The 1,153,433-nt window shown below is 46.8% G+C and overlaps 2 protein-coding genes and 1 long non-coding RNA gene across 8 annotated transcripts; 2 read left to right on the top strand and 1 right to left on the bottom strand.

The window, feature by feature from the left end:
• Positions 1 to 248,103: 248,103 nt before the first annotated feature.
• RAB37 (RAB37, member RAS oncogene family) lies at positions 248,104 to 793,975 on the top strand. Of its 6 annotated transcripts, none has more exons than XM_069654865.1 (10): positions 248,110 to 248,828; positions 415,228 to 415,338; positions 639,293 to 639,403; positions 713,646 to 713,687; positions 718,337 to 718,403; positions 718,484 to 718,536; positions 729,438 to 729,503; positions 757,549 to 757,605; positions 761,227 to 761,303; positions 782,353 to 783,103. In XM_069654865.1, exons 1-10 carry the CDS (start codon positions 248,745 to 248,747, stop codon positions 782,546 to 782,548), a joined length of 864 nt encoding a protein of 287 aa, XP_069510966.1. In that variant the 5' UTR covers positions 248,110 to 248,744; the 3' UTR covers positions 782,549 to 783,103. The 6 variants fall into 6 exon arrangements, with proteins under 6 accessions (XP_069510970.1, XP_069510966.1, XP_069510972.1 ...); XM_069654868.1 differs by lacking the exon at positions 782,353 to 783,103 and adding an exon at positions 792,101 to 793,975 and having other exon boundaries at positions 248,122 to 248,828; XM_069654869.1 differs by lacking the exon at positions 639,293 to 639,403 and having other exon boundaries at positions 248,104 to 248,828.
• A 127,828-nt stretch (positions 793,976 to 921,803) lies between these two features.
• Positions 921,804 to 1,113,098, top strand: NHERF1 (NHERF family PDZ scaffold protein 1). The gene is made up of 6 exons (XM_069654864.1): positions 921,804 to 922,783; positions 1,034,180 to 1,034,341; positions 1,070,413 to 1,070,566; positions 1,104,062 to 1,104,105; positions 1,104,961 to 1,105,113; positions 1,110,807 to 1,113,098. The coding sequence occupies exons 1-6, from the start codon at positions 922,370 to 922,372 to the stop codon at positions 1,110,951 to 1,110,953; spliced, it is 1,074 nt and encodes a 357-aa protein (XP_069510965.1). The 5' UTR covers positions 921,804 to 922,369; the 3' UTR covers positions 1,110,954 to 1,113,098.
• Positions 1,113,099 to 1,116,559: 3,461 nt separating this feature from the next.
• Positions 1,116,560 to 1,117,384, bottom strand: LOC138583007 (uncharacterized). Its single transcript, XR_011305134.1, has 3 exons — positions 1,117,268 to 1,117,384; positions 1,117,080 to 1,117,171; positions 1,116,560 to 1,116,695 (listed from the first exon to the last, which is right to left on the bottom strand). It is a non-coding gene; the product is annotated as an uncharacterized lncRNA (long non-coding RNA).
• Between the last annotated feature and the right edge of the window lie 36,049 nt (positions 1,117,385 to 1,153,433).

Genomic DNA, 1,153,433 nt, shown 5'->3' with positions numbered 1-1,153,433 from the left:
TCACCGTGGTTTCCATCAGGCCTCATAGACTTCCTATATATATCTTTCATAAATAAAGCTGAATGTATGTATGTGTGTATGTTTGTCCGGCTATACAAATCCACATCGTTGAACCCACTGCTACCAGATTTTGCATGGATTACTCATTTGTCTGGGGCAAGATTGTAGTCTATGTTTGGATGCAAAAATTCACTCCGTAGACACCCTCATTTACTGATGCTCACCCCGATTCACCACAGTAGTTACTAGAAGGAGGCAACATTTGGAAAAGTGTCTGAAGCAAAATGTTCGATGTGTTGGTTATTCCTTTGAAATGTATTACTACTGTATGCATTTTGAAACTGTTTATTAAAGCATTTTTAAAAGGAATTTAAAAAAAATAACATTTTTTTATCACACCACTCAAAATATGGGAAATGGCAAGGTTACAGTTTACTTAAGTTCATTCACGAGAAGAGAGCACAATCAATTAATCTGGGACATTTTCTCCAATGTGTTGAAGCCATTGAGTGACTGTAACATGCTGCACAAAAAACAGACATCACTTGGAAAAGCTCCATCTGATGCAATGTGAAAATCAATATCAAGAGCTTCTTAAACACAACAACAAACAGCAGCAGGCTTGCTGACCAGAGGACAAGAGCAATTTCCTCCATGGCAAATGAGATACCAGAGCAAACTGTAGCAAGACTTGCCAGCAAGAGGACAAGAGCACCATCCTCCAGGGCACATGAGACACCACTCGATCAGGACATGTGCAACGCCGGGAACCCCAGCTAGCTGGTTTATACAGGACAGTCCCATTCCCTGCTTATGAGGATTGAAGAGTGTAGCACCCACGGTTTCGTAGAAAGGGCACGGATCATCGAATGAGTGCCACCATTGTAGGTATCAGATATGGCAGAACGGGGTACATATATTGGTCTTTATAGATTTAGGGGCTCATGTTCAATAGAGCCTTAACATGAATTCAAGGCATAAAAGCCTTGAGTAAGGCCTTATTGCATGGCAATCATGCCACGTCTCCTTTCCATCATTTGTATGGCGGAGAGGAGGGGTGGAACGCAACTTCCGTTTCCACTGCTCCCTTCCTCTCCACCATACAAACTCTATTTGCTTTCCTGCCGATGCAAGTGCTGGAAATCCCTTTGGGGTCCGGCCTGCTTTAGGTACACGCATAAAGCAGATGGACCGCATAGTGATCCATTGTACATGCTACCTGTCATGCAAGCATATCTGGGAGCATGTACAATTACAATTAAACCCTGACCGACGTTCCCGCATGGCGTGCAGGGTTTAATTGTATTTTTGAGAGCTGCTTATCATGCACGCATGTTAAGCAGTGTTCACAAATGAAATTTGAACACTCTCCAACAGTTCTTGGTGGGTTGACGAAGTCAGACTTGGCGTCATACGTAAGAAGCAAGCAGATCAAGCTCAGTTCGAGCAGGTTGGATCTTGTACGACCAAGCAGGAAGGGGGGCATCGAGTAGAGGTGAATGCGTTCGCTCAGTGTGGTAGAAGGGTGCCTCTCAAGGATGCAGGTTAGGGCAGTTTCAGAAACGCTTCTCAATTAGCCAGGCAGAGTCAGCCCTGAGCCACTGGGGGAGGGGCGATGAGTGACGCTTCAGCAGTTCGAGTTGGCAAGCAATAGTCAGTGGTGATCCTAGGTGCGTCGATGTGTGATCAATGAAGCAACAGTTCAAGAGTTAGCTGAGCCGAGCCATGGTTGTAGCCCTTGGTTAGAGTCGGGGTGTGATTCTACATTGATTCAGTTTGGGTCCCTGCATTGGACAGTCGCTTCGGATCTAGCAGGTGACTTGTTTTAGCTAGTACATGATGCAGTGTCGAGTTGGTTCAAAGTGCAAACAAGTTTGAAGTAGTGGAGGAGTGCAGCAACCAACTTCCCTCTTGTTCAGGTGCGGTGAACACAGAGTGACCAGTTCGGGGTGTTAGAACAGGGAGTTTCATCTGGTCTGGCCCTCTGATTGCTGTGAGGTCCAATCAGGGGGACTAGAGGATAGGATGGTTCTGTGCAGGGTGTGTGTTGGCTTCTATATTCTTTGAATGTGTTGGATTCTTGATTGCAGCATTTATTTTGAATTGTGGAACTGTTGACTGCTGCTTACTTGGTAGCAACCGCTGTGCCCTGCAGGTCTAATAAATCCTTTACCTGCTTTACGTGGCCCTGTTCCTCTTTTCATCGACAATGAGCTGGAGGTCTGTGTGAGGGTGCGTGCGCAGGACCTGCAGGGGTTCCCCTTCATTATTTTCACAGATGAGTGGTGCTTCAAGAAACTGTGTCACGCTGCTGGGCGACATCTGTGTATTTGCAGACTAGAGTGCCCATGGAGCGGTGTCGGCAAGAGGACCGGCAGAGGATCCAGTTAGCACTGCCAACTGCAGTGCATCTGGAGCGGGGTCGGTAAGGGGGCTGACAGAGGATCGAGTTAATAGGCGGCCGACCGCATTGGTAAGAGGGAGCCTGGGGGTGGCAACGGTGGCATCTGTGCCATAGCTCCTTCAGCTGTGATGCTGCCTGAACACTGTGTTCGTTTCCCCTCTGGGAAGTCTTCCCTGCCACGCTCAGGCATTTTGGTGATTTGCAGAAAGGACCCTGCCCGTAAACGTCATGTCTCTGTGTGTTGCTTAGCAATGGAACGCTGCAGCCTGTGGCTGTTTAGAGTACAGTTTGCTGATGGGTGGAGCTTTTACAGCCTGATCAGCAAGCATTGCCCAAGCCAAGAGGGCTGTCAGGGTTTGAACAATCCCTCCCTATTGTCAAGTAAGCTATTTTGTTTGTTCCTTTGTCTCCATGCCTGGTGACAAGCATTGCCCAAGCCGAAGGGCTGTTGGGGTTCTGAACCTTCTTCCTTGGTGGTCAAGTGGTATTGATGCGTGAAGACATGGCAGCTGCTGGCATCCACCCGCCACTCCTATTTTTGGCAGAGCCTGGTACTCCTCTCATCAGATGGGAGAGATGGAAGAAGATGTTTGTTACAGACCTAATTGTGATGGGCTGACAAATTTTCACTAGCCAGGAAGCAGGCCATGTTACTTCGTAATCTTGGTGCTCAGGGACACAGTGTTTATAATGGCTTGACAGAATTGCTGGGTGTTTGTTTGGGGGAGCCGGATGATTCTGGGATGGATGTCAGGAAGTGTCAAGAAAATTTCAAACCCAGGAAAAATGTCACGCTCGAGGGTCATACATTTTTCCAAAGGCATCAGGAACCCATGGAGCCTGTGGAAAGCTACATAGCTGTGCTTTGGACTTTAATTCATATATGTGACATTGGGCCACTGACAAATTCATTGATTAGGGATCAGCTAGTGAGATGCAACAAAAATGTGAAAGTCCAAGAGAAGCTCTCGGTCAAGGATCTGTCCTTGTAGCAAGCTGTGGAGTTAAGAAAAGCATGGCAACAAGGTTTGTGCAATCAGACACAAGAAGGGGAATGGTGGGAGCAAAGACATCAGATGTTTTAAATGCAGCAGCCCTTGTCGCCTAGTCTGTCTCACCCGGCCCGGAATGCCAATCGAACCAAATGCAAGCATAGAGGACATTTTGCCCGGGTCTGCAAGGAAGATGCAATCAGTGCTCTAGAACAGACGGTACCTCGGTTGGAGCAGGAGGTAGCCCAAATGTCTCAATCTCCGGCTGCTGAGGTATGTGCAGGGCATGTGTTTGAAATATCTATACTCAATGGAGGAAAAAAAGGTTAGTTGGATGATTTCACCATAAATCGGAGAGTTCTGTCCTTGAAGGTGGATAGTGCATCCCCATGGACGAGTGTCTGGAGAGGCATTCACGGAAGTGTTGGGAGGTAGGTTTCAGGATCTTGTGGAGCATGAAATTCATCCGAATGGGTATGGAGATGTCAGAAATGAATTTATGGGCAAATTTCAGGCTTCTATTGAATACACATGCAGGAAATGTTCAGCTGAGTTCTTTGTGGTGAAAAGGATCATACCCCCTGAGCAGGCCAGTTTGGGAATTTGCTTTCAAGCAAATCTAAAAAAATGTGTAATGATAGCTGAACTCAAAGACAAGTGGGCTATAGACTTTCCTGAAGTATTCTCGGAGGAGCGGGGCAGACTGAAAGATTTTGAACCCCACATCACATTTAAAGGAAATGCAACCCGTGTTGTTCATAAGCTGCATCCAGTATCTAATCATCTGAGGGAACCACTCAAAAATGACCTTGATAGTTTGGAGAAGGGAATCAGAGAGCAGAAGGAACTGAGTGGTTATCCTCTGCAGTTTTGGTTGCCAAGAGCAATGGAAATCTGAGGTTATGTATGGACCTCAGGGATATTAACAGAAACATCTTGGTGGACTGCCACCCCTTGTCTGTTATTTCAGAGGTATTGGCAATGCTGAGAGAAGCAAAACTGTTCACAGTAATAGATCTCTCTGCAGGTGCCTTTAGCACAGAATTGTCAAGAACTCACAGCATTTATCACTCCTGAGGGTGCATTCAAGAACTGCAGGGTTGGCCTCGGCAGCTGCAGTTTTTCAATGAGAGATGGAGAAAGTCTTAGAGGATGTGGAAAACATTTTCAATTTTCAGGATGATGTGTTGATTCATGCAAAATCATGTGAGGTGCATGAGAGGGTTGTCATAAAAGTGTTCAACGGGTTAAAAGAAACGGGGCTCACTGTCCAACGGAGTAAGTCCAGGATTGGAGTTGAGTGTGTTGAACACCTGAGGCATTGCATTTCATCTCAGGGATTTTTCCCCAAACACAGCTTAGTGGAGGCAATAAGCCTGGCTCCAGAACCCAGGAATAAGGACTGATTAAGATTGTTTATGGGGTTGGCAGAATACTGCCACAATTTTGTGTGTAATTTTGCTATGATTTCTACTCCACTTAGGTCATTGATTAAGAAAGGGGTGAAGTATGTGTGTTCTGAAGAGTGTAATGCAGCTTTTGTGAGTATCAAGGAGGGCATAGCGAAAGCTCCTTCTCTTGGGAAATGTTTTTTCAAGGACAGAACGTACCTGACAGTGGATGCAAGTATTTTAGGTTTGGAGGCTTCCTTGATGAATAAAGTTTTGGGGGCAAGGAAGAATGTGTGGTGGCATTCGCTTCCTGTCCCCTTAGGGTTGTGGAAAATAATTACTTAGTGATAGAGAGAGAGGCCCTTGCCGTATTCTGTTTATGGTTAGAATGGACCACAAGCCTCTGGTTCAGATACTATCAGGTGTAGAGTGGAGTAATGCTTCTCCCAGAATATTGAAATGACTTTTGGGGTTGCAAGGCTGTGATTTTCATTTGTGTTATCTGCCTGGGAAAAGGAATTCGGTAGCAGATTGCCTCTCATTGATGCCTCTTAAGTCTGCTTTTGGGGGAAAGGAATTGTGTGGTGAGACCAATGTTGAGCACTACACCTTTAGCTCAATGGCGAGGGAGCATGCAGGCATTGAGGATGAGGTGCTAAAGCCAGTTGTGGAATGGACAGTTGTTGGTTGGCCGGGCAGGAATGTTTTTGATACAAGATTTGAACCATTTTTTGAAGTTATGGATGAATTGTCCTTGTCAGGGGCTAGACTTAGGAGAGGGATACAATGTGTGCCTCCTGAGAGTGTTAGAGAAAAGTTGGTGGATTTGATACATCAGAGTAATTTGGGTGTGAATGGCACCAACAGGAGATTGGATCAGAATTACTGGTGACCAACAATGGATAGTTACATTGAAAGGAAGGTAAGAGATTGTGTGAAGTGTGTGGTGAGTGATAAGAATAAGGTGGTTCGGGAAATTCCCCTGATTCCGGTTAAAATTCCAGTCCATCCCTGGTAGAAGTTGGCCGTCGATGTGATGGGCCCAATTCAGAGTTTGTGGGATGGTTTTAAGTACTTTTCTGTGATGGTAGATTACCATTCCAAATGGATTGAGTGGGAAGCAGTGAGGGAATCTACCACAGTGGAACTGATTAAGATCTTTGAGAGTGTGTTATTCCCTGGGGATTTTTCCCATGGTGTTGGTAATTGACAATAGAGTTCAGTTCTGTTCAGAAGTGATGAAGACGTTTCTATAGGAGTTTTCTATTATGCATGTGCATATTGCACTGTATCACCCTAGAATGAATGGCCTAGTTGAGCGTGTGAACAGGTTTTTGAAAGGAGGTATTCAACTGGCTTTGAGGTCTGGGTTGCCATTGCAAGTGGTGTTGAGACAACTGGTGTGGGGCTTTTTCAGCCACTCCCCATTCTATCGTGAAGGTATCACCATTTGTGCCCTTGAAGGGGCGTGAGCCGGGAACTAAAATGTGTCCTAGGTGGATGTGCTCAGTGATTGCTGTTTGGTGGATCGCAAGGAGGTTGTGAGAGTGGTGGAGGAAGGGCAAGAGTATTACAAAAAAGAGTTTGACGAAGGACACAGGGTGAAATTCTGCGATTAGGCAGTGTGTGATTTGGTTTTGATAGAGAATCCCAGATTAGGGCTTAAATGCTTAGAGAGTACATTTTTGGGTCCAAAAAGGGTCACGGCAGTGAGGAATAGAGTGGTGGTAGTAGATGGGGTGGTGAAGATTGGTCGATGGGCAGATTAACGCCATACGGAGGTGGTGCTACTGTGAGTGGTGACAGATTGACCCCAGATGTGAGTGCGTTGGTGTGAGTGGAGGTGACAGACTGACCCCAGATGTGTGTGGTGCTAGTGGAGGTGGTTTTAATGTCAGGGTGAGTGAGAGAGTAAGAAGAATGGCACATCGCTCCAAATATTTTGTGTGATGCAGTCTCGCTTCAAAGACTCTGACCGCTCTCGCAGTTCACTGTTATTACTCTGGCATTGATTTCTTTTAAGTTTTCTTTTGTTTTATCCTTTTTATCTTTTTTGTTGCTAGTGTTCATAGGGAGAAAGATTTGTTGGGTTCCACATTCTTTGTTTGTGTTGGATTCTTAATTGGAATGTTTATTTTGAATTGTGGAGCTGTTGGTTGCTGCTTACTTGGTAGCAACTGCAGTACCCTGCAGGTCTACTAAATCCTTTACCTGCTTTACATAGTCCTACTCCTCTTTTCAGCGTGGTCTCCCAGCTCAGGAGATTCTGGTGCAGAGTGGCAGGTCCTGAACTACAGCAGAGGTCCCTCCTGATATGCTGTAGCAGTGGGTAGGGAACATATCTTCCTCATGTCTTAGATGATTCCTTCTTCACCTCAAGCTGAGGGGTTTGGAAAGTACAACTTTCCCAAAGGAAGTCCATTGAGTTTTTCAGAGTGAATCCGAGAGGATCTGGGAGAATCTGAAGAAGGGGTGGAAGGCCCCTTCTTTTAAAGGCCAAAGTCCTCAGGTGATTGGGCTAAAGCTAGCCTGCTTTAGTGGTCCAATCTCTGCTCTTGAACAGAGTGGACCTTGCTCCTCTGATGTCACACCCAAAGTGCTTTGCTCCAGACAAAGTGGCGGGGACAGGAAAGAGAGAGGGGAATAGTGAGAATCAAGATGGTGGAAGTATTTGACCATTGACCAGAGTCCTCCTGCCTAGCACAAAACCACCCCTTCACTTCTAAATGAGACTAAAGGCCTCTAGATATGCAGCACCCTGGTGCGAGGCTGCTCCTTTTGAATGGGTGTGCTCCTTTGCCTAAACTCCGGCATAGCTTTATTTTAGAGATTATTCTACCACCATCATGGGTTATTTATGATCATCGTAGTTGTGGTGCAGGTGTTTATGGCTTAAGTGCAGCCCCTGCGCTGTAGAGACTTTTCTGTCGCTACTGCTGTCAATTGGGCATTTGCAATATCTGACCCTGCTCTGTGCCACAGGAAGAGCAGGTGCTGCAGATCAAGGTACTGATGCAGCCGGGCATATACATACTATGCTTTTGGCATGGAGCTTGAGAAAGGGGAATATGATCAGCAGATTCACCTTTCAGAGATGGAACTACCCATGTCATGCTATTATTCAATACAAAATTAAAAATCTAGTGCTTTGCACCCTTGCCAGATGGCAATCCATCACAGCCGCAGGTTGCAGACCCTTTGTCTACAGTGTGCCAGACTTTTGACATTTGACCTGACTCTGAACACAGAGTCTCTAGAGCATGGATCTTCGAAGTGTGGTGCTGCAGGTGCTTCGGACTGCAACTTTCAAGATACTTCATCATTGAGTTTACTGGTAAGGCAGACGAGAGTTGCTAGTTGAAAACACCTGGAGTGCCGAAGATTTCAGACCCCTGCTCTAGAGTGTTGCAAGCTTTTGACTTTTGAATTGTTAAAGTCTGTTGCTGTTGATGGTTTCCTGCTGTGGTTAAAGTCTGTACCCTTATCAATATGAGGTGATTGTGGTGTTTTTATATGTAGAGGTGGAGTTTTCCCCAAGAGGGTTGCACAATAAATCATCTTTAAGTATACTCATTGTTCAGTGGGAAGCCAGCTCAGGGATCTCTGGTGCACATAGCCAGGCCCCGCTCTTGTCACACATTGTCATAATTTTGGCTGCACAGTTTTACACTGTCTGGAGTTGTTACAAACGAAAACCTAACACAACTTTGCAAGGGAATACAAATAAAACACCCCTTTCCACCAGCACACACAATCAAATTAAACCTAATTACCTTGTGCCAATGTGCAGACATCAGACCGTTGGCCCTGCACGTGCACAGTCAGCTTGGTCAGCAAAGGTGACGTGGGACACCGCAAGATGAATAGTCATGCTGAAATGACCAGCGGCTATTCTAAGGCAATATCGTCCATTCAGATGAAGAATGTCACAATATGAAAGCCCGCAACATCATTTCCAATCGGTCCATTCCCCTGCTCGGTAAGAGAAGTTCAAAGTCATTTATGGAAACAGTTCCTTGGTAACAGAGCAAAATGAATGTTACATTAAAGTGCATGTGTCACCCACATCTTCTTCAGAATAATTCCGGAGACATCAAGAATCCATTACGACCTAATGACGTCCATTCCAGACAAACAAAAAGGCCATGCGTGCTGTGGGGAGGGCGAGGGCCACTCCACACTTATTTTGTAAAAGCATTTTGAAAAGACATTAAGACAAATTTGCGTAACATCTCTCCACGGTGCTTAAATACTTCGTACCTGCACACAATGGGGCAAAATAATATATATTAGTACCCGGCGAGGGGGAGTGGCAGCCTCCATGCCAATGAGGAAGCTCAGAACGGGGTCTATACCACATGGTAAAGACCCCACTCTGAGCCGCCTCAAAGCAGGAGCCTGCTATCTTCCCTTGCCATGAATCAGGTAAGTGCGCCCCCCGCGTTCTCTGCCTCATCCCCCCATGGCCACCCCCATTTTCCACATCTCCAACGCCACCCACTTACCTTGTTCTGCCACGTCCCTCGTAGGTGCCGGGAACACTAAAGCTCCCGGCACATCCCCGATTCGGCAATGACCGCCATTGAAAGGGAGAATGGACCACATGTAGCTCCCTTCTCTTCGATCCATGGTGGCCATCTTGATTTGTAATTATTACCTGATGCTGAGAGATGGCAAACATGTTGTTTCTCAACTTGAGCTAAAAACACTATTAGTACCCTGGTACAATGTGCTGGGTTACTAGTAGCATTATAACCCTTGTAGGGGGGCATTACTAGTCAGGTAATTCCCTGGGGCTTATGTTAAAGCCCTCACTTCACACAGGTTTGTAACTGACTCCCCAGAACATTACCTGACTGGTAATGCCCCCCTGCTCGGGTTATATTGGTTAGAAGTAACAAACAGTGACTAGTGTAGCCCGTGGTTCCAAGGGCCCGACTAGTAAAATGCTTGTCCCCGAAGGGACCATAGAAATAAAGACACAGACATGAGGGTAATAAATATAATTTATTAAATGTAGTGTGTGTGTTTATTTGTATGTGTGTGTGTGTTTGATATGGACTAGACCATCCAGCCCACCATGGAACTGGATCAAATGTTAAAGAAAGAATAAAAAAGGAAAGAAGAAATACAGAACTCCCCTGCCCAAGAATGGACTCGGATGGACTCGGCAGGGGAGAAAAGAATCCTGAGAGGATTGAAAAGAAAAGGGACAGTTAGAAAAAGAAAGTTAGAAAAGGACAGAAAGAGGGAGAGAGAGCGGAAGCAGAGGCCAATGAGGGAGAGAGAAAGCAAAAATAACACCCTGGGGGGTCGCTGCCTTGAGCGGCTCTCCAAGGCACAGAGCTCACCCAGCCTGGGGCCGTGGCAGGTGTCTGACCGCCCATCAGTTAGACTGGACAGGTCTGTTAGGCAGAATCATATGCAGCACCCTTTGGGAACATTACACGTAATTAAGACTACAAGTGTCAATACAATTTCACCTTTGGTACAAGCCTGTACTACACAGTAATGTGGTAGCAGTGGCTGAGCAGCCAGACTTATCTCAAGCGTAAAGTGAGCAGTACAAGGGGTTAGACAAAGAGCTAGCAAACACAGTGATTCAAATACAAACTTAGTCAAGGTTTCTTGGTAAAAGAATATACATTTATTTACACAGTCATTAGGAAAACATTCCACTAGCAGAAGCAGCTCAATCTCACAATCTAATAAACTACAATACACAACCAGTTTCCGAACAAGTTCAGCTCCCCTGAAGTGGGACCAAAATGGCGCTTCAGTTACTTTAAAAAGGGGTAAAAAGATAAGGTTATAAAAATCAACAGCACAAATAATTTCATAGGCAGAGCAAAGCGTTTCAGTTCACTACAACCAGCAATTCAATTCAATAGGCCGGCGCCAAAGTCAATGGTTCAGAGTCTTGTATAGGATAGCACAGTTCTGGTAGTAAACGGTTAAGTCTTTGCCACGGATGATAGACGAATTTGGTCAGACGAAAAGGTAAGATGTTGGTTTAGGGAAGGACAAGCCTTCAAAGTTTCACCGCAGAGTTCTGCACCGCACTTGCACAGTACCCTGTAAATGAAGAAAAGTTGTAGCTGGGGCAGTTGTTCCTTGCAGTTCCTGCAGATCTCACTGTTCCTGAGCTTCAGTCGTGGGGACAAGAAGGAGGATGTCAGGAGGTTCCTGCACTGCCCAGGGAAGAGGCCACAAGCTTGGAAAAACGTTTGTTTAAGGTGTGAGTGCCTTAAAGACCTTGTATCCTTCCCACTGGCTATCCGGTTTTCAAGAGCACTCTGGAGAAAATTCGAGCAGTATGGGGACAGTGTCCAGGCGGCTTACGAGTTGGTTGTTCACACCAAACTCAAAGAAAGAAGTTAACCTTGAAGGGCTTCTCTGTCGATGGAGTTTCAGGCTGATTCGGACCTGCAGCAGGGCTTCACCGTTGGACTAGAAGTGGCAGCAGTCGTCTTCCTTCAGCTCGTCTTCGGTTCTTTCGTTCCAGTGGTCGACTCTGCTTTCCAAGCCCCAGAGACCTGCTTTTAAACAGTTTTCCCCCCATTCATTCCAGCCTGGCTGTCACTCACACAACAGGGTGGCTGTCCTTGCCGGACAGCTAGCCGGCCAATCACGCCAGAGTGCATTCAGGTCTCCTAGGAGACTAAGCACAGGGAGTTCTGGGCACCTCCCTCACATCCTGTCCACCCCAGACACTCAGGTGCCAGAGGAGGGCTTCAGCACTGAAGCCGCCAAAGGCCAACGAACAAAGCGACCAAGCCTGGTTTGGCATGCAGAGACTAACACAAGAAAGACCTTTCCAAAAAGAAATGGCGAAAAAAGATGACCGTAGTCTGTTTTTACAGATAGGTTTGGGGCGCCATATTGGAAAACATGGCTGACCCGATTTTTAGCTACCAGTGTTTGCGGTCGGGAAAACTCATGGTAGTTTGTTTAAAACCCCTCCACCAGCCACTTTAAGTGGGAAAGGGTAACATTTGACTGTTACATGAGTGTTTAGACTCAGGGGAAGCTAGGCAACCCCTCCAGCACTCTATAGGAGGATAGTGTGTGCTGGGTCTGTAAATTTAAAAAAACTAGTAAAGTCCATTTAACTTTACATGCTGTGGGAGACAGTAGTCAGTCCCAGAGAAGGTATTCAAACCTTGGGGAGTCTGAAAGACTCAGACTCTGAGGGTGTGTGTGACACACAGAAAAAGATGATGCCTATGGAGTTGTTTTAAAACTCCATAACCAAAGAACACAAAAGTAAAACACATTGAAAATGAAAGGTCAACGTCCCAAAATATAGCAAAAGAGCTAGAGGGCTCTAAGGTAGAGGGAATTTAGCACTTGTGTGAGAATTCTCCCTAACAAGGTCCATGCATCATAAAGGGCCCAGGTGGCATGCGTGGGGCAGCCCGGGTGAAAAAGAACATCCCTGTCTGGGTCGCGCGAGGGGCGGGGGTCTGAACCAGGCTGGCCACAAGTGCCAGCCAGTTGGCACACCTCATAGCTAGCGAGGTTGCCCCTTTATGAAAGTCCTCCCGGGCTGTGTATATCAGTTGCAGTCCGGGAGGTGAAGAGCGGGGAAGTCCGCTCTTCTTCAGAGGGTGGAGCTCTGAAGGAAAGCCCTGGGAAAGCTCGTTGGCAAGCCCAGGTGAAGAGTAGGATGAGGTGAAGTCCAGGCTGTTCCGTCAGGCAGCCTGGGTGAAGAAAAGCGGATTTCCATGATGCAGCAGCCCGGGTAAGGTCCAGCGGCCCCTCTGCAATGTGTCGTGATACGCATGGGGCAGGCCAAGAAACCCAACAGGCTCCGGGAGCGCAACAATGATGGTGGGGCATTCCTGTTGCCATGGGGACACCGTCTGAAGCCAACATGGAGTCCAGGAATGGAAGTGATTGCAGCAGCGTTCCCACAGTGCAGGGGAAGCTGCCTGAACTTAGGATGGCATCACGGGCTGCAGTGGTGAAATGGGGCAGACCCCACACCAATAGGGACACCCAAAGATTTTAAATATGCTGCAGGTGTGGCAGTGAACGTGGGCAGACCCCCAAGCATGCAGGAGCCACCTGAGGACATCCATCAGCGGGGGCAGTGCAGTGATCGTAGGTGGCCCCATCCATGTGCTGGATGGGACCACCTGGAAGAATTAACAGTGGGTCCAGGCCCCCACCGCACCAGGGGACAGGTCCCCAGCCAGTCCAACAGCAGCAGTCATCCCTTTTGAGACATAGGGCCTCATTACACGGTAGGCGGTAAGGGTTTACCGGTACCGGTATTTTACCGGTACCGGTAAACCCTTACCGCCTTACTCCGAAGTCCCTTTGTGGGTTGGGGAATTTAACGCCTGCTTTTTGCAGGCGTTAAAAACCAACCCGCAAAGGGACCAGGGAGCTAATTACGGTACCGCAATTTGCGGTGCCGTAATTAGCACCTTCCCCATTCCCATTATGCCCTATGGGGCAAAAATTGGAATGGGGAAGGGCAATGGGGGAAAGGGGAATTACCGCCCCACCAACCTTGGAATAGGGCGGTAATTCCCCTTTCCACCAAGGCGGTGCAGGTATTTTACCGGCATGGACCAAGGTGCTAATAGCACCTTGGTCCACCGCCATCCGTGTAATGAGGCCCATAGTGTTTTATGTTGTTTATAGCTTGTATGTAAACATATACATGTATTGTCATTTATATGTATATATTTAATTACTGTTAAGTAGAATGTTAAGTAGGGTAAAGTACAGAGTTTGGGGAAGGTATTAGGTGGAATGTTATATAGGTTTAAAGTTAAGTAGGGGTAGTATGTTAAGTATATGTAAGGATATTAAATAGAATAAAAGGGGGTAGAGGGGAGGTAGCCTGGCACGGGCTAGTCAGATAGTGGGCCTCATTACACGGAAGGCGGTGAACCAGGGGGCTATTAGGGCCATGGTTCATGCCGGTAAAATACCGGCACCACCTTGATGGAAAGGGGAATTACCGCCCCATTCCAAGGTTGGCGGGGCGGTAATTCTCCCTTCCACCATTGCCCTTCCCCATTCCCATTTTTGCCCCATAGGGCTCTATGGAAATGGGGAAGGCGCTAATTACGGTACCGCAAATTGCGGTACCGCAATTAGCTCCACTGGTCCCTTTGCGGGTTGGTTTTTAATGGCTGCAAAAAGCAGGCGTTAAATTCCCCAACCCGCAAAGGGACCTCGTAGTAAGGCGGTAAGGATTTACCGGTACCAGTAAAATACCGGTACTGGTAAACCCTTACCGCCTACCGTGTAATGAGACCGTTGACCTGCCTGAGGCTGCCTAGGGAGATGGGACCACCCAAAGAGGACATCCTCAGGCCTCACACTACAGGTAAGTGGTACCTGAGATTAGGTAATGGGTCTGTTGCGTCAGACTCACCCTAAGGGTCCCTGAGACCACTCCAAGGAAGGGTGAGCTGACGTAGCAGGTCTCCGTTTAGTTGGTGCTCATGACAGCGGATTCCAAGGGAATACAAAATGGAAAGGTATTATAAGTGTTTTTATAAATAAAGACGGATCTCTGTTGGGAACTCTATAAATTCACTCTGGTGTCTGTTCCAGTAAGTCATCTAAGAACTCAAGGTGTAGCCTATCTCCTGTAACAGCAATTCTATTTGGCCGGTGCTGCGCCCCTCCCTACCCAGCAAACCTGCGGGGTGGGAGTGGTGGTATCCATGGGGACTGCCCAAGCTCTGAGGAAGGGAGGAGTACATGCTTGCATGCAACAGGGCCAGAAAACAGGGACTACACTAGCATACACCTTTTGGTGTGACCTTTAGTGCCTGGAACCTGCTGCGTGCAGCACCAGTTTATTGAGTGGGGGTTGGAAATGGGCTGCAGTGTCTCCCACAAATTATTACATCATCCTTCTCTTCACATCGCTTGCTAATAGAGGAGAGTCCATTTTCAGAGTGAGTAGGGATGTACCAAATAGCATATTTAGTATTCAGCCAATTAGCCAATTAGTTTGTCAAGTATTCGGCTAATGCCGATGTTTTATTTAATAAATCATGTTGTAAACATGAAAAGAACTTTCTTTAAATATGTGTTTTAAATTTCATTTAATTATCTTCATTTTAATTAACATCTCAACTTTTTTAATGCAGTCAAGCCAGAAAAGGACCCACTAACAAAAAAACAATGGCTACATGTTCGGAAGGATGTTGCATATTCCAAACCATTTTTACTCAAAGTGGCATACTTCACGAAAGCAAATGGATAGGCTGCAATTAAAAATAGATACTGCAAATAGATACTGCAATTCCTTCTGCCATTTGAATTTTCTTTGAACTTGGCCTTGCAAAGTATCACTGCTCCTGAGAATAGAAGTGTCTTTCCATCGCACCTTAACCAAAGCTTGCCTAACTTCTCACGTTCTTTGTATCTCCTTGAATAGATAACCAGTTCTTGGCTGACCCAACCCTTGACACTGGGCCAGACAGCCTTCTCGATCCTTCCTCGATTCTCAGCTGTTTTCTCTGCTGCGTCATGTTTTCAGCCCTTCTCTTTCATGGGTCCTGGCTTACTAAAGTTGCGACATTGAATATCCAGATTCATTACATGTATATATATGTTAGCAGCACTGCCTGAAGTCTATTCACTACGTATAGCATGCATTCATGATTACTTAGTCTACTTGCGTTGCAGCATCTATACAGTTATAAAACGACATATGTTCTTCAGTGCTCTTTGCCCGTGCAATCTTCATTCCGCACATGAAAGGTTACTCTAGTCTTTATTTCGTCATCAGATTCCATAAGGACTATACATTCTCTTCTTTGACCATTCTTCTTAGTGCATCATCTTCACCTCATGTGACGCCACCCATCTTCTCTTTATTCATTTTACACATCTTCTGGGATCTCTCTTGAGAGACCGTCATCTCTCCACAGGTACAGTTTACAGGGCTTTCTCAATGGATACCTTTTTTTCGAAGATCTTTCTTGGTATAGGTATCATTACCATCGTTGTGTATGTCGCAATTTCTGGTTTCCAACATATAGGCAGAATAGGGGCGGGACTTCTTGTGGAGGCATTTGGCTCCTCCTCTACACTTCTTTGGATTGATATTTATTATTATTCTGAGTTTTTGTGTGTCCATTTCATGACCATTTTCACATGTAGGAACAGTCCCCCAAATGTATTATATTGTTCTAACTGTAGGCCATTATAAGCCATAACAGTTTACATGTTTAAAAAAAGGCATTGATTGCGATGTTCAAACCTAAACCCCATGACTGCTGCCTTCCAAAATTTGAGTTTTGAAACCTGTACACTACCAATGCTGTGATTGTAAAGTGTATCCAATCACATATAAGCTTAAAGCTCAGCATTACACACAACTATGCACCTAGAACCATTTTGGAGATGGAATTAAGTGGCTATTTGTCAGGGCATTGGATAATGCGACTTATCGTGTATGACTTAAATCTGCATAGTCAGTGCAGTTTGCATCTGGTGGCCTGCAGTGGAAAGATTAGAGAGGTGCACTTAGTTTGCGTTCGGACCTATCAGCAATGGCATAAAGAATTAAATGAATATATTGGGGATTCCTCACCGGGACAAAAGATTTTGTATCATGGCAAAGAGTGCAGCGTTTGTCGGCCAACAATACAAATATGAATGATAAATGGTGTGATCTTTACAAATAATATTTTTACTCTGCCTCGTTACCTGCTGTGTGAGTCCTAAGTCCTAAAGGTTGGTGTGACCTGAAGGGCATGTCTGCTCTTTGAATATTTTCTGATCTGCCCACCTGTGTGAGCCTTAAGATCTATCGACGAAGAGGTGCAACTCTGCTTTTAAATCCTGAGAGCATGAGATTAATGCCAATCTCCATTTGCCTACAGTCTCCCTATCCAATTTCAATTGGAACTGTTTGGAAGGGACAGGGTGGGAAATGTATGGAAGGGGAAGATAGGAAGTGAAGGAACCTGCTCTATACATTTTTAAAATTCTAGCAAATTTCAAATGCCATACCCACCTTATGTCAGCCTCTTGCTTTTTAGTAAATGTCTTGGGGAAATCGTGTTGTAAAATTGTGCCGCAAATTTGTTTGCTCCCAAAATACTCTTCATTGAGAAGAGGAGAAACTCCTTCTTCCTCCAAATATTCTTTTCAGGATGGCCTGTCCTGTTCAGCAGGCCTTGAAGTACTGAAATATATTCAGAACAGCCTAAGCAATTGGATTTTTAGCCTATTTCTTTATAAAAAATGATGCTCTAAAATACAGAAATACAGCCCTTAATTCCAGTCCTGGAGTGCTTAGGCTCACTTGATCTGTGAAATGTGACATCAGTATTTAAGACGGTTAATCCCCGAAGGTCACCCATCTCTTTGAACATATATGATGCTGTGCTAGGAAAAGGCCAAGCGGTTCTGTGTCAGAATCTAAAAACCTCTTTCTGACATGACCTGCTGTGTTACGTTTCCATGACGAAAGGTTGCATGTTCCTATCATGTCTCATGTCCAGGTGGAACATCAGGTGCTAACCTGCCCGTTCCTTAGTATGTTGTCTCAGGTAGCCCAAGTGTTTCTAGGCGCATGGAGCGGACATATCAGTGAAGGGCTCTGGGAGAACCCTGTTGCTCCTGAGTAATCCTGAGGTGGGAATCCTAATGTGTCTTACCTAGTTGGGCCCTGGAGTGAGGGGAGAGATGCTGGTACCCCTTTATTCAGCCGAGGCCAGATGGAGGCTGGTGGAAACCCTCGAGCCACTTGACTCCAGGATCAACAGAGGGAAGGTCGAGGAGGCAACAAGACAGGAGGGTGCATTGAGCGCTCAGGAGCGGGGAGTGCTGGAAAACCATCCTATCTGTGATAATATGAGATCAAAAGCAGAAGGGTTATGCTGGGGAGGGAGATGGGTTAGATAGGTGCCAATATCTACCTACTAAGATTGTGGATAGAACCAAAGAGGCGGAAATACGCATCTCCACTCTGGATGACAAAGTATTCTCACTGAAGAGGCAGGCCTCAGCACTGGAAGAAATAATATACGGAAAGTGGACTTGCCAGTGGTAAAATGGTTGGGAGACTCCTTCGGATGGGGCAGTCTCTCCACATTCTTTTCCATTGAAAGGGGCCATAGAGTACCAACAAGACCAGCCCCCCAGGCTCCTACCCGAAGAGCACGATTGCCTGACTATGTGTTACAGGGATGGGGAACTTTGCTGCAGGAGGCCAGACAAAACAGTCCCAGTGTCAATGGGCAAAAGTAGGGACTACACTAGGGATGTACAGAGACAGTCCTTCAAGGGAATCAGGAGGGAGCTTCGTAAAAGAGACATTATATGCTCCTGTTCCCGGCCAAGCTGAAGGTTCTGCACAGAGGGGGGTTATTTTATTTTCTGACCCACTGAACTGTCCCTTAAACAGCAGGTGCAAGTGTTTGCGGGGGTGTATTGTGTGTAGGAGGGGTTGTGGCAATGGGGTTTGTGGGGAGAAGGGGCAGGCCAGCAGGGAACCTAGTTCCACTACTTCTTTTCGTACACTTCGACCACTGCTGTTATGAGGCAGTGTCCATGATAAAGTCTTGGAACCTCTGCGGCGGCTAGCGCCCCGCCTGGCTGCGGTACCTTCGGGTCTCCGCTGGGGGCGTCTCTGGGGTCCCCTTAGCCTCTGGCGCTCCCTCGTTCCTTGGTGGAGATTCTGCCCCGGCCCCTGGTTCAGGCACGTTGCTCCCTTCGGGGTGGGCACCGCCTCGATCCGCTTGAAGAACGATGCATTCCTCGTGACCGTGCCTCGAGCATTGGCCGCTGTGACCATGGACCCCTTGACGTGGGTCACCCCCAACGGCTGCGCTTTGGCCTTCGGTTCCGGACCAGCACAGTGTCCCCCACTGCAATCGCCTTCTCCAGCAGGTTCCGCCTGGCGCTTTCCCGCTCATTCCGGATGGCCCTTTCCTCTCGCACTCGGCTGTTATCAATCACCCCGGGCAGCGACCTTCGACTTCGGGCAGCAGTCCCCTGGGAGCTCGTTTGAAAAGGGCCTCCGCTGGCACGACCCCGGTAGACTGATGCGGGGTCGTGCGGTATTCACGCAGAAATTCAAACAGGTTGCTTCGGAGTTCCTCCCCTCCATTCAGCGATATTCAAAAGAATTTATTCAGCATCCGCATGAAGCGTTCCACTTCCCCATTTGCTCTGAGCCAGAGTGAGGTGACCTTCCGATGCTTGATCCCCCTTTCCCCACAATACTGAGCGAACTGCTGTCCCTGGAACAGCGCACCGTTGTTCGAACAGATCTCGATGGGGAACCCATGGATGGCAAACCTCTTTTCCAGGGCCAGAATGGTGTGGTTGCTGGCTGTAGACTCCACCAGCTCCACCTCGGGATAACGCGACCACTGGCCTATCACTGCCAGAAAGTATATTCCTCGGCCCATGGACCCAAAGTCGGCATACACAGTCCCCCACGGGTGTTCACTTCTTTCCATGGCCTGGATGGGCGACCCTCTCTCCACTGGACTCGCCGCCTGGCATGGTATGCCTGCCCGCATGAATTCGTCCACCCTGCTCTCCAGGTCCGGAAACCACACCTTCAGCCTGAGGCGTGCCTTAGTCTTCGCTGTCCCCTGGTGCCCTTTGTGGGCGAGCTGCAGCACCTTACCCACCAGTGCTCGTGGGACAATGATTTGGTGCTCCCTTAATAGGAGACCGTCATCAGCCACTGATAGCTCGTGGCGTGCCCTCCAAAGAGCCTGAAGATCCTTCCGTGCACTGTAGTCCCATCTGGCATTGTTCATGAGCACTTCACGCCACTCTCCACTGGCCACGGCCTCCTTGCTTATCAGGAAAACCTCGTCCACATTCAACGCATCTGCAATCTCTTGGCGTGCCAGGGCTACAGGCAACACCGACTCCACCACGAGGTGTACCACCTCCACACAGTCTGCCACCTAAGCCGAGTCACGGGGGTGCCCCGCCCCCGGGTGGCGGGACAGATAGTCCGCTGGATTGTGCGTTCCGGGGCGATACAGCAGCTTGACTCTGTATTCCATGAGCGAGAGCATCCACCTCTCGATGCGTGGTGGGGGCTTGGACGATGCTCCGGACATGATCGGAATCAGGGGCTTGTGGTCCGTTACAACGACTTCTGGCTTGCCCAGGATGTAAATCCGAAAATGCTTGCAGCCCCATAGGATGGCCAAGGCTTCGCGCTCAATTTGCGAATATCGCCTCTCAGTGTCGGTGAGCGCATTGCTGGCATAGGCAATGGGTCGCATGGTCCCGTACGGGTCTGCCTGCATGAGGACCGCCCCCAGTCCCAACGGGCTGGCGTCCACTACGATCTCCGACTCCCGGTCCGGATTGAAATACGCCATAGTCTCTTACCCCGAGTGGGCGTTCTTGATGTCAGCGAACGCTCTTTGCTCCTTCTCCGTCCAGGTCCAGGCCACATCAGACCTGGTCAGCGCCCGCAAGGGTTCCGACAGCGAGGCCAAGTCGCGAATAAATCGTCCACAATAATTGACCATACCCAAGAAGCTCCTTATTTCTGTGGGAGACTCCGGCGGGGCCGCCTCTTGAATGTCCCGTACCTTCTCCGGGTCAGGTGAGATGCCCCCGGCATGGAACACAAACCCGAAAAATTCTATCCGGTCCTTCAGAAATTCACACTTTTGCCAGTGTGGGGTCAGTCCCAGGCCTCTGAGTCTCTCCAGTGTACGCTCCAGGCGCTTCAGGTGCTCTGCTTCCGACTGTGCGAACACTAGGATGTCGTCTGACATGTTGATCACCCCTTTTAGCCCCGACAAGGCTCCCCGGATGGCACCTGGAAGACTTCCGCTGCCGACGAGACCCCGAAGCTGAGCCTCTTAAACTGGTACAGCCCTTCGTAAGTTGTAAAGGTGGTAATGTATCTAGACTCGGGGTGGAATTCCAGTTGATGGTAGCCGGACCTCAGATCCAGTTTGGAAAAGACTCTCGCTCCCTGTAGCTCGCCGACAATGTCATCCAGGGTGGCCGTGAGATGACGTTCCCTTTTGATCGCCATGTTCTGCAACCTCATGTCCACACAGATGCGGACCGCTCCCGGCTGTTTGGGCTTTGGGGCGACCACAATCGGCGAAACCCACAGAGTCGGACCTTCCACCCTCTCAATAATGTCTAGGTCAATGAGCGATTGTAGCTCCTTCTCCACCTGTGCCCTCAGGTGGAACGGGATTTGGCGATGTTTGAGGGCTGCTGGTCTCACCGAACCGTCGATGTGAAGCCTGCTGGGGTCCCCTTTCAGCTTTCTGTTCCCTTGGAAGATGGTGTCGAAACTCTGCAGTAGGCGCCCTATGTCAGTGTGATAAACGGCCAGCACTATATTGAGGGCTTCGGAGGCAGCACGGCTTAGGAGAGAGTGCGGGCTTACACTTGTCACGAAGAAAGTTGCTTTGATCTTGCTCTGCCCATGGGACACTGGCGCCACAAACACTCCCTGGATTGGAGGCGGCGTGTCTCCCCCAAAAGCATATATCAGCGCCTTGGATTCCTACAACTCGGGAGGGCCTGGGAGGGCTTCATAATGTTCAGTCGCCAACACGCAAACTGACGCGACCGTATCTATAAGGACCGGCGTGGGGACCTGCCCGATGTTCACTGTGCACGTCGGTTTTCGGCTTCCTCTGGGACCAGTGGCAATGCTCGAGATGAAGAAGATCTCCTCTTCCTCCTCTTCCTCTTCTGCTATGTCCAGGTACTGCATGCCTTGTTCGACCGACGACACACCCCTCACTATCGGGCATTGCTCCCTCCAATTCTCGCTGGCCCCCTCGATGCCGCTACCGGGGTGGATGCCCTGCACACCCTTGCGTAATGTCCCGGTGTGTCACACCGGCCACAGACTCGTGTCTTTGCCGGGCATTCCCCACATGTGGCAAGTCATAACCACAATAGGGGCACGACTGTGCATTGCTAGCTACAGGAGGGCCATCCCCCCGCCTTGGTGTCTATCGCGCCCTCCCTGGGGCAGAGCGCCCTATAGCAAAAGCTTCTTCACCCTTGCCAGGGTGCATGGCTGCATCCATCTTCACCCCCCTGGACCCCGCCAGTTCGTAAGCTCTCCCTGTATCAAAGATCTGCTGTAGGGTCAGACCAGGCTCTCTCAGCACTTGCCTCCTTAGTTTCCCCGAACTGCACCCTTGCAGCAGCTGATTCCAGACCATCTCCTCCTCATTCACCCACCTGCAGGTGCTCGCTAGGTGCCTCAGCCGCGCACAGAACTGGTCCAGTGACTCCCATTCCTGCTGCCTCTCCGCACACATAACGAATCTGTCAAAGTCGACATTTGCCATGGGAAGAAAATGATCTCGGAGAGCCTGTTTCACAGCATCATACGTGACCACCGGGATGTTGAGAGAGTCATAAATTCTGTGGACCTCCGTGCCTGCAGAGTACACCATGGTGGCGATCTTTGTTTTCGTCATCCTCTTCCCCAGAGGCCCTGAAAAACATTTCCAGTTTCTCGACCCACAGAAGCCATTTTGGCCCTAGTTTGGATGGCGGGCAAGTGGTGTCAAATTCGGGCATGGGGGCTAATGTGCTGTGCATCCTGCGTGGGACAGGCGCAGGGGCACCCTCTTCTTCTCCTCCCTCACCCATGATGACAGCAGGGCAGAGTACTCACAGACTGGCGCTCTTTGAAGGTGGAAAAACAGCCCAGTCACTAGATGGGAGTGTGGGTGTCCAGCACTAATGGATGGTAGCAGAAGGCCCTGTGGGCTTAGGTTCAGAAAGTTCTAGGCACCTCTTACCACAGCCAGGAACAACCTCTTGTTTGTCTTCTTTCCTTCTTATTTGTTTTGTTTTTTAATGCCACAGCCCTAATGCCAGCTAGGGCTGTGGAAAGTTCCAAAAATTAGCTTCTCAGCCACTGGGATCGCAGCCGGCGCACGAGCACCCTTCCTGGGCTGCAACCGCTGCGATCCGCGTATGACAAAATGGTCGCCGGCCGTGCACGTGAGTCCGTGCCGACACGGAGTGGAGCCTTTGTCCCCGATACCTTCGGAGCGGGGATGCAGGGCTCCGGTGTCGTCCTCGTCGCCAGTGTTATATGGTGTGGGCTGCCCAGGGCCCACACCTGCACTCACACGCAGACATACACACCCGCGCCGCAGGGACCACATGGGATGCGTGTGTAGTGCTCAGGTCCCCGGCTCCAACTGCCGGGTAGACCGTCTTTATTAGAAACGCGCATGCGCGAGCCTCGTTCCCAGCCGTGCATGCGTAACACTGCATAGTCACTACACAACAGACAAGATATTTTGACTTCTGTTTCCAGAGAGGAGTCGCACACCATTGGACTGTGTTTTAGTCAGTGGTGAGAGGACTGGGAAGGAGTGTGTCCCAGTAATGCTGAAATATGGAGCAGTGGAAATGGTACACAGTGGAAGCGTGAATGTCCGTCCAGAGCATGTGATGAGGAAGTTGCTAAGGACAACGTGTTCTATCGGTGAGGCAAACTTGTGTTTCTGCCAGATCTTTTGCAGGTGCTGCAGTGTTGCATTCGGTACCCAAGAAGGGTTGGACTTGGACTTCTGGCAGCTCTACGTGAGGAGGATGTTTCCATCGTAGCAGAACATTATGCAGTAGGTGTGTTAGGCCGGTGTGAATAGTGTCTCGTGTGCGTGTTGTGGCCTTTGTGTGTTAGGTCAGGTGTTAGTGTCCTGGGCTGGCATGGTGCGTGTGTTTATGTCGTGGCCCTCGTGTCATTGAAATTGTTCTACAGTTTTGTTAATCTGAATTTTCTTGCAGGTGGGGTTTGGACTGGCGGGTGCAGGGACCAGTTTCCCTAATTGTTTTCCAGTGTACGTATTGTATATGGAACTGGAACTGTGGGCAGTTGCAGACCCGGGACTCGTGGGTGGCATGTCATCACATGGTAAGGTATGGTACTGTGATTTATGATGTTTCAGTACTGCTTGATTATGCGTTGTGCAACTATGCAGCACTGCGATTAGCGTTGTAATGTTCTAATGCAATTATTTGTTGCGTCTTCTGTGTTTGGGAGTTATGTGGTGTGCGTGGGGTTGCGAGTTACTGGGTTGTTAGTATTTGTGATATTCCTGGGGTCGGGTTCTTTGAACGCCGGCCCGGTTCAATGTGGGTGTATGGCTAGTTATAGGGCCTGGGTGTTGAGGCGCTGAACGCTGGGCGAGTTCATGGTGCTCCTCTGGGCTGAGGTAATGGCCAGTTGTGGACATAGGGGTGTTCATTGAGGTTTTGTGAGCATCCTGTCTGTTCTGTTGAGTTGGGATTGGTATGAGTTTTGTGTTGTGGTTACCATGGTTGTGTTCTGTTTACCCTGCTTCGGGATGCCTGCCGGGTCCTGGGGTGGCGTTGTTGTTTCCTAATTTGTTGTAGGTGTTGTTTGCTGCGGTGGCAGTTGGCTGAGACTTGGGGTCTTGTGGTGTTGGTGGTGAGTATTGCGGTGTGTGGCGGTACTCGTTGGGACTTGTGGTCTCATGGTGTGGTAGTGTGTGCTGTAACGGCAGCTGGCTTGGACTACGGGTCTCGTGATGTTGGGCGGTGTGTACTGCAGTGGCAGTAGTGGCTGGGACTAGGGGTCTTGTGTACGTGGAGGTGTACTGCGATGCAGTTGGCTGGGACTAGGGGTCCTGTGCGTGTGTGTGAGGTTCACTCAGGGTGAGTGCTTTGGATGCCGTAGAGTGCTTCATTGGTTTTGGGTGTGTTTTGTTGTGTTCCTTCCACTAGTTGGAAGTAGTGCACTGGCGTCAGGGTTTTGTGCTTGTTGTTGCTCTTGGAGCTGGGAAGTGCCCAGGCGTGGCAGGCCTGGTGCCCTGAGGTGCAGATCAGGGCTGGAGGATGTTGGTCCACGGAGGGATTTGTTGGTTAGTATATTGTGACGTTTGTGGAAAACTGGGGCGTGGCAGGCTCTAGGTTGCGAGGGGCAGCTTGAAACAGGTGGAGTGCGTATTTTGTTTTTTTCAGTCCTCGAGTGTTAGCTAGTCCTGTTTAAGAGGAGGTTGTCAGCCCTTATTCTAATTAGGTGGGTTTCCTCTTTTGGTTGTTCTGTAAGGGTACGGAGTGGTGTTGAGTGTGTGTTAACTCTAAGCACAGTTGTGGTGCAGGTTCATGGGGTGCTGTGTAAGGTTTATTAGAGCACAGTCATTCGGTTTATATTGGTGTGAATTCTGTGTTAGGTGGGAGTATATGTTTTGGGGTTGTATGCGAGGTACATGTTTGGAGTTGTGTGCGAAGGCTCCAGGTGGACAGTTGCTCTGGGTACTTAAGTGTGTGAAGGCTCCAGGTGGACAGTTGCTCTGGGTACTCAAGTGTGTGTCCATTTGGATGTTGGGTCGTTGGTGCATTTACAGGCTGGCCACACGTACTTGTAGGTGTTGTGTGTGGGTTTTGGAAGACTGTAAGGAGGGAGAGGGAGAGGGGAGTGTTTTAAGGTCGGTCCCTCTAGGTCGGTCCTTCTTGGTTTTGAGGAATGTAAGGAGGCAGACGTGTTGTAATGTAATGTCTTTCTTACGGGGTGATGTCACTGCCTCTGGAACTTGTGATGTCAGTGTGGAGTGCTGGGTGTTGTTATCTGAAGCCTATGGTTCTAAGGGTGACAGTTGGAGTATGAAAGCTGGCTCTAAGGGAGGTGCCAGTGTCTACTAATTATATTATTGACTATGATTCTCTGTCATATACTAGAGACTGAATAAACCTTACAGTAAACTTACCTGCAGGCTCAGGTTGGTCTTTACTACGGAACCACATCTTTTCACTGCAGCCACCCGAGACAGGTGAGAGGAACCCCATTGGCCAGAAAAACCTGGAAACTTGGGGGAGGATGCTAAAGAGGATAATGGATGATGGGTGATATGAAGTGTAAATGCATGGACTGGAATGTAAACAGCTTTGGGGATCAAATAAAAAGGGGAGCTGTGTTACAATTCTTGAAGGGACATGGTGCGGAAGTGGTTATCTTGCGATAAACTGATCCCCCTCCTCCTTCCCCTTTCCCCCAGGAGCAACTTCCAAGCAGTCCCTGGTCCATTCCTTTCATGGACTGGTTGCCATAGTTCATTGCAGTTCCAGTAGCTTTAGGCGCTGGGGCACCATACAGCGCGGCGGTAATCATCCTTGAGGAAGGCCAAAGTTCTCCCCAGTCTTTTGCAAAATTATGCACATTGTTCTCCATGGCATACGTTGCCCATTCTAAGGCTTGATTTCCCATATTTTCTGCAGCCAGTCCTGCAACTTGGGTACCTCTGTGCGTTTCCATCTCTGTGCTATTAAGGAAAGGACTGTTTTATTTGGCATTTTCATCGTGCTGCCATTTTTTAAGCTTTTTAATACCTGGAGCTGCCTTGCTATTTTGAAAGCACAAGTTCTTTCCCACTATTGCCTGCTTATTTTATTTATTTTCAAGTTTGTTTATTGGCATTTATCATAACATAGTGTCATATGGCGAGTTGACAGTGCCATTTTATGCAATACCTTTGACATTATACATTGAGCTGTAAAAGCTGAGCCAAAAAGAAAGAAAGAAGAGAGAAAGAAGAAAATAGGTTAGAAATAAGAAAATGAAAAAGGGAGAACTTTCCCAACAATAACATAACAACATAACTGTCTCCTTGTTTAGGCTCTGTTGCCCGTTTAAGGGACCTCCAACAGGGCGTGGTGCAGGGAAAGGGATGGGGGGTCTAGAGTGCGGCAGCCTCCTTGGGTGTTGAGGGGCCTCCCTTGTGGGTTTCCGAAATCCTGCTGTATTACATAGTCAAGGTTATGTTTGCTCATGGGGGTTTATCGTCTGAGGGGTAGATTATAATTCTGGTTATCTCCTTCCATGCTTCTAGGGTGGCGCTTGCCTCGTCAGTGGATCTGGCAACACTGTCTTCCCATGCCCTCGTTTCAGCATTAATCCATTGCACAAGTTCCCTGAGCCAGGCGGTGTGTCTGGGTCCCGCTGGCTTTTTCCAGGACATGGCAATATGTCTCTTTGCCATCATGCACATTAAGTCCATTAGTTTCACCCGATGCTTGGGTTTAGCCGGTCTAGGGTAGGTTCCCAAGAGGCATTCTCCAGGGGTCCAACTGTAGTTGGAGGTGCTCGCCTTCTCATAGGTCTGTTTAACTTTTGCCCATAAGGATTGCACTGTAGTGCATTCCCAGAACATGTGTATGAGATCTGCTCTGTCAGCTGTGCACCATGGGCGGTTAGGGCTTGCGTTCTTATTGAATGATCTTAGTTTATGTGGGGTGAGGTAAGTCCGATGTAGAACGTTTAGTTGTATGAAGCGAAATCTATGATTTCTGGATACAGCTTTAGGAAATACTAATGCTCTGCTCCATTCTCCTTCCGACATTTCCCATTTGCTCTTCAGGGTCTCCCCTTTTGGATTAGGGTTGTCATTGAGATGTCCGTATAGCTGGGATACCAGTTTTTGTCCCTCGTCTAGGTTATATCGTAGGGTTGTGAGAGGGTCTGGTTCGGGTTCTTCTGGCCAAGTGTCACACTTATGTCTTGCTATTTCACGTATTTTACGGTACCACAGATATTGGCTGGTGGGCAGCCCATCTACGTTCTGCAGTGAGCTGAACTCTCTGAAGGTGCCTCCATCATATAGGTCTCCCCATGTGTAGACTCCCCTCCCCTGCCCTCCCAAGCTCTGAGGTGTAGCAGGTCTGAATCTGATTTGCACAGGTCCCAGATCATAGGTATTTCTGGGGAATAGAGGTGTGTTTGGTGTCTTAATGCTATTGTTCTTTGCCAGATTTGTTTCCCCAGGGTAGCTATGTAGGGTGTGTTTGCCAGCATGCAACGTGGCGCCCAAAGTAATTCTTTCAATTTCAGTGGGTGGATCAGAGACTGCAGCAGGGGGGTCTCAGATGTGGTCTCGTCCGCTAGCCATTTGGACACAAAGCTGAGTTGGGCGGATAGATAATATTTTTCAAAGTGCGGGAGTTGGATTCCTCCTTGAGTATGCTGTAGGAATAGTGTAGAGTGCGCTATTCTATGTCTGCCCTGCCCCCATACAAAATCTCGAATTATTGATTCCAGTAAGCGGAAGAACGGGTTCCTTATGTAGTACTGTACATTTTGGAACTTGTACAGAAGCCTAGGGAAGACAATCATTTTGTTTATCGATATTCTCCCCATTGCTGACAGTGGGAGTTTTGCCCAGAAGGACATCGATTTGCGCAGTGCGGGTATTACTGCACTTGTATTGTGTTCGTGCATCAGTTGGGGAGTGTGCATGATCTGGATGCCTAAGTAGCGGAATTTAGTGGTTTCCCACCTTATCCCCAGTTGTGGGAGCTCTGCCGGATCACTATCTTTAAGGCCTGCTAGCGGAAATAAGCAGGACTTTGCCCTGTCGAATTGTATGCCAGAGACTTTGGAGAAATTATCAAGGACGTCCAACATGGTTGGGACGTTAAGGTGCGGATCTTTGACGTATAAGAGTACATCATCCGCATAGAGCGAGATGATGTGGTCTACCTTTCCCAGCCGTATTCCAGCATCAAAAAACTGCTTCCGGAAATAAATAGCTATGGGCTCTAATCCCAGTATATAGAGCATGGGGGAGAGCGGGCAGCCTTACCGAGTACCACTGCATATCTCCCAGACTTTCCGAGACATGTCTCCCGGGTTTTTACCCGCGCTCTCGGGTCAGTGTAGAGTATTCGGATCCACCTAATAAACCGTGGACCGAATCCAAACTCCTTTAGGACTGCTAATAGCCATTCCCAGAATATGGAATCAAATGCCTTGATGGCATCGAGCGATAGTAGGGCATAGGATTCTGTGGCCGTATCTGTTTGATTAATGATGTGTTGTAGTCTGCGCAAGTTCATGGACGTGTTCCGGGTTGGGACAAACCCGCTTTGATCTGGGTGCACAATGTCCCCTATCAGCTTGGACAGTCTCTGAGCTAGGATTGTGGTTAGCAATTTAATGTCATAATTGAGCATGGCTAGCGGACGATATGAGTCGCAGTGTTCCCCGGCTTGTTTGGTTTAGGGACTGGGATCACTAGGGTCTCCCTCACGGTGTCTGGTAAGGTGCCTCGTTCAAATATTTCCTGAAAGACCTCATGTAAGAGTGGTACAGGGAGGAGCCATAAGCTTTGTAGAATTCTGAGGGTAACCCGTCACTCTCGGGGGCCTTACAGGTGGCTTGTGTCTTAATCGCTTCAGCGATGTCTTCAGGTGTGATGTCAGCTTCTAGGGTCTCGGCCTGCGCCGAAGAGAGCCTGGGCAGCTCTATCTCTTCCAAGGTATCCGCTATCTGGTCCCCAGGTAGTTCTATCTCGTGAGCGTATAAGCGTTTGTAGTAGTTCTTGTAGGTGTCATTAATATCCTGTTGGGTCTGGTGCGTGTTACCCTGCTCATCATGTATCAGGGTGATGGTGTGTCTGGGGTGTTCCTTCCTGCAGAGCCAAGCCAGGAGCCTACCGGGTCTATCTGCCTCCGTGTGGGCCCTATTTGTCCTCGTGACAAAATCGAACTTGGCAAGTCTGCTCCAAGCGTTCGAGCATTCCTCGCGGAGTGACCTGAGCCTGTCTTCGTGTCGCTGTGGGTCTGTGGGGTCAGTGCTGAGTCTTTCAATCTCTGCTTCACCCTGCGTTAGTTCATCACGCAGCGCTCTTCTAATGTCACCTGCTTTTGCCATGATCTCTCCTCTAATCACCACATTTAGGGCCTCTCATACCGTGCTCACATAGTCTACACTGCCCTTGTTTAGTTCAATGTAGTCGTCAATCTTGTCGTGCAGCTCCTCTCTAAATGTTTGGTCTTTCAGGGCCTCTGTTGGCATTCGCCACATAGGAATAGGGGGTTTGGGCCCAGTGTGGTTCCAATTTACTAACAACGGGGAGTGGTCTGAGATTGTTCTGCCCAGGTACTCTGCTGTTTCCATCTAGGATAGGTGTTCCCTTTCTACAAAAATATAGTCAAGTCACGTGTGGAGGCCGTGTGGGGATGAGAAGTACGAGTAATTCAGAGTATGGGGCTGGAATTCTCTCCATGTGTCGGCCAAGTCCAATCTGTCCATCAGCGTGTTCAGTGCTGTGGTGGCAACCATTATGGTGGTGGGTGGTAGCGACCTGTCCAGCGTGAGATCGCACACACAATTGAAATCCCCACCCCAGATGAAAAGGCTGTCCCTGTGTGGAGCAATTATGTCTTACATCGAGGTCAAGTGGGCTGGGATGTTATTGTTGGGTAAATAAGAGTTCACTATGCATACTTCTTGTTGTTCAATGTGCCCCAATAAAATCACATACCTGCCCTCCGGGTCACTGGAAAATTTGGTTAAATGAAAAGGGAGTTGTGGGTGGATCCATGTGTACACCCCTCTAGCATACTTCGAGTAGGCGGATCCAAAACCCTGGCCCCCCCAGTGTTCCTGCAATTTGGCCATGGATGTCACCGTGCAATGTGTTTCTTGCAAAAGCGCTATTCTCACTTTTTTCCTCTGTAGGTATGACTTGATTCTATTCCTTCGGGGATAAGTGCCGAGGCCTCGCACATTCCACGTCATGATTTTTATGTTCCCCGCCATGTTATTTTGGGGTGGGTACTTCTGGTATCGCTGTCCTGTAGGGAGGCTGCCCACAATGAATCACCTCCCCTCGCCCGCACTCCCTCTGCGATGTCGTTATATTCTGGAGACTTACCAACTGGTGAAACTTTCATTCGAGTGAATGAATAAACAAAAACGTTAAATTGTGAACTGCCCCCAGCAGTTGCTTCCAACTTGCAGCGCTCGGGGGCTCCCAAGCCTTCTGGGCCTCTCCAGGCCTTTCTGTACGGGTTGTGTGTGGGCATTTGGCCTGCACTGTCCATGAGGGGGTGGGTCAGCGGTGTATTTGCTCGTGGTTCTTTGTGTTCCTGCCCGGCATCGCTGTATTCTCAGTGCGGTCCCTTTCAGTGTCTAGATAAGCAACTTGTCTTCAGTGCGGGACCTTCCATTTGTGTTCGTGTTTCTGTCGTTCACTTCACTTTTATCAGCTCTTCCGTGGGTCGTCTCCGTTTTCCGCCAAGTTATTGTGCTCAAGCCACATGTTTGCCGCAGCAGGGGTCTCCAGGAAGATCGCTCTTCCTTTATGCAAGATTTTAAGGCGAGACGGGTAAAGCAGCATGTATCTGATGTTGAGTGCTCGTAGCCTGGCTTTCACTGGTATGAAGGAGTTCCTGGCTCGCTGGACCATGGGAGTGTAGTCGGGGTATATGACTATTCTGGAGTCCTGTCTTTTAATCTCTTTGCCTTCTCTGGAGTGTCGTAATATCGTCTCTCTGTCGCGGAAAATTCAGAATTTTGGCTATTATTGGGCGTGGGTGCGAGCCCGGCAGAGGGCGCTTCTGGAGTGAACGATGGGCGTGTTCCACTGAGAACCCCTGGGAGAGTTTCGCCGCCCCTATTTCTTGTAAGAGCAATGTCTCTATGAAGTCCGCTGGGTCCGAACCTTCCATGTCTTCTGGGACCCCCAGAATCCTAACGTTATTGCGTTGTGCGTGCCCTTCCGCGTCCTCAGATCTCGCCTCCAATCTCGCTACCTTCAGCTCCAAGTCCATCACCTTTGCCTTCAAGTCTGTGGTGTCTGCAACGTTGTCTTGCAGGGTGGCTTCGTTCGCGTTGACTCTCTCGGTCAGATTGCGGGCATCCTGGCGCATAAGCTGTATATCCTCCCTCATTTCTCCTATCTTGGTCTCAATAGAAGTGCGTAACGCTGCAATAGCTTGGAGGACCAATGTGTTGTCAGGTTCTGCTTCCCGTTGCGGTGGCGTTGCATCGGCCATGGGCTCCTGCTGCGGCAACTGCTTAGGCTTGACCGTGGTGTAGGAGTCCATGGTCGCAGTTGGTCTTGTCTTTGATTTGGGTGGGGACATCTCTGTCCTTGTCTCACTTTCCCCCCCACCCCCACAGCAGGTGGTAACTCAGTGGTCCTTGTGCTGTGTATGCCGCTGGGTGAACGGGGTGCTGTCTTAGTCTGTTGGCATTCCTCTCTGACAGTTCAGGCAGCCCCCTGTTTGCAGTGGTTGGGGGGTCTTTGTGAGGTTCTCAGGGCCGCGTCCCCGTATGGTGCAGTGCCAGGTTCGCTGTTGCTGGTCAGTTCACCCTCCGAGCCGTGATAGAGTGGTCTGATCAGGTTTTGTAGCCCCAGAGTTTATTATCAGAGTAGTAGCGAAGGGCTATGCTCAGGGACTCTCCATCCGCCGCGGTAGGTCTGTGTGTAAGTTCCGGGCCACACCCCCTTATCTCGTGTGGATGTATTGGCACCCGGGGCCCCGTTTAAGGTATATGTTCATATAATGTTCCTGGTTCGGGCAGGTGTAGCAGGGCCTCCCGAGCACGCGCTCGTACTCCTGGTCGGTTCAAGGGCCAGACTCGTTTCAGGTGCGTCAGACTGACCGCCGTGAGGTTTTCGGGGGCCGTGTCCCCGTATGGTGCCGTGCCCGGTCCGTTATTGCTGGGCGGTTCCCCCAAAGCAGAGTGGGTCTTGATGGGGTGGACCCGTCATGTGTTGTAAAGTGGCTACACGCAGGAGAAGGGCCTTGCCTAGGGACTCACCCTCTGCCGTGGCTGGCCTCTGTAGAAATGTTCCGGGCCGCGCCTTCTTTGTTCCGCAGTCGGGCGTTTCTGCTTCTCCCCCTCGGACCGTTATCTCCGCTGCTTCTCTTTCCCGGCCGGGGTCTTCCCCAGGCGGTGCAATAGGAAAGGGAAGATGGTGGGGGAGCGGTCTCCTGTGCTCTCGTTTCGTGGGCCCGCCTTCTCTTCTGTCTGAGGCCGTCTCCCGGCTCCGTTCTTCAGCAGACCGTGGGGTTCCGCCGGTTGGTTGCGTGAGGCTGGGAGCAAGCCAGCGACCCACCCAAGAGCGTGTGGGTAAGTGACTATCATGGGTGATTCCCAGCTCGCCCGCTAGAATCTCGGTGTCCGGATCTCTTCTCCCGCAAGCCCGATGGGCGCCGCCATCTTGCGAGACCAGGGGGGCACCACTTCTTCGGTCCCGATCAGGGCTTAGCAGCTCCGGTTCCCCATGGGAGTATCATCCAGTTGCGGGGAAGAGGTTTCACTTTCTGCTGTCTTCATCAGCGGTGAAAATTAATTTGTTTTTGCGGCTCGATTCCACCAGTTGCAGGATCGCGGGCAGGAGCTCCTCGAGCTCACGTCTTCACGGCATGCGTGTTGGCCACGCCCCCACTCTGTGCTATTAAAGCCATAGCTGCGAGCATTAGGACTACCCTCGCCTTCTCTCGAGATCTGGGATCTCTCACTGCTGCTCCCTCTTTGATTCCTAACAGAATCTGTTCCGGTGGTCTGCTACCCCCTGGTCCGTAAGACTGATCCTGCGCTCTCTGCACCTCCCTCCAGAATGGCTCTATTTTTGGACATCTCCACCAGACATGCTCCATTGTGCCCTCCATCCCACACCCCCTCCAGCAACTCCCTGATGCACCCGGGTATATCTTTTAAAGGCGGGCTGGCGTATAGTGCCAGCCGAGTAGGATCTTGTACCATGCTTCTTGCAACTGGGATGCTCTTGCTATTTTAGGGATCCTCCTCCACAACCTCTCCCATTCCTCCCTTCCAACGTCCCTCCCCAGAATCACTTCCCACCTTTGCATGTACGGCCATTGTTGCCACAGGTTTTCGTTGTCTAAAACCTTATACAAGTTGGATATCAGCCCCTTGGAGCCGTCGTTTGTCAGGAGGAACTTTTCTAATTGCGTTGTTTTCCTGACCGCTGCTTCTTTAATTCTGGGATGCAAAACCCAATGTTGTAATTGCACATACCTAAGTCTCTCTCCTTCCTTCACCGCAAATTCCCTTTTGCATTCCTCGAACGGGTGTATTTCCTCCTCCTAAAACATGTCCCGCATTTTCTCGCACCCTCTTTCTTGCCATTGTTTAAATGCCCCCTTCTCCAGCCTGGGTGTGAATTCCCCATTGTTGAAAATAGGTGTGAAGGGTGAGGGAAAGGTTGTGATTCCCCTGGACCCAACATATTTTTCCCAGTTGTCCGCTACTAATTTGGTGATGGAGCTCTCATATAAATGCCTTGGCCTGTGCTGTTTCGGTAGGCCTTGGCACTTCTGTCAGTTTGTGATGCGCTACCACCTTGTTCATTTTCACCCATTTTTTGTCGTGCCTGTCCTCCCCCTCCTGGAGCCACTCTCGGATCACCCATGGTTGCGTAGCTTTGTAATACTGTTGGAAATTTGGCAGCGCTAGCCCTCCCTCCCTTCCAGGTGACATCAACAGTTGTCTGCTTACTCTTGTCCTCTTACCCTGCCAAATGAATTTGTTAGTTAAGGCCTTAATCTCCCTAAAGAAACTTGTCGGTACTGCCTGGGGGATCGCTTGGAATAAATACAGCATTCGCGGAAGCGTTACCATTTTTACCAAGGCCATTCTTTTCACCCACAATATCTGAAGGGTCCTCCACTTATGGAAGTCCTGTTTAATGTCCTTCAACAGTGGAGGGTAGTCTGCTGCAAACCAGCCCGCCAGGGTCGCTGTAATCTTCACTCCTAAGTACCTTGTTAAGTGACTTCAATTCAGCACTCCAACTAAGTCAATGCCTAGTCTGGATGCCCAAGGGAAGCCATTATTTATATATTTTAATGACAAGTTCATAGATCTGGATGATAAAACCTTGTATAACGCCCCTCTCTTTGAATCCCCCTGACCTCACTGAGCCTAGAAGTAGGTTTGTTTTGCAACTTAAAAGATTTATTGAAAAATTAAACAAGATATATATCACACTTTTATAAATAAATTAATATTTGATAGCATACTTAGGAATATAATGTTGATCAACAATGGGTAATGTTACAATTGCACACTCTTTTCAATCAGTGAGGAGTTAGTATAGAAAGGATAAGGTAGCAGAGAATACTTTTATGGTTTCAAGGAAAAGCAATGATGGAAAGAATGCAGCACAGAAATAAATTGATATGGTTTCAACAAGAGATAATATGATCACTTTTCCTTGTGACAATTCACTCACTGCAATATAAGAGATGGAAAAGAGAGCACACAGTTTTCAGGGATGCAAACAAAATGCAATACAAATTCCAGTTCCCCCCTAGCAAGCTTAGAGCAACCGGTATGCTTTAAAACAGGCAGAAATACTTTTAAATGTGATTTGCAATGAAGTGAAAAATATTCTAAAAATGATTTTAATTCCCTATAGGAGATTCAGGGTAGGTGATAGCTACTTAAGATTGCTTCAGGTCAACACTATCAGTGATTCATGAATAATTATCAGGTTGAAAACGGAGTTCAGCAGTTGCCAGCAAAAGGACAGCTATTTTTGACAGGTGGAGAAATTGAGTCAAATTGCAATTCGCTGCACTTTTTCCGAGTGTGTTGATCGCGATTACGGAAAAACTATAAGGAATAGTCGGATTTGGGCTTGATGGAAAGCTTAGGTTCTTAGCTTTAAAATGAAAGTTAAATCTCGCTCCTAGGAAATGCGGTTCAAAAGATATGGACGATTTAGTGGAGGTAGATTCTCAGAAATAAAGTAAGATTCAAATGACAAATGACACTTTCACAGGTTTGAAATAACAGAATGGACACACAATTTCTATGCAGTTCTAAATAGGTTGAAATAGATGGGATGAGATTATTTTAGACTAAGAGATTGGTTCTGCACAGTTCTGGCTGGATACTCACACTATAAATTTGAAATAGGCCGTCAAGATCTGGTCAACAGGTTTAGACTGGACTTCTAGCGGGTGGTTCTGAAGTCACAGCTATCTGGGTCAGCTCTGCTCTGCTGGTCTGGATCTCTGGTTCTGGCAAAAGTTCTTGGCACTGCACAGCGGTCTGGTCTGTTCTGCAGTTCTGGATACAGCTCTGCTTTCTGGGTCTGGTTCTGGTTCTAGCCAGAATCAAGCAGCTCGCCCGGCTGTTGAATAGTTTGATTAGGTGGCTGGATTCTGAGGCCTGCTGAGAAGGATTCAGCTTTTGGTTCAGGCCTCTCTGCTTCAAGTTCTGGAGTCTATTTGGTGTCTAGGGTCCTTCTGGATATTGTCTGGTCTGGCAAAGTGCTGCGCAAGAAAGTGGAAAGAGCAGTCTCTACCTGGGTCTCAGTGGCTCTTTTTACGTCTTTTGAAAGTGGGTGGGAAGGCTACTTTCTATGCCCAACCCTCTAAGGATCCTGATAGGCTAGAGGATTCTCTGTCCTCTGACTGGAGAACGGAGTTGTGAGTCATCCGGTGTCATGAGGCATCATTTTTATGGCATACAGAAAGAACACTCCCCTTTGGTTTCACTTAGAAAATGAACTTTTCATAACAAACAGGTTTCCCAGATACACACGTGGTTCATAATGCATATACACATCACAGATGAATTAAGACATGGCTTGGTTACAGAAACGACAACATTTTGCGCTTTTAGTGGGTTTTGCCCTGGTCGGTTCGGCATCAAATCTTCCCCGGAGGTACACCCCCTCTCTGGGCACATTACAATAAGTTTTCAATTTTCTGAGATTACCACAGTGTCTGTAATATTAATAATCGCGGGGTTCGGTCTCAGAACATCACACAGAGTTGAGCTTAGTCTCAAATTGTGGGTACATTTTTCATATTAACAATCTCCAAATCGTACATTTCTGTCAGCTTGATACAATATTTTATAAGCAATTTAATAAAACATATATTTGCTGGGCTCTCTGAATCCACAATGGTTTGTCTCCGTCCCTAGCTGGCTGAGTCAGATGACACATGGCCTGTCTCTACCAGAGCAGTTGTTGGTCACAGTTCACACCCAAAATCAGCATACCCCATTCTGCTGAAGGCATCCTTTGTCTGTTTTTTCCTGCTAGCAGGGCATCAGTCCAGGGTGCCACTCTCCATTTGATTAACATAATCTTGTGATTTCCTGCCTTCTGGTGTGGAGTTCTGAGGTGTGACAGCTTCCCATGGACAGAGGCCTCTTGAACTTTTAATTAAATCAGACTACCTTCTGGTATAGGGCCTGGGAACAGTAGGTGTGAAGAATTCTCATTGAGCAGCAAGGCTTTGAAGTCCCAGCTGACTCAGGTTCCTTTTCAGCTCCTGAAATTCAGGTCTCCTGTCAGAGTTTAGATCGTTAGCGCCGGTCAGTCTCAAACACTGGTACTGCACCCATTTTTTTGGCAGCTGTCTTGAATTAATGCATTTCAAAAAGGGGATTTTACTTGATGGCATATGATCCTTGCTAACATTGTATTGATGTAGATTCTGCAGTAGAGTACTGTAGAACACCCAACCAGAAGTTGGATTTTTGTTTGGTGGTTTTGTGCCCATGATTTTAGCAATTTTTGACATCAATTAAAACGGATTTTGACAGCACCATATTCCTTTGCACTGATTTCGCTCTGTGTGCAGCCAAAGGATAGGGTCTGACAATGGTCTCCTGTATTAACTATCTTGCAATGTTTGAAATATGCATTTCGAGCTTGCATTCAGAGAAACAAAGGTGATTTCAAAGGGCTTTTTGAGCTAACAGGCACTGCTGTTTTTCCTTTGGCACCACGTTTCACTCATGGAGCTTCTGGCCCATCATGCTCGCACTGGTGGGTGGCAGGTCAGGCGACCATTTTGGGGTGCGCAAAACTGCGCGGTTTTCCTGGATTCTGCCGCAAATGTGGGCTTTTCGGCCATCTTGGATTTTCTAAGCCCACAGCACCAAATGTTGCAGCATAATAAATCGAACATGGGTCAATACACCTGACAAACTGATTCCCCCCGGGATCCATACAAAGGCGGTAGCTGCCCTCAACACGTCAGACTCCCCTTTCCCCAGGGTTAGGTTCAGTAGTTCTGATTTGCCCGCATTGACCTTCAGGCCTGAGACCACCCCAAACTCCTCTAGCAAGGCTCTGCTCGTCCTGATTGACTCAATTGGTGTTGTCAACGTGAGCAGCATATCGTCCACTAACGCCGCCACCTTATGTTGTTCCCCCCCAAATGGGAGGCCTCCTATCTCTTCTGATTCCCTTATTGCCTGTAAGAGAGGCTCTAAATAGATTGGATATAGCATAGGGGACAGAGGGCACCCCTGCTTTGAGCCCCTGCTCAGCCGAAAGGGCCTGGACATATCCCCATTCACTGCCACTCTCGTTGACGCCACCTGATAGTTAGCCCGCACCATTTTCAGGAAGTCCCCATCAAAGCCCATTTTTTGCATGACCCGAAATAAGAAGGACCAATCCACGTGGTCAAACGCTTTTTCTGCGTCTAGCTCTAGGAGGTCCGCCTTATTTGTTTTAGCGTAATATTTTTGACAGATGGTGAGCAATGCCCCTTCTGCTCTTTTTGTTCGGGGGACCTCCAGTTGCCCTAGCGCCTGCCTATATTCCCTCATTGACGACCTGTTCGAGGTTGTTCCCTCCCGTTGTCTCGCCGCCTCCACTTCCGTCTCCAGCTGTGCCTCCAGCGCCGGCAGCTGCTTTTCCCTCTGTGCATTTGCCGCTATCAGTTCCCCCCAAGCGTTGCCTTGAAGGCGACCCATCTTGTGTCTTCCCCCGTGCCCCCCCTACTATTGGACTCAAAAAAGCCTTTAATTTTCCCTTCTATCTCATCCCTTATTACTGGGTCCCGAAGTAGGTACTTTGTGTATTTCCATCCCCAGACCCCCCTTTCCCTGGTCCCTAGGTTCATTTGAACGGAGACGATCTTGTGGTCCGCTATTCCAGTAGGGCCCGTCTGCACTTCCCGGATCCGTCCCATCAAACCCATTGACACCCATTGACACCCAGATATAATCTATTCTAGATTGTGATCCATGGACTCCCGATAGGAAAGTGTAGCCCTCCTCGTCCCCCCCAGCCCCCTCCAGGCGTCCCGCAGCCCCACCCTCTCGATCCTCCCCCTAAGTCCACCGACATCACTGCCCCCCTCCCAGAACCCCCCATCCTGTCACGCCCCCTGTCCCACACTATGTTAAGATCTCCCATCAGGATTATCGGGCCCCTTGCATTGTCCTCCAACACCCCCAAAAAGCATTTCAGAAATTGCTCCTGGCCTAGGTTTGGTGCATACACTACTGTTATGGTGTAGGGGAGGTCCTGGTAGGTCCTCCTAACTACAATATATCTGCCCTCTTTGTCTCTTAGAGTTTCGAGGACTCTGAAGTCCACCATATTTTTGATGGCTCGAGCCACTCCTCCCGTTTTGTTCTTCGCTGAGGCATGCAGAATCTGGTCAAACCCTTGGAGCCTTAATCGCCCCTGATCTGTATGCATGAGGTGTGTTTCTTGCAACACCAGAACATCCGGCCCTCTTTCCTCATGAATTGTTCCAATTTTTTCCTCCTTAGGGAGGAATGAAGACCCCTTACATTATGGGTCAACCACTTGAATGCTTATTGATTTGAGTGTGTCCTTCGTCTGCTGATGGACCCCACCTCCCCACTCTCTGATGGGTTCCTCCCGCACCCCCTTTGCTCGATACTTTCTCTTTGCCCCTCCCCTTTGATGCTCCCTTCCGTTGCTCCCCCCAGTTCGCCCTATCCCCCCTATCCTCCCTCCCCTTCTGGAAGTATGTGCCCTTCCTGCTTCTCCTCCACACCAGCTTCGGGCAACCCCACCCTTTCTAATTCCAAGGTGTCTGTCCCCTCTCCTCTGCCCTGTTACCTCCTTCTGAGGCCCACCACCCCTGTGATATTGCTTGGTTAAGGGATCTCTTGTTCCCCTGTTCTATCTGCCTCTCCTGCATCCTGTTATTTTTCCTTCCGGGGAGGTCTGTCCGCTCTCTCACCTCTTCTCCTTTTTCCCCCCACTATGGTCTACTCCCAGGGTTTCGGTCTTGGCCTGGAGTATGTGGCCATTGCTCCTAATGTTGTGTGCTCTTCATCTAGGTCCAGATGCATGATATCGGCTCCCTCTTGTACTGACGTGATTCGCTTCTGACTTCCTTCCGAGTCAAACACTAAGCCAAACGGGAAGGTCCATTTGTATCACACACCTCGCTCATTAAGTGCTTTTATTACTGGGACCATCTGTCTTCTCTTTACGAGCGTAATATTAGCCAGGTCTTAGTAAAGTGCTATTTGCTGCTCTTGGAACATAATAGGTTCCCGCTTCCTCGCTTCCCGGAGGAATTTCTCCTTTTGTGCATATCTAGTGAAGGGTGCAAGTACGTCCCTCGGTCTTGCCCCCCCTTTTACCATCCTACCTACTCTGTGAATGCGGTCTAATTTTATAGCATCCGGGGCCTCTTCACCAATGATCTCGGCGAAAATGTTCGGAATTTCTCCCTTGAGTTCTCTGTCCGTGACCGACTCCGGAAGCATCTTCACTCTTATGTTGACCCTGCGGGATCTGTTTTCCATGGCCTCCATTTGGATTTCCAAATTCCGTGTGGCATTATCTAGGCGTTCTCTGGCCTCACTGTTTGTCTCCTTGTCCACTTCCTGCAGGCCTCTTTCCAAAATATCCGTTCTTTCGCCCAGCTATCTCATGTCCTGCCGAATTTCCCCCAGCGCTGAGGTCACATCCGACCTTAATAGTTGAAATTGCTCTTGAAAGGTCTTAGCCAGGTTGTCCTGTAATGCTAACATGTCTCATCTGAGGTCCTCTCTTGACATGGGAGCGGGGAGGTCTGCGTGCTCCGGGGTACTGCTACCATTCGTTCCTTCCTGACTCTGTGTGGGCAGGGCCCTCACATCCTGCGCTGGCCAAATGCTTGGTAGGGTGCCAGGCGCGTCTTCCTGGGCCTGTGTCACGCTACCCCCTGTCCCCTTATTTATTTTGAGACATGATCCTCCGGCTACAGCTGGTGTGCCCCTATCAGTAGACTCCTGAGCTGCTCCCCGTAATGTCCCCCCTTGTTTAATCTCAGGACTTGTGGTGGTTTCCCCTGCTTTCTGCCACCAGCAGCGGCGTGACTGAGCTCTTTTTACTGTTGGGGACAGCCCTCCTGAGCTGCCGAAATGTGCCTTAAGGCAAGTTCTGTTGTGGTCTTTATGTGGGCCAGGTGATGAGTGGTAGTCCGTTTTCAATCGGGGTTCTATGGCGATGGAGCCTCAGAGCACTCTCCCTCCACCCGCCCTGCTCCTCCTCCCCGCCGAGAGCCTCCGGATCCCTCCTCCAATTATATGGGAGCAGCCTCGGTCCTCTTCGCACTCTTCGGGTCCCGGCTGAGCCCGTGCTCTACTTACTTCAGGTCCGGGGGGGGGACCGACCCCCGGGCATTCATCACCCCCACGGTGACACTTCTCCACCTCCTCGGGCTCCCCCATTCTCCAAGCCTCCAGCCCCCATGCTAACCTTCGCCTCGGTGCATTGTCCTTGGGGCCTCCGCAACTCACCGCCTCTCCGTCGCTGTGTCCTCTGGGCCCCCACATCGCTGGCAGTCCCCGCTGGTGCCCATGTGGGGAGGGGGAAAACAAAGGGCCAGCCGGCGCCTGCTGTCACTCCAGCCTGGTTGCCGGCCCACACTGATGCCCGTGTGGGGAGAGGAAGACCTGGGGACCAGCCGGCGCTCACTGTTCACTCTGCTCCGGTTCGAATCAGCAGAGGTCCGCCTCCCTCAGCTCCTTCGTTCTTCCGATCCCTGCAGCAACTTCTCCCCGTTGCTCGACGAGCCCACCAGTCGTTTGGCCGTGGTCTCCACAGCTCCTCAGCAGTCCACCAGGGTCCACCGCTCATGGGATTGCCGGGATGCTCCGCTCTCCTCAGCCAAAGCCTGCAGCGCTGTGTTTCCCTGACACGCAGGGCCTGCCGCGGTCTTGCAGGGCTCCCTCTCCCGGGTGGTCTCCATCCCACTACTCTGTGCTGTGGGAAGTGGGTCACGGATGCTCCCCTCCCTCTCTGAGAACTACCGGCACCTGCTGCCATCAGATGCTTGCGCTTCTGATTCTTTCTTCGGGACCACCGCTGTTCACCGGCACGCCCCAGCTCCCTATGCAGAGACCTTTTACTGCTTTCAAGGGGTTCCTGCTCACACTGTGGGTGCCCCCACACCATGGGGGTCCCTCCGATGCTTCCGAAAACGGATGATAGCCCACTGTCGGGGTGGTGGGCCCTTAGTTGCCACTGGGTCTGGAGAGCGCCGTCAGCACGTCTACTATCTCATGGGTAGCTATAATGGTCAAGTAGATGATTCTGTGGAAAGCTAAGTCCCTTAAGGTGGATGTGGGGGGTCGATACATCTGCCTTGCAGGCAGGCTAGACAGATAGAACATTACGCTGTTAAACGTCGATGCCAGTCCACCAGGAATGGCTATCATGATGGTAGAGTTAAGAGACCTAATTATAGAAGCTGGGTTGTATGACCTGATAGTGGGGGGACTTTAATGACGTCATGGATGTTGAGCAGGATAGAACAGGCTCAGCGTGACAAAGCGCATCCATGGGGAACTAAGTGGAAGGAATGGGCACCCTCCCTGGACCTTATAGACGTGTGGAGGGACCGTAACCTAGACGACAGGGGTTTTTGTTCCATTCCGGGGCACATGAGTAATTATCCTGCATCGACTACATTCTTGAGCCCAGCAGCAATATTCACAGAGTTAGAGGAGCATTTTACTTGGCGAGGGGCATCCATGTCCACTTTTTGTGGAATAGAACATTAGTAAAAAGAGAGCACTAGGGAGTTGGAGACTGAACACCTGTCATGTATATGTCCCAGAGGTGGCGGAACATCTTGTTCAACCTACAGTTGAGTATTTCAGGGAAAACATTGACTCAGTTGAGGATGCAGAGACTCAATGGAGACTTACAAAATGGTTGTGAGGATGGTTGTGAGGGGGAAGGCAATGGGAATTATAGGCAAAAGGGAAACAGAAAGGGTTAAGGAATTGGACGAGGCCGATGTTCAGGAGGAGAGGAAGTTACTGACCGGCCCATAGGTCAGTGCTCACCCTCCAGAACTTGTAAGACAAGATAGCTGCACCTTATGAGGACGGGGGGTGCAGGATTCACATACTCCAGCACAACTCAATAATGAGGACTCAGTAAGTTGGCAAAGGGAAGTCTGTTTAATGACAAGTACATCAAACAGAGAAACAAATGGAAATCAGCAGCATTGCGATCACCTGTCTCGCTCTGACTTCCCCGAACTTCAGTTGAACAGCCACTTTTATGCAAAAAACTTGTCATCATTGGCGTCTAACTTTACAAACATCATCATGCAATATATTTGGTTAGGAAAGGTAACTTAAGTATAGGTGCTATATCTGTATATGGTAACAGAGCATGCAGATTGGATAACTCTTATCGGGTGGGTGCCTACGTCCAACCCTCTAAATTACTCGTGATAGACGTCACTACAAGTACGACGTTTCATTGGTTCTGCTGGCTATCGGACCCTCAATTACTTGGTCCATTGTGATTGGGCGGGTTACACCCCTAGACATAAATCCCCATGTTAATTAGCAGCATGCAGAATGGAAACCCACGTGCCTGGTGTCCCAAGTTTCACGCTGCCTCCCTTCCATCAATCAGTATCTTAGGGCTATGTGTCAATTAGTTGGCTGGGTATGGCCTTGGAACTGTAATCTCTTATCAGGAGAAGTTATGGCATCCTCGGGTTCTGGATGACATCAGGCGGTGGTACTTCTTCACGCCTGGCTGGTCACGTGTCTGTTCACCATGAATCTGCTTCAGTTTCCAGCTTTTATTGTATTTAATTCTGCTTCGGCTCTGCCACCTGCCTGGGCCTCTCTTATCTTGACCTTCACAGGCAAGCTGGTATGCTCCGGAGTTTGATTCTGGCGAGTTAATGCTCTCCTCCCCTCCTCTGGGTGACCTCGATTTCCCGAGCATGTGCCGCTCTCTGTTGAGTTTCGATTCCGCTCTTCCTCTCTGTTCTGGCTGTGTTGTGAAACTGGGCCTGTTAGGCCTGGGGCAGCCTGCGCACATTTCTGCTTCACAAAATGGCGTTGCACTTGTATAATGTTCTTCTTGAGGTAGATATATAGTTGGCGCATGCCGCTTCTATTATTCTACCAAGCATAGCAAGCAGTTTGTTTTCTTTGCTTCTTGCGTTCCAAGCCTATTTACACACTTTTGACTAGTCGGTTACTTTCATTCATTAGCTGTCTTGTTCATTTTGCGAGTCTGTTCAGGCCCTTGTCATTTCTACTGGCCTTCCATTAAGGCTCTTGGGGTCTCTTCATGGACCGCATGAAGGTACTCTTCATTCCGTGTCAGCGGCTGGTATGGTTGTCTGAAAGGGTACCGTGCTGCCCAGGGTTGTCTGGTTATGGGCACTTCGACAGGAACGGATCTTCTAATGTACACTGGGCAGAGTCCCATGGCGGCTCTTTGTTGGTTCATTTGCTCTTCATACGTCACGTACCTTGGCAAGTACCTTCCTGGTAGCTCGAAGTCGGGGGCAGGGATGCAGGTCATGTCTGGGACCTTCTCTACACTCCCCCCTCTGGTTGGTTCATCAACCACTTCTGCTTCATGTTTCATCTCTATTTCTTTTGATTCTTCAGTGTTTTGTTCATCGTCTTCCGGGTAGGTACATGATGGTGTGAACATGTGTGTCTTTGGAGTCCATATTTTTATCATGCCTTTCAAACTCCCTGCTTTTTTGACATGTTCATCTTTGTTCCAGGTCATTAGCTGCCATTGTCCATTTGGACTGCAGTAAACCCATTTTCCTTCATACTTTCTTTGTTTCTTAGGATATGTGAACTTGGTTCCTTCTGGCGCAAATTTGCTGGCCTTCACAAAGTCTCTTATCTCTTCATCTGTCAGGTCTTTGGGCTTCCATCGGGTTCAACATTGACCATTATGTTCATCCCTATGGCTTTCTTCGCAGTTTTCTGGCACTGTGTAATGATTATCTTGATTACACAGAATCCTAGCAATACCATTGCGAGTAGAGCTCCCAGAAACTTAAATATATCTGCCATCCATTGTGGGCCCCACGAGAATAGGTCTCCAAACCAGCTGTCATCGTCCACTTCATCGCTTTCATCGATCATCTGGTTTTTCAGGCTTGTCAACATGCTTATGGCCTCTCTGAGGGTTCCATTTTCTTCATCATGTGATGGTATAAATGTGAAACATGATTCTCCGATTTTTGCACAAACACCTCCATCCGTTGATGTGATCATGTCAAGCACATTTCTGTTTTGGAGGGTCATCAGTCTGATTGCACTCAGTTCTTCTTTCATCGCGTTGAATCCTTTTAAAGTGGTATTGATGGTCTGCAATAACTCCCATCTGGTTATCTGCAACCATTTATTATTCACTCCAACTTGGATATGGGGCAGGAGCAATGTTGTGAACACTGTTGAGGTGAGTCTGAATAGCCTGTGTCCATAAGGGATTGCATGAAATGCCTCTTCTGATTTGGCAGAAAAGTAATTTTCTCTTTTCATCCTGGATACTAGTTCCACAGATCTCCTTCTACTTAGATCAGCATCTGCTTTCGGGAAACTGTCCAAATTTAGGTCATTCTTGGGGATCACTAGTGCAGGAACATGGACGTTCACTATTGTGCATATACCTCCCCAATTCTTTGGTAGTCTTATATATGCTTTGGATCCACACGCCCAGTAATGGTCCATAATCACAGCGGTTCCATGTACCATTCCTGGGGCGTCAAAGACTCGTCCACAATTCTGATTCTCTCCCATCTTCCTCGTACCATTGTTTCTGAAGCAGAATTTTGGAATCTCCAGTGGTACTATCTGCAGGGGTCCCCCTCTGTCTTCGACCCATGTGCGTAATTTTGCAAGTTTTGGCCATAATGGCTTGCATCCGTTTCGCACTATGTTGATGGTAGGTTTGTATTGTCCAATGACCATCCAGGCTCTGCAGATCACCACTCCTTTCTCCCATCCGTCTGGCGAAAGCACTGTCTGCCAGATCTGCATTTGGCCTCTGTTCTTCCAACTTCGAGCCTCCTCTGGAGTTTTTCCTTGAACGTTTAACTTCTGATTCACTTCCCATCTAATTCCAGTCCCTTTTACTCCAGGGTTCTCGTATCTGATTACATGATTCTTAGTATGGGCTCTGTTTCTTGTCTTTATGTCTTGGACATAATCATCCTTGTCTGGGTCAGTTGCTTCTGTTGCCCATTTCGACGAAGCATCACTACCCATGAACTGGCCTTTGGTCTTGCACATTGCTACGTGTGACATACAGTGTGCTGTCTGGACATCAATTTCTACAGCCACGAAGATCTTGGATTTTCCCATACTGTAGGGCAGGAGTGCACAGACGAAGCATTCTCCTTCTGACTATCTTCGTCCTACTTCTTTCATGTGCTGGTACCATATGTTGTTTCCAAGATGGGCTGTGCTATCCAGGTAGTCGTTAAGTTCATTGGTATCTTCGTGAAGGCTTCTCTTGATTCTCAGTGTTCTTCTGTAGTTTGCTATGACTACGTCTCTAAATGCATCTGTGCTGCTTTTCCACTTCGGGTATCTTGGAGGAGCAGGCTGCCGCGACTGCATCGCTGTGGTAGGGGTGTTAGACGCTCCTCTGCACACCAGAACACTGCTAACATCTCCACAACACCTTCCCCGGGTTCCACAACACCTTCCCCGGGTTCCCACACTACTCCCTCCAGGTTTCGAGACTCACGTGATGTGGTTACCCCAACAGACCGAAAGCTCCGTACCGGGTACCATGTACGTGCCCAATTGCAGCCCTTCCTGCATTGGCAGTTGCCATGGAGATCATTTAGCAGAAGGGGCGGCGGAACGCTTCCGCATCGAGCATTCATCCGCTCACGTGATTCAGAGTGGCGTTTCCCACGTGACGATGGAGGGCGTCACATGACTCGGAAGCGCACAGTATATAACGCTTGATGCACGGAGCACTCACCGCTTCTCAGCTGTCTTTCGACTCTCTTTGGCACTACGTTTTGGATTTACTCTGTTGGTTTACCTTGACTTTGGATCATTCACCTGGAATCTCTGGGATTATCCTTTTGTACCTTTGCTTGGAACTGTTTACTCATTGCTGAACCTCGACCCGTCCCTCACCTGCCTTCGTATCATCCCTTGGTACTTTGTTGGACTCACGCTACGCCTCCAGCTTTAATCTCAGGTGGGCTCTCCTGTGTCCATGTGTGACTCCGGTCCCTGTTGTTCTGGGGACTGCCTCTCATCTGAGTCTCGAACCTCCCTCACTAGGTCTCCTGGGTTTTCCAACCACCGGATAGGTAAGATTATTTAGATCCTCTGATTCTTGTATTATATTGTATTTGCCTGCTACTTAACCCCGTTCTTTCTGCAGCAGCATCGGTGTTCCAGAGGTTCCGTGGATCCGGGAAGTAAGATCTCCCACCTTTGGCTCCAAAGGTCACACAGCTGGGTTCTTTTGGTTCCCCTGTGCGTCACTTGGGGACGGAGGTCTCAACGGTCTACACGACACTCAAGTCAGAACAGACTGAGAAGCCGTATAGTCGTGTTGAATAATGCAGGGGTCCACAGAAGAACCCATAGCTGCTTTAGTACAGGCAATTACAGTATTAAGGGCAGAAATACTGCCGCCGCAAACACTGTGATTCACCAAAGGCTAGATTCCATACAGAGTGTCCAGCATTCCCTCCCTGCAGACTCTGAATTTGGGGATGCTGCCACTCCAGCCACACCTCCTCCATTGGCAAGTACCCCAGCTCCAACCCCGGTGGTCCTTCCAGCCCCTTCTCCCCTGGCTGCTCCTGAACGTTATCAAGGCGACCCCAAGAAGTTCAGGACCTTCATCAATCAGTGCAAGTTACACTTCCTGTGCAGACCTCTGGCCTTCCCTAATTCCACTGCTAAAGCAGCGTTTACCCTTTCCCACCTGGCCGGAACGGCTGCCGCTTGGGCTAATCCTTTACTGGAGAACAATAGCCCGGTTCTCTATGATTTTGATTTGCTAGTTACTGAGATGTCCCGAGTCTTCGACACCCGACACAAGGCACAATCCAGGGATCTGGAGTTATTAGAATTAACCCAGGGTAGAGGGACCTTGATAGACTACATCACCCGCTTCAATCAATTGGTCGCCGAGACATCATGGCCAGAAAGCAAGCGGGCGGTCGTATTCTATAGAGGGTTGAATAATCCAATGAAAGATGCTTTAGCCGTGGTCCCTTCTGTGCCCACTCAGTATCAAGAACTAGTGGATCTTGCCCTGTAGGTAGATGCACGTCGCTCAGAGCGCAGGGCTGAATTGGGCTTTTCCCATCCTACAGAAGTCAGTACTCCTGCCTCCAGCACTGAGGAACCCATGCAAGTGGGAGGTTTACGTAGTCCCATCACGACATCCGAGAGAGAACGTAGGAGGGTGGATAATGCATGCTTTTATTGTGGCACCACGGGACATTATGTTAAGAAATGCCCTCGACGTCCCAAGAAATCCTAGGTTTTTCGGACAGCTCGACCCTAGATCCGGAGACCAGGTCGAGCTTCCAGTCCTCATCTCCGGGTGCCTCTCCTGCTTTCGCTCGTGTCCAGCCCATCTTTGTACAGGCCACTCTTTGTCCCTCTGCGGGTATCTCTCACGCAGTCACGATCATCATTGACTCTGGTGCCACGGGGAACTACATAGACATTGCTTTAGCCCATTCTCTCAATCTGCCTTTAGTAGTGAAAACCCGACCCGAACCAGTTCAGGCCGTAGATGGCACTGCCCTAGTCTCTGGTCCTGTTAGGCACCAAACTGCCCCCCTCTTAGTGACTATACAAGACATTCACACAGAGACGCTAAGTTTTGACCTGATCACCACACCCCAGTTCGGTATCATATTAGGAATACCCTGGTTGCGTGAACACAATCCTCTCATTAATTGGCAAACAGGCACGGTTCTATTTGAGTCAGATATCTGCCAGAACTTTTGTCTCCCAACCCATCAGGAAACAGATACTCCGTCACGGGCCTTGGGAGCTCTCGCTCAGCTCACATTGAATGACGGTGGATCAGCGGTTGTGAATTCCCATACTGTTGGAGGGGTAGTTACCGGGATACCCCCTGAGTACAAAGCATTCGAGTCAGTGTTCGATCGCGGTTCTTCCGAGGTGCTTCCTCCACACAGACCATATGACTGCCCGATTGAACTAATCCCGGGTTCTACCGTTCCTTCGGGCAGGATCTATTCTCTGTCCCCCTCGGAAGAACAAGCTCTGAAGCAGTATGTCCAGAGCGCCCTACGACTAGGCCACATCCGCCCCTCTACTTCACCAGCTGCAAGCCCTATTTTTTTTGTTCCCAAGAAAGAGGGGGATTTACGTCCTTGTGTGGATTACCGACGCCTTAACGCCATCACGAAAAAGGACAGGTATCCAATCCCTTTGATCACCCCCCTCCTGGACCGCTTAACCCATGCCTCCGTTTTTACCAAGCTGGACCTTCGGGCGCTTACAATCTAGTGCGCATCCGCGAGGGCGATGAGTGGAAAACTGCCTTTTGCACCCGTTATGTGTTGTATGAATACCTAGTCATGCCCTTCGGCCTATGCCACGCCCCGGCCACATTCCAGCGTTTTATGAATGACATATTCAGGGACATTCTGGATGTTTACATGGTTGTTTATCTGGACGACATCCTGATCTTTTCACGGGATCTTGATGACCATGTACAGCATGTTCGGGAGGTTTGAGGAAACCTTCGCTGTTTGCCAAACCCGAAAAATGTCAGTTCCATAAAACGTCTGTTCAGTTTCTGGGCTTCCACATCACCCCCGGGGCCCTATCCATGAACGAATCCAAGGTGAGGGCGGTCCTAGATTGGCCGATTCCTCAGACACTCAAGGCCTTGCAGGCCTTTTTGGGCTTCGCCAACTTCTACAGGTGCTTTATTTCGTCCTTTTCTACAATTGTGGCCCCACTCACAGCTCTGACTAGCCCTCAAGTACCCTATCAGTGGCGAAACGAACATCAGGAATCCTTCGAGGCTCTGAAGACCGCTTTCCCCACCGCACCGATCCTTTAGCACCCCAATCCTGAACTTCCATTCATAGTCGAGGCAGACACCTCTTCTTTCGCCCTCGGTGCTGTGTTGTCTCAGACGTGTCCAACGACGGGCAAGTTGCACCCGGTGGCATACCAAGCCCGCAAGTTTTCCGGTACTGAGGCCCATTATACTGTAACGGAAAAGGAACTTCTGGCTGTCATGGACGCCTTTCGTGTCTGGCGCCATCATCTCCTGGGGGCTAAGCATCCAATCACTGTCTACTCCGATCATCAGAACCTGCAGGATTTGGCCTCCCTAAAGTGCATCAACAGCAGACAGGTCCGGTGGCATCTCTTCTTTTCCGCCTTTGATTTTCACATCACTCATCGTCCTGGGGTCACTCATGGAAAAGCGGACGCCTTGTCACGCTCTCCGGGTGGGGTCTCGTTGTCAACCTTCCCTGATACTGTTTTAGGTAAGAGTCACGTGATTTGTCTCTGCACTCCCTCTCTCTCATTGATGGATTCTGTGCGAGCATGGACGAGCAGTCACTCTGACCAACTGCGAGATTGGGATCCGGTGTATTGTGACGGTTTGCCTTTCGTGCATGATCGCTTGTTTCTCCCCACGCCTGACACCCGTAACCTGGCCCTTGAATGGTCTCATGATGCCCCCTTTAATGCCAATCCCGGCCAGGAGCGTACCATGGATCTCCTAAAGCGCTGGTGGCCCTCTATGAAGCGCGACGTGGAATGCTATGTCAACTCTTGCTCTGTTTGCGCTCAGGCCAAACATCGAAGAGGTCGTCCAATCGGCCTGCTGCTTCCGCTACCTGTACCCCCAAGGCCCTGGCACACACTGACTATGGATTTCGTGACCGATCTCCCCAGGGTGCGGGGTTTTGATACCATCTGGGTGGTGGTGGATACATTCACCAAAATGGCTCGTTTTGTCCCCTGTAAGGGGATCCCTTCGGCCCCGGTCCTGGCTGAGTTGTTTTTTTAATCTGTTTTCACGTTGTTTGGGCTTCCTTCTGTCATTATCTCCGACCGAGGGTCGCAGTTCACCTCTCGTTTTTGGAGAGCTTTGACTAAGCTTCTTGGCATCGATACCAGATATTCCTCGGCCTATCACCCCGAGACTGATGGGCAGACTGAAAGGACGAATCAATCTATGGAGCAGTATCTCCGGTGTCTTATCTTGCAGCAGCAGTCCTCCTGGTTGAGTGTTTTACGGCTTGCCGAATTCGCATACAATAACGCGACTCACTCTGCTACGGGTTTCTCTCCTTTCTACGCCCTCTATGGTCAACACCCCAAGGTCTTGCCTGTCCCTGACGCTTCTGTCTCTTCGAATCCTGCGGCCACGGCTTGTTTTAGGGATCTGTCTGCTGTTCATGCTCGTACTCTGGTCCACCTTACTGAAGCAAAGACCTCCATGAAGTCCCGTGCTGATGGCAAGCGCTTGGCTGCTCCTCCCCTTGCGGTGGGTTCCCGGGTGTGGTTGTCTTCCCGTCACCTTCGCCTGGTTGGTTGTCGGAAACTTCTGCCTCGCTTTGTTGGCCCGTATGTGATCTCTCAGGTTGTGAATCCAGTGGCTTTTCGTCTGGTTCTCCCGAGCTCTTGGCGAATCCATCCTGTTTTTCATGTCTCTCTTCTCAAGCTTTGCCCTGATTCCTCCCGTCTCCGGGCCCCGGTAGCCCCGGTGTCCCTGGCCTCCCCTGATGTCTTTGAAGTGTCAGCTATTTTGGGTTCCCATTGGTTTAGGGGTGGGCTCCAGTATTTGGTGGATTGGAAGGGTTATGGCCCGGAGGAGCGCTCTTGGGTTTCCACCCTGGACGTTAACGCTCCTCGGTTGGTGGCCCGGTTCCATAGGGATCACCCGTCCTGCCCACGGGGTCGTGGGCCGTTGGGGGGGCTATGTTAGACGCTCCTCTGCACACCAGAACACTGCTAACATCTCCACAACACCTTCCCCGGGTTCCACAACACCTTCCCCGGGTTCCCGCACTACTCCCTCCAGGTTTTGAGACTCACGTGATGTGGTTACCTCAACAGACCGAAAGCTCCGTACCGGGTACAATGTACGTGCCCGGTTGCAGCCCTTTGTGCATTGGCAGTTGCCATGGAGATCATTTAGCAGAAGGGGCGGCGGAACGCTTCCGCATCGAGCATTCATCCGCTCACGTGATTCAGAGTGGCGTTTCCCACGTGACGATGGAGGGCGTCACATGACTCGGAAGCGCACAGTATATAACGCTTGATGCACGGAGCACTCACCGCTTCTCAGCTGTCTTTCGACTCTCTTTGGCACTACGTTTTGGATTTACTCTGTTGGTTTACCTTGACTTTGGATCATTCACCTGGAATCTCTGGGATTATCCTTTTGTACCTTTGCTTGGAACTGTTTACTCATTGCTGAACCTCGACCCGTCCCTCACCTGCCTTCGTATCATCCCTTGGTACTTTGTTGGACTCACGCTACGCCTCCAGCTTTAATCTCAGGTGGGCTCTCCTGTGTCCATGTGTGACTCCGGTCCCTGTTGTTCTGGGGACTGCCTCTCATCTGAGTCTCGAACCTCCCTCACTAGGTCTCCTGGGTTTTCCAACCACCGGATAGGTAAGATTATTTAGATCCTCTGATTCTTGTATTATATTGTATTTGCCTGCTACTTAACCCCGTTCTTTCTGCAGCAGCATCGGTGTTCCAGAGGTTCCGTGGATCCGGGAAGTAAGATCTCCCACCTTTGGCTCCAAAGGTCACACAGCTGGGTTCTTTTGGTTCCCCTGTGCGTCACTTGGGGACGGAGGTCTCAACGGTCTACACGACACTCAAGTCAGAACAGACTGAGAAGCCGTATAGTCGTGTTGAATAATGCAGGGGTCCACAGAAGAACCCATAGCTGCTTTAGTACAGGCAATTACAGTATTAAGGGCAGAAATACTGCCGCCGCAAACACTGTGATTCACCAAAGGCTAGATTCCATACAGAGTGTCCAGCATTCCCTCCCTGCAGACTCTGAATTTGGGGATGCTGCCACTCCAGCCACACCTCCTCCATTGGCAAGTACCCCAGCTCCAACCCCGGTGGTCCTTCCAGCCCCTTCTCCCCTGGCTGCTCCTGAACGTTATCAAGGCGACCCCAAGAAGTTCAGGACCTTCATCAATCAGTGCAAGTTACACTTCCTGTGCAGACCTCTGGCCTTCCCTAATTCCACTGCTAAAGCAGCGTTTACCCTTTCCCACCTGGCCGGAACGGCTGCCGCTTGGGCTAATCCTTTACTGGAGAACAATAGCCCGGTTCTCTATGATTTTGATTTGCTAGTTACTGAGATGTCCCGAGTCTTCGACACCCGACACAAGGCACAATCCAGGGATCTGGAGTTATTAGAATTAACCCAGGGTAGAGGGACCTTGATAGACTACATCACCCGCTTCAATCAATTGGTCGCCGAGACATCATGGCCAGAAAGCAAGCGGGCGGTCGTATTCTATAGAGGGTTGAATAATCCAATGAAAGATGCTTTAGCCGTGGTCCCTTCTGTGCCCACTCAGTATCAAGAACTAGTGGATCTTGCCCTGTAGGTAGATGCACGTCGCTCAGAGCGCAGGGCTGAATTGGGCTTTTCCCATCCTACAGAAGTCAGTACTCCTGCCTCCAGCACTGAGGAACCCATGCAAGTGGGAGGTTTACGTAGTCCCATCACGATATCCGAGAGAGAACGTAGGAGGGTGGATAATGCATGCTTTTATTGTGGCACCACGGGACATTATGTTAAGAAATGCCCTCGACGTCCCAAGAAGTCCTAGGTTTTTCGGACAGCTCGACCCTAGATCCGGAGACCAGGTCGAGCTTCCAGTCCTCATCTCCGGGTGCCTCTCCTGCTTTCGCTCGTGTCCAGCCCATCTTTGTACAGGCCACTCTTTGTCCCTCTGCGGGTATCTCTCACGCAGTCACGATCATCATTGACTCTGGTGCCACGGGGAACTACATAGACATTGCTTTAGCCCATTCTCTCAATCTGCCTTTAGTAGTGAAAACCCGACCCGAACCAGTTCAGGCCGTAGATGGCACTGCCCTAGTCTCTGGTCCTGTTAGGCACCAAACTGCCCCCCTCTTAGTGACTATACAAGACATTCACACAGAGACGCTAAGTTTTGACCTGATCACCACACCCCAGTTCGGTATCATATTAGGAATACCCTGGTTGCGTGAACACAATCCTCTCATTAATTGGCAAACAGGCACGGTTCTATTTGAGTCAGATATCTGCCAGAACTTTTGTCTCCCAACCCATCAGGAAACAGATACTCCGTCACGGGCCTTGGGAGCTCTCGCTCAGCTCACATTGAATGACGGTGGATCAGCGGTTGTGAATTCCCATACTGTTGGAGGGGTAGTTACCGGGATACCCCCTGAGTACAAAGCATTCGAGTCAGTGTTCGATCGCGGTTCTTCCGAGGTGCTTCCTCCACACAGACCATATGACTGCCCGATTGAACTAATCCCGGGTTCTACCGTTCCTTCGGGCAGGATCTATTCTCTGTCCCCCTCGGAAGAACAAGCTCTGAAGCAGTATGTCCAGAGCGCCCTACGACTAGGCCACATCCGCCCCTCTACTTCACCAGCTGCAAGCCCTATTTTTTTTGTTCCCAAGAAAGAGGGGGATTTACGTCCTTGTGTGGATTACCGACGCCTTAACGCCATCACGAAAAAGGACAGGTATCCAATCCCTTTGATCACCCCCCTCCTGGACCGCTTAACCCATGCCTCCGTTTTTACCAAGCTGGACCTTCGGGCGCTTACAATCTAGTGCGCATCCGCGAGGGCGATGAGTGGAAAACTGCCTTTTGCACCCGTTATGTGTTGTATGAATACCTAGTCATGCCCTTCGGCCTATGCCACGCCCCGGCCACATTCCAGCGTTTTATGAATGACATATTCAGGGACATTCTGGATGTTTACATGGTTGTTTATCTGGACGACATCCTGATCTTTTCACGGGATCTTGATGACCATGTACAGCATGTTCGGGAGGTTTGAGGAAACCTTCGCTGTTTGCCAAACCCGAAAAATGTCAGTTCCATAAAACGTCTGTTCAGTTTCTGGGCTTCCACATCACCCCCGGGGCCCTATCCATGAACGAATCCAAGGTGAGGGCGGTCCTAGATTGGCCGATTCCTCAGACACTCAAGGCCTTGCAGGCCTTTTTGGGCTTCGCCAACTTCTACAGGCGCTTTATTTCGTCCTTTTCTACAATTGTGGCCCCACTCACAGCTCTGACTAGCCCTCAAGTACCCTATCAGTGGCGAAACGAACATCAGGAATCCTTCGAGGCTCTGAAGACCGCTTTCCCCACCGCACCGATCCTTTAGCACCCCAATCCTGAACTTCCATTCATAGTCGAGGCAGACACCTCTTCTTTCGCCCTCGGTGCTGTGTTGTCTCAGACGTGTCCAACGACGGGCAAGTTGCACCCGGTGGCATACCAAGCCCGCAAGTTTTCCGGTACTGAGGCCCATTATACTGTAACGGAAAAGGAACTTCTGGCTGTCATGGACGCCTTTCGTGTCTGGCGCCATCATCTCCTGGGGGCTAAGCATCCAATCACTGTCTACTCCGATCATCAGAACCTGCAGGATTTGGCCTCCCTAAAGTGCATCAACAGCAGACAGGTCCGGTGGCATCTCTTCTTTTCCGCCTTTGATTTTCACATCACTCATCGTCCTGGGGTCACTCATGGAAAAGCGGACGCCTTGTCACGCTCTCCGGGTGGGGTCTCGTTGTCAACCTTCCCTGATACTGTTTTAGGTAAGAGTCACGTGATTTGTCTCTGCACTCCCTCTCTCTCATTGATGGATTCTGTGCGAGCATGGACGAGCAGTCACTCTGACCAACTGCGAGATTGGGATCCGGTGTATTGTGACGGTTTGCCTTTCGTGCATGATCGCTTGTTTCTCCCCACGCCTGACACCCGTAATCTGGCCCTTGAATGGTCTCATGATGCCCCCTTTAATGCCAATCCCGGCCAGGAGCGTACCATGGATCTCCTAAAGCGCTGGTGGCCCTCTATGAAGCGCGACGTGGAATGCTATGTCAACTCTTGCTCTGTTTGCGCTCAGGCCAAACATCGAAGAGGTCGTCCAATCGGCCTGCTGCTTCCGCTACCTGTACCCCCAAGGCCCTGGCACACACTGACTATGGATTTCGTGACCGATCTCCCCAGGGTGCGGGGTTTTGATACCATCTGGGTGGTGGTGGATACATTCACCAAAATGGCTCGTTTTGTCCCCTGTAAGGGGATCCCTTCGGCCCCGGTCCTGGCTGAGTTGTTTTTTTAATCTGTTTTCACGTTGTTTGGGCTTCCTTCTGTCATTATCTCCGACCGAGGGTCGCAGTTCACCTCTCGTTTTTGGAGAGCTTTGACTAAGCTTCTTGGCATCGATACCAGATATTCCTCGGCCTATCACCCCGAGACTGATGGGCAGACTGAAAGGACGAATCAATCTATGGAGCAGTATCTCCGGTGTCTTATCTTGCAGCAGCAGTCCTCCTGGTTGAGTGTTTTACGGCTTGCCGAATTCGCATACAATAACGCGACTCACTCTGCTACGGGTTTCTCTCCTTTCTACGCCCTCTATGGTCAACACCCCAAGGTCTTGCCTGTCCCTGACGCTTCTGTCTCTTCGAATCCTGCGGCCACGGCTTGTTTTAGGGATCTGTCTGCTGTTCATGCTCGTACTCTGGTCCACCTTACTGAAGCAAAGACCTCCATGAAGTCCCGTGCTGATGGCAAGCGCTTGGCTGCTCCTCCCCTTGCGGTGGGTTCCCGGGTGTGGTTGTCTTCCCGTCACCTTCGCCTGGTTGGTTGTCGGAAACTTCTGCCTCGCTTTGTTGGCCCGTATGTGATCTCTCAGGTTGTGAATCCAGTGGCTTTTCGTCTGGTTCTCCCGAGCTCTTGGCGAATCCATCCTGTTTTTCATGTCTCTCTTCTCAAGCTTTGCCCTGATTCCTCCCGTCTCCGGGCCCCGGTAGCCCCGGTGTCCCTGGCCTCCCCTGATGTCTTTGAAGTGTCAGCTATTTTGGGTTCCCATTGGTTTAGGGGTGGGCTCCAGTATTTGGTGGATTGGAAGGGTTATGGCCCGGAGGAGCGCTCTTGGGTTTCCACCCTGGACGTTAACGCTCCTCGGTTGGTGGCCCGGTTCCATAGGGATCACCCGTCCTGCCCACGGGGTCGTGGGCCGTTGGGGGGGCTATGTTAGACGCTCCTCTGCACACCAGAACACTGCTAACATCTCCACAACACCTTCCCCGGGTTCCACAACACCTTCCCCGGGTTCCCGCACTACTCCCTCCAGGTTTTGAGACTCACGTGATGTGGTTACCTCAACAGACCGAAAGCTCCGTACCGGGTACAATGTACGTGCCCGGTTGCAGCCCTTTGTGCATTGGCAGTTGCCATGGAGATCATTTAGCAGAAGGGGCGGCGGAACGCTTCCGCATCGAGCATTCATCCGCTCACGTGATTCAGAGTGGCGTTTCCAACGTGACGATGGAGGGCGTCACATGACTCGGAAGCGCACAGTATATAACGCTTGATGCACGGAGCACTCACCACTTCTCAGCTGTCTTTCGACTCTGTTTGGCGCTACGTTTTGGATTTACTCTGTTGGTTTACCTTGACTTTGGATCATTCACCTGGACTCCCTCGGATTATCCTTTTGTACCTTTGCTTGGAACTGTTTACTCATTGCTGAACCTCGACCCGTCCCTCACCTGCCTTCGTATCATCCCTTGGTACTTTGTTGGACTTCTACGCCATTTCCCTTTGGGAACTCACGCTACGCCTCCAGCTTTAATCTCAGGTGGGCTCTCCTGTGTCCACGTGTGACTCCGGTCCCTGTTGTTCTGGGGACTGCCTCTCATCTGAGTCTCGAACCTCCCTCACTAGGTCTCCCGGGTTTTCCAACCACCGGATAGGTAAGATTATTCAGATCCTCTGATTCTTGTATTATATTGTATATGCCTGGTACTTAACCCCGTTCTTTCTGCAGCAGCATCAGTGTTCCAGAGGTTTCGTGGATCCGGGTAGTAACATCTCCCATCTGTGGCTCCAAAGGTCACACAGCGGGGTTCTTTTGGTTCCCCTGTGCGTCACTTGGGGACGGAGGTCTCAACGGTCTACACGACACTCAAGTCAGAACAAGGGGAAGGATTTGTGCTTCCTTTCCTTCCCATTTGTAGTCTATCATAAACCTCCCTTAACCACCATTGGTTCATCAACTTCTCAACTTGTGGCTGTGTTGTAGGCCTGCAGCTTGTTCTTTGCGTTGGAGCAGGTGTGCCTGCTGTCATAGTTTGTATAGTCCTGTTCCTCAGCTCCTCATGCAGTTTCTTTGCTTGGGCTATGAATGGGAACAAATAATTTATTAGCATTTTTGTCTCTGTGAATTCCTTCGTGGCCATTTCTGTTCTCTTGAGGGATTTTGCTATTCCCTCCTTCTTTGGTATTTCACTTGGCTTTTCCTGGTCATTTCCACTGTTTTCTGGAACCGATTGTTCGGCAGGCATCTCTTCTTCTCTGCTGCCTTCGTCGGAGGCCTTGTAGCCATTGACACTTGCCCTTGTTTGTGCGCATTCTGTGTGTGTGTGCGTTCCATGGTCAGTGCTACATTATTATTCATTTTAGTGCTGACCCTGTCTCATGCTTTTCTCCCCATTCATTACCTCATGTGTATACGTATCACTGCTAATTACATTCAATTTCAAATCATTTGCTTCATCATTAGCTTTTCTTGGAACTGGAATCACTATATAGGATCTGGGTGCTTTTGTGGGACCCTGACGTTCATTATCCTGTGGTCGTACTGATAGTGGGACACTTCGTTCACCAATAAAGAAAGCAGTTCTGATTGTTAATAATAGAAAAACAACAATAATCACTATACATATGCACATTATCGTTCGGAACGACAGTTTGCAGCATTTTCTTCCAGGGATGTGGAGGCGCCCTTCTGCTGGGGGTAGAACTATGTTACTGTTCGGGGCCCCCATTTCGATCGAGTCCATAGTTAATTACTTATTCTCTTCTTGCTCTGAGCTCATAGTTCATAAGTTTATTATTTACTAAAGTGTTGAGTGCCTTTAAGTGTCCCCCCTTTTGCTGGTGATGATGATAGTCTCTGGGTATGCAGCACAGTTTTGTTCGCTAGACTATGGAAAAAGGTCAGGCTATCATTTCTGGTACATCACTTTTATTCATGCATATCTATAGTAGGTGAGGTTCCAGTGGATGCCTCGAATTTGCCTTGGTCCTGAGGACATGCTGGTGACAGTTCAATGCAGAAGAATAAAATGATGGGACTGCTAAAAATCACACAATATAGAATGCTGAATAATAATAATAAAAATAATAATAATAAAAGTGAACGTGTGACATAAATAGGAAAAATGAGCTAAACTCACAAAAATAAAGTTGTAAAAATAGGACAAAAATAAAAACAAAAGTGAACGTATGAAAAAATAGAAAAACAAGCTAAAAAATCACAAAATAAGGTTGTAAAATTAAAAACAAAGGTGAACATATGACAAAAAAGAAAAATGAGAGGGATGAAAAAAAAGTATAATAAGATGGTGAAGTTCTTGTGTCCTCTCATTTCGTTCGGTCTCTTGGTGACAAGTTGAAGAACAGTGTCTCTTTCCTCTAACTGCTTCACGGCAGAAGGATGACGAAAAGGATAATAAAAAATAGAATAAAAATAAAAAAAACTTGGATCAATGATGTCGTAATCCTCATTTCTGCTCTTCTCGATCTGTCCTCGGTGGGAAGTCTATTGGAATCTCCTTAGGAATTCTCGCTGGAAGTTGGACAGCTCCACTTGGAGCATTATACCATGGAGAAGTGTGCCCATGTGTGGGGCATTGGCCGTATCTCTAAGGAAGTTGATGACGTCAACATCTGCTGGCCTTCCTACCATTTCTGGATAGTCTGTGACTAACCGAAACAGAACGTTCTGCGCCAGCCGGGTGTCCTCGGGTGATAGGGACATTTGTCTGTGTCCTGATCACAAGCTTTTCTTTTGACTCGCACAGTCTTTGCGCCTTCCCGTCGTGTGGATTACCACCAAATGATTTAATTTAGTCCACAGCTGACTCAGTTGAGCTAGGTTTCTTGCTGCCGCTTGGGCTAATCCATCTCTGATATAAGTGCGTGTGTCAGTTGTTCTCCCGACGAGCCCTGGGCACTTCTCGACTATTTGGAGGAACAACTTAAACGTGAGTTCATCTATGTCTATTGGTGGTGGACACATTTGTGTCCTTCTCACTGTACTCGGGCAGCACAATGAAGGCTTCCGTGATGACAGTCAGTAGTTGCCAGATTATCTTCCTGTTGGCTGGATTTTGGATAAAATCTGGGATACTGGTGTCTCTCCCCACGAGTGATGGATATGTCTCTAATACTAATTGAAAACAGGAAAGCACATCTTTTGTAATATTTCTACTGGGGGAGACCAGGAGTTTTGTGACAAAGTCTTGGTACTGGTTGCTTCAGGATATCGCTTTTTGGTTCTCAGGAATGTCTTATTTTCCACTTCTCAGAGTCTTAGGGCCTTTTCATTGCTTATTGTGGCTTTAAATGTTCATACGAGTAGCATTACTGCAGCTTTGGGTATGCAATTCTCTTCTTTACCCTGCACCTTTGGCTGCACAAAGTGTTCGCTTTATTGCTTTTGTCCTTTCAGTGCTTAGAGGAGAAGACCAGTGCACGCCAAGATTTTCACAAGGAGCTCTTTCGTCTTGTCTTTTCTGCTTATGCGTCCTTCTTCCTCGTCATGGAGCTTGTCTGCACGTGCTGAGGTTCTTCCCCATTGTCTGTAGATTATTTGCAGCTGGATGCAGCTGGAGGGCTCTCCCCTATGTAGGGTTTAATGTCATTTAGGAAGATCCAGGCTCTTCTGCCCTTGAGCTTGACAGCTGACGGGGTGCAGTCCTCTACGATGAAGGGGCCATTGAATTTTTTTCTTGTGTGGTTTCTCACCAATACTGCATCACCAGGGAAGATGAGGGGCGCACAAAGGATTTGAGCTGCGCCTGCATCAGCACTACCTGTTGTGTTTTGTGCTGCGCTGTCCCCCTTTCGGCATCGCTGCAGCTGGTCTGTAATGACAGAGACACTGGATTTCATACAGTTAAGATAGTCTTTCATCTCTGCTCCCAGAACCTCCCTAATCTAGCTCTATCTCGGTGGTAAGAGGGGTCCTCATCCTTCTGCCTGTAACTATCTTGTGCGGTGTGAGATGATGGTCGGAGCCGGGTTGGTTCCAAAGTGCATACAATGCCAATGGTAGACAGTGCAGCCATCCCTTATTTAATGTGAGCTTCAACTTGGCTATCCTCTCCTTACGCAAGCCGTTGATCCGTTCACATATCCCATTCCCCTCAGGGTGATACGCCGATGAGAACATGTGCTTTATACCAAGCAACAAGCTAATCTGTTCGAAAACTGAATTTACAAAGTGAGCCCCGTTATCTGATCTCATTACTTCGCACACCCGCTATCTAGGGAACACCTCCCTCACTAGGAACTTGGCAGCACAGGTAGCGTTGGGGTGTGTACAGGGACCTGCTTCTATCCATCTAGAGAATGGACACACCACCACAATTAAATACCTGTACCCGTTGCACACTTGAATCATGTCGACGTAGTCAATATGCAAGTGCTGAAACGGTCCATTTGGTCTGGGAATGATTCCTCTCACTACTTTTAATATGTGCCCAGCGGTGAACTGCTGGCAGATAATGCAGTTCACCATGAAAAATGCAACATGCTCTGCTAAATTCGGTGTGAACCAGTCTTCTGCGAGCGTTGCAGGAAGATTTTCTTTTGTCATGTAGATGGGGTAGTGTAGTTGTTCTAAAGCTACCTTTAGGAGGGCGACAGGCATTACCGGTTTACCAGTGCTGTCTTGCCTCCACAACCCGTCAGAGGGGTTTAAAGAACGCCCCCGACGCTTCCACAGATTTTTTTCCTCCTGAGGTGCCTCCCCCTGGAGCTCCATTAGCTGAGTCTGTCCCATATTGGTATAGGCTTCTGGTGTGGCTCGCGCTACCATCATCCGCTCATGGGTACGTGCCACCTCCACGTCCATGATTGTTTCAGTTTTGGATGCCATGCGCTTGGCTTCCGTGTCTGCTTCATGATTTCCACGTGACACGAAATCCGTCCCCTTGGTATGAGCGGCGCATTTAACGACCGCTATGCCCACTGGGAGCTGTAGTGCTTTTATCAGCCTGTCCAATAAGGCTGCATGTTGCACTGGTGTGCTGTCTGCTCGGAGGTAGCCCCTCCTTTTCCAGCGCGCTAGTCCTGCATGTACTGTGGACGTCACATAGGCTGAGTCACTGTACACAGTTACTTCCTGGTATGCATGTTTCTCAATGACGAGTATCAGTGCCAGCAGTTCTGCAGCTTGCGCAGAATAGTGGGATGGTATTCGTGCACTAACGAGTACTTGAAACTCCCCCTTCCCCAGGTGTTTCACCACAGCCACGCCTGTATACCTTTGTCCATCTTCTTGGTCTATTCTTGAAGACCCGTCAATGAAGACGATCTCTCCACTCGCCAGGGCATTTTCCTTTACCCTGGGGATCTCATCATAGAATTCCTCATAGTTTGCACAGTCATGTATAGGTTCTCCCTCTGTGACTGGCTCAGCTAGGAACGTAGCAGGGTTTACAGTTTTACATTGCACTACCTTGATCGATGGATTAGAGATAATCACCTCATAGGCGGATGCTCTTTGAGATGTCAGTGTGCCCTTTGGCTTCTCTAGTATGGCAAACAGTGAGTGCTCAACATACAATGTCATGGAGCACCCCATCACAATGGATGACGCCTTTTCGATAGTGAATGCGGCAGCAGCTAGGTTTTGTTCGCATGGGAAGTGGCCCTTCATGACCGGGTCCAGACTCCCGCTGTAATATGCTAGGGGCTTGTACCCCAGAGCGGTTCGCTGCGCGAGTACTGCCGTCATGAAATTACCATCGGTATCTGAGAACAGGTAGAACTCCTCTGCATAATTAGGAATCCCGAGAACTGGGGCCTAACAAATTGCCCCCTTGAGTTCTGTAAACCCCTTTTCCATTGCCTCAGTCCACTCAATATCTTCCCTTGTCGCATGAGCCTTTTTTAGGGCCTGAAGCAAGGGTTTGGTGTATGAGCTGTACTCGAAGACCCATGCTTTGACATAATTGCACAGGCCTAAGAAGCTTTGCATTTGTTTTAACATGCGCGGCTTGGCCGTGTTCATGATAGCTTCAGCCCTCTCTGGGGTTACCTTCTCCCCCTCATGTGAAATCAGTTGCCCTATGTACAATACTTCTGGCTGACAGTACTGCAGCCTCTCCTTATCAACTTTGTATCCCTTCTCAGTCAGTATAGTTAGTAGCTGGACAGAGTCTTGCCTGCATTGCTCTTCAGTGGTGCTGCAGATCAGAATGTCATCTATGTACTGCAAACCAACAATGTCCACCGCAATATTGTTTAGGTCCATCTGCAGGACTCTGTTGAAAATAGACGGGGACTCGCTGTACCCCTGTGGCAACCTTGTGCTTTTCAGGCGCATTTGTCTGAAAGTGAATGACATCAGGTCTTGTGATTCACGGTGCAACGGAATCGAGAAAAATGCATTTTTCAAATCGATCACCGTGAAATATTTTGCCTCAGTGGGTATATTGCATAAAATTGTAGAAGGGTTCGGGACTAGAGGGAACTCGGCTTCAACAATATCATTTAATGCCCTTAAATCTTGGATTAGACGCCAAGACCCTCCCTTTGATTTCTTGACAGGGTAAATCACTGTGTTGCAGGGTGATTCTGACGTCACTAGGATGCCCTGCTCCATCATGGCGGAGATTGTCTTCGCGATCCCTTCATCTGCCTCTCTGGACATGGGATATTGTCGTGCCCGTGGTAGAATTGCTCCTGGTTTCAGTTTAATCTTCACTTCACCTGCCCCCTTCAGGAGGCCTACGTCATAGGGCCCTATAGTCCATACTGCGGCAGGCACTTTGGCCATGTCGTTATCAAAGTATTCTGGACGTATCAGTGCCAACATCATTCTCAGTAGCACCTCCCGTCTGATCATTTTGACCCAAAATATGAGACTCACTTCCACTCTTGTCTCTTCTAGGCCAGGGTGTTCTTCAAACAGATCGTCATCGGTAACGTCAGTCACTCGATACCCCTCTTCAATGGCGATGATCGCACACCATTGTCTGCCCTCATCGTCATATCCTTCGACCAGCACCACTTTCTCTCGCACTGCGTCAGATTGCATCATTAAGGGAAATACTTGTCCCTCCTCTTCGTGCATGGGTATTCTTGGTCTGAATAGAAACTCATCAGGGGTTCTCATAGTTTTTTCCGTGAGGACTGGCAATCCCGCCATAAGCACCCGCACGACATATGCAAAAACTTCTGGTTCTAACAGTATAGCTCTCATGGCTATACGTCTTGAGTATGCTCTGATCATTTCGCACACGTTTGAATAATGCATTCCTGGAGTCGAGCACACTATACCATTCTCGGTAAACGAGATGGTCATGTTCAATTTAGTCATCAGGTCCTGACCCAGAATATTTACTGGGGTCTGACGCGAATATAACAGAGGTACATTAATTTCGCGTTCTCCCACTGAGACTGGGATTGCGTCTGTAAAGGGAAATCTACTGTGAGCTCCAGTGAAACTCTGAGTACCTATAGCCTCGCCGGACAAGGAAAACTTGCCTTCTCAAATGCATGAGTGCGTTGCACCCGTATCAACTAAGAAGGAATATTCTTTCCCCCTATGGTGACATTCACCCTTGGTTCTCTGTTAGGGTGGTCTGGTGTTACTGATAGGATAGAGCACATGAGAGTCCCCCGTGAGCTGTCTTATTTTATATATACGTTTGGCCCACTGTATACTTGTTGATTTCCCCCAGTCCCAGGGTTAACTCCCCCTCCGGAGCTAGTGCCCTGTGACATTTGTGGTGGTGCCTGCTGGGGTTGTCCCTGCGGCAAGTTCCCCATGTTCGTTGGTTGAACCACTTGCTGTGCACCTTGCTGCACGCCTGACGCCTGCGGCTGCACTGTGTAATTTTGTGCACCGCCCGGTTGCGGGACAGCAGGCTGATTCACCATGCCTGCCCCCATCCCTTGGCTTTTTTGCCACATGCCTTGGCTTCTGCACATGCGCGCCATGTGTCCTGTCATTCCACACAGCCAACACGCTGGCGGTGGTCGTGCCATCTGTCCATCTGGCATAGCTTGACTGCCCATCTGCGCGTTCTGAAAGCCATTTTGATTATTCTGAAAGCCTCCCTGGTTACCTCGAAACCCTCCTTGATTACTCTGCCATCCTCTTCCTCCAAAACCCCTTCCTCTTGGGTAAAATCCTGCATTACCCTGATTATTCTGCGATGGGTTGGTCGCTTGTTGTGCACTTGGTTCGGCTGGGCTGGTGAGCATGGCTCCCTCGAGAGCATACTTCAAGAGCTTCTTTTGCACTAGCTTCGCGTCCTCGCCCTTACGAGTTGCCTCCTTTTTCCGATTCTTTTCTTGCAATAATCTACAGTAGTGTGCAATTGTCAACTGTATTTTTGCCCATGGTTTTGCTTCTACTCCTACCAATTTTTTAAGCTGATTCTGCACATGTTCAGGCAACCCTTGGCATAATATGTGGTAGAATATAGGGATAGATTTCGTCCAAGACTCATGCGTTTGGAGCACCCATGCGTCCTGAAAATTCTGGATATAAAGCAACAGGTTCTCTGACTCTTTCATTTTTTGAGTCATTATAGCCCCCATATCAGATATGTCTGGATATAGCATTCGGAGCGCTTTCCACACTGCTGCCCTACAGTTATTAAACGGCGCTCCGTCATGGGAGGTGTTAGTTAGGGTTACCCTAGGATAGTCTGCCCGTTTCCATACATCATCTGCTCTTTCACCAAGTATGGCAATTAGGAGGCGCTTAATGTCCCCTATAGCTAAGGTGACACCCCCCTCCGTCATTTTCTCTAACTCGTGTATCCACTTTCCGGCTCCCGATGTCAGCATTGGAAGCTTATTTTTAAGATTCTCTCAGTCCATGTGTGGCCATGGAATATATTGTGGTCTTGCTCCCCCTTTTTCTAGCAACGGGAATTGAAATGCACAGTCCTCCTTCTCTTTCCCCGTAGGTCTCTGGTCTATTGCCTGGGTGTCATTCCCACCTTGCCATCTACCTGGCAATGCCCTTAGTCTGTCTGCATAGGCAGGTGCTGATGCCCCCCTCTGACCGTGGGGTGTCCCTTCATGGTGGCCGGACTGCGCGGCAGACTTCAGTGCCCTACTTGTGGACCTGCTAGCATCTGACCATCGTACCCCTCGGTCCCCTGGGAGCCGTTTTTTGCACCGACTCCCTTCTTCATGTGCCACATCCTCCGTTTCCCCACCAGAGTCAGATTCTGAGTACTCCCAGTTTACACAACTCCTAGCATCTTCTTCGTTTTGCCCAATCTCCAGCCTGTCTAGGGACAGTTCCCTGCTCGCACTACTTTGGGTGACATCCTCAGTGTCATATAGCTGAGTGCTCTCTAAGCAGTCATCTTCCCTTCCCCCATCGGATATCTACTCTAGCCCCATCTCGTTGTATATTTTATCGATCGTTACCCCGATGCTTCTGGTGTCGAAGTTATCTTCAATATTTGTCCCGCTTATACCTGGTACCGTATCGCTTGCAGGAAAGAATTCTTCTATGTCTTCCCATTCTACTGTAGGATTGGGTTTAACCACTTCCCGCTCCAAATATTCAAGATCTCGTGCCCTCTGTCTGTGCTTACGTTCTATTTCCTCGTCTATTTACTTCCGCTTCTTTGCTTCTTTCCTAGCCTTATCTACTTCTCTCATCCGATCACTTCTACGTTCTTTTGCCCTTCTAATTTCCTCATCTTCCCGCTTTTTTACTTTCCTTTCGTGGACTCTCCTTTCTTCCTCTAACTTTAGCATTTTATGCCTGTACTTTTCATAGGCTGCGTATTGCGCGTGACTGAGCGGTATTCCTTTCTCTTTGTGAAATAATTATTCTCTCCTTAGCCTATCTTTCCTTCTTGTCCTTTCATCCCTTACTTCCTTCTCCTTTTCCTTCTCCCTTAGTTGCGCTTCATCAGTCCTTTCTCTCGGCCATACCTCATTGCTTCCCTTTCCATCTAATTTCAATAGCATCTGACCTCCCATCCATTCGTCTTTCGCGATTACTATCTCATCACCTCTACCTTCATTTCCTTTAGGTTTATTTCCCTCTTTCTCCTTATCTGGAGGTGCACAACTCTGTGCCCAATCTTTCCTTTCATCTTCGCATCTCTCTTTGTCCCTTGAGACTGCGGAGGCGATATTGTTTTCCTGTTCTTTTCCCTTATTATCGTCACAACTGTACGTAAGCGACTCATATGCGGGGTTGCTATACCCCGTGGCTGCTTTAAGTTCTCTTAGTGTGTAAAGACCCTCTGACTTGCTTCCTTCAATGACTGGCTGAGGCGGGGCAGGTGGCGTGGTAGGCGTCTCACCTCCCTCTGTACATACATTTAGTATCCAGTCTGTGGGTGGATCTTTCACCTTCGTTTCTTCAAACATTTTCCACAGCTCAAGAACAGCAAGATGTTTCTCTAGCTTCTTGCCTGTATATGTGGCGTGTAGGAAGGTGGTCATGTGCTGTAAAACAGCCTTAGAAAGTGACCCGTTCTGGGGCCAAGGCATAAACATCTTATTGGCGGTACCCTTAAGCCACTCCTGGCTGTATTTCTTCAATTTTATTGCATGTTTGGGCAGTTGTTTGCATAAATGCGCAAGTGGGGTAACCTCCTCCATTCTTAATTTCATCACCAACAGTATTAATACAGTTCTTTAATCTTCCACTAGTATGTGCGAGCACCACATACGCAAGCTCCAATCCAATTTTTCCCACCAAATTTTGTACCAACAATTTACTCAAAACCCATCAATTCAAAGGCGATTCCCTCTTTGTTACGAAATCGCGTAAAGCCAAATGCATTTCAATCAATCATCAATACAGTTATTTCACATTTGACATAAACAGGACATACATGACAGACATTTGACAGACTAGACTGACACCAGCTGGTCGTACATATACCTGCCTTCTAATCAATACCCTGTCATGGGATGTGAACAAACCCCTTTTGTGCCGTCTTTAATCGTCACCGTAGCCTAAATTGTCCCCCCACTGTGGTCTCTGGGTTCACGTTCCTTCTCACCACTCTTTAAAGCGCAGGAACAAGGTGAATCCTTAGGTTTTTTTCTCAGGTGCCCCACTGGTAATCCTTATGTTTTTTCTCAGGTGCCCCCCTGGTAATCCTCATGTTTTATCTCGGGTGTCCCCCCGGTATCCACTCTTTATTTCTTATGTTCGAGTCATTACCCCCTATATATATACAGTTTCCTCTACTTCTGACTACTTATTTTTTCTCTGCCACCCGTTACCTTTCCCTTACTTACTCTAAGCCTACGAGACATTTGCCAAAGTAACAAGTTTGTTGTTTCACTCATCGATCACATCCTTTCCTCTCTGGAACTTTGGGATCACCACCCCTTCCTTTTCCTGATTTTAAGGTTTTCGTCCGATCAGCTGCCCGGGGGAATGAGAAGGGTTATGCTTGGAAAGGCGGGTTCCTTCAGACCCACTGCAGATTTTTGGATTATTACTCTATCATTGTCAACGGGGAGCTTCTCAGTCTACTCAGCTGGAATGGCGAAAGGACTCGTGATGTTACCGAAAGCCCAGAGTTACTTCGTGCCGTCGGTCTAAAAGTGTCTTATAACTATCAATCGATAATCAATAATCGATGGCCGAAACTATCCTCACACTAACAAGTGTTCAGGAGGAGAGGAAGTTACTGACGGGCCCATAGGTCAGTGCTCACCCTCCAGAACTTGTAAAACAAGATAGCTACACCTTGTGAGGACAGGGGGTGCAGGATTCACATACTCCAGCAAAACTCAATAATGAGGACTTAGTAAGTTGGCAAAGGGAAGTCTGTTTAATGACAAGTACATCAAACAGAGAAACAAATGGAAATCAGCAGCATTGCGATCACCTGTCTCGCTCTGACTTCCTCTAACTTCAGTTGAACAGCCACTTTGATGCATAAAACTCGTCATCATTGATGTCTAACTTTACAAAAATCATCATGCAATATAATTGGTTAGGAAAGGTAACTTAAGTATAGGTGCTATATCTGTATATGGTAACAGAGCATGCGGATTGGATAACTCTTATAGGGTGGGTGTCTACGTCCAACCCTCTAAATTACTTGTGACAGACGTCACTACAAGTACAACGTTTCATTGGTTCTACTGGCTATAGGAGCATCGATTACTTGGTCTATAAGATACTCTCTTATCTTGACCTTCACGGGCGAGCTGGCATGCTCCGGTGTTTGATTCTTGCAAGTTGACGCTCTCCTCCCCTCCTCTGGGTGACCTCGATTTCCCAAGCATGAGCTGCTCTCTGTTGAGTTTCGATTCCGCTCTTCCTCTCTGTTCTGGCTGGGTTGTGAAACTGGGCATGTTAGGCCTGGGGCAGCCTGGGCACATTTCTGCTTCACAAAATGGAGTTGCACTTGTATAATGTGCTTCTTGAGGTAGATATATAGTTGGCGCATGCCGCTTCTATTATTCTACTAAGCATAGCAAGCAGTATCGTTTTCTTTGCTTCTTGCGTTCCAAGTCTATTTAGACACGTTTCACTAGTCGGTTACTTCCATTCTGTCTTGTAACACGTTTCCCTACGTTTTAGCATCATCTCTCTCCTGTATCCATTACATCTGTTTTCATAACTGCTCGTGCTGGCGCGTTATCTTCATTAGCCATCTTGTTCATTTTGCGAGTCTGTTCAGGCCCTTGTCATTTCTACTGGCCTTCCATTAAGGCTCTTGGGGTCTCTGCATGGACCGCATGAAGGTACTCTTCATTCCATGTCAGCGGTTGGTATGGTTGTCTGATAGGGTACCGTGCTGCCCAGGGTTGTCTGGTTATGGGCTCTTCAACAGGCACGGATCTTCTAATGTACACTGGACAGAGTCCCAGAGCGGCTCTCTGTTGGTTCATTTGCTCTTCATACGTCACGTACCTTGGCGAGTACCTTCCTGGTAGCTCGAAGTGGGGGGCAGGGCTGCAGGTCATGTCTGGGACCTTCTCTACACCGAGGTCCTGGTTGTGGAACTAGAGGCCATATGTTGGATGGAAGCTATGTACCAGGCATCGCAAAATCTGCAGAGGGCCCAGGAAAAGGTGAGGAACTTGTCACTGGAAGAAGCCAGGCACTTGGCCTGGATAACTAAGGGTGAGTAAGGGGAGGGTATATGAGACAGGGGACAAGAGTGGCAAAAGAAGGGGACAGGTGGGTGGCAGTAATCAGAAACGAGGAGGTGGTTCTCCAAATGACGGAAGGCAGCATAGTGGGAACCTTTGAGGCAGGGGGGTAAGTGACCTTGTAGGGGAGGCAATTCTTAGGAGACTTCCATTGAGGCGACTGACAGAGGTGTAGACGGAATGCCTGGAATCTGAAATCTCCCTGGCGGAGGTGGAATGGGGCATCTAACAATTACACTTGGGCAAGTCACCAGGGCAGAGCGGATTCCCGGTAGAACTGTGAAAACTCCTGGGAAATAAAGTGAGTGGACACCCGTTAAATATGCTTTTGGAATGTTGGGGAAAAGGGATACTTCCACGGGATCTAAGGGAATCCTTAATTATGATAATCCACAAGAAGGGCAAACCTAAGGACAGTTGCAAGGCCCACAGGCCAATCTCTCTGCTATATTGCAAGGTAAAGGTCCCGGTGAAAACCTTAGCCTATAGATTGTAGTGCTTCCTCTTCTGATTCACCCGGAACAGAACGGGTTAATGCGTTGACAGTCCACAAGGCAAAATCAGCAGAGACTATTCGCAGCCATGACAATGGCAAAGGAGCTGATGCTTAGGTTCAATGTAATCCGATCACTCGACTCTTACATGGCCTTTGGTACAGTTGACTGGGCATATATGTGGAGAGTGATAGAGTTGATGGGCTTTGTGCTGCAGTTTTCTAGCTGAGTGTGATTACAACATGCATTACCTACAGCAAGAGTGAATGGAAGAATTTCTCAGCCATTCTAACTGGAAAGTGGGACGAGGCAGAGGGGCCACCTATCACCCTTTCTCTGTGCACGCATCATAGAGTCGTTAGCAGGGTGGATAAGGGTCGAGTGGGGGTCCTCACAGATTTTAGGAGGTCAAAAGGATTTGAGGACAAGATATCCCTTTACGGGGATGACATTCCTTTATACTTTAGAGATCCAGAGGAGACTGTACCTAGCGTCATTGATATTCTAAATAGGTTTGGTGATATCAGTGGGATGAGTAAGCAGGGAGAACTCAACATGCTACATTTTAATGAGAGGATGTGGGGTCTGAGGGTCAAGAATCTCCCATTTAGATATCTGGGCTTGCAGGTAACATGACCAAGGGAAGAATACTTTAGACAGACCTGGGATCCCACCCTGGTTCGATGTTTGGCAGATTTTAAAAGGTGGCTTGTCCACCCTTTGTCCCTGATGGGGCAAGTGACCCTATGTAAAATGAGAGCTTTTCCAAAATCCCTTTATGTACTTCAGGCCACCCCTTTTGAAATTGTGCTAGAGAAGTTTGACAAGCTGGAGAAGGGGCTGCACAGGCTACTATGGGGTTCGCCAGTCCCTAGAATCACATTGGACACTCTGACTAATCCAGTATGGGAGGAGCGCGTTCATCTCCCTGACCGTAAAACAGTATTTCTGGGCAGTACAATTGGTTGTGGACAATGGATGGCTTTTCATGGATGAGACGGATACCGCGATCAGAATGGATAGGTGGAGCAAGGGCCCATATGAACCACGTGAAATCGTCTATGGAAAAGGGAACTCTAGGGAGCTCTAGGGAGCTGCCTGAGCAAGTAAGTTTGTTGTGAAAACTTGACACATAGTACTGGGAAATAATGGGCTGGGGATCTTGCCTGGCAGGGGATTTACCAGTATGGGACAACAGGCTGATGCCAAAGATGCAATCGATCGAGGATGGGGCTTCCGAACGCGAAACTTTACCAATACCTGCAAACAAAACATGCATTCTGGAGGCAGTTGGGGGAGGGGGTATGATATCCCAAAAGAATCTCCATGGGCGTAATTTTATTGGGGGGAGACAAGGGTGTTGCCTTCCTCAACTTTCGAGACACACCATTTGGTACCATTCAACTTTAGATGTCATGTCCCCCCTAACTATTTTCATCAAAGTTTCTCCACTGAGAATCTCCCCTCCTGAGGTTGGTGGGGATAGTGCGGTTCGAAGAGAAACCAATCTCCAAGGCAAATGGGCGAATTGTATTTTTATCAACCAAGCCTATATCAGGCCTGAGAGCCAGGTGTGAAAAGGGCATTCGAGGCTGGGTACTAGACAAGTGCATTGGGGTCGGAAAGGGACATAGCAATTAGCTTCAGTTATGGGCTGGTGAAATTCAGGGTCCTTCATAAAGTATATTAGAACCCAGCGAGAGACAATCAGATTGTTACACCCAATCTGATTGGCTCTCGCCGGGGCTTTACCCGATGTAGAATTCCTCAAAGCTTAAGCTTCCTTCACATCCCCGGCTGGGTGGGGGGCGTGTGGCAGCCCCTCAGACAATGAGGAGGCTCGGAACAGGGTAATCCCCGCTCCGAGCCACCACACAGCTCGAGGCTGCCATCCTCCCCTGCCGGGGATTCAGGTGTTTTTACCCCGCCCTCCTCCAAAACAATCACCCCCACCCCGCCCTACCAACCGCACTTACCATCTGTTTGGTCCGTTTTCGAGAGCGATCATGCTGGGAACATTTCTGTCCCCCGATTTGTTTTTTCCTGTTCCGAAACGCTATAGCGTTTCGAAACAGAAAAACAATGCTATTAGTACCCCGGTCTTGCAGGCGGTGGTACTAATAGCAGTAAGCCCCTCGCCGCCGTGGCATTACTGAGTCAAGTAATGCCCAAGGGCCTTCGTTAAGGCCGTTGCTTCGCTCAGGCCTGTAACTACGGGCCCTTGGGCATTAGCTGACTCGGTTATGCCCCCGCGGCTCGGGGTTTATTGCTTAATTACGTCCCGCAAAAAGTCCATAGAACGGGAAAGAGGGATAATGGAGACTGTACTAAAAGTAATATCGAGGTGGGGACTTTTATAAACATGCTCTTGAATTGCACCAAGATCTGCGCTTTCTGAGGAGGCTAATTGACAACCTGAATGAAGTCCTGGGAGAGGATCTTGAGGGAGTAACACTTCGTCAATGTATGAGCTGAGCGCCACATGGCCAGCCGCCTTGCATAGCTTTTACATGTGCAAGGTAAATACATCTAGTCCATGTTAGCCTTGTGGGGTGAGCTCCTGGCTATTCCATCAGTGTCTTGGTTGGCATAACATTCTTGTATGCACTGTACTAGCTAAAGTACAATGTATAGCAGCCTCCCCAGAACTCTGCTGATAGAGGGATGGACATTAACTATCAGTCCACCCAATGCCTTTAGTCTTATACAGTTAATTTCAGAGCCTTTATGTTGTGAGTTTATTATTGGGCTCTTTTGGGCCCCTCCTCCCGCTGAGCAGGCTTCTATTGCCCCAGACCGATCTCTGTCAAAGAGGACATTGATTTTGATCTTGAAGAAATACTGACCTTGATTCATAAACTAAAGTCTTCGAGGGCTCTGAGGCCCGATGATCTGGCAAATGTAGTCTATAAGAAAAATCCGGAACTATGGGCCGAGCTTCTTTATGCATTACATAACAGGATTATGAACACGGACAAGATACCTGACTGTTGGCGTGTCTCCATTTTGACACCTTGTCGTAAAATGGGCTGCAGAACCGTCAGATTTCCGTTTCCTGGCCATGTTAGATACAAGCAGTAAGATCGTTGCTTTGATATTGTTGCAATGCTTATCTACATGGGCAGAGTCCAAGGACCCAATCAAGCGGCAACAGAGTGGATTTTGCAAAGGGTGCAATACGACATATGGCATGTGGGCACTCCATTTACTAACTGCCAACGTGAGAGCGCTTCATGATTCATGTTTCTACCCTTGCTTCATAGACTATACTGCTGCTTTTGATTGGGTTAAATGATCTAGGGTATGGAGGAAATTGGAACAGTGGGGGATTGATCCGACACTCTTATATTCGGACACTACAGTTCACGTAAGAACATCACAATCTGGCATCCTCACAAAGCCCATAGACACAAATATTGGCATAAAACATTGTTGTGTGCTTGTCACACTTCTCTACAATCTCTACAGTCTTCACGTGGCAGACATAGACATGTATTTACGGAAATGTAACAACTTTCCACCAAATCTTGCTGGTGTCTCTATCGCGTGGATCTGCTATGCAGATGACACAATATTAATCGACCAGACACCTACAGGACTGCAGCGGCCCTTCTTAACGGCCTAAAATTGAACCGAACAAAAAACAAAGGTATGATCATTGGTAATAATAAATTGAGTAGACGGACATTGTCTTGGTGAATAGAAGAAACAAAGCTTGGCCTCACCAATTCATAACCTGTCTGGGACTACCATTTAAAACTCGCCCTACCTTAAACTCCTATAATACTTTTGAAATGGTAACTGATAAATAATTTTATGAACCATAGATGCAAGGGATCAATTGAAGGCAACTAGGAAGCCTACAAAAAGAGAGTAGTCCCTATTAGTATGTACGGATTAGAAACATTACCAGCAAGACATGCAACCTGGTTGAGTAAAATAGAGGTCAAGTTATTGCGTTCCTTATTAGGACTTCCAAAATCGGTACCTGTCCAGGCTTTACACCTAGAGCTTGGTCTTTCACCACTTCAGTCTCTTTGGAAGATCGCACGATGAAAGTTTCTTATTAAGATAAAACTGGTGGTAGATTCTTCATTGGCTCTATTTGCGAAACACACAGTTTTTAGACATAGCAACCCGGAGCACAGAGAACTAGTTAGCCTGGTGGAAGTACTCTTAATAATTCCCACTGAACAAGAGCCAGGGAGATTCCTTAAAGAGCTAAAACCAAAAACCATGGACAGGGACCGTATGCTTATCTATTGAGGCACTTGCGGATAAGAAAAGGTGTGCACTTTATCCGTCACTGGACCGGCACGTCAAAGCCGGTTTGTTCCAGTTAGTGTTCGGTTGGTTTTGGGTGGTGTTAGACTTGGGCGTGCTTTTTTTAGCTATGCTGTGTTGAGTGCCCGGCTGCCTGAATGTAAACAGAATGTCCACACGCTGCAACCTCCTGTCAGCAATACAAGGGAATCGGAGGGTCAGACTTGCTGCATTATCGGAGGACTTTCTTCCTCTTCATGTCTCACCTGTCCCCCTTGCGTCGGACGGTGTTCCCAAACCGAAAGATATGCCGTTTGCAGTCCTCTATCCTCCGAATACCGTTGGCTTGTATAAGTCAGCTGTAATTTTGACTCAATCGGAGGTCAAAACACGCATAGTTGATAATATGATTGTTAGTCAAAAATCCTCCTCCTCGCCCATAAAAACACGTTTAAAGTGTGTTCTACTTAGCACACGCTCCTTAGTTGGCCATGCAGTAGAAGTGGCTGACTTTATATCTGACTCAAAACCTGGTGTTATGGCCATAACTGAGACTTGGCTTCACAAGGCTGCTTTACACACTACACTATTGGCAGAGGGTTAGGATATCTTGCATCATGACTGGGATACAGGAAGGGGTGGTGGAGTTCTTGATTTGTATATTTCGGATACGCATCATCTTAATCATTGTGAGTGCATGTTAGTTAAGTTAAAAATGTATCCTGTTACTACACTTTGCCTTTTAATATTATATAGGCCACCCGAAGTGACGCCCTTGTTTGAGGAACAATTTGTGGCCCTTCTTGGCTGTGTTTCCAAACCACATTCACCTTTACTGGTTTTGGGTGATTTTAATGCCTGGGCAAATTACACTTTGGATTGAGATGCAGTGTCCTTGTTATATACGTTAGCCTCTCTTGGCTTTAAACAACATTCTACAGCAGCAACACATACTGGTGGAAATATTCTAGACTGGATCGTGACTACAAATATGGATATTGCATCTGTTACACCCCAGACCTGTCCTTGGTCAGATCACTGCTTCTTGGCTTTGGGATTCCTCTCTCCTCTACTATTATAAAATCCCTGTTGCCCACTAAGCAAATTTTCCTTATTAGGAAATCAAGAGGGAATACTCAAGAGGACTTTGCCACCGCTCTTTTCCCGTTTTTACCTTCCGTGGACACTGATGTGTCGCTTAACAACTTTACGTTATCCCTTAGGAAGGCCCTCAATCAGACATATGAGTCGTTAGCACCCTTTACACAATCAATTAACAACAAGCTAACCTTGTTTAATCTGTGGTTCTCTCCAGAGTTGCTCTCTGCCAGGGCAGCTAAAAGGAAAGCTGAGCGCCTTTATCGCAAAAACCCAACCGATGCATCTCTTTATGCCTAAAAGGCTTCTGTGAACACCTTCAAAAATATCTTGTTGAAGGCTAAGGAAGCTAAGCTTAATGCTAGGATTGAGGCAGCTAAATCCAAGACCAGGGAACTGTTTCTAGTTCTACAAGAGCTTAAGGATAACCCGGTGGATCATCTTCCAGAGGTAGATAACGAATGGTGTCAGAAGATTCATGACAGTTTCATTCAGAAAATGAAAATGCATCAGCATAGTATTGCAGACCAACTTACACTACTACAATCATGTGGTAAACTAACGTCTCTGATCCCTTTGCCTAACGTCTCTCCATCTTTTTGCTTCTCCTTTCAAGAGATATCTGAAGAAAAGGTCTGGGACACTGTGCTTAAGATGAAAACAACATTGTGCAAAGGGGATAGATTCCCGGCCCCACGTTCAAAGAGTTTTTGAGCTCCCTTGTGCCTTGGATGACTGCTTGTGTCAATCGTTTCTTCTCCAAAGCCTCTGTTCACAACACTATCAAGGATGCCTGGATCTCGCCGTTGCTGAAGAAGGAGAACTTAGACACTAGTGATCCTGGAAACTTTCGGCCCATTACCAATGTTCCATTCTTGTTGAAAATAGTGGACAAGTTGGCTTTCAATCAATATCAAGGTTTTCGTTGAACAAAATGACATCTTTGCCTCTGGTCAGTCTGGGTTCCGTGCAAGGCACAGGACCGAGACCGCCTTGTTGGATCTGAAATCTAGCATTGCAGACATAATTGACAAGGGCGGCCAGGCATTGCTACTTCTTCTTGATTTGTCGGCCGCCTTTGATCTGGTGGATCATGCTTTCTTGTCTGATAGACTAGTCAAGGTTGGTGGATGCAACAGTCTCACAGCAGACTGGTTTAGATCGTTTCTTGGTCCTAGTATTACTTATGTGACTAAGGACAATGCACAATCACAAATGGCCTCCTTGATATGTGGCATGCCCCAGGGCTCCTGCCTTTCGCCTCTTTTGTTCAACGTCTATATTAAACCACTCTATGATTTACTATCATCCCTAGGGGTACTCTTTGCATATTATGCAGCTGATACCCAGATTGTGATTGATCTGTAGGATATGTATAGGAAAGACCTAGAAAGGGTGAATTAAGTCTTTGGTGCCATACAGTATTGGATGGCTACTAACTTTCTGGCCCTAAACAACAGGAAAACAGAATTGCTGATTCTAGGCACTCATCCTATAACAGTTTCCCCATTGCAGGTAACATCATTACAGTCTCTGATTCAGTAAAAACATTGGGGGTCTATTTTGACTCCCACTTATCCTTCAAAAAACATGTCTTACATCTCAAATGTTCCTGCTCATATTACATCCACTTATTGTGGCAGATACCTCCATACCTCCCTGAGTCTAATAGGACTATGATCGCGGCAGCCATTATCAATACCCAACTGGATTACTGCAATAGCCTGTTGGTTGGTTCCTCTCAGCCAAATATTAAGAGTCTTCAGGTGATCCAGAATGGAGCTGCCTGTGCCGTTTTTGGTATGGGTTGCCGGCTCCATGTCACAGAGGTCCGTAGGAAACAGCACTGGCTACCTGTCAGTCAAAGGATCAGGTTTAAAGGCACTACTCTAGTCAACAAGTGCTTGGCAGGTGAAGCCCTTGACTATCTTTCAGCCAGAGTCTCCAGGGTCCCTTTTAGGCGTACTCTTCGTTCCAATAAGGACATCAACTTACATCAACATCAAGTCCTTTTGAAAAAAATCAGAGGATCAGACTTTCATGCCTGGGCCCGACTCTTTGGAATCAACTCCCTTCTACTTTGAAGGGCTGTGTGTCGAGTGCCCAGTTCAAGATACAATAAAAACGTATCTTTTTGATCTGGGTACAGGCTAAGCCCTTTTTTCTATTCTGCTTGACCACACCTCCTAACATGAATTCCAGTCCTCTGCATCTGACATTTTGTGTTTTTTTGTTGTTATTGTCATGTGAGCGCCTTGGGCCTATGGGCGTATGGCGTTATGTAAAAACTGAATAGATAAAGAGATAGATAGGTTTCATAAAGGTTTGGCTATTAAGAACATTTTAGACTGGGATGTATTTTATACTACAACTGGATTATTGTATTTTATTTTATTTGTTATTGTATGATTGAGTGAGTTGTTTGTAAATGGATTTTTCGTATACACGTGTTGACAACTTTTATGTGCAGTGCAAAAGGCTTGACATAGCGACATGAACTTAATTCAAAAACATTACTTTAATTTACACCATAAATACTTTCCCAAGTCACTTTGTTTTGTGAGTTGAAAAATGCCACCAATGTTCTTAGTTGTACCTTAATAGCATTATATGGTTAACTACGGTCTGGTAAGTGAATCAAATAGATACAACTACTCTTCTGTGACATTGTAGTGGATTTATATTGTACGTTTTAGACAAAAATAACATCTCTTTCTCTTGCTAAATTAACAAAAACAGGTATTGGTGTGTCTTGCTTGTTTATGAACGTAGTCTCGGGAGGATAGCTCAGGGGCAACCAGTTGCCTTAGAAACACGTCACAGAGAACAACAGGTTCCATCCCCGGTCTGCGCTGAGAAACCTCTGGGCAATAAATTACCTATCATAACAAACATACATTTTTGAGGCGATGCTAAATGGCTAATTTCGATCATTTAATGATCCATGATTGTAAATTCAATGCCTCTGGATTTGGATTTGTAATCCCCCCTGACTCGGGATAGATCATATCTATGTGTCTTGCCTATTCCCCTATATTTAATGTACAGCTTAGGTACTGATTTCCCCTTGAACCTTCCTGAATTATGTGTGGGTGAGTTGTTTACCTAGTAATGGTACTGAGCGTGATAATTCTGTTCATGGCTTGATGATTGATATGCATTTTGTGATATTAAGAAACGAATAAAAGGTGTTTATCAAAGTGGAGAAAATCACAACCCAGACCACATATTAAGGATGGTGGACCTCTGGAGAGCCAGACGCCTGTGACCTGCCTGGCACCCATATAAAAGGGCAATGCCCTAGTACTCAATACAGTGTCACCTGTCCTCCTTGGGCCCTTCTCTGTACCTGCTTTAAATAGGTTGCTACCTGGAAGGGAGCTGTAGGCGGCGTAACCCCAGCGGGTCTTTCAGACGTCCTGGTCAGAAACGTTGTCAGGTAATGACTGGTAATATACCACCTCAGCCAATCATTCACTAGGAAAGGGGAATTTTACAAGCAAGGCTTTGCAGCACAATGTGTGCCATATTAGGAAGCAACAAGGAGAATCACTGGGATGGTTTTCTAGCATGAGGAGGGTTCAGGGAGAACCATGGCACAAGAGGACAATACTGGAAGTGCACCTCTGCCGAGCCGCCAAATTCTGGGAGGGGAAACCACTGGATACAAGACACAGTAAGGTACAAAGTGTTTAAGCTAGTTAGAAAGCATCGGGAAAGCAAAGCAATTCCTCCACGCTACGCAGACAGTAAGTGTGCAAATGCTGAAAGCCCGGGGGCAATCACAACCGACAGGTCGGTCCAGGCACGGCATGCAAGAACAGGCAAGCAGAAGGAAGGCAGGGCCATGGGCTGAGTGGGAGCGGGGAAATATAGGAGTGGAATAAGGCCTCCACAAGGGAGGGCACAGTAAACTATGCACATAGAGGCACAATATGTGAACCGGATCTAGCCAAACGAGGAGCACGGCGACTATGCTGAGCAACATAGTCTGCCTCCAGCTGGATTACGTAACTCACTATGGCGCTGACCCAGAGGCAAATTCCTATTTTGCTGCTGCCTAGGGAGTCGTCCATCCTGAATGTGAAGTCTTCTTCCTTTCCTCAGACTCCATCTAGGATTTATCCTCCACTCCTTTCTTCTTCTGACACTCCAGTTGCTAAACCCTTGCCTTACTCCACCCTGCTGCCTCACCAAACCTCGCCCAAATGGTGCGCTGCCTTTGTTTGATGCTTGGGTGGAGAGACATAGGTTGCAGACCCCTGGAACAGAGCATTGAGAAAAAGCATGCATAGAAAAAGAAGGAGAAAAGGGTGTGTGAGAGAGGTAAAAAAAAAGGAAGGTGTAGGAGAGTGGAAAGGTTGGGGTGGACAAACAAAGAGCATGAAAGAGGAGAGATGAAGAAGGAAAGTGCATGCAGAAATTGAAACAAGGAGAAAGGACGAGAGGAATAGACGTGTGAGAAAGGAGGGGCAAAGTGAGGAGAGCAAAGAGGGATTGAAGATGTGATAAGAAGAGAAAGGGGGGATTAGGAAGTGAAGACATCTAACGCAAGAGAGAAAGGTTGTGAAGGGCAAAGAGGATCGGAAAATGTCAACAATCCAAAACATTACCTCAGAGAATGTATTTTTAAACAGGTCAATTCCAAACCACCCACGTCCACGGAAAAGAGAGACAGGGGCCTGCATGCAGTTTTCTTCATCGATCCCACAAAACATTCTAATGGGGGTAAATAATAGGGAAGCCGAACCCCTGAACCATAGAGTACAATCAATCTCTAAGCTGATAACTCAGTGAGGCCCATGTCATGCTCATGAAGTGAGTAATTCATCTCTTTTGCGAGACCAATCAATTTCTAGAGGCAGAGAAAGGTCTTTCATTGTGGTAATCACTTACCGCCTCATGGACTGGTTCATAGAATGCAGTAAAAACACACTCCCCGAATTACCACAAAATGTACAGCATTCCACCCTATCCATAGCGAAATGTAAAGGAACATTCCGGTAGATTTCCATGTACACATTTTTTACTCCAGCGGAAGATTGCTAAATGCGTCCTGGTTGGGAGGAGCACTTGCAGTGCCAGAGAGTAATCTGCGTTATGTGGATGGATTAAAATATGCAATCTTTTTGACTTATCCTGTGTACCCCCGTCTAAATTACATATGACAGCTCTAATGTGCCTGGTTAAGTAGGACAAGCACAACCTGAATGTTTGAAGAGTGGGTAGCCACGGTGTGGAACTGTGTTCTTTGGTTTTGGAATACCTGACCTATTAGCAAACGGGTTGGCGTTTTAGAGGGACATTAATGTACAAAAAAAATATTCGAAGAGATTGGAAATCGACCAAACATTCTACGAGAGCGATATGGTCTCAGGATATGCATAGGCAGAGGAAGAACAAAGTTCTGGAGGACCTCTGGAGTGGATTTCTGGAATTGGAATAGGAGTAAAATGTTCTGTGTGGGGGGCAGAAGTAGAAGAAGGAGATGTACTTTTTTCCCTTTCCTAACTGATTATATTCATGGTTATGGTAATGGTTGTATGTCATGTATTTAAAAGCTATACATTGTCAATATATACAATGATTGGCTTCCTCACGTGATCTGTGGTACATTTTCACGGATTTATTGATTCTTGGTCTGCACGCTGGGCACAAGTGACAGGTCCTGATGTGAGCTAGTCTCTTCCATGCATCTCCAAAACAAGAATGGATAGTCTTAGAAGTACACCATAACCAAAAGAATGCCCAGTAAATCATCTAGAAAGCAAGAGTAGGCAGTCATCATGAACGCTGAACAGCGTGGGCCAATTCTGGAACATTCACAGACATATACGCATCATTAGCTTGGTTTTCAGCTCTTCAGCTGCAAATTGACAATATTTGCATGTGGTAGAGTTTCAAATCAAACTGGGGCGAGGGGATGGCATAAGTGTAAGCGGCGGATCCGAAGCAACTGTGAATTTAGGAAATCCTTACCCAAAACAGGGCAATTACCTGCACCTTGTTCTTCACATACTTTATCTTCTGCAAGATGAGATAGACAGAAAGAGACAATACATGGAAAGTAATGAGGAGAACCTTTAGCCACAGAGTTGAGAGACCATCTACTACATCTACCATCCACATGGAGGATATTTGGGTGAAGGGAACCCAACAACAAGGTCAAAGAGATTTAGGTTCTGTTAAAAACAAGTCCAGCCAAGGAAGGCCACATCGATCCATCAGATGGCTACATTTCAGGGACAAAAGTTAATGCAACAACAAGGATAGAAACACAGCACATGGAATGGTGTCCAGATCCAGTTGGATTTCAGTGTGTCTAGCTGAAGAGACTTAAGCCACTTACCTTTTCAGAAAGGTGTGTCACTCATAGCAGGACACAATGTTTAACATTGTTTGGGTGACAGACTAGACTACTTTTTAGACTGCCGTCATCTCCCTCCAGTTAGAGGAATGTCTGCGTCACTGGGTAATTATAGGCCGTGCACAACTTTGTTGTTAGTATGATCAGCATTCATGGCAGCTACTCTTTCTTTCTATGTGTGTCACCTGCAATAGTGGGCTTCTAAAGGAAGGCAATCGAAACAGAACTGTGGGTGCTCCATCGTAGCCACGCGCTGCAAGGGTGTAGCCAGTATTTCATGAGAGCATGGACTTCCTCCATATGCGCGTGGGCCTACGGCAGGGATTGAAGTGAAACGCTGCTTTTTTAAAATGTTTTCACTGCGCTGTCCGCGGAACCCAAAAAAGTCCACGAATCCAAGATGGCGGGCGTTTCAGGAAAACCGACGCAATTCACATTTTCCCACCAGCCAATCAGTGAGCGCGTCCCAATGTCCACTGACCACGCAAAAGTCTGTGAATTTTCTGGCCAAACATAGGCCAGTCCACGGACAGGACAGCCAATCAGAGGCCAGTCCGCGGACTGAAAAGGGAACTGAGTCCGCGGAGCGGACACAGATATCACTATTCGTTGTGCCTTACGTTTTGGTTGTTTTACAAAAGAACTACTGGACGGATTTACACCAAATTAACAAAAGCACGCTTTCGGGACCAAGCTGCCGCTAATGGCGCGAATTTGGTGGAAATCCGTCCAGCGGTTTGGACTGTAGGCGTGAGCCAAGTTTTTTCCCATTATGTCTAAAAAAATATTTTGGGACCCCCCTATAACTTTACCCACCCCTTGACCAAACCTCACCAAACTTTTCAGAAAAATTCAGAGTGGGTCATATACATTTTTTTTGCAAGGTTTGGTGAGGATTCATCCAGGGGGAGCAAAGATATAAGCCACCCAAAAAGTGCTCTTCCTATGGGTTTAGCAACTTAACCATAACTACATGGCTGCTACTGCAGGCCATGTAATGTAGGTGTGTGCATATTTATATGTGTATGTGTGTACATATATAATATGTGTGCATGGGTAGGTATGTGAATATATATTGGTATAAAAAGTGAGACAGATTGATTTATTCAAAACTAAGAACAGATGCAAAATCTGCATCCTATCACCTCTAGCAAGAGAAATAGAACTTAACATTGCAATTGTCCCAGCTATAAAAAAGACATAAAGAGGGCAGATACTTTGCGTGGGTCTTCGTATGGTACAAGGAAAAATATAGCAGAGTGTCTCACCCTACAAAAGAAGGGCACCCTACACGTTTGGATCAAAATATATGAAGATTTATTAAAAATGCAACCAGACATCTACCTCTGTACAGTTTACGTGCCCCCTGCAGAATAGACTACTTTGACTCAGATATGAATGCAATCTGAAATTGTTATGGTTCAAAGACATGGGAAAATCATCTTGTACGGGGATATGAATGCACATACAAGTTCATAACTGGACTTTATCTCAAACCAAGATGACAAACAAATATTCTCAGGGCATACACCCTACCAAGAGAGACCATTACTATGTATACATCGCTATGTCACACCACTAACTCAGATGACAAGAAGTTAAACCTGTGCAATGTTTGCACATTCTAAATAGGGGTCGGGGAATTTGCTTTCAATCAAACTCATGGCGGCAGCGTTATCAATTATGCTATCACCGATCTAGCCCACTCTGAAATCAATGGCTAAATTATCAAAGAGCAATCCCCACTCTTGAGACCACTCTGAGACCATTGTCAATTGGTATTGTACATTGAATCATCCCTGTACAACCAAGCGAGAACAAACCATTCAACAAAACATTATACCCCCCACACATTTTCCTAGATAGAACAGAGAAAAGACAAATTCATCTCTGCTTTCCATTAGAACAAAAACAAATATGTATTTGCTCTACTGAAACTAGTCAATATCATTCCACAAACTGGGCATTTGCCAGACACTTATCCTGAAAAGCTCATCACTGCCACCTATAAAGATGGTGGCACCCTGGATCCAAACATCTACAGGAGAAACTGTGTGATTGTGTTCTACAGAACATGTCTCAGGAGGATAGCTCAGGGGCCAACCGCTCGCCTTGGAAGCAAGACGACGTGCAGCAACGCAGGTTCGACAGTAACGTGTCCTTACCAGCATCATCTTAACAAAAGGTCTCAGATAGACTGTCTTCAGCTTACACTGCTTTGCAAGATAACACCCTTGATCCCTCCACAGGACGTCGAGACCACAATGATAGCCCTTGTCATTGTGCACATTGTTGGGCTCCTTGTCATATCCCTGGCCACTCTCAAGGTGGTTCATCATGAAACTCGAGCCACACCATTTTGTGTGACCTACACTGGCTAACTATCCCCTACTGGAATCTTTGGCCCTCATTACGACCCCGGCGGTAAGTAATGGACATTACCGGCATGGCGCAACTAACATGTCCGTGCTGGTCTGGAACCGTTAAAAGCGGAAAATTACAACCTCTCGGGCACGAGCATTTCGCCATGCCGGTAATGTAATCTGCACCCTGAGGGTAATGTCCCAAAAACGTCACCTACCGGCATTGTATGCCGTGCAAGCTGCACCACCGCCACCCTACCCACCGATATTAGCGAGCACCGCAAATAGCGGTGACCGCTGTTAGCGGTGACCGTAAAGAAGCGGATCCGGAACTTTCGCCATCGCACCGGAACGGGAAAGAGCACGGCGGCCATCTTTAAAAACACAATCCATTGCAATCCTCCACAACCAGTGCACATCTGACCCCGAGACCTGGCACAAAACGTCACCCACATCCACGCATCCCCACAATGCCGAAAGTTGTAAAAAAATCTTGCGATCAGCAGCGGCAGGAGCGCTTCAGTAGGGAAGAGCTTACAATGTTGGCGGAAACGCTCCAGGAAAACGTGGACATCGTATTCTCCACTGAAATGACCAGACTGGCAATAGGACGGAAAAAGTCCATATGGGAACTAGTCGCACAATGGGTCAGTGCAGTAGGAACAACACCCCGCACCACCAAACAGTGCCGTAAAAGGTGGGACGACCTCTGGCTCCATGTAAGGAGCATACTGTCGGCCAACCGAAACATGGGCATGGCAACTGGCGGAGGAGCACACTCACCAATTAAAATGGAGCCGTGGGAGGAGATATGTGCCACAACGATTGGCATCGAGAGCATCGAGGGGGTCGGTGGAATGGAGAGAGGAGCCCCGACATCAGGTGACACAGGTAGGTGCCTCAAATTAAGCCATGCTAAACTCCCTGAAGTCCACTTACACAGGAATCACAATGTTGCCCAATAGGGTTAACGCAACACATCAGCGGAAGACTGCCAACAGGCATCATTGACCTACACCCTGTACACATGCAGTATGCACACTCCACTGTAGGCACCCACATTCCTGCATGCTTAACGCACCCAAAAGGGAGACAACCTGTATGTCACTGCCTCCAAAGTGCACCATCTATTCATCAAATTCATGGCAGTCATCACAATGCCAGCTCAATGTCCGCAGACCCATCAATAACACTTTCCCTCCTTTGCTCCACCACAGGCTCCCATTCGGACCCCGGCGAGGACGAGACTGGCACCACACCTGCCAAGAAGGCCAGGCCAGAGGCAACACCACACCAACCCTCCACCTCTGCTGGACCCAAAAAAACCCCACAGCAGCCAAAATTGACTGGCACAACACAGCCCAGTGCAGCGATGATCCCCAAGTGTTGGGGAGTTGAGGGGGGAGGGGTGAGTGGGTATGTTGGGTAGTGGGTGTGTTGGGGAGTTGAGGGGGGAGGGAGGAGTGGGTGTGTTGGGGAGTTGAGGGGGGAGGGGGGAGTGTGTGTGTTGGGGAGTTGAGGGGGGAGAGGGGAGTGGGTGTGTTAATTGAATTCACATTTACAATACAATGTTTTCTTGATCACAAATCACATGTGTGGACATTGCTCATTGTGTATGTGTGATTTATTGGTGAACAGTCCACAGTTTCCATATCCCAGACACACACAGTGCCCCAATTGCCATCTCCATGTGACACCCCCCATCCGTGTGTGCTAGAAACATTGGTTGATCAGAGTCCGATGCATTTCACGCCCCTCCTGTGCATCGCTGCCTCCCTGAGGTGCTGCCCCTTCCCCACCCTCCTCATCCTCATCGTCAGGTGGTTGCAGTTCTGTGTCAGGGGGCAGGGGCACATTTCGTCTGATGCACATATTGTGTAGCATGACACATGCCATGACGATCTTTGCCACCTTCTCATGGCGGTACAGGAGTGCCCCACCAGACCTGCTGAGGCAGCGAAACCGTGCCTTCAGTAGGCCGAATGCCTGCTCAATCACCACACGGGTACGCGTATGTGAACAGTGAAGTCCTCCTCGTGCTGGTTCTGTGGGTTCCGGACTGGTGTAAGGAGCCACCTCTTCAGGGGATATCCTGCATCACCTGTATGTGGGCAACAATGTATGTGTCAGTCATGACATCAAATTCCAAACATGAGGTGCCACCATGGCATGCATTCAACTGTTACTTTGTACCACTTTTCCATGCACAAATGGATTCACACTATGTGACCGGTATATGTGTATTCCTCTCATGGACTGTTTTGCATGCCATCAACCAATGTATGCAGGGGGGTCAAGTGCCTTGTGAGTGCCCATCCACTGTGTTTGTTCATGGCAATTGTTTTGGTGACCTGGCAGGTGTCCTGTGATATCAACGCTCTCATCATGGCAACATTGCTGTCAGCCTCATGATGACCCCACTGAGCACTAATAATGTTGATAGTGAAATTTTTGGGGCCTCGGTGTCTGTGTAGTGGTGTATTGATGTTTTTGTCCGTCATGTGCCTCCTTTGTGCGCAGTTATGGGGGACTGGCCTTTCAGTCGATGGTGTTTGGTGCCGTGTATTGGCTAAAGTCATTGCATGTAGGTGCATTTCGTGGAAGTCAATGTGGTCCGAATCGGTACAATGCACTTGCAGATGGTTGTGTCATGGTTGGGACACAGCTTCATTCACATGGTAGGGCTGCTTACATCGGGCATTATGTGTACAGGTGTCAGTTGACATTTGTGCTGCTTTAGGGTATGAGCTGGCTCGATTGCCTCTGCTACTCGCAGCCAGGTAAAGTATGCATAATTCCCCCGCCCCCTTTCAGCCAGGTAAAGTATGCATCATTCCCCCCCCTTTCAGCCAGGTAAAGTATGCATCACCCCCCCCTTTCAGCCAGGTAAAGTATGCATCATTCCCCCACCCCCTTTCAGCCAGGTAAAGTATGCATCATTCCCCCACCCCCTTTCAGCCAGGTAAAGTATGCATTGGTACGGTACGTCATTCACCTACCCACTTCACATTTCCATGGCCATAACATGAGACTCACTGAGTAGCCAGGATCTTGGCCCTGCATGTCGCTCCATGTAGCGTGGTATTGTGGAGTTCCGCAGGACCATTTAATCATGGGTTGATATGGTGAATCGGGCACAACAATGTGTGATGATCCTGTTGGAGTCACAGACCATTTGCACGTTGATTGAGTGAAATAATTTACGGTTGCGGTACGGTACCTCCATGGCATGTGGGACCACCAATTCCACATGGGCGCAGTCGATAGCACCAATGCAACCAGGTATGCCGGCTAGTGCATGGAAACCCACTTTGATGTTTGCAATCTCCTGGGCAGACCGTGGTAAGGAAATGTGGTTGTCTGTGTGCTTGAGGAGGGCATTGAGCACTTGGATCAGTGTACGTGAGAATCATGGTTGTGAAATGCCATGCAAGTGCCCCACTGTGTGTTGGTAGGTGCCTGTGGCCAGGAAGTGGAGCACGGACACTACCTTCAGTAGGGGGGGGGATGGCGGTGGGTGTTTCTATCATGCTGACGATGTCGTTGTGTATCATGTGAACGATGGTGGTGATGGTGTCCCGGTCCAAACGGTACAAGGTATGGATCTGCTCAGCGGTGAGGTTGAATGGACTGGCTCGGATGTGTGGGATTGGGGGCTGCCTGCATGGTGGCACTGGCTGTGCTGGTGGGGCTTGCTGGCCCTGCCTTGCCCTCCTTCTCCTCCTGCGTCTCCTCTGTGCTGCCTGTTGTTGTTGTTGTAGTTGTAGCACTTGGATTGCAATCAGGTCCTCCAGCCCCAACATTGCTAGTCGTATTGGAATCATTGTGGAATGTGAATGGGTGTGGGAAGGGGTGGGGTGTGCTCTTTTTGTACTTGGTGAGTCTGTATTGCCTCCACCTGTGCTGATTCTGTGCACCTGTGGCAGCTGGGAACACTGCACATGGCCATTTACGGTTGGTTCGCGATGGCGGAATTAGCACCATGGCGGTAAGGTACTTAACGGCCTATGCGATGGTGTTAAGAGCATGTCCGCTTGGTTCGTGATTTGCCTACCTTTGATCGATGCCGGTACTTACGGCGTGGAATGTCGCGTGCACGCGAACTTGGTGCTGTTAGCGGCACTGTTAACTACGATGCCGCTAATAACACTTTCACGGGTCATGATCGGACCTAGCGGTAAACGATGCCGGTAATCATTTACCGGCATCGTTTTTCGCTTACCGCCGGGGTCGTAATGAGGGCCTTTGTCAAATCGTCACTATCGCACACATGGCAACGACCACCAAAATGCCTCCTTATCTTGCTGCCATACTTGCCACCTATGGAGGAACATGCATCTTCAGGAGCCAGAGCATCGCATGGCTTGAACAAAAACCGGACACATACGGATAAGAACAGGAAACAGTCCTTCTCCTGCTGTGCCGCAGCATTCTGGAATACCATCCCGGTTGACATCAGGAATGCTTCAATACTCCTGCAGTTCAGAAAAGAACTTAGCATCTTGCTTTTTGTGTGACCCCTCGGTGTGGGTTAACATCCACTGCCTCCACCCTACCATCACTCCAGTATTGTCTTAAGAATGTGCCCATCTTGTTCTCTCTAACGCATGTAGAGCACCCCATTGCTCTGAGTGGGTACCTGCCATATGAAACATAAACACAGGTTCGTCTTTGGTGAAGAGATTTGTCTTGCCCACAGGCCACACTGTGCCTTTGTGGCGTAAACTGAGATGCCCAATAGCGATACAGCCTCACCTGTTTTAGCCCCAGAACGTTTATCAGTCTGATCCCAGATCTTTCCCTCACTCACCTTGGCCTTCTCCACAGAGTGGCTCTCAATCCCTGTCTCTGCTCTCCACATGAGAGCTAAGTCCGGGTGAGGTCTGGTGTAGGCTTGCCAGGTTCTACTGAGCAGGAATCATTACAATCACACACACAATAAATAAACATACCTGACCACACACAGGAAATACTACAAAACCCCAGCTGTAAATATGGCCGCAGCCCACTTAAAAATATAACAAAATTGTATTGATTTCAAGTTGGAAAAGGCCTTTGAAGGGCCTGTTACAATCAGAATAATGCAAGCCTCCCACACTGCTTCTAAGACCATCTCTTCACCTCTGCACCCCCATTCTTCCACCCTCTTCTTCTCCCGTGACACTAACTTAGACCAATATTGTTATGCAAATGCCAGTTTATATATTTGTTAGTGTTAGGTGCCAGCTGCGAGCACAGTGGCATTTTAGCACCCATTGTTCCTAACTGTCCATGTTCATCAGCTTCAGTGATTTTCACACCTTTAATAATCTCCCTCGCACGTGCAAAATCTACCCCCACCTCACCCACCGTGGATTCAAGATGCCGAAACTGGTCAATCTGCTGGACTGGACATCGGCGACAGACCTCTTATTAGCATCCCACTACATTCTGACCAAAAGGTCCAGAAATTCATCATCTTTAAATACCCACTCTCGCCTCCCGCACTCCCTAAGAGATTCAGGTGCAGCGGTCTTCGCTCCAACACAGGCCCAAGTTACCGGTCTTCGTCTTTACATCCGCCCATGACCTCACAGCCCATATAGTGCAATTGTTATTCTGTTATGCTCCAACCTACCTCCCTGTTCAACTCTGCCATTCCAAATGTCCCTTCCCAACCTTCACATTCCACTCATTTTCCTTGTGTGCTTCTTTTCAGTGGCATGCCCAGCTGTGGTCAATCATGGCTGAACCCTCCAGCCACCTTCAGGTGATTGGCATGGATACAGGGTGCCTAGCTAGCTGAGCAGCAATGGAGGGCAGTAGCCATGTGGGGTAGAGAAAGATACATTACCATGATTGGCCCGGGAAGTCTCATTCAGTACTGCATGCAAGTGGTTGGAGGCAAATCAATCAAGACCAGACAGAGGGGGCCAGAGGGGTTACAGAATATAGCACTAGATAGGGCCTCAGTTAGGCTTTTCTAATTTTCCATATCAATGTTCCTTGACGAGATCAATTTTGAATTATTTTCTCAACTGTAGGTGAGATGGGATGGGCCTGGTGCAGGAATGGAAGGGATGTTGGTCAGCCCTTGGTTGCGTACCTTGAGAAGGCCTGTCCTCTGCACTTGCACTTCATGATCTCGAGCAGGAGTGTTGCTAGGTCTGGAAAACATCCAGGGCTATGCTAATGTTAGGACTGTTGGGGCTAGCTAGATTTCTGGTTGTAGACCCTGAGCTCTCTGGGGCTACAACCAAAAGACCTGGAACTATATCTCCCGCAGCTTCCCACTAGCGGCACCTCTGATCTTGAGCCTGCCCATGCCAAGCCTTCTTGTGTGTGTTGCCGCTAAAAAGGTGAGTTTTCCTGCTGGGCAGGGAACAGCCTTTCAGGGGCTACTGCAGGACTTGAAGCTAATACAGGCATTAAGGAGTAGCCTGTGTAAGTCTATAAGGGAGAGGCTGATGCATTTTACTTTCTTTAATCCTTTGATGAAAATGGTAGAGGGATGCCGAAGCCTTTTCCTGGCTTGGGGAATGGATGGTGGGAGAGGACTAGAAGTTGCACAGCAATTCTGAAGGTTGCGACGGCCGGGGCGTGGGCGTGTCAGCCAGTCTCAGCGTTTTGAGTGATGTGGGTTTTGAAGGGGAGAGTTGATGATGATGAGGGGTCTGAGTGAATTGGGCAAGGACCTGTCCAGTTTCATGAGGCTTAGCCATTCCCAGACCTTAGCTTGTCCGGAGTCATTGGTGATGGAGACATATTTGTTTTTTCTTAGGTTTAAACAGTGGTAGGTGCTGGACATCGAGACTTGGGCGAGAGTGGGGGAGTCTCTGAGCCTTCAGATCCCCCTTACTTGATCATAGGTTGCATATAAGCGTCCGTCCCCAGCCCTGCCTTGGACTTTAAGGATTTAAGAACCCCAGGCCCGCGTTACCCCTCCGCGGCCACGCTTTTGGGCACCATGGGTAGACTTGTACTTATTGATGATGAGACAGGAAGAGCTGGTAAAGGCTTCATAAAGCAATGAATACAAATAATAATAATAATACATATAATGTTAAGAGTTGGCCGTTGCTAAGCAACCAAAGTGTCCATCTGTGTCGGAACAGAAATATAATATAATAAAACAAATAATCTGGCATTTTCGTTAGTGGCTGGTGAATATAAAGCAGCAGAGTTTCAGAATATAAACAAAAGAAAAACAATTCCCATTGGGACCTGCGTGCAGATTTCACGCGGTGCCGGAAGTTAGGCATTTAATGAGAGACTTTGTTTTAATGCGACCAGTGCAAAGAAGCCTCTCAGCCGCTGGGTCTGCGGACTATGGAAAAAGGCTCACAAAATGTAACTCTTTCATATGGTTGTGCATAACCGCAAAAAAGGAACAACTTTTTTTCAGGAAAGAAATTATAGAAATCCTGATGGTTGGCATAGCCAGCAATGTCAGCTATTGAAGCGAACCTCCTTCTGTTCACCAACATGTATGCAAGACGTCAATCATTCAGAACTTCGGATGTGGTGTGTCATGGCATTGTGGGAAGGGTTGGGCAGCCAAACTCCCTGCCTCTGACCAGATCTGCTTTTCTGTGGGCCACATGGCCTCTGACCCTTTAAAACCTGGGCCTGATCTCACTTCAATGCTATATTTGTATAAAAACAGTACAATAGTGTGGAGAATTACATAAAAAGCCAAGATCAACCCTGCTGGATAAGATGCGTTTTCAACAATTTACGAAAGAAAGAGTAGGCAGAGTTAGACCACAGTGAAAGAGGAAGAGAGAATGTATGGAAACGAGACTGGGCACAAGGAGGGGCTGGCACTATAAGACGAAATTGAGAGCCAGAATGAAGAGATGGAAGTATCCCTGTATTCTCTTTAGGATATGTTATATTAGTGCCCGCTAGAGGTAGGTTGGCAATAAGATCGGCGTCATCTTACTGCGTCATTCTTTTCTCAGTGTACTCCCGAGCCTACTAATCCCTCTGTCTACTTCCTGTCCTTCTCTTCACTTCGGAGACTCTTATCACCCTCGATTTATATTTTTTTTAAAGCTGTGGTAAGGTTGATCAAGAAGAGAATGCCCTGGTAAACTGTCACAGTACCTTGGCATTACAGACGCCACTGAGGGTCGCCTGGCACCGATGTCTGTTGACTAGAGGGTCAGACCTCCATGGCTGCCGATCTGCATCGGGAGGCACTCGCAAAGCCCGGCAGAATCCGAAACTGAAAAAGAACAGGAACGGATGAATGCAAGAGAACTTCGGCATAGAGATTTGAGAAGTGAGCTTAGTGCCACCACCCCAATCCCTCTGCTTCCTGCCCAATGGTGAGGCCCGCCCTGCTGATTCCTGTCCCCACCCATGATATCTATTGTTCAATCCTCCCTTTCCTGCTTGTTTTGTGCTCGAACTTGCTTTAGGTTCTGCTTAAAAGCTGCTGGATTTATTTGCATCATGAAATCCGACTGATACCATTTTGAAAACGCCTTATTATCCAAACACAGTCCAAGTGGCAACATCTATGGACTCCAAAGTGAATTGATATCCAATGCACAAACAAAATAAAACATTTAAGTAGCCATGGGGGGAAGCAGTGAGCTAAGCTGAGAGAGCAGGGTGGGACGCACAGTTATGTACTAGATTGGACAGGCAAAGGTTCAGCCCATTGACCTATGTGCCGTCTGGGATGCGCAAAACGACTCTTATTTGGCTCTTTCAGTTACCATGGTTACTGTAGTCCAGAGGGCATATGGTCTTGATTAGTTAACAAGGCAAGCTGAGACTGTTGAGTCTCGTGGCGTTTCCAGCCATGCACATCTGCGCCAGCTCATGATCTACTCTGAAGCATGCGTGATATCCGGACCGATCTCCTCTGAGACGGGGAAAGACCACAAGGAAGTAGAACCGCACACTGTGCACCAGTAGGGATGGGGCAGCCGGCTGAAGATTTTAATGCACGTTCTCCTCATCAATTCACTGATAGGGAGATTATACCCCCTTTGTTTTATTAACCACCACCCATTCTTCCCTACCCTTCCTTTGCCAAACCTAGGGCTATTTCCAAACTCAGAGAGCGGTGGAATGCTGGCAAATCCGGTAAGGACGAGCTGCAAGAAAAGGAGGCACAATCTAGAGCCCCAACTTTAGATGTGCCCCAGAGTGCTGGCAACTCTCGTAAATGCCCCACAGAGAAAGTGGCTACCAGCCAACCTCCTGCCGCGAAGGCCTCATCCTTGGTTCATTTGAAATGCCTTGAGAAAGCTCACAGTGGCGTGAAACACACGCTGGCTGATCATTGTTAAACTATTGATTTAGGACTGTTTTTTCTTGATCTGTGAGTTTAAAAAGCAGATAGTTATACAAGGCTTCTGCAAAGGTGATTTACCAGTAAATTAGTATTTGTTATTGGGGCTCAGTTCATTGTTACTCAGCGAGAGCATCCTGGTGCGTTGTCACGCCACTTTTGGGGAGACCGGGGTCCGTTGCACCCGCTCCCTCTCCCACCTCCTGGCGGATCTACCCACGCTTTCGCGCTTGGGCATTCGCCGGGGGGAGAGGTGCTGGGGCCAGTGCTAGAGGGCTGCGGCGCATGCGCGGGAAACCACTGTCTCGGTTCCGCGCATGCGCCGTAGATTGGGCCTCCGCGCTGGGAAGGGCTTGCCTTCCAAGCCTCGTTCTGGGTCTGCCGGTGCTCGGAGACGAAACGGCTTGCGTTTCAGGCCTCGCGAGTGCCGGCGGCCCATAAGAGGAACCGCGAGCAGTAGCAATTCGCGTCTCAACGCGGTTGCTACGATCGTGTTGCTCGCTCCTGCTTCTTGTGGTTCCTGTTCCCTGTGCCTGGTCTTGCTTCAGCTCCAGCCTTCTCTTTGGTCTCCCTGCCTTGCTGGTCCCCAGCCTGCCTGGTTCCCAGTCTCCTGTTACCTGCTTGGGTTCTCCTTGGCTCCTATCTGCTCCACGAGCCTTCCTGGGGTCCAGTTCCCTGTCCCCTTCTTTTCCCTGGGGACCCCTGCTCCTTGTCCTGGGTTCTCCCAGGGTCTTTCTGGGCTTAGCCTCTCCTCCAGCTTTCTTGGGGCCCTCGTTCACTGTCCTTGGATTTACCTTAGGGATCCCAACTCTTGGTGGTCTCCCCTCCCAATCTGGTTCCCTCTTCCTGTCTGGACCTGCCTGGTGCCTCATCCTTTGGACCTACTGTACCTCGAGCAGATCAGTCATCCCAGACCAGTTACGTGAAGCTGCTTGAACTTGTCTACCTGTGGACTGGCGTTCCCAACTAGATCCACTGTCAAGAAAACAGGTACACAGTTCTCACGCACTTCTCTGCTTGACAGATTGAGACGCCTGCCTTCAGACCCAGAGATGGAGGATTCGCAAGAGATGCGGAACGAATTACAAGCACTCAGGGCGGAGATGACCGCCTTACGCCAGGAAAATCAGACTCTACGCCAAATGATAACCCAAGGGGCTATGAGTACCTCGCAGGTTGAAGGATCCTTGGCACATACAACACCAATCAAGTTCGATGGAGTTCCACGTTGAGTGGCTGAATTTTGTAACCACTGTTGAATCCATTTTCTTTTCAGGTCGACACATTTCAACAACGATAAAGCCAAGATTGGTTACATCTTGGGGAATTTAACCGGGAATGCTCTGGCCTGGGCGACTCCGTTTGTAGTAACAAACAGTCCGATTCTGAATGACTTTGCAGCCTTTGAAAAAGCATTCCTCGAGGTTTTCCAGACGCCAAACCTGGCCTCCGCTGCACAGAATCAACTGATGGATTTAAAACAGGGGAGTGCCGACATGATAACATACATCAGTCGCTTCCGCCTATTGGCAACCGATTCCCAATGGCCTGAAATCACACAAAAAACTCTGTTTCGTCGTGGGCTGAGAGAGGAGTACAAGGATGAGCTACTCCACATTCCTGAACCAGAGTCTCTTCAACATCTAATCAATCAGGTGCTCCGAATTGATCAGAGACTGGCAGAACGAAAGGCCGAGAGACGTCGGCTTGAGAGAAGTTCTCCCAGAACGACCAGTTTACCTGCCGTATCGTTTGGTTCTACCGAATCTGGGCCAGAGGAAATGCAATTGGGTGCCATGAGGGGTCCGTTATCTGAGGAAGAGAGAAGACGGAGAAGAACGTTTCGGTTATGTCTCTATTGTGGAGCTGCCGGGCATTATCTGGGTACGTGCCCCTTACGACCCCAGAAGAAGAAAGCGGGAAACTAGAGGACCTGTCGCGTATTGGGAAGGCAGCGACAGGTCCCATTTCCTCCTCAGACCTTTCCCCGTTTTGCTCAGAACTTTATCCCATGAAACCCGCAGTGTTACAGACTTTGAAGATTCAGATCAAGTTGCCTGACAGAACCTTGGAAGTGTTTGGCCTGTTGGATAGCGGGGCTTCCGGCAATTACATTGATGAGACCTTTGCTTCTGTAAACCGGATTCCACTCCTGCCCAGACCCACTGCTCTGCCCGTGGAAGTCATCGACGGAACCCCTTTGTCTTCCGGACCCGTCGGTCAATGTACAGTGGGCCTACTTCTTCAGATTGCCGACCATTTTGAAAACCTTGCTTTGGATGTTATCAAGTCCCCTACCTACAAGGTGGTTTTGGGGTTACCCTGGCTGCAACATCATAATCCGGCAATTGATTGGAGAACGCACACTTTGACCTTCTCCTCCACAGTTTGTGCCCAGAAGTGCTGTTTGTCCGCTCCGATCCGAGCTTCTTCGACCCCCTTGGAATCTATTGGCAAAGGGGTCAGTGTGTGTTCCACCTCTCAAGTTCCACTGGCATATGCTGATTTTGGACAAGTGTTTTCTGAACCAGGCGATATACCTCTACCACCACATCGCTCGTTTGATTGTTCAATCGAGTTGTTACCGGACTGCGTGATTCCTCATGGGAAACTGTACGCTTTGACACGGGACGAGAGACAAGTGCTTCAAGACTACTTGTCGGATTGTTTACAGAAAGGATACATAGTTCCGTCCAAGTCGCCCGCAGGGTTTCCCCTGTTTTTTGTGAAGAAGAAAGAGGGCACTTTGAGACCTTGTGTGGACTATCGACAACTAAACGACATAACTATCAAAGACCGGTACCCACTTCCATTGATTCGCAGTATCCTTGAAACTCTACACACAGCCCGGATCTTTACCAAACTAGACTTACGTGGAGCCTATCACCTTGTGCGCATCAAGAGTGGAGATGAATGGAAAACAGCATTTAAGACACCTTTTGGGCATTTCGAGTATAGAGTCATGCCATTCGGTCTGTGTAACGCCCCAGCTATCTTTCAACGGTTCATGGACAACATCTTTGGTGATCTTATTGGCTTGTCAGTCTGGGTATATCTGGACGATATCCTGTTTTTTTCCAGAACCATCGAAGAACATGTGGGACATGTACGTGAGGTCCTTCACCGTCTGTCTCTCAATCATTTATTCGCAAAGGAGGAGAAATGCTGCTTTCACCAGCCCAGTATAGAATTCTTGGGGTTTGTGATCAATCAGGACGGGGTAGAGACGGATCCCAAGAAAGTTCGAGCTATTCAGGAGTGGAAACAACCCCATGACATAAAATCTTTACAACGCTTCTTGGGATTCGCTAATTTCTATAGGCACTTTATTCCACGGTTTTCTCAAATCTCAGCGCCCCTCACCAGGCTGACCAGCAGTAAGATCATTTTTAAGCAGGATTCCCTTGCTTCTCAGGCATTCGACACCTTGAAGTCGGCCTTCATGGCCGCCCCGATTTTGCGTCACCCACAGGATGACTTACCTTATATTGTGGAAGCAGATGCTTCGAATTTCGCAGTTGGGGCGGTTCTCCTGCAAAGAGATCCGGTTACGTCTGTTGAACATCCAGTGGCCTACTTCTCATGCAAGTTGAATCCCAGCGAAAGAAATTATGCGGTCATCGAGAAGGAGCTGTTGGCCATCAAAACCGCATTTGAGGAATGGAGGCATCACCTACTTGGAGCCCGTTTTTCGGTAGAGGTTCATACCGATCATCGTAACCTGCAGTACCTGCGCTCCCTGCAATGTCGAACGCCCCGTCAGGCTAGGTGGGGCTTCTTTTTCTCCCCTTTCGTGTTTCATGTCACATACGTTCCAGGAGCCTCCAACTTGAAGGCGGATGCCCTCTCCCGATCACTGGAAAAAGTGGAAGAAACGTCCAGTTCGGATCAGCCGCTGATTTCCCCTCACCATTTCCTGTTGACGTTGTCTCCTCATCTACAGTCAATTGCTGATGCCACCCGGACGGATCCTGAAAGATCGGCCCTTCTTCGGCGAATGTTGGTATCTGAGCATGACGGGCTCCTGTTTTGCTGGAAGAGGCTTTACATCCCCAAGGGTACGATTCGCGATGGCATATTGCATGGGTTTCATGATTCACCTATTGGGGGTCATCGAGGGGTGAGAGCTACATGTGAGCTGATATCCCAACAGTTTTGGTGGCCTAGGTGGGCTACCGACGTCCAGAAATACATCGAGAGTTGTCCCGTCTGTGCCCAATGTAAGGTTTCTAGAAGACGACCTTTGGGACTGCTAGTACCCACAGAATTAGCACCATACCCATAACATACCATCGCTACGGATTTTGTGGTTGATCTACCTCCTTCCAACGGGTTTACTTATATAATGGTTGTGGTGGATAGCTTCACTAAATATGCTCATTTCATCCCGTTTAACAGGATCCCTACAGCTACTCAGATGGCTTCAGCTTTTTTCCATGAGATCTATCGACTACATGGTCTTCCTGAAAAGATTATCTCGGATCGTGGTTCTCAATTTCTCTCTGCTTTCTGGAACAAGGTGTGTGGTCATCTGGGAATTCGTAAAGCTTTGAGCTCTGGCTATCACCCGCAGACCAACGGGCTCACCGAAAGGACAAATCAGACTCTGGAGGAGTATCTCCGTTGTTTTGCTAACGCAACTCAGTCCAACTGGAAGGCGTACCTAGATCTTGCAGAAGTATCCTACAACAATACTGTCCACGCTTCTATTGGAGTTAGTCCGTTCTTCTGCTCAGCGGGTCAACATCCCAAGTTGGTGCCATTTCATCCTGTGCCCACCAGTACAGTTCCATCTGCTGATGCCCTGGTCTCTACCATTCAACGACAACTGGAATTGGCTTGCAGGATCCTGAAGGAAGCCAAGGAGCGGATGAAGGCCCAGGCTGACAGGAAAAGGAGTGTGGAACCAGACTTTCGGGTTGGGGATAGGGTTTGGTTGTCGTCCAAGAACCTGCCACTTCGCAATTTACCGGTCAAATTAGCTCCCCGGTATTTTGGTACGTTCAAAATCACCAAACGGTTGTCTTCTGTGGCCTTTCGCCTTCAGCTACCTCCTTCTTAGCATGTACACCCTGTTTTCCATGTCTCCCTATTGAAGCCATATGTGGTCGATCCCTATGGCCGATCCTGTCCTCGGCCAGCCTCTGTCCTTGTGCAAGGGGTCCCAGAATTCGAGGTTCAGGAGATTTGCGATGCCCGCTATCGCAGGGGGGTGCTTCATTTTTTGGTTGATTGGAAGGGGTACCCGGCTTGTGATCGTACTTGGGAACCACGTCGGCATGTGCATGCTCCCCGCTTGGTTCACGAGTTCTATGATCGATTTCCTTGGAAGCCTGGGGCCCCGGGCCTTTCTGGGAGTGGCATAGTGTCACGCCACTTTTGGGGAGACGGGGGTCCGTTGCACCCGCTCCCTCTCCCACCTCCTGGCGGATCTACCCGCGCTTTCGCGCTTGGGCGTTCGCCGGGGGGAGAGGTGCTGGGGCCGGTGCTAGAGGGCTGCGGCGCATGCGCGGGAAACCACTGTCTCGGTTCCGCGCATGTGCCGTAGATTGGGCCTCCGCGCTGGGAAGGGCTTGCCTTCCAAGCCTCGTTCTGGGTCCGCCGGCGCTCGGAGACGAAACGGCTTGCGTTTCAGGCCTCGCGAGTGCCGGCGGCCCATAAGAGGAACCGCGAGCAGTAGCAATTCGCGTCTCAACGCCTGTTACGGTCGTGTTGCTCGCTCCTGCTTCTTGTGGTTCCTGTTCCCTGTGCCTGGTCTTGCTTCAGCTCCAGCCTTCTCTTTGGTCTCCCTGCCTTGCTGGTCCCCAGCCTGCCTGGTTCCCAGTCTCCTGTTACCTGCTTGGGTTCTCCTTGGCTCCTGTCTGCTCCACGAGCCTTCCTGGGATCCAGTTCCCTGTCCCCTTCTTTTCCCTGGGGACCCCTGCTCCTTGTCCTGGGTTCTCCCTGGGTCTTTCTGGGCTTAGCCTCTCCTCCAGCTTTCCTGGGGCCCTCGTTCACTGTCCTTGGATTTACCTTAGGGATCCCAACTCTTGGTGGTCTCCCCTCCCAATCTGGTTCCCTCTTCCTGTTTGGACCTGCCTGGTGCCTCATCCTTTGGACCTACTGTACCTCGAGCAGATCAGTCATCCCAGACCAGTTACGTGAAGCTGCTTGAACTTGTCTCCCTGTGGACTGGGGGCCTTATCTTGTATTCATCTGAGAGGTTCCTGGACTATCTTGCTTCATCACCGGATCACGTACCTTTGGAATAGACTCTTTTGGACTTCACCCGTATCCAGTAACTTTCCATCAGACTGTGGCCTCTCCTGCCTGTGCTTGCACAGTCCCTTTGTCACGTTAATCAGGAGAGTGCTTTCCGTGACGCTGGGAGTTGGTCCATTCACCACCCTGTGTCATTAGGGTGGTGGAGAGGCTGGTTCCCCGAGTCACATGCTCGTCATTTCACTGGATGCAGCCTGGCGGTCCCAACTAGATCCACTGTCAAGAAAACAGGTACACAGTTCTCACGCACTTCTCTGCTTGACATGCGTTCCATCATAGCTCGCTTAGAGAATGCCAGCTGGGACAGGAATGCCTCCTACCTTTACAAGGTGGAAACAGAAGTAATGTCTTACAGAACTAGTCTAGGCCTCTATTAATAGCGCAGCGCCAAAATACCCAGGGAGGGAATGGGGGTACAGGTGGTACAATTATTCCTCAATAGTTCCTGCCCCACATTGTCGGGCACCAAGATCTCAGACTTGCTACTGTAGAATTGAGCATCTGACCGCTGATAGACATGAAGGCTCTGACTGCAGAGAGGCGCTGTTTAATGACCTCAGAGTCACCCCTCCTGCCACTCAGATGGGTCTGTGCGTCATCCGCATATATAAAGAAAAGAAGCGTGCACCAAAGGATTGTAAGAGGGCAGCCTGGGGTTGACGATCGAGGGAATTATTACTGAAGGTTTCACAGCCAGCGGAATGATACCAGAGCACAGGGTCTGGCCTCAGCAGTGTTCACAGCAGAGGCGTTGCTGGGGTGGAGGGGGGGCTGAGGTGGCTATAGCCCGGGTCTTTTGCTTGTAGCCCCGGATAGAAGCTCAGGGTCTACAACCAAAAGGCTATACCTAGCCCCAAATCCCACCAGTCCCGGCATTAGCTGAGTCCCTGATGTTTTCCAGACCTAGCAACACCCCTGGTTCATAGCGCAAGCAAGCAAGCAAGGGTGGTTGTAGAGTAGGTAGTGGTAGAAAGAGTGGAGGTAGAGTGGGCGGGGTTAGAGAGAGCGGGTGGTCAGTGGGTGGATGTAGAGAGAGTGGGGGTAGGGTGTGTGGAGTGATCTAAGTTCAAGGGTGTTTATTGAACAATGAATGCAGGGTGGAAAAATGCCTAATCTAATCCTAAATCTAAAATGGGAGAAAAAGTCGACCATCAAATGAAAAATAAGGCAGTCTCAGTGGCGTTGAGCCAAATAAAAGGGCCTATACTAAGAAAAACCTATTGCCAATTCCTTACAACTAATTATAGAAAGGGTGTGGGATAGGGTATCAATAAAGAAAGAAGTGTTCCAAATACTACGTCAGGATGTGATTGCCAAGGATCTCCCTTCCACATGTTTTCAGAACGGGACAAGGTGAGAGGTGAGACCTTGGAGCAGAATACATGCTCGAGCTTTCTCAGCACGAGTTGACAGTTCCGTTCCAGCTAGCACAATACACATTCGAGCTTTCTCAGCAGGAGCTGGTCAGTTCCATTCCAGCTATCAGGTTCTTCGATGGTAAGGTCTCTTTGCATTTAAAAGTCTCTTGCCTTCGAGGCCTGATGTATCCAACAAACAAACACAAACAAAAAGTTATTTTCCACAGTTCATGGTGGGTGATGGTTTCACCGCTGGGTCCCCCTCTTCTGGACGCTGGCCCCTAATGTATCATATTTAACCAATCAATTGAACAGCTCCTTTCTCAATTAACTTTGAGTGATGACTTTTCACCTCTGGGTCTCCCTCGACCGGGCTCGGACCTACTTGACAAGGGGGACACTTCACTTGGTCTTCTAATATCTCTTACTTTCACAAGTCTTAATGTCTTTTTAAACAGTACTTCAGACTTTGCCTCTGATTGTCGGCTTCCCTCTTCCGGGTTCAATTTCGGCAACTTCCACAACCAGTTCACTGTGGACAACCCTCTACCGGGTTCACTCCTGTCAACACAATGTTTATATGGACTTTAGACTTTGTCCCTACTCGTTAGCATCCCTCTAAGGGGTTCACTCTTGCCAACCTTTACAATACACAGTTCATGTGTTCACTTCACCAAGCAGGATTCATTTCCCTTTCGCTTCAGAATCATCCATCAGTCAAAGACTTTCGACGGTACAGCAGATTTTGCAAGACCTGTATGACCACTTTGACCCCGTTTTCGCTTATTCCAAGGCCTTCTGGTTCTCGTAGTCTCAACAACCGGTTAATCGCCAGTGCTTCCTAAGTGAGCACCCACGTGGTGCCAGGCTTTTCTAAAGCTGGTTTTCCCCCCTCGAAATACTAACAGTTCTTTGTTTGTTCAAAGTTCAATTAGCCACTTGCTACTTTTAGTTCAACACAGTTCCATTTCTTATCCATACTCGTCTCGACTCACCACCTATGATGAACCGCATTGCTTTCTTTATCCTTCAATTCAAGGTTGGTACCCTGGAGACCAGCATCTCTCCCCGGGCTTGGTTGTCAGCAGAGGAGGGTCTTGTGTACCGCTGACATCTGCTGCAACACACGCTGGCTATTGTTCGCTGACTTATTATTCCTTCTGCTGAGGTTCCATGGGCCTTAGTCGGAAAGAGCAACGTTGATTCTCTCCTTGTCACCCTCTCAGTCTGCACCAGCTTTCTCCTCCTCTTGAACTGCTGTGCTGAGTTAGGTCTTACGTTGGCCGGTCTGCCTTGCTTCCCTTGTGCTCTTGTGCTCCACCTTTTATCCCTGTGGGCAAAGGAAAGGGCCGTCAGGTGTGTGTGATTCAGGTCAACTGCCTGCCTTTACCTGACCCTTGGCTTGGGACATGTCAAGTAAACAATTTTAGGGTTAGTCCATTGTTTTCTACATCAGGAGAAAGTGTTGGTGTCGGAAAAGGGGGGGCAGTGTTTCGGAATATCCTACATGGTAGGAGGGGGAAGAGGTGTTATAGGGAATTGTAACCTGCATACTGGCAGGGTTGGCAGTGATCTCAAAAGGGTGGTTTTTGTGGGGTTTGTGGCGTGAACGGGAAAAGCTCGGATCGTGAAATGAACAAAGGAGTTTGTGGGAATGGTAGTTGTCTGTCATAATAGATTGGGTGTTCGGAAAAGAATAACCAGAGTGCCGGGGAGAAGAATGACTGGGAGTATTCAGGTAGGAAACAAGGATACAGGGATTATGGGGAATGGGATTTTTAAGTGCAACAGGGTGTCTAATGGATTCACCAGATGCAGAGGGGATGATGGTTTCAGGAAAAGGATATTTATTGAGGGGAAGGGAGTTCGAGTTGATACAGCCCACAAAAGCCTTGAGGACCCCATCTTCCTTCTCCCTTTCTCTGGTATAGTACTGCGTCCACCACCAGGGTTGGGATCTGAGAGAGATAGCCCTCCTCTGGCCACCTGAATAAGGGATTGCAGAGGTCTACTTGGGAGAATACCCTCAGGTTTCTCACAGTGGGGGTAGAGAGAGTGGGGGAAGGGTTGGGTGGGTGTGGAGAGAGTGGGGTATTGTGGGCAGGTGGGGTATAGAGAGTGGGGGTAGGGTGGGTTGATGGGGTAGAGACTGGGGTAGAGTGGGTGGGGTGGAGGGAATGGGGGTAGGGTGGGCAGGTGGGGGTAGGATGAGTATTTGCAGAAAGAGGGAGTCGGGTTAGGGTGGAAGAGTGGGTGTAGGGTTGGTGGGTGGGATAGAGAGAGTGGGAGCTGGGTGGATGGGTGCGGTTAGAGAGAGTGTGAGAAGGGTTGGGTGGGTGTGGAGAGAGTGGGGGTATCGTGGGCGGGTGGGGTATAGAGAGTGGGGGTAGGGTGGGTGGGAGTAGGGTGGGTTGGTTGGGGTGGAGACTGGGGTAGGGTGTGGGTAGAGAGAGTGGGGCTAGATTCAGTGGGTGGGGATAGAGAGTGGAGTTAGAGTGGGTGGGGTAGAGGGAGTGGGGGTAGAGTGGGCAGTTGGAGGAAGGGTGAGTATTTGCAGAAAGAGAGAGTGGGGGTAGGGTGTGTGGGGGTGGAGAATGGAGGTACAGTGGGTGGACAGGATAGAGAGTTGAGGTAGGGTGGCTGGGTGTGGATAGAGATTGGAGGTAGTGTAGGTGGGGTAGAAAGAATGGAGGTAGGGCGGGTGGGTGCAGAAAGAGTCGAGGTAGAGTGGGTGGAGTTAGCGAGAGTGGAGGTAGGGTGAGTGGGGTTTGAGAGTGGGTGGTCGGCGGGTGGGAGCAGTGAGAGTTGCAGCAGGGTGCGTGGGGGTAGAGAGAGTCAGTGGTTGGTGGGTGAGAGTAGAGAGAGTAGGAGTAGGGTGGGTTGGGAAAGAGAGAGTGGGAGAATATGTACAGAGTGGGGGAACAGTGGGTGGGTGTATAGAGAATGTGGTAGGGTGGGTTAGAGAGAGTGGTGGTAGAGTGGTAGAGTGGGGTAGAGAGTCTGCAAGTAGAGTGGGTGGGGTATTGAGAGTGGGGTAAAATGGACTTGTCAAAAGCAGCCCAAAATAGCCCATTCAAAACCCAACCAGCATATGCAATGGGGTGGGGGAGGGTGAATGGGGTACAGAGAGTGGGTTTAGGGTGGCGGTATGAGGGGTGGGGTAGGGTGAGTGGGTTGTGGTGGATAGGGTGGGTGTAGGGTGTGTGGGTGTAGAGAGAGTGGAGGCATGATGGGTGGGGGTAGAGAGAGTGGGTGGTCGGTGGGTGGGAGCAGAGAGATTGGGGTAGGATGGGAGGGGGTAGAGATAATTGGGTAAGGGTGTGTTGGTGGGGGTAGAGAGAGTGGGTGGTAGGTGGGTGGGAGTAGAAAGAGTGGGGGTCAGGTGGGTGAGTGGGTTAGAGAGAGCGGAGCTAGGGTGGGTGGGGTTAGAGCGACGGAGTAGAGTGGGTGGGATAGAGAGTCGGGGAAGGGTGGGTGTGTGGTGGTTGAGTGGGGGAAAGGAGGGTGGGGGTAGAAAGAGTGTGGGGTGGGTGGATATAGCGAGGGTGGGGATTGTTGATCATCCTATGGTGTGATGATTCTTACTTGTCTGTTTGTTCTTTGTTGTTGCACCCTTAAGCCTACGGGTTCATGGTTTGCACGATATACATTTTTCAAGTAAAGTAAAGTGTGGGTGAGAGTAGAGAGGCAGGGGTTTGGGTGTGTAGAGGTAGTGTGAGTGGGTCAGAGAGAGTGGGGGTAGGATGGGTGGTTGGGGTAGAGAGTGGGGGTAGTATGGCTGGGTGGGGTAGGTAGAGAGTGAGGGTTGGGTGGGTGGGGTTAGAGGGGCAGGAGTAGGATAAGTGGGTGGGGCAGAGAGGGGTGGTGGTAGGGTGGGTGGAGCCAGAGAAGGTGGAGGTTTGGTGGGTGGGTGGTGGTAGACAGGCTAAGGTTTGGGGTTGGTGGGAATAGAGAGAGTGGGCCATGGGTGGGTGAGGATAGAGAGGGTGGGGCCTGGGTGTGTAGGGGTAAAGAGGGGGGGTGTTGGGTGAGTGAGAGGGGGGGTGTAGGAAGGTAGGGGTGTGTGAGGGGTGGGGTTAGAGACAGGGGTGGGTGGGTGATGGTAGTTGGTTGTGGGAAAACATGAAGAACAAAGCAACCTCGGGAGGACATGTCAAAAGTAACTAAAAATAGCTCTAACAAAACCCAACCAGCACATGTAATGGGAGGGGGGTGGGTGGAATGGGGGTAGAGAGCGTGGGAGCGGGTGAGTGGGTGGGTAGACCGGAAGCCTCAGGAGGACAAAAATAGATTGCTGTCAAAAGTACCCCAAAATAGCCCAATTGTCTGCTTACAACAAGAAAGAGGTCCTGACCAGGGGTCGGGTTCCGGCTTTCATGAGGGCAGGGGAACAGGATGATCTGGTTTGGGGAATTTGCCTATTCAGAGTAGGCAGCCAAAGCCAAAGCAGTTCAAAACATGGCTATCCATGAAGAACTCTTTTTAATTAATCAAAAGCCTCTGATCCTCTGGTGATGACGGGAAAGCATTTTGGAATCCTGGCAGAAGTGACACCACTGCCTTTCCAGTTGGGGAATGATTGGTTCAAAGCAGGGCTGGACTGGGAACTAAAAGAGGCCCTGGAAATAATTACTGGGGACCAAAAGAGGCCCTGGAAATAAAGTTCAAAGTGGCCCTATATGACACATTTTCAGCAAGCCCAATGCTTTTCCTATGAGAAAATTTGGAACTACCACAGAAAAGAGGCCCAGGGTGCAGAGGCCCACCGGGAAATCTCCAGAGTTCCCTAAAGGCCAGTCCACCCCTGGTTCAAAGTTGGCAATTTTGGCTGTGTAGCGTGTTTTAGTACTTTTGGTGGGCGTGTGCGGGATGGATTTCAAGCGTGTGACAGAGCCAAAGACTGCAAGAGATTTTATATGATGAGACTGAAGATTATTAGGCAATGAGATCAGTGGGTATGTTTCAATAGCACCCGGGTAAATGCACCCAATCGGGTTGGACTAAACGTGGGCCTTAACTGACAGTATAAGCCTGCATTCCCAGCAAGCGGACGGCTGCTTGCAACCAGCCGCCCACCCGCTTATGCCCTCAACTGCTCCGGTCCCACTTTGGAATAAAAGCAAATAATAAAATATGGGAGTGCAGAACCTAACAGTCCTCCAGACCTGACAGTAAAAAAATAAAAATGATATAAAATGCCTAATTTGGTAGTGTCATGTATAACGATTAATTTAGATTGCTCCTTCCAATCAGCGTATACAAGTAGAGGTAGTCAGATCGTGACACAACAACGTTGTATATTGCATTTGAGCGCCAAACCACGCAGGTGGCAATAGTGCGCAGTATAAAAACCTTTAACATAACAGGTGCTATTCACCCAGCTTTCATTCAATCAAGCATTCCCTGCGATACATAAGCATTGTATTGCAGAACAGCTAGCAAAACGTGCTTGTGCTGCAGATCGTGTGTGCTTGTGCGGGCTGTGTACAGCAGAAACCTACAGTAGCTGTGAAGCCAAGTAGTGTGTAATTAAGAGGCAAACGGTTGGAAAAATAGACTACTAAGGGGCCGAGGTTATATTTCTGTGAGTTGTGCACAATCCGTCTTTCCTACATGCACCGTTGAGCCCCTGGCTCTGTAGCAATGATTCTCTTCCTCTGCCTCTGCTCTGCTCTCCGACAAAACGAATTCTCTAGCTCTCAATTACCAATCACAGTAGAGTACGCCTGTCAGGCGAGGTACATTGAATTCCCAGAATGCATCCCTGAAATGAAAGCTCAGGACTGGGAAAATTGCCCTATCACTAACAGTAATCTTTAGTACTCCTAGTGCAGGTCTTCCTCCTTATGATCCTTGACATAGTGCAAGGACTGTGACGAGGAAGATGGCTAAGGAGCTAATGGCCTGGCTACTTACAGGTAATCTTCTTTACTCCAAGTTCAGGTCTTCCTCGTCCAAGACAGTCCTTACTGGTGTCGAGGACTGTGACTGTGAGGCAGACTGATGAAATAGTAATGCGCTACTGGGTCTGATTGCATACTCTGGGTTTTAGGACGCCATTGCTGGTACTGAATTACCTTTGCTTGTGTTCCCGTATACCGGGCGATCAGGGATGTCATATCACTAAAATGTCAAGGTTAGCGGAAGTGACATCACACGACCCTTTGGCACCTGATGACATCACAGGAAGTGATTCCATTTGATCCCGCCCCAAGTGACATCACGGGAATTGATGGCAAACCACCTTCAGATGCTTCTGGCAGCTGTGTTTCCAGGAACACTCATTTCAGCCAGATATAAGAACCGAGGCACAGACGGAGGCAGGATTTGTCCACAATCACACATTTGGGGAATGTAATTTTCCAGATTCGATGTGGGGTCTATATGTAAAACATATATAATGCAGTATTTGTAACATGGTAACTGAAATCTTGAGCTCAGGCTACATCTAGTGTATGAAACATCTATAGATCAATGGACACACAAGTGCTTGTTATCTGTGGCGTTGTTGCATTAAACAAGCCAAAAAAGCACTGACCTGGGGAGGCGTGCGCTGCTGTTTTACCAGGAGAAAAATGCTGCATGAGCTAGTCCTGAAAATTAAATCATTGACCAGGATTTAGTTTCAACAACATTCTCTGGTTATAAATGTATCTATGGGGGCTTATCGCCATCCTGGTATGATACTCAAAAGGAATATGTTTAAAACATTATTTATTGAAATGGCAACAGTCCAACCAAAATGAATGCAAAATAAGTACCATTGCATAAAAAATAGAAAAACAATTAATAAGAAAATAGTATCAAACCAAGGGACAGAACCTTGGATGATTACAACTTAAGCGTAAAGAAGAAGTTCGAAAGAACAGAAGGCCTGAAAGTTGTGATATGCCATTTTATTGGCATATGTTCATAGAGACCCAAGCCCTGTCCTACTGTGTCTAGTGATTCAGGTGACATAAGCTTGCTGGTAAGGGCCGTGTGTCTTGAAATAAACAGGTGAATCTGTGACCATGCTGTTATTCCCCACCTCCTGATGCAGTGTTGCAACTCTGTGTGAAGTGATAGATGGGTCATGCAAAAAATACCTAGAGGTTGCCTTCAGTGTGTGTGGGAGATATGAATGCAGTCAGAGGATTACAATTAACCTATGTATCTTGCTGGGCGCACTGACACTAGTTAATCAAGGCTGTCCAGAACATTAAAAAAAACACACATGCCATCACTTCTCATTAACGCACCAGTCACTCACACCTTCTCTCACATCCACCCATTGAATTCTCTACACAGGCACACATCCACCCAGAACATTCAAAAACACACATCAAATCACATCACTTCTCATTCAATCACCAATCACTCACACCTTCTCTTACATCCACCCATTGCATTCTCTACATGGGCACCCACCCAGAACATTCAAAAACACACATCAAATCACATCACTTCTCATTCACCCAGCAGTCACTCACACCTTCTCTTACATCCACACATTGCATTCTCTACACAGGCACCCACCCACCCCAAACATTCAAAAACATCATCACATCACTTCTCATTTGCCCACCAGTCACTCACACCTTCTCTTACATCCACTCATTGCATTCTCGACACAGGCACACACCCACCCACCCAGAACACTACAAAACACACATCACATCATTACTGATTCACCCACCAGTCACTCACACCTTCTATTACATCCACTCATTGCATTCTCTACACAGGCACACACCCACACAGAACACTACAAAACACACATCACATCATTACTGATTCACCCACCAGTCACTCACACCTTCTATTAAATCGACTCATTGCATTCTCTACACAGGCACACACCCACCCACACAGAACACTACAAAACACACATCACATCATTACTGATTCACCCACCAGTCACTCACACCTTCTATTAAATCCACTCATTGCATTCTCTACACAGGCACACACCCACCCAGAACACTACAAAACACACATCACATCATTACTGATTCACCCATCAGTCACTCATACCTTCTCTCACATCCACCCATTGAATTCTCTACACAGGCACACATCCACCCAGAACATTCAAAAACACACATCAAATCACATCACTTCTCATTCAATCACCAATCACTCACACCTTCTCTTACATCCACCCATTGCATTCTCTACATGGGCACCCACCCAGAACATTCAAAAACACACATCAAATCACGTCACTTCTCATTCACCCAGCAGTCACTCACACCTTCTCTTACATCCACACATTGCATTCTATACACAGGCACCCACCCACCCCAAACATTCAAAAACATCATCACATCACTTCTCATTTGCCCACCAGTCACTCACACCTTCTCTTACATCCACTCATTGCATTCTCGACACAGGCACACACCCACCCACCCAGAACACTACAAAACACACATCACATCATTACTGATTCACCCACCAGTCACTCACACCTTCTATTACATCCACTCATTGCATTCTCTACACAGGCACCCACCCACTCACCCAGAACACTACAAAACACACATCACATCATTACTGATTCACCCACCAGTCACTCACACCTTATATTACATCCACTCATTGCATTCTCTACACAGGCACCCACCCACCCAGAACACTACAAAACACACATCACATCATTACTGATTCACCCACCAGTCACTCACACCTTCTATTACATCCACTCATTGCATTCTCTACACAGGCACCCACCCACCCACCCAGAACACTACAAAACACACCTCACATCATTACTGATTCACCCATCAGTCACTCACACCTTCTATTAAATCGACTCATTGCATTCTCTACACATGCACACACCCACCCACCCAGAACACTACAAAACACACATCACATCATTACTGATTCACCCACCAGTCACTCACACCTTCTATTAAATCCACTCATTGCATTCTCTACACAGGCACACACCCACCCAGAACACTACAAAACACACATCACATCATTACTGATTCACCCATCAGTCACTCACACCTTCTATTAAATCCACTCATTGCATTCTCTACACAGGCACACATCCACCTATACCCAACATTCAAAAACACACATCACATCACTTCTCATTCACCCACCATTCACATACATACATCTGACACACAATTCACACATGCAAAATACACATAATATTTTATTTTTAAAGCCTTCTTGCCTTTTTCTTGCAGCTTTGGTGGTCTGTCCTTCCAGGCCACCTTCGGCTCCTCCATGCTGCTCACAAACAGAACCAGGAAGCTGGGAGATCTTCCTGGTTCCTGTATGTGAGCTGCGAGGATGCCGAGGGAGATGGGGTTGAAGCTGAATGTGGCATGTGACATGTCACGGTTAGCTCCAACCCCTACTGAATGCCTTTCTGGCCCAGCCTTCACCCTGATGGGTGAGGACTGGGCCAGGGTGCCACCAGACCTAGTGTGGCTGGGCCCCACGCATCGCCGGGCCTCGTTACAACAGGAAATTCCGTTTTCTTTTTTTGAAGAAAAGAAAAAAACGTTTCTTTTTGAAAAAAAGTTGGGTCGCAAGGGAGTCCACAGGGGTTGCAACTGCAGACCCCAGGGGTCGCAGTTGCAACACCTGGCAGCCCCCAAATGACATCCCTAGGCCAGATGATCACCCTTCTGCCCCTCGTTCTTCATTCACCCAAAGTTCAGTACTGAGACAGCAGTCTTCCTTTCCAGGCTGCAGGACATTGGCAGCTGCGTAGGATGGCCTTCCTCTAGATACCCAGGTACTGGGAAGTGCAGGGGACGAGTAAGAGAGAGCCTTCAGCCTCCAAGAATTGCACATGGATCAGTGAAATCACAACTTCCCTCCTCCCACAGGTGCTGTCAGTGCCCTATTGTATAGTAAGGCAGCTGCTTTCCTTCTCTGGGGTCCGGCAGTGCTGGCTGGCACTCGGCCTCAGATGAGAAGGAAGGCAGCTGTCCTAGTATGGAAGAGATACAATAGTGCACTGCACCTGTAGCACGGGGTATGGGTTTGCGTGCTGCCTGCTGTGAACATAACATGTTTGTTGTCTGTTCATTGTGAACATTTTGCAAATATGGGCACTAGTGTGTAAAAATGCACACTGAGCAAATATGGGTATAACTTTGGAATGCGACAATGCAGCACAATCTATGCACTGCTGGCACTATGCATTGTTGGCACTGGGGAAAAAATGCTGCGTCTTTGTGGATGACTGGCAACAGGTGTCTTGCTGTGGAACTGTGAACCTTAAACAAAATATGTTCATTATTGCACTACTGTGTAAATTGCTTATATACACTGTATACAAGAGCCTTAGGCGAGGGAGTTGTCATTTACTGCAAATTGCACTGTTGGGTTTTGGCAGCCGCGTTAGCTTGTTCTAAGGTTATGTGGTGCCTGTGGTTGGATATGCACGAATGCGGGAAATATGCACCGACATTTGCATCTTTCCACATCCTCCGTAGTGTATTCCTGCGGCTTGCCTCCAGTCCTCTAGCATTTATCCTAAGCTCCCCTACAAAGCAAGAGAAACGTCCTGGTCTTCCCTCTGTTTGCCCCTCCTGGCCTCGCCGCGCCTTGAAACACTTGTGTATAGGCGCGTTATAAATGCCATATCATATCACTCAAAAAAAAACTGGAGAGTGAGAGATGTGTCTCCTAATTATGTCCAAGCACCCCTGCTACAACATGTTTATTTTTTTAAAGTGCAAGCAGTCCTTGACTCTTGGATCTGCCATGTTGTGCTCTTTTGGGGCAATGTATGTGCTAACATAGGGGGTGTTACGTCCATGGGAATAATAATAATGTGGAAACTGCATACAAAATGGGATTTGCACTAAACCAGGGGAAATTGAGGGCTATCAATGACTGGCAACTGCATGATTCTGTCTATTCTGCTAATGGCACTGCGATTGAATCGGATGCCCACTGTGGCGAGATGGCGCTGATGTGTGCCAACTGCAAACATCAACCTCAACCCCACTTTAGAACTCCCGCCAGTGGCAATTGATGCTTTAGGTCAGGGGTCTGCAACCGATGGATCCCTAGATGTTTTGAACTACGACTCCCATGATCTCTCACCATTACGATTCCCATCATCCCTCCCCGTTGACTATGAGAAGTAATGTTGATGGGAGTTGTAGTCCAACATCCCTGGAGAGGCAAAGGTTGCAGAACTCCCACTTTATGTCAACTGTGCTTCAAAAGGCTCTTTTTTTCTACGAAACTATCTGTGAAGAACACTCCTCTGCATAGTTCTGTTTTGACTGTGACTTGTCCAATGTGTGCTTTAAAATGCACCACATTCCCAAATAAAGGCGAACAACCACCAACCCATCTATACAATTATCTTGAAATGCTATCCAGCTGTTACACATATTGCTCATTAAATGCATAATTTGTCACGACCTTGCCTAAAAATGTATTCAGAACAATCCCAAATTCACTTGGAATGCTATCTAATTGTGAGTAATAGTTCTGACCTGATGTATTCACAATGCATCATTTGACACAGGTTTACCCAGAAATATGCTCATAGCATTGCACAAATAGTGTGTCCCAAAAAGTGTGTTTAGTTTTAGCGCTGGGGACACATTTCCGTCCTAGGTTTGACCCTGCTGACGTCAATGTGTCACGGAAGACCTCACACGCTGGCCACTCTAAGCAAAGAGACCCTTTTCACCCACCACACTGATGAACAATCTGGGACTAAAACTGCCTTCTCGCTTCCTCTCTCCTGCTAATTTCCTGTCTGATCCTGCGCTGGTCACCTGGCAACCCTCTGACTCGGGCCCAGGTCCCTGGCCGCCCATTTGCACACCCGCACTGACTCCCGGCAACCCTTTCACTTGGGTCTGTATCTGTAACCCTACCGTCCCCCTACCTGCACTTTTGGACACCTGCTATCTGCACTTACCCTTGCACCTGCCACCTGCTGGCTGCACTTCTTGTTATTGTTTTGATCCCATGTACAGTACTGCTCCCTCCAATTCCCCCCCGCACTTCCCCTTTGCCCTGCCCTGCACTTGCGTGATCTCAATGTCTCTCGGTCTAGTAAGATCGTTGTCTCTGTCCTTCCTCTTTCCCCGCCCCCTTGCCTCATCGCACCTTGAAACACTGGTGTATAGGTGCGTTACAAATGCCATATCATATAATGCCCAGCTGGTGAGGCAGGGCTCAAAGCCTCACCGCCCTCAGCTACCAAGCCTTACCAACATTCACTGTTGAGCATCAGGGAATCTCAAAGCCGAAGCCTCCGCTCTGTTGGTGTAACCCCCATAAGGGTATCTTACTCTGGAAGAAAATCTTCTCCTCCTTCGGTACAGCCATGAACCCCAAAAGGCCATGAAAATGGCAAGCATTGCTCTTCGCGAATACTGCCTATCATACCTTCAAAGGATCCTCATTGGATGACACTAAACCAATGTACAGCTCTGGTTCCTTAGACTGGTTATGTTAGTCATACTGGCAGTCAACCGTAGAATTCACATCAATTTTTCATGCACTCCCATTAAGCTTCAATCCTAACACCCACTCCTCATCGATGTCACACTAAACCTTCCTTGCCATCAAGCTTTACCAAATAAGTGACACGTCGTCATTCCCCATGAATAAGATGTTATCAGCTTAATGGTACACACGCTACAGCAGTAAGATGGCTGAAAAGTAATGGATGCTCGCGTGGCACTTACTGGGAAGCAAAGATGACCAGTGGTTGTACAGGGAAGTTGGACATGATGTGCGCAGATCAGGGGCTTCATTGGGGAAGCGGGAGAACCTATCAGGGGAAAGGATCTATGACAGAGTGGGCTTTGCTCGCCCCGGGATCTTTTGGGAGACTGGGTCGCAAGAGGCGGTCTTGCGGAGTGAGGGACACTACTAGAAGAAAGAAGATATGTACAGCAAGGCATAAGAAGAGCTGGATTCTATCTTGGATACACATAAGCGTTCAGGGGACAGGCTCTGAAGGGTGCTCCAGAGAGGACTGTGGCAGGAGGAGGACATGTGGAGGGAGTAGGGAGTAAGAAAGCCGGGGAGGGATGAAGATCTGTGTGGGAGAAAATGTCTATAGGGAGGACCTACTTGTCAGGCACACACTCACCGTAGCCGCACAGGATCCAATGGATTTACCAAACTGAACTTCTCACCGCCCCTGACACCCTGGATGGAAACATCTGGTGCATCGGAAAGGTGAGTGGGTCGGAAGCGTCCGGGCAAGGGACAGAAGCCGACCTCTACATAGGGTGCAGGGCAGGTGGGGTGTCGATAAGGAATGATGCAGGGAAGATGATGACGACACACACTGGTGCAGCTGAGGGTGGATACATATTTTCTTTAAGCATTTATTTTATTATATTGTGTATGGTTCTAAAAAAGAACTTTACAAAACATTTGGACGAAATATACAGAAAAGCATCTTAATAAAGTCTAGATTAAACCTCTTTCTTGTGCACACGATTAAAAACATTTCCATACACACAATACACCATGATACACGATAAAATCCCCCTGTGTCATAAAAACGAATATCACACATCATTAGCATTTCAAACTCTTCAAACCACATTTCAGGAAAAAAAAGTAATAATAGAAGATTCCATAGGACTAGGAGTCGCTAATAAAGGGCAGACTTCTGATTATTAGATTATAAAGTGCAATTGATTAAAAAAGGCAACAGCTAATCCGTCGGTTGTAGTTTGGCTGGGTAGACACCTTTTCCACAAGTTGCCATTAACGGGAAGATGTAAGAAAGCTAATGAGTAACAAGACTTCCTAGAGGGCGACACCAGCCGGTGCCAGGCTTACCAAGCTGGACACTCTAGTTTTGGGGACGTTGTCGCAGGTTCTTAAGGCCAAACGTATGGTAGGGTTGCTAACTGGAACAGGCTGAGGCTCCAGGGGTGCTGCTAGGTCTGGAAAAGATCCGGGGCTAAGCTAATGTCCAGGCTGTCAGGACTCGGGGCTAGCTAGTCTTTTGGCTGTAGCTCCTGAGCTTCTATCCGGGGCTACAGCCAAAAGATCCGGGGCTATAGCCCCCTCAGCCCCCCCTAGCAACGCCCCTGGGCTGAGCTCTGGAGACATCGGGAAGTGAGACGAGTTGCAAGGCAAAGGGGCACGTCCTGTAGCACAGCTGTTGTTCATTCAGATAAGGACGTGGCTTGTGCTGCAGATTTAGTGTTTAAGTCATGGGGTCTCTTGGCCATAACACCGCAGGTTCGTGTGAGAATCCTGACTCCTGATTTATGAGGAAACACTCTACTCTGCTGTGGCGCTTCCTGTGTGCATTGAGGAGACACTCCACACTGCTGTGGCGCTTCCTGTGTGCATATCCTTCCCTCACCTCTTTTCTTTCCCAGTGTCTCCCCCTGCTCCAGCTTTTTGTGTCCATGTCCCTCAACGCCTTGCTTCCTGTATCCTTGTCCCTCCCCTGCTTATTCCCTATCCCCGTAACCGCTACATTCCCGTTTGAAGTCTCTCTTCTTCTATGCCCCTCACCCCCGCCCCCACTTATTCTATCCTCATTTATGTCTTACCATCCTTACTGTCCATGTCCCGGCTGGTCCCGCTCCTTGTCTCCTTGTTCCGGGTCTGCTTCCTGTGTCTTTCACAGCACCATCTTTGTCTCCTTGTCTGGCATTTTCCTTGCCATCCCCTCAGCTTGGCTGTCTTTTCTTGTTCCTTTTCCCGCCCCGCTATTGATGCCACTCTGTTCGCGCTTCTTGTTTCTTCCTGCATCTTTGCCCACAAAATGTACCTTCCGTTTTCTGAGGTGCGCAAAAGGACCCACAGAGCACTGAGGAAATACTATTAATGTAGTAGTGTTGTTGAAATCACACACTCCCTGTCCTAACAGTGCCTGTAGATATAAAACGACCATTGAGCAAGCAAAACTGCAAAGAAGTGGGTCATTGAGAGGAAGAGGTTGGGAGAATAGCTCTGGGGCAACGCGTTTGTCTTGGAAGCAAAACACTGCAGAGCAACACAGGTTTGAATCCCTGTCCCGAGCTTATTAAGCACATTACAAAAGATGAATCAATGAAGAGAAAGAGGGCCCTAATTCAGTAGGTGAAAGATTGGCTATGACCTATGGGCAGGAAAGGGCTCTGCAGATGGGGAAGAGTATCTGTGCTGGTGGTTGAGAAGCAATGAGCAAGGTCCTCGATAGGCCTGTGTGGACCTGTGGCATGTCACACCCAAACACCAGGGAACCTTCTCCACTGACAGCTAACAACATGGTAAGTGTCAACCTTCCAGGGGCCAGGTTGTGACATTTCCAGCTTTGGGTTAATGTTACTTGGTTATTTATAACATGCTTAATACCCAGAGATTTCTAACTGCGGACCGGGGGATCGAACCTGTGTTACTCCAGCATCGTCATGCTTCCAAGCTGATCATGTTGCCCCTGAGCTATCCTGACGAGGGTTAACAGGGCTGATATGCCATTCTAAGAAAATTGGAGTCAAGCTAGTGTTCAATGGTGAAGGCAACAGTGGAGGGAAGACAAGGGGATCCGACAAATAAATCTCCCTTGAGGATATCCAATGGATGAGTGCATTGTAAGACTTGCAAACACTTGTGGATGAATGATACCAAAGGAAGAAGAGGGAACGAGAGTCCCGTCTGGTAGACAGTACAAGGACGGGCGGTGGGGCACTGGGAAGTGCTTCTGGACTGGAGCAGGAAGCCGTCATTACTTACCGGTAATATTCATTACTCCATCCTCTACTCTTCCTTCAGACACTTCAGAGATACCCAACTCTATTGCGTCAACACTTGTTCAAATTTATTTATTTATTTGTTAAGCCCCGTTCATCATTGGAGCTATAAATAACTTCCATAGCCCCAATTTCCTTAGTTAACTTTTTCTGAAGAAGATTTTGGGCCTGTCCATCGGTGAGATGGATTGTAAGTACTGTACGACGGGGAGTAATGACGATTACTATTAAGTAATCACTGCATTACCTCCACATCGGTCATCGCCTCCCAGTCTTACTTCTGTGGAATATCAAAGATTGGAGATGGAAGGAAGTGGCCTAGGAATTATTAACACAGACTATGAAGGCAGACAGATGTACACCTTATCGCCCTTCGTTAGGTATCGGACCACGCACACCCCATTTCCTTTAGCGGGTGCCTGTGCCCAGGACACTGTGCTACACGTACATGAAGCACGTCTCCCACCTTAAGCCAGTAAACTTTCACAAAACAACTAGGATCTATCCCAGAGGCTATCAATGTCCACTCAAGGAATACCCTGAGCGAATGCCCGGAAGATGCCATGCCTCTTGTGGAATGATTCTGTATTCTGGCTGGAAGCGGAACACCAGTCCCACTGTTTGGCGTTGTTTTAGCAAAGTAAATTGCTCTATGGTAATTTACTTTGACAGAATTACTCTGTCGGGAAGTAAATATATAAATATGTTTGTAATGGTTAGGGGCTATGGGGAGTTAGGGTGGTAATGGTGGGGAACTGGGGACATGGGGAGACCCCCATTAAAAAAACCCATAGAAAAACAAAGTAATTCTATCAAAATAAATTGCCGTTGGAATAATTTGGTTAATTAAAACAACGTAGATCCCTAGCCACCCCCATATGCTATGAAGATAGTTAGTCTTTCCTCAGTTGCAGTCTCTCTGAAAGACACTAAGAGCCTGCCTGACTTACTCAGAAACGTTGCTTTCTCAATACAAGTGAATGTGGTCCTTCACCCAAATGATTGCCATAGCGCCTCCTCTGGCACAACCTGTTCTGTAGAGGGGCTGGCAGAACCACATCCTGTGGCCGAGGACATTTTGAGAGGATCTTTTTGGAAAAAGAGGGACAAATACCAATTAATATGGAAGCCTCTGGAAATACTGCCAGGAAGGAGTGGTAAATAGCACAGTCCCAACCTCGCCTAAGCTCCTGCCAGATGAAAACAGCCATAAAAAGTACCATTCTGGAGGACAGGAGCATTCCTAATGAAGGGATTGTAGAGTACTGGAAGTATGCATTCCTCTAATGCTGGAAAGGGCGGGACAAATCAAGTTGGGAAAAGGTTTCTGTGATGGAGGTGGATACCTCATGGAGGCCATGAAGTGTTGCAATAGCGGCCTTCAAGGGAAGAAGCGCCGTTCTTAAATGTTACTGTCCGGAAAAACCTATCTGTGCAAGACGCATGTGTTGGGGAAAAGCGCTGGAAGCGTGATGGCGGAAGGGGCGCAACAGGGACAGACCGTTAAACCTCTCACCTGGGAGAGCAGGGAGCCTTTGTATGTTGACCATCATTGAAAGGCAGAAGAAACAGGCTGACGGCGGCAGGGGGCAGAAGCCTGCCCCGCCCATATCAATACCCACTCACGAGGCAGCCAAAGGCCTAATACTCTCCAGAAAGTTTTCTTAAGAAGGCTCCACCTCCCAAAAATTAGCATCTCAGTGTGAAAGTAAACATCCTCAAACTGCCCCACAACCTTGGGCAGCCAGGTACATGTTACACAGGGAGACTGGCAGGACCGAAGGAAGAGCTGGGGCCTGTGGAGGACTAAACAAGCCCTTTGGCTAAATATAAAAGGCTGCAAGAATCCCAGCTGGCGTAGGGGGCTGAGGGGGAAGGATGGGCTGATGAAGTAAGTGGCCAAATGAGGGTTTAATATATGAGGAAAGGAGGCACTAGCATTAAATGGTTGTTTTGTAGCTGGTGACTGGGCTCATTTTCTTACCGTTGTTACCGGACCGGCAAACTTGTAATGAGGGCCTATATGTCCCAGGTCATATTGATCTGTTACATGAAAGCCCACGACAGGTGAACAGGTGTTGCGGTGACACTGAGGTACCTTGCCCAACAGTGCTATTTACTGGGACTCAAAACAATGACTACCCATGGAAAACAGCAATATTTGTATCCTCATGTCTGTTGCTGCCCTTTAAGTTCTGGGCACAGGGACAGGAGTTGGGGGAAATGGGAGGATAATGGTTTACAGCAAAGGAAAGCTTGAAGGCTGATGGGTTTGTGCTTAAGGTGCGGGTTGGCGAATGGACTAGGGCGTGGGCGACTCGGCTGAGCATTGGGGAGCGGTAAAGAGGAGCCGGTGCTTGTGAACCAAAAACAAATATCGGCGCCTGGGGAGGGGGTGCAGTTGGCTATGAGAACAATGACGTGCACTGGCTGTTGTGCCACACGTTTCCAGCCCCTTGATTGGCTGAGCAGCCTTTCGTTAGTGCGCTTCAGTTTTATTACCCACTGATGGTTCTTGATTCATCTCCCGCAGGAGGATGAAGGTCCTAGTTAGTCTGACTAGAGTTTCAAAATTGTCACATGGCATTGTCCCATTCCCAAAACCTACCAATGAGCTAACCATCTGGCTTGCAACTATTTGTCAGAAGTTCACAATATGTGGGCCTCATCACGAGTTGGGCTGTAGCCCTTAAATGCGGTGGTAACGGTATTACCGCCGCATTTAAGGGCTGGCCCTATCACGAGTTGGGTGCTAAATCGGCTGTTTTACCGCCAGCTTTTTTCTGGAGGTGAAAATCCCTGTTTTCGGCTGTATTACAGCCGGCTGTATTAGCCCGCAGTATTAGCACCGAAAATTCCCCACTGGATCCAATGGACCCATTCAGGAATGGGGATTTACCATTAAGGCCCAACCCGTGATCCGGTGGTAATACCGCCGGACCAGTCAGCGCTAGGGCTATTACAGTCGGTGGTATTACAGCCGGGAATATAGCCCGACTCGTGATGAGGCCCTATGTGTCTACGTACACACAGCATTAGACAGCTATTGCCATTACATTCCTAAGTACTCATGCCATTTTCTAGATACTGGCATCCCATACTCCTGTACTCTCACCGTACTGCAGATTTTGCCATGAAGTGCTCAGACCATTTGGCAGGTATTGCTTTAATTTGAGTGTAGGAACTCACATCACATGGCAACATGACTGCTTCAGTCTATAGCCTACCTACTTTTCTTGTCTTCCCCAATAGCGCTTAGAAGCTGCTTTAAGGCGTGCTTCATGATCTAACCTTAATTAATACAGCTGGGAACTGCTCACCGTTTCCCCACTGGTTAAATCTCTTTCCCTTTATTTCACACCACGAATTCCTCTTTGTAATATTGTTGGATATGTTGTCTCCTTACTACTTTTAAGTTCAAGTCAATAAAACATGATTTAAATTGCAATGATTTAATGATATTGGAGAGGGAGTGCGGTGTGGGGTATCCATAAAGGAGCAGTTTGGCGGGCGGCATAGTCTAGTGTTTTGCCCTATGCATGAGTCTCAGCCCTGGAGGGTACATCAAACGCTGTGCCTGACCAGTGTGCCATACACCTGGGTCCTGGCTACTCAGAATACAGATATTGAGGAAGTTGAAGGTCGAAGACAGCACTCTGCCCTGTGATACAAACTGGACGCTACCACTACAGCCTGTCAAAAAACCACACTCAGAGCGAAGCATTTCAATTCAAAAATCATTAACAGTCAACAGAAACAAATGCAGCAGAGGACAGAAGACTGCCCTGCCCATATCAAAATACCCACCTGCCAAGTCAGAGATTTAACTGCTCTGCTTAGCTGTTAGATGGCTCACTCCGATGATTAGCATCTCTTTTCAAAACTAAATGTCCTCTGAATTGGGATGAAAGATAGATATAATGGGCTAACTGAAGGCTTAATAGATATTCAGTCTCTTGGTCTCTGGGGAAAGGGGAGGACATCACAATGGGTTAATGTGCGTACTGCAGCTATGTACAGTTCCTGGTGAGATGCTGATACAGGTTTACTTGCTATGCTGAGACCTGTAGTCACTTCAACATCTCGAAAAGGTGCCCTGTTTGTTTCCCAGCACAAGAAACCTATCAACAAGGACCTGTATGTGAGGAAGTGCCATCTGGTGAGGGTGTAGAAGCCCTGCTTTTGTAATCAATTAATAAATTATACAGGAATTTCCATCTCAGAAACGATGATCTGCCAATCAGATTCCCTGTCATAAACTCCATGCCAAAACATAATGTGCACATGTGCCCTGCTACATCAATAGTCTGATCTGCAGCACCTGCGCTCTAGTTGTAAAGAGCAGGTTCAGGGGTGACAGGTACCCTGCAGTAACAGCCAAGTCTCTTCAGCACAGGGGTTGCATTTAATATATATATCCTTGTTCCAAAAACTACATAACTCTGAAGATGTTGTCTTGGTGGCAAATAAAACTGCAAATTAAATCCACACCTGAGTTAGGGTATGATGGCCAGCATCTCTCATAGTTATCTCAGCCACATTATATTGATATCACACATGTCAGCCCTGTCCAATGGCTGGGCTGTAGCTTCACAGTTTGTCTCTGTCTTTGTAATGACAGGTAACACCCTTTCCCAGGAATAGCCACTCTGCAAGAAGCTGTCCTGGGAACAGGAATCAAAGGGCTCATCCATTCACAAAATGCCTGGCCTCACATCATGGTGCTGCATATCTAAAGACCTTTGATTCTATCGAGAAGGGAAGGGGCAGAGTTAGTGTAAACAGGGGAGCTCTGTGCAGCTGGAGGAAAGTTCCACCACCATCTTGTTTCTCTCTGTTCCTATCTGTTTCTATCTCTTCTTCCTGTCCCCTCCACTTCCTTTAACACAAAGCATTTTGGGTGTGATGTCAGTAGGCAAAGTCTATTTATTTCAAGGATAGAGGGTGAACCCTAAAGCAGACTAGCTTCAGTCCAATCACCCGAGGGCTTTTGACTTTTAAAGAAGGGATTTCCACTACTTCTTTGTATTTTTATTTGTATTTTTTATTTGTATCACGCATACCTGCCGGGAGTACCACAAAGGAAGCCTGTATATGGGTGTAGATGATACTACAAATGTCTCCAGGAGAAAGATTCACAAAAAAAATAAAGTTAATTGTTTTCTAAACTTTATAAGGGAAATGGTGTTGTACAGGTCCAATGGACGCAAGTTCCACAACTTCAGCCATGTGACTGCAAATTATCTATCAGCATGACAGTGAAATCGTGAACGTGGCACCATCAAAACATTCTTGTCCTCAGAACAAAGCAAACAGATTGGATAATATCGGAAAACATTCTCACAAAGAAAAGGAGGATCCGACCATGCAAGCACGTAAACATAAGGCAGAGGAATTTAAACTTGACCCTCTCTTGAAAAGTTAGCCAGTGGAGTTGTCTGCAATAGGTGGAAACCTTAACCACGGATTGAATCATCTTTGAACTCCAACCCTAGAAGAAGATGTTGCACCCTGCTGGGAGAGCAGTTCTTTCTAAAGTCCTGCAGATGTGAGATGAAGGCAGGTGTTCCGAGGCAGAGGAAAGCTCTATCCCATAACCATCCCCAGGAACCATTTGGGGTGAACTCTGCTGTTGGACCAAGACCTGCACCTATGCCAGCCGCACTGTTGCTGTGGACCTCACTGTGCTACAGGACCCCTGAAGGTTTATACCAGCCTCTCCCATGTTTGGGAGCCCAGGAAAAGGACTCATCTTGGCCATCAGGACCCTGGAGTGGGAGCTGTAATTCGAGCATGGGCGACACACACTGTGTGAACCACCAAGACCCTCATGAGCTGCCTTTGCCATTGATCGTTCCTCGAACTGTTGTTTGTCCATACAAATCCGTGCACTGCCGCATCCCGCCAGCTGAAGCATGTCATTACACGGTTCGACCAAAGAAGTACAGCTGCCAGGGATGTCATGGGGGGGTCGCTAGGGTCACAATTGCAATCCCTGGCATCTCCCAAGCGACTCCTGCCCCTGCATTTGCGACCCCTGGGTTGAGGGGCTCGGAATCTGATTTAAAAAATAAATGATTTCCATTTTGGTTTTGTGAAACAGAAATAGTTTCTTTTTCAAGTCAGTACAGACAGTGACTTCAAAAAGAAAGTATTTCATTTTGAAATCCAAACCAACCCTCTGCCCCCCCCCCCACCACACAGGACATGGATGGCTCTGAAGCCTGTGATCTGCTGAGCAGGACTGGAACCAGAGCTGGTTCCTTTCGTGTGTGCTGAAGCATGGGGGCCAGAGTCTTGCCTGCAGAGGAGGAGCTGCAGCAACGGATTCTGAAAGGTAAGGATATTTTTTAAGTGTAAAACTGTGTGTGTGTGACAGAGAGAGAGTGTTATGTAATGTGTGTGTGTGTGTATACCATGCAGTGTGTGTGTGTGTGTGTGTGTGTGTATAGAGTGAGTAGAACTGTGCGTAAATGCGTGTGCAGAGTGAGGATCAGTGTGACTGTGTGGATTTAGGAAGGTACTGTACAAATGTGGGGGTGGGGATGAGTAGCATGTATGATTAAGAGAACACAGCCTCAAGTGAGCTATGAGTGTTCATCAAGGTTTCTGGGGCGTAATGCAGTAACTCTTGTTCCTACTGCACAATGAAATGGGTGCTATACGGATAAATGGTGTAACCTTCAATTGGGCTTATTTGAATGTCTAAATGTTGCCCCTTCCCTTTTCCCTAGCCCTTCTTCCCTAACAATTTAGGTTGTAGCACTAATTCCCACCTGGACAGCTGCTGCCCATCCCTCTCACTATCCCTTATCCATGACCTCTGTGTGTTTTTTTCAACTTTTGAGTCAGTTTTGATAATTTTTGTAAAGGGTTTCCCAGCAGCTAAGTGGTTGTAAAAGAAATAAAGTGATCCTCAGAAGACTCACACATAGGTTTTGCTACATATTCCATCTCAAACTAGACTCATCTATGTACAGTGAGATAACTGTGCAGGTGACATGGCCTTTAGTAGTTCCTTCCATGCAAATTCGTCCATGGTGTATTGCTTTTCAGGGGCACACCATGACGATGTCTATCTCCTTGTTTGAAATTCCTCCTCTGTATGTCTTGCACACAGCATTATGTACATTTATCTAGTCATGCGTTGTGTATAGTGTACAGTATGCAGTGTTCTGTACAATGTACAGGTGGACTGCACAGTAGGCTGAGGGTAGTAGAGAAGGGAAGAGGGTGAGACCTACTGTAGGGTGAAAGGTGTAGAGGAAGAAACATGTAAAAGCCCAAATTATCAAAAGTACTAGCAAATGTATATGTAATATTCAGGCTTAAAAATACTAACATTCTTTCCCAGGAACTTTTCTTCCAGTGCAAGGTGCAAGAAAATATTCTCTTTGTACTGCAAAATACACATGAATATACATGTAAAGATCAGTGCACCATTAAAAAGGAAAACAATGTGTGCACATGTGTGCACATGAAACTGCCCTGACCTGCCTGCTTAATTCTCTTCTCACAGCTCATTATTCTAAACACTCCTCTGTTCTTATTCTTCTTGGCTTATCTGCTGCCTTCGACACCATGGATCACCCTTTGCTTCTGGATTCTCTCTCCTCATTTGGCTTTCGTGGCTCTGTGCCATTGTGGTTTTCTTCTTACTTATCCAACCACATTTTCGCTGTCTCCTGAGGTGGTAACACCTCCTTGCTTTTTCCCCTGGATTATGGTGTTCCTCAAGGGTCAGTTCTTGGTCCTTCTTTCCGTGCCCCTATAATCTCTTCTTTCGGTATCTCTCACCACTTCTATGCTGATGACACTCAGCTCTTTCTACCTTTTTCCTCTTTTACGCCTGACATTCATTCTACTCTCTCAACTTGCCTGTCTGCTATTAAACCCTGGATAACCTCCCATTTTCTCTATTTGAATGCCGGAAAGACTGAAATCTTATTCTTTCCCGCTAATACTCTCTTACCACAGTCTCCTCCCCCATCTATCGCTTTCCCTCCCTCCAGTCTATCCATCTCTTCTACTGCCTGTAATCTTGGTCTCAACTTCGATTCCAACCTTTCCTTTGCTTATCATATCCCTCTCACATCCCGTGCCTGCCGATTTCATCACAACAACATTTGCAGAGTCTGCCCTTTTCTCACTTTCCACACCTCAAAACTTCTTATCTCGTCGTTAATCTTCTCTGGTCTTTTCTACTGTCCTGTCACCTTCTTTGGTCTTCCTCACTCATGTCTTGCTCCTCTTAAATCTATCTACCACTCGTCTATTCGCTCACTCCGTCTTCTCTCTTATCGTGACTCAATCTCTTCTTCTCTGACCTCACTTGGTTAGTTGTCTTTCTACTCTCAGCTTAAATACAATTTTCTTTGCCTAGTCTTTAAATCTCTCTATGGACTTGCCCCTGACAATCTTGCATCTCTTCTTCCATTTTACTCTCCTTCTCGTTCTCTCCATTCCTCAGATCTTTTTAGACTGACTGTTCCCTGTCCTCCTTGCGCTCCATCCCGCTTTCGTTCTTTTCAGCTCCTCGCCCTTCTTCACTGGAACATGCTCCCTCTGTCTCTTCGCTCTGTTACTTCTTACTCCTTGTTCCGTTCCTCCCTAAAAACTCACCTGCTTCAGTACCCTGATTAATTGTTACCGACTGATGCTGAACCATGATTTGTACCACTTTTTTATGTACCGTTGATCTCCTATGTAAAGCGCTTTGGATAAAGACGCTATATAAAGAACAATAAAAATACAAAAATACCAAAAATGTAATGACTATCAAAAGTTTGTGTGTACTTATTTTCCATCCTAGGAAATATCACCAAATGTGCATCGACAATCTTCGATGTCAGACACACTATTACACTTTTGAGATACATGCTGACCTCAATTTCTGCCATTTCATTAACAGTAAAGAAAATCACTCTTACACACTCAAAACTGTACACACACTCTCTCTCTCTCTCTCTCTCTCTCTCTCTCTCTCTCTCTCTCTCTCTCTCTCTCTCTCTCTCTCTTCTCTCTCTCTCTCTCTCTCTCCTCTCTCTCTCTCTCTCTCTTAGATTTATTTAGATTCCATTTCAGTGGAGGTAGCCATGTCCTGCTGAGAGGTCTGTGTGGAAGCATACTAGAAGTTTAGAAGCATCTTTGCAAAAGTACTTGTAGGTCCAGTGTAAGAAATACCCTGCTATGATAGGAGAGTAAGAAGGCAATTGCAGAAGTGGGAGGGTGAGGCTACTACTGAAACAGCAAAGGTTGTGGATTGATTGGCTTCTCTGATAGTGTTGAAAAAGCCCCAAAAAAGGTGTGCTTAGGCATCAACATAAGAGTACTTGATAATTATGTAATACCAAAAACGACCCCCCCCCCCATATAACATCAGCGAGAGCTTGGCCATGTTGGAATGCGAAAGTGTTCTTCCATCTTTGACAGTGGTGTATCATCAGGTCTTTTTACCATCTGGCCTCCCAAATGGGCCTTTCTTTATTACATCAGAAGTCCCATACCGGTTTGTTAAGATGGCTGGTGTCTGCATCAGGGATAGTCCAGAATGGGATTTACAATATGTTTAATGAGATGCACCAGGTGTTGACATTTTCATTGATGACATGCTGGTCTATGTGTGTAATACTCGGGAACATGAATGGAGGCTGAAATTCAAGAGTGGTCTTCAATCATAGTGGGGAGCAATGTTGTTTAGGAGGGACTCCATATATCACTTTGGCCATGAGATCAGTGGAAAGGGGATTCGACGAAAGAAGTACCTCATGGATACCATCGTGGGCACCCCTGTACCCAAGAACATGGAATAATTAGTCACATTCCCCATGTTGGCAGAGTACTAAGGGAAGCGGGGGCAACATGTTGCCTGTTCTACCAGAAGTATGAGACAACCTGTAAACAAAGAAGAACGTTGGTATGAAATCAGCCTCTCGCACAAAAATGTGAATGAGTGAAGCAGATAATATGGAAAGAATCCATACTCATCTGTTTTTTATTCATTTGGAAGACCATCATTTTAATAGATTTAAGTAATGAAAAAGGCCCAGAAATAGGCCATTACCCTGGTGCCCAGGGTTCTAAAAAGGGCAGAACATCTGTACTCTGTATTTGAGATGGACATACTTGCTATAAAATGGGTCATTGATAAGTTTGGTGTGCACCCTGGTATCGTAATCATATTTTTCCTTAGTGTACTGATGAACAATGCATTGTGTGATGCCACTTCCTGTTTTGTCAAGGGGTGAAAGGTTGTGTGCCATCACTTCCCAAGATGACAATTCCTGTGATGTCATCAGAGATCAAGGGTCATGCAATGTCACTTCCGATACCCCTGGCATTTTGGTGAAATGACGTCCCTAACTGCTGCCTTGTGTTGCTCAAATCACCATTCGAACTACCAGTTTCTTCATCACTGGTCCTCTAAGTGGATTGAACCGACCTTGGTGTTCCCCCGAAGAGTGACCTTCGAGTCTCTGCACCGAACCGACATGCCTGTGCATCCTCGTACCAGCCCGCCGCTGACGGTTTTCGACCTCCAAAACGCACCTGGAGACTGCCCAACCAGCAGAGCTCGAGAAGACGCTTTGAAACTGCAGCTACCCCACCACCCCCTTCGACCTCGACTCAACACTGTCTTGCCTCTGGACCACAGTGACCTCTGCATCCTCAAACTGAAGCGACCTATTGAATGATGCCAAGAAGCCAGGTTTGATGCCGACCACCAAGACATTTGCAAAGGTATTGTTGACTGATATATGCTCTCTTGGTCCATTTCTGGGCCATACATAATGGCTAGATCATTGTAATCCCTTTTGAAACCTCAAGAACATATCCTTTGAACAGTGTGGTGTTTTCATTGCCTGCTGTCCCTGTCTGATTTCTTATTAGTGCTGCTTCTGATATATGTGCTTATTCGGTGTCCTATCTACAGGGTGGGTATTTGAAGTGTTTTCTATGTTAGTTAAAATTGTACATGGTGTGTTTGATTAAAGTATATATATTTATAGAACCTTGATTGGACATTCCTTTATTTCGGACTGTTATCCTTTACTGTTTGGGTTGCTACTGAAGCACATCCACACCCCTGTTAAAAGTATAGCCTTCTCTCTGCCCACATTACTACAAAGGAACTATATCTCGTAACTGTACCTGTTTTAACGTTATGATTGTGTTGGCTTTTGCTTTGTAGATGAGGGCTGAGTGGGTATTTTGGTTGTATACGAATTGTTCAAACTACAATTGTTCGAATTACAATTGACCTTTGCACAATTGACAGAACTTTGAAGGTCAATTGTAACATATATGCGGGGGACACCCCCTGCAACCCCATCATATATATACCCCCTGCAGCCCCATCATATATATATATATATATGAAACCAAACCAATAACCAATATATATATGCGGTCAATTGTGCAAAGGTCAATTCGGACCCTTGACATTCGGTCAATTCGGGCATTCGAACAATTTGGGTAATACCAGCATTTTAGCCTCTACTCATCCTTGCACGCCTGCAGGGCAGAGGTCAATTCGTCACACGGCATGCTTCCCTTTTTTCCTCATTCAATTCAGGATATTTGGAAGTAGAGAGAATGCTTATGAATGAGGGTTACCCAGGCCAGAGTGCACAAAGCAAGACACAATTAATAGTGGGCATGCAGCCATATAGAGGGGGACAGGGTGAACATTCATGGCGCCCACTCACGATCCGGTTTTTAAAACTGTCCCCCGGGCCCCTCAGCCCCAAATTCTGAGGCTGGCTTGTCCCAGTGAGCTAGAGGATGCGTTGGATGCCCGCACAGTCCATTTGCGTGAAAGGATAGCGCAGTGGGCAAAGGGTTAACTCAGTCTCACTTCTTTCAGACATCGCTAAAATAAGTGCTCTTATGTTTGGTAATCACTATTTCTACTATTGCAGAGCTTAGAAGCTTTTGATTGTGTTCTGACCTACATAAATAGTGATTACCATGTAATTAGCCTCATTCTATCCAGCCAATGATGAGAGAGGACACGGAAGCAGATCCTTCGCGTTGCGCGCCGGCTCTTCAGCCAGTAAATGTGACAGGCACAAGTGTCGTTAAAGGGGAGCATGAATGGCGCACTCGCATAGAGCAGCATTCAGAATTACAGACTCTGCTCGCGCTTGCGACCCACGGGAAGGAGAGAGCCTGCTTCTGTGCAGTAAGCAGTTCCCCGAACTCGACATTTCTTGGAATTAATCAATGGTGCAGAAGCCGATGCTGCAGTGGCCAGCTCGAGCAGGAAGCTGCTGGAGAGGCAGTTTAGCATGCGCGCCACTGCGCTGTCACTCGCCAAGTCTTTCCCCTCACCCAATGCTTCTTTCGCAGGTGAGGTGGAAATGGGCGGGAATTTATAGGTGGGACTGACATCCGCCATTGTTCGCTTACTTTATGGCACCCAGAGCACCGAAGGGAATGGGGCCTTTGTTTTTTTTGTTTCACCCCTGGGGGGGGGGGCTCAAACCTGGGGTCTGCTGGTAACACTCCAGTGTCACATCTTGCTGAGCTATCTCTCACGCTGGATTGCTTTTGTTTATTTGAATAAAATGCTTGGCACATAACGACCATCCCAGAGTGCCCACAAATCCCAATTGGGAGGGATCTGTGTTAATAGGGAGGGATCTGCGTTTGCCTTCTGAAATGAAGCATGAGTTACTGCAGACCCAGCAGTTTCTACAGGTAATGGGGGGGGTTATAGTCCTGGGCATCAGGACTGGCATTAGAAGCCTTAGTGCCCCAGGCAGCAAAACAAAAATATGATGCTCCACCCCGCCCTCCGCCCCCCAGCCACTGGCCATGCGAGAGGGGGTGGAAGGGAGTGACACATTTTTTCCGATAGGCATGGCAAGCGCCCTTTTGTTATTAAACGCGCGCTGCTCCCATGAGCGGAGCGCATTTAATTTCAATAGGGCTTCTGCCGTGCCTTCTCCCACCACGGCAGCTCAGGGGAGCCCTTGAAAGACTGCCCTGAGCTGGTGTGGCAGGTGGGCTAATGGCAGGGCAGCCAGGGCGGTCGCCCAGGCGGTCCTGCCTTAAGGCCAGCCCTCCTGGACATATATCCCTTTAGAGATGTGAATGGTGGGTGATTGGCAAGGGGAGGGTGCATAAAGCTACACACTGTGAGGAACAATGAATGAAAGTAAAGGTCGCCATGTCAATGCATTCCCTTTCATTTTGTTTTCTTCAACCTTCATAAGACTGTTGGAGAACACAGTGGTTGGGAGGAGGAAAGGCAAGGCACAGGTATGGGGTTTGAATTGTGGGGGGTTTAGGGTGAGTATGAAGTCTCTAAGAAGTGGGTGGGGCAGAGGGAACATAGTTCCACTACTTTATTTTTACACTTCCACCCGTGGTCATCTAAATGTTCTGCCACCCACAGTTCAATTCAAGACTACATAACTTTAATTACACTCTGAGTAAGGAAGCTTTTCCCAAAGACGTTTCTGCAATTTCTTCCAGTGCTATAATCGTAGGCATTGAATATGCAATATGAAACCAGGATTGGCCCCAAGATTTTCAGGCTTGAGTGCCAAAAGATTTGAGGGGGCCCCTAGTTTGTATTTGCAGTGACGCCACAGAAGGAGTCTTTAATACATGAGGGACTCTTGGGAAGTTACATTAAAAGAAGTTTCCAGGAGTAAGCCAATAGGAAAACAAACTTCGTGGTGTTCAATATATGAATGGTCACTGTCATTATCATGAGCAAGGCTTTCCTGGAGTAGCGGTCAGTGTGAGCTGAATCACTGGTATTTGTTTTTTTGTATTTGTATTTATTTGAAGACCAGGGATGTCAATTTCGATCAGAAATGAGTTACAAAATCACATTCACAGATGGAGATGGCATTCCCTGGAATGGTGCCTGTGGGATAACACAAAGATGAGAACAAGTGGTGAGCAAGTGTATGCAGGTGTGAACAAAGTGGGACATAGACCAGGAACAAAACAAAAAACAGGTGAATAGCAAAGGTAACATTGTACTAATGGTTCAAGTGCAGCAAACTAAAGAGTCATGTTATACAAATATAAAAAATGAAAGTATTACGCAGCAGTAGATGGAACACTGGGGTCCAGTAAGGAGGATGGGGAGGATGCAATGGGAGCTACCTCTTTGGCCACTAGATGAAGTTTAAGCCAAGGTTTAAGAATATCCACAGTTGGGCTGGCTTTGATTGTGATGGTCCGTAGGTTCCAGTGGAGCTAGGTGTGTAGGGAGGAGTGAAAGAGAAGGCATAGGAACAGTAAGATTAAGTGCAGAGGAGGAGCGATGGGAACAAGATGGTGAGTAGACAGAAATAAAGTGAGCAAGGTACTGAGGTGCAAGACAGTTGATAGCAATGTAGACTAGGAAAAGGAATTTGAAAGGAGAGTGGTGGTGCATGGAGAGCCGTCCAGCATGGTATCAGTAGGTGAAAGAGGGGGAGGGTCTAGGTAGATTGTAGAAAGTGCAGGTAGCAAAGTTGAGGACTTTGTCTAGAGGGATGAAGGAGTAGAAAGAATGTCCAAGGAGTAGGCCCAAGCAATGGACAAGTGTGCTGAGCATGATGGTGAAGAGTAGAGTTTTAGCAGAGTAGTAAGTAAGAAGTGGAGGAATGCAAGCAGAGTTGGTGGTAGTGATGGATTGTTTCAGGCAGATGTTGCTAGCCCAAGGTTGCAAGCCTTGGCGAGGACAAACAAGTTTAGATGGGAAGGTGATAGGAAAGAGGAAGGTAAGGATTGGTGTTGAAAGCCGGGAGAAAATTACTTCCATTTTTTAAGAGCTCAGCATGAGGTATTAGAGAGGCATCCATTAGATGCCCTTCAGTGAGACAGCTGGAGCTGTTCCAATCTGTTCCAAGATGGCTGAAGGAGGGAAGGGAGACAAAGATTTGATCGTTTTATTTATTTATAATAAAGTACATTTTAGCCCGCTAAGGCTTTTTTTACATCACATAAAGACCAAACAATATTCAAAGTTAATTCAGTATTCATCCACAATTCTACACAGTAATATATTAAAACCACAGTTTCCCTTAGAAATATTTTCCCACAACCATAAAACATCCTTTTTGAAATCATATTGAACCCATAGACCTAGCGACCTTTAAGACGCGGTAGCAATACTTAGAGATAGATGGGGATGCAGATTTTACTCATACATCAATAATCAAACCGACTCAGGAAGTTGGCAAAACAATGTACTGTTTTGTTTAGAATTATCTAAAACAGGGAGATACACCGGACATCAACTGACGTTTGCTCGGTTTCTCTCAACACATTTTATAAAAAACACAACTTTTGTAGTCAAAAATCGTCATCAATGACGTCACACGACATGGCAAACTACAAAAACCTACTTGGGGATGTGATAGATTTACAGGGAACATCTAAGTATGTGTTCCATACTAACAGGGGTAGTGATTGGGTCACTAACATCAGGTGGACAGCTAAGCCCTCCTCTAGTGCAAGTCATCTTCATCGTCATAATATACATGACGATCCACTCGTTATACAAATCGTAGGGCTCTCTGTTACGTAATTGGTTGGCACCCTTGTACCCTTCTGGAAAATTCCACACGCTAGCAGCACGCAGGCTGGTACCCCAGGTGCCTATGGGCTGGTCTTAATTAGTCTGACATCCACCATCACTCTTGCGGTCTGCCATTCAATTAATGCTTTGAACTTGGCCTTGCAGAAGCTCTCTGTGCCTGAGAATAAAAGGGAGTATGACATTGTTTATCTTCTGGTTTCGGTGACCCAAAGTATATTTCAATCTGAACATGTGACTCGAGACCATGTTTTTGAGCTTTTTGCTGCATTTAATACTATTAAATGATGAACTCTTGACGCCTTCAGTGTTTTTCCATTCCAACTCAAACAGAAGTTTGTTTCTTTCTCACGTTCAAGTAGCTTCTTGACAGACAACCAGGCTCACTGTGGCCTTGACTCTTGGTGCTGGGCCAGCCAGCCTTTTTTGAACTCTCCTTTGCCATTAGCTGTTTTCCAACTGCGCCCCACTGAAATCCTTCCATTCACGGGGTTCACGCTTTGCTAAAGTGCATTGTGGAACATCCAGATTCTATACATTCCTATGTATATACGTTGACGCATCGCCGCAATCTATTCACTACGTAGCCAACCTCAAGATTACCTTGCCTACTTGCGTTACTGCATCTGTACAAGTGTAAACTGATTTTGCATTTTCTTCAGCATTTCTTTAGCATGAGTATCTTCATCTCGAGCCAAAATGTTTCTCATCTTTTACACCTCCTCTTCAGATCTTATAGTATGTCTATGTTCTTTTGCCTCATGTATCATTTCTGGGTGCGTCATTTCTATTTCGCATGACATCACCAGTCTACTTTCTCACTCATTTTCATACTTCTTCCGGGACTTTGTCCAAAAGTCCATCATACCTTTGCGAATGCCTATAGGGTTTTCTCAATGGATTCCAGGATTCTTTGCGGTACAGGCATCTTCACTGGTACTGCACGTGTCGCAATTGCCAGTTGCCAACATACAGGCAACATGGGGGTGGAGCTATTGGTGGGGGTACTTGACTGCTCCTCTACACTATCTATAGGATAAGAGGGCGGACCTGCATAGACCATCAAGACTTTCACATTCCAGCAACAAGCGTTTAGCGGTTTCAACCACCAGCTTTCCACATAATCTACAAACCCAGTTCTCTGTAGGGACTTCAATCTGACCTCCAATAACCTCATAGAATTCAACATTATTACATTTTATACTCAGGTATTTACAAACGATTCAATTGTGCAGGTACTCTTTTAAATAGTTCTGTTGTCCAAAGCGATTGCAGTATTGTTCCCGTTTTAGACGTTTCTCCCTCTTGCCAGGTATCCCAAACCTAGGTGTGTCTGCATTTACTGTTGTGTCCCCATTTTAGGCGTTTCTCTTTTCAGTTTTATTTCCCGTAATACCCTGCCACTCTTGCGACCATACTTAATAGTCTAGCTGTTTATACTCACTGCTGTTGTCTCAGAATCTGAGCACTCTCTCCCAATTGCCAGCAGTCCCGGTTTTGGCTGCTTTGTTGCCTGCGGCTGTTGTCTCAATTCTGGGCACTTTCTTTGCAACAATCGAGTACCTCAAATCAAGCTATCTCACACTTGCCTCTGTTGACTCAGATCTGAGCATCCTCTCTTGATAGCCAGGTATCCCAGATCTATCTATTTACACTTGCTGCTGCTGTCTCAAATGTGGGCATTTCCCAATTGACAGATATCTCAAATCTAGCAATCTGGACTCACTGCCATTGTGTCTAGGTTAACTGTTTATACTAGCTGCTGTTGGTCCAATCTAGCTGCTCACACTTGCTGCTGTTGTCTCAGATTTGGGCATTCTCTCCCGGTAGCCAGACCTTTCTTACTCATCTGGAAATCTTTGAGCAAAACTACATACTGTGGGCCTACTAGCACTTTCTTTCCTAATCCTACATATCTGGGAATGTATTTAGCAGAACTACCAACGAGGGCCTCTCTAGCACCTAAATTGAAAGAATATGATTTGGGCCTGATCTGGATGTCATAACCCAACAGACAATGCCAGAAAGCAATGGCAGACCCAATAAGACACATGGAGGACCTTAGCTAATAGCCCCAAACCCCAAAGGCAGATACCATCCGCTCGACAGGCACTGGAAGCGCATCAGGAACAGGATCCCCCTCAAATCCACAAAGACACTCAAACACATCAATATTCTAACTCTCTCCTCTGCACCAACAAACAATAGAATGCAGAAATACCTCTTGATCAATTCAGTCTAAGTGCACTCATACCTATACACCTCCATGATCACCCAAACAGTCTTCAGAACGCAGCTATACCCCACGAAAATCATCCTAGCTGCTCACATAAACCAATTCACAAACTCCAATGCCGCCAGAATACAGCTACCCAAGTCCAATTTGCCTTGCTGCACACATTCTATGGATCTCACAGAACAACTGCACCATGCCTAGCACTACAATGGAGCTACAAACGACTTAATCCGCCCTGGCTGCATACATGCCGAGTGCACCCAAGCACAATTTACTACACTACTCTCTCCACTGACCAGGACTTCTTCCCTGAGGGCATTCAACCCATAGCACTTTGGAATCATACGAATACTAAAAGGTGCTATACAAATGCCCAATAACATACCATAACATATTAAAGACTAAGGGATTTAGTAGCCAAGTCTGTTACTTTTTGCTCATGGTCCACCTCCCAAATAGCTTTTTTCATCAAGGTTTTAGAACCATTTGAGGTGGTACTCAAGGGATTCAGACCGGTTCGCCTCACCCAAGTGTCTAATATAATGTGTAATTCCCGCAAATAAGATTCAGACAGTAATCATTGCTAGATCAAATTCATACTTAGCAGAGTATCAGGAGCAGCATTAGACAACTTCCACATAATATTAAGAGAGTTTAAAATCAAAGCACTTCCAAGATTAATCATATTCAATTCCAACAATACATATTCAATGGGAGCATTTTACTTAATATTTAAAATAGTTTTTTAAGACACAGGTTTTCCAGGCGTTATAAGTTCCGAATGTGCTTATGTCCCCAGATTCCGGCGCCATATAAAATCATGGTTCTAATTATTGTTTTATAGAATGTTATTATGGCGGTTAGAGAATAACATGAATTGTTTCTAGCAAAATTCATAATACCACTCAAACATTGATTCACTCTAGTCTCCAAACAGCTATCATGTGCATCCCAATTAGGTTTGTCATCAAAAGTTACTTCAAGTAGACATATGAAGTCACATTTTCAATTATATTATCTCCAATTCTAAGGTTTGAGGTTGTTCTTATTTTATTCATCTTTCAACAAAAGGTCATGGCTTTAGTTCTGGATGCGTTGATATTAATTCCATTTCTTAGGGCATATTTATTGAGTTTATCTAAGGAGCTCTAAAGGACCTCCAACGTACCATTCAAAAGAACTAAATCATCGGCATAACCGAGCCACTGAATTCATTCCATAACTAATCTTACCAACATTGTCAAGTCAGAGGTAAGTTATCAGCCATGTATAAATTCAATAAAATAGGGGACATGATGCAACCCTGTTTTAATCCAACGTTGGTGGGGATGTAATCTGTAATATCACCCTCTTGGTTAATTCTAACTTTAGTTTTCGTATTAGAGTATAAAGGTATCATAATTTTCAACAAACCAGGAGATATTCCCCATGTGACTAATTTATCCCACAATTTTTTCTGCATAACCGTGTCAAAGGCAGCACTAAAATCAATGAAAACAACTAACACCTTATGATCTCTAACAAGTCAAGTGTACTAAATGGGATTGACTAAAGTTAAAATGTTAGTTATCGTACCAGCCCCCTTCTGAAAACCCATTTGATACATAAGGATTATGTCACATTCCATATCCCATTCTCCAGTTCAACTAACAGAACGCTGCAAAGTATTTTTGCTGGAGCATCTAACTATCTGTAGCATTCAGTAATTCTTAGCCTCTCTTCTAATGTCCTTTTCTGAATATGGGAATAACAGTGCTTTCCTTTCAAGTGTCCAGAATAATTCCAGAGTAACTATTTCCATTAAATAAGACAAATAGCACGTTGGTCCACCAATCTGGATTCAATTTAATCAAGGCATTACAGGTACCACAAGGGCTGGGGGCCCTTGAATATTTGTAATGGATTTGATGATTTTTTCAAGATCCTTTGAAGAAAGAGTAAACCTGCAACTTTCTTCAATGACATCTATATCCCAATCGATATGCATAGCTTTGCTAATAGTGGCCCTAATATGTTCTTCTCAATCTTCTTTAGTCCCACCAGTCAAAGGTATCTTTAATCCCACCAGGGGTCTAACCAACTGCATATAGAGCTGGGTTTTATTTTCCCTAATTGCTGATTGCAACCTTTGCTACTGCCTAATCTGTTGATACCCCCAAGATGAGCAGGAGCTCCTTTTCCACTGCAGGAGCAGTGTCCGTGTCAGAAGCGCCATCGGAGGGCACTGGGCTGATGCCTAGACCCCGCACAAGGAATTCGAGACCATGATCCAGCCAGTATAAATTGGGTAAATCGTCATTTTAAATTACCCCGTTTTTACCTGCTACATGAATCTATTACCATGGATGGCCCCTCCATTCCCCTGAATTTGCCCATGCAGCCACTTTCTTGTTTAACTGCATTAACAGCAGTAATTGCCACGAGGCAAACCCTCTCAAAATGGCCGCCGCCATTTCTGCCTAGCCATCTTTGTTTGGAGTTCAACATTCTGCAGCAGCGACGGTCCGCATTGGTCTCGAGCCCCTTACCTTTGACCAATCACGAGCCGGAAGGCTCGAGCCGGCACACCCACTAAGGCTACTGCCTGTAGGGAGCCTCTCTGGAGCTGGATGGGCTCTGGGTCACCATATACCTGCCACCATTAGTAAGGACTGCCTCTGACCCTCTACTCTAACTATACATCTTTATAAATCGGAGACACCACTGTCTGATGTTCTATATTGCTACCATCTCTACTTGTACTACGGCTTTCTCAGCAGCTTCCATGCTTTTGCCCAAACGCTGCCTCCTATTTCTGATCAGCGCCCTGCTAATGAATGTTGCATTGAGCCCTGTGTGCCTTGTCAGGGTCTGTTGCACCTGCCCATTTGGCTTGAAAAACTGCATTTAGCCCTTTATGCCTCTGAATAACTGCATTTAGCCCTTTATGCCTCTGAATAACTGCATTTAGCCCTTTTGTGCCTGTTACAGAAATACTGCATTTAGCCCTTTTGTGCCTGTTACTGAAATACTGCATTTAGCCCTTGTGGCTTGTCACGGTCTGTTGCTCCTAGCCCTTTATGCCTCTGAATAACTGCATTTAGCCCTTTTGTGCCTGTTACTGAAATACCGCATTTAGCCTTTTGTGGCTTGTCAGGGTCTGTTACTCCTAGCCCTTTATGCCTCTGAATAACTGCATTTAACCCATTTGTGCCGGTTACTGAAATACTGCATTTAGCCCTTTGTGGCTTTTCAGGGTCTGTTGCATCTAGCTGCACACTGCATAGCTGTGACTACTTGCTTGCACATTGCATCTCAGCCTCGACTGTGTATTTTGAATCTAGATGAACCCTAATGCCACAATTGTACCCACCTGCCTGCAAACTGCATTTTGAGCCTCACTATGAATCTTGGATCTAGGTGAACCTCTACTGTTATAACTGTTCCTACCAGCTGCCTATAACATCTTTAGCCTTTACTGTGACCCCTGTATCTAGGCGAACCCCTACTGTTACAACTGTACCTACCTTCAGCGCATGACATCTCTAGCCTATTGTTTTCCTATTGCAACCCCATTGCTACAATTAGCTTGCAGCGCTAGTGTGTCCCTGCGCTCCTTACCTACCTCTGAATTGATGCATAGGACCCTCCTCACCTGCTATACGTCAGGCACTTCAGCGTGCTCTCGCTTTGAAATTCCAGCCGCTTTAACAACACCATCATGCTCTTTAGGACCATCTATGCCATTTATTATTACATGGCCTTACCCTTAGCCATCATCGCCCAGCTACTCATTGTGGTAACACCTACACATCTCCAACGAGTGCTCCCTCTTAACTTCCACACCCTACACTCTGATAGTGCTTTTGCACTCAGCCCTCACCACCAACTACTGTCCAGATTCGACCTTGCTATGGGTTGCCCAGGGACTACCCCCATTGAACACTACCACAGTAACAACTATAGTACCGTAATGACCCTGCTCTATGGCTGGAACACTTTGCTAGGAAACCTACACCGAATCAACCTTGCTCCCGCTCGCTCAGAAACAAGAGAATAGGCTCAAGATTCCGTCCATTACACCCACATAGCAACAACCCTAAACACACTATACCCAAACTACCTTGCCATCTTATCCTAGCATTAATCCGAAAACCACTATCCCAGCAGCTAAATCCCAACAGATCAAAGGCGCCATTATCAACGCCAGATCTCTTCCAGCCCACGCACTAGACATTGCAGACCTTATCACGTGCCAAGAACTTGACTTCATTGCAATATCCGAAACATGGCTACATGCCGCATCGGGACCTTCATTGTCCCTGGCCTTACCCCCAGACTACAGCATCATTCGATGTGATCGCAATACTGCCCAAACTAGGGGGGGGGCGCAGTTGCCTTCATTCATAAAAACTGTCTTGGTCTAAGAGAGGCTACCAATTCCAAACTTGAGTTGGCTGCAATACTCTCAGTCAAATTACCACTATCGCCCAACCAAACTGCCACCCTCCATCTTATCTAGAGACCTCCAGGTCCTGCTCCTTCCTTTGTTTGTGAAACGTCCACCTTACTTCTCGACAAAACTAAAACTAACTTGCAAATTATCATCCTAGGTGACCTTAATCTGGGACTCGTTGACCCTAAAGACTCTACTGCCTTTGACTTGGAGAATGTACTAACTGACTTCAGCTTCTCCATTCACATTCAAGAGCCTACCCATACCAGGGAAGGACCCTTGACAGGTTAGCCAGCTCCAACTGCAATATTAATGTTCTCTCCAATACCCCCTGCTTATGGTCTGACCACCACATCATTACCTTTAATATTGATGCAGCACCGCGCTCTCCTCCTTTGATAGCCCCAGCCCTCCCCACTAGAAATAAAAGGGACATAACCAAAGAGAAACTTCTCCCACTGCTACTCCCATCTCTCAATGCAGTCACTTACTCCTGCACCGACCCTACAACCTTAGCTGACACTTACAATCGCACTATGCTCACAGCCATAAACTGAATCGCCCCTATCAAACTTAGGAAGTCTAAACCACGTGCACATCTCAACTCTTGTTTTACACCTCGGCTAAGAGTGCTCTGCAAAGCTAAACACTGCGCTGAAAATCGCTGGAAAAGCCACCCTTCTGATGTGCATAAAGATGGCTTCATCCTTGCCTCCCTCACTTATAAAGATGCTACTATCACTGCAAAAAAGGAGTCTCTCAATAACCGCATTATGCAAGCAGACTCGAACACGAAAGAACTTTTCAAGATCTTAAAAGAACTTGAATCTCCAGCCACTCCCCCTGACACTTGTACCAAAGATAGTAAATGGTGTGCCAACATTTAGTCCGCTCTATTGAACAAAATCTCCACTCTACAATCCAAAATCAAAGACAATCAAGACAGCCTAAAACTGGACAATCGTCCACCAACCCCATCAAGGATCGCTCCCCTAGCTTCTCTTAATATCAAACCTTGTGCCTTCTCTCCACTCACCACTGTTGAGGTGGAAAACATTATAAAAAGAATCAAACCATCTAATTTGCAAGGCGATCCCTGCCCTGCTCCTATCATTAAGGATTCTGCCCATGACCTGGCCCCATTCATCACGGCCCTCATTAACTCCTCCTTTAAAACAGGTACTGTCCCTGACAACCTCAAGGACGCATGGGTGATCCCCCTGCTTAGAAAACCATCCTTAGATGCATGCCTACCAATTTCAGACCCATAACCATTGTCCCGTTCCTGCTTAAGATTTTAGACCGTGCGGCATACCTGCAGATCCAAGACTACTTGGAATCCAATAACCTCCTGTGTTTGCGGCAATCAGGATTCCGTCCCAGACATGGTACCGAAACAGCCTTGATTGACTTAAAAACTCAAATTGAGGTCTTGAAAGACAATGGGAAATTCGCCTTGCTTCTACTCCTAGACCTCTCTGCGGCCTTTGATCTGGCCAATCTCCAAATTCTATGCCGAAACCTTCATTCTGCTGCCCACTTCTCTGACTCAGCCACGACTTGGATCAAATCCTTTCTGAGTAAAAGATCCATGAGGGTCTTCTCACCCTATGCAGCCGCCGACCCCGCTCCGATTCACTGCAGCGTCCCTCAAGGTTCCTGTGCGTCACCCACACTCTATAACGTCTTCACGAAACCTCTCTTTGATGTACTTGACTATCTGGGTGTCTCCTACACTAACTATGCTGATGACACCCAGATGCTCATTCCCGTCACTGGCGATTATATGGCAGATACCAAGGCCTTGAACGATGTCTATCTGGTCATCCAGGCTTGGATGGCCCAACACAAATTATGTCTTAACAAACTAGATCCATCTTACCAGTCATTCATCATAGATGGTAATATCATTAAGGTCTCTAAAGACACAAACACATTAGGTTTCTATCTGGACGCCACTCTGTCACTGTCACGACAAACCAATGCAGTTAGATCAGCCGCTGCTTACACCTGTAAACTTATCGCAGCTTGTAGACCTTTTCTAACTACTCCTAACAGCATCACCCTAGCCAGAACGCTCATCATGTCAAAAATTGACTATTGTAGTGCTCTCTACCTGGGGACTAGTCAAGGGAACTTGAATAAATTACAACTCACCCAGAACAACGCCATTAGGGCAGCGCTAAACATTCCCAGAAACCACCACATTTCTGAAGACAGAACTAATCTACATTGGCTACCTGTCAAGCAGAGAATCTCACTGAAAACACTTGCCCTCACACATAAATGCCTGGCGAACAAGGCCCCCCCCTACCTCTGCAATCGACTCTCCCTCCACACCTTGACCCGACCTCAAAACACCGCCCTGACCCACTGCCTATCAATCCCAAGGTTCAAACTTCAAAAAGCTGGGGGCGTGAGCTTCCCTGTCCTAGCATCCAAGCTTTGGAACACTCTCCCTGCTTCCGTCAGATCCGAGGACTCATTTAACTCCTTCAAGTTGAAAACGATATCATGGCTCCTTGCTCAGAACTGAGACAGTCCGCTATTGCTCCATGCACCACAGTACCGAGTCACTTGCCTCGGCCTCTAACTCCTTGTTAAATTTATGGAATATTCTACTAGCCGAACTCTGTTAAGACTATGTCCTTGTTTATTCCCCTTTTTGTTCTGTTCACAATGCAATGATCCCTGCTCGTTTGACTTGTTTGCCCTTTATATCTTTTCACTACAACTACTGCTGTAAATTCTTGTATGTAACTATGTTTGTAAATAATTTCAAGCTTGGCACCCTGATGCCCCTGGGCCTGATGGTGCGCGTTACAAATAAACAAATACAAATACAAATACAAATAATCCTTTGTTTTTTTTTTTAAGGACTTCATCCATTTAGAGTAGGCGCTTTTTGCTTCTTTAATTAATTTAGAATATAGAGAGACTTTTTCAATGTGGCTTGTGATGTGCATAATTTCTCTCTTCAGCTGTCTTTTGGCCTCCCTTATTTCTCGCTTAAATATATTGTTATGAAAGCCAGGATAAAACACTTTATTTGGATGGGCATACTTGTTGATAACCATACAACCTATGTTACCTATAGCCTTGCTGTAGATCTCAATAATATTGGCAATATTGGTGTTCAGAACCCCACATAATTTCATCCAATTCACTCCGGGAGAACAACTGGTCAAACGTAACCCAGGTATCCTGACCCAAAGTAGTGTTCTTGATCTGTGGTATTTTACAGTTAGCTAGAGAAAGAATCCTAGGGGCATCTGATTATTAGGTTTAATCAGAGTGTCCTCAATTCTAGTCTGAATGGGGAACAATCACTCTCATCTCTAGGATTAACAGTCAAATTTAATTCATACGTGAAAAGTGATTCAGAACAGAACAGAAAACCGAATGTAGTAGCACTCTTACCAAAAACCTTAGTATAACCTTAGTATAATTTCCAGGAAAGTCACTTGGACTTCTACGATTCAGCATACACATACTGGAAGGCCCCAGTAGCTTAGCCCACTCCAGACCTCGTTTGTCCCACCTAGTTTGTTTCAACTATCCGTCCTGGATGGCCTCATGCTTAAATAAATTGATTGGAATCTTGGAGTTAAATCTTCACTGGTACTGCACGTGTCGCAATTGCCAGTTCCCAACATACAGGCAACATGGGGGTGGAGCTATTGGTGGGGGTACTTGACTGCTCCTCTACACTATCTATAGGATAAGAGGGCGGACCTGCATAGACCATCAAGACTTTCACATTCCAGCAACAAGCGTTTAGCGGTTTCAACCACCAGCTTTCCACATAATCTACAAACCCAGTTCTCTGTAGGGACTTCCATCTGACCTCCAATAACCTCATAGAATTCAACATTATTACATTTTATACTCAGGTATTTACAAACGATTCAATTGTGCAGGTACTCTTTTAAATAGTTCTGTTGTCCAAAGCGATTGCAGTATTGTTCCCGTTTTAGACGTTTCTCCCTCTTGCCTGGTATCCCAAACCTAGGTGTGTCTGCATTTACTGTTGTGTCCCCATTTTAGGCGTGTCTCTTTTCAGTCTTATTTCCCGTAATACCCTGCCACTCTTGCGACCCTACTTAATAGTCTAGCTGTTTATACTCACTGCTGTTGTCTCAGAATCTGAGCACTCTTTCCCAATTGCCAGCAGTCCCAGTTTTGGCTGCTTTGTTGCCTGCGGCTGTTGTCTCAATTCTGGGCACTTTCTTTGCAACAATTGAGTACCTCAAATCAAGCTATCTCACACTTGCCTCTGTTGACTCAGATCTGAGCATCCTCTCTTGATAGCCAGGTATCCCAGATCTATCTATTTACCCTTGCTGCTGCTGTCTCAAATTTGGGCATTTCCCAATTGACAGATATCTCAAATCTAGCAATCTGTACTCACTGCCATTGTGTCCAGGTTAACTGTTTATAATAGCTGCTGTTGGTCCAATCTAGCTGCTCACACGTGCTGCTGTTGTCTCAGATTTGGGCATTCTCTCCCGGTAGCCAGACCTTTCTTACTCATCTGGAAATCTTTGAGCAAAACTACATACTGTGGGCCTACTAGAACTTTCTTTCCTAATCCTACATATCTGGTAATGTATTTAGCAGAACTACCCACGAGGGCCTCTCTAGCACCTAAATTGAAAGAATATGATTTGGGCCTGATCTGGATGTCATAACCCAACAGACAATGCCAGAAAGCAATGGCAGACCCAATAAGACACAGGGAGGACCTTAGCTAATAGCCCCAAATCCCAAAGGCAGATACCATCCGCTCGACAGGCACTGGAAGCGCATCAGGAACAGGATCCCCCTCAAATCCACACAGACACTCAAACACATCAATATTCTAACTCTCTCCTCTGCACCAACAAACAATAGAATGCAGAAATACCTCTTGATCAATTCAGTCTAAGTGCACTCATACCTATACACCTCCATGATCACCCAAACAGTCTTCAGAACGCAGCTATACCCCACGAGAACCATCCTAGCTGCTCACATAAACCAATTCACAAACTCCAATGCTGCCAGAATACAGCTACCCAAGTCCAATTTGCCTTGCTGCACACATTCTATGGATCTCACAGAACAACTGCACCATGCCTAGCACTACAATGGAGCTACAAACGACTTAATCCGCCCTGGCTGCATACATGCCGAGTGCACCAAAGCACAATTTACTACACTACTCTCTCCACTGACCAGGACTTCTTCCCTGAGGGCATTCAACCCATAGCACTTTGGAATCATACGAATACTAAAAGGTGCTATACAAATGCCCAATAACATACCATAACATATTAAAGACTAAGGGATTTAGTAGCCAAGTCTGTTTCTTTTTGCTCATGGTCCACCTCCCAAATAGCTTTTTTCATCAAGGTTTTAGAACCATTTGAGGTGGTACTCAAGGGATTCAGACCGGTTCGCCTCACCCAAGTGTCTAATATAATGTGTAATTCCCGCAAATAAGATTCAGACAGTAATCATTGCTAGATCAAATTCATACTTAGCAGAGTATCAGGAGCAGCATTAGACAACTTCCACATAATATTTAGAGAGTTTAAAATCAAAGCACTTCCAAGATTAATCATATTCAATTCCAACAATACATATTCAATGGGAGCATTTTACTTAATATTTAAAATAGTTTTTTAAGACACAGGTTTTCCAGGCGTTATAAGTTCCGAATGTGCTTATGTCCCCAGATTCCGGCGCCATATAAAATCATGGTTCTAATTATTGTTTTATAGAATGTTATTATGGCGGTTAGAGAATAACATGAATTGTTTCTAGCAAAATTCATAATACCACTCAAACATTGATTCACTCTAGTCTCCAAACAGCTATCATGTGCATCCCAATTAGGTTTGTCATCAAAAGTTACTTCAAGTAGACATATGAAGTCACATTTTCAATTATGTTATCTCCAATTCTAAGGTTTGAGGTTGTTCTTATTTTATTCATCTTTCAACAAAAGGTCATGGCTTTAGTTCTGGATGCGTTGATATTAATTCCATTTCTTAGGGCATATTTATTGAGTTTATCTAAGGAGCTCTAAAGGACCTCCAACGTACCATTCAAAAGAACTAAATCATCGGCATAACCGAACCACTGAATTCATTCCATAGCTAATCTTACCGACATTGTCAAGTCAGAGGTAAGTTATCAGCCATGTATAAATTCAATAAAATAGGGGACATGATGCAACCCTGTTTTAATCCAACGTTGGTGGGGATGTAATCTGTAATATCACCCTCTTGGTTAATTCTAACTTTAGTTTTCGTATTAGAATATAAAGGTATCATAATTTTCAACAAACCAGGAGGTATTCCCCATGTGACTAATTTATCCCACAATTTTTTCTGCATAACCGTGTCAAAGGCAGCACTAAAATCAATGACAACAAAAAACACCTTATGATCTCTAACAAGTCAAGTGTAGTAAATGGGATTGACTAAAGTTAAAATGTTAGTTATCGTACCAGCCCCCTTCTGAAAACCCATTTGATACATAAGGATTATGTCACATTCCATAACCCATTCTCCAGTTCAACTAACAGAACTCTGCAAAGTATTTTTGCTGGAGCATCTAACTATCTGTAGCATTTAGTAATTCTTAGCCTCTCTTCTAATGTCCTTTTCTGAATATGGGAATAACAGTGCTTTCCTTTCAAGTGTCCAGAATAATTCCAGAGTAACTATTTGCATTAAATAAGACAAATAGCACGTTGGTCCACCAATCTGGATTCAATTTAATCAAGGCATTACAGGTACCACAAGGGCTGGGGGCCCTTGAATATTTGTAATGGATTTGATGATTTTTTCAAGATCCTTTGAAGAAAGAGTAAACCTGCAACTTTCTTCAATGACATCTATATCCCAATCGATATACATAGCTTTGCTAATAGTGGCCCTAATATGTTCTTCTCAATCTTCTTTAGTCCCACCAGTCAAAGGTATCTTTAATCCCACCAGGGGCCTAACCAACTGCATATAGAGCTGGGTTTTATTTTCCCTAATTGCTGATTGCAACCTTTGCTACTGGCTAATCTGTTGATACCCCCAAGATGAGCAGGAGCTCCTTTTCCACTGCAGGAGCAGTGTCCGTGTCAGAAGCGCCATCGGAGGGCACTGGGCTGATGCCTAGACCCCGCACAAGGAATTCGAGACCATGATCCAGCCAGTATAAATTGGGTAAATCGTCATTTTAAATTACCCCGTTTTTACCTGCTACATGAATCTATTACCATGGATGGCCCCTCCATTCCCCTGAATTTGCCCATGCAGCCACTTTCTTGTTTAACTGCATTAACAGCAGTAATTGCCACGAGGCAAACCCTCTCAAAATGGCCGCCGCCATTTCTGCCTAGCCATCTTTGTTTGGAGTTCAACATTCTGCAGCAGCGACGGTCCGCATTGGTCTCGAGCCCCTTACCTTTGACCAATCACGAGCCGGCAGGCTCGAGCCGGCACACCCACTAAGGCTACTGCCTGTAGGGAGCCTGTCTGGAGCTGGATGGGCTCTGGGTCACCATATACCTGCCACCATTAGTAAGGACTGCCTCTGACCCTCTACTCTAACTATACATCTTTATAAATCGGAGACACCACTGTCTGATGTTCTATATTGCTACCATCTCTACTTGTACTACGGCTTTCTCAGCAGCTTCCATGCTTTTGCCCAAACGCTGCCTCCTATTTCTGATCAGCACCCTGCTAATGAATGTTGCATTGAGCCCTGTGTGGCTTGTCAGGGTCTGTTGCACCTGCCCATTTGGCTTGAAAAACTGTATTTAGCCCTTTATGCCTCTGAATAACTGCATTTAGCCCTTTATGCCGCTGAATAACTGCATTTAGCCCTTTATGCCTCTGAATAACTGCATTTAGCCCTTTTGTGCCTGTTACAGAAATACTGCATTTAGCCCTTTTGTGCCTGTTACTGAAATACTGCATTTAGCCCTTGTGGCTTGTCACGGTCTGTTGCTCCTAGCCCTTTATGCCTCTGAATAACTGCATTTAGCCCTTTTGTGCCTGTTACTAAAATACCGCATTTAGCCTTTTGTGGCTTGTCAGGGTCTGTTACTCCTAGCCCTTTATGCCTCTGAATAACTGCATTTAACCCATTTGTGCCGGTTACTGAAATACTGCATTTAGCCCTTTGTGGCTTTTCAGGGTCTGTTGCATCTAGCTGCACACTGCATAGCTGTGACTACTTGCTTGCACATTGCATCTCAGCCTCGACTCTGTATTTTGAATCTAGATGAACCCTAATGCCACAATTGTACCCACCTGCCTGCAAACTGCATTTTGAGCCTCACTATGAATCTTGGATCTAGGTGAACCTCTACTGTTATAACTGTTCCTACCAGCTGCCTATAACATCTTTAGCCTTTACTGTGTCCCCTGTATCTAGGCGAACCCCTACTGTTACAACTGTACCTACCTTCAGCGCATGACATCTCTAGCCTATTGTTTTCCTATTGCAACCCCATTGCTACAATTAGCTTGCAGCGCTAGTGTGTCCCTGCGCTCCTTACCTACCTCTGAATTGATGCATAGGACCCTCCTCACCTGCTATACGTCAGGCACTTCAGCGTGCTCTCGCTTTGAAATTCCAGCCGCTTTAACAACACCATCATGCTCTTTAGGACCATCTATGCCATTTATTATTACATGGCCTTACCCTTAGCCATCATCGCCCAGCTACTCATTGTGGTAACACCTACACATCTCCAACGTGTGCTCCCTCTTAACTTCCACACCCTACACTCTGATAGTGCTTTTGCACTCAGCCCTCACCACCAACTACTGTCCAGATTCGACCTTGCTATGGGTTGCCCAGGGACTACCCCCATTGAACACTACCACAGTAACAACTATAGTACCGTAATGACCCTGCTCTATGGCTGGAACACTTTGCTAGGAAACCTACACCGAATCAACCTTGCTCCCTATCGCTCAGAAACAAGAGAATAGGCTCAAGATTCCGTCCATTACACCCACATAGCAACAACCCTAAACACACTATACCCAAACTACCTTGCCCATCTTATCCTAGCATTAATCCGAAAACCACTATCCCAGCAGCTAAATCCCAACAGATCAAAGGCGCCATTATCAACGCCAGATCTCTTCCAGCCGACGCACTAGACATTGCAGACCTTATCACGTGCCAAGAACTTGACTTCATTGCAATATCCGAAACATGGCTACATGCCGCATCGGGACCTTCATTGTCCCTGGCCTTACCCCCAGACTACAGCATCATTCGATGTGATCGCAATACTGCCCAAACTAGGGGGGGGCGCAGTTGCCTTCATTCATAAAAACTCTCTTGGTCTAAGAGAGGCTACCAATTCCAAACTTGAGTTGGCTGCAATACTCTCAGTCAAATTACCACTATCGCCCAACCAAACTGCCACCCTCCATCTTATCTAGAGACCTCCTGGTCCTGCTCCTTCCTTTGTTTGTGAAACGTCCACCTTACTTCTCAACAAAACTAAAACTAACTTGCAAATTATCATCCTAGGTGACCTTAATCTGGGACTCGTTGACCCTAAAGACTCTACTGCCTTTGACTTGGAGAATGTACTAACTGACTTCAGCTTCTCCATGCACATTCAAGAGCCTACCCATACCAAAGGAAGGACCCTTGACTGGTTAGCCAGCTCCAACTGCAATATTAATGTTCTCTCCAATACCCCCTGCTTATGGTCTGACCACCACATCATTACCTTTAATATTGAAGCAGCACCGCGCTCTCCTCCTTTGATAGCCCCAGCCCTCCCCACTAGAAATAAAAGGGACATAACCAAAGAGAAACTTCTCCCACTGCTACTCCCATCTCTCAATGCAGTCACTTACTCCTGCACATACCCTACAACCTTAGCTGACACTTACAATCGCACTATGCTCACAGCCATAAACTGAATCACCCCTATCAAACTTAGGAAGTCTAAACCACGTGCACATCTCAACTCTTGTTTTACACCTCAGCTAAGAGTGCTCTGCAAAGCTAAACACTGCGCTGAAAATCGCTGGAAAAGCCACCCTTCTGATGTGCATAAAGATGGCTTCATCCTTGCCTCCCTCACTTATAAAGATGCTATTATCACTGCAAAAAAGGAGTCTCTCAATAACCGCATTATGCAAGCAGACTCGAACACGAAAGAACTTTTCAAGATCTTAAAAGAACTTGAATCTCCAGCCACTCCCCCTGACACTTGTACCAAAGATAGTAAATGGTGTGCCAACATTCAGTCCGCTCTATTGAACAAAATCTCCACTCTACAATCCAAAATCAAAGACAATCAAGACAGCCTAAAACTGGACAATTGTCCACCAACCCCATCAAGGATCGCTCCCCTAGCTTCTCTTAATATCAAACCTTGTGCCTTCTCTCCACTCACCACTGTTGAGGTGGAAAACATTATAAAAAGAATGAAACCATCTAATTTGCAAGGCGATCCCTGCCCTGCTCCTATCATTAAGGATTCTGCCCATGACCTGGCCCCATTCATCATGGCCCTCATTAACTCCTCCTTTAAAACAGGTACTGTCCCTGACAACCCAAGGACGCCTGGGTGATCCCCCTGCTTAAAAAACCATCCTTAGATGCATGCCCACCAATTTCACACCCATAACCACTGTCCCGTTCCTGCTTAAGATTTTAGACCGTGCGGCATACCTGCAGATCCAAGACTACTTGGAATCCAATAACCTCCTGTGTTTGCGGCAATCAGGATTCCGTCCCAGACATGGTACCGAAACAGCCTTGATAGACTTAAAAATTCAAATTGAGGTCTTGAAAAACAATGGGAAATTAGCCTTGCTTCTACTCCTAGACCTCTCTGCGGCCTTTGATCTGGCCAATCACCAAATTCTATGCCGAAACCTTCATTCTGCTGCCCACTTCTCTGACTCAGCCACGACTTGGATCAAATCCTTTCTGAGTAAAAGATCCATGAGGGTCTTCTCACCCTATGCAGCCGCCGACCCCGCTCCGATTCACTGCAGCGTCCCTCAAGGTTCCTGCACGTCACCCACACTCTATAACGTCTTCACGAAACCTCTCTTTGATGTACTTGACTATCTGGGTGTCTCCTACACTAACTATGCTGATGACACCCAGATGCTCATTCCCGTCACTGGCGATTATATGGCAGATACCAAGGCCTTGAACGACGTCTATCTGGTCATCCAGGCTTGGATGGCCGAACACGAATTATGTCTTACCAAACTAGATCCATCTTACCAGTCATTCATCATAGATGGTAATATCATTAAGGTCTCTAAAGACACAAACACATTAGGTTTCTATCTGGACGCCACTCTGTCATGTCACGACAAACCAATGCAGTTAGATCAGCCGCTGCTTACACCTGTAAACTTATCGCAGCTTGTAGACCTTTTCTAACTACTCCTAACAGCATCACCCTAGCCAGAACGCTCATCATGTCAAAAATTGACTATTGTAGTGCTCTCTACCTGGGGACTAGTCAAGGGAACTTGAATAAATTACAACTCACCCAGAACAACGCCATTAGGGCAGCGCTAAACATTCCCAGAAACCACCACATTTCTGAAGACAGAACTAATCTACATTGGCTACCTGTCAAGCAGAGAATCTCACTGAAAACACTTGCCCTCACACATAAATGCCTGGCGAACAAGGCCCCCCCCCTACCTCTGCAATCAACTCTCCCTCCACACCTTGACCCGACCTCAAAGAACCGCCCTGACCCACTTCCTATCAATCCCAAGGTTCAAACTTCAAAAAGCTGGGGGCGTGAGCTTCCCTGTCCTAGCATCCAAGCTTTGGAACGCTCTCCCTGCTTCCGTCAGATCCGAGGACTCATTTAACTCCTTCAAGTTGAAAACGATATCATGGCTCCTTGCTCAGAACTGAGACAGTCCGCTATTGCTCCATGCACCACAGTACCGAGTCACTTGCCTCGGCCTCTAACTCCTTGTTAAATTTATGGAATATTCTACTAGCCGAACTCTGTTAAGACTATGTCCTTGTTTATTCCCCTTTTTGTTCTGTTCACAATGCAATGATCCCTGCTCGTTTGACTTGTTTGCCCTTTATATCTTTTCACTACAACTACTGCTGTAAATTCTTGTATGTAACTATGTTTGTAAATAATTTCAAGCTTGGCACCCTGATGCCCCTGGGCCTGATGGTGCGCGTTACAAATAAACAAATACAAATACAAATACAAATAATCCTTTGGTTTTTTTTTAAGGACTTCATCCATTTAGAGTAGGCGCTTTTTGCTTCTTTAATTAATTTAGAATATATAGAGACTTTTTCAATGTGGCTTGTGATGTCATAATTTCTCTCTTCAGCTGTCTTTTGGCCTCCCTTATTTCTCGCTTAAATATATTGTTATGAAAGCCAGGATAAAACACTTTATTTGGATGGGCATACTTGTTGATAACCATACAACCTATATTACCTATAGCCTTGCTGTAGATCTCAATAATATTGGCAATATTGGTGTTCAGAACCCCACATAATTTCATCCAATTCACTCCGGGAGAACAACTGGTCAAACGTAACCCAGGTATCCTGACCCAAAGTAGTGTTCTTGATCTGTGGTATTTTACAGTTAGCTAGAGAAAGAATCCTAGGGGCATCTGATTATTAGGTTTAATCAGAGTGTCCTCAATTCTAGTCTGAATGGGGAACAATCACTCTCATCTCTAGGATTAACAGTCAAATTTAATTCATACGTGAAAAGTGATTCAGAACAGAACATAAAACCGAATGTAGTAGCACTCTTACCAAAAACCTTAGTATAACCTTAGTATAATTTCCAGGAAAGTCACTTGGACTTCTACGATTCAGCATACACATACTGGAAGGCCCCAGTAGCTTAGCCCACTCCAGACCTCGTTTGTCCCACCTAGTTTGTTTCAACTCCCCGTCCTGGATGGCCTCATGCTTAAATAAATTGATTGGAATCTTGGAGTTAAATCTTCACTGGTACTGCACGTGTCGCAATTGCCAGTTCCCAACATACAGGCACCATGGGGGTGGAGCTATTGGTGGGGGTACTTGACTGCTCCTCTACACTATCTATAGGATAAGAGGGCGGACCTGCATAGACCATCAAGACTTTCACATTCCAGCAACAAGCGTTTAGCGGTTTCAACCACCAGCTTTCCATATAATCTACAAACCCAGTTCTCTGTAGGGACTTCAATCTGACCTCCAATAACCTCATAGAATTCAACATTATTACATTTTATACTCAGGTATTTACAAACGATTCAATTGTGCAGGTACTCTTTTAAATAGTTCTGTTGTCCAAAGCGATTGCAGTATTGTTCCCGTTTTAGACGTTTCTCCCTCTTGCCAGGTATCCCAAACCTAGGTGTGTCTGCATTTACTGTTGTGTCCCCATTTTAGGCGTTTCTCTTTTCAGTCTTATTTCCCGTAATACCCTGCCACTCTTGCGACCCTACTTAATAGTCTAGCTGTTTATACTCACTGCTGTTGTCTCAGAATCTGAGCACTCTCTCCCAATTGCCAGCAGTCCCAGTTTTGGCTGCTTTGTTGCCTGCGGCTGTTGTCTCAATTCTGGGCACTTTCTTTGCAACAATCGAGTACCTCAAATCAAGCTATCTCACACTTGCCTCTGTTGACTCAGATCTGAGCATCCTCTCTTGATAGCCAGGTATCCCAGATCTATCTATTTACACTTGCTGCTGCTGTCTCAAATTTGGGCATTTCCCAATTGACAGATATCTCAAATCTAGCAATCTGTACTCACTGCCATTGTGTCTAGGTTAACTGTTTATAATAGCTGCTGTTGGTCCAATCTAGCTTCTCACACGTGCTGCTGTTGTCTCAGATTTGGGCATTCTCTCCCGGTAGCCAGACCTTTCTTACTCATCTGGAAATCTTTGAGCAAAACTACATACTGTGGGCCTACTAGCACTTTCTTTCCTAATCCTACATATCTGGGAATGTATTTAGCAGAACTACCAACGAGGGCCACTCTAGCACCTAAATTGAAAGAATATGATTTGGGCCTGATCTGGATGTCATAACCCAACAGACAATGCCAGAAAGCAATGGCAGACCCAATAAGACACAGGGAGGACCTTAGCTAATAGCCCCAAACCCCAAAGGCAGATACCATCCGCTCGACAGGCACTGGAAGCGCATCAGGAACAGGATCCCCCTCAAATCCACACAGACACTCAAACACATCAATATTCTAACTCTCTCCTCTGCACCAACAAACAATAGAATGCAGAAATACCTCTTGATCAATTCAGTCTAAGTGCACTCATACCTATACACCTCCATGATCACCCAAACAGTCTTCAGAACGCAGCTATACCCCACGAGAACCATCCTAGCTGCTCACATAAACCAATTCACAAACTCCAATGCCGCCAGAATACAGCTACCCAAGTCCAATTTGCCTTGCTGCACACATTCTATGGATCTCACAGAACAACTGCACCATGCCTAGCACTACAATGGAGCTACAAACGACTTAATCCGCCCTGGCTGCATACATGCCGAGTGCACCCAAGCACAATTTACTACACTACTCTCTCCACTGACCAGGACTTCTTCCCTGAGGGCATTCAACCCATAGCACTTTGGAATCATACGAATACTAAAAGGTGCTATACAAATGCCCAATAACATACCATAACATATTAAAGACTAAGGGATTTAGTAGCCAAGTCTGTTACTTTTTGCTCATGGTCCACCTCCCAAATAGCTTTTTTCATCAAGGTTTTAGAACCATTTGAGGTGGTACTCAAGGGATTCAGACCGGTTCGCCTCACCCAAGTGTCTAATATAATGTGTAATTCCCGCAAATAAGATTCAGACAGTAATTATTGCTAGATCAAAATTCATACTTAGCAGAGTATCAGGAGCAGCATTAGACAACTTCCACATAATATTAAGAGAGTTTAAAATCAAAGCACTTCCAAGATTAATCATATTCAATTCCAACAATACATATTCAATGGGAGCATTTTACTATTTAAAATAGTTTTTTAAGACACAGGTTTTCCAGGCGTTATAAGTTCCGAATGTGCTTATGTCCCCAGATTCCGGCGCCATATAAAATCATGGTTCTAATTATTGTTTTATAGAATGTTATTATGGCGGTTAGAGAATAACATGAATTGTTATTAGCAAAATTCATAATACCACTCAAACATTGATTCACTCTAGTCTCCAAACAGCTATCATGTGCATCCCAATTAGGTTTGTCATCAAAAGTTACTTCAAGTAGACATATGAAGTCACATTTTCAATTATATTATCTCCAATTCTAAGGTTTGAGGTTGTTCTTATTTTATTCATATTTCAACAAAAGGTCATGGCTTTAGTTCTGGATGCGTTGATATTAATTCCATTTCTTAGGGCATATTTATTGAGTTTATCTAAGGAGCTCTAAAGGACCTCCAACGTACCATTCAAAAGAACTAAATCATCGGCATAACCGAGCCACTGAATTCATTCCATAACTAATCTTACCGACATTGTCAAGTCAGAGGTAAGTTATCAGCCATGTATAAATTCAATAAAATAGGGGGACATGATGCAACCCTGTTTTAATCCAACGTTGGTGGGGATGTAATCTGTAATATCACCCTCTTGGTTAATTCTAACTTTAGTTTTCGTATTAGAATATAAAGGTATCATAATTTTCAACAAACCAGGAGGTATTCCCCATGTGACTAATTTATCCCACAATTTTTTCTGCATAACCGTGTCAAAGGCAGCACTAAAATCAATGAAAACAACAAACACCTTATGATCTCTAACAAGTCAAGTGTAGTAAATGGGATTGACTAAAGTTAAAATGTTAGTTATCGTACCAGCCCCCTTCTGAAAACCCATTTGATACATAAGGATTATGTCACATTCCATAACCCATTCTCCAGTTCAACTAACAGAACTCTGCAAAGTATTTTTGCTGGAGCATCTAACTATCTGTAGCATTCAGTAATTCTTAGCCTCTCTTCTAATGTCCTTTTCTGAATATGGGAATAACAGTGCTTTCCTTTCAAGTGTCCAGAATAATTCCAGAGTAACTATTTGCATTAAATAAGACAAATAGCACGTTGGTCCACCAATCTGGATTCAATTTAATCAAGGCATTACAGGTACCACAAGGGCTGGGGGCCCTTGAATATTTGTAATGGATTTGATGATTTTTTCAAGATCCTTTGAAGAAAGAGTAAACCTGCAACTTTCTTCAATGACATCTATATCCCAATCGATATACATAGCTTTGCTAATAGTGGCCCTAATATGTTCTTCTCAATCTTCTTTAGTCCCACCAGTCAAAGGTATCTTTAGTCCCACCAGGGGTCTAACCAACTGCATATAGAGCTGGGTTTTATTTTCCCTAATTGCTGATTGCAACCTTTGCTACTGCCTAATCTGTTGATACCCCCAAGATGAGCAGGAGCTCCTTTTCCACTGCAGGAGCAGTGTCCGTGTCAGAAGCGCCATCGGAGGGCACTCGGCTGATGCCTAGACCCCGCACAAGGAATTCGAGACCATGATCCAGCCAGTATAAATTGGGTAAATCGTCATTTTAAATTACCCCGTTTTTACCTGCTACATGAATCTATTAGCATGGATGGCCCCTCCATTCCCCTGAATTTGCCCATGCAGCCACTTTCTTGTTTAACTGCATTAACAGCAGTAATTGCCACGAGGCAAACCCTCTCAAAATGGCCGCCGCCATTTCTGCCTAGCCATCTTTGTTTGGAGTTCAACATTCTGCAGCAGCGACGGTCCGCATTGGTCTCGAGCCCCTTACCTTTGACCAATCACGAGCCGGCAGGCTCGAGCCGGCACACCCACTAAGGCTACTGCCTGTAGGGAGCCTGTCTGGAGCTGGATGGGCTCTGGGTCACCAGATACCTGCCACCATTAGTAAGGACTGCCTCTGACCCTCTACTCTAACTATACATCTTTATAAATCGGAGACACCACTGTCTGATGTTCTATATTGCTACCATCTCTACTTGTACTACGGCTTTCTCAGCAGCTTCCATGCTTTTGCCCAAACGCTGCCTCCTATTTCTGATCAGCGCCCTGCTAATGAATGTTGCATTGAGCCCTGTGTGGCTTGTCAGGGTCTGTTGCACCTGCCCATTTGGCTTGAAAAACTGTATTTAGCCCTTTATGCCTCTGAATAACTGCATTTAGCCCTTTATGCCGCTGAATAACTGCATTTAGCCCTTTATGCCTCTGAATAACTGCATTTAGCCCTTTTGTGCCTGTTACAGAAATACTGCATTTAGCCCTTTTGTGCCTGTTACTGAAATACTGCATTTAGCCCTTGTGGCTTGTCACGGTCTGTTGCTCCTAGCCCTTTATGCCTCTGAATAACTGCATTTAGCCCTTTTGTGCCTGTTACTAAAATACCGCATTTAGCCTTTTGTGGCTTGTCAGGGTCTGTTACTCCTAGCCCTTTATGCCTCTGAATAACTGCATTTAACCCATTTGTGCCGGTTACTGAAATACTGCATTTAGCCCTTTGTGGCTTTTAAGGGTCTGTTGCATCTAGCTGCACACTGCATAGCTGTGACTACTTGCTTGCACATTGCATCTCAGCCTCGACTCTGTATTTTGAATCTAGATGAACCCTAATGCCACAATTGTACCCACCTGCCTGCAAACTGCATTTTGAGCCTCACTATGAATCTTGGATCTAGGTGAACCTCTACTGTTCTAACTGTTCCTACCAGCTGCCTATAACATCTTTAGCCTTTACTGTGTCCCCTGTATCTAGGCGAACCCCTACTGTTACAACTGTACCTACCTTCAGCGCATGACATCTCTAGCCTATTGTTTTCCTATTGCAACCCCATTGCTACAATTAGCTTGCAGCGCTAGTGTGTCCCTGCGCTCCTTACCTACCTCTGAATTGATGCATAGGACCCTCCTCACCTGCTATACGTCAGGCACTTCAGCGTGCTCTCGCTTTGAAATTCCAGCCGCTTTAACAACACCATCATGCTCTTTAGGACCATCTATGCCATTTATTATTACATGGCCTTACCCTTAGCCATCATCGCCCAGCTACTCGTTGTGGTAACACCTACACATCTCCAACGTGTGCTCCCTCTTAACTTCCACACCCTACACTCTGATAGTGCTTTTGCACTCAGCCCTCACCACCAACTACTGTCCAGATTCGACCTTGCTATGGGTTGCCCAGGGACTACCCCCATTGAACACTACCACAGTAACAACTATAGTACCGTAATGACCCTGCTCTATGGCTGGAACACTTTGCTAGGAAACCTACACCGAATCAACCTTGCTCCCTATCGCTCAGAAACAAGAGAATAGGCTCAAGATTCCGTCCATTACACCCACATAGCAACAACCCTAAACACACTATACCCAAACTACCTTGCCCATCTTATCCTAGCATTAATCCGAAAACCACTATCCCAGCAGCTAAATCCCAACAGATCAAAGGCGCCATTATCAACGCCAGATCTCTTCCAGCCGACGCACTAGACATTGCAGACCTTATCACATGCCAAGAACTTGACTTCATTGCAATATCCGAAACATGGCTACATGCCGCATCGGGACCTTCATTGTCCCTGGCCTTACCCCCAGACTACAGCATCATTCGATGTGATCGCAATACTGCCCAAACTAGGGGGGGGCGCAGTTGCCTTCATTCATAAAAACTCTCTTGGTCTAAGAGAGGCTACCAATTCCAAACTTGAGTTGGCTGCAATACTCTCAGTCAAATTACCACTATCGCCCAACCAAACTGCCACCCTCCATCTTATCTAGAGACCTCCTGGTCCTGCTCCTTCCTTTGTTTGTGAAACGTCCACCTTACTTCTCAACAAAACTAAAACTAACTTGCAAATTATCATCCTAGGTGACCTTAATCTGGGACTCGTTGACCCTAAAGACTCTACTGCCTTTGACTTGGAGAATGTACTAACTGACTTCAGCTTCTCCATGCACATTCAAGAGCCTACCCATACCAAAGGAAGGACCCTTGACTGGTTAGCCAGCTCCAACTGCAATATTAATGTTCTCTCCAATACCCCCTGCTTATGGTCTGACCACCACATCATTACCTTTAATATTGAAGCAGCACCGCGCTCTCCTCCTTTGATAGCCCCAGCCCTCCCCACTAGAAATAAAAGGGACATAACCAAAGAGAAACTTCTCCCACTGCTACTCCCATCTCTCAATGCAGTCACTTACTCCTGCACATACCCTACAACCTTAGCTGACACTTACAATCGCACTATGCTCACAGCCATAAACTGAATCACCCCTATCAAACTTAGGAAGTCTAAACCACGTGCACATCTCAACTCTTGTTTTACACCTCAGCTAAGAGTGCTCTGCAAAGCTAAACACTGCGCTGAAAATCGCTGGAAAAGCCACCCTTCTGATGTGCATAAAGATGGCTTCATCCTTGCCTCCCTCACTTATAAAGATGCTATTATCACTGCAAAAAAGGAGTCTCTCAATAACCGCATTATGCAAGCAGACTCGAACACGAAAGAACTTTTCAAGATCTTAAAAGAACTTGAATCTCCAGCCACTCCCCCTGACACTTGTACCAAAGATAGTAAATGGTGTGCCAACATTCAGTCCGCTCTATTGAACAAAATCTCCACTCTACAATCCAAAATCAAAGACAATCAAGACAGCCTAAAACTGGACAATTGTCCACCAACCCCATCAAGGATCGCTCCCCTAGCTTCTCTTAATATCAAACCTTGTGCCTTCTCTCCACTCACCACTGTTGAGGTGGAAAACATTATAAAAAGAATGAAACCATCTAATTTGCAAGGCGATCCCTGCCCTGCTCCTATCATTAAGGATTCTGCCCATGACCTGGCCCCATTCATCACGGCCCTCATTAACTCCTCCTTTAAAACAGGTACTGTCCCTGACAACCCAAGGACGCATGGGTGATCCCCCTGCTTAAAAAACCATCCTTAGATGCATGCCCACCAATTTCAGACCCATAACCACTGTCCCGTTCCTGCTTAAGATTTTAGACCGTGCGGCATACCTGCAGATCCAAGACTACTTGGAATCCAATAACCTCCTGTGTTTGCGGCAATCAGGATTCCGTCCCAGACATGGTACCGAAACAGCCTTGATAGACTTAAAAACTCAAATTGAGGTCTTGAAAAACAATGGGAAATTAGCCTTGCTTCTACTCCTAGACCTCTCTGCGGCCTTTGATCTGGCCAATCACCAAATTCTATGCCGAAACCTTCATTCTGCTGCCCACTTCTCTGACTCAGCCACGACTTGGATCAAATCCTTTCTGAGTAAAAGATCCATGAGGGTCTTCTCACCCTATGCAGCCGCCGACCCCGCTCTGATTCACTGCAGCGTCCCTCAAGGTTCCTGCACGTCACCCACACTCTATAACGTCTTCACGAAACCTCTCTTTGATGTACTTGACTATCTGGGTGTCTCCTACACTAACTATGCTGATGACACCCAGATGCTCATTCCCGTCACTGGCGATTATATGGCAGATACCAAGGCCTTGAACGACGTCTATCTGGTCATCCAGGCTTGGATGGCCGAACACGAATTATGTCTTACCAAACTAGATCCATCTTACCAGTCATTCATCATAGATGGTAATATCATTAAGGTCTCTAAAGACACCAACACATTAGGTTTCTATCTGGACGCCACTCTGTCATGTCACGACAAACCAATGCAGTTAGATCAGCCGCTGCTTACACCTGTAAACTTATCGCAGCTTGTAGACCTTTTCTAACTACTCCTAACAGCATCACCCTAGCCAGAACGCTCATCATGTCAAAAATTGACTATTGTAGTGCTCTCTACCTGGGGACTAGTCAAGGGAACTTGAATAAATTACAACTCACCCAGAACAACGCCATTAGGGCAGCGCTAAACATTCCCAGAAACCACCACATTTCTGAAGACAGAACTAATCTACATTGGCTACCTGTCAAGCAGAGAATCTCACTGAAAACACTTGCCCTCACACATAAATGCCTGGCGAACAAGGCCCCCCCCCTACCTCTGCAATCGACTCTCCCTCCACACCTTGACCCGACCTCAAAGAACCGCCCTGACCCACTTCCTATCAATCCCAAGGTTCAAACTTCAAAAAGCTGGGGGCGTGAGCTTCCCTGTCCTAGCATCCAAGCTTTGGAACACTCTCCCTGCTTCCGTCAGATCCGAGGACTCATTTAACTCCTTCAAGTTGAAAACGATATCATGGCTCCTTGCTCAGAACTGAGACAGTCCGCTATTGCTCCATGCACCACAGTACCGAGTCACTTGCCTCGGCCTCTAACTCCTTGTTAAATTTATGGAATATTCTACTAGCCGAACTCTGTTAAGACTATGTCCTTGTTTATTCCCCTTTTTGTTCTGTTCACAATGCAATGATCCCTGCTCGTTTGACTTGTTTGCCCTTTATATCTTTTCACTACAACTACTGCTGTAAATTCTTGTATGTAACTATGTTTGTAAATAATTTCAAGCTTGGCACCCTGATGCCCCTGGGCCTGATGGTGCGCGTTACAAATAAACAAATACAAATACAAATACAAATAATCCTTTGGTTTTTTTTTAAGGACTTCATCCATTTAGAGTAGGCGCTTTTTGCTTCTTTAATTAATTTAGAATATATAGAGACTTTTTCAATGTGGCTTGTGATGTCATAATTTCTCTCTTCAGCTGTCTTTTGGCCTCCCTTATTTCTCGCTTAAATATATTGTTATGAAAGCCAGGATAAAACACTTTATTTGGATGGGCATACTTGTTGATAACCATACAACCTATATTACCTATAGCCTTGCTGTAGATCTCAATAATATTGGCAATATTGGTGTTCAGAACCCCACATAATTTCATCCAATTCACTCCGGGAGAACAACTGGTCAAACGTAACCCAGGTATCCTGACCCAAAGTAGTGTGCTTGATCTGTGGTATTTTACAGTTAGCTAGAGAAAGAATCCTAGGGGCATCTGATTATTAGGTTTAATCAGAGTGTCCTCAATTCTAGTCTGAATGGGGAACAATCACTCTCATCTCTAGGATTAACAGTCAAATTTAATTCATACGTGAAAAGTGATTCAGAACAGAACATAAAACCGAATGTAGTAGCACTCTTACCAAAAACCTTAGTATAACCTTAGTATAATTTCCAGGAAAGTCACTTGGACTTCTACGATTCAGCATACACATACTGGAAGGCCCCAGTAGCTAAGCCCACTCCAGACCTCGTTTGTCCCACCTAGTTTGTTTCAACTCCCCGTCCTGGATGGCCTCATGCTTAAATAAATTGATTGGAATCTTGGAGTTAAATCTTCACTGGTACTGCACGTGTCGCAATTGCCAGTTCCCAACATACAGGCACCATGGGGGTGGAGCTATTGGTGGGGGTACTTGACTGCTCCTCTACACTATCTATAGGATAAGAGGGCGGACCTGCATAGACCATCAAGACTTTCACATTCCAGCAACAAGCGTTTAGCGGTTTCAACCACCAGCTTTCGACATAATCTACAAACCCAGTTCTCTGTAGGGACTTCAATCTGACCTCCAATAACCTCATAGAATTCAACATTATTACATTTTATACTCAGGTATTTACAAACGATTCAATTGTGCAGGTACTCTTTTAAATAGTTCTGTTGTCCAAAGCGATTGCAGTATTGTTCCCGTTTTAGACCTTTCTCCCTCTTGCCAGGTATCCCAAACCTAGGTGTGTCTGCATTTACTGCTGTGTCCCCATTTTAGGCGTTTCTCTTTTCAGTCTTATTTCCCGTAATACCCTGCCACTCTTGCGACCCTACTTAATAGTCTAGCTGTTTATACTCACTGCTGTTGTCTCAGAATCTGAGCACTCTCTCCCAATTGCCAGCAGTCCCAGTTTTGGCTGCTTTGTTGCCTGCGGCTGTTGTCTCAATTCTGGGCACTTTCTTTGCAACAATCGAGTACCTCAAATCAAGCTATCTCACACTTGCCTCTGTTGACTCAGATCTGAGCATCCTCTCTTGATAGCCAGGTATCCCAGATCTATCTATTTACACTTGCTGCTGCTGTCTCAAATTTGGGCATTTCCCAATTGACAGATATCTCAAATCTAGCAATCTGTACTCACTGCCATTGTGTCTAGGTTAACTGTTTATAATAGCTGCTGTTGGTCCAATCTAGCTTCTCACACGTGCTGCTGTTGTCTCAGATTTGGGCATTCTCTCCCGGTAGCCAGACCTTTCTTACTCATCTGGAAATCTTTGAGCAAAACTACATACTGTGGGCCTACTAGCACTTTCTTTCCTAATCCTACATATCTGGGAATGTATTTAGCAGAACTACCAACGAGGGCCACTCTAGCAGCTAAATTGAAAGAATATGATTTGGGCCTGATCTGGATGTCATAACCCAACAGACAATGCCAGAAAGCAATGGCAGACCCAATAAGACACAGGGAGGACCTCAGCTAATAGCCCCAAACCCCAAAGGCAGATACCATCCGCTCGACAGGCACTGGAAGCGCATCAGGAACAGGATCCCCCTCAAATCCACACAGACACTCAAACACATCAATATTCTAACTCTCTCCTCTGCACCAACAAACAATAGAATGCAGAAATACCTCTTGATCAATTCAGTCTAAGTGCACTCATACCTATACACCTCCATGATCACCCAAACAGTCTTCAGAACGCAGCTATACCCCACGAGAACCATCCTAGCTGCTCACATAAACCAATTCACAAACTCCAATGCCGCCAGAATACAGCTACCCAAGTCCAATTTGCCTTGCTGCACACATTCTATGGATCTCACAGAACAACTGCACCATGCCTAGCACTACAATGGAGCTACAAACGACTTAATCCGCCCTGGCTGCATACATGCCGAGTGCACCCAAGCACAATTTACTACACTACTCTCTCCACTGACCAGGACTTCTTCCCTGAGGGCATTCAACCCATAGCACTTTGGAATCATACGAATACTAAAAGGTGCTATACAAATGCCCAATAACATACCATAACATATTAAAGACTAAGGGATTTAGTAGCCAAGTCTGTTACTTTTTGCTCATGGTCCACCTCCCAAATAGCTTTTTTCATCAAGGTTTTAGAACCATTTGAGGTGGTACTCAAGGGATTCAGACCGGTTCGCCTCACCCAAGTGTCTAATATAATGTGTAATTCCCGCAAATAAGATTCAGACAGTAATCATTGCTAGATCAAATTCATACTTAGCAGAGTATCAGGAGCAGCATTAGACAACTTCCACATAATATTAAGAGAGTTTAAAATCAAAGCACTTCCAAGATTAATCATATTCAATTCCAACAATACATATTCAATGGGAGCATTTTACTATTTAAAATAGTTTTTTAAGACACAGGTTTTCCAGGCGTTATAAGTTCCGAATGTGCTTATGTCCCCAGATTCCGGCGCCATATAAAATCATGGTTCTAATTATTGTTTTATAGAATGTTATTATGGCGGTTAGAGAATAACATGAATTGTTATTAGCAAAATTCATAATACCACTCAAACATTGATTCACTCTAGTCTCCAAACAGCTATCATGTGCATCCCAATTAGGTTTGTCATCAAAAGTTACTTCAAGTAGACATATGAAGTCACATTTTCAATTATATTATCTCCAATTCTAAGGTTTGAGGTTGTTCTTATTTTATTCATCTTTCAACAAAAGGTCATGGCTTTAGTTCTGGATGCGTTGATATTAATTCCATTTCTTAGGGCATATTTATTGAGTTTATCTAAGGAGCTCTAAAGGACCTCCAACGTACCATTCAAAAGAACTAAATCATCGGCATAACCGAGCCACTGAATTCATTCCATAACTAATCTTACCGACATTGTCAAGTCAGAGGTAAGTTATCAGCCATGTATAAATTCAATAAAATAGGGGGACATGATGCAACCCTGTTTTAATCCAACGTTGGTGGGGATGTAATCTGTAATATCACCCTCTTGGTTAATTCTAACTTTAGTTTTCGTATTAGAATATAAAGGTATCATAATTTTCAACAAACCAGGAGGTATTCCCCATGTGACTAATTTATCCCACAATTATTTCTGCATAACCGTGTCAAAGGCAGCACTAAAATCAATGAAAACAACAAACACCTTATGATCTCTAACAAGTCAAGTGTACTAAATGGGATTGACTAAAGTTAAAATGTTAGTTATCGTACCAGCCCCCTTCTGAAAACCCATTTGATACATAAGGATTATGTCACATTCCATAACCCATTCTCCAGTTCAACTAACAGAACTCTGCAAAGTATTTTTGCTGGAGCATCTAACTATCTGTAGCATTCAGTAATTCTTAGCCTCTCTTCTAATGTCCTTTTCTGAATCTGGGAATAACAGTGCTTTCCTTTCAAGTGTCCAGAATAATTCCAGAGTAACTATTTGCATTAAATAAGACAAATAGCACGTTGGTCCACCAATCTGGATTCAATTTAATCAAGGCATTACAGGTACCACAAGGGCTGGGGGCCCTTGAATATTTGTAATGGATTTGATGATTTTTTCAAGATCCTTTGAAGAAAGAGTAAACCTGCAACTTTCTTCAATGACATCTATATCCCAATCGATATACATAGCTTTGCTAATAGTGGCCCTAATATGTTCTTCTCAATCTTCTTTAGTCCCACCAGTCAAAGGTATCTTTAGTCCCACCAGGGGTCTAACCAACTGCATATAGAGCTGGGTTTTATTTTCCCTAATTGCTGATTGCAACCTTTGCTACTGCCTAATCTGTTGATACCCCCAAGATGAGCAGGAGCTCCTTTTCCACTGCAGGAGCAGTGTCCGTGTCAGAAGCGCCATCGGAGGGCACTGGGCTGATGCCTAGACCCCGCACAAGGAATTCGAGACCATGATCCAGCCAGTATAAATTGGGTAAATCGTCATTTTAAATTACCCCGTTTTTACCTGCTACATGAATCTATTAGCATGGATGGCCCCTCAATTCCCCTGAATTTGCCCATGCAGCCACTTTCTTGTTTAACTGCATTAACAGCAGTAATTGCCACGAGGCAAACCCTCTCAAAATGGCCGCCGCCATTTCTGCCTAGCCATCTTTGTTTGGAGTTCAACATTCTGCAGCAGCGACGGTCCGCATTGGTCTCGAGCCCCTTACCTTTGACCAATCACGAGCCGGCAGGCTCGAGCCGGCACACCCACTAAGGCTACTGCCTGTAGGGAGCCTGTCTGGAGCTGGATGGGCTCTGGGTCACCAGATACCTGCCACCATTAGTAAGGACTGCCTCTGACCCTCTACTCTAACTATACATCTTTATAAATCGGAGACACCACTGTCTGATGTTCTATATTGCTACCATCTCTACTTGTACTACGGCTTTCTCAGCAGCTTCCATGCTTTTGCCCAAACGCTGCCTCCTATTTCTGATCAGCGCCCTGCTAATGAATGTTGCATTGAGCCCTGTGTGGCTTGTCAGGGTCTGTTGCACCTGCCCATTTGGCTTGAAAAACTGCATTTAGCCCTTTATGCCTCTGAATAACTGCATTTAGCCCTTTATGCCTCTGAATAACTGCATTTAGCCCTTTTGTGCCTGTTACAGAAATACTGCATTTAGCCCTTTTGTGCCTGTTACTGAAATACTGCATTTAGCCCCTGTGGCTTGTCACGGTCTGTTGCTCCTAGCCCTTTATGCCTCTGAATAACTGCATTTAGCCCTTTTGTGCCTGTTACTGAAATACCGCATTTAGCCTTTTGTGGCTTGTCAGGGTCTGTTACTCCTAGCCCTTTATGCCTCTGAATAACTGCCTTTAACCTATTTGTGCCGGTTACTGAAATACTGCATTTAGCCCTTTGTGGCTTTTCAGGGTCTGTTGCATCTAGCTGCACACTGCATAGCTGTGACTACTTGCTTGCACATTGCATCTCAGCCTCGACTGTGTATTTTGAATCTAGATGAGCCCTAATGCCACAATTGTACCCACCTGCCTGCAAACTGCATTTTGAGCCTCACTATGAATCTTGGATCTAGGTGAACCTCTACTGTTATAACTGTTCCTACCAGCTGCCTATAACATCTTTAGCCTTTACTGTGACCCCTGTATCTAGGCGAACCCCTACTGTTACAACTGTACCTACCTTCAGCGCATGACATCTCTAGCCTATTGTTTTCCTATTGCAACCCCATTGCTACAATTAGCTTGCAGCGCTAGTGTGTCCCTGCGCTCCTTACCTACCTCTGAATTGATGCATAGGACCCTCCTCACCTGCTATACGTCAGGCACTTCAGCGTGCTCTCGCTTTGAAATTCCAGCCGCTTTAACAACACCATCATGCTCTTTAGGACCATCTATGCCATTTATTATTACATGGCCTTACCCTTAGCCATCATCGCTCAGCTACTCATTGTGGTAACACCTACACATCTCCAACGAGTGCTCCCTCTTAACTTCCACACCCTACACTCTGATAGTGCTTTTGCACTCAGCCCTCACCACCAACTACTGTCCAGATTCGACCTTGCTATGGGTTGCCCAGGGACTACCCCCATTGAACACTACCACAGTAACAACTATAGTACCGTAATGACCCTGCTCTATGGCTGGAACACTTTGCTAGGAAACCTACACCGAATCAACCTTGCTCCCTCTCGCTCAGAAACAAGAGAATAGGCTCAAGATTCCGTCCATTACACCCACATAGCAACAACCCTAAACACACTATACCCAAACTACCTTGCCCATCTTATCCTAGCATTAATCCGAAAACCACTATCCCAGCAGCTAAATCCCAACAGATCAAAGGCGCCATTATCAACGCCAGATCTCTTCCAGCCCACGCACTAGACATTGCAGACCTTATCACGTGCCAAGAACTTGACTTCATTGCAATATCCGAAACATGGCTACATGCCGCATCGGGACCTTCATTGTCCCTGGCCTTACCCCCAGACTACAGCATCATTCGATGTGATCGCAATACTGCCCAAACTAGGGGGGGGGCGCAGTTGCCTTCATTCATAAAAACTCTCTTGGTCTAAGAGAGGCTACCAATTCCAAACTTAAGTTGGCTGCAATACTCTCAGTCAAATTACCACTATCGCCCAACCAAACTGCCACCCTCCATCTTATCTAGAGACCTCCTGGTCCTGCTCCTTCCTTTGTTTGTGAAACGTCCACCTTACTTCTCGACAAAACTAAAACTAACTTGCAAATTATCATCCTAGGTGACCTTAATCTGGGACTCGTTGACCCTAAAGACTCTACTGCCTTTGACTTGGAGAATGTACTAACTGACTTCAGCTTCTCCATTCACATTCAAGAGCCTACCCATACCAAAGGAAGGACCCTTGACTGGTTAGCCAGCTCCAACTGCAATATTAATGTTCTCTCCAATACCCCCGGCTTATGGTCCGACCACCACATCATTACCTTTAATATTGAAGCAGCACCGCGCTCTCCTCCTTTGATAGCCCCAGCCCTCCCCACTAGAAATAAAAGGGACATAACCAAAGAGAAACTTCTCCAACTGCTACTCCCATCTCTCAATGCAGTCACTTACTCCTGCACCGACCCTACAACCTTAGCTGACACTTACAATCGCACTATGCTCACAGCCATAAACTGAATCGCCCCTATCAAACTTAGGAAGTCTAAACCACGTGCACATCTTAACTCTTGTTTTACACCTCAGCTAAGAGTGCTCTGCAAAGCTAAACACTGCGCTGAAAATCGCTGGAAAAGCCACCCTTCTGATGTGCATAAAGATGGCTTCATCCTTGCCTCCCTCACTTATAAAGATGCTACTATCACTGCAAAAAAGGAGTCTCTCAATAACCGCATTATGCAAGCAGACTCGAACACGAAAGAACTTTTCAAGATCTTAAAAGAACTTGAATCTCCAGCCACTCCCCCTGACACTTGTACCAAAGATAGTAAATGGTGTGCCAACATTCAGTCCGCTCTATTGAACAAAATCTCAACTCTACAATCCAAAATCAAAGACAATCAAGACAGCCTAAAACTGGACAATCGTCCACCAACCCCATCAAGGATCGCTCCCCTAGCTTCTCTTAATATCAAACCTTGTGCCTTCTCTCCACTCACCACTGTTGAGGTGGAAAACATTATAAAAAGAATCAAACCATCTAATTTGCAAGGCGATCCCTGCCCTGCTCCTATCATTAAGGATTCTGCCCATGACCTGGCCCCATTCATCACGGCCCTCATTAACTCCTCCTTTAAAACAGGTACTGTCCCTGACAACCTCAAGGACGCATGGGTGATCCCCCTGCTTAAAAAACCATCCTTAGATGCATGCCCACCAATTTCAGACCCATAACCACTGTCCCGTTCCTGCTTAAGATTTTAGACCGTGCGGCATACCTGCAGATCCAAGACTACTTGGAATCCAATAACCTCCTGTGTTTGCGGCAATCAGGATTCCGTCCCAGACATGGTACCGAAACAGCCTTGATAGACTTAAAAACTCAAATTGAGGTCTTGAAAGACAATGGGAAATTAGCCTTGCTTCTACTCCTAGACCTCTCTGCAGCCTTTGATCTGGCCAATCACCAAATTCTATGCCGAAACCTTCATTCTGCTGCCCACTTCTCTGACTCAGCCACGACTTGGATCAAATCCTTTCTGAGTAAAAGATCCATGAGGGTCTTCTCACCCTATGCAGACGCCGACCCCGCTCCGATTCACTGCAGCGTCCCTCAAGGTTCCTGCGCGTCACCCACACTCTATAACGTCTTCACGAAACCTCTCTTTGATGTACTTGACTATCTGGGTGTCTCCTACACTAACTATGCTGATGACACCCAGATGCTCATTCCCGTCACTGGCGACTATATGGCAGATACCAAGGCCTTGAACGACGTCTATCTGGTCATCCAGGCTTGGATGGCCCAACACGAATTATGTCTTAACAAACTAGATCCATCTTACCAGTCATTCATCATAGATGGTAATATCATTAAGGTCTCTAAAGACACAAACACATTAGGTTTCTATCTGGACGCCACTCTGTCACTGTCACGACAAACCAATGCAGTTAGATCAGCCGCTGCTTACACCTGTAAACTTATCGCAGCTTGTAGACCTTTTCTAACTACTCCTAACAGCATCACCCTAGCCAGAACGCTCATCATGTCAAAAATTGACTATTGTAGTGCTCTCTACCTGGGGACTAGTGAAGGGAACTTGAATAAATTACAACTCACCCAGAACAACGCCATTAGGGCAGCGCTAAACATTCCCAGAAACCACCACATTTCTGAAGACAGAACTAATCTACATTGGCTACCTGTCAAGCAGAGAATCTCACTGAAAACACTTGCCCTCACACATAAATGCCTGGCGAACAAGGCCCCCCCCCTACCTCTGCAATCGACTCTCCCTCCACACCTTGACCCGACCTCAAAGAACCGCCCCGACCCACTGCCTATCAATCCCAAGGTTCAAACTTCAAAAAGCTGGGGGCGTGAGCTTCCCTGTCCTAGCATCCAAGCTTTGGAACACTCTCCCTGCTTCCGTCAGATCCGAGGACTCATTTAACTCCTTCAAGTTGAAAACGAAATCATGGCTCCTTGCTCAGAACTGAGACAGTCCGCTATTGCTCCATGCACCACAGTACCGAGTCACTTGCCTCGGCCTCTAACTCCTTGTTAAATTTATGGAATATTCTACTAGCCGAACTCTGTTAAGACTATGTCCTTGTTTATTCCCCTTTTTGTTCTGTTCACAATGCAATGATCCCTGCTCGTTTGACTTGTTGCCCTTTATATCTTTTCACTACAACTACTGCTGTAAATTCTTGTATGTAACTATGTTTGTAAATAATTTCAAGCTTGGCACCCTGATGCCCCTGGGCCTGATGGTGCGCGTTACAAATAAACAAATACAAATACAAAAAATCCTTTGTTTTTTTTTTAAGGACTTCATCCATTTAGAGTAGGCGCTTTTTGCTTCTTTAATTAATTTAGAATATAGAGAGACTTTTTCAATGTGGCTTGTGATGTGCATAATTTCTCTCTTCAGCTGTCTTTTGGCCTCCCTTATTTCTCGCTTAAATATATTGTTATGAAAGCCAGGATAAAACGCTTTATTTGGATGGGCATACTTGTTGATAACCATACAACCTATATTACCTATAGCCTTGCTGTAGATCTCAATAATATTGGCAATATTGGTGTTCAGAACCCCACATAATTTCATCCAATTCACTCCGGGAGAACAACTGGTCAAACGTAACCCAGGTATCCTGACCCAAAGTAGTGTTCTTGATCTGTGGTATTTTACAGTTAGCTAGAGAAAGAATCCTAGGGGCATCTGATTATTAGGTTTAATCAGAGTGTCCTCAATTCTAGTCTGAATGGGGAACAATCACTCTCATCTCTAGGATTAACAGTCAAATTTAATTCATACGTGAAAAGTGATTCAGAACAGAACATAAAACCGAATGTAGTAGCACTCTTACCAAAAACATTAGTATAACCTTCGTATAATTTCCAGGAAAGTCACTTGGACTTCTACGATTCAGCATACACATACTGGAAGGCCCCAGTAGCTTAGCCCACTCCAGACCTCGTTTGTCCCACCTAGTTTGTTTCAACTCTCCGTCCTGGATGGCCTCATGCTTAAATAAATTGATTGGAATCTTGGAGTTAAATCTTCACTGGTACTGCACGTGTCGCAATTGCCAGTTCCCAACATACAGGCAACATGGGGGTGGAGCTATTGGTGGGGGTACTTGACTGCTCCTCTACACTATCTATAGGATAAGAGGGCGGACCTGCATAGACCATCAAGACTTTCACATTCCAGCAACAAGCGTTTAGCGGTTTCAATCACCAGCTTTCCACATAATCTACAAACCCAGTTCTCTGTAGGGACTTCAATCTGACCTCCAATAACCTCATAGAATTCAACATTATTACATTTTATACTCAGGTATTTACAAACGATTCAATTGTGCAGGTACTCTTTTAAATAGTTCTGTTCTCCAAAGCGATTGCAGTATTGTTCCCGTTTTAGACGTTTCTCCCTCTTGCCAGGTATCCCAAACCTAGGTGTGTCTGCATTTACTGTTGTGTCCCCGTTTTAGGCGTTTCTCTTTTCAGTCTTATTTCCCGTAATACCCTGCCACTCTTGCGACCCTACTTAATAGTCTAGCTGTTTATACTCACTGCTGTTGTCTCAGAATCTGAGCACTCTCTCCCAATTGCCAGCAGTCCCAGTTTTGGCTGCTTTGTTGCCTGCGGCTGTTGTCTCAATTCTGGGCACTTTCTTTGCAACAATCGAGTACCTCAAATCAAGCTATCTCACACTTGCCTCTGTTGACTCAGATCTGAGCATCCTCTCTTGATAGCCAGGTATCCCAGATCTATCTATTTACACTTGCTGCTGCTGTCTCAAATTTGGGCATTTCCCAATTGACAGATATCTCAAATCTAGCAATCTGTACTCACTGCCATTGTGTCTAGGTTAACTGTTTATAATAGCTGCTGTTGGTCCAATCTATCTGCTCACACGTGCTGCTGTTGTCTCAGATTTGGGCATTCTCTCCCGGTAGCCAGACCTTTCTTACTCATCTGGAAATCTTTGAGCAAAACTACATACTGTGGGCCTACTAGCACTTTCTTTCCTAATCCTACATATCTGGGAATGTATTTAGCAGAACTACCAACGAGGGCCTCTCTAGCACCTAAATTGAAAGAATATGATTTGGGCCTGATCTGGATGTCATAACCCAACAGACAATGCCAGAAAGCAATGGCAGACCCAATAAGACACAGGGAGGACCTTAGCTAATAGCCCCAAACCCCAAAGGCAGATACCATCCGCTCGACAGGCACTGGAAGCGCATCAGGAACAGGATCCCCCTCAAATCCACACAGACACTCAAACACATCAATATTCTAACTCTCTCCTCTGCACCAACAAACAATAGAATGCAGAAATACCTCTTGATCAATTCAGTCTAAGTGCACTCATACCTATACACCTCCATGATCACCCAAACAGTCTTCAGAACGCAGCTATACCCCACGAGAACCATCCTAGCTGCTCACATAAACCAATTCACAAACTCCAATGCCGCCAGAATACAGCTACCCAAGTCCAATTTGCCTTGCTGCACACATTCTATGGATCTCACAGAACAACTGCACCATGCCTAGCACTACAATGGAGCTACAAATGACTTAATCCGCCCTGGCTGCATACATGCCGAGTGCACCCAAGCACAATTTACTACACTACTCTCTCCACTGACCAGGACTTCTTCCCTGAGGGCATTCAACCCATAGCACTTTGGAATCATACGAATACTAAAAGGTGCTATACAAATGCCCAATAACATACCATAACATATTAAAGACTAAGGGATTTAGTAGCCAAGTCTGTTACTTTTTGCTCATGGTCCACCTCCCAAATAGCTTTTTTCATCAAGGTTTTAGAACCATTTGAGGTGGTACTCAAGGGATTCAGACCGGTTCGCCTCACCCAAGTGTCTAATATAATGTGTAATTCCCGCAAATAAGATTCAGACAGTAATCATTGCTAGATCAAAATTCATACTTAGCAGAGTATCAGGAGCAGCATTAGACAACTTCCACATAATATTAAGAGAGTTTAAAATCAAAGCACTTCCAAGATTAATCATATTCAATTCCAACAATACATATTCAATGGGAGCATTTTACTATTTAAAATAGTTTTTTAAGACACAGTTTTTCCAGGCGTTATAAGTTCCGAATGTGCTTATGTCCCCAGATTCCGGCGCCATATAAAATCATGGTTCTAATTATTGTTTTATAGAATGTTATTATGGCGGTTAGAGAATAACATGAATTGTTATTAGCAAAATTCATAATACCACTCAAACATTGATTCACTCTAGTCTCCAAACAGCTATCATGTGCATCCCAATTAGGTTTGTCATCAAAAGTTACTTCAAGTAGACATATGAAGTCACATTTTCAATTATATTATCTCCAATTCTAAGGTTTGAGGTTGTTCTTATTTTATTCATCTTTCAACAAAAGGTCATGGCTTTAGTTCTGGATGCGTTGATATTAATTCCATTTCTTAGGGCATATTTATTGAGTTTATCTAAGGAGCTCTAAAGGACCTCCAACGTACCATTCAAAAGAACTAAATCATCGGCATAACCGAGCCACTGAATTCATTCCATAACTAATCTTACCGACATTGTCAAGTCAGAGGTAAGTTATCAGCCATGTATAAATTCAATAAAATAGGGGGACATGATGCAACCCTGTTTTAATCCAACGTTGGTGGGGATGTAATCTGTAATATCACCCTCTTGGTTAATTCTAACTTTAGTTTTCGTATTAGAATATAAAGGTATCATAATTTTCAACAAACCAGGAGGTATTCCCCATGTGACTAATTTATCCCACAATTTTTTCTGCATAACCGTGTCAAAGGCAGCACTAAAATCAATGAAAACAACAAACACCTTATGATCTCTAACAAGTCAAGTGTACTAAATGGGATTGACTAAAGTTAAAATGTTAGTTATCGTACCAGCCCCCTTCTGAAAACCCATTTGATACATAAGGATTATGTCACATTCCATAACCCATTCTCCAGTTCAACTAACAGAACTCTGCAAAGTATTTTTGCTGGAGCATCTAACTATCTGTAGCATTCAGTAATTCTTAGCCTCTCTTCTAATGTCCTTTTCTGAATATGGGAATCACAGTGCTTTCCTTTCAAGTGTCCAGAATAATTCCAGAGTAACTATTTGCATTAAATAAGACAAATAGCACGTTGGTCCACCAATCTGGATTCAATTTAATCAAGGCATTACAGGTACCACAAGGGCTGGGGGCCCTTGAATATTTGTAATGGATTTGATGATTTTTTCAAGATCCTTTGAAGAAAGAGTAAACCTGCAACTTTCTTCAATGACATCTATATCCCAATCGATATACATAGCTTTGCTAATAGTGGCCCTAATATGTTCTTCTCAATCTTCTTTAGTCCCACCAGTCAAAGGTATCTTTAATCCCACCAGGGGTCTAACCAACTGCATATAGAGCTGGGTTTTATTTTCCCTAATTGCTGATTGCAACCTTTGCTACTGCCTAATCTGTTGATACCCCCAAGATGAGCAGGAGCTCCTTTTCCACTGCAGGAGCAGTGTCCGTGTCAGAAGCGCCATCGGAGGGCACTGGGCTGATGCCTAGACCCCGCACAAGGAATTCGAGACCATGATCCAGCCAGTATAAATTGGGTAAATCGTCATTTTAAATTACCCCGTTTTTACCTGCTACATGAATCTATTACCATGGATGGCCCCTCCATTCCCCTGAATTTGCCCATGCAGCCACTTTCTTGTTTAACTGCATTAACAGCAGTAATTGCCACGAGGCAAACCCTCTCAAAATGGCCGCCGCCATTTCTGCCTAGCCATCTTTGTTTGGAGTTCAACATTCTGCAGCAGCGACGGTCCGCATTGGTCTCGAGCCCCTTACCTTTGACCAATCACGAGCCGGCAGGCTCGAGCCGGCACACCCACTAAGGCTACTGCCTGTAGGGAGCCTGTCTGGAGCTGGATGGGCTCTGGGTCACCATATACCTGCCACCATTAGTAAGGACTGCCTCTGACCCTCTACTCTAACTATACATCTTTATAAATCGGAGACACCACTGTCTGATGTTCTATATTGCTACCATCTCTACTTGTACTACGGCTTTCTCAGCAGCTTCCATGCTTTTGCCCAAACGCTGCCTCCTATTTCTGATCAGCGCCCTGCTAATGAATGTTGCATTGAGCCCTGTGTGGCTTGTCAGGGTCTGTTGCACCTGCCCATTTGGCTTGAAAAACTGCATTTAGCCCTTTATGCCTCTGAATAACTGCATTTAGCCCTTTATGCCTCTGAATAACTGCATTTAGCCCTTTTGTGCCTGTTACAGAAATACTGCATTTAGCCCTTTTGTGCCTGTTACTGAAATACTGCATTTAGCCCTTGTGGCTTGTCACGGTCTGTTGCTCCTAGCCCTTTATGCCTCTGAATAACTGCATTTAGCCCTTTTGTGCCTGTTACTGAAATACCGCATTTAGCCTTTTGTGGCTTGTCAGGGTCTGTTACTCCTAGCCCTTTATGCCTCTGAATAACTGCATTTAACCCATTTGTGCTGGTTACTGAAATACTGCATTTAGCCCTTTGTGGCTTTTCAGGGTCTGTTGCATCTAGCTGCACACTGCATAGCTGTGACTACTTGCTTGCACATTGCATCTCAGCCTCGACTGTGTATTTTGAATCTAGATGAACCCATATGCCACAATTGTACTGTTATAACTGTTCCTACCAGCTGCCTATAACATCTTTAGCCTTTACTGTGACCCCGGTATCTAGGCGAACCCCTACTGTTACAACTGTACCTACCTTCAGCGCATGACATCTCTAGCCTATTGTTTTCCTATTGCAACCCCATTGCTACAATTAGCTTGCAGCACTAGTGTGTCCCTGCGCTCCTTACCTACCTCTGAATTGATGCATAGGACCCTCCTCACCTGCTATACGTCAGGCACTTCAGCGTGCTCTCGCTTTGAAATTCCAGCCGCTTTAACAACACCATCATGCTCTTTAGGACCATCTATGCCATTTATTATTACATGGCCTTACCCTTAGCCATCATCGCCCAGCTACTCATTGTGGTAACACCTACACATCTCCAACGAGTGCTCCCTCTTAACTTCCACACCCTACACTCTGATAGTGCTTTTGCACTCAGCCCTCACCACCAACTACTGTCCAGATTCGACCTTGCTATGGGTTGCCCAGGGACTACCCCCATTGAACACTACCACAGCAACAACTATACTAACCAGTACCGTAATGACCCTGCTCTATGGCTGGAACACTTTGCTAGGAAACCTACACCGAATCAACCTTGCTCCCTCTCGCTCAGAAACAAGAGACTAGGCTCAAGATTCCGTCCATTACACCCACATAGCAACAACCCTAAACACACTATACCCAAACTACCTTGCCCATCTTATCCTAGCATTAATCCGAAAACCACTATCCCAGCAGCTAAATCCCAACAGATCAAAGGCGCCATTATCAACGCCAGATCTCTTCCAGCCCACGCACTAGACATTGCAGACCTTATCACGTGCCAAGAACTTGACTTCATTGCAATATCCGAAACATGGCTACATGCCGCATCGGGACCTTCATTGTCCCTGGCCTTACCCCCAGACTACAGCATCATTCGATGTGATCGCAATACTGCCCAAACTAGGGGGGGGCGCAGTTTCCTTCATTCATAAAAACTCTCTTGGTCTAAGAGAGGCTACCAATTCCAAACTTGAGTTGGCTGCAATACTCTCAGTCAAATTACCACTATCGCCCAACCAAACTGCCACCCTCCATCTTATCTAGAGACCTCCTGGTCCTGCTCCTTCCTTTGTTTGTGAAACGTCCACCTTACTTCTCGACAAAACTAAAACTAACTTGCAAATTATCATCCTAGGTGACCTTAATCTGGGACTCGTTGACCCTAAAGACTCTACTGCCTTTGACTTGGAGAATGTACTAACTGACTTCAGCTTCTCCATTCACATTCAAGAGCCTACCCATACCAAAGGAAGGACCCTTGACTGGTTAGCCAGCTCCAACTGCAATATTAAAGTTCTCTCCAATACCCCCTGCTTATGGTCTGACCACCACATCATTACCTTTAATATTGAAGCAGCACCGCGCTCTCCTCCTTTGATAGCCCCAGCCCTCCCCACTAGAAATAAAAGGGACATAACCAAAGAGAAACTTCTCCCACTGCTACTCCCATCTCTCAATGCAGTCACTTACTCCTGCACCGACCCTACAACCTTAGCTGACACTTACAATCGCACTATGCTCACAGCCATAAACTGAATCGCCCCTATCAAACTTAGGAAGTCTAAACCACGTGCACATCTCAACTCTTGTTTTACACCTCAGCTAAGAGTGCTCTGCAAAGCTAAACACTGCGCTGAAAATCGCTGGAAAAGCCACCCTTCTGATGTGCATAAAGATGGCTTCATCCTTGCCTCCCTCACTTATAAAGATGCTACTATCACTGCAAAAAAGGAGTCTCTCAATAACCGCATTATGCAAGCAGACTCGAACACGAAAGAACTTTTCAAGATCTTAAAAGAACTTGAATCTCCAGCCACTCCCCCTGACACTTGTACCAAAGATAGTAAATGGTGTGCCAACATTCAGTCCGCTCTATTGAACAAAATCTCCACTCTACAATCCAAAATCAAATACAATCAAGACAGCCTAAAACTGGACAATCGTCCACCAACCCCATCAAGGATCGCTCCCCTAGCTTCTCTTAATATCAAACCTTGTGCCTTCTCTCCACTCACCACTGTTGAGGTGGAAAACATTATAAAAAGAATCAAACCATCTAATTTGCAAGGCGATCCCTGCCCTGCTCCTATCATTAAGGATTCTGCCCATGACCTGGCCCCATTCATCACGGCCCTCATTAACTCCTCCTTTAAAACAGGTACTGTCCCTGACAACCTCAAGGACGCATGGGTGATCCCCCTGCTTAAAAAACCATCCTTAGATGCATGCCCACCAATTTCAGACCCATAACCACTGTCCCGTTCCTGCTTAAGATTTTAGACCGTGCGGCATACCTGCAGATCCAAGACTACTTGGAATCCAATAACCTCCTGTGTTTGCGGCAATCAGGATTCCGTCCCAGACATGGTACCGAAACAGCCTTGATAGACTTAAAAACTCAAATTGAGGTCTTGAAAGACAATGGGAAATTAGCCTTGCTTCTACTCCTAGACCTCTCTGCGGCCTTTGATCTGGCCAATCACCAAATTCTATGCCGAAACCTTCATTCTGCTGCCCACTTCTCTGACTCAGCCACGACTTGGATGAAATCCTTTCTGAGTAAAAGATCCATGAGGGTCTTCTCACCCTATGCAGCCGCCGACCCCGCTCCGATTCACTGCAGCGTCCCTCAAGGTTCCTGCGCGTCACCCACACTCTATAACGTCTTCACGAAACCTCTCTTTGATGTACTTGACTATCTGGGTGTCTCCTACACTAACTATGCTGATGACACCCAGATGCTCATTCCCGTCACTGGCGATTATATGGCAGATACCAAGGCCTTGAACGACGTCTATCTGGTCATCCAGGCTTGGATGGCCCAACACGAATTATGTCTTAACAAACTAGATCCATCTTACCAGTCATTCATCATAGATGGTAATATCATTAAGGTCTCTAAAGACACAAAAACATTAGGTTTCTATCTGGACGCCACTCTGTCACTGTCACGACAAACCAATGCAGTTAGATCAGCGGCTGCTTACACCTGTAAACTTATCGCAGCTTGTAGACCTTTTCTAACTACTCCTAATAGCATCACCCTAGCCAGAACGCTCATCATGTCAAAAATTGACTATTGTAGTGCTCTCTACCTGGGGACTAGTCAAGGGAACTTGAATAAATTACAACTCACCCAGATACGCCATTAGGGCAGCGCTAAACATTCCCAGAAACCACCACATTTCTGAAGACAGAACTAATCTACATGGCTACCTGTCAAGCAGAGAATATCACTGAAAACACTTGCCCTCACACATAAATGCCTGGCGAACAAGGCCCCCCCCTACCTCTGCAATCGACTCTCCCTCCACACCTTGACCCGACCTCAAAGAACCGCCCTGACCCACTGCCTATCAATCCCAAGGTTCAAACTTCAAAAAGCTGGGGGCGTGAGCTTCCCTGTCCTAGCATCCAAGCTTTGGAACACTCTCCCTGCTTCCGTCAGATCCGAGGACTCATTTAACTCCTTCAAGTTGAAAACGATATCATGGCTCCTTGCTCAGAACTGAGACAGTCCACTATTGCTCCATGCACCACAGTACCGAGTCACTTGCCTCGGCCTCTAACTCCTTGTTAATTTTATGGAATATTCTACTAGCCGAACTCTGTTAAGACTATGTCCTTGTTTATTCCCCTTTTTGTTCTGTTCACAATGCAATGATCCCTGCTCGTTTGACTTGTTTGCCCTTTATATCTTTTCACTACAACTACTGCTGTAAATTCTTGTATGTAACTATGTTTGTAAATAATTTCAAGCTTGGCACCCTGATGCCCCTGGGCCTGATGGTGCGCGTTACAAATAAACAAATACAAATACAAATACAAATAATCCTTTGTTTTTTTTTTAAGGACTTCATCCATTTAGAGTAGGCACTTTTTGCTTCTTTAATTAATTTAGAATATAGAGAGTCTTTTTCAATGTGGCTTGTGATGTGCTTAATTTCTCTCTTCAGCTGTCTTTTGGCCTCCCTTATTTCTCGCTTAAATATATTGTTATGTAAGCCAGGATAAAACACTTTATTTGGATGGACATACTTGTTGATAACCATACAACCTATATTACCTATAGCCTTGCTGTAGATCTCAATAATATTGGCAATATTGGTGTTCAGAACCCCACATAATTTCATCCAATTCACTCCGGGAGAATAACTGGTCAAACGTAACCCAGGTATCCTGACCCAAAGTAGTGTTCTTGATCTGTGGTATTTTACAGTTAGCTAGAGAAAGAATCCTAAGGGCATCTGATTATTAGGTTTAATCAGAGTGTCCTCAATTCTAGTCTGAATGGGGAACAATCACTCTCATCTCTAGGATTAACAGTCAAATTTAATTCATACGTGAAAAGTGATTCAGAACAGAACATAAAACCGAATGTAGTAGCACTCTTACCAAAAACCTTAGTATAACCTTAGTATAATTTCCAGGAAAGTCACTTGGACTTCTACGATTCAGCATACACATACTGGAAGGCCCCAGTAGCTTAGCCCACTCCAGACCTCGTTTGTCCCACCTAGTTTGTTTCAACTCTCCGTCCTGGATGGCCTCATGCTTAAATAAATTGATTGGAATCTTGGAGTTAAAGTCTCCTAACCACATAATGTGCTGCTTCAACATATATGAATCAATCAAGTCTAAAACACAGCTCCTCATTCCCCAACTGGGGTTAAGACCGGACGGGGCTATATATTTATCCAATTTCCCACTAACAATACCAGTTCAAACACATTCTGAGTCTATATCTAAATTGGTTAAATTAAAAGAGTTTTTACAACTAATAAGTAATTCACCTTTAGGTTGACCTACTGTACCTTGTGTAGCCAGTTTTTGTATAGTGACAAAGCCTTCTGTAGAGGAGGTGCCAAGCACAATTTGCACTCCAAACGCCCATTTTAAAGTACCAGGAACATTCACGCCGAAATATGTGACACATGAGGAGCAAATAAACCAGCAGAGAGCGGCAGTGGGGCTCTGTCCAGTACCTATCAGACTGACAGCACCTATTGAAGTACCTACACCTAAGACAACCTGGACAGTGAGGTACCCATTGAGAAAACCATATCGACAAATGAGACAGAATAATGATTGTCAAAATTCAATACCTGAAGAAGCCAAGAAGATACTAAAAGAAGACGAATGATGACGTCATAAGAACCCGGACTGACTCACATATAGAAGATATGATGACCTGTGAATGATGAAAAGAGACGAAACACCATGGATAAGTGACATCCTGAGTTTAAAGTGAAATAATTGATGTCAAATGTCAGAAATGTATGCCATGAACATTATGAGGATATTCAGCCAGTTAAAACGTGTACATATGCAAGGAACCGCAAGAAGCGAGAATTCATGAGGCTTGCTTAAGCTTAGTAGTAAGACAGATTGCGGCAAGCACCACCTATACATATCTACCTCAATAGGAGCACTTTATACAAGTATACTTCCACTATGCACAAGAGCAGAATCAACTAAAGGTTATTAAAGGTCTCAAGAGGAGAGCTTGCAGCAAGCAAATCACAAATTAAAGACAGAAAGAAACACAGATGAAGGCAAGTCATGCCAAGAAGCCAAAGTCGTATCAGCTGAAATAGCCCAACAGTGGATGCAATTAATGAAGGGAAGAACAGAGTATCCTATTCTGAAAGGTCAAGATAAGCCACAGAAGGCAGATGGCTGGCAAAATTAAATCAAATACACAGATTGCATGGAGAATAAGACAATTTCACAGTGTCGAAATCACGTGACCGAGCAAGCGGAAGGGATGAAACTTTCACACCTATGCGTGGATTTGTGCCATGCCCAGATGCTTTAACTTATCTAGACCAAGAAGCAGTCTCAAGGCCAAAATACAAAGAAATAATTGACACATGACCACTGAGGTAATGATTGATTGTTGCAATAATTGGAGGGAGGCTGGGGGAGCAGACAAACTCCCTGCACCTGGCCGGCTAATCTGCATGCTGCTAAACTACTGGAAAAGTATGAGTGGGGTTGATGCCAACCCAATCATAGTGGACCAAGTAATCTAGGGTCCTATAGTTAGAACCAATGAGACGTTGTACTTTTAGTGATGTCTACAGTAGCTATTTTGAAGGAAGGGCTTAGATGCCCCACCTGACACTGTTTATCCAATCCCCTCACTTTGTTACCATATACAGATATAGCACCTATATTAAAGTTACTTTCCTAGAACCAATAGAATTGCATGCCAACTTTTAAGCGTTACACATCAGTGATGAAGAGTTTTTAGTATAAATGATGTGTTTTTTATGAAATTAATTGGAGTTGAAGCGAGAATGAAGATCGAGCGATTGCTGATATTCATTAACTCCCTGTTTTTTTGTACTTGTCATTAAACAGACTCCCTTTGCCAAACTATTGAGTTGTCATTATTGATTTGATGCAAGAGTATTAATCTGCATCCCCATCCATCTCACAGGTGCTGCTGCCTCATCTTAAAGTGCTATTGGGTAACCCCCAGCTCTATGGGCCGGTTGTGGTCCTAGTGCACACTTGGTGGCAGAGATAGGATGGTTTATCGACTATTTATTAGATAAGACACCGATTGGCCCTCGACATAAGTAACTCTAGGTCCTCGGCAATATTACGAGTCCTTTGCCATCCGGCTAAGCAAACCAAGAGTCTTCCCGTAGATAGTGGCTGGACTAAAGTGTAAAACCTGCAGGTTGCGGTCTGAAGGAACCTGTGCTTTCTCCCACAAACCCCTTCCCACTTCTACAAGCAGCTAATCGAGCGAAAAGCAAGGAGAGGCGGTAACGAAGGCGGTGATCTCGAGCATCCAGAGAGGAAAAAATGCGAACAGTAAGTGAAAAAGACTGAATGTTTTGGCAAACAGTTGCATTCCTTAGAACAAGTAAGGAAAGGTAACGGACGGAGGTGGGACAAAAATAACGTTATAGTAAGAGTAGAATGTATATATATATATATATATATATATATAAGGGGAAAGAAAACATTGACTCGAGGGTGACCGAGCAATAGATAAAGGTACTGGGAGGATACCCGAGCATAGAGGATACTGGGAGGTTACCTGAGCTAGAGAGAGGCTACCAGGAGGATACCTGAGCAGAGAGAGGATACACCAAAATACCTACCCTTTAATATAGCGCTAGAAGAAGCCTGCATTCAAAGTCCTGAAAAGATAGGGCGCAAAAGGAAACCAGAATTGATGAAAGAGCCGATCTGAAAGGGATGGGCTTAAATTCCATGTTGGAATAATGTTAGGGGCATGAGATTTGTGTAGCCGACCAGAGTTTGTCTAGTCTGTCACGTCTGTTTTATGTTTTTTTTCTCTCTGATGTCATAAAGTAAGAATTGCTTTCGGGGGAAACAGCATGAAAATTACACGATTGTATAGCTAGGATGTTATATGACATAAATTGATGGTTGTTGTTTGAAACAGTGAAAAGACATTTTCTATGAAAAACGGGATTGGAGCTTGTGACGATTGGTGCTCGCTCATATTGTTGATTTTGTTTAAGAAACATAAAATGTAACAAAGTGTTGTATGAGGAGAAGATAAATAAAGTTAAGTATGGAAGACATTACACTGTTAGTACATTTGTGCAAACAGTTGCCAAAACATGCACCTAAACTGAAGAAGTACAGTGCAGAATGCGTTAAAGGAACTGCCCACAAAATGTTTATGCCATGGCCCCAGGGCGGCTTGCTATCTAAAACAGTCCTGCAACACATGACGACATATTTACACGCCGCGTACACTGGCAAAATGTTAGACAAACGACTAGCTAGTTTAGAACTTTAGAAAATGTACCAAGAGTGTAAGGAGGAGGAGCCACCGGTAGATTGGATACTTACATATGCACAGAGGGGGGGTGAAACACCTTCTGCGCTACCCACCCCATCTGAAACAAAGAGCAAAGCCAGTAAAGACGAAGGATTGTACCAGCTGAGGGAACTTAAAGCAGCCACGGGATACAGCAACCCGGCGTATGAATCACCTATGCAAAGTAGTGACGAAAACCCAGACAAAGACAGAGATAGAGATATCACCTCCAAAGTCCCAAGGGACAAGGAGAGACATGAGAAAGAAAAAGGAGACCAGACACAAGCAAGTACATATCTAGATACAGATAGAGAGGGAAAGAGATGGAAAGGAGATGAGGACAGAACTGATGAGATGGCATTCATACAGAACAAATGGATGGGAGGTCAGATTCTATTGAACCTCGATGGTAAAGGTATTAAGGATGTGAGACAGAAGGGAGAGTCAGACGATTCAAAGCAAAAAGAGAAGGAAAAGGAAAAAGGATTGAGAGACGAAAGAATTAGGAAAAAAGACAGAGATGAGAACAGTTGTATCATGAGGAGCAAGAAAGGAAACGCGATCATAAGCCAAGACTAGCGAACGATCAGAACAGGCAGGAACAACGAAGAATAGAGGAAGAAGATACGGGAGAAGAGAATAAAAAGACAAAGGAACAAGGAAATAAGAAGGGCAAATGAAGGTAGAGATGCAAAGAAACAGGAAGAAGATAGGGTCAGAGAGTTCGATGATGACATAGAACGCAAGCGAAGACAGCGAGCACGGGATCTTGAATATCTAGAAAAAGAGGTTAAAAAACCTGATCCAGTAGTAGGCTAGGAAGACATAGAAGAATTATTTCCTGAGTGCGATGCAGTACCAGGCAAGGCTACGGCATATATCGAAGATGACTTTGACACCAGAAGTATCGGAGAGACGATCGATAGAATATATGATGAAATGGGGCTAGAACAAGTACCCCAAGGGAGAGGAGAGGACGAACGTCTTGAGAGCACTCAGTTGTATGACACTGAGGATGCCTCCCAAAGCGGCAGAAGTAGAGAGCTGTCCCTAGATAGGTTGACACTAAATAGGAACCAGGAAGATGAGAAGAGTTACACGAGTTGGGCACAGACAATGTCAAATGCAGAAAGAGAGGACTATGAAGAAAATGAAGACGAGAGGAGATGCGAAAAATGCTTCTCTGGAGGAAAAGGAATAAGATGGTCAGATTCTAACAAGTCTGCACCTAAGGCATCAGAGTCAGCCACACAGTTAGATCGACACAAAGGAGTATCTTACGGTCAGAGGGAGCTGTCTCCACCACCCTATGTGAGACGACTAAGGACATTGCTGCAAGACCATTACCCCTGCGGTAGACAGAAAAATGATGAGGGAGGAAAAGGAGTGTCATGTGTTACAATTCCTGTTGCTTGAAAAAGGAGGAACAAGGCCACAGTATATTCCATGGCCACACATGGATCACGAAAATCTGAAAAATAAGCTTCCAATGTTAACATCGGGAGCCAGAAAATGGATACATGAGCTAGAAAAAATGACAGGAGGAAACATGTTAGCTATTGGGGATAATAAGGGTCTTTTAATCGCCGTACTTAGAGTGGATGATGTGTGGACACGGGCAGGTTATCTGGGCGTGACTACAGTTAATACTGCGCATGATGGAGCTCCATTTAACAATTTCAGAATCGCGGTATAGAAAGCATTACGATTGCTATACCCGGATACTTCTGACATGGGAGCTATAATGACACGCAAAATGAAGGAATCAGAAGATCCTTTGCTTTACATTCAAAATTTCCAAGACGCATGGGTACTGGAAACGCGGAAATCTTGGGGGAAATCTATACCGTGTTTTACCATATATTATGCCAAGGGCTGACAGATCAGATACAGAAGCAGCTCAAGAAATTGGTAGGAATTGAGGCCAAACCGTGGTCCGAAATACAGTTGACCATAGCTCACTATTGCAGGCTACTGAAAAAAAAGAATCGCAAAAAAGAGACTGCACGAAAAGCTGAAGAGGCAAAATTAGTGCCGAAGAAATTGTCTAAATATGCCATTTAAGGGGCAATGATAACTAGCACAGATGGATCGAACATACAGCAGGTCAATAATCAACAGCAGGTTAATCAGGGCAGTAATGGGTTTTACCACAGAGGCAGGGGCTTTCGAGGAAGAGGATGGCAGCCTAATTAGGGAGATTTGCAAAGTAATCAAGGAGGTTTTCAAAACATGCAAAATGGCAATCAGGGCAGATAATCAGAACACCGCCAATATGTTGGACATGTGGGATGACAGGGCATCTAGCACGCACATGCATAAGTCAAGGCATGGTGCAAACTGACCAAGGAACAAGAGTAGGAATGGTGAATCCACCTATGTTTTCACAGCAGCATGGAAATGGAATTGCACAGAATCACACGGTGCAACAGCAAGCGCCAGGAGCACAGCAAAGCTTGCAACCTCAGAACTTGATACATTTTCCATAAGGAAAGTCTCAACAGTCGCTAATGCAACTGTCACAGACAACAAGTGCAGGGCAGGCATTGAACTCTGGAATGAGAAGAGAACCAACACTGGTGATGGAGGAAGTCCATTCACGCAGCATGGGACAAAGTTATATATGGATTAGGACAGCTCACTGGGAAACCTGATGTGTTCTATCCTATCAGTGACACCAGACCCTCATGAGGAACCAAAGGGTAGATGTCTTTATAGGGGATAAAGAATATTCCTTCTTAGTTAACACGGGTGCAACACGCTCATGTAAACATGAAGGCAAGTTTTCCTTGTCCGGCGATGCCATAACCACTCAGGGCTTCACAGGAGCAACCAGTCGTGTTCCTTTTACAAAAGAACTTCCAGTCTCTATAGGAGAACGTGACATGAAAGTGTCACTTCTATATTCAAGGCAAACCCCAGTAAATATATTGGGACGAGACCTAATGACAAAGTTAAACATGACAATCTCATTCACGGAGAAGGGCATAGTATGTTCGACTCCAGGAAAGCATTATTTGAACGTATGCAAAATGATTAGAGCGTACGCAGGACAATCAGCTATGAGAGCTGTTTCATTGGAACCAGAAATATTCGCATATGGAATATGCATACTAATGGCAGGTCAACCTGGCCTTGCAGACAAAACCATGAGAACCCCAGATGAGTTTTTATTTAGGCCAAGAATACCTATGCACGAGAAAAAGGGAAAAGTATTTCCCTTGGCAATACACACAGCTATAGTGCGAGGGAAAATGGCTTTTATCGATGGTTGTGATGATGAAGGCAGACAATGGTGCACAGTAATCGCCATTGAGGAAGGGTACAGATTGACTGACATCACTGATGACGATCTGTTTGATGGACAAATAAGTGTAGATGAAATATCAGTTGAGGTACATCTCGTTTTCTGGGTCAGAATGATCACATTAGAGGTGCCCCAGAGAATGATGCTGGCACAAAACCGTCCTGAATTTTTTGATGACGACATAGCCCAGTTGCCTGTCTCAGTGTGGACCACAGGCCCCTATGACGTAGGCTTGTTAAAAGGAGTAGGAGAAGTGAAGATTAAATTGAAACCAGGAGCAATTTTGCCAAGAGCACGACAATATCCAATGTCTAGGGAAGCAGATGAAAGGATTTTCAAGACAATTTCTGCCATGATGGAGCAGGGCATCCTAGTGACGTCAGAGTCGTCATGCAATACCGCTGTATACCCTATCAAAAAAACAAAGGGAGTGTCTTGGTGTTTAATCCAGGATCTTAGGCCAAAAAATGATATTGTGGAGGCTGGGTTCCCTCTAGTCCCTAACCTGTCCACAATCCTATGCAATATACCTGTTGAGGCACAATATTTCACGGTGATTGACCTGAAAAATGCATTTTTCTCAATCCCATTGCACAAAGACTCACAAGATTTGACGTCATTCACGTTCATACAGATGAGCCTGAAAAGCACAAGGTTACCCCAGGGGTACTGTGAGTCTCCTTTGATTTTTAACAGAGTCCTGCAAACGGACTTAAGCAATATTGCATTAGAGGGTGTTGTCTTGCAATATGTGGACAACATCTTAATTTGCAGCACAACAGAAGAATGATACAGACACGAGTCTATCCAGCTATTGACTATATTGGCTGAAAAAGGATATAAAGTTGACAAAGAAAAGTTACAATATTGCCAGCAAGAAGTGCTGTACATAGGCCAGCTAATCTCACATGAGGGGAAAAGGGTAACCCCTGAAAGGGCTGAAGCCATATTGAACACAGCCAAGCCACACACGATAAAACAGATGCAGAGTTTCCTAGGATTATGCAATTACGTCAGGGCATGGGTCTTTGACTACAGCTCTTATACCAAGCCCTTGTTACAAGCCCTAAAGAAGGCACAGTGGACAAAAGAAAAAATGTAATGGACTGACACCATGGAAGAAAGATTTGTCGAACTAAAAAGAGCCATTTGCACGGCACCAGTTTTAGGGGTTCCCAATTATGCAGAGGAATTCTACCTGTTTTCACACACGAATGGCATTGTTATGACAGCAGTATTCACACAGAGAATCACGTTGGAGTACAAGCCCCTGGCATACTACAGTGGAGGAGATGCCACTTCCCTTGCGAACAAAGTTTAGCTGCTGCAGTGTTCGCCATAGAGAAGGCTACAACCATTGTGATGGGATGCTCAATGACGCTGTTCGTCTACCATGCACTATTTGCCATTATAGAGAAACTGAAAGGCACGTTGACATCTCAGAGAGCTTCTGCATATGAAGTAATCATATTGAATCCATCGATTAAGATAATTCGATGTAAAATAGTGAACCCAGCTATGTTCATAGCAGAACCAGTCACTGAAGGATAGCCGATCCATGACTGTGCGAATTATGAAAAATTCTATGATGAGATTCCCAGAGTGAAAGAAAATGCATTGGCAGAAGGAGAAATTGTCTTCTTTGACGGTTCTTCGAGAATCGATCAAAATGATAGGCAAAGATATACAGGCAGCACTGTGACGAAGCACACTGCAAATGGAGAGTTTCGAGTACTTTTTAGTGCGCTATTACCATCTCATTACTCAGCCCAAGCTGAAGAATTATTGGCGTTGATACTTGCAGTCGAGAATCATGCTGACCAGGAAGTAACAGTGTACAGCGACTCCGCCTATGTGACGTCGACAGTGTACGCAGGCTTAGCACGCTGGTAAAGGAGTGGCTACCTCTGAGCGGATGGCACGCCAGTGCGCACACAGCCCTGTTGCACAGACTGATTAAGGCACGACAGCTCCCAGTGGGCATAGCGGTCGGGAAATGCACTGCCCACATGAAAGGGACAGATTTTATCTCACGCGGAAATCAAGCAGCAGACACAGAAGCCAAGCGTGTGTCGACCAAAGACAAAGTCAGAATGGATGCGGAAATAACTGATGTGCATGAGAGAATGATTGTTGCACGAAGTGAACCTGACAGTCATAGTAACATGGGGCAAACCCAGTTAATGGAACTCCAAGGGGAAGCACCACAGGAGGAAAAGAATCTCTGGAAGCAGCGAGGGTGTTCTTTAAACCTCTCCGAGAGCTTGTGGCGACAAGACAGCACTGGTAAACGAGTGATGCCTATAGCCCTATTAAAAATAGCATTGGAACAGTTGCATTATCCAGCGCACATTTCCAAAGGAAATCTAGAAGCAATGATCGCTGAAGACTGGTTTATTCCAAACTTAGCGGAGCACATTGCATTTTTTATGGTGAACTGTATAATATGCCAACAGGTCACGGCTGGGCATACACTAAGAGTAATTAGAGGAGTCATCCCAAGGCCCAATGGACCTTTTCAGCACTTGCATGTCGATTATGTCGATATGATTCAAGTATGTAACGGGTACAGCTATCTAATGGTTGTGGTGTGTCCATTCTCTATATGGATAGAAGCAGGTCCATGCACACACCCAGACTCTACCTGTGCGGCCACATTTCTGGTAAGAGAGGTTTTTCCCAGATGGGGAGTGTGTGAGGTCATGAGATCAGATAATGGGCCTCACTTTGTTAATGCAGTCTTTGAACAGATTAGCTTGCTGCTTGGTATAAAGCACAAGTTCTCGTCGGTGTATCATCCGCAAGGTAATGGGATATGTGAGAAGCTCAACAGCTTTATACAAGAAAAGATAGCCAAGTTGAAGCTTACTGTAAAGAAGGGATGGCTACACTGCCTTCCACTGGCACTGTATGCAATCAGAAACCAGCCTGGTTCTGACCATCATTTTACGCCGCACGAAATAGCAACAGGCAGAAGGATGCGCATGCCACTGACACCCCGAGATAGAGCTAGATGTGATGCTCAGCCAACAGGAAAAATGTTAGGATCTGAAATGCACAATTATTTGAATTGCATGACATCTTGTCTTACTGTAATTTCAGGACAACTGCAGCAACGACAACAAGGGTGCGGGGAAGCACAGAACACAGAAGGAGATACTACAACAGACCTGATTCACGTTTTATGTCAACCACCAGTTTTTCCTGGGGACACGGTCCTGGTGAGAAACTACACGAGAAAGAAGTGGGACGAGCCAAGGTTCAACAATCCATTCCGAGTGAAGCATGTTACTCCCTCTGCAGTCAAGCTAGAAGGAAGAAGAGCTTAGATATTTCTGGGTGATATCAAGCCATACATCGGAGAAGGCCCCCTGCCCATACCCCAATGTGTAGAGACTACAGACAACGGGGAATAACCACAGCACGTGCAGACGAGATCCATGACGAGAAAGAAGGACGCATCACCAGCAAAACAAAGCTAAAGGATTTTTTGTGCAAGTTGTGGCTTCAATTTGGACATTTCCTCTGAGCAGAAAAGGGGATAGGGACATAAAACACGGACACTCTGTGCATTCTAGTTGCAGGGTGAAGAAGAAAATTGCACGTATAAGCCACAACATATTCTATTGACTTTGAACTTTGGACTGAGGCATACTGAAGTCTTGATGAGAAAAGGATATACCAAATGTTGATCGAGGACACACAAACTGGAAGAAAATACAGTACCCAGACTCGTTCCAGACAGGAGCATTATTTGGACCCCCTTGTGGTGTCCCACAGCAGCGACATCACGAAAGACATTCTAATTTACTTTGAACTAGTTTTGATATTGTATCCGTCGTTAGTGGGAAGGCTCACTTACATCACTGAATTTCTTCAAGACCCTGAAAACAAAAAGACAATAAGGAGGCTGCTCACTGTGATCGCTGAGCAGTTCCTCCTGCTTCCGGAATATAGGGAACACAAGACAAATGTCCCAAGCAGAAGAAGCAGAGAATAGGTTTGTCAGTGTGCTATTCTTTCCCTTAAATTGAAGACTGTCCAGATCTTGTTAGGAGACGCACTGACATCTTGACATTTCTTCAAGATCTAGCAAACACAGAACGTTTGAGCATGATCCTGAACGGAATCATAATTCAGGTTGCTCTTCAAGCTCATCGAAATCACAGAAGCTGCTCCCAGTGAGTACCGAGCAGTTCCAGAATTCAACAAGGACTAGACAAATGTCCCTGTCGCTAGAAGATAGCAGATTGGCAAGCAATGTCTTCTTTCGCTAAATTGAGGACTTTCCAGAACGTGTGGGAGGCCTGCCAGTGTTGACGTCCTTACTTTCATCAGAGACGCAGCAAACTCTACACAGATGAGCATGCTCCTGCATGGTATTGTGATGCAGGTTGAACTTTCTAATCATCATCAGAATTTCCAGAGGAGACTGTAAACTTTCCGCCGAGGGACAGATCGAGGAAGTGTTGACAAAGAATACACTTTTGCTGACAGAGAAGCAACATGTCTTCTGGAGTGAAACAGATAATGGGCATGGATTGGGAGCTTGTTTATTTTGAACATGCACACTAAGAGACTTGCTGAACTTATTACCTTATTTTGACATTCTCGTGGACAGACAAAAAGAGAACTGTTTCCAGAAACAAGAGACAATCTAGTTGTCAGGCAAAGAAGGACAATCGTTCCGGTACCTGCAACGTACGAGCAGAAACAGCAGAATCCAGAGATAATATTGCCTAGAATGTATTAAACTGTTAGTTTCTTTCCTTAAATGACAGAGATGGGCAACCTAAGGAGTAACATTGTCATCCCTCAAGAGGAGAGGTTCTCGTGCTGTTCCAGAACTAAGTGCTGTAGACTGACCTACAGAGGAATAATGTACCTATGCATTATATTCATTGTTGTTTTACTGTCACTGACGATTCAAACTGCCTTTTTCTATTGGTGCACAAAGTTTTCTGATTCCAGTGCACCCACCTAATGATGTACACATGACATACACGAAGGCACCCAGACCTCTGATAGTCATTCCAGTCCCTAGAAAGTCTGACAAAGGAGTGAATGAACTTGAAATGGATGTCATTAGCAATGACACACTCACACATGTGGTAACAAGGAAGTTGAAAAGCCGGAGACAAAGTCGGCAGAGTAAGAACGAGAAAAGGTTACTGAAAGACACACACATGCAAATGATAAGTGCACATGCACCAGGTCTAGTGTCAATAACTGTAGAAATACAGGCCAAAGAATGGGAAAAGGATAGACACCAACGATGAGAAGTTCTACTACAAGTGAAGTGAAAAGACAAATGGAGAAGGCTGAACCTTTAAAGAGACAAAAGGAGTTGGAGAATAAACCAACAGAGACAGCATTGATAAGCACCCCTGATCCAGCACTGAAAGGGGCAAGTGCAAGCCCAGCAAAAATCTCACAAGCACAGAGGATAGCAGAATCAATATGGTTGTTCATAACCAGAGCCAGGAAAATACAAGAGGACAAGGAAAAGCTTGCCAGACTTTCTTCTACTAGATTGGCACAGATGAATATGCCTGCGCCATGGATTGGGATACCTGAGAATCCTCCAGCAAGAAGAAGCCATACGGATGTGTTCAAGGACATGGTTATAGCAAACTACAGGAAGATCTTAAGAATCAGAAGAAGCATACAAGGAGATAGGAGATGATAATGAACTAAATGGCTACCTGAACAGCACAGCACACTTGGGAAACAACATCTGGTACCAACATATGAAAGAAGTTGGAAGACGAAATTCAAAGGAGGAATGCTTTGTTTGTGCATTCCTACCTTACAGCATGGGAAAGTCAAAGATCTTTGTAGCTGTTGAAATTGATGTCCAGACGGCGCACTGTCTATCACACGTAGCAATGTGCAAGACTAGAGGCCAGTTCATGGGAAGTGATGATTCACTCAAATGGGAAACTGAAGCAAGGGATCCAAATGAAGATGATTATGTCCAAGACATAAAGACAAGAAACAATGGAAAAACAAAACACATTATGATCAGATATGAAAAGCCTGGAGTTAATGGACCAGAGATCAGAAGAGAAGCAAATCAAAAACTGAACGTTCAAGGAAACATGCCAGAAGAAGCTTGAAAGTGGAAGAACAGAGCCCAAATGCAAATTTGGGGAACAGTGCTTTCACCAGATAGATGGAAGAAAGGAGTAGTGATCTGCAGAGCATGGATGGTGTTCAGTCACTACGAGCCCACCATCAACATAGTGCGAAATGGATGCAAGCCATTATGGCCAAAAGTTGCTAAACTATTGACATGGGTCGAGGACAGTGGAGGACCCTTACAGATAGTGCCATTGGAGAGCCCGAAATTCTGCTTGTGGAATGATGGTACAAGAAAAATGGAAGAGAATCAGAATTGTAGCTGATTCTTTGATGCTCCAGGAATGGTACATGGTACTGCAGTGATCATGGATCATTATTGGGCATGTGGATCCAAAGCATATATCAGGCTGCCAAAGAATTGGGGAGGTATATGCACAATAGTGAATGTCCATGTTCCAGCACTGGTGATTCCAAAATGTGATCTGAATATTGACAGTTTACCAAAAGCAGTTGCTCCCCTGAGGAAGAAGAGATCCGTGGAACTAATGAGCCGAATGAAAAGAGAGAATAACGTTTAATTTAAATCCATAGAAGCTTTTTATGCAATCTCGTATGAACACACTCTGTTCAGCCTAACCTCATCAGTGTTCACGACAGTTTTTATGCCAATAGTTGAGGTTGGAGCAAATACTAAATGGTTGCAGATAACCAGATGGGAGTTACTGCAGACCATCAACACGGCCATAAAGGGATTCAACACAATCAAAGAAGAGTTAAGGTCAGTCTGCCTGATGACTCTACAGAACAGATATGTCCTTGACATGATCACAGCTATGGATGGAGGTGTTTGTGCGAAAATCGGAGAATCATGTTGCACATTTATACCATCTCACGTGAAGAAAATTGAACTTTACCAGAGGCCATAGGTATGCTGACGAAACTACACAATCAGATGATCAATGAAGCTGACGAAGTTGATGAATACAGCTGGTTTGGATCACTATTTTCATGGGTTCCACAATGGATGGCAGATGCATTCAAATTCCTAGGAGCCCTGCTAGTGATGATATTGCTCGGATTCTGTGTTATCAAGATAATAATCTCTCAGTGCCAGAAAACTGTGAAAAAGGCCAAAGGGATGAAGATCATGATTCATGTCGAACCAGGATGGAAACCCAAGGGCCTGACTGATGAAGAAATAAGAGACTACTTTGTGAAGGCCAGCATTTATAATATATAATGAACAAAGTTTCGATATCCAAGAAAACATAGAAACTATGTGGGAAAATTGATCTATTGCAGTCCAAGTGGACAATGCCAACTAATGACCTGGAACAAAGATGAGCACATGAGAACAGCAGAAAGCTTGAAGGGAGTCATAAAGATATGGACCCCAAAGATGTATTTCTTCAAACCTATATGTGTGGATCCAGAAGAAGAAGTAAAAGTGGACCCAGAGGATGAAGCAAAGGTAGATACAAAATAAGAAGTGAAAGTGGTCAATGAATTGGCCAGAGGGGGGAATGTAGAGGAGGTCCAACGCTCGATTCACACTCCATACGACCATTTTGAAGTACCAGGAACATTCACGCCGAAACATGTGATATATGAGGAGCAAATAAACCAGCAGAGAGCTGCAGTGGGGCTCTGTCCAGTACCTATCAGACTGACAGCACCTATTGAAGTACCTAGACCTAAGAAAACCAGGACAGAGAGGTACCCATTGAGAAAACCATATCGACATATGAGACAGAATGATGATTGTCAAAATGCAATACCTGAAGAAGCCAAGAAGATACTAAAAGAAGATGAATGATGATGTCATAAGAACCCGGACTGACTCACATATAGAAGATATGATGACCTGTGAATGATGAAAAGAGACGAAACACCATGGATAAGTGACATCCTGAGTTTAAAGTGAAATAATTGATGTCAAATGGCAGAAACCTATGCCATGAATGTGATGAGGATATTCAGCCAGTTAAAATGTGTACATATGCAAGGAACCGCAAGAAGCGAGAATTCATGAGGCTTGCTTAAGCTTAGTAGTAAGATAGATTGCGACAAGCGCAACCTATACATATTTACCTCAATAAGAGCACTTTATACAAGTATACTTCCACTATGCACAAGGACAGAATCAACCAAAGGTTATTAAAGGTCTCAAGAGGAGAGCCTCGCAGCAAGCAAATCACGAATTAAAGACGGAAAGAAACTCAGATTAAATAATTGACACATGACCACTGAGGTAATGATTGATTGTTGCAATAATTGGAGGGAGGCTGGGGGAGCAGACAAACTCCCTGCACCTGGCCGGCTAATCTGCATGCTGCTAAGCTACTGGAAAAGCATGAGTGGGGTTGATGCCAACCCAATCATAGTGGACCAAGTAATCTAGGGTCCTATAGTTAGAACCAATGAGACGTCGTACTTTTAGTGATGTCTACAGTAGCTATTTTGAAGGAAGGGCTTAGATGCCCCACCTGACACTGTTTATCCAATCCCCTCACTTCGTTACCATATACAGATATAGCACCTATATTAAAGTTACCTTCCTAGAACCAATAGAATTGCATGCCAACTTTTAAGCATTACACATCAGTGATGATCGGTTTTTAGTATAAATGATGTGTTTTTTATGAAATTAATTGGAGTTGAAGCGAGAAGGAAGATCGAGCGATTGCTGATATTCATTAACTACCCGTATTTTGTACTTGTCATTAAACGGACTCCCTTTACCAAACTATTGAGTTGTCATTATTGATTTGATGCGAGAGTATTATTCTGCATCCCCATCCATCTCACAGGTGCTGCTGCCTCATCTTAAAGTGCTATTGGGTAACCCCCAGCTCTATGAGCTGGTTGGGGTCCTAGTGCACACTTCTAGCTCAATTTCCTCTAACATCCAAGTTAGAGGAGAAGCTATGTTAACAAAGCAGTTAGAATAAGTAAAGAAACCCTCCTCCTCAAACAGGTGACTAAAACCTCTGGTATACCAAAAACAAATAGATGAGTAATTGTCAGGGACATTTAGTATAATTATTGGCCAAGAAAATCACCAACCAAGATCAATCTGAGGTACCAGCATCCATATGCATTCTAGGGGTCTCTCTGATTTGCGCTATTCTTCTACCTGTATGACTGGTGATCATCTTTAGACATGAACGACTTAATTCTTTCCAGATGGGCTGTCAGCAGTGATGTGTGAATGAAGTGGTCTTGTATTTTTCTCACAACCCTGGGGCAAGCAAGTTCTCAATCTACTATCACATTTGCTTATTGTCTCTAGTGCAGAATTATGTTGAATGGAGCAATCGTAGCCTTACCTATAAATGTGCATTTCACAACGCTTAGCAAAATCCAGCGTAAAACCATGATAGAAGTGGACCAGAATTGTAGCAAATTAGCAGTTTTCCGATATTTTGACCAAATCAATATTGTCGTTCATGATAACATGTAATTGGGGAATGGAATGTCAGAAGTTCAGGAAGGCTGATCTTTTTAATGGAAAATTATGACTGTGCAATTCTAAGGCTTTGTATTCTAAGAGGTGTTTTTGTAACACCCTCCTTGTATTCAACATTGCTTACCCTATTAAGGGCAGGAGAAGTTCTAATTTCAGCAGAGTCTAACTTTCTCCCATGTTTTCAATCTTTCTGCGCAGGTTGATTATCTTAATTAGTCTGTGTGCCGTAGTCAAATTAACAGGCTCATTCTCCATATCCTTAGTCCGCCTAGCAGAACTATTATAGTTCTTTGCGGAACCTGAAAAGTTGTCAAGATCCCTCGTAGGAGGGTCATCAGAAAACTGCCACTGTATGTCTTCCAAACCATTATTTTCTAAATCCCATTATCCCATTGTGCAGATTCTGTAAGACTCGTGCAGATTCTGTAAGAGCGAGACTTAATCGCTTAAACATTTGGTATTGTTTTGTCCAAAATTGGAAGATGAGCGCTCTATTCACTTGGCACGTTGGAATGAGGACCATCCCACGTTACGCGCGGAAGAATGGTGGGGGTGTATGTGGAATGGCAGTGACATGAAACTAATAATGCCTCTGACATCCTTCCTAGCAGTGATTGACGCAAGGCTAAAGGCTGGCGAAGAACTGCAGGGTAAGAGATTGATGCAATAGCCAAATGAACAGGACATATTGATTAAAATGAGACAAGGAAGGGATGGATGTTGGGAGGGAGCTGTGCTGGGGATTGTTGTTATTTGTAATATTTTAAAGGTTTGAATTTAAACCAATAAAATAAAAAAAAATAAAAAAGAAATAAATCCCATTAGAATAACTTAGCACATTTTTAAGTAGATTTTAAGCAGGTGGTATATAGTAATAATTATACATGAAAAGGTTAGTCCATCATCAAATTTTCCACTAACAATAACAATGCAAACAAATTCTGAGTCTATATCTAAATTGGTTAAATTAAAAGAGTTCTTACAAACATCAGTAATTCACCTTTAGGACGACCTACTGGGCCTTGCGTAGCCAGATTTTGTATAGTGACAAAGCATTCTAGCTCAATTTCCTCTAACAGCCAAGTTTCCTGTAAAGCTATATTATCGAAGCTGTTAGAATTGTAAAGGAGGTCCAAAATACAGCCCGCACTCCAACCGTCCATTTCGAAGTACCAGGAATGTTCACGCCGAAGTGCGTGATGTATGATGAGCAAATAAACCAGCAGAGAGCCGCAGTAGGGCTCTGTCCAGTAACTATCAGAAGAACAGCACCTATTGAAGTACCGATACCAAGGAACCCATGGACAGTAAGGTATCCATTGAGGAAACCATATCAACAAATGAAACGAAATGAAGATCATCTAAGTACAGGCCCTGAAGAAAGCAAAAAGGTCTTAATAGAAGACGAATGGTGACGTCACGAGAACCCGGACTGACTCACATATATAAGAAATGATGACCAGAGAATGAAGTAAAGAGACAAAACGCCATTGGTCAAGGATATCGTGAACCTAAAGTGAAAGGACGATGTCAAATGTAAGAAGCTTAAGCCATGAGCGTGATGAAGATATTCGACCAGTTTATGCATGTACATATGCTTGAAACTGCAAGAAGGCTAAGAAAATCGTGCGGCTCGCTATACTTAGTAGAAAGATAGTGCGGCAAGCGCCACATATGCATATCAACCCAAGGTTACTAACACACAAGCAGGGCTTTATGTTAAGCAAAATCAAGAGTAAGCGGCAGAAGCGAAACTCAGCAGAGGCAAACCGTGCCAGGAAAACCAAGGTCGTATCAGTAGATTAGACGAACAGTAGCTACAATTAATTGAAGCTAAGAACAGAATATCCTGCCTCTGAAAGGTCAAGATAAGAAGACGAAGGTAGGTGGTGGGCGAAACGAAAATCTAATACACAAATTATGTGGAGAAGAGGCAAATTCATGGTGTATGAATCACGTGACCAGCCAAGCAAGAAGAAGCGAGAGTTTCACACCTACGCATGGCAGCAGGCTAGGTGAAGATATCAGAACTTTTCCAGACAGGAGATGCAGTCTCGAGGCCAACCACAGTGAAATAATTGACACATGGCCATTAAAGTGATTATTGATTGTAACAATAATTGGAGGACGGCCGGGGGAACTAAGGGGCACCCCGCACCTGGCGACCATTCTGCGTGCTGACAAGCAAAGTTGAAAAGTATGCATGGGGTTGGTGCCAACCCAATCACAATAGACCAAGTAATCTAGGGTCCTATAGTTAGTAGAACCAATAGGACGTCGTACTTTTAGTGACGTCTGCAGTAGCTATTTTGAAGAAAGGGCTTAGATGCTCCACCTGACAGTGTTCACCCAATCCCCTCACTCTGTTACCATATACAAATATAGTACCTATATTAAAGTTACCTTTCCTGAATCAATAGAATTGCATGCCAACTTTTAAGCGTTAGACGTCAATGATGACGAGTTTTCAGTATAAATGTTATGATTTTTATGAAGTTCGTTGGAGTTGTGAAGCAAGAAGGAAGATCACGCATCCTCTGATTTTCATGAGACTCCCCGTTTTTTTGTACTTGTCATTAAACAGACTCCCTTTGCCAAACCGTTGAGTTGTCATTATTGATTTGGTGTTGGAGTATCAATCTGCACCCCCATCCATCTCACAGGTACTGCTTTCTTGTCTTAAAGTGCTTCTGGGCAAACCCCGACTCTATGGGCCGGTTGGGCGACTCAGAGCACACTTGGTAGCAGAGATTGATGGTTATCGATTATCGATTAGATAAGACACCCATTGACCATCAACATAAAGTAACTCTAGGTCCACGGTAATATCACGAGTCCTTTGCCATCCGGCTGAGTAGACCGCAAGGCTCCCCGTAGACAGTGCTTAGAGTAAAAATAGAATCTGCAGACACTGGTCTGAAGGGACCTGTGTTCCCCACATAACCCCTTCCGACTCCTACAGGTAGCTGAGTGGGTGAACGGCAGGAGAGGTGGTGACAAAGGCGGTGATCCCGAGCATCCAGAGAGGAAACATGCAAACGGTGAGTGAAAAAGACTAAATGCTTTGGCAAAAAGTGCATGCCTTAGAACAAGTAAGGGAAAAGGTAACGGAGGGAGGCGGGAAAACAAAATATAGTCAGAAGTACAGTAGGATGTGTATATATGTATACGGGGAAGAAGCTGTCCGTCATTTGGTCGACAGAAAATTGGTCGACAGACAAATGGTCGACACAATTTGGTCGAAAGACAAATGGTCGAATTTTTTATTTTATTTTTATATATATTTTTCAGGTTTTCGTTTAGGGAAAAAAAGGGTTTTTAAGCAAAAAAAAGGGGTTTGGGGGGACCCCCCCAAAAAAAAAAAAAAAAGTGAAAATACAAAAAAAAAATTCTACCATTTGTCTTTCGACCAAATTGCATCGACCATTTGTCTTGTCGACCTTTTTTTTTCGACCAAATGACCGGTAACCGGGGAAGGAAATAGTGACTTAAAAGGTGAATAAAAATAGCAAAAGAGGATATCAGGGAGGACACCCGAGAAGAAAGAGGATACCGAGGAGAACACCCGAGAAGAGAGAGGATACACCTACATTCCTACGCTTTAATATAGCGGCTAGAAGAAACTTGCATCCAGAGTCCTTAATGAAGGGGAACAAATAGGTCACCACAGCGTTTAAAGACGCTCTGTGAAAGGGATGAGTTTAAACTCCATGTCGGGGTAATATTAGAGGCCGAGGTCTATGTAACCAGCTGGAGTTCGTCTAGTCTGTTAACGTCTGTCTTATGTGTTGTTTGTTGTGAAGTCATAGGTTAAGAAAATTTCCTTCGAGGAACTAGCATAAAAATTATGCAATTGGATACTTGAAATGGTGTAGACTACAACCTGATGTTTATTGAGTAAAATACAAGATATAACATTTTGTGGAAAAAACGGATTGGAGCTTGCGATGATTGGTGCTCGCTCATATTGTTGGAATTGTTTAAGTAACGAAAGACATTAACAAGTGTTGTATAAAGAGGAAGTAAACAGATTTAAATATGGAAGACATGACTCCATTAGTACACATGTGCAAACAGTTGCCAAAACATACACCTAAGCTGAAAAAGTATAGTGCAGAATGGGTTAAGGGAACCGCAAAACATTTTTTTATGCCTTGGCCCCAGGGTGGATCGTTATCTAAAACGGTCGTGCAACACATGACGACATACTTGCACGCCACATGCACGGGCAAAAAGTTAGACAAACGCCTAGCTAGTCTAGAGTTGTGGAAAATGCACCAACAAGATAAAGAGGAGGAGCCGCATTAGATTGGATACTTAATGTATGCACAGAAGGGGGTGAAACACCCTCAGCGCCACCCGCCCTATCTGAAACAAAAATTGAAGACAGTAAGGACGAAGGATTATACCCGCTAAGAGAACTTAAAGCAGCCACAGGGTATAGCAACCCCGGCATATGAGTCACCTACGCAAAGCGGTGATGAAAATCTAGACAAAGATAGAGATAGAGATATCACCTCCAAATTCCTGAGGGACAAGGAGAGACGCGAGAATGAGAGAAAAGACCAGACACAAGCAAGTACATCTCTCGATACAGGGAGAGAAGGCAAAAGATGGAAAGGGAATGAGGATAGAACTGATGAGATAGCACTCACACAAAACTAATGGATAGGAGGTCAGATTTTATTGAAACTCAATAGCAAAGGCATTGATGACGCAAAACAAAAAGAGAAGCTAGATGATGTACAGAGAAAGGAGAAGGAAAAAGAAAAAGGATTGAGATACAAAAGGATAAGGAAAAAGGGTAGACAGAGACAAGAACAGTTATATCGTAAAGAGCAAGAAAGGCAACATGATCGTAAACAGAGAGTAGCCAATGATCAAGACAGACAGGAGCAGCAAAGAATAGAGGGAGAATAAAGGATACGAGAGAAAAGAATAAAGAGACAAAGGGATGAGGAAATCCGAAGGGCAAATGAATGTAGAAACGCAAAGAAAGAGGAAGAAGATAGGGTCAGAGAAGAAGCGAGGAAGCGCAGAGAATTCGATGACGATGTAGAACATAAGCAAAGACAGAGAGCATGTGATCTCAAATATCTGGAAAGAGAGGTTAAAAAACCTGAGCCAGTAGTAGACTGGGAAGATATAGAAGAATACTTTCTTGAGTACGATTCAGTACCAGGCACGTCTAGGGCTAATATCGAGGATGACTTATATGCCAGAAGCATCAGAGAGATGGTCGATAGAATATATGATGAAATGGGGCTGGAACAAGTACCCCAAGGGGAGGGGAAAAACAAGCACCTGGAGAGCACTCTGCTTTACGATACTTTGGAAGTATCCCGAAGTAGTGGGAATAGAGAATTGTCCCTAGATAGGTTGGAAATAAGTAGGAACAAAGAGGACTCAAGAAGTTGCACGAGTTGGTGGCAGACGATGTCTGACACAGAAAGAGAGGAGCATGAGGAAAAGGAGGAATAAAGGAGACGCGAAAAGCGATTCCCAGGAAGGAAAGGGATAAGATGGTTAGATACTAGTGGGGCTGCACTGAGGTCCTCAGGATCAGCCACACAGTCAGACCGACATGAAGAAGTATCTCACGGTCAGAGGGGGGTGTCTCCACCACCCTATGTGAGCCGGCTAAGGACATTGCCAGGTAGGCGGCGATGCAGGAATATTACTCCTGCAATAGACAGAAGTACAATGAGAGAAGAGAGAGAGGGCTATGCGTCCCAATTTCCATTGCTCGAGAAAGGAGGAGCAAGACCACAGTATATTCCATGGCCACACATGGATCAGGAAAGCCTGAAAAATAAGCTTCCAATGCTGACATCGGGAGCCGGAAAATGGATACACGAGCTAGAAAAAATGACAGGAGGGAGCACGTTAGCTATAGGGGATATCAAAGGTCTCTTAATTGCCATACTTGGTGATAGAGCAGACGATGTGTGGACACAGGCAGGTTACCCTGGTGTGACCACAGTTAATAACACGCATGACAGAGCTCCATTTAACAATTGCAGAGCCATGGTATGGAAAGCATTACGATTGCTATATCCAGCTGTTAGAATAAGTAAAGAAACCCTTCTGATATGGGAGCTATCATGACTCGGAAAAGGAAGGAGTCGGAAGACCCATTGATTTACATTCAGAATGTCCACGACGCGTGGGTCCTCGAGACTCAGGAATCTTGGGGGAAACCTATACCCGTGTTCTACCATATATTGTGCCAAGGGCTACCAGAGCCGGCACAGAAACAGCTCAAGAAATTGGTAGGAATCAAGGCCAAACCATGGGCGGAAATACAGCTGACCATTGCACATTATTGCAGGCTACTGCAAGAAACTAATCGCAAAAAAGAAGCTGCAGGAAAGGGTGAAGAGGCAAAATGAGTACAGAAGAAATTGTCAAAATATGCCCTTGAAGTAGCAAAGATAACTAGCACAGACGGATCGAAAATGCAACAAGCCAATAATCCACAGCAGAATAATCAGGGCAATACTGGGTTTTACCCCAGGGGAAGAGGATTTAGAGGAAGAGGATGGCACAGAGTAATAAGGGAGGTTTTCAAAGTAATCAAGGAGGTTTCCAAAATATGCAAAATGGCAACCAAGATATGTCAAACGGGCAAATGATCAGACCACCGCCAGTATGTTGGTTGTGTGGAATGACAGGGCATCTAGCACGCACATGCAGAAGTCAAGGCATGATGCAAAATGGCCAAGGAATAGGAGCAGGTATGGTGAATCCACCTGTGTTTTTACAGCAGGGGGGAAATGGAGTTGCACAGAATCACATGGTGCAACAGCAAATACCAGGAGCACTGCAGAACTTACAGCCTCAGAACTCAATGAGTTTTCCACAAGGACAGTCTCAACAGTCGCCAATGCAACAGACACAGACAGTAAGTGCAGGATAGGCTGCGAACCCTGGAATGAGGAGAAACACTGGTGATGGGGGAAGTCCATTCGCACAAGGTGGGACAAAATTATATATGGACTAGGACAGCTCACTGGGAACCCTGATGTGTTCTATCCTATCAGTGACACCAGACCCTCACCAGGAACCAAGGGTGGATGTCGTTGTAGGGGATAAAGAATGTTCCTTCCTAGTTGACACGGGTGCAACATGTTCGTGTATATGTGAAGGCAAATTTTCCTTGTCCACAGATGCTATAAATACTCAGAGTTTCACAGGAGCTACAAGTCGTGTTCCTTTTACAAACACACTTCCAGTCTCTATAGGAGAATGTGATATGAATGTACCTTTGTATATTCGCGACAAACCCCAGTAAACATTTTGGGTCGAGATCTAACGACAAAGTTAAACATGACAATCTAGTTCACGGAGGAGGGCATAGTATGTTCCACTCCAGGAATGCACTATTTGAACGTATGAGAAATGATTAGAGCATACACAGGACACACAGCTATGAGGGCTATACCATTAGAGCTTGAAATATTCGCTTATGGAATATGTGTGTTAATGGCAGGGCTGCCAGGCTTTACTGAGAAAACCATGAGGACCCCAGATGAATTTCTTTTTAGACCAAGAATACCTATGCACAAGGAAAAGGGACAAGTATTTCCCTTGGTGATACACACAGCCATAATACGAGGGAAAATGGCTTTGATCGATGGTTGTGATGATGAAGGCCGACAATAGTGCAGAGTAATCGCTATTGAAGACGGGTACAGATTGACTGACGTCACTGATGACGATCTGTTTGACAATCAAGCAGATGGAGAAACAGCAGTTGAGGTAAACCTCACTTTTTGAGTGAAAATGATCAAAAGAGAAGTGCCTCAGAGAATGATGCTGGCACAGAACTGTCCTGAATATTTCAAGGAAGACATGGCCCAGGTGCCTGTCTCAGTGTGGACCACAGGCCGCTATGACGTAGGCTTATTGAAAGGAGTCGGAGAAGTAAAAACTAAACTAAAGCCAGGAGCAATTCTACCAAAAGCATGACAATATCCCATGTCCAGAGAGGCCGATGAAGGAATTTTTAAGACAATTTCTGCCATGATGGATCAGGGCCTCTTAGTGACGTCAGAGTCACCATGTAATACGTCAGTGTACCCTGTGAAAAAAAGTAAAGGGGGGGTCGGGAGGCTAGTACAAGATCTGAGGCCGATAAATGATATTGTTGAGGCCGAGTTCCCTTTAGTCGCTTTGTAATATACCTGTTGAGGCAAAATATTTTACGGTGATTGACTTGAAAAATGCCTTTTTCTCAATCGCTTTGCACCGTGACTCACAAGATCTGATGTTATTTACGTTCAGACAGATGCGTCTGAAAAGCATGAGGCTACCCCAGGGGTACTGTGAGTCTCCTATCTTCAACAGAGTCCTGCAGATGGACCTAAGCAATATTGCATTAGAAAGTGTTGTCTTGCAATATGTGGATGACATCTTAATTTGCAGCACGACAGAGGAGCAATGCAGACACGATTCTGTTCAGCTATTGACTATATTGGTTGAGAAAGGATATAAGGTTGACAAAGAGAAGTTACAATATTGTTAACAAGAAGTGCTGTACATAGGTCAGCTGATTGCACATGAGGGTAAAAGAGTTACCCCAGAAAGAGCTGAAGCCATACTGAACACAGCCAAGCTACACACGGTAAAGCAGATGCAGAGTTTCTTAGGCCTTTGCAATTATGTCAGAGCATGGGTCTTCCCAATTATGCCGAAGAATTCTACCTGTTCTCACACATGAATGGCAGCGTCATGATGGCAGTACTCACACAGAGAACAACATTGGGGTACAGGCTCCTGGCATACTATAGTGGAAATTTGGACCCATTGATGAGGGGCCATTTCCTGTGCGAACAAAGTTTAGCTGCCGCAGCGTTTGCCATCAAGAAGGCTACTACCATTGTAATGGGATGCTCAATGACGTTGTACGTCGAGCACTCGCTATTTGCTATTCTAGAGAAACCGAAGGGCACACTAACATCTCAGTGAGCTTCTGCTTATGAAGTTATCATATCAAATCCATTGATTAAAATAGTCCGATGCAAAATAGTGAACCCAGCTATGTTCATAGCCGAGCCAGTCACTGAAGGAGAGCCAATAGAAGACTGTGCGAATTATGAAGAATTCTATGATGAAATCCCCAGAGTGAAAGAAAATGCATTGGCAGAAGGAGAAATTGTCTTCATTGACAGTTCTTTGAGAATCAATCAAAACGACGGGCAAAGATATACAGGAGTTGCTGTGATGGAGCACACAGCAAATGGAGAAATTCGAGTGCTTCTTAGTGCACGAATACCATCTCATTATCCAGCACAGGCTGCAGAATTATTAGCGTTGATACTCGTGATTGAGAATCACGCAGACCAGGAAGTAACCGTGCCTATGTGACATCCACAGTGCACGCAGGCTTAGCATGTTGGAAAAGGAGGAGCTACCTCCGAGCGGATGGAACACCAGTGCAGCCCTATTGGACAGGTTGATTAAGGCACTATAGCTCCCAGTGGGCATGGCGGTCTTAAAATGCACCACCCACACTAAGGGGACAGATTTTATCTCACGAGGAAATCAAGCAGCAGACACGGAAGCCAAGCGTATGGCATCCAAGAGCGAGACGATCATGGATGTGGAAGTCACTATCATAAATGAGAAAATGATTGTTGCACGGAGTGAACCTGAAAGCTACAATAATATGGGACAAACACAGTTAATGGAACTCCAAGGGGAGGCACCACAGGAGGAGAAGAACTTATGGAAGCGGCGAGGGTGTTCTTTAAACCCCTCCGAAAGCTTGTGGTGACAAAACAGAACTGGTAAACCAGTAATGCCTATAGCCCTGGAGCAGTTACACTATCCAGCACACATGACAAAAGAGAATCTAGCAGCATCGCTCGTGGAAGACTGGTTCATACCGAACTTAACCGAGCACGTTGCATTTTTTATGGTGAACTGTATAATTTACCAACAGTTCACAGCTGGGCACACACTATAGGTAATTAGAGGAGTTATCCCAAGGCCCAATGGACCTTTTCAGCACTTGCATGTCGATTACATCGATATGATTCAAGTATGTAATGGGTACAGATATCTAATTGTTGTGGTGTGTCCATTCTCTAGATAGATAGAAGCAGGTCCATGTACACACCCAGATGCTACCTGTGCGGCCAAATGTCTAGTGAGAGAGGTATTTCCCAGGTGGGGGGTATGTGAAGTCATGAGATCAGATAACTGGACTCATTTTGTAAATTAAGTTTTTGAGCAGATTAGCTTGTTGCTTGGTATAAAGCACAAGTTCTCGTTGGTGTATCATCCGCAAGGTAATGGGATATGAGAGAGGTTCAATGGCTTGTTAAAGGAAAGGATAGCCAGGATGAAACTTACTCTAAGAAAGGGATGGTTACACTGCCTTCCTTTGGCACTGTATGCACTCAGGAACCAACCCGGTTCTGACCATCATCTTACGCCGCATGAAATAGCTACAGGAAGAAGAATGCGCACTCCACTGACACCCTGAGACAGAGCTAGATGTGATGCCCAGTCAGCAGGAGAAATCTTAGGGTCTGAAATGCAAAATTACTTCAATTGCATGACATCTTGCCTTACTGTAATTTCAGGCCAGCTGCAGTGATGACGAAAAGGGTGCAGGGCAGCACGGAACACAGAAGGAGATACTACTGCAGACACAGCTCAAGGACTACGTCTTCCATCCATCTTTTCTGAAAATACCATCCTGGTAAAGAATCATACGAGGAAAAGGTGGGACGAGCCAAGGTTTCACGGTACCTTTACAGTGGAAGACTGCACTCCCTCTGCAGTGAAGCTACAAGGAAGAAGAGCTTGGATATTTTTGGATGCCATCAAGCCATACATCGGAGAAGGCCCCCTGCCTGCACCCCACCGCAAAGAGACTACAGACGATGGGGAAGAACCACAGCACATGCAGACGAGATCCATGACGAGGAAGAAGGACGCATGCCCAGCAGTAAAGCAAAGACAAAGAACTTTGTGCAATAGTTGTGGCTTCATTTTAGACATTCCTCTGAGCAAAGGAGGGGGATAAGGACATACAAACAGACACTCTGTGCATCCTAGTTGCAGGGTGAAGATGAAAATTGCATTTATAAGCCACAACATAGTCTGTCGACTTTGAACTTTGGACTGAGGTGTATTGAAGCCTTGATGAGAAAAGAATATGCCAAATTTTGATCGAGGACACATAAATTGGAAGAAAATACAGTATCCAGATTCCTTCCACACAGAGATCTTGTTTGGAATCACTTATGGTGTCCCACAGTAGCGACATCACCAACGATGTGGTGACATATTTCGATCTGGTGCTAAGATCGTACCCGTCACTGGTGGGGAGGCTCACCAGTATTACTGACTTTCTTCAAGAGCCCAAAAATGAAAAGACTATAAGGAGGCTGCTTACTGTAATTGCCGAACAGTTCCTTCTACTTTCGGAATACAGCGAGGCAAAACCAAATGTCCCAAGCGGAGGAAGAAGCGAATAGGCTTATCAATGTACTGTTCTTTCGCCTAATTGAAGACTGTCCAGATCTTGGGGGAAGAACGACAGACGTATTGACATTTCTTCGAGATCCAGCAAATACAGAACGTCTAAGCATAATCCTAAACGATATTGTAATCTAAGTTGCTCTTCATCCCCCCCCCCGAAATTGCGGAAACTGTTCACAGTGAGTGAGAGCCAACAGTCCCAAACTCCAGCAAAGACAGGACAAATGTCCCTGTCACCAGAAGACAGCAGGTTGGCGAGTAATGTCTTCTTTCACCTAATCGAGGATTTTCCAGAGCTTGTAGGGAGACCTGTCGATGTTGACGTTCTCACATTCATCAAAAACACTGCTAATTCTACACAGATGGGTATGCTCTTGCATGGTATCGTGATGCAAGTGGAACTTTCTAACCATCAACAGAACTATTAGAGATTATTTTAAAAAATCTCTGCCGTGGGACAGATCGAGAGAGCAGTGCCAGAGATTTCATTTCTTATTTTTATATTGACAAGGACGCAGCATGTCTTCGGGAATGAAGCAGATCAGAGGTGTAGATTGGGAACTAACATATTTTGAACATGCACAGTAAAGAGACTTACTGAATTATTTCCTGATTTGGACAATTCCCATAGCCCGACAAGAGAACTGTGTCCAGAAATAATAGACAATCCAATGTTCAGACAAAGGGGGACAATTGTGTAGTAGCTACAGCCCACAAACAGAACTAACAGAATCCAGAGATAATATTGTTTAGAAGTTGTATTAAAAGTTAGCATATTTCAACGGATGATCAAGATGGGAATACAGAGGTGCAATCTTGTCCTCCCTCAGGAGGAGAGACGTCCGTACTTTTCTGGAAGTAAATGCTGCCGATTGACCTACAGGGGCATACTGTATTTATGTATTATATTCATCATTGTTTTACTGTCACTTACGATCAGAACTGCATTTTTTATTGGTGCACAAAGTGTTCCAATTCCAGTCCATCCACCTAATATTGCATACATGAAACCTACAAAGGCACCCAGACCTTACATAGTAATTCCAGTCCCTAGAAGATCTGATAATGGAATGAGTGAACTTGAGATAGATGTGATTAACAATGACACACACACACTTGTGGTAACAAACAAATTGAAAAGCCGGAGACAGGGTCGGCAGAGTGTGAATGTAAAAAAGGTTACTGACAACCACACCCATGCAAACATTGAATGCACACACATCAGGCCTAGTGTCAACAACTGCAGAACCACAATCCAAAGCATGGGAGAAGAAAAGACTGCCTACTATGAGAAGTTCCACTACAAGTGAAGTGAAAAGATAAATGAACTCCTGAAGAGACAAGAGGAGTCAGAGATTAAACCACCAGAGACAACATTAGCAAGCACATATGTTCCAGTGAAGGGGACAAGTACAAGTTCTACAATACTGCCATATACTGGACCAATGCCAGAGTGGATATGGGCATTTATAACCAGAAAATAAAGATACAAGAGGACACGGAAAGAACTGCCAGACTTTTGTCTACTCAAATGGCACAGATGAAAAGACATGGACCAGGATACATACAAGGAGACGACAGTGAACTAAACGACTATTTGGACAGCACAGCTCATTTGGGAAACAACATCTGGTACCAATATATGAAGTAAGTTGGAAGACGGATTTCAGAAGGGGAATGCTTTGTTTGTGCACTCCTACCGTACAGCATGGGGAAGTCCAAGATCTTTGTAGCGGTAGAAATTGATGTCCAGACAGCACACTGTATTTCACACATAGCATTGTGCAAAACCAGAGGCCAGTTCATGGGTAGTGATGCCTCACTGAAGTGGGCAAATGAAGCAGCCTATCCAAATGAAGACGATTATGTCCAGGATATAAAGACAAGAAACAATGGAAAGACGAAACACATCGTGATCAGATATGAGAAGCCTGAAGTTAAAGGAGCAGAAATCAGAAGAGAAGCAAATCAGAAGCTAAATGTCTAAGGAAAAACTCCAGAAGAGGCTCGAAGTTGGAAAAACAGAGGCCAAATGCAGATTTGGGGAACAGTGCTTTCACGAGATGGATGGAGGAAAGGAGTGATAAAATGTAGAGCCTGGATGGCAACTGGTTTTTACTAAGGCACCATTGACATAGTACAGAACGGATGCAAGCCATTATGGCCAAAGCTTGCAAAGCTGCTAACATGGGTCGAAGACTGAGGAGGACCCTTGCAGATAGTGCCACTAGAATGCCCAAAATTCTTCTTCCGGAATAATGGCACTGAAAGATGGGAGTGAATCAGAACTGTGGACGAGTTTTTGACACCCCAGGAATGGTGCATGGAACTGTAATAATTATGGATCATTATTGGGCATGTGGATCCAAAGCATATATCAGACTGCTGAGAAACTGGGGAGGTATACGCACAATAGTGAATGTCCATGTTCCAGCGTTGGTGATCCCGAAAAGGAACCTGAACATTGACAGTTTCCCGAAAGCAGATGCTCACCTAACGAAGAAAGGGTCTGTGGAACTACTGACCTGAACGAAGAGAGAGAATTACTTCTCTGCCAAATCAGAAGAATCTTTTCATGCGATCCCAGATGAACACAGGCTGTTCAGCCTTACCTCATCAGTGTTCACAACAATTTTCATGCCAAGATTTCAAGTTGGAGCAAATACTAAATGGTTGCAGATAACCAGATGGGAGTTACTGCAGACCATCAACACGGCCATAAAAGGATTCAACACAATCAAAGAAGAGTTAAGGACAGTCTGCCTGATGACTCTCCAGAACAGATATGTCCTTGACATGATCACAGCTATGGATGGAGGAGTTTGTGCAAAAATTGGAAAATCCTGTTGCGCATTTATACTATCTCACAATGAAGAAAATGGAACTCTAACAGAGGCCATAGGTATACTGACAAAGCTACAGAATCAGATGATTGATGAAACTGACGAAGTTGATGATGATAGTTGGTTTGGATCCCTATTCTCATGGGTTCAACAATGGATGGCAGATGCATTTAAGTTCTTAGGAGCCCTGCTAGTGATGATATTGCTAGGATTCTGTGTTATCAAGATAATAATATCTCAGTGCCTGAAAACTGCAAAAAAAGCCATAGGGATGAAGATCATGATTGATGTCGAGCCAGGATGGAAGCTTAAAGACCTGACTGACAAAGAAATAAGAGACTTTGTGAAGGCGAGCATTCTTGTACCAGAAGGAACAAAGTTTTGATACCCCAGGAAGCATAGGAATTATGTGGGGAGATGGGTTTACTGTAACTCAAATGGACAGTGTCAACTAATGACGTGGAACAAGGACGAAGACGTGAGAACAGAAGGAAGTCTAAAAGGAGTCATAAAGATATGGACCCCAAAGAGACATTTCTTCAGACCATCATGTATAGACCCAGAAGATGAAGAAAGAACAGACCCAAGGTGAATACAGAAGAACCAAAGAAGACGGTCCCAAAGAAGGAGGTGAAAGTGGTTGATGAATCGCCCAGAGGGGGGGTGTAGAAAAGGTCCCAAATACAGCCCGCACTCCAACCGTCCATTTTGAAGTACTAGGAATGTTCACGCCGAAGTATGTGACGTATGATGAGCAAATAAACCAGCAGAGAGCCGCGGTAGGGCTCTATCCAGTGCCTATCAGAAGAACAGCACCTATTGAAGTACTGATACCAAGGAAACCATGGACAGTAAGGTATCCATTGAGGAAACCATATAAACAAATGAAACGAAATGAAGATCGTCTAAGTACAGTCTCTGAAGAAACCATAAAGGTCTTAATAGAAGACAAATGGTGATGTCACGAGAACCCGGACTGACTCACATAAGTATGTAACACAAAGATACTCCACATTTATGTAACCGTCTTCTTAGGCACCCTTCTACCTCTGGGTTTTGAGCGCTATACAAATAAAATAAACAAACAAACAAACATATATAAGAAATGACCACCAGGGAATGAAGTAAAGAGACGAAATGCCAAGGGTCAAGGATATCGTGAACCTAAAGTGAAAGGACAATGTCAAATATAAGAAGCTTAAGCCATGAGCGTGATGAAGATATTCGACCAGTTTACGCATGTACATATGATTACTTAGTCTACATGCGTTACAGTATCTGTACAGTTATAAAACGGCTTGCATTTTCTCTAGTGCCCTTCGCACATGCAATCTTCATTTTGTGTACCACAGTCTTCTCAATTCTTTACTTCGTTATCAGACTCTACAAGGATCATACATTCTTTTGTTTGGCCATTCTTCTTAGTGCATCATCTTCACTTTGTGTGATGCCACCAATCTTTTCTCATCTTCATATCCCCTCAGGGATTTCCTCCAGGAGACCGTCAGATTGCTTTCAGCGGGTGCGCCAGGCTTACAATCAGAACCATCAGCTTCGCCTACGGTTATCCGAAGTGCGCACATCTCTCATTCGTATGTAGCCAGCGAGTTCTTATCAATTTCTGCATTATTTATGTTAGTTTCAGTTCCCTGGCCTCTAAGTACTTTTTTCCCCTTATTAATACTTTTATGCAATATTAGGACTGTACATACATATTCCTTTCCAATCTGGCACAGCATTCGACCACTATAGTTAACAGATTCTCAAGTACAATATACATTGATGTCGAATTATAGCTAGCATTGCTTCTCATACTAATATCTGCTTCATATCCAGTGGGCGAGTCACATGCCAAAGCAGCCCCCTCATCTTTAGTGTCTTCAATATTAGATTCAATCAAAGCTTCTTCTTTCACTTTTGGCTCAACTTAGACATCCAATGTAGTTGGCAAGCGGGATATCACTCAGTATTGTGGTTCATGGTTCACTAGTATTAAATCTCTTGTAGATCTCTTTGGACGTACGTTATTTAGATTACATATTGGACTAATGTTGGTAGTTGGGAGCGGAAAACACTCGTCAATCTCCAGCATACTTTTGGGAATCATCACATTGTGTGTGACTAGATCATTAGCACTAGGCTGAACAATGAAGGGCTCACCACCTGAGTTCATATCCGTGAGACGGAGTCTTTCTGGTAACTCCATGTTCATAGATTGATGGACTACTTGGGGGTCTATAGCGGTGGACTACTTGGGGGTCTATAGCGGTCTCAATGATGCTGCAGCCCACGGGGCTAAAGACCATTTTCAGTAGTTTAGTACCAACACATTGTAGCGATTCATGTAGTGCCGCTACTAACTCCTGGACAGCCATTTTTTCTTCTTCTGATACTAAATGTTGTGCCGCTAGTGGAGGAGTATTTATACATCCACATTTAGAATAGAATTTGCTTATTAATGTAGTTTTAGGGTAATTTTGAGTTCGGTTTTTTGTAGAGACAATAGTCTTAGGGATGCATGTCCGGCGGTGTCGCAACGGATATGCGCATGGTGGGCAATCTGTATAAACAATAACCATAGCAAATCATTTTGCAGCCTCATGAACCAAAAAAATACTTATGTGAGAGTAACATTTTACATAAGCGTTTTATAGGATTCCTACCCAAACACTGAACCTCAGAACATAGCTTCACCTTGCAATATCTGATCAGCAAATATAGAAAGAACTAAAATCGAGAATATGTTTGGAAGCCTTGTAGATTTCCCCAAAAAGTATTTGATTTCATCTGACAAAGAGCACTAAACCTTAAGCTACTGCAGGCTGGCATAGGTGTGGGGAAGACTTATGACATTACAAAAACCATGCACAACTCATTCAGCTGCAAGGTGAAGATTAACAACATGCACACTGGCTCCTTCAAACAGGAGCACTGAGTGAAACAAGGGTGTAACGTCAACCCAACCCTGTTCAATCTCTATATCAATGACCTCCCTGTGTTGCTAGCAGAATCCCTGCCACCAGGCCTGAGGCTGAATGGCTCTGAAATAAAATGCCTGCTATGTGCAGATGACCTGGTCACACCAGGCACCCACCAAGGAAGGACTCCAGGGCAATCTTAAACTCCTGGAGGAATGCTGCAAGATGTGGGCCCTCGAGGTGAACCTAAAAAGACAATAGCAGCACATGCAAACGATTTCTTAATGGCACAGATGTTCAGTATGTTACAGACACCACTTGGTAGGTCCCACAATGAGTGCATCTGTATGTTTTAAACTGGCAATAAAAGTACTTCCAGAAAAAGCAACTAGCATACATCAGTCAAGAATTTCAAAACCTTTTAATGCCACCATCGCCCCTACCCTAGTTTACAGGAGGGAAATGTGGGATCAAACACTAAAACAATAAAATGCAGAATGGGACACATCTCCCACAGGCATTTTGAACCTACAGCTCTGCAACCTGGTACGTTTTGTCTGTGGAAACTGCCCAAATCATGGGTGCAGAGCAGAACTTGGGACATCCCCCCGGTGATCAACATCCAAAAGTACGTTTTTAAATGTTGGTGCCATATCAAGAGCAGTAATCCAAGCTCACTCCACTGCCAGACCTTGCAGCAAAACGTTTCAAACAGTCCACTGAAAAACGTATTACGGTTTTCCAACATCGGTGCCCCATAGTTCAACAGCATAGGAAACCATTGAGAGGAGCAGACATTGACTAGTGACTAAGAACATGCCTTAAAGAAGTAACACACAGTTTACTGGATAGCACAGCAAGGACAGCACAACAAGCTAGAATTCTACAGATCACTGCGGCACAACTTTAACCCCTTCAGTGCCAAGGACGAGTATGCTCGTCCTTTTTGCATAGACTTGCATAATAGCCTGGCACTGCAGGTTACCTAATTTTGGTTAAAACATTTTTTTTAAAAGCACAGGCAAACACTTGTGAAATATAGACTGAGTGACTCAAAGCTGAAACTGCGGGCTGGCCAACACAGCTCAAACAAGACGCTAAGGGAGAACAGAATCTGTCAACAATGTGACTTAGGAGAAGAACGGACTGAGAGACGCTTTCCCCTGCACTGTCCTGCAAAAGACCACCTGGGACACTTCTTTCTCTACATTTTGTGGGGAAAGAAAGTCTTTCCATGCAAAACTGGAAAAGAACAGCTCCGATCCTGCAGACAGCCACCGCCAGAATTGATAGGGAGACAGCACAATATGGCTGTGCAGGTCACTGAAAAAGATAAAATGCAGAAAGCAATACTAGCTTCAAAGAAAAGCTGAAAACCAAAATGATCTCTATAGAAGAGAATATAGCATGGATGTTTCCCGTGTATTTTCTTTGGCAATATTTGTCTCCATTATAATGTGCAACGGTGACCATTTTCTTTATATCAAATAGGGTCTTAATGTAATTTGCAAGGGTGAAGACATTCTCTATAATAAGGAGATAATGGCCCAGTCCGCACAATGATTTTCAGAATCTGTGGGACAATGATGAGCATAGTCCATTGTACAGATGATCTGTAGAAGAGTAATAATCATGTTCAGTAGTCGCTATATGATCCCCCACAATTATGACTGCTTTCTAAAAGGCAATCATGGCCGTATTCCATGGCACAGATTATGCAGTGCAACTAGTGTCATACTCCATAGTAACAATAGGACCATCTGCTATAATACCATATTATACCATGTGCTATAATACCATGGCTAGTAGCAGACAACCTTATCCTGTACTTCAATGTTGGACATAATATGCCCTGTACTGCCATGTCTATTGATGGCTGTAGCTTGTAGTACATTGAAGGCTATACCCTGACCAGTAGTGCAACGACGGTCATGTACTGGAGTACAATTATAGTAAATCCATGGAGAACAGTGATTGCTATGCCCTGTAGTATGATTATAATTATAATTATGGTTATATGCTGCAGTACAAGTATGGTTAATGTGATCTAGTACTCTGATTGTTATGTCCTCTAATACAATGACGGCATATGGCGAAAAGTGAGGAAAAAGTGTGATCCTTGGTGATCCTCGTGAGCTGAGGCTGCTGAGGTTTGCTACCCGGGTGTTTAAAACCGATTTCTGAGAAGGCGGCACTCTGGTACTATGAATGCAGCAAGTGGCAGCTGTAAATATATAAATCAACTTGCATTCTTTTGCTATTGCGGCCTGTGACTATCCGGCAGTAGTGAGCAGTGCGAGACTGTTGGGCAGGACCCTTTGATCCCATCCGCATTCCTACTATATGTGACTGATTGTGTCCTGTCGTTGCTTGAATCACTGCTGGATGCTCCATATGCGAGCTGCAATTTGTGTGGTCATTGATTAAAGCTGTATGAAACTGCAGGGCTTGACCCTTCGATCCTGGTCGCTTTTGACCCACATGTGGGAAGTTCCAGCTTAATTGTGTAGTCTGGTCACCCATTGTTTTAAATGCCTTTTGCTGCCATGGTCGCACGCAGCTTGTTGAAAAACCTAAACATACATGAAAACTCCTCCTGGCCTAATTCGGAAACAGCCGTTTGTCATTTGAAGCCTTATTGCACACACGTGAGTGCCAGTGAAACATCCCTTGTTGTCCCTGCCGAATTACTATAGCGACTTCATGCATCTTGTACGAACCCTACTTGTAATTATTTTACTGGCTCTGGCATCAGCGCAACAGTAATTACAATAATTTATGGAACGGAGACAACACTGGGAGTTGTGCCATTAATGTCCGTGCGTTTTTACTCTGCTCGAACACAGTTACTGAGAGCTATAAAGGTGCTGTTAGTAGAACGTTTAGATTGTATTACTGCTGCACATTCTTGATGCTTGTCTGAACACAGGAAGAGTCTCCAAGACGGCTGGGGTTTGCCTGTCTTCTCCCCCCTTGGAAGTGTTTTCACACAAACCATTGACGGCAAACTTTGTAGTTTGTGATTTCTACCAGGGGTGCTGCTAAAGCTTTCTCTCCCCACAAAGGATTGCTGGTGTTAATGGACACGTGTGTATAGCTATACAAATCCTGCTTTTCCAGCAAATTCAGAATTTGATTGTTATTGTTGGTGAAAAGAACTTGAATTTGCATTAATGTGATTGGACAGAGTTTTTGTATTTTTTATTTGTTGTAGAGCACTTTGTAAGCAGCGCTTTTAGGTATTAGGCATATGTCTTACTTACAACTGGTATGCCGGAAGGTACTGAAATGTATGCAAAAGATGCTGCTGTGCTGACTACTCCGAAATCCTCAAGCCGTACTATACAGCTTTCCTGCATCAAAAAAATGGCTGTTCGCTCTTGTTCGCCAATGCTAGACATCTGGAATTTCTGTGCCCCGGGTATTCGCCCATTTGCTTCTGTTCAATTATTGACTGCTGATGTATGCAGCCATCAGATGACTGCTTTACCAGCCACACCTGGAAATGTTAGTGTGAACGGTGAAATGGCTACTCTTAAAAATACCCCGCCTGACTCTTTCGTGGATGCGGGTTTATTAGCACTCGCAATGTTACACACTGAGAGAGTGGACACTGTGAATACTGCTACCCAACAGATTGTTCATGATATGTTGGCGGTTGGTAATGATGGGACTTTATTAATAGAGAAATTGGCTGTTGTGCAGGCCATAGGGAGTCCCAGTGATGCGAGTACGATCACTGATATTTTAAGAAGTGAAAAACCACTGAAAGTAAATACTCCACCTGGGGTGATTTCTCCAGTGAGTAATGAGTTGCACATACAGGAATCTGTACTAGAGGTGGTAAAACCATTGCCCATGCCAACCAAAGGGGATCTCTCACAATCACCTATGATGTTTTCGTCGACGGCAGCTAATTCCTCTGCATTGTCTTTATCATTTTTGCAGCCCACTCCAAGGCGAAAATCTAATTCACCCTCAAATTCCATAATGCCAAAAATGCGGGAACACTCTGTCGGAGCTTTGGAATCTATGAACACAGCCCTTTATTCCCTGACCAAACTTTATGAATCTTTAGATAAGAAAATAAATATGCAGTATGCTCTATTGGTAAAAATAGAGAGTCAGGAAGAAAGGGCATGTACCCATTGCTCATCTTGTGAAAGGGCTCCTACTTCATCTGGTCCGCTCTTGCCAAATTCTATCAGTCCCCCAGTTATTACCCCAAGTGATGACAACATTTTGCTAATTGACTGTTCTCTGAGTCAACAGGTCAATTACATTCAGTTGCAGGCTCCGGAACAGTCAATAAAATCTGCACCTCCCTCAATTGTAAGTTTACCGTTAATGAAGAAGGGAAACGCCGAGGTCTCAGTTGGGTTAAATGTAGGTAATCCTATGATTGAGGCATGTTCAGAGTCCCACTCGTGTATAAAAAAGAAAAAAACTAAATCTAAGAACATTGAGGTTCCAGCTATCAGTTGTGCTTTGCTGGACCCAGGGAGGGCTCTTCTAAGGAAAAGGCGGGGGAAGATGCGAGTGCACCAAATTATTCCATCTTTGCTACTAAGGCAAAAAAGCGCCTGTTAGGCAACAGGAAAAGAAACCTAAAAATGCTACATCTTTTGCGAATAATAAATCTAAGGGTGCGCAAAGATTTATTGAAAATCTATCCTTGCCTAAATCAGCAATTTCCATAGCATGCACTGCCATTGCTAATAAATACCGTAATAAGTCCTTTCAGAGAACAGTATCTTTATTGATACTGTAGCCCCTCCCACCTATACATGAACCACTGGATGATTTGGTACAACTTGTTGCACAACAAAATGTTTCAGAACCAAGTAACATTTGCCCTGCAACTAAATCTGACAATTTACCTTTGTCTGCTAATATGCGGGCGACTTAGATAATTGCTGATAGAGCTACAATTGGGATCCATGTGATTCTGCTAATTTGGTTTCTGATGAGCAATTGACACTAGAAGGTTGGAGAGAGGAGCTTGATAATTCTTTAAAACGTTTTCTCTCATTACCAAATTCCCAGGAAGTGCATGGCATTAAGAACAATTCTGTCATGCTGGTATGACGCTGGTCTCACTGGCAGCGCCACCGGGTATGCGGTGTGATACGATTCAACGCATCCAAGATGGCCGCTGATTTCCGTGCCATTACTACAGACAGCGGTATAGACTCTACACGCTTCCTAGGGATGCGGATGGCTGCTCACGTGATCGTATATAGTGAAGGAAGTACTACCATTCGCTGCGTCGCTCCTGCTGATTTCGGTGCTCCGTAAGTTCGCTGCTAGGCTATCTAACCTCGCTGATTTATGTGAATTCTCACTCTCTCTGACCTCTCTCTGTTTATTTGTCTTCCTATAAGACTCTCTTCTCCTCTCTCGACTCGGCTTCAATACTGGACCTCGTCTTTCCCGGCAAGTTTACCGCCTCCAACATCCATTCTGAACTCCTCACACTCTCTACCTCCCCCTCCAAAGTAAGTTGGCGTTTTCTAAACACCAGCCCTCGGCCTTACTTTCCCTTGTTACTGATGCAGGAAGATAATTATCTCTTTCTCTAAGCGTGGGCTCGCTTTCTCTGTTTCGGAACCTCAGTGTTGGAAATCCAGTGTTCCAGATCCCATTATAATTTTTTAGTAGATTCTGCAAAATCCTCCAGTAAGTGCCAGCCTACAATTTATCTTGTTTCTTCCATTGGCTCTCTCCTGACTATTGAAATCTTACCTGTCTTGTCTATACCTATAGAGAATCCATCTCCACCACGAGCCTTCCATTATACTGAAGACCTCTACTGATCTTAAGACCTCTTCCAGACCTCCTGTGAGCGGCATCGTCCAGGGTTTTCTTCCCCTGAGGGTTTCCCTGCGGGGTGTGCACCTTCCCTCATTGGTATATTATTATTTCCGGTGAGGGGAGGGTAGAACTTTCCAAGGGGGCTTTCATTTCAGCATTTGTATTCTCCGTGGGAAGTTGCTGTCTGATCAGGTCAGTGATACCTTTGATATCGGATTCTAACCAAATAGTTAACAATTATAACAGATAGCGACGCCATAAAGGAAAAGGCAAAGCAACTATTACTTGAGCATACAGCATTCCCATGGAGCAACAAATGCAGCATTTTATGGCTGCAATGCAAGCTATGTCTCTCCAGATGCAATCTATTAAACAAGATAACGCCCAACTTAAACAACAGGTTGCTAGAGCATTTTCCGAGACTCCTCCTGCAACCTTAAATATGGGCAAGTTTGATGGGGATCCTCACAAATTAAAGGAATTCCTGGATAGCTGTACCGTCCAATTTACCTTCAAGTCTCATTTTTTCCCTACTGATAAGGGCAAGCTGGGGTTCTTAATATCTCATTTATCCGGACCCGGATTAGCCTGGGCAACCCCGCTGGTCACCTCTGGTAATGCCATCCTTGATTCTTATCCGGCCTTTACTAACAGTCTAAAGTCAATGTTTAGCTGACAAGAAATATCGGTTACCACTCAGGAAAGACTACTTGATCTGAGACAGGGTTCTAAAGATCTTATGTCCTACATCACCCAATTCAAACAATTATCCGCCGAAACGGGATGGCCTGATGATGGACTTCTCACTCTCTTCTGACGAGGACTGTCTGAGGATCTCAAAGATGAGGTTTCTAAGGTTCCTCGCCCAGCAAACCTGGCAGATATGATTACTCTCACAATGCAGATAGATTACCATCTGCACGAACGCTCTCATGAGAAGAAGAAGGGAAAGAGTGTTCGGTCAATGCCGGAATTGCATCCTCTCGCTAACAAGCCCCCATCAGGGGATGAACCAATGCAAATCGGATCGGTTCGTGGCCCTCTTTCTGGTATTGAGAGAGAAAGGCAAAAGACCCTTGGTTTATGTATGTATTGTGGGTCTTCTTCACACATATTACGCGATAGCCCCATAGTCCCACCTCGCCGTGCTCTGATCCCGGTACCGGGAAACGCCAAGGTCCTGCCGTAGAGGGGAAAGCGGCAGGATTGCAGACACAGGGTTCCCCACAGAGATTCGGATTATCATTAGAACCACCATCTGATAACCAAACCATGGTAGTTCTCTCCCTGACTATATTGTTACCAGATTTAATATTACGGGGTATACCTGCATTAATTGATTGCGGGGCAGCAGGGAACTTTTTGGATGATCAATGGGCTGCACAAAAAGGGATAGATCGAGTGACTAAATCTTCAACCACATCTATTCAAGGGGTAGATGGTAATCCCTTAAGCTCTGGACCCATCCGAGAATAGACCAAACCAGTCACCTGCATGATCGCTTCCAGCAAAGAGTCTTTGGTTTTCGATCTGATCAAAACCGCCCACTTCCCAGTAATATTAGGTCTTCCTTGGCTGCGGGTTCACAACCCATATATTAATTGGACAGCAGGTACATTATTTTTAGGCTCTGAACATTGTGTCAATCATTGCCTTTCTCACAATACTGTTGGGGTTCAGATCCCTTCGGAGGTGGTTAGTCCTCTTATGGTACCTCTGATCAGTCAGCTTGGACTTATTCCAGAATGCCACCAATCCTATCAAACGGTGTTTGCAACACCTGAATTTCCCACTGTGCCCCCTCATCGGAGAGACAACTGCCATATAGACCTACTCCCGGACACTCCTCTACCCTTTGGACGCATGTATGTGCTATCCCAACGTGAAAAGAAGGCCCTCAAAGAATATCTACATACCAATATCCAAAATGGACTCATAACGGAATCCAAATCCCCGGTGGAGCCTCTCTATTTTTTATTCCAAAGAAAGATTCTGAAGAACTTAGACCCTGCATCGATTATCGTGGCCTTAACAAGATCACTGTGCCTGATAAATATCCGATGCCATTAATAACGGATATATTAGCAGCAGTTCAGGGGGCGTCTGTCTATACGAAGTTGGATCTCCGAGGTGCTTACCATTTGATAAGGATAGCTCCGGGTGATGAGTGGAAGACTGCCTTCCGGACCCCGTTTGGGCATTACGAATATCGAGTTATGCCATTCGGCCTTGTTAACGCTCCCGCAGCATTCCAGCGCTTCATGGACATTTGTTCGCTGACATCCCCCTTCACTTCGTCGTCATGTATCTGGATGACATTCTGATCTTTTCTTCAAACAAGGTAACACATTCGACATGTCAAAATAGTCCTAGATCGCCTACAGTCCAACCTTTTGTACTGCAAAGCTGAGAAGTGCGCATTCCATCAAGAACGTGTTACCTATTTAGGGTTTGTACTGTCTGCCCAAGGAATCTCAATGGAGCCCAAGAAAAATGGATTGGCCATCCCCGGTTAGCATCAAAGACATACAACGTTTTCTCGGTTTCGCAAACTTCTATCGGAAGTTTATACCCAATTTCTCAGAAACCATCCTTCCCATCACCAGGTTATTTAAAAAAGGGGTTATGTTTACGTGGGATAAACAAGCTCAAGACGCCTTTGAGAACCTGAAGACTTTATTCACATCAGAGTCCATATTATCGACTCCAGACCAGTCTCGACAATTCATCGTAGAAACTGACGCCTCTCACCATGCTCTAGGGGCAGTACTACTACAAAGCTCAGATGAAGGGGAGGAAAGACCAGTGGCGTATTTATCTAAAACCTTTAATCCTTCTGAAATAAACTATTCTGTTCTTGAGAAGGAACTCTTGGCCATAAAAAAGGCATTTGAAGAATGGAGACACCTTCTACTAGGCTCTCCATGCCCGGTGAAGGTACGCACAGATCATCATAACCTCAAAGTTCTGCAGCAAGCCCAGACAACCAATAGCCGACAAGCACGATGGGCCCATTTCTTCCTACCATTCCGGATTGAATTCACGTTTCTACCAGGAAATCAAAATCTCTGGGCGGACGCCCTTTCTCGTAAGGATACTCCTACACACAAATTCCATTCGGAGAATCTTTTCCCAAAGGCTAAATTCATTGCAGTGCTTACCGACTTTCTTCAAAGGCTACAACAAGACACAACTCAACACTGGCAATTATGTGAGAATCTGGGAACATCACACCCTCTCACAAAAGACCAAGGTTATTACTTCTATGGGGAACAAGTCCTTGTCCCTACGCCTTCCCTTCAAAAGGAAGTTCTGAAAATGTGCCATGACTCCCGGGCAGCTGGCCATCGTGGCTATCAAACCACCCTCGATTTGATCAAGCGACACTTCTGGTGGCCCACCTTATGCTCTGATGTACGTGATTATATAGCAGCATGTATGGTATGTATACAATTCAAGACTTCTCGAGCCCCACCATTCGGGCTGTTGGCTCGCATGCCTATCCCGGATAAACCCTGGCAAGTAATCTCCACCGATTTTATAGTGGACCTTCCACCTTCCTCTAGATACACTACCATTATGGTCACTATTGACTATTTCACCAAACTGGCACATTTCACTCCGTTTTTCAAGATACCAGGAGCTTCTCATATTGCCAAACTGTTTATTTCAGAGGTGTTTTCCCGAAATGGCCTACCAGAAACCATACTATCAGATCGAGGTCCTCAATATACCTCTCATTATTGGAAAGAAGTATGTCACTCACTGGGAATCAAGACAGCTCTTAGCTCGAGATACCACCCCCAGACCAACGGGCAGACAGAACGCCTCAACCAAACCTTAGAGTGTTACTTGCGATGTTTTGTCTCAGCTGCTCAGGACGATTGGGTGGATCTACTTCCGTTAGTGGAATTTGCATACAACAACGCCACCCATTCTGCGTTGAAGACTAGCCCCTACCACTGTTCATATGGATACCACTCTGCTTTTGTTCCTACAGTCTCTTCTTCCTCCACCGGTTATCCAGGAGTGGACGATCTTCTTTCAAACATACAGAATGGGCATCGGATTGCTCGTTTGTCTCTCCAAGCGGAACAAGAACGAGCCACACGGTTTGCTGATCGTCATCGCCATGAGATACCAGAAATAAAAGGTGGGAGATTCGGTTTGGCTGGCCTCACGGTTCCTCCCTAAGCATTTGACTCCATCTAAACTATCTCCAAAATTCTTTGGCCCTTTTAAGGTGAAAGCCTTAGTAGGAGCTACCGCTGTTCGTTTGGCATTACCCATCTCATGGTCTCGTATACATCCAGTCTTTCATGTCTCTCAGATCAAGATGACAGTGAATGACAGTTTTCTACGAGCTAACGAGGCACATCCTCACCCAATTATGACCAATACCGGTCCAGAATATGAGGTGGCCAGTATCTGTGATTCCCGTTATTATAGGTGCCGCCTTCAATTTCTGGTGGATTGGAAAGGTTATTCCCCTGCTGAAAGAACGTGGGAACCTGCTTCTGGGGTTCATGCCCCTAGACTTATACATTGATTTTTTCGGTTTCACCCGGGAAAGCCGGGTTCACCCCCTTTGAGGAGGGGGCATACTGTCACGCCGCTACGACGCTGGTCTCTCTGGCAGCGCCACCGGGTATGCAGTGTGATACGATTCAACACATCCAAGATGGCCGCTGATTTCCGTGCCGTTACTACAGACAGCGGTATAGACTCTACACGCTTCCTAGAGACCTGGATGACTGCTCACGTGATCGTATATAGTGAAGGAAGTACTACCATTCGCTGCGTCGCTACTGCTGATTTTGGCGCTCCGTAAGTTCGCTGCTAGGCTATCTAACCTCGCTGATTTATGTGAATTCTCTCTCTGACCTCTCTCTTTTTATTCATCTTCCTATCAGACTCTCTTCTCCTCTCTCGACTTGGCTTCAATACTGGACCTTGTCTTTTCTCGGCAAGTTTACCGCCTCCAACATCCATTCTGAACTCCTCACACTCTCTACCTCCCCCTCCAAAGTAAGTTGGCATTTTCTAAACATCAGCCCTCGGCCTTACTTTCCCTTGTTACTGCTGCATGAAGATAATTATCTCTTTCTCTAAGGGTGGGCTCGCTTTCTCTGTTTCGGAACCTCAGTGTTGGAAATCCAGTGTTCCAGATCCCATTATAGTTTTTTAGTAGATTCTGCAAAATCCTCCAGTAAGTGCCAGCCTACCATTTATCTTGTTTCTTCCATTGGCTCTCTCCTGACTATTGAAATCTTACCTGTCTTGTATATACCTATATAGAATCCATATCCACCACGAGCCTTCCATTATACCAAAGACCTCTATGATCTCAAGACCTCTTCCAGACCGCCTGTGAGCGGCATCATCCAGGGTTTTCTTCCCCTGAGGGTTTCCCGGGGGGGTGTGCACCTTCCCTCATTGGTATATTATTATTTCCGGTGAGGGGAGGGCAGAACCTTCCGGTGGGGCTTTCATTTCAGCCTTTGTATTCTCCGTGGGAAGTTGCTGTCTGATCAGGTCAGTGATACCTTTGATATGGGATTCTAACCAAATAGTTAACAATTATAACAAATTCTAGTGCTGGGGGGTTATCGGTTCCATCCGTTATTCATAATGATTCGTTGTCTGCTATTCCAACTACTGTTGGTGGGAGTAAACATCTAGCTCACCCTCAACCACAGGACTCTAAAATCTGGCACCCATAAAGCAGAAACTGGCTCATTAAATCCTCCAATGCTGGTCACCTCCGTATCCTAAATACGACCTTAATAGGCAGTCAGTAATGAACATTCTCTCGAAAGATCCGGAATTGGAGGAGATTGCTTCTTGTGATATTGAGCAAGAATGTGTGCATGACTACGACCTTTCAGTGATGATATTGTGGTTTAAATCTGGTTTGGTGAGGAATGCCTTGTGGCAGGCTCGCTTGGAATTATATAATAAGGGTTTCTTACTAATTAATTCTTCCTCCTTTGATCATCAGTACATATCTTTTTGGGGGAAACAGTTACCACTTTTGCCACAGGTCGACGGTCGTCACCCTCAAGGACAGACTTGGGTGCAGAGCCAACATTAGCTAGGAGACAGTTTAACATCTTGTTCGTTGGCCTCATGACACACCCGTGGGTTTAAGCACCTAATTGATCCCGAAAATAATCTCTTACGACATTATGATACTGTAGCTTTGCAGGAGGTATGGCTATATAGTCCCCCAGCCTGGAATCAACACGCAGTTGCCCTCATTCTGGCCATTGCACCCATTAGGGGTTGCCCCATGGCTGGTCTTATGGTGGCTGTCAAATCTTCTTCGAATGTAATCCTTGAACCTTGGGTGTCTCCTAATAGCTATTTGCAACTGGTCAAGATTAAGTCATCAACATGTGTACTTGCACTTATTAACGTCTATTGGAATCATGTTGGCATTACTGACATAGACTTTATGACTGCGCTTGAAGATCTGCTGGACCTTATTATATTGGATTGTAACATACCATTTTGGTAGGAGATTTTAATATCTCCTGTATTGTACAGCCACCTACAATTTTGGCCAGCATTGCTGCTAGATGGAACTCCCTTGTGGAAAGGCGGCATCTATATATGCTTAATGGAAGTATAGCTGGTGACATGCCTCCGGCTTATACCTGGCACAGAGGCAGCCAGACTGCCCGGCTTGACTATGTTTATGTCGATGGTGGTCTGTTTAATTCTATAACAAAATTCCAAGTTATTACTCAAAACTTCAGCGACCATGATATATTGGTCGCAACATGGTCATGGTCCAACCCACCAAAAGTCTTAAACTCATCCTTAGCTACGGGGATGACGTTAAGTAATGCCAACAATCGATTCCATTGGACGCCTATGGCCCTTGAGTCATTCAATAGGCAATTAATGCAAGCTTACGAAGCTTCTACGCAGAGGAACAGTGTTTCTGAAGATTCCTATGCAGATATCATGTTAATTTTTAAGTCCGGTAAGAAACGCTATAATCAGGTTAAAAGTAACCTTCATGTTTATGATGCCAAGCTGGTAGCGAGAAAGGCAGCTTTCCGGTATGACAAAAAACTGACTTGTGTGATTGGTGGCCCTGACATGGCTTTATGACTAAGATCTCTAAAATGCCAGTATAAAAATTGGATAAGATCAAGAAAAGCATTTATGTACCAACATGATGCAGAAAATATGCTCCTAGCCTTACCCTCCAAAAGCTCAGCCAGAATATGGACCTTCCTCAATACGGCCTATGGCGCATCCCAATTGGCAGCCCAGATTAATGTAGTGTCAGAAGAGGTCTGGACCTGCTATTATAGGACCCTTTATGCGATTACCCCTTTAAGGACTTCTTCTGAAGTGGTGGCTAGACCTAAGATAGATCTTCTTAAATTTGACTTAGATGATATTTTATACTTAATCTTTAAGCTCTCGACATCAAGAGCCCCTGGTCCCGATGGGCTATCGAATCTTATGATTAAAAAGCATCCTATGGTCTGGGCTGAGATTTTATTGAACATCTTTCTCCAGACAGTTAGAACCGGAGTGTTGCCCCCTTCTTGGAGAAAATTGATTGTTATCGTGATCTACAAGAAGTGGGAACAGTCTAAACCTTCAAATTATAGACCCATAACACTCCTGGATATTCCAGGCAAGTTTTTTGCAAAATTTCTCTTGAGGGATTTAAACCAGTGGTTGGACCTGGATGGATTTAGGGATCCAACCAAACTGGTTTCATGCCCAGCCTGGGGACTACTATAAATCTGCATGTCTTGAAGGCAATTAAATCCAAGGAAATGTATAAAAAGCAGGCTGTTTTCCTGGCCTATATAGATTTTCAGGCCGCGTTTGATTCGGTCTGTAGGGGTCTCTTGATGAATAAATTACATTCTGCTGCCTGTCCCCAATAATATTTGCTATCTTGCATTAACAAACTCCATAGCCAGACCTCCATTCAGATTAGATTATCATTGGAACTGCATGTTCTTATGCATGTTCTCGCTAGGGTGCTCTAAAAAGAAGCCCTGAGCCATCTAAAGAAAGCCACCAGCCCAGAGATTTCGCGTGCTGAACAGCTACAAGTTGCTGGTAATTATCTGATACAAAGTGAGAGTGCGGTGTGTGAATGAAGTCTATTTCAGACAGGCAGCGTAGCGATAGCTTCCATTGAAGAAGCACTGTATTTAAATGCAACACTCTAAAGTTGCCATCTAAATGCAAGTCCACTGGTGCATTGTTTTCTTTATTGTTGCAAAGAACCTAATGAAATGCCATGTATGTTGCAATTGTTTCTCTTATGTTTATTTTAGAAAAGACTGTCTTGCAAAGCTGGTAATGTATGATTTTTTCAATGAAACTGATGTAAATCACAACCTGTGTGAAGGCTTCTTTTTGCTTCTGTTTTCTCTGGTGCAGTTAGCCCATATCAGATGATAAAAGGGGAGGTTATTAGGTAATATATGCCAAGCATCCTATGTGGAAAAAGTTATGTTATGAGTAATTACAAATAGCTGTGTGCGTGGTTCCAGTCAGTGTATATATGTGTGCGGCTTCTGAGTGGAACACAATCCGATAGTCTGCTGGGCGTACATGAATCAGCAGAGAGAGAGGCCTCTGGAAATACTTTCACTAATGTAAATAAATTAGTGATAATACCACATGTTATTGTGAATACTTTATGGAAGCATAGCTTGCTGGTGTAGATAAATCAGTGACAACAGCCATAAGTGGCACTCCATATGAAAATGTGGTGTTATTGAATAATGTAGAAGCCTGAGGCCTCTAGAGATCACAAGAACAGTCTAAACAAAAGAAAGGGGTTTTGTATGTTGGGGCCACAAATAAAACAAAGAAATTATGCCCATCACTATACCACAACAAAATGTATACCAACTGAATGTATCTGTGTACTGAAATAATGCATAGCTACTATACCACTATAATACCAAACCTAATCTAAATACAAGGAGTGGTTATTACTAAACTATTTTTGTTTTTGGTGGTAAGAAAATACCGCTAGGCTCCAAATCTACACAAAATACCCAACATATTTATGGTGCATTGCAGGCCGGGAACGTGATCATAGAGCACCTACTGGGCGTGGCAAGTGTGTCTCACACCGCCATCTGTACATTAAAAGGAACCCATTTGATAATAGCAGTGTGTCACTAAAAACGAATTTCAGAATGTCTCAAAGGGAAACCACATTCTCAGACCTAGTACAATATTTAGAGGCAAAGTTATTTGCACATGGGATGTGGTCATCGAATAGTACCTCAAAATGGCATGACCACATTCATAGTGGGGTGCAGAAAGAAAAACTAGACAATATTTTGCAGAAGGCAGCATAATTCAGGTCTGCCTTCTAAGGTTATTAAATGCAGCCGATAAAAATGCAGAGAAAGACTGTTTGATACGGCTATGGCCAAAATCTGGTTTATTTTGAATAGGTCCCTGCGAATGCAAGAAAATGTCACCCAGCTAATTAACAGGTTAAAGACTGACTTAGATGGGGCAAGTAAGAAAGAGGAAATGTTAAGAGCAGAATTGGATGTATGCCAAAAAGACATGCAGTTAAAATGCAGAGATTTTGATTTTCAATTGTCCAAAAGCAAGAAACAGTTTGAGTACAGTGAACAAGAATTGGTACACTTAAAAGCATTGGTGGACCACATTAGACAAGATAAAGATGAGATTGTGTCAGAAATGCAGATTTTACAAAAAAAACATTATGAGAAAGAAAGTGACCTCCAAAATGCGGAACAAGAAATGGTTAAAATGCTTCAAGAAAGAGACAAGAGAAATGAAGAATTTAATGAATGCCAAATGCATATGTGTGACATGCAGGAGGTAATTAATAAAATGAGTGATGAAAACAACTATTTGCAAAACGAAGCAGACAAGCTCCTTAAAAAGTGTAAGGACTTAGAACAGCAAATGTGCATACCCAGGTCCCAGGAGAGGCGGCAACATACCACATTCAATGGAGTTGAGGTGAATTCTATGTCTATCCAAAGGACTAGTGCCCCAGTGACTGGGCCAGTGACTGAACTTGGTTGCAGCGCCCTTGGGGGATTTGATACTCCCATTGGGGGCCGCCACCAATCCCATACACCTGGAACCAGGGTTGAGTCACCAAGTAGCGCAATTCCATGCATTGCAACAAGTCTATTAAAGCCCTGATCAAACCATTTAAAAAAGGAGGGGAATGCTGCATAGAGGATCACTTAGAAGCGGTTCATGACATTTTTAAAGCCCTCCAGATACCTAAGGAACAGTACAGGCAGTATTTTCATTTAACTTTAGATGCCCCGGCGGCCAGTATTATAAGAGGATTGAATGAGCAGCAGAATATGACAGGGGCGGAGTTCGAAAAAGATATTAGGTGTCATTTTTCTCCTTTCCAGTCCTTGCAGGAGGCAAAGAAAGTCACTTACACAATCACTGCTGGGCCTAATACATCCCCTCGCCAGTTTTTACAAGACTTAAAAAGAACATTTTCTCGCTTTGATGTATCTTTTGACCCCAATTCCAATGAGTTTAAAACTGCCTACTTCTATGGGCTACAGAAAGACATCATATCCCAATTAGTCTGTGAATTTGACCGTGACAGGTCCCTGGAATGGATTGTGCACCAAAGCACAAAACTATATGAAGTACTCTATTGTCTGGGTAGAGAAAGTGATAAAATGAAAGATACTAGACCTAAATCTAAAGAACCCTCAGCAACAGTGATGGAAATCAGGTCAGCCAGAATGTACCTTGAGTCTGCTCAAAGTCCAAGTAAAAATAATTTGGCACCTGAACAGAGGGGTAATCAACAAAGGTCATCACACCCTGCACCAATGTTCCAATCACATGATCCTAGTAATAGGGAGAGCTACATCAGCCCCAGGTACTTAGGAGATAGACCCCGGGCAGGCTATCGACCTGATATGTCAGGTATGAACAATAACCAGAGACAAAATCAGGATCAAAGAAATGATGGTCCTTATCAGACATTGGGGACACAAAGCAGATTTGATCCCAATACCATGATATATGGTAATCAGGATAGACCCCGATATGTGGATCAATTTGCTGATAATGGGAATCAACATAGGGGCCAGTACCCACAACCTGAGAGACAGGACATGAGGCAGAACATGAACTACACTTCACGTCAGTACAATGATTCCCCACCAGGGGACTACAACCAAAGGATGGGTGCACCACACTCCCCTCCGCAAATGAATCAAGAGTTCAGGGACCACCCTAATAGAAATCATTCTCCTGAGAGGTATCAGAATAGATCCAATCAGGGAGAAAATAACCAATATCGATCTAGGCCACAGAGAGAGGATTCTAGAGAGATGGAAAGATTCCAGTGCCTCGAGGCCCAAGTGAAAATGTTAGCTGAGCAAATAGGAAAGCTATGTACAGCACAGAAACAGTAATCAAAGGAGGGGGCAGAAGGCCATAGCAATGACCGGGGGGCTTCTGAAAAGTGACTAAGTACTTATCATACCTGCAGCGCTAAAAAGACAGTTTGCTCTGATGTAATTTTGCATAATGACTCTGAGATGCCTAATGATTTAAAAGTGAAAATACCAGTACATGAACATGTAACAGAAAATGCAAATACTTCTAAAAGAGAGGTACGGTTTAACCTAGAACTAAATCAAACATTGCCGATCTGTACAAATGAAATAGGAAAACCTGAAAATCCAAAAGAACAAAGAGACAGGTTTAAGAAAAATGACTCATGCATGGGGAATACCAGTGAACCAGGAGTAAGTGGCGATGCTATAACTCCTTCCCTGGGCAATCAAAACAATGACCAAACACAGGCAGGAAAAAGAAATGCTCAAAAGGAGGGTACCGGTCAATCACCTGAAGAATTCTTTGAACCACATATTTTTGAAGAGGTTAAAAGGGCTGGTACCATACTGAATAATCACAAATGCACAGAATTAGACAATGACAAATTGCCAAGTGATGTTGTTACACATGTTCAGTTGGAGGGTTGTAGTATGACCTCTGATGATACCTGGATGGATGGGTGAACGGTGGCCACACTCCAAAAAACCTCTCAACATGGGGAAATGAATAAAGTCTCTCACACAGGAATGAGCAAAAAGGAGGGAAAAATGTCTTTCCATTTACCAATGTGCTTAGCCAAAAGTGAAAAAGGACTGAGAAAGGTGAGCCCTGAAATCAGTAAGAATTCTGTATTTCTTATGTGTGTTAGAGGAAGTTGAAGACAGGTATTATGCTCCCATCGTTGTGGAAGAAAAATGCCATACATTTGCAATGATTGACACTGGCGCACAGGCCACAATTATGTCTAAAGAATTAGTAAAGAGTATCAATGAAGAGAGATCCCCGCAGAATCAGATCACAGTGAAGGAAAATCAAGGTCCAGTGCTTAATTTTAATGGGGAGGAGGTGCCTATTATAGGCGTCACTGAGGTTGACATAAAGATAGGTAAACACAGAATGAAACAGGAGGTATTGGTCACATCCATTTGTGAAATACCATTTCTGATGGGAACAGATTGCCTAAAAAGATTGTCTCCTCTAATAGATAGGGTGAATGAAGTACTGTGGTCCTTAACTAAAAAACCATTGAGACCTAAGAAACTAAAATCACAAAACAGCAATATAAATGAATGTCACACCGTTGCAAAAACAAATGATGCAGTGGAGGTGTATCTCCAGAATAGTTGCATACCTAGCGTCACTGTTATATTAATGTGTCAAGACAAAATGCAGAGTGAAAATGAAAAATTACCTGTACAAATATACTTAGACCCAAGGAAAGAATGGCAAACTGCCATAGATGAGCACACCTTACGTTTTTATTTAAAAGAGAAGACATGCAAGCAGAATACTGCTCCTAGAGCAGGTTCAGAAAAACACATTACCACTCTTGCTGAAATACACATGGAAGATGAACAACCTTGGGTTCATGTTGGGATAAATGACTATTCTAAAACAATAAAAGCCACTTTAGCGCTTGAACAGGAAAGGAGCTTCATTAATGAGAAATTGTTGCAAAAAATAATGGAAAAGGAGGAGATCCCGAAATTTAGGATTAAAAACCAGCATGTCTCTGGTTTGGACAGTCCAGACTTTGAAAACCGAATTGCAGGTAGATGCATGCTGAAAATTAACGTTGGACAAAAAACAATTTACCATAATGTTTGGATAGTGAGTGGAACCCAAAATGACTTTTACATGGGCAATGACACCATGCACAGAATGTGTATGGTGTTAGATTTCCTTAATCAAAAGATATGGTCACGCATAGGTGTGCCGGCACCTGAATTTGAAGACAAAAGAAGGGCTAATCATGCGCACAGCTGGTCCCTCATGCAATTGAATTACAAATGAGAAAAGATACTATTATCCCTGCATTCACAAAGCAGTTTGCAATAACACTGAAATGCAAAAATGAACAGCAGATGAAAGATTCTGATGCATTTGTGTATCTGAATGAATCCATGAAACAGCAAGGCCTGGATTATGAATACATTCCATTGGTAGATGTGGGTGAAGGGTCTGTAAAAATTATGGTGAATAATAAAGGTTGTCAGGATATTCATTTAGAGGAAAACTCCCCAATAGGAATGGCCATACAAAAATCACATTACACAGCAGATCTAAATAACATGGTGATTGGAAATATCCCTGAAAAGTATGTAGATGCTAAGGGTGAATTGCCAGAATACCTGGACTCTCAGCCCAAAGGGATATTTAAAATTCATTCTGATTATGATTCAAGCGAGACAGTGTGCTGTCATCAAGAGGATTGCATAACATTTAACTTAAATGAAAATGAAATAGAAAATAAGCCCATTGAAGTGGAAGCTGATATGCCAAAACATTTAAAAGTGACAGCTTTACAAAGAGACACAGCCACACAAATAGAGGAAAGCGCCGAGATTCCCATGCCAGAACATTTTCCAGAATTCTCCAAAATGGTAAAGGAGCAGATTTTATCAGCGGATGCATGTGACAACGATGAGGATAGAAATGAACTGAGGAGGATATTTATGGAGTTTAAAGATGTATTTGCAAAAGATGCTTATGATTGCGATCTAACTGATTTACATGTGGCCACGCTACCGGAAGGTTGTAACAGAAGTCCAATATGTGCGCGCCAGTATAGATTACCATTGGCGTGTTTAGAGTCATTGGCAGAGATTATTAAAAATTTGGAGTCGCGGGGAATCATCAGGCCCATTTATAGCACATCTAATACACCTATTTTAGTTGTGTTAAAGCCAAACGGTCAATGGCGTCTGTGTGCAGATTTGAGGGAGTTAAATAAAAGAGTGCCAGTATCCAGATGGCCACTGCCATTCATTGATCAGGGATTAGCTCAGATACATGGTTCAAAAGTATTTACCACATTAGATTTCACCTCTGGGTATTGGTGCGTGCCATTGGCAGAGGAGATACAGAATTTATTTTCCTTTTCATTTGATAAGACTCAATACGCATGGGTTAGAACTCCATTCGGGTACGTCAATAGTGGATTGAATTTGGCATATTTTTGAGAAAAGCTATGCCTGATGCAGCAGAAAGAGGAACCATAGTTTATGTGGATGATGTGCTGATAAAAAATGAAAGCTTGAAAAGCCATTTTGATGAAATAAGACATGTGCTTGGCCAATTGCAGAAGGCAGGCGCCAAAGTATCTTTACAAAAAGTACAATGGTGCAAGTAAAAAGTGAACTTTCTAGGCCATGAAGTGACTGAATATGGACTAAATCCACAAAAGAAAAAAATAGAGGCTATACAAAAACTAAAAGACCCTAAAAATGTGAAAGGGGTAAAAAGTTTATTAGGAATGACAGGATATAACAGAACGTTCATTGAAAATTATGCTGAAATCACTCAACCATTGACTAAACTGCTTAAACTGAATACACCCTGGAAATGGGAAAAAGAGCAGTCTGAGGCAGTGGCTAAATTAAAGGAATGTCTTGTAAAGGCACCATGTTTAGCATATCCCATAAAGGACAGGGATTTCTTTATAGAAATAGGTTTCTTTGAACATTGTATGTCAGCAGTGTTATCACAAAAACATGATTTGAATCACAAAACCATTGCCTATGCAAGTAAGGCGTTTTCCCAAGTTGAAATGAAATTCAATGAATGTGAAAAGGCCCTATTAACCACTGTGTGGGCGCTACAACATTTCCGCCCCATTGTTCAGGGAGAAAAGGTGATTATTGAGACAAATCATCAACCTTTGCAGTTTTTAGAGAGTAAAAGAATTAGGTCAGGTAATCTAGCACAATCCAGAATCACTTCATGGACGCTGGCATTGCAAGGCTTACCTGTACAAGTGAAATATGGCCAAAATAAGAGAAGCCCAATTGCTCAAGGTTTAGCAGATTTACATGACTGTGCAGCTGAACAAGTGTCAAACGAAATGGAAGTAGAACCTAATTTGCAGGAATTTGAACAATCACCACACAAAGCTTTTGATGAAAAAACATGCAAGGACTTGCCAACTGTATATGTTGATGGTTGTGCTTTTCACATTGAAAATGACAGTAATAAACAATTAGTGTCAGGAATAGGAAATGTCTGGTTGAAATGTGAATGCGTCCCTATTATAGGGATGAGAATTGGAGCTAGGAGCAGTCAAGTAGCGGACTGGCAGCCATTTATAAGGCAATTGCTACTGCAGTTGATAATAAATTCAGTGGAATTGTCCTGGTGACTGATTCTGACTATGCACAAAATAGCTTTGTGGAATATTTACCTGGCTGGAAAGCGAGAAGCATGACTACATACAACAAGAAACCACTTAATCATGGAAAAATGATACAAGCCATAGACAAATTGGTGTCAGAAAATGATTTAACAATATACTGGAGAAAAATGTGTGGGCATTTAAAAACCCCAGGAGAGGATAAGGAGGGGAATGATAAGGCAGATCACCTGGCTAAAATTGGGGCCGTGATGGGAGAATTGCTACTTATTGAACATTTACTTGGTGAAATACAAATTGATGCAGTAACACGTTCTAAAGCACCAAAGGAGGTAGATCAACCAGTAGCCCAATGGGGTTATGATGCACCAGACCAAGATCTGATTGAGGCACAAAAGGATGATCTAATTTTGGGAATATATTATAATCATTTGATAAACCCTGAACAAAACCCTTTAACAGAAAATGATTGTATAGGAAAAGAAGAGTTGAGGGTGCTATTAAAGAATAAAAAATGAATTAGACTACATGATGGACTCATGATTAGAGAGTCCATAACAGGACAGATACAGTGGGTGGTACCCCTTTCATTCAGAGGGCTAATGCTACACCATGCACATGATGCAATAACTGCAGGCCACAGAGGTTCACAAAAAACATTGGAAATACTAAAGGATTATGCTTACTGGCCACATATGTCCCAAGATGTGGAATTATATACTAGAGGATGTCTAGTATGCGCCCAATTTAAACCTGCTTCACCAATGCATAGAGCTCCATTAATGAAAAGAGGCCTAACTCTTCCATGGTCAGATTTGCAAATAGACTATGTAGGGCCTGTAAAGAGGTCGAGCAGGGGGAACCGTTATATTTTAAGTGTGGTGTGTTTGATGTCGAAATGGATTGAGTGTATTCCTGCACCAGGTTGTAGTGCGCAAACGGCAGCCACATTACTGGTGAATCATGTGTTTTCAAGGTTTGGGTTGCCACAAAGAATAGAATCAGACAGAGGAAGTCATTTCACAAGTGCTCTAATGAGTAAGGTATGGCAAATACTGGGTGTGAAAAGAAAACTACATATTGCATATCGGGCGGCTTCTTCGGGTGGAGTTGAATGCAGTAATAGGTCTGTTGTGGACATATTAAAGAAATTCATGGCAGAAGCAGGTTCCAGCTGGGATTTACGTTTACCTTTTGGTTTTGATGTCAATCAGATCAACTCCTGCCAAAGCAACAGGTATTAGTCCCCATGAGGTTTTAACAAGTAGGAAAATGGTGTTACCACAACACCTGCTAGACAGAACACATGAGCAGATACTTGTGAGTGCATCCACAGTTCATGAATACATTGATGAACTGAGGAAGCATTTACAACATGCATTTGCTTTTGTACAGAGAGCTGCTGACAGTGCAAAGTCATATTATGATAAAAAGACATCAGTAAAGGAATATTGTGTGGGCGATCAGGTGTATAAATTTCATTTTGGAAAAGATAAACAGAAACATTCTAAATTTCTAGCAGCCTGGCAGGGGCCATTTCGAATTATAGATAAGGTATCTCCTGTGGTTTATAAAATTTTGAAGACTGAAGGTGAAACAGCAATAGAACAGTTTGTTCGCGTGAATCATGCCACCCCAGAGATGAGATTAAACAACTTGAGCGTGTAGAAACAGATAAAGTCCCTTGAACATAAAAAGGTAAGGTAAATGGCTCTAGTCAGAAAGCAGCAGCAGAGAAGTTAAATAAAGATGGTTGATTATAATGGAACATAAACTCTGTGATATATGTAAATATATTTTTTAAAAAATGGAAGCTGAAATTAATGGAATTGGTTTGCAAAATGGAAATGTATTAAATATTGAATGTTGTTTTATGTATGTTTGTTTTCTCTTTAACCTGTGCTTAATTTCAGAAGGCGAGAGAAAAAGGGCGAAATGTTTTACAAAGCATGTTTTATTTTTGGCAAAAGGGTGAAGTTAGTATTGTGCTATGTACTTAATTTGTTTATTTTCTATTTGATTTAGAATATTAACATACATTTAGTCGGAGGTTCCGGGACCGGAGGCCACGGGAGACGATGGAGTCCTGGAGTCCCCTGGATGAAGATCAAATGATGCCTGCCTCCGGGTGGAGGTGAAGAAAAAATAACCGGAATGCCAAAGAAGAGATGACTTCTATGGAAAAAGGATCCAAGAGTGCCAAGATGAAAGAGCACCCAAATGAACCAAATGATGTGACATCGCCGGTCGGGACATATCAGAGGCAGACAAGTGTCCTGGAGTATGGAGTTCACGTATTTATTATTTTAATTAATTATTTTAATCTGTTATGTTAATTATTTATTTTAACTATTTGTTTTATTTTATTGTTTTGTGATTAAGTTCAAGTATAAAATTAAAACACTGGACTATGGACATTTCCATTGGGAAGAAATATGTAAAATATTTGATAAGAACTGATGGACTCAGAGATGAATTTTGATATTATGATGATTGAACAGTGATTTTTCAATTTTCATTTTTCACATGTGAATATTCATTTTGTTGGATTACCACATTTTAAAAGAAGAAAGGGGGCAAGTTGGATTTCTTCCAATTGTGGCTTGGACCATGGCCAAAACTCAGAAAAAGGAAGGCATATGTAGGATTATTTAGTGTGTTTTTGGAGTGCAGCGCCACTGCATGGGATCAATGTATTGCTATAATGTGGTACAGCAAGCCATGTGTTGCCAGTGTAACATATGGACATGCAAATGAAGACAGGTTACACATTGTAAAAGCACATCATTTTTAATGGTGTAACATGTGGACATGCAAATGAAGACAGGCTACACAGGTCAAAAACAAACCATTTTCTCGGGAGGATAGCTCAACGGCAACGTGCTTGCCTTGGAAGCAAGATGACACGGAGCAACATGGGTTCGATCCCCGGGTCCGCGCTTAGAAACCTCTGGGTATTAAGCACGTTATAAATAACCTATCATATCATATCATTTAAAAAGCACACCATTTTTTTTTCTTTTCTCACCTGAAATGCCTCTATTGCAGGAGACACGTTAGATAATCAATGAACTAATATAATTAATAAGTACTAACACGATTTTAACTTCTTAATATTGTAATGTGTTCTCCAAGTGCAAAATGTGGCAGGCTGAGGCTCACTTTAAACGTGCATTCAGATTTTTTGTTTCTCTCTTTTTCTCTGTGCTTTTCACGGTCTTTGCTCAGGAAACAAAACTCGAATAAGCAGGAAATCAATTTTGTTACAGTTGCTTACTGTAAAAGTGAGCTATTGTTTGAAGAAGGAGGGTATGACATGATGGATTTTTATTGGACAGGCGTCACGTTAGGGGCTGTAACAGAGGTTTCTTGGTGCACCTCGGGGAGGAAGAAAGGCAGTGTCCATTTTGCATAGCTTCGGTGAGGACTTGGCTGAAGTGGCTGTGGGGTTGCCTGGCTGAGAGGCATTGTTCCAGTGCACTGTTGACCTTCACAGGCTGGGGATTCTAGTCGATGAGCACCGGCTTGAGAATAGAAGATTGCAGATTGGAACTGCATGTTCTTCTGCATGTTCTCGCTGGGGTGCTCTAAAAGGAAGCCCTGAGCCATCTAAAGAAAGTGACCAGCCCAGAGATTTCGCATGCTGAACAGCTACAAGTTGCTGGTAATTATCTGACACAAAGTGAGAGTGCGGTGTGTGAATGAATTCTATTTCAGGAAGGCAGCGTAGCGATAGCTTCCATTGAAGAAGCACTGTATTTAAATGCTACACTCTAAAGTTGCCATCTAAATGCAAGTCCACTGATGTATTGTTTTCTTTATTGTTGCAAAGAATCTAATGAAATGCCATGTATGTTGCAATTGTTTCTCTTATGTTTATTTTAGAAAAGACTGCCTCGCAAAGCTGGTAATGTATGATTTTTTAAATGAAACTGATGTAAATCACAACCTGTGTAAAGGCTTCTTTTTGCTTCTGTTTTCTCTGCTGCAGTTAGCCCATATCACATGATAAAAGGGGAGGTTATTAGGTAATATATGGCAAGCATCCTATGTGGAAAAAGTTATGTTATGAGTAATTACAAATAGCTGTGTGCGTGGTACCACTCTGTGTATATATGTGTGTGGCTTCTGAGTGGAACACAATCTGATAGTCTGCGGGGCGTACATGAATCATCAGAGAGAGAGGCCTCTGGAAATAGTTTCACTAATGTAAATAAATTAGTGATAATACCACATGTTATTGTGAATACTTTATGGAAGCATAGCTCGATGGTGTAGATAAATCAGTGACAACAGCCATAAGTGGCACTCCATATGAAAATGTGGTGTTATTGAATAATGTAGACGCCTGAGGCCTCTAGAGATCGCAAGAACAGTCTAAACAAAAAAAGGGGTTTTGTATGTTGGGGCCACAAATAAAACAAAGAAATTATGCTCATCACTATACCACAACAAAATGTATACCAACTGAATGTATCTGTGTACTGAAATAATGCATAGCTACTATACCACTATAATACCAAACCTAATCTAAATACAAGGAGTGGTTATTAGTAAACTATTTTTGTTTTTGGTGGTAAGAAAATACCACTAGGCTCCAAATCTACACAAAATACCCAACAGTTCAAAAAGGTTTGAAAAAAAACCTTTCACCTGAAATGTGAAAATAGGAAAGTCCATGCCCTCTTAGACAAAGACAGTTTCCTGAAGAAAAAGGTTTGCTAGTGGGCTCATTTGCATACCCACATGTGCATACCTACATTTGCTTTTACAGAGAAATAGTTGGGCGATAGTTAGCGTGGCCTAAAACAAGCTACACCTGAACGTAGCTGTTAATTTCTTCTTCTCAGCAGTTAAATAAGTATCTCTTATGTTCCCCTGGCGTATGTTTTGCAGGATTGCCCAGTTCCATCTCAATGAAAGTTAAAAGGTTAGGCATCACCTTTGGCTCAGGACTATCAGGCGTACCTCAGGCCACTGCTGTTTCAGGCTCCTTTAACTACTACCTGATGATATTGCTTCTTCAACAACTACGTCAATTGTTATCGTTAACACACTGCGCCCTGATTGCGTGTGCAATTATTGGTTCTAAGAGTGATTATTGTAATTCCCTGTTTATGGGGGGAAATCTGTCTATTGTGTGCCAGCTGCAATTAATTATAATTCTGCAGCACATATGATTCCTTTGATAGATAAATGTGATCACATTTCTCTGGTGCTTTGGGTCTTTCATTGGCTGCCAGTTAAATCCCAGATCCAATTAAGGCCTCGATCTTGGTGCCTAAGTCTTATTATGGACACACACCTGCATACCTAAAGTCACTTCTCCAATTGCATTCAAGCAATAGATTATTACAGTCTTCTGGATAAAAGACTAGATTTCACACTGTAAGCACTCCAGAGTTATGGGCTGTTCATTTACGATTAAGTGGCCAGACACTGGAATAATTTGCGCTCTGCAATACAGACAATTGCACTGTCTTCCGCAAGACTGTCAAGACTTTTCTCTTTGTTCAAGTTCTTCAATGGGTTTCTGTGTACCCTGAGATCATCAGCAGATTATCAAAACCTCCACATCAAAGTGATCAAATTAATAAATGGTTAGATATCCTATAATACAATGATGGTCGTGAGATGTAACACAATGGTTAGCATGTCTTGCAGTCTCAAAGTCTCAAGCAATATGGGGTGAATCCTATTCTCAGCAAGTCATGGGTTCTAAACCCATACATATACAAAAGAAAACTGACTCATTGTTGGTCTGTAAGAAACAGCACCCTCATCAATACATGGCATCAGTTTAATGCACATGTGGATTCATATACATCAATGAATCTGTTCACACTTCATGTCATGTATGTTGGTACACTTAATAATATGAAAAAAGCATTATTCAGTCAGTTCCATGTACAAATGTTCAACAAGTCATGGTGACCCAATACTCCACATTTCACAAACCCAAAGCAATTCCAACAAATATTATGTTTACCAAATGCCGTCAATGTGTTTCGATGTGTATGGAGTTGTGTGAATCTTATAATTTTGCGTGAGACCTTTGCAGACTTGTATACTAACAACTATAGCTCTAAAGATCTCCACCCTCTCGTGCCTTCATCAGGGCTTAAATCAGACTGACAAGCAACAGTCTAATCCAAATAGTTGGTAGATGGTCTGTAAAATAAACAAAATACAATATATAGCTAAGCAGTACCAAACTACTAAGACATGTCTTCTAATTCATTCACCCATTTTATAAATAATTGCAATGTCATCATATTTAGCAAACAATTGAGTTTTTTCAATGTGGCACCACTGCCTCTTTTGCAGAAGTGTGATTTGCTCATTGAATCAATGTCCAAATTGTTAGTCAACAAATTTAAAAACATGATTCTGCCTATTTCATCTGGTTCCATAGGATCAATACTTTCCGTTCTCATCATTCAATCAATATACCATGCGATAGTCAGTAAACTTGCACATGTGATTTTCGTTATTTCAACTGGTTCCATAAGATCAATATTTCCAGGATAACATTGAGTTAAAAATTGCAGATTCTCCAATGCATATGTATAAATAATGCTCTTGTCAATACCTCTATCGGAGGGATATGTATTAGTTTCCCCTGTTTTAAGTCTTGTCTCTAGGTCAATTTTTATGTGATCTTACTTGGCCATTTCCAACTGTCCAACTAAGTCAATGAAATGGCACACAATTACAATGTTGTAAAATAAAACAATCATTATTGGCTGTACAGACTCTGTGACATCTTCCAGTGACAATAATACTCACCTTTGTTAGTAGTCGTGCTCCTAATTGATTCGAGTTCAAGCTATCCTTTTCAATTCACATCTTTATCACAGTCCGCCCAGTAAGCGTTCGCCGTCCATGTCCAAGCGGCAGGTGTATTAAGTGAAACTGCCCTGTTGTGTCGATTACTTTTTCAAGTCTTACGTCATGATGTGAAATTTCCCGCCATCTGTCTCACGTACATGCTGTGGCACTTTTTGAATTTCTTTCAGGATCAGCTTGAATGCAGCCATTAATGAGATGTAAAACCAATTACTAGATACCTAATCGTTTTCTGAGTTGAACAGTTCATCTGTTCCATTTAGCCCTTCTCGGATAGAGTTGGTTATTGCCAGCCAATGTTTTTCCCTCATTTTTAATTTATGGACTATGTCTGCTTTCCTACATGATTGTATTCATTTCTCAATGATGGCCTTTTGAAATCACTTTACACAGGGATGTCATTTAGGGGTCGCTAGAGGTCGCAACTCTGGGGTCTCCCTTGCGACCTCTAATAAAAAACAGGAAAAAAAGATTTTTATTTTTATTTTTTTAAAGGCTACCTCCTGGGCTGTGGCCAGCACCATGTGACTCTTTACTTCTGGAGTGGCTGGCTTTCTTGTTCAGGCCCCTTACAAAAAGAATAACAATAAGAACAGGAGTGCCACAAGTCGAACACTTTCAGCACTGACCCTAAATATGAAAGAACAGAAATATCAAATAATAATGTTTCTTTCTGGAATTCTATACAATAATTGCTAGAATCATTAAAGGTTTATTTCAGGCACACTTCATGGGGTGAGTCACTGATTTAGTCTGTTCTTTAATGCCTCAACACAACCTTTCATTCTTCTGAGGTCGATAAATGAGTACCAACACAGGTTGGTTGATATTGGGTGTATATTTTTTCTATATGAAGCACTTAAGCGTAAGTGCTATATAATAACACATAATTATCATTTGGTCATGGACGTCTTCTTGCATTCACAGTCATTTGGTAATATGGGCCTATACACACTGATACAAACATATGGCGATCCATTCTTGTATGAAATGTACATCACATTATAGTGATATCGTAACCATATTTTTCGTAGTGTACAATGCTATGTGATGCCACTTCCTATTTTGTCTACGGGTGAAATGTTGTGTTCCATCACTTCACGTGATATCACTTGGGGGTGAGGTCAAATGACATCACTTCCTGTGATGTCATCAAGGGTCAAGGGTCGTGTGATGTCACTTCTGCTATCCCTGGCATTTTGGTGAAATGACATCCCTGACTTTACATATGTGATTTCTCCAAAAAAGTGAAGAACAATTTTGTTTGATGCCAAACCTGTTGTTCTTAGTCGCGATCTATGATCATTCATTCTGACTGAAATGTTTCTAGTCTTATAGCCAATGTATAGTAAATAACATGGGCAAGATATGCAATAGATGACATTTTTACAGTTACAATTCAAATGAAACTGGCTTATGTTCCTTGTATTCGGTTACATGAGGTATAATCTTCAGAGGCGTAGCCAGGGTCGTCCAACAAGTGGGGCCAGAAGCTGATGTAGTTGGTCCCACCACACTGATACTAACATCTGTAAATGCCCACACAGTGCTGCTGAGTGCCCACACAGTGCTGCTGAGTGGGCATTTACAGGAGATTTTAGGTAGGCTTTGCCCACTCAGCCCCTACCCTGTCTACGCCTCTGATAATCTTAGGAACAGGACAGAGCGCCAAGGGAAACCCACTGGCTCCCACCACCCAGGCATACATCTCCAACTGCCAGGGCTGAAAACTCCTTCACACATAAACATTCCAGACACTCGTACAGCTTTCTACCAGTGACCTCATACACTCCATGCACCCAGGAGATCAGCATACAACAGGAACCTCTGTTCCCATTTTAAATTCTTGTATTTGAAAATGTTTGATATTGAAGTTGTATGATGTAACACACAACTACCACTTTGGTAATGGTTCCAAACCTCCAGGAAGCCCCAATGTTCCCTCAGGGATGTTGCTTGCAGTTCTATGTAGGTTTTCACTAACAATTGTTTTAAAGCTCACATTAAAGCCCACGTCTCTGCAACATCTAACAACTCGGCTGAACTCTTTAAAATCTGCAAGGAACTGGCCAATCCTGCCACAGTCTCTACCTCTCCTGTCTCTTACCAGGCCCTCTGCATGGCACTGGCTTCTCACTTCAACTCTAAAACTCAGGACATCCTGTCCTCTCTTTCCTCCTCTACCCTTCCCCCCTGTACTCCGTGTTCTTCCTTCTGCCCTTCTTTGGCCACCTCCCCACCCTCCTTCTCTGCCTTTCCCATGTTTTCCCCAGATGATGTTTCTAGACAAGTCCGAACTATGAAAGTCTCATCAAAACAGGTTCATCCCTGTTCCTCCAAAAGCATCAAGGACCACATTGACTCCCTGGCTCCTGCTCTAGCTGACTTCTGCAACCATTCCTTCACCACGGGAGTCTTCCCTCCCCCCCAAGGCACTCCCTTGTGTACCCTCTTCTTAAGAAACCCTATGCCGACCCATCCTGCCGGAATAACTATTGCTCAATCTCCATGACTCCCTTCCTGTGCAAACTCTTGGAAAAGCTGGCCATCTCTCAGCTCAATCTTCACACTGAATCTCTTGGTTGTCTCCATGACCATCAGTCTGGCTTCAGAGCTGCCAGAAGCACGGAAACTGCTCTCCTGAACATGCGTGAAGACCTGCTCTCCAACCTTGATTCCAACACCCCTTGTGTCCTCTTCCTACTTGATCTCTCTTCTGCCTTTGACAGGGTCAACCATGCCATCCTGCTCAACCGTCTCTGTGATAACCTGGGTATCACCGGTCAGGCCCTGGCATGGCTGACTTCTTTTCTCTCCAATCGACCCTCCCAGGTTCAGCTTGGGTCCTTCCTCTCCTCCATCTCTATCTCTACATGTGGTGTTCCCCAGGGGTCTAACCTCTCTCCATGGCTATTCAACCTATACCTGGCACTTCTTGCCCACCGCATTGCTGCGCTCTACCCCAACTTCCAGTGCTATGCGAATGACACTGTGCTCATTTTCAGGCTACCATCTGCCACCTCTTCTCCCTCTCTCATCTCTGACTGCCTGTCGGCCATCCAGGAGTGGTGTGCCGCCAATGATCTCTGCCTTGATGCCAGTAAGGCTGAGATTCTCCTCATTGGAACACTTGCTCCCTCCTTTCCTGTCACTCTCTGGCCGGCCTCCTTGGCCCTCCTCCTGCTCCAACCTGTGAGGCTAAAAACCTTGGGGTCATCTTCGACTACACTCTCCCCTTCTCTCCTCACATCTCTGACATCTCTAAGTGGCCGCACTACCAGCTGCACATTCTCTGAGGTATTCTTCCTTTTCCCTCCTTCCCCCAGAAGCTCACTGTCCCCAGAGCTCTCATTCTCTCTAGGCTGGACTATTGCAACAGCCTCTTTCTAAATCTGTTTGATTCTACTCTCTGCCCTCTGAAATTTATCCAGAGCAGAACTGCGAGACTTGTCCTAAGCCTCAAGCCCAGTTTTGATCCTTTCTCTCCAGGTCTGAAATCTCTGCACTGGCTCCCAGAGGCTGCGAGGATTAAGTTCAAACCCTCTGACTTGTCCACAAGGCTTTCTGGGGCCTGGGGCCTCAATACCTTCCGTTTTCTCTTCCAAAATATCTTCCTTCTCAAGCTCTTTGCTCATCCGCCTCCAACTCCCTCAGGGTCAGTCACTTCTCCAAGCAACAAGTTGGTAGTAGATCTCTTTCCTCGGCTGGGGCCTCCCTCTGGAACAGACTCCCTGCCTCCCTGAAACTTGAGGAGAATCATCTCTGGTTCTGGAAGCACCTCAAAATGTTGAATCTTTGCTTCTGCTTTTTCTCCTTCTCTCCCCTGCTGACTTCCTGGCCGATACTGAAACTGCACTGGTTACCTGGTCACCCCCTGACCTTGTGCCCAGGTCCCCCCCCCCTGCCAGTCACACACCTGCACTGCCTTCCTGGCAACCCCTGCACTTAGGGACTGTTTCTGTATCCCTGCACTTCCACCACCAGCACTTGACACCTGATGTCTGCACTTACCCTTGCACTTGCCACCAGCTGGCCGTACGTTACTTATTGTTTATTATTCTTTATTCCATGTACTGCACTTTCCCCCTCCCACTTCCCATGCACTTGTGTGATCTTAATGACACCTGGCCTAGTAGGATCGCTGTCTGTCTTCCCTCTGTTCCCCCTCCCTTTCCATGTCGCGCCTTGAAACACTTGTGTATAGGCGCGTTATAAATGCCATATCATATCATATCAAACTATACCCATTTCTGAAAGCGAACAGAGGTAATTTGACAATGTGGGCCCTGTCCGTCAGTATACTCAAATATCGTCTTATGATTCAGCCAACCTGATCACTGTTTGGATTAAATGTGGTTACAAGTGTGATCTGGTTGGTATTCTGTTATTTTTCTCTTATGCACCCTAAATCCTCCCTGAGTGTGTTTTTTGCAGGTTTTAATGCACCTAAGACCAGCCCTTTGGGGTATCCCCTGTCTCTAAGTTTATTTGGAAACTTTGATGCTTCTACAATAAATCTGACTGGTCGGTGCAATTACATTTGTGTCTAAACCCATGGTATTGCCCATAAGGTTGAGCTAATTTTCAGCTCCCAGGATGAAAACGACTCCAATGTGGTAGCGTATTGTATGTCTATCAGTACTCTTTGTATAGGATTTTGTCTTTAGCAGCAATCCCTCTTGCCAAATAGAAAGGTCCAGGAATGCTATTCCCACCTGACTGAAATGCATGGTGAATTTGATGTGAAAGGTGCAGTTGTTTAACCAATCTTGGAAAGGAATTAGCTCCTAAAATGTGCTCTCCTGGATCATCAGGAAATCATCATCAATTAACCCTATGCCTTAATGTAATATGTGTTGTAAATGGATTATGGTCACCATCACAAAGGATCTGTCGTATGCATCCATATACAGTTTGCTATACTTGGGGAAATATGGCCCCCACACCTGTTCCCTTATTTTGGTGGAACAACTGTGCCTGATGGATAAAAACATATTTTTTCATAGCAATCTCCATCAAATCCACCAAACATTCAGCTTGAGTTTGTTGTGGTTCATCTCTTTGATTCAGAATGTATTCCACTATACTGACTGCCTCGCCCTGGGGGATGTTTGTATACAGGCTCTCAACCTCTAGTGTGACCAAAAATGGTTTTGAAGGGTCAACTCCAAGAGACGAGGAAGATGCAAAGCAGTAGGACAGGGGAGGGGGAGATGATGATGGTGAGTGAGTGGGGGTACAAGGCGAAAACTCCAGGGGTGGTAGGAGGAGGAGGAGGAGGGGGAAGGGAATGTGGCCTGAATGGGGAAAAGGATAATGGGAAGGAGTACACTGGAGGACTGTAAGATCAGCTCTGCTTCTCCGTGGGGTGCCGCAAAGCGAGCCTGCTCTCATTAGGCGCTTTATAAAGTAACAATAGATATATGTGATGTGATGGGCAAGCAGTGCGAGGGGAGGGAGTGAAGGAGTGGCCAGGTGAGGCAGAGGAATAAGGGGATGAGGGATGATTCTCGGTAAAAGAGTGTGGAGGAGACGGGTAATTCAGAAGAGAGGGGGATGGAAAGCTGAGAGGTGGACAGGGAGTGTGGGAAGAGGTGTGGGGGTTTAATGGGCAGGCAGAGTGAAGCCGGGAATTAGCTAAGAGGGTATGAAGACTGAGGAGAGAGGGTGTGGAGACTGGTGGAGTTTAAAGGTGAGTCTCGACTGAGGTGAAAGGGAGGAGAGGGAAGAAGGGAGGGTGGGCGATTTGTGAATGAGGGGAGTGCGTAGAAGAAATCGGACGTGGGGGGCGAGAATTCGAGAGAGAAGGCGAGCTGAGAGATTGGCGTGTGGGGGAGAGAGATGTAGAGTAGGAAGGGGAGGTCCGGAGGAGGGAACGGGAGTGACGAAGGAGGACTGAAGTGGCGGATAGAGAAAGGGAGGAGTACAGTGAAGAGAGGGAGGGCGGGGTATAAACACACTGCAGAGCCGCTCTCCCGTGACTGCTGCTGCTGCTGCTACGCGCCGCGCAAGGATTTTGGACGGGGTTTCTGCTCTGGGACGTCTGAGGGGCTCTCCGTTTACGGGACCTTTGCGAAGAGGCGCGGACTGAGGGGCTTTTCCCGAACTTGACACTGGGGTTGGTGGCAGGGGGGTTGAGGTTCCCACCTGTCAGCGCGTCTGCTGGCTGGGGGGCTGGGTTGTCAGAGGAGCTGGAGACAGGGGGCTGCATGTTGAGGTGTCGGGGCCGCTCTTGCCTCTACCACTAGAGCTGCTACGAGGAGGTTAGTTAGTGACTGCCTGAGACGCCCGTGCGGCTGCTACTGTGTGTCCTGTCGGTGGCAGGGAGCTGTCCAGGGTGCTGAAGGGACGGTCTGTTCTGCTCACTATCCCTCGAAGTCGGTGGCCCATTTGAGCCTTCTCCCCTCTGCAGAGTTCAGCACCCGTGCCCGCTCCACACCTCCCATCTCTGATAGACACTGTTCGGATACCGCGGGGAGTTTGGTGCTCGCACCACACAGGACAAGCTTCCTGCGGAGGCTGCGCTCACCTGTACCCAGGAAGCGCCTGCAGTCCCGGAGCTGCAGCCATGGACTATAGCGGAGGAGAGGATCAGATACAAGCCAGCGACGGCCAGGTCCCGCCCAGCTACAACGAGGACCTGCTGCAGAAGGTAAGGAGCGCTGCATGCAGAGCACGGGCAGCCATCAACCATTGCAGGCACTGCGCCACCCGCGCCGCGAAGCCTGCCTGCCCCCCCCCCCCCCCCCGCAAGGCTGGCGGGGCAGAGTCAGGCTTCGGTTTCATAACGATCTTGGGGTTTGAGCAAGCTGCGTCAGTCACTTGGAAGACAGGAGCCCCTGGGGGAAGAGTCAATCACTTCTCAGAGTGGTGGGTGCCTCGGAAAGTCTGGTACCACTAGGGAGTGTCAGTCACATGTAAAGCGGATGCCCTTTGAAAGGCCGGCAAAGTTCGCACAGAGGTGGTCAAACGTTAGCCTGGTGCTCAGTGCTGGAAATGGAAAAAATGTATTGGGGAAACTGTCACCTCTTTGGAGGGGCGGGGCTGTGTGAAGGCGTGGGTGGGGCCAAGGAGCATGGCCCCAGGCTCAGTTGTGCAACACAGTATCTCATATCTCTTCAAATAACCCACTCCTATCGATTTGCATAAAAGCAAAGAGCATTATGGGAACAATAATAATGTCCACAATTTTAAATGTTAATCATGTCTTATGAAGCCCTTTTAAGTGAATAATAGACCCCTCTGTTTTGATTGCTTACAATATTCACCCCAATAAAGAGATGTCTGTAAGTTTTAGGACATATATACAGGTCTGGACAGCTGTACCATGGTATGTGAGGTTTGGCAGTTTCTGCTTGCAGTGCCGATTCCCGGAAAGGGTGGTGAAAAGTAATCCAGATGTCTGACTTGTGAATGTGCAAAAGCAGTAGAGTTGAAGATGAGACAGTTACATTTCAGGTTTGTGGCACTCACAAGTCCATAAGGTGGGGTGAGATCGCCATGTGTCAAGCTTGCTCTGAGAGTGGGGCTGGAGCTGGTAGGGGTTGGGGGGAATGCTGCTAGCTGGAGGGGCAGAGGAGCAATGCCCAGGCTATTTAATGGTATGCCTCTTTTTTGCCTTTAGTTAGTTGCTGTCCACGACCACAGAGCAAGTCACAGATTATGGACAGTGATGCACTTTGCAGATCAGGGTGTGATAAATCAACTTCCGGGGCATCAGTGGTCCAGGGATGAATATCAGTTTCTAAACCATCAATCAGCCCCACACCTCTAGTACACCAGAAGTGATTCCAGCAGTTTGGAAACACAAGCAAATTATAAACCTCCTTGTCCAATTTTGATAACGTGGACGGAACGGCAGGCTTATCTCCGCAAGGTTGTGGATGGTTGGTTAGTTGCAAAACAGCAAAAATACAATTAAAAGTGCGTAGACAACCGGTCCGATGTCTCAGTCACTCCTAAGTGACCCGCTAAAGGAATTTGGTGAGCCAATTCTAAAAGGAACTTTCTGTGGCACTGGGGAATCACCAACTGCCTGGTGCCCACCCCCTCAGAATACCTTGGCTCACAGTACAGGAGTCCATCCTCCCAGTACACTTTGAACAGTCCAGGGGCCTCACCCTTAGCCTGCTTCTCCACCTGCTTCAGCAGATACGCCAGAGTGGGACACGCTTTCTGGGCTGTGAAGAAGTCAGTCTAATCTGGGCCCCCAGCTGATACAAACTCATCCAGCTTGGGCACGCCCTTCTGAACTGCACCCACCTGGTCCTCCACCTCAGGTTCCTGTGCTGCGCCAGGCATCTCTGAGGTCACTGAGTCCCCTGCTACCCAAGTAGGGTCCTCAGTGGCTACTGGCCCCTCTCCCGCAGGAGTAGGTGACTCAGCAGTCTGTGAACTGGACTAGGGGCTACCGGCCATGACGGTCCTTCCAACAAGCCTCCTGGCAGCACTCCAGGCCCTAAGGCTCTGAGAGTGTTCAATCTGGCAATCCCTTTGGCCCTCAATCGTGTAGCCGCTTCAACTATCTAGGGATCAGGAAGATCATTTCCCAACAGACATGGAACAGGTATGGAATCTTTCACCGCCTTACAGCGCTGGGTCATTTCACCTCTCCAGCTGAACTTTACTATCGCCAAGGGGTACTTACTCTTCCAGTCAAACACATTGATGCTACAACCAGGCCCATCAATGTATTGGCCTGGGTGTAGTCACTGCCGGGTGGCAGCAGCGACGCTAGCTGCGGTGTCTCAGACCACAGGAGTTTTGTGTCCATTGATATACACATGCTATAAATAGAGTTGAGTATTATTGGGAACTGGGCTCTCTTCTGGAGTCCTGGTACAATTCCCACAAAGTGTAACCAATCATTCCCACAAAGTGTAACCAATCCACATTCGGCCACTCCTTGGCCTAGTGGGAAGTCCTCCCCTAAGAGGCCCACACTATTGATGGCCTCTTCCATGAGTCCAACATTCACTATGGCTTGCTTGGGTAAGCCCTTGCAAGCAGGATCCCCCTTCCTATAGCCCAGCTCCTTACACACAAAACAACCATTGGGTGGTGAGAACACAGGTGTCCCAGTGTTAGGAGTGTTTGCGCTCTTCTTTTCAGTGTGTACAACTGGTCCTGGTTGTAGGTACTCCAACTCCTCAACTGTTTTGGACGGCTGACTTCTGGCCTACTTCCTTGGGCCCCCTTCCCACACTGGTTCTGTCAGTCAGGAACCTTGGGGTGAGGATTTCTGCCACTCTGGCCATGGATGAACGGTCAATGCGCTCTGTAAAACCGATCACTTTAAACTCTGTGTTCTTCGGAAGGTCCTCCCTTTCATTCTGACTGCCAGTCAAGCTCAGGTGGTTCCTGCCTTGGTCCTCAGTGTATTGGACTACTGCAATTCACTCTATTTGGCTGAACCCGGTTACCTGACTGGGCGCCTGCAGTTGCTTCCGAATGCTGCAGCAAGATCTAACATGCACCACCCTTTCGGAGACCATATGACTCCTTTGCTGAGGCAACTGCAATGGCTCCCTGTCGCCACCGGATTATGTTTAAGTCTATGTGCATAGTACACTGAGCTTTTTATGGTGTGGGGGCAGAATTCCTGCAAGCCAAGTTCGTCAGCTACATGCCCACTCGCTCTCTTCGATCATAAGCCACTCTGCGGGTGGCAGTGCCCCGTTTTAAGTTAGCCCGGAAAGTAGGAGGTGCCTTTTCGGTTGCAGCCACCAAAGCGTGGAACGACCTGCCCCTTTCCCTGTGGGAGATTACTGACCACTTTGCTTTCTGTCGGAAACTGAAGATCTTGCTTTTTTAGTAACAGTAACTCAAAAATAGTCCTCATCTCTCCAGCGCCATGATGCTTTCGGGCAAACGTGCACTAAATAAATACAGCTAACATGACATAACATAACTAAAGTTTTGGGATATCTGTTCATTCTTTTGGGGACCTGACTTTTTAGAGGAGTGGGTTGGACCTGTGTCCTTCTCATCCGTGTTTACTTTTTTGTCTGAAGATTTCTCTTCCAGTTTGGGTGTGCTCGTCTGAGCCTTTTTCTGGACTTGATGTATTGTATTTATTTATTTAATTGTACATTTATAGAAGAGTGCAAAGCCCTTAGGCATCTAGGCGCTGGTTACAGGACTACAGGACGGAACAGTCCTCATATAGAACCAGTGAGGCAGTAGAGATAGGAGGTCAGTTGAACAACTACGTTTTGATATGCTTTGTGAGTACTCACACACCTGTCAGAAGTTGTTGCAAGCTCCCTTGGGTCTGTGATAGTCTTGTCCACAACATGCTGGTGTAGGTCAACCTCACAATTCTTCAATGCGTGCTCACACACAATCAAATTGTATATCCCTTTAAATGTGTCTACCTTATTACCAGCCACCCACCCTCTCAGATATTTCAATGACAAGTGTCTGAACGCTTCAAATGTCTGCCCAGTTTTCTATCCAAGCTCTCTGAAGCTCTTGAGATACTGTTCTTGGGTTTTACAGAACTTCCTGAGGAGGACCATCTTCATGCTTTCATGAACGGGCCTTTCCTCAGGAGTTAACTGAAGAATTGCACCAGTCCCTGGTGTCGGTAAGCGACTCTTCAGGGCTTCTCCCCAAAGTACCTCGTCCACCTCCTTTAGCTGGAATGCCAGCTAGCACGCTTCAAACCAGTCAAAAATATCCTTCCCCACTTCGGAAGCCTGCACTAAGTCTTTGGGGATGTGCCGCTGGGGCTTATCCCGGGCACTCTGGTTTAAGACATTACTGCTGCTTTTGCTAGAGGTGAATATGTTGGCATCCTTCTTCTCTCTTAAAGTGCCAGCTTGCACATCTCTATGGCGGCCCTGTCCCTCTCTATGGTGATCTTGTCCCACTGTTTCTGTTCCTCTAGAGCTAGTCTCCTCTCCTTCAGCAGGAGATTTCTAGCCACTACCTCATTAACAACCCAAACAATTACTGGGCCACTTAGAGACTGTGCTGAGGCCTGGGACCTGCGGCATGCCGCACTAGTCCCCGACCTCACTGATACTCTAGAGTGTTGAGAAACCACACTTGAGGTCCATCGATAAATATCGGTTTCTAAATCGTCAATCAGCCCCACACCTCTAGTACATCAGAAGGGATCCGAAAAGATTGTAACACAAGTCAATTATAAACCTCCTTGTCCAATTTTGGTAACATGGATAGAACGGCACGCTTATCTCTGCAAAGTTATGGATCGTTGGTTAGTTGCAACACAGTGAAAATACAATAATTACCCAATGTTAAAATGAACTGTCCAGTCAAGGTTGCATAAAAATATCACTTTATTATTATTCAACAGAAAGTTCTAGCACACTACAAAATACAATCCACCCTGTAAAGGAATGCAGAGGATAGACAGTTTCAAAGAAGGAAAAGGGATGCACTCTGAATACTGACAGGTGGGTAGTCGGGAAAGCAATTAATCGCAATAGGTCATCCATATTTGTTTCAACACAAAGGGAACAATGGGTCTTAAAATATCACTAGGGGCTTTCATAGAATGACCATTGTGGACAGAACCACAATGTACCTTGTGCTTGTAGAATTACTTGGTGCTTGGCAGTGTAGAGTGGGTTTCAGGATGCTTTGCAGCTCCTGTGACAGAGTTAGAGATGAGAGACAGTTGCTGGTATCAGACAGCAGGCAGTTCAGTGAGCGAGGCTGGACGGACGGCTGCAGGCTGGTCTACATGGTGGCTCAGGGTCAAGAATCATTGTCTCAGTGCTGGTTGGTGGGTCTGAAGCCGTGGTCGAGGCATCTCGGATGACGTTAGCAACTGCAGTGTGACAACAGTCAGCAGTGCAGTCGGTTGCAGCTTGAGGGGCTCGACCAGCTTGAAAATGTCCTTTAAGGCAGACGCTGGTTGATGATTGTCGATGCACTCCTCCTAGCTTCTTCACCGGGCTTGTGTTTTTCTTTTCAGGCGGATGGGCCAAAGCTGAGGAGAGAGTTGCAAGCAACAGCCTTGTCCTTGGTTTGGTTCAGAGACTCTCTGGCACTTCCCACTTAGGAAGCTTGCTGCAGAGCCTAGCAGAGCATGCAGTGTGCTGGCTCGGTACCAGTTATGGAGCTGCTGGAGGGTCCTCTGGATTCAGAATCTCCCTCTTTTTTCTGGGGAATGTTTAGGGGAGGGATCTTGCTTCCCTCTTTGGAAATCCTGGCGTTCCTTCACTGGCAGAAGCTGTAATGCAGACTATACCTTTAGCCAGGGTCCAAATGAGCTCTTCTTGTTACTCCTTGCACAGTCTTCAGATGTTCTGCCAAAAAGAGGGGCTTGACCCTCTTTTAAAGCCAAATGGGCCCCAGTGATTGGTGTAAGCTAAGCCTACCTTAATGAAACCGGCCAGGGTACCCACCAACAATCTCCTGTATGCATGAGGTCATAACCGAGTGCTTTGCAACAGAAAAGGTAAAGGGCTGAAAATATGTAATACTAAGTCCCACCCATCTTCCTGTCTGTTGTTGATCAAAGAGTCTCTCTGGTTAATCGAAATTTCTGTGGTTCCTAATTAAAGTGGCAGGTCTCCCTTGAAGCTGTGGTGAGAACTTTATGTCCCCATCAATCCACAAATTCGTACCTTCAGAATGGAGTCCCCCTCCAGGGATGACTACTGGAAACATGTAGTCCCAGACATGACATTTTACTGCCCTTGATACTGAGGGGCGGGAGCTGGCTTCAAGTTGATGCAGTGCACACCAAAGGTTGTTAGTGTTTTTCTGTCTTTTGTTAACCCCTCTTCAGCCAGGCCCCACGTGGGCCTGTTTGAAGTATACTCTGTTAGTATGTTAATTATGTCAATTGCTGCCACCATCTGCAGAGGGTAAACACACGGACAGGGCGGATCCATGGAGCCTTTGATAGTTTATTAGGCTGGCCATGGCAGGAGGAAGGTTTGGAACCTCACCCTTCTGAGAAGCATCATGTACTACGCCTGTCAGATACTAACTAAATATCACAGGGAGGACTGCGCATGTAGGTTGTGTGCACCCAGAGTAGACAGGTCTATGTGTATGTCATACGGCAAGCATAGGAAAATGTGTGTGGATTTGTCAGGTTTCCTTGCCGTCCTGGTAATGTAGCAGGGAAGGTGCGGGCAGTAGCGAAATACAAGTGCAGGCACGCCCGTAATCGCACAACTTTCTGCTTACCCGGAACGCAACCTGGCGCCTGGAAGGTCGCTTGGCAACGCTGGCGTCCTCTACACCGCAGGATGGCCCGCCCTGCGCTGACGACAGCACGCAATGCAGTCACATGATTCATCTTTCTTAAGCCCTTCCCCTGAAGTTGCCGCCGCTTCTGAACAACCTTCGGTGGCGTTACGAACTTTGCTGTTTGATTTTTCGTAATCTTTTCTTCTTGGCTTCCTCGAATTGACCACGGACCGCTAATAGTTTTGCTTATCTGGATTCTGATTCTGCCTTTTGTCGCCTGCACCCTGCCTGACCACGGACCGCTGCTGTTTCGCCTTTTGGATTTCTTCATTGCCTGCCTCCTGCCTGATCACGGACCGATTTTGGGTTTATCTTCGGACACGTTTAAGTACCTTGCCGCCTGCACGTTACCTGACCTGGAAAACTCATAGGATTGTCTTCTGATTTCGTCTACCTTACCTTGCTCTCCTTGCTTCACGGAACTTTGCACAGTACCTGGAAAATAGATTGTATTTGGGGACTAAGTACACGGACTAGAGACTTCTGGGTGTACGTTTGCCATCAAGGAACTTGCCACGCATGTCAGTTGCTCTTGAACTTCGTTTTGGCCGTCGGACAGGAGTCCAATACGGTAAGACTGTTATTCTGCTAATTTGACTCTTTCATGTTTCTGCCTTAGCCAATTCCTAATTCCTGGTTCCCCTCTCTGTGAATTCACTTGGCTGCTTATTATTTTTATTGGGTACTTTGTGTTTCCTGGTTATACGATATTGACTATTGCCTTGTCTTCAGCTGGGGGTGTGTACTTCAGCCTACCTTGTGTCCAGTTCCACGACGCCAGTGGTGTGTACTTCTGCCTACCTTGTATCCAGTTCCACGACGCCAGTGTCATCAGTCTCCTGTCTTTCCATTAATAGACCATTCTGGTTGTGAATTCTAACAATCAGACAGGTACATTATTTGGAAGACTTCTTCGTCTACACTACGAGGCAACTCGCTCCATATCAAGTATTCAGTGGTTTTGACAGATTCAGAAGCCTTATACTTTATGGAAGCAAACGAGACCTTAGCTGCTATATTTCAATTAGTGGCCGATCTACGTAATGACATGACGGCTGCTCATTCCGCCACACAACAACGGATTGATGAGCTACAAGTGGGTCTTCAACCTCCTGGCGTACAGGTACCACCCCCTGACATGGCATCTGGGTCGGGCTTAGGACCAGCAGTATCCGGTACAGGACCGGTGTACATGACTGCCCAGTTTCCCTTGGCCCCCCCAGAACGATTCAATGGGGATCCTAAGACATATCGGACCTTTTTCAATCAATGTAGGCTACATTTTCTTTGTAGGCCTGCTTCCTTCCCGGACTCTACAACAAAGGCTGCCTTTTTACTGTCCCATTTAGGAGGTACTGCGGCCGCTTGGGCCAACCCTTTGTTAGAGGATGGCAGCCATTTGCTCTATAATTGCGACGCCTTAATAGAGGCGATGAGCCGGGTGTTTGATACACGTTATGCGACCCAGGCAACTGATTTGGAGTTGCTCGGACTCAAACAAGGGGACCTATCCCTTCTTGCATACTTGGCCAAATTCAACCAGCTTGTGGCAGAGACTGGATGGCCTGAGGACAAAAAGGCTTCATTATTTTACAAAGGTCTATCTGAATCTTTGAAAGACACCTTGGCTACTGTTCCGATACTTCCGAATACCTTTCCTGAACTCCTTGATATAGTCTTACAGATTGATTCCAGACGTGCGGAAAGGAAAGGGGAAAGACGAACAATTCCTCCTACTGCCGTCACTTCTCCCATACAAGCCTCAGGATCTTCTGAACCTATGCAGATAGGTGTTGTACGAGGTCCCCTGTCCGCTGAAATAAGAGAACACAGAAGAAAGAATGGGTTGTGTTTCTATTGCGGGGCCTCAGACCATCTTTTGCGTGCTTGTACTAAGAAACCGGCTAAGAAACAGGGAAACGCCAAAGCTCGGCAGTAGAAGGGGTCCAGCTGCTGGGCATTTCCACTATGGGATCCAAGATGTCAGTTCCATATCGTTTGTCTCTTACCCTAGCCTCGGAAAAGATTGGTTTAAGAGAAGTGTCGGTCATCCTAGACTCAGGAGCCACTGGGAACTACGTGGATGGAACCTATGCTCGAGAGTTAGGATTACCTATTGTACCCAAGTCTTGTCCAGAAACTGTTAATGCGGTCGATGGGTCCTCGCTGGTTTCAGGTCCTGTAACAGAGTGCACTGCCACTTTGGTTATGACCACAGGTTGTGGACATAAGGAGGAGATTACCTTTGATCTCATTGCCGCTCCGCAGTTCAGGCGCATCCTGGGACTTCCCTGGTTGCAGTTACACAATCCTCTCGTTGATTGGCATACAGGGGAGGTGATGTTCCTTTCTGATCATTGTGAAACTAATTGCTTGGAGACCAGCCTGGATTCATCGAATCCCAGTTATGCCTTGCTTGACTCAGCTCCCATTGTGGGGGTGGTTCTCAACATGGTTTTGCCACATGAATATCAAGGGTACAAGGATGTGTTTGATGTAGGGGGAGCCGATATACTGCCACCTCATAGAAGCTACGATTGCCCTACAGAATTAGTACCTGGGGCAAAAATACCATCGGGGCGTATCTACTCTTTAACCCCTAAAGAAGATTTAATACTAAAAAAGTACATTGATAAGTCAATAAAAACTGGCTTCATCCGCCCATCAAAATCCCCCGCAGCATCTCCATTGTTCTTTGTTCCCAAGAGAGAGGGGGACCTACGCCCTTGCATTGACTATCGGGCATTGAACGCTGTTACCATCAGGAATCAATATCCACTACCTCTGATCTCAGTCCTGTTGGACCAACTTGGCACCTCTGTCGTATTCACCAAATTAGATTTGCGGGGGGCGTACAATCTGGTAAGAATACGCAAGGGAGACGAATGGAAGACCGCATTTAAAACAAAATATGGTCTCTTCGAATACTGCGTGATGCCTTTTGGGCTGTGCAATGCACCCGCAACCTTCCAGTACTTTATCAATGAGGTTTTCCCTGACATGTTGGACCGGTTCCTAGTGGTCTATCTAGATGACATTCTTATCTACTCTCCTGATCTTGCAACCCATGTTACCCATGTAACGAGTGTATTACAACGCTTGAGGGAAAATCATTTGTTTTCCAAGTTGGAAAAATGTACGTTTCACGTTCATGAGGTTGAATTCCTGGGCTACAGGATCACTGATCATGGGGTGCAAATGAGTCCTTCCAAAGTATCTGCAGTTTTGCAATGGCCGATCCCTCTGAATTTGAAAGAACTACAATCCTTTTTAGGGTTCTCTAATTTCTACCGGCTTTTTATCAAGGACTTCTCAGCCATCGCCTCCCCCCTTACTGCTTTGACCAGTTCTAAGAGGGCATTTCGGTGGAATGAGGACGCTCAGAATGCTTTTGAGACCCTTAAAATCGCTTTCACTTCGGCCCCGATACTCCTACACCCTGATCCGACGCGGCCATACATTGTGGAGGCGAATGCATCTAATATGGCCCTTGGGGCTATATTATCCCAACAATGCCTGGAGACTAGCAACCTCCACCCTGTTGCTTATCATTCCAGAAAGCTCACATCATACGAAAGAAATTATACGATCACAGAACGTGAGTTATTGGCAGTGAGAGATGCCTTCATGGTATGGAGACATCACCTGCTGGGTACCCCGGAGCCTGTCCAAGTATTCACTGACCACAGGAACTTGCTTGCACTTCAATCCGTCAAATGTACCACAGCACGTCATGCCCGATGGCATGAGTTCTTCTCTATGTTCAACTTTGTGATCACCTATCGCCCCGGGCTCTCCATTCTAAAGCTGATGCACTCTCTCGTACCCATGGAAATCCCGGACCCAATAGCATGGATGGGGTTCTGCTTTTGCCTAATCAAGTGGTTTGTGGGTGTACTCTCCAACCTTCTCTCAAGGAGACGATACGTGATTGGGTCAGAACGTCTCCCACTGAGATCACCACTCTTGGTTTAGAGGTAGTGCAATCTCTACCCTATAAACAAGGGAAAATCTACCTACCGATAATTCTACGAGACTTCAAGCAATGCAATGGTGCCACGACTCTTCTGTTGCCGCCCACCCAGGAATCCAGAAGTCTCTGGATCTCTTGAAACGTTGGTGTTGGTGGCCCTGTATGGAGAAGGATGTCAAAGACCATTTGGCAACCTGCGCGGTTTGCGCCCAGTGTAAGAATCCGCATGGCAGGCCCGTGGGATTGCTAAGACTCATGCCTGTACCCGACTTACCCTGGGCAATGATTTCCATGGACTTTGTTGTGGAATTACCCCTGGTGGAAGGATATGACACTATCTGGGTTGTCATAGATTATTTTACGAAAATGGCATTGTTCATTCCTTGTCGGGGTATTCCCACTGCTCCTGTCTTGGCTGCCTTGTTTTTGGAAAAGGTGTTCAGATGTTTTGGTCTTCCTCAGATCATTATTACGGACCGTGGTTCGCAGTTTACCTCCCTTTTCTGGCAAGCACTCACTTCTGCCCTGGGTATAGACGCCAGATATTCCAGCGCCTATCACCCACAGACGGATGGGCAGACCGAACGTCTGAACGCCACTATGGAACAATATCTACGTTGTCTCATCAATCAGCGGCAGAGCACTTGGGTTTCTCTTTTGGCCTTCGCAGAGTATGCGTACAACGATTCATTGCATACTGTAACGGGTGTTTCCCCGTTCTATGCCATATATGGCATGAATCCACGTTCCCTTCCAATTCACTTCGACCCACCGCTGGATACTCCTGCGGCGCTTGCTTGTGTGAGAGACTTATTTGGAACATGCAGGATGGTCAAGCAACACCTGCTTCAAGTCCAAGCGAAGGTGAAGGAGTCTGCGGACGTACATAGATCTCCGGCACCTCTATATGAGAAGGGAATGAAGGTTTGGCTGTCCACACGCAATCTGCGAATACCAGGTCGCAGAGCGTTGCTGCCACGATTTGTGGGGCCATATCGAATTATGGAGGTGATAAATCCAGTGGCCGTACGACTGGAACTTCCGTCAGCCTGGAGGATCCATCCAGTCTTTCATGTTTCGCTAGTGAAACCGTGCCATCCTTCTGCTAGACTGCCATCTTGCCCGCCCCCGATTAGAGTTCACGGTTCTGATGAATATGAAGTGAGCGCTATTCTCGGGACAAGGATACGTAAGGGCAGACGGTTTTATTTGGTGGACTGGAGGGGTTATGGTCCGGAAGATCGTACTTGGGAACCTGCAAGTAACATACATGCCCCTGATCTCATGTCCCGGTTCTGGTCTGCCCGCAGGGTGAAGGCCTCTTTGAGGGAGGATACTGTCAGGTTTCCCTGCCGTCCTGGTAATGTAGCAGGGAAGGTGCGGGCAGTAGCGAAATACAAGTGCAGGCACGCCCGTAATCGCACAACTTTCTGCTTACCCGGAACGCAACCTGGCGCCTGGAAGGTTGCTTGGCAACGCTGGCGTCCTCTACACCGCAGGTTGGCCCGCCCTGCGCTGACGACAGCACGCAATGCAGTCACAGGATTCATCTTTCTTAAGCCCTTCCCCTGAAGTTGCCGGCGCTTCTGAACAACCTTCGGTGGCGTTACGAACTTTGCCGTTTGATTTTTTGTAATCTTTTCTTCTTGGCTTCCTCGAATTGACCACGGACCGCTAATAGTTTTGCTTATCTGGATTCTGATTCTGCCTTTTGTCGCCTGCACCCTGCCTGACCATGGACCGCTGCTGTTTCGCCTTTTGGATTTCGACTCAACTCTTCATTGCCTGCCTCCTGCCTGATCACGGACCGATTTTGGGTTTATCTTTGGACACGTTTAAGTACCTTGCCGCCTGCACGTTGCCTGACCTGGAAAACTCATAGGATTGTCTTCTGATTTCGTCTACCTTAGCTTGCTCTCCTTGCTTCACGGAACTTTGCACAGTGCCTGGAAAATAGATTGTATTTGGGGACTAAGTACACGGACTAGAGACTTCTGGGTGTACGTTTGCCATCAAGGAACTTGCCAAGCATGTCAGTTGTTCTTGAACTTCGTTTTGGCCGTCGGACAGGAGTCCAATACGGTAAGACTGTTATTCTGCTAATTTGACTCTTTCATGTTTCTGCCTTAGCCAATTCCTAATTCCTGGTTCCCCTCTCTGTGAATTCACTTGGCTGCTTATTATTTTTATTGGGTACTTTGTGTTTCCTGGTTATACGATATTGACTATTGCCTTGTCTTCAGCTGGGGGTGTGTACTTCAGCCTACCTTGTGTCCAGTTCCACGACGCCAGTGTTGTGTACTCCTGCCTACCTTGTATCCAGTTCCACAACGCCAGTGTCATCGGTCTCCTGTCTTTCCATTAATAGACCATTCTGATTGTGAATTCTAACAATCAGACAGGTACATTATTTGGAAGACTTCTTCGTCTACACTAAGAGGCAACTCGCTCCATATCAAGTATTCAGTGGTTTTGACAGGATTAGACCCACACATTTTCCAGAGGCTGATCTACTATCATTCAATTTCATATAAAATTTCAAAAAGGCCCAAGTGAATGCACACCCACCGTGCGTAAGGAGCACAAGCGTGCCAACGCGTGTTAGCTTCTAATGGAAGTGATGTGTTTGTCAAGGTCCAGGTGCCTACTGATCCCAGGGTGGAAATTGAGTGCTTTTTCCTGTCCTGTATGTTGCATTGAACACCCAGGTTCTGAATGCATGTAGTTCGCTGTGTTCTTAACAACTTCTGCAGATATTCACTATCTTTTGCACTCTCACCTCTCTTCATACTTTACTGGCTCAGACGACACGTTCCTATAAAGATTTCTTATATAATGTCTAGTTGATTTCTCATAAGACTTTTGAGCACTTTGCAAATCAGATTCATTGCACACAGAGAACTAGTTTAGCCCCCGAAAGACAACTCTGCACCAAGCATAGCACATTGGTGTCGATTGTAGTACAATCAGACCCGGGTTCATTTTTCAGCTTCACCTCTTAACCAGTTTGTGTGATCCTGGACACATACTTTTACCCCATTATGCCTTATTTTCCTTCTGCTGCTCTTGAGAGCAACATTTGGGGATATCACTCTTTTTGTTCTGTTTCATCAACATGGATTGTCACTATTTTATCCGCAAAACATCCGGAGATTCGCGCAAGACACGTGTCTTTTGATTCACAACTATGTGTCACCTTGGCATTCAAGTTGGTTCTTCGTGTCTGTGCATGAATGCTCAGCACACAGTGCGTGGGGGTCTCTTGGGATACACGTGGGCGCCTATTCACTCAGGCATGCGCCATTGACAAAGCTTTGATGGACCAGATGTTACGACAGCTGCAGAGTTGTGGGTTCATCCTCCCTACCAATGATCAAATATTATTATTGTTTCTCCCCAATTATTCATTAATATTGGTCTTTCTGCAAGATAAACAGTTGTTTGCTTTTTTCAGTATGCCCAATTATTTTTCAGGAGTTGATTGCTCGGGATTTGTCTATGCATTCTGGGACTTGTAGTCCTGCATTTATAATGGAGAATCAGAGTTACTACAACATTAGAGGCTGGACAAACCCTTCCAGAACGCAAGGGAGCATTTGGAATACACGTGACTGTAATTTCCAAGGGGATGGGGGTAATTTGTACTTTACAGTAACTCTGCCAAAACGTTTGATTTTATCTTTTTTGTTATCTTTCCCACTGCCACCACCTCAACAGTGCCACCTGGCACTAGTGTATGATGGGTCTACTCTTTTGCGCCCTACCCTACAGCAACCACTTGGTACTTGCGTTGTATCCCAAACAGATGGGAGTGGCTGCCCCGGAAAGTGTTAATCCACACATTCACGGTAACATCCCGTAGCATGTTATTGCTGCAAAAAGAAAATAATTGTAATGACAAAGCTTTATTTGAAGTTCAGCCATTTAACACTATATAAAATAAGGTCTACAGTGCAGTGAAGCACTATAGGCCAAAAGCTCTTGTTACAAGTATAAGTACTACAAGGTACAAGTGGGGCATTAGACCTATGAATCAAAGGCGCTTGTTAACTACCAGTCCAATTCAAGAGTAGGTTTTCTAGATAGTCTCCTTGCAGCGTGTGTTAGGGTGGGTAGAGGCGGTGCCCAACCAACCTCCCTAAACACGCAAGGTCTAAAATGCCAAGAACAATTATAGGGAAGCACAATCAAAGCCAAATGGTTATTCAGGCTTCCAACAGTTGAAAGCCAAGTTTACTCGAACGTGCAGTGATTTCAAGGTTTAAAGCATCCAATTCGTCACGTCTAAAAATAAATACCAGTCAACATGTGTTTCGACTCTGCCTGGGCCCTTTTCAAGGCTGTTCGGTTGGGTAGGAAATAAAAACAATGCATAATGCATTGTATCAGATCACCCTAATTGTGAATCCCAAACGGTCACAGAAAACCCAAGTGTAAAATAACATAGTGTATCATCAAGAATAGAGTCATTCAATAATCCATCGGTCACCAGCAAACAAGTCAATTCCACGTTGCATCTAAAATTAATAGAGATGTAAGGTGGGTGAGTGAAACAAGGCCATCTCAGAGAGTATCCCCGCCATGGGGTCAAGCCGTGCCATCAAGATATATACCTGAGATTAAGAACGCATCATGAGAATCCACAATGGGTAGAGTAGAGGTCCACTCAGTCTGAAAAACATTGGTATGGACACTAATTAGCAAAATGACCTAGATATAAGTGGAGACAGTGTAGAGGAGCAGGTGGATGCCTCTCCTCTGGTCCCCGTCCTCTCACCACCATCCTACTGCAGTGGACCAAATTTGAGGCACAGCAGTAAATGAAGAAACACCTAAATTTGAAACAGCAGTAGAGGGAAAACTCCTACACTTGAGACACAGCAGTAAAGGGAAAATACCTAAATTTGAGACATAGCAGTAATGGGCAAAACACCAAAACTCGAGAGATAGCAGTAAAGGGAAAAACCCCTAAACTTGAAACACAACAGTAAAGGGAGAAACACCTGACTTTGAGACACAGCAGTGAAGGGAGAAATACCAACATTTGAGACCTAGCAGTAATGATCTTTCTTCTGTCTTTGACATAGTCAACCACTCCATCCTCATTAATCGTCTCCATGATACCCTAGGCATCACGGACAGGGCACTGTCATGGCTGACCTCCTGCCTTTCAAACAGACCCTCCCAAGTAAAAATTGGTTCTTTTCTCTCCTCAACCTCACTCTCTACCTGTGGCGTCCCTCAGGGCTCTATTTTATCACTATGGCTCTTCAACATCTATCTGGCTCCTTTGGCCCACCTTATCTCTTCCATCCCCCCTCATTTCCAGTGTTATGCAGATGCCACATGGCTCTACTTTAAGCTGCCTTCCTCTTCCTCCTCCCACTCCTCCCTCTTACCCGACTGCCTGACTGCTATCCAGGCATGGTGATCTGCCAACAATCTCTGCCTCAATGCCAGTAAGGCAGAGATCCTTCTTTTGGGATGTGTGTTCCTTGTTTCCACCTACTCTCTGCCCACCCTCCTCGGGCCCCCTCCCCTCACCCTCCTGTGAGGCAAAAAACCTTGGGATCACCTTTGACTCCTCTCTCTGTTTCACTCCACACATCACAGACCTTGTCAAAAAGTCTAACTTTCAGCTCCACCTCCTCAGAGGCATTCTACCTTTTCTCAACGTCCCCCAGAAGCTCCACGTCTCCAGAGCCCTGGTTCTCTCTAGGCCGGACTACTGCAACATCCTCTTCCTCAATCTACCTCTTTCCTCCCTTTGCCCCCTTCAACTAATTCAGAATAGGACTGCAAGACTTATCCTTGGCCTCAAGGCAGGGACTGCATCTCTCCAGCTCTAATGTCTCTCCAATTGCTCTTGGTGAACACAAGGATCCAAATTAAGACCCTTTGCATCATCCACAATGCTGTCTGGGGCCTGGGACTCTCTACATCCAGTTTTCCCTCTCTAAATACCTCCCTGCTAGAGATCTTCGGTCTTCTGGCTCAAAATCTATGCTGTTCAAATGTTTCTCCAAGCAGAGAGTGGGAGGTAGATCCCTTTCCTCAGCAGGTTCCTCCCTCTGAAACAGCCTCCCTGCCCCCCTCAGGCTTGAGCCGGATCTTCTTAAGTTTCAGAAACTTCTCAAGACCTTCCTTTTCTCCTCTTCCTCACCTCTCCCCGTGCTAACGTCCCTCTGCTGCTGTGACTGGGGCCTGGTCCCTTTTGAATAATACAGGGACCAGACCACCCCCAACGCAACCAGTTCTCCCAGCTTCCCTTGCCAGTGCTTGCCCCCAGGCACCCTTCCCCAGACTAGCCCAACCTGGTCCACCTTGTCCATCTTACTTATCCTCCCTTGCCCCTCTGTTTTCCCTTGCACTTGTCATCTTGGCCTCCCCAGCACTTGCACCCCCTCTCTTTTTGGGCACACCCTCCTGCACTTCTCCCTCTCTCCTCCTCCCCCACACTTACCACCCTTGTCTTGCACTTGCACGGTAGGATTGTCACAAGGCCAATATAACCGTTATTGTTTTTTGTGTAGTTTTCTTTCCTATGTCCCCTCCAAATTTGTCTTGTGATGCCTGGAAACACTTTTGTGTAGGCGCCATACAAATTTCAAATAGATAAATAAAATGGGCGGAACACCTAGACTTCAAACACAGCAGTAAAGGGAGAAACACCTCAATTTGAGACATTGCAGAAATGGGTGAGACACCTAAATTTGAGACACAGCAGTAAATGGAGACACTCCTACATTTGAGACACATCAGTGATGGGCAAAATAGCTAAACTTGAAACACTGCAGTAAAGGGAGAAACACCAAAATATGAGACACAGCAGTAATGGGAAAACTAATTACTAACAGACTAACATAGGTGGGCTATGTTATAGTAGGAAGTAAGAGTGATGGGGCTTTACTGGAGTACAGTAATGGCTGTACTTTCCATCCAGACCACATTTACTTTATCCGTTGCTGCTGGTTGACGGCTGCAGGCTTCCCAGGCAAACACGGTCAAACACAGAGTGAAGCTGCTTCTTGGGCAGCTGCCCTTTGCCTTGGAGTCCTTAGCCGGTGGCTGACCGGGCAGGAGCTGCCCTGAGTGGGGGGGGGGGGTCTTAAAATGGGTCCTCTGGCAGGGTCAGAGGCGGGAGGGGGGAGAAAACTAGGAAGTGGGCGGGAATGACGAGGGGGTGTGGATGAGAGCACCGAGGTGCGCAGAAATGTGAAACAAAACAAAATAACCACCAAAAGTAGAAACAAACATGGGCCCGCAGTGATGGACTTACCACATCAGGAAGAGCTGCAGCTAAGTGGCTGCCCTGCTCTGCCAAGCAGGCTAGGCGCTTGGTTGAAAAGCAATGGGTCCTACCGCAGTCCCGTGTGCAGGGTTGGAGCAGGGAGAAGGGAGAACATCAGAAACCAGGCGGAACATATGAGGGGAGGGGGATGAGAGTTCTGAGGAGTGCAGAAATGTAAAATGAAACAAAATGACCCCCAAAAGTAGAATCAAACATGGGTCAGCATGGATGGACTTACCATGACAGCAAGAGCTGCAGCCAAGTGGCTGCCTGACTCTGCCGAGCGGGCTAGACCCTTGGTCGAAAAGCAACCTTTTGACAGTGGTGGTTTTGATGGCAAAGAGCTTGTGAGCTCATGTGGATGACTGGCTTGATAGTGGGATTCCCAGATTCCCATTCAAAAGAGGATATTTTACATAGTGTTGTGAGCAATGGCCATCTGGGAAGGGTGTATATGCTCTTTTTTCAATTTGTATTAATTAATAAGTATGTAATTCCATCTTAGAAAGGATGATTTGCTAACTAAATCCCCCCTTCATAAGCTCCATGCCAAAAGCATAGTGGCATGTTCCCTGCTGCATCAGTCTCCTGATCTGCAGTGCCTACTCTCCAATGGCACAGATCCGGTTAAGAGGACTCCGGTGCCCTATTGATAGCTGATGTGACAGTCAAGTCACTTCAGAGCAGAGGCTGTATTTAAGTTCTGCACCTCTCCTCCAGAACCACCTAGTCACGAGCAATTACTATTATGGTGGCATTGTATTCTTTAAATATAAAACTATACCTGAGTTTAGGTTATGGTGGATAGTAATTCTCATAATTATTAGAAAGTCATATCAGATTGATATCATACCTGTGTCGGACACTGTAATACCAGGCCAGGTAGGATTGTGTGTATTCTGGTCAGACAGCCTGGCTCTGCCAGCCTGCAAGGTATGGTATGATATGATATGATGAGTTATTTATAACGTGCCTGTACACATGTGTTTCTAGGAGACCGAATGACTGTGCCTCGACTTTGGTCCTTTGTGAGCTCTAGTAACACCTCCCACCAGCTGGACAGCCTCCCAGAAGGAGCTCTCCTGGGAAACAGGAATCAAAGGGCACACCCATTCCAAAAGGACTAAACTCACACCCGGCTGCTGTATACCCAAAAGGTCCTTGATGCTATGGACAAGAAAGAAAATGGGGCCAGGCTAGTCTAGACAGAGGGAGTTCAGCATAGTTGGAGGAAGATTCCACCATCGTTTTTCTCTCTATAACCCTCTTTCCTTCCTGTCTCCTCTACTTCTTTTAGCACAACGCACTTTGGGTATTACCAGAAGGCAAAGAGCAGTTGTCTCAGAACAATGTTTGGGCCCCTTAAAGCAGGCTTGCTTTGTTCCACTTACTCGTGGGCTTTTGCCTATGAAAGATGGGTCTCTCACTCATTCTTTGATCCACTTATGGACAAACACATATGGAAGACTTTTTTGGACCTATATCTTTTGGGAAAGTTGATCTTGATCTCTCTCTACCTGCACCCCTTTACTTCCCTTCTGGCTTCTCTCCCTTCCCCTCTCCTTCTATCTGCTCTCCTAGTCTCCTCCTCTCCCCTAACTTAAGCGACCCTCACACTGCCAGCACCTCTCTCCTCTCCTCTCTCCTTCTACCTGCACCCCTCCCCTCTCACCTCTCTCCCTCAATAAACCCCCTCTACTCTTGTCTCCTGATCTTACACATTCTAACCACCTGTCCCTCCCAAGTACCTTCCTCTTTCTTTCTCTGTCCCCCACTACTATTCCTACAACCACCTTTCACTCTCTCCCCCCACACACTTTTCAGACACCCTCCACCACTTACTCTCAAACCCTTTTTATATCCCCATACAGGTATTCCGCCTCTCTCTATCTCTCACCTTTTACACCCTGCCCTAACCACACTACCCTCAACTCGTGGCTCTCTCTTCTACTGAAAATACCTTACCTGTACTCTCTCAGAACACTGCCAAAGTCTTCCCAACAGTCCACAACACTGTCTTCTGCCTGGTCTCTCGATCCACCGCAGCTCTACCTGATCTCTCCCGAACACCTTTTTCTTTCCTCCATGCTGGCTGAGCTTTTATAACCCAGCCTTCCCCCTTCCAACACCCCTCATTGCTCCCATTGGTCCTCTAGGTCACATGCTCTCTCTGGCTAAGCTATCCCTCAAAGGCTTCGAAAAAGCTTTTAGCCCCGCCCCCTTTTGAATCTCCATTGGCAGGGCAGCAGCCATGTGCTCAGGCTGCTCGTTTTCCTTTTGGAAATCATGCACTGGTGAGTTTTGCTTCCAATTTGGTTTGCAGAGGATTTCTGTGTCTCTCCTGCTCCCCTCTCAGTTAATTTTCTGTTACTCCACTATTCACCTGGGGTCTGTCTGGAATTGGTAGGTCGGGTGATGGGTGTCTGATCTCTGTTTGGAAATAACAATCCCAGTCCATTCTCTTTAATTTCTCAATTCCATTTCCCTGGTTCAGGTCTGGGTTTTGTTGATTGCGCACAGGTGAATTCTGGAAGTTGCTGTCCTGAAAAAGACAAAGAGCACCGTAGCACAGAAAAGATGCTGAGAGGCACTGTGGAAGGAACAGAGGACATATATAATGCATTGTCAAAGCAGGGACTGGGGCCCTCCCAACTGCCACACCCCACGTCTGGTGTAGGTTCGGCTCTGGCATATAGCTTGAAACAATGCCCACCCCAGGTTGGGAGGGGTCACTGTTCTCCCCTAACATGGCTACAATTTTGATTTACTCCATCATTATATTTCAAAATCTACTACACATTTCAATAAAATTATATATTTTAATTGTAGGCATTTCGGTTTGTTACAGTTTCCATTTTTAAAAAGAAGTAGCCCACTGATACCCTGTGAAAAATTCTACACTGTCAATGCTTTTTTTCCCTTTTCTTTTTTAAATTAATTTATTGGGCATTTATAATGCACCTATACAGCAATTGGTTTTTCAAGATGCAGCAAGTCAAAGGAGGGGCGGGGGACAGGGAAGAGAAAAACAAAAACACCCCTACTAGGCCTTGTGACATTCGGATCGTGAAAGTGCGGAAACAAGAAGTGCAGGGGAGTGGGAGTAGAGGGAGTGCAAGGGGAGGCCAGGTGGGCAAGTGTCAGGGGAAAGCAGAGAGTGCAGGGGAGAGAATGTCCACGTGCGAAGGAAAGGGCTGGATGGGCTCAATAGGGGTGCAGGCCCAACCAGGTTAGTGCGGTGGGGAGGGAGCCTGCAAGGGCAAGTGCAGTAAGGGGGGGGCGGGGTCCGGGGAGACCAAGTGCTGGGATAAACAGGCCAAAATGAGGCAGGGGGGTGGAAGGAGAAAGAGAAAAGCTTCCGGAACGTAAGGAGATCTGGCTCAAGTCTGAGAGGGGCAGGGGGGCCATTCCAGAGGGAGGCACCTGCAGAAGAGAGAGATCTACCCCCCTACTCTCTGCTTGGAAAAGCATCTGATCTGCAGAGAGTTGAAGCTAGAAGACTGAAGGGCTCTAGCAGGAAGGAATTTAGGGAGAGAAAGCTGGGTGATATGGGGTCCCAGGCCCCAGAATGCCTTGTGGATGATGCAGAGGGTCTTGAACTTGATCCTCACAGCAACTGGGAGCCAATGGAGAGATGTTAGGGCTGGAAAGATGCCGTTCCTGGGCTTGAGGCCAAGGATAAGCCTTGCAGTCCTATTCTGGATTAGCTGAAGGGGGCGAAGGGAGGATTTAGGCAGATTGAGGAAGATGCTGTTGCAGTAGTCCAGCCTAGAGAGGACCAGAGCTCTGGAGACATTGGGCCTCATTACAACGAGTGCAGCTGCGAATGAGCGGTGCCGGTGAGGGACCAGCACAGTTCATTCCGTGCCGCCACATTACGAGGTCTCCTCGCGGGTGTTGCTAAGGACGTCTGGTCAGACCCGGACCCAGTACCCGGTTTGGGGGTAGCGATGCTGCTAAAAACGGCATGGCTACCTCCAAACTCGTAATGAGGCCCATTGAGTTTCTGGGGGAAGGTGGGGAAAGGGAGAATGCCTCTGAGGAGGTGCAGCTGGAAGTGGGCCTTCTTGGCAAGGTCCGCGATGTGAAGAGAGAAGGCGGGGGAGGAGTTAAAGATGACCCCAAGGTTTTTTTCCTCACAAGAGGGTGAAAGGAGGGGGCCATGGAGGGCAGTCAGAGAGTAGGAGGGAAGGAGGGTGCTGGGTCCCAGTGAGAAGGATCTCAGTCTTACTGGCATTAAGGCAGAGATCGTTAGCAACACACCATGCCTGAATCAGGCAGTCGGGAATGAGAGAGGAAGAAGAGGAGGTGGTGGAGAAAAGCTTGAAAGAGAGCTGTGTGTCATCTGCATAACACTGGAAGTGAGGAGAGAAGCCGGAGATGGGCAAGAGAGGCAAGGTAGATGTTGAAGAGCCACGATGAGAGAATAGAGCTATGAGGGACGCCCCAGTTGGAGAATGTGATGGAGGAGAGAAAAGAGCCCAGTTGAACCTGGGATGGTCGGTCAGAGAGAAAGAAGGTCAAACAGTCCAGTGCCAGGTCTGTGATGCCAAGGGTATCACAGAGCCGGTTTATAGAGGGTGGCATGATCGATCGTATCAAAGGCAGAGGAAAGATCAAGAAGGATGAGAATGGAAGGAGAGATGGAATCGAGATTTGAGAGCAAGTCTTCACAGGGGTTCAGGAGTGTAGTGTCCGTGCCTCTGGCTGCTCTTAAGCCACACTCGTGGTCGTCAAGACAACCAACTTTTCAGTTTGGTGGATCAGCTGGGAGATGTCCAGCTTCTCCAAGAGTTTGCCCAGGAAGGGAGTAATGGAGATAGGGTGGTAGAATGCCTTTTGAGGAGAGGATGCACAAGTGAGTGCTTGAGGATTGGATGCAAGGAGCCAGTGGCAAAGGAGTGATTACAGAAATCAGCCAAGGCTGGAGCAAGGGAGGCAATGTTGTCCTTGATAGTTATGTAGTAGCAGGGAACAACCTGTTTGGAAGAGAATTTCATAGATAGGACTTGTCTAGAGACCTCATCCGGTGATATGGGCGAGAAAGAGGAGAGCCTGACGGGAAAAGGAGAGGGGGCGCTAATGGAACCCTGAGAGAGAGTGAGAGAGAAGGGAGGGGTGTAGAAGAGAGTGAGGACAGTAGGTCCTGAGCTTTGGGTATTAAGTGAAAGGCCAGTGCAGTGTAGAGGGTCAGGGATAGAAGAGGAGAAGTGGAGAGTGCAGAAGGATTGGCAAGTTCCTTGCACATTTTGAACAGTTCAGCAGTGTTGTTAGGGGCCCCAGAGATGCAGGCTTGGATATATGCCTTTTTTGAGTGGATGGAGAGTCTGTATTGCCTTTGGAGCAGGCGGCAGGCCAGTTTGTCAGAGGATGTGCTTGAAGCCTGCCACGTTCGTTCAGCAGCTCAGCACTTGCGTTTCAGAGAGGCTAGGTTGGAATCATACCAGGTGTTTTTCGCTTGGAGGCAGGCTTCATGTGGATACCTATGACAGGGGCAAGGATGTCCAGAGTGTTGGAGATGGAGATGTGAAGGTTAGCAAGGGCTTTGTCAGTGTGAGAGCCAATGGCCCGAGTGAGAGGGGAAATGAAAGTGGCGGCAAAAGCAGCAGCTGACACTGGCATCATCGGTCGAATGATGGAGAAGGAGACTGGCAGTGCATGTGGAGGCTTAGCCGGGGGACCCAAGAGATCCAGATGAGAGCACAGGAGAGCATGATCAGACCAGGAGAAAGGAGTAGTGAGAGGGTTGGAGATGGGGATGTCTGCTGAGATGAGAGCATCCAAGGTGTGTCCGGCTGAGTGTGTCGAACCTGAGGGAAGAATGGTGAGGGAAATAGAGTCACAGAGGCTGCAGAAGAGTCCAGAGGCCGAATCAGGGGAATCAAGGGGAATATTGAAGTCTCAGAGGAAGAGAAGCTTGGAGGTGGAGCCCAGGAGAGAAGAGGTGAGGTAGGTCAGACCACTCCAAGAGAAAGAGGGAGACTGGACTGGGGGTCCTGTAGATGGTGGCAAGAGTCTGCGAGAGGATAGGAGAGACCCCCAGCCTGCAGACAAGGCATTCAAAGGAATAGTAGGACTGAGTGGGTATGATAGTAGCAGGGACCAATTCAGGGAAGATCAGGACCACTCCACCCCCAGACTGGTTAGGCCTGGGCTTAGAGAGGATCTTGTAGCCCTCCGTGAGGAGTGTGTCAAAGGTTGTGACAGAGCTGGCTGTGAACCACGTCTCAGTGATATGATATGATATTTTATTTATATCGCACCCATACGCAAGTGTTTCAGGGCACAAGAGAGCGAGGACGTTGAGGTCAAAATCTTTAAGGAGGTGGCCGATGTCAGAGGAGTGTCTGATGGCAGAGCGAGAGTTGGGGGTAGCTAAGTGGAGCTGGTTGCCATCTTTGAAGGTCTTCCGAGGATGGGTACAGAAGGGGCCAGAGTAGTGGCAGAAGGAGGAGATGCAGGAGAAGGGAGGAAGTTGATAATAGACAGAAGACGCCTATCAAGAAGGCAGAGGTTGGGCTGAGGGCCCTGAACCATGACAGTGCCAGTCTGGTAGACATTAATGATGCCCCTAGAGGATGGGAAATATGCCAAGAGTACTTCCCATCAGATTCCACCATTAATGGGCAAAGGAGAGACAGGGGAGAGGACTGAGACCATATGGGGAGTCCAAAGGTCCAGAGAGGGACCGACAAAGAGGATGTCAGTGATAGTCTGCCTGGAAGAAGCGTTGACATAGGTGTCAGTGATGGGTAGGCCTGGGTTGGAGACCAGGAGATCTTTCTTGAACTTTATCCTTCCAGACTGCGAACGAGAGATAGGATCGGTGATAGAGTAGCAGTTAGACAAGATAGGTGAGATGGAAAGCACCATGGAGGGAGAGAGCAGAGAGATGGAAGGGGGAGAAAGAGAGGGAGGGAGAGACTGGAACATGCAAGAAGTGCCCACAATCTGTGGGACACTTGCAACTCCAGCGCACCTTTTGTAACTGTCACAACCTCAGTCTCAGACCAACGAACTCGGGCTCTCTGGCCCTCGCCACAGTATTTTAACAAGGCCCAAAGGGCTCAATTCTGCCCCTCTCGGGTCCCTTGGAGTCAGTTTTGGTGCCGTTGGCATCAGGCTCACATGGCAGGTGTGGGTTTCAATGGGCAATGGACTAACATGGCTGCCTCCACAAGGACCAATGGGGAACTGCAACACGCAGTCTAGCATCCAGGGCCTGAAGGCACCTGGGATACCTGCTGGGTATTTAAACCATGCCGGACCCGAGGCACGCACTTTGCATTATTCTGCTCTAGCAGCTTGACGTTCACCGGGTCCTGCTCAGCATCTTGGCCTGCACGGGCGAGAGGAGAAGAAGAACCACAGCAATCTTTACCTGCCCAGCTTCAGCTCCTACATCCACCCGGAGTCTTCTTGGACATCACTATTTTCCTCCAGCAACCTCCCTGGGAAGAAGGACGAGAATAAGACATTAAGTAAGCTTACTTACCAAGCTCTCCTGGGAGTCCATCGCCACTCGAACATCGTCCATTCGGCGACTGGTCCCTTCGATCACCTTCTTCCAGGATTCCTTCCGCGACCTGCAAGGAACAACAGCACAGGTTAGCCAACTTTCGAGGACGCTCACAGCGCCGCGCCTTGTGCATCTTTTACCTTCTCGAGCTCTGCCTCCAGTATCAGCTCGTTTTCCATCATCATTCCTTCAGCATCTGCAAGAGAGAAAGAGAAGGTTACTTGGAACATCTACAATTACATACATTCATTCTTAATACGAAAGACTTATCTGAAAAGTGGAGTCACAGCTGGTGTGGACCTCAGGCCCACGCCAGTGAAGTAACTCGGCGGAACGGTGCCAAGCGACGACGTGCCCCTGCCCAGAACGGCAGGACGGAGAGCGCACCTTAACAAAAACCAAGGTGAGAGAAGTCCCAAGGGGAACCGCAAGGGAAGCATGGGGAGGTGGGCCTCGAGGGAAAGAGTAGTAGCTAAAATCCACCTCCTGTCTTCTAGAACTGACCCCTGGCAGCACGAATCCCGGAGAAGGTGCAGTGTTTCCAGAAGCATCCCAGACCGGTCGAGTGGCGTCCCTGTGGATACAAGGTGAGTGTTGCAGTACCTGGGTACCAGTGAAGTCTTTAACAATAGATAGTACATTTGGATGCAAGATCACCGCCTAGGGAATCTTAATCTTATCATAACAATCTGAGTCCGATTTAAATATAATCACTTCAACTCTATTTCAACATAGAAAAATGTGTATATTTTCTTTTTTGTTGCAAATGAATGAACCAAAACATATAATGAAATAATAATTTTGCATTTCTCAAAATGAAAGTAATCTGATTTTAGTTAGCTCTACGTGTTTCTGGGAAAACACCCTTCCTCAGGAACAATCAGTCTTCGTTTTATCCTTTGTGCTGTTCCTTTTTTGGTAGGATCTACAATCTAAACATTTATTTCCTATTAGCTTTAAGTATCACAATCTTTACTGTATACATTTTTTAATTTGTAGCAACTATAATCTTGAACTTCTGTCATGATTCTATAAGTGCTCATTCACCTGGTGAGGGTCTTGTGCTATTGCTTCAAGCTCTGTACATATAAATACTTCACCATCGAAACCACAAGGATGGATCCTTAGTGAAGGTAATGGCACCCTGTCAACAAATATATAAAAAGGGCTATAATAAAAAAACACACATACTGTGTAGACTGAACAGTGACTCAATCCCTAATATTAATATATACTGAAAACATGTAAAGAAACCCTACCTTACTGAACTCTGCAAAACAGGAATTCAGTAACACGTTCCATTTTGTGCGAAATCTTGGTCTGGTGTGATGTAGAACCTGTAGCCTATCTCTACTTTGAGATTGTGGCGTGAGTCTGCAAAGATAAAAACTAAAAAGTAAAACTCAATCTCTTGATGCTTTTTAGAGCTATGTTCCAGGACGGTCATTAATGTATTTTCAGGAAGATTTTTCCACTGCTTAACATTGGAGAAGCCAGACCGCAAAGGATCTCTAGACTCGGGCAGTCATGTGGTAAAAAACAAGATGGCCACTATTTATATTGATGTCATCCAGGCATAAGCGCTCCTTGATGACGTCAAATGTAAAGAAAGCACGCTCCGAGCATTCTGTTATGCAGAATGCAGCAATCCACATCCGCTTGTGCTTGTATGCTAGTTCATTACTCTATGACTCGCTTCAGGGCTTATGGAAGAGCCCTCATGAATATAAACAATTCTCCACAAGATGTTACTGTTCAAGGGAATCAATTAGCCATATGCCTTTATTCAGGACGCTGCACCGTGATTGGATTCCAAGATATGCTAAAATGAGCAAGCCCGCCTGGATTCCAAGAAAATGGAAGTTCCAAAACTATGACCTCACTGTACGACATACGGGCAATATGTTGCCTGGTAAAAAAGGTTCACCAGTAAGTTACCTCAGAGGGTATCGCAGACAACCCCCAATGCGTCAATCTGGGCTGCTCTATTCTATGTCTAGTAGATAGCAGACTGCTATAAAAAAAGATGAGACACATCCCTACTACACAGATCCTGTGCTGATCGTTACTGTACTATAAAGACCCACATCTGTGGTGCCTGTTGGGTCTCAGAGGGGAACCTGCAGCGCTCCTATTAAAGGGGACAGACCCTCTCCAGTTGAGTCTTAGATGTAACAACGCTCACAATCTATAATTTTAACCCATTTTAGAAAAGAACCAAACATTCCAGCATATCCTGTTAGTCAACAGTACATTTGATTATATACAGAAGATGGTATAGCAAACAGTCAAGAATTCCAGCATATCCTGGTAGTCAACAGTGCCTTTGCTTATGTAAAGTAGATGGTAATCACAAGCAAACTCCCAAGTGGAAATGCTCATTCATTCCATTTGTAGTTAGACTGTCTAACTTCTCAATCCAGTAAAGTTCCTCTTGGTTCAGTTGCCTTCCTAGTTTGCCCACTCTTGTTGGTATATGCACTACCTACAGTACAATATACCTCAGATATGCAATGGTGTGCCTAAGTGAAATGAAGTGTCTGGCCACTGGTGACTTTGTTCCTTTTGCGGATATTGCTTTCATGTTCATCCCAACGTTGTTTGACTCTACGAGAGGTTTGCCCCACGTAGTAAATCCCACAGGGGCAGCTGAGTCCATAAATGGGTGAACTTGAGTGGCATGTGGCAAAATCCCTTAGTTTTATCTTTGCCCCCGAACACGAGTGTCTGACATAGCTTCGCTTTATGATGTTGTTGCATTTATTTCATTGAAGGCACGGGAAAGTGCCACTCTTTTTCTTCCCTAGTGTGCGTTGTTAGCTCATGGGTGTCTATTTTGCCTTTACTAATTGGTCCTGCGGGTTTCTACCCCTCTTGCGGGCAACGAGGGGTGGTTGTAGAAAATGTTTACGTAGTTGAGGGTCTAATTCGATCCAATTCTTTCTAATTAGTCTCGTCATATAATGGAGTGTCTGAGAAATGTACCTATACAGGAGGTGCCCACAATTTGTTATTATGTCCACATTTAGTTAACATTTGGTGGATCAAAGAAATTGTAAAAACTGGTATGCGTCAGTAGTGGGGCCCAGAAGGGTAATTTCTCAAAAACCCTTTCAGATAAGTGAAAACTAGAAAGACGTGAAGACCACAACCTCTGCGCTTCCGCCAAAAAGTAATCCTCTGGTAATTATAGGTAGTGCTTCTCATTTAGACCAATTTGGAGTTCACAATATACTAGGACAATGATACTGCCATTTGATAACTTTTGACACCAGGTTTATGAAGCAATAAATATATTTTTAATTTGTCATATATTTCATCACCAAAAAGCCTACAAAATGCCTTTGTCATATATTTCATCAACAAAAAGTCTACAAAAAAACGCCAACACGTGTTTCAACCCTAACATATGGTGACTTTGGCTAGAGAATTTCAATGTATACAGGAAAGGTAGTTCTCCCACTCTACTCTTTATGATTAGTGGCTCTTCTCTTCTGAGATTGGTGGTTCTGTTTTGTGCGGTATCTAGGATCCTTGCAGGCTATCAACTTTTCTTATACATCATGGCCATCTTCTCGCTCCCCACTCTCAGTATTTGACACTATATGTTTCAATCATAAAAACTGACTGTGAGGGAGGTCATCTTTAAGGTGTCTAGGGTGCTGACCAAGGTAATGAAGGGAATTGCTAACATCAGTAGGTTTGTGAAATATATTGGTTATCATCTCCACTTCCCTCAATTCCAACTCCACATCCAAAAGGTCTAGTTTTGGGGTTCCTACATCCATTGTAAATTTGATACAATTGTGTATGGAGTTGAGGGAGGTCAGGAACTCACATAGCAAGTGTTTGCCCCCCTCCAGGTTGCATAAATGTCATCTATGTATGGATGTTTTCAATGTTTTCAGTTTCAAATTGAAACATGAAAAGATTTGCGTAGGCCAGTGCCACGGAGGACCCCATGGAGGTACCCGAAGCCTGTAGATAAAATTGAGATGCATATCTAAAATAGTTGCTGTGTAATGTGATTTTTGTAAGTTCAAGTATGAACTTTTTTGAAGCCATGCAGTTTTTCTCTCTTAACAGTGCCATTCCAGTGCCTCCACACCCCGATCATGGGGAATAGAGGTGTAGCTGCTCTGCACATCAAAGGACACTAAGGTGGCATTGCCCGTCAGGGGCCGATCTCTCTAAGGATGCTCAAGAAATGGGAAGTGGCCCTTAGATAAGTAGTAGTTTTCTGCACAATGGGTTGTAATACCTTGTCTAAATAAACGGGTAGCGAGTCAAAAATGCTGTCAGTCCCTGCCACAATGGGTCTAAGTGGGGGATGGCTGCCATTATTATGGATTTTCAGGAGATCATAGAACACTGGTGTAATTGGAAAATCTTTTGTAAGGCACTGTGTGTTTTGCCTGTTATCCACCCATTCACATGTGCCTTTTCCAAGGTTAATACTGTGATCATATTTGTCGGATCCTGATCTATCCTTATGTAAGTGTCAGTGTCACTCAACAAGGCCATGCACTAGTAATTATAGAAGCTGGTGTCCATTATGACGATTGCTGCTCCTTTATCCACAGGCTTTATTGTCACTGCAATGTCTCTGATGATGTCTACTCTGGGGCATCCTGATATTATAGCGGGTGATCTTTGAAACTTAACTTTCTTCAGGTCCCTCATAATTTGTTTTTCAAAAGATTCAGAGCCATATTGCTGATTTGTGGGTGTAAGGTGCTGTTTGGTTTTAGCTCTAGATAATCAAACGTGACTGACGATTCTTCTTGTCGTGGTAGACGGTGTACCTTCAACAGCATTTTTCTTATGAGTATTTATAGATTAGTTATCTCCTATAATAGTGTCAAACTCTGGGTGGGTACAAAGAATAACCCTAACTTCAATATATCTATCTGGTTCTGCGTCAGGTGTATAGAAGAAATGTTTACCACTAACTGTTGGGTGCTTTGTTTTTTGACCGTAGGTTTCTTGATCCCTCTTCTTGGTGTCTTTCTTGTTTCTGAAAAAGAGACTGTAGACACAGCGGAGGAGGTAGTTGCTGTTGGCGAGCAGTGCAGGCCTGTTGTTGGCACACTGCTTGATCCTGTGTTCTGTGCTAATGTGGTTCATGTCATCTCACTCAAGGTTTCAAGCTTTCTCAGTGTTTCTTCTCCACTTGGTGGTGTATCGCTACCAAGGTCACTACCTTCTTACCTTGCTGCCCTAGGTTGTGGTTTGTTAACACATCTAGGTCTGATATTCTGGTAGTATTCTTGCCATGTGTAAACAATATCCTGAGAATAATCTAATGTATGTCTCCTGAATTGCTGTACCTTCCGCTGCTCAATATCTTTTGTATATCCTTCTAAAGAGAAGTTAATGTCCTTTAGTATGTCCTGTAGTTCATCATGGCTTGTGAAGGTAGATAACTGCTCGGTCAACTCTTCCATCTCTGTGTCTAGATGTGACACTGATTTGGAGAGTTCCTCTTTTATTAACACAATGGGCCTCATTACAAGTGCTCCGGCCCGGAATTAACGCTGCCGGTATAACCATACCAGCACCGTTTCCGCGTCTGCCTAATCATGACCTGCGAACCCGGAAATAGCACCACCTCCAACCGCCACCGCGGAGTTAAAGCTCCCGTAAACTCCGCCTGCACAGAAACCCCTCCGTTGCCGGCAATACGAAACACCGCGAGCATCACAGCTAGCGCGGACATGGAAACACCGACAACAAAATGGCGGTAAAATCGTGATCATGGTGGCGGTACCGCTGCCACAGTGAACATGACATTAAACTGTGCCTGGTGTCCTGAATCAGGCCACAGGTGCACCAAATCAGCCCAGCTGGACCCAGCAGGCCACTGGGAGCATACAATAGGGCCACACCTAGCCCAACTCAAAACAGAACCATGCAGGCAGCAGCTCTAGTAGCATTGGGACTGGGCCTACTCAACCAACAGGCAGCACTGCACATGATGGCAGTAATGTTGCAGAGGAAGAGGAGGAGGCGGAGGCGTAGAAGGCGCAGGCGGCAACCAGCTAACCCTGTACCCATGGCAAACCCCATTGTCCAGCCGGCAGCACCCCGCAGGCAGCCTGCAATACCACGCATCAGGGCCTCTCCCTGGAACCTCACCCCAGGACAGATCCACACATTATACCGGCTGGACCGTCCAACAATCCTGTACATCACTGGCCTGATAGAGGACGACATCAGCAGCCACATAGACACCCCCACCGCCACCCCCCCTCCTGAAGGTCGTGTCTGTACTGCACTTTCTTAGCACCGGTACCTATCAACACACAGTCGGTGAGCTGCACGGCCTATCACAACCGTGTTTCTCAATAATCCTGGTTCAGGTACTGGATGCCCTGTTGCGCCATGTGTCTGAACAGATTGCCCTACCCCGTACCCTCCCCCAGGTGATTGCCACCAAGTTGGCCTTCCATGCCATAGCAGGCATGCCAAATTGCATAGGTGCAGTCGACTGCACCCACATTGAGCTGACAGTACCACGAGCAATTGAAATGGTGTTCCGCAATAGGAAACTGTACCACTCACTGAATGTACAGATGGTATGTGATGCGACGCAAGTGATTACACATTGCTGCGCACGTTTCCCGGGCTCAACCCATGACTCAATGGTACTGCGGAATCCAACATTGCCACGGTACATGGAACGCTATGCTGGACAAAGCACATGGCTATTGGGTGAGTACAGCTGCCAATGCTCCGGACCTGTGTAAGTGGGGTGTGTGTGTGTGACCAGGGCAATGACCTATGTGAGTGGGCTGCTGCGACTGCACATGCATCACCCCCACCCATCCACTGAATAGACAGCAGAACCCAAACTTCACAAAGCAACACATGACAGGTAGCCACAGTGTGGCCGTACACACCCTGCCATCTGACGCACACAGCCTGAACTCCCGCTGGCACACCTGGAGCCACAGCAAACCCCCCCATAATATGCAACACAGCACTCACAATGCACATGATGGCTGTACATGAGACGTCCTGCATCTACTATATCATCACTGTGGAGTGACCCTGCCATGTGTGCACATCACTGCACAATGCCATACTCACAAGCCACATGCACACAAATGCATTGGTCAATTTCCAGCTGCCAACCCCCACTATGATGGCCATAGAAGATTAACAGCAAATGAAGAAACAAGGCAACTCTGCCTTATTAAAACTGGCGCATCTCAATTGGCCCTTCTATAGGGCTGCAAATTTTCGAAAAATTCGATTCCTTCTTCAATATCTTATTGCAATCAAAATATGGATAGTCAAAAATTTCTATGTTCTTTTAGACAGGGATGTTTATTCACATTCTCATATATTGATTCATATTGCACTGTGTTGGGCGATCAAAATTTTTTGCCTTCAATATACATTTTGCCAATGCATTTCGGTATAAACCTTCGTCAGGGCTGTATAAGGGCACTTGATTACATCATCAAGCTAGTAATAATAATGTATTCATGAATTTAAATACACTTAACAGTTTAAACACAGTATATTAACAAAATCACACATACCATTTGGATTGTCCCACATATATGCAATAGTTCCGCCAAATGAAAAATAAACAATCAACAAAAAACCATTTAGTTTCAGCATCATGGGTTTTATATGCATTGATTTTTAGGACAGAAATCAGTCCTACCTGATCGCTTTAAAGGCGTTTCCTCTCTAGTTTCACAGCTGTGTGTGTTTAAATGCGTTGCGAGGCGCATATATCCATCGTCTCTCTGTTAAAGAGATAGATGGTTTAGACAACCATTCTACTGTTGTTATATCTACTGTAGAGCACGGCGAGTGTTCGCCGATGTTTACCTGGAGTTCCAGCGTTGTCCTGCGGTCTGTAGAGAGACGTGTACGCGCAGGCGCCTGTGTGTTTCATTTAAACGTTGTCATGGAGACGGTACGAGGCGCCGTGGTCCAGCCGGGTTGCCGGAGCACGTACGCCTCGCGCCCCACCCCCGGGTAAATACCCTGGGGCGGGGATGTCTCCATGGAAACCTCTGTTCCACTATATGCAATAGGTCAAGCTGTCAATGTCTATGTTAAACTCCATTACGGATAGCTAGACATGCTATTTGTACGATGCATTATATGTGTGCTATGTTATTATTCATTTTCCAGGGTGATTCCTAAACAATTAAAGCATGCAATTATTTATACAAAAAAGGGTATACATGTTTATCCAAGCGTCTAGATAAATCGGTCTCATGCACCAATGCCTGAAGTTCATCTGAGGTTATCTTGCGTCCGTAAGTATATATGCAAAATCGGAAATTTACAAAAAACACATATAGTTAATCTCTTCATTCATTCCTTTAGGCATTAGAGAACTCAAACGGTCAATCCAGAAGGTTTCTCGTTGATCCATTGTTTTTTGGAAGTTTTCATGTGGATCTCTCTTTTCCACTATCTCTAGGATAGCAAAACGTATTTGTGCCAAGTTATGTTTCTTGTCTTGCCAGTGCCTGGCCACAGCCGAGGTTTTGTTACTATTACGTATACAAGATCTGTGCTCATTCCATCTTGTTTTAGCTGTTCTCACAGTTTGGCCAACGTAATGTAAACCACAGGGACATTTTATAGTGTATATCACATTTTCAGAGTCACATGTCCCGAAACTTCTTAATTTTATGGTTTCTCCTGTATACGGATGTCTCAAGGTATCCCCTTTTATTATGTAGCCACAGTTGTTACAATTCAGGCAGGGAAAGGTACCACATCTTTTCGTAGTTTTCTTTTTTTGTGCTGGTTTGGTTTTTACCAATTTATCCTTGAGATTATGGCTTCGTTGATATGCAAATACCGGGATGTCTTTAAATAAGTGTTCTACTCGATGGTCACAGGTCATTGTGTTCCAATGTTTTTTAATGATTGACTTGATGCGGTTACTCTGTCTTGAGTATTTTGATACAAACACTAAGGGAGATTCATCATCCTTTTTACTTTTTGTTTTCAATAGGTCTCCCCTTGTCTGTGTCGCCATGCGTATTTCCGCTGCCGATACTTCTTCTTGCTTATATCCACGGTCAAGGAATTTCTTTCCCATTTCTTTGATTTCCTTTTCGTACTCTATTGGATCGCTCACCAATCTTTTCACACGAAGCATCTGACTGTATGGTAGATTTTTAATGAGGCTTGGTTGGTGGAAACTTAGTCGATGAAGTAAATTATTACGATCTGTGGATTTACGAAAAATGGTAGTCTGATATCCTGTATTTGTTATTCTGATTTCTACATCCAAGAAATGTATGTTTTCACGAGAGTATTCATATGTAAACTGTATTCTTCTGTCTATGCCATTGAGGTAATCAAAGAATTCAAGTAGTTCCGATTCGCTACCTTTCCATATTCCGAATATGTCGTCAATGTATCTTATCCAAATCCCTAGCTGTTGTTGCCACCGTTGGTTAAGTAAAACATTTTCAGTTTCAAATTTGTGCATGAATGAATTAGCGTAAGAAGGAGCCATGGTGGCTCCCATGGCTGTGCCAGCTACCTGTAGGTAGTAATTATCTTCGTATCTAAAGTACGAGTTGTTGCCAATGAACTCTAAGAGTGCCATAATAAATTCTTTTTGTGCTCCTATTTCATCCGCTTTCAGAAGAATCCACTCAACTGCTTCATTTCCTAGATCGTGTGGGATGGACGTGTATAAGCTTTTAACATCAATTGTGAAGCAAATATTTCCAAAGTCAAATGGTGTTGAATTTAGATGTTGCAAGAAATGGGTGGAGTCTCTGATATATGTACTCGTTTTTTGTATAAGAGGTTGTAGGAAGTAGTCCACATATTTACCAAGGGGTTCTAGGATGCTGTTTATCCCTGCAACGATAGGTCTGCCTGGTGGTTTTACTAAATCCTTGTGCACCTTTGGGAGAGTGTAGAAATGTGGTATCCGAGGATATGAGTTTGTCAAGAATTTCTTTGTATGATGGTTTATCCATGCCAGTTCCTCTGCTTTATCCAAAAGAATTCCTAGGTTCTGTCTAATTTCTGCTGTTGGGTCATTAGCTAGTTGTGCATAGGTGTTGCTGTCTCTGAGTTGTCTCTCACATTCTTCATTATAGTCCTTCGTATTCAGCAGTACTAGACCGCCACCTTTGTCAGCAGCTCTTATTGTAATGTTTGGATCTCCAAAAAGGTCTTGTATGAGTTTTAATTCATGTGGTTTCATATTGCATCTAGTTTTAGGTTTGAAATGTATTTTTTCAAAATCTCTCGTTACTTGTTTTTGAAAAATATCTATTGATGGAACACTAATTGGAGTTAAAAGAATACTTTTAACTTCATTTTCCTGATAAGTTTATATAGTTCAATTTTGGATTCAAATAGAGTACTGTCATATGTTGGCACAAAGTTTAGGCCTTTTTGTAGAGAGTTTGCCAACAACCTCAGGGAATACAAGACCCTCAGAAGCCTCAACAAGAGGAAGAACATCTTTTTTAGAGATAGGCAGAGGCGAACAAGAAGGGGGAAGAGAAAGACAAAGAGGAAAACCGAACACAAGGTTACAACAAAAGAAAACATCGTGATAAACTTGTCAACAAGGATACTGACAACCCAAGAATTTCAGACACTACAAAAAGGCCTAAACTTTGTGCCAACATATGACAGTACTCTATTTGAATCCAAAATTGAACTATATAAACTTATCAGGAAAATGAAGTTAAAAGTATTCTTTGAGGAATTAGAAATTGAAGATATAAGGGAAAAAGAAGATCTGAAAGAGTTCAGAAGTAAAAGCACCTTTATCCCTCCAATTAGTGTTCCATCAATAGATATTTTTCAAAAACAAGTAACGAGAGATTTTGAAAAAATACATTTCAAACCTAAAACTAGACGCAATATGAAACCACATGAATTAAAACTCATACAAGACCTTTTTGGAGATCCAAACATTACAATAAGAGCTGCTGACAAAGGTGGCGGTCTAGTACTGCTGAATACGAAGGACTATAATGAAGAATGTGAGAGACAACTCAGAGACAGCAACACCTATGCACAACTAGCTAATGACCCAACAGCAGAAATTAGACAGAACCTAGGAATTCTTTTGGATAAAGCAGAGGAACTGGCATGGATAAACCATCATACAAAGAAATTCTTGACAAACTCATATCCTCGGATACCACATTTCTACACTCTCCCAAAGGTGCACAAGGATTTAGTAAAACCACCAGGCAGACCTATCGTTGCAGGGATAAACAGCATCCTAGAACCCCTTGGTAAATATGTGGACTACTTCCTACAACCTCTTATACAAAAAACGAGTACATATATCAGAGACTCCACCCATTTCTTGCAACATCTAAATTCAACACCATTTGACTTTGGAAATATTTGCTTCACAATTGATGTTAAAAGCTTATACACGTCCATCCCACACGATCTAGGAAATGAAGCAGTTGAGTGGATTCTTCTGAAAGCGGATGAAATAGGAGCACAAAAAGAATTTATTATGGCACTCTTAGAGTTCATTGGCAACAACTCGTACTTTAGATACGAAGATAATTACTACCTACAGGTAGCTGGCACAGCCATGGGAGCCACCATGGCTCCTTCTTACGCTAATTCATTCATGCACAAATTTGAAACTGAAAATATTTTACTTAACCAACGGTGGCAACAACAGCTAGGGATTTGGATAAGATACATTGACGACATATTCGGAATATGGAAAGGTAGCGAATCGGAACTACTTGAATTCTTTGATTACCTCAATGGCATAGACAGAAGAATACAGTTTACATATGAATACTCTCGTGAAAACATACATTTCTTGGATGTAGAAATCAGAATAACAAATACAGGATATCAGACTACCATTTTTCGTAAATCCACAGATCGTAATAATTTACTTCATCGACTAAGTTTCCACCAACCAAGCCTCATTAAAAATCTACCATACAGTCAGATGCTTCGTGTGAAAAGATTGGTGAGCGATCCAATAGAGTACGAAAAGGAAATCAAAGAAATGGGAAAGAAATTCCTTGACCGTGGATATAAGCAAGAAGAAGTATCGGCAGCGGAAATACGCATGGCGACACAGACAAGGGGAGACCTATTGAAAACAAAAAGTAAAAAGGATGATGAATCTCCCTTAGTGTTTGTATCAAAATACTCAAGACAGAGTAACCGCATCAAGTCAATCATTAAAAAACATTGGAACACAATGACCTGTGACCATCGAGTAGAACACTTATTTAAAGACATCCCGGTATTTGCATATCAACGAAGCCATAATCTCAAGGATAAATTGGTAAAAACCAAACCAGCACACAAAAAGAAAACTACGAAAAGATGTGGTACCTTTCCCTGCCTGAATTGTAACAACTGTGGCTACATAATAAAAGGGGATACCTTGAGACATCCGTATACAGGAGAAACCATAAAATTAAGAAGTTTCGGGACATGTGACTCTGAAAATGTGATATACACTATAAAATGTCCCTGTGGTTTACATTACGTTGGCCAAACTGTGAGAACAGCTAAAACAAGATGGAATGAGCACAGATCTTGTATACGTAATAGTAACAAAACCTCGGCTGTGGCCAGGCACTGGCAAGACAAGAAACATAACTTGGCACAAATACGTTTTGCTATCCTAGAGATAGTGGAAAAGAGAGATCCACATGAAAACTTCCAAAAAACAATGGATCAACGAGAAACCTTCTGGATTGACCGTTTGAGTTCTCTAATGCCTAAAGGAATGAATGAAGAGATTAACTATATGTGTTTTTTGTAAATTTCCGATTTTGCATATATACTTACGGACGCAGGATAACCTCAGATGAACTTCAGGCATTGGTGCATGAGACCGATTTATCTAGACGCTTGGATAAACATGTATACCCTTTTTTGTATAAATAATTGCATGCTTTAATTGTTTAGGAATCACCCTGGAAAATGAATAATAACATAGCACACATATAATGCATCGTACAAATAGCATGTCTAGCTATCCGTAATGGAGTTTAACATAGACATTGACAGCTTGACCTATTGCATATAGTGGAACAGAGGTTTCCATGGAGACATCCCCGCCCCAGGGTATTTACCCGGGGGTGGGGCGCGAGGCGTACGTGCTCCGGCAACCCGGCTGGACCACGGCGCCTCGTACCGTCTCCATGACAACGTTTAAATGAAACACACAGGCGCCTGCGCGTACACGTCTCTCTACAGACCGCAGGACAACGCTGGAACTCCAGGTAAACATCGGCGAACACTCGCCGTGCTCTACAGTAGATATAACAACAGTAGAATGGTTGTCTAAACCATCTATCTCTTTAACAGAGAGACGATGGATATATGCGCCTCGCAACGCATTTAAACACACACAGCTGTGAAACTAGAGAGGAAACGCCTTTAAAGCGATCAGGTAGGACTGATTTCTGTCCTAAAAATCAATGCATATAAAACCCATGATGCTGAAACTAAATGGTTTTTTGTTGATTGTTTATTTTTCATTTGGCGGAACTATTGCATATACGTGGGACAATCCAAATGGTATGTGTGATTTGGTTAATATACTGTGTTTAAACTGTTAAGTGTATTTAAATTCATGAATACATTATTATTACTAGCTTGATGATGTAATCAAGTGCCCTTATACAGCCCTGACGAAGGTTTATACCGAAATGCATTGGCAAAATGTATATTGAAGGCAAAAAATTTTGATCGCCCAACACAGTGCAATATGAATCAATATATGAGAATGTGAATAAACATCCCTGTCTAAAAGAACATAGAAATTTTTGACTATCCATATTTTGATTGCAATAAGATATTGAAGAAGGAATCGAATTTTTCGAAAATTTGCAGCCCTATAGAAGGGCCAATTGAGATGCGCCAGTTTTAATAAGGCAGAGTTGCCTTGTTTCTTCATTTGCAGTTTATTAAGGTCCGGGTGCTATAGGACCAGATTTAAACTGGCAGCTCCAATTTTACCTGACATTAAAGGTGAATTATATGTATAATTTAAACAAGAAAAGAAAGAGAAGAAAATAACTTGTGGTGCCCGCCTCTCCGATACTTCCATAGAAGATTAACACCCATCAGTGAAAACACTGCATGACACATACGCATGAATGAACAATGACACAAGATTGCACTGCATCGGATGAAGACATGATACTACCAACACTGACATGTCTCCCACATCTACATCCCATGTAGGAGATTCCGGATATGCACTCACGCCATGGCTGATTACGCCTGTACGGAGGCAAGGAACAGGCATGAGGATGCGTACAACAGGGCACATGTCCGCACACGTGGCATGATTGAGAGGACATTTGGACTACTGAAGGCCCGGTTCCGCTGTTTAAGCAGATCTGGCGGATCACTGCTGTACAGCCCAGTGAAGACGGGTAAAATTACGCTTGTTTGTGCCATGCTGCACAATCTGTGCCTGTGCAGGAACATTCCAATGCCCCCAGACGGAGATGATGAAGATGGGGATGGTGACAGAGATGGGGATGGGGATGGGGATGGGATGGCACAACCTCCTCCTCGGGGTCCACTAGATGGACAACGAGCACGGGATGCACTGATTCGCATTTACTTTTGAGAGACAGCACATCCACAGCATTTCAGGGATATGGTGATGCCACTAAATGAATAAAGGGTATTTCCGTGACCAAATTGTAATTGTCCCTATGGGTCGGCCATGTGTTTTCAGGCATGGATCTGTCGATCGTAGAAAAAATTCCTATGGACCTTACCCGACTTTTTGTCCACTAAACAAACGATAAATCAGGCTGTTGTGCGCCGACATTATGTGATAATCCTATCACTTGCCCCATCGCCCTGGCTGACCTGCTTTTGCAGCACTAAATCATATCCCCCGCCCCTGAGCCTGACATCAACAAAGCATTCATATTCCCCGCCTCTCTCCGTGACGTTACTGGGCTGCGTAGCCAAACGTGCCCAGTCAACTTCTACGCGACTTCACACAGAACCCGTAAAACAACACAGATCATCTCACAACACAGCGCGCCACAATTCGGAATATGAAACTGTGGTTTAAAAGCAACCAGCAAGATTGTACAATTGGTAAAGTACATTTATTTGACGTCAAATGTTTAGAGAATATTCAGCGATTCGCATTTGTCTTTGCTCTCGATCCGCAAAAGTTCATCTTGAGTCACGTGCTGTTCCTTTGCGGTACACATGGTGTTGGTTTACGATAAAAGAAGCACTATAGTCACACTGATAATCGCAAGGCTGTTCCAACAACGAGGCACTACACCACCGTAACGGTTGGTAAGTTGCTTCTAGCGGCTAGTACCGCGTAAGGGCATATTGGTCCTTGCCGATCGTCCCATAAAATGGTCAGGGTAGTGAAGTTGTTGACATGGAGCTGCACCTGGCAGCTGAAGAACCTGTCGGCCGGGGTCTGGAAATGATGGCATTGGCAGTAGGGAAGGATGTATCTGTATTAAAAACATAAATTAGTCTCTCCAGCCGATCTTCATTAAAATTATTCATTTTATTTATTGGGCCTGAAACTATTTGCTAGCAAGGATAGTGCAATGGAGTATGTTACGTTATTCCCACTAACCCACCCCGTCTCCTCCGCCTTTTTCAGAGCCGCCTGAGCGCCAGGGGACCACTTCGGCGTTGATAGTGCATGGTACAAAATGCCACATTGAACAAACAAGTACAACTTAACCGGGCTTTAACGCTACGCTATTGTTAATATATTCCGGTATAAAATCATCTAAAGGGTTTATTACATTAGATTTGCATTTTCCATTGTCTAGGAGTAATGCAGTCCCTAAATACCACTCCGTCTGTGCCAACGATCTTTCTTATAGTGAACAAACATGAAAATCGGTCTTGTTCATGAAATTTCATCCTTATCATCTCTTACGTTATTGCACCCCTCCTTCAAAAGAAGTCTTTAGGCACGGTGCCTGTCTGTCAAGGTCAAAAAACAATAGAACCTTATACTGCGAGTCGTGGGCCACTCCGGTCCGCGAGCAATAATCGAAGCAGCTGACCTTCACTGTGAACGTGCATACATTCCTACTTTGCAACATTCTGTGTAAAGCCATCCCTGAGAACTTGAATTTTACACTGCATCTTTGTATATTGTCCGCATGCTTTGCAGCCCTAGAGAACTATAAATATGGAGATAATTGTCTAATTATGTAAAAGTGGGAATTATCGTTTGTTTAGTGGACGAAAGGTCGGGTAAGGTCCATAGCAAATTTTATTACGATCGACCGATTAATGTTTAAAAACACATGGCCGACCCATAGGGACAATAAAAATGTAGGACCGGAAATACCCTTTAATTGTACTGCATATGAAATGACAGATGTCCACTCATTATGGTACTTTTCAAAGGTGTTGTATTTTCAATAAACCAGGTAAGAAAGTGCATTGGGTAGGTAAGATGTACACCCGTGCCCACCCACCACCCAAATGTACACACCCCCAACCAGGCCCCAAACAACCAACCCCCTAATGGACCTCCCCCACCACCCAAACCTACCCACCCCCTACACCCATGGTGTCCCCAAATGTCATGTTGACTGGCATCCCCACATGCCACTATTTGCGGGGGTGCTTATGCGGTGCCGTGTCCTTGCTGGCGGCTCCAGTCACCCGATTAGAATGCCTCCGTGTCCTGGCAGTGTCAGAGCTGGATGGGGTGGTGCTGGCTGAGGTGACTGTCGGTGTGACTGTGGGCAAGCGCCCTTGAAACGCCTGCTGCGCTACCAACATTGACTGGGCAATGCTGGATTGCACATTGTTCCCTTCCCTGACATGTCGTGCCAGGGTGACAATGGTGGCCGCAAATTGTCCAATCGACCTGGAGAGCCACCGCACAGACGTAGCGTTGCTCTCACGCTGCAAACTGGCCTCCTCATGCTGCAACCTGGCCTCCTCCCGCTGATGCACGGCCTCCTCACACTGCAGCCTGGCCTCCTCCAGCTGACTTTCCACCAGCTGCGTCAGGGTGGCCTGTTGTTGCTCAAAGTGCTGAAAGCGTGTACTGAGCTCAGCCATGGAGGGAGTTGGGGAGTGCATGGGGCTGTGCAGTTCTTGGGGGCTGAACTGTAGGCCATGGATGGGTGACACCTCATCCATGTTGTCCCCCTCACCCTGTTGTACTGCTTCGGCCTGCATGGCCGGGGCACTTCCATCACTTGATGCAGCCTCCTCAGCTGTGCAGATGGGCTGCAAATCATCATCCGGGGCTAGGGTGGGCGCCTGCATGGGGATGGTGGCGTATGCTGTGTGCCTGATGTAGCCGGTGTGCTTGATGTAGCCGGTGTGCCTGATATAGCTGGTGTGCCTGATGTAGCCGGTGTGCCTGATGTAGCCGGTGCTTGTGTGCTGGAGCAGCTAGCATTGTCCTCCTGGGCAGAAGTGCTGAGTTGGGCGCGTGCAGGTGGCCGCTGCATTGCCTCTTGGCCGTCGCTGTCACTTGTCTCGACTGTGGGGATACAGAGGGCATGCTGTTAGTTGTGTGATGTTACTAGATGTGTCCATCACATGTGTTAGGAAAGATTTCGTAATTGTAGGGAATTTTCCTTCCATGTGGCAACCCCTAAACTTTTTGCTATTGTTTTTAACCTTGTTCTTGACTTTGCCAGAGAAGTACAGCCTTCTGCCGCACTTCTCTGGGCTTTCGCTCCTTTCTTACGGGGAAACTGACATGCCCTTAAGACAGTCAGTACCGGGGAACGTGGTTTCCCGTAGTTTCTTTTATCGTGTCGCAGCTTTAGTGCAACACGACACAAGAGGGCACTGTAAGCTAAGTTACAGCTCTCTTGGGTCTCTAGCCTTCTACAGGCCCTAGATACTCTTTTAGGATGGTATTTGATCGGTGCAAGTCATTCAGGGACTGGAATGGTGGCAGCGATCGTTTTGTTTATTTTGAGCTCCTTTTGGCGTTCTGAGCACGTTTTTGCACTGAACCCAAAATGGTGGCCTGGCTCCCAAAATGGCCAGGCCGCGAGGCTCCTTTGTCTTGTCCACTGACCGTCTTGCTCCCTTCACCTTCCCCAGGTCGGGCGACCCGGGGCCTTCCTTATTTGGGCATGTACTTTCCCGCGAAACGTGGTTGCTTTCGCGGGCTTCTACATGTCGTTTGTGTGCCTCCAGGGTGTGGGCTGGGATGTCTGGTCCCAATACACATCCTGGGTGCCAGAGAGTCTGGGGTGGTGTGAATGCCTGGGACCACTGTGGTCCGTGATTGGTCCACGTATGGTATGTGTGTTGATGTGCGGATCTCCCATTGGCTCCCCTCCGTTTTGGCGCGAAGGGAACCGTGGATAAGAGGGAGCTGGAAACACCACTGCCATGTCGATCTCCGGAGTTCTCACGAACGAAGGAATACAGGAGCCAAGTATCCTGCAACCAAGAGGCTGGACCGAGGAATCGCTGGTGACCCGCTGAAGGAATCCTCCTTTGCACTGCTGTCGTCCGGAGAGCCCCTGTCCTCCTTTGATCGAACCAGAAGGCCTGTACTGGTGCTTCGACCTTTGGAATAGCAGGAACAGCTATTCCCGGCATCTTCAACCATCTCCTGCCAAGTAAGCCTTCGGAAGCGTCTCTGGGCCATCCAGTTGACTGACCAGCTTACCAAGGAGTTTGGCTCTGCAACCGCCGCCAGGTTGTGTTGTATTGCGAGTCCTTGTCCCTCTCCCACGCTTCGTACGCTTGGCGTCCCCAGGTCTGAAGGGAGGAGGGTTCATTTGGCTCGAATACACACGGCCGCTCCGTTGTCCTGTGCGGCAACAAAACTGTGCCGGTTTCGTCGATTGGGACGTCTTTTTGCTCTACACGACTACGAGGCGTTCCCTGCTCTTCTGAACCTGCCAGCTGCTGAAACAAACGTGGAGAAGCCTGGGTCTGCTTGCTTCGGGGACCGGTGAGTAGTTTAGCTAGGATCTGGTCGCCCTCCTGCAGTATCCCATTGCTTTTCCCTGCTGTGTAAAAACAGCACCCTTTTGGCCGTACTCGCGCTCTGCTTCTGCCCGCTGTGGAGGCTGCGCTTGAGTTGCGGAACCTGTTCTCCTTCTGCTGTGCACTAACCCGAACTGCCTGACTTCCTCCGAAGAGCTTCCCCTTTTGCCCGTTGGCACCGGCGTGGCAGGTACTTTGAGCACAAGGCTCCACTCTTCGCAGGGCTCGGACTTCCATCTAGTTAGGTGCCTCTAAAGGCGAACTGAGTCAAAAGCGTTATCGCACTGCCTGTTTTCCTTTCCTTTCAGGTGGACTACATATTTCGTGCTTTAAACGCTTGCGACTGTGTATTTGTATATATATTGTGTTGATATGGTATGTGTTGGTTTAATATTGTGATATTGTGATTTTCTCGCTACGGTCGTTGTTTTAAAGGCCTTGAAATAAATGTGTTTATATTTTTGATATAACAACTGTTTGGAGTAGTTTGTAAGCGCTCTTGCTTTGTGTGCTCATTGCGGGCTTTCAGTCACCCTCACCCCTCTTGAGACCTAGTCTTGACCGTCGCGATCGCTACCTTGATTGGTCTGGCTTGTCCAGAGGTTACCCTGTTACAAGTAATTAGGTTGGCCTTCTGAACTTCTGCGCCACCAGGACAGAGTTCAGAAATCCGTCTTAACAAATTGGTGTACAGCGGTGGGATACGACTGAAGGTATCCAGTGTTGCGCTCGAACTAAGGCATTTCAGGTTATTCCAAACAGTACACGTAGTGAATTGTTGTAATATAACTTTAAAAAGGCCATAGTCCTATCAAACAGTATGGAAACAAGTACGTTGTTAACTTTAAATGCTTCCAAATCAGAAACGCTGAAAAAGATGTGTGCGGAGAGAGGTGTTTCCTCTCAAGGCACGAAATTGGAAATGATCCAAAGAATCGTGGCGTGGCAAGAAGCGCAGCTTGACGCTATAACTTCTGAGGACAGTGCGGAAGGTGGTGGGGCTGCTCTCACTGGTAGAACCGATGGTTCTGCCGCCGCACTGTTCCACCGCGACCACGAGGACAGGGAGGACGAGCTGTCTAATGTTTCCTCTGCCAGTGCTGATGGGGAGGCTATGCTTGAATTCAAGAAGCAAGAGCTGCGGTTTAGGCAGCAGGAGCTTGAATTCAGCATAGCCAAACTAAAAATCGAACAGGCAGAAAAACAAAAAGACAGGGATCACCAGTTGGAACTGGCCAAGCTTCAGGTTGCAAATGGATCCAAGGGTCCTGGACATGGTTCTGGGGCTTCCTCTCATCCACGGTTTCCAAAAGATCTGCTCAGTGTGTATGAAGAGAGGAATGACATTATGGACTGGCTGAATGCGTTTGAGTATGCATGCGAGGTCCAGGAAGTTGACAATGCTGATAAGATTGCGTGGTTGCTCAGTAGACTGCCCCATTCTGGCTGTAGTGCCATTATGGAAATGTCGAAGGCTGAGCGGGCTGATTTCGCAATGTTAAAGCAGACTCTCATTTTAAAGTTTGGGAAGACTCCGGCCCAATATTTAAAGCGTTTTCGAGAGTATAAGAAAAAGGAAGGTGGTACTTGGGTATCTTATGTCGCTGAATCTTTGAAAAACTTAACTGGCTGGGTCGAAGGCTATAAGGTTTCTACCTTCGACGGCATGATAAATCTTGTCATGCTGGAACACATTTTTGCTTCTTCTTCCCCGGAGCTTAAGCAGCATTTGGCCGATTCGAAGGAGATAGATCCTAAGAAGCTGGCCATTGCAGCAGACTTATGGGTGTCACATCGAGTGTCCCATAAGGACAAAACTCATCCTGGTAAGCAGGAGGAGGGGAAAAAGTCCAAAGATATGGAGGGTGGGGAATCTGCTAAATCTTCTTCCCAAAAGGGCCACAAAAAGAAAAACAAGGGTAAGACACAAGAGAACTCACAGGGTAGTGGAGGTGCGCCTCCGAAACAGAACTCTGGTTACAATAAGCCTCCCTACGTAAACAGACCCACTGGGGCTTGTTTTTCTTGTGGAGCAACTGACCATGTGAAGGGGGATCCCCGTTGTAAGGTTAGACCTTTGGGGGTCCACTCCGCTAATCTGGCCTTCTCCTCCTACGAGGAAGAAGAGATTACAGGAGCATCCTTCTCCTCGGACTCATTTCCCAGCGGAATAGGGGCCGAGGTAGTTTTAGTGTCCCTGGGTTCCTGGGAGCCTAAAGTCGCAGAGGCTTATGCTAGGATTCCGGATAATACCAAGCATTACTTTAAAGACAGTGTGCTGATCAATGGAGTGGATACTCCAGCTCTTAGGGATAGTGGGTGCAGTCGAACTGTAGTGGATTCTACCTTGGTAGACTCAGAGGAAGTTGCCAGAGCTACTCTGATGCCCACTAAGTTGGCTGACGGCCCCCTCCGTATGTTTCCCGTGATCCCTGTAAATCTTACTTTAAATGGTACAGCAGTCAGGATTCCAGTGAGCATTCAGAGAAACGGCCCGGGAAAGGTCTTGTTGGGCAATGATCTCAGAGCTTTAGGGCTCGTAGGAGACACTGCCGAAAGACCCTACACACGGTCTCAAGCACGGGCAGCATTGGCCAAGTCCAATACGCCGCCCCAGCCGAAGGGGAAACCCAAGGCGAAAGGAGTCTACAAGTCAAGACGAGGGAAAGAGAATATTCCCCCGAGCTCGCCTACCACTGCGGTGGAGGAAGTTGGTCAATCGCCCGGGCCTGACGAGGAGGTGGCGATGCCTGAAGTATTCGACCCCAACGATCATCCTGAACTAAAGGACTTGTTAGTTGAAGGAGGTCCTGATAGGGACGAATTCAGTAAAGGCCAACGTGAGTGCCCATCTCTGGAAGGCCTAAGGAGACAGGCCTGCTCCCAGCTTGAGGGTGAACCTCCTGGGAAGCATAGGATTTATTGGGAAGGTGGACTCCTGTATAGTGAGCCCACAGAGTCTACAGAAGGAGACCATAGGAGGTTGGTGGTTCCCCTTGCTGTTAGGCCCTTCCTCCTGCAGTTGGCGCATGAAGTTCCCCTTGCTGGTCACCTTGGTATGAAGAGGACCAAGCAAAGGTTATCCATGCACTTCTACTGGCCCAAGATGGGGGTGCAAGTAGAAAGTCACTGCAGGAGTTGTGCCTCCTGCCAGTTGTCTGGTAAGGTTGGCGCGACAATCCAAGCTCCGTTGGTACCGCTCCCAGTTGTGGGGGTACCATTTGAAAGGGTAGGGATCGACATCGTTGGTCCCCTTGACCCGCAAACATCCTCGGGCAATAGGTTTATCCTGGTGCTGGTCGACCATGCAACCAGGTATCCTGAGGCCATCCCATTGAAAACTGTAACTGCCAAGTCAGTTGCAAAAGCTTTACTCGGCATATTTACTAGGGTTGGCTTCCCTAAAGAAGTTGTGTCAGATCGTGGCAGCAACTTTATGTCGAAGTATATGCAGGCTATGTGGAAAGAATGTGGGGTCACCTACAAGTTCTCTTCTGCATACCACCCCCAGACCAATGGTCTGGTGGAACGTTTCAACAGAACGTTAAAGAGCATGATTGGGGCTCTGGAGGAGCCCCAGAGAAGAAAATGGGATCTTCTTTTACCATGCCTACTGTTTGCCTACCGAGAGGTATCACAGGAGGGTGTTGGCTTCAGCCCCTTCGAACTTCTGTTCGGTCATCCCGTACGGGGACCCTTAGCCATCGTCAAAGAGGGATGGGAGATGCCCACTCCCCCTGTTACTACCAATGTAGTTGACTATGTGCTAGGGCTCAGAAAACGGATGGTACTTCTGATGGGCTTGGCTAGTGATAAATTGAAGGCAGGGCAAGTGCTGGTGAAACATTGGTACGACCAGAAAGCTTCCCTCATCAACTTTACACCTGGTCAGCAAGTCCTGATCATGAATCCAATAAGGCCTCGAGCTTTACAGGACAAATGGTCAGGCCCTTACACAGTGGTGGAGCCCCTGGGTGAGGTGAACTATTTAGTGGACCTTGGAAGGCCTGGACAGGCCCCAAAAGTGTTCCACGTGAATAGGCTGAAGGCTTTCGTCCCAAGAGTCGAAATCGCAGCACTGCTACTGGCTTCAGATGTTGAGGAAGAGGAGTCAGAACCTCTCCCCGACCTGTTCCAGAGCGGTCCTTCAGATAGCTCCGTTGAGGGTGTCCGAGTGGCCCCTCACCTGACTTCTGATCAGCAGGCGGAGGTGAAAAGTTTGCTTAGGCAGTTTTCCCCCCTGTTTTCACAGTCCCCTGGTTTGACACCTTGGTGCAAACATAACATTGACACAGGAGACAGTGTACCTACCAAAAGTAGGGGATACAGGATGTCAGATAAAGTACGGTCTTATATTAAGACCGAGGTCAACAAGATGTTAGACCTTGGGGTGATTGAACCCTCTAGTAGTCCTTGGTCCAGTCCTGTGGTCTTGGTTCCAAAGGCAGGCACTTCTGAATTGAGGTTCTGCGTGGATTACAGGGCTCTGAATGCTGTCACCAAGACAGATGCACACCCCTTGCCTCGAACAGATGAGCTGGTGGATACTTTGGGTGCCTCCAAGTACCTCAGCACGTTTGACCTCACTGCTGGCTATTGGCAAATAGCTTTAGCAGAACATGCCAAGGAGAAGACAGCATTTTCTACTCCAGACGGCCTTTACCAATTCCGGGTAATGCCGTTCGGATTGAAGAATGCACCTGCCACTTTCCAGAGGCTTGTGAATCATGTGTTGAATGGGTTGGACGAATTCTGCCTTGCATATCTGGACGATATAGCAGTTTTCAGTGCCACCTGGGAAGACCATGTGAAACACCTCAGGATTGTGCTCCAGGCTCTTCAGAAAGCCCACTTGACCATAAAGGCTAGTAAATGCCAGATTGGACAAGGCTCAGTGGTTTACCTTGGACATGAAGTAGGTGGAGGGAGGATACAGCCTCTACCCAGTAAAGTACAAGCAGTACAAGACTGGCCTACCCCCACTACGCAAACCCAAGTGAGAGCCTTCTTAGGACTCACGGGGTATTATCGCAATTTTGTGGCAGACTATGGCACCATAGCTGCTCCTCTGACTGCCCTCACAACTCCGAAGAAGCCCAAGAAGGTAACTTGGACCGACGAGTGTGAGAAGGCCTTCAATGGCTTAAAAGACTCCTTGTGCCAGGCCCCTGTGCTCAGGGCCCCTGATTATCAAAGACCTTTTATCGTGCAGACGGATGCCTCTGACACTGGGATAGGAGCTGTACTATCACAAGTAGATGAGAAGGGTAAGGAACACCCTATCGGTTTTATTAGTCGCCAGCTTAAGGACAGAGAGCTCAGATGGTCCACGGTAGAGAAAGAATGTTTCTCTGTTGTGTGGGCCCTAAGGAAGCTGAGGCCCTACCTCTATGGGACCCACTTCACTGTGCAGACTGACCATAAGCCGTTAAAGTGGCTAATGAACATGAAGGGGGAGAATCCAAAGTTGCTTAGGTGGTCCATAAGTCTTCAAGGCTTCGACTTCACTATTGAGCATAGACCAGGTGTCCAACATAGCAATGCTGATGGGTTGTCCAGAATGTTTAACCGACCTGAACAAGAGACTCATCCAGGGGTGGATTAGTTCCCCCTGTCCATAGTCTGGGAGGGGCGAGTGTTAGGAAAGATTTCGTAATTGTAGGGAATTTTCCTTCCATGTGGCAACCCCTAAACTTTTTGCTATTGTTTTTAACCTTGTTCTTGACTTTGCCAGAGAAGTACAGCCTTCTGCCGCACTTCTCTGGGCTTTCGCTCCTTTCTTACGGGGAAACTGACATGCCCTTAAGACAGTCAGTACCGGGGAACGTGGTTTCCCGTAGTTTCTTTTATCGTGTCGCAGCTTTAGTGCAACACAACACAAGAGGGCACTGTAAGCTAAGTTACAGCTCTCTTGGGTCTCTAGCCTTCTACAGGCCCTAGATACTCTTTTAGGATGGTATTTGATCGGTGCAAGTCATTCAGGGACTGGAATGGTGGCAGCGATCGTTTTGTTTATTTTGAGCTCCTTTTGGCGTTCTGAGCACGTTTTTGCACTGAACCCAAAATGGTGGCCTGGCTCCCAAAATGGCCAGGCCGCGAGGCTCCTTTGTCTTGTCCACTGACCGTCTTGCTCCCTTCACCTTCCCCAGGTCGGGCGACCCGGGGCCTTCCTTATTTGGGCATGTACTTTCCCGCGAAACGTGGTTGCTTTCGCGGGCTTCTACATGTCGTTTGTGTGCCTCCAGGGTGTGGGCTGGGATGTCTGGTCCCAATACACATCCTGGGTGCCAGAGAGTCTGGGGTGGTGTGAATGCCTGGGACCACTGTGGTCCGTGATTGGTCCACGTATGGTATGTGTGTTGATGTGCGGATCTCCCATTGGCTCCCCTCCGTTTTGGCGCGAAGGGAACCGTGGATAAGAGGGAGCTGGAAACACCACTGCCATGTCGATCTCCGGAGTTCTCACGAACTAAGGAATACAGGAGCCAAGTATCCTGCAACCAAGAGGCTGGACCGAGGAATCGCTGGTGACCCGCTGAAGGAATCCTCCTTTGCACTGCTGTCGTCCGGAGAGCCCCTGTCCTCCTTTGATCGAACCAGAAGGCCTGTACTGGTGCTTCGACCTTTGGAATAGCAGGAACAGCTATTCCCGGCATCTTCAACCATCTCCTGCCAAGTAAGCCTTCGGAAGCGTCTCTGGGCCATCCAGTTGACTGACCAGCTTACCAAGGAGTTTGGCTCTGCAACCGCCGCCAGGTTGTGTTGTATTGCGAGTCCTTGTCCCTCTCCCACGCTTCGTACGCTTGGCGTCCCCAGGTCTGAAGGGAGGAGGGTTCATTTGGCTCGAATACACACGGCCGCTCCGTTGTCCTGTGCGGCAACAAAACTGTGCCGGTTTCGTCGATTGGGACGTCTTTTTGCTCTACACGACTACGAGGCGTTCCCTGCTCTTCTGAACCTGCCAGCTGCTGAAACAAACGTGGAGAAGCCTGGGTCTGCTTGCTTCGGGGACCGGTGAGTAGTTTAGCTAGGATCTGGTCGCCCTCCTGCAGTATCCCATTGCTTTTCCCTGCTGTGTAAAAACAGCACCCTTTTGGCCGTACTCGCGCTCTGCTTCTGCCCGCTGTGGAGGCTGCGCTTGAGTTGCGGAACCTGTTCTCCTTCTGCTGTGCACTAACCCGAACTGCCTGACTTCCTCCGAAGAGCTTCCCCTTTTGCCCGTTGGCACCGGCGTGGCAGGTACTTTGAGCACAAGGCTCCACTCTTCGCAGGGCTCGGACTTCCATCTAGTTAGGTGCCTCTAAAGGCGAACTGAGTCAAAAGCGTTATCGCACTGCCTGTTTTCCTTTCCTTTCAGGTGGACTACATATTTCGTGCTTTAAACGCTTGCGACTGTGTATTTGTATATATATTGTGTTGATATGGTATGTGTTGGTTTAATATTGTGATATTGTGATTTTCTCGCTACGGTCGTTGTTTTAAAGGCCTTGAAATAAATGTGTTTATATTTTTGATATAACAACTGTTTGGAGTAGTTTGTAAGCGCTCTTGCTTTGTGTGCTCATTGCGGGCTTTCAGTCACCCTCACCCCTCTTGAGACCTAGTCTTGACCGCCGCGATCGCTACCTTGATTGGTCTGGCTTGTCCAGAGGTTACCCTGTTACAAGTAATTAGGTTGGCCTTCTGAACTTCTGCGCCACCAGGACAGAGTTCAGAAATCCGTCTTAACAACATGCATCCAACATGATAATCCATGACCACTAGCATGTACATACTTGTGACTATTGATGCACTCAGGTGTGTGTGTGTCTGCTTCCAGTCAGGCATGCACTGTGTGCATTTCCAGGGTTCATGCTTTGGGGATGTGTTACTTGTCATCTGGCCAGTCAGTGGGTCCATTGGGTCACTCCTGCCCTTTTGGGGGGGGCATTGTGAGTGGGTCCATCGGGTCACTCCTGCCCTGTTGGGGGGGGGGCATTGTGAGTGGATCCATTGGGTCACTCCTGCCCTGTTGGGGGGGGCATTGTGAGTGGGTCCATTGGGTCACTCCTGCCCTGTTGGGGGGGGCATTATGAGTGGGTCCATTGGGTCACTCCTGCCCTGTTGGGGGGGGCATTGTGAGTGGGTCCATTGGGTCACTCCCATTCACACTTATGGCTTTGTACTATGTGCACTTACCAGCATGTGCAGGTGGGCTCACTCCTGCTTCTGCCTCTCCTATGCCGTGGATGCCTTCGAGGTGCATGACACTGCTGCAGCGCTCCTCCCACGGTTGCAACTTGAGAGGGGATGCAGGGCCTCCACCAGTGCCAGTGCTGTGTTGGCAGTGTGCAGTCATGAGGTTGCGCACCCGGAGCCTGAGGTCATCCCACCTCTTATGGCAGTCCTTCACAGAGCGTGTGGTCACACCGACCGCTGTGCAGTGCTGCCTCCGTCCACACCTCCTTGCGCCGTTGCTGAGCAGCGCGCCGCTGGTCTGCACTAAAGAGCATTTCTGCATGCTCAACAATGTGGTCCACCAGAACTGTGAGCTCAGCCTCACTAAAGCGCGGCTTTCGCTGTCTGCGTGCTGGTATCTTGGATGCCATTCGATGAGTTGTCAGTCTCAGGGAGGTAATCTGACCTGTGGTGTCTGAGGATGGCTGTGGATTGTGCTTTATATAATGGCCGCCTCTCTGTTTCCGTTTTTTTCCCGCGGTCATGCTGTTTCCGCTTCCGGTGTTGGTGTTTCCGCTTCCGGGGTTTCCGTGTCGGCGGGGGCGGACACAGGTTTAGCACCGTTTTCTGTGGCGTAAAGTCCATGTGCGTGGCTGTTTACATGACGGCGGTGACTCCGTTTCCGCCTCGGTGTGTTGCGCGCGACCCAAGTGCCATAATCGGTCCTTCTTTCCGCAACCTTGCGGTCGAAGAAGTGGAGTAACCATCGTCACGGAATCACCGGATTCCGGCACGGCCGACTCGTAATGAGGCCCAATGAGTTCTAACGAGCACTTGTTTAAGATGAGTTCCCACCGTTTAACAAAGTCAGGGTTGATCTGACACAGCGTGGGTCTAAGATAGACTATCAGACCCTTTGGGATTCGTTTAGCCCGGCAATACTGGGCTAATGTTGTCGCGTGTAACTTTCAAGAGATTTCTCTTCGTATCAGTCTATCTAGTTGGGTTATGATCCGATCAGGGTCAGTCGAGGTGGTTACTGTTGATTCAATGTCTTTAATAAGCCCCAGAAAGCGGCTAGCTTCCTAGAGGGAGAGACTGCACAGTATGGAGCTAGTACAAGCATATATAAGTTTAAGCACAGCATGGTACATCCCTATGTGCTGGAGGCTATCTTGGGGATGGCATTCAATGCCTGCGTTGCAGTATAAATTGTGATCTACCTCCAACCACCACCAGCAGCCACCCATGTGTCTGACCTCTCTTGGGCTGCTTAGTCAAGCCTTGCCAGCCACCCAAGTCTTAGAACGGCAACATGCACACATACATCTCCTAAGCTAAATCCCCTAGAATTTCAAACCACACCGACTACGGTCACCAAGGGCGTTCCAATCGAGGAAAAAAGCTCATTGAGGCTACTCAAGTGGGGAGGAAGAGCTCTATATAAATAACCAAATACAATACATGCTTAACATCCCTTTTGGGCAATGGTCTTCGTCTAGCACCACACAGAGGAGACTGAAATGTTGCAGTTAGTTTTATTTTGGTTTCATTGACGATGGGGAATTAAAATAAATGTGTGGGAGGTCGCTCGCCGAGAATCATGGTATCACACTGCAGCAAAGGGCACATAGCATGTCGGGCAATTTTACACATTTCCATGACAAGTATACACATTGGGATGACCTAGAAGGGAATGGTAACAATATTTACTTTATAGTAAAGAATGCATTCATAACTCGTTGATTACAATATATAATCACCATGCGGATCGGGTGTGCTTTTCCTCTCCGTACATTTCTCGTGCAACAGTGTTGGGGGACCCATCAGATTCAGGGATGATCGGGTGGGGGGGCATGTAAAACATTGTACAACTCCGAACTAGAAACCTGCCCCTCTGAGTGACACAGCTGAGGACATTTACAAAAGAAAAGGTTAATGGCATGCAGGTGACGGCAAACATTGGCAATTATGCGCTATTGGGTCGCCTGCATGACGTTTGCAATATTTACATGGCGGAGTGCAAAGGTGAAGGTTAAAAGCGCCATTACTCTTTACTTGTATTCGCTGCTTTATAAAACAGTTCTATTATTTTTCTCTTTCCGTCTTTTCTTCTTTTTCTTTTCTTCCTCTAGTTGTAGAACATTGCTTACAGTTGATAATGTTTTGTTCTTGATGTTATATTACTTATTTGTTCAGATTTTTATTGTTGATTGCTTCATACTGAAAAAGAAATAAACAAAACAAAAATAAATAAATAAAAGTTCTCCTCACCGCCTGCTATACGCTTTGCCGATGGCATTTACTAACGGACTCTGAGGGGGGTGGAGGGGCGTCTGCTTTGAGCAGGTGCTGATATTAGGCAGGTTGCCTGGGAATCCATCGGTTTTACGCCCGCATGAACATCTAATGATGGCGGGAAAAAGAGTTTACAGGCGGAGTAGAAAGTAGGAGGCGGAAACCAGCGCCCCTTCCATTCTACTCTATCTAGAACAACTTCCCAAAGTCTCCCAGAGTGGTAAAGCAAGGCATCCACGGCTTTGCCCTTTCTTACCTCTTGCTCTGCCGCACCTCAAGGTTTAAAATGATTCCCAATGAATTTTAGGGCAGACTTAGATAGTACACAACAAGAGTGCATTTGTTTGTTGACATGTGTTAAACATACAGAATGCATGTACCCTTAGCACAATGTACACACTATTCTGTATCAACCATTATTGATCCGTGCGCACCCCTCGGTGTAGTTAGGCCATCTGAGGGGCTCACTTTTCTTTCATTTCTTGTGGCGCCCCTACTCGGAGCAGCTGTGTGAGGTGGAAGTGTGTTTGCAGCACCACCGCTGACTTGCTCCTTTCTTCGGTGTTCCCAGCTGCTGCTGTCCCTACCTATAACATGCAGATAAATGAGCTGGGTGAGGTAGTGGGGCACACGCGGAAGACAGGCTGGGCCTCGCGGCATTAGAGGGTTGTGTGGGTATCCACCTGAAACCCTAAGAACGTCAGGGTGCTGTGACACTGCTTAGAGCATGAGCAGAGATGTTTCGGGGGTCTTCCTAGTACGCCCCCCTCTTTGGAGAGGCCGGGCTAGAATATTGGGTCTAGACCTGTGGGCTTCGTCCGCTCAGGGAAGAAGGTGGCATAGAAACAAGCAACAAAACATTCAGTGATATGAGCTGTGAAAAGTGCTCTTTCTTGGGTGGGCGGAGTGGGTGGCTGCATGCAGGGTCGGACTGGGACATAAAATTGTCCTGGGCACCAATTAAAAAGTGGCCCACAGTTGCAAATGGCTAGTCTTTCCTTTTGTGACACTGTTTGAATGCTACCCAAGAGGGAGTTTTTTGATAAAATGTGATGCAAATTGTGTATTTAAAAAAATATTTATTCAGCAACATGGTCAAAACTACTGGACGCAAAGTGAAGTAACTCATTAAACTGGCATTCATGGGCCCAAAAAGTGTGCTAGTTTGACCCAAAAAGCCGGCCCACACCATAGGCCAGTCCGAGGCTGGCTGCAGGGCCCGAGATCCTTGGGAGACGCATGATCTGTTCACAACTTACAAACTCTGTTCCTGTTTGCCTGTTTGTTTTCACTCTGCATTACAAATACGAAGAAAGGTACAGCAGCACAGGGTCCGTTAAATATGTTTCAGCATGTCCCTCTGATAGATAACTGCAGACATTGCAGTGAGTGGGTCAATGGGAGTGACTATTGTTAACAGGATGTCCTTGTTGTTTCCAAATGTTGGAGTCACCGTGAGGATCTTGGTTGCAGATGGTGTTGCTGAGAGAAACTTCAACTATTTAAAACTGATAAAAACATTGTTACAGTCTTTAATGACTGAAGAGGTGCTATTTGCTCATATCGTGATTTCCATTGAGATGACATTAATCAGAACATCGATGAAACAGCCGCAATAAGCACTTTTCTGGCAACAAGATGCAGGAAAGGGTGCTTCAGATAGTGTTAGTGTGTATTTGGCCGAGTCTGCGCATTTCTTTTAAGTACTGTGATTACCAGTTAATAAAGGCCACTGTTGCTTATACTGCAGTGATTTAATGGTCATGGGGAGGGGTGACAGTGCTATATGGGGGCACATTCTATAATCTGCTCTGGATGTGAGTACCCTCGTGACATGTGAGGAATGGTGCTGTGCTTGAAGGAGAGGCAGAAGAGGCATGTTTAGGACCCATGCATGGAGCGTATCCAGGCCAGGAGATTAAATGATCAAGTTTAAGAGCAATTGCAGAACTAGGGCTTACAATCATGTTTACAAAAAGAAAGTCAAAGCTAGGCTTGGGACCACCCAGCTGCCACACATCTAAGACTGCGCACACTCCCTCCCCAGAGGTGGCGCGCTGCACCTCTGCACATGGACCTGTGCGCTACTTCAGCCTCCTCGCCGGCTGCCAGGACCTTCTGACATGAATGGGTGCCATATGCCACACTCTCCGGCCCCCTCCATAACAAGCCTTCCGGGTTCCTCCATCTGTGTCTGCCACCTGGCAGGCTCCGCCCAGCCACTCACCCGAGTCCTTCACTGTTGCCAGGTGACCACTCAGAGAGCCTCATCAGAACAGTGATGTAACTGCGGACTGTTATGCGCTGTGATATTGTGTGAACTCGGGAGGCACAGCGCTGATTGACGCCATGACACTTACGTTAACGTTTGACACGCGGCTGCCTTATTTCAAGGCATGTCTTATCCTATAAATCACAGCCTTAGAATGTCCAGGCCGTTTCTAACACAGCTCTTCAATGATGACCCGCGCTCCTCCCATCCTCCTCATCCATTGCCTTCCCCTGTTTCCCTTCAGGCCCGTTTCTAGGGGTGGGCAAAGCGGGCAACGGCCCTGGGCACAGTTGGAGGCTGGGGGCGCTTCTGGCAGCTTGTTCATCTCCCATCTGGGACAGCAAGGAGCCATCACGTGTGACATCGCTGAGCACCTCTTGGACAGAGAGAGGGGACAACATCCTGCCCTGCTCACATCCCTCTACCTCCCTGGATGCACTCAGAGGCTTTTTAAGAAGGCCCCCTAACCCCCTAAATTAGCATCACCTTGTGAAATGTATCATGCTTATACAGTGTGATAATTTCCGCAGGGCACTGGAAAGGTCTATTTTTGTTTTTTGCTGGTTTAATCAAAAGGGCAAGAGATAGTGTGCAGGGCTCGGCGCTCGAGGGGGCAGGAGTGGAAGACCAAGTAAATGGCGTAATTTGAGGAGGGGAAGAATTGGAATTCATTTATGGTTTTTTAGCAGGAGGCTAGGCTCATTTTCCTGTGTTTGTGGGATGTTTGAACCACTGGGAGTTTCTCTTGAAAACCATTGTTTTCTGGTATATCAGTTGCAACAAAAGACTAAAACTCCCAGAATTCATTGATCAGTTACAAGAAAATCCAAGACTGAAAGCACTTGCTCGGGTGACATGAGTGCCCTTCAAAACGATGCTCTTTACTGGGAGGCAAAAACAGTTTGAGTAAGTGTGAGAAAAAACATGGAGCTCATGTTCCAGTGAGCCGTAACGTCAATAGAAGGCGTAAAAACCTTGTGTACGGCTTTTATGGCTTCCATTCATGCCACGCTCATTGTTATTCGTTTGCATGGCGGAGAGAAGGAGCGGAACGCAACTTGCGTTTCCGCCCTTTTCTTCCACTCCACCATACAAATATTCCAGCATTTGCACCGGCATGCATTTTCTAGGGATCCCTGTGGAGTCTGTGCTATAGGAATCCATTGTGAAGGCTGTGCCGGCAGTGCATACATGGCAGGCAGCGTGTACTTCATTTGCATGGCACAGTGTAAAAGGGGAGGGCAAAATGTGGCGTAAGAGGATTACTTCCTCTGTGTGGCCGTGGTGGTGGTGGGTGTGTCTATGTTTTATTTATTGTGAAAAAAAGTATGCGAATATGCAGAAAACTATTATTGTACAAACAATTAATGACAAATCCAGCAGTTTTGACGTGCCTAGTAAAAAGGTTTTCTTTCTTGCTACTTTTGGCATTGAGATCACATGCCCATGTGTTAGGCAGAATCATATGCAGTACCCTTTGGGAACACCACACACAATTAGGACTACAAGTGACAGTACAAATTCACCTTTGGTACAAGTCTGTACTACACAGTAAAGTGATAGCAGTAGCGGAGCAGCCAAACTGATCTCAAGAGTAAGTGAGCAGTATCAGATAGTTACACAAAGGACAGCAATTACTATGGTTCAAACAAACACTGACTCAAGGTTTCTCAGTAAAAGAATATACATTTATTTACACATCAGTTGTAAAACAGTTCACTAAGTAAAGCAGCAGAAAAATCACATTCTTAATATACTACACAACACCCAATCAATTCTAGACAAGTTAGGCTCAAAATGAAGTGTGAGCAAAATGGCACTCCAGCAATTTGGAAAGGGAGGGAAAGACAAGGTTATACAAAATTAAGCAGCACCAACAAGTAAGTAGGCAGGGCCATCTAGAAAAGGCTTGCTACAATGAGGATTCAAATCAAGAGGCCTGGGCCAATGTTAGTGGTTCAGAGTCTTTGCAGAGGATCACACAGTTCAGAGTAGTTCACAGTTAAGTCTTTGCCAAGTGTTTGAAACAAAGTTGGTTGAAGGAAAGTTATTTAAAAGAGTAGAGAAGGACAAGCCCTCGCATTGACGAATGATTTCAAACACTTTCACCGCGGTCGGACGGAACGAACAACCGGATTAGAACAGTACCTTAAATGAAGAAGAAAGCTGTAGCTGAGGCAGAAGTTCCTGGCAGGTCCTGCAGGCTCACGGTTCCTGAAGTGACTGTCGAACTGACACGAAGTAGGAAGACTGGAGGGTCCTGCACTGCCCAGGGAAGAAACCAGCAGCAGAGCACAGCAACGAATAAAAGGTGCGCTCCTTAAATCCGAAACAGGGTCCGGTTCTCTTGGCTGTCCGGTTCACTATAGCAAATTCGACCAGAGGAGGGAGGCCTTGCTTGGTGTTTTGGTGAACTGGTTGGTCCCACCAGCTCATGGGAAGAAGATTCCTTGCAGTTCTTCTCTGTCGTCGAAGTTTGGAGATTCGGACCCGCAGCAGGGCTTCACCGGGAGATTCAGTCGTGGTAGTGGTACTCTTCTTTCAGCTTCTCTTCGGTTCTCTTGATCCAGTGGCGACTCTGACTTCCAAGCCCCAGAGACCTGCTTTTTATGCAGTTTTCCCCCATTCACAGAGCCTGGCTGTCAATCACACAGCAGGCTGTCTGTCCTGGCGGGACAGTCACCACAGCTGTAAGCGATATTCAATCAACACTACAGCCAAGTCAATGCCTAGTCTGGGATGCTGAGGAAAACCCTTATTAATGTATTTTTATGTCTAGTTCAGTACTCTGGATGACCACCCTTGTATAACACCCCCCTATTAGAATCCCCCTGACCCCACTGAGCCAAGAAGTAGGTTTGTTTTGCAAATTAAAAGGTTTATTTGAGAATTTAAACAATATATATATATATATATATACCACACTTTATAATAAATTAATATCTGATAGTACACTTAGACATATGATGTTGATCATCAATGGGTAATCTGGCACTAGCACACTTCGTTACAATCAATGAGGAGTTAATATAGGATGGATAAAGTAGCAAAAATACTTTTATGATTTCAAGGGAAAAGCAATGAGGAATAAAATGCAGTACAGAAATACTTGATATGATTTTAGCAAAAGATAAGATAATCACTTTTTCTCTGGCAATTCACCCCCATCCCCTATGCAATGTAAGAAATGGAAGGAGATGGAAAGAGGAGCACACAGTTCTCAGGAATGCAATCAAATACAATACGAAATTCAGTTCCCCCCCCAGCAAGCTTAGAGGAAACAGGTAGGAGTTTGAAACACAGGCCCAAAATGCTTTTTAAATGTGATGGCAATGGATGGGAAAATGTGCCAACTGATTTTAATTCCCTCTAGAGATTCAGGGTGACTGCGAGATGCGTGTTGGTATTAGTTCAGGCTCACTTTAGCAATGCTCTATGAGTTATTACCAAGTTGCAAACGGATTTTAACAAAAGAAAGAATGGAGCAGCTATTTTGACAAGTGGAGAAATTGAGCCAAAATCGCAAATCGCGGTAAATTTTGCGAGTGCGTAAATTGTGATTGCGGAAAAAGGATACGGAGTAGGAAGTCGGTTCTAGGTGCGTTGGTAAGCCTAGATTCTAAGCTTTCAGATGAAAGTTGAATTCCGTTCCTAGCCCAAACGGTTCCAGAGATACGGACGATTAAATAAAGGTCGTTTTTCAGATTTAAAGTAAACTCAAAATGACAGGTGACAGCTTGCAGCTGCAGAATTGACAGGTGACAGTTGTGCAGCTTTAAAAATGACAGATGATACGATTTCTAGGAGGCAGTTCTACTTAGGTTAAAATAGTTTGGATTAGATTATTTTAACTAAGAGATTGGTTCTGCACAGTTCTGCTAGGTACTCACAATATAAATTTGAAATAGGCCTCGCCACGGATCTGGTCAGGTTTTGGACTGGACTCCAGTTCTGGTCTCGGCACTTCACAGTGACCTGGGTCAGCTCTCTGGTTCTGCTCACAGTGGTCTGGGTCACTCTGGATCTCTGGTCTGGTCTCTGGCAATTGTTCTTGGCAAAAGAATTCAAACAGCTCGCCCAGCTGTGGAATAGTTTGCAAATGATTTTAAGGATGCTGAGGCCTGCTGAGAAGAGTTCTCAGTTTGTGGGTTTAGGCCCTTGCTTTAAGTTCTGAAGTAAAGTTCTGGTCTTTGGAGATTGATGGATTTGAAGTCTGGATCTCTGGATGTGAAGTCGTAGGTCAGCATGCTCCGCAGCAAATGGAATTGAATCCCTCTACCTGTCCCAGCAGTCTCTTTTTATGTGTTTTGGAAATGGGTGTGTGCCTGGGCCAAGCTAAGCCTGCCCCTCTCTACTTGTCATTGGCCCAATTCTCCCCTCTCGCATGATTGGGGGAAGGAAATGGATTGTCATCATGATGAGGTCTGTTTATGGGTCAGTGGATCCTCCCCTGGTCAGTTGGCCCACAAATCTATATTTGATTCAAATACATCTTTCCCAGATATACAATTTGTTGAAATTACATGTGCACATTATATATTCCTTATGGTCCATGCTTGTCCGCCTCTGATCTTCCTGGGGGCTTGCATTCAAAAATGACAACATTTTGCACTTTTTAACTGGTTTTGCAATATCGGACATTTACCCAAAATTACACACATGTGCGCAAGGAGTATGGACATTAATTGATGAAGTGTCAGATTTTTAACATGCAGACATTTGGAGTGAGACCCTATTTTCCGCTAGCAACCCCCCAGAATACACCACAGGGTCCTAACGCCTCTCAAAATGTTCACAGAAAAATCACAAAAATAATGATATTACTTATATAATTCTGACAAGTCCGCACTATGAGTTATCTATCTTTTTAAAATTATGCCCTGGTCAAAAAGGGGTGTGGCTTCCCACATCACAGGGTGCAATAACTGGTTTATCCACTTCCCCCAAGCCAGCTTGTTCACAGAGGCACAGCTGCCCCCCAGATTCTCCCAAGAGGAAGCTATTTTTACGACGCCCCCAATATAACATTTGCCTGAGTCAAGGAAGTTGCATTGTTCTGTTCTTTCCAGTTCCCAGGTGCTCCACCCCTAATCTAATCAGAGAGGTGACAACTCCTTTTGGCAAGGGGAAGCAGGATGCAGCTAGGCCTGGGAAGAGTGGCTGAACAGGTTTCTCCTGTCGGGGGTAGTTGTCAGGCAGAATCCAGTTTCACTAAGCCAGGTTTCAGCTAAATGTCACTTTTTGTTCCCAGTTTTCTACATTCAAATCAAACTGACAATTTGTACCTATACATTAAATAATTACTTCCTTCAAGTTATTTCAGAATATGGTTTTACATTCTTCCACCTCTTAGCAAGTCTTTCCTTGGTCTGGTTTTGTTTCATTTGTGCAGTTTTACACAAAAGTCTGGTGGTTTTAAAACGCCAGCTTTCTGATAGTGGTGCGTACTGGTAATGCAACCATTTTTGGGATTAAGAAAATGAATTCCCCACAGTTCTGAGTTGCTTTTTTTTGGCAATCAGCATTGCCATTCCCAATGGTTTCAGGCTACTGTGTGTGTAGCCCACTGGTGGTTTTAGGCAGTGCCCTCCTGTGCTCACAACATAGGCAAAAATGGGTGGCAGCCTATTCTTTATGTTTTCCCTGTGCACTCTCTGGGGAGTTCTGGCCATCATGATGTTTTCCATGCCAGTACTGCACAGTTTTATTGTAGGGCTTGGATGCATGGGTAAAAACATCCCACAAGCCCCCCCTCTTGCGATGGCCATTCTGTCCTTTCTCAGATGGAACTCGCAAGATCTGGGATGTTCTCCTCATCTTCTTCCAGTAGATGGCACAGTTCAGCATCTTTTCCCCCATCCAGTTGGATCGATGGGTTCTCCTCGCCGGTCCTGATGGGAATATTGGGCGGTACCCCGGGCCCCTCGGGTCTCTGCTCCCGGTCCCCGGTCGTCCTCCTTGGTCAGTCTCCATGGTTTCATCTCTCCTAGGATGATAAAGCAAAGCGGCAATACCTATTCGTAGACATTGCTTCACCACTTTTAATGGTGTGGCAGACATATACATTTTATACTTTAACATACCTAACATTTTACTTTTGAGATACAAGTTATCATTCAAAGACAGTGGCTTACAAGAGTATAATATTTTAGAGACTATATGTGGGATATTTTAGGGTTGGAACTGAATTAATCTGGAGCGGTCCCCTCTGGTATTGCAGAGGACTCCTCCAGTTGCTGCAAAGTGTGCCTGGGATGGCAACACTTTAGCTGGTTAATATGGACCCACTTGTCTTCCCCTTCCGCCAGACTACCTTTGGGGATGCAGATCTTATAGGCAACAGGGGAGATCTTGTCTATAATTTCAAACGGTCCCTTCCATGTAGGCAAGAATTTTCTCTGTTTGGCCTGGTTCCTTTGGAAATTGTATAGATAGACCCGATCACCCACCTTATATTCCTTTCGGGTAGTTTTTAAATCATAGTGGGTCTTCATGCTCTCCGCTGATCTTTCTAGATTCCGCTGAGCATAGGCAAAAGCATGCTGAAGGTGTTTCCTTAAATTCTCCACATACTCATGAGTTGTGGAGGCATTTATCAACGTTTGCTCTTGGGTTCTGTAGAGCAAATGCTGGGGAAGCACCATCTTGCGTCCAGTCATCAACTCAAATTGTGACATTTTGTTTGCAGATGAAGGGGTAGATCTGATGGCCATTAGGACCAGAGGTAATCGGATATCCCAACTTGGCCCAAAATCTGCCACAAACTTTTTTAAGATGCTCACAATGGTTCGGTTATATCTCACCACTGCTCCAGAAGAAGCTGGCCTGTAAGCAATGTGTAGCTTCCTTTTAACCCCCAGTATCTCCCACATCTTTGTCATTACTTCACTGGTGAAGTGGCTACCTCTGTCTGACTCAATCCTTTGAGGTAGACCAAAACGGGAAACAATGTGGTTAATCATCAGGGCAGCTGCTGTTTCTGCTTTGCAATTTGGGGCCGGGAGACATTCCACCCACTTGGTAAACAAGCATGTAACGGTCAACATGTACTTGTTTCCTCTAGACGAGCGAATCACAGGGCCTACAAAGTCGATTTGCAAATCTGACCATGGCAGTGTCATCCCCCTCTTTTGGAGAGGCGCACGGTGTGTGAGGGATGATGGCTGAAATTGTGCACACACAAGACACCCCTTCAAGTATTGGTCGAGGTCCTGCCCCATGTGTGGCCAGTATGCAACCTCTCTTAAGATTTCCAGTGTTGTGTGAAACCCCCTATGACCGGCGGCGGCCGCATCATGGGCGTGACTTAACATCAGGCTTCGGAATGAGGTAGGAAACACCCACTGATCATGGCCAGCTTGGGATTTCCTTACCAACAAACCATCTTGGATTCGGAACATTTTTGGACATTTCATCAACACCCTTAGGTCCTCTTTCCCAATGTAATCTGTGTCCGTCAGGGGAAAGTTCTCAGGGTCCTCAAGGTGTTGGTAAAACTTACCAATGATTGGATCCCCCTTCTGAGCTGTAATCAAATCAGCATCAGGGGTCTCCTTGCTCTATTGGGCAGTTGAAAGATCATTGTGAGCATTTGTCTGGGACCTAGTGATAGCAGTGACCTGGATTTCCCCCAACAGGGACTCTATTTCTATTAGATCCCCTGGGATGGCCCCGGTTTTGGCCAGCTGATCAGCTAAGTCATTTCCAGTTTTGTCTGGTCCCTCTACTTTGGAATGACCCTTGATCTTTTTCCAGTAGATGGTCATCCCATTCGATGTGACCAGATCATCAATGTTTTGGATTAACTTCCCATGTTTCAAGGGTTTGTTATTAGCACATAACATGCCTCTGGTTTTCCAGTTGACCAGGTGCTCCACGAACCCATTCCGTACATAATCCAAATCTGTGATTATGACCAGTTTGTGGAGTTGATGCTGGACAGCAGTGAGGATGGCCTGATGCACAGCCATCAATTCTGCCACCTGACTACTTCGGGGACCAATTTTGTATCCAGCGGAGGGTTCTGGTGACTCATTCACCCATGCATTCCCTACGCCGGCCACCAGTTCTTTCTCCCCGTTGTCGTCAACATGGTACGAGCATCCATCCACATAGACAGTGGGCATTCCCTCACACTTGTCTTCTTCAAAGACTTTGTGTGGGGAATTAAGGTATGCCTCCATGTTGTCCTTGATTTTTAGACTTTCGTCCTCGAGACAGTTTTCTCTGGCACAATCATGCAAGTCAGCCAAACCTTGCGCGAGGGGACTCTTCTTGTTTTGGCCATATCTGACCTCCACAGGAAAGCCTTGCATTGACAGAATCCAGGAAGTAATTCGGGAATTACTCACATTTCCGGCCCGGATTCTGTCACTTTGGAGCTATTGCAGAGGCTGGTGTGGAGTCTCCACTATGATGTGTTCCCCCTGGATAAATGGGCGGTAATTCTTCAAAGCCCACACCGTTGCCAGGAGTGCCTTCTCACAATCGTTGAATTTTTCCTCCACAGAGGATAAAGTTTTGCTCGCATAGGAGATTACTTTATTGACCTTGTCATGCTTTTGGTATAATACTGCCGTCAAGCACGTATTAGAGAACCCCGTCTCCAGGAAGAACTCTTTGTTTCTGACAGGGTAAGCTAGGCAAGGCGCTTGTGAGAGGTTTCTTTTGAGTTGTCTTACCACCTCGGATTGTTCTGGACCCCATTCCCACTTGACCCCCCCCTTCAAGAGATGAATCAGGGGTCTAGTGATCTCTGCGTAGCCTTCAATGAACTTTCTGCTGTAATTAGTCAGTCCAAGGAGGCTCCTTAGTTCCCGCAGAGTTGTGGGGTCTTTCAGTTTCTGGAGTGCTTCCACTTTCTTTTCTTGGGGACAGAGACCCTGAGGAGTAATCTCATGCCCCAAGAAATTAACACGGGTTCTACACCACTGTGCTTTCTGAAAGGAAAGTTTTGCTCCGTCGGCCCTCAACTGTGCCAGAACATAACGGATCTCCGCTATGTGTTCCTCCACAGATGAACTTTTGATGAGGACATCATCTACATAAGCCAGGTTACCCCTCGCACCCAGGTCGGGCATGGCCTTATGTAGGAAAATGTTGAATTCATTGCCGGAGTTGAGGTATCCGAAGGGAGTCCGGGTCCATGTGTACTGCTGGCCCCCGAAGGTAAAAGCCAGTTTGTATTGGTCTTCCCTACTGACAGGCACGGTCCAGTATCCGTTGGTCAGGTCTATTGCCGTGAATACCTGTGACCCTTGAATCTGGGCCAGCCCTTGGTCAATGTAGGGCAGAGGCCATCGGGAAGTATGGACCCGTTTGTTGAGCTCCCTAAGGTCGGCACAGAGTCTCCACTGGCCGTTTGGCTTCAATATTCCCAACACCGGATTATTGAAAGTGCTGTAGACTGGACGGATTATTCCCCGGGACTCAAGGTTCTTAATTATTTCAGTAAGGGACTCCAGGGATGCGAGAGGCAAACGATATTGCTTCACAAACACTGGAGTCATCCCAGGGTCCGTGGGAATTGTTGTGGTGTGGATGTCGGTGCGACCACAGTCATATGAGTCTACTGCAAAGAGATCTTGGAAATCCAAGAAAACTTGTTTCAACTTTTGCTTCTGTTCCAGAGTCACGCAGGCATCAGCTAGGTTGACCCTTTCTTCCACCATCTGCCTGAAGCCTGGAAAGACTTCTGGTTTGGCTATCTCAGCCTCCTCCTCCAGCTGGGTGGAGAAGTCCCTGGTCAGAGTGCTGATTTGGACTGGAGGCTTGAGGTGGGAAAGGCAGCCCTCATAGACCTGGAAAATCACCTCATCCCTCCTGAAGTCACAAGTCACATCTTCCTTACCATAAGGGCAAGAAGTGTACACCAGGAAGTTCCCCCCATGCCGGGTGAAAATCCTGTCTGGTGTTGTATTGTCCTCACTGTCACTGTCAAAACAGTCTTTGGGGACTGGTCCTAACAGTTAATTTCCTAAATCAATGGAGAAGTGTTGGTTATCAATCGCCATTCCAATAATGGTGCCTGCGGCTAGAGTAATACTCTTTAAGTCGCTGTTATCCACCTCTATTGGAATGGTGTCATATTCTATGTTGACTAATGGTGTTGGGTTTACCCCTAACAATTGCTGTTGGAGAGAAGCATTTAGATGGATATAAGTATCAGGGTTTTTCAATTTTTGTCCTCTTTTAACTCTCACTTCCAGGGAGAATTGTCGGGTCCTTTCTGGGATGGTGACTTCCTCTTTGATCTGAATTTCAACTGCATAAGGTAGCAATTGAGCTGACCTAAATGCTTTTTCTGGATCATCAAAGCCCATGGGATTATCCGCTAATCGGGACCAAGCTTTGAAGTTTATTAGGTCCAAACTAATGGCAAAGCGATTGAGAATGTCACTGCCTAAGTAAAAGGCGGCCGTGACGTCTCGCACGACCCAACAATTATGGACTATGCTCTTGTTGTCAATGGAGATTTTGAGCATACACCTGCTTGGCAGGAGATGTTTGGAGTTAGGTGCTTCCAGGTCCATTTCCCATTCGTCTATCAGTTTGAATGTGGGAATGGCTGGATCTTTTGGGAGTTGGCGGAACATGGCTTCGCGGATGAAGCTCATACCGTTGTTCACACACACTTGAGCGAGAGCAGAGTCCTTCCCATCATTTAACTGAACAGGGATGAACAAGTGCTCTCCAATTTGGTGAATATCAGCCAGGCTCTGAGCTGATTTCACATCTTTCTGGACTATAGGAGTGGGAGTTTCTGATTGTGGATTAGTAAAGAATTTCAGGGTGTTTCCTACCAGTGTGGAATACCACCTTAAACTGGAAGGAAGGCTGATTTTCAGAAATAGAGAGGACCCCCCATCACCAGTCTGTTGTCCTACTGCTATTACTGTCACGTCTGGAGTTTGGTTGTTCTGGAAGTGAAATTCTACTTGGTCAGATTTTTGTTCAACCATGTGGCAGGTGCCGTTTAAACTAACATGGTTGACACTCTGTTTTAATTTTATTGGTCGGCTAGTCTGGGTCCAGAGGACCTTGTTTACGCAATCTATTAGGGGTTAGAAACCTTCTCAGGAGGTCATTCCCTAGTAAACAAGGGGTGCCCTCTGGAGTCACTACTATGACCGGGTGTTTCACCTTGTGTCGCCCAATTCTGATGTCCAAATCTGCAGTCCCCTCGACAGGAATTTCCTTCCCGTCAAAGTTCTGCAGTTGTCCAGGAAGAGAGATGAGAGGAATACGGTAATTCTCCCCCCTTCCTGCATTTAGTTCCTCAAAGGCCCTTTTGGACAGAAGGGTAGCTTGGGATCCAGTGTCCACCAGTGCCGAAATATTACCCTGCCCCTGTACTTGTACCGGGGCATAATATCTTCCCTCCTTCTCCTCAAGGGGGCACAGATAATGCACATTTTTGGACAACTGGTGGGCTGACTTTCTGGTTTTGGACATGGCGAGAGAAGAGATTTGGGCAGAATTCTGTGGAGAGTCTTGGGAATCTGAAAGAAAAAGTTGGCAACTGGAGATCAGAGCCATTGTGGGGTCCCCTGGTTCCGGTTCTGGGCCACCCCCCCCTTTTTGGAGGCAGTCACCAGGATGGGTTTGAACCAGGGGATTTCGGTATTGTGGGTTCTGGGATGAGATGATGGGCGGCGGTAGCTCAGTCTCCACATCTCCCCAGTCTGAATTGGCGTCCCTTGGGACCCATTTTTCCTTGGGAGGAGTTCCCCCATCTCTAAAGGAGAAGATCCTTTCCCCAGGATCCTCTGAGGATCCCTCTCCCTCAAATTGGAAGATCTGTACCTCCTCCACAAAGTGGGTCTGTTTGGGTCCTTTGTTTCTCCTACCTCCTCTATGCTCCTTGGGTGGCAGACTTTCAGGGGCAGGAGATTTTGTTTCCGGTTCCTGGTTTTCCAGGGGCTGTTTACAAGTTGGGAAGGAAGCTTCCTCCAAGGCTTTACATCCCCCTTCCTCTTGTGCCTCCTCCCTGGGAACCGGTGGGTTATCGGGGTGCTGCCCCCGTCATTGTTCTGGAGCACCAGGTCCAGAGTTTGGGGCATTCTGCAGTGGCATGCTCATCTGAGGGTGCTGTTGAGCCCTCAGTATGTGACCCAGATCCCGTGCCATATTTTGGACCTGGCGCTCAAGTTGTGAAACCCGCTCAGGCTGATACGGGGCTCTATTTTCTTCCCTGGGCTGATCCCGGGAAGGGTAGCTATCCCTTCTATGGTAGTATCCCTGGTTGGGAAGATTTTGGTACCCCTCCACCCTTGGCCTCCCCTCTCCCGGATTAGGCTGTCTGGGCTCAGGGAATTGGGGAAAGAAGGATGGATGATTTTGGGGCTGGAAATTGGGCGGATACCTGGGGAAAAAGTTCTGCCCAGGATTTGGAGAATTTCTGCCCTCCTGGGGGAAGTTAGGAGGGAAGTTCCCTGGGTTAGGTGCTTGGCTGGATCCCCCCCTTGGGCTTGAGGAGTCCACACATAACCCAGGATTGGTCGGTTTCCCTTGTAGCGGGGACTTACATAGTCAGGGGAGCGGGGGACCCCATTTGTGGGACTACCTCCTCGACTCCCTGTCTGTGACTGGCCCGAGGGCCTTCTGGGCTGTGAATTATTTGGTGCAGGCAGGTTTTTAGGCCCCCCCATCTCCAAATCTAAAACGGGGGCAACCTTTACCTCTGCCACCTTGGCAGCAGCAGGGGTGCTGTTGGTTTTGGGGTTTTTCGGCGCATTATTTTTATTTTCGATGGGCTTCTGCACCTCATAGATCCGGGTAGCCTGTTCAATGACCCAGTCTAAAGATCTTTTCTCATGAAAATCTCTCACGAGCTGGGTCATTATGTATTTGGGTAAGGCATGGAAAAACGTATTGATAAATTCTCTGCTATCCGTGCGCACCCTTCTGGTGGTCTGCGCAAAAGCACGTTTTAATTCTTGCACAAACTCTTGTGGGAACAAACAGAGAAGAGAGTGGGCACCACCATGTATTCAAAAATGTTCAGAATATTCAAGTAAAAATCAAATGTTTCAAAAAAGAATATACATCCAATTGAAAAGGAGCTGGCTGTGACAAGTCTGGAGACACCCGGACTTATAATTGCAACACACGCTGGAGACCAAGTAATAATACTGGGTCACACAACCGCTCTCATATGGGGCCCAAGATGGGCACGTATTTATATCTGATTCACGACAATATGTTCAAGTATCCATAATATACCATACTTCTTAGAGAAAGGAAGATGGGTCTTTCTGATTCATATCAAAAATGATTTATCCATAGTAGTTCAAACAAAAAGCTATCACTAATAATCCTTAGTGAGGAAGCAGTTGCCACAATCCACATGTATTAGACTAAAAAAGCCAATGCATTTCGGAAATTATTTCCTTCATCAGGGCGAGTCTCATTGGTGTGGTCAGTGGTGAAAAACAGAACGTCCTGCGTTCATGCCCACTCAGCAGTCGGTTGTAAATGACATTATGCACAAAGGCATGGAGAGAATCCACTCGTGCTTACAAGGAAACCAATCTTGTAATACACAGAGAGAAACGATCCTCCACTGTGCAGCTGCAGGGCTCACTGCAGCTGCACAGTGGAGGATCGTTTCTCTCTGTGTATTACAAGATTGGTTTCCTTGAAACGATCCTCCACTGTGCAGCTGCACGGCTCACTGCAGCTGCACAGTGGAGGATCGTTTCTCTCTGTGTATTACAAGATTGGTTTCCTTGTAAGCACGAGTGGATTCTCTCCATGCCTTTGTGCATAATGTCATTTACAACCCACTGCTGAGTGGGCATGAACGCAGGACGTTCTGTTTTTCACCACTGACCACACCAATGAGACTCGCCCTGATGAAGGAAATAATTTCCGAAATGCATTGGCTTTTTTAGTCTAATACATGTGGATTGTGGCAACTGCTTCCTCACTAAGGATTATTAGTGATAGCTCTTTGTTTGAACTACTATGGATAAATCATTTTTGATATGAATCAGAAAGGAACCATCTTCCTTTCTCTAAGAAGTATGGTATATTATGGATACGTGAACATATTGTCGTGAATCAGATATAAATACGTGCCCATCTTAGGCCCCATATGAGAGCGGTTGTGTGACCCAGTATTATTACTTGGTCTCCAGCGTGTGTTACAAACTCTTGTGGGGCCTGATCCTCCCCACATTGCAAATTGTAGGCTGCCTTGCGTGCCTCTTGAGGATTTCTGTGAACAGAAAAATGTTTCAAGATGGCCGCCTTATAGATGGACCATCTTAAATGATTTTGGTCATCCAGCCCCGCAAAGAAACTGGAGTATTCTGGGGAGAATGTCCATTTGACGTACTGGATGCAGCTACTGCTGTCCTTCAAATGGAAAGTCTCCATCATTTGCTCATAGAGCTCCAAGTGTTCCCAAACGGAATACTTGGCGTTCTTATGATAAGGAGTGATGACACTCCTGATTGCCTTTATTTGTTTCAATGGGTCCTTAAGCAATGCCCTTTTTGCCTTATTGGCCTTTTTGGTTCGGGTAACCCTGGTCCATTCATCCTCTGCCTCAGAAGCTCTGCTCCCAGAGGTGCCCGTCTGATCTTCCAGGTTTACCCGGATTCTGCAAGCCTGGGAATGGCTGGCAGAATGTGGGGATCTGGTCTCCTGTGTCCTGTGACACTCAGAGGAGTCTTCAGATCCCTCCTTGCTACCAGGATTTGCTGGGTATCCCCCCCACTGACCTAACGGGCAGAGGTTTTCAGGATGCCCTTAATGGGCCTACTCTCCTAGGGTTCCCCACTAAATTGCACTGAACTTGGGTGCCCATACCCGGATACCCGCCCATCCATTCCTGGGAAGTACTGGCCTATGAGCCCCATACTTCTAGCTGGATAGTAATCTGCCATCCCCGTGGCCCTGGGCTCATGTGCGCGAGGGGACATGGGGGTGGCAGAGTCCAGGGACTGGGAGAGATGAAAGCCTCTGGTACTAGGGCTCCTGAGGTTATGCTCAGGAGTTTCTCTTTCCCAGCGACCCTCATCTCTATCCGCCCCTGCTTCCTGTTCCAATGCAGGAGCCTGCGCTTTCAGTTCCTCAGTTAAGGCCTTACTAGACTCTATCAGTCTCTCCTGCATCGCTACCTGTTGCTGGAGCCTATCATTGTGCTGTCAGAGAGCCTCATTTTCTCTCTGTGCCTCCTGATTGGTCCTGGAGTACTGGGCCAGTCTCTGCTGCAGGAGGGTTACCTCCTGAGCTGTGTCCCTATTGGCCTGCTCCTTTCTTGCCAGAGCATCCTCCACCCTCCTGGTGTGCTCTAACAAGTTCTGGTGTTCTTTTTGGAGGTCACCCAGTCCTTGGAGGGCCAGGTGATTTTCTTCCATTTTCCTTTTTAAGTGGCAGACTTCCTGGCCTAAGGTATCCCTTTCCTGACTAAGAGCCTGCATCTGTGCCGCCAGGTCGTCCCTTTGCCTTTGGAAGGCACCAGCTTTCTGGCGCTCCTGATCAAACTCTGCCTGGGTATCCAGGTCTTTCAGAATCAATTTATTGCTTTCCTCTTTCTCTCCGTCTAATCGAATTTGCAGGGTGGCTACCTGCTCTGTGCATGCCCTGTTGAAGTCCAGTTGTTGCTCCAGCTTTTTCTGGCTCTGCATAAGGGAGTCCAAACCTTCTTGGTACTCCTTCTGCAAGGCCAGCAATCTGGTATTCTGGTCAGCCTTCTCCTGTTGCAGTCTATCCATGTCCTCTTTTATTTTAATGATATACTGCCTACTATCATTTTCTGACTCCTGGCTCCTCTGCAGCCTCTGCTCAGAAGAGACCAGGTCAGATTGGGCCTTTTCTAACGCCAGCTGTTGCCTACTTGCCAGATCTTGGCCTTCAGCACATTTGTCCTGCATGGCTCCCATCTATAGATACAAATATGCCGCTATCCTAACCATCTTGTCGTGTTAATCTTTAACTTTAGGAGCCATGTATAATTCACTCAGGGCCACATGTAATGGACCCTGATCTCTGCATATATCTGACCCTGTTTCAGTGACCTGTTGCACGATTGCCTGCAGCCAGACGGTTTGGTCCTGATGAGTCCACTCACCTCTCACAAATAGCTTATGTACGAAGTACTCTCTGGCTATTTTCATATCTACCAAGGTCGTCATTCTGGAATTTGAGTTCCTTCCTGACTTACAGAAGTTTGTATTTTATTTTGCAAAACAGACCGTTTCCTTAGAGCGTTCCTTTGAGGGATGCTTTCACAGTGTAAAACAGCGTGGTGATCTAACCGGATATGTGTATCTGGTCAGTTGGCACACTGTATTAATCTGCACAAGTGGTAAATCTAACCCAGAATTTCCGGGATGAGCCCCCACTTTTGTAAGCGATATTCAATCAACACTACAGCCAAGCCAATGCCTAGTCTGGGATGCTGAGGAAAACCCTTATTAATGTATTTTTATGTCTAGTTCAGTACTCTGGATGACCACCCTTGTATAACACCCCCCTCTTAGAATCCCCCTGACCCCACTGAGCCAAGAAGTAGGTTTGTTTTGCAAATTAAAAGGTTTATTTGAGAATTTAAACAATATATATACATATATATATATATATATATATATACCACACTTTATAATAAATTAATATCTGATAGTACACTTAGACATATGATGTTGATCAACAATGGGTAATCTGGCACTAGCACACTTCTTTACAATCAATGAGGAGTTAGTATAGGATGGATAAAGTAGCAAAAATAATTTTATGATTTCAAGGGAAAAGCAATGAGGAATAAAATGCAGTACAGAAATACTTAATATGATTTTAGCAAAAGATAAGATAATCACTTTTTCTCTGGCAATTCACCCCCCTCCCCTATGCAATGTAAGAAATGGAAGGAGATGGAAAGAGGACCACACAGTTCTCAGGAATGCAATCAAATACAATACGAAATTCAGTTCCCCCCCAGCAAGCTTAGAGGAAACAGGTAGGAGTTTGAAACACAGGCCCAAAATGCTTTTTAAATGTGATGGCAATGGATGGGAAAATGTGCCAACTGATTTTAATTCCCTCTAGAGATTCAGGGTGAGTGGGAGATGCGTGTTGGTATTAGTTCAGGCTCACTTTAGCAATGCTCTATGAGTTATTACCAAGTTGCAAACGGATTTTAACAAAAGAAAGAATGGAGCTGCTATTTTGACAAGTGGAGAAATTGAGCCAAAATCGCAAATCGCGGTAAATTTTGCGAGTGCGTAAATTGTGATTGCGGAAAAAGGATACGGAGTAGGAAGTCGGTTCTAGGTTCGTTGGAAAGCCTAGATTCTAAGCTTTCAGATGAAAGTTGAATTCCGTTCCTAGCCCAAACGGTCGCAGGGATACGGACGATTAAATAAAGGTAGTTTTTCGGATTTAAAGTAAACTCAAAATGACAGGTGACAGCTTGCAGCTGCAGAATTGACAGGCAACAGTTGTGCAGCTTTAAAAATGACAGATGATACGATTTCTAGGAGGCAGTTCTACTTAGGTTAAAATAGTTTGGATTAGATTATTTTAACTAAGAGATTGGTTCTGCACAGTTCTGCTAGGTACTCACAATATAAATTTGAAATAGGCCTCGCCACGGATCTGGTCAGGTTTTGGACTGGACTCCATTTCTGGTCTCGGCACTTCACAGTGATCTGGGTCAGCTCTCTGGTTCTGCTCACAGTGGTCTGGGTCACTCTGGATCTCTGGTCCGGTCTCTGGCAATTGTTCCTGGCAAAAGAATTCAAACAGCTCGCCCGGCTGTGGAATAGTTTGCAAATGATTTTAAGGATGCTGAGGCCTGCTGAGAAGAGTTCTCAGTTTGTGGGTTTAGGCCCTTGCTTTAAGTTCTGAAGTAAAGTTCTGGTCTTTGGAGATTGATGGATTTGAAGTCTGGATCTCTGGATGTGAAGTCGTCGGTCAGCATGCTCCGCAGCAAAAGGAATTGAATCCCTCTACCTGTCCCAGCAGTCTCTTTTTATGTGTTTTGGAAATGGGTGTGTACCTGGGCCTAGCTAAGCCTGCCCCTCTCTATTTGTCATTGGCCCAATTCTCCCCTCTCCCATGATTGGGGGAAGGAAATGGATTGTCATCATGATGAGGTCTGTTTATGGGTCAGAGGATCCTCCCCTGGTCAGTTGGCCCACAAATCTATATTTGATTCAAATACATCTTTCCCAGATATGCAATTTGTTGAAATTACATGTGCACATTATATATTCCTTATGGTCCATGCGTGTCCGCCTCTGATCTTCCTGGGGGCTTGCATTAAAAAATGACAACATTTTGCGCTTTTTAACTGGTTTTGCAATATCGGACATTTATCCAAAATTACACACATGTGCGCAAGGAGTATGGAAATGAATTGATGAAGTGTCAGATTTTTAACATGCAGACATTTGGAGTGAGATCCTATTTTCCGCTAGCAACCCCCCAGAATACACCACAGGGTCCTAACGCCTCTCAAAATGTTCACAGAAAAATCACAAAAATAATGATATTATTTATATAATTCTGACAAGTCCGCACTATGAGTTATCTAACTTTTTAAAATTATGCCCTGGTCAAAAAGGGGTGTGGCTTCCCACATCACAGTGTGGAATAACTGGTTTATCCACTTCCCCCAAGCCAGCTTGTTCACAGAGGCACAGCTGCCCCCCAGTTTCTCCCAAGAGGAAGCTATTTTTACAACGCCCCCAATATAACATTTGCCTGAGTCAAGGAAGTTGCATTGTTTTGTTCTTTCCAGTTCCCAGGTGCTCCACCCCTAATCTAATCAGAGAGGTGACAACTCCTTTTGGCAAGGGGCAGGAGGATGTAGCTAGGCCTGGGAAGAGTGGCTGAACAGGTTTCTCCTGTCGGGGGTAGTTGTCAGGCAGAATCCAGTTTCACTAAGCCAGGTTTCAGCTAAATGTCACTTTTTGTTCCCAGTTTTCTACATTCAAATCAAACTGACAATTTGTACCTATACATTAAATAATTACTTCCTTCAAGTCATTTCAGAATATGGTTTTACATTCTTCCACCTCTTAGCAAGTCTTTCCTTGGTCTGGTTTTGTTTCATTTGTGCAGTTTTACACAAAAGTCTGGTGGTTTTAAAACGCCGGCTTTCTGATAGTGGTGAGTACTGGTAATGCAACCATTTTTGGGATTAAGAAAATGAATTCCCCACAGTTCTGAGTTGCTTTTTTTTGGCAATCAGCATTGCCATTCCCAATGGTTTCAGGCTACTGTGTGTGTAGCCCACTGGTGGTTTTAGGCAGTGCCCTCCTGTGCTCATAACATAGGCAAAAATGGGTGGCAGCCTATTCTTCATGTTTTCCCTGTGCACTCTCTGGGGAGTTCTGGCCATCATGATGTTGTCCATGCCAGTACTGCACAGTTTTATTGTAGGGCTTGGATGCATGGGTAAAAACATCCCACACAGCCAATCATACAGAGTGAGACATGTGCAGGGAGTCTCAAACCCCTTCCTCATATCCTGTCCCCTCAGACATTCAGGCGCCTAAGGAGGGCTTCTCTGCAGAAGCATGCCAAAGGACGGCGAATAAAGGAACCAAACCAGGTTTGGCACACATAGTAAAACACGAAAAAGACCTTTACAAAAAGAAATGGTGAATAAACCCAGCCGGAACTAAATAAAAGTAAATAGGGTCCAGCGGATTTAAGTTCGAGGCTACTAAGATAGCCTAAAACAGTACCAAGGCTATTAACATAGACTGCAGTAGGAAACATATGGTAGATACCACTGCCACAGCCAAATCATAAAGAAAGGGGAACGAAATAATGCTCCATGAGAGACAGACAAAAAGGGATCACTATTAACCCTTTCCAGTACTCTATGTAAGATAGTTTTTACTGGGTCTGTGAATTTAAAAAGACTAATACTGTCAATGGCAACTTTACATGTTATGAGAGACCGTAGCCAGTCCCAGAATATGGAGTTTAAAGTGGGAAGTCTGAAAAAGACAACCCTGTGTCACTGCACTAAGGGTGCTGTGTAACACACAGTAAAAAGATGATGCCTATGGAGTAGGTGAAGCTCCACATCCAATGAAAACAAAAATGTTAAACACACACAGCAAAACACATGTAAGAGTGGGAAAAAGGGCTTACACTCTTACCAGGTGAAAAAAATAAACCCTAGAAATCCAGCAAAGTTGCTGAGGGACTCAGAAGGTAAGGGAAATTAGCCATTCTGGAGAATTCTCCCTAACACCCATGTACAGTGAAGATTTGCCCAATGCTGCAATTGCATGTCTAGGTTACCATCATTTCATTGGTTTTGCCAGGATATATTGATATATAACCTATAACATGTATTATCATGTAGTAAGAAACTTGCATCATTGCCAGTTATTCACACGAATAGCCGGTTTTTGCCATCGGACAGCATCAACTAGCACAAATTACTAGGCATTGCAGTATGTTGCATTGTAGTTGCATCTTATAATTTTAGTTTGGTGATTTGTATAGAGCTTCATGTAGATGGGCGTCTTCTAAGATCTGTATTAATCATTGTGACCACCCACTGATGCTACTCGATTCATCACTTTCATAATGGAGAAGGGCCTAGTTGGTGCCACCAGAGTTTCAAACGTTTTGCTTGGCATTTTGCAATTCCCAAAACCTGCTATCCATCCGGCAAGCAAATATTTGCCAGAAATTAACATTGTATGCCTAAGAACACACCCCATTAGGCACACCCCAGTTGCCATCACATCCCTTGGCACTCATGCCATTTACTAGATATTGCCATCCTATACTCCGGTACTCTCACCATATTTCAGGTATTCTCGTTCAATGCCATTTGGCAAGTATTGTTATACTTTGTCTACGTGTGCAGATCATATGGCAACATGGCTGCTTCACCTCATGGCCTTTCTACTTCTCTGGTCTTCCTATAGTGCTCTGAACTAGTTTCAAGGCATTCTTTGTAACCTAGAATATCTTAATTACCAGTATTTATTTCAAACCGATTACTGCTCTATTTCAATCTTCGAACAAATATAATTTTGATTTGTACCCAATGTAAAACTTTGCAGCATATTCAATTAGCAAGGTCTACTACTGCCCCTGCCTTCAAGCATAGACTTTAGCATAAAGGTCATTTAGAAATGATGCGTGAAAATTAACAATGTATATTTATTTTTATATTTATTATTGTAACAGCAACAAAAGTAAAATCATAGAAATGGAATTTACACATAGCTTCTCCTACGGATGGTAGCAACTTACTTGGTTCCACTACTTAAATCATTTGTTGTAAATTAAAAGCGCATTAGTATTCATAGCAATCTGTTACTTAATGATACCACAAATTAATCTCATCCTACATGTGTTTCATCACATAGGACATGAAAGTCAACTATCCTATGGTGAGCTTCTTCAGGGACATTTTCTTATTTGGAGTATAAGTCTGTACTAGATGATAATCCGAATGTTCGTCAGCCTAACAACCTTTCCATCTCCCAAATAAAGAGCTGAGTGGCCCTACATTGCCACTACTGGTGCCAGGGATAGAAGTTGAGTCTGCTCCTGCAAAATGTTCTCATAGGGAGGCACTTCCCTTCGGCCTTTCAGGTTGGGTCGTGTTCTTGTGACATCGGTCTCTACCAGCGTCCACTCCCAATGGCCCTGCGGCCGGAAGCAGAGGCCTCTCCCCTCACTGGGCCCTGGTGGTAAAACAGTGGCCTTAATGCTCTGTTTATCATTCAGGCCTTGGAGCAGCACCGCTTGGGTCTGCTCTGCAAAGAACAACAGCCAAAATAATGTAATCAATAATCACATGCCTCCTAGAAGTAGAAAGGCGTAACGTGTTCACAGAGGCGCAGCGAGCGCCTGGACAGAAATGGGGTAAGCAGAGACAAGCAAAGACGCAGCTGGTGAGCTGCTGGCATCTGGGGAGGTGATTACGCCAAGCCTCGCTGCACCTGAGGGTCCTTATCAGCAGCCACATGCCTGCGTACAGCGTTGGTATTATCCATGCATACAGTACACAGGTACTCATAGGCAGGGATGTCGATTCACCAAAAATGCCTGGGTTAGTGAAAGTGACATCACACACCTGATGACATCACAGGAAGTGGCCTTTGACCCAGATGGCATCAGTTCCTCTTTAACCCTGATGACATCACCGGAAGTAGCTTGCGGGTGTTAAATAAAGTACATAAATGCACAATTTTGAAAATACCAAATAGGTACTAAACCACACTAGAATATTTTTGATACTAACCACAGTTTAACGAGGGTGCTGCCTTAAAATGCCATGGATGGGGTACTGATATGATATGGATAGACCCAATAGAATCAAAGTAGACCAAGGCACTATCATAGATATGCCACTTCAGCATTGTATCTCCAGTTACTTCCATTTTATGCCAATTATATCTGCATGTCAGGTATTGCCATTATATCATAAGTAGAGTCCCTACATTGCCAGTTGTTGCGATATTACCGAATCCAAAAATACAATAGATGCAAGTCACCAACAGTGCACATGAGTGTTAATGCTTTAATTCATACTATTGATTTGTTATTTATATAGCGCCTTCACCAAAGCACTATACATAGCACATATTTGCATAAAATTATCATCCCAACCCAAGTTTGTACTCAATTTTCAGCCTCAGAGGAATGAAAGGCTGAGTTGACCTTGCCGGAATTCGAACCTGCAAATCACACATAGACTGCAGCAGTGAGTACTCAATCCGCTGAGCTATCTTGCCGCTTTGCTATAGAAAATGCAATGCCACAATTAGAAAACACGCAAAAACTGGCTGCACAATCTATCACGTTTGCTGTAGCCTTGATGATGCACAGTAAAAAATGCCATCCACAGTAAGACATATGTAGATGGGCTGCACCAAAAGGCCAATCTAACCATGTACTATCACTTATCATGCTTACTTTATCATAGATGCCCAGAGAAATATACCAGAGAAATATACCATGCCACAGTAAGGAAGAGCACGTCTAGCCAAGTAATTACACTTATCATGATTGCTTTATCAGAGATGCACAGTACAAAATGTCAAGCCACAGTAAGAAATGGCTAGACTAGCTGAACCAAAATGCTAGTCTAGCCATGTAATAACACTTATGATGCTTACTTCATTATATATGCCCAGAAAATATGCCATGACACAGTAAGAAATTGCTACACATGCTGCACCCAAATGCCAGTGTAAAAAGATAATAACAATTATCATGCTTACTTGATTATAAATGCCCGGTACAAATGCCATGCCACAGTAAGAAATGACTAGACTAGCTGTACTAGAATACCTGTCTAGCCACTAATACATATCATGTCTGCTTTATCATTGATTGCCATTACGTATGAGCGCATCTCACTCCTGCCCCACCCTTCCCACACACCCCCTCTCCAACCCATTCTTCTCCTCCATACCCCCCAAAATCAGCTCCTTGGCCCAGCATTACCTCCACGTCCCTGTTCCTTGTCCCAGTTCTTATGTATGAGGCAAGGTGATTCATAGGCAAGTACTGGGATGAGCGAGAGTGGGCCTAGGAGTAATAAAGATTACCAGTAAGTAATCCAAGCTTTTAGCACACACTTTCACTTGCTCATTTACATATGCACCAATTCACCATTCACTCACACACTCACACCCAACCATAAATCATTAACACAAATTACATGATATATATACACACACATATGTACATTACATAATTATAGGCACACATACACCTATACGCTTACAAAAATACATTACCTTACCTTCCTCCAATTTGTTGCTCCTCCTCAGCAGGCATGCCTCTGGCTCCTATACTCCAGCACACACACAATGAACCAGCTCTTTTTCTTGTCATGCACAGCAGAGCATATGAGCCAGAGGGTTCCATGTACTGAGGTTGGGGTGGGGGGTGCTCGGATTTCATTTCTTTTTGAAGTAAGACATCAAAAAGAAATGATTTATTTTTAAAATATGAGCCCTCCCTCATAGCCAGGGGTCGCACAGGAGTTGCCACGGGTTGCAGTTACACCCCCTAGAAACACCCAAATTATGTCCCTGCTCATAGGCTTCAAGTGTAGGGGGTTATGGTGGACTTCTGATGCTACAGGGGCAGGAACCACACTTTTCCCCCAAAGAGATGTTTACACTTCTCAGCTGCCGACCGTGTTTTCCAAATTAGACTGTACGCATTGTCAATGCTGCAGGAGATTAAATATGATTAACTTTTAAGCCATTCACATAAACTGCACTGTTGTTAATGCAGTGACTTTGAGCAGTATCAGGGATCCACGTGCAATGTTGAATTTTTTAAAGCTGAGTAACAGTCCCGAAACCAGAAAGTTTAAAGATAGCACGAAAGTTAGGTGATGGTTCCTCAGATATTATATGTTTAACAACAACTTATAAATCCTTTAGGTTTTTTTTTTATTTCTTCTGTAAAATGTGCTCTAAAATGCACCATTTCCACCATGGAACGGATCATGTTCGATGGCTGCTGGCTCAAATTCACTGAGGGGTGGGGGTTTTGTTTGCCCCATAGTCAAAATAAATAGTAGGCACCATTGCAGGTACTGGTAGTCTCCGGTTAACTGTACGTCGATATTTGAAAGGACCAGTACCACACTTGTCTGCAGGGGTGCAGTAACATCTCGGAATGGGTGCAACACTGCCAGTGGGAAAATGCTAGCACTTACAAGCAGGGTGAGAGAGTACTGGCAATCTTGTTAAGGTTTGCTGCACCTTCTGTGGGACAGAGCCGTCACTTTACAGAAAGGGTTCACTGCCGGCAAGGAGGAGTGAAATAGCTTGAATAGGAGAGTACTGGCACTGCCCACCAGGGTGCAATACCGTCACTGGGAGAATACTGATACTCAGGAGCAGTAAAATACCTCCACTGTGCACGTACTAGCACTGAGCAGTAAGCCATATATGTAATAGGAGAGTACTGGCACTGCTCACCAGGGTTGCAATATCTTCACTGCAGGTGTGCTAACACTTCTCAGGAAGGGTAAACTACATTCATTTCAAATGTTTTCGCGCATCTCTGCAAGAGTGCAATACCACCCATGGGAGAGTACTGGCACTTTTCAGCATCAGTGTAGTGCCATCGATGAGAATGTACCTCCACTTCTCAGCAAGGGGGCGACACCTCCATTGGGAGAATACTGGCATGACACAGCAGCTGTTCAGTACCTTCGAAGGAAGGCAGAGAACATGCACGTCTCATCGAGAGTGTTACACCTTCTGTGGTGGAGTACTGGCATCTGTAAGTAAGTGCTAAATGCATTTGAAGATGGGCTTCTCGCACATCTCGGTCCGAGTGGAATTGCTCCCATGGCACTGCCACTTTTCAATAAGAGTTTAATACTCTCATTATAATGTTGGTAACAGACTGTGCTACGGGTGGGCACATTACTTACAGCAGGGCTCTGCAGATGTTTTGAACTACAACTCCCATCCGCTCTAGCCAGCAGGGTTCATGGAGAGGGATCATGGGAATCATAAACCAAAACAACTGTAGAGCTCTAGTTGCAGAAGAGTGACTTGCGGTAACACCAGGAGCCACACTTTAATTGAGAGTAATCAGTGTCCTGGGGGGAAGGTGAAGAAATATGGAAGGAGAGCCTAGGGACAGTGGATTGGGGGAGAGAGCAAGAAGAAGGGGGGCAAGGGGGCAAGCAGGCACTGAGCACGGCTGAAGGGAAGTATCAATTATGCGATTAACGAGAGTCTCGGTCACTCCCTGCAGCTGAGCTGTTTTCCTCGGTTGTTCCTAGAGGAAAAGGGCGCCATTAATGTACTGAGCAAAGGGCAGGTGCAGCTGGGTAATGTGATAAAGTGCCCATTATTATCCTGCACGCAAACACGCACTGCAGCCAAGGCACTGAGCTGAGATAAAGGCGCACCGGCCTCCTCTGTGCAGCCCATTGCGCCGCAGTGAAACTCTGGAGAGGGTCAGGGATGAGGGGGCTTGAGAGTCATAAAGAAGGTTGAGCGCAGCTGTGGCACGGTGAGGCTGTGGCTCCATCTCCCAGTGCCTAACCTGTGACATTACATACAGGGGAGTGGCAGTGACCTGTTCAACCTCATGAGTTAGCTTCAGTGATGGAAGTGTACCACTCAGGTGGGGGGCAGAGTCGGAAGGAAAGGAGCAACACAACTCATTTTTCCAGGATTGCATTGACCGACCGAAAACTAATGAAAATAAACATATGACGCCATCACGCGACGCGTGATGACGTAGGACAACAAAAAGCGGCCATGTTGAACACGCGCATCTTGCGGCTCCAAATCTGAGAACGCAGCGCACAGAAACGACGCGTTGAGGTAAGTTAAGTCCTGAGATAATTATAAAAGTACTCTGAAGACCGTAATCTGAATATCTAATTAGGGTCATGCTGGTTGACAGCCAATTGAGTTGAAATATATTTCAGTTTAGCTGTAACTGATATCCGGTGGTGCAGTGGAGAAGTGCTTTAACTTCACAAAGAACAGTTCCAGTATGGTGAAAATGGTGAAAGTGGCTGCATAAAGTAGTGGAGCTCTTAACAGTAACAAATAAAAGTACTGGAACACCGCTCTTGACCGTTCCTGCTCACTTCCACCAGTGGTTATCTTGAATGCTGATTGTGGTTTGCTGATAAGTGAATACACTTAAAATCCTGGGAGCCCCCACACCTCGTTGACTGATACATACAAGTCAGTGCAGATATTTATAATAATAACAAAACCCGTTTTGCCATTGTACAGTAATCTGCTGAGGCGCCAAGAGTGCGATCGCGATGTCTTGGATAAACAGGACCTTAACAAAACAAAAGAGGTGATGGCTGGAAGGTTTAGGAAGGTTTAGGATGAATCGTTACCTATGGCATTGCTCTGGGCAACCCTCCAGACCTTCGTTCTTTGCCTGTCAATCCATTACAAAAGGGGAAAGACCATATGCAAATCAGGCTTGGTCCCACCCCCAAAGGTGCAGTCCAGCCTGAACTGCTAGGTCACATCTTTTCTGCCTGTGACCATAAACACCCACAGACATGTTTCGGCCTTGTTGGGCCTCATCAGTGAGGAGTAGCTTGGGTCTCTAGGCCCAGCAGCCACAGGACCCATGGCTCGGCATACCCATCCCATTTGGGGTGACTACACAAAACAAAAGAGGTGATGGCTGGAAACAAGACCTGAATTGAGCAATTAATCATCTAATGCATTCGGTATTCGCTTTAGTAAATATAGATTGTGCGTCCACCATAGCACAAACTATAGCACATGTTCACCTTTCTTTTGGGAATATATTAATCGCCCCCAATAACCATATGTCAAATGCAGGTTGACCAGTTGAGTGCCATGATGGTTCAGAAGATAGCTCAGTGTGCCAAGCATGTGTTAAAGACATCTGTGTTTATATGCCAGCTCACATTTCCACATCCTATCAAGGCAGATTTAGCCATTTCTCTTTCTGAGGTGGTTGATAATCTGTGACATATGTGTTAGTAACAACTACTGCACCAGAAAAAACGAGTTAAAAACATGAACATATCACTTGCACGGCACAGGTCTAGTGCTTGGTTCTCCAAATGAGGTTTGTAAAAACTGGGTTGCTGACCCCGTTAGGCAGAATCACATGCAGTACCCTTTGGGAACACTGCACATAATTAGGACTACAAGTGTAAGTACAATTTAACCTTTGGTACAAGCCTGTACTACATAGTAAAGTGGTAGCGATGGCTGAGCAGCCAAACTTAGCTCAAGAGTAAAGTGAGCAGTACAAGAGGTTGCACAAAGGACCATCAATCACAGTGATTCAAACAATCCCTTACTCAAGGTTTTTTGGGTAAAAGAATGTACATTTATTTACACAATTAGTTGGAAAACATTCCACTAGTAAGAGCAGCTCAATATTACAATCTAATACACTACAATACACAACCAATTAGTTTCTGAACAAGTTCAGCTCCCCTGGAGTGGGAGCACAATGGCACTTCAGTTTCTTCAAAAAGGGGTGAAAAGACAAGGTTAAAAGAATCCAAAGCACCAATACATTCAGAGGTAGGGCAAATAGTTTCAGTTCACTACAACCAGTAATTCAATTAAATAGACCTGGGCCAAAGTCAATGGTTCAGAGTGTTGGATAGGATAGCACAGTTCTGGTAGTAAACTGTTAAGTCTTTGCCACAGTTTTTAAAAGTAGTTGGTCAGACGAAAAGTTAGATGTCAGTTTAGGGAAGGACACGCCTTCAAAGTTGGGAAAGTTTCACAAACTTCCATCACGGCCGGAAGGATTTCCCCGCTGCGTTTGCACAGTACCTTAATGATGAAGAAAAGCTGTAGCTTAGGCAGTTGTTCCTGGCAGTTCCGCAGATTTCGCTGTTCCTGCACTTGAGTCATGGGGACAAGAAGGAGGATGTCGGGAGGTTCCTGTACTGCCCAGGGAAGAGGCCACAAGCTTGGCAAAATGTTGGTTTAAGGTGTCAGCGCCTTAAAGAACACAAACTGGTATCCTTCTCACTGGCTATCCAGTTTTCAACAGCACTCTGAAGAAAATTCAACCAGTATGGAGATGGTGTCCAGGTGTCTTGCAAGTTGGTTGTACCCACCAAACTCAAGGAAAGAAGTTAACCTTGAAGGGCTTCTCTGTCGATGAAGTTTCAGGCAATTCGGACCTGCAGTAGGGATTCACCGGTGGACCAGGAGTTGCAGCAGTCGTCTTCCTTCAGATCGTCTTCGGTTCTTTCGTTCCAGTGGTCGACTCTGCTTTCCAAGTCCCAGAGGCCTGCTTTTAAGCAGTTTTCCTCCATTCATTCCAGCCTGGCTGGCACAGTCCCAGCAGGGTGGCTGTCCTTGCTGGACAGCCAGCCGGCCAATCACACCAGAGTGTATTCAGGTCTCCTAGGAGACTAAGCACAGGGAGTTTCGGGCCCCTCCCTCACATCCTGTCCACCCAGACACTCAGGCGCCAGAGGAGGGCTTCAGCACTGAAGCCCGCCAAAGGACGACGAACAAAGGGACCAAACCTGGTTTGGTGCGCAGAGTTAAACACAAGAAGGACCTTTTCTAAAAGAAACAGCAAAAAAAGATGACCAGAGTCTGTTTTCACAGATAGGTCTGGGGCGCCATATTGAAAAAACATGGCTGACTCGATTTTTAGCTACCAGTGTTCGTGGTCGGAAAAAATCATAGTAGTTTGTTTTAAACCACTGTCACCAGCCATTTCCAGAGGGAAAAGGTAACGTTTGACTGTTACATGAGGGTTTAGACTCAGGGGATGCTAGGCAACCCCTCCAGCACTCTATATGAAGATAGTGTGTGCTGGGCCTGTAAATCTAAAAAGACTAGTAAAGTCAATTTAACTTTACATGCTCTGGGAGACAGTAGTCAGTCCCAGAGAAGGCATTTAAACCTTGGGAAGTCTGAAAGACATCCCTGTGCCACTGCACTGAAGGTGCTGTGTGACACACACGAAAAAGATGATGCCTATGGAGTTGTTTTAAAACTCCATAACCAAAGAACACAAAAGTAGAACACACATCGAAATACATGGAAGAGTGGGAAAAAAGTCTCACACTCTTTCCAGGTGAAAATTCAAACCTTAGAAATCCAGCAAAGTTGCTGTGGGTCTCAAAAGGTAAGGGAAATTAGAACATTCTTGAGAATTCTCCCTAACAGACTCCCACTGAAGAGTATAATGCATTAGTTGTGCGAGATGATTAGGTATTGAGCTACGTTGTCAAGGCCATATCATTGGACGGTACTGTGGTCCTTGGCAGATCATCTTATCACATTGTATGCGACTGTGGGGTCTTCAGTGAAAGGATTCGCCATCTCATTTTCGGATGGCACTGTTTAACCCGTTGCCTTCTATTTCTTTTTCATGTAAGCCATTTCAGTGGAAAGACAGGAGAGACCAGATGAAATGTCACAGGCCTCTATCAAGCTTATTTTATGGTGTCTGTGTATTAGACAAAAACGGTTTGCTTATATCTACAATTTCAAAATGTTCTTCACAACATAACTAAGTATCTGCAAGCCTGTGTCAATGTCTAGAAGAAGGGAGGCTCGGACTGGTCTGTAGGGCAATAGGCCAATGGCTGAACCAGAAACACAAAATGCTAGTGTGGGCCAGTTATTTTGGTCAAAGTGGGACACTTTTTTAGGACAGTTTGATGAGTTAATTCACTTTGCGGCTAGTAGTTTTGACCAGGGTTGCTAATCAAATATTCTTTAAAATACATAATTTGCATCACACTTTATCAAAAAACTCCACCTTGGTTACTATTCAAACAGTGTCACATAAGGAATGAATAGCCATTTGCAACTGTGGGCCACTTTTTCACTGGTGCTCGATACAATTTTATGGCCCAGTCTGACCCTGCATGCAGTTGAACCTATAACAACGCTTCTTTTGCTGGCTTTATTTACATATTGTCCGGATAGCCAACCCAGATTAGATCTTTTAGGTTTACATCAGTTAGTATTCCAATACTTGTCCCCTTCCATGTATGATGGAGAAAATAAAGCTACAGTCATTTTCCTTTCGTATAGCATGTTTCTAACCAGATTGCGTAGAACATTTTGTCATTTTGGTTTATCATGTGATTTGTGTACTTTCCAAGTGAGATATATGAAAGAGAGTATTATTTTCAGTTAATGAAAGTCAAACACTCACAAACATTCACAAATGATTGCACCTCGCTCAATGACAAAAATTGCCAAATAATGCGGTGAAGAGCCAACATTGGTGACTGTAAGGCCAATGATGCAATCCCATTGAAAAATGCTCTGTGAATTAGGCCCTAAGTGGTTTTGTATAGCTCCCACATGCCACTTTTTGTGGCCTCACTGCACAGGGCTTTGTAATAATGAAACATGCCCATTAGTGGGACAGTCGGCGAGGCAGATGCAAAAGGTGTGGTATTGATGGGTACAGGTGAGAGAAGTACCCAGTACCTGTGTGGCAATCTGCTTTCTATGTGCTATACATTTGGCAGAGAAAGTTGGGAGTACGTTATCCATAGAGAGGAGCCCACAATCTTATAGCGTGAGCCAAAGTGGGTTCTCCGGGGCAACTCATTTAATCTCATGGTGCTGATCTGTCAAAATTGCCTGTCTGTAGTATTTCAAAATTGTAACCCCCTATAAATAATTTAGCTTCCAATCTGTGTTCTTCCATAAACTGGCCATATTATGAATCATATGCAATCATAGTGACCATTGGTACATTGCAAACCACAATTTGTTTCTTGGCACCATTATGACAAAACATGACCTCAGGTAACCTCAGTCTATGTTAGGTACAGGCACCTTCCTGGTAACTTTCTATCTGTAGCCTCTATCTATGCTGTGGCATGTGCACATTGTTGCTTGCCATCTGTCTCCTTCATCCATGCTTCACACATGCAGAAGTGTGTGCACCTTTGACATGCAGCTATTAATCTGTGATTTGCATCTGTAATACAGCCTGTACACCTTGTTTGTGAATACTAAGTACTTATGCAGGAAAGCAAGTACCCTCATCATGGCATTTAGTGTTGCCCTTGAATTACCTTGTGTTTAGTATTTTCAGCCCAGCATGGAAGAAAGGGGGAAGGGGATCTACGAGGGAGTTCCTATTCTTATTTAATCATTATATCAAGATATGAGCTGTGACTACAAGGAAGGGGTGGGTGGGGCAGAGAGTCTTGTGGTCCCTTCAGTTCTTTTGGTTCAGGGAGTGTCCCAAAGTTGTCTGTGCCCTGGGTGCTAAGACATGTACAGATGGGCTTGCCTTAAAAGGGCCAGTCCCAATCTCAGGGGACAGAAGACAGCACAAGAGTGGAATTAACCGCCAGATCACCATCAGCACCAGGGCTCTGTCGGCCGTTTCGGTAATTCCTTTTATATATATATATTATATATATATTTTTTTTTCATTTCTCCACCTTCCATGGATGCAAACTGAGCCTGGTCATCAAGAGTATGTACACATCTTGTGGGAAATACGCCACTTCTCTTACTGCAGGGTGTTGGCTATCATGGCTACAATGTATAAAGGAAGGCCCAGGGTGGCTGTAAGAAAGACCCTGCTGCTAAAGCAAACACAAATCAAGCCCAGCAATATCTGTGATAATCTCTGCTTTGTCCCAAACAGGAGACTTTGACTAGCCCTCTCTTGCTAGGGATTAACAAGTGTTATGCATATTAGAATAGCACACAGATAGTTGCATGTGTCAATTAATGACTATAAGCAGATGACTATCGCACATGCCCTAGACCTAGAGGGTTGTGTGTAGCTCTGGAAGAAGGCAGTTTGCAGAGATCTCAGGTTCTATGTCAGGTGTGAAACAATAAACCAGTTCTGGCATTTAGGTTTACTCATAGTGCATTCTATGCCATGTACTCTACCATTTATAATATGTACGCGTATGCATAAATGTCATGCAATTCAACTCCCTGACTTTTAAAAACATGTTTTGAGAGCTCTGCTTTGGCATATTGGTAATACTCAGGAGTGAGAGTGAAGCAATGATGCCAGGTGAGAAAAGTGGATTGTGTTTTTTCTGCACTTCTACCTTATGAATTGTCATCAGCAGGCGCATAGCATGCATTTTATTGTTAGGCCAGGAACAAGTATTTATTTTCTCTTTATGCAGCCGGTAGCAAGCATTCTGTTTAGTTGGGCAATAGTAATATGTATTATTTCAAATGTTGTGAAGCTATCGTTACTCAGTGTGATGCAGCGAATTTTAAACCATTGCCCGTGAGAAGTCTTTCTGGTAAGTGTGAATGTTTAAGTCATTCATTTGCAGTTGGTGCATTTGATCTTAAAGCCCCCACAGACCCCCATTTGAAAATCTAATATTCAACAACTACAACATAAATCACAAAGTAAATCCCACGTTTTGTAGCATTTCAAATGTTTGTTTTTTGTCATCACATCGTGAACAGCAAATCATGTAAAATAATGACTACCACCAGGTATCCTTATCACACTTTTATTTGGATGTATGTCTTCAAAGTAGAGAAGGGTAGGTGCTCGGAGAGAACAGAGCATTGTATGCGGTGCTTGAAGACAGCTGAGTGCAGGGCAGGTGCTTACATAGATCTGAAAGCTGGCCTTATGCTTGCAGAGGCATGGGGTCAGAGCCTGTGCTTAGAAAACACTGGAAGCAGGGCCTCTGCTTGGAGACGACTATGAGTAGGACCTGTCCTTGGAGAGGACTGAGATCCGGGCTGTGCTTGGAGAGGACTGAGAGCATTGGATGTGCTTAAAGAGGATGGGGAAAAGGGCCTGTGCTTAAAGAGGGATGAGAGCAGTGCCTGTGTGCAAAGAAGACTGAGAGCTGGTTGTGTGCTTAAAGAGGACTGAGATAGGGAATGTGCTTGAAGAGAACTGAGATTAGACAATCTGCTCAAATAGGACTGAGAGTAGGACGTGCGTTTAAAGCTAAATTAGATAATGGCATGTGTTCAACCAGGACTTAGAGCAGGGCCTGTTCTTAAAGGTGATGGCGAGCAGGGTCTGTGCTTAAAGTTGGCTGAGAGCAGGAGCTGTGGGGATGAGGAACAGGGCCTGTGAAGGTTGAGAGAACTTGAATTGGGAACTGTGCTTACAAAGAGGTGGGAGTGTGACCTGTGGTTAAAGAGGCCTGAGAGCAGGATCTGTGCTTAGAGAGGCCTGAGAGCAGGACCTGTGCTTAAAGAGGCCTGAGAGGAGGTTGGGTGCTTAAAGAGGATGGGGAGAAGGGCCTGTGCTTAAAGGGGACCGAGAGTGAGGCCTGTGCTTGGAGAGAACGGATTGAGATCTGGGCTGTACTTGGAGAGGACTGAGAGCATTGCATGTGCTTACAGAGGCCTGCGAGGAGGTTTCATGCTTAAAGAGGAGGGCAGAACTATACTTGAAGTTAATGACTACCTCTGGTAACCAGTTGTTGATATCTATGCGACAGGAACTCAGTAAGGAGTCAAAGAAGTCCCTTTTCAAGGAAAATATTGAGAAGTATTTAGATGAGATAAATTGAACTATAAGAGCGGGGGAATATTGTCCTGCAGTAAAATCTGCTTTATCAAGGAAAGTCGATCTGGGGGACTGGATAGAAAATTACGCCCGATTGGAAGGTCTAAAAGAATACCAGTTTGTACAGTATATCTCATATATATACTTACAAAAAACCACAGCTATATTTGAACTTATGCCCAGCGCCAAGACGATTTATACTTTTAGTTAGGATTAATCAGCTCCCAGTCTTAGCTAAGATCCCCTTTGCGGATCGCTACTGTCAGCTGCGTAAGGATAATAACATTGTCGAGACTGGGAAACATCTACTGACTAGTTGCCCTAAGATGTTGATCATGTACAAAAGATATTACAATAAATATGTGTATGACATTGAACATAAAGGGGAAGATATTTTCTGGTGGCAAAGTGTCAATGCTTCCAACTTGAAGATTTTTATTACGATGTATAACGTTTGGCTTGTGATTGAGAATCTGCTTGGGATTTCGATTTAAGTGGCTTTGGTGTGATGGGTATTTGCTGTTGTCCATATGACGTATCCCCTGAGTAAGCAAGAAATTAAGCAGGTGAAACATAAAATATCGAGCCTACAATTATACGTTTCAGATGTATATGTTTTAATCTTTGTTTTTAATTATGCTAAGTGCATGATTTTAGTAGATAGGATGAATTAAGTTAGAAAATATTTAAAATATCTGTATTTGACTTTGTATATGGATTATACATGTATTTATTCATTATGATTATGATTTATATTCTATGTGAAAAGTTTATTTATAAACTAAAACACATTAATAAAATAAAATAAAAAATTAAATTAAATTAAAGAGGATGGGGAGAAGGGCCTGCGCTTAAAGGGGGCCGAGAGTGGGGCCTGTGCTTGGAGAGAACTGATTGAGAACAGGTATTGTGCTTAAAGAGGACCAAGAGCAGGCTCTGTAATGGGAGAGAATGGAGAGCAAGTCAGGTGCATTAAGTGAACTGAGAGCAGATCTTGTGCCTAGAGAGAACTAACCGTAGGGTGTGTGTTTAAAGAAGACTGGGAGCAAGAGCGCTGAGTGCTGGTCCTGTGATAAAAAAGATTGAGCGTAGGCCCCTGTGCTTGGAGAGCTGAAAGCAGGGCAGCATATGCCATTAAGAGGGCCGCAATCAGGGCCATTTCTTGCAGAGAACGGAGAGCAGGTGCTTTGTTTAAAGGGCAATGGGAGCAGGGTATGTGCTTAAAGAAGATGGATAGCCGGGCCTGGCCTTGGAGAGAACTGAGAGCAGCCTGTGTGCTTATAGAGAATTGAGAGCAGGGTATGTGCTTAAAGATGACTGAGAGCATGGCTGTGCTTGGAGAGAACTGAGAGCAGGGCCTGCACTTAGAGAGTTTCGAGAGCAGGGCGTGTACTTAAAAAGGACTGGATCAAGGCATGTGCTTAAAGAGTACTGAGAGCAAGGCATGTGCTTAAAGAGGACTTAGAGCAAGGCATGTGCTTAAAGAGGACTGAGAGCAAGGCATGTGCTTAAAGAGGACTGAGAGCAAGGCATGTGCTTAAAGAGGACTGAAAGCAAGGCATGTGCTTAAAGAGGACTGGGAGCAAGGCATGTGCTTAAAGAGGACTGGGAGCAAGGCATGTGCTTAAAGAGGACTGGGGGCAAGGCATGCGCTTAAAGAGGACTGGAGCAAGGCATGCGCTTAAAGAGGACTGGGAGCAAGGCATGCGCTTAAAGAGGACTGGGAGCAAGGCATGCGCTTAAAGAGGACTGGGAGCAAGGCATGCGCTTAAAGAGGACTGGGAGCAAGGCATGCGCTTAAAGAGGACTGGGAGCAAGGCATGCGCTTAAAGAGGACTAAGAGCAAGGCATGTGCTTAAAGAGTACTGAGAGCAAGGCATGTGCTTAAAGAGTAGTGAGAGCAAGGCAGGTGCTTAAAGAGGACTGAGAGCAAGGCATGTGCTTAAAGAGGACTGAGAGCAAGGCATGTGCTTAAAGAGGACTGAGAGCAAGGTATGTGCTTAAAGAGGACTGAGAGCAAGGCATGCGCTTAAACAGGACTGGGAGCAAGGAATGTGCATAAAGAGGACTGGGAGCAAGGCATGTGCTTAAAGTGGACTGGGAGCAGGATAAGTGCTTAAATAGGACTGGGAGCAAGGCATGTGCTTAAAGAGGACTGGGAGCAATGCATGTGCTTAAAGAGGACTGGGAGCAGGATAAGTGCTTAAAGAGGACTGGGAGCAGGATAAGTGCTTAAAGAGGACTGGGAGCAAGGCATGCGCTTAAAGAGGACTGGGAGCAAGGCATGCGCTTAAAGAGGACTGGGAGCAGGATAAATCCTTAAAGAGGACAGGGAGCAAGGCATGTGCTTAAAGAGGACTGGGAGCAAAGCATGTGCTTAAAGAGGACTGGGAGCAGGATAAGTGCTTAAAGAGGACTGGGAGCAAGGCATGTGCTTAAAGAGGACTGGGAGGAAGGCATGTGCTTAAAGAGGACTGGGAGCAAGGCATGTGCTTAAAGAGGACTGGGAGCAGGATAAGTGCTTAAAGAGGACTGGGAGCAGGATAAGTGCTTAAAGAGGACTGGGAGCAAGGCATGCGCTTAAAGAGGACTGGGAGCAAGGCATGCGCTTAAAGAGGACTGGGAGCCAGGCATTTTCTTAAAGGGGACTGGGGACAGGATATTTGCTCGAAGAGGGCAAAGAACTGGCCCTTTGTTGAAAGAGGATTGAAAGCAGGGCCTGTGCTTTAAGAACTGAGAGCAAGTCATTTGTTTAAAGGGGACTGGGAGCAGTGTATGTGTTCAACGAAGATGTATAGCAGGGTCTGTGCTTGGAGAGAACTGAGGGATGGGATGATTGAGATTAGGGCATGTGTTGGTGACCACTGAGAGCAGGCCATGTGCTTAAACATTAGGGCATGCGCTCAAAACCAAATGAGATCATTGCATGTGCTTAACCAGGACTGTGAGCAGGGCCTGTTCTTAAAGGGGAAGGAGGGCAGGTTCTGTGCTGAAAGTGGACTGAGAGCAGGAACTGTGCTTAAAGAGGATGGATAACAGGGCCTGTATATGAAGGTTGAGAGGACTTGAAGTGGGAACTGTGTTTAAAAAGAGATGGGAGTGTGGCCTGTGGTTAAGGAGGACCTAGAGCAGGGCATTTGTTTAAGGAGGACCGGGAGAAGTGCATGTGCTCAAAGAAGATCAATGGCAGTGCCTGTACTTGGAGAGAAGTGAGGGCAGGGCATGTGCTTAAAGTGGACTGAGTAGGGCCTGTACTTGGAGTGAACTGAGGGCAGTACCTGCGCTTGGAGAGAAGCATAAGCAGGGTGTGCGTTTAATAAGGGCTGGGAGCAGGGCCTGTGTGTTTGGGGAGAACTAAGAGCAGGCCATGTGCTTCAAGAGGACAGAGAGCACAGTATTTGCTTGAAGAAGGCGAATATTGGGGCCTTTCCTTGGAGAGAGCTAAGAGTAGAGCATTTGCTTAAAAAGGACTTCAATGGTAGCATGTGGCAAAAGAGGACTGGAGCACAGTATGTGTTGAAGAAGGCGGGCAGTAGGGCCTTTGCTTGGAGAGAACTGGGAGCAGGGCATTTGCTAAAGGAGGAGTGAGAGCAGGGTCTGTGCTTAGAGGTCTGTGCCTAACAACTTCCACCAGTGAAAAAAGTGTTATGTATACTAAAAACATGAATTAACTTTGATTCCAATAAAACTTGACCAGGCTTCGTATTTGCAGCTTTTAAATGTAGCGTAATCTGCTATGTTTATGTGAATGGTATTGCAATAACCACCAAGCTCATTTCATGACTCGTGTTACATGGGGCAAGTGACTCAAAGAAGTGTCCTGTTCGTTTTGCTGGTTCCCTGATATGATATGATAGGTTAGTTATAACGTGCGTAATACCCAGAGGTTTCTAAGCAGGCACCGGGATCGAACCTGTCGTGCTCTGTGTTGTCTTGCTTACAAGGCAAGCGCACTGCCCCTGAGCTATCCTCCCGAGACGAGGTAATCTTCCCTAAGTTAATCACAGACTATGCGACAGATTTGTGGGGATGACTGGGCTAAAGACTGGGTTTTACCTGGGAATAGTCACTCCCTGCAGGACTGGAATGGCCCATAAGTAAGTAACTTTGCTGAAAATGTTGTGGGGTACATCATGACAACTGAAAGGGGTGAGTGGAGAGAGCGAACGTTGGAACTGAGGGATAAGACTAAACTACTACTTTGACCTGTCTATCATGCAACACCTTGCCTTGCCCTGTGCATGACTCGCCACCAGCTCACTCAGCTGTGCCACCTCACATTTCCCGTGCAATTCCCCTGCTCATCCAACCCCTGCCCCACTACCTCACTAGACCATAGGCAGGCCTCCTCTGCTAACTCTAGACCTGCCTTATCATCCCCCACCCCTTCAGAATGACCCCTGAGGCATCGCTAGACCCTCACCCACTAGTTTTCTCTGAGATTTCCTGTTCTGCTTATCAATGCACTTCTCGTATCCCCTTACATGCCCCATAGAATGTCCCTAATCTTCAAGTACCTGTCTGCCCCATCCCAGATTCTCCTATGTATGTGCCCACTCCACATCGCAGCTCAACCCCCTTCATTCCAAATTTGAATTTACACTTCACCCAGCACCTCGCCCTCGCAGTAATCCACACTTCCCTAGCCATGACTCGCTTCCTCCCCCCAAAACCCCTCTTCCATCACCTCACCTACCTATCTACCCCTGGTCTCCCCTCCCATGTGGCATCTCACATCCCCCTGGACAAGTCTCCCATCGCCTCATATTCACCTGTTCACCCCTTCCACACAGCACCTCACCCGCCCCCACTTGTTGCCTTCTCACTGTGCTGCTGCCTGTCTCCCATCACCTCACCTATGCCTGGTAGCCCCTCCCACGTGGCACCTCACATCCCTTGTACGCTTCTAACTACGCTGCTGGAGGCCTTGTGTTTCCAATCCGTTCGGATCACTTCTGGTGTACTAGAGGTGTGGGGCTGATTGTTGGTTTAAAAACCGATATTCACCCCTGGACCACTGGTGCCCCGAAAGTTGATCCATCACATTGGTGGCAGGCGGTCGGATCTATTTGTAGCCTTGCCAACAGCTTAGTCACCCAACAATAAAAGTACTGTTGCAGGCAATATTTAGAACTCTTTCAGGTATTTGTAATAATCATGCCTCTTCACATAGAGACTTTGAAAGACATGACAAAGGATGTCCTGCACATCCTATGTCAAGAGAGGGGACTTCACAGCACTAAGGTTAATAAACCAGAGTTGCTGGCCAGTCTCCACGCTTGGGTAGAATCGAGGGTGGTTGGGGAGAAGACCGCAGGGGACGGATTAGACCCTGGGTATCCAAATAAAGAAGACCTTGCAGAAGGGGTAGTGGAAGGTGACGAGGTAGACTGCATGAGCAGTGTTTCTTGCCAACCATCCCGCCAGGGGGCAAGTATGGTTTATAAACACTCTAGAGTGTCAGTGAGGTCAGGGGCTAGTGTGGCATCCGTCGGGTCCCAGGTCCCGGCAAGGTCTCTAAGTGGCCCTGCAATTGTTCCGACTGCTGACGAGGTAGCGGATAGAAGGCTCCTGCTAGAGGACAGGAGACTAGCGCTTGAGGTACAGAAACAGCAGGACAAGGTCACCATAGAGTTGCGTAACTGGTGCCCAAAGAGAAGGAGGCCAACAGATCCACCTATAGCGAAAGCTGCGGAAGTGGCACAAAATAGGGTGCCCGGGATAAGCTCTGGCGGCACATCCCCAAAGATTGAGTGCAGGCTTACGAGGTTGGGAAGGATATTCCGAACTGGTTTGAAGTGCTCAAGCTTGTTTTTCAGCTTTCCAGCTTTTCAGCTACAGGAGGTGGACGAGGTACTGTGGGGTGCAGCCATGATGAGTCGCTTACTGAAAGCAGGAACTAATGCAGGGACTAATGCAATTCTTCAGTTAACTCCCCAGGAAAGGCCCATTTATGAGAGCATAGAAGTTCTGAAAAAATCCCAGAACAGTATCTCAAGAGCTTCAGAAAGCTCAGAAAGAAAAGTGGGCAGTCATTTGAAGCATTCACACACTTGTCATTGAAATATCTGAGCAGGTGGGTGTCTGGTAACAAAGTTGTCACATTTAAAGGGAGGTACAATTTGATTGTGTGTGAGCATGTATTGAAGATGTGTGAGGTTGACCTACACAGTCATCTTATGGACAAGACTATTCCAGACCCTAGGGAGCTTGAAAAGGCTGCCGTAAGGTTTGTAAGTACTCGGGTCCAGAAAAAAGGCTCCGGCAAGCACACCTAAACCAGAAGAGAAATCATTGGACATAAACGTTAACAATAATGGGAAGGGCAAAGCTCCAACCATTCCTCTTCAAAGTCAAGTCCCCAAAAGACTGAAGGGGAAATCCCCAAACTTTAGTTCAGCCATGCACACTGAAGAGAAGAGCGCTGGCACCCCTAGCACTGGGACAACTACGTTCTCACTACCAAAAGGTTGTTTTGTGTGTAAGGAGCTTGGCCATAGGAAAGGGGATCCTGCTTGTAAGGGCTTACCCAAACAAGCCATAGTAAATGTTGGTCATTAGTGTGGGCCTCCAAAACGAGGACTTTCCACTTGGCCAAGGAGTGGCAGAATGTGGATTGGTTACACTGGGAACGGTACCGGGTCTCCAGAAGAGATGCCAGTTCCCAACAATACTCAACTCTATCTAGAATATGTGTGTAGAGTGAAGGCATCATGAAGGAGGACACAGACAACAGATTCAAAATTCAAAATAAACAACTATTATTAACATAAATGTCAGGATGGTTAAAAGCCTAACCTGCCCTACGCTAAGGTGGGATTTCCCTACCTGAATGAAACTAAGGAAAGTATGAGTCAAAAAGTTCAATTTAATAGTCTATCTTTGTCCAAAACCTATTCTTACCCTCACAACTAGAACAAACAAATGTGTAGGGATATCACAGTCAAAAGAAACAGGATTTAACTTAAAGTTCTGAGCTTCTTAAAGCTCACAGCTTTCTTTCTGCTCACCTTCACCAAGCATGAGAAAGTTCCATTAAAAAGAGTCTTAAAGTTTACCTTTTTGCAGTTCATGGCAATATAGTTTAGAACCAATCCTGGGTTCCCGTCCCCAAGTTTAAAGTAACACAAATCCAAAACAAAGAGGTCTTGAGACAACACTTGTAGTCCTTCAAGTCTCAGGGATCCCTTCCTTGAGACTTCAATGTCTCATACAGGTTCTTTGGTACTTGCTCCTGTGCACCAGGTCGCTTTTACTTGATTCCTCTTATGGGCCTCTGGGTTTAGGGTGTACTCTTGGGTTTCTCTGGCTTCTCCTTGGCCTCCTCGTGGCTCTGCCACCATGTGTCATACACCCCTTTTCAAACTGTAGCCTTTCGGCACTGCATTCACTCATTAAAGTTTGCTGGTTGGCTTCCTTCAGCTTTTAATGTATTCGATTTCAAGGTTTGAGGTAATTTGTACAACATATATTTATGTCACGATTCGAAGTCCGTGGACATTGTGGTCTACCTGGCGATTATTGCTACGTCTCCAGCATTCTTTCTGTGTGATGGTCTAGTGTTCCAGATGCCAGTTGACATGTCAGTTCTACTTCCGGTGATCGCGCTTTACTGCCCGCTATGGGAACAGCTTCCTTGCGTTTCAACACTAGGATTTTTCCTTAGCTCAACGCATGCCCCGCCTTGTGTTCCCTCTGTGTTTTTCTGCTTAGCAGTGGCTCGGCTCCAAGCCTCTGCCTGTCATCAAGCTCTGAGCTGCTGCTCTGCGAACCTTACCCTTTTTTCTGTTTGGTTCTGTCCATGTTCCTCATTCCCTTTTCTTCTTCCCACGTGTCCTTCTTGTTTGGTTCCCTTATTGCTACTTACCTCCTCAGCTAATTCCTCGCCTGGTCTTACGTCTTGGAATTATCTTGCATGCACGCTTCCTGGAAAGACTGCAAGTACTCAGGAACCATCTTGGGACTGCTCAGCGTCAAAAAGAACCTAATGTTTTTTTCTCTCAGTCGGAGGGTTTTTCCTGAAGGCATTTGATGGGTTTCTCCAAGGGTTATCCTGTCAGTGCTCTATTTACACAGGCAGGGTGGCTTCAGGAGAGTCTCGTCCATATCTACAAGACTCTAAATCTAAGAGAAGACCCCGAAAGACTCCTCCTTCACCTCCATCCCTACGACAGAAATTGAAGGTGAGCACTTCAGTTACAAAATCTTAGTTTGAAACTCCAAACGGACACACCCAGGATGGAGCAGATGCAGGAGGTAATAAGGGGCATGCAGGAATTGAATTCTAAAATATGGAATCTAAAGGCACAGAATGCAGCACTCCGTCAAATGGTCCTAACCAGAGATGCCTTGGCCCAGGAGGTACCCTCATTGGGTACAGTTATTGAGAAATATATGGCGCACAAAGCAAACGACATTCTTTTTTGGATACCTGCATGATACAGTTCACTTTGAAGCCTTATTTCTATGCTTCGGACCAAGCAAAGGTGGGATTTTTGATAACCCATTTGGTTAGCAACGCATTAACCTGGCCACTTCCCTTGTTTCTACTGCCGATCCATTGTTCAGTAACTATGTTGGATTTGTCACAGCCTTCAAGGCCATGTTTGACCGCCCGGATATTGTGTTCTCTGCACAAAAGAAGCTTTTGGACTTTCAGCAGGGCACTCAAGACATGCTTACCTATGTGACTACATTTAAACAGTTGGCCAAGGAAGCTGACTGGTCTCAAGAAGCGTGTTTTACTCTGTTCCAAACGGGCTTACATGAAGACGTCAATGACCATCTGGCCAGGGTACTACGACCACCCAGTTTCCAAGCCCACGTTCATATGGCACTCCAAATAGACTTTCGCTTTCAGGAGAGGAAGTCAGAGAGAAGAAAGACAAGGGGTTTGATGCCCAGACTTCCTCCACCTCCTCCAGTGATTCCTCCCATAGCAGCTCCCACGGCCTCTGTCTTTGCTGATTTCGAACCTACCCAACTGGGTAATCTCTGAGGACCACTGTCTAAGGAAGATTGGAAAAGGGACTATATAGGGCCTCATTACGAGTTTGGTGGTGCAAGAGAAAAGTGGAGGTAATTCAGTTACCTCCATTTTTTCTGCAATGCCAAGTTACAAGTTTTTGCAGAGTATGCACCTGCAGCTGTGAATCCTACAATTTTCCTCCAGAAATTGTCAGAATTACCAATAGGTCATTCCACCAGTTGTAATTGTTCCAAAAATCCCCAATGGAGTACAATGCACTCCAGAAAATGGGGATTTACACCGCCTACCACCACTTTTAAACCAGTGGTAATTCCACAGGACCAAGTGGTGGTAACTGTAAATCTGTTTGGTGTTATCTCAGAGGATTTTCTTCTGAAATACCACCAAACTCGTAATGAGGCCCATTCTTTATTGTGCCTCACCAAACCATTTAGTCTGAAATGGTCCAATTGCTTTGCCCCGTAGGTCAGGAAACCTGAGCTCCCATTCCTGAATGGAGCCACGAACTGGGAGGAGGCTCTTGGCTCCAGCATTTGAACCATCCAGGTCCTGATCAGAACCTCACTTGTGGTTCTTAAGGTTTATATCCATCTGCCAGAAACAGAGCCCATATAAGCCCTAAATGTGAAGGACAAATACCCCTTACCCCTCATAACAGACATCCTGGATGGAAGTCCTGCAGGCAGTGGTCATTTTTTCTAATCTCAACCTCAGGGGAGTCTAACATCTTGTCCGTATTTGAGCCGGGGACGAGTGGAAGACAGCATTCAGAACCCTGTTTGGGCACTTTGAATACCTAATGATGCCCTTTGGGTTAATGAATGCCCCTGCGGTCTTCCAAAGATTTATGGATCAAGTGTTTTCATCTCTTTCAGTCTGTTATAGTCTACCTAGATGATATTTTAGTGTATTTCGCTCACGAGGATGACCACCCAGAACATGTCAAAGCAGTGTTGTCAAGACTTCGGCATTACAAATGTTTGGCCAAACCTGAACAATGACAATTAAACCAGTCAAAGATACAGTATCTTGGGTATGTCTGTAGCTCTTCTGGTATCTCCATGGACCCCCAAAAGATGCTGGCCATTGTGGAATGGCCATGACCCACCACTGTGAAGCAAGTCCAGGCATTCCTGGGTATGGCTAACTTCTATAGGAAGTTCATTCCTAGTTTTTCTAGACTAATGTTACCCATCATTCATCTCCTAAAAAAGTGAATTCCGTTTGTTTGGTCTAAGGAATAAGACGACACCTTCCATCAACTCAAGAATCTGTTCACATCAGCTCCTATATTGTCACAACCAGACACCACTAAGCCATTTATAGTTGAAACAGACGCTTCAGATGCAGCCTTAGGAGTGGTTTTGAAACAACAACATGAGGACGGCCATTGGCATATTTGTCTAAAACCCTCAATCACAGTGAAAGGAATTTCACCGTTCTTGAAAATGAACTGCTAGCCATCCGTCAGGCATTTGTGGAATGGTGTCATCTTCTTCTGCAAGCTTTGTTTCCAATAACAATCCAAACTGATCACAGGAATTTACGTGAACTCACAGTCAGGCAAGGTGGGAATACTTTTTTGCACAGTATCAGTTCACTGTCACATACATCCCAAGATCTCAAAATTGTGTGGCAGATGCTCTTTCTAGACGACCGGATCTTTTCACACATTGGGATCCTACGCCTCCTCGCCTGTTCCAATACAAGGTTGTTCTTTGTTACACAGACCAGTTCCTCCATCTAGTCAAGCAAGGCACCAGTGAACTACTCGATAGTCATCCAATACCTCAGTCCCAACTCTGGCAGTTAATAAGGAAGGACGGTTTCCTCTTTCGAGGTAAATCATTATATCTGCCCACAAAAAAGACCCAAGAGATGGCTATACAAATCTGCCATGATACTCCCCCGGGGAGGACATATAGGAACAAAAACTACGCTTACTACTCTTCATCAGCACTTCTGGTGACCCACAATGATAGATGACATTAGGAACTACGTAACCACTTGGCACATCTGTGCCTAGAATAAAAGCTCTCATGTGAGACCTCAGCGTCAACAAGAATATCAGGGTTTTTCCCTCAGTCGGAGGGTTTTTCCTGAAGGCATTTGGTGGGTTTCTCCCTGGGTTATCCTGTCGGTGTTCTATTTACACGGGCAGGGTGGTTTCAGGAGAGCCTTGTCCGTATCTACAAGACTCTAAATTTAAGACAAGACTGAAAGACTCCTCTTTCACCTCCATCCCTACGACAGAAATCGGTGAGCACTTCAGTTAAAATATCTGACAATCTAATAGTGCTCAATTGTAGTTTAAGGTTCAATGCACACTTATGTTGCTCAGTATTCAGTATTCAATGCATATATGTATTGGCTTTCTTTAATGTTAGGTTTCCATGTATTTCGGGATATAATATGCATTAGTTTTCAATAATTTCATAATTCACAAACTTTAATTGTTTTACTTTCATTCAGTTCAACTTTCAACAATTTGTAACTTTCATACACTCAGATTTAAATTTTAGCCTCATTCATCTTTCTTAGCCTTTCATTATAGTCCCATGCAGTAAATATTTAACTTTCCTTAGTTGAAGACTTTCGATAATGTTCCTTCTTTTCTCCAAGGTACGCAACCACTTCAACAATACTTGAATTGCTTAAGAACGAAGAGTTCATAGCGTTCAGAGACGTTCAAAAACATGCTTGTTGCTTTATAACACCACATGACCACTCCGATACAATGTACAAGTCTCGTGTTTCATTTAACAATAGCGAGTCACTTTTTAAGGCTTGTGGTTGAAGTAACACTGAATTTCTTGGAAACACACTGGCTCACTTTGAAGTCCTTTTCCATAGTGCTCTGGCGACAGACTTTGCGGTTTCCTTCCAGGGGGTGTTTCGCTGCCCCAAAGATACTCTCTCGCAGCACCACGGGAGAATGAACATCCCTTTCAATGGGATGAAGGACAGCCCCTCATCTGGCCTCAGTTCTTTGACTCGCCTCTGCCCCACGGAGCTCCTGCTTCCACATCACTCTCGCCTGGGCCCTCAGCGTACTCAGTCCCTGGTGTGCTTCTCAGGCTGCAGAACAGCTCAGCGCGGCTCCAATCCGCATCTCTCCTCCCACATCTGGCCTAACCTCTTTTATTCACCTGTGTTGCGTAAAGGGATTGCAGGTGGAAGGCCTTTCTTTTAATTGCCTGACCATAGTTGGGCTTATTACTAAGACATGCCTGGTTGTTGTGATGGTACTCCTCTGAGGCCCTCTTCCTTGTCTCAGTACCAAAGTGCTGTATCTGCATGTTGGTGTGTATAATTCCTAGTTGTCTCTTCCTTTTCCCAGTACTGTGAAGTGTCCCATGTGGGAAAATGAGGGGAGCTGGTTTATAATAGCCTATAAAGGTTGGGGGAGGGTTAAGTTTGTTGTCCATAGGAAAAGGGGGATACCATGTCTCACCCAAGGGTTCCCCACTCCCAATCCTCAAGGACCCTCCACCCAGGTGATCTTCCCTTATTTGTCCACCCTCAGGGTGAGGATCCAAGAGTGATGGCCTTTCCCTGGTCATCTGCACAGAGGGTTCAAGGGGAGTGGAAATGAGAATACCCTCAGGTTTCTATGAATATCAATGGACACAGAACTCTTGCAGTCGGAGACATTGCAGCTAGCCTCACTGCTGTCACCTGGTAGTGGGGTTACAGCCAGGGCAGTGTATTGATGGGAACATGTATGTGCCCCAGACCAGATGCGTGTATACCAACAATTACTCCTTCAGATTGTTAAAACCTTTGAAAATCAACATTGCAGCAACACGTCTAAAAGTTGTTAGTTAGTCATTGTTTAATGATGGTATGCCGACACGTGTTTCGACCTCTCCATGAGGTCTGCTTCAGGGCTACAATATCAATACATATTCATTAACATCAAATATTCAAAAACAATGTGAAAACAATTTCATATATTACCAAAGAATAATATTTCCATCAATTTTTCAAAGATTCCACCAGATGGGTTCCCTCATTAGGTACAGTTATCGATAAATATTCCTTACTCTCACATCGGGCCCCTTGCATCACTATTCATAACCTTCATTAGGCATGTGAAGCCCACACCATGCAGCCAAATGATCCTTTGACTTGGCAGGAAACAAATAACCCCTGGAGGACGTGGCATGATAGAAACATCATGACGGCCACGAGCCGTCTCATCATGCCAACAAGATATATTTAGAGGTGAGTTGGCTATTGAAGTAGGTGTGTTGTAAATATAGCGGGAATGCAAATTTAGTAAATGAGTTTTAAGAAAGATATAAGGTACGGTTTTAGGTTGGTAAAGTAAGAGCATTGTATAGATCCGTGTTTACAAACATATCACATATTGCATGGAGGACATGGCACGTTAGAAATGTCATGATCGCCACGCTCCGTGTCGTCATGGCAACAGGATATATAAACACAGTTATCCATGAGCGGGCTTCCGCTATCATTGGTAACCTTTGTGACATTCGTGCGGATATGCTGCAGGTCGTGCCAATGGGCTTTTTTCTTGAGCGCGTTCGCTCAGAAGAATGAGTAAGTCATATGAGACTATGTCCTGCATAACATGAAATTATTAGTCATATGGACTAGACTTGTTGGCAACAAGCAAGTGGGGGGAGTCAGGGTGTCTGTTCGTGTTAGGTCAACATTTTTTGCAGTGCTTAAGTATTAGTAACAAGGCGCGGGTAGGCTTTATGTTTTGTGCTTGCAAAAATGATTAATTCCTCATTAGGAGTTGTTCTGGGGAAATACTGGTATGTGTTACAAACATCAGTTGCAAGGATGGCGTCTTTGGATTGTGTTGCAGCTATTGGAGAGCAGTTTGAATGTTGAAGCAATGAGCTTACGGGTGTATGGAAACTACAAGGGAGATTTATGGACAGTTTGACACAGTAAGGTAAAGGGGCAACTATTAATTTATGGTGCCTAATAGTGTGCTTTCTTCTCATTCTTTTTGGGGGGATGCCCGACTGAATGACAATGTAATTAGAAGTTGGATTGTGTTATTTTTCCCTTGTAGGGAGGTTGAACAACTTTACAGGTCAAGAATACGGTTGGGATTAAGACACGGAAATGAATAATGAGCTTGTAACTTGTGAAGTAGTTGGATTGGGGCACCTGATAGGTTATGTTATGAGGTCTGGGACTTAATTAAGACATGCATGCAGTGATACTTAGTTGTGGGGAAAACACTGGAAAGGTGAAAGGTGAAGGGTCCAAGAACATTATAGTGCGTACATATGTATAACAGTCTATTCTGTGTCTCCTCTTGTTTTCTTCTGCAACCCATGCTGGGATGTGATATTTTACCCCTCTGGTGGAATCTTTTTGAAAAATGGATCGAAATCATATTCTTTGGTAATGTGTGAACTTGATTTGAAATGGTTTTTGAATCTTTGATGTTAATGAATATGTATTGGTATAGTAGCCCTGAAGAAGCTCTCATGGAGAGGTCAAAACATGTGTTGGCATAACATCATTAAAAAATTACTTACTAACAACTTTTAGACGTGTTGCTGTAATGTTGATTTTCAAAGGTTTTAACAATCTGAAGGAGTAATTGTGGGTGTAAGCGCATCTGGTCCAGGGCACATACATGTTCTCTGTATTGTTGTTCAGTGACTGGGGCCTCTAGTCACCTCTCGGTGACCAATACAGCTATACACCACCTAATTTAATATTACATTGTAAATATAGGTACCAGCTTGGTGGGGTAGAGCCTAAAACTCATTGTTGTACAGTATATTGATGGGCCTGATTGTAGCATCAGTGGGTTTGACGGAAAGAGTAAGTGCCCTTTGGTGATAGTAGACTTCCGCTGGCGAGGAGAAACAACCCAGCACGGTTTAGCGGCAGCTATGAGAATGAGGGTCCAAGAGGTCGCCAGATTGAAGACTTTCAGAGCCTTAGGGCCTGAGTGCGTCCAGAGGGCTTGTTGGAGGACCGGCATGGCTTGTAGCCCCTAGTCCAGTTCCAAAGACTGCTGAGTTGCCTACTCCTGCGGGAGAGGGGCCAGTAGCCACTGAGAACCCTACTTTAGTAGCAGGGGACTGAGTGACTTCAGAGTTGCCTGGCTCAGCACAGGAACCTAAGGTGGAGGACCAGGAAAGATCAGATCGGAAGGGTTTGCCCAAGCTGGATGAGTTTGCATCAGCTGGGGGCCCAGATCAGACTGACTTCTTTAAAGCCCAGAAAGTGTGTCCCACTCTGGCAGGCCTGCGGAAACAGTTGGAGAAGCAGGCTAAGGGTGAGACTGCTGGCCTATTCAAAGTGTACTGGGAGGATGGACGCTTGTACAGTGAACCAAAAGGCTCTGAGGGTGAGGGCACCATAAGGTTGGTGATTCCCCAGTGCCACAGAAAGTACCTTTTGGATTTGGCTCACCAAATTCCTTTATCCGTTCACTTGTGTGTGACTAAGACATCGGACCGGTTGTCTGTGCACTTTTACTGGCCACAGTTCGGCTTAAAGGTTAAAGAATGTGTCTGGTCCTGCCCAACTTGTCAAACTTCTGGAAAGTCAGGTCGTGCCACAAAGTCCCTCTTAATTTTACTACTCGTGGTTGGGCGGCCACTTGAGAGAATAGCCATGGACATTGTTGGTCCTTTGGATCCTCAAACCAGCTCAGGGAACAGATGCATCTTGGTGGTGGTAGACCACACCACAGGGGAACATGAGGCTGTTCTTCTGAGGAGCATCAAAGCCCCAGTGATGGCGAAGGCTCTGTAAGGAAGGTATGGTACCAAACACTGAAGACAGACACAAGTGATCACAGTTCAAGGGTGTTTATTGAACTTCAGTGGGTTGGCTGAATGCCGACCTAACCCTAAATCTAATCTAAAACCATCAAAGTAAAAATAACACAGTGCTAGTGGTGTCTTGTCGAAATAAAAAGTGCCTATACTAATAAACCTATTACCAATCCTTACTTCTAAATAAAAATGGTATGGGAAAATGATGTATGCAAAACAAAGAGTGTTAAAGAAACAATATGTCAGGACAGATGAGTGATAGGCTCCCCATGCCCACGTTTCAGCATGGGACAAGGCGTCACACTTGAGCTTGGAACACATTCTAGCTTCTTAGAGCACCAGGATGCAGTTAAAAAATCAAATAGGACCTTCTGCGATAATGTTTCTCGTTCTCCACAAGTCTCTCGCTCACAGATGTCACGGGTTTCCAAAATAACACTTAAAGCGTTCTCTCCTCTAAAGTTCACTGTCTTTCGTTTTCAGGTAAAACATTCACTTTGGGTCTCCCTCAGTTGGGCTCGGACCCACTTCTTACACAATGGGCCTCATTACGAGTTTGCCGGTCCGGTAGGAACGGTACCGGTAAGCTACGAGTTCTGCGAGTACCTGGCAGACTGAAGGGTACCCGCTCGCAGATCTAGACGGATGCACTGGCACCATTCATTAATGGTGCAGGTTCAGCCATCCACCGAATTCCCATTGAGTCCTACGGGACCCATATGGGAATGGGGGTTCATATTTACGGGTGCCTGAGAATGGGGGAAGTAAAGGATCTGGCAGGGTTGTAATGCCCCTGTATTTCCCCATTTCCAGGCGCCGGGAATATTCACAAGTTCAGCGACAGAACTTGTAATGAGGCCCAATGTCTCAACGGGTCTCACTCGATCACGCTCAGACCCCTTTTAACAACTCAAAGGCAGAATAGGTTCCCCCTCAGCCTGGCTGGGACCCAATTGTGACTTGCAACCCCAATAGTCCTCCCTAAGCCGGGCTGGGGCATTGGTAGGGTTCACCTTAATGAGTAGTACACTTATATCGAAGACTTTCGATTGTGCAAAGGATTTTTCTCAGACCCTCGCATGACCACTTCGATTTTCTCGTATCAGATTTTCATTTGCAATGACGCTATTCAAATATCAAAGTTTCGCTGCTTTGTTTCTTTGTGAGACACCTTTTGACAGAGACCTTCAATTGAGCACCCACACGGTGCTGGACCAATCTTGTGTTTCTCTCATAAAATGTTCAACACACTTATCAGCTTCCTGTATTTTACTTGCGTCTTTCATCAAACGCTTCAACATTCGCTCTCTGAGGATACATTGTTGCTGCTCGTATAACCATCATCTAAACACAGACAAGTCTTGTACAGTTCCTCCCGACTCACTGGCTGTTTTGAAGGTTCTGCTTTCGGCTCTCATCCCGGAACCGAGGACGATACTATGGTAGCTGCTGTTCCTCCCTGACATGACCAGTCATGAAGGAGGGCCCCGGGTATCTCGGATACACAGAATAGGATTCTCTTGCTTCACTTCCTGGCTTTACAAGTGCTGCTTTCAAATCCTCAAGAGTATAATGATCACTCATCGAAAATCTCAAGGGCATCTCCCTCATTTCTCTCTCTTCTCGAACTGTCGTCTTTCTCCATTGATTCAGCTGTGGCCTGGAAGAAACTGCTCCTTCGTGTGCTCTGCCTCGCTCAAAGTGTGCTCTTGTGCTCTGCCTTTTATCTGTGTAGGGAGTTCAATGGAGATCAGGTCCGAGTCATTAACAGGGATTGCCTAACTGTGCCTGACCATGGTAATGGGACATGTCTGGTACATTGTTCGGGTACTTGTCTGTTTTCTCCCAGCGCGGGCTGTCTATGTAGCAGTGTTCGTGAAGCGAAGGGGGGGTTACAGTCCCCAGATATCCTACCCGGTAGGGTGGGTCAAAGAGATTATAGGGAGGGGATACCGCATCTCACCACAAGTTCTCCCACTCCCTGAGGACCCCTCACCCAGGTGAACCTCCTGTATTGGACCCCCCCAGAGTCTTCATATAAAGGCGATGGCCATGCTCTGGCCACCTGAGAGTCCCCCGTGGACTAGCAGGTGAGACACCACCTGGTTTCTCACAGCTCTGATTGGGATATTCTCTCATGTTGGATTCCCTAATGAAGTCATTTCTGACAGGGGATCAATCTTCATATCAGCATATATGAAGGCTATGTAGGAAGAGTGTGGTGTCGCCTACCGGTTCTCTACATCCTTCCACCCACAAACAAATGGGTATGTTGAGCAGTTCAACAAGACCCTGAAAGGCATGATAGGTGGCTTGGAAGAGCACCTGAGGAGAAAATGGGATATTCTCCTGCCATGCCTTCTGTTCTCCTACAGGGCGTGCCACAGATCAGAGTAGGGTTTAGCCCCTTTAAGCTTCTGTTTGGGCACCATGTAAGAGGTCCCCTCAGTCTAGTGAAAGAGGGATGGGAAGGCAACCCCTCGTCCCCTACATGAGATATGGTGAACTATATACTTGGCCTTCGGTCTAGAATGGCAAAGTACATGGAACAGTCGATGAAAAACCTAAAGGCCAGTCAGGAGCTGATGAAGCACTGGCACAACCAGAAGGCCACAGTGACACTTTATTCTCCAGGCCAGTGGGTGTGGATTATAAAGCCTGTCAAACCCAGTGCCCTTGGGGATCAGCAGACTGGGCCTAACTGTGTGCTGGAAAACATCAGTGGGGTGAATGATCTCATTGAGGTGAAAGGGCCTAAACAGATGTGCAGGGTCTTTCACGCCAACCGGCTAAAACCCCATTATAGCTGGGAAGACTTGGCCATGGCATTAGTGACCGATGGAGAGGCTGAGGAGTAGAACGATCACCTCCAAGACCTCCTGCACACTGAAGCCACAGATGGGTCAGTTGAAGGTGTCAGCCTTGCAACGGACCTGTCAGAACAGCAACTGACAGACTGTCGCCAGTTACTGGGACAGTTTGCCGTTCTGTTTTCACAGACTCTTGGTCACACAGATTGGTGTAACCATAATGTGGACACTGGAGACAGTAATCCGTTGAAGAGTAGTATTCACTGGATGTCCAATAAAATCAGGGACACCATCAAGGAGGACATTTCTAAGATGCTGTCCCTAGGAGTGATAGAGCCATCCCACAGCCCCTGGGCTATCCCAGTGGTACTGGTCCCCAATAAGACCAGCAGTGGGAAGGCTGAAGTTTGCTTTTGTGTGGACTACAGGTGGCTCAATTGTGTCACAAATACAGATGTTCACCCCATTCTCCGGCAGATGAGCTCATTGACAAGCTTAGTGCATGAGTACCTTTGCCCTCACAGCAGGGTACTGGCAGGTCGGCTTGACAGATGGAGCAAGAGAGAGGTCATCATTCTCAACCCCAGAAGTACATTATCAGTTCACTGTGATGCCCTTTAGATTGAAGAATACCCCTGCCACTTTTCAGCGAATGGTTAAGCAGGTTTTGTCTGGTCTGGAAAACTTCAGTGTTGCCTATTTAGACGACATTGCTTTGTTCAGCCACACCTGTGAAGATCACTTATCCCACCTGAAACATGGGTCTTGAGGCACTGCAGAATGCAGGTCTGACTTTCAAGGCCACAAAGTGCCAGATAGCGCAGGGCACAGTGACTTACCTAGGCCACCTGGTCGGTGGAGGTAAGAAACAACCACTCAAAACTAAGGTACATGCTGTGAAGGATTGGGACATCCCCACCACACAGACGCAGATGAGAGCCATTCTAGGTCTCACCGGGTACTACCAGTCATCCATCAAAGGGTATGGGACCATTGACATGCCCCTGAATGATGTAACTTCCAAGAAAATGCCAAAGAAGGTACTTGGATACCTTCCTGTCAAACCTGCTTTCAGGATTTAAAGGATGGATTGTGCATGGCTCCAGTTCTGAAAATGACATACTATGGTCAGGAGTTCATTATCCAGATAGATGCCTGTGAATTTGGGTTTGGAGCAGTGTTAGCTCAGCTGAACTCTCAAGGGGTGTTCGCAACCTGTCACCTATAACAGCATGCGATTGAAAAAAGGGAAGCGAACTGGGCCATCGTTGAAAAAGAGGCTTACACAGTTGTGTGGGCCGTAAAGAAGCTGAAACCCTACATCTATGGGTTGCACTTTACCATCCAGACAGACCACTAGTCTCTTCAATGGTTAATGGCCATGAAAGGGGAGAACCCTAAGCTTTTTTGTTGGGCCATATCCCTACTGGGATTAGATTTGGACATCCAGCACAAGCCAGACTCCCAGCATGGAAATGCAGATGGCCTCAACTGGTACTTCCGCCTTGATGATGAACCAGACCCTCAGTAGGGTGGTGGTTCACATGTTGAGGCTGGGGGCATCTGAGGAATTCAACCATCCGCATGGTGGGCTTTTTTGAAATTTTAAATGAAATTGAATGATGGTAGAACAACCTCCGGAAAATGTGTGGGGCTAATCCGCACACATGTTCCTATGCTCACCACACAACATACACATGGACCTGTGTACTCTGGCTGGACACATCCTACAGGCATAGTCGCCTGTGTCATATTTAGTTGGGATATGACAGCCAGAAGTACACCATGTCATCTCAGAAGGGGGAGGACCAAATCTTCACCCTGACAAGGCCAGCCTAATTAACTAACAAAGGCTCCATTGATCTGCCCTGTCCTTTTGTTTAGCTCCCTAGCTGGTGGGAGCGATTAACATAATTAACATACTAATAGAGTCTACTTCAAACAGGCCCACATAGGCTCTGGCTGCCGAGGCTAACAAAAGAGACAGGAAACCCCCAACACCCTTTCATATGCACTGTGTCAACTTGAAGCCACATCCCGCTCTTAGTATCGATTGACAGTGAAATGTCATGTCTTGGACTGCAAGTATTACAGTAGTCATTCCCACAGTAGTGACCCCATTCAGAAGTTACAAGTATGTGGATTGACAGCACCAGAAAGTCTGGTCTGGCCGCAGCATCAGTGGAGACCTGCCACTTTAATCAGGAACCACACAGAGCTCCATTGACCAGAGCGCCACTGTGTAGGCCAGCCGGCTGCTGTTCGTCCAGCTTCGCTCACCGAACTGCCTGCCACCTGATACCCGCAGCTATCTCCTGTCTTGATCTCTGTTGCAGAAGCTGCAAAGCACCCTGAAACCGACTCGACCCTGTTGAGCATCAAGAACTCCTACAGCACAAGGTACATTGTACTTCTGTCCCCCTGGTCTTTCTCTGAAGGGCCCTAGTTACATTTTATGACCCATTGCTCCCTTTGTGTTGAAACCAAGTATCGTTGAACTATTGCGATTATTTACTATATGGACTGCCCTCCTGTCAGTATCCAGTGTGCATCCATTTTCATTCTTTAAAACTGTCTGTCCTCTGCCTTCCTTCACAGGGTGTGTTATATTTCGTAATGTGTTTTCTGGATTTGTCTGTTGTGATAATAATAAAGTAGTAATTTTAACCTTGACTGAACAGTCCCTTTTATCATTGGGTAATAATTGTATTTACGCTGTGTTGAAACTAACCAACGATCCACGACCTTTCGGAGATAAGCCTGCCGTTCCGTTCACGTTACCAAAATTGGACATGGAGGTTTATAATATGTTTCCAATCTGTTCGGATCTCTTCTGTTGTACTAGAGGTGTGGGGATGATGGATGGATTTGTTATGGTTGCCATCAGTGGTTTTGATGATTCTAGTCGTTTATCTAAGTTAGTTTTGAAGGAAATTCCAGTTTATTGTCCAGATCGGGGGGTGGAGGGGTACGTTTGGGGCTGTTTGTGTGTTTTTGCTGGTAGTTGGATCACGAATTGTAGAATGAGGTGATCACTCCATGGTATTTGTATTGGTGGAGCTGTTGAGATTTGTTTTTTGTTGGCGAAGATTGTGTCAAGAGTGTGATCTGCCGTCTGTGTTGCTCCTTTCACCATCTGTCGTAGTCCCATTGTCTGAAGCTGCTTAGTTAGTGATTTCTGTGAATTTTCGTTCTCTTCCTCTCACCATATGTTGAAATCCCTGAGGATGATCTGGCTTGATGGCCAGGTTCATGGCAGCTTCTGTGAAGGTGTCTGTGAAGGTTGTGTCATAGGAAGGTGGTCTATAGATGAGTATGAATGTGAGGTTTTTTTGTGGGTCTGATGTCAGGTGAAGGACGAGGGATTCGCAGTTTGGGATGTTTAATGGGTCAGCTGTTTTTTTATTTTTTTATTCAGCATTTGGTTAACAAAAACCTTCAGCACCATTAAGAAAGAAGACATTAGAATACCTATTGCAAGTACATTACTTACATAAATATAATAAGACATTGTTAAAATACATGTTATCAGCAATAATCAGTCTTCAGAAAATGAAAACAATCACATAACATCATAATCAATTTCAGGCATCACTATATACATATAAGATAAACATTATATTCTACCAATTTCCATGCTTCCTTCCAAATATAGTATGCAGCACTTGTGATCACCAATGAGTAGGCCCCTATCAATGTACTCCAACATTGGTCTTCACTCACATCAGATATGCATGTAACAAAGGATTGATATCCATTTTGATATTCTGTTTTAAGATTAGGGCATTGTGTCAATATATGGTGTGATGTCTCGGTCACATTATGTCATAATCAGCATTAACTTTCAATATTGGGGATTTCAGACCACCCACCTACACACTCACTAGTTGGTAAAATACCTAAACGTAAGTAACTGACACATCTTGTAAGACCTTTTTTGCAGTGACTGTGAGATACAAGCAGGGTGTTGTAATGGTTTATGTATGGTGGCACCTGTGGAATGTTGTTCCGTGTTCAGGAATCAACATTCCACACAGACCAGTTGGTTTCTAGTGCTCTCTGGCAGCGGCGGCCTGCTCTGGGGGTCCAGAAAATAAAGCTGTTTTTGCACTCACTGTGTCACCTTATTTCACTGGCGACGAGTCTGGACCCCCATCCCCACGCGTGCGGGGGGTCGGTGTCCTGCTGTGAAGCTTGGTGAGCAGGAGGGAGAAGAAATGGACGGGTGGAGAAGTGCCTGAGCCCCTGAAACAAGGCAGCGGAGCAGTTTGCGGCGGCGACCATCCGCGGCGATCATGTGAGGCTGCCCAGACGGACCGCGGCAGTCCGCCAGGTCTGGGGGTGGTGCGCCGATCCCATGAGGGAGGTGGCAGGTCGAAGCAGGAACCTGTCCCCTACGCCGTTCGGGCAGACCGCGGCAACCCACCAGGTCCAAGTAAGGTGTGCAGCTCTCAGGAGGGGGCGGCTGCACATTGGCCTGCGGCTCATATTTCAACGTGTTGAGACGTGACTGTTGCTGGCTGCGCGCATCTGGCCCCATTGACTATTGTCCTTAGGTGAGGGCGACGGTGGTGAGGCGGCCAGCTGTATCTGGGAGCGCTGTTGGTTCCTCTTCTCCCGTGTGTGAGGAACCGGAGACACTTCAGCGCTGGCTCACCAGACTACGTCCGGGAAGTGAATCTGGGGCGGAGCTGACAGAAACCCGGAAGAGGAGCGTGTGGCTGATAGTGATTTACTTCTCCATTGTAAGGAGGGCGGGGCCAGCATAGGTCTCGGCACAGACTCTGCCAGGTCTTCTCTCGGTATGCTGAAGGAGGGGCGGCAAGGGGAATCCTGATTACTCCACCCACCGCCGTCTTCTCAAGCTTTTCTGCATACTGCTGCTTTTGGTGACTGGAATTTGACGCAAGTTTGGCTGCAAGACTGGTGCATATAATATATAAGGTGAGAGGGTGTTCCCTGCACGGCAACTGCAGCAGTGGGTGAGCTGAGTCAAAGTACATTGCACAATTGGCCACTTGTATTCCGGTTTATAAAGCATGCTGCACACGGCGGCGAGACCCCCACCAGCATTTCTACCGACACCTGGTGAACCAGCTGCTCTTTGGGACCAATGGGTTGACTCATTTAAAGTATACTTGAGGGCAGCTGGCGGTGCTAAATTTAATGATAATGAGAAGGAGGCAGCGCTATTGAACTGCATCGGCACAGAGGGGTTACGGATCTTCCGCCATTTGCCGGGTGAGGATGGTAGCGGTGAAGGGGAGAGAGTGGTCAGTGCATATGAAACTGTGTTGAGGAAACTGGAGGTTCGCTTCGGCAGGAGGATTAACGTGGTGTTGGAGCGGTACAAGTTCTTTTCCAGGGCGGGTCTGGGGAGTCTATTGACGCTTATGTGACGGCATTGCGCGCTTTGATGGCTACTTGTAGATTTTCTGGGAACCTAGATGAGTACATCAGAGACCAAATAATGATGAAGATGAGCAGCCAGAAGATTACGGAAAGACTTTGGATCGAAAGTGATCCACCTCTGAAGAAAGTGGTAGAGATTGCTAGAGCTATCGAAGCCTTCAGAGCAAGTGTGCAAATCGTCACCGAAAAAGAGAGTTCCAGAGATGGGATTCAAGCTGTTTTGCCTCGAAATAGGGGTGGTGGCATGGACAATAAAAAGAAGGGTGAAAAGAATGACAATCAAGGGGGGAGAGGGTCTAAGACGAAGGAGTCTTGTAGAAAATGTGGTTGGGGGAGCCATTCCACTGACTCCAAAGAATGCCATGCAGTTAATATGGAATGTAGAAAGTGCAGGCGCAGTGGTCATTATGCCCATATGTGCAAGTTCAATGTTGTGGCCAGTGTGGTATCAGAGGTGTCTGCTTCAATACAAGAGGCTGGATCTGTCACTAAGCCTGAACAAGGTCGTAATATTGAATGTTGAAGGAAAGAAAAAGGCCCATGGGTTTCATTGCTGGTGAATGATCATCCTCTGGCCATGTTAGTTGATTCGGGGTCGCCATATACCTTAGTGGCTCCAGAGGTTTATGTGGGAAAATTGGGAAAGGAGATTTCGGCTTTGTATGCGGCCGTTATCAGCCCCAGTGCTTATGGGCAGAATCCCATTGAGGTGTTGGGTTATTTCAAATTCAAGGGCCGGCAGGCCACTAGCAAACTGTATGTGGCGCACAAGGGTACAAGTATCCTGGGTTGGGATGAACAAGCGGCTTTGGGCATGGAGATACGTCCGGAGAAAGAGGTTCCTGTACTTAGCATTTTGGAGGTAGGGGAAGGGTCTGGTCAGTTGACATCAGATTCACTCAAGGCAGAGTTTCCTGAAGTGTTTTCTGATACCTTGGGTAAACTCAAGGGATTTGCTCATCGCATTATCCTAAAGAAGGGTGTTGTACCTAAGGTGCATAAAGTGAGAGGAGTCCCAGTGTTGGCAAGGGATGGCTTAAAAGAGGAGTTAAACAAATTGAAGGAGGCAGGGATCATTGAGCCTATTGAGGCTTTGGAATGGTTATTTCCGGTGGTTTTTGTTAAAAAAGGGGATGGAAACATCAGGATGTGTGTGGACCTCAGAGGATTGAATTCAAGTATTTGGGTTGATCGCCATCCGTGAACTACTGTTGACCCTGGGCAGGGCAACGTGTTTTTTCCACATTTGACTTGTCTGCTGCATACCACCTGAGTCATTTACACATTGATTCAAGATCCCTTACTTCTTTTGTGACTCCGTTTGGGGCGTATTGCTTTTGTTGTATGCTTTTCGGGCTTGCTTCGGCATCAGCTGTGTTCCAATGTTTGATGCAAGAGTTGATTGGTGGGTTGCCTGGGGTGTGTTATTTTCAGGATGACATCTTGGTGTTGGGTGGTTGCGAGGAGGAGCATGATACGGGATGTAATGAAAGTGTTAAAAGAAAAAGGTCTTACTGTGAAATTGTCAAAGTGTCAGGTAGGGGTGGACAAGGTGACATATTTGGGCCATAGCCTTAGTGCTGAAGGAGTTAGTCCAAAGGTAGGGGTGGTTCAGGTGTTGAAAGATACCCCAGTCCCCACCAACAAGGATCAGTTGAGGGCCTTTCTGGGTTTAGCAGAATATTATGTAAAATTCATACCTAATTATGCTGAGAAGAACGTGGCCATGAGGGCTTTGATGAAGAAATCTGCTAGGTTTGTGTGGCCCGATAAGTGTGATGAGGAGTTTGAGGCACTGAAGAAGGATGTGGAGAATGCCCCATGTCTAAGGTCCTTTGACCCCAAATACAAAACCATTCTTACCGTTGATGCTAGAGAGGGGTTGGGTGCGGTTTTGGAGCAATGGAGCGAAGGGGAGCGCAAACCAGTGGCATTCCCGACCAGGACATTGAGAGAAGCTGAAAAAAGATATTCTGTGATAGAGAGGGAGGCTTTGGCTGTGGCATGGGCATCAAAAACCTTTAGGACGTTCCTTTGGGGCATTCCATATGTGGTTAGGACAGATCATAAACCTTTGGTGCAGGTGTTTTCCACCCGGGGTGTTGTGGCCGTATCTCCAAGCATAGCCAGGTGGTCTGTGGAACTTCAGGAACACAACCTCACCGTGCAGTATGTTCCCGGGAAACAGAATGTGGTAGCTGACTGTTTGTCACGGCTTCCTGCATTAGAGCAGGCAAGTTGTCATGGTGCTGAGGCTGGGGAAGAGGAGGTGTTGCTGGAATGTCAGATTGCCTGTGTCATTCCCACTGTGGATAAGTCTGTGTGGGATGCAGAGAGCGACACTGATATAGAATTGAGCTGGATTAGAGAGGGTCTCAGCAAGGGTTGGGAGGCAGTCCAGGATAGACCAGAAGGCAAAGGCTATACCCAAGTGCTGGATGAGTTGGCTGAAGGCCCATGGGGTGTGTCTAGAAGTGTTAAGGTGGTGCTGTTGGTCAGTTTAAGAGGTAGGATTGTGGAATTGGCCCATGTGGGACACCTAGGTCATTCATTGACTAAGAGGAGGTTGCGGGAGGAGTACTAGTGGCCCTCCATGGATCAGGATGTTGAGGCAGTGGTGAAGGACTGCCATGCTTGTGTCATTAGCGATAAAAGCAAGGTGGTGTATCCCCAGCCTGTACATCTTGTCGATGTTCCCATGGAGGTCTGGTCCAAGGTAGCTTTAGATGGGTCCTTTCAAATGTTTGCAGCCAGAGTGCAGGTTTTTGTTGGTTCTTGTAGATTACACTTCCAGGTGGATTGAGGTGGCAGCATTTGGAAGAGTTACTACTGATTGTGTCATTGCCTTCCTGAAAAATGTTTTTGATAGGGAAGGTATACCTGCTAATTTGGTTATGGATAACGGGGTACAGTGTGGTGTGGAACACCATCGCACGGCCTTGTATAATCCCAGTGCCAATGGCCTGGTGGAAAGGGCAAATGGTACCATTATGTCTAGTATACAATTTTCTTTGGCGAATGGACTGGATTGGCAATAGGTTGTTTCGGAGTATTTAGCGGCATACCGTAGAACTCCGTCAGTAAGCACAGGAAGGTCACCCTTTGAACTCGTGAGGGGAAGAAAACCTGGTACCAGCCTTAGGTCCTTGGCATTGGGAGGCGGTGGTCTGTGTGAATTGGATTTGGAGAATGTACATCGCAAAGTTTTGGCATGGCAGGAGGCTATGAAATCTGCTCAGAGGAATAGGAAGGAGTTGCAAGTTGTGGTGGGTGATACAGTTTGTATAAAAAATCCCAGATTTGTTCAGAAAGGGGGTAGTGCATTTTTACCTGCCAGGAGAGTGGTCAAAAGTGGTAAAGGTTATGTACGGTTGGAGGATGGTTCGACTTGGAGCAAGAGACGGGTGGTGGTCCTTGGTGGGAGTAAGAGTGAGGCCAATGAAGGAGTTATTGACGAGGCTGGTGATGTGTTGGATTTTTCCCCTGAGAGAATGGATAATGAATTGGGCAGGGAGGTTGGTGGAGGTTTGAGTGATGTGGCTGTGGAACGTGCCATTGCAAGGGAAGGTAGGAGGATATCAGAAGAAGGGTGTGTTGAGGTGGGGCGTCGGTTAGACGTTGTGGACCTCCTGTCAAACTCAGAGACTATGGGCCTCATTACACGGATGGCAGTAGGGATTTACCGGTACCGGTAAAATACCAGTACCGGTAAATCCCTACCGCCTTACTACGAGGTCCCTTTGCGGGTTGGGGGATTTAACGCCTGCTTTTTGCAGGCGTGAAATCCAACCAGCTAAGGGACCTCGGAGCTAATTACGGCACCGCAAAATTGCAGTGCCGTAATTAGCGCCTTCCCCATTCCCATAGAGCCCTAGCAATAGCGGAAGGGGGATTTACCGCCCCTCCAACCTTGGAATGGGGCGGTAAATCCCCTTTCCGCCAAGGCGGTGCCAGTATTTTACCGGCATGAGCCATTGCGCTAATAGCGCCATGGCTCACCGCCTACCGTGTAATGAGGCCCTATGTGTGTTAGGGTTTATAGTGATAATTTCGAAAAAAAACATTTCGACTTACAAAAATGTTGAAAAAAAATGTCGAAAACAATAATGTCGAAAACCTATACTTATAATGACAAGAGTCAATTTTTTGAAAAAAAAATGTCGAAAAAAATGTCATTTAGCACTATCAAAAACATAAACAAGAAGAGTCCCCCCCAGCCCCCCTCACCCAACACCCCCCTGCCGCCCCCAATCCCCCCACCACCCTCTCACCCCTCATACTCAACACATTTTAATTATATATTTATTTATTTATTTATTCAACAAATAAATAAACAAGAAGAGTATCATTTACTAGGGGTGGGGGGTTCCCCCCCAACCCCCCTCACCAAACACCCCCCTGCAACCCCCCCACCACCCTCTCACCCCTCATATTCAACACATTTTAATTATTTATTTATTTATTCAATAAATAAATAAACAAGGAAAATATAATTTAATAGGGGGGGTCCCCACCAACCCTCCTCACCAAACATCCCCCTTCCACCCCCCCACCACCCTCTCACCCCTCATATTCAACACATTTTAATTATATATATATATATATTTATTTTTTTCTAAAAATTCGAAAAAATGTAGAAAGAAATTCGACATTATTGCTTTTCTACATTATTTTTTCGACATTTTTTTTTCGGCATTTTGACTGTCGACATTATTGCATTCGACATTATCACTGACCACTGTGTGTTAGTACATTACCATTCTTGCATCATCAAGTGTGAGCCACAACAATTATCCTAGTTCATCGATATCTCCAGGTTCTCCTGGGTTATGTAACACTTGTTTTATGATTTTATGTTCATTGCATCTTAATTCTTGTTCTTTTACAGCTGTTATTTATTTTGTGTGTTGTTCATCAAGTTGTTGTTTACTGTATTGTTGTATAAGGGAAGAGGATGTGTTGTAATGGCTTATGTATGGTGACGCGTGTGGAATGTTTTTCCGTGTTCAGGAATCAACATTCCACACGGGCCAGTTGGTTTCTAATGTTCTCCGGCAGCGGCGACCTGCTCCGGGGGTCCAGAAAATACTCACCATGTCAGCTTATTTCACAGGGTTTATTAATACTAAATCCCTGTCGACGGTGCTCAAATGATTTTTTTTCACCATGTAGATAGGAGATGTTAGATGCCGTTTCCTGGACTGCTTCAATTTGTTCCAAATGTCATAGACAAAGTTATCAGCATTTGGTAAAGAGCCATTTTTAGATATCAGGTCTATGGGGGTCATTACGAGGTTGGAGGTAAGGGGTTAACGGCGCCGTTAAAGATGCCGGTGCCGTTAAGCCCTTAGCGCCGCATTACGAGGTCCTTTAGCGGGTCACACTAAGGGTGGCTGGTTTTACCAGGCGCCCTTAGTGGGAGCCGCTAAAGGACTTACTAACGGGCCCATTGTTAGCATGGTCCCGATTCCCATTGAGCCCTATGGGGGCTCGAATGGGAATGGGGATGGTTTCCCTGAATGGGGAAATACCGGGTCCTCCAAGGTTGGAATGGCCCGGTAATTCCCCATTCAGGGAACCCGGATCCGGTATGCGGTAAGGGGGTAGCCATGGTGCTAATAGCCCCATGGCTACCTCCAACCTCGTAATGACCCCCTATATTACTAAAATGTCTGCATGTAGTATTTTTTTGTGCGGACATGAATGGATTTACTCGTGTAGCTTGATATCACGATTAGAGAGTAGGCCTATTAGAGCAGAGCTGCTGAAGGGGGGGGGGCAGTTAATGAGAGATATCATTTGCACCAGTTAGACTGTAACTAATGTGTTTTTATGTTTCAGTGTTCTTTGTAGGTTACTGCAAGTCCTCCTCTTTTTCCTTTTCTGTTTGCCTGTATGCATTTGAAGTGGTATGGCAGACAGCCGTGTAGTGTGACTTTGTAGTTGTCATCTAGCCAGGTTTCTGTGGCGAATAAGATGTCAATTCCACTGTCACAGAGGAGGTCGTAGATCTCTGTTGCGTGTTTGCACATTGATCTTCCGTTGATTAGATTGCAGTGTATCTTTTTTTTCTCTATAGAGTCCTGTTTTTTTTTTGCTTTCGTCCTTGTGTGGCCTTGTTGGTGATTTTCCTCATTATCCTCAGGATGTAGGTTGTGTTAGGTCTGTTTCCTCATTGAGTATGTCGGCCATGTTTCGTGTTGGGTCCAACACTTCTTCTGTGTCCTCTTCTGTATCCAGTTGCTGTTGCTGTGGGTCCCCTTGGGTTTTGGTGATGTATGGAGTGGAGGTGTTTCCCCTCAGTCTCCTTCCGCATGTTTCTGCCCTTTATTGTGGGGTGTCGTTATCCTGCTGGTGTTTCCAATGTTTTTGAGTTTGTTCTTTTTTCTGTCATGTTAATGGGTGTGTGCTCTGTTGCTGTGTTAGTATTTCATGGCGTGGTGGCCTGGAGTGGTTCCATTTCCTTTCTCCTTTCTCCTATTCTTCTGTCATGTCGTCCAGCTCTCTCTACCATGGCATTTTCTGTTCTCTTAAGTCTAGTCGTTTTTTCTGATTTTTGTGTTGTTTCGATTGGGTCGCAGGGGCTGTAGTCTACGTCCAATGCTTTTTTCAGAATTGTTTCATGGGCTTGTAGTTGTCTTTTTTTTGTTTAGTTTTATTTTAGTCCCTTTTGGTAGAGGTATTATCAGTGGCTTCTGTTGTCTGTAGTTATTTTCGGGTGGTGGCGTGAGTGTGGCACATTCGGGGGGGCATTGGCTTGCAGGGGGTGGGGTCTCAGGTTCTAGTGGGTGCTATGGATGATACTACCTGTGGGGAGAGGGAAAGGTCTGGATAGGGCAGGGAAGGATGGTGGCTCGTGAATGCATGCTTTTGGTGGCCAGCAGAGTCTGCCCTCCTTGGAATATAAGTCTGTTGGCATTTTTCAGATAACTTTCCATCTTACTGCTAGATTCCCCTAGGAGCCCTTAGGTTTGCAACCCAGTAGTGCTGGTGGGGAAACTAACTTGTGACCCTGTGCTAGTGTGAAACCTAGTTCTGAAGCACTTTGACTTGGAGCAAGTAAAAACAGTCAGATTTGGGGTACCTGGCCATTGGGAAACAACACCTAAATTCGAGATACCCCGGCGGCTAGATTTGTGATACCTGGCAAGTAGGAGAAAACCGCCTAAATTTGAGACACATCAGTGATTGGAAAACAGTCAGATCTGGGATACCTGGCCAGTGGGAGAAAAACATCTAGATTCGAGATACACCAGTGATAAGAAAACAGTCAGATTTGGGTCATCTGGCAAGTGGGAAAAAACACATAAATTCGAAACACACCAGCAAATAGAAAATCAGTCAGATATATAATACCTGGCAAGTGGGAGAAACACTTACATTCGAGACACACACAAGTGATTAGAAACAGTCATATTTGGGACATCTGGCAAATGGATTTTACAGTGCTGATTTTAAAACCAATTATTAGCTGGTTAACATGGGTGTTCAAATTTTTGTATGATAATAAAAGTGGTAGGGTTCTTAATGGAGTACAGTAACTGCTGTACTCCCCACTCAGACCATGCTTACCTTATCAGTCGCTGCTGGTTGAGATTTCAGGCTTCTCAGGCTAGCACAGGCAAACACAAACTGGAGCTGCTTCTTCAGGAGCTGCCCTTTGCCTTGGGGACCTTAACCAGCAGGGCTGCAAGGCCAGGGGGCTGCCCTGGAGGTTTGTCTAAAAGGAGCACTGGGGGCGTGGCTCGGAGCTGCCACGAGTGGCATGGCTTCCTAGGAGCTCCTGCAGGGCCCATTGCGCTGCTACCACCACCACCGTCGCTTACAGACCCCATAATTAAGTGCAACCGAAATGTATCATGTATGAATCCGCGCGGCAGCTGTCGCCCGAGCGGGTCCCCGTTCCGCTGCCGATTTGTCATGATTCAGCGTGTTTTTCCAGCCGGGACCCGCTCGTTATCAAGATGGCGGCCACGAGACGATCCGGCGAAGTTCCTCCATGAGGGGGAGGGGCAAGCGCGTTAAAGCAGCCGAAGCCGCCTAACGCTCCCAGCTCGCCATGCCGCACTGGCACAGCTTACCCAGCAAGTCGCCCTGATGCCTGTGCCTGCAGCCTCTCTCTGACAACTCACATGGCATTCGTGGACAAGCGTAGGCAGGGCGGCGTCGGTGGACTGCGCTGCCTCCAACTGAGACTGCTTCAGAGCCGACAAATATCTTCAGCTCCAGGGGCCCCTCTGGCACGGCCTCTCCACTTGAGCCCCGCGCTCCTCCTTTCCCCCGGCCTACGCGGGGGTCTGATCATCTGCTGCTCCCCCTGGAGGCGGGCTGGCTGGGTCCATTCCACTGGGCGGGGCCGCAAGCAGAGGGAGGCACGCTTCGCAGGCTCCCGCCTGGGGCTTCACGGCCTCGCTTCTCCTGCTGCAGTTATGGCTGCTCAGACCCGCCGGTCCGCCCAAGCGGCAACTACGAGTGGATTGCCCCGCCGGAATTCAGCCGGGTTTTGCGTCCCGGCGGGGCGGCCGGGACGGGGGACCGCCACCGGACTGCCTACTCATTATCTTCAGCATCTTTGGCTCTCAACACATCGGGCCTAATTATCCGCGGCCTCTTGGGGCGGCTTGATGCCCCTACGCCCCCTGGAAAGCACACCAGACCAGGCCCCTTGAGGTGAGGAGTGGAGGGTCAGAGGAGGCCCACTTGAGTCCAACAGGTTTTGAGGCCTTGGCCCATACGGGCTTCTGAATGTCACCATCATCGGGTGCTACCGGGCCACCTCGCCGGTCTCAGTTGCATCACCAAGCCTTACCCACTGGGCACTCCGCCTCACCTCCCCCTCCCACCGGGGTCCACCAAACAATCCGCCGAGGCCCACCAGAATCAGCTAACCTATAACCACAGTCCCCTTCCTACGGCTGAGCTCCCTGGGCTGAACCGGGCGGGGCAGGAACTCAATGAGGGCTCCTGAGCTCTCCCCTTGCGGAGTGAAACCAGAGACTCCACGCAGAAAGCTCTGCCACAGAGACCCAGTAGTGTCAAAATGTCAAAAAGCAACAAGGCATCCAAACAAGCGGATATCATCTCCTTAATGCCTAACTCATCTTCCGAAAGATCCAGAAAGGGGGACCCGCTGGAAGACTCTTCCAATAACCCCATGCCCACAGCGCTCGCATCAGCCCAATGCCCCTCCCAAATGGTCACCAAAGCTGATTTACAAGATCTACTGTCAGCTTTGACCAAAGAAATCCAAAAAAGCACAGAAGAGGTCACGAAGAAAATCAACTTCCTGGATAAGCGGGTGGGAGAAGTAGAACACCGAACTGCCGAACTTGAATCCGAGGTCTGTGACCAAACATTTGAAGGCGAACAGGACAGGGACAGGTTCACAGCCTTAGAGGTGAGATGCAATCTCCTAGAAGCAAAACAGGAGGATGCAGAGAATCGCTCTCGGAGGAATAACATCCGCCTACGAGGGATCCCATCATCCATCACAGACGCAGAGTGTTAGGAAAGATTTCTTAATTGTAGGTAATTTTCCATCCATGTGGCAACCCCTAAACTTTTTGCTGTTGTTTTACACCCTGATCTAGACTTTGCCAGAGAAGCGCAGCCTTCTGCCGCACTCCTCTGGGATTTTCACTCACTTCTGCCGGGAAACGTTGTTTTCCGTAGTTCTTTTTCTCATGTTGCGGCTTTCGCGCAACATGACACAAGAGGGCAATTTAAGCTAAGTTACTGCTCTCTTCGGTCTGTAGTCACTCTAGCCATCCAGTGGACTGACCACCCTACCCAGGAGTCTTGCTCTGTCATCGCCGTCAGGTTGCTGCTGTATTCCGAGTCCTTGGCACTCTCACACGATTCGTACTCTTTGCATTCCCAGGTCTGAAGTCAGAAGTGTGCATTGGGCTGAAATACACACGGCCGCTGCGTTGCCCTGCTGTGGTAACAATCTGTGCGGGTTCCCTGTGTTTGGGACATCCTCAACTCTAACTTCTGCTGCCGCGGAATCTACATGACGCCGAGGAGATCGACATGGTAGTGGTGTTTCCAGCCTCCTCTTATCCAGAGTTCCCTTCGCGCCAAAACGAGAGGACCTAATGGGAGATCTGCTCACAAAACACTCACACCATATGTGGACCTATAACGGACCACTGTGGTCCCAGGCATTCAGGACACACTAGACTCTCTGGCACCCAGGATGTGTATTGGGACCAGACATCCCAGCCCACATCCTGGAGGCTCACACCAGGCCTGTAGAAGCCCGCAAAAGCATCTGTGTTTCACGGGAAAGTAAATGCCCAAATAAGGAAGGCCCCGGGTCGGCTCGACCTGGGGAAGGTGAAGGGGGCAAGAACCTGCCAGCACTTAAACTGACGCAGAGAAGCCTGGGTCTGCCTGCATCGGGGACCGGTGAGTAGCAACGCTAGAAACCAGTCGCCCTCCTGCAGTAGCCTGTAGCTTTTCCTCGCTGTGTTAAACAGCACGCCTTTTTCACACTCGCGCTCTGCTTCTGCCCCCAAGTGGAGGCCGCGCTTGAGTAGCGGAGATCTGTTCACCCTCATTTGTTCACTGCTCTGAACTGCCTGATTTCCTTGAAGAGACTCCCCTTGGCACCAGCGTGTGCAGGTACTTTTGAGCACAAGGCTCCACTCTTAGTAAGGCTCGGACTTCCTTCTAGTTAGGTGGCCTCTGAAGGCGAACTGGGTCTAACGATTACTTGCACTGCCTGTTTTCCTCCCCATCTAGGTGGTCTGTATATTTCGTGCTTCTAACTCTTTAGACCCTTCGGTAATTGTGTATTTAATTGTGATGTGTTGGTCTACTTGAGTTTTACCATGATTCTTTACTATGGTCAATGTTACAGAGGCCTAAATGTGTCTATATCTTTAATATACCACCTGCTTGGAGTGATTTGTAAGTGTCCTTGCTTTGTGTGCTCATTGCGGGCTTTCAGTCACCCTCACCCCTCTTGAGACCTAGTCTTGACCGCCGCCATCTCTACCCTGATTGGTCTGGCTTGTCCAGAGGTTACACTGTTCCAAGAAACTAGGCTAGCCTTCTGAACCTCTGCCCCTCCAGGACAGAGTTCAGAAATTCATCTTAACAAATTGGTGTACAGCGGTGGGATACGACTGAAGGTATCCAGTGTTGCGCACAAGCGAAGGCATTTCAAGTTATTCCTACCAGGGCACTTAGTGAATTGTCGTAGTATAACTTTTAAAAGGCCATAGTCCTATCTAACAGTATGGAAACAAATACCTTGTTAACTTTAAATGCTTCTAAATCCGAAACATTGAAAAAGATGTGTGCGGAGAGAGGTATCTCCTCTCAAGGCACCAAGTTGGATATGATCCAAAGAATCATGGCGTGGCAAGAAGCTCAGCTTGACGCTATAGCTTCCGAGGACAGTACAGAAGGAGGTGGGGCTGCTCTCACTGGTAGAACCGACAGTTCTGCCGCTGCACTGGTCCACCGCGACCATGAGGACAGGGAGGATGAAATGACTAATGTTTCCTCTGCCAGTGTTGATGGGGAGGCCATGCTTGAATTCACGAAGCAAAAACTGCTGTTTAGGCAGAAGGAGCTTGATTTCAATATGGCCAAACTAAAAATCGAACAGGCAGAAAAACAGAAAGACAGGGATCACCAGTTGGAACTGGCCAAGCTTCAGGTTGCATATGGATCCAAGGGTCCTGGACATGGGTCTGGGGCCTCCTCTCATCCAAGGTTTCCAAAAGATCTGCTCGGTGCGTATGAGGAAAAGAATGACATTATGGACTGGCTGAATACGTTTGAGTATGCATGTGAAGTTCAACAAGTTGACAATGCTGATAAGATTGCCTGGTTACTTAGCAGACTGCCCCATTCTGGCTGCAGTGCCATTATGGAAATTTCGAATGTTGAGCGAGCAGATTTTGCAATGTTGAAGCAAACTGTCATTTTAAAGTTTGGAAAGACTCCTGCCCAATATTTAAAACGATTCCAGGAGTATAAGAAAAAAGAAGGTGGTACTTGGGTATCTTATGTAACCGAATCCTTAAAAAACTTGACTGGCTGGGTCGAAGGTTATAAGGTTTCTACCTTTGAAGGCATGATAAATCTTGTCATGTTGGAACATATTTTTGCATCTTCTTCCCCTGATCTTAAGCAGCATTTGGCAAATTCAAATGAGATAGATCTTAAGAAGCTTGCCATTGCAGCAGATTTATGGGTGTCACATCGAGTGTCCCATAAGGACAAAACTCATCCTGGTAAGTAGGAGGAAGGGAAAAAGTCCAAAGATAAGGAGGGTGGAGAATCTGATAAATCTTCTTCTCAAAAGGGCCACAAAAAGAAAAATAATGGTAAGACACAAGAGAACTCACAGGGTAGTGAAGGTCAGCCTCCGAAACAGAACTCTGGTTATAATAAGCCTCCCTATGTAAACAGACCTAGTGGATCTTGTTTTGCTTGTGGAGCAACTGACCACTTGAAGGGGGATCCCTGGTGTAAGGTTAAACCTTTGGGGGTCCACTCTGCTAATCTGGCCTTCTCCTCCTACGAGGAAGAAGAGATTACAGGAGCATCCTTCTCCTCAGACTCCTTCCCCAGTGGGATAGAAGCTGAGGTAGTTTTAGTTTCCCTGGGTTCCTGGGAGCCTAAAGTCACAGAGGCTTATGCTAGGATTCCAGATAACACCAGGCACTACTTTAAAGACAGTGTGCTGATCAATGGAGTCGATAATCCAGCTCTTAGGGATGGTGGGTGCAGTCGAACTGTAGTGGATTCTACCCCTGGTAGACTCAGAGGAAGTTGCCAGAGCTACTCTGATACCCACTAAATTGGCTGACGGCCCACCTCGCATGTTTCCAGTAATAGCTGTAAATCTTACTCGAAATGGTACAGCAGTCCGGATTCCAGTGAGCATTCAGAGGAACGTCCCAGGAAAGGTCTTGTTGGGCAACGATCTCAGAGCTTTAGGGCTCATAGGAGACACTGCTGACAGACCCTGCACACAGTCTCAAACACGGGCAGCATTGGCCAAGACCAATGTGCTGCCCCAGCCAAAGGGGAAACCCAAGGCTAAAGGAGTAAGAAAATCAAAACGAGGGAAAGAAAATATTCCCCCGAACTCACCTACCACTGCAGTGGAGGAAGTTGGTCAATCGCCCGGACCTGACGAGGAGGCGGCGATACCTGAAGCATTTGACCTCAATGACCATCCTGAACTAAAAGACTTGTTAGTAGAAGGTTGTCCTGACAGGGAAGAATTCAGTAAAGGCCAACGTGAGTGCCCATCTCTGGAAGGCCTAAGGAGACGGGCCTGCTCCCAGCTTGAGGGTGAACCTCCTGGGAAGTATCGGATTTATTGGGAAGGTGGACTCCTGTATAGTGAGCCCACAGAGTCTACAGAAGAAGACCATAGGAGGTTGGTGGTTCCCCTTGCTGTAAGACCCTTCCTCCTGCAGCTGGCGCATGAAGGGCCCCTTGCTGGTCACCTTGGTATTAAGAGGACCAAGCAAAGGTTATCCATGCACTTCTACTGGCCCAAGATGGGGGTGCAAGTAGAAAGTCACTGCAGGTGTTGTGCCTCCTGCCAGTTATCTGGTAAGAGTGGCTCAACAATCCAAGCTCCATTGGTACCACTCCCAGTTGTGGGAATAACATTCGAAAGGGTAGGGATCGACATCGTTGGTCCCCTTGACCCACAAACATCCTCAGGCAATAGGTTTATCCTGGTGCTGGTCGACTATGCCACCAGATATCCTGAGGCCATCCCATTGAAAACTGTAACTGCCAAGTCAGTTGCAAAAGCGTTACTTGGCATCTTTACTAGGGTTGGCTTCCCTAAAGAAGTTGTGTCTGACAGAGGCAGCAACTTTATGTCAAAGTATATGCAGGCTATGTGGAAGGAATGTGGGGTCACCTACAAGTTCTCTTCTGCATACCACCCCCAGACCAATGGTCTGGTGGAACGGTTCAACAGAACGTTCAAGAGTATGATTGGGGCTCTGGAAGAACCTCAAAGAAGAAAATGGGATCTTCTTTTACCATGCTTACTGTTTGCCTACCGAGAGGTACCACAGGAGGGTGTTGGCTTCAGCCCCTTCGAACTTCTGTTTGGTCACCCTGTGCGGGGACCCTTAGCCATAGTCAAGGAGGGATGGGAGATGCCCACTCCCCCTATTACTACCAACGTAGTCGACTATGTGTTAGGGCTCAGAAAACGGATGGTACTTCTGATGGGTCTGGCTAGTGACAAGTTGAAGGCAGGACAAGCACTGGTGAAACATTGATATGACCAGAAAGCTTCCCTCATCAACTTAACACCTGCTCAGCAAGTCCTCACCATGAATCCCATAAGGCCTAGAGCTTTACAGGACAAATGGTAAGGCCCTTACACAGTGGTGGAGCCCCTGGTTAGGTCAACTATTTAGTGGACCTTGGAAGGCCTGGACAGGCTCCAAAGGTGTTCCACGTAAATAGGCTGAAGGCTTTCGTCCCAATAGTCGAAATCGCAGCACTGCTACTGGCTTCAGATGTTGAGGAAGAGGAGTCTGAACCTCTCCCCGACCTGTTCCAAAGCGGTCCTTCAGATAGCTCCTGTGAGGGTGTCCGAGTGGCCCCTCGCCTGACTTCTGATCAGCAGGCTGAGGTGAAAAGTTTGCTTAGGCAATTTTCCCCCCTGTTTTCGCAGTCCCCTGGTTTGACACCTTGGTGCAAACATAACAAAGACCCAGCAGACAGCGTTCCTACCAAACGTAGAGGATACAGGATGTCAGACAAAGTACGGTCTTACATTAAGACAGAGGTCAAGAAAATGTTAGATCTTGGGGTGATTGAACCCTCTAGTAGTCCTTGGTCCAGCCCTGTGGTTTTGGTTCCAAAAGCAGGCACTTCTGAATTGAGGTTCTGCGTGGATTACAGGGCTCTGAATGCTGTCACCAAGACAGATGCACACCCCTTGCCTCAAACAGATGAGCTGGTGGATACCTTGGGTGCCTCCAAGTACCTCAGCACGTTTGACCTCACTGCAGGCTATTGGCAAATCGCCTTAGCAGAACATGCCAAGGAGAAGATGGCGTTTTCCACTCGAGACGGCCTTTACCAATTCAGGGTAATGCTGTTCGGGTTGAAGAATGCACCTGCCACTTTCCAGAGGCTTGTGAATCATGTGTTGAATGGGTTGGATGAATTCTGTCTTGCATATCTGGATGATATAGCAGTTTTCAGCGCCACCTGGGAAGACCATGTGAAACACCTCGGGATTGTGCTACAGGCTCTTCAGAAAGCACACTTGACCATAAAGGCAAGTAAATGCCAGATTGGACAAGGCTCAGTGGTTTACCTTGGACATGACGCAGGTGGAGGGAGGATACAGCCTCTACCCAGTAAAGTACAAGCAGTACAAGACTGGCCTACCCCCACTACACAGACCCAAGTGAGAGCCTTCTTAGGACTCACGGGGTATTACTGCAACTTCATGGCAGACTATGGCACCGTAGCTGCCCCTCTGACTGCCCTCACCACTCCGAAGAAACCCAAGAAGGTAACTTGGACTGGCGAAAGTGAGAAGGCCTTCAACGGCTTAAAAGACTCCTTGTGCCAGGCCCCTGCCCTCAGGGCCCCTGATTACCGAAGACCTTTTATTGTGCAGACAGACGCCTCTGACACTGGGATAGGAGCTGGACTATCGCAAGTAGATGAGAAGGGTAAGGAACACCCTATTGGTTTCATTAGTCGCTAGCTAAAGGACAGAGAGCTCAGATGGTCCACAGTGGAGAATGAATGTTTCTCTGTTGTGTGGGCCCTACGGAAGCTGAGGCCCTACCCCTATGGGACCCACTTCACTGTGCAAACTGACCATAAGCCCTTAAAGTAGCTAATGAACATGAAGGGAGAGAATCCAAAGTTGCTTAGGTGGTCCATAAGTCTACAAGGCTTTGACTTCACTATTGAGCATAGGCCAGGTGTCTAACATAGCAATGCTGATGGGTTGTCCAGAATGTTTAACCGACCTGAACAAGAGACTCATTCAGGGGTGGATTAGTTCCCCCTGTCCATAGTCTGGGAGGGGCAGTGTTAGGAAAGATGTCTTAATTGTAGGTACTTTTCCTTCCATGTGGCAACCCCTAAACTTTTTGCTTTTGTTTTACACCCTGATCTAGACTTTGCCAGAGAAGCGCAGCCTTCTGCCGCACTCCTCTGGGCTTTTCGCTCACTTCTGCCGGGAAACGTCGTTTTCCGTAGTTCTTTTTCTCATGTTGCGGCTTTCGCGCAACATGACACAAGAGGGCACTGTAAGCTAAGTTACTCCTCTCTTGGGTCTGGAGTCACTCTACAGGCCCTAGAAACTCTCATTGGATTGTTAACGAACAGTGCAAGTGAATCACGGACGGGACTGGTGGCAGTAATCGTTTCTTTGTGTTTTGAGCTCCTTTTGGCTGTTTAAGCGCATTTCTCGTGCTTAGCCCAAAATGGTGGCCTGGCTTCCAATATGGCCAGACCACGAGGTTCTTTGTCCTGCCCGCTGACCGTCTTGCCCCCTTCACCTTCCCCAGGTCGAGCCGACCCGGGGCCTTCCTTATTTGGGCATGTACTTTCCCGCGAAACACAGATGCTTTCGCGGGCTTCTACAGGCCTGGTGTGAGCCTCCAGGATGTGGGCTGGGATGTCTGGTCCCAATACACATCCTGGGTGCCAGAGAGTCTAGTGTGTCCTGAATGCCTGGGACCACAGTGGTCCGTTATAGGTCCACATATGGTGTGAGTGTTTTGTGAGCAGATCTCCCATTAGGTCCTCTCGTTTTGGCACGAAGGGAACTCTGGATAAGAGGAGGCTGGAAACACCACTACCATGTCGATCTCCTGAGTTCTCACAAACGACGGATAAAGGAGCAAAGTATCCTGCAACTAAGAGGCTGAACTGAGGAATCGCTGGTGACCCGCTGAAGGACTGCTCGTCTCCACTGCTGTCGCCCTGTGAGACCATTCTGCCTCTGATTGAACGAGAAGTCCTGTACTGGCACTTCGACCCTTTGGAATAGTGGGAACAACTATTCTCGGCATCTTCATCATCTCCTGGACATAAGGTAAGCCTTCGGAAGCGTCTCTGGGGCATCCAGTGGACTGACCAGCCTACCCAGGAGTCTTGCTCTGACACCGCCGTCAGGGTGCTGCTGTATTCCGAGTGCTTGGCACTCTCACACAATTCGTACACTTGGCATTCCCAGGTCTGAAGTGAGAAGTGTGCATTGGGCTGAAATACACACGGCCGCTGCGTTGCCCTGCTGTGGTAACAATCTGTGTGGGTTCGCTGCGTTTGGAACATCCTCAACTCTAACTTCTGCTGCCGCGGAATCTACATGACGCCGAGACGTCCCCTGCTCGTATCTGAACCTGCCAGCACTGAAACTGACGCGGTGAAGCCTGGGTCTGCCTGCATCGTGGACCGATGAGTAGCAACGCTAGGAACCGGTCGCCCTCCTGCAGTAGCCTGTAGCTTTTTCTTGCTGTGTTAAACAGCACGCCTTTTTCGCACTCACGCTCTGCTTCTGCCCCCAAGTGGAGGCCGCGCTTGAGTAGCGGAGATCTGTTCGCCCTCATTTGTTCACCGCTCTGAACTGCCTGATTTCCTTGAAGAGAATCCCCTTGGCACGTTGGCACCAGCGTGTGCAGGTACCTTTGAGCACAAGGCTCCACTCTTCGTAGGGCTCGGACTTCTTTCTAGTTAGGTGGCCTCTGAAGGCGAACTGGGTCTAACGATTACTTGCACTGCCTGTTTTCCTCCCCATTTAGGTGGTCCGCATATTTCGTGCTTCTAACTCTTTAGACCCTTCGGTAATTGTATATATATTGTATTTGATTGTGATGTTTTGGTTTACTTGAGTTTTACCGTGATTCTTTACTATGGTCAATGTTACAGAGGCCTTGTAATAAATTTGTCTATATTTTTAATATAACACCTGCTTGGAGTGATTTGTAAGTGTCCTTGCTTTGTGTGCTCATTGCGGGCTTTCAGTCACCCTCACCCCTCTTAAGACCTAGTCTTGACCGCCGCCATCGCTACCCTGATTGGTCTGGCTTGTCCAGAGGTTACCCTGTTCCAAGAAACTAGGCTGGCCTTCTGAACCTCTGCCCCTCCAGGACAGAGTTCAGAAACCCATCTTAACCCAGAACTAAAATGCTATGTCTCGGATCTATTCAGATTCATAATCACACTCCCGGATGACTCCCCCTGGAGCTGGACCGGGTACATAGAACCTCCCCGAGACGGGAATCCGCGTTCCCCCGGATGTCCTGGTTATAATCCACTTTTTCCAAATGAAAGAGGAAATAATGCGCAAGGCGAGGCAAATGCGCCAGATCACCTTCCAGGGGTCCACAATTTCGCTCTATCAATACTTAGCTATGCAACAATTAACAGAGTGGTTACGCGAAAGGAAGATCCCATATCAAAGGGGATTCCCGGCCTCGGTCAGATTCAAGTGGGAAGGGGCTCAGAAGCAAATTAACTCACCAAAAGAGGCAGTGAATTTCATGGGCCTCGGAGGATCGGACAGAGAGTCCAAATCAGAAGAACCAAACTCCCCCCCCCCCCGGGGTAAGCCTTCAATAGGAGAGTGGTCAAAAGTTGCAGGCGGCGCAGACTCCAGGGTCCCCCTAAGAAAGTCAACAATCCGGGATGACCAATCAGCAACAACTTTGGAGAGTCCTGACCCTCGGGTCCCTGGCTAACATTCTTCTCAGGTGGACAATCTAAAGGTTATGCACACCACTCAGCTCACAATGGTTCAAGTTCCTCACAAGGATGAAGTCCTCAGAGAATCTTACTTGTAAACATTTCAACAGTGCAGGAGCAATGTTCGAGCTCCAACATACTCCATCTCAGCGGCCCAGTTGGCCAACATCAAGCGCTTTGGTGCCACCAGTTCCCCAGTGGCAGTAGGACGACGGTTCTCCTACCAGTTCAAGTTGGGGGGGGGAGGGTAACAGTGGGATCAGCCCATGGATGGGAGCACCGGTTCCACCAGATCCCGGCCTCACATTCAATACCGCAGCATGATGCAACAGCAACTATGTTTTTACGAGACCAATGCAGCAAGCTCTCTTTTCTAGCAGACTCTCGCCCCTGTGGGGGCACACGGATCGATGCACACCTAACGCAAAAGCAAAAAGACAATGTCAGACTCAAGTGAGATAGTAATCCTCACATGGAATGTCCAAGGCCTGAATTCGCCACGAAAGCGCAATCAGTGGAAAACAGATTGGGACAATTATCGGGAGACATAATACTTCTTCAAGAAACTCACCTGCTGCAAGAAGATGAATACCGGGTGAGATTCAGCAGGTATTAAAGAGCATACTTTGCCTCCTCCGGAAAGAAGAAAAGAGGAGTGGCAATTCTACTAAGTGATAGAGTCCCACTGTCAAAGATCACCATAAGGAGAGACCTGGAAGGGCGCTTCCTCCTTCTAAATGGCTTTTTCGAAGAACTCCCTATCACCATCGTTTCAATTTATGGCCCCAACACGTCTCAAGCCAACTTCATCTCAAACCTAATACCAACCATCCTAGCTTTCCGCGAAGGCCACCTGAACATGAGTGGGGATTTTAATTGCATGCCAAACCCACAATTGGATAAAACTCTGCCCCCCATAAACACAGACTTTGCACAAGCACTATCAATAGCCAAACTGCTCAGAGAAACTGAATCTGTCGACGCATGGAGGTTATTCAGTGGCACCTCAATAGACTACACTCACTACTCCTGTGTGCATAAAGGATTCTCAAGAATAGACCTCATACTAATATCTGGAGTTTTGTTCCCCTGTCTTAATAACGCAGAAATCCACACCTGCATGATATCTGATCACGCCCCAGTATCGGTTACTCTAGCCATTTCAGGCCAAAAGCATCCCGTCCAAAGACACTGGAAAATTAATGACTCATTGTTATTAGATGAATGCATCAGATCGGAAACCGAAGAAACAATCTCCAACTATTTCAAGGAAAACACGACAGAGAATTCCCCCATCACCATCATCTGGGATGCCATGAAACCAGTCATCAGAGGCACACTAATTAGTGCCGGACAGAGAAGAGTCTTGAATATCATGTTAGCTAAGTTGGAGAAAAAGGTAAAGCAATTAGGGGACGAACGGAAATTACACAGCTCCAGAAAAACGGAGAGAGCCCTGAGGAAAGTTAAAACAGCGCTCCAAATGCATTGTGCCAATCGCACGGCCAAATCCTTAGCGTTCACAAGGCAGTTCTATTACAGTAAAGGGAATAAGGCAAACAAAGTGCTAGCGCAAAAACTGAAAATGGTCCGCAGCCGAAACAATATTCTCAAACTAAGGGGGGAAGACGGAAAATTGCACTACTCCGAGGCAGAGAAAATAGAAGAACTGATGAAACACCATAAATCTATAATGTCCGGAAAACCCACTGCACTAGACAATTTGCCAGACTATCTGCACACCGTACCCTCCTGTGGCACATCCCAGCTGGAAGCCCTAGAATCTCCCATCTCTATCGAAGAAATCATGGAAGCTATAAAAACTCTCAAACCTGCCGCCCCGGGCCCTGACGGTCTATCTGTAAACTTTTTATAAAAAATATGCCACAATCCTAGCTCCACAAATGGCAGCCCTGTTTAACTCCTTCCTATCTTCGAGGTCAGTCACCGGATCAATGGCAGAATCGCTCACAATACTGCTGCATAAACCCGGGAAAGACCCCGAACTAGCCGCCTCCTACTGCCCAATCTCACTCCTGAACAATGATGGTAAGATTTTTGCCAGGCCAGAAGGCTGGGTCCGATCCTACCAACCCTGATTGACCAAGATCAGATGGGATTCATCCCAGGGAGAGGGACCCACGATAATATCAGGAGGATGATAAACATTATCGAAATCGCTCACAAACTGAAGGTAGGAATGGCTGTTATATCTCTAGACGCACACAAAGCCTTTGATCTGGTCGACTGGGGGTATATCCGGGCAGTCCTTGAGCACTTTGGCTTCAGCCCAAATTTTATCACATGGGTAATGGCTAACTATCAATCACCCACCACACAGCTGCGAGTCAATGGCACCAGGTCCGGGACAATCCACGTATCCAGGGGCACTAGACAGGGATGTCCACTCTCACCCCTAATCTTTGCTCTATCCATGGAGCCTTTCGCAGCAAAAATCAGGCAAAACATTAGAATAAGTGGGTTATCCGTGGGAGGCTATGAATATAAAATAGTGCTATATGTGGACGATGTCCTAATAAAAGCATCAAACCTGGCAATGTCCTTGGGCGCCCTGTGGGAGGAGATCCCAGAATTCGGGGCACTATCAGGCTTCAAGGTAAATCTAACCAAATCCGCTGCCTTAGCAGTTAATCTCTCTAAACAAGAAAAAGACTCCCTCAGCCCCCTAATGCCGATCCCATGGTCGATAGGTGCAATTGATTATCTCAGGGTACATATCCCCAACGACCCATTACGCTTGTATTCAAGCAACTTCCCACAATTGATTAGAGAGCTCCAAAATGATCTTAAAAGGTGGAAGCCCCAGGAAATATCCTGGTTTGGTCAGATTACCGCCATCAAGATGAATCTAACCCCCAGATGGCTGTACCAATGCATAGCATTACCAATTCATATCCCGGGTCCGGCCCTGACAACCCTACAAAAGAAAATTCAAGAATTTGTATGGGGTGGGGGAAAACCAATCATTGGCAAACGAATAATGATGAGGGGGATAGCACAGGGAGGTTTGGGAGTTCCCGATCTGGCCAGATACACCCTAGCAGCGCAACTGTCCCACACATTCTCATGGGTTCAAGAGACAGACACACCGAAATGGACACATCTCGAAGAAGCTTGGTGTCCGATAGCGCCCTCTGCACTCCCACACCTACCAACCATAAAACCACAAGCAAACAGCGGCCCCCAAACTGGCAACGATAAAAACAGTCCGCTGCTGGAAGGCAGCATCCCGGAAATGGGGCATCCGCGGATCTCTGGGCCCCCTAACTCCCATCTGGAACAACCCTGATTTTCTCCAGGCATGTCTCCGCACAGCTTCCATCCCTGGATAGAGGGAGGCTTACAAAAGACCAGCGATTTCCTAGAAGCAGGAGCACCCATTTAATTTGAGAGGTGCAAAGCAGAATTCGGGGTTGATGAACGAGAAAGATTCCACTATGCCCAAATCCGACATTGGCTGTCCCACAGGGTAACCAGAGATAAATGCTTCAGAGAATTAACAGCTTTGGAACTATCTCTAACGACCCCTACCAGCAAAGGTAGAACTTCGGCCCTTTACCGACTCCTAGATAGGGCACACCTGTCTAAAAAAGAAAGATACATGCTCGAATGGGAAAAGGACTTGGGAAAGGAAATTGAAGTCGAAGACTGGGGGAAAATTTGGGCGGCCAGGCTGAATAAAAGCTCACAATGCATCACAAACAGGGAAGGGGGCTATAAACTCTGCTACAGGTACTATGCAACTCTGGCTCAAATCAACAGGGCCAATCCGAATATTCCCGGAACCCGCTGGCACGGGTGCTCGGCACCCGGCTCATAATAATGTTCCACATGGTATGGACATGCCCAAAGGCAGAAATGTACTGGAGAAGAGGTAATTAAACACATCAAGGACATTTCTGGCCTCTCCATCCCCTGGGATCCCGGAATCATCCTTTTGAGTGACACAGGTGACGGTGCTTTCCCACTCTCAGGCCAAATCTCCCGGCATTGCACGCACCTACTCCTACCAGCGAAAATTGCAATGGCCCGGGTGTAGAAAGACGAAGAAGGACCTTCAGTGGCACTTTGGTGGGCTAAATGTTGGGACATAACGGTTGCCGAAAAGATTACCGCAATCCGAACAGGCTCTCTGAATAGAGCCCTAAACATATGGGACCCATTTATGGACTACGCCGCCAAATTTCCAGCTCTCACCAGAAGGCCTCCATTAACCAGGTGGCTCCAAAGCAGCCCGCTTTATTGAACTACAGTCTCATGCCATAGCAATCCAGCACACCGAAAACCGCTTCGCTACTGCGGACAGAGTGGGCCACGGACAATAATGCTCAATCCACCAACTTGGTCCCACTCCCACCGATTTTACCGAGAGACATTATCACTTTAACATACCTAGCGATTGCTGATTTGTTATTGCCGCTATGCTCAATGTAATGCTCATCTGTAAAACCCAATAAAATGTTGTTATGAAAAGAAAAAAAGGAGCACTGGGTTCATTCAGGAGTTGCAGGTGGGTTGGGAGGCGGCTGGGCAAAAGGTGGACGGAAAGGGGCTAAGGGAGGTGATAGAAATCTTCCACCCCCACCATGAGGTGGCTATATTAAAATTATATATAAATATGTAAAGTCAGAAAGCTATTCCGCTGCGGCCAATATGAGCAGAGGATCAGGCCCTTACACTGGCAGCGGAAGCTGTATGAGAAGCCGGCACACAGGACAGGTAGGGTGATCACACCCTCCTCGGTGGTGCTGGAAGGCCGTAGGCCCAATCAGGAGTCGGGGGCAGGTTGGGAGGTGGGCAGGTAAAAGGTGGAAGGAAAGGGGCTATGGGAGGTGATGGAAACCTCCCAAACACACCGCAAGGCGGCTGTATTAAGATTATATATAAATATATCAAGTCAGAAAGCTATTCTGATGCTGCCAATATGCGCAGGTGCTGAGGCCTTTACCAGGGCTGCGGTGGCTGTATGGGAAGCCATGGCGGAGAACAGGTAGGGTGATCGCACCCTCCTCGGTGTTGCTGGAAGGCCCTAAGCGCAATCAGGAGTCGGGAGTGGGTTGGGAGGCAGACAGGTAAAACGTGGAAGGGAAGGGGCTATGGGAGGTGATGGAAAACTCCCACGCACACCGCAAGGGACCTGTAGTAAGATTATATATAAATATATCAAGTCAGAAAGCTATTCTGATGCTGCCAATATGAGCAGGTGCTGAGGCATTTAGCAGGGCTGCGGCTTCTGGGTGTGCCGGAAGGCCCTGGCCCCAATCAGAAGTTGGGGGTGGGTTGGGAGGCGGACGGGCGGGTAATAGGTGCAAGGAAAGGGGCTATGGGAGGTGCTGGAACACTCCTATCTTGGGTAATTTTCCAATAATTAATTAGTCTCCTGAAATGTAAATGTTTGTTTATTTATGGGAGGGGCTTTGAAAAATCTCCTAAGGTTGCAACACCCTGCCTCCCTCCCCTGCCAGCTCCACTCACACCGCCCTCCTTTGCAGGTGCGACCCCACAGCTAATCATTTCCATTTCCACCACTGGGTGTGTGCACCTGTTATTTAGCGGTAAAAATGATCTCCTTCCTTGAGGCAGCTGATGGCCGCTCCACCGCAGCCGTACCTGCCTTTCAGTGGCCGGGTGTGTCAGAGCCCCCCACAAAGTGATGTCACACAAGCTGAATGGGGCCCACTGCAAATGTGGCGAGTGGGCCTTTGCGTTTACCCATTCCCACCACCCATGGGTCCCCTGTACAGCGGGTGGATGTGAAGAGTCGCGTAAAATAAAGCTCAAGCTCACGTGAGATTCCACTCCACGTGGTAGACGCATACACCCCCCCACCCCCCACTAACTTCCGGTATGGGCGAGCCTGCCTATGTCGAGTGTCTGATGTGTGCACACACCAGCCCTGAATCGCAGAAGCTGCTTTTCCTTTCATTTATTTATGGACAGTCTTTTTTCTGGCTCTTCGTATGTGTTCTGCTTCATTTCATTTCAACTCTTTGCCTCGCAATGCCTTGTTTCATTGACTCGCTCACCTGCAGGGGTGGGCACTTAAACAACCGGAATTGTGGGTGGTTCGAGTCCCAGGTTCCTTTCATGCTTCCCTCAAGGTTCGCCCGCGAGAGTTAGAAGTCACTCTGAGGTATACAAGGGTGGCATTGTGAAGGAGAGGAGGCCACTGCCACCCCCACAGGCTTCAAGTGCGCCCTTTCTGGAGTCTCTCTCTCCCACACCCCTTTTCCCCCCAAAGCATTTCTAATATCCAAGAGTGGGTGGTTTATGGTGGCCCCTAGCTGGATAATTCAGAAATATAAGTGTTAATCATTGTAACGTCCAGACGAAACAGCCTGCTTTTCTCATGGCCAGACACGTTGCCCCTTTCCCTGCATCTCCAGCATGCAAATCTAATCCCCAGGTGCACATTTTACTCAAATCTCCAAAGTCCACAAGCAGATCTGAGAACAAACTTCTGCTCAAGGATTCACATGGGCACATTTCTTTTCAACCTCTTGGGAGTATTTTCTGTTTTCAAGGTTGTGGGGGAGTTTGTTTCATAAATCTGGACCTAATACTGCAAGGCATCCCCTTTGTTCCAGTCTTTTGAACTTGAGTGTAGTTAGGTTGGTGACCTGAGATGATCCTGGCAGTCTTGGAGGTATGTATTTGTTTACATCAGAGGTCAGATATTTAGGAGCAATGTTATGGAGGATTTGGAAAGTAATACAGTTGATTTTGTGTGCTATTCTCTTTGAAACAGGGATCTAGTTGAGGTTTTTCAGTCCTCGTGAGATATGGTGCCAATTAGTCCCAGGTGAGAAAGTGATGATCGCTGCAAAGGGATGCCTGGCAGGGGTCAGCGCCACAATTAAGGGAGCGAGGCCTTTAGAAGACAAGTCTTTTTTTGAAAGCCTGAAGCTCTCGCTTATGTGCGCAAGCTTCAGGATTTAGAAAAAAAGGTTTTGGCTTTTAGCAGACTCGCCTTGCCTTCATTCATTGTGGCGATGAACCCTGTCAGGCTTCAATTTAACTAAATGATGCAGAAATCATCGCCCTCCCATCCCGGGTGAGAGAGTGATGATCGCTGCAAAGGGATGCCTGGCAGGGGTCAAGACCCACAATTAAGGAAGGCGAGGCCTTTAGAAGACAAGTCTTTTTTCGAAAGCCTGAAGCTCTTGCTTATGTGCGCAAGCTTCAGGATTTAGAAAAAAAGGTTTTGGCTTTTAGCAGACTCGCCTTGCCTTCATTCATTGAGGCGATGAACCCTGTCAGGCTTCCATTTAACTAAATGATGCAGGAATCATCGCCCTCCCATCCCGGGTGAGAGAGTGATGATCGCTGCAAAGGGATGCCTGGCAGGGGTTAGTTCCACAATTTTGGAAGAAAAGACGAGGCCGCTAGAAGCCGAGCCTTTTTTCTGAAGACTGAAGCACTCAGTTATGCATGAGTGCTTCAGGCTTTAGAAAAAATGGCTTTGGCTTCTAGCGACCTTGCCTTTTGTTCCCTAATTTTGGCACCGATCCCCGCCTGGCATCCCTCTAAGAGATGCAGTGATCATAACACTTGCGCCACGGGTCACCCTCACATGGCGGGTGATAGTCACCACTGGTAGTTAGCCCTCTGCCAGGGGGGCTAAGGTCTGTGCCTTACCCTATGCATTATCACCCATTATTTACTAAATGTTGTAGGGTCAGTGCTTTAGAGCCAGCCCTAACATCTGCATGTTACCCGATGCCCTATATGCCTACAATCGGGGCCCTCACCTGCTGGCCGATCGGTCCTTTCCCCGGGGTACTGTGTCAGTCCTTTACCCACAGCGTCAGACTGGGGCATACATTGGCTCGGGCACCTATTAAGAAGTGCTCCACTGTCACAAATGACAATTCGGTCCTTTCATGTCAGACTATTTAGTGCCCAAGCGGGAGTTGTTTGGGTACAATGTCTTGCAAATAGTACATTTTGAAGAATATTTGTTCAATAACACTGGTCAAACCTACCAGCTGCCCAGCGAGGTAACTGGGCCACTATGGCCAAAATCTGGCTACTTTGACCAAACAAATTGGCTCTCACCATAATGGTGGGCCTGCACTTCGGCCATTTTCCTATTGCTCATAGGGCCATCCGGGCTTGTTTACCCAGCTCTTTGCAATCTGCGCTTCCACGAGAGTCCTGCGTTCTCTACTGTGGCCTGTTCTCGCCAAGGCTGCACAGTTAGTGCTTTCTAACGTGTGCCGGCCGCAGTCGGTGTTTTATCCCGTGTTCTTCTGTCATTGTGCACCGGATGCCATACCCTGATTGATTCATCTGATGTCCAATCAGGTGGACCCACGGTCACCCCTTTCTGCAGTGAGCAGACACGGATTGAATAAAGAGATGAGACAGATAGGGCCTCATGACAGGCTTCCCGATATTCCGCTGGTAAATCTCACGAACCGATTTACTGTTACCGCTATTTTGTCCGGTGGGTCACAAATGGTGGTATGGCAGTGTTAGTCCCCATTTATGGAGTCTCTAGGACTCTACAGGGATTTTGGTGAAATTCCTGCTGGCAGTAATTCCGACGATTTTGAAAAATGTTCGCAGTAAGGTGGCAAATTCACCTCCAGCATTTTGCCGGAGGTTTTTCCTCCACCTCAATGCCAAACCTATAATACGGCGGTGCTGGAATGCGGCGGTAACAGTTACCTCCGTTTTACTGACATTTTGTACTGCACCGCTGCACTTACAGTGAGGCCCATAGCTTTTAGTAAGAGGGAATAGAGCTGGGTGTACTTGGCCGTTTGGAGCGTGTGGGTTCGTTGGAGCCATGGCTCTGTATGAGCAGATGTCAGAGACAGGTAGTACATTTTTTGGCTTTTCTCGCCGCTTTCCTGGCTTATCATACCATCAACTGATACAGGCCCACACTATCCTCCTTTCACTCCTCAGAGAAGGGCATACCTGTGGGTTCCCATCCTCTAGTGTGCCTTTTACTCAAGGGCTTTCGTGTTTCCATGCCTCCTCAGCCGAGATACTGCTGCCTTGGGGATGTTCACACGGTACTTTCTCTCTTTGGTGGCTGGCCTGGTAATGATTCTCTCTCTTGCTGGAACTATCAGCTAAATGAGTCATGTTGAAGTGCAGGACCGTCATTTAGGGGTCGCCAGAGGTCGCAACTGCGACCTCTGAGGTCTCCCTTGCGACCTCTAAAAGAAAATGTTTCAATAAAATATATATATATATATATATATATATATATATATATATACATATATATATATATATATATATATTTTTTTTTTTAAAAACCATTGTTTTTTGTAATGCAAGCTCCTGGGCTGTGGCCAGCACCATGTGGCTCTTTATTTCTGGAGTGGCTGGCTTTCTTGTTCAGGACCCTTAAAAAAAAAAGAAGAAAAATAAGAACAGGAGTGCCACAAGTCTAACACTTTCAGCACTGACCCTAAATAAGAAAGAATAGGAATAGCATATAATGTGTCTTTCTGGAATTCTATACAATAATTGCTAGACTCATTAAAGGTTTATTTCAGGCAAACTTCAGGGGGTGAGTCACTGATTTAGTCTGTTCTTAAACGCCTCAACTCAGCCTTTCGTCCTTCTGAGGTCGATAAATGAGTACCAACACAGGTTGGGTGATATTGGGTGTATATTTTTTCTCTATAAAGCGCTTAAGTGTAAGTGCTATATAATAACACATCATCATCATTTGACCATGGATGTCTGCTTGCATTCACAGTAATTTGGTAATATGGGCCTATACACACTGATCTTAACGATACATATGGCGATCCATTTTTGTATGAAATGTACATCACATTATAGTGATATCGTAACCATATTTTTCGTAGTGTACAATGCTATGTGATGCCACTTCCTGTTTTGTCAACGGGTGAAAGGTTGTGTTCCATCACTTCCCGCGATATCATTTCAGGGTGGGGTCAAATGACATCACTTCCTGTGATGTCATCAGGGGGTCAAGGGTCGTGTGATGTCACTTCAGCTACCCCTGGCATTTTTGTGAAATGACGTCCCTGTTGAAGTGTTTGGTATCCTTACGGAGGGCGGAGGACCTAGGGCTTAGACATGTCGGGTCAATATTTCACAGGTGAAAGTGTGTGCTTTCATATCTCTAGACGCACTCTGGCAAGATCCAGGCTTATAGGGTTTTCTGCATGGTCCTTCTCTGGGTTATGTTTACAAGCTTCTGGGCATAGGGCTTGAGAATGTCCACTGATAAGTAGTTTCTTTCTTTCCGTAAACCACTTTCTCCTTCTCTGGTTAGATGGTTTCAGTGGATTAGGACTTGGTGGGATGGACATGTAATGCTTCCAGGGCCATTGTGTTGAGGGCAGAGGTGGACTGGGAACCAAAAGAGGCCCTGGAAATAATTTTCTAAGTGGCCCATGTTGCATATTTTCAGAAAGCCCAACCCCTTTCCTATGGGAACATTTGAAAATAACATAGGTAACACAAAAGAGCCCTGGGGCGAGGAGGCCTACTGGGAAATCTCCAGAGTTCCCTATAGACCAGTCCAGCCCTGGTTAAAGGTGTGGGGGGGAGGGGGGAGGATGGCTCGCAAGACCTTCTGTGCTGGGACCAGATTATAGGACATTCTTAGGGCAGCCGATTGGATTGGTCCAGAGAAGAGGTGTCTTATACTTTCTCTTGCTGACCTATTTTCCACGTGTCTTATGTTGTCTTAGCAGGGATTTGAACCTGCACAATATGAAGCCTCTGTGCCATGCCATACAATGTGGATTGCTCCTAGTTTAATGAGGGGGAGTTGGGATTCTACTAATGGCATGTGGACAAGTAACAACCCCCCACCCCTATTGTGTTTCTTGGGAGTCCCGGCAGATGGTTATCTGGGACAGCAGTCCTTTTAAAGGTACAGTGCTTGGAACACCGGCTGGGAGACTTCTTTCTGGAATTCCGGCACTGCTGTTCCTCTTACCCGACTTGGTGCCCTGGTCAATGCAGTGGCAAAGAGATGATAGAGGCTTTTCCTCTGGCTCTTCTCTGCAACCCCAAGTTTCTGTCCCGGAGCTCGAATTGCTTTTACATTTTCCTATACCAGGATCAAGTAATTATACTTGAAACAGATCGACATCCAACCCCCCTGGAAACATTAACATGACCCCAATTTATGATCCCTTCCTTTTGTAGCTGCTGTTCTGCGAGTGGCTTAATGTCATTGGGTTCAACCAAGTCCTTTATATTTCTTTGCATTCTGGGACTTGTAGTTTTGCTTTTCATTATAAATTCATGACTACAAGTCCCAGAATGCAAATTGAAACTAGGGCTGGCTACCCATCTCTTGGAAGACATGGGGCACGTTCCTCTGTTACCTTCTTTACTGCACAATGCTTACTTGATATGTGGCTGGGACTGGGTCTGCCCGCCAGGCCCAGTGCCTTTCAGAGGCACCTGTAGGTGAGTCCAACTCTCTGCTTACCCTGATCCGCTGCACCCCCTCCAACCTCATGTTTATGTCCCTGTCAGGATTCACACCCACAGGCTGTGATATTGCACCTAAGTTGGTGTGACAACTGAATCCAAATCTGTACCAAGTGTGGAAGATGCATTGTGACGTGCAATGGAATAGGTTGCCATGTGAACCAAGGTGAAGAAAAACCGGGAAAATATAGTGTACAGCCTTTAATATGTCAAGGGCGCACTGAGGCTAAACGACGAGGAGAGGGGCGCTGCAAATACTGCGTCAGAACAGCTCTCCTCAACCAGTGCGCGCGCAGCCCCCTCAGACCCATCGCCAGAATCCCTTCCCACTGGCCGTCAGGGGGCCGCTCTCAGGCTCCCCACTTCTGCCCGAGCGCAGCTCATATTGGGGAAGTTGGGAGTGAGACCCAGAGCCCCGCGCACTGAGTGCACGCGCTTTGCAGTTCTATAAAGAAGCACCAGGAGTTGCCCTTTGGACAGTTTCTAGGCAATATGGCGCCCAGGGTGAAACACTAGAATGTTCTCTTCAGCCCAATACTGCAAACCCAGGACTGCGACCCATTCCCGATATTATAAAAAATCATTGCCTCGAAAACAAAAGCTGCCGTTATTAACTTTCATTTGTACCTACAAGTAATAAGTAGACATAGCTAAGTAGAGAACAATTTTACAAAAAAAAATCACTTTCAGGATGTCATGAATATGTTTATTGCATAAAAAGCCCCCTCTCGGTGATTTTGTCTTCCGCTAAAGCGTTTATCGCTGCTATAGTCTCTATTTTTTCAATCAGCTTGCTCTCAATTGAAAGTAAGTATATCAAGAGCCAATAGTCGCTCTTGAGCCTTGAAAGACTGTAGACATGTTTTTTTTATCAGTTTTTGTTCACTGAAGCTACTGTTCTGTATCCACATGACTTAATTGCGGGCTTTTTCAATGCTATACTCAACCCCGATTGTGGATTCTTTTGACTAGTGTACACTACACACCGAATCTCTTCTAAGGACTTACAATTTTGGCAGGCAAGGCACAGTAAGATTAAATAACATGCCCAGGATCACACACTGGTGAAGTGGTTAAGTGTGGAATTATGGCCAGTCTGCAATTTAGTCACCTCCTAACTCTTGTTGGTGGCAGATAGATTAATGTGTGGGTTTCAAAAACTAAAATAACAGTTTTATAGCTGTGACTTGAAAAGTACACAAATCACATGATAAAGCATTATAATTACATTGTGATCAAAAAGGGTCGAAATTGTGCTTTGTTTTCCCCATCCTGAATGGAAAACAAGTACCAGCATGCCAAGTAATGTGAGCCTCATCAAATCTCCTCTGGGTTTCACAATTATAATTTCAAGACACACATTGAAGCACAATGTATGATAATGGCACCTGATTGTAGTAATACTTCAAACAGAATTCAGCTTTTTATGAACGTCTCTCCTTTTCAATCACCGAACAGTCACACTTCTTAGATGGCATGCTACAGACGTTAGCCACACCCAATTTTAAACTCACTGCCGGGCCAGACAACTTTTACCACTGACTGCTTTCTATTTTAAAGGCTCGGCTGGTAACAGCACAATGTTTTTAAAAGATATTTGACAGACCACAGTGTGAGAGTCTGTGTCGCCCTGTTGAAATGTCAAATGAAAAAAAAAACAGTGCTGACCTCTACCAGTCTCAGCTCTCAAGTTAGTCTCTGAGCACCAGGAACAGCTGAACATGAGCCTTCAAATCACCAGCCCCCAGGGCTGCCCCCCTTTTCATCCCTTCAAAGAAAAGGACATGCACTCAAAACTAACTGCACAGTGAGTCAAACATTCTATAACTCGACTTCTGGCTTGGGCATTCGTGCAAAGGCCCAAAGGGGCTCCAGTCCCGCGTTCTGTTTACACCTGTTCCAGTTATTGACATGAACTTGAAGTCCATGAAAACGGCTCTTGCCTCAGTGAGAGCAGCTATGGTGAGGGAGGGACCCTTTGTTTAGATTTTGAGATTATTGTTGAGTAGATTATGGTATGAGGAGATTTTCGTGAACTGATTCTGACTGGTTGCTGGTTCTCACCCCCTACACCTTCCGTCTCATTCTTTCATCCTCCTATTCTGTATGCGTTTTTCCTAGCTAATGGGTTAAATATAAAGCGTGCAAACTGTCACTGAAGTCACCGGCGCGCCTGTTCATTTGTCGCCTTTTGATGATCGCCTGGTCTTGCTGCAAAGTGCGATGTACGCAGCAACTCATAAAACAATCTATTTCTGTGGCGATGCGCGAATTCTCTGCCTTTTGCTTGTACGTGTTTTTGTTCCATCACAGAAAAGACTGCTGTGAATTCTTGGTAACAGTCAGGGCCTCCAGAAGCCATATCTGCTTATATTTTCTATTAAAAGCAGTCACTTTAATCACGTTTCCAAGAGCCTCAGGCCCTCTCTGGACATCCTGTGTGCCCCCTAGGGGGGGCCAGCCCCACAGTTTAACGTCCTCTGCCTTACACATACTTAACATTGCCCCAACACTTTTCCCAAACTCTTCTCTCCCCCCCATTTAACATTTTCTCTCTCTCTCTCCCTATATATATATATATAAAAACCGATACAGAAAAAAAAATATATATTTACACTACACTATGTAACATATATAATTAAATATGCACACTAGTGGTGGTCTTCAACTGAGCTGCTGCGTCATGGCAGCCTGAGGTTTTTCTTCACCTGGGCTGCCCGACAGAGCAGCCCGGGACTTTCGATCTCCCGCATCTTCACCCATGCTGGCTGGCGAAACAGCCTTGGACTTTACTTCACGCTAGTGGCAGATTTAAGGCAAAGGGCCCTGTGTGCAGCACCTGAGACAGGGCCCTAGGTGGGCGTGTCAAGGAGGTGGAGCTTAGGGTGGGCGTAGTTAATTGTGGTCACAGGTGCACAATGGCGAACTTTAGGGACAAAATCTATTTTTTATAAAGTTGTCTTTATTACAGTTACCTGTGTCTGGGGGTCTGACTAACTGGAAACAGCTGGGCCTAATATTGGAGGGTGAAGCCTGAAACCAATGTTGGAAATCAACATGTTTCAAGGCTAAGGGCGAAAGAGAATTATAGCTTATGAAGACCACACAATTTCCTAGAAAAATTGCTCTAAGAAAACTAGTTGGATCCAATGTTTGTTATTACAACTGTGGAAATGTTTCACAAAAGGAGAACACCTTGTCGAAATATGTCTTTAATAAGTATACATGTCGCAGTACAATAAATTCAGTATTGTGCAAAAAATAAAAACAGTTCCTTTATAGACATTCTTGTGCAATAAGTGAAGTAAAAACACAATTGCCAGCTAAGCTTCATAAAATAATGCAATGAGAAGACATCAATAATAAAGTGTCCATTCATATATTGCACACCACAAAATTGTCTTGGTTTACACAGGAAAACCTGGCATCCAGGATGGGGAAAACAAATGTAGAATCACATTCTTTTGCTTGACCCGTTTCTATAATGTATATATATTGTCAGGTCAATTTATTATGTGATCTGCGCAGTTTTCAAGGCATCTCTAGACAATTAATTACCCTTTTGATTACCAAGCCTTAAAAATACTGATATGAAGTATACCTGGGAAGAAATGTGGCCAAGTTCTTACATCTCCACCTGGAACAGAATCCTGGGCAAATCATGCAATCTCATTGTGCCTGATCTACCAAAATTGGGAGCCCATAAAAGCAGTTATGGTTTCTACTTTTGTTATGCACTCTTAAGAGTCACTAAACTCGAGTTAGTGCTAATCATTGGTTATGTAAATAGTGCTTCACCAAACCACTATACATAGAACATATTCACATACAATAATCAGTCAACTAAAGTTGGCACTGATTTATCTACCTTGGAAGGATGAAAGACAGAGTTAGCCTTGCCAGTATTATCATCTTCGACCTGCAGATCTCTCTCTCTCTCTCTCTCTCTCTCTCTCTCTCTCTCTCTCAACATTTCACATTCTTTTTGCTTGACCCATTTCCATAATGTATATACATTGGGAGCCCATAAAATCAATTCAGTTTGCAACTTTTCTGATTGCCCACCACAGGTGCCACCCCATTATCCTAAACTATGATCATTATGTGTGTGTGTGCGCTCGTACTTCATGCCTCCCCTGCATAAGTCAGTGCCCCACTTTTGGACACCCCAGCCACAAGAGCCTGGACACGCCACTGCAAAGCACACTTTAAGCATTTGTGCGGCGCATTTGTTTTTTGGGGGACCAAACTGGGAGGAAAGTAAGCTGTCAAGACTGCCAACAAGTGGTCTGTGGACCAAGTGAAGCGCCACTTCTGTTTTTGCCCCTCGAGGTGCCTCAATGATCCTACGGACCCCCACTCTTTTACCATTCTATCACCGCCTGTGGCCTTATAGCCACTGCTATGGGTTTTAAGTAACTGATGTAGCGCCATCCAGTGGCAACTTGTTACTATTCTCCCCAAATCAAGCTAGAATGTTTCGCAAAGCAAGAGCAAAAGCCCCAATGTAAAATGTGTTAAGATTATCTCAAACAAAACTGTTAGAAGCTGTTGCATGCTATTTAAATACCAAAGGCAGGGAGCGGGGGAGGATTTCCATACCATCCCATTGCAGGTATGTGTCATAGGCAGGATCCGAACATGGGCCACGGGCCTACCATGACCTAATGATTGCACTTAACCACTACACCAATTCAGTTCTTTTAACATGGCGAATGCTGCGGCAGAATGTGCCCTTTTGTGTTCCTTCCTCACTGACATTTATTTTATGGGAATGGATGCCACTGGCTGGAGTCACAGCAGAAAGGGCCTTGTGGCCTGTGCCTCAGAGAGAGACTGGGAAGGAAAGGGGCGGTGCAAGGCACAGGCCTGGCGACCTTTAAAACCGCCTCTGTTCACTGCACTTCTCCTCCCGGGCCGCGCTTCACATAAGCAGCTCGGGAGGACTTTTAGAAGGGGTCCTTCTCACCAGCCACAAAGTGGGCCGACTGCGCCATGACAAGGCAGCCTGGTTTGGGCTGCCCCCCTCACGAGGCCCAGCCTGGGCTGTTCTTCTTCAGCCGAGGCAGCCCCATGCATGCCACTTGGCCCCTTTTTGATGCCTTGCTCCGTCCGGTCTGGCCCACGGCCAGGTCCACACCTGCCACGCGTCCACGGCTGCCGAGCTGCCCATGCCAAGCAGTTCAACCCACTGGCTCATTCCCTGGGCGGCTTCCCCACGCACCACCCAGTGTTTCACTGTCTCTGCGCCCTGGCGGGGAGGAGGGTGCTCGAGGCTGCGGCCACTCCAGGGAGTTATTTTCTTTTTCTTCTCCCCTTCTGCTCTCTGCTTCTTCTCTCGCTTTTTGCTCTTTTCCTGACTGTCACTTTTTACTGTTTTTCTTTTCAGATCCGCTTGAGATTCCTTTTCTCCCCTGCCCAGGTCATTCTTGAGCAGGGGAGTTCTGTTTCATTGTTCTTTTGTTTCTTTTTAAGATTCCATCCAGTCCTATGATGGGCTGGATAGTTTAACCAAAAACAGAAACACATACATACCCACACAAAGAAAATAAACACACTACATCTATTAAAGTATTGTATTTACCCTGGTGTTTGTGTCTTTATTTGTAGGGTCCCTTATGGGATAAGCATGTAGCATGTTGCCCCTAATAGCCAGGCGCCTTGTGGCCAGGGCTACACATGGCTGACACAATAGCATCAGTGAATGTGAAAGAGCGGTGGCAAGAGAAGTGATTAATCGCGTAGGGGCCAAGACTGTCTTTCTGACATGTTAATTGAAGATACTGATGCTGTGAAATTAAAGCCCCTCCAACTCATACAAGCATTTGCAAAGCCAACAGTTTTGGTTATTGTGTAGCATGGGATATGCCTTTGCTAGGACTGCCATATTTGTAATACCTCACTATAAACCAGCAACAGCCTGCACATTGTGTGATTACCTGGGCATATGATAGCAGTGCCTGGTTCTTGCATATCTAATACCTGTACACAAGTGCAAAGCTGTTGGCCTTGTCATTGCTTATTTTCAACAGGACCTCCTAGCAAGGAACAGATATCAGTCAAATGGCTGAAGACATTTTAATCACACAGGTAGTACATTTACAGAGAAAAGTAAAACCATTAACTCTCAGCAGACTGCTTAGAAATAACACTGGCAGGTCAAAGTTAAATGTTACTACTGGATAGAGCTGGCTCAATGAGAGCCAAGGAGGATGTCTTTTGGGGACGGGGGGCAGGTGGTGGGTGGCTATGGCCATAGGTATTAGCATAGCCATGGGCAGTCAATAGGTGGGTAAATAACCAAACACCCACAAGCTGTGTCACTCTCCTCACATGTAATTTCCCTCCTGGCTGTACTCTAATGCAATAGTTTCGGCTAATTGGTGGCACGTATGCGCCACCTAATAGCCAAAAGTAAAAAGAAACAGAATGGCGCAACACAACATTGATGGCATCAGGATCATCCTCATTCCTCCCTGAACCACCCAGGGCTGAATCAATGCGCTCCTGCCCCACCAGGCAACGAGCCAGTTACCAACAAATGTTCTGTCTCTATGCCACCCTACACATTGGATTTTAAACGTCCCAGTCCTATCATTGCCCTATCACCACCTCCATCCTGCTGCAACTCAGCCAGACCGAAATCCTCACACTCACGGGAGATCTCCTCCAAGCCTTTGCCCACCAACCAAGAGCTGCCAATGAATTACCAGTCCAAAGACTCACACGTTACCATCAATGCTATTGCTTGCACGGGTCCCACAAGACTTAGGTGTCTTCGCAACTGCACCTAAGCCTTGAACTACTCTCCCTGGACTGGCAGCTAGAGAGAAATACCTGTCTTTTCTCATGCACAGCTTTAATCACTATGCTATATAGTCACTGCCCCTCAAGGAGGCCTTAACCCAAACAGGTACACCAACCCACTCCTTTTCCTCCTTCCCCTCCCATGCAACAATCCAACCACCTTGTTTGCACCCTCATCAATGCTCGCTCCCTATGTGCCCATGCCACGTACACACACAACCTCATACTGGACAAGGATAGGAGAGGAAGGTTAGCTCAGGGGCAACGCGTTTATCTTGGAATCAAGACAATTCGGGCCAACTAAGGTTTGAATCCCGACCCCGCACTTAAAAATCACTCGCTAGTACTAAGTGTGTTTATAAATTAACAAAAACATTAGGGATGTTGACATGTGAGCCATCACCGGAACCTGGTTTCATGATGCTGCAGGCCCTGCATTATCCTTCGCCATCCCTTCTGGTTATGCCATCCTTCGATCAGATAGGCACGCCCAACAGGGCAGAGTAGTCAACATCACATCCAAAACTACACTACCCATCAGAGACATCGCCTTGCCCACATTACCAGGTCACCAAAATTGAGACATGCCTCGAAACCACTATCAACCTTCTGATCTCTATCGCCAGTCTAATCATCTCAACTCCCTTGACCCTGACATCCCCCTACTCCTGACTCCACTCATTAAACCCAACACCAAATTCACCATGTTAGGTGATTTTAATCTAGGTTTCAATGACCTCACTGACCACAAAGTCATTGCACTCAGTGCTACCTTATCGGAGAGGAACCTTACTCAGGTCATCACCACCCACTCTAAAGGTTGCATCCTTTGACAGGATCTTTAACCTCAACACACCTAACACGGTCATCTCTATCGACCCCGTACCCTGGACTGACCACAAACTCCCCCATGCCACACAAAGCAACTAGCCGCATCCCCATCATGCCTAGGAATCCCCGAAAGCTCACCAAGGAGATGCTTGAACCCCCATTAGCGCTTCGCTTGCATCCCTGCCAGAAAACAATGATCCCGAAACTATCCTCATGCCCTGCAACGCCACGCTTCTGCATATGCTTAATCACCATGCATCTTTGAAAATCATGTCTCAGAAAAAACATTAAATCACAAATGGTTCAAAGAAGGGCTACTCACCCTCCTCAAACAGAAAAGGGCTCAGGCACACCTTTGGCGAAAGAGCCCTTCCGTAACACACAAAGAGGCATACATAGATAGACGAGACCCACAAAGCAGCTATCATCACCATTAAATCTGGCATCTACAATACTAGAATTAGGGACGCCCGCTCCAACACCAGGGAACTCTTCAAAATCTTTAAGAAGCTTGAATCCCCAAGACCCTGCTTCGCCAGCTTCCCGAAAGACAAAGCCTGGTGCTTGCTTGTACAATCAGCGTTGGCCAACAAAACCCACAATCTCAGAGACAAAACTATCCTCTGAAAAATCTTTCTTCCAGCTCAAGTTACGCATCCACCCTGCCAAGCTGATTCCTCCATGACCTCCGCTCCACCCTTCCACTTCTCCCCATCTCACCTTCCGATATCCAAAGTACCATCCAATGACTAAAACCCTTGAATTACAAAGGAGATATATGCCCAGCCCACCTCATCAAGATGTGCGCTGCCCCCCTTGCTCCTATCATTGCCAAATTCACCAATGCATCCTTTATATCCTGCTCTGTCCCCAAAGCTATCAAAGAAGCCTGGGTCACCCCCCCCCTCAGAAAACCCTCTCTTGACCCCACCCTCCCCACTAACTACTGACCTATCTCTACAGTACCTGACCTCCTAAAAAATCCTTGACACCAAGCCCATATTCAACCACTTTGACAGCCTCAAAATTCCCTACACAAACTTTGCAGATGCTACACACGTCCTGCTGAAGCTCACTGGGAACCACGCAACCGACACTGCCCATAACAATCAGGTCTACTGTATCATCCAAACTTGGATGGCAGAACACCAACTCCTCATTGTAATGCTCTTGGCCGTATCCATGGGCAGAGTAGTCATGATCCCGGATAACTTATGAGGAGGGGGCACAAAGTCCATCAGATAACCTTCCAGAACCATCTGTAGAGTCCATGCATCAGAGGACGATCCTTCCCATACTGGCAAAAACTGCTGGGGACCACCTCCCACCGGACCACTGTAATTGTAGGGCTTCAAATGACCACCCAAAAGCTGCTGACCCCCGGGATGAGAACGGAAGCCTCCGGAACGGCAAAAGGGGCCAGACCTAGCACCCGAACCCCAACTCTTAGGAAAGGTCCCTGAGGGGCGCTGACTCAGAGGCACCAGTTGCCGCCGTAAACGGTCGGAATGTTTATCTGCCTGGGAAACCTGATGCACTTTATCCTCAAGAGAATCTCCCAAAAACTTGGGACCCAAAAAGGGAAACTTAAGAGCTTTCTGGGAGGTGTCTGACTTCCAATCCCGTAGGTGAAGATGCTGTCGCGCAGAAATGCAGGCTTCCATGGCCATGGCGGTGCCCCTGACTCCATCAAAGGAGAGATCAGACAGAAGTGGCGCCTGCCTCTGCGTATCAGCCAATATCAGAGCACAATCCGAACTATCCTCCATCGCCTTGCCCAGAAGGCGAAATCCACCAAGTACAGTCTCTGCCGCATAGGAACCATAGATATTAGCGTGTAGCGCCAGGTGTGCACTTTCTTCAAGGCAGAATTGGGGCTCCGGTCCTTGGGTCGCTAAGAGCAGCCTCTTCAGCCACCCTGGAAGAGCGACCAACCAGCCTATGCCAATGGAGTCTGGGAGAAAATCTTCCACCCACTTCAACGGATAGAGACGGACCATAAATCAGGGCCTAGTCACATGTTCAGGGTCCTTCCATTCTCTTAAGATTTTTGCCTTGGTATCTGAAATCAGGGGAAGGCCCAGTTTTGGAGTATGTTTGCATTGTCTCAACTTGGGATCCGAGAACCCTTCCCCAGAGACAGGGTCCGAAAATCCCATGACCTCCCAAACTTGCAAAACAACCACGTCCACCTCCTCCATGGACAAATATTTCCCCTCAGCCCCCTCGTCAGCTCCGGATCCCCAAGAGGGATCCCCAACAGGAATCCACTGGAGCAGGAGAAGGAGAACACGATGGAGAGGAGGATGAAGAAGAGGCAGAGATCCTGTTTGCGCTTGCCCCTAGCTTCCTCATATTCTGCAATGGCCCGTTTCATCAGTGACTTGATCTCCCTTTGGGACAGGGAGAAATTTCAGCTCCATAGGTTTCCTGTGCTTCTTCCATGCTTCTTCCCTTTGGCCTGACACTGCAATGGACTCAGGGAAGAAGCAGGAGAGCCCACATGTCAACTCTTTGCAGAAGGCTTGCCCATCTGTGAACCACAGCATCAGAGCAAAGAAATAACGCAGTAAGTGGCAAGCGTGTTTAAAATGGGAGAATTCCCGCCAAGAGATTAGGGCCCGCCCCCTCACGGCCCGGCAGGCCATCGCCTCAGCTGACAGACCTCTCACCAAGCACAGCCCTCCAAAGGGCTCAGAGGCTGGCCCCGACACCGGAGAGAAAGGCGAGCAGAGAAGCCCCATCCAGCAGAGGTACAGCGGATGGAGAAACGGGAGGCCTTCCATGTTGCAGAACCTGCGCTGCCCTGTCACCCGTGGCGGCCAAAGACCGGAACCAGGACCCAAGCCCTGCTGGAGATCCTGGCCACTCCACCAACCAGCTCAGCCAAGCCTCAAGCCCCACAGAAGGTCTGAGAGCCCCACATCCTACCGTGACACAGCCAGTGCCCTGCAGGAGACAGTAGCACGGAGGATCCCGCAACGTCGCCCTCCAGAGCCCCGTTCTGGAAGCCAGTTCCTGTCAGAGGACAGGAGAAAAACGGGTGTGTGCTGGGTAAGCAGGAGGTTATACCTCTGCGAAAAGAAAGTTAGTTCCTGAGGGGGAGTACTGGGACGAGGAAGAGGGACGTGGAGGTAATGTAATTACTTTGCATGGAAAGAGAGAGAAAGAGAATTATAGTACATATACACATGGACGTTAACCCCATCCTCCATTCCACGTGCAATGAATTTCTTCTCTGTGGCCTGCTATGCTGTATTGTATTATTGCACACAAGGTTTCTATGAAATTTAGCAAATCGCTTATGATCCTTGCAACGTGCTGTTAACTGTGTGACTTTTTAAAATGTATTTGTAACTTTATTCTGTGACTATCAAATAACTTTCATTCTTATGATCTAACCAACACGGGCCTTTACACATATCTGGGAGTCAGTTTTGGGGCAAACTCATGTGTTTGTAGGTACTTCATTGCAAAAAGAGGCCCACCTGTCAGGTGGCAATGGCAATAACTTTGTGGGTACCCAGGCAGAGGCGCTGCTAGGGGGGCTGAGGGGGCAATAGCCCCAGATCTTTTGGTTGTAGTCCCGGATAGAAGCTCAGGGGCTACAACCAAAATGCTAGCTAGCCCCGAGTCCCGCCAGTCCCGACATTAGCTTAGCCCCTGATCTTTTTCCAGACCTGGCAACACCCCAGCAATCACCCTTGCCCTATATTGGAAAGGTCTGTGAAGCTCAGGTGGCTGTTAACGGATCTATGTCTTTAAATCACTCATTATAATGCCACCTGTGTGAAAAATCATTTGGAAATGTACACCGGCCTAAATCTGAACGTCATTTACTTGCACCGAACTTCAACATCAAGTCGACCGCCCCATATCGGGACAATAGTATTTAAACATAAATAAAACCCCGGCCAAGACATGAAAGTGAAGCATTAAAAGGGTGCAAACCATCCCTCTCCCCACCCGCACCCCCATGCCCTTCACTTACCAAATCCCAATTAATGCTCCACCCCATCAACGGCTTCAATTAAACTCTTTAGCCAAATACGAACTGCTTGCTTTACTTAGCACATAACATAATCAAGTTGGTTACTGTTCAAATGTATTTGTATGTACTTGCTAGTGACCCTTAGAGGGCAGTGAAGCTACATGAATCGCATATTTGGGGTTGAGGTTGCCATCAGAAGAGGCGAGATTGGGAATAAACGAGATCCTGCGCTGATAAAGTGTGGACATATCGGCAAAGAAATAACAGCAAAGACATTGTCCATAGAGTTAACGAAGAGAGACAAGTCATACAAACGGGTTCGCTGTGGAACCCTCAAGTGTCCTGTGCATATTAGAGGTCAGCAGTGGCTAGCCGGAGACGATGGGGCCCTATCCGCCACTTTCAATGGCCTCATCGAATCTGATACAGACATCAGGAGAGAAATAAGAACTTTGCTAGAAGCCTGACCCTGCCCCCAGAGTCACCACTGGAGGCAAGCAGCCACCACATCAAGGCGTAGGAAGTGGGGCCTATTGAAGCGCCCACCATTGTCCTAAAGAAGGCTGCAGCCATCTGAGAGCCACATCTCGGGAGGACAGCTCAGGGGCAACGTGTTCGTCTTGAAAGCAAGACGACACGTAGCAACACAGGTTCGATCCCCTGATAGGTTATAAATAACCTATCATATCATGAAAAGCTTTCACAGTCCGGCCGTCGACTGAAAGGTTGTTGAACAAGAGCTACTCCATTAGATCAGCAGGGTGCCTAAGCAGTAGCACACATATGTCTTGTCTGAAGCCTGCATTATTATAAAAGGCTAGTTGTGAATAGGTACAGTTGTGAGAGTGTGAAGGTGGATGAATAGAGATACGCCTGATCAAATAGGTTGAATGGAGTTGGGAGCTACGAACATACATATATGGTTGCGAAATGAAATATAAGTATTATAGGTCGGATATTACCAATTGTTATTAATGAAATGTGTAGAACAATACATTCCTATTTTTGTATGACACATGGTTGCAAGTCAATGTCATTTTATTTCTGTCCACCTCTTATGGTCTTGATTAATTGAGTTATTTTATATACTATAGGGCAATGCCCGAACCAAAAACCCCAAATGCTTTTGTGGGACAGTTTTTTGGATTAACGTGGACCACATTTGATAAGTTGCTTCCCCGTGCGTTAGTAGTTTTGACCAGTGTAACTGAATATTCTTTAAAATGCACAATTTGCATCACATTTTATTACAAAAAAAACTCCCGCTTGGGTACTACTCAGTCTGTCGCAAAAGTATGAATTGTCATTTGCACGGTGGGTCACTTTTTCATTGGTGCCCGAGACATTTTTATGCCCCAGTTCGGCCCTGGTCTTCTTTTTTGCATGTTACAACCACCCATCTGGCCCAGTCAAGCTCCTATGTACCATGTTATGAAGCATACCATCTGGGAACCTTTTTATGGTCATGGCCAGTTGCTGTGCCAAATGGCCATGACCTCGGCATGGCTTATAGGCTCAGCATGGAGCGCGTGCCCGGCGCGCAGCAGCTCAGCATTCCCGATTCACCCAATTGATAGTCACATGGTCTATCTTCTTGCTTCACAAAATCTGGCTATGGCATAGGGTGGCTGGCAAAAGCTACCACCGTGCAGCATTTTCACTGAGACCACACTCCACTCCCTGAAGGCTCCCTCCCTCCAGCCAAGATGGAGTCCTGAAGCATCACCACGGGCTATTCTCACCACTAAGCGTTGCATGAACCCTAATGCACTTTGATCACTAGTGGTGTATTTAACATGTTTTGCACCAGTACTTTGGTCAATGATGGCCTATTTAGCCTGTTTGTTTTATACCTATATTTTTGGTCCCAATCGGCCTACATAACATGTATTGTACCTGCTGTGTGGTTGCTTCTAGACTTTTTAGCAATTGGTCACTACTGGCCATTTTAACCACCAACTTTGTGCTTGTATTTTTGGTTGTTATCGGCCTATCTAAACTGTTTTGTACCTGTATTTTTGTCAGCACTTTGCAGCTATTTCAAAGAAAATGAATTACTTGTAAATACTGCCAAAACACAGATTGTTACGTTTATCCCTAAAGGTTCACGCAAGCATTTGTTAAAGTGGCAAATTGAGACAATCCCCATAAAGATAGTTTTAAATTATGTTTATCTGGGAGTTATTTTTGATGGTTGTCCTACACTACACTCACAGCTGAATAAAATTAAACAGAAGCTAACTATGGCAATTTGTCAGACCCGAATAATTGTATCCAAGTATGGCAAATTTACACTTAAAGCAGCCATTTTGTTTTGGAATCAAAATGTTGTTCCAACTATTCTTTATGGTATGGAAACGCAAATCTTACCAATTGGATTTCTTAATCACTTAGAATCCAAATTTTGGCGAGCCATTTTGCATTTACCGCAATGCATTCCTGGAGCGATGATGCGTTATGAATTAGGCTTAATCTCATTAAGTGCCCAACATAATTGGCGCTTATGCGCTCTATTTCGTAAATGCTTGCTTTCCACTCAGGATAATTCTGCCTTGTCGGCTATCTCTAGTTACATATTAACCTCAGCAGAAATGTTTCCGAAACAGTGGTCCTCAAATGTTCTCTCTATTATGGTAAAGGCCGATATTTCATTGACCCTTTTATTAGATCAGCCAGAGAGAGCAAAGAAGAAAGTCCATATGATGGACTGAATCGAGACTCGAGTAAAGTGTTTAACCTATAGAGATTTTGATCCTACAATATTTGGACCCAAAGCTTATAAAGTCATCCCTTCGTATTTGTGCCTGTCTCCTTCTTCTGCTATTAGATATGACATCCTAAGGCTGCGATTTAATATCTGGCCCACTAGGGAAATTAAAGTAAGAAGGAAACAAATTTCATCAGATTTAAAATGGTGTAGGTTTTGTCAAAACACAACAATTGTTGAAACCTTGCAACATTTATTATTAGAGTGGACAGCCCCTAAACTTTTGAGTTTACGAAATATACACTTTTCTAGATATTTTGGGTATTTTGCACAAATAGATCCAAGCAATAGATGGATCGCTCTGGCTGCATCTGAATGTATGGGTATAAGGATTGCTACTATCAATTTTTTAAAAGCTCTAAACCTGGAATGATTGATATACATTATGTAAGCCAACACTTTTAAATTGTGAAATTTGACTTGGAAGATGGTTGTAATTGTAATTGTAAATGCTTGTTTTATTGATTCATTGCTTTTACTCTTGAAAGAATGGATTTTTTGTAATATATATAAAATTGAAAAAGTTGTTGTAATACAACTCTAATCAATAAAAAAAAAAAAAAAAAAAATATAAGTATTATAGGTCGGATATTACCAATTGTTATTAATGAAATGTGTAGAACAATACATTCCTATTTTTGTATGACACATGGTTGCAAGTCAATGTCATTTTATTTCTGTCCACCTCTTATGGTCTTGATTAATTGAGTTCTTTTATATACTATAGGGCAATGCCCGAACCAAAAACCCCAAATGCTTTTGTGGGACAGTTTTTTGGATTAACGTGGACCACATTTGATAAGTTGCTTCCCTGTGCGTTAGTAGTTTTGACCAGTGTAACTGAATATTCTTTAAAATGCACAATTTGCATCACATTTTATTACAAAAAAAACTCCCGCTTGGGTACTACTCAGTCTGTCGCAAAAGTATGAATTGTCATTTGCACGGTGGGTCACTTTTTCATTGGTGCCCGAGACATTTTTATGCCCCAGTTCGGCCCTGGTCTTCTTTTTTGCATGTTACAACCACCCATCTGGCCCGGTCAAGCTCCTATGTACCATGTCATGAAGCATACCATCTGGGAACCTTTTTATGGTCATGGCCAGTTGCTGTGCCAAATGGCCATGACCTCGGCATGGCTTATAGGCTCAGCATGGAGCGCGTGCCCGGCGCGCAGCAGCTCAGCATTCCCGATTCACCCAATTGATAGTCACATGGTCTATCTTCTTGCTTCACAAAATCTGGCTATGGCATAGGGTGGCTGGCAAAAGCTACCACCGTGCAGCATTTTCACTGAGACCACACTCCACTCCCTGAAGGCTCCCTCCCTCCAGCCAAGATGGAGTCCTGAAGCATCACCACGGGCTATTCTCACCACTAAGCGTTGCATGAACCCTAATGCACTTTGATCACTAGTGGTGTATTTAACATGTTTTGCACCAGTACTTTGGTCAATGATGGCCTATTTAGCCTGTTTGTTTTATACCTATATTTTTGGTCCCAATCGGCCTACATAACCTGTATTGTACCTGCTGTGTGGTTGCTTCTAGACTTTTTAGCAATTGGTCACTACTGGCCATTTTAACCACCAACTTTGTGCTTGTATTTTTGGTTGTTATCGGCCTATCTAAACTGTTTTGTACCTGTATTTTTTTGTCACAACTATCCGTTTGTTTGAACCTGCATTGTGGCTGCTACTAGCTGGTTCAATTCACACTTTGGCCACTTCCGGCCCAGAAACCTGACCCCCCACCCCCTGTTCTGCCACTGACCCAGGCTCAAGTTGCCATACCTGCCACACTCCCAGTCGGAGCCACCACAACCAGCTACTTCCTACCCTCTTTCGCTTCCTCATTTTCCTCTCTCTGTGTCTGCACCTACCGCCCCCCATGGTCTGTCCTACCGCTCCCCCAGCCTCCGAAACTTGCTCTTCCCATCATCCCCTCTGCTGCTAAAGGATACCTTGAACACCCTGTCCCCCATACAATGCCCACCCTAACCTCATCTTTCCTGTCCGCCTTCCTCGTCCACTCCACCACCTATGCCCACCCTCCCAGTAATCACCCTTGCGGACCACTCATTTTGAGCTCTGGAACACACAATCCCTTCGTAATCAAGCTTCTTTCATCACTGACTACTTCGTCCCCATCACCCCAACCTCTCTCTAATGGGCGCCACTGAAACCTGGATCACCCCCATGACACTAAAGCTCCGGCCGCACCCCATTTAGACTTTGCTGCCTTTTCTTACTCCCTTCCGCTCTCTTACATGTTGGTGGTGTTGGCCTAATGAGCAGTTGGGATGCACCATCAGCCCCTCTTTGTTCCTCTGACCTTCTTGCCCCCACCCATCTAATTAGTCTTCCCTTTTGTTACCCACCTGCCACCCCCAATATTTTCTCCTTCGATTTAAATCTACTACTTAAGTCCTATCAAGCCGATATCCCCAACCGTTTTTCTTCTGCACTTATTCAGACATACTCTGACTGCTAAAGCCAGTACTGGGCACTTGCTGGCTGCACTACCACTGTTTGTCTTTATTTATTTATTTATTTATTTATTTAATTAATTAATTGGTTATTATGCATCGGTTTTCTCCTCTGTTCCGCACTTTCCACTTCTACCCCTTCCTTGCATTTTTCCCCCTTTTTCCCTTTCCCATGCACTTGTGCGTTCTTAATGTCAGTGGGCCTAGTAAGACAGTTGTTTTTGTTCTCCCCTGTTCCCCTCCCTTTGCTTGGTTGAGCTCTGAAACACTTGTGTATGAGCGCAATATAAATAAAATATCAATTCAATTCAGTTGCATGGACGACCACATCCTCCCCATCATTACTAAGAAGCATCCGGGTACAGCTTGACTCCACTCTCTCTGACCACTCGCTGATCAGACTGCACAACCCTCTTTATCGTACTCATGGAAACTCACTCAATCTCATCCCCCTCTCCTCCACCTTCCATTCCTCTGCCTTCTTTTTCACCTCCTCTCCCTTTGATCAACCACATATTCACTTCACCATCTCTGTTCCCCCTCCACTCGCCTTCACCCTTACTTCATCAATCACGAAAAGGAAGTAGGACTCAGAGCAAGTCAAGTACTACCTCCGACGCCCCCCCATCGGCTTGCCCACTGCATTGAACTTGCCTTCACTTAGTTCAGCAATTCACATGACAACTCATTTGACTAGCACTATCTTGCTTAATTCACTTCCTGTTGCCCCCGCTCTCAAGCATGAAGCTGCCCAGCCATCCAGCAGCTGAAGGCGTCCATGCACTTCCGTCTATGCCGCTGGTGATGAGACTACTCCACCATTCTCCTGGATTCCCACAAAGACGCTCCCCTTTCCAGCAGTACTGTTCTGGACTCGGCCAAAGCCTCTTACTTTACTGACCTCATGATTTCTCCCACACCCTCTAAAATGCACTGAGACACTCCCTGCTGTGCCCCCCCTATAGGAATTCTCCTTCTGATCCTCTCATATGGCTGATGATTCTGCCTCCTACCTATCCAACAAAATGACAAAAATATGAGACACCCGGCCATCCTTCTCAATTCTCCCACCTCCCTCCTCCTTCACGCCACCAGCTATCAGACTCACCCTCTCCTCGCTTTTCCACCCCACGTCCCCCAGAAACCCACACGGAGCTCCTACCCATCCTCTATTCCGTTAAGCCATCTTGTGATTCTGTTGATCACTTTGCACCACAAACAATTAAAAACTACACATTTCAAACATGAAAAGGTTAAAAAGCACAATAAGAGTAAAAATGACCCTAGTAAAAGAGAGAAGGAAAAACGAATTAACAAAGGGAGTGCACGTTGTTGATAAACTCAGGAAATTGGCGTCATTGTGTGCCAGTGTTCCTCCAGTCTCAATGAATTGGAGACTGGGAAACATCAACTTTGGGACTTTCTGTGCACCGCAAAGATGTGATAAGTTGCCAAAGAACTTGCACAAGTCACCCCCTCTGCCTTCTCTCTCTTCAGCTTTCAGCTCCACGCAGGCATCCTCCATAAACTAGCCAATGTCACCAAGAAACCCACTGCTGACCCAAACCAGACCACTTTAAATGGAAAGATCTCCCCCTGTGCCACCATTCCCAAATCCTCAGGCTAGTTGCCCTCAGTCAGGTCGAGGCTCAATCACTCTGCAATCCCATTCCATCAGGCTTCTGTAGCAAACACACGACAGAAATGGCTCTCACCCGTGTCTCCAACCTTCTATCCACTGCTCACCACTCCCACCTCACCTCTATTCTCATTGTACTTGATCTCTACCTAGCCTTTGACACGTTGGATCATCCCTCTCTCCTCCAAGGGCTCTCCACCCTTGACTCCTCCAACCTCTCTGACCACTCTTTCTCCATCTCTTGGAACTCGAACGCCTCTTCTCTTATTTCCCCTTCCAGTGAGGGTTCCTCCTCAAGGGTCAGTCCTCTGCCCGCTGTCCTTCCCTCTTTACACCTCCTCTCTTGGCAGAGTAATCTCACCCTCTTGGCTTTATTCACACCCAAACATCCAGATCTTCGTCTCCTTAACCGCCACCCAGCCCCTAACATTTTTGAACACATCACAAAGTGCTTCACATCAACCTGTCACTGGATGCAAACACGCTGTCCATTGCTAAATCCACTCTCTCGCCGCCTCTGATGCTGACGGCACTCTCCCACATCCGGTCGCCTTCCCGCCTGATAGTCCCTTACCTTCTACCTAAGGATACAACCTTGGGGTCCTCTCTCACAGGCACCTTAGGATCCAGCAGGTAACTATGGTTACTTCCACAGCTGAGAGAGTTAACCTACTCAATGCTAAGAAAATCCACCGCCCGCCCTCACTTCACTCGACATGCTGCCAAATCTCTCATTTCGACACCTGTCATAAACCAGCTTAATAAATGTGTGAGTGTATTTCTCGGTCTTCCCCTCTACTCTCTCTCCTCTGGACAGAATCCTCACCTTCGGTATGCACCCCTTTTAAAACCTACCCCGATCCGCCACACTCTCCAGGCAGAATCACTCTCTTCAAATCCCCCATCTAGTCAACTACCCTGTCCATGGCCTTGCCCCGCTACCTTGATGACTGCATGTTAATTGTACTCTCCTTTTTCATTTCTATGGTCCTCTTCTCTCCTCGACCTCTCTGTCCCCTGCAACCCTTAAATCACGTCCTCTTTCTGCTCCTTTTCTTTACTTGCCTCCGTCCACTGGAACGCCCTCGCACTGCACATGAAAGCCGTCCCACCAATGGAAGGCTTTAAGACCAGACGTAAGCTCCTCTCATTGGCCCACGGTGTTGACCGAACCTCAACCTATCCATTGCCACTAGGTCTCACACGTATGTACCATATGTAAACATGTATATTGCCATATGCCATGGCACTAGGCCATCATTGCCTGTCATATTTACGCCTGTTTCTCTGTCCTTGCCTCTGGTCTATGACCTATTTCATTTTCCCCTACCAAATGCCGAATGCGCACTCAGATATCCACAGTCTTCGGTACTACCTCAACTATCTTCTGTATTGCTTCCCGTCTTTCTCATCATTTTTGTTATGATATGATATGATCATTTATTTATATCGCGCTCGTACACAAGTGTTTCGAAATAACACCTGATTTTACATACAATAGAAATAGCAATAAATACTAATTCTAACAGAGTGCTTCTTTGTTTGGTGGATATTTTCTTCTGGTTATATCCCCCCACCCCAAAACACTGGAAAGTGACTATAACCAGAAGTGTGTCATCCTGCGGAGAAAGACTGGAGCACTACATCTAGAGATGCTTTCTAAAGGCAGTGAACAATGGCACAGGGAAAGGTCTCAAAACTCTGTGGAGTTGCTTCATGACTTGCCACCTTTGGGTCCACCTTTGGGGTCCACCTTTGGGGGGGGAACCCACTCTGCTTCGTCTCTCACAGCAGAAGAAGGCGAGGAAGGGACCCGTTGACATAGACCCACCCAGTGGATCAACTGAGCAGATAGAAAAGTCAGATTGGGTGAAACTCACAGAAATGTAGCTTCATCTGGAGCACAGCTGGGGACCCAGCAACATATTCATAAAAACTGGGTCCACCTTTCCCTCCCCAATCTAAAACCCTCTGAGTCCTTGCAAGTGTACCCTTAACATTCGCTCTGTGGCTTCAGAGCGAGGCCTGACCTGTGTAAAACGCATCACATGCTTGCACATATTAAGACATTAAGCCCCCGTTCCAAGGGCTGGAACAGGGGTTAACGGCCCGGCATCCCAACTTAATGGCCCAAGAAAAGGGGTGGGAAGGGTTTAAAAAAGAAAAAGAGGGAAGAGGGTGAGGGGAAGATGGTGGTGGGGGGAGCCAATAGTCAGGCTGGCTGGAACGCGGGCTCGCATCAGTGGTTCAAGCCTGAATTCCTAGCCACCTGATTGGCTGGCTTCCTCCTCCCGGTTGCTAATGATAATATTCCTGTTACTGCCATATGCATTGCAGGACACTTACTGAGCTGATATGAAATATGAACAATTCCATCTTATTTGCTTATGTTGGGGTTATTACAGTCCCAGTGGAATAGCCGTGATTCTTTACACTGGCCATGCACAGTTCAATGACCAAAAACCCACACACCACAACTGGATTCAGTGGAACGCACCGGTGAGTGGTCGTATGGAATCTCCATTACGGATGGTCGTGTATTTGTCTTAGACAGTCCGCGCAGCCCTTCTTCACCGCCGTGCCATCTCTTTGTCGCCCTTTATTTGTCGCTTCTGTCTCCCTTTGTCTTGTACTGATCACCCTCTGATTCTCTTTCTGTGTTTCTCTCATAGACCATCCTGGTGGGAGACAGCGGTGTTGGCAAGACGTCGCTGCTGGTGCAGTTTGACCAGGGAAAGTTCATTCCAGGCTCCTTTTCAGCAACCGTTGGCATTGGATTTACGGTAAGTATCGGATGGATGTGTGGGAGGCATAGAGCACAAACCTAGCCGTGGATCGACGGCAAGCTGTACGTAGGGGACGCACCCAGGGAATTACAAGTAAGGATGCAAGAGCAGCAGAGAAGCCAAGATGGTTAGGGGAGCAGGGGAAGGGTGAGCTCCAGAGAGGGAGACTAAGGGTTGAGTGGAGTGATCAACAATTGGCTGTATGTTCTCTGAAGAGTGGGGTCTTCAGAATGGGCGGGGCCTGTCTTATCTGCATTGGTAACTTGTTCCAGTAGAAGGGAGCTAAGCAGGAAAAGGTTGGTTTCCTTTTTTCCCACTTGCAGTTCTTTCTAGCTTGCGGATGGTGTGGTTTCTGGTAGTTTGCCGGCCTCTGTAGATGGTGAGTTTCTCGGGCCGGTAGAGCGAATGGACTCAAGTGGTTGATTTTGGTGAGCCTCCAACTTCAGGGAAATTCTTCTAGGGCTGGAGCAAAGCATGGGTGGCTGTGCTCATGGTTGCCTTGCAGAACTCTCCCATCTCCTTTGCCACCATGAACAAAATGCAGTGGTAACCAGTGTCCCAGGCACACTCCTCCGGCTCCGTAGGCAGGCCTTGTACAATGATATGATATGGCATTTATAACACGACTATGCACAGGTGCTTCATTACAATAGCCTAGCAAATACATGTTTTCACGTTTCTATGTTATCATCAGCACATCTAGATTGGGAAACGCTTTCTTTTTGGTGGATGGGAATAAACCCAGCAAAAAGCAGGGAGTAGAGTAATGGACTGACCTACTGAATGTGACAAGTCTCCATTGCATTTGTGAATGTTTGGGTGATTAGTAATGGAGTATCTGAAAGCCGTTCCAGTTAACTATCAGTGATGAGGTTCCCTGCTTTGCTCAGAGAGTGTGTGGGGACGAATCAGGGGCCAGGCCCACCCACCCACCAGAACCCTAGGGCAGGGGACTGTTCTACTCCTGGTACTTTAAATCATTCCACATGCCGGGCACAGTACCACTGTAGCCGTCGCCCATGCCGACCCGCCAACGTTAGGCAGTGATCGTGAGAGAGTAAGAATTACCAACTTCAGTTCTCAATGTGATTTTATTTCCCTTTGCACTGCAGCATGCGCGCAACCCACCGAGCATTCACTGGCCCTGCTACCACTTTTCTGCGGATTCCGTGTTTGCACTTCTCTGCGCGCGTGCACTATGGCAACCTCCAAGAAGGTGGACTGGCCTATGAAAGCTCTGTCTGTGGTGCACAAGATGCGGCAGGGAAATGCTGATTTGCACTTGTGTCTTTACCTCAACAGTCCCAAGTGCAGAACAAATACCAGTCACAGGTGCAGCCCACAGAGAAAAGCCTGGCCCCAGGGGGTGTATCAAGGAAAGCCTGGGAAAGTGGAGCTGGGTGTTGGTGCAGTAGTTCAGTGATGAGGTCTGGAGAGAAGGCAGTGCAGAGAGAGGTGACGGTGCAGGAGAGGGGGAAGGTGCAGAGAGGTCTGAAGCTGCAGGAAGAGGGGGAGCTGTGGAAAGAGCTGAAGGTTCATTAGGAGGTGGGATGTGGATGGAACTATCTTGGGAGGATAGCTCAGCGGCAACGTGCTCGCCTTGGAAGCAAGATGACATGAGCAACACAGGTTCGATCCCCGGGTCCACGCTTAGAAACCTCTGGGTATTAAGCGCGTTATAAATAACCCATCATATCATAACATAACTGAGAGAGGAGGAGGTGCAGAGAGAGACGAGCAAGCAGGAGATAGAGTACTTGCAGAGAGATTCGCGGCTGCAGAAATGATTGAAGAAGGAGACAATCCAGGAGCAAACACAGTCGCAAGGTTGGAGGAGGAGAAGACAAAGAGAGAATGCAGAGGTTGAAGGAAGAGAATCTCATAAAGCAGAATAGGAGGGGAATAATGAGGCAGAGGATATATAGTTCTGCATAGGTCAGAGGAGGAAAACCTCAAGAAGTGCAGGAAAATGCAGAGAAAGGTAAGAACAGGAGATCGGATTTAGAATGTGCTTCACTTAGTGCATAAAAGGAAGCTGCATATCTGTATCAAATAATTAATGCCAGCAGTGACGTTATCACATCTAGGACTTGTTGTTGTAAAAACCCAGAGGAATATGTTCAGGACTCCATGACTTTGCATTGTGGTACCTGTAGTCTTCCATTCTGAATGGGAGAAATCAAGCTCCGATCATGCTATATGTGTGCTTACCAAGTTTCCATTCGCTTTCCTTATATATTGGCAGGTTAGTTTGTCATGTCATTGGAGTGTGCTTCAAGGAATCTCCATGACAAAGAAATGTTGCCTCTTGAACGCCATACTAACAAATAGCTGTACTATTTAGAGCTGGGAAGATATGTGGTCCAACCTTTAAATTGCATTCTGGGCACAATCCCGGATTCTCCACTCATCCAAAGGGTGTGATCCTGGGCAAATCATTTAATCGCCCTGTGCCCGTTCTGCCAGAAATGTCCCCTGTAGAGATTTGTTGCACAACTAAGTGACCATTCACATATTGCTCACCAAAAATGTATGTGTCTCTTGGCTTACCTATGATAAGACCACTTGAAAACCAGGGCCCTTTTGCAACTGCAATGAGAAATACGCCGTGCATTCCACTGTTAAGTGTCACCTTTGAGTTAGATGAAGGTATACTTTTGGATAAACGCATATATGTGACTCTTTGGCGTCCCCCTTTAATGTTTAGTAGCCCCTAGTTTGTGCCCCCCCTAATAAAGATGATGGATAGATGGGAAACAGGGGGCCATTCTCTATTGATGGAGCAGAATGTGACTCTCTGTTTGGATGGAAACCACGTGACCTACTGTCTATGGAGGTTGGGCAGGAGGAGCGCCAAGGAAAGTGGGCCCGTCCCCAGAGGGGGTGTGCAAAGAGTGATCATGGGGCCCTTTTACACTGCAAACCACACCCAGAATGCTCTCAAAGTGCCTGAATGACATGTGCTACTTCCTTACACACTGTGATGTGACAAGTGCACACTTGCACTGCTCTGAACGCATGAATGTAGCCAAATGGCCCCGCATTGACTAGCAATGACTGCAATTAAGGAATCAAAGGGCAAATAAGAGCTGGCCTAGCCTATCATTTTCATTACAATTATATTTCAGGATAGGAATGAGGGCCGGCACTGATTGACAGTACATTTGAATAAGCATTGGTCTTTATAAACAATGAAGAAACTGAATATTCAAGCTTGAAATGGTTAGCATAGACATAATTAAAATGCATGCTAAATGTAACCTTTGCAAAACGAGGGTAACATTTTGTAAGGTTATCTATAACTGGATGCCTCCATCCTTGGCTTTAATATGCTTGGTGTAAGAAAGCGCACATACGCGCCTTCATCCAGGATTTACCGTCCATTCAAATGCCACCTATCTATAGGTCAACAACTGCAGTAATTACACATCAAGTGGTCTCCATTTAGGATTCATTAATGATTGTATATGCCCCATGGCTCATGAATCGAGCGGTCGGTTGATTTTGTCTTGCAAGCTAACCTCGCAAAGGCCAATATGGCGGCCATTTAAGCATCAAAGCCACTCACATACAGGTGACCTAAATCCACACAGCATTACACGGTGAGTATTGACATATACAGCTAGGTGGTGCTTTTTGGCCCTTACACGCCTTTCATGCAAAACATGGTCCGCGCAACATAGTAATAAAGCAAAGTTGTAGCCTTTCTAAGATGGCTATTAATACAGGGAGAGAGGCCAAAAACAGGGAGGTTTGTATAGGAAACTATGGCCGCCGCATAAGAATTGCCATCATGAGGCACACGTTCCGTTACCTAGTAATGTAACACCTTATTTTGTCGGGATCACGTGGAAGGGTGCTTAAGTAAGATAGACAGTCATTATACCCCAGGCGAGTTACAGCTCGTATAAGACAAATTACAGGGTGCACGTGCACCTACTTATTAAATACCATGGCCTCAATATGAAGTTGGTGGTAATAGTAAAACCAGACAGTCTTTGCAAACGCCAGGTGTTTTTGTCGCTGGCATGATTATGGGCCAGTGCGTATTTAGCGAATGCAGTATTCCCAGAAACTTAACAGTGCACCGCTTCTACTCCTGGACATAAAAGTCTGGAGGGGACGGGGCTTCCAAAGGAGGAGAAGAAGAGGGTTTCTCTCCCACATTGCAGTGTAATGAGGAGAAGTGACGCCCAGGAGATTCTGCACTGAATGACATTTTACGGTCGCTGTATTATAAGCAGAACTGCGGTGGAAATTGATTTTTTCAAATAGTACAAAATGTATGTATTTAATATACTCATAGCCCAACGGTTTTGTACATACAGACAAATAGTACAACATACAACATGCAGACTTTCCGGAATGCCACGGGCAGTATTTCAAAGAATCTGCAGCTGTCTAGAATCAGGGTCTTTTCCAGAACACCACATATCTTGATTACTGTATGTGGTAGAAATCCACTCAACCTATAATTAGGATCTGGGAGGTTCCTTCAGGATATTTAGGAATCTTTGCTAGTTTATATACTGGAACCGCTTCTGTATCTTAGAAATGAAAGGATACATTTTTAAGGTATGCAGAAAGTGTACTTACCTCTCAAGAAACAACATGGTTACCTAACATCTGAAGGTCAAAACCTTGTAATTTTAAAAAGGTCTTGAAAAAAGCCAAAGACCTGAATAACCCCGCAGCTCATCTTCCAAGACAAAAAAGTTGGTAACCAATAGGCATTAGAACATGCATGTCATGGAGATTACCAAAAGCTACAGGAAGTATTATTTCAATCTTTTTGTCCAACAAAAGCCTGAAAAGCATGAGTGTCATTTTGTTGGGGAAGGGTATTCCCGGTGGACTCCTGTCCCCCCCGGGGCAACATCTCAGGTCCTGACAGATCTCTGCTTAAGGTCCAGCAAGGAGGCCCTACAACCCAAGCTGGTGATCATCTCTTCTCACTCACATTATAAGTGCCACGCACCACAACTACTAAACTTTGCTTCAAGTGTCTCCAGGCATTTGATTGGTCGCACTCTTCAATGCCAAATTCCAGAGGGTCACCCTTTGCCTGGTTGCCAGACTGAGTGGGAAACGGGCAGAGCTGTCCTTGTACACAATTAATACATATTTTGTTAAGGGTATTGTACCCCATATGCATAAATGAAGTTCCATACAATTTGCCGTTGTGTGGCGTGACGAGGCGACCGCAAGTTCCGTGAACGGTCACACTTGCAGAGAGTCCAGATGAGTGACTGCAAGATGCCAACAACGCTCTTGGGCAAATGAGAGATTTGCTTTATTAGAGAAGCTACATATCGATAAACCATGTATGCGAGTAATAGAAACCAGCAGGTGCTACAGCAAATGTGTGACCTTATTAGACAGAGAGGAAGAACAGGACACCATAGACCAACAGGTAAATAATAAATACAACAAATAAGCAGCTGGTGAAAATATGTCAAATGATTCATATATCATGATCAGATGAGAACAATCTTAAATGAATTATAAATCCACCCCTTTCGACTCTATATTTCAAGAATATTTTTTTCTGCTTTCTGCTTTTTGGTTTTCCCTTGTGAGTCCCCACAACATCGTATCGAAATGTAATTATCACTTGATTGTATTAGAATGTGTGATTGCATTGGTATTATTGTTCCACTAGACTCTTCATCATGAAGCAATATTTACACATCAGGAAAATGGGATTAGGGCCCGAAGGTATCCAATATGTTTCTTTGTGTACAATCCATTTCCTCTGCCATCTCCTTTGGAATGCTGTAGATCAACATCAAAGATCAGAAATTTCAATTGAGAAACTTAATGTTGTAGTTCATTATAATGTCTCACCACTATTTCATGTTTTCATTTCAAATATCTACTTTAGGTTCTACAATTCTTTCACAAGGGCACTTATAAATACAGCACATTTAGTTAAAAAGAGGCAATATTATCTAATCGGGGATGGTAACGTTTATCTCCACAAATAATATGATTACAATTTAACCAACACAAAGTTGTATGCATCGTCTTTGCAGGTATGATTGTGTGATGTGTCATGGTGCATAAAGACTTTTGCTTGCACTATTAATTTTACCATCCTTTGAGAAATCATTTCATGAGTTCTAGGAAGGTATGCAATATCGACCAGTCTTCTTGTATTATGTTCAGCACCTGATTTACACTGCGTCCCAATTTGATTACCAAGAACAACTGTGAGTATGGTGAACTTCAGAAGTAACAGAGACATCACTGATTGTTAATATGGTACTTAACCTTTGACATAAATAATAAATAATTAACTGATTCAGAAGTAGTAGTGTTGAACAAAGGGATGTCATTTCCCCAGACTGCCAATGGTAATTGGATTGACACTAATTGATCTATTGAAATACACAAGGAAATTGCAGGAGCCGTGATGCTGTGAGAAACCTAAAGAACAATCCCAATAGAGTAACCAACTGCCAAGATAAGGAATTGGTCACCAAAGGCGGGAGATCAGGACTGGTAACTGATGAGGAAACAGTGTTTTGACACTAAAACATCCTAGGCTACTAACTATATGTCCTACCCAAGGTGCATAATCAGTTTGAGCAAATACCAGAAGCGAGACCTATTGTTAGTGTGATGGGATGGATCACTGATAAATGCTCTAGATATATTGAGGGCATTTTACGTACTGTAGTTTTCAAAGTTTCATCCTACTTCTGAGACACAATGCATTTGTTGCAATTACTAGAGCATTTTGAGTGGTCAAGTGATGTACGATTTCTGATCTTAGACGTGAAGGCCCTGTGCGCATCCACCAGGCATGAGTTGGCCTTAGAGACAATTGAGTATATGTATGCAAAAAGATCTGCATCATATTTGATGTACTTGGTTATGCTGAAAGAGATACTTTATTTCACGTTAACAAATAATAAATTCTTATTTAACAGCAGTACATACAGACAAACCAGGGGAGTGGCCATGGGGGCAAATTATGCACCATTGCTAGCCAATCTGTTCAAACCTTCAGGAAAACAACTGAAGTTAATTCAATTTTAGCAGCTACCAGTTGTCACAGGGCCAGTACCATTAAGAACATTCTGACAGGGGAGTTTATATGGGCAAGCAGGAATTGTACTGTAATGTCAGACTATCAAAAAGAATGTGATGTTCTAATAACGAGGTTCTTGCAGCGGGGCTACAAAGAACATTTGGTACGAGCTAGAGAGAGGGGGGTGTCAAACTTCAGGAGTGGGCTACTTAAACCTAAAGCGAAAGATGTGACCACAGACTACAATGTAGTGAGGATGATCACCCAGTATTCCACAGAAAGCCACACATTGTTTAAGATATTTAAGAAAGATTGGCCAATTTGACATTAGATTGAGTTTTATGGCAATATATTCAAGAGGGACCAACCTTTGTGTACACCAGGGCACCCACCCTAAAACCGGTACTTAGTCCATCATTTCTCAGTCCACTGGGAACCCAGAAAACATGGTGTCATCAAACTGTATCAGGCTTCTAAAAGTGTGGTACATGCAGCATGTGCCAGTATGTTAAGGGAACACAAAGCATTGTGAGTCATGTCAATGAATCATTTGATTTCAGGGACTTCATCAACTGCAGGTCAAAGTATGTAGTGTATGGAATCATCTGTCCCTGTGGATTTACATACATTGGTAGCACTATTCTGGAGCTATGTGTGCGCATTCTAGAGCACCTAAGTTCCCTGGGAATTGATGAGCCCAGATTACCGTTGTCAACGCGTTGGCAAGAGCACCACCAACTTGGGAACAAAAGAGGTGTTCGATTTGTTGGACTGAAACAAGTATGATGTGAACACAGGGGATGAGATAGAGAGAAGCCTCTGCAACAATGTGAAGCCAGGATGATTTCTAAATATCAAACCATCCAGATCGGTGTGAATTCCGATCATGAGATGGGAGTGTTTCTATGTAGAGTCTACCTTGGACTGTGCTAAATGGAAATCATTTAGGGTTATATAGCAATGAGGCTGGCTGCACCCTATAGGATGTCTTTGGAGATAATAGGAATGTATACACTTTGAGGGGTTAATTTGGAATTATGTAAAAATAACCCTTTAGATCACATAAATATGTGTGTTAGACATGGTGCAATGGTGCCAACTCATGGGTTTACGAATCCTAATAAAGAAATGCAAAGTTTAATGACAATTTATGGCACATGTGGACACATGTTGTCGTCAACAGCTGAAGTGATTCAGTGGGCTGCCGGAACTAGTAATAAGAGGGTAATTGTGTTTGGCTCTCTTGGGGTACTGTGTGACTGTGTTTGGAAATGAAGTACCAGATTATGGATAAGAACCCAAGAGGGTCTCATATTATTTTGTGCTGCTACTTTTGAACTTGTTGTTACACTCTGGCAGCCGTGGATAGAAGTGTGGGCATCGGCCATTTTAAGTACAGGATGGAGCAACTAAGGACAATGCAAGTTGATTGTCACACAAGAATTAGTAGTAGTTTCACTGGTGAGTGTATCTTGAATAGGTACTGGAAACAGGTAAGTAAAACAAAAGTTGAAAATAAAAGTCTTTTTGGCGCCGTTATGTTTGAAGTTCTCATCAGACGCATGTTAAGGATCTCGTGACCTATTTTTTCTCTAATTAGTCATTGGAAAGCAGATACACGTTTCTTTTAATCCATTTTACGTCTGACTATTAATGAGTAATGAGCATCTGCTTTGTATTTCACTCTGTTACAAATTTGGAACTAAGCATTTTGTTCGGCGCACAGTCGTGACCTTTTGGAAAACCGGTTTGGATCAGTGCTGGAAATGGAAACCATTTTTGGGGGGGAACTGTCACCTCTTTGGAGGGGAGGGGCTGTGGGAAGGTGTGGGAAGAGGCCAGGGGCGTGGCCCCGGCTAGGTTGCGCAACACAGGATCTCTTCATCGAACCCAATCCTAGCGATTTGCATAAAAGCAAATAGCATTATGGGAACATAATAATGCCCTCAATTTTAAATGTTAAATATGTCTTATATTGATTCAGTTAGAAGCCCTTTTAAGTGAATAATGGCCTCTTCTGTTTTGATTGGTCACAATATTCACCCTAATAAAGAGATGCCTGTAGATTGCAGGAGATGTCTATATCCGCCTGGACAGCAGCATTATGAGGCTTTGGCATCCGTCTGGACAGCAGCATTATGAGGCTTTGGCAGTTTCCAGTGCCGAGCCTTCTGAAAGCTTGTTGGGTTACTCTGGCGTGCGATAATGCAGCTAGAGATTTGCTTGCTAGATTTCCGTGCGAGCCTCAATGCCCGAAGAAAGAGCAGCAGATGGTGGAGCGATTGCAAGCATAATCTGAGCTTTCACGAGCAGACTGCTTTCAGAAGACTAGGTAGCGCTCTGTGGCGAGTCTTCTAGGCGCTGGACCTGCGAGAGACATGTGCTGGCCCCTGGGTCTGGGGGACGGAGCAGCGCTCAGGGAAGACTTTGTTAGCCGGAGCGTCACTCCGTCTTTTTCCGGACCATTCCCTGCACTGGTTGGAATGCGCAGGAGATGAGATTTGTCCATTTTCTGTCTAAGCATGTGCAAGTAACGAGCATCCGTTTATTATCTCACTTTAATGCCAACTTAGAATTCTGCATTTTTAAAAGCGCCTAGTGGTTATTATTAAAAAATACCAGTTGAGCTGTAGGGTAGAGCCAATACAGGGGCAAATTGTCAGTATTCTATCTAATTATGAATCGGCAATGAGCATCTACACATCACTATACTTCAATGCAGATTTGGTATTTTAGAAATGTTTAAGCTATCAATTCAGATTCCAAGGATACAAGGAGCGTTTGTTTCAGCGCTCGGTCGTGTTCACTGATAATAAGACCGTTTGAGATGTGCAGGGGATATTACTTACTTATGCTAATGATAGCGTGACGTCAGCCGTGCCACGTTCGTCGACATGCTATCTATAATTAGACAGAAAAAAATGCATCCCAGTTTATGCAAGTGTTTAACATGACGGGCGTATTATGGACAGTTAAGGCGAGCGTATGTCTCAGTGGGCAGTCACTCTTGATGTGTGTCTCTTTTTGTAGCCAGAACGTTATATATCAACCATCTGGCAACAAAGGGTATTTTACCCATTAGACTGCGGTCAAGTGAGGTTGTGAAGTCTGGATAAAACCAACAGTCAGATTTCACGGTATGATTGTTATACGGCGGTGAAAAATTTAGGAAGAGAAAAGTTTAATCTAAACCAATAGATAAACTAATGACAATGCCCGTTCGCTATAGGACACAGGGAGTGAGTAACCTTTAAACACCATTGCAAAGGCGAATTGTCTACTGGATACATGAATAGGATTTGGTGATTATGACCTCTGATTATTCGGACCCGAAGCACCAAGTGTCACTTTTGATTATGGGGTACACTTGTTTGGTTTGGGGAATGGGCATTCAGTTAGCATCTGGAAAATACAACCACATGTTCCAAAGAACACTATATTGAGTGTGACATTGGGGCTATGAACACTATATTGAGTGTGGCATTGGGCTACGAACACTATATGGAGTGTGGCATTGGGGCTATGAACACTTTATTGAGTGCAGCATTGTGGCTATGAACACTATATCGAGTGTTGCATTTGGACTATGAACACTCTATCAAGTGTGGCATCAGGGCTATGAACACTATATTGAGTGTGGCATTGGGGCTATGAACTGTAAGTGACTCAATGCGGTACTCCAACTAAGTCAATGCCTATTTTGGGATGCCCAATGGAAGCCCTTATTTATATATTTTTATGTCAAAGTTCTTAAATCTGGATGATGAACCCTTATATAACGCCCCTCTCTTTGAATCCCCCCTGACCTCACTGAGTCAAGAAGTAGGTTTGTTTTGCAAATTAAAAGGTTTATTTGAATAATTAAACAATATATATATATCACACTTTTATGAATAAAATAAAATTTGATAGCACACTTATGAATATAACAGGGATCAACAATGGGTAATATTACAATAGCACAATCTCTTTAATCTGAAAGGAGTCGGAAGAGGAAGGATAAGGTGGAAGAGCATACTTTTATGGTTCAAGGAAATGCAAGATGGGAAAGAATGCAACACAGGAATAAACTTGATATGATTTCAATCAAAAGATAATATAATCACTTTTTTCCCCGTGACTACTCACTCCCCCCTATGCAATATGAAGAGATGGAAATGAGGGCACACAGGTTTCAGGGATACAATCAAGAAGCAGTTCAACTCCAGTTCCCCCCCAGCAAGCTTAGAGAAAACAGGTATGATTTTAAACAGGCAAAAATACTTTTGAAGGTGGTGGCAATAATTGTGAAAAATATGCTAAAATGATTTTAATTCACTAAGGGATATTCAGGATAAGTGAGAGTTACTTTGGATTAGTTCAGGTCAACACTAGCAATGATTCATGAGTGATTATCAGCTTGAAAATGAAATTCAGCAATTGAGAACAAGGAGTAGCTATTTTGACAGAAAATGAAATTGAGCTAAATTGCCATTCGCAGCACTTTTTCCGCATGCGTACATCGTGATTACGGGAAAACTATAACAAATTGGAATGTCCTTTTATGTTTGTCGGAAAGCTGAGGATCTTAGCTTTAAAACGACAGTTAAGTTTCGCTTCTAAAACGTGTGGTTCAAAAGATACGGACATTTCTGTGGAGGTAGATTTTCAGAAATAAAGTCAAGATTTCAGAACGACAGATGGCGCTTTACAGATTTGAAATCACAGGATGGACCCAAAATTCTAAATGCAGTTCTGGACAGGTTGCAATGGATGGGATAAGATTACTTTAGACTAAGAGATGACTATGCACAGTTCTAGACTAAATACTCACTCCTAGTTTTGGAATGGAATGGAAATGGGTCTTGTCACCAATCTGGTCAGGTTTGGACTTCACTCACCACTGGATGGTCTCAGGCACTGGTTCTGTTCACAGCACGGCATGGCGGTCTGGTCTGGCCTCTTAGACTGGATCTGTCATGATGCCTACCCCCGGAGCACCAGGCCAGGCCCAGCACCCCCGGAAGCAGGCATCATGCCCTCGGGTAAAAGCCCAGCGGCCCCTTATAGGGGCTCTTTGGACTCAGTCCTGGCGCCTTTGGCACCAGGCTCATGTTGGACATCAGTCCTGGCGCCATAGGCGCAAGGCTCATAAAGGGAGGTGTTTTGTGCACTTACCTGATGCAGACCATGCTGCACGCTTCAGGCCTCCCTGAGACCTGAAAGGGACTATTTTTTCATAGGGACTATTTTTTCACTTGGGCGTGGCCAGGGAAGGATACATACCTAGTTGGGGAAGGATACATACCTGGGACTTCTTTGGAGGCTATTTAAGCCACGCCCAGACAGCAGCTCATGCTTCGCGTTGTTCTGCTTCCTGCAGCTTAACGCTCACCGTGTCTGCTCCTGCTCCTGGACTCCAGCCACGCCCGCCTCGAACCTGGAAGACCTGCAAGGAAGGAAGGAAGAGAAAGGTGAAAACCAAGGACTATTTCAAACTTCTTACCTGCATCCGGAATCTTCTTGCCAGCATCCCTGAAGAAAGACTTCCATTTAAAAGCATTGCGTTGCTCGCTGCAGCGCCACGCTTCACTCACCTGTCCTCGAGACATCTCCCGGCTCCATCGCGGCTGTCAGCATCGGACGCCACATTTCTGCACCTAGGGGAGAGAGGAAGAAACAAAAGGTGAGCAGAAGGAACACAGAAGGAAAGCCTGATTAACAGCCATAATACTTACCGGCTTTTCCTCCACATTTCGGGTCGGCGCCGCCCCGTTGGCAGGTACCGTACCCCGGCCCCTATGGGGAAAGGACAAGAGACATTTCTGGGGAATGATAAGGAAATTTAGAGGGATCGCCCTCATCACTACTCACCTCGGCAGTTTAACCCCTCGACGCATCGCTCAGGAAAGTCAAGTGGATTTTGCCAGCGCCATTCTGAAAACCAGTGAAGTAACTGGACGAACGCGCGCCCCTGCACCAGAAGCAGGATGGAGAGTTCATCCTTCCAAACCATAAGGTGAGCTTAAACCAGGGTTTGGAGGAAGTTAGAGAGGAACAAAGGGGGAAAGGGGGGAGCTAGCACACTATTCTGCAGACTGTAAATCCCCTTTCTCATCTGCAGAAGGATATTCCTACGGGCCAGGCAAGCACGATTTGGAGGTCCTGTCCAATCGGTGTTCCGGTTCCTGCGCATCACGCTAGAAGAGGCCACAGCAATCCAGACTTGACCAGCGCCCCCGTGGGAACCAGGTGAGCGTTACAGGATCAAGCAGGTTCTGGATACAGCGCTGCTTTCTGGGTCTGGATCTGGCACAGGGTCTTAGCTAGAAGAAAACAGCATGGCAAGGCTGTTGAATAGTTTGGGTAGGTTGCTAGATTCTGAAGCCTGCTGAGAAGGGTTCAGCTGGTAGATTAGGCTTCTGCTTCTCCAAGGTTCTAGAGTTTGGTTCTGGAGTCTGTCTGGAGTCTGGAGTCTGGAGTTTTCTGGCAGAGATCGGTGAGTAGTGTAAAGAAGTGTGTCCCTGCCTGTCCAAAGCAGTCTCTTTTTATGTGTTTTCAAAGTGGGTGTGGAGGCTGACTCTTCATGCCCAACCCATTAAGGATTTGATAGGTTAGAGGATTCCCTGTGACCTGACTGGAGAAAGGATTAGTGTGTCAGAGTGATGCTGTGTTTATGGCTTAGCTGTAATCCCTCCCCTCTGTTTTCTCATAGAAAATCAATTTTTCATAACACATTTCCCAGATACACAAGTTGTTGAGAATACATGTACACATCATAGATTACTTAAGGTACATTCTGTTCCAACTCTATTTTCCTAAGAGCTTTAGTTGAGAAATGACAACTTATTTGCGATTTCGGTGGGTTTCGCAATATTGGTTCTGCACCGAATCTTACACAGACATACACACCCTCTCTGAGCATATTACTGTAAGTTGTTATGTTTCTAGCATAAACACTGCAGCTACATTATTAATAATTACGGGGTTTGGTCTCAGAACATCCCCCGGCGTCCAGCTTAGTCTTGAACTGTGAGTGAATGTGTCATTTTAAGAATCTCAAAATTGTACATGTTTGTCCGCTTGGTAGAATTAGTTATCAGTATTCTTATAAAACATATATTTGCCTTCAATTCAGTTCAGCCAATGGTTTGTGTCCGCCCCTAGAATCTGGCTTGACTCAGAGGTCACATGTCTTGTTTCTCCCAGAGCAGTTGTGACCAGGCACACCCAAAATCAGCATATTCTATTCAGTTGAAAGAATCTATTGTCTCTTTCCTCCAGCCAGCAGAGGGATCTCCTCCCTATTGATTAACATGACCAAGCGTTATCCTGCCTTCTGGTGTGGAGTTCTGAGGTGTGAAGGATTCCCAGGGACAGCAAGCCTTTTGAAGTTTTGACTGCATCAAGTTACTTCCTGATCAATTGTACATACTTCATTGTGAACAAAAATATAACCTTATAAAATGAAAATAAGCAACATATCTTTAAATCAAGTCTTCTGTTTCAGAATATAGCTTTAAATTGTATCCACCGCTTAGCAAGTCTTTCTTTGGCATAGTTTGAGTTCACTTGTTTAATCTTACAAAGAATCTGGTTTAAAACGCCGGCTTCTGGTAGTGGTTCGTACCGGTATTTCACCCATTTTTGACAGCTGTCTTTCCATTAAATGTCTTTAACATGGGATTTTGTCCTAATAACCTATGATTCTTGCTGACATTGTATTGAGGTGGATTCTTGCAGTAGAGTAATGTGGAACATCCAACAAGAAGGTTGAATCTTTATGATGGTTTTGTGATCCATGATTCTAGCAATTGTGACACCAAATAAAACGGATTCCTGAACAGCTCCATATTCCTTTGCACTGATTTTGCTCTGTGTGCAGCCAAAGGATGGGGTCTGGCAATGGTCTCCTGTATTAACACTGACAGAGGCAAAAGTGTATGGTGGCCTATCTATCAGGTTTTCACTGTGCTTTTTCTGGTGATTTCTGGTGAGCAGCATGCTTTCCAGTGGCCATTCTGATGTTTCTGCTACCAGCAATTCACAGTACTGTTGTAGGGCTTGGATGCGTGGGTGAAAACATCCCACAGAACACTATATTGAGTGTGCCATTGGGGCGATGAACACTATATCGAGTTTGGCATCGGGGCTATGAACACTATAATGAGTGTGGCTTTAGGGCTAGTGGGTGCATGTGTTGGGACACACTCTAGGGTGGTGATATTACAGAGGCAAGTTGTGGCTATGAAAGGCGGGCAAGTTTTGTGTAATTCACAGAATATTGGTAGTACCAAGGTGCCTTTGGGTGGAGGTGGTTGCCCAAATTGGGACAGTGTTGAGCATGAGCGGCACCATGGCACCTATGAAGTGTTCGCTTTTTGAACAACCCAATTCAATTCCATGTCTGATTATAATGTGCAGTTCTCTCTTTCTACCTTTCCTTCCCCTTGCCCCCTTGTTTTTCCATATTAGGTTTTGCTTTTTTGTGTTGGAATTTACTTCGTCATACAGCCCTGAGGAAGACTGTGAAAGGGTTGAAAAACGGGTTGGCCGTTTACGAACATTAAATATGAATAGCAATCTTAAGAATTAACTGGACAATCAGAGTGTTTTTGATAATAATTCATTCATGTTATATTCAAAGGGAATATCTAGAGCACAGGTGGCCGAGCAGTGTGGAGATTTAAACCTATGCCTTGAATCTGTTGGGGTCTCTGGGCTTTTGCAACCTGGGGTTCCTTCCTGGCTGATATCGAGGGATGAGGCTCTTTCAGTAGCTCTGGTTTGTGCAAAGTGTTTTGAATGGTCTCATTCTTTCCACCCGGGGTGGCTGCAGAGAGTCCATGTCTAGCGTTAGATACTGGCAGTTGTTGAGGTCCAAGATGGTTTGGTCACATTGGCTTACATCAGTTGGATTTGTCTAGTCAGCTTCCTTTGGAGTCACAGTCTCAGTCCATTGCAATTGTCCAGCCTGCTCAGCACCTGGGCCTGGGCTAACTCTTCTTGGTGATCCATTTCCAAGAATGGGAACATTATTTTTCAAAAAGTGGCAATTGAATTGGTTGCTCCTTGTGAGAGCGTGGGATAGCTGGTGTGCGGAGGTTAGCCTGGATGGTGGGCCATTTGAATGGCTTATGAGCAACCAGACTTAAACCAGTGTTGATTAGTTCTGTTTTGATCAGAATAAAACCGAGACTATTTGTTACTAGGTTAGGTTGCCATTCACTCTGAAAAGAAGCTGCAAATCAACAGCACAGAGACGCAAGTAGGCACCTGTAAGCCTGAAAAAGCCCATTTGGTCGTGGCAAACTATTAGAGGCAGTCCATCCATAATAGGGGATGGGTTGACGTCCTGCTGCCACCCAATAGGATTACCTAGCCCAGCACAATAAAAACACTGGTCGCTCCCGCAGCTGCAGCAAGCAGTGGATTGAGCACTCATGGTCTGATTTTAATAGTCAAGGGGAAATCTGGTTTCGCTTTGACAGTTCCCTAATACACCAGCATGCAGGTATGCCCAGTGCGTCATGTCAGGCCAGGGGTGTTTTGATTCCCCATCTTTTCATGACCTATATGGGATGCAGGATGGGGTACTGCCGGTCTAAATGGATGCAGGGATGCTTCTGAGCCTCCCTGTAAATGTAGTTCTGCTTGGCACAATGATAGAGGTTCTCTGGCTCCTCCACACATGTGCAGGTACCAGGAATCTCTCCCTGCTTCCGGGTCCCTGCTGCGTGCTGCACAGGAGCTGGAGAGCCTTGCAGCAGGTGCATCTGAAGTCCATACTGGGGCTAACAGTAGGAAAATAGTGTATGCATGTGTGCATATTGGTGTTTATTGGTGGTTGCCGGCCAAGTGGCACAGCGAGTAGAGCACTCGCTTTGACATCGGTGCAGAGCTTGCTAACACAGGTTCGAATCCCGGTAGGGCCAAACTCATCCTTTCATCCTTCCGAGGTCGATAAATGAGCACCACACACCGTGGGTAATAATAAGCAGCGCTCAGATACCTGAGGGTTCGTAATGCTATATAAATGCCTAATTATTAATTATTGTTATTCCTGTATGTGTGCATGTGAGGGTTTGTGTATACAAGTGTGAGTGCATGCCACTGCTAACTACGAGGCACTTGTGTATGAGTTCCATGTAGAGAGAAGTTGGCCTAGCCTCACTTGTGCGATTTTCACTTCACAAAGGGTCTTACCCATTTAAGTACACAATCCCCTATGTAGGGATAATGGTATATATTGGCAGAGCCTGCATGGACATATTTTCTTATAGTATCATTACTGGCATGTGCAAATTAAACATATTATGTAGGAATGTAAGTGATTTCAATCCAACACTCCAACTATGTCAATGCCTAGGATGGGATGCCCAATGGAAACCCTTATTTATATATTTTTATGTCAAAAGTTCATTTAATTCTGTATGATGTACCCTTATAGAACGTCCCTCTCTCTGAATTCCCCCGGTCTCACTGAACCAAGAAATAGGTTTGTTTTGCAGATTAAAAGATTTATTTGAGGAATTGAACAATATATAGATTACACTTTTATGAATATGAATAATATCTGAATATCACACTTATGAATATGAACAATGATCAGCAATGGGTAATATTACAATATCAACAATCTCTTTAATCAATTAGGAATAGGAAGATTAAAGTAGCAGAGAATACTTTGTATGCTTCAAGAAATTGCAATGATAGGAAGAAATGCAACACAGAAATAAAACTTGATATGACTTCAATCGAAAGACATTATGATCACTCTTTCCCCTGTTACTACTCACTCCCCTCAGCATGCACTATGGAGCTATGGAATGAGGGCACACAGGTATCAGGAATAACAATCAACAATTCAGTTCAATCCCAATTCCCCCAGCAAGCCTAGAGAGAACAGGTATGATTTTAAACATGTCAATCGCTTTTAAATGTGGTTTGAATTGAATGGGAAAAATGCTAAAAGTGATTTTAATTCACTAAATGAGATTCAGAACTAGTGAGAGTTGCTTTGGATTGGTTCAGGTCAACACTAGCAATGATTATAGAATGATTAGCAGATGTAAAACGAAATTCAGAAGTTGAAAGCAAGAAATAGCTGTATTACATGGGGTGAAATTTAGCCAAATGCGAAATCGCGGCAACTTTTCCGCGTGCGGGAAACGCGATTGTGGAATCACTATGAGGACGTTTTAAATTTAGTTTCTAGGACGTACGATTCAAAAGTTACAGAGGTTTATGTGAAGGTAGATTTTTCAGAAACAGAGTCAAGAATCAAACTGAAAGATGCGCTTTAAAGATTAGCAACCAAGATGGACTTATACTAAGGAGTTATGAAAGTACAAGATACCCAACGGGACAACCACCAGAACAGGGCGCCTTCTGCTCTGATTGCTGTGCGCCAGGACACTTGACTTTCTTCAGAAAATATCAGCGCACAGATGATTATCGCTACAATTATCACAGACTATATAATGAGAAGAATTCAGGATGGACACAAGATTCTATAATGCAGTTCTGGATAGGTTGAAATGGATTGAATAGGATTACTTTAAACTAAGAGATGACTATGGACAGTTCTAGACTAAATACTCACTCCTATGGCTTTGGAATGGAATGGGCCCGTCAAAGATCTGGTCAAGGGTTTGGACTTCACTCGCCACCGGACAGGTCTCAGGCACTGGGTTCTGCTCTGAACAAAGCCCTCTGGTCTGCGCGGCCTCTTGGACTGGATCTGACGGGTTTTGGGTTACAGTTCTGCTGGAATGGTCGGGATCTTGGGTTCTAGCACAGGCTCTTGGCCAGAAGCAAAACAGCTCAGCCAGGCTGTTGGATTTTGTGGTGCCCCTTGGAAGTTTAGGGGTTAAATCAGGTTTGCAAGGTTTTCAAAGGCCTGCTGAAAAGAGTTCAGCTTTTTGGATTAGGACTCTGATTAGGACTCTGCTTCAGGGTTCTAGAGTCTGGTTCTAGAGTCTGGTTCTGGAGTCTGGTTCCTCCTGCAGGGTGCTTCGCCAGGGGGTCAGTTGATGAGTGAGAAAGTGTGTGTGGGTCCCAAACAGTCCCTATTTATCCATTTTCCAAAGTGGGTGGGGAGGCTGATTGTCTGTGCCCAACCCTCTAAGGATCTGATAGGTCAGAGAATTCCCTGTCCCTTGATTTGGGAAAGGAACAGTGTGTCATCATGTGTCAGAGTGATGCTGCCATTTACAACCTAGGGAAGAACCTCCCCTTTGCTTTTACTTAGAAAATCTATTTTTCCCAAGAAACATATTTACACTATGCACAACTTGTTCATAATACATATACACATCACAGATTAATTAAGGTATGTCTCTGTTCAAGTCCCATGTTCCTACGAGTTTCGGTTCACAAATGACAGTTTTTTCGCGCTTTTGGTTGGTTACACATTTTCGGATCTGTACAATTTTGTACAATTTTGTACATATACATGCACATACTATCTGGTCATACTTCTGTAATTCTTCATGTTCCTAGCACAACCACACGAGCTACAATATTAAAAAATTTGTGGTTCAGTCTCAGAACATTGCACAGATTCCAGATTAGTTTTAAACTGTGATCAAATTTTTCCTTTTAATAATCTCTAAATTTCATATTTTTGTCAGTTTGGTACAATATTTTAGAAGTATTTTCCTGAAACATATATTTAATCCAATTTCAAATCCACATTTTCAGTATGACCCTCCTCCAAGGCTTGGCTGAGTCAGAGAGTCACATGGCTTGTCTTCCTGCCAGGGCAGTTTCTATTGAAGCCCCAAATTAGCATTTCCATTCAGCTCAAGGGAGCCCGTTGTCTGCACTCAGAGCAACAGGCCAGGGTGCCCCTCCCAGTTCCTTTTCACACCAGCCTGCTAGTTTCTTAGCAAAGCACAGGAGAACAGGTTCCTTTGTTTAGGGAGGAGGTGTGGAATGTGTTTGAAGCCCAGTGTGGGAAACTTTTAAACACAATATCTGAAAGTGTCTTGTCTTAAAATATAACTTACATTTTTAACAAATACATCAATCAATTTCTTACTTCAAGCCTTTTTAGAATATAGTTTTGAATTGTATCCACCTCTTAGGCTTCTGATAGCAAGTCTTTCTTTGGCATAGTTTGAGTTCAATGTACAACTTTACACCCGACAGGTTTTAAATCGCCGGCTTCTGACAGAGGTGAGTAACAGTACTACACCCATTTTTGACAGATTTCTTAGAGCTCAACCATCCTCAAAAGTGGACTTTGTTCAGATAATATATACTTCTGTGGACATTGTATTTATGCAGATTCTCGAAGTAGAATGATGTTCACCACCCAACAAGGAGGTTGGATCTTTTTGTGTGGTTTGTGAGCCATGATTTTTGCAATTTTGACAGCCAGGGAAAAAACTGATTTTTAAAACAGCTCTGTGTTTTCTTTTGCAATGATTTTGCTCTGTGGGCAGCCAAATGATGGGTTTTGGCAGTGGTCTCTGGTGTTACCACTGACATAGGCAAAAGTGGATGGCGGCCTATTTTTCAGATTTTTACTGCACACTTTCTGGTGATTTTTAGTGAGCAGTATGCTTTCCGTCGGCCATTCTGATGTTTCTGCTGCAAGCAAAGCACAGTAATGTTGCAGGGCTTGGACTAGTGGGTTGAAACATCCCACAAGAATATTGGCATATTTTGGTGCAGGGAGCATCAACTTGTATGGGCACAGCCAGCATGAAAATGGTTTTTATGCTGGCATATATTGTGGACAAAGGCATCATGAAAATGTGTTAGTAAATGCTCTGTGCACTGTTGGTGACTTACATCATACAAAACCAATTGCAAACTGTGTGGCCTTTTACACAATTGTTCACAGAAAGTGTGCTACACAATGTACCATTTGAACTCATCATTTAAAACATGCTCTCTGCGGGATAATCCCCCTATTCTCCCCTTGGTTGGATTGGGCTGTCTCACCATGCTCTGTCCCGTCACTCCTGCATATTTGCGGGAACAATATACGCCTCTCCATTAAAGGAAATTCACAATCCGCCACTGCCAAACATGGGGAACTTGTGTATGAGTTCTATGTGGAGAGAAGGTGGCCGATCCTCACCTGTCCGATGGGCACTCCAGAAAGGGTCTTAACCATTTAAGGGCACAATCCCCCAGTCACATGATTAACTGGGTGGATAGAGCGCTCTATTCCTCTAGTAAGCGTATGATTCTCAAAATGTCTTAGAACCCAAGAGCTCTTCAGAGGAGGCTTGCAACTATATACAAGCCTATAGGTCAGCAAGCAGGAGCTGTAGTTAAATCATCTACCTACTACCTGATTTTGCTCCACCAAATCAGACCCTTCTTATCTCCGGGCAATTGTGCCACCATTGCTCACATTATGCAAATTGACCACGCTAATGTTTTTTCAGCGCCGTTTAAAGGTTCTTCGGAGGCTCCAGGCAGTTCTGAATGCGGCATCTACAGGTGGCACTATCACCCACCTACATGCTCACACAACCCCTGTGGTGAGCGAATTGCCCTGCTGGCTTCTGATACAGCTCAGGGTAAAATGTAAGGTTCTGATGTTAGTGCATGATGCCCTTTACTGACCAGCCCCAGGTCCTGCGAGGAACACATTTAAGTGGTACTCTTCCACTAGTCCTACACCCAAAGAACGAACCTTTCAAAGGCATCCAAGCAAGAGAAACAAGGATCTTTTGAGGTCAATGTTGCTAGGTTACGGAGGAATGCTTTGCCTGTGCAGGTCAATGAAACTGAAATATACATCCTCTCTAGCTACCAACTCTGGATCGCACTTAGCTGCCTGGTGGGTTGAAGCATCACGAATATAAAGAAAAAGTGACTTATCGCATGCAAAATCCCACTGTAAGCAGAAGCTCAATCCCTCGCCCTTGAAAATCCAGGAGAACAGAGAACACTGTCCTCCGACCAAACAGCTCCAGTGAGAAATGGCAATTAAATCCAAAATGGCTGCCTTGTATTTGATCATACCCCTCTCCCTAGACCACGTGACCAGATGTCAGCAGCACAGAATTCTGGTTAATGAGTAGGCTCCAGAGACTAATATACCAATGAGATAAGTTAGAACAGGTTGTGGGAATCCCGACCAATGAGGTGAAGTCATCAGGCATCTGAAAATGGCAAGAGACACAATTGGATAAGCAGTGGTGACCAGGTTTCGGACTGGCCTATATAGGGCAAACGGGCAAGGCCCAAACCAAAAAAACTTAATGCTAGAGTGTGCCAGTTTTTTGGTCAAAGTGGGGCAGTTTGATAAATTACTTCACCATGCGGCTGATAGTTTTAACGAGTGTTACTGGATAAATATTCTTTCAAACGCTCAGTTTGTAAATAATTGTCATTATATTGTGTACGTTCTTCACTTTTTGATATGTCTGTCTTGTTTTATATTTTGTGTACCTTCTTCACCTTTTACTAGGCCTGTATTGTCATGCCTGTTTTAACATGTAAGACTAGCGCCCAGTTGCTTCAGGGCTCGGGTGCGCTTTACAAATAAATAAAATACAAATACACCACATTTTATCAAAAACCTCCCGCTTGGGCACTACTCAAGCAGTCTGCCACTAAAGGAATGAATTGCCATTTGCAACTTTGGGCTACTTTTTAATTGGTGCCCGAGACAATTGTATGACCCAATATGACCCTGGTGGTGACCTGGAATAGCTGTCACAGAGAGGTGGTAGCTGATGAAGCTTGGAGAAGAGAAGGCCCAAAAGGTGCTGTGAGCAGTACACGCTCCGATTATCGTCCAGTTTGCTTTCTGGGCTCAGGCCAGCCAAAGACCCCAATTTGTTGGAATGTTGCTGAGGCCTGGAAACAGCATGAGGAAGTCGCAGAGAATCCAGCAAACAGCATTGTCTGAGAAGCAAGAAATGTTGGAGATTCGCCCTTGAGATCTGTGCAGTTAAGTGAGAGCTTGAGATACTCGACTAATATCAGAAGAGGAAAATGATGTGCCGGAAAAAGCCAGAGAAGCCACTGACGTTCTAAGTCCGCAAGCAAACCCCGGAGGGAACAAGAACGAGGACGAGGAGAAGGCCAAGTTGAAGAGAGGCGCTGGAGGTAGGAATATGTCAATTGGGCATGCTGGGAAATATAGTCAACCAAAGCATACCATGAAGACTTTGAGAAAAGGAAAGTGAAAGGACTCTCGGAGGTGGTAAGTGAGTTCAAAGGCTTCTTTATTAGTGGGCCTGCAGAGGTAACCGAAGCAGGTCTGCCATTCCATCAACTGTCACTCTGCGATCTCCCGAGTCTTCCAAGTTCCATGATGGAAGATTCGGGAGACAGAATTCAACAGAAAGCTTGGACACTGACTTCTGAAATTGTAATCCAAGTACCAAAGTGACCAATGAAGACTGTAGTAGAAGGAAAGCTCTGATGCTGAATGTTGGGAAATAGAGACAAATCACCAAATCTCCCATAAGGCAATGAACATCTGAGACACTGGATTCTGGGAATTGTAGTGCAACTACCTGAGTGTCCAATAAAGACTGTGGGCACCCCTACAGAAAAACCATGTAACAGTCACTTTAACTCCCCCAAACTGGCAAATACTCATAACACAAAACTAAGGAGTAAAAATTCTTGCAACGAGAAGTTGAAAACCATCTACACCAAGGACTCTGCCCCCAGTTTCCACCCACGCAGATCCATGCACTTGTTTGGATCAGTTGCACCAGTAGAGTAGTACCTGCCTGCATGTTCTTAATAGGTGCATTAAGGTAGCAATGCATGATTTTATTTGCAAAAAATAATAGTTTGCACAGAAATATGAATAAGCAGATACCGGCTTTAGAGTTTAAATATATTTTTATTCACTTAAAAAAACTGTCACAGTGATGTCTTTTTCTACTCCCTAAAATCTTATTTTGCTCTCCACTTCAAAAATATGTGTATGCGTGTGAGTGTGAAAGAAGAAATGCTGTGATGCTGCCAGGCATGTACACGTGCTCACATTCTTTCCAATGATTACTTAGCAACACCAATCCACGTTTAGGCAGGTAGGGTAAGCTCTGTGCTGTGTAGAGAGACCCCTCAACGCTCACACCAGAAAAAATACAACCCACTAGGGAAAAAAGCCCAGCACTCCTCTTGCAAGGAAAACAACGTTTTATTTCCACAACAATAGAAGTGCACCAGCAAAGAACTCTGCTGCCACAGAACGTTCTGCCAAAATCAGCACAAACAACACTTTTTGAAGGAAGGGTGTCATCAGTGATGTAAATAACATACAGTGCAAACCCACGTGGCTGGTTGGTCGAGACACTATACATAGGCTACCTGCTCCACAAGGGACACCAGGCCATTGGTCCCAGCCCCTTCTGTCCATCTTCTTCCACGTGGGTTCTTCCTTTCGCGTCATTGGGCGTGAAGCTACCACTCATTGGCAATTATGTGAAAAAAACAATACAAGCTCTAACTCTAACCTGATGTGCACCTGGTACTGCAGACATGGGCTCAGAGGATACTTCAAGGCTATCGCATCTAACAAACTACAGCTTGATTCCAGACACATTGGCGCCTGACCAAAGTTCCCCACCCTCGTTTTAACTATGTTGTTTTATCCCTCCCGGCACCTCGCAGCACAAATCACGCAACCTATGGTTAAGGCAACTGATTCTTAGTTTCAGATCTTTTCTGAACGATTGGAGCCTGACAGGTTTATGGTTGGTGGTTTGGGGCTGACTGGTACTTTGGAATGCCGGGGGTCATGGGGCTGGGCTTTCAGATACTATTACTTCGAGCTGGGACAGGAAGGGTCGGAGGCTTATGTCCTCCTTCTCGTGGGATCGCTTTTCACCATGAGCACTCAACCCCTTCGTGGCCTTACAGAGTGCATTCCTTCTGGCATACGAAAATTTGGCAACATGAGACAATGAAGGGTCTATGAATCTCTGCAACTCTGGCCTTGCTCACCAGTGCCCGGTCTATTACCGCCTGCATACATTTTATTTCTATGTGTGTGACTTGATCCTGCTGCCCAGGCTTCGGCGCAAAACTAGGCCTCAATTCCAATATGGCTGCTACATCCTAAGATGGCCATGCACCCCTCTACCCCCTGTAACCTCCATTAGCCCCTATCACACCTTCCCGGGCCTCTGTTCCATACAGAAGCGCTGGGGGGTCTGGGCTGGGGTCTGGGATAATCGTTCCTCCTTCCCAACAGATGTATTTGCAGGAGAGTGTCCAGGACACCCATCGCCCAGTTGTCTGGTACCCCAAATATCTTTGAACGCGGGTCTATAGTCCACTGAGTGCTGAGCACGGTCTCATAGTCCAGGGATACTTGCCTTCGTCTGTCCTCAAGTTCCAGCAGGGGAATCCAGGACATTGTTTCTGAGCCTTCGAGTTACACCTTCAAAGCTGCATCCTTCCTTCAATGCACCAATCACACCTCCTCAACAACCAAAGAACACTTTCAAAAGTCTGTAATATAGATGCATCAATGTTTACATTTATAATAGTGCAGTGCTGCGAAATACATCATACCTAGTCCCTTTCCTAGATGCTCAGCCCAGTGACGACAATCTGGGGAAGAGTGGTGTGGATAAGGGTGGTGGAACATGGAGAAAAGATTGGTCTTCCTGCATTTTCTGAACTGTCAGTAGTTGCCTGATCTTAGCGTTGGTGGTATTGTGTGGGACCACAGTGGTGCGACAACTGAAACTCTACATGTGCCTATGGAGGCAAAACAGGCTTTTTGGTGGTGAGCGAGGCGGGTAGAGGACAGCCAGGGCTTTCTGTCTGAGGCGCGACTCCTAGCCTGGGACCTGCCCATTTAGGCCTTTATGTTTCGGGTCCATCAGCTTGTGCTTTATCCAGACTCGAACAGAGGGCCAGTGCAGATGGACTGATGCAGGCAGCCCTACTGATAAGGAGTGTATCGGCCACCTTTACTCCCTACAAATAGGCAAATACTACCCAAAATAAAAATGGGGTGTATACATACCCTCAACAATAAAATAATAAACAGACACGTAGACCCTTGTACACCCTGCTTTTACTCACACAGCTCCATGGATATGTGTGTACCAACAGCGTACGTAGTGCCACAGGAAGACACTACTATTATTGCTGCCTGATCGGAAGAAGTAAACCTGTATCTTTTCATGTACATGAATAACTAGGGGGCAAAGAAATAATTATTAAAAAAGTATTTCCTTTTTCCAGTTAAACATATTTTTACCTGCTTATAAAATACTCCCATTGGAAATTGGATTTACATTTTTACTCCTTAAAAATCATTTTACTCCCAACTTTAAAAATTAGGGAGTAAAATACTCCCCCCTCCAAGTCTTTTCTGGAGCACTGGATGCAACTGTTCACCCTGCGGTGTTACCATTTTATTTATTTATTGAACTGGAGCAAGGGGCCGGTGGTGATCCTTTAGGGGAGAGGTTGAACAGAAGTTTCTGAGGGCTCCCACTTAGTTGCTAGATGTGTGGCAGGGGTTTGTGCTGCTATACCTGGCTTTGGCATTTAGCCAATGGGTTATGTCTTTTGAGAGGTAACAAACAAGCTGGATATTGATTAAGGTTCCTATTGCAGGGGCTATATCTTTGTTTTTATACGGCTATTAAGGTGTTAATCCTGTGGAAGGTTTGTTGAATTTTTGGCCATATATGTAGAGTGATCGATACAGTACAACCATGTGGCTCTTGGAGCGCTGGAGCCATGGGAATGGAGTTGTGCCGTGTTACCTAGGAAACAGTAATGCCTTGGTTAAATTCATGAACGGGATATCATTGTATTGCCTGGCAATGGCAATTCCATGGTTATCTATATTAACAGATGGACATAGTCTAAGTGAAGGGGTCAGGGTCTTCTGCGTGGAAGCTCGCAGCAGCTGAGCTTTCGGCCAATCAAGGGCATCCATGCTGCCTGCACCCAAGGCTGAAGGTGGCTATAGGTCTTCAGCATGTGTTCTACATCATAGGTGTTCCTCAGAACACCAAGACGTGGAAGAAGCTCACGCGATCTGACTGCTCGCTTTCTTGCCAGAGTGCTAGTGGAGACAGGCCCAGTAGCACGGGGTGACAGGGGAGAACGGACACCATCTTTGGTTGCGATTTCGGTCCCAATATTAGGATTTTGGTTTCATCGTCTCTCTCCTTCATTAGGATGTCACTTTTCCAAGATCCTAAGTTATGTAACACATCGTTGCATGGAATTGCAGCAAGATTCCATGCTGGGAGATGACGTTGATGAGCAGCGTGACGTGTCTGTTGGACAGAATGAGTGAGAAGAACGACTCCTGTGTCACGCCGAAATGGGCATGCACATTTAAAGTGGAATTGGCCAAGTTTAACATCTTAGTTTAGTTTTGGTTGCTTATATCGCACTCGTGCTTCAAAGTGCGTAGATGTCGGGAGGCTGGAGTCGCATGCCGGTTGGGTGTGGTGGAGCATAACAGGCGGTTCTTTAATGCTGATGAGAACATCAGGTGGTGTGGTTCCAGGCGGAAGCGCATTGGAAGGGAAGGCCAGAGTGAGTTTGCCCTTTTTGATAGTTGGGTCAACTGGTCTGAACCGTTGGAGCATCGGGGACCAGATTACATAAATTGCTTCGGAGCCAGACGTTTTGCACTGGTGCTGGGCAGTTTCACGCAGACATTTGCACTGACTACTTGGTGCAAACTGTCATCTTTGCATTGGGCAGTTGATGAAACTGTCATATTTGACCAGGCAATTCAGAGGAAAAGGGATTGCCAAACTGTGTGCTGGTGCAAAGTGGCCCGACACTGGTAAAAAATGTTGCAGTGTGGTCCCTGTGAAACACAGGAAGACCTTTAGACCAAAAGTGTGAGTGTGATTTAAAGTTAGTCGGGAGGGTGCAATTACACCTTTCACAATGGATACAGACATCTCATATAAGAGTTCATCAAATCTAAGACAAGTGAAAAAGCGCTCATAGCACTGAGTGGAACTATTACATAATTATTGAAATTATAGAACACCAAGAACCGACACTAATACAGTACAATATTTAAACATATTACAAACCCATATCCAACATGATGTGATTATATGAACCTGAAAAAAACTCAAATATATACGAAAATTGTTGAGATAAATAACAGAGTTTTTCAGGTAACTAAAACATCTGACTTCTGCTGACTCTAAAGTACATTACAAAACACTGGGAAAAGGCCCAACATGTTTCAATCCCCTTTATAGTTATGGGATTTTCACAAAGGGCAATCCCAATTGTAACTGGTGCAAACTTCTATGGCGGTAATCCTTTTTTTACTTTAAGGGGAAAGGAGCATCTGGAAGTAAATAGGTCAGGCATGTCAAATGGACAACTAAGGGCCTTTTCTACTCTCCTTCACCCAGCCTGCAGCCAGCCTCAGGGAGCATTTCATTTAAATATACAGTACCTCCACTATCTTAATAATGGACCTGAAAGAAATGAGAAGAATCGGTATTTAAGCAATGAATTTCACTTTTAAGTACTAAGCTAGTGCTGCACGCAGAGCCCTGTCCCACCATTTTAGCAGCAGGAGCCGTTCTTCAAGTTTCCATGTCTCTGCTATCAGGGACTGTGGCACTTATCACCTCCGGAGTGGTTGCACTATCTCATATCGTGATACATATCTCCCAAAGGGATCCCATCTGCTCTCCCAAAAGCTTCACCACAGCCACCATACATTCATCCAGACTGTCTGGCATCGCTGGGCCCCTCAGGCGTTACTCCTGGTCAATCTGTGCACATGCCCAGGTCTTCCTACCTTGCCTCCCAGCCATGCCACACGGTGTTCAAGGAAATATGCTTGAGCACTGTATCACTCCCATCAGATTGACACCCTTCTTTGGGCCCTCTCTTCACTTATTCTCAAATTGGGTGGACGCCATCTTGGATAAAACATCTGTCCTGTGTCAGGGAGTGAGGCCATCATTGTGGCTTTATGCTGAGTGCTCAAGATTCAAAGATGGGACTCCCTACATGCTTCTGTGGTAACCCGCCATCACCTGCCCCAGGAGGTAGATCTTTACCACACTGCACTGCTGTGGTCAAGCTGGTGTAGCTGGCACCAGAGTTCATCTCCAGAGAGCGGCTAGCGCCACACCCCAACATCATATTCTGAACTCTAGTTTTGTTGGGGGGAGAAAATAAAAGGAATCAGCACTTGGAGGTAAAAGGGAGTCAATTCAGTGCAGCCTTTCAATCTTTACCACACAATATATGCTCTCTGCATCTCTGAACCACAGTGAGGCTGATTTGGGCAACTTCAGTTGTTTTGCTTTACACCGAAGGTCTGCAGTCTCCACATCCGAGACCCATTGAGTCTTCTCGCACCCCCAACTCAACATCGCCACCTGGTCATCAGCTTCTTTAAGCTCCACGCTGATGCCACTTCAGTAGCCTTACGCTGTGTTGAGCCTGCCTAGCCCGCTCGCTACCAAAGGCCAGTGTCCACTTCTCCACACCCAAGGCAGGTGAGTCTTCCAGAGCCGCTGACTCGGCATTGCCTACCGTAGGGGGCATCTTTTCTCAGCAAGCCATAGCCTCTGCTGAACAGTACTGCATTGTAGGACCCAGAAATGCTGCTGCCAGATTAGACACTGGCCTGGTGCCGAAAGCACCCAGACTGCCGGTTCGATGCTGAAATGCCTGGTACAACACTGTTGAGCCCCAAAGACAAGAGCATAAGGCACTGTGAAGCGATCCTGTCCCCTCAGTGCACTTTGAGACCATAATGATTTTTAAGCCCACTTCTTTACCTTGTTCTTAAAGGCATATCCTTTGACCAGTGACATTCTGCCAATCTTGTGCCTGAACGCCCCAGCTCAACTACCCAGAGTACCCTTTCACAAACGTCTGCATTTTATGTGTTTTTACTTTTACAGGGGTGTGGGTTCCCTTTTCTATTCGTATTAGTTGCTTGCATTTCATCGTTTAATTAAAAGTGTATATCTTTATAAATCCTGGAGTTGACATTCTTTTATTTTGGAGATTGTACTTACATTTTTTGGGTTGCTACTGCTATCCCCACACACACCTCCCGATGAGTAGAGCCTGCCCTCTCCCTGAGTTACCACAAAAGGCGAAGGAGGGATACCTGTCGGGATGTGACTGTTTCACCTTTATGATTGGGATCACTGGCTGTTTTGTAGTAGTGTAGGGCGGAATAACCAGTTTCCCATCAGCCATCCCTGTACACCTAGGGAGCAGTAGTTATTTTGTGGCAGCAACGCACTGTGTTCTCCTTTAATACCTGGCCTCTTGCTTAACATGATGCAAGAGATCCTCCAGTTGTTGATACATATGACCAATGTAGAACATGTTAAGATCGAAAAAAAAACAATATGCCGCTTGTACCGAGCTGCAGCAAAATAATGTTAGCAGCTTAAAAAAATGCATCTAAAAACTGTTTTGTGGTTTGAAATGAATGATCATCTACAGACAGATGACTGCTTTCCTGTGTTAATCTGCAGCCAGGCACAAAAGAAACACAGTACCGTAAAAAGTCCCTTATTAATTAATGGCTGTAAAGTGTGACATAAAGATACTGTAGATGAAAGGAATTGAAATGCATTCATTGCTGCAGTCCCAGCTGGGATTCGGCCCTGTGCTGGCGCAACCAGCAGCCATTGGGCAGTCAAATGAACTAAGCTATTACAGTACCGTGATGGGGGCATTATCTCATTACAGGTGGGTGTTGATGTAACAACTGTTTGTTAATAAGATGATTCTTTATAGGCCTTTATATAGATATTGCTGACTACCATATATTGTGCCAGAATAGAAGAAATATGGGGAACCACTTACAAAAGAAAGCAACAGTCACCAGGGCACTCTTGGAAAAGGCGACGCACATCACCGGGAAAGGTAGGAAGCACGTGACCGGTGGATGTGGGGAACAGGTTGTACGGCAACAGGGGACATGATAGGACAAATGAAGGGTAGTAGTCAGAAAGGACTAAACATATACACATTTAAGGGTGATTAATGACACCAGGGACGAGCAAGATTATATCAGAGGGAGTATGTGGAAACCTGTGATGATAACTCGATAAATGGCAATAACATCTTTTTAGAATTTGTCCCGCAATATTTGACATAATGATAAGGAAATATGCAGAACCTTCGCCCTGCAGTAACGTATCACCATGTGTTACTTCGATAATGGCAGAAAGCAGAAATGCCAATTGAAAAATCGGAGCAGGATGTATTGGCGCGGCCAGTTCAGCGTGGGCCAATTTGGCGCGACCGCCTTGCCGCAGCAGACATTTTGGTTTGCCCATTTTTGGCGTGGGAACATTTTGCCACCGGTGTGTTTTGGCGCCAAAGATGGCGAAAATGGGCCGGGATGAACGATGCCAAAAATGAGCTGGAATGGACAGGACAATCCTGCAGATGCATTCCCGGCAGTGCCGAAATAAATGATTTCATATCTAATTATTGATTTAGCAGCTTAGCACACCATCGTATACACAGATTACCTCCACTGTCAGATAAATGCAAAAGAAGGAACCATCCAGGCATGGCAGCGGGGCTCCACTCCTAGCCTCTGGGGAAATATGTAAACTAAGTTACATATTTAAGTATGTTTTGGCGCAACACTGACATTATTTTTCTTTTAATGACAGTGTCACGCCAAAACATACTGAAATATATAACTATTTTTTTTAAATTACAATAATAAATGATGGTGTTCGAATATGTCACTTGTGCATAGTCCAACTACAGGATGGGTTTGGCCTTGTGGTTAAGACCTCCGCCAAACAGGCTTGCGCCCCATGGTTCACGGCTCAACTGAACCTTTTTTTATTTTTACATCAAAATAAAAATAATGGTATGATTTGAACATTTAAAAAAGAAAAAATGTTTAACTCAGCCACACACCATGGCACTTCAGCCTGTGGGGCGGAGAACCTAAACGCAAGGCCAAACTCCTCCCATAATGTCAATGTGCACAAGTTACATATTTCGCCACCGTCGCTCAGGGAGGCACACTACTTTCACATGTATTTAATGATTACTTCCCCTCGGCCTTCAGTCCTGCCTCTATAACTACTTTCTTTCCCCTCCTCACTCCCACCTTCCATGCTCTACCGCTCTGCCCCTTTCCCTGCCTCTCTGCTTCCATCCCTCTGAGCTTTTCCCTCTTCCATCCAGTTACAGCCTTTCATTCGTGTATTCAGCCTTCAGCCCCCCTCCTCCCTTCTTTCTTTGCCCCATCTCTTTTTTCACTCTTTGCCCACCCTGACTTTCTGTCTCCATGTTCCTCCCTGCGGTCATTGCACGCTAAGCGCAGGAAACTCTGAAGCTAATCCACAGCAATGGCACCCGGCTTATAACAAGCATGCTCGGAGTGTAATGCACAGCACCAAAAAAGCATTACAAATGCACAACATTAGATACCCACGGCGTACAGCGCAGGATACGTTGAACAGCGCGCGCATACCACCACACACATTGCCACCCTCGGGCCCCATCAATGCCATCTATTGTTTATGCCCCGTCGGGTTTTATTAGCTGCGCGCTATAGTTTTGCTTCGGATCCAAGCTATGCAGGGGTATCCTCCCGTCTGCTGGGGGTTGTCGCTGACAGCAATGAGTGTCGCCAGAAACATGGAAAATTAGATTGACAATAAGCTGAACGTTATTTGTCTCTGGAAATATTAGGCTGCTAAATAAATAATTACACATGGAATGGAAATCTGAGGACCATTAAATGCAGTATGACAGACGGAATGCGCTCATCATTATAAAGGCGGGAGAACCAGACATTCCTTACTGGTGTTAAATGATTGCTTGTCACAAATGAAACACGTTAACAGGTATTGTACCTGTCAATGATCGTCATTTGTGCCAAGTAATCCATTTGTATTTGGCGTGAGGACATTTTCACGTGGCTGCAATGTCAGCCACGTCCAAACGTTCCTCTCCGCCAAATCGACGGTGCCAGAAAGGCTTCTGTGCAAAAACGGGCGTGCCGAACTTGCCACCGCGCAGAAGAGGTCACGCCAAACCCGGCCGCACCAAAAAGGCGGCGCCCAAAAGGTGTGTACCGTGAAAAATCGGATCAGGACATTTCGGTGCGGCCTGTTCGGCGCGGTCCGATTTGGCGCGGCCGGTTCGGCGCGGCAGCCAACACCGAACTGGCCGCAAGGGAGAGCGGCTATCGCCTTCATTTTTATCTTCAAAGTGTAAACGCAGAATGTCATGGAAGGCCTGGTACCACCGCAGGAATCTGCCGATCAGTTAAGCAGTAAGCGCACTGGCAATAAATAAACACACGACTTCCTTCAGAGCCAGGTATCGGTTGAGGGGCTAGAAAGGAGGCGGGCCTGCCCAGAAGCTCACATCTCCAGCCTTCTTGCCGGTATGCCAAGGAACGAAGAGAAACATATGATATGGGGTAGATCAGATACCATTATAAGGTTGGCAAACTGTGCACAGCCAGCTTGGCATACATCCCTGCATCAGCCTTGGGCCTGAAATCGGCTATGATGGGCCCATGTGTTTTTAGGGGCCATATTTTTACTAATTGTTTACGCCACGTTTTCTTACCACGTGTTCTGCAAAATCTGATATTGCCTAACCCAAAGCTATCATCTACTTTTGTGGCAAAGAAACAGTACATAATTTTCGGTAAAAATTGCTCTGCTACCTCAAACCCACAAAGATGCTTCAAATTGACCGATGTCTTGTTCACAGAACTTGCACACAACTTAAAAGCATGAGCGCCCAGGGAAGAGTCTTTAGAAACTCACCGGCCTTGGATTGTTGTATCCAAAAACAATCGCACCGTGTGGATCGTGCTAGGGTTATATAGCAGCCACACTGTGCACTGCACTGGCACGGGAACAAAGGATTGTCGAAAAGCAAAAAAACATAGAAGTGCTCGTCGCCGAACTGGCCGCGCCGAACTGGCTGCGGCGAATCGGCCCGCGCCGAACCGTTGGCGCCGAAACGTGTGTACTGTGAAAAATCCCTCCATATGCTGAACTAATATGCTCTGGCTCCCTCGTGTGGCATGATGGAGAATACCAAGTCCAATGGTAACTTCAAACGTTTGTCATCAGAAATATTCCCCAACAGTCTTCAACACCACAGCAAGTGAGCCTCTATCCCCTAAAACGAGTATCCAGATATCAGGGCGATAAGAGAAGATGTTGGTATAAAAGGACATTGGAAGGGCGCAGCTAGGGGTTGAATATTATAACATTGCTTTCCGTCTACTAAGCCTTAAGGAGAGATCGCACCCGACGGTCGCCCTCACACTAAATATAAGCCAACCCCCATCAGACAACATTACATCGCACTTCAGCCTTCTCCCACTCTTGCCAAGGACTGGCCATACAGCATCCCCTACCCAGAGCAACTACTGGCCATATCCTGATTGGCTGAAACAGAGAGCAAGCTACCCCCGCCCGAGCCCGGGTGGAGGGGTAATTCTCTTAATGCCAAAAATACACCATCGCACGCGGATTTCCCCATTACAAAGCCAGGCCTGCATGTCTAGAAGCCAAAGTTAAAACCAGGACTGGGCTAGCATCTCCTCAATGGAATGGCATTTGTTGGGATGCCCATTTAGAAGCCCTGGTGGATGAGCGGCACTGCATGCATCTGCAGTTTCAAGCACATGGCCACCGTACTGCTTTTGCAGTGGTGTGTTATATCTATGTTTGGATATGTGTTTTCGTTTGGATAAGGTTGTTTTGGAAACCAATATCACAATAAAAAATGTTTTTTTTTTAAAATTGGAACTCCATAGTCGACAAAGGTCAGTGCCAGGTCACGCACAAGAAAACATATTCAACCCACACAACAAATGGTACAACAGCAGCAGGCGTGAATGTGAGAAGTATGATATAATATGGCATTTATAACGTGCCTATACACAACGACGAGGCAAGGGAGGGGGAACAGAGGGAAGACAGAGACAACGATCTTACTAGGCTGGGTGACATTGAGATCGCGCAAGTGCTGACCGGTAAAAGGACATGCCAGTGACATGTGGTGGAACCCAAAAATGAGCCACTGCAGCAAAGCTGAGTGGAAAGGGTTGGCCATCATGGATGCAGGCAGCCTGCATGGGGTTAGTGGCACAGCCACCATGAATGATCCCGCACCAAGTAAAGGCACATGTGTCTGGAATTTGTTGATGAGATTGGACACAGTCAGAGTTGGACTGGGGCATACAATTGTCTCGGGCACAAATGTAAAAGTGGGCCACCGTTGCAAAAGGCAATTCATTGCTTCTGTGGTAGACTGTTTTTTTTTGTTTGTTTTTGTTCTTGGTTTATTAAGATAAAAACCTTTACACATTTGACAAATTATAATGATATTAAATACATCAACAATAAAAAGAAAATATGAATTTATTTAAAAAAAATTCAATCAAACAATATGTTGGAATCAGTAAGATTTTTTAAAAATAAACAGAAATGCATATTAAAATTAAAAGGTTTGAATTATAACAAATCCACCTGGAATACTTGTGCATCACGATTAGGCGACGTAGATTGGAGAAGAGAGAATCTTCACAGCTTTGTTATACTCTTATGGGTAATACTAATAGGCAGGTTTGCAGATCAGACAACATTTCTGTAATAATACGCAGAATTATGCAGGCAACAACAACTGTGGCAATTTTAGTTTGATAATTGAAAGCAATTCAATCAGTTTCAAGGCCAGTCGAAGGCTATAGCCCTCCACGCATCGCTTCCACAATGATTCCGTAACAATATAGGATTTATTGTTCAGGATCAGGTCAAAAATACGTTCACGAGGTTCCTTAAAAGATTCACAGTAAACCATCAAGTGTTTTAAAGTTTCTATCTCTTCCTTTGCAGCACAAAAACGGCATAGGCCTGAGCCTGTTATTCCTTGGCAATGATACCAAAATTTGGTTCTCGAATAAGCTGGGAATTTGTTTAACCTAAAACGAAGATATATTTTCATAGCAGTTGGTGAGGGGAATTGAACCAAATATTTCGGGCGATCACCCCATTTCCTGCGAAACAAATTGTATTAATAAAACGAGGAATAAGTCCCAATCTTGACTGACATGATACACCAGTGATATCTTTCATATTTTTTCTTTTGGATAGGCAAGAACATACACATTGATTCTGGAGTTTCATTGATCTCGTTAAGAATTAGTTTGAGTTTACAGGTAAGGTTATTAAGAGAACAAATATTGTAGTCACTGAGAATTTTGTTGAGCTCCAAATAGAGAGTATCTTTTAGAGGATCAACCATTTTGAGATAATTTTTAAGGGTTCTCCAATTTCTCTTCACAGAAAGTGGTAGCAAATTAATTTCATGATAGATCAATGCGTTCGGGATGGAAAGGGCTAAGCCCAAAACAGTTTTCCATAGTTTTCCCTGTAGAGAATCAAGGCTAGCATCGATCTCAAATGTACAAATATCCAGACAATATAATAAAATGATGGGTTCCACTTTGAGTACATAAAACTGAATAAGAGGTAGTAAGGAAAACATACAGTATTTATGGAATATAATTTTCATCTGTGAGGTCAGACTTTTTATTTTGTGTTCTAGATCATTTTTCCACATACTCAAGGAATAATTATCAGTAAGAGGATAGCCTAAATATTGTATCAAGGGGGCATAATTGATGATGACCCCATTGAGTGACCAAGCACAGCGAATAGGTTTCGGTTTTCCATTGGCAAATGTCAAAATATTTGATTTGGCGGGATTAACTGTAAGGTTGTGATCTATTGCAAATTGTGCAAACAAGTGCAGTTTTTCCTGCAGACCATAAGGGTTTCGGTCAAAAAACAAAAGGTCATCTGCAAATCCTATCCCATCCAGTTTAATAGAACCTAATTTGGCTGGAAAAACCACTGCATTTGTCCATAAATTATCAATACCTAAAAGATAAAAGGTTGAAAAGAACTGACACAATATTGCAGCTCTATTTTACACCTATTTCTGCAGGGATGCTATTACTGAGCGCCCTCTCCATTCAGCCGAATTCGGTAGTTGGTATTATGATGGATTAGAGCTATAAGAGCAACCAGATAGGAAGGGATTCCAAGTTTTAACATTTTACTCCAAAGAATTTCCCGAATCACGCTATCAAAGGCCGCGTTAAGGTCTAAACTAGCCATATAAACCGGGCCCATTTTTGAGTGATGAATTTGGGCCCGCTGATGAGCTAGGATGGATGCATTCAAGGGGCAACCAATATGTTTGTGAAAGCCCACCTGACAAGAGGATAGGAGTGCGTGTTGATCTATATACAGTTGCAATTGGTGAAGCAAAAGTAAGGAAAAGATTTTTGAAGAGGCGTCTGTTAGTGCAATACGGCGGTAGTTACCGGGGGAATCAGGAGGTCCTTTTTTTTGTAGATTGGAATGATGTGGGTAGATCGCCAAGAGGATGAAACGGTGCCTGTGTAACAAATAGAATCAAAACGTACTTTTAAAATATGGGCCCATAGCAGAGGATCTGCTTTGTATACACACAGTGGCAAGCCGTCAGGCCCTGGGACATTTGAATTTTTTAGTTTCTGTATGGCTTCCAGAATATCAGTAATAGACCATATAGAATGCATGCTTGGGTCTAACTTGGGTGCACCGCCTCCGAGTGAAGCAAATTCATCCGGCAACTGATATTTTTTCTTTATATAATTTACCCAAACCTCCACCGAAATGACAGATTCTGTCGCGAAAGAAGAATCAGTTGTCAAAGTGCGCAGAGTTGACCACACATGTCTAGTGTCATGTCTTATTAGATGGTATATCATATTTTGGTTAACTGTTGTTGAGGGACTTTTTGGTTGACACCTTTGGTGTTTTTACCTCACAACCTAGTTATGTGTTTGTTTCAAAGAATTGAGAGTTCTTGATTGTAGGAACTGCGTATTTATTTCTTTGTCGCACTGGTGTAAGCGTCTACGGAGACAAAGAGACCCTCTACTCCGTTGTTCAAATTGTACAAAGAAATGGTGAGCTTACACTTTGAATGCGCCACAAATAGTTTCATGTCACTCATAGACAAAAATGAGTAATTCTCATAAATAGAGAATAGTCTTAAGATGTGTTTGAGATTTCTTTATTTGAAGATTTATGTAGCCTTTAGTGGATGACACGTGTTTCGGCAAAATGACTTGCCTTTCTCAAATCCAGGCTAAATAATAACATGACATGAACAAAGAGAAAATGAAAAACATAAAGCATAGTAAATCTTTTGATAGACTAGTACATAAATAACCATCACACAGGCACTGAAGGGGGGAGAGAGGGTGGGAGGAGTGGATCCGGAGACAATATCATGAGTATAAATCCAACTGTGGCGCTGTAGTGGCGCTCGCAAAATAGGAAAAGAGAAAAACTAATTTAGATGGTAGTGGTAGTTTAAAGAGCAAGGAGGGCTGGGAAGCTTGATAGAGGCGCTGAATGATTATACAAAGATGGTTAAAAAGAAGGAAAACTGAAATAATATTTAATTACTAAATGGTCTCTTAACCTTGCTCACTTGCGTGAATGAAAGCCCAATGCAGATTAATGGTAAGTCATGGGCTCAATCCCACCTGTATATGGAAGAAAACCCATATGTACGAGTGTGTTATATAAAGTGCTCATCCATGTGCAGATAAATACATTTCCTCAAGAGAGCTGATGACTAAGTCTTGTGTGAGTCTTAGGAAAATCTTTAGGATGCAGGTTGATCTATTTTCTTGTTAATATTTCAATGCAGTCATGTGTTAAAAACAGCGTTCGAATAGTGTTTGGATTCAATTGTTATCGTGACTATGTTCATGCGCGCACGTTGTGCAGCATGTGTTACACATATGGTGGGATAGAAAAATATTGCCCCCCCGTAGCCGGGTGGGTTTCAGAATTTGCTTACCTCATGTGGATCTGTCTCCTGCTTACGGAGTAATCCGCGTTCCAATCAGCTCAGTATAGAAAAGGGAATTTGGTTTAAAGAAGTTAGTCTTTTCGCAGTTTCTACTGCGGCGGCCATACTTTGGGCTTGAGAGTCATAGGGCTGATTGCATTTGCAGAAAGAGAGCCCACCTTATCATTTGCCTGTACCTATTACTCTGCTATTAGCATTGACACATATTTTAGAAATTAAGACTCCACTAAATTATAATAAACACGAACATTAGTATAGCCTCCTAAGGTGGCTAAGGAAAATTATTTTTGTTTAAGAAAAATATCCCTTACGAGATTTTCGAATGGATTAATGGCAAGGCATTGTGGTTGATGTGGTTCTGCCTGTTCTGAAAAAATGCATTGGACATTTTCCAATCTAGTGTATTATGAATGTTAAATAATTACATGAAAGAAGCCAATTAACCTGTGATCTTGATCCAGGAGGAGAGAACCTTAATTTGCATACAATAAATCATATTTGAATTACATATAGGAATAATGGCAGTATATGTATCACATTATAAAAAATGAACCATTTCATTGTCAGTGTTCAATCCAAATTCTACAGTTCGGTAGAGCCAGATTAATCTGGCTTTTGCTCTTCTGAAATGTAGTTCATGATTACCACCTCTTCTGTTCATCGGTATTTTTTGTATACCAATAAACTTGATGTCCCGTGTATTGTCCATCTGATGGTGGGTTTGCCAATGTTGTGACAAAGGTAGGCTACTGTCCTGGCTACTCATTGCTGAGATGTGTTCTCTTGTGTATACTCTTAATTCGCGTATTGTGCTTCCGATGTAAATTAGTTGACAAGTACATCTAGGGGGTAATTCATAGATTTCAGCTCTGAGGCAGCTCACGCGAGCAGCGCAGAGAGGGAGCATGCGCAAGCATGCGCCAGCCGTGTGCGCTAAACAGCATTCTGGCACACCGCGTATTCATGGATTTCCCAAGCCATTTTGAGCGATGGCGCAGCGAACATCCCGCAGCACCAGTTACGCCCCCAAGAACGCACCTTCACAAGGAAAAGCCATCGAAATCCCCAATAGGGCGCAAAGGGCCGCGCTAACCCTGGACCAGCTTACAGGGCCGCTACACTGTAATTGCGTGAAAATACTATGCTTACCCTGCTTATGGCAGCCAAAACGCTTAAAAAAGTACTCGCGCACCCCTTGGAATACGCGTACCCCGCTCGCGCCAGGTAAATTGCTTGGAAAAAGTCCCCCCTGTGGTGTGGGCTGCCTGTGGGGCATGACCAGGGTGGATGGGCTGCCTGTGGGGCATGGGGAGGGTGAATGGGCTGCCTGCGGGGCATGGCCAGGGTGGATGGGCTGCCTGCGGGGCATGGTGAGGGTGAATGGGCTGCCTGTGGGGCATGCCTAGGGTGGATGGGCTGCCTGCGGGGCATGGGGTGGGTGAATGGGCTGCCTGCGGGGCATGGGGAAGGTGGATGGGCTGCCTGCGCATATTCCGGGGGTGCGCAGGGAGTTTTACATGTGATAGGCCTGGCGCGAGCGGAGTATGTGTATTTCGGGGTGCGCAGGGAGTTTTACACGCTATAGGCCTGGCGCGAGCGGGGTGCGTGTATTCCGGGGGTGCGCAGGGAGTTTTACACTTGATAGGCCTGGCGCGAGCGGGGTATGTGTACTCCCAGGGTGCGTGGGGAGTTTTAAACATGATAGGCCTGGCACAAGCAGGGTACGTGTATTTCGGGGGTGCACAGGGAGTCTCACATGTGATTTTGCTCACGCGAGCGGGGTACGTGGGGAGTTTTACACGCGATAGGCCTGGCGCGAGCAGGGTACGTGTATTCCGGGGTGCGTGGGGAGTTTTACACGCGATAGGCCTGGCACGAGCAGGGTACGTGTATTCCAGGGGTGCAGAGGGAGTTTTACACGTGATAGGCCTGGCGCAAGCAGGGTATGTGTATTTCGGGGTGCTCAGGGAGTCTCACACGTGATTTCGCTCGTGCGAGCGGGTATGTGGGGAGTTTTACACGCGATAGGCCTGGCGCGAGCAGGGTACGTGTATTCCGGGGGTGTGTGGGGAGTTATGCGATAGGCCTGGCGCGAGCAGGGTACGTGTATTTCAGGGCACGCGGGTAGTCTCACACTCGATTTCGCTAGCGTGAGCGGGTTACATGTATTCCGGGGGTACACAGGGAGTTTTACACACGATAGGCCTGGCGCGAGTGGGATACGTGCATTCCGGGGGTGTGCAGGGCGTTTTACACGCGATACACCTGGTGTGAGTGGGGTATGTGTATTTCGGGGTGCACGGGGAGTCTCGCACGCGATTTTTCCAGCGTGAGTGGGGTACGGTTATTCCGGGGGTGCGCGGGGAGTTTTACATGAGATAGGCCTAGCGTGAGCGGAGTACGTGTATTCCGGGGGTGCACGGGGAGTTTTACATGTGATGGGCCTGGTTCGAGTGGGGTATGTGTATTTCAGGGGTGTGCAGGGAGTTTTCCTCACAATAGGCTTGGCGCGAGCGGGGTACGTGTATTCCGGGGAGTTTCACACGCAATCTGGCAGTGTGTGCCCCCCGTGTGTCCCCCCTCCCATGCCCCGCTGGCAGCCCACACCACAGGGGACCAGCCCACAACCCAATCCATGCCCCGCAGGCAGCCCACACCACAGGGGACCAGCCCACACCACAATCCATGCCCCGCAGGCAGCCCACACCACAGGGGACTACCCTACACCCCTTACCATGCTCTGCAGGCAGCCCATCCACCCTGGGCATGTCCCACAGGCAGCCCACACCACAGGGGACTACTCTACACCCCCGACCCTGCCCTGCAATCAGCCCACATGGCACCATGCACTTGTGAGCCCCAACACATGTCCTCCACCCACCCACCAGTGAGGGGCACCTGCCAGCAGGCCCCGACTCATGTCCCCCACCCACCAGTGACGGACACCTGCCAGCAGGCCCCGACTCATGTCCCCCACCCACCCATCAGTGACAGGCACCTGCCAGTAGGCCCCGACTCATGTCCCCCACCCACCCACCAGTGATGGGCACCTGCCAGCAGGCCCCGACTCATGACTCCCAGCCACCCAATGACGGGCACCTGCAGCAGGCCCCTATTCATGACAAAGTGACTACCACCCACCCACCAGTGACGGGCACCTGCCAGAAGTGCCCGACTCATGTCCCCCACTCATGACGGGCACCTGTCAGCAGGCCCCGACACATGGCTCACCAAACAACATGTCATAACAAAACAGACCCATGACCCTAATGCCAACCCAAATCCTCCCTGCCCCCCAGTACAAGGATGCAACCATATACTGCACCCACTCCCAAATTAGCCACGCCATGAGAGTCTCAAAAAACCAGCATGGCCATGCATGAGTGTACAACAGAGCCACACAGTGGCAACACATGACTGAGGAAATGCTCATTGAGACATGCCCAAAACCAATGAGAGTACACCACACCAATAATGAAGGAATATGAAATGTATTGAAAAACGTAATAAAATAACAAAATAAAAAAATCAAATGTGCAAATAAAGAAATAATGAAAGGAAAAAAATGAAATGAAAGAATTCCAATGTAAAACACAAATCCACAACAGAAAACTAAAAAAGTGGTCCATTGTCATTGTCCATATAAAGTACATAAAAAAAAAACATTGATCCATGGTAAGTTCCAATAACGAAAGTATGTAGAAGTCTTGAACTATTTACAATGCAACTCCAAAGGGTCCATGATCCCAAAAGAAAAGGAAACCTACCAAAAAACCTATCAAAAAGAAAATATACATAAAGTGGAGCAATGTCCATGAACTCCAAAAAAAAATACTAAACAAAGGAAACCTAACCCTAAAGAACTATGTACAAAGGCGGCGGGCAAGTCCTACAGCTTATTCTTTGATGTTCCGGGCCAGAGCATCATCAAACTCCTCTTCAACATCCCGGAGGCGGGCCTCTCCCCTGGCTTGAGGTATCGCAAGGATGCAGCCACGGCCTCCTCCCACTCTCTGCGCTGCGAGTTGCCTCGAGGCACTCAGCCCGCCTCAACGCCCTGCGCATGGAGTTCTCCGCCCTGACCATAGTGAGCCTTGCCTCCTCCGCCCGCTGCCGCTCCGCATCTATCTGCTGGCCCAACCACTGCCACACGGAAGACACTCCCAATCCAGGGTCCTCCTGCCCTCCGGCCGATTCCTGCCCCTGTGATGTTGATGGCCCCGAGCCATCATCGCTCCCACCTTGAGTCTGCTGCTGCCATGCATGTGCCCTGCTGGTCGATGCCTGCATGTCCTCCGCCTGCTGGGGTGGCCACCCCTGCTGGACCTCCGACTCCCGACTGTGGCAGGGATGTGTCCTCCACCAGCCTGGCCGCTGGCTCCGGGGCAGCTCCACAGGGTTCCCAGGTGATTCTTGGGCATGTAGATGGCACAGAGGATGACTGGCGCATAGGGGGTGCAGTTGAGGAGGGGGGCCAGTAGAAGATCCAGCACACGGAGGAACCCAGTGTTGGTGACCCGTCCTAGTAGGTCGACGCGGTCAATGAGGTATTCGAAATGACGTGCATTCTCCTCACGAGAAGTCCGCACGTCATCCCGAATACCACATTGACGCAACGCCACCCAGGCTAGGACAGGCTCAACCCGGTCACGGATTGCCACGTCCGCAGGGAGAGGAAGGCCAGTTGATGTTTGTGCATCCCCTCCCTGAGAACGGGTCTGGACGAATGCATCATCCCGCACCAGCAGGGATGCCATCACAGGATCGAGGACAGGATTACACACAGGCACCTCCGTTGCGGCCTGTGCTACCTCCTGTCCCTGCCCCTGGACTGCACCACTAGCACTAGTGGAATCCCCCCCTCCAGGCCCATGCGTGGGCCTTCCACGGCCTCCTACTCAACCAAACCCCCCACCAACCTGGATGACTCCGTGCCATCTACCTCCATAGCCCCCTATGGGGGCTCAGGTGCCCCTTCTGCTGCCGAGGAGTCCACCTCTGCCTCTTGGACATTCCCTCGGCAGCTGCAGCCGCGGACGCGACACCAGACTCCTCACTCCCCAAAGAGATTCCAACCTGGGAGGGGAGCTGGGCCTTGCGTCTCCAGCTGGTGGTGGAATCCCTGCTGCTGTGTTCCACAGCACCGTCTCCGCCCTCTTCTTCAGTTGACGCTGCAGACAGGGAGAGACAGAACACAGGCATCAGGGCACTGTAGAATGGTCTGATACACACATGACAGTAGCATCCATACACACACAACAGCATGAACATCCGTAGGTTAGCCTGACGTCACATGCAACACGGGGAGTGCCGAACACATGCACACAGGCCACCACACATACATGTATCTGTACATCTCCACCACTTGTCACAGTGTAATCATCGGCAACTATGTCACATCTGCCAATCGGGTTCCCACATGTCTGTGTCACATGCATCCATGGCGTATCACATTCGCACACATGTCAAACACACACACGCACATGTATGCTGTGCACGTACATGAAGGTGGAAGCAGCATCCATGTGTCACACCACAACCATGCCACAGTACATACACAGAAATGCTAACATGTGTGCATCCCCACATGACTGGACTCACATGCGGCAGGCTCATGTCCCTGCACATACACATCCATACATGGGCCTTTCCAGACATATGTCCAAGCTGCACACTCCTGGCACACCTCAGCATGCAATGCCTCCATTCAGTACGCATGGACACTTACCGCTCGACTCCAGACAGGTCTGCCTCTCAAGGACCTGGAGGTGGAGCACTGGGTGTATACGTTCCAGGACCCTCATCTGGTTGTCGGTAAGGTGGACCACACACCCCTCGCCATCCGCTGCCTCCAAGAGACGCCGGGCCTTGCTGAGGGTCCTGGACCTGAAGTCCTCCCAGCGCTTCCCGACGTGTGCTATGTCGTGGGCTGCCACCCCCTCCACGTTGATAGCAGCCACGATGTCCTTCCAGATCCTCTTCCGTCCTCCATTGTCGGCACGTGGTCTTCTGAAGAGGGCATCATAATACACCAGGACTTGCTCCACCAGGATACCAACTTCTGCGGCACTGAAGCTGGTAGCCCTCTGCGTCTCTGGCTGGGGCTTGCCAGTGGTCTCTGATAGTGTTTCTCCCGACATGTCAACCCCCGAGGCAGGTGTGGGTGACACCATCCCAGATCAGTCCCTGTTAACCCGCCCCATATTGTTCCCAGAACTGGCATGGGATGACTCACAGGCCGACTTCCGTGTCACGAAGTCAAAGCCACGTGTGCCGGTGAAAGTTGCTTTCAACAGGCCACGCGGATCTGGGGCAGCAATGTCATCTGCTGCCCCAAGTAGCCAGGGTGAGGAGGCTGCAGGGGAAGCTGCAGCTCAATCCACCCCAGCTCTGACTCACCCAGCCGGGACAGTGTTGGTCTCAGACCATCACACCAAGGTTGGTCCTGGCAACAGCACCCAGCAGCCAATGCCTGCAGTGAGACCTTTGATCATCGTGCCTTTGCCTACTTCCAGTGCCCAGTCCACCTGCTCTTCAGCCCCTACTGACCAGAGTGGCGTAAGCCACTCAGGGTCCACACCACCTCTCAAGAGTTAGAAGCGTGCTCTTATGGAACAGGCTGGTACCCCAGACACGGCTCACCCCTCTGCCACGTCAAGGAAGCAGAGTTTCAATGATGTGGAACTAGACGCACTTGTGGGCTACGTGTCGGCCCATGGCCGCGAAATGCTGGTGACTGCAGGGTGCAAGACTACGACTGCTCAACGTAGGGCACACTGGCAGTGCATCGCGGAACAGATTAGTTCCCTTGGATTCATGAGGCGCACAGCTGATGATTGCTCAAAGAGATGGATTGACCTCAAACACAGAGCAAAAAACAAGCTGGCTTCCAATCATGCCTCTACTCTGGTGACTGGCAGTCGGTCTCCACCAGAGGAGGAAGTACTCACAGAACATGAGTCAATCGCTGGAGGCTTCATCACAGAGGATCAGATCCAAGGCGTGGGAGACCTACCAGATCTTGAGGTAATGTCCGGTGAGTGGCCATGCATGTGTGTCCAAACCATGTGTATGTTGCTTGGGTGATGTGTTCTGATTGAGTGCCAGATGAGGCTGTGTAGTCATGTCTGCTATAGGTCACCCATGTGGTGCCTCCAAACCATTCCCCGCCCTTGGGTTTGGGTTTCACAGTATCCCTTCTGACCGCAGTTTACACTTTGCACCTGATTACTGCACTTGCCCTTCAACTGCCATAATGCCACAACATTGTTGATACTGTTTGCCTGTTCATTCTGCCTGATTGATGGAATCATTTGCATGATAAACACCAATTTTTGTGCCGTTCTGCACAAAATTCACCATACTTCAGACATAGATTTCACCCCACAATGCCTCACATTTCTTTACTTATTATGGAAATGATTTCATCCATCAGGCTGATTGACTTTTGTGCACCTACACATGCTGTGCACACAATCTCTTTGGGGCCCTGTTTGAATGTTCAACATGACAATTGACTTCTGTCATGTCCAAGTGACCAACCATTGATGTATCCATGTGCCTGCCATCACTGTATTAGTAAACACTAGCTTTGTTGCAGCGTGTCACACATGCGTGTTTTTTCACACTCTTATGCAAGTTCTATTTAATGATGTCCATCTCACATGGATGGGGGACAGTACTGATTGACTACCATATGGGTGTCCCTGTCAAATCTGCCATGGCTATGCTACGTGCCATCTGTGTGCTGGCATGTGTCATGTATGTGGATTGTCCATGCCACTCACAGGCTAATGTGTGATGCAGGTGCTATACAGCATGCAGCACATGTGTTGCTTTTCCATCTTGGAGTCCTCAGTGTCTGATTTTAGGGTCCCCTTCCACTTCATTGCCAATGCATGCATGCCAGAGTTAGTGTCATGTGTGACATGTGTCATTTTTGTATTCAATGTGTAGATTGTGATGCCTATGTGTGTCGGCTGTGCTGTTCATGCCTGTCTTCATTACTTTTGTTTTATGTTTGTGCAGGTGATGAGGCGCTAGATGCTGTTGAGGAGGAGGAGATAGCGCAGATCCAGGAGTACTCACAGCCCAAACCAGGCACCAGTGCAGGACGTGGGGTGGTGGTGGGCGAAAATCCATTAGTCCTACAGACCATCCTGTCCACGGGTGTCTCTGGTACACCTCCGAAGACCTCTATGCCTCAGGTGCTGAATCTGACATTGAGACAAATGTCCCGTCGCAGGTGAGTGTTTCCGGCAGGGATGCTGTTCTGTCCAACCCACCTGCACTGGGGGTAGACCCCTCTATGGGGCATTCAGTGTTGGAATGTCCGCCTGTGGCGGTTACGGATGCAGGGTCACACTCGACTATATTTGCTCCTGTTCCTGGGCTAGCAGATCAAAGGAGGAATGCAGTCCTGCAGCCTCAGGCAGTGCCAGCACAGCAAGGTGCACATCACCTTGCCCCAAACAGGTGTGGTGCCCGCCAACTTGGTGGCCCTGTGCCACCAGGCAATACTGTGTGGGAGAATTCCATGTATACTATTGCAGCACAGCAGGGGGCACCGTGTGAGATGATGGCTCAGGCCGTGGATAGGGTGGCCACTTCCATTCTCTCCCCTGAAAGTCAGGTGGAGCTCCAGCAGCAGGCAACAGAGTCCATGTGCCGCTCACACAGGGAGGACATATTGGCGTCCAACAGGGACTGACGGGCTGGACTGGAGACTCTGCGCACTGCCATATCTGCAGAGTCACAGGCCCATAGGGATGCCCTGAGGTTAGAACACAGGTTCCTCAGAGATACTCTGGGTGCACTTGAGGTGTCCCAGAGTACAAGGTCAGAACAGCAGCAGGAGCAGTTGACACGCACACTCTCAGCTGAGCTCCAGGCAACCCGTGAGGAGATCCGGGCGTCACGTAAGGCCTTGCAGGCAGAAATCCGTGCTACCCATGAGGTGCTGAATGGGGATCTCCGTACCATCATCCTGCAGAACCAAACCTTTCAGACCCGCATGCTTGCTGCCATGGAGGAGCATACCAGGGCTTTGCGTGGTCTGCCTCCCATACCACTCACACCTTCTAATGTACCACCAGAGGGTGATGACAGCGACAGCAGTTCTCCCACTATAGGGTAGCCGTGCAGGCAGCTTTTTTTTCTCAACATCCACGCATGTAGGTGTTGGGGTGCACCCTGTACCTCCTCCCTCCTGGGTGCCCCCCCCCGCTCGACACATAGCCATTTTTGATTTTTCTATTTCATTTTTCTTTTTTGACACCATTTTTTTTTCATTTTTCTTTTTCTTTTTGGTTTTTCATATTTGATTCCGAATAGAAAATTAACAATTAGAATGTCATGTTTTGATTTTATTTTTTTCTTCTTATTTTTTAAGTTTATTATTTTGATTTGCATTTCATGTTTCATTTGAGTTTTGAATTTTCTTTTTCTTTTTTGTTTTTTATTTTGATTTGTGATTTTTTATTTCATTTATTTTGTTTAATTCTCATTTGATTTTCCTTATTTTTAATTTGTTTTTTTTAATTTTGCATTTCCTTTTTTGTTGATAACTATTTTCTTTCAGATTGTAAATTCATGTTATGTTACAGTGTGTTGCTTTGTGTGGCTCCCGTAGGCATCCAGTGTGTGTTCCAGCTGGGCACATGCAGGCTTGTCCTGTGTTTGGGTTTGAAACTTGGGTTCCTGACACACATGCCACTCCTGCTTCCCCTTTCCATGGGCTCGCAAGGGTGTGACCAAGTGAAAGTAACTAACACAGAGGTATTGGGCTCCCATAAGTTGTGTGGGCAGTCTGTAGTCCAAACTGTGTATACATCCCTAGTGGGGATTGGTGATGATTTCTCCACTGCATGGTTGATTTGTATATTGTATTCCATACAGGACATTTTGCATGTATGCATGTAGCTTCTTTATATCTTAACGAGCCGGTCTCCATTGCAGATGCAGTTCATGTTGTATGCAGTACACTGCCACATTTACCTACCAGCAACACACTGGAGTTGGAAGGGGTCGATGTGCTGCCTTTTTCAGGTTGTGACACTTGCACTACTTTCATTTTTTACTGTCATACCTTCCCAATGTTGGGTCCTGTACTTATGTTTTGTCTTGCTGGTAAGTATTTGTTTATGTGTGCTGTTTCTTTTTCATTAGTGAGAGGAAATTGTCTCTGGCCTGTTTCCATTTGGGACAGTGCACATTGTGACACTTGTGCCATGTGTTGTGCATTCATTTGGTTGCTTTCACATAGCATGCCATGCCATGGTGTGTTGGGTAGCTGAGATGGGGTTAGGGAGGGGTTGGGTGACATGCCACTATTTGGGTGTAGTATTTTGCAAGGGGGTAGTCCTTCATGCTGCATGAATGTGTGCCTTCTACTGACACAGCATTGGGTCTGTTTAAGTAGCTAGGGATGCACACAATGTAGCACTTCCAGGAAAACAATCTCAGGGTGGTATGGTTGTGAGAGTTGACTATCCTTTTTGTCGTCATCATCATCAATTGTCAGCTGGTATGTGCCAGGCCTGTGTGCACTCCACTGGGGTGGGATTTTAGGTGAAGAAATTTGCCACAAGCTGGGTACAGGCTGCCTCACCACGTGCCCGTTCCCCTCCCATGCGCAGCGGCTGTGGATGTGGTTGGGGATGTGGGGGCACCACCATGTCCACCGGCACGCCCCACCAGGTTGCAACGTTGTGCAGGACACATGCTGGCACTATGATCCTGCACGCTACTGGGGCGCATATAGCAGCTGGCCACCAGAGCGGCCAAGGGAGCGAAAATGTGACTTAAGCACTCCAAATGTGCGCTGCACTATGTCGTGGGTTGCAATGTGGGCTGTGTTGTATCTTACCTCGGTTGGTGTGGTTGGGTTCCGTATTGGCGTCATCATGTAGGTGCTCAGAGGGTAGGCACTGTCCCCTGGGGAGGTGATAATGGTTGTCATTAGTTGGGTTTTCCCATTTCTCAGTGTCTGACATGCATGCATGTGCAGAGGCATTTGTACTCGTCAATGAGCCATGTGTTGCCATGCCTCCCAGCTTCCAGGTCCCGGTGTAGGGGTGACATTCTGAATATAAAACTGCCATGGCTGGACCCCAGATAGTTGGCATATACTGAGGTGATGATTCCCTTGGCATCACATATAACCTGCACGTTGATGGAATGCCAGTGCTTGCGGTTTCGATAGATGTGCTCTGTGGCCCTGGGAGGGCGTAGAGCTACATGAGTGCAATCAATGGCACCTAGCACTTTGGGGAAGTGTGCCACCCCGTAAAAGTCCTGGACCACGGGCTGGCTTTCTGCTGGTGTTCTGGTCATGTATATGTGCCTGCGGACTGAGGGGCATGCAGTCATGATTGCCAACACCTGGTGTAGGCAGCGTGACTGCGTGGCCTGTGAGACACCCTCAACTATGGCACTTATCCACTGAAATGACCCAGTAGCCAAGAAATGCAGTACATTGAGTACCTTTTCCAAGGGACTCGGTGCTTGGGAGCACAGGGTGGGTGATGTGAGATCATCCACCCACTGAGCAACCAGTTCTAGGATTATTTGCAGTAGAAACCTGTACCTCCCATAGACCTGGTCATCGGGCATCCCAAAAAGGCTGGTCCTGGGTAAGAAAATGCAGGGCCTGGCTATCCTCCTCCTCCTGTGGTGTCCCACGCCCACTGCTGCGAGGAACAGTGTATTCATCGTAGCGTATGAGCTTGTTTGTTTTTGCGCGCACTTTTGTGCTGCGCGGGGCCACTAACCCCTGCTTCCTGCTGGCGTACGTGTTTCCGGATTAGCGCGTCTTTTGTGGCACATAGGTTTCCCCTGTTCGATTCCATGAATATGTGCTGTTAGCGCGCGTATGGGCGTTGCGTGGATTTAGCTGCGGTACTTCCCCCGTAACGCCCACATTTTCATTCGTTGTTCCCCATTCCGCGTTTTCCACCCCGTGTTCCACCCTCTTTTGTTGTGTGCGCTACACGTTGGGCGCTTTCGCTGTGTGCGTCGCCTACAGCGTTTAGTGACGTGTGTACCTGCGTGCGCCACCCGCGGATTTGGTGCACATCCCGGAAAAAACATGCACAGCGCATTCCATGAATCGACAAACGGCTGCGTGTGCCGCTTTAGCACACGTGCGCTGCGATTTTCACGCTTGCGCTCCACTTTTCAGCGCACATTAATTCCATTAATTATCCTACTAATTGCGTAGACAACGTATTTGGAGCGGCAGTTGATTTGTTCTTTGTTGTTTTTGTCCCATTATTATCTGTAAATATGGTTGTTTCGGGTAAGGCATGCTTGCACATAGTACAAAATCCTTATTTTCTGAAGCCAGGTTTCGGTTGTTGTAGCCAGTTCAAAGTTGGTCTTTCTCCATTATCCGGTAGTAAAGAAGGACTAAGGTTAATTTTTAGAGTTTTTGCTCTCTTAAAGATCAAAGTTGGTTGGTGTTTGATGATTTTCTCTATGTGAGGGTCCAATTTAAGGAGATGCCAGTTCTTTTTAAGTGCTTTCCTGATCAATTTAGTATTTTCACAGTAGGTGGTGATAAATTGAACCGTGTCGTCCTGTTTGGATTGTTTTGCTTTGTGAGTCAGTGTAGCTTGTCTATTCATTAGTTTAGCTTTGGTTCTTGTTGTAGCGATTGTCTTACTGGGATACCCCCTGGCAAGAAAGCTGTTGGATTAGAGTTCACATTCATATTCATTCAGATTCAAATGAGGATGTTTCTGTACAGTTTCTTTTTGCACGTATAAATTCACCTTTGGGGATATTTTTGATGACCGGTTTGTAGTTAACTTCAGTTGGTTTTCTATAGGTTTTGGTTGTAAGTTTGTCCCCTGATGTGAAGATTGTGAGGTCCAAGAAATATATTTCTGAGTCACTTGAAACTTCAGAGATTTCAAGACCATAAGTGTTATGATTAACCTGATTCAGAAAGGTGTCAAGTTCCTGTTTAGTTCCATTCCAAATTAGTACGACATCATCTATATACCAGGTCCATTTGACCACTTTATTCTTGAAAGTTGTTTATTGATAGATGAAAAGATCTTCAAACATTCCCATTACAAGGTTAGCAAGAGCTGGTGCATATTTAACGCCCATTGCAAAGCCACATGTTTGTTTAAAAAAGCTGTTGTCAAAAACAAAGATGTTATTCTCCAACATTGACATCAACATTTCTTTTAACATGCAGAAATAACTAAAGTGTGAGGCTGATTGGTCTTTGGAAATGTAATCCATTGTTTGTAGTGCCAGATTATGTCCTATCGATGTATATAGAGCCTTGACATCCCAAGTTGCCAATAAATAATTGTCTTGCCATTGTATCTCTTCTAAAATCTTAATAGTTGTTGTTGTGTCCTTGAGATATGCTTTTACTTGACAGACCTTTGATTTAAGTGTGTTATCGATAGATTGGGTGATTGGTTCTGTAGCCCATCCAATGCTGCTTACAATTGGCCTACCTTCAGGAATTTTGAGGAATGTCTTATGTACTTTTGGAAGGAAATAGATTGTTGGTATAGCTGGTTTGGGTACAGATAAGTGTAATCTTTCTTCATCGGTGATTAGACCATGTCGATGCCATTCGTCTATTAAATCCTTTAATTCTTGGATGATTCTTGCTGTAGGATTGCATGGGAGTTTCTCGTAGCAGTTAGGGGTCTCAAGGTGGTTGTTGGCCATTTGAATATAATCCGAACGATTCAATATAATAATATTCCCCCCTTTGTCTGCTTCTTTGATGACAAGCTGCTTGTTAGTATGAAAGTTATATAGTGCAATTCTCTCCTGGTAAGTTAAGTTGTTCATACACCTGGTAATTTTATGGTCCGATTTTGATAACTTGGACAAGTCTTGGGCAACTGCTTTGTAGAAAGCGTCAATCATATTGTCTCGTGCCAGTTGGGGTAGAAATTTGGATTTAGGTTTGAGTTCTTTAGAAATTAGGCCTGCTGGATGTATCCGTAATTCATACATCGTTTCATGTATGGGGTAGTCAGCCGATTCCCCAATTGCTCTCAGCAAGTGAATGTTTCCCAATTCCTCGATCATTATATCACAAATGTCTGATGTTTTAGATACAAATCTCTGTTTCTCCACCTGGGTTGCGAAGAATTTTTTTAACTTAAGTTTCCGAACAAATTTGAATAGGTCTATATGTAAGCTGAATGGTTCACAAAAGGAGGTTGGGGCAAAAGACAGACCTCTATTTAGGAGACTAGTTTATTTTGCAGTAAGACAGTGTTCCGATAGATTCATTACCAAATTGTTTATTTTGATTTCTTGGCTGCCTCTCTTGCTGCAGCTCTTTTAAACGCTGATATGCGTCTGGATTGTCTGGATTTTGTATGTCCTCCAGATCCTCTTCTCCTTCTCTTCCGACAGGGAGTTGCGATGTGTCCGGTGCTTTTGTCACTTGAAAACGGACTTCTTTCAATGGTGTGTTCCTGTTTCCTTTTTTATACCGTCTGATTTGATTCAAAAAGCCATGACCTGGTTTCTTCGTAGTTCCTTGTGCAGTATCCGTATTTATGTCAGGTTCGTCTTCAGCTTCTGAGCTGGCTGAGGATGTATTGGGAGTTGTTTCTCTGAATATTGGTTTGGTAAATTTATTGTACTTTTCTTGAAAAGTGTATACTCTGTCTTCGTTGTAGTCTCTATCATTCCTGTAGAATTTCATCCTGATCTTCTTTAAGGATTTCGTACATTTTCAGAAAATTCTTCTCCTTAGTGACTTCAAGGGCCAACCCACAGTTACCAATCCTGACAACTAGTTCTCCAATCCCATACTAATGCATTTAGTGAGTTGTAGTTCTGGTCAAATGCATGCTTCCTGTACAACAGGGAAATGGTTTGCGGAGTGCCCGAAGAGATTCAAAGCCTTCCTCATGCCAAAGCAGTTGCTCTTGCCAGACGTATGGCCCTCAGAGTGATCTTGCCTATTTGGCATTAACCCTTTGCTTAAAGCACCCTGAAGCTGCCAAAGGGCAGTGTGGGCACGCTCCAAACAACACAGATACAAGCAAATACTTTCTCCAGGACAATGGATTTAGTGGGGCCTGACTGAGCCTCCCACTATCACTTGCTTCTATTGCAGCTACCACTGACACACACCCAATGCCAGTGCCTGGCATTCCAGAATGAAAAGAAAGCCACTCACTCACCCCCGCCCACCCCCGGTAGCAGCAATCATGTGAAGTGACATACAGCCAAAAATCGCTGGATACCAGGTTAGCTCCGAATGGTAAGCAAACTATTCATTAAAAACAGCACAGAAACACATGGAAGCAGGATTTAGGCAAAACATTTACAGCAGGTAATTTACAGTGTCGACCAATATCATTAAGAGTTTAGAGATGGCGGCAAATATATGAAACAGTTATAGAGCTTCTTGCAATCATGTCTTGTAAAGACAGACTGTAATTCACCCAGATACGAAGCTACCTGAAGAAGGGCGTAGATAGATGTACTCTGCCGGGAGATGGAGACAGCCTGTGGGAGGTGAGTGGGGAGACCCCGGAAAATGAATTTGCAGCAGGAAAGTCATTAGGACTGTCTGCAGGTGCTGAAGGGCCATCTCTTTTTAGAAAGGATCACCAGAAACCTCAAGATTGCAGTGCAAAAGTGACAAACACCAGATTACTATAATGTTTTTCAGCCATTGGCTCAACACGTGTACGCTCGCCTGTAAACTGCCGAACCCAATATGCCAAGACGTGTTCCCTTTTTATATAGTGGTGTTCCAAAAATATTAGCATGCCTTGTGTAAGTAAGTTCCAAAGGTTTGAAAGGACAAACTGGAAAACATCCACCGGGCCTGAACTTGCATACAGAGTATGGTTAAAAAGTGTCGCCTGTGACTTTTTAAAAAGGTATAATTTCCCTGATTTAGGGCGAGCGACCCAGTCCATTAAGTGTGGTCAGTGCGGGTGGGAGTGGGTTCACCTCTTTGACAAAAAGGGTAAAAATAGTGCATTTTACGATATAAAAAAAATGCAGAGACATGGCATGGAATAATTTGCAGTCGGTTCTGTAAGGAAACACATTGAATACTATGATAGATGCCAGGTGTCTCCAGTAACACACACAATCATTTTGCAATAGCTTCATGCTGGCTATGCCCCTACAAACCAATAGGCGCCTGCCTCGACAGCAGGGCCCAGGGCGGATGGATAGGGTCTGCTCACTGGCAGATGCGGTACACCATGGCTGTTTGAACGGAGGCTGCAATGCTGTGAGGTCAGACCCACACCCACAAGAAAACGAGGTCCGGTCACAAATTTGTAAAAGGGCAGACATTCACATTTTGCTATAAAGGTCCTGTTTTGACACAGATTCTTAGATTTAAAAGGTGCTCACCTTTTTGTTCTAGCCGGCAAAGTTATGGGAAATCTGTTCTCTTGGCTTATCAAAGGCAAATTCTTATTTGTCATGTGCACTTTCTTCAATTGGGTAAAGAAAAATTGAAAGAATTGTTCATATTTTACTTTATGATGTGTTTGCTTCTTGTGGTCTCACGAGTTGCCCCACTTTTTTAGAGACGTGTGCCCTGCTCGACAGTGCCGTAAAGCATGATTTCGGCCATGTTGCTCTCGGGGCCCAGTATTTCCCTTGCATCATTCTCGGGGACCACTCCAGGCCCAGTTGTACCCCCACATTGTTTGGTGTCGTTTTCGGGGCTCAGTTCTGCACCTATGACACTAGCAAGCCCAGTATTACCCTAACTATTTTCAAAGCTCATGTTGCTCCCAGGGCCTGGTGTCTCCTGTCCACCCATCCGTGGCCAAGTCACTCTCCAGTTACAGTCATGCCCCTGTATTGTGCACCTTCGCTGCAGTTGGATCAGAGAGCCATTCCTTTGCATATCCACAGTAGGCATAGGCACTGTCGTGTCCTGCCACTCTTGGGCATGGTCTTAATGTCGGCCTCCTCCTCTTCATTCTCGTGCTCTGCCTCCTCCTGCCTGGCCGCCTCCCTTGAGGGGGCAGGAGTCATCTTCCACCACGAATTCACAAACCCGACTCCGACGATAGAGAATCGGGGCCGGGGACCTCGGGGTCCTCCTCCAAGACGCAGGCGAGCAAACTGAAAATGCAAACCTTGGGGAGGGAAGGGGGTCAGAGAGCAGCGAGCTTGGCCCGCTCCGAGTGTTTTGTAAAAAAGTAACACTTCCTTCAGTAGCAATAGCGCCATGGTGTCTCACTCTCACGCCGACTCGCTGCCTGCAGGACCTGATCATGCAGAGCAGATCAGAGTAGCCTGCAGGCAGCCCTGAGCCGTCGTGAGACCGGCCCACGTGGGCTTCAAACCGGCCCCTCGCCACCTCCAAGACGATTTCGGATCGGCCACGGGCCGATGGGCCGATCCGACCATGATTGTGGGAGTTGTGGTTCTAACAATCCAAAGGCCAAGCACAGTGGCACAGATAAATCCAAGAAACCAGGGAAGACTTGAATGTTGGGAGTTGTGAATTGAACACTCTGAAAACCCAGTATAGTGGAACAGCCAACGGTGAGGAAATCAAACAAGAATTGCTCTGCATGAGTTGTTACTCTGATAAACAGGAAATCTAACGCAGAGGCGTGGAAAAAGCTAAAATAACCAAAGGGAGTGCTGTATTGTGAAGGATGTGAGTCCCATACTGTGACGCCTAGAGCAAGGGCGCAGACACAAACCACAAAACCCTAAAGAATTGTACATTAGGAACTGTGGTTTCAGCATCCCCAAACGACTAGTACCGATGGGCTGACAGGCAACAGAAGCCCTCAAATGATGCACTTTGGGAACTGTGTTCCGAATACTCTAAAGGACCAATGCAAAGGCAGAGACAATTACCTGTTTGATGTATTGCAGGTATTTGTCTATTCTCCCCAAGGGGGAGCCTCTCCCTGAGAGGCTAGGGAGGTGAGGCTGCTGTGCAAGACCGCCCCTAGGGGTCGAGGCAAGTGGGTCCTCAACGGGAGAGAATCCCTCTTTAGGGAAAAGGACTCCTGTTCTATGAGAAACTCCATAAACCACCTACCATAGCCGCATACATGGGACTGTCTGCTATAAAGAGTAGTGCAGTATCTTTACATTTGGCTGAAGGCAAGGGAAAAAGAAACCGACATGGAAAAATAAAGGAGGATGTCTCTTTAATGAGAAACGTACATTTAACTGGGATGAGTCACAGCAAAAGGAGAAGGCCAGTGCAAGATGCCAAAGGGCTGGTGTGTACAGCTGTGAGGGAAGTGTTACGAGGAGGAAGAAAAGAATGATGTACCTGGTGGGGGCGTGACCACGCTTGCAGAGTGGTGGGCTAGACGTCTGAACAACAAGGCTGAGACTACCGTGGCGAGAAGCATAAATAGCTTCTGATCGCCAGTGGCCAGGTATGACACAAACCCGAAGAGAAAATGAGAATGGAAAACGACAAGCGAGAAGAGAGAGAAAGCTTACAGAGTGAGAGCCAAGTACTGCAACCATCCCCCGGTACCAGGGAAACCGGGAAAAGCGGAAGGCTGCCAGGGAATCATTATGTTTGTGAAGAAACTCGTCCCAGTGTAAGGATGAAAGAGAAAATATAAGACACTGTATTTGGAACTGTAAAACCCAGAGAAAGCAAATAACCTGTTCAGGCAAGACGGGTAGCGTATGAAGAGAAAAACTCGTCTGTGTCCTGACGAGATATCATTGAAGAAACTGATTGACAAGAAATGTGAAAAAGATATGCAAGAGAGATTTAACCAACCCAGGTGGGGCGCCAACAGGGACTGGCAACAAAAACCCTGGGAGGAAGGGAAAAAACTCTGTCTTTAGAGTTGAGGACTGGAAAGATTCCAACCTATATACAAGTAACGAGAGAGAGGAAATAAAAATGGCAAGTAAACAAGATAAAAGAGGAGACAGCCTAAGAGAGAGAATCCTTGACAAGGAAAGCCTAAAAAAGGGATACAAGAGTTGATAACATAGATAATCAAAGGAGATTACATTAAGTATCTGTACCAAGGAGAATCCTGTATGTAAAGAGACTATTCAAAGAGAAAACCAGGGGAAGAAAAGACATTCATGTGGCCTATTTAATTTAGTTATTTATAGTGGTAGGGTAAGGTAGAGTTAGTTTGGACAGAGGAAAGTTTTACTTAGGACTTCCTGACATCTGACGAGCACCCTTAGTTCCTTTATATAGGCAGGGTATTCCCTCTAATAATAGGTATAGACAGGCTTTATTCTTATAATGTGATTAAGATAATCTAGAATGTCTTCAACATGTCCTACTCCTACTTCTGACACACCACGCTTGGCAACCCAAGAAGGATTACAAATTGATAACTTTGACTCTCAAGACCCTAGGGCACAGGTGTTGTCAAACACCTGAATTCCAACACGTTAAAGACTGGTGCATTTCTACTGAAAATTCAAGACTAGAGAAAGACAAACTGACAAGTGAAGTATAACACCGACAATAAAACAAGCCAACAGTACAGTGCCACAGCCAAGAACTCAACATATGGCTGAACACCATAAACACCATCAACAAGTTTGTTTTTTGTATTTCTTTGAGAATCAAACAAAACAGAAATTAGGTTTTTTAATGTGCCCATGGACTGTGTATTTGTGTTTTCACAAATCAGGGGGGCTTTTTCTGGGAACGTGTTCTTCAATCCTACCCTCTCTGCACTAATTCAGGCCCACCTTCTTGTGCCCAGATAATCACTCAGATCCCCCAGGATTCACACTTCTTTCTTGGCCTTCCCTGCGTCCACCATGTTTGTCAATGGATTTGTCAGGATCTCACTTTGGTCCCCCTAGACTTGTAGTTGATCTGGTACTACCACCCCTAGCACCCTGTGTCATCTTGATGGGGGGCAGGCATTAGACTCTTTAGGAACCACTGAACCCTCATGGCTATCAGACTTCCCACCTGTTTGTAATGGGCAACCCCCCTGGCATACCACCCAGATCTTTGAGGTTAATCTGAAGTCTCTAACCCACTGTATGATCTTCTTCTAGACTGAGATTTTGGCGCCTGTGTCCTGCTATCCTTCTTCTTCCTCTTCCTTCTCTCTTGGTCCTTAAGCACCCCTTTTCTCCTCCTCTCTGATCTTGCTTGTCCTCTTCTGTTCTCTCTATTCCTCTACTTCACGTTATCTTCTATTCTCTCCCTTCCTCCATTCCGCCTCCATTTTGCTACCCCCTCTGCTCCTCTCTGACTTTTTTTACCCATTTCCCTCTCATTCTCTATTTCCACATTCACTCTCCTCTGCTCTCTCTTCCTCCTCTCTCCTTCCCCATAAATCCACCACACACCTGTGCTCCTCTATCTTCTCCTCCATTCTTGCTCCTTTTCACTGCCTTCTTGCTGCATGCACTCTCTTGCCCGCTCCCAATCCTCTTCTCCTCTCTCTCATCATCCTCCTCCACTCCTCTCTCTCCTCTTCACCTCCTTTGGTCCTATCTTTTTCTCTACCTAGCCACTCCACCAAGCTCTGCTCTGTACCGCTTCCTTTTCTCCTTCCTACTCTCTTAGTTCTTTCCCACCTCTTTTCTCCTTTGCTCTACACTTTCCTTTGCTTCTCTTGTCATGCTCTCTGCCATCTTAATGCTTTCGCTTTACCTTCTCCCCTCTGTTCGCTCTCCTTCTACTCACTGCTGTTCTTTCTCCGCCTACTCTCCATTGTTCTCTATTTTCCCCTTGTCCTCTTTTCCTCTGCCCCATCTCCTCCTCCTTGCTGGCCTGTCATGCTCTCTTCTCCCTCTCCTCTGCTCACTTATCCCTCTCTTCCCCACTGCCTCTCCTTTCTCTCTCCTCTCCATATTCCTTGCTACTCTCTCTCTCCTCTACACCATCTCACCAATCTGTCATGCTCTACTCTGCATCCTCAACTATGCACATTGACTCCTTAATTACACACTTGACTTTTGCTGCATTCCTGTTTTGTAGATCAGTCGGGTTGTGTAACTGTCTGATTGCAATCATCTGTGTGAGAGATGTGAGCATGCCCTGTGATTGGGTAGGGCCTGCATGAGTGAACTACCGATTTCCCATCCGACATGTGTTGGCTAGCAGATCACACTCTGCTAGTCAAGATTACAAAACAAGATGTGTCTGCCATCATGGGCCTATTCTGTCAGAGACTCATGGTTCTGCAACTCTCTAAGAAGGTTGCAGCCCCTTCTACGTGGAATCTCTGTAAGGCATCTCTCCTAACACCATTCGGACATTCTTAAAACCCCTTCACGAGAGCAGTGCTCACAAAGTTCTGTCTTTCTGATATTGATGTTTCGTTAATTGCACTACCCGGCACGGGGTCACTAGCGGAAGTGGGTCTGAGAGTGGTATGGCTCTCATTCGAACTCTGGATTTTCACCACTACACTTATACCACCCAGGCAGCCACAGAGGTTTCCCACTAGTCGGACGGATCCTACGTGTGAGGTTAGGGATGGAGTGCACAAGCTATGGAATGCCTGCGTTACAAAGTGAGTGGTGTTCACCAGGTCCGAGAGTAAACTCTCGCTCATCGTCTAGCCACCTGCACATGGCTTCATCACAAGAGAGACTGGCATAGTGATGCTAACCTTGATGAGAAGAACTATAAGCTCAGGGCCGAAAATGGTTTTGGACTTGGAGAAGATCCGGACAAGTCTGGGAGCTGAGAGAGGAGGTGTGCCATATTCCCACCTGATACCAGGAGTATTCAGTGTCAAGAACATAAGAAAGTCTTTGTTATCCCTTTTGAACCTAATCTAATATCATCATTTGAAAAAATTTGCAATACCCACACAAACATCTGGTACTTGCCCAGAATGTTAGCCTGCAACGTCAATGATTCATCTACTGTGAGAGTCGCAGATGTCTTCATAGATGCCATCGATGTCCAGGAGCCACCTAGTGATCTAGATCTTCCGGCGGCACAATGGAGTAGTAAAAGCCACAGGAAAGGCTACTGTTGACATTGATGAGGAAAAACAACGCTTAGAAAGAGGAGCCAGGAGCAATGCGTGACATTGAAGGCAGTTGTCATGACGCGCCCATCATGGAAACTATGGTGGAAATGGAGAAGGGACTAACTGGTGATAGAGTGCTACAGCGGTCTGCAGCGGTCTAGTGTTTTGGACGCACTATGGACGTGTATAATTGTACGTCCATCCTGGAGTCCGGTGCGTTGTAACCCGTCGCCTACTGTGGGTTAACAAGCTGTGTATCTCCGCGTCCTTCCACTTTTGTAAGTTCCTCCTTGCTCCATCTCTTAACCCTCCAGGATCCAGTTCCCCGCTTTCTGCCTACCTTTCTTCCTCCCTTTTGCCGGCTCCGGCGCGGCTCCTGTATCTGCCAGTATTGTACCGCTGTCTTTCCGGAAATCCTCCTTGCTGCCTCTCCTGTCTCTGTGCCAACTCTCCCCAGTCATGTCCTCCGATTGAGCTCCCTGCTTGTCCTTCCCTTTCGTGCTTCCTAGATTGGTTGCATGCTGTATACGGACTGCCTTACCCACCTGTCAAGCATGCGTACTGGATAGTAGAGCTTTCTGGTGCCTTCTGGGATTTGAAGTCTACGTCTGCAAGCAAGCTTCTATTCATCTCCAGTGACTGACATAGTCCATCTTCTCCAGGGTTTTTCAGCTATGCTTTTCCCTGGTTTTTCGGGGCGAGCCCCCTGGGGGTCACACTGCCGAGCCGCTTGCAATCCAGCAGGGTGGCCTCGAGTAGGGCTCGTTCTCAGGTCTACAAAAAAAAGCCAGACACCTCGTGGAGTAGTGAGAGAAGGGAGATCTCTTCCGAAGACTCTTCTGAAGACACCAATACAGGTGAGGAGGAGGAGGAGGAGGAGGAGGCGGTGTCTAAGGACATCGACCAAGTCTGTACCTCTCTGATTCCTGAGAGCACTAAAGGCAATAAATGTAGCACAGAACACTGCAGCAAAGAAAGGCATCAGTGTTGCAGATTCAGACAATGCAAACTCAAGTAGGAATGGGAGCTTGTGTTTCAAATAAGAACAGTTGAACAAAGACCAGTATTGTTTATCCATCAGACGCTATTCCCCAGAGAGCAGTGCTGGTCATTGGGCCGGCTCTCGCCGCATCCGAGATCCGGCACCAGATGTGATGCCGGATCTCGGGATCCGGCCAGAGTCAGCCGCCAACACCAAACCCAAACCCATGCTCTGCAGCTGGGTTGAGAAAAAAAATAATAAACTCGAAAAAAAATAAAAACGCCCTCAATGTCGTGGTGTAGGGGGGCAGAGCAGCTCATTGCCGCCAAGAGCGCTCTTCTGGCTCCGCCCCCTACCTGTACACAACAGCAGGACACCAGGACAGGCCTTCTTAAGAATGGCTGGGCCTGGCCCAGAGGTGTAGCCAGGATTGTCTAGCAAATGGGGCCTGATGCTAATGTAGTTGGGCCCACTGCACTGACAAAATATCTGTAAATGCACACACAGCGCTGCTGAGTGGGCATTTACAGATTTTGGGTGGGCCTTGCCCCTCAGGCCCTACACTGCCTATGCCTCTGGCCTGCACTTACCTTGCGCCATCTTGAGGAGACAGAGTTGCCACGTCGTCGTCTGGAGCCTGTTGCTGCCATCGTCCTGGATCCTGTTGCTGGAGCTGCCATCACCAGATTCTGGAGCCCGACGTCGCCGACACCGTCGCACTGCTAAGTTTTGTTGTTTTCCTCATCCAGGCCTAAGCATGTACAAGTGAGTAGTTCTCAGCGTGGTTCCAAACGTTTCTCCACAAAGCGCTTTCATCTGCAGGCTGGTGAGTGCAGGCTGCATGTCCGACAGTGTTCAGTGCCCCTGGCCCCATACAGTTATTTTACGCATTTTTGTAAAAGTAGCAGGGACGCATCACAGACTAAACTGCAGGGCCCACGAACTTGGGGGCTGGAGCTCCAAGCAGCTCAGCCCCCACCTTCGTGGGCCCGGCAAATCCAATTTGACCTCTGCGAGCACACTGCACACAGAGCAGATTACCTTTGCTTTGTGCATAGTGCTCGCACAGGGCAGAGATCGTGTAAACATTGCTTTTAATGCAACATTCAGAGTATTTATTCAAGTTTACCTCAGTACTCTCATGGTACTAAGGTAAACTTGAATATCTTTAAATTACCCTTAATGTTGCATTAAAAGCAATGTTTACACGATCTCTGGCCTCAGACGTTTTTATGGGAGGGCAAAAGGGGCACTTGCCCAGGGCCCACGCCTAAGAGGCAGCCCCCACAAGGCTGCCTGATCTAAAGTGAGATTCCATTGTGCACCAGACTGCTGGGGCTAAACCTATTATATCTGTTTTGACAAGTACTTTATGCCTTGATAAATTAATCATGTAATGCTTTCTGTGTTCACTGTGGATACATAGTTTGTGTGTTCCTTATGGCACAACTTCTGTAGCATTCTTTCCTTCCTGTGGGAATTATGTTGATCATTGCAATAGCCAAAGTTGAAATCCATATTGATAAATTGAGTGCCACAATGATTTGGAAGTTAGCTCAGTGTGTTAATCACTCATTGCAGAGATATGTGTTCATATGAAGGATTAGAAGAGCATATTACAGCAAGGCTGACTGAACCTTTCATATGTCTGAAGTTTATAGACCTACCTGCATATGTACTTGGTTTTACAGCATAAAAGGTGCTATTATCAGCAATGTTCCTGCACCAGATAGGGGTTGCTATAAAAACAAACATGTAATTCGTGTGGTGAAGGTCTAGAAATTGGTTTGTTCAGATGGGGCGTTCTAAAACCTAGCCAATCCCCTCCAAATTTGAGAATAAACTATTTGTCCAAGAGGTGAATAAGTATCCAAATTCAAGACTGTGGAACCAAAGTGTTCATGCTTGTATCTTGGCTTTGCCAGCAGACAATACAGTGATCCTGGTCAAATAATATAATATATCTTGCATTACTGTGCTGTCTTCTGTGAGGTTTGCCTTCTTGCATGCTGCTGGCATTGTTTAGCTCATTACTTGATCTTTCTTCTTATGAAGGCCATTTGAGTGGAAGTGGTGGTAGACGGGAGAGAGCAGACCAAATGTTGTAGACCTTGTGCAAGCATATTTTAAGGTCTGCTCGTTTGACACAAAAAACATTTAGCTTTTTGTATGAAAGTCAAAGGTTTTTCTGCACGTTTATGAATGACAATTTCAGAAGCCATAGTTTTGGAAGTATTTAAAGCTTAAAAGTACAAAAGACATACCTAGATTAACAGGCCGATTCATGGAATAATTAGCGCGGCGCAAGTGGCCAAAAACGTGCGATTCGCAGTGGAATAGCGAAAATCGCAGTGCAAGTGCGAAATTCGCACGAAAAGCAGCGCACATCAATTCATGGAAGGCCGTGCGCGAGAAAACCATCGGATGTGCGCTAAAAAAGTGCGCGGTGCACGTTGGCGCACAGGCCATCTAACGGCGTGCGCCAGGTCACAGCGAAAATCGCACAGGCCACAGCGAAAATCGCACATAGCGCGGCGCACACAACAAAAGTAGGCGGAACACGGGGCGTAACACTCAGAATGGGGAACAACTTGCCAAAATGTGGGCGTCACGGGGGAAGTACAGGGTGCAAGTGCGCGGAACGCCCACACGCTCGCCTACAACACGTATTCATGGAATTGAATAGGGCAAAATAGCGCACGGTCAAACCAGCGCACAGGCACAAACACGGCCGCCACAAGAAAGCAGGTGGTAGCGTCTCTGCGCCTGTAATAAATGTGCGCCAAAATTTGCGCCAACAAATAGCACCTATATACATCTATGATGAATGTCCTATACTGTGGCCCTCCAGGACAAATGACGTGCAAAGGGGTACCCACAAACACGGACACCCGCTGACTGAAAAATAAAGTGTGCGTGTATTTCGGGGTGCGCGGGAAGTTTCACACGCGATTTGGCAGGGTACGTGGATTTCAGGGGTGCGCGGGAAGTTCCACACGCGATTTGGCCGGGTACGTGCACGGGAATTACCACACGCGATTTGGCTGGGTACGTGGATCTCAGGGGTGCGCGGGAAGTTTCACACGCGATTTGGCAGGGTATGTGGATTTCAGGGGTGCGCGGGAAGTTCCACACGCGATTTGGCCGGGTACGTGCGCGGGAATTTCCACACGCGATTTGGCTGGGTGCTCCCAGGTATTCCCTGTACACCCTCCACGGCCCCTGCAGGCAGCCGACACCACAGGGGACTACCCTGCACACCTGCTCATGTCACCCAGCACCCCACCCCCCAGCACTGTGGGGCACCCTCCACCAGGCCCCCACTCATGTCTCCCTGCACCCCCACCCCCCAGCAGTGCAGGGGCAGCCTCCACCAGGCCCCCACTCATGTCCCCTATCACCCCCACCCCCCAGCAGTGCAGGGGCAGCCTCCACCAGGCCCCCACTCATGTCTCCCACCACCCCCACCCCCTAGCAGTGCAGGGGCAGCACCACCAGGCCCCCACTCATGTCCCCTATCACCCCCACCCCCCAGCAGTGCAGGGGCAGCCTCCACCAGGCCCCCACTCATGTCTCCCACCACCCCCACCCCCCAGCCACCAGGGGCAGCCTCCACCAGGCCCCCACTCATGTCCCCTATCACCCCCACCCCCCAGCAGTGCAGGGGCAGCCTCCACCAGGCCCCCACTCATGTTTCCCACCACCCCCACCCCCTAGCAGTGCAGGGGCAGCACCACCAGGCCCCCACTCATGTCCCCTATCACCCCCACCCCCCAGCAGTGCAGGGACAGCCTCCACCAGGCCCCCACTCATGTCTCCCACCACCCCACCCCCCAGCAGTGCAGGGGCAGCACCACCAGGCCACCACTCATGTCCCCTATCACCCCCACCCCCCAGCAGTGCAGGGGCAGCCTCCACCAGGCCACCACTCATGTCTCCCACCACCCCCACCCCCCCAGCCACCATGGGCAGCCTCCACCAGGCCCCCACTCATGTCTCCCACCACCCCCACCCCCCAGCCACCAGGGGCAGCCTCCACCAGGCCCCCACTCATGTCTCCCACCACCCCCACCCCCTAGCAGTGCAGGGGCAGCACCACCAGGTCCCCACTCATGTCCCCTATCACCCTCACCCCCCAGCAGTGCAGGGGCAGCCTCCACCAGGCCCCCACTCATGTATCCCACCACCCCCACCCCCCAGCAGTGCAGGGGCAGCACCACCAGGCCCCCACTCATGTCCCCTATCACCCCCACCCCCCAGCAGTGCAGGGGCAGCCTCCACCAGGCTCCCACTCATGTCTCCCACCACCCCCACCCCCCAGCCACCAGGGGCAGCCTCCACCAGGCCCCCACTCATGTCCCCTATCACCCCCAGCAGTGCAGGGGCAGCCTCCACCAGGCCCCCACTCATGTCTCCCACCACCCCCACCCCCTAGCAGTGCAGGGGCAGCACCGCCAGGCCCCCACTCATGTCTCCCACCACCCCCACCCACCAGCCACCAGGGGCAGCCTCCACCAGGCCCCCACTCATGTCTCCCACCACCCCCACACCCCAGCAGTGCAGGGGCAGCCTCCACCAGGCCCCCACTCATGTCGCCCACCACCCCCACCCCCCAGCCACCGGGGGCAGCCTCCACCAGGCCCCCACTCATGTCCCCTATCACCCCCACCCCCAGCAGTGCAGGGGCAGCACCACCAGGCCCCCACTCATGTCCCCTATCACCCCCACCCCCCAGCCACCAGGGGCAGCCTCCACCAGGCCCCCACTCATGTCTCCCACCACCCCCACCCCCTAGCAGTGCAGGGGCAGCACCGCCAGGCCCCCACTCATGTCTCCCACCACCCCCACCCCCCAGCAGTGCAGGGGCAGCCTCCACCAGGCCCCCACTCATGTCCCCTATCACCCCCACCCCCCAGCAGTGCAGGGGCAGCCTCCACCAGGCCCCCACTCATGTCTCCCACCACCCCCACCCCCCAGCACTGTGGGGCACCTGCCAGCAGGCCCCCACTCATGTCCCCCTGCACCCAGGTCCTCACAATCCCCAATCATGTTTGTTTGTTTGTTTATTTATTTGTATTGCGCGCCAGACCCAAGGGTAACCGGGCGCAGTGAACAGAATATACGAAGCTTACAATGTTGCATGGAGTTTACAGTGTTATAGCAATTTGCAATGTTGCATAGTTAAAATTTACAATAGTGATAAATCTTGAAGGTACATATATACATACAGATAAGTAACATAACACAGATTAGAGTCTTACAAATCTTACATATTATTGTCATTGAGGTGTTTGATAAGATTCGTTCTAAAGTGGAGGAAAGGTTGGTTTGATCTCAGGTTGTGAGGTAGGGCATTCCACCATTTAGCAGCTAGCACAGGGAAGCTTGAGCCGCCAATTTTGGCAAGTTTAAATCTAGGAATTTCCAGACAGTTGGAGTTGGGGGTTCTTGTAGGTCTGCTGGAAATTTTTCTTTTTATTTTGTCCATCAGGTAAATGGGGGCAGCGTTATTGAGGGCTTTGTGTGTCAGGGAGAGCATTTTTAGGTGAATTTTATTGTCAGTGGAGAGCCATTTGTGTTGTTGTCTAATGGATGAGATATGGTCCCTTTTGTTTATGCCTAAGGCGGCTCTGAGGGCGTTGTTTTGTAGGATTTGTAGCCTTTTAGTGATGGTTTTGTTAGCGCCACTGTAAAGGGCATTGCAATAATCGAGTCGTGATAGTATTAAGGCTCTCGCTAGGATCATGCAACTGTTGTTGGATAAGAAGGGTTTACCTGCTCTTATTAACTTGCAGGTATATGCTGTCGTTGAGGCTAAAGAGTTAACTTGTTTGGCAAAAGACATGGTGGAGTCAAGATAGAAGCCTAGAGTTTTTATTTCGCTCGAAACCTTAATGCTTTTGCCATCTATGATAAATGTGGAATAGTCCTTGCCTAGTTTGTTGATATTGGCCTGTGTGCCCAGAATGATTAACTCAGTCTTATCATCATTCAGGCAAAGGCCATGTGATGCCATCCATGCCTGAATAATGAGGTACACTCTGTTCACCAACTCCCTGTCCCTGCCATGATCCCCAGAAAGCGGGAGGAGAATCTGTGTATCATCTGCATAGTTAGTGTAGGTGATACCTAGAAGGTCCAGATCATCGAAGAGGGGTTTGGTGAATATGTTGTACAAGGTTGGTGAAACACAGGAGCCTTGAGGGACGCTGCATGTGATACGAAGAGGGTCAGCTGCTGCTGAAGGGGAGAAGACTCTCATTGTTCTCTCACTCAGAAAGGATTCAATCCATTTGGTGGCCTGCATGGAGAAGTGTGCAGCAGTGTCCAAGTGTTTGCAAAGGACCTTGTGATCCACCAGATCGAAGGCCGCTGAGAGATCAAGTAAGAGGAGGAGTGCCGTCTTGCCTTGGTCTCTCAGATCGTCTATCTGGGTCTTTAGGTCAATGAGTGCAGTTTCAGTACCGTGGAGTGGACGGAAACCGGATTGTCTGGCTCCCAGAAGGTTGTTGGAATCAAGGTGTCTTTGAATTTGTATATAGGCAACCTTGTCTAGTATCTTCAAAAGGAAAGGTACGGTGGTGATGGGCCGATAATTAGTGGGGATGAGGGGGTCAAGAGTCTGCTTCTTAAGAAGAGGGAGCACCCAAGATTGTTTTAGGTTTGCCGGGATAATACCTGAGGCGAAGGAGGAGTTGATCAATTTTGAAATGAACGGTGAGCGGTCTCTGGCAGCATCTTTTATTAGTTGCGCTGGGCAGATGTCGCCTTTGCAATTCGACGGTTTAAGGGAAAGGATGATTTTCTCTACCTCTAAGATGGTAGTTTTAGTGAAGGAGAATTTGTTGGTGGGGTCTTTAATGGTATTGTTAAAAAGTGGTTTGTTTGTGAGGTTTAGGGTGTCTTTTTTTAATTGAATTTTATTTTGCAGTGTGGTGATTTTATTTGCTAAGGCTAATTGGATATCTGTGCACCAAGTCTGGTCTTTAATGCAGGTATCTGGTGTGGCGATGGGGGACTCAAGTTCTTTCAAGATGGAGAAGAGTTCCTTCATACTTGAATTGGCATTGGCAATGCAAACATTGTAGGAGTTACGTTTCGCTAGGCAGATTTCATTTTTATAATGCCGAGAGATATTAGTTAAATTAGCTTTATTCTCTTCGGATGGACATAGTTTCCAGACAGATTCGCATTTTCTTTTGTGTAGGCGCAAGGCCTTGAGATCTGGCGTGAACCACTTGTTTAAGTGTGCCTTGGGTTTACTTGATCTCATTTTGAGGGGGGCAACTTTGTCCATAGTGGTACGCATGATGTTATTAAATTCGTTGACTAATGCACTTGGGTGGAGGTTGTCTGGTAGTGCATTTAAAGTAGGAAGGATCAGGGGAATAATATTATCTGCTGTAATGTTCTTTTTATTTCTTGTAGGGCATGGTGGAGCTATCTGTGGGTCAAGGCTGGGTGGTTTGGTAGTTAGTACGTTAAAGGACACCAAGGAGTGGTCTGTCCAGGAGAGGGGCGTGATAGAGGATACTGTGGCTGAACAGTTGGAATCAGCAATCCAGTCAAGTATTCTACCCTTTGCATGTGTAGGGGTGTTAACTTTTTGGGTAAGTCCCAGGGTGTGAAGGGTATTGGCGATCGTGGCAGCATGGGCATCTGCTTGGTCATTGAAGCCAAGGTTAAAGTCCCCTAGTATGAGCAATTGGGAGGTAGTTTTGGTATTGTTAGACAGAAGGCTGTGCAGGTCCTCCTCGAAAGTTCCGAGTGGACCCGGTGGTCTGTAAATTAAGTGAATTGAGATAGTTTGGGTGTTGTTTATGGGAATTTTGGCAGTGAGAGTTTCACAGGATTGCATAGTTGTAGTGGGGACTAGGCGTAGTGATAGGTTTATTTTAGATATAATGGCGATTCCACCTCCGCGGGAGCCTTCTCGGTCCTGCCTAGAAATGGTATAACCGTCCGGAATGGCTAGCATAAGCGATGGGCCTGCCGCATTATGTAGCCATGTCTCAGTTATAGCAATAAAGTCTAGATTGGCTTCTGTGATTAAATCAGCTAGGTCGATGGCATGTGCCACTAGGGATCTTACATTAAGGAGTGCACCCATGAGGGAGTGTCCTTTGGGGTCCATTTTGGTTATGGCCGAGTTGGATGAATTGGTATTTGTCTTAGGTATGTTTGTATTCGCTGATGGGGAAGATTGAGGGGTCAGTTATTGTGCGTTATGGTCAGCCTCCACAGCCAAAAGGCCCTACCAAGTAACCCATGGAAATGGAAATTACATGTTAAACCCCCAATGTTCATAAAGCAAATGAACCCATGTCCGTCACACACAATGGTTGCAATTGAATGGGAAAACACCCAACATGACATGCATTAAACCAATGAGATGATACCACACAGTGAAGTATGAAAACAAAAGTGTATTAAAAAAAATTGAATGCAAATGAAATGAAACAAACTACAATGGCAATTTAAAAAAGATAAGCTGCATGTCCGTCAAAAAAATACTAAAACTACAAATCCAAATTCAAAAAAATGTTGTCCAAGTCACATTAAAAATAAAATCAATCCGAGAGAGAAAAATAAATGCAAAGACCATTGCTCCATGGTGAATAAATAAAAACAAAAAAAATAAAACAATCCAATGAAGAACTATGTACAAAACATCCAAGGGTCCATGAGCCCAACTGAACAAAGGAAACTTACAAAAAACCCTAACTAAAATGCAACTATATACAAAAAGTGGAGCAGTGTCTGTCGACTCCAAATCATAAGAAGAAACAAAGGAAACCTAAAACTAAAGAACTATATACAAAGGCGGCAGGCAAGTCCAGCGGCTCACTCAGTGGTGTTCCGGGCCAGGGCATCATCAAACTCCTCTTCGATGTCCCGGAGGCGGTCCTGTTCCATGGCCCCGAGGGTCCGCAGGGCCGACGCCATCTGCTCCTCCAACCCCCTGCGGATTGCCTCGAGGCACTCGGCCCGCCTCAGGGCCCTCCGCATGGAGTTCTCCGCCCTGACCATCGTGAGCCGCGCCTCTTCCGCCCGCCGCCACTCCGCACCTATCTGCTGGCCCAACCGCAGCCACACGGAAGACACTTCCCGTCCTGGGTCCTCCTGCCCTCCGGCCGATGCCTGCCCCTCTGATGTTGATGGCCCCGAGCCATGATGCCTCCCACGTTGACTCTGCTGCTGCCTCCGACGCAACGCCTCTGCCAGCACAACGGCATCCAGGCTGATGGAATCCGCCGACGCCGTCGTGCACGTGCCCTGCCTGATAATGCCGGCACATCCTCCATCTGCTGAGGTACAGTTGCTGTGGTGGCCACCCCTGCTGGACCTGCGACTCCCGACTGTGGCAGGGATGGGATCCCCACCGAGCTGGCTGCATTGGTCAGGGCAGGTCCACAGGGGGCCCTGGTGGCATCTGGGCCGGAAGACGGCAAGGAGAACGACCGGCGTATAGCCTCCACAGAGGAGGAGAGGGCCGCCAGATTGACCGACACATGCAGGAAACCCCCGAACATGGAAGATCCCAATTGGGCCACGTCGGCACGGTGCTCTTCGTGATGACGTGCGTGCTCCTCCTGGGAAGCACGCACGTCATCACGAAGAGCACCCGCGCGCATCGCGACCCCAATCAGGACCTTCTCCATACGGCCACGGGTCCCCTCGTACACAGGTGGAGGGGAGTCAGGTGACATGGACATCCCCTCTACCTGCGGACGGGCCTGGGACGGGGCATCCCTACTGGTGCATGGTGGTGCACTCACAGGGTCAGGGACAGCGACATGCACAGGCCCCTCCACGGTGACCTGTGCTGCCTCCTGCCCCTGCCCCTGGACTGCACCACTTGCACCAGCAGGGATGCCCCCACCAGGCCCCATGTGCGCCTCAGTGGCGGCCTCCTCCTCCTCTGTGGAAACCACCAACCTGGATGGCTCCTCACCGTCTTCCGCCGTAGCAGGCCCCTGTGGGGGCTCACCCACCCCTTCCGCTGCAGCCGTGGGGGCATCCCCGCCGCCTTGCTCCACAGCGCCGTCTCCGCCCTCTTCTTCACTAGCCGCTGCGTAGAGGGAGACATAGTACACAAGCATCAGGGTACTGTACAATGGTCCCCTAGACAGGAAGCAATAGCAGATGAGTACCACTGTCAAAGTACACTTCCATCATGTCCCTCCACAACACATGGGTCAGTCCAGGCAAAACACACACAGTAACAGGCATGGTGCATGCCATGGACATTTCCATACATGTCCAATGGACTCTTGAAACATACAATGATATGGAACTCACATGCATCATGGGTCATGCCTATCACATGCACACACTTCACCTCAGTCACATCCATCTGGCCTCATACACCCCAAACACAGCGGATACAAGGATAACTAGGCTGCATCAGTGAATCTGTGCATTGTCACAGACATGTGTCATGCATCCATGGCATTCACAAGTCACAGACACGCAGATATGGCTACCATATATGTACCTGGCATCAGCACCCATCCCTCACCCCCACCCATGTCCAGGAACAGAGACTGGCATGCTCTCATGTGTAAAATCTGCATAGGGCTCCCCATGTCGCATTTAAACACATGCAACGACCATGTGGTTCACACATCACTGGTCGCACATGCATTACCATGATGTCCCTGCACACATACATGCGTACATGGCCTATGTCACACATACAGGCAAGTATCAGACAACCAGCACATCGCAACATGCCCTGTCTCACACAGCAATGCTTGGCCACTTACCGCTCAACTCCAGACGGGTCTCCCTCTCAAGGATCTGGGCGTGGAGCGCTGGGCGTACGCGTTCCAGGACCCTCATCTGGATGGGACTCATGCGGCCCCGTCCCCCCTCCACGAGGCGCCGGGCCTTCACGAGGGTCCTGGACCTCAAGTCCTTCCAGGGCTTCTTGATCTTCTGGACGTTGCGGGTTGCCACCCCCTCCACGTTGATGGCAACCACACAGTCGGCCCAGATCCTCTCCCGTCCTTCCTTGCTGGCGCGGGACGATCCAAAGAGGGCATCATACTGCCCCAGGACATGCTCCACCAGGACACCAACTTCGGTGGCAGTGAAGCTGGTGCCCCTCTGCCCCTCTGGCCTGGGGTTTCCACTGGTGCCAGATGTCGAAGTGCCTGACATGGCAACCCCAGAGGCAGGAGTGGGTGGGCAACTGGGTCCTGGGGCTGGGATGTGGAGCGATGTTATCCCAGTCGGGAGTCTTCTGTTCCAGCAGGGGTGGACACAGCAACTGGACCCCTGCAGATGGCTGATGTGCAGGCACCAAATGGCAGGGCAGGGTGGCAGCAGGCAGGCAGGCAGCAGCAGATGGCACGTGGGAGGTTGCTCGGGGCACTGGGGAGCAGTAATTCGGCCTTCTGGGCAGTAGCGTGGTCTTCCGTGTGTTTTCGCGTGGCCAGCTTGATACGGAGTGATTTGGCACGTGAAAATCCTGCACGTCAGCGTGAAATTCGAGGAAAGGCCCTTAGCGCGTAAGCGCGTCAGCACGCATACGCGATTCTATTGGACCAAAGGCCCTCAGCGCGTAAGCGCGTCTGTGACGTGACCCGCACGGGTGTTTCCCTCATAGCATGTGATGACGGAGCACACATGGAAAGACTGCATGTCAGAGTGTCATCGCGTGTAATTGGACAAAAGTGCGCGTACACGCAATTGGCCTATGTACGTGTATTTCAGGGGTGCGCGGGCACTTACACACGCGAGAACATCAGCGCACGTGTATTCCGGGGTGCGTGGGAATTTCTACACGCTATTGGCCTGGGTACGTGGATTTCAGGGGTGCGCGGGCACTTACACACGCGAGTACATCAGCGCACGTGTATTCCGGGGTGCGCGAGAATTTCCACACGCTATTGGCCTGGGTACGTGGATTTCAGGGGTGCGCGGGAAGTTTCACACGCTCGCCTACAACACGCGCAAAGAAACACGTACGCCAGTAGGAAGCAGGCATACGTCGACCCACAACGCATAAATTTGCGCGCAAAAAACTAACAAGCTCAGACGCCAGGATGAATATACCGTTCCTAGCAGCAGTGGCCGTGGGCTACCAAAGGAGGAGGAGGAGGATAGTCAGGCCCAGAATTTTCACACCCAGAACCAGCCTTTTTGGGATGCCTGATGACCAGGTGTATGGGAGGTACAGGTTTCCACCACACATAATACTGGACCTGGTGAGTGAGTGGGAGGATGACCTCACATCACCCACCCTGTGCTCCCAAGCACTCAGCCCCCTGGAGAAGGTCCTCAATGTACTGCACTTCTTAGCCACTGGATCATTTCAGCGGACAAGTGCCATAGTGGGTGGGGTGTCACAGGCCACGCAGTCACGCTGCCTACACCAGGTCTTGAACATCATCACTGCACGCCCATCAGTCCGCAGGCACATATACCTGCCCAGAACACCTGCAGAAAGGCATGCTGCCGCCCTGGATTTTTACGGTGTGGCACGATTCCCCAAAGTGCTAGGTGCCATCGACTGCACCCATGTGGCTCTACGTCCCCCCAGGGCATCTGAGCACATCTATAGGAACCGCAAGCACTGGCATTCAACGTGCAGGTAGTATGTAATGCCAAGGGAATCATCACCTCAGTATATGCCAACTATCCCGGGTCCACCCACGACAGCTTCATTTACCGAATATCCACCCTAAGCCGGGACCTAGAAGCTGGGCGGCATGGCGATACATGGCTGCTTGGTGAGTATGAATGCCACTGCACATGCATGCATGTCAGATACTGAGCAAGGTCACAACCCCACCAATGATACCCATCACCACCTCCACAGGGGACAGTGCCTACCCTCTCAGCCCCCACATGATGACGCCAATTAGGAACCCCACCACGCCACCCGAGGTAAGATATAACACAGCCCACATTGCAACCCGGGGCATAGTGGAGCGCACATTCGGAGTGCTTAAGTCACGCTTTCGCTCCCTTGACCGTTCTGGCGGGCAGCTGTTATACGCTCCCCCAGTAGTGTGCAGGATCATAGTGGCAGCATGTGTCCTGTACAACGTTGCAACACGCCGGGACCTGGCCGTGGACATGGTGGTGCCCCCACATCCCCAACCACATGCACGCCCGCTGCGCATGGGAGGGGAAAGGGCACGGGGGAGGCAGCCCGTACACAGCTAGTGGCTAATTACTTCACATAGAAATCACACCCCTGTGGAGTGCACACTGCCCTGGCACATACCATCTGACAATCAATGATGACTCAACCTGACAATGATCCTGAATGTCTGGAGAATCAACCGTCAAAACCATATCAGCCTGAGATTGTTCACCTGGAAGTGTTACAATGTGTGCATCCCTACCTACACAGACACCACCAATGCAGTTTCGTGAAAAAACACATTCATGCAGCTAAAATGAATACCCACTTGCAAAATGCAACATGAGGACAGTGCCATGTCACCCAACCCATCCCCAGCACCGTCACACGACACACCATGCCATGTCATGCTATGTGCGGGTAAACAAAGTAATCCCCACAACAAGTACAGTGTCCCTAATTGAAACTTGCGACACCTGAAATGCTCACAGTAATGCAGGACCAACAACACACTTGAGCAGGTATTTAGCAATAACACTTATCAGCTACTGACCCTCAAAACTACCATTAACATGATATTACGAATGTAAGAAATTAGTAGTCTCACCACCTGGAAATGCATGCACTCCCACCACTTCCAACTGTACAGTGTTGCCGCCATGTAGAGTTGTAGGTGCACTGCTGCCAACATGGACTCCATCTCCAAAGTAGAGGGCCTTGTGTAGACATGAGGAAAGGACCTGCAAATTAGGAGGTAGACATGGATGATGAGTTACACATCTATGCAACATGCAGTGTACAACACAACAGCAATATGCACTAGGAATGTATACACAGTATTGACTAGACTACCCACACATGTAGTGGGAGTCCAATGTCACCATGTACGTCAATGTCACTTGGGCACACCCTTTGCAAGCCCATGGAAACGGGAAGCAGGAGGGGTGTGTGTGACAAAAACCCAAGCATCTGAACCAAATACATGACGAGCCTACATGTGCCCAGCCACAATGCAGCGTATGCCCACGGGAGCCACACAAGGCAACACACTGTCCCAAAAAAAAAAAAAAAAAAAAATGGCCATTAATGGGCCCGGGGGGGTTGGGGAGGCCACCCAGGAGGTCCGAGGACAGGGTGCACACCAAAACCCACCTTTGTGGATCTTGCGAAAAAAAAACACCTCCATGGGCTCATGGCCCACACGGCTACCCTATTGTGGGAGTATCACTGCTGTCGCTATTCTCACCCTGTGCAGATGCATCCGGAGGTGGTGGCACTATGGGAGGCAGCCCACGCAAGGCCCTAGTCTGTTCCTCCATGGCTGCAAGCATGCGGGTGTGGTAGGTCTCGTTCTGGAGGATGAGTGTGCGGAGGTCCCCATGCAACAACTCACGGGATGCCCGGACCTCCGCCCTAGTTGCCTGCATCTCAGCTGAGAGCGTACGGGTGAGACGCTCCAGCTGCTGTTCTGTACTTCGGTTTGTTGAAGCCTCAAGCTCAACAAGAGTCGTCCTGAGGTGAAGGAGTTCCAGCCTCAGGGCTTCCCTGTGGCCCTGGGACTCTATGGAGATGGCTTCCTGCAGAGTCGCCAGTGCCGCCCGCCTGTCCCTGTTGGACGCCAACATGTCCTCCCTGTGTGACTGGCAGATGGAGTTGGTTGCCTGCTGTAGTCGCTCCATCAGCCTTTCGGGGGGGACAATGGAAGTGGCCACCCTATCCATGGCCTGAGCCATCATCTCTGATGATGCTGCCTGTTGGGTTGCCATACCGTAAATGGATTGCTCCCATGCGGTATTGCCAGGTGGCGTACGGCCACCACGTCGGCGGGCACCACACCTGTCTGGGGCAAGGCGAACTGCGCCTTGCTGTGCCGTCACTGCCTGAGGCTGCAGGACTGCATTCCCCCTCTGATCTGCTGGCCCAGGAACAGGATCAGATGTCGCGGAGTGTGACCCTGCATCCGTAACCACCAAAGGCGTACCTGCCAACACTGACATCCCCATTGAGGGTTCTAACCCTGGTGCAGGTGGGTCGGATAGAACAGAATCCCTCCCAGGAACACTCACATGCGACGGCATGTAGGTCTCATCATCCGAATCAACACCTGAGTACAGCTCGGGGGAGGTGCAGCCAGAGACACCCCTTGAGAGCACGACCTGCAGCAGTTGTGGGTTCTCACCCACCACCACACCACGTCCCTCACTGGTGGTCGGTCGGCCCTCAGAGCCCTCCTGGGTCTGCACCATCTCCACAACCCCAGCAGTATCAGGTGCGTTTTCCCTTGCAAAGACATAAAAGAAAACAAATGGAAACAGGCATTAGCACCATGGCACACAATGAGGGCTGAGAAGCAACAGAACCAGTACTTGATTGACACATGTTCCACATGACTAAAACCCTCCCATGCATGCACCCTCACTGCGTATGAAGGGGAGGCAAAGGGCACACATTGATGACACCAAGAAGGAAGATGAACACATTTGCTGCATGCTGCCTAGCAGTGGCATTACACATTGGCCTGTGATTGCCAGGTGAAATACACATGCCATCACACAGATGGCATGTACCATTGCTATTGAGTGAAGATGGAGAGGAGGGCAGCACGTATTCATTCAGTCCAGTTCCCTCATGTAATAGCTTTTCTAATTCAAACAGGTCTGATTTTTCACCTGGAGCTGCCAGTCCAAAATGGTCCGATTGCACAGGGACATGTCTAAACAAATGATATCCAGGTAACAAAGTCACTCCACTTTACCATGGCCATGTCAGACATGTGACTAGAGGACTGAGAAATGCCTTGTAAAAGTGGTGGAATGCAAACAATCTGCCTGAATGAACAGAGAAAAATAAGCAACAATGTTGTGGCAAGGTGACACTTCAAGGGCAACTGGCGTGCTGTTGGGCTAGATGTCTACTGTTGGCAGAAGGGATACTGCTATGGCCAAATGCTGCTGCGCAGAATGTATTGCATGAAGCACATGGGTGACCCAAACAACTCAGGCGCACACACCCTCACCTGGCACACAAACAGAAGCCCTCACACACACACCATGCACATGAATGACACACACATGCATGTGCACCTACCGGACAATGCCTCATAATCTGGCAGATCTCCCACGCCTTGGATCTGTTCCTCCGTGACGTAGGTCCCAGCGACTGACTCATGTGGAGTGAGTTCCATGTCTTCTACTGGAGACCCACCTCCAGTCACTAGAGTTGCGGCATGACTTGAGGCCAGCTTATTCTTTGCCCTGCGCTTTAGGTCATTCCAGCGCTTATAGCAATCATTGGCTGTGCACCTCACGATTCCAAGGGCACTTACGATGTCCGCAACGGTCTGCCAGTGTGCCTGGCATTGTGCAGTTGTGGTCTTGGATCCTGCAACAATGACCATTTCATTATCATGTGCGGACACATACTCGACAAGTGCATTCAGTTCGGCATCCGTGAAGCTGGGCTTCCTCGACGGGCCGGACTGTGTAGCCGTGTCTGGGGCATCAGCCTGTGCCGGACGAGCAGTCTTCCTCTTCCGCTTGGAAGGTGGTGGTGATCCTGAGTGTCCTACGCCGCTCTGGACACTAGGGGCAGGAGCCCTGGTGGACTCTGTATCAGGAGTGTGGGATTGCACACTCAGCATGGGAGTTGGTGCAGGCATTGGCTCAAGTGTAATGGTGTCAGGGGGTATGTCAGCAGGATGGACTAGGACCGACACTGTCCTGGCTGGGTGTGTGAGAGCTGGGGTGGATGGAGCCGCAGCTGCCCCTGCAGCCTCTCCACCCTGCCTACTTGGGGCAGCAGATGACCTTGCTGCCCCTGATCCACGTGGCCTGATGACATCAACGTGCACCAGCGCACGTGTCATAGGCCTGCTGACCTGGAAGTCAGCCATGGAGTCAGCCAGGTCTTGTGCCACAATGGGCTGGTCCAACAAGGTCTGAGCATGGATGGTGTCAGCCACATCACCCTCAACCATGGGGTCGGGGGGGATTATGGGTGCCCTTGACTGGTCCTCCACACATGGGGGGACAGGGTCACCCTGCAAGTAACGACCACGTCCCCTACCGGATCCACCACAGCCACCACTTGTGGCTCGTCCACCTTTGCCACCCTTAAGGATTCCTCGCCTCCCAACCATGGCACTGATGTTAATGTGCGTATGGGAGTGGCTGTAAACTATTGTCCTGAGCAATTGGAGATCAAAGGGGTTGGGTACCAGATGGTAATCGTACCCTAGTGCTCTAGCAAGGCTGAATGTGACCCCTGGGGAAAGATGACGGGTCACGCAACGCACAGGAAGCCCAAAAAAGGGAGATAACGTGCACGCAACCCCTCCTAGACCACGTTTGCGGAAAAATAAACCTGCACTACGCTGTGGCACCCAGTAACTACTTGGGGCAGCAAGGTCATCTGCTGCCCCAAGTAGGCAGGGTGGAGAGGCTGCAGGGGCAGCTGCGGCTCCATCCACCCCAGCTCTCACCCAGAACGTATGCATGTCACACGCAGCCTAGAATGACCTCTGAAGGGGTAGGCTACACACGGGGCAAGCACAGATGTTAGATACGTGCGTGACTCACCCTCTGCCAGGAAAAAGAGCGTGAAAAAGAAGCGCGTGTGCGCGTTGGCAACACCCCCGCCAAAAGAAGAATTGTATGCTGTCTGAGGAGACAGGACAACAGTAGAAGGGAACGCTGTTTGAGGGAACAGGCCCAGGAAAACCAGAAAAAGAGAAAAAAGAGAAAAAGCTGTCAGAGGTAACAGGGAGTACGAACTTGAAACGCTGTGAAGTAAATCGCGTGTGAAACGACAAGAAGTAGAGATTTCACCCACTCGCTCTCCACGAAAAGCACGTACAAGGAAATGGTGTCACTTCCGCGTGTAAGCGCTAGGGCCATTTCCACCAATTACACGCTTTGTCACTTCTGCGTGTACGCGCTAGGGCCATTTCCACCAATTACCCGCTTTGTCACTTCCGCGTGTACGCGCTAAGGCCATTTCCACCAATTATACGCTTTGACACTCGGACGTGTCTTTCATTTTTTTAACACGCAACATTTCAAACGTGTGCCATATTCAACGTGCACGTGACTTCATAGACGCGCATACGCTGGTGGCCTTTGGGCCAATGAATGTACAGACGTGTGCTGACGCGCTTACGCGCTAAGGGCCTTTCCTCGAATTACACGCAGACATGCTGGATTTTCATGTGCAAAATCACTCCGTATCGAGCTGGCCACGCGTTCACACACGGAAGACCACGCTCCTGCCCAGAAGGCTGAATTACTGCCCCCCAGAGCCCTGAGCACGCTCCTACCTGCCATCTGCTGCTGCCTGACTGCCTGCTGCTCACGTGCCCTGACATTTGCTGCCTGCACATCAGCCAGGGGTGCTGTTGCTGTGACCACACCTGCTGGAACCGAAGACTCCCGACTGCTTTTCCATCGCCCCACAGCCCAGCCCCAGGACCCAGTTGCCCACCCACTCCTGCCTCTGGGGTTGCCATGTCGGGCACTGCAACATCTGGCACCAGTGGCAACCCCCGGCCAAGGAGGCAGAGGGGCACCACTTCACTGCCACCGAAGTTGGTGTCCTGGTGGAGCATGTCCTGGGGCAGTATGATGCACTCTTCGGAAGGTTGAGCGCCGACAAGGAAGGACGGACTCGGATCTGGATGGACATCGTGACTGCCATCAATGCGGAGGAGGTGGCAGTCCGCGACTACGAACGTGTCAGGAAGCGCTGGGAGGACTTCAGGTCCAGGACCCTCAACAAGGCCCGGCGCCTCCTGAAGCGCCGGGGCCACTTGTCGGAAGATCAGATGAGGGTCCTGGAACGCATATCCCCAGCGCTCCACGTTCAGGTCCTTGAGAGGCAGACCCGTCTGGAATCGAGCGGTAAGTGTACATGCATACTGATTGTAAGCTGTGCGTGTGGTGTGCCAGGAGTGTGCAGGTTGAACATGTATTTTTATGTGGGCAAGTAGGGGGGGTGTACAGGGCCGTGAGGGTGACACATGCGAGGGGTCTCATGTGTGACACATGGATGGTGCTTGTATGGCACAGGATGTGGAGGAATGATTGTCAGGTGTGACATGGATGTCAATCAGAACACTGCGACAGTTGGCGGAGGTGTACACATGCATGCAAGTTTGGTGGTGTGTGTGCATGTGTAGTGTACTCCCTATGTTGCATGTGATGTGTGGATGACCTTTGGCTGCTCATGCTGTTGTATGTGAATGGATGGTGCTGGCTGTTGCAATATGGCTGTGGTATGGCTCATGTGTGCAAGTTGAAATGACATGTGTGTTGGGGATTGTGATGCCATGTCTGAGGTTTACCAATGCCACTCATGTATAACTGTCATGTGTGTATGAGTCCATTGTCCTAATGCCTGTGTTTTCTTTCTCCCTGTCTGCAGCGTCAACTGATGAAGAGGGCGGAAAAGGTGCTGTGGAGCACAGCGGCAGGGGTCGCACCACCAGCCGGAGACGCAAGGCCCGGATCCCCTCCCAGGTTCTGATCTCGTCGGGGAGTGAGGAGTCCGGTGCCGTGTCCCAGGCCGCAGCTGCCGAGGGGAGGTCCAAGAGGCGGAGGTTGGAGTTGGACTCCTCGGCAGCAGAAGGGGCAGCTGGGACCCCACAGGGCCCAACGGAGGAAGATGGCACGGAGTCATCCAGGTTGGTGGGGGGTTTGGAGGAGGAGGAGGCCGTGCAAGCGACAGAGGCGGGGTCTGGAGGTGGGGATTCCACTGGTGCTAGTGGTGCAGTGCAGGATCAGGGACAGGAGGCAGCACAGGCCGCTGTGGAGGTGCCTGTGTGCAATCCTGTCCCTGCTCCTGTCACTGCATCATCTTGCACCAGCGGGGATGCCTACCTCCAGACCCGTTCTCAGGGAGGGGATTGGCTTACAACACCTGGCCTTCCTCTCCCTGCGGAATTGGCTATCCTGCACCAGGTTGAGCCTGTCCAGGGTGGGGTGGCGTTGCGTCAACGGGCCATGCAAGCTGACCTGCGGTCTTTTCTTGATGAGTCTGCACGTCTTCTCGCATGGCTCGTTGACCGCGTTGACCCACTGGGACAGCTCACCAGGGCTGGATTCCTCCGTTTCCTGGACCTTGTTCCGACCCCCTCCTCCACAGAACCCCCTATGCCCCAGTCGTCCTCCATGCCATCTTCCCACCCATGTGTCACCTGGGTGCCCTGTGGAGCTGCCTCCGACCGTGCGGCCAGGCTGGTGGACAACAGATCCCTGCCACAGTCGGGAGTCGGACGACCAGCAGGGGTGGCCACATCAACGACTGCACCCCAGCTGGAGGAGTATGTGTAGGCACCATCGGACAGGGCACATGGATAGCAGCAGCTGCAGCAGCAGGAGGCTGTAGGTGGGAGCCACGATAGCTCGGGGCCTTCAACATCGGAGGGGCAGGCATCGGCCGGAGGGCAGGAGGACCCTGGACGGGAAGTGTCTTCCGTGTGGCAGCGGTTGGGCCACGCCATAGATGCTGAGCGGCGGCGGGCGGAAGAGGCGCGGCTCACGATGGTCAGGGCGGAGAACTCCATGCGGAGGGCCCTGAGGCGGGCCGAGTGCCTCGAGGCAATCAGCTGGGAGTTGGAGGTGAACATGTCGGCGTCCCTGCGGACCCTCGGGGCCATGGAACAGGACCGCCTCCGGGACATAGACGAGGAGTTCGATGATGCCCTGGCCCGGAACACCACTGAGTGAGCCTCTGGACTGGCCCGCCGCCATTGTATATAGTTATTTAGTGATAGGTTTCCTTTATAGTTTATTTTTATTTGGAGTCGACGGACACTGCTCCACCTTTTGTATATAGTTCCATTTTAGATAGGTTTTTTGGTAGGTTTCATTTCTTCTGTTGGGATGATGGACCCTGAATACTTTGTACATAGTTGGACTTTGCATTTGGATATTTTTTTTACTATGAATATTTTTTTCCATGGAGCAATGGTTTTCTATTTCTTTTTTCCCTTCATTTCCTTTTTATGGACTTGAACTTTGGAAGAAATTTTTTTGGATTATCATTTATTGATTTTAATTTGAAAAGGGACAGCCAGCTTAATTTTGTTTTTTTGTACTTGTGTATTTTGTTTAATTTTGATTGCCATTACTGTTGTTTTTAATACATTATTTTGATTTTTTCATTCTTCAATGTGTGGTTTCATCTCATTGTTTTCATGCATGTCATGATATGGGTTTTCAGGTTCACTTGCAACCATTGAGTGTGTGTGAGACACATGTGTTCATTTACATTGTTCCATTGGAGTAGTATCATGGGCGCATGTAATACTTGGTTGTGTCTTTGGGCTGTGGTGGCTGGCCATGAGGCCCATGCTTGAGGATTGTCAGGGCCTGTGGGCAGGGGGACATGAGTGGGGGCCTGGTGGAGGCTGCCCCTGCACTGCTGGGGGGTGGGGGTGGTGGTAGACATGGGTGGGAGCCTGGTGGAGGCAGCCCCTGCACTGCTGGGGGTGGGGATGGTGGTAGACATGGGTGGGGCCCTGGTGGAGGCTGCCCATGGTGGCTGGGGGGTGGGGGTGGTGGGAGACATGAGTGGGGGCCTGGTGGAGGCTGCCCCTGCACTGCTGGGGGGTGGGGGTGGTGGTAGACATGGGTGGGGCCCTGGTGGAGGCTGCCCATGGTGGCTGGGGGGTGGGGTGGTGGGAGATATGAGTGGGGGCCTGGTGGAGGCTGCCCATGGTGGCTGGTGGGTGGGGGTGATAGGGGACATGAGTGGGGGCCTGGTGGAGGCTGCCCCTGCACTGCTGGGGGGTGGGGGTGGTGGTAGACATGGGTGGGAGCCTGGTGGAGGCTGCCCCTGCACTGCTGGGGGGTGGGGGTGGTGGTAGACATGGGTGGGAGCCTGGTGGGGGCTGCCCATGGTGGCTGGGGGTGGGGGTGGTGGGAGACATGAGTGGGGGCCTGGTGGAGGCTGCCCCTGCACTGCTGGGGGGTGGGGGTGGTGGTAGACATGGGTGGGAGCCTGGTGGGGGCTGCCCATGGTGGCTGGGGGGTGGGGGTGGTGGGAGACATGAGTGGGGGCCTGGTGGAGGCTGCCCATGGTGGCTGGGTAGTGGGGGTGATAGGGGACATGAGTGGGGGCCTGGTGGAGGCTGCCCCTGCACTGCTGGAGGGTGGGGGTGGTGGTAGACATGGGTGGGGCCCTGGTGGAGGCTGCCCATGGTGGCTGGGGGGTGGGGGTGGTGGGAGACATGAGTGGGGGCCTGGTGGAGGCTGCCCATGGTGGCTGGGGGGTGGGGGTGGTGGGAGACATGAGTGGGGGCCTGGTGGAGGCTGCCCCTGCACTGCTGGGGGGTGGGGGTGGTGGTAGACGTGGGTGGGAGCCTGGTGGAGGGTGCCCCACAGTGCTGGGGGGTGGGGTGGGTAGGAGACATGAGTGGGGGCATGGTGGAGGCTGCCCCTGCACTGCTGGGGGGTGGGGGTGGTGGTAGACATGGGTGGGAGCCTGGTGGAGGCTGCCCCTGCACTGCTGGGGGGTGGGGGTGGTGGTAGACATGGGTGGGGCCCTGGTGGAGGCTGCCCATGGTGGCTGGGGGGTGGGGGTGGTGGGAGACATGAGTGGGGGCCTGGTGGAGGCTGCCTTGCACTGCTGGGGGGGTGGGGGTGGTGTTAGACATGGGTGGGGCCCTGGTGGAGGCTGCCCATGGTGGCTGGGAGGTGGGGGTGGTGGGAGACATGAGTGGGGGCCTGGTGGAGGCTGCCCATGGTGGCTGGGGGATGGGGGTGATAGGGGACATGAGTGGGGGCCTGGTGGAGGCTGCCCCTGCACTCCTGGGGGGTGGGGGTGGTGGTAGACATGGGTGGGGCCCTGGTGGAGGCTGCCCATGGTGGGTGGGGGTGGTGGGAGACATGAGTGGGGGCCTGGTGGAGGCTGCCCCTGCACTGCTGGGGGGTGGGGGTGGTGGTAGACATGGGTGGGAGCCTGGTGGGGGCTGCCCATGGTGGCTGGGGGGTGGGGGTGGTGGGAGACATGAGTGGGGGCCTGGTGGAGGCTGCCCCTGCACTGCTGGGGGGTGTGGGTGGGAGACATGAGTGGGGGCCTGGTGGAGGCTGCCCCTGCACTGCTGGGAGGTGGGGGCGGTGGTAGACATGGGTGGGAGCCTGGTGGAGGGTGCCCCACAGTGCTGGGGGGTGGGGGTGGGTGGGAGACATGAGTGGGGCCCTGGTGGAGGCTGCCCATGGTGGCTGGGGGGTGGGGCTGGTGGGAGACATGAGTGGGGGCCTGGTGGAGGCTGCCCCTGCACTGCTGGGGGGTGGGGGTGGTGGTAGACATGGGTGGGGCCCTGGTGGAGGCTGCCCATGGTGGCTGGGGGGTGGGGGTGGTGGGAGACATGAGTGGGGGCCTGGTGGAGGCTGCCCCTGCACTGCTGGGGGTGGGGGTGATAGGGGACATGAGTGGGGGCCTGGTGGAGGGTGCCCCACACTGCTGGGGGGGGGGTGGTGGTAGACATGGGTGGGGCCTGGTGGAGGCTGCCCATGGTGGCTGGGGGGTGGGGGTGGTGGGAGACATGAGTGGGGGCCTGGTGGAGGCTGCCCATGGTGGCTGGGGGGTGGGGGTGGTGGGAGACATGAGTGGGGGCCTGGTGGGGGCTGCCCCTGCACTGCTGGGGGGTGGGGCTGGTGGTAGACATGGGTGGGAGCCTGGTGGAGGGTGCCCCACAGTGCTGGGGGGTGGGGTGGGTGGGAGACATGAGTGGGGTCCGGGTGGAGGCTGCCCCTGCACTGCTGGGGGGTGGGGGTGGTGGTAGACATGGGTGGGAGCCTGGTGGAGGCTGCCCCTGCACTGCTGGGGGGTGGGGTGGTGGTAGACATGGGTGGGGCCCTGGTGGAGGCTGCCCATGGTGGCTGGGGGGTGGGGGTGGTGGGAGACATGAGTGAGGGCCTGGTGGAGGCTGCCCCTGCACTGCTGGGGGGTGGGGGTGGTGGTAGACATGGGTGGGAGCTTGGTGGGGGCTGCCCATGGTGGCTGGGGGGTGGGGGTGGTGGGAGACATGAGTGGTGGGCCTGTTGGAGGCTGCCCCACAGTGCTGGGGGGTGGGGTGGGGTGGGTGGGAGACTTGAGTGGGGGCCTGGTGGAGGCTGCCCCTGCACTGCTGGGGGGTGGGGGTGGTGGTAGACATGGGTGGGAGCCTGGTGGAGGCTGCCCCTGCACTGCTGGGGGGTGGGGGTTTTGGTAGACATGGGTGGGAGCCTGGTGGGGGCTGCCCATGGTGGCTGGGGTGTGGGGGTGGTGGGAGACATGAGTGGGGGCCTGGTGGAGGCTGCCCCACAGTGCTGGGGGGTGGGGGTGGTGGTAGACATGGGTGGGAGCCTGCTGGGGGCTGCCCATGGTGGCTGGGGGGTGGTGGGAGACATGAGTGGGGGCCTGGTGGAGGCTGCCCCTGCACTGCTGGGGGTGGGGGTGATAGGGGACATGAGTGGGGGCCTGGTGGAGGGTGCCCCACACTGCTGGGGGGGTGTGGGGTGGGAGACATGAGTGGGGGCCTGGTGGAGGCTGCCCCTGCACTGCTGGGGGGTGGGGGTGGTGGTAGACATGGGTGGGAGCCTGGTGGGGGCTGCCCATGGTGGCTGGGGGGTGGGGGTGGTGGGAGACATGAGTGGGGGCCTGGTGGAGGCTGCCCCACAGTGCTGGGGGTGGGGGTGGTGGTAGACATGGGTGGGAGCCTGGTGGGGGCTGCCCATGGTGGCTGGGGGGTGGGGTGGGTGGGAGACATGAGTGGGGGCCTGGTGGAGGCTGCCCCTGCACTGCTGGGGGTGGGGTGGTGGTAGACATGGGTGGGAGCCTGGTGGAGGGTGCCCCACAGTGCTGGGGGGTGGGGTGGGTATGAGACATGAGTGGGGGCCTGGTGGAGGCTGCCCCTGCACTGCTGGGGGTGGGGGTGATAGGGGACATGAGTGGGGGCCTGGTGGAGGGTGCCCCACACTGCTGTGGGGGGTGGGGGGTGGGAGACATGAGCAGGTGTGCAGGGTAGTCCCCTGTTTTGTGGGCTGCCTGCAGGGGCCGTGGAGGGTGTACAGGGAAAACCTGTGAGGACCCACCCAGCCTAATCGCATGTGTAACTTCCCGCGCACCCCTGTAATACACGTACCCAGCCAAATCGCGTGTGATAATTCCCGCGCACCCCTGTAATACACGTACCCAGCCAAATCGCGTGTGATAATTCCCGCGCACCCCTGTAATACACGTACCAAGCCAAATCGCGTGTGATGATTCCTGCGTACCCCTATAATACACTTACCCTGGCTAATCGCGTGTAAAACTTCCCGCGTACCCCTGATATAAACGTTACCCGCTTTGCGTTCCTTGTTTGGCAGCCCTGTAAACTGGTCCAGGGTTAGCGCAGCCCTTTGCGATGATTTAGCGATATTGATGGCTTTTCCTTGCGCGAGGGCGTTCTTGGGGGCGTTACTGGCGCTGCTGCAGGGTCGCTGCGATACTCTGCGCCACGGCTGGTTTGGGAGCCTGAAATCCATGAATACGCTGTGCACGGAAATCGGTTTTAGCGCACGCGCCTGGCGCAGACAATCTCACGCGGACACTCTGCGCCAGCCGCTTGCGACACTTTTCTGCGAAATTCTATGAATTACCCTGTAAATCTGCTAAATCACATCCATTTGTATGCTGGTACTTGTATACTTCCCTTGATGATGGAGAGAATGAAGCTAGAATCATTTCCATTTTGCGTAACACCCTTCTGTAATATTTTGGTTTTAAAAATGGTCAGGTTTGGAAATGTGATTTGTGTACTTTGCAAGTCCGTTTAATAAAATGAGATTGTTTTAGTACACAGTAAGAGCTGGAAAAGAAAGTGTTCAAATGCAGAAATTGCAGAATTGGCACAAATCCCAGCTTCACCCCTTAAGCAATATGTGATACTGGGCATCTCCTGTAATAATCTATTGCCTAACCTCTCAGAATTGCCACTCCATAATTCTTTAAAAATTGGCAGCCCTTTATAGTTCAAAGGCTCTTTCTTTGGAGAGTCAAAATAATCCTTATCTGTGCCTTCGTTTCCTCTCTGTGGCACTCAACAGTGGTGAAACACCATTGAGTGTATTGTTCTCTAGGGCCCCCCTGCCCCCTGACATTTTGAACTATGGTAGCTTGCATGTCTGACCCACAGAGTCATGGCAGGACAGACATTAAACAATGCCAGGGCTTCACTGTTGATTGTTTGGGCGATTGAAATTGTGATGTGGGGTGTGTACTTACATGCCCTCTCCTGTCCTATGTAGTATATTCTGACTAATAAATGACATCTGAGCAACACATCACATCTTCCAAGTTTGTTGGTTTGAAGACTGAAGTATACTATGTAAAGAATGTAAATGAAGTACACATTAGTGCTGTGCAAACACTAAAGAAAACCTTCTCAGTGTGGATCCGGCCTTAATCCTGACTGCAAACCCTACCCCAGTGGTTTTCAAGTGGTAATGATATAAAATTTGGGGTGCACCAGTGCCATGGAAGTGGTTTAAAGTGGAATTGATATATAGTTTGAAGAAGAAGCAGCGTTAAAGAAATTGCGCTGCTTTAAACTTATTTTGGACCTTAACTTTGATTGGAGGTCACCTGCCAGGTCCGCCCCTCTAAACCCCGCCTCCTCGGACTTCGGCCACCCCAAAACTCCGCCCCCACCCCAGGCCTTGTGGGATCCCCCACCAGATTTTTTCCATTTCCACAACTGCCAGAGAGGAGTGTTATGCCACAGTCTATAAACGGATGCATGGACTTGGGAGGCAGGCCACAATGGGGAAGGCCATCTGGGCGACACCAGGCAGAGCCAACATTTTGGGCCAGGGATTAACAGACCCAGTGAGGATGCGTTGTGTATGCAGGTAGACTGGGTTCCCCCTTCTGGCATTAACGGGCAGGCTACTCTATAGAGTGTGAACACCAAATGACTGCACCGTGTCATTGTTCAGGTCAGAAATCAGGAGCAGATTTATTACTGGAAGAGCAGCAAATATATAGCTGGCAGGGTATGTTAGGCACACTGCTGTGGGTACGAGATGGAGCATCAACAGCAGGTATAAAGACTAGGCACACCCATGGTCATGCGACCCGAGGCCTGTGGAGTACCCTTGGATGCACGAGGGGAAAGAACACCAAGGGAAGAAGGGAAGGGTTAGAGAGGGAAAAGCCAAGTGGAGAGGCAGATGGGAAGGAGGAGAGAGGGTGAGAGAGAAACTGGAAAGAGGGGAGAAGAAAGTATTGGCAGCTGGGGGACAATGAGAGAGAGAGAGTGGGGAGCGAGGAGGAAAACAATACGGTGGGGAGGTAGTTGGAGAGGAGAGAGAAGGGGCTGTTAGAGAGGGTGAGGGCTGAGAGAAGGGGGAAGAAAAGAGAGAAAGAGAACATGAAGGGGCGAGAAAGAGAAAGAGTAAGACAGAGAAGAACAGGGGTGAAAGTGAGAGAGAGAGAAAGAGAGAGAGAGAGAGAGAGAAAGAAAGTAAGAGACATAGAGCAGGAAAGAGAAAAAGAGAGAGAGGAAGGGAGAAGACAGAGAGAGACAGAGAGAGACATCTATATAGAGACATAGAAAGAGAGAAAGAGAAGAGCTGGGACAGAGATGGCCGGGTGGCTTGTCCGTGAAAAATGGAGCAGGCTGTGGGAGAAAGAGGAACAAGAGGAGAGAATGGAGGAGAGGGTGAAGGGCAGAACGGGAAATGGGTACTGCAACAGGGCCTCCCCGGCTTATCTGTCCCCATGCACACATTCAGCACACCATTTCAGGCAATCCAGAAAGAGCCCCAGGTCTGCTTTTAAGGCTGTCACACACCCCCCCAGAGCCCGCCCCCATGATAAACACAACAGGGGAACTGCTTTCTGGGCTGTTACCAGGGCCCAGGGAGCTGACAGTAATGAGGAGGGAACGTATAGAGTATAAGACAGTTGGGCAAGCAAAGGCAGGGACAACAAATGTTGTTACTGGAGAGGGGAGGAAGTTCTCAGGAAGAGATGAAAGGACTAGCCCCAGGCTACTCGCTGTAATATTGGCAGCCGTGTCCTGGGTTGGGAGCAGCTTTCTCTTTCAGGAGGGTTGGCCGGGGTTTGGAGGGAATGGAGTCCCTTTTTCTGGGCAGGAGCATGGCTGGAGTTCCACAACCACCACAATATACAGTCACATAAAGTGCAAGATGAAAAATACTTTTGGGAAGGGAAAATGAAAAGTCATGAAATACATTGGGAAAATGCAAAAATACAGAATACCCACAGTAAATAACAAGTGACAGAAATGTGAAACACAAGTGAAGGGTGTCAGGGGTCCACACGTGGAGACAGCCATTTCCACAGATGTTTGGGCAAAAACCTTCCCTACTCAGTTCTTTGAGACAGCTGAGATTCCGAGGCCAATGGGGGATATGTGACAAGGCGCCTGTTTGGAGAGAAAACATGTACAAGGAATGTACAAGGAATTACCAGAATAATGTTTTAATGGTGGTTATCATGAGACCCAGCCCACAGATCTAAAAGACTTTCAAAAAGAAAGCAGTAGGAAAAGGAGGTCGTCTATCTGGAGGCCACTGCAGATGACTACAACACAACCGCTGCCTTTTGACTGGAAGTTGGCTGCGATGAACCCTGAGACTGAGCAGAAGATGCAGTTGTAGAGAATAGTACAGGCACAGTAAGCAGTCATGAGCGTGAGCCAAGCCAAAACGTATGAATACCTCTGAACACCTCTGGAAGGGAATGGAAGAACTGAGGCACTTGAGGAAGACATGGGGCCTCATTACGAGGTAGGAGGTAGCCATGGTGCTATTAGCACCATGGCTACCCCCTTACCGCATACCGGGTCCAGGTTCTCGGAATGGGTACTTACCGGGCCATTCCAACCTTGGAGGACCCGGTAAGTCCCCATTCTCAGAACCATTCCCCATTCCCATCCCCATAGGGCTCCATGGGAATGGGGATGGAGCTAATAACGGGCCCGCTAACAGCGGGCCCGTTATTAGCTCCATGGTCCCTTAGCGGCTCCCACTAAGGGACCTCGTAATGCGGCGGTAAGGGGTTAACGGCAATGGCACTCTTACTGTTGCCATTAACCACTTACCGCCGACCTCGTAATGAGGTCCATGGTCCCCGGAAGAGCTTCCTACACAGGCACCATGTTAGATAGGGCACAGTCAAAGTGAGCAGGGTTTGGCTGAAATACTAAAGGACAAGGAAGAGATGTAGATTCATACGTTTCACTTAATCACAGGAGATACACCCTTGATGTTTAGCAGAGAATCATGACAGAGGACTATACTGACCAAGTGCTTCATATAAAGGCTCTAAGAGATTAGTCTTGTCTGTTATTAATAGTTTGTTTGGTAAATTGCTATTTTGTGCCCTCAGTGATTGAAACATAATATCGAGTCTCATTTTGTAATTTATAGATGCTGGTAAGAGTTGTTCGGGGATTTGGGCCACTGCGGCTTTGAACATCCGAGTAGTGTAGGTCATCTTTTTGGATTTCCTTGAGACCTTTTTCTGCCATAGATGAGCCTGCCGCCAAGAGGCTTATGCATTGATAGTTAGCTCCGTAGTTTACATGTCTCCTACTCGCCAATCTGCGGTAGGTTGTCCATTCCTGTTGGCTCTTGCAGAAGGTCTGGTCTTTTCTTTGCTGTCTGGTAGAGCTTCTTCTCAGAGTCGATATCACCATTAGCGTCAGAGTGACAGTCTCTGCTGTTTTCCCACTTTTTGCTACCGTCAAACCTCGTCTACTGATTTCAACGGTTCTATGTTACAATCCCACCACGCAAAACAGCGCGGTTATAGACGCCGAAGCACAAAAGCTCATATTACCAAAAAGTTGAATTCCACAATAACACAACATAAGCATGTTGACCGCTTTACATTAGGGGCATAATCACAAAAAGTATTTTGACCTTATTTATTTACTGTTACGAAGCCGTGTTCTTGCTCCGTCTTGTTTATGGTATCCTCGAGTTCCTGTTACAAATCTTGCTTGAGTAGGAAACCAGAAACGAATGTTCGTCATTCTGACATACCTACTAAATAACTTCAAAGTAAACTGCTTTTAAGGTAAAGTGGGGGCACCACCGCACCCCCACAACATCACAAATGTCTTCTAGTTGCGCCCCTCTCCAAGCCCTTAGTAACCTCTCTCCACCTTCTTTTTCTTTAATGTTAAACAAAATGCGCCATTTTTTGTCCAATGTTGAAAATTTAACCGTGTAGCCGAATTGGCGTCCGATACGCCCCTGAGCAGTGAAGCGTGTCATCACGGGCAGGGCATTCTCTGCAGTCTCTGTGTGACCAACCACTCAGATGGCGGTAAGGAATTTAAAGGTAAGGAGGAACAGCTTTTTCGGTAAGATGACTTTTTTTTCGAACCAGCACGATTCGCAGTAAAGTGACATGCAACAAAATAAATGTGATATTTTCGGGCAACACCGATTTCCACATGTGTGGGGCCAATGTTACCCACAGTTCACAGCAAAGATTCGACAATTCTAGGTTCTGGAGGGAGGATCTGGATGTGGTGAGATGTGAGGGTGACTGACAGGAGAGACTACTTTTCTCTCCTTCACAGGCAGGATGGGTCAGGTGTGAAGAAGCTCTTGGTTACCCCTGCCACATCTTTATGCTGCTTGAAGCAGGGGTGCTAAAACAAGACCACAGGGGTGCTCAAGATCAACCCCTACTTGTCTCCTCTCACCAAACTCCATCAGAGCTTCCTCCATAAAGCTCCAGTCACTTTCACTGGGTTTTTGTAGTGGAAAGCATCAGAGTCACCTCTGTCGCAGCATCCCACCATTCTACACCATCTCAAAAGGCTGCTGACACAAGGCCCATGAGGTGGTGGCTTCTCTGTCCCCTATATTACTGCTTGTTGCAGAAGACATTCCCATGCCACCTGGAATGCCCTCGACTGTGTACTAGTCAGCTGGTCCATCTCAGTTGTTCCGGAATCGGCCAAAATAACCGAGTTGAAATGGCAGCATGTGTGATTTGGCATAATTTTGGTAGATCGGTATTTCCAAACAGCCGAAAAGTTTGTCCAAATCACAATCGGTACTGGGGGCTGCAGGGGTGTCCCCGCACCTCTGCTCACTATACTGTGAGCAGGAGTTGCGGGGGTTTCCCGGCACAATTGTAGAGTTGAAACAGTGGCTTGTTCCTGGACCATTGCATTTAGCTTGCACAGAAGTGTAGGGAATTCCAGCTGCAGGCTTAGATATCATCGGCTCTGGTTACAGGCATGTTTACTTTAAAACGCAAACTAGATTAAAAACCAGACCCCCAACCGCAAAGGCACCCTACTTAAAGGGCAAACATGAAATTATATATCTTTGAGTAAAATAATAATAAAACTTCTTCGCCACCTTTGCCACCAGCCCCACCAAATATACCGGGTTTCCTGCTAACCCCTTCAAGAGGCAGCAAGGAAAATATAGAACAGAGAGGCAAAATAAAAGCTTAGCAGAGCGAGAGGAACACCCTAGACTGAAAAAGGGGGCTGCAGAAAGTGCAAACCACGGCCGGCCACGCGGTAGTCCAAGCTACATGTACTGAGTTAGTGGGGCGTGTGTGTGTGTGTGCAAAGGTAAAGGTAAAAAACAACATACCAATGTCATCATACCACACCGTTGCAGCCTCAAAGCTCAACCCCACCTCTCACCAACAATGCCAGCTGTGCCAAGCCAGGCAAACTTTTCATCCAGCATGCACATCTCACCAGACGACCAGATGGCCATGGAGGTCCGTTCAGCAAACAACGAGGAACAGGGAGAGCTGGAGCGAGCCGACGCGCACCGCCCTCCAGCATAGCAGAAAAGAAGGCAAGAGGAAAGGACCAACAGCCGTCAAGAGCTGTCAAGCTGCACTATGCGCTAGAGCACAGCCACTTCCGGCGCTGTTGGATAGCATATGATTTAAAGTGACCATTACTGGTACATATTGAACAACCTATGCCAGTAATGGTGTCTTCAGATTACAATGCTGAAGCACCTCATGCATGCAATTTAAAATGACTGTTACTGGCATGGGTGATATGTTGTGGCAGCAGCCTTAGGCATGCGATTTACGCTGACCATGAGTGGCATAGAGAGGCTGTGGCTTCAGACTATAAAGTCGGTATAAAGTGCTTCTATGCAGTGAACTGTTGGTGACATGGCATTTACTGGATATCTTAATGTGTTACCCCAAAAATAACCAACTGTAAATTGTATGGATTTTTACCTCATTTTTTTAATCAAATATGATGCTACAAAATGCACAATTTCAGAACATTATTTTAAAATGCTCCATAGTTCTTTTGGGCTCCCTTGCTACGCTCGCTCAGTTGCTCGTGCTAATTTGAGGAAACCTTTATGACCCTCCACTGAAAACAGTCACCACCCCATGAGGGCTGGTCCATGAATCATTTCGAACGTTGGCGCCCCTTCAGGCGCTATGCGCCCCCCTGGCACCAAAAACTGCCTCTGCCACTGATAAGTAGGCATAGAAATCAATAACAAGGGTCAGGTGTGAAATGCCAGTTAACAGAAGGATGCATCTGGGTAAGGGAACTACGAACAAAGATTGGTTTTTGTAGTCTTGCGAAACCCAGAAAGTGGCAAATCTTCGAGAGTACCTTTTTGCATAAGCGGAAGCCTTCAACAGCGAATCTTCTGTCATCTGTGTGTTTAAATGTGGAATGAAGAATGGCCAGGAGCTATTGGTTAGAGGAGCGTAGGTCCGTAGCAGGTTCATAAGGCCCAGGTCTGCTGGCCAGATAGGCAGTGGCTAGCTCATGATGCGTAATCTTAGAGACCAGGTGCGTCTTACGTACCACCAGTGGCTGAAGCTTTGGAATGCCGCGATAGACTCAGCTCCAATTTCCCAAAGGGAAGACCAGTCACAGCATTATGAACACTCTGGAGGGAATTCAGTGAACAGGGTGGTAGGCCAATGTACAAAGCATTGGCATTATTCAGTAAGGAATTCGTCAGTGACCCCACCACAATGTGGTGGGATTCTGAAGGAAAATACAGTAAGATCGGATATAATATGATTGGTTATTTATAACGCACATATTACCCAGAGGCTTCTAAGCACGGACCCGGGGATCGAACCTGTGTTGCTCTGTGTCGTCTTGCTTCCAAGTCGAGCATGTTGCCCCTGAGCTATCCTCTCGAGACGATACAGCTGTCAGATTTAAAAAAACGTCCCTCTGATTACAACAAGGGTGTTTGTTCTCCCCCCCCCCAACTTTCGTGGCACACCATTTTGTCCCCATTCATTTGGCAGGGGCCACTTTACTTTCGATGTCATGTCCCCCCCAACATTTTCAGCAAAGTTACTCCACTGCTCGGACCTCAGCTCTTACCTGATAAATACAGTGATACAGTGTCAGCTGCCTGTAGGTCATTGAGAGGGGAACCTGAGAAAGATTTAATGCCAGTGTTCGGCAACACTTTTATATCATTTAGGTATTAAAAAGTCGCAGTTGATCAAAGTCATGTTGCTGGCATTCACAGAGGCCATCCCTGGCATAGAGAGAAGCAGGGCTTAGAATATATGCGGCTATCTGTGGGAAATGCTGCAATGCACTCAGAATGGGCGGATGTGGGCAAGAGGCACATAGAAAGGGTTGCATCACTTTTCATTTCCGGGTATGAGACGCATGGTCCAGGAAGTGGCCAAGGTCCCAGGTTATGGCTTCTTCCGCCCCGTTCTAATCATGACTTCCCATGCACCTCAGCACCTCTCTGTGGAAAACAAGCACCCCACATGGGCGGGCGCACCACATGCCAATATAGGTGGTCAGAATTGTGATCACTGCATGTTGACATGATACCGTGGGCTGTTCTATATCCCTCTGCTGGGAAATAGCACGTCCTGTCTGCTGCAACCAATGGGTAGTGACTGCTGCAATGGCAGATCTCCACCATGCGCATGTGCTCACTGCGATGACGACAGACTCGCCAGTATCACCTCATACACCACCTGGTGCAGGGTCTGGAAACCCCGGATCGAGGTTCCTGTGCCTTTCATTGCATGCATGTAGTCCTCGATGAGTCGTCATCCCTGCGCAAGAATCCATGTGAATCCTGTGTGATTCCACCACCGCTTGAGTCTAATGGTCTCACGGTCCCTCAAGACGCTCGCGGCCCCACTGATCACCAACTACTATCATTACATATGGAAAGATGCTGAGGAGATTGGTTGGACTCACTACAGCTTTCCAGTGATCGTGTGTGAATCTTACCACATGGCGTCAGGTGAGGAAGTCTTCTGCACAATTCCATGCAGAGGTTCCACCACGGAAACCAGCATGGGCGTAGGACATGGGGGTGGAGGGGATAGAATGGCATTCATCCCGCCCCAGAATAAAAGTGTTTGTTGGGTCGGGTCTTGCACAAACCCAGTGCAGTGCACTGCCTGCAGTTGCAAACGTCTGCAGCCGTCACTGCGTGCATGCAAAAGTACAAGTTCTTCTGAAGATGTCTGCAGGCTAAAGGTACATGGATTTGCTCGTAGCTCGCTCATGCAGGCCGCGCGCCTATACATTTGGAACGTGCCCGGCCAGGGGAACAAACTGCATGTGCCCCTGCGCAGTGTACTGCTGCGCAGCCTCAGCCTGCATTTATTTCCAGAATGAAGGGAGCAGCCTGAGCCAGGCAGCAACGCATGCTCTCGTCGTGCTTACTGAGAACTTGAAGGCTGGGCCGGCCTCTGCTGATGGCGTTATCGAAGAGGGAGAGAGAGACAGACTCTACTCTACAGCTACGAGCTACCTAAGGTAAGTCAAGATCCGCCTTTGCCCATTGCTCCCCCAGTGCCCCTTGTGCCCTCATGTGCCCTCAAGCACCCTTGCTTCTCCTATTCCACCCTTGTGCTGCTTGCTTCCCAGTGTTTCTTGTGTACCCAGTGCCCTTGTACCCCAGTATCGTTTGCACCTCTAGTACCTGTTGCATTGTTATGGGAATGCCATGTGCCCCATCAGCTTTGCCAGTACTCTAGGCAGCCCTCCCATTGCCCATGCTCCCCAGGGTTCCTTGTTCCCCCAGTGCTCCTACCACGCTTTTTGGTTCCCCAGTGATCTATATTCTCCCCAGTGCTTCTTGCTCCCACAAAGTACTCCTATCCCACAGTGCTCCTTTAGCTCACTCCCACTGTTTCTTCTGTCAGGAAGTATTCAGCACCCGTAACACCTGTGCCCCTTCCATGCCTTTATATCACTGTGAATCCCCAACATACACCTTCAGAAAGTCAGACCAGCTGGCTTTGCTAAAGCTTGTTTCATCACTCGCTAGCTACTCTGCATCTTCAAAGAGAATGCCCAATGAAAGTAAGCAGCCCTTCACTTGTGGCAGGTCTTGGCTGCTGGAGCTGCCAGAGAGCACTGTGTCAGATGCTGGCTGCTGGAGCTGCTGGGGACACTGTGGCAGGTCTTTGGCTGCTGGAGCTGTCAGAGAGCACTGTGACAGGTGCTGGCTACTGTTGCTGCCACGGGGCACTGTGGCAAATCTTGGCTGCTGGATCTGCCGGTGGCTCTGTGGCAGGTCTCGGCTATTGTTGCTGCCACGGGGCACTGTGGCAGGTCTTGGCTGCTGGAGCTGCCAGGGGCACTGTGGCAGGTCTTGGCTGCTGAGCTGACAGTGGGCACTGCGGCAGGTGCTGAATGCTGTTGCTGCCACGGGGCACTGTGGCAGATGATGGCTGCTATTGCTGTCACGGGGCACTGTGGCAGTTCTTGGCAGCTGAAGCTGCCAGGGGCACTGTGGCAGGCCTTGGCTGCTGGAGCTGCCTGGGGCACTGTGGCACGCCTTGGCTGCTGAGCTGCCACAGGGTGTAGAGGAGGGCGGAGCGACCTCTGGCGGGCCCATGGGATCAGAGCTCACCCTAGAGTACTTTAAGATGAGATAACTGCACCTTGAGGGGGATGGGGTGTGGGATTCTATTACTCCAACGCCAATCAATAAGGACAACTCAATGGTTTGGCAAAGGAAAGTCCATTTAATGATGAGCACAAAACAGGAAAGCAATAGGATATCATCAGTGATGCGGTCGCCCGTCTCGCTTCAACTTCCAAATTCTTCATTCAGACAGTAATAGTTATAGTAAATTCTTGTCATCATTGACGTGTAACACGCAAAAGTTTGTCATGCAATTCGATTGGTTAAAAAGAAAACTTAAGTATAGGTGCTATATCTTATGGCAACAGAGTGTGAGGATTGGAAAACTCTTATCGGGTGGGCGTCTATGCCCATCCCTCTACATCACTTGTGCTAGACGTCACTACAAGTACAATGTCTCATTGGTTCTACTAACTATAGGACCCTATATTATTTGGTCCATTGTGATTGGGTCAGATACACCCCCAGGCATAAATCTCCACTTTAATTAGCAGCATGCAGAATGTTCACCCAGATGCGGTGTGCCCCACTATTCACCCTGCCTCCCTTCCATCAATCAGCACTTTAGGGCTATGTGTCAATTAGTTGGCTGAGGTTTGCCTCGAAACTGTAGCTTCTTATCTGGAAAAGTTATGACATCCTCTGGTTTTGGGTGACATCAGACTTTGGTACCTCTTCGCGCTTGGCTGATCACGTGTTAGTACACCGTGAATCTGCCTAATTTTCCCTCTATTTGCATATTTGATTCTCCCTTCGGCCTTGCCACCTTCCTGGGCCTCCTTATCTCGACCTTCATGGGGCAGGCTACTATGCTCTGAAGTTTCGATTCTTCGAAGTTGCCGCTCTCCTCCCTTCCTGAGGTTGACCTCGAATTCCCAGGCATGAGCTGCTTCTTGTTCAGTTTCGATTCTGCTCTTTCATCTGGCTTTGTGCTGGTATATGAATCCTGGCCTGTTTGACCCCTAGCATCCTGGGCTTAATTCTGCTTTTGTAAAATGGATTTTCACTTGTATAATGTGCTTTTTAGAGGTAGATATATAGTTGGCGCTTGCCGCTCTATTCTTCTAAGCATAGCAAGCAGTACTGTTTCCTTAGCTTCTTGCGGTCCAAGCCTATTTACAGGCGTTAGCTAGTTGCATATTTCCATCCTACTTCATGGTTACGTTTCTTTATATTTCAACATTGTTTCTTCTTCCAAGTCCATTAAATCATTATTCTATACATTTCGTCTTTGCGTGTCATTTTTTGATTGTCGGTTTGTTCGTCTGTACGTTCATCCGTCCCTTGTGTCGTCACCATTTGCCTTCAATGAAGGCCCTTTGGGTCTCTTCGGGGACAGCTTGTAAGTAGTCTTCATTTCGTGTCAGCTGCTGGTACAGTTGTCTCAATGGGTACCGTGCTGCCCATGGTTGTCTGGTTATTGGCACTTCAACAGGTATTGCTCTTCTGATGGGCACTGGGAAGAGCCCTAGTGCTGCTCTCTGTTGGTTTATTTGCTCCTCATAAATCACATATCTCGGTGAGTATGTCCCTGGTATTTCAAAATGGGTGGCTGGAGTGCAGGCCATATCTGGGACCTCCATTACACTCGCCCCTCTGGTCGGTTCATCGACCACTAATGCTTCCTCCATTTGTCTTGCTTGGTTCTTCTGTATCCATTTCTTCGTCTTCTGGGTTTGTACATGATGGTGTGAAGGAATGTCTCTTTGGGGTCCCAATTTTTATCACTCCTTTCAAAGTTCCTGCTGTTTTTACATGTTCGTCTTTGTTCCAGGTCATTAGCTGACACTGTCCATTCGGGCTGCAATAGATCCATTTTCCTTCATACTTTCTTCGTTTTCTGGGATACACAAACTTTGTTCCTTCGGGCGCATATTTGCTGGCCTTCACAAAGTCTCTTATTTCTTCATCAGTCAGGTCTCTGGGCATCCATCTTGATTTGACATTGATCATGATCTTCATTCCTATAGCTTTCTTCGCAGTTTTCTGGCATTTTGAGATGATTATCTTGATAACACAAAATCCTAATAATATCATCAGTAGCAGGGCTCCCAGGAACTTGAATATGTCTGCCATCCATTGTGGGACTCATGAGAATAGTGTTCCAAACCAGCTGTCATTATCAACTTCGTCAGTTTCATTGATCATCTGGTTCTGTAAGTTTGTCAGCATACTTATGGCTTCTGTTAAGGTCCCATTTTCTTCGTCATGTGACAGTATAAATGTGCAACATGATTCTCAGATTTTTGCGCAAACACCTCCATCCATTGCTGTGATCATGTCAAGTACTTATCTGTTCTGTAGAGTCATCAATCGGATTGCTCTTAGTTCTTCTTTAATCGCGTTGAATCCTTTTATGGTGGTGTTGATGGTCTACAATAACTCCCATCTGGTTATCTGCAACCATTTGGTATTTACTTCAACTTGATTTCTTGGCATGAAGATCGTTGTGAACACTGATGAGGTGAGGCTGAAAAGCCTGTGCTCCTACGGGAATGCATGGAATGCTTCTTCCGATTTGGCAGAAAAATAATTTTCTCTCTTCATTCAGGATACCAGCTCCACAGATCCCCTTTTCCTCAAGTGGGCATCTGCTTTTGGGAAACTGTCAATATTCAGGTCACTTTACCACCCAGGCTCGGCAGATCACCACTCCTTCTTCCCATCCATTTGGGGAAACCACTGTTCCCCAAATCTGAATTTGGCCTCTGTTTTTCCAAATTTGAGCCTATTCTGGGGTTTTTCCCTGAACGTTCAGTCTCAGGTTTATTTCCCATCTTATTTCTGTTCCTTTAACTTCAGGCTTTTCATACCTGATCACGTGATTCCTAGTATGAGCTCTATTTCTTGTCTTAATGTCCTGGATGTAGCCATCTTCATCGGGGTAATCCGTTTTAGTTGCCCATATCAATGAGGCATCCCTACCCATAAACTGTCCTCTGGTGTTGCACATTGCTACGTGTGAAAAACAGTGTGCTGTCGGGACATCAATTTCTACTGCCATGAAGATCTTGGATTTCCCCATGCTGTACGGTAGGAGTGCACAAACGAAACATACTCCTTCTGACTTCTTTCATGTGCTGGTACCAAATGTTGTTTCCTAGATGTGCTGTGCTGTCCAGGTAGTCGTTCAGTTAATTGTTATCTTAATGTGGGCTTCTCTTGATTCTTAGTGTCTTCCTGTAGTTAGCTATAACTACATCTCTAAACACGTCTGTGTGACTTTTCCTTGCCGGGAGTCTCTCGGGGATGCTGGTCGGTGGAGCAGGTTTCTTTATCTGCATCGATGTGGTAGGTGGAGGTTTTGCAGTTCTCTCCTTCTCTTCTTGCATTCTTTTCCTGCCCTCTATAATTGCCTTTATCAACCACCAGCCTGTCACCGGCCCAGTGTATGGCTGCATCGTGGGCCTAGTACTTGTTCCTTGTGTTGGAACTTGTGTGCTTGTCAATACAGTCTCTGCAATTTTATTTTTCAGTTCCTCATGCCGTTTCTTCGCTCTAGCTATAAACGGGAATACATGATCTATCAACATTTGTGTCCTTGCAGTGAATTCTCCCATAGCCGCTTCTGTTTTCTTGAGGGCTTTTGCTATGTCTGCTTTGGTTGGCCTTTCACTTGATTCTTTTCGGTCTCTTTCATTATTTACTGGGGCGGGTTGTTCGGTAGGCAGTCTTGTGCTCTCTGTTGTCTTTGCTTGAGGTTCTGTGGCCATTGACACTTGCCCTGGTTCGTGTGTATTCAGTGTGTGGGTGTGTGTAGTTGTCAGTGCTGTTTTCATCCATTCTGTGCAGACACTGTCTCCAGCTTTTTTCTTCATTCGTTACCACAAGTGTGTATGTATCACTGCTAATTACATTCATTTTCAGTTCATTTGCCTTACCATCAGGTTTCCTCGGGACTGAGATAACTATATAGGGTCTGGGTGCTTTTGTGGGACTCATGCGTACACCATCAGGTGGGTGTACTGAAATTGGAACGCTTCGTGCACCAATAAAAAATGCAGTTCTGATCTTTAAAGATAGGAAAATAATGATAAACACAATGCATAGATACATAATAGTGCAGTAGGTTAAGCGGCAGCATTTCCTTCCAGAGAAGGGAGGGCGCCCCTCTGCTTGTGGGAGGACCAGGGTACTGTTCTGGGCCCCAATCTCAATCATTTACTCAATTTCACTGTTATTGTTATCCCCCAATTCGATATTGTTCTCGAACAGTTTGTGTCATAAAGTGTCTGGTGCTTCACAAGTGTCCCCCCTCTTGCGGGTGACGATTGTCTCTGGATACAGGATACAGTTCTCTTGCCATACTATGGAAAAAATAGATTAGACTAATGCTTTGGTGAGTCACTTTTACTGTGCATGTTCAAAGTACGTAAGTTCCCAGTCCAACCCCCGAATCTGCTTCAGTCCTGAGGACATGCTGGACACTGTTCAATGTGAAGAAATGGAAAAAATGGCAATCAAATCAAATAAAGGTGAAGTTCTTGTATCTGCTCCCTCGATCTGTCCCTCAGCGGAAAGGTGAAGTGCTTGACTCTGCTTCCTCGATCTGTCCTTCGGCAGAAAGATGGAGTTCTTGTCTCTGCTCCCTCGATCTGTCCCTCAGCGGAAAGATGAAGTGCTTGACTCTGCTTCCTCGATCTGTCCTTCGGCAGAAAGATGAAGTGCTTGACTCTGCTTCCTCAATCTGTCCTTCGGCAGAAAGATGAAGTGCTTGACTCTGCTTCCTCGATCTGTCCCTCGGCGGAAAGTTTCACTGGAATCTCCTCATATAATCTCTCTGAAAGTTGGACAGCTCCACTTGCAGAATGATACCATGGAGGAGCGTTCCCATCTGTGCGACGTTAGCTGGATCTCTGATGAATGTGAGGACTTCAACCTCGATAGGTCTCCCACAATTTCCGGAAAGTCAGTGACTAGTCGAAAGAGGACATTGTGTGCCAGTCGGCTGTCTTCGGGTGACAGGGACATTTGTCCTGCCTTGCTGGGTTCAGGCTTACAGGCCCTTCCCTTGACGTGAACAGTCCTTGCACTTCCCTGATACGTGATGCGTGGAGTGCGAGTAAGTAACTGAGTTTGTTCCACGCTGCCTCAAATGTTCAGAGTTGGCTGGATCTCGAATAAACGTGAGAGTGTCTGTGGTTCTCCCGACAATAGCTGGGCACTCCTCTATGATGCAAAAGAAAAGTGTATTGACAAGTTCATCTATAATCGCCTGTGGTGGAAACATTTGTGTCCTTTTCGCTGTACTCAGGCAGTACAATGAAGGCTTCCGTGATGACGGTAAGTAGTTGCCAGATTACTTTCTTGTTGACAGGATCTTGGATAAAGTCTGTGACACTGGTGACCCTCCCTACCAGTGACGGATATGTTACCAATACAAAATGGAAGTAGTTAAGCACGTCCTTTGTGATGTCTCTACTGGGGGACACCATAAGTGCTGCCAAACAAAGTCTTGATATTTGATGATTCAGGATACTGTGTTTTGTTCTTAAAGTAAAAATCCTTGACTGTCTGTTAGAGTCTTGGTTCTCAACAATGCTTAAGTGTGGCTTGATTTACAAGTTCGTGTCAACAAAACGTGTTGTGGCTTAAATGCACAATTCTATTCTTCACCCTGCAACTAGCATGCACAGAGTGTCTGTTTATGTCCTTATCTGCTTTTGCTTAGAGGCAATGTCCAGTTTAAGCCACAACTTGCACAAGGGTTCTTTTGTCTTGGCTTTGCTGCTCATGCGTCCTTCCTCTTCGTCATGGATCCCGTCTGCACATGCTGAGGTTCTTCCCCATTGTCTGTGGTTTCTTCGTGGTGGGGTGCAGCTATAGCGCTTTCTCCAATATAGGGCTTAATGTCATTGAGAAAAATCCATTCTCTCCTGCCCTACAGTTTCACAGCTGAAGGAGTGCAGTCCTACATGATAAAAGGACCATTGAATCTCGGTTCGTCCCACTTTTTCCTTGTATGGTTTTTCACCAACACGGCATCTCCAGGGAAGATGAGTGGAACACGTAGACCTTGAACTGCATCTGTTTCAGTGTCTCCTGCTGTGTTTTGTGCTGCGCTGCACCCTTTTCGTCGTCGCTACAGTTTGTCTGAAATTACAGTAAAGCTGGATGTCATGCATTTTCAGGTATTCTTGCATTTCGGTTCCCAGGACGTCTCGGGTTGTCTGGGCATCACATCTATCTCTGTCTCAAAGGGTTAGGGGAGTATTCATTCTTCTTCCTGCGACTATCTCGTGCGGCGTAAGATGATGGTCCGAGCCTGGTTGGTTCCGAAGAGCATACAATGCCAATGGAAGGCAGTGCAACCATCCCCTCTTTAGAGTAAGCTTCAACTTGGCTATCCTTTCGTTTAACAAGCTGTTGAGCCTCTCACAAATACCATTACCTTCCAGATGAAACGCCGACGAGAACTTGTGCCTTATACCAAGCAACAAGCTAATCTGTTCAAAGACTCCATTTACAAAATGAGCCCCATTGTCTGATCTCATCACTTCACACACCCCCATCTAGGGAACACTTCCCTCACTAGGAATTTGGCCGCACAGGTAGAGTCTGGGTGTGTACATTGACCTGCTTCTATCCATCTAGAGCAGTGGTCTTCAAACTTTTTTGGCCAGGGCCCCCCCAGACAAAGTTTGGGCAGGCTGCCCGCCCAAAAGTGCCATATGGACAGTATGTAGAAATCGCTATGAACTTTTGCATGCCGTCACCGCACCATTCTCCCAGTACAGACCATGGGCTCTCCGCACCACTATCCCAGTGCTGCCGCCCATCCTGCTCCCACCACAGACCCATAACACAAGCATACACACATCCATACACATTTAAATAAAAATGAAATCAGCATAAATGTACCTTCTGCAGGGGCCTGCGTATGGTTGCTAAAATGCCCCGCTCCAGGTTGCTCTGCCCATATGTGCGATGAGGCGCAGGAGCACCCCTTGCACATACATACATGCGCTGCCTCAGACAGCATTTCCAATGAGCCATGCAAGGCTGGCAAAGCAAAACACCCCCAGCGTTGCACGGCTCAGTGATCATGTGCGGCTGGGGAAATGAACTGTCAAAGGCAAACACAGTTTCCCTTTGACAGTTCTGCCATTCTAGGAGCACTCCCTCAGCTGGAAAAAGCAGCTGAGGGAGTGCTCAGTGTTTCCTCCATAATGGGTGAGGTGGCCAGTGGGTGAACGTCCCCTCACCCATTATGGATGAGCCAGCAGGCTTGGACTGGCCTATAGGGCGATTGGGCGATGACCGTACCAGAAATGCAAAATGCTAGTGCAGGCCAGTCAAAATGGGTCACTTTTTTGGCCAAGTTGGGCCAGTTTGAGGAGTTACTTCACTATGCAGCTAGTAGTTTTGACCATTGTTGCTGAATAAATATTCTTTAAATATCATAATTTGTTTACATTTGAACAAAAAACAACCCCTTGGGTACTATTCAAACAGTCTGTGACTAAAGGACTGAATATCCATTTGCAACTGCTGGCCATTTTTTCATTGGTGACTAAGACCGTTTTATGGTCCAGTCTGACCATGTGAGCTGTTCCTTCCCATTTCCTCCAATCTAAAAAAAGAAAAAAATAAATAAAAAGATTAGTATTTTTTTTTAACATTTCATGCTGGGCTCTGGCGCCCCCCCCTGGTATGCGCGCGCCCCACAGTTTGAAGACCTCTGATCTAGAGAATTGACACACCACTCCAATTAAGTATCTGTACCCGTTACACACTTGAATCATGTCGACATAGTCGAAATGTAAGTGCTGAAAAGGCCCATTTGGCCCGGGGATGACTCCTCTCACTACTTTAAATGTGTGCCCAGCGGTGAATTGCTGGCAGATTATGCAGTTCACCATAAAGAATACAATATGCTCTGATGAATTCGGTATAAACCAGTCTTCTGTGAGCGTTGCTGCTAGATTTTCTTTCGACATGTGTAATGGGTAATGCAATTGCTCTGATGCTATTTTTAGTAGGGCTACAGGAATTACTGGTTTACCAGTGCTGATTTGCCTCCACAATTCATCAGAGGGGTTTAAAGAACACCCTCGACGTTTCCACAGGTTCTTCTCGTCCTGTGGTGCCTCCCCTTGAAGCTCCATTAGTTGCGTCTGCACCAGACTACTATAGGCTTCTGGTGTGGTACGTGCAACCATCATTCTCTCATGTGTACATGGTACTTCCACTTCCATGATCGTCTCACTTTTGGAGGCCACACGCTTGGCTTCCGTGTCTGCTGTGTGGTTTTCGCGTGACACGAAATCTGTCCCTTTGGTGTGGGCGGTGCATTATACGACCGCTATGCCCACTGGGAGCTGTAGTGCCTTAATCAGCCTGTCCAATAAGGCTGCATGCTGAACTGGCGTGCCGTCTGCTCGGAGGTAGCCCCTCCTTTTCCAGCATGCTAGTCCTGCGTGCACCGTGGACGTCACATAGGCGGAGTCACTGTACACCGTAACTTCCCGGTCTGCGTGATTCTCAATGGCGAGTATCAACGCCAATAATTCTGCAGCTTGCACTGAATAATGAGATGGTATTCGTGCACTGACAAGTACTCAAAATTCTCCGTTTGCTATGTGTTTCATTATGGCAACGCCTGTATATCTTTGTCCTTCTTCTTGGTCGATTCTCGAAGATCCGTCAATAAAAGCGATCTCTCCTCCCGCCAGGGCATTTTCTTTCACCTTGGGGATTTCATCATAGAATTCTTCATAGTTTGCACAGTCATGTATCGGCTCTCCTTCAGTGATTGGCTCAGCTATGAATGTAGCTGGGTTCACTGTTTTAAATCAAACTATTTTGATCGATGGATTAGATATATTCACTTCTTAGGCAGAAGCTCTTTGAGATGTTAACATCTCAAACATGGTTTCTCTAAAATGGCAAATAAGGAGTGCTCGACGTATAACGTCATAGAACATCCCATCACAATGGTTGTCGCTGTCTCTATGGCGAATGCTGCGGCAGCTAAGATTTGTTGGGAAGTGGCCTCTCATTACTGGGTCCAGGTTCCCACTGTATTATGCCAGGGGTTTGTACCCCAACAAGGTTCTTTGAGTGAGCACTGCCATCATAACGCTGCCATCTGTGTGTGAGAACAGGAAGAATTCCTCTGCATAATTAGGGATCCCGAGGACTGGAGCCGTGCAAATCGCTCTCTTGAGTTCTGCAAACCCCTTTTCCATTGCCTCGGTCCATTAAATCTTTTCTTTGGTCACCTGGGCCTTCTTCAGGGCCTGGAGCAAGGGTTTGGTATACGAACTGTAATCGAATACCCATGCTCTAACATAGTTGCAAAGGCCTAGAAAGCTCTGCATTTGTTTTATCGTGAGTGGCTTAGCCATGTGCATGATGGCTTCTGCCCTTTCTGGGGTCACTTTTTTACCTTCATGTGGAATTAGCTGGCCTATATACAGCACCTCCTGTTGACAGTATTGTAGTTTTTCCTTTTCAACCGTATATCCCTTCTCAGCCAGTATAGTCAGTAGCTGAACAGAATCCCGCCTGCATTGTTCTTCTGTGGTGCTGCAGATCAAGATGTCGTTCAAGTACTGCAAGACGACACTTTCTAGTGCAATATTGCTTAGGTCCATCTGTAGGACTATGTTGAAAATGGACAGGGACTCACAGTACCCCTGTGGCAACCTTGTGCTTTTCAGACGCATTTGTCTGAATGTAAATGACGTCAGATCTTGAGAATCCCGGTGCAACAGGATTGAGAAAAAGGCATTTTTCAAGTCAATCACTGTGAAATATTTTGCCTAGATGGGTATGTTACGTAGGATTGTAGATGGATTAGGGACTAGAGGGAACTCGGCTTCAACAATATCATTTAATGCTCTTAAATCTTGGATTAGCCGCTAAGACCCTCCCTTTGATTTCTTGACAGGATAATTCACTGTATTACATGGTGACTCTGACATCACTAAGATGCCCTAGTCCATCATGATGGAAATTGTCTTCGTGATACCTTCATCCGCCTCTCTGGACATGGGATATTGTCGGGCTCTTGGTAAAATTGCTCCTGGTTTCAGTTTAATTTTCACTTCTCCCACCCCCTTCAGGAGTGTAAAGGACCGGTGGGGGGTGTCTGTACTTCTGCTCTCTATATGGTAGAAGAGAGGCACAGAGGACCCCAGCCAAGATGCTCTAGTACGGTAGCAATGGTCGAGCAATCAAGCCCTAGCTTCTCAGGAGATGATGCAGGCTGGTTCTTAAGTACAGTGTAGCCCCCAAGCCCCCACAAAGGAATGTCCACACACTTTATTGGTTAGAACACAGTCTTTATATAATCAATATTCAAGGTTATGTACACTTATCATAATAACTCACTTTGTACTTAGGAAAATCAACAATGGCAAATATGTACAATCCTAAAGTGGTACCACCATTTGTATTAGATCTCATTAAAGTGCATCAATAATACTGTAACAATGTCACACAGATCAATAGAGTGAAACCAGCAATAGAGAGAGGAGAGAAAATAAGATGGTTGAGCAATAGGCAGAAACTGGCCCCTACCACTAGACACAGTTCTGTGTGGAGATCCCCCCACCTGGGCAACCTGTAAAATAAAGATATAGCACACGCCCAGTCCATATATTGTTCTGCAAGTCTTATTCCCTCCTATAATGTTTTTACCCCCCCAATGTACCTGGTGGAGTCGAGTTCCTCGAAGAGGCGTCGACAGATCCTTCTTGAGCGACCCCCTTTCAAGCGGGAGTCACGGATCGTCGAGAAGCGTCGAGGAATCGACGGCCCTTCTTGAATGCCTTCCCTTTCAAGCGGGAGACACGGGGCGTCGAACGTCCGTCGACGAACAGGGTAGAACGGCGTCGATGAGGCGGCAGCTTCGTCCGAGCGGTGCTCGTCGGCGTCGGAGCGTCGGCGTCCTGCAAAGCAGAGGCGTGCGGGGCACCTCGGTGACAATAGTTCTGGACCGCAAAGATTGTGGAGACAGAGGCCCAGCAAGGGCGTCGAGTCGTTCGAGTCTTTGTAGTCTTCGGGTGGCGGGAAACCCACCGGCAGGTTTCTCCGCGGCGCGTTGGTCGTCCACGACTTTCTCCGGCAGGATGAAGCGGTCGACGGTGCGGACGAGGGAGTCCTTCGATTCGAATGATCTTAGGCAAAGGAGCGGGCGGCTCCGGTCGTCGGCAGCGCGGCGTCAAGTGGTTCCCACGGCTGAGCAACACAACTTCGACTGGTCTCCAGCGGTTACGCAAACCTGCGAACCCTGGTCGACGGCAATGGACTTCGACGGCGGCGATGTCCGGGTGCTTCACTTCGATCTCCTCGGCGGTCCCCTCTCGGGTCGGCAGCCTTTCGAGGGTCTGTCTTCCATGGCGCTTCGGCGACGATGGAGCAGTGCTCGATGGTCCCTCGGAGCACGGGAAGAGGGCGCCTTACCAGGTCCTCTCTCGGGTCAGTCTTCGACGATTTCGGCAGCCTTCGGATCGGTCAAAGCAAATGCAACAGCAAGTCTTCTTCTTCCAGCTGGACGTCGAGGATCAGCAGTTCCAGTTACTCTTAGAGTGGAGACTCAGCTCCAGAACGCTTCTGAACGCTTCTGAACGTTCCCTGAACCTATTACCAGTGGTGAGAGGTCCCCAGATATACTATTCTGTCTCTCATCCACACTGCTGGCACACACTCAGCAGCCAATCATACAGAAGGGCATTCATGCAGTCAGTCAGCCAATCAGGCACACAGTGAATTCAGGCCACACTCCTCCCTTTCAGACACTCACAACAAGGAATGTGGATTGGGACAAGTACCCAGCCATTCAACACTACACACTGCATTCAGGCCAGTTTCGGGCAGGGCTGTCTCAGTCTTTGTCTCTCATGCCAGAAACCAGACAACAACAACAAGGAGTGTATATTGGTCCCACACTCCATTCACCCAGGTCCCACCCACAGGAGGTACCCACAACATACAGTCACTGGGAAGGCTCCAGTCAGTCTAGCTGGGCCCTCACAACAACACCATATATGGAACTTCCACCCAACAGCCAGTCAGGGGGAAGGGACAGAGTCAAGGCTTCCCAGGACTTTGGGAAAACAAGGTAACAGGCAATAGAAAGCAAGAGGCCACAGGGGCCATCTTGTTCCCTATCAGGAATCAAATGATCCCAATGGCAGGGCCTGGGTATCCCAAAATGGAGGACACCCAGAGCACCTGTCAATTTTAGCATGGAGCAGCCACCAGCCCATACCCTGCTCTGTGGGCCACCCACAGGCGCCCAAAAACATATACTAGGGGCACAGGGTTGTACCCCTACCCATGGGTGCCATAAGGGTATCCCATGGGTCTGTTCACCAAACCAAAAGAGAGAGCTGCACTGCCACGAGTCCCACATGGACTCCTGGGCAGAAAACATGACAGAACACACGATAAAAAGCAGTAAAAGGACAAGGATTCAGAGGCCCTGTCCCTCTGATGCATTTCCAGCATCACAGTCGCCCCCCCCCAGACTGAGGTGGAGGGTGTCTAATCTCCCACGGGAAAGACACCCTCATCCAGACGGTCAACATACCTTCTGGAAAGGCCATCTGCATTATCGTGACTCTTCCCTGGTCTGTGCTCTATGGTGAAGTCTAGCCCTTGCAGGCTAATGGACCACCTGAGCAATTTCGGATTCTCACCCTTCATCTGCATAAGCCACTTCAGGGGCTTATGATCTGTTTGGACCTTGAAGGTAGACCCCGTAAGGTAGGGCCTAAAACGCCTAAGGCTCCAAACTATGCTAAAACACTCCTTTTCAACAGTAGCCCACCTAAGTTCTCTACCCTTGAGTTGTCTACCGATGAATATGATAGGATGTTCTCTCCCTTTGTCATCTAACTGGGACAAGACAGCTCCAATTCCGGTGTCGCAGGCATCCGTCTGGACGATAAAGGGTCAGCTGTAGTCAGGCGCACACAACACAGGTGCCCTACACAGACTTTCTTTCAAGCCATCAAAGGCCCTCTGACAGTCTTCGGTCCAATTAACCTTCCTAGGCTGTTTGGGTGAAGTTAGAGCTGTCAGGGGTGCAGCTATGGTTCCATAGTCTGCCATGAAATTGCGATAGTACCCAGTGAGGCCCAAAAAGGCTCTCACCTGGGTTTGAGTAGTGGGAGTCTCCCAGTTCTGTACATCCTGTACTTTACTGGAGAGAGGTTGGATTTGACCCCCTCCTACCTCATGACCATGATAGGTAACTTTCCCCTGAGCTTTCTGGCACTTGGTGGCCTTGATAGTGAGGTTAGCCCTTTTCAAGGCCTGCAACACCTTATCCAGATGTGTCAAATGCTCTTCCCAGGAGGAACTGTAGACGGCAATGTCGTCTAAGTAAGCCACACAAAAGGCTTCCAGCCCACTGAGCGCATGGTTGACCAATCTCTGGAAGGTGGCAGGGGCATTCTTCAACACAAAAGGCATGACCCTAAACTGATAGAGTCCCTCAGGTGTTGAGAAGGCCGTCTTTTCCTTGGCATGGTCCGTCAGAGCTATTTGCCAATAGCCTGAGGTAAGGCCAAAGGTGCTCACAAATTTGGCAGCACCTATGGTGTCCACGAGCTCATCAGCCCTGGGCAGTGGGTGCGCGTCAGTTTTGGTGACGGCATTGACTCCTCGGTAGTCCACACAGAACCTCCAATCCTTGGTACCCGCCTGGGAACTTGCCTTGGGGACAAGGACCATTGGAATGGACCAGGGACTGGTTGAGGGTTCAATAACACCCAGATCCAACATCTTGGTGACCTCAGCCTGGATGTGGTTCTTGACGGAATCTGACATACGGTAGCACCTGCTTTTGACAGGCACACTGTCACCAGTGTCAATTTCATGCCTACACCACGGTGTAAGGCCTGGCGTCAGTGAAAACAGAGAGGCATACTGTTGAAGCAAAGCCCATGCAGGCCCTCTGTTGCTCTGTTGTCAAATCCGGAGAGAGATGTACTCCCTCCACTGAGCCATCCTGAGGGTTGCTATGCAGCAAATCAGGAAGGGGCTCACTCTCATCCTCTTCTTGCCCTGAAGCTAGCAAGAGACTTGAGACTTCTGCTCGCCGGTGGAAAGGCTTGAGCCTGTTGACATGGAATATCTGAGGGGCTACCCCAGAGTCTCCCATGTCAACCAGATAATTGACTTCGCCCATCTTGGAGATGATCCTGAAGGGTCCAGTCCACTTGTCTGCCAAAGCTCTAGGCTTGGTAGGCTCCATCACAAGGATTTCCTGTCCCGGAGTCCAATCCACTTGCGAGGCTTTAAGGTCATGCCAGTACTTATTCAATTCCTGGCTGGCCTTGAGATTTGCTGTTGCCTGACCCATCATCTGTGTCATCCTCCGTCTGAGGCCTAACACATAGTCCCCCACTTGCTTGGCGGGACCTGGAGGGGTGGCTTCCAAGCCTTCTCTGATCAAGGCGAGGGGCCCCCTCACGGGATGTCCAAAGAGTAACTCAAAGGGGCTGAAACCAACACCCTCTTGAGGTACCTCTCTGTAAGCAAACAGCAGGCATGGCAGGAGGAGATCCCATTTCCTCCTTAGGGGTTCTTCCAAAGCCCCTAGCATGCCCTTGAGAGTTTTATTAAATCTCTCAACCAGACCATTGGTCTGGGAGTGGTAAGAGGCGGAGAACTTGTAGGTTACCCCGCACTCTTTCCACATGGTTTTCATGTAACTAGACATGAAGTTGGATCCTCTGTCAGAGACAACCTCCTTGGGGAATCCAACACGGGTGAAAATGCCCAGGAGAGCCCTGGCAACCACCTTGGCAGTGACAGTCCGAAGGGGTATTGCCTCAGGGTACCTGGTGGCATGATCTACCAAGACCAGGATGAACCGATGTCCACCTGAAGTGGGAGGGTCAAGGGTACCGACGATGTCGATGCCCACCCTCTCAAATGGTGTGCCAACCACTGGCAATGGCTGCAGTGGGGCAATGACCCTGCCTCCAGTCTTGCCAGACAACTGACAAGTTGGGCAGGTCCTGCAGAGGGACTCCACCTCTACTCCCATCCGTGGCCAGTAGAAATGGGCAGAGAGCCTCTGCTTAGTCTTCTTGGTCCCAAGATGACCAGCCAAGGGCACCTCATAGGCCAACTGCAGTAGGAAGGGCCTGTAAACCTGGGGTACCACCAACCTCTTGAGGGCACCAGGTTCAGGCTTAGTGGGCTCACTAACAAGGAGCTCACCCTCCCAATAAATCCGGAATGTCCTAGGCACTTCTCCTTGTGCCTGGGACAAGGCCTGTTTCCTCAGTCCCTCGAGAGAGTGGCACTCTCTCTGTCCCTTACAGAAGTCTGCCCGGGAGGGTCCCCCTTCAGCTAACAAGCAATGAAGGTCGGGATGATCCTCCGGGTTGAGAACCTCTCCCACAGGAGAGTCTTCTGTCTCTTCTCCCACAGGAGTTGAGTTTGGGTTTTCCACTGGACCCAGCCCGTCCGGAGCATGGATCCCAATGGGTGCTGTCGGAACAGCAGGAAGAGAAGGTGTTCCCTCCACAGAGGTGGCCTTCTAGGTCTTCCTTCTTCTTTCCTTAGGCCTCGCCTTTGGCTCGGGTACCTGACCCACAGCCAGACCCGGTGTCACCTGTGACCTAGTGACTGCAGCAGCAGTCATGGGAAGAGCATCCGAGATCAACCCCAACTCTACTAGATCATTTCCTAACAGAATGCTAGCAGGGACATTGTCCTGAACCAGGACAGGAAGCTTTGCTGTCTTGTCTCCAATCATGAGTGTGACTAAGGCTACAGGCGATAATTTGGGAGGCCCACCAGCTAACCTGGTGGTTCTCAGAGGAGCACCTACATAGTCCTCTGGCTTGAGCAGGGTCCTGTCCGCCACTGTCATGCTTGCCCCAGTGTCTCTCAAACCAGAAGAAGGCTGGCCATTCAAGAGGACACTTCTCAAAAACCTACGGGTGTTCTGTGGGATAGTCGCCAGTACTTCTGCATACTGGTCCCAGGCCCCAAGGGACACTAAGGAAATCTCTACCGGAGCACCAAATGTGATCCCGGTAGAGGAGGGGAGGACAGTGGCCTCCACCTCAGACACGGGTTAAGGGTAGGTCAGGCTGGCAGCCTGTACTCGAAGTGCCTTACCTTTACACTTGGAGTCACCCCTTTTGTGATCCAGAGCCCCACAGTCCCAACAAGTGCCAGGAGTGCGGGGTACGGTACTGGAACCACTGGGAGCCTGCTTTGCAGCAGGTGGACCACTACTCTTATTCCCACCCACAGATGACTTATCCCCACTAGATTTTTGGGTCTTGGGAGAGGAAGGTTTAGGTTTACCCGACTGTGACTGCTTGTGGGACTCCTCAGCTTTCTGAGAGGCCCCCTTTTCTTTGTCCTTGTCCTTCCCACTGGAGTCCTTAGGGGACACCCGGTGGGAGACCCACTTGTCAGCCAACCTAGCCAGCTTAAAGGGGTCCAAAATGTTCTGGTCAGCCACATACTGACGCAGCTCTGGTGAACAGGCTTCAGAAAAATGCTCAAAAAACGAGAGGTGGTACAATTCAACAAAAGTCTTAACTTTGTACCCATCGATCCACCCCATAATGTTCATGTGCGCAGCACTCACCCAGTCAACCCAAGACACATTCTCTCTTTTCTTAAAATCCCTGAACCTTCTAAGGTATTGGATAGGTGTCTTGCCAAACTTGGCAATCAAAGCAGACTTCATACACTCATACTGACCCCTTTCTTCCACACTCAGCTTCAGAATACAGTCATATCCAGTTTGAGGCACTCTGCTTAACAAACACTTAGCCCAATCTCTTTTATCAACATCATGAATCGCACAAGCCATTTCAAACACTTCAATCCATTGGAGGATATCTGAACCCTCCACAAATACACCAACCAAATCTTTCATAAACTTGGTGGCTGGGGACCTGACACTCTCACTGGTTTTAGCTGAAGTCTCCACTCTAGCTTTCTCTAGCTGGATTCTCTGACATTCAGTGTCCTGGCTCTTGAGTTCAAGGTCCTTATTTCTGAGTTCAAGATCCCTATTCTTGAGCTCCACTTGTTGAGCCAACTCCTCTTTCTTAAGTTCAGCATCTATTTCCAACTCGCGGTATTCAAAGGCCAATTTCATCCTTAATAACTCAAGCTCCAAGGAATTGCTGGGGTTTGGAACAGAGGCAGCAGGAATGGCGGCATTCCCAGAAACAGATTCAGCAGAAACCCCAGGGGCAGAGTCCTCATTGGTTGTTGCATTCCCCCCCTCATCAAGAGTTTCACCATCAGTCTGGTAGTCCACCAGGGCAGCTATCAGCTCAGCCCTAGACTTATCCACAAAGTCTAACTCCCTGGCTTCACAAGCACTCTGGAGAGCCTCCAAGCTCATCCGAGACAATTTGCCATTTGCAATAGACTCCATTGTTTGTAATGCAGTTATCTTGTACACAACTAAACCTTAATTTAATAAAGTGCAGATATCCTTTGTAAGTGGCACGGTTATACACTGATTCTTAAAACCATAAGCATCCCACCGCTGCCACCAAGCTGTAAAGGACCGGTGGGGGGTGTCTGTACTTCTGCTCTCTATATGGTAGAAGAGAGGCACAGAGGACCCCAGCCAAGATTCTCTAGTACGGTAGCAATGGTCGAGCAATCAAGGCCTAGCTTCTCAGGAGGTGATGCAGGCTGGTTCTTAAGTACAGTGTAGTCCCCAAGCCCCCACAAAGTAATGTCCACACACTGTATTGGTTAGAACACAGTCTTTATATAATCAATATTCAAGGTTATGTACACTTATCATAATAACTCACTTTGTACTTAGGAATATCACCAATGCAAATATGTACAATCCTAAAGTGGTACCACCCTTTGTATTAGATCTCATTAAAGTGCATCAACAATACTGTAACAATGTCACACAGATCAATAGAGTGAAACCAGCAATAGAGAGAGGAGAGAAAATAAGATGGTTGAGCAATAGGCAGAATACTGGCCCCTACCACTAGACACAGTTCTGTGTGGAGATCCCCCTACCTGGGCAACCTGTAAAATAAAGATATAGCACAAGCCCAGTCCATATATTATTCTGCAAGTCTTATTCCCTCCTATAATGTTTTTACCCCCCCAATGTACCTGGTGGAGTCGAGTTCCTCGAAGAGGCGTCGACAGATCCTTCTTGAGCGACCCCCTTTCAAGCAGGAGTCACGGATCGTCGAGAGGCGTCGAGAAGCGTCGAGGAACTCGGCGTTCGGCGGCGGGGAATCGACGGCCCTTCTTGAATGCCTTCCCTTTCAAGCGGGAGACACGGGGCGTCGAACGTCTGTCGACGAACAGGGTAGAACGGCGTCGATGAGGCGGCAGCTTCGTCCGAGCGGTGCTCGTCGGCGTCGGAGCGTCGGCGTCCTGCAAGGCAGAGGCGTGCGGGGCACCTCAGTGACAATAGTTCTGGACTGCAAAGATTGTGGAGACAGAGGCCCAGCAAGGGCGTCGAGTCGTTCGAGTCTTTGTGGTCTTCGGGTGGCGGGAAACCCACTGGCAGGTTTCTCCTCGGCGCGTTGGTCGTCCACGACTTTCTCTGGCAGGATAAAGCGGTCGACGGTGCGGACGAGGGAGTCCTTCGATTCGAATGTTCTTAGGCAAAGGAGCGGGCGGCTCCGGTCGTCGGCGGCGCGGCGTCAAGTGGTTCCCATGGCTGGGCGACACAACTTCGACGGGCCTCCAGCGGTTACACAAACCTGCGAACCCTGGTCGACGGTAATGGACTTCGACGGCGGCGATGTCCGGGTGCTTCACTTCGATCTCCTCGGCGGTCCCGTCTCGGGTCGGCAGCCTTTCGAGGGTCTGTCTTCCAGGGCGCTTCGGCGAAGATGGAGCGGTGCTCGATGGTCCCTCAGAGCACGGGAAGAGGGAGTCTTACCAGGTCCTCTCTCGGGTCAGTCTTCGACGATTTTGGCAGCCTTCGGATCGGTCGAAGCAAATGCAACAGCAAGTCTTCTTCTTCCAGCTGGACGTCGAGGATTAGCAGTTCCAGTTACTCTTAGAGTGGAGACTCAGCTCCAGAACGCTTCTGAATGCTTCTGAACGTTCCCTGAACCAATTACCAGTGGTGAGAGGTCCCCAGATATACTATTCTGTCTCTCACCCACACTGCTGGCACACACTCAGCAGCCAATCATACAGAAGGGCATTCATGCAGTCAGTCAGCCAATCAGGCACACAGTGCATTCAGGCCACACTCCTCACTTTCAGACACTCACAACAAGGAATGTGGATTGGGACAAGTACCCAGCCATTCAACACTACACACTGCATTCAGACCAGTTTCGGGCAGGGCTGTCTCAGTCTTTGTCTCTCATGCCAGAAACCAGACAACCACAACAAGGAGTGTATATTGGTCACACACTCCATTCACCCAGGTCCCACCCACAGGAGGTACCCACAACATACAGTCACTGGGAAGGCTCCAGTCAGTCTAGCTGGGCCTTCACAACAACACCATATATGGAACTTCCACCCAACAGCCAGTCAGGGGGAAGGGACAGAGTGAGGGCTTCCCAGGACTTTGGGAAAACAGGGTAACAGGCAATAGAAAGCAAGAGGCCACAGGGGCCATCTTGTTCCCTATCAGGAATCAACTGATCCCAATGGCAGGGCCTGGGTATCCCAAAATGGAGGACACCCAGAGCACCTGTCAATTTCAGCATGGAGCTGCCACCAGCCCATACCCTGCTCTGTGGGCCACCCACAGGTGCCCAAAAACATACACTAGGGGCACAGGGTTGTACCCCTACCCATGGGTGCCATAAGGGTATCCCATGGGTCTGTTCACCAAACCAAAAGAGAGAGCTGCACTGCCAGGAGTCCCACATGGACTCCTGGGCAGAAAACATGACAGAACACACGATAAAAAGCAGTAAAAGGACAAGGAATCAGAGGCCCTGTCCCTCTGATGCATTTCCAGCATCACAAGGAGGCCTACGTGATATGGGCCTGTAGTCCATACTGAGACAGGCAACTGTGCCATGTCTTCATCAAAGTATTCCCGACATATCAGTGCCAACATCATTCTTTGAGGCACTTCTCTTTTGATCATTTTTACCCAAAATATGAGACTCACTTCTACCTTTGTCTCTTCTGAGTCTGGTTGTTCTTCAAACAGATCATCAGCAGTGACGTCAGTCACTCGATACCCTTCTTCGATGGCGATAATCGCACACCAATGTCTGCCTTCATCGTCGTAGCCTTATACCAATGCTACTTTCCTTCGAACAGCTACAGCATGTATCATTAAGGGAAATACTTGTCCCTCCTCTTCATGCATCGGAATTCTGGGTCAGAATAAGAACTCATCAGGGGTTATCATGATTTTATCTGCGAGGCCTGGTAATCCTGCCACAAGCACACGCATGCCATATGCGAAAACCTCTGGCTCTAATGGTATAGCTCTCATGGCTATGTGTCCTGAGTATGCCCTGATCCTTTCGCACACGTTTGAATAATGCATTCCTGGAGTGGAGCATACTATGCCCTCCTCCGTGAACGAGATCGTCATGTTGAATTTTGTCATTAGGTCTCGACCCAAAATGTTTACCGGGGTCTGACGTGAATATAATAAAGGTACATTCATTTCGCACTCTCCTACAGAGACTGGGAGTGCGTCTGTAAAGGGAACTCGACTGTGAGCTCCTGTAAAACCCTGAGTATCTATGGCCTCGCCGGACAAGGAAAACTTGCCTTCTCGTATGCAGGAGCGTGTTGCACCCGTGTCAACTAAGAAGGAATATTCTTTACCCCCTATGACGCCATTCACCCTTGGTTCCCTATTAGGGTCTAGTGTCACTGATAGGATAGTGCACATCATGGTTCCCAGTGAGCAATCCTAGTTCATATATAAGTTCGGTCCACTGTACACTTGTGGATTCTCTCCATTCCCTGGGTTGCCTCCCCTTTCGGAGTTTGTGCCCTGAGACATTTGCGGTGGTGCCTGTTGAAATTCCCCATGTTCGGGGGTTGAACCCCTTGTTGCACACCCTGCTGCACACGATGTGCTTGCTGCTGCACTCTGTGATTCTATGAACTGCCCTGTTGTGAGATTGCAGGTGGATTTGCCATGCCTGCTCCCATTCCTTGGCCATTTTGCCATGCGCCTTGACTTCTGCACGTGGCGCTAAGTGGCCCGTAATTCCACACAGCCAACATAGTGGTGGTGGTCGGATTATGTGTCTGTTTGGCATATCTGGGCTGCCCGTTTGCACGTTTTGAAAGCCTCCTTGATTGCCTTGGAACCCTCCTTGATTACTCTGCCATCCTCTTCCTCTAAATCCTCTTCCCCTTGGGTACTGTCCTATGTTACCTTGGTTATTCTGCTGTGGGTTAGTCACCTGTTGTAAGATCTGTTCAGCTGGGCTAGTTAGCATGGCTCCTTCAGGAGCATACTTTGATAATTTCTTTTGCTCCAGCTTCGCTTCCTCACCCTTTCATGTTGCCTCCTTTTTCCAATTCTTTTCTTGCAACAATCTACAGTAATGTGCGATAGTTAACTGTATTTCCTCAACCCCTACCAATTTCTCGAGCTTTTTCTGCAGTGGTACTGGCAATCCTTGGCACAATATGTGGTAAAACACTGGTATAGATTTCCTCCATGATTCATGCGTTTCGAGCACCCACGCGTCTTGGAAATTCTGGATATAAATCAACGGATCTTCTGACTCCTTCATTTTTCGAGTCATTATAGCTCCCTTGAGAGCTGCTTTTCGCGCCGTCTCCCATCTTTATTTGTCTCGCACTCCGTTTCCTCTCCGGAGTCGGTCGTTGATTGTTCCCAGTTCACACAACTCCTTGTGTCATCATCGTTTTTACTGATTTCTAGTCTGTCCAGGGACAGTCTCCTGCTCCCACTACTTTGAGTGACATCCTCAGTGTAATACAGCTGAGTGCTTTCCATGTGTTTGTCTTCCCTTTCCCTTTGGGACATTTGTTCCAGCCCCATTTCATCATATATTTTATCGATCGTTTCCCGATACTTCTGGTGTCAAAGTCATCTTCAATATTTGCCCCAATCGTGCCTGGTACTGAGTCGTACGCAGGAAAAAATTCTTCAATGTCTTCCCATTCTACAACAGAATCAGTTTTTTTAACTTCCCGCTCCAGATATTTGAGATCGCGTGCCCTCTGTCAATGCTTACGTTCAATATCATCATCAAATTCTTTGCGCTTCCTCGCCTCTTCTCTGACCTTATCTTCTTCCCCTTTCATTTCTACGTTCATCTGCCCTTTGAACTTCCTCATCTTTTCGTCTCTATCCTTATTTCACGTACCCTTTGCTCTTCTTCCAACCTTAGCTGTCTCTGTCTGTACTGGTCATAGGCTGCTTTCTGTTTGCGATCGAGCTGCTTTTCTTGCTCCTCGCGATATAGTTGTTCACACCTTAGCCTATCTTTTCTTCTTATCCTTTCGTCCCTTAACTCCTTTTCCTTCTCCCTTCTCTGTGCCTCATCTGACTTTTCCTTAGGTCTCACATCATCACTTCCTTTTCCATCGAGTTTCAACAATATCTGCCCTCCCACCCATTCGTCTTTTGCGAATGCTATCTCATCAGTTCTGCTTTTACCTACTTTCCATTTCTTTCCCTCTCTCTCTTTATTGAGACATGCACTAATATGTGCCTGGTCCTTCCTCTCATCATCGTGTCTCTCCTTGTCCCTCGGGACTGCAGAGGTAAGATTCTTATCCTGATCCTTCCCTTTATTGTCATCGCTACTGTACGTAGGTGACTCATATGCGGGGTTGCTATACCCGCTGGATGCCTTAAACTCTCTTAATGGGTAGAGTCCCTCAGGCTTACAACCCTCAGTTTCTGTTTCAGGCGGGGCAGGTGGCGCGGTAGGCGTCTCACCCCCCTCCGTGCATACATTTAATATCCAGTCTGCCGGTGGCTCTTCCTCCTTCGACTGTTCGAACATTTTCCAAAGTTCTAGAACAGCAAGGCATTTCACTAGTTTCTTGCCTGTATATGTGGCATGAAAGTAAGCCATCATATGCTGTAAGACGGCTTTGGATAAAGACCCATTTTGTGGCCACGGCATAAACATGTTGTGGGTAGTACCCTTAACCCACTCAGTGCTGTATTTCTTAAGCTTGGGTGCATATTTTGGCAGTTGTTTACATAAGTGTGCTAATGGAGCAATGTCCTCCATGCTTAAATCTGTTTCTAACAATACTTTCATGCAACTTTAACACTCCCAACAATATGAGCGAGCACCAAATACTGCAAGCTCCAATCCACTCTTTTACTGCCATAACTTTTGTATTACCAGTTTACGTAAAGAACATCAATTCATGTGTGATTCCCTCTTAACTATAGAATCGCGTAAAAACTCTACTTGATTTCAAACAACAAGGAGACAAATTTCCTTACATGTGACATACGACAGAACATGTACAACAGAAATTTGACAGACTAGACAGACACCAGCTGGACACAAATACTTCTGCCTCTAATTTGTACCCATACATGGAGTTTAAACAAACCCCTTTTACGACGTCTTTAAATGTGGTAGTAGCCTAGTCGTCCCCCAATATGTGGGCTCTGAGTTCACGTTTCTTCTGACCGCTATATTAAAGCGCAGGAATAAGGCGTACCCTATCTCTTTATCTCAGGTGTCCGCCGTGGTATCCTCTCTCTTCTCAAGTATCTGCCATTGTAATCTCCATTTTCTCAGGTATCTACCCTGGTAACCTCTGGTTTAAATTATTCTCGCGTCATTATCCCCTTATATATATATATATAGTCTTCTCTACTTCTGTTAATTTGTTTTTTCCACCTCCCTCCATTACCTTTTCCCTTACTGGTTCTACTGCCTATGACATTTGCCAAAACATTACATTTTTGTTTCACTCACCGCTCCCATCGTTCCTCTCTGGACCCTTGGGATCACTGCCTCCGTTACTGCCTCCTTCAGTCTTTCGCCTGATCCGCTGCCCGTGGGAATGGAAGGGTCCCTTCAGACACACTACAGTTTTGGATATATTTAAACTATCATTGTCCACGGGAAGCTCCACAGTCTACTCGGCCAAATGGCGAAAGACCTAGAGTTACTTCGTTTCGACGGTCAATAGGTGTCTTATTTTAATCAATAATCGACGGTCATAACCCTACTCTGCTACCAAGTGTACAGGAGGGCTGAGCAACCTCTGATGGGCCCAGATGGGATCAGAGCTCACCCTCGAGTACTTTAAAACAAGATAGCTGCACCTTGAGGGGGATGGGGCGCGGGATTCTCTTATTCCAACACCAATCAATACGGACAACTCAATGGTTTGGCAAAGGGAAGTCTGTTTAATGACAAGCACAAAACAGGGAAGCAATAGGAAATCAGCAGTGATGTGGTCGCCCCTCTCACTTCAACTTCCAAATTCTTCATTCAGACAGCAATAGTTATAGTAAATTCTCGTCATCATTGACGTATAACACTAAAAAGTTTGTCATGCAATTCTATTGGTTAAAAAGAAAACTTAAGTATAGGTGCTATATCTGTATATGGTAACAGAGTGTGAGGATTGGACAACTCTTATCGGGTGGGCCTCTACGTCCATCATTCGACATCACTTGTGCTAGACGTCACTACAAGTACGACGTCTCATTGGTTCTACTGACTATAGGACCTTAGATTATTTGGTCCATTGTGATTGGGTCAGTTACACCCCCAGGCATAAATCTCCACTTTAATTAGCAGCATGAACAATGTACACCCAGATGCGGTGTGCCCACGATTCACCCTGCCTCCCTTCCATCAATCAGAACTTTAGGGCTATGTGTCAATTAGTTGTCAATTAGTTGGCTGAGGTTGGCCTCGAAACTGTAGTTTCTTATCGGGAAAAGTTATGGCCACCTGGTTTTGGGTGACATCAGACGTTGGTACCTCTTCGCGCTTGGCTAGTCACGTGTTAGTACACCGTGAATCTGCTTAATTTTCCCTCTATTTGCATATTTGATTCTCCCTTCAGCCTTGCCACCTGCCTGGGCCCCCTTATCTCGACCTTCATGGGGCAGGCTGCTGTGCTCTGAAGTTTTGTTTCTTCGAAGTTTCCGCTCTCCTCCCTTCCTTAGGTTGACCTCGAATTCCCAGGCATGAGCTGCTACTTGCTCAGTTTCGATTCTGCTCTTTCATCTGGCTTTGTGCTGGTATATGAATCCTGGGCTGTTTGATCCCTACCATCCTGGGCTTAATTCTGCTTTTGTAAAATGGATTCATACTTGTATAATGTGCTTTTTTGAGGTAGATATATAGTTGGCGCTTGCCGCTCTATTCTTCTTCTAAGCATAGCAAGCAGTACTGTTTCCTTAGCTTCTTGCGTTCCAAGCCCATTTACAGGCGTTAGCAAGTTGCATATTTTCATCCTACTTCATGGTTACGTTTCTTTATATTTCAACATTGTTTCTTCTTCCAAGTCCATTACATCATTATTCTATACATTTCTTCTTTGTGTGTCAGATTTTGATTGTCGGTTTGTTCGTCTGTACGTTCGTCCGGCCCTTATGTCGTCACCATACGCCTTCAATGAAGGCTCTTTGGGTCTCTTCGGAGACAGCTTGTAAGTAGTCTTCATTTCGTGTCAGCTGCTGGTACAGTTGTCTCAATGGGTACCGTGCTGCCCATGGTTGTCTGGTTATTGGCACGTCAACAGGTATTGCTCTTCTGATGGGCACTGGGCAGATTTATTTGGTTTTATTTGCTCCTGGACTTGGTTTATTTGCTCCTCATACGTCACATATCTCGGTGAGTATGTCCCTGGTATTTCAAAATGGGTGGCTGGAGTGCAGGCCATATCTGGGACCTCCTCTACAAGGGCACTGTGGCAGGGTTTGGCTGCTGGAGCTGCTAGGGTTACTGTGTCAGGTGCTGACTGCTGTTGCTGCTAAAAGGCACTGTGGCAGGTGCTGGCTCCTGGGGAATAGTAGAGGGCACTGTGGCAGGTTCAGGCTGCTGGAGCTGTTTGGGGCACTGTGGCAGGCCTTGGCTGCTGAGCTGCCACGGGGCACTGTGGCAGGTGTTGGCTGCTGGAACTGCTAGGGTTACTGTGTCAGGTGCTGACTGCTGTTGCTGCCAGGGGGCAATGCAGCAGGTGTTCGCTCCAGGAGCTGCCATGGGGCACTTTGACAGGTCTTGGCTGGAGTTGCTGCCAGGGGGCACTGTGACAGGTCCTGGTAGCTGGACCTGAGAGGGACACTGTGGCAGGTGCTGGCTACTGTTGCTGACAGGGGCACTGTGTCAGGCAATGGATGCTGGACATGCAAGGGGCATTGTTTTTGTTTTTTTTGGATGTTTGGACTCTCATATTTAATGTCCATACATTTTTTATCCAGTGTTTAGTCCTGAACCTAATTAGCTCGTAATTTCAAAAAGCCTTGCTTCTTAAAGTGTTATTTCAATGGGTTCATGCTCATATTCCTAATGAAATCTACTGTGTCAAAATTAACTGGGCAGACGCCTGACCCGCCTTTATCTGATGTCACCGTATTCAGGCGCACTCCAAGTAACATGGACATTAAATATGAGAGTCCAAACATCCAAAAAACAACAAAACTATTTTTTGGTTCAAAAGGTAGTGGTGGGACATTACATTCTATTGCATGTGGAACAACAATACAAGGAAAGGGAATTACTACCTACCACAGAAACAGGTATTTCCGAGGTTGAATATGATGAGTCCTTTTTTAACACCAATTACTTGAAACAAGTAAAGCTTATGGTACTGGAGCAGCTAATTGGGGTTTGTTTCATATATCTTTTAGAGGGACGATTGAATTTGAGAAACTATATCATCATATGGGGAATTATGAAAGAAGTTGTAAAACATCCAGGTGATTCACAAATTGAGAACAATGACAGTAACTTGAAACAATCGATATATATAAATATACTCATTGATACTGTTTTGATTTAAATTAATAGATGTGAATGAGAAAACACAGTGAAAACTTTTAACTTGATAAGCTCCTGAAGAAGGGAACTATGATTTTCTGAAACGTGTAGAGCAAGCAGAACAACACACATGTAGAAGTGATCACAGTGAATATGCATTACAAATGTTGATGGTGGAAGTTTGTTTCTGGACAAATTGGAATTATGACAAAGTGTGACACTTGTTACTAGTCGATAGACAGTTAAAAATACGCATTTTGTTGTAAATTTGAATAGTAAAAAAAAGTTGTTTCTTTATTATATGGAGCAAAAGGAAAACGGATAAATGTATTAAGGTATTGATTGCAATTCCAATACAAACAGGTGTGCCAGGGACGGGAGTGTTCCACAAGTTTGTGGACACCTGCTGTTCTTTTTGTGTAATATACAACCTTGCGTCAGGGCTCTCATTCTCCCCTGCACCCTACTAAATTTCATAAATTTAAAAAGTTGTACACTAACCAGACAAACAGGTTTTGCCACTAGACGCAGGGAGGTGTACCTATTGCCCTGTGGTCCATTCCGAGCCTGATTGCGGCACTCAAGTTGTCTTCGAACCCCTGCTTCAGTGAATTCTTCCTCTTCAGTGAATTCTTCCTTGTGTTATCTACCCAAGAAGGACAAGATTTGTGTTGGGGTGCGGAGTTTACATTGGGCCATTTTGGTCCAGTCATTGCTCCGGAGGCAGGGGGGGGGGAGGAGAAAGAAACTAATAAATCCAAGACGATCCCCAAGTTCTTTGTGTTGCTTGCCGGTGAGTGCACGGTGCCCAGAATGGGGGGCCACCCGGAAGGATTTGTATGTTTGATGATTGACAGATGTTTATCCTCTCTTTTTCTCCAGGGTTGAGACAGGGCTTGTTTGAGGTTATTCTGTGCTGTGTATGATGGAATGTGGTTTTGCCAGCTAAGTGCCACCCGAGGCATTTGGCTATTTTATGATATCCGTGCATAACGGAATCCGGCTTTTCTGGGTTTACTGAGCATGATGTAATCAGCCCTTCCTGTTATAATTACGGTTAATGAAATATGGTGTTCCGGTGCCAAGAAGGCAAAATGGAGTTTGGACATTCTGGGGCGCATATTTAATTATTTATTTGTATTGTGTATGAGGACAGAACCGTAGGCATAGTAGCACAGACATGACATGATAAAAATAACAAACTAACAAGCAGTATAGAGTCAGGAGTTGAAGGAAAAATGCTTAATTTGATGGCAGAGTGCAAATGTGCAGGGCAAAGTTGCCTTTTGCCCTGCACTTTTACACTCCGCTGTGCAAAGTGAGCAAATGCTGCCTGGCATGTTCACATGCCGGGCAGCATTTACTTTCAATTGGTACACGCTGAAGCGTGTACAATTATAATTAAACACTGCCCAACATGCTTGCATGTCAGACTGTGCTTAATTTTACTTGTGAACGCTGCTTGCCATGCACTTGGCGTTCACAGTTACAAATAAAACGCTGCTAAGCATACAAGCATGTCGGGCAGCGTTTAATTGTAATTGTACACGCTACCTGTCTGGCAAGCATGGCAGGCAGCATGTACAATGGATCCCTCCCTATGGCTCCTGGCTACTTTATGCTGGTGCATAAAGCTGGCCGACCCATAGGAATCTCCACCATTCGCAGCGGCATAAAAATCCATGCCGGTGCAAATGCTGAAGCATTTACATGGCAGAGGAAAGGAGCAGCAGAAACGCAAGTTGCGTTCTGACCCTCCTCTCTGCCATACAAATTGGCGAAAATTGGGCATGGCATGAAAGGAAGGCATAAAAACCTTACTGAAGGCTTTTACGCCTTCGATTTTTATGCCCTAATCCAACATGAGCTTGTCTATGTCAACGGGGCCTAAAGGAATCTGGTATTCGTTTTGTAACTGGACCTGATGAAATCAAGTAATGTTGTGCTAATTGTACATACTGGAATTAGCACTTACTGTTTTGACTGGGTATATTATAGTTTTGTATCTGGCTAGTATACCCTGCACTCTTGTTAGATCTTTGATCAATTATGTTATATTTCTAAATGTTTGTAATAGATTCAAAAGAACATGTTTTAAATTGTATTTCAGCTGCAGAGGAGAAAACGACAACCCTGGCATATGGGCTGTAACTAAGAGGCACTTAACAAAGAAGTTCCCAATTTAGGGCACTCCCGTCCCCTGCACACTGTCTATGGCTCAGAATAAGCCCAACTTTAAATGGCAAAGCTTACACTACTATGATTTTGCTGAAGTTATTCAGTACAACATTTCGCTTTCATTTTTTTAAAAAATCAAACAGTAATTGAGTAACCAAAAGTTAATTTCTTCATTTGAGGCTTTTTTTTTATTTTTGCCCAACGCGTTTCGAGATTTGTATTCTCTTCTTCAGGGACTTTCTACGTATAAGAATTTCTACAAAAAATTAAATGATACAATTTTAGTTGAATCAGTTCACTTTCGTCAAATCTCGCATTAACCAGATTTTACTGTTTCATTACCGCTTCTACTGGATCAAAACTTGATTCTTATGCCTAGTGTGAATAGAATTTGTAACCTAGTTTGGTATAGTATCTTTCTTTCATCAATGCATGGTAATGATTATTGTATTGATGAAAGAAAGATACTATACCAAAATAGGTTACAAATGTTATTCATATGCACATTGCCACCTAGCAGCCATCACTGGACGTTCACGTGCAGATCAGATGCTCATAGTAAGGCACTATGGATAAGCCAATTAGCTGAAAAGCTTTGTTTTTGCCCAATATGGGAACATTGTCATTGGGCCTCATTCAAAGTGTGCTGGTTCGGAAACAAATGTGCCGGTAAGCTTCCCGGCACTGTTGTTTCTGGACCGACACACTACAACTCTGCGGGCGGGTGCTGTCCCGCCCAGAAGGTCAGACCTGCCGGGCAGACCAGCACCCACCTGCATAGTTTTCACAGAAGCACAGGCACCGTTACTAACGGTGCCTGTGCTTCCTGGTCCCCATTCCCATAGAGTCCTGTAGGACTCAATAGAAATGGGGACTTACAATTTACTGGCGCCTGACTTTCTGTGCCGCCGGGGTTGTAATCCCCCGGTGTTACCAGGAAGTCAGGCACCGGTAAATCATTACGGGACTGGCACCAACCCGCCGGTGTCACTGGCACGGGTACCACCAGACCCGAAATGTGGCCCATTGACTTATAGGGAAGTACCATTTTACCCATAGCATTACCCTGCTGTTTCTTGTCCATTGCAGGATCAGCTGGTCACTGCAATGCCAGCAACAAGGAGCACATCCTGAAGAACTTTCTTAATCTTTTCTTTTTTGCTTTGTATGTCAACCAGGGGTGGCAAAAATAGTTTGGCAATACATTCTTTGTTTCAGCTGACCTCTGAAATGAAAGTGATTAGTAATGTATGGCCACAGACGCTGTAAATGGGCCATTGGACAGGACTCTCTTTCCTAAAGATAAGTGAACCGTGGGTGGTTCGGGTGGTGGGAGGGCTGTGTTATACTGCAAGCTGTGACTATCACACATTTTCTTTCAGTGTGTGGCTTTAATGGTTACAAATATAATTTTCTGAATCAGAAAGCCATGTGTTTAGGTTCACGTTAATGTTCAAGCTGCTACCATGATTTTCCATTCAGGTTGGGATAGAATAAAACTATAATCAACATTTCTGGTCGGTGAAAAGATTAAGTGATTTGAACGTTGTATATCTTTCTAGTTCACATTTTTCCGAATGGAATTTACTGGCATAATGCAGCAAACTCCACCATTTGTTCATTCCCAAAAACATCACCAATCCTCAATACCCCCCTTTTGATGTTGAATGCCACACGCATTGTGATAACAATGTGGACAGGATTTAAGGCAAAATTGGATCTACATTTGCGACTGATTCAAAAGATATTAAGGCATCTATATTGGACTCCTGTTCAGATGCATAGGCTTGGTTTGTTAGACAATGACATCTGTTGGGATTGTGGGAGAGAAGCAGGGATATTGCTACACCCATTATGGAGTCATTCTAGGGTACAACACTTCTGGTTGGATGTGTTGGATGGGCTGAATGTGATATTGTACATAACGTTTCAGAGGACACCCATCCTGGTTATTTTGTTGCCAAGTATAGATAGATGTGAGGTTGCTTGTAGTCCTAGACGGTGGATTGACAGGGATCTAGTAGTATCTTTAAACAAATATTAAAGATCTGGACCAGGAAAACACTGCAAGTAGAGGACTGGCTAGCTGAGCTGCAAACTTTATCAAGTTATGAAAAAGTCATGTTTTTGAAACAAGGCAGGGAGGATCTGTATTTGGAATTGTGAGTGCCTTTTAATTACTTCTACAGTTAATATGAAGGTCTTATGTGGTGTTGGGAACGTTGATTGGGGCACGGGTTCAGTATATATGGTGTATATCTGTGTTTAATGCATATGTATGTGCGAGTCTATGTTTTGTTCTCATTAGTTACGGGGTTATATTCTATGTGTTTGCTGATTGTGTTTGCAATAAGTAATTAAACATTACTGAAATATCTACTGACATCGGTTTTGCTTCCTTATTGAACGATGCGTTGTTTTTGTGTCTGTATTATGGAGATATATTGTCTTAGTTATTTGAAATGCAAAAATAGAATATATAAAAAAGATAAAACTATAATCTTTCTCTTATTGTTCAACACAGTTATGTGACAATCAGTATATTTTCATGTATGTTTATTATGTAATTGGTGAACTTTTCAAAGTATTTCCATAAAACTAAGAGTTCATTTAGCTCTTTAAAAAGAAACCTTGACAAAAAGCTAGAATGATACATAGTCAAGGGCCCAAATTGTAGACTGGGCTCAAATTCTGGTTTCACCACTTAACCAAAGTGTGTGATTCTGGGAAAATCATGTAATCTTGCTGTATATTGTCTCCCAACATTGAGAGGCCATAGAATGAATTGACTTCATAGCTTAAGTGATGAAAAAAGAACTCATTCATGGTTTCTATTGTATCACTCCATTTATAATAAGTTACAATTAAAATGTTGCAGACGACAAAGTTATTTGTCTCTTGGCTTATGCATGCCAACTTCTTGTACTGTCTGTTGACTTGATGCCCTAAGTATGAAAGACTGATAACACTTCTTGTAAAGTCTTTTTCTGTGATGTCACTTCTGATGCTGTCATGGGCCGGCATGATAGCTCAGGAGCAACGTGTTTGTCTTGGAAGCAAGACAGCACAGAGCAATACACCCGACCCACACTTAGAGACTGCTCTCCAGTATTAAGCACACTATAAAAGATGAATTAATTAATTTGTATGCAAATTAGAGAGCCTGCAATACTTTTGCTGCACAAGGCCTCGGAAATCCTGGTTCTGGCCCTGGAGAAAAGCCTAACACACCCGTGCCTTGTATGCATAACAACCCTGCAGTTCTATTTGTTAGTACTTTGTGTGTGTTCAAATGCAGTTTGCCATTGTTAGTAAAAAAGTAGACTATTGTGGAAAAGATCCGTGCGAATGATGGCGCACAGAACCGCAGAAACACCAGCCTGCTGCTGATGAACTTACAGGTGTAAAGTATGCAAACAAGCAATTCTGTAAAGTTAGCAACGCTAGTCATAGCTCTTTGCGATAACTTTATTCTTAACATTGTAGATTTTAATTTGTAATCTAGCCGGCTGTCAGTTAACCAATGCACATCTCCAAGAATTCACTATTTTGTTTGATGACAGGGCAGGAGTCACAACTGAAAAATTGGAAGAAAATAAATGGCTACTTCTCACCACCCTAACTATTGAATGAGTTTTAGTTCAATCTGTCAATTAATTGATGGAGGGAGAGTGGGTTAAGAAAGGTACTAAGAGTTACCTCCCTGCCAAACAGGACAATGCTATAAAAGAGGCACATTTTGCACGTGTGTGCCACAGATGGGAAGTGCACTGGCAAATGTTTGGTTTAACTATAAAACTTGATGGACTGGCAGGGACCCGAGTGCCAATTCACAAACAAGTTAGAAGGTGTTGAGAGACGCAGGTTGCCACGTGAGATGATGTCTTACAGGACATCCAATTCCTGAACTAGGGTTACAATTGAGGACCTAATCAGCACCGGCCAATACAGTTTTATAAGCAATTGAACATGAAATGCACCATTTGAAGCGTTTGGAGAACAGTCAAGAAAATGCTCAAATCTGACCTAATAGAACGTGTCTGACAACTGTAATGGAACGGGATAACCTTCACTCATTGATGAGACCTTGAGAAAGACGTGTGTCGAAACACGCATCAGCTGAATGTACTGCAATGTCAGGCTGAATGGAATGGAACGTCAGAATATGAAATAAATCTCAAATACAACGCATATTCTAAGAATTCAATAGTGACAATTGTGTGACATTAGAATCCTATTTCGAACTGCTTCACTTACCAGAATTTTGGGCGCAGCGCCTGGAACTAGTACAATTTTGCATTAAAGTTAGGAGGTGCAGTTACCCCTGTAGAGGATGTATGATATGTAGTAACTATGATTTACTCCTCTCTTTCCAGAGGCCCAGTATGTACTTAGTGATTCTGGCCTACAACCCTTACAACAGAGCCATGTCTTTCAAATATAAGATGTCTAGTCATTCTTATGTTCCTAAAATGCTCTTTGGTTTTATGCAGAGCTTCCAGGAATTCTCATTTGTGCCATTTGTTCCTTTCACCTTTTTCACATTAGTATTCTGAAAAGGTCCAATAGGAGTATACCAGACTGGGCATCCTTGAATTATAACCTTCTATCAGAAAATCATTTAAATAGTTTTTCTAGAAAATGTGCTCTGCTCAGTAAGACAAGTGTTCTTATTATGATTACAAAAGATATTGGAAGCAATCGTTGCAAATTGTCATTTCAAAGTTTTAGTAAGAAACAGTTCACAATTATAATACAATTAAATAATTTCCTTTTTTATAGCTTCTTTTTCTGAGAAAACACAACATTTTGTCTCTCTAAATGTTCTTTCGTATTGGAAGGTATTGTGCTCTCATTAAAGCAAATCATCTGTTTCTACTGTGTGCACCAAGGCAATGTTTAATTGTGCCTGCTCTTCCTCGATTGGTTTGTGGTGCTGTTGAAGTTGCACATTTGTTACAATGTGTATAAACACTAATAATAAATAATAGAAAATGACAATAGTTGGAGAGTCTTTAGCTTGTTCCACTAGCCCCCTAACGGGTCTGTCAGAACCCCACCACCCGAAGCAGAGCCTACCAACATACTCTCACCTGCCTCCATATGGACAATGTACCCTCAGTAGGATCGGGGCATTTCTGCAAAGCACCCACCTCACTAATGATTGCTGAGACACTTGGAGAGTACTTCCAATCACTCGGCATTGAGTGACCCAAACAATGGACTCTCATGACAGGTTCCAAAATGGCTGCCCATTTCCCTTTGTTCGGTTTTAGAATGTAAGGTTCAATTGTTTAAATGTGGGCTCCAGACCAATTGGTGAACTCTAATAACTTTTGTGATTCGAATACTCTCTCCAGGAGTAAGTGAGCCTCAACCCCATGTTGCTTAAGAAATACATTCCAGAAAAACATGAAGCAGTACTTGTTCTTCAGTCCAGTGATGTACTCTCCAAATGTCTCAGCAATCATTAGTGAGGTGGGTCAGTTCAGATGTGCACGGTTAAGTCCCATTCAATAGGTGCAAGGAGTTCTTTCTGGTCACTGTAGAACTGCCTTGCTGAAGACTGCAAGAGGCTTGAAAGCACCTGGAGACGCAAATGGTACTGTCACACTGAGAGAGCTGCCAACCGGAGTGCTCCCTTCATCCCTGCAGAAGAGAAAAGCGGTTGGAAGCTTGGAACCCCGGAGTAACTGCACGGGGGTGTTCCATGCCCCATTCACGAGGGCCACACTATTGTTTTCTCCCTTCCCTACACCGTGGTTGTAAGATTGTGTAATTGGGGAAGAGTTTGCTCTCGGCTGTATGTGATTAGCTACAGCTGCCTCCATTCCTTGTTGCAATAACGTGTATTTAACCAATGACACTTTTATTGAACTGCCTCCTTCATGAATGCAATAGCCCACAGAAAAGAGAACCCTGTGGTTAACGTTTCCAGGTATTCAATATAAAACAATAGGATCAAGAAATGTATTTTAAAACGATGGGAGATCTTGAGATGTGATAGCAGGGTTAAGGATCTTTTCAGGGACACATCTCTTTTTTCCTACACTACAGGACCGAATCTTAGGAACTATGTAGTGAAGACTGACATTGATTCCAACAAGATGTCTAATTGCAAACTAACAGGGACCTTTCCCTGTCTGCACTGCGCTAACTGTAACTTTGTCACCAAGCTCAGTATTATACATCATCCCAATACAGGAAACAAGATGCAATTGTTTAATTTCGCCACTTGTGATACTGCAAATGCCATTTGTACAATAAGGTGCCCGTGTGGGATGTATTATGTGGGACAGTGTAGTAGACCAGTCAAACAAAGATGGAATGAGCACAGATATAACATCCGTACAAGAATATGAATTCAGCAGTGGCACATCATTTCCAAGAACAATATCATCAGATCACCCATATCCGTTTCCAGGTTGTGGAGGTTGTGATGACCAGGCCACGTAATAACTTGAATAATGTTCTTGACTGAAGAGAAGAATTCTGGATCAATAGACCGGACCCTATTGCCCCGAGTGGGATGAATGAGGACTGCAACTCTGGCTGCTACCTGTAATGTTACTTATGCCCACATGGATTTGTGAATTGTTATGAGTTCACTTTTTCTTTTTTTGGATTAACCATGTGAATGCACATTGCTTCCTGCCATTCCCTCTTTAGACCTTTTTTCATTCTATTTTAGTATATGATGTTTTTTTTATTTCAGCAATTGGTGTACGTGCTGCTCGTATCTCTCAGGTTGCTCACTGAGTGGCATCTAAGCTATTAAATATTTCTTTGGCCTTACACCATACCCATGTGAGAAACCTGAAGGTGTCTCCCTAGCTAATCCCAGGGGATATGTCATCCAGGTGGCCAGGACATGGCCATCACTATTGGATCCAGTTCCTGGGGGTGGACCAGTGAGGGAGGATCACCTGGATGGCGGGTACTCGGAGAGTGGAAGTGGGACACCAATGGGTGAGATGCGGTATCCCCCTTCTTTCAACACCTTTTCCCCATCCTACCATGTAGAATATTCAAAAACACTGCCCTCCCACCCTTTTTCCGAAACAAACACTTTCACACACCACGAAAGACAACAGACTATCCATGTGCCATTTACCTAACGTGTCCCAATACAAGAGTCACGCAAAGTCAGGCAATTGACCAGAACCACCCACACCTGGCGGCCCTTTCCCTTCCCCACGGGGATAAAATGTGACACACAAGAGCACACTACGAGCAAGGCAGACTACACGGGGAGACAGCTAATCCAGCATGGCAATTCAAGAGGAGGAGAAAAGCGGCAAGAAACGAAGGGGCAACAAGGAGAGAAGCGACCTCGCCCTTTCCGATCCAGACCCGCAAAGCCTCCCTGAAAGGAACTGTAAGACCGCAAACAATAGCTAACGTGTGTATCAGCAAATGTCAATGGTACACAGAGCATGCCTACGCTGATAAGCAGGACAGAGGGAGACACCTGCTACCGTGGTACCATCCATGACTCCGGAAGCCAGAGAATCCAAAGAAGCCAAGCAGTTTATCACAGTCAGTGAGACCAGGGGAGAGCCGATAAGAAACCGAACTGTGTTGAATGAAAGTTGCAAAGTGGCTAAAGAAGGGAAGTTAAAATGAACTGTTAACATTAAGAGAAAACCAGCTGCAGAGAGGATCAGCCGCACGTGGGTGCTCCCACAAGACACTCTGGTGAATCCTGCAAGTCTGGAACTACAGATACCACACGGCCTTGGGAAGGCTTTAAACCAGAAGGTCAAAGTGGTCATACAGGGGTCTTGCAGAATCCTCTGTACAGTCGAAAGTCTTTGACTGAAATACAAATGAAACACTATGGGAAAGATATCCCGCTTAGTAATATTGGAGGAAGACACTATGGGGCAATACTGAACCCGACGGAGGGACGTCCAACAGTGTGTTGTTTAAAAAGACATCAAGATTTATGAAGTGCAACAGGTGACGGTGTTGTGAAATGCCATAGTGAACCCGACAGAGAGAGGCAAATAGTCAAGAGGGATCTGAGCCCGGAAGAGGGGGAATCCTAGATTGAAAAGCCGTTGCCCAAACACTGGTGAATATAAAGAGCAGAAAGCATATGAACAAGAGCCAGAGTGAACACAACGGAGGGAGGCTAAGAGTCGAGAGGGGTCGGCGCCCGGAAGAGGGGGACTCAGGGGTGAACCACCATCTCCCTCAGTGCCATAAGAATGGAACTTTGTTTTTGTTATATTGAATACATCAGGTCCTCGAGAGAAAGAGACGTTTTGCTAAAAAGAGACTTATCCATTTAAGAACCTGATGGCTGAAAACGGAACTGTCAGCTTGTGCTGGGAAAGCTCGAGCATGTGCTGTGCTCAGCAGTGCCACCTTGTCCCGTGCTCAAAACGTGGGGAAGGGAGACCCCTGGCTAGCACATCCTGACTTGTTATTTGTGAACCCTTCTTTCTTTATTGTAAACATTATCCCACACTCTTTCTTTATTAGTTGTAAGGACTGGCAATAGGTTTTTGTAGTATAGCCCCTTTTACTTTGGCCAGACGCCACAAAGGCTGCCTTATTTTTCATTTGATGATCGAAGCTTGCTCCCATCTTAGAATTAGGTTAGGCTTTTTTCCAACCTGCACACTGTTAAAAATAAACATCCTTGAATCATAATAACTTGTCTCTATCTTTACTGTTGCTACCATGAGTTCCTTACACCCTCATATTACGTTGATTTTAGGGGTTTTGTAAATGCGTTCTTGAAGTACTAGAGCTCTTTCTTTGTTTAATCTTGCTCTATCTAATTTTTTCACTTCGTCACATACCATAGGTTTTTTCGGATTCTACCGACTTCTTTGTCGATTTTTTCCACACGTGGTGCACATTTTTTATATACTTTTATGTTCATCCCATCGTGATGTCATTACTCCATGCAATTTGCCTGCAAAAATGAATTCTGCTCATACCTTTTAAATGATTGGTCTCACCACAGGCTGTCATAGCTGGAGAGCATGGTTTACAGATTCTGATTGTTAGGATGCACGTACTCCGATCGAGCCTCTGCATAGATACTTCGTACTTCATGATATGTATGGAGTTATGACTCGTTTTTTCTTTTCTCTTTCTCTTTTTTTCTGTATTACTCTTTTTGAAGCCACTGCTCCAGATATTCAACTATTTTGATCTGCCCTTCTAAACACACAGGACCTGTCCACTGCGTTTGACTATTTTATACAGTTTATACCCAACTGTTTTAGGTAACCGCATCATCCTTGGACATGTTGTTTGGAGTTCTATATGTTGGCATATATTGTTCAGTAAATATGTTCTTCACATTCAAGCAATTCACGTTTTTTTATGTTTTGTCACTTAGGGCATTGTTTTGGATTTTAATGTTTCTTGCTGATTTAATGACTGCACTTAGTGAGAGTGGATACAGGTAGAATAATTTCACGATCAGTCTGTTACATCAGTGATACATGTCTGTGAATATTGTATAACCCTTTGTTTTCCTTTTGTTTGTTCTCTTTCTTCTGGTTTTTGGTATATAGATTCAGCTTTGATGATGGATTTCAGTCCAAAATGCATGGTCATTACACAAACACTTTTTTGAAATTCACATTAAATCACTTTCAAATATGATTGTTTATGTCTACCATTGATGTTGTTAATACTTTTTGAAAATGTATGCAAATGTACATATTGTACTGATCTCAGAAAGGCCTTTGACTCATATGCAGCACTCGGGCGCCTTCCTGTAGTGGTTTATGTAAACAGGTAACTGGCAGTCACCATTGCTGTGGCACGTTTTTCCATAGAATTTTACAAAGCTTTTATAAGCTATTTAAGTGCAGTTGTTAGGTGATTATGAATTATGGGGTTTTGAGGAGCTAAGAATTGGACACCAACACAGAGAACTCATGGTTTTGGCCATAAACTTTTATTGAAACAAAAAGGGGTTGGAAAATGCCTCACTATCCCTATTCTAGGAGGTGTTTCCATACCTCAACCAAAAACAACTGGGTCTGTCCTTTGTCAAGATGTACAACAAAATATGTCCTCGGTCCCTACTCCTATTCTAGTTTAGTCCTCACACTCTAAAAACTGATTCTAAGGTGGAAAGGGTATTGTCTCTGACTCTTGAAAAGTGTTTGTATCCAACCAGAAGATTCAACTCCAACAAAAAGTTTCCCGGCAGACAATGTTCATAGTTCTATGGGACAATAATTACCTTTCCCAGATTTCTCTTCTTCTTTAACATACAACTCAGAATCCTAAGGGCATGACTCTTCCTGGGGATACTTGTTACCATCAATATGGATTTCAAAGGTATGGCTCTTCTTTAAGATTCTCGTTGTCCACAAACTCAAAGGTAGGTATCCTCCTTGAGTTTCTAACCAGTTATACATACACTTGCATGGGCCTGGTATACTCCCCTGCCAGGGCTTCATGCAATCTTTCCAAAACACTTATCTTCACCTGGTATGCCTTCCTGCCAGGCCTTTTACACAATTATTTATTCATTTTTATCTTCAACTGGTGTACTCACCTGCCAGGACTTTCGCACATTTACTTGTAAGCATTTACCTTCACCTAGTATACTCTCCTGCCAGGACTGTCATACATGTATTTGTAAGCTTTTATCTTTTCCATTTATCCATGAAACGACTTTGGCTCAGTGCTGGAATATCGTTCCTGTTTTTACTGTATTCGCCTCAACAATGGGTCTCTATCTTATACCACAGGTTTTAGCTCCGTTTCCCAGTTCATTCTCATTTATTGGGCTTCTCTTCCTTTCTTAAAGTGTGGGTTCAGTGACCCCTATGTGTTACAACTTGCAGGTATGTCAACATTCTCATTACTTTTAGTTTGCTCTCTCTCGAGCAGCGCACACTTTCAGGCAACCCGGTAACCCTGTTGACTTCCCTGGGCTTTTTGGGTGCTGTCAGTGTTTCCTGCACTTTTCTGCTCTCTTTTCAACCTGGCTGCTGGCTCGGCATGCACCCTGTCGCCAACTCGGTACACAGTTCCTGCTGCCTCTTGCTCACGGGTGATGAGCCGTCTGCCTTCTCGCTTCCTCTGCTCCTGTTTGGCTGTGCTCCGACACCGTCTCCCGCAGCATTCACTCTCCCACTATGCCGGTTGCATTCTGTGCAGGATGCTGTGTCCTCCAGCCTGCGCAGCTCTCCCGGCTCCTTCTCATCCACATCCTCATTCCTGGGCAGATTAGAGAGTTTTCAAAGACTTGGCGGCTTTGTGGGCTTGCCGGTCTTCGTGATCCTCATTGCTCGATCTGTCTTCCTCGTCCCAGTGACTGCCATATTTTTCTTTGTGTCATATCGGGGATTGTTTAAAGTAGGTCTAGCATGACTTTGAGAGAGAGTGTCACAATATGCCATTAAGGCATGGGAAATGGAGGCTACTTCCCTAGAAGGGACTCGAGGGCATGTAACTCTCTCCAACAATGTCACCCCACTCACCCAAGGGTCAGGATCAAGTAGCAGCTGCCGTCCCCTGGCCACCTGGGGAGAGGCTATCCCAGGGAAAAGAGTGATGACATTGTCAGATTCATCACAATTTACAGAACAAGCTGAGTGGAACAATAACCTTGTAATGTATTTGATTTCACTTTGTGTCTATAGATTTTGTGTAGGTTCTCATTAATTTTCATGCTGGAACTTGTAGGCTTCCATTCAGGATGAGGAAAATCAAGCACCAATAAAAAGGGGTCATTTTTTGTGTTCTTCAGAGTGGAAAAGGTGCCAATGAAAGCCTCAATTTTTCGTCACACGGGATATTAGGTGAGATTTATTTTATTATTTATTTAGTTATTTATTTTATTAAACATGTTACAGTTTATTACAAACCTTTCATGATTCATTCCCTCTCTCCAAAATGAATAAAGAAGAGGACAACAATCCTTACATAATACTTAAAGCATTGTTAAAGGAATATAAAAACAAAAAATAAAAGCTTAAAAGGCAATGGAAGGCAAAGGAAGAGGGAAAAACACACAAATCCAAGAGGCAACAGAAAAATTAGATAGCCATATTGTTAATCCTCTTGACAATAACCCCCTTTCACCCAATCATTCGTACAGTTTGGGCAGAGACCCAGATTCCTCGAGGTATCAATCAACACTCCTCCTCTCTCTACCTCCTTCCACCGTTTCCCCCTCAGGCCATTATATATTTCTCCAATTCTCATTTTAGCTCTAACACTTCAATGAAAAACTTTGTGTTTGCCAGTATCCCTGGTACCCTTTCACCCAACAAGGACCATTGCCACCATTCCTCATTCGTTAGAGTCCTATACTCTGGCACTACATCACTTAGAAACTCCCTCCAGCAGACGATGTTTCGTTGTTTATACCTGAGCCTTACACTACCGACAAGAAGGTGAGGAAACCGCCTTGTCCCTTTCTAGTCCAGAGAACTTCTTTTGTAGGGAGAATGTTTAACCTCAGTCTTAAAACCACATTCCTATGTCTATTAGAGGGATGTTTTACAAGGTAATATATACTTTATATCCAGCTCTTAGCTCCGTGGTCTCAATCCAATCTAGCCTTCTCAGTTGGATTGTAGCTTTATCCGGGATATTTAATAGCGTATCCTCCATTACACCCAAAGCTTCTAAATCTTCTCTACACTTGATTTTCCAGGAATCGACAATCCCATCCCTCAAAAACCTTGAGTCATTCTTGTTCCTTTTCAATATATCCAGGGCTGCGGAGCTGTTCACCACCATACTTTTCCTGTAAAGACATATGGACTTCCACTTCACCATAGATTTAAGGGACTGAAGTTCCAATTCAAATCTAATTAGCGAAACCGGCAAGGAATTAGGCAAGTCCAATACACGCCTCCAAAGAATCCCTTCCAGCAAATTCCAAAAAGTAGGTGGAATCCTCAGAGCTTTCTCTGCTCCATATAATAAACCACCAAATCATCTGCATACGTGACGCAGGGAGTGTTCTGCCTATAGAGATACGGAGGAAAGGCTCTAACCCCTTCTTGACGTGAAGGCATGTCCGACAGGAATAGATTAAAGATTGTCGGTGCCAAGGGGCAGCCCTGTTTCAGCCCCCTAAGTGTTGGAATCGAGGCTGAATGTAACTGAAGTGGGAGAATGGAAAAACAGGCTCCCGTCCTTCCCCTCTCGCGCCTGGCCTAAAGGATCACGGCCCAGGCACCCGCCTCGAGAAGAGTTTGCCCATCTACCAGACGACCAAATACCCTGGTACAGGAACATACGGATGTGTCCATCTGCCTGCCCAGCAGCTCGCCCTGCCCATGCCGACACCTGCGGCACGGATCAACTAGACTAAAACCTACACGTCGTTAGAGATGCCATGACGACCTAGCCAACGGTCAGCACACCTGTGCAAATATACACACTGGACACTCCCGCACCAATCTACATGAAGAATATACTCAGTGCTATGACGTAGGCGACAGACATACTCACGGACGTGCATCTTTATTATTTTCCACATAGGCTCTCAAAATGCAGAAACGCAAGACGCATCATGAACTCATCTAAAGAGCTTGCTTACGCTTCTCCTAAACCCAGATGCCATAATGAGAAATATAACGAAGACACGATACTGGTCATAAGGCAATATGATACTATAACCTAAAGCGCCTGTGCACCAAACGATTCTATCTATACACCAGGCCTAAGTAGGCCGCAAGCAAGAGCTTCCATGGACGTTAAAAGAACAAGAGTCAGGTTGCTGATCCTGCAGAATGAGCCCGGCGAAAGCAAACAGCCAAGGTCGCAATGTTGCAAACCCACATTCCGAAAGCAGACCATCAAGGGCACGATGTTGCAACTTCGCACGCCGCACACCAACGTTAAAATCACACCTGCAAATTAAACCAGGCACACAGTGGAAAAACAATATTAATTGTGCAGAATTTTGCCTCAAACACGGTCCCACCTCACGTGACCAAGCCGAACCTGACAGGATGCCAAGCCCTGGAGGAAGAAGGTGTCTGGATCCCTCGTTACAAGACACAGGCAGATACAGTTAAAAGGCTCAATGGACATCTGCGACAGTGGGAGTAGTCGGCCTTCCAGTTTATGAATAAGTCCTCACATTGTCTGCACGTACTCATAGTGAAACATTGTTGCAAATGACAGGTACACCGAGAGCTGGGAACAGCGATGGTCCCAGGCTGGGAAGCTCGCGGGCGCACCAATCAGAACATGGGGCTCTTATCACTGACGCCATTAACATTAACCAATCATCAGGGGTCTTCATGTAACAATTCTCATGTATCTAATTGTAGGGACAACCCAGATATATCACCTGACTAACCCTTGTCCACTAATATTGTTCTCTATACGTATGCTATACTAACTCTACCACTCGAGCAACCAATTAAGAGTGGCGATAGGTTTTTTGCTAACTTTCCAAGGTGACGCAAGTAGCGCGTCATACTAAGGTAAAAAGGGCCTGCGAGCCCCACGATTGTGTGTGTGTCAGGACGGACGCGTACGCTCCTTGACCCATCCCTGCCGTTTTGTCTAATAAACAGCAGAGCCACCTTGCTTCTTGCGTGTGTCTCATACTCTATCTCTTTTGGGATATACGGGAGGAGTTGGGGCCTCCCTGCCCGGAGGTCTGCGGACGGCCCGGCCGACCCCGGCAGAATTTCCCCCCCCGACAAGTTGGAGGCACTGCTGAGATCTGTTTAAGATCCGCTTTTTTATTTTTTACTTTTTCCAGGCACTCCCGTTGCGAGGAGGCCCGGCGGCGCGGCCCCCTCTGCCGTTGCCCCCTTCTGAGGACTACAGGACCATCGCGGAGCTGCGAGAAGACCGGACAGCGCAATCCGGATATTGGCCCTCGGGAGCCGGTTGAGAAGTATCCCGCCCGCGGTTGGCGAGTGTCCAGACGTGGTCCAGACGAGGGGAGGTGACGAGCCGCTTGGAGGGGTGCATGCAGTCGAGCGGCCCCGCATCAAGAGAACTTGGTGAGCATGCCACGCACAACAAGCAATGTGAGATTGTGAGGGAGGGGGGAGGAATTAGATACGGGAGGCGGGAGGTGTTGCACAGGTGCGCGGCGAAGGTTTGACAATTTAGTGTTGGCAATGGAATGAATGGTAGCCGAACAAGTGCGAGAGCAGCGGGCTACGTTACGCAAGAGAGGGGGGCGGAGCACGAAAACATCACGTGCGGCCGCTCGTAGAAACTGATTGGCCTAGGTCGCGACTACGTGTAAGGGCGGGTGTGTGTGGTTTCCTACGATTTGGCATTTATTGATCAATGAGTAGATGAGGATCCCTATTGTTCGAGCAAGAAACTCGATAGGTAGATGACGTTTCCCTGTAGGCGGTAGCTAGTTAGTTGCCCAATACGGAAGATAATTGGCTGGTTAAGCCCTCCTGGTGAGGGGCGTATCACACGCGAGGCGACGCAGCGTGCGCAGTCCGATTATATTATTGATTTGATTACCTTGTTCCAGGAGTGACAGGAAGACAGCTGTAAGGTTAACGGGGGTAGATTGCAAGTGTATTTTGAACTTAAAGAATATATGAAGAACTTACCAGTAGCTCGAAGAGATCGGTGACGTCACCAGTAGGGCTTTCATAGGATATCGCGAGCACAAGGCATCTTCGTTTTGAGTGGTGGGGAAGAGAAGTGTGGTAAGGGAGTGGAAACGGAGATAAACGGTAAATGAGTTGATCGGGGAAAGGCGAAACGGGGAACGTGGCTGCGCACGGAGAACGCCGGCCACGGCAAGTGTAGAAGGGGGAGGAGCACGTGAAAATAGGACGACTGTATAAGAACGTCATAAGGGGTACGCAGCCGCAGGGGGCTACGTGCGCCTCGGCCGCAGGGGGCCGTAAGGGTGTTGTATAAAGAAAGACAGAAGAACATATACAAATGTAAAATACTATATTTTTATAATTTTCCTTAGCGGACTATCGTAAGTCCCCAAACTTACGGGGCCAGGTAACGATATAAGGTTGTATATTGTAAACTACTAGTGAGATAAACTGCTACCAGATAGGGGAAGGGTAACAAGTGGAGCGCTACTATGTCATACAGGACAGGATCGGGAGGGTGGGGGAACACCCTCACTACCCCACTACAGCACATATGCACAACACTGCCACCCCATAGAGAGAAACTGATTAAGTATAGCATAGAATGGACCCAGGGGACGGATAACAAAATGCTAACACCATGGCCGCCTAATGGTAGCTTCGATCCATATGCCCAACATTCACTATTAAACCATCTGCACAATACATATAAAGGGAAGAAGTTGGCAAACCACGTGGAGGTGTTTAATTTATGGAGGATGTTCCAAGGGTCCCGACCAGGACCAAATGGAATGTTCACTATGGGGGAAATACCGGAAGGAAAAGAGATTACGGAGGAAGGAGAGGATGGGAAAAAGGGGAGTGAGGACCCAAAGAACACGGGGAACAGAGGAGAAGGAGGAGAAAAGAATAAAACATCAGATGAAATAAAAAAGGAACCGAGCAACGATATACCCCTAGCAAAGGGAGTGAAAACAGAGGGAGGGGGGTTGTACCCTTTAAGAGAATTAGGAGAAATAGAACGAGGACAGTTAAGGGCGGCTGAGGGATACTCGAACCCGGCATACAGCCCTCCACCATATGTGGCTCATAGGAAGATGCCAGCAGGGGAGGGGAGGACTGGAGAAGACCAGACTGTGGAAATAGGAAATGATGAGTGGGTAGCTGCACAGATATTATTAAAATTACGAGGTTCATTAACGGGAGAAGAGAAGGAGGTAGTAAAGAAAACAGACGAGGATCATGCCAGGGAGAGTGAAATGAGGGGGGAAGAGCTGTTACGACAAAAGGAAGAGATTTTGGGGGAACGACTAGCAAAATTAAGGGATGAGCAGAATGATTTGATCAAGCAGCTCGAGAGGGAGGAGAGAGAGAGAGCGAGGAAAAGGAAAGAAGGTAAGAACGAATTGGAAAAAATAAGGGAACGAAATGAGGAGCAAAGGAGAGAAGCTGAAAGGGTAAAAGCAGCAGCAGAAAGGGTATCAAGAGCAGTGCTGCGGGAAAAGAAAAGGGAAGAAGAAGAAAAAGAAAAAGAAATGGCAATGTGGAAGAGGAGGTTACTATCAGAAACAACTAAGAAATACGAAGAAGGGAGGGTGATAGAGGGTATAGTAGAAAGAGAAAGGGTGAAATGGGAAAGGAAGAAAGAGGATGAAAGAATATTGGAACAGATGAGCAGTGAAGTGATGGAGGAATTAAAAAGGAAGAGGGAGGAAAATAGTAGGGAGATGGAGGAGAGAAATGAAGGAGAAAGAGAAGATAGGAGAAGGGAGAGTGAAGAATGGGGGGATGTATATAGAAACACAGAAGTAGCAACAACATCAGCACAAAGTGGAGCGGGTGATAAAGGAGAAAAAGGAGAACTGGACCTAATAGACTTACAAACAGTAACAATTAAGGGGAAAAAGACCGAGTGGGGGGTGCCGTTTATGACTGACTTTTGTAGTGAGGAAGAAGAAGGAGTGGGGAAGGAAGGAAGAAGGAGTGGAGAAGGAAGGAAGAAACAGTGAAAGGGAAAGCTTAGATAAACTATACATCACCCGGACCAACACAGACTCACCATGGATCAGTAGGAGAAAGGATGAGCTGGAGAGAAGTGAGGAGGGAGAGCAAGGAATAGCGGAAAGACAGACACATGAGGCCGCACTATCCCCATCCCCATCACGCCCTCCCCCATCGCACCCTACATGCTCAACCACCTCACGCTCGTTACGCAAGATAAAACTCGCGCCCTTCACAGACGAACTGACACCCTATGCATGTCGGCTTAGAGACCTCCCTAGTCGCAGGCAGGAAAGACGAATACACATGCCCACATTAAATACAGGAAATGATGGAAGAAGGGGAAAGGATGGAGAAGAAAGAGTTACGAGCAGGGAAAATACGGACGAAATTGAAGATGTAGAAGAAAGGGAGGAGGAGGAAGGGTGTGAGGACTCTATATTATGGAATACAAAGGGTGAAACGAGACATAACTTAATGCCACTTTTGGAGAGAGGAGGGGTTAGACCACAGTATGTCCCTTGGAAGCATACCGATAAAGAAAATATAAAATGCAGGCTCCCATCATTAAGTGAAGGTGCGGGTAAGTGGATATATGAAATGGAAAAACACACCGCAGGACAGAAACTGGCAGTAGGAGATGTAAAGGGCCTTTTAATATCAATATTAGGGGATAGAGCGGATGACATTTGGAAGAGAGCAGGATTCCATGGGGTAACAATAACAAACACTTCTCATGATGGGGCACCATTCGCAAACTGCAGACATGCACTATGGCAGGCACTGAGGGTACAGTACCCAGACACATCAGACATAGGAGCAATTACCTCCCGCAAGATGCGTGAGAACGAAGATCCTGTTGATTATATCCAGGAAATCCAAGAGAAGTGGCGCATGGAAACTAGAGAACAATGGGATAAAACACCAGCAATATTTTACCACATACTAGTACAAGGGCTCCCAGAAGGAGTTCAGAAACAACTAAAGAAAGTAGTGGGAATGGAAGCAAAACCATGGCCAGAAATACAACTGACTATAGTACATCATTGCAGGACATGGCAAGGAAAAATGAAACAAAAGGAAGAGGACAGGAAAACGGAAGAGGCTAAACTAGTACAGAAAAAGCTTACTAAATACACAATGGAAGGGGCACTAATAACTACGCCTACAACAATGACCCAAAGCCCCACACAAGTAGTGGCTGCACAAGATTCCTCCCAAATACCACCTTCACAGACTATAACACAACAGGCGCCGCCACTCCAACCATACACGACCAACATGGGAGGAGGACATCCAATGGCAGGAGCTGGGTATTATAATTATAACAGGGGGAGAGGAGGAATTATGAGAGGGAGAGGATACGGATATAACACCCAACAGCAGGTGGGAGGACTTAGAAATTCCTATCCCACAGGGCAACCAGTATACCAGGACAACACAGGGAGCTTTCCATGGCAGAGTAGGGAACCACCGGTGTGTTGGAGTTGTGGACTATTAGGGCACATGTCACGCACGTGTAGAGTTAGACCAGGAACACCATCATGGAGTGAACAGGGACAACCAAGGCCCTCACAGGAACAGCAGGGCCTACAACAACAGCAGACGTTACAACAGGGAAATGAACAACAACAACAAATAACACAACAACAGCCACAAACATATTTACTGCCACAACAACAGGTAGCGATAACACAACAACTCCAGGCACAACAAACACAACTGGGTAGGGTGACGGTTTTGGGACACAACCCTTACACAGGAAATGACCAGTCGTTGTACCCTCAATAGGACAGCCCACAGACGGCCTTGGTGTGTCCCATCCTGTCAGTAACACCTAATAGTGCAGAGGAACCACGCATAGAGGTAACGATAGGTGACAAAAAAGTATCATTCCTTGTTGACACCGGGGCAACCCGGTCTTGCATAAGGGAAGGTAAATTTAAGATGTCAGGCGAAGCCATGAACACCCAAGGATTCTCTGGGGCTAGAGGGTTGGTTCCCTTTACTGATAACATTCCCTTATCTATTGGAGATTATGATCTGTCAGTTCCACTTCTATATTACAGTGCTTCACCAGTAAATATACTGGGGAGAGACATAATGAACAGGTTGAATATGACGATCTCCTTTACTGAGGACGGCATAGTTTGCTCTACTCCAGGGATTAACATGCTCACAGCACGACAGATTATGCAAGCATACTGCGGACAGACAGCGATTAGGGTGGAGCCAGTAGATGGCGAACTATTCCAGTATGGAACAGATATGGCATTTGCATGGATGCCAGGGATAGAAGGGAAAATATGGAGGAGGCCAGCAGCCTATCTGTTCAGACCAGAAACACCTGTTAATGAACCAGAAGGAAAGGTGGTTCTAATGGACATTGAGAGCATTATTGCAACAGCTGATTACATTGCTGTACATGCCCAAGACAGAGAAGGAAGAGCATGGAGGGCCGTGATAGCATTAGCAGAAGGATGTAGGCTCACGCAGGTGTCAGATGAGGAGCTGTTCTCAGATGAAAAAGAGGAAGGTGAAATGGTGTTTATGATGAGTGTGGAAATATGGCTAAGAGTGGCTTATAAACAAGTAGCACAGAAAATTGCAATGGCACTTGAGGCACCCACATGCACCCCAGTCCCCTTCTTTAAGGAGGATATGTCAAAGGTACCCAAATCATTGTGGACTACTAGCCCCTATGACGTGGGGTGCATAAAAAGTATAGGGATTGTAAGGATAAAATTGAAAAAAGGTGCAATACTTACCAAAGAGAAAAACAGTACCCACTATCAAAAGAGGCAGATGAGGGCATATATGAAACCATAACGGCCCTTATAAATAATGGCATATTGGTCCCCTCAGAATCACCAAGTAACACGGCTGTGTACCCAGTGCGCAAGGCTAAAGGGGGGGTCTTGGCGCTTCATACAGGATCTCAGGCCCTTGAACAACATAGTAGAAGCAGAATATCCCGTAGCAGCAAACCCGGCCACAATATTGTGTGGCATTCCAGCAGAAGCATCACGATTTACAGTGATCGACCTTAAAAATGCTTTTTTCTCAATACCATTGCACCCAGACTCTCAAGATCTGACGAGCTTCACTTACAGAAACACAAAGTGGAAACACACCAGATTGCCACAAGGGTATTGCGAATCACCCTCAATTTTCAATAGAGTAATACAGATGGATTTGGGTAACATTGAGGTGGAAAGCACAGTGTTGCAGTATGTGGATGACATAATAATTTGTAGTACAAACGAAAGAACATGCAGAGAGGACTCCTTAAAGATGTTGACAATATTGGCTGAAAAAGGTTACAAGGTAGACATGGAAAAGATACAGTACTGTCAAGAACAGGTACTTTACATTGGTCAACTTATATCCCAACATGGAAGAAAGATTGCACCACAAAGAGCACAAGCCATTTCAAACACTCCAATGCCACAAACAGTGAGGGAACTGCAGCAGTTCCTGGGGCTATGCAACTACTGTAGAGCATGGGTATTTGATTACAGTTCGTACATAGGACCCCTGCTTGAGGCGTTAAGGGAAGCTAATAAAGGGGAGAAAAAGCTGGGGTGGACGATGGAAATGAAAGAGGCTTTTGATGAATTGAAAGATGCGATATCAACTGCTACTGGCATCCCCAGACTATGGGCGACAATTTTTCATATTTTCACATTGCGACTCAGCAGTAATGAAAGCAGTGTTGGCTCAAAAAACAAGCATGGGCTACAAACCAGTAGCATTTTACAGTGGCCACTTAGATCCTGTGATGTTAGGTCACTTCCCTTGCGAACAAGGTCTCGCCGCAGCTGCTTTTGCGGTGGAAAAAGCATCAGCAATCACCATGGGGTGCCCAACTACACTGTTTGTGGAACATGCACTATTTGCAATATTGAATAAACCTAAATCCACCCTAACCACGTAGAGAGCATCAGGTTATGAGATCATTTTATCCAGAGCTGAACTATCAATTGTTAGATGTAGCACGGTCAACCCTGCAAGGTTCCTAGCAGAAGTAATTGAGGAAGGAGATTATGCCCATGACTGTACGCAAATAACTGAAATATACTCATGTACTAGAAAGGTTGAAGAAAACGCACTAGAGGGAGGTGAGCTCTTGTTTATTGATGGGTCATCAACTATCGATCAAAGGGATGGTATTAGGAGGACTGGGGCAGCAGTGGTAAAAATGATGGAGGTACCGGTGTGTGTGGCAATGAAATGTGTACAATTACCACAGCATTACTCCGCTCAAGCAGCGGAATTAGTTGCACTGATCTTGGCGTTGAAGGAAAGCTTTGACAAACGGGTGACCATATACTCCGACAGCGCATATGTTACATCCACTGTCCACTCAGGGCTGTGGAAATGGAGAAGAAGAGGGTTTAGGAGAGCTGATGGCACTCCAGTGCAACATGCCCTCTTATTGGCTGAACTAATTGAAGTAATAAATGACCCCCAAGAATTAGCTTTAGTAAAATGCACCGCACACACACATGGTGAAGACCACGTCTCGAAGGGGAATGCAGCAGCAGATGCACATGCAAAGTATGCTGCATACTTTGGTGAGATATGGAACCCCCCAGAGTCACAGAGAGGGAGGGGGAGGGGAATGGCTAAGGAGATGTTGATAAGAGAAGGGTACACCCATCTCCCAGCCACACAGATTATGGAGCTACAAGCGGCTGCACCAATGGCCGAAAAAGAAATATGGGTAAAAAGAGGATGCACAATGTCACCAACCGACGCACTATGGCGCCAGGGTGGCACTGGGAAGGTTGTAATACCATTGGCACTTTTGAACACCGCCCTGAGCCAACTACATCATCCAGCCCACACAGGCAAGGAAGTAATTGCAGCACGAATTAGGGAAGACTGGTTCTGCCCCGAGTTAAATTCTCATGTGTCAAATTTTATCAGTAATTGTCTCACATGTCAACAGTTTACGGCCGGCCATACTCTAAAGGTGATAAGAGGTACTATACCCCGGCCAGAGGGACCTTTCCGGCATCTCCATATTGACTATGTTGATATGATCAACATATGTTAAGGAAATAGGTATATGATTGTAGTAGTATGCCCATTCTCTAGGTGGATTGAGGCAGGGCCATGTTCACACCCAGATGCATTTAGAGCAGCTAAATTTCTAGTGAGGGAGGTCTTCCCCAGGTGGGGAGTGTGCGAGGTGTTAAGGTCAGACAATGGCCCACATTTCGCAAACGAAATGTTCCAGCACATCACATCCTTGCTGAACATCAAGCATAAATTTGCATGTGCATACCACCCACAGGCCAACGGTGTATGTGAACGCCTGAATGGCCTATTAAAGGAGGCAATTGCAAAGATACAGCAAACAACAAAGAAGAGTTGGTTATATTGCCTTCCATTAGCCCTATTTGAGCTAAGGAATAGACCAGGGTCCGACCACCACCTCACCCCTCACGAGGTGGTTACCGGACGTCAAATGCGCCTTCCCCTAACGCCAACGTCAAGAGCATTTACCGACCACGAGAGTACAGCAAGTGTTCTTGGTGATGAAATGTACCAATATGTGTCTTCTTTGATTACTAGTGTAGTGTTTGTGTCTCAACAGCTCGAGCGCACACGGGGCGGGTCTAACAGCAATCAACAAGAAGACGCGGATAAAGAATTGGAAAAAGAAAGACTGTGTAAAATTGCTAAAGGTGACCACGTACTACTTCGCAATTTCAACAGGAAGTGGAATAGTCCACGATTCACTGGCCCCCATCTGGTAGAGGAGGTATCAACGAGAGCAGTAAAGTTACATGACAAGCGTGCCTGGAACCACCTACACGATGTAAAGATCTACAAACTCCAGACCCGCCCCAGCACCACCGACAGGTCCATTGGGAGAGCAGCAACAACATCACCAACGGAGGAAGAAAGTTCTACCACAGCCAACGGCCCAAGTGTTCCCATACCCTGTCACTCCCCAGACTCCCCAGAGACAATAACTGAAGAAGAAAGGGGTGATCCCCATACTGCCCACCCCATGGTCACACGCTCAAAGAGTAAAGATACTTCCGCCAGTTGAGCCCCAAACCCCCTGCCCATTGACCCCTACCCCCACTTCAGTAATAACTGAACTGAAGGACATTATCTTGCACACGTACACATGTAAACACGTGAATGCTCTCTTTTCTTTTCTCTCGCACATGCAGGAACTGTGTATTATTGTACTGCTAAGAAAATAGATAACTAACAAGTTCACTGCCCAGGAGTAGATGGTACCCTCAGACGATAACTACCCAGAAGAGTTGTCACACCAATTTGTATATGAAATAAAAAGGCCAACGTACCTGAAAAGGAGAAGGGTACGTGTCTACTACACAGCATTCCTCTTGGCCATAGAATACTCAATGCCCCACCTCCACCCATTTGCCTGTCCTAAGAGATAGATCGCTTAGATTAGCGTGGGAACAGCTCTTCGCCTGGGCACTGAATGACTATTTGATAGGGAGAGCTTAAAAACAACAACTAACATTTAATAACCAGCATATTGAGAATTTTCAGGCGGGCAACTCTAACGTCGCAAGAATACGCTGCCGGACTGCAGCAAGGTAAGAGCAAAATGCCGGTGAAATTAGCATGTGTAATAAAAATAATAGGGATTTTGATGATCACCGCGTTCTTGGCTGCCTCTGTATGGCAGTACAGCTATGCTATCAATATTATTGCTGTACCCAAACCTAATCCACCCCCATCCCCAGCTGCAACAGGTGTTACGTCAGGTGATACTAGTAAAATTGCGCACAAGCAAAATAGAGTTCAACGCAGCACATACTCAGATAATAAAGGTATTGACAATTATATACAAGATTCAGCACACGTCTCAAACAACATATGGTACCAACACATGACCCGCATTGGTAAGCAGACAACAGAAGACAGCTGCTACGTTTGCTCATTAATACCATACGCCATGAGCGCTTCTCAAACATTTGTTGCCACAGAAATAGATGAAAAGACAGCACGATGCATAATATACTTGGCACTGTTCCAAACGAAAGGAAGATTTCAAGGGACAGTGGTGCATATGGTGTGGAAAACACGAGACTCATACCCATACGAAAACAACTTCCTCAAGACTTATTTGAGTTACCACAAGAGCAGTTTACATGCTGAAGCATTCAGATACATAACAAGTGGTCCTGCAAAAGGGGAAACAAAGAAAGTAACACTGCAGTATTTACCATGTGATTGGTACGCCACTGAAGTTCCTGGTAAACCAGGATGTTGGGAGAGACCATTGGTGACGATAACAGGGAAGGTGTACCTGGACAACAAATGGGAGATAGGAGTGATTGGCAGCAACATGGTAACAAAAGAAACTATTTCAACTATCGATGCACACAACCACAGATGTTGGACGACTTGGATCAAGTACGTACCCATGCTCACGTGGATAGAGACGGATGAAGACCCAATAACAATACTGCCGCTGACTGTGCCTAAGGTATGCTACCAACATAAAGGAGAGGTGGACGTAGGATACAACACCAACTGTGCAAGCGTGATGGAGTTACCTGAGGGGGGAGCAGGAACAGCAGTGATAATGGACCATTACTGGGCCTGTGGAGAAAAGGCATACCACACACTGCCCCCTCTGTGGAATGGTGTATGCACGATGGTGCACGTCAATGTACCATCACTAGTGGTACCCCAGAAGCATGTGAATGTGGCAAACTTTCCCAAAATGGATGAAGGGGACAAGAGAAAGAAGAGATCTGCACCACCTCAGGAGGAGCCAGGGAACAGAACCAACTGCAATGATACTGTCCTAAATAGAAGGAAAAGACAAGGAGAACCTCTGACAGGAAATTACCTATGGGGCAGGTCGGAAACGGCACTCACTTCAATTCCGCCAGAACACAGACTATTCAGTAGAGCAGCAATGTTCTTCTCCTCAATAATCCATCCGGGACTGCAGGCTTACGCAAACGCAAAATGGCTCCAGATAACTAGATGGGAACTAATGATGACCATCAATTCTACAGTAAATGGATTTAACGCAATAAAAGAGGAGCTGCGAGCTATAAGGATGGTAGCACTTCAGAACAGATATGTATTGGATCTCCTCACAGCCATGGAAGGAGGAGTTTGCGCAAAGATAGGACAATCATGCTGCACGTTCCTCCTGCCAACGATGCTGACAACGGTACACTGACAGAAGCAGTTTCACAATTGGCCCAGATGCACTCCAAAATGATGGATGAAAGTAAAGGTGTGAACAAGGATGAGAGCTGGTTTTCGCTATTATGGTCATGGATGCCATCTTGGCTGTCAGATGGACTGAAAATTATAGTTGGTTGTACTATTTTGGCTGGAGCTACACTGATCATAATAAGATTTTGGAAGGCCCGGAAGGCACGCACCACTGACGAATTGCTTGAAATGGTCGGTATGCACCCCTTGATGCCAGCAGATGACGGCCAACACACAGGCATAATCATACAACAGAGAGAGGAATTGCGCAACCAGATCATCACCAACCACCTGGACCCACCATCGGTGAAGATCGAGAACCCAAGAAACCCCAGGAGTTACATAGGGAAATGGGTATACTGTACTCCTGGAGGAACCTGTGAATATATGTATTGGTTATTTGAAGATCATGTTAACCACTATGGACATTTAGGAGGAATAACTAAGATATGGAGAGTAAGAGGAGATAACGAAAAGGATATGTTTGTGGTCGACAAGTCGACCAGAGGGGGGACTGAAGTGGGAGAATGGAAAAACAGGCTCCCGTCCTTCCCCTCTGGCGCCTGGCCTAAAGGATCACGGCCCAGGCACCCGCCTCGAGAAGAGTTTGCCCATCTACCAGACGACCAAATACCCTGGTACAGGAACATACGGATGTGTCCATCTGCCTGCCCAGCAGCTCGCCCTGCCCATGCCGACACCTGCGGCACGGATCAACTAGACTAAAACCTACACGTCGTTAGAGATGCCATGACGACCTAGCCAACGGTCAGCACACCTGTGCAAATATACACACTGGACACTCCCGCACCAATCTACACGAAGAATATACTCAGTGCTATGACGTAGGCGACAGACATACTCACGGACGTGCATCTTTATTATTTTCCACATAGGCTCTCAAAATGCAGAAACGCAAGACGCATCATGAACTCATCTAAAGAGCTTGCTTACGCTTCTCCTAAACCCAGGTGCCATAATGAGAAATATAACGAAGACACGATACTGGTCATCAGGCAATATGATAGTATAACCTAAAGCGCCTGTGCACCAAACGATTCTATCTATACACCAGGCCTAAGTAGGCCGCAAGCAAGAGCTTCCATGGACGTTAAAAGAACAAGAGTCAGGTTGCTGATCCTGCAGAATGAGCCCGGCGAAAGCAAACAGCCAAGGTCGCAATGTTGCAAACCCACATTCTGAAAGCAGACCATCAAGGGCACGATGTTGCAACTTCGCACGCTGCACACCAACGTTAAAATCACACCTGCAAATTAAGCCAGGCACACAGTGGAAAAACAATATTAATTGTGCAGAATTTTGCCTCAAACACGGTCCCACCTCACGTGACCAAGCCGAACCTGACAGGATGCCAAGCCCTGGAGGAAGAAGGCGTCTGGATCCCTCGTTACAAGACACAGGCAGATACAGTTAAAAGGCTCAATGGACATCTGCGACAGTGGGAGTAGTCGGCCTTCCAGCTTATGAATAAGTCCTCACATTGTCCGCACGTACTCATAGTGAAACATTGTTGCAAATGACAGGTACACCGAGAGCTGGGAACAGCAATGGTCCCAGGCTGGGAAGCTCGCGGGCGCACCAATCAGAACATGGGGCTCTTATCACTGACGCCATTAACATTAACCAATCATCAGGGGTCTTCATGTAACAATTCTCATGTATCTAATTGTAGGGACAACCCAGATATATCACCTGACTAACCCTTGTCCACTAATATTGTTCTCTATACGTATGCTATACTAACCCTACCACTCGAGCAACCAATTAAGAGTGGCGATAGGTTTTTTGCTAACTTTCCAAGGTGACGCAAGTAGCGCGTCATACTAAGGTAAAAAGGGCCTGCGAGCCCCACGATTGTGTGTGTGTCAGGACGGACCGTACGCTCCTTGACCCATCCCTGCCGTTTTGTCTAATAAACAGCAGAGTCACCTTGCTTCTTGCGTGTGTCTCATACTCTATCTCTTTTGGGATATACGGGAGGAGTTGGGGCCTCCCTGCCCGGAGGTCTGCGGACGGCCCGGCCGACCCCGGCAGAATTTCCCCTTTGGCAGTCAATCTTACCTGGATTGACGTTCCCGAGTAGAGGCTCTTTTAGCTTCCAAAAGATCGGGCGGACAAGACCAGGTAGACCTCTTCCCTCGCAATATCTCTCTGTTGATACTATCAAAGGCATGCGCCAGATCAATGAAAGCCATACATACATTTTGGTTAGACTCTCGAGCTCTTACCTTAAGGATGTTGCGGATAAAGAGGTTTAAACTGGTTCCCACCCCTTGATCAAAGCCTGCTTGCCTTATCTCAAAATGCCCTGACTCACGGACCCATATATTAAGATGTCTTAATAATATCGAGGCAAACATTTTTCCAAGGGAGTCCAGTAAAACAATGGGCCTGTAATTTCGTGGGTTGTCCCTTTCCTCTTTTTTATAAATTGGCACCACCAGTGCAGTCCTCCATGATGTGGGGACATCTCTTGCTGCCAGTATTTGTGTAAACAAGATCAAACAAAAATCCGACCATGCCTCAGGGTTCTGTTTAATGATATAGTTATTTAAACAATCAGGACCTGCGGCCCTCAACAGGTTAAAGTGTTTTATCCAATTTAATATGTCCCCGCTGTCAAAGGATATTACCCAATGCACTGAGCTCTTTCCAGCTGTGAGCTCTCGTTGTTGCTCCGCGGCGGAAACAGGCTGGTAAAGAAATGAATCCAGACCGTCTCTGGCACCGCTGGTGTTATAGCAGCCAACTGAAACATAGTGTTGTTGTTAAGCAACTTCCAGAGATCAGGAGTGTTTCTATTTGAAAGGCCCTCATCATGGTTTCGGCATCTTCCGGACACCGCCGAGCCTTAGAATCTAACAGCCAATTCCTATACTGCTGCTTCCTTAATTATGTTTGCTTCCCTTTATCGCCGGATTGCTGCCAATCTATAGCTCTTAAATCGGACCTTAACTCTCTTCATCTGTTTCACTACGTTACTTGCCACGTGTAACCTCTTCAGATCCGGTTTAACCCCTGGGGGAGATTTCTGCTGGAAAGCCAGGAATACACTAGAGTAGTTAATCACCCCCCTCCACCCCCATAATTCAACATTATTCCCTCCAGTCTAATAGAGATCTTACTAACCCGTGGGTGTCTAGATATAGCAGCGAAGTTGGAGAGCAAGAGCAGTGTGATCTTGTTGGCTTGACATGCAGGTCCACCTGCCAAATCCACTTTGTTTTCCACCAACATGCATTCTTATGCTGGTGGAAAAAACAATGGATTCCTGTGCAATCTGCCTGACTTTTATTCCTGGTAAAAGCAGGCAGATTCCATAGGAATCCATCGTAGATGTTGCTGGCAATCATTAACTGTATCAGGCATGTACTCCTTTCCAGACTCTTAGTGGAAAAGTGAAGAGTTTTACTCTTTCCTGTTCAACTAAGTGTGGAAACAATTCCAATTGCACAATGGATACCTTTTGCACATAAAAGTGCTCGCCTTCATGCAATTTAACATTCAAAACAAATGACACCCTACTTTTTTTTATCCACATGTCACTACACGATATACACACACTGGCAGGTTGTTTTTATCATGTTACCTGTGCAGGCAAGTTATCTGTATAATATTGAGTATTAATGTAGGTCTTCATACTCAAACATTAACACATTTGTGTACCTTCTTGAGATGGGAGGGTATGTGAGCAAGTACCTAAGTTTCAAAATAGTAGTGAATTCCGGCTTCACCACTTAACCAAATTGTGTGATCCTGGGCAAATCATTCAATCTCACTAAGCCTTACCTGCCAAAATGAGGTGCTTTTAGAAGCGATTCAGTTTGCAGTGTGTACCATTCCAGAAAAGCCTCATTTATGGTTTAATGGAGTAGTGTTGGTCCATGTATAAATTAATAGTGACCCTTCTTAGTTAGCATACAAGGTAGCATACGTTGTTACCATATCGCTCTGAGTTTTCGTTACATTTTCATGTGCTGTTTATTTGTAGCTCTTTCCTGCATTGAGTATTTCTTGGCACCCTCAACTCTTTCAAAAATGTGCTGCGAAAGACGCAAAAAAAATGTTTTTGTGCTCCAAAATACCCGTTTTATGCCACAAAAAATCCCATTCTATGCCACGGTATTCTGGGGGGCTGTTGCAGGGTCTGACTTTCACGACAAGATGTCGGAATCTTAAGCTCCTCCTCAGTGTGCTTCTGGGAGTAGCAGGTGTTGAGGGGGGCATTGTCAAAGCGCACTGAAGCAGAGCTGGAGTAAGGGATGGGGGGCCTCGTTGATCAGACCTCGCAGAGGAGCAGAGGCCCCATCCTCTAGAAGATCTGGTGGGGGGGTGGCATGGGAATGGTGGAGGGTAAATGAGGTGAAAGCTTAAGGGGAAGAAATGGAAAGGGGAGAAGGGATGAGAAGGGAAGATCAGTCGATTGCTGTTTCCACGCTTTTTGTTGGTCATCTTTTGGACTGCATTTGTACTCTTTTTTTCTATAGTTCAGTCAGTGTATATATGCTGAATACAATGTACATCTTTCATTCTTAGGGCTGGATGAATTGGGAGTCACCTCTAAAGTTCGGGGATGCGCAGTGTACATCTTTCACGCTGTGGCAGACACCGTTTTCCAAGTGATCGAAGTGAGCGGGAACGGTCGGGAGTGGTGTCCCACTACTTTTATTTTTTTCTGTTTACCATTCCTCTTCTTTTGATGATCATATTCACCATTCTATACAGAGGATGTGTCCATTCAAGTCCCTGTGCAAGTGCAAAGGTGTAATAGGAGTTTTAGTTACTAGTCACTTAGACTATTGCAATTCTCCGGCCGCAGCACCTTGTGACATGTTGCACTAGGTTTCCGCCTAGCCTCTCCCCTGCCGTGACCACAGTTCCACTACTTTTTTCGGTACACTTCTACCACTGAGTTTTCCTTACGGGGAAGGGGAGAGGGGATGAAAGTGAAGAGAGCAGGGGTCTTATAGAAGGAGAAGACAGAGCAGATGGAAGATGAGGAGGGCGAGAGTAGAAGGGAGAGCTTGTGAGTTTGGAAGGAATGAGCGGATGGAAGGGGAGAGTGATTTCCCACTCATACAAATGGAGCAAAACTGGGCAAATCACTTTGTCAGACAAACTAGGCCATTACCAGCCAAAGTCATACCCACAAAACACAAGTCCAATAGCAGAAAAAGACTTAAAAACCATGGAACCTTTGTACCCGAGTTGTCTCAAGTCATGAACTCCTCCCACCCAAACGCCTGCTCCTGGTCCCACCTATCTAGGGTTGGCCTTCTGTCAACCGTGTCCACTGGGCCTTTTGACTTCAAGCTTGCGTCGGTGGCAGGACCAGACTTGGACTGGCCTAGAGGGTAATGCCGGAAATGCAGGCCCTACAATGGAGGTGGTCCCGTTTTTTGTTGTCAGAGTGATCCTATTTGTAGTCCAAAGTGGGCCAGTTTCAGTTGCTTCATTGTGTAGCTAGTAGTAACCGGTGGAGCCAAGAGGTTGGCGACTGTTACTCATATTGTGTTTCCCCAATGATCACTGAAACATTGTGTGAGTATTGGCAATAGAAGCACTCTGGTTTTATATTATACATTACGTAATATTACACAACCTAATAGTCATAATAATAACCATATCATACATAATGTACACTTCTGGGCACGACGTCCAGGGTTGTGCCCCCCGGCCTGTGCCGCCTTCCTCTTCCCACAACGACGTGGGCCCCGTTCGTTGCCCTGTACTTCTTTTGTTCTCCCCTTTCCTTCTTTTCTTGGGTGGGTGGGTGTATTCTTGGGAAAAGAAAGGTTATCTGCGTACACAGATCACTTGTGGTGCTCCGTAAGGAGGACCCAGGTTTGTGATGTTTACTGCCCAGGCAGCCTTTTATATCCTATTAAATTGGCCCTAGGCACTGCATGTGTGTGGGGGCGACTTTCCCCGCCCCCCCAGGTCGGCTAGCGCCGACAGCAGTTTGCATCTCATGGTGAACACTGTAGGTCACCAGCTATTTCCTGCCTCAGATGTCTCCTATTGGTGGAGCAGATGCTAAAGGGCTTTCGCACGCACCTTGCTAGGGCCCTCATTCTGGCTGTACTTCTTGTGGCTGAGTGATAGGGGAGGGGGGTGGTGCAGACCCTGTGTCTGCAGCCTGTGTTCTGCTCACACCCCCTCTCCCCGTGCCCTCCATTGCCCCCCCTAGTTACTTGTCCACACTCTCAAGCTGCGGGGTGCCCCCTCCGCAGCGCTGCCTGTTTTGACCATTGTTACTGAACAAATATTCCTTAAAATGTCCAAGATATTTGACCAAATAACTCGGGGATGCTACTCGGTCTGTCACAAACAGAATGAGTTGCCATTTGCGACTGTGAAGCACTTTAACATTGGGCCCTGAACCAATACTATGTCCCAGCCCGACCGTGGGCAGGACGGACCCCTGGCATCACCAACGCCCTGCTCTGGTGGAAAATAGTGTCAGGGCAGCTGACAGGCAGGCGGCGCCAGGCCCTGCCCGAAGGACAGCAGAAAAAATAGAGGGGGTGGAAGGCTTACCCGGGTGAAGGGGGAAAGAGCAAAAAACGTGCAATTACATGTAAATCGACTGGACACAGACGCCGGTCTGAAGTTTACACCATGAGGAGGAAAAGGGACGATGGGGCAATGACGTCATGTTACTGACACTACTTCAGCCCTACCGGCATCTCGCATCCCGTCGAGGGGGAAGAGGGGTTGTTGAGCAGGGATCACATCCGCGCTGTGCTTCAAAGCTCGCCCTCCCCCCCAAAGACAGGGAAAGTCCTTAGGCTCGGGTAGACATCCCCAAAGAATACCGTTCACTCCTCCCAAAATGCAGTTGATGGCAAAACCCCGTGACTAGTCTAGGAGGTGGGCGTATGAGATATAGAACCCCGATAAGGCGGTGGTCATAGGGCGTGCGGCAGCGAGGGCTGGAGACGGTGGTGTGTGCAGCCAGCACCGGGGTGCAGGCTGTGCTGTGCCGAGGGACTGACAGTGCAACATGTGTTAACGTGGTGGGGCCAGAGGGGATTCTCCGGGCACGGTTTCTCCGGCTGCAACTTCCGTGCCCGAGTGCTCCTTCGGGGGGTCGTCTGTTCCTGCACCGCTGCTGTGTTTGTTTGTGTTCCTCCCCCTGGGAGAGGGTGGGGCAGGGTGTTCCTCCCCTGGGAGGGTGTAGGCAGGGTTCCCCGCCCTTTACTTCCTCCCCGCTGGAGGGAGGGAGGGCCGCCGGCAGCAGCCCTGTCAGTGCCCGGTGCAGCTGCTCTCCGACTCTCGCAAGATGCCGGGCCCACGGGGCTCGGTCCGGTCCCCGACCGAGGTGTGTCCAGGGGGAGCAGCGAACGGAACCCCTAGGATGAGGCTGGCGAGCAGCAGCCGAGGGGGGTCGGAGGACCAGGACCTGACCTGCAAGGTGTGTGGCAACCCCTACAGCGCCCCTACGCCCCCTCCTGCCCACGCCAGGTGTGAGCGGCTCAGCCAGACCCGTGTGTTTACATTCTGACACGTGTAGTCGTGGAGTTCCAACACGAGAAAGACGGACGTGCCTGTGTGAACTACTCACAGCTGACACGGGACGCTCGCTGTCTCTGCTCCCCACCCTGCTGCACACTTGAACCCCCTGCTCACTCTTCATTTACCCTCTCTCCCCGTGTACACTCCCCCCACTACTGCAAGCCTCACTTCTTCCCCCCCACCTCACCTGACTGCTTGCACCTCCATGCAGTGACCTGCCCGCATGGCGTCACGTTCTGCACTGTCTGAGGGCACAGACTATATTTGGGGGGATGGGGGGGGGTTGTGTCGCAAATAGTTGTATGGACAGGCGGCACACTGGGTACTTTATAACGATGGGGAGTGTGCTTACGATTTGTCAGTGCAATGTGTGCTTGGTAGTCTGCATGGTGTGCAGTGAAGCATATGTTATGGTTTGTGGAGTGGCTGCATGCAGCATCCTTATTTGTTTAGGGTGGTGGCTGGATGCAGGGCGTGCTTTGTGTGTAATGATGCAGAGTGTTCTTTGCACAGTGGAGCGTGGGTTGTGTTTTTGTGGAGTGGCTGCAGAACACTTTGTTTTGCAGAGTTGGTGGTGAGGGTTTTTTGTGTTTTGCATGTAATGCCGTGATGCAGAGAGTGTTTTATGGAGTGGAGCGTGGGTTGGGTTGTGGAGAGGACGCAGAATACTGGCTGTGTTTGGTAGGGTGGAGTGTATTTGTGGCGTGGATCGTAGGGTGTTTTCCACGCGCTTTGTGGAGTGGAGGCACGAGGTGTGCTTTATGGAGTTGGGGTTGCAGGCGAGTTTCCCAGAGTGGAGGGTGCAAGGTGTGTCCCTGAGGAAGCTGGAAGCAAAGTGTGTTTCTGAGGTAGGCCTGCGAAATATGCCCAGTGTGTTAACCGCGTGGGATGCAGGGGGTGTTTTTTTTTCTATGCATTTATTAAGGAGAGCCACCGTTTGGCAAGTATTCACCGAAGACTTTTCGTTAAGTGGTTAAAGCTGCCATCTGTCAAATTTCGGCTCTAGTTTATACCCTTTCGAAACTGCTCTTTTATAAATTGTACTCAAACGGTTACTGATAACAACTTCCCTTAAATGCCATGTGCTGACGAAAGTGAGAGCCGAAAAGGGATCTTGGTGTCAAAAACCTACAAAAGCTTTTCTGAAATGTGTTTGGAATTTTACATTTTGGAGAAAAAAAAGTATGTGTCTATGGCTGACTACTTGTACTACAGAACTTGGTGAAGCTTGGGTTTGGACATGCCCTCGCCCTGGGGGTGTGGCAGGATCTCTAAGCTCGATAGCAACACCCCGCGCAGGGTTCTGGGTATTGGTTCCGTGCAGTGGGAGAACGAAGCACATGGGAGTCAGAGAGCTGTGGGTTTCTTCTTTCCAGTCGTATAGCTCAGTATGTCCGTGTCTTTTTTTGGCTTTGGGCTGCGGATCAGCGCTTTGTGGGCCGGAGCTAGCTGCGGCCAAGCCCTGGCAGTCTGAGATGGGCTCCCCAGCCAGGGACCCGCCAGGGCTCACCCCGACTAGCCCTAGCCAGGCCAACCTCTCAGGCAGCCGTTTGGCTGAGCGCAGCACGGTTACAAGGCTGCTTGCAGAGGTCAGCATTTTCGGATTAGAAAACATTAAAGGCATCACCTTTTATTTTTTTGTAATCTGAAATGCTGACACCTGCATGCAGCCGTGTAACAGAACAGCGCTTTGGTTAAACCTGCTGCATGATGTCAATTTATTCAGAAACAGGAGGAGGGCTGGGATGGCCAGCCTCTCCTTTTGTTTCTGAGTAAAGAGCAAACATGCCGCACGTAGCCCATTAACCGGCTTGGTTAAAGGGCTTCCACTGCGTGTTAGCTCTTTACTGAGAAACAAAAACAGAGGCTAGCCAACCCGCCCCCTCCTCCTCCTCCTATTTAGGAATAAAGAGACGTCAGGCAGCCCATTGTTCAAGGAGCCGTATGCTCAAACACACGGATTTAGGCCACACCCCATAACGAAAGCCCCCGCCCCTCAATTTATCACCCCACTTAAAGCACTGACTGCAGTGCAGGGTTGCTAGAAGGGTTGGAGGAACCTGTTTAACAGGAATGTTTTTATGTTTTTTTTCCCTTCGAAACGGGGTGTGTCGAATGTCGGTGATGGGGCATTCCAGCAAGGTTTTATGCCACCTCAGGCTAAGTGCCATTTTGGCAATGGCACCCCAGGGCCTTGACATGGGGTCCGAGTTGATATTTTCAGGGCCAACATGGTGTGCCTTGCAGCGAGTGGCCTAGAATTGCCTTACTGTAGAACTGGCAATTGGGGCGGTTGGAATAATGGGCAGGCTGCTGCCGGTGGGAGGCGCATGGCCACAGGCACAGAGTTGGGTAGAATGCGGGGCCTTGGTGCGTGATCTGACTCCTACAACGGCACCACTCCTCAGGATGGGTGAAAAGTAGTGGTCGGACTGCTTTGTGCGGTTGCCACACCTGGTGACCTGCCACAGCGGCAGGGCCTGTGCAGTGTACGAAAAGAAGTAGTGGAACTATCTTCCCTGCTGGCCTGCCCCCACCCCCAATAAACCCCATCTCCACATCCCCTCCCATGTGCAATCCAAACCCCCAGACAAACGCTTCTGCTGTTTAAGGGAACGTTCAGTGCCGTGCACTGAAGTGCAGGTTTCAACTTCTTCTTACACTTCTATTTTAAATCAAAACCATTCTGGAGAGGGGTTTCTTTTTAAAATAGAAGTATAGAAACGGTAACACTTAATAAGAAAATAAATAGAGGAGCACCGCCCCCGCCCACTTTCACCACCGGCCTGTGAGCGGATCGTTGGCATAGCCCTGTTGGAATGCTTGGTGGAGCATGTTGGGGTGAGGAGGTCTTCTGCACTATTTCCAGTATCAATTGATACTTTTGTCCCAAGGGCCTTTCATATAAAACAAACCATAATGAAAAAACATTAAAAGAATACAATACCCATATAGACTAATTTAAACACAGTATTAAATACAAACCAGTTCAGAAAAGCTAATCCAAAATGTGTTTTTAAAAAGCCCCCTTCTGTAAAGGCATGGTCACATGAAGAAACAGCGCAACATTAAGTAGCAGAACAGAAAGCCATACGTTGCTCCAGGTGTCATTGTGCTCACCATAAGACACACAAACGAAGGCAAGACAAGATGACCCGTATGCTCCCTCCATACGTCAGTGCAAGTGTCCTGGTAATTCCCACAAGGAACACCTAAACTAAGAAGACAGGTTGACCCGTATGCTCCCACGCTTCCCAGGCTGCAACTAGAAAGCCATACGTCAGTGCAAGTGTCCTGGGAATAACCATAAGAAACACATAAACTAAAGCGAGACAAGATAACGTGTATGCTGCCTCAATTTCCAGGCTGCGACTACAAAGCTATACCTTGTAGCAAGTGTCCTCGTACACACCACAAGACATACATAAACTAAGGTAAAACAAGATGACCCATATCCTGCCTCACTTTCCAGGATGCGACTACAAAGCCATACCTTGTTGCAAGTGTCCCGGTAATCCCCACAAGGAACACCTAAACTAAGAGAAGAAAGGTTGACCCGTATGCTCCCACGCTTCCCAGGCTGCAACTAGAAAGCCATACGTTGTTGCAAGTGTCCTGGGAATAACCATAAGAAACACATAAACTAAGGTAAAACAAGATGACCCATATCCTCCCTCACTTTCCAGGCTGCAACTAGAATGTCGCTGACGACGGAAAAGACCACAAGCAAAATGGAGGAGGCAGCATTTTAACCGCTGCAGGGTCATGGCTCCTAGAACCTGGTACCCTCCCCCTGGGAAAGGGGAGGGCAGGGGGCAGAATGGCGCCAGGGCTCCAAAATAACCCAAAAGCCCGCGAATGGCTAAACAAAGGAAGGGGGGCGGGGCGAGCCGCCTTATAAGCAGCAGGGTCCGACGGCAGAAACATCTCGCTCCTGCAGTGGGACCCTGCTGACTCGCTGGGGCAGAAGGATTTCGTTGCTTGGGTTGGGGTGTGGTTAACAGGTCAGCAGGTCCAATGCTGCCGTTCATCCTGCTAAAAGAACAGAAATAGGGGAGGGCCCAGCCTGCCCAAGTCGGGAGCTGCACTTCCGCACCCCAGAATCCCTGCAAGGGCAAGCAGTCCACTAAGGAGTGGGGGTCGGGGAACTGGGCCCACATGACAAGGAGTTGGTAAAGGGGGAGCCTTCCTTTAAAGGAAAGAAAGGCATAGGAGTGAGACAAGGAGCAATGAGGGCAAAGTTGGTTTTGGGAAATCTAGCAAAACGAATACTGCTCAAACCTCACCTGGCAGGAACGGAGCTCTCCCAGCATGGTAACTCCTGCAAGGTCAGGCAGAGCAAAGAGAAGTAGGTTGGGGAGCGGGTGCAGAACAAAGGTGTTGAAGAACCTTTTGGCGGGTGCGGTATGAGGGACAAGTTGGAAAGGTGGCATGAGCAGAAGTGTCCCGGAGCAGGCGCGCCCTGGTTAAGGTGGAACAAGTTGGTAAGGTGGCAGGGGCAGAAGTGTCCCAGAGCAGGTCTGCCCTGGCTAAGGCGGAATAGGAGGGAAAGGGGACAGAGGCGGAAGTGTCCCAGAGCAGGCACACCCAGGTTATGGTGGAGCAGGAGAAAAGGGTGGCAGGGCAGAAGTGTCCCAGAGCCACTGTGGTTGAGGCGCAGCCCGATGGAGAGGTGGCAGGGGCAGAAGTGTCTCAGAGCAGGCCCACTTTGGTTAAGGCGGAACGGATAGAAGGGGACAGAGGCAGAAGTGTCCCGGAACAGGCCCGCCCTGGTTAAGGCGAAGCAGGATGGAAAGGGGGCAGAGGAGAAAGTGTCCCAGAGCAAGCACGCCCTGCTAAGGAGGAACTAGAGGGAAAGGTGGCGGGGCTGAGGTACATCAGAGATGGCCTTAGCATTTTAGAATCCGCTGAATACTCTCTGAAAGATGGTGATCATCTGTTGGCAAGGGGGATGGCACTCTGGGTGCTTTAAGAGGTACATCAGGCCGGAAAGAATATGAAACTGGCATGCCACCTTTTCCTCCCACCAGCAGCAGCCCGGAGGAAAAGATCGGTCTGGGCGGGGTGCTAGGGATCAAATGGGCACCGCTGCAGGGGCAGGTGCTCAGATTGCCAGGGAAACAGCAAAAGCCGGACGTATTGGTCATACACTTGGGAGGTACCGACCGGATAAGCCGGGGAAGGGGGGCCCTGGTGCGGGATATAAGGGGCTCTCTACAGGAGCTGGCGGGTCAGTTGGGAGAAAAAGAAATCAGCTGTTCGGAGATAATCCCAAGGCCAGAAGGGAGGGGTGCAGATAATCACGTAGCAGTGGAGAGGTCCAGAAGAAAGCTGAATGAGGCAATGACTTTTGGCCAGTTCAGGCGCAGCTGGATTAATTTAAATTCCCTAGAGTAGTTTCGCAGACACAGCTTGTGAAAGGAAGACAGGAAGAGGGGGAGCCAAAGTGGGCGGGAACCCACTTAGTGGCGTGGCGGTGTTTGGGCAACCAAGCACAAATGATAGACTCCGGATGAGCCAGAAGGAAACCGGAATGGATCTTCGCGCTTCCGGACCAGCGCCTCTTGGGGGCCTAAACGGCAGGGGGCGTCTGGTGGTAACAAATAAGGCTCAGCTTCCCCCAAAAAACGGCGCTCTTCCCACCCACGACACCTGCACGGGCAGGATAGGCTCAGGTACAAAGGGTCGGGGGAGTTGGGGGCCTACTATACGAAAGTATAGGGGGAAGCAAGGGAAATCCGGCACGGAGCAAGCGCCACACTTGCAGACTGAAGTTCACAAAATGTGTACAATAATTCTGTTGTTATAGAAATAAAACTGCGGCCAAGTTTGCCATATGAAACACTGTGTCATGCCAATTGATTGTTGAGAAGTAATAAAGCGCAGTTGGGGGCATGCGCAAAGGAATAATTGGCAAGAAAAGCTAAATGGACAAATGCAGTGGTTATGTCGCTGACGACGGAAAAGACCACAAGCAAAATGGAGGAGTCAGCATTTGAACCGCTGCAGGGTCATGGCTCCTAGAACCTGGTACCATCCCCCTGGGAAAGGGGAGGGCAAGGGGCGGAACGGCGCCAGGGCGCCAAAACAATCCAAAAGCCCGGGAAGGGCTAACCAAAGGAAGGGGGCGGGGCAAGCCGCCTTATAAGCAGCAGGGTCCGACGGCAGAAACATCTTGCTCCTGCAGTGGGACCCTGCTGACTCGCTGGGGTAGAAGGATTTCGTTTTCGACTCGCTCACCCACGAAAGGGCAGGGAAGGAGAGTGACACCTGGACGTCGCTCTCGCAGGACAGTCAGGATGATGTGCGGCGGTGTTTGGGCAACCAAGCACAAATGATAGACTTCGGATGAGCCAGAAGGAAACCGGAATGGGTCTTCGCTCTTCCGGACCAGCGCCTCTTGGGGGCCTAAACGGCAGGGGCGTCTGGTGGTAACGAATAAGGTTCGGCTTCCCCCAAAAAACGGCGCTCTCCCCACCCACGACACCTGCACGGGCAGGATAGGCTCAGGTACAAAGGGTCGGGGGAGTTGGGGGCCTACTATACAAAAGTATAGGGGGAAGCAAGCGAAATCTGGCACAGAGCAAGCGCCACACTTGCAGACTGAAGTTCACAAAATGTGTACAATAATTCTGTTGTTATGGAAATAAAACTGCGGCCAAGTTTGCCGTATGAAACACTGTGTCCTGCCAATTGATTGTTGAGAAGTAATAAAGCGCAGCTGGGGGCATGCGCAAAGGAATAATTGGCAAGAAAAGCTAAATGGACAAATGCAGTGGTTAAGCCACACGCTCTTGCAAGTGTCCTGGTTATCCCCACGAGAAACACCTCACTAAGGGAAGACAGGTTGACCCGTATTCTCCCTCACTTCCCCGGCTGCAACTAGAAAGCCATACGTCAGTACAAGTGACTTGGGAATAACCATAAGAAACACAAACTAAAGCAAGACAAGATAACCTGTATGCTGCCTCAATTTCCAGGCTGCGACTACAAAGCCATACCTTGTTGCAAGTGTCCTGGTAATCCCCACGAGAACACCTAAACTAAGAGAAGAAAGGTTGACCCGTATGCTCCCACACTTCCCAGTCTGCAACTAGAAAGCCATATGTTGTTGCAAGTGTCCTCGTACACACCACAAAACACACATAAACTAAGGTAAAACAAGATGACCCATATCCTCCCTCACGTCCCCGGCTGCAACTAGAAAGCCACACGCTCGTGCAAGTGTCCTGGTAATCGCCATAAGGAACACTCTGCCCACTTGCAACTTTTGATTCCTCACCTGTTTATAAAGGGAACAGATAAGTAAGAAATGGAGAGTGTTTCCAATCATCCCAAAATTGCAGCTGCCGAGGCTCTTATCGCGCAATTTCCATATCTTTTTGGAATGGTTGAGAGGGAGCTTTTCAAAGCGGGCCAAGCAATTTTTCCTGGGACCTGCTTAACCACTGGATGTAAGGTTCCATGCCAGCAGTACCGGTGTAGATTTCTGCCCACGGGAGAGTATCCAATCTGTGTGAGGCATCCACATAGATGTGTTTCGCCATCTCTGCTTGTTCCTTCTTTAAAACACAAAGGGCCTCATCACGAGTTGGGTGCTACCCTTAAATGCGGTGGTAACGCTATTACCACCGCTTTTAAGGGTCTGCCCAGACATGAGTATGGCAGCATCAGCGTATTTACCGGATCCAATGGGGAAGAGGAATTAGGTTTACCGCTCAACCTGTGATCAGCAGTAACACTGCCGTACGGGTGGCCGGTAACGCAAATATTTTGTGGACGGTATCTGTCGGGATACCGCCCAACTCGTGATGAGTCCCAAAGTGCTAAAAAGAGTCATGGGCTGTTTTCCTTCTAGTCTTCTAGCTCCGTATGACTCGAGTCGCCTTTGGTGGCAGTGAATAGTTGGATGGCATCCCTCTTGGTGGGATCCTAGGTTAGTGATGGATTCTGGGCAGCGGTGGTGAAGCACAGCCCTCCGTTGGCAACAGGGCACTGCTCAATGATCCGGTAGGATCAACCAGGTATTTATTGGGGCGCTGAGTGGAGGGCTAGCTCAAACCTCGTTAGTGAGGGAAAATGGTAAACGGAGGCAATAAACACCTAATGTCCGGACAGAGTTGTTTTCTTAGATAAGAAAACTGCTCCTAATTCATACAACTAATGCTCCTGAGAGTAATATGTATTGTAAAAATAATGATGTCCCAATAAAAGTCCTTAAGTATAACTGTAAACAAGATACCAATCCTACTGGGGAGGCTCTAAAATACTTATGCATCTACTGGAGCATGTCCATAACATTCATCATTGAGGGTGCAGGTAAAAAAGAGGCTTTGTGCTAAATTCAATATTAATGATTGAAATATGTTTTTAGGCATTCGCTATTAAATACTGGTCTTGCAACAATACGATTATAAGTAGGGTTGGGTGAAATTGTTAGGTTCCATTCTGCCAGCTGTAATGTTTTATTGAGAAGCGACCCTCAACATGGGGAGTTCCTTCCCTCCGACTCAAGTGGTTATGCAACAAACTATTTAACAGATTCTTTTTTTTAGCCCTATCTCAGACACACATCATGCCTCTTGGATCCCTCTCTCCTGAGCTAACAATGAGCCAAGAACCAGGCCGGTGTACGGGGAAATATATTGGTATTTATGTAAATTAACAGTAATAGAAATTAGCACGAAAATGTCAAAACACCACTTTATCCGTGGCACAACACAATCAACTTCTCTCAGCATGAATAAAACACAAAGGTGAGTTAAAAAGAACACAATCCCAATTCTTCACTTTCTGCAAATTTCACTTCACAAAATAATTACACTGACCAATAACCAAGGCTCTTATCATGCAATGTTGTGCGCTTTTGATTTTCCTGCAGGCTTAAAAGGGTAGCAGTAGGATTTCAAGATTGGTAAAAATACATATGGCAATTATAATTTCATCCACACTTTTGGTTTAAAATAAACACATGGTGATGTATTGCTTTGTTTTTCAGATCCTTCTATCTTTGGTCTAGGTTGGGCTCCCCATCTACCCCCCTTTACAGAAAGGCCTGTGACGGGGTCAGCTGGAACACAAGGATTACCCATTTAATTTATAGGCTATAGTTTTCAGCACACACTGGGGAATTGAGCATTGTTAATTTCGAATTTTAACAAAATGCATCCGTAGTGTTCTGCCAAATTGGGAATTATTAATATTTTTGGTTGTATAGGCTAAAGATCTACACGGTTTTGCCCCACTCCCCCAAACCCCGCTATAAAAGGAAAGGATTAAAGGCAAACTGACTCCCCCAACCTTTTGGTTTCCCAGGTCTCCGTTCTACTTACATAGCAAGCCTCTGTTTGAGGTTCAAGAAAGCCAGCAGCATCTCTGGACACTCTGGAAAGATAGGGTACGGGTCTGGTCACTCCACTTTCAAAGATGGCTTCCTGTTCTCCACCATAGGACCCAGTCAGCTTTGAGGCCTTCCTAGAGATGGACAGTTCCACCCAGATGCACTCTCAGCAATCTCCTCTGGTGTCTCCTTACAGCTGTCGGATGTTAAGTTTCAGCAGCCTTCCTGATGGTCTATCTCTTCTCTCTCTCCTCCTGTCTTTCTTTACAATCTTGGGGAAGTACCCTGCAAAAATCCCTGCCACTAAGATTGGACAGTTACCCTTCTCTCTCCTCCCTAACCTAGCCTCGGTTTAGGGGTCTGTAGCAGCATATGGCAATTCCCATTTGTAATCACACTTTGTTCCCCTTTCAACTTTTTTGGCAAACACTAGTTATGTATCACAACGTCATAATTTTACCAGCAACTGCCATACTAAACATATTTTCTGATTCAGCTAATCATGGAGAATTAGATAAGCTGACCACCAAGTTCGTACCATATAGCACAGCCATGTGGCACCTTTCTGCCATTAAAAATACAGCAAAAAGAAAAAATAGAGTTGATCCACTCTATTAAAACTGGTGCTCTCAGTTGGCCCTGATCAGGGCTGCACTTCGAGTACTCACATTTTTTGACATACAACCAAAATATTCCAATATATCTTCATAACAAAATTATGGTTTTCTTCAAGGAAATGTTTATTCACATCTCTTTTATACTTCTTTTATCGAATATTCATATGTCATATTCGATGAGGTAAGGACAAAATAGGCTAGAGTTTCATGTGTAATTGCCAATGCATTTCGGTTAAAGAACCTTCATTAGGGCGGTACATGATATATTGTTCTAATAAGACCAATAATTCAACTGATTAAACATCGAGTAAATTACCACAACACGATTAAGAAAAATGCATTATTAAGAGAAAACACATACCGGTTCAAAGTGCACCAAATGTCCCAGCATGTTAGAGAAAAAGAGACAAGGTGTCAGTCACTTAAACTCCATTTGTTTAGCCACATGAAAATGATCGTAAAGATAGAAAGTACCTTATAATTCTAAAAATTCTTCAACTCACGTCGAGAGCGATAAACTGGAGTATGTGCTCCTATTCAGGCCACAAAGAAAACATATCAGTGGCTATTTTAGGTAACACCAGTGTCAAGGGAAATGCGGGGAGAGTTCTTACCTTGCTATGCAAAGAACGCCATGCTTGAACGATGGCGTATTCACACGGGCACGAGCGCGAATGTCAGAGAGAAGTTTTATATGTTGTCATGGTGACCAAAAGGTGTCGTGCCGCGGCACGTACGCCTTGGGTCCCACCTCCAAGTTTGGATTAAATTTGTCCTATTCCGTCCTAAGAAGATTATACATACTTATCCTGGAGAATTATTATTACAACTGTTATGTGATGTCTTTTTAGAACGCTAAGTGCGAAGGTTTAGCAGGCGTTGCATGATTTAACATCGGCTACTGCTGTGCGAGGACCACAGCTTCACTTTCACTTGTAGATTATTTGCGTGTTGCCATGGTGACAGTCCCGCCTTCCTTGTTAACTTGGAGCTGGGACCTAAGGCGTACGTGCCATATTGTTGTTGGTCATTAGACTTTCGTCCTCGAGACAGTTTTCTTGAGCACAATCATGCAAGTCCGCCAACCCTTGCACTAGAGATATCTTCTTGTTTGGCCATATCTGACCTCCATAGGAAAGCTTTGCATGGGCAGAATCCAGGTCCAGGAAGTGATTCTGGAATTACTAACACTCCCCACCCAGATTCTGTCACTTTGCAGACATTGTAGACATTGCAAGGGTTGATGAGGAGTTTCGAGAATAATGTGCTCCCCCTGTATGAATGGGTGGCAATTTTTCAACACCCACACCATTGCCAGGATTGCCTTCTCACAGTCATTGCATTTTTCTTCCATAGAGGACAGTCTTGCTTGCGTAAGAGATGACTTTGTTGACCTTGTCATGCTTTTGGTACAATGCCGCTGTTAGGCAAGTATCTGAGAACCCTGTCTCCAAGAAGACTCCTTGTTCTTTATGGAGTAAGCCAAACAAGGAGCCTGGGAAAGGCTTCTTTTCATTGGTTTAAATGCCTCAGATTGTTCTGGACCCCACTCCCACTTGACTCTGGCCTTTAATAAACGGACCTGGGTTGAGTGACCTCTGCATAGTCTTTAAAGAACTTTGGACCATAATTAGTCAACCCAGAAGGCTTCTTAATTCTCGCAAAGTGGTAGGGTCTCTTTAATTTCAATAAGGCTTCCACCTTCTTCGCCTGGAGATTAAGACCCTCGGGTATGATTACGTGCCCTAAGAAGGTTACTCGGGTCTTACACGGCTGTGCCTTCTGAAAGGACAGTTTTGCTCCGGCCTTCTGCAACTGGGTTAGAACATAACAGATTTCTTTTACATGTTCCTCCACAGTTGAGCTCTTGATTAAAACATCATCCACATAGGCCAGGTTTCCCCTTTTGCCCAAATCAGGCATGGCCTTATGTAGGAAGATGCTGCACTCATTGCCAGAGTTTATGTATCCAAAGGGGGTTCAGGTCCACATGTACTGCTGCCCCCCAAAGGTAAACGGAAGCTTGTGCTGGTCTTCCCTACTCATGGGTACTGTCCAGTAACCGTTGGTCAGGTCAATGGCGGTGTACACCTTTGACCCTTGGATCTGGGCCGGTCCCTGATCGATGTAGGGAAAGGGCCATCTTGACATGTCGACCCTTTTTTTTCAACTCCCTCAGGTCTGCACCTAGTCTCCATTGGTGGTTTGGTTTGAAGATCCCCAGTACCGGGGTGTTGAAGGTACTATGGATCGGACAAATTATCCCACAGGATTCTAAATTCTTAATAATCTCTGTGAGTGACTCCATGGTTGCGAGACATAACCGGTATTGTTTCACAAATACTGGAGCCATCTCGGGGTCGGTGGGAATGGTGGTTGAATGAATGGTTGTGCGTCCAGTCATATGAGTCCACAGAAAAGATATCTTGGAATTCCAGGAAGACCTGTTTTTGCTTTTGTCTTTGCTCCTCGGTCTCACAGGCATCGGCAAGAGTGATCCTTTCCTCAAACATCTACTTGAAAACTGGAAAGACTTCAGGGTTGGCAATTTCAGCGGTATCCTCCACTTGGGTGGAGAGATCTCGTTTCATGGTGTTAATCTGGACAGGGGATTCGAGGTAGTGGTCCTTGACTCTGAACACTACCTCCTCCCTCCTAATGTCACACGTCCCCTCTTCCACACTGTAGTGGCAGGAAGAGTAAACCAGGAAATTCCCCCCATGCCTAGTAAAAAGAAATTCTGGAGGAATACCGTTGCTGTTCTCGAAACAATCGTTTGGGATTGGGCCCATGATTTCATTACCTAAATCAATCGAATAATGTTGGGCATCAACCGCCATTCAAATAAAGGTGTCTGCGCCCAAAGTGATACTTCGAGGGTCGCTGTTATCCACCAATATTCAAATGGTGTGTTCTAGGTCTACTAGAGGTGTCGGATTTAAATATAAACCTTGTTGGAGATGGGAATTTAGATTTATATATGCATCCTGCTGTTTGAGGTTCTGTCCTCGCTTAATTTTGAGGGTAAGAGTAAATTGTCGCACCTGTCCTGGGATGGCAATCTTTACTCGCACTTGAACTTCAACCACATAAGGCAGCAATTGAGCTGACTGGAATGCTTTTGCAATGTTGTCAAAGCCCATGGGGTTACTCCCCCGCCGGGACCAGGTTTTATTGTTAATTTGGTCCAAATTGATTGTGAATCAGTTGAGAATGCCACTTTCCAAGTAAAAGGCAGAAGGGACATCTCTCAGGACCCAACAATTGTGGTCTATACTTGCCAATGGAAATTTTTGGCATACACCTGGTATGCAGGAGCTGTTTGACAGATGGGAAGTAGTGCTAGAAACCCCAAATTCCAATCAATTTAAATGTGGGAATTTTCTGATCTTTTGGGAGTTACCTGAATAGTTCTTTGCTGATGAAGCTCCTTCCATTATTCAGGCATAGTCTGGCGAGCACTGGTTCCTCCACCTCATTTAACTGAATCGGGAAAAACTGTCTGGTTTCACGGGACTCAAGGTTTCTTCTGATTTGTGACTGGTGTAACATTTTAGGATGTTCCCTTCCAGTGTGGATTGCCTAGGAAGAAGGTTGATTTTCAAGAATGAAGAAGGGTTCCCATCACCGGTTTTATTCTCCTACAGAGATGACAGTGATGTCTGGGACTTTTTTTTTTCTTGGTATTCTACATTCTCAGAGCATTGATCAATTACGTGACCGGTACGATTCAGGCTTACATAATTGGTACTCTCATTTAATTTGATCGGGGAGTTAGTCTGAGTCCAGATCCGAAGTCCCTTCGATGGAAATAACATTCCCGTAAACATGTTGAGTTGTCTGGGAAGTGGTGTGAGTGGAATTTGGTGCCCCCCATCCTGAGTTTAGTTCGTCAAAGGGTGGCTTGGGATCCAGTATCCACCAGAGCTGTTAATTCACACTGACAATGCACCTTAACCAGTGCATAAAATTGGCCTTCTTTCTCCTCCAAGGTGCAAAGAAAGTGTTATTTTACAGCCCTGTGGTAATTTTCTTAATATTGAACTCTGACACAGTTGGACAGCTTTCTGTGTCGAAGTTCATGAATCTGTAAAAAATACTTTGCAACTCGCAATGTGAGTTGTTGAGTTCTCTGTTTCCCCGGCTTCTTGGCTGTCCCCCGTTACCTGGCAACAGTTCTCAGAAACTGTTTGAAGAAAGGATACCCCCTCTGTTTCACTTCTGTGTCTCACATGTTTGGGGTTGAAAGTTTTTGGTTTTGGTTCAGTGTCTGTACTTACCCTGTCCCATTCAGTGGGCCTCATTATGAGTCGGGCGGTAACCGTGCCGGAAAATTCCAGCAGGTTACCGCCGGACTCGTATGACCATTCCGCCTCTGTGATTGGCGGAATCACCAGACATTACAACCCTGGTGACCCGGTATTTCTGGAGGCGGTAATCGGTAAATCCCCATTCCCATGGAGTCCCATAGGACTCCATGGGGATGGGGACCATGGAAACACCGGCTCCGTCTATGACAGATCTGGTGTTTCCATGTCCGCCTGCATGCGGGTGGTGTTAAACCTGCCAAGTCAGAGCCTGCCACCCAGCACTGCTACATGCGCCTCTGCCTTTCTTTCCTTGTTTTACCGCTGCAGTTTTGGACTAATTTAATTGCATGTTCCAATCTGGCTTTTGGGTGAAACCAGCAGATGCATTTTGGGACATGTATGCTGTCTAAAAGGCAGAGGGCTGGAGGAGGCATATTAAATACATTTGTTTGCAGCAAGCCACTAAGAGCTGCAGAGGGCCTGATTGCATTCACCTGTTCCAAGCTAATGCAGGCTAGGCTGCAGAGAGCTGGAGAGCACTTGATTAGAAACCACTGCTGCTACTGCTGCAGGCTATTGAAGCCAGGGCTGGGCTTAATTGAACACAGCTGCCAGAGTCTGCAATCAGCTCCGCCCTGCTGGCCTGCTGGCTGGGAGGGCCTTTATAAACTCACTTTGAACAGAAGCAGTTGTCAGTCAACTACTTTCTCTGGGAGTTCGTGCTGGTGCTCCTGGTACCAGTTTTTGACCTTTCCTGGAAATCCTCTTTTGGCCTTTTGATTCCTGTTGCTGTTGATGCTTGCAGCTCCCTCTCCAGTCTGCTGCCGCCTTCTGCCCTGATCCTCTGGGCTCCCACCTGGCAGCTCTGCCACACTCCATTGCCTTTTGCCCTTCTCCTCTGGGCTCTCACCTGATGGCTCTGCTGCACTCCGCTGCCTTCCGCCCTGCTCCTCTGGGCTCCCACCTCTGCCTTCTGACCTGCTCCTCTGGGCTCCCGCCTGACGGCTCTGCCGCACTCTGCTACCTTCCGCCATGTTCCTCTGGGCTCCCATCTGAACACTTTGCAGCACTCCGCTGCCTTCTGCCCTTCTCCTCTGGGCTTCCCTACCTGGCAGCCTTGCCACACTCCTCTGCCTTCTGCCCGGTTCCTCTGGGCTCCTTGTCTTGCTTCCTGCCTGTTCCAACTTCTGATATCCTATCATGTCCTGTTCTGTACCTGGTTATTTCTTTCAACACTTCTTTCTATTTGAATACATCTTGGTCCACTCTGGTGTCTCCACTTAAATCCGTTTTACATTGTGACCCTGGGTTGGTCTCCGATCAGATAAGGGTAGTCTTCTGATGCCTTCACCTAGTCCGTTGAAGTCGTACCTGCCTCAGTATATGGTCTTTCAGTTTACCCTTGCACTGAGTACAACAGTCTCCTCGGCACGCCCAAGTCATGACGTTGCTGTATGACTGTTGTTAAGAGTAATCTGCTGGTACCTATCCCAAGGTCTTTCCTTAATCCCTAGAGATCCTTTATCATATTCCAGTACACCCTTGAAATCGGCTCCGTGAAATCAGCCAATCAGGCGCCGGAAGGCGCGAGCCGGCCATTCATTTCCAAGGCCATTACTTTTAAGGCTTGGACCTGTCCAAGCCTGTCCCAGCCGCATCCCTGCCGCCTGCCAGGAACGCTGTATCTCCTAACAGAGGATCTCATCTCACAGATGCAACATTGTCAAAGGTACTGTCTTGGGAAACCCTGCATACACTCTAAATGCAATTGCCACCCTGCACAGAGTAATTATCGGCTTCAGACTTGCATCTGCCTATTTCCTGATACTAGCACAAGTACATTGCCTGATTGACACTGCAAACCCTGCTACTCATGCCACATACTGGCCTACTATGCTGCTACTGTCTATTATTTGCATTCACTGCTGGCATTATACTAGCCTACCATAGAATACTACTAAACTGCCCTTGCCTGACTCTTAGCGCCTGCGTTGTCACTGCCTTGCCATTATTTCACCTGTCTACAAGCATTCTATGCACTCGCTGACAATGTCTTCAAGTTTTCTATGCCAAAGTCGAATCTACCCAGTGTGATTTATTTTAGAGCACCCTGTGCACTTGTTCACTGGGTCACAGGCCTACTCAGCTAAGTCGGATCCGTCCACTCTGATTTGTTTTTAGAGCATTCTTTGCGCCTGCTTACTGTGTTGTGTTGCACCTGCCTACTGAGTCACAGGCCCACTCAGCTATAGCTAAAACCTGGCCTATTGTGATTTGTTTTAGCACACATTGTGCTCTTGTATACTGTGTTTTCAAGCTCTCTCAGCCAAATTCGTACTTGCCTATTGTGATGTGCCTTAGAGTATTCAGTGTGCGTGCATACTGTGTTATAGACCCTCTTAGCTAAAAGTTGAACTTGCTCACTGTGACCTACTCTCCACCATTAATATGCCAGGCCACTGCACACCATCTATCCTTATGCTATTTATCACTTTTCAACTGCTCTTCGGCGTAGCAGCCTACCCTAACGCTACCCTCCCAGCTGTGAAAAATTCACTCCCTCCTACCTCCCCTAGCATGGCACCTAAGCCTTGCAGTCTTGCCTATTCCAACCACCAATCCACAGGAGTCTATACTACGACCCCTTGTACTACGGACATTAGAAATCTCAAATTACGAAGCAGACTTCCTAAAATCTACGAGCCTCTTACCAGATCGCTACCACCTTCCAATAAGAAAATGAATTACTACCACATTACGAAACCTACCAGCGCCAAATGGCCCACCTCCCTACCCAATTGCCGCACATCTGATACTCACACCTCTACACTCATCCCCTCCAATAGCCCTACCTCTACAGCAATCAAAGTAGACAATCACCCACTTAAAGGAGCCCTCCTCAACGCAAGGGCCCTGGTGGCTCATGCCATCGATATAGCTGACCTAATTACAGAAAAGAGCCTAGATTTCCTAGCCATAACCGAATCATGGATACACAAGGCAGCAGGACCTGCACTCACGCTAGCTATCCCAGCAGGATACACCATTTTCAGACAAGACAGAGACGGCTCACGAGGTGGTGGAATAGCCATCATATCTAGAGAGTTTATCTATGAGATTAGTAGCCCCACATAACCTGCAATCATGGGAATCCCTCACTATCCAGCTACCACTAAAAAAACCCCAATCACTCACCATGAATGTAGTTCACAGACCCCCTGGGCCTCTTGGCACCTTTTGAAGAGGACCTGCAAAACTTAATTTTCAGTAATCTCAAACCCACCTCCCAAGTACTACTGCTTGGTGATTTTACCTTAGGCCTAAATGATCCTTCTGACAAACAGGCCCTGCAAATAGCAAACTCCCTTAATGCATTAGGCTTAACACAAAAGGTAGAACCCTGGACTGGGTAGCCAACCATAACTGCATAGCGAACATTACCTCAATTTCTTCCCTATCTTGGACTGACCATTTCCTTGTGTCCCTGACACTCTCCACTACTAGACAGAAACTCATAGCGCCCCAAGTCGCGACACCCTGTCTGACCAGATTAAAAAAGAATACAACAGTGGATAGCGTGAGCCCCAATATTCTACCCACCCTAAACTCTCTGCCAGAAAGCCTGGACCCAAGCACCTTGGTGCAGGAATATAATAAGATCATGCTCTCCACCTTTGACAAAGTCGCCCCTCTCAAACTGAGAGCTAGTAAAGCTAAACTACACCTCAATAAGTGGTTCACTCCACAACTAAAGGACTTGCGACTATTAAAAAGAAAAAGTGAAACTGATTGATGCCTCTGCCCCTCTCATGAGAAAAAAAGAAGCTAGCGTCCACTGCATCCCTTTATAAAAAAGAAATCTGACAGGCAAAAAGAAATTCTTACAATGAACGTATAGCCAATTCCAACTCTAGTATGAAAGAATTATTCACAATCCTAAAAGAACTAGAGTCCCCTATCTCTCCACCTGATACTTGCATTAAAGATAAGAACTGGTGTTCAGAGATACAACAAGCACTAACCAACAAAATCAATACTCTCCAAACTAAAATACAAAATAAGAATGATTCTCTAAATTTATCTCAACCTACTCAAGGGAAAAAACTATCCTCTCGCTCAAACCATCCAATTGTAAAGGTGATATTTGCCCAGCGCACATTATAAAAGAGGTTCTGAGAGACCTCTCCCCTTCATCTCCAAACTGATTAATGCTTCCTTTGCCTCTGGCACTGTCCCAGCTAATCTCAAACAATCATGGGTGCTCCCGCTTCTCAAGAAGCAAACCCTAGACTCACTTATCGCTACCAACTACCGCACTATCACAACGGTACAGTTTCTACTTAAAATTCTAGATAAAATTGCATATTTGCAGATTCAAAAACATCTCGAACAGCACAATCTCCTAGGGGTCCGACAATCAGGATTCCGACCACTGCACGGGACGGAAACTGCACTAATAGATCTGAAGACTCAGATCGATGAGTTGAGAGATCAAGGAAAAACAGAATTACTGTTGCTTCTTGATCTTTCAGCTGCATTTGACCTGGTCGATCATAAGGTACTCTGTAAGCATCTGGAGTCAGCAGCCCATTTATCCTTAGGCGCTGTCAAATGGATAGAATCATTCTTGAGTGACAGAACAAGTAGAGTATTCTCACAATCCGCTGCTGCGGATCCCACCCCCATCCTGTGCGGGGTCCCTCAGGGCTCCTGTGCGTCCCCCACTCTCTACAACATATTCACCAAGCCACTGTTCGATGATCTGGACCTTCTGGGTGTCACCTATACCAACTACGCAGATGACACTCAGATTCTCCTCCCACTTTCTGGGGATCATGGTAGGGACTTGGCGTTGGTGAATATAATCTATCTCATCATTCAGGCATGGATGGCCACTCGCGGCCTATGCCTGAATGATGACAAGACAGAGTTGATAATCCTCGGCTCCCCTTCCAACATTTCCAAACTAGGCCATAAATATGCTTCCTTCAACATTGACGGTAATAATATCAGTGTCTCCAAGGAGGTCAAAACACTGGGTTTCTACCTTGACGCAACTATGTCCTTTACTAAGCAACTAAATTCTCTGGCCTCCACCACAGCCTACACATGTAAGCTGATTAGAGCAGGTAGGCCTTTCCTTTCCAATGATAGCTGCCTTCTACTTGCCAGAGCATTAATTCTATCAAGATTAGACTACTATAACGCCCTCTTCAGTAGTGCTAATAAAACCATTATCCAAAAACTCCAAATACTACAGAACAATGCCATTAGAGCAGCATTAGGCATCAACAAGAGTGCATATTTCTGCAATCAGACCCCATCACAAATGGCTATCTACCCACAACAAGATACAACTCAAAATTGCCTCCCTGACACATATAGCTCTACACAATGTCGTTCCGAGATACCTAATTGACAGAATATCTAGAATATCCTCCAGTAGACAGTCTAGAACTATCAACACCAACTGTTTTTGGTAATACCCAGATTTAAAACCTCAAAGATCGGAGGCAACAGCTTCCCTGTGAAGGCCGCCAAGCTTTGGAATTCCCTGCCACATCAGCTAAGAGCTGACCTCCCTTACTCCTTCAGAAAGAATCTCATCACCCACCTCAATCTGAGTACTAGCTCCCTCGGATACTCTGGTACACTAGTACGATTTGCTGCTAGACTGTAAATTCTGTAAATCATGCTCATCTGTGTACCAAGCTGTAATTAACTTTGCCCCCTGCACAACTTGTTGGCATACTGTATATTGTATTATTCCGTGTGTATTGTGATTATTCGCATATTGTCTGTACATTATGTAACTTGTAAGCTTCGCATATCCTTGCTGCGCCCTGCTACTCTCGGGTCTGGTGCGCCTTATAAATTCAATAAACAAACAAACGCACAAACAAACAAACCCTTATTTCTGATCAATCCAAGTTGCCCAGCGTACTTGCTTGTCTTTGCCTTTTCTCTGTCTCTTTGTTTACAGCCTGCTCCTGCAGTTCCTGTGAATACCTGTTTCAACTAACAGCTTGGTATGCACCTTTTTTAATCTGTTATATACTAGCATTGTCTCAGGAATGTCCCTTAATCTACTTGCATACAGTGAGAGATAGCCTCTGCCCTATACTCTCCGCCTAGACTCGTGACAGAAGGGGACTGTGGTGATGGGCCTATAGTTAGTAGGGAGGGAGGGGTCTAGTGTTTGTTTCTTGAGAAGAGAAGAGGTAGAACCAGGACTCTTTTAAGTAGCTTGGGACAGTATTGGAAGAAAAGGAAGCATTAATTCATTTGGAGATGAAGGGGGCTAAATCTCTTTCCGCGTCCTTTATTATTTGGGCAGGGCAGTTGTCACTTTTACAATTGGAAGGTTTTAGGGATGCGATAATGTTTTCAGTTTCCAGAATTAATACTTTTGTGAATTTGAATAGTGCTAGGCTTGACTTGTGTTTATTCGGGATGGTAGTGGGCGTCTCAGTAGAAGGCAAGCAGGCTTTTTATGGCTGTTTGCAGTGTTGTTATTTTATTAGATAGGGCATTCTAGATGTTAGTGCACCATTGTTTGTCTTTGGGTAAGTTGTCTGGAGGAGGTATGGGTGATTCTAGTTCCCGAAGGATCGCGAACACTCCCTTAGTATTGGAACTGGCATTTGAGATTCGTTCGTTGAAGAGATCTTTTTTTGTACGGATAATTTCTTTCTTGTAGTTGTTTGCCAGGAGTTTTAATTGCAATTTGTTTTCCTCTGTGGGGGAATGTCGCCATAAGGTTTCTAGTTTTCTCTTTTGCAATCTTAATTCTTTAAGTGGGGGTAAACCAGGCATTAAGGTGTGCCTGCTGTTTACTCTTGCGTAGCTTAAGAGGAGCAATAGTGTCAAGGGCCTTAGTCATATCAGGATCTGAATTGTTTGAGAGAGCATTAATAGCAGGGAGGAGGAGGGGTAGAAGGTTGTCGGGTGTGATATTTTTCTTAGATCTAGTAGGGAGAGGAGGTGCCATAATTGTATCATTGGCTATTTGTCTAAAGTTAGGCAGAAGTCAATAAGGTGGTGGTCAGTCCATGGTTGGGAGGTAATTTTAGTAATATTGGTGGGACAGTTCAAGGTAGCTACCCATTCTAGGGTCCTTCCAGTGTCATGAGTTGGAGAGAAGACTTTTTGGTGTAGGCCATGTTCAGCAAGCATAGCTGCTATTGCTTGGGCTTGTATATCCTCTGGATCATTGGATCCTAGGTTAAAGTCACCCAGCATAAGTAATTGAGGAGAGTCTTTGGTGTTATTCGCTCTAAGGCTAGAGAGGTCCACTTCAAATGTGCCGATGGGTCCTGGTGGCCTGTATATTAGGTAGATAGTAAAGGTACGACAGGGGGATATGGGCAATTTTGCAGTGAGTAGTTCACATGAATTTAGTGGGGGTAGAGTTGAGAGTCTTAGGTCGAGGTTGGCTTTGGCTATAATGGCTAAGCCACCTCCTCTGGCATTTGGTCTGTCCTTTCTGATTGACTGACTGATAATCCTCTGGAATTGCTAATGAGAGGGCTTCAGTAACCGCTAGGAAGTCTAGGTTATCAGAGGTTAGGATGTCAGCAATCTGTGTCATGAGCCACTACAGATCTGGCATTAATCAATGGTCCAGATATTGTGGTTGTGCTAGGTAGTCTCTGTAGTTCCATACAGGCTAGTATTTGTTTAGGTGTAGCACATGGAACCATTCGTATAGAGGCTTGCTCAGGGTATGAGGTATTTTGTTTATAGTTAGAACAGAGGTTTCGGTGCGTGTCAGTGATGGTTTTAGGCTCGTGGAGGTAGGAAAGTCTAGCTCGTAGCCTGGTACTTCTGTCAGAAATGGGACACGGTATAAACTTAGTTTGGGACATCGTTAAGAAGATAATTAGTGGGGTGAGCAACACAGAAGGGACACCAGGGTCTTTCTGACAAATAATATTTTTAGAGTGGGGGGTGAAATAGTTTAGGTGTGGCAGTATAATACAGTCTAGGGGCTAGTTACTCAAAGTGTAGCGAGTTATGCTAATCTGATCTAGGTAGGGCAGTTGTAACTCGAGATGGGCTAGTCCCACAAAGATATAGCAGATACATATTTTAATTAGGCTAGGCTGACATAGGTAGGTAGTTATACGTCAAAGTGGGCAGGTCTAACATGAGCAGGGCTAATGTAGTTTTAAATAGGCTAGTCTGACCCAAGTGGGGCAGTTGTACATCAAATAGCATAAGCAGGGCAAGTGCCGTTTGAATAGGCTAATCTGATATGAGGGATGGCCGATATAGATAAGAAATAGGCTAGAACAAGTTAGTTTTAGTATAAGATGGTCACAGTTAGCATATATTAATTTGCATTCATATTGTGCTGCTCAGAGGTAGGCTAGATCAGCATAGGTGAGCTTTGTTCAAAAGCGGTAAGGTATAGGCTATGCAGCTGTGTAATTTATGAATTTAGCGCACATATGCAAGTTTATCAGACCATGTAGATTTGGTTGTAGTAGAGGACTACAGATAAATCATACCTAAGAACATTGGGCCTAGCGGTGATAACATAGTCGTGGGAAAGATCATACAATAACTAATCCGTCATAAGGAATTCCTGCTACGCATATAGTACAGGCAGGTGAGTTGTGCAGCTATAGCAGCGGGTGCACTGTGGTCAGTTTGGAAATGTTTAGATTGTAGTCATTCGGGTTAGATACGACAATTGTATACTGCCAGTTAGTGCGCCCTGTTAGGGTATTTGCTATTATTAGCAGAAAGTACTTGTACTCTTATGACTCAAATAAACAAGTGTAGCATTGGTCCAACTATTGACTGTACTCACACGTCTTTGCTATTCAGGCAAGTTCCGTAGCGGGTGAGGAAAATGTTTTGCAGGTGGTAGATGATTTCCATAGTATGGAACAGGATTAGGTTTGCTGCTACAAAGGTGGATGCTCCCGGTGCGAACAGGGGCAAATAGGGCCTTGGAATGGCCTTTGAGGTGGCCGGCTCGTCCGCCTGCCGGCAGATGTCAGGGGGCTTTGTGGACACAGTTGCTTAGCAACCAAGACACCAAGCCTCGCTATGGCGCCGCAATGCACCCGACATTTTGTTTTCTCTTAATGTCGGCGTGGTTGCAGGCGTGCGACCCGGGTTGCTTCTGGGTGAAAAGAAAGGATTACTGGGTGAAGTAGGGTCCCCTTGGGCAATCGGGTATCAAGGGGCAGCAGCAGGATCCCTCACAAAGTTTGAGGGCTATGTACGTCTAATGATGCAGTTGCTCGTAGCACGTTGCCGCAGAGCGGGTCTTCGATATGCGGATCCTCAGTGCTGTGGATGGGTGGGGGCTCCTGCCATCGCCACCCAGCTGTGGAGACTGGTGAAATGAGGGGCAAACAGGGCCTTAGAATGACCTTTGAGGTGGCCTGCTCTTCTTCCTGCTGGCGGATGTCAGTGGACACGGTTGCTTAGCAACCAAGATGCCAAGCCTCGCTATGGCCCTGCATCGTGCCTGACATTTTGTTTTCTCCTAATGTCGGCGCGGATGCAGGCATGTGACCCGGGCTGCTTCTGGGTTAAAAGAAAGGATTACTGTGCGAAGTAGGGTCTCCTTGGGCAATCAGATATCAAGGGGCAGCAGCAGGAGTATACAATCCCTGTTCCTCTGGGCACACCAATCTTCCAGTTCTATCCTGTGCAAAAACTTCAGGTCAGAACAGCGAACAACCCCCGCCCAGATCTTGCACGAAGCCAGGCAAGGACTTTATTTCGGAGAGCGTCTCTAGGTTCACTCTGGGAGGGTTTTGTGACATTGGTGATAACATTTCTGTGGTCCAGAACCAAAGCTTTGATGCAATCATCTTTCTGAGTTGGCATATTAGCTTTTGTTAAGCGAAAGCTTCTCAGGTTGGCCAGTCTAGGACTCAAGGATTCACCAGAACCATCCAAACATGCTTTCCCTGACACTACCAAGTGCTCAGGGAGGACAGGGTGAACAATATTTAGTTATTTGTTGCCTAAAAGAGACTGAGGTGGTAGTGCAACTTTCAAAGCTACAGTGGTCTCTGGGATAGGACCAGCACCAGGAGCCCCTGCAGTGTGCACATGATCATCAACTTCCTTGAAAGGCAAATCTGTTTGAGAAGAACAGTTCACTTTTGTTGATGGGCAGATGAATCGCAGTTGAAACGTGAACAAGTTGAAGACATTTTTTTAAACGTAAGATGGTGATATTTCTCAGCAGAGATGTCTAAAGATACTAACCAAGCATCAAAATCCAGGGAGGTAACAGTTATTCAGCTCATTAATGAGAGTGACCTTCCAGTCCCACCAGGGCTTCGTGGTCATAGTTCTCTCAGTACCTACCAAGGAATCTGACGGAACTTTAGGGTTAGATATTACAACCCCACTGAACGGGGGGGGGAGTTGCCAAGGAGGTAGAAATTGACAGATCCCCACTACTATAGGGATTGATGGGGGGGGGGGCATGGTTGGATGTAGGAGCCCCCTCCACCCGGAGAGAACATGTCAGAGCAATGGGAGTTGGCAGTTCCACATTGTTTTCAGTCACATGGCCAATAAAAGGCTTTTTAATTACAGAGCTGACTCAGAACTGCTAACGATACTCCCCGGTACCCCCTTCCCGGTCTTCTAGGTTCTCCCTATCTCTGAGACTGGGAATATCTCCCAGAACCACAGGGTCTGGACTTCTCTTGCCTGGACAAAAGTGAACTCTCGGGGTCACTCTCCCTGCAGTTCCATTTAGGCTCAGAATAGAACCCAGTTATTCCCCCCCCCCCCTTCCCCTGAATGTACAGAGTTTTTTTTAGGATGCCCTTCCTAGACTGAGGGTCTGGCTTTTCTCCTTCAGTGAAGCAGGCAAGGTGGTCTCTTTGTAGTCACATCTTCAGCCAATCTAACTCCCTGACTTTCTCCGCATAAGAGTTTCTATGGTCTGAAGTACTATCCTTACTTCCCAGGACACACTGGTCCGGCCACTTTCCCTTCTGTGTGGTAGAGATGAATACTCAATATCAGACAGGGACTGGCCTTCTTGGTCAGTTGGACTAGGCCTGGATAAGTATAAATGCCTCATGTCGCCCTTTTTTGGATTGGTGGCATGCATGAGGTCAGTTCCCATTTGTGCATGAGAGGTTGTAAATGACTGGCATGAGACTCCTGTTGGGAAGGCGCCTCACCTCTCTGTGTGCCTTGTCCCATATCCTGATTGGTCGGGGTACCTCAGGTCCTGTTAATTTTTGATTTCCTTGGTGAGGATCTCACACCTGTGTCTCTATATATTTGCTGTTGGTTGTCAGAGAGCTGGCATTTTCATTTTTGTGACACTAAGGCCTGATTAATCTCATTTACCCTGCTCTGAGCTACAACCGATCCTTTGTTTGCTGCATCTCCTGTTGAAGTGATTCATTCTCCCTCTGTGAGCTTTTTAAGCTGTGTGCATATTCAAAGCGCTTTACCTTCGGGAAACTAAACTCTTTCTCTTGTTCATCCCTACATTTTGCTGCCTCTAATAGTTCAGCTTCTATTTCCCTCACTTTCTCTACAATCTCATTCCTTTCTTTTCTAATTCTGCTCAGTTTCTGAGAACCTGACTGCCCTTTTCTACCTCCATTTCAAACTGTTTTATCCTATGTAATAGGACGCTCTTATCCTGATTCAAGAGTTCTTTTTCCTGAACCAACTGTGTCCTCTGTTTTTTCAGAGTACTTACATGATGATATATCTGGTCAAAGTCATTTTGGAAATAAACCCCTTTGTTAATTAATTGACTATTTTCAGTTTTTAATTGTTTTTTCTGATAGAAATGCGATAATATCCTCCAAAACGACTCTATTATAAGCAGCCTTGCCATTTAGCTTGTGTTGCAGTGTGCTCAGATTTTCTACAAAGGTTTTGTGCATTTTGGTGATGGGTCTCCAGCCTGATCCATCCTATTTTGCCAACACTCTTCTACTAAAAACAAATGAAAATATAAGTGATCAGTTAGCTGAGCCATTTGTATCTGTTCCTCACAAGCATTTGTGGTCATATAACATGCCTAATTTCTTACTGAGGTAACCTCCTGCACGATTCTGGTTTACCAGTTTCCTGCATCATCCTCAACCCATTCTCCTTTGAGAAATAATTTGGTTAGGAGATGCTCCCTGGCTTGCCCAATTTGTACAGTAGTCATTTTCACAATTGGCTTTTTGCACTTTAATAAAACTGTCTTTATGCAAGGCCAACTCCCCCCATTCCTGCTTGATTTCCTTACTCAAATAAATTCTTAGACACTCTTAGTTTTCTACCCTTACACCTCCCTGGAACTCAGGAGTCAAGTCCTAGCTGCACTTTAACAAAACAAAGATTCTTAATGCAACTGCATCAAAATTAATAGAGTGTCACAATGTACTTGTCATGGGTCAGGAATAGGAAGCTAAATCCCGGACAAGCACCCAATTTGTAATGGTTTATTGAGAAGCCACCCTCAACAAAGGGAGCTCCTTCCCTAGCCACTCAAGTGGTTATTCAACAAACTGTTTAACAGATTCTTTTTTTTTAGCCATATCTCAGACCCATATCATGCCCCTTGGATCCCTCTCCCCTGAGCTAGCAATGAGCCAAGAACCAGGATGGTATACGGAAATATATTGGTATTTATTTAAATTAACAGTAATAGAAATTAGCACGAAAATGTCAAAACACCACTTTGTCCATGGCATAACACAATCAACTTCTCTCAGCATAAATAAATCACAAAAATGAGTAAAAAAAGAGCACAATTACAATTCTCAACTTTCTACAAAGTTTACTTCACAAAAGAATTACACTGATCAATAATAAATATCATGGAGTGCAATGTTGATTATCCTGCAGGTTTAAAAGGGTAGTAGTAAGATTTCAAGATTGGTAAAAAATACATTTGGCAATTTATAATTTCACCCACACTTTTGGTTTAAAATAAACACAGGGTGATTTATTGCTTTGTTTTTCAGACCTCCCTCCCCCGTGCTTTAGCCTAGGTTGGGAAGTCGGACAGAAAAATTGGGGAATTTCGGATTTCAGACCCCCCTTACTGAAAGGCCTGAGTCGGGGTCAGCTGGACAAGAATTACCCTATTAATGTATAGGCTATACTTTTCAGCACACACTGGGAATTGAGTCTTGTTAATTTTGAATTTTATCAAAATTCACCCTGTAGTGTTCTGCCAAATTGGGAATGAATTAAATTTATATTTTATGTTAAATAAGCTAAGTATCAACACCGTTTTCCCCTCCCCCACTATAAAGGGAAAAGATTCAAGGCAAGCAGACTCTCCCGACCTTTTGGTTTCCCAGGGCTCAGTTCTACTTCCAAAGCAAGCCTCTGTTTAAGGTTCAGGAAAGCCAGCTGCCTCTTGGGACACTCTGGAAAGATATAGTAGTGGTCTAGTCACTCCACTCTCAAATATGGCCTCCCGCTCTCCACCGTAGTATCCAGTCAGCTTTGAGGCCTTCCTAGAGATAGACCGCTCCACCTATATGCACTCTCATCATTCTCCTCTGGTGTCGCCTTACAGTTGTCAGATGGTAAGTTTCAGCAGCCTTCCTGATGGTCTGTCTCTTCTCTCTGTCCTCCCATCGTTCTCCTTTTTCTGTCCCTCTGTCCTAGCGCAGTCCCCCTTATATAGCAGAGATGACACCACCAATTTTACAATCTTTTGGAAGTATCCTGCAATAATCTCTGCCACTATGATTGGGCAGTTACCCTTCTCTCTCCTCCAAAAACCCAGTCTCTGAGTTAGGATTGGCTTAGGGGTCTGGAGCAACATATGGCAATTCCCATTTGTAATCGCACTTTGTTCTCCTTTCAACATTTTGGCAAAAACGTGTTATGTATCACAACTTCATAATTTTACTAGCTACTGCCATACTAAACATGTTTTCTGATTCAGCTAATCATGGAGAATTAGACAAGCCGCCCACCAAATCTGCACCATATAGCACAGCCACATGACGCCTTTCTGCCTTTTCCATAGAAAGCACAACATTTATGAGTATGTAAGTTATTAAGCGTATCCCTAATTTCATTTTCCAACTGCTCACCAAGTCTCACATTTGGAGCATGGTCCGATCAGCCAGAAACCTAGTTTAACTGCCTTGACAGTTCCAAGAGTCACAGGTAGATGCATTTTATATCCTGAAAATCACCTGGAAATTACCTATAAACTGGTTAAAAAATTATATTAATCCGCCTTATACTGGCTGAGAAAAAGCCCAAATGACAATAGTCCTTTTAAATTAATTGTGATATCGTCATGTGGGACAAATGGCCCCGACTCCTGTCTTCCGGCCTTTTGTTTTCACTGGGTCAGCCTATGCACAGAGGTTTATTTTTTTATCAGTCTCCTTTGTGCTGGAAGCTTACACTTTGACGTGGGTGCCCCCGTTCTCATACATATTAGTCATGCTCCAGCCAAGGGTGACTTTCTGTTGAAGTCAACGCTTTCAGAGCCAGCAGATTGGACACCGTTAGCAGGAAATGTATAGCTGTCAGTCATTCTATGGGAGATGTGACATCCAGGCTGACGGTGGGAGTTTTTCTTGTGAAGATTTGCTCAAAGCCAGCAAAAGGGTATTCCTTGGGCTGACATTTTCCATGAAGACCAAGTGGCTCTTCAAATGTCACTGGAGTTTTGGAAGGTGAAACATAATATACAATGCTTTTGGTCCCGCACCTACCTCATGTTTTGTTTTCCTGACATTTTTCTTTGAGCAGTGACTTTTTTGACCTTTAACTTGAAGCGGTTTTTGTTTTTAATGTTTAAAAATCCTGTTTTCCGTTTGTGACAGGGATCTTTGATTTCTCCGTCTTTTGTAAATTAAATGAAAATGCTGCTTATCCATTGGTAATGAAAGGTTGGCCCCTTTCCACATGGCTCTTTTTAATTTACTTGAAAAACAAAAACAAAGGCCAGGTCGTTTTTGTTTCAGTGTTTAAAATCTTACTATTCATGTCAAGGGGACTTCTGGTGGGACCTTTAAATGCACCCCGCACAGCCACAGAAGCAAAATCTGTCTGAATCGAAAAGAGCAGCACAAGGTTTTTCATGCCTCTGTGTGAACCTAGTATGAATCGGAAAAGAAACTATGCAAAGTTTCTCATGCCGCTGCGCAGAACTAACATGGATCGAAAAACTGCACAAATGTTCTCATGGCATGGCGCAAAACTAATACGGTTTGGAAAAAACGCACAAAGTTTCTTGTGTCATTGCACAAAACTAGTCCGGATTGAAAAAAAAAACTGGTGCAAAGTTTCTTGTCTTGCTGTTAGGCAGAATCCTGTGCTGTTCCCTTGGGGAACACTACAAAAAGATTAAGACTACAGGAGTAAGCAATAAACCCAATTGGTAGCAGTCTGCACCACCCAGATTTACCTGGTAGCTGTGACTGAGCAGTCAGACTTCTTTCAAGATGAGTAGGTGTCAGAGAGCACCAAAGTATTAACTGAAAAGGATACGGTACTTAAAAGGATACAGGTGGTAGGGTCTTCCGGATCCCTGTTCACGCGTTTTGATAGTTGTGAAGTCAAGTTAAGACCTTCCAAATGATACAACTCTCTGACTGGTAAAACAGGCAGAGCGATGGATCACTGGAAAGGGCGTGGGTAAGGTATAAGAAGTCAGCCTAGAACAAAATAAAGTATCATGAATAACTGCCCCAACCTGGGTATGATGGAATAGGAAATGTCATGAATGCACAAACTGACCTTGAGTCTAGGGCAGATGAATCCAGCAGAGTCTCTTGAGGAATCCAAGGTAGAACAAACGACAAGGAAGGGAAGATTAGTAAGGGAGACTTATCCCGAACGGAACAAGGCTCACGCTAGATACCGGGTTGATGCACCACAGGATAGCGTCCAAAGTACTGTTCACTGTCACCTTCCAATTATCCTTGAAAAGTTTCCTTCCCACGTAGTGTAAAGTATAGAAATGAATCAATCCCCCTGTTAATAACACAGGTGCAGGAGTTGGAAATAGCACTCCTTTTAAGGTATAAACAAAGTACACGCGGTTCTGGACAGCCGCGAAGAAAAGAGCGTGTGCGTGTGGATTTACACGCGATTAGGATTCACGCAGTCCAGGCCAGCAGCGCTTGAAGATAGCGTACGCGTGTGGATTTACACGCGAGCAGGATTCACGCAGTCCAGGCCAGCCGTACTTGAAGATAGCGTGCGCGTGTGGATTTACACGCGAGCAGGATTCACGCAGTCCAGGCCAGCAGCGCTTGAAGATAGCGTGCGCGTGTGGATTTACACGCCAGCAGGATTCACGCAGCCCAGGCCAGCCGCGTTTGAAGATAGCGTGCGCGTGTGGAATTACACGCGAACAGGATTCACGCAGCCCAGGCCAGCCGCGTTTGAAGACAACATGTGGATTTACACGCAACCAAACAGCTCCAGGAATCAGCGTGTGGCGGAAAACACGCTATAGAAGGCCAAAAAAGTAGCTGTAGTAACCTGCAAGGATGCAGACCGGAGGTTCAGCTACACAACGCCAAATGATTCGATCAGAAGCAGCGAGTGAAGTTTCCACGCTGCTTAAATACGTAATGCCGTAGTTCACGTGACGAAGCAGAATACACGTGAAGTTAGCGACGTGAAAAGTGCAAACGTCGTTTTCCCGGCAACGTGTCGAACAACCGCCATTTGGAATAGAACGGTCTAGCTGTTCTACGAGCGTAGGAGGTAGGACCACGTCCAGCATGCATGACAGTGCCATCCCCCAAAGGGGCAACCTCTCCCCTTCTTGTGTGAAAACGCTTCAATAAAGCAGGAGCATGAATATTAGAAAGAGGTTCCCAGGATCTATCTTCGGGACCATAGCCCTTCCAGTCCACCAGATAAAACGGCCTACCAGAATGTAGTCTCATATCCAGTGTGTCCTGTACCTCGTATTCATCCGAACCCCGCACAGAAATAGCAACAGGCCGTACAGGCAATCTAGTAGCTTCAGAACATGGCTTAATGAGTGACACGTGGAATACGGGATGCACTCGCCATCGTTGTGGCAAAGCCAGACGGACAGCAGCCGGATTAATTACTTGGAGCACTATATACGGACCAATGTATTTAGGCAATAATTTCTTTTTGCCTGGAATTCTCAAGTGCTTAGAGGACAGCCATACTTTCATACCAGCCTTGTAGACGGGTGCGGGTATTCTATGAGCATCGGCATAGAACTTGTCGCGTCTTTTAGCCTGCTCCAATTGCTGCTTCACTTTCCTCTGTAATTTCTTCAGATCACGAAAGGTACGGCCTGCGGCAGGAGTATCCAAAGACAAGCTGGAATCCAAAGGTATTGATCGAGGGTGCTGTGAACGGTGAAGTGCCTATGGCACTATGATAGGAGTTGTTATAGGCGAATTCAGCTGCCGGCAGGACCGTGAGCCAATCCGATTGGTACTGCAGACAGACACAGACACCGCAGATATTGTTCCATAGTGCAGTTGACTCTTTCGGTCTGTCCAACAGTTTGAGGGTGATAAGCACTGCACATTCTATCATCACTCAGTAATGCAGAGGTTAGTGCTCTCCTAAAGCGTGACGCAAACTGTGAGCCCCTGTCTGTAATGATTACTGACGGTAGACCAAAGAAACGAAATATATGTTGGATGAATAGGTCAGCCAGAACAGCAGCGGTTGGTAAACCAATACAGGGAACAAAAAGAGCCAATTTAGTGAAATAATCCACTACAACCCATATGGTATCGAACTCCTGGTTTGGTGGGAGTTCTACCAAAAAGTCCATAGATATCATGTCCCATGGTTTGGTAGGGACAGTTAGGGACTGGAGTAAGCCCACCGGTTTACCAGGAGTGTTTTTACATTGGATGCATACAGAACAAGTAGATACATGATCTATGACATCTTTTGACATGGACGGCCACCAGCACCATCTTTTGAGTAGTTCTAGTGTTTTCTTCCGTCCAGGATGGGCTGCGATCAAAGAATCATGATTCCACTTGAGGGCTTTATTCCGCGTTGAAGACGTTGGTAGGAAGAGCACTCCTTGTGTGAATGGTAAACCGTTATGTACGTCCAGATTCATATCCTGGATAACTTGTGGATGATTTTTCACCCACTCTTGTACTTCGGTTTTTAAGGATGGTTGAACAGAACAACTACATATTACATGATCTGCCAACAACTGATTCTGTACTTGTGCTTCTTCCTTTGCCTCTTCACTCATACGGGACAATGCGTCCGACTTAACGTGTTCTCGGGCAGGACGATATGTGACCTGGAAATCGTATTGGGCACAAAAGACATGCCATCTGGCCTGTCGGGCCGTAAGGCATTTCATGGATTTGAATGCTTGAAGATTTCTATGGTCAGAGTACACTAATACCCGATGTTTGGCCCCAAGAAGATGGTGACGCCATTCTCGGAAGGCATCCTTGATATCCAGCAGTTCCCGCTCAGTGACGGTGTAGTTCCGTTCATGTGGGGTAAGTTTGCGAGAGAAGAAAGCCACTGGGTGCTCCTCCTTGGTTTCTGTGCAAACTTGTGAGAGTACCGCTCCAGTAGCGACACTGGATGCATCCGCTTCAACGATAAACTGGCGATCTGGATGTTGAAGCACGGGTGCAGTGGTAAATGCTTCTTTCAACTTTTCGAATGATGCTTGGGCATTTGGGTTCCAACAGAAAGGAACTTTAGAACTAGTTAAGGCCGTCAAAGGAGCTACTGTTTTGGAGAAGGAATGAATAAATCTGCGATAAAAATTCGCAAAGCCTAAGAAAGACTGTAATGACTTGACATTGTGCGGAATCGGCCAATTCAATATGGCCTTCACCTTGGAACGGCTCATTCGAGCACCTAGATTGGTAATGTCATAGCCCAGGAATTCCACTTCCTGTGAATGAAAGACGCATTTCTCGGCTTTCACATAAAGAAGGTTCTCCCTGAGTCTTTGTAGGACTGTAGAAACGTGTTTGACGTGTTCCGAAAAAGATGATGAATAGATCAGAATGTCATCCAGATAAATCACCACAAACTGGTCCATTATGTCCCTGAATATATCATTCATGAAGAATTGAAAAGTGGCGCGAGCGTTGCACAGACCAAAAGGCATCACCAAATACTCGTAAAGACCAAACCGTGTCTTGAAAGCGGTCTTCCATTCGTCGCCTTCACGAATGCGAACTAAATTGTATGCTCCTCGCAAGTCCAATTTGGTGAAGTAACTGGAAGTACCTAATTGATCCAATAGAACGTTTATCAGTGGTAAAGGATATTGGTTTTTTATGGTAATGTCGTTAAGTGCCCTGTAATCAATACAAGGCCTTAGATCTCCCTCTTTCTTCGGAACAAAGAATAGAGGAGACGCAGCAGGTGATTGTGATGGCCGTATGAAACCCATCGCTAAAGCTTTGTCAATGTATTCTTTCAACACAACGTCTTCTTTTGGGGTCAGTGAATATAAACGACCTGTAGGGATTTTGGCACCAGGAATCAGTTCAATAGGACAGTCGTACTGTCGATGGGGAGGCAATTGTTCTGCCTGGCCCTTGTCAAAGACATCAGCATACTCAGCGTATTCGCATGGTATGGTAGCGTCGCTTTGATGTACCACGCTGATAGTCGAAGCTCCCACCATAGAGGCCAATATGTGTTGCTTGTTTGACACCTCCTGACTGGTAAAGCAATGTTCATTGCAATGAATCGAAGGATACTGGAGCAATCCCGAAACCCAGTCAACGGCGGGATTATGAAGGGTTAACCATGCAAGACCAAGTATGATCTCGTACTGCGGAGCAGCTATGACATCGAAGATGATTTCTTCCGAATGATTATTCGATAATGTCATCTGAACAGATACTGTCTCCTGGGTTACCATACCAGAAGTCAAAACAGATCCGTCCACGGTATTAACCGTTTCAGGTTTGTTTTTGTTTACAAGGGGTATGGAACAGTTCTTGGCATATGTGATGTCTATGTAATTGTTGGTGGCTCCGGAATCAACCATGGCCTTGGAAACCAATTCTCGTTCACCACAACGTAACGTCACCTCAACAATTACGGGTGCGTGTTTAGGAATGGTACTGGAGTCCGATGAAACACTCGACATAGGGACTCCTGCTATTGTCGAGTTTTGGCGTTTTTCGAACGCTTGATGGGTTTTTTAGGACATGTCGCCAATAAATGCTCGGATGAACCGCAATACATACATAAATGGTTCTTTCTTCGGTTCTCTCGTTCTGCATTGGACAATCGGCCTCTTACGACGCCAATCTGCATGGGTTCGGGGTCGTTCGAGAGGACAACCGGTGTCTCTGAACGCCCCGAGGCTTGCATGAAGGGCTTTTTCTCTCCTTTCCGAGCATTCCTTCGGGCATCGATTTGTAAAACCAAATCGAGCAACTCTGTGAATCCCGTAGGAACCACCGGAACTGTAGATAAGGCATCTTTCAGTTCTTCTGAAAGACCCTTGTAGAAAACAGCCGTTTTCTTGCCGTCCGGCCATTGAGTTTCGGCTGTTAGTTGATTGAACCGGGCAATGTAAGGCAAAATAGGTTGATTGCCTTGTTGTAGATTAAGTAGCTCCAGATCCATGGCTTGAGTAGCATAACGCATGTCAAAGACTTTACTCATAGCAGCCAAGAGATCGTCACAGTCGTACAACAAAGGGCTATTTGTTTCCAACAAAGGGTTAGCCCAAGCAGCAGCTGTGCCCCCTAAATGGGAAAGCACGAATGCTGCTTTTGTGGTTAGGTCAGGAAAAGATGTAGGACGGCAAAGAAAATGGAGTCGGCACTGATTAACGAAGGTTCTATAGGTTTTGGGATCACCAGTGAACCGTTCCGGAGGGGCCAAGGGAAACTGAGTGGGCACACACAACATTAATAGTTTCCTGTGGGGGTGTCATAGTCCCAGATCCAGATGCAGTGGCCATTGGAACCTGTGCTCCCTGAGGACTACCGTGCATGGCGTCTTGCATAACGTCCATACGGTGCCGTAACATGTCCTGTGCCGTAACCATTTCATTTCTCAAATCGCTGATCAACTGAGTCAAAACAGCTAAAGGATCCGTACCCTCCATGGCTTCTGATTCTGTCAGAGAGCACCAAAGTATTAACTGAAAAGGATACGGTACTTAAAAGGATACAGGTGGTAGGGTCTTCCGGATCCCTGTTCACGCGTTTTGATAGTTGTGAAGTCAAGTTAAGACCTTCCAAATGATACAACTCTCTGACTGGTAAAACAGGCAGAGCGATGGATCACTGGAAAGGGCGTGGGTAAGGTATAAGAAGTCAGCCTAGAACAAAATAAAGTATCATGAATAACTGCCCCAACCTGGGTATGATGGAATAGGAAATGTCATGAATGCACACACTGACCTTGAGTCTAGGGCAGATGAATCCAGCAGAGTCTCTTGAGGAATCCAAGGTAGAACAAACGACAAGGAAGGGAAGATTAGTAAGGGAGACTTATCCCGAACGGAACGAGGCTCACGCTAGATACCGGGTTGATGCACCACAGGATAGCGTCCAAAGTACTGTTCACTGTCACCTTCCAATTATCCTTGAAAAGTTTCCTTCCCACGTAGTGTAAAGTATAGAAATGAATCAATCCCCCTGTTAATAACACAGGTGCAGGAGTTGGAAATGGCGCTCCTTTTAAGGTATAAACAAAGTACACGCGGTTCGGGACAGCCGCGAAGAAAAGAGCGTGTACGTGTGGATTTACACGCGATTAGGATTCACGCAGTCCAGGCCAGCAGCGCTTGAAGACAACATATGCGTGTGGATTTTACACGCGAGCAGGATTCACGCAGTCCAGGCCAGCAGCGCTTGAAGATAGCGTACGCGTGTGGATTTACACGTGAGCAGGATTCACGCAGTCCAGGCCAGCCGCACTTGAAGATAGCGTGCGCGTGTGGATTTACACGCGAGCAGGAATCACGCAGTCCAGGCCAGCAGCGCTTGAAGATAGCGTGCGCGTGTGGATTTACACGCGAGCAGGATTCACGCAGTCCAGGCCAGCAGCGCTTGAAGATAGCGTACGCGTGTGGATTTACACGTGAGCAGGATTCACGCAGTCCAGGCCAGCCGCACTTGAAGATAGCGTGCGCGTGTGGATTTACACGCGAGCAGGAATCACGCAGTCCAGGCCAGCAGCGCTTGAAGATAGCGTGCGCGTGTGGATTTACACGCGAGCAGGATTCACGCAGTCCAGGCCAGCAGCGCTTGAAGATAGCGTGCGCGTGTGGATTTACACGCGAACAGGATTCACGCAGCCCAGGCCAGCCGTGTTTGAAGATAGCGTGCGCGTGTGGAATTACACACGAACAGGATTCACGCAGCCCAGGCCAGCCGCGTTTGAAGATAGCGTGCGCGTGTGGAATTACACGCGAACAGGATTCACGCAGCCCAGGCCAGCCGCGTTTGAAGACAACGTGTGGATTTACACGCAACCAAACAGCTCCAGGAATCAGCGTGTGGCGGAAAACACTCTATAGAAGGCCAAAAAAGTAGCTGTAGTAACCTGCAAGGATGCAGACCGGAGGTTCAGCTACACAACGCCAAATGATTCGATCAGAAGCAGCGAGTGAAGTTTCCACGCTGCTTAAATACGTAATGCCGTAGTTCACGTGACGAAGCAGAATACACGTGAAGTTAGCGACGTGAAAAGTGCAAACGTCGTTTTCCCGGCAACGTGTCGAACAACCGCCATTTGGAATAGAACGGTCTAGCTGTTCTACGAGCGTAGGAGGTAGGACCACGTCCAGCATGCATGACAGTAGGGCAGTATACAGAGGATACACAATGGGGCCAGAAACACAGTGGAGCTAACAAACACTAACCAGAGCTTGGTATCAAAAGTATATAATTATTTATTTAAAACACACTTTAGGAAATACACTAAGCACTATAGATCAAAGCAAGTTCAAACACAATCGGAACAAGTATACACACCTCCCTTAATAATAATTAGACAATTCTAGGTCAAAACACCACCATTTGTAAAACAGATGCGAGCGCTTAACTCAGATGGCACTTCAATAAATAAGTTAGAGGGAGAGAAAAAGACAGGTCATGAAAATAAAACGGGTCCCAACTCTTTTCTAAGACCACAGCAAGCTAGTGAAGGCAGGGTCTACTGTAGAGCCAAAGTTCATAGGTCAGGGCCACTTTAAGTGGAGCAAGGTGAAATGTGCCCAAGATCACAAAGTTTAAAAATGCATTCAAGTCTTTGCTAAAAATTTTCAAAAGAGGTTGGTTTGATGCGAAAGGTAAAGTTAGAAGGTCTGGGGGCCAACCCAGTTGGAAAGCCAAGGATTTAAGGGCCACCATTAGCAATATGTGGAAAAGGAGGCCAGGTGGAACACAGTACCTTTAAAAGTGAGGAAGCTCCAGCGGTGGCAGTTGTTCCTCGCAGCAGGTGCAGTTCGTGGTTTCGACCAGGGAAGGAGAAGATCTCGTCGAGGAGGAAACTTGGAGTCGTTGCACTGCCCAGGGATGAGACCAGCCGCGGAGTTGCTTGATTGGTTAAAAGGTGCGTTCCTTTTATTCGCGGTCCCAGTGGACTGAAGCTTGGCTATCCGGGTGCTTGGCACTGGCGATTCGACCAAGGGACGTCCTGGAAGGCGAATGTCAAACTGGTTGTTCCCACCAGCTCAGAGGGAGAAAACACTTGCAGCAGAAAATCTTCTCTTGTAGTCGGGAAAGTTGTGAGGTCGTTGCAGCAGGGCTCCACCGGTAGTGTCGTCGTTGCAGATGACTCAGCTTCTCCCCTCTTCGGATTTCTCAGGTCCAGTGGCGACTTCTGAAGTTCCAGTCCCAAAAGCCCTGCTTTTATGCAGAAAAACCCCCATTCAACAGCCTAGCTGTCACTCATACATGCGCCAATCAGAACAGAGTGCGACTTGGGTTGCTAAGGCAACGCAGTCCAGGGTGCCAATTCCCCCACCCACACCTCCTGTGAATCCCAGACAGAGTGGCACCAGTTGGAGGGCTTCTTTGGAGAACCCGCCAAAAAGTGGAAGATAGGGCCTGACCTTGGTTGGAGTTACAGAGATGGACACGTACGCCATTTTGTAAAAGAGTTCTGGCGAAAAGACCCAACCGGCGATTTTATATTAATTAAATAAACCGGCGGTATCTTTACAATGCACCAAAAAAAGTGGTGCGTTTAAAATGAATGGGAAAATCCCATCGGAAATATTCTGGTGGAATATTTCGCGTGGTAACCACTGCCGCCAGCCAGAAACTCGACAAGGGGGGACTGTACAGTGCCCCCTTGGAAACAGACCCAGGGGCAATCTAATTAACCCCTTCCAGTACTTCCACAATATGATGGTTTGTACTGGTTCTGTTCACAATTGTGGACTAATAAAGCCAATGGTGACTTTACATGCCCTGGGAGACAGTAGTCAGTCCCAGGGTATGGAGTCTGTTTGGGGGTCACCATGACACCCCTGTGTAACTGCACTGAGGGTGATGTGTAACACATATACCAAAACAGATGATAACCTATGGAGTAAAAGACCCCATAGCCCATAAGCACATACCAAGTCAAAGTCATACCTCAAATCATGCCTAAGAGTGGGAACAAAAGAGTCTCACTCTTAGCAGGAGAGGAAAACAAACCCCAAAAATCCAGCAAAGCTGCTGGGGAACTCTATAGGTTTGGGGAATCAGCCTTTTAAGAGAATTCTCCCTAACACTCGCTACACGAAACTAACATGGAAACGAAACCCCAGACTGTGTGGTGGCGCAGCTGTAATGCTGATTTTGCAGAATGGGCGGAAGCGGATTCCAGTGTGAATTCTGCACTTTTCACTTCGTGGGGAGAAGTTTTGCCCACCCTCAACTGTAATGTTAGGAAAAACATGAACTACATCTATTAGTAAATAATGAATAGAGGACGTGCTAAATAGCACATCACTGCAGCAAGTGCAAGCAAGGACAATGAGACTACAAATAAAGAGAATAAATGAATAAATCATTGTGTTGTGTTTAAAATGTCGATGTCCTTAAACAGAAATGAAGCCGACATGCATGTTTCACCCCATATGTAGTCTCTGGCTCTGAGTAATTCGTTTCATTTGATTTCAATTAATGTTAAAGTGTAGTTGTTAAATTAATTTATATGATATTAAAACTGCCTATGCACAGTTTTTTAGAAAAGATTGACGGTTTACATGAAGCATAGCATCTTGCACATGCACTAAAAACTCATTAACATTAGAGGGATGTTTCAGCCTGATGAAGACCCCGTGGTTTTACAGATGGGATTGAAACATGCATGTCAATGTTTTTCTAAACGTATAACTATAATGTAACAAAGGTGCGACGTTAATTCATCCCCCGTTTATTTATTTTTTAGTAATGAATATTAATTTAGTATTGAAGTCTCTTTTTCACCTGGAATGAATGTTACTGTTAACGGGTTTTAACCCCAACGTTGTAATGGCACAATGGAGATCGAATGCAAACGTTGATGGGAACCACCGTTTTGTTGATTGTGTTGATTTGGCAGGTTTTGTTGCGCTACTCGGCACCATAGACCACACTTGCGCTTTTTGAAATGAGGGTCTTCAAAACGGGATTGCTGTGGGAGGATCATTCAATGTTTTAGGGTTCCTTGCCTTCCTGTTGAGATAAAAAACGTGTGATCGTACAAAACAACGATGTGCAGAAAAGGAAGTCCTGATGTGGCTGAGGAACCCTGAGGTCAGGCTGTCCAGCCTGACCCGGCCCACCTGACCTTGTTTCTTGTAATATCGGCACCACTCTTGCGGATGGAGTGATCGGTTCTCTGGTTAAGGAATGGCTTTCAGCTGACATGAACTTAACTTGGATGTGCCGAAGAGCACCATTGGTGACAGGTGGCACAGAGTGCCTGTGGTGAATGATGTCATTGCATGGAAGGTCAGTCGAGGGTTCAAGTTCATATTCCTGCATAAGGGATGCCACCGCCTGAACGTCTACATGACCCTCGGCCTGATCTGTCTGGAGCTCGGTGCAGGAAGTTAGGACTTGAGCCAGCGTCTAAAGCATCCGTTGTAATATGGCCCAGTCTCCCTTCATCAGATGGTCTCTTCTGTGACCAGCAGGCATGAACACTTGGGCTTTGGTGGGAATGGTGGTTTTCTTTGCAATATCGCCATGCTGGCTTCAGCACCGTGGAGGGCATTCAGTAGAGTAGAGGTCCAAGTTCCCTTAGAGGGTCTAAGCGCCCTGTGTAACTTCCTCTGCAGAACTTTGCATCGCCAGCAGGTCTTTTTGCCAGGACTGCTGCAAGCACCTGGTACTTTGGGGGAATTGAGGTTGAGATGGAGCTTTCCGGGTGCTACCAGTGGGGTGCATTGTTTAAAGCTCACAGGATATTCTGTAATCAGTAGGGCATTCATATTCATACTTCACAGTCTTTTTCCTGAAAGGATTCTTGGCCTAAATGGGTAAAAAGTTTGCACCACAGAAGGCAGTCATTGACCGATCTGGCGAGGGCTAGTTTCCAATAGGCAAGTCTGGTTCATGACCATCTATAACCCAATATGTAGCTTCATACAGTACATTGTATGAAGCCATGTCCACCTACTGTGGGCATCTGGATCTTTAGAGGGGTATCGGGTGGGGCTTCCATCCTCACCACAGAGTACAGACACCCTACAAATACAGTGGCCAATTCATGGAATGTGTCCCTTCTCCCCAAGAGAGAGACCACCCCTTTTGGGACAAGGGAGGTGAGCCTGCTCTGCTTAACCTCTCCTAGGGGAGAGGGCAAGTGGAATCCCACTAGGGGTGACTCATACCCCGATCATTCATTGTTAATGACATACCTGGGACTGATCAAAGTAATAAGGTGCAGGGCCCTTTAAGACAGGCTGGCGGGGTGTCTGATCTACAATGGTTACAATCTATGTGGAAAAGATCAGAGAGAGAGAGAGAGAGAGAGAGAGAGAGAAAAAAAAAAGAAAAAGAAAAAAAAAAAAAAAAAAAAAAAAGAGAGACCCACACACACACACACACACACACACTTACTTGTCCTCGCCTCTGGCGGGCACCATAGTAAAGGCGAGAAGTCCATGTAACGCTGCTCCCCACTGAAGGGCCTGCAGTTGGGAAAGCACGACACCACCATCTGACATCAAGCGACTAGGGGGGGGGTCACCAAGCAGAGGCGCAGGCAGGAGCTGACAACCAAATCCCATCAGTCACACAGGGGGAACACCGATGTACGAGCCACATCGTGGAAGAGGCCGGGAAGCCCTCGACGTGATGCCACCTTAATATTGAAACTACTGAACGAAGACCAAACTGCGATCTCTCTTGTACAAGAATTCTCCAGACAGTGTTATGAAAGCTCTTTTATGCTTGAATTTCAAGTATAGTCTTACCCACTGGTAGACCCTTGTCATATCTAGCTTAGTGAACGTTTTTACTCCATGTAATGACACATTGATACATTGGGTAAAGCAAGGCTACTGCAAATTACTTCTTTCTTGAAGCTTCGTAGGTTGATGCACATCCTCAATTTTTTGGCCTCTGCGTTACGGGTGACCACAGTTGGTCTCAACCACTCTATTTTCTCCACCAGTTCGATTATACCTTGACTGCCCAGAATCCCATTGAAGTCTTTAGTTCTTACAACCATTATTTGTATTTCCCTGTTGCCTTCCTCCTAGCGCAAAAGACTTTGCAGTCTACAGCATACTTGGCTTACCGGCAGTGGTGTGGCTCCTTATTTCGTTTGCCTTTCCGAGCTGCCAAGTGGCTTTGCTTATTCACGTCTGTGCATAATGGTCGTCGCTTCTTCAGGGCCTGATCCTTTCGGTGACTCAGTTTATCTTGACTGTGACTGCTTTGGTGTTCCACCAGTAGCATGTCCCTCTGAGTAATGGCAAATTTACAGGTAACCGCCAATTCTGAGGTTGGCCAGGAATTTGTCCATTGGTTCTCTCCCTCTGGACGCATGTTGTGGAATTTCAGGCGGTGTCTTAGTCATGCTTGCCTTTCGTCTGAACCTCTTTGAAACTCGCTTGGAAGACTCTTCGTATCTGTCGTGTATGCTGTGCTCTTCTCTACTAGAAGTCTGTTGATGAACATATGTCGCTCGTCCCCAGCATGTTCATCAACAACAGTGCTTTACTGTCTGGTGGTTGACTCTCCGCTCCCAAAGCTTCCACGGACACATTGTAGGTAGACCTGCTGGCTGTGGTGTGACTCCTCAGGCCAGGGCTGTGCAACCTGCAGCTTTCCAGTGACGATGCCATCATGGGCTGATGGGACTTGTAGTCCAAAACATCTGGAGAGCTCATGGTTTCAGACCCCTGCCTTAGAGCATGCCTGGATCTTCCATCGTATTTAATTTTTGTGTTATTTTGATCGTCTCTAATTTAAAAAGCCCTAACGACCCTCAGGGCAAAGGTTGTTATATTAATGAAACAGATGAATAGAACGAGGGATGCTGTGTTTACACAATTCGAGGGAGCGGGCTGTGTGCTATACGGCGGTTGGCACAGGGTATAATGTGGAGGAGGCAGGATGTGCACAATGGCCGAGTCTTATTGCTTACTGTGGCAGGTAAGGAATTGGGCTGGGACAAGATGGAGACATACAAGCTGTACCTGACAGTCGTCCTTTGCTCACCCATGTAGCCCAAGCCTGTATAGTAACACGGTCCAAAGCTGTATGTGTCTTGTACTGTGCACACATTTTACTGCTATGGTGTGTTTTGTGATGGATAAAATGAGCACCATTTCCGGTTTACATTGCATGCTCAGAAGTAATGCATGCTGGGATTACTCTCACAGACATGTTTGATGAATTGGCTGTCCTACTTAGGTTCCCAAAATGCACTTTGTTTTTTAAGCAAAGCAGCCATCATCTGACATTCGGGGCACCCGCATTATTCGCCAAATAGCCCCGCCCATCAATCCCACCCACATCACTCTGGCAATTCGTGCCCCACCTCCAAGTCTCCACCAACCCGGCAAAGGGGGGTGAAAGGAGGCGGGGATCCAGCTTTCCCCAGTAAATTGCCCACTTCCAGCACTGAAGGCTGGTGATAGGGTGGTGTGAAACACAGTCGTGGCGCAGTAGAAGGCGCAGCCCGTGTGTCTTGTGACGGGTGATCCATGGTATGTTGTGTAGAATGAAGTGTGCAGGTTGTGTACAATAGAGGGAGCAGGTTGTGTTCTGTACAGCTGGAAATACGGTGTGATATTGAATGCAGTGGCGGTACAGTGGAAGTTGCAGTCTGTGTACCTTGTGGCAGCAGTGTGTTGTGCAGCGCCCACACCGTGTGCTGGACAACGAGCGATACGGGGTGTTGTTGCATGAAGAATGCAATTAGGGAAATATTAGATGGTGCAGGCTTGTTCCTCATGGCTATTGGCCTATGGTGTGCTGTGTAGAATGATGCCAGGGGGTGCAATGGGGAGGGGGAGGCCATGTGTATTGCAGGAGGGAGACTAGAGGTTTGTGTTTTCATGAGGTGGCTCTTATAAGGGGTGGTTATGTTTTATGGGGGTAGGGGCTTAGTAGGCAGCACATCGTGTGTGTTTCTGCTGGCACTGGGGTTACATGGGCTCTGCATGTCTGAGGAGAGGCACCCGGTGCTCAGTGGCGTAACACAAAGTGTGGGGGCCCCCCTGCGAGCCATGCTGAGGGGGCCCCCTCCAACTTGGCGACCAATCAAGGGTTGTGTCACACTATGGGAAGGCCTAGATTTTCACGCTTGCACAAACGTGCTACTGAAGGGTTATGCTGCACTTAGTACTAGGAGAAAGAGAGAAATATTTGTTTTAATGCAGTATAGAGCACACTTTATGAGAATAATTGGCTAAAAAGCCAGAGTGTATACATCCAGATCATCAACAGTGCACAGGAACATTAATGCTTTGTTATTAAAAATGCCATGCCACATTGAAAACATGTCCCACTGGCTGCACAATGTAGAGCAGTGTAGACACGTAATAACATTACAGTAAAGCATGGCCGGTCACATTTAGACATATACCTAGACTGGTTACACCAAAATTCAAGTTGAATCAGTAACACTCATCAAGAAGAGAGCTCACATTCAAGCCTCTGCTGCCTCTAACAACACGGCCAAACTCTTTAAAATCTGCAAGGAACTGATCAATCCTGTTTCGGTCTCTACCTCTCCTGTTCCCTCCCAGCCCCTCTGTATGGCTCTGGCCTCTCACTTCTCCGCTAAACCTCAGGACATACTGTCCCCTATCTCCTCTTCATCTCCCTTTTCCTCTCTCGGACCCCCTTTGGCCATTCTACCCCTTCTCCTCCTTTCTCGCCTTTCTCTCAGACAACACCTGACAAGGTTTCTAGAAACGTCTGATCTATGAAAGTGTCATCCAAACAGGTGCTCCCCTCTCCTCCAGAACCATCAAGAACCATATTGACACCCTCGCTCAGCCTTGGCCGATTTCTGTAAACTATCGCCCAATCGCCATCATCCCTTTCCTGGGCTAACTCTTGGAAAAGCTTGCCATCTTCCTGCTTACTCTCCACACTGAATCTCTTGGTTGTCTGTATGACCATCAGTCTGGCTTTAGAGCTGCCAGATGCACAGAAACTGCTCTCCTAAGTACCCGTGAAGATCTGCTCTCTAACCTTGATTCCAGCATTCCTTCTGTCCGAATCCTCCTTTATCTTCTACTTTTGACACAGTCAACCACGCCATCCTGATCAGTCGACTACGTGAGAACCTGGGCATCACGGATCGGGCCCTGGAGTGGCTGGCCTCCTTCCTCTTGGACTGCCCCTCAGAGGTCCAATCCAACTTGGTCCCTTTCTCTCTGCCATCTCTCTCTCTACCTGTGGCGTTCCCCAGGGATCTATCCTCTCATCCTGGTTTTTCAACCTCTACTTGGCCCCTTTGGCCTACCTGATCTGTACCTTCTCCTCTAACTTTCAGTGTTATGTGGATGACACTCAGCTCTCCTTCAGTCTCCTCTCCTCTCTCGCTCATTCCTGACAGTAGGGATTGCAAAAATAGGGACATGCTAGAATAAGGAAAATACTGGAGCTGGCAAAACTAGGAATATACTTGACTGTTAACACAGGGGGATGTTGGGGATTTCAGTCAGGAGTTTACCAGGATTGTCACACTGGGAAAATACTGAGCTTGACTAACTTGGACTGCGGCAGTAGTGGCTCGCCACTATGAGCGGAGAGGCTTCTCGCCCTTGCCTTAGTGGCGGACTGAACGGACCACCTGGGTACTTTATTTGCACAACTCGTGGATGCGCCTGCACCGTTCTTAACGGTGCCGGTGCATCTGAGCTCCCCATTCCCTTTCAGCCCTATGGAGTTGAATGGGGATGGGGAGTCCGTTATTGCCGGCACCCTCGAATGGGCAATTATCTGGTCCGCTGAACTCGGCATGACCCGGTAATTGCCCATTCGCGGGTGCCAGTAAAATCACAGGTTTGGCAGCAGCCATGCCTTTGTTACAGGCACGGCTACCGCCAAACCCGTAATGAGGCCCATTGTTTCTTTTTGAAGTCACTTTGACTTCATAAAGACATTTCCATTAAGGACCGTACCATAATGGAAATAATGTCTTTATGAAGGCAGAGTGACTTCAAAAATAGGGGTCCCTCGACCCCATGACATGGAGGCCTCCATCCTGGGGACTTCCATGTCATGGGGTTGGGGGAGCCATTGGACTTCAAAAAGAAAGTTTCTTTTTCTTTTTGTAGTTACTATGCCTTCATAAAGAAATTATTTTTGTTAATTAAAAAACATTTAAAAAAAAAATAAATTCTCCATGTGGGGCACGCTCCCAGGACATGTTCTAGTGGGGCCCCTGTTACGCCAGTGCCGGTGTTTCGTTGAGCTTTTGTCGCTCACATGACTCGCGCTCTAGAAGGGAAGTTTGTGGTTTGGCCTAAGGGCACAGGCGGGCGTGGGGGAGGGGGCGGCGGTGTGCACTGCTGACAGAATCAGTTAAAGATGCTTCTCATTAGTACTTATCTGCATTGAGGCTGCCAGGAAAGCACCCGCTGCATTACAGTTGAACAGCACTCGATCCAAGCCAGCACTCTGCTCTTCTCTGCTCATCCGATTCCATTGTGAGAGCGTCTTGAGTAGGAAGGGTCCCTCCCCCACCCCGTGACCATGCAAGGCTCACTAGTGCTTGATTTCCCCACCATGAAAGAATCCAGCTCACTAGTATCCAGTAGAACCTGATCCACCCACGATGAGATCACCCGGTCGTGATCCAGTCTCCTTTTCCTCTTCTCGCTTTTCACGTGTTACCCACCAATTCCTAGGCCGTGGGGAATGCATATACTGATCCAGATAATTCCAGCTCCAGAAGGGTAATCTGCATACCAGATTCCCCTTTTAATAAAGTCTGTGCCAAAAGCATAGTGTCCTTGTGCCCTGCTGCCCCAGTAGCCTGATCCTCAGTGCCTGCTATTACCATGGCGTAGAACAGGTTCCAAGGTCACAAGATCCCCACTAGACAGCTGCAGCGACAGTCAAGTCCCTGCAGTGCAGGGAAAGCATTTAATATATGCCACCTGTATCAAAGCTACAATGAACATAAGTAACTAGAGCTGGGCGAGCCAGAAGGGGCTACGTCTGGCCTGAGCCTCATCTCGGGTCAGTACCTGTCAGAATCAGGGGCCGCCACGAGCCCCTCCAGCTGCCCTGCAACCCCAGTTTAAAACAAATACACGCTACTGAAGTGCAAACCGCACAACAGGAGCGTGTTCGTCTGACTTCCCGTCAGTCCTGGCTGCCTGACTCCCTGACTCCCTGTCCTGTCCCAGCCTCCTCGCACCCCTTTTCTTGGCCCCCTGCCCCTTCACACCTCTTTTCCCGGGTCCCCTAATCTCCTTACACCCATGTTCTAGTCCCCTCGCACCCCTCTTCTTGCCCTCTTGCATACCTCTTCTTGGCCCCAGACCCCTTTCACACCTTTTCTCAGCCTCAGCCCCCTCATCATCCTCTTCTTAGCCCCTAGGCCCCTCATACCACTCTTCTCAGCCCCTAGTCCCCTTGCACTCCTCTTCTCGGACCCTAGTAATATCACACCCCTCTTCTTAGCCCCTAGGTCCCTCTGGCCCCTTTTCTAAGGCCCCAGCCCCTCACACCCCTTTTCTCAGGCCCCAGCCTATTTGCACCTCTTTTCTCTGGCCAAGGCCCTTTGAGCTTCTTTTCTCAGCCCCGAGTCCCCTTGTACCCCTTTTCTGCAAGCCAGCTTCATTTCTATGCCCCTCAGCCCCTGACCCAGAGCTCTCCTGTTTTGTGCAACTTTTCTCTGGCTCAACTCACGTTTGGCCCTAAGAGCCAGGTCAGAGCCCCCGGCTCTGGCCTTTCCAAATAATTCCTGGCTTTCCCAGCTCTATAAATAACCCATGCTAGTTGCAGGGTAAACTCTAAAATAAAGCTGTGCCTAAGTTTAGGCATAGTACATGGCACTACCTATGATCCTGGCCGCCACATCCCAATTGATATTGCACATGGGCCAGCTCCTGTGAGTCAGCTTTACTGCTGAAGGTGATGTGTATTCAGGTCAGACGGGTGGAAACTGCCAAATGGCAGGAGAGGAACCTGGAGGACCGGCCTCTTCTTCGTGAGGGCAGGAAACCCCCACAGCCAGTGGCCTCACCACAGGCATCTGTCCTGGGCCCGATTTATCAAAGGGGCCACCTGTTTAAAAGGTGTAGCCTCTCTATAGGCCTTTGTTCCTCGTGAGAAGGGAAAGGGGCACATTGGAGTAGACCGGAGTGTTCTGGTTAATTGAAGAAGACTTCAACCATTTTCTTTTTCTCTGCTTCTCTCTTTCCTGTCCCTTCCACTTTCTCTCGAGAAAAACACTTGGGTTTCACATCAGAAAGGCAAAGTCCGCTCTGTTCAAGAGCAGGGATTGGACCACTAAGGCAGGCTAGCTTTAGTCCAATCACCTCCGACTTTTGCCTTTCAAATCAGAGGTCTCCCACCCCTTCTGCAGATCCTCTCAATACAACCTAAAGACTCGCTCTGAAGCACCTGAGAGGCACTCACTGGACATCCTTTTGGAAATGTGTATTTTCTGAAGCCCTCCGCCTGAGTTGAGGAAGGAGCCGTCCAAGGCTGAAGAAAGATCTGCCCCTTAACCACTCCCAGGGCACATTGGGGGTGAACTTTTGCTGTGGACAAGGACCTGCCACTTTGCACCGGAATCTCCTAAAGCTGGGAGATCAGACCCTGAACAGGACCATCCTGCCCTCAAGTCCCTCTCAGTGGGTCAAACAGCAGCCGGAGGACGAGACCAGTTGAAGCTCTGTGTTCTGCCACACTGGTCCAGTCGCTCCATGTTCACTGCATCTTGAATGAGAGTGAAGACTACAGTGTTGGCTTTTACACTCCCGCACCAATCCAAACTATTGCTTGCACTTCAACCTGCTTTGCGTTGCATCGTGCCCTAGCTGTGCCCGTCACTTGCTGGGCCAGGAATCCACTTCTCGATGCCGGGACCCGAACCAAACTGCTGGAGAGTTGCACGCCGATTCTGACCAGGGATTACAACCATGGCTCAGCCCAGCTATCTATTGAATGGCTGCCTCAATGACCTGCGCATCAACGCACCCAAGAACACCATTTCGATGACAGTCGCTTGCAGACTCAAACTTTCCCAGCGGCTAGAAGCCCAACTCGGCCTGGTCGAACTACAAAGATGGCCTGGGACTGCCCCGACCTGCATCTTTGAGAGTCCCCCTTCGACCGCACAGAACGACTGCATTCGCCCCTACATGATGCCCACTTGTTGCTTGGGCACACACGATTTAACGTGCCCAACCGGCGCTTTATACGCTTTAATCAAAGTTCGACACAGGGTTCGCCATCCGTCAACACACCAAGAACCATAACCGGCTACTATTCACCACAAACTGCCTCCTCAGTCCAGCGTGTTACAGTTTATCCAAAACAAGTATAATCCTTCAAAGTTAATACATTAAATCATCATTAAATAACAGTTTTAAAAATCTCATTGAAGCTATGCACAGCAAGGTTTTTGAATCGCACATCAAACGGTGCCATGAAAGTGTTTGAGCTATTTCATGGCTGGTCAAATGAAACTTACAGAACACATTCGTAAAATTTCAACCAGTTTGGCACAGTCAGAAAAGAAATGCTCCAATGTTTCCACCGCATTTTTGCCAAAGCGAGAAAGTCTATCTTTTGTAGGAATTTTTAATCTGGCGCCTCTTGCATCATTAGTTGGAAATAAGTTCAGCTTCAGCCTCTGCATCATATGTCTAATTATTTTAGAGGGATATTTGACTAAAAACGATTGTAAAACATGAAAAGGTTTAATATCATACTCAGAGTGCTTCAAAATCTTAAAAATGTGATAAAACCTCTCTATTAAGGATGTAAACGGGATTAAAAAGTTTCTTCTTCGTGGTGAACGGGCACGATATCGGCTCTTACTCTGTTAATCCAATGTCCCTCAAGATGGATAAACATGTTTCTCTCCATTAATCCAATACAGTACATGTTTTACTCATTAGTACTCCATTCAGTACCGTATATAGAGAGTCAGCTGGGGGGGCTAAAAAGCTTCTAAATGATTGTAATCTACTCCGGTCCACTTAGGAGTGAAGAGACAAGCGGCCTAGTACATGTCTAAAGGCTGGAAGGGGAACACCCTGTGGAAGGCCCAACACGCTTTCCTGAATCATTACCTCCACCTTATTCCAGTCGCTAACTCTGTATCGTTAGCAGTAAGCAACACCCCCAAGTATTTTAAACTGTCAACTTTCTCCCATTTATAAACCACTTGTAACCATTTGTTCTCGACCCTTTTATAGTCCTCCTGCTATTCAGGATCATCATTTTAGATTGATCAATATTCAGAAGGGATTGGCGATGGAAGCCCGTGGCTGAAATGTTCGAGGGAGAAAAGACTGCAAGTAATTTTTCAGAAAATAACTTTTGCCCTTTTCTCCCCTGAACATTTCAGCCACAGGCTTCCAACCCCACCCACACCCCCACCTCCTTACTTACCTTGCGGCGGCACACTTCACTGTGTACCACCGACTCGCTGTGTCCCTGCGATGCCCGTTACCTTTCACTTCTGTGATCGGGAACCGCCACCGCCGGTCCTTTCCTGTTTTTTCTTTTTTTCTAACTTTTTGTATGGGATCGGCTGCGAAGGAAACCCCCCACAACCACCATTCACTGTATAGTTAACAAGGGTGCGCTGGACACTGCAGCCGTTGCCAATGAATGGTGGATTTGGAATGTTTAAACGGCCGAAATTCGGCCAAATCTCCCATTCAGTCTTTTATTTTAGGTCTTTGTGAATGATTCCCTTCAGAAGCCTGTCCAGTGCCTTAGAATGCTCGTAGACAGCTGTTAATGAGCATTGTAACCCTATTGGTGTGCAGTCAAATAACACAATGTCATCTGTGTATAGCAGATAGGGGATGTCAACATTGCCTAATTCAGGGGGATATACACGAACATTTTTTTTTAAACCATTTTGGAGTCCAGCATACATAGACTTAAAAGAAAGTGGGCAAGCACACAGCCTTGACGTAAGCCCCTGTTTGTACTAACCCAGTCTGTAAATGATCCCCTCTGGCCTAATCCTATTTTTAATCTTGTATTTGTTTGTAAATCTTTCAACATATTTACCAGAGCCCCCGGACACCCGAATTTTAAAATGTTTTCCCAGGATTAACCTCTTTACGCAATCAAATGCTTTTGATATATCTAAGAAAGCAACGTATAATTTCCTCTTAGCTTTGCTGGCTTGTTTCGCCAGTAGCTGTATTAAAATGCAATTCAAGGCTGTGTTTACCCCCTCCTTAAAGCCAGATTGATAAATATCCATACTCTGCGTTGATGAGGCCCAATTCTGTAACTCTTAAATGGAACATTGCGTACATTTGATATGACGAATCCAACAATGAAATTGGTCTATAGTTATTCCAATTAACTCAATATCCTTTTTCATTAATTAATATCCATGATGAAGGTCTAAAGTGCAAGTGCATAATATTGTAAAATAATTGGTATGAAAATGTAGCCCCCAATTTGGGCAATGACTTTAAGGTTGCATTTGATAAGCCATCATGTCCCTCCGCTTTGGAGATTTTACATTTCCCGATCGCATTACCAATGGTGTCAATATCCAAGCAAGACCAGCCTTTATTATCCTCTAGAGCAATAAATCCTCTGAGTAAGGCTGATGCAGTGTGTCTATAAAAAAGTATTGCTTTAAAAAATAACCTTCCCACACCTCATGAGAGAGGTTGGGATTGCAAGGATACTTGTGGAGTTCATGATTTAATTAAAGACCAGAACTGTGCACCATTCCGCTGTTCTGCGTATATAACATGGCCTCAGCATCTCTCTGCAATTTTACGTACTGATGAGCTTTAGACCAATTTCTATACTGTTGTTTCAATTTGTCAATAGAATTCACCAATTCCTTACTGTAATTCTTATTCAAGACCTTGCAGCTTTTCTTCATTTCAGTTTATTTTTAGTTACGTCAATTTGTCAGCTTTGTGTCAGTAGGCTAACTGATTCCCCCTGTCTTTGAAAATGTTTAAACCAGTCAAATATTCCAAAAACATTTGAAGCTGAGGAACAAAATGTAAAGGGGAGTCTTTTTCAAACCAACCCCCAAAATAAAATGAATCAACAAGCTGATTAAATTGCATAGCCCATGATGGCTTCCACATAACAGCACAATCTCATTCTCTTATTTACACCCTACAAGGTAATTAATTACTTTGCATGTTCCCAGTGGAACAAGAGCCACAATTCTAGTGGACTTTGATCGCTCCCCTCCAAGTCATGCTAAACTTGGACAGACGTAAACAGATCAAATATATCTTCTGAGGCGAACATATAATCTAATGTTGAAGTACCGTCTTTCACCTAAGACCTATCCTTTCATGGTTGGTATTTGCCCATTACCCCTCTGCCCACGCTGAGAGGGCTACTCCCTCCAGTCTGTCGCTTCCTCTCTGTCTTACACTGTGGTGGGCTTTTGTACACTGTTCATATTTTGTTCTATTGTAGGTGATGTGTTTAAAGTATATATATTTTTAGAGAACTTTGGAGTTTCCCTTTATTTTTGACTGTGTTACTGTGTTGTTTGGGTCACTACTGAATCACATTCACACCCCACTTAAGAGCATAACATTCCATTTGCCACATTACCACAAAAGACAAAAAAGGTATATCTTTAAACTGTCCCTGTTTTACCTTTATGATTGCATTGTGTTTTGGTTTGTAGAAGTGTGAGGGCTGAATGGGCCATTTTACCCCTAGTCATCCTTGTACTCCTGAGGGGTAGAATCCAATACATCGCACAGGCACACCCCAGCTACCCACTTGCACCACTCACCACCTCACTGACTCCCATCAGAGCCTTGAATAGATATCTCTGCATGACTTCATAATCGCTCTACCAAGGGCTTTAAATGGGCTGGTGCTAGCCAGGGAGGAGCCCTGGCGGACTCTGAAAAGGGCCCCAGAGCTGGGGGCCTACCAGGGCTCCCCCAAATAGCTCCAGATAAGCGGACCCCCCCCCTCAGGCAGTGGTTTAGTCAAAGAGCTGCATGGTTAAAGGGCTACCTGCAGGTGTCCGCGCTTCTGATTAGAAAAAAGGAGAGGCATCAGATTCCTCTCCTTTTTTTCTAATCAGAAGCTTTGACTCCTGCAGGTATCCCTTTAACCACTTGGTTCCTTGTGGGAAAGGGCTAACTGTTTGGGGATGCCGCCTCACTCTAAGAAACAAAAGGAGAGGCTGGGTGCCCCAGCTCCCCTTTTGTTTCTTAGCGAGAGAAGTGAACTCCCAGCAGGCAGCCTCTTCACTCAAGGAGCTGCATTGTTAAAGGACTGCCTGTGGGGGGGCAGCGATTCCCCACAGGAAACCCTTCCACCATGCGGCTCCTTGAATAAAAAGGCTGCCTACTGGGGTTTAGCTCCTCTTATTGAGAAATAGGAGGGGAGCTGGGGCGCACTGCTATGATACCTTTGATGCACCGAGCATCTCCTTTTGCTTCTTAATCACATGCTCCAACCCCCCACAGGCCGATTTCCAATGGAACTCGGAGCCCGTGATTTGGGCACAAAAAGGAGAGGCTGGGTGCACCAAAGGTATGATACCAGTGCACCCCAGCTCTCCTGCCTGGCTCCCATAGATTTGGAGCCAGGACCCCTTCCCCAATAGACAATGCAGGGGCTGTAGTTAGTGGGCATGGCCTAAGTATGTGTGGGTGGGGCCCCCCACCTACCGTACATAGGCCATGCACCTCTAACTAGACCCCCCCTGGTTTCTGACTCCCATTTAAAGCACTGCCCCTACCCCTTGCAGCCCTCACAACCCTCATCTTCGAGACCACGGGCTCTATAGGTATTCCTGCGCTGTCAGTCAATAGAGCAAATTACCGATACCTGCGTGCAGCCTCGGGATATACAGATGGCCCTAGTGGCAGGAACCACCTAGACACATACCAGCACACAGGGGTCTGGTACTTGCGGCTTTCCGCTTCGCATCAGCCTATCCAACTCCTCTGACTAAACTTCTCTCTTCCACCTTCTCTGTCTTCTTTACCGGAACAGCGTGCAGAGAGACCCCCAAAATGGCAGCAGTTCTGCTGTATAACACCACTTTATGTAGCATTACATAAGCGCTAGCACTAAATCCCGCGTGATAGCTCACTGGTGGTCCTTCCTACCCACGAAACTGTTGGGTTAATAAGTGCCGGGTTGCATGTGTTCCTCTCCCACACACCATCAAATCACGTATCCCTCTAGTCCTCCGTAATGGTGGGTCCTATTAATACGCCGAAGCTAAATTGGAGAATTTGTGTTGTTTCTCCTGTGAAATATTCACAATTTCACTGGACTTTTGTGCTGCAAAATGAGTGCTTAATTCTGAATATTTCCCCAAGGAATTGGCCTTTTTCTATGTGGTGAGTTTCACTGGGCTGTGTGTGCATTCCACATTTCTCTTTCACTCTGCAACATCTGCTGAAGTCTGTGGGTCTTCAAAAGCGAATGCTTTGTTCCATCTCAGCACAGAATCTCCAGTTAGTCCAATAAAAGGTATCACAACCTGCATCTTGTGTGTGAGAAAATTTCAAAGGGCAAATCAGTCCAGTCTTCCGTGGCAGCCCAATTTTACCCCAACCCCATAAACACCTTCCGTCTCACAGGTGTTAATCAGTACTTCATTGCCGCATGACAGCACCAATTCTGTAGTGCTCATCAGAACCACTTTGCCCCAGAAGTAAAAAACATGGTGGCCCTTTCCTAAAAGCTGCCACGCAGTCTCCAGTCATTCCTCGCTCTCAAAATTGCACTGATGGAAGAATGGAAGGCCAGCACCCAGTGACGGCTACCATGGTGGCATCTTCACCCTCACACGACTCAACCTTCGCATCACACAAAGCAAAGGAGGATCCAGGATCAAATCACTTTGCCACATGAAGGCCTCACCTGATCAAATACCATAAAGACCAGACATCTTCATAAAGAACTACATATCTGCCCCCACACCAGCCACTGAGTAAATCATCACTTTCCCAATTCAGGGCTTTGTAACAGTGTGCTAAAGAACGGGGGTCGCTCCACTGTTTAAAAAAGGGGGGGAGCAGAGCTTGCTATAAACCACCTGTTAAACTCCCGACCAATCCCTAATTTCCCACTGGAAGCAAAACTCTTGAAGAGGAGGTTACCTACAGTAGAGAGAGGACATTTCTTCAGAATTGACTGAACAGGAGTTCTGAGTCCTTGCTGGTTGATATTGGATAAGAATTACTAAGCGCCTTAGATGAGTACAAGACGGACACCGTAATACAGCTAGAACTCTCAGTGGCCCTCAAAACCGATGACCTAACGGTCTACTGCCCTAGCGAGGTATATGGGGATTGAGGGAAATGCTCTGTCATGGATTTCTTGTTCGCTCATAATTAATTGCACCTAATAAGGACGGATCGCCCCTTTCTTATTTAAAGCCTTAGGGAGGACCTGCAAAGCATCACAAACCTCAGCATTTTCGCCATGGTCTTTGAATGCATACATGATCCCACTGGTCACTCTGATAAATGCAATCATGCAATGCCCCTTCAGATGTGTGCCGATTCCAGCACACATATCACACTCCTCCTGGGAAAGGACACTAGCTCGAACCCAGACCTACAGACCAGTTTCCAGTTTATCCCAGATCTAAGAATGGAGGCGTTGCATGGGGTGGGCCTTCCGGTCGGTGTTGTGGATGAATTCGGCGAGCTGAAGGTGCAAGCTAAGTGAAAATGTGTTGTGTGTGTTGTGAAAAGTGTATGCATGCATGCGTGCATGCAAGCGGGGTTGTCCGAGTGCACGCGTTGTAATGTGTCTGTACACTAACGTTTATTTGTATGTATGCTTGCATGACTTCTCTATGGATGCGTGGATGAATGAGACAGTGTTTGCTGTGCAAATGTATGGATGCAGAGGTAAATGATAGAATGTATCCTGGGTGAATAAGAGAATGTATGTTTTGCCGATGTATGAATGCCTGTGTGAATGAGAGTATGATGTTGTGTCACTGAGAGCATGTTTGGGCCTGCCCTGCACAGAGGATGTGAGGGGGAGCGGGCCTCGTATTTGAGGCGGGCTTGCTCCTGGGTGTAAAGGGTAACGAAAACATGAGTGCTATTATGTAGCTAGACTGGCATACTATGCAGCCACTCTAGCTATACGTTATTTCTGTGGCATGGTATGTGTATTGGGCATCATGGGTAAAGCAAACACGATGACTGCTATTACGTAGCTAGAGTGGCATACTTGGGTTCAGCCAGTCTAGCTATCCTTTCTTAAGTGGCATGGTATTTCTTACTGGGCATCGAAGTAAGGCAAACATGAGTGTTATTATGTTGGTAGACTGGCTTTCATAGGTGGAGGAAGTTTGGATGTACTTTCGTACTCTGGCATAGCGTTTTTACTGGAGTAAGTTCTTATATGGTAGTAATGGCATCTATTGGTGCATTCTGCATGGATAAGTATGGGTAAAAATATAGCTAAAAAAGAGGGGCTGCCGGCCAAATACAATAGGTGAGCTGGCCTATCAATGTATCCAAACACAAAAAAGACCTATTGTATTGTGCACTGTGTTTTTCCAATACTTTAGTTCCACACAAAACGAATTGCAAACTGTGACTTTTTATCAGATTTTTCACAAAAGGTGTGCTAGAAAATGCACAATTTCAACTCTTTATTTTGTTTAAATGTCACAGGGGGAGAACCCCCACCCCCAAAGCCTCCTAGGTTGGTTCACGCTCCGTCACTCCACCACGCCCGCATATTCGAGGCAAACATTTACGTCGCTCCAATTAAAAAAAATCGCCAGCCACCAACACTGCATGATGGCCTTTTCTTAGTTCCCATGAGTGTAAACTCTGGACCCAGTCTTAAAGATCCATCCACACCATCATATCTGCATATATCATCCCTCCACCACCAACTGCACTGAATCTGCCAGCTTTACATCCACCTCTGCTCTTACCACAGCTTTACTCCTTTTGTGGCAATATCTCCACTTCTCCTTGCACCTGCACCTCTGCCTTGGCCTTCCTGACCATGTACTACTTCAGCCAGCATTTCTGCCTGCCAAGGCACCTCCTTTCCATACCCCTTGGCTCCAGACTAACCAAGCTCCAAATCCTATATTTCAGGTTCAACCCCCTTAGTTTACGCCTAGACTACCACAATCCCCCCCCCCCGTCCCCACCTTCATTGTTCATCATAACGTCCACCTTCTCTTCCACCCCCAAATATTCACCTCTGACCCCACTAGTACCTCAACTCTTTCCAAACACATGCTCCCCTTCCAGCTAACCACTGCCACATCCACCTGTCACCCGCTCCCCTTCCAGCTAACCACTGCCACATCCACCTGTCACCCGCTCCCCTTCCAGCTAACCACTGCCACATCCCCCTGTCACCTGCTCCCCTTCCAGCTAACCACTGCCACATCCACCTGATACCAGCTCCCCTTGCAGCTAACCACTGCAACATCCACCCCTTCCAGCTAACCACTGCCACATCCCCCTGTCACCTGCTCCCCTTCTAGCTAACCACTGCCACATCCCCCTGACACCCGCTCCCCTTCCAGCTAACCACTGCCACATCCACCTGATACCAGCTCCCCTTGCAGCTAACCACTGCAACATCCACCCCTTCCAGCTAACCACTGCCACATCCACCGGACACCTGCTCCCCTTGCAGCTAGTAACTGCCACATCCACCTGATACCAGCTCCCCTTGCAGCTAACCACTGCAACATCCACCCCTTCCAGCTGACCACTGCCACATCCCCCTGTCACCTGCTCCCCTTCCAGCTAACCACTGCCACATCCCCCTGACACCCGCTCCCCTTCCAGCTAACCACTGCCACATCCCCCTGTCACCTGCTCCCCTTCCAGCTAACTACTGCCACATCCCCCTGACACCCGCTCCCCTTCCAGCTAACCACTGCCACATCCACCTGATACCTGCTCCCCTTGCAGCTAACCACTGCAACATCCACCCCTTCCAGCTAACCACTGCCACATCCCCCTGACACCCGCTCCCCTTCCAGCTAACCACTGCCACATCCACCTGATACCAGCTCCCCTTGCAGCTAACCACTGCAACATCCACCCCTTCCAGCTAACCACTCCCACATCCACCGGACACCTGCTCCCCTTGCAGCTAGTAACTGCCACATCGACCTGGCCTTTGCCTTTGTTTTCCATCAGGGTGGATCCGGTGCTGCTGGCAGGCCATGTTTGCTTAGGAGGTGGTGGCCCAAGACGCTCGCGACTCTTTAACACGTTTCTGAGAGAGTGGGAACAGGACCTGGCAGTGGTGAGTGTGTGATGGAAGAGCAGACCTTTTCGCCTGCGTGTCAGTGTCCCGAATGCCGAACCTAATTTGATCCATGAAAGTGACGAGAGAATGCAGAAGATGAGGGAGATGGCGAGAGGGTGGTTCACTGCAAAAGACAAGCGTGTGTCCAATGCCTCTTCTATGATATATGTGTAACCCGACCTGTTCCTGGCAATCTTCCCGCCAGAGCATGTGAGGTACCTCTGCATTGTGGCATAGCTGCACCCAAAAATCTTGCCCTTGATGCTTCTGTCCCCTGACTTTGGGGGTGGCAAGCCCTGACCGTGCAATCTGCTGCCCCACTCCAGAGAGCCCTGTATCATACAAGGGAGTTCTCCATAAATCTACTTCTCTCCCATCTGACTCAGGACCTCTGGTTTCACAGCCCTGCTTCACCTAAGAAACTTCCCCACCACATACGAACCCCCTCGACTATCCTGGCTAGGGCCAAAGGTCGCAGACCACTGCCCTAGACGTGTTCCCTTCTGTGCCATGCCCCTGCTGGCATGACAGTACACCTGACAGTCAAAGGTGGACTGGGAACCAAACGCAACCCTGGGAAGAATTTTCCAAGTAGCCCCATATTGCACCGTGCGAGCAAACCCAACACTTTTAAATTGGGGATTTTCCCACAAAAAATTTTGGAAGAAATTGGTCAAAATACTGACATCTAAAGCACATGTGTCCCTATTAAGGTATTAAAAAGTTGGTATAAGCATAATGACACACAGCATTTCTTAAGAGTGAGGAACAACCTACTGGAATATTTATTGCAAATACATTCATTAGTTCAAAAGGATGTGAGGGAGGAGGAGAGATGGAAATGAGGACAGGGTTACGGTGCACAGGACAGGAGGCAAGAAGAGTGGAACTCGATGGTACCCATAATAAAAAGGCACCTACGTTGCAGAGCTCCACTGGCACGTTCCCTGAAGGCCAGAACACCACTGCTCACAGACCATACCCAAATGGCACCTGCCTTCAACACGCCACCCTGCCGACGGAATGCGCGGTTCTCCACTCCTCACGTAGAACACCGTGGATGGGTGCAGGCCCTACAGTGCTTTGTGCCGAGGTGGACTGTCCTATGTCCTGAGTAGGCGGGTTCCTCGGGATAGCAGGTAGGAGCGGTATAGAGTGAATTTGACATGTCACTGCGCCAGCCCTGCTGACCTAGAGGCACACACCCAACTGATGAGCGCTTGACTTCGCTAAAGCATCCCCTGAAGCCAGCCTATTGATTGCTATGTAGGCCCAGTCTTCTTCACTCATTGTGTGTCCGAAGTTGGTTACTTTTTCCCAGTTGTCCGTTCCTTATTCACAAGGCTTCTGTTCTTTCATGTAATGCTTCTTCTGTCTGAGATCAGAGGAAACTGGTTCTAGTTGCAGAATCAAACATTCTGACACCTTCCATTTTCCATAGACTAATCTATTTTATATATATATATTATTCAATTACTAGGCCCATCCTAGTTTCTGAGTTTTGTATAGGCGGTTGTGTGCGCGCGCGCGCGTGTGTGTGTGTATGTGTGTCTGATAGAGTTGTGAAGTTTGAGGACACTTGAAGGTGTTGGAATTTGTGATTTCTGTAACTTTCTGTGAGCTTCGAGGCACATTACTAATTGCCAACTGCAGCTAAGGAGGATGTTTTCTCAGAGTCCCGCACGGTCCCCCTTAGTTTTGAGGTTTTTTACAGAGTGTTTGTGGATAAGGTTTTCATGCCCTATGGACCTGTAAGGTGTTGTAGGTCCTGTTTTTCACTGCTTGCTAATACCAGTGTGGAAGGTGAGATGGCCAATTGACACACATCTCTCTATCTACGCCAATCTAGCAGTGGCATACAACCTCTCCCCCTTCATCCTAACTCGGCTATGAACAGTCGTAAGCCCTATAAACACAATCCTTGGCCAGATGCCCAGAAACACACTCGACCACTAAAAGCCTCAACCAAATGACCCCCTAGTACCAAAGGCACCATGGCATTAACCACCACCCAACCTCATGTCCCAGAATACCCTCTCGACCTCAAAGGCGTGCTCATTAACGCTTGCTCACTTGGCACTCATGCCATAGAGATCCATGACTACATCATTGACCAACACCATGACATTCTAGTTGTCACAGAAACTTGGTTGCACCAAGCTTCTGGCCCCCTTCTTGTGCTTGCCATTCCACCAGGTTTCAACGTCCTTAGGTCTGATGGATCTAATGCACAGGGAGGCGACGTGGCCATTATAGCCAAAGCCAATGTCCAAATTAGGGATTGCCCTCTGGAAGAAACAGACAGATATGATCTCCTTTTAGCCAAAATAATTTCTGACCCAAAAACAACAACCAATATCTTGGTCATTTACAGATCCGCTAATAGCAACACCCACCCCGATCTAACTATCCCTCTTCTGCTCACTCCCCATCTCAAACCTAATGCCAAATTTATCATACTTGGAGATCTTAACCTAGGATGCAATGACAAGTCCGACCACAAAGCACATTTTACATGCTGCACTCAAGCCCCCACCCACAACAAAGGAAGAATCCTCAATTGGATACTCATGCTCAACACCCAAGTAACCATTGATTCCATTCTACCATTAGACTGGACAGACCACCATAGTGTTAAACTTCACTTTAAGCAGCATTAGGAACCACCGAGCCAAATCGAAAAAAATGGACACTTATGAAACTAGAAATACCCAGGAACTTGCAGTGGATATCCTCTCCCCCATCATCAGCAAAACCAGCCAACATTGTAACCACCAACAATCCATGCCATCTCGCTGACATCTACCAGAACTGCCTCACTACTACCATTGATCCTGCAGCACCTATGACAACCAAAACACACAGGGCAGTTAAACGTACTAGTTTCTGGTTCAATGAAGAGCCAGTCTTGCTCAGATGTACCAAAAGATCCCTTCAACACATCCAAAAAAACTCTCGGTAGACTTGACCAATGCTTTTAGAGTAGCAAATAAAATCTACAAAGCAGCAATTGTAACCCACAAAGCTAATGCATATAACACCCGCATCAGCAACGGCAACTCTGACACTAAGGAGCTTTTTAGTATCCTCAGAGAATTGGAAAATCCCACCTCAGCCGCCACCCCTGTCTACTATAGCAAAGCATGGTGCACTACCATCCAAAGTGCCCTAGCGTCTAAGATCGAATTACTACAAAATAAAATCAATAACAAAAGAAAACTATTAGCTGATAAAAACGGCTCTGCTTCCATTCCAAACATGACCCCTGACAACACCAATTTGCTATTCCATTTCATTCCATTGACCCAAGATCTAGTGCTAAATACTATAGCCAAACTAAAAGCTTCTAACTGCAAAGGTGACAACTTCCCAGCCCAGCTAGTCAAACTTTGCGCCCCCATCCTCACCAATTTCGTCAACGCCTCCTTCAATGCAGTGTGGTCCCAGTCAGTATAAAAGAAGCATGGGTAACCCCACTTCTGAAAAAGCCTTTTTTGGCTCCAACAATCCCCACAAACTACCATCCCATAACGATAGTCCGATTCCTGTTCAAGATCATAGATAAAATAGCTTACACACAAATCAAGCACATCTAGAACAAAATCAGCTTTTAGGATCCAGACAATCAGGAATTCGTCCCAACCATAGCACGGAAACGGCTCTTCTGGACTTAAAAATCCAGATGGATGCCATTAGGGACTCGGGCAAACTCTACTGCTATTGCTTGATTTATCTGCAGCATTTGATCTCGTTGATCACAACAAACTCTGGACTTCCGTAGCCAATGATTTCAGATTCTCAAAGGAAGCAACTCTCTGGGTAAAATCCTTTCTAGCTGAACGTACCTCCAGAGTCTCCATCGGCAAAAAGGCTGCTGATCCCATACCAGTCCCCATGGGGGTTCCCCAAGGATCCTGCCTATCACCCACCTTCTACAATGCCTACACCAAGCTATTATTTGCAGCACTGGATGCCATAGGTGTCATATATACCAATTTAGCTGATGACACCCAGATCCTCATACAAATCACGGGGAATCATGGCCATGACATCCTTCTGATTAACGAAATGTATGTACTAATACAAAATTGGATGGCCTTAAACAGCCTATGTCTTAACGATGAGAAAACAGATTCTCATTGTGGGTTCCCCAGCCAAAATTAACACTCTCCACTCCGACTACAACTCAATCAACATTGACGGCACTCTTCTACCCGTCCTGAAACAGGTTAAAACCATAGGTGTATATTTAGACGCAAACCTAACCATGACTAAACCTGTTAATGCTTTAGCCTCATCTACCTCCTACACCACTAAACTAATATAACGAAGCCGCCAATTCCTCACACCTATAAATTGTACAACTTTAGCCAGGGCCTTAATACTTTGCAAGTTGAACTACTGCAATGTACTCCTATTGGGAACCTCTAACGCCAGTCTAGACAAATGACAACTTATCCAAAGCAAAGCATTACGCGCTGCCCTAGGACTAAAAAGTCAAACCACATCTCTCACATCAGAAACGAGGCCCACTGGCTCCCCATTAAGGCCAGAATCATTATGCCTTCCCCACAAATGCCTTGCTAAGAAAGCACCCAGTTATATCAATAACTCTATTACCAAAAAAGAATCGAATAGAACGCTCAGATCCAATACAAACCCGCTCCTTGTGGTCCCTCGCTACAAAAGTACTAGAGCGGGAGGAAGTAGCTACCCAGTCATGGCCCCAAAACACTGGAATACCCTCCCATTAAACATTAAAAATGAAGCCTCCTTCCAACGTTTCACAAAACGACTAAAAACATGGCTATTTAACAAATTCTAACCAGATGATAATCAACCAAACTATGTGAGGTTTAGACCTCACACCAATCCTAAATAAACGAGCATCATCTACCTTAATATTCAGCCAAGTAAACATGCATTGATGTGTCTGTAACTTGTAATGTTTTGCTCTTGTCTGTATGTATACTGCTTGTAAAGTAATTATTAAGATGTCTGCAACTACGCCGTGATACCTCAGGGTTTGGGTGTATAACAAATGAGGAAAAAAAAAGGAAACCGCTGCCCACAGGTATCTCAGACGTGCTTATTCAATGTGTTTTTATCTCATTCAATCAGATGGCAATATACATGTTCAGTTAAAAAACAAGCATTAGATGAAGGGAAAGAATCTGTACGGATGACAAACTAGGAACCTTGACTAGGTAACCAACCTCGGATGAGAAACTAGGAACCTTGACTAGGTAACCAACCTCGGGCACCAAAGCTGGCGGAGCAGTTCTGACCCTTTTGTTCCCTTAGCTGAAAATAAATTGCACCTTTTCACCTCTTGCACATTTTTCAGTGGTTGAACTATGGGGGGCAAAGGGTGGTGGGAAGAAAATGTGCATCAATCGGAATGTGAGGGTATTTTCTTAGGCAAAATAAATCACCTTTTGACAAACGTTAGTGGATTTCCTCCTTAATGACGTTCTTGACTTCTTAAAAGCCATTTCCACCGTTTCCAATCTCTGACTTTCTGTCCACACTGCCTTTGCTGCCGTCCTTCCACTCTCTGGTTCCTGCTCTTCTGCACTCTGTCAGCTGTATTTCCCCCGAGGGCTTGCCCCCCTTCTTAATGGGTTTCTACCCCATCTTGTAGGTGATGCTGTTGGGAGACACCTCCGTGGGGAAAACCTGTTTCGTGATCCAGTACAAAGATGGCGCCTTCCTGTCTGGCACCTTCCTTCCCACCGTCGGCATTGACTTCCGGGTGAGACAAACATGGCTTTTGCAAATCCAGACACTAATAAATGCGCTGCCATTGCAAGTGCCTTCTAGCTCCTCCCCCTTTTGTACAGTAATAGGCATAACTTGAAGCATAAATGTAATGGGTCAGTAAGTCGGGGGTGGACTGGAACAAAGGGTAAAAAGCCACAAGATAAAACTGCCGACGGAAAGGCTTGATGGTCTTGCAAAGTGTTACTCGTGGCTCAGACAGTGGGCCTCACTGTAAGTTTTATGATATTTTGGCAGGAAATCCACTGAGATATCACCGAATGGAATGAAAGGTAACCGCACTTGATTCAACGATATTACCACCAGATTACAAGTGGCGGAATGGTGTTATTTTGAGTCCATAGGATTCTATGAGGCAATTCCGCCTAAATCGGGTGAATAGTTGGCGGATTTACTTCCAAGTCATAGCTGGAGGTGAATCATCCAACTTTCTGCCCAAATTATAGTTGTGCAGGACGGTAATGCTGCGGTATACAGTAATATTGCTGCATTTACCCTGCACCGCCCAACTCGTAATGAGGCCCAGTGACTGGTGTATTACAAGGCATGAGAGAGAATGAGAACATAAATGGGCGCTTCACCTATATCTGCATATGCCCGAAGTGAGTGGGACTGCAGGTAGGACGACACGCGTGGTAATATGTGTGCGCAGCATCAGTCATGCCATTTGGGTGCAATACAAGGCAATCGTGTGCCCTCCAAGGTATAGGCTGGAACAGTTTACATGCACTGTCTGTTGTGCTGGGTATTCTCCTCCTATGTTGTGTGCTAAAGTGTCAAGCTCTCTGGTGATGGCTAGTAGATCGGGTGCCAGACTCTTTGTCCCCCACTATGAGATGGTGTTGGGTGTGACAATGTTCTCAATAAGTCATGTGACAGCATAATTAAGTTTTCACTTTTTATTGTAATACTCCATACCAGAAAAGACAATTCGGGCTCCAGTCTAGGGTCGGTCCCTGTACACTTTACCTTAACCTTGAGGGGGGGGGGGTCCTTCCTCCTTAGTCCAGGTTCCGTACTCTAAACATTCTTGGCAGAATACGAGTTCACTACAGTCAAGGTACCCTTACTGTCTATCCTGGCCCTAACCTTGGGAGGTCTAAAGGCTGTAGTCTTACCTCTAGCCCCAACAGGGACTTCCGAGGTGACCAAAGGCGGAGTAGTCTCATTGCCCTGTCTTGCCCTCCCAATTAGGGCATGGCTAGTTAGGGTTCTATTGCTCACCCACTTACGAAATACAGACATAGACACCAGGGTGGAATAGTAAGTATTTAATTTAGTATGTGCCTGTATTTTATTATGTACATTACAACTTTTTCTTTCCATTCATGAATTGGACTGCTCCATCCAGCCCCTCCTAGGGGCTACATGGAAGGGAGGGGCAGAATAACAGTGGACTTGACTCCCCTGTTCAAGGAATGGACTAGTCTTTGAATGCGAGCTATTCTAAAAGAAGGGAGCCTGAGAGGGCCAGCTGAAGGGCCCCCTGGGTGCCGCAGCCTGAAGCGCTCCTCCCGGGGACCAGCCCTGTTTCTTGGCCCGGGCAGAGCGGGCAACGGCCAGGGGTGCAGAGCTAAAAAGCTCAGGAGGGGGGTTGCAGTAAGGGGCCCACCCAGAAAGCTGACTGATCTTGCTGGACAAAGGATTAAGCAGCCTGCTGTGCCGGTGGGTGCTCCTCTGCAATGTGCGGCTGGCTCTCTGCCGACTTGTGGATGACTGCGATGCTGCGTTGGAATATGCAGAAAGAGTAATTTATATTCCAAACACAGCGTGTAAGGTGCTCTGGAGTCACACATCCTTTGCCATTCATTCATTATGTTGACAGCCTTTCAAGTGGGCCAATTTATAAGTGATGGCTCATTTAACAAGCCATTGTTTTTACACAGTATGTGCATAACATGTCCGTGTTAAGATGTGAACATGGGTAATTTTTATTCACCAGGCCAGCAGAAGTATCAGTTAGCTAACCAAACCTATGCATTCATCAAAAAATACCACACAGAAAAAGTTTAAAACTATTTTCTTTATTTTCATGTCTCTTTATTTGAAACACCAAAACTTTGTCTTATCCTTGGGAAGGTTAATTGTCATTTTCTTGCTTAAGTATTCTAGTGGCTGTTTTGGGACATGGACTAAATGCATGCACTCGGCATCAAAGGTCTTTTAATTTTCTAAACTAGCCAGCCCCTGCCTAGCACGCGCACCAGATGGCAACACAATGTCACTTGGCACTTTGATTAGGAAAGTATAGCTCATTGTGTGTCACCATGCAGACAGTAGTCCATTGCAAATCAATGTAGTGATATGTATGCAGCAATGTTTTGTGCGCTGCACAAGCCACCACCCTGTTGGTTAATGGCATCTATGTGTTTTTATCTGATGTGTCCAAAGTCCATACAATAGCATACTGGAATGTTTTATGTATGTGGCTCTGATGAGCATGCCATACTGTGCCCACACTTAAACACATGAAGCAGTCCAAGAAGTTGCCTCAAATTGCACATCCACTGGGCCAACCAGCCTTTCTACCTTTCTACACTGCCACACCATGATTTTCACTAGATGCAGGCCAACACTAATAAGAGATGCTAATGTCAGCTCTGTTAGATAAAGCTTTGGCCTGCTAGTTTTTGCAGAAATAACCCCTGAGGCTTGCGTAATAGTGATGAGGTAGTGGCTGAGGAACTGTGGACCCTTTATCATGCATTAGAAGACGGTTTTCTTTCAAACACTTCATCAGTTTATTACTGGTCAGACTAAAGTTTGTGAGAGGTACAATCATTTCTGTGTAGCCTTTCAGGGCATTGTTTATTGGGTCTCTCTTCTACAGTAGCCTGTCCTGTCTATAGGTATAATTCCCAAAATATGTTTCTGTATTGGGGGTTGGGCATGCCCACACTGAGACCCAGCCCTTCCTCATCTAAAATTCTTCAGAAACAAGAAGCAAAAGAGCTCTTGTACCGCATTGCAGTGTCTGATGTTGCAGTCACTTTATACTTGCATCCAAAAGTATGTATGGTTTATGGTTACAAACATTTTAATGTTGGGGTGAGTGTTGTGAACGGTGATGTGAGTACCAAGCCATGCATCTGTTATGAAGTTAGAGATTCACACATACAATCCTTTTATCACAGACTTTTTTGTATCCCATACAGGGATCTCTGATCACTGACATAGTCCTGAAAGGCTCTGTGAGTCAATGCAAAGCATACAGGAACCCTCACTGGTGCTATTTGTCCCCTATACCACTATCATAGAGATATTTTGAAAGAGTAGACTAAGAGTGTACTAGACTGTACTCCTTGGAATTCTAACCTTCCATCAGAAAATAATTCATATGGTTAGTCTAGTATTGCCCCTTGTGAAATACAAGTGAGGTGGTACGAACAGAACTCATGCAACAGAGGGCCAGTGGTCAGTGGGCCCTCAGACCCGGGTAGGCTGGTCACACCGCAGTGTGCCAGTATGGACTGTTTGAAACTGCATTCAGGCAAGGCCTTCACTAAGAGCAGGTGACAGAAAATCAATTCACTTGGACAACAGCTGTGTTTTGACATTAGAATTCTTCTGTAAAGTACTTGCATTACAATGTAATGAAACAAGCTTCATTTATATAGCAATTATTTATTCCTATTGAGGAGGGGTTTTGTCGCATGACACATAGGTGTAGTTTGGGAGTGACATGTGCCAGTCTGGGAGTGGGGTGCATTTTGGTGTTAAGACCAGGGCACCAAGTTGGCTAGAAACTGCCCTGCCTGGGACCATGAAGACGTCTGAAACCTGGGCCGCAACCAAGCATAAATGTGTGATCCAGGCTGTGTGCCCGATGCAGCTGCCAGGGCACCCACTGGGCAGGAGAGTCGGTTGGGTTAGGGAGCCAGGTGATGCCAGAAGCTCTCAGCCCCTTTCTTGTACAGTCTTTCTGCTTATTCCTTCATTGCTGGAAGGTGGAGTCATTTCTACTAAAATTTCTGTACAATGGAGAGCGTTCGCGGAGCTGTGAGCAGAGGTGTGCCATCTTGTACAGTCTTTGGCAGTTCCAGGATATCGCCAGGACACACCTTTCACGTGGAAGTGTGATTGTTGTTTCCCAACCTGAGCCAGTGAAACCTTCATCACCTCCATCAGGACCCTGGTGGAACGAGCTGCAAACTGGGGGCTGCAGAAGCGTGCAAGTCAAAATCATTTACTCGCTTCCAAACAATCTTTTTTTTTAAATGTTTTAATTTTTTTTTTCATTTGCCGTTCCCCTCTGCTTTTGGCAAACTTGGAGTGTTCGCACGTTTGAAATCTGAAATTAGGCAGGCAAAACTTAGAGGAAAGGCAAAAAAAAAATGTTTGGCCTCAAGCCTTTCCAAACCCTGTAACGAATCATTGCACGAACATCCCTGCTCCTGGGTCGGATACCGAGCGAAGCACACCGCTGGAGAGGCAAAACCCAGGGAACAAAAAATACGGAAACATTTCTCCTTCCTTTACTCTGACTCAGCAGAACGAACAAGAGAGTGACTCTAGCACCTCTGATGCCTCAACTGCTGTTCCTGCAGCAAGATGCAGTTCCTATTGTCCTTCTTTAGGCCAAACAACAACAAATGACTCTCACGAATTGGCGTCGATTAATCTGATCTTTTCAACTATGGCTGGCCTGTATGAAGAAATTAAAACTGAAGTTTGCTCCCATTCTAGGATCTTGAGCTTAATACAAAAAGCTCGTGGTTGCAAAGATTACTTCTATGTTAAGTTTGATTCTTGTGGTGACGTCCATGTTTTCTTTTGTCAGGGTTCCAGAACAAATTTAGTTCTGGAACCACTTTTACTGTTGGTGTTATGCTGGGTGCAGTGCCTGTTGCCTGCTCCTGTTTACTTGATTAAAATACCTTTCATTGAAGTCATCCGTGTTGGCCGGGATCTCTACACTGGTGACGAGGCATCCTAAAGAGGAAGGAGATCTCTGCAACTGCGCCCGCTGCTGGGAGCCCGGAGCAGCTGGTCCGACGTCGGCAGGCGTAAACCGAGAGAGGAGGAGAGTCGGCAACAGGCGCTGCGGCTCTCCGCCGCACAGGTCAGCAAGGGGCTGTGTGGTGGAGGTGGGAGGAGCGGAAGGCCCCAATTCCGCTCACACTTCTTCTTCTTCTTCTTCTTCTTCTTCATTATCGAAAGCGTGGGCGGACCCACGCAGGCGCTTCCCCATCCTATAGGATGATGTGCACCGTACCCACTAATTATTATTTGGCTCCATTTAAGCTCACAACTCCTCCCACCTCCCCGTCTGCCTCACAAAATCCAACATCACACTATTCCTTCTCCTGCCTCTCTCCCCATCACCTCCCAGTATAATCCTCTCACTCAGCTCAGCCACATCCAACGCAGTCAACCGAACCCTCATCAATTCTCTCTCCGTAACATGTCTTTCACACCTAATCAAAAAATGTCCCACCGTTTCAGGCACCCCACACACCGTACAGTCCCTTGATTCACGCTTCCCTATTCGAAATAGACAGTCATTCAGCCCCACATGACCTATCCTCAACCGATTCAGCATCACCTCCTCCCCCCTCCTCCATTCTGAACTCCCTGCATCCACCTTCACCGACACTTTCCCACGAACACCGAACATCCACCTGCCCTTCACCCCATTCACCCACCTCCCCTGCCACTCATCCAGGACCCGTCTCATCATCACAGCCTTCACCTCATCCACACTCAAAGGCAACCTCACATCAATCGCTCCCCTCCTCATACCCTCACCCGCCGCCAGATCCACCAACTCATTTCCCAAAATGCCACTGTGACTGGGAACCCACGCCCACTCCAGATCCATACCCTCGCGCACACACCGATCAATCTTCATCCTAATGTCCAAAATCACATCCTTCCTATCACCATCCCATGCCACAATCGCCTGTAACCCACTCAATGAATCTGAGAACACCACCACTTTCTCATACCCCAACTCATACACCCTGTCAATCACCAATGCAATCGCCACCAACTCAGCCGTACAAATAGACACATCATTCGTCAGTCGTCCTATTTTATACTCCCCAAAGGTTTCTAGATAATACGCCATTCCCACTCTCCCAGATATAGGATCCTTTGAACCATCCGTAAACACCTTGTATCCTTCCTTTCCTGCCACATACTCCTGACCCAAAGCTTTGATCTCACCCCGCATACCTCTCTTCTTTGATACCACATTCGCCAACTCCAAACACACCTTTGGAGATCTCATCATCCACCTCGGCCTTCTCTCCAAATCCGTATCTACCACAATCATCAAATCACCCACACCGCACTGCACTCCCTTCTCCCACATGTGAAACCCAAAAGTGCCCCCCTTCCTCCTCCACCGATCCCTGTAATAGTCAAACCTCCAATTATACTTCAAACATTCACGCACCGGATGAGCCACACTCTTCGCACTACACTTCACCCACCATCTCATATTTAACGCATCCCTCCTCAACCCCAATGGCATCTCTCCCACAAGCACCTGAACCGCATTCACTGGGGAGGACCTCATCACACCCGAACACACTCTCAATGCCCTCGCCTGTACTCTATCTAACCGCAACTTCTGACTCGACGTATAACCCACTGACACCCAAAATCCATCACACTCAAAATCAACCCCTTATACAACATTCGTAAACACTTCTGTTGCGCACCCCATTCTTTCCCAGTCACCGCCCTCAACAAATTCATCCTGCGTTTACACTTATCCACCACACCATCCACTTGCATATTCCAATTCAACTTTCTATCCAGAATCACCCCTAAGTACCGAAACTCTTCCACGCTCTTCACCCTCACACCTTTCAAAACCAAATTCAACTCCTGCTGCACTCTTTTCCTTGAGAACACCATACTCACACTCTTATCCACAGACACCGAGAAACCCCATTTCCCACACCACTCCTCCATGCGTACAATCGCAGCTTGCAACCGTCTCTGTACCAACAACAAGCACCGCCCTCTTACCCAGACCACACCATCATCCGCGAAGAAATCCACCTGACACCCAATTCCCGCCAAAGCTCGAATCAATCCATCCACCATCGCATTAAACAGCATCGCACTAATCACACTCCCCTGCGGTGTCCCATTCTCCATCTTCCAAACTTCAGACAGCACCCCCCTCACTCTCACCTGAAATGTCCTATCTGCCAAGAATGCCTTGATCCACCGAAACATTCTTCCCTTCACACCCATCTCCAACAGTCTCACTAACAACCCTCCCTTCCACACCATATCATACGCCTTCTCCAAATCCAGAAAGAACGCTCCCACCTACTCTCCATCACATAATGCCTCCTCCACCCCAGTCACTAATCTCACTAATGGATCAGCCACCGACCGATTCCTCCTGAACCCACTCTGAAAGTCACTCAAACATCCATTTGACTCCAAATAAAACCCCAATCGCTCAACCACCATCCGTTCCATAACCTTACACAACACAACAGTCAACGCAATCGGTCTATATGACTTACACTCTGTAGGAACCTTGCCACCCTTCAAAATCGCCACTACAATCGCTCTTTTCCACATCTTCGGCAAAACTCCATTCTCCCAGATCTCATTGAACAACGCTAATACCTCCAACTTACATTCCTCAGGCAACTTCTCCAAAAATACATACATAATTCCATCCACCCCAGGGCTAGACCACTTCCCCTTCCGAATCGCTCCATTCAACTCTACCATCGAAAATGAAACCTCATATTGCTCCTCCCAAGGCCCAACATTCGCCACCACCTCCCGCGTTTCCTACTCTACCACACCCATTCGTATCCTCACCTCTTCTGGGAAGTTCCTTGAACTGTGAACCCCCGCAAAATATTCCCCCAATAAATTCGCCTTATCCCCATCCTCACTAATCACCTCTTCTCCTTTCAACAACACAGACATACCACCCTGCGACCTCATTAATCCGGACATCCGCTTGAACTGTTTCCAAACCTCACTCACACCAGAATCACTCCCCAGGGACCCACAATAGCCCCTCCAATATCCTCTCTTTCTTTCCCTAATCACCCTCTGCACCACCGCCTTAGCCTTCTTATACGCCACCAAATCCAAAAACATTCTCGTTCTCACCGCTCTTGCTCTAGCCTTCTTTCGTGCCGCCACTGCTCTTGAACATTCCACCGACCACCAAGGAACCTCGATCTTCCCACCCTTCCCCTTCTCAACCTCCGGAATTGCTGCCACAGACGCTGCTTTCATTCCCTGCACCAGATGCTCATTCCATTCATCCAACCCCCCCTCTCTTCCCCTTGGAACAATCAAATCCCGACACACTCCTTTGTACACCTCCCAATCAGCCTTCCTAAAATTCAACCGACTCCCAGTCATACGTGACCTGATCTCTACCTCACCCCTCACAGTTACCAAAATAGCAGAATGATCACTCCCCATGTCTCCATCCTCACGCACCTTCCAATCACATTCACCTGCAATTGCAGCAGTCACCCAGGTCAAATCCAAGCACGACAGCTTCCCAGTCCTCACATCCAACCTCGTACCCGTCCCATCATTCAGCAATACCAGACTCAATTCATCCGCCATGTCTTCCAATAATTCTCCATTCATATCTGTCCTATCACTACCCCACAACGTGTTGGCACTGTTAAAATCACCACACAAAACACACGGTCCCACATGTCCTCTTATCACTCCAGTCAACACACCCACTTCCACCACCTCACACGGATTATAATAATTCAGCACCAATACTTCCGATCCTCCTACCCGAATCCCTGCCCCAATCGCCTCTACTGCTCCATCCACCACAATCTCCCTTGCAATCAACCCCTTTCGAACTGCTAAAGCCACACCCCCCCTCTCCCCTCCAACCTATCCTTACGAAACAACTCAAAACCTGGTATCACAAATCTCAAATCACCCCTCAACCACGTCTCCTGAATACAAACCACGTCAACATTCAACTCCTCACACAACACGGCTTTCAACTCCTGTCCATTCCTCAACAAACTCCTCGCATTCCACTGCAAAATCCTCATGCCGGCACCCCACTCAGCTTCCGCACTTTAGCAACCTTCTTAAACACATCTTCTTCTGATACATCTACAACATTCAAAAACCTCCTCCCAGCTTCCACTACTCCTTTTGTAAGATCTGATGAACTGATAGACTTATTCCTCTGAACCAGATCCAGCACATTCACTATAAAACACAAAAATTCAGTTTTCGGAACAACCACCATTTCCACACCTTTCACTTCACCCAGCACTTTCTTTCTTCCCACAACCTCATCCACCACCAACTTTTTCTCACTCCCCTCACTCACTACCCGTACTGGTTTCACCTTCGCAACAGCCTGCGCATAGGACAGACCTTCCGCCGCCCTCACCTGTACCACTTCTCTCGCTACCCTGTAACTCTCACATCCCCTAAACGCGGAAGAATGCTCCCCCCCACAATTCACACATTTCTCCGGAGTCCCCACCTTACATTCCTTTATATCATGCTCTCCACCACACCTCCCACAATGTCTCTCATTCTTGCATGCTCTCGCCATATGTCCAAATTGTTGACATTTATAACACCTTAATGGCATTGCCACATATGCTTTCACACGATATCTCTGATAAGCCATCTCCACCACCTCCGGACACTCTGTTCTCTCAAATCTCACTGCCACAGTTGTAGACACAGTTGTAGTTGTGCATCCCTCCTCCCCAACCTCCACGCCTCCACCACCCCCACTCCCGCTAGTTGCTCCTCCACCTCAGACATACTCATAACCACTGGCACTCCATACAGCACCCCCTTACAAAACACTCCACTTTGATCAAACACTCTTACCGCATGTCTACCCAGACAATGCACCTCCAAAATCTTTGCTTTGCTATCAGCATCCGTCCCCTCCACCAACAACCGACCCCCAGCCACCACTTGTACCCGGGAAACATCTCCCACTGCTGCCTAAAGCCATCTAGCAATCTCCGTCGGATTCACCCCCAGAAACGTCTTGTCACGATTTTCAGGTTTCAACACTACCTTCCACACACTATCAGACTGCATCTTCTCTTCAGACATACTGCTCACTGAGGCTTCCAGCCCCTCCAAAACGCATTTTTCTGGAGCCCTCGACCCTGGGATGTCCCGGACCAGCCCCCTTCATCATCCCTCTGAGGGGATCTGCTGCAATGCCGCCCCTCATTTCCCCCCTTGCCCCCCTCCAAAGGTGTAAATTTCACAGAAGATGCCTTCCCCCTCTTTGCCTCCTCCTCCTCCACCCCTCCTTTCTTTCCAACCTTCCCTTTCCCCTTTCCCATTCTTACCGCCTCCTCTGAGCACTCTCACTCCTTGCATCCGACTCCAGAGACCGCTCCTCCTCCTCGACCCCAGCACCCTCCACCCAGTCACTGCTCTGCCCTGCCTGGGTCCGCCTTCTCTGAGAGTCTCCTCTCCCCTGCAATAGAGCCAGCCCCACTGAGGGAGGACCGCTCACACTTGAGCGCTCTCGCAAGCTGGGCCAAGCCACGAGAGCCTGGAAGCGAGAGGCGGCATCTGCGCTTGCACGCAATTGCTGATCTCTATTGGTGCGTGTGTTACCAGGCAACACAGAGCGTCCAAAGAACTTGCTGTTTCATCATCCCCGATTGTGACGTGGCTGGCAGGCAGTGGAGAAACTTTGCTGAAAATGTTGGGGGGGACATGACCGCTGAAGAAAAGGTGCCCCATTCAAATGAATTGGGGCAAAATAGTGTGCCATGAAAGTTGGGGGGGAAAAACACCCCCGTCCCCCCCTAAAATTACGCCCATGCTGCCAGGCAACGCAGCACATCTCCATAAACCAGATCCGCTGGAAGCTGATTTATGAGAGACAATGGGGAGATTCTGAGTTTAGTTTGTGATGCCGCATAGACAACAAAGACTCACCGTAACGGAAGAGTTCCACATCATGACAAAAAAATACGACTGCTGTGCTGGGGTCTATTATTGGATGCATGCAAGTTAAGGATTACAATTGTTGCACAAACCCAGTCATTCAAGCACTTTTCTGCGCTCCTTGCCTTGAGGCCACAAACTCTTTGGTGGAGTTAGTCCTGTTTGATACAATACTTGACTATTGAGCCTAATTAAAGCTGACAATATATGCTTTTTGAGAGTTCACTAGAGTGGCGATTCCTGCACAAACATCCGGTGCCAATCCTGAGTTTAGAGAAATGGCTGCTGCGATTCCACCGCCCTCACCTTTCTTGGCAGAGCCTGGCAATCCTTCTGTCAGATGCGAGAGGTGGAGGTGCATGTTCGAGAATTATTTAGTAGCCATAGGAGGCGATAGGTTTAGCGTAGCCTGGAGGAAAGCGCTACTACGGCACAATCTAGGTCCCGACAGATGCTGTGTGTTTGATGGACTGGTAGCTCGTCACGAGGAAGGTGCAGGTAACATTGACGAATATAATCTGGCTGTCAAGCATATTGAGGAGCACTTCGAACCCCAAAAAATGTCATGTTTGAGAGACAAGTTTTTTTCAGCGTACTCAAGACAGTGCAGAGTCTGTAGAATCTTATGTGGCGGTGTCCTTGAGAACATTAAGCCACACATGCGAGTTTGGAGATCTCACTGACTCATTAATTAGGGACCAGTTGGTGAGATGCACCAACAGTATAAGCGTGCAAGAAAAATTGCTGGCCAAGGATATATCGTTAGAACAGGCTGTGGAGCTCACACGCAGTATTGAACAGACGTCACAATACATGAGAGAAATGAAAGTGGATATACAAGTGGTGCAAAGTGTTTGCGCAGTTGGCCTGAAGAAAAAGTCACCAGGCCCAGGTCCAAGAAGGGAATGGTGGAATCAGAAGTACGCCAAGTGCGGGAGCATGAGACACTCTGCAAATAGTGCAACCTGCACTGACAGATTTGCGGAATGCTTCAAGTGCAGACGTAGGGGCCATTTTGCGAACATGTGCAAGGAGTCCTCCTTAAACATGCTAGATCACAGAGAACACAATGGCGAGCCATCAAATCAACCATCCACAAGGGTAACCAATTTGGCCCTGCCCAGTCAAGAAGGATTGCCACAACATGTTTTCGAGATTTCTGCTTTGTCAGGTGAAACAAGTGGTCCGGTAGATGAATTTATAATAAATGGGTGCAGTCTAAAGATGAAAGTTGACTCTGCGTTTCCATGGACCATGGTATCGGAGGATACTCTAAAGCACGCGTTCTATAAAGAAGTGCAGGTTCTAGCTCCAGCCAAGGTTCAGCCCTGTAGATATGGGGCGTCGGCCATTGAATTGATCAGGGAATTCCAGAGCCATGTATGTTACAAAGGAAGAGAATGTACTGCTGATATTTTGGTTGCAAAAAAAGTGCCTCGCTCTTAGGGTGGGAAGAGCAAAGGAAACTGGGGGTGAGAATCCAGGAAAGTGCATTGACTCCTGTCACCATAGCGGAGGTGGATGACGAGTGGTCGAAGGAATTCCTGGAGGTGTTCACAGAGAATCTAGGAAGGCTGAGGGATTTTGAACACGATATTAAATTGAAACCTAAAGCTCAACCAGTGGTGCACAGAGTGAGGCCGGTTCCATTGAAAATTAAACAGCAACTTCATGAGGAGTTGGTTAACCTTATCCAGAAAGGAGTTATTGAACGTATTGAAGGGACTGAGTGGCTATCTCCTGTGGTTCTGGTAGCCAAGAGCAATGGAAATTTGAGATTATGTGTGGACCTCAGGGAACAGAAACATATTGGTGGAGAGACATCCCTTGCCGAATTATCCCAGAGACACTAGCCACGCTTGTTGAATCCTGTTGGTTCTACGTCATTGATCTCTCTGCAGCTTATCAGGTGCCATTGTCCAAGAGGAGCCAGCATGTTACAGCTTTTGTCACTCTAAGGGAACATTTAAGTACTTAAGTATGAGATTTGGCTTGCCTTCGGCTGCCTCTGTGTTCCAAAGGGTGATGGAGGAATTGTTGAAAGGTTTGGGGAATGTTGCAGTGTTCCAAGGTGGCATACTGGTGCATGCTGATGGCGAAAGAGAACTTGATGTGGTGTTAAGGTGTGTGCTGGAAAGATTGAGGAAGGCTGGGCTCACGGTGCAGAGGAGCAAATGTAGGATTGGTGTGAAGGAGGTGGAGTATTTAGGGCACAACATTTCGGGGTAAGGAGTTTCTCCAAAATTTAGTTTGGTAGAGTGCATTTGTAAAGCTCCTGCACCATTGGACAAAGAGCAATTAAGATCTTTCATGGGTATGGCTGAGTTCTACCATACATGTTTTAACAATTTTGCCACCATATCTAGTCCATTGAGGAATTTGCTGAAAAAAGGAGTCATTTGCAAGTGGTCGGAGGAGTGGCAAGTGGCTTTTATGAAAACCAAGGAGGGCATTGGGAATGCGCCATCCTTGGGAGGTTTTGTGTGTGGCAGAAAGTCTGTCTTATCTGTTGATGCAAGTTTGTTAGGTTTGGGAGCTTCACTATTTCAGATTGATTCAGGGAAAGAAGAGCGTGTCATCGCTTTTGCTTCTAGACTCTTAAGAGGTGCAGAGAAAAATTACTCTGTGATAGAAAGGGAAGCACTGGACGTATTTCGGGTTATTTTACATTTCAAGTTCTTCTTATGGGGTCAGGAATTTCTGGTCAAGACAGATCATAAACCCCTTGTGCAGTTAATGAGTGGCAGTGGGTGGGCAATTTGCTCACCCAGAATATCCAGATGGATGGTTGGTTTACAAGGTTACAATTTCAGGATATGCTATGTACCAGGTAGAGTGAATGTTGTAGCTGATTGTCTGTCTCGCCTTCCAGTTGAGGGGTTTGGGGTCTCTGTAGGAATGCTCCGGGAGGAAGACATGATAATTGCCAATGTGGTAGAGAGTGCTGTGAGTAAAGCAGAGTGGAGTGCAGAAGATGGAGATGATGTGACAGTAGCTAAGGTGAAGGAATGGACTGTAGGAGGATGGCCAGGTAAAGAGGTGTTGGATCGGAGGTTTGATCGATTTTATGAGGTAAAACATGAGTTAAGTCTCTCTGAGGATGGTAGCAGGTTGAGGAGAGGTTCCAAAGTGGATCCCCCTGAAGGGGCCAGGTGTAGGTTGATTAATCTAGCTCATCAGGATCACCCAGGTATGGGGGACATGAAGAGGTTATTGAAGCAATCATTTTGGTGGCTGGGAATGGACAGTGAGGTGGAAAGGAAGGTCCGTTTATTCAGAGAGTGTGAGAGGAGTGACAAAGGAAAGGTTATGAGAGAGATCCCGCTTTCTCCAGTACAGGTTCCGAGTGAGTCTTGGAGGAAGATGGCAGTTGATCTTATGGACCCCTTTCAAGGGTTAAGGGATGGTTTTAAGTTAGTTGCAGTCATGGTCGATTACTATTCCAAATGGTTAGAGTGGAGAGCTTTGAGGGAAGCCACCACAAGTGAAATGATAATGTTTTTTGAGGATGTATTTTTTAGACAGGGTTTTCCGGCTGAAATTATCACGGACAATGGTGTTACTTCTCCCACTCCTCTGCCTTTGTCTTCCCCAGTAATAAGTTCAGATTTATCACAAGCTGTGGCACTCATCAAACAAGAAGCGATTGTGCTTGCAGAGAAAACTGTTACTCATAAACAACCAGAGGACGTCGATAAACAAATCACAGCAGTAAACATGGCGAGACAAAAAAGTAAGGTAAAGTGCACTTAGGCCAGACCACTCCAGACTCTGTGGGAGTGACTCTTAATGGTCTGGGGAAAAAAGAAAAGCACCAAAGAAAAACGAAAAATGGAAAGGGGCAGAAAAGTATTTTGCCAGATGACGCAGTTAACTCCATGCACAATCGCACAAATTCCTGAATTACTTGCCTTACAAAAGATGACGAACAAAGTACCAGTAATCTTGGTACAATCTGAAGAACCGAGAGTGACTGTAATTGTGTCAGGTGACGAGGAGCTGCTGGAACTTAAAGTCCCAACCGTCTGCACTTATGCCCAAGCAGACTCTTGCTACCCTAAAGTTGTTAAGAACTCGAACTTGTCCCCTTTTACGTCACCCGTTTCTAAATTGAAATCCATCTCAACACAATTTAATGGAACTTTAAATGTTGGAACATCCCTGATGCCGACTGAACTCTGGGAGCGGCAGTTCATCGGATCGGTACGGATAATAAATGAAAATCCAGTACCTGGTATAACCAATCAGGAGGTCTATAGTGGTGTCTCTGACCAAACTGTGGGAACATGCCCCAACCCAACAGGCCCCATCTTTGATCACTTACCTACCCATGCCTTGACTGCTACTCCCTCGAAGGGAAGAAAACTGTAGGGTGAAGTTTGGTGGTTTTAAGACGGGTGTCTTTCTTGAACACTTGGAGACGAGAAGTAGCATACTGACTACTCAAGCAACTCTCCAAGGTGCTTTGAGGCCAGAACAAAATCTACATATGACTTTGGGAATTCCTCAGCTAACATCCATCGAAGCCAGAAAGACTTTGGGAGAACCCTTCAGGGACTCCCTTAACATAAATGGGGCCCAGTTTATTTTTGACAAATTGTGTAATAATAAAAGAAATTGCTCAAATAAATCAACCATTGTACGGATGCAACGTACCCACTCAGTTCTGAAAGGAGCCAGGGGAAGTGATGACAATGGAGTCTTCAACCCTGGAAATAAGTGATCTATTCAACTGCCGAATAAGCAAGTAACTTGCAGAGTGGAATCCAACTCTAAACGATGGCCTAACAAATGTAGAGCTCCATACCATTTACTTTTGGAGGGACACCTGTTCAGAGAAAGCGGTCTGGTCCTGAATCGTACTGCAGTCCTGTCTCTCTTCTCAGAAAGTCTGAGTTTAAGTGTGATTTCATCTAGAAACATTGAGTGTGGAGCTTGTTGACCAAGGTTGCACCGATAGAGTGGCCTTGGGCTTCACTTCTAGAGTGGTGTATGATTTACCTCTGAGGGAAGCCCACACACTGAGTCGGATTGGATTCAGTATTTCCACCATTGACTCAACAAGGGATTATTCAAATTGGGGGACGGACAATAAAAATGAAGAAGCTCCCCATCAACAGACTAGATACCTACCCCAAATTACACGTTCCTTGGACTGTGGGACATGGGGATAAGTTATTTTCTACGTGTCGGGGAGAAGGGGCTGGTGGTATCATGAATCGGGATTGGTCTTGCGTGGCATCAGCTCTCCACTCCACTTGAAATGCAGAATCTTCTGCATACCGGCTCTAACATCTTCTGCCCTTAATCTAGCCTCGCGGAATACTAGAGGTCACAGCAAACTCTTAATAAATCCGAAGATTGGGTCACTGCTGCGAAACTCGGACATAATTTGCCTTCAAGAAACTTGGCTGACTGAGTGTCCAGTAATGGATGGGTATACAGTGATCTCTCAACTAGCGTCAAAGGGCTCTCGGGGGAGACCCAAGGGGGGGACTGCCTCACGATGTGCAAACTTGACCTCGGCATTAAGAATGTGAAACGCCATGACATCGCAATAGATATACAGGCTACAGACTGGGAAGGTGTAAAAGGGAATAGGGACCTGCATTTTCTACTTTGTAATATTTATTGGCACAAGGGTGGGAGCCAAATAGATCTATTCCATGCTATCCTTATTGATTTCATCACCTATTGGATGATGAATAAAAGGAATGGTCACACAATTGTCCTTTGGGATTTCAACTCGGCATGCATTGATGCCGAGGAGGACGCTGACTTCCCACGATCCTCTTTATCAGGGAACCCGATTCCATTTACTGACCTCCGTGGAGCATGCGACAATGGCACAAAGCGGAAAAATTGTTTCAACAGCTTGGGTGTTTATTTTTTAAATGGTATAAATGGAGGTGAAGAGGGGAGTATATAACATGGCCTAGTGTTCTTCGAAAATCCACTCTGAATTATATGTACATGGACCAATACCTGATGGCCAACTGTAGTGATTGTGAAATTATTAGAACTGCATGGAGTGATCACTGTATTTTGAAATGTATACTTAACTGCCCTAATAGTAGAGACAGAACATATTATTGTGTAGATCTTATGCAGAATTCCACTCATAATAGATTAGTCTCAAATCAACATAAGATTGATGTAGTGAACAAGGAAATTAAAGGGATCGTGAAAGTCACGGATTACAAATGGAAACTACAGACTTTTACCCATGATAATTTCTCTGACTATGTGAGAAATTATTAACCCTTCTGTGGGAACTGTTAAGTCTAATAAACCAACTTATAAGAAGTCACATATCTATGATGAGGCAGTCGACAATACAAAAAAAAGATATGCAATATGCAACACGAAAATTAAGATGGGATGGTCTATTGACTTAGATGGGGCAGTGAGAATAAAATTATCAAACAAATATCAAAACTGGAATAGAAATCATTGTGCCTTACTGGTCAACGCTGACTCAGAGGTAATGTTGAGGCTTCTTTCAAAGGAAGGACATGCGTTCCTTCTCGGCGTTGATGAATGACCAAAAAAGAGGCACTGGCGATGTCAGTCAGCGAAGAGGCCTGGGTGGCCAACTTTAGCCATCTATACGGGGAGATAAATTCTGGGCCCAAAAGATCAGAGGTGCTGGGATTGGCGGGGGTGATTACTTATGAAATGGATGATGTGTCAGGAGTCATTAAGAAATCTAGTGTCTCAAGAGCCCCGGGCCTAATAACACATCGAACAAATTATTTAAGGGAGCTCCATTAAATTGGGCAGGAATTTTAAATTTCCAATTTGATGATATCCTGAAGACTGGTAATTTTCCTTTAACTTGCCGCACAACGTATATTATCCCAAGTTATAAACAGGGTAGTAGATCGGTCCTGAAGAATTACCACATGATTTCCATTTTGGACTCAGACAGCAACATTTCTGTGAACTTGATACTAAAACATTTGGAAACCTGGGTAATTAACTCCCCGATATCTCCAAATAGGATTCAGAAACTCGCACAGTATCAACTTAAATGTTTTTTTTTTTTTAAAGATGTCTTCAGAATCTAGTCAATCGGGGAACTTGCCCCGCCATTCATGTGGTAGCATAGGACCTGCCTAATGCCTTTGATACAGTCGTAAGATCTAGACTGTGGGGAAAACTATCTCAGTTGGGCATGCCTGGAGGACTGTTAAATCTGGTCATGAAATTACATGAAGACTCGAATGTTAGTTTGATTAAACCAGGAGGGCTCACTGGCAGAACATATTCCCATGTTTAATGCTTTGCGACCAGGGTGCATTTTAACCTATACATGGCAGACGTGGGTAAGAAGCTGGAAGCTGCATCCCTCGCTCCCCCGAGAATTGGGAAGTTTGCGATTTGCTGGATGGCTTACGCCGATGATTTCATACTCCTAGATCACACCCAAACTGGGCTGCGATGGCTCCTTGAGGCATTTGCTAGAGAAAATAACCTAGTAATTAATCCTAATAAAACACAGATTATGTCTCTGTTAAAGAAGAAACGAAAGACCTCACTGCATTGTTCTGTTAACGGCACCGCTTTGGAGAGGGTAACCTCCATCATATACCTTGGTATTCCCTTTACTTGCTTTCCCGATAGACTTTTATCTTAAAACGTTTTTTGAGAGCGAAGGTTGATTTTTAAATTCCGCAAATGAGGCTAATTAAGAATAGATAGCGCAAATTCTCGTTGGCTCCAATAATTCTATTTTTAGAGGGATAGATTGGTCCAAAACTGCTCTGTGGCATATAGCTTCTAGATGACTCGGCATTGGAATATCTGGTCTTGATTGAAGGTGTGATTTGGCGTAAGGTACTCAGTGTTTCAGACCAAATGCCAATAGCCGCCATTAGACATGAATTTGGCCTCGTCTCGCTGAAAGCAAGAGGCCAATTGCGAATCTTCAGCCCGCTCCAAAATGTATGCATCATGTAATGGTTTAGGTTATGGAGTACGGTCTGGTACCTAGTCTTAGATTATTCACCAAGCACTCTGAGACAATCTTGAGACAAATTCACCTCACTAAAGAAGATTTGGTGAATAATCCGATCAGGACCAAACAAAAATTGTTTGGATATGATTGGTGTTTGAATACGGACAAATTGCATGGCTACGTGTCCCTTGGGCAGCTTTGAAATCAGGGGTAAAGTCGATGGTACGCGCGGGTGGATGGAGTCCCCCCACTTTTTTCAGAGGGTTGACTCAGTCCCCCCTGCTAAAATGAGAATCATTGAACTCTCCTTTGAATTTATGAATTAAAGCCAACCTCTGAGATAGAACTGTAGTCGTCAGGTTTGCCAGCTGGACACTTCACCACTGCACTATATAAATTGATGGAAAATAGCAAACAACTAAAGGTGAAATGTGCCATTTCCGTGCTTCATGTTCCATTGAAAGTATTTGTATTGGTTCTTAGAATTTAAAACATGCACACCTTTTAACGTTTTCAAAAACACTATTAGAAGAAAATATCCTCTCTTGGTTTTGTGTGCGTGTGTTGATTTTATGAAAGGGAAAAGGCATTCATCTTGTGCAATTTGGGTGGTTATGCAAAGGCAATTTAATGAAATGTGCATATTTCACCTGCATATGCTAATTACTGGCGACGTCACATCCCATTGGGTTTGTTGATGAGTCCCCCCCACTTTTATTTTTAGGACTTGACCCCTGTTTGAAATGACCACAGAAGTAGAGGGATCTTGGCTCCTTACCTCAAGGTTTCCCAGTGACAAATTTAGAAATTACTTTCTATGATTATGTTGGCATTTATTCCTAATTAAAGAAGTTATGATTAGGTGGAAGATGGTCGATTCTGATGAGTCACAATGTGGATTCTGTCGCAGTGATGGACTAGTTGAAACACTGGAACGTTTAGTGGTAGATTGCCCCAATTTGAGAACTAGGAGGTATTTACATATCCAGAACTTTTTTGATTCATGCAAGGGCTCTGATCAGGAAACCGTTGGGGGAAATGCATCTCAGCTCAGCAGACGTATTTTGTGATTTCGGTAGTTAATTTTTTGTATAGTCTCAATTTGAATGATTACCTTCCTTCTGTGTTAAGCCTGAATAGTCCTGCATTTAACAAGTGATTAGAGATGTCCTAATTATGTATGATCCTTTCACTTTTTAATTAGGAACGAGTGTTGAATTTTCTTTTTTCATTTATATGTTATTAGTACTTGTATTGTACATATTTCAATTTTTGTTTTTGTTAAGGTTGAAATTATTTTAACTAATAAACGCACAAAAAAGTTGTCAGCCTGGGCTGAGTGTGGGGTGCGACCTGGGTGAAGCCAAGGATGCACAGACTGGACTGCCGGAGCGAGGCGGACCAGGACTAGGTGTCGCAGACTTTGGGGGCTGGCGGCATGCCCTGAGGCCAGTTGGGCAGGCCTAGAAGATCTGTGCTCCCGGGCTACATCAGTGTTGTTGGCACAAGTGGAGGCAGGTGGGCGAGCCAGTCATGGAGGATGTCCCAGACAGCCTGTCTGGGGTTGCTTGTCTTTCCGTGCGGAGGGGACCTGGCCTAGCAGTTCGGGCTGGGCTGCTACCATTGCTGGCAGTACCTGACTGATTTGCATATGGCTGGACCCCTTTTGTGATGGCGCAGATGGGCTAAAAAACGGTGGTGTGGAAGGTTGCCCAGAGCAATGCCAGTGGTTCAGATTCATTCAAAACCTTCCACCCATCACCTTTGTGCTTACGGGGGAAGAGGTGCACCTGCAGGGCAGAGAGGGGATGGGGGGCATCACTCCCCTGGGGGGCCTGCCAATGAGTGGGCCCTGCCCCCTTACTCCCAAAAAGGAGTGGTTAACAGTGGCTGGACGCTGCAGCAGTGATGGTGTACAGAGTTCCCTCTGGGCAAGGTGCCAAGCGGGAAAAGCTGAAACACTAAGTATTTTATAAATAAACCAAACACTGGGGTAGGTGATGAGTGACCGATTACTTGGCACAGTGACTGCCAGCTTCAATACATTTGAGTACAGCCTGTAGGACACGATTATAATCGTGGCGGGGCCGACTCTGCGTTTCATCCTTTCGCGGTCGAAACACTGAGAGCCGTTCAAGTTCGCATTGATAATGAATGTTATCACAACACTTACAGGCCAGAGGAATCAGTCGTAGGAGCTACTGTATATAATAATAGTTTGGCATTATTATTATTTGTATAAGTCCAAAAGGAGTGCCGTCCTCCTGGCTCGTAGGAAGTGTGTGCTCGGAACAGATTGATGATAAAAATGTTGATCAGAAGACCTTGAATTTTAATTTTTCAAAATAAAACCTTTGTAGTATGAGCTCCATTGAGAGTTGTGTAGACTGCAGATCTCAATTAACTGTAGTTGTACACCTTCAATTACTCCTTGAACTATATTGTGGATCTTGTTCACTTCCAGCTACTTCACTAAATTTGTGCTACACCTTATTTGGCATTATTTCAGAATCAAAAGTGAAAAATCGTGTGCTGTGCTCTCATTTTTTAATCTCTTCCTGGAAGGTATTTAACACACGTTTTGACCTCTCTAAATTAAACTCTTCCAGGGCATGAGACTGTAAGGGGGAAACTGTATGTGGCCCATACATTTGCCAGCTATCCTATGTCAACATGTATGTGAGGGGTGGAGAGGGAACCAAAGTCTATGAGCTGGTTCTTTGTCACAGGCCAGGGCAATGTCTTACTGAGCCTGACTCTGAATATTGGGCTTCCCCCACATATAACTGCTTTTGGTGATCCTTATTTATTTTTGTTGGTATTTAGAAAGTGCTTTCACCAAAGACAGTCATGGAAGTTGTCGGGGGGGAAAATCTGCCGGGGTCGGCCGGGCCGTCCGCAGACCTCCGGGCAGGGAGGCCCCAACTCCTCCCGTATATCCCAAAAGAGATAGAGTATGAGACACACGCAAGAAGCAAGGTGACTCTGCTGTTTATTAGACAAAAACGGCAGGGATGGGTCAAGGATCGTACGCGTCCGTCCTGACACACACACAATCGTGGGGCTCGCAGGCCCTTTTTACCTTAGTATGACGCGCTACTTGCGTCACCTTGGAAAGTTAGCAAAAAACCTATCGCCACTCTTAATTGGTTGCTCGAGTGGTAGGGTTAGTATAGCATACGTATAGAGAACAATGTTAGTGGACAAGGGTTAGTCAGGTGATATATCTGGGTTGTCCCTACAATTAGATGCATGAGAATTGTTACATGAAGACCCCTGATGATTGGTTAATGTTAATGGCGTCAGTGATAAGAGCCCCATGTTCTGATTGGTGCGCCCGCGAGCTTCCCAGTCTGGGACCATCGCTGTTCCCAGCTCTCGGTGTACCTGTTATTTGCAACAATGTTTCACTACGAGTACGTGTAGACAATGTGAGGACTTATTCATAGGCTGGAAGGCCGACTACTCCCACTGTCGCAGATGTCCATTGAGCCTTTTAATTGTATCTGCCTGTGTCTTGTAACGAGGGATCCAGACGCCTTTTCTGGTCTTGGCATCCTGTCAGGTTCGGCTTGGTCACGTGAGGTGGGACCGTGTTTGAGGCAGAATTCTGCACAATTAATATTGTTTTTCCACTGTGTGCCTGGTTTAATTTGCAGGTGTGACTTTAACGTTGGTGTGCGGCGTGCGAGGTTGCAACATCGTGCCCTTGATGGTCTGCTTTCGGAATGTGGGTTTGCAACATTGCGACCTTGGCTGTTTGCTTTCGCCGGGCTCATTCTGCAGGATCAGCAACCTGACTCTTGTTCTTTTAACGTCCATGGAAGCTCTTGCTTGCGGCCTACTTAGGCCTGGTGTATAGGTGGAACCGTTTGGTGCACAGGCGCTTTAGGTTATAGTATCATATTGTCTTATGACCAGTATCGTGTCTTCATTATATTTCTCATTATGGCACCTGGTTTTAGGAGAAGCGTAAGCAAGCTCTTTAGATGGGTTCATGATGCGTCTTGCGTTTCTGCATTTTGAGAGCCTATGTGGAAAATAATAAAGATGCACGTCCGTGAGTATGTCTGTCGCCTACGTCATAGCACTGAGTATATTCTTCGTGTAGATTGGTGCGGGAGTGTCCGGTGTGTATATTTGCACAGGTGTGCTGACCGTTGACTAGGTCGTCATGGCATCTCTAACGACGTGTAGGTTTTAGTCTAGTTGATCCGTGCCGCAGGTGTCGGCATGGCCAGGGCGGGCTGCTGGGCAGGCAGATGGACACATCCGTATGTTCCTGTACCAGGGTATTTGGTCGTCTGGTAGATGGGCAAACTCTTCTCGTGGCGGGTGCCTGGACCGTGATCCTTTAGGCCAAGCGCGAGAGGGGAAGGACGGGAGCCTGGTCTTCCATTCTCCCACTTCAGTCCCCCCTCTGGTCGACTTGTCGACCACAAACATATCCTTTTCGTTATCTCCTCTTACTCTCCATATCTTAGTTATTCCTCCTAAATGTCCATAGTGGTTCACATGATCTTCAAATGACCAATACATATATTCACAGGTTCCTCCAGGAGTACAGTATACCCATGTAGCTCCTGGGGTTTCTTGGGTTCTCGATCTTCACAGATGGTGGGTCCAGGTGGTTGGTGATGATCTGGTTGCGCAACTTCTCTCTCTTGTATGATTGTGCCTGTGTGTTGGCCGTCATCTGCTGGCATCAAGGGGTGCATACCGACCATTTCAAGCAACTCGTCAGTGGTGCGTGCCTTCCGGGCCTTCCAAAATCTTATTATGATCAGTGTAGCTCCAGCCAAAATAGTACAACCAACTATAATTTTCAGTCCATCTGACAGCCAAGATGGCATCCATGACCATAATAGTGAAAACCAGCTCTCATCCTTTTTCACACCTTTACTTTCATCCATCATTTTGGAGTGCATCTGGGCCAATTGTGAAACTGCTTCTGTCATGGTACCGTTGTCAGCATCGTTGGCAGGAATGAACGTGCAGCATGATTGTCCTATCTTTGCGCAGACTCCTCCTTCCATTGCTGTGAGGAGGTCCAATACATATCTGTTCTGAAGTGCTACTATCCTTATAGCTCGCAGCTCCTCTTTTATTGCGTTAAATCCATTTACTGTAGAATTGATGGTCATCATTAGTTCCCATCTAGTTATCTGGAGCCATTTTGCGTTTGCGTAAGCCTGCAGTAACGGATGTATTATTGAGGAGAAGAACATTGCTGCTCTGCTGAATAGTCTGTGTTCTGGCGGAATTGAAGTGAGTGCCGTTTCCGACCTTCCCCATAGGTAATTTCCTGTCAGAGGTTCTCCTTGTCTTTTCCTTCTATTTAGGACAGTATCATTGCCGTTGTTCCTTTTCCCTGGCTCCTCCTGAGGTGGTGCAGATCTCTTCTTCCTCTTGTCCCCTTCATCCATTTTGGGAAAGTTCGCCACATTCACATGCTTCTGGGGTACCACTAGTGATGGTACATTGACGTGCACCATCGTGCATACACCATTCCACAGAGGGGGCAGTGTGTGGTATGCCTTTTCTCCACAGGCCCAGTAATGGTCCATTATCACTGCTGTTCCTGCTCCCCCCTCAGGTAACTCCATCACGCTTGCACAGTTGGTGTTGTATCCTACGTCCACCTCTCCTTTATGTTGGTAGCATACCTTAGGCGCAGTCAGCGGCAGTATTGTTATTGGGTCTTCATCCGTCTCTATCCACGTGAGCATGGGTACGTACTTGATCCAAGTCGTCCAACACCTGTGGTTGTGTGCATCAATAGTTGAAATTGTTTCTTTTGTTACCATGTTGCTGCCAATCACTCCTATCTCCCATTTGTTGTCCAGGTACACCTTCACCGTTATCGTCACCAGTGGCCTCTCCCAACATCCTGGTTTACCAGGAACTTCAGTAGTGTACCAATCACATGGTAAATACTGCAGTGTTACTTTCTTTGTTTCCCCTTTTTCAGGACCACTTGTTATGTATCTGAATCCTTCAGCATGTAAACTGCTCTTGTGGTAACTCAAATAAGTCTTTTGGAAGTTGTTTCCATATGGGTATGAGTCTCGTGTTTTCCACACCATATGCACCACTGTCCCTTGAAATCTTCCTTTCGTTTGGAACAGTGCCAAGTATATTATGCATTGTGCCGTCTTTTCATCTATTTCTGTGGCAACGAATGTTCGAGAAGCGCTCATGGCGTATGGTATTAATGAGCAAACGTAGCAGCTGTCTTCTGTTGTCTGCTTACCGATGCGGGTCATGTGTTGGTACCATATGTTGTTTGAGACGTGTGCTGAATCTTGTATATAATTGTCAATACCTTTATTATCTGAGTATGTGCTGCGTTGAACTCTATTTTGCTTGTGTGCAATTTTACTAGTATCACCTGACGTAACACCTGTTGCAGCTGGGGATGGGGGTGTATTAGGTTTGGGTACAGCAATAAGATTGATAGCATAGCTGTACTGCCATACAGAGGCAGCCAAGAACCCGGTGATCATCAAAATCCCTATTATTTTTATTACAAATGCTAATTTCACCAGCATTTTGCTCTTACCTTGCTGCAGTCCCGCAGCGTATTCTTGCGATGTTAAAGTTGCCCGCCTGAAAATTCTCAATATGCTGGTTATTAAATGTTAGTTGTTGTTTTTTAAGCTCTCCCTATCAAATAGTCATTCAGTGCCCAGGCGAAGAGCTGTTCCCACGCTATTCTAAGCGATCTATCTCTTAGGACAGGCAAGTATGGGTGGAGGTGCGGCATTGAATATTCTATGGCCAAGAGGAATGCTGTGTAGTAGACACGTACCCTTCTCCTTTTCAGGTATGTTGGCCTTTTTATTTCATATACAAATTGGCGTGACAATTCTTCTGGGTAGTTATCGTCTGAGGGTACCATCTACTCCTGGGCAGTGAATTTGTTAGTTATCTATTTTCTTAGCAGTACAATAATACGCAGTTCCTGCATGTGCGAGAGAAAAGAAAAGAGAGCATTCACGTGTTTACATGTGTACGTGTGCAAGACAATGTCCTTCAGTTCAGTTATTACTGCAGTGGGGGTAGGGGTCAATGGGCAGGGGGTTTGGGGCTCAACTGGCGGAAGTATCTTTACTCTTTGAGCGTGTGACCATGGGGTGGGCAGTATGGGGATCACCCCTTTCTTCTTCAGTTATTGTCTCTGGGGAATCTGGGGAGTGACAGGGTATGGGAACACTTGGGCCGTTAGCTGTGGTAGAACTCTCTTCCTCCGTTGGTGATGTTGTTGTTGTTCTCCCAATGGACCTGTCGGTGGCGCTGGGGCGGGTCTGGAGTTTGTAGATCTTTACATCGTGTAGGTGGTTCCAGGCACGCTTGTCCTGTAGCTTTACTGCTCTCGTTGATACCTCCTCTACCAGATGGGGGCCAGTGAATCGTGGACTGTTCCACTTCCTGTTGAAATTGCGAAGTAGTACGTGGTCACCTTTAGCAACTTTACACAGTCTTTCCTTTTCCAATTCTTTATCCACGTCTTCTTGTTGATTGCTGTTAGACCCGCCCCGCGTGCGCTCGAGCTGTTGAGACACAAACACTACACTAGTAATCAAAGAAGACACATATTGGTACATTTCATCACCAAGAACACTCGCTGTACTCTCGTGGTCGGTAAATGCTCTTGACGTTGGCGTTAGGGGAAGGCGCATTTGACGTCCGGTAACCACCTCGTGAGGGGTGAGGTGGTGGTTGGACCCTGGTCTATTCCTTAGCTCAAATAGGGCTAATGGAAGGCAATATAACCAACTCTTCTTTTTTGTTTGCTGTATCTTTGCAATTGCCTCCTTTAATAGGCCATTCAGGCGTTCACATACACCGTTGGCCTGTGGGTGGTATGCACATGCAAATTTATGCTTGATGTTCAGCAAGGATGTGATGTGCTGGAACATTTCGTTTGCGAAATGTGGGCCATTGTCTGACCTTAACACCTCGCACACTCCCCACCTGGGGAAGACCTCCCTCACTAGGAATTTAGCTGCTCTAAATGCATCTGGGTGTGAACAGGGCCCTGCTTCAATCCACCTCGAGAATGGGCATACTACTACAATCATATACCTATTTCCTTGACATATGTTGATCATATCAACATAGTCAATATGGAGATGCTGGAAAGGTCCCTCTGGCCGGGGTATAGTACCTCTTATCACCTTTAGAGTATGGCCGGCCGTAAACTGTTGACATGTGAGACAATTGCTGATAAAATTTGACACATGAGAATTTAACTCGGGGCAGAACCAGTCTTCCCTAATTCGTGCTGCAATTACTTCCTTGCCTGTGTGGGCTGGATGATGTAGTTGGCTCAGGGCGGTGTTCAAAAGTGCCAATGGTATTACAACCTTTCCAGTGCCACCCTGGCGCCATAGTGCGTCGGTTGGTGACATTGTGCATCCTGTTTTTACCCATATTTCTTTTTCGGCCATTGGTGCAGCCGCTTGTAGCTCCATAATCTGTGTGGCTGGGAGATGGGTGTACCCTTCTCTTATCAACATCTCCTTAGCCATTCCCCTCCCTCTCCCTCTCTGTGACTTTGGGGGTTTCATATCTCACCAAAGTATGCAGCATACTTCGCATGTGCGTCTGCTGCTGCATTCCCCTTCGAGACGTGGTCTTCACCATTGGTGTGTGCGGTGCATTTTACTAAAGCTAATTCTTGGGGGTCATTTATTACTTCAATTAGTTCAGCCAATAAGAGGGCATGTTGCACTGGAGTGCCATCAGCTCTCCTAAACCCTCTTCTTCTCCATTTCGACAGCCCTGAGTGGACAGTGGATGTAACATATGCGCTGTCGGAGTATAGGGTCACTCGTTTATCAAAGCTTTCCTTCAACGCCAAGATCAGTGCAACTAATTCCGCTGCTTGAGCGGAGTAATGCTGTGGTAATTGTACACATTTCATAGCCACACACACCGGTACCTCCATCATTTTTACCACTGCTGCCCCAGTCCTCCTTATACCATCCCTTTGGTCGATAGTTGATGACCCATCAATAAACAGGAGCTCACCTCCCTCTAGTGCGTTTTCTTCAACCTTTCTAGTACATGAGTACATTTCAGTTATTTGCGTACAGTCATGGGCATAATCTCCCTCCTCAATTACTTCTGCTAGGAACCTTGCAGGGTTGACCGTGCTACATCTAACAATTGATAGTTCAGCTCTGGATAAAATGATCTCATAACCTGATGCTCTTTGCGTGGTTAGGGTGGACTTAGGTTTATTCAATATTGCAAATAGTGCATGCTCCACAAACAGTGTAGTTGGGCACCCCATGGTTATTGCTGATGCTTTTTCTACCGCAAAAGCAGCTGCGGCGAGACCTTGTTCGCAAGGGAAGTGACCTAACATCACAGTATCTAAGTGGCCGCTGTAAAATGCTACTGGTTTGTAGCCCATGCTTGTTTTTTGAGCCAACACTGCTTTCATTACTGCTGAGTCGCAATGTGAAAATATAAAAAAATTGTCGCTCATAGTCTGGGGATGCCAGTACCGGAGCAGTTGATATCGCATATTTTAATTCATCAAAAGCCTCTTTCATTTCCATCGTCCACCCCAGCTTTTTCTCCCTTTTATTAGCTTCCCTTAACGCCTCAAGCAGAGGTCCTATGTACGAACTGTAATCAAATACCCATGCTCTACAGTAGTTGCACAGCCCCAGGAACTGCTGCAGTTCCCTCACTGTTTGTGGCATTGGAGTGTTTGAAATTGCCTGTGCTCTTTGCGGTGCAATCTTTCTTCCATGTTGGGATATAAGCTGACCAATGTAAAGTACCTGTTTCCATGTCTACCTTGTAACCTTTTTCAGCCAATATTGTCAACATCTTTAAGGAGTCCTCTCTGCATGTTCTTTTGTTCGTACTGCAAATTATTATGTCATCCACATACTGCAACACTGTGCTTTCCACTTCAATGTTACCCAAATCCATCTGTATTACTCTGTTGAAAATTGAGGGTGATTCGCAATACCCTTGTGGCAATCTGATGTGCTTCCACTTTGTGTTTCTGTAAGTGAAGCTCGTCAGATCTTGTGAGTCTGGGTGCAATGGTATTGAGAAAAAAGCATTTTTAAGGTCGATCACTGTAAATCGTGATGCTTCTGCTGGAATGCCACACAATATTGTGGCCGGGTTTGCTGCTATTTGATATTCTGCTTCTACTATGTTGTTCAAGGGCCTGAGATCCTGTATGAAGCGCCAAGACCCCCCTTTAGCCTTGCGCACTGGGTATACAGCCGTGTTACATGGTGATTCTGAGGGGACCAATATGCCATTATTTATAAGGGCCGTTATGGTTTCATATATGCCCTCATCTGCCTCTTTTGATAGTGGGTACTGTTTCACTCTGGGGAGTATTGCACCTTTTTTCAATTTTATCCTTACTCCCCCTACACTTTTTATGCACCCCACGTCATAGGGGCTAGTAGTCCACAATGATTTGGGTACCTTTGACATATCCTCCTTAAAGAAGGGGACTGGGGTGCATGCGGGTGCCTCAAGTGCCATTGCAATTTTCTGTGCTACTTGTTTGTAAGCCACTCTTAGCCATATTTCCACACTCATCATAAACACCATTTCACCTTCCTCCTTTTCTTCTGAGAACAGCTCCTCATCTGACACCTGGGTGAGCCTACATCCTTCTGCTAGTGCTATCACTGCCCTCCATGCTCTTCCTTCTCTGTCTTGGGCATGTACAGCAATGTAATCAGCTGTTGCAATAATGCTCTCAATGTCCATTAGAACCACCTTTCCTTCTGGTTCATTAACAGGTGTTTCTGGTCTGAACAGATAGGCTGCTGGCCTCCTCCATATTTTCCCTTCTATCCCTGGCATCCATGCAAATGCCATATCTGTCCCATACTGGAATAGTTCGCCATCTACTGGCTCCGCCCTAATCGCGGTCTGTCCGCAGTATGCTTGCATAATCTGTCGTGCTGTGAGCATGTTAATCCCTGGAGTAGAGCAAATTATGCCGTCCTCAGTAAAGGAGATCGTCATATTCAACCTGTTCATTATGTCTCTCCCCAGTATATTTACTGGTGAGGCACTATAATATAGAAGTGGAACTGACAGGTCATAATCTCCAATAGATAAGGGAATGTTATCGGTAAAGGGAACCAACCCTCTAGCCCCAGAGAATCCTTGGGTGTTCATGGCTTCCCCTGACATCTTAAATTTACCTTCCCTTATGCAAGACCGGGTCGCCCCGGTGTCAACAAGGAATGATAATTTTTTGTCACCTATCGTTACCTCTATGCGTGGTTCCTCCGCACTATTAGGTGTTACTGACAGGATGGGACACACCAAGGCCGTCTGTGGGCTGTCCTATTGAGGGTACAACGATTGGCCATTTCCTGTGTAAGGGTTGTGTCCCAAGACCGTCACCCTACCCAGTTGTGTTTGTAGTGCTTGGGGTTGTTGTGTCATCGCTACCTGTTGTTGTGGCAGTGAATATGTCTGTGGCTGTTGTTGTGTTATTAGTTGTTGTTGTTCATGTCCCTGTTGCAACGTCTGCTGTTGCTGTATGCCCTTCTGTTCCTGTGAGGGCCTTGGTTGTCCCTGTTCACTCCATGATGGTGTTCCTGGTCTAACTCTACACGTGCGTGACATGTGCCCTAATAGTCCACAACTCCAACACACCGGTGGTTCCCTACTCTGCCATGGGAAGCTCCCTGTGTTGTCCTGGTATACTGGTTTCCCTGTGGGGTAGGGATTTCTAAGTCCTCCCACCTGCTGTTGGGTGTTATATCCGTATCCTCTCCCTCTCATAATTCCTCCTCTCCCCCTGTTATAATTATAATACCCAGCTCCTGGCATTGGGTGTCCTCCTCCCATGTTGGTCGTGTATGGTTGGAGTGGCGGTGCCTGTTGTGTTATAGTCTGTGAAGGTGGTATTTGGGAGGAATCGTGTGCAGCCACTACTTGTGTGGGGCTTTGGGTCATTGTTGTAGGTGTAGTTATTAGTGCCCCTTCCATTGTGTATTTAGTAAGCTTTTTCTGTACTAATTTAGCCTCTTCCGTTTTCCTGTCCTCTTCCTTTTGTTTCATTTTTTCTTGCCATGGCCAGTTGTATTTCTGGCCATGGTTTTGCTTCCATTCCCACTACTTTCTTTAATTGTTTCTGAACTCCTTCTGGGAGCCCTTGTACTAGTATATGATAAAATATTGCTGGTGTTTTATCCCATTGCTCTCTAGTTTCCATGCGCCACTTCTCTTGGATTTCCTGGATATAATCAACAGGATCTTCATTCTCACGCATCTTGCGGGAGGTAATTGCTCCTATGTCTGATGTGTCTGGGTACTGTACCCTCAGTGCCTGCCATAGTGCATGTCTGCAGTTTGCGAATGGTGCCCCATCATGCGATGTGTTTGTTATTGTTACCCCATGGAATCCCGCTCTCTTCCAAATGTCATCCGCTCTATCCCCTAATATCGATATTAAAAGGCCCTTTACATCTCCTACTGCCAGTTTCTGTCCTGCGGTGTGTTTTTCCATTTCATATATCCACTTACCCGCACCTCCACTTAAGGATGGGAGCCTGCATTTTATATTTTCTTTGTCTGTATGCTTCCAAGGGACATACTGTGGTCTAACCCCTCCTCTCTCCAGAAGTGGCATTAAGTTATGTCTCGTTTTACCCTTTGTATTCCATAATATCGAGTCCTCACACCCTTCCTCCTCTTCCCTTTCTTCTACATCGTCAACTTCGTCCGTATTTCCCCTGCTCGTAACTTTCTTCTCCATCTTTTCCCCGTCTTCCATCATTTCCTGTATTTAATGTGGGCATGTGTATTCGTCTTTCCTGCCTGCGACTAGGGAGGTCTCTAAGCCGACATGCATAGGGTGTCAGTTCGTCTGTGAAGGGCGCGAGTTTTATTTTGCGTAACGAGCGTGAGGTGGTTGAGCATGTAGGGTGCGATGGGGGAGGGCGTGATGGGGATGGGGATGGTGCGGCCTCATGTGTCTGTCTTTCCGCTATTCCTTGCTCTCCCTCCTCACTTCTCTCCAGCTCATCCTTTCTCCTACTGATCCATGGTGAGTCTGTGTTGGTCCGGGTGATGTATAGTTTATCTAAGCTTTCCCTTTCACTGTTTCTTCCTTCCTTCTCCACTCCTTCTTCTTCCTCACTACAAAAGTCAGTCATAAACGGCACCCCCCACTCGGTCTTTTTCCCCTTGATTGTTACTGTTTGTAAGTCTATTAGGTCCAGTTCTCCTTTTTCTCCTTTATCAACCGATCCCCTTTGTGCTGATGTTGTTGCTACTTCTGTGTTTCTATATACATCCCCCCATTCTTCACTCTCCCTTCTCCTATCTTCTCTTTCTCCTTCATTTCTCTCCTCCATCTCCCTACTATTTTCCTCCCTTTTCCTTTTTAATTCCTCCATCACTTCACTGCTCATCTGTTCCAATATTCTTTCATCCTCTTTCTTCCTTTCCCATTTCACCCTTTCCCTTTCTACTATACTCTCTATCACCCTCCCTTCTTCGTATTTCTTAGTTGTTTCTGATAGTAATCTCCTCTTCCACATTGCCATTTCTTTTTCTTTTTCTTCTTCTTCCCTTTTCTTTTCTCGCAGCACTACTCTTGATACCCTTTCTGCTGCTGCTTTTACCCTTTCAGCTTCTCTCCTTTGCTCCTCATTTCGTTCCCTTGTTTTTTCCAATTCGTTCTTACCTTCTTTCCTTTTCCTCGCTCTCTCTCTCCTCCCTCTCGAGCTGCTTGATCAATTCATTCTGCTCATCCCTTAACTTTGCTAGTCGTTCCTCCAAAATCTCTTCCTTTTGTCTTAACAGCTCTTCCCCCCTCATTTCACTCTCCCTGGTATTATCCTCGTCTGTTTTCTTTACTACCTCCTTCTCTTCTCCTGTTAACCTCGTAATTTTAATAATATCTGTGCAGCTACCCACTCATCATTTCCTATTTCCACAGTTTGTTCTTCTCCAGTCCTCCCCTCCCCTGCTGCCATCTTCCTATGAGCCACATATGGTGGAGGGCTGTATGCTGGGTTCGAGTATCCCTCAGCCGCCCTTAACTGTCCTCTTTCTATTTCTCCTAATTCTCTTAAAGGGTACAACCCCACTCCCTCTGTTTTCACTCCCTTTGCTAGGGGTATATCGTTGCTCGATTCCTTTTTTATTTCATCTGATGTATTATTCTTTTCTCCTCCCTCTCGTTCGTTCCCCGTGTTCTTTGGGTCTTCACTCCCATTTTTCCCATCCTCTCCTTCCTCCTTAATCTCTTTTTCTTCCGGTATTTCCCCCACAGTGAACATTCCGTTTGGTCCTGGTCGGGACCCTTGGAACATCCTCCATGAGTTAAACACCTCCACGTGGTTTGCCAACTTCTTCCCCTTGTATGTATTGTGCAGATGGTTTAATAGTGAATGTTGGGCATATGGATCGAAGCTACCATTAGGCGGCCACGGTGTTAGCATTTTGTTATCCGTCCCCTGGGTCCATTCTATGCTATACTTAATCAGTTTCTCCCTATGGGGTGGCAGTGTTGTGCATATGTGTTGTAGTGGGGTAGTGAGGGTGTTCCCCCACTCTCCCGATCCTGTCCCGTATGATATAGTAGCGCTCCACTTGTTACCCTTCCCCTATCTGGTAGTGGTTATCTCACTAGTAGTTTACAATATACAACCTTATATCGTTACCTGGCCCCGTAAGTTTGGGGACTTGCGATAGTCCGCTAAGGAAAAGTATAAAAAATATAGTATTTTACATTTGTATATTTTCTTCTTTCTTTCTTTATACGACACCCTTACGGCCCCCTGCGGCCGAGGCGCATGTAGCCCCCTGCGGCTGCGTACCCCTTATGACGTTCTTATACAGTCGTCCTATTTTCACGTGCTCCTCCTCCTTCTTCTACACTTGCCGTGGCCGGCGTTCTCCGTGCGCAGCCACGTCCCCCGTTTCGCCTTTCCCCGATCAACTCATTTACCGTTTATCTCCGTTTCCACTCCCTTACCACAGTTCTCTTCCCCACCACTCGCAAAACGAAGATGCCTTGTGCTCGCGATATCCTATGAAAGCCCTACTGGTGACGTCACCGATCTCTTCGAGCTACTGGTAAGTTCTTCATATATTCTTTAAGTTCAAAATACTCTTGCAATCTACCCCCGTTAACCTTACAGCTGTCTTCCTGTCACTCCTGGAACAAGGTAACCAATAATATAATCGGACTGCGCACGCTGTGTCGCCTCGCGTGTGATACGCCCCTCGACAGGAGGGCTTAACCAGCCAATTATCTTCCGTATTGGGCAACTAACTAGCTACCGCCTACAGGGAAACGTCATCTACCTATCGAGTTTCTTGCTCGAACAATAGGGATCCTCATCTACTCATTGATCAATAAATGCCAAATCGTAGGAAACCACACACACCCACCCTTACACGTAGTCGTGACCTAGGCCAATCAGTTTCTACGAGCGGCCGCACGTGATGTTTTCGTGCTCCGCCCCCCCTCGCGTAACGTAGCCGACTGCTCTCGCACTCGTTCGGCTACCATTCATTCCATTGCCAACACTAAATTGTCAAACCTTCGCCGCGCACCTGTGCAACACCTCCCACCTCCCGTGTTTAATTCCTCCCCCCTCCCTCACAATTTCACATTGCTTGTTGTGCGTGGCATGCTCACCAAGTTCTCTTGATGCGGGGCCGCTCGACTGCGGGCACCCCTCCAAGCGGCTCGCCACCTCCCCTCGTCTGGACCACGTCTGGACACTCGCCAACCGCGGGCGGGATACTTCTCAACCGGCTCCCGAAGGCCAATATCCGGATTGCGCTGTCCGGTCTTCTCGCAGCTCCACGATGGTCCTGTAGTCCTCAGAAGGGGCAACGGCAGAGGGGGCCGCGCCGCCGGGCCTCCTCGCAATGGGAGTACCTGGAAAAAGTAAAAATAAAAAAGCGGATCTTAAACAGATCTCAGCAGTGCCTCCAACTTGTCGGGGGGAAATTCTGCCGGGGTCGGCCGGGCCGTCCGCAGACCTCCGGGCAGGGAGGCCCCAACTCCTCCCGTATATCCCAAAAGAGATAGAGTATGAGACACACGCAAGAAGCAAGGTGACTCTGCTGTTTATTAGACAAAAACGGCAGGGATGGGTCAAGGATCCTACGCGTCCGTCCTGACACACACACAATCGTGGGGCTCGCAGGCCCTTTTTACCTTAGTATGACGCGCTACTTGCGTCACCTTGGAAAGTTAGCAAAAAACCTATCGCCACTCTTAATTGGTTGCTCGAGTGGTAGGGTTAGTATAGCATACGTATAGAGAACAATGTTAGTGGAGAAGGGTTAGTCAGGTGATATATCTGGGTTGTCCCTACAATTAGATACATGAGAATTGTTACATGAAGACCCCTGATGATTGGTTAATGTTAATGGCGTCAGTGATAAGAGCCCCATGTTCTGATTGGTGCGCCCGCGAGCTTCCCAGTCTGGGACCATCACTGTTCCCAGCTCTCGGTGTACCTGTTATTTTCAACAATGTTTCACTACGAGTACGTGTAGACAATGTGAGGACTTATTCATAGGCTGGAAGGCCGACTACTCCCACTGTCGCAGATGTCCATTGAGCCTTTTAATTGTATCTGCCTGTGTCTTGTAACGAGGGATCCAGGCGCCTTTTCTGGTCTTGGCATCCTGTCAGGTTCGGCTTGGTCACGTGAGGTGGGACCGTGTTTGAGGCAGAATTCTGCACAATTAATATTGTTTTTCCACTGTGTGCCTGGTTTAATTTGCAGGTGTGACTTTAACCTTGGTGTGCGGCGTGCGAGGTTGCAACATCGTGCCCTTGATGGTCTGCTTTCGGAATGTGGGTTTGCAACATTGCGACCTTGGCTGTTTGCTTTCGCCGGGCTCATTCTGCAAGATCAGCAACCTGACTCTTGTTCTTTTAACGTCCATGGAAGCTCTTGCTTGCGGCCTACTTGGGCCTGGTGTATAGGTGGAACCGTTTGGTGCACAGGCGCTTTAGGTTATAGTATCATATTGTCTTATGACCAGTATCGTGTCTTCATTATATTTCTCATTATGGCACCTGGTTTTAGGAGAAGCGTAAGCAAGCTCTTTAGATGGGTTCATGATGCGTCTTGCGTTTCTGCATTTTGAGAGCCTATGTGGAAAATAATAAAGATGCACGTCCGTGAGTATGTCTGTCGCCTACGTCATAGCACTGAGTATATTCTTCGTGTAGATTGGTGCGGGAGTGTCCGGTGTGTATATTTGCACAGGTGTGCTAACCGTTGACTAGGTCGTCATGGCATCTCTAACGACGTGTAGGTTTTAGTCTAGTTGATCCGTGCCGCAGGTGTCGGCATGGCCAGGGCGGGCTGCTGGGCAGGCAGATGGACACATCCGTATGTTCCTGTACCAGGGTATTTGGTCGTCTGGTAGATGGGCAAACTCTTCTCGTGGCGGGTGCCTGGGCCGTGATCCTTTAGGCCAAGCGCGAGAGGGGAAGGACGGGAGCCTGGTCTTCCATTCTCCCACTTCAAAGTGTACCAGAAAGTAATGGAACTGTGACTCCGGCGCGGGACAGAGTAGGGAGGAAAGGAGCAACGTGCAACACATTTTTCAAAGGTTTCAGTCATGCTGGTTGACAGCCAATTGAGTGGGAATAGATTTCAGTTTAGCTGTAACTGATATCCGGTGGTAAAAGGGAGAAGTGTGCTTTAACTTCACAAAGTCCAGAATGGTGATAATGGCTGCAAATATTTGTGGAGCTGTTAACAGATTCCGCTCACTTCGACCACTAACCAAAGAGGGAGGTGAGAAGATGCGCTTTAAGACGAGTATGGATGATGTGGAGAGAAGCTAAGGGAAAGGTCAATGAGGGTTTGGGGACTGAGAGGAGGTGTAGATATTGCGAGATAAGAGTGTGAGTAGGGAGATACAGGAGCAGAATGATAAGGGGGCTGGACCATGGGTGCATGTGAATACAATACAGAAGAAGTGAAAACGGAGGCAGCAATCGAATTGAAGGAGATAGAAAGAAGAGGGGGAGAAATAGCGGAACGTGCAGATTGAGAAAACAGAATACCAGAATTAAAGACTGATTTGCAGAGAGGGGTAAGGTGAGAAGAGGGGAAAGCCAAGTGAAAGGACTTAGCATTCGTCATTTCGAGAACAAATAGAAGAGGTGGCATGAAAAGAAAAAAAGGGGTGATTCAAGTGTGAGTCGTTCATTTGTATGTACTGTATTTATAAAATGTTTTCACCAAAGTGCTATATATAATCCACGGTACAATATACGACAATGACAATATTTGCAATAAACTTAAAAATTAGAACAAAGAAGAGGGCAAGATGAATTTGAAAAGCAGAAAATAATGTTGAAGACCTAATGGACAGAGGCCAGGATTCCCAGCGCATCTGAGCAAGAAGTGTGAAGGAGCGGAAATGAGACTGAGCACAAGGAGGCTTAGAGCATTAAGAAGGAAATTGACTTGAGAACTGAAGGTCTATAGATAGAAAGAATCGAAGAACGCTAGGAGGGGCAAGAACATTGATTTCTATTTATATATACTGGGAGGAACAATGCTCCTTTGATCACAAAAGAATGTACCATAGATAAGAAATCAGATGAGTGGGGGGGGCAAATGGAACAGTCACCGGGGACAATGCATGGGTGAGCATACATAGATTAAGGACTACCAACATTAGACATTTTTAAGTGCAGGTAGGCGGTCTGGCAAACTCTGTTAGGGATGCGACCATGATGGATTAAGTGCTAGAGTGGAAGCAGTAGGAAGAAGGGGAAACGGGCAGGGGAAAATGTTAGCTAGCAGGCAGATGAGAGGTAGATTAAGAGGGGAACTCGGAGGTGAGGAGGTAGGCTTTTAGTTTGGTTTTGAATAAATCCATGTGGACTGGTTCTCAGATGTCCAGGGGAAGAGAATTCCATATATTAATTTATTTGTTGATGGCACCCAAACCCGGAGGTATCGCAGCGCTAGGGGTGGTCACATTACAGTAAATGCATTGTGACAGTGGGGTCACAGTCGGAGTATTTGTTACAACATAGTGACAGCAAGGTTACATAAGTCAGAGTAGGTCTGTTATAAATACAGACATTGTAGTAGTGAGAAGAAGACAGAAGTGCACACAGGGAGGCGAATGCAAGTGGAGCAAAAAGAGAGAGAGTGGAAGTGAGAGGAAGCACAGGGCGGGCAAGTAGCCACAAAGGTAGTCAAGGAGGCAGAGCAGTGATTACCAAAAGGCGTGTAGAGTTTGATAAATACAGTTGCACCTTTTCTTGGATAGATTTGTCAACCAGAAGAAGAAACTTAAATCTGGCCCTGTTTTGCATAGTCAACCATCTAGCCTGGTGACGGTACAAGGAAGTAGGTGTGAAGTGAGGGAGCTCAAAGAGAGTCCTGGTAGCAAAGTTAATGATTTTGTCAAGAGGACAGAAAGCATAGTTGTGGAGACCAAGGAGAATGCTGGCGCGGTAGTCCAGTTTAGAGAATACAAGAGTGGTTACGAAATGCTTGGCAGTGTTGAAAGGAAAGAGGTGCCTGATTATCCTAATATTGAGGAGGTTGAGGCAAGCCCCATTGCAGTTTTGTAGATGAACCTACAGAAGGTGTTAGAAGGGGTCATATATGACACTGAGGTTTCTTGCTGAAGAGGAGTGTGGGCGAGTGTAAGGTGGGAACTGGATAGGCAGGGGAAGAGAGCAGAGAGGATTTGGCAGGGAAGAGGAGCACCTCCGTTTTAGTTGAGTTTAGCATCGGAGAGTGTAAAGCCATCCAATACTTAATGGCAGAGAGACAGTTTGACATTTTTATAGAGAGATCAGGGAAGAGTTCTGAAGAGAAGGAGATTTGTGTGTCATCCATGAAGAGTTGGTACGAGAACCCAAAGGAGGAGATTAGTGCCCCAAGAGCAGAGATGTAGAGTGTAAAGAGGAGCGGATCCAAGATTGAGCCTTGTGGCACACCAACAGTTAGAGGAGTGAGTTGAGAGGTGTTTTTGCTCCAGGAGGCAGAGAACCGCCAAGGTGCCAGGTAGGATTCAATCAAGGCAGGAGCTCGATTGTGAATTCCAAAAAGAAAGATGGTATTAAGGAGATCAGTGATCAAAAGTGTCAAAGACCGTTGACGGGTCCAAGGAGAATTGGGATAGAGGATCGGTTAGAGTCCTTGGCAGAGGAGATGAAGTTGGTGACATTCATTAGATCAGTTTCCGTGGAGTGACGGAAGCGGAGACCTGCCTGTAGGGGGTCTCGAAGGTTGTGGACGTCTAAGAAATTGGTCAGACGGTTGAACGCAACTGTTTCGAGCCCTATAGAATAGTGCAGAAGAAGAGACACGATGCGAAAGTTAGCCGGTAGATTCGGGTCAGCACCTTTCTTTTTTAGGAGAGGTATGGCCGTGGCTGTTTTGAAAATCGAGGGAAAGTAAGCAGAGTCTAAGAACAGGTTGAAGAGTTCAGCGAGGTGAGGCCACTAAAAGGGAAATAGGCTTGACTAGCTGAGAAGCTGGTGGGTCTAATGGGGTACAAGAGGGGTTCGTCTTCATGAGGAGAGAAAATACTTTTTCAGTATTAGTGGGGCTAAAGTGGGAGATGGGGGCAGAGGATGAAGGTTGGGAAGGCAGAGTGTAGAATGTAGGGGGAGGCAGTGTGAGGTCAGGAGAGAGGCTCTAATTTTGTAAATGATTGCAGAACCGTATTCAGCTAGGTCAATAGCGGTGAGAGTGGAGTTGATAGTCGTAGATTTAGGAGGAATGAGGATTGAATGTAGGGTACCCTGTAGCCGTCGAGGATGGTTGCGTGAGAATCAATGAGGGTGAAGAAGAAATCAATTTTTGCTCTATCAAAAAGGGATTTGAGGGTGTTCATGGCAGAGAAGTAGAGTTTCAGGTCCTCATGGGAGTTAGTACGCCTCCATTTGCGCAGCAGCCGACGCATGTCTGTGCGAAGAGAGCGCATGAATGGGGTGACCATGGTTGAGGATGCTGAGACTTAGGAGTGAAAGTTAGTAATTGGAAGTGAGAGAAGAATGCATCATATAGTAGGGATTAGAAGCTGGAGAAAGCAGTGTTAGCTGAAGAGGCATCTGGTGTGAAAGAAGATGGTGAGAGGGGGGAATGGCAGAAGGTTTACATTTCCTTTTAGTGATAGGTGGGGCAATTGGTGAAGAGAAGTCAGAGGGTGGAAAGGAGATGGTGGTGAAAACAATGGAGTGATCAGACAGGGATGGTGTGACAGTAGTATTAGTGGCTGAAAGAGATGGAATGAATAAGAGGTCTAAGGTGTTACCCCTTGTGTGGATAGGTAGGTTATGGATAGAGTGGAGAGCGTGGTCACTATGAAAAGACGGAAGCTCAGATTTCTGAAAAGTGGTTGGAGAGGGAAGGTTAAAGTCACCTAAGAGAATGAGGTGATGTTTAGTGGAAAGAGGTTCAATGATTTGCCCAAGTTCACCAAAGAATGGTCCAGTGGGACCACGAGGGCGATACATGGAACGATGTGAACCGAATGAGGCAGAGTAACAGTCAAGATGGTGAATTCAAAAGAGGTAGGAGAAGACGTAGCATTGGAGCTTTGTGAGGCATCGAGGTGGGAAGAGATAAGCTATTTGACGTCTCCACCTCTGCCAGAAGAGTGAATGAAGGATAGTTTGGAGTCATGTAGGGCCGCCAGGCAGTGCCCTAGACAGGGTAGGGCCTGAATGGGCAAGGCCCATCCAAAAACTGTAAATGCTCAATCAGCAGCGCTGTGTGGCAATTTACAGATGTTAATGTCACTACAGTGGGCCCAACTACATTAGCTTCAGGCACCTCTTGTTCGTGAATCCTGGCTACGCCTCTGCCGCCAGGGTGGTAGTGTCAGATGGAGAAATCCAGGTTTCAGTGATCACAAGGAGGTCTAAGGGAGGAGAGCTTGCAGGAAAGTAGTCAGTGATAAAGGAAGTTTTGTTGCATACAGACTGAGCATTCCCGAGTGCAATGTTCAGTTTATGTGGTAAGCAAGGGTAAAGAAGTTGAGTCTCAGAGGAAGAGAGGCGAGGTGGATAGGTGCTAGGGGGAGGTATGGTTAGCAGTAGGAGATGAAAGCGAGATGGAGATGGAGCAGTGTGAGTTTTGAGATGTGATATTTATGATGGGGATAGGAAAGGAGGAAGTTGTAGTATGATTGGAGAAAGCCTTGGGACAGGTGAGTAGGAAGAGCAGGACAAGCAGACGGAATGAATGCATTGTAGGTTAGTGCTTCAGTGCTGAGAGACAGCACAGTAATTGGCAAGCTTGTAATGCTAGCAGGTGCAGGAGGCAGGAAGGCAAAAGCAAACACTCATAGGCTAAGAGGCCAAGCGGCTGGTCAATGACTGGTCTTCACACTTCACTGTTCCGCCCTTTGGCTAGATGCCCCTCGGGAGTTCAGAAGTGATGACACGCACTGTTGTCACCTGATCCCCTAGTCGATCAGTGGTTGGTATTTGATTTTTGTTGCTGGATGAGACGATTTCTTCTTGATTGGTGTTCCAGAGGAGTCTTGAAGACCATGCAAAAGAAAATGGAAGAAGGAGAGTATCAAAGGGAGCCAAGAGAGAAACGCAATGGAACAGTTTATAGAACCGTGAGCTGTGACGGGTGAGCCCAAAGAGAACACGTATAGCAGAATTGCAGATTGAGCATAGAGGTGTCAGTTGATGGGCAGAGAGGCCAACCAGGAGCGCAGAACAATGGTCAAGCTAATAAAAGGTTTTGAGAAGAAATGTGGAGTTGTGAAGCACAAAAGGAGAGACAAGGAGAGGATGTATAGATGCTATACAAATGGAAACAGGGGTAATTAGCATTATTAGAGATCTGGAGGGAGAAAGAAAGTGTAGAATAAAAAATTATGGCAAAATTGCATTTAGAAGAAGAAAGCTCAGAGGGTGGAAGAGAAAAGGGGAGAGCAGGCATGGGAGAGGAATACATGAGGCAGGCAATAGGAGCATAACAGTCTTGAAGGATTTATGGGGAAGAAAGTGAGAAATCATCCAAGCTTGAATAGTAGGACGACAGTTGGAAAGAGTAGCTTGAAGAGTCCAAAAAGGAAAACAAATACCTATATGAGTCGTCCATGTAGAAGTGGCGGGAAAGATTGAAGACATAAATAATAAAGCCACAGGAAGAGTGTCAAGCGAGGAAAGGAGAGGACCCAAAGCAGAGCCGAGGATAGATGACCAGCCCAATGGCAGTACTTGGTATTTCTCAGAAACTTGCAGGTGTGACATGCCACCTTAAACAGGATGACGCAATTCCTTTCTGAATGAGTTAAATAGTTCTATTCTACCACAGGATGCATGTTCTTCTAGCAATTTGATACTTAACTAATTATTTTGAAAACAATCCTTAATTTACAGAGCGCTTTAGAGGTTGTTGAATCGAGTTTTGCTTCAAAGGATGTCAAACGTAATTTGTAATGTTATAGAAATCCTGACTACGTCCCACCTAAAAGGACTGTCTTTAAGTGAACCTTTCTTTGTGAGAAAAGCATGTGGGGAAGATGGCGGCTGGCTAAATTGCCTGTGAAAAGGTCCTCGAACAACTTCTTCCGTTGCCAGCTGTAAAGAAAGCTGACAAAATGGCCTCCTTCCCAAAGCAGTTATTAATTTCCTGTGGGCTGCCTACCTCTACTTTTCCTAGCGAGGTGGCTTTTCTGCTGGAATGGTGCAGTCCCTTTAACGGATCACGCTGTCACCAAACCTTCCAGCACACTTGCCTGACAAAGGCTGGTGTGCAGGAGAAAAATGGGTTGTTCCTTTCTCATGGGGAGGATTTTGGAGCTGTAAACCCTACCAACCCCAGTAAATAAAGTGAAAAACCTGGGTGTGGTTTTATCCGCATCCTTGTCCATGGCCCAACAAGTCTTGGCAGTTTGTCAGGCGGGTCATTTTCAGTTGAAAATGTTGAAGAGCACTACCTCTGATCCCGGCCTCGTTACACCCTCCAGTGGTTGCTGCTATGGTTTTATCACGTATTGATTATTGCAACTCGCTGTACCTGGCCCAGCCCAAGGGCCTGATTAAACGGCTGCAGCGTATGCAAAATCTGGCTAGAAGGGTAGCCACTTGCTCCCCTTTTGGAGCGCACATTTCCCCCATATTATGGAACATGCATTGGCTCCCTGCGACTCAAAGGGTTGAATTTTTTTTTTTTTAACTTTATTTATTGGCAGAAAGTTAAGACAGGCACAGGGCAAGGCACACAGCATTGAACAAGCGGATCTGCAACATGCACATCAATACAACACAGTCGGGCAGTATACACGTGTGTGTCAAAAAAAAAAAAAAAAAAAAAACCGGCATCCGTAGTGTGACAACCAGGACAAAGAGGAGACATTACAGTATCAAGTAGTTGCAGGGGGTGTGTGGGGAGGGGATGCTACCTCCTTCTGCATCGTCTCTATTTTTCAGATAGGTGCGGAATGCAGACCACACATTTTTTGGTCGCGATGTGGGAGGCAAGGATCCAATGTAGTCCTCTTCGCGCATTTGTGTCCAGGTAAGGGCTGTGAGCCACATCGCGAAGGTGGGGGGGCTGTGACGTTTCCAGTTTAGCAATATGCATTTTTTGGCCACAATAGCTCCGACATTCAAAAATTTAGACATTTTCCGTACATTCTCGCCTTCCCAGACCCCGAACAGCAGGGCAAGCGGGTCCAGGTCGACTGGAGATTCCACTATTTCTGAGAGCGCCTCTGCTACCTCCATCCAGAAGGCGCTGATCGCAGGGCACGCCCAGAACATGTGGATATGGTCAGCATCAGAAGATTTACACTTTGGGCATGTACCGGACACTGCACCAGCAAATCTCGCCACCCTCGTTGGCGTATAATAGAGCCTGTTAAGAAATTTAAATTGGATGCATCGGAATCTGGCACATAGGGACAACCCGTGTGTACTTGTGCACATCTTGTTCCAGAGTCCATCGGGTATCTCCATTTCGAGCTCACTAGCCCAAGCCATACGTGGTTTGAGGGCCCCAGACATTCTCCCACCCAGTTGCCGTTTGTACAGGTTGGATAACACCCCTTTGGAGCCCGCTGAGTTTGCTATATATTGGAGTTCGGGTGATTCCGGGGGTTCATCCGGATATGAAGGCCATGCGGAGCGTACCGCGGCTCGGAGTCTGTAGTACTGTAACATCTCAAGGAGAGAATCAGTGTGACCTGGACGCCACGTTTGAGGGGTGACAAATTTACCTTCTGGGAAGAGGTCTGCCAGGCACCGATATCCCAGGCCCTCCCAGTGTCTAGTAAGGTGTTGGTCGTGTGTGGGGGAGAGACCAGGAAATTGCCACAGGGGGAGCCACTTGTAATACGGGAGATCAATCTGCTCAGTATATAGAATAGCGTTCCATGCTCTAATCGTGGTGGTTACTGGGTCTGCGTGGGAATCTGTACGGAGCGAGCGGTGTAACAGTAGGGTCATAATGTTGGTTCCACCTCCAGCCATTTTTTCAAGTTTCACATGCGGAGGCAGATTTTGGAATGTATACCAATGGGAGGCGTGTTGGGCCTGGGCCGCGTGCCAGTACAGTCGCAGGTCAGGAGCCGCAAATCCACCCTTGTCGCATGGTGCTGTCATGCGGTGCCACTTCATACGGACCGACCCCGGATGCCAAAGAAACTGGGCACATTCGGAGTGGAGCCTCCCAAAGTATTGCCTTCCGGGCCAGACAGGGACGTTGGCAAACACATACAGGAGCTTGGGAACCACTGTCATCTTTATCAGGGAGAGTTTGGCCGCCAAGGACAGCGGTAAATGCCGCCACTTGGAGAATTTGGTGACGATAAGCTGGGCCATGGCCTCGTAGTTATCCTTCAGGAGGGCACTTTTGGTTAACGACAAATGAACCCCAAGGTACCTGACTCCCTCAGGAGACCAGCGCAGGGGGTATTCGCATGCCGGTTGCTGTGTTGTTTTGGTGAGGGGGAAAATTTCAGATTTGGAGTAGTTAATCGTGAACCCGGAGAACGTGCCTATTTTCGTGATGTCGCGAATGATCGGGTTCAGATTAGTGGAGGGGTTTCTAACATATAGAAGGACGTCGTCCGCGTAGAGTGAGATTAACTCAGGGGCCCCAGTCAACCGGATGCCTTTGTTGGAATGCCGCCCTCTGACATGGTCCGCCATGGGTTCGATGGCAAGGGCGAAGAGTAAGGGTGAAAAAGGGCAGCCCTGGCGGGTTCCACGGTGAAGCTTAAAGAGGTGGGAAGGGATAGAGTTTACCAGGACCCTGGCTACCGGGTCTGTGTATAAAAGCTTTATATAAGAGAGCATGTTCGGGCCCACACCCATCTTCTCCAGCACCGCCCACAGGTACTGCCAGGAGACCATGTCGAAGGCCTTTTGGGCATCTATGGTCACAGCAACCGCCTCTGCACACGGGTCGATTCTGGCCATCACATTGAATAGGCGACGGATGTTGAGGGACGTGGATCTGCCAGGTATGAACCCGCTCTGGTCAGGATGCACCATATGGGACATAAAGGGGAGAAACCTATTTGCTATTATTTTAGCGAAAACTTTCATGTCAGTGTTGATTAGGGATAGGGGTCTGTAGGACCCGCATTCTCCAGGAGGCTTACCCGGTTTGGGGAGGACCGTTATTAAGGCTTCCCTTAAGGAGGGCGGGAGGGTGCGCAGCCGGAGCGCCTCGGACCAGACCCCGAGTAGTACTGGAGCCAGTGTGGCCACATGTTCCTGATAAAACTCAGCGGTGAGTCCGTCCGGACCAGGCGCCTTATTTTTGGGAAGATCCGATATTACTTGGACTATCTCTTCCAGGGTGAACGGTGCTTCAAGACACTCTCTGGTGTTGTGGGAGATTATCGTCATAGGGATGCTCTCTAGGAGGTCATCTAGATCTTGGTCAGAGTGGCCAAGGCGGGGCCCATACAGATCGGCATAAAGGTGGCAAATATGTCAAGTATGGATTGGTCGGACCAGTGTTTCAGTCCTTGTTCATCCGTAATGCAATCAATCCGGGTCCCGCCGCCCTCCGCCCGCACCAGTCTAGCCAGTGTTCTGCCCGGTCTGTCCCCCTCTCCATAACGACGGGCGGCTATGGGACGGGCATGATATTGCACCTCCCTAGAGGCCTGTGATTCGAATTGCTCCAGCTCCTCCCTGATTTCTGCCAGTATCCCCGGGGAAGGAGTGGTGAGGTATCTCTGCTCTAGGGTTTTTAGTTTAGTTTCTGAAGCATTCAGGGCTTGCCTGATGGCCTTCAAGACTCCTGCTTCCTTAGAGATGCACATCCCCCGGATGTACACCTTAAATGCCTCCCACCTGACCGCCTCCGAGGTGTCAGCCACCCTGTTGTTCTCAAAGAATGAGGTAATGTCCGCTAATATCTCAGCCTTGAATACAATATCCGAGAGGGCGGTAGACTTGAAACGCCACGCACGGGCCAACGATACTCGCGGTGTCCCACGGCGCAGCCCACAGATCAGTCGGCGGGGGGGATCGATGAAGAGGAGGCCCCTAAGGAGCCGGCCGCCCACCATGCAGGGGCCCGCTCCAACGGGCGATCAGAGGCTGCAGGTATGGCCGGAGCGACAGCGAGCCGCGGATCTCGCAGCGCGAAGGATCAGGCAGCGGGTGCACCCAGGGGGGTCCGCTCGGACGCGGGTAGAGCAGGGAGGCCTCTGGGCCAGCGGGGGAGAGACGTCAGAAGGCCGCGGCCCGCCGCCTCCGGGGCCGGGAAGGAGGCAATGACGCCCCACAGGGGCAAAGGTCGGTGTCTTCGTCCACCAGCGCCGTCTCCACCCCAAATTTCAGCCAAGTGTGCAGGGAGACAGGGGGGCATGAATCGCGCTAGTCTCGTGGGTGAACTTAGCAGTATTACGCCGATGTCCGATGGATTGTAGTGGGCAGAGACGGAGCTCAAGGGCTAGGCAGCCATTTCCTTTGGTTGCTCAACAGCGCCCCCCAAAGGGTTGAATTTAAGACCTTGTGCATTGTACACCGGGCCATTCATGGTCCGGGCGCAGAATACCTTCAAGCTAAGTTCATGCTTTACTGCCCTACTCGTCATCTGCGCTCAGCCACCTCCGAACAATTGGTTGTTCAAAAGCACAACAGAGACCGGGTGGGCGGCCGGGCCTTCTCTATTGCTGCAGGAGTTATGTGGAATAATCTTCCACTTACTATAAAGAAAACTCCTAATTATCTGGAGTTCAGAAGACAGGTTAAAACGTTCCTATTTTAATTATCATGAAGCTTCCTCCCTCTCTCCCAGCGCCATGATGCCTTCTGGTGACCGTGCACTTTACAAGAACTAATAACATAACATAAATGGAGGCTGTCTGCTGATCTCTGCACTGGTAGCAGGTACTGCACACCTGTCGCTCAGTGATTACCCCGAGCAGGGAACACAAGACTGATGACGGGTGGGTCCCATCTAACCCCCGAGTCTTAATGGCTGATGGAGGTGCACTGGTGGAGGGGGCAGGTCTGTTGAGTTTGCTGAAGGCAGTTGTGGTGGCCCCAGAACCGCCACTTGTGTTCTCCATGTAACGCCAGCAGCCAGCGAGTCAAGGTGAAAGCTGTGGATGGCGTGGCTGATTAACTATCTGAAGGCCATCAAGCAGCCTGATCCACCGGCGATTCACCCCAGGCTGTTGCCCCTGAATGGGCAGAACGTACAATGTTAGGGAGATTTTTGCATCGCCTTCTGGTGCCCCCCCTTTCACAATCCACTGGATGCTTGCCAGGCAGCCTGTTATTGGGAAGTGCTGTTGTTGGAGCCATTCTGCCTCACTATCTTTGGAATCCGGTTGCCATCCAAATGGGAAATGTGTAAAGGGTGCGACGGAATTGCAACAGAACAAATAGCAACAAGCGGAGGCCAGCTGGAGAAAGCCTTCTGCACCAAGACCTGATCCCGGCAAGAGAGGGACGATAGTGCTGGCCTATCTGGACGTGCTCTGCTCATCATCACCAAATTGTCTCCTGGAAACATCCGCTTATACCGGGGTCAGTCAATAAGTCTTGTGCCAACACCCAACAAGAATGGGCAAGTAATAAGGTTGTTGCCAGTGCAGCAAATGTAACCTGGGGTAGTAGGATACATTTAACTAAACCCAGTGCTCAAGTCGAGGGTACACACGCGTGGACGGAGGCCACCCACTTTTTTCAGAGGGTGGACTCAGTCCACCCCCTCCTCCCCCCTCAGAAACATTGAATGTGCTCTTTGAATTTATGAATTAAAGCCGACCTCGGGCTGGACACTTCACCACTGCACTATATAACCTGGCAATTGTGTACGTCTGTGGTATGCTTCACTAAGGAGCGAGTGTTCAATAGTGCCATGGTGAGTTCAGATGGCGAACTCTCTTTCCCCGATATAGGTTTCATTTTGTCAGCACTAGGTGACTTAATATCCTTATTACTAATCATAGTACTATAATCTGATGTGGTACTGGGAGATATATGTGTAACTCTTGATTGAGTGGTAACTTTGGTAATCTTACGTATTTGCTCCGTGTACAACACATAATCAATGGATTGCCTTTTGTCCTTACCCGTAGCTTCCATAGCCTCAACAGTGGTTGTGGTGAACGGAGTGTAGGAGGCACGCCTGCGCGTCCATGCACGGACTTGCACAGACTCGCTAGTTCGGTTTGCGCCGGCGCATTCGTGCCTGGGGACGGAAGAAGTACGGTACAAGAACTACAATCCTTCTGGGGATGTAGTTTTAGTCTCGCTTACACTTGTGTGCCGAGTGAGAGACTCTGATTCAATTCACACTCGTCGGCGCGGCAAAATCAGGCACTTTTCAATGTTAAAAATGCACTAATCAAGGAGGCTACACACAGTTCAATTTTTGTTGAAATTTCGATTTTTTAAAAGAAGACAAGTAAAATCAAGTGACTTTCTTGGGAAGTGGGCTATGTGATTCCAATTATTATTATTTTTTTTTAACTTCTTTTTATTGGTTTTACAACAAAGAAAAAAATGCATTTCCCAACTACCCCCAACCCCCCACCCTCCCTCCCCTTGAAGGCAGCTGTTTTATGTCCGTGGTCCATTATCGCCATGGACCACTCACCAAAAGTTGTTAAGTTCATAACAGAGAGACCATCTTCCCTGGCCACCCCCTTCCCTCTCTTGGGAGTGGCTCCTCCTTGTCCATAAACACGTATTCTGACACCTTGGGGTTGGGTCTATCTTATCCATCGTTCGTTCCGGCCACGGCCAGGCCTCCTCCTTCCCAATTGATGTATTCCTCTGGTCTATGTTTCGCTCCCGGGCGCAGGCGAGTCAGCTTGCCCCCTTTCCGAGCCGCCTGAGTCACTCATGTTGTCTTAATCTCCGTCTCTGAACAGGTCTTGCACCAGGGTGTTCCACGCCAGTATTCGGGCCCGGCTGTTGCCTTCTCCCCTCTGCGTAGCTCTCGTCCAGACTGTCGTTTCAGCTATTGCCCACTTTTGTAGATCTGCCCACCAGCCCTCTGTCGAGGGTCCTTCACTCGTGTTCCATGCCATTGCTATGCGGCGCTTCGCCAGTATTGTCATCAGGTCTTTCATCTTTGCCACGTGTGTCATCTGCCTGTCTCCCCTCGGGAATAGGCCCAGTATATAAGACCTAGGTGACCAAGCTTGCATATGGATTCCCGCTGTCCTCGCCTTGCCCCTTACTGTATTCCAGAAGTCTGTTATTTTTGGGCACGACCAGAACATGTGCACCATGTCTGCTTGTTCTTCCCGACAGCGTGGGCAGCTGAGAGCTTGTCCGTTTCCCATCTTCGTCATTCTTTTGGGAGTTAGGTATGCTCTGTGCACAAAATAGATTTGCAGCTGCCTAAACCTGGCGTTCCTAGAAACCTTTTCGTATACTGGAGGGTTCTATTCCATTCTTCGTCCTGGAAGGGCTGCTGGAGCTCCTCCTCCCACTTTGCTCGCGCGTTCAGTGTCCTTTTGTTAGTGGTACCTAATAGTTGTTCGTAGAGCCTGGACACAGTATGTCCTCCTTCAGAAATATCATACCAGGCGTCTAGCTCACCCCCAGTGTCCTCTGCCTCTGGCCTGGTTTCCCATATCTTCTTTATTGCTTGTACTAAGCTGTTGTACAGGATGAATTGGCCTTTGTGTACATCCTGTTCCTCCACCAGGGACTGAAATCCGACCCACTGTCCATCTTGCCACAAGTCCCCTATTTGGGCTACTCCCTTGTCCTCCCATTGTGCCCTATACGTGGCCAGGCTTGTTATTCGAGTGTCTACCAGACCCGCCAAGGGGATCTGTCTCGAGCAGAGGTCTTGCGTGCCTTGAGTCTTCCAGGCTCTTTTCCACAGCGTCCGGCGCAGCCGGGCCATATTGGGAAGGGCTTTAGCCTGGGCAGCAGTTATCCACAGGAGTTCTCTCAAGTAGTATTGCCGGAGTGCTGGCCGAAAAAGTAATGCGTCTATGGAGGTTTCCTCCCCCAGCCATCGCACCACGAATTGGAGTTGTGCCGCTAGGTAATAATGCTCGAAGTCCGGGAGTTTGATGCCCCCCCACCCGTAGCCCCTTTGTAGTGTATTCAGTGCTACCCTGTTTCTCCCCCCTCCCCACAGGAAGGTTCTCACCATGGTGTACAGGCGTCTAAAGAAAGCCCGTGGAATATTGTAAGGGATGTTGGTAAAATAATATAGGAGCCGGGGTAGGACCGTCATCTTCAGTAAGGCCGCTCGGCCTATCATCCCCAATGGTAGGGTCTTCCAGAACTGCATGGCGTTCTCAATCTTGTCCAGGGCTGTCTGCGTGTTGGCTATATGTGTGTCCGTGGTATCATGGTAAATGTCTACCCCCAGGTATCTGAAGGTGGTCGGGGTCCATGTGAGGCCCAGGTGCGGCAACTGGTCTGGTGGAACTGTTCGCAGGCCAGCCAGGGGGAACAGTGAGGATTTATCCCTGTTAACAGTAATTCCCGATAGCCTACCGAACCCTCCCAGTGCCTCAAGTAAATCTTGCAGGTGGGTGCGTGGGTTCTGGATGTAGAGCAGTATGTCGTCTGCGTATATCGATATCTGGTGTGTCTCCCCGTCTATCACTATGCCCGTGTCTTTGTAATCCATTCTTAGGAAGGCCGCAAATGGTTCCAGGGCTAAAATGTATAACATTGGAGACAGCGGGCACCCCTGTTTCGTACCTTGCTCTATGCCCCATTCCCCGGAGACAAGCCGACCTGTCTTGACCCTTGCTCTCGGATCTTTGTAGAGTAGCTTTATCCAACGAAGGAACCCCTGTCCTATCCCAAAATGGGCAAGCGCTCCCAGAAGCCAGTCCCAGCTCACCGAATGAAATGCTTTGATCGCATCTAGTGAAGCTACTGCGCACTCCCCTTCTGCTTGGTTAGTCCTATCAATGACGTAATGGAGTCTCCGGAGGTTCCATGTCGTGTTTCGTTCTGGTACATACCCTGTCTGGTCTGTGTGGACCAGCGTGGTTATCACTCTTTTGAGCCGGTTAGCTAGTGCCGCTGTCAGGATCTTAGAGTCCTGTTTTAACAGGGAAATTGGTCTCTAAGACCCGCACTCGAGGGGTGGCTTCCCTGGTTTAAGTATTGGTACTATAATGGATTCTGACATGCTATTCGGGAGCCTCCCCGTCTCGTATGCCTCCTCCAATGTTTCTAGCAGTCTGGGGGCCAAACTGTCTCTATACTTTTTATAGAATTCCCCCAGTAGCCCGTCTGGCCCCGGGGACTTCCCTATCCGCAGTTGGGCGATCACTTCCGCCAGTTCCTCTACGGCAGGGGTGCACAACTGATTTTGACAGAGGGCCGAAAGTACCTTACATGATGGCTATAGTGGGCCAAAAAGTAAATGTGGGTGGGGCGGTAGGTGCGGTGGGGCGTGGGGTGGCAGGAGGCTTTTTCAACCCCCTATTTTTATTAAACACTATGCCCCATAGCCCCCACCCCTCAAGCAAACACTATGCCCCATGGCTCCCACCCCCAAACACTATGCCCCATGACACCCACCCCTCATGCAAACACTATGCCCCATGGCCCCCACCCCTCATGCAAACACTATGCCCCAAGACACCCACCCCTCAAGCAAACACTATGCCCCATGGCTCCCACCCCTCAACCAAACACTATGCCCCATGACACCCACCCCTCATGCAAACACTATGCCCCATGGCCCCCACCCATCATGCAAACACTATGCCCCAAGACACCCACCCCTCATGCAAACACTATGCCCCAAGACACCCACCCCTCATGCAAACACTATGCCCCAAGACACCCACCCTCATCCAAACACTATGCCCCAAGACACCCACCCTCATGCAAACACTATGCCCCAAGATACCCACCCTCATGCAAACACTATGCCCCAAGACACCCACCCCTCAACCAAACACTATGCCCCATGACACCCACCCCTCATGCAAACACAATGCCCCAAGACACCCACCCCTCATGCAAACACAATGCCCCAAGACACCCACCCCTCATGCAAACACTATGCCCCAAGGCACCCACCCCTCATGCAAACACTATGCCCCAAGACACCCACCGCTCAAGCAAACACTATGCCCCATGGCCCCGACCCCTCATGCAAACACTATGCCCCAAGACACCCACCCCTCAACCAAACACTATGCCCCATGACACCCACCCCTCATGCAAACACTATGTCCCATACTCATACAGACCCCAACCCCCCCACCCCTGCATACGAACTAACAAGTATACACCATGCACCCATACAGACCCGAACCCCCACCCCCCAACTCAGCACACAAACCCACAAGCATACACCATGCACCCATACAGACCCGAACCCCCCACCCCCAACTCAGCACACAAACCCACAAGCATACACCATGCACCCATACAAACTCGAGTCCCCCCAACTCAGCACACAAACTCGCAAGCATGCACGCATACAGACTCGGACCCCCCACATCTCAACATACACTGAACGTGCACACAACAACAACAAACATTCAGGCAGACCCGACCCCACCCTCCCAGCCCCCCCACCCCCACCCTCCCAGCATCTCAACATACACTGCACTTGCACACAAACATATTCAGGCAGACCCGACCCCACCGCCCCCCCACATCTCAACATACACTGCACTTGCCCACAAACACATTCAGGCAGACCCGACACACAGCCCCCGTCCGCATCTCAACACACACTGCACTTGCACACAAACACATTCAGGCAGACCCGACACACACCCCCTCTCCGCATCTCAACATACACTGCACTTGCACACAAACACATTCAGGCAGACCTGACACACACACCCTCTCCGCATCTCAACATACACTGCACTTGCACACAAACACATTCAGGCAGACCCGACACACACCCCACCCCCGCATCTCAACATACACTGAACTTGCACACAAACACATTCAAGCAGACCTGACACACACTACACCCCCGCATCTCAACATACACTGAACTTGCACACAAACACATTCAGGCAGACCCGACACACACCACACCCCCGCATCTCACATACACTGCACTTGCACACAAACACATTCAGGCAGACCCGACACACCCCACCCCCGCATCTCAACATACACTGCACTTGCACACAAACACATTCAAGCAGACCCGACACACACCCCACCCCCGCATCTCAACATACACTGCAGACATACAAATACAAACACACCCATAGACACCCGACACCCCCCCACCTCCGCATCTCAACATACAATGCAGACATACAAATACAAACACACCCGACACACACACACCCACCTCCGCATCTCAACATACATACAAAAACAAAAAACACAGGACGGAGCCGAGACAGACACACACACAAACATACAGCCCCCCCACCATGTACTTACCCAGACGTCCTGGAACGCTGGCGAGGCTTCTGGCACTGCCCAAATCGTTTTGGGTTGGGTGTACCTCTACATCTGTGCACCCCGGTGCACAGATGTAGAAGTATACCCAACCCAAAACGATTTTTAGAAATGGAGGGACAGATGCAAAACAAGAGCCTCTTGCTTTGCATCCGTCCCTCCATTTTTAAACATCTTTTTTCTCCGGCTTTTACCCGGGCCGCCAGAGAGAGACAGTATGGATGGAACAAAGGGCCATCCATACTGCCCCTCTTCTGTGCGGCCCGTGGGGGGGTGGGGATTGCTCAGCCCCGACTTCATTCTGCCGGGGGCGGGGTGGGGGGGGAGGGCCCCGCAGCCCCCCCTACTCTGCACCCCTGCCAGGGCAGATTAGGTCACTGAGCCCCAGCTTCCCTGGCAGCATACACACACACACACTGCGTGACTCACGGCCCGGCAAGGAAAACAAAGACTTTCTTAATGGAGGGCGACCTTTGCTGCTTACGGGCCGCCTTCCATTAGGAAAGTCTTCAACCCTGCCGGGCCGCATCCAGCAGCATCACGGGCCGCACTTGGCCCGCGGGCAGTATGTTGTGCACCCATGCTCTACGGTAAGGGGAGCGTCCAGCATTTGGGCCTGCTCCTTGGTTAATTGTGGGAGCCTGATTTCCGCGAAAGCGTCCTCCAGGTCCCCCTCCTCTGCTTCTTGGACTTTAGTGTACAGTTTCTCGTAGAATTGCGAGAATACCGCATTTATACCCTCCTGGGACCTTATCACCTCCCCTTGGCTATTCTGAATTGCATTAATCGGTTCCCGCTTGGTCTCCTGTTTGGTTAGCCAGGCCAGGAGTCTGCTGGGCTTATCTCCCTCTGAGTGCATCTTCTGTATATACTTCCCATAGTCTAGGCGCCCCAGTCTTTCCCAGGTTGCTGTGCATTGTTGCCGCAGGGTGGTAAGATTGTCCTGTTCTCCTCCATTCTCCCCCACCCGTTTCTCAGCCCTCTCAATCTTCCTTTCTAACTCGTCCAGTTGTGCTAGGGTTTCCCGCCTGAGTCCTCCCATCTTCCCCATCGCCGCACCTCTGACCACCACCTTAAGGGCCTCCCAGATCGGCACCGTGCTGTCCACGCTACCCGAGTTATGCTCAAAGTAGTCTTCTATCGTGCTTTGGATATGTTCCTGGAATTCCCCATCCAGCAGTGCTTCTGCCCTTAGTTTCCATGTGGGTATGGGGGCTCCCCTATGTGTATGTGCCCATGTGACTCTCAGGGGGGCATGGTCGGACAGGGTTCGTGCGTGTATATGTGCCTCAGTGAATTCACCCAGTGTTTCTCTACCCGTGAAAAGGTAATCTATCCGGGTGAATGTCCCATGCGGAGCACTGTAATGTGTGTATCCCCTTTCCCCCTCATGTACCTTCCTCCAGATGTCTTCCAATTCGAGCTGGTCCAGTAGCTTCCGTAACGTGCTTGCTGGTGGCGCTGCTCGTTTATGCTTGTCGTCCGACCTATCCAGTCGGGGGTCCGATGTGCAATTATGGTATCCGGCCCAGATAATCGTGGCGTTCCTGTACGGGGCCAGCCGGGGTATGAGTGACTTAAAGAAAGTTGTCGCATCATGATTGGGGGCGTAGGTGTTCACCAGGCACACCTCCCGGTTTTCCAACATTCCGTGGATGATCAGGACCCTGCCCTCAGCGTCCTTTTCCTGGTTGATGAGCTGGAATGGGGTGCTCGGAGCGATCCAGGTCATCACCCCCCTTGCGTAGTTGGAGTATGTTGAGCTGTGCATCTGGCCTCCCCATTTCTTGGCCACCTTGGTTTGTTTTCCAGCTGTCAGATGCGTCTCTTGCAGCATTGCAATGTGGGCTCTCGCTTTATTTAACCAGGTGTAGACCCTTAGCCTCTTGACATATGCATTTAGCCCTCTAACATTCCATGTGACGATATTTAGGTCATCTTGGTTCTTGTGGGGGTAGACGCTAGTGGCCCGCTCCGTCCCATGGGCCCGCTCACTTTTATGTCCTCCTGGTGTGCCTCTTTCGGGGATCGATGTCCCGCCTCTCTCCTGTAGCACTTTAAATGATTTGCATGTCCTCCTTCTCCCGCGTTTTCCCAGGGTATAGTTGATCCTACGGCCCTTGGTTTCAGTTTTATATCAGCATTTCCCTTCAGTGCGCTCCGCCGGCCCCCAGCGTCCAGGCGCTGTCCCATATGTCCATCTTCTGTGCTTCCGCCATGACCTCGTTGTGCGTTATGTCCTCTTTTCCTCGTGCCTTCTCCCCACAAACTTAGCCTCCAAACTACTAAAAACAACAACAACAAACACCCAGCCTCCCTCCCCCTGCTCGGGCCCCACCGCTCTCCAGGTACCGCCTTCTTTTCCACAGGCGTACTTGTTGCGGCGTAGTGCCTTAGAACTGACACTGCAAACATTGTCTCTGCTTGGGGTTCCTACTGTGGGTCTTGGCGGTCCAGTTCCAGAAGTCTTGTGCTCCCAATATAACTCACTAATTTAGGCCTTTGAACTCTTGAACTGGTAATTATCCTGCTCTTTCACATTTCCGCAGGGTGTATTTCTGTGTTTTCTTTCCCTTTTTTAATTTTTGCAACGAGGTGGTGTGGCAACCGGCGGCCCATCGCAGTGTTTCTCAGATTCTGTCTCGCCCGGTCTAGGTCGTGCATGCTGTTCTCAATCTCCCTCTCTGCCACGTCGGGGTGCCTCTATGTTCCGTCCATTCCCCCCCTCCGGCTGTGGGATCCCTTGTTGGTCCATCCACAGTGGGGCGTCAGTTGTGGTCTCAAAGATCTGTGTCCTCCCGTTGTGCAGCACTTTAAGCTTAGCCGGGTATAATAGCATGAACTTCACAACCGCAGCCTGGAGGCGTTCTTTGGTCGGCCAGAACTGAGCCCTCTGTCTTTGCACGAGTGCCGTTTAGTCTGGGTAGATGGTTATCCTGGCTCCATTCCGGGTTATGACTCCACCTTCTCTCGAGAACGCCAGGATTTTTTCCCTGTCTTTAAAGTTCATGATCTTCGCGATCATAGGCCTCGGTGGTGCCCCCGGGCGTGGTTTCTTAGCTAATGCTCTGTGTGCCCTTTCTACTACGAAACCCTGGGACAGAGTCCCGGCTCCCACCGCTTGAATCAGTAAGTTCTCTATGTAGTCCGTGGGATCTCTGCCTTTCTCCCCCTCCGGCAGCCCCACTATGCATACATTGTTGCGTCTGGCCCTGCCTTCCGCGTCCTCGGCTCTACGTTCTAGTGTGCTGATCCGTTCCTGCGCCTCTGACATTTGCGATCGGGAGGTGGTCATGTTCGCTGTATTGCTTTGTACTTTTTGTTCCACCGTTGTCACTCTCTCTGCCAGGTTTCTCGTGTCCTGCCGAAGGAGCCCCACGTCCACGATTACTGCATCTAGCTTGCCTTCTATCGATGTCTTCAGTGCTTCTATGGCCTCCAGAATGCTGCCCTCCACCTGTTTGATCTCTCCCTGCGTAACGTATGGCGTTGCCTTGTCCATTTCAGCTGCCTCGGGCTGCTGGTCTTCATTTTTGCGGGCAAATGACTCCATGACAGTCTGCCTCCCCCTGCCTTTTTGTTTATCCGGCATGTTGGTTTCAGTTGCCTTGTGCCAGTATGTGGGTCCTGCTCGTGCAAGTCTTTGCTTCAACTTTGTAGTGTTGGCTTTATTGTTACTGTGTTGGGCTGGGGTCCTTCCTGCGGCCTCCCCCTTGTGCCATCCTCCGATAGGTGGCCTCACCCCTTCTCCCCCCGGTATTGCCCGGTAGCCGCACCTGTGCAGCTCTGCTGTCTCACATGGCCGCACCGGAGAAACGCTTGTTGTCTTCTTCTCGTTTCCCTGGCTATTTCTTCTGTGCTGATGTGTGTGGAAGGAGGCTAGCTGTCCTCGGGGCCGCCTCCCCCGCTGTGTTGCAAGCCAGTTACGTGATTTGCGGCCCTTTTGGGGGGTCGCTGTTTTGAGTGGGCTGTATCCTCCCACGTATGTCCTATGATCCCCGGAGTGGGCCTGGGGTTGGGTACTCGACTAACCTTTCTGGCCTTCTCTTCAGTGGCCCTGCCGTTGACCTCTGTCTGCTCCGGTGTTTTGGGGGGGAAGCTGGCCGCATGCGGGGATGTGTCCCCTTCGTATCACCATCCGTTGCGCCTGCCGACGGCCTGGGTACCTCTTTAAGGGAGCCCCTTCACGTGTGTCCAACGGTCTCCAGATCGGCCCCCTGGCCTGGGTCGAACGCTCTGTTTACCTCCTTCGCCTTCTGGCCTCGGGACTTCCTCTCGCTTAGCTGGATCCCTCGGCGTCCCCGCCATCAGCCTCCGCTCAGGCACAGCCGCTCGTGCTCACTATCGGCGGCCAGGGGAGGCCGCCCGCCAGGTCCCCGTGAGCTCCGACGCCGCTGCCTCGGCTGCGGTCTGTGCTGCGGATCGCCGCTCGCCGTCTGCAACTGTGGGCGTCCGCGCTTCTGCTTGCCTGCCCTGGCGCAGTGCGACGGCGTGTATCTCGGCCTTCTCCCCCCTGCAGCGGTTGGTCCGTCTCCCGCAGCGACCAGCCCGCCACCTTTCCACGGCGACTCGATGGCCTTCACTAGGCTGATTGTCCCCCGTCAGCGCCCTCGAGCCCCATCTTCCTTCTTTCTTCGCTTGCTTCCTTCTCAGGGGCGAGCGGCCGTTTCAGCGAGGCGCGCCCGCCATTTTGCGTGACGGTGCCGCGTATCTCGCACTCTCCGTTTCTGTCTCCCCAGACTCTGATTTTCTCCGGACTTTCTCCTGAGTGTTCTCTGGGCTTTCCAGTGCCTTTTCCCAGCTTTTGTTCGATTGTTTTCCTTCTGCTTACGGCCTTTTCCAGGATCTCTTGCCGAATCTAGTGGGAGCTCTCCAAGACTAGCTCACGCTTGCATGGCCGCCAAGCCACGCCCCCCGTGATTCCAATTATTTAAAAACAAGCATACAGTAAAATCATACAGACTAAAACCTCAGTTTATGCATGCAAAATAACACCTACTAAAACTATTGATTGATATCTCAGCCTCTTCCGCAAGGGCCTGATCTTTAGCCTCTGCAGGGCTCTGTAATGCAGGCGCCCTGGGAAGATGGCCTGTATGGATGATGCTAATAAGCCCACTATCCTCGCCAGGGAAACTGTCTGCCTGGTGAGACATAATCTGATCTCTTTCTTTATGTCTCTCATCTTTTTCCTGGCAACTCGAGAGTAGACTTCTTGGTGTCTACTATGAACCCTAGGAAGTTTAGCCTTCTTGTCAGAGTCACATTGGTTTTCTCATCAATCAAGAGAAATCAGAACGACTGCAGAAGGTGTATTACACAGCTTGTCTGATACTTCAGCGCCTCCCTGTCTTCCACTAGCAGAAGGATGTCATCCAGATATATTATCATCCGGACCCCCTTCTCTCTGATGGCCGCTGCTACTGGGCTCATCAGTTTGGTGAACGTCCAGGTAGCCGACGCAAGACCAAACAACATGGTCTTGAATTGCCATCACTGCTCTTCTCACCAGAATGCTAGATAAGGGCGGAAAGTCTCCTCTATGGGTATGGTGAGGAAAGCATCCTTCAAGTCCACTCTCACCAGCCAGTCCCCTTCCCTGAGTATAACTCTCAACTGGTGGATGCCTCCCATTTTGAAGTGCCTGTACACCACCCAGCCATTCAACTCCTTAAGATTTATGACTGGCCTCATCTTGTCCTTCCTTTTCACTAGAAACATGTTTCTGATAAAGCGAGGGGCTAATCGACAGTTCTATCGCCTCTTTGCTCTCTAACTGCATTAGTTCTTGGTGGAGAATGTGATGCTGTGCGCTGACCATGCGCATCGGATGGGGCGCCATGTCCTGCTGCTGCTGCTGCTCGATAAATTCTAGCTGCAGTCCCTCTGTGGTCTGGAGCACCCAAGCATTGCCCGAGAGCACTTGCCAGCTGCGCCCGCATAGGCCTGTCCTGCCCCCCACTCGAGGATAAGTAGTCGCTCTCACCTGAGCTTGAGTTGTGCATCCTGCTCTTCCTCTGCAGTCTCTGGGGAAGCTTCCACTCACTGGGAAGAAGGTGAACTGCTGCCTTCCTTCCTAGTACTGGGCTCTACCACCCTGACGTCTTCTTGAGGTATGAAAACGACCGGTCGGGCGACCTCTATGTCCGCTGGTCCCTGCAAAAAAACTGTTCGGGAAGATTTTCCTAATGGAGGCTTGTGATTTTTGCAATGACGTGTAGGTGCCGACAAACCTCCCTATTTCCTTTCCGCAGGCCTCTGCAAAAAGAAGGCCCTGAGCTGCACCGCCTGCTTCCTAATTCGTGAGGTTGCCCAACTTGCCATTTATCTTTAGAAGCACTCCTCTCCTTCTCTTTGAGGAGATGGCATAGTTGGCGTAACCTAGTAAGCGATGGGCCTCTGAGACCAGTGGACCAGGATGTCCGGGTCGATCTCCTCCCCTGTGTCTATGTCCCGTTCGGCGAGGTCCATTATCTTGGCCAATGGTCCTGTCAGGTCAAAAACGTTCTCTTGACAGTTCTTCCATGATATGTCCATACCCTTCCTCAGGTCCTTGGAGGCTTTGGTCACGAACACAAGCATCTTGGGGTCCAATTCCGGTGCATCGGCCACGCTGTACACTAGCTCTGACCTAGGGCACTCCGCCCTCATGCGCTGCCTAGTATCCTTATTTAAGGGCTTCCATACCCTTTTTGCCATGTATTTGGCTACCCTTGGCGAAGCCTGCCAGTCCGAATACTTTGGGTTCCTTATGATGTCTGTGTCGAACATGTTGGACATGTCCGTGTCCTCTGACTCCAAGTTCTTTTCTTTTCTCTGCCTCTTACCGCTGGGTTTCGCCCATTCTTCCTCTGCCTTATCTTCCTCCTGCGAGGAATTTATGGCCACTGGTGACTCTTCCTCTGAGTCAGGCTCAAGCTCACCCATATTCTCTTCCCCTGTGGTGGGGGTCATGGCACTGCTGATCACAGGAGGAATGCCTCCTTTAGTTTGCTGAAGGCATCGGCTGCCTCTGGGGCCTCACTGCCTGCCCTGTACTGGTGGCACAGGCAGGGTGTAGAAGTGTCTTTCCTCTTCTGGGCCTTGTTACCCACCTGCGATCCTGCTTTGTCACAGGCTTTTGTGAACGTGCTGACCTTCTCCGGTATGGTGCTCCATTTCTGACCCAGTAATGTCTCCAGCGAGCCAGTCTCTCCTGTAAGTATTCAACCCCTTCAGCAACGGCATTGGCTAAAGAATTCCGCAGCACCTCCTTAAAACTTGATGCCAGTTCCAGAGCCTGCTCCTCTTCCTCCCAGTCGTAGCTAGACATGTTGAGGTGTAGGCTACTGGGTGCCAAGTGCCGGCTTGCAGGCTTATGTGCATGTCCACTCTTTAGAATGCCTGATATGATGTGGCTGGCACCTGTTGTCTCAGCAGCCATGACTGCGTCCTGCTCCTTGCTCCTGAGAACTATCTTTATTCGGAGCGTTGCGTTCGTTTGACATCAATTTAATTATGCAGGGAATTCTGGTAGTGCTTATGTACACATCTACCCACGAGTAATGTCCTGTTGCTTGTGCTATGCCAAAAATCCAGAGGAGGAGCCCCGCCTACCTGAGAGTGGGGGTTTGGCTCCTCTAAGCCTCTCAAGCTCTGCTGTCGGGCTGAGGCTACGCCCACGGTGGAGGGGGCCCTACGGGAGCCCATGCTCTTTCGTGCTGTCCCTCTGTAAGAGAAAGAACTCTGCCTCTGCGAGGAAGGGGGTCCAGCGTGAGGCCGGAAGTCTCTCGTGCCGGCTTGCTATTTTACTGGCGAAGGCCCTGCCTCCACGAAGGAGAGAGCGCTGCGTGGCTCAGAGCTGTTCCGCGCTGGTCCGGCGCTGCCCTCCTCGACCTCGCTGAGGCGAGATGAAGCTTCAGGAGGCTCCTTTTCCCTAACTCTTCGTTGCTTCGAGGCCCTGGACATGCTTGTCATAAAGGACGGGCTCTGGCGGCGCTGCGGGTCTATACTCTACCTCGTCCTTTCCGACGAGGTCCGGCTCCACTACGCAGTTAAAATAACTGCTGAGCCTAACGTTCTGATAATAATAACGCTACGCTTGCGCTGTTATCAAGCAGCTACGCTGTGCTCCTGCTACCGTCTAACTACACAAACCTACATTCTAGGCCATAATGCTCTACAGTGAGAAAGTGCACTTATCTTGCTAAAGAGCAGGAAAAAGAAGAGGAGGAATTGAGGGCAGGAAGTGACTCATACAGGGTCAGGAAGGACAGTGAACTACAGAAGAGACAATGTTTGGAGGGACTGGAGTTTCATTTAAAAATAAAAAAGGAAAATGAGAAGTTTGAAGATCATTTTAAATTATTTGATTTGTTGAAACTTATGAAGAGTAAGATTAAATAAGGTGAAGCATAATGCTGGCCTCCTATCTGGACATAGAATTCATAGACATTATTGACATTACTTTCCAAGTATGCAACGTATTTTTCAATTATGTTTGTGGTTTCTGAGAGACCCGGGCTCCTGTAAATTCTTCCACTTACCAAACATAGAAATATTTGTTCACTATGATAATACAATTGGGGGAAAGGAAAGATGGGATTTGAGCCCAGTTTTCAATGTGTTGCAGTTTGTAATTTGACAGCAGACTACATCTCCTATCCCATCTCATCTTTAGTTTTAGAACAATGTAACGAGGCGGCAGAGCTAGAGAATTCATTGATAGACTAGAGCCATTGCTGAACCAGGGCGTGAGCCAAACATGAGCTGGCATGGCAAAATACACATACCTGGCTTCCTACCTCCCTAGCCCACAACTAAAAATCCATACCTGCACCCAGTGTACTCTAGGGGAGGCATGGCATCACAGGTATGACACTGACACAATGGATACAATTTGTAAAATCTTAATTGAAAATGTTGGGGTTGGAGAAACTCCTATTTTGCCCTATAACTAAAAATGGGAGTAGTCTCAATCATCAAATAATAAATAAGGAAGTTTTGGTGGAGTCTGTCGGATCAAAATGGCCCATGCTAACAAAACCTAATCTCTGCCCTATCTCTTGTACAAAAGAGTGTAAAAAGTAGAAATGTATGCAAAAGAAATAATCAGTGTTCAAATGTAGGCAGGATAACACTCTTCCAATAAAATAAACGGTTCCCCAATGTGGATCGAGGCCTGTCTGGCCTTCCACAGTTAAGTCTCTTTTCTCACCTTCAAAATAATGTTTCAACCAAAATGTTCACAAAGGTCCCCCTCTGTCGGGCTCGGACCTCTCACGATAAGGTTCAACAAAAACTTGTCAGGAGGGGCTCCCTTCCCCAAGTTTATTTCACTTCAGGTCATCCTCTGTTGGGCTCGGACCACTTTCGGATGTCAAACTTTAGAATGTGCATGGTTTACTTTTCAGACCACTGCAGGACCACTTACAGTCACAGTTTATAGTTCAACTTTCACTCTGCCCTTCTCGAGGAGTTAAACCTCGTTATTTCACTTTTGCTGTTCTTTCACTTTATCGCTTCGAACAATCTACTTATCACTGAGACTTTTGAGTGGGCTGCATCCTTTTGCTGGACCACTCCGTTACTTAGTATCGCTGATTTAGCAGCTGTCTTTTATTTCAAAGTTCATTCACAGGTCTGCCTTTCCTCGGGTCTCACTCAGACGCGTTCAGCCTTCACTTGTGATAAAATATTGCTATTTCAAACTTTAACACACACCGGTCTTTAAGGTTGCTGGCCACCTCACCAGCTGTGTGCATCCTTTTTCTTGGTTTTGCGATATCCAATTCACGAGTCAAGGTTAGTACCAAAGGCTTGGCCTTGCTATCCCCAACTCTGCCGTTCACCCGGGAGGGTTGCTGGTGTCTTTGAAACACAATGCAGTCTTCACTTGTGGGTCTGACCTTCTCCATGTGTTTTTCATGGCCTATTGGAGGAAACGACCTCTGGTAGGGAACTCTTGGGGTTTTCTACCATCTACTCTCGCCCCTCGCTCTGTCTCTCTGCTCCAGTAGGTTTGCCTTTGTCCCTGAATTTCTTCTCGTACTCATGTTCCGCCTTGTTCAGAGTGTCTTTGGATTCAGCCTTTTTATTTGTGTGAGGCGAACTAATTGGTATCAGGTGTATTCACTTAGAATCAAGAGCCTGACTTTGCCTGACCCGATTAGCGGGACATGACCAGTACGATGTGTGAACATTAAGGTTGTTACTCTGTCACCCTCTTCCTCTGCCCAGTGGTTGTGTAATAAGGAGGGGGGAGTTGGGACCTCAGAGCACCCTAAAACATAGGATGGGTTGGATAAACAAAATAAGGGGGAAGACTGCATCTCGCCATCGACTATCTCAACCCCACACCCTGAAGACCCCTGACCCAGGTGATCCTCCCGCACTGTTCCACCCCCAGGAACTGGATCCAAAAGCGATAGCCATGTCCTGGCCACCTGGATGACAAGTCCCCAACGACTAGCGGGTGAGACACCCTTTGGTTTCTCACATACCCTTCCCGTATGTGAGGTGGATATGTTTGTTTGTCTCTGTAGTTTTCTAGTCCGAGGAATCTGCAGAGGACACATGGAAACTTTATCCAGGGACTCGGGCATATCCACATAATTTCTCTTTGGTTATGCTGGTAGGGGCTGGATGTTCACCTTAGTTCCTTCCCTGTGAGTAGCCCATGAACTGAGATTAAGGAGATTTTACACAGCTAATGTCTCTATGAGGATCTGCTTCCATCCATTCCCATACCAGGGAGGACTGGGAATAGAAATCAGACTGCCATTGATCTTGTGGCATACATTCTCTGGGTGGGAAAGGAGGCTCTTGAAGAAGGATGGAAAATTCTGGAAAATCTCTTCCTATTATAACCTCATCCAAAAGTCCTGATATAATGGCTGATGATACTAGCCAGTACTTCCCTCTGATATTAACGTACACCGAAACTCGGTGATAGAACTCGCTATCACGTGTATACAGGTGACACTAACCATGGTTGCATGTTCTAAATCTGCTGGAGAGACCAAATCGGCTCTTATGGCTGTGTATTTACTGCATGCCAGAATCAACTAATGCTTTCACTATTCTCCCATTCATCAGAGCTCTTTCATACATAAAATCCACTGAGGATCGGCATATACGTAGGCTAAAGGTTTCTAGATCCTTCTTGTTCTTCCCATACCTCTCCTCTTAGACATCATATTTCCATATGCTCCTACTTTTGATTTTTGGGACAATTCTGAGCTAAATGACCCGTTTACTTACATGAGAAACGGATGGGTGGTGATGGCCTAATCCCTCTGGGTTCCTCTCTCCGTAATTCTTCTTTAAACCTAGTGTCAGTTTTCCTTTTTATTTTTACCTTTTTCTTACAGGGTCCACTCTTGGGTTTTATAGAGTCCTCTTCAGTCTAATGCCAGTCTAATGTCAGGTTTTAAGAGCGGTAGGGTGTTTTTTAGTCTTTCTGTCTTCATTTTTATGGAAGTAACGGAAATCTTTTACTGCATCTGAATGATTTCTCAATAGCCATATTAAGAGTGCGTCGATTTAATTGTAATACGTATTTCTGTAGGAAAGGAGGTAATGAGTTGATAATCCCACAGGGCAACAGTGTTTTTAATTCATTCTCCTACTTTCATAGGGGTCTCACCAGGGTTTAATCTGATGAACCTTCATTTTTTTCGATGAAAATTACAGATCTGACCTACTCTTTTTTAAGGAATCCTTCTTTGATGGATATGAAGGTAGCTCCCAAGGTTAGATTAAGCAACTGATAGGCGGTTTATAACTCGCCTTTTTAGCAGGGGACCCAAGTAGCATTTTTTTTAAAGTTTTCTCCTCAACCCAGTTGTTCAGCCAATCGTTCGAAATTCAAAAAGAAATTCCCTTAGTCTTTTCCTTCCTGGTAGGGTTGTAATATGCCTTGCGGTAATAGGGGTCTTGCTTGTAAGTCGATTAACCTTGTTACATTTTCTTGGAGGCGAGTCTTGGCCTGAATCTGATGGGTAGCCAGCTGAGCTACGACTGCTTCAATATTGGTCATATATTTAGAAGGGGTAAGGGTTCCCTCTGTCAGGCTTTCAGACTCCGAGAAGAAAAGGGTGTCACCCTCTTCAGAGAAGGTTTCGAAGTAGTCTGACTCTTCCGAGTTTGACTTCGATGAAGGCGGTTTGATCCCAAAAACAAAATATATGGGAGGGTCTTATTTTTAAGACTATTCGGCCCCACTCTTGTATTTGATAATGGGCTATTGGTAGAGTGTCTAATACTACCTGGGTTTTGAAAAACAAATCCAGTTGACTAACTGGTATTTGAAGTTGGGAGAATAAGGTCTCCTTAATCGAGGATATTCAATCAGAATCAAGGACTTCGATAATCCTATTTTCTCCTTCCTGTGGGATGAGAATTACCAGCATGGGTTCTCAATTTTTATCAATTGAGTCACATCCCATTCTGACACCATATGTAGGGGATGCATGTCATCACAAGTATGACACTCACACAATGGATACAATTTGTAAAACCTTTATTGAAAATGTTGGGTTTGGAGAAACTCCTATTTTGCCTTATAACTAAGATGGGAGTAGTCTCAACCATCAAATAATAAATAACGTAGTCCTAGTAGAGTCTGTCAAATCAAAATGGCCTATGCTAACAAAACCTAATGCCTTTCCTATCTCTTGTACAAAAAAGTGTGAAAAAGGAGAAAAGTATGCAAAATGAAAAATCAGTGTTCAAATGAAAATGTGGTTGAACCAGCTCTCCTCCCCACGTTAGACCTCATGCAGTAAAGCTGTCCCTGTAAGCAGGATGATGCACTCTGGCTTGGCTTCCAATACAATAAACCGTTCCAGAACGTGGATCGAGGACCATCTGGCCTTCTATGTCTCTTTTCTCGCCTTCAAAATAATGTTTCAACCAAAAGGTTCACAATGGTCACCCTCTGTTGCAGACCTTGCACGATAAAGTCCAACACAAACTTTCCAGGGGGATCCCTTCCCCACGCTTATTTCACTTTGGGTCTCCCTCTGTCGGGCTCGGACCACTTTCGGATGTCGAACACTTTCAAATGTGCTTGGTTTACTTTTCAGATCACTGCAGGACCACGTTGACTCACAGTTTATAGTTCAACTTTCACTCTCTCCTTCTCTAGGAGTTATACCTTGTTATTGCACTTTTTGCTGTTCTTTCGCTTTATTGCTTCGAACAATTTACTTTTCAGAAAGACTTTCGAGTGGGCTACTTCCTTTTGCCAGACCACTCCATTACTTAGTATTGCTGATTTTGCAGCTATCTTTTACTTCAAAGTTCATTCACAGGTCTGCCTTTTTCTCACGTCTCACTCACACGGGTGCAACCTCCACCTGTGATCAAATGTTGTTATTTCATACTTTAACACACACCGGTTCTCCCTTTTTGTGTGAGGAGAGCTAATTGGTGTCAGGTGTATGCACTTAGAATCAAGTGCCTGACTTTGCCTCACCCGATTAGCGGGACATGTCCAGCACAATGTGTGAAAGTTAATGTTGTTACTCTCGGTCACCCTCTTCCTCGGCCCAGTGTTTGTGTAAAAAGGGCGGGGAGTTGAGACCTTAGCGCATCCTAAAACATAGCATGGATTGGATAAACAAAATAAGGGGGTATACCGCGTCTCACCATCAGCTATTTTAACCCCACTCCCTAGAGAATCCTCACCCAGTTGATGGTCGACCCCCAGGAACTGAATTCAAAAGTGATGGCCATGTCCTGGCTACCTGGATGACAAGTCCCCGAGGACTAGCAGGTGAGACATCCTTTGGTTTTTCACAGTACCCATCTCCCATAACATCAGACTCTCCCTTGTCATCCTGCCTCTTCACAAGTATGCTTAACATATATTATTATAATCATTTATAGAATAACACTATAGAGCATAAACCCAGGTGAGTGAGAGTTTATCTACAGACAGTTAAGGAGAATAAGGCACAGTGATGAAATGTGATTTGGTCAGGATCACTTGATGTATGAAGTGAGCCCTGTCTTCCTGGTTTCACAGCTTCCAATTCAGAAAGCAGGGGAGACTTCATCTCCTTTTCCATCTTCGTTATTAAAAAAGAAAATCCTTTCTGACAAGTTGTTTTTCAAGTGTTAAATTAGTATACTGTTCAATAAATATTGTTTACAAAGCACAAATGTATTTAAAAGGCGGGGGCATCAATTAATCATCTGCATTCCTGAGGCAAGTGAATTGAGAAACAAACTAAGCTTATAATGATAATGCAAACTTACTATAATTATAACCTTAGTCTGTTTAGTTGTGTGTACTTTCAAAGCATCAAGTCTCATGGTAGGGCAACCTGAGAAAATATTAGAGAAGTAGTAATTAAAACATATGCCCATAAAGCAAGCATGCATCACTTAGTCAGAAAAAATGAAATCGGTAAAGACAGTCCCACAATTGGGTGAAATGGCATTCTGGTCAGACATAGATCCCAGCAACAGTCAACCTGCTGCCCTAGTGTTCCAGATGTGTACCTCCATCTAATTTACCCTATTTTCTTTACCCATCATCCTTCAATGTGCTTTCCTTTCACCATATTCTCAATGCCCCGTTTTTTATAATTGACTTCCAGACCTCCGTTCTCCTTTTGTTCCATCCTTTAACCATTACCTAAGCCCCCTTCCTATACCTTGCACGCACCTCATTCTCTTGCCCAAATTGCTCAGTTACCAATTCCTTGCCACTTACGCCCTTCAATTGCCCTTCGCGCCAAGCCCATTCCTTGCCTCTAACCACCTTCCATTACCCAGGCTTAGAGTTGGACTTCAGCCCACCTTGATTTGCCAATCAGCCTCTGCCAGACACGACAAGAGGCCGTGGTCAGGGTGTTATTGGTAATTGAGGCTATGGAGCCTATGGGGACAATGCAGAGCAAAGGACAGTGAGGGAACGTGGCTTTTTTTGTGCTCCCAAGTGGCACTTTCTTGCATATTTCACCTCACAGAAGCAGAGAGAACTGCAAAGGGACTGCACCTTGGGCCTGGCAAGAGCGGTTTATTATATTTGTGTGTTTTCAAATAAGGTGGCGTGTGTGTGTTTCAGTTTATGTAACTGCAGTAATGTGTTTGAGTGTATTTGTGACAGTGTAAAGTATAGGTGGCAGGAGGTATCTGTGTTTATGTGAATTTGTATCTATATATCTGAAGCTGGTGTTTATTTGCATGTTTGTCTTTTGTTGGTCATGTAAGAGAAGAGTGTTCTGGACAAAACAATGGGTCTTATTATGAGTTTGGCAGTATTCCGGCAGTAAATCCGCTGAAATACTGGCAAGCTCGATTACCATTACTACCACTTGGTCCCATGGAGTTACCATGAGATTACAATTGATGGTAATTCCCCACTTTTGGAGTCCATAACACTCCATGGTAATTTTTGGCAGATTTACAGCCTGGCGAATTACCACACGGTAAATCCAACGCCTTTTCGAGGTTCAGTGGAGGATTTACTCCAGCTGGAGGTGAACCTGCAACTTTTCCTTTTTAAATTGGCAGATTTACCACACTGTAATTCCACCAGCAATAAATCTGCCCAAAATTTTAGTTTGGCAGTGCGGGAAAAGTGGTGGTAAAGGAATTACCGTCACTTTTTTCCGGCATCACTAAACTTGGAATGAGGCCCAATGAAAAACGATCACAGACTTAGGGTAGTCGTTCAGAGTTGGATGGTAACAGTAAAATCACCAGTATTTGGCAAATACCATTGATTTTACCATCCACCCAATTCAGAGTTTGATCAAATACCATCAGTGGTATTCCATGGGAAAAGCCACCTATTTTGACCTCTTACTTAAAGGTGGATGTAAAAAAAAATGTAAATCTTTCTTTTTACTGTACAGAATAGAAGCACAGGTGCTTCCCTTCAATAGAGTGAAGAAAGTGTTTACAAAGAGCCATGCTGAGGGGGTTAACGGGTGTGCATCTCTGATTACCTCCTCTCAGCACCTTAACCATATAATGCACAAAGGGGCAGTACTGACCCGTTTTTGCATAATTAAACAGTAGTGATGTAAGCCACCACTGTCCATAATATGTTTCTCCCTTCATATTGAGGTGGTATTTCTGAAATCGCACTGGAGGTATTCCAGAAATGCCACGTCTGCTGGTGGTAAACATTGAGTGGGGTGGATTTTCAAAAATACCACAGGCAGAGCTGGTAACTTTCTTCAGTGGTATTAAAAAGTCTGCACCACTCTGAATGAACCCTTTAGTTTGTAGCCTTCTAATAATTAATAATTTAATGGTACATATGTCTGTGTGTGTTTTTCAACTGTGTACCACAAACAGCCATTTCCATAACCACTGAATAAGTAACATGCATGGGTTCTATTTAGGGTGCTATTAAACTCTTTTTAAATGAACACACTGGTAATCAAGAAATTCACCCGAACATAGGCGAAGCATTTGTACAGGATTAAACCGATACATACTCTGATAAGATATGGACCCTTACCTCCTTGGCAAGTAGTTATCCTGAAAGTTGCTGTGGATTGTAACAGGCTAATGGTGTAGGGGGAGCCGCAGTGCCAACATTACCATCCAGTGTCACAGAATTGGCTATGCATACACTGACATTGGGTGGTATGAACATGCCACTGCCGCCTAAACTCCTCTCCCTCTCACTGATCGAGGAGACCCATGTGTGGGGGCCACTCAGGCCTTTCTACAGCATTGCAAAAATCAAGACGAATGCTTTGCCCCATTTACAAAGAACCTGAGCAGGCTTTACAGCACTCGGTTCCTTTGCAGCAGGCTATATTCTGAAGGATTTCACCTTTGTCAATGATTGTTTACCATTTCGAAGTTCTGGCCCAAGGGTTAACAGCCCAGCCAGCGTTGGGGACAGTTGCCCCGTTGCCCCCCCCGCCCTTGCCAGTCCGCCCATGGTGTTAAGTGGTGCAGATTCTACGGGATTGCACTGTGAGTTACCATGTGGGGTGAAATCCTGTTTTGTGTATGTTTATGGATTTCTCAACCCTGCACGAAATCCAACCGTGCAGTGCCAAGGAGTCCTTCATCCCACTACTCCACAATGCACTCTCGCCAAGCAATTCCATAAACCCCTACTACTCTCTTAACAGGACACTCTGGAGCTCATATTTATAAAAAGTGTCATTTGGCAGCAGGAGCAATTACATGTCGGCATACACATAGGTGGCTCCCAGCTGCCACATTTCTGTCCTTTGGGTGGTGGAGTGTAAAATAGCAAGGCAAAGGAAGGCATACCCATGTGTACTCTGACATGCAAAGTGAGTAGCGTTTACTTTTCATTGTGAGCAGCGCTCCCGTTACAATTAAACCCTGCCGGACATGCTCACATTTCAGGCAGGGTTTAAATTTCAATTGTGAACACTGCTTATCATGAACACTACAATGAGTACTACAAGTAATACAGAACGCTCTCCGGGCAGCCCAAGGCATTGCTAAAAGAGTACACATTTCTGAGGCCAGAAAACTAGCCCACTGGCTCCCAATAAAGGAAAGGATTGTATTCAAAGCCCTGACACTGACCCACAAGTGCATTCACCTCACTGCTCCTGCCTACCTCTCACAAAGGATACACCCCGTCTCCACTACCAGGCCAACAAGATCACCATACACCAACATGCTCTCTGTGCCACTAGTAAAAAGAGTCAGAGCGGGCGGATCCAGCTTCCCTTATCTCGCACCCACTCACTGGAACGCCCTACCTCCCACTATCTGAGGTGAGGCCTCCCTCACCACCTTCCGCAAAACTCTGAAAACTATCCTCTTCACATAAGGCCCGACACACCAGCACGAATGCCTATCATATTAGTTGTAATATATGACCAAATGATATATCTGTAACAACAGTATGAAGCTTTGTAGTATTCATAATGTGTCAACAACTGCGATCATGCCTGTACCCTGTAACCAAGTTATTGCAAGTAACAGTGCCTCAATGGCCCTGGCTGCTTGCGCGCTATATAAATATAAATAAATAAATAAAACACATGATAAGCAGTGTTCACAATTACAATTAAAACGGTGTCCAGTCAAACGATCGAAAAAAAGGATCGAATGACCTTTTTCTCGAATGCAAAAGGATCGGAAAAAAAGGGTCGCATTTTTTTAAAAATGTATTTATATATATTTTTTAGTTTGGGTTGGTAAAAAAATGTATTTAATAAAGAAACCCCCCACCATAAAGCTCCCCCCCCATAAAAAAAAAATGTCGACCCTTTTTTTCGATCCTTTGACTGTCGATCAAAAGGCATTCGATCCTTTTGTTTTCGACCCTATCACTGGCAACCATTAAAACCCTGCCCGACAAGCTCCCATTTCAGGCAGGGTTTACCTGTAATTGTACATGCTGCCTGCCATGCGAGCATTGTAAGCAGTGTTCACAACTGAAATTAAACCCTGCCCAAAATGCGAGCATGGTAGGCAGCATGTACAATGGATCCCCATTAGGTCCCTCTGCTTTATGTTCATGCATAAAACAGGCGGACCCCATATGGATCGCGAATATTTGCGCCAGGATGAAAATCCAACCAGCACAAATGCTCGAGCATTTATATGGCGGAGAGGAAGGGAGGTGGTGGAACCGCAGGTAGCGTTCTACCCCTCCTCTGTGTTCATTGAAGATGAGCTCCTCTATGTTAATGCCCTGAAGAAGAAGCAAGGTGGGATAACGTGATGGCAATGTGGTCATTAAGACTGACATCTATGTACCAATACACATCTAACACTAATAAAAAAAAGAAATCATCTAAAAGTCCTCTTATTTGCTGAATTCATGACAGAAACCATCATCTCTGCTTACTTTACCACAGGAAGTGAAATGCACCACATCTGACTTAAACCACTAGATTCTTATATCATTTCTCATTGATATGCTGTTTATGATGAAAAGTGAAATAAACAGCAGCATGTGTACACAAACATACAATGACTAGCCCTGATTACTTTCTTTTCCTCTTTCATTGGTTCCTTTCCCAGAAAAGAAGGACTTCTGATCATTTCGATGCTTGTTTCTTTTTCAGTTAGCTTTGCCTAGTGCATCACTCACAGATCTTGTGTGCTTTCTTGGCCTCTCACAGCCTCTGTCGTTCTCTCTGGGGGTGAAAGGTGTGCTAAGGTGCACATCTGCTAGATCCTCCCCAGTCTTGAAGGCGGTGGGGGGTCGAGGGGAGTTGGTGCTTTTCTTTTAGTGTTACAAGAATAATTAGAGAAACAGCAACAGTCCTGCCTGATATTTGGAGGCGCACATTGTCATTGCTTTTGTCCGGCAGGAATGTGAGCGTCACACTGAGGAGGCACTGCACATACAGGGGGCAAGGGAGGGAGATACACAAAGGTCCAGCGGGGGTGCTGCGGGTCGGACACGTCTTGTAAGGGACCAGAGGATAATTCGGCACAGTCTGCAACGGTTTGCTTCCTGTGTTTTTTTTTTTATTAATGATCAGTGTGCATAGTGTGACAAATGCCTGGATTGACCGGCACTACCAACCAATGGGTGAACAACACAGAAAATTAAACATTTCCTCAATGTGCACAGAAGAAACAGATCACTCGTTTTAATGTGAGCGTGGGTCTTTCCAAGAAGGAAGGGCCTTTGAGAGAAAAGAATGGTGTGTATTTTTGGCTTCTAAAAAACTAGAATTGTGGAATTGTACCAACATGTGAACTAGCTCCTTTTACAATTTTACATTATAATGCTTGTAGTCATAATAAGGATGTTAACCTTCTATCGGAAAACAGTTTGGATGGTTATGCTACCTTTTGATGATGTGAATTGATTAATACAACAGATGTATCACTCCAAGATGGATAGGCAAGCACACTCCTACTGCACTCTTTCAAAAAACACCCCTTGGAGAAAAGGCAAGGGGACCAGCACAAATGGAGGTTCCTAACTGTTTTGCATAAAATCCAACAGCTGCTTGGGAACATAAGAATGACCACAGATCTGCATATTTGAGAAATATGTCCGTGATAAAAGGGTTGCATGCTTGAATCAATAGGTACGTAATGCACTGCGGGCTTGGTGCTCATTACATTCTGTACAACACTCGCCCTAACATAAGTGAGGGATGGTAACCATGAACCATAGCTTCTCATTCAGACAGCCTCGTGATTTGGTTGTGAGGGTAAAGTGGCGGTGACGTTTGTCATTCAGTTGCCACGGCTCAGGGGACCATGTGTGGCGAGAATTGAGAAAGGGGGTGGGGTGCATACAACCTTAAAGAATTATGCATATATGTGTTTTACAGGTTTTTGACACATATGATTTTCAGGTCTTGGCTTCTTTTCGTATGTGTAGTGCAGCACAGGGCAGTGAAACATGACTGTCCTAATCCCCTCCCTCTATGGACGTTCTAGGGACGCGTTGCTCCTGAAGCCCTCTGTTAGCGATCAGAGGCTGGGCTGGTGAAGTAAATCTGTTTGGGGGAACCTGGTCCCCCAATCTGTTCTCACAATGTTTCTTTTTTTTCACAGAATAAAGTGGTGACAGTGGATGACGTAAAGGTGAAATTACAGGTGAGTTTGTGGCATGGTGGTGCTGGTAAAGATGCCAAATGGTTGTGGACGAGATGCCTGAAGAAGAATCGTATGAGGAAGACGTGCCGACGCCAACCGCAAGTCCTTAACTGACCTATCTGAGCTCTGCAAAGGGCGGAGCTGCAGGGGTCTGACTCGGGCACTTCCTACTTCCTGGGACCCAGGACTCCATTATTTACCTCCTCACCCCTTCCCAGCAGTCACATGTATTCTGATTGAACTCTGAGCCCTCTCCCGGCATAGGTCTTGAGTTGCCCTACATGTCCCTTGATGTCATCGGAGGCCAGGGGTCTATGGCAGTTGCCTCTCCAGTAGTCTTTAACTACAACTCCCATCAGCTCTACCTAGCATAGTCAATGGTGGGGGATCATGGGAGTCCTAGTCCAAACGCTCTTGAAAGCAGCAGGTTGCGGCAGTCCCTGGTCCTAGGCTCCACCTGTCACTGGAGGAATTAGCATAAGGAGCGGCCTGAGATCTTCCCAGTGATGAGAGGCTTGCACTGGATGCCCAGCCCCAGATCCTGGATCCCAGAGAGCATCATCTGGCCCATCCAGGTGGAGGCACAGGCTGCTCCGGCTGACACCCGTGTGGCAGAGGTTCATAGACCGTTACCTAATCTCCCCGTGTCGTGTGTTTCGTGTCGCAGGATCCATCATGGCATTCTGTTTAGAATCTATTAGTGACCTGACCCAAGTGTTTGCATTTGGCAACCTCAAGCACCGTTCGTGGTGCCCTCCGTTGGTTTTTTTGGTTAATGATTATACTATGCGAGTGATTTCTTCCACCACCCATGCCCAAACATCACCAGCAGCTAATGTGACGACATTTTTTTTCCATAGGGGTACATTTCTTTTAGGTCAAGTAAAGTGTAGGTGCCTGTGCTTGGCTGTCCTCGGTTGAGCTAGCCCCTGCAGGTAGCGGTCTCTTGATTTACTTGCACCTCTGAGGCTCCGCCTCCACCCTGGGTGTGGATAAGGACATTTTGGTTTTGCCGAATCCCCATTCCTTGCTCTACTATTCTCGTTCACGCACTTGCACTACATGAATGACACAAGGCCTAGTAAGATCGTTGTTTTGACCTCCCTTTGTTTCCCCATCCTTGCCTTGTTGCGCCTAGAAACACTTGTGTACAGGCGCATTATAAATGACACATCCTACATCATACATCAAAATGGAAAGTCCTCATGAATGCATCCATTCATAAAAGCTATAGTTTGACAAACTCCACATTTGTAGAATGACTTTTTCTGGACATCCTGTTTGTTATCCTGTAACTTGTTGCTTTGAGCCCAGGTGGCCCCTGTAAGCTGTGGTTCGGCTCACAGTTGTGGCAGGCTCGCTGATGTCTGTGTTCACTTATCTATACCCTCGGAAAAGAGCCAGCCACACCCGTACAGATCCGCTTTTGTTTTTTTCCTATTGTTGTCAGTTTTCGCCCTCTCCCTCCCCCACTCATTAGGGGTGGGGGGTCTCTAAATGGTCATTAGCCTAGGCCACATTAGGGATTTTTAACTGATGACACATTGGGGTCATTTTCAGTGGCCCAGTGTGGTAAATTAAGACATACAACCAAATCATAAAGTGGTTTACGCCTTCATTTATTGCACCGGGTCCTTTGCAGGCATTGTGGGAGGCACGAGGAGGAATCTGCTTCCTCCTCATCCTTCCTGCTCTGCCTGGAAAACCTCTTTGTTGTAGGTCTGCATTCGAGTTTGATGTAAAACTAATGGATTCCTCCAGCGTCCGTCTGCATTTAGCACATGCTATAAAGCAGGCGGATTCCAAAGGAATCCTTTGTAAATGCTTTCTTCCGAGCGTTATTTGCAGGCAGCATTTCCATCTTTTGCAAAAAACGGATTATAATCACAGTTGCTTTTGACTATTTTTACTCTTTATTTTTGGAAGCCATTTTGTAAAAGTCCAAAATTGCATACAGGATGCCCGAAAGCACGCTGATTTGGTCTAATTCACAGAGTTCCCCCATATAGTTTACTATTTTCTGCCTGATATGATAACATTCTTAAAACGTGCCTGTTAATCTGAGTCGAGTCAATAGAAGCTCAGGGTGAGCTCGGAAGACAATGGCAGTTTTCCAAACCAATTACCTACCCCTGTGTGACAGGACCAGGGGCAGGGGGTTGGGCTGATCAACAGTACAGAGCTCATTTTATAGAAAGTGCAAAATGAGAGAAGGAGACTGCCAGCCCGCGCACCTCCCTTCCAGGCAATGTTCCTTGCTGGCAATAAGAAGTGAGAATAAGGCCTGGAAACACGGTCGGACCCGGGTTTCCATAGAATTTTCTGTGCAATGTAGATGCTTAACCTCGATCCGTAGGAATTGCATGCATGAAGGCCAGCATCGAAATCAAACGTTGCGTTAATGCTTTACCTTTAGGAAGGTGGAGTGTATGGGGTTGGCAGACACTGAAAAATCCCCACTAGTGCAAAAAGAGGTGTAAAACCAGACGTAAAAGTATCAGTACTTTAACATCTGGTTTTACATCTCGGTTTACACCACTTTTTGCATTACTGGCGAATTGAGGAAATAAGAGCCATTCATGTCTATTCTAAAGTAAGTTGAGGCCTTATTTTAAGGTTTTGCTATTTGGATGGTTAGGTCGATGAATGGACATCAGTAGGAGGTCCGCAGAGGATTTTACCAGGTATTCGTTGGATAAGACGCTGAGGAAAAACTACAGCCGAGGATCAATTGTTCACCGGGCGTGCATATCAGGAAACACGTTTTTTCTGATGAGTCGTGTCAGTGCTGCGCTAAGTGGGCGGATCGGGGGCTTCGAGCATAAAGATCGTCCATTAGGTCTGTCCTAAAAAAGGACCACAGAGGAGATCATTTGTATGCGCTGTGGTATTTGGCGGCCTGGACCTAGTACGTTTGCACTGCAGTGTAGCTAGGTCCCTGCCTCCAAAATATTCGTCATTTGCATGGCACAGTGCAAAAGGGGAGGGAAAAAGGATGGCGTATAAGATTGAATTTAAAAGAAAATGGAAGCAGGTGAATTGCAGATGATTTCATTATGGATAACTGTGTCTGGGAAGCAACGTATGGACATCCAGTCCAATCTCTTTTATAGCTGCTATGTAGAGGCCGGATCCTGGTGCTAGAGTAGGCAAGGGAGGCATGGTGAGCCCAGTATATGGTGGCATGTAAAGCTGGATTAGATGCGTTCCAGAGAGTAAGTAGAGGGTAGCCTCGCCGTTCACCGTACATGTCCTGGGAGGTATGAGAAGAACCTGAATCTGTCGCATCTCAATGGTGGCGCGTAGAGAACCAAAGCACAACTTTCACCGGATAGAACGACGGCTCCGTGAGTCAAAGAAAACGATATATACTTTTGTTGATATCTATGTTCACTAATGGGCCCGCTGGGAGAGTAGCTATACGCATTGATTGTGAAAGATAAGAATGATGCTTTAGCCTCGAAGTATTTTCTGTACGGGAACGTACTTCGGTCGAACAGAACTACCTCTGCCAGTATGCATTAAAATGAGATAGTCACAGGGTTTAACCTAAATGCTGGCTGTTTCTTACCATACAAAGGACGGATATGGGGAGTCAAGGGTTGACCTATTTATAGACTGATGGATCTAGCACCGAACTTAGACCTGCTATAGGACATTTCTTGAGTTTGGGCTCTCTCCGCAGTCACAAGTGACTCTGGTGGGCAGTACATGAACAGTGGCTGCATGCCACTCCTTGGCAAACCAGCAATTTTACACTTCTTGATGGATGTGACTTGGTGCCCCCTATGCCCAAGAGGATATCCAGTGACTGAAAACACACGCCATGGCATTCCTGGCCCCACTGCTGGTGGCCTGCTGAATTCTGAAAAGAGGTCACTGAACCAGCCTGAACTGCCTCTGCACAGCATAGGAAAGGACATAGAGTTGCTGTCCGGCTCAAAGGAGCTTCTATTGTTTCTGCTTGAAGACTGTCGCTGTTAACCTGCCGAATGCATTACTCATTCCAAGTAGAAACCTCTGATGAAGGCTTGACAATGCAGGCCTAGTCTAGAATTCCTTAACATTAAAAAGACATTGGCTTTGCTCTCGAACATAAACGAGATGATACTTGTGACAAATGTATGATTTGTAAATAAGATTTGACTATAAATTTGACATGGGAACAGACAAGTTAAGAAATGGTATATAAAAGGTAAAGTATGTCAATTAAAAAAAAAAGAATCACATGGCATTTTATTGTAGTTTTCTAAAATGTATTTACACTTCGAACAGATCCGTGGAGCGGTGTTGGTGGAATCAGGCTCTATGTTGCCTATCTTTTTAAAGGTGCAAATAATTTGACTCCATATTTTGAGGAAGCATTTGCCTGTTTTTAGGGAATCAAAGTCTGTTATGTGCATCTTTTTTGTGGGGCTGCACACAACTATGCCAGTCTACATTTCAAAGGGTATGCTAAAGTTCCGCTTCGAGCTCCACCAGCTGGAGGTTGCCTTGGTCTTCTGGGTACTACACACCCCACCTTCTTGCCCAGCTCACATCATAGTTGGGCCAGAGGGGCACCTGGGGTGGGAAGTGCTCTGCATGGTTGAAGATGTATCAGCAGGTTGAACTTTTCTTCCTTTATATTTCTGAACCTCTTGTTTCAGATTTGGGACACAGCTGGCCAGGAGCGGTTTCGCAGCGTGACTCATGCTTACTACAGAGATGCAGAGGGTAAGTTCTAGCATGAGTTATTTTAAGCCTGGAACCAGTCATTTCTGGAGCGATTAACCCAATGCATATTCTTCTTCCAGCCCTGCTCCTCCTGTACGACATCACCAACCGAACGTCCTTCGACAACATTCGGGTGGGTACCAGTTGTGATGCTGTGCGCTCCCCCTATGAGCATTGGCTCTCGCTTCCCTCTGATCAACACTCTTCTTTCCCTGAGTGGCAGCTTGTTGCTTACCTGAGACAAGGCTTACTCCCACCTGGCTTAGCCCCCCTCCACTTTGAGTATAGCCCAAAGATTCTCTTTATAATCAGTGGCTCTCCCCTCATTGAGCAGGAACCCAGGAGGATAGCTCAGGGGCAACACCTTTGTCTTGGAAGCAAGACAACGCATAGGAACACAGGTTTGAATCCCGGTCTGGTGTAGAAACCGATCTCATATATTAAGTGCGTTATAAACGAACAATTATAATAATTATATAATAACCCCAAGCGATGAGCGCACCCTCCCTGAGGACATGCTTCCTCCTGCCCCAGAGATGCCCTCACTGAGCACTGGATCCACTCTCCTTGTGTAAAGGCATAATCCTCCCACCCCCCCAGTGATGCCACCAATGAGGGATGAATCCCACCCTTCTTGACCAATGACATTTTTAATCCTGACAAATCATGGGGACTGCATCCCTCAGCACCGCCCCGCCCCCCTCTGCAACCTATCAGGCAGTGGCTTTGTATGCGTGAGTGATGGGTCACGCTGTCACAAACGCCATGCTTGCAACTTCTTTAAGATGTTGGTTTAAGAAGGTCTCCTAATGAGTCTGCACTCTAAATAGTGAAAAAGCAGAGGCACTCAGTCTTAGTTTGAACATTACTCAGTGATAACCGAAAGGTGAAGACCATAAAAACAGATCCAGGAAAGATTTATTTACAAATATTCCATTGATTTCCATAGAAGAAAATCATAGGACTTCCCTAATCCTGTGCTATCTGGGTTGTAAAGCAGAAGAAAATGTCACGATTGGCCAGCAATGCTCCTTGTGTTTTAGGGCGTTTCCAGAACCTGGTGCTGTGTCTTCAACAGATGAGTCTTCCACTGCCACGGCAGTGTCGGCCACTGTATGAAGAATCGGGTGGCTTCCCTGTCGCTAGGAACGCTGGGACTCCAGGGTCCCTTCCTTTGAAGCACCGTTGCGGTCTCTGCCATCTGGCTATTATCCACTGTCATTTAATTAAGGGTTTCTTCCAGTCCCCCACGCCATGAGCCATGGTCAGCTAGCTTCCCCAGGGATGGCATGGGCTCCCCCAGATAGATACCTCCCACCCAAAAGTCTTGTCACCTGCCTTCCATGGGACAATTCCCCTCTGCTGGATTTAGTTCAGACTGGTGTCCGTATGTTCAGGGACTTCTGTTGCAGTAGGTTTACAGGTGGCTTAGGGTAGGCCAAATTGCCCACCCTCCCCCTCCCCTGTTGTCAGCTCCCCGCACTTTTGTATTGATCTCTACGATTTGCTTCCCTTCCCGCGCACTTCCCCTATGACTTGTAAAGTGCTCTGTAGCTTCCCGAAGCAAGATCCACGCTCCATGTATACCCTAAAAATACCAATGGGTTTTAAGGTCGTCCAGCCATGTGGACATTGGAACGCTTCTTCAGTTCCCGGCATTCCTATAATGGACCCACATTGTGAAGTCTTCCCTGGGGCAGGCTAAGCTGCGGGTGGATTGCAGAATGCAAGTAGCTAGGGGTTTCATATGGGGCATAAGAGAATGGCAGGTCAGGCCTACAAATGGGATTCTGGGCTCGTCACTTCCCAGCAGGCTGTAAGTAGCGCGTAGGACAACCGAGCACTGCCCTAATGCCTGGCTTCACAGACCAGTGTGGGACAGTTTTCTGGGACAATGTGGCCCATTTTCATCACACTGCAGCTGGTACCTTTAACTTAAGTGATGCCTCCTTGTTCATGAGGAGCCAGGGCAGCATCTTCCAAGTATGGCATCCCCTATGCCACCAGGTAAGGATCCTTGCGTCTCGGATTAATCCACTTCCCCTCGCCAAAGGATGTGAGATGCATTGCCATGAATCATGGCACCCCTGCCTGTCCCTGAATTATAGCACATTCTCTCTACAGAAGGATACCTTTCAGCCTTAAGTCCTGTCTGCGGCTGCCTTGCTTGGACTAATACCCCATTGTTTCTGAGCAACAGTGTCCTACACCCAAATAATGCTGCCTCCTGATCCTCCCCAGGTGCCGTGACAATGTAGGACGCCGGGAGTGGAACTCATTCGACTCTGGCCTTCTTCGCATCCTTGACTCTGGGGGTTACAGTGGGGTGGTTGCTGATGCACCTCTTCAGTCGATATGGGTTTGTGGAGGAGATTCTACACTAGCTCCCATTGTGAAGTGAACGGGACTTTAGGAGAGTGGGGTGACGGTGAGGCATTGCTTTGGAGATACTTTATAATGTTCTGTTCAAGAGTAATGCTCCCCGAATAGCGACTAGTGTTTTTCCACATTGCCTCAAATAATTGTCAAAGAATACTATGTGCAGAGGCACTGCCCCTCCACAGTGACACGGGGTACAGATGACTTCGCCAGTAACATCAGCTATTCAGCAGTAGCGTTAATTCCAGAATCTCCACTGCACTCATCATCAGTGTCTTTCCTGACTCCCAAGGTGAGGACAATCCAACATTCACACTGCAAGAGGTTGATGTGAGCCTCTATCTAAGCGGTTAAAGTAGCAGTGTGCGGAATTCGACCATCCGCGGGGGGAGTGTGCACTCGCTTGGGCTGTTTTCTATTTTTTTTTTTAAATAAATGGAATGTTGGTAGATAAACCTCTGGGAAATGTGTGGGGCTAATCCGCACACATTTCCAAATGCTCCCTACAAAACAAACACATAGTCAAGTGTGCTCTGGGGGACACAGCCTACCGGCACAGACTTCCTGTCATGTTCAGCTGTAATTTGAAGACAGGTACAATCTCAAGAAGGGGAAAGGGCAACACCTTCGTCTGGCCATGGCCACCCTAATTAAAATATCAAAGGCTTCATGGATCTGCCCTGCCTATTAAGTTCTGTGTGGTGGCAGCCCCTACTGGTGAGAGTTAATTGAAGCAGGCCTGTTCACAGAACTAATAAAGGGCAGGAAACCCCAACACCTTTTTGATATGCAATGTCTCAGCTTGAAGCTAGCTCCCACCCCCCTTTATGAAGGGCTGTGAATGTCATGTCTGGGACAACTGTTTACAGTAGGCAACCCCTGCAGGGCAACCCCTCTTTCAGAGGGAAGAAGTAGGTGATTTGAGGGAGACAGAAAGTCTGTTCTTGCCACAAACTTCAAGGGAGACCTGCGCTTTGATCAGTAGACACAGAGAGCTCAATTAACCAGAGACACACTGCTCCACAACAGATAGGAAGATGGGTCGGAGTTACTAGTGCATGTGGTCACCCCCTACTTTTCCTATTGCAAAGCACTCTGCTTATGTCCTCACGCATAACAGAAGATTTTTGGTAGGGACACAGGATTGGTTCATTAAGGTAGACTTAGCCTGCACCAATCACTATGACCCATTTGGCTTTAAAAGAGGGCTGAACCCCTCTATTAGCAGATAATCCAACTTCAAATGGAGTAAGAAGAGGGACTCATTTGGACCCTGGCTGAAGGTACAGTCTGCCATACTGCTTGCACCAGTGAAGGAAGGCGGGATTTCCAAGAGAGAAGCAAGATCCCTCCCCTAAACGTCTCCCAAGTAACAGAGGGAGATACTGACCTCCGAGGACCTGTCCAGCTGCTCCAGAACCGGTACCCAGCCAGCACACAGCGTGCCCTGCTAGGTTCTGCCAGCAAGCTTCCTAGGTGGGAAGTGCCAGAGAGTCTCTGACCAATGGACAAGGGCGTTGACTGCAAAGACGCTAGAAGGAGTGCCATGACGAGCATCAACCAGCATCCATGTCGGGCCCTAGAACCGTGACCGGCTGCACCACTGACTGTTGTCACACTGCAGTCACTAAAGCTGTCCGAGACACCTCGACCAGCATTCCAGATCCGCCAACCAGCACAGAGACAATGATTCTTGATCCTGAGCCGCTGTGTAGGCCAGCCTGCAGCCGTCCGCCCGCCTCAATTGCCAAAATGCCTGCCGCCTGATACTCGCAGCTTCCTCCCATCTTGAACTCTGTCGCAGGAGCTGCAAAAGCAGGATGGAGCCAACTTGACACTGTTGAGCATCAAGATCATCTCAAGCACCAGGTACATTGTGGTTCTGGCCCCCTGGTCCTTCTACAAAGGCCCCTAGTGACTTTTACGACCCCTTGCTCCCGTGGTGCTGCAACCTAATAACCTTGAACAGTTAAGACTGATTGCTCTACCGACTATCCTCCTGTCAGTATCCAGAGTGCTTCCCTTTGCTTCGTGACACTGTCTGTCCTCTGTGTTCCATTACATGGTGGGTTGTATTTTGCAGTGTGCTAGAACTGTCTGTTGTAATAATAATAAAGTAGATATTTTGATACAACCTTGACTGGACAGTCCCTTTTATGATTGGGTAATAACGAACCACAAACTTACAAACCTGCTGTTCCGTCCACATTACCAAAATTGGACAAGGAGGTTTATAATTTACTTGTGTATCCAATCTGTTTGGATTCCCTCTGGTGTACTAGAGGTGTGGGGCTGATTGAAGGTTTAGAAACCGGTATTCATCCCTGGACCACTGGTCCCCCAGGAAGTTGATTCGTCACAAGCTGAAAAGCCGAGGCACAATCACTTGGCAGTCACCCAACAAACAAGCTCAACAATACTGCGACCATTTTGCAGCACAAAAGGAAGGGATCCTAAAGAGAATAGGGACCTGCGTGCATCGAGCAGGGTCCTGCCTGTGGCAAGGCAGCATATCTGTTCCCCTGTTTTGAAGAAAATCAAGAGTTCCTATATGCAAGGCTCGGAATATCCTCATTTCATGGCAATACTTGGAGGTGCACATTCGAGTCACTTTCAAAGCTGATTAACCACACTGACCGAAGCATGATTAACGGGCCTGAAATAAGTCAAGCGAAACTGTTGTTTCCTGCCTCAGCCATGGCCCATTTGACGCCTCTAGTCTGGGTCAAAGAGGAGACTGCGCAAAGTGATACGTTTTAAGCGTATGAAGGCCTGTGAGCCGAAGTTACTTGGCTGGCATTAAATCCCTCACTTCTGGGGGAGAATGGAAAGACCAGATCCCTTTTTCCAATGAGTTGGACTTGGTTCTGCGAGTGATCGGAAATGTCATTCTACCTGGAGTGAATGACAACCTCCAGCGACTTGAAATAGAAGATGTGTCTGAAACAGATCAAGCCAAGGTGCATAGTCCACTTACCCAACAGTTGTTTCAAAGTGGGAAAATGGTTGTTAGGTCAGTAAATAGAGTTGCAGAATGGAGTTATGGTGGTAACAACACTGCACAGATTAGAGTACTGGGGAGCTGAAGGTCTTCTGAGGTTTACGCTCAACATGACCTGGAAGATAAGGAAGGGTCTGACAGCAAGAATATGATTGCAAGGCCTGTGCAATTCTTATATTGCTAACAGTGAATAGAACTAGAAGAGTACTCTCTTCCACTGGACAGGAAGGTAAGGCAGTTGATCACGTGCACTGTAAAAGAAGTAACGAGATTTAAGTCCCATTACAGGCATCAGTGCAATCACGCTGTCCAGACAGTTCATTGTCATGTTGTGGTGGTTCCCAAACAAGGCAAGGGAAGGGAATAAAGCAGCATGGGCCCTCACTAGTCACAGGGTGGGTGCTTCGGTCCTGAATGTCCAGCGCTTACTGGAAGCTGAACCCCTCCAAGACTGAATTTCTTCTGCTGACCAACCACACTGAACCGCTAGCATCCAGAAGTGTCTCTCGACTATGATCCTCGAGAGCTTCTCATGCCAACTGACCACATGTACTAAGTCCCTTGGGATCTACATTGAAGGACGTCTCTCCTTCAAGGAGCACATAACAAGGAAGACACAAACGGCTTGTTACCAACTTTCCCTCCTTTGAAAAATCAAGCCCTTCATTCCAGCAAAGCAGTTGAGATCTGCTGTCCAAGCTTTGGTCCTCTTCCACCTAGAGGGTGGCAGTTCCATCCTGGAAGGCTTTCCCCCTGGGCACCATGGCACTCCTAGATGTGTCCTACATGCTGCAGCAGTGGCGTAACACAAAATGGTGGGGCCCCCTTGCGAGTAATGCTGAGGGCCCGCCCCCCCCAACTCAGCAACAAATCACAGGTTGCGCCACACTCTGGCCTGGCCTAGATTATCACGATTGAACAATACGCACGCACGAACGTGCTGCTGAAGGGGTATGCCGAACACTGCACTAGAAGAATGATATAAATATGTGTTTTAATGCAATATACAGCATACTTTTCCTTGCGAAATATTGGCTAAATAGCAAGAGTGTTTGCAATTGTTTTGTAGGGTAACCCCAATCTAATACATGCAAGTCACCAACAGCGCACAGGAACATTAATGCTATGCCATTTTTAAAAATGCCATGCCACAATGAAAACATGTCTAACTGGTTGCACAATGTAGACCAGTGTAGACACGTAATAACATTACAGTAAAGCATGCCAGGCCACATTTAGACATACCTAGACTGGTTGCACTAAATGGCAGTCGAAGCAATAATGCCCATCAAAAAGAGAACACCCATTCAAGCCCGCGTCTCTGTGGATTCTAACAACATGGCCAAACTCTATAAAATCTGCAAGGAACTGGTCAAACCTGTTGCAGTATTTTCATCTCCTGTTCCGTCCCATGCCCTCTGTATGGCTTCGGCCTCTCGCTTCTCTGCAAAAACTCAGGACATCCTGTCCTCGTCTCCTCTTCCTCTCTCTGTCCCCCTTTGGCCATCTCTAACTCTCTTCCTCCTTTCTCCTCTTTCTCTCTGACAACACCTGACGAGGTTTCTAGACAAGTCCAATCTATGAAAGTGTCATCCAAACTGGTGCTCTCCTGCTCCTCCAGAACCACCAAGGACCAGATTGACACCCTCGCTCCAGCCTTGGCCGATTTCTATGATTAATAGTTCTCCACTGGACCGTTCTACTGTCCCCTTAAGCACTCCCTTGTGCACCTCTCCCCAAGAAGCCATCTGCCGATCCAAACTATCACCCAATCTCCATCACCCCTTTCCTGGTCAAACTGTTGGAAAAGCTGGCCATCTCCTAGCTTCCTCTACACACCAAATCTGTTGGTAGTCTCCATGAGCATCAGTCTGGCTTCAGAGTTGCCAGAGTCATGGAAACTGCTCTCCCTAACACCAGTGAAGATCTGCTCTCTAACCTTGATTCCAGCATTCCTTCTGTCCTCATCCTCCTTGATCTTTCCTCTGCTTTCGATACGGTCAACCACACCATTCTGATCAATGGACCCCATGAGAACCTGGGCATCGTGGATCAGGCCCTTGAGTGGCTGACCTCCTTCCTCTTGGACCACCCCTCCCAGGTCCAACTTGGTCCTTTTACCTTTGCCTCTGTCACATCTCTCTATACCTCTATACGCATTCCTCAGGACTCCATCCTTGCACCCTGGTTTTTCAACCTCTACGTGGCCCCTTTGGCCCACCTGATCTCTACCTTCTGCTCTTACTTTCAGTGTTATGCGGATGACACACTACGCTTTCCTTCAGGCTCCCCTCAGTCTCCTCTCCTCTCTCGCTCATTCCTGACTCTCTATCCTTGATTCTGGATTGGTGCGCCTCCAACGATCCCTTCCTTAATGCTAGTAAGGTAGAGATCCTTCTCATTGGGACCCCTGCCCTGCTTTCTCTCTCTCACTCTGGCCGCCCGCCTGGGGCCCTCTTCCTTCGCCTTCCTGCGAGGCAAAAAACCTTGGTGTCATCTTTGACTCCACTCTCTTTCTCTCCTCACATCTCAGAGGTTGCCAAGAAGTCCCACTATGTGTGAAGAAGGATGCAGTGTTCAGTTTCTCTACGATCTTGCAGGAGCTTTATTGTGACTTTGCTGTAAGTGCTTCATTGATTACATGCACAGGCTGAAGTGTTCAGCTTCGCTACCAGGAGATCTTGCAGGCGCTTCACAGGCTGCAGTGTTCAGCTTCTCTACCAGGAGATCTTGCAGGAGCTTTATTGGGACTTTCATGTAAGTGCTTCATTGATTACATGCACAGGCTGAAGTGTTCAGCTTCGCTACCAGGAGATCTTGCAGGAGCTTCACAGGCTGCAGTGTTCAGCTTCTCTACCTTGAGATCTTGCAGGAGCTTTATTGGGGCTTTGATGTAAGTGCTTCATTGATTGCATGCACAGGCTGTGGTGTTCAGTTTCTCTACCAGGATATCTAGGCCTTTTGTCCTAAAGCCGGAAGCTCCCGCGAATGAGCTGGAGCTTCAGGCTTTAGAGAAAAAGGCCTCAGCTTCCAACAGCTACACCTTTTCTTTGATGATGGTCATGCCGGCGCAGGTGCTGGTGCCAACATTCTGGATTAAAGGCATTTATTTCTGAAGCCTGGAACTCTGGCACATGAGTGAGCGCTCCAGGCTTTAGAAACATAGCTTTGTCCTCTAGCCGATGCTGCTTCCCGGGGACATTGGTGAGACCCGGCAGGGCCCCTCTCAGAACGAAGCCTGCTGTGGCTTGGCCCCAGCCCTGGTACACACTTAAAGCCCTGCCTTTAACGCTGCAAGTTTCAGGAATGGCTTCCCTCCCCTCTCTGCATAACAAAAAGAAAGTGTGGAAGCCCCACCCCTCAACTCACATTTGGGGGGAGGGTGGACTGGAGCCTGATTAGCTCAATGGCGTTGTGCCACTGACCCAAAGCCTTCCCTATCTAGTGAAAAGTGCTTTTATATTTTCTACAGTCCTTGTCCAGGAACACAGCCAGGTTATCTCCTTATGTAGAGCCTGGCCTGGAAGTAGTTCACGCCTGATGGGTGAGCACGGATAAACTCTGTCCAAGAGCGTGCTCTGCCGATCACCAGTACTCGCGCACATGAACAAGAGCTAATTAACAAACCCCAGCATCCTAATGGAGCCAGTGTTCATTCCAAACCAGCCTATCACTGCAACACCTCAACATGTGACCACAGGCCTAAAAATGTGACCTATTGCTCCAGGCTCCACACTTCCCAAATCCTTCCAACAAAGCATTCAGTCGTTCTTGGCGTGACTGCCTCCTTGCCACCTTCTTCCTTGTGCAGAGACTGCAAGATTACCAGAGTGTTTAACAGCCCCACTGACCCCCCAGATCGCCATACAAGAAGCGAAGAGGTGAGATATCCATTCACCGGGACTAAAGCTCAGTAGCTGGTTCTCCTCAATGGACAGTGTTGATGCAATGAGAGAGTCCGACTGCACAGGCCTCGCCTCACTCGGTTTCTTGCTGACGACTTAAGGGCAGGGTGGCGCCTGGGTCCTCGGGGCCTCCTGTGTGCAGGCCTGTGGACAGCTATGCCCAGGGTGCGCTCTCAGCCCTTCTCCAGGCCCTCAGGGATCATATTGCTTGCTAGCCTGGACGCAGCCTCTGGGTTCTTCCTTACTCTCTGCTCTGACGCTATCCCGTTGTCAAGATTTGGACACACGGAGGTTGATGGGGTGCCACAACAACTTGGGCACTGCTTTCCACCATCGCCTGTATACTGGCTGGATGGACTGTGTGTTTTGGGTTGCTTGCCTTTTGTGACGCTGTGGGTTTTGGGTTGTGTCTGGATATCCTATGGTGTCCTTAATGTCCAGCTAGAGTGTTCAGCCACGCTTCGCATCATCTGGCTGTTGTAGCTGTGCCTGCTCTACTGACCAATTAGGATCCTCCAGGCTACCCTGATACTCCTATACTAAGACTGGGCTCTCGGCAGCTCTCCCATCCTCAGACTTCGGGTTCTTGGTGGCACTCCCATCCACAAACTCTGGGTTCTTGGTGGCCCTCCTATCCACAAACTCTGGTTCTTGGTGGCACTCCCATCCATAGACTTCGAGTTCTTGGTGGCACTCCCATCCACAAACTCTGGTTCTTGGTGGCACTCCCATCCACAAACTGTGGGTTCTTGGTGACACTCCCATCCACAGACTCTGGGTTCTTGGTGGCACTCTTATCCATAGACTACAGATTCACGGTGATGCTTCCACCCCCCTTCCACCTCCAGGGTCTGGTTTGTAGGTGATGCTCCCATCTCCATACACTAGGTTTCAAATGGATCTTGAATCCCCAGACTCTGGGTTCTTGGTAACACACACATCCCCAGACTGTGGTTTCTCAGTTACACTGTCACCCCCAGGCTCTCAGTTCTTTTTGCCACTCCCATCTCCATACTCTAGCTTTTAAATGGCTCTTGAACCCCCAGACTCTAGGCTCCCACCCCCAGACTCTGGGTTCTCGTTTGCAGCGACACTCCCACCCCTTCACTATGGGTTCTCTAAGACTCCCCACCCCCAGATTGTGAGTTCTTGGTTGCACTCCCAACCCAGGCTATGGGCTCTAGGTGGTGCTCCCATCCCCAGACTGTGTGTTCTTGGTGACACACTCACCCCCAGACTGCGAGCTCTCAGCTGCACTCCCATCCCCAGGCTCTGGGTTCTAGGTGGTGCTCCCATCTCCACACTCTAGGTTTTATATGGCTTTTGAATCCCAGACTCTGGTGTCTCAGTTGCTCTCCCACGCCCTCTCGTCTTGAGTGACTCTCCCATCCCTAGACTATGGGTTGTAGGTGACACTCCCACCCCCAGACTGTGAGTTCTTGGTTGCACTCTCATCACCAGGCTCAGGAATCTCGCTGGCTCTCCCATCCCTGGACACTGGGTTCTTGTTCTCTGTGAGCCTCTCCCCCCTGAACTGTGGCTTCTCGGTGGCTCTCCCACTCCCAGACTCTGGGTTCTAGGTGACACTTCCACCCCCAGATTCTATGTTCTAGGAGGTGCTCCCAACCTCCATGCTCTAGGTTTTAAAGGGCTCTCGAATCCCCAGACTCTGGGAGCTCTATCCCTCTCCCATCCCCAGGTTCTGGTGTTTTGGTAGGACTCTGCTCACGATGCCATCTTCTTTTGCAGGCCTGGCTCACAGAGATAAGCGAATACGCTCAGAAGGATGTGGTCATTATGCTTCTTGGCAATAAGGTACGTGCCTCGCTGCTTGCAACATTGTATGGTTTCTGCTGCGGCTGTCGCATGCTTCCTGTTTTTCAGTTGCCTCGTTATTTTCTTGTTATGCTGCAAGGTCACAGCCCCTCCCCCCTCCCCCAAACTTCAGCCCTATGAACGATGCTATCATCCACTGGCTAAAAGATGGCACCCGATGACTTTTCATATGTACTGCAGGCAGGGGAGTATACCGCGTGGGAGGTGCTGGCTGGGTGGGTGGCTGCGGGGGTTGGGGTTAGGGGGTGGGGGAGGTGTGTGGGAGGGGACATGGACGAAGTCCTGTTTTTTAAGGTAGAGATCTGGTTCACCCAATGTGTGGCCAGAGAAGGGAGTTATACATAACCAGCCATCTTCTTGGGGTTCAGGGCTCCCCTCTGACAATACCACTACGGGCTGGGGCAGTGGCAGCTGGCGCATTTGTTAAGTGCAGGGGTGACAACGTTTTCCCTGAACTGCGCCTAACGACCTCGCCTAAACTAATCCACTAAGGTTTTGGGTAGATGGTCTAGAGGGGGCGGGGCTCGTAGTGGGCATCCAGCACAATGCTCGCTACATGTACAACAGAAAAGAATCCGTTGTACATGTAGCGAGCCTTGTGCATTACACACCAGTGCTAAAGCCGCGGTAAAAGGCAATGCTGCCTTCGCGGGCGCTTTTTTTTTCTTTTTAAGTTTTCGAGCGCGCTCATGGTCTTGGACGGCTGACTCTGGCCGGATCCCGAGATCCGGCTACACATCTGGTGCCGGATCTTGGATCCCCCGAGAGCCGCCCCAATGACCAGCACTGCTCCAATATATGCCAGGTTACCAACAGAACACAGGAGCATTTTGCAACACGTGATGATGACGTCTCCCTTCAAAGAAAACCCCTGAGGCCGGTCTAAACAACCTATGCTAACACTGCCCAGCTTCCAAGCAGGCTCTGCCCAAATTGGATCATGGGTCAGCCCCTCCTGCATGCTGGTTGTGTCCAGAGAAAGTAATGAGGCTGGTCTCAACAATACATTGCCACTGTAAACGCATGTCCCCCCTGCTAGTGCCCCAAAGAACATACGTGGTTTGTCTCAGCAACATATATGCCTGTGCTGCCGCCTCCTTGGTGCCGAAATCAAATCCTGAAGCCTGTCTCAATAAATGCCTGCGCACCCCGGTGTCCCTCATGACACGGTCTAGGACCTACACAAAACGGTACCTTTCTCACATGCGTGCGCGCGCTCACACAGACATAAACTTTGGCGCAAACACGCATAATATACCTTTCCCTTTTTTATAATCCTAAAAGCAAGGAATCCTTCATTATTTCACACCTAACATAGGAAAACATAAGATCTCTTTAAACTGTCCTCTAGGTCTTTCTAATGTCAAGACTTAGACACATCAAAAGAGCTTTTGTGATAAGCCTCTCCGCTTGTAGTCATTGTTTGACGAAGAAATACACCTTCATGTGCAATTTGCTCTGCGATTTACCAAGAGTTGACACATTTGAAATGAAAGGGCCATCCCTACGTTGTTTGCAACGAAGGTGTGGTCGGGACACACACACACTCGCATTCCCAGGACCCTTCGTACTGCTCCCATAGAGACAACAGTTGGGGAAAGAAGTCTGAGGCTGTTCCAAAATCCCCTGATTCTCCACTGTGAAGCCTGTGCTTGGGAATGGTGGCCCCTCCACCCTGACTGACTACTGTACTCCTGGCACACCAGCCGTGTGTGCAAGTGGCGTGAGGATAGCACTGTATGCTCTAGACTGCCAGTGGCCTGTCAAGTCTAACTCTCCGCAGTGTGTCCTGGTGGTTTGCATGCCATGCTCTCCACAGTGTGTCCAGGTGGTTTGCATGCCATGCTGTGCTCTCCTTAGTGTGTCCTAGTGGTTTGTATGCAATGCTCTCCATGGTGTGTCCTGGTGGTTTGAATGCAATGCTGTGCTCTCCACAGTGTGTCAAGGTCGTTTGCATGTCATGCTGTGCTCTCCACAGTGTGTCCTGGTGATTTGCTTGCATGTTGTGCTCTCCAAAGTGTGTCCTGGTGAATTGCATGTTCAAGATGAAGGCCGGGTCTCTGCTCCCCGAAATCCTAAGCTAAGTCTTTCAGAAACTGGGGGTAGTGGAAGAGCTTCTCTAGCGGCAAAGGAGTGGTGGTTTGTAAGCTGGAATGCGCTGGGTTTCAACTCTTTTAAAAAGAGGTCCTGGAAGAGGCCATCTTTGGTTGTAATGATTTAATTTGCCTCCAAGAACCATGGCTCCTTCCAGATGGAGGGTTTTACTACTCTACATCAGTCAGCCGCACATCGGAAAAGTGGAAGGTCATCGGGGACCTACTTATTCCTATCCATAACTCTGTAACAACAGAGATAAGTTATTCCCTCAAAGACAAAGGGGTTGCTGGCAGTCAAATTAGGGCTGGGTGCCAGTGATCGGTTACAACCAATGGTAGTAATTAACTTATATTGGAAGCCGGTCTGGTCAGCGCTTGCAATCTTCTTGGAGTCCCTTGCCGAAATATTATTGCAAATAAAAGCACCATTTTCTGGAGCGGGTATCCTCCTGGCGGGGTATTTCAATGCACAATGCATTGATATCCCACCCAAATGGTAGACTGGCTACAAAGAGATCGATGTCCAACGGGAAGAGATGGCTATCGTTTCTTTCCGACTGGAACCTGGCTATGGCAAATGGCTCAGTAAAGGGGAATGTGCATCGGGCTGCAACCTGGAGGCGTGGGATTTCCTGATTATGTATTTCTCTCTCCTACCCTCTTTGAGATCTGGCCCGAATTCCATGTTACGGACGGGGGCAGTAGGGATCACAGTGAGCTGGAAGGCTCCTTGGTGTGGGAATTTTCCAGGCTACCGACTGGACGATGCCAATCTGTGATGGTAAATAATGGGAAGAGCAGGCTCATAAGGTATAGAATGGACGGCATATGTCTGACTCATAAGTTGCAAAGATATTGCCTCGGTACTTCCGATTCCCGTTTAGTGGAATTGTGCAGTCCGCTAAACTTTCAGGATTTTCTGTGGGCTCCATCTCGGTTGGATCCTCATAAGCAATTTATCCACTCGCACTCGTTAGACGAGGAAACGTGGGTGAAAAAGAAACTGCATAAAGCGCTGAGGGATTTAAGATTGGAACTCCTAAGGGTGGAGGAATACAGGGCTAGAATAGGGTGTCTCGGGAGGGACTATAGAAATTGGTCCTAAGGCCCTTTGCCTCCAAAAGGACTGTGAATGAATGCTGGGAGCTCTGACTAATAATAACTTGTGACATTTCTGGGCTCTTCTTAACCGCTCCGAGGTCTCGCAATCAGACCTGCAAAGCAATGTAGTTGCAGAGACAACGTGGTGTGATCTCTTTAGTGCTAGTAGTACAAATAATTGTCTCCAAACTCCTTCAATAGGTTCACTAATATACCCTGGCAGCTGGAGTACTCGGATGACTCTGTTTCTGAGCTAATATGCAAGTCATCTCCATCAAGGGCACCTGGCCCCAATGGTCTGACCTACCAGGTCTTAAGGGGAAATGTAGCATTGTGGTCTAGGCTCTTGGCTCTCCACATTGGGGAAATGAGAGGTGTTTTCCTCCCTCATGGAAGTCCTGGATATTTGTCCCGATTTTCACAAAGTTGGAGATCAGCATATCTGGTGAACTACCGCCCGATCACCCTCCTTGATGTGGAGAGCAAGCTTTTCGTAGGGTTGTTGCTGAGGGAGTTGGCGTCTTGTGTCAAGCAAAATAACATCTTATCAAGGTTCCGATCAGGCTTTCGCAGAGGTCTATCTACATCGCTAAATGGGACGGTGCTGAATATGATTTGTGAAAGGTCTTGGGTGAAGGCGGGCCCGGTGATCTGTGGGCCCCGAGTAGATCTTTCCAAGACCTTTGAAACGATCAGTAGGGAGCGCCTGTGGTAAAATCTGGAGTCTTGGGGGGCTCCGGAGGCTGCTCCTGGCTGTACTTGCAGGGTTGAAGGAGAATGTTGTCCTGAGGGTCCGGTTGAATGCTCTTGATAATCTATCCGCCCCGGATCCGGGTCGAGAAGGGGGTTGGCCCCCCTTCTCTTCAACCTTTATTTAGCAGACATGGAGGAAATGTTGGGCACGTTGTCGCTGGCTCGCCCCAAGATTGGCTTGTGGCCAGTGAGGTGGCTAGCGTACGCAGACGACATTGTCCTCTTAGACCACACTACAGTCGGCCTTCAATGTCTTTTGAGCTCCTTGGGTGATTATGCCAGGGAAATGTACCTATTATTTAATCCCAAAAAATTTAAAATAATGATTTTCAAAAGGGATGCCCCAAATTTCAGATGGTCCTTAGGGGAACATGTGATTCCGGTAGAGAAGGTGGTGGTGTACCTTGGTTTTAAAATGTACTCTTTTCCCACTACGTACACCTGGACCTAGACCTCGATGAAAAAGTGTCCCCCGCTGTCATGTCAAATGAAAAAACTCCTGACCACTTTTTGTAAATTGTCATTGCTGCCACCCATAAGATTCTACACCACCAAAGTGATTCTGCTTCTCTTCTATGGAATAGAAACATAATGTTTGTTTATATTGCGCCGGAGTCCGCAGGCATCACGGTGCAAACACAGAACAAGAAAAACAAAGAGCACCAACACATTACAATCTAGACAAATAGTATTGTTTTCAGACTAAATTGTTTACTTCCCAGTGCATCGCCAGTGGGAGTTTATTCCACATCACTCCATATGGCATGTTGAACACATTGGGCGAGAGTGGAGGGCTGACTGTGGAAGAGGGTGCTGGGTCTCCCCCAGAGTTTGCCTGTAGCCAGCTTGAGGTACAAGCTAGGTTTTAGGTCTCTCCAGGGGCAGGTAGAATGGACGCTCATCTCATTGGTCTCACAGGCCAATTCCCTATATGAAGACATGGGTGCCCTTTTGGAACAGGCTTCCTCTCCGTTTTTGTTGGACTTAAATTTGTTCTTGTCTGAGGTTTTGTTGGAGTGTGAAAGCGAAACAGAGACCTTAATAATCAATCCCATGAAAGTTAAGAGTGCTCTGCTGCGCATGGATTGGATCTGCACGATTGATAGTATGCGCAAACTCACTCTGGCAAAATCAGTCTCACCAGGGGTATTGCTAGGTCTGGAAAATATCTGGGGCTATGCTAATGTTGGATGAAAAAACTGTTTGGGGGTGTTTTGGTGGGGGTACAACTCCCTATGTCTTGCAACCTATTTATTCTTGTTCAAATGTGTCGCGTTGGTGTGAAAAATTGTCGGAGGAACCAATTGCCCCTACCTCTGTGGATTAGTGAATACATTTTTTTGTTTTCACACAAAATAACCGTGCCACACAGTAATAGTTTTCAAGGATTTGTATTTGCAAGGTTTAAGCAAATCACTTGTGTGCCCTTTTTATTGACGCATGTTTCGGCTTCACCGGAGCCTTTTTCAAAATAGGCCATATGCTCGTAACACATATCCGGGCTGGAAAGTATTATCATCTGACTATAATCCATCTTAAAACTCTGCATAGTCTCGGGTTGCAATCCCTCCTTCAACAAGTGTCTTCCGAATTATGCGCGTCGGCCTCGTCTTTCCAAATCCTTGAAAATTATTACTGTGTGGCGCAGTTACTTTGTGTGAAAACAAAAAAACTATGCTAATGTCGGGGATGTCTGGACTCGGGACTAGCTAGTCTTTTCTTGTAGCCACTGAGCTTCTATCCGGGGCTACAACCAAAAGACCCAGGGCTATAGCCCCCGCACACCCTCCTAGCGACGCCTCTGGCTCTCACCCTTTCATAAAAATATTGGCGTCATACCCCGAAGAGACACTTCCCTAGTTCAAAGCTGAGACGCGATTTCTTAAGAGTCTGTCTCAACCTGGTACCTACAGGTGAAGTGCTGTCTCATTGTAATAAGTGTACGCAGGTAAATACATCATTGCCAGTTGTGTGAGGAAGCCAGAGTGCAGTCCTGCAGACATGTGCTGTTGGAGTGCAGAGGTACGTGGGATTTAGGGGTGGAGAGGGAAGATATACTATCGTCAGAGATGTTTTGGGACAGGCTAACAGCTGCTCACGAAGTCTCCCTCACTGTGCACGTCGAGCAGGTGTTGCAGGCTTGCGGCCTATACCCTGTGCTAGATTGTAGGGGCAGTTGTTCATCCCTCGATGCTTGTGTTATAGTTTTGTCAAGTAAAGCATGGAAAGACGTTTATTCTGTATTGCTTTGCACTGTGAAAAGTCGAATGGTCGGCTAAAATACAATAAAAAATACAAATAAATGTTCGCCATGCTGTGAACGCTGTCATCGAGTGTGGAGCAGCTCTGTAGTGTGGCCCAGTTCACTGGAGGAGGGTGGGGAGGCATAGTATAGTTGAGGCTCCTATAGTGTAAATTAATATCCGGCAAAAGTTGGGCATGCACACATGTGTCACAATTACTTGCTCTATGAACAGTTGCAGTACTGGCTTGCCAATAACCTGTAATTAATGGAAAGAAGACCCAGGGCAGCCTGGCGGTGTCGCCTAGGAGCAGAGGCGTAGACAGGGTAGGGCCTGAGGGGCAAGGCACACCCAAAATCTGTAAATGCCCACTCAGCATCACTGAGCGGGCATTTACAACAGCCACTGTGCAGCCTGAGCAGCAGGGTTCGCTCTCCAGGAAATCCACGCATTGGGCAGATGAGCCAGAAAACGGACCCTGCTGCGTGCATGTCAGGAATTTCTGTCTGTGCAGGAGCCGGGGGCCTGCAGACCAGCTGAGGAGGCAGTCGTGGGGCGAGTTTGGAGGGAAACCGGTAATGGATGAAAACGTGTTTTTGTTTGTGTGTATGCGTGAGGATTTATGTAGGTATGAATTTCTATGTGCATGCTTGGTAGGGTGTGTGTAAGTGCACGTGTGTGCGTATGTACATATGTAGGTATTCGAGGGGGTGGTGCAGTGCATTCGTATGAATTAATGCAGTGTGAAGGGTGTACACTGGTGCGAGAACGGGTGTGAATGAGAATGCAGTATGAATGTTCTGGGTGCTTGTGTGAATGACAGAGAAACTGTGTGGGTATGTGACTGGTAGATGAATGTGCATAAATGTGCATGAGTTTATGTGCCTGTATGTGTCTATGTGTGTGTGTTTGTGTGTGTGTATGTCTTTGTAGGTGTGTGTGTGTGTGTGTGTGTCTGTGTATGAGAGGCTGGGGCCCGGGGAGGGTCATTGGACCATGAACAATTTTTAACAGGACATGGTATGTTTAACTGATGTTTATGGGTGCAAGAAAGCCAAATTGAGTGTTATTCTTTGAAGGAGACGTTGGTGTAGGGGGAAGGTACTACACTATGAAAATGCATTGGAAACATCTTCTGTGCACTGTTGGTGACTTGGCTCTTCTAATGAATCCCCTTTGAATGGTTTGAGCACCCTACCCATGCTTTGTCTCTCCTGCCTAATTAGAACAAATGCACTTCCCTCTGCAGGCTCCGCTTAGGATGGGCCCTACTAGACTAGCTCCAGGCCCCACTTGTTACACAATCCTGGCTACGCCTCTGCCTATGGGACAGCCGCGTCGCTGTGATTCCATAGTTTAAAGTCACTGGGCTGGTGTGGGATTCCATGAGGGAGTTGCTATGATCCAGTCCTGGTTTTAACTTTGCATTCTGGAACTTCCCCATTACAAATCCAGGACTAGAAGATACCATAATGCAAAGGTAAAACCCGGACGGGACCACCGTCTCCCGAATGGAATGGATAATGTTGGCATGTGCAGATGTGTTAAGTGCTACTTGACGCCCGTGACGGTATTGCTCTGCTAGTTCGGATTGATATTAGGTCGTCCCAGTATCAACCTTTTAGTATTCACCTTCAATCAAGAAACCCTAGATGTTCCCGAGAAAGTGTTCGGCCTCTAATGTACACTGATCACTCTGGCAGGGAGTTCTCGGGTCCAGTTTACTGCTATGGCCTGGCCTCCCCACCGCACGACTCTCCTTGTAGCAACTGGAGGAAGACACCGCTCGTCTGCCTACGTGCAGGAGGGAAAGCACCAACGACGACATGTCGACGTGGATTAAAAAGAGTAACTGGTTAAAACAAATGCCAATGGACGAGGATAAATTTGACCAGCTTTCCAAGTAAACTCGTCCCTTCCACTGGATTACAAATAGTTTATCCTTTGGCCACCAGAGGTCGGGCTTGCTCTATTAATGTCGGTTGTAAAAGTTCCCGTCTGAAATGCTTCGTGTCATTTGTAAAACACTAATCTGCCATTCGTATGTCCTTGAATATCAGGTGTATAAAATATGCAGTGGAACTAAATTCCCTGCTGCCCAACCCCTTTTTTGCCATGTGCCCATCAGCCCCTTGCCTCACACACCCTCACTGCCCCCCGCATCGCCAATACAACCCCTGGGTGTACTGCCTTTCCTTCAATTCATCCCCCCACAACTATGTTTTACAACTGTACTACCAAGACCAAAAGAAAGACAGTGAAATAAAATTAAAAAAATCCTTTCTGTCATTGTCTCCCGAGGCATGTAGATTCAAACACCCTCCCTTTTCCAATCCCCTGCCATTCACACGTTTTAAGGGACATGCCAAAGTCTAAAACCACCACTCCCACCCACAGACAGTATTTGCACACACAGCTGTGCCTGCAGCAATGTTACGTTAATCGTGCTTTAATCCAGAAGACAAACACTGATCACTGTGGGAGCTCGGCCATGTGGAGGCTCGGGAATGGGCTTTAAGTCCTAAGAAGGCTCCTGAAATAACCAGCAGCAAGCCACTAGAAGACAGTTCAGAGTGATGTGACGATGGAGCAGGGCCCAGGTTCGAGTCCCAGTAACGGGGCAGCAAAAATGGACTGTCCTTAGGAACTGTTCTCAGCGCGACAAAAAGGGAATGATTTTACCAGAAAGTAGTGAAACGTAGTACCCTTTAGTTCCCGCTCACATCGCCCTCTGTGTAGCACTGTGTTCTGAGTGTGCAATTTTGCACAGTTCAGGGTTCCTAGTGTGGATCGTAATGTGGCAGCCTGACAAATGACGGTGCATGCATACACTTCAGCCTGATGTACAGTGAGTGCTCTGCATTTCTAGTACCGCATAACCACATAGCAAAACACTGCACAGCCTAACCTTAGGTGCGATGAAACTACTGCAGTGCTGATTTGGCACATTATAAGAACATAGTAACATAACATAGTGTGACATGGCATAACCTAACATATCAAAATGTAGAGCAACATTGCATAGCAAAATAAATATAGCACAGATTATCATAGCACAGCATGACCTAGATACATAGCTTAATAACATAAGAGCTAAGCATGACATAGCACTACAGCATAAGAGGATAACATGACATTGTTACTTTGTCTCAAAGATGCAGAAAAATGTACTTGCATAAACGCAGAAAAACTTTGAAGCTGCTACTTTCAAGACTTCTATTGTCCATTTGCCTCAGCAAAATCAAGTGCTCACTTTAGCCCCCTTCCTCACGGATGCAAACCATCATATAGGCACATTATGTGCAGTGCAAGAAATGGGCCGGAACAAGATGAGCTCAGTCCATACACACACAAACTGGCGAAGCCTCACATACAATTTGGCAGCTGTTCAAACTGGTATATATCCTGCATTTTACAGAGATCTCTTTTTAGGGTGACTATTGTGACCAATCAAAACAGAAGAGTCCATTATTTGCTTAAAAGGGTTTCTTAATGAATCACTATAAGACATGTTTAACATTTAAAATTGTGGCCATTATGTTGTTCCCATAATGCTCTTTGCTTTTATGCAAATCGACAGGATTGGGTTGTATATAGAGATACTGTGCTGCGCAATCTGGTTTAGGGCCACGCCTCTTGGCCACGCCCCCTTTTCCTCAAAGCCCCGCCCCTCCTAAGAAGTGACGGTTCCCCCAATAAATGTTTTCCATTTCCAGCACTGATTGTGTCCTTTCGCGTCCGAGGCTAGAGAGTTTGTGCGCGCTTGCTTTTTCTTCAGCATATATGTTATGCGGTGGCCCCTTCCATCACCAATTAGCCCCCTCCTACCCCCCATCCCCCGGAAATTTTGGTTTTGTTACCACCCTGGTTACCAGAGGTGGATTTAACGGTCGCCAGGTGGACAAACGGCGAGCGGGTCCCTGTGCCCTGCCCCACCCCTTTCCTTCCCAGTCTCTCTCTGAGACAGAGGACACAAGGCCCTTTCTGCTGTGACCAGGGGTCAAGTCCTAAAAATAAAAGTGGGTGGACTCATCAACAAACGCAGGTGGGTGTGTCTTCGCCAGAAATTAGCATATCAAGGTGGAATAGGCCCATTTCATTAAAATGGCTCTGCATAACCACCCTATTTACACAGGACGAATGGCATTTGCCTTTCATAAAATCAACACACACACAAAACCAAGAGGGGAGATTTTCTTCTAATAGTATTTTTTAAAACGTTAAAAGGTGTGCATGTTTTAAACTCAAATAACCAATACTAATGTTTTCCTGGAGCTTGCAGTACCGAAATGGGACATTTCACCTTTACTTGTTTGTTATTTTTCATCAGGTTATATAGTGCAGTGGTGAAGGGTCCGGTCTGCAAACCTGACTGCGAACCCTGAGATTGCTTTAATTCATACATTCAAAGACGACTTTCAATGTTTCTCATTTTAGTTGGGGGGTGGCGGGACTGAGTCCACCCGCGTCTACCCTCGACTTGAGCCCTGGCTGTGACTCCAGACAGTGGCGTCACTATGGGGGTGCGGCAGGTGCATTAGGCGTCGTTAGGGTTCCTGCCGACAATGGAAGTCAGGAGGGGCCGAGTGGATGACTCCATGAGGTGCTGCACCGAGCCACCTCCCCCAACCCTTCTCATATCCTGGGGGCCACCCTCTTCTGTCCTGGATGGCCAACATCACATCTCACTTTGTCACATGGAGTTCAACTTTTTATTATAAACAAAGGACTTCAAATCACAGTATTCAACATGCTGTTGATTAAAAAGCTTGGACTGGACAAAGGAGACCCTCATGACATGTATCCATTTGGAAGCTATGTATTGTATTTAGTTATATATTTTCGAGCTGTAAAACGCTGAATGCCACAAGTGGCATCAAAGCAGGCGAGCAAGAAGGGGGCAAGAAGGGAGGCTCCTGGGGAAGAGATTGACCAAATGTTCGAGTTTCCCATGAAACCGAGGCGCGTGGGTGCATAGATTGGTGTTTGGTTGTGACAGCTTTGTGAAGCAGGCAGTTTAAGCCAATTAGTGCACATCTAGGTGTTGATGAAATGCAGGCAAAAAGCAGGGTTTTTTCGCATTTACAATGCACCCAGTATAGTTGATGCAGAATGAAATCTTCTATATGCCATGTAAACCTACAGCAATGGCTATCAGGCCGCAGGCAGTGATAGAATGGTAAAAGAGTGGGGGTCAGTAGGATCATTGAGGCACCTCGAGGGGCAAAAACAGAAGTGTCACTTCACTTGGTCCACAGATTACTTGTTGGCAGTCTTGACAGCTGACTTTCCTGCCAGCTTGGTCCCCCAAAAAACAAATGTGCCGCACAAATGCTTAAAGTGTGCTTTGCAGTGGCTGTCCAGGCTCTTATGGCTGGTGGGGGCAAGTGGGGCACTGACTTATGCAGCAGTAGCATGAAGTACGAGCGCACACACACATAATGATCATAGTTTAGGATATTGGGGTGGCACCTGGGGTGGCCAATCAGAAAAGTAGCAACCTGAATTGCTTTTATGGGCTCCCAACGTATTCATTATGGAAATGGGACAAGCAAAACGAATGTGAGGTGTTTATTTTGCTCATCCTGAATCAAGGTTTTCACGTATATGCCAAGCGAAGTTTATGTTGTGTGCTATATAACTGGACAGTATATAACTATGTAACAAGGTAGCTCAGTGGGTTTAGTACTTGTTTCTCTGATGTGTGTGTGTGTGTGTGTGTATATGATCTGCAGGTCGAAGATTCTAATACTGGCAAGGCCATCTCTGGCTTTCATCCTTCCAAGGTCGATAAATCAGTGCCACCTTTTGTTGGGTGATTATTGTATGTGAATAGGCTCTCTGTTTAGTGGTTTGGCGAATCGATATTTACATAACCAGTAATTATCATTAACTCGAGTTTAGTGACTCTTGAGAGTGCATAACAAAAGTTGAAAACTGAATTGCTTTTATGGGTTCCCAATGTTGGTAGATCTGGCACGATGAGATTGCATGATTTGCCCAGGTATACTTCATATCAGTATTTATAAGGCTTGGTAATCAAAAGGCGTAAATCATTATTTGTCTAGCAATGCCTTGAAAAGTGCACAAATCACATAATAAATACACCCGACAATATATATACATTATAGAAACAGGTCAATCAAAAGAATGTGATTATACATTTGTTTTGTCCATCCGGGATGCAGGTTTTCCTGTGTAAACCAAGAGAATTTTGTGGTGTGCAATATATGAATGGAAACTTTATTATTGGCGTCTTCCCATTGTATTATTTTATGAAGCTTAGCTGGCAATTGTGTTTTTACTTCACTTATTGCACAAGAATGTCTATAAAGGAACTGTTTTTATTTTATGCACAATACTGAATTTATTGTACTGTGACGTGTACTTATGAAAGATATATTTCGACATGGTGTTGTACTTTTGTGAAACATTTCCACAGTTGTAATTACAAACATTGGATCCAAATAGCTTTCTTGGAGAAATGTTTCTAGGAAATTGTGTGGTCTTCATAAGATGTCATTCTCTATTGCCCTTAGCCTTGAAACATGTTCATTTCCAACATTGGTTTCAGGCTTCACCCTCCAATATTACCATTGATAGCAAAGCCTGCTGAGGAGGTCCAGCTGTTTCTAGTTAGTCAAACCCCTAGACACAGGTAACTGTAATAAAGACAACTTTATAAAAAATAGCTTTTGTCCCTAAAGTTCGCCATTGTGCACTCGTGACCACAAATAACTATTCCCACCCTCCTTGACCCGCCCACCTAGGGCCCTGTGTCAGTTGCTGTCCACGGGGCCCTGCCTTAAATCTGTCACTGCTGGTTAGAAAGCCTGTTTGGAATAATCGGAGCATGCCGCTGTATGACCACAAGCCCTTGGAATTTCTGAAGATGAGCAGGGCAATATTGGCCCTGGCGAGAAAGGAGAAACAGTAGGCGTCAGAAGGCCCATTCAAGGGGTCTCCTTAGGGGTCTATTGTAGATGCATGTTCACATTCAAGAGGCCTCTCGAGGGGACTAGCAGATGCATTTCCTGTAGCTGTGGCCAGAAGGCGTGTGGCGCTGGGCAGCTGCTGCATTAGGGCTCTCTTATCGGTTGGACGAGTCAGAAACGATCATGTGTGTGAGAATTTCACCCTTTGCTCCAGAAACTGTGAGCACAGCTGAAAAGGGACTTCATAGAAACTGCTGTGTGTATTTTGGACTCTGTGAATTGAAAGGGCCGCGCCTCTGGGGTGAAGAGGGGAAGGCACACCCTTCTAGTCTTTCACCCGCAGCTTTCATAGCGTGAAGTCTTAGAAGCAGTCTCGTGCTGCGCTGGTCCGCTGCTGTGGAAACGGAGTATGATGCTGGCTGCCATACATTGCTGCCTGCTGTTGTGCTCCAGAAAGCGCATGCGCGGGTACACACGTACTCCCTCTGCTCGCGCTCCCCCTGCTTCCGCCTCTGCCAGCTATTCTAATCGCACTCTTCGGTTCATCCGATCTAGTTTAACACCAATTTTTTTTTTTTTTGTGGCGTAGTGATTTTTCCGTATTGTTCTATCCTTATTTGAAACATTTTTTGGGAGATCAATTTCTTAATTTTTTTAACTGTATAAAATTGAAATATCACCCACCAAAGTCATGAGCTCGGACTGCACTATCTATAGGTGAGCCACATGTACTTAAAGAGGCTTTTGGCCGAACCTCTGTTAGCTAGCAGAGTTGCAGGGCGGGGTTTCAAAAAAGGGTTGTGGTTGAGATAATTATAATTGGTTATTTGTAACGTGCTTAATACCCAGAGGTTTCTAAGCGCAGACCTGTGGATTGAACCTGTGTTGCTCTGCATCATCTTACTTCCAAGGAGAGCACGTTGCTCCTGAGCTATCCTCCCATCCCAAATGCTTCAGCTAGAGTAGGTTCAGCAGAGGATTTTGGACGGAACAAAATGGAGCTGTGCTCTGGCAAAATGTTTCTTGCTGGAGTGCTGTTCTATTCGATGCCTGAGCCATCATGCTGCCTTCTCTCTAAAAGTGAGGCGTATTGAGCCGGGGAGGAAAGTGTGCCGTCGTAGCGGGAAAAACTTGTGCCATGTAAGAAAGATGTCTTGCTGGAAGCACACCAGCAGTCAAAGAGGAGCCAAGCCCACCAGGAGGTAAGACATCAGCAGGTAGGGAGAAATTAAGCACACCAGGAGGCAAGCACACCAGCAGGCAGAGAGGCGTCGAGCACACCAGGAGGGAAAGTGTACCAGCAGGCAGAGTGAGTACACCAGCCGGCAGAGAGCAGTCAAGCACACCAGCAGGCAGAGAGAAGTCGAACATACCAGCTGGCAATGAGGAAAGAAGCACACCAGGGGGCAAGTTCACAAGCAGTCAGAGAGGATTCGAGCACACCAGCTGGCAGAGAACAGTCAAGCATGCAGGCAGATGGGAGGCAAGCAGAGAGGCGTTGAACACACTAGGAGTCGGGAGCACCAGATGCCAAAGAGCAGTCAAGCACACCAGCCGGCAGAGAGCAGTCAAGCAAACCAGCAGGCAGAGAAAAGTCAAACATACCAGCGGGCAAAGAGCAATGAAGAACACTGGGAGGCAAGCACACAAGTGGGCAGAGAGGCGTTGAGCACACCAGCCGGCAGAGAGCGGTCAAGCACACAAGCGGGCAGAGAGGCGTTGAGCACACCAGCCGGCAGAGAGCAGTCAAGCACACCAGCCGGCAGAGAGGTGTCAAACATACCAGCTGGCAATGAGTAAAGAAGCACACCAGGGGGCAAGTTCACAAGCAGTCAGAGAGGTTTCGAGCACACCAGCTGGCAGAGAACAGTCAAGCATACCGGCAGGCAGATGGGAGGCAAGCAGAGAGGCGTTGAGCACACCAGGAGTCAAGCACACCAGATGCCAGAGAGCAGTCAAGCACACCAGCAGGCAGAGAGAAGTCAAGCATACCAGCAGGCAAAGAGCAATGAAGCACACCAAGAGGAAAGTTCACAAGCAGTCAGAGAGGATTCGAGCACACCAGCTGGCAGAGAACAGTCAAGCATACCAGAAGGCAAATAGGAGTTAAGCACACCAGGAGGCAAGCAGAGCTGCATTGAGCACACCAGGAGTCAAGCGCACCAGATGCCAGAGAGGAATCAAGCACACCAGTGGGCAGAGAGAAGGCAAGCACACCAGCAGGCAGAGAGGGGTCACGCACTACAGCCGGCATAGAAGAGTCAAGCAGACCAGCAGGCAGAGAGGAGACGAGCACACCAGCAGGCAGAGAAGGGTCAATCACTACAGCCGGCACAGAAGAGTCAAGCAGACCAGCAGGCAGAAAGGCATCGAGCACACCAAGAGGCAAGCACACCAGCACACCCCGGATAGGTGTCGAGCACATCAGCAGGCACAGAGGAGTCATCTGCAGGCGCAGGAAGGATGGTTCAAAAGGTACATTGGTCAATTCCTATTCTGTTTTTTTTTTGTCTGATATTTCGGACCGCTTGTGAAATAAGACCTTCCATTTTCTCACACGCCTTCGTGCGGATGTGCAGATATCCAATGAGCTTAAGACGAGAAAATTCTGCAAAATAGGAAGAGCTTTGCAGATCTTTGTGAGTTCAATTGGCATGAAATGAGGAGAAAGAGAATGAAGCACATGGTTGAAAAATGGTTGACATTCACTGTTTTGATAATACATTCATCAGTGCGAGTCACTGCTCTGTGTTGTCTGTGTGCATGGGGACCTCAAACCCACAACAGTTTTCCCACAGTGGCTCGATTTGGAAGAAACCCCAATGGATGCAATAACCAGAAAACTGAAATCCTGCCTCCTAAAATACTTTGTGCACATTGTATCGAGCAGAATCTGATCATCTTCACTCTTGGAGCATCGGCAAGGAAGGGCAAGGTACTGTTCCCATTGGAGTTCTGATCGACTGCAGCTGCTTATGGGGGACACTTAGAAAGAGGTCTAGCTGTCGCAGCTCTTTCAAAAATCAAAAAGAACCACAAAACCGTGTGGCTCAATTGGCAACCACGTTCCCAGTGAGAGGCCGCCCCGTCCACACACAAAGGGTTGCCTCCCGTTGTCGTACTGCAAATGTTCTTTGGGACCTCCACCTGTGCTAGCATCTCATTTTCAGTCGGCAGCTGCAGCCCCAAAACATGGAGGTCAGGAAGGCGTTAAATGCATATGCCTTCTGAAAGGCCGACCAGGGCTAAGTTTCAGGTGAACTTTGGTCTGAAGAGGGCTACCTTGGGCAACTAGTTGGTTGCCCCTTAAAATTGTGGGTGAATTTTATCACTCTTCCAGAGACCCATATTTTAATTTGCCGTCAAGTGTCCTCAAGGTTTTGACCAAGGACCTGGAAGCTGGCTGGGGGCTGCCATGTTGGAAGCCAGGACTTCTTGCATGCCATGAGTGCCAGACGAGAGCTGGCTGAGTTGATGTGGGGAGCTGCAACCAGTGCTTTAAGTGGGCCGGGGCCAAAAAGTGGGGCTGAGCCGGGGCCCTGCCAGGGCCCCCGTTCCCACCGCACGCAACATTGGCGGCAGCCGCGACGGGAGATGCGTCTGCCATGAAGTCAGGCGATCTTACAGGAGTAGCAGCCAACCACAGCGATGCTGTGCCTGGCTGCCACTTACGTCAGTCATAGTAACTGCCTCTGGTGACCTCTCGCGCGAGGGGTCACCAGAGGCAGTTACTGTCCCTTTGTTTCCCCAGGTCGCCGAGGCGTCTTTAACCCTCGGCGAACCTGGGGACAGTGTTGCCAACTTGGCGACTTTTTCGCTATATTTAGCGAGAAAGTGTGCCCCGCTAGCGACTTTCCGCTAAAAAAGCGGCTAGCGAGAAATCTAGCTACTTTCTTCCATTGGTTTGGGAATTACACCTTTTTCTATTGGTTTCCAAACAAATGAAAAAAAAGTAGCTAGATTTCTCACTAGCAACTGACGTAACTCTTGACTTGACAGCTGTGGGGTCACCAGTGTATGCAACAGCAAAGCGTGACCCCATCCCGCAGCCTGTCAGGGTCAGCCTCCATTTCGTAGAGTGCTGCACTGATCAGGCTGCTGATGCAGGCCATTGGCAAACGTTGCCTTTTGGCTCTGCGGTTTTTCCCTGTGAATTTAGAATGTGAATTCAATTTTCACTTGCATTAAAATATTTAACAGATTTGAACATCTTTCCATCGTGTGCGGTCAGTTGTGTATTTTAGAAAGCTACATTGGTGCATTTTGTCAGAATAAACCCACAAGGCTGTAGTCAAACATGTTTGAACAACTGTGTTGCAAAAATGAAAATAGAAAAACATAAATAAATGTCAAACTTTTTATTCCAGAAGTAAACTGTACTATGATAAAATATCAATACATAATTCAGTGTACGGCTCGATCCGGAAAAGTAATGAATTCTCTGGGGCTCTATGCACCAGGACAGGCAACCTTAAGCCACCTGTAGTCACACCTAGTACATTCTACATGTTTTCAGACATACTGGTGCATTCATAGAAGAGTGATTTTTTAAAGTGAAATTCACAGATGTTTGCCTCTCTGATATTCAATCACCCATCATGCACCTGCGCAATTATGCAAATTAGGTGATGACATCATTTAGCTACTTCTAGCTACTTTTTGGACAGCCAATAGCTACTTTTCTTACTGAGGAGTTGGCAACACTGCCTGGGGATTCCTAGGTTTATGAAAGATGGCTTGAAAAGTACACAATTCAAGCCATCTTTTATAAAGCTTTGCCGACGGACAATTTTGTCCGTAGTCAAAGCTTTATAAAAGATGGCTTGAATTGTGTACTTTCAAAGCCATCTTTTATAAACCCGAAATGTTTTTTTTAAAAAATGGCCTGAAAAGTAGGCAAACCGTAAGGTATGCACACACATATATATATATACATGTTATATATCTGTGTGCGTACCTTACTATGGTTTGTGTACTTTGCAAGCCATCTTTTCTAAACATAGAAATATGTTACATTACATTACTTTTATATGTAACATATTTCTATGTTTAGAAAAGATGGCTTGCAAAGTACACAAACCATAGTAAGGTACGCACACAGATATATAACATGTATGTATATATATATATATATATGTGTGTGCATACCTTACGATTTCCGTACGTTTTAGGCCACGCCCCCCCACAAGCCACGTCCCCAAATGAGGGCCCCCCTCAATTTCTTACCCCACTTAAAGCCCTGACTGCAACCCACAATTCAATCCAAACAAGGCTTGAGGGCTTACTGTGCATGTAAGAAGTGTGTGTGAAACAGTGCATGTGTGCCTTTACAGAGCCCTAGGTTATGTAGCCTGATGCAAACCGTCAGACCCGTTCCTTATAGGCCATCCATTTGAGGGTGGGTGAGCCTGAGCTCCCGAGAGAACTCGCACCCGGGCTGCAAGGGAAGGCCACCCCCAGGCCCTGACACCGTTATTTACTGCAGCGCTCTTCCTAGATTTACCCTGAGACTTCAAGCAGGCCCTTTGAAACACGTGGCAGTCTGGGGGCTTGAGAGAGGCGAACCACTATATGTGCAGCTGCCGAGGTCCCGGCAGCAGACGCATTACATGGAGGTTCAAGTAATACAATATTAAGGCCAAACTGAAGGCTGTAGCCACACAAGGGATGGCACTGCCACCCACTTCCATGTCCCCACCTGCCCAACAAGTATGGAGACAACTATTTGAGGCCTCTCCTGATGCACAGGTTGGGGCTACATTTCACCCCACAAAGAAAATTGCATTTCTCAAACATTGTGTGGCTGCAGAAGCTGTGCTTATGATAAAGCACCTGATGGCTGGAAATAATGAAGCAGAAAAAGATGTCTACATATAATGTCTCTTGATGACTACATAGGAGCCCTTTTTATTCATTATTTATTTTACGCTACTTACCTTGTACTGCACTTCCCCCCCCACCTCCTCCCCTTGCACTTTCTCCTTTTTCCCCTTACCTCGGCACTTGCGCGATCTGAATGACACCTGGCCTAGTAGGATCGTTTGTCTGTCTTTCCCTTGTTTCCCCCCCCCCGCCTCGTCGCGCCTTGAAACACTTGTGTATAGGCGCGTTACAAATACCATATCATATCATATCATATAAGGCCTGTAATCACATTTGACTTTGAAAATATAATCCAAGAACTGCACCAGATCCTGATACATCCTGATTGGAGGACCAGATCCTGATTGGAGGACCAGATCCTGATGCATGCGTACGAAATATTGGAAGTAGACTCTGGACTGGAGTGAATCCTGATCTGCCAAATAACGTAGATATAGCCTGGCAAATAGCAATGTCTACGGCCAATATAAAGACAACGGAATGTGAGGGGAGAGATTCAGTGTGTGCGGTGTCAGGGTCATACATTCAGGGTCCCTGACAGCGACTATAACTAAAGGGAAAAGTAGGTCTTCCTATGTGCAACTAGGACACTGGTTTAGGGGTGCAAGCCCTGATCACTTAGTGAGGTTCCTTGCTCTGGATAAACCTTGATCTATATGGAGAAGAAAGGAGCAGTTTGCAGAAGTTTGCCACTTTGAGGAGAGAAGGAGCGTTATCTTTGGGGACAGTGAAAGCGAGCAGAACTTTATTCTAGCGGTCCAGAGTGATGATGTCAGCAAGGACCATGAAGATCCATGCTGTGAGGTTAAGTTTGACGGATTCCCCAAAAGAGTCAGGGCTGATTCTGGCTCAAAGCAAACTATTGCATCAATGGGCCTTTTCTGAGAAGCGATAGGGTATCGTAAAATGAAAAAAACAGACATGAGCCCGGGTGGGTTATGGTGGTGGCATGATAGCCATTATAGGGAAACCGATACCGACTTATCAAAAGTAGATTCAGTGGCGAAAGTGTAGCTATTGTCAATTAGGTTCATCAAGGAGAGCTGGGTGAAAAAGAGCCTGTCTTGAGTGAGGAGACAACTGCTTCGTAGACCATCAGAAAGTAACCCAAACTCTTCCGTCAGATAAGAGTTTGTTTTCTTTCTCCATAGAATAGTTCTGTGTGCCGGTACCACACAAAGTGCCGGCACAAAGTAAGGAAGGTTCCCAATTTGATTAAAAATTACTAGTATGTTGGATGTTCTGGTTGAGACAGTTATACATGATCCTATGGAAAGCACAGAGTGGGTTTCTCCTGTTGTAATTAAAAGAAAAACTGATTGTAAATTAAGGTAGACATTAACTTTAGAGGCCTCAATAAGTATGTAGTGACTGATTGTCTTCTTCCAAATCTAAGAGTACTTATGTTCCTTGTTGATGAGGGTTTTCACAACTAGCACACACAAAAAAGATGCTCCTACATGAAAGCTGGCAGTGTTTGTAACACCTGATGGACTGTACCGTTTCAGATGCATACCTTTGACTTGGCATTTGCTCTGTCAGTGTTCCAATGTCTCATGCTTGGATTGCCTAAAGGAATTGATTGCGCTGTTGCTTTCCATGCTAATATATATATTTATGGAAATTACCAGTTTCAACATGACACCATTCTGGACAATGTTTTGAAAATCCTTTGTGCAAGCGGTCTTATGCCCATGTTAGATCACAGCAGGTTCAGAGTCCCTGACGTGGAATACATTGGGCACATCCTTTCAGGTGGAGGTTTCAGGTCCAAGGTGAAGATGCTAGAGGCCGTAGTCTGAGCACCCAGCCCATAGAATGGTGATATAGCAGATTGTTATTCCAATTTTGTACAATAAATTTTACACAAAATGGAGGCCTTGCAACAGTCACTAAGGAAAGATGTCAAATTTGAATGGGGGGGCGCTGTTGAGCAGCCCAAAAATGGCTGCATAGCTGCAGTGCTCCATGAAGAGTGGACCCAAATCCGGCCACATCAGCGGATCACGCTACACCCATCGCTCGACATTAAACTAGGGTACTGTCTACCCCACGCTGCATGCCCTGTTTGAATCCCAGCTGGAATCGGGCTCTGGGAGACCCGCTGCGCCTCATCTAAGTTCGTGGCCCGCTTGCACGGGCGGTCCCTGGCACGGCCGAAGGCCTGTCTGTGGACCATTTCCGCGGGAACCTGCGCCCCTCCTCATCGCTGGGCTTGGATTGTGCCTGCCTGCCTGCCTTCCCTTGATGCCCAGACGCCTGGTCCCTGCAAGTGGCGGAGGACGTGTCTTCCCCCTCCCCCGAGTGCCGCGGCACCTCCACCATCTGCCGCGCTGCACTGGGCATTTGGGCTCCATCTGCCTGACACTTGAGACCGCCCCCCCTCCCAGATCTGCGGTGCTGCTGCCCGGCCGTACCGCCTGTGGGGCGGCCTGCAACCTCTCGTGGAAATCCTGCCGAACGCTGCAGGCCGGAGCCACACTGGGGCCTCGGGTGCTGCACACATATGCCCAGAGGATTTGGCAGCATACCCCGCGGGCTGAGGTCCGTACTCGCGGGGGGCAGGTGAGGAGTTGGGGGGAGCAAGGCTGATTTCTTCTACATAACGACACTCAAGTGGGTGACTCCCCCCTGCAAGCGCCCCCCCCGCTTGGCCTGAGCTACGACCCCCAGCATATCTGATACCTGGGCCCCAACAACTCCGGCTTAACTTTGTTTGTGGGGCGGTGGCCCCCCACCAAGACTTTTCACTCCTCCTCAGGACTGCCTGATCACACGTACCACCTTGGCCACTGCCCATTGATCTGGTGGGTACCATACTGGCCCCCCTGCCTACGGCCCTGCTGTATCCGACCCCAGGATCCCTCGACTAGTGGGGTTTGACAGTGGCGGTGGGGCTGCGGATGTCATTTACGCTCTAATTCGCCCGCAAAGGGGCTCACAACAACATAATTTCTCCAACACCACAGTGCTGATCCGACAGGCGCCTCACATCTTCTATTGCACCCTCCATCGCTCTGGCCGCTTGATAACGCAACCCTTTATTGCTCTGACATCCTCAAAACTGAGGGCTACATGGTCAACTGACCCCATTGAATTCCCAGTGCAACCGACCCCATTGAATCCCCATTGCAACTTCACCATCAAGTGACCCTGAATGCAACTGCTGGGCTGCCGCCTACTCCTGGTTTCTTCATTGGGCATTAAACTTGGTGCTGCGCTCTACACTGCCCCAGGCCTGAGCCGCTTGGGCCCCCCCAACCACACTTGCAATGTCTAACAGATACAGAGGGGCCAATAAGGTGGGTGCCATGGGCAAATTTGCGAAAGCCACCCCGCGAGCGGACTCCGAACTTGCGACTTCCGCCCAGGAGGACCCTGAACCCGAGACTCCCTCCAGTGCACTGACCCCCGACCTTACCGCAATGATAGAATCTATGGCCAAGAATTTTGCTTCTTTTCACGAGAAACTGGACAATATCAATGCCAATATTGCATCTCTCAAGTCACGGGTTGATCAGGCGGGGGACAAGAATCAATGAGGCCAAAAATCGAATTGGGGCAAATGAGGACAGACTACACACGTTGCAAGACACAGTGGCTACTCTGACCCAGGATATGAAAACGGTGAAGGCGAAGTGGGATGATCTCGAGTCCCCCTTGTGCAGGAACAACCTTCGCAGTGTAAGGGTCCCTGAAAACGCCCTCAAAGGGCGCATGGAATTGGCTGTCGAGAACCTACTTAAAGACCTACTGGGTGATCCCGTTCTGTCCCCATACTTCACGGTCGAACAAGCTCACCGGGCCCTATCACCGCGCCCTAAGCCGGGAGATTTCCCCAGGCCTATCATCGCCAGGATCCTCAATTACAGAGATAGGGACCTTATCCTCTGCCTGTCCCGCGAGAAAGGGGACCTCCGCCTTGACTCACATACCATCTGTATATTCCCTGACTTCTCTGTTGGGGTACAACAGGAGAGACGTCAGTTCTTAGGACTTAAGTAATTGCTACAAAAGCGCAACATCCCCTATGCAATCATTTTCCCGGCCCGGCTCAAGATTACCTTCAGGGAAAAACTGTACTTTTTCACTGTCCCGGAGGAAGCTGTGAAATATATAGGGTCTCAGATACCACTCCACAATGTGAATGAAGACCCCGTGGCCAATGACTGAGCCCCAGTTACCCAGAAATGATGTAGCCTAGTCATTATTGCTTATTCACCAATGTGCTGATGGTAACAACATTTTACTGACTTAACTACGCATACACTTTTGTCACTCAAAACAACCACACCTGGCAAGTGTCCCACTTGAGGCCATCAGCGATCTCTTGCCAGTCCCTGCTTATCTGCTCTCACTCGCCCACATTTGATCTTGTGCTTACCCAATTGCTCCCATACCCCTGGGTATTCACCATTCATGATGCAGGCGTTCTGCTTTCTGACCAAACCTGCTGGTGTGGGATAATGTGATTACTATGCATTCTATTGTTTCATGTACCACTTGATACTTTGTTATCCGCGTTTGCTCAAGGTCCACCACACGGCAACAGCGCACCCCACTGCGATTGCAATGTTTATGTTTGTTAAATTATTGTTGGGTATTGGCCCCGGTTGGGCCACTAGCAAGTCGGGCCCACGTTGGGACTCCATCGCTGACCCCTGTTTCATGGGGAATTTTGGTTCTGTAGGGAGGGGGGAGATTGGATACACTACCTACCAGGAAGGGGTGGTGCGGGCGGGGGCTGGTCCTGGGTTAAGAAATGTTATTAGAAATGGCAGAGGCAGATTGGCAGACCACACAACATCGGGGCGCACGCAGGGTGGTGGATCCCGCTGCAAACATGTTCTACAGCGACAGTGCTGGGATGTACCCTAGACCCCTAGAATGCCTACTACAGTAATGTCCTGAAACATTCAGGCCTTGAGTAATTATACTAAGGCCCGTAAAATCATGGCCCATGCTAACCGACATGGATGCAAAATATTATTCCTGCAGGAAACGCACTCTGCGGGCCCTCTTACTAAGTGTATGGCACCATCCTGGAACCCCAATAGGTATTCCACTTCATACTCCACGCGGGCCAGGGGGATCCTGACAATGATTCAGAAGTCTCTCAAGTTTGTACTACACAGGAGCTATGTTGACCCGGAGGGTAGATATATCATAGTGCACTGCGCAATAGCTAATAGGGAGTATCGCCTGGTGAACACTTACCGTCCTAATATAGATTCGCCCGACTTTATCGATCTGGTGGCATCCATACTACTGGGCTATGCGGGTGTACAGATTATCTGGGCAGGGGATATGAATTTCATATTAGGCACTGCTTTGGACAGAACTGGCACAGCTCCTAGACCACTGTCTGGTGCATCACGTAAAATGCTAGCTCACAGCACAACGCTCGACATTCGAGATGTATGGAGGACATTGCACCCACAAACACGAGAATACACTTACTACTCCTCAGTTCATGATAGTTCCTCCAGAATAGACATGTTCCTACTGTCAAGCGGAATGCTGGGTAGAGTGGTGGACACATGAATACTTGCTTGCGCCCTGTCGGACCATGCCCCAATCTTGCTAACCCTGGATCTGGGAGCCCTTGCACATACCATCAACACATGGCGATTTAAGTTGGCCGCCTTGCAGGATATCGTATTCAAGGCAGACATCCTTGCTGACATCCAGTCCTACTTTGAACATAACACACCCCAATCCACCACCATGGGAGTCCGATGGGATGCCTTCAAGGCCTTTATCAGGGGAATGGCCATTTCTAGGGAGGCGGGAGTCCTCAAAACTATAAGAGCGGCCCTCGGCCGCTCCGAAGCCAGACTGCACGAACTAGAGCGGGCGCACCCGACGTCAGTTGACCCTGCTGTCCACTCTCAGATTAGCGAAGAACTCCAATTATTTAATGAACATGCCACAAGGGAAGTCCAATACTTTAGCTGTCCACAAGCCTCCAGGAAATATGGGGAGGGCGATAGACCTGGCAAAACACTGCCTGCTAAAACAAGGGGAGAGTGTGGCCAAACTCAGATCACCTGTGTCAAGGATAGCTGGGGTGCAGTACTATGGTCTGACCAGCAGATATTAGACGTCTTCAGACTTCTACACGGAACTATACTCCCAACCCCCCGAACACAGTGAATCCCATATGAGAGACCACCTTGAGCAAATTCCCATGACCTGTGTCTCCCCACAACCAGAGACCAACTGGACTCCTCAATCCTACTAGACGAAATTGCTGAGGCCATATCCAGTCTCCCTAAGGGCAAGGCGCCGGGCCCCGACGGGTTTACGGCAGAATTGTATCAAGAGCATGTTGCTGAGTCACTCCGGCTAAAGACCCTTCCCCCAACACTACACGAGGCCGCCATTACGGTATTACTGAAACCTGGCAAACCCAGCGATGAGTGCAGGTCATACAGACCCCTCTCGCTAATGAATCTAGGCACCAAAATTTTCGCTAAAGTAATCGCTAACCGCTTCCTCCCAGTCATGACATATATGGTCCATGATGATCAATCAGGCTTCGTACCTGGAAGATCCACGTCCCATAATATCAGAAGGCTATTTAATGTCATTTCGCGGATGGACCAAGGTGCTAATGCAGTGGCAGTCGCACTTGATGGCCAGAAGGCGTTCGATATAGTGTCCTGGAAGTACATGTGGTTGGTATTGGAAACTATGGGCATTGGACCTAAGATGAACAGATATATTAAATTACTATACACCTCTCCAGTAGCCAGAGTTCGAGTCAACTCCCGGACGTCTGGCCTGATCCCACTTTTCAGAGGCACCCGACAGGGCTGCCCGTTCCCCCCGATCCTTTTCGCCTTAACAATAGAACCAATGGTGGATCATGTCAGGACACGCCACTCACGCAAAGGGATACGGCTGAGAGATGCTCCTAAAATCATTTCACTCTATGCGGATGACGTATTATTGTTCATTAGAGACCCCACTACTCGCCTTGATCCAATACTACGCGACATCACCCGCATAGGCACACACTCCGGATTCACTATAAATTACACTAAATCTGAGCTCTTTCCCCTCACCAGTTCCACTCCACAATCCGCCACTGAGTACCAGCTTTGATGGTCGCCTGAGGGGATTAAGTACTTGGGGGGGTGGGCGAGGGGTCCAGGTGTCCCTGACCAAAGATGCATTGCTAGCAGACAACTACCTAGCCGCGGCACAACAAGCTGAAGCCAAAATGGTGCAATGGTGCTCCCTTCCATTATCACTGGCTGGGAGACTCTCACTTATTAAGATGATACTACTCCCCAAGCTGCTGTAATGTGCCCATTTGGCCGGGAAAGAAATACTTTACAGGACTGCACAAGATGTGCGCACAGTTCTTATGGCACTCCGGCGCACTACGCAAAAAATGGTCTGACATGACACCCCCCTATGATAAAGGGGGGTTCACCGCCCCTGAAAAAAAAATTTGAATGGAGAGAAGTAATGTAAATGTGCTTCAAAGATATAGGGCCTCATTACAAATCCCCAGGTATCCCGTCGGTAATTCCAGTGTTACTGGGATGTTACGGGTGGCGGAGACAGCAGGAAATCCCCATTCCCATGGAAACTCATAGCACCAGTGATTGTGGCAATTGTCTGTTTATAAGGGCCTGAACTACAGGCAGGTCAGGCCTGCTGGTAGATCACAGCCCCTAAGGGCAGGCTTGGAGTTTGCCGGTCCGGAAAGGTGCGTTACACGTTGTTACTGGCCCCTTTTTCCAGACCGCAAAAAACTCCTAATGACACCCGTAGCATATGCCTGTTTCACTCTACATATGGATCATAAACCACTAGTTAATTTCCTGTCCCCGGCAGGGGGAATAGACATTTGTGGAACACTTTGAGTTTTGTTTTTAAACTACAAAAATACCATTTCAATGTTAAATATCTACCTGGAAAGGTACATTTTTAAGCAGAATTTCATTAGCATTTGCCCGTAAAAGTTCAGTCACACAATTAGAATGTAGAATATGTGATTGCCTCTGTTGATGATTGGAGCGGCGTGTTGACACACATGGAATATATTGGTGCACCTGGTCTTGCTGCCAGTGATTGGGGTCAAGTCAAAGATAATGCTCTGCATTTGGTCAAAATATACTGTTTTGAGGGTTGGCCCAAAGAGTGCGTCCTCATTAGAGTACTTCAGGCATGCAGCAAGGCCTCCACTGCGCTTAGTCTCAGAAAAGGAGTCATTATACAAAACAAAAAATGGGTTCCTCTGCAGGGGGTCGCTTACCGGTTGATAAATGTACCACATCAAGATCATACTGGGATGAATGGGACCACACATACAGTACAGTAGTAGTTCAGGGGCTCCCATATGGATGCTGATGTGGGCGATCCTGTGATGGCCTATCAGGTCCTTCAGGCAAGTTATAGCAGCGTGATGGTGCACATTTCCCCTTAGACATCCATCGAGCTCCCAGATGGTCCATAGCCATTTCGGGATCATTTTCCACACTACACGGTGCATGACATGGTTCCCTGAAATACAGAACTGGTTGGAGTAAGGATTATGGGGGGCTCATGGTGGTTCCTGGGTATCCATAATTACTGAGAAGTGGATGACTTATTTGTTCTCCTGTTTTCATTCCAAGAAAGTTCTAGCTGGAGGTCAAGCCGCCCCCTTAAATGGAACTCTTACAGACTGAAGCGCTATGTGCGATTCAGTCTCCGTGAGTCATGTGCTTTACTTGTTTGCTGAATAATCAGGATAGTACAGGACTGTATTTAAATGTTTCGTCCCCAGATAGACTTCTTTCAGTGACTACTAGGCTACAACCATGTAGACCCAGCAAGGTTGCAGACCAGCTTTCATCCAGTCATTATGGCCCGCAGTGAATGTTATTTTCTGTAGGGGGCAGGCTGAATGACTCCTCATTAATTGTTGTTGAATGAGATGCAGTACTTTTCGTCCACGTGCTGGATTAGCTAATCCTCGCTTGTGCTAACTCTCTCTTTTTGGATCCGATTTCAGTGTGACATGAACCACGAGAGGATTATCCGCCCGGAAGATGGCGAGAACTTGGCCAAGGTGCGATTGCATGTCTTCATCTTTATTGGCCAGCCTTATTGGGTCTAGTCCAATGGAACCAGCAACAGTCACACTGTAACTTTCTCCCCAATCGATGAGTGATTGTGCATAGGCAGTGAGCTGGTGAAACACCATCCACGCACTAACTTCAGTCCAGTCAGCTAAAATGCCTACCCACAAACACTTGCACAAAGTCTTCCTTTCAGATATGTATTGGAGTGCGGGTGATTGAGGGTCACCTGTCACGCCAAGAAACCACGCAGGTGGCAACAGAGCGTGGTATAAGAACCTTCAACATAACATTTGCTATGATATGATAAGTCATTTATAACACACCTGTACACAAGTCTTTCAGGGCGTGACAAGACAAGGGAGGGAAGACCGAGGGATGACAAGACACACGATCTTACTGGTGGGTGTTTCACGAATAACGAGTATTAATCCTGTAATGTCATCTGCTCTTGTCCCTTCTGTAATTGCTCTCAATTCTCATGCTGGTTTGTAAGCAGACATGGTTGTGTTTGCATCAGATGCATTGTGGAAGATGATCATGTTCTGTCCGTCAATATGAGGGTGTCGCCCTTCATGGTCTCCAGCTTCCCCACTGGGATTATGCAAGGGCACAACTGTTTGTCAGCTGGGCTCTGTATAAATGATCAGGTCGATGATAGGTGGAAACAGATGATCAACTCAGGGCCTGACTACATTAGAAATAGAAAGCCCAGTATGGACCACAAAATCCAGCTCCTCCAGACGACCATGCCTGGGCCTGTTCATCACATGCTTGAGGAAGAACACCAGGTAGAGGTGAAGTCCTCATGTGGTTCAGAAGGCCATGGCAATGGGACCTTTGGTCTGGATTGACCCACATTTAAGTAAACACACGGAGAAGAGTGTCTCTAGCTTCCAGGTGGATGGATCCCAGCAAACCAGTTACTTGCCAGCAAGCGAGACCCCACCAACCTTCTCTCTATTGCTCTAGAACCACCAAGGAAGACACTGCTGCAGAGACCCATCCCCTTATTTAAAGCAGAACCAGGCAGACCCAAACACTCGCGGATGACCTGCAGAGTTATGGGGTCATGCACGTTTATTACCCTGAGGGCTGGTACATGCAGAGGAGCGGTGGGAGATGGGGTTGAGGCTAGTTGTCTCTTCAACTCGGGAAGACCAGCTTGATGGTCAGTAGTTACATGGAAGAAACCACCCCACTACAAAAACATGAATGTTAGTAGTATCACTGCTTTAATTTAGATGTACATGTTGGGCGAGGATAGGAGGGAGCAGATGGGTGCTCCTTGAAGCCCTCTTTGTGGTGGAATCTTCTTCCAAAGCCTCTGAGGACCTGGAAGGCTTCCTTTCATGCATGCTTAAAGCTCAAGTCTGGCCTAAATTTGGATTCTGGTTTTGTGTGTTATTTTCCACCAGAGATGGTCAAATGCTCCAGTAGCATTTACAGCAGTGGTTGGAGGTTCTTGGTGTTGTCGCTGGTCATTTGGGATCGCCATGCCCTGTGAAGTCCATGGCTGGGATGTCCATTCAGCAGTCCTAAAAAGAGCCAGCAGCAGTGCCATGCTTACTCTAAATGGATCTAAAGATCTCACTGAGAACCAGGTGTTGACATCCTGAAGCAGGCCAGCGTGCTATGTCACTGCACAAATGGCATGGAATGCATATATTCAATCTGTCCCTTGATTCTGATAAAAGTAAAAGAGAAAGTGCATTGCTTGCAGATAGGGGTGTCAGTGGAACCTGTCCTGCAGAAGAGCTGAGATGGTGGACCAGGCCGGAGCAAAGAGGTTGTGAGCAGGCCTCTGCCGCCAAGTCTCGCCCTATGCAGATACCGCCTGTGACACAGATCTTTTATGGTGATTTCTGCATCTGGTACGGTCTGAAGATCCCGTCCTTTTCATTCCTTTCGCAGTCACTTGCAGAATAAATACAGCCAGATTGATCCAATGTATAGGGGCTTTAGGAGTACAGTAAACCAATGCACCAACAACCAGACCTAATAGTATTGATTGCACAGCACACCAACCTAGAATGGATCATCACTCTTCTTAGGATAGGTAATTACAGAAAAAACAAACCAGTACTTTTTAGGCATCACTGGTGCACAGGCACTGTGAATTGACTTTACCTGCCGGGTACAGGCACAAGGGGCAGTTCATTGGGTTCGAGGTTAGAAGGCAGCAGCCGGAGCTCCTTCTGACCTTCTATCCAGGGGCCTTCCTGCTGAGGGTCCTTCTACTCTTTGGCAGAGATAGCAGATGGTTCCTTCTCTTATTGATAATGCAAAGCCACCAGACTGCTGAGTATTCCATTAAGATACATTTAAGATCCTGGGGGAAGAGTGGGAGGATGAGGACCCACCAAATTTGAGAAGCAATAAACCCTTTGTATATTTTCCTATCCCCCCATTTAGTTAGCAAATATAATACTGTCTATTAAAGAGCACACATTTTTTTGCAATCTGGGTTATTTACTGTTTTTACCAGCGGGTCCTTGGTGTGTACCACCTATTAAATATAAGACATGTGTTCCATCCACAGACATTAGTAGGTCAGTGCTATTAAATCTTCACAACCGTCCATTCAGTCATTACTACTCACAACTAATCGACGCGTCTGCCGCCAACATCATCACTGTCGCCACGTTCACCAGAAACCTTGTCAGTCCCACCATTGTGAGTATCGCTACCACGTGCTTCGGACTGATCCTCGCAAGCACCACTGATGTGAGAACCACTATTTCTACACCACAGGCCATCACGACAAACTGTGCCACCCCTACAGACATCGCCACCTCGTGGCGATTTCCATGGCTGCTTCTGTGGCCATCCTGCCTCTGCCATCACCCTAAAGAGCACTGCCAGCTGTATAACGATGTCATCGACCGTCCCTGTTACCACTACTCCACCTACTGCTCCTCCCACCTAATCACACTTACTATCCATGCTGCTGCCACCATCAGCCCTGCTAACAATGCCACAACTGGCAATGTCACCACCACCTACCCTACCAGAGCCATTGCTTCTATCCCCATGGCCACAGCCATCACTAGCCGAGAGCATGCTTGGGACAGTTTGTAGACCTGCATGGGTAGTAGCATTCAAAGCAGTGAGGAGCTGAGCCCAGGTGGTTCAATTTGTTCTAAGAAAAGAGCACTTGATGTTTCTGATTTCTGCTTATCCTCTGCTCCATTCCATCTCTGCTTTCTCTCGCCCCACTTTTCCTTCCGCCTTTTCACACCGGTTATACTGAGTGACTCTATCCTTCCACCCCACTTTCCTTTCCCCAAATTCTTTATCTTCTGTATTTCGCTTTCATTCCTTCTGTTCCTCCTTGCTTTGGATCCACAGCTCATTCTACCCCATTAATCACCTTGCCCATCCCCCTCACTCGCGCATTTCACCCCTTTTCCACTTCCCCTGGTTCTTCCCCTCTTCATTTCCCAATCTATCCCGAATGTCCCTCCTCTACTGCTTCTCCGTTCTCCACACCTTCCACATTTCTCCCTGTCTTCTCCATTGCCACTCTGCTGTGCCTCTCCCAGACTCTTCCTTCATCGCTCTAGCCACATATCCTCCTCTCTCATCACTCCTCTGTCTCCCACCTGCAGGAATATGGGGTGCCCTTCATGGAGACCAGCGCCAAGACGGGTGTGAACGTGGATTTGGCATTCCTGGCTGTGGCAAAGTGAGTATGTCAGAATGTGGTGGTCTCGTCTCCTAAGAAAAATCTACACAGAGTGGGGTTGATTGCCCTAGCAAGAAAAGTGCAGAGAGAGCAGTAATCCCATGAGGTTAGTCTACACCGCTTCATCTCAAGAGAGGTTTACCCAGAGGGAGACAGCCCTGTCTGAAGAGAGCGCACACAAACTTGACTCCTCTCATGAGATAGGTGCCACCGAGAGGTTGAGTTATCGCATGTGAGCGGTGCACATTGTCACGGATGACTTAATCCTGGTGAGGGGGTGTGCATAGCAGAGATGGTTAGAGAGGTGTACACAGAGAAGGAGTGCTTCATCTACTGTGTCAGATGTGTACGCTGAAAGGGATTGCCTTATCTCACGGCACATTAGACATCTCACGAAGGAATTGTACAGCACTTCCTTCTTCTGGGATCAGGGCCCTAGCTCAGGGATTCTCATTGTGATCTGCACCACATAGATGTGGATCCGAGATGTTCCCCACACACATGCAGAAACCTGGAGAAAGGAGCCATACAAAGTGTTCCTTATCAAGTGTTTTGATATGATATGTCATTATAATGCGCCTCTACACAAGTGTGTCTAGGCGCGACAAGACAAGGGAGGGAAGACAGAGGGAGGACAAGACAAACGATCTTACTAGGCCTTGTGTCATTCAGATCAACGTAAAGTGCATTAGGAAGGGAGGAGGGGGAAGTGCCAGGGAGAGGGAAGGGAAAGTGCAATCAGGGCAGCGCGGCTCTGGGTAAGTGCAAAGAGGCAGGAGACTGTGGGGTTACAGATACAACCCCTAAGTACTCTGTAAGCCCGGAGCCAATGCAAGGGAGACAGTTCATGGAGGAGCCTGGAACCCAGTAAGACGCTGAGAGTAGTCAAGCAACCAGTTGGCGCAGCAGACCGGTAGGTTAGCAGAGGAGAGAGGGAGAGAGAAAACGGAGGCGAAATAGAAGGTCTTGAGCTGCTTCCGGAACTTCAGGTGGTCCAGCCCAAGTTTGAGAGGGGCATGGATGACATTCCACGTGCATGAAGATAATCCCCATCATCTCTGTGCTTTGGGAATGCATATGGACAGAGGAATCAATGCCATGCGAACCACTGGCCTTTCGACTCAATGCACAGTGCATGCAGCCCCACACCATTCATGAGCCTTAAAGTACTATCACAAGTAGTCATTACCTCTGCATCCCCCTTTCTCTTCCCACTCGCCACTTCTTGAATGATGTCCATATGCTTTTCACACACAGTATATCTGTTAGCTTTTCTCGCTTCATCGGCTGCTCAAGTCATTCCCCCTGTGCACCATGGACCCTTAAATAAGGTGAAAGGTAGACTTTATTGGCACTGCCAGAAGTCTTTCATAGTACGTTTTATAAGGTTCATTTTCCTGGCTGGGTCAGGTTGCGTGGAGATGCTAGACCGCAGAAATAACTGAGGCAATAGTTTTGTATAATTGCAGGAGAGGAGGGCAGAGCCAGAGCATCCATGGGGCAGGGCCCAAGGGACATGTGGACATCATTGGACTGCCACATCCTCTTGGAAGGGGGTGTGCGGGTTCTGGCGGTCTGGCGTGACGCCTCTGTGAAGTAGATTTGAGGGTGTGAGCCCTTTGGCAAACACGTGGCATTGGGGTTGATTTGGGGTGAGCCTCTACGGCCTATGATGCTTTGTTTGCCTAGAGCCACTGTTGATATTCTGCTTGACTGCTGAGGCCACTGTGGAGGAAGGAAAGAGGTTTGCGAAACAGACGGGGCCTTGGAGCAGACCCAGGACTCCTAATTCTAGGCAATCAGGCGTTTCTCACTCTGAGGTTAAGATTAAGAAGATTCTTTCTCCTAAAATGGAGAAGTCCCACATGGTGGATTATTTATTTTCCTCATCTTTTGTTTTGCTTCCTCCTCTGACGGGTCTGCTGGCTCATCATCGGAGTTCAGGGGTTGATGTGTTTCCGAGGTGGTGGTGGATGATCTGATTTTTCATCCTCAAGTAGTCTGGATATTCCCCCAAAAAGAAGCTTCATCCACATTTAGATTCTAGCCATAGGCGCTGCGAACTGGCTGGCCTTGGGACAGATGCATCAGGGAATGGGGGTGGATTGGTCTGTTTGAGAATGGACACATCCATATATTCATGATTTGCATTGTTATCTATGTCCATCTTAACCCAATGCTTCTCAACCTTCTATTTCACACATTGGTGTATCCCAACAATGTTACCCTGGTATATGCGGCATGGTCAGAAGGTGGCTGCAGACTTAAAGCAAACCAATACAAGTGTACAATTGACCTTGCCCTCAGGAGTTTATCTGCCATGTGCAGCCAGTTTGGACGGTTACCAGACATTTGGTCGAAAAAAATTGGTCGACCAGACAAATGGTCGAACCAATTTGCTTGAAAACCAAATGGTCGAATTATTTTTTTTTAATTTTCACCCCTTTTTTGGGGGGGGGGGGTCCCCCCCAAACCCTTTTTTTTTTCTAAAAACCCATTTTTGTAAAAAACGAAAACCCGAAAAATAAATATATAATTAAAAAAAAAATTCGACCATTTGGTTTTCGACCAAATTGCGTCGAAAAATGTCATTCGACCAGTTTTAGGTCGACCAAATGTCTGGACACCAGTTTGGACCCTCAGGGTACACGGTTCTCATCTTTGCTTTGGATGAAGAATGGGACTGTTTTTCTCTTCTGGAGACAATACAAAGGCATTTCAAATAGATCTTTGGACTTGGCATGCATCATCATCATCAGAGAGACACTCATGGCACTGTGCACAACTGTATTTAGCAGACACAACCTATTGGTAAAGGAATGCAAGGCGGAAGAGTGTTCTTGTTCCAATCCCTTGTACCTTCCTTTCTTTGGGCAATGTCTCTTTGGTGACCAGAATCCTGAGGCAATATAAATGGCCTACGAGAGTGTTTTCCTTGCCCCCCACCGTTTAGCCCAAACAAAAGCCCTCTCTTCTCCTTTCTCTAGGTCAAACTTCCCGATGTCCTTTTTGTCAGGGTGCACGCAAAAGCAAGTTCAGAAGTCAGCATGAGCGGAAACTCAGGGTTACGCGGATGAGGGTTTCCTAGAAAACCCAGCTGACAACTAGCTTCCTTTGTTCAACCCCGAGACTGCAAAGCTCAGGTTATAACCCTGGTTCTACATGATCCGATCAATAAGGAAGCCTTAATCGAGGAGGTGTAGTTGCTGTTGCCGAAAGAAGCCATTGCTCCAGTTCAGGTCAGCCAGTGACATACCAGCTGCTATTCCATCATTTCCTCTCATCAGATGAACGGTTTTGGACTCGCAGACATTGATTCTCTTTCTTCACCATCATGTCCAAGATAAATATATATATTTGAGGACAGAACCGTAGTTGCAGGAATGTTAAGGTGAGAACTTGATGCAACAAAACCCCTGAAATTCAGCTAAAGCCACCTTAATTTTGCACCCCCTGTTACACAGTCTGCGACCACAATGATGACATTACATATGGCATCACTGGTGACCTCCCTAGTGACATCATCTATGACATATACAAAAGACAATGTATTAAAAAATTGGATACTATTTAAAGATTACTTTTACTTTGTACAGTAGGGGCCACATTACGGGTCTGACGGTAACAGTGCCGGTGCTACCGGCAGGCTGCCGCTGGACCCGTAATCATTTACCAGAATCTGACTTCTTGATTACAACCCCGGTGGCCCGGGAAGTCAGGTGCTGGCAAATTGTAAGTCCCCATTCCCTATGGGACTCTATGGGAAAATGGGACCACAGAAGCACTGGCACCGTTGCTTCCGTGACAGTCTGCCTGCTGTGGCCGTTGTGCTTCACATCGGCTCCGGCAGGCAGACATGTCGTTTGCTGGTCAGGAAACAACGGTGCCGGTAATACCTAGAGTGATCATATGTCTGATGCCATTAGTTAAATAATCATTGATGTCATACATGATTTTATTAACGATGCCACCAGTGGTAATGTCATAGTGATGTCATCTATTATGTCATTGTGGCTATAGGCTGCGCAAAAGGGGGCGCAAAGTAAAGATGACTTTAGCTGAATTTCAGGGGTTTTATTGCATTAAGTTCTTGTTAGGCAGAATCACCTGCAGTACCCTTGGGGACCACTACAGGCAATTAGGACTTCAAGTGTAAGCACAATTCCACCTTTGGTACATACTGTACTACACAGTAAAGTGGTAGCGATGGCTGAGCAGTCAGACTTCTCTCAAGAGTTTAAGTGAGCAGTAGAACAAGTTACAAAAAGGACCAACAAATACAGTGATTCAAATATACACTTACTCAAGGTTTCTTGGTTAAAGAATATACATTTATTTACTCAGTCAGTTAGAAAACATTACAATAGCACAAGCAGCTCAATATCACACACTAATACACCACAATAATCCAACCGGTATGTAAATGAACAAGTTTAGCTCCAAAAGTAGGGAAAAGACAAAGTTATAAGAATAGACCACCCAAATACATTCATAGCCAGGGCAAAGGGTTTCAGTTACATGCAACCAGAAATTCTTCTCAATAGGCCTGGGCCAAAGTCAAAGTTTCAGAGACTTTTGTATAGGATAGCACAGTTCTGGTAGGAGTTAAGTCTTTGCCACAGATATTTAAAGGATTTGGCTAGGCGAAAGGTTTGACGAATGTTAAGGCAAGGACAAGCCTTCGTAGTTGAGGAAAGTTTCACACACTTTCTCGATGGCCGAAAAGATTTCCAGACCACGTTCGCACAGTACCTTGTCAATGAAGAAAGCTGTAGCTGAGGCAGTTGTTCCTGGCAGTTCAAGCAGATATTGCTGTTCCTGAGCTTCAGTCGTGGGGACAAGGAGGACACCGGGAGGTTCCTGCACTGCCCAGGGAAGAGGCCAAAAGCTGTAGCAAGACGTCGGTTTAAGGTGTGAGTGCCTTAAAGTCCACGAGCTGGTTTCTTTCCCTCTGGCTATCTGGTTTTCAACAGCACTCTGATGAAAATTCAACCAGATGGGGATGGTGTCCAGGTGGCTTGCGAGTTGGTTGTTCCCACCAAACTCAAGGGAAGAAGTTAACCTTGAAGGGCTTCTCTGTCGTCTGAGTTTCAGGCAATTCGGACCTGCAGCGGGGCTTCACCGATCGTGTAGGAGTTGCAGCAGTCCTCTTCCTTCCTCTCCTCTACGGTTCTTTTGTTCCAGTGGTCAACTCTGCTTTCCAAGTCCCAGAGACCTGCTTTTAAACAGTTTTCCCCCATTCATTCCAGCCTGGCTATCACTCACACAGCAGGTTGGCTGTCCTTGCCGGACAGCCAGCCGACCCATCACACCACAGTGCATTCAGGTCTCCTAGGAGACTAAGCACAGGGAGTTTCGGGCACCTCCCTCACATCCTGTCCACACCAGACACCCTGGCACCAGAGAAGGGCTTCAGCACTGAAGCCCTCCAAAGGTCAATAAACAAAGGGACCAAACCTTGTTTGGCACGCAGAGACAAACACAAGAAGGACCTTTCCTAAAAGAAATGGCGAAAAAAGATGACCTGAGTCTGTTTTTACAGATAGGTCTGGGGCGCCATATTGAAAAGCATGACTGACCAGTAGTTTTTAGCTACCGTTGTTAGCAGTGGCATAACACAAAGTGTTGGGGCCCCCCTGCGAGCCATGCTGAGGGGGCCCCCTCCAACTTGCCAACCAATCAAGGGTTGTGTCACACTATGGGAAGGCCTAGATTTTCACGCTTGCACAATACGCACAAACGTGCTACTGAAGGGTTATGCTGCACTTTGTACTAGGAGAAAGAGATAAATATTTGTTTTGATGCAGTATAGAGCACACTTTATGAGAATAATTGGCTAAAAAGCCAGAGTGTATACATGCAAGTCACCAACAGTGCACAGGAACATTAATGCTTTGTTACTAAAAATGCCATGCCACATTGAAAACATGTTCCACTGGCTGCACAATGTAGAGCAGTGTAGACACGTAATAACATTACAGTAAAGCATGGCAGGCCATATTTAGACATATACCTAGACTGGTTGCACCAAAATTCAAGTTGAATCAATAACACTCATCAAGAAGAGAGCTCACATTCAAGCCTCTGCTGCCTCTAACAACACGGCCAAACTCTTTAAAATCTGCAAGGAACTGATCAATCCTGTTTCGGTCTCTACCCCTCCTGTTCCCTCCCAGGCCCTCTGTATGGCTCTAGCCCAGGGGTCTCCAACCTTTACGTTAGCTAGAGCTACTTGTAGCAGAGGCCAACAGTGGGGAGCTACTAGCGGGCGATATCGGGGTGGGGATATTTATAAACCTCAGAATTTTTACCAATATTTTTTTGGCTCGATTATTTCCCCTCTATAAACAGATGGACTAACATATGCCTTCACGAATATATTAAGAACTTCAAAAACGTCTTTGTTGCATTATTATTTATTAGTAGCTGTCTCAAAAAGACAGATATTTGTTGGATTACCACACAAATATCTTGTAATTTTTGTGCCCCTTCCTTTGCATTTTATGCAGGTTTTCTACATGCTAGGCACACTATTGTTTTCCAAATGTGCATTTCACACTTCCAAAAAAAATAAAATAAAAATAAAAAGTAATTTCCTAATTGAAAAATGCTGCTTGCGTTCACAAGTTTTCTTTGACATTTTATTTTTGTCAGACACCACACATACTCCGCTATTTGCCGGTAAGATAGCTCAGCGGGTTGAGCACTCGCTGCTGCGATCTGAGCGTGATCTGCAGGTTGCAGGTTCGAATCCCAGCAAGTCCAACTCAGCCTTTCATCCTTCTGAGGTCAATAAATGAGTACCAATTTCGGTTGGGTGATATTGTATGTAAATATGTGCTCTGTAAAGCGCTTTGGATTAAGGCGCTATATAAATAACACATCATTATCATTATTTGTGTTATATGCTTGTCAAACTGGTTAATCACAAATAAATGCTTCTGTTATGCTGACAGCAGTTTTTAGGAAATTAAACTGTGTGTTCATGGGTGCCAACTTTTGATTTTCACTACAGGGGCAGAAATATCCCCACCTCAGCCCTGAATATAAGCAAGCAACCAGCCCAACCCATACCCTGGCAAACACATTGTATAGCACTTTTTTTATAAGGCATTGCAAAAAGTCATACGGTTAACAACCTGTAGTTTTGAATATATAACATCTCAGCATCGGTCTGTCAACCTGCTGAGCTATCCTGGTAGGCTTCTACTGTACAGCGTGTCTATGGATCGCTTAATGTACTAAAAGTGGGTGTACCTGTGTCATGGAAGTGATTTAAATTGGAAATGTACAGTGTGGAATTTGGAAAGAAGCCACATGAAGGAAATTGCACCATTTTATAAATATTATTTTGAACATTTCCAGGCGAGCGGCAGTGCCACTGTGATATTTTCATTATGTGGTCCCAATGATCCTGATCCTGCCCCAGCCCCTACAACATCTCTGGCAAACAAGAGCAGCTTGCTTAAGCAAGACAGTGTCGTGGGGGCACACAAGGCCAACTGTGGTACTACAGGCAGCCTGCAGAAGCAGAAGGTGATACTGACATCTGTCAGTCGATTTACAAGCAGATCCAAGTGGCACAGCAGCCAAGCTCTCTGCCCGCGTTCGGATCCTGAACACGGAAGCACCATTAAATAATATAACATAGGAAAATGTTTATTTTTCGGTATCTTCAGTGCGGGTGACTGAAAAGGCTCAGGCGAGCTACTAGTCGCCCGCGATCGACTGTTTGGCGACCTCTGCTCTAGCCTCTCACTTCTCCGCTAAGCCTCAGGACATCCTGTCCTCTATCTCCTCTTCCTCTCCCTTTTCCTCTCTCAGACCCCTCCTCCTCCTTTCTCGCCTTTCTCTCAGACAACACCTGACCAAACAGGTGCTCCCCTGCTCCTCCAGAACCCTCAAGAACCATATTGACACCCTCGCTTAGCCTGGGCCGATTTCTGTAAACTATCGCCCAATCACCATCATCCCTTTCCTGGGCTAACTCTTGGAAAAGCTGGCCATCTTCCTGCTTACTCTCTACACTGAATCTCTTGGTTGTCTCTATGACCATCAGTCTGGCTTTAGAGCTGCCAGATGCACAGAAACTGCTCTCCTAAGTACCTGTGAAGATCTGCTCTCTAACCTTGATTCCAGCATTCCTTCTGTCCAAATCCTCCTTTATCTTTCTTCTACTTTTGACACAGTCAACAACGCCATCCTGATCAGTCGACTACGTGAGAACCTGGGCATCACGGATCAGGCCCTGGAGTGGCTGGCCTCCTTCCTCTTGGACTGCCCCTCAGAGGTCCAATCCAACTTGGTCCCTTTCTCTCCGCCATCTCTCTCTCTCTACCTGTGGCGTTCCCCAGGGATCTATCCTCTCATCCTGGTTTTTCAACCTCTACTTGGCCCCTTTGGCCTACCTGATCTGTACCTTCTCGTCTAACTTTCAGTGTTATGTGGATGACACTCAGCTCTCATTCAGTCTCCTCTCCTCTCTCGCTCATTCCTGACAGTAGGGATTGCAAAAATAGGAACATGCTACAATAGGGAAAATACTGGAGCTGGCAAAACTAGGAATATACTTGACTATTAACACAGGGGGATGTTGGGGATTTCAGTCAGGAGTTTACCAGGGTTGTCACACTGGGAAAATACTGAGCTTGACTAACTTGGACTGCGGCAGTAGTGGCTCGCCACTATGAGCGGAGAGGCTTCTCACCCTTGCCTTAGTGGCAGACTGAACGGACCACCTGGGTACTTTATTTGCACAACTCGTGGATGCGCCTGCACCATTCTGAACGGTGCCGGTGCATCTGAGCTCCCCATTCCCTTTCAGCCCCATGGAGTCGAATGGGGATGGGGAGTCAGTTATTGCCGGCACCCGCGAATGGGCAATTACCTGGTCTGCCGAACTCTGCATGACCCGGTAATTGCCCATTCGCGGGTGCCAGTAAAATCACAGGTTCGGCAGCAGCCGTGCCTTTGTTACAAGCACGGCTACCGCCAAACCCGTAATGAGGCCCATTGTTTCTTTTCAAGTCACTTTGACTTCATAAAGACATTATTTCCATTAAGGACCGTACCATAATGGAAATAATTTCTTTATGAAGGCAGAGTGACTTCAAAAATAAACTATTTCTTTTTGAAGTAGGGCTCCCCCGACCCCATGACATGGAGGCCTCCATCCTGGGGACCTCCATGTCATGGGGTTGGGGGAGCCCTTGGACTTCAAAAAAAAGTTTATTTTTGTAGTTACACTGCCTTCATAAAGAAATTATTTCTGTTTATTAAAAAAAAAAACATTTTTTAAAAGAATTGGAAAAAAATGTTTTTAATTTTTTTTCTCCATGTGGGCCCCCCTCCCAGGACATGTGCTAGTGGGGCCCCCGCACCACGGGGGCTGCGGGGGCCCCCGTTATGCCAGTGGTTGTTAGCGGTCAGGAAAAATCATGGTAGTTTGATCTAAACCACTGCCATCAGCCATTTAAAGTAGGAAAGGGTAACAGTTTACTGTTACGTGAGTGTTTTGACTCGGGGGAAGCTAGGCAACCCCTCCAGCAATCTATAGGAAGATAGGGTGTGCTGGGTCTGTAAATTTAAAGAGACTAGTAAAGTCAATTTAACTATACAGGCTCTGGTAGACAGTAGTCAGTCCCAGAGAAGGTATTTAAACCTTGGGAAGTCGGAAAGACAACCCTGTGCCACTGCACTGAAGGTGCAGTGTGACGCATAGAAAAAGATGATACCTATGGAGTTGTGTTAAAACTCCATAACCAAAGAACACAAAAGTAAAACACACATTGAAATACATGAGAGTGGGGAAAAAAGGCTCACACTCTTTCCAGGTAAAAAATCAAATCCTAGAAATTCAGCAAAGTTGCTGAGGGTCTCAAAGGGTAGGGGAAACTAACACATTTTGAGAATTGTCCCGAACAGTTCTCACCTTAATGTCCCTGCAACTAAAGTTTTTTTCCTTGAATTTCAAGTGTTTTGTTATTACACATGGCCAGTGGCCACAGCCCACGACCAAGCCCACTGTATATTTTAGAACACTATCAGACCACTAGCCATGGCCTTCGACCATTGCCTGTGGGCGAAGTCCTCTCTATATTTTAAAACACTTTCAACCCATCACTTAAAGGTGTTTATCCATCACTAACTGATTTTGACCGGTCTTGACAGTGGTATTGTTATTTATTAAAGATTGGAGGCTTTGAGAACTTACAATGCTTTTAGGCAATGCACAGTGAGATTACATTTGCCAGGGATCACACAACTTGGTTAAGCAGCATGCTGCAAGCCCCTTGTTTTATGGCCGGTCTCTTGGTGAATGGTGTGATAGATCACACAACCCCAACTAACCGCATTTAAGCAGCACATAAAAGGAAATAAATGACTGGCTGCAAGAACACCATTTGCCAAGGTACTTTTGCCCCATAGCAAAAATCAAAAGCTGGCACCTATGAATATACACACAGTACGTGAAAAAATGTCCTAAAGTGAAATATACAAATGTAGTTCAATTGTTTTTCCCCTTAGAAGAAAGTGTGCAAGACAAGATGGCATTGGACTTGGAAAAAAAAAGTAATGAACACCAGAAAAATAATCTGAGAGAGGAAATGTTCCAATAAATATGCTGGCAAAGAATTAAAGGTGCTCACCTTTTAGACCCTGCAATCATCTGTCGTGAAATATTCCCTGGAAAACAAAATCCCAATATGAAACAGCTGATTGTGGTCTTGTGGGTAAGCGTCTGCACTGGGAACATGACAACTTGAGTAAAATCCTGGTAGCCAAATACTTGAGCAAGCTTGCCAACCTCAAAAGAACTCAAGGAGTTGCGTCCGCCCTCTGAAAAAAATGTGCTGTCCACCCACATGTGTCCTTTACTTTTGCCCTGAAAAGCAGTCAAAATCAGGGACAAATAACTACCAGTGTCCAGGATTTCAAACTCTTTTGCCATATCTAAGGCAAATACTCATGACTTAACCCTCTCATCATTTCCCCTCCTCACGCCCATGCCTGGCTTTTAACAATACTCTGCTTTATACAGATAACTTGAAAAGTACACATACCATACTGTTACTCAAATATATAAATCCTAATAGAACTATTTTAGGCAGAAGTGTACAATTGTGGCATTACTCCCCCATCTTGACTGGGAGATGACAAATATCAAAATGCAATTCAGCAAAAGGCAAGAAACATGGTCTCAGAGTTCAATATTTTCAAGGACTGACAGTAGCACGGTTTAAAAAAAGAATGCAGAAGCTGTGTGTTTTCTTAGTGTATTATGAGATATATAAAACTAAGAAAACACACAGCATCCGGGACTGTGGGCTGTCTTACATCCATGCAGTAACCGGGACCGACACTGCTTAACTTCAAAGCGTGGATGTGACTGGACCCCCCCAGGCCATGTTGCTACCGGTCTTGTAACTTGAGCTCATTTATTAGGCAACATGGCCTGAGCTGGGTGGCCCGTTCCTCGCTTTGAAGCTTAGCAGGCTTGATCCTGGTTACTGCATGGATGGGAGACCTGGATGCCTATCGGGTCACTGGCCATGGCCAGTGATTTGTTACACCTGATGTCACTGTAGCTGTAAGAATATCTATTTTTTCTAAACGTTCTTTTCTATAGCCACACGTCCAGAACTACAGATGCCCTTGGCTATCTGTAGTCATATTATAATTGTGACTATCAGAGAAATGTCTGAAAAAATGCTTTCCTGCCCCCCACACACCCTCACCAAGTGTCCCCCTCCTCTGTGCCTGCTCCCCAACACACCCATGATGGCCTCCTCGCCCCCATGCCCTCTCACATTCCACCCACAGCACAAGCTGTTTCCGTGACAGTTTGCCTTCAAAAGTCGTTTATTTATGGTTAATCTGTCCCTAGAAGAGGCTTCAGATAAGCTTTGTGTTGCAAACCCATTCCCTAGATCCTCTTCAACTCCTAAATTTCCCTTGGTGTCCTCTTGTGCCCCCAGACTGATGGCATTTGCATGTTTTTTGATCTGCAACTGGGTTTTTTCCTGTGTTTAATTTTCCGACACCCTCAGCGATAGCCACCGCTATCCCTTACATCAAGCAAAAACATAGATGACGGCTATTTCATTTCTAAAAACACCCGGTTTTGGCAATTGCGCGCTCCGGCAAAGATTTTCCTTTTTTGTCTATGGGAAAATTAATGGGAAGTAGTCAGCAACTTTTATTTTTCTTTCTAAATAACTTTTTTTTTCCTTTTAACAAGCTTTGCAGTCTGGGGTGGAGGGCACAGTCCCAATTGACTTCAAAATGTTGTATATATAGTTAAGAAACTTCTACAAAAAGTGTCATACGCAACGACAAATGCAGATCGACATACCATGGAGGTGGTCCCTTTTTATAGGTCCTTTACGAAATGTCAATGTTATAGTGGTTCAGGTGAGCTCGGAAGTGCAAGGAGAATACAATGGCCTATTAAAATAGTTATTAGAGGACTGAGAGAAATGGATAAATATTATGTACATATATTTTATTTATATACATGTAGGAACCATGCTCTTTTGATCACAATACAAAATACAATAGATAAATCCAATTTGGCGGGAAGCAGCAAGCTTCTTGAAAAGGGGTGAGTTTGAGTGATATTCCAACCAGCTTGTGGAGGGTAGTAAATGGAACAGACAGTGGGGACAATACGTGGGTGGACATACATAGATTATGAACAACCAACATTAGACATTTTGAAGTGCATGTAGGTGGTACGGACAGCTGTGTTAGGATGCGACCATGATGGATGAAGTGCAAGAGTGGAGGCAGAGAAAGTGAGAGACAGTGGGTTGAGCTTCCATCTTATCTTAACTAGGTCAATCGAATGAACAGTATTTAAGAGCATTCCAGTGATGAGTGGCCAGTAAGGAGAAGGAGCTGAAGTGGCAGGTGGTGCACAGCTGATGGGGGGGCAGACGTTATTGAGAGTTGAAGAGCGGAGGCGAATGGGAGATTAGAGAGGGATTCAATTCGTAAGGTAGTGGAGCGCTAAGCCATGGATAGATTTGACGTCAAGAAACATAAACTTGAAGAGATAAATGTTGTATAGCAAGTCACCTGGCATGATAGTGGTATAGTGGTACTCTGAGGTGGGCGGGGATATAGTTAGGTTGCAGAGGTTGCAAACTTTGTGGAGGGGAGTGAAAGAGTACAGAGGGAAGGATGGGTACAGCCTGATGCAGTAGTCGATTTTTCTATGGAACTTGGTGGAGATAAGAGTTTGGAAGACTGGTGGATGAAATGCGGGTGTGTTTTTCTGATATTTAGAAGGTTAATCTTGCCCACAGTTGCTGTGTTGAGGAATTGTTTGCTATCAAAGAGGGCCCTTGGGTTGCACACCCTGTGTGATGGAGCGAGGAGATCAGGCAGAAAGGGGAAAAGGAATGGGAGAAAGGGGTTGGCACTAAAGGATATGAGAAAGAGGACTTCCGTCTTGGAGGATATAAACATTAGCCAGCGTATATCCAGTGATGGATTATGGAAAGGCAATTGGTGAATAACTTGGAGATAATGATGGAGGAACGAAAAGGTGGTAAGAAATGCCAATGGATGTAATGAGTTGAACCAGAGGAGAGGTATAGAGTGTGAAGAAGAGTTGGCCAAGGTGTGTGGGATACCCACAGGAAAGTTGGAGGAGAACTTGGTGTTGGAGTCCAAGGAGAAGGAGTGGTAGGAGAGGTAGCTCAGCCAGTTGAGGGTGGTGTCCTCGAAGCCTTGGGAGAAACTAGTTTTAAGGAGAGAAGTACATGTCACCATGTCAAAAGCAGCAAATTGCTTGAGTGGAAGGAGGATAGAGAAGTGGTGATCAGCAGTAATAAATGTCATGGCATATGTGAAAGAAGTCTCCGTGCAGTGTCTGCTGCGAAACAGAGATTTGAGGCGGGCTGCACAGTGCGTTTACCTCAAAAACGTTGCAGTGAAAGGCGACTCTCTTGAGGATTTTGGAGTGAGAGCCAGGTCTGTAGAAAGAGGGATTTGTTTAGGTCACCAGTAGGTTTTTAGCAAGTTGGGTATGACCATCTCCTCCTCGTAGCCTGCCGGGAAGATGCCAGTTGATGGAGATTGGAGAGGGAGGAGTTGATGAAAGCTGATAAAGGAGCAAGCTCTTTGATAGGTTAGAGTAAAAAGGCACCAATAGGAGCACAAGATGGGTTGGCTGGTGAAGGATGGGCGCCCGCTCAGCAGGGGAAGTGGAAGAGAAGTGGGATGGCAAGAGAGAGTAGGGTGAAAGTGGAGGAGAGGTGCAGAAACGCATAGAAGGGTGTCCCATATTTAGGTTATTTCTGAGGTAAAGTAGGAGGCCAAGTCATCAGTGGGGAGGAAGGTGGATATGGAGTGGAGTTTAGTGGGGTAAAGCATGGGCTGGAGGGTCCTTGACCAATTGGGAGTTGGTGAGTGGAGAGAGCATACAACATCAATGTAGTAGGAAGATATGGTTGAGCGAAGAGTAGACTTGTGGGCAAAGAGAGACGTAGGCAGCGAGCAGAGCGCAAGATTTGCACCAGTAGATTGCGCCGAGAAGCATGGTGGTTTTCAGCTTTTAGATGATTGGAAAGATCAATGGTGGATGGCGAAGGGGAGAAGCAGTGGACTGGAAAGTGAGTCAAGGGGAGTGGCCACTGCAGTGCTGATCTCTGTAAAAGTGAGTTTGATCTCGTATAAAAATGGGTAACGCGAGCACAAAGGGAGGCCCTGAGATTGTCAAGATAGGGGGCTATGGAGTCTGGCTTGAATTCATTTTGGTAGTGGGTGAGGGAGGGGGATGAGTGTATGTAGTGGAACAAATATCTGGCGAAGTGAGTGAGTGCTCAGCGGGAAGCAGAGCTATCAAGCAAGGAGGATGGGAAGTAGAGTGTTAGCAAGTTGCCAAGAATGTGGGTATTAAAGGTATTACGTTGACCAGAGTGTGGTTGGAGAGGGTGGAGTCATTTTATAATCTATGGGTTTTGATTAAGTTGCTCAAGTAGAGGTCAGCAGTGATGACGGCAGGTAGAGGTTCAAGTAGAAGTTCACTGTCATAGAAGAAAAGGCTTAGAGTGCCAGATGTCTGGTAGGTGGGTGAGAGCAAGATGGTGGACACAGATGTGTTCAAAGGAGGACGATGTAAAGCCTGGGGATGGGGGGCGAGTGGGCTGATGGAGGGTCCTTACTGGTCATCAAACCACTACCTTTCCTGATGTCAAACAATGAAACATAAACAAGCAACCTTATAACATGTTAAGCTTTTTTGAAAGTATTTAAGTCTTGGAAGTACATCTACAAAATGCAGAGAACATTTTTCGTCTGAGTTGCATTCTAGTATTTGTAGTTTTCTATTCAAGAAGGGCAAATTTAAGCTGCAATCATGTTCTTTGCTTTCATATTTCTATGTGGATTTATAGAGTAGTGTATTATGATGTGTGCACCTTTCAAGTTCTGGCTACTAAGCAGAGTATTGTTGAAAGGCAAACACAGCCGGGAGATGTGTGGTCAAGTAGCTAAATTTCAGACGGGACCTCTGAAATCCCAGCTTTACAGTTACCTAAAATGTGTGCTACCAGGCAAATTATTTTGTCTCACTGATACTTATCTATCACAATTATAAGGCCCCAGAAGTGATTCAGTTCCCACTCTCCACTACACAAAAAATCCCCAACCATAATATTAATAATAATAATCATCCTCCATATATTGGACATCAAGAAGTTTGTCTCTTGGTTTACTCCAGGCAACTTCTTTTAATGTAACTTCCTATGAGCCCCTAAAGTAACAAAGACTTGTATCACTCTCTGTGGTGTCATTTTCTGTGTTGTAACTGTGATATTATTAGGCATGCAAATTCGGGTCACCCATACACATTTTGGCGCACAGGACCTCGAAATTCTTTGGACTGGCGTGAGAGGGCCTTGCCCACAACTGACCTTGAAAAGCGTGCAAACAGATCTTCCCATTTTGCAGGCCTATGGCTGTCTACATTTTCATGGGGCATCCGGCAGGGGGCACAGGTTTGTAATTGACTTGTTAGAAGACTTGGATCTGTCAGTCTCCTTAATCGTTAATGCATGCACAGGTTTCCACCTCCATGTCACTGGGTCCATGTTTGACCAAGGCGCTACCTGTCAGTCCTATCTCGTGGGCAGACCAATGGTTGAAGTGAGCCGGAACGGTCGGGAGCGGTGTTTCACTACTTTTATTTTTTACTGTTAGCAGCTCCAACACTTTTTGCAATAATTGTCACCATTCCAGAACTGTTCTTTGTGAAGTTAAAGCACGCTTCGCCCTTTTACCACAAGACATCAGCTGAAGCTAAACTGCTAGACTGAAATCTGTTTCAACTCATTTGGCTGTCAACCAGCATGCCTGCAACCCTTAAAAAATGTGTTGCACGTTGCTCTCTTCCTTCCAACTCTGTTCCCCGCCGGAGTTATCGTTCCACAACTTTTTTCGTGCACTTCTGTCACTGGGGCAGACAGTCCTGCGCCGATTTGCCTCTGGGCAACAATTCGTAACATACAAGTGCAGTCACATGTTCATTTAAGCCCATACTTGCAGCGTGTAACACAAGTTGGGGCCCCTCACAAGCCGTGCTGAGGACGCCCAAAACTAGTTCAGGTCATGTCACAGCCACCTAGGCCGGCCTTCGTTACCACGCACGTGCAATGCACATGCAATGCACATGCATGCTGGCACAGGTGCATGCCATGCGTTCCCCTAGGCAAAAGATGAAAGTCTTTTTTTTAATAAAACATTACTCCTTTCACCTAGTGTATAAACAAGGGGTGTAGTGTAGAGCGCCTGGCACCCGATTGTACCATCTGCCACTGTGCGCAGCCAGTAAAGTTATTATGCACATGACAGTGGCATTTTCATAACAGGGGAGCGGTCGGGAGAGGTTGTCCCCAAGAGGTTTTTTTTTTTTTATATGCTTTGAAAAATGCATTTGATAGCACAATTTTGAAAAGAAAGCAGTGAAAAAATATACATTTTACTATTGGTTCTCTAGGGTAACGGGAAACAATCCAGGAGATGTCATGTCGTCAACAGTAGACACAACAGATGCTAACATTGCCATTGTAAATCACTTTAATAAAGCTGTACAGACAAAATATGCTAGCATTGCTACTGTAAACCACTTTCAAAAAGCTGGATTCTAGTGGTCACAATGTATGCTAGTATGGTCACTGTGAATCACTTTCCAAAAGATGCAGCCGCAGCTTATGCCAGTAATGGTGTGTAAATCACGTTATTTATTTACTGGAATTCTTATACATCGCGCCACACGCCCGCAGGCCTCAGGGCGCACACAAAACAATACAAAACAAGACAAGAAGGCAGAGCAACAGAGGAGGGAAATCAGAGTCAAATAAATCAAGAGATCAGGAAAAGGAGACAAAAGATTTTAATCGGGAGGGTTTTTCTTGACACTGGTGTACAACCTATGCCAGTAATGGTCATTGTAAATAAATGCCATGAAGATGCAAATGCAATCTATGTGATGGTCATTGTAAATCACTTTCATGAAGCCCCAGATACAATCTATACCATAATAGTCACAGAAAATCACTTCAGTGTCTCCGCTGCCTAAAGCATGCATGGCACTCAAAGCTCTTACACACTCATACAGTCAATCTCTCTCACACATGCAACATATGCGTGCACACGCATGGTAAATATTGCAGACACGCTGCAATACAAACACATACAAATATTTGTATTTTATTTTTACTTAAGTTGTTCTTGGTACCCAGTGGTACACAGTAACACTGTGCCTCAATGTGGTGATCTTTCCCTAATACAGGTAAATAGAGGGTAAGGAGAGCTGTGCACTGGTGCTGCTCTGGAAAAAGCTGTGCCAGGCACACAGGTGGGCACTTAGTTTCTCAGCAACCAGTGACATGGTTCCATGTAGGGCCTGAGAAGTGCTTGTAGCTTAATACAATCCATGTTCATTATAATGAAAGTGTGCACAGCAGAACATTTTAGGCAAGGGCTGGCCATATTTTTAAGGCACTTTATTTGTACTTTAACTGGCAGTGTGCTCAGGGGTCTGCCTGGTCATAGTTACCCCTGAACTGTTGCTTTGGGGACCCCGGCTACACCAGTGCCTACTTGTTGCCCATTCCACCTGAAAGGCCAATGATCGAATAGGCTGTTGGAATGCTGGCACCTATCAGGGCATGGATGGAATTTACAAGCGAATATTGTGGGTGCATAAGGAGTAAATCAACCTTAAACACCTTTGGGTGCAATCAGTGGTGGAGATTGTATTTGATGCTGTGGAGCAGATGGCTCTGAAGGGAGCACCTGCATTGTCAACATGGTCAATGATGACGGATGAATATTTTTTTTAGGGAGCATTAAAGTCTTCTTCAAATCAATGCAACCAAGCATTGTGAGGTTGTCAGAAACAACAAAGAAGAGCTTAAAGGGTGGGGATATTCCACCACCCTAAAAAGTGAAATGTTTTGAAATGGTGCAATTTACAGCACTGTTTTTGAGAAAATCGAATGAAAAATTAATGACAAGTAGCACATGAAAGATGTCAGGTCAACAACGGTAAACAGGAGGGTTTTACAACAGTTTCATGTTGACTGTTTCCACAATATGTTCATGCCAGCATTGCCATTGTAAAACGCTTTCATGAAGTTGCATCCAAAATATATAGACCAGCATTACCACAGGATATCATGTTCATGATGTTGTGCCAACAATAAATGCCAGACTTGCCACTGTATGCCATGCTCATGATTCTGCAAACACAATATATGCCAGCAGTGACACTGTGAAGCATCTTCAACAATCTGCACCCACAATATATTTCAGCATTGCCATTCTAATCACTTTCATGGTGCTGCTCCACCCACAATTTTTGCCAGCATTCGCATGGTAAATCACTTTGGTGTTGCACCCACAATATGTGCCAATATTGCCATTGCACATTATTTTCATGAAGCTGCACCAGTACATACCAGAATAACCACTGTAAGTGACGTTCATGATGCTACACGCACAATATGTGCCAGCATTGCCATGAAGGTCATTTTCATGCTGATGCACCAGTATATAGGCTAGAAAGCCGACGGTGAGGGCTGCACTCCTTTTGTCTAGCCTGAGAAGCTAGAAAACATTCATCAAATGTTTATGTAGTAGATGGATAATGTCAATCACAGGAATCACTGCATCAAACGGAATACATAAGTGGTTAGAAAACCAAGGTGTATTTTTTTAATGAACCAGTATTAGAGGCCATTGTCAATATGCCAATGCATTTCGTACTCCAATGAAGTTATTACCTCTGGTAATGCAGAAAATTGAAACAATTGGGCTCACAGCCCAGAGTCAAACAGCAAAACAAGAACAGCCAGTCAGTCAACCATGATCCATAAAAATTGGGATCATTGTGCACACAACATTAAAAGGATGTGGCATGACATTTGTTTGTTTGTGCATGCGAGTAGCAAAAATTCAGCACAATGTGCCAGCATCCACGGTGCAGAGTCACTTTTTGAGTGGGTATGCACCCCATACTAGATTAACCTTTAATAAAAATCTGATGAATGAAATTAGCAAAGATTTGCTAATTGGGGTGTTGCCCGCTCACCGTGGCTCTTTGATGCACCAATATATGCCAGCAGTGCCACAGTAAATCACTTTGATGAAGTTGTCCCCAAAATGGAGACGAACATTACCACAATCTCGCACGGTCATGATGCTGTACCACGTTATATATGCCAACATTGACACCACAAACACATGCATGTATTGCATTTACACGCACACCCACAATCTAAGTAATCCACACTGCTGCTAACATACACATACATACAAGAACGCAAATACCGATTCATTCAAATGCTTGCATGCATACACATACACTGCATGCATTACATTAACACACACATGCATGCAAACACAAATTGAACTCTTCTGCTCTTTTTATAAGCTCACCTGTAAGTCTTTAGCTGCTTGAGTCGGCGGTAATGGATTCGCCAGCAAGCAGCGTTCCAGAAGCACTCGAACATGTGGGATGCTCACAGCAGGGATCTCAACTTGGTTGTCTAGCAGCCTGGAGTCAACACGTGGCCCCTATTCGTGATGCACCCCAGAATCCTGCACATTAAAAAAAATAATTGAGGGAACAACATCTCTCTGGGAGGCCAGGGGTTGCACCGGGCAATAAGAAGAGACCCAGGTAGGGGACGGGGGGGGGGGGGGGCATGCCACTGGGTGTAATGTATGGAAAGCTCTCCGGCTCATCTCTGGTGAATGCAAGGAGTGTGCTCAACAGGAGAAGGGCTCATAATGCAGTTACTGGTAAGTGAGTCCGTCTTTACCGCCTCATTTGTCTTCCTCGTCACAGTCTTTACTTCTTTGGGAACAGAGCAGGCAATGCACACCCCAGGCCACCACGCCTCAAACGTACTGTCAAAAACATGGATCATTGGAATTCGCGAAATAACGTACACAAAAGAGGCCGTAGACCACGAATCAGCCCCCTTGATCATAAATACAAACTAGAATGCGGTATTGAATGGCCGGTGCTGGAGTGTACGCAGGGTCAGGCACAGTGCCACTTCGTCATAGGATTCGATTAGCTATTTATAGTAGCCCTTACGGCTCCCCTGGTGGCAAGCGGCTGCCTTCTACTGTCTGACCGCAGAGGTCTTGGGTTCACGCTTCGGTGCCCAACATATGCCATACAGTGAGCTGCTACCTGCCCACACCCCACCATCAGATACCTCCTGTATGCCAGAGGTGCCGATTCCGCACACTGAACAGGATTATAGAAACAGCTGCGATGACATAAAGCTCTTACATGCAGCTCCAAAATAAAAAGGGGTGTTCAGATTTTCTCGCTACCAACATTATTTCATAATAAAATATAATTTCAATAATTAAATAGCTCGCGAATCTTTAATGAAATTCTTTAATCTAATAGAGTCTAATTATGATTAAAGAAATGCCTTCTAGTGCAATTGTTAAACTCTTAAACATTTATATTGCATGCCTTTAATTGCCCTTTTCCTAATCTTTCTCCTGTTTGTAGGCTCATATTTCAACAGAGAGGGCCACTGCCATTTCCCCGTTTTATTGCCAGTGCGCCAGCAGGAACAAGGTGTCACCGTTTCAGAAACGCTGTAGGCGCGCCACCTGGCGGAGAGAGAAGACACTGTCTCGCAATGACACTGCCAATGGTGCCTCCTCCCCAGGGGTTCAAAGGAATGGGTCTCTGGGGCTCATGAGGCCAGCTGATCATTCCAAGAAGAACCCAGTCTCCTGTGGTGGGGAAGGGGCGCAGCAGGTCATGTGCCTATCTCCTCCACTTACTACTTCTATGCACTTACTCAATCAGAATTGTCCCTGGACCTAGTATGATAGCAACCTCGTCTTTCTCCTCCCCACCACCCCTCCAGCACTATCTGAAATGTCGTCAGGCCTAGTATGATAGTCGCTTGTTTTGTTCCTCCCCACCCTTTCTGCACCCCTCTCCCTCACCTCTTGTTTTTCTCCAGCTCTACCAGAAATGTCGTCAGGCCTAGTACGGTAGTCGCCTGTCTGTTTCCATTTCCTTCCCACTCTCCCCCTCCCTTCCTTATCTATGTCTTGGCTCTTGCACTATCTGAAATGTCGTCAGGGCGAGTACGATAGTTAATTTCACATCCTTACTGTTCATGGCCTGTAGGAATGTCATTGTATTTTCCCTTGTTCCCTCCCTTGCCTTGAAGTGCTTTGAAACACATTGTGTATAGGCGCTATATAAATAAACTATCATATCATATCACTGATTTACTGTACAACAGACAGGCTCCCATGCATCAATACCTGGGTACTATGAATCAATGAATACATGTAAAGGCTGCTTACTCTGTTGCAGCTTGTATTCATTTTATTACTGCATGGGTGGCCCGGCTAATGCACCCTCACTGAATCCTCTTCATCATTATACAAGACTTCCACCAAACATGCTCTAGTGGGAAAGCATTGCACTCTTCTATTGGTATAATCCGTCCTTCAAATGTGTTATTATTTTCCGAACTTCCCTGGATAACAAATTACTTGATCAAATTATTTAACATTCAAGCTTCAGTTTATTACAACTTAAAAGGTCCATTGTATAGCAAACAACAACTCTATGGAATGCCTTACATGATGCTTATATTTTTCCCCCCAAAAAAAGAAAACGCAACAATTGTTCATATTTTTCCACACTGTGCCAAATCAGGAGAAAATTGGAATATATTCTATTTGTGTAGTCCTTTTTTCGTTTTTGGTCATGTTATAAATGCTCTGTCAATACATCTTCAGTTGTATTCGTATCTGGAAAAACAACCAGTGTAGAACAGGGACAAGAAAAAAGGACTGAATCTAGCTTATGTGAATAGCAACTTTAACACCTGAAAACCATTGGAAGTCCATTTTATCTTGAGGCAAGCATCACAAATTAATAACTGCATTTGAAGATAAATTACATGAACATCTATTGAGAGATGGTTTTCATAAAGGACATACATGGAATATAACTCATGAGTGAAATTGATGTATGTCAGCTCCTGAGGGAGACATTTTTCAGAAACTCGTAGATCAATTGATTTATTTCACAACATCAAAGAAAATCAACAAATAAATACTCAAATGCAATATATTCGATTTTTTTTCTTTTTGGCACAAAATGTTGAAAGATATGAACGATTATTGAGTTTTTATTTTTGGAGAAATGTAAGCAACATATAAGAAAATGCATAGGCTCATTTTGTGCTACATAATGGAGTTTTAAAGTTGCAATAAATGTAAGCTTGAATGTTAAATAATTTGATCATGTAATTTATTAAGGGAAGTTTAGAAAATTATAGATTTCAAGGATGGATTATATCCGTTGAAGAGTGTAATGCTATTCCACTAGAGCCTGTTTGGTGGTAGACTTGTATTTATGAATTAATGCCAGGATAGCTGTGTATTAATCTTGCCAGGAATTTTAGGTGTACAAAAATCCCTGATAACTGGATGGCTGACTTCAAGTATAGACACTGGCATGATCCGCAGCTGGACGCCATCATGTCAAAATGAATATTTACTGCCTGACTGAACATCAACAGGGACAGCTCTGTATATTCTCAACAGCCTTTGAAGGATCGATCCCCAGGGGCTGGAGTGGTGCAACAATGTAGATGGGTTTCATGACTGCTATATAGCCAGAGCCTTCTACAATAATCTTACCCTGTAACCTTCCAATTGGTCCAATCCGATTCCTGATCGATGAGGATAAGAAAAGGTACGGGGCTACGAAAAGGGTTTCTGGGTGTGAAGAGGAAACCAAGTGTTATTGTTTGCCTCTGTCAGCTGTCATAGAAGTAGGGTGCAGGATGTCTGATTCCAAAAGAGGGTGGCCAGTAGCACTCGCTTCATGTTGGCACTCTGTTAATCAAAGGGTTGGTTGAACCCCTGCAGCAACACTGGGACCGCCTAAAGGACCACCCATTGACACCATGAGTGCAGGAACAAACAAAGGGATGGAGCATCTGATCATCCGTAATCTTACAGATCTAGCCAAACCCTGGGCCATTTTAAGCACTTTTGGGGCCCGGGCACAGACACCTGTAGGCCCCCCCCCTGCACCAAACCAAAAGGATTAAGGGATCTGAATAGCTGGTGGCACCCCCCTCCTCTTCCTGAGCACCACTCATCGCTTGATATGTCGCCTCGCAAATTGAGCATAGGTACTGTACCCCTTTCAGTCCCATTACCATCTTCATTCTTGCTGTAATCCGAACATGAGAATTACACATTGGTTAAGCGGTGACACTGTGATTCATGCCCGTTATGCCATTTCTGCCAGTTTCCTTATCAGTTCTTACAATTAACTAAAATAATCACATTTCATAGAACTGACTTGGAAAGTACACAAGTCACCTAACCCAGCATGGCCTTTTTTGAAAAACATACTTTTATAGATGCTTATTATGCAAAATGTAGATGATTCTAGCTTCATTTTCTCCATCTTCAAGTGAAGTATTTAAGTACTAGCAGTCTAAATGATGTGATCTTAAAATATTGTATCTGTTTTTCTCTGTTGTATTTTAAAGCTTTAAATATGCCAGAAACACAGGCTTGTGAAATTGTTATTTATAAATGTGCAGATAAACTTTGAATTGTACAAAAAAGCAAACCGTTTTTTGTATCAAATGAGCAGACCTTGTGCCAGACGACTGCAATATCTGGCCCGCTTTCTTCTGTGTATAACCCCTCACACTCAAATGGCCTATTTAAAAGTAAGATAAATTACTATCCTAAACTATGCCACCAGCATGCGAGAAGGCAAACCTTTTTTTCACAGAAGACGGCACAGTACTGTTAGTGATATAAGATGATTTGTCCGGATAACTGTACCATCTGCTAACAAAGTCAGGACATGAGAATGAACGCCTGGGTTTCACAGTCTTGAGTCTTGAATAATCTCTCCAGACCGACACTTCATGCTCATCATTAGGGGTGGTTGCCTAGGTTTCACAACCGCCTGTCGGAAGAAATCGATTTCTGATTTCCAGACCTTGACCATACTGATGCTTTTTGCTTTTATAGCAACTGCTATTCAGTGAAGGCACATTGCTGATATTAGCACTTGATGTCCTACAAAACAAAGTACTTATGCATTAAGGGTTATCAAGTTCGGACATGGGAACCATGGCACTCTTTCGTGACCTCTGCGACACTCTCACTCACTATTCTCCCTTCTGCCCCGACTCACTCTGCAGGGCACACTCTGGATGTTCTGATCTCCTCAGACCTCCCCTCTCTGTCCCTCTCACCACTCCTCTCTCCTGGAGTGATCACTTTCTCCTTTCCTCCCACCTCACCTTCCCTAACCGTCACGCCAAGCGACTTCCATCGCTGCCACCCACCTTCTCGGTCATCCGACCCATGAAGCGTGTGTCAGCTAAAGCTTTCGTCGCCACCCTCTCGCCCCTCCCCCCCTTTGTCTGACTCCAACCCTGACACAGCCCTCTCCACACTCCACTCTACTATATCTGATACTCTTGACTTCCTAGCCCCTGTCATGAGAAACTGCCTGAAGCCCAAAGTCAAGTACAAATCAGGGTACGACTCAGACCTCGTCATCCTTAAACGCAAGTGCACGGTGGCCGAGAGGAAATGGCGTGCTTCATGTGCATCCTCTGACAAACTGGCCTGCCGCCTGCTGCAAAGGCAATACCGGCTCTCTGTCCTAACCAAGAAGAGAGCTCTTATCCAAGCCTGTGTCTCTGCGGCTTCTAACAGCTTGGCTGAACTCTTTAAAATCTGCAAGGAACTGGCCAATCCTGCCACAGTCTCTACCTCTCCTGTCCCTTCCCAGGTACTCTGCTCGGCACTGGCTTCTCACTTCATCTCTAAAACCCAGGACATCCTGTCCACACTCTCCTCCAAACCCCTCCCTCCCCCTTCTCCCTGCTTTTCCCCTGGACCCTCTGTAGCCACCCTTCCTCCCTCCTTCTCTGCCTTTCCCCTGTTCTCTGCTGACGAGGTTTCTAGACAAGTCCGATCTATGAAAGTCTCATCGAAACCGGTTCACCCCTGTTACTCCAAAACCATCAAGGACCACCTCGACTCCCTGGCTCCTGACCTGGCTGATTTCTGTAATCACTCCTTCACCACTGGAGTCTCCTTTTCCCTCTTGAAGTACTCCCTTGTGCACCCTCTTCTTAAGAAACCCTCTGCCAACCCCTCCCGCCTCAACTATCGCCCAATCTCCATCAGTTCCTTCCTGGGCAAGCTCCTGGAGAAACTGGCCATCTCCCAGCTCAATCTCCACACTGAATCTGTTGGTTGTCTTCATGACCATCAGTCTGGCTTCAGAGCTGCCAGAAGCCTGGAAATTGCTCTCCTGAACATCCGTGAAGACCTGCTCTCCAACCTTGACTCCAACACCCCCTGTGTCCTCATCTTGCTTAATCTCTCTTCTGCCTTTGACACTGTCAACCATGTCATCCTGCTCAACCGTCTCCGTGATAACCTGGGTATCACTGGTCAGGCTCTGGCCTCGGCTGACTTCTTTCATCTCTGACCGACCATCCCAGGTCCAGCTTGGGTTCTTCCTCTCTGCTATCTTTTTCTCTACCTGTGGTGTCCCTCAGGGGTGTAATTCGCCACTCTCTGCCCCAACTTTCAGTGCTATGCGGATGACACTTGGCTCATTTTCAGGCTACCCTCGGCCTCCTCCTCTCCTGCCCTCATCTCCAACTGTCTGTCTGCTATCCAGGAGTGGTGTGCCGCCAATGACCTCTGCCTTAATGCCAGTAAGATTGAGATTCTCCTCACCTGCACACCCACTCCCTCCTTCCCTGTAGCTCTCTGGCGTGCCTCTCGTGGCCCTCTTTCTGCTCCCAACTGCAAGACTAAAAACCTCGGGGTCATCTTTGACTCCACACTCTCCTTCTCTCCTCACATCTCAGACGTCTCTAAGAAGTCACACTGCCAGCTGCACCTCCTCAGAGGTATTGTTCACTTCCTCCCCTTACCCCAGAAGCTCACTGTCTCCAGGGCACTGGTTCTCTCTAGGCTGGACTATTGCAACAGCCTCTTTCTAAATCTGCCTGCTTCTACTCTCCACCCTCTGCAACTTATCCAAAACAGGACTGCGAGACTTGTCCTTGGCCTCAAGCCCAGGGATTGTATCTCTCCAGGACTGAAATCTCTGCACTGGCTCCCAGTGGTTGCGAGGATTAAGTTCAAAACTCTCTGTATCGTCCCCAAGGCCTTCTGGGGCCTGGGCCCTCAATACCTTCAGCTCTCTCTTCCCAAATATCTTCCTTCTCGAGCTCTTCGCTCATCCGCCTCCAACTCCCTCAGGGTCAGTCACTTCTCCAAGCAACGAATTGGTGGTAGATCTCTTTCTTCGGCTGGTGTGTCCCTCTGGAACAGCCTCCCTCCTCCCCTTAAACTTGAGGGGAACCCATCTCCATTTACGGAAGCACCTCAAAACCTTTCTCTTTGCTTCTGCCTTTTCTCCTCCTCCCCTCTGCTAACCTCCTAGCTGAAACTTGAACTACACTGGCTACCTGGTCACCCTCTGATCTCGGGCCCAGGTTCCTCCCCTGCCAGCGTCTCACACCTGCACTGCCCACCTGGCAGCCCCCGCACTTGGGGACTGTTTCTGTATCCCTACAGTCCCCCTACCAGCCCCTGACACCGGATGTCTGCACTTACCCTTGCACTTGCCACTTGATGGCTGCTACTTACTTATTGTTATCTTCTTGTATTGCACTGCCCCACCAACCCCCCCTTCCCAAGCACTTGCGTGATCTAAATGACACCTGGCCTAGTAGGATCGTTATCTGTCCTCCCTTTGTTCCCCTCCCTTGCCTTGTTGCGCCTTGAAGCGATTTGAAGTACCTGTGCATAGGCGCCTTATAAATACCATATCATATCATATCAAAGGCAGAGTCGGCCTTGGTGGTATTTGGGTTTGTAATCTTGTATATGAAGACAGATCTCTGCAATGAGTGCTTAACACACTGAACTATCTTCTAAACCATGGCAGCACTCACCTTTATCAATATGCCTTTCAACTTTGGCTGTTGCACATCATTAATAGGGTCCCCACAGAAAGGTGAGAATGCTACAGGAGGTGTGCTATATTGAACATACAAACTATATACACCACACTGATCACAGAATGAATTATAGGATGAATGAATCAGAGCAGAATGTGCTTTTCAACAACAGACAGGTAATGGGCTTACAGCCTCAGCAGCATTCCATATATTATCCTAACATGTACCATTTATGTTTGTCAACAATGAAAACTAAGTTCTAAAGATCATGCAGCCTAGTCGGGTCCCCCTCCAAGATGGGGGCCCTGGGCAATGCCCCGTTTGAAAGACGCCTTTGCCGCCTAGCCCACAGATGTCCTGAGTCGATGCATCTGTGCAGAAAGGAAAGGTATGAGAATCTGTAAACCTTCTTCTAGGTAGACTGCCTGTGATTCCATCCAACATTCTTCTCTCCAAACTGAGGGGATGCAGCAGCCAATGAGGGCAATCCTCACCTTCTCGAACACTGAGACCTGAGCACTGGAAATGAATGGAATATCGGGCCTGTGGTTGAGGTGGTGAAGCACCAATGCTCTCGTGTGACACTTGTCTCATTGCACAACTGCAGCAGTGGCAAGCAGATCTCCCAGCAGGCTCAACCTTCCTGCAGCAGAACTGTCTTGCAGGTTGGCCCTCTGGGATGAACAAGTGTCTACCCCTGTCAGAATCGAAGAACGCTCAATCTAACCCCTGGGAGCAAAGAAGGTGGTGAGATTTATCCTAGTTAATCAGGAATCCAGGACCCTGCAACAGGACACATGCCACCCAGATACCCTGTGCTATCGGTTGGCAAGTCTGAAATTGAATCCCCACATTACGTTATCTAAATATTTATGACCAAGTAATCCCACATCCTGAATCATGGTCAACAAATGGACCAGTATTTTGCTAAAAACATTGTAGTCAGTATGAGTGGACCTGGAAATTGATTTCCCCTCCTACCGTGAACCTTAGGAATTTCCAATGTGATGAATGAAGGAAATCTGGAGCTCTGCCTCTACTGGATCTTTAGACCCATAATGGCACCTGGGACTAGCATGTGCAGCTTCTCTGCATGCCGTCTATGTGGACAATGTGGCATTCTGGGGATTTTGTGTACCACTTAAAACTGAGGGCTGGTCAAGGTCTTCTGGCTGCATCTGGGCCAGAGACCAGACTAAATGACCAGCACATAGTCCTCTTCTTGAGCTGTGAGACAGTGCTATCTCAGTTACTCAGCCCCTTTAAAGCATCCAATCAAGAAGTCATTTTTTTCTGGCACCCGGTAATGGACAATTACTAGGGTATTACACCCCTGGCGGACCCGGTAATTGCCGATTCCCTGGCGCTGGAAAATATTACTCCCCATTCCCATTTGAGAACCATTGGACTCCAATGGAATGGGGAGGACAGATGCACCGGCACCATTCAGAATGGTGCCGGTGCTGCTGTCAAGGTCTGCAGGCGGGCGCTGTTCCACCCACCAGGTCAGATCTCGCAGGCACCCATCTGCAGAACTCAGAGTATGCCGGCCCAGAACGAATGGTACCGAAAAGCTTACCGGTACTGTAGTTTCCGAACCGGCATACCCGTAATGAGGCCTATTATCTTGAGATTTTCTGGAGGTAACTAAAGAAACTCTATTGTACAGGCTGATTATAATATCGTAATCCCCCAACAATCCAAAATATAGTAAGTGGAAGCCCCTGAAAAACACCAAGGTAAGACCCCCTACCTGAAGGCTACTCTTCCTCTACCAGTGGGTGTTCTGGTGTTAAGCATGTGTGACTTCCTTCAAAGAAGGCTTGAACTGCCCCCTCAGTGGAGGCTTATTCCATACAGAGAAGACATGTTTAATATTGGGGTGCTACAGAGGAAGGTCAACATTGAGTCTTGAAGCAGTGAGGCTAGTTCACAGTTTACCAAATCATTAATCTCTGACCCCCAGGGTCTTTGACTCAGAAACCGGAGCTGAAGGAAAGCGCTATCCTCTGGTAGAGACAGGCAACTGCAAAAGCGCCCCTGAACCCAGAGCAGGACCCTCAAGACCAGTACCTTTTAACATTACATTTTCTGGGTTGATTTCTCCATAGTGTCAGCATTTCTGGGAAACGTCCAATAAGACCGAATAATAAAGACCAAATGGGAGATTTGGCAGAATTTCGGCCGTTTGAAAATATCGAACAGCCGAAAGGTTCCACCAAATCCCTCATTCGGTGGTGGAAATGTTGAGGGGGGGGGGGAATAATCTTCTGTCTTTTCTCCCTGGAACATTTTCGTAATGGGCTTTCAACCCCGATCCCATTTCTGAGCATTCGGACCCGGCATGGATCCTCTGAGAGGGAATTATAGTGTTTAAGAAGAAACCGTGACATCTGCTTTTCTACACTATGTTCTAATAACCCAATGAACAGATCAAATATTTACATAAATGTATACATATATCTTTATATTTACAAACTGAGTGCGGACGTGTGAATACTGGGAAACAAAATGTACCTTCGGAAGGACACACAAGATTTAAAAAGTGAGGATGAATTGGGGGGGGGGGCGAGCGGGTGGACTTGTGCAATTTGGTACATTAAAGGGGAAGCGGTTAGGCGGACACAAGCGTTTAAAAGGGGATGTATAGGTTAAAAAAATCGATAAATGAATGTCGAGGGAAACCGCATGAAGAGGTTTGTTTAAAAGGGAAATACGACCGAGGGACGAGAACGTGGCGAGGATGGAAAGCATTGTCTGTTGTTCTCTGCCGGCTGCCCTCGCAGTGATTTAACTGTGCCCTGTACCAGAGGTCATTGGCCGCATTCAGATTGGGTTATAATGCAAACAATATATGTCACTGGGGTTTATACTGCACACAGGTGCTCTGAAATATAGGGGGTGGGAAGGGTAGTGGGGAGAGGGAGAAAATGCAAGCTAGCTTTGCCTCTGAGTGCAGGCGGGCCAGTTCTAGTTGGAGTTATTTCCCTGACATTGGTGGGGCTAGCTGGGTCCTTCGCTTCACTGAGGACCGCCTCTGTGCTGTTCTTGGGGGGTGGTGGGGCAGGGGAGGACTACCTGGGAGAGGGCATGTAGGCCTGTGCATGGCACTGCAGGAAATATATAAGCGAGTCCGTCAGTGGCTACCAGAGCAGTGGTGGAAGGGACCTTTTCTCCCAGATGCAAAGACCGCCATATTGCAAGCATGCCCTGCCTGACACCTAATGCTTGTCCCTCTTTTGGTGACAGGGAGCTGAAACAGCGAGCTGGGAGACACCCCAATCAACCCGCCTTCCAGATCCATGAGTACATTGAGGCGCAGAAGAAGAAGAACAGCTGCTGCGCCTTCGTCTGAGCGAGAGCGAGGAGCGGACGAGGCGTGCCCGGGTACTCAACATGTGCCTCCACCTTACAGGAGATTAGAGCATGAGCCAGGAGAGGGTTGAGGACCCTTCGCAAGAGGAGAGACTGAAGTGTGGATGGGGGCAGGCATGCCTCATGAGTCTGTGGCAGGTCTAGTCGCTTCACCCAGTGCACGCATAGGGGGCGGGATAAGGGTCTTAAACTGGTGAGGTACAGTGGAAGGTCCATCACCTGAAGAGCGTGTTAATGACTTTCAACTGAGAGGGACAGGCAGGCGACAGGCCTTCCTCCTGGGAGAGCAGAGATGGCATGCGATCTTCACAGGGAAGCGGAAGGCAATGAGTGGTTGATAACGAATAAGATTGGTTCTGTTTTATTCGGTAAGTCAGACTATTGTGGGGGCCTGTTTACTTACCTGCTACACCCTCAGTCCCTTTCTGCGGTCATTTCCTACAGAACCCATACTATGCTTCCAGCACCCACTTCTGATCAGGTTTACTTCTCGGTGGCCCTCCACCCTGCATCCTGGGCGTTGTAATGGAGACTCCAAGCTTGGGATCGTACTGTTTGTTTTGCCATCTGTAAATGCTTTGAAGTTGGACTTTACTGTCTGTATTTGGTCTCGGAGCTCTCTCGCTTCTAAAGATTCAGCTATGAACCTGCCACTTCCCTTGCTGTGGATCAGAGCATGCAACAGTACTCTATACGTGGGACTTGGAGCCTTCACCTATACAAATGATTCACAATTTACATCCTCCTCCTATACAGAGAAACAAGGATCAGAGCCTCCTGCCACCCCTTATGGACAAAACTCTGAGCTTGCACCAGTGTCTCACAGGCAAGGCTCACAGTCTTACCCTTTCCCCATAGGTGGGGCACAGAGCCTGCACCGTTCCAGTTCTGGACCCTTTACACTGGTCCTTGATCCTGCATCCATTCCCTAAAGAGAGGGCACAGAGTGTGGGCCCTTCGCCCTACTGATTAGAACTTGGCCTTGTTCCCTTCAACTCTATATAGGGATTTGAGCCTACACCTGTCCCCTAAAGACAGAACTTAGAACTGTGATTTATGTTGTGTTGGTGGGGGGCTGGATCCTGCACCAATGAAATATACACATATATGGTCAAAAGAAAAGAACGACCTAGGCCTTGAGCGGGACCTAAATTATCAATCGGGACCTAGAGCGTTTCTTTCCTACTGGCTGATGTTCAGTCCCTTAACACTTCTCCTGTACCTAAAGCCCCTACAGCTGGGGCTCAGGGCCTGGTCTATTTCCTTGTTGGGCGAGACTCTGTTTGCGCCGGACCTCATGGATTGGTCCCACAGCTTGTGTCGTTCTCCAGTGGCTTGAGGCACTGAGCCTGGCTTCTAGGATCTCTTGAGTGCAGGCCTGTCACGTGGCCCAGCTCCTCCGGCTCGGTCGTTATTTCACTCCAGTCCTCAGAACATGGTTTATTCCACTGGCATCTGCTCTGAACTCCTGGTCCTGCTCATAAGGGACACCTTCTCATCCCGGGCAGAGAGAGGGCGCATCTCTTCCAGAGAAACTCCTCGACCCACCCTCCGCGTCTATTCCCGGGACTGCGCCATGGGAGGGCAGGGAGAGGATGTACAGGCTTGCTCATGCATTCTGTGGACGAAGGAACACAGGATGCAAATGCCCAGGGTGCAGGGCACACATGCCCCCGAGTGGGGACGAATTGCAATCTGACACGTACACAAATGTTCAGTAGCTAATAAAATCCATTTATTTTTGTTGTAGCTTCATCTCTTCAGTGGAAAGCACAGTCGGCTATTTCCTTTTTTCATTATGAAGTTATTTTGCATTTTTCAGATTGACTTAGTTGCCTGTGAATAAAAGATGTGTTCTTTTTTTTATTTTGGCCACACCTACTGTGTTTACAAATGACCTCCTGTGGGGTCACTCGGTTGTCTGTTGCATTTTCCTGATTGACGTGTCTGCCTTTCTGAAATGGACAACCTCAAGAGAGGTTCTGTATGTTATGTAGATCTGGAAGGTGTGGGCGGTCACAAGGACCCTTGACGCCTGAGCAACGAACCTTTATCAATAGCCTGCTCTTGGATTGACACAGCCTTACTTTATGGGATCAGAACCCTAACAGTGACAACCACTAACCATATCAACATAGTAAGTACTATTTGTAGAAAATATACAGCTTGTTTATAAAATAAATAACTGCAGGGCACATGGGTACGTAAATGAAATACTGGACTAACAGAAATCACACACATGCATCAGGTCAGTCACTAAAGACCTTGTGGCTGAATGTCTGACAACCCTGGTCCAGAGCACATGCTGTCTTGGAGAAATCGGTAGAGCGGGGACCCCCGCAGTCCAGCTGTAGTCCCTTTTCTTTCAATGTCTGCACAAACAGTGCCATCGCTCAACTCACCTCCCTCGGAGCACACTCGGGCCCAGGTAAGTCTGCACACAACCCAACTCCAGTCTTTTCCCAAACGTTAAGACCAAGAGGGAAGGGAAGAGGATTTGGGGTGGAGGTGGGGACTTCATTGGGTCGAGAGAGTGCCCCAAGTGTAGGGCAGTGGCCAGGTATCTAGTGCAATCTTTTCGAGGAGTGGGTTGAGTGTGCCAGCCACTCTTTCACCAGCCCTGTGGTCTTAGGTTCGGCAATTGTAATCCCAAGGGTGCATCCACGGTACCATGTGGTTTCATCAACCACAGTTACCCCGTGGACTTGTACCTCGACTCTTGTTGGTCGTACGGTTTTCTTTGTCTATTATTGAGGGTTTCCCATGGCCCCCCACCCACCCAATTTCCCTACCCAATCCTCACCTGTCAGCCTCCTATACATATATATTGGTCGTCCGACCAACAAGATTTGAGGCAAAAGTCCATTAGGTACCTGTGTTATGCAACTGCAAAATACCTACCACTTCTATAAACCACCTTTGCCAAAGGGTGTACAGCTCTGCACAAAAGAACAACTTTATGCACAGATCTGGCACATCTGTGTCTGAGTAATCATAGTTATTCACGCAGACTACACGCCTATCTGAGCACTGACGGGCAACACCCCGGGTCCTCCCTCTCTAAAATGGTGTGACTGCCTTTCTCTGCAGAGTCCCAAGTGCCCCTTCCCCAGGTGCCCCTAAGGCAATGGTTATGATCAAGTCTGTGAGGCATGCATGGACTCCTCAAAACTTCACAAGGGTCAGTACGCCCTCACATTTAGATCGATAAAGGAAGAATATCCAGATTATTACACCCTCTGATATGAGGTGGTGATTTGACATTCAAAGTTATGACCACTTCACATTTCAAGTGGTATATTAATTGTATTTTATTATTTTGATTTATTTTTTAATACACACTGATTTATTTGTATGGGCGATCAGATCTTATTTACATACCAAATAAGTGGTGGCAATAACTAAGATCTGATTGTCCATAAAAATCTATTTGCATTAAAAGCGAAATGTTCGGGGAAAGCTCTGGGAGCCCTTCCCACTTGAAAGGGTCTACAGTCCCGTTTTGGCTCACTGTACCTTTCACAGACGCGAAGTAAACATTTGCATATCAGTCTGGTCCCACCCACTTAGGCAGTCCCGCACCGAAATGATAGGCAATTTTCCTCTGAACATGAGAACCACCTGCAACCCCAGACACGTGTTTCAGCCTTATTGGGCCTCCTCAGTGAGGTGAAGCTGTGCCTCTCTGAGCACAGTGAGCAAGGGGTCCACGCCTGGATTACCCTGGGTAACTTAGCTTGAACCCCCAAGTTCCTAAAAATTCACAGAAAAGTCTGGGAGCCCCTCTACCAAGAACAAACACAGCCAAATAACCTGTTCTAGGGGAAGGTGTCCACTCACTAATGAGGCCCAAACTGTGCTGGGCTTCCCAAGTGGTAGAGACCAGACTGATATGCAAATGGTTATTTATGTATTAAGAATGCATAGGAAGAACACGCATTTTGTATGAATGAAGAAGTATGTTTTGGAACCTACAAATTGTTATTCAAAATATTATATTGGACATATTTCAAAAAAGAAAACACCACTCAATCCTAATTGATACACAAATGATAAAGTCTTCAATCTAACATATTTAGATGTGATGAGCAAAGCGCATCAGGGTCCAGTTTCTTTAAACTTGAATCAAAAACAACAATTTAAGCACTTGTGCCTATCTGGGCGCATGGTGCATTGTGCATTGCACCTACTACAATGTAATAATACAAGTAAACACCCTTGCAGGCTTCCCTCTAAGCACCTATAATTCATATTATGTTATAGCATAGTAGCTTGCTTTAGCGATGGTGATGAGTATCGTACACGCTGGACGGGAGGGTTCTCAGGGTGATGAGGTCTTCTAGTTGGTAGGAATTCCTCCAACGCTTTTCTTCTCTCCGTATGGGCACTTACTGTTATGAAGTTCCTGTGTGTACCAAGGTATGGATGGATTATGTGTGTTGAGTTTAAGGTCAGTGGTGCACTGGTGTCAGAGATTTAATTAGGATGTGATCTTCACTTGCTAGGCCTCGATACCTTCTAAGGGTGGGATGTGGAAGCCAAGGTGATGAGGTTTATTTTCAGTGCTTCCACAAGTAAATACTTCAAAGAGTGGTGGGATGTCTTGATTGGTTAGTGGTTTATGGTGGAGGAGGTTTGGTGTGACTGCATGGTCTGGCCATTTCAAAAGTAGGGAGTGCATAAAGATGGCTGGAGAGGTGGTGGATACCAGATTAAGTGTGTTGCCTTTGTTTTGGGTGGGTTCTGTGACAAGTTGCATCATGCTTATGGGATCAAGCTGTTTGAGTGATGTCTCTCTGATTTCCTTAGTGGCATGGCTCCTGGGCAGGCTGAGGTCTCAGGGAAAGATATAATTAGCATTGTGTATGCTATTCTGATGAGATTTGTGATTTCAATGAGAAAGGTAACGTGGTGGTCGGTAGATTAGGTGGAAGTAGCTGTCTGTGTGTGGATGAGTGGTACATGGCAAGTGTGGAGTTCCATGTATGCAGTTGTGGTGTGCTCCTGGAGTGCGCAAGTTCATTAGGTCTGTTGGGTAATTTCAAGCTCTGCACCATACTCCCCTTTGTGGTTCTTGTTTTGGATGCTGTAGCATGTGGTAGGCGGTCACCCAGGATGTGTGTGGGGTGAAGCCATCTCTCTGTAATAAAGAGTGTTTCTAGACTGCGAGCGGGGATGATGTCAGAAATGTGTGCTACCGTGGTACTGTGCAGTGAGCACTGATAAGCATGAGTTTGCATATGTGTTTTGAAGGTGGAGTGTTCGTGGCGATGAGTGGGATAAGGAAGGGGTTCTGTAGATTTGAGGTGCGGACTGGGTGTTTGCTTGTGCAGTTGACCATGGGGAATGAGAGGGGTGTGATGCACATTCTGCTTGCTTCCCTGGGATTCATGGAGTAGGGATTCCTGCCCTTTCGAGGCCCTGACAGGACCATACAGAAATTGCCCTTTTCTTTGTCTGCCCTTTGCTTATGATGTTCAGGCAAGAGGCGCCCTGGAAAAGTTAAGAAGTGAAAAAAGGGATGGGTCGGACAAAAAGAGCACTGGGAAGAACCTCAAAAGATTAGTTGGTGGCTGGGGCAGAGATCTCTTGATGTAAATCCAGTGGTACCAGCATACCCACTGAAAAGGAAAAGATGATTGCATGACGGGCAGCATATAATCGTAATTGTAAATGCTGCCTGCCATGAGGGCATGGCAGATAAAGCTGGTGGGCTCCATAGGGATCCCTAGCTTTTGTGCTGGCATGAAAATGTATGCCGCTGCAAAAGCTATGGCATTTATATGGCACAGAGGAAGGGAGGTGGTGGGAACGAAATACAAAAGAATGAAAATGGGCCCTGGCATACCAAAAATGCGTGAACGCCTTAGGCAAGGCTTTTATGCATGCTTGTTACGTTACGCTGCAACGAAAAAAGATCCCAATTCTGTTTAACAAATAGCTTTGCTAGGTTTTGGAATATGCACATCTGCTTTTCACAATAAAATGAAAAATAAGGAGATAATGGGCCTCATTACAAGTTTGCCGGTCCGGAAACAAGGGTGCCGGTAAGCTCACCGGCACCGTTGTTTCCAGACCGGCAAACTACGAGTCTGCTGGACGGTGCCGTTTCGCCCGCCAGGTCTGACTCTGGCGGGCCGAACGGCACCTGAAAGCAGCCTTTGACGGAAGCACCAGCACTGTTGCGAACAGTGCCTGTGTTTCCGTCCTCCCCATTCCAATGGAGTCCTATGTGACTCCAAAGGGAATGGGGAGTAACAATTGCAGCCGCCTGATTTACCGGACCGCCAGGCCTGTAATACCATGGTTATTCCGGCAAGTCAGACAGCGGTAATTCATCACGAGTTCGGCGGCAGCCTGCTGGTTTTACCATCACGGCTATTGCCAGACTCGTAATGAGGCCCAGTGACTGGTTGTTCAGCGCTAATTCATTTTGGCTTTAAACATGAGCAAAGTTTTCACAGTGTGATTCGTAAACAAGCATAACAAGAATACACAAAATATCTTATTTTTCTAGGCTTTGTCAGTCTGCACAGATTTTCTTTTAATTCAAGCATAGCTGTGATTTCTGGTTATGTGAACACTTTTCATGTGCCTTTTGCAGCAGACGTGCGTTTACTTCATCCGTGTCAAATGCAACTGAAAAGGTTTAAAATGATTTGTATGTGTTGCTTGTGTTTGCAAGACATGTTAAACTCGGTAGATCTCAAGTCATATGTGTGAATACTCATCTCTCTGTGTGTTTGTTAAAACTTGTCCAAATAAATAGGCATACATCAACATAGGTTCCAGGCATGTCTAGATTTCCATGCATCATTCAGCTGTTCAATGACAGGTATTTGTATGTAATATGCGACACATTGAATTGATTCATAGGGACTATATTTCTTTTCAAAATTAAATTGTATTCATTTCAAAAGGGGCCAGTCCATTCACTTGTGCAAAAGAAATATATTTGTTGGCAAAAGCCTTTGCTCTTGTAAAATGTGGACATGCAGAATGTTCCCTTTTGCCTGCATCTCTGCTATACCTATATTTAGAATATATTCACTTTGCTAAACGTGGGCTTATTAGCATCTACCCTCACAGTGACCTTATGGAATTGGATATGAGACTGCATTAATGCACCTCCATCTTTTCTTCCTTTACATCCCAGCCACCTCTACCAGCTCAGAGCACTTTCTTCCCACTCTCATAACATATCAAACCTTTCCTTTAAAAAAGCCAGAAGCCCCCAGCAGCTATATAGTCATAGCCAACTTTAGTTTCATCACACAGCTCGCTGATAGAGCCACATATTCCCAGCAAGCACAATTCATTGAAATTAATAACCAATTTCATGAACAGAATCATCCTTGTTAGCAATCTGGACGGACCTTAAATGCCAGAAAGACAAAGATAGTTCAGTTCCCCCTATCCTCCTTGACTTATCCGCAGAGTTCAATATTAGTGACCTTGCCATCATGTCAACAGTCCAGGACACAGGTGTTGCTGACGGTGCACTGTCACGCACTGCAGTAGATCTGCTCCTTTCTCACCAACAAGTCCCACTCTGCATGCATAGCACCCCTCTTTCACAATCCCCTCCCAATATCATATGACGTCCTAGCAAAGGGCTTTGCTATCTACCCTCTTTGCCCTGATGTAACCCGCCTTAGCTCTTATCCACTCTTTACATCTTTCCTGCTGGACCTATGCAGGTGACACTCAGCTTATTTTCAAAATTTCGAAGATCCTGTCTTTTGACTTACCAAAGATCACTTCATGCCTATGAACAGAAGACCAGAGGATGATACTAACCCACCTTCGGCTCAACCCTGAAAAAACTGAAGCCATGCTAAATGATAGCCACTCTCTTTCTCCTTCCTTTCCCTCTACCCAGCTCACCTGGCCGCCCTCTTTCTACCACCATCAAAATACTTGGGGTTTTAATGGACTCTGACCCTTCTATTATGTCTCAGGTGAACTCAGTGGTCAGTAACTCCTCCTTCCACGTTCATGTCCTCAGTCGTATCTTCCCATTCTTATCACCCCTCCTCGTGTGGCCATCTTCGCTATGTTAATGCTCTCTACTTAAGGATCTTGGCAGACCAACTGGCTAAGGTCCACCATGCCGAAAACCCAGCAGCCAAGATCCTGCTACACTTAGGACTTGGAGAGCATTTATCCGTGTATTTTGTGTACTACACTGGCTACTTGCAGGCTGCTGAGCCTTCTTCGAAATCATGTCCATCACTCGCCAAGCTAAACATATCCGAATTCACATTAATCCAAAGCAAAGTCTCAGGGTAGAAACTACTCGGATCCTGATTGTCTGCCACTCATTACCTTGTGATCCTGCTCAACAGCCTTCTCATAGGGAAGTGCATCATTCTCTGTGCAAGGCCTATGATATGGAATCATCCTGGTGGGTAAACTATACTAGCTTCAGGAAAACGTTGAACAACTATGTGTTCCCTCCACTGCAGCCTTCCAGGACTATTCACTGTACCCACTCAGTTTGCTTTCACACTCTGATTTCAATGAAATTGGTATATATCAAATTTAACCACACTGTCAAATACTGATTACCGCAAACCAAGGCATACCAGACATTATCAGCTTTCAAAGCAAGGGGCTATCAGACAGAAGGAGATATATATATATAACACCAAAGGTTGAAATACTCACGAGACCCCACCGTTCTCTTCTTTTCTGTATGTTCTTTATGCAGAAATCTGATGAATGCTAGACATCAAGAGCCCTTTTTTGTCCCACTGGACAGAGATCTGGATCTTAACACCTTGAAAGGTCGGCATGATCCGGCTAAGCAATAATTTAGGTTCCACTACCTTCCTGCCCACACTGATGTTTCCTCCCTGGCCCCCAACCTTCTTTATCTCCTTCTAGGCTTCTCTCTAGACGATTCAACCTGACAAGTCCTCCCAACAAGGGTCTCTTACTGCATTGGTAGTATTATCTTCCTTCCCCATACCTTGTTACCACAAATCACATCAGCCAGCAAAATGGTGAGGGATTATGGGAGCTGTTGTCCAAAACATCTGGAAAGCTGCCGGCTGCAACCCCGCCCCCCCACCCCCACCCATATACTTGCACCCTCATTCTTTCTTTTCCTTCACACAACTGTTTTTGCTCGTCCCAGCAAACAATATTATTTAGGCCAAGTCTATATAATTGTATCATATTAAATAGTGCTTTCCTATGCCGTCATTACATTAGATCGCAGGCTCTGTAATGTTGTGTAAACTTCATTTACACGATATGCTGTGGCACTAAATAAATGCCAATAGCCTGATGTCTTTTGCTGCTCAAATGGTGAACTTTGAATTTGATCTAGAACCCAAGCATTTTATTAGTTAGAATCCAAAGCAGCATGCACAATATCCATCTCTTTTATGGGTCATGGCATAGCCACAGTGCTGTCCACGATGGCTCTTGTTAAATCCCTACAAGAAACAAAGTTATGTGGAAATGTGTATTGATCCAGCTGTACCACCGTTGTAAGCAGAGCCCACAGCTACAGTCAGCCGCAGCAGGATAGCCAGATTTCAACATAAACCCCACACACATGCATCACTTTCTGCACAGTGCCACTAAAGTAACTGAATGGATCAGTATTGGGGAGAATTCTAATTTCTGTGCTAATTCCATTCAACCTTAGAGACCCCCAGCTCTTTTGCTAGACTTTAGGACTAGACTTTAGGACTTTTTCATTTTTATACAGGAGTGAGACCTTTTTCTCACTCTCCCATGTATTTTGATCTGATTTGCATTCTGTGCTTTCTTTGTTTTTGGAGTCTGACACACTCCTTAGGCATCTACTTTTTGCATGGTGACACAAAGCACCTTCAGTGCAGTGTCAGAGAAATCCTTTAGATTTCTCTTAAGGTTTAAATAACTTCTCTTGGGTGAACTACTGTTCCCAAGAGCAGTAATGTGAAATTGACTTTACTTACCTTTTTCCTATTTAGGTCCAGCAAACCCCATCTTATGTGGAGTGCTGGGGTGTTACCTAGTAGCCCCTTTTCCTACTTACTCATGTACAATTGCTTATGTTACCCTACTTTTAATGGCTGGTGGCAGTTGTTTAATTTTCCTACCATTGTGCTTTTCTACCGCAGGCTGAATCCTCTGCTGCAGTATAGAACCCATGGGTGGCCATTGTGTGAAAGTGGCCCCGGTCTTCTTTTTCACCATTTCCTGTTAGTGAGATCTTTCTTGGGTTTTGCTCTGCGCGCCAAACCAGGTTTAACCCTTTTGTTCGTTTTGCCTTTGGCGGGCTTCAGTGCTGAAACTCGCCTCTGGCTCCAGTGTGTCTGGCAGGGCCGGAACTGAGGGAGGTGCCGAAACTCCCCTTCCTTAGTCTCCTTGGTCACCTGAATGCACCCAGTGCTGATTGGCTGGCTGGCTGTCCTGCAGGACAGCCACCCTTCTGTGTGAGTGACAGCTAAGCTGCGCATGAATTGGAGGAACCTGCATAAAAGGTGAGGCTTTTTGAACTGAAGATAATCGACCAGTGGACGAAACATCTGACAAAGGAATCATGAAGAGAAGCTTGCTGCATCCTCCTGGACCGTTGAACTGCCCGGTGAAGCCCTGCTGAAGTGCTGAAACTGCTTTTACGAATCGACTAGAGAAGCTCCCTTGGTTTGGTGGGACCAACTGGGGGCGTGGCCGGAGTTCATGGAGTGAAACTGTGAAAGAGCTGAGCTCCCGTCTTGATCCTGCATTGATCCTCTAACTCGCTAATAACCGCAACCATTCTGGCAGAAAATAGCAGCGCTACAAGGCACAAGCGCCTCTCCTTCATTTGAGCGAAGATCCACAGAAAATCGGAGCTGGCATCCACCTTAACGGGACCTGATAACGATCCCCGGGGTGCCGAGGAAATGGCGGCCAGAGCGTGAGGGAAGACCACTGTGGGGGAGGAGCTCATCTAGACGGCGGGCCCCGGTCTCTCTCGTGCGACACAGCGCTGAAACGCATATCGAACCTTGGAGACGAACTTTGGAGACGGAGACCAGGCGAACTGCCGTTGGGCGCCGTTCCCGCCGGGGCTTCTCCCCCGCCACCCTCCCCCAACTCGCCGCACCAAAGCGGCGGCCTGCGGCTGAGCCGACGGGGGCCAATAGAGCGAGTGCACTGAGGCAAGAGGCACTGCATCGGCGGCCTGCGGCGGCGCCCATTCGACCTGGGGGCCTGGTGGCGAGTGAGAAGCAAGGAACGGGCACACAGACGTATGGAGAAGCGCACACAGACACCCTGATGAACGCGGGGTCATTGGTGGCGAGGGGTCGAGGGCGCACTACCGTGGACTGAGGACAACACGCACCCCAGAAAGCGTCCCTCCGCCCGGCGGGCCCCCCCCACTTGGCTGATAACGGACTCGGGAAGTTGGTGGCTGAATCGAGCGGCACTGAACACTGCGGGGGCACTTCACCCCGAAGCTACTCCGGAGTCCCGAGCAGCTACAGGGTTGACCTGGAGGAGATCGGAGCCTCGTACACCCTGTACGTGAGCCCCGGGAGTCCCGCTGCAGCAACGGACCGACAGCTGATCCCGACCCAGGTGGGAGAAGGGCCTTCCTGGGCGTGGAGGGCGCACAAGACGCCGAGGCACCCCCGGGACACAAGGGAAGCTGCACCATCAGGGGGACTGCTGCTTTTGATCTCAGGTGAGACTCTAATACGGGGAAGCCACGTAGTTGGGGCCCTGATCCAGAACACCCCCGGAGCCCTCTGCTTGTGTCGCCCGCCAGCGGATCTTGAATTCTGAACCAGAGGACCCCCGGGGGCACTATCGTATTCAGGTACCCGGGCAGAGCAGTAATTACAGCTCTCCCACCTCGATAAGCCAATCTCTGGGGAGGTCAAAGCAGTCCCCCCCACAGGCATTGATAGCTTGGCCCTAAGGTACTGTGGTAACCTGGAATATCATGAGCTATTAACCCCTAGCGCCTACACCGCCTGACCTGGCACTGGGGCAAGGCTCACTGCTGCAGGGTAAAAACCAGAGCTCACCGCACCTTGCAGGGGCTGTCCAGACGCACAGCGGTTTTGCAAAAGCTCCTTGCCACACTCCCATCCACACATCACGAGATGGCAACCCCAAGGCACAAAAACAAATCTGCCTCCATCATGGACTCTTTTGCTGGCACAAAGCCCAAACAACAACTCCAACATGAAATCACCACGCAAACAGATCCACCCCCGCTTGGAGCCGACCCCCAGAACACCCAGGTACTGCAAGCTATTGCGGCACTCCAGGCATTTATTGAAACTAAAATAGGAGAATTCAAGGCTGAAACGCAGCTCATACGTCAGGACACCCGCAACCTCACTGAAAGAGTGAACAAGGTGGAGGCAAACCTTCAGGACACCACTGAGGTAACCACGGACCTGAAAACCAAAGTAAATGAGCTGGAAAAACAGGTGGCACGCCTAGAAGCAAGATCTGAGGAAGCGGAAGGCAGGGCTCGCCGAAATAATATTCGTATCCTTGGAATACCGGAAGAATCAGAGGGATCAGACCCCACAGAATATGTGGAGTCCATGCTACTTCAAGAGATTGGTCCTGGCAACCTCACGCAAGGATTCTCAGTTGAAAGAGCCCACCGATTGCTCCAAAGGAGACCTCCACCCGGCTCTCTCCCTCGCCCAATGATCGCCAAGATCTTAAACTTCCGGGACAGGGAAACGATACTTAAATTTTCGAGAGAGGGGGGAGAGATCAAGAGAAATGACTCCAAAATAGTCATGTATCCCGACTACACCCCTAACGTACAACGTGCCAGAAACTCGTTCATACCCATCAAAGCCAGGCTACGCAAACTCAACCTCAAATATATGCTCTTATACCCCTCTCGCCTCAAGATACTCCATAAAGGGCGAGCGTTCTTCCTAGAATCCCCAGCCGCAGCTAACATGTGGCTGGAGCATAATAATCTAGCCGAAGGCAACGAAACCCCACCTGATCCTAAAGTCCCACGTACGAATCATAAACCCCATGACTAAAAATTTACGTAGCCATGTTCTTGAATGGTTGCACCTAGCGGATCCTCCACTACTCAAACAGAATCTGCGGTACAACAGACGGGAGCTCCGACGATCTCACATCAGCTCCGTCATCACCCTTCCCACCGATACCAGTGCCGGCCTGTTGCCAGCACGAAATCCGCATCTTATGACCCGGATAGGCCAAGAAGAAGCGGAAGCCCTCGAGCGTTGCCCTCCTGGAGCAACTGCTGAGGAAAGTTCTCAGTTGTCTGATGTTGTTTATCCACCTGTTCGTGTTGAAGTTGTAGAAGTTGACAAGTTTCCCTGTTCACCAGCAATCCAGTTACCGGAATCACGAGAAGAAATGGAATACAAGCCGAACTTAGCCAGCAACGAGGGGTGGCGTCCTAAACTCAGTCCCAACACAAAGGGGGACCGTTCTATCCCAGACCAGGTGCTTGAACTTTGCCTTCTAGTTCCATGGCCACAAACATTAAGATAGTCACCTGGAACGTGAGAGGGCTGGGCACTTACCTTCGCCGCAACAGAATCAAATCTTATCTCAGCAGGAAAGGGGTGGGCCTGGCACTCCTGCAGGAAACCCATCTAACCGGAGAATCCACTGCAATGCTCCAAACTCACTGGGGAGGACAATGGTTCGGATCCTCGTACTCTAGATACGCCAGAGGGGTGTTCACATGGATAAGACCCCAAATCCCCTTCCAACTCAACAAAGTCGACATAGACCCAGAGGGAAGGTATGTAATACTGTGGGGCCATATCGAACAAACAGAAATCTGCATCGTAAATACGTACTTGCCTAACAGTGACATACCTGCACACCTAGATCGACTGTATGCCAAGATCACGCATTACAGAGATGGTCTCTTCATTTGGGGGGGCGATTTTAACTGCATCTGCAACCCTGATCTTGACAGATCCATCCCTCTCCCCGGGGGCTCCCCAGCATCCACCGCTGCACTTAATACCATGCTAAATCGCCTGGACTTAATAGACATCTGGCGCGAGCAGCACCCCAACGCCCGAGCCTACTCTTTCTTCTCCTCCCCACACAATCTGCACACCAGGATTGATTACATCTTCACCGGCAGAGAGAGCCTCCCTCACATCAACACAAACAAATACTTGGGGCGAACCATCTCTGACCATTCCCCTTTGCTGATGGAAATGAGCCCCACATGTCCCAGACCGCCTATACCCACGTGGAGGATGCCCACAGAAGCGCTGAGAGACCCAGCATTCAAAGAAGACCTCAGGGAAACTATTGTTAATTACATATCCGAAAACAAGGACAGCCTGGACTCCCTAGGCACAGTCTGGGAGGCCCTGAAGGTTGTGACACGTGGAGAAATCATAGCAAAAGCTAGGGGTATAAGGAAGCATCTCAGAACCGAACTTGAACGGCTGGAAAACGACATTGAAAGGATAGAATCTGGAACTGGCGCAGCTGGAAGAAGAACTTAAACATGCTAGAACAGAATGCAAGGTGGCTTGGGACAGGCTGGCCAAATTTGATTACACCACTAGGACTAACAGGACTCACGCCCAAGCTGACAAACCTGGTAGACTACTGGCCTGGCTATGCAGAAGAGAGCACCCAACCACATCCTTGAAAGGCGCAGATGGAACACCACTTCATACTTAACAGGGCATCAACGACACGTTCAGCCAATTCTATGCCAACCTATATTCCCACGACAACCGGGTGTCTCCAAGCGAGATTTCAGATACACTAGACGAGATTGGCCTGCCTAAACTATCTCAAGCACACAGAGACACTTTGGAGGCTGACATCACCAAAGAAGACATAACGGAAGCAATCAATTCCCTAGCCACTGTCAAGGCCCCCGGCAGTGATGGGCTACCCACTGAATTTTACAAGGCCTATGAACCCGAGATAACCCCGTTACTGCACAAAGTTTTCCAGGAAGCCTTTGAATGCGGTATCCTCCCCGGGAGCATGCGTGAAACATTGGTAATCCCAATGCTAAAGCCGAACAAGCCTGCCAATGAATGTAATTCTTACCGCCCACTTGCTATGCTCAACTATGACGTTAAGATCCTGACAACGATCCTAGCTAGGAGGCTCTCCAGGGCTATAGGAGACGTGGTGCATCCTGATCAAAATGGCTTTATACCAGGCCGCAACACCACCACTAACCTCCGCAGGATCCAACATGTTATATCCCGGACTAACCCGTGCTCTGGCTCCTACGTACTGCTCTCCCTGGACGCCATCAAGGCGTTTGACTCCATTTATTGGGAGTGGCTGTTGGCGACACTCTGAGAATTTGGCTTTGGAGAGAGGTCCATCAAATGGATCGAAGTCCTGTACACCAAACCAAGGGCCCGAGTGAAAACTGGTCGGCATATTTCCGCTGCATGGGACATTCAAAGGGGCACCAGGCAGGGTTGCCCTCTCTCCCCCATGCTCTATGTTCTCGGACTTGAACCCATTGCCATCTTCTTCTGAAAGCAATTCTTTGATGCTGGCATCCGTCTAGACGGCACAGACCACATAGTATCCTTATATGCGGACGATGTCCTCCTCTACATAAGTGACCCGCACCTAAACGTTCCGACCATATTGGACGTCCTTGGGAATTTTGCTAGGGTATCGGGGATACAATTCAACAGAAGCAAATCCTGCCTCTTCCCCCTGGGCGGCCTGAGAGGAACACACCCAGACGATCTACCTCCACTGGCAGTGGACTGGCACCCCAACACGTTCCGCTACTTAGGAGTCAATATATACCACACACCCGAACTCATGCATGAACACAACACAGCGGCAGCATTGCCCCCCCCTGCGCAAGTCAATTGGGTTCTGGTCTCGACTCCCACTATCTATAATTGGAAGGGCGTCTATCGTCAAAATGATAGTACTCCCCAGATTCCTCTATGGGCTCCAGAACGTGTTCTACTACATCAAGGCTTCCTTCTTTCGATTACTGGAGTCACTCCTCAAGGACTTCCTATGGGGAAAGGGCAGGCACAAGATGGCGTTTTCCACACTGACCCTCCCATACCGCCAGGGGGGCATTCAACTACCAGACCTTGAGAAGTACTACTTGGCTGCCCAGCTCAGCTTCGTAGCCAAATGGCTGGCTGATGACAACACTTCAGAAACGTCACTTCTACAGCACACTATAGCCCCAATCCAACTGAAGGAAATTGTATGGGCCCCCCAGCATCTTTCAGCCGAATCTCCCTTCTTGGTTACCCTGGGGAAACAAATATGGCACAGAACAAAGTCGCTCCTCAGCTTGAAGAATGCATACACCCCCGACATCCCGCTCCTTGCTGACTTATGCCAAAACAGCGTCGACCTAGCGACTATCCGACTTTGGGAAAGACTAGGAGTGTACACCTGGGGCGACCTGCACGATGAGGGCACCTTCCGTGACTTTACCTCCTTGCAACTAATAGAGGATATACCCACTGGCCAATTCCTTTGGTACCTACGGATCCGTAAAATAGCGCAAACCAAATTGGCCATGTGGCCCGAAGAACCCGAGACCAATCCCTTTATGGCACTTCTATATAGCCTTGGCGATGGATGGAGGCCAGTGTCCCAAATATACAAACTTCTCATGGATAGGCCCAACCCCCGCAGCCCAGAACTAAAACTCAAATGGGACAAAGACCTAGGACAGGAATTGACTGCCGCTGAATGGGAGAGAGCACTTTCGTTCCCCAGAGAAGTTTCCAGGAACTCCAGATTCAGACTAATCCAGCTTAACGTTCTGTATCGCTCTTACCTCACCCCGCATAGAATTGCCAAGATCTACGACCATCCCCAGCACAGTTGCCCATGGTGCAACAGAGATAAAGCCGACTTAATACACATGTTTTGGGAATGCATCGAGGCCTGACACCTATGGGCTGACGTCGAGAAAACCTGCAAAGAAGCTGGCATGTCTACATATGATTGGACCCCCAAAGAATGCCTACTTGGAACTTACCCCAGACTCGCTAAAATCAAGCACATTACGAAGCTTATGGACCTGGCTTGCATCCTCACCAAAAGAACTATTGCTATGGCCTGGAAGAGACCAGATGGCCCTCGATCTCGAGTATGGCGCAGCGAGCTTGAACGCTGGGTAGAGGCAGAGACTGTGGCCTGAGAAGAAGGTATTGCCAGATCCCCCAACGACGCAAGTCGTGTATTTGATGCTTGGAAGACCCTCACATGGGCCCTGCTCCATCCCCCCCAATGATGATAAGCCTCCCTGAACGGCCCTTCCCTTACGCTTTGATTGCTCAATGATCCACCTTCCTCACCAACCACTCAACATCGCTGCTACAAGGTCTTCAGCCCCACCTCTCATGTCACTATCCCCGAGCACCCCCCCTCAAATAATGTTGCTTGAACAGTGGAGACCATTATTGTTGTTTTCTTGTTTTTTGTTTTATTTGGTTCGAAAAGTAATTGCCTATATTTTCTCTGTTGATTAATAACTGGACTTATCACTACATTTGCATATACTGTAATTGACACTTACTCCTATATCGCCCCTGTATATGCTTATAACACCAATAAAGAAATTTAAAAATAAATTGGTGGGACCAACTAACCCCAAGACGAACTTTGCTGGAAGACCTTTACCAACTGGCTGTACTTCTTTGCTGCTGCTGGAACTGAGTGCCAGGAGTCGACAAATCCATAGTTGAGTAAATTGTCTTTAAGCCGGACCAGAGCTTCAGGAAGATCCTGAGGACCCTCCCGAAGCAGGTCGACCCAAGCTCGACTCACCTCACCAGAGTGCTGGACTCAAGGAGTGAAGGAAGTCCATCAAGTGTCCGATATCTGCTGTGGTGCTATTTCCGGTAGCAGAAACCGTGAAGTGCTGCTGAACTGAAAAGAGCCTGTAGCCGCTGATGACCTTTGAACTGCAGTGCAGGAGTCCTCAAGATGTCCTCTCTCTTGTCCCCACGACTGAGGCACAGGAACCAAGGACCTGCAACCCTGCAACCAGAACAGAAGCCAGCTGGATCCTCCTCTTCCAACCTAAGTTACTGTGCTGACTAAGGAGTACTCATCTCTTTTGTCTGTAGCTTGCATTATCTCACTTGCAATTTGCAGTTGCTGCTTTTTGAAGAGGAAATCTCAGCTGGGACTTTCACAAGCCTAACAGCTTGTGGCCCAACAGTGATTTTCTACAAACTCTCTAACTTTGTGCAAGACATTTGTGCTTTCTAAGAAGTGCCTCTGCTCCATAGATATTGTTCAACTTGACTTTGGCTGTACTGGCTCCCTGCAGACTCTTGCGACCCATTGACTTTGAGTCTAACTGTCCCTCATAGGTGATGCATTGGATTTTAACTAATGTTGCTGGGAAAGATTGTATCTAGACTTCAATGGGAGATTGAAAAGTGCTCACATGCTGTAACACTCACTCGTTATCCACGGGGACGTCACTCAGCCTGTTCTGACCTCTTACGACCTCAAACCCTTCCATGGAGTCTACTCGACTGGAGACTGGGCCTGAAACACAGGATTGGTAGAGTTTAACTCCCTATTGTCTCTGTGTCCTTGAACCCCTTCTTCCCCGGGGTCCAACCCTTCCCTTTGATCCACAGCTCACCTTGTTTTCTTGGAAAGTGTGCTCTCCGTCCTGCTTTCAGCGCAGGGGCGCGTTGATTGATGCAGGCTCGTTGCTGCCTAGTTACTTCACTGGCAAGAGTCCGACAGGTAAGTATAATGAGTCTTTTGAACAGTTCTCTAACTTCATTCCTTTCCTTCCTTAGATGGTGGCCGGCGTCCGGGGATGGCGAGGTGCTGCTGAAATGAGTAGCGCTGAAGGTGAGTGAGAGCGCGATGCGACCCTTTCGTATTTGTATTGAACTGAGTTCTTTTTCTGTGTCTTTTAGGTGCCGCAACGTTTTCAGCGTGGATGCCGGTTATGAAGAAGAAATGCGGTGAGTAAGCGCGGTATGCGGCGCCTCTAGATGTTTCCACGCTAACCTGGAGTGTCTTTTCCCTCTTGCAGATGTATGAGTAGTTCCGGAGACACAGTTCCCCCAGGGCAGATAGGATTCAGGTAAGCGTTTGAAGCTCGTACAGTCTTTAAAAATAAGCGAAGATTTGCTGAATGCTTACTAATGCCTTTTTTCTGTTAATTTCCTTAGGAAGCGGCGTGCCGGGGTGGGAATGACGCCGCCGAAGATGCCCGCAGAACAGAAGAAGCGATGAATGATGGGAAGAAGCGCCGCAAGGTAAGGCTGTTCCTAACAGTGTTCTTGTTCTTGCAGGAGCTGAGCGCAGAAGAAAAATGCAGGCCTACTGGAGACCGATCCAAACACGGTGAGTGTCACGCTGCAGGTGCAGAAAACACAAAGCATGTTTCTCAGCCTAGGCATGGCTTAAATAGTCTCTGGGTATCCCAGGTGTCTCTGGGCTGAACCACACCCAAAGGACTAGACTGCACATGCAGTTCTGGGAACTGAAAGATGTGGGGGCATCCATCTTGTCCCCATCAATGCACTACCAGTCCAATCCCCAATGTTATCCTATGGGAGTGAGTGAGTCTGGTGCCACAAGCGCCAAGTCTGATTCCAAGTGGGTCTTTGGAGGGATGGAGAGGCCCTTCAGGGCCATGTAGGTGATCGTGGCCTGGCTCCAGCCTGACATCTTGGAGAGCTGGGGACATGAGGGGCAGGAATCATGACACATGCTCTGAGAACCTGTTAAACCTTTTACTTCCCATAACCTTTCCTTTCCACAACCTCAGAATGTTCTCAAGTGCAAAAAGTGATATATAAATGCCAATACTGTCCTAGTAATTGAAGTCACCTCAGGGCGTAGAAAGTGCGTATGAAGCATCTCTAAAGAGTATTGCTTATCTTGATTCTGAGAACGTGTTATGAAGTGTATTTTTATTGTTGCACATTGCCCTTTTTAAAGAAGGCTTATTTAAAACTGACCGTTAAATATATAAATAATTATTTTACTAGAAAACCTTGAGTATAAGTGTTATTTGGATACTTGTGTGTGTGGATTTCGATGCTACAGCTCTACAGCTCACATTTACCCCTCTTGAGATAAGTCTGGCTGCTCAGTCACTCTACCAACTTGTGTAGTACAGACCTACACCAAAAGGTGGGTTACCTAATACCAAAAGGACATGACTGGTGTAGTCTCCCACAGGATTACTGCATACAATCTTGCCTAACAGTCATTCTCATTAAAACCACTCCTACCACAACCCAATCAGCTAGAACTAACAGCCATCCCTAGTTTTTTATAAATCAATGGGATTCTTGTTTATGCAATTCAAAGCCAGTCCAAGATCTTACAATGATTGACTCTGACTGCCCCAGTGATTCAAGGTCGTACATTGACAAGGCTCTTATCCCAAAATGAACTGTAGCCCCATGTAATGGAGTTAACCATCCGCCTCCTTTCAAGAGAGCCCTCATCGGGAGGAGGAGCTGGTAGCTCTGCATATATATATATATATATATATATATATATATATATATATATATATATATATATATATATATATATATATAGCACGTGTTCCCCAGGAGCTGCTCCAAGGACAATGCTTCTATACTCCTCCAATGCCGACTCATGCCTTTATTCTTTAGGGGTCATAAATTGAGAATGTGGGTAAAAATGATGGTAATTGCTAACACGTGTTACCAAGGGCACTGAAATAGATCCCCTGTGATATCGGCACTATATTAAACACCAACATTATTTTTGTTTACCTCTCTATCATTAACTATTGGGAGCAATTGCTTTGCCAGGTGTGGCCTGCACCCTTTCACCTAACCCCAGCACCAGACACCATGGCTAGGACTAGGTCTTAGACTGAGAAAGCAATTGGATGAAGACTGATCAGCCCACGCAGATGAAGGACGACCCTGACTGGGTGAAATCTCATATGGCAATCGTAGCGTCGCAGAGTGGAGGAAAGGTGACCTGCTCAGTATGTCAGGCCAAACACAATTCATATTGAATTATTTTAGATTTTCACTAACTACGGATATACTTTAATATCAAGCTTCTTATTTCAAATGTTCACAAATTAGACAGACTTATCAATGAGATTAGCAACAACCTGACTAGTGAATGTCTGGGAGATGCAGGGAATTTAGAAGCTTCTATGCATGTTTAGGTTTAGATTTCAGGGAATACTAATATTTCTTTGTTAAAAAAAAATCATTTTCATCTGGCAATGCATTGTCAAGGCAAAAAGTCCACTTAATGCTTGCACTGTGCAATGACTCAGCTGGGAAGCATGCGTACTTTCAATGTCTGGGCCGCATTCCCTCCGCTATGTGGAGCAAAACCATGCTTCTCTGCTGGCCGGGAGTCTGTCACCTTGCTAACAAGAGGGTCTATTGCTTGTGCTGATTATGCATCTTCCACTGCACTGAGTTTTATAATAACATGTGTTTTTGCTCAAACGGACCAAAAGGTATGACAATACTACGCTGTTCCTGCTTACAGTCTGCAGCTGTATCTATCACTCCTATGGAGGACTATCCTGTATAGATAGCAGCAGACTAGAATGGGGGCGACTTTGCCAAAATAATATATGTGGACAATGGGGGTGCTTTGAAAACTCTTCTGGAAGTTTGTCCTGAGTATGATCCTTTAGGAAGTCCTGCTGTGTAGAATAGGTCTTGAACTTTTTGGATTCGGGATACACGGTCCTTCTAGAGTAGGCAAAACACTTTTTTTGTTTCCCCCGCCCCGGTCCAGGGTGATTACAGAAAGCTCTCTTCTTTTGCTGCGGTAGCTGGTGATCATTTCCAGGGGGAAACGGGGAATAAATATTCACCCCTAATGATTGTGAGTTACCGAGTAAAGTGAGGAAGCACACAATGACTAATGGGGAATCAGTCGGCTGTCCTCAGAGATAGTTTTTTTTTAAATAGAGTTAAAATTGAGCATATTATAGTACACTTTCTATGGAAGTGTGCTTAAAACACCATACGAGTTGCCATCTGTTCTGCAGGGTATTGCATGAAAAAATACAATAGATGCCAGATCACCAAAAGTACCCAGGGGAATTTTAAGGATGTCTATGCCCACAATATATGCCATCATTCTGATCAGCATGGCTTTTCCCAGTAATCCCACTCATGACAGCTTTGTCCAATAATTCCAGCACCTCCACTGTACATCAACACTCATGATGGCTTTGTCCAATGTCACAGGGTTCCAGCTGGGACTCCCGACACCATAGGTTATAGTCCACTATCTATTTTAGGGTGGTATCACCACAAGAATGGGGCATTCAGTGGAAATGGGATCTTCCCAAACAGTACAATAGTCAGGATCGTTCTTGCTGAAGTAGGATCCTGCTTCTTTTCTCCTTAGAGACTCTGAAATCTCTATTCTGCATAATGCAGGTACCTAGGCATTTCCAGCCTGTGAAGCAAATGTCCCAGCTCATCCATTTCAAAAAGGGTTTGCCCTTCCCTTGCATTGCATTCTTTAGTGTGAACAAGCCATTCGCCTTGATCCAATATATATGAAGGCTTTCCAGGGTACCATACCTTAAGACTGCATCTGGTGTAAAGTCTCACAAGCAGGACGCTCATTGGATGTAGGTGGCAGGTCGACCTAAAAAGGGAACCCTGGGGTTTGCCCTGGCGTCCTCTCGATTCCTCTCATCTCTATGATATCACCGTTACCTCCCTGACCCAGTCGTGTTCCTCCTCCCAACATTTGGTCCTGCCCAGGGCTGAGCAGGGCCACCAGAAGCTTCCCACTTTGGCTATTTAGGAGCTAGTTCTCTCTCCCCCTTAATCTTTCCTTCCCCTCCTAATGGTCTTATATCTTCCGCCACCTCATGGGATGTTACCATCTAGTCTGCTCTGGTCTCTCTGCATGCCGTTCACTAACCCGCTTACTCCTCTGGGCAGTATGTTCTCCAGTGTACACCCACCTTCCCCTGCTGTTATTCCCTTGAAGTCCTCCATTCCACCTTTACAACCAGCTTCACTGTTACCTCCAACTTGTGATTTTCTTTCAGCCATCTCCTCTGCATCACTCCTCCTGATGTTAGCTCCTCTGTGTACCTTCCAGCCACTGATGTTATCATCCGCCTCTTCACCTTAGGTTACATCACCTACTCCTGCATCCTGACACCTACCACCTTTTCCTAAATTCTGCTGCTGTGTTCTGATGGCATCACCTCCTTCTGCGGACATCCTTCTGATTTTACCAACTCCACTCACCACCTCCGCCTTTCTTCTCTCACCCCTTGATGTTCCCATTGCCTTCTTTACCTTCTGAAGTTTAACCACATACTCCTGTATTCTCTCACACACCCTCTGATGTTTCCAGCTGCTCCTTGATCTGCTATGCTCTCAACACCTCCTCTTGCCCTCACATGCTACTACCCCTCCACTCTCCTCGGTCTCTCCAGTCTCTGCTTCTTCCGCTTCTCTCCAGTCTTCAGCCTTCTCCAAATGCCAGCCCCCTGCTTCCTGCAAACTACACGGAACAATCAGGGCTTTTATACTGCATACCCTCCTGCCCACTGTGGGGGACTTTCAATGATGGCATGACCCATGTGCGTGTAATTGAGTGAGGGATGGGATGGGCTTTTGTCTCTGAGAGCACGAAGAGCTGTTTCAGGCTCAAAGCTCTAGGCCAAGACCCCTGCAAACCACAATGAGCAACTCGGGTTAGTTGCTTTTAGACTCATCCCTACTGAAGGGAACTTTCAACCAACCATGGTTTTGTGTTTTGTGCTTGTAATTGGGTGGAGGCTTCGAGTGGCTATTGTCTCACAGTGTCCCAAGCTGTTTTTGGCTCAGCTCAAGGACCTGCACCAAGCCTACAACTGGCCTGTCCACCACATTTGATGTTAATCTTCCTCCCATGAGCCTCCATGATCCTAACAATTTCCCTGTGCTGAGCTGAGGTCGTCTATGTTTCCAGAATGAATTGGAGCTTCCGTTCTCCGTTTCTGTAGTTTTGGGTCTGCTGATGGAGATCTTCAGGCCATCTGTTGGGGAGGACACACACACACACACTTGTTAAACAACAAACCCTGGTGTTACTGGAACATTCACACATTTATTTTTCAATATAATGTGGAGGAGTTCACAGAATCATACCGACCCTCAACCTACATCTCCTGGGCCAATGCCACACCCATGAGTTCCACTGCCAAGGGGAAGGACGATCGGGAGCAGGCTCATCACAGGATCCAAGGTATGTGCAAAATTACACTCATTAGCTGGCAGTATAAATAAGTAATGGCTCTGGTACAGAGGAGCGATCTAGAGGACTTGCGTGGTAGAGGGCCCTCAGATGCAGTGCACCACTAACACATACCTGCGCCTTCCTATACCCCGTAGTCCTTGAGTCAATTCAGAAAAATACGGACGCTCTAGCGCAACGGTCACTATGGTACACATTTCATAAACTGAGCAATGGAGGAGTCCAGAAAAGAAGGGTTTGAGAGCCTCTGCAGAGGGAAAGAGCAGGGGATGCAGAGGAAGGCGCAGTGGTGAAGAGGAGCTCCGCGTTGATTGTGATTTCACCATAAGAGCCACGGGCCTGATGCAGCGAGTGGGATAAAGAGACTTGAGAGCACAGGCACAGGAGCTGTGAAGGTGGAATGAGAAGAGTCTGGCACTGGCAATCAGCATGGAAACAGGAAAGTGGAGAGGGAGTCGCAGAGAAAGAGAGAGAGAGAGAGAGAGAGAGAGAGAGAGAGAGAGAGAGAGAGAGAGAGAGAGAGAGAGAGAGAGAGAGAGAGAGAGAGAGAGAGAGAGAGAGAGAGAGAGAGAGAGAGAGAGAGAGAGAGAGAGAGAGAGAGAGAGAGAGAGAGAGAGAGAGAGAGAGAGAGAGAGAGAGAGAGAGAGAGAGAGAGAGAGAGCTCTGAACCATAGTGAATGAAAGAGGAACGGACAAAACTGCCAACTAAGCAAAACCAAGAACAACCCACAAAGGTCTGGAACTGATAAACCTCCCAATCAACTTCTTCATGAGGGTTCTAGTTATTTATAGTCCCATCTACTTCCGTAACTCCTTCACAAACTAGTCCTTTGTGTATGTTTCCACCTAAGGTCTAATCTTGAAATGTTGCATAACCTGTTTTTCCAGAAACTAACGGTTTATTTTATCTCTTGGTCTCCTCACTGTTTTAACACTTAATTTCCTAAATTCTTGGCCACATGTTCCACCATTCTTGTGGACTTTATCCCACTGTGTTCCTTTCTTGCTTACCCCTTGTTCCCTGAATCCTGACAGTACCCCCTCCTTTAAAAACCCTCACCCCTGTTTGGGTTCCTTCAGAAATGTCTGGTGAAGTGGTCTGATCAGGTGACATCATGCACACATGTTGCTGTTTCTTTCCCAAGACGAAGAGAAAGACTGTTCCTTCGTTCCATGCCCCTTCCAGTCTGTCAAACACTATTGCTGACCTCCACATATCCACAAGGCTTTTATATTTGGCAGTCAATATTCTAGGAAACGTTTAGTGAACACACACCGCGTCCCAAAGGTTTTAATAATGAGACACCGAATGCAAGGTGTATATGCCAATTTACTCTCAGTTTTAGCTGTACTGCCACTGGATTGGTTGAACTTAGTATGTTCATGATCCCACAACTTGTGGTACATGTTTGGGGAAAAATCCCCATATTCTTCAATATTTAGTCGACATCCATACTTTTGGACCCAATTCATACTGTGACGTTTTAGAAAAGAGGAAGCTCTGGCCAGGCAGTGCAGGCTATCCTATCATATGGTTTAACCTCCCTTTAAACCATGCCTCTTTTTAAACTGTCTCTGATGGCGTGACAGTTGGAATCTTGGATCCCATAAAAGCTGAGGAGTACCTACTGCCCTGAGTGTGGGGTCCATGGACCCTCTGCCGGGTTCCTCTAAATGTCAGGATCATCGGCCGGGGCTGAGGAGAAAACTGGCAAAGAGGCAAAATGATAACAATTTTACTGATATTTCAGTTAGTGTTCCATATGTTGTTTATTTGGGATTTTCTACTTTTCTCCTCATGGGCTCAGGGAGGGTGCAGAGCCTTCTGTATGGTTATGTCATGCCTTTATTATTATTCCTAGCCCTCCCTTTACCCTTTTTGACCACTCTTCTCTTGCACTCAGTAATATTATATTTACAGTTTGGATTGTATCAATTCGACTTGGTTGTTGACTTTGATAGGGCGGCTTCTCGCCATTTTGTTAAACAGGAAGGAATAAATTGCCACTGCCCAACTGCAATCCAATGGTGGCTGTTACCCCTCTCCAGATGTCAAGCTGCACACAACTGAAGCGTGACTACGCTCAGCAGCTCTATATTGTCAGTGCACGTACACGATGTGGCCAGAAAAAAAACACCGCCCATAATTGGCAGCTGAACTGAGGAGTAACGTCATTATGAGTCAGACTGTGCATGGAGACGTTGGAATGTCCGGGATGTGGGAGTTCCATGGCGACCAGACCCCACATACCCCTGCATGACTGGAACACACCCTCGGCGCGGCACTACGGGCTTATTATGAAGAAAGCAAGCGGTTGCTAAAAGCTGTCGGATTCCATAAGAATGTAATGCATATCTGCCATCATCAGAATCGGATGCCGGTGCATATGCACTCGGTTCTTAGAACGTGCTCAGCATCAGTTTGTGATCTGATGGACCTGGAGCTCTTGCACCAATTTTTACATGTCTGCCGGATCTTCCTTATTCGGTCAGGTTTGGCAGGATAGACATCCTCCCAATAGCTCTTATCTCCCTTTTCATCAGTCTTCTCCTATTCACCAATTCAATATCATATACGTGCTTTTGGAACCAGACCTCCCCCCTTTGTCTTTGTCCTTCCTATCAAATTCTTTTAGGATACCAAGGTATACAATTGTATTAGGATTCTTCTGGATTTGGGCTGTGTATAGACTTGTTACTTTGTTGACTTTTTAGCCTTAATTGATTTCCACCCCCATCCTAATTCAACCTCACACATTTTTACAACAGGGCTACCTACCCCCCATCCTGCTGAATGGATGGCCAAAGGTTGTGATCACTCAATCTTTGGGGTTTAATCGAGAATCACTCTACCATTTCTGTTAGATTTTTTGACACGAAGAAATAGTCTAAACACGACTCCCATGTTCCTGATCTCCATGTAGACCTACCCGGTATATCCCCCACTGTTTGACAACTTAGGAGGTACATTCCTCTCATCAACATATTATGCATTAATTCCTGCTCACGTTCATTCCACTGACCCTCTTTGTGGGGAATACCCGCATTGTCCAACAACTGTATAATCAGATCCCCACAAATGACTATCTTGATCTCCTCCCATTCATACATTGCTTCATCTACCATTTCCATCACTGAAGCTACCAATTTTGTCTCCTTGGCCATGTTTAAGCACCAATAGATATTAATTAGCCAGAGGCATCTCTCTCTCTCTGGCATCCTCTTTTTGATGTAAGAAAAAGCCCTTGTACACATGAATTGGGACATTTAACATCAATGGCATTCCATCCTGATTCGATTTTGATTAAGGCCAGTAAACCCACTGATGGGCAGCCCATAAATCCTTTTAGGGCTGGGATGAGAAACGCCAGATAACCATCACAATCATGTTGCTTAATTAGCCATGTTTCCTGGAAAACCAAAATTTCAAAATTTTCAGGTCAGGCACTTTTTCATTAAACAAGGGCCGAAACCCTCTGGTGTTCCAACATCCAATTCTCAAAACATCACGGCTCCTTGCTTTATCAGTCTAATTCAACATAGTCGCATTTAGAGCACCAGCCAACCATGATCACCCCCTCTCCTCCTGATGTTCTTCATTTGACTTGGGTGGCCTATTTTCACTACATTTTTCCTGATTTGATACCGTGAAATTGAAGGCGAGTAGATCAGTTTTGTCATGAGTAGTGACCATTTCATCATGCTTTGGTCCTTGTTTGTTTTCCTCTCTACACACATGTTGAGTTGAAACTTTAGCTAGGTTTATTTTTACTTCTCTTGGGATGGTCGCCTCCCTCCAGCTCTCCAAAATCTTTCCTTCATAGTCACTCACCTCATGCCCCAGCCACAGAAATGTCTCTTTACCCGATAAAATAAGATCTTTCTTGTGTTCTGAATACAAGTGCAACAGGACCCAATCCATCCACTTCTCACCTACAAACTCCACAATTCTTATATCCCTTGAGGCCGTTTTATGTGTTGGAATGAAGCAGTTTAGCAGCATTAACACATTTCGTCTGTTTAGCACCAGTATGGGGACTCTACATCACCCTTTCAACATACATTTTAGACTTTTTCTTCTACATTCCCTTAGGACTCTCTTTGTGATTATTTTTGTAGTCTTTCCTCATGTTTCCCCTTTGACATTCATCCTTTCCTTTAATCTCATTCACCTTGGGGTGGTTTGTGGTATTAGTTGTTCTTGCTGGGTGGATCTCCTTTCTCTTTTCTTCAAGCGTTTGAAATATTCTCAAAGTGTTCAGTAGTGTTGCACCCTGCGTCCTTCCACCTAAAGACGGATCCAGGGATTTTGGGACTGCTTGAGTCAATTTCCCACATCCATTTTGGTCATGTTGCCTGTGAGGTGGATGAGGATTATTAGATCTATTCTCCTTTAAGGCAGAGGGGATCACTTTCCCCCCACCATTATGGGAAACCTTTTTCCAACCCTTCTCAATTTCCAGGGTTTTTACCTCACGCCCCCCTGTTGTCTGTCTGGACCACCAGGGGATTTAGTAACCAATGCCAATTGGCTCTCAATGGATTCCCAATCGGAGAGACTTACTTCTTTCCACAGGTCATCTTCCTTCACTCTCTCAATTTCCTCAATTAAATCACTGAGATCCATAATGGGAATTAAATCCTCATCACATTCCACTTCTTTGTCGGGACCCACTTTTGGCTCTGTACTCGTCTCTGGTTCTCGTAGGATCAGTTCTATGCTTGACTTTTGTGGAGCTGGAAGGATGTCCAACGTGGGTGGGAAGCGAAGATGCCTCAAAAACGCTCTGGAACCATTTATTTTCTTCTAAGTGGCTCTCAGCAAGTTTTTGGATTTTTTCCTGGCGCCACCTTCCCTTTACCCTTTTCTTCATTGGTTTTGCTTATCGCCCCTACTTTGAGGATTTAAAAAGGGAGAATACATTTTTTCCCAAAGTGATTTGCTCTGGACAAGGGGTGACTTGTATCACCACCACCTCTTCCTCCCTTACCTTGTCCACCCTCATGATCGACTGTTCCACTAGCCTTGCAGGAACTTTCAGAGGTGCATTCCCTGGCCTTTGGATATCTCTAAAATGCTCTTTCATCCATTTACAATCTAGGAGTAAAGCTTCCATCATCGAGCTTTGATCCATCATCTCATTCCGGGCCAAGTCGCATAGACGATTTTGCCAAGCTGTAGATACTTCTGCTTCTCTATCGAGCCTATTCTCTACCCTCGTGGCAAATGTTTCGAGTCCAATCATCTTTCGGCTCATATCTGCCAAAAGAGCATTATGGTCTTGGATACTAGTGTGAATTGCTTCATATGACTTTGTAAATGGTAGGAGCGGAGTTGATACTGATTCCATCACCAGTTGTTGAAATTGAGCACTGCTCTCTGCTCCTAGGGCCACCCTCTTGGCTTGCAATCCGGCCCTACGCCTCAAACTGGCATGAGAGGATGAACTCGAGGAGGATGAGGAGATGGAACTAGAGTTGTTAAATAAAGCATCCCCCTCTGGGCCCCATTCGGGGTCGGGACTGTCCCCACGAATTTCCGGCGGGGGAGATTCGGTTATTATTGACCTTTCAAGCGGGTCAGATGGACTCTCCCCATTGGGTATTTCCCATCATCGTTCTCAGCTTCGGTCTGCGACAGCGCTGCATGGAAGGGCTGGCTAGTTTCCCCCAAAGTTTGCTTTGACTTGGAGGTTGCCCTGACATCACGACCTTCTCTCTCCAGCTTCTCCACAGTTACGTCACTCTGTAGTAATGACATTTCCAAGATGGGCAAACAGTCAGCCACACGTGAAAAACCTTGGTGCTTTTGTTTAGCTATTTTTATGGACAAATCAGCCAGCTCCTTAGCTAAGTGGGCCGCTAGACCCGCATTCATACTGCCACTCTCCTCATTTGCATTGGTGAAGAACCTCAGGGGTGAAGCAATCGTAGAAATCAATACATCTACTTCGATAATCACCTTATCCGGAAGGAGGGCCATCCCCGGGCAGATCATATCCCACGAGCTGCAAGGCTCCCCTATTGAGGGCAGCTGTTTGAGACTGTTTTCCAACACCTCTCCTGGATTTTGCTCACTTACTTTCTCGGGGGTATGCTTGTGAGCAAGATCACATTTAGGTATTTTGGAATTAGGCTGCTCCTTTCCATGATCGTTTTCCCCTCCCCCCGGTCTGTTTCCACATCTTCCACCACTTCTCTCCTCCTTTTTTCATGTCTCTCTCGTTCATGAGCGCTGTTTACTAAGTCTATGACCAATGCTTCCGATATTCGCTCCTGTTCACCCCCTCTTGGGTGTTCAAACCCACCTGTTTCCATAGGCACCGGAAGTCCCCCCCCTTCTTACCTGTTGCCAGGTTCTCGCACTCGGCGGGAAGGAGTCAGTGAACATTTCCACGCAGTATCACTCGCCGCGCCTTCCTCCAGCCACACTCCAGGCAACTCCACTTGCCTCCACTTGGCGGAAGAAGTGGGTTTATGTAGATAGTGGAGTCTAGTTCACTGCGGGGAGGGGGGACGCCGCAGCCGCACATCCTTCAGATTTTCTTAAAGTGACAGCCCACACAATGCAAACTGCGACTTCACTTTACAGCAGACGTTTCCTCCAGCACAATCCAAAAGCAAGAAAGTATCAGGATCACTGATAATGTCCTCCAGGCAACTCCACTTGCCTCCACTATTTGCTAATAGCCTTATAGACCTCAGAGGGGTAATTATTGGTTGGTTAATGACCCTTTCCCAACTTAAGGCCCAAAGCGGTCTATAAAGCTATATTAGTACTGATGTGTAGGTTACTCGGGAGGGTGAAAGGAGAGGAAAGGAGAATGGTATTGGGCTTGAAGTTCCTTTGATGATTTAAGGACCATATGTTGTACACCTGAGGTACCACAAGCCCACATAAGTACTTTGGCAGTTTAACTTAAGATCTATTATGAGAGCACTACGAGAGGGCCTGCTGCATGACAGCATTTGTAGCGGTTCGGCTTTGACTTACTTAGGTGTGCTTAAGACACCTCTGAGTAGGTTATCAAATTCATAAGTGAGTTTTACAGGACCCACAGTTACACCCGGGCACAGTGGGAGGGAGGGATATAGATGGTAAATGGAAGCAGGCATTCTACTTCTTCATATATGAGTCTCAAATGCATTTTTATGTGAGGACTGTAGCGGGAGTTAACAGAGAGTGGGGTTTAGGGGAGTCATTTGGTGAGGGTCTCAGCATGAATGGGACAGGTGAAAGGCAAGACCTCCAGAAAACCAGACACTAAGAACACTCCTCTAGGCTTGATGCACCGTTTGCAAGGAAAACAAGATTTATTTTGTATACAAAACGAGAAAGGTATCAGAAGGTTCTGTAGAATAAAAATGATATGGAGCTCTCTGTTAGTTCAAAGCAAGTACGAGGATTTTAAGGAAAGAATTTGTCACTCATGATGTAAACAATATACAGCGTTATCCCCCCACCCTCATTGGCTACCACCTATATACATACTACCAGTCAAGGCATCATGTTCGTGCCATTCTTCCTTATTCAATATGGCGCTCTGCAGTTCCTGTGAGCAGTTCTGAGATCAGCAGGCTAGCGTTCCATCAAGATGGCGGTCCGGACACTGGAAACCAAAAAGGTAGTAGCAGTATTTCAGGGCCAGCTCTATGCTAAGCAAATGTGTCGCTTCTGTCTTCGTGACTCTTAGATGCTGTTTAATCTTGTTATTTCCTCCCTTCTCCCTATGTCTTCCCTTATTGCTGATTAGTCCAGGCTCCAGCGCACTACATTGTCCTTGTTTGATCCGTGGCACTGCATTAGCAGGTCTTAGTCTTTAAAGCACGTTCCATTCCATTGCCTGAAAGCCTTGGTTCTATTCTTTCCTCTCCATTCTCCGCGAGCTGCCTACTGGCTGCTCATTGTCCCCATTGCTTATCGCAGGATCGTTTCCTTGAAATGTGACAGGTCGGTCTCTCCCGTGCACCCATTACCATAGCTCCGCTCTAGCTGGGCTTTTGACTTCCCATTCTATTCTATCTTCTTGCTACAGATCCTACTAGCCACGGACAACTCAGATCTTCTGATCTATTCTATTCCATTAGCAACAACTGCAAGGATTGTTTACTCCCTTCCAGGGGTTTTCCTTTAACAGTGTCCTAGGCTCCCCTTCAGTCCCTGTAACATTCAGTGGCTCGAGGGTTCCCTGGGCTGCTGGTGCACTACTCGCACGTTGAAAAGAAGACAAGGTCAGTGTAACTTACGTATCTGATAACCCACCTCATCTGCCTAGTCAAATGGTGCGCACCTGGTCATTAGCATAAGCTCAGTGGACAACCTTGAGGTCAGATTGGCCCTTTGAAATAATAGTGTGCTTCTCCGGATACCAGACAAGCAGGTGCCTCAGTCATGCCTCCCCAGCTGTGGACTAGATTTGTTGGCTTCACCTCTTGCTCTTCATGTAACAAATCACAGGATGCTCTGCTCCTCATTCCCTCCTTATCAGTTGCCCACCACCAGTTCACCTCCTTGCCCGCTCGAGGACCACATTACTCTGCCCAATTCTAATGGATTTACATACTCTATTGTCCCGGTGGCGCTAGTACCCTAAATCTACACTGAGCATTTTTGCAGCTTGAGACAACTAACTTGGCTCCCATGGATTTGTCCTTCAAGACGGGCACAGCCCTACCCTCACTGTGCCATTCACATTCCGATCTTGTTCCACAGGCCTACAGCTTGATACTATTAAACAATGCCACAATTCTTAGCTTCACTCCTCGGGCTTGGGAAAGTGACTTGAACTCTTCATTATGCCACGGTGCTATATCTCCAACAGGGAATACAAAATGACAGGCCTCAAATTCCAATATGACAATGCTTCAGTGTTTCCTGCATCCTGGCCCTGTGTCTACATTGTCATTGTTATGCGTATTTCACTACTGCTACACATTGGGGGTCATTACGACCTGGGCGCAAAGGGATACCGGGCACTGGTAATGACACCAGTGCTGGTAATCCCTTTGCGCCCTATTCCAAGGTCCCTTTGCGGGTCCCTCCCTTAACGCCTGGTTTTACCAGGCGTTATGGACAGGACCCGCAAAGGGATACCGGGGTCAATAATGGTACCGCAATTTGCGGTACCGTTATTGATGCCTTCCCCCTTCCCATTGAGCCCTATGGGGGCTCAAATGGGAATGACTTTTCAAATGGGGACTTACCGGTCCCGCAATGGTCGGAATAGACCGGTATGTCCCCATACCACCAAGTCAGTGGCGGTACCGGTATTGGTGCTAGTCATGGCGCTAATAGCGCCATGACTAGCACCAACCTCGGAATGAGGGCCAATATCTCCTGTGCCCTATTCCTGGGCCTACCTAAGCATCTGTAACTACTTTGAAGATACATGTGTTGCTCCCATCTGCGCTCTCCAACCCCAACAGCTGTGCACCTTCACTTTCTCATGTGCTAAAAGATTTTTCTTAGCCTGAATTGTTTGGCTGTGTATGGCAGCTGTACGTGCATCTCAACATTCCCCCCTTTAGTTAATCCTCCATTAACTAACCCAGCAGCTTTCCTTCTTCTATAATCATGATCCTTAGGTACCCATACCCTGCACACATGATGTAAACTTCCCCCATCTTGGGCATATGGGGTACAGGTAAGGTAAAGAGAATCGGTATTCTGAGCTAAGTCGACCGAGTGCGCCACATAGTTTTCCAAATCTAGTGGGGGAGAAGTTAATGTCCCTGGGGATCTATAGAATGTTCGATTCTTACCATACTATCTAGACTCTCTGTTTGCATTTACTGGTGTTTTATGATAGGAGGATCTCCACCTCCCCTTATCGATACCATAATTGATGCACTGTTTAGGAGAGTCTTGGTGCAACATCGAAGTACCATCTGGCACTTGCAGAAAATTAGCAGCGGAAACACTACAATAGGAACCAATATCCTTAAAGGGGTGGTTTCTTAGCCCCTCTTGAATAATGAGAGTTAAAAAAAAAAGGTTCACAAAGCACTTGCTCTTCTTGGCCCGTGACAAGTCTTGCAGTATTTCTCCTTATACAACTTGTCTTTCTCTGGCCCTTGACAATCCTTGTTGTCAATCTTTTTTTCCAGTAACACTGGTGATTTTCTTTATTCTCTTGACATTTGCCAATTCTGTTCCTGCAATTCTTTGTACCCTCTTGGTAAGTGGTAATGTTTGTTTGTTCCAGACATGCAAATCTGTAGAGTTAGATTCAATGATATTGTTTTAATTTCGATCGCTATTCAAAAGGACTTACTTTCACTTTAATTTGTTCCTATGGCTCTTGCCAATGTTTGTTCTCTCAATCCATGCATATTTAAATGGCTTTTGCAGATGCAGGTTTACTTTTACCTTTCTGTATAACCCTTCACTTATGCCAACAACCCTTCTCCAATACTTTCATTAAAGGCCACTGCACCCTCTTAGCTTTGACAATTCCTGCGCAATGCTTGTTTCCCTTAATTTCATGAGTCTTTGCTTTTCCATACTCTTTTAAATACAGTGATTCTTTCAATTGTGATTGGGAAAGTTCACCGGTGAGGGATTCTGCCTTGCTGGACACCTTAATTGGTTCTACAATGACTGGCTACCTTATTTCAACTTGTGTAAGGCATTCTCAGATTTAAATTGCTTCAACAAAGTGTCAGCTGCCATTACAAATGTATCTTTAAATACAGTTTGTGTCTGGAGAGGCCTGGGTATTTTAACATTTCAGAAACTCACCAGTGCTTCAGTCCAGCTCCACAGTGCACGCAACCTCTTCAGCTGCAGGCTTCAGTCAGAGTCTCGATCCCTGCTATTTCCACTGACACAGAAAGGCTTCGAACAGCCCTTGGTGCTGCCTCTCGCTGCTATATTTCAGCAGAAAGAAGCCCCTGCTTCAATGCCACTCACAAGACCAGACTCAAGCTTTACTGGGTCTGTGGTTCTGGAGCGCTCTGCTTCTTGAAATATTTTGGTGCAGTCTCTGCTACTGCCATGCCTCTGCTGCGTTTTCTATGCTTCCACTGCTGCTGTTCCTTTGCCAATCACAAGACCTGACCTCAGCCTCACAGGGTCTTCGGTCTCGGTGCACTCGGCTACACAGCACTGCTCCCAGCTTTGGTGTCTCCAGCTTCTTCCCCCTCCCTCTGCTTGGGGAGGTCCTTTATGATATCATATTATATTTATAGGGTGCCCATAAACAAGTGTTTCAAAGTGCGACGAGGGAGGGAAGGGGAACAAGGGGAAGACAACGACCTTACTAGGCCCAGTGACATTGAGATTGCGCAAGTGCAGGGGAAAGCAAAGGGGGAAAAGTGCTGAGGGGAGGAGGAGCAAGTGCAGGATATGGAATCTAAAAATCAAGAAACCTGTTGGAAGTGCAAGGTTAAGTGCGGAGCAGCAAGTGATAGTGCAGGTAGGGGACTGGAGGGTTACAGATACAGCCCCAAGTACAGGGTTGCCAGGTGGCAGTGCAGGTGTGCAGATAGGGGGGCAGGGACCTCGGCCCATGGTTCAGAGGGTAGTGAGGTAACCAGTGCAGTGTTAGACAGGAGATCAGCATGGAAGAGGAAGAGAGAAGGCAGAAGCGAAGAGGAGAGTCTTGAACAGCAGATGGCTCTGCTCAAGTTTCAGAGAGGCAGGGAGGCTTTTCTAGAGGGAGGTGCCCGCAGAAGAGAGGGATCTGCCCTCATCTCATTGTTTAGAAAAGCGCCTGACCCTCAAGGAGTTGGAGGTGGAGGAGTGAAGGGCTTGGGTAGGAAGATGCATCAGAAGAGAAAGCTGGAGATAGTTTGGTCCCAGGCCCCAGAAGGCCTTGTGGACAATACAAAGGGTCTTGAATTTGATCCTTGCAGCCACAGGGAGCCAATGGAGGGATTCCAGTGCTGGAGAGATACGATCCCTGGGCTTGAGGCCAAGGACAATTCTTGCAGTCCTGTTCCGGATGAGTTGCAGAGGGTGAAGAGTAGAGGCAGGTAGATTTGGTAGTTTGACTTCTTTGAGACGTCAGAGATGTAAGGAGACTGTAGAGTCAAAGATAATCCTGAGGTTCTTAGCCTCGCAGGTGGGAGCAGGAGTAGGGCCAAGGGAAGCCAGCCAGAGAGTGATGGGAAATATGGGTGCTGGTGTGCCAGTGAGGAAGATCTGCGTCTTGCATGGATTCAAGCAGAGATCATTGGCGGCACGCCACTCATGGATTGCAGAGAGACATGTTCTTCAGGTGTGTTAATGGTTCTCGGGTTTAGGCCATTGACTTCAATTGCCCGACTATGGCCAGGGCTATTAAACTCACTTGCCTGATTGCTCCATCTGTATACTTCCATAGCCCTCTTCTTCGTCCCAGTACCAGAGTGTGTTAGGGAAGTTCTGCCTTAATAAAGGAAGTGGGTATAACTCTGTGTTGTTTCCTCCTCATCTTGGTACCTGACTGATGTGTGGTTGTATTATCCAAATGAGGATGTGTCCTCCTAGTTCGTTTGTTTTAAAAATTAAAATGTGTGTGGTTTGTATCTTAAACTTTACATTTATACATACATTCTTAATTCACTTTAGATTTTAAGATTTCAGTTCATTTTCCATTGTTTCTGTCAATATATCTGTCCAAAAGCAAATGATTGTCGTTGCCATTTTCTATTTTTACCCATAAGTATGTGTGACCATTGTTCACTGGCGCCTAGCTGGGTTGTGGTGCTGAGGTACATTTCACTGAGGTGAAGGCGTTTTTCAGATAGGGCTGGACATTGCATTATTATGTGGTAGAAGCTTTCAATTGTTTCCGTGTTCTTGCAGAATCTGTACGTCTGATCAGAGTCTTGTGTCTGGCTTCTTTTTCCTATGATTTCTTGGGTAGGGAGAATGTTTAATCACAATCTCATGAAAGTATCACAAATCACCCATAGCAGAAGAGTGGTTTTCACCAAATCTGTTAGAGCACGTGGCACAGTTTATTGTAAATTGCATTGGGCGCCAAAATGTTACTGCAGGGCACACTTTGTGAACAGTGAGAGGAGCAATTCCTAGACACAATGGACAATTTCAGCACCTGCATATGGACTATGTAGAAATGCTGCACTGATGCAACTTTTACAGATATTTGCTGGTCGTGGTATTGTAAGAGGATTCAATTCAACACTACAGCTAAGTCAATGCCTAGTCTGGGATACTGAATGGAAACCCTTATTGATATATCTTTATGTCCAGTTCATGCGTTCTGGATGACTACCCCTATATAACACCCCTCTCTTGGAATCCCCCTGACCCCACTGAGCCAAGAAGTAGTTCTGTTTTGCAAGTTAAAAAGGTTTATTTGAAAATTTAAACAATAGATATATATATCACACTTTATAATAATTTAATAATTGAATATGACACTTAATATGAGCAGTAATCAATAATGGATAGTCTGGCACTGGCACACTTGTGAATAGGAACAGAAGAATAAGGTGGTAGAGAATGCTTTATATAAGTTCAGATGGATGTAATGTTGAATGAAAATGCAATACAGAAAATACTCAATATGATTTCAACAAAACAATGTAATCACTTTTCTCTGGCAATCCCCTCCCCCCTTTATGCAATGCAAGGAAATGGAAGGAAAGCACACAGTTCTCAGAAATGCAATCAAATGTAATTCAGTTCACCCCAGCAAGCTTAGACTACAGAAGTTTGAAACACAGGCCCAAAATGCTTTTATATGTGCTGGCAATGAAGTGAAACATATGCTAAAATGCTTTTAATTCCCTCTTGAGGTTCAGGGTGAGTGGTATCAAGTTAATATTAGTCCAGGCTCACTCTAGCAATGATTCAGGGATGGTTCTTAAGAGACAAACGAATTTTTAGCAAGGAAAGCAAGAACTGCTGTTTTCACACGTGGAGAAATTTGCAAATCGCGGCAAATTCGCGAGTGCGTTTTTCGCGATTGCGGCGAAAGTGTATGGAATAGGAATGCGGTTCTAGGTTCGCTGTAAAGCCACGATTCCCAGCTTTCAGAGGAAAGTTACTGCAAGTCTCTAAGACAAACCGTCACGGAGATATGAGCGATATGGTAAAGGTCGTTTTTCAGATTTGAAATTTTAAAGTTCAAAGTGACAAGTGACAGCTAGCAACTAGAAAATGACAGGTGACAGCTTTACAAATGACAGGTGACAGTTAGGAGGCAGTTCTACTTAGTTAAAATAATATAATTCAATCTATTTTAATCTAAGAGATTGGTTCTGCACAGTCTGCTAGGTACTCACAATATATTTTTGAAATAAATGGGCCTCGCCACGGATCTGGTCAGGTTTTCTTCACTCGCCACGGACGGTCTCTGCGCACAGCGTCTGGGTCAGCTCTCTGGTTCTGCGAACAGCGGTCTGGGTCAGCTCTGCTCTGCCTCTGGTTTTGGATACTGCTCTGCTTTCTCTGGGTACAGCACTGCTTCTGGATCTTTCTGCACAGCTTTCTCTGGACCCAGTGCTGATCTGCACGCTGTTAGGTTTGCTGGATGCTGAGGCCCACTGAGAAGAGTTCTCAGTTTGTGGGTTTAGGCCCTTGCTTTGAGTTCTGAATCAAGTTCTTTGGAGTTTTAAAGTCTAAGTGTTGAATCTAGTATCTTCTGGATGTTGTGTGGTCCGGCAGAGCGCGTTGCAGCAAATGGAATTGAATGTCCCTATCTGTCCTGACTGTCTGCTTTTATGTGTTTTGAAAATGGGTGTGTGTGCAGCATCACTAGGCTCTACCCCTCTCCACTTGTCATTGGCCACTTCATCCTCTTCCCCTTGATTGGGGGAATGAAATGAAGTGTCATCATGATGAGGTCTGTTTATGGTACAGAGAACCCACCCCTGTCAAATTACACACAATCTATATTTTGACTCAAAAGACATATTTGCACAGGTACACATTTGTTTAAAATTACATGCACCCATCACATATCACAGGAGGTATACCCTGTCCAAATCTGCTCTTCCTGGGAGCTTGCATTCAGAAATGGCAACATATTTCACTTTTTGGTCAGGTTACCAATATCAGATTCTTACTCAAATTTATACACATGTGCGCAAGGAGTATGGACATTACTTGATGAAGTGTCAGATTTTTAACATGCATACATTTTAAGTAATACCCTCTTAACTGCTAGTTTGCCCCCAGATCATGCCACCGGTTCTAAAAACCTCTTAAAATGTGGGCAGAAAAATCACAAGAATTATGGTATCATTTAAATAATTATGACAAGTCCGTACTATGAGTTATTCATCTTTCTCTAAAACCATATTCTGGCTACAGGGGTGTGGTTTCCCCCCGGGCACAAGGTTGAAATTCTGGTTTTTCCAGTTCTGCCAAGCCAGCTTGCTCTCACAGGCAGTGCTCCTCCCCTTTCTTTCCAGGAGGAAGCCACTTTTTACGGCCCCCATAATAAAACATTTGCCTGAGTCAGGACAGGGCTTTGTTCAATTTCCTGCAGAGCCCAGGTAATTCAATCAGGGAAGTGTCATATCCCTTTTGGTGGGAGCAGCAAAAGGGCAGCTAGGCCTGGGAACACAGCTGTTGTGCAAGTCTCATCTCCTGTCGGGGGTAGCTGGTGGGCAGAATTCAGTTCCTTAAGCCAGGCCCCAGCTAATGTCACTTTTAGTTACCCAGTTTTCTGCATTCAAATAAAATGAACCATTTTTACATATGCAGCTAGAATGCTGATTCTAAGTTTAAAACTATGACATTTAAACAATTGCAACCTATGTGACACTCAAAAGTAGGTCACTCATTTCTTTTAAACATTTAGATTTTTAGTGTCTTTCAGTCCAAATTTACTTAAACTGCTGAAATCCACAACTCAGCCAGTCCTGTTATAAACCTGCAAGTCACTTCAGAATATAACTTTAGATTGTATCCACCTCTCAGTAAGTCTTTCTTTGGCCTGCCTTGGGTTCATTTATTCAGTTTTACACAAAAAAGAAAAAAGTCTGGTGTTGTTTTAAACCGCCGGCTTTCTGATAGTGGTGAGTACTGGTAATGCACCCATTTTTGGGATTTAAGAAAATGAATTCCCCACAATTGTAGGTTGCTTTTGGCAATCAGCATTGCCATTTCCAATGGTTTCAGGCTACTGTGTGGGTAGTCCATTGGTGGTTTTAGGCAGTGCCCTTCTGTGCCCATAACATCGGCAAAATGGGTGGCAGCCTATTCTTCATGCACTTCCCTGGGCATTTTCTGTGAATCTCTGGCCATCATGATGTTTTCAATGCCAGTACTGCACAGTTTTTGAGGTAGGGATCGGATGTATGGGTAAAAACATCCCACAGTATGTCCTTTTTCTAGATGGATTGAGACAAGTCCATGCACACACCCTGATGCCACGTGCGCTGCCAAGTTCCTTGTACATGAAGGGTTCCCAAGATGGGGTGTGTGTGAGGTTTTGTGGTCTGACAATGGACCGCATTTTGTAAATGAGGTGTTCGAAATAGTTCTTCTATTAGGCATTAAGCATGCATTTTCTTCTACTTATCACCCACAGGCGAATGGTTGCTGTGAGAGATTAATTGGATTATTGAAGGAAGGATTGCAAAGATTAAGATGACTCTAAAGAAGGAATGGCTACATTACCTACCCCTTGCCTTATATGTTCTAAGGAACAAGCCTGGCTTGGATCACCATCTAACTCCTCATGTGTTGGTGACTGGACACCGCGTGAGAACCCCTCTTGCTCCTCCAACTGGCCCAAAAATGGATGCCCATAGTGTAGCAAAAACATTATGTGACAAGATGCATGGTTACCTAACAACAATGACTGCAAGTGTTTCTGTCATGTCTCAACAGGCCAAGAATCGACAGGAGGGGTCAAAGAGAAGCAACAAAGACAATCAACCCATTGAAGCAGATAATATTTTAAAACAGCCCAGTCTATACCCAGGAGACCAGGGGCTGGTACGGACATTTGTACGCACTTGGAGTGCTCCCTGCTTTGAAGGTCCATACGAGGTGGAAGAAGCCACACCCACAGCAGCAAAGTTCCAAGGATGAATGGCCTAGCTTCATTTGCACGATATCAAGCCATATAAAGGAGAAACCCCGACCCCTCCTGCAACTACCCACAGTGAAGCAAGAGAAGATGTTCCGCTTATGTAGACTTGTTCTATGGCCAAGATTAATGACAAGGAAAGTGAACAACACAGCAGCATCTTAGACTAAAGGCCAATATCCTTTAATATTTGACAAGGAGAAAACAGGCTCGCAGTTATCCTGGAACTTTTAAGATAGGCTCAAGAGACAATGCATTGAAGTACTGTACCTGAAAGAAGAAACTCACGCTTCATCTTTATGTTACCTACTGCAATAAAATTACACACATTCTTGCATGCTGTTTTTAACTACATAATACAGTCTTATCCAGCTCTAATGAGAAGAACCGTCAAAGTCAAAACATTTCTTGGAAATCCCAAGAACAATAATAATATTTTTAGAATAATTATTGCAATCATCTTGCATTTCTTGATATAAAGGTGTGGTTCATAGAGACGTACAGAGTTATATATTAAACGCTTGAGCAAAAATTAGGTTTCAGAATATAAAACGCTCATTGCCTTCAAGAAAATCGATGGGTTTGCAAGGAATAATAATTGTGGTGTCATTCTGCATTATGATTTGTGTTTTTCTCCTGATTATTATGACATTGAGACCGGTAATAAGAAACAATACAAATATGGTGGGTGACAATAAAACATTTACTATTGCCCCTGATGAAATCACAAACAGCATTTTTTATAATCTTACTAGTCATTTATTTCAATTTAAAAGGGATGTTGGGGAAGATCATGAAGATATAAATACGTATCTTAATAATTCGGCTCATTTAAAGAATACTCTACGGTATCAGCATATGAAAAAGGGGGGAAGGCATAGGTCAGATGAAAGCTGCTATGTGTGTTCCCTTATACTTTATGCTTTGGGGACCTCTAAAATATTCATAGCAACAGAAGTATTAGTGGCAAAGGCATATTGCCTGACACACCTTGCACTTTGTCTAACCAGAGGACAGTTCCAAGGCAGAGCAGCATCCATAGTTTGTATGAATAAAGCAACATCTCAAAGAGAAGACAATTATGTGCAAGCGAGAAGCCAGAAACAATGCATCAAATAATAAAATACGAACAGCCTGGAATAAATAGAGCAGGAATTAAGATTGAAGAAATAAGATGCTACAATGTAAGGATAAAAATGGATAGGAAAAACAAGAATGCTGGGAAAGAGGTAAACTACAAATGAAAAGAAAAGTGCTTATTCCTGGAGGATGGGCTGGAGGATTGGTTGTGTGCAAAGCAACGGCAGGAACCGGACAATGGGAAGTAGTTGTGGCAAATGAAGAAAAGGAATGTACAAACCAATGGCCTCAGATTGCAAGATTGTTGTCATGGGTCGACGATGAGGGAGGAATATTGCGGATAATACCCCTGAAGAATGTGTATTTATGCTTCAGAAATAATGTCACAGTGAAAGTTGGAGAAAACTGCAAGTGGGGCTGTGTTTGTGATGTAGTAGTCATGAAGGAAGGAACAGCAGTCCTGATGGACCATTACTGGGCTTGTGGATCAAGAGCATATATAAAGTTGCCACCAAAATGGGGAGGAGTTTGTTCATTGGTGCTTATAAGCACACCAGGCTTAGTAGTACCACAAAGTGACCTGCAGATTACAGACTTCCCAAAAATTGACACACACCTGATGAAGAAAGGAGTGTTTCATCGAAGCAGACAGAGGAGAGATAATGACTTCTCAGCAAAATCACTAGAGGCCTATTGTTACATTCCAGATGAGCATAAGATTTTCAGCAGAACAGCACTGATATTTACAGCTATATTCCTGCCAGGAATTCAGACCGCAGTGAACGCCCAATGGCTGCAAATCACCAGATGGAAGCTGCTGCAAATGATCAATATGACAATAAAAGGATTTAATGCAATCAAAGAAGAGTTGAGGGGAATCAGGCTTATGGCGGTCCAGAACAGGTTTGCCCTGGACTTAATTACAGCAATGGAAGGAGGCGTGTGTACCAAGATCGGCCTTCTTGCTGTACAGGTTTTGAATTAATCGTAACCTCTGGCATTGCTCTGGACAACCCTCCAGACTATCATTCTTTGCCTGCCAAACCATTACAAAAGGGGAAAAACCATATGCAAATCAGGCTTGGCCCAACCCCAAAAGGGGCAGTCCAGCCTGAATGCTAGGTAACATTCCTTCTGCACGAGACCACAAGCATCCCCAAACATGTTTCATCTTTGTTGGGCCTCATCAGTGAGGTTTAGCTTGAGTCTATAAGCCCGGCATGCACGGGACTCACGTATGGGCATACCCATCCCACTCGGAGTGACTAAAGCAAAACAAAAGAGGTGATGGCTGGAAGGTTTTGAATTAATTGTAACCTTTGGCATTACTGTGAGCAACCCTCCAGTCAATTGTTCTTCACCTGCCAAGCCATTACAAAAGTGGAAAGGCAATGTGACTTTGACAGAAGCAATAACGATGTTGTCGATCTTGCGCACAGAAATGGTCGAAGAAGTAGCCAAGACTGAAGAGGAGCGCTGGTTTTCACCTCTGTTTTCATGGGTTCCAACTTGGTTGGAAATTGCCTTCAAATTACTTGGAGCAGTACTAGTGTTGGTATTGCTAGGATTTTGTCTCATAAGGATCATCATGGAGCAATGCCAGAAGACAGCCAAGAAAGACATTGGGATGGAGATCATGATTGATATAGACGCTGGAACTGGTGAGCAGATGCAAAATGAGGAAAGTACCTGTGAGAATATAAAGAAAAGTACCCTTGCACCTCCAGGAACGAAGTTCTGCTTTCCCAAGGAGCATAAAAAATATGTAGGATGATGGATATTCTGTCCACCAATGGAGGTTGCTGCCACATGATCTGTAGTGTGGATGAACATATAAAGAATGCAGGTCACCTGAGGTGGGTGATAAAGATATGTGTCCCAAAGAAACGACATTATGAAGAGATGATAAAGGAGAATGAAGAGGGGAATGTGCTCGAGGACTCGACCAGAGGGGGGGGAGGGGTGTAGAGGAGCAGGTGGACCCTTTTACCCTAACTCTCACCCCCTCACCTCCATCATACTGGAACAGCAGGAGAAGGGCCCTATGCGAGACTCCATGTGTTGTTTCCGATACCACATCAAGTGTACGACAGACGATATGCACTCAGAAAACTGTATCGAATGTGCCCTTGCACTGAAATGTGTGGAAGGATGCCATATGGAAGGATTTCAGCACGCACCATTGGACATCATAGAGCGCTGAGTGAAACCTGACGTGGATAGAGTGATGTCATTAAGAAGCTAGACGAGGACATACAGAAACAATATGAAAATACTGAAGAGTGACGATGTAACTAAAGTAATAAGAGAAACATGTACAAAACGATAAAGTAATCATGAATACAGAAGAAGGCAAAGTAACTTGCTGACCAGTAAGTGTAACTAAATACGCAGTAACGCAAGGTAGAAAAGATACATAGAAGCTTGCTATATAGGAATAAATAACGTGGCTAGGGCAGCCATAGTTGTAAAATGGACGCCGGCTTGTGTAAATATTCAATTCAACTACCTCAGAAACAGAATTCAGGGTTGCAGAGTCAGGAGACGCTGGAAGAACAACTTAATCTACTAAACAAAGAGGAGTCAATGTTGGCTTGGGATCAAGGATGCTATTTTTAAGGAATAGCTGCAAAGTACAACAGGAGGCAGACGGATAAGCCATGGACGAAACATATTTCTCTTAGATTTAAGAAGAAGAAAACACCTGCAAGAGCCAAGTATTGGACAATTAAAAGTGTATAAAGTCTATACAAGGTAGAGTGAACAAGTGTCTAGCATCCAAGAGGAGCAATGACACCCAGTATAATTAAATCAAATAGCAGTAAATAAGAGACTGAAATGGTCAGATTCGTCGTCCCTTTACATTTCACTCAGAAGTAAAAAAACAAGGGATATTCAATAAGCATCGGATGAAGATAGTGATGTGCTGTCACTCCCTTGAATGGCCTAGGACAGACAGCAGTCTATAAGGTCAACTATAGATGGGAAACCTTGCCTCATGGCTGGACTAATGAGAAGTGATGGACTAATTGGGAAGGTATGGACTAATCTGATGTGATTCAAGCACCTGAGTTTCAGTTTCATGATGTGCTGCTAGCCGATCCGAAAGTCCAAGGCTGGGTGAGAATGCCAACCAATCAGTGGGTTTATGGGGCAACCTGTTACACAATGTTGCATTTTGTTCGATATAATCAGTATTATACGTATTTAGAGGTAGCACAAGGTGTGTTTTACAGATAAGAGAGAGCCAATGAAGTACTAACCTGTATATATTCTATACGTAGACATGTTCCCCTAACCAATCTCTCCCGCAAATAGGTTTTATGGTTTGCCAGGTAGGATGACGTCATAGGTGACGCATGTTGGGGTATAAGACCTCTGTGTAATAAAGTTTGTGTGTGCATTTGTAGGCATCGGCCTGATGTTTTCTGGTTGACCCTGCTTTATTAAACTGAGAATAAAGTCGCACTTTGCCATATTCTTTGAGTCTATCCGGTTATTTGGTCTGAGATACTTATTGGTAATTCCATTTAGCACAAGAGACGCTTCAAGGAGCTAAAGCATATCCCCTATTCCGTCACCTTGGTTTCCAGCTACTGGATTGGCGAATTACCTAGAATGTTACCCGACGCATTGTCCTAGTCACTTGGTTTGCACCTGGTTGTTAGCATGAGCTCAGTGGACAACTCTGAGGTCAAACTGGCCCATTGAAATAATAGCATGCTACTCTTAATACCAGAAATGCAGGCCCCGCAGTCATTCCTCCCCAGCTTTGGACAAGATTTGTTGGCATCACCTCTTGCTCTTCGTATCACAAATCATGGGATGTTCTGGCCTTGCTCCCCCTTTATCAGTTGCCCACCCGTGGTACACCTCCTTGATCTCTCATAACCACATTAATCGGCTCAATTCTAATGGATTTACATACTCTATTGTCCAGCTGCCTAGCAGTTTAAATAGGACGGCCATTGTCCCGGGAGCGCTAGTACCCTAAATCTACACAGAGCATTTTGGCAGCTCGAGACCTCTAACTTGGCTCCCGTGGATTTGTCCTTTGGGAAGGGCACAGACCTACCCTCACTCTGCCGTTCACATTCCAATTTTGTTGCACAGGCCTACAGCTTTATACAATTAAACAATGCCGCAAATCTCAGCCTCACTTCTGGAGTTTGGGAAAGGGAAAATGATTTGAACTCTTCGTCATGCCATGCTACTACTTCAACAGGGAATACAAAATGCTAGGCCACACTTCCACTATGTCAATGCAACAGTGTTTCCCGCATCTCGGCCCTCTCTCTACATCATCATGGTTACACATTTTATTTTACTACTGCGACACCATATCACCTGTGCCCTATACCTGGGCCTACCTAAGCATCTGTAACTACTTTGAAGATACATGTATTTCTCCCAACGGCAATCCTCACCCCCTACCACCACATACCTTCAGTTCCTCGTGCGCTAATAGATTCTTCTTAGCCTGAATCGTATGGCCATATATGGGAGCTGCACACATTCCTACACAGGTAATGAGAGCGTCTAGGGGGAGAAGTCGCTCTAGAAGTCTGTATTTCATGGTTTACTGTGCATATGAAAATGTACGCAACTCCGGTGTTCGTACAGGGCCGCTAAATATGAATGATTTTCGGTGATAGACACCATCCTTTTTGTGTCTCCCCTGTGTTATTCTTTGTACGTGTTGTCGTACACACCTATGACGTTTCAGCAACATTGGGGCAGTATTAAGATGATGTTTGGATTCAAGGGATGCCTTCCCCACCATAGCACAAGAGTGTAGGGTCTGAACTATGGCTGGATCTAGTTTCTTGGAATGCTAAGGGGTTTAATGGAACTGTCGAGAGAAAGCAAATCTTGTCTCAGCTGATGTGGTGTGGGGCTGACATAGTACTGCTCTAGGAAACACATCTGCTGGAAGCAGATAAAGATCACATCTTGAATCTTGTGGACATTTCTAATTGCTTTATTTCCAAGTCCAGGGAAGTGGTTATCATATTGAGGTTTAAGATGATCCATCAGGACAGCATTGAAAGATACTGAAGGGAGATACATGTTGCTCAGATGTTCCAAAATAATGCACAGTATGTGAATGTCTGTGTGTTCTCTCCCAATTCCCCAAAGTGTTCTTTGAGGAGATAGTCATGGCCTTGAGCAGTACGTCCTGCACAAATCTAGTCCGGGGTGAAGCGTCTCTGCCTTCATTATGATCCTGACAAAATGTGATTTGAAAGACACATGATACATGCTTAACCCCAGAGACAGGCATTATAGAGTCCATTCCTCTCTTCATGATTCGTATTCAAGAATTAACTAAGTATTTGTGTCTAGATATCTGATGACTGTGCAGAGATTCAGAGATTCGTGAGATTGTGATCTCTGGCTGTGTGACCTACTGGGGACCTCCTCTAGGAGGAGACCAGATTGGGTTTTGTGTCACTTCCTATTCGCAGTCCAAATTGTCACTGGGTGTTTCTCGGATAATATTGGGTTCATTCTTCAGGACAATGAGAGGTCTGCAAATATTAGAGGGGTAGAGGGCTCTGGGATGCGATAAAAGTATTTCTGCAACGCCCGCTCTGGTAGAGCATGGCAGAAGAGTCTAAACCCGCGATGCCGAGCTTTGCTATGTTGAAACAAAGAAAGAGAAGGATAAGGTAAGACCAGTCAGGGCCAGAAAGGCACTAAGTGCCATGTTCACATTCCAAGCCATGAAGTCAGCCTTTTTTTAACGCACCAGCACTACCAGTAGCAGGTGGAGAAATGTGGCAAAATACCGGTAACATGGCTTTCCGAAATGTGGAGTGACAGCATCATTGAAGCAGTGTACATAGGTGATGATAGTATGATGACTTCAAACTCTGCTAGTAATGCTGAGTTTTGGTCTTTTCATGAAAACCAATGTAGCCCCGTGTACAGGTTCGGACTGGCCTATTGGGCAATGTCCGAACCAAAAACACAAAATGCTAGTGTGGGCCCGTGTTCTTGGTCAAAGTGGGACACTTTTTTGACCCATGTGGGCCGGTTTGATAAGTTACTTCACTGTGCGGCTAGTAGTTTTGACCAGTGTTCCTGAATAAATATTATTTAAAATGTACAATTTGCATAACATTTGATCAAAAACCTCCCCCTTGGGTACTACTCAAACAGTCGGTCACAAAAGGAATGAATTGGCATTTGCAAGTGTGGGTCACTTTTTCATTGGTGCCAGAGACAGTTTTTTGCCCCAGTGCGACCCTGCCAGAGACAATTTAATGCCCCAGTGCGACCCTGCCATGGAAGTCTCTGAGCTGGAACTGATCGGTCAATTCTCTCAGGAGATCAGCCTTCCTTCCCTAATTGTACATGATAGGCGCAGTAAGGGGAACCCTTCAAATAAGGGGAGATTGCCTTGGGGATGGGCAGTGTGAAGATGGGGCAATCACATGGCCCTGATGGATTCGCACTTGACGTATACAGGAAATACAAATTCCTCCTTGCCCCTTTTCTGATCAAGTTTTCATATGAAAGTGTAAGCGATGGTTGTCTGTCAATCAATCTATACAAGATATGATATGATATGATGATATGATAAGGCATTTGTAACGCGCCTATACACAAGTGTTTCAAGGCGTGACAAGGCAGGGGGGGACAAGGGGAGACAGACAACTATCTTACTAGGCCAGGTGTCATTCAGATCGCGCAAGTGCAAGGGTAGAGGGGAAGGGAAAAGTGCATGGGGGAAAGGGAGAGGGGAAAGTGCAGTACAGGGTTATTAGCATACAGCATACAGGATAAATAACAAGGGCCAGCTGGTGGCAAGTGCAAGGTAAGTGCAGACAAGTGCTGGGAAGGGGGGCTGTATGGATACAGACACAGTCCTGTAGTGCAGGGGTTGCCATGGAGGCAGTGCAGGGGAGAGTGGCTGGGCCGCGAACGGTGAATGGCCCAGTTGCAGATTCAGTGCAGTTTCAGTAGTATTAGCAGGGGAGAGGGGGAGAGAAAGCGGAGGCAAAGAGGAAGGTTTTGAGGTGCTTCCGGAACCGGAGGTGGTTCTCCTCAAGTTTTAGGGAGGTAGGAAGGCTGTTCCAGAGGGAGGCCCCTGCAGTGGAAAGAGATCTGCCCCCAACTCGTTGTTTGGAGAAGCGGCTGACCCTGAGGGAGTTGGAGGCGGATGAGCGAAGAGCTCGAGAAGGAAGATATTTAGGAAGAGAGAGTTGAAGGTATTTTGGCCCAAGGCCCCAGACGGCCTTGTGGACAATGCAGAGGGTTTTGAACTTGATCCTCGCAGTCACTGGGAGCCAGTGTAGTGATTTCAGTCCTGGAGAGATACGGTCCCTGGCTTGAGGCCAAGGACAAGTCTTGCAGTCCTGTTCTGGATGAGTTGCAAAGGGCGGAGAGTAGAGGCGGGCAGATTAAGATAGAGGCTGTTACAGTAGTCCAGCTTAGAGAGAAACAGGGCTCTAGAGAGAGTGAGCTTCTGGGGGAAGGAGAGGAAAGGAAGGATACCTCTGAGGAGGTGTTGCTGGTAGTGTGACTTCTTAGATACGTCGGATATGTGAGGAGAGAAGGAGAGTGTGGAGTCAAAGATGACCCCAAGGTTTTTTGCCTTGCAGGTAGGAGCAGGAAGAGGGCCCAGAGAGGCCTGCCAGAGAGCAGCAGGGAAGGAGGGAGTGGGAGTGCCGATGAGTAGAATCTCAGTCTTACTTACAGAGGCCATAAGAAGGCCATAAGAAGCTTGATTCTTAAAGCAGTCAAGGAAGGCAATAGATTTGAAAACTACCACCCTATCTACCGTTTAACCGTTGATGTTAAAGGTTTGCCTAAATCCTGGCCCCCAGATTAAATAGAGTGCTGGTTACCTTAACAGATTGATCACAGACTGGCTTCATGCTAGGTAGCCATAGCAACACTAACATCAGTACTTCAGTGCATTTGCTGAGACCTTACAGGGACCATCCATCACCGCCCTCAGCAGTGAACATAGATGCAGAGAAAGCTCTTGACCAAGTAGGCAGCACGTATGTGAACTATGTATTGGGAAAGGTCATAGTGGGCTCATACTCACTCATATGGGCGTTTGACACGCATTATCCTAGCACAAGGGTGGTGGTCTTTTCCAGTGGCGTACTTTCAAGCTGGGTCCACGTATGAAAAGGGACATGGCAGGGATGTCTCCTGTGGCCCCTTCTGATCATCCTAGCTATAGAACCGCTTGTGGCGGCTGTAAAACAGGAACTCTGTGTCGCTAAAGAGGTCTTGGAGTTGCTGCGGTATGCAGATGATATGGTGACCCTGCTAGAAAGTCCAAGTGAGGAGACTGCCCATTCATAGAACTGATTGGAAAATGCTCTACTCTCCTGACTACCTCCGAGGCCTTCTGATCTCGAAAGTGTGCTTTTGAAGGGACGTTATTTAGGGGTCACCAGAGATTGCAATACTGAACCTGACTTGGAAATCGCAGGGGCAATGCAGGTGACATACCGATCAAGCCTGATGCTGAGGACAAGACATTTCCCAGGCCAAGCTTTCACACATCAGACGTGTAAGCAACACATGACACACACTTCATGGCTGGTCCATCCCCAGGCTCTCTATTTGTGATGGCTGGCCCCTTAATTATCAGATCGACCTGGGCTGCAGAGTTCTTGCAATCCTATTGTTGTCCAAATTCTGCCGAATACACTTGGAGTTGAACCCATTAAACAGACAAGGAGGCACCGTGTTAACAATGCAATGTTGTTTAAGTGTAGAAATCTGTAATTTCATCCATTTGAATGTTTTACTGGAAGGTAGTTGTTTGAGCATTCTATGAAGTGTAGGAATGTTAAACAGTTGGCATATTACTTTTCCTACAATCTGTGAGATTTGCAATGGAAACACTGGACCTGATTTTCATAACGTTTCCAGTGCATCTCTTTCGCCTTCACTAAATGAAAGTGTGCAGAATATACAGAGGGCATCGGAATGCACACGCGGAGATGCCCTGCCTCGCCCCCTTAGGGCATTTTTGCAAATAAGGTGCTGTTTCTGTTCATTTTAATGCAAATCCCAAATTCACAACATCGCATAACGGTAATTTGTGACCCTTGCCATGCATTTGTTTTAGAAGTCGAACAGAAGTGTAAACCCCGTCTCACTTGCATTTCTGCCCCCATACAGTGATAGCATTTTTTTTTTACTTTTTATTGACATTTCACAACGACAGGTTCTATAAGGTCCTCACTGTGAAATCTTCTCCCAGAATGCACGTGGGTGCTGGGAGCAGAAGCATGACCCAAACACTAATATATGCAGGGGGGCTGGTCATCACATTATTTGCACTGGATCCAGCCACCCAGTACTACCTATGTCACCTTTATGAACAGGAGAAGGTGGCCTGCACATTTCTAAAAGATACTCAAGGAAACAAAAGCGCTCATCAGCACATTTTTTTAACTTGACTTTTTGAAAATCAGGCTCATAATCTCCAATGCTCAGAATAAGGAACAGGTGGAAATGTGTAGGTCCATAGTGTTGCTTGATCATGCTTAATGTGCTATGGGAGGAGGAATAGAGTTGTCTTGACCACTTCCTTGACCAACATGAAATGTTTCGACTATAAGGCAAATGATTTCGACCCAGTCTTCCTCGGGGTCTTGAACAATTCATCATCATCATCCTCCTATCATGTGTCATTTTCTAATTTGAAAATGAAGCAAATGTCCATTAATCAATGGGGTGTTAAGGTTCTAAAAGATTCTGTTTTAAACAAAGCAAAATTAAAACCAAGAACACTTTTCCTTTGATATCGGATGTTACCTGGTGTGACCGTTCCTTGTGTTAGGTCAGTTTAGTGTGTTTTTTTCAGATTGAAATGTTAATTTGAAACTATTCAAAAAAGGAAAGAGGACCATGCTAATCATTTATAGTGTTTCGCATGTACTCCCTAAAAATTGTTTTCCATGGGTCACAGTTTCACCCGGGCGGAATGTGAGGGGTTAAAGACAATAACCTGACACAGACAAGTTTGGAGTAAATCACTGTCTGATAGAAATCTGCAGTGTGCCTGTTTTGTAAAAAGCTGCATCTCTCTGTGCTATTGTTAAGGCTCATTTAAATAAATCCAGAGCTCCCAACTGATCTGTAAAACATACAATGGAAAGACAGCTATGCTTGTTTCTAAAAAGTAGCTACATTGAACCCCTTAAATGCTGTGCTTTATGCAATTCTATGCAAATAGGATCAGCATAATCGTCCTTAGCACTTAAGGGGTTAAAGACCAACGTCTACAACTATCTTGAATATCTAACATGTAGGGCTATAACTGTCATCCATTGGCAGAAGTTGGCCATCAGCGACTGTCAAGTATATGAAAAATGTCAATTTTTAAAAAACCCTTCACCCCTATCGCGCCCTTTTATTTTTACTTAACACTTCAACACTTACAATTATAGAAAATGTATTTTTGGGCAAACACACTTCTTTTGTTCACCTTTTATGTTTTTATACAAATATTTAATTGGATAAAATCTTTCCTAACCAAATAATCTACTGAACTTTTAACTCCATAGTCGTGTTTGCACAACATAAGATTTCATGTGCATCTACCCCACAATATAGAAAAAACCTGGCCAACATGTGCTTCGCGTAGACTCCAAATTCACTTCCGAATGGAGTCCAAATAGGCTTCTTCAAGGCCAGAATTCCCTTAGAATATATATATAGGGTGCAAAGCATAGCATTCCAAGTCAACTGTTTGGTAATTCTTCATTTACAATCGGTGAACAAGAAAAACATTTTATTTCACACAATGTAAAAACATTCTTGCAATGTTTACAATATCTTTGTTTACAGAGAACTTTTCTTTTTAACCCGTATACCCACGTATTAACATTACTTTCAGTATTTACTCCATCAGCCCTGTACATCACCGGCCAAATCTTGAATTTCTATCTAACCCTGATTATTTCACCCAAATGTATTTATAATCATCATCAATGTTTCTTTTCTCAACATAATACTACAATACACAATGGGGCCGATTCATGGAATTACTTGCTTGTAAAATAAGGGATTTGCGTGCCATTCTGCGCACAGATTCCTGTTTGTTGATTCATGGAATCAACTGTGCAGGACTTTTCCTGCACTTGCATGGAGTTCGCTCAGGCTTGGCACGTCTCTGCAAGCCATCGAGCGCCTTGTGCAATACACCACGCATAGCGTGGGCGTGGCTAGTGCAGGCGGCTGAGAAGGGGGGGGGCACCGAAAATGGGGAAGAACATGCGAAAAAGTGGGTGTTTCCGAGGGACGGCCTGCAGGCAATCCCTCACATGCCTATAATTAGCCAAATGACGCATATTCATGGAACCACTCGCACAGCCTCTTGGCATAGTAACGGCCATGCAAATCCCTCGATCTCTACCCCACCCAAAGGCAGGCACTAGTGCACTTGCACGTAGGAATTGCAGCACAGAGGAGGGTTTGCATGTCAGATACAGGGGTGCCTGTACACAGCCAGAGTTCCGATCTAACTTAGGGGAGCACATACGCAGTGTAGCGGGGTGCATGAAAGGTTTACTGGGGTTCGCACCTAGATTTTCTGAGTTTTTACCAAGTTACCATTTTTCATACACATGTTGTCGGGGTGCCGGCAACAGTTATGGGGGACCCTCCTTGGGGTCCCTGAGATGCAGGCATTGTTTGAAGGGTGGAGGTATTCGTGGCGGGGATCATTCCGGGCGCGACTTGCGAATACAGTTACTTTTTATGCCCATCTCGGCGCGTGGCCCTTGCAGGATTTCTGCACACATTTCCATGAATCGGGTCCATTACCTCCATTTGCTGTGTCTTTTTCAGTTCAATTTCCTTCTTGGATCACAACTATTCTTACCTCCAATACACACACTATGTTCCATGACAAGTCTAGAAAAATACAATAAACACTCTTTTATAACCTAGGTCTAACATAATTCAATCAATTGAAACTAACTCCCCTCAATCCTCATGAACCTACCTCACTTTTAGTTTCAACATCTTATCTGAGCAACATTTTGAAACACTTTTTTTGTAACTCCAATACCATGAACATGAAAAAGGGACTACAATCCCAAACCTCTGTATTCTGTGAAACAACTGACAGCCATCTTTAAACCGTGATGTTGCACCACAATTCTAGGTATCTAACAACCACTCATACAATTTTCTAAATTCCCTTCCTTTCAAAACTTTTTATATTGAAGTATGTCCCAACCCTTACTCCCACTACGGATATAAACATCACAAAGGTTATTTTGCTCAACAGATATTGATCCTCATCAGGGGTTGGACATAGCGATGGAACTGCTGAACTTTAGGAACAATTAACATAGAACTACGGCAGAACGATGGTGCAAAGTGCCATATGGCAGGGGTAAGCACTGCAGACTGCTTAACAAATAAATTCTGTTAAAAGTTCTTCCTATGTTCGTGTCCAGATACTGCAAATATCGCCAATATACCTTTTCCAGTACTTGATTTTGTTCCTCCATGGTTGTTGTTCAAGGACATGTGTATGTTCAAAACAATACATACAAATATTTGCGTATGATGGGGCAACTGAAGAGCCCATCAAGGTACCCGAAATTTGAAGATAGTATTGTGCGTTGAAACTGAAATAATTGTTGTAAAGTTTGATGTTCATGAGTTGGATGGCAAATACCTGTGGATGGAGATATCTTCATATCTTAGCAGAAACCATTCTAGTGCCTCCAAACCTTCATTGTGGGGAATTGATGTGTCAATGCTATTTACCTCCATGGTAAATGGTCTGTCGTTATGTCGTTCCGTTTGTCCTATAAAATCTGTCTTCTTGCGCCGTCATCACGTGGATTTACGTGTGATTTCAGCGGTAAACAAACATGACCTAATCATGATTTTGTTTCTTTGGAAAAATTGTGATACAAGTGTATCTTATGTCATCAAGCTGGTGACTAGAGATACTTTGTCACGTAGAGATAACTTATGTATTTAAAAATAGCAACTGATGACTAAGCATGGTTGTAATGGGTGTTAGTTTTAGCAGTGCATGGTGGTGGCACAAGTTATGGTTGCTTAGCTTACCATAACTGGCAAATTTCAGGGGTTTTTCGATTTTACTTGTAACCATAACATCCTTTTAACAACATTTTTATACTGAATTTCATAGGTTTTTAGTAGCGCAACTGAACCATAACGTCCCTTTTAACAAAATTTTTTCATTGAATTTCATAGGTTTTTATTAGTGCAACTTAACCATAACTGAATCTACATATATAGATAATGTAAATTTGATAAATGTTTACTAGGATGCCCTTAGTTTATATACATATAACATAGAACAGACTGAACCCCCCACCTGCGCTAGTGCGTCTGATATCCGCGGACCATGCGTCTGTTCGCGGATGGACTCAGACAACATCAACACTCTCCAAAAACTCAGGGGGTATCTTACATTGTTATATCATCAAAAAAAACACTAAACATGTTCAAAAAGCAGCACATAAATAAATGACATTCAATAATAAATAAGAAGTGAAACTGTGTATGTAAGACACTAACAGTCCAATTACATAGCATATGCAACATAGTGGAATATACCAAAACACAATAAATATGCATCCAACAGAATTACCTCACAGAAATTGCACAGCAGAAAATCAACAGGCCACCTATGCAGCAGTAACAGCAAAACTTAGCAAGAAATTAGTGAGTACACTACATTTATTGTATACATTTATAAACTTTCTGTATTAGGTACACTAAAATGTATATATTTTTTTTTTACGCAGAAATGTCCAGTACTTTGGAATGGCTGGAAGAAAATTTTCCTCGGGATGAAATGAGTGAATACGGTGATACTAATGGTAGACACTACACTTCTCTATATAAGCCAATTAAAAAGCATTACTTTATGTGTACTTAACCATTTTTTTTTCTAACAGACCATACAGACATAAAAAATAATATACCAAGAGAGACGTTAGAAAATGATCTGCAGCGAATGGAGCTAAAAATGGATATGTTCATGAAAAATGTCATTCTTATAAAAAACTGGAGGACCATATCAAAGACAAAATTAAATATCAGTGTCCCACATGTACCCGTTACCCCTCTCCATGTCCCAGCCAACTATCCCCAAAACCTCCCCAGCAAGTAAAACGTTACCATGAGACTTCCATGCCTTCCTCCCCTTCCATCCACCATGTCCAAACCCCTAATTCCTCTGTATTTGTTTCAGTTTCTGCTTCCCCCTCTTTCGTAATTTTTATACTGTTATACAATAATAAAATATTAAGTGTGTTGGTAGTATAGTCCACTGAAGTGGGAGAATGGAAAAACAGGCTCCCGTCCTTCCCCTCTCGCGCCTGGCCTAAAGGATCACGGCCCAGGCACCCGCCACGAGAAGAGTTTGCCCATCTACCAGACGACCAAATACCGGGGTACAGGAACATACGGATGTGTCCATCTGCCTGCCCAGCAGCCCGCCCTGCCCATGCCGACACCTGCGGCACGGATCAACTAGACTAAAACCTACACGTCGTTAGAGATGCCATGACGACCTAGCCAACGGTCAGCACACCTGTGCAAATATACACACTGGACACTCCCGCACCAATCTACACGAAGAATATACTCAGTGCTATGACGTAGGCGACAGACATACTCACGGACGTGCATCTTTATTATTTTCCACATAGGCTCTCAAAATGCAGAAACGCAAGACGCATCATGAACTCATCTAAAGAGCTTGCTTACGCTTCTCCTAAAACCAGGTGCCATAATGAGAAATATAACGAAGACACGATACTGGTCATAAGACAATATGATACTATAACCTAAAGCGCCCGTGCACCAAACGGTTCCACCTATACACCAGGCCTAAGTAGGCCGCAAGCAAGAGCTCCCATGGACGTTAAAAGAACAAGAGTCAGGTTGCTGATCCTGCAGAATGAGCCTGGCGAAAGCAGACAGCCAAGGTCGCAATGTTGCAAACCCACATTCCGAAAGCAGACCATCAAGGGCACGATGTTGCAACCTCGCACGCCGCGCACCAACGTTAAAATCACACCTGCAAATTAAACCAGGCACACAGTAGAAAAACAATATTAATTGTGCAGAATTCTGCCTCAAACACGGTCCTACCTCACGTGACCAAGCCGAACCTGACAGGATGCCAAGCCCAGGAGGAAGAAGGCGTCTGGATCCCTCGTTACAAGACACAGGCAGATACAATTAAAAGGCTCAATGGACATCTGCGACAGTGGGAGTAGTCGGCCTTCCAGCTTATGAATAAGTCCTCACATTGTCTGCACATACTCATAGTGAAACATTGTTGCAAATGACAGGTACACCGCGAGCTGGGAACAGCGATGGTCCCAGGCTGGGAAGCTCGCGGGCGCACCAATCAGAACATGGGGCTCTTATCACTGACGCCATTAACATTAACCAATCATCAAGGGTCTTCATGTAACAATTCTCATGTATCTAATTGTAGGGACAACCCAGATATATCACCTGACTAAACCTTGACCACTAATATTGTTCTCTATACGTATGCTATACTAACCCTACCACTCGAGCAACCAATTAAGAGTGGCGATAGGTTTTTTGCTAACTTTCCAAGGTGACGCAAGTAGCGCGTCATACTAAGGTAAAAAGGGCCTGCGAGCCCCACGATTGTGTGTGTGTCAGGACGGACGCGTACGATCCTTGACCCATCCCTGCCGTTTTTGTCTAATAAACAGCAGAGTCACCTTGCTTCTTGCGTGTGTCTCATACTCTATCTCATCTGGGATATACGGGAGGAGTTGGGGCCTCCCTGCCCGGAGGTCTGCGGACGGCCCGGCCGACCCCGGCAGAATTCCCCCCCGACAAGTTGGAGGCACTGCTGAGATCTGTTTAAGATCCGCCTTTTTATTTTTACTTTTTCCAGGAACTCCAGTTGCGAGGAGGCCCGGCGACGCGGCCCCCTCTGCCGTCGCCCCCTTCTGAGGACTACAGGACCATCGCGGAGCTGCGAGAAGACCGGACAGCGCAATCCGGATATTGGCCCTCGGGAGCCGGTTGAGAAGTATCCCGCCCGCGGTTGGCGAGTGTCCAGACGTGGTCCAGACGAGGGGAGGTGACGAGCCGCTTGGAGGGGTGCACGCAGTCGAGCGGCCCCGCATCAAGAGAACTTGGTGAGCATGCCACGCACAACAAGCAATGTGAAATTGTGAGGGAGGGGGGAGGAATTAAATACGGGAGGTGGGAGGTGTTGCACAGGTGCGCGGCGAAGGTTTGACAATTTAGTGTTGGAAATGGAATGAATGGTAGCCGAACAAGTGCGAGAGCAGTCGGCTACGCTACGCGAAGGGGGGGCGGAGCACGAAAACATCACGTGCGGCCGCTCGTAGACACTGATTGGCCTAGGTCGCGACTACGTGCAAGGGTGGGTGTGTGTGGTTTCCTACGATTTGGCATTTATTGATCAATGAGTAGATGAGGATCCCTATTGTTCGAGCAAGACACTCGATAGGTAGATGACGTTTCCCTGTAGGCGGTAGCTAGTTAGTTGCCCAATACGGAAGGTAATTGGCTGGTTAAGCCCTCCTGTCGAGGGGCGTATCACACGCGAGGCGACGCAGCGTGCGCAGTCCGATTATATTATTGATTTGATTACCTTGTTCCAGGAGTGACAGGAAGACAGCTGTAAGGTTAACGGGGGTAGATTGCAAGTGTATTTTGAACTTAAAGAATATATGAAGAACTTACCAGTAGCTCGAAGAGATCGGTGACGTCACCAGTAGGGCTTTCATAGGATATCGCGAGCACAAGGCATCTTCGTTTTGAGAGTGGTGGGGAAGAGAAGTGTGGTAAGGGAGTGGAAACGGAGATAAACGGTAAATGAGTTGATCGGGGAAAGGCGAAACGGGGAACGTGGCTGCGCACGGAGAACGCCGGCCACGGCAAGTGTAGAAGGGGGAGGAGCACGTGAAAATAGGACGACTGTATAAGAACGTCATAAGGGGTACGCAGCCGCAGGGGGCTACGTGCGCCTCGGCCGCAGGGGGCCGTAAGGGTGTTGTATAAAGAAAGAAAGAAGAAAATATACAAATGTAAAATACTATATTTTTTATAATTTTCCTTAGCGGACTATCGTAAGTCCCCAAACTTACGGGGCCAGGTAACGATATAAGGCTGTATATTGTAAACTGCTAGTGAGATAAACTGCTACCAGATAGGGGAAGGGTAACAAGTGGAGCGCTACTATGTCATACGGGACAGGATCGGGAGGGTGGGGGAACACCCTCACTACCCCACTACAACACATATGCACAACACTGCCACCCCATAGGGAGAAACTGATTAAGTACAGCATAGAATGGACCCAGGGGACGGATAACAAAATGCTAACACCGTGGCCGCCTAATGGTAGCTTCGATCCATATGCCCAACATTCACTATTAAACCATCTGCACAATACATATAAAGGGAAGAAGTTGGCAAACCACGTGGAGGTGTTTAACTTATGGAGGATGTTCCAAGGGTCCCGACCAGGACCAAATGGAATGTTCACTATGGGGGAAATACCGGAAGAAAAAGAGATTAAGGAGGAAGGAGAGGATGGGAAAAAGGGGAGTGAGGACCCAAAGAATACGGGGAACAGAGGAGAGGGAGGAGAAAAGAATAATACATCAGATGAAATAAAAAAGGAACAGAGCAACGATATACCCCTAGCAAAGGGAGTGAAAACAGAGGGAGGGGGGTTGTACCCTTTAAGAGAATTAGGAGAAATAGAAAGAGGACAGTTAAGGGCGGCTGAGGGATACTCAAACCCGGCATACAGCCCTCCACCATATGTGGCTCATAGGAAGATGCCAGCAGGGGAGGGGAGGACTGGAGAAGACCAGACTGCGGAAATAGGAAATGATGAGTGGGTAGCTGCACAGATATTATTAAAATTACGAGGTTCATTAACAGGAGAAGAGAAGGAGGTAGTAAAGAAAACAGACGAGGATAATGCCAGGGAGAGTGAAATGAGGGGGGAAGAGCTGTTAAGACAAAAGGAAGAGATTTTGGAGGAACGACTAGCAAAATTAAGGGATGAGCAGAATGAATTGATCAAGCAGCTCGAGAGGGAGGAGAGAGAGAGAGCGAGGAAAAGGAAAGAAGGTAAGAACGAATTGGAAAAAATAAGGGAACGAAATGAGGAGCAAAGGAGAGAAGCTGAAAGGGTAAAAGCAGCAGCAGAAAGGGTATCAAGAGTAGTGCTGCGAGAAAAGAAAAGGGAAGAAGAAGAAAAAGAAAAAGAAATGGCAATGTGGAAGAGGAGGTTACTATCAGAAACAACTAAGAAATACGAAGAAGGGAGGGTGATAGAGAGTATAGTAGAAAGAGAAAGGGTGAAATGGGAAAGGAAGAAAGAGGATGAAAGAATATTGGAACAGATGAGAAGTGAAGTGATGGAGGAATTAAAAAGGAAAAGGGAGGAAAATAGTAGGGAGATGGAGGAGAGAAATGAAGGAGAAAGAGAAGATAGGAGAAGGGAGAGTGAAGCATGGGGGGATGTATATAGAAACACAGAAGTAGCAACAACATCAGCACAAAGGGGAGCGGTTGATAAAGGAGAACTGGACCTAATAGACTTACAAACAGTAACGATCAAGGGGAAAAAGACAGAGTGGGGGGTGCCGTTTATGACTGACTTTTGTAGTGAGGAAGAAGAAGGAGTGGAGAAGGAAGGAAGAAACAGTGAAAGGGAAAGCTTAGATAAACTATACATCACCCGGACCAACACAGACTCACCATGGATCAGTAGGAGAAAGGATGAGCTGGAGAGAAGTGAGGAGGGAGAGCAAGGAATAGTGGAAAGACAGACACATGAGGCCGCACCATCCCCATCCCCATCACGCCCTCCCCCATCGCACCCTACATGCTCAACCACCTCACGCTCGTTACGCAAAATAAAACTCGCGCCCTTCACAGACGAACTGACACCCTATGCATGTCGGCTTAGAGACCTCCCTAGTCGCAGGCAGGAAAGACGAATACACATGCCCACATTAAATACAGGAAATGATGGAAGAAGGGGAAAAGATGGAGAAGAAAGAGTTACGAGCAGGGGAAATATGGACGAAATTGAAGATGTAGAAGAAAGGGAAGAGGAGGAAGGGTGTGAGGATTCGATATTATGGAACACAAAGGGTGAAACGAGACATAACTTAATGCCACTTTTGGAGAGAGGAGGGGTTAGACCACAGTATGTCCCTTGGAAGCATACCGATAAAGAAAATATAAAATGCAGGCTCCCATCATTAAGTGGAGGTGCGGGTAAATGGATATATGAAATGGAAAAACACACCGCAGGACAGAAACTGGCAGTAGGAGATGTAAAGGGCCTTTTAATATCAATATTAGGGGATAGAGCGGATGACATTTGGAAGAGAGCGGGATTCCATGGGGTAACAATAACAAACACATCGCATGATGGGGCACCATTCGCAAACTGCAGACATGCACTATGGCAGGCACTGAGGGTACAGTACCCAGACACATCAGACATAGGAGCAGTTACCTCCCGCAAGATGCGTGAGAATGAAGATCCTGTTGATTATATCCAGGAAATCCAAGAGAAGTGGCACATGGAAACTAGAGAACAATGGGATAAAACACCAGCAATATTTTACCATATACTGGTACAAGGGCTCCCAGAAGGAGTTCAGAAACAACTAAAGAAAGTAGTGGGAATGGAAGCAAAACCATGGCCAGAAATACAACTGACTATAGTGCATCATTGCAGGACATGGCAAGGAAAAATGAAACAAAAGGAAGAGGACAGGAAAACGGAAGAGGCTAAACTAGTACAGAAAAAGCTTACTAAATACACAATGGAAGGGGCACTAATAACTACGCCTACAACAATGACCCAAAGCCCCACACAAGTAGTGGCTGCACAAGATTCCTCCCAAATACCACCTTCACAGACTATAACACAACAGGCGCCGCCAATCCAACCATACACGACCAACATGGGAGGAGGACATACAATGGCAGGAGCTGGGTATTATAATTATAACAGGGGGAGAGGAGGAATTATGAGAGGGAGAGGATACGGATATAACACCCAACAGCAGGTGGGAGGACTTAGAAATTCCTACCCCACAGGACAACCAGTATACCAGGACAACACAGGGAGCTTTCCATGGCAGAGTAGGGAACCACCGGTGTGTTGGAGTTGTGGACTATTAGGGCACATGTCACGCACGTGTAGAGTTAGACCAGGAACACCATCATGGAGTGAACAGGGACAACCAAGGCCCTCACAGGAACAGCAGGGCCTACAACAACAGCAGACGTTGCAACAGGGAAATGAACAACAACAACAATTAACACAACAACAGCCACAAACATATTCACTGCCACAACAACAGGTAGCGATGACACAACAACCCCAAGCACAACAAACACAACTGGGTAGGGTGACGGTTTTGGGACACAACCCTTACACAGGAAATGGCCAGTCGTTGTACCCTCAATAGGACAGCCCACAGACGGCCTTGGTGTGTCCCATCCTGTCAGTAACACCTAATAGTGCGGAGGAACCACGCATAGAGGTAACGATAGGTGACAAAAAATTATCATTCCTTGTTGACACCGGGGCGACCCGGTCTTGCATAAGGGAAGGTAAATTTAAGATGTCAGGCGAAGCCATGAACACCCAAGGATTCTCTGGGGCTAGAGGGTTGGTTCCCTTTACTGATAACATTCCCTTATCTATTGGAGATTATGATCTGTCAGTTCCACTTCTATATTACAGTGCCTCACCAGTAAATATACTGGGGAGAGACATAATGAGCAGGTTGAATATGACGATCTCCTTTACTGAGGACGGCATAATTTGCTCTACTCCAGGGATTAACATGCTCACAGCACGACAGATTATGCAAGCATACTGCGGACAGACAGCGATTAGGGCGGAGCCAGTAGATGGTGAACTATTCCAGTATGGAACAGATAAGGCAATTGCATGGATGCCAGGGATAGAAGGGAAAATATGGAGGAGGCCAGCAGCCTATCTGTTCAGACCAGAAACACCTGTTAATGAACCAGAAGGAAAGGTGGTTCTAGTGGACATTGAGAGCATTATTGCAACAGCTGATTACATTGCTGTTCATGCCCAAGACAGAGAAGGAAGAGCATGGAGGGCAGTGATAGCATTAGCAGAAGGATGTAGGCTCACCCAGGTGTCAGATGAGGAGCTGTTCTCAGATGAAAAGGAGGAAGGTGAAATGGTGTTTATGATGAGTGTGGAAATATGGCTAAGAGTGGCTTACAAACAAGTAGCACAGAAAATTGCAATGGCACTTGAGGCACCCGCATGCACCCCAGTCCCCTTCTTTAAGGAGGATATGTCAAAGGTACCCAAATCATTGTGGACTACTAGCCCCTATGACGTGGGGTGTATAAAAAGTATAGGGGGAGTAAGGATAAAATTGAAAAAAGGTGCAATACTCCCCAGAGTGAAACAGTACCCACTATCAAAAGAGGCAGATGAGGGCATATATGAAACCATAACGGCCCTTATAAATAATGGCATATTGGTCCCCTCAGAATCACCATGTAACACGGCTGTGTACCCAGTGCGCAAGGCTAAAGGGGGGTCTTGGCGCTTCATACAGGATCGCAGGCCCTTGAACAACATAGTAGAAGCTGAATATCCCGTAGCAGCAAACCCGGCCACAATATTGTGTGGCATTCCAGCAGAGGCATTACGATTTACAGTGATCGACCTTAAAAATGCTTTTTTTTCAATACCATTGCACCCAGACTCACAAGATCTGACGAGCTTCACTTACAGAAACACAAAGTGGAAGCACACCAGATTGCCACAAGGGTATTGCGAATCACCCTCAATTTTCAATAGAGTAATACAGATGGATTTGGGTAACATTGAAGTGGAAAGCACAGTGTTGCAGTATGTGGATGACATAATAATTTGCAGTACAAACGAAAGAACATGCAGAGAGGACTCCTTAAAGATGTTGACAATATTGGCTGAAAAAGGTTACAAGGTAGACATGGAAAAGATATAGTACTGTCAAGAACAGGTACTTTACATTGGTCAACTTATATCCCAACATGGAAGAAAGATTGCACCACAAAGAGCACAGGCCATTTCAAACACTCCAATGCCACAAACTGTGAGGGAACTGCAGCAGTTCCTGGGGCTGTGCAACTACTGTAGAGCATGGGTATTTGATTACAGTTCGTACATAGGACCCCTGCTTGAGGCGTTAAGGGAAGCTAATAAAGGGGAGAAAAAGCTGGGGTGGACGATGGAAATGAAAGAGGCTTTTGATGAATTGAAAGATGCGATATCAACTGCTCCGGTACTGGCATCCCCAGACTATGAGCGACAATTTTTTATATTTTCACATTGCGACTCAGCAGTAATGAAAGCAGTGTTGGCTCAAAAAACAAGCATGGGCTACAAACCAGTAGCATTTTACAGCGGCCACTTAGATCCTGTGATGTTAGGTCACTTCCCTTGCGAACAAGGTCTCGCCGCAGCTGCTTTTGCGGTGGAAAAAGCATCAGCAATCACCATGGGGTGCCCAACTACACTGTTTGTGGAACATGCACTATTTGCGATATTGAATAAACCTAAATCCACCCTAACCACGCAAAGAGCATCAGGTTATGAGATCATTTTATCCAGAGCTGAACTATCAATTGTTAGATGTAGCACGGTCAACCCTGCAAGGTTCCTAGCAGAAGTAATTGAGGAGGGAGATTATGCCCATGACTGTACGCAAATAACTGAAATGTACTCATGTACTAGAAAGGTTGAAGAAAACGCACTAGAGGGAGGTGAGCTCCTGTTTATTGATGGGTCATCAACTATCGATCAAAGGGATGGTATAAGGAGGACTGGGGCAGCAGTGGTAAAAATGATGGAGGTACCGGTGTGTGTGGCAATGAAATGTGTACAATTACCACAGCATTACTCCGCTCAAGCAGCGGAATTAGTTGCACTGATCTTGGCGTTGAAGGAAAGCTTTGACAAACGAGTGACCATATACTCCGACAGCGCATATGTTACATCCACTGTCCACTCAGGGCTGTCGAAATGGAGAAGAAGAGGGTTTAGGAGAGCTGATGGCACTCCAGTGCAACATGCTCTCTTATTGGCTGAACTAATTGAAGTAATAAATGACCCCCAAGAATTAGCTTTAGTAAAATGCACCGCACACACCAATGGTGAAGACCACGTCTCGAAGTGGAATGCAGCAGCAGACGCACATGCGAAGTATGCTGCATACTTTGGTGAGATATGGAACCCCCCAGAGTCACAGAGAGGGAGAGGGAGGGGAATGGCTAAGGAGATGTTGATAAGAGAAGGGTACACCCATCTCCCAGCCACACAGATTATGGAGCTACAAGCGGCTGCACCAATGGCCGAAAAAGAAATATGGGTAAAAAGAGGATGCACAATGTCACCAACCGACGCACTATGGCGCCAGGGTGGCACTGGAAAGGTTGTAATACCATTGGAACTTTTGAACACCGCCCTGAGCCAACTACATCATCCAGCCCACACAGGCAAGGAAGTAATTGCAGCACGAATTAGAGAAGACTGGTTCTGCCCCGAGTTAAATTCTCATGTGTCAGTCAAACTTTATCAGTACTTGTCTCACATGTCAACAGTTTACGGCCGGCCATACTCTAAAGGTGATAAGAGGTACTATACCCCGGCCAGAGGGACCTTTCTGGCATCTCCATATTGACTATGTTGATATGATCAACATATGTCAAGGAAATAGGTATATGATTGTAGTAGTATGCCCATTCTCTAGGTGGATTGAGGCAGGGCCCTGTTCACACCCAGATGCATTTAGAGCAGCTAAATTCCTAGTGAGGGAGGTCTTCCCCAGGTGGGGAGTGTGCGAGGTGTTAAGGTCAGACAATGGCCCACATTTCGCAAACGAAATTTTCCAGCACATCACATCCTTGCTGAACATCAAGCATAAATTTGCATGTGCATACCACCCACAGGCCAACGGTGTATGTAAACGCCTGAATGATCTATTAAAGGAGGCAATTGCAAAGATACAGCAAACAACAAAGAAGAGTTGGTTATATTGCCTTCCATTAGCCCTATTTGAGCTAAGGAATAGACCAGGGTCCGACCACCACCTCACCCCTCACGAGGTGGTTACCGGACGTCAAATGCGCCTTCCCCTAATGCCAACATCAAGAGCATTTACCGACCACGAAAGTACAGCGAGTGTTCTTGGTGATGAAATGTACCAATATGTGTCTTCTTTGATTACTAGTGTAGTGTTTGTGTCTCAACAGCTCGAGCGCACACGGGGCGGGTCTAACAGCAATCAACAAGAAGACGCGGATAAAGAACTAGAAAAGGAAAGACTGTGTAAAATTGCTAAAGGTGACCACGTACTACTTCGCAATTTCAACAGGAAATGGAATAGTCCACGATTCACTGGCCCCCATCTGGTAGAGGAGGTATCAACGAGAGCAGTAAAGCTACAGGACAAGCGTGCCTGGAACCACCTACACGATGTAAAGATCTACAAACTCCAGACCCGCCCCAGCGCCACCGACAGGTCCATTGGGAGAACAGCAACAACATCACCAACGGAGGAAGAAAGTTCTACCGCAGCCAACGGCCCAAGTGTTCCCATACCCTGTCACTCCCCAGAGACAATAACTGAAGAAGAAAGGGGTGATCCCCATACTGCCCACCCCATGGTCACACGCTCAAAGAGTAAAGACACTTCCGCCAGTTGAGCCCAAACCCCCTGCCCATTGACCCCTACCCCCACTGCAGTAATAACTGAACTGAAGGACATTATCTTGCACACGTACACATGTAAACACGTGAATGCTCTCTTTTCTTTTCTCTCGCACATGCAGGAACTGCGTATTATTGTACTGCTAAGAAAATAGATAACTAACAAATTCACTGCCCAGGAGTAGATGGTACCCTCAGACGATAACTACCCAGAAGAATTGTCACACCAATTTGTATATGAAATAAAAAGGCCAACGTACCTGAAAAGAAGAAGGGTACGTGTCTACTACACAGCATTCCTCTTGGCCATAGAATATTCAATGCCCCACCTCCACCCGTACTTGCCTGTCCTAAGAGATAGATCTCTTAGATTAGCGTGGGAACAGCTCTTCGCCTGGGCACTGAATGACTATTTGATAGGGAGAGCTTAAAAAACAACAACTAACATTTAATAACCAGCATATTGAGAATTTTCAGGCGGGCAACTCTAACGTCGCAAGAATACGCTGCCGGACTGCAGCAAGGTAAGAGCAAAATGCCGGTGAAATTAGCATGTGTAATAAAAATAATAGGGATTTTGATGATCACCGGGTTCTTGGCTGCCTCTGTATGGCAGTACAGCTATGCTATCAATATTATTGCTGTACCCAAACCTAATCCACCCCCATCCCCAGCTGCAACAGGTGTTACGTCAGGTGATACTAGTAAAATTGCGCACAAGCAAAATAGAGTTCAACGCAGCACATACTCAGATAATAAAGGTATTGACAATTATATACAAGATTCAGCACACGTCTCAACCAACATATGGTACCAACACATGACCCGCATTGGTAAGCAGACAACAGAAGACAGCTGCCACGTTTGCTCATTAATACCATACGCCATGAGCGCTTCTCGAACATTTGTTGCCACAGAAATAGATGAAGACAGCACGATGCATAATATACTTGGCACTATTCCAAACGAAAGGAAGATTTCAAGGGACAGTGGTGCATATGGTGTGGAAAACACGAGACTCATACCCATACGAAAACAACTTCCTCAAGACTTATTTGAGTTACCACAAGAGCAGTTTACATGCTGAAGCATTCAGATACATAACAAGTGGTCCTGCAAAAGGGGGAACAAAGAAAGTAACACTGCAGTATTTACCATGTGATTGGTACGCCACTGAAGTTCCTGGTAAACCAGGATGCTGGGAGAGGCCACTGGTGACGATAACGGGGAAGGTGTACTTGGACAACAAATGGGAGATAGGAGTGATTGGCAGCAACATGGTAACAAAAGAAACTATTTCAACTATCGATGCACACAACCACAGATGTTGGACGACTTGGATCAAGTACGTGCCCATGCTCACGTGGATAGAGACGGATGAAGACCCAATAACAATACTGCCGCTGACTGCGCCTAAGGTATGCTACCAACATAAAGGAGAGGTGGACGTAGGATACAACACCAACTGTGCAAGCGTGATGGAGTTACCTGAGGGGGAGCAGGAACAGCAGTGATAATGGACCATTACTGGGCCTGTGGAGAAAAGGCATACCACACACTGCCCCCTCTGTGGAATGGTGTATGCACGATGGTGCACGTCAATGTACCATCACTAGTGGTACCCCAGAAGCATGTGAATGTGGCGAACTTTCCCAAAATGGATGAAGGGGACAAGAGAAAGAAGAGATCTGCACCACCTCAGGAGGAGCCAGGGAACAGGACCAACGGCAATAATACTGTCCTAAATAGAAGGAAAAGACAAGGAGAACCTCTGACAGGAAATTACCTATGGGGAAGGTCGGAAACGGCACTCACTTCAATTCCGCCAGAACACAGACTATTCAGCAGAGCAGCAATGTTCTTCTCCTCAATAATCCATCCGGGACTGCAGGCTTACGCAAACGCAAAATGGCTCCAGATAACTAGATGGGAACTAATGATGACCATCAATTCTACAGTAAATGGATTCAACGCAATAAAAGAGGAGCTGCGAGCTATAAGGATGGTAGCACTTCAGAACAGATATGTATTGGACCTCCTCACAGCCATGGAAGGAGGAGTCTGTGCAAAGATAGGACAATCATGCTGCACGTTCATTCCTGCCAACGATGCTGACAACGGTACACTGACAGAAGCAGTTTCACAATTGGCCCAGATGCACTCCAAAATGATGGATGAAAGTAAAGGTGTGAAAAAGGATGAGAGCTGGTTTTCGCTATTATGGTCATGGATGCCATCTTGGCTGTCAGATGGACTGAAAATTATAGTTGGTTGTACTATTTTGGCTGGAGCTACACTGATCATAATAAGATTTTGGAAGGCCCGGAAGGCACGCACCACTGACGAGTTGCTTGAAATGGTCGGTATGCACCCCTTGATGCCAGCAGATGACGGCCAACACACAGGCATAATCATACAAGAGAGAGAGAAATTGCGCAACCAGATCATCACCAACCACCTGGACCCACCATCGGTGAAGATCGAGAACCCAAGAAACCCCAGCAGTTACATAGGGAAATGGGTATACTGTACTCCTGGAGGAACCTGTGAATATATCTATTGGTCATTTGAAGATCATGTTAACCACTATGGACATTTAGGAGGAATAACTAAGATATGGAGAGTAAGAGGAGATAACGAAAAGGATATGTTTGTGGTCGACAAGTCGACCAGAGGGGGGACTGAAGTGGGAGAATGGAAAAACAGGCTCCCGTCCTTCCCCTCTCGCGCCTGGCCTAAAGGATCACGGCCCAGGCACCCGCCACGAGAAGAGTTTGCCCATCTACCAGACGACCAAATACCCTGGTACAGGAACATACAGATGTGTCCATCTGCCTGCCCAGCAGCCCGCCCTGCCCATGCCGACACCTGCGGCACAGATCAACTAGACTAAAACCTACACGTCGTTCGAGATGCCATGACGACCTAGCCAACGGTCAGCACACCTGTGCAAATATACACACTGGACACTCCCGCACCAATCTACACGAAGAATATACTCAGTGCTATGATGTAGGCGACAGACATACTCACGGACGTGCATCTTTATTATTTTCCACATAGGCTCTCAAAATGCAGAAACGCAAGACGCATCATGAACTCATCTAAAGAGCTTGCTTACGCTTCTCCTAAAACCAGGTGCCATAATGAGAAATATAACGAAGACACGATACTGGTCATAAGACAATATGATACTATAACCTAAAGCGCCTGTGCACCAAACGGTTCCACCTATACACCAGGCCTAAGTAGGCCGCAAGCAAGAGCTCCCATGGACGTTAAAAGAACAAGAGTCAGGTTGCTGATCCTGCAGAATGAGCCTGGCAAAAGCAGACAGCCAAGGTCGCAATGGTGCAAACCCACATTCCGAAAGCAGACCATCAAGGGCACGATGTTGCAACCTCGCACGCCGCGCACCAACGTTAAAATCACACCTGCAAATTAAACCAGGCACACAGTAGAAAAACAATATTAATTGTGCAGAATTCTGCCTCAAACACGGTCCTACCTCACGTGACCAAGCCGAACCTGACAGGATGCCAAGCCCAGGAGGAAGAAGGCGTCTGGATCCCTCGTTACAAGACACAGGCAGATACAATTAAAAGGCTCAATGGACATCTGCGACAGTGGGAGTAGTCGGCCTTCCAGCTCATGAATAAGTCCTCACATTGTCTGCACGTACTCATAGTGAAACATTGTTGCAAATGACAGGTACACCGCGAGCTGGGAACAGCGATGGTCCCAGGCTGGGAAGCTCACGGGCGCACCAATCAGAACATGGGGCTCTTATCACTGACGCCATTAACATTAACCAATCATCAAGGGTCTTCATGTAACAATTCTCATGTATCTAATTGTAGGGACAACCCAGATATATCACCTGACTAAACCTTGACCACTAATATTGTTCTCTATACGTATGCTATACTAACCCTACCACTCGAGCAACCAATTAAGAGTGGCGATAGGTTTTTTGCTAACTTTCCAAGGTGACGCAAGTAGCGCGTCATACTAAGGTAAAAAGGGCCTGCGAGCCCCACGATTGTGTGTGTGTCAGGACGGACGCGTACGATCCTTGACCCATCCCTGCCGTTTTTGTCTAATAAACAGCAGAGTCACCTTGCTTCTTGCGTGTGTCTCATACTCTATCTCATCTGGGATATACGGGAGGAGTTGGGGCCTCCCTGCCCGGAGGTCTGCGGACGGCCCGGCCGACCCCGGCAGAATTTCCCCCCTGACACCTCTGTGTCTTATTTTTTTTTAAAAAAGGTAGTTAGCGTGTCCGCGCAGCTGTCCGGGATGTCCGTAATTAACAAAAATGGGGTTCTCCTAAGGACACTACACTTGTTCGTATTATTGTCAATCAAAAATTGAGGTGTTCTTAGGACACACAAGATGTCCCCTTGTCCATAACTAACCAAAATTGGGGTGTCCTAAGGACACTATCCCTGTTCGAATTGGCCGTAGTCAAAATGGGGCTGTCTGCAGAACACTGAAGATTTCCGCATGTTCGTAGCTATGCAAAATAAAGTGTCCTAAGAACATTTCCCCTGTTCGCATTGTCCGTAACTAGAATGAATATGTCCGTAGAACACATAGCCCATCCGCCTGGCAGCTAAGTTCTGACGTACATTTGTTTTGTTCGTGGACCTGAACACTGTCTGTAGAACACCCGTGCACATGCGTAGAACCCCCTTGCCCCTACAGACATTGTGCCTGTCTGCAACTGTCCGCCGCTGTTACACTCACCTGGTATCCACAGGGACGCCACCCAGCCGGGTTACTCGCTGGTTTGCTTCTCAGCTTTGCCCTAATGTGGTCTGCGGGGAAGGTTCTGCCTGAAAATACAGAGGACTGTATTCAAGACTGACCGACTGGGGTAAGTATCCTCCCTCCACCCTGTATGATTTCAGTCCCTCTGGCTCCCTCTCCTCACTTTGTGGTAGAATTAGGCATGCTCTCCGTCCTGCCTTCTTTGCAGGGGCGCGTTGTCTTTCATGGGCGAGTGCGGTCCAGTTACTTCACTGATGCCGGCCCGTTTGATATTGTTCAGGTAGGTCTTATTACTGTTCTTTAGTTTTGTTGCTATCTTGCATGCCTTTCTTTGTTTAAAATGTCTCTTTTTTTCTCCCTTAGGTATGCAGAGTTTCAGTGCAGCAAACTGGCTTGGTTGAGCCCCGCTGGTAAATGTTGGCGCATTAAGAGCGCTATGATGCGGTAAGTAAGCGTTATGCGCAGCGATGCAAAGTCTTGCCTTTGCTAACCTGTTTTTTCTTTCCTTGTATGTCGTGGTGTCCTTCAGCACGAGTGGAATGTCCGGAGTGGTGCCAGCCGAAAGGCGACCAGCCAGGTAAGCCTTTTGAGCAGTTTGTAATTTGTAAATGTCTCTACTGTTTTCTTTAATGTTGCCTCTATCTTCCTCTTTCAGGTTGTTCTGTCCGGGAGGCGTGCAGATTCGAGGAAGCTGTTCTCAGTAGCTGCGAGTGTTTAAAGAAGAAGACTGCAGTTGAGATGCTGCTGCTAATGATGTTCCTTTTGTCTCCTTGCAGGTTCTGCTTCTCCGAGGTTCGAGGGAATAGCTGGGCACGGTGAGCGTCACGTTGCAAGCTGCAAAGTAACGCGAAGCGTGTTGTCTTGCTCGGTGTGGTTTAAATAGCCCCAACAAAATAGTCCAGGAAAAGTAGTCCCTAGGCCACCATACCCAAAACACTAGACCTCATAGCACTGTTTGTCCCACACCTGCAGCCAGCCTGCCTTCATATCTCCCCCTTGCTCCATGCACTGTTTGTCCATCCCAACCTGTACTGCTATGTGGGTATCTGTCACTGTACTGCATGACAGGGCTGTATCTATACCGCTTCCCTTTGTTCATTTTATCTTTTCCCCCACCTGGTCTCCATTTCCTGTGGTGGTTTATGGGACATGTAGTTTTGTTCTGTCCTGCTGATGTAACATTTTGGGTGCTGGGTCTGAAAGTTAGAATGGGGCTGTCTTTTATCTCTATTGCCTCTTTGACCTCCTCACATACTCCCTCCAGGCAACCAGGCCGTTCGGGCCGGTTCAGTGCCCTGGATAAATAATCAGCGACTAACTGATACTTTCCGGGTTTATGTACTGTAACAAAATGATAGGGCTGAAGAGTCAAGAACCATCTCAGAACCCTATGGTTTGAATCCTTCTGGGTGGCCAGCCATCTGAGAGGTGCAGGATCTGTAAAAATGGCAAACTTCCGCCCTAGTAGATAATAAGAGAGGGACTCTACTGCCCATTTTATTGCCATTCTTTTTCTGGCGTGGAGTACGGTATCTCATGTGGCAGGAGTTTTCTACTGATGAATGCGATGGGGCAAAGGTTTTGTTCCGTCCCCTTTGATAGCACTGCGCCTAGACCGCATCCTGATGCATCTGCCTGCAAAAAAAAGTCTTGAAAGAAGTCCGGGCAGTGTAGGACCGGTTGGTTTGATATTAGCTGTGTTAATTGTTCAAAGGCTTGCACCGCTTCAGGAGTAATTTTAAGTGGCCTATTGGTTTTCAAGGCGTCCCGTCAGTGGTGCCGCAATTGTAGAAATGTGTGGTATGAATCTTCTGTAATATCCCACGAATCCTAGAAATGCTCGGATCTCCTTTCGTGTCTCTGGAATGCGTAGTTTTTTCAAGGCCTGTATTTTGTCCACCAGGGGTGTGATTACCCCCCCCTCCCACCGAATATCCCAGATACTTAGTGGTTTTGGCTGCCAGTTTGGTTTTCTTAGAATTAATATGTAGCCCAGCCTTTTGTAAGGATTTAATTACTTTGGTGAGATGTTCTAAGTGTTCTTCAGGTTCTACTGAAAATAACTATGTCATCCAAATAAGCCGCCGCATATGGTTCATGAGGTTTTAAGATCTTGTCCATTAAGGCCTGAAACGTGGCAGGAGCGCCATGTAACCCAAATGGTAACACCGTAAACTGAAACAGCCCTTGGGGAGTTGAGAAGGCTGTTTTCTCCTGATCCACCGGGTTGAGCGGTATCTGCCAATATCCTTTGTTAAGTCCAAGGTGCTTAAGAAGGATGCTGTTCCCAGCTTCTCTACCAGTTCATCAATTCTGGTCATCGGGTAGGCTTTGTATCGGGAAATGGAATTTAATTGCCTAAAATCCATACAAAACTGTGTGGTACCATCTAGTTTGGGCACTAACACCACAGGTGAACACCATGCGCTCTTGGAGGGAATAATGGTACCTAGTTTCAGCATACTATCTATTTCTTGTGCTATCTCTCCCCTTTTTGCTTCAGGGATTCTGTAGGGTCGGAGACGTACAATCTTGCCTGCCTCCCTGGGGATGCAGTGGGTAGCCATATGGGTTCTTCCTGGTATACTCAAGAATACTTTTGCCACAGGTTCTAAGATGGAAAATAACTCAGTTCTTTGGGTGTTGTTCAATTGTTCCCCCAATCCCAGATCTTGTATGCCGCTAGTCGAGGTTGTGACAATTTTTCCTGGGACCGACAGCTCTGCCAGGGTTGTACACAATACCGCCGAGTCCCTTTCTTTCCATACCTTGAGGAGATTAATGTGATAGTTCTGATGTTTGTTTTGCCTATCAGGTTGTTCTACCTCATAGTTAACTGGGCCCAGTATTTTTGTGATGCTGTACGGGCCTTTCCATTGGGCGAGCATTTTGTTGGTGTGAGTGGGTAATAGAACCAACACCTTGTCTCCTACTTTAAGCGTACTTGGTCTGCTTCCTTTGTCATAATATTCCTGTTGTCTTTCTTGAGCTCGACCCAGGTTTTCCTGTGCATAATCTCGGAGTTTTCCCAGGTGCTCTCTTAAGTCATTAACATATTCAGTGAGGTTCGTTTCCTCCTGGTTTTCCCAGGTATCTTTCAGTAAACCCAAGATAGATTTTGGTTGTCTTCCAAATAATTCAAATGGGGAATACCCCGTTGAAGATTGTGGAGTATCACGTAACACCATCAACACCCATGGCAGCACTCGCTCCCACCCCAGACCAGTGGGACTGGTGGCTCTTTTTATCATTTGTTTGATGGTTTTATTATATCTTTCCACCAGCCCATCCGTTTGTGGACGGTACACCGAGGTTCTACAATGGTTGATTCCAAGGGTCTTGCATACCTCCCTCATGACAACTGACATAAAATTACGTCCTTGGTCGGTCACACTCTCCAAAGGAATCCCTACTCTGGCAAAGTAGGGCAAGAGGGCATCACATACTTGTCTTGCAGACATTCCTCTTAGTGGAAAGGCTTCAGGGTACCTAGTGGCATAGTCCACTACCACTAGTATGAACCGGTATCCTCTGCTGGTAGGTTCCATAGGCCCCACAATGTCTAGCCCTATTCTCTGAAAGGGTTCTTTGATCAAGGGCATCCTTTGTAGCGGGGCTCGGGCCGGTATATGTGGGCTGGTTTTCTGACATATCCCACATTCTTGGCAATACTTTGACACCTCCGCGTATACTCCGGGCCAGTAGAAAATTTGCAACACCCTTTTTATCGTCATGTTTTCCGCTAAATGTCCCCCTGTGGTATGGTCATGTGCCAGCTGTATCAGCCCTTTCCTGTAGGACTGGGGAACCAACAATTGCTCTTTCTCTATGTTGTCAGGGCCTTGAGTTACTCGATGTATGAATCCGTGTTTTTCTTTAAAGTAAGGCGTAGTAGGGTTGGTCCCGCTAGCGTCTAGGGCTTGTTCTCTGGCTCTTTTCAGCGTTTCATCTAACCCGGTTTCTGTTCGAAATGACGGCATATGATCCCCTACTTTCCAGTCTATAATGGAAATGTCTCTGTACTTTTCCTGATTCCCTCGGTTCATCCTTTTCTGGGTTTTGGATAATATTTCTCGACTGCAGGGCCCCACTAGATCAGTTTGGGCAAAGGGTGCCTTTCTTAACCATCTATCAAATTCCAGTAGAATTGTTCCTATCAGAACCGGGGTGGGTAAGGTAGGAATAATAGCTGCTTTGATTGGTATCTCCTGTCCCTGCAATCCCAACACAATGTCTTTGGTAGGATACCCTTTCACATCCCCATGCACACATTTGATGCCAACGGTTCTCACCTGTTCGTGTTCTTGCTCGCTCACATGGGGCTGTATGGCCGTCTGTCGACTTCCGCTATCCATCATTGCTTGACGGGGATGTCCGTCCACTGTGACTTCTATCACATAAGGTAACCGTTTACTTCTGTATTCCTGAGTTTGTAAGGTCCCAATTTCCATTGGTTCAGGTTTAGGTTTTCGGGAGCAAAATCGAGCAATATGACCCCATTCCCCACATTCGAAACATTGTGGTGCCGTTCCTTTGTTTGTAACACCCCCATTAGGTGGGGGTTCTGGCCGGTTCCTGGGTTCGGTGCTTGGCCCCTTATAAGGCCCACTGCATAAGGGGGGAGTCTCCATACTTGGTCTCAAGTGGGTCGCTGGGATGGGCCGAATGTTACCTGCCTTCTGATATGCTGTTGCCACATCTATGGCCTCGGTTAAGGACAGATGGTGATGTTGCCTAACCCACCTCTGTATGGGTCCGGGTAAGGCATCAATGAACTGTTCCATCATTACTTTATCCTTAATCTGTCCTATTGTGGCAGTGCCTGTTTGAAGCCATTTTTCCGCCAAATCTTGCACTCTGTAGAACAATTGTCTTGGGCTTTCGCCGGGTTTCAATCTGGTTTCTCTAAACTTGAGTCTGTAGGATTCTTCATCCATACCAAGTTTTTCCAACACAGTTTTTTTAATCTCAGTATAAGGAGTGTCCCCTGTGGGGTTGGCAGCTTGGTATGCCCCCTGCATTGGCCCTGTGAGCAGGGTTGCGAGGTAGAAGGCCCATCTGTCCTGTGGCCATTGAGCTGCTCTGGCTATTCTCTCAAAATTCACAAAGAAAAAACTGGGGTCTTCTCCTACTTGGTATTTCTGTAATACCGTGGACGGTATCGCGGGATGTGTCCGGGTGGTGGCCACTGCTTCTCCCAATATTCTTAAAGCTTCCTGTCCTTGCTCTTGTGCCGCACTTTGCACTTGTATGGCTTGTTGGACGGCTTGTCTGTCTGCCTGCGCCTGATGGCCTTGCACTTGTATAAGTTGTTGCAGTTGCTGCTGCCCCTCTGAGTGCCTTTATCACAGCTTCCATTCTGTCTGCCTTGGCGTTCTCTTGAATCCCACCCCTGCCACCACTGTAAAGTAGTAGACTGTAGTCGGAATGCAGGGTTCACAAGGTATGATTTATTGCAGAGTTAAATTTTCACACAGCCTCTCGTTATAAACAACAAAACATGCTTAAATGTGATTCAGCAGGCTTGCTCGGAAAAAAGGTGGATCAATTCAGAGTTCGCATGAATGTCCTCTTAAGCTTGGCTCCTCTTTGAAAGAAAATTAATCAGGTCACATAAATTCATTTCCCCGGACACTAGCTTTCCATTCCTTTCGCCAGCTGTCCCAATTGGGTTTTGAAAAAAGGGAAAACAAACAGAGAGGGTAAACCCACGGAAACACTGTCCTTTGAAAATGGTTTACAGCCAGACTTTCCTTGTCAGTGAATCCGCTTCAGTAGTGCCCCGGCGCTGCCGCTCTTGAGCCTCTCCTGGCGGAGGCTCTGCCTCTTGATAAGGATCTCTGTGGTGCCGAGCCTTCAGCCTCCTAGTACGCCCAATGTACATCACCTGGGGATTCCTCCCACTCCTCTGTGGTCTCTGGCCAGGGCTGCTGCTGTAATGAGAGACAGCTGATGAGTTTCCCGGGGCTTCTTTTAACTCATACTTTGCTCCTCCCCTCCTCTCAGCTTCCACCTGCCTTTCCTGCCCAATTCCCACACCTGCAGCCAGTTTGCCTTCACTCCTCCACCCTGCTCCATGCACTGTTTGTCCCACACCTGCAGCCAGCTTGCCTTCATATCTCCCCCCTGCTCCATGCACTATTTGTCCATCCCAACCTGTACTGCTATGTGGGTATCTGTCACTGTACCGCATGACAGGGCTGTATCTATACCGCTTCCCTTTGTTCATTTTATCTTTTCCCCCACCTGGTTTCCATTTCCTGTGGTGGTTTATGGGACATGTAGTTTTGTACTGTCCAGCTGATGTAACGTTTTGGGTGCTGGGTCTGAAAGTTAGAATGGGGCTGTCTTATCTCTATTGCCTCTTTGACCGCTTCACAGCGTGTATAGTACATGTACATCTCTTGTATAAATGCATATAAACAGACTAACTACCACTTACCCTGTGTAACCTGTAAAACAAACTTACTGTCATATGATATGATAGTTTATTTATATAGCGCCTATGCAAAATGTGTTTCAAAGCGCTTCAAGACAAGGGAGGGAACAAGGGAAAATACAATGACATTCTTACAGGCCATGAACAGTAAGGATGTGAAATTAACTATCTTACTCAGCCTGACGTCATTTCAGATAGTGCAAGAGCTAAGACATAGATAAGGAAGGGAGGGGGAGAGTGGGAAGGAAATGGAAACAGACAGGTGACTACCATACTAAGCCTGACAACATTTCTGGTAGAGCTGGAGAAAAACAAAAGGTGAGGGAGAGGGGTGCAGAAAGGGAGGGGAGGAACAATACAAGCGACTATCATACTAGGCCTGACGACATTTCAGATATAGCTGGGGGGGTGTGGGGAGGGAAAAAACAGTAATGGGAGGGTGGAGGAAACAGACGAGGTTGCTATCATATTAGGTCCAGGGACAATTCTGATAGAGTAAGTGCATAGAAGAAAGTAAGGGGAGGAGATAGGAAAAGGCAGAAGGGAAAGGAGGAGAGAACAGAGAGTAAGCAGTCAAAAAGAGTGGAGAAGCAAGAGTGGAGAGCGAATACAATTGCAGTTTCTCCCATCTACTATGATCAAGTGTCACTTGCAAAGTTGTCTGCTCTCCCAATTTTTATTTACCCATATTATTAACTGCAATGTGCAAACTGTTATTTGCTTCATTCATTCTATCATGTCTGTAACCACTGCCACATATTTAACCACATTTCAACCATGATAGCATTTAATGCATTAAAGTGCATAAGATGTACATATAATTTCCTTTATATACATTCTATCATTTCAACTTCCTTTACAAATGACTATATTAGTAATCAGACACAGCACACACAGCTGTCTAACAAAGTGTCATTTCATGCTAAAAGATGGGAGAAATAACAGTAGAATTATGGAAAAAGGCTTTCTAGTGTGTTATAAAATTACACGCAGCCGTGATGAGTACATGCATCTTTATTTATGCACACAGATAGCCAATATAATTTGAAAGGCTCCCATCTAAAACAACACCACTGCCTCTACAACTGTTCTTCCAATCTACACAGCTCTCTCATTCCAGCTGTTTGCCCATTCCATTCTAGATTTCACAACAGCATTCAACTACGCACAGGTGCACTCATATCTATTACATCATCTACAACTATGTACAGTGTTGTAAAGCAAGACATACAACATCTCTCCCCTACCCTTCAGTCTGCAACACAAGCACCAGGTCCTTCCTTCCAACCCTTACTTTATTTCAGATTCTCCCATCTCCAAGCACCACAGAAATCAGTACTCACATTTTTGAAAACATATTCCCTAAGTAGCCCACATACCACAATCAAAATGTTTGGTAGCATTGTGGAGTTATGCTGCGGTGGTTGTGGCCAGGGCCTAGAGTCTTGGGTGCATGGCCTATAGCCCACGGCCTTCGGCCATTCACCCAAGACTCTAGGCCCTGGCCACAACCACTGCGGTATAACACACCCATATAAACAAACACCTACCAAACGACCACAACCCAAAAACATAATACATCCACCTCAAAACTATCACTTCAATTAACATTCTAAAAAATAATTACAACCAACGTACAAACGCTTCAATACATACCCTCTTCACTCAATGCTCTTCTAACGACCCAAAACCAACGTCATACTAAACTAAAATAGCCAGTATTGCGCCCAGTATGTCCGTGGACAACCGCGGTGACCGCGGACACCACAAACACATCACGGTCTTCTCCCACCTAAACAAATACAGCATTTGACCTATCTCTTACTCCCCCACCCTCTCCAAGCACACATACACACCACCACACTCCCCAAAATTGGATTTATGCTCACTTCTAGCGCATGTCCGCACATCCAATATGGCGGGCGCATCGAAACAATTTGACACACCTCACGCCTCATCCCAGCCAATCAGACAACACGTCGCTTGTCCGCGGACATGACGCAAGCTGATTGGCCAATTGGTGTCCTGTCCGTGGCAAAAACAGGGAAGTGTGTCCGCAGAGTGGACATAGATATCACTCATTTTTTTGCCTTACGTTCGTCTTGGGGGAGCGAAGTTATAAGATGCCCAAAAAGTACTCTTCCTATGGGTTTAGCAACTTAACCATAACTACACAGCTACTACCATGGGCCGTGTAATATGTATACTTGCAGGTGTACCCGTGCTTTGCACAGCAATTCCTAGGGTTGAAGCTGGAAGTGCCGTACCGTATGTGTAATGCTGAAGCATATAAGCTTCGTACTGTTGAGATGGCATATATTCATCACCTTGAGTGCGAAATGAAGTTCCTGTCATTATCATAAGATTTGCCACGATGTGACAGACAACGTCATTGTGGAAGAGACATGCACCATTTCCTGTCACCCGCATTACTACAAAAGCACCATTTTGTGTCACCCGCAAGACCTCAAAAGTGAGTGCTGCTTATGTCAGCTAGAATGCTGATAGTGTGGAAAGTTTGGAACAAGGAACTGCTGAAGTTTTCATGAACTGCTGAACTTTAGGAACAATGAATGTAGAACTACAGCACAGAGAGCCATATGTCAAGAGTAAGCATTGCACACCGCTTAGAAAAATCAGAAAAGGGTATATTTTATATGTGTCACATTGTCTACACCATGTAACCTACCCACTTTCAGGTTAGTAGCGTTTTGGAAAGTATGCTAAACATTTAGAAAAGACACACACACACATATCCAAGCATTGCAGGCCGTTTAAGAAAACGCTTTAAAAAATAGAAAATGTGTATATGTCATCATTTTTACATGGTCTACACCATGGAACCTATCCACATGCCAAATATCAGGTTTGTAGCATGTTGGGAAGTATGCTTGCTGTACATTTCGAACAGACACACACACATACCCACACATTTTTATATATATTTTCATTCACTAAAAAAACATTGTTAAAGTGACATTATGGTCAAGTTGCACTAATATGGTAAGGTAAGCAACCATAACTCGCGCCACCACTGTGCACTGCTAAGACTAACACCGAGGACATCAAAGATGACATAAAGGTGGCACGAGTTATGGTTGCTTAGCTTACCACAACTGGCAAATTTCTGAGGTTTTTCGGTTTTAGTTGTAACCCTAATGTCCCTTTAGCAATGTTTTTACCAGTGCATGCACATTTCCTATAACTTACTAATATCATATTTACCCCAATATATGTAGCAACATTTTTGTCCACCTTACAACATTTTACCCTAAAACTCTGCCATTTCCCACCTTCTAGCATCATTTTAACATTTGTATACACTGTTTACAACATTTTCCACTATTTTTGCATTCGTCGATGTCCGTGAACGTCTGACGTCATCGCAGAATTTTCAGACAGCGTCACATGACACCGCTCACAGCATGATGAGGTGTCTGTGAACGTGTTCGCACTTCACGATCGGGTCCATGCTTCGTGAACAGTCTCAGCTGATCTAAGAACTTTAAAGCTCAAAATGTACCCTTGTCAAGCTCCTACACCTATTCTTACTCATTATCCATTAACAATCTAACACACAGCACATACTTGAAAGAATATTACCAAAACTCCTATTTATCCTACAAAATGGCATCAGCTACTGCCATGCCTCCTCCATAAGAACCACCACCACCACCACCACTAGCTGTAGTATCTACACAACCGAAGACGCGCAATACTTCAAAAGATAATGAAGAGGACCAGGAAGATGAGGTAGAGGAAGTGCCTACATCTAGCACCCAGAGAGAATCATGGGTGTAGCAGTTCTTTACCACTGTTGGGAATTTACCAAAGGGTAACGCTGCCAAAGTGAAATTCACTGAGTACTCAGTCGTGGACTACACCTCCATGTGCCTCCACACCAAATCCAACCACTGCAATGCTCTCAGAAAGGTTGTTCCTTCCCTAGCAAGTAGTAGGCTGTCTTCCTCCACCTGTGCTTCCTCAACCAATACTGTATCCACACAGCCTACTTCTGTGGGACACAAAATCCCACCAGCTACCTTGCAAGCGATAAAACATCTATATACTGCGACACACCACTCTGTAGGGGGAGCAATTTAGAAAGTGCTTTTGAAGCTGTAATTAAAGAGCATGAGAAACACTGCCCCCTACCTTAGATGCAACACATGTGCAAAATCTTCCCCTGTCCACCTGCTTGGCGCCTCTTCCCTCATTTCACTCCTCACCTTACTTTCTGACCTCTCCTGCAATTTCTTTTATTTAAAACAACAAAAAAAGGTTCCTTCATGAACCACCTTTCACATTTAAAAAAAAATAGTACTAAACAAAATAATCTTATAGACTCCATCTACTTTACATTTCTCAGTAAAATATATCAAATCTATAAGGTTTGTGTTATGCTAATGGAAATAATGTGGCGGTCATGCCCCATTACAGGGCCTGGAACAGGGGATAATGGCCTGGCAGCCCATGTTATTGCCCCAAGTAAAGCGGGGGTGAATAACAAGGGCTCCGGACCGGTATCCCCCGTTCCAGCCCCTTCAATGGCAGCTGATGGCCATTACCACCCCGGGTTGCCAAGGCAGGAACCCAGAGTGCTAAAAAAAAAAATGATTTACCTTCCTACAGTGGGAGGCGCACGGCATACCGCTGTAGGAAGGAACATCCTTTTCCAAGATGGCCACCATTGAAAGGGAAGGCAGGCTCTGGATGCAGCCCCTCTTCCCTTTCAATGACGACCTGCGGGAGGCAAACAGAAGGAGGGGCCACGGCGGGTGCCACGGAAATAAGGTAAGTAGGGAAGTGTGGGGGGTGAAAATTAAAATTTAAAAAAATGGGACAAAGAGTGGGCGTAAAATGTCAGAGAGAGCTGGCCCCCAGGTGGCTTGGAACACGGACTTCTATAAGCGGCTCAAGCCCACGTTCCTAGCCATCCGATTGTCTGCCTCCCCCGCCCAGAGTGCTAATGTACAATTGTAAATTAGAGAAAAATATAAAAGGACAGAAACAATTTTCTGTCTCAAATACTTTTCACTAGTATGCAATAAGGACCATAATCGAGGGACCTTTATAACTATCCCCATTGTCCACAGTCCCCTTTGCACGCCATGGATCATTTAAAGACCCGGATGGCATATGCACACCATTGCACAGGGCAGCCCTTCTATACTTTTTAATTTTATATTTGTAACACTCCCTTAACACCTGCTTTCAAACAGTCACACATCCATCCACCAATCACTTCCAAAAAGTGTACATAGTACCCTGTGGCCATATTAAGCTTCTACACACCAACTGCAACTTAACAATCTTTTAAAAATCTTTTTCTTCTGCATTTCCCTTACTTACACACAAAAAAGGACACAGTGCTCCTATAAATGCACATATGCATTGTGCAGTGAGAGAAGTGTATAAATAGAAGAGGTAGTACAGATGGGCAAGTGCTTATGAGAATGCAGGAGGGAAATGCCAAGGTGGGACGCTACTGGGTAACTACTGGAGCAGAGGAGTCATAAGAGTGGGCTGCATCTTAACCATAACATCCCTTTAATAAATAGTTTTCTGTCAAATTTATAGGTTTTTATATGTGGAAATGTTTCATAGTGTTACATCACTGTATATAGGTATCTGGCCATTGCATCAACTACCAAACCCATTCCAAAAGGACTGCCTGACATGTCCTTGGGCCTCAAGCCCAGGGATCGTATCTCTCCAGCCCTGAAATCTCTCCATTGGCTCCTAGTAGCTGCAAGGATCAAGTTCAAGACCCTATGCATTGTCCACAAGGCCTACTGGGGCTGGGGACCGCAATACCTCCAACTCTCTTCAGAAACATCTTCCTACTCGAGCTCCTCCAACTCCTTGAGGTTCAGCCGCTTCTCCAAGCAACGAGTTGGGGGCAGATCTCTTTCTTTGGCTGGCGCCCTCCTCTGGAACAGCCTCCCTGCCTCTCTGAAACCTGAGAAGTATTATCTCTGGTTCTGGAAGCACCTCAAGACCTTCCTCTTTGCTTCTGCCTTCTCTTTTCTTCTCCTTGGCTGATCTCCTGTCTGAAACTGTACTGTTCACATGGTTACCCTCTGAATTTGCGCCCAGGTCCCTGCCTGCTCACTTGCACCCCTGCACTGCCTCCTGGCAACCCTTGCACTTTGGACTGTATCTGCAACCCTACAGTCCCCTAACCTGTTATTAGACACCTGCTGTCTGCACTTTAACCCTCACACTTGCTGGCCGCACTACTTGTTATTTATCCTGTGTTGTGCACTTGCCCATTCTCCCTCTCCCTGGCATTTTCCTCTCCCCTCTCCCCTGCATTTGCACAATCTCAATGTCACTAGGCCTAGTAAGATCGTTGTCTTTGTCCTCCCTCTGTTTCCCCTCCCTTGCCTTGTTGCGCCTTGAAACACTTGTGTATAGGCGCGTTATAAATGCCATATCATACTCTGCTCTCTTGCTCCACCTTTTATCCCTGTGGGAAAGGGCAGTCAGCTCTGTGTGATTCTGATCAATTGCCTGACTTTGCCTGACCCTTGTATTGTGACATGTCAGGTAAACGGCTCTGGCGTTTGTCCGTTCTTTGGTGTGTCGTGCAAAAGTGTTCATGTCGGAAAAGGGGGTGGGGGTGACAAGTGATTTTGGATGTCCTACGTGGTAGGATGGGGAAAATGTGTTGAAAGAAGGTTGAAACTGTGTCTCACCCGTCGGTGTCCCACTCCCCGAGGACCCCCCATTCAGGTGATCCTCCATCACTGGACAAACCCCAGGAACTGGATCCAATGGTGTTAGGACTGATTTACTATACTCTGGCCTGGTGGACAGATGGATAGAAGGCCAACCTATATTGTGATAGGAGCAACTCTCGGAAGCTGTAACCAAACCAGTCTAGGTAGCAGTGACAGGCGGTCTAGGCCAAGTTCTTCAGAGGGGGTGAGCTTGTAAAGGGTCCACAATGAGGTCACACAATTGGACTAACAGATTACACTTAGACAGGATAAGAATACAGTTATTTAATTATGGCCAAAACACACTATAGAAAAATGATTACAAGCAGGTAGAAGTATCACACTACACCATCAAACTAAATACATATATACATTTACTTGGTTATAAAGGTATAACACAAATCAGAAGGTTAGACAGGTATTAAGCACAAAAAGGTCCACAGAGATGATCCCTACCTAAAATTGTCCAGCCCCATGTTGCCTGAGTCCCTGTTCCCAATAGTTCAGGTTACAGTTGCACAGAACCTAGGATGCAGAAACAAATGCAGGTAGGGTCTCTGGGCTCCAGTGAAGGTTTCTTAGGGTTAGGGTTCAAGTTAGACTAATGCCCACCAGTCAGATGTCTTGCACAAGCAAGCTATGGCAAAGCCTAAAGTGTTAGAAATAAGCTTTATTATAAGCCCATTGACTTATAATGGGAGTATAGGTTAGAAACTCTGTAACTTACTCCCCGTATTCATATCCGTCCCCAGAATTGGCAGAACAAAGGAAGAGCTTTTCCCATCGAATGCTGCAGTCCTGGATTCCTAGGGTTGCAGGTTCGAGCTGATCTCCGGTTGGTGTCTTTTACTGTTGCAAGGATTCTCGGTTAAAGAATGCAGAAAAACGCGATGCAGCACCCCTCTAAGGACTGGACTTGGGTCAAGTAAGCACATTTTGGATGGTGCACACTGCGATGGAAATAGATTCAGTAGCTGCAGTCAGACTTTCCCTTCTATCTCGGGTCCCCTAGATGCTAGGATGCCGAAATTTCACAACAGGTAGTCTTGCAGGGCCAGCTGAGGTTCGCCCCGGGCCGATACTCGGTATGGCGATGCTGGTAGCACAGTAACCCAAAAGCAAAGCTGGTCAGACACAGGACGGTTCCAGGGCCCTTCCGAAGGATTCCTTTGGCAGGGCCCAGAACAGACGTCAGGAATAGATGGTCCATCCACTCCAAGGGTTGCAGCTCCTTTGCAAGACTACTAAAGATCAAGAGCAAGACAGGGCTCCTCCAGGACAGCAGCAGAGGTTGGTTCCCAGGTTCTTCAGATGGGTCTGAGGTCTCTTCGCGAGTCTCACAGCTGGATAGAATATTTGCCTCCTTCATGTTTCTCCAGGATCTCTGAAGAATGGGTGCAGGGTCCTCTTATCCTAAAAGCCAGGTAAGAGCTGAAACTACCACTAGCCAATAGCAGGACTAGCCCACAAACACCTCAGCAGTGGTCCAATCAGGACCACTAGCGGGAACATTCATGCATACCACTCAGACACATTGAAGCCAGTTTGTGGATTGTAGTCAGACTGACCAGCCCACATCTTGCCAGCAAACACACACAGCCCTCCAGTAGCCCGCCAAAAGCTTCTGCTTTCCCAGGCACTGGAAGTCCTTATGATTTTCCTAGCCTCTCAGGCCAGGAAGAAGGCTACAAGACAAGATGGTAAAAGAACAGGTGAAAACTCTCATAGCACGGCTATGTTTGACCAGTAGCCAGAGTTAGCAGCCATATGTGGTAAATGCAGTGAAGCTAAAATGAAAAACCCCAAAAAGTGGGGAAAAGTCACTGCTGCCACCAGCCTATGCTTTTAGCACACCTAGAGTAACCAAATATCCTCTGAGTGTTAGTCTAGGGCAAAACAAAAATGAACCCCATTGTATTGCAGTGTAAGCTGCTGTGCACAATTATAAAAAGGTTAACACAAGTGTTACAAAATTAACCAAATGTAGTACTATAGTAACACGACTAAGGGAAACAAGGTTTCCCAGTACTGACAGCCTGAAGGACATATCAGTTTCCTCACAACATATGTGCAAAGGCCAGTGCAGTGAAGCTTAAGGCTTCACTGTACTGCAAAAAGTACAGGTCAGAGTCAAAAATACAAGCACATATTTTGGAGGTTCTATAAAGATGGAAGGAAAAGTGCAGTAAAGAGAAATCTTTCCTAACAAATGGCGATATCCGTGTCTTGGCCACCTGGATGACAGACCCCGGGGACTAGCTAGGGAGACACCTTCACGTTATTCACATACTCCATCTGTCTTATTGCACCTTGAAACACCATTTGCTGTATAGGCGCATTAAATACCCAATAAATAAATAAAAATAAGAAAATTAAGGACAAATCCTTATTCTAATGTGGAATTTCCAACTCTTTCCACAACCTCTCCTTGTTCCAAAAACTCTCAGTTCATAGAGAAGCATTAATTACAAGAAACAACCTAATATCATACATTCTTTTTTTATTTGCTTTAATTGAAACAATTATTAGCAAAACATACATTTTTTGTCAGATTAAAAGAAAAAGAAAAAACTCCATCGAGTAAGAATTCCAATATTTACAGTATAAAACCTGAACGAAAGCAAGTTTTAAAATCCGTATGTTTGTCTTTGTTCACTACAAGATAATCAACGGTTCAAGAAATGTAGTCATGCTGCTTGGTTTGTTCCCTGATATTAACAATGCCCACCAGGGAGCCTGATCTTCGCTCTCAAGGTCTGATGAGAGATGACGAAAACATTTTGTACGACTTTCTACTAGACCAGGCCAAACAGTGACCAGATGTTTAATGGTTTCCACAGTTACCAAATCTTTACAAAACCGACATTTGTCATAATCTGATTGCCCTAGAAAAAAATTGAATCTCATTTGTGTGTAGTAAGTTCGATTGGATACGCAAGGATTGTTTGCGCAGTTTTTTATCTGGTGACTGGACTAAATAACTGCATGCCGAATACAATTTCCTTATTTCTGGGGGGATATGAGCTGACGATGTATATGTCGCTGAAGCTACAAAAGTTTGGATCCAATCCAATTCTCGCAACTTGCATTTAATCAACATTGGGTTGTTGATAAATTCTTTCAATGAGCATCCTACTTCTAATAAAGTGCATGACTGTCTTCGCCAGTTCTGCAGCACCTTGGTATCAGAAGCAACAATCTCTTTGTGCAATATTTCAAGGATCTCTGGACGATTTGGTGAAAAACATTTTTGCACAAATGCTAAGTTCTTCCAGTACACAACAGATTTTAGGGATGACAGACGCAGCTCTCTCCGTATTCATTGAATCGGAGTTGAGAGCGGTAGATTCAGCACCTTTTTCCAGTAAAGGCCTTCAAGCTGGGGCCATACTGTAGATGGAATATTGGCAATGGCCTCAGCTCCATAAGTGATTGCAGGAATTGTTTTGGTTTAATAGAACAACAATACTGGAAGAATAAAGAAGCACGTGTATCTGTAGTTGATGGCACGTGCTTGGCTGGCCAATGCTTAAGTTTTAGTTTTGAGTTTAGCTACAATGGGGGCTTCTGTTTTGGTGTCACTCATCCAAATTCCCAAGTATTTAAAGATTGAAACTTGTTCGATAGGTTGTTTCTCAAGGGACCTTCATTTGAATTGCCTAGGCTTAGAATTTTTGTTTTTACTTTATTAATCTCTAAGCTGTTTGTTTGAATGTACTTTGATAGGCTATTCAATTGCTGCTCCAAACTATGGGTGTCTGACCTATTAGTGCTATGTCATCGGTGTATAGTATACACGGCAATGGTACTCCAACTGTAGGGGGAAATGCATTTAGGGCGGAACCAGAGTTCTTAATGTCAGTCAAACATTATTTAAATAATGCTGCTGCCATTGGGTAGCCCTGCTTAACTCCTTTTGCTGTAGGAATGGTGTTAGAGAGTAGACCGGTCTTGTTTATACAGACTCTCAATGATATCCCGCTGTACAAAGATTTTATGGGATCAAGCAGGGATGACTGGCAGTTCTCTGCTTCAAGTATTTTCCACAGTTTTTGGCAGTTGATTTGGTCGAAAGCTTGCACCAGATCAACGAAGGCTATGAAGATATTTGGCCGTCCCTGTTTCACTCTGTTTTTCAGCAGGTTGAGGATGAAGATGTTGGCAATCATCCCAACTCCTTTTACAAACCCAATTTGTAATGGGTCATTGATTCTTGAGATCTTACACCAAGAGCTGAAATGATTGAGAAGGATTGTGCTGTACAGCTTACCTATAACGTCCAGCAGGGCGATGGGACGATAATTGTTCGGGTTATTTTGTTCACCGGTTTTGAAAATCGGGACAATCGTCACCCTTCGCCAGGAGCTTGGAACAGAACATGTGGTTGAAATCTGTAGAAACAATGAGTGAATCAGGGGTGCCCATATAGCCTGATGTTCCTTGAGCATGAGATTCATTAGCCCGTCAGGGCCTGGTGCGCGTGAGTTGTTTTGCAATACGCCTTTGGATGTCTTCATATATTCTTCTATGGACTTCAGTTCCCATAATGCTAACAGTACTGGGATGAGGAAGAAGAGTTCAGAGGCAATTAGGATTCAGAATAGTTGATATTCAAAGATGCAGTCTAGTTGTTTCCACTAAAAGCACCTCAGCGGGATATTTAAAAGCGAAAATGAAGCACAGCCGGGGAAGGAAGGTGAAGTAGAAGAAGATGTGCAAGGAGCACTGGAAGGCCATGTTGGAGGCGTAGCTGAGGACACCGAGCCATCCGAGGTGCAGGAGTCGCCACTGAAAGAAGCCTGCCGGCTGAAGTAACCACAAAGGGTGAAATTGAGCAGAAGAAGAATTGCACAGTACATGCAGCAGAAAGCGACGTACTAAGAAGGAGCAGAGTTCAGAAGAAGTCTTTCCAGCACAGTGTGTAGCAGGGCGGTGAAGTTGCAAAAGATCAACAGAGCTGCTACTGCTCCAGAAGACCGACAATCAACTTACTGGAGTCTCGCGGAAGCGAGAAAGTAAGCCGGCTGAAGGACCGCCTCAAAGCCAGACAGCGGGAGGGCACCACAGCAGAGAACTGGTGAGTTGGCCTTGTGTGAACACTGACCCTGGAGTGCTCCAAACAAGAAAGCCGTCACAATGCAACAATTTTGAATATCAAACAATTGATAAATCAAAGCAGACTTTTCTGAATATTGTATAATTGATGAAAACAAAGTAAAGCTTCAAAGGCGAAAGTTCCATAGCAAGGAACTAAAAGACGGGAAAGCTTACGACCAGCATTATGAACAGACAAAAGACTGTCATAAGACTTTAGGAGAATTACTAATGGGACACGCCTCTAACCAGTACTACCCACAGCCAAGAAGCTACAAGAAACCCATACTAAGAGAACCACTGGTGGAAACTCATAACCAACATTATCATCAGCCAAGAAGCTGTGAGAAAACCTCCTTAAGCAACCAAGACATAAATCCCCTTACAAAAGATATACTTTTGGGAAAGCTCATATCTTATATTGCCAACAGCAAAGAGACTGTGAAAACATAATCAAGGTGAAAAGGGAACAACCTTTCCTTTTTGGGTTTTCAACTGGAGGAAGTTTGTAACCCAAACTGCTATCAGTCAAGAGGATGTCTAGAAGCTATTGAGGGTTCCTGTGAAGAATGTTCATCTATAATTTGTTCTCAGTTCAGTGAAAGCTCGAACACAAGAAGTTGTCAAGAGACTATAGGCAGTTATTGTTCAATCATCCTTTCAACAGAGATTGGTGGGGAGATTCTGGGAACCAATATTGCCATTAAGTTTGAAAAGTAGTTATAGGAGTTTTCTTCCTGGCAGATGAGTATACCAGGAAAGGGCTTATAGTGGTTAGTCCTGGCAGTGGAGTAAACCAGGAAAGAAGATGGCAATTTGATAGAATATCTTTCTGGCAGAACACTTATTGAAAGAAACTTTGTTGAAGCATGAAGATTAATTTGTTTGATCAAGCAATGGCATCACTAAAACACTGAATTTTACTGTTATAACAAAAGTATTACAGTTCAAGAAAAGGAATTGAGAAGTATGGAAGTACTATTTTGACAGAATTCGGTTTTTGAAGGTGTTACGTGGTAACAGAATAATTGCATTTGTTTTGAACTTGTAGTTTTGAAAGAAGATTAAAGATACTGTCAAGAGGGATATTGTGGAAAACCTTACGTTGTTTTGCATTTTCAACCAAACCTTTTGGTAGAGACATTTGTGTGTATCAGAGAAAGGCACAGTGGTTGACAAAGACTTTTCCTGTCTTGAACAGAACATTGTTGAATCAGAACTTTAATCAAAGTGTGTAACGCTCACCCGATTCCCGCAGAGGCGCCGGTCTTGACTGGGTGAATGCCGTATCTTCAAAGGTGATGTGTAACACACGGTTGGCTCTTTGGGCTGGACCTCTGTGCACTGTATGTCTGACTCGAAGAGTAAGATGTCTGCAGATAGAAAATATGGGATTAATGAACTGGGGTTATTGGGTGCCTCTCTCCTCTTCCCTTTCCCTTCTCCTGTAGAACCCCAAAGGTTAACACCCTCACCTTAGGTAAGTGAACGCCGAGCTCTCCATCTGCCTCGGGGCAGGGTGCCGTAACCAGTTTCTTCACTGGATAAAGGTGCAGGCCTCTTGACCTCAGAGGACTGCTGTCCGTCGTTAACTGCACGAACGGTAAGTTCTGGGCACTTCAAATGTCTTAAAAGTCTTTTGTAATGATCTCTTGTTTTGCAGGGTTCCGGCGATGGCGGATGGCGGGCTGATGAGAGTTGAGGATCGAACCCGCGTGAGGAATAGAAGCGCCTGGAAGCACGTAAGTAAGCGCTTGTAGCCTGCTTCACGATGCGCACTAACTGTCCCCTTTTATCTTGCAGGTACAAGTTCGGAGCTTTAGAGAAGCTGAAGGGTGCTGGAATACCCACTGGATTCGGCGTGGGAAGGAGTAATGGCACGTGAGTAATAAAGTTGCCCAATGTCTTTAAACGCACCTTCTTTTGTCTTTCAGATGCGGGATGCAGTGCGAAGACCTCCGGAGCATGCGAAGAGTAGGTAAGCCTTTGTCTTTCAGATGCCGGAATGCAGTGCGAAGACCTCCGGAGCATGCGAAGAGTAGGTAAGCCTTTGTCTTTCAGATGCCGGAATGCAGCGCGAGGCGTTGGTGACAGCCGATGAACCAGGTAAGAGATGCGCTGCCACTGAAGACCGTAGTGCTAACCTGTTCTTTCTTTGTCTTTACAGGTGCTGCTGAAGACTCGATTCCAGGATGGTAAGCCTTTCTTCCCTTAGGCCCAGGATCAGAAGCAGAAGACACGATGAGCGTTCTGCTGCAGAGAATGCAGAATAACGCAAAGCAAGATTCATCCATCGGGTGTGGTTTAAATAGCCTCCTGTAGTGCTTAGGTGTCTCCTTCCACAGCCACGCCTAAGAAAAGAGTTCCTGCTTTCCAGAAGAGTTCCAGTGTTCTGAACCTAGGGAGTGGCTCCTGCCCCACCCAACAGGAAAAGTAGTCCCAAACAGAAGAGGATCAGGGGTTCAACTGGCAGGTAAGTAAGCAGCATGGTCTGCTGCAGGTAAGTCCACCCAAGCATTATGAGCCCGGCGCTTCCAGCGCTGGGACTGGGCATCTTTATGAGCCTGGTGCCACTGGCGCCAGGACAGGGTCCAAAAGGTCCCAATTGGGACTGGCTGGCACTCGGAACCGGGGTTATGGGTCTGCTTCCAAGGGAGTCGGGCAAGTCCTGATCTTTTGGAAGCAGAGATCATGGCAAAGTGGTCCTGAATTGATCCAGGGAAAGGGAATCCAATCCTGGTTACCAGGATTACTTTCAAGGACTTTTAAATTTGAATTACAGAATTGTTTAGCTGAACTGAAGTTAGCCATGTTTTCCTTGTATGATTTTATCGTATGTATAAGTGCGAGGGTCAGAAATAATCTGGACGCTAGGTCATTTATCTTTAGTTTTGGTTTGCAGGCAGGGACCTCTCTATTAAGTTAGGGAAAGTTGGATGTTTACCCAAACCCCTTTTTATTTTGAATAAAAGGCAAACCATAACAAAACATTACCTTTGTGTCCGTCTCGCATTTCCGACCCCTCACAGTGAGTCCACTTGTAGAGAATGCTGGGTGGGTGAATGGTCTGAGTGCACATGAGAGTGAATATGACGGAAGGTGTGTGACTGGTGGGTGAATCAGTGGTCATGAATGTGATTGTGTAGGAATGTTCTGGGTTGGTCCATGTGTGGCGAATGCCGGATGAATGTTTGAGTGCATGTGCAAGTGATTATGACAGAAGGTGCATGGGCGAGTGACTGGAAGGTATGCGTATTGTGAGAATCCCGAGGGTATCCTCACTCCTACTCCCCCTGAACCCTCTGCTCAGGTGGCCAGGAAAAGGCCAATGCTCTTGGATCCCGACCCTGGCAGTGGAGAAGCGAGGGAGGATCACCTGGGTGTGGGTCCTTGGAGATTGGGAGTGGGGCGCCCATAGGCGAGAGATGGTATCCCCCTTTCCCTATTGATGACCAATGTAACCCTCCTCTGACCTTTATGAGTTATTGCAAAACCTCTCCCTTCAATTCTCCACATTTGACAGTTGAAAGTATTGGGACGAGGAAGTGGAGACTAAGAGTAATGAACACTACACCTACATTTTACCACTCCGGTACTGGGACGTGGAAGATGCATGCAGAGTATGGTGAGAGTCAGGCATGTCCCCTTAATCAAAGTCAGGCAAACCTAACGAAGGGTTTATACCTGTAACCTGTTAGGGGTTTGCAGGTGTATAAAATGAGAGACAGAATGGTATTTATTAGGAGAGAAGCAAGAGAGAAGCAGGGAGACCTGTGGGAAAGAGACCAGCAGGGGACCCTTCCCAGGAGGAGGCAGCCGTGGTGGGACCTGTGGAGGAGGAGTTTGGATGCCACCCAGCAGCCTAGAGAGGCAGCCTGTGTGTTGCTGAACTGTTCAGGAGGAAGGAGGATGCGTTCACACCTCATCGAGGCAGCAGACCAGCCAGCGTGGGAGAGGCGGGCCCTGGTGTGCAATCGGGGCTCGCAGGAGCTGGTCCGCTGACCTACAGGGAAGAAAGAAGCAGCGAGAGCCGTATGGGAATGACACCAGGTACCGGTGAGTGTCGGAGAGAGGCATTCAACGACCGGGCTGTTCTTAACCGAGCTGCGAGTGGGGCATGAATGCATTCTATTTACCGAACAGCACAGACAGCTGAAATTAAGCACAATGAACATTTATTGAATACCAAACTAAATAACTCAAAATTAAGCCATACTGAGTGCGTATAGAATACCACATTGAAGGAAAACTTTAAACAATGCATATCTATTGAATATCGAACTAGAAAACATACTGAGTGTATATTTAAATACCAAAGTGAAGAAAAACTTGAAATCAAGTATAACTAATGCACATTGAACATCAAACTGAATTAAAGCTTGAAAATAAGGAAAGTGAATATTTGTTGGGTGTCTAACTGAATGCAGCCTTGCACTTTCACTTATTGAATATGGAACTGAATAACACTTTTTATGGCCAAAGCAGAATACAGCCAGAGAGAAAGTGCACATGGGAAAATAGTGCATAAATAAGAGTGCAAGTGTGGAAAAGTGTTAAAGGAAGGTGGGACATGAGCAAGACCACCATAAAGTGAACTTTATGGATCATTGCAGTGTGGCAAGACCAAAGACTGGCGAGAGGTGTGTGACACTTGGGCAGAGCCAAGGGGCCAATCAGGAGAAACCAAAGGAGTGTGAATACTGCAGACAAGCCAGAGGCCAACCAAGAGAGACTACAAGGATGCAACTCTATACACAGGGACAAGCCTGGAAAAGACTGTGTGGGCTGAGAAATCTAGGGATCCTGGTTGCGCGAGCTGTAATGGGTGTACCGTGCAGTCAGACAACTGTGCCTAGACCAGTGAGTCCGGAACTGTGTGAATCCAAAGACAATGTGTAAACTAAAGTCTTGGGGAAGGGCACCCTTCAGGGAACTGTGAACCTTGTCTTGAGAATGAAGCCTCAAGACCCTTTTGCTTTTGAACTTTGTTGCTTGGAACATGGGGAAGTGGGGAGCTGTAGAAGAAGCTAGGAGCTGGACGAAGCTCATGTTGATCGCCATTACTTTCAGTACTGACATCCCTACACATTGTTTAGCTTTGGTTGTGAGGTGCAAGGATAGGCTTTGGACACAGACAGACTTTTAAGTTAAACTCTTTGACTCAGACCGTCCTTAGTTTAGTTCAGTTAGCAGAAATCCCAATTTAGGGCAAGTTAGGCTTTAACGATCCTGGCATTTAAGTTAATAAATATTGTTTGTTTGAACTTTAAATCTGTTGTCTGTGTCTTACTTCATGATGCCTTCACAGTGTGAATGTGATTGTGAGTGAATGTTTTGGGTGGGTGCATGTGTGGAGAATACATTGCGTGTGTGAGTAGATGTGAGGGAAGGTGTATGGGTGAGTGACTGATGGGTCAATGGGTACGAATGTGTGTGAATGTATTGTGTAAGGGCGCAGAAGGAGGAGACTGACACACAGGCGGCATAGCGGTTGCTATAAACTATTAGGTTTTCTCTTTATTTTCCTAAACGATAACTTTTCCTAACTCTAAGAGGGGTTTCCATACCTCAACTAAAAGACTAATGGCTCTGTCAGAATGTCTATGTAAATCAACAGTCCACCATCCTGTGTCAAATGCCCTACTTCTGTCCCTTGCACTTAATACTAAAATAAATATAAAATAGGTCTTCTTGGTCCAGAAGAAGGACTTCCTTCTTCGGGTCTGAGGGTAGAGGTTTGTTCCCAAGTATTGGCTTCTTCCTGGGAATGGCTCCCTTCCCAAGGTCAACACACAAAATGGAAAGTTCAAAACAGTTCTCCATGGCAGGTATCCTGCCATTTTCTAACAGTTCCACAGAACCAGGGGGAATGGCTCCCTTCCCTCGGTCTCTCTCTCACTTTAGTTTCACAGTACACAACCACCAGGGGGAATGACCCCCTTCCCAGGCACACATCCCATTTAGCTTCAAATACACAGTTCCTAAATGTTAGAAGGGTCCCCTGAGCCCGGCTTCTTCTCCTCTTTGATTGGACCCACTTTATCTCTCTTTACCAAGTACTGTGACGAGAAAGAGGACTACTTGCTGATTTCAGGTCCCAGACTTGGCTTCTCTCTGTTTGGTTGGGCCCACTTGGTTCACTCTCCTGGCTGAGGAAGATGCCTCACTTCCTGGTTTGGACTGACATCTTTTATATGTTCTTGAATCAATTAATTGCAGGCCAAGAATGTCTTTCAAATGTGTGTATGTATAGTATACTCTGATTGGTTTAGTTTCACTACCTTTCTCCTATTCCCTTGCAAGCAGCTCACCATGAGCATCCCTGCTCAGCTCCTGCACCACACTCAGTTGACCTCCTTCAACCCACTCCAGTGCTCATTTCTCCAGTATGGGCTCACAGTGGAGGCAGTGATAACTGCAACTGGTATGTGCTCTGAAATCGCCACCTACCCTTCACAGGCACTGCATATCCCTTTATTCACACATGAGTGCAAGTGAAAGTTCCAAGAGAGCAGTTCGGCCTACTAAAAGCTTGGCCCGCAGTGTGGCGTGCCCAGCCGGTGATTCATTAAACACACCTGAAGTCTTACTGTGTAACTAATCTCACACTAGGAACAATTGCCAGTCACACATCCAAGTCATAGACCGATGTCCAACCCAAGTGAGGGAACAAGGCCCTATACGAGCCTGTTGGTGTTTAGTGAGCTGCTGCACCTGTGATAGAGAAGTCATGCTGGGGACTCATGCTGGTAAACCACAACTTCCATGGATTCTGGCCATGGCAGTGAACTCTGCCTCTTGAGTGGGGTTATTTGAAGGTCCAGTAGTGGAAGTAGATTCCTGTGGCGGGCCCCTGCCCCAGTGCTGGGGCAGCAGATACTCTCCATGCTATCCCTGGGCCTCACATCATAGTGGGGGTCAGCTCACTGAGTCGCCTCCAAACAGAGCCTAAGTGCGAGTCATGGTACATCATCATGGACCCTTTCACAAACGTTTTTACACTGATTTTTTATGAAATATGCCGATATATCTACAACGCTGTTATGTCTTCAATGTATGAGGCTGCATTAGCGCTCGGGGCGGGGTGAGCAGCCAATCAGGTTCCGCGGATTGCGGGCTGAAACCTCTGATCCCAGCTTGCGTTCCACGGAACCAGCAGGCTGCCTTCCACACCCCAGACTGCCATCTTCTCCCCACCCTCTGTCCCTTTTTAAAAGACTGTTCCCAACCCCCCCCCCGCATTTCCCCACCTGGAGGAGAGTTAACCAAAAAAACGTTGTTGCCAACAAGCAGCCTTAGCACACTCTTTGTTGGGGAACTCCCCAATAAACCATTTATGTATTTATTTATTTATTTCTACCGTGCCGGAACCCACAGGCATGAGGGCGCCACATGTACATGCAGAGTCACATTATACAAACAAGTCACTGGACAACATGAATCTACGTATTTTCAGGCGGGTTTTAGCTTAGATTAAGGTCTAAATTCTACTTTATAAATCCACATAAAGTCATCTCTTTTTATAAAGTACATATTTAATGGGTTTCCATCATTGTTTAAATTACCCCAAGGTTCATGTGAAAAGTGTTAAAAGCAATAACATGGAAATTAAATCAGGTCTGTCTTTCCAACACAATGATAATTTGGTACAGTAATTATCCATTCTTATTGATTTTAGTGATGTTACCATTTATCAACAATCACATCAGTAATTATTGGACATCAGAAAATAAAAACAGAGAAACTATATTTGCATTTTCAAATGCTTTTGCTGACATGTCAAAACAGTTTTTAATAATCTGAAACATTAGTAATACTGGTAGATGCTCATGCCCTCTAAATCTCTGACCGGTTCACAATATAATTCACCGACTAATGGCCTTAAAAAAAGCCTGCTAAGACCCACTCTAGGTTCATACACCTTGGTACTAGTGAATGTAGGGTCTTTAACAATTTCATCTCTCTCTGTAGTTGCCTTTACTGCACACCACCTCCTCTTTTGGGCCTCACCACTCTCTCCAAAATCACAAATTGCACCTGTGCAATGCGGTGTGTTGCCTCGACAAAGTGGCTAGCTACCGGGGACTCTAGGTTCCCTTGTGCTCCCGCCAATGGGTTTTGGCTTTATGTTTGGTCATACCTCCGTGATAAAAGCTACACAGGAATTTTAAGCCATAAACCACATTGGAGGAATCACAGGTATTTTCTTCCTGTATATGGATGCGATATAGAGTCCCCTTTTAAAAATATAACCACACTGCGGACAGTTATGACACGCTGTGTTCCTGTTTGCTTGATCTTATTCTGATGTTCTTTATACTCAGCTTGCACCAACATATTCCTCAGAGCCATTCTCTTCTTGTAAGCAAACAATGGGGGGGACTAGTAACAGTCTTTCTAGAGTGCTATCCAGTTTCACAATTTCCCAGTTCCATTTAATTATCCCTTCCAGATTTGGCACGGAATATCTGGCACCATAGACCAATGACAGGTTCTCCTTGGTGGATTTCGATTTGTGCAAGTTCACTCTAGGAATTTGTTCCACTTTTTTTAGACAGATTCGATGAGTTTCAGGTCGTATTTCCTCTGGATACATTTTGCTTTCAAGTTGTTGGCCCGCGTGCTGTACTCCTCAGCCAATGTGATTTTGTGTCTGTATCTCAAACTGGCTGATTGGGACACTATCAAGTGCACGCTTTGGATAAAAGCTTGTTGCAAGGAGTGAACGGTTCCTATCAGTGCTTTTGGTGAAGATCCTTGTTTTTCGCATGTTCTCCACATACACTTCTACGTCCAAGAAATTAACATTGGTGTAACTCTGATGCCAAGTTTACTTGATAAGAGGATGCATGTTGTTCATTATTGCGTAAACATTCTCCAACTATTTACTTGTGTTTCCAATCTGTTTGGATCCCTTCTGGTGTACTTGAGACGTGGGGCTGATTGATGGTTTAGAAACCGATATTCATCCCTGGACCACTGGTGCCCAGGAAGTTGTGTCGTCACATTGGTGACAAGCGGTCAGTACAGTTGGAGCCTTGCGCACAGCTTAGTCACCCAGCGATAAATGTACTGTTGCAGGCACTGCTAGGTATTAGTAATAGTCATGGACCTTGACATGGCGACTGTAAAGGGGATGACCAAGGATGTCCTGCGTTTCGTATGTCAAGAGAGGAGACTTCCCCCCACAGCACTAAGGTTAATAAACCCGAGTTGCTGACCAGCCTCCTAGTTTGGATAGAAGCAAGGGCGGTTGTGGAGAAGAGCCCCGTGGACGGGCTAGGCCCTGTGTACCCGAACGAACAAGACATTCTGGAGGGGGAAAAGGACGAGGATGACAGCATGAGCAGTGTTTCTCTCCCCAATCATCACGCCGGGGGCAAGTGTGGTTTCTCAAAACTCGAGAGTGTCAGTGAGGTCAGGGGCTAGTGCAGCATCAAGCAGGTCCCAGGCCTCAGCACAGTTTCTAAGTGGCCCATTAATTGTTCTGGCTGTTGATGAGGTAGCAGCTAGAACGCTTCTGCTCGAGGAGAGGAGATTAGCGCTAGAGGAACAGAAACAGCAGCACATAGTCACCATAGAGCTGCACAAGCTGGCGCCCGAAGAGAAGAAGGAGGCCAACAGATACACCTCTAGCAAAACCATCAGAAGTGGTTCAAAACACAGTGCCCAGGAAAGGCCCTGGAGGCACATCCCCAAAGACTAAGTGCAGGCTTATGAAGTGGGGAAGGATATTTCTAACTGGTTTGAAGCGCTCAAGCTGGCTTTCCAACAGGAGCAGTGGTCGAAGTGGGCGGGAGCGGTTGGGAGCGGTGCTCCTCTACTTCTTTTAATTAATTTTTACCATTCCTACACTTTTATTTTAAAAAGAAACCGTTCCGGAACGGTTTCGTTTTAAAATAAAAGTGTAGGAAGAGGTTGGAACTTGCACTTTCAGTGCAAACACAGGACGTTTCCTTAAAGACAGGCACATGTGTTTTGGGGTTTTTATTGTGCATTGGAGGGGGCATGGCGATGGGGTCTCTGGGGAGCGGTGCAGGTTAGTAGGGAACATAGTTCCACTACTTCTTTTCGCACACTTCAACGACTGAACAGGAGGTGGATGAGGTACTGTGGGGTGCAGCCCTGATGAGTCACTTACAGACACCAGGGACTGATGCAATTCTTCAGTGAAGTCCTAAGGAAAGGCCCATTTATGCGAGCATGAAGGCAGCCCTCTTCAGGAAGTTCTCCAAAAACCCCAGAACAGTATTTCAAGAGCTCGGAAAGAAAGGTGGCAGACATTTGAAGCATTCACACACTTCTTGTTGAAATACCTGAGCGGGTGGGTGACTGGTAACAAAGTTGACACATAAGGGATGAACAATTTGATTTTGTGTGAGCATGAATTTAAAAATTGTGAGGTTGACCTACACCAGCATCTTGTGGACAAGACTATCACAGATCCTAGGAAGCTTGCAAAGGCTGCCGACAGATTTGTGAGTACTCGAGTCCAGAAAAAGGCTTAGGCGAGCACACCCAAACCGGAAGGGAAATCTGTGGCCAAAAAAGTAAACATGGATGGGAAGAATATATGTCTAACCCAATCCGATCCGAAGTCAGGTCCCCAAAAGAACAAAGGGAAATCACCAAACTCTAGTTCAGCCGTGCACACCGAAAAGAAGAGTGCAGGCACCCCTAACACTGGGACACCGCCGTTCTCACCACCAAAAGGTTGTTTTGTGTGTAAGGAGCTGGGCCATAGGAAAGGGGATCCTGCTTGGAAGGGCTTACCCAAGCAAGCCATAGTGAATGTTGGACTCGTGGAAGAGATCATCATTAGTGTGGGCCTCTTAGAGGAGGACTTCCCACTAGGCCAAGGAGTGGCCGAATGTGTATTGATTACACTGAGTGCGAACGGTACCGGATCTCCAGAAGAGTACCCAGTTCCCAATAATACTCAAAAGTCTAAAATATGTTTATTTCAATGTACACAAAACTCCTGCGCTGCAAGACACCATTGTCAGGCAGCAGTTGGTACAGCCAGGTCAGTATACTGATGGGCCTGATTTGTGCGTCAGTGGGTTTGACGGAAAGAGTAAGTGCCCCTTGCTGATAGTAGAGTTCAGCTGGCGAGGTACCCAGCGCTGTGTAGCAGTGAAAGACTCCATACCTGTACCATGTCTGTTGGGTAAAGATATTCCTGATCCTGAAATAGTTGCAGCACCACCGCGATCGAGGGCCAAAGAGATCGCCAGATTGACCACTCTCAGAGCCTTTGGGCCTGGAGTGCTTCCAGAGGGCTTGTTGGAAGGCCCACATGGCCGGTAGCCCCTAGTCCAGTTCCACAGGCCTACTTCAACAGGAGAGGGGCTAGTAGCCAGTGAAGACTCTACTTTTATAGCAGGGGACTCAGTGTCTTCAGAGTTGACTAGTGCAGCGCAGGACACGCAGGTGGAGGACCAACTGAGCACAGATCTGAAGGGCCTGCCCAAGCTGGATGAGTTTGCATCGCTTTTGGACCCAGTTGCTGGGGGTGGACCAGTACGGGAGGAGCACCTGGGTGAGGGGTCTTTGAGGAGTGGGAGTGGGACACTGGATGGTGAAACGCAGTATCCCCTTCCCTCTAACACCTTTACCACATCCTACCCAGTAGGCTATTTAGGAACTCTACCCCCCCCACCCCTTTTACAACACAAACACTGTCTCACGGACAGCCCACTATAAGGGAAAACAGACTAACACCTGATCTGAGCCATGTACCTGACATGTCCCAATACTTAAGCCAGGCAATTATCAACAATCAATCACACCTGACTTCGATTACATTTCCCCACACGGATAAAAGGCAAAGCTCCCATGTTGATTCCCCAAGGAAGTTGTTTCTGACAGGGTATCAAACTTCATATCAGCGTATATGAAGGCCATGTGGGAAGAGTGTGGAGTCACCTATAGGTTCTCTACATCCTTCCATCCACAAAAAAATGGGTATGTTGCGTGGTTCGAAAGGCATGAAAAGTGGCTTGGAAGAGCACCCGAGGAGAAAATTGGATATTCTCCTGCCATGCCTTCCGTTTGCCTATAGGGAGGTACTACAGAACGGAGTAGGATTTAGCACCTTTGAGCTTATGTTTGGACAACATGTATGAGGTCCCCTCAGTCTAACGAAAGAGGGATTAGAAAACAAACCCTCATCCCCTACACAAGATGTAGTGGACTATGTACTGGGCCTTCGGTCTAGATGGCAAAGTACATGGAACAGTCAACAAAGAACCTAAAGGCCAGTGAAGAGCTGATGAAGCACTGGCACGACCAGAAGGTCATAGTGACAGTTTATTCTCCAGGCTAGTGGGTGTGGATTATGGAGCCTGTCAAATCCAGTAGCCTTCAGGACAAGTGAAGTGGGCCTTACTGTGTGCTAGAAAAGGTCAGTGAGGTGAATTATCTCATTGACGTGAAAGGACCCAAATAGACGTGCAGGGTCTTTCACGTCAACCCGGCTAAAACCGCACTGTAGCCGAGATGACTTGGTCATGGCATTAGTGACTGACGGAGGGACTGACGAGGAGAACGACCCCCTCCCAGACCTCTTGCACACTGAAGCCACTGATGGGTCAGTTGAAGGTGTCAACCTTGCAATGGACCTGTCAGAACAGCAACTGACAGACTGTCGCCATTTACTGGGACAATTTGCTGGTCTGTTTTAATCGACTCCAGGTCACCCAGATTGGTGCAACCATGATGTGGACACTGGAGACCGTAAGCCGGTGAAGAGTAGGATTCACCAGATGTCTGATAAGGTCAGGGAGACCTTCAAGGAGGAGGTTTCTAAGATGTTGTCCCTAGGAGTGATAGAGCCATTGCACAGCCCCTGGGCTAGCCCAGTGGTACTGGTCCCTAAAAAGACCATGCTTTTGTGTGGACTACAGGGGGCTCAATTCTGTCTGTCATGAAGACACATGCTTACCCCATTCCCCAGGTAGATGAGCTCATTGACAATCTTGCAGCTGCCAGGTACACGAGTACCTTTGACCTCACAGCGGGGTATTGGCAGGTCGGCTTGACAGATGGAGCAAGAGAGAGGTCAGCATTCTCAACCCCAGAAGGGCAGAAGGGCACTGTGATGCCCTTCGGATGGAAGAATGCCCCTGCCACTTTTCAGCAGATGGTTAACCAGGTTTTGCATGGTCTGGAAATCTTCAGTGTGGCCTATTTAGACGACATTGCTGTTTTCAGCCACATCTGGGAGGATCACTTATCCCAACTGAAAAAAGCGCTTCAGGTGCTGCAGAATTCAGGTTTGACTATCAAGGCCACAAAGTGCCTTATAGCACAGGGCACCGTCACTTACCTAGGCCACCTTGTTGGTAGAGGTAAGAAACAACCTCTTGATGCAAAGGTCCAGGCTGTGAGGGATTGGGACATCCCCACCACACAGACGCAGGTGGGAGCCTTTCTAGGTCTCATCGGGTACTACCAGTCATTCATCAGAGAGTATGGGACCATTGCCATACCCTTTAATGATGTAACTTCAAAGAAGATGCCGGAGAAGGTAACTTGGACCTCCGCCTGTCAAACTTCCTTTCAGGATTTAAAGGATGGATTGTGCAGGGCCCCAGTTCTGAAAGTGCCAGACTATGGTCAGTAATTCATTATCCAGACAGATGTATGTGATTTTGGGATTTGAGCAGTGTTATCGCAGCTGAATTCAGAAGAGGTAGAACAAACTGTCGCCTACATTAGCAGGCAGTTAACAAAAAGGGAAAGGAACTGGGCGGTCGTACAAAGAGGCGTACGTGGTCATGTGGGCTGTAAAGAAGCTGAAACCCTACATCTTTGGGTCTCACTTTGAGATCTAGACAGACCACCAGCCTCTGCAATGGTTAATGGCCATGCAAAGGGAGAACCCTAAAACTTTGCGTTGGCCCATATCCCTACAGGGATTAGATATGGGCATCCAGCACAAGCCAGGCTCCAAGCATGGAAATGCAGATGGCCTCACTACTTTTACCTTGATGATGAACCAGACCATCAGTAGGGTGGTGGTCCACATGTTGAGGCTGAGGGGCATGAGAGGAATTCGACCATCTGCACGGGCAATGTGCGCTCGCCTGGGATTTTTTGAATATTTGTAATTCAATTGAATGATGGAAGATCAACCTCAGAAAATGTGTGGGGCTAATCCGCACACATTTTCCTACGCTTGCTGTACAACAAACACATATGGGCCTCATTACAAGTTCTCCGGTCCGGACTTAACGCTGCCGGTATAACCATACCGGCACCATTTCCGCCATCACTAAATTATGACCTATGGACCCGGAAATACCACCACTATAAACCGCCAGCATGGAGTCAAGGCACCCGTAAACTTCGCCTGCACGGAAACCCCCCTGTTACCGGCAACACAGAACACTGTGAGCATTACGAGTACCATGGACATGGAAACACCGCAACAAAAATAGCGCAAAAACCGTGACCACGGTGGCGGTATCGCCACCACCGCGAACATGACATTAAACAGTGCCTGGTGATCTGAATCAGGCCACAGGTGCACCAAATGAGCCCAGCTGGACCCAGCAGGCCACTGGGAGCCTACAAAAGGGCCACACCCAGGCCAACTCCCAACAGAACTATGCAGGCAGCAGCTCTAGTGGCATTGGGACTGGGGATATTGAACCAACAGGCAGCACTGCACATGATGGCAATAATGGTACAGAGGAGGCGGAGGAGGCGCAGGTGGCACTTAGCAAACCCAGTACCCATGCCAAACCCTACTGTTCAGCCGGCACGACCACGCAGGGAGCCTGCAATACCACACATCAGGGCCTCACCCTTGAACCTGACCCCAGGACAGATCCACACATTATACCGGCTGGACCATCCAACAATCATGTACATCACCACCATGATAAAGGACGACATCAGCAGCCACATTGACATCACCACCGCCATTTCCCTCCTCCTGAAGGTGGTGTCGGTACTGCATTTTCTTGCCACCGGAACTTATCAACACACAGTTGGTGAGCTGCACGGGCTATCATAACCATGTTTCTCCAAAATATTGGTACAGGTACTGGACGCCCTGTTGCGCCATGTGTCTGAACACATCGCCCTACCCCATACCCTTGCCCAAGTTATTGCCACCAAGTTGGCCTTCCATGCCATTGCAGGCATGCCAAATTTCATAGGTGCAGTAGACTGCTCCCACATAGAGCTGACAGTACCACATGCTATCGAGATGGTGTACCGCAATAGGAAACAGTACCACTCACTGAATGTACAGATGGTATGTGATGCCGCACAAGTGATAAAACATTGCTGCGCACGTTTCCCGGGCTCAACACATGACTCAATGGTACTGCGGAATTCCACATTGCCACGGTATATGGAACGCTATGCTGGACAAAGCACATGGCTATTGGGTGAGTAGAACTGCCATTGCACAGGCCCTGTGGAAGGGGGGTGTGTGTCCCGAGCAATGACCTATGTGAGTGGGATGCTACGACTGCACATGCATCACCCCGCTGCCCATTTAGTGAACAGTCAGCACAACCCACACATCACAAAGCTACACATGACAAGTTGCCACAGTGTGCCTGTACATACCCTGCCACATGAGACACACAGCCGATACTACCACTGGCCCAAACACCTGTAGCCACTCAATACATCCACCCACAATATGCATCACTGCCCCCCCCAATGCACATGATGCCTGCAAATGAGACATCCTGCATCGACAACAGCATCACAGTCAATTGATTGACTCCCCCATGTTTGTACATCACTGCACAATGCCATACTTACCAACCACTATTTCCCGCAGGGGCAACTACATATGCACATCAATTCGTTGGTCAATGTCCAGATGCCAACATCCACTACAATGACCCAGGAATGGTAATCATCCACCGGTCCAACCACTGCTTGGCACATATTGATGAATGATCAATGACACAAGATTGCACTGTATCTGATGAAGACATGATACAACAAACATTGACATGGCCCCCACATCTACATCCCATGTAGGTGATGCTGGATATGTACTCACGCCATGGCCGATGACGCCTGTACGGAGGCCAAGGAACAGGCATGAGGGGGCGTACAACAGGGCACACGTTCGCACACGTGGCATGATTGAGAGGACATTTGGACTACTGAAGGCGTGGTTCCGCTGCTTGAGCAGATCTGGCGGATCACTGCTCTACAGCCCAGTGAAGACGGGTAAAATTACGCTTGTTTGTGCCATGCTGCACAAGACGCAGAGGATGAAGATGGGGATGGGAATGGGGGTGGGATTGCATCTACCTCCTCCTGTGGGTGCACAAGATGGACAACGAGCACGGGATACACTAATTCACATTTACTTTTGAGAGACTGCACATTGACAGCATTGCATGGATATGACGATGCCAGTTAATAAATTGATGGACTGCAAATGAAATGATGGATGTCCACTCATGAATGATTTTCTCAATGATGATATATTTTTAACATAACAGGGAAGAAGGTGCATTGGGTAGGGAAGCTGTACACCCGTGCCCACCCACCACCCAAGCGTACCCACCCCCAACCAGGCCCAAATGTACTAACCCCCTTACGGACCTCCCCCACCACCCAAACTTACCCGCCCCCAACCAGGCCCAAATTATTAACACCCTAATGGACCTCCCCCACCACCCAAACATACCCACCCCCAACCAGGCCCCAATTTACTAACCCCCTAATGGCCCTCCCCCACCACCCAAATGTACCCACCCCCTTACACCCTTCTTGTCCATGTATGTGTCCTGCACTGCCAAACACACATGGCATCATTTGCGTGTGCACTTCTGTGCATGGGCATCCTTGCCTGAGGGCCCTGTTAGGCTACTTGAGCGTCTCCGTGGGCTGCAGAGGTGGAGCTGGATAGGGTGGTGCTTGTGGATGGCACTGTTGCTGGCATAGGTGGCAAACGTCCCAGATATGCCTGCTGGGCAAGCAACATAGACACCCGCAATGCTGGACGTGGTGTTGTTGCCCTCCCGCACATGGCGTGCCAGAGTCACTATGGTGATGGCAAAGCGTCCAATTGACCTAGAGAGCCGACTCACAGATGCACTGTAACTCTCCCTCTTCAGCCTGGACTCCTCCAGCTGCCTTTCTACTAGCTGGGTGAGGGTGGCATGCTGGTCCTCCATCCACTGCATGCGGGCATTCAGCTCAGCCATCGAGGGGGTTGGTGACCTCATCAGACTGTGTAGTGATGGAGGGCTGAACTGGAGGTCATAGAAGGATGACAAGTCATCCAGGTTGGGTACCTCCCCCTGTGGTCAGACTGCAGTGCTGGGTCACAGTTGTCACTGCCTGCAACCTCCTCCGCAGTGCAGTTGTTTTCTGGGGTGGGTTGTGTGGGCATGATGGGTGCCCGTGGCACCTGTGTGGCAGCAGGCAGCGAGGAGATGGTGGTGTTGGCTGGTACATTCGTACCAGATGCAGCTGGTGGCAGAGTTGCTGAGCAGCTAGCGTCTTCCTCTTGGGCAGGGGTGCTGGGTCTCCCAAGTGCAGGTGCAGATTGACTTGCCTGTTGTGCTTTATCACTGTCACTTGAAAAGGCTATGGGGACACGGAGGGCATGCTATTAGTTGCGTGGTGGTACTTGATGGGTGCATCACATGCATCAGACAGGTTGATCAGTGACCATTTGCATTTACACGCATATGAATGCTGACAGCCATGTATTGTAGGGGTGTTGCTTATCGTCTGGGTCATGATTGGGTCCTTTGGGGCACTCATGCACTGGCTGGGGGGGTTTTAATGGGTCCTTTGGGGCACTCATGCACTGCTGGGGGGTTGTTAATGGGTCCTTTGGGGCACTCATGCACTGGCTGCGGGGGTTTGTTAATGGGTCCTTTGGGGCACTCATGCACTGGCTGGGGGGGTTGTTAATGGGTCCTTTGGGGCACTCCTGGCCTCAACAAGTACTCATATGGCATTGAAATGTGTGCACTTAACAGCATCTGCAGGTGGGCTCACTCCTGCCTCAGCATACCCAATTCCATGGATTGCCTCCAGGTGGAGGACATTGCTGAAGCGCTCCTCCCATGTCTGCAGCCTCAGTAGTGAAGGAGGCCCTCCACCTGTGCCATTGCTGCGCTGCCGGTGTGTTGCAATCAGGTTTCGCACCCTCAGCTGGGGTCGTCCCACTCTTGTGGCAGTCCTTGACGCTCCTTGTAGTGACGCTCACAGCTATGCACTTGCGTGCAGCTTTGGCCCACACATCCTTTCTGCGCTGCTGTCTTGCACGCCGTTGGTCAGCGCTAAACAGCATTTCGGCATGCTGCACTGTGTGGTCCACTAATACAGTGAGCTCCGCCTCGCTGAAGAGTTCTTTGCGCTGTCTCTGGGCAGGGATCCTGGCTGCCATGCTGGTGGTCCTTTTTAGCTTCTCAGTGTGGAGATTAAGCCTGTGGTGACTCTGGATGGCAGTGGATTGTGGTTTATATAATGGCCGCTTCTCTCTTTCCGGTATTCGCGGTCATGGTATTTCCGCTTCCGTGTTCGTGTGGACGGCGGCGAACACGGTTTTTACACTGCTTGAGGGGCCGGTATGTCCATTTCCGTGGGTGTTTATGTGGCGACGGTGAAAACATTTCCGCGTCCGTGTGGTGCGCGCGACCGACAGGCCGTAATCTGCCGATCTTTCTGCAACCTTGCGGACGTGGAAACTGTATTACCGTTGTCACGGAATCATCGCATTCCAGACCTGAGAACTTATAATGAGGCCCATAGTCAAGTTTACACTGGGGGACACAGCCTACATGCACACTCCTCCCCTTCACATTTAGCTGGAATGTGACAGCCACAGGTACATCAAAACATATCTGAAGGGGGAAGGCAATACCTTACTCCTAATTAAAATATCAAAGGCTCCATGCATCTGCCCTGTTCTAATGTCAATGTTCTGTGTGATGGCAGCGCATACTGATGAAAGTTAAATTAAATCAGGCCTGCGAAGAGGCCTGGTCACAGAACTAACACAAGGGACAGGAAACACCAACACCTCTTTGATATGCAATGTGTCAGTTTAAAGCTAGCACTGCAAGATGGCAGTGAATGTCATGCCTGGGACAACTGTTTACAGTAGGCAACCCCTGCAGGGAACCCCCTTTCAGAGAGAAGAAGTATGTGATTTGATGGAGACAAAGTCTGTTCTTGCCACAAACTTCAAGGGAGACCTGCACTTTAATCAGGAGTTAAAGAGTGCTCAATTAACCAGAGAGACACTTTGATCCACAACAGATAAGAAGATGGGAGGGACTTAGAACATGTTGTCACTCCTTAGCTTTCCTGTTGCAAAGCACTCTGTTTATGAACTCCCGCATAACATAAGGGTGTTGGTGGGGACCCAGGATTGGTTCATTAAGGTAAGCTTAGCCTGCACCAATCACTGGGGCCCATTTGACTTTAAAAGAGGGTTGAGCCCCTCTACTGGCAGATCATCCGACGCCTTCGAACAGAGTAATAAGGAGGACTCATTTGGACCCTGGCTGAAGTTATAGTCTGCCTTACAGCTTCCGCCAGTAAAGGAAGGCCAGGATTTCCAAGAGGGAAGCAAGATCCCTCCATTAAACATCTCCCAGAGGGAGATACTGGACTCAGAGGACCTGTCCAACAGCTCCAGAACAAGCCACTGGCTGGCCGCACTTCTTATTATTGTTTAATCCCATTTACAGCACTGCCCCCTCCCCTATCCCCTGCCACTTTGATACCTAGCCAGCACACAGCGTGCCATGCTCGGTTCTGTCAGCAAGCTTCCTAGGTGGGAAGCGCCAGAGAGTCTCTAAACAAAGTACAAGGCTGTTGCCTGCAAACACTCTACTTAGCTTTAGGCCGTCTGCCTTAAAGGACGGGACGAGCACTGCGAAGAAACTAGGAGGAGTGCCACAACTATCATCAAGCAGCATCCATCTTTTAAGGATATTTTCGAGGCGGTTGAGCCCTCGAACCGTGACTGGCTGCACCTCACGCTGCAGTCACTAAAGCAGTCTGAGACGCCTTGACCAGCGTTACAGATCCGCCAACCAGCACAGAGACAACCATTCTTGACCCCGAGCCCCTGTGTATGATATGATATGGCATTTATAACGCGCCTATACACAAGTGTTTCAAGGCGCGACGAGGCAAGGGCGGGGGAACAGAGGGAGGACAGAGACAACGATCATACTAGGCCAAGTGACATTGAGATTGTGCAAATGCAAGGAAGGGGAGGGGAAAAGTGCAAGGGGAAAGGGGAGGGGGCAGTGCTATACATGGGATCAAACAATAACAATAAGAAGTGCGGCCAGCAGGTGGCAAGTGTAGGTTAAGTGCAGATAGTAGGTGGCCAATAAGTGCAGGTAGGGCGACTGTAGGGTTACAGATACAGACACAAGTGCAAAGGTTGCCGGGGGGCAGTGCGGGTGTGCAACTGGGCGGACAGGGTCCTGGGCCCAAAATCAGAGGTTGGCGAGGTGACCAGTGCAATATCAGACAGGAAATCAGCAGGGGAGTGGAAGAGAGAAGCCAGAAGCAAAGAGGAAGATCTTGAGGTGGATAGTTCTCCTCAAGTTTCAGAGAGGCAGGGAGGCTGTTCCAGAGGGAGGCCCCAGCCGAAGAGAGAGATCTACCACCAACTTGTTGCTTGGAGAAGAAACTGACTGTAAGGGAGTTGGAGGTGGAGCAGCGAAGAGTTCAAGTAGGAGGTTATTTACGAAGAGAGAGTTGGTGATATTGATGACCCAGGCCCCAGAAGGCCTTGTGGACAATGCAGAGGGTCTTGAACTTAATCCTTGCAGCCATTGGGAGCCAATACAGAGATTTCACTGCTGGAGAGATAAGATCCCTGGGCTTGCGGCCAAGGACAAATCTTGCAGTTCTGTTCTGGATGAGTTGCAGAGGGCGGAGAGTAGAAGCAGGCAGATTTAGAAAGAGGCTGTTGAAGTAGTCCAGTCTAGAGAGAAGCAGAGCTCTAATGACAGTAAGTTTCTGATGGAAAGAGAGGAAAGGAAGAATACCTCTGAGGAGGTGCAGTTGGTAGTTTGACTTCTTAGAGACGTCAGAGATATGAGAAAAGGAAGGTGTGGAGTCGAAGATGCCCCTGAGGTTCTTAGCCTCACAGGTTGGAGCAGGAAGAGGGCCAAGGGAGGCTGGCCAGAGAGTGACAGGAAAGGAGGGTGCAGGTGTGCTGATGAGGAGAATCTCTGTCTTACTGGCATTAAGGCAGAGATCGTTGGCGGCACACCACTACTGGATAGCAGACAGACAGTCAGAGATGAGAGGCGGAGATTGAGTAAGATGAGGACAGAGGGGAGATTAGAATCAAGGTTAGAGAGCAGGTTTTCACAGATGTTCAGGAGACCAGTTTCCATGCTTCTGGCTGCTCTGAAGCCAGACTGATGGTCATGGAGACAACCAACAGATTCTGTGTGAAGATTAAGTTGGGAGATGGCCAGGTTTTCCAGGAGTTTGCCCAGGAAAGGAGTGATGGAGATCGGGCGATAGTTAACCAGGCAGGAGGGGTCCGCTGAGGGTTTCTTGAGAAGAGGGTGCACAATAGAGTGCTTTGGGGGGCAGGGAAGGCTCCAGTGGCGAAGGAATGGTATCAGCAGTCAGCCAGAACAGGAGCGAGGGTGGCATGTGGTCCTTGATGGTTTTGGAAGAACAGGGAAGAACCTGTTTTGACAAGACTTTCATAGATCAGACTTGCCTAGCAACCTTGTCAGGGGAGAACAGAGGAAAGGAAGAGCAAGAGGGAGGAGAGGTGGCCACAGGGGGGCAGGAGGTAAAGGAGAGAGTAGAGGGGGGAGGAGGAGAGGAAGAGAGGGTGGACAGGATGTCCTGGCTTTTAGAGATTAAATGAGAAGCCAGGGCCGTGCAGAGGGCCTGGGAGGAGACAGGAGAGGTAGAGACTGCAGCAGGATTGGCCAGCTCCTTGCAGATTTTAAACAGTTCAGCCGAGTTGTTAGATGTCGCAGAGACGCGGGCTTGGATGTGGGCCCTCTTCTTAGTGCGGACAGACAGCCGGTAGCCTTTGGAGCAGGCGGCAGGCCAGTTTGTCAGAGGATGCACATGATGCTAGCCATTTCCTCTCAGCCACCCTGCACTTGCGTTTAAGGGTGACAAGATCAGAGTCGTACCAGGAGTTGCACTTGGCTTTGGGCTTCAAGCAGATCCTCATGATAGGGGCAAGAACATCAAGAGTATCAGAGATAGAAGAGTGGAGCATGGAAAGGGATGTGAGTCAGCCAGAGGAGGAGGAGGGGGGGGGGAGAGAAAGGGGCGATGAAAGCCTCAGCTGACAAACGCTTCATGGGTTGGATGACTGAGAAGGTGGGGCAGTGCTGGAGTTGGCTTGGCCTGAGGGGTAGAGAAGGAGAAATGGGAGGAAAGGAGACAGCGATCACTCCAGGACGGAGGAGTGGTGAGAGGGATAGTGGAGGGGAGGTCTGAGGAGATCAGAACATCCAGAGTGTGCCCTGCAGAGTGTGTTGGGCCAGAGATGAGAGTAGAAAGAGAGAGAGAGAGTCAGAGGTCCCAAAAGAGTCCAGAGGAGAGACAGGAACCTTCCAGGTGGATGTTGAAGTCCCCAAGAAGGAGGAGTTGAGTGGTCGAGGCCAGGAGGGAGGAGGAGAGGTCTGACCACTCAGGGAGGAAGGAGGTGATCTGACCACTCATGGAGGAAGGAGGTGATCTGACCAGGTGGCCGATAGATAGTAGTCATGGTAAGAGAGTGGCCAGTAGTGAGAGAAAGCCTGGAGACAAGGCTTTCGAAACGGGAATATGCTTTCATAGGAGTGACAGAGGTAGGAGTACACTCTGGGAATATCAAGGCTACACCCCCTCTGGAACGGTTGGATCTGGGCGCAGAGAGGATCTTGTAGCCATCAGGGAGGAGAGTGTCAAAGCTTGTGACAGAGCTGGCCGTGAACCATGTCTCAGTGAGACTGAGAACATCAAGGTCAAGTTCTTCAAGGAGGCTGCAGATGTCAGAGGAGTGTTTGACGGCTGAGCGAGAGTTGAGAGTGGCAATATGGTTGCCAACCTTGAAAGACTTGTGGGGAGGGGTACATATCAGAGGAACGCCCTGCGGAGGTGCAGAAGGAGCCCGAGGGAGGGCAGAAGAGGAAGGAGGAGAGGGCAAGGTAGCCAAGGAGGAGGCAGAAGGGGTAGGCAAGGAAGCCGAAGAAGGGAGAGAAGACACCAGGAGAAGAAAGGAAATTGAGGAGGTGCAGGAAGCGTCTATCAAAGAGGAGAAGGTTGGCCTGAGGGCCGTGGACTAAGATGGTGCCATTCAGGTAAATATTAATTATGACCATAGAGGAGTGGAAGGTGGCCAGGAGGGCGCCACCATTAGTGGGAGAAGAAGAGAAAGGAGAGAGCACAGAGACCTTATGAAGAGTCCATAGTCTGCACGGGAATGACAAAGAGGATGTCGGTGAGGGTCTATCTGAAGGAAGCACTGGTTTAGGTGTCAGCAATAGGGAGGCCTGGGTTGGAGACCAGGATATCCTTTTTGAACTTCTTCCTACCAGACTTAGTGAGGAGAGCAGGATAGTCGATAGAGAAGCAGTCTGAAAAGAAAGGAGAAATAGAGAGCACCATAGAGTAGGTGGGGGAAGAGGATAGAGGAAGAGGGATGGAGGGGAAAGGTAGGCGGGGGAGACACTAGGGGAGGACACAAGAAAAGGTGCAAGCAGACAAGCAGAAGGGACAAGAGAATAGTGGATGCTTTAAACTAAGTACACAAGACCTAAAATGGAAGAGCAGGCAGAAAGCAAGGCAGTCCAGTAGGCAAATCAGGTTACCACGGCATTAAGAACAGAGCAGTCACTAAAAGGAAAACCTAGAGGAGGGCGGAGCCAGCAGAACACAGACCAATATGCAAAAAGAAGAAAGCCGTCTACAAATGTAAACCTAGAAGAAGGATGAATGTAGCAGAACATAAAGCAATACAATGCAACAACAGGGCAGTCAATGAGGAAAAACACAAAACAATATACAAAGACAGAGCAGTCGAGAAATGAAAACCTAGAGGAAGGAACAACACAGCAGTCAGTGAGGAAGAGCATAGAAGGGGGAGGAGCACAGCAGAAAAACAGGAAAGCACCAAGGGACATGGAAGCAGCTGGAAGAGGGATGGGGTGGGGGTAGACAAGTGTAAGGAGCCACATGGGGAGGGGGCAAGGACACAGGGGTGCGTGGGTGCAGGAGGCTGGATAAGGGGTGTGAGGCACAAGCGATCAGGGAGTTGCAAGGGACCATGCAGTCAGGGACGCGCCACTGTGAGCAAACCCAGGGTGGAAAGTGCGAGGAACCTCACGATCAGGAGTTGCGAGGGACCACGTGGGCTAAGGGCATGCAGGCGCAAGCGTAGCTCAGGATGGAAGGGCACTAAGACGCACAACGGTCAAGGGCGCTAAGACGCACAACGATCACAGAATTTCAGAGGAACACACAGACACGAACGTGGCCAAGGATGGAGAGGGCGCTAAGCACAAATGATCGTGGGATTGTGAGGGACCACACAGGTCGGAGGAGCATGGGAGGGAAGGTAAGGAGAGGGCAGAGGCACACGCGATTGAAGATTGCGAGGGACTACACAAGTCAGGGGATGTGTAGCGCACGCGGAGGCAGTGCAATTGACGATTGCAAGGGGGCCACACAGGGAAGGGAGGCGAAGCGCGAGCGATGCGAGGATGGAGGTGACGATGGCACGTGCACGTAACAGGCAGGGATAGAGGGGCCGCAGATAGATACTCGATTAAGGAAATGCGAGGGGCAACGCAGGGAGAGGGCACAGGGGGGACAGGAAGGAAGGGTAAGGGGGGAGCTCCGGAAGGGTAGGAGGGGATATCAAGGTAAGACACAGAGAGGAAGGGGAGCACCAAGTAGGGAGCAGGGGTAGAGGTGTAGGTTGCAGAGGAGCGGAGGGACACAGTCAGAGATGAGGCGCAGTCAGAAGGGAGCGCAGAACAGGCAAGTAAACTCCCCAACTTCTTACCTGGCGCCCGCAGACAGGAGGGTGAGTCATCCACACTCAATGTCTACGCCACAGACCCTTCATCCGCACCCACTGTCTGCATCGCTGACCGTTTCATCGCCAAACACCTGCGTCGTTCAACACTGCGGCCTTGTCCTGCGAGGGCTTTGCCACTGAGGGTCCGAACCTCGGATTTTATAGGCTCGGTAGCGTGGACGTAACAAATGTGTTACGTGTAAATCGGGCAGCGTCTCCAGCGAACCTGCATTGTTCAACACTGTGGCCTTGTCCTGCAAGGGCTTTGTCTCAGGGGGTCCGAACCTCAGATTTTATAGGCCGGTAGCTTGGACGTAACAAATGTGTTACGTGTAAATCGGGCAGCGTCTCCTGTGAACCTGCCTCGTTCAACACTGTGGCAGGTAAGGAGAGGGCACGGAGGCACACGCGATCGAAGATTGCGAGGGACCACGCAAGTCAGGGGATGCGTAGCGCATGCAGAGGCAGCGCAATCGACGATTGCAAGGGGGCCACACAGGGAAGGGAGGCGAAGCACGAGTGATGCGAGGATGGAGGTGGCGATGGCACGTGCACGTAACAGGCAGGGATAGAGGGCCCGCGGATGGATACTCGATTAAGGAAATGCGAGGGGCAAGGCAGGGAGAGGGCACAGGGGGGACAGGAAGGAAGGAGGAGGGGGAAGCTCCGAAAGGGTAGGAGGGGATGTCAAGGTAAGACTCACAGGGGAAAGAGAGCACCAAGTAGGGGGCAGAGGGAGAGGTGTAGGTTGCAGGGGAGCAGAGGAACACAGGTTGCAGGGGAGCAGAGGAACACAGTCAGAGATGAGGCGTAGTCAGAAGGGAGCACAGAGCAGGCAAGCAAACTCCCCAACTTCTTACCTGGCGCCCGAAGACAGGAGGGTGAGTCATCCACACTCACTGTCTATGCCACAGACCCCTTTATCCGCACCCACTGTCTGCATCCCTGACCCTTTCATCGCCAAACACCTGCGTCGTTCAACACTGCAGCCTTGTCCTGCTAGGGCTTTGCCGCAGGGTGTCCGAACCTCAGATTTTATGGGCTCGGTAGTGTGGATGTAACAAATGTGTTACGTGTAAATCGGGCAGCGTCTCCTGTGAACCTGCATCGTTCAACATTGTGGCCTTGTCCTGCGAGGGCTTTGCCACAGAGGGTCCGAACCTCCAGCCTTGTTTGCCAAACTGCCTGCCGCCTGATACCCGCAGATGTCTCCCATCTTGAACTCTGTTGCAGGAGCTGCAACTCAACACATTCGAGCATCAAGATCATCTCAAGCACCAGGTACATTGTGGTTCTGTTCCCCTTGTCCTTCTCCGAAGACCCCTAGTGACATTTACAACCCCTTGTTGCCTTGGTGCTGAAAACCAAATAACTGCAAACAGTTAAGATGGATTGCTTTACCGACTACCCTCCTGCCAGTATCCAGAATGCATCGCTTTCATTTGTGAAATTGTCTGTCTTTACAGGGTGGCTTGTATTTTGTAGTGTGCTAAAACTGTCTGTTGTAATAATAATAAAGCAAATGTGTTTATACAACCTTGACTGGACAGTCCCTTTTATCATTGGGTAACATTTGTATTTTCGCTGTGTTGCAACTAACCAATGATCCACATACTTGCAGAGAGGAACCTGCCGTTCCGTCCACGTTAACAAAATTGGACAAGGAAGTTTATAATCACTTGTGTTTCCAATCTGTTTAGATCCCTTCTGGTGTACTAGAGGTGTGGGGCTGAATGATGGTTAAGAAACCGATATTCATCCCTGTACCACTGGTGCCCCGGAAGTTGATTTGTCACATACACCATCAGAGATCCTGCAACACAGGGAGTTCCTAGGCCACAGGGTGGCTGGCAAAGATGCAGGCCTTGAACCCTGGGGATGGTTAGGGGACAAGGGGACAGTGCTGCCTCTGCCTTGGATCACCTGGCTTCACCACACAAGTGGAGGACTCTGGAAAGGACTGTTCTCCCACCAGGATCCAAAGAAATCTTCTTTCACGATTGAAGTCCAAAGGATGGTTCAAAGAAGTGGTGCGAGACCCCTCCTTTTAAAGGCGAAAGCCCAGATGTGATTGGACTAAAGCTAGCCTGCTCTTGAAAGGAGCAGCGTAGAATTTGGGCGAAAATAAGGCAGAGGAGAGATCCGACAAAGTTGGTCTTCCCCAGAGTATTGCCGGAACTCTGATGCCCATGGGGTAGCCCAAGAAACACCTAGATCTGTTCCCCAGGCAAGTCTCACAAGCAGGCCGTGCTTTAAAAGACTAGGTGCACGACACAAATGAAGACAGACAAATGTGAAGTGGCTGTCTCTGAGGAAAGGGTGTTACCTGCCCTTCAAAAGGAATACAGACAGGCAATCCTCCAAGGCTACAGTCGTGCCAGTGGGCAGGGGGAGCCGTCTGGAATTAATGCACATGAACATTCCACAGCTGAACTGGGCAGACAGGGCTGACATGGGTGATATCTAATTGAATGTGGCTGTATTGATTATAAGTATGACCATGCACCATGCCTTAACTCCAGCATAACTTTATTTTAAGGTTCCACCTGCCACCATCATGGGCTTCGAATGATCATCATAGTTTTGGTACAGGGGGCATATTTTATATGCAGTCCCTGCACTGCAGAGACTTGACTGCAGCTATGAAATGGGCAACTGTCACCACTGAACTTGCACTCTGTCACTGGTAGTGCAAGTGCTGCAAATCAGGAAAATGATGCTGCAGGACACACATCCAAACGATGCTTTTGGCATGGAGTTTATGAAAGGAGGATCTGATCAGCAGATCACCCTTTCAGAGATGGAATAAACCGCACAATTCTATTATTTATTAAAAAATAAATAAAAGCGGAAAGATGGCAATTCAACCCACCCGGTCCACAGGTTTGTGTGGGTTTGCGAAAGGTCTGAATCCTCGGGGATATCCCTCAACCTACGGAAGGTAAGAACAGGTGACAGAGTGGTGGACTGCAACCCAAAAACAGCTATATTTTTCCATGGGACCCATGGAAAAGATACGTAGGCCCTGTGCAAAACAGGAGTATGTTTGTATTTTATTTTGCAATATTTAAACTCTTAGAACGACCCCTGCCCCCACCCTCTTACAGAGAGGAAACATGTCTATTTGCTCTGTGGGAACCATGGACTGGTGTATTCTGGTGCCACCAAGAAATCCTGTCGTCTTTCCATATTTTTGCAAGATCATCGTATACCCTCTCGCCTTCTTCTAGGTTGCGGGAAGGGGGGGGGGTGGAGAACCCAAGTGGGCTCCATCATGCACCCTTATCAAATGGTTGCAGTCCAGGTTTGCAGGTCCCTGCAAAAGGTGAGCACACAACAAATCTCATCAGCTGTGTTCAAGTAGCCAATCCGATGGCCCCGTAATAAAATTTGAAGACCCATTTTGGGTCCACACGTGCAAAATAACAACTCTAGAACCTGTAAAATGGCTTTATGGGTCTGTAGACAGTATTAGTGGACCCACTTTAACGGGCTGGGACTGAGGGTCTCCATCTTGAACTTTTTACTTCAATTTTTTGTTATTAGGCTAGTCGGGTAGGTGATCTCAAAAGTGTCTTGGCTGATCAATGATGTGGCAGAGGCCAACTTGATTAACATCCTCCAATGTACTTCGGCAGAGACAGAGAATATTGCTTGGGCCAAAAGGTTGGGGGTGGGATTGGGAGTCAATGGGGCTCATTATGAGTTGGCTGGTGTAGAATTAACATGCCGGTATTAAATTATACCGGCACGTTTCCACACTGGCCAACTACAAGCTTACCAGTGAGACACCTTATTTACCTCCATCTAAGAGTTTGAGTTATATAAGGCATCTTAACGGCAAGAATCTTTGGTATTATCGACACCGGCCGGCCCCATGGAGTCCAATCGGACTCCATGGAATGGGGATTTACAATCGTTACCGGCACTTCTAATCTGGCGGTAATACCACTGGACCGAGTGTCGGTAATGGTTTTACCATTTTCCGGTATCATGCAAAAGGCCAGATATCCCAAGCCCAACCGGGCCCCAGTCTACCGCCAGACAGCAGGGAAGGAACTGGGAAACCTCCCAAACAAGGATTGATGAGAACCCAACCCTGATTTGCCAAATGTGGCAACCCAAAAGCTAACTACTGGGTTTCTTAAAGAGTTGCAGACATAGTACAGACCTACGGCAAAAACTTTCATACACTTATTAAGAGATTGATATGATCAAAAACTACTACTATAGCCTTGATAATGATTCGAAAGGGTCGAAACACGTGTCGGCTGACCCAATTACATTATTAATTAAATAATATAAACCCAGCTGCAAAACCAGAACCTGTATTCTTTTGAGTGCAAGGTATCCAGATTGCACTACCAATTGGTCACTACAGGTGGTGTGGGAACTTGCGCCTCCGCCCCGTGACCTTGCTGCAGATTTGCAACTTTCTCAAATATATAATATGCAAAAATTAGCACACTGCTGTGCAAGTTGAATCAGCTTCTAGTGCCCAACCTTTTCTCTAGCTATTGTTAATCTAGTTGCACTGTATATTCTGTGATGCGCATCCTTTAACTACACCAAGGCCGACGGCACAGAGCGTATCCTTCTTTAGGTTAATTCCAAATAATTACATTTTATTTTGTGCTATCGAGGTGGCCTCAGAGAGAATATGGCAGTTACAGCAGCAAGAATGATGTGCTTCGTCGCTTCCCAAGACATGGATTTGTGCATTTTCAAAGCAGGGGACTCCACACCGTATAAAAGAATGGGGCAGGGGGTTCTGTCCAGGGTGTTAGAAGTAATCAGTTGTCCAGGGTGTTAGAAGTAATCAGTGGAAGGCACTACACATTGTGAGAAAGAATGGGGGCTTTCCAGGATGTTAGAAGTAATCACTGGCAGGCTCAATAGGGTGTACAAAAGAATGGGTGCTCTCCAGGGTTTTAGAGGTAATCGGCGGCAGGCACTGCACAGTGTAAGAAAGAATGGGGGCTCTCCAGGGAGTTAGAGGTCATCGGCAGCAGGTACTGCAGGGTGTAAGAAATCAGGGTGGCGCTCCAAACGGTTTTAAGAAGTCATACGTGGCAGGTACTACAGGGTGTATGAAAGTAGGAGGCTCCCCACGGTGTAAGAACTAATCACTGGCAGGCACTGAAGGGTTGAAGAAAGAATGGAGGGCTCCTCAGAGTGGTAAACGTACTTGGCGGCAGGCAGTTCAGGATGTTAAGGAGGATGTCGGGAGGTAAAGATTTGATCTGCAAGTGAAACACATGTGCATATGTGGGTGTTTGTGCATAGAGAGAGAGAGAGTGTATTTGTGTGTGTATGGAGAGAGATGATAACTCTGGGAGTGTAACCAAGACATGGAGATAAAACATTAGATTCCGCTATCCAGCAGCACGCAGGTAAGGAGATATAGATATATATTTTTCTAAACTACAGTCATTGACATGCAATTACTTGTTAGGCTGCTCTGGAGGTCTCACCCCGACCCGGAGCATAAACAAATCCATAGAACCTTTTTGGGTTCTAATGTGTGGCATTTCTTCCCATATAGGCCTCACTATGAGATGAGCTCTGCACGTGTGATCACGAAACAGGGGACACGCCAGATTTTGCAATCCACTAGCACGCAGGTAAAGATTTATATATTTCTCTACCACAATCAGTAACAGCGGCTGCGGTCACACATACTTATGTTGTTAGGCTGCTCCGGGTGCCTTATTTGACCCAGAGCACAAATACATTCATAGAACCAATTTGGGTTCTAATCAGTGGCATTTCATCCCATATAGATGTATTGCCTGACCATACAGGCACCTGGAAGGAACCTCTTATGGCTCATTGATTGTCGATGAGCCTTACGCTTCTACACAGGGTAAGTGCGATCCATCAACTAACTGTTTAACCTGTGACCTACCTTAACCTTCGGGCAGGCTGGTAAACACCAGTCGACACAATAGAGAGGACTTAAGCAGTGATAGCTTTCCTTTTCTTTTTCCTGTGTTGTCTACAGGTTGTAAATTGAATCATCAGTGTTCCTACGACTTACTCTTGTTGTGCTGTGGAGCTGCCACCTGCATTGTGGCGGCATTGAACATCACGTGCTACTATTTTGGAGCATGGTAAGTTTCCCTTCAGGGACTACACGTAAGCTACTTATAGAGACTTTTGTATATATTTATCCCAGACTCAGAACACAACACTACACATTTGTTTTGTTATAGATCTATACCACAGGCTGTGAAGAACCCAGACCACAATTCCTGGTCCTGATGAAGGCTGTTGTACTCAGAGCTATTTAAATTGCAATATACCGAAACACTATTGTGTCGACTCTTTATGTATATGTGTGCCCAGGGGCCTTGAAATGTTTGATGTTTAATTCAATACTGTACTGTAATACTTCCCTTGAAATGCAAAGGCATGTATGTTGTTAATCACTAGACCATTGAAAAGTGTACAAACAACTTTATCACATTGTTTTGTATGTTTTTGATGGGAATGGGTTGGGTTCACTAGGTTATCCTGTATGAAATACTTATCAACTTCCCTCTATTAATACACAAGATGGTCGTTTTGTTGTAAACACTATCAATTTGTCAGTGTGTTATTTTGTGTAACCTGGGTCGCCATGATGAATTGTCTATACACATTGGGGAGAGAGAGAGACAGACAGACAGACAGAGCGTGAGGAGTGGGAAGTTGTGTGGAGTGAGCATAAGTCTGCAATAAAGCGAAGGATAGTAATGTCCAAACTGTACAGTAGTTGTGGCTGAATGAGTAGTGCAACACCACTCAGCTCTATAGGTGCATGAAAAAGAACAGCGATCATGGCCGTTTCAGACATCAGAGCGGGATATCTGAATAACATATCAACTATGGGTGTATGAAATATACATGCCATAAAGGATTTGAAGGCCAGCTGTTAGTGTTTGAAGCAGCACTTGCTCTACCACCTTCGACTCTCCAGATGTTTTGAACCACAACTTACATCATTCATAGCTAGTACAACAGCCGCACGGGAGCATAGGTAGGGTCGCGACTTGGGGGGGGGGGCCTGGATGTGGGCCAAAAAGGGGGAGGACACCAGGGGGAAGGGGAAGTCTGTGAGGAGCAACTGGGGTCACTGGAAAAGAAATGTATTACGGAACGGTGAAGTATCATGCCAGGCTCTCAAAGAGCAGTCCAGGCTACGGGGAGGGGGTGGGGGTCTGGTCGGTACCCGGGTCATTTATTATTCCCTGGCTCGTTCCCGGGAACATGGGGGGTGATGGCACCAGTACCCCCCACATTCAAGCGATGATTGATGACGTAACCGTGCATATGATGTCATTCATGTATGGTCGTGTCGCATTTTTAAATGTGGCCTATGCCTTCCAAACAATACCTGTGTCTGGTGTCTCTCACTGGCCCTGCCTCTTGCGCCACCCAATGTCAGTGGTGAGGCATCATTGGAGTTGGCCAAAATATCTGTAGAGCCAAAGTTTCCTGCCCCCCCTTGCACTGCGGGTTACTTAGCAGCACTGCGCCAAAAGACACATGAACCAGCCCAGCTGATACTATGTTAATGTTAAAGGATATTTGTACCGCGCGCTAGGGTAATAAATGGCACAGCTGCAATATGTACGGAGCAGAACCTGGCATATAGGTTACAAGAAACTGCGCAGCGCTGGAGGCGAGAGGTCACCGCGGCAATTACAGGCCTATGGAACAGCGTGTCACGAAGCGCGAGCGCAATGGTTCTATTTGCATATGAAACAGCACGACAGCTGCATATCTGTGAACAGCAGGGCAGTAATGGCAGTGATGGCACTAGATAACGAAGTAGCCGCGTGACAACGCCGCAGTCACTCCCTCCAGTCTATATGATGGACCAGGCTAAAGTGGGCGACACTTTTACGAGAACGTCCCAGGACCAGGGGAGACCTGTGCTGCCAATCACGGTAGCACCAGCCTTTTCCACAAGTAGGATCAGTTTTCTAAACACCCTTGAAAACTTGTTTAGCACTGTATTACGATTGAATTCATTTTACTGCCTTTCACCGAGTCAGCCATACCATTTGTTTACTTTGAAACATGCCATTTTAATCGATTTAGTGTCGTTTACTGAGATGCAAAGGTTTAGAAAATCTTTGGTGCCCTATTTAATCCCACAAAGAAGGTAATTAGCAGGTCAGTGGCGTCAGGACCATGACATTTGTGTAATGATAACACCAAGAAGCCTTCTGTCCCCCCCACACCCCCACCAATGGCGGTAGAGAGATATATATATATATATATATATATATATATATATATATATATATATATATATATATATATATATATATATATATATATATATACACACTAGCTGCCTCTTAAAACAAATAATGTGTGTGAAAGAGACCCCTGGCTTAGCACAGGACTTATGAGTGTCCATGGTTGTCATGGTAGGCATACGGGTATAAGCACAGAGAAAACTGCGGGTCGTTAGGTTGTAAACTGTAGGCGTGTAGCGCCGCCCATTGCACATGCCCTGACTTGCAGGATTCTTTTCATGCCAAAAGCGACCAAAACCCTCTTTGTAAAACCCCACAAATAAATGGGATGTCAGAACATGTTCTCGTTAAAAAAGATGTCATACAAATGACAGGCCGCGTATGACCAAAATGACACTGCATTCAGATGTCAGCAATGTTGTATTTGTGAAGGCGCCCTTTTAAAACACTTCTTTGTAATTGTAGAAGTTAGCAGTGAACCCCTGGCGCTGCCCTGTGGCAGCTATTACACGCCTGACCCCGTCCCCCGCCGTGCATCCCACGGTGATCATGGCCCGATCACCGGCGGAGGTAGGAGGGGGGAGGGGGGTATAGCACGTTTCCTTCAAGCTCCTATATTAAATTTGAAAGCACTTCTCCATCCATGGCGCCTGAGCGGCATTCCTCTGCCATACGCTAGAATTACGCCTCCAATCAGACTGCACATCAATGAAGAAGAAACGGATTGGACGCTGTAACGAGGTGGGTGGGCTCCATTTCCCACATAACACTTGCCCCCCCCCCCCGTACACCTGCGGAGCTCCTTTTTTCCGTCACTGAAACAAAATTAATGCTCCGGGGCTCCGTCATGAACACGTCACAAGGAGTGTGCTTTCAGAAAAATAAACAGTTGTCAAGGAAGCATGCGCAGAATCATTGCTGCAAAGTGTGTTCTCACAAAACTAACACTATTCCCTCAAGGCAGGCTCAGTGGCAACAGGCTGCAGACCCTCTCCAAAGAAACACGAATCCCTGCACTGGAGTCCCGGGGCTCAATTGGAGGGTACACGCGGGTGGACGGCGTCCCCCCACTTTTTGCAGACGTCCCCCCACTTTTTTCAGTGGGCACCTAGATATGTTATTTCTGGTGACACCACTCAATCGGTATGTTAATGAGTTCCCCCCCACTTTTTTTTAGGACTTGACCCCTGCGCTGGTTGCTCAGTGGTGCTCAAAATCACTTTGAGCAACGTATCACCAGGGCTTTATCTCTCCATTTTAGCATGAATTGAAATAACCCCAAAATAACTGTCTTTGGCGAGGGAATGGGAGTCGTGGGGGAAAGAAACTGGTGCCCCTAGACATCCATTGGGGGTTCGACCTTCAGCCTAATTGGCAATTGGCCCTCGTCAAGAATAAGGCACCATCATTGGCTGATATGGCGAATGAACTCAGAAAAGGAACTATCAGTATTTCGGCCAGTTTCTTGCCAGAAGCATCGCTAGTTGCCATGTGAACCTGCCATTTCTTCTCCCTGCATCCCTTTTCATTCACTATTACCGGTCGCATTGGTTTTGGCCATATGGTCGCGCAAGCACCATCATATGTTCCAAAACTAAAATTAGTACTGAGACTACAACTATTATTTCACTGCCCTTACACTCACTGCCACCGCATAGCCTATGCCCCTTTCACCACTTTGCCCTCTGGCTACTACCCTCCCCCACACCCGCTCCAATATGACAACTTCCATCTCCTCTGTGCTACCATCGCCCGATACCACCTTCATCAGATGTTATTTGCAACTCTTCCTCCTCTGTATCACTCTTATCACCTGATATTACTATCTCCTCTGTATCACTCTTACCACCTGATATTACTATCTCCTCTGTATCACTCTTACCATCTGATATTACCATTTCCACTGTATCACTCTTACCATCTGATATTACTACCTCCGCTGTATCACTCTTACCACCTGATATTACTATCTCCTCTGTATCACTCTTACCATCTGATATTACCATTTCCACTGTATCACTCTTACCACCTGATATTACTATCTCCTCTGTATCACTCTTACCATCTGATATTACCATTTCCACTGTATCACTCTTACCACCTGATATTACTACCTCCTCTGTATAACTCTTACCACCTGATATTACTACCTCCTCTGTATCACTTCCGATCTTTGATGTGTTTCTCTCATCTTTTAGCCTGTGTCCCGCCACCTCCTCCTGGTCCCTTGATCTTGAGGGATAGGGAGTTTTTGCTGCTGTAGATTTCATCAAGGTAGAAATAATTGAATTTTTGACAAAATATTTTGCCAAAAATATATGTGGGGTTGGGTTTAGGTGTATAAGTAATGTAGGAGGGTTAAGGGTGAGGCTGTGGGGATTCCCCCCCAGTATATATTTGTGGCAAAAGCCACCAGTAAAAAAAAAATAATGTCTACGATTTCTACATCGATGAAATAAATTTGAAGAAATCACAGACACTTCCTCCTCACTTTCACCCGCTCCTCGTGATATCACCACCTCCTTCACCCTTACATGTACCTCCTCTTCCTTCCCCATGGACCTTACCACCTACTTCCTCAATCTATTAGCTCAACGCCTCCTCCTGCTCTCCCACTGATGTCACATCTCCAAATTCCACCATGTCTCCAGCCTCTGCTCTCTTCAACTCGCTTCAGTCTGCCTTCACCACCAAACATGGGCCTCCTGCTTGCCCAGAGCACATTGGTAGATGGGGGCCTCATAGTGCTCTTCCTCGTTAGGGCTCATGGATAGTAGAGGCACCCGGGTCTGATAACTGGGCCTGGGCTAGCCTAGACTACTGCCCCTGGGTGCACGTGCAGGGAAGGTCCCTGTAGCTCATGGAGCATCTCCTTGGGGCCTGAAAATAACTCCTCTGGTACGTGGGCAAAGGACTGAGTTTGCAACATTGTATCCTGTGAATGAAATTGACAGTAGGACACATGAGGTCTCCCTTTCCTCGCTAGGGTTTTGGGTCTACTTAGAGAGCTCAAGGCTCTGTCGGAAGATGGTGTATTAGAGGTGTCCTGGACGGCATCGTTAGGGCAGGAGAAAGGGTAGAATCAACTAGTTTCTTCGCTCCACGTTTGTGCCTGTATACAGCACTTATCCTTGGCTGTACTGTATATAATCCTGATGATTCTGTAACTTAAGCTGAACAACCCTCTTCTTGCCTTCGCGCCCGAATACCACTGGGTCTGGTGCTCTATATAAATAATAAAACAAACAAACAAACAAACTAGGAGGGTCCTGCCTGGAGCTACTGAAGGGTTGGGGAGGACTCAAAGACTGCACTACAAACTAGCACTAGGATTGCCCCCCTCCCCCTGTGATGAGGACACAGAGAGAGTGACCTGAGGATCCTCTCCATTTGACCCAACATCTAGTGGCTAGGATGACACCCTGCCCGCTGCCTCATCCTCTTGGTGGTACCCAGAACCAGGAAGGGAACTTCATCACAATATATAAATACATATGTATAACGCTACCTGCCTGAGCAATGTGAGCGCATACTTGTCCCCAAACATGTATTTCTAAGTATCAGTTTAATACGATCCACAAGGTAACGACGGGCGGCCCTGTGTGTGAAGGCAGTGTATTGTGGTTGTGTGACTGAGGTTAGAGCACAGAGCCGATACTGTGTGCACTCACATCTAGACAAATTAGGTGTTGAGGTTGATCGATTGTTGTGGAAAGTATGATCGATTGGTTGGAGATGCAGGAATATTCCTACTTCAAGATGACGGGGCCAAAAGTTTGAGCGGGAGCGGAAAAGTCAGTCCTAAACCTGCATTCTAATGCATCTTCTTTTCCCGGGATGGATGGCTTTGGGGCAAATAGTCAATGCTTTCTAAAGGCTGCCACTTTTGCAACCTACTGGTGGAATGTTTTTTTCTTGTAGGAGAAGGATCTTTGGGATGGTTTCTAGGAGTTAGTGAACAAACACACTTATTTGGGAACCTTGTTTCACCAGAGTGGCTCCTGGTCCCACCATATTAACGGGACCCAAATACAATTCAATCAGGTTTTGGAGGCCTGAGCCGCTTTTATCATAGATACAGCGGTAAGAGAATGGACATATGTCAAAAGGTTATGGAAATCAAAATACATGCCGCCATAGTATATGGTTGTGAAATATGGGGTTGTTTGAACTGCTGCAGACTGGATGGAGTGCAAGATACATTCCTGAGAAAAATAGTAGAGATTGGCCCTAGTGCACCAGGAGACACTTTACGAGCAGAGCAGGGTGTAAAAAGTAGTGCGGTTCTCGCTGAGTGCAAGTTCTTGGCCACTCTTCTCAAGGCCATGCAATTCGAGATCCCCAAACCTATCTGATTAAATGCTGTGCGAGAAATGAGCTGCTCAGGAGCAAAAGGAAAACATTTGTGGTACAATAACAGGAATCAGGTACATAAAAAGTGGGGTATCAAATTGAGTCAAATAAACAGTTCAACTGGGCTAAAGACTATTCTTAGGGAAAAGCCAACTAGATGAAATGTGTTCTTATGACGAACCGTGTTGCCACTTTACCACCAATGGCATTTTATGCAGCTTCACTGCGAGCTAATAGCGAGACAGGAGCGGTCAGTTGCCGGAGATCCCCGGGGCATAGATGAATGATATTAATGGCCCACCTAAACATTTTATCATTGTTAGCGAGAATGTACCGAGTGGGCGGACAGAAAAAATGCCACTGTGGAGTAGGCTATGATGAGAACATTTTGCACTTCAGCTGACATGCTCGAATTTGATTGCTTTGAGAAGAGTGCATTTTTAAAACTATGTTGTCAAGTTTGTAATTGGGCATACTGCGAGTGCTATTCACTTATTTATGTGTTTTAATGATCCATATTTTATATCTTACGTTTGTTATTTTGTCAAGGAGGGAATCAAATCTATGTAAGAGCTATTTGATTTTTTTAAACATTGCTTTTATGGTTAAAATAGGCTCACGGTATTGTTGTGTTTTTTGTATGTTAATGGCTAACGCAGAATAGACGATTTCTTGTGCTCTAGGACTTGGCAGCGGGGCTGGATAAAGCTGTGTGGTGGGTGTGTGTGTGTGTGTGTGCTTGTGAATGGCCCTTTCTGTGCTATACATTATGTAGCCCAAAGTGAGTGCTATGCAGCTGTCCACCCACAAAGACCGTGGCAAAGAAGGTGTGGCGATTTCAGAACTAGGCATCTCGGGTGCCAGTTCTTTGAGGAGAATAGCAGGGACAACCAGTCCAGGAAGCACACTAGGCTGTTGCAACAGCTTGACTGCCTGTTTTGAGAAAAGAATTAAGGGAGGCTGCCCATGTAGCCGCCTCTAAGCCCACCACGATCTTCCCACAGCGTGTAGCCTGCCGCCTGTGCTCTGCTCCGATAACATCTGGCGAAACACACCTGAAATCCGTGCAAGCACTCTGCAGCGAGCCCATCAATGTGATATGTCCAATGTTAGTGCTTAAACGTTACACGCCACGAGTTTCATTTTTGGACTCTGCTGGGAATGAGCCCCCGCCCACTTAAACCTATACCGGGGAGTGCCTGGACTTTTTTCCCTCCCATTTAAAGCACTGCTCGGGCCCGACTTCCTACCAACGCAAAAATACCTTCTTATAAGTAGCTTATTTGTAAGCAGAAGGGGGGAAACTGGTAGCAGTGCTAAGAACTTTAACGACAAGCAATTTCTTGTTCCGTTCTAATGAAGTTTGGCAAGTTATAAGTAGGATTTTCGTAAGATTCTAAGATGAATATCAATGGGATATGTGTGAATGGGCTGGCTGATATGCCCTGGACCCGTCTTGCCAGCACTTTGCCCTGATCCCCTGCTGTCCGTGTGCCCTGATCCCGGCCACTTCCCTTGTGACCCATAGGAGCTACACCTGTGCCTTCGCTCGCCTGCTCCCTCATAGACGTCTCGTCTGCGCTCAGTTTGGCGGAAGCTGCAGCTGGGCGCTGGTGCCACCTCTGTGGCTCGGCTCTCTGGTGGCATTCCGCAGTGCTGTCCCGGTGCCCTGCCAGCCCCGTCGTGCCCTGGCGGGAATGCCATCATCTTGAGTATCTGCTTCGCTCTTCATTTGCATACTCCCAACCAGCCAGTAAGCCGTCGCCTGGCTACGCTCTGCGCGCTGTGATTGGCCGTACTATCTGTCCGTCGGACATCTCAGACCGCCCCCCTACATAATCGGCTACCGGACTTGAACAGTTCGGAGTCCGGTTGCTGCCCACGGGGTAAACATCCGGGAGTTCTGGGGGCAGGGGCACTGCAGTAAGCTCCGAGACATCAGACCGAGATCCGGGGGCGGCCGGGACAGTAGAAGGGACTGCGGAAATCCAGCGAGTTGTGGACTCTCGATTGCAAAACTCCGGAGGAGCTTCGCCAGAATAGCGCCTCTTTCACCCACTCGCCTCCAGCTGCGATATTCCGCTCCCCACTCCTCTAGTGCCGCTTGCTTCGCCCTTGCTCCTTGGAATCCGCCTGTTGCTCCTTTATCTCTGGCGTGCCCGCTAGTTGTCCATTCAACTTATAGCCCCTTCTTTTAGCCCCGTTTGGCTATATTTGCACCATTTGATCATTTGTACCCCCTGCCACTCCTGCTCCAGTAGCTCACCTGCCCCCATTCAGCTTTCCATATTTTCACCTGACCCTCCCGCCCCATCAGGTCACTTTATTTCCCCTTGGCTTCCCCGCTGCCCCCTGTAGGCCCCCAGTTGCTGTAGGACGATCTTGGCGGCGCTCCCTCCCAAGTCCATGGCAGGACCGGCGGAAGAGCTGCCCCGGCTCTGCTGCCTGGAGAAGGGCCCCGACGGCTACGGCTTCCACTTGCACGGGCAGAAGGACCGCCAGGGGCAGTTCATCCGGCTCGTGGAGAGCGGCTCTGCGGCGAGCTCCGCGGGTCTGCGCCCCGCCGACCGCCTGGTGGAGGTGAACGGCCACAACGTAGAGACGGAGAGCCACCAGCAGGTGGTGGAGCGGATCCGGGCGGCGGCGGGCACCCTGCGGCTCCTCGTGGTGGACCCGGACGCCGACGAACGCTTGAAGAGCCTGGGCATCCCCTGTACAGAGAACCTCATCCGCGGGCTTCCAGGGGACCGGGCTACTACTGGCCTCAAAGGCGCAGAGGAGGATGGGCTGCAGAAAAAAGGACCGAGCCACAAGCAGCAGGTAACGGAGTCCCCCACACCACACCATGGGCCTGGGGAGGGGGCTGCTCCCAGGGGCAACGAACATGGCAAAGACGGGCCATAACTAAGTAGGAGAGGAGGGCATGCTAGAGTAGTGGGAGAATAAAGGGGGGTGGAGGTTACGGGTACCACAGGGGTGAGCAGAGTAAGGCGGGAGATCCCAGGGGGCAGGAGCAGGTGGCTGGAGAGCTTAAAGTGACGAATGTTATTCATTGAAAGGCTTAGCACCTGGGTTGGCATCAAACAGTCTCTCCCGAAATTGTGAGCTCTATCTGGCATCTTTATATACTTTAAAGGTACTCGCCGAAACTAGCCTAATGTATGGGTGTGAGAAAGAGCCGTGCATTCCAAGGCACCAAGGTGAAGGTTGCGCTTTGTGCAAGATATTGCCCAATGGCAGAAAGGGGGGCACGGGGCTTTCCTTTCCACCAGGACATATACTGGCACGGTGTTCCACCCACCTGACATGGGGGTAAAGGAGAATTGCACTACTACTGACCGGGGAAGCGGGGGCATGGGAGATTACCACTCCCCCTAGTTAGTATATGTGAACCCTGGGGCCCCCTGGGAGGGATGGCCACACCGCCATCATGCAACGAACACGTGGATTTCTGATCATAGGGTCACTTTGCACCGGTAGCTAAGCTCTGCCTCTTATTAGACCAGGTGAGTGCTGTAGACACAGGCTAGCACCTCCAAGCTGATATCTGGGTACAAGGACACAGAGGTGTACATCAAGTTTGAGAATGATATGCCAACCATTATACCTGTGGGTGATGGAACAGAGCATAGACACGCACTGAGCAGGCATGACACACTCTCTTCCGACATTAGTGGGGGTTCAGTAATGCAGCACCACAGAAACCTACACATCTACTGTTTGGACATGGAGAATAAATCTCTAGGGGAACGCGGCAGCAGAGGCTGTCGGATACTTTCATATAGTCTTCTAGACCGAGGGAGAGGTCATTATAGTGGGATAATGACCCGCCCCCATTTATGACCAAAGGCGCAGTAGAGGGTGGCAAGTTGGGTAAGGGTCACTATCCTGGATGATCGTGGCATCTCCCAAGGTTTACAGGGCCAATAGCACAGTGTAGTATCAGAGTTTAGGTTTGGGCATTGTGGTGTTAAGTGCCAGGCTATTATGCAAGTCTATGGAAAAAGGACGAGCATACTCGTCCATGGCACTTATAGTGAAATGGACAAAACATGTTTGTAATTTAAATTTAGTTGTGTATTGTAGCTTGCCTTTATATGAAGTAAGCATTTTAATGGTAAGATTGGTTGAACTGCAAGCTTCACAATGACGTGCACTGGTTGTAATTGTGACAAAATGACTACTGCTCTGCAGTATACACGGAAGAGTAGCGGCTGAACCACCGTCTTAGCTTAGCCTCACACTACTATAAAAGTCACCAAGGTCCTTTAATCAGACTGGTGGTACAGCGCCCCGATGCCTGGGGGCTACCAGCACAATATAAGTACACATAACAGGGCCTCTTCAAATACCTTTGGTTTCTTCACTTTGGGCACTCCGCATCGTTGAACCAGGCGTCTGGGAGCTTGAAGAGACGGAGTTGACATCAGCTTGGTGGGCAGGTTGACTGGGTCCAACACAGGGTGCGGTCCCAGCAACAATGACACAGATGCTTGGGACAGGCAGGCGATGTCTGGGTCAGTTTAGCTGGAATCAGGGTCTAGAGCTGTTCCTTGACTTCTGGGTTGCTGGAAGGCCCACTTCAGGGTCTCAAAGGACACAGTCGAGTCCTTAGTTGTGCACTACCACTACAGGTAGTTGTCTAGCACCTAAAGTGGGCCCTTCGCCTCCAATGCTCAAGTCAGCAGAGAGGCTTTGGTCCAACAGCATTGTCACCCCAAGTGTTCCATGGGGTGGGGGGAGTTCAGAGCTCCACTCTGCTATGGAACCCTCTAGCTACACTACTATAGTAGAGGACTGTCGAAAATACTGTATCCCCAACAGAGTTCCCGATGAATTCTCCTTCTTTCCCAGTTTAGACCAATGCCCTGTGACATTTTGCTTTAAAGTAAGCCTCCTGTAAGGGGTCCAATTTAGGATGTTTTAACAAGTGTCCTTTGCCTTCTTACGTCATACCCAGAGTATGTTGTCTGCAGGAAAAATGCTGGACAGGAGGTTTTAGAGAGCCCTGGCAGAAACTAAGACAGTGGAATCCCTCTTGGCCTACCTCTCTCCAATGGCTACTACAACTCCATCTCCTTCCCATGTCTGTTGACTTTAAAAGGACTTCAGTGGGCATCACCTTGGTGTGAGAGTGTCTTTATGTCTGTGTTGCCTTTGAAGCATTGATTCCCAGGGAACATCCAGGGGTGTTCTGGAAGGAAGATGTTTTACTTCCTACAGGAGGATCAAAACCTCCAGGAGGATCAAAATGCAGCCTTCTCACATTGCTGTTGTGGAGGCATCCAGGTCAGACAGCCAATACACATCTCTTTTAGAGCTCAGCACTGCTCACCAATCTGACACTAGTATGCTATCAAATTGTCATTGCTGTGGCTGTATGATTGTGTGACCCCAAGCCACCATGCAATAACCAGGAATAGCTTATATTTTACAGTTAAACATGTCACCAGGAATACTAGGTTTCACAGTTATGTTTTGAATCAGCGGTGCAGACAATTAAAAAGCCCCCCCCCCCCTTGCCTGTTGGAACTGCTTCAGCAGCTGTCAGGAAGGCACATTTGATCTTTGCACCTGCCCCATGGCTACTGCAGAGTAGTTGCTGTAGATGTCAGGAGACTGGCACACCAAATGCACATAAATACTCTATGATGTTGGTGTTGAAGCTTAATGAAATGGGGGTCTTACTAGCAAGCCTCCCTTTTAGTGACAGAATTACCAGCATCATTTTATTAATATAAATCAAAAAAGGCTAGGGCTTTAGCACTCTCGCAGATAAAAACTCTTCACAGTAATCTGAAAGGAATCCATTTGTCTACAAGCAAGTGATGGCACTATTCCATGTTTTGTTTTCACTTCCTTGACTGATGATGCAATGGAAAAAAAGATCTGTGCAGACAGGGAGTGTTTTGTTGAAAGAAGTCTTTTATGGGATATTGCAGGGCTGTTCATTAAATGCAGAGACATCTTTTGTGCTGTTTCCCTAATCTGCTGAAATCTGAATGATTTGGACACTGGAATATAGAACTCTTGAATGTAGTCAATGGATGCATTCTGATTGGCTTGGATGAGGTAAATAATGAATTTTCTGTGCTAATATAGGAACACGCTTCACCGCCAATCTGATAAATATATATATATATATATATATATATATATATATATATATATATATATATATATATATATATATATATATATATATATATCTCACAATAAAATTCTTCCCTTCCCCGGGACACGCAATAGGGGTACAGGTAATTCCCATCACTACCCATTGGACACTGGAATAGAGGAGCACTGTACTTCTCCTCACCTGCTATGGAGGTGCATGTGGTGTCATGGGAGCATAGCACCATCGTCAATGGGCAGTAGAATATAGGAACACAGCACTGCTTCTCGTGGGACATAGTAGTGGGGGTGGGCAAGGGGATACAGCATTGCCTCCCAGTGGGCATGAGGAATTTGCACCCATCTGACACCGGAAAAACGGGTACACTGTACAGCCACTCGCCCAGAATGCAAGTACACTGCGCGGTGGCTGGGCATAGAACATTCTGGTACCCATTACTACCCATCATTAATGGGGTATAGGGCGAAAACACTTCCACCCACAAGGCATCTCTACAGTCCTTTGAACTCTGCAGCATAGTGAACCACCCCGTCCTTCTGCCCCCCTACACCCGCCAGGCCCCTCACCTGGCAAAGACGTATGACACTGCCACTTTTCAGACATCGTTTAACACTGCACAGCCCCCAACAAATTTGGGGAGGAAGGCACGCCTCCATGTATCCTTTATCCCAGAGGTTAAGTCCTAAAAAAAATTAAATAGTGGGGGTCTCATTAACATACACGATGGGATGTGACGTCACCAGAAACTAGCATATCAAGGTGAAATATGCAAATGTAGTCCAAATGGCTTTGCATAAGTATACAAACAGCACATGACAAATCGGAATTTGCCCGTCATAAAATCAACATACACAAAAAAAGGGATATTTTCTTCTAATAGGGTATGAACATGTTAAAAAGTGTGCACGCTTTAAACCCCAAGAATCAATGCCAATGTTTGCCCTGGAGAGTGCAGTCCCGAAATATGACATTTCACCTGTAATTGTTTGTGTTTGTGTCATGGTGAAGTCCTTGACCTGTCAGCCTAGTGACCCCGGTTCGAATCCCCAGGTCTCCATTAAAATTATAATTTCGAAAGGCAATCAACGTGTCTCCTTTCACACAAGGCCTCTAAAATACCCTGGGGGACAGCCAGAGGCGTAGACAGGGTAGGGCCTGAAGGGCAAGGCCCACCCAAATCCCACTCAGCAGCGCTGTGTGGGCATTTATAGATATTTTTGTCACTGCAGTGGGTCCAGCTACAGGCCCCATTTGGTAAACAATCCTGGCTACGCCTCTGGGGACAGCGTCCACCCTCTGAAAAAAGTGGGGGTGAGGAGGACGACGCCACCCACTGTTCTTGAGCCCTGCTTTCTCCTAGCTCCGCACGTTCAGTGTCTTTTCTCTAGACTCTGCCCCTCCCCCCATATATGTTTGCATCATGCTCCCCACTCTCCATGTCTCTATATTCCGGGACCCGCCCACTGCATGTTTCTAGTCTGCAAAGTTAACAGCGCAATCACGCTTCACCCGGCGCCAGCTCGGCTCCCTATCCATCGCGTGCACATGCAGGGGAATAGGACGGTGACATCTTCTCGAGGAGTAAAGTAGTTTATTAAGCACGCCACAGTTATGTTATCCCGGAAGAAGAAGTGTCAGTGCTCCTAGAAGAAAACTCCAAGTGCGCTACAATGTGCATATGCCTGCCCTCTCACCCCGAGCCCGAGGAGGCGCAGGGGCCGAGCCGAGAAGAGAGATCTGGGCCATGAAGCTAATGGAGTGAGCCCAAGCTTCGCTTTTCTGCTTGCGTCAACTAGTCCACAGTTTTGAGTTGGCCAGCTTTAGGACAGCTTTTGTTTTTTTTGGATTAATCATTAAACTCATGGAACGCGGGATTGGCAAGTGGGGCGTTCAAAGTTTGAGGTCTACAGTTGCAAAATCAACATTGTGGTATAACATAAGCTACTTTCTGCGTATGAATGGAAAGCTATGGAAAGCTGTCCATTTAATATACGCTACTTTCTGCGTATGAACTTTCTGCGTATGAATGGAAAGCTGTGCATTTAATATACGCTACTTTCTGCGTATGAATGGAAAGCTATGGAAAGCTGTGCATTTAATATACGCTACTTTCTGCGTATGAACTTTCTGCGTATGAATGGAAAGCTGTGCATTTATTATACGCTACTTTCTGCGTATGAATGGAAATCTGTACATTTATTTTAACTGCAGCAATTGCTCTGGCCAGCTTCCATGTCTCTGTCTCCCCTTTTTCACTCCATTAAAGAAGGGGGCAAGTCATATGCACAGCAGTCTTGGGCCTGCCACTAATGGGGCACTCCAGCTTGAATTGCTAGTTCGGGTCCTCTGCGCGGGGATATAGACAACCCCAAGACATGTTTCGCCTCTTTGGGCACCATCATTGAGACGGTTGCTTAATTGCAGGCGGCCTAGCATTTTTGGTTGGACTGCCACCATTGTTTGGGACCAAGACTGCTCTGTGTATGGCTGATCTACTTCTGCTGTGCCGGCCCACACAGGCCAATGAGCAGCGATGTGGACCCCGCGCGCTTGTAAATAATTCAAAACCTTCACCCATCACATTGTGTTTTCTTTGTAGTTTGGTCATACAAATACAACCAGCATTTCAAGCTTCGCAAATGGGGCGGCAGCAAGCTTCACTCTCGCGCTGGACTAGTATGCCGTCGGCATCAGGTGTGCAAGCTTTACTCCCAGTCCCACCGTGTGCGGGTCTAGGGGCATTGCAAGTGCCCACCACACGTACAATTTGAAGATGGAATAGGCAGCATCAGTGCAAACATCCCTCGAGAGAACACAGTGCCGGAGGCAGTGGTCGAAGTGAGCGGGAGCGGTCGGGAGCGGTGCTCCTATACTTGTTTAAATTACCTTGTACAGCTCCTATACTTTTATTTTAAAAAGAAACCGTTCCGGAATGGTTTTGTTTTAAAATAACAGTCTAGGAAGAAGTTGAAACCTTCACTTTCAGTGCACTGCACTGAACGTTCCCTTAAACAGCAGGTACAAGTGTTTGGGGGGTGTATTGTGTGTGGGAGGGGTTGTGGCAATGGGGTTTGTGGGGAGCAGGTGCAGGCCAGCAGGAAACATAGTTCCATTACTTCTTTTCGTACACTTCGACCACTGGCCGGAGGCAACCGTTACACCCGTACCTCACCGACGGTAACAGCGCTAGTAGCTTCCATCCAGTGACGCAGCAAATATATCACGGGCAGAAGCTCTGGGGAGTCCCTCGTCCAAGGACGTCACCGGGGTCTTTCAACCCTTTCAGTTGAACTGGGCCTTAGGGCTCCTGAGGGTGGGGGGGGCAAGCAGCTGCCACAGTTGGCAGTCTTACGACATAGGAACATTAATTGGCAGTCTTAAATTCGGGACATTAAACGCACCCTCAGACCACCATCTCTCTGCCATTTTATTCTGGTTTCCCCGACACCAGCAACCAGCTGTCAAAGAGCAAATAATAGCTTTCCCGCCCACCCCCGGGTTCCTCAGTCTATTATTCGAAATTATAAGGTGGGTGTGGGGAGGGTCCCCAACGCCATGTTGAAATGGACTGCCACCAGCCGTGAGACCGCTTCAGCCAGCACAGCAAGTCCATGATGGCAGTGCAAAGTGCACCCCCGAACAGGGAAGGACTGGAGCAGAACATAGGTCGGTGCACCAGTAACAAGGTTCCCAGGAATCAAAACATCACATTTCGTTACTTTAGGCAACGAACTATGAGAATTGCTCTGGATGCATGTTTTTGGTCAAACCTGACACACATAGTGCCTTTTAATGAACAAAAGTACCCGCACATTAATTCATCAAGCCAGCCAATTATCCTTCGTCCCGGGAGGATAGCTCAGTGGCAACGTGCTCACCTTGGAAGCAAGACGACACGGAGCAACGCAGGTTCAATCACCAGAACCTCTGGGTATTTAAGCGTGTTATAAATATGCAACTAAGACAACAACAACAAAAATTCCGTAACAGCGCCTCGATGCCCCAACGCAAAATAAATAAGGGGCCCCACTAGCCAGATGGGCGTGGCCTTATATGGCAGCCCAGCCTTGCCTTGCCTCACCCATGAAGGTCCAGGGTACACTCGACCCCTCTGGGCCTATCCCATGCTGTGATGGCGCCTCCGTTCCTCCCTCGTGGCCCCGTTTATGAAAACCTGCAGAGTAGCTGCTCGTGGACCAAACATGAACAATTCGCCAATGAGCTTCTGGGACTAGGAGAGATGGACAGGTAAGGGGAGTCACTCCCTTCGTCCCCTGCCCTGCTTCTTACGGTATCGCCATTGCTGTTGGGGCGCCGAGCATGGACCCTGGCGAAGGCCCCTCCAGAAGGGAGCTCGTCTGCGTTTGGAATGCGTGAAGTGGGCTGAGGGCAGGAACGCCTGCTGGCCATTGGCCATGAGCCCTCGGTAACAAGTCGACTTTCGACTTTCATACACGTCACTGTCTGTGGAAGTGAGCAGCAAAGAAATGTTATATCAAAAAGCCAGAGACTCACAAAGATCATCAGAAGTCGGGGAGTGACTGGGCAGAGATGTGGACATGTAGATAGTGCCCGCCACAGAGTCTAAGCATCTCTTGGCGCTAGTTGGCGAAGGGTCAGCCTGGGAATGCAAGGAACAGTGATTACTTGGGCAGCATCATCTTGGTGTCTACACACAGCACTGCCCGCACAGGTGCATCACAGATGTGGTGAAGGAAAGAGATGAGTCTTGGCAGCGAGTTACTGATTGCGGTGGACTATGGACTTGCGCACACCTGTAACAGCAGGGTCAGGGTACATGTTAATCACTCACCCTGGTCCAAAGAGGCGGGAAGGGGTGGTCATTGACCTGGCTAATGTAGGCAAGAGTGTTCGGGGGGGGGGGAATTAGATTGACAAATGGCTATGGGAGGACTCCGTGCTCTTGGTATATGTCTGGGGGCCGGGCATACCTTCCAGCTCCCCTTTGTTACTTGGAGTTACCCTTTTGGGGTATTAGTCTGCCATTTGGTGGTGTGCTGGGGTCTTCTGGCTGGCAGGATTGGAATTAATGTTTTCTTAGCCGTCTCCTCGAGGTGTTGCCCCCCCCTCCTAGGTCTGTCTCCTGGGTGTCTTCCCCACAGTATTGATCGGATTCCTTGGGGCTCCCCAAATCTCTTTTCATCTGTCTCATGTGGTGTCTCACACTTCCATCCCAGTTAGTCTTTTGGAGGGTTATTCCACCTCTTTCAGTCAGTTGCCTGTAAGTACCTTCCTATCGTGGTCGGATTTCTGGAGGTCCCCCCTACCCTCTGTCAGTCTCCAGTGGGTGATAACTCTCTCCTCGTGGCCAGTGTCCCGGGGTGCAGCAGGTCTTGGTTGGTGTCCATGTGATGGTTTCCTGGTTGATATTCTGGGGGTGCACGGGTTCCATGTGATTGCTTCCTGGTTGATATTCTGGGGGTGCACGGGTTCCATGCGATTGCTTCCTGGTTGATATTCTGGGGGTGCACGGGTTCCATGCGATTGCTTCCTGGTTGATATTCTGGGGGTGCACTGGATCCATGTGATTGCTTCCTGGTTGATATGCTGGGGGTGCACAGGTTCCATGTGATTGCTTCCTGGTTGATATTCTGGTGGTGCACTGGATCCATGTGATTGCTTCCTGGTTGATCTTCTGGGCATGCACCCCATCTTGTTTGGGTTCCATTTGATTGCTTCCTGGTTGGTCCTCTGGGCGTGAACCTGGTCTTGATTGGGTTGCATGTGATTTGACTGCTACCTGGTTGATCTGGGCATGCACCCCATCTTGTTTGGGTTCCATGCGATTGCTTCCTGGTTGGTCCTCTGGGCGTGAACCTGGTCTTGATTGGGTTGCATGTGATTGGACTGCTTCCTGATTGATCTCCAGGGGATGTGCTCCCTTTGTCTGTTAGCCTGCGGGCATGCATGCCCTAGACTTTCTCCTCCTTCAACCTTCTGGGATGTACTCCCAACCACTTTGGGTTTGTCTCTTGGGCCTTCACTTCTCAGTAAAATGAATGGACCCTTCTGCCCCTCTATTCCCTATGTGTGCTTCTTCAGGGTTGCATTTGTGCCCAACCTCTTTGTGAGCCTGCTGAAGGTGACTGATCTACACTGTGTTCTTTGAAAAGCGGCAAAGGATGTTTCTGCACGCCGTAGGACGTGACCAGGTAGTTTTGTGGTGAATCTGTCTAATTACCACCAAACTCAATCAACGTTACCACCACTTGGTCCCGTCGATTTACCACAGGATTACTAGTGGTGGTAATTCCCCATTTTTGGAGTCTTTAGGACTCCATTGGGATTTTTGGAGTCCTGAGGACTCCATGGGTATTTTTGGCAGATTTACAGCTGGCCGAATTACTGGGTGGTAAATCCGCTGATTTTTGTAGGTAAACTGAAGGATTTACCTCCAGCAGCAAGCTGGAGGTGATTACTGCACCTTTCTTCTGAAAAATCGGCGAATTTACCAGACGGTAATACCGCTGGTATTAAATCCGCCAAGTGATCATTTGGCAGTGCTGGAAAAGTGGCGGTAACGTAATTACTGCCACTTTTTGTCCCACTTCGTCAACCTTGTAATGTGGCACAATGTAGTGTATCTATTTAAAGCACATTGTAAAGCTCTAGCATAGCCCCATAATGCGACCGAAAAAACATCTAACTTTTTGTTCCTTATAGGTACATTGTCAGACCAATGAAGTGTTCGAATTTTTAGGATAGTTCCACCCCACCTATTGGTGAGTCTCCTGCTGTTCTCTCTGCCCCAGAAGTCTCCTGGACATGTTCTCGCCACCTACCCTGCACATCTCCCATGAGCCGTCTCCTGGTTTCTTCTTCACCACCACCTTCGTAGCAGGCATCTTGAGGGTATACATAGGCACACCCTTTTGAAGGCTCCTCGGGTGTTTAGAACCCCCAACTCCTTCTTGGGATGGGAGGAGGAATCCGGGGGGCGGGGGGTCTTTACACGTGTCTCTTTGGGATATTCTTCCCACTGCCTTTGAGCTTTCTGGGCTTTATAGTCCTACTTTGTAGTTGTCCTCTTTGTGCAGCCAGTCTCTTGGCAATTACCCCTCATCCACGCTTCCCCATTCTTGGGTGGTTTCCTGGGGGGGTCCACTACCCATATTTTTTGGTGCACTCCTGCCAGTGTTCCTCTACCCTCATGGCAGGCCTTCTGAGAATATGTGTTCCCTCCCACCCGTCTCTTGGTGGACCTCCTGGTGGTGTCTAATATGGCTTCCTAAGGTTTTTCTCGTCGCCCTCTTTGAGGGTTAGTGGGGGTTGTTTTGCTACTCCCTCATTGCCCCCATCTGTACTTGTCCCTCTCCTTGAAGTGCTATCCCCTCTGGTGGGTGCCCAGGTAGGGTTGGTCCCACCCACACGAGCCCACATTTTCGGGTGCTTTCTCCTGGAGGTGTACTCTGCCCCCCTCTAGGAAGGTCTCCTGGAGGTATTTTTCACCTCGCTTCCCTCTCTTGGCAGGTCTCCTAGAGCTATTTACAAGTGTCTCTAGGCGGGGCCCTTTTGGACTCTGAAGCTGGGATGGGCTCCAGCTGTTTTCCTGACGCGTAGTTAATGGTTCCTGTTAATGGTTCCTTCCTGTACTCCCTGTTAATGGCTCCCACCCATGGACTTTAGCCCATGGAGTGGCTTAGTGTTCATCAGTCATCTCTGCCCTTTGGACGTTCACGATACAGAGTTAGGGGTGAGCGACTCCAAACTGGCCTCGCTGTTTCTCTTGGTCAGCCAATGATTGCCGGATCACGCTTGGTGCACGCGAAAGCCACCAGCCTGGGGTTTGCCAGTTGGCCAAGCTTTGTGGCATCACATTAGATGCAAGCCCAGGTCTAGGGGCTCCTTTAGAACGAGAGTCGTAGTTCTAGGAGGTCTCCAGTTGGCATAAGTGCCAGAGGTTTGATGGTCATACTATATGATAGGAGTCTGGTGGCTGTCGGTGTGCATGCCCCCCAATGTTCTCGTGTGCATCGAGGAGTGCGCACCCAGGAGGGATGGGTGCTCAATGTGTGGGGGTTACGTAATTGGTTTCACTGTGCCCGGCAGCTCACCGCACCCCAAAATCAATTAACCAGTGGATAGGCAGTAATTCCCTCTGGCTTAAGTGCTGCAAAGGCATCTTTCGTTGCCCCATCATTTAATGTACTGACCCACGGGCTAACCCTTCTTCAAACATTTCCTTCAAAGCACCTCTGGGTCTAGACTGGCACATCTTCCCAAGAGGAGTCACCATTTATGGTGCGGCCTGCCAGCCATGCCATTTCCACCGCGCTCCCCAACACTGCTCCTGGCGTTTACAGCGAATCCTAATCTACAGCAAGCTTTGTCTATGCCCCGCTTGCTGGCCTCTCTGGTGCGTTTCCTTATCCTCACCCAGCCTGGGTATGAGCACCCACCACCCCTACACTGACTGCTCGGCGCCAACAGGAGTACCCAACGCCATACATGAGAGCCATAGTGGCAGGGTTCAAAATCGACGTCAAGGTGAAATATGCTGATGCCCTCTGCACTGGTGGGTACAACAATCAAAGCCAATTTTTCATACACAGCAGCCTACACAACTGCTACAATGGATTCTTTGTTGGCCACTGTAATGGGCCCCATCCAGAGGATTCCCTGCTACACTCTTCTGCAACTCTGTGCCACTGTAGCATAAAACTAGAGTGCATTAATTATGTATTGCATGCAGGAGTGCAATTGCAGCTTCCCCCTTTGGACGACCCCCCCCCCCGCCTTTGTTAACTGCATGGTAACCCGTTGCCTGCTTTGCCAGCACACCCATGTCAGTCGGCACCTGACCATCCCAGGGTATCCTCATTTACCCTGGTTGTTTTGCCTTTTATAGTGCCCATTGCAACCATCTACACCGGTGGGCAGTATCAAACCATATCTGGAGTAGAAGAACCTTATCTACAGCACCCACATAACTGTGGCATACTCCTCGCTTGAATATGCCAACGTCCTGTGTCTTTGAAAACACCAACTGGGTAACCATCAAAGTAGACAATAGACTAGAGGCCCACCGGTCCCGGCCGGGCATATGTTCTAATGACCTCAACCTACTCTCCGTCCAAAGCAGAGTCCACTTCAAAATACTATCCTTGAAAGTAATAAATGACTGGGTTGCCGCCCCATCTCTGCAATAAGCATCCTCTAAAGGCCAGATCTGGTCTTTCCTGAAGTTCCCAAGCATGTGGCAGATGGCTCTCCATAGAAGCCTCTATTCCCTGGACAATAGGACCCTCTCCGCCCGCCAGTCTTTCACGAAGCCCATGAACACCCTACAGAATATCAAGTACTCCATTGGCATTACCAGTGCTCCAGATAAGGGTTCGAAGTGGGAGTAGATTTCTCACCGTTTTTTCAAGTTGGGAGTAAAATGATTTACAAAAGTAAGCCCCATTACTAACGGGAGTATATTATAAGCGAGTAAAAATAGGTTTCAACTGAAAAACAAAAATGTTTTTGTAATAAATACTCATTTGCAGCTAGTTATTTGTGTACATTAAACGATACACCATTTTCTTATTCAGATTGGGCGGTAATGTTATTTTCTTCCTGTGGCACAGTGTGCACTGCCAGTCCAAACACATCCATGGAGCTGTGCGGGTGAAGCCGCGGGATAAGGACCTCATGTGCCCGTTTCCTATTTTTCGATGGCATTATTTGTTCTCCCTATTTTCCACTTTTGGGAGCATTTGCATATTCTTAGGGAGTAAAGGTTAGTGACGGATACACTACTTGTCCGTGGGGCTGGGCATTACTGAAGTAGATTCATAGACAGTAGTATACCATGGTTTCCTTGGTATCTCCTTCCCTGGCATGAAGCAGCACTGATGGCCGTGCCCTTCTGCTGTGTGCCAAGGAGGAAGTGAGCTCTGCCTCCTCTGCTTTTCGCTTTTTTCCTCCTGGAATGTGGGACAGCGTGTTTGCAGAATGCCTTTGTTTTCAGGGCACTGCAGGAGGAAGGCTTTCCTAACCTCAGCTTCTGCCAGGCCATCCCGTGGGCAGAACCCATCCAGACTCCCTTCCTGGCCTGGTGGCTGCTCTGCATCGCCAGTCTCTGGGCCTCCTGCTTCCATTTCGGACCGCTCCGTGGCATTCGGCAAGACCCATGCCTGATGTCCAGCATTGGAATTTGCTGTGTTTCCCTGGATGTTTTTCCCTGTATTGTTGCCATGGTTGTGTATCTGTGTACACTATATCCCAGTAGATGGGGCTCCCCGCATAGCCAAAACGTGGGTGCAGAGTAGAACTGGGTGCATTTTCTGTTGCTCAGTATGCAGAATTGCATCTCTCAATTCTGGTGCCACGTTAGAGTTCCAAATTCCTGTCCCTACCAGGCACCAAATAACCAAGGCTCCTCGGCCACACCCAAATCCACGTTGCAATACACTGTGGCACCCCATCCATACTGTCAAACTAAGAAGCACCCTTCACAGTTGGTTGTTAATGAACTCTCAAGTTTACTATTTGGCCATTAAATTGCTAGCGGATGGAAGTCATTATTGACTTTCGCTGAGCCAATCGCAATGCTTGGTATGGTCACTAACGACTGCTATTGACTGCGTGCCGAGCCTTCTCATTTTAAAACTGGACAGTTGAACGACAAAGCCTTTCTCTGCATTCAGGAAACAGCAAAGCAATTTCCCAGCAAGAGACACCCTCTGAGAGTACCTGTTTTTTATCTGCACCTTTCCCCATGACAGTACACATCCAACTTAACATACCAAAGTGAAAGATAACGCATGGAGAAAGGCTTTCACTTTTCCATACTGTCGCTTGATATTTGTATAGGGCCTTACTGCTATTGTTAGGACTTAAGAAACACTACGGGGTAAATGACCCTTTGGCAAACCGTAGTCTGAACAGACATCAAATATAAAGAGCATTCTTTGAATTCGCTCATGCTGCATTACGGTGGCTTATTTACCAAATCACTACTCTCCAGAGCAATGCTCGTTCTCTCTTCTCCACCCAAGGTCAATCTGGTACGGGGCAGAAGGTGCTTTCTTTTTTTTCAAACCAACCTTTAGTCTCTCCAAGAACTCGTTTAGCACACAGCCAATTCCTGGCTCTTACACCTCTGTCGGCAGTCTCAGCTTTACCAGAACTCCCTCTGGGCATGAACAGTTGATTATCGGGTTAGTGGCCACACAACTTCCAGGAACTCTTGAGCACACGCCTCCCCGCAAGGCCATCACGCATCCGCAACTTGACTTCGCATAGCCAATACCAGCAGCACACCAGTAATGGCCTCCATGAAAGTTCTGCCAGCCAAAAAGGAAAGCTCTCATCCCTCCTCCTTAAGTTTTCTTCTGTTCAAAACGTTGAACACTATACATTACTCCCAGCAATCAGCAAACTAAGCCCATGTCTGCCTATTACCTAAATAAAGTTTTTAAATATAAAGAGCATTACATTGCATGCAAATAGTATTTATAATTGTTTGGTCAATTATTGGCAGAGATGACTAGTGCCGTGTCATAATATGGCTGTTATAGGTTAGAACAGCCGTCTTGTGATTAGTTTTCGGGCGGGTTTGGATTGACACAGTAGTGGCCAGTGATTATGTGAGGGCTGTACCCAAGTGTCCATGGTACTCAGCTATATTCTATGAGGTGCAATGTTAAAAGTGGAACAGGGGCTAGTATAATTCAGTCCATCAACCCCAAAGGAAACGGTCTACAGATGAGGGCTCTGCTATACTTTAAATGCAGAGCACAATGAATAAAATGCAATTGCGTGCACATTAAGTGTACATTTGTCGGATATGTCAAAAATACATTCAATGAACATCCACTTGTTAAGACTATATTTGAGATTGACCTGACCAGCATAACATTCACAGGCCAGATTAGCTATCACTGGAAGTTCACCTCCAGTACGCAGCTACATGAGCAAGGCATAGTAGGTATGCAAACTACCCCAAATGCTAAGCAGTGTGACAATGAGTAGTGTCAGAAACTCATGGTGACAGGTAAGACAGACACAAGTGATCACAGCTCAAGGGTGTTTATTGAACAATGAAATGCGGTATGCAGGTTGGAAAAACGCCTGATCTAAACCTAATTCTAAGATGGGCGCAAGCGTCAACCATCAAATGAAAACAAGGCAGTCCTAGTGGCGTTGTGTCAAAATGAAACGGGCCTATACTAAGAAACCTATTGCCAGACCCCACAACTAATACAAATAAAAGGGGTGTGGGATATTTCTCATGAAAAGAAAGAAGTGTTCTCTAATAATATGCCTGGATGCGGTAGCCTGGGGCTCCCTTCCACATGCTTTGGACACAGGGTAAGATGGGAGCTTGAAGCACAGTACAGGCTAGGGCCTTTCCAGCGCAAGAGGACAGTTCCAATTGCAGGTCTTAGGACATACTCTCAGGTTTATCCAACATGAAGTAACAGTTCAGCTTTAACCCTCAAGCTTTCCGTAATCAGGGCTGTTGATGGCCAAGTCTTGTTTCCTCCGAAAGTCCTTTGCCTTCGGGGGCTGATGTATTCAAACAATAAAAATAAAAGTTCATTCAACAAATTAAAGTTTGTTCCCAATATTCGCTGGCTGATGGGTAGGGCGACGGTTTCACCCCTGGGTCGCCCTCTTCTGGGCTCACCCTTTCTCAATCGTATTTCTTTGCCTCTCATTCTTATATCATTAAACTTTCATATTTCATAATATTTAGCAGTTCCTTTATCAAACAACTTTTGGTGATGGCTTCACCCCTGGATCTCCCTAGGTCAGACTCGGACCCCTCTTGCCTTTTTATCTTCTCGGGTGATGGCTTCACCCCTGGATCTCCCTCTCGTCGAGCTCAGACCCCTCTTGCCTTTAACGGCAGTCAATTCCTGTGGTTTCTACTTTTGCTGTGGCATTCCCTTCCCTTTACAGTGCTTGTAGACCAAAGTCCTTTCGATTGTACAGGGATTTGGCTTGACTCTCTGTAAGACCACTTTGACCTATTTCGCAGGCCTTCCTACGGCCTTCTGGTACTTGTAGTTTCTCTCATATGGGGCTCAACCAGAGTCTCAAATTAGCAATGTGGTGCCGCTTTCGACCTGCAGCTGGTCTCCCCTTCACACTTTTAACAGTTCATTCAAAGTTCATTAACTTTGGGTCGAAGCTTGCCACTCCTGCGATTATCACTCAACACAGCCCGGTTCTTAGCGGTTCTTCCCTCGACTCACCGGTTGTGATGAACCGCTTGCCGCTTGGCTTCTCTGGAGGCAAGGCCGGTACCACGGGCGCGGGAGCTTCCCTCGCTCCTGCTTATAGGCATAGGCTTGCCCCTTGTACCGTTGAGATCTGCTGCAGGACACTTGTGTGATTTTCCGAGACAAAAAGGGCAAGGTCACTTCTCTCATCGCCATCCTCTTGATTCCTGCCGCCTTTCTCCTTCTTTTGAACTGTAGCATGGTAGCTGCCTCATCGTGCTGTCTGCTGTACTCGCCTTGCTCCTAGTGTGCTTTCTCGCTCCACCTTTTATCTCTGGGGGGGAAAGGGAAGGGCTGTCAGGTGTGTGGTTATTGGCAGTAATTACCTGACTGTGTGACCCTTGGGTGGGGACATGTCAGGTAAACAGTTTCATCATTAGTGTGTTTTCTATCACCGTGACAAAAAAGTATTCGTGTTGGAGAAAGAGGGTTTTAGAGTTTTCTAATGTCCTACGGGACAGGATGGGGAAGGTTCGTGGGATGAACAAAAATGTCCAGGTTGTAGAATAGAACATAGGGGATGATGGGAAGTGTAATCATGGGTCACTTTTAACTGGGATTTTAGAAAGTGACAATCAGGGACGGGATTGGTAGGGTTTTCTGGATAAACGGGAATAAGTGGGATTGTGGGAATGGTAGAATTCTTTGTGAGTATTCGGATGGGGAACATGAAAGCAAGGATTCTGAGAAAGATAATTTCTGAATACAATGGGGTGTGTAATAGATTTGGTGGAGGGTATGGTGGATTCAAGAAAGGGAAGTTTATCGGTTGGAAGGGCGGTCGATTTACTACAGCCTATAAAATCCTCGGGGACCTCGTCCCTTTCTCCGGTACAATACAGCGTCTCACCTGGGGTATTCCCCCAAACATAACCCCAGATTTCCCTACTCAGCTGTTCCTCCCACACTGATCCACCCCCAGGAACTGGATCCACCAGCGATGGCCGTGTCCTGGCCACCTGAATAAGAGATTACTGAGGTCTTACTGGGAGAATACCCTCAGGTTTCTCACAGTATTCAATGTATCTTTCATGGAAGAAATTGCTTCTCGCAGTGAGAGCTGCACAAATGGGCTTAGTTTAGTGATCGCTGGGAATAATGTATAGTTTTCAGTGTTTTGACCAGAACAAAACTTAAGGGATGAGCGCTTTCCTTTTTGGCTGGAGACATGCCACAAACAGTAGCTGCTATGTGTGTTCACCGATACCTCATGCGTCAAGGACGCCTAAGGTTTTAGTGCCACAAGAAAGAATCCCCCTTAGTGGAAGCCCAGTGTCTCGCTCAAGCGCACACACAGTAAACTTACAACTGCTTCTTCCTGATGAAAAGCTGTGACATACAGCACTCCCTCATCATTGTACTATGTTCTCCTGTCCAAACGTCACTAATATAAGAACTGTTTGAATGATTCACTTGTTCACAGCCTTAAATAACTTGTTGTTTGATATTCTTACAACTGCAAATTGTGCCTTCTTGCGAGAATTAATTGAATGGCATTTATGCAAAGCTTGAACACATTTTGCACGGATACTCTTGTGAATATCAGTCCCCCAAACTTACGTGGGCTCTCACTTGAGCTCGGTGCTCTGGTTTCCCAACTGCCTCTGTGGAATGTGGTCATGGGCCTCCACTAACGCAGGTTCATTCTGTTTTGACAACTTTTCTAGTATACTGGACAGTCAGAGCGAATATTATGAGCCATCTTCAAGGTAGCATGTTTTGTATGCACAGTATTTTATTGAGCAAAGACCCAATACGTATTATGGGTAACAGATTGAATATGTCTTTTATCAATTTAACTATGAAATAAAATTATGTATTTTTTCGAATGCTTCTTTTGACCCAGGTCTAATTGAGTCTTTCCCCCGTGCATGTCATAGAGGACAGTCAAGTACTATTATGTTAATTTAAGGTTAACTTTGCCTGGCACGACCACTGTTCTATAGAAACCTCAAGGTACGACATGCTTTAAGGAGCCATTCTTTTCAATTAAAGAGACCATGTTCGCGGAAAACAAATGGCAAGATGTAACAGTAGTGTTCAAGGCAGAAGCGCTACTTGGCTTATCGGACAAAAGACTGAAATTGATGGAGGACACATGCTCCCACGTGTGGTCTCAACACATCACAAAACGAACATTGGTTCACAGCTCTCGAAAAACCAATCAAGATCCAGCATGAAGAAACATATGAACTGTGTTTCCAGGGGGAAGGAAGAGTACCCATGGGCTCCAACACACGCTGTAACAGAACTCTCGTAATACCTGGCATGCGAAAAGGAACAGCTGCATTGATGGACCACTACTGGGTGTGTGGCAAACAGGCATCCTTGCACCTCCCATCATCATGGAGAGGCCACTGTACTCTGGCAGCGCTGCACTCTGCACTGCTGCTGATTCCGGAGGACCATATCAAGGGGCTGGGTGCCCAATCCACGGCAACTGGCAACCAAACCTGCAAGTGAAGAGCCCCCCCCACCTATGATGTGCTATCAGAAGACAAATTACAAGATCAAGTGTCTCGCAGAAAGAGAGCATCCAATTACCTCTCGAAAGACTCTTCAATCTTCCTGGCGCAAATACCTGATCAGTACAAACTATTAATTTCAGCAGAGAAATTTTTTGCATCACTAATCCCAGCATCCAGGCACGAGCAAACGCCAAGGGGCTCCAAATTGTGCGCTGGGAGCTGATTCAGTAGCCAATGACACCAAAGAAGGATTCAATGTAATAAAGGTAGAACTAAGAGCACTTAGACTGATGACAATGCAAATTTGTTATGTGCTTGACCTGCACAGGGCTATGGAAGGCTGCATTTGCTGAAAAATCGGGAGTGCATGTTGTATGTTCGTGCCTTCTTCAGATTGCTGAAAATGGAACACTCTCGCATTAAATATCAGCAGTGCATGAACTCGGAGAGCGGATGAAAGAAGATGGTGGCGTTGAAGCTAGTGACTGGTTTAGTGCAGCATTCGACTGGGTACCATCATGGCTCGGGACTGCAATCAAGTTACTGGTTCCCGTTATTGTCTTCCTCCTGCTGATTTTCTGTGTGCCAACTGGGAGTAAGATGTTGTGCAGAGGCAATTCCTAATAGTGTGATGATGATGGTGACTGGGGTAAATCCAAATAGAAACGGGAGAATGTTTCATGATACTAAGGAAGCCCAAGTACGAACAGGAGAAAGTGACAAACCCAAATATCGTATGGTGGCCATTTACAACGCAGGGGATAGAACAACCATCAAACAGCCCCAGGATTTAGAGAACTGCAAGGAGGTGTGGGTTGACCTAGCTGGGATGAAGGGTGCATTTATATGACATGTACTCCTGAGGAATATGCCTGGCGTGGGGAAAGTTTAAGAAGTGTGTGCCGTGCATGGATGCCAATAAAGGGTACACCCGCATGGGATGAAGCTGTAAAAAGGGCAGAGGAATGTAGAAGTACTGGAGGAGGGTATTTGTTACTTTAGGAGTAACGAAAAGGGCAAAGTCTTGGGAGACAGGTGGTCTACCCCGCCCCTCTCACCACTCCCGCATCATGGATCTCACTTGTGCTGAACTTGGGAGACGTCCCCCCTTCCTCCCAACTGCAATCTGTGCTAATCACCTATTAATTACTAACAAGAAAATCATGTAATTAGGCCTTACTAACGTGCAACGACTCCATTTGAGGTAGTTTGCCAGACACCATCTTTTACTAGGCGCAAAAATGATCTCTAAAAGCCTGTCTCTCCCTCTGTCCTGCGCCTCACACCACCAGCCCAGGCCCCCACCCCGCTGCCTCCTGTCAGCTTCGCACAAACTGTGTTCTCACGGAAGTCTAGCTATTCATTGTTGCAACCTTCAGTGCCGTCCCAAAGCAGATGAGCTCACTGCACTGTGTGAGAGCAGAACAGCCCCCCTGAGAGCCCATCCATTTCCACTAACCTGCTAGTGCCCCTTTTGCCCTCCCACTGAGCTGTAAACTACCAGGCCCATGCCCCTCTGCTCTTTGATCCAGATACACATCTGAACCTCTGTCTGTAGTGGCCAAGCAAAGGCACCCCCAGGGGTCAAGTCCTAAAAATTAAAGTGGGGGGACTCATCAAAAAATGCAATGGGATGTGACGTCGCCAGAAATTAGAAATCAATGTGAATTATGCACATTTCATTAAATTGCCTTTGGATAACCATTCAAATTGAACAGGACGAATGGCATTTGCCTTTCATAAAATCAACACACACACTAAACCAAGAGAGAGGATGTTTTCTTCTAATAGTGTTTTTGAAAACGTTAAAAGGTGTGCATGTTTTAAACTCCAAGAACCAATACAAATGTTTTCCCTGGAACTTGTACTGAAATGGAACATTTTACCTCTAGTTGTTTGTTATTTTTTATCAGGTTATAAAGTGTAGAGGTGAAGTGTCAGGCCAATAAATCTACTGACTGTCGAAATCAACTTTCATGCATGAATTCAAAGAGGACATTCAATGTTTCTAATTTTTACTGGGGGGGGAGGGACTGAGTCCACTTTCTGAATAAAGTGGGTGGACTCCATACCCCCGCGTGTACCCTCGACTTGAGCCCTGGGCACCCCACCCCTCAGGGCCCAGACACTCATATAGCCTTTCTACTCCCAACACTTGTCTATTTGTATCATGAGGCTTCAGGCAGAGCAAAAACCTCCACAGTGGGCACCTGGGTCGGAGATTCTGGGTTTATGGGTACCAGGGTGCAGAGGGTACAATGCCTGCCTATAACTTGTCTATGAACTCTGGGAAGCACCCACATTGATACCTGACTTTACGAGTGTCATTTGTCTCATGCTCTCAAATGCTGTTATTGCAAGACCAGTTAGTCAGGGAAAGTGTCATTTTTGCTGGCCTGGCCTTCACCTCGCAAAGATGAGCCCAGCTGACCCACATGCTGCGGGAGTGACACCTAAGCACCCACTAATCCCATGTGGTTGACACTTACAGATCCATACAGCACAGACGACTCTACCCAATTGTGTTGCAGAATTGTGCATTTGTAATGTGATGTCACTCATGACGCATGGTGTCTTTTTACTGTGCTGCCCGTTTAATGTTTGGCAGAGCGCTCTCCGGGCAGCAGAGTTCCCTGCGTGCACAATTTACCTTGTATAAACTTTGTTCAACTTGCAGTCTTATCTCCTGGTCTCATTCCCTACTGGGGTGTGTCCATTATTCTGATTTTTGGATATTGTGTCAGGGAGTGGACATCTTCAGCTGGCAGAACTTTCATGGAGGCCATTACTAGTGTGCTGCTGGTGTAGGCTATGTGAAGTCAAGTTGCAGACGCATGATGCCTTGAAGGAGGCGTGCTCAAGAGTTCCTGGGCGTTGTGTGGCTACTAACCAGATAATCACATGTTCATGCCCAGAGGGAGTTCTGGTAAAGCTGAGACTGCCAACAGAGGTGGTAGAACCAGGAATTGGCTGTGTGCTAAATGAGTGCTTGGAGACACAAAAGGATTGTTCGACAAAAAGAATGCACCACCTGCCCCGTGCCAGATTGGCCTTGGTGGAGAAGAGAGAACGAGTATTGCCCTGGAGAGTAGTGATTTGATACATAAGCCATCGTAATGCAGCATGAGATAATTCAATTAGAGATAAGGCTGTAAAATAACGCATGGCAAGCTAGCTAAGTCATATGGGGACCTTTGTATTCAGATCAGCACTCTAGCCGAGCAACTGTAAATTATGCAGCCTTTATAAAGAGGGCGTCTGGCACTTTAGACACAGGCTTTGAGGCCTTCCTGCACTCTCCCAGTTAATTTCAAGCAATGGCTTAAGAAGCAGGAGGGCACAAAGTTTTCGATTTTCTCCCAAGGCCATGAACTGACAGGTTCTATAGACTGGAAACCTGGGAGGAACCATGGCACTCTTACCTGGAGGGTAGGTTTTTGGTCAATCGCTCCCCTGGGGACAAAGCTCTGGACTAGACTGCCTGGAAGTTCTTGAGGTCTGCTATGAGGTTTATGGGGGTTCTAAAAGTGGTTTGGGAGGCTGTAGTCCTCATGGCATATGGCTGGGCTCTTCTAAGAGTAAATATGTATAATCCACCCTGGTCTCCCCTTGTTAGCGTCAGCTGCAGTTACCTTGTCCTTTTAAATGTTAAAAGGATGTTAGCTAATGGTGTTTTTTAAACATTAAGAAACGTACCTTTGTTGTGCGGCTCAGCACCGTGCAGTGCTGCTCTCAAGTGTAGTGCATTTTCCATATTAACGACTGTGATGGAAAGGGGACTTTGCTGATACCATTGTTGTGCGGCCCAATGCTGCGCATTACTGCTAAGTTTTGTTTTTTTTTAAGGGAAAAAAAAGACCGTTCGCACCTGTGTAGAAAAACTACACAGGTGCTAGAAGGGGAAGCGAAGGGGGCCCTGGCTGCCGAAGCAGCTCGTAAACGCAGGCTTATACCATTCAGCACAGCCTGTGCTCGACCCTTCTAATTGGCCAGCGCCCCCTCTCAGGGTGCTAATGGGCTATAACTGAACCGAGTGCTGCTAACATTTAGCATTTAATTATATGGGATATGTGGTGTTTTACATGTCACCTTGGCTGCATATCCTTTATTGGCCTTGTAAAAAGAGACACGTCATTGCAAACACAAGGCAACACATGACATAACATGGGATGCATACAATGCATCATAGCGTGTTCGTAGAGAAAAACCGCAGTTGACTTTCAAAAATAGAATTGGGGGCGTGGTAAGTAAATGGACAAATATATAAAAATGAGGGAAACTCCCTTAAAACCGGAAAAAGGGCCTGCGCTAACAAAAGTGAAAAACACAACGCAAGAAGGGAAAGAAGTGGAAATCCAAACAGGGTGTGTAGGCAACCCAACGCCTGACTCAAGGCAGAGCGAAGGCTTACGCTAAATTAGGGGTTTTAGTCTTTTTTCTAATTTACATTAAAAACTGTCCAAACACAAATTCATTTCCACCTAGATCTGGGTACTTCACTAGCCGCAGTATAAATGGAGAATTGGGCAGTCCCGAGCCAGGTGAATCCTTTACAAACCCTTCAAACGCCTTGGCGGGATAATATTAAAATCTTTTGAAGGCCCACTTCATTTGCGGCAACCTTAACCCCCAGAATAGGCATTTTACCAAGGAGCATGGAGAAGGGCATCTTTGTTCATTCACTCAGACCATTTGCAAATACCTCTGTCCCTCCGAGGAGTTTCCAGAGGCAGCCCCAGGGAGCGTGCAGCCTTCTAATTCCTTCAATATAAGAGCCCCCCCACCCCCAAAACTCACCTCTTCCAACGTGTCACGGTCCCATCAGTCCTCATTTTAGCTAGCGCCTAGATGCCCATGGGCTTTGTGCGCTGCTATAAATGCAACAATAAATAAAGCATATTTTCACAGTACGCACAGCACTTGCTAATCTTGAAACCGAGTTCAACCAGCTTGCAATTAAAATGATTACCTTATAAGGAATATCTTTTTATTTCAACACTAGAAAATAAAACCACATTTAATTTACTAACGTGCTTTGTTCACTTTACTCATTAAACTAGTGTTTTTTTACTTCAAATTCGCAATTCCAATACCCATATTGCGATTATCACTATGTGCCAGTCGCCTTATTGACCTCGGGAAGAGTCAGTACCACCTGAGCTGAGGACCCCTTTTCAACGTATGGCCTACATGTTTAGGGGGTGGTCGACGCTGGGCTTTTGTGGGGGGTGCGTTTCCCGCTTTCATTTTGTTCATTGCTACCAGCATCAGGGAGATGTCTTGAGTTTTAGCTTTTATTGACAGATTAAAATGAACCAATTGTTGCTTGGTGGCACAGAACACAACTGTTTGTGTCTAACTTTAATTGCGCCATTAAAAGTTACATGTATGCTTATTCTGAGGCCGACATGGGACAAGTCAAGCGTGTGTTGCCCTCAGTAACATTAAGAGACATTTTAATTATTTTGGGTGGCATTGTGGTTTTCGTTTTTCCGAGTTGTGCCAACTACATCGTCTTGTTCTGCAGTGCTCTCCCGTTTCATCTGTGACCAGCATCCCACTCCCTTGTTAGAAGAACTTAGTTGGCCGGGTTGCTCCACCCCAGAGGTAATGGAGAGCTGCAGGATGCCGATTGAATCACTCACCCCAGTTCCAAATTATAGTTAGTTCTGGGAGTGATTAAGACGTGCCTCGGTGGTTTACGCAACATGCAAATGTTGCGCTTCTAATTGCGCCGGTTTTGCATACTGCTTGGGGTGAAGCGGCGGTCTCTGCTCGCGAGCGAATCGCTTCGGCCATTAAATTAAGGAAACGCTCCCTCCCACGCGAGATGGAAATCCCTGGATGAGGCGGGCGGGAGAACGACGCCCTCCCCGGGTTCATTGGCCCTTCGCTTAGGAGACATCGGGCCCTTGGTGCGCACGATGATGGCAGCCGCCCGCGTAAATAAACCAAGCGACTATCGAGACGACGTGAGCGGCGCCGGGACACGTGTCTCTGCCGACGCAAGCTTTTAAGGGGGATTACAAGCAAAACCAATCACGGAGATAAGAGCGTGCGTGGTGTGGGGGGATGGGCGAGGAGCAGGGGTGCCTGGGAAAAACAGCAGCAAAATCTGTCCAAAGAAGAAACTGTGAATAGAGTAACGTGGACTTGCAGAAAGGTGAAAACAAAATAATGCTCAATACTGCAGAGAATGTAATGGTTGTGCAGCTGCATTGGCAGTGTTTGTCTAACGTGTCATGCAAATCTTTTGAGCCCAAAATACTGATAATTTAAAAGTTAACTTTCTCCTGCCTAAAAAGTACTTTTATCCAGTGGAAATGTGGAGGGGAAAGGCGGGGGGGGGGGTGCAGGGTGGGCTTACACCTCCCTCATCTTGATTCAAAATCTCGCCCTGAGATGTTCTTAAATGGAAGGTATGTGTCAGGAAGGGTGGCGGTGGCTGGCTTTCCTGAACAGATCCAGGCCCCTCCCTTCCTTGGGAGAGGCAAGGGCTGGAAGTGGCGAGTCTGGAGGAGTCGCTTTCGGGGAGATTTTTATGGAAATAAGGCATCACAACATTGTCAACTTTGCAAAAAGTTGCAAAGTAAGAAATTAATTATCTGGCTTTGTATTAAAGAAATTGAACACAAGATTGACATCCCATAACACAGAACACGTAGCCGTGGGAGATATCTTGATGCAAAACGATCTGAGGGCTTCTCGGGCTAGGAAGTGCTTGGTTCTCGTTTTGCTAACCCATACTTCTAAAAAATGCATATCAGCTGGTATGCCTACTTTAGGAACCAATCAGAATAGGTACTTCAGTTTTTTTTCTGCTAGCAGCAAAGAATGCATGAGACAGGAATGAAGTAGCCAGACTATTAGATGTTGCCTGTCTCCCTAGTGAATTGGAAATCATATATATATATATATATATTTTTTTTAATCTTTAGAACCAGATGCTGTTAGGTTTATTTTGCTGCTGCTTATGATTGCAATAAGGAAATACAAAACATCATAGGAAGCCTTCGGCAGCCGCACTTGGAATCCAGTAGGTATTTATTTAGTGCCCGGTTAATCCTTTAATTATGAAGCCTGCTGCTTCTCACGTGCTGCTCAAAGAGTGGAAGAAAAACACGAGTGTAGACAGTAGCACAAGGGCCACAAATACAAGTCCAAAACAAATCTATATAATTTGCAATTATTGCATTGTTTTGTAGCAAATTCACAAATTAAAATGAATTTTGAGAATGTGCTGCGCGACGACGACACATGTGTGAATGACCACATTTTTCAGCGTAAGTGCTGCGTAACTCTTACCAATGCAAAAACAGACCATTTGCTCACTGCACTTGAAACACACGGAAAATGGGATTTTACGCTAAATAAAACACACTGCCTGTGCTTCAACAACTTTGCGGCAATATCCTAATCACATACAGTATGCCAGGATTGCAGGTGCAATCTGTGCCAGTGCGCATCTGTTGTGTGTTGTTGCAGACTGTTTCAACCAAATTCGGGCTCTTCCTGTAAATTAGGTGGGGTTGGTCACAGCGGTGGGCGGGGGATGCCTTCTGGTGGCTAGGCTGTCAGGCCTGCCCTGGGTGCACGAGTTGGATGGTGTTAAAAGCTCTGAAAAAGATGTTGAGGGTTTTGGTCTTGTGTCCAGGCAGTTTGGCATCCGGGAAACTAGCAACTATCCCCCCTGCAAATACCTTTAGTGATGTGGGGTTCCCTGTAGTGATTACTCTGTGCAGTGAGATTCTCGTCCTAGCCCTGCTATCCCCCTGAAAATACCTGTAGTGATGTGGGGCTTCCAGTAGTAATTACTCTGTGCAGTGAGATTCTCGTCCTAGCCCTACCTGTCCTTCAACGGACCAAGATCCGGTGGAGTGATCACCAGGAAGACTCTGGTTTGATGGGGACCTCGCTCTGTCTTAATCACTGTGTGTGGTGCCACCAAAGTGCCTAGAATCTGCTACTTCAGGCATGTCCCTGGGTTTGTCCAAGCTACTTCAACTTGCAACCTCCCCCCTCCAGCCGACCTGTTAAATTCAAATGACTTCTACAGCGCTTTGTTGTTTACTAGGTAAATTGGCGCTATATCAACCCAAATACAGACCTCAGATTGTTAGTCAACCCCAGTTTGAGGTTCAATCCACACAAACCAGGGGAACCAGGGCCTGTACAACTCATGCAGCTCAGGAAGGGATGGAGCACTCACCTGTGCCAATTCCATCTCTGGCGCCTTACAGCCGCCATCCCACCACCCTCTAATAAACAACCCGATGTGCTCTGATGTTATAATGGGTGCTATTGTCTCTAACAATCTTCTGCGTTTCCGTAAAGCCACGGTCACTGCGACTGAAGATTGTGTGGCGTCTTGTAACAGGAAATGACTTGAACTCTTGTCATTCGGCAGTTGTGCTCTGCAAGGTGCTTGCTGCTTCTTGAAACTCAGTCCACACTATGCGATTCCTAAATAAACCGAGTAACAAAAAGATATGTACAGTATTAAGAGCTTGAGTACAGAACATCGGCATCCTGTACCGGTATCTGGGCGTGCCAACGTAAACAAGGCGTACACAAAGAATAGGAGGTATGGTGCGGCAGTACGCTGGCAGAGGGCACATGCCAAGCAGGAGGGCTTCAGTGCAGCAAGCAAGCACAGAGGCCTGGGGCTGCAGGGCAGAGTGCCTAGCGGGGCAGTCACAGGCTCTCCAGAAATGGGCCAAGCAGAGCCCAGGTTCTAGGAAAATGTCTCTGCCAGGCTAGGGGTGAGGAGGGGGTGCGTGTCCGCTGGAGCAGTGCGTGGCGTGGTGTTGGGAAAGGTTGCAAATATCCTAACTTTAAACCCTTATGGGGGGTAAAGCGGATGAATCACAGGGGAACACGGTGTTCCCTGATAAAACAAAACTCGACAAGGCCAACCGTTTTGGCTTCTGTATAGGCATTGCTAGGGTATTAGTCACTCATTCACCATTTGGCAGCTGGTGCCATGAAATCCTTGGCCATTGGGCTTGGAAGGGAAACCGGGCCTGCATTTAAGGTTCGCCGCCACACGTTATGCTGTAAGGGTACATACACCCTGTTCCCTCCCTGTTGTGAGGAGAATGCACTTCATAGTATTCCGGGCTGGGCAGCATGCACTTCATAGTATTCCGGGCTGGGCAGCATGCACTTCACAGGATTCCGGGCTAGGCAGCATGCACTTCACAGGATTCTGTGCTAGGCAGCATGCACTTCACAGGATTCTTCACTGGGCAGCACGACGTTCACATTAGGTTAGTCCTCTCTGCCCCCATGTACATGACAACAGTTGGTAGCTGCGTCGCACATCAGCCAAAACTAACCGCAGCGACAGCATTTTTATTGGCACGTAGGGGACTGGGCTCCATTTTTCTTAGTCCTAAGTAACCTCAATCGTTCCAAGCAAGTCCTGGCTATGAACACTGTTTTCCCCACTCGTTCTTTAATGGGGTCACGTAATCTGGAGGATTGACTCCTCCAGGTTGTGCCTCCAGTGCCATGTCCAGAGGTACATTTTCCAAACCTTAAGCTATGGCACAGCTCGCATTACAACACATACACTCACAGGAAAGGCATGTGAATTGTGTATTAAAGTGCCATACAGTCCCTGGCGGCCTGCCACTGCGGGTGTTGGAGGGGGGGGGGGGGGTTGCCGCCACCTCGCCTGAGTGCCAGGTAACACAGTCCATGTGTGCTTTATTTGCACGGTGGTCTGTGCTGACTGCGTCTCCATAAGGGCACGACACCCGCTATGCATTTTCTGTTTCTTGCAGAGCCCTTTTAGCTTTGCAACAAACATAGTGCACAATAATGGGAGCTGGGGAGGCTTTGGAAGACTGGCCCTGCTGCCTCCCATTATTAAGCTAGCATTGTAGACACGCTGCCTGACGGGAGAGGAGTCCTTTACTGTCAGTCAGCGTATGTGAACATCTACAAAGTGAACACGGTGATTTACAGGAAAGGAGACCTTTCCTGTCAGGCAGCATGTCTATGTCACGGTGAGGAGGGGAGGTCTTTCCGGTCCTCCCGGTGGCGGCGCATGCAGCAAAGTTCAGTGGGTTTTTATGTTGTTATATTTAATGTGTATGCATGTTAGTATGTAGGTGTTTATGCAAGGGTTGCATGAGTGATGTGTGAACGTATTTGTGTGTCAGCCCCCACCCCTAGCAGAGCCCCTAAATTTAGGGCTGTCAGCTGCTGGGGGCATGTCATTCTTTTTTTGCTTTACTCTTGGGATAAAGCAAAAAAGGTTAATTAATTGTTATTACTGGCTACGCTGGCCTACATTTAATGTAGGCCAGTCATTCCACATAATAACCCTTATCTTTGATTTACCCTTGATGCACAGTTAACATCCATTAATCATAAAGCAAACATAACAAAGGTTATTATCTGGCTACACTGGCTTACGTTGAATGTAGGCCAGACTTCCCATGTAATAACCCTTATGTTGCTTTACCCTTGATCCACAGTAACTGTACATAAAGGGTTACACAAACATGATGAACGTTATTACCTGGCTAGACTGTCCTACATTGAATGTAGGTCGGACTAGCCAGGTAATACCACTTATCATATTTGCTTTACACATAATGCCAAGTATGTGCAGACTGGCACTACCAGCAAACAACATAAGTGTGATTACTTGATGCACTGGCCTATCTTGGTATAGCCAGTCTGGATATACTTTCTTTCTGTGGGATGTCATTTTTTACTGTCTGGGAGTCCTTACATGGTAATACTGGCATATATTTATGCAGCATGAAACAACGCTATGTATAGACGCAGCAAGCATGACTTTTTTTAAAATTTTGTATACTGGCATATATTGTGGACCAAGGCGTAGGATAAAAAAAGTTATGTTTCAAACCATTCAGGTTTAGAAAAATAAATTAATAATTTTGTTCTTAAAGCATTCTGTGCTTTTGGCAGTTTAAGGTGAATTTGGGTTTAATTTACACCAGAAAGCAGACTTATGACATTTCTGCACTCTGATCAACAATAAAAACTCAGAAAGGACGATGTGCTGGAGGAGGGCACAGATTTTAGGCACTGGCGTAACAGGGGCCCCCGCGGTGCAGGGGCCCCACTAGCACATGTCCTGGGAGGGGGCCCTACATGGAGAAAAAAAAGATATATATATATATATATTTTTTTTTTTTCAAAAATGTTTTTTTAATTAAAATAATTTCTTTATGAAGGCAGAGTAACTACAAAAAGAAAAAAACTTTCTTTTTGAAGTCCAATGGCTCCCTCAACCCCATGACATGGAAGTCCCCAGGATGGAGGCCTCCATGTCATGGGGTCGGGGGACCCATACTTCAAAAAGAAATAGTTTATTTTTGAAGTCACTCTGCCTTCATAAAGAAATTATTTCCATTATGGTATGGTCCTTAATGGAAATAATTTCTTTATGAAGTCAAAGTGACTTCAAAAAGAAACAAATGGGCCTCATTACGGGTTTGTCGGTAGCCGTGCCTGTAACAAAGGCACGGCCGCTGCCGAACCTGTGATTTTACTGGCACCCGCGAATGGGCAATTACCGGGTCATGCCGAGTTCAGCAGACCAGGTAAATGCCCATTCGAGGGTGCCGGCAATAACGGACTCCCCATCCGGCTCCATAGGGCTGAATGGGGAGCTCAAGAACGGTGCAGGCGCATCCACGAGTTGTGCAAATAAAGTACCCAGGTAGTCCGTTCAGTCTGCCACTAAGGCAAGGGTGAGAAGCCTCTCCGCTCATAGTGGCGAGCCACTACTGCCGCAGTCCATGTTAGTCAAGCTTAGTATTTTCCCAGTGTGACAACCCTGGTAAACTCCTGACTGAAATCCCCAGCATCACCCTGTGTGCACAGTCAAGTATATTCCTAGTTTTGCCAGCTCCAGTATTTTCCCAATTCCAGTATGCTCCCTATTCTAGCATGTTCCTATTTTTGCAATCCCTACTGTCAGGAATGAGCGAGAGAGGAGAGGAGACTGAAGGAAAGCTGAGTGTCATCCACATAACACTGAAAGTTAGAGGAGAAGGTACAGATCAGGTAGGCCAAAGGGGCCAAGTAGAGGTTGAAAAACCAGGATGAGTGGATAGATCCCTGGGGAACGCCACAGGTAGAGAGAGAGATGGCAGAGAGAAAGGGACCGAGTTGGATTGGACCTCTGAGGGGCAGTCCAAGAGGAAGGAGGCCAGCCACTCCAGGGCCTGATCCGTGATGCCCAGGTTCTCACGTAGTCGACTGATCAGGATGGCGTGGTTGACTGTGTCAAAAGTAGAAGAAAGATAAAGGAGGATTCAGACAGAAGGAATGCTGGAATCAAGGTTAGAGAGCAGATCTTCACGGGTACTTAGGAGAGCAGTTTCTGTGCATCTGGCAGCTCTAAAGCCAGACTGATGGTCATAGAGACAACCAAGAGATTCAGTGTGGAGAGTAAGCAGGAAGATGGCAAGCTTTTCCAAGAGTTAGCCCAGGAAAGGGATGATGGCGATTGGGCGATAGTTTACAGAAATCGGCCAAGGCTGAGCAAGGGTGTCAATATGGTTCTTGATGGTTCTGGAGGAGCAGGGGAGCACCTGTTTGGATGACACTTTCATAGATCAGACGTTTCTAGACACCTTGTCAGGTGTTGTCGGCGAGAAAGGAGGAGGGGTAGAATGGCCAAAGGGGGTCCGAGAGAGGAAGAGGAGATAGAGGACAGTATGTCCTGAGGTTTAGCGGAGAAGTGAGAGGCCAGAGCCATGCAGAGGGGCTGGGAGGGAACAGGAGAGGTAGAGACCGAAACAGGATTGATCAGTTCCTTGCAGATTTTAAAGAGTTTGGCCGTGTTGTTAGAGGCAGCAGAGGCTTGAATGTGAGCTCTCTTCTTGATGAGTGTTATTGATTCAACTTGAATTTTGGTGCAACCAGTCTAGGTATATGTCTAAATGTGGCCTGCCATGCTTTACTGTAATGTTATTACGTGTCTACACTGCTCTACATTGTGCAGCCAGTAGGACATGATTTCAATGTGGCTTGGCATTTTTAATAACAAAACATTAATGTTCCTGTGCACTGTTGATGATCTGGATGTATACACTGGCTTTTTAGCCAATTATTCTCATAAAGTGTGCTCTATACTGCATTAAAACAAATATTTCTCTCTTTCTCCTAGTACAAAGTGCGGCATAACCCTTCCGTAGCACGTTTGTGCGTATTGTGCAAGCGTGAAAATCTAGGCCTTCCCATAGTGTAACACGACCCTTGATTTGTTGCCAAGTTGGAAGGGGGCCCCCCCTCAGCATGCCTCGCAGGGGGGCCCCCCACACGTTGTGTTACGCCACTGATTTTAGGCAGGGAATTGGTGCTTTAAAAAAAAATGCCCCTTTGCACTTAACATGTTAAGAACGTGTTGTCCCAAAAAATGGTCTCTTTAATAGGCCATCGCCCGCTGTAAATGCTCTGCTTTAAGAAAGAAAGTGATCAGAAGTGCTTACAAGGCCAGCAGCGCCCATTGTGCCACTGGGAAGGGGGTATTTGTCTCTCCAGAGTCGCAGCAGGAGGTTGAGATGTGCCACGTTGCCTCACAGGACAAACAAAAAGGGAGCTCGGCCTCGAGGTAGAACAGCCGCATTTGAAAAAGATATTCCACAATACCGGCAACCTTCCCCATCACCATACATGCTGGAGCCTGGGCCGCACTTCAGCAAGTTTAGCTACTCTGAGCACACGGCCCACACTGCAGCCTGCAAAAAAAGTGGGAGTCCACGGCACCCACTGCACGGGGGCCCCCCCATCAGCGCTGGGCCAAGTGCAGCTGCACATGCCTAGCGCTGGCCCCGAGCTGTGCTGGTGTGTTTTAGGCACCCTGCTGTAAGTTTGCCAGACATCGAGGCAGCCGGATGTAGGTGGAGTTAGTGCACTGCACTAGTGACATTGCGACTTGAAGCTGAGAAAAGCAAAGATCGTTCTTAAAACCCACAGGGTAAAAACCTCTTCTTGAAGTTCCATAGTCTGGCCTGCCTACCTAAGGAAGATTAGTTTCCTAAGCAAATGGTTAATCTGAAGGCCAAGGGCTTCATTACGAGTTCAGCGGTAGCCGTGCCGGAAAAAACGGCAGGCTGCCGCCGGACCCGTAATACCATTCTGCCTCCGTGATTGCCAGAATTACTGGGGCATTACAACCCCATTGACCCGGTAATCCTGGAGGCGGAATTCTGTAAATCCCCATCCCCATGGAGTCCCATAGAGCCGGTGTTTCCATGTCCGTCTGCAGGCAGGTGGTGTTACTCCCGCCAGGTCAGACCCAGCGGGAGTGACAAGTCCTGCCTGCAGGTCTCGGAATTAGCTCGTCCGGAAACAGTGGTGGCGGATTTACCGCCACCGTGGTTTCCGGACCGACTGTTTTGTAATGAGGCCCCCAAGTCTAGCTTAAGGAGGGCAGATGCTGAAAGGCCAGAAGACAAACGGGAAGGGTGCAAGCTTCATCCCATCTTGAATATCCTCTGGGTGTCATCGGCATAATTATATCCAGTGACTGAGTGGTGATGGCGAGGTGATGCATATATTAGAAAGTTGAAGGGTCAGTGCTGATCCCTGCAAGACACCATATTCCAGTGAAGAAGGTCTTGAGGAAAAGGGGGAAAGGGAACTCCTTTCCGGCGAACACATGGGGGTTGAACAGGGTTTATCTTCTAGTAGTGTACTATAAGAAGTTGTAGCTCTATTGGGGAAGTGTGTGCCAGAGTATCCCAGGAAATGCTGGTCACCCACTGCACCCTCCTATAACAAGTGTAGGCTTGCCTCCTATCATCTGTGTTTTTTCTTTTTCTTTCACACTTCTTTCCGAGACAGAACAGGGCTTTGGGACAGGTCATTTTTCTCTTGTGCACTTGGTTTTGCCTGCAAAGTCTTGCTTGAATCCTAGAATGTTTTCTCTAGGTCTTGAATCGTCTCTATTCTCCCGATGTCTTGCCTTGCAGGCAGTGCTTTTTCAACTCCCTTTCACTTTTCTGCGCTACTTCCTCATTGCACTAAGCAGAATGATGCAGTTTATTCTTTTATGTCCTGTCCATTAGTTTTATGTTCTTGCACCTGGTCTCAAGGCCATTCTCGTAAATCCTTTATTATCTTCTAATATATCTGCACAGAGGTTTTATTGATCACGAGTTCCGTAATGTTCTTCTTACAATGTGAACTCTGTATGTAGAGATTTTACTACTCCGTTATACAGTCTTCTAATCCTTTTACTTTTGCACTTTCCCATTGGTTCCCCCAACTCCCTTATCTTCTCCTGATGGCGATCTTCAAACCTCCTTGGAGGAGTCTCCTTAGACCTCCTGCTTTGGGGCCACTACTAACAGTTCTCTGCACACCTTCAGGTAATGCATGAGTTTTAGGCTTCCTTAAATAGCAGGTAATCAACTTAACTGTCAAAGCTCTTTCCAGTAATTCTGCATTATGAGAGCTCTAGCATGGACTTCAAAACGGTTCCATGTGCTAATGTCCCCTGGGTAAAAGTTGCTGGTTAGATAACTTTTTTCCCTGCACCCCTAAAGCATTCCTCCACATATTCTAGGGCAGATAACATTTACTCCTGTCCTAGAATATTTGGGGAAAGTGCTCGATTTTCGTGGGATTGCAAATTTGGGGAAATGTCGCCCCCTGGCAACCTTTTACCAGGCAAATTTATCACTGGATACCCTTCAAAACGGCCTTGGAATGTATCCTGTCACAGGTTAACATCTTTTACGATGTCAGTCGTTAACTGGCAGGTGTATATAATTTCTTCCAGAGCTGGGTAGATCAACCCTTGCTCCTTTGCCCGACTTCACTTTCCCATGACCTGGCTGTATACCTTAAGGAATTTAATGTTGAACACTCCACTCTTGGGGTGGTCACATGTCCATGACTGATGACTCCGCTCCCCGAAGTGGCTTCAGACTGGCTACTGATTGGCAGAGCAGAGGCCCCTAACCTACCAGCTCCTCAGCAGGAAGGTCCGGCGCTGGGTTCTGGAAACCGGAAGTAGTCCTTAACGGGAACATGGGTCACTTTCAGCTTGGCCGGCTTCTTTTCTTTGCTCTTCAGGAAAAGGAACCAAGATGAATTTCTACTGGACAGAGTGTTAGGAAAGCGGCACCCTCCCTGAGCCATCTTTGGAAAACTTGCATCTCGGGGAGATGAACTAGCGTTTGGGGGGATTCAAAGCTTCTCCCTAACAAGTGAAAACATGCTGGTTTTAGGGTTTGCAGTGTCTTTGGTTTCCTTAGGACTGCATCATGGTCACAATCGGGCTTGGTAGTCCTGTAGGAGATTGTGCTGAGTGATCCTTGCCTTCAACTGAATGGTGACTGTCTGCTCAATCACTTCATCAACTATCACTCAATCGTGCATCCCCCTTGCCTTGGAAAAAGGCAACTAACCCACCTATGCAAAGGTCTCGTGGCTACACAAGCCAAACTATGAACTCGAGGATCTGACAGGAGTGCACATTTACCATAGCATCTATGATACTGAATGAAGGTCTCTGACAGTGTGCAAGTTTGTGGGCATGTGCCCTTCCGATCTTTTGATCTGTTGTGCCTATGCATTTATTCCAGATTCTTTAAAAGGAAAACCCTCCAGCTGGCACATAAAGGTTTCATTATACTGTCCCTTATCCCAAATGGTCCATTTAAGTGTATCCGCATTCTGCACTTATAATGGCTTCCTTCCCATGTTCATGCACTAGCAGTAGGGACGTACTCCAAGCTGGGCCTGGCCTGGCAGGTCGGGGAGATACCTCCATGCCACAAGAAGAAACCGTGTTGGGACTCTGGATTATCACTACACAGTGCCCAATACCTTTCATGCTTTGAGACCTGTAAGTTCTTTCAGACACCAACGTTTCTTGGGATACCTTCCTGGCACTTTTCACACTCCCACCAGAAACAAACTAGTGCCAGTATAGACACTTCCTCCCTTATTGCGATTTGCAAGGGTTGGGGGGGCTCCCTCTCCGCAGTGGCCTGGGGAGACATCCTTTCTCCTTCTCGGTGTACTGAAGCCTACTGGCTGTGGCCATTGCCATAACTTTCTGTAACATTGAGTACCTGCAGCAAAACAAAATGGCTGCTTGCCCAGGGCCTATGTGAATACCGCCACTTCGGTTCTAGTTCAGCGTTTCCCTTTTCTTGGTAGTGCATTGCCTTTTGTGATTGGGTTCTGCAAACTGGACACGCTTTAGTTCTCCAGTCTCATTTTTGTTCAGCAATGCAGCCTTTTAAGGGTAGCTGTGAATGCCCGTAACCCTCCCCTCTCTTCTCCTTGTACCTGCTTTCATTCAAAAGATGGGTTGCAGTGTTTAGGGGTAGCTGTTAGGGTTATACGTCTCTGTTACCCGCTCCAGCCATTGCCCTCTGAAGCAATTTTGCCTTAATGCAGCATGTTACAAAACTCCAAATGCATAAGTGAGCAGAAGCCACTTTATTCACACTCCTTCCCGCCAACCCCAGCAATACGTGGTCCCATTTACCACAAATGTCCTTACCCCGGAGCCTGCTTCATACTGAAGGCCACCAAACCCCACAACGAGACTTTTTATCAGCTGATGCGGTTATTCCTTGTCACTTTCTCTTGAAGCATTGGTCAAAATAGACCTAAAGAATCGCTCGCCTTTCTCCCTATTGAGCGGTCAAAGTATTTTTTTTTGGCAGTAGTATTCGATCGCATAAAAATCAGCTGCAGTAAGCATTTTAATTCAAACATTAATGTTTTCACAGGGTAGCTACACATGCCCTTCGAAAACCTATGGTACTATAGAACTTTCCCCAGCTGGACAGGTGCCTTCATTGCCATAGTGGCAAGTGGTCTAATGGCACATTGGCAAATGACCCAGGAAGGGGAACAACCTTGCAAAAATGAGTGAATCTCTTCCTTGCCCTCCACCAGTGCCTGCATGTAAACCTTCTACCACCAATTATCTTTTATAATGCGCTTGATACTGGGTACCAGTTTTTAAATGCGCGACCAGGATTTGAACCAGTGTTGCTCTGGGTTGTCTTTCTTCCAAGACCAACACATTGCCGCTCAGCAATGTGTTGGTCTTGTAACCGGTGAGCACCCCTCACTTCGGTTTCTGCTCTTGCGAGAACGGCTCGCCCAGGTGTACGACTGCCAGTTCAGTCACTCCCATTTTCTTTCAATGGAGCGAACAAGGCCACTCCATCAGTTGTTGAGGAGTCCCAACCGTCCCTAATGGTATCGGTGCCCATCTCACCCCATCCTGGCTGATGCAGCCAGCGGTTATAGCTCGCGCAAGACCGCAGCGTGCCCCTTTCTCTAGGACCGCCCTTATAACTCTGCCTGTGACATAAAAACAGTATTTAGAACCTTGCCATAAAAAAGCTAGAAACCAAGAGGAATTGTTATCAATACATGCTACAACTCTTCTTCCTATCCCCTTCATGCAATCTAAGTCTGGCAGGGGTGGTGGCTGCTGGTGCACGGGATGGAAAGAGGATTAGGTCTCAGGACCGCCCTTGTAACTCTGCCACACTTTGGGGGTGGCCTCCCGCGATCCACAAGGCCCCACAAGCACTTTCCCACATTCCCTCACAATACTCCCCATCACACTTTACGAGCATCCTCCTTTCATCAGCGCTCTACCTAGGCCTAGGTGAAAAGTATCTCTACCAGCGTCCGACAGGTGAACTCCGTATTTTGCGAAGTTCGCTGGGTCCCTTTCGCACAACATCCAGTGCCTGATGAAATCCAATCCCTCTTGCTTCATACATTTTTCTATGTTTTTATTTATAGGTCTCCTGGTTTATTCCATGGCCGATTTCAAGCCTGCTCCTCGTCACATGCTCCTCCAATATTCTGATGCCATCCCACATTTCCTTCCATAACCGACCTCCAAGTCCATCGCATGCCCAGTGTGGCCAACAGGTGTTTTGAAATCCTAATGGGACCCCTCGCTTTGGCCCCACCCAGGTTCTCTTTTCCACCTGCGTGATGAAGGAATGGCCAACGGCCCACACTGTGCGACCTGCTGGTTAAAAACAAAACACAACCAAACGTTATTCTCCTATCCTGTTCTCACAAACCCACTTAGCCCCCTGCATGGGCCGCCCCCATACCCCTCAGGCCCAGCTCCCTGCGTCCATCACTTCAGAGGGGGCAAATGGGTGACCTGACCTTTGTCCCTGATATATAACCTGTAACGCTCCGATTCCCATCTACCAACCCTTTTTATGGATGACTGGCATTCCAGCTCGGAATGCTGTGGTTGCTGCCCCTATCCTGAAACTGTGTGAAGACCAACCATCACCATGTCATCCCACTTTCCTCAATTCGGCTGCCAACACTCTGTGAAATTGAAACATGGTTAAAGGGGAACCATCCTCATGCATCTGCAGATATTCCCCACCCACCACCACCAATGGCCTGGCCAATATGTACTGATAGAGCAACCAGGTGGGGCAATTCTCCCGATCCGCTGTCTTGTATAGCACGTTCGAGCTACCTTTTCCCATCTGATCTGTCTTAAACTTCCTTATCCTTACACCCATCGCTTTGACAGTAACATCTCCCATTTCCAGATTTATCCTGTTTCCCAGCTGCAACCAGTTCGCTCACCCGTAGTGCCCTGAAGAGTGTGACTTGAAACCTGTTTGAGAAAACCCCTTGTAATGCACCCAGTAGTTTCACCAGTACCTCAAAATCAATGGGCTCTCGAGCATCCTTCCAGGGTCCTTCCAATTTTCCACAACCTTTCATAGCAGCCCCCACAGAGAAGCCCTTAGTGGGGTCCCCTGCTCCCTTCAGCTTGTTGTAAAATGCTATTGCTGCCAAGTGCCCCGACACCCAGATCCTGGTCCTCCCCTCCTTGTGAGCCCACCTGTTCCTCCGGTGCCCATTATGTGCACCCCAATTCCTGTGTTACGCTCACAAACTTACCGTAGCCTCTCTGGTATCTGGACCGCACTGCTGGAGTGAGTGTGCTCTCCCCAAGTTCCAGTCACGACCCTCACCCAAAACCCCCTCTGGCAAACCCATTGCCCAGGTGGAGTCAGGACTCGGCCTCTAGAGCCTGGCATCCTCTTCAAAAGCCCTCATGGGGCCAGGCTCATGCACCATGAAAAACAATGTGTTTGGGAACTACTTTATTGTATTGTCAGCCAACATGGAGGCATCCACATAGCTTGGTTCCTAAGAACCAAGCTATGCGGTCTAGTGTTTTGGGTGTGGTAGCTTGGGACTACTTTACCTGGAATATTTTGTTGGGGCTATTTAAACCACACCCAAGCAAGACAACACGCTTCGCATTACTTTGCAGCTTGCAACGTGACTCTCACCGTGTCCAGCTATTCCCTCGAACCTCGGAGAAGCAGCACCTGCAAGGAAACAAAAGGAACATTTTTCGCAGCATCATCTTACCTGCAGTCTTCATCTTTAAACACTCGCAGCTACTGAGAACAGCTTCCTCGAATCTGCACGCCTCCCGGACAGAACGACCTGATAGAGGCAACATTAAAGAAAGCAGTAGAGACATTTACAAATTACAAACTGCTCAAAAGGCTTACCTGGCTGGGCGCCTCTCGGCTGGCACCACTCCGGACATTCCACTCGCGCTGAAGAACACCGCGACCTACAAGGAAGGAAAACAAAGGTTAGCAAAGGCAAGACTTCGCAGCGCTGCGCATAGCGCTTACTTACCGCATCATATCGCTCTTAATGCGCCATCATTTACCAGCGGAGCTCAACAAAGCCAGTTCGCCGCCCTGAAGCGCTGCATACCTAAGGGAGAAAAGAGACATTTTAAACAAAGAAAGGCATGCAGGATAGCAACAAAACTAAAGAACAGCAATAAGACCTACCTGAACAATATCAAACGGGCCGGCGTCAGTGAAGTAACTGGACCGCACTCGCCCATGAAAGACAACGCGCCCCTGCAAAGAAGGCAGGCCGGAGGGCACGCCTAATTCTACCACAAGGTGAGGAGAGGGCGCCAGAGGGACTGAAATCATACGGGGGTGGGGGGGAGGGAGGATTTTTACCCAAGTCGGTCAGTCTTGACCACGGTCCTCCTGTAGTTTCAGGCAGAACCTTCCCCACAGACCACATCGGGGCAAAGCTGAGAAGCATACCAGCGAGTAACCCGGCTGGGTGGCGTCCCTGTTGATACCAGGTGAGCGTAACAGTTCCCAGAGCATCAGGACCATGAGACCAGGTGCCACCGTTCCGCCCTGAACCCCGTGCCCAGCTGGTGGGCCTTCCGGAACCTCTCCCAGTGAAAACGAGAGACCGTCCGCTCCAATATTAACAGTTCCTGGTACATGGCATGGCCTAAATACTATGTTCTGGTACAGACACACCTCCACCAAATTTCCTAACAATCCCAGGACCACCAGGCATCAGGCAGTTTGTAGGTTAATGGCCTGGACAACTCCTGAACCCTCCTATTGCACAACTCACTGGGCCACAGCAGGAGGGCTACTATGATGGGGAATAGTTCCAGAACCATTATATTGCCCAACCTCCCCTTTTTCCACCACTGCGTTAGTCATTTCTGGGCACACCACTGTGCGCCCAGGATAACCCCAAAACCTTCCTTCGCAGAGGTGTCCGAGTACAACTGTAACTCTTTGCTGGTAACCCACGGTGTCCGCAATAGGCTAATCCTGTTGAAACCTTGTAGGACTCTGCGCCACATGCACAAATCCTCTTTTATGGGTGCACTCAACCGGATGTGGTGATGCTTACATGTTAATCCAACTGTGGCTCTTGCCAACCTCATGGCAAACACCCTGCCAACTGGTACTACCCTAGCTGTGACGTTGAGCTTCCCTAAAAGTTGCTGCACTTGACCCTGCGCTGTCCTGTTTTTTTGCCAGGTTGTTGTTAATGTCTTCAATGAGCCCATCCACTTTGTCTTAAGGTAACCTACAAGTGTCCTTCCCTTTGTCAATTTCAATCCCCAGAAATGTCAGAGCCTGCACCGGGGAGTGCGTATTTTCTTGCGCTAGTAAAATGTTCAATTCTCCCATCCGTTTCTGTAAGGATGCCAGTGCAGCCATAGTGTGCGACCAGGATTTGAACTGGTGTTGCTCTGTGTTGTCTTGCTTTCCAAGACAAATGCATTGACCCCAATCTATCTTCCCAATGGGCTGCCCAATCCTCTGCTCTCCTGGTGCTGACTGGGTACCTGGGCTGCCTGCTTTGGGCCGGTACCTGGAGCCCTGCCAACAATGGCACCAGCCTCTGCTGCTGAAGCTTCCCTTCCAGCCTTTACTCCAATTTCATTCAGGGGACCTGGAACCTCCATTGCATGAAGTGGATTACCAGGCTTTATTCCTGCCAGACCTCTCTTATCGGCTAGCTGCTATGGAGCCTCCTGCCTCAGCAAGTCTCTTCCATTCTTGTGTAGTTAGTCATCTCTCAAAGTCACTCAATGATTACGTAATCCGCTCTGCCCTTAATTGTACATGCAGCAGACTGCCCTGTGTCAGACTTGACCCCTTTTCTCCCTCTTCCCCTTTGACCACAAGGCATCTGTGCTACTTTTGCACTGAGGGCGTCCTGCTGGGTACGGGGAGCTTTCAAATCCCAGGCTTCTGGTCCCATCCAGTTCAGAGCAGCTAAACTGAAGGAAGGCAAGGGTGTGGGGTGGCATTTCACTATAGCTGGCATTACTGCTGGAGAGGGCACCAAGAAGGGGGCTTTGAAAGCTACTGCCAGAGGGCAGAAACCCATTGAGGGCATTTTGCCCCCATGTGCCAACTTTAGCTGAGAGGCGCTGAGGCTACGGGGCCAAGTTACTTGCTCTGTTACCAGTCGTCACGGGCAGACCTTGGTCCGCGAATCATGGTCTCAGCCAAATCTAAATTTCATGGGCGGAGCTAACCTTTCAAACTTTCGGAGAGGCGCTAACATCAGAGACGTGGGGGAGGGGCAGGGGTGATGCTAGGTCTGGAAAAGCTCTAGTGCTAGGCTAATGTCAGGACTGTCGGGACTCAGGGCCAGCCAGCCTTTTGGCTGTCGCCCCTGAGCTTCTATCCCTGGCCACAACCAAAAGACCTGGGGCTATAGTCCCCTCAGCCCCCACTAGCATGCCTCTGGGGAGGGGCAAACCCATTTGTGCAGGGGACATCTAACGTCTTTACGCATCCTAATAAGGTTATTCTAGTGCAGCTTCAATGTTCCAAGCAGTCTGAAGGCATCGACTTAAGGACTGCTGTGAGAGTGTGTGATCTCCTGTCCCCTCGCTACCCTTCCAATCACTCCGCTGGCATGCAAGTACTAACCCCACATCACGAGTTCACTTGTCTATAAATAAATGCATATGAATGCAGTTGCTAATTGCAGGGCCTTTGTTAAAAGCAAGGGCCAGGCGTGTAACATCCGTGTCCTGTCCGGCCACGGCTCTGCAGGTCAGCCAGGTCACGTCAACATAGCCCAAAATGTAGGGAGGGGGTCAGCTGATTGGGCGCCACTGGTCGCAGTTTATGGTGCAACATCCTGTTGAGTGAGGTACCGCCCTGGCTTATGAGACACGCAGATAACAATGTGCAAGTTGCAGTGAAACCGTTCCCTGAACCTAAGCACTATCGCCCCATTCTTCATTAGCCCCGTGAAAGCGAGCCTGACCCTTCATTGAACCCATTCTTCTGACCCTGTGCTAAAAATCGATAGGACCAAGGCTAAATGAAGTGCCAGGACCAAGGCTAAATGAAGTGCCAGAGCACAGATATGTCCCCCTTTGAAGATGAGCTTTTGGCTCAAGTGCTACGCACCAAACCAAGATGGCTGCTTCGGTGACCGCGGGGAAGGACCACAGAGGAGAGACGTCTAGCTTGAGATGAAACGCTTTTTCCAAAATAATAGCTCCGGTGTCCTACTCACTGGACAGAAAAAGGGATAGGGCACACCTTACAAAATGACCTCAGTATCGTGGGTAAATGAAAGAGAAAAAAATAAAGATACTCTAAGGTGTAAACGATATGTAATAACAATATTCCAATCCATATATTACTGCCTAATGAGGTCAGCTAAATTCCAAATGTATTCACGGACACAGGCCGGAGTCTGCCGTTTGTAGGAACAGTGTCTTGGATAGTTTTGACTATATATGGTGACTATAAGTGTTGGGTGGGGATGGAGGGGTGCTCTGAACAAGTGCTGCAAGCTTGTTCCTGTACCTAGATTGCATTGAGGTAGGCGCTGCAGTGGCGCCAAATTCGTAGGGGATTGAAGTTTCCACCCCTCCTGAAAAATCAGGGAGGGCAGGACCCCCCCCCCCCAAATCTGGTGAGGGCACCCTCCCTCACTCCCATGATTGACACGTCAATGGTTGCACTCGGGCAATACCTTTTGTTCCCTATGCTATGTTTTCTCTGGGCAGTCATTTAATTCAGCTGCGACAGACAGAGCACGGAATGAAGGCATCCGTCGTTAGCAGCGGAACCCGGGGCCTTACACACATCAACATGAAATTTCCATTTGCTGCTGCACACTTTAGTTTGCTCAAGTGGACAGGTTGCAAGTGCATCCTCTGCAAGATCATGTGTATGACGCGTCACTGCATCTTGCTAACATGGTATTCCAACCCATGTGAAGAATGGATGACTTGATTACAAAGTAAAACCATTTCCTTAAACTAAAAAAACACTGTTTATTTCTGTGAATACGTATGGTCGTTTGTGTGGATATGCAATTTAGATCCACACAATGCAAATCAATAAGACGCATGATTGATTTTATTAGTGATGGAGAGCACAGGTGGTGTTAGTATTGTAGTTGTCATTTTATATAGCGCCTTTTACCATTATTATAGACTGCAAGTGCTGGTGGTGTGACCGCCCTCAGGGACGGAAGTCCAAAGTGTTGTAGGTCATGGAGTACGATCCGGATGTGAGTGCGCATTTGGCAAAATAAGGCCTAACGGGGCTGGCCGTGCTCCCGTAGAGAGCAACCCATGAGGTCAGGCATATGAATGGGTCCTGAGAGGAGTCAGGAGATGGCGTGAGAGCTAGAGAATCGCTATGCGTTCAGCATGCTCAAATTAGTCATAGGTCTTTGCTGCATACTGATGTCAGAGGTGTTGAGGCGTAGTCTGGTGTAAGTAGGCGTAAAATGATGTGATCAGCATGACCAAATTTGTCATAGTCGTTGCTGTATTCTGATGTGTGCGGGTGGCCATGCCTGCGCCAGTGTCCATCAGAGTGGTGCGTTATACGTACCTAACAGATTTGGTCGTGATTTGTTTTACGTGCGCCCAATCGGGTAGTGGCTTCCTTTGTCGATTCTTCCGGAAAACGGTTAGCGACAGTCTACGCTTCAACAAATTGCAACTCAAGTAGCGCGGTCTACTTGCAGGCTTATAGGCTCTTCGAGGTGGATAGCGTGGTGAAGCTACCCAGATATCGTGTGCTTACTGAACCTTCTCAGTTGTTACCTTTACCATGGGCTTTGTTTGTGTACATTTCCAATAAAATGAGCATGAATGTATAACACTGTCAGTGGGTTAGGCCTTAGTTTCCGCCTTTCAAGTTTTTGGGGTAATTGGGCTGACTGAATAGAAACAGCAATTTATATCTGGTCTTAAAAGGGATGAATTTGAAACCCAGGCTCTGCCCTGTCACCATGCACGCTCTATCCCTACCCTTACTTTCTCGGGCCACATCACAAGTTCCTGTGTTGTCACTGCCAGCTCAGTCACAGGCTGTGGTTTAGGCTTGAGCCCCCTCCCACAGCACAGAAACACTAGAAGTTTCCCCCCACGCACAGATCACTAATTTAACTCTTGGTAGCAAACTAAGCAGGCAACCTTGTATATCGGTGCAAAAGTAAAGCTATACCGGGAGAAAGTGTAGACTAAAGTCTAAATAATTGCGAACTGTAGAACCAGAAAACCTGGGCTCACCTTCAAATGTGCTCATTTGAGCCAAAGCTTTTATCCTGAACAGATCACGATCCATAAAAGGGTCTCATTTTCCTTGGCCTCAAAATGTGTTCCCTAAAATGGATTCTGTTAAGTACGCACTAAACCAAACGCATCTCTCATGCATGACTTATTAGACTCCAATGTACACACTTGATAACATTGGCCATTTGTATAATGCGCATAGGCTGAATGGACCCTTCTTGCTCGTTGCCACTGTTGCTTGTGAGCCAAGACCTCTCATGGTAGAAAAGTGAAATACATGTGGTGGTTGAGGGGGCTTGTCTTAGGCATGGGTCTTACCATGTGAAGAGTCTGCCAGATTCACCGTCATTCCGCTTTGTTCCCTCTGCCAGCATAGGAGCTGTAGCTACAGGGGTTTCACCCATTTTCTAGTTTGTGAGTGGAGTGGCCTGCTAGACTTGGATGGGGTGCTTGGCTAAACTGGATGGTTGTCGTCTGCCACGCCTTCCTTTGGCTCTGGGGTTGCTGCGTACTGGGTATGCTGGGGGACTGGGGTAAGTTACTGTGACATATATCCATCTACCCTGTGGCAATCGCCCAGATTTTTTAAATTTCGGGGGCTCAAGTAAATGGATTCTGCCATTAAATCGAACAGCCTCGCTTTCAGGCAGGAGTCTGTGTTTTAAGAGCTGTTGTTGGTGAATGTGTACTCATATGTGCCTGCCGGTTGCGAAACGTATAAATGAACTTCCCAAAATCCATACACAAGAACATCCCATCTATGACTTTATGCTGGGCATCAGCAGCCAGCAGCCTTTAGGCTCCACAGTACCTCCAAAAGTAATCCCAGCAGGAAATGTGCACAGGCAGAAACTGAGTAATCGTACTAGGTTCAGGGTTCAAAACTGCTGGAGGCTATTTAGTTTCAGGTTAGAGCCTAAAAGAGCCTGGTAAGCTTGACTGCAACAGCTACTAGGAGCTACTTTAGGCTCCCCCAGTCAAGCGGTGATCTACTTTTCTGACGTTCACTGTGGGAAACGGTATAAAAGATGCATTAGGAATCCTCTAGAAGGCACGTAAAGAATGCGGATTCATATGGATGGATGGATGAGTACTAAAGCAAATGTTTTAGTTTGCCTCTCGTCTTGATATGTTTTTGGCACGCTATGTATTTGCTCCTCATTCTTCAGCTAAGGGGGAGAAAGAGCGAGGGAATTGTTATCCAAGAGATGGAGGTGGCAGCATAGGTACACATGTTGTGTCTAGAGGGACCGCAACCGAGATGCCCGATATGGGTGCAGGAACAGAAACCGATGCAGTGACAGAGTTAAGTAATGACTATTCGGTAATGACACAACTAGAGGGAGCAGCAAGATTGAACAGCTGGTATAAATGTAAAATTGAAATGAAAGCAAGGTAAATGGGCAAGAAACGTAAAGCAACATGGCAAGAAAGGGAGAAATCATCGAAGTCATCCATGCAGCATAGCAATTGGGAGACGGGCTCACGGCGTGTTTTTTTTTTTTTTTGGGGTTGCATACAAACCTTTGACAAATATGCAGGTTTCACCATCTTTTGAGCGCGGCAGAGTGTTGTGTGCTGCTATCATGCGACCGTGTTATACAAAAGTAGACATTGTTCAATCTCTTCATTGTTCCTGGGTCGTGATGAGAAACTTCTGGTCAGAGCAAAATCATAACAACCAGGAGGTACTTCTAGCGCCTGTTCCACAAATTCTAATTTCGGGCACCTGAGGTTCCCTTTTTAAAAGTGTCATTGACAAGAAGGAAACCCTTTCATAGCACAGAGCTGTCTCTTGACACATTTCACCTTCTTAATCGAGTAATATAGGGTGAGTTTAAGCACGGTAAGGCGTCTGCCCCCAGCGTGTATGTGCTTGTATTTTAACAGTTTTAAGCCATTACATTAATTTGATTTCCTTTTAGGTGTGGCCGTTGTCCAAACCAGCGCTTGATTGGGTGCTCAACTCCTCCATGCACACCATCTGTTGGTGTTAATATTTGTATTGCTTTACTTTTATTTTGTTCCGTTTAAACGGTTTCCTTGTAACACACACTACACTGATTACAGCGAAGTGAGAGGGTGCCTGGCCTCGTAGGACTCCGAGGCTCGTGCTCGGGTGCTGGTCCTGTTTTTATTTCCTACATCCACGCATTCTCTGCCTAGTCCCAGCTCCATCTCCAGGATCTCACAAAGGGTCTGGTCAGTTAATACCATGTGTGAATATGAGGTAATCCCTCGTCGACAGCGCAGCGGAAAAGAGCTGGCGGTACCAAAGTTGTGCCTAAGTTAAGGCCGTCTGGGCCTGTCCGGGCTTCGGACGGTAAGGCTGGCCCTACCACTTCCTCTCCGGTAAGTTACACTCCCCAAGCTCTCTTAGAACTTGCCCCAATTAATACTGTGCTCCCTCCTACATTTCTCTCTTTACACTCAACCTCGAACAAAGATTCCAACTTGGGAAAACATGCATGCAGCGTCTGCCGGCTGAATACACGTTCTCTAGTGGCACAAGCCACCTTTATATAAATATATAAATAAAAATAAACAAGCTACTTCTGTATATGAATTCCTGGATACTCCGTCTCTTGATCATTGTGTGCCTTACGGAAACCTGGCTGACTGACAGCTCTGCCCCTACCATCTCTCAGGCCCTTCCAGAAGGCTATAAACTTACATTTAGACCGGGTTACCGCCCATCCTGGCAGGGGAATTGCATTTGTATTTAAGTCCAATTTGACTATTACAATTATTCCCTTGCCACATAACTTAAAGATGGAAGCCCTACTTGTTAATGTAGCTATTGATGCCTCATATTTTATTAATCGCTTGCTTGTTTACCGGCCTCCTGGCCCACATACTGTTTTCCTGAGTCAATTTCTGGAATTAGTTGCCTCACTCCAAGTTAGTTTTTCTAATCTGATTTTATTGGGCGATTATAACCTTAGATACAACACCTCCCTAGTTCCTACACTGCAATTCTTTTTTTGGAGTCTTTTAATGATCCTGGTTAGACAAACCATGCTGGAAGCCACCCATAGACTTGGTGGCATTCTAGATCTCCTTTTTGCGGCAGAGACCTCTATTACGGTGGCGCTAGACAGGCCTGTCTTATGGTCTGATCATTATCTCGTCCCTTTTCAGATATGTTATCCTGGTTCAGCCCTTATAGCTAGCCCATCTATTGCAACGAAACGTAACTGGCAGAATGACAACCTAGCACACAAGATTTCATACATGAATGTTGCCTGCCACAATACGCCCACCCTAGACCTTGGCACACAATCTACAATCCTCTGAGGCCGCCGATTGAGTAGCCCCTTTAAAGGGTAGCCAGATGAGAAAACGTCAGTCTGCCCCTTGGTTTCCTGAGACTGAAATGTGCCCGTCTGAAGGTCAGACAGGCGGAGTGTAAATGGCGTGTTGCCTATTCCCCCAGGGAGAGGGTGGTGTTCCAACACCTCACCAGTCAATAACATGCAGCAATCAGGACTGCAAAACAGGCTTTTTTTACCTACAGGGTTGAATCTGCACTTAATCCTTTTCTTCAGCAAGTCGCTTCATACCTGGTGTTAAATATCACCAACGTCTCTGTGATTCTCTGAGTTCTTTGAGACCAAGATTGTCGACATCCACAATCTGATTACAACAGCCGCCTGAACCGCCAGCTAGTCCTCAGGTATGGCATCTGAAGATATCTCGGAAGCAATTAGCAAACAGAAGTTGGCTTTTCGTTCTGATCCTATCCCACTGACTGTTCTTTAAGATATTCTGTCTGACATAGTTTCCTGGTTTATGACAGCAGTCAATCTCTACTGTCAGCAAGGCATTATTCCTAAAAAAAAAGCCTCACTTGATGCTGCTATTTTGGCTAACTATCGCCCTATCTCACTTCTTCCATTTCTAATGAAACTACTAGAATCCCTTGTCCACTTCTATCTTTGTTTCTTGAATCTTTTAAATTCTTTAACTCTTTTCAGCCTGGTTTCCGTCCAGGTCGGGGCACCTTGAGAGTGTCCTGGTGTCCGTGGTTGATGACCTTACCATGTTGGTTGAGAAGGGTGGAGTGGGAGCTCTGATATTGTTAGATCTCTCTGCAGCTTTTGATAATGTAGACCATGCCGCCCTGCTATCCCGCATGAAGTATGCCCGCCTCTCTGGCCGGACCTGTCCTGGTTCTCCTATTTTCTCGCTGATGGGTCTCAATCTCTCACTCCCCCCCATTTAATTCCTCTTCCCGTGCACTTTTCTTTGGTGTTCCTCAAGGTTCTGCCTTGTCCCTGATGTTGTTTAACATCTATGTTCAGCGATTGATGTTCCTCATCCACTCCCACGGTTTCCGGTGCTATTCCTATGCCGATGACACCCAGATTTTGGTCCATTTAGACCTCGACCACTCTGAGGTGTTGGAACGGCTGTGTGATTGTCGCGACCGTGGGGCTATGGATGGGCAGAAACTGGCTGAAGCTCAACAGGGACAAGATGGAGGTTCTGGTTTTAGGGTCCCCGACTGACGCTGCTCTCTGGTCTGCCTCTTTATGGCCCCCCTGCTTTGGTTGCTGTTCGTACCCCTGTGCCCTTGGTAAAACATCTTGAGTATATCTGTCTGCCTCACTGTCTATGTCAGCTCAAGCCAGTGCTGTCTGCAAAACTGGCCATTTTCTTCTACGAGTACTTCGAGTGAATCTTAGCTCTACTCCCTGTCCATATGCGTCCACCGGTGGTAGCTTCAGCTGTACTTAGTTGTATTGACTATTGTAATACCTTGTTCTTGGCCCAACCTATGGGGCTGGTTCGTAGGTTGCAGCTCGTTCAGAATCTTGCGGCTAGGGTGGCCATGCCTACCCCCCCCCCCACCACCCCCCACCCCATCAGATATCACTCCTGTACTCTGCGGTCTGCATTGGCTCCCTGTTACTAAGATGATTGACCTCAAAGCCGTCTGTCTGGTACACAGAGCAGTCTGTGGTCAGGGAGCTGACTACCTCTGTGAAAAATGTCTACCCTATGTTCCAGGTCGCACCCTTCGCTCCAATAATGCTCTTTTGGTGACAATCCCGAAGTTCCACTGTTCTACGATTGGTGGTTGTGCCTTTTCTTTCGTAGCTGCCAAATTGTGAAGTGAATTGCCCGTCGCCCTTAGACGCATCGAGAATCACGTTCAGTTTTGTCGTCGTCTGAAAACTCGTCTTCTTTAGAATGTCCCTGTGCTATCCTTGCCGTCATGATGCCCTTGGGCGACCCTGCACAGTATAAATGTTGATAACATAACATGGTGTGGAATTAGCCTGCTGTAACTAAATTAATTTTGCGACGCAATGGGGCTACACTACAGCCGATTTGCTCACTTTCAAAGTGGCAACACAGTTTCGGTTGTCAAATTTGCTGCAAAGGTGCGAGCAGTCTACCAATTTGAAGGATCATTTATGGTGAGCATGCCTAGAAATGGTTATGCTAAATTTCCCATTTGATGGTACACAGACAGGCCTCCATTGTTAAGTGTAACCTTTTTGTGAATCTGGTGGCAGAGCTGCTGCTCCTTGATCCGAGGGCACATGCTAAAGAAAAGATATAGCTAGATCTTACCAAATGATAGTGATTCAGGAGAGGATTACATTTAAACAGCCAACACCGAGTTTGCTGATAATTCTTTTTATCCTGCCAAACTGTATTTCAACTTCTTTACATACATTTGAGAGGCATCTGCTCCAGCCTGCTGTCTTTGAAGCTGCCCCATAACACATGGACTCAGCTACCCAGGAACCCCATTGTACTCAGGGTTGCAATCTGCCACCTCTCCCAGGTAGTCTCTAGCAAGTCGGGTTTAGAACGGGCACTTGAGTGGGACAGAAGGAAAGATTTAAAAGGATGTAATTGGCATAGACACATTTTTGATGTAGGACAGACATGAAGGAATGAGGGGAGGTCCACACACTCCAAGAGGAAACCTAGGAAGACGACTTTGGCCACATTGGTTTTTACTGTGCATAATTTCCTTTCAGAACCCCCTACCCCGATTTATGTAACAGAGATCGAGATTGGCCCTTAACAGGAGGCTTGAAAAGATGCCTGAGTGACTGTTGGAGAGATAGATCTGAGAGAGGAGGATGCTCTGCTGGTGGGAAATACACTGAGACTAAGTCTTACCTGACTGCTGCCTCTGTGTGGTACTTCAAGAATATGGACAGGACTCTTGTTGGAGCTACAGCTGCTCAAAGTCCTTGGCACAGTTTGACGACTAGATTCCCAGAAGAGGTGGCCTTTCCTCTTTAACCGCTTCTATGGCTCATGAGAAGTAACTTCTGAGAGGAAAGCATGCCTGCCACCGAAGATGGCTGGTACACAGATCGCCTGCCCAGGACTATGGCTGGCCTTCCAAACGGCTCCGAAGTATTTCTCTGGACTGGGAAAAGCAGGGCAAGCACAAATTTCCTTCAAGGGGATTGGTGAAAGGATTCATACAACAACATTAAGCCTGCCTTTTGGCTATGCTGGTTGCGGGACCTGGCATTTCCTGATTTGAGCAGGCATGGAAACACTGCAGAGATGCTGACAGAATCAGACCTCCCCAACATCTGTGCTCAGAGCTATGCTTTGCCCACCTAGACCCCAAAGAATCCAGTCACGCCGTATGGTGGACGCCGCCAGCTGCTGATCCTGTACCTTCAAGACCGATTTGTTGCATCGAACCCTCAATAAAAGCATTGGAAAAGCACTAGGAAGACCATCTGTTGAGCAACTACAAAAGATATGGTAGTGTTGTGAGAGGACTAGAAGCCACTCTAAGGCTTTTCTAGGTTCTGCCCCACTGGCCTTTATACCTTTTGGCCCTAGAGACAGGACACCATTCCCTACTTTAAAAAACATTTTTGAATATCTGCTTGTTTGTCCTTTTATTTATATACTTAGTCATCAGCATATATACCTGCATTCATCTAGATTTTTACTTAACAGGACTGGAAGCGTTTAGTGTTTTTAACTAATCAGTCGTCTCTGCTTAAGAAAAGTAACTGTATTATAAGAATCCTGTGTGGACACTAATTTTATGTTGGGTTTGGCTGCTTCTGTACTGGTTCACATATGCCCAGAGAGTATAGCTTGACCACGGCCCTTGCCACTTTAAGAGGTGAACGAGGTATACTATAACCAGATCTCCTCTGTACTATTGCTGGGCAATAGTCAACAGTCCTTCCGTCACCGTTACCAAAGGGCATAAGCCTGCTACCAGATCTGTTGCCACTTCCCCTAAACCCAGGCAGGAAGCAGGCAACAATTATGTGTTTCTCATTTTAAAAACCTCAAAAGGATGAAATGCATGGCCTACCCATCCAGAATACAAACTTGTGACATGTTTGTGACAAAATCAGTGCTGCTCTGCAGATTGAGTAATGGACACAACTCCTACTCAAGTGATCACAGTTCAAGGGTGGTTATTAACTGTAAATGCAGGGTGGAGAAACTCGTAATCTAAACCTAAATCTAACATGGGAACAAGCTTCGGCCATCAAATGAAAAATAAGGCAGTCCTTGTGGCGTCTTGTCAAAGTAAAAAAGGCCTACACTTAAAAAAATAAATAAATAAAAAACATTATTGCCAATTCCTTACAACTAATTACAAAAAGAGTGTGCGATAAGGTTTCAATAAAGAAACAAGTGTTCACAAATAATAGGTCAGGATGTGATTGCCAGGGGTCTTCCCTCCCCACGTTTTGAGCACGGGACAAGGTGGATCTAGTGAGAACATCAGACACTCGAGCCTTCCCAGCATGAGTCGACTGTTCCGTACCAGCTATCAGGTTCTTCAATGGTTAAGCCTCCTTTCAATAAAAGTCTCTTGCCTCCGAGGGCCTGATGCATTAAACAAACAAAAAGTTGCTCTCAAAATGAACGTTGGGATGATGCCTTTCCACCACCTGGGTCTCCCTCTGCTGGGCTCGGATAATAATGCCAAGGGGGACAATCCACGTCCCCTGGTCTTACAATCCTTCTCGCACTCACAAACCTTAATGTCTTTTCAAACAATTCACTGTGGACATCCCTCCATCGGATTCATTCCTGTCAACACAATGGTCATGGGACTTCAGACTTCATCCCTTCTTAGCATCCCTCCGTCGGGTTCACTGTTACCAACCTTTGAAACACACTGTTCATGTACTAATTTAACCATGCAGGATTAATTTCACTTAGCTTTCACAATCGTCTGTCGGTCAAAGACTTTCGATGCAGAGGATTTTACAAGACCCCTGTATGACCACTTTGACCTCTCTTCACCTCTTCTCAAAGCCTTCTGGTTATGGTAGTCTCTACCATCGGGAAATCGCCCAGCGTTTCCTGCGTGAGCACCCACGTGGTGCTCACGCCTCTGTTGCTGCTTCCCCCCCTTTCATCAATAGTATCTTTATGCTTTTCAAAGTTCAAATTAGCCATTGGCTATTTTTCATCCAGCACAGTTCGGTTTCTTATCGGCACTCCCCTCGACTCACCGGCTGTGATGAACAGCTTGGCTTTCTTTCTCCTTGGAGTCAAGGTTGGTACCACAGAGACCAATGTCTCCCCCCAGCTTGGTAATCAGCGCAGGAGGGTCTCGTGTACCATTGACATCTGCTGCAACACACGCTGGCTATTGTTCGCAGACTTAAGATTCCTTCTGCAGAGGTTTCACAGGCCTTGGGCCGGAAAGGGCGTGGCCGCTTCTCTCCGCATCACCATCTTGGTCTGCACCATCTTTCTCCTCCTCTTGAACTACTCTGCTGAGTTAGCTCTCATGTCGGGCGGTCTGCCTTGCTCTTCCTGTGCTCTGGTCAATTGCCTGACTTTGCCCGACCCTTGTATTGGGACATGTCAGGTAAACAGCTCTGGTGTTAGCCCATTGTCTTTTGTGTTGTGTGAAAGTGTTTGTGTCAGAAAAAGGGGGGGGCAGTGTTTTGGAATATCTTAAGTGGTAGGATGGGGAAAAGGTGTTGATACTGCATCCCACCCGTCGATCTCCCACTCCCCAAGGACCCCCCATCCAGGTAATCCTTCCTCACTGGTCCAACCCCAGGAGCTGGATCCAATAATGATGGCCGTGTCCTGGCCACCTGGATGGCAGATCCCCGGGACTAGCTAGGGAGACACCTTCAGGTTTCTCACACAGGCCATATTCTTCAGGGGGCTGTGAGCTAGCACAGAAGCGGATCAAGCAACGATAGTACTGTGGTACCAAAATAAAATAATGCCCAACCAAGGTTCTAAGCTAAAAATACAAACCCTTTAAAAAACACTATAAGCCACCCCTGTAAGGGAAGAAGCCACCCCTGTAAGGGAAGGTTGAGAGTATGCAGACATTGTAAGGAAAATTACCTGTGCACCCCTGGCCGCAGACCCAAAGTCAAGTTTACTAAAGGTGTAGAGCGGGCTCTTACTAATCAGTATGGCCCATGAAGGCAGGCCAGGAGGACAGGGCCACTTCAAACCCCCTTTATGCTTGCTCATGGGCCCTAACAGCTTCGAGACCGGCTTCTAAGTGCTTTTCTGTAGTTTGAGTCCTCATTGTGATGATTGCTTCCAGTACGTTGAGTCCGCGTCAGACTGGTGAGTCGATGGCTTCGGCTGGGTCAAGTCGGATCAAAACGCAGGGAGTATCAAAGGCAACACGGGTTGAAGCGGCCGAGCTGGCTCAAAATTGGACCCGATCAAGAAATAAGTGCCAAGAGCAGATTCCTGACCTGTGGTTGCTGGGGCACCATATCCAGGGTCTCCAGGGGTAAGGTGAATCCTTGTTCTGCGCTTCCCAACCAGGATGATTTCAGAGAGCACTTGCAGGGTCTATCCCTCTAGGTATCAAGTTCATGGATGCAGTAGGTCTGGTCCAGCCAGCAGATCGCCCCAAATGTTCTTCCTGGATGGTTGAGGGAAAAGAGCTTGCCCCTTTCTTGCAAGTCTGTCTTCACCTCTATGGAAAAAGGACTTTGGAGTAGCTGTTACTCCTATCAAAGTGCCTAGTGAAATCCATCAGCAGTACATAGCGAATTCAACTCAGGGGGTGGTCTTGCCCCTTTTTAAAAGGCAATCAGCCACAGCTGATTGGTCCTTTTGTAGCTTTCTGTAAGGTGTCCGATTCTGTATTCAGTATTTGCCTGGTGATGTCAGTCCCAGAATGCTTTGTCTGCAGGAAGTGGGAAGGGGGTGCACAAAGTGTGGGATCGCTAGGAGAATTCTAAATGGTTTCACCCTTCCTTCTGAAGACTGGTGATTCTTGCCTGACTACTCTAACTCCACTCTATCTCCTGACCACATTGCATCAAAGAGTCTCTGGCAATTGACACCTTAGTGTGAGCTCAGACTTGTCCTAACAGGGCTTGACTTTGAAACAGTGAGTGCATTTCCGCTAACCTCTCAAAGATCAAAATGATAGCTTTGGCTGGCTGAAACCTAGTTCCCCGATGCTGGTACATAAGGCCCAGTCGGTAAACCTAGACCATAGCAAACACTATAGATTTACTGGCATCATTTTTTATTAAAGATCAAAGTTACACCATTGATGCACAGTTGTGGTCTGTTGGATAATGGCATGTACTGTGGAGGTGGGAATGTTTGTGGGTCCTTGGAAAATATGCTTAGTGAATCTGATCAGATTGCCGGCTTCTGGGAAGAAGTATGGACCCACATGGAGCAGATTGGGTGTGAACTCCCAAGAACCACTTCTATAATCTTGCTGTGGGTAGTGGGGGAAGCTGCAACCAGTTTCTTTCTTTTGGAACTAAGCAGGTTATGTTTAAGGCTCTGATTGCTGCGAAAAAAAGAGATACTCGGGATTTAGATGTTGGATAAAAAAACCATCCTGTGGTAAGTGGTTGGAGGTCCTTCTCTCTCCCTCTGCCAAATAAAAGGTTTTCTGTCAGAACAGAGGTGTGTGGGGCAATGCAAGACTATCTGGAAGGCGTTCAATGATCTGTAAAATTGGCTTGCAATTTCCTGGTTAGGTCTTCCAAGAAGAATTCGACCATTCACACGGTGAGCGTGTGGTCACCTGGGCCTTTTGAAAAGGTTTATTAAATTGAATGATGGTAGACCAACCTCAGGAAAATGTTTGGAGCTAATCCACAACCAGCATACAGGCACAGTCCTCCCGGTCATATTTAGTTGGAATGTGAAAGCCAAGGAGTGTACAATGTCATTCCCAGGAAGGAGGAGAACCAACCTTCCCCTGCCATGGTCAGCCTGATTAACTGGTAAAGGCTCCATGGATCCACCCTGCTCTTTTGTTAGGCCATGCAGCTGGTCGCAGCAAGTTTATTTTTCAACAATTCGACATTCCAAACACATAAAATCACAATTATAATTAGCAGTTACTAATGACTCCATGATTAATAAAAAGTACATGAATTCAAATCAACATCGGGATTGTACAGAGAGTAGATAAGAGTTGTATTCAGCATATTTATTACAAAACTAAATCCAATCTTCTCGCTCTTGTGCACCATGCCTGGTGAATGGTTTGCCACAAAGTATACTATGTTGATGTCTGTTCACCACGAGTGCTTTGCTTGTTCAATGTATGCCGTGTGCATTACAAATGGTCTTTAGGTATTTACTCCTAGCCACATGATTGCCCTGACAAAAAAAACAAAAATGATCCAAGGATTCTCTAGCTGAACCACGCACCAGGCATAAATAGTTTCCAGCGATATCCCATTTTCTTGTACGGTATGCCAGATTCAGTTGACCTAACCTAAATTTCAAGTACAGGCTACGTGCGAAGGGGGGGGACTAACAGCATTTATGTATTTTTCAAATCCCACAGATGATTTACTAGCTAAGTATGTATCGCTCATTGTCAGCCCACTACAAGCATTGACCAGTTCGACCTCCATAGCCTCCTGTGAAACCCTCTTAATTTTTTCCCCATAATTTCTGATGATGCCCAGGGGACATAGCTTATCCAGATTCAACTCCTATCCAGATTCAACTCCCTCAAGAATGTCATGAACAAACCAGGGAAGTGATCTGCCACCCGCAGAATCCAACATGTGTATAACTGCCTTGCGGTACATCTTAAGCTCAGGGGGTTAACCACAGTCTCGCCCAATATATTATTGGCCTGAGGGCGACATCACTGTGAATCAGTCTAAGGCCCAGCTCTAGGTAGACAGGGTAGCCTGGGCATGCTGTTGACATACCTAGCAGACGGTTGAGAAAACATCTTTCAGCCAGGCCCAGTCTGCTACTGGCTGAATATCCTCAGGTCTCTGCATCATACAGTGCTTCAGATTCTGCCTGAGCAGCATACATTGTGATGGCTGGCATAATCGCACCTCGGCCATGAGTAAAAAAGAATCTCCAATTTCCCCCCCATACTTATCTAATGATGAGCTAGATTTGACCATTTGGGATGTCCAGTCGCATGATCGTTTAGTCTCGCCCCCAGATAATCATAACATCTAACTTGTTCTAAGGCGATTCCGTTGATGCTCAGTTTAGTCTTGGTGATTTTTTTAAAATGTCAGCCGATGAATTTGGGATTTTGTTTTCCCTGTGTTTATCTCAAATTTGAGCTCGGTACATTTTTCAACAAAGGCTTTCAGTATAGTCTCCAGCCCCCTTGTAGATGTGGATAAGAGCACAGCATCATCTGCAAAAAGAAGTATTGCAAGTGCTTCTAGACTAAGTTTGGGTTGATCCAGGCATTTCAATCGAACATACTGTATTACTTCGTCTAGATATATTAGAAATAACAGAGGGGCAAGGACACAGCCATACCTCACCCTTCTAGATACCATAAACGGATCAGTCATTTGTCCTCTCCCCCACCCCTCCCCAGGTTCCATCGCACTGAGGCTTTGTTGTGAGAATCAAGTTGCATAACGATTTGTAGTAGTTTAATTGGGACACCCCTTCTGGCCAGAATAGAACAGACCATATACCCCACGACACACAGTCAAAGGTGGTCTTGAGATCAATGAATGCAGTATACAGGTTCAGATTTCTCAAAACAGTATATTTCTGTATGACCAGTTGTAAGCGGAATACCTTTTGGCCAAAAGCCTGTTTGCAGGTGATTAACTAGTTCTTTCTGCACAACCCATGTCTGGAGATGTTCATATAAGATTGTAGTGAATTATTTCCCCATTCCATCCAACAACGAGACAGGCTTGAAATTTACCTGATCCTCTCTTCCTCCCTTTTTATAAATTGGGATGATGGTGGCATTGTGCCATGATGGGGGACCTTAAGTCTAAAATTATTTTTTAACAAGTGCCACAATACTGGTGCCCAAACGATTGGTTCTTCCTTGATTAGATCAATGGGAATTAGGTCCGGTCTGGGGGCTTTTCCCCAATAGAGCTGGTAACGTCCTGTAGCTGAAACTGAATCGGGCCTGCATTATTCCCTCTCTTGTTCCCATAGTGCAGTACCCTTAATATCAGCTAGGGCTACCGTGCCATAGAGATTCTAGAAGTGTTTCCTCCAGGTACTTGGATTTATGTTTGTAGGCACATCATTGCTACGACCTACTCTATTCCCACATACTATTTTCCAAAATGAGCAGATGTCCCTGGATTTAGATGCTTCCTCCAACCTATCCCATTATTGCTGTGCATGTTTGTCTTTTTTAATCTTGATTAGATGTTTATAGTGTGCTCTAACGTGCCTCAAATCACTCCTGACCACACCCTGTCCACTTTTTAAGCAGTTTAGAATTTCCAACTTTGCTATCCTACAATCTTCGTCAAACCAACTGTTACGCTCTTACTTGACTTGGTAACAAAGGGTTGTATGCCCAGCACCAAGTCGTCAAATGCAGAGCAGACTTCACTGAGGTCCATGGATAATAACTGCTCCAAATCTTGCAGGATCGGCTCATAAATGCTTGGTCTCAAGGATGCAGGGTAGAGATCAGACCATTTAATTCTTTGGTTGTATTGTCCTTAGAGTTGAATTGAATTACTAAGATTAGTTTGACGATTACTCTCATAGGTAGCCATAGCTGATAACGTTTAGGATAATGGCCTATGATCACTTCCCTGTTTTTCCAGGACCTCGAAGTCCTTTGTTTTGGTCCACATTTTCACTGATAAGAAAATGTAGTCGATATGCGAAGCACAGTTATTAACCTGATAGTTGGGTTTTGCTGACTGGTCTTTCCCAAAGTGCCCATTACAGGCCCTAAGGTACATGCCAAAAAGAGAAATACCGCAACCAAGACCCTGCGGATGGACCCTCCCCAATGTGGGGGGGGGGGGATATCCCACACCTCATCATAATCGTCCCAATCCCCCTGCATATCGGGTAAGGGCTTGATTTGCAGGTTCGGGTCGTCCAAAAGTATAGTCTCGGGCCTCCGTCCCTCATACTTCCTTGTTTTCCGCAAGTCCCCTTGCCATTTCAATAACATGATTTATTTGCTTATTTGCAACTCCATTATAAACATTAAACAAGGATATAGATTGGACACCCGGCAGATCAAGGACCAAATATTGTACATCTAGAGAACTGGATTCAATACAAATACCTGCCAATCAAGGGCTATATTAATCATATATTGCCAGGCCATCTGAGGGCCTTCCTCTCATTCCTTTTGTTGCAGAAATTTGGAACACTTCATACCTCTGGAATGGGATCAGTCTCAGTTCCCATGTTTCTTGTAAGCAGATCATGTCATAACCCCGAATTAAGCTACACCAATCGGGATCTGCTGGGTGTTTTTTTTTTTTTAGGCCAGTTATGTCCAGGATAGTAATCCAACTCCTCTCTCATTAGGCCGTCGCTCCACTACAGTGGCTCGAGAGTCTGGTCTCAATGCAGCTTCTAGGGAGAACTGCTGCTTTAACAGGAACCATTAACCAGACCGACTCTATGAACACAACGGTTCTGGGACATACCTTCTTCCTGTTTTCACCTTCTTCCTGTTTTCACCCTGTTACCTTTCGTGTTGCAAAGCATTCTGGTTATGACCTCATGCACAAAGGAGATTGTTGGTAATGACCCCAGGATTGTTCACTAAGGTAGGTTAGCCTACACCACTGTGGCCCACTTGGCTTTAAAAGAGGGCAACGCCCTTCTTTTTCTTTTGGCATATAATCTGAAGGCTTCACAAGAAGCAGAAAGAAGAACTTATCCGTAGTCCCTTGCAGAAGGTAAAGTCTGCCTTACATCTTTCGCCAGTAAAGGAAGGCCAGGATATCCAAAGAGAGAAGCAACATCCCTCCCCTAAACATCTCCCATAGAACAGAGAGATACAGAACTCCAGCCGCTCCAGAACCCCCACAGCGTCCCCTGCTATGCTCTGCAGCAAGCGTCCTGGATAGAAGTGCCAGAAGGCCTCTGAACCTACAACCAAGGACAAGTCAGCTGCCTCAACACTTTCAACAGCTGTGGCCCGTCCACCTCAAAGGGCGACACAAGGCCATTGGAGAAGCGCCTTAATGAGCATCTACCGACGTCTACCTTAAAGGACATTTTTGGGCCAGTCGAGTTCCTTGATCTGCAACTGATGGCAACGCTGACCATTGTCAAGCCCCAATCCCTTTAAAGACATCTGAGACATCTTCCCAGTGCTTCAGAACCGCTTATCAGCGCTGAGAAAATGATTACTGACCCTGTGCCGCCATGTAGCCTGCCTGCTGCCTTTCGTGCAGCTTCGCTCACCAAACTGTCTTGCCTATTGATACCCGCAGCTGACTCCCATCTCGGAACTCTGTCACAGAATCCTGTAAAGTGCCCTGTAGAGCACCAAGAATCCCAGCAGCCAAAGGTTCATTGTGGTTCTGTCCCCCTGGTCCTTCTCAGAAGTCCGCTAGAGGCATATTAAGACCCATTGCCCCCTTTGTGCTGAAGCCAAGAAACCGTCAACTGTTGTGGTTAGTAACCATACCGACTACCCTCCTGCCAGTATCCAGAGTGCACCTCTTTTCCTTCTTTGAAACTGTCTGTCCTCTGCATTCCTTTACAGAGTGGGCCCTATTTCGTGGTATTGTCTGCAGTGATTAATGTATTGTTAATAAAATCGACTGGACACTTATCAATGGGTAATAATTGTTTTTTAACAGTGTTGAAACTAACCAACAATCCTCTGCATTTCAGAGATAAGCCTGCCGTTCCGTCTACGTTACCAAAATTGGACAAGGAGCTTTATGATTTGCTTGTATTTTCAATTTGTTCGAATCTATTTTGGTGTATTAGAGGTGTGGGGCTGATTGATGGTTTAGAATCTGATTTTTACCCCTGGACTACTGGTGCCCTGGTGGTTGATTCATCACATCCCCCTTTAGCATCCCCAACTTTGCCCTCCACAACGTTCCTATTACCCACTTGTCTTTTTTCTTGGCTGTTGTCCCTTTGTGTGTGTGTGTGTCCAGTGGTGCCTATTTATTTACCGTGCAAGGGAACTAAAGTTTCTGCAGCCCAAGATGAGCCGTAATAAAGCAGACGCTATACAGATTGCAGCCCTCCTATTGGCTTCTAGAATGCTAGACTTTTTTGTTGAATGCAAACACAGTGATGAACATTGGTAATCCGCAATGTCTCTCCCGTTTGTTAATGCAGTCAGGCAGGTGTTCCAGCTTATTTTGTAAAGTTGGGATTTAATACAAAACGTGTTTACAAAAACTCTGTCTATCGCCCTCACAGATGGCATTCTGTCACACTGCAGCTTGCACGCAGACCTCTGCAGCAGGTGAATCAACTAAAGCAGATACCTTGCCACTTATATTCATATGATCTTGTCTGTGGCTTTACTTACAATAATAAAATGCGGGTTGGTACATGAAGAATGTAAATCTGGAGAGGAAAGCAGTGGAATATTGGAATGGATTCAAGGATTTGAATTAATGATCAGCTTCTATGCCATCCTTAGTTATCCCATTTGCACCAATACAGAAGTGGACCGGCGTACACACCAATCCGTCTTTGTCCTGCCACCAAACTGAACTGAGCAGTCAGTGAATTCTGCTTGGCCACGTCTCCTGCACGGGAATACAGCCACCCCCGCCGTATGGCTACCCAGACTAATGCAGTGGTTATGGTCGATCACCTATTTTTTTTTTTTTTTAAACTTATTTGAATAAGTTTACCCAATTTTCTGCAACAACGCTTGTTTGTTGCATTGAAGGAATAATCTGTGCTTCATACCATTGGGTCCACGTAGTTGCCCCGCCCGTCCCGTCTCCCCATTTCCATAGGGACACAGGATGCGAGGCGTTGTAACGCTGAGCACATCCCACGCGTTTGCGCACGTCACGAGGGGTTGCTATGGATACCCAGGTACAACCATATTCAGTCTATCAACGCAGCGAATGCACCTAACCACTGTGCTCTCACGGCTACGAACAGCATAACGCAACGGTAAACCTACATTCTGCTCGCTCGTACTTTACAGTATAGTAACAGCTTTTTTACAACGGTACTTAGACTAGATTCCAGTCATTATTTCCTTACAGAGCAGCTATAGCGACAGAAAACGGATACAGTACATTGATACCGGTACGCCACCAACCCGTGTTTAAAGGCATACAACGGTTTTTGGATACTCCATAGAGTTAAAAATAAAACTAAGTGCATGTTACTCATGATTAATTTTTGCAGTTGAACCATAGGAAATATAGGGTCTCCCGCTCACAAGCGGTGTTAGACACCACAAGGAAGTGCTTAAGCTAATTAAGATTTACTAAACATACAGTTTTATGTAACAATTGGTACATGTGGCGTCACAGACATGACATTTACTATTACTCAGTTTGTAATTGGTATTTTTCTCATGAGTTTATTGTGTTGTTGTTTCTTTCCCTATTATTATCTTTTCTGATATTAACTTCTGAAAATTCTGCAACTGATGGGTATGTACATTATGTTGTTTGTCCACTTATCTGTATTCATTGCAATGAATTACAATTGAATTGATGTATGGACATTTGTGAAATGTTTTAACTTTATGCCATCCTTTACGTCTCATTTTTTCGGTACGGCCATTAACATGTAATTTATGCACTTCTTTGTATTTTTTCATCTGTATATATTTTGTGAATATGTAAGTGTGGTTTACGCCCTGACGAAGGAGTTTCACTCTGAAATGCATTGGCATTAAATTAACTACACCAGTAACCAAATTAGTTTGCTTCTCATCTTTGTACCTAGCAATCTGCAGACTGCGAATTTTGAAGCCATTTTGGTTTGAAAAAGTTTGTTTTTGATAAACAATAACTGCTAATTCAGAGAAACACTTGAAGAATCTTCTGTTTAAGATGATACAAACTTCAACAAAGCTACCAAAAAGCTCTATGCGAGCTATATAGAGAGCGCCAGACCTAGCTGGATAAATGCATCCAACTTCTTCTTGTATACTATATGGTCAATCACCTTCCCTTCTCAATTTTGGGTAATTAGTTGGTACTGAAAGTGCTGCCTGGAAGATTAATGCATTGTTTTACAAAGCTGAGTGAGGAGATGAGTTGTGAGGAGGGATACCAGGCTGTGGGTATTTGGTCATATACCATCCATTGGCTGCCCATGGCTATGTTAAACCCTACGGCCATTCCCACCCACTACCTGCCTATCCCCTCCCAAAAACACCCCCACCTCCCAGGGATCTCTTTGACTATAGCTCTGCTCTTTCTCGGTAGCTTTCTGAAAGTTAATGAATTAATGACAGCTATAAATAAGCTCCTAATCTAATACAACTGTCCTAATAAAGTGTGCCTTCAACCACTTGATTTATAATCCGTGTGTGTGTCGTGGCATCTGTTCCACTGAAATCTTATTTAAAACCAGCATTGGCACAGTCAATTGTTTTGACTGTTTCAAAGATATTAGATGGGTATTTGTCAGGCACTAACATAATATGCCCAGGCACTAGCACCCTTATCACGTGTTGCTATCTTATGGCCATGTAGCACTATAATGCCAGTTCCTGGGAAATGGGGTTCCCGTGCCTACCCAAAAGCCAAAATTGTTAGTTCCTTGGTTTGTAATTGTGCCTGTCCAGGTTAATTCTCATGGCAATTTAGACTTTGTTACTTTATAACTCCTAGCACTATAATTCATTACACATGAGAAAACACATAGGCCGGACCGGTAGCACAGCGAGTAGAGTGCTCGCTTTGACATCTGTGCAGTGTCTGCTGACGCAGGTTCGAATCCCGGCAGGCCCAAAGTCAGCCTTTCATCCTTCCGAGGTCGATAAATGAGCACCACACACCGTGGGAAATAATACGCAGCGCTCAGATGCCTGAGGGTTCGTAGCGCTATGTAAATGCTAAATTATTATTATTTATCCTTTACAACAGAGCCCATTTATGGCACTGAGATTAATTAAACAAAGCCTTTTAAGCTTGTAGTACTGTCATTTATTACAAGTTAGCCTTCGCGTGTTTCCAGCAAAGCTCTTCAGGGATTTTGAATTAGTAAGATTCAAATAGACTACTTAATTTAGTATGGTTGACATGTAAAAACTAATATAGTAAGATTGACATGAAACACTTGTATCGTAAACCTCTTTAAGTGGTATTACTTTCAAGGTTGCTTATTTTAGTTGATCCTGTTATAGTGGAAGTATCTGCTCTTCTTTGACAGTCATTCTTATACAAGGTTAAACTTAAATTACTTTGAGTCCTCCAAAAAGATGAATTCCTGCCTGAGCCACGTAGCGTGTTCACATGATGACAAAACTGTTGGCTTTATCAATGCTTGTTAGTTTCTAGTTTGCCTCCCCAAATGGGAGAGTGTATTCTCAGATGTTTGGCCCTGGGCATAGGGAAATCAGGTGTCACCCCATTGGTAAGAACTAAAGAGCGGCAGAAAGGTGTCTGATTTTGTGTTCCTGTGTGACTGGACTGCTAGTGTTGGTGGAAGGGCTAAGATTGGCTTGCTCTCGACCCTCTTACATCAAGTGGTTTCTCACTTTACCAGGAATAAAAGCTGCCTTCGTAGGAACCACATCTCCTTCAAGGTGCGCCCGAGCTTCGATCTGCCATTCCCATTCCACCGATCCCACTCAGCGTACAGAGAAGCTTGACCACTTCCTACTAGATGTACACACTCAAGACTCATTGTTCTCTGCATGTCTTGATCTTATCACATTTACACTTCCTCCTTGCTACAGTCAGCTCACTTGTTTGCCACGTCTACTTTTATGAGGCACTCTGACATGGCAGTGCCCAGTGTGAGGGGTCAGAAATGCTAGACGGACACAAAGGTATCGCTTTCTCACAAGTTGCCATTTTATTGAATGAACCGGGGTGAGACAAACGCCTATCTTTCCCTAACCTAACAAGGATGTCCCTGCCTAACAAACGTAGGCTAAAGAAAAATGACCTAGTGTCCAAAAATCATCTGACCCCCACACTAATACATACAACAAAATTATACAAAGTTAGTTTGGCTGTCTTCATTTCACAAAATAATATATCAATTCAAAGGCTTTAAGTGTTACTCCTTAGGGTTGGATCCCCTTTCCCTAGATCAATTCAGGAATACCTTGAGCAAAGTTCAGATTTAAGAAAGTTCTGTGCAATAACGAAGTTCCATTCAGCGTAGCATTTAAAGTCCTTTCCATTCAATATATCCTTTCACTTGACAAAGTGAATATCTTTCTTCCAAATGCTTGTTCATGAATCAAAGCAACTGCCAATTTACCACAATCTACTGCTTGGCGAAACAAAATACTTTTCCTCAAAACCAATGTTAATAAATCAGGGTATATGTTCTTTTCATGAAAAGCCAAGCAATTGTGAATACATCATGCTTCTTTTTCAAAAGAAACACTTGAGTCAGGATGGTTCCGTAATCACTGTTGAAATGCAACAGTTCATTAAGACAATGTGATGGAATTAACACTCTTCCACCACACCTTTTTACCACAGTACTTCAAATCATCTTCTTTCCTGGTTCACTCGCCTGCCAGGATAAAACTCCTTATTCCAAAACTCTCCACACTAGGAACATAAATGAGGAAGTTTGAACCAAAAACTGCTTCTCTTTTGCAAAGTAGGTATAATAAGAACAGCGGGAAAAAAGACAAATTATAAAGGGAACTGACAAGAAGACAGGGAAATGGGGGCCCACAAATTCAGAATCACAGATCGAACTATTAGAAAATGATTATTTTATTTAAATTTCATGATTTGTTTAAAACATACATGTTGCACCTTATTATGAGCTCATGTCTAATCTATGCATTTTATAAAGATGAAGTGCATAACCAATCAAAGTGCTTATGTAAAAACAACTAGACTATCAATTCAGTCAATGCTAACATGGTGCTGCCGAGCTATCTGAAAACTAACCTGGATAAAGGGGATCACCCAAGTAGTGATCAGAGGCTACGGGAGCATTTGCAAGTTTAAAACAAATCACAAATACATAATCAATACAATGATTATTTCCTCTAGAACTAAAGGGGTGCTGTACGTCAACTACTAAACTGTCATAACCCAATACATTGCACTAGGTCTGGCATTAATGAAAAAAAGTAGTAGTTTCGATGGTACAGAGCATCTAGACTGTTACACAGTTGATGCCCATCTTCTTTAGGACGGCGCACTCCCATTAGGATAGTTGCCACTTACAATTTTGACATATATTACACTCAATTATAAAGAGTACAAGCTGAATCCATAGTCTCGCCTAAAATATCATAAAAAAGGGGAGACAAAAAGACAAAGAAAACACAGCCAAGAAAAACCATGAATAGTTGCATTAAAAACTGAATCAAGAAACCAAAATGATCTGTAAATAACGAACAGGAGGACCCCCCCTCCCTGTGAGAATGTCCGGAAAAAACCCTGATACTTGTTTATGGGAGAAAAAAGGTTTAACAATTGAATTGCAAAGTTACCATTATCTCAACCAAAAGCAGGTCCCGTCTTTCCAAGTATAAATCTTGGGGAATAAGTGTAGACCATCACAGCAAGTTCTCTACAAAGTAAAACTGTAAAATGTAAGAACAGGAACAGGTTATAATGCGGGAGGGGCAATGCATTACTGTTAACCCCTCCAAAGGGCAGGAATAGAGCATGAGACGGCAAGTCTTCTCAAAGTTAAAGGTTTAAAGAATTTAAATGGGAAAACAAAAAACAGGATAGGCGGAATTCAGAGAAAAATGAATTAACTCAGAAACTAGTACTCGCCTGAATGGTGTGAATGATGGTAGGCAGAAAAGAAAAGTTCAGCCTCAATGGTGTATCGCATTCACGGATGGAAAATCCCACATCTTCCAAAATGCGCCCTATCAGGGCAAGGTGAAGTCCAACGTAATATGGTTAAGTCACAAATAGCTGCAATAATACACACAAACAATATATGCCACTGTTTAAAATGACGTGGCCCTAAATGATGCATATGTTATACCTGGCAAGACGAACCCCATAACATAATTAGAATTGGTGCATGGGCCAGCAGGCTAATGGCCCATCATAGCCACGACTGTGATTGGGCGGGGAGTGATGAGCCTAACGTGGAAGAACAACAAAAGTTTCCAAGTTGTTTCGAATTAGCATTCTATTGCAAAAAAATGCAAAATAAATAAACGCAATAGTGTAGCGTGTAGAGAATCCTCAATCACGGCTACAAGGGCTGCGAGATAACAGTAATGTTATTTTCAATCACGCCTTCCAGTCATGGCTAAAACGATTGCGAGGTAACGCGAGTCGCAAATAGCACGGCAACCTCGCATAAAACTCTGTGTATTCCCAAACGCCTTTCAAGGGCTATTCCAACTCACATTCAGCTTCCAGACGAACGGTTCTACGGTGGGATTTTGCAGCAGAGACCAAACGGATCTACCGCGGCCTCTGCGAGACGAATTTAAATACATAAAGAGGCGGGTAATAACGTCCTGCGTCACGCGTCGGAGTTCGAGTGTCAGAATGCTGTGCCGAAAACGCCGTCCCAGGGGGCGTAAGGTCGCCATCTTGTAAAGAATAGGCAACTGTGTTCAATGCTGCATATTGATGGGGGCCCCACAAGGGATTTTTTAGTAGATAAACTAAAAGGCTTCTCTGTTCAGGGCTGTAGCAGTAGGTGTCTTCGAAAATAGAAAATGGGAAAACGAAAAAAATATAAATGAAATCACGAACAGTTGGAAAGTGAAATGATGATAATAATGTGACTAATATCCAAAGTAATTAAAATGCAGCATGAACCTAGCAGTCCAGAAATAACCAAAAATAACGTTAAACTGCAAAGGATGAAAAACTGGAAATGAAATGAAGCCTATAAGGTACATGCATGAATGGTGGATATGAACTCCCACTAGATAGGGGTCCAACCCACAGAGTGTTCAAATACCTAAATGGATCCATGCGGAATTGCTGCCCACTCTTCCTGAGAGTTCAAACCCATTAGATTGCTTTTGCTGTTATAAATCCACCAGTGTTCTCGAGTGGAAAGTCTGTTAGCAGAGGCAAGGGAATCGGGGCCTCTTACTTGTTCCAGGGCCCACCTACTTGTTCCAGGGCCCACCAACATAAATCATCGCTACCATGATGATATTCTAAGAAATGGGGCACAAGGGGGGGATGTAAGGTTGCCAGTGTGTATCCTATACTTGTGCTCAGAAATTCTGAGTTTCACAGGTTTGGACGTCTTATCTATGTAGGCCTTATTGCAGGGACATGTAACAACGTATATTACGTTCTTGGAGTTACATGTCGTATGGTCCCTAAGGTTCCATACCCTATTGTTGATGTTCACGGTGCTAGTAGCTGTAGTCGACCCGCAGTGGCAACAATACCCGCATGGAAAGTGACCATGAACTTCATTCATGCCCCACATCTCGGTAATGGTTTTGGGTCCTGTTCTGAACGAGGACCTGTCGGCTTTAGACAGCCAGCTCTTAAGGTTTTTACCTTTTTTTTAAAGCAAACATTGGGACATCCAAATCGGAGTTGTTCAACTGTAATAGATGCCAATGTTTACTAATTGCTTTCTTAATAGCTGAGTGAGTGTTGTAAGTCATCTCACAAACCATTCTAGACTGTTCGGAATTGTCACGAGTATTCTTAGATAAAAGAATCTCACGATGTTGGTGGCGTGCCCTCTTACGCGATTGGCGCAATACATGATGAGCGTACCCCTGATCTGAAAGTCTACTTTCAATGATATCAGCCTGGTTGGAGAAGTCTTTTTTTGTCAGTGCAGTTGCACCTTGCCCTTAGAAATTGACAGTAAGGGATACTGACTCTTACTTTCAAAGTGAAGGATGGTGTTTCTGTCCATAGGTTCACGATATAAGTCTACTGCAATTAACCCATCCTTCTCTTTTAATAGAAGGTCCAAAAATGGTATAGTCATGTTATCAACAGTCATGGTGAATCGAAGGTGTTCATTCAAAGAGTTCATCCATGTCAGGAAGGTTTCATGATTACCCATAGTTTTGACCCAGATTATTATAATGTCGTCTATATATCTTCGGTAGAAGATAATAGATTGAAGGTAAGGATTCGATTCGTCAAAAATTGAGACTTTCTCAAATGCCCACATAAATAAAGTAGCTTAGTTTGGAGCGAGAGGCTCCCATGGCAGGGCCCTTAATTTGCAAAAAGAAGTCCTCCTTAAACCAAAATTTTAGTTAGCGCAATTTCCAAAAGGTCAATGAGGAATTCACTAGGAACCTGCTGAGGGTCGCTTCTCATGTCCAAAAAAAATTTCATAATGGGCAGAGATTCAGACTGTGGAATGTTAGAATATAACGACTCCACGTCTAGAGTAATGAATAGGTTGGTAGCAGTACTGAAAGGTAAACCCTCCAAGTGTACAATGGCATCCGTCATATCTGCCAAATAGGTTGGGGTGTCGGCAGCAAGAGGTTTGAGAATGAAATCGAGATACTTTCCTAGTGGCTCTAATATAGACCCGCATCTGCAAAGTAGGTTACATCTCTTCCCACATTCCATAAAAGAATAATTGTTCTCTTACTTGCCTTTTGGCTGTAGGCAATGCAGGCTACAGTTCTCTGTCCCTTGGTCTCTCATGCAAGGAGAGCTTTGCTGTAGCTGCTTTTGTCTTCTGGTTATGCAACCTCTTAGCTGCTGGCAAAGCGGGTTACAATTATCACCCAATTGATATCCCTTACTAGGACCGTTGGACCCTGTTTACCCTTGTATCACTCTTCTATGGATTGGGCAGTACAGGTTACAATTGTCCCCTAATTGGTATCCCTTATTAGGAGAGTTGTGCCCAATTTGCATCAGTTCCTTTGTTCGGTTTTCAAAATGATTATGTTCACCTAGCAGTCTCCTTCAGCGCGCCCAAGGGTCACCTGCTTCAGGCTAACTCACTGGTATGCCTTGATGTTTCCTTCTGACTCAGTGGTGTTGCTGCGGATCTCTTCGAGGCCTTCTCTGCTTCTGGCAGCTCCGGTTTGACTGCCACGGTCCGAGCAGTAATTCATAGGAGCTCTGGCGGCCCTGTGTGATCTCAGTGCGACTTCAGTACCGGAGCAGTTCACAGCGTGTTGGGGGCTCGTCTCCCACATGGCGTGGCTTGCTTCCGAACTGCCTTCAGCTACGCATTCTCTGCATGGCCACGGTGCCCCAGCATCTACAGCATATCCTGCACAGCGTCCTGCTGCCGCCACAACTACACCATCAGCTTCTCTCTGCTCCTGCACCTGAAGCCCGTTTATATACATAAAGATCCCGTTCAGGTGCTTTCTGCAATAACAACTAGACAGCTCATTCTGCTTCATTGCCTCTGAAGCTGTTTTCCTCATCCCAGTACCACAAGTATTATGGAACTTGAAGTCCATACTGGTTTTAATGTCAAATTGTCTGTTTACAATAGGCCATTTGGGCGTTAGGAACATTAGGGGAATCATTTAACAAAGTCTGCCACTTCCCTTGACATGAGTCCCCTCCCGTGTAATGCTCCCGCATAATACCACCCCCGGGTCAGGTTCAGGTAGTGGCTGCCTTTCCCTGGCCACATGAGAGGAGGCCCATGTCGGAATCTTAGGGATGATCTCATAAGATTCATCACACCAGCCATTCATATATATTAATTTACAGAGCTTCTTATCAAATCCCGCTTTCGTATCTTAATAAATACAAATGCCAAGTATTTGGTTATTTACTAAATGTCATGGACTGACGCACGGTTCTTATTGTATAGAAGTTTGCCAAGAGAAATGCCAGTGGTTATGGTGAACTTAACCCCTTTTACCCATCACTTTTGATGCAAAGTGGAGAACCGTTAACCGTAATGAGGCTTGGGCCAGGGCTGTCAGAAGATGTAGTGAGGCCCGGGGCAAAACATTTGGTGAGGCCCCCTTACAATTTTTTGCACTCGGCCAGCGGCGGCACATCTGCAAACAGGAGTCTCGAGAAATCTAACCTTGAGTTTGTGTGCAGGATCCCAAATATGGTTTATTACTACAACTCCAAATCAACTACAGCAAATTTAGATTTCTCTACTGATGAAAGATTCATGCCAGACTAACTTTTTTATCATATGAATAAATATATATAAGATGGCATAAGCTCTCCACTGCGCCACCTCCAATTCTCTGAGGGTCAGTCACTTTTCCAAGCAAAGAGTTGAGGGCAGATCTTTCTTCGGCTGGGGCCTCCCTCTGGAAACAGCCTCCCTGCCTCGCTGAAACTTGAGGAGTACCATCTCCGGTTCCGGAAGCACCTCAAGACCTGTCTCTTTGCTTCTGCTTTCTCTCTTCCTCTCCCTTGCTGATCACCTGCCTGATCCATACACTGGTCACCTGGTCAAGCTCTGAATTCTGGGCCCAGGTCCCTGCCTGTCCTGTTGCAATCCTGCACTGCCGCTTGGCTCCCCTGCACTTGTGGTCTGTATCTGTATCCCTACAGTCCCTCTCTTGCTCTTATTCTCCACCCGTTTGGCTGCACTTATGAGTACCCACACTTGCCACCCGTTGGCTGCACTCTTGTTTCTCCTTTGTTACTGCACTTCTGCATCCTATCCCACCCTCGGCACTTCTCCCCTCCCCCCCCTGCTCTTGCGCGATCTGAATGACACAGGGCCTAGTAAGGTCTGTGTTTGTCCTACTCCTTTGTTTCCCCCTCCTTGCCTTGTTGCGCCTAGAAACACTTGTGTACAGACACGTTATAAATGCCATATCATATCATTAAGGAGCACCCTGCCCCAGTGTGCGCATTAAAACACACATCATACATAGTGACAAATGATGTACAGTGGAGGCTGGTACATTTCTGAACTTAAGAGGCTTAAATGTTTGTGCCAATTAGGCAGGATCAACAGAGCACAGTGAGGGAGCCCAAACCAAACAAGGGTTGCTTGAGGGGGGTTCTCACTCCCAAGAAAATGTTTGAAACATTGGGTTAAAAATTATGCATTTTACAGCACTTTCTTTGCAAAATTGGGTAGAAATCCATACAGTTTGCAATTGGTTTTGTATTGAAGCACATGGAAATTCCCAATAGTTGCAAATCACAAATTGTGCATAGGAACATTTTCCAATACATTTCATGCCGCCTTTCCATGCGAGATATGCTAGTATAAAAATATATTCATGCTGGTTGTTCTAATTATGTCGATGCAGGCTGCATCAATATATGCCATTATTACCATGTACGGACTCCCAGCCAGTAAAAATGCCATGCCACAGAAAGTATATCCAGGCTGACTGTGTACCATAAGTGTTATTACTGGCTAGATTGGCCTACATTCAATGTGGGCCAATTTAGCCAAGTAGTATGTTTGCTTTACCCTTGATGCATAGTCCTGTGCATCAAGGGTAAAGCATAAAGAGCACTGGCAATGCTAACAGTTTGGGCATTCGTGTAGGCATGGGAAAGGCACTTCTGTATTGGTATTAGCTGGTCATTGATAGTGCCAGTGCAAAATAGTTTGAGTACCTGAGCAGCTAATAGCAGTGCCTGGTAAATGCCTAATACTTATACACAAGCCAAAACTGTTGGCTTTGCCAATGCTTTTTAGAAAAAGAACTTCAGTGAAAAGCACACAGGGTGTTTTCAAATTGAGTGGCCAAAGGCAGACCTGACATTTTTATTACACCAGTTACGTGTTTACAACTCCAGTGAAGTCATGAATTCTCAGAAGACTCCGTTGAGGAAACACTTGCAGGCACATTGAGAGCAACGTTTGATGGCAAGGCATGTTTAAAGCTAGCTCAAAGAGTTCCAGTGAGAAGGTGTTTTGGGTGGGCAGGAACTGGGTGAGAATTGCCATAGGGATTAGCATGGCCATGAGGAGTCATTTCACTGTTAGCAATTGCATTCATATGCATACATATTTAGGTAATTGAAATCGTGATGTGGGGTTAGCACTTGCATGCTAGGCGAGTGATTAGAAGGGAAGTGGCGACATGAGATATCTCATTCTCACAGCAGTCCTTAAGTGTGACGTTTCAGAAATGAAGGCAAGAGGCTTGTAACATTGAAACTTTACCAGAATAGTCTCATTCGAAATGTGGAAAGATGTTAGGTGCCCCCACACAAGGAAGTTTGCCCCTTTCTCACAGCCTCGGACGTTAGTTAGCGCCTCTCCCAACATTTGAAGTGTTAGTCCCCTTTCCCCCCTGACATTTTAGCCTAGGTGCACCTCTGATGCCATGAACCCACCCCTTAATGAAGTGGCCCCCAGGGCGGCTACATTTAGGGGTGGTGCTGAACACACACTCACAAAAAAAAGACTTTCACCCATGCATTCATCCACCAGTTACACAACTCCATACATGCATGTATACATAAAACCAAACACAGCATTGACACAAACACCAACATGTACACATCCATTCATACATATATACAGATTTAATTGAAATACACATATACTTTTAATTTAAAATAAAAAACTCTTACCTTACCTCCATGCACCCTTAAAAAGCATCCACACAGCCGACACGTAGACATGCTGCCTGACAAGAGAGAACTCCTCTCCCATCAGTCAGCATAATCACGCTGAGCAACGTGAACACACTGACCGACAAGAGAGAACTCCTCTCCCATCAGTCAGCGTGATCACGCTGAGCAACGTGAACACACTGACTGACTGACAAGAGAGAACTCCTCTCCAATCAGTGAGTGTGATCACACTGACAACATGAACACACTGACTGACAGGAGAGGAAGCCTCTCCTGTCAGTCAGCGTGGTCATGCTGAGCAACGTGAACACACTGATTGACAAGAGAGAACTCCTCTCCCATCAGTCACTGACTGACGAGAGAGAACTCCTCTCCCATCAGCCAGTGTGGTCACGCTAAGCAACGTGAACACACTGACTGATAAGAGAGAACTCCTCTCCCAGCAGTCAGCGTGATCACGGTGACAGCGTGAACACACTGACTGACAAGAGAGTACTCCTCCCCTGTCAGTCAGCGTGGTCATGCTGAGCAACGTGAACACACTGACTGACAAGAGAGAACTCCTCTCCCATCAGTCAGCATGATCACGCTGACAACATGAACACACTGACTGACAGGAGAGGCGACCTCTCCTGTCAGTCAGTGTGGTCATGCTGAGCAATGTGAACACACTGACTGACAAGAGAGAACTCCTCTCCCATCAGTCAGTGTGATCACGCTGACAACATGAACACACTGATTGACAAGAGAGAACTCCTCTCCTGTCAGTCAGTGTGGTCATGTTGAGCAACGTGAACACACTGACTGACAAGAGGGACCTCCTCTGCCATCAGTCAGCGTGGTCACGCTGAGCAACATGAACAGACTGACTGACAGGAGATGAGTCCTCTCCTGTCAGTCAGTGTGGTCATGCTGAGCAATGTGAACACACTGACTGACGAGAGAACTCCTCTCCCATCAGTCAGCGTGGTCACACTGAGCAACGTGAACACATGACTGACAAGAGAGAACTCCTCTACTATCAGTCAGCGGGATCACGCTGACAACATGAACACACTGACTGACAGGAGATGAGTCCTCTCCTGTCAGTCAGCGTGGTCATGCTGAGCAACGTGAACACACTGACTGACAAGAGAGAACTCCTCTCCTGTCAGTCAGCGTGATCACGCTGACAACATGAACACACTGACTGACAGGAGAGGAGTCCTCTCCTGTCAGTCAGCGTGGTCATGCTGAGCAACGTGAACACACTGACTGACAAGAGAGAATTCCTCTCCCATCAGTCACTGACTGACAAGAGAGAATTCCTCTCCCATCAGTCACTGACTGACAAGAGAGAACTCCTCTCCCATCAGTCAGTGTGGTCATGCTGAGCAACGTGAACACACTGACTGACAAGAGAGAACTCCTCTCCTGTCAGTCAGTAAGCTCACTTCTGAGCCCTGTCGTCTCCCATTATTTTGCTGTTTGTTGCGGAGCCAAACGGCTTCACAACAAACAGCAAAATCATTTCAGCGGCAGCACAGTCCCCCGTGTGAATAAAGGACACGGGAGACGGTGCTGCCTTCCACTTAGGAGAGGGGGCCGCGAGGCCCCCAGCAAGCGCGAGGCCCGGGGCACTTTGCCCCCCCTGCAACCCCCTTGTGACGGCCCTGGCTTGGGCAGTGGGCCCCTCTCAGATGGTGTGGAGGGTTTTATCATTTATAATTGGTTATTTATAACGTGCTTAATACCCAGAGGTTTCTATGCGCGAACCCGGGGATCGAACCTGTGTTGCTCTGCATCGTCTTTCTTCCAAGGCGAGCGCGTTGCCCCTGAGCTATGCTCCCCGAGACTGGGTTGCCCAGAGCAATGCCAGAGGTTAGGATTAATTCCAGCCAGCACCTCTTGTTTTGCTTAAATTACCCTGCGTGGGATGGGTATGCCCAGACGTGGGTCCTGTGCCTGCTGGGCCTAGAGACCCAAGCTACTCCTCACTGATGAGGCCCAACAAGGCTGAAACATGTGTGGGGATGCTTGTGGTCTCGTGCAGAAGGGATGTGAGCAAGCAGTTCGGGCTGGACTACCCCTTTTGGGGTAGGACCAAGCCTGATATGCATATGATCTTACCCCTTTTGTAATGGCATGGCAGACAGAGAACGATGGTTTGGAGAGTTGCCCAGAGCTATGCCAGAGGTTAGGATTCATTCCAAACCTTCCGGCCATCACCTTTTGTTTTGCGCCTCTCAGCATGTGCCAGGGATGTCACTTGCTGTGATGTCGCTTCACATGATTCTGCGTGTTCTACCACTCTGCTTGAGTCACTGTTCCCTTCTGTTGTAAGGGGGCCACAGGATGATCGTGGTTCCCATGGGGGCTTAGAGGCTGTATTGCTGTAAAGCAAGGGGTGGCCCTTTTCAAATGCACATTCTGAAGTTCTTTCAGTATTTGGTCGTGAGCAGGGCATATTGTTGCGTGAAGAAACCGTTATAACTGTGTCGGGCGGAATGCAGGATTTAAGAGTATTCAAATGTATTGGCATATTGGAAATAATTCCTCAAACCCACAATTATGATGCCGCGGTTTTTCTCTGCAGTCTGCAGGTGTCCGGGTACAGCCAAGCATAGCCTCCTGACTGCCCGCCATAAGCGCCTGGAGATGTGCCTTGGAGCATATATTTTGGAATGAGGCATCAGGTCGAGCGGCGCAAATCCTGCCCAATATCAGAAGATGCGTTAAGCGACCAATAATTCCGCAGTAACCAGGGAGAATGGAGTCCCCGTATTAAAATGTCTCCTCGCACAGGTCTGCGGCCTTTACCCCTTTCTCTGAACCACCCCTTAGGCAGTAGGGAGGCAGCTTTTGGTGCCGGGGACGGGCAATAGGGCGCCAGCCGGAGGCTGGAGGGCGCACTGGGCACCAGGAGGGTGGGTGGGCTAGCAGGCCCATGTGTAATGCTGGTGTTCCCGTGTTCTTGCGCCTGTCTGTTTCCCCTCCCTTTGTCGTTGGGGTTCTTGTGAGTGAGTGAGTGTAGGAAAGCACCCACGTGTTTCCTGATACGCGTTTCGTTAAAACCACACAGCGCTTCCTGTCGTCCTGTGCACGGGCTGAGGCTACCCTGCCAGGAAGGTATTGGAGGTTGAGGCTGCTGGAAAGCGGTGCGATCGGAGCTGCAGGCCGCCCACGTTTGACACATTGATAATGTTGTGACATTTTTTTTTTCTCCAAACCTTTAGTGATGTCGTGGTTTGCTGGGGAGTGGGCATTTCATCGATGTGAATAAGAAGGGGTCGCCATGGGGGTGTGGGCACTATGTTCAGCAGCATTCAGGAAGGCCCTGCGAGGTCAGGTAATGGTGTGTGTTTCTTGGCGAGGCAGGTTAGCCACTGTGTGGTTCCCTGCTAGCCCTCCGTCTACTACATTTTTGTTTGTCAGTTGCTAGTTGCAGCTGTAGTATTTTTTTTGTTGACTTTACCGTGTGTGATGAATCGACTTCCGGTGCACCAGTGGTCCAGGGATGAATATCAGTTTTTAAACCTTTGGTACACCAGAAAGGATCCGAACTGATTTCAAATAAATAAACCTCACTGTCCAATTTTGGTAACGTGGCCGGATAGGCAGGCTTATCTCCAAAAGGTCGTGGATCGTTGGTTAGTTGTAACACAGCGAAAATACAATTATTACCCAATGATAAAAGGCACTGTCCAGTCAAGGTTGCATAAAAGTATCTACTTTATTGTGCTTGGATTAGGGTGCAGAGAGTCTGTCACTTCCCACCTAGGAAGCTTGCTCCAGATCCTAGCAGGGCACGCTGTGTGCTGGCTGGGTACCGGTTTAGGAGCTGCTGTATCTCCCTCTGTACCCTATGAGTTGTTTGGCGGAAGAATCTTGCTTCCTTCTTGGAGGTCCTGACCTTCCTTCAGTGGCGGAAAATGTAAGGTAGACTGTACCTTCATCCAGGGTTCAATAATGAATTCTTCCTTCTGCTTCTGGTGAAGCCTTCAGATGACCTGCCAAAAGAGGGACGCTGCCTTCTTTTAAAGTCAATTGGGCCACAGGAATTGTTGTAGGCTAATCCTACCTTAATGAACGAATCTTGGGTCCCCACCAACAATCTCCTGTGTGCGTGAGGTCATAACCAGAGTGTTTTTCAACAGAAAAGGTAAAGGGGTGAAAACATGCACTACTGAGTCCCAACCATCTTCCTGTCTGTTGTGCATCAAAGGGTCTCTGGTTAATGGAGCTCTCTGTGGTTCCTGATTAAAGCAGCAGGTCTCCCTTGAAGCTGTGGCGAGAGCAGATTTTCAGTCTCTGTGAAATTACATACTACTACCTTCTGAATGGGGATTCCCTGCAGGGATGACTACTGTAATCCACGCATTCCCAGACGTGACATTTCACTGTCCATTGATGCTAAGGGCAGAGCTCCCTTCAGCTTGACATAGTGAATATCAAAGGTTGTTGGGGTTTCCTGTCCCCTTTGTTCACCTCTGCAGCTAGGCCCCACGTGGGCTTGTTTGAAGTGTACTCTATTAGTATGCTAATTATGTTAATTGCTGCCACAATTCTGCAGTGCTTACACATAAGGACAGGGCGGATCCATGGAGCCGTTGATAATTAGTCTGGCCTTGGCAGGAGGAAGGTTTTGCCCTCCCCCTTCTGTGAGACGAGGTGTGATCCTGACTGTCATATACCAACTAAATATGACAGGGGGACTGCGCCTGTAGGCTTTCTCCACCCAGAGTACACAGGTCTATGTGTATGTCCTGCAGTGAGCATTGGAAAATGTGCTCGGATTAGCCCCACACATTTACCTGAGACTGATCTACCATCCTTCAATTTCATATAACACTTCGAAAAAGCCAGGCGAGCACACACCCACCCTGTGGATGGTTGAATTCCTCACAGGAGGAAAGTATGGTTCCCCCAGAATGCACAGTACTATTCAGAATACTCTGCCTTTTCGGTTTCAGCCGACAGCCACAATCACCCCCTGAACCGCTGCTGATACACCACTCCCGGACCGCATATGGGAGGAGATGGCCATTGACTTCTTTGGCCCACTCGGATCCGGAGACTACATACTTGTGATCCAAGATGAGTACACCCGGTATCGTGAAATTAGAGATTCTGCAGTCCACTGCGTCCATGGCAGTGATCCTTGCACTAGATCAAATGATCTCGTTTTATGGCATCTCAAAAGTGGTAAAATCAGACAATGGTCCTCCATTCACAAGTCACAACTTTCGGGACTTCGCACTATACAGGGATTTTCACCACAGGAAAGTTACCCCACTGTGGTCCATGAAGTGCCTGCTTCTTTAAGGCGATGCTGTAACTACCTTGCGACGAACACAGAGGATGGAGTGAGCATGAGGACGAAAGATGGATAGAAGAAATGGGATAGGACACTCTTATTTTGGGCAGAGATGTAATGCCATGCCACCCATGTCACGTGATGCTGGCACGGGCAGCAGAGGACGGTCATGTGACCAGAACTAACTAGACTGAGGAGGGTCCGTTAATAAAGGAGGGCCAGGTAAGAATGCCTCCTGTGTGGACGTGTGGTCATCGCTTGCGCGTGTGCGATTGGGCCCGGAGGTGAGACCCTACAGGACTAGCGCCCAATGTCAGGAGGTGGGGGCCGATATCGCTGGAGGGTACTGTGCGGATATCTTACCAGTGGTCGCCATTCTGGGAGCGTCACTGGAAGGATGCATGAGAAGTTGCTCCTGCAGGCAGTGTGAAGTTTATGCCCACCTGAACGAATCACGTGAGTCACCTCACAGGCCTGGCACAGCTAGACCCCGGGCTCTGCTGGCACCTGAGCTGCCTCTGTCGCTTAGCACAAAGCTGTGCGAACAAGCGCTCAGTCATGAGCTCCCGGGCTGCACTGTGGGCGAGGGGGCCTCTATGGGGTGAGGATGCCCTCCCGCCCCCCGCCGCCTGGTGAACAATGGCTCGGTTCACAGGCCCATGGTGGAGGGGCCCTGGGACCGGGAAGTGGGGCAGCAGACCCATAATGAGCTGTTTCATCCCAGCGCCGCTTCTGCTGCTGACTGGGCATCGCTTTGCAAGCTGCGCCCTCCCGGCAGGCCGGACTCCTGCAGGAAGGCTCCTCGGGGAGGGGGCTCTGCCCGGCCTTTGTGTAGGGTTGGAAGCGGGCACGGCAACAGGGCTGTGTTGGGCCAAATTACGAGGGTTCCTGGCAGCTAGTCGAGCGGGAGGCCTTGCACCTGACGCGGGCGCAATTGCCCTCCTGTACCAGCCGCCCCTGCTGTTTTCCTGCCTGCAGGTGTTTACGGCCACCTTCCGCCCCTGACTGAAAGTCATTCACCTCCCTGTAGATTCGGCACTCGACTCACTATTCCCGAATATGCTTCCATCCGCAGAACTCCGTTCGTGTTTGTTCAGCTGCTAGGATTAACCTCCATGCCACAAAGATTAACTTCCGTGACCCTGCAACCTTTGCAGAAGGTGAAGACACGGGGAACAACATGACACCGTGGCATCGCATGTGCTTGGGGGCGAGGCACTGGCTAAGACATGTTCATCCTGCTTTCCAGCAAATCTAAATAGCGATGGGTTGATGGAAGGTCTTCAATTAATCATAAACGCTTGCATTGCTCTGAGCACCCTTTAATATTGTGATGGTTGTGCCCACCCACGTCATTACAAAAGAGGGCCAGCCACCTGTACAGCAGTCTTGATCCTGTCAGAACTGCTGGACTAGGCCCCTCTGCACATGTTTGCAGTGCTGGAATTGGGAAACATTTCTGGGGGAACTGTCACTTGCTTGGAGGGGTGGGGACTGTGGGAAGGAGTGGGTGCAGCCACGGGGCATGGCCTCACCCAGGTTGCAGCACAGTATCTCTCCATAAAGAACCCAATCCTGGCGATTTGTATAAAAGCAAAGAGCATTATGGGAACATCATAATGTCTATAATTTTAAATGTTAAACATGTTTTACAGTGATTCAGTTAGAACTCTTTTTAAGTGAATAATGGACTGTAAATTGCAGGACATAGATATCAGTTTGGACACCTGTATCACTGTCGCCAAAGCATTTGACCGATTCTGGCATAAGGGACTGCTGCACAAGATGATCGGCCTAGGATTTACGAACTACCTGGTGAAGACGATTGCAAGCTACCTGGGAGACGGCACTTTCCATATCGCCATGTGGTGTGAGATGTCCTCATCACATCCCATCCATGCAGGCGTGCCACAGGGATGGAACCTCTGACCCTTCCTGTTCAACATCTTCACCAACGACATCCCAACAGATCTCCACAAGACCGACCTGGCACTGTATGCGGACGATGTTGCAGTCATCTCCCAGTCATTCAGGGAAAAGGAAGTGACGAAGAACCTGCAAGTTTCATTGGATACCATCTTGATGTGTTCCAGTAATTGGCGGATAGAACTCCACATCAAAAAGACCACTGCAACGCTGATCACCAGAAAGAAGATCAAAGAGCACCCGCACATCAGCCTCAACGGGGAGACCATCAATTGGGAGAGCAGCAGCCGCTACCTCGGTGTGACCCTGGATAGCAAACTCAATTGGGGAAGCCATATCGTGAATACTCAGCAGAAGGCAACAGGAAAGATGGCAGCGCTGTACCCACTCCTGAAGACCAAGTCCATGCACCTCCAGACAAAGATCAATGCCTACGAGGCAATCATCAGTCCTACCCTGACGTGTGCCTCCCCAACATGGGTGACCTGCCATGAGCGACACCGAAAGAGTCTTCAGATTGTCCATAACAAGGCCCTGCGGATATCGTCTGGAGCTCCAATCATCACAAGGATAGCAGACCTTCACAGGGAACTGGACATCGAGATGTTGGACGATTATCTAGAGAAGCTCAGTTAGAACTTCTGGATCAGAACCCAAACTGTCTGCTCAGAAGACTCAATGCCACCACAGGCAACCCTTTTGACTGCTACCTGCGGCCCATCACAGCGAAGACCCTGTGAAACCAGCCCTATTTTGAGAAGTCCACACAGACCAAGAAGAATCCTAACTCGCGACTGCACACTCAACCCAAAAGGATGGAGTAATGAGGCACAAGCCTCGGTATCCAAAAATCACAGCTGATGGATAACATCTATCCGCAAGAAGAAGACAGACAGCTGTATCACTGTATGTGAGGCTTTGGCAGTGTCCAAATGCCGAGACTTCTGAAAGCTGGTTACTCATGCTTGCAATAAGTGCGATAATGCAGCTTCAGATCTGTGCGGTAGATTTCTGTGCAGCCCCCGCCGGCGCCTGGCGAAAGGGCACTGTGGAGTTACTTGTAGCGGGCGTGAGCAACCTGCGCTTTGACCGCAGACAGCTTTCAGGAGTCTTCTGAAAGTAGCCTGCTTTGTTGAGGCACAGCCTCTGGGATAATCATGTGGCCCCTGGGTCTGGGGGACGGAGCAGCGCTCCGCCATGACATTTACTGTTGGAGCGCCGGTCCCTCTTGTTCCAGCCCATTCCCTGCACTGCATGTTTGCACCTTGTTGGGGGTAACCCGTGAGGTACCGCCCTATTCCCAAGGTGCAGCAAGCACATCTGAGCTCACCCTCTCTCACTGAAAGACACAAACTAAAAACCAGAGGATGGACGGAGAGCTTTGCATCCGCTCTGTACATCAGCGTCGCTGAAGACAGCCTTCAGTGGGAGTTTCCCATACAAACGGCAAGATACAAAGGTCGAAACGTTGTTGGAGTGCTTGTCCAGTCCATGTAGTTTGGACTGGAGTGTTCCATTTTGGTGTCCCGACCAAAATGATTTGCACATGTGGGTGGCTGGTCCTTTTCTGCAATGGTGTGCTAAAAAATGGTGCTATGGCGGGCTGCCCAGAGCAATGATGGTGGTTATGATTATGTTAAGGCCTTGCATTCATCACTTTTTGATGTTGCTTCACTCCGTTCAGAATTGCATTTCTCCTGTGCCAATTTGCTTATTTCTTTCACCTGTGCTGCAGTAGGCAAACACACAGAATAGGTCATTTGAATGCCATTTGTAAGGTAGATTATTTGGTTGCTGCAAATGCTTCAGGCATCTCTGTATGCAAGTTGGAGGTCACACGTTTGCATCCTGGTTGAGCTCAGGCCCATTTCCCAGACAAGAGACCCGCCCCCCAACAACTTTCAAACATACATCGTGTATTTCACTTTTTTGTTAGCCGTACACACGACTGCTATTGACACAAACTGTGTGCAGAGAGACCACGCCAAGGCTGTACAATCACGCAGAAAACAATACATCCCCCCCCCCCAGTTAGGAGCCGGGGAGGACTGGCTATGTTTGGCCTGGAGAGCAAGTATAATTATTTGGCCCAAGCCCACAATAAAGGAGCCCCAATTTACAGAACAAGTTCACTCAATGCCAACCACTCCCCCTCCCACACATTCCCAAGTATATTTAGTACACATTATTGACATTACTTTCCTTTTATGCAACATATTTTTCAGTTTGTGGTTTCGACACCCGGACCCCAGGAAACTCTCCGACATACCCAATATAGTAAAATTATTTTGCCAGGGTTATATTATTGGTGAAATGGGAAAGCTGACATTTTGAGCCCAGATTTCCCCATGTTTCAGTTTACAATTTGACAGCAGACTACATCTCTGCCCATCCCATCCCATCCCATCCCATCTTTCATTTTAGCCCACCGTGGAGTGGTGGCAAAGTTTGAGGGTTTGTTGGTAGAGCTGAGCCATAGCTGAACCAGGGCTCTGGCTTCTTTCTCTGAGCCAAACATGAGTTGGCACAGAAAAATACCCCTACCTGGTTTCCTGTCTCCCCAACCCACAACACACAGCCCATGCCTGGCACTATGTCTACCATCCTAACCCATACACATAAGACCCTCATTTGGCAACCCGGCTCCCCACCAGTTTATATTATATAAATGGTTACAATAATAATCATTTATGAAGTAATTGAGACTTTCCCTACAAGTAGTTAAGAAAATGAGGAACAGCGATATAAAGTGATTTGCTCACGATTGCGTAATTTATTAAGTGTAGGGGGGGGGTTCATCCATGTCTTCCTGATTCCATAGTTTCCAATTTAGAGAGCAGAGACTTCTTCTCCGAATATAACTTCAATATTAGAACCAACAAAACGCTTTCTGCAAAGTTGTAATTCAAGGACTAGACTAGTACACGGTTCAATAAATCTGGCTTTCAAAAAACCACTATCTACAGGAGGGAAGCCTCTTAAACTCCTGGTGAGAAAACATCTGAAAGTATGCATAATTGTACAGACTCTGAGTATAATTATAATGGACAGTCACTATAATTATAAGATTAGTTTGTTCAATTGCGTCTGCTTTTATAACACAATCACATAATAAAGCAACCTGAAAAAGTATGAGTCTAAATTTAAACATATGTTCTTGAAGCAAGTATACATAACTTTGTCATAAAAAAGAAAGGGGTTGAGCCAGTCCAACAATCGGGTGCAGTGGGCAGGTCAGGCACATATCTCAGCAAAGGTCAATTAACCTCCTGACCTACCTTTCACGATTTGTGCCTCTGTACTATGTACCCTATTTTCCTTACCTATCGCCCTCCAGTGTCCTGGCCTCACAAATAACTTTTACACCTCTGTTCTCCCTTTGCTCCATTCTCTAACCCATAACTCAACCTTCTTATCTTGCCCCTCACCCTTTTCCCGTGCCCACATTGCTCAGTCCCCAATTCCTTGTCACTCACCCCCTTCCATTGCCTTGTTGCGCATGTAGACAGCAGACCGCCTCATTTTGCCAGTTGGCGTATGGGGTCTGCATTTGAACAACATAGTGAAAGGCACTAAAGGAACTTGGCTTCGACCGTGCTCCCAAGTTGTCCTTCCTTGGAAAGTCGGCTCCATATTTCCATTCATGGAAGCATAGGCAAGTCTGTAGTCTATTAAACCATGGATGGAGGAGGCTTTTTGTAGAATCCCATTTAGGGAGAGTGGTTTGCTCAGGATCACACAGATTTCTCAAGTGGGGAAGCCCAGGTTGTCTTATTGAAAGGTTTGCAATTTTGTAGACTTTGGCTTGGCACCAACATACCGTGTTGTCTGCTTAGTACCCTGGCCTGAGTTAAAGCTAGTACTATGTGCGGGAATTCCCACTTCTAGATTTTGGGGGCTAGTGTTTGGATTAATCATGAATCAGGAAGTGACATCACAGAAAAGGTCCACCCAGCGCAAACAAATGCATGTAGTGTAAAGAGTGGGGAGGGTATGTGACTGGGCTTCTAAGTAGACCCTTTCTGGACTGGACATACACCTGGCCTATGATCCCCAATGCTGCTGGTTCCAAATATGTCATTGGTCTGAAGGAAGGGAAAGCCACTTGAATTGCAGCATATTTATACAAATTGTATCAGAAATATGCAGAAACAAAGCACCCAAGTTGTCAAGATTGCGATTGCGTTTTATATTTTTGGACAGACTTGTCCTTTTATCCATCAGCTATTAATGGAAAATAAGGCCCACAATTTCAAATTTGAAACATGTATGACAGTGATTCAGCAAGCAACCCTCTTTTGAGCGAGAAACTTTTCATTAGTCACAATACTCATCCGAACAAAGAAAATGCTAATCATGTTTTTATGTACATTCCCAGATGCCACTCTCTATATATGCAGATTTAATTCATAGAACCTTCTTGGGCGCATACACGATATGTGAAATTCATGGTATGGTGTGTCGACTGCAGGTTCAATGATGTTGTCTTTCAGCAGACTTTCAATCTCCTGTTCCACGACCCATTCCCCACGTCTTATCTGTTTCTCTTGTCCTACTGGCCCTGCAGTCAAGACTGCCCCAGGGTTGCACCACAATGGGAAGTTGCAGGAAGGAAGACTACTGGGGTGCACAGAAACGGTCTCAACTTCCTTAAAGTTAAACACTATATTATACTTTGACAAGGCTATATATATATATATATATATATATATATATATATATATATACTTTATCTCGGGCATACTCATTGCTTTAGTTAACTCTTTGTTCTTGCTAGTCTCTTGCTTTGCTACGAATGACAAAGGTCAAAGCCTCCTCAGTACAGTGCTTTCTTTATAAAAATCAAAATGGGGTCTTAACCCGCATGTTTGCTTGCGCCTACAGCTCCTTGGTCCTGAAAGTGTGCTTTGATTGTTTATTTATTATGCGCCTCTACACATTTTTCAAAGCAAAATCATGCATGGGAGGGGAAGACCTAAGGAAGACAAGACAAACGATCTTACTAGGCGTGGTACATTCAGATCATGCAGGTGTACAGAAAAGGAAGTACGTGGGGGGGGGCAATAGGGACCAAGTGCGCCCTGTCCCGTCAGAACATGGGTGAAGAGCAGAGCGATACCACTCTCATCGGTAGTAACCTAAGTGCAGTAGTGCTGCGGCAAGTGCAAGGCTTGGGAGCAAGTGCAGGAGACTGGCGAGGAGAGCTTGGGACCTGTGAAACTTTGAAGGTACACCAGGCAGCCAGTCAGCGAAGCTGAGCAGAAGTAGAGGAGAGAGAGATAGAGACAAAGGAGAAAGAGGCGGTTAGCAAGGAAGAGGGAGAGAGAAGGAGGAGGCAAAGGGGAAGTCTTGAGGAGCTTCCGGAAATTGAAGAGATCCAGCTCAAGACGGAGAGAGGCAGGGAGGCTGTTCCAGACAGAGGCACGTGCAGTGGATAAAGATCTCCCCCCACGTCTCTGCTTGGAGAAGTGGCTCGCCCGCAGCTAGTTGGAGGAAGATGAGTGGAGGGCTCGGGAAGGAGAGTATTTAGGAAGAGAGCATTGCAGATAGAGTGGCCCAGGCCCCAGAAAACCTGGTCAACAATGCAAACGTTCTTAAACTTAATCCTTGCAGCCACGGTGAGCCAGGGAAGGGATTTCAGCGCTGGAGAGATGCTGTCCCCGGGCTTTAGGCCAAGGATAAGTCTTGCAGTTCTGTTCTGGATGATTCGAAGGATAGAAGAGGGAAGGTTGAGAAAGAGGCTGTTGCAGTAGTCTAGCCTAGAGAGGACCAGTTGTTTTTGGACTAAACGGTTTTGTGTATTATTTGATGAAGCAGTAGTTGTTGTTTAGTTCTTTAGTGCTATTGCTGGGAGATGTGCTATATGTTCGGTTTGCATTGGTTTTCTTTTTAAAGGTTTTCTTTTTTGAGGTACAGAGTCACATATCTAGATGGTGGGTTCACAGTGCACGTAGCCTGTTGTATTCTAGGATGCAAGGAATGTCAGCGTTGACTTTGTTTGCATCAAAGTTAACTAGGGATAGACCATTGAGTGTACGCAGACGCGAAAATGCTACAGAAATGCGAATGTCAAAAAATGTATGATCTAGGGTTAGACCTTGCATTTTTTAAACGCCTTTCTTTTATAACCCTCCTCCCTCCCACCCCCTCTAGTCCCCACTCAATCCTCCCCTCCCCCCCCTCTGGTCCCCACTTGCCAATGGACTAAAACAAACACACATTCACCCAGCAATCACTATCATTCACACGAGCACCCATCACCATACACTTACTCATAACACAAGCATACACGCATCCATACACATATTTAAATAAAAAAATAAATGAACATAAACGTACCTCCTGCAGAGGGCCTGCGCATGGATCCTGAAAAGCCCTGCTCCAGTCTGCTCTGTCCGTATGCGCAAGGGTGCACAGGAGCTCTCCTTTGCACATACAGACCTGCAAGGCAGGCAAAGCAAAATGTTCCTAGCCTTGCATGGCTCAATGAGCATGTGCGGCTGGGGAACTGAACTGAGCTGTCAAAGGGAAACCGTGTTTTCCTTTGACAGTTCAGCCAGCCCAGGAGCACTCCCTCAGCTGTAAAAAGCTGCAGAGGGAGTGCTCAGTGTTTCACTGTGCTGGCTCCTTGGCTCCTCCATAATGGGTGAGGGGGCCACTGGGTGGACGTCCCCTCACCCATTAAGGATGAGCCGCCAGACTCGGACTGGCCTATAGTGCAATGCCCGTACCAAAAATGCTTGTGTGGGCCAGTCAAAATGGGCCACTTTTTTAGCCAATGTGGGCTAGTTGGATGAATTACTGCACTATGCAGCTAGTACTTTTGACCATTGTTGCTGAACAAATATTCTTTAAATATCACAATTTGCTTACATTTTAAAAAGAAACACCCCCTTGGGTACTATTCAAATAATCTGTGGCTAAATGAATGGATATCCATTTGCAACTGCGGGCCACTCTTTCATATATTTTCTTTTTACATTTCATGCTGGGCTCTCGCGTCCCCCCCTGGTTTAGATTGATACATGGTATTTTTGGGTGTCTTTGTCTAGTAGAGCTTCAATTTCTTCCTCTTATTGGGGTTCATTGTCCAACATTTGTTTGTATTGTTTGAACTTGACATTTGTTACACTGCTTTTATTTGATTTGAATGCAGCTTCAAAGGAGTCATGGTCTCCTGATAATTCTTCTTCGTATTTTCTTCAAGGGTTAAAAGGTTGCAGTAGGGCCTTGTAATAAAGGTCTCTATGTTGCACAGATTTAAATGATAACTTTATATGATTAAGACTGCTGGGTTTCGTAAGTTTTACTAGGCTTTCTTCACAAGTTAAGACTTCATATTTACCAGTTGTCTCATCTGGCGTGACATTGTTTTTGTAGGAGTAGTTCTGGGCTATGTCGTACACACACATGTTTTCCAAAGCATCAATTAAATCTTTTTGAAGATGTCCTGGCTGTTGGGATCATTTGTGGCTATTGTTTATATCTCTTGGTAGGATTTTAGTACTCTTTATCCGGATGAAGCTGGACCAAGGTTTAGCCAGACAATGTGTTCAGATTTGCCATATAAGGCTTTACCTGTTAAACAGTCTGCAGCTTCGTAGCACCCGCATTTTCTATGGCAGAGCATTTTTATAATGAAGCTGTACAAGTTTTGTGACAGTGTTTTGTCAGATGATATGCCATACCAGAGGTCTTTCAGCTCTGTTTTCTCAGCTTTGGTGATGCTTTATATGTCTATTTACATTCCACAAGAGGGCAATGATTGCATTGTAATCATTGATGTACTTTGATGCTTCGTCCCTTTTAATGTTGCTTGTGTTTTTAGGGGATTTGCTTTTTACACTTTGGCTTAAGCGACATTTGGTATAGTATTTACCTTTTATATCTACGTCGGCAGTATTTGCCACACTTATGTTTTTGGAAGCATAAGATTTGTGTACATATGTGTAGTTTCTGTAGGGATGTGGCACATCATTTATTTTTCAATAAACTGTAAAGTGGCATCATTGTCATGGCCAAATTTGGGAACATCCTTTATCCACAAAAGCATGTGGATGTGTGGTGCTCTAATCCAGAAGTGTTCCACTTCTCACTGTGGAGGGGTAGTTTTATTGCAGATGAAGTACAGAATGGCAATGAAGCAATGGTGAAAGTACCTTGATACATTGACAGGGTCAAGAGAATCGAGTTCTCCAGGTGTTTTTTTTATCTGTTCCCTCTTCATTTTGGTTTGCTGTGCTTAAGAAGTCATGCAAGTCATCCCATGCGTATTCACCACAACTACAAACCATGTGGCTGGGCCTAGATTCCTCAGCATACAACGTACATAAGCGTGACGTTGGAACCAGTATTCTGTTGTGCCACGCATGTTTGCCAAGAGATTTGTGATACTTGACTGCAAAACCTTATCTTTGTCTTTTATCTTTTGAAGCAGTTGGGTTGCGGACATGTTTAAAGAATTAGAGCCTGTTTTTAATGTGTGTGTGCAACTACATAACATAATGTTGCTAGTTCACTTTCAAACAGGAGGTGGAAAATCTATTCTACATTTTGTCTGAATCTGCTGTCTTGAGAATACTGCTGCAAAGAGTGATATTCTGATGCAGTAATTTGTGTGGATCTTTCATCAAATCTTCCCCCTTTTCCTGTAGGAAAGAGTAGAGGAAAATAATGTGCTTCTACACTTTTCTCTCATATGCTCATTGGGGATCATTTGGCTTGACGCATTTGATATGTTTCTAATGCATCTTCTATTGTGTCTTTGGAGTGTAGTGGGTGAATTGTATACCGGTCTAAAATGTTGGCTGCAGTAACAGGATCTACACATTCAAATTGGCCAGTTGGTGTTGAATCTTGAATTATGTGGGTGGTTTCCCTTTTTCCTCAACATTTACATATGTGTAGTATTCATTGTTTTCTTTGATCTTTTGTAGGGATAACTTTGTTTAATTGGACTAGTTGTTGCCAAATTCTTTTGTCTTTGGTTGGTACACCATTAACTAGTACAATCAAAGATTGATCTATTGGCCATTGTACTCATAGAGTTTCTACATTTTCTTTAAGATCTAATGGCAAATATGCTACTTTGCCACAAATGCCTTTTACTAACTCAGATGAAGGCAATTTTGCTGTTTTCGGTTGAAGGCGTATTATAGCTTGGAATGTGAGCACTGTTTGGATTATAATGCTCTCATACAATTGAAGTTGTTGGAGAGCCTTTGGAAGAGGGAACATGTCTAAGATATTAGTGATAGCACGGGATGGTATTTGGTTGTCAAGCTTTGTATTGCAGTACGTGCCAACTATTGAGGGGTCCATTATTTTGTATTCATTTTCTCTTATATATAAAGCTAATTGGAACCATTGGGATTCCTCACTGTCCTCTGTTTTGTAGGCCATATCTACTATTTGTGTGCACTTTTTATAAAATGTTCTGCGGCAACAGACACATACTTGGTCTGATATTTCAGTAGATGTGTTTTGAAACTTAGCTATTTCTTTTTTGTATGTGTTTGTTAGGGGGTTGGTGTTTGTGAGATTTTCGCTAATGTTTTCTGATGCCACTGAATTTTCAACTCGGTTCCAACTTATTTATTTTGGTTGTGCTCTATTTCTCGAAGGAATTCTTTGGCTGTTCCATGTCAGGGAATGTTATTTAAATTTTGGACTTTTGCATTGTACAGTCTATGCTAAAGATTTTGTATAGCGGAATGGTCTGTTGCTAAGATTTTGATGTGGTGGAAACTGCTTTTGCAAGTAGTTCCTGAAATGCAGGCTTATAAGTTCCCTTGCAGTCCAGTGTGGCTGTGCACTTGGCAGGAGTCCATGGTTAGTAATGTTTTCATTCTACTTTTGTCTTTAAGTTTCACATAGTGATTGAACAATTGTCGTAAAAGTTTGGAGGATTGTTGGCGTATTGAGCTGCATGTCTATTTGTACACTGGACGGTTGTTTTGGGTGAAAGGACCATTTGGTTGAAAGTTTGTTGAGGACGTTTTTTTCTATAAGGTTTTCTTTTGCCATTATGGTGTCTCCCACTATTTAATTCCCTCAGCCATTACTGTCTATTGCAATTTTTTTTATTTTTTTATTGTTCATAAGCCTCTTCATTTAAATATGGTTCTCTGCTGCTTATGTGAATCCATTTACCTTTAAAAAAGCTTGAACAGGTATCTATATTGTCATTGCATATGTTTAGAAGTATGTTTTTGTAATTTATTGATTAATTTAGTTAGTGGTTTAATTACAACTTTCTCTTTAGTAGAAATGCACTGTCCGTTAGAGCTTCGAGGATTAGTCTTCTGCAGTAGTATGTAAGTGTAGATCATGCTTTTTTAGCTTAAGTATAAGATTGTGAAGAACATTATGGTGGAACAGCTTTTTGGAATTCTTTACTGTGGCTACGTTAACATTGGTAGATATAGCATTCGGTTCGTTAGTAGGGCTGCTTTTTGTACATCCTTTTTTAAACTATTTTTTGCAATAGGGGCCTTACTTTTTTTAGGGGTGGCTGGTTTAATTTTGTTGAGTGAGGTTACTAGCTGTTTTGCTGTAATGTTTTCTATACATTGTTTTAGAAGTGGGTACTATATGGTTTGCTTTTATTCTTGTATCTGCTCTATTTTTTGTTTGGTTTCTACAGAGTTGGTTTTTAGTAGGTATTCTCTTCTGTCTGTTGGGGAAAAAAAGTTAGTTTGAGTTTGAAAGCTGTGGAATATATATGCATGTATTGTGTGTGAGTGATTGTAGAGATGAATAGGTGTAGTGTGATTGTGTTGTGGGTAGATAGATGTATTTGAGAAGGTTGTAAGAGTCTGTGCAGGTGTGATGCACTTGGGTTAGTGAGTAAGGGAGTGGTGGTGTGATTGAATAAGTAGGGACATTATGATGTTTGGAGGAAAACAGTGGTTGTTATAATGGTGTGATTTAGTGCATAGGTATCAGGGTTGTGTGGGTGTAATGAAAAATGAGTGAGGAAGTGTGTAATATATGATAATGCAATGAGTGTGAAACATGTTGTATTGGATTTAGGACCGCAGTGGATAGGGGCATAGAATAGTAAGGAAGTGCTATAGAAGTTGATGAAAGATTGATGTGTTGTTATCTAGTAAAGAATGGTGGTGTGTTGAATAAAGAGCAATGTTTAGATGGGAATAGAACGAGTGTGAATGTTGCAATATAATGAGTAAAAGTGAAATAAATGGTGTTGACTTAAAAAGAATACTCTAGGCTAATATATAGTGAAAGTACATTGTTACAATTGGAGAGATATACATGCTATGTTCATTTACTTGCTTTGTAGGATGTGAAGTGTTTTTTTTTTTCGGTAGCTGTTTTCGGCAGTCTTCTTTTTTCCTTTATTTGTAAAAGAAAGTTAGTGGGTATATGTGGTAATGGTGAAGTACTTTTAGTAAGAGAGGTTGTTACTAATGAAGGTAGGAGGAGTTTCTGGGGGAAAAGAGTTAATAAAGTTCTGTTATGGGCAAAGTAGTAAAGAATGTTAGAACAATTGGAGTAGGAGTAGAGCTGTTTGGGACATTACAAAGAACAGGGCAAAAAAATGGATGTGAAAACAAGATGCACATCTAGGTTATGTTTGTGCTGGTGATTTCAATCAAATAACTGCTTTGTTTGTGGTGCAATGCATTTGTAATGTGTTGCAGTGTTTGTTTTCACAGATTAGGGAAACAGTGGCCTAGTGGTAATGCAATGGTGGATTGTTGTTGCAGCAGTGTTTGGTGTCTTATACTACAGTGTAGCCCCCTGTGGAGGCGCAAGCCCGCTTTCGACTCTTGGTTATCACTTTTAAATGTAGACTTGCCTTAATACCTTCGTATCTGCAAGATCTCATCGCCAATAAGGTCAACAGCAGAACCCTCGGGTCTAGTAACCAGAATGATCTGATTCTTCCCAGATGCAGAACTAAGAATGTAGAACATTGATCCTTCTTTATTGCAACCCCTAAAGCCTGTAACCTGCTTCCTCCTGCTCTTCGAGGCCAGGTCTCCTTAGACCTTTTCAAGACAAAATTGAAAACTTGGCTGTTCTCTTAAACCTTGTCGCAGCTTTGATTGGTGATCCTATACTTTGTTTCTCAGATTTCTCTTGTTACTGCATTTGTGTTATGTCCGTGCCCTAATGCCTATGGGTCCATGGTTGCACCATATAAATAACTTATAAAGGTTGGGAGAGAACCGCAATATATATGTATGGTGAAGTGTTGTATATAGATGCTTTGGCAGTATACACATGTATGAGCAGGTGGAGAATGGTGGCAGTATAAGGGATGTACTGGGAGAGGTTGGAAAGTGCAACATTTATAGGGAATGAGAAATTGAAATTGCTGAGCATTTAAAAATGTTTATTTTTAGGAGTATTTTCATGAAAGTTAAAAAATGCATATGGGCATTTATAGCAGCACTGTGTGTAACTTTGTTCTGAAAGAGATGAAAAGCAGATGGAAAGGATTTGTAAAACATTCATAAGTGTCAATTGGTGTATGGAAGTTTAATATGTTGGCAGTACATGCACACTTGACAATATGATCCATTCCATTCTGTAGGTGCTTATCGAGTCTTGTTTTTTTTCTTTGCATTCTGGGACTTGTAGTGCAACGTTTCCCATTAGAAAACGTGCAGGAGCTGCCCCTTGATGTGAGCAGGTGCTGAATGCTGCAATACATGGCATATGTTAGAGTGGTTAAAGAGAATATGCTTATTGAGAATGTTATTACAGGGTAAGAAGCAGTAACCCTGCATATGTATATTCATGAAGGTGTTGAAAATAATTACTTTTCAAAATATAAGCATACCTGTCTTGTTAAGATATTGTTGAATATACAAATAGAAATCTTGGCGCATTTCACAGTAGTTTGTGATGCAGGCGGCTGTGATCAGCAGGCGATATATACTTTGCGAGGTCAAGACTGCATCTGAAGTGTTGAACTTAGGTGACAGGGTTACATGCAGAGTTTTTGGATGTGATTGGTGGATGGATTTGTGACTGTATGAACGCAGCCAATAAGGGAGTATTACAAACATAAAAGTAAAAAGGGTAGAAGTGCTGCCCTGTGCTACAGTGCCCACGTACACCACAGTAGTTGACAGACACTGCATGTGCCTTCCCGGATACTTTAAGTATGGAAAGGCTTCTGCGCAGACGGCGGCCAGTCGTGTGGTGGTGTGGTGTGCAGGAAGACTGGGTATCAAGAGTTATCTTTTCTGTGTGCAGTGAAGATGGCTTTGAAGAAGTAGAGTGTCTGGATCATGGGCGATTCTTGGGTCCATTGGGTAAAGGTATATTCTGAGCAGTGTGGATTGTCTGAGAATCTTGGATTAGAAGTGTGAGAAACCAGAAGGTGTCTCACCTGCTAGTTCTCGGGGATCTGTCATCCAGGTGGCCAGGACACGGCCATCGCTTTTGGATCCAGTTCCTGGGGGTGGACCAGTGTGGGAGGATCACTTGGGTGAGGGGTCTTTGGGAAGTGGAAGTAGGACACCTGATGGCGAGGTGCGTTATCCCCCTCCCTGTACCCCATTTTACCCGGTAGGATATTTAGGAACTCTACCCCCACCCTTCCCTTCACAAACACTTTCACATGGACAGCCTGCTCTTGGAGAAAACAGACTCTCACCCGAGCATTGTACCTGACCTGTCCCACTACTATGGTCAGGCAATTACTTGTAAGCACTCACACCTGACTTCCATTACGCTTCCCGCACGAATAAAATGTGGAGCATGAGGGCACACTTTGAGCGAGGCAAAGCACACAAAGGAACAGTATTTCAACGACGGCAGCTGAACGAGGGAAGAAAGATGGAAAACCAAGAAAGGTGTGCAAGGAGGGAGATACCCTTGAGCTTTCCAGCGAGAAACTGTTACTTTCCAAAACCCTTCAGATTAAAAATCATAAGACCAGGAAACTAGAATGAAGAATCCTGTATTGTGTGTCGGAGATACCTGGGGCTCTCCTGCATGGCTGACCGAGTCTGGGAGGTACAGAAGTCACTATGGTACCGTCCTTAGCTCCAAGATCAAAGCAATGACATTTGTGATGTTATCTTTGATGTCCTGAGTTTTAGTGTTCGCAGTGCACAGTGGTGGCGCACGTTATGATTGCTTAGCTTACCGTAACTGGTGAATTTCAAGGGTTTTTTGGTTTTACTTATAACCATAACGTTCCTTTAACAAGGTTTTCTTTGCTGATAACATATTTTTAGATGGCTTTGCACATCTGCTTAGATAATGGTAGTTGTATAACTTCCCCTACCTAAGCAGCAATTAAAGATGAGCCTGATCTCCTTAAGTTCAGAAGCTCCTCAAGGTTTTCCTCTTCGCCGCCTCCTCCCCTCCCCGCCCCCCTGCTAAAGCCAACTCTGCCACTATGACTGGCTTGCTGGTCCTTTCTGAGTCTCACTGGGGCCAGGCCCGCCTCCCACTAGTCTTCCACAGTACCGAATTACCAGCACTTGCCTTCGGGCACCTCTCCCTGGCTAGCCCACTGAGTCTGGTCATACTTTTACCGTTTCCTGTCTCCCTGCACACTTGTCCTCCATGGGCTCCCTAGCACTTAACCAGCCTTGGCTCTCCCTCAACCCCCTGCACTTTGTTTACTGCACTTGCACGATCCAAATATCACAAGCCTAGTCGGACCGTTTTTTGTTGTTGTTTATTCTCCCCTGTTCCCCCTCCCCTTTTGTCTTGTGGCACCTGGAAACACCTTCTGCTGTATAGGTGCCATACAAATGTCCAATAAATACAAATAAAATGAACGCAGCCTGTCCAGGGCTACGTGTGAGGGAGGAGCTGTCACCTTTGTAATCCTTGCTGGACACTAGGTGGTAGTGGGGCCACAGGATGAAGCAGCAGCTTGGGCTCCCCCTTGTCTGGCTATGGAGGGGGCTAGGTTACATTCCCAGACCATGTGTGCTGGGTGGCCATTGTGTTGCAAAATGTCAGGCAGTTGACGATTATATGATTCTCACTAGGTTCTTATACGATTATATGCCTGGGTAAAAATTGAGCCAGCTGTGCGACAAGGCATGCAAGCAGTGGGCTCACTAGCCGCATTTCCAGGCCCACATGGTGCACCACGCTACATTGGCAATGTCTAAAGGTGCTGGCTGGGTCAGCCGGGTATTTAGGGGCTAAGGTGGGGCACCACCGAGCAGGGGGCCGGTTGGCTCTGGGCAGGAGCCAACCGGCAATGGGATCCTCCATGAGTCAGGGTCCTGATCAACTGTTATCGTGTTGCTCTGTCCTGGGGCATAACATGCAGCAGATCATTTATCTACACTGTAGGAGAAACCATAAATGTGCAGCCCAGGGGGAGCCTCGGCTGTACCATGTACAAAACCAAAACACCTGACTAATGTTAATAAATGTGTTTATTTATAAAGGTCCCTTTTTAAAGGGGAGGTACAGTATGTTTTGTATTGAGCAGTTGTTCCGTTTTTGGATCTATCCATTTTGACAATAATCCTTCCCACCCATGTTTCGATGGCAGGAAGGCAGATTTGCAGACTCTGAAAGAAGTGGACATGGAGATGCCCAGTTTGTGTTTTTCGAGTTTGCTGCAGGGAAAGGACTCCTATCGGTGGGCGAGGGGGAGTGCAAGACACCAGAATACCCGTGAGCGGTGATGAGGCAGGATCTCGCAGTGAGTGGTGTTCTAGAACGCATACAGGGCTGCATGTAGTAGCAGGGATCTTGTGATTTCATTGGCTGGTTCGATGGTGCTGGCCTGCAATTTCAGAGGAACTGTTTGTGGCATTGCTCTGGCCGGAAACCACACTGTAATGGGCCAAGAAGGCTGTGGTTGTGAAGGGTGCCCCAGAGTTGTGACACGTCTGCTTTCTCGTTGATCTTGGATGTGGCAGGGGCAGCGTGAGCCAGAGGACAAGTTTTACGACAATAACTTTTGTCTCATCCATAGAAACTAATGACTGCAGTGAATGGACGTGGGAACTTGTGCTGAAGGGCTGAGATGCAAAGAACCCGGAACACCTGTATAATACAGAGCGAGGAGGAAGGAAGCAGTGTTGGGTGATGCAACTCTCGCTTTTGGCCTCCATCTTTCGGTGTCATGCGTTAGCCCCTCATCGGATGAGACCTCTGGGTGTTTTTACGGGAACCTCATCTCCCACACTCGTGTGTTATTTGCGTGCTGCTTTCACAGGATCAGAAGGTATTTTTTTTAGTGATTCCAGTATTAGTATAAAAAACCACAACAGCCACAGCTGTCGACAAGCGATTTAGCTTTTAGTAGGTAAAAGAAACCAGAACTATCTAAAATAACACAGAACTATGTATGAACGACATTGTAGTGAGCTGGGCCGTCTCTAGGAGCAGTAAAACCTGGCAACGGCCCGGGGCACAGATGGTGACAAGGGGTGTGTAGCAGGGACAGCCTGCGAAACTTTCCACCTTTCAGAGCTAGGAGTCTTATGAGTCTATGTTTTACATCATTAACAGGCAGCAGCACTGCAGGGGCAGGGGATCGAAGACGGCCATGCCCTTATCCATCTTCCTCCCTCCGCCCCCATGATGCAGCCAATGGCTTAATACTCTTCTCAGAGTTTTAGTAACTTTTTTTTTTGTTTTAAAGAAGGCTCCCTCCCAAATTAGCATCTCTTTTTGAACCTAAACGTGCTTAAAGGGCCACTCGACCCTGGGCAGTTTGATAACTGCTGCATAGCACTGGCATGCCAGAACGGAATGGAGGGCTGGAGTCTCATTAAAATTGCTTTTTTTGCATAATTGTTTTCTGGTATGTTAATCCAGTTGAAACAAAAAACACAACTCCCAGAATGCATTGACCTGTTACTCGAAGCCCAGGACTGGAGAGCACTTGGAGTCACCTTGCCAAACTATGCTATTTTCTGGGAGACAAAACATATTTGACGAACTATGGAAAGCAATATTGTTATCCATTTTGTTGATTGCTTCCCTTTAGATTTTAGCAAAGGGTTCAATAGTTGTAAAAGTGGAAGGTTTGAAGGCTGTGTGGATTGCGTTTAAGGGGATTTGTTTGGTGTTGTATGTGTCCAGAAGCATGGGCGTAATTTTAGGGGGGGACAGGGGTGTTTGTCCCCCCCAACTTACATGGCACACCTTTTTGTCCCCCTTCATTTGGCTGGGGCACATTTTCTTCCGCTGCCATGTCCCCCCAACATTTTCTGAAAGGTTACTCCACTGTCGAGAAGCCATTATGTACGCATGCATGCTCACAAATGTGTGTTATTTATTGTGAGAAAAGAGTATGTGCAAAGGTAGCAAACGAGCATTAATAAACCGTTTTGACTTGTGTCTAGTAAAAAGGTTTTATTTGTTGCTACTGTAGGTATTTGGTCACATGCCCACGTACCTTCACGATTGGCCTAATCCTGCAATCGCATGCCCAGGATAAAATGATTTGATAGGGTTTTGACAGAATATGTTAACATACAACCTACGTCAGGTATTGTCATACAGTAAGGTACTTTCATTATTGTCAAATACTTAAACAACTTGCCAGCTTTTGTCAACCGACAACAGCAACCAGCACAATTTACAAGACATTTCAATATGTTGGCATTGTCCTTGTATAATATAACAATACTTTCATGGTTCTAAAGGAGCTTCATGTGGATGGACCACTTGTAAGCTATGTATTAATCAGTATTATTATTACCGACGGATGGCCCTCGATTCATCCCCCTCAGAATGAGGGCCTATTTGGCCCATCTAGTGTGTGAAACCTGTCGCACAGCATCGCCCCATTCCCAAAACCAGCACGTTGCACATGAGCTATCCATCCCGCATGCAAGTATTTGTCAGAAGTTACATTACATGCCCAGGTGAATATACCATTAAGCAGCTAATGACATCGCATGCCATTTTCTAGATATTGCCATCCTATACTTGCCAACTCTGACCATTTGGTACGGGCACCATAGTGGGTATGCCCATACACGTAAAGCATTTGGCAGCTGTTGTCATTTTTCTAGGTACTCTGATCTTATGGCAATGTGGCCGCTTCACCTCTAGCCTACCTACTTATCTTGCCTTCCCCTACAGTGCTTTGAGGTAGCTGCGAGACATTCTATGTAACCTACTCTTACTTCCTATAGCTGGCAGCGGCCTCCTTTTCCAACACCGCCTAACTCTCTCCCTTTTCGTGAACACCGGAAGGAGCATTTGAAGCGGCCTCTGAGCGCTGTGCTTGCCTAGTGAAGAGAGCTCCCGGCTCTTGCTACACTTTCAATTGGAGCAAAGGTGTTGGAAAATTCGATTATTCCGCAGCAACAGGCGCTGCTGCAGCAGCTAGGAAAGTGCCCTTCATTTAGGCAATGAACATAAACTCCGGATAATTAAATGAATTCTTGTTTGTAATATTGTTGTATATGTTGCCTACTTATTAATTTGAAGTACAAGTCAATAAAGCAGCAGAGTGCAATGATTTTGGGGAGGGTGGGCTGTGCGGGGTAGCAGTAGAGGCGCAGCGTTGAGGGGAGAGTATTCTGGCGATTCACCATGGGCACAATGTTGTCTAGAAACTACCCTAGTAGTAGAGTTTAGATGCCACTACCTGAAGGTTGGGAAGAACTCCAAGTGCCACGGAGTGAGTGAGCCGCTGGATGGAGCAGGAAAGAGCCCAAACCTTTAGTGTTGAATAAAGTGCCATATTTTCCCATCCAGTACCACTGGATTGAATTTACCCAGAGAATGGACACTTGTTAGCCCTGTCGCCCTCGATCTAGCCCCTGTGTCGTCTGATCAGTCAGGGTTGTATATCGAATTGCTTTCCCATTTGCCCTCTGACGGTTAACAGCAGCCTGTCACCTGCTCAAATATAACATTAAAAGTTGCAGGTTGACCCGTTCCTTGCTTGGCCTGGGTGACACTTCCTGCCTGTGCTTACTGAGGGAACTTGGTGCTTGTCGTCTCGCGCTGTGATTTCATTTCTAGATCAGCCGTTTGGGCGGCTCTGAGGTTAAGGACTCTGGAGGGTTGTACAAGTGGCACCCGATTCAATATATAGAAGTAGCAAAACACTTATTTTCTTTATAAGCGGCGGTTTCTGGATCTGGTCGACTTCTGGCTCCAGCTCTCTTGGTTTTCAGAATCTTTTACTATATATAAATACTTATTTATTGGGCATTTGTATGGAGCCTATATGCATGTGTTTCCAGGCGCCACAAGACAAGAATAGGGGGACATGGGATATCATACGAAGAAAGAACAGTTATTTTGGCCTTGTGACAATCCTACCGTGCACGTGCATGGCTGGGTGATAAGTGCAAAGAGGCGAGGGGGTAGAGGGAGAAGTGCAAGAGTGGGGAAGATATAAATCTTCCCCAATTACTTCTCAAGTCCTTTGCTAATGGAGACTTTCTCAGACAGGTTGGCATCACCGCGCCATTGTCTCTGCAGTTTGTTTGCTTCAAATGAAGTGTTGGAGCCACGTCTGCTAGTGTGTGGTTTTCTCTCACCAGAAAGGTACTCTTATGCTGTGAAGGTGTGTGAACCACCACCCCACAGTTTAATTCTGAACTGCATCTCATTCACTTATCAGCATTAACACACTAAGGCCCTTATTCACAGAGCGTTTTCCAATGGGGTATTGCCATTATAATACTCTTCTGTGAACTGGGCCATTAGTGTTTTCATCACATTTTCGTATTCACGTATAATGGTCTGCACCGCTGCTGTGTGTCTTTTGTTAACAAACCTCATAACTTCTGATGTCTGATCATTTCTTGGCTCGGTTTGGCAGTGCCAATACACGAGGCGTTTGGAGTATGCATATTGCTACTTTCAACGCATATGGCCTCTTGTTTGCTCTTGACTTTGTCCCCACTACTCTTTTTAAAACTACGAGTATTCAATTTTTCGTGCTCACTCTGCTTCTCAGTTCTAATTGGTTCTCTGACATGCATCTTCCTCCTCACTACTCCCCATGGTCACAACCACAAACCCTCTCCTCTGGTCACCTTGTGTTTCTTGGCCCCGCAACGCTACTCAGTGTCACGTGTCCTTGGGCCCCGATCTAAAAATGTATTTTCTCCTAGACTTTGAAGTGAAAATGGAGCTAATTCATCACACCCCATAACATACATACATCCATACATCTAAGCTGAGAAGAGTCAAATATTTGTCTGCCAATAATTTATTTGCTTGTTCATGGGTTGTGAAAACAAAGAAAATGGACTAAATATGCTTCGCACACAATTCCTGCACGTTCACAAATTCTTTATTTCACTGTGATTGCGGTTTTCTGAAACATTCTTTATGTGTTTACCATTTGAACCTAAACTATCCACATACTTGTGAGTTTTGTGTTTTGCCAGACTTCTTGGCTGAGGTGCTCGGCGTGTGATTTCCTTGTGTTGGCACTAGAAGGGGAGACCGCACACAGAGCCCCCGGACTGAACATTCTGGCAAAATGAGTTCTAAATGTTTTTATTTAACCTGTCGGAGAGCTGAGCGTTTGCTCTTTGCATTTCAGCTGAGGGGCACCTTCAACTCAAAAAACCGAAACACTAACAATGGCCCTCATTGCAAGTTTGCAGGTAGGCCGCTGGCAATTCCACTGGATACCGTCAAACTGTCCCTGCCTTTAATGGCGCCTTCTATGCCGGTATTACCGAGATATTCCAGGTGCAGGCAACGGTAGGAAATCCCCATTCCATGGAGTAATTGCTGCCTTTTTTTGCCGTTGGGTGGCTGATTTACCGTCCGGTCAGTCCTGGGGGTAGATCAGTGGCCCCCCTGGCAAACTTGTGTTTTCCCCGGTGCAGTAAAAACGCTGGTGCCGGAATTACCGACTATTTTACCAGCATGTTTACCACACGGGGGAAAACTGTAATCAATATGTTACCAAATGCGGTTGCTTTTTTAAGATCCCAAAAGATTGTTTATCACTTTTGGGTTTTGCACCATGTCGCATTATTTTAAAGTAAAACGTATTCAAATAAAAATGAGATGATCATCCCAGCAGAATGCCGCCAGCAGGGTCTCTTAGATAAAATGCAAATAACCGCTTTCTGGGGAGATTTCTCGATCGGAGATAGTTTAATCCCTTTCCCTCTGACTTGCAAAGAAAGTTCACATTGGAACAATGCTGTTTCCGTTTTGTTGCGATCAAACCTAGACCGCAATGTACTGGGACCGATGTTGGTTTCTCAGTCCCTTAATTGCGTGAGCACCTTGAACTCAACCAGTCAAGAACATTTTTGTATGTTCGGTTAGTGTGATTTATACCGCTCACAGCTGCCATTTGCGTGGTCTCCAGGCGCTATGGCAAATCAGAAGAAGGTGGCAGAAGTATTCGAAGAAGGGTGTTGAGAGAATAAGACCCAACCAAAGAAGCTGTGTGTGGACATATCATTTCCCTCGCAGGCCAAGGGTTGCTTTGAGTGCTCTCTGTCCGCGAAGACCCTGGGTATTTGGGAAACGGAAGAGGAGATTTGGCACCGTGTGGAGGGGGGTGGAGAAGACCATTTAAGGGCAGAGGAGAGGGGCGTAGAGACAGGAGGATTTATAGGAGAGCAGAACTCTTAATGATTGATGGGAGGAAATTAGGAACTAGAGGATTTGGGTTTAGACATTTGCTGCATATTGGAGCATGCCGTTTTGAGCTAGAGGGGCATTTACAAACAGTGTAGTTTGACCAAGGAGTGCGTTAAAAGCAGTGACCCTAGAAATGGTAGGGCGTACACAGGCAGTGCTGAAAATGGACAATGGGGGTTCAACATGGGGGTGGCCGCAGCATTGGTGTTTGGGCTAGGGGTGTAGTCATGGCAGGCAAGTGAATGGCTTGCAGAAAGTGAAAAAAACACAGACATCAAATAACACCCCGTCTTATAGAGATTACTTGAAATGTCTACAAATCCTATGACAAACAGACCTGACAATATATAAACCGTTTTAGAAAAACGTTGAGCAAAAAAGTGCATAATTGTAGTTTTATTTTACTGTTGCTGAATGGGGGTCTACATTTACCAGTATGTACAGAGATTAGAGGGGGTGGCAGTACAAATGAAGCAAAGGAATGGTCATTCACAAGCATGTAGGGTAGAGAGGAATGCACATTAGCAAGCAGCTATGGGTCGGAGAGGCATCCGCAAGCAGAGTCCGAGGCACAGCAGAAGGGAAGGTAAGGAATAAGGGGGCATTTACAAGCAGGGAGTTTAGAGATGGATGGACATTACCGAGCGTCTAAGTGGGGATGGGTTTGGGCAGGGACACTAGCAGGTAAGTTAACATATGATGAGGGGTTTACAAGTTGGCTGGAAGAGGCTCATGAGCCTCTACTAGCAAGAGGTGTTGGGGCGATTTAAGTAGGTACCAGTTGGCGCCTGACCAGAGAGGTAACCCTCTGTGGCCATTATCCCCTTAGGGCAAATCCCCATAGTTCTACTACTGTTTCTAATGGCAATGCAGGTTTCCAAAAGCACCATAGAGATCACTGTCATGACGTGATTAAACTGTGGCCCACATGTTGTGCAGGGAGGTATAATACTTCAGATCAGCGCTCGAACATGATGTAATGGGCTTTCATTTAATGACCTTTTCTCAACATTGTTATTTATCAGTGGTCCAAAAAAAACAATTATTATAAGCAATTAAATCACAGGTTCTCTGTCTCGATCGAAGGATGCATTGAACATATTGAAAGTATTGATTTCTCAATTGGAATCCACGAGGTCTTGTAGCTCTTTAACCCAGTTGAATTCAACCAGGCTCCATAGAAAGAAGGACCAGGCTCGGGTGTTAAACAACCAGAAAAAACGGTCTGGTTCAGTGTATGTCGTCATTGCTGGGAGGAAGGCATAGGGTTAGGCCAATCATACATTAGGTAGAGTCTTCATACCAGTCTATGGAGCAGAGTGATGAAAAGATACACACAAAGGCACAGGGCAGGAGTCTAAACCTTTTGGCTCTCCAGATGTTTTGGACTACAAATCAATTGTCCCTAGCCAGCATAGTCAATGGTGAGGGATCGTGTGAGTTGTAGTCCAAAACATCTTGAGGGCCGCTGGTTGCAGACCCCTGGCCTAAGAGGTAGTACTTAGAATTTTGAGGAACTCCTCTAGCCGGAAGTGGATCAGCTGGGGGTGTCTTGAATGACAGACTGCAGAGGAAGTAGATAAACCACATCTCCTTAAAGTTGGGCTACGCTGGAAAGGATTTTTTGTACTCTTGAAATCTGACCACGCGTTTGCCTCTCTTAATTGATTGGCCCTCTGCTGTTCCTTGGTCCTAATCCTAAAACTTGGCAGCATGAATCCTGAAGTGCTCCCTGGGGGATTTAAGTTCCTTGGAGTCCGGTTACACCATCTACTCATCTTCTCGGTGGGAGTCTCCTTGTCCAACTGGCTGTGAGGGCAACACTGGTTGGTGGCAGTGTAAAGTTAGCTTTTACCCCTATGCCATGTGCCTACTGGTGGTTTCTTTGTAACATCATGGGTAGTGTCCAGCAGTCCAGCATTGTTCCAATGTGAACCGAATTGGGTAGATGACCCTAGCTTTGCTGGCTACTGGGGGCAAGTGTACACCGGCTGAGAACAGAACAGATGAGTTCTGATGGGGTGTCTGGATTTAAAGCTGAATCTGCATGGGAAGGGGTGCATAGCCACCAGAATGGTTGAATGGCTGGGGCACCCGAGTAGGGGCACTGAGGAGAAGTCTGTCTAGAATCATTAACTCTTCAAGACCCTCCTGGCAGTGATGCCCCGCCTGGCCGGTCCCTAGGGAGAATTGTCCTTCTGATGTACCAAGGTAAGACCAAGACAGATGTTCACTCTTTCCGTTTCCACGGGGCCAGCATCGATGCAAGTCTGCAGCCTTGTGGCCTCTTCGAGCCTTTCTTGGCTTGGCCACTGTGCTGACCCTGGCGCCCTGTAGTGGACAGAGTCGGAGGCCTGCAGTTGCAAAGTCTGAGCCAGGACTGGTGCCCTCATATCCCCTGCAACACAACATTGACTTCCGGCACTACTGCTGTGGTGTGTGCACTACGTGTGTGTGGCCTAGTATTGGAGAACCTCGCCTAGGGTACCACAGCTGAGGCAACCGCCCTCATCCGCGGGCATCCGCATTGTGTTCATAACCATTGGGACTGGGCACACTGACTCCGTAGCCAAGACTCTACCGTATCCTGAAAAGACTGCATTACACACCTGCCCCCCCAACCACCAAACATTTAGAATGCATATTGCTAGAGTAACACAAGTCCACTGGCTGAACGGACTACCAATGCGCAGCCTTCAGGCCGTTCATGTGTGTTTTGCGGCCATCATCGAGCACCTTCCCACATCTCCCCCACTCAAGGCGCTAACATTCCCAGTGCATAATACATAACAATGTCTCGCTGCATCTTGAAACCAGGGGTGTCTGTGCTTACACCCTGCCTTTTACTGTACATATTGCCTGCACCACCCCCTGATAGAAATGGGAAGTATTTCAGCAATACATCTGTGTGCCAACCGTGTTACCCTGCAACTTGTCCACCCTGCCTCCCTCCTGAGAATTCGGCGTATGGTCGCTCGGTGATCTCTATTCTAGGCGAGGCAATAAGCAATTGAAAGGGATTCTATTCGGGACCTGGATGCCAGCCAAGCTCCTAGATGTAGGACTGGGCACAACACCTGACATGGGGAACGTGGCTGAGAAGCACATCTCCCATTGTGCTGTTTGGGGACCACCTTCTCGGGTAAGGCTTGGCTTTTCGCCTTCCTCGAACTAGTAAGGTCCTAATCTAGAGCGTGTCGGCCCCTTGGCCACAGAGGGGTCCAGGCTCTTCCTGGAATTGGCCGGTGATTCCCGCGGTGCAAGTATACGCCTCGTGGCTGCTCTCCAGCAGGCCTGCCCCCCTGCTCACAGCCTTGATGTGCTGGCGTGATCTCCAGGTGGTGGATGGGAAATATTCCACGATTGTGAACGAAAGGCCTGAGGAGGAGGGACGGGGGAGGTGGGGGGCGGAGGTGTTTTCAATCTACTTTGTGATCTATGGAGGGAGGGAGGGGGGGGGATGACCTTCGGGGATTTTCCACTCACTCTGAACTCCTCGGTAAAGGCATTGCTTATCAAGATTCTGTTCCCGGCCCTCTCCCCAAGCATGTCCGGTTTCCCGTCCCTAATATTTGTTCGCATTTATGCTTGCGGCATCTTGGCGCCTAGAAAGTACAATTTAAAGGGCAAGAGCACATTACTGTGCAACCAGACGAAGCCACGTTTCAATTCAAGGGTAAAACCACGAGCTGTCAGGCATGCTGGCCCTGTTATCAGAGGAAGTACCTTCCAGGGTCTTGGGACTTCAACACAATGTCGTCCAAGGGCATAATATTAGGGGGGAACGGGGGAAGGGTGTTTGTGCCCCCCACAACTTTTGTGGCACATTATTTTGTCCCACTCATTTGTCGGGGGCCCCTTTCATTAAGATGTCAGCCCCCTCAAAGTTCCTCCACTGATGTCTCCCTCCCGTTAGGGCCAGGAGATTAAACGTACTCCTTAGAGAAGAAACAGTTCCATGGGGATTTCCGATGCATAACGTAATGGGGGCTCACTTGCAGCGCTGGGTTATAGCCCCTACTCCTCCCCCTGCCCTACGACATTAGATGGCGTTCCTATCGGAGTCCAGCCTACTGTTGCCAGATTGTAGGCTGCCATTCCCCGAGCCCCCAACCTTGAGTGGGCCACGGTGCCCGCTCCCTACAGCTGTAGTAGGAGGGACAGCCCGCTGCTGGCCCTCCCAGCCAGGCACTCATAAACACTGTGAAATCCTACAGGACTGGGCCCGTATCCCTGCAGGGGGGTGGGGCATTGCCAGTTTACTAAGAGGGAGGGTTGAGCTGACGATGATTGACAGGCATGCAGGTGGCACCTTTCTCTTATGATGTGTTTGTTCCGTTCTTTCGTCTGGTGCCAGGTGTATGAAGCTCGAGGGCTGTGAAAGCTGCGGGTAGTAGCTCCACTAAACCTAAGATGGAGGGGCATTTGCAGGCAGTGAGATCGGGCGTGGCAAGGCCAGAGGAAGGTCATTTCGAAGCAGGGAGAGTGTCGATTGTGGAGTCCTCTTTTATCACAGTGTTAACACTAGATCAGTACAGGGAGATGTGTGTTCTGTTTAGGCCTCGTTGTTTATAAAGAATGCACAACAAACCACGCTCTCAGCATCCTGGAGGGTACACATGGAGGACATCTTAACCACATGGGTAGAGATGCGGGGCTTTTTGAACCAGGGACGGTGGCTTGTCCAGACTTTGACTGGGGTGGCCCAAGTGGGCCAGTGACTTATGCAGGGATGGCATGAAGTACGAAAAAACGCACGCACGCACGCGCTTGGAATAATGGGGTGGCCAATCTGACTCTAGGGGTAGCGTGTGCCACCCCAGGCCACTCACGGAACACGCCCCCATGGGTGTAATTTTAAGGGGGGACAAGGGGTTTTGTCCCCCCAAACTTCAGTGGCATGCCTTTTTGCCCCCCCAACTGTTGGAGTGAGGGCAGGCGGGCCGCAATTATGTAATTGGACAATGCAAGCCCGGCTGGGGTGCCCAGCAAGGCTTGTGCTGTCATTACATAATGCTGAGATGCCTGGCAGCCGCGCTGCAACACATTCAAGGCCAGGATGCCCTGCATGGCTCAGTCCCTCACCCTGGCTGGCCTGACTCAAAATCAGCAGCCAGGGTAATGAATTGGTGTTGCAGGACCTGGCACCTGTGCTGCCACGCTAGCAGCAGCACTTCCAGGGGCCACGGCGCAGAGAACCGCTTTGCGGCTTTGTGTTCGTGCGACACACAGACAGGAACTAGGAAGCTCCTTCAGCCTGGTGGTTTATGTCTGAGGTGCGAGAGTGCGAAGAGTTTAGGTTGGTGTAACATGAGACGTGGCCCAGGTGGCATTTGAAAGCAGAGCAGAGGTATTTTAAAAAAAAAAAAAAGAATTTGAAATAATTTTTTATTGTGTTTGTGTATGTTTGTTGGGGGCTGGGATGTGAGCTGACCCTAGCAAGGGCACGTGTCACATTTGGAAGATGTAAGCAGAGCTCACAGTGCACATTAAGGCCCCAGGTATGAAGACACACTAACAAAAACAAATGGTGCATTCAATGTGGCAAGCCACAGCTCTGCAACGCCTCTAAAATTAGTATTGCCACTTTTCAGATGCTACTAAAGCACTGCCATCCTAATTTCAAAATGAATTGGTTTTACAGACACCATTTCAGGACAGTTTGGTGCAAATTAGTAAATGGGTGTCATGGTTCAGGTTGCAGGTCACCAAAAACTGCTTAACTTACCAAACTAAGCAGGGGAATATCCAGCATTGTAAGAGTGGGAGGGTGAGCAACGAAATGCAGTGTGTGGTATTCCACATGGTCTCATTGGCACCCCCAAACCGCCCACGCCTGCCCCAATCTACTTTTTTGTTAACATTAGGGGAAGATGGCATTTTAACAAACAACAATAAAAATGCCGGATCATTCCAGATGCAGGAAACTCATCTATTAGAGCTCTGTCCCAGCCCTCTGAGGCAAAATACATGCAAACTTCCTAATTATTATATGCATTGCACCAACAGAAGTGACTTCACGGAAAAGGACATAGCAAGGCACATCATCAGTCCTTCATACTTGGAGGCACCATGAAGTGACTTTAGAATAAGTTGCCATAAATAAGCCAAGTGATAAATAACTTTGTGGTGCAAAATACCTAAATTGCACTTTTGTTATATGTGGAGCAACTCTACAGTCATTGGGTTTTTCCATTATAATACCATGATACATTAACATAAGCTTTGAAGTGAATCAGAGTCACTTGCAGAGCTGCAGATAAGGCGCAATGTGATTAAATGATTTGCTCAGGATCACACACTTGGTTAAATGGTGAAACTGGGATGTGGACAATTTAAGCGACCACGCACATCTTTCCAGGTTTAGTTGTAGATATTTATTAAGGTTTTGCTTTACATTTCATGTGCTTACATAATTATTTATAGCAATGCCTTGGAAGCAAACCACATTACATTATAACTAGCCTTTCATATTAAACTAACCATACACTATATACATTGTCATAGAAATATGTTGAGCAATGGGAGTATGGCTTTAGTTTTATTCTCCCCATTCTGCATGCAAAGTCCCAATAGCATCATGGAGATTAATGTGAGCCTAACAAATCCCCCTTGGGTTTTAAAGCCATAGTCATTATTTCATAAAGCATGCAACATTATGCACCCTTCTCACTTCTGATCACTCCCTCCCATTCACATTTCTAAAGGGACAGAAGTCCCTGCTAACTGTACCCCCCTCCCTCTCGTCAGTGCCTAATGGCTCACATTGTAAAGCTATGTTGATACAGAGCAACGTGAGGACCCTCTGCTGAGCGGAGCTCCTTGGGACATTGCCTTGGCAGCGGGACACCTCTACCATTTGGAACGGGTAAGGTGTCCTGCTGCCAGGAATATGAGCATGCTGAGCAGGAATTGCTCAACATACATTGTCCTGCCAGCGGGACACCTTTGGCGTTGGGTGCCCTCTTTGATGTGCCAAACGGGAGAGGTGTCCCAATGACAAATGTCCCGGTCTGGTTCTTAAGAGCCACAGGGTGCAGCTTGCTCCCCCTGCCACTCTCTCGTGGTACTCCACTGCTAGGAGACATTTCAACACAGGAAAACTTAAATTAATTTTAATCAGTCCGAATCTTGTACAAAAATCTATTAGCATGTACACATATAAGGTGTTGTGCAGAAGCCAAGTTTGGAGATATATGGCATTTAAAAATTGATACCAAGTATACTTGGTCTCCCACTGCACTGCATTAACCGACGGCTTCTGCCTTTCAATGAATGGAAAAAGGAAACTGCTGACATTCCATTGAATCTGTTCCTTTCGGCCATGACTAGGTCAAGTCAACTGAGCCCAAAATGTCAGTTGGTGATAAAGTCTGGTCTGCTCAATGGACATTGCGCCACTGTTTCCATGTGTTATTGTATATGTACATATAAATGGTGTGTGCACACAGTGTATGTCAATGGAGGTGCTGGGTGCATTTGTGTGTGAGTGAGAGTGTATGCAAGCATATGAGTGTTGACCTTTGTGTCTGAATGAATGATAAATAATGCATTGTTTGTATGTTCTATTGGAATTAAGTTTCTGAATGTTACATTGTGTCAGTGGGTGCATGGCAGGCCGGCTGGAGATGTGAGGGGGCCCAATTGAATTTTAAAGATAGGCCACCAGTCTTATGAAAGTTATAACTGAGTGTCAGCAATGGAAGCTTGTGGTGTAGTAGTGTAGTGTTATCTCTCAGGGATTTAGGTTGTCTGACCGAGGTACAAAATCACGGCGAAATTGACTGTAGTCATTTTCGCTGCGAATACGTTTTTACCTCGGTACAAAAAACCAAACCCATTTCCCCCCAAACTGCCAGTACACCCACAAACCCCCGCCTACAACGTACCTTCTTTTCTCCAACCGTCGCCTCTCCTGTACCCTACAGCGTCAGATCCACCCATTTAACGTGGGTCGGATCTGATGCTGCAAGGTCCCTTTTTCTTCTTTTTTTTTGTTGGGTCCCCTGCTACCAATGCTGAGAGAGCGGGGGACACCCCGCAACCGCTGAAGTGAAAAATACCGAACATGGGGAGGAGGGACACCCCCCGCAACACCAGCTCTTCATGTTCAGTATCTTCGGTTTCGAACTAATGGTGGTGACCAAATTCACTCAAATCTACCATTCAACCAAATTTGATCAAACAATTTGGCCGAAAATATCCCTAAGAGCCACCACTCGCCCTCCCTCCACACCACCCCTGTCCCCCCCAACATTTTCAGCAAAGTTACTCCACTGCACTCCCCTGAGCAGAGGTTAGACATCTGAGAGCGTTTAACGTCAGGGGTGGGGGGGTAGTGGTTGCGGGGAATCAGAGATTGGTCGAATCTATAAGGGAGGGTAAAGAGGGAGGGAATTTTCAAGCAGAGAGGGTAGAATCGGGGGGCAGGTGGAACAGAGGAGAACATTCTGAAGCAGGGGGAAGAGGCGGAGGGCATTTCCAGCCACTGGGTGTAGGTGTTGGGAGCATTGTCGAGCAGGTAGAATAGAGAAGGGATTTTTTTAAAGCAATGAAGGCAGAGGTAGAGTGCATTTACCAGCAGGGAGGGTAGAGCTCTAAGGGCATGTTCAAACAGAACTGTGAGCAGATTGTCAATCGGGCAAGAGGGAGATGGGCGGCATGTGCAAGCAGGAAGGCAACGGGCATTCCCCAGGGGCAGACGGGCATTTACACGTAGGCTGGGTGGTGAAGGGAGCGCTTTTTAGGCAGGGAGGGTAGAGATGGGAACACATTTTCAAGCAGGGAGATTATTGACGGGATGGCATCTACAGGCTGGCAGGGTAAAGGTGGAGTCTGCATGTAGACTGTTTTACACAGACGTGCTCTGGAGATAATACCACTGAGACTGTTTTTCCTTTTTTTTTTCACCCCAACCAGGAGGAGCTGCGCCCCCGCCTCTGCTGCATGAAGAAAGGGCCCAACGGATACGGATTTAACCTCCACAGTGACAAAGCCAAACCGGGGCAATACGTGCGGGCCGTGGACCCAGACTCCCCTGCCGAGGCCTCAGGACTGAAGGCGCAGGACCGCATCGTTGAGGTATGAGGGCAGGTGTCGGGGTGGTAATTTGGGGCATTATTAGGGCAATACGTGCGGGCCTTGGACCCAGACTCCCCAGCCGAGGCCTCAGGACTGAAAGCGCAGGACTGCATCATTGAGGTATTAAGGGCAGGTGTCAGGGGGTGGTCATTTGGGGCATTATTAGGGCAATACGCGGGGGCCGTGGACCCAGACTCCCCAGCTGAGGCCTTGGGGCTGAAGGCGCAGGACTGCATCATTGAGGCAAACAATTAAAGTCTTTACTGCTTTCTATTTATTTTTCAACACCTACATCAACAATTATTTCACATCAAAAACAATAATTTTATTTTCAAATGCTGTTGCCGACATGTTTCGGATATCTAAATTATCCTTCTTCATGAGCTAGTCTGTGGTTTCTCAGTTTCTATCCCCAATTTCTTGTGGTCTACAGAAAAAATATAATATTCATGACTCAGTATTTATCCTTGGCTCATGCTAACTCAAATGTTCAATTCATATATATTTCCATATGTCACCAACCTCCAAGTCTCACTGGTGTGCATCCATTTCCTGATCGATAAATAAATAATAAACTCGTTTTACTTCCCAGTCTTGATACTCGAGAAAATAAACCATGGAATTTAGCTAGTAAGTACTAAAGCCCAAACTTACCCGACTTCTGGTCGTTGTACACTGGCACTCTTGTTGTAATTCCCCAACTTCTTCATTCGAACCACCCGCGGCACATCTAAGGGAACAGATGGTCCAGTTAGTGCACCGACTGGACCATCAGTGGTCATTTGGGACATTACCGTAGCAGTACACGTGGGCCGTGGACCCAGACCCCCTAGCTGAGGTCTCTGGGCTCAGAGCGCAGGACTGCATTATTGAGGTATGAGGGTCAGGTGTCGTTAGTGGTCCTCTGGGGCATTATCTCGGCAATAAGTGTGATCTTGGATCCAGCCAAGGCCTCGAAGCTGAGAACACGGTACTGCAACATTGAGGTTTGAGGGACAGATGTTGGAGGTGGTCATTTGGGGCATTACCAGGGCAATACCTGCATGTCATTGAATAAACCACGCTGTGACAGTATCTATGCACTTGTCCACGCAGTATCTATGCACTTGTCCACGAATATGTCTTATTTGACAAAAATCCATTCTGATTGTATAACAGAAGTTCTATTTATCAGTGTGTAATCCTACAAATGGTTGCAACAGTTCTGCCTGCCAATACATGTTTCGACCACTCAGGTCTTTTTCAAGGCCAAGTTGCAAAGTTAACAGCCCTATTGGGGAGCTTGATTGCTAATTAGAAATGGAGTGGCAATCTACCACTTCGAAATAGCTGCCTGTGAAGCTTCCATGTTATGCAAGCCTTTACAGTGAGATAGTTAGATTAATTATAAAATCTTCTGTCTTTGTGGTCTAGTCACCACTGTGAAAGTGTTCACTATTCTTGTGTTGTCTTCAAATCGATGTCCTAATATTAGGTGATGTCTGTAAATTCATGTTGGGTTCCTACCGGTTCTGGAGCTGCTGGAGGATCCTCTGGATTCAGGATCTCCCTCTGTTCCCAGTGAGATGTTTATGGGAGTGATCTTGCCTCCTTCTTTGGAAATCTTGGCCTTCCTTCACTGGCAGAAGCTTGAAGGCAGACCGTACCTTTAGCCAGGGTCCAAATGAGTTCTTCTTGTTACTCCTTGCAAAGTCTTCAGATGATCTGCTAAAAGAGGGGATTGACTCTCGTTTAAAGCCAAATGGGGCCCCGTGATTGGTGTAGGTTAAGCCAACCTTAATGAACCAATCCTGGGTCCCCACCAACAATCTCCTGTATGCGTGAAGTCCTAACCAGAGTGCTTTGCAACAGAAAAGGAAAAGGGGTGAAAACATGTAATACTAAGTCCCACCCACCTTCCTGTCTGTTGTGGATCAAAGGATCTCTCTGGTTAATTGAGCTTTCTGTGATTAAACTGGCAGGTCCCACTTGAAGCTGCGGCTGGACCAGACTTTTGGTCGCTGCCAAACAACATACTTGTAACTTCTGAATTGGGTGTCCCTGCAGAGATGACTACTGTAAATACATAGTCACGGACATGACAGCTCACTGTCCTTGATACTGAGAGGCGGGAGCTGGTTTCAGGTTGACACAGTGCATCTCAAAGGTTGTTAGGGTTTTCCTTTCTTTTGTTAGTCCTGTGACCAGGCCTGCTTGAATTAACTCTGATTAGTATACGAAACCGGCACCAGCAGCTAACAATGGACAGGGTGGATCCATGTAGCCTTTCTTGGTTAATTAGGCTGGCCATGGCAGGAGGAAGGATTTGCCCTCCCCTTCTTGCCCTACCCTTGATGTACTCTTGGCTGTCATATCCCAACTATATAAAACAGGTGGGACAGCGCCTGCAGGCAGTGTCCACCCAGAGTACACTGGCCTGCCGTTCCGGTGAGCATAGAAAAATGTGTGTGGATTAGCCTCACACATTTTCCAGAGGTTGATCTACCATCATTCAATATTTAAAATTTCAAAAAAGGCCAGTTGAGCACACACCCACTTTGTGTATGGTCGAATTCCTCACACACACAGCGTGCCCTGCTAGTCTCTGCAGCAAGCTTGCAAGGTGGGAAATGCCTGAGAGTCTCTGAACCAAACCAACAACAAGGCCGCTGTCTGCAACACACTCCTCAGCTTTGGGCCGACCACCTTAAAGGATGACACAACCTCAGTGAAGAAGCTAGGAGGAGTGCAACGACAATCTAACAACATCCACCTTCCCTTCTGTGTACTAGAGGTGTGGGGCTGATTGATGGTTTAGAAACTGATATTCATCCCTGGACCACTGGTGCCCTGGAATTTGATTTGTCACTCTTTCCCTATGGCTTGCTCACTCCCACTTTTCCTTGGGGCTCATGCACTCTTTTTAGTGTTGGCTATTAGGTGGCTCTAAAACACCACCTGTATGCCACTTGCATTAAATCACAACTAGGGAGAAATGGCATATGAGGAGGGACACAAAGCGTGTAAGTGTAATTTGATTATTTCTCCAGGCATTCATTGCCCATGGCCATGCTAATCCCCATGAACATTCCCACCCATTTCCTGCCCATTCACGGCCAAAGCACATCCTCCTGGCATCTCTTTGAGTTAACTTTATCAAGCTTTACTCCTGGCATCTCTTTGAGTTAACTTTATCAAGCTTTACTATCAAATGTTGCACTCCAAGTGCCTGCCAGTTTTATTTTCTTCCAAAAGGCTCTTATGCGAGTTAGTGCATTAATTGGATCTGCAAACACACTACTGGTGGAATAGAAATATCTTAAACAGGTCTGCCTTCAGCCACTCCATTATATAAGCACTATGTGTGTCCTTCACTGAAGTCCTGTTAGAAACAAGTATTGGCAAAGCCATCAGTTTTGGCTTGTGTTTAAGTATTAGGTGTTTGCCAGGCGCTGCTATTATATGCCCAGGTACTCGCACCATTTTGCAGCTGCTACCATTGAAGGACCATTAATACCAGTACAGCAGTGACGGTCAAAAGCATTTCCCAATCCCAAAATGTTGCCATGGCCAATGCATGTTTTCCCTGGGGATCAGTCCCTCGTTTTCCCTCGGGTTGCACTGTTTCGCTTGCCCTCTTTGCCGCTGGCTCATTGTGTCTCCCGCCTTCTGTTTTACCTGCTGTCAGGCTTGCTTGTCCTCTTCCAATTGGGCTCCCTTGCTCTATTTGACCCTCAGCTTGCTTGGTTCCGCAAAGTGCTCGATCTGGGGTGAAAAAGGATGAAGGCTCCTTTAAAAAGTGAGGGGTGCGTGGCATATTGGCCAATATTCTGCAAGTGTAATTAAGGTTGACATAAATTGAACGAATCACACAACTCATTATAGACAAAAACATATTTTGTTTTATCAAAAGGCCATACAGAATTAGGCCGATCCACCACAACACACATTTTCATACATGTGATTTAAATACATCAAAACAGTATTGGTCCCAATCAGAAGTCAATTAATCCATAATATGTGCTTCACCTTATTTCATCAAAGAGCAAGCCACCATACAGAAATACAAAACAATAATAAACACAAGCCTGAATCTTATTGTGGCCAGACTTCACGATGGTGGATACTCAAACAACTTAATAATCTATACAGTTGTAAGGCCAGCACATCAATTCAACAAGAACAAAAGCAGAACATTTGCAATTCTTGTATTCCAAAAGCAATCGTCTACTAGAAGAGACCATAAACAATATGGTCTTCAATACTGAGCTCGGCAGGGTCCTAAACCCTAAGTACCCTGTGCTAGTTTCAACCTTGTCCCAATTGGGCACTGGTTTTCCTCAGGACGTGATTTTCAATAGGGCCCACCATTGTTGTTCTCATAGATGAAAGGAACTTCTGGTGGCCAATTGTGGCTGTTCCAGAGGAATCATGCCTTATTGCTGAAACTTTGCACAGTCTGCAATGCAGCGTCTTCACTCAAAGAAACGTAGGGAAAAGCACATGCCTCCTGGGGCCATGGTGTAGCGCCTAGTAAGTGTTCCCGAAAACAAAAAAATGTATGGACCAGCATGGGCGCGCCGGTAGAGGGCGAGTTCGCTCACATCAGTGTCTGTGAGGTACATTCCACGGATGTGGAAAACCTCCCTGACCATTGGATTCAATGGTAAGATCACAGCTGCCATTGAATCCTATGGGAGAAGGGATCCCATGCGTAAGGAGACAGTCGCACAAGCTGAGGAGACCTGGGACATGCAGGGAGCGGTAAGAAGGGGGGACTAGTGAGGGCATCTTTGAACACATTCTCTATTCCTTCCGCTCAAAGCAGTCTTTTGAAGTGGTCTGTTCAGCTAGTTCCTGAGATCAGACTGTGCAGCCTCGTTCTCAGGGGTGTGGCCTTCTCAGGGCTTTAAGTGGGCTTGGGTAGCCAGGGCTGAGCCCCGGCAGGCTCGGAAATATGGTTCCGAGGCGGTGCCTTACCGGGGTTCACTAATTTCCGATGGCAGCACTGGCCACTAGAGGACATGGCTTTTGTCCTAAAGCCTGAAGCTCCTGCTCATGTGCGAGAGCTTCAGACTTAAGAAAAAAATGCCTTTTCCCCATAATGTTGGTGCCGACATCTGGGAGGCATCCCTTTAATCAAGAGATGCCTGTGGGCCGGTGCCACTATTATAGAAGAAAAGGTGAGGCCTTTTTTTCTAAAGCCTGAAGCTCCCGCTGGTTCGTGGGAGCTTCAGACTTTAGGAAAAAAGGCCTCGGCTTTCAGCGCCCTCACGTTTTCAGCCTCAATGGTGCTGCTGGCCCTCATCAAATGCCTGCTGAGGGGCAGCGCCACCATTAAGCCTGAAAACCTGTGGCTGCTGTCCCCTGCCAGGCATCTCTTGAAGTAATATTTGCAGAGATCAGAACCCTCTCCCCCATGGGTGCTGATCTCTACAAGGGGCTGCCTGGCTTGGGTTGGGTGCCTGTAGTTCATTAAGCCGGGCTTGTCAAGGGGGCGTGGCCTGATGAGCCGGCAGGCGACTCACCCGCCGCTAGGCCACGCCCCTTGACGGGCCCCGCTAATTTTCCCATGCCACTTAAGGCATTTCCTTCGGTAGTGACCTTCTATGGTAGCACATGCTGGATGGGGGGTGGTGCAGAGAGGTATTTGGGGGATTCAAGAATGAAAAAATGCAACCTGGACCCCCTCTCATATTTCTAATGCGTCTCTTAAAAGAAGTGCACTTTTAAAGGCCTATTGTACATCAGCAAAATGTACGGGATATTTAATATTTATTTTTCAGAAGATAAACATTGTAACACAAGTGCATCCGGCTTGGTTCTGGGAAGCTTCTGGCGCACAATGCTTGCTTGCAATATTTAAAATTTCCCACGGTCATTCATTCTCCGACAGCGTCATCTTTGGTCAATCTTAGTTAAAGATCATTATGACACCGCACATAACTGTAATGTATGTTTTTCAGGAAGACTCCCGCAGACCCAACCCAACAGTTTAATCTTGCAAGCTTGTGGGGGAGGTGAGGGGGGGTCACTTTTAAAGATCCACTTTCTAGAACAAGGGGGTCGCCAAATGGGACTTACGGGGGAGGGGGGGCGTGCATGCTGGAGATCTGGAATCTCGTGGGGGAGATCGTTCACCCTCAGAGGAAAAAGAGGAAATATTCCCTTCCATCCGAGTGACCCCAAAAGAGAATGTAAAAATACTTGGGGCAGACTACATGCACACATTTTATCACAACAGCAAAAACAGAACTAGAGACTAGCTATAGTCATCAATGCTCCAGCCAGCAGGGAAATGGACAGATAATCTAGTCTGATAAATTACGTTTGATAAGATGCTTTACGATTTCGGAGAGTGCTGGTCACGCGCGCACGCGTCCGTGTGTGTGTGTGTCCGCCTGTCTCTATCTATGTAACTGTGTGTACAAAAAGGTACCTGTATGTATTTGTCCCTATATGTTCATACACACATGTGACTCTTTCTGTGTTGTGTGTACCATACATGTGTGTGTTTGATGAAATAACTGCTGCTTTGCTACAGCGCCTACTCACCCCTACACTATTACTAAGCCTGCAGTAAGTCCGATCAAAATGTGAACAGTATACTTCCTTTGCCTTGTTGGGCACCGTAGGTCGATGGTAGGCAATCTTCTTCAGAAGGGGGTGTGAGCTGGTAACATGTATTAGTACACTTAATCTAAAATAATTTCAAATCAAAGTTCTAAAAGAAGGACCTTGAATTAAACTAAAAATGCACACAACTAATAAGGCTAACCCCCTCCCCCTGTTGGAGAAAACAGAATTCCGACTTTTGTAGGGAATAGGCACTTTGGGGAGTATACGTGCAATAGGTTCTTTGAAACACAATTTACTTACTGTATGAGTGCTTTACAAATGCACAATAAATAAGGTTCGGCACCAATGTCTGAGGAATATCACTATTTGATCGCTGCCTGAATGCCAGTAAGACGGAGATCCTTCTCATCGGCACACCTGCACCTCTTTTTCCTGCCACTCTCTGGCCAGCCTCCCTTGGCCCTCTTCCTGCTCCCACCTGTGAGGCTAAGAACCTCTGGGTCATCTTCGACTTCACACTTTCCTTCTCTCCTCACATCTCAGACGTCTCTAAGATGTCAAACTACAACTGCACCTCCTCAGAGGTATTCTTCTTTTCCTCTCCTTCCCTCAGAAGCTCTCTCTCCAGAGCCTTGGTTCTCTCTAGGCTGGACTACTGTAACAACCTCTTTCTAAATCTGCCTGCCTCTACTCTCCGTCCACTGCAACTCATCCAGAACAGGACTGCGGGACTTGTCCTTGGCCTCAAGCCCAGGGATTGTATCTCTCCAGCCCTGAAATCTCTCCATTGGCTCCCAGTGGCTGCAAGGATCAAGTTCAAGACTCTTTGCATTGTCCACAAGGCCTTCTGAGGCCTCGGACCACAATACCTCCAACTCCCTCTTCGGAAATATCTCGCTCCTCCAACTCCTTGAGGGTCAGCCGCTTCTCCAAGCAACGAGTTGGGGGAGATATCTTTTCGGCTGCCGCCTCCGCCTCCCTCTGGAACAGTCTCCCTGCCTCTCTGAAACTTGAGCAGAACCATCTCCGGTTCCGGAAGCATCACAAGACTTCCCTCTTTGCTTTTGCCTTCTCTCTTCGTCTTTCCTGCTGACCTTCTGTCTGATACAACACTGGTCACCTGGTTACCCTTTGAAATTCGGGCCTAGGTACCTGTCTGCCCAGTTGCACACCTGCACTGCCCCCTGGCATCCCTGCACTTGGGTCTATTTCTGCAACTCTACAGTCCCCTTACCTGCACTTATCAGACACTTACTGTCTGCACTTAACCCCTGCACTGCCACCTGCTGGCTGCACTACTTGTTTTTGATCCGGTGTCCTGCACTTGCTCCTCCTCCCCCTCTACTGATACTTTTCCCCCTTCCATCTCCCCTGCACTTGGGAAATCTCAATGTCACTAGGCCTAGTTAGGTCATTGTCTTTTCCTCCCTGTTTCACCTCCCTTGTCTCGTCGCGCCTTGAAACAATTGTGTATAGGTGTGTTATAAATATCATATTGTATCAATATATCTTTGTAAGAAGGTAGAAAGTGGGGGGGGTCTTACAAGTCAGTAGGGCCCTTGAAGGCAGGCAAGGGGGTTGTGACCTCTGCAAATACCTTACAGTATTGTTCTTGTAGCTCATCCGAGTCAAGAGCGGCTTCTAGGCACTTTCTGAGGCTTTGATTCAGTGTCTGGTTGGTGAGCTGGGTGACGGAGTCCAACAGTGTGGCTCACACACCAATGCCACATGGCACGAATATGCTTGAGACAGGCAGGTGATGTCTGGATCAGTGTAGCTCAGAAGTGATGTAGTGCGGGAATCTGGGCCCATAGCTGTTCCTTGAATTCTGGGTTGCTGGGAGGCTGTGCCGGTGATCTCCAAGGGCAAGGGCAAGGGTAGTCCTTGTTCTGAACTTCCACACTAGGAAGGTAACCAGAGAGAAAAATCCTGGTTCCAATGTTCAGGCAGAAGCTACAGGAAGGCATTGGTCCACACAGCAGCTTCACTCCAAATATGTTATGTTAACATTCTTATAGAGTGACTGGGAGGTCATTCTATATAGCTCCTGCCACCACTGAGAAAGCGCGGCCCCCAACACGTGTTTGTCGATGTTTGGGGATGACCACCAGATTGGGTGTCCTTGATCGCAGCAGACAACCTGGGGTGTAGGGCTGGAATTTATCCTGCAGATACTCTGCATCTTGGTGATGGAATGCCCGGTGCACCAAGCATAGTGCCTTAAACTTGATCCGTTTGTCCACTGGTAACCAGTGGAGAGAACGGAGGACTGGACTAATATGAGCTCCGTAAGGAGATCCTGTTGCTACCCTTGCTGCCATATTCTGCAGGCGCTGCAGCCTTTGCACCAGACCCTTTGGCTGGCCTGAATAGAGAGTGTTGCAGTAATCGATGCGGCTAGTGATCATGTATGCCACTTCCTTGGGGCGAAGGGCAGACGGAAGAAAGGGAAGAATCCTCCGGAGTACCATCAGGGATTAAAAACCATCTTTCAGACTGCACTTACCTGCACACCCATTAGCAGAGAGGAAGTAAGATAGACACCCAAATTCTTCACAGTGAACACAGGGACAGGGGAGTCCACTAGGACCGATGGCAAAAAAGAGGGAGCCCACAAAGAATTCTTAGCCAAAGAGCCCACCACCAGTAGCTCTGTCTTGTCCCCATTCAGGGTTAGCCAGTTGCTGTCCATCCAGCTCACACTCCGGTCTGGTCCTGATCTAACCTGACCAGAAACTGGGTGTCGTCAGTGAAGGCGTAGCAACTGAAGCCGCAAGAGCTGATGAGAGCAACCAGCGGTGGAACATAGATGTTGAAAAGCATAGGCCCCTGCAGGATGGTTAGGGACATGAGCTTGCCACTTTTTGGAAATCTCTGGTCTTCCCCTCTCTGACCGAGGTCCTTATAGCAAACTGTACTGTGTTCCAGGTGGATCAAGCTTCAGTAATCCAAAAATTAATCCACATGGGCAGTCTCCACCCTCCCCTCATAGTCAAAATGACACAGCTGATTGGTTCCCTTCTGGATCTCATACCCTGTACTTTGTCTGCAGAAAGTGGGGCGGAGCAGGGAGTTGAGATACCCAACTAAGAACCAAGGTGGTGGAATCCCTTAGTGGAATGAACCTCTGTCCCGAGCTACTCTAACACTCCCCCTTTCTTTCTGCCTACTTCAAGATGACCCCAGTAATCTGCAACATGGTGATAACTCATTTGTGTATCCTGGCAGGCATATTGAAAGCCTATTTCCCTTCCCACCTCCCAGGGGAATTTTCTGTACTGTGGAGGAGGTGACACCCAGGTTCATGAGCATCAAAGAGGAAGCTCCATGACCTTCACCCAGGTGGTGCATGGGTTGCTGGCCAGGCAACCTGAATCCACACTTCCCTGCCATCGACGACTCGCTGGTAATCAGGTTGACCATTAATACATCAAATTGTCTTTGGCTGTATAACTCTGTAATGTTAGGAGCCACCCTGTCAAGCCAACCAGAGCTTATGTTTAAAGTGTACTGCGCACCAGGTCCTTAACACACATGGTTATGAGTTCGAAAAAGGGGGGTGTTTGACTACAAAGGCTCCACAACCTTCTTGGGACGTTGGGTTACAACAGGCTGGACTCAAAAATGCACCTGTGGCATTTGAACCTGCTCTGCTGCCACAACAAAGCAGTTACACCTGGGTGTACTATGCTTTCAATGGCATGGAGCATTATGGGGGTGACGTCTGATTAGCAGGCCGCACCTCCAGAAACACCACACCAGAGTTGGTCTGGCCATTTTATGGTCTGGTTCCCCTGGACCCCAGAAGTGAATGCTGCTGGAAGTAATATACCACCTATTATAGAACCCTGTCGTCTGAAGGATCTGGGTTGTATTTCCAACAATGATCTCCTGAAGCGTATCTGTATCCGCAGTATATTTGAAGGTGAAACTGGGATGGATACCTATACCAGGCTAATGCGACAACTCCAAGTCAAAGCCTCAAAACTGACATCGAGGATTAGGAATCCATGGTTTGATGGAAAAGTTAAATGTCATCAAGCAGCACATAGGAAAGCGGAAAAAAGTGGCTTATGACCAGAACCACTGTAGATCATGTAATGGTAAAGCAGCCTTTAAAAATGTATAAAAATGAAATTGTGCAGGCAAAAGCACAAAGCCTGCAAAGACAAATAAACTTAGCAGACAATAAACCCAAGGAGCTTTTTTCAGCTATTGGATCCATTTCTAATCCAAGCTGTATAAACCCCAGTATGGTTCCATCTCAGAAGATGATAAATGATTTTAATACTTTCTTCCTTGCCAAAATCAAACAGATTAGAACTGACCTTGATGTTCATTCAAATATGACCGTGCCGTTAAATAAACTAGAATACTTTACCTCTGTTGGTAAAGAAACTATTGAAAAATGATTGCTACATCTTAAACCAACCAATTTTGTCTATGATCCAATTCCAGCATATCTGGCAAAACAACATGCCCAGGCTCTGAGTGAACCTATTCAAGCATTTATAAATGCCTCATTGGATCAGGGCTTTGTACCCAAGGAGTTAAAACAGCCTGGGATCCTAAGATCCTAGCTAATTATTGCCCATTGCAGAATTATTTTGGCCAACTAAAATCCTCGAAAAAGTGTTAACCTCTTAGCTTCAGGATTATTTGGAAGTCAATAATATCCTAGATGTCCACCAGTCCGGGACATGGGACAGAGACTGCCTTGGTAAAAGTCTGGGATTGCTTACTTGGAAATGCGGACCAGGGGGTATCAACATGCTGGTCATGCTAGAACTGTGTGCGGCTTTCGACACTGTGGACTATGACATGCTTGGTACTAGGTTAACAACTTCTGCACATGTATCATTGAAGTGTTTTACTTCTTTTCTTACTAATCGATTTCAACAGGTTAAGACTGGCCAGTATGTATCTGAAAAGCTGGCGGTACCTTGTGTTGTGTTGTACCACAGGGTTCATCTCTGTCACCTGTTTTGTTCAATGTGTACATTCTTCCACTGCGAAAAATCTTTGCGGTATTTGATCTTCAGTGCCACTCTTATGCAGACGATACACAGATTTATGTGAGCTTGAAAGAACCATTGGAGGCAACAGAGCGCATTTTACAGTAAGCAGAAAGAATCCGTCTTTGGATGGTTGAAAATAAACTTCAGCTGAATCCCAGTAAGACGGAAATCATCATTTATGGATCAAAAAACAAACTGGCTAACATTTTCCCCATACTACCATATCCAACTCTTTTTGTAATTGCTTCCAAATGTACTGGCTGTGAAACACCTAGGTTGTGTCTGGCAATCCAATCTGGATTGCAATTTACAGGTAAACCTGATTATTAAATCTGTATATTATCAGCTGAAGATTTTGAAACCAATTCTTCCTCTGATGGCTGAACATGACCAGGCAGTGGTGGTAGGCTCCCTTGCCCGATCTCTCCCTGCCCTGGAAATCATCAGTCTCTACTTCTGCAGAAAACTTCATTGGTTACCAGTTGAGCGGTCGATTCAATTCCAACTATTGTGTCTTGTGTTCAGATGCATTCATGCCGAGGCACCAGATTATTTGTCATCCAAAATTAAGATGTATGAACCCCCACAGTGTTTGCGATCTTTAGATCAGGGTTTATTGATGATTCCGTCATCTAAAACTAGATGGGGTTATAGATGTTTTTCAATGGCCGCCCAAAGGCCTGGAACTCACTTCTAACCTTCGACAGATTGAGCCCATGGTCGTTTTCAGGGACAAATTGAAGACTTATCAGTTCATGTAAATGTGTGGGATCTCGCTACATAGGTGCGCTATTCTGACTTGATCTGCACCTACATGCAGCTTGCTGCTTGGTTCCTATGGATATGCGCTTTATACATTTGTAACCTAACCTAACCTAACCACTACCCATTTAATTGTATTTAAAAAAAAAAAAAGCTCAGCATATACCGCTGGCGCCCTCACAGTTGTCAGTTCTGTCGCAGTGTGAATACAAATCGCATACACTGACAGCTAATGTAGCATTACTAATGTTATGGTTCTGTGTATTGCCACTTCCCAATGTGATAATGGAAATGAATCTCAGGAGCAAATTATCCATCTAGCCTAAGCACTCGTTTGAAATTGTCTGTCCGGCTACTTCCTGACTGGGAAGCCTGGGTATTGTTCTCGTTGATAAAACGTGCATGTGTGGAAGTTGGAGCAGAACAAGCAAAATTCCATGCATTGTTGAGCAGATCCAATCATGCACCCAAAAATAGCCTTTAATGTGGGCGTTGCATCTTTTCGTTTTTTTTGTTTTTTTTCAGCGTTTAGCAAGAGACTCCGAGAGATACGTTCATTGGACCAGGATCACACACTCTCTATAATGTGGGGAAGCAGGGAGTGGAGCCCAGGTCATTTGGTGGCAAATTCCATATCTGCTCACCTAAACCAATAGTTTCCAAACTTTTTTTTATGCTGAGCACCTATTCTCTGTCCTCCCCTCTCCCCCCTTCCCTGGGTAAAAACCATGTAAGCAGCCCCCTCGAAGGCGGGAACTACTTATATTTTTTAGTAATGTAGTTACCATTCTGCTGTTTTAAAGAGTCTCACGTCCCAGCAGACAGCCTTGGCCAGTATAATCAATGGTGAGGGATCCTGGGAGTTGTATTACAAAACCTCTGGAGAGCCGCAGGTTGCAGACCCCCTGCCCTACCAGGACCATTCCCCCACAGTTTGAAGACCACTGTCCAAAATTGTTCTGGAGTTGGAGGAGAAAACAGGTGAGGGGATAGCAAGAGAACCCAGCATTACCCCAAACAAGTTTAGTTACTGTGACAAATACGTGTGCTTGTAATGGCTGATGGGAGTGTCCCGCTGCTCAGCAGTATGCATTGTGAGCACCCTCGGGGGTATGTGCATTGCTCATCACCAGTCTGGGTTCTTGAATGGGCACTGTGGGCTTCCACTGCCGATCTCGAGGGAAATTGGGGTGCCATCTGGGAGGTAGGGGCGGATAGGACCCAGTCCACTTTAAGCCCAGATGCCACACCTCTGCCTTGCTCAACCGTTTCTCTCTACCTTTTGCTTGCCATCTTAGTTATTTTGCCTTCCCCGTCTTTCTGGGTTAACTTGTTGTCTTTCCCCCGTTTAGTTGTGTCACTAGGGCCAAAGTGAGTTCTTGGTGGCATAAGGGAAAGAACTAATGACTCACTCGTGTCTTACCTGTGTCCCTCCGCCATCTCTTGAAATACAAGGTAGTCCTGACATGTGACCCCCTGCAGCCAATAGTTTACTTGACCGCTTTTGGGGTGCCATAAATCGTCAAAACCCTCTACCAAGTAGATTCCAGGAGTCCGAGGCTTTGATAGATTCCAGTGTTAAAAATGTGACTTCAAGTTACGAGCCCCAGAAGTATTTTTAGACCTGCAGGTGTATTTTATTTTACCATACCGACTGTCTCCTCCCTGCTCCCGGTGGAGAGATTGGGACTTTAAAAAATCCACTTCCTACTTTTTCCCCCCACAGATTGTTGTTTGTAAAACAAAAGGAACCTAACCCCCTAGGTCCACACATCCGCAATTCCCCCACTTAACATGAGATTGAGATCTGCAACCCCCCCCCGTTTTCCTCCCCCTTGCTTGCACAACAACTGCCCTCCCCCTTATCTGTTGCCAGCTCCCTTGTATCTCTGCTTCTCTCACTGTATACTCCCCCCCCCATGCAGTTAATTAAGTTGGATGCTAAATTGAAGGAGAGGCTCTCAGGGGGCCTGGCCTAACTTAGGACAAGCACCCCCCCTCTCCAAACAGGGGGAGGGAGGGTGCTGTTGAAAGCAAGGGAGCTGGGGCGCACTGGCATAATTACATTTGGTGCACCTAGCCCCTAGAGTCTGGGCGCACCAAAGTTGTGACACCAGTGCGCACCAGCTCTCACACGCAACAGGCAGCCCTTTCATTCAAGGAGTCGTGTGGGTAAAACCCACGGACCCCTTGAATAAAAGGGCTGGCTGCTGTATCATTACTGTGCACTCCGAAATATCATGAAGCCTTTTAACCAAGGCTTCATGCTGCGTGATGACTCTTTACTCAGAAACAAAAGGAGAGACTGGGTCCTCCAGGCCTCCTCCTGTTTTGGAGTACAGAGTCATCTGACAGCCTCAAGCCATGGTTACAATGACTGTTGGCAGATGCCAGTGCTTCTGAAGTGCTGATACCTGCAGGCAGTCCATGTAACTGCAGCGCTTTGCAGTGGTGGAAATGGAAAAAGGTTGGTGGGGGATGCCACAATGGCCGGGTGTGGGTTGAATTTCGGAGGCGGTGGGGGTATAGAGGGGGCGGAGCTGGCAGTCGACCTCCAATCAAAGGAAATGTCCAAAATAATAATTTAAAACAGCAATATCAAACATTCTGGCACAAAAGGAATGAATGGGCATGTGCAGCTGTGGGCCACTTTTGCATTGGAGCCGAGACAATTTTATGCCACAATCCAACCCTGGCAGCCAGTATGCAGACGCGTAACATTTGCCCACAGCATCATTCACAAACCACACTCTTACTCCTGCACGAACCAAAACAAGACACATTACACAGGGTCACCGGAGCCAGCACACACTAAAATCTGGCCTCTAAAAAATGCAGCACATCACATAATATAATATATAAGGTATCTGATGTGCTGCATTTTACAGAGTCACATTTGAATGTGTGCTGGCTGCATGTGTCTCTCTGGTGTTTGCTCTTAGTTGGTTGTACAAATAAGTATAACCAACTAAGAATAAACACCAGAGAGACAAAGGAAACAGGTGCACAATGAAAATGAAAGCACCCGAGGGGAGAGTACAAAACAACAAAAATGCCCTGTGAAGTGTGCACAGACCGCTTGCACCGTGGGGCAGATTAGACTCCGAGCCCACCAAGGTGGGGGCTCAGATCTAATCTGCCCTGCCCTGTGCGAGCAGAGCACAGTGCACATAAATTATAGGGTATAATAGTTTGCGGGCTTGGCAAGGTGCTGCTCCCCCCCGCTGTCTCGTGGGCTCTATTTTGTTTTCTTTTTTGTTTTCTTTTTTTTTTTAGTAACCCAGCCAGAGCATGGGTTTGGGGGCTGACTCTGCCCGGATCCCGAGATCCGGCTTCACATCTGGTGCCGGATCTCGGATCCAGCAAGAGCCAGCCCAGTGACCTGCCCTGGTGCTTCCTCTACATAGGCCCGCCTGAGGGGTCGGCTTGGCTCAGCTAGTAGGTCGTACTGGAGAATGTCGAGGCTTGGCCTCCGGCTAGCCCCAGCCCGCTTAAAGCCCTGCCTCTACAACATGTTAAGCTCTCCCTCCATTGCTTCCCCAAGCTAGGTCCGCGCTCCATAAGCACCCTAATTATAATAATAAGAAAAGGCAGGGATCAAAAATCGGACTGCCTCAGCAGCATTCTGACATCCAAAAAAGATGGGAATTACTTCCAGGTTTGTATGCTTGGCATTTTCACTTCCTCCGCCCCAGGGCCGGCTTTAGGCCCAGACCACCCGGGCGACCGTCCTGGACGCTGCATTAGCGCACTTGCCATGCCAGCTCGGGAGAGTCTTTCAAGTGCTCCCCCGAGCGGGCATGGTGGGTGAAGGCGCGACAGGCGCCCTTTTGTAATGAAATGGGCCCGATCTCTTATTACAATACCTAATCCCCCACACTAGTGTGAGATGGGGGTTTAGATTCTATAAAAGACAAGGAGGCGAGTATTATGCATTACAATCTTTACTGAGATCCACAGCAGCAAAGAATAAAAACTTTGTAAAACGAAATTTTTTCCCAATAAACATAAAGTTATAACTATGCAATGGGAACATCACAGTTCAACATGGTGGGCAGGTCATGCCCTGGAGGTAGCCAATAGGGAGCGAGCCAATCCCATATAGGTCCATTCCTTTAACAACTCCCCCCTCTTTCTGAAGCTGATCCTTTTCACACGACCGCCGAACAATTTCTCCACGTAGAACGAAGACCAAACTCCCCTGGAGACGCCGGAGCTGAAACCTTCAGCAACTTGGAGCGGAAACTCTTGCTTCTTCCTGCGTCGAAGCCATCAACCGAAAGCTGAAACAACAACCAACACCAGTAAGGGTGGGTGGGTGCTTTAATACTCGCCTCCTTGTCTTTTATAAAATCTAAACCCCCATATCACGCTAGTGTGGGGGATTAGGTATTCTATGGCAAGACAGGAGACTCATATTATGCAAGTTCAAAGCCCTTGCATTACATTCACCGCTACATGAGCAATACGTTTATGGTAAAATGTCTTAAAAGTTGACTCCCTTGACCAGTCAGCTGCTTTTAAAATCTGTTCCAAACTTACCCCCCAGAAAGGCTGCTTTAGAGGCCATAGCACCACGGACTGAGTGGGGACCAAAAGAGGAAGTGTCAACCCCCTCCTCTCGCATAACCCATTTGATCCATCTAGCCAAAGTAGAAGGGGAGACCGGCTTATGGGGTTTTCGGTAGGAAATCAGCAGCTGAGAGGTATTGGGAGGTCTAAAACGTTCAGTTTTGAGCTCAAAACATTTCAGACAATTGACCACACATAATTTACAATCATCAGGAAAAGCTGGATAGGATATTGAGGAAGTCATGCATTTAGTCCTTCGTGAGATAAAGAAAGTAACCCCCTTAGGGGTGAACATCTTATTATCCACATCCAAAGCTCTGATATCAGAGACCCTTTTAATAGACACTAGACATAGTAACATAGCAAGTTTGGCAAATAACTGCTGCAGGGACAGTTCTTCATTAAGAGGCCAGGACCTGAAGAGCTGCAGCACCATATTAACATCCCAAAGAACCGAATACTTCAGTTGTGGTGGAATTTTAATACGGATATATTTGAGGGCCCTTGGCACCAAAAAATGCCTACCCACCGGTTCCCCTTTAACCAAAAGGTGACCGGCCGAAATAGCTGAACGAAAACCATTAACAGTCCTGTAGGCTTTTCCTTCCTTATACAACTCCACTAAAAAATTAACCACCTCTACAGGAGGGGCAGAAACGGGATTGAGGTGCCTAACCACACACCAGCTAACCCATTTGTTCCATGCTGAGGAATACCCCGCCTTAGTAGAGGGCGCCCAGGAGTCCCTGATGACCGCCATAGAGTCTTGCGAAAGTCCTCTGAAGCACCAGGAAGAGCTGAAATCTTCCAAGCCATAAGGGCAAGGTGTCCCTGCAGGACCAACTCGTGAGGGAGACCCTCTGGATCCACCAGCAATAGGGGATCGGGAGGGAGAAGACGGGGAATATCTACTGACAATTCCAGAAGGGCCGGGAACCAAACTTGAGAGGGCCAAAAGGGGGTAACTAGAACCAGAGCCGCCGCTTGTGTGCGAACTTGGACCAGAACCCGAGCTATCATGGCAAAGGGAGGAAAAGCATACCCCAACTGACCCGACCAATCCTGGAGGAAAGCGTCGGTGGCCAGAGCTAATGGATCTGGTCTCCAACTGTAAAACCTGGGAACTTGACAATTCAGTCTCGAGGCAAACAAGTCTATGGTCAGGGGACCCCAGAGGGACGCTAAGCGGACGAAAAGAGATCTGTTCAACATCCAATCGCTCCTGTCCTGCAGGTGCCTGGAGTTCCAATCTGCAACTTCGTTGCTCACTCCCGGGAGGTATTCCGCTTTCAATATGATATCCCTGTCAAGGCAAAAATGCCAAAACTCCCTTGCCAAATCCGCCAAGACTTTGGACCTGGTACCCCCCAGGCGATTGATGTATCTCACCGCAGAGATGTTGTCCATGCGGAGGAGAACACAACAATTCCCCTGATCCTTGAGGAGACTCCGAACCGCAAAGGACCCCGCTAACAACTCTAGGCAATTGATATGTAGTTGTTTCTCTGACTCCGACCATTTCCCACCTGTGGAAACCTGACCTAATCTGGCTCCCCAACCCGATCTGCTCGCATCTAACTCCAGTACGACATCCGGAGATGGGCCAAATATTGCCTTGCCATTCCATGCCTCCATGTGCCTGAGCCACCACAGGAGCTCCAACCTGGCTTCTGGCGGCAATTCCACCATTTGGGAGTAAGAGACACACTTGCTCAAATGCTTGGCTTTTAAGCTTTGCAGAGCTCTGTAATGTAGGGGAGCAGGGAAGATAGCCTGAATGGATGCTGACAGCATTCCCACAACTCTGGCCAACTGCCTGAGGGAGATCCTCCCTCTTCTGAGGAGCAGGCGAATTTCCTTCTTTATCTTGGAGAGTCTGTTGTCTGGGAGAAGACGGATGCAAAGCTTTGAATCTATATTGAAGCCCAGAAATTGGATACATTGCGTAGGCTTCAATATGGATTTTTTTACATTTATCACAAAACCTAGATCCTGTAAGAGGGTCACAGTGAATTTCAGATGAGAACACAGAGTTTGATAATTCTGGGCTAGGAGCAACATGTCGTTCAAATAAATTATGATCCGAATCCCCCTGGATCTGAGAAGAGCCATCACAGGCCGCATGAGCTTGGTGAAACACCATGGGGCCGAGGACAGGCCAAACGGAAGGGATGCAAACTGCCACACCCGGCCCCCCCATTGAAATTGAAGAAACTCCTGATGCGGGGGAAAGACGGGAACTACTAGGTAAGCGTCTTTGAGGTCCAATTTGACCATCCAATCTGCAGGGAGAAGGGTGTCTCTGAGCAAATGAATTCCCTCCATTTTGAAGTGGTGATACACCACAAAAGAGTTGAGGGCTTTCAGGTTTATTACTGGGCGAAACCCCTGGTCTGGTTTCGTAACTAGAAAAATGGTACTCAGAAACTGAGAGGCCTTGTAAGAGGTTGGGACTACCGCCCCCTTGGAGATGAGATCCCTCACCTCCACATCTATGAGGGATTGTTTGACTTCGTCGAACACCAAAGGAAGGGGAAAGGACAACTGACAAGGTGGGGCATAGAATTATATCTGATAACCCTGAACCGTTTGTAACACCCAAGGATCCGAAGTGAGGGCCTCCCACTGTGGAAGAAACTTGGCTAGCCTGCCACCTAGACTTTTGAGGGAAAAAACTTTTAGCACCTGAGAAAGTACCTGATTGTCCTCTTGATCTTCCGGCTCCTCTGTCGGCACGTCCTCTCCCATTCGAGTTTTGTTGTGGGTAGAAATGGTTATGTGCTCCTCGAGCAGAGGAGGTATGGTATGCGCCACGGGGCGCAAACTGGCGGGGACGGGAGGAGCCCTGGGAAAAGCGGCTGGAGGAGTGGGCCCTACCTCGTCCAGCCTTGTTAAAAACCTTTGGGGAAAAGACCTTCTTTATATTAACAAGCGCCTTGTCCAGCGCCGTAAATGTGTGAACATAAGCCGACAAGTCTTTCAGGAAAGAATCCCCAAATAAATTACCCTGAGCTGAAGGGCCACCTTCCCTCTCAGCCATGTCTGCCAGTTTGGAATCCAACCTCATTAATAATGATTTTCTCCTCTCCCTACATATAGAGGCATTAGCGTTGCCGAGCAGGCAAACCGTACGTTGGATCCAACCCCTTAATGCGTCAACATCAACCGGGGTATTAGAGGCCGCCGCCTCTTCTGCCATTTCAAAAATCTGCGTGACTGGACCCAGGATGTCCAACAGTCTGTCTTGACAACTACGCCACGCTTTATCGACACCCTTCTTGGGGTCCTTCCCTTTCTGGGATAGAAAAGCCGCCATAGACTGGTCTATTTCTGGCGCTAAAGCCACCTTGTCTGCAAGCAAAGGTCTGGGACACTCCGACCGCATCTTATTACGATCCTCTTTGGGCATAGGGCGCCTTATCCAGAACTTAAGGAAAGAGGAAACTTCCTCAGAGGGCTGCCACTCGGCTGACCTGGGGTGCTGAATCAGGGCAGGGTCAAAGAAAGGTACTCCGCTACCATCAAGCAGGGGCGCTTCCTGAGGGCCACAGATGTTACTTTCTTTTTCCGCCTCTTAGGGGCAAATCAGAATCAACAGAACTTTCTGAGGATGACACCGCAATAGGGGACTCCGCCGGCGCGAAACGCGCGTGCGCTGGCCAGGGTGTGGAAGTGAAAGGTTGATGAGACTCTTCCCACCCTCTCTTTAAAGTTCTTTTAGGGGAAGATATGGGTGAAATGGCCAAGGGGGGACTGAATTGTCCCTGGGTATGTTTAGTTTTGGCTGTACACTTTTTAGGGGCCTGGGTTGCAACAGATGGGGCAGCATCTTGGGAGGGGTGAAAATCCGCAATGCGGGTTATTAATCTGTCAAAGGCTGACGCCAAGGTGTTATTTAAACCTGTTAAAGCTGTGTCCAAAGAGGACTGAATAGCTTGAGCCACTGAAGGTTGGGCATGACAGGATTGATCCCCCACATTGTCTCCAGACCTGTCACTTTTCTTGGCAGTACGTACTTGAGTGCTGGCATCAGCAGAGGAGGGGAGCACCCCCTTATCCATGACAGCACTTGGCAGTATTCCACTCGGAACAAATATATAAATATATATTTTGTCAACAAACAGCAGGGCTAGCTGTCGAACTATGCAAGCCTAGCAGGCTGAACCCACAATTTCACAGGGTGTAACTTTCAGGGGAAGGGCCACCTAGGCCTCACACAGGCAAAGCCTGCTGACTAGTAGCCAAAAGCACACGAGCAGCGTGAGGGGAAAAATATATATAAACACAACCCCCAAAATATAATTATAGAAATTTGTAATTACGGAATAAACAATTACACCAATAAATTTCAGACACATAAACCATCAGGCGGATAGCAGACTTGAACCGCCAACCTCCAAACTAGAAGTGGCACACTTTTACAGCCTGTGCCAGAGACCTTGTGAAAAACGCGCGCAGTCTGTCAGAAGATAAACTTCCTGACACCGGCTGCCGCGCGATGAACAAACAAAGCAGACGCCGCGGCCCTGAACAGGGACGCGCGCCTGAGATAGAACGCTGAAAGCGTTAGTAACAATGTGTCCAGAAGGACCAAACGCAGCGTGTGCGAGGAAACTCGTCGCCTTAAGGCAGTGTGCAACACACCAGACGCGGAGCGGGCTCGAAATTGGAACGCCACGCTCGCGTGAGGAATTGAAATGAAATATCAAAGTAAAGGAAACACACGCTTACAAGCGAACGCCGTAATTAAAGCAAACAAAGATATCAAAGTAATAAATCAAGCATTCCTACAGAAATGCCACAATGCAACAAGTACAAGCTAAGCAAACTAGAGGTGTGACTTAGCTGTGGGTCAGCAGCAAAGAAAGAGGGGGAGTTGTTAAAGGAATGGACCTATATGGGATTGTCTCGCTCCCTATTGGCTACCTCCAGGGCATGACCTGCCCACCATGTTGAACTGGTATGTTCCCATTGCATTGTTATAACTTTATGTTTATTGGGAAAAAATTTCGTTTTACAAAGTTTTTATTCTTTGCTGCTGTGGATCTCAGTAAAGATTGTAATGAATAATATGAGCCTCCTGTCTTGCCATAGAATAGGGTGTCCATGCTAAACCAGCATGGGGCTGCCTTCGGGGTTGGTTCGACAGCTGCACTCAATTGAAGTGATTAACTCCCCGCTCCTGCATGGCAGTGGGGAGTGACGCACTTAATTAAATAGGGCGGCACTGCTGGTTTTGCGGCAGCGTTTTGTTTAGCAGAGCAACTAGAAATGTGGCCCAATACACCCCCCTCCCAACTTGCAGGGACCCAAGTGGGGGCGCCAAATTTTGTTGGCTCGGCCCCGGGCGCCGCCAAAGCTAAGGTCGGCCCTTCTCCACCCCCTTTGCTCCCCCCTCAGGTTCGGGGGCCCTCGTACCACACTCACCCCTGCCATTGGGTGCCCATCCCCACTCATCCCTTCTGTTCCCTACATTTTCCTTTTTGCCCCTTTTCTTAGTATCTGACGCTCTCCCCACTAACTCTCCCCTCCCCCTGCTAGCTTTCTCTCTGCCCTCATACACTCTGCACACCACGGGCCTCTCCTTTCTGTTCCCCTCCCCCGCCCCCCGCAATATGTCATCGATGTTTGGCTTCCCAGCAGATATATGCAGCCTGTTATGTGCTGTGCACGGACTGTGCCTCCCATGGCACACCCTTGGCCCGGCTCCCTGGTCTCCAGCACCCCACCTTCCCACCCCCGCTTGGTACCGACTTATCGGTTGCCACCACTCCCCCGTCATTCCGCTCCGCTCCCCGGGGCTGACGCACCAATCGGCGCTGCACGCCCCCGGGTGCCACGCCGCGGCCTGGCGCAGCGCGTGTTTATGGCCGCACTAATCCCCATGTCATTGCCTGGTGCACAGAGGGTAATCGTTCAGTGAGACGGGCAGCAGGAGTGATGTCATCGCCGTGCTGTAACGCAGGGTAAGCACCCCGCACCTCACAGCTGTGTCAATAGAATCAATCCAGCCCTGGGCCCTGACTGGAGCCGGCTTGGGCGGTGCTGTGCCGGGTTGCTGTGTGTTGTACTCTGCACATACCTGTGTGGTCAGAGGCCTAAGTGAGCGGGGAGCTACATGGAAACGGCCGCACTTTACATTTTTACTCTTTATAGTTGAACTACTTATCAAGTAAACCTGTTTTTAAAAAATATATATTTGATCGATTCTCTGAAACTATAACGTTGCGTTTGTGCTGAGCTGTAAGCAGGCACAGTGTGTAGCATTGTGCTGTCTGGCTCGTGTGTGGGTGCGAAGGGGAGAGAGCTAGGCACAGATTATTCATATTATGAAACTGTTGTGTTCTCTTACCCTGGGAAACCGACGATGGCCAAAACAAATGGCTTTATCGACCGATCCTCTTTGTATGAATGCTTTGCCCCGTTCCATACTTTGTGTGTTGCGAGTTCTGTCTGTTAATTATTTACAAAAGTGCAAAGACTCAAGGACCACTTTCGGGTCGTTGGCAAGGGCCCCAACAGCGCTTCCCAGCGCCTGTACTGAGGAAGGGGAGCGGGCGTGACCCCGTGTTTGTGCTACACTCGTGCCATGGAATTCACTCTGTACGTTCAGCCGCTGTACCGCGAGTTTTCACGTGGACTGTCATGCATCCGTATAAAAAAGGCATATCCGGGTGGACCGTGAAGAACAGTAACCTGGCTGCCCACCCCGCGCGCCACCTAGATTGTTCTGAAGGACCTCCCCACTCCCTCATAGCAGCGGAATCTGGAATGACATCTTTTTTTGTTGTTGCTGGAAAGCTTTAAACACAACCCAGGACTCCCACTTTCGTTGATGCACCTGCTCAGCTGCTTCCCCGCCTGAGCTCTTAAGCCGTGGAAACGCTAACCTTGGGGAACCCGGACAACGTACAGTGTGTGTGTGTGTGTATATATATGTATATATATATATATATATAACAAACAATACGCGCAGGGGAGTAGCCAGTGCCTCAAGTGGCACTGCTAAATGAGCCGGGGCTCACCAAGGGGGCGTGGCCTAACGGCAGGGGTCCCCCATGGGGGAGAGGGTGCTGATCTCAGCATTTATTTTCTGTAGGCTTGCCTGGCAGGGGACAGCGCCTCGCCTTTTCAGCCTTAATGGTGGTGTTGCCCCTCGCCAGCATCACAATTCAGGCTGAAAGGGTGAGGCCCCTGGAAGCTGAAGCATTTTTCCTAAAGACTGAAACTTCCTCGTATGCGCAGGAGCTTCAGGATTTAGAAAACAAGGCCTCTGTTTCCAGCGGCCTCACTTTCTCTCCATAATGGTGGCGCCTGCCCACGGGCATCTCTCGCTTTAAGGGATGCCTCGCAGGTGCAGCGCCACCATTGTGGATGAAAGGCAGCTTTTTTCTTAAGCCTGAAGCTCTCACACCCGAGCGAGAGCTTCAGGCTTTAGAAAAAAATCCTTGTCATGTAGTGGTTGGGGCTGCCAGGGGGGACTAGTGAGCCCCGCCTCAAAGCGGGATTTTGGAGCCTGCTGGAGCTCGGGCCCAGCTGGCTCCGGCCCATTTAAAGCCCTGGGAGTAAACAGCATTACAAGAGTGTGGGGGGCAAGCCACCAAAAAAAGTCCTGCTACTCTCGCCCCAAAAGTAGTGCGTGCAATTCCATACGGTCTCATTGGCACCCACAAACCGCCCACCCCTGCCCCAATCTTTTTTTTTTGGTAACATTAGTGGCAGATGGCATTTTAACACTTAACCAAAGAATCATTTCAGGCACAGCAAACTCATCTGTTAGAGCTCTGTCCAGGCGCTCTGGTGCAAAATGCATACAAACCTCTTAATTTGCATACAGATTGCACCAACAGAAATTACTTCACAGCAAAGGACAATGCAAGGAGCATGCGTGATCAGTATTTGATACTTGGAGGAACCATGGAAGTGACTTTAGAATAAGTTGCCTTAAGTAAGCCAAGTGGCAAATAACCGGTGCAAAATACCTAAATTGCACTATTGTTTCAACTCTATAGTCGGGCTTTTTTTGTTAAATAACAGCATGATATATTAACATACGCTCTGAAGTGAATCACTTACAGAGCTGCAGATAAGAGAAAAGTATGATTAAATGATCTGCCCAGGATCACACATTTTGGTTAAATAGTGAAACCGGGATGTGCAAAATTTAAGCAGGTGAGCACAACTTCACAGGTTTAGTTAATATAGATATTTGTTAAGGTTTCCCTTTGTATTTCATGTGCTTCGAATAATACTTTATTTAAAGCAATGCCTTGAAAGCAAAGCACATTACATAATAAACTCTCCTTTCATAATGAACTTTACACTATATGCATCATCATAGAAATATGTTGAGCAATAAGATGATGTCTTTGGTTCTCCCCATCCTGCATGTGAAGTCGCAATAGCATCATGCAGATGAACGTGAGCCTAACAAATCGCCCTTGGGTACAGCCGTGGTCATTATTTCATAAAGCCTGCAGCATTATGCACCCTTCTCACTGCTGATCACTCCCTCCCATTCCCACTTCTAAAGGGACTAAAGCACCTGCTTATAGACCCCCTCCCTCCCATCGGTGCCTCATGGCTCACATTGAAATGCTGTTGATACAGAGCAACATGAGAGCCCCTCTGCTGCTGCCCAAAGTTCCTTGGGACATTGTCCTGGCAGCGGGACACCTCTCCTGTTCGGAAAGGGTAAGGTGTCCTGCTGCCAGGACAATGACCGTGCTGAGCAGGAATTGCTCAGCACACATTGTCCTCCCAGCGGGACACCTTTCCCGTTGGGCACCCTGATTGAGGTGCCGAACGGGAGAGGTAGCCCACTAACAAAAGTCCCGACCAGGCTCTCAAAAGAGCCCCTGGGGGGCAGCTTGCCCCCCGCTCGGTACACCACTGAATATGCAGAATCTTGATTGTGTTGGCAATAAAAAGGCTGTGGCTTTTTCTTAAACATAATACTAATAAACCAAAATAGCAGTATTGTGTTTATTTACCAACAAACAGGTGTGCAGTGTTATCATAATTCTGTACTTTTGGGCACTTGGGCCAGGAAATGGAAGTTGCCCTTCTTTGCTCACCTGGGGCCCCCCAGCACGGGCTCCCAGGTCCTTGTTTTTGGTACCTGTACATTGTCTGGTGAGCAGTGCTGTGCCTGCTGGCAGCTTCCTTCCAGGCCCATGCCGCCACACCAGAGTGGGTCCACTGCCACCTGGGTCCCCCCCAAAAGACCCTTGCTCTACTTGCTTCCCTTTGCTGCTAACATGTTTAAAATCCATGTGTGGAATAATTCCATCCCTTTTACTGACAGGTGGGTTCCGTCTATGTGAAAAAAAATCAGGTTGGAATAAACAATGCTCCCATTTGATATTTTATTTCTATCGCGCTCGTACACAAGTGTTTCAGAGCCCAACAAGGCAAGGGAGGGGAACAGGGGGAGAACAAAACAACGATCTTACTAGGCCCAGTGACATTGAGAACGTGCAAGTGAATGGGAGAGGGGGAGGGGAAAAGTGCATGGAAGGGGGGAGAAAGTGCAGAGCAAAGGAGAAACAGATGAATAATAATAAATAAAGGCAACAAACAGTGGTAGTGCAGCCGCAATTGGCAAGTACAGGGTTTAAGGCAGCAGACAGGGTAGGTCTGATAAGTGCAGGATGAAAAAAGGGGGACTGTATGGGTACAGATACAGACCCCAGTGCAAGGGGTGGCCCAGAGGCAGTGAGGGAGGGTGAGCAGGTACCTGGGCCCGGAGTACAGAGGGTGGCCAGGTGCACGGTGCCAAGAGAGAACAGATCAGCAGGAGAGAGGGGGAGCAAAGGCAGAAGCAAGGAGAAAGGTCTTCAGGTGCTTCTGGAACCAGAGATAGTTCTCCTCAGGTTTTAGAGTGGCAGGAGGCTGTTCCAGAGGGAGGCCCCAACCGAAGACAGAGATCTACCCCAAGCTTGTTTCTTTGAAAAACAACTGACCCTAAGGGAGTTGGAGGAAGAGGAGCGAAGAGCTCGAGAGGGGAGGTATTTGCGGAGGGATAACTGAAGGTATTTTGGACCCAGGCCCCAGAAGGCCTTGTGGACAATGCAGAGGGTTTTGAATTTAAATATTGCATCCACTGGGAAACAATGGAGAGATTTCAGAGCTGTAGAGATACGATCCCAGGGCTTGAGGCCAAGGACAAGTCTTGCAGTCTTTTTCTGGATTAGTTGCAAAGGGTGGAGAGTAGAGGCAGGTGGATTAAGAAAGAGGCTGTTATAGTCCAACCTAGAGAGAACCAGAGCTTGGGAGACCATGAGCTTTTGGCGGAAGGAGAGGAAAGGCATAGTACCTCTGAGGAGGTGCAGTAGGAAGTTTGACTTTTTAAAGACATCAGAGATGTGGGCGGAGAAGGAAAGTGTGGAGTCAAAGATGACCCTGAGGTTCTTAGCCTTGCAGGTGGTGGTAGGAGGAGGGCCAAGGGAGGCCGGCCAGAGAGTGAGGGGAAAGGATGGTGAAGGAGTGCTGATGAGAAGGATCTCCGTCTTGCTGGCATTTGGACAAAGATCATTGGCGGCACACCAATCTTGAATGGCAGTTAGGCAATCAGAGATGAGAGATGGGAGAGGAGGTGGCCGAGGGCAGCCTGAAAATGAGTTGTGTTGTCAGCGTAGCACTGGAAATTTGAGCAGAAAATAGCAATGCTGTGGGCGAGAGTTGCCAGCTATTGGTTGAAAAGCCAGGGCGAGAGGTTAGACCCCTGGGGAACACACAGGTAGAGAGGAAGATAGAGGATAGGAAGGAATGATGATAAAGTCCAGCCCCCTGCTTATGCAACATATCCCCACTTTGCTGTTCAATTTTCCCCTGACTATGTCAATGGCTCTGTTTGATGATACCCTTCTCCATACCTTTCCTGTCTGACATAAATATGTGTATCTTGCCAATTTCCTGTTATCCCCGTCAGGGATGTGCATATGTCCCATGTTTGTTGTTTCCTTCCTATCTCAACTAGAGCACCCCTCCCCCCTTTTCGGTGTATCACTAGATACTCAGCGGGGGTGGGGGGCCTGAACGCCAACAAATCTGCTAATCTCTCATGTATGTCATCCCATTTCATACCCCGGTGCCCAACCAGGACGTGATCGTGTTTTTAAATGGTAGTTTGTCTCTGGTTTCTTTGGTCCATCTTCCTGTCCTACCCACAAAGGAATGTGCCACACTCCATGCTGATTTGTAGGGGACTTCTTTATCTGTTGAGAAATATTGTTTGAATTAGTTCTGGCCTTATGATTTCCAGCCTATTTTTTGACCCCTTGTGGTCCCATGCCTCCACTCCATGTTGATGTGGCCGCACCTATTCTAAAAGAGTGAGTTCCATATTCGGTGCTATCCCAGCCTGCCTGGCTGATGGCTTATTTCAGGATGGCTTGAAACTGAAAGCAGCGGGGGGCCTTTCCATCCCTGTGCATCAGGAACTGGCCTCCTAGCTGGGGGCGGATTGCAAGAAATTCATTTGTGACACATATTGAGCAGGCCTCCCCTTCTATGTAATACAGGTATATCAATCTTCCCTTATCTGTTTTTGTTTTTCTTATTTCTATAGTCATGCAGTCCTGCCCCATACGCACATCTAACATGGCCAACCCGTCATTTGCCCTTGTACTGGATGCTATCAGTACAATGATGCCTCAGGGCTCCAAAGTAGGCCAGTGGTTCCAACTAGATGGTTCCAAGATTTGTTGTTCTTCCAACTTCTGCAAACAACTATCTGCATCCCTTGGTGCGAAATTAACACTAATGGGGGTTCTGTTCGTCGTTTTACAAAAACAAGCTTTGTCTCTGAAATAAACTATGATTCAGAGCTGTTCTCAGTAACATGATAACATGTTCATTGTGGGTCCCGTGTACGTTTTATTTCACTAAACATTCGCAAATAGCTTGTAGGTCATCTACATTTGGAATGTAAACTTTCTAAACACCACCGTTCTTCCAGATTAAGGCAACCAATAATATATAATGGTTAACTAAGTGACCAAACTGCACCCATAATTGGAGATGGGCCAACAAGATGGAACATGATGGGACCTAAGCCACATTGCTAATGACCATGTTTGTTTTCGGTCTAGCTATAGAGAACTTTAGCTCTCAGTCAGATCTCGGGCAGTAGGACATAAGAACGTCCCTGGGTGTCAGTCAGCAGCAATTGATACATTGGTGTTTGTTCCACTTTTAAAGTTATATTTCATTTTTAGTTATAATTCTTACTTAGGCTTCTGGTACATTGCTTTTTGTTTCACTTTTGTGTTGAATTATATAAGTACTGATTGTTATTAGTCATTTTTATTTTTCAATGCTACCCCTGGTAGTGTTGGCAATTAATTGAACAGCCAGGCTCTCGATCAATAGCAATGAGATGATCCATGGTCCAGAGAGTCTTTCAATCTTCCACTGCATCTTAACGAAAACAGTATTTTCACGTGTGCCATGCATCTTGAGTGTGCATTTTACTTCTGTGGGAAAACTGTGAGCGGTGCCTATAGTGAATGAAAGTTATACCAACAAAAACACCAGTCCTGCGCAACCACATAGAAGGCTGACACAGCCTTGAAATGCTGCAAAAACACCCGTGCACACATGGGGTAAAGTTACACAAGCACAGCATACATGCTGTTATTTTAATAATGCACAAAATGCGAACAGGCCAACCAAAATTTCTGTTGGTCTGATAAAATCATGGCCGAAGTACATAACAATAATTCCCTTCAGGCAGTAGAAACACGGGTCACCCGAGATTTGGGCTTCCTCAGACTAATATACAATATGACATTTTCGTTTGTTCATATAAATAAAGTTGTGCAGTCTATCACTTTCCATTCACCCCATGATCATGTGATGAATAGAGATCAATGGGTCTCGGCAGATTTCTAGGTCCGCCATCTTGGACTAGTGCCTAATCATAAGGGGAACATGTATACTTCGCAAATGTCACAAATAACCCCTGAAATAATCTGCCCTCAAATACTAGTAGGGATAAATAAAACGCACAGGGTGAATCGTTGTTTAGACTCCACAAAAGTATATAAACATGTACAGCAATACAGGGCAAGTGCCCCACATTTATAATGTAAGTGCAATGGACCTACAGATAGAAAAATATCTGTTCCAAGGTCCATTGCCACCATACTCCCTGCATCAGTATGCTGGGAGGCATAGGTTACATAGCAGGGCACCAAAACCATCAGGACATAATCACCCTCAACACATTCCAAAGAACGAATACTATCTCTGGTATGGCTTCTCAATGCAATTACCGAAATCGTAGAATGATCTCTAATTCACTCAACAGGGTGTGTACAGGTAAAATACACAATGTGGTCACATACCGGCAGCAATCAACCAAACCTGGGAATTGATGTTGAGGTAACAGCGCCATATCTGTCAATAAGTTTAAATATTATGGCACTGTAAAAAGGGGATAAAGATTACAATCCAACATAATTAATGTAGGCATATAAAGCAATAAAAACCAGAACTTGAGCAACAAAAGCAAGTGCAAATTAGCAAGGATGTAAGATGTGGCCATCAATACAAGTCAAGTGAGCAATAATGAATGGGACGTAATGTATAGTCTGTCCCATATCATGAGCAAAAAATGCAAGAAATAGTTCACATGTATCAAAAAGATGGAATAGTAATACAATGAGAACTGTCTACTATCACACAAGCGTAGACTAAATCAATCATTAAAAGCTTGTTCTAATTGAAAATGCTAAAATAGATGTTATTAGTGAAAAATTACTAGTTGATATTACCAAATGGAAAGTGCATAGTGTTAGTGCAGATATGCATAGATGTAAACTCTGCTCCACGTGCAAAATAGCAATACAGTAATAAACCACAAAATAATACAAGCAGCAAAGTTATACATAACCTACAATTTGAATCCATCAACCCTCTTAGAGACTTATCTGACTGGAACAGTCTGTATACCCTCTTCCATACAGTTTCACTCAACAACCAAAGCGAGGGAAAACTGCAATGTGGACACCACATAAGACCTCACATAGTACACAATATCGTAATATTTGCATGTACAGGAGGAACAATGCTCGTTTGATCCCAAAAGAACGTACAGTGTATAAGAAATTAGATTTGACGGGAAGCAGTGAGATTCTTACTATGTTGTGAGTTTCAGGGACATTCTGACCAGGTTGTGGAGGGGAGTAAATGGAACAGTCACCAGGGACAATACATAAGTGGACATACATAGATTCTATACAATGTCTGGCCACTGGAAATTTCATTGCCTGTAGCCAGACAGCCAACATCGGCCAGCTGTGCTCTGGATGTGACCATGATAGGTGAAGTGCTAGAGTGGAGGCAGAGGAATTGAGTAACGGAGGCAGGTTGGAAGCGAGTGAACATTTTTAGCTAGCAAGCGGATGAGATGCAAGTTAAGGGGGTAACTTGAGGTGAGCAGGTAGGCTTTTAGTTTGGTTTTGAACAAATCCATGTTGACTGTTTTCCGGATATCCGGGGGAACAAAATTCCATGCAAGTGCAGCAAGAAGAGAGCAAAAATTAGAAGAAGCACAGGGATGGCGAGGAGGCAAAGCGGAGCTTACAATGAGGCCTGTAGAGTTGTATAGATACATTGGTGCCTTACTATAGAAAGATTTGTGATCCAGGAGAAGACATCTAAATCTGGCCCTGTTTTGCTTAGTCAGCCATCCATCCTGGTTACGGTACGTGGAAGTAGATGTGAAGTGAGGGAGTTCAAAGAGAGTCCTGGTAGCATTGTTAAGGATCTTGTCAAGAGGACAGAAAGCATAGTTGGAGAGACCAAACAGGATGCTGGCACAGTAGTCTAGTTTAGAGAAGACAGGAGTGGTTAAGAGATGCTTGGCGGTGTTGAAATCAAGTAGGTGCCTGATTTTTCTAATATTTAGGAGGTTGAGGCAAACTGCTGTTAAAGTTTTGGAGATGAAAGCAGAGAAGGCGTGGGAAGGGTCATAGATGACGCTTGGGTTTCTAGCTGAAGAAGAGTAGGGGAGGGTGTCAGGTGGGATCTGGATAGGCAGAGAAAGATATGAGAGCGTTTGTCAGGGAAGAAGAGCACCTCGTTGTTGTTGGCGCTTAACATCAGAGAGTGCAAAGCCATCCAATATTTAATGGCAGAGAGAGAGTTGCACATTTTTATAGAGAAATCGGTGCAGAATTCAGGAAAAGAGACGACTATTTGGGGGTTGTCCATGGAGAGTTGTCACGAGAACCCAAACAAGGATATGAATGCACCAAGAGCAGGGGTGTGGAGTGTTAAGGAGCGGACCCACGAGAGCGCCTTGTAGAACACCAATAGAGGAGTGAGTTGAGAGGTGTTGTTGCTCCAGGAGACAGAGAATTGGTGAGGTGCAAGATAGGATTCAATCCAGGCAAGGGCTCGATCACGAATCCCAAGAAGAGCGTATTAAGGAGATCGGAGTGATTGACAGTGCCAAAGGCAGCAGACTGGTCAGTTGGAGTGCTTAGCAGAGCCGATGAAGTTACGCATTCAAGAGAGCAGTTTCTGTGAAGTGACGGGAGCGGCAACCTGCTTGTCGGGGGTCTCGGAGGTTGTGGAGGTCTAAGCAATTGGAAATACGGTTGAACATAACCCTTTCAAGGCCTTTAGGGTAATGCGGAAGGAAAGACACAGGGCAAAAGTTAGCCTGTAGGTTCGGGTCAGACCATTGCTTTTTTAGGAGAGGGATGACTGTGGCTGTTTTGAAAACAGAGGGAAAGCAAGCAGAGTCGAAGGTCGGGTTAAGGAGTTCAGCGAGGTGAGAGGCCACTGCAGGGGAAATGGGATTGACTAGGAATAGGGTCTGATGGGGTACAAGAGGGGTTCGCCTTCGTTGCCACTTTCTCCCACTATAGTCACACTAATACTGACAAAGCATGATGGTAGCTTAAGTGGGGTGTAAAATGTAGGAGGGAGCATGAGGGAGGTCAGGCTAGAGACTCTGAAAATATTTGCAGCGAACTATTCAGCTAGGCCATTGGCTGTGAGAGTGGAGTTGATAGTCATAGACTTAGGAGGAGTGGGGAGAGGAGGGAGTTTAGGGTGCCTTCTAGCCAGCGAGGATGGTTGTCGATGAGGATTAGGTAGAATTCCCTTTTCGAGAGTGGACTTGGGAGAGTTCAGGGCAGAGAGGTAGACTTGCAGGTCCTCATGCAAGTGGGTACGCCTACATTTGTGCAGCAGCCAATGCGTGTCTGTGCAGAGGAAGCGATTGAATGGGGTGAGGAAGGGTTGAGGCTGCTGAGACTTCGGGGTGAAAGTAAGCAGTGGGAAGTGAGAGGGGCATGAGTCATATAGTCGGGATTGGAAGCTGCAGAAGACAGTGTTTCTGGAAGAGGCATTGGGTGTGAAGGAGGAGAGTGAGAACTGTAGGTCAGCGAGAAAGAGAGGGGAATGGCAGGTTTACATTTCCTTTTAGTAATAGATGAAGCAAGTAGTGAAGAAAGGTCAGAGGGTGGAAAGGAGAAGGTGGTGGAAACAATTGAGTTATCAGATATAGTGTGACAGTAGTATTAATGGCTGAGTGAGAAGTGGAGAGGAATAATAGATCCAACAAGTTACCCCTCTGTGTGGGTAGGTAGGTTATGGATAGAGTGGAGGGCATGGTCACTAAGAGAAGACTGAAGTTCAGATTTCTGAGAAGTGGTTGAAAAGGGAAGGTTAAAGGCACCTAGGAGAATGAGGTGATGTTTGGTGGAAAGAGAATCAAGGGGATCCCCAAGATCATCAAAGAATGGTCCAGTGGGGCCAAGAGGGTGATCGATGGCGATGATGTGAACCGAGTGAGGCAGAGCAATAGTGGAGATGGTGAATTCAAGAGAGGTAGGAGAGGATGTTGCATTGAAGTTGGAAGAGGGTAGATATCCGACGCCTCCACCTATGCCATACAGTCAAGGAGAGTGAATCAATGAATGAATAAAGGATATGTTGCAATCGTGCAGGCCTGCCAGAATGGCAGTGCCAGATGGTGAAATCCAGGTTTGGCAAGAAGGTCTAGTGGGGACGAGCTGGAGTGAAAGTAGCCTTTGATAAAGGAAGTTTTGTTGCATACAAACTGAGCATTCCAGAATGCAATGTTCAGTCGATGAGCTAAGGAAGAGTACAGAATTCTCGGAGGAAGAGAGGCGAGGTGGATAGGTACTAGAGGAGGTATGGTTAGCTCAGTGGCTTTGTTTGTTGGAGGGAGGCGGAAGAGATGGGTGGGAGTTTTCAGTTGTGAGTTTTATAATTGGGATAGGAAAGGAGGAAGTTATATTGTGATTTCAGAAAGCATAGGAAGAGGTGAGTATGAGTACCAGGAGTGAAAGTATCACCGGTGAGTAGCACAGTGTGGAGAGACAGTACAGTAATTAGGAAGCCTGAGGTACTCACAGGTACAACAGGGAGAAATGCAAAGGCTCATAGGCTAAGGGGCAACGAGGCTGGTCGGTGACTGGTCTTCACCCTCACTGGGACGCCCCTGGCTGGACGCCCTAGGGAGTTAAGAAGGAATGGCACGCAATCTTGTCAACACATGCAAATAGCATGCATTGAAGACTCTTGTGGCAGATCCTGGGCAAGGATGTAGTTTTATTCTTCGCAGCATGAAGATGCGAACCGTACCTCCTAGATAACATCAGCGGAGCTTTCTCCAGTCATCCATTCATGCTCATTCTCTTTGATCCTACTCCTCTTCATGGAACACTGCTGTGCTGACAGTGCCAGTGCTTTCCGAGACCACATTGCATCTCTTGCTCACCTCAGCCAGATTAATGAGCAGGATATACAACAATGAATCTTGGCTTTGTTATTGGAGAACATTTTACTTAGAGTTTGGTGTTTTTAAAAGACAGTGCAATTGTTTCAATGAAGTTTTAGCAAGCTACTGGGAGGGGATAGAGCGCTGCGCGTCCATCCCTTTTGTACAGGTGATATTTCTTTTCAGTCATTGTACTGAAGTAGCGTTTCCAAATTGGACATTTTCTAAAATGGCAGATCTACGATGATAACCATGAGCAAAGCAAATTTGTTTGGATCTGCAAACGTAGAGAATAAACGTTCTCCTGAAGAGGGGGGGTTTACATAAACATGCTACTCTACATTTACACAGACAGACCTACTTGCTTGACCAATTCCCATTCCCAGGGCCTATAAAATAAATGATCAGCCCATGCTTTGATTTGTTGAAACCACAGGTCAAGGTGATTTCCAGCTCCTCCAGTCGATTCCTTGTCTCCGCCTCAGCTATATGAAAACAGCCCCTAGGCTTTTGCTCTCTCCCTGTCCAACCACGTTACTCAACCCAGACTTCTTGGCCCTACCAGACACCGTTATCAATACAGTCCCACAAAGTACATCTGCCAGACTCTGATACAAACTCATCCACTGCGAAGGGTCGACTTTGGAGGCCCGACGCGCCTGCAACTCTCTTCCAATGTACATAAGATCTATTACTTTGCAGGAAATCCTCACCTCCCCTTTCAACGGCCCTTTGCCTATCCCGCAGCGTCCGCTCCAGCACCTACAGAGCACTGTCTACCACAGAGTCACTCTGCAGAATTTTCTGGATGACTCTGCCACTCTATCCCAGTGCGCTCACGTACTACCCATACTACCTACCCAACACATTTGTATCTGAATGATTTGTGTGGTGGACAGATAGGTTCCAAGTACTTCCAAGAGGCTGGCATGGCCCTGCCATTGCATTATGATGAAACTCTAGATGGGGATGGTGATAGGGTCAAAATAGCAGCCAGTGTTTCAGCAAATGGCACATTGACTGGCGTTTGAACCCGTGGCACATTTGAACATAACCTTGCTAGATATTTCATACTGGTTGTAACTTTGTCTGATATTTTGTTGTATTACACCTTGTCTGACTTTCCACCTGATGGCAATCCTGGCTAATTTTCCACCCGAGTAGCCCACATGGATAACCTTTCTCCTTGTACAAACCGATCCCAATAGCACATTTATAAGCCGCCCATCCCAGTAGCACCCGGGTCTGACAGCCCACCCCGGTAGAAACCCTTGGCTGACATTTCACCCGGTAGCACCCCATGACACCTATGAGAGGAAATCAGCTGATGGCCCACACAATGGCATGTTCCCTTGTGAACTTTGATCTTGCATCTCTTATTATTCCCTCCGCAGGTGAACGGCGTGTGCATGGAAGGCAAGCAACACTCTGATGTGGTGACTGCTATCAAAGTTGGAGGTGATGAGACACGGTTGCTGGTCGTAGATCTGGAAACCGACGAGTATTTCAAAAAATGCAAAGTTACTCCATCATCAGATCACGTCACTGGTAAGGATGGGCTAAGGGGAGCAGGTGGCGGGGCAAACGGCTCCAAAGGGGTGTGCGGTTGAGGCGGGTAGAAGAAATGCCAAGAAAACGAGGGCTGGAGAGTGGGTGAGTTGGGGAGCAGGAACAGAGGGTAAGTGAGGTGTAATAAGGGCATGAGGAGCGAAGGTGGAATGTGTGTAGGGAGAGATGGGTGAAGGTGTGAGTATAAGCTAAAAGCTAGAGGGGTGAGGAAAGGGATACAATGAGCTTGCCTCAGGGGGGCTAAGCCGAGGAGGGGTGAGGAAGAGTTAAAATGAGCTACAGTGGACATGTAGTGAGGAGCTTAGTGGCAGGATGTTATAAAAAGAGTTAAAGGCAACAGAATGGGTTGTGGAGGTTCTTTGGGGAAATATGTTGCTACTGGGACCCCTATATATCCTGTCTATATATGTATAACCTTGTGTTGGGTGGGCTTCTGCCCCAAACAGCGGAAACCATTCACAGCTTCCCCAACCCATCCCAATCATTCTCCCTCACTAACACACTCCAGCATTTTCAGGACGGGCCACAACTCTAAAACCACAGACCCATTTTGTGTACAGTCTTATGTAGGCAACCAGGTAATTTCTATTTATAAAAAAGCAGCTGGTATAATCAAGCTATCTAAATGTTAACTTTTTGTTTGTTTTAATTGTTTGCAAGCGCAGCCAGCAAAGAAGCAAAACCAGGGAAGGAAACAGTGCGAAACAGATCACGGAGGGGTCCTAGGTGTTAAGGCGAAGACATTAATTGAAGAGGACCATCTTAAGCTCTTTCTTGAACTGTAGAAGTTGTGGGGCGAGCCTGATGTTGACAGAGAGGAGGCTATAGTCTTGGGGCGTAGACAGAGAAGGCTTGTCTTCTGGTTATTTCCTTCCTGCACTGGCAGAGTTCAAGTCTGCATATGTCCTTACTTCTGGTGAATTGCTGGTGCCCGTGCTCCTGAGTTCCTCAGTGTGTAGCTTGGGGACTTCAGTGGGGCAGCTTCATGGATGAATCAACCGGATTTGACGATACATGCTTGCAGTGGAAGCCAGTGCAGTTCAATGAGGGTCAGCGTGATGTGGTTGTATTTGGGGAGTCCTTTGAGTCGTGTTGCAGCATGCAGAACACATCTCAGGGGTGCCAGTCTAGTCCCCGGAAGGCTTAAGATACTATTAGATACTGTTTAAGCATAACCTGTCTTTATCCATCCCTTCTTTAAATCGCCACTACCTATCCACGCTCCTACTCCTCCAAATTGTCGCAGGGCTGCTTCTAGTTGTCCTAGTTCTACTTGTATTCGCCCTAGGTCTCCTTCTAGTTGTCCCCAGGAAGTTGTGCCCAAAGCTCACTCAGGCCGAGCCACTGGTCCAGAAACCAAACAACCCAGTGTCCCTTTTATCAGAGTTGCAGAACGCACATGAATGGCCTTGTTGTAGCTCTAATAGATCCCAACACCTGTAGGATGCCCAAGCCCATGAAGAGAGCCCCAACACCTCTTCTGATATCACCAACAACTATACATTATTAAGAGGGGATCAAGGTAATCGGTGAGGAGAGTAACTGGCCAAAGGAGGAGAGAGAGGCTAGTGCCGCAAAACGAAAACTAGGAGTTAATGTATCAAGCATAGAGAAGATAAAATGACATGCAACGATATGGTGCTCGTATTACTGCTAAACAAGTTGAGAAGGCGGGTGTAGAAACAGTTCTGGACTTCACAAGAGGTTTGGATAGGGGAAACCAACTCTATGGATAATTAATGGGAAGAGGGGGCTTGACAGGGGGTGGAAAGCCAAATCCAATAAGGTGGAACGTCTAAATGACCCCCGGCATGCAAATGCTACACCAAGTCTAAACCACAGTCCACACGGAATCCAAGCTAGAGCCCAAGAGGCCAAGAAGTCCCAAGAAATCCAGAAGATCATTTCTATAGAGCTAATGCTACCAGGAGAACTAGGCGCAGATGAGGAGCAGGCCAGAGTTGCCGAAACAAAGTCTTGACGACTCCAGGAACAATGCAAAAGGACAGATCCAGCTGAGTGGGAAGGTGCAGACTAACCATTCTGTTTAAAAAAGGGTTCCTTTCCCAAAACGTCCTCTATGAATGTCAGGTAGAGCTGATACAAAAAAAGAATACGCTACCACTAAAAAAGTGTCTGCCATCCATGCCATTCAGGAATACATTCCTTATCAGTGTTATGTCATTGTGAGATGGCCGCGCTGCATAAGAGCAAGGCAGGCCCGGAAAGGAGCCCAGAAGTGGCATGTAACCTGTGTTGCCTGTAGTGCCGTCTGAAGAAGAGATGCAGACAACCCTACAAGCTGCATCCAGCACCGGTCACTGATCAACATATGGTGCAGTGAATGTGGCACGGCATGATGTTAATGTTCAAGGACATTTGTACCACGCACTATCGCCACCGGAGTGGTCCCCGGGCACATCTGAAAAGGAAAGTGGGCGGGGTGAGTTAGTAGGATTGAGCGGGAAAATTACAACAGAACAGTGATGTGCTGTTGGCAGTTTCAGTTTGATTAACACTGTTCGCTGAGTTTAGGTGTGCTTTTCGGTTGGTGGACGTAGTGTTCTGTTGTGCGAGACTATGTGTGATACGTTTTGTTGCGGTGTAGTGAAGTGTGTGTGGTTTGGTGTGTTTTGAAGGTGTGGTTGTGGTTGGTTAGAGTTTGGAAGGTGTATGCAGAGGGGGGAGATTTCTTAGTGGGTGGGTTAGTGGCATCGCTATCTAGATGTGACGCATGCTAATCTTGACAATTCGCTCCCATTCTGGCGTCTGCTAATCTCCCTAATTCTATCTAGATGTGGCACCTGAATATCTCTACATTTCTGTCTAGATGTGGCGCACGCTAATGTTCACAATTCTGACTAGGAGTGATGCAAGCTAATATTTGTGGTTCTGTCTAGATGTGACACTAGCTAATATTAGCATCTCTGTATATGAGTGACGCAAGCTAGTATTTGGGGTCTTCTCTAGAAGTGACTCAATCTAATCTTTACAGTTGCCTAGATGTGACACAAGCTAATATTCACAATTCTGTCTAGATGTGACGCAAGCGAATAGTCACAATTCTTTCTAGGTGTGACGCAAATAATATTCCCAATTCTGTCTCGATGTAACACAAGCTAATATTCACAGTTCTCTCTAGATGTGACGCCAGTTAATATTCACAATTCTGCTTAAGAGTGACACAAACAGACATTCACAGTAGATGCAGCAACTGATCTGTTCTCTCTTGGCACTGTGCACCTGGCCACCCTTTGTCCTCCGGGCCCAGGTACCTGCTCACCCTGCCACCCACCCGCACTGCCTCTGGGCCCCCCCTTGCACTGGGGTCTGTATCTGTACTCATACAGCCCCCCCCCTTTTTCTTCCTGCACTTATCAGACCTACCCTGTCTGCTGCCTTAAACCTAGCACTTGCAAATTGCAGGCTGCACTACCACTGTTCGTTGCCTTTATTATTTATTCATTGTTATTTATCTGTTTCTCCTCTGCTTTGCATTTTCCACTTCTCCCCCCTTCATGCACTTTTCCCCTCCCCCTCTAACATGCACTTGCGCGTTCTCAATGTCACTGGGCCTAGTAAGATCGCTGTTTTGTTCTCCTCCCTTGCCTTGTCGCACTCTGAAACACTTGTGTACGAGCGCGATAGAAATAAATATATCAATATCAATAACACTCAAACTGATGGTTAACGAACAAACAGTCATGCTAGACGGGAGGTATGGCTAGTTAAAAACATTAAATTAAAAGGTAGGATATGGCTAACTAGCTGCAGTCAACCTAAGTGTGGGTGACCCAATAGGGGTGGTACAGTGAATGCAGTAGTACTTAAGCTGGTGGTTTTAAGGTAAACAGGCTAAATACGAAGTATATGCAACACAGTACAGGCTCATAGATAATATTGTGATAAAATGGGTCGGACAGTCTAGTGGTGAGCAGTAATTGCTGTTCCCCCTGTCCAGGCATTGCCTACGTTGTCAGTCGCTGCTGGTTGATGGCTGCAGGCTCCATGCTCCAACACGGTATGGAGTCTGTTTCTGCAGGAACAGTCCTTTGCCTCGGGGTCCTTCGCTGACGGGGTTGCCTGGGCAGGGGCTGCCCTGGATGGCTGTTTCTTAATGGGGCTCTGGACCAATCGGCGTCGTGGGAGGCATGTTTTAGGTCTGGGAGTGGGCAGGCGCGGGTCGATGGGTGAAAACAGTGTGCGCACAGAGTGCAAAATGAAAATACAAACATAAGGGGCCAAAATGAGTATTTCAGAAGCACTAGGGGCTGCTGCGTACCTCTCGCCCTGCACCTAAAATCATAAGCATAAGAATTTCGGCAGCTCTCGGCTCGGCACGGCATAGCACTACAACAATTGCCACAGATTGAAGTCCATACCAACTCCAATTAAGAAAAACCTGTGAAGTTCTATTAAGTCATAAGACAAATCCAAATCATCAGTCGGGGCTATAATGTAGCCATGTCCCAATTGGTCCATCTGGCCTGACGTTCTCTCCAGAGGCTCATTGCTGATTAGGACCACAGTGTCTCTTTTCAGTGGACCTTAAAGGGAACCCAGAGCCACGCATGGCTTTTGTTATACAAGCATCTGAAGACCGGCCTGGATGATGGTTCTGGGATCCAGGGTCATATCAGGAGCCTCTTCAGCTTGGATCCAGGGGTTAGGCCACTCGAGCACCATGCTACTGGTCCTAAGCAACTCTGTACCACTTAGAGAGAGCAGTACGCCATCACTACTGTTAGTCATGTCTGCTCTGATATTGTTCCCGTTTAGAGCCAAGCGACGGCAGTGTGCCTGCTGTGCAGCGTTTCCGCCCAAGGATCATGCTTTACGTGCCCCAGTGTCTTACTTTTAAAGGGGGATGTTTTTAGCATGTTCCAGGACGTGTCTGGCTGTAGTACTTCTGGGGCTTGAAACTACATTCACATATAACCTTTCGGAAAAGTACTTGAAACACTTGTGTATAGGCGCGTTATAAATGCCATATCATATCATATCATATCTTACGCCTTCAGTTCTAGTCCATAAAAGACTCACAGCCACACTGGTCCAGGGGAGCCGATGATTTGTTGAAAAGGCTGATCTGTGTACCTGGCACCTACACAGAGCAAGTGGCAATCCTATCACTCGCAACTAGTAATCTTATGGTATGGACTAGACACATTTGCATGTTCAGATTGAAACGAAAGCACAAAAAGGACAATGATCATTTCAAACAAAACTTTCATTAGACAACCTAATGAAAGTGTAATGGGATCTAAATCTTAGAATGATAAACCACATAAAGGAGCTCTGAAAACATTGATTCAGAAAAAAAACTCCTATGATTGCAAGGAAACCAGACTAGACCAGTATACGGAATATCTAAATTATTTTCTTAGGTCCTGAAGGAGCGCATGCCTACTCCCTATACTAATGGGAAGGGAAGTACAAAACACGTGTAGGCGTTTTATGAGTATTGGAATTGTTAAGAAGTTTATAATCTGTTGATTCAGAGAAATTGTAATTATTTATAATATGCACTTACTGTTTTCCCTGGGATCGGAGGGAACTCCAGGAATAGGTAGGGATATTATTGGAATTTATCTGTAACAAATTAATAAATAACAACAATTAAAAAACAATATATAAACAGCTTCACTTGGGAATTTTCATTTGTTAGCGCAAATCACTAATTACTTATGATAGGTTATTTATATTTATTTATAAGAGTGTACCATCCATACCAATATACGTGAATTCGAAAAATAAAGGCTTGCGTTCATGGGTCCCATCCCCTCCCCCCTTACCTGCAACATATGTAACCCAAAAGAGCCTGATGGACCTACATCACTTTCAAATGCCATGCTTTTGTGCACACACAGTTTCTCATATAGAAACAAATATTGCTCCCATCGCTTGGAATCAACTTCACTCTTTTGATGATGGATGCATCTTGTATGCTTTCTGTGATAGGCCATTCCTTTTCCCATAGCCCACTGTCCCCTGCTGAGGTTATGCCGTGGAATATGCTCTGAGCACGTCAGGATCCCGCTGTCCCGTGGAACTTTGCTTGTGCAAATGAGAAAAGGCAGGTAATATCCTGTCCTTCTGTCCCCAGGCTCTTGAGTGCACCGGCATCCATATGCTCCTCTGAGCAGGACAAAGTGGTGTGTTGTCGCTTATGGCTATGTCCATGCCACCTACCATCTCTGGACTACAACAATACCTCACGGTGGTCCAAGGGTCCCACAACGAAGGTGGGGTTCTCTGTCCATCAAGCGCCTGGTTTTTGCAGAATCACTGGTTTCTCTACAGCCCCGGGGCAGTAGATGCACGGAATATCTGTCTATCAATGTCTTGGTTCTTGCAGGATCCCCCACAGCATTGGGGCTCTAAATGCAAACTCGCCAGTGCTCCAGGCTACACGGGAGCAGAACCTGGAGCAAGATGCAACCAGATCCACTGACGCAACTGTGTGGTCAATTCATCCTATTGCACGGATTCTGGTAGGTGAGGGAGTACACCGGTGGCTAAGGTAAGGGGTATACTATGTCACACTAGTGTGGGCTAGTCCCCCAATGGAGGGGTATCATGTGATGTCATACTTTGGGTTTGGGGAGATGGTGCTCTGGTTTAGGGGCTCCCCCACCGTGTGCTCCTCTCGCTATGCTGACTCACGCATCACTCAAACCTGTGACTAAATCCCAGTCCTTTGCTCATGGTCACTCGCCGTCCTCAACCTGAAAAGTCCCCTTCCTGTCTGATGAGAGCCCATTTTATTCACCCCCGATAAAGAGGCGCTGGCATCTGAGACACCATTGTGCTGGAGCTTGAGCCTCAGGGACTGTGGGTCCTGAAACCTGAACACTGGGAGTTCTTGGGAAATCCGTGGTAACTTTAGACAGTTCAGAAATGTTAAATATCCATCAAGAGAGGTGAGCATTCTGTGGCATGCTGGAGGGAGGAGTCGGACAAAGAAGTGGCATGGTATAAACCCTTCTTTATTAAATAATAAGAAAGGAAGGCCTAACTCTCCCTATTCTAAAGGGTATTCCCTACCGAAGTAAGGAAAACTTGGGTGCTCGTCAATGGGGTGGATGTCCAAAAAAAAGTCTTGTCCTCTGTCCAAAACTACCAAACTCTAGCCCTACCACTATGCACAAAAAAAACAACACAAATACCACCAGGAGAATGACTCCCTTCTCCAGGTTAACTGATATCAACCCTAGTGGCTGTAGTCTCAAAGTCTTAGTAAGAGTGCATGTTCCACAAGAATGGAAAGTATCAGGAGAATGCCTCCCTTCTACTGATACACTGATTTAAGTTCTTGACGATCCTTTGCCAGTCTTTTACTCTGACTTCTAAATCAACAAAACTGTGTTAAACGTGCAGGAGAATGGCTCCTTTCTCCTGGCTCACTTGGCTCTCCGGTGACAAGACTTTGTAACAGTTCTTATTAAGCCTTGTACTTTTCTCCAAGCATTGGCTTTGGCTTCCGTATCAACTGCTTATTAAGCCATGTACTTCTCTACAGGCTTCTGGTCTGGCTTAACAAGTTGTGTGATATCCAGGAGAATGTCTCCCCTCTCCTGGTTCACTTGGATGTCTGGTAACCGTTTTTATTAAGCCTTGAACCTCTCTCAAGTTTTTTCATTTACATATTCCATATCCTTCTAGTTTCTATGGTTAAATGACACTTTGACAAACCTTGTAACAGGTACTGGGACGAGGGACTTCACTCCTGAGGCTTACTTTGCTTGGGTTTCTGTCACAAGTAGTATTAAGACAAGGGAGATAACTCCTGAGGTTAACTTCCCTTTGATGTTGTAACAGTCCCTGAGATGAGGGAGATCACTCAGAATACTTTGGTTAGCTTTACAACAAGTATTGAGGCGAGGGAGATTACTTTCACAGCAGTTACTGAGGCGAGGGAGATCACTTCCGATGCTTTGATCAGCTTTGCAAGAATTACTGAGATGAGGGGTATCACTCCTGATGCTTTGATATGTTTTACAACAATTACTGAGATGAGAGAGATCCCTCCTGATGTTAAGGCCGTTACTGGGTCTGCTGTGATTCCTATTACCTCTTTCTTCCTGGAACCAGGTTGCTGGTTCTTACTGAGATGTTGGGGGGCGCTCTTATTCGTTCGTCATTCTTCGCCACTCTTTCCCCGCTTCTCTCATCCCTGCTTCAGTTCTGCAGGGTCTCCGGTTCACCGGTATCTGCACTGTTAAGGGACCAACCGGTCCACCTTGCTGAGGTCACGCCACCGTTAACTAGATTATCATGTCTGTATTGGTCTGGCCTCCTTCTAGCTTAGAGTCTTCTTCCAACTTTCCAGTCACGTCCTCTCGACCAAGGACTTGCTTCTCCATTCAGCATCTTAGTTGCTGGTTTGAACCTCCCGGGAAGGTGTCTTCACACTGGCTTCCCTCTGGTTTCCCTGGTCCCCTTTCAGGCAGTCCTTTGTCTGTTTTTATGGTTGATGGCTGGGTCCTCCCCAGCGTAATGTTATAGTCCCTTGTCTGTATCGATGATGCACTCTTCAGGCTTCCTCGGGGTCACCTCTTCTCAATATTTTGGATATAACCTGAAAGAGTAGTTTGTATAACTCCCATAAGCTTCTTCACAGTATTTCTATAAGACAATGAATTAGGTTTTATAGGAAGAAAAGGAAGAGTATTACACTGAAATACAGTGGTACTGTCAAAGGCCTTTCTTACCAATCTTAGGGATTTTGGGGGCTCAAAGGTAAGAAGGTTAGGGAGTTCCACCATGGAACGGGAGTCACCATCCCCATGATGGAAGACCCTCCCTGTGAGGTCCTGCTGCTTTTTACCACCCCTAAGAGGAATATCGGGTAGCGGCCTCACCTCTGTAACCTCGCGGGGAAGGGCTACCCCTCGAGGAGAAGTTACATGATCGCTTGATTCATCACAATACCCTCTCTCCCCACCCCATTTGCTCTCGTTAACCCCTTTTTGGCATTTTCCAAAGCACCTTCTGAGCCTGTGAGCTGCCTCTCACCTCAGCCTGTGAGTTTCCCCCACAACATAGCTACATAGCTTGTGAAATGTCCTTCACCTGAGCCCGGACGCAACCACCCATTTCCCATGTGAGTCTGGATGCTGCCTCCACCATGAGTCTTTACCTTTCTGTGAATTGTTTTACCTCCTTAGTGTTGCCTCTCGACCCTGTACCACTGCCATCTTCAACACAAAAGGTTTGCCCTGTGCCAGCAACTGAAGTAAACTTCTGCAACTCTGTAAGCTTTGTGAACTCTGAGGATCTGTGCCACTACTTGAACCTAAGCCACCGACATTGACTCTTCCTATCTTATTGCAGAAAAATGCAAATCCCCTTATCCCAAATCCTTGTGTACGGAGTGATACCTGTTCACAAGCGTGGAACATCTGCTACACGTTTGTAGATTCTAAAACGAATGCATTGTGTATAGGTCTTTCCATGCTTCTGCCATTCTCTGCGTAAGGCCGTTGGTGCAAGCATCTTGCCCAAGGCAGCAAGAGCGGCGCATGGAACCCTTTTCTCCCCTGCTTGCTTCCTTGGCTGCCACAACCGTGCTGTCACCCCCCCAAGACCCGGGAGGTAGCAATATATGACACTGTTGCCTTTTGTAATGCTTGTCTTTGTGGTGGCGGATGGCCTTCCTCAGTGACTGAACAATATGTGAAGCGGGTATTGAAGGATATAAAGAATCGTTTGGATTCTAGAACATTGAGTAAATGGACAGATGCAATATATGATAACTGTTTATACTTTTGTATTTGTGTTTTGCATTTATAGAGTGCCTTTGCCAAGTGCTTTACTGAGTAACAGGAACAGTACAAATAGATGATCACATGGCCATGAATAGGTTAACAACATGAGAATAAGAATAGAAGATGAGCCTTTAAGCAGTAACGGAAATGTGGAGACCGGGGGAAGCACGGCTATCAGGAGGAGGGCCCTTCCATAGTCCCACGGCCAGGAGGGAAAAGGAATGGAAACGCGAGGGAGCGCATGGAGGTTTGGGAGAGGTAGGAGGTGAAGGTGCTGAGAATGAAGAGAGTGTGAAGGAGTGTAAAGAGAGATAACAGTACAAAGAAAGTGGAAATGGAGGCGGTAGTCAAAAGGAAGGAGAGAAATCGAGAACAGTGAGATTTTTAGTGGAGAGCGAGGAGGTAGTTGAAATAGAAGATGCACGGCAGAGTTGAAGATACAATGGAGAAGACCAAATGAAATGAAGAGCAACTAGCAAAGCTGAACGGTAATCTAGGCATGAAGGTGGAAGCGAAGATACGAAAGGGTGTATCTTACCTAAATTAAAGACGTGGAAATATCAGGTTGGGGCAGTTGAGCAAATGTGATAAGAGAAGGTAAGTCCATTTCAAAGATCAACACCAAGTTACGGGCCTTACGGGGCAGTGGGATAAGGGAAGGAAATGGAGGAAACAGGTGTTTGGGGGAAGGGGTTGGGCACCAGGGAAGTAGAGAATTTCTGTTTTAGAGGGGTTTAAGGAGAGGTATCGAGAGGACATCCAGGACTGAATTGCTGAAAGGCAGGAAGAAACAGGGGCGTGGAGGGAGCCAGAAAAGGGTAGAAAGATCTGGGAGTCTTCCACATAGAAGTGGCAGGATAGGGTGAAGGTTTCAATAAGAGCGAATAAAGCGATGGTGTAGATCATGGGTGCACAACATACGGCCCGCTGGCCAGTTGCGGCCCGCCATGCCCTTTTGACCGGCCCGCGAGGCACAAAGACTTTCCTAATGGAGGGCCTAGGAAAGTCTTTGTTGACTTCCGGGCCGGTGAAAACACTGGCCCTCATTGGCTCAGCACACACATGCATCACGTCGCTCCTACGAGCCACGTAATGCGTGTGTGCTGCACCAATGGAGGGCCAGCACTACGGCTGGCGTGGTCCATAAGGCTTTATGCCGGAAGGCATTTCAGCCTTGGACCATGCCAGCCGTAGTGCGATTCCAGCGACTTCCAGCTTACCTGCCTTCCAGCACGTCTCCGGTAAGTGGTCTGTTTGTGTTTGTGTGTCGGGTTTGTTTTGCTTTATGTTTGTGTGTATGAATGTTTATGTTTGGATGTATTTTGTGTGTATGTTGAGATGCGGGGGTGGGGGTGTGTGTCGGATGTGTATGAATGTTTGTGTTTGAATGTATTTTGTGTGTATGTTGAGATGCGGGGGTGGGGGGTGTGTCGGATGTGTATGAATGTTTGTGTTTGAATGTATTTTGAGTGTATGTTGAGATGCGGGGGTGGGGGTGTGTGTCGGATGTGTATGAATGTTTGTGTTTGAATGTATTTTGAGTGTATGTTGAGATGCGGGGGTGGGGGTGTGTGTCGGATGTGTATGAATGTTTGTGTTTGAATGTATTTTGTGTGTATGTTGAGATGCGGGGGTGGGGGGGTGTGTCGGATGTGTATGAATGTTTGTGTTTGAATGTTTTTTGTGTGTATGTTGAGATGCGGGGGTGGGGGGGTGTCGGATGTGTATGAATGTTTGTGTTTGAATGTATTTTGAGTGTATGTTGAGATGCGGGGGTGGGGGGGTGTGTCGGGTGTGTCGGATGTGTCTGAATGTTTGTGTTTGAATGTATTTTGAGTGTATGTTGAGATGCGGGGGTGGGGGGGTGTGTCGGATGTGTCTGAATGTTTGTGTTTGAATGTATTTTGTGTGTATGTTGAGATGCGGGGGTCGGGGGGTGTCGGATGTGTGTCGGATGTGTATGAATGTTTTTATTTGAATGTTTTTTGTGTGCTGAGTTGGGGGGGTGGGGGTTCGGGTCTGTATGGGTGCTTGTTTGAGAGTTTGCTGATTTGGGGGGGTGGGGGGTTCGGGTCTGTATGGGTGCATGTTTGTGTGTGTGCTGTGTTGGGGGGTGGGGGGTTCGGGTCTGTATGGGTGCATGCTTGTGTGTGTGCTGATGTGGGGGGTGGGGGGTTCGGGTCTGTATGGGTGCATGTTTGTGTGTGTGCTGATTTGGGGGGTGGGGGTTCAGGTCTGTATGGATGCATGCTTGAGTGTGTTTGGGGCATAGTGTTTGGTTGGGGGTGAGGGGGCCATGGGGCATAGTGTTTGGTTGGCGGTGAGGGACAGGGGGCATAGTGTTTGGTGGGGGCCATGGGGCATAGTGTTTGGTTGGGGTGGGAGCCATGGGGCATATTGTTTGGTTGGGGGTTAGGGGGGTGAGGGGGCCATGGGGAATAGTGTTTGGTTGGGGGTGAGGGGGCCATGGGGCATAGTGTTTGGTTGGCGGTGAGAGACAGGGGGCATCGTGTTTGCTTGGGGGGTGAGGGGCCCATGGGGCATAGTGTTTGGTTGGAGGTGGGAGCCATGGGGCATAGTGTTTGGTTGGGGGTGAGGGGGCCATGGGGCATAGTGTTTGGTTGGGGGTGAGGGGGCCATGGGGCATAGTGTTTGGTTGGGGGTGAGAGACAGGGGGCATAGTGTTTGCTTGGGGGGTGAGGGACAGGGGGCATAGTGTTTGGTTGGAGGTGGGAGCCATGGGGCATAGTGTTTGGTTGGGGTGGGAGCCATGGGGCATAGTGTTTGGTTGGGGGTGAGGGGGCCATGGGGCATAGTGTTTGGTTGGGGGTGAGGGGGCCATGGGGCATAGTGTTTGGTTGGGGGTGAGGGACAGGGGGCATAGTGTTTGCTTGGGGGTGAGGGACAGGGGGCATAGTGTTTGCTTGGGGGTGGGGGCCATGGGGCATAGTGTTTGGTTGGGGATGAGGGGCCCATGGGGCATAGTGTTTGGTTGGGGGTGAGGGGGCCATGGGGCATAGTGTTTGGTTGGGGGTGAGGGGGCCATGGGGCATAGTGTTTGGTTGGGGGTGAGGGGGCCATGGGGCATAGTGTTTGGTTGGGGGTGAGGGGGCCATGGGGCATAGTGTTTGGTTGGGGGTGAGGGACAGGGGGCATAGTGTTTGCTTGGGGGGTGAGGGACAGGGGGCATAGTGTTTGCTTGGAGGTGGGGGCCATGGGGCATAGTGTTTGGTTGGGGTGGGAGCCATGGGGCATAGTGTTTGGTTGGGGGTGAGGGGCCCATGGGGCATAGTGTTTGGTTGGGGGTGAGGGGGCCATGGGGCATAGTGTTTGGTTGGGGGTGAGGGGGCCATGGGGCATAGTGTTTGGTTGGGGGTGAGGGGGCCATGGGGCATAGTGTTGCACTCCAAGAGTGAACTCAATAATAAAGCTAAAACAGGCACAGTTAGGAGATGTACATCCTTTGCTTTTTGTGGAAACCTGACTCAACGAAGGCCATACTCCTCTTGGGTAACCCAAACAGCAAACTATAGCAGTCCAAAATAACGGAATGTCCAATCAAGGGTCAATAAAATATATATAATTTAATTAAACAGACAATATACAACTAAATCGAAATAAATGATAGCAATGGAAAATGTGTAGTACAAAATGTAAGTTTGAAATGCAATAAAAATCGTTACCCCTCAAAACCATATCTTTTTCCATGTGTTTAATACAAATTGGGGGTTGAAAAAGCCTCCTGACATGTCCCGTCTACCGCCCCGCCCACTTTTACTTTTCGGCCCACTATAGCCCTCATGTAAGGTACTTTCGGCCCTCTGTCAAAATCAGTTGTGCACCCCTGGTGTAGATAGAGGGGACCCAAAACCAAGCCTTGGGGGACACCATAAAGTAGCGGAAGGGGGGAGGAAATATTATCTTACCAAGAAACAGAGCAACTCAGAGAAGAAGGATGAGCTGAACCATTCTAGAACTGAAACAGAAAAAATGAGGGAGGAAAGAGCAGAAAGAAGGGATGGATAATCAGCCAAGGCGAAAGCCACAGAGGTCCAGAAGGATCTGCAGAGAAGAGAGCTTATTGTGCCGGGCAGAAAGAAGAGAATTGGATACCTGAAGAACAGCCTCCGTAGAATGCGCAGGTCAAAATCCAGACTGAGTGGAGGGCAGCAGAGCATATTGTTGAAGATGGTAGGAGATTTGAGTGTAGAGGACTTGTTCCAGGAATTCATGAGGAAAGGCAAACTATGTTCGTCCTGAATTCCCATATGAAAGCATGGTACGCTCCGCCCACTCCCGATACCGTATGAGTAAAGGATAGACTTGTGGAAGAAGGGAGGCAGGGATGGGGTCTAGAGGGAAAGCAGTAGGATGAGCCGAGAGAGAAAAGGAGAAGTGCCAGAGTCGGTCAGACGAGAAGAAGAGGCATTAAGGTAGATTAGTGATCGGGAGAAGGAACAACAGATGCAGGGAGGGTAGACTGAGCAAAGGAAGAGACTTTGAATGTAAAATACTCTGCAAGGTTGGAAGCAGAAAGTGAGGAAGAGGTAGAAGGGCCGAGAGGAGGGGGGAGAAAGCAGATTGTTGATGAGTTGAAAGAGACGACGGGGATGGCGAGAAAGTATTTCCCGAAACTTGGCATATATAGAGACATTTTCTGCAGCTTGGGATGGAGCAAGAAACTGACCGTTCGTGAGCGAGAGCGGTGCTCCTATACTTTTTAAACTTAAGTTTTACTGTTCCTATACTTTTATTTTAAAAAGAAATCGTTCCGGAATGGTTTCCTTTTAAAATAAAAGTGTAGGAAGAAGTTGAAACTTGCCCTTTCAGTGCACTGCACTGAAGGTTTCCTTAAAAGGGAGGTGCAAGTGTTTGGGAGTTTGCATTGTGTTTGGAAGGGGGCGTGGTGATGGGGTTTGTGGGGAGTGGGTGCAGGCTTGCAGGGAACATAGTTCCACTACTTCTTTTCGGACACTTCGACCACTGCGGATAAGGAGCTGTGGTTATAAGGTTACAAGGTGACCCCATGTCATGGGCCACTCCCTGTCCCAGTACTTGGCCATCACTTCTCCATCAGTTGTAGTGTTGGGTCACAGCAAATGAAAAAAATGGGCTGAAATAAATCTACGGTGAGCGCAAAGCAGGAGCTACTGATATGGAGACCCTATGTGGGCGCCAAAGGGAGACACGAGACACGCGCTAACCGAGAGCAATGGACTGGACGTGGATGACCTCGAGGGGTCGGGGAGAGGCTGCTAAGAACGAGTTAAAAGAAGGCACATTCATATGACACTGGCAGAGATCCCCCCACCCCCAGCCCCTCAGACCTGGTGGCTCAAGCAGAAGTGTGATCTGATGTAGTGTGTTCAGGATGTGTGCGGTGTGACATGTCGATGCGACCCTCGAGACACTCTGCGGCATGCCATGCCACCCGGAGTAGTTGTGCGATGTGCAGTGTTCAAGTGGTTAATACACGTGTAAGGGGTGGAAAGTGCTCACGCCAGGAGGCGTGGGGACTTGCGGTGCTGGCAGGCGCAGGTTATTTGCATTGGCGCCGCTCTGTTTACATGGTGACTAAAGATTTCATGTGAAGGAAGACACCTGCATTTCCCACTGCGGTCAGGGGTGAGGAGCCTGTGCTGACGAGGGGTGCTCCTGGACCAGGTCTGCGGAGGGACCATGGAGAGGGCACTCTCCCGCCCCCCACCGCCCTGCTTTTAGGTGGAATTAATCTTCACCGCCCAGTACACGCACGCACTATCCTGTACCTTGCGTTAAGTGCGAATGGAATACATGCGGGTTATGTACACCGTAACTAACTCGACTAAGGCATAGGCATGCTTAGTAAAAGCAAACCACCCAATAATTGAAGCGTCGACTGGCATTTCAGGCTGCACTCGGCAGAGGATGGCATCAACTGTAAGCATGAAGCTTTACATTGCATAAAGTCGGTGCTTTTAAGTGGCCTCCCTAGCAGTCTCCAAAAACGACTTGGAGCAACTAACTACCAGGGCTAACTCCAGGGAGGATAGCTCAGCGGCAACGTGCTCGCCTTGGAAACAAGACAACAAGAAGCTTTACAGGTTTGATCCCCCAAGACATATTCTGGTAACCGCACCCCATGCCCCCTGGGCTATGTGAGCGCTTTAAAAATGAAAAATAAATAAAGAAAATAAATGACTGCCCCCACCACTGATAGCAAACGGTATGATTTCTCCTATGCTCGAATCAAGAGTCTGAAAGCATGCTTCAGGAGACTCCACCAAGCGATCAATTTACCAACTTGTAAAGAAAGACAAGTGAAATGAGAAGCACGCCCACATTAGCATGTATAGTGTCATGGTTCCACATGTTACTGTTGGAGTGAGTGTTGTGCCAAATGATACACGCACCAAGCCCAGTGCATTATATGCTCAGATGGTCTGCATTCTTGAGTCGCTATCAGACCTATGTGTTGGATATAAAATATGTGAGTTTTCTTATGTTTTCAAAATGCTCTTATTTTATGCAAAGCAGTCAGCAATCCACGTTGGTGCTGTTTGTCCTCCCGTTGCTCATAGGTGATTTATTTACAAAATGTCGTTAATTTACTCATTGACTGTACTGTTTGTAGGCTGGACGATTTATTTGCAGACAGTATTTACAGACTGGTCTATTTACATATCTAGCCAGAGATAAATGTATTTATAATATGCAGACTGGATTCATCCAAGACCACCCTAACCATGCCGACTGACCCAAAATGCAAGCTTGCAGAGACACATGATGCAAAACACAGAAACCTTTGTGATCATCGTGCACATGATGGCAATCGAAACATTTTAGAAAAGCTGAAGTCCAAGGAAGATATTTTTTTTCTTTGTTTTTGTGCATTTCCTTACTGACACCGGAAATCCCTATTTTATAAAGTTAATTACTGTAGGTGGACCATTCTCTTCCATGCTCACCTCTTTGCGGACGGCCACCCCGTCCATATGTACTATCCATTTTGCACCCCTTTCTTTCCTCCTTTCTCTTCCTGCGATAGAACTCCTGCTGCAGAAATCAAACACACCAGCAGACCTACTCTGCTTGGTAGCTTCACCCCTAGGCCAAATCCCCCGCCCCCCTTCTTTCCATGCACCTTGACTTGTTCTCTCTCCCCGCAATCGCCTGCTTCACCTCTTCCCCTTCTTCGATACTCTCCACTTCCCCCCATTCTCCATCAGCCCCTTCCTCCCACGCCACCCATTCCTCCTCGTCCCAATCCATCTCTTTTCCTGTATACCAGTTTGGTTCTCCCAAACCGCTTGTTGCTGGTTGCAGCGGCGTAGACAGGGTAGGGCCTGAGCGGGCAAGGCCCAGGCAAAATCTGTAAATGCCCACTCAGCAGCAGTGTGTGGGCATTTACAGATGTTAGTGTCACTGTGGTGGACCCAACTACATTGGCTCCAGGCCCCACCTGCTAGACAATCCTGGCTACGCCTCTGGCGGGTTGCTCCTATTCATCGCAGCATGGGTGTCGTCCACAATGCTCCTGGATCCTCCGCCAGGGGGAGCCGTCTGAACGGCCTCCCCGGCTGTGCATACGGGTAAGGCCATCCCACCCTTTACCTCTTCTTCTGCTACAATAGGGGCTGTAGCTCACCCTCTCTGCTGCCCTTTTTCTGTCCTCTGATGAGCCGCTCCACCGGCACTGTGACTTGTCGATTGGCATGGCGTCCCACCCCGCTCCTCCTGTGCTCTTCTGCAGGAACTCCCTCCATTGCCCTTTCCTCACTGAACGCTGCTGGGATCTGCTTCCCAATGTCCCCCTCTACCTCTTCACCTGTATAATCCCCACTCCCCGCTTTCTCGTCTCTGCCGCTGCCATCTAATGTACCCCGGCTGCAAACTGTTCCGCCTCTGATACCATACCCCCTGGTAATACTGCTCGAATGGCCCTGTAACGGCCCTCGCCCGCTAGATGCTATCCTTGTAATATGGCCTATCCCTACATATTCCAGATCCGCACCCGGGTTACACACCGCCACCACCGCCGTGAGGGCCCAGTCCGACACCGCCCTGCACTGGGAACTCCTTCCTTTCACCTCCCCGTCCCCATCCTCTGTGATGTCTAACCCTGCCTCTGACAACTGTCCTTTGCTTGCCCACCTAATCAGACTCCGGGCGTCCCTGAGCGCCTGTGCATTCACCATCTCCCCTGCATGTTAGGCTTGCCCTACCCTTCCCCAAGCCCCCCTGAACTAAACCAAAATCTGTATTTAATATATATTTATTAACTATTTTTTTATTTTTTCATATATATCTATCTATATATGTGTGTGTGTGTGTGTATATGTATGTATATATATATATATAAAACAAAACAATATATACATATATTATTGTGCTGTGTTAAGTGGAATATCAAGTTCCACAGGAAACCCGAACACTGAATTGCTAATAACTTTTGACTCGTATGACGGATTTGGCTGAAAGTTTGCTAACATTGTTCGAACGGGTTGCACCAGACAGGAAATTTGGGGAATGATCTGGTAAAAAATAAAGAAGTTCATAAGAAGAAAAAAAACGCAGTTTTGACCTTGTCCCCATTAATTTTCCCATAGAGGCAAAAGTAAAATATTTGTAGTTTTTAAAATATTCCCACAATTTACACGGATATCTTCCATGGTGCTTTGAAACAGAGACTTTTCGGAAATGAAAATGCTTTCATTTTCCTTTGCTCAATGAGAGAGATTTGTGAACATTCAGAGTAATATCCGAGGTTATCTAAAAATTAAAAAGTTGAATAAAAGCCTTTTTCGGGAGGAAAGGGGATGAAATGTCATCGGGCTAGAGGTAGGGAGGGGAAAGAGGACACCATGTGAAATTACAGAGTTGGGGGGGATGGGTGAGGGAGCAGGGGGCTAAGTTCAGAGCTTGAACGCTTTCACATGTTCTGGGATATCTTTGCATATTCGCGGTTATGGCAGTAAACTGAATCAGGAATAAAATATGTGCCACATGTATAATAATCACAAATATTTTCAAAATATTCTGGGTTATTTGTAATCCTTTGCTAAAATAACCGTGGTTATGGGAAAAAGGTATTTTTAAGACGAGAGAGTTAAAAAATGACATTAATACAAAAAGTGGAATTTTACAGCTACAGTGAGGTGTAGGTTAACTAATTGGGGCAATATGTCAAGGGGTGTAATATGGTCCTGGCCAGTGAGCATGAAGACCGTGCTCACGGGGCAGGGCCTGAACACCCTGGCTAGTGGGCCCGAAAGACATGTACAGTTTGGCCGTGGGCAACTAGTGGCTCCAAAAGAAACATATTGGGGGGAAATGTACAGAACACGGCCAAAGGCCTTCGCCATGGCTAGTGGCCCAGAAGTGATTTAAAATATTCAATGGGCATGGCTGCACACTAGCCAGAGCCAATGGCCCTGTCTAGTTGTACCGAAAGACTTGTACAGTAGCAACGGCCGCATGCCCACCTACTGGGTCCAAATGAAACATATTGGGGGAACATATATAGTGGACACGGCGAAAGCCTATGGCCACTGGCAGAAGGCCATAGCTAGTGGCTCAGTAGCTACACAGTGGGCACGACCAAAGGCCCTAGCTAGTGTGCCCGAAAGACATGTATAGTGGCCACGGCCGGAGGCCGGAGCCACCTAGTGGGTTCAAAAGAAACATATTTTGGCAAACATGTACAGTGCACAAGGCCAAAGGCCATGGCTAGTGGCCCGGTAGTGTTTTAGACCCTACAGTGTTGGTTGCCGAAGGCCATGCCCACTAGCCCACATGCCCACTAGGCCCATGGCTAGTGGGCCCGACAGACAGTGGGTCCAAAAGAACCATATTGAGGGAAACATGTAGAGTGGCCAAAACCCATGGCTAATGGCCTGTAAAAAAACGATGGTATAACAATACCCTTAAAATTCTGTGAAATAAACGTAGTTGAGGTGCAGTTTAGTTGCGCAGATTAACGCAGCAAAACCCTGTGGATGTGGGAGTCATAAACAGTTTAACTCTGCACGTTCCTGTGGCAAAGCCCATGAGCACATGCATATTGTAAGAGAAGGTATTCACAATGACTTACCAAATAGCATTATGGGGGACATAGCATTTAGGGGGACATCAACGGTAGCGTGCCAAGTTAACCTGGCCATGACTTCCATTGTCCAATGAATTTCAAGGTTTTCTTGCATTACCTGGTTTCACCCTTACTAGGGATCATCAGTGCAGTATAGTCCCGATGATCCCTAATAAGGGTGAACCCAGGTATGTAGTTGTCCTGGCACTTTTGCAAATGTCTGTCTTGGATTGATTAAGCTATGTATAAAGTAGACATTTTCCTGGAGAAAAAGGTTATGCATTTGGGCTAATTTGCATACCCACAATGCCTTGCTGTTGTGGCTCTGAACTGGAGGTGAACTTCCAGCAATGGCTACTAGGTTGTGTTGTGGAATGTGTGACTTGGCTCAAATGGACATTCCTACTATATATACAAAACACGTGCAATACCAAACTTTAAACATTAAAAATAAATTAGGCATCGTTGTACAGCATATTAATATGTTGATATTTATTTATCCCCAAATAACTATTACCTCTTAAATACACCAATACACCCAGCTAACTGCAGGACCCAGACCTCCTTATTAAAGGGGGCAAATAGATAGCAAACGGAGCAGACCGGCCCTGCTGCCCCCTGGTGGGCAACAGGCACACCACACCGACGCAGAAAAAGGCTGTGTGTACTGCGACCACCCCCTGCACGGCCTTACAGCAGCATCGAGGAGATGCAGCCAGCTTCATGCCACCCTACCCACAGAGGGGTGGGAGGGTGTCGGGTGGTGGCAGCACTGGGCCAGTCACAAAATTATTTTTTAATCAAATCTCTGAGCCTCCACCAAGCTGTACAGGGAGCCCCTGCTGCCTCACCTAACAGGGTTATCTAAAGCCGCACTAGGCCACTCTCTGAAGGGCCACTGAAGGCTCAGACAACTTGCTAGGGCTCTTTCAAGCCGACACTTGTTAGCAAACCTTCCCCAGCCCTTTAGCTGTGGAGCCGCTATCCTTATGGGACATGACCATCGTACAGTATATACATAAACAATACGCAACCTCTTGTTTGTGTTGGCAATTAATAGGCTGTGGCTTTTTATTAAACATAATACTAATAGCACAACAGGGTATTACGTTTATTTCCCAACCAGCATGTGTGCAGTATTATCATAGTTCAGTACTTTTGGGCACTTGGGCCAGGAACTAGAAGTTGCCCATCTTTGCTCCCAGTGTGCGCACTGGCAAGATCTCCCAGGTCCGTGTGTTTGGGACCCTGTCTGATGAGCACAGTTTCCTTCCAGGCCCATGCCACCACACCGGAGTGGGTCCATGGCCACTCGGGCTCCGCCAAAAGACCTTTGCTCTTCTTGTATTCCCGTGTTGCTAACCTGTTCAAAATCACTTTGTGGAATGATTCCATCCCTTTTACTGACTGGTGGATTCCATCTCTGTGGAATAGGTCCGGGTAAATAAACTAACTATATTCCTGTGCGCGATGAAACTTCAGGCCCCTGTTTGCGCAGAATTATTCTATGCTTTTTCTGAAGACCCCCCAATGTCCAGCCCCTTATTTTCTTGTCCCCTTGTGATTTTCTTGACCCCTTGTGGGCCTATGCCCCCCCCCCCCCCGCAGCTGTTGCTGCTCCTATTCCGAAGGAGTGGGTTCCCTTTTCTGTGCTGCCCTAGACAGCCTTGGCGTAACTTTTTCTGAAGGTGACCTGGGACTGAAAAAGGCTGAGGGCCTTGCCTTCCATGTAGCCCCACAGGTGAGAGTGAGTTGCAAGAATAGGTGTGATGCCTAAACGGGCAGCTTGCCCCTATCCTCAATGCAGTATAGGTTGATCAACCTACCTTTTCTTGTCTTTGTTTTTCCTATCTCTATTGTCATGCAGACCCACCCTATGCGCACCTCCTAATGTGGCCAAACCATCATTGGCCCTTGTATTAGAGGCAATCCGCTCACTGACCCTGAGGGTCCCAAGGTAGGGCAGCGCAAAGCTGCTCTAAATACTTTCACTCATATATGTATGAACATATTTCACCCAGTTTTAACATTGTTTTTTTTAGCTTTTCAAACTTCAGGGACAGTCTTTGCTTTGTGCTGCTCACTTGAATTATTACCTCATTCTATGACAAGACTGGAGGCGAGCATTATGCTTCAACTTCTTTAATTTACCACTCTTCAGCAGTTTCAACAAACTCAAAAAACCATAACACTGAAAACAGTCTGAACAGACTTTTCTCCTTTTTGAACTACAATCCCCATAGTCTCTGTAGTCCATCTCCTTCCATGCTCAGCTATGACCACATCCTGTCCCTGAGCTCCTCCTCTTCTTTTACTGCTCTTCATGCAGATAAGTACTGTTTTTGTACATCTCCCTATTGTAATGTGATTCCTAAAAGTCAGCATTGCGTAGTGGTAGAGAGCGTGTTTGATCTGAGATATATAGCTCAGGATATACGTTATTAGTAGAACTAGGCGTTGTTTTCGGCGCATTACATGGAGTTGGAGCGGCGTTAGGAATCTGCGTTTGTATTGATAGTGTGGGACGTTTCGCTTTCGTTAGCGTTTGTGTCTTAGTGCCACCTTTTCGGCGGGGACCTCTCACAGCACGGTCACCCCGTGCCATATGACTGGCACGCTAGGGGGAGTACCGACGCCGGAGAGGTTATAGCGACTCGGAAAGTCGCACCAGCCGGAAGCCTCTGGCGTCTCCTTGAGCGCGGAGGAGCCGGAGAATCAGGACAGCAGCGCCGCGCTGTGCCCGAAGCATCCCCCTCCCTCGGGGAGGCGGAGGCTGGTGCGCCGAAGGTAACAGGAGCCCCGGCCCCCTCCTTTGGGAAGGAGGGGCTGCTTGCCAGCTCACTTCGGAGCGGAGCAAGATTGAAGCCGGGCCCGGCGGTGGCTAATAAATAAGCTACGGACGTAGTAAATTTGGGTACTTTCACCCGATACTCAGCTGTGGAGCGCCTTGCAACTCGCGCCCGCCAAGAGAGTTGAGCGACAGCCCGCGAAGTGCTGTAAGCCGCTGGGGATGGAGAGAGTCCCTGTGATTCCTGATTACACCGTGCCCAGAGCTGAGAGGCCCGTGCAGACACACCTGTACCAGGCAACCTGGAAAAAGAAAAGAGTCCGGTGGAGCCACTATAAAAAAAAAGACATTAAAAAAATGTTTTTTGTCTTTGGTTACATAATTATTGGATAGGAATAGGAAGAGGAGTGACACAGCCTCAGTTCCTCAGTAGCATCTACAGTGAAAGGGGCGTGCAGAGACACCTTTATTGGTATTTGAGGCACACAGCACTCACTCAGGATGTCAGAATTTGAGTGGAGCGAAGAAGAGCATCCCTCAAATCTAGCTGCCAGCTTCAAGGAGGTGATGGGTAACTCGCTGATAGATGCAGTGGCTTTAGGGGTTAAGCCCCTGCAGGACAGACTGGAGTCCTTGGAAGCGATGCTACAGTAGCCGGTAGAAAGCACCAGACGGACTGATCGCACGCCCACAGAACCCTCTGAGACAGGGTCATTGGGGAGTATCAAGGCCCGAAAGAGGAAAGCCCCTCTAGACCCCCAGGGCCCGTTGGAAGAGGCGAAAGAAAAGGCCCTGGAGATCGTCGACGCCTTTGCAAAGCTCCGTGAAGCATATTTGCGGCGCCAGACAGTGCCAGACCTCACAAACCCCACTCGAGGGGAAGAATATGAAGGAGAGGATAACCAAGGCTCGGAAGAGGAGCCGGAGGACAGAGAACCTCTCTCGCAAGAGGAGGAGGAATTGAGAGAAGAGGTGGAATGCAAACCCAGCAGAAGAAAGAGACTCCGCAAAGAGAAACACCTCAAAGAAGAGGAGGAAGGTATGTTCGATCTGGACAGCATCCGGAACCCGAGGTCCTCTGACTGGCAGCCCTCGCCAAGAGTGGCCCAGTATATGACCAAAAGATTAAGGAAGGCACTGGACAAGGAGGTCCGCCAGAGACTTCGAGCTGAATGCCCGAGACCAGACCTGCCAGTGAAAGTGGCAGAGACCCCGGAGTTAGATCCCAAAATGCTGACTTTTGTTTCAAAGACAAGCAAGGACCCCCGTAAGGGTATTGATAGATCTTGGAGGAGTTGCCAGGAAAATGTGCTTGATCTGGCCGGGCCCCTCGCAAAGATCATGGATCTGGCAGAGAGAGCCAGAGACACGGGGGAAGAGGTGGACCCCGACGCCCTAGCGGGTTGGGCGCAGAGAGCAGATTGCCTGTTAAGAAATGCGAACTGCGCCATCGCTTTGGAACGCCAGAGAGGTCTATTGTTGAAAATAGACGAGAAGCTTAGCGATTTAGCATCTTACGAAGCCGGCGAGGCGGCCTAGGGACTCCTCTTTGGAGAGACTTTCAGCAAGGAGATGGGACGCTTCGTGGGCACCTACACATCATTGGAGAAGGCCCAGGCTTCGATCCAGAAGATTTTTCCAAACCGAGTTTTTGGAGGGACCAGTCGCTACAGGGGCTGCTCGACTGGTCGCAACCGAGGTGGACGAAGGTCCCAGAACCCCAGAGCCCAATACTGGGAGAACAGGCAGCAGGACTCCTTCCCGTCCAGAGGACGCTTCCCAAGAGGTCGCAGGGGAAGAGGATCAGGTCGGGGACAAGGATTCACGCAAGGTGAGAGCGGCGCATTATCTGCCAGTATGGGGGAGAACTGGCAGATTCTTGAGAAATTGGCGCCAGCTTTCCAGCGACCCCTGGGTGTTGCAGATGATTGTGGGTATGCGCCTAGAGTTCGTACAACCGCCCGTTCAAGGGCACAGGCCCCACCAGCAGCGGCTAGGACGTGCAGAACAGAAGCTTCTAGCCCAGGAGCTAAGTCTCCTAGCAGCGAAGAACGCCATAGAAAGGTGCCCGAGAGCGCCCAGATTTATAAGCAATATGTTTCTGGTGTACAGAAAGGAGAAAGTGCGGCCAGTTATAAACTTAAAAGAGCTGAACGGTTGGATAATCTACCGACATTTCAAGATGGAAGGCATCCATCAGCTCCAGGACTTGCTCAGGGAGAAAGATTGGCTGACGAGATTGGATCTGAAGGATGCTTACCTGACGATTCCAGTAGCGGAAGAATTCAGGGCTTTCCTAGCTTTTCTCTGGAAAGGGCAGCTGTGGTAATTCAAGACCATGCCCTTCAGGCTTGCCTCGGCGCCTTGGGCCTTTACCAAGGTGATGAAGCCGGTAGCGGCGGCGATAAGAGAGAAAGGGATAAGATTGATCATCTATCTAGACGACCTTCTGCTTCTAGCCGAAGATCGAGAGTCCCTCAGGTACCAGACAAAATGGGTCCAGGACCTGCTGGTTTCTCTAGGATTTCTAGTGAATGTAGAGAAATCTGACACCGAGCCGGCGCAAAGACTGGACTTTCTGGGCTTCGTCCTAGACACCAGGAAAGTCACGCTTGAGCTTCCAGCCCGGAAGATTTGCGATATCAAGAGAGAATTAAGAGGGTGCCTCCAGCGAGAGGTAGTATCCCTCCGAACATTAGCAAGGGTTGTGGGGCTGCTCACGGCCTCGATCCAAGCCATATTTCCTGGGCCGTTGCATTATCGGGCGCTGCAGGGATTCAAAATAAAGCATCTGCAGCAGGGTCTGAGATACCACCAGTTAGTGCCGTTAGATCAGGAATCCAAGACAGAACTAGAATGGTGGTTACAGAATATGGACGCCTGGAATGGACGTGCCATTTTCGGGGACAGACCAGATCTGATTATAGAATCCGACGCCAGTTGTTTGGGCTGGGGCGCTCGGTGTGGAGACCTGCAGACAGGGGGAAAATGGAGCGAGGAGGAGCTCCAGTTACACATAAATTGTCTGGAACTACCAGCAGGATCCTTCGCGATCAGAGCTTTTACGAAGGGAAGAATGAGATCATGCGTCCTCTTAAAGATGGACAACATATCAGCAGTACGATACATAAATCACCTAGGCGGGACCAGATCCAGAATGCTAGCAGAACTAGCGACGGACTTTTGGCATCGCTGCCTACAGTCAGATACATCAGTCACAGCGTAGTACCTTCCTGGAACTCAGAACATAACAGCGGACTGGAACTCTCGCTACCTCACAGATTCCAGCGATTGGAGGCTGGGTCCAGCAGTGTTTCAGAGAATGACCGAGAGATGGGGGGCCAGTACACATAGGCCTGTTCGCGTCTCGGTTGAACACCCAGACAGCAGAATATTTCAGCTGGAGGCTGGACCCGGGAGCGCTAGGAACAGATGCGTTCTTGCAGGAGTGGAGCGGAGGTCCGCACTACGCGTTTCCCCCTTTCATGATGCTGAGCAGAGTTCTAGCGAAGTGGCGAGGGAGACAGCGGAGCTGCTATTAGTAGCACCATGCTGGAAGGCGCAAGTATGGTTTCCGACGCTTATGGAGTTAGCGGTAGATTACCTGAGGCTGCTCCCAGAAGCAGAGCACCTGCTCACGGACCCAGCTGGGTCGTATCACCCTCTGAGAGTGAAGGGGACACTCCCGCTCATTGGGTGCAGGATATCAGGACACGCTGGGCGTTGCCAGGCATTTCGGATCAGGATGCACAGCTTATCGCTGAATCCTGGGCTCCGTCCACGAGAAGGAGCTATGACGCAGCTTGGGCCAAGTGGACTAGCTGGTGCAGAGGGAGTGGTGGTCATCCCATTTCTGCGCCTGTAGTGACGATCTTGAATTTTTTGGCTCAATTATTGCAAAGTGGGAAAGCTTTCCGCACCATAGGAGTATACAGGTCAGCCATATCCGCAGGGCATCTCCCTATCGAGGGCGTACCAGCAGGAGAGCACCCAGCAGTCGTTCGGCTGATTAAAGGGGCAAAATTTGCAGTACCCCCAGAGCCTTGATACAAGACAGTCTGGGACGTGCTGGCAGTTCTTAAGCTGTTAGAGAGCTGGCCAGGGAACAGATATCTATCACTGAAGCAGCTATCAGGAAAGTTAGCGATGCTATTGTGTCTAGTTTCGTGCAAACGCGTCTCAGACGTGAGGGCCCTAGACGTAGATAGGAAGTCATTTGGGCCAGAGGGAGTGACGTTCTCAATAGTGGGGAGATCTAAGACAGGGACGTCGTCAGTCCACTACCGGTATTTCCCGAATAAACCTAAGTGGTGCGTAGCAAGCTGCATAAAAGAATACGAGAGCAAGACAGCGGAACATAGAGCAGCGAATACTAAGCAGCTGCTTATTGCGCGAAGAAAGCCTTTCAAGGTCGTATCCACAGCGACTATCGCGAGATGGGTTAAAGAGATTATGCTTACGGCAGGAATAGATGTGGGGAAGTATGGAGCACATTCAGTGCACGGAGCTATGGCATCTAAGGCGTTTAGGACAGGAGTGTCGCTTAGAGATAGTATGCTAACTGCAGATTGGTCGAATGATCAAACTTTTAAGGAGTTGTATTTCAAGCCGACAGAGTTTAGCAGCTACAGTGTTGGGAAGCTTTGAACAAGCATAATGCTCGCCTCCAGTCTTGTCATAGAATGTAGATTTCCCCTGGTATCTGCGCAGGGAGTATTAATTCTGTTAAAGACTAGGAGGCGAGCATTAAATCCCACCCGAAATATGTATTGAGCATTATATTGGATAACTGTATGTGATAATATTAAGATGTGATCGTCGATACATGGACACCACCCTGATTTTTCTGATTTCCTTATTCCTAGGAGAGGAGCAGAAGAACATTTGAAGTAGGAGACTAGAGGAGATAGTCACCAGAGTCGAGGAGGTTCGACATTCGTTGGAGTGATTCAAGTCATTGCCAGTTGCAGGACTTAGTGTGGAGTTATCAGTAAGGCTGGCAGAGCGAGTAAAAGAGAGGAGGAGCTCGGGGACAGGATGTGGTCATAGCTGAGCATGGAAGGAGATTGACTACAGAGACTATGGGGATTGTAGTTCAAAAAGGAGAAAAGTCTGTTCAGACTGTTTTCAGTGTTATGGTTTTTTGAGTTTGTTGAAACTGCTGAAGAGTGGTAAATTTAAAGAAGTTGAAGCATAATGCTCGCCTCCTAGTGTTTAATAGAATTAATACTCCCTGCACAGAAAGCAGGGGTAATCTACATTGCTAGTTAACTGGTGCCTTGCTAGCTCTGTACGTTGCACGTGTTCCCTCATGCACCTGATCGGAACGCTGCCCTTGTCCCCCGGGCACCCTGGTGGCCTGTAGAGCCACGGACACTACGTCTGTCTAGCTATGACTTGGGAACCCTGGTGCTCTTATGGCCGGCTGCATGCTCTAGATCTGTCTTTTGGCTCGGGGGCAAAGAAACCGCGTGCAGTTTGTGTTTCCTGTGCCTTTGAAATAAGGCACAGTGGCGTGGCGTACCAAATGACTTGTCTTGCCCCTCCATTTTTGCGCACGGGTCTAAACGTGCGAGGATCGGTGGCGCATGCTGCGTTTCCCCACAGCATACACCAGTGTATGTGCAGCTGTGGCGCTTTTTTCTCCTCACTTTTTAGCCTCCCCAATCTCGTGCCGCTCCTCTTTCTTTGCATCTGTGCATTGCTCTGACAACGCCTCGGGCTATTCTCTTTTCTTAGTACATTTGCCCCCACTGTTCTATCCCTCCGTCGCACCCGCCCCCCCATGGTCTGGTGTGAGGACCAACTATCAAATAATTGAAAGCGCAATATGCATAGAGGCAATGGAAGTCTGTCTTGAAAGTAGCAGCCATAGGAGATTTGGCCCAATGCAGAAAGTGGCACTGGTTCCATTTTGCAGACCTCCAATTTGTAGCAGGGTAAGGCTCCAGGTGATGGTTAAGGCACTCAGTATTGTTCTTGGTTCAGGATTTGCCTACCACTAAATGACAGAATACCCACTAAGCAAAAGTTGCCATTGTTGTTTTTCCATAATGCCGTGGGAGAGCGTCCAGACGAACGCCAGTGGCTCTTTTTGATCCCCCAAGTACAGGGGCTGGGCACCAAAGCTACACAATTCTGCTTCTCGGGCCAATTTTAGTGCCCCAGCAAATGCATAGTCCCCTTCATCATTTGTTGTTGCATTTTATGGAGTCGCCCACTGCCTTGTGACCAATTCAAGTGGTGGGTTGTCCTATCATGGAAAATGATCTCCAGTTTTCAAAATGGCTTCTCACATTCCCAGGCAGGCTTCCATAACCGCAGACAAGAGCTTGTTCAACCAAACATGGAACAATCTTAGTATCTACAACACAAGTAATGAAGATCGAGATAATGCGGTTACTTTGAAGTTACAGTCTACTACAAATGAGAATTATATGAGAATAAATATTCATTTTTGACCATCCGACTGTTTGCAAGTGTCTTCTCTTTAAATGACCATGTTGGCGCGACTTGGATAACCCCATTTACAAACCAAGAGCTCTGAGCTGCCATTATTTCTGCACATTGCTCTTGAAACAAAGCTTGAGTTACCGCTCCTATGTGATTATTTCAGAATGACGCATATGCCCAAGTGTCATTCCGCAGAGACCTTTCCGAAATGTCCCTGATTGCACCTATTCTGATTTGCGGTCCCGTAGACGGGATTGTGCTGGGAGTCTTTTTGCCTTGGTGCTCCTCTCGCAATTTGGCTTTCTTGGTCTCATCCAAAGAACACCCCTGGCTCCCCTGTCTCTGTCCCCACACTTCCTACCGAATGCAGGACTTTAAGTGGGCCGGGGCCGAGCCCTGGCAGTCTTGAAAAGCTTCCTCCCAGCTAGAGTTCCCTTTGTGTCCAACGCAAGCAGCCGGCAATGGCACGCTATTAACTGAACACTTCAAGAGCTCTGAACAGAGTTGTGTCAATCACGCTCATGTGATTAATGCTGCTATGATGGAATACGTGCAGGGAAGCTGTTTACTGACAGCCAACACCTGACTTCCAAATCGTGAAGCTGTCCAAATGTCTACTCATTGAATATAAATGTATAGTCATTGTTTGCAGTCATTTTGCTGTCAGGGTGTTATCATACATGAAAGCAATATGCAGGCTGGTGTACATTATGTGCTCAGAAAGGTTGCAGGCTTGAATCATTGTCACAGATATGTCATATTTAAAATGGGTGTCCATTCTTTTGTTCCTAAAACACTCTTTGGGTTTATGAAAAATACCTCTTATTGGATCAAGTCACCCCCACCCCTTCCTTTCTCATAGGTGACATCCGGGCTGTGGAAGATGCCTGGGGGCTTAGTAGGTGGGGACCTCTTTAGAATGATGTTTGGGCGGGGTGGGGTGGAGGGGTAAATCTGTCCCCTTCTGAGGTAGGTGTGTGGTCCATAGATTATAAAGGAGATGTTTCCTAATCCAAACTCCAATGAGGGATTTCCCTGGATTTTTCATGGACGGTGGAAAACATGAGCCCTGCCTTAAACGTCATTATGGTATCTTAGTGTGATTTGTAACAGTCACTGCTGCCATTTTCATTATCTCCATGAATTTAGGTGGCTCTGGAAAGCAAGAGGTGTGTGGGTATGTTAGTGGGAGGAGAGGGAGAGCGCAAGGGTGCTTTGCTGTTTTGGTAGTTTCAGTTCAGAAAACAACAGTCGCTGTGTGGGGGTTTGCTTCTAGCATGTACGGGTTGATGGATGTGCAAGTGTTTGTGTCTGTTTGGGGCATTGTGTGTCTGCAGCGTGGTTTGAGCATATTGCGATCAGTGACTTATTGGAGTTGTGGATTTTTGCTGTTTTGGCGGTCTTGTGATAGTCATGTGTGGGTGTCATATTTGGTCAGTGAGTGTTGTCTGCAAGAGTGAGGAGAGTTTTAGTGGGGTTTATTTTAGGAAGGAGTGATACTTGCACCATTCTTACTTTGATGGTTTGGTGTTTCAGACCAAGATCTTTTGTGGCGGGAGTTAGCAAAGCTAGGTCATTCCATTGCTTGAAAGCCCGGGCGGGACCCTGTACTTCGTGGGGTAGTCTTTGTTTTGGGGTTCTGTGTTTGCCTTGGGTCATGCTGTGCCTTTTTTAGTAGGGCAGGTCCACAAGACATGTTTTACTGCTTTCCTGAAGGTCGGGTGTTCCTATATTTCCTTGGGAGCGAGTTCCAGCGCCTTGTTGAGATGTATGCGCCATATTTCATTTTTGAGAATTGTTTGGGTCCCTGACGTATGTCGTTGATGGTTCTCCTGGTTCTTTTTGGTCTATATATTGAGATGTCTTTCTTTCAGGAATTCTGCTCCTTGGCTGTGAATTGCTCTGTGGCAATGCAGAGTGTTTTCAAGTGGATCCTTTTCTTGACTGGTAGCCAGTGTAGGGATCCCGTGTGTTCTCTCTTGTCGACCCGTAGGCGGAGCCTCACTGCTGCGTTCTGTACCCATAAAGAAACATACAGAATGGTGTCACACGAGGACCAATTTCATAGTGTCTATCAAACGTTCATGATTGATGTGACGTAATAAATATGGCATTTCCCTGTAAGAAGCCAGTTTCCACTCGCAAGAATTAAGAAAATAGTTTTCATTTATTTCTGTACATTTTGTACAATTGGTAATAAGAAAGAACGAAAGGTCAAGCTCAACCACCATATCAAGTCATATCAACATTATATTACACTAAAATCCCATAAACAAGGCCATTCACATGTTCATACTCCCATCCCATCCCTACCTGTCCACACGCACACACATCTACACATAGCAAATCCATGCAAACAATGCAAAAAAGTGCTAGAGTGCTGAAGCCTTCAACCGAGACGAAAAATGCATGCACCGATTGTGGATTGGACACACAAGCCTCTGACTAGGGCTGTAAAACATTGATCATCTGTTAAGGTCCAATGTTTTACAGCCCTATTCAGAGGCTTGACAAAGCAACCTGTTCCTCCTTTAGGCTACGCCTAGCATACTTTGGCCATGTATGCTAGGTAGAGCCCAACCCCTGCGATTTTCTATCCCAGTTAAAGCACTGCACCAGTGACATCTCTTCTCTCTGAATTACGGGGAGGACCACCCCGGCACCCTCCCGGTCTCCTCGCCAGTCAACTTACTATTATTATTGGCGTATTTATTGAGCGCAGACCTAGCTTCTGGAAGCAACTGAGCACTTTACAATCACGCTACTTGCACGCTAGCCCCATACCCCCAAAAAATCGAGGTTTAGCCTTCTGTGGCCTGCCCTCTGTCTGTCTTCCGATTTGACGCCTTGCCCCTCCATCACGCAGACTTGCTGGCCTCTACAGCCATTACAGCTTCTGGGTAGTAAGGGCATGTTTGATCCATTACACAAAACCTACTGGGGGTCATTTTCCCCAAAGTGCACATTGCATGAAGGGAAACCCAATGTGTGCACTTTATACATTGTTTCTACGCATTGTGGCGAAGTAAGACATATATCCGGGGCGGACCCAAGGTTACGCGTCACTTTAACGCACTGCAGAGAAAGGATTTGGAAACACCAATGGATTCCCTAAGAAGCCAAGTGGTCTTCAGCCTAAAGCCTAAAGATCACTTGCTGGCAGCAAAGCATTCAGATTTGGCTTGGGAGAAGCAGATGGGGTTTGGGGTTTGAAAAACGGCTCCAGGGGGTTATGGAAATGGGTACAAGGCCCCGATTCCCTGCAGAGGTCCAAAAAGCGGGCTAGCAAATAACCTATTTTCTTCGTGACTTTTTACTGTCTCGTCACCCAGATATGATCTGTCTGAGCTTGACTTTAGGATGTGTGAGAAACCCTTTCAGGGGGGCTCATCTTTGCACTATCGAGATCCATTCAGTGATTTTGGGCATCCGCAGTGCACTGTCTTTCTGAAACCCTTCATGGGATCATGATGTAACTGCAGGGTAGATCGTGGTCTGCACTTTGAGACCCATTAATATTATGTGAGATTTGCTTTTGATATTTCTGTGTGTTTTTGTTGGGTTTATAGGCTGCCATGGGGTAACATGATCTTCAGTTGGCTGGCAGGGGCGCCGGCTAAGGGAGGAGGTGACTGACATAGTAAACCATTATTGTCAAAGCCCACAGGCGTGGGATAGGCATTTACCAGGCACTACCATAATGGCTTGGCCTTCTTGCCAACAGCTGGCGAACTGTTACTACTTGGGCATAACCCATACAACAACTAAAGCTGTTGGCTTTGCCAGTGCTTGTTTTTAACAGGACTTCAGTGCAAGGAACAGATGCAAAAAACCCCTTTGCTTTGAAACAGGTGGTTGAAGGCCCACTTGCTTCAAACATATTTATTAGGCCAGGAGCTGATTTGCAGTTGCAATTAAGCCATTATATTTCCAAAGACTGCTTAGAAGTAACACTGACTACCCATTAAAATCGCAACGCTAAGTCAATGAGATCTGAGGAATGTGTTTTGGTCTGGGAGGGGTAGGTAGTTGGTGGGAATGCCCAAGGGCCTATCCTGGCCATAGCATTGCCATGGCAATTTGACAGATAAAAAGCCAAACGGCACAGGCTGCCCCTCCGCCCGCCTCCTTGCAACCCATATCTTACCTATCTTCACTTTCCATGCAAATAGTATTGACCTTTAGTCATGGCTAACAGTGCCACCCAATAGTCAAAACTAAAAATGGCTAGCACCGTGACCATCCTTGAGTATGTGGGACTGATCTTTCTGACTACTGCCTCATTAGCTCTTTCCCATGGGAACTACCATGCATGGCCTTTAAGCACAGCTGTTGGGTAAGATTAGTCAGCACTGGCTGATCATTTCCTGACTGACCTCTTCTCTTTTTCCATCCAGGTGCCTTGCCAGAACTGGTTGCCAACGGTGATGCAGAGGAAAAGGTAATGTTGGGCAGTTTTGGTAATCTCCCTGGGTGATCTGGGGGGGAAGGACAACCAGTGCCATTGTAGGTTGGGGCGCTTCCGTGGAGTTGGGAAGAAGTGTTCTGGGCACGATCGTCCAGGTTCAAGTTGGAGCTGTATAAGGCACAAAGGGGACAGGCATCCTTCAAAGGTGTGGGGTTGTTCTTGTGAAGTTCTCCACCGTGTAGGCATGACGGGCACAGTCACAGCTTTGGGTTTGTTGAAGGACACATTCTTGGGCCTGTGCGGAGTCAGCATGAGGACAATGTTAACCCAATTGCTCTTGTATGTATTCACACCGTATACCATGCTGTAGTGGATCAATTGCGGCTTTGCAATTGTTTGAGTTGCTCTGTCCCGGGTGTAGGTAATGAGAAGATCCTCATGTCACGCCTGCCGCGCACCTTCAGAAGGTAGTTGGCCTTTTTGATTCCCTGGCCCCCTCCTGCAACCAAAGCTTGCCACTCCCTTTCTGTCAGTGTGATGTCAAGAACTGTAACAGTTTCGAGTGGGAGGAAGACACTGTAGCTTAGACCAGGATGTGAGTCTTCGAAGCTCTCATTGAGTTCTCCAGCAGGTGTCTCTGTACCCCTGGAGAAGCATACTCATCTGGGGGTACACGGCCTGCTTTACTCTACAGTCTGAATGCAAGTGGATTGCTGAATCCCTGATATGCCCCTTAATAGTCCCCCAGCATGTCTGGGCTGCTTTGGGATCGGTCATGTTGTGGCGCTGAATCTTGTTAATAATTCGGGCCTCTTCCATGGTAGAATAGATGCTTCCCTGTGTGCCCGCCTCATGCCTCTTCACCCTCTCCCCACCCCCTTCTCTTAGGTGAGTGCTGCACAGATACCTTCTGAAGTGGTCCTGGAGAGCCCACCCTCCACGCCAAGGCCAAGCTCCACAGCATCTACCGCATCCACGCCAGACGAACCCGATGGGAAGGAGAATGAGGACATTCCAGAGGGGAACACCAGGAGTGTGCAGGTGAGGGTGTGCAGTAGCGAGGTGAGGAGGGTTCTCTGAGGCAAGAACCCTAGGCTTCAGGTTTTGCCTATTGGCCCAAGGGCCTAACCATAGTGCTGTAAGTGGGATGTGAAATCAAGGTGGCGGCTCTGACAAGGAGGGGGGTGGCTTAATCAAGGGCCACCTCCCGCCTCTTCTTTGTCTTACCTAATTGTGGTGCCGACCAACAACTAAAGAAGGAGTTGCAAGGATGAGGGTGATGATCACTGTATCTCTTTTGTTAAAGGAATGCCTGGCTGTGGTTGCCGCTACAATTAAGTAACAAAAAGGAGAGGCATGAGGGTGTCCTCCTCTGTGCTAAACAGTCGTCGTTGCTACAAGACGAAGCATTTTTTTCTGAAGCCTGAAGCTCTCACGCAGCGGCATGTACGAAAAAAATCAGATTGGCCAGATATTTCTCCCGTGTTCGCAAGAGGCTTTAGACCGTAAAAGAAAAATGCTTTGGCTTGTAGCAGCCTGATCGGCTCAGGCTACTAGTGGACTTTAGGGAGCCCCGTCAGCGCCCTGTTTCAGAAGTACTTTCCGGAGAGTGGCAGGGCCCTGTCCCAGCTAGCCCAAGTCCACTTGCCCTGCCTTGACAGACACTGCATCCGCATCTGTAGTGCAGGGGACCCACATTGCTCGGGTAACTCTAGGTTGGCTTAATGTTTGTGTGTGTGTTTTGGATGGCTTGAATACCAGGGGACCCTTGCCACGTTCTGCAGCCTCCTTGGCCCTTCCCTTATTGGGGGCGACCTCTTGCCAGTGGGGCCTTACTGCGGCAATATTTTACCAGAGCATTTGAAAAATGGAGCCCTTAAATCTGCTTTTGTACTGATGCCTATTTTGATCTGCCAGCCATCCCAGCACAGCTCTGCCTTGTCTGTCTGTTAGGTAGAAGCAGTTTCAGTTCTGTGTGTTTTTATCGGTGTTCTCTTTATCTGTGGTCCCGTTTTTCTGTATTTTTTTTATCCTTTTACTTTCGCTGTTTTCCTTTTTCCTTTACTTAAAAAAAAATCCCCGATTGTTGGACTTTAAAGTTTGTCCTACCCAGCTGGTGTGAGGCCAAAGGGAAGTACTGTCACTTTAGCTGCATCAGCGTATGCTTCTGTGAAGCTGATGCGGCTGCTCATTGAATACCACAGACCCTTCAAGTGGACCTCTGGCATAGATGCTCTCTGAGGGGGTGAGCTAACTGGCATGGTCAAAAATGGCTGCCACTGTGACCGTCTTGGGACTCATGTGACTAATGCCTCGTTAACCCCTCTCCAAGGAGCTCCCAGGCCTTGCACTGCCATTGGGTGGCCTTTGTCAGCAGTGGCCGATCAATTCCTGATCTATTCCCCTTTTCCATTTACATCTTTTTCCAGAATGGGTCAAGAAAAGATCCCTGAACATAGTGACTTGTCGCAACAAGTAGTCCCTCAAATAATCTACAGACCACCTATATTTTGTAGCTTGGTATCTTTCCAACAGTGTGGGGCCATGCATTACCGCCATAAGCCCGAGTGCATGACAGACCGACAATGGTCCATTATATGATTAATAATGCGCCTGTACACGAGTGTTTCTAGGCGTGACAAGACAAGGAAGGAAGGGAGGACAAAACAACGATCTTACTAGGCCTTGTGTCATTCAGATCACCCATTTGCTCGAGTCCCCCTCCCCCCCCCACAACCCACATAGCTGGGCACCCTGCACAATGCAGCCGTGTTCGTTATGCTCGTGTGCTTATTTATAATTCTGGTTGAAAGCTGTATGTCACCTTGCTGCCACTTCTTAGCGCTTGATGATTGCATGATTGGCCTGTGCTTTTGTGGTCTGGAGTCTGAGGTAGGGTTGACTGCTGAGCACTCTCTGATTAATGGGGCCGGGTGCACCTGCAAAAAGGAGGGGTCCTAATCAATTCCACTCAATTGCTTTTGCTGCAAAAACGGGGCATGCTTCGGAATTGGCATTGTCAGGCGCTATACGAGGAAAGCTGAATGGTCTCCAGATGTCACCTTCAGGAGAAGAACCTGAGCGCACAGCCTAAGGTGGAGGATAAATCGGGGGGGGACCAGAGGGAGTAGGTGGTTGCGGGGGGAGGGTCGGCTTTGACAGTGAGATAAACCAGCCCTGACAACATTCAAGGATTGCCTTGCGAGGGAGATGATGCTCTTTGTCAAGAAAATCTGTTTTCAATTTCACGTTGGGCTCAATACGCTGGTGTCAATCAGGCAGTCTGTGCTGGTGTCAATCAGGCAGTCTGGTTCACTGAGGAATTTCACCAAGCATCTTCTTCTGTAGATTTCTACAGGTTGCTCTTCCTAGGCCAACCGCTGATGCAGCCGCCTCTCCCACGTGCCAGCCAAAACTGTTGTGACTATGCCCTTTGGGTAGCCAGGGATCAGTAGTTTGTCCTGAATTCCCGTAAGGAATCCTTGTAGGCCCTGCCCACTCAGCACTTTATGGTTGGCTTATAAAGTGCTGATGTGTCTATGCTAATTTGTTATGTAGATGACACAAGGGCTCCAGCGGATACTCATTATGTTTTCATCCCTTGTTCCTGGCCTATTGTTAATTGTTGTTTTCTCTCTGTCCGTACTGTTTCCTTTTTCTGTTGGTGTTACTTGTACTTTCTCATTTTCTGGTTTTGTCACTAATATATATATTTCTGAGGCTTGTGGAATCTGCTTAGATCACATGCTGCGCATAGGCTGACATCTAGTGGAGGCTGCTGAGTATTACAGTTGTTTTCGAAACTCAAAGGGACGTCGAAAAGGGCGTGCCAGAAATACTATCCCTAGTGTGACGTCCCCTGTACCCATGATACCTCACATGTGTAGGTCCCTGAGATTGTTTCCCCCACCCCCCCATACTAGTCGGACAAGCAAGTGGTCAGTGGGACGATCTAGTGGTAATTTCGCCAACACTAGTACAGAACCATCGCTGGTGGACGAGAGATAATCTAACGAAAGGGAAACCTTTCTACAATCCAGAAGTACAGGCAGTTGTCACGACAGATGCCTCACTGGCAGGGTGCGGTGCTCACTACCTTCACCCCACAGCTCAGGGTCTGTGGTCTCACAATGTAGCTCAAAACCACATCAATCTGCTGGAACTTCTGGCAGTATTCAAAGCCCTTCAGGCATTTCGAACCCCATTTAGCAACCCTATCGGTGCAGATCCTAACAGACAGCACTACAGCAATGTTTTATATCAACAAAGCGTGGGGTACACGGTCTCCAAATCTGTCCACACTTGCACAGCAAATTTGGAAATGGGCACTCTGACGGAAAATGTTCCTGTCATCACAACATATTCCAGGGGAACTCAACTCTCTAGCAGACTCATTGAGCAGAGATCCCCTACCAGAGGAACACAAATGGCGTCTACATGAAGAGGTCGTAGAACACCTCTTCCCTCAGTGGGGTTTCCCCACTATAGACCTATTCACCACAAGCGAAAACAGTCAATGCCCAGACTTCGCGTCCAGGTTCCCTCAGCCAGGATCCAAGGGGAACACCCTATGGATGAACTGGTCAGGGATATTTGCCTATGCTTTTCCATCAACCCCTCTCATGAGGAAAGTGGTGAACAAGATCCACAAGGAACCAATGACGCTTATCCCAGTTGCTCCTATGTGGGCAAGACAACCCTGGTATCCACACCTGCGCAAACTGGCTGTGTGCGACCCCATCAAACTCCCGTGCCAATACAACTTACTCTCCCAGCACGAGGAACTAACAGTGCATCCGCAGCCCCACTCATTGAACTTGGCAGCATGGCTCCTGAGGTCATAGAGTTTGGACATCTCAACCTGCCACAGGCATGCATGGATATCTTGAAAGAATCAAGAAAACCAAACACTAGGCACTGTTACTTTGACAAATGGAGAAGATTTGTAATTTGGTGCCAGGCTAAACTAATCGACCCCATCTAATGCACTCCATCCCACATTCTAACTTACATGCTCCATTTGCTAGATGCAGGGATAGTATTGAACTCCCTAAAAGTCCACCTGGCTGCTTTGTCAGCCTACATGACCTCTCATAACAAAGTCTTATGGTGGAAAGTACGGTAATCAAAGCATTTATGGAAGGAGTAATGAGACTCCACCCTCCAATTTCTAACCTGCCGCCAGGGTGGGACCTCAATGTGGTACTCGCTAAGCTCATGGGACCCCCTTTCAAGCCAATGCACAAGTCTAGTCTCAAACACCTGACTTATAAAACTGCCTTCTTAGTGGCTGTAAACTTCCATAAGAAGGGTCAGTGCAATCCAAGCGTTGTCAGTGCCGGATCCTTTCTTTGTAGTGCACAAAGACAAGCTGGTTTTACTTACTCACTCCAGGTTCTCACCTAAATTCATCTCCAAAGTTCATGTAAACCAGTCAATTGAGCTACCGGCTTTCTTCCAAGAACCCAACAGCTCAGCTGAGGTAAAACTCCACACACTAGATACGTAGACGGACCAGACCGCTAAGGAAAACAGATCAATTGTTTGTCTCCATAGCGCCAGACAGAGAAGGTGACCGTATTTCTAAAAATGCCATCTCCAGATGGATAGTCAGATGTAACCAACTGTGCTATTCCTTATCAAATAAAACTCTGCCTTTTATGCCCAGGGCTCCCTCCACAAGAGGTACAGGAGCCACTCTGGCCTTCATTGAAAATTGTCCCCTTAGACAGTATTTGCAAGGCAGCTACATGGAGCTCTATACATACCTTCACTCAGCACTACTGCATTGACACTCATTCCAAGACAGATACACAAGTGGGACAAGCGGTTCTAAGACATTTATTCGCTCAGAAACCTTCTCACATCCCACCTCCTTCTTCTTCCACTGCTCGCTAGTCTATGCACAGCATGTGATCTAAGCAGATTCCACAAGACTCAGAAGGGATACATTACTCACTGTAATCGTATTTCTGATGCTTGTATCTGCTTAGATTCACATGCGCCTGACCTTCCTCCCCTCTGAGAGAATGTGCATAACTTGTGAGATTGTCTATCCTATCTGCTTGGATACTTCTGTACTCGCGCTACTCCTCATGCTACCTCATGTCAGAAAAATACAATCTGAGGGACCGACACGTGTGAGGGATCATGGGTACAGGGGACGTCACACTAGGGATAGTATTACTGGCACGCCTTATTCGATGTTCCTTTTGGAGTTTCGAAAACAACTGTAATACTCTGCAGCTTCCACTAGATGCCGGCCTATGCACAGCATGTGAATCTAAGCAGATACACGTATCAGAAATACGATTACGGTGAGTAATGTATCATATATATATATATATATATATATATATATATATATATATATATATATATGTCAACATGTCTCTCTGTGTCTCTTTCTACCACACCAGCGGGTTATCATGTTTTTATGTTTTGTTTCCATACAACTTGGGAGATTCTATCACAATCAGGGGTGAGATAGTCTCTTATGCCCCCAGATTCAGAGACACTGCTTCTCTTAAGGGCGAGACCCACTATCGCAGCAAATAGACTGCTTAGAGAGTGTGCACCGCCTGGGAGGGGCGGGGGGGCATGTATTTTTTTTAAGTAATAATCCGTAGCTCAGTCTTTGTTTTAACCTGAATTTGTCTTTCTCTCCCAACTCTTCTGCCCCTTTTGCCCCTGTGCACCTTCTCTCTCTCATCATGCCTGTTTGCGGCTGCAAGGAGCCCCAGAACACCACGGCAGACTCCGATCTGGACCTCAACATGTCGTTGGCCATCGCTAAAGAGAGGGCACGTCAGAAAAGATCTCAAAAGAAGGCGCCACCCATGGACTGGAGCAAGAAAAACGAGCTCTTTAGCAACCTCTAGGCCTCACCCAGTGTTTAAGTGTCACAAAGGCACTGGAGCAGGTGGGACCTAGCAATAAAAACCCTCCTGCCTGCCTTGGTACACACCCTTGGTACATCCACGTCCAGCAAATCTGTAGCTGAAGGGCCGGAGACAACCGTATGGCTCATCTAACCACATCTACTGCATGTGCAGCCCCTACACTGGAACCATGCATGGCGAGCCCCTTGCTCCACCAGCACCTTAAGCCTGCTCATCTTTCCTTTAGCGCCCAGTGTCTCTTCCTGGGCAGTTCTCCGAGTTCTGGGCATTGCCTGCCACCTCTGATTCATCACTCCTAAAGTGCCCGAAGTCTGTTCCCTTTTTCCCAGCACGAGCCTCATCACTGAGCATCTACATGATTCCATATCTGCTCCAGCACCACACACCTGCTCCCTTCATGCCCCCTCTCTGTCTCTTCTAGCACTTGGCACCTTCTCCATGCACAGCCCTTTTGCGCTTTTAGGATCTCCTGTCTGCTCTGTACACAGATCCCACCGCTACACCAGCTCTTGGGATCTTCTCCCTGCACAACCCCCCCATTTCTTCCAGCACCGGGCATCTATACTCTTCCTGTTTGAGCATAATGATTTATTTTGCCAACATTTGAGAAACAATGACTGAGTATGCAATTCCAGCAGTATTTCGGAGTGTTTGCCAAGGATTCTTGAGTTTCTTTCCATAGAGCTATATAAGGTAGAGATTTAATATCACTGTGTGTTTTGTGGGGCGTAGTCTGAATGTGAACTGATTTGGCTGGGACTGAGGAAGAGTAGATTCACCTCTCAGCCTTGGAGCCGCCAACCATCAGTAGAACCTGCTGTGGAATGCTTGTATCTTCAGAGTCTCAGACTGGACAGGAAGCGGCCCATGGCAAGCTTGCTCATGTACATGTGGGCCATTAGAATTGCAGTTTGGTGGTTTGCTTCTCGCGTGGTGTGAGATGGCCTGCATGCATACGTGTCCTGATAGAGGGATCACCACGCCTCTCCTGACGCCATTGCCTACCCCTCATGGCAGCCCATCTACTTCCCCTCATGGCAGCCCAACGAGTCCAGGATCATGAGGAACTCCTTCTTTGACGCCCTCTTCGTCTTTTGTGGACCATGCCCTTGAATTTGATGAACAAGCTTGAATGAATCCCCTCTGAGAACAGAAGGGCTATGAGGGCGCTGGAGGCAGTTCTCGAGGGGTCTCCTCCAAGAGCCAGTGCTTATGAATGCAGGATTTTTTGGTGGCAATCACTTAATCCCAGAACACTTGTAATGTTTAATGTGGCTCTCAAAGCCAGTGGTGTTGCCAAGATCCCGGCAGATAATTCTCGAAAGCCCATTAGTTGTAGGTGAATACAATATCATGGACATTTCGAAGGTCACTGTTTGTGGAACCATTAAGAAGCGTGTTGCAGAGGTCCCACACCCACTATATTGGATATTAAAGAGTATGCTTATGAGTTCAAGAAAGAGTGTGGCTATGGCCTCCACTTCCAACAGCTTGGCCGTTGTGCGATCTCAGCCGAGCAGGTTGCGTGCTTTACTACTTTTGACTACGGAGAAAATGATCATGTCACTGAGGGCACCACCAGGCATAACTTCACCCATCCTCCTCTTCTCAACATTCCATCAGTCTTCACCAAGGCACCACAGTGTGGCAGTCATCTTTTGGCCTATCATGAGAGGGGTGCCCCTGCTTTTGGCGGCTCCTGGCACTCGAAATTTCCACGATAGATAGCAGACTCTACCATCCACTACCCGCAATGGTGCAGACTCTCCTCACCCACAATTCATCCCACGTGCCATGCCGTAAGCGCAAGCCAGCAGGCCCCACCTCCCACCAGCTTCTGTCTGCCTTCCTTTGGATTTCTGTAGGTTTAATCTGAATTCTGCCCCCACTCGTGTGCCTGTCCATTTCACAGCATTCCACAACGTTCAGTGTTTAGAATCTTTAATTTTAAAATGAAGAACACAATTTTGAACATAGGAATATTTTTATAGTGTAAAATCAAATGGTTGTTATTGTTGAAGATTGTGATTTGTGAAAGTCGATTAAGACTTTAAACGGACTGTAATCAGACGTCGTCCAATCCAGAAAATACGAATTCTAGGCTTGAATGAAGTATAAATAAGATTTGTGTCTGTGGTTATTTTTTGGATCTCTAAGTGCAAAAAACGATTGTGTGGCGTCTGCAAAATGGCGACTGGTTATTGAGTCTTTTCTTTAATATGTCAATGCTGAGGGGTGCCTGCCTTTTATGGCGAGGGCTTTCAACTTTGTAAACAGAGAGGTAGTTCTGCTAAGTCTTCAGACTGAGCAATCTGCCATGCACCTGACAGGAGCATCTGAGGCCTGATACCCGGAGATGTGTGTAACCTGGAGGATATCCCTTTTGGCCGAGGTCTGAGCCGGTAAGCAGGGTGCAAGCTGGCTGATCGCCTTGCTTCCCGCGCCCCAAGCCTAGAAGATCTGTGCAACCTTTGTGTATTACATAGCTCTGCTGTCGAAAGTGCATGAGGATTTGATCAATTCATTGGGAAATGTCAAATGCAATACTGTGCATATAGGTATTCATTGCTGTGCTACTGTCTGACCACATTATATCACTATCACTAGAGGGGTGTTGGGCTTTCTATACCTCCACCTTCTGCCCCTATAGCATGGGGAGCCCTAACTCCACAGCCAATGGCCCATTTTTACATGACACTACCCTTTAATCCCTCTATATGTCAATGCCCCATTTAGAGCGATGTATTTTCACATTTTCTTGGGGGTAGAACCCCCACTCCTCCAAACTCAGTTTAGAGCGATTGGGTCTGCTCGCTTCTTTACTCAGTTTAGAGGGGCTAGTCTTGGGGCTAGTCTTATGTGCAACTTTCGCTCGCATGGATGTGGGGCCACATTGACAAATCATTCCAGGACTACATTTGGGTCCCAGCTGGGCGAGAACGGGGTCACTTTTCTCACCTATGGGGTAAAATGGCTCCCTGACTTCTTGAGGTGTGTCCAAGCGTCCCCCTGTGTTCTGATGTCCTAAATACCTGATCGTCTCATCAGAGTGTGGCGGGTTCAACTACAGGTATAATGGGTTCCTACCTCACCAAGGGGCGTTTGTTAGTCCACTATAGAGCGGGTGTTTGATGCAAGAGGTTGTGTGTGCCTGTTGCCTGCCTTGGCAGCACCGCTTGCTGCAGCTCCCTTTATCTGATCCTGGTGTTTATTAACCTGATTACCGGGCAGGACTCCTGACCCTGTCATGGGAACAGCTGAGCATTGATAATCTCTCGCCACACACGCACACATTCAGCGGCCTAATCCCGGAGAATGTGTCCCTCCTCGGGTAAACACGGGGGCCATGCCAACACACCACATGCACCTCCCACGCCCTGGCAGCTCGAGAGAGCTAGGAGTGGTTGTGTGGGCCGTGGGTGGAAGCAGGTTGTGATTGATTATCGCTGCAAGCCTGTCTGGAGCCATTATCACCCAGGAATAGTGTGCTTGAGGTTGCTGGCACCCAGACCCGGGATTTATCTCCACCTGCTGGCACTTAGGTGTTAAAGGCATGGCAGAGCTCTGTCTGCTGATTTACTGGATGTTGAGCAATCTGACAATTCTCATCAACTTCTGCCCAGGCCTGGCCCCACACACCGGTGTGTGCCCACGGCTAGGATGCAGATGCCGCCGCCAAGGCTCTTTGACCAGAATCAATGTGTACCCTCTACTGTCCCGGGCCTGTCACATATGTAGGCTCTACCCACTGCTGCTAAGACTCCTGTGGCATGGCCAGTCTGTGCCTGATACTGCACAGATCTATTGAGCATGGCAAGCGATTGTGCCTGCTGCGTCCCCGGTCTAGTCCCTAATACAATGGCAATCTATGTCCCTGCCACCTAAACCCCTACCGAGTCCCTGAGACCTGGCAGTTCTGCATGTTCGACACTACTCACACCACTGAGCCATGTGCACTCATGCAGATGTCTTCCAGACTACGAATTCATAGCCGGATTGTGTCCACTGCCCACCAAATCCTTAGATACAGTCACATTGTGACTATGGCTTTTGGGCATGGACATTGCCTGTACGCACGTCCCACAGGCACCATGAGGCATGACCCGTTTATTCATGCTGCCACCTAAGTCCCTGTGTCACGACCCGTCTGTGTCCATTGCCTCTCTGACACCCACCTGGGTCACTTCCAACCTGAGCCTGCTGCTTTCAAGACGCTTGGGGAATGCACAGTCTTTGCATGATGCTACTGATGCCAGTGTGGCATGGCTTTTATACTCTTTCGCCCAGGCACCTGGAACAGAGCCAGGCTGTGCCCACTACCAACCAAGCTTTCTCCTGTCCAGACGCAGGAGGCAGAGCTGGTCAATGCCCATTCCTGCCCATGCCCTGAGGCATGGCCAGGCTGTGCCCATGCCAGCTCATTCCCATGAAGCATGAATAGTCTGTTTCCACTACTGATGTCCGGATGCCCCCCACTCCATCCCCAAGTTACCATTAGCATGCCTAGTCGATGCCTAACAATACAGACACAGTTTCCCCCCCACCCGCCACTGTTACGTGTCTGCAGCATGGATACTTTATCGTTGCGACCATCTAGACCATGGGCATTGGTAAGTGTGGGCCCTCTGCTGCCTAGCCTGAGGCATGGCTTATATGTACTGGAAAGTAGCTAGATTGTGCATAATGCCATCCAGGCACTGAGGCATAACCAGTCTGTGCTCCCCTCTGCCTAAGTCCATGAGGCAGGACCATGTTCTCCTCTTCTGTCCAGGCCTATGGAGCATGGTCAGTCTGTTGCCAGTACCACCATGACCGCTGTGGCATGATTAGTTTGTGCCTGCTGCTGCCCAGGATCCTAAGGCACAGGTGGCATGTCATAACTAATAACTGAGACGCAGTCTTTCCCCCACTTCTAGCACAAGAACCTCAGGTCCCTTTGAGTCATGGCCAGCCTGTCCCCACTGTCACTAGGTCACCGGAGGCATTGTCAATCTGTTCCTGCTGTTGTGCTGGCCCCTGAAGTAGGGTCCCTCTTCTCCCGTTGCCTTTACGTCTCTAAAGTATAGTCCCATATCCGTCTCTGAAGGCTATTCATTCTTCTGTACAAAATTGGGAAGAGGAGGAAGAGTGGCCTTTGTCACCAAAACTGAACTTCAGCTTCTGCCCATACCATGTGATTGCTCTGGTTGTGAAATATTACATGTTAAAAAGACACCAACCACTCAATCCTGTATTCATTTTGTTCTGATCTAGCAACCTCCTCATGCAATTTCGGATTTCAATGAGGATATTGCACAATATTTTAGTACATTTAACAGGCCCAAAAGTTCTATTCTATTCGTGGGTGACCTAAATCGCTGGCCTTGAAAGGTCCTGAATAAAGATGCCATTGATTTGGAACAGAAACTCCTTAATATCGAATATCGGGTCATAAATAACGAACCCACAAATGACAACAACAACATGTTCGACTGGGTTACAGCCAAAAACAAAGAGACCTTGGCCGTGTGGCCAGCGGTGCGGGCTGCACACCCTTGGACCACTCTTAAGTGGTAAAGTCCAAGTAAATGTATTCCAAACTTAGATGTATTTCTCCAAAGATTTTAATTAATGAAATATTGTTTGCAAAAAACGCCAATCTTCAAATTAAACTATCATGGCAGAACATGTATGGCCTATGCATTTCGGGTCGTAACCTTTCCTAAGGGCCTGTGATTAAACCTAATTTTACATTCATTGGTCACAGAAGTTGTCACATAATCAACATCGAACAAGAATATCATACCATAAGCAACAAGTTGTGGCAAAAAAACGGCGTCACATTAACATAATCAAAGCATATGTAATCATGCATGCAAAGAAAACGAGCACGTTCATACATTACCCCCGTTCCAATTGGTTAGTATGTGTATCACGGATCACATGGGTGTGGGAAAGATCCAAAATAACACGTATCAATAGATATAAGGAAAAAAGAAGAAAAGGGGAAAGCGAAAGAAAACACGAGAAAATAAAAGAAAAATCAGTGTCTTGTAAATCACATTAACCAACGTCTCTTCAGTGCTGTAATGCCTCTAGCTAATCCAGTAAAGCAGTATCACTAACCTTCAGTTAGCGTTGCTGTAGAAACTGACTTGCAATTTCACAATTTCACCAGCGGTCAAACCCGCAGGATAAATATGCGTACGGCGAAGTCTCTGTAGAGAGATCGAACGTGCGTGTTAGGGCGGACATGGACCATAGTCAAACGCAAAGATCTTAGACCATTTGCATCATAATAGACATAAACTTACATGCGTAATGACTCGTAGCTCTTTCCTGATGCCGAACGCTTTCGCGCGCGTGCAAAACAGGATCCCTAGTTGTGGTTGCTGCCGATCGCCTAGGCAACCGTTGCTTAGTGCGCGATGGCCATGTTGGAAAAGTAAACCCACTGGGTTACATGCAACTAGTCTGGCGGCCATATTAGAATGGCGCGTGAGAAGTGTGCTATTCTGTAAGTAAACGCCTAATTTACCAAGTGAGCACAATGCTGTGCTAATGCCTTAATCCATTTTAAAGCTAAATATAATCACTGAAAAATTTCTTACAACAGTGGGAGTCGGCAGATCGGAATTTCTCTAGGGACATGACTGCCACGAAACATGGCTAGGTCCAAAATAAAAGCATAAAAATAAATCTAGAAAAAGATGCTAAAGAGTCATTAGAGACCTGCTAAAAGAAAATGTGGACACCAAAACTACGCTTCACAAAGATATTCTTATATCAAAAATGGTATACATATTAGAAAAGTGCTCAAATAAACTAATGGACAGCAATTCAGAAATTAAATAAAACGGAGGAACAAAAGAACATCCCACACATAAAATTAAAATCAAATAAGATAGCATCAAAACTTAACAATGTCACATGACCAGATGGTCAGAAAACTGGTTACAAGGTTCATAGAAAACAACTCTTATCCAGTTCTTTGTTCATCCCTTGTGGGGCAATGGACCCCATTCTTTCTATCCACTGTGCTTCTCTCTGAGCCCTTAGTTTCTTCATATTGCCGATTTGTCCCTTCGTGGGTATAACCTCCAGAACTGCAAATTTGAGCTGGGCAACCGTGTGTCCATTGTCTTGAAAATGCCTCGCTACTGATGATGTTCTATTGTTAAGTCTGATGCAGGATTTAAGTTCATTAATGCGGACAAGTACTTGCGTGTGGTTTCTCCGACATAGTACTGGGCACAAAGACACTTAATAGCATATATAACATTCTCTGATAAACATGTAGCATGATACTTCAATTTAATGTGCTCTCCTGTTCGAGGATGGGATATATATGGACCCTTAAATATATTATTGCAGTTCCCGCAACGCATGCACGGATATGTGCCAGGATGTTTATCGCGTATTCTTTGTTTGTCACAGACAAAAACCCACCAGTTCACATTCATCAAACTACTCCCTGCATTCAGTCTGTTCACTATGTAATTGAATTCTCAACAGAACCTAAGAGCAATCTTCAAAAACCTCTTAAACTTAATAAGAAGGTTATTAGTCAGAATTTCAAAAAGATTTCAACCTCCGACATGCGATCGTTCTTAGAGTCAATCGTGGCATCCACTACCAACTTAGATCATGTTGAATCCTTGGTAAATTCTTATACCACATCCCTCCAAGAGATGATTAGTCAACCTTAGTCGAAGCGGGCAATTAGGTCAGAGTCAATCATAAACCTCAAAATTGGTTCACTCCTGAACTATGTACTCTCATGAAAGTCAAACGCTCTCTCTGAGCTAAATGGTTGAAAGATCCCTCCAATGAGAACAAGGAGCTTTGGAAAGCTTTAGACAAAAGTTATAAACTTAAAATAACTGAAACAACAAAGAACTTCTTTAACACGTAAATTGAAGATGCCTCAAATAAATCGGGGAAACTCTTCCAGATATTCAAATCGGTGGAAAAAGCCCAAAGCCCTTATCACCACCCACACACCCTCAGCACATGATTGTGCGATAGTTCAGGCTGCTTTTGAAGCTAACATTGCTAAGGCTAGGGACAAGATCTCGGCTGCCCAAATATCTCTGATATCAAGTGGTAATCCACCTATATCCTTGGGGGGGGGATCATACCTTCCCGAAACCTTCCTTCAATCCCATCTTGGTATCGGACATGGAGAAGCTACTCTTCAACATGAAATCTGCTTCTTGCGCTGAAAACCTCCTTCCGCCAAAAATTATCCTTGTACATGGAGCTGCGTTGGCCCCTCTCCTGACTCGCATAGTTAACTCCTCTTTCTGTGATGGCAAATCCCCCTTTCCATCAAAGCGGTCACTGATAGCCCCCTCCCCAAAAAACTGGCTGAGACCCCAGAGACACAACAAATCTCAGACCAATCACAAACTGCCATTTCCTTTTGAAGATCCTGGATAAAGTTGGAACAACACAATTACAACCTTTTGTGGAGGCCAGCAACATATTGCATGGGGGTCAATCAGGTTTTAGGCCAGCCCATAGCACCGAAACGGCCTTAGCGGATTTACAATCCTGCATGTTGGGGATCATAGCGAAAGGCCAGTCAGGACTATTGGTTCTCCTGGACCTTTCGGCAGCTTTTGACCTGCTTGATCACCAACGCCTTCTGAATGCACTTGACACTACTGGAAACTGCTCTGAAGAAGCAGTTGAGTGGTTTAAATCTTTTCTGACCCATCAAGTGTCCAGAATACACTGGGTTGACACTTTCTCCCCACCAGCTCCCATTGTATGCGGGGCACCATGGGAGCCTGCTTATCGGGTTTGCTGTTTAATATCTACATCCATCCCCTCTGCTACCTCCTTGAGAACTCCGGACTATTTTTTACCAACTACGTGGATGACACGCAATTGGCTCTGGAACTCAATGGGGACTTTTCCATCCTCAAGACTTCTCTCTTTATACAATCAGATTGAATCTTGGATGTATCAAAACTGGTTGTGTATAAATCGAGGAAAGACAGAGCTCCAGATTTTTGGCTCTCACCAGGCTAGATGTAAGCTTCGTGCTGAATATGAACATTTTCTTATAAAGCACACCACCATCCCAGTTAAGAATAAGGTAAACACGTTGGCTGTCATTCTTTAATCGTCTCTCAATGCTGATGAACATGCCAATCTGATTAGCAGAAATTCTAATTACTATCTCTGACTGCTAAGAAACACCAGGCCATTCTTAACTGAGGCGAATTCTGCTACCATTGCCGGTGCGATTATTTTACCATGATTTGACTACTGTAATGCCTTTCAACTCGTGGCAAACACTACCAGCCTAATAAGAAGCCAGCACATCCAGAATGATGCAGTATGAATCGTAAAGAATGTCCCATGGAAAGACCACATTTCAAAACATCAGAAAAATCTTCACTGGCTGTCTATACAAGATTGTATCAAGTTCAAAATATGCCCCCTTGGCCACTGCTGTCTTTATGGCAATGCTCCTTCCTATCTTATCTGCCATTTTTCATCACTCGTCAGCAAGACCATTGCACTCGTGTGACCAAGTTCAGGTCTCTTGCCCTGCTTTCAAATGCCTGGGAAGATCTTTCCCAGTCAGTGCAGCACAGCTTTGGAATTCCCTCTCTCCTACATTGAGACTTGAAGAAAACTTGCTCTCTTTCAGGAGAACACTAAAGACCATGCTCTTTAAGAAATTGGCTCCCCCCTCCTGTTTTTGATTTAGACTTGACCTTGTCCCGTCACCTTCCTTTTCGTCCTTGTGTGTATGTGCGCCCTAATGTCTGAGGGCTGCTGGTGCGTTGGAAATAAACAGATAATAATATAGCTAGTCTGTGTCCACTGATATCCCAGGCCACCAAGGCTTCCTCGCTGTATGGCACTGCCGCAAGGTCTACTCTAGCCCAGCCAGATATTTGTTAATTTTAGGTAATGCCATTGAGCAAGTGATCCATCCCCAACCTCTACCATGATTCCCTGGCACCACTGATATTACGCAGTGCTTTTGCCTGTCGTCTCTTTTGTTGGCCTGGGGCTGCAGATGCAAGGGCATTATTGGCAGAATTCTTGAGATTCAATCAAGTCAGCAGTGCTGCGGCTCATTCCACTGTACAGCCCTAACACACAATACTTCATCCAGTAACGAAGACTCCCCTCTTGGTACAAATTTAGGCTGGCACAATTAGAATCCATTCTGGAATGGTCCATGAGGTTTGTGTGTTTATTACCCTCCCTAACTAGCTGCGTGAGGATTCAGAAATGTGAGGCATACGATTTTGTAAAGAGTTTTCCAAATTTGCAGTTTTATTAAATCAAAATGTTTTATGAATGCCTCACTGTCTCTACCCTAATGAGGATTTCCCTGCCTAAAGTAACTAACAGGAACACTCTAATAAAGGATAGCTGTCCCTTACACTTAAACATTCAGCAAAGTAATATGGAAATACATGGCAATTGAACATAACAACATAACATCCTAATTGAACCTGTAATATGTTCACTGTCCTGGCTTATACTCTTGGTGAATTCCCCTTCCCCAGATACCACCAGGGTCTTTGTTTCACAGTTCAAAAGAAAGTAAGTACATCCGGGTTGATAACATAGTTCTAGAACAGTCTTTTGTAACTTGCACTGAACAATAGAATGTTCCAGTACTTCAAAACAAAAAGGTGTTTCTCTCCTTCGCAGACACAGGTATCTCAAGATAATCTTCTCCACAAGGCATCACAGATTGTCTTTGTAACGATGATTTCTGCCACAATCCTACGCCTTAAAAAAATGTAACTCTTCCACAGCAGGATTATACAATTCTTTCTTCCGCACCATAAATGATGACAATTGTAAGTAGAAGTACACCTGAAGGGAATCTTTTCCTAAGGCAACACAAACTGTCTCGGTCAGGATTATTCTTGCCACAACTGAATGCCTCCAAGAAATGTAACTCTTCCACAACAGGTTGCTACAATTGTTCTCCCAGCAACATAAATGATAATACAGTGTTTATCAGTACCACAGTTCAGCACTTTATCGACGGCTACCTGATCTACTCAACTGCTACCTGATCTCGTCTCATGGCAGGGCCACTGCTTCAAAGGTTCGCCATCCGGGTCTACTCACCTGCCCAAATAGCTCTTTATAAACAGCTTGTGCTTCAGTGGTAACAACTTGAACAACTTTGCAACATCTTCACAATGCTCTTTGGTTAGCAGCATGAAACCTTCATCAACCTGTCAGGGAAACAATAGCTACTTTTATGGTCTTCAAGATTCCTCTACAAATTATGCTTCTCTCCCTCTGAACATCTTCCTACAGTAGGGCAGCCTCTTTGCCTCTCTTGTTTCCCCACTGCACCAGAAACCACATATGGACAGCAATACATATTTGCTTTGCTTCCCTTTTGGCTTTGCCAATGAGTGTTTATATTTAGAGTTATATAGTCCAGCACACATAACAGACTTCACAACCCTGGAATCACCTATTACTCCCCTTTTGTCTTTGGTAATGTCTGTTGGACTTATATTGCTCAAAGTTTAAACTTTCCTAGTTTGGGTAATAGTCATAGGCACTAGCTTTTAATATGGTCTCCTCCCTGGGTTGGTGGACTTGCCATAAAGTCACATGCCCAATTTTACAATCACTTGTTTTCACAAAAGGCCACTTTTGCTGCTTTATAATATTTTGGTATTCAAAATGAACTTTACCGCTTCTTTCATTTACACATGGGTGAACTGGTCTACCTACACCACAAGAGCGGCATCGGAGCGTCCCGGAGTCACTTTCCCGATGTGGACTCACTGGTCAAGTTGCTCGCCTCTGATCCTCTCTGCATTGGCAGATCCTCTGATGCTGTGCCTTCCAGTGACTCGGTGAACACCTTCTTCGGTTTTGCCTTCACCTGCGCTACTTGTTGCCGGAACCCTCCTGGCTCCTGAGCGTTCCTCTTACACGCCAGCCACCATTGACCTCTCCAAAGGGAAAACTTTGCCTGCTGCTTTCGCCTTCCGTTGCACCGTCTATCCAGAACAAGCCTTTATAGGGACAGCGTTCCCTCGACACGCTTCCTGCTGCATGACCTCTGCCCCTGGGACTTCTGGAGACAGAGACCCTCTCCGGACCAGCCACAATCTCTGGCTTCACAACAGTCTCATCTTCATTCTCCAGTCCTGAACTCGGCTGTATACACGGTCTGCACGGCTTCTTCTGCTCACACTGCTCTCCTACCGCTTTCTCCTTTCAGCCCATTGCCTGCCCCACAGTAGGCCTTGTAAGCCTCCTTTAGGCGTGGGTCATTTACATTAATTAACTGACCACTCCTGCATGGTTCCTCTTCAATCCTCTTCCTTATCCCAGTACTTAGGGAATTATGGGACCCCAGGAGCAAAGTTAGTTTTTCTGTCATTTATAACATTCTTTAAAGAAGTATCATAAAGTTTAGTCACGGGGCTTGATTGGTAGGAGGAATAAAGTTCAGACTGGTATTATTCATATACTTCCCTTCACTATATCTTTGTGGGTTAGTGGAGACTTCAGGTGTATGAGCTCCTTTGGTTTGAGAATGGCTTATGTAAAAAAGGTTTGCAGACTATTTTCACCCACAGCTGAATGTTTAACTCATGGAATAAATAAATCATTATGACAATAAGCCATGATGTACTTTGGCATGTGTGATACATCTTCCCTAGAGGAAGAAACCTATCGCGTCTCATCCCGCGGATTCCTCTCGCTCCCATGGGGCTTTTCTCCTCCCAGGTGATCCTCTTACAGAACACCATCCCAAAGGTCAGGAACAAGAAGCGTCTGCCTTACCCTGGCCACCTGGGAGTAGACCTTAAGCAGGGGTTTAGTGAGGGATCAGTATGATCCATCACACCTCCTTCTCAGCTTGTGATACACCCTTACCTGTGGACTTCACCATACATTGTGAACATGTTTCCATAGTCTCTCAGCCCACGCCACACACACAAACACATGTATATCTGACCCAGCTGCTGTTTGGCATTACTCACATGGAAGATGGGCAGAGATACAGTAAAGGTAATTGTAACAGTTCAGGTTGGTGTCGGAGATAATTTTCTGAGTTAAAGTTAGAGATGATTTGGGGTTAGGGATGACCTTAGGGTTGCCTTTAGAGCTAGAGATACATTTAGGGTTTGTTAGTAGGTTAGGCTATGTTTGAGGATGTGGTTGCTGTGATGGAATTTTGAGGATTCATTAGCATTAAGGTTAGGGTTGTACATAAAGTTGGAGATTAGTGGTGGGGTTAGAAATAGCATTACTGGTTATGATTTAAAATAAAGTTAAGATTTCACATTAAGGTTATGGTTCAAAATGGAGCTTGGGCTGGAGTTGCAGTTTAGAGTAGAAATAAGGTTAGGGTTTAGGGTTAGACATAATGTGGAAGTTACATTGAATGTTAGGGATTGTATATATGGGTTAGACACCAGCTTGGGCTTATCTCTGAGGTAAGGTTGTAGATATGTTTAAAGTTGAAGGACACAGTTGGAGGTGCATTAAAGTATTGAAATAAAGTGAAATATCAGTTCTCCAGCATGGGGTCTGGCATGGATTCACATGCTCATGAATATTCCCCGTCGTCTAGCTGGGAATCCTCGGTAAAGAAAAAAAAAAGTATCCGTTTAGTTTCTGATCTGTCTTTCTTAGTAGTAACCAATCACTGGTCTCTGGGTCATAGTGCCCCCAGCCAATGCCCTCTCCCTAAGCCCCGCTCCTGGCAGCCATCCTCAGATTTTTACCGCGCGTTCCAAGTGTTGGGAGTCCTTGTGCTATAGCTCTCGAGCTTTTGCTGTGTTTTGCGCTTTTTCAAAGAGATCTAATTTTTCGGTTTAATTGAGCCTCAAGCTCCACCGTTTCTACTTCCGATCAACGGGGACCCATTTCGGATTTATCTACGCCCCTCAAGGGTGAAGTTTTCATCGAGTTATGCTTCTTGGAGGATTCCAGAAGTTTCTGAGGCCTACTTCGCGGACGAGAAGCACATGGGCCAGGAGAAGGTAAGCTCGACTCCCGGCAAGCTGTTCAGGATCTGCCCTGGATGCAACCTACAAAATGTGTTCAAGGAGGACGAGCATTCGAAATGCCTTTACTGCCTCCACGAGGACAAAACGCACATGGAGAAGGACTGTGCGTTTTGCATAAACATGTCGGATCGGACTATGAGGGATCGTCGGACCCGTCTCTCCAACTGGCTGGAAGGCAAGAGCCCAGCAGGTGAGAAGAAGAAGAAGTCTGAGTGGTCTTATAATTCCTGTGAGGGCGTCCCGGCGACGGGGGCCCAACAAAAGGCAAAGCACCGTGAGTCCGCAGGCACCGGGAGCTCCGAACGGTTGGGCTCCTCGGCTGCCAGGCAGGGTGCACCTTCACTGACGCCATCAACCGTGAGCCAATGCTCTGGCTCGGGGAAGAGAAAATCCGAGAACCCGGCTAAGCTTCTGGAGAGGCCCCGGTCGATCTCAAACGATCAGGCCGAAGGGGAGCGAGGCCATGACCCTCCCCCTGATTTGTGAAGGCCTCAAGCGTGCCTAAGGTGGTGAAGGCATTGATTCACCCAGCTAACGCCTCTATTGAGGGAGTCGCTGCGGCCCTGGCAAAGCCTGTGGAGGCTATCCCAGTGGAGGCGACCTCGGGGCCCAGAGTTTCCCTGCCTCCACGGAGGGAATCCTCTTTTAAGCCCATCGAGAAGACCCCCGTAAAGACTCCGGTGGAAAAAGAGGGGGGGGCAGTGGCCATTACGGACACAGACACAACCTCCGAGGAGGAACTGACCGAGAATTTGGAAGAGGCCCGGTCCCACGGGAGGAATCCCAACGAGGGGGACGACGAGAGTGAGGGTGGCAACGACAACGAGGTTCCCGTGGAGGAGGAACAACCGTCGCTCCCGGCACGCCTGTTGCAACCTGAGCCGCAGGACAACTTGGCGGCCATTTTGACGGCAATCCAAGCCTTATGCACGGAGATAAGGACGAGACTGCCCCTACCCCCGACGGACGACCCAGCTGTACCGGGTCCATCGGGAAGCCCTCAAACAAGAGGAGGAGAATTCATCCAGTGCCCCTTCAACCCTCACGGCCTTCTCAGCCTTTGTCGCCTTCCCCGGTCCCGAGGGACGACACGGGAATGGACACGGCGGCGACTGGGACGGATGACGACGGCGGCGACGACGGGACTGGCCTCCCGTCTCCGATTCCACGGGCGTCCCCGCCGAACGAGATTGGCTCCTTCCATGCCATGATTGCCAGGGCATCCAAGCTTTTTCAGCTCTGCCCCGAAGAGAAGAAGGAAGGCTTCCTCTACCAACGGCGCGAGTTGCTGGATGACATCTGGGACGAGGGACTTGCCCTCCTCAAGAACCCGTCCACGACACCTGCCAAGAGGGACCGGTATGAGAAGAAGTACCGGGTCACCGATGCTGCCCCATTGTGCATTAGTGCACAGCCGACCCTGGATTTGGTCGTCTCAGCAGCGGCCAAGAAGAAAGCGGAGGAGGGCATCGGCTTCATCTTCAACTTCCCCACCGGACGGCGAGGGAAAGAAGCTGGATGCCGTGGGACGATGAGTCATCTTGTCAGCGGCGACGACGATGATTAAGGCGGCCAACGCCCTAGCGATTGTGGCCTGCTACGACAGGGAATTGTGGTACAAGATTGCCCCCTGTTGGACTTCCTCCTGGACGACAAGATGGCAGAGGCCCTGGCGATCCTACAGGAGGGTCAGGTGGCGTCGGACCATGCCATAACTGTGGCCACGGACATTGCTGACAGCGGTTTCCGCCAATTGGGCAACGCATTTGCCTTCAACGGCAGGGGTGGCTCAAGGCGACGGATTTCCGCCAGGACGTGCAAGTCAAGGTTTTGGACATGCCCTTCGACGGGAACAATCTGTTTGGAAAGACAGTGGATGAGTCGCTGCAGGCCATCAAGACCGACACGGAGATGGCTTGGGCCTTGGGAGTTCTGCAGCAACGTTGGCTGCCCTTTCGGAACTCCGGAGGCAAGCAAGGTGCCTCCAAAGAATTTGGTGGCGGCTCCTCGACCTACCGTCAGGCGGCCCGCTCCTCGTCGCAAGAGGCCTACAGGGGACGAGGCAAGTCAGGTGGATCTCGTCGTCATCACCAGGGAGGCCAAGGAGGCAAGGCTGCTTCCAAGCAATACTGAACCGGCCATTTTGTCGGGCCCCCAGGAGGCCGCCTGGCGAAGTTCGTCAGCGTGTGGGAGTCCATCTCCACCGACCTTCGGGGGATGGATGCTCTGGCCCACGGGCACACTCTGGAATTTCTAAAGAAGTGCCCCCGAATTCCTCCATTGGCCAGGAAGGAAAACCACGTCCCTCAACTGCTGTTAGAGGTAAGGGCGATGCTCAAGAAAGGAGCCATCGAGCTCGTCCCAAAGAGGCTCCGGGGCTCTGGAGTATACTCAAGATACTTCCTCATCAGGAAGAAGACAGGAGGTTGGCGTCCCATCCTGGACTTGCGTCGGCTAAACAAACGCATCAAGGCACAGAAGTTCCGGATGGTCACCCCCCAGCACGTGCTGGGCCAGCTGGAGGAAGGCGACTTCCTATCGTCGTTGGATTTGGAGGAAGCGTACTTTCACATCCCCATCCTAAAAGGACACCGAAAGTTTCTCAAGTTCGTAGTCCAAGGGCGGCACTACCAGTTCAAGGCCCTCCTGTTCGGATTGAAGTCGGCACCCAGGGTGTTCACCAAGTGCCTGGCACCAGTGGCGGCGCGGCTGCGCCTGCATGGGATCCACGTCTACCCCTACCTGGACGAATGGCTCATCCGAGCAGGGAAAAGGGAACTAGCCGTCGAACACACAGCAAAGACCGTACGACTGCTCACGGACCTGGGATTCTCCATCAACTTCCCCAAATCCCACCTGGTTCCATCGCAGGTCGCTCTGTTTCTGGGAGCCAAGCTCGATACAGTGGCGCGATTGGCCTCGCAGTCGGAGGAAAGAACACAGGCCGTCCTGGGCAAGGTACAGCGTCAGCTGGCTATGGACGTGGCCAGAGTGAGCTCCATCAAGTCCCTTCTCGGGATGATGTCCTCTTGCATCTATCTGGTGCGCCTGTGCAGGCTTCGGATGCGCCCTCTGTAGGAGTTCCTCGACGCCCGTTGGATGCAAGCGACGGGTAGCTTCGAGAACAAGATCTCGCTCAACGAAGTATTCCGCAAAGCAATTCGATGGTGGGGCACCCGCGTGCATCTCACGGCGGGCATGGACTTTCAGACCCCAGCATACCAGGTAACGGTGATGACGGATGCCTCCCTGGAGGGGTGGAGAGCGCACACCAGAGATCTTCACGCAAGAGGCCTGTGGCTCCCGGAGGAGAGGCAGCTCCACATCAACATACTGGAGCACCGAGCAGTGTTCCGGGCCCTCAAGTCATTCCTGCCATCCCTCAAGGGCAAGATGGTGAGGATCTTCACCGACAACACCACCACAATGTTCTACATCCGGAAGCAGGGAGGAACCAGATCCCCAGCCCTATCCATGGAAGCCCAGGATCTGTGGCACTGGGCCGTTGCCCAGGGGATGTTTCTGGTACCTTTTCATCTAGCAGGGATAAAAAACACCATCGCCGACTCACTCAGCAGGGAGCTGCGGTTGTGCCACGAGTGGGAACTACGCCAGCATCAAATGGATCAACTCTTACGGCGATGGGGCAAGCCCCAAATTGACCTGTTCGCGACAGAGACGAACTCCAAGTGCCAGAGGTTCATCAGCAGGTTCCCCTAGCTGAGGAGCATGGGCAATGCTTTCCCGTTCCCCTGGGACGGCCTGTTCCTGTATGCGTTCCCTCCATTGCCATTGCTGCTCAGGCTCATCAACTCCCGGTGCAGGATGATCCTCGTCGCACCAAGGTGGCCGAGAGAGATATGGTTCCCAGACCTTCTGAACTTGTCAGCGTCCCCACCAGTCAAACTGCCGACGGACGCAGATCTTCTCTCCAGAAAAGGAGGCGCCATTCTTCATCACGACCCAGAGTCGCTGAACTTGCAGGCTTGGCTCTTGCAGCACTAGAGTTTGGAGGGTACGATATCCCGGCTGACTGCAGAGAGGTTCTTGCAAAGGCCAGGACATCCTCAACTCTCAAGTGCTACGGACATAAGTGGAAGAGGTTCTCTGTCTGGTGCAGTGCACAGAAGATTAACCCTCTACGGATTACAGCCCCTCAAGTGCTACCATACTTACTGTCGCTGGCCTAGCTCATGCTTCCATCAAGATACATCTGGCAGCGATTTCCTGATACACCAGAACTGCAGAACGGTCGTCCCTGTGGTCTCATCGCCTGGTGAAGGAGTTTATGAAAGGACTATTTCGATCATTCCTGCCGGTGAAGGCTCCAGCCCCGGCGTGGGAGCTCAACGTGGTGCTGACCAGGCTCATGGGCCCGTCATTCGAGCCCTTGCATTGGGCTCCGTTGAAGTTCCTGTCGTGGAAGACAGCGTTCCTTGTGGCCATCACCTCTGCACAACGAATGGGAGAGATTCAGGCCCTATCCTGCAAGCCTCGATACTTGACTTTCCACGAGACAAGGGTAGTGCTGAGGACGCACCTCTCCTTCATACCCAAGGTGCCGTTGGACTTCCATCTCAATGAGCCCTTGGTGTTACCAGTCTTTTTCCCGTCGCCTTTGTCGCCGGCCGAGAGGACTTTGCACTCGCTGGATGTAGCTAGAGCGCTGAAGTTCTACGTGGACCGAACAAAGAGTTTTCGGAAGACATCACAGCTGTTTGTAAACATTGGACCTGTGAACCAAGGGAAGGCTCTCTCAAAGGCTTCCATTTCCAGATGGCTCTCCGGCTGCATCATGCACTGTCATCGGTTGGCACACCGACCGTTGCCCTGTCGTCCGAAAGCCTATTCGACCAGAGTGATCGATGCTACCACAGCGTTCTTGTCTGGTGTGCCCCTGCTGGACAACTGCAGGGCTGCTATGTGGAGGTCAAAGCACACCTTCACGAGATTCTACTGCGTAGACCGGGATTCCAGGGAGGAGTCCAGAGTCGGCCAGGCAGTGCTGCGCAACCTGTTCACTTAAGGTGAGCCTGGTGAGGAGGTAAGAGATGTTTTATGTAATGCTTAATGTTGAGCCTTGCCACCTCCCGTGGTTGTGCATGTGTGTACTGCTATGTATTCTTATATTCATGAGCATGTGAATCCATGCCAGACCCCATGCTGGAGAAGGAACAAGTTACTTACCTGTAACTGTTGTTCTCCAGCATGGGTCTGGCATGGATTCACATGCGAATCCTCCCTCCTTCCCCTCTGCGGCTCTTCACTTGGTCATACTGCCACTTTACGTGCTACCAAATCTGAGGATGGCTGCCAGCGGCGGGGCTTAGGGAGAGGGCAGTCATTGGCTGGGGGCAGTATGACCCAGAGACCAGTGATTGGTTACTACTAAGAAAGACAGATCAGAAACAAAACTGATACTGATTTCTTCTTTACTGAGGATTCCCAGCCTGACGACGGGGAATATTCATGAGCATGTGAATCCATGCCAGACCCATGCTGGAGAACAACAGTTACAGGTAAGTAACTTGTTCCATATTGGGTTAGAGAAAAGGTTGGGGCTTAGTTGCAAGGCTACATATATGCTCAGGGAAATGTTTAAAATAAATGAGTGACCTACTGTTGAGTGTCACATAGTTTGCAACTATTAAATGTCATAGTTTTGAACTTAGAATCAGCATTCTAACTGCATGTGTAAAAATTGTAAGTTTGATTTGGATGAAGAAAAACTGGGAACAAAAGTGACATTTAGCTGAAGCCTGGCTTAAAGAGATTGAATTCTGCCTGGCAACTACCCCCGACAGGAGTTGAAACTTGCTCAGCCACTCTTCCCAGGCCTGGCCTGCATTCTCCTGCCCTCACCAAAGGGAGATGACACCTCTCTGATTGGATTAGGGGAGGAGCAGCTGGGGACTGCAGGAAACTGAACAATGAGCCTTCCTTGGCTCAGGCAAATGTTAAATTAGTGGGGGTCGTAAATGGCTTCCTTTTGAGAGAAATGGGGAGGGGCAGTGCCTTTCTGAGCAACCTGAGCTGGAGGAAGTGGACAAACCAGAAATTCCACCATGTGCTTTGGGAAACCACACCCCTCTGGGCCAGAGCATAATTTTAAAAAGATGGATAATTCATAGTACGGACTTGTCAAAATTATATAATTAATATCATTATTCTTGTGATTTTTCTGTGCACATTTTAAGAGGTGTTAGAACTCTGTACCATGTTCTGAGGCAAAACCCTATGAATTATGGAGATTGCAGACACGGGGTTCACGCTAGAGAAATGAAAATTTACTGGAATATGTGTAGAAAGGCGGTGTACATCTGTGTCATTTTTGATAAAAATCCAATATTGGTAAACCAACCAAAAAGCGCAAAATGTTGTCATTTCTTAATCCAAGCTCTTAGAAACATCAGAGTTGGAACAGAAACTACCTTATGTGATATATGATGTGTATATGTAATGTCAACCACTTGTGTATCTGGGAAATGTGTTTAGTTATGAAAATGATTTTCTAAGGTAAAAGCAAAGGGGAGTGCTCTTTCTGTGTGCCATAAAGATGACACCTGATGACTCACTGCTCCCTTCTCAAATCAGGTCAAAGAGAAATCCTTGACCTATCAAATCATGAGTGGGGTGGGCACAGAATGTTAGCATCCACACCCATTTTCAAAAGACATAAAAAGAGCCACTGGAAGCCAGACAGGGACATTTATTTTCCAACCTTCAACTGAATTCCTGTGCAGCACTCTGATGGAGAACTTCACTCCAGAACTTAAAGCAGAGAGGCCTGGACCACCAGCTAAATCCTTTTTCAGCAGGCCTTCAGAATCCAGCAATCCAACCAAACTATTCTACAGCCGGGCGATCTGTTGGATTCTTGCCAAGAACTTTGGCCAGAACCGGTAGCAGACCCAGAAAGCAGTGCTGTATCCAGAGAGACCAGACCAGATCGCTGTGAGCAGAACCAGAGATCCAGACCAGCAGAGCAGAGCTGACCCAGATATCTGTGACTTCAGAACCAACCGCCTGGAGTCCAGTCCCAACCTGACCAGACCCTGACAGCTTATTTCAAATTCATAGTGTGAGTACTCAGCCAGAACTGTGCAAAACCAATCTCTTAGCTTAAAATAATCTGATTCAAAACATTTGAACCTGTCCAGAACTGCATCATAGGAATCGTGTGTCCCTTCTCCGATTTTATACCTGTAAAAGTGTAATTTTGCCATTTTGAATCATTATTTCATTTCTGAAAAACTACCTTCATAAAATCGTCCGTATCTCTTGAACCGTTTTGCATAAAGGGGGAGGGGGTTAATTGCCAAAAGGGGAAAAGTGATTCTATTATCTTTTGATGAAATCATATCAAGTTTATTCCTGTGTTGCTTCTTTTCCACCTTGCATTTCCTTGTACCATATAAAGCATTCTCAGCTACCTTATCCTCTATACTACTCCTAAGTAATTAAACCAGTGTGCTAGTATAACATCATCCATTGTTGATCACTGTCATATGTCTAAGTGTGATATCAAATATTAATTTATTATAAAAGTGTGATATATATATTGTTTAATTATTCAATAAATCTTTTAAATTGCAAAACAAGCCTACTGCTTGGCTCAGTGAGGTCATGGGGATTCAAAGAGAGGGGCGTTATATAAGGGTTTATCATCCAGAGTATAACTTGTCATAAAAATATATAAATAAGGGCTTCCCTTGGGCGTCCCAGACGAGGCACTGACTTAGTGGGATTGCTGAATTGAAGTCACTTAACAGAGTGGGGGCTTGTCCGGGATTCTGGATTAGATCTATCACTTGTGCAGATTAATACAGTGTGCTAACTGACAGGATATATAAATTCTGTTGGATCACCACGCCGTGTTACACTGTAAAAACACCCCTCAAAGGAACGCTCTAAGGAAACGGTCTGTTTTGCAAAATAAAATACAAACTTCTGTAAGTCAGGAAGGAAATCAAGTTCCAGAATGACGACCTTGGTAGATATCAAAATGGCCAGAGAACACCTCTTACATAAGCTATTTGTGAGAGGTGAGTGGGCTCATCAGGACCAGGCGGTCTGGTTGCAGGCAATCGCACCCCAGATCACTGAAACAGGGTCAGATATATGGAGAGATCAGGATCCCTTACATGTGGCCCTGAGTGAACTATATATGGCCCCTAAGGCCAAGGATGAGCACAACAAGATTGCCAGGGTAGCAGCATATTTATATTTACATATGGGAGCCATACAGGACAAATGTGCTGAAGGCCAAGATCTGGCAAATAGGCAACTGATGGCATTAGAGAAGGCCCAATCTGACCTGGTCTCTTCTGAGCAGAGGCTGCAGAGGAGCCAGGAGTCAGAAAATGATAGTAGGCAGTATATTATTAAAATAAGGAGGATATGGATATCCTGGAACAGGAAAAGGCTGACCAGGATACCAGATTTCTGGCCTTGCAGAAGGAGTACCGAGACGGTTTGGACTCCCTACTGCAGAGCCAGAAAAAGCTGGAGTAACAACTAGACTTTAACAGGGCATGCACAGAGCAGGTAGCCACCCTGCAAATCCGACTAGATAGAGAGAAAGAGGAAAGCAATACATTGATTTCGAAAGACCTGGATACCCAGGCAGAGTTTGATCAAGAACGCCAGAAAGCTGGTGCCTTTCAAAGGCAGAGGGATGGCCTGGCGGCACAGATGCAGGCTCTTAGTCAGGAAAGGGACACCTTAGGCCAGGAAGTCTGCCAATTAAAAGAAAGAATTGAAGGAAATCACCTGGCCCTCCAGGGGCTGGGTGACCTCCAAAAAGAGCATCAGAACTTGTTAGAGCACACCAGGAGGGTGGAAGATGCTCTGGCAAGAAAGGAGCAGGCCAGTAGGGATGGGACTCAGGAGGTAACCCTCCTGCAGCAAAGACTGGCCCAGTGTTCCAGGACCAATCAGAGGCACAGAGAGAGAATGAGGCTCTCTGTCAGCACAATGATAGGCTCCAGCAACAGGTAGCCATGCAGGAGAGACTGAGAGTCTAGTAAGGCCTTAACTGAGGAACTGAACGCGCATGCTCTTGCATTGTAACCGGGAGCAGGGGCTGATAGAGATGACGTTTGCTGGGAAAGGGAAACACCTGAGCATAACCTCAGGAGCCCTAGTACCAGAGGCCTTCATCTCTCCCAGTCCTTGGACTCTGCCACCCCCATACCCCCTGGCGCACATGAGCACAGGGCCACAGGGAGGGCAGATTACTATCCAGCCAAAAGTATGGGGTTCATAGGCCAGTACCTCCCAGGAATGGATGGACGGGCATCTGGGTATGGGCACCTAAGCACAGTGCAATTTAGTGGGGAACCCCAGGAAAGTAGGCCCACTAAGGGCATCCTGAAAACCTCTGCCCAGTTAGGTCAGTGGGGGGTACCCATCAAGTCCTGGCAGCAAGGAGGGATCTGAAGACTCCTCTGATCGGCCCAGGACACAGGAGACCAGGTCCCCACATTCTGCCAGCCATTCCCAGGCTCGCAGAATCCAGGAAAACCTGGAAGATCAGACGGGCACCTCTGGGAGCAGTGCCTCTAAGTCAGAGGATGAGTGGACCAGGGTTACCCGAACCAAAAAGGCCAATAAGGCAAAAAGGGCCTTGCTTAAGGACCCCTTAAAGCAGATCAAGGCAATCAGGAGTGTCATCACGCCTTATCACAAGAATGCCAAGTATTCTGTTTGGGAACACTTTGAGCAAATGATGGAGACTTTCCATTTGAAGGACAGCAGTAGCTGCATTCAGTATGTCAAATGGACATTCTCCCGAGAATACTCCAGTTTCTTTGCGGGGCTGGAGGACCAAAACCATTCACGATGGTCCACATATAGGGCGGCCATCTTGAAACATTTTTCTTTTCACCGGAATCCCCAAGAGGCTCGCAAGGCAGCCTACAATTTGCAATGTGGGGAGGATCAGGCCCCACAAGAATTCGTGCAAGAATTGAAGCGTGCCTTTGCGCAGACCACCAGAAGGGTGCGCACGGACAGCAGAGAATTCATCAACACATTTTTCCATGCTCTCCCCAAATACATAATGACCCAGCTTGTGAGAGATTTTCACGAGAAAAGATCTTTAGACTGGGTCATTGAGCAAGCCACCCGCATCTATGAGGTGCAGAAACCGGTGGAAAATAGGAATCAGCCCAAAAACCCCAAAAACAACAGCACCCCTGCTGCTGCCAAGGTGGCAGAGGTAAAGGTTGCCCCCGTTTTAGATTTGGAGATGGGGGAGGCCTGAAAACCTGCCTGCACCGAACAATTCACAGCCCAGAAGGCCCTCGGGCCAGTCACAGACAGGGAGTCAAGGAGGTAATCCCACAAATGGGGTCCCTCGCTCCCCTGACTATGTAAGTCCCCGCTACAAGGGAAACAGACCAATCCTGGGTTATGTGTGGACTCCTCCAGCCCAAGGGGGGGGATCCAGCCAAGCACCTGACCCAGGGAACTTCCCTCCTAACTTCCCACAGGGGGGCAGACATTCACCAAATCTTGGGCAGAACTTGTTCCCCAGGTATCCACTCAACTTCCAGCCCCGAAATCATCCATCCTTCTTTCCCCACTTCCCTGAGCCCAGACAACCTAATCCGGGATAGGGGAGGCCAAGGGTGGAGGGGTACCCAAATCTTCCCAACTCGGGGTACTACCAGAGAAGGGATAGCTACCCCTCCCAGGATCAGCCCAGGAGAGAAAATAGAACCCTGTATCAGCCTGAGCGGGTTTCACAGTTAGCGCGCCAGGTTCAGAACATGGCACAGGATTTGGGCCGCATGCAGAGGGCTCAACAGAACCCTCAGATGGGCATGCTGGCACAGAATGCCCCAAACTCGGGACCTAGTGCTCCAGAACAATGATGGAGGCAGCACCCCGATAACCCACCAGTTCCCAGGGAGGAGGCACAAGGGGAAGGGGGGTGTAAAGCCTTGGAGGAAGCTTCCTTCCCCACTTGTAAACAGCCCCTGGAAACCCAGGAACCGGAAACAAAATCTCCTACCCCTGAAAGTCTGCCACCCAAGGAGCAAAGAGGAGGTAGGAGAAACAAAGGACCCAAACAGACCCATTTTGTGGAGGAGGTACAGGTCTTCCAATTTGAGGGAGAGGGATCTTCAGAGGATCCTGGGAAAAGGATCTTCCCCTTCAGAGATGGGGGAACTCCTCCCAAGGAAAAAAGGGTCCCAAGGGATTCCAATCCAGACTGGGTAGATGTGGGGATCGAGCTGTCGCTGCCCATCCTCCTATCCCAGAACCAACAGCATCAAAATCCCCGGGTTCAAACCCATTCTGGTGACTGCCTCCAAAAAGGGGGGGGGCAGCCCAGGACTGGAACCAGGGGAACTCGAATATCCTCTTTCAAGTTGCCAACTCTTTCTTGCAGATCCCCACAACTCTCCACAGAATTCTGCCCAACTCTCTTCTCTCGCAATGTCCAAAACCAGAAAATTAGCCCACCAGTTGTCCAAAAATGTGCATTATCTGTGCCCCCTTGAGGAGAAGGAGGTAAGATACTATGCCCCGGTACAAGTACAGGGACAGGGTACAATTTTGGCACTGGTGGACACTGGATCCCAAGCTACCCTTCTGTCCAAACGGGCTTTTGATGAACTAAATGCAGGAAGGGGGGAGAATTACCGTATTCCTCTCACCTCTCTTCCTGGACAACTGCAGAACTTTGACGGGAAGGAAATTCCTGTCGAGGGAACTGCGTATTTGGACATCAAAATTGGGCGACACAAGGTGAAACACCCGGTCATAGTAGTGACTCCAGAGAGCACCCCTTGTTTACTAGGGAATGACCTCCTGAGAAGGTTGTCACCCCTAATAGATTGCGTAAACAAGGTCCTCTGGACCCAGACTAGCCGACCAATAAAATTAAAGTGTGTCAACCATGTTAGTTTAAACGGAACCTGCCACATGGTTGAACAAAAATCTGACCAAGTAGAATTTCACCAACCAAATTCCAGACGTGACAGTAATAGCAGTAGGACAACAGACTGGTGATGGGGGGTCCTCTCTATTTCTGAAAATCAACCTACCTTCCAGTTTAAGGTGGTATTCCACACTGGAAGGAAACACTCTGAAATTCTTTACCAATCCACAATCAGAAACTCCCACTCCTATAGTCCAGAAAGATGTGAAATCCGCTCAGAGCCTGGCTGATGTTCAGCAAATTGGAGAGCAGTTGTTCATCCCTGTTCAGTTAAATGATGGGAAGGACTCTGTTCTCGCCCAAGTGTGTGTGAACAACGGTAAGAGCTTCATCAGCGAAGCCATGTTCCGCCAACTCCCAAAAGATCCAGCCATTCCCACATTCAAACTGATAGACAAATGGGAAATGGATCTGGAAACACCCAATTCCAAACATTTCCTGCCAAGCAGGTGTATGCTCAAAATCTTCAATGGCAACAAGAGCATAGTCCATAATTGTTGGGTCGTGCGGGACGTCACTGCCGCCTTTTACTTAGGCAGTGCCATTCTCAATCGCTTTGCCATTAGTTTGGACCTAATAAACTTCAAAGCTTGGTCCCGATTAGCGGATAATCCCATGGGCTTTGATGATTAAGAAAAAACATTTAGGTCAGCTCAATTGCTACCTTATGCAGTTGAAAATCAGGTTAAAGAGGAAGTCACCATCCCAGAAAGGACCAGACAATTCCCCCTGGAAGTGAAAGTTAAAAGAGGACAAAAATTGAAAAACCCTGATGCTTATATTCATCTAAATGCTTCTCTCCAACAGCAAGGGTTGGGAGTAAACCCAACACCATTAGTCAACATAGAACATGACACCATTCCAATAGAGGTGGATAACAGCGATTTAAAGAGTATTACTCTAGCCGCGGGCACCATTATTGGAATGGCGGTTGATGACCGACATTTCTCCATTGATTTAGGAAATGAACTGTTAGGACCAAACCCCAAGGACTGTTTTGACAGTGACAGTGATGACAATACAACACCAGACAGGATCTTTACCCGGCATGGGGGGAACGTCCTGGTGTATACTTCCTGCCCTTATGGTAAGGAAGATGTGACTTGTGACTTCAGAAGGGATGAGGTGATTTTCCAGGTCCATGAGGGCTGCCTTTCCCACCTGAAGCCTCCAGTCCAAATCAGCACTCTGACCAGGGACTTCGCCACCCAGCTGGAGGAGGCCGCTGAGATAGCAAAACCAGAAGTCATTCCAGGCTTCAGTCAGATGGTAGAAGAGAGAGTCAACCTAGATGATACCTGCGTGACTCTGGAACAGAAGCAAAAGTTGAAACAAGGTTTCTTGGATTTCCAAGATCTCTTTGCTGTAGACTCATATGACTGTGGTCGCACCGACATCCACACAACAACAATTCCCAAGGACCCTGGCATGACTCCAGTGTTCGTGAAGCAATATCGTTTGCCTCTCGCATCCATGGAGTCCCTTACTGAAATAATTAAGAACCTTGAGTCCTGGGGGATAATCCGTCCAGTACACAGCACCTTCAATAATCCAGTGCTGGGAATATTGAAGCCAAACGGCCAGTGGAGACTCTGCGCCGACCTTAGCGAGCTCAACAAACGGGTCCATACTTCCCGATGGCCTCTGCCCTACATTGACCAAGGGCTGGCCCAGATTCAGGGGTCACAGGTATTCACTGCAATAGACCTGACCAATGGATACTGGACCGTGCCTGTCAGTAGGGAGGACCAATACAAACTGGCTTTTACCTTTGGGGGCCAGCAGTACACATGGACCCGAACTCCCTTCGGATACCTCAACTCCGGCAATTAATTCAAAATGTTCCTACATAAGGCCATGCCCGACCTGGGTGCGAGGGGTAACCTGGCTTATGTAGATGATGTCCTCATCAAAAGTTCATCTGTGGAGGAACATATAGTGGAGATCCGTTATGTTCTGACACAGTTGAGGGCCGCCGCAGCAAAACTTTCCTTTCAGAAAGCACAGTGGTGTAGAACCTGTGTTAATTTCCTGGGGCATGAGATTACTCCTCAGGGTCTCTGTCCCCAAGAAAAGAAAGTGGAAGCACTTCAGAAACTGAAGGATCCCACAACTCTGCGGGAACTAAGGAGCCTCCTTGGACTGACTAATTACAGCAGAAAGTTCATTGAGGGCTACGCAGAGATCACTAGACCCCTGATTCATCTTTTGAAAGGGGGGGTCAAGTGGGAATGGGGTCCAGAACAATCCGAGGCAGTAAGACAACTCAAAAGAAGCCTCTCACAAGCGCCTTGCCTAGCTTACCCTGTCAGAAACAAGGAGTTCTTCCTGGAGACAGGGTTCTCTAATACGTGCTTGATGGCAGTATTATACCAAAAGCATGACAAAGTCAATAAAGTAATCTCTTATGCGAGCAAAACTTTATCCTCTGTGGAGGAAAAATTCATCGATTGTGAGAAGGCACTCCTAGCAACGGTGTGGGCATTGAAGAATTACCGCCCGTTCATCCAGGGGGAACACATCATAGTGGAGACTCCACACCAGCCTCTGCAATATCTCCAAAGTGACAGAATCTGAGCCGGAAATGTGAGTAATTCTCGAATTACTTCCTGGATTCTGTCAATGCAAGGCTTTCCTGTGGAGGTCAGATATGGCCAAAACAAGAAGAGTCCCCTCGCGCAAGGTCTGGCTGACTTGCATGATTGTGCCAGAGAAAACTGTCTTGGGGACGAAAGTCTGAAAATCAAGGACAACATGGAGGCATACCTTAATTCCCCACACAAAGTCTTTGAAGAAGACAAGTGTGAGGGAATACCCACTGTCTATGTGGATGGATGCTCTTACCATGTTGACAAAATGGGGAAAAAGAACTGGTGGCCAGCGTAGGGAATGCATGGGTGAAGGAATCCCCAGAACCCTCCGCTGGGTACAAAATCGTTCCCCGAAGTAGCCAGGTGGCAGAGTTGATGGCTGTGCATCAAGCCATCCTCACTGCTGTTCAACATCAACTCCACGAACTGGTCATAATCACAGATTCAGATTATGTACGGAACGGCTTCGTGGAGCACTTGGTTAATTGGAAAACCAGAGGCATGTTATGTGTTAATAACAAACCCCTGAAACATGGGAAGTTAATCCAAAATATTGATGATCTGGTCACATCGAATGGGATGACCATCTACTGGAAAAAGATCAAGGGTCATTCCAAAGTAGAGGGACCAGACAAAACTGGGAATGACTTAGCTGATCAGCTGGCCAAAACCGGGGCCATCCAAGGGGATCTAATAGAAATAGAGTCCCTGTTGGGGGAAATCCAGGTCACTGCTATCACTAGGTCCCAGACAAATGCTCACAATGATCTTTCAACTGCACAATGGAGTAAGGAGACCCCTGATGCTGATTTAATTACGGCTCAGAAGGGGGATCCAATAATTGGTAAGTTTTACCAACACATTGAGGACCCTGAGAACTTTCCCCTGACGGATATCGATTACATTGGGAAAGAGGACCTTAGAGTGTTGATGAAATGTCCAAAAATGTTCTGAATCCAAGACGGTTTGTTGGTAAGGAAATCCCAAGCTGGCCATGATCAGTGGGTGGTCCCTACCTCATTCCGAAGCCTGATGTTAAGTCACGCCCATGATGTGGCGTGTCATAGGGGGTTTCACACAACACTGGAAATGTTAAGAGAGGTTGCATACTGGCCACACATGGGGCAGGACCTCGACCAATACTTGAAGGGGTGTCTGGTGTGTGCACAATTTCAGCCATCATCCCTCACAAACCGTGCGCCTCTCCAAAAGAGGGGATGACACTGCCATGGTCAGATTTGCAAATCGACTTCGTAGGCACTGTGATTCGCTCGTCTAGGGGAAACAAGTACATGTTGACGGTCACATGCTTGTTTACCAAGTGGGTGGAATGTCTCCCGGCCCCAAACTGCAAGGCAGAAACAGCAGCTGCCCTGATGATTAACCACATCTTTTCCCGTTTTGGTCTACCTCAAAGGATTGCATCAGACAGAGGTAGCCATTTTACCAGCGAAGTAATGACTAAGATGTGGGAGATACTGGGGGTGAAAAGGAAGCTACATATTTCTTACCGGCCCGCCTCTTCTGGTGCAGTGGGGAGATACAACAGAACCATTGTGAGCATATTAAAAAAGTTTGTGGCAGATTCTGGGCCAAGTTGGGATACCCGATTACCTCTGGTCCTAATGGCCATCAGATCTACCCCTTCATCTGCAACCAAAATGTCACCATTTGAGTTGATGATTGGACGCAAGATGGTGCTTCCCCAGCATTTGCTCTACAGGACCCAAGAGCAGACATTGATCAATGCCTCCACAACTCATGAGTATGTGGAGAATTTGAGGAAACACCTCCAACATGCTTTTGCCTATGCTCAGCAGAATCTAGAAAGATCAGCTGATAGCATGAAAACTCACTATGATTTGAAAACCACCACGAAGGAATATAAGGTGGGGGACCGGGTCTATCTATACAATTTCCAAAGGAACCAGGCCAAATAGCGAAAATGTTTGCCTAAATGGAAGGGACCCTTTGAAATTATAGACAAGATCCCCCCCGTTGCATACAAGATCCGCCTCCCCAAAGGCAGTTTGGCAGAGGGAGAAGACAAGTGGGTCCACATCAATCAGCTAAAGTGTTGCCATCCCAGGCACACTCTGCAGCAACTGGAGGAGTCCTCTGCAATCCCAGAGGGGGCCGCTCCAGAGTGATTTAGTTCCAACCCTAAAACATCCCACATATCAAAAAGATAGTAACGTAATGCAATGTTCCCTGTTATATCTTGTTTTTAAAATAAGACTGCAAAATGTATCCTGATGTATAAAATGTATATGTTCACCACACCATTAATAGTGGTGGAAAAATGTCTAGGAATGTGTATTGCCGCTTTGCTTTATCATCCTAGGAGAGATGAAACCATGGAGACTGACCAAGGAGGACGACCCGGGGACCGGGAGCAAAGATCCGAGGGGCCGGGGTACCGCCCAATATTCCCATCAGGACCGGCGAGGAGAACCGATCGATCCAACTGGATGGAGGAAAAGATGCTGAACTGTGCCATCTACGGTATTGGAAGAATATGATGTGGGCATACCAGCGCGTGGATCAAAACGTCCTTTGCACCCGACTCCCCCTCGACTCGAAATCAAAGTGCAGTCAGGCGGGGGGGCTTGTCAGGGGTACTGACCCACGTTTGGACTATTATGCTGCAATATTTGGTGCTGTGGGCTTAAGAAATCCAAGATGGCGGAAAAGCCCACATTGCACCAGAATCCAGGAAAACCGCACAGTTTTGGCGCACACCAAAATGTTCCCCTGACCTGCCACCCACCAGTGCGAGCGTGATGGGCCAGGAGTGCCATGGGGGAAATGTGTGCCAAAGGTAAAACAGCAGTGCCGGTTGGCTCAAAAAGCGCTTTGAAATCACCTTTGTTTCTCTGAAATGCAAGCTAAAAATGCCTATTTTAAACATTGCAAGATATTCAAAAATCTCACTGAACACCAGCAGACATTTGGCAGAATGTATTCTTGTGTGCATACAAAATCTGGAAAGATGAAGAGCCCAAAACAATGTTTATAACAAAACTGGCTGAGCTGTGGATGTCAGCAGCTGAAGTGAAATTGGACTGAAAGACACTAAAATCTAAATGTTTAAAATAAATGAGTGACCTACTGTTGAGTGTCACATAGTTTGCAACTGTTAAATGTCATCTGCAATCCCAGAGGGGGCAGCATTCTAGCTGCATGTGTAAAAATTGTAAGTTTGATTTGGATGAAGAAAAACTGGGAACAAAAGTGACATTTAGCTGAAGCCTGGCTTAAAGAGATTGAATTCTGCCTGGCAACTACCCCCGACAGGAGTTGAAACTTGCTCAGCCACTCTTCCCAGGCCTGGCCTGCATTCTCCTGCCCTCACCAAAGGGAGATGACACCTCTCTGATTGGATTAGGGGAGGAGCAGCTGGGGACTGCAGGAAACTGAACAATGATCCTTCCTTGGTTCAGGCAAATTTTAAGTTAGGGGGGGTCGTGAATGGCTTCCTCTTGAGAGAAACGGGGAGGGGCAGTGCATTTGTGAGCAACCTGAGCTGGAGGAAGTGGACAAACCAGACATTCCACCATGTGCTTTGGGAAACCACACCCCTCTGGGCCAGAGCATCATTTTAAAAAGATGGATAATTCATAGTACGGACTTGTCCAAATTATATAATTAATATCATTATTCTTGTGATTTTTCTGTGCACATTTTAAGAGGTGTTAGAACTCTGTACCATGTTCTGAGGCAAAACCCTATGAATTATGGAGATTGCAGACACAGGGTTCACACTAGAAAAATGAAAATTTACTGGAATATGTGTAGAAAGGCGGTGTACATCTGTGTCATTTTTGGTAAAAATCCAATATTGGTAAACCAACCAAAAAGCGCAAAATGTTGTCATTTCTTAATCCAAGCTCTTAGAAACATCAGAGTTGGAACAGAAACTACCTTATGTGATATATGATGTACATATGTAATGTCAACCACTTGTGTATCTGGGAAATGTGTTTAGTCATAAAAATGATTTTCTAAGGTAAAAGCAAAGGGGAGTGTTCTTTCTGTATGCCATAAAGATGACACCTGATGACTCACTGCTCCCTTCTCAAATCAGGTCAAAGAGAAATCCTTGACCTAGCAAATCATGAGTGGGGTGGGCACAGAAAGTTAGCATCGACACCCATTTTCAAAAGACATAAAAAGAGCCACTGGAAGCCAGACAGGGACATTCATTTTCCAACCTTCAACTGAATTCCTGCGCAGCACTCTGACGGAGAACTTCACTCCAGAACTTAAAGCAGAGAGGCCTGGACCACCAGCTAAATCCTTTTTCAGCAGACATTCAGAATCCAGCAATCCAACCAAACAATTCTACAGCCGGGCGAGCTGTTGGATTCTTGCCAAGAACTTTTGCCAGAACCGGTAGCAGACCCAGAAAGCAGTGCTGTATCCAGAGAGACCAGACCAGATCGCTGTGAGCAGAACCAGAGATCCAGACCAGCAGAGCAGAGCTGACCCAGATAGCTGTGACTTCAGAACCAACCGCCTGGAGTCCAGTCCCAACCTGACCAGACCCTGATGGCCTATTTCAAATTCATAGTGTGAATCCTCAGCCACAACTGTGCAAAACCAATCTCTTAGCTTAAAATAATCTGATTCAAAACATTTGAACCTGTCCAGAACTGTATCATAGGAATCGTGTGTCCCTTCTCCGATTTTAAACCTGTAAAAGTGTCATTTTGCCATTTTGCCATTTTGAATCATTATTTCATTTCTGAAAAACTACCTTCATAAAATCGTCTGTATCTCTTGAACCGTTTGTGCTAGGAACGAGATGTAACTTTCATTTGGAAGCTAAGATTCCCAGCTTATCAACAAGCTCTAAACCGCTCTACAAATTTCTATTCATTATACTTTTTCCGTAATCGCGCTCGACGCACTCGGAAAAAGTGCCGCGATTTGCGATTTGGCTCAAATTTCTTCACTTGTCAAAATAGCAGCTTCTTGCTTTCCTTTGCTGAAATTCGTTTGCAACCTGACAATCATTCATAGAGCATTGCTAAAGTGATCCTGAACTAATTTAAAGTAGCTATCACTCACCCTGAACCTCTAGAGGGAATTAAAAGCATTTTTAGCATATTTTTCACTTCTTTGCAAACCACATTTAAAGTATTTTGCCTGTGTTTTAAAATCATCCCTGTGATTTAAACTTGCTAGGGGGGAACTGAACTACATTTGATTGTATTCCTGAGAACTGTGTGCTCTCCTTTCCATCTTTTTATATTGCATAAAGGGGGGGGGGGGGAATTGCCAAAAGGGGAAAAGTGATTCTATTATCTTTTGCTGAAATCATATCAAGTTTATTACTGTGTTGCTTCTTTTCCACCTTGCGTTTCCTTGTACCATATAAAGCATTCTCAGCTACCTTATCCTCTATACTACTCCTAAGTAATTAAACCAGTGTGCCAGTATAACATCATCCATTGTTGATCACTGTCATATGTCTAAGTGTGATATTAATTTATTATAAAAGTGATATATATATGTTTAATTATTCAATAAATCTTTTAAATTGCAAAACAAACCTACTTCTTGGCTCAGTGAGGTCAGGGGGATTCAAAGAGAGGGGCGTTATATAAGGGTTTATCATCCAGAGTATAACTTGTTATAAAAATATATAAATAAGGGCTTCCCTTGGGTGTCCCAGATGAGGCACTGACCTAGTGGGATTGCTGAATTGAAGTCATTTAACAATAGAGAGTTGCCAAGAGAAGGAACCAGGACAAGGGAGTTGTTGCCCATGTTGCTACGAAGTTTGTGCAACAGAGAAATGTGTAAGAACCTTATGGAACTTTGTTTTATATTTAAGAACTTTGGGTTTGGAACCTGTGTTATTTGGAACTCTTTGATTGGATCTACAACCTATTCTTCTGAATTAAGAAGACATTTTGTTTTTAATAGGTTAGTAAATAGTGTGAGGGATGGAAATAGACTTCGGACTTGTGACAGACAGTTCACTATTTACTTTAGACAAGACATACTGGCAGTTTCCTTAGTTTTGGTTAAGGATGGGAAACCCCTCTTAGCTTTAGGGAAAGGCAGGAGTTTCCCCAGTCCTCCACCCTTTTCCTTTCAATAAAAGTATATGTCAATCAACATGAGCCCACTGTGTCCGAGTCCTACTTCTACATTCTTACAGGTCGCTAATGGTTTTTTAAGTCTTCTCCAACGTGATACGCAGACATCTCAACATCTGTCCAAAATACAAGATTGTGGAATTATAAATTGTTTTCCAACACAAATAAAGGTGACAAGCAGGGATGTCAGTTGGTCCCAATGTATTCCTTTTGGATGTTGATTCTAGTACTTCTCTTAGGAAAGTTAATCCACCCTCCACCTGAAGGGTTCATTTTATAGCATGCACCCTTATGCAGAAGACACAACTAATTTGGCCTTGCCCCCAGCAGGTCTCCAACAGGGCCTGCTAAACACAAGTTACTATTTTGGGAATTACAGTTTGAAATTAAATATAATAAAAATAAAAATGATGGTGTTCAGGCAAAGGGTGAAACCTTGTAGATTGTTTTTAAATGAATGTAGAGATGAGGGGCCGTCTCATTTTTGTCTGAGCCTACTCTTCTGAAAGAGCAGTGCTTGCGTCAGTAGTTTTAATAAGATAGCTGAAAAGGCATCATTAATGATTAAATGGATTTTTACATTGTTATTTTAGGTTTGCGGCATTCTGATTGGAGAAGTTGGAGGTATATAAGACAAAGGTCTGCTCCATGATTTTAAGGCCGCAAAATATAGGGTGGTTAGAACTGTCATTTCTTGGAGGGGTTGCAAACTAAATTCCTGTGCCAAATACCAGGTCTCCCTGCAGATACACCTGCTAGCCCCTTGTGAGCCGAATTGGGGTTGTTCAATTTGAGTGTCAGGCCAGTTAAGAATGTTCCTTATTTTTTAAAAGCACATCTGGGATTTTCTGCTAATCATAAAGTGAATTTCAGTGCAAGTGCGATTGTAGCCTCCCCTGGTGAAGAGAAATACTTGTGGTTATGGGCGGTTGTAAGTCACTGTCCATTTGGATAGGGATGCAATATAACTACATTTGGTGCATTAAGCCACCTCAAAATAGCTCCAAAAGCAAGAGCGTTTATGATGGAAAAAAAGTCAGATGTCCAAAATATACACAGGCTGCCCACTTTAGCCTTATATGCAGACTTACATACACATATAAGATGGCAAGGAGAAATCTGTCAAATAAGATTCCCAGAATGCAGGAGGCTGGTGGTAATGGTACGTTTAAATGCACCCACTCCTCAATAAATTAAGAAAGTGTGCAGGAGGAAGCACAAAGTGTGCTTGTAAAATAGGAGTCAAAGATTTGGTTCATTTTCTGTTCATTTGCTGTTGTTTCTCTGTTTTGCATAAGCGTGGAATGCATGGGAGCTATGCTATATATAATTAATTGTAATGTTCAGACTTGTATATATAGCAAGTTTGATTGTGTTAAAGTTGCTTTTTTATTTTGGGCTTGTTCTGTGTGAATTGTATGAAAAATATGAAACATGTTTTTAAATGTTGCAGACTTAATGGAGAAATATAAATATGAATTAGTACTTCTGGTCATTACATGGTAGCCTTTAAAGATCACTTCATTGGGCCTTTGGAGGTTACCTCCTGAGAATTATTTGGGAATGTTATGGCACATGGTGTGTATTAAAGCTCCAGAAGGCTGTTGCATTGGTGAAAAAGTGTTTAGGAATAAAAATAATACCTTTCTCAATTATTTGGAGCCTATTTACTCTGCCCAAAAGGGATTTTACACACGACTTAGTGGCAAACATTGGTCAAACCTTTGAGCATTTGATGACCACTTCATGGAGGGGGGTGGTGGTGTTAACTGAGTATTTGAATCAATTAATTGACTTGTTAGTTTAAACCTATTAACAATCAATTAATTGGATTGGAATACAGGGCAAATTAATTATGAAAAATGTGGCATGCATTTACCGTATCTGCCCATTAACCATGTGCTAGATGGGCAGGTTATCAAACGAAGACCATTTTCCTCTAGGACACTATGTAATAATAAATACAGGAGACACCAAAATGAATATTGTCGATAAATATACATGGTGGGATCAAACACAAACATCACTTGTACAGAAAGTGTACATGCATATTATTTAATAAAGGAAAGTTGGGTATGCATACCACCTCCTTGTCCATTATGCTCATACTAGTTGTATCAAAGAACAGAATATGCCAATTTTCTCCATGACACAAACTCGTTCAAATATTGTACTCATTAATACATTTGTCAGCTGGGCAAAGTAACTGGAGATGACAGGGTTTTAGCAATGACACTACCATAACAAGTAAGGACTTTTACATTGTTATTTTAGGTTTGCGGCATTCTGATTGGAGAAGTTGGAGGTATATAAGACAAATACTATACATTTACTGAAGAAGTATGTGCATGGTGGCACCAAACAAATCTTGCATGTATAAAAATAATCCAGCTGGAAACACAGCGGCTCATTGGCCAACATTCTTGCACAGTCCAGGACTTTGTCCTGACTACAGTGCTACCGAGGTCTCATCCATTCAGCACCCCCTTCTAGGCCTTCACACCATGGCCCACGGCAACTGGCGAGCAACAATTTAGGGTGCCATGACCAACATGTTGCTCCCGAGCTACACTTTGGGGATCCCTGTTCTACAGATTGCCCCTGAAACTGCCCTTAAACCCTGCATAGGTGCACCTGACAACGTGCATCTGCCACTTCTACCTCATTAGGAATAAATAATCTAGAGACACCAGAGGCATAGGGAATGAGGGAGCAAATGTAACTTGACTCAGTTAATGTCATGATTCCTGCCCCTCATGTCCCCAGCCCTCCAATATGTCAGGCTGGAGCCAGGCCACAATCACCTACATGGCCCTCAAGGGCCTCTCCATCCCTCCAAAGAACCACTTGGAGTCAGACTTGGCGCTTGTGGCACCAGACTCACTCACTCCCATAGGATAACATTGGTGATTGGACTTGTAGTGCATTGATGGGGACAAGATGGATGCCCCCACATATTTCGGTTCCCAGAACTGCATGTGCAGTCTAGTCTTTTGGGTGTGGTTCAGCCCAGAGACACCTGGGATACCCAGAGACTATATAAGCCACGCCCAGGCTGAGAAACATGCTTTGTGTTTTCTGCACCTGCAGCAGGACACTCACCGTGTTCGGATTGGTCTCCAGTAGTCCTGCATCTTTCTTCTGCGCTCAGCTCCTGCAAGAACAAGAACACCGTTAGGAACAACCTTACCTTGCGGCACTTCTGCCCATCATTCATCGCTCCTTCTGTTCTGCGGGCATCTTTGGCGGTGTCATTCCCATCCCGGCACGCTGCTTCCTAAGGAAAAGGGAAAAGAGCAGAAAAAAGGCATTAGTAAGTATTCAGCAAATCTTTGCTTATTTTTAAAGACTGTACGAGCTTCAAATGCTTACCTGAATCCCAGCTGCTCTGGGGAAACTCTGACTCTGGGACTTCTCATCCATCTGCAAGAGGGAAAAGACACTCCAGGTTAGCGTGGAAACATCTAGAGGCGCCGCATACCGTGCTTACTCTCCGCATTTCTTCTTCATAACCGGCATCCACGCTGAAAAAGTCGCGGCACCTAAAGACACAGCAAAAGAACTCAGTTGAATACATTTACGAAAGGGTCCCATCGCGCATCGCACTCTCACTCACCTTCAGCGCTACTCATCTCAGCAGCACGTTGCCATCCCCAGACGCCGGCCATCATCTAAGGAAGGAAAGGAACGAAGTTAGAGAACTGTTCAAAAGACTAATTATACTTACCTGTCGGACTCTTGCCAGTGAGGTAACTAGGCAGCAACGAGCCAGCATCAATCAACTCACCCCTGCACTGAAAGCAGGAAGGAGAGCACACTTTCCAAGAAAACAAGGCCAAGTCTCCAGTCGAGTAGACTCCAGGGAAGGGTTTGAGGCCGTAAGAGGTCAGAACAGGCTGAGTGACGTCCCCGTGGATACAGGTGAGCGTTACAGAACACAAAGCCTCACATCAAAATCCACCTGGGCGACATGGAAAAGTCAGAAACCGACCAGTTAGCCCACATGTTGAGGCAGCTACGTTCCGAAGTACATGCAGCCAGGCAGGTGACCAACACACTGAGGAGAGAGCTGATAGTAGTCAAAGAACGTACTGATGATTTAAGCCGTCAACTTCTCCCATCACAAGCAGGGCATGCAAAATTGCCGGAAAGCATGCCCTCGATGCCAGCATCATCAGCCAATCCCGTTCAGATAACCCTTCCTGGGGCAGTTCCCTTGGCCCCGCCTGAACGATTTACGGGGGATCCCAAGAGGTTTGCAACATTCATGAACCAGTGCCGCCTGCACTTCCTTTGTAGACCAGGGTCTTTTTCCGAATTACCAATCACGGATCGCTTTTGTGCTATCCTAACTGAGTGGTAGTGCCGCGGACTGGTCTGTACCCTTTGTGGCCCAAGACGATCCTTTGCTGCATGACTTCAGGGGCTTTCATCAGGAAATGAAAAAGCTGTTCGCCCATCGTACTCATGGGCAGGCATTAGACAACGAAATTCTGTCCCTACGCCAAGGGAATCAAGACCTATTAACATACATAGCCATGTTCAATAGACTCGTAGTTGAAGTAGAATGGCCAGTGGAGAAGAGAACCACGTTATTTCATCAGGAGTTGCGGGGGGAGCTCAAGGATGTTCTCGCACAAGTAGTGAACCCCCCGAAAGACTGCTCAGAATTCATTGACCTTGTTGTTCAACTGGATCATAGGTTGCAGGACCGAAGAGCAGATCGAACCAGAGCGGACCCTCGCCCTATGTATGTGCGTTCAAAGGACAATATTGCCCGCACAACAGAAGGTTCAGGAGAACCAATGGAAATCGGAGGGTCAGATCCCCCTTGACTAAAGCGGAAAGGGATAAAAGGAGACAGCAGCAGTTATGTCTGTATTGTGGAAGGTCAGGTAATTTCCTTAAAGAGTGCCCTGTGAAGCCACCGAGGAGGACGGTAGGGGCCACGGACAAGGAAGATACCATCAAGGAATCGGAAAACTCCCCAGCCCGGCAAGTGTAGGGGTCCACTTGTTGAGCGAAGAAAGTGAACTACAGACCTCCCATTTTGCACTATCTGTGGTCTTGATCAATCACCAACAACCATCTCGGATGCACGCAGTAAGAGCGTACATTGACAGTGGAGCCATTGGGAATTACATCGACCAGGATCTTGCGTTAAAGATGGGACTTCCGTTATGCCCTAAATCAACCACCGACACTGTTACCACTGTTGACAGCATGGAAAAAGGTTCTGGTCCAGTATCCCAATGCACTGCAGCTTTAACCCTTCTGAGCCAGGATGGACACCAAGAATCTATTGTTTTCGACCTCATTACGGCACCACAGTTCTGGTTAATTTTGGGAATGCCATGGTTGGTAGCTCACAATCCTCGAATCGATTGGCAAGCAAAAGAATTGGCCTTTCCCGAGACTTGCGCCCACACATGTTATCGCCAAGAGAAACAACAAATAGACACCAGAAACTCCACGCTTGCGACTGTGTTAATCAGCACCCTACCAAGTGAATACCAGGACTTTGAAGATGTCTTTCAGGAAGAACAGGCTAATACCCTGCCACCGCATAGACCATACGATTGCCCAATCGACCTGATACCCAGCGCACAAATCCCTTGTGGGTGAATTTACACACTCACAGAACCAGAAAACCAGCACCTGAAGGCCTGTCTTGACCAATACCTGGCTAACGGGTTCATCCGTCCCTCGAAGTCTCCAGCAGCCAGTCCTCTATTCTTCATACCGAAAAAGGAGGGGGACTTAAGAACGTGCATCGACTATCGCACACTGAACCAGATTACCGTAATAAAATGCTACCACTTGCCACTGATCCCTGAATTGCTTGATCAAATCAAAAATGCCCAAATCTACACAAAACTAGACCTGAGGGGGGCATATCACCTTGTTCGCGTAAAACAGGGGGACGAATGGAAAACCGCTCTTTGCACCAAAATACGGCTTGTACGAATATCAAGTGATGCCCTTTGGCCTTTGCAACGTGCCTGCAGCATTTCAATACTTCATGAACGATGTCCTACGGGAATTGATTGATGTCTGTGCTCTAGTGTACATCGATGATATTCTAGTATATGCCGCATCAAAGCAGGTCCACGTTAAACATGTCTGATCCGTATTGGAGAAACTCTGTCAACACCAGCTCTATGCCAAGCTCGAAAAGTGCTCATTCCATGTCTCCGAGGTGGAATTCCTGGGCTTTATTCTCAGCCCGAATGGAATCCGAATGGATGTACACAAGGTAGATGCTATCCTGAACTGGCCATCCCCAAATTCATTCAAGGGGGTTCAAAGTATGCTGAGTTTTGCAAACTTCTACCGCGGTTCATCCCAGGATTTTCGCAAATCATGCATCCCATCACGTCATTGCTAAGGAAAAGCAACAAAAAGTTCCACTGGACAACAAAAGCCGAGGAAGCTTTCCAGGAACTCAAAGCAAGATTCATATCTGCCCCAATCTTACGCCACCCTCGCCCTGATCTCCCATACCTGGTGGAAACGGGCGCCTCAAGCATGGCTATGGGAGCCGTCCTCTCACAAAAGGACCCTGAAACGGGCCAGTTACACCCTGTTGCCTTCTGGTCACATAAATTCACACCCCCTGAACTCAATTACGCTATCACAGACAAAGAACTCCAGGCCATTAAGTCAGCCTTTAAGGCATGGCGGCACTACCTCTTGGGCGCCAGACACACAATCACCGTAATAACTGACCACCGGAACCTCCAGTACCTAAAAACGGCAAAGGCCCAATCCTCACGATAACTACGTTGAGCTCTTTTTTTTTGCTTAATATGACTACGTGATTACATTTCGACCAGGGGTGAAAAACGGGAAGGCCAATGCCCTTTCCCGTATGAGGGTGGAAGAGCAAGGGTATCAGACCCCTGACCCAATAGCAATAATCCCAAGTGACAAGCTCCTAGGAATCACAGCAACCATAACTCAGAAAGAATTACATGAAGAAATCCAAAACCTGATGAGTCCGGAGCAATTACAAGCGTGGAGTGCACAAGGAGAACATTACATGATAAAAGATCAGTTGCCCTACTTCAGGAATCGTTTATTCTTACCAAACCAAGAACTACGAGAACAAGTCATGTCCGGTTATCATGATTGCTTGATCGAGGGCCACCCCGGAATCGCTAAAACCCTAGCCAAGGTCAAAAGAAATTATTGGTGGCCCACGTGGCGTAAAGACATTATCCAATTCATCCTATCTTGTGGAGTGTGTGCTCAAAACAAGTCATCCAAACAGAAACCAGCTGGGCAATTACAACCATTGGAAATCCCACCAGCACCCTGGCACACGTTGTCCCTCGATTTTATTACTGACTTACCACCCAGTCAAGGGTTTAACACTATTCTTGTGGTCGTGGACCTATTTTCAAAAATGGCACATTTCATTCCTCTTAAGGGGCTCCCAAATGCTTCCACTCTGGCAAAGGTATTTCTTGAAGGCATCGTACGGCTCCATGGGTTTCCTTCAGTTTTAGTCTTAGACCGAGGTACTCAATTCGTATCTTACTTCTGGAGAAAAGGCTGCTCTATGGCCCAGATCGACATCCGGCTATCCACCAGTCACCATCCCCAAATGGATGGTCAAACTGAGAGGACAAATTAGACGCTCGAGCAGTATCTACGTTGCATGTTACACCAAGCTGAAGGAAGCTGGTTTGACCTATTATGGATAGCTGAATATGCTTATAATAATTCCCTACACACCAGCACTGGGCAGACACCCTTTTATACCATGTATGGCAGGCACCCAC

Source organism: Ambystoma mexicanum, chromosome 3q (genome assembly GCF_040938575.1).
Source record: "Ambystoma mexicanum isolate Mex_15411 chromosome 3q, UKY_AmexF1_1, whole genome shotgun sequence".
NCBI classification, from domain to species: domain Eukaryota; kingdom Metazoa; phylum Chordata; class Amphibia; order Caudata; family Ambystomatidae; genus Ambystoma; species Ambystoma mexicanum.
The sequence above is the reverse complement of the archived record's forward strand: the minus strand, read 5'-3'. Positions and strand labels throughout refer to the sequence as shown.

Excerpts from the sequence above, each read along its gene's own strand:
- RAB37 (XM_069654865.1), top strand. The coding sequence starts at position 248,745 with ATGGACTATAGCGGAGGAGAGGATCAGATACAAGCCAGCGACGGCCAG. Across the intron at positions 713,688-718,336 it reads ACGTAAAGGTGAAATTACAG|ATTTGGGACACAGCTGGCCA; the intron begins GTGAGTTTGTGG and ends CTCTTGTTTCAG. Across the intron at positions 757,606-761,226 it reads ATGGCGAGAACTTGGCCAAG|GAATATGGGGTGCCCTTCAT; the intron begins GTGCGATTGCAT and ends TCCCACCTGCAG.
- NHERF1 (XM_069654864.1), top strand. The coding sequence starts at position 922,370 with ATGGCAGGACCGGCGGAAGAGCTGCCCCGGCTCTGCTGCCTGGAGAAG. Across the intron at positions 1,034,342-1,070,412 it reads CGCAGGACCGCATCGTTGAG|GTGAACGGCGTGTGCATGGA; the intron begins GTATGAGGGCAG and ends TTCCCTCCGCAG. Across the intron at positions 1,070,567-1,104,061 it reads ATCATCAGATCACGTCACTG|GTGCCTTGCCAGAACTGGTT; the intron begins GTAAGGATGGGC and ends TTTTCCATCCAG.